We start from the raw sequence: 1,153,433 nt of genomic DNA, 5'->3' as shown, positions 1-1,153,433 counted from the left end.
CTTTCGTCTTTCTTGGATATAGTCTCAGTCCCTATTCTGTGCTCATCAGCCCATTCTGTTCATCATAGTTTGTAATTCTTCTTCACTTTCACTGAGAATAGTAATTCTTGTTAGTTTGGTTTTTTCTTCGATTTACTCGGTCCACATTGTGAACTTATTAGACCGTTCAACGCATTCATCACAACCTATAAATCTTTACTTTCACTGGGGATAGCAATGTCGTCAGCGAACTTTCTTTTCCTTTCACATTCAACTTTAATTCCACTCTTCAAACTGCAGTACACCCTTTTTAATCCAAGTTCTTCGTTCTTGGTCTTCCACTCTTATTTTTACCTCTTCGTCCTTCTATGTGTTGTACATTACCCGTCTTTCCCTATAGCTTACCGCTATTTTCCTGAGAATTTCGAACATCGTGCTGTATTTTACATTGTGGAACGCTTTTCCTGATAGACGGATCCTCTTAACGTGTTTCTATTTTCCTTCAGTCTTACTTCCATTATCAACGGCAACGTCAGAATTGCTCCTCTGGTGCCTTTACCATTCCTAAAACCAACGTGATCGTCATCTAACAGGTCCTCAATTCTCTTTTCCGTTCTTATTTCATTATTCTTGTTAGTAACTTCGATTCGTGAGCTGCTAATCTGATTGTGCGATAGTTCTCGGAATTGTCGGCTCTTTAAGTACTAATATACTGGGTAAGTAGCGTGCAGAATTGTTTTTACTCAGTGGGACTTCATTTGGCACGGAACGCGCACAAAGTGTTTATCGATGTCTGGGTACGAGAAACGGAAGTGTTCACTTATACTTCATTCGCGCAGGAAAATGAGTAGATTCATCAAAACTCGGTCCCGCTACGCATCGCAACAAGATAAAAAGAGGTTGTTACGTCTGAATTAAACATTTATATAGGTTCATTTCATTTGATTTAGCCTATTCCCAACACAATATAGCAGCCTACGAGTTACATATGTTGTTGGGTGAGTGTTAATCAATAACGTATAAATAAAAGCTACATTTTTTTTTTGGGGGGGGGGGGGGGGTTGTGGCATTGGAGAGGGAGACAAACGCGAAGTCGAATAATGTCTTGGGCTCCCGGTACCCTAGTTACGTTCCTATAATCGATATAATCGTGATTGAACAACCATATGTGGTCGAAGATTGTAGATGATGTTGCCTTCTTTTGCGTGATAGGATATGGAGACACTTCATCTTATCATCAGTGTTATTACTCGAATTGACATGGATTTCTCTGTAGCCAGCGTAAGTAAGTAGGTCATAAATTTTGTTGTTGTTGTCTATGAGCTGCAATGCAACTACTGCGTGGCATTTGTCGATGGGTAGAATTAGAAAGTCCTGTCACAGATTCCTTAGTGCTGGTTTTTTCTTTGAAGTGATGATTTTCAAACCCTGTTCTTTGACGAGCAGCCTCCACGTCTCACACCGTTCTACTGCTACTTCCCAAGGCAGAAAAGGCGCAGTTTTCTGTATATGTAATGTTACTGATGGCGCTTTCGGAGTGGATTCAGATATTAGACCTTTGGCCAGCTTATACATCGTGTGTCATTTAGATGATTCTCTAAATAATTGGTATCTCCTGATTCTCTAAATACCTAGTATCACTCGTACCTAAATAACTTTTTTTCAATCCCTATACAGAGATTTTATACCCTAATTTTTATTTTTTCCCTTTGCGTATATTCCATATCTACTCAATACTGCAATTTATTAACACTATGAAGTGAATGTGTCCTAATGAACAACAGATGCAGCACCTAGTGTACAATTCGTAACTTATATACTGCAGCATTACGAGAGGTAAGTTTGTTTGAAGTAATTCAATTTGATGACGGTAGTAACAGATTCTCAAATAACATTTTCATGTAGAGAAACGAAATATTTGTAGATAATCATAATGCAGTATCAAAGTTAACATGAGCAGTTACAGAACTGAATCATTAGGAACGAAGGCCATAGCCCGCATACGTGACACAGTCCACTGAAAGAAAGCCTTTATGACGAGCAGATGTGCTGTGTCAACGGAGCTATGTAACTTTGCACGCCATGGGTGTAATGCCAGCGCTCATTAGTCTGATGAAGAAGACGTGACTAACCTGTTTCAAAAATACCACTTATAAAATGAGCAGGTTTTTTCATAACTCTATTGTCCGCAGCTCGTGATCGTGCGGTAGCGTTCTCGCTTCCCACGCCCGGGTTCCCGGGTTCGATTCCCGTCGGGGTCAGGGATTTTCTCTGCCTCGTGATGACTGGGTGTTGTGTGATGTCCTTAGGTTAGTTAGGTTTAAGTAGTTCTAAGTTCTAGGGGACTGATGACCATAGATGTTAAGTCCCATAGTGGTCAGAGCCATTTGAACGATTTTTTCATAACTCTGTAGAAAATTCATGTGCGTTTCCTTATTTTATTTTATTTACAATTTCATTCAAAATTATGTTGTAAGCTACTCAGACTTCCTTCCTCATTCTTCCCGATGACCTCGCAGTTTTCAGTCTTAGCATAGCAAAGTTGCTACGTGTTACACATGATAACTAAAAGTGAGACTACTTTGTAAATTACGAATTACAGCAAATTCAATTTAAAATCATGCGTTTAAGTAATAACGTAATTTCAGATCACTCTGTAAATGTAGCTTAGACCGAAAGACTGAATGAAGAAAACATTTGTCTGTAATAAAAAAATTACTTTACCTCTAGGAGATTTATCTTAAATAAAATTTGGAGTTTAACATACACACACTTTGTTTTAGCATGAACTAAAATAAATATATCATTTTGGGTGCTTGTATGCTTCCGACGTCACCACTATCACTATCAATGAGCATTTCCATGAATGTGAGCGCATTGTCATATTGTTTACTTGATTAACATTTTGGCGACTGTCTATTGTGGTCGTCATGTTGGTGGTAAATTTATGTAAGGAAGTAGGTGTAAACACAAACAACGATCGAAGTGGCACAACCTGGAGGACTGGAGGACGACGGTTCTTCCCGGTGATCTCGACACCCCCCCCCCCCTCCCACCATCTCAACCATCCAATCACTAAACGCAAACAGGATATCAGAATATATCGTAGTTGGCTCTTTTACTCTTTTACTAGAATAATATGTGCTCTTTTACTAGAATAATATGTTCAGACTACATGTAGCTGACTTCCTCACTGTGTAACAGAGATTCACTCCACCATAAACTGCCACATCGTATTAGCTTCAACGATAACCAATAGGCAATGATGACTTTATATAATTTGTAGACCATTATGCTTTTATTTAATTGTAAGCAAATCACTGCATCCTCTAAATATGATCTGCATCTACATCATACTCCGCAAACAACCTAACGGTGTGTGGTTGAGGTCACTTTTAGTAACATTAACTGATCCCACTTTTCCTGTTCCAGTCGTGAATGGCGCATGGGAAGAATCACTGTAGGGAAGCTTCTTTAATAGCTCTAAATTCTCGAATTATCTCGTCTTGGTCGTTTCGAGAGATGTACGTGGGAGGAAATAATATGTTTACCAACTATTCCCGAAATGTGCTTACTGGAAATGTCAATAGAAAACTTCCCCGTGATGCTCAACGTCTCTCTTGTAACGTCTACCAACGGAGTTTGTTCAGCATCTCTGTTACGCTCTCCCACCAGTTAAAGAAACCTGTGACTAAACGCGCTACTCTTTATGGGACCTCCTCTACCTCTCCTAGCAGTTCTACCAGGTGAAGATACCATACTGATGAACACTGCTCAAGAGTCGATCGATCAAGCACCTTGCAAGCCACTTATTTCGTGGATGAGTTACGTTTCGTTATGACTCTTTCGATGAATCTCAGTCTGGTATCTGCTTTTCCTACAATTTGTTTTCGTGGTTATTCCACGTAATGTCGTTCTGAATGGTTTCTATTTACGTTATACGTAGATACGGTTTCCAGCACTTTCTCGTCAATAATCTAGTTGTACAGTACTGGATTTCTTTTCCTATGTATGCTCAACATGTTACATTTATTTGCGTTCAATGTCCATTGCCAAAACCTGCACCATTCATCAATCGTCCGCAGGTCATTCTGAAAATGGATACTGCCGTCTGGCGTTGCTACGTTCTTGTAGCCAACCGCATCATCTTTGAAGAGAGCTTATGATGCTTTTACAAAAATTATATTTGGTGGTACATGAACAAAGTTAGAAAGAGAATAGGAGCAGCCCCAGAAGCCTTACGATATGTAACATATCCGTCGTTGTGTTGTAAGGCGAACCATACTGGTACTATGTGGAAACAGTTAATGAAGCTGTACTCAAGCAGCAAGGTGTTATGAGTCTTTCCTCCCTGGAAATCACCGGAACGTTTAATGTACGTGCCAATATGCGTAGCACAGGACAAATACGCGCAAAGGGGAAGAGTGTACACTAAGGTGACAAAAATCATGAGATACATCTTAATATTGTGTCGGACCTTCTTTTTCCCGGCATAATCCAGCAGCTCGACATGGCATGCCCTTAACAAGTCTTTGGAAGTGTCCTGCATTAATACGAAGCCATGCTGCCTCTATAGCCTTCCATAATTGCGAAACTACTGCCGGTGCAGGATCCTGCGCGTCAACTGAACTCTCCACTATGCCCCATAAATGTTTGAAGGGATTCACACCGGGCTATCTGGGTGGCCAAATCATTCGTTCAATTTGTCTAGAATGTTTTTTCAAACCAATAGCGAATGATTGTGCCAAGTGACATGGTACATTCTCATTCATAAAAATTCAATCGTTGTTTGGCAACACGAAGTTCATGAATGGCTAAAATGGCCTCCTAGTAGCAGTTGGACCAGAAACACAGCAAACAACATCATGAAACCACGACCACTTTGCACAGTGCTTCATTGGCAACGAGTTCACGGCTTGAGGGTCCATACCATGTTACACCACTACAATTAGCTCATACCAGCGGAAATCGGGAGTCATATAACCAGGATCCAACCGATATTGTCACGAGCCCAACAGATGCACTTCAATCAATGTCGTGCTGTTAGAAAAGGAACTCTCGTCGATTGGCTGCAGCCATAGACCATTAATGCCACATTTCGCCACACTGTCCTAAGGAAAACGTTTGTCGCACGTCTCAGACTGATTTCTGCAGTTACTTCACGCAGTACTGCTTGTCTGTTGGCACTGAGAACTCTATGAGGACGTCGTTGTTCTCGGTCGTTAAGTGAAGGCCGTCTGCCACTGCGTTGTCCCTAGCGACAGGTAATGCCTGAAATTTGGTATTCTCGGCACACTTGACTCTGTGGTTCTTGGAATACTGACTTTCTCGCCCATGGTGCCTCCATCACGATACATAACTAAAAGACTATTGAGTATTTTCAGAGTGTATCCCTGTTGCTGCATGCCGTCCATGCGATATACCCAGCTTCTAACAAAAAAAGAAAGATAGAAAAGGGTTCAAATGGCTCTGCGCACAATGGGGCTTAAAATGTGAGGTCAAAAATCCCCTAGAACGTAGAACTGCTTAAACCTAACTAACCTAAGGACACCACACACATTCATGCCTTAGGCAAGATTCGAACCTGCGCTGCTAACGTAGCGGTCGCGCGGTTCCAGAGCAGAGAGCCTAGAACCGCTCGGCTACAGCGGCCGGCCCCAGCTTCTCACACTATTACTCATTCTACTAAATCTTTTGTACAGAGTGTTATAAAGAAAAGAAAAAAGAAAGACTGTCGAATACTTTGAGAGATGGTAGTACTCATCGAAACAACAAAATTAGGTTCAATAAAGATGGATCCGGAAATGCATACCATCTGCAGTAGACACGTATTTGCAGGAGGTGTTCAAAGTGACGTCTGTTCACGATAATGCACCGCTCTGCACCATAATGGTGCAAGAAGTGACGCACCCTTTGAAGTATACCCAGTTGTTATTGTACCTGCCGGCATACTTTGAAGACGTGGCCCTGTATTGTCCATGCGTCGCTGATTGGCGTGAAGTAGAAGAATTTCCTCAAGTGTCCTCGAAACGAACAGTCTAGGGGACAGAGGCCTGGCGAGCGAGCAGGCCAAGTTGTGTGGCCAACCTGACGAATCCAGCAGTCCTGAAATATCTGCGTCAGATGTTGGTGCACATTGAGAAGGAAGTGTGATGGGCACCATCATGCATGAACCACATTTGTATTCAAACCCTGCTGCATGGTAAGCAATATATAAATGAGTAAGTTTGTAATAGCACGTATGGTCCTGTTGAAGCAAAGCAAGCGCTGTATCATGTATAAGATACAGAGGCGAGCGAGTGCACGGGACTTACCCTAGTTCACTGCTAGTAGCGTCACGTCATCGTAACGCGCCTGCATATAGTATTGCACCACATTTAACATAAAAGTAAAAATTAAGATTTGTGTGTAAAACTTTGTTTAAGTATAGTTCTATGTAATAATGTTTCAGGTAACAAATCTTAATGTTATAAAATTAGTAGTTTACGTAAAATTCACGTTTTGAAAGAAAAATAGGAGGCGCTAAATAATGACGCTAGGAAGCCAAAATTTGGTGAGAAGGTGCAGTAAGAAGTCATTAATGAGTGGTGCTGGTTTCCAAAACCATAAAACTAAAATTGACTCCAGAATCCGCGTTTTTCGGAAAAATCAGAGGCGCGAAATAATAAAGCTACAATATTGAAAATTGGTAGGATGCTTCAGTTCACCCTAATAATAATAATGGAAATACCACAATCAGCTACCTCTTCCAGTTTTTTTTTAGTAATTTAGTAAAAACTACTTTTGTGAGTAAAATGTACATAAGCATTATAGATTAAGTACTTTAAATTTTAATGATAAAACAAATTCTTTAAGACCAATGATCAGATAGGACAATTAACAAAGGTACACCAAGTTTTAGTCTTGTAGCATAATTAACAGCTGATACAAGTCTTGATAAAGCTATGGTTCAGAGGTAACAATCTACCGTTAGTTCCATTGTAAAAATTCTAGAGAGTAAAGTTTTAATTTTAGCGGGCTGAGATTTTCTACGTGCTTCTGTACTGCTCAGATGTATGTATACAAAAATTGAGAAGTTTGTAAAGCTATTATTAAATGTGATATTTAAGATTATGTGCCTGAGATAGCGATCATTTGAAGGCTGCAGGCATCTGCATAGGAACGAAAAGAACAGATGCTCTCTTGGCGGTACGCGCCGGAGCTATATAAAAAGAGCGGCAGAGGCAGTAGTAAGCTCACTCCGCATTAGACCAACGCCTAGTCCACGCGAGCTTAACGTCCGATCGCGCCTCGCCTCGGGTGACGTCATAGCGGGCTGTGACATGCGCGTACTTAGCAATGTAAACGGACATTGAAAATCGCGAGGACTGTACACCGTCCTGGATCGTTTAGACTTCGGTAACAAACTGTTATTGTGCCGTCCGTGTGAAGTATAATTCCGCGTGGCAAGTGGTGACTAACTCCACTTTTAAGGCGAGCATTAATCCTTTTTTTTTAACATTATTGCGAACTATTAATAGAGCACCGTTAGTTAGAGTAATGAACTATTCGGGAGGAACTTGCTGTAGAAGTCGCCTCTGAACTATTAAACGATTGGCTGAATTAACAATATTTAATGTCTTTAGCATTTTCAGAAGTTTCGAGTAATTTGTGTGAGCCTTTAAGATAATAAAATCTTGTTTGGAACTTTAAATTTTATTGAAGCAGCCCTAATCCCGTGAAGAACTATGTATATTTTTCGTTTAGCTGGGCTGTACAGGAATGCGGCCGTGCAGACTGGGAACTAAGGTCAGTAAGTTTCCCTTCGCTTTCTGACTGGCCACCAAATTAGTTGCCAGGCTCGCGTGATTTAAGGTGGCAATGTTCAACTTTCATTCAACATTAAACAACGACTTCTTCGCCGTCCCACATATGTTGCATCGGCAATAGTCTGTTACGTGAAATGAACATTCAAACAACTCATTCGACAACATCTTCGCCGCCCCACATATGGTGCTTATCGGCCGGGAAAACTGAATTAAAAGCAAATAAAAGTGCTCGATGTGTGAAAGCGATTGGTATAAATTAACGAACTCGGTAGGCAATAACAGGACACTGAATTGAACTAGTGTGGGAACAGTGTTACCAGTAAAGGCGGGTGTAGTGTATAACAATAAGTGTCTACCGCTGTACGTTGGTTAGTGACGATGGTGAGGAAGGCGACGATGCTGGATCGCGGCTGCCGACGGCGCTGAGACTAAAGGAAGACGGTGCGTCATCGCGGAGCTGCGCTGATCTGCGAGACAGCTGCCGGCTGCGCCGAGCGGTCAACGGTGCCTTGCTGCCCCCCCCCCCCCCCCCCCCCCTGGAGCTATTGCAGTAGGCGATTCCTGTGGCGGTACTCGACGCTACAGCTGCTGCTGCTGCCTTCAATACGTCGCGACGCGTCGCATCACGATTGCTGGTACACCGCGACGACATCATTCGTCGAAATCAAGCATTTAAGTTAAGTCAAAGACTTTTAAAATATTTATTAACTGCTGCTAACAAACTAAAAGATATGGAAAGTAGTGTACATTTCAGAAGGGAACCGGTCTCTGACCAAGAATCCTCAGGATCAGGAATTGAGTTTCATGAGGATGGTTCCATTAATCCCTCAAATATTGAACTAGAACGTAATTTGTCACCAGTAAATTATGACTTTAATTTAAATGAGAGTGCAGGGATGCAATCAATAAGTGAAATAGAAGTCAAAAGGGAGCCAGTAGAGTTGCTAACTTTGTCAGGTAGTGAAACTGAGCTCAATATATCTCCAGCTCAGTCAAGTCAAGAGATACAAAGTATCAAGGTAGAAGCTCCGGATTGGATGCAAATACTGTTTGCCAAACTCGAATCAAACCAAAATAAAATTGAGGCTAAAATTGAAAATAGTAATAAAAAGTTGGAGAATAAAATTGAGGTTAGTAATAAAGAACTAAAAGAAGAACTGCAATCAAAATGGAATAGTTTGAATTATAAGATAGATGCTATTCATCATGACATTCAAGTAAAAGTAGGGCAACAGTTAACTAAAATGCATAGTACTTTCAAATGTGAAATAGATCAAATTCAAAAAAAATTATCAAGAGGCAGATGAACTTTTGGAAGTGAGGTTGTCCGAAAGATTGAGCAACGAGTCCAAACTTTGCTCTGACAAAGTTAAAGAGGTACAAATTAAAGTAGATACTTGTCAGAAAAACATTGAGAAAGTAAAAGAAACCTGTACCGAAATTCGTGGTGCAGTGGAACAAAGATGTTCTGCCAGGATAGAAGCAGTAGAGTCACAAGTAGAGGAATTAAATACTAACATTGCTAACCTAGAAAATAGAGTAACCTCTGTTAATTCTAGTCATTCTACTGTACAGCATGTGACTTCAGTTGACGCCGCTTTTATAGGGTGTCGACAGTTTTTGCGCTTTGATCCTGATAAGTACATTCACCCTCTTGAATTTTGGAATGACTTTGAGGATGTTCTCCCCAACACTTGGTCAGAAAGAGAAAAAATTTCATTTATAAGAAGTCATTTGTCAGGTGATGGTCAGCGGATGTAATGATCAAATGTAAAACTTTATCTGAATTTAAGTCTGCATTTCTCAACGAATACTGGTCACATAACAAACAAAATGATGTGTTAAGGGAATTCTGGAGTGGTAAGAAGTTTTTCCCAGGGCGTGAATCAGTAAAGCATTTCGCTAGGAAGTGGGTTTCAAGACTGTCACATTTGACAGAAAAGATGAAGCCAGATATGATCATTATGGGTTTAGAAGGTAAGCTGCCGTGGTACTGGCAGAAGAGGATCATTTCCGCCCCTAGAGATAATATAGACAAATTTATTGAATATCTGGAAAGAGTGGAAAGAGTAGCTGCTGCTGAGGAGCAGGTGCAGCAGAATAACAAATCTTCTAACAATCACGTACAAAATAATGGAAACGTGAACGTTAGAAATATGGAAGTTAGGCACACCAAAACAAACTATCGAAACCAAAGCCGTGGCAGAGGAAGAGGGGGTAGATACTCACCACGCTTTCGTAACAACTACTATGACGAAAGTGGAGAAGTAAATACTATGCCATTAAGACAAGAAGGGAGTCATGATGCTACTATATCTAGTGGTGTCACAGATGAACACAACAGGCCGCGTGTGGGAAACTAAATCCCGTCTATGAGGAAACTGGCGCTCACCAGGCGGTAACAGTAACACAGCCAGTAACGGAAACACAGACAATTAGCCAACATACACAGACAGACAACATGGATGACGAAATAAATACAGATAATACCAGTGATGTGTTAAGCCACTCTCACAAAATAGTGGATAGTATTTTGGATACACTAGAAAAATGGGTCAAGGAAGAACAGGAACTCAAGGTAGATAATGGGGAAGAAATAGATAATGGGTTTGAGTCTGATGGGAATAATGATGAAGTAAAAGCTTACATCTTCGATGAAAATGGCAATCTAAAAGCTGAAGTAGAAGTAGCAGAAGTAGAATCAGTACTGCAAAACTTTAGAGAGGAGGAAATGATGAATGAAGGGGGTAGAAATAGTAACGAGGTGAAAGAATCTAGTAGCTGTGTAAACGTGCCACAAATGGTTGAAGGTGACGACATTCTTATGTACAGCAATATTGCGCAGGGACGCAGTTGCTCAGAGGTAGAGGATAGTTTGGCTGATGTGCAGCAAACAAAAGTAGAAAAAGTCGTCAGATGCTTCGATTTAAAGTTAGTGGACAGATTAGAGAAAGCAGCTAAGATTATAGAGCATGATGAGCCCCAGGATGTAAATGTAAATGTAATTGCAACTGATCAGAATTACTTTAGCTGGAAGAACATAGAACGAGATTTATTAGACGAGGTGTGTGAGCAACCTGTTCAATGTAAAATAACTCACCCTGTTATCAAAGTAAACATATCAGGAGTCACTGTGCGTTGTCTGCTTGACAGTGGCAGTGAAGCAAGTGCTTTATCACAAACATTTTTTGACACCATACCCAATAAAGAGAAGTTAACAGTTATGAAAGTAAGTGGCTTAAAGATTATAGGTGCTACTGGAAAAGTCTCTAGACCAGTTCAACACGAAGCTTTGATACCCATTGGTATAAATGACGTAGTAATAGATCATCCTTGTTTGATTGTGCTAGGCTTAAGTGTTGATATGTTGATTGGTACTGATTTCTTATCAAAGTACCAGGGAAAGATCAATTTTGATCAGAACAACTTAATTTTAACTTTACCTGACTCTAAAGTGATAAGAGAGTCTTTTATAGGAAGTCATATAGGCGGTAGTAATGAAACTTGGGAACTGCCTATTAGAGTAATAAAGAATAAAGGATACTTGCAGGAAAATTTGGTTTTCAGTGAGAATGAGGAAAGTGCTAAGGTTGAAGAGATAATTAATAATCTGAAACACGATGCCACAGGTTTTGCTCCATGTGAGCTGATGTTCAATCAGGAACCACATAATATCATTCCGAGTATGATTGACTTTCCAGTTCTAAGTCAGAGTACGTTGGATGAGAAGAAAGCACAGGCCAGGGCAAATATACGCAAAAGAGCTTTAGATAGGAAAAAGAGGCATGATGCAAGGGCTTCCCCCACTAGTTTTAAAATTGGTGAGCTAGTGCTGGTCAAAACAAAAGAAAAATCAAAGAAAATTTCTGCAGAAACTAAAAAGTTTATGCATGTATATCATGGACCATTTAGAATAGTAAGTAAACCTCATGCAAATGCCTATCGTTTGGAATATCCAAAGAGTAAGAGAGAACTAGGTCTAAGAAATATTGTGGATCTAAAGGAATTTAAAATTAACAGTAATTAATTACTGTAGGGAGTCTGCCACTCTTTGGCGGATACACGGTTTGGCGTACCGTGCAGTCCCAGCTGGGTGAAACTTTATTTCCTTTTCAAGTTTCATTCCCTTCTTCTGGTCTATCATAACAGGTAAGAATCACATATGTCTTCATGTTGTATATATGCTATTAGGTTTTAAGTATTCTTAGTAAGGATCTACCTAGTGAATGGCAAAACAAAAGTCTGAGTACCAATAAGAGGCAAACATGGCTAAAATAAATAAATTAAAATATTTCATGTAATTGTAAAGGGTTAGAAACTACAACTAAGAGAGACACTTTGCAGTATACGAAGTACGGTATGAATATGAATAATCCATGAGATTATGCAGAAGGTAGTATGTTGCTAGAAATAAGGTTGTCTGAAGGAAAACAGCGTAAGAAGGTAATGCTCATAGAGGCAAGCAATGGCGTTTTAGAATTAAATAAATGGAGATGTGTGGAAGTGGTGTGAGGATCGCACCAAATATATAGAAACAGGACGTCAATAGGCTGACAAAAGGAAAAGGGAGAAAGAAGTGGAGAAATGAAGTATTTTGAATCTGGAAGAAAAGGGAGAAAATGAATAAGGTGAAGAAGTGAAGTAAGTAAATTGAAGTAAATGATGTAGGATTAAAGAATAATTCCCTCACGTCTCGTGAAACGGTGAAAAACGCTAAATCTTGCTTGAGGCAAATAAATAGTTTAAACAGACAACAGAAACATACAAATATTGGAAAATGCAGAAATTTGGAATCGGTATACTGAAAATAACTAATTTCTTTAGTAATTCATACAATAAAGCAAAGTGCTGGTCAGCAAATGACTTCTTTGATGAACTAATCCATACGATAATTAAGCCAGAGTACATTAAAACTAAAAGGTTACTCAATTTTCTAAGTTGAAGCAAGATCTTAATATATTAATTTGCTAAAAGAATTTTCACTATTTAGGAACCTAAAAGATTATTTATGAAAGAAGAAAGTAGGAGCTATTGTATCAGATACGACTTAGTGCTAAATGTCTTTCTGACAACTTCACAATTAGTAAAATAGTGCCAGAATATAAACTATAAAATGTACTTTGTCCTACCTTAGATATAAGTTGAAAACAGAAACTTAGACTGTATTGTCTGTTTCTCAGGGACATGCAGGCTGCATGAATGACTGACAACAAGCGGTAGGGAGATTGGAAGTAGAGACGCAAACCACAGTGAATACAATTTCCTCCCACAATTTTGTCAATCAGTGAAATTAAATGAGTGTTACAATAGGACACCCACCACAGTGCCGAGTATTATAGTAAAAGAAAAATGTGAGTGCGTTGCAGTGATAAAAGTCGTGTGTATTTTCTTTTTCAGGAAGAGACTGATTTTAAAGAAAAAAAATAACTATTTTGTAACCATTGAAAAATTTATATTTCCATGTAAATGTATGTAAATAATTTGTGAATGTCTTCTGTACTAGGTTTTCTATGTGTATATGAGTATGGTTATTTTGTGTATGTAGTAATAAGGAATTTCCTAAGAAGAAGCAACTTAAGTTGAAAGAGGTATACTAAAGTAATCCATCGCTTGTTTGTTCTTTTAGAAATTTAATTATGTTCAAAAATAGATTTTCACGAAAATTAAAAAGGGGGTGATGAAGCAAAGCACGCGCTGTATCATGTATAAGATACAGAGGCGAGCGAGTGCACGGGACTTACCCTAGTTCACTGCTAGTAGCGTCACGTCATCGTAACGCGCCTGCATATAGTATTGCACCACATTTAACATAAAAGTAAAAATTAAGATTTGTGTGTAAAACTTTGTTTAAGTATAGTTCTATGTAATAATGTTTCAGGTAACAAATCTTAATGTTATAAAATTAGTAGTTTACGTAAAATTCACGTTTTGAAAGAAAAATAGGAGGCGCTAAATAATGACGCTAGGAAGCCAAAATTTGGTGAGAAGGTGCAGTAAGAAGTCATTAATGAGTGGTGCTGGTTTCCAAAACCATAAAACTAAAATTGACTCCAGAATCCGCGTTTTTCGGAAAAATCAGAGGCGCGAAATAATAAAGCTACAATATTGAAAATTGGTAGGATGCTTCAGTTCACCCTAATAATAATAATGGAAATACCACAATCAGTTACCTCTTCTAGTTTTTTTTTAGTAATTTAGTAAAAACTACTTTTGTGAGTAAAATGTACATAAGCATTATAGATTAAGTACTTTAAATTTTAATGATAAAACAAATTCTTTAAGACCAATGATCAGATAGGACAATTAACAAAGGTACACCAAGTTTTAGTCTTGTAGCATAATTAACAGCTGATACAAGTCTTGATAAAGCTATGGTTCAGAGGTAACAATCTACCGTTAGTTCCATTGTAAAAATTCTAGAGAGTAAAGTTTTAATTTTAGCGGGCTGAGATTTTCTACGTGCTTCTGTACTGCTCAGATGTATGTATACAAAAATTGAGAAGTTTGTAAAGCTATTATTAAATGTGATATTTAAGATTATGTGCCTGAGATAGCGATCATTTGAAGGCTGCAGGCATCTGCATAGGAACGAAAAGAACAGATGCTCTCTTGGCGGTACGCGCCGGAGCTATATAAAAAGAGCGGCAGAGGCAGTAGTAAGCTCACTCCGCATTAGACCAACGCCTAGTCCACGCGAGCTTAACGTCCGATCGCGCCTCGCCTCGGGTGACGTCATAGCGGGCTGTGACATGCGCGTACTTAGCAATGTAAACGGACATTGAAAATCGCGAGGACTGTACACCGTCCTGGATCGTTTAGACTTCGGTAACAAACTGTTATTGTGCCGTCCGTGTGAAGTATAATTCCGCGTGGCAAGTGGTGACTAACTCCACTTTTAAGGCGAGCATTAATCCTTTTTTTTAACATTATTGCGAACTATTAATAGAGCACCGTTAGTTAGAGTAATGAACTATTCGGGAGGAACTTGCTGTAGAAGTCGCCTCTGAACTATTAAACGATTGGCTGAATTAACAATATTTAATGTCTTTAGCATTTTCAGAAGTTTCGAGTAATTTGTGTGAGCCTTTAAGATAATAAAATCTTGTTTGGAACTTTAAATTTTATTGAAGCAGCCCTAATCCCGTGAAGAACTATGTATATTTTTCGTTTAGCTGGGCTGTACAGGAATGTGGCCGTGCAGACTGGGAACTAAGGTCAGTAAGTTTCCCTTCGCTTTCTGACTGGCCACGAAATTAGTTGCCAGGCTCGCGTGATTTAAGGTGGCAATGTTCAACTTTCATTCAACATTAAACAACGACTTCTTCGCCGTCCCACATATGTTGCATCGGCAATAGTCTGTTACGTGAAATGAACATTCAAACAACTCATTCGACAACTTCTTCGCCGCCCCACACTGTTAACCTACTGATAAGTACGTCTGCCCATACTTTGATAGAGAATTGATGCCCTCTTTCCTGAATTGCTTGGGGACTTACATCCGCCCATACATACTGGTTATGGAAATTCGCAACAACAGCTATTGTGAAATCGTGGATGTGAAGAGTGGATCTACAACATACACTTCTGCAACAGCCATTGACAGAGCCGTATGTGCACAGCAATTGTTCGTGGAGTCCCCCCCCACCCCAGACAGAAGAGTGAGACACGCCTTATGCTGCAGCTAATCGTCGCACAATGGTCCTAGTGTTTTCTATCACCGAATGATATACCACACGCTCCTCCATGTCAGGCATATGGTCTGTGTGGGGCCTTCCATTGTCACTCTTCAACGGTGTGTCACTGAGACACTGGAAAAGCCTGCTGAACAGCTTATCAGAGGGAACTCTGATGTTCTCCAGTATAGAGCGCGTGGGCTCAAAAGCCCATTTGCAAAACAATAGCAGAATTTGAGTAGTAATAAGCGGTGGAATAGAGGACATGCAGATGTACTATACCATTTGTAGGTACAGAACAGCGCAAACTCGCTACACACGTAAGTGAATCCCCGTTTCCAAGAAGCTAAAACACCATGATACGTACCCAGAACTGACAGAACTGTACAATAAGGCACACAAACACGACGAAAACAAACGTAGCCTACAACACGACTCGAACCACATTACTGACAGCAAACTGCTTAATGGTAGCTAGAGTATTGAAGACATCATAATACACTGCTGACACATTTAAGGGAGCGCCAGTACAACGACTGTGCTAATATCTGCAATCAATTATCACGCAGCCTTCCTATAAACACGTGTTTGTCTTAGAAAGTACGTGTTTCCAGCCCCACGGTTATGAGACTTACATTACTTGTTTCGATCATTAGTGCCACCTCTCACATTATTACACACTTTTTTCCTTGAACACCATGTATACATTGAAAAACAGTAGAGGTTTTAAAACACTTCCTTGGGGTACTCCAGAAATTGCCTTCACATCTGCCGATTTGATTCTGTTAACATAAGGGTGGCCAATATTTCGGCTCGCGGGCCGAGCCCGGGCCCGATGTCGAAGCACTTCACATTTCCCTCACCGCCACGCCGCGCTGTCTGAGCAGGAGAAGGTGGAAGAGGGAAAAACAGCAAGCGTTCCACATTTAAATGGCAGTACTGTCGTACTTGTAACCCACATTTCACAACAATGTAGATCACAAACAAAACAAGTTTTCAGTGTGAATTAATTATTTCTGGCGCCCTGAAGACATAAGACAGTTTTTATCTGCTACAAACTATCGGTATATGGAGACACACAGAGGATTTCACGGAGCGTTGCACTCAAGTTGCCTCGTAATTGTGGCTATATAGTTTCATGATCTAAAGAAGGTATTTCACAGAAAAATTTCGATGGAAATATTATCTCATTTTTGTAACCTCATTATAAAAACTTGGAAAGTCTACCTGAGAAAAGCAAAGTAAACGTACTGGATAGTACTAGCCCTAAAAGATTTGTAATTAAAACTGGAATTACTTTACAGTTATAACTGCACATGCACAGGAGCGCATTCACTGAAACGGCACACGGTCTCAAAAACAGCTCGAAAACTGTGTCCTCAAAACCTTTATAGAACTACCGTAGTAATTATTGCAAGGCCACAATAAATTCTTCAAACCTGCCGCTTCCTTTAACGACGACCTCAGGGAACTGGACAGTTTTTATCGGAATGTGTCTCTTCTACAGCGTTATTTTCATTTTAAATGTATACGCACCAAATCAGACAGAATTTACCTTGCACTGTCTTACTGTGGGCAGTGTGCAGTCAAGGCCACTTAAAATGCGAAGTCTCCAATCCATTACGAATGTTCTAATTTTAGTTCCTGCACTCCATCTTCCTTCATTAATTCTGACAATCGAGTGATTTAAATCGAAAAATCGTTCCAGGCATGCCCCTTGACTTCACCAACGTACATAACAAGTAATATATGATGTCCCCATACTCTTCGTTCATTTAAACTGAAAACTGTGGCAAATTAAAATGGAATTATGAATGCGACTTCAGGATTTTCATTATTTGCAACACTAATATCTTCAAGGGCTACATACCTGTAAATTTAGCAGAAATTGCTTCTTACTGGAAAGAACAATGAATCACGCCTGTCGGTCGTTGCAAGTTTTTTACCTTCTTTCGTCATTTACATGATTAAATTCTTTCTGCGTGGAAGTATAACAGTTGTTCCTAACTTGGGGTTAATGGAATTTTCTGAGGGGTAAAAACTAAATGATTCGATTCTGTTTCAGCGATCGGAATAAGTGACTCTGAAAAGATCATTACTTTTACCACAATTTTGAAAAATTTTGATACTGATTATGTATGTCATCAATAATTACTTTTCTCAGTTAGCATCATTATCGAAGTGGAGGTTACAGGTTCCTTACGTTGCCTACCCACTACACGCATACACTGTGCGTTGTCCCGTACATCACTAATCATAGAAGTGAGAAATATACGTAACAAATGCTAAATATCACAACTAAATATCTCCTCCAAGTTGTAGACAATCCCTGTAGTAGTCCAGAAATTGCTTCATCACTCGCTTCGAAACAGATAAATGAATCAACTGACAACACGACACAGCAGTAACTACACAAGGGCTACTAAAGTGCTCTACACAGTATTATTTTTTACTGTTACTAACTATGGTCAGACACAAAGCGTTAACAGCCTGAAGTCTTCCAAATTCTACCAGTTCACTAGTAAGGCGTGCATCAATCAAGTGATTTACGAACAGTAACTACAGTGAACATATTTCAACTTGGTTGATTTTAAGTGGGGTCGCAGTGTGCAGGTCAAGCAAGTGAAACAGTGGAGAGGAGTAATGCAGGGGAAGTTTGTTTTGTAACAAGTGTATCATCACTGTGGATAGTTAGTTTTCCTATCTGAGAAGATGTGGATAGCACTGGACATACACCACAAATTCCTCCGTCTTTCATTCTAACTCCCCCCCTCCCCATCCCCCCCCCACACACACATGAAACTAAATATCATTCACAATCAATCATTTTAAAAATAAAAGTGTTCTATGAAAAATCTTTCATTCTGCAGTTTAGTTAGGTGCTAAAATTAGTGTTAATGTTGGGGAGGGGAAGGAGCAACAGACGGCAGGAAGGAGGTCAGGGAGGAGGTACTAGGCAATGTCTGATTGCACTCAGGGTTAATGGTCAAAGAAAGGTTGGGAAACACAGTGTTGTAACGTCGTTTCGTAGCGTATAAAAAGTATCCACTACTTATGGGAATTAAGAATTCTCATCCCTTTCTTCTGTCGTTCCCATTCATTTTGAAGTATTGTGATGATAAGTTGCTAGACAGCCTCTTTTATGATAACTGCCACTGGACCTTATAGTGATTTCTCATATATATATATGGGCGTGTGGGTTTGTTTTGGCGTCATTGTGGTGTCTTTTACATGTGTGTGTGTGTGTGTGTGTGTGTGTGTGTGTGTGTGTGTGTGTGTGTGTGTGTGTAGCCTGTGTGGGTACTAGTCACTGAGCAATATGTGTGACTATACTTACGTTGTTAATAATACATCGTAAGATTACATGAGACTATGTGCGACATATTCAGTACAATATAATCCCACAGGCATGAAATTTTATCTTTGATATTGTGAAGGCTTTCTGCATTCAAGTGCCCGACAAAAAAAAATCACTTTGGAGTATTTGTATAGACATAAAATTATTTCGAAACAGATTAGCGTGAAGCATCTCAATCGTTTACTTTTAAAAACGGCTGACGATTGTAATGGGATGTATTTTTTGATGAATGATAAATTATACTTTTATAGGTTCACGCGAAGAAACACCTTTTGTGTGGTACAATTACTATTAATCCAAAGCTGAGCATTTTAACTCTAAAATATCTCGCACCTGAACCAAAGATATCGGCGAAGGGACACCCATAACAAACTGTCTTGATATCGATATCAATCTTTGCAAAATGAATGAAATTAATTTGACTTTAGTCTGTTTATTCAAGAAATCAATTGTAACCCATCTCCCTTTGGCTTTACGCCCCGTAATATTACAATAATTTCGAAAGGAGACCGTTGTCTTGCAAATGGCCGTTAACAATACTAATTACATGCGATTTCCGTCTTTTTCAGGATATTCCACTGACGAATTCTTCTCGGGTTATCAGCAGAGTGGTGGCGCCGTCTTGTCGCAACGTTTCAATGAGTTTCGTATCCATCATCTTCTGGCTGTACCGTTTGTTATGAATCTCTGAAAAATATACAATTACTTTTTCATACATGTAAGATTGCTAATGATACTGAAAAAAATTGTTTGGTTATCAATAATAACACATATTTACCAGAAATACATCACAGGATACGTATGTCTCCAGCCATGTTTTTCTCGTAGGAATATTAGAACCAGAGTAAAAAATATAATGAAAATCTATTTCTATTGTTTTCATCGTTCTCAGTATCTTTGCTAGAAAACATAGTTTGTCAAGAAATATCGATACTGCTTTTCAAGTATATCGCTGTGAGGTAATATTTTATGTACTCTTTCGTACACTGAATATCAGTTCCTTTTATTGTGTAAAAATTTCATGTCAACCATAAATAAATTTTCCTGTTCCCGGAGGACTACAGGGTATTGTAGATAAGTAATAAGACTGACCGCCGCGCGGCGCCCCAGTCGCTCGCAGGGCGGTCTCCACCTGTACGTCACGTGGTGGGGGATCTGAGCTAACAACAGAACCAGTTCGCAGTCGCGTCGGAGCTCTGGTGCAGTGAGCGTGGAGCTTGGCGTATTACGTTATTTGTGTGCCCGTGACACTTGTGAAAACGCTGAAGATGGATCGCTCGATAGAACAGCGGCATGCAATCAAATTTTGCTTTCGCTTGGGCAAAACTGCTTCGGAAACTTTTGCTATGATTACGGAGGCCTACAAAGAAGACTCCCTATCAAGAGCTCAAGTGTTCCGGTGTTTTAATGATTTTAAAAACGGGAGGGAATCCGTTGAAGACATGGAACGATCTGGACGCCCTTCAACGAGTCGTATGGATGAAACGGTGGCCAAAGTGAAAGAACTCCTGGACTCCGACCGTCGTTTAAGTCTCAAAATGATCGCCGATGAGGTCTCCGTGAATAAATTTACGGTTCACCAAATTCTTACGCAAGATTTGATGATGAGGAAAGTTTGCGCAAAATTGGTTTCCCGAGTGCTCACCGCCGAACAAAAGCAACAACGAGTGGACGTTTGCCATGAGATGCTGAATGATTTGGAAAATAATCCAGACTTTTTAGACAACGTAGTAACAGGCGACGAATCGTGGACATTCCAGTACGACCCGGAGACGAAAGCCCAGAGCTCTGAGTGGCACACACCGGCAGAAGAAAGCAAGAATGTCAAAGTCCCCCACTTGTCGAAAAACACAATCAGCATTGTCTTAATGCTGATTGTGTTTTTCGACAAGTGGGGGTTAATTCACAAAGAGTTTGTCCCTCAGGGGAAGACTGTCAATGCCGAATTCTACAAAGAAGTCCTTCAGCGATTGCACAGAGCCATCAAACGGAAGCGACAGGACCTTGCTCAACGCTGGCGTCTCCACCACGACAACGCTCCGGCGCACACAGCGTTCCTCGTGACCTTCTACTTGACCCAAATTGGAGTTGAAGTTCTGCCACAGCCACCATACAGCCCTGACTTGAGTCGTCCTGATTTCTTCCTATTTCTGAAGGTGAAAAGATGCCTGAAGGGTCATCGTTTCGACGATATTCCGAACATCCAACGTGCTGTCACGAAGGCACTAACTGGAATAACTCAAACGGACTACAGTGGGGCCTATGAAGCTTGGAAAACGCACTGGCAACGTTGTGTCGACGCCCAAGGCGAGTACTTTGAAGAATATTAACGTTTTGTACAAATTGGATCAATAAATTTGTTTTTCCAGACTAAGTCTCATTACTTATCTACCACACCCTGTAATATAGACTTCATACCACGAAGAATAGTGAAGGTGACGAGCCCTGACACCGCGATTCTGAGGAGCTCAGAGAGTTGTGGCAAAGCAAACTGTGGCACCGCACTGTCGCATTAAATGTCCGGGCAATTCTGAGAAGGACCGAGCAAAGCCGACCGAATGGCTCGGCGCTGGCTCGCCCGCAGCCAGCTTACGCTGCATGTGTGTAGTATGGCACGCCGTGGCCGACCCTGCGTTATCAGCACGATGCTGAGGTCTATGAGCATGGAATTCCTAAATCCAGTCGCAAATCTGACCCGATGCTCTTGAAGCCAATTTTTTTTTTTTCGCTAAACGGCCTTTTGGGACGGCGTCAAACGACGTCCTGAAGTTTATCTAATTTAACCGTACGGCTAGGGCCCCCGTCAGGCACACCGTTCGCCGGGTGCCGATTTTTCAATTTGACGCCACTTCGGTGACCTGCAGTCGATGAGGATGATAGGATGATGATGAGGACAGCACAACACCCAGTCCTCGGTTGGAGAAAATTCCCCGACCCACCCGGGAATCGATCCCGGGCCCAAAGGATTGACAATCCGTCACGCTGGCCATTCAGCTACCGGGGGCGGATGACCGTCATGAAGTGAAGGACCGAGACATAAACCCGAGGGCCGTTGCCTAAGGAGATAAGAATCTTGTAGAGGAACAGCGCGAGCTGAGCTTGCCAAGATCACTGTTTTTGGGACCCGCTTTGACTTTTATAGAGGAGATTTTGCTGTAATTCTTGAGCATGAAACCGGTTTCATAGTTCTACAAGAAACTAACTTCAACAATATTGGCCTATAATGCTGTGCATTCTAACCAGCGACTCTTCTTGAAAATGGCCTGGGATTTTTCTCCAATTGCTAGGTTGGCACTGGTCACAGAGAAAATGCATAGGGGATTTCGAACTGCTTACGTATTTTACATAGGACCAAAACTTCTTAGAAGTTTCACTCAGATCGGTTGACAAAGTTTTAATTTCACAGCCACTGAAATGTTACCTCATTGTTCCCCACACAATCATATTCACTTCGTTCATTATTTGTTTGTTATTAGATTTTGACTTCTCTTGAATCTTTGATGAAATTGTGTTTCTTTACATAGCAGTTTGCTAACAAGGCTATTATACCACGGCGGGAGTTTCCCATCCCTAAAGTTCTTGCTCGGACCATACTTTTTCTAAGGCATACTGAACAATGATTTTAAATTTATTCCACTTATGCTCCACATATTCGTCCTCAGCACTGAACATTTGTTGTTGAAAACTCAGATACTCTACACTTTGTACCTTGTCACTCTTACTAAGTGAACATATCTTCCTGCCTTTCTTAACATTCCTTCTAAAGCCACTAGTTATAGCTGCTAGCACAACCTTATGGTCATTGAGACCTTCCTCTACGTTAACTGATTTGATAATTTTTGGTCTGATTATTGCTAGGAAATCAAAGATGTAGCGTTCAGAAGTTGGTTCTCCACTTATCTGCTCTTAGTAATTTTCGAAAAAGACATTCAGAATAATGTCACATGAATCCCTATCCATGGCAGTAGATATGATAGCCTGACCCTCCCAGTCAGTGCCTGACAAGTTGAAGTCAATTGCTACAATGGCTTCACCAGAAATATTCCTAGCCATATTCTGCAAGTTCTTGAAGCATTCCACCCTTGCAGCTCCTGACTCAGGCTGTCTACAAAAGCGCCTGATTAACGTTTTTGAGCTATCTTTGATGCTTCACTTCACCCAGGTTAATTCACATTTGGAATCCATAATAATTTCACTAGACATTATCGAATTCCTTTACGACAATAAATTCGCCACTACTCCTGGCGAGTAGGCTAACCTTACGATAAATATTCCAATCTGAAATTACGGTTTCGTTGGTATTCACTTCCGGTTTCGACCCAGTAACTATTCCTGATACTATCTTGACATTGTAATCTTCAATAAGTGATGCTAATTCTGAGACCTTTCCCTGGACGCTCCTACAGTTTACTAACACAATATTAATTCGATCTGCAAGGACGAGCATTATTTGAGAACGTTGTAGCTGATTTAGCTTCGATTCTGGTAGTGAAACGCTCTCCAGTCCCAAAGGGGTGGGGTGGCGGGGGGGGGGGGGTGTAGCAGTTCTACAGCCTATGTAGCATCCCATGTTGTGCACAAAGTGTGTGAAAATGCTTTTGAGAAAGATAATGCTTGGTGTAACAGGAGAAATTGAACTTCTGCAAATTTTGTTACGACAGAAGTGAAAATGCAAGCGAGTTTGTTGAAGGTGTGACGTGGTTGTGCAACGACTGATGGAATGGACGTGTCGTTTTATTAGTGGAACGGAATGGTATTTTTGTGGAAAGGAAAAACTTTTCTTTATAATAATACATTGGAAGTGCTACTTGGAGAAGAAAGTGACAGCGCTAGAGCAGTGAAAGCAGTTCTAGAGTGCCAAATTGGAAGCAATGGAGAAACAGCCATCCAGTCATTATAACAGATATAAAATACTAGATTTTAAAAGGAGACTACGAGTTTTGGAATCATCAATGGAGAAGGTAGAAGAGAAAGAAGACACCAGAGAAAAGATTTCAAGAAGTTAAAATTCAGCTGAAGGTGGACGCAGAAGGACAGACTATTACCAAGACATCAAGAGTACAAGAAGAAACCAAACTCCAAATCACCTTGCATCGACAGAGAGTGAATACAGAACAGTAAAAGGAATTATTTCGCCTGATAACCAGACCGAAACTTTAAACTATATTGGTCTTACAGACTGTGTTATAAAAAGTGATTGCTGTAAATCTTGAGTCGGAGATGGTGGACAATGAACTGGCAGATTAGCGCTGAAAGGCATATAATCTGAAGTCCAACGCATACTCTAAACTAGAAAGTGATAGTTAAAATCACATGGATGTAGCTACTATACAACTGTTGTTATGTGAGTGTCCATTATTAAATAGTACTGTATATCATCCTAGATCATCACGTTACAATTTTAATTTTGAAGCATTGAAAATGGTTTATCAGCGAAGGCTAAAAAGCAGGATGAGGGACCACCATTTCATCATCTCTCTGTGGACTTGTAGTCTATGCTCTCTTGGTTCTTTGATTCCCACCTTCTGCCAAAGACACATCTCAATTGAACAATAAAAGGCATATCGCTGGTGGCAGCCATTATTGCGATACTTCATCTTGGAACACAACACTGTGTAGTAACACTCATATAAAGATAAAAAATAGTTAAGAAGTCAAATCCTAATAAGTTATTTGAGAACAAGGAGACAGAACTGAATATACTGCAGCATTCAGATCCAGAATTCTCAGTCAAATGTATTGTCTCAATATTCAAACTTCACAGTGAAATTATACTTACTTGACGGCAATGTTTTAAATGAAATTGCAATATTGGCCATGGCAGCAGTAGGTAAATTGGCAGTTTGAATTAATTTTGTAGAGATGTGTTTCTTGGTACCATTTCATGTCAGTGTATGTTCGGGAAGCTGAACTTTTTGGCACGATTCAGTACGCCGCATAAATAATCTTTTGATAGACACTCCATATTATCGTTTCCATCCGATCATCCCTTTTACTTGCAGACTGTCACATAGATGTAATAATTCGTGGTACAACCGTAACTTTGTACAAGGAAACCGACTATAGTTACAGTGATGCAAAGTCATTCACTTAAAACTGAAAAGTAACTTACCAATCCAACTAGTTGCATAAATATTATTGAGATTTTATAGTTGTACCTGTTTTATGTAACTGTGAACGTACGTATGTGTGCATGAAACCAAGCCACCCGCCATATTCAATATTAGAAATCAGGCTAACTGCGATTAGGTCAATGGTAAGCACTTGTCTACTGCTGACTAACTGTGGCGGGACAGTATTAGGTTTGGATGGTAGCGTTCCGTGTGTTTGTTAATAACAGTGAAAGGAAGTATTCAGTGAACCAAATTCCAACAGCTTTTTAACATACGAAAACTGTATACCAGAGGTATTTAAGCAATCACACGAACAAACAGACAGTACGTAAGCGAAGAGGAACGAGGAAAGGAAAATTTTAAAGGATTGCTCTTTTGACAGGCGCAATGCACCTTTTGAAAGTTTCATCACGTTTCAAGCGACCACGAGCAGACATGTTAGGTATTGTCAATTTAGGAGACCTATTTCTGCTGCGTAATTGGCCTCCCGACAAACAACAGGCGATTACGTATTAATCGGAGCGAGGACGCGGCGACGACCATCAATCTGCGCCCCACTCGAGCTTGCTGGGTGCCCGCTGCTTGCGGCCACGTGCTGATGAATGATGGCACGCTCGCTTCTTTGAACTCTGGAGGACAAAGAAGCAGGCAGTCTTTGTTCGCCAGACAGGTTAATTCGCTTTTACAGGCTCCATAAAAGGCTCATTACAACGCGGGAGCCGATCGATTGAGAAGGCGGAACTGCTGCAGCTCGCGTGCGACTGACGCGGAAGATGGGGCTTTGAAGAAAGCTACAACAGCAAGGGACCGGCTGAGGTCGTACAAAACCGTAGCCTGGTCGCTCTTTCCACCCCACTATACAATGATGTAGATCGATAAATTGTAAAACTCTTTTGTTCAGAGGAGAGTTGTACTTTTCACACACAATGATTTGACTTCTACATCCAGGTTTCTCATTTTAAGTTACTGGTTACGTTTACTTGAAATACATGTGTTGACAAAATGTAGTGTACTTTTCTTACTTTCTGGCAGGGGCAGGGAAGCATTGTTTACCTGCTCATGCACCACTGGTGCTTCTTTAATTTTCGTGGAATGTGGTCTTTCCACTATAAAATAGTATGCATAATTGCTTTGTGGAGACGGTAAAACAGTAAGTAATCTGTATTTTAGGAAGGTGGTGATATGAAATTCGTAAATATGTGAAGAACATCATGACTCACTGCCGAGATTTGCTAACAAAATTTCTTTATTGAAGAGCCAGTTTCGACCCACGGACCATCATCAGGTGCATAACATTTACATCATACATGGGGATATGAAATCAATGGCGCCAAATAACAAACTCTAAGACAATGTTGAGGAATTTGTAGATATTATTTGACAATTCCTGTTATATCGCCTACTATGATGTTGAAAATGTTGTATGAACCCGTTGATGGTCCGTGTACCAAAACTGGTTGTTCATATAGAAATTTAAGCACCTGCTCTTGCGGTTCTTAAAGTAAGGTGTGAATCTTTTCGTATATTTTATATTTAACAATGCATTTAAGGCATCACATTTAAGATTTATATACCAACGAGTAATGAGGGAGCAATATAAGCGATAACGAGGAAAGGGTATCATTTACTCGGTTGAACTGAGTTTTGACTACATTAAGTGTTGTGATAATTTTGCACCAGTGTTCTGAACATGGCATCTCATTTGCAAGATGATAGGAAAACAAAAGGAACGGATAGATTTTTCTTCACATTTCTTAAAAATTAGTCAAGTGATGTGACAGAGGTGAAATAAGTAAGCAAGTTCTTCTAGTAGTCTTATTCCGAGCTTCATGCCTTTCTCTACTGTACTGATCTCATAACAGCGAAAATGCATTCGGTTCTTTTTTAATTATTCAAGGCATTGTCTGTTCCTAAAGTTTTTCTCTTTGTACCACTGCATCCGACGCCATGTTCACAGTTCCTGGATTTATACATTTGTTGAAGCTTTATCGGCCACTTCGTGACGTGTTGCCTGTTTGCGCTAGTGTCTAGATAATTTGGCGATGGTCATTTAGTGGTTTTTCTGAAGTTTCGTTAGTACGAGTGTCTAGGATTTTCAGAGATTGTCCGCCACTTCTCGGATGATAATTGACTATGAAACAGACTAGTTGTTAATAGAGTTTATCGTAACCACGTATAACGTTTCCCTTATATCAAAATCTACGTCGCTGTATCGAACACATAATTCCGCAATGAAAATGGATTTGGGAGTAGAAACTAGTGGAACGCAAGATACAATATGAACCGAAGTTTCTTAGTCTTGGGCCATGCCGATCAGATATATTCGTCAACTGCCAAAGAAAAGGCGATTCACAGTATCAGTGAAATATCGATTTTGTATCTCATTGGCCAGTGAAGTCGTCTGTCCGATTCCGAAAAACGTCCACGTGCGGTAACAAAACAATATCGAGCTTTTCTGTTGTTTATGTATCTATTCTGATTTTATTCCTACCTCATAACTGGCTGTATGATTGTATATTTACACACGTTAATGCGAAAAGTTGTTCGGAGCTAGACATGAGTACATTTTATTAACGTCACTCATCAGTTTCGGTCTGACAAAGCAGATAAATAGTCATGAGAGGAACAACAGTCCCCCACATAATCACTGCTCGACAGACGTCTTAGTGACAACGCACAACTGATATTCCGGAACGATGACCTTCCTTGTCGCACGACTACAGAAATAGTATACGATATATGAGTAAGTGGTAACATTCAAAAAGCATTACCGATGCACGTCAATTGATCCGACAGTTCTTCCATATCTGGACCTTAGGAACGGCACAGCCTAATGGTAAAATGATTTTACTTCACCTGGCACTGATTACCGAAGTTTACACAGTTACAAGGTGTATTCTCGTTGTTTCAGTTTCTTTCAGCCAAGTAGCACCCAGACAGTCTGTAATAGCGAATATGCCTCCGTGCATGTTTTCTACATCTACGTAACGTCATTTCGAATTACAGTTGTGACTTTCGGCTTTACCAAGATTACCACGTGCGTCATACGAAAGATTCAATCTTCAGCTATAAAGTGCAAATGAAAGTTTTCTCATGTGTTCGGATGAGTCTTGTTCCACGACTTCTCAATAAATTTCAATTTCAAAATAATAATAAATCATAATATTACGACTAGTTCTCTAATTACGATTTAAGGTTATGAAACTAGAGGCTCTTTTTAGATTTCAGTAAATACACCGTTTATTCACGAGAACTTAAGGGCCTCCTTCTGTCTAGTTCATTTAGATTATCTTCAGTGATAGATATCAACGTATCACAAACACTGAAACGCCGTCTAGAGTTGAGAGATCAATGTACGAGCCTAAGACAGAGGGATAAAGAGGAACTGGAGGTTTAAAGAACAGGAAGTAAATGAATAAGTTTAGAAAAACAGCACGTTATGTCAGTAAAAGTCACGTCAAAGATTGAAAGTAGGCTTCTTAGGTTGTTATGTTGGTAACGTCACGTAGCGCTCTATATAAAAATCACTGACTGTGCTGTGTGCAGTCTGTGGCTGGTTTCCATTGTTGTTTTCTATTATAGTGTTGGGCAGCTGGATGTTAACAGCGCGTAGCGTTTCGCAGTTGGATGTGAGCCGCCACCAGTGGTGAATTTGGGGAAAGAGATGGCGGAGTTTGGAGAGCGGATGATCTGGACGTGTGTCCATCAGAGACAGTAAATTTGTAAGATTGGATGTCGTGAACTGATATATATATTATGACTTTTAAACACTGTTAAGGTAAATACATTGTTTGTTCTTTATCAAAATCTTTCATTTGCTAACTATGCCTGTCAGTAGTTAGTGACTTCAGTAGTTAGAATCTTTTATTTAGCTTGCAGTACTGGAGCTCGCTGTATTGCAGTAGTTTGAGTAACGAAGATTTTTGTGAGGTGAGTGATTTATGAAAGGTATAGGTTATTGTTAGTCAGGACCATTCTTTTGTAGGGATTATTAAAAGATTCCGCTGCGCTAAAAATATTGTGTGTGAGTTTAGTGTTGATCAGAGTAAGTAAAGAGAGTAATGTCTGAGTACGTACAGATTTTCTCAACTGTTTGAAAAGCAAATATTGTAAGAGTTTTATCAGCACAGTCACTGATAAATTTTTCTAAGAGGATGTTTCAAGATCTACTGATCGACATGAACAGGCTATGGACTGCTCAACTTGAATCAAGGACAAAGAACTAGCAAAACACGTAATATAAAGAAAACTAAAAGGTAAATATTGGCCTAAAGAACATAAGAGAGTTTTCACATTTCCCTTCTTTGGATAGGACTGTTTTTTCATGTGAGCTCTTATTATGCACCTGCCTCTCATTTCTGAAAAAGGCCTCTTTAATTTTCCTGTAGGTGGTATCCATCTATACCCTAGTCAAGTATGCTTCTAAATCCTTCCATTTGTCCTCCAAACATTCTTGCTTAGCCAATTTGCCGCAATGTCAATCTCAATTTTTAGACGTCTGCATTCCCATCCGCCACCTTCATTCACTGCATTTTTTTTTACTTTCTCTTTCCATTAGTTAAATTCAATGTCACCTTTGCTATCCCAGGGTTTCTATGAGACATAGCCTTTTTGTCAGTTTGATCATCAGCAGCCTTCACCATATATGCTCTCAAAACTACCCATCCCTCTTCGTCTGTATCCCTTTCCTATGGTCAATGAATTGTTGCCTAATGCCCCCTTTAAAATTCTCTTCTACCTCTGCTTATTTCAACTTAACCATGTCCCATTTCTTGATTTCCTAACTTTTGCAATTTATTTAATTTTGATCTACAGTCCTTAAAGAATAAATTGAGGTCAGTGTCCACATCTGTCACTGGAGATGTCTTACAATATAAAATATTGTTCCGAAACTTCTCTCTTACCGTTATATAATCAGTGTGAAACATTTACATGTCTCCAGGACTCTTGCACGTATACAACCTTATTTTATGACTCTTAAACTACTTTTTTATGGATCCCACGGGAAGCGTGTCAGAGAAAAGTCCCTGCAGTTGCGCTATCGTCTGTTTCCTTGGTGGCTCAGATGGTTTGACCGTCTGGCATGTAAGCCCGAGTTCCTGGATTCGAGTCCCCATCGTGGCACACATTTTTAACTGTCCCCGTTGACTTATATCAACCCCTGTATGCTGCTAAGGCTATTCATTTCAATGTAATTTCATTCCTCCCTTACCTCAATAAGTTCTTTAATCATACAGTTTTTTAACCTTTTCGTCATCTTTGGAGCTAACTGGCAAATAAACTTGTAGTACTGTAATGAGTGTTGGTTTTGTGTCTAACTTGGTTAGGATAATGCTTTCGCTACGCTGCTGTGTGTAGCTTACCTGCATTCGTATTTTGTCACTCCCTCGAAATTAACCAAATTCTGGTATGAATAGACCACATGTAGATTGAATTCCGAGGAATAGTATCTACAGCAGTTGTGAGATCTATACCAAGTAAATTGACAAACTATGGAGCTAACCTCCGTCGGTACACAATACTAGTCAGAATATTGTTGCAGAAACAACGGAAAAAGCAGGACAAATTTAAACGAAGTGAACCGTGAATTTACTTTCAAAATCGTTTCTTAAAGAATTTCCTTTATTTACTAGCGATTCATCAAGAAAATTAACACATTTAAGCGTGGAAGTAGTTGCCAGGGAGTAACTAATGAAAATGAAATTACCTTTAACAAATGGGAATTTTATTCATAAAAGCCTTTTCAAAACCAGGTTTAACATTTATAAGCAGAAAAGTACCCTCGAAATATCAAGTTACAATTTTATTTAGAGGCAGAAAGACCAATACTGACAGTATGAGCCTTCGGGCTGAGAAGCTTGCCGCTCCCTTTCAACACGGCCGTAGTAACGACCGCTCACAACAACCTCTGAGAGACTACACTGGTGCAAATCTGCAACACACCAGATTACTTTAAACTAAAACAAACTTAACAATTCACACAAAAATGGTTCAAATGGCTCTGAGCACTATGGGACTCAACTGCTGTGGTCATCAGTCCCCTAGAACTTAGAACTACTTAAACCTAACTAACCTAAGGACATCACACACATCCATGCCCGAGGCAGGATTCGAACCTGCGACCGTAGCGCCTAGAACCGCGAGACCACCGCGGCCGGCCAACTCACTCAAACACATTAACTATGCACTCTGTAAGAGGGGTGGAAATGGTACAAACACTCACATTAAAAAATTATTAGCCACCGAAAGAGCAATTTGTTTTTAAAAGAACTCTTACGGTGGAAGGTTGGTAACTTTATAAAAATGACTATTTCATTAAAACCTATGAAGTTCAGACCTACATAAAATGTACAACATATCTACATTACACATATACTGCGACGCAAGATAAAAACATATTTCAGGAATTCGGCCTTCACACCATAATTCTATAAATTCGTTAACACCGAATCCGACAAATATGACACAGGTAGCTATTAACGTATGGCAGATCGATAGACAGACACTAACTGCCTAACAGATTCGGACGGGAGGCAGACGAACAAGCTGGGGATGAGAGACTGACCAAGGAAATAAGTAGAGTTTAACAAGTAAGTGAAACAAAATATCACAAATCACTTAACTTCTCAAAACTGCGATGGCTGGCGAAGACCTGTCGCGGTACCCCCAAAACGCTCTCCCGAACCGTCCACTGCCAGCCTCTTCAACGGACGCAGGAAGGTGCGCCGACCTCCCGTCTCACGGCGTCGCAGCTCGCGCCGGCCAGACCGATGTTGTGGGTTGACTCCTGTGGCTCTCGTGTCGGCCGCGAAGGCACTACTCTTCGCTATACGGCGCGGCCCACTGGCTGCCACGTAGCGACCTCGCATGCACCGACGCTCAAGACGGACAAGGCATCTTGTGTCTCAGTGCACGACCGACCAACCGATCGATCCAACCGGCCTTAAGGTCGATCCGAACGCCAGACATCCTGGCACTCCAGACGGCAGACCGACATTGACTAAGCGATCACTCGGTCTGACCCACCCCTGCAGAGGAAACATGCCCTCAGGCTACCCGACATCCCTTCCCCGGGAAGAGACTGACTTCAATCCAACCGTCAATTTCCATTGCCTGATCAAACTCGAGCAGAATGGCGGCCTAACACATACTAGCACTCCGGACGACAGACAAACACTGACTGCCCCACACTGACAGGGCTGACCAACTTACCAACTAGCCGATCTTATAGTAAAGCTCGAAATGTAGCGCGCATATCAATGCAAGATGCTTTCAATAGTTTCCACAATGAAATATTGTCTCGAATCTGGCAGAAAATTCAATGAGACCCCGTCGTATGTAAAGTTTGCTAGCGGAAGAGCACAACCAATTCCTTCTCTGCCTGATAGCAGTGGAAAAACTATCGATGGCAATGCTCCTACAGCAGATTTACTGAACACTGGCTTCCGAAATTACTTTACCAAAGAAGATGAAGTAAATATTCTAGAACTCGAATCAAGAACAGCTACCAACATGGGTAGCTTATAAATAGATATCCTCAGAGTAGTGAAGAAGCAGGCTGCGCTGGTCTAGCGGTTCTAGGCGCTCAGTCCGGAACCGCGCGACCGCTACGTCGCAGGTTCGAATCCTGTCTCGGGCATGGATGTGTGTGCTGTCCTTAGGTTAGTTAGGTTTAAGTACTTCTAAGTTCTAGGGGACTGATGACCACAGATGTTAAGTCCCATAGTGCTCAGAGCCATTTGAACCATTTTTTTAGGAGTGAAGAAACTTAAGGATACGTGGTAATTTTTTTGGCTCAGTATTATGTAAAAATCAACACCTATTTCATTCACGCACTGTTTATAATGTATATGTTTTACATATCTTTAGTTGATGTCAGATAACACAGCACACTTTGTAAACAAATTTAGATGTACTCGAATAGTCCACGGGTGTACTGCCGGTCCATAGTGTCCAACGGGCACAATATTTCGGCGATCAGACATGTCGCCATCGACAGGTGCGCTGACGAACTGAGCTCCTGAGGGCGGGCAGCAGTCCTAAACCCCTTTCCCCGCGAGGCGTTCTCTCCGCGGTCCGCGCCCGCGGCCGCGCGGCCGGTCGAGGCAGTTACACCGACGCCACCACAGACGCCGACGCCAGCCTCTCAGCGACCGCCGAGGCGCGGCCGCGGGCGCGGACCGCGGAGAAAACGCCTCGCGGGGAAAGGGGTTTAGGACTGCTGCCCACCCTCAGGAGCTCAGTTCGTTCAGCGCACCTGACGATGGCGACATGTCTGATCGCCGAAACATTGTGCCCGTTGGACACTATGGACCGACAGTACACCCGTAGACTGTTCGAGCAAGAAATACGCCGGCAAAAGATGAACAATCACAAAGTAGAAGAACCTGCTTAGGGTTATTAAAAGAGTTACAAAGAAATTGATGCAATTTTTTTCCAAAATGCTTCCTCAAATTGAAGTACCATTTAATCCATCATTATAAACTTGCAGGAGACTACGTTTTTACCAGATATGCGTGACATGATGACTGAGGTACTGGACCTAGTTAATTCCACCTATTATGTATATTATCGGATAAAAATGTATCCCAGCTTACATTTTAATGATTAAAATTTTTTCCTAATAAATACGTTATTTTTTCAATAATATAGTTGATTATGCAATGAATCTTACGGTTACGACATAAGTGAGAACGATTACAAGTTACAGAAAAAAATCAGAGCAATGTTTTATAAACTTTAGGAAAACAAAACTTGTGGGAAATTGCGAATGAAGATATGAGTCAAATTAAACTGTGACTCAAAACATTCCCGAAGCATAGTCTTCAGCTTGCAGCATTTCTTCATCTTCAAGCTTCCTCTTGGCATTTCTTTCAGCATTTCTTGCTTCTTTGGTAAACTGAATAGCAAATCTTTCAGCTTCATGCACCCATTGTCTGTCACACGCAAGCAATTGCTCTTCCATATCAGAGCCACATTTTATGCCTGCATTTCTCAGGGCTTCCAACCTTCATATCAATGTGTAATTGGATCATATCACTGCATCTAGTATACCAACTTCTAATGTAATTAGGCTTACAAAAACATTCTTGCGTAATCTTCCTCACATGGAATGGTCGATATTTACATTTGTATTTTGAGTGCCCCCATGAAGAGATTTACTGAGCAAAACGGGGTCACTCAGGTCTCTAAAAACTGGCTTTATTTAATCCATAACAGGCCTAGGAAGAAAATGCTTATGATGGTATATTTGACCACTATGTATTGATTTTTTGGTAACCACGTCAAGAATCTGCACCTTTAGAGCAATTCCCTGAACAGGGTGGTCATCTGTGGACACCTTACGGAAGTAGGTGGCCCAAACAGCTTTCTTATTGCTGTAACATCATTCAGAGATGCATTACGACTAATGACGAATCCGTAATAGCTCTGAAGAAGGTCTATTTCAGTTTCTGTCAATCTGCCTCAGTCAGGCACAAATTTTTCCATCCGATAACAACTTTCCTTTCATTTCTCTTCGTAGCTACCTCAATCTAGCACCCGTCCTCTTTTTCACATGCCCACAACACTCCAGTTTTGCTACCACGGTATCACCATAAACATTGAACTTATTAATTTTATTGTAATCTTTAGAGTCCCCATCGCCTACGTACTTCGTATATGTAACGTTATAAACGGGCACCGACCTCTGAAATATTTTTAGAGCTCTATGACACTCCATACCTCCGCTGTAGCCGTCATAATTCTTAGAACGCTGATGTTCAATATGTCCTTCAGTGTTACCATGGCAGGTGTGGCAGTACTTAGATAAGCACTCAACATCAACAACTTTTCAATTCTCCAGAGAAGTAGCATTAACAACACCATTCAAGGAACGATGTCCTCGATGTTGCATTGTCCCATCAAGTGCAGCAGCAATGGCCTTATGTCCCTATTTCTACTAAAAGTTACAGTGTCTCCTACGGCAAGTTTCATAGATGCTTTAGACACAACTGTCAAGGCATCCAAAAATATTTTTAGTGTGCTTGCTGAACCTACTGGGAGAAGGAGCAAGGTCCATCAAACCACAGCCTTTTTACCTTTTTCTATTGCACATATTGCATACACTAACATCAAATTCACACCATATGAATTACGCAGAATGTACAAGTCAATTTCGAGGTAGATTTATTGCAGGATCTACACAGAACAACAATTTTGATGCTAAATCCTTCCTACCACTTTGTCATTCAGTTATTTCCAGACCGTGTACCCCATAACATTTTTTACATGTCTCTACTTCTTTTATCAAAGAAGATAAGGTGCCCATAACAACAACAACAAATCCACTACAAACAGCGTCACTTTTAACACAAAAATTTGAATCACGAGGAGGCGTGCCATCTGGGAGTTTCTTCCCTAAAGAACTGATACATAGGTTACTTTCAACAGTATGGCTTGCTTTGTTATGGAACTGGTTATGGCGGAATTTTCTTTTATTGAATTTCTTGATGTGTGGCATAGTTCGTATTTATTGCACACTAAAGAATATGTACATCCGCTAATATATGTAGCACTTGGCCAACTAACTTTCAGTAAGATGTGAACAATCTGTTTCAGCGAAACAAAAACTTAACAATTATTTTCGAAATAATACTGATTTCTGTAACAGAAATAAAGCGAGCATGGCGGCATACAGGACTGTAACTTTAAAATTTGGTATATGTTGGTCATGTTTAATTTGAAACCCTATGATGCGTATATCAATGAAATCAGGAAAGACTGTTAAATTCAATAAAGTCATAAAAAATTTCGATTTTTCCTCCATTCATAAGTACCCTGTCTCCTTTAATCACTAAATAGAAGCATGTCTTTCAGTCCAAACTGTAGACCAATTACATTCCTTTCAGAATATGCTGATACAATTCCTCCACATATACAACCACTCACTGGAAGAAAGATATCTACCCAAAAAAGTGGGTAACAGAAAGGTAATAATCCACTAAATTGGAGCCCTATATCATTACCGTCGGTATGCAGCAAGAATTAGGAAAATATACTGTGTCAGAACATTAGGTATTACCTCGATTACACCGATCTCCTGTCAGGGTCTGTACGGATTTACGCTGGTGTCCAAAATTAAAGCAACAAACTGAAATTTTGCAAGGTTGAATTTATTTTGCCTCAAAACAGGATAAGCAGGTGACAGTAATGTAGAAACAATGTACAGGATACAGAATGCACATAACTGCAACATGCGTAACAGTAGACAAGAATGTTCTTTTTTTGTTTTTCTTTTTGCAACTTGACCGATTTACCGACACATTAAGACAACCGGTTAAAGTGCTCAGTATGGCGTGTGACCACCTGTGTCCACAATACTGGCCTGCAAACTGACGGGGAACGTTGTGAATGATGTCATCAATCTCATGTTGAGGCCATAACGCTCATTCTTCCTACAGCGCTGCTCGCAAGTATTGGACGTGGCTGGTGGATATTGACGTGATGCAACCAGTCTCCTAAGTTTATCCCAAATGTGCTCTATGGGACTGAACTCAGGAGAGCGAGCAACCACGCCATGAGTGCACTGTCTTCTGTTTCCAAGAAAACATCAACCAAGCGTGCTCTATTAGGTCGAGCATTATCGTCCACCAATACCTCGTCCAGGCCCACAGCATCTTGCAACAACCCCAAATGAGGTCCCAGGACCTCCTCACGACTCTTCGCCGATTTAGGCGTACAGTTTCATGAAGAGGTGTTCCAGTTGTGAGCATAATACCTGACCACATCGTTAGGAATCATCCTCGATATCAGTGTATTTCAACAATGGTTTAGTAGCGAAATCGTGTTCCACGTTCAATCCAGATGCGAATCCGTCAGGAATCACCGTCCAGACCAAATCGGAACTCATCTGTGAAATGAACGTAAGTCCACTGTTCGATCATCCAGGTGGCACGTTCACGGCTCCCCTTCAGACGTTTCGTTCTGTGAAGACGCGTCAGAGGTACACATACGGTAGGTGTCCAACAATAAAGACAACTCTGTCGAAGTCTTCTGTACACCGTTTGTCAGTGGATGCTTTGAGGTCACATGCCAGTTGCCGTTCAGTACTAAGGCGGTGCCGTCGCGAAATAACGGTTCTCTTCCTGTTGTTACGCGTTTTCGGCCCCTCCATAATCTTCGAAATACCGTTTAGATCTCTATAAACTGACGACACCTCCGAGAAACAACAGAGCGATTCACATTCAGCCATAGAGCTACATCAGTTTGCGACTATCCTGCTTCCATTCTTCCCTAGGTCCTCTTCACACAGAGAGCCTGGTAGGCGTTTTCTCTGTGCCATACTGCACCGTCTGTTACTGTGTACACAACGATTGTGGATGTAAGACTACCGAGAAAACGCTGTCCTGTTTGATAGGTGCTATGACGTCATCTTTGGCGTGGTTGTCCGTTGATCAGAATGCCGAGGACGGAGAAATTGTGTTTGTTGCTTTAATTTTGGACACCAGCGTAGAAAATATCGTTATTGTAAGACACAACTGACTCTATTCACACGAAATGCTCAGTGCTATCGACAAGGGTTTTCAAATGGACTGCACACTTAGAGGTTTCCAGAAGGCTTTTGACACCATACCTCACAGACGACTTGTAGTGAAATTGCTTGCTTACGAATGTCTCTCCTATACGACTGGACTCATGGTATCCTGCCAGAGAGATAGCAGTTCGTAGTAACTCACGGAGTCTCTTCGAGTACAATAGAAGTGATTTCTGGTGTTCCATAACGTAATGTATAGACCCTCCACCGTTCCTTTACTATATAAACGGTTTAGGAGAGTATCTGAGTAGCCGTCTTAGGTTGTTTGCAGATGATGCTGTCGTTTATTGTCTAGTAAAATCATCAGAAGATCAAAACTAATTTCAAAACTATTTACAGAAGATATCTATATGGTGTGAAAGTGGAAATTGAGTGTAAAAACTGAAATGTTTGAGTCGTCCACTCGAGTGCTAAACCGAACCCGTCGAACTTCAGTTACACGATAAATCAGTCAAATCGAAAGACAGTAAATGCAACTAAATATCTAGGAATTTCAGTTACGGATGACTTGAACTGGAAAGGTCACATAGAAAATTTAGTGAGGAAGCTGAACCAATGACTGCCTTTATTGGTATAATACTTACAAGATGCAACAGACCAGCTAAAGAGACTGCCTACACTACACATGTCCGTCGTTTCATGGAGTACTGCTGCGCAAAGTTAGATCCGTATCAGATAGAATTAATTAAGTATATCGAGTAAGTTCAAGGAAGAGCTGCACGTTTTTTACTATCCAGAAATAGGGGAGAGAGTGTTACGGACGTGATAGAGGATTTGGAGGGGACATCATTAAAACAAAGCCGGGACCTTGTCACGAAATTGCAGTCACCAACTTTTTCTTGAGAATATGGAAATATTTTGTTGGCGCCAACTTATACAGGGAGAAATGATCGTCATATTAAAATAAGGGAAATCCGATCTCGCATGGGAAACTCTGGGTTTTCGTTTCTTCCGCGCGCTGTTCAGGTTTGGAGTAATAGAGAATTATTGTGAAGGTCGTTCGATGAACGCTCTACAAGGTTGTTAAGAGTGATTTGCAGAGTATCCGTGTAGTTGCCTTACCTCGATTTGTTTTTGTACCTATAACCCAGTTCGCACCTGTCCAGAAGGCCTCTTCCTCGTCCCACAGAATTTCACTCATTAAAACCATACCTTATTTCAGGTTATCCATTTCCCGTTTTGAATTGTCTGACCTACCTGTCGGATAAACGGATCTAAAATTCCACTCATCTTGTTTTTCCTGACAACGGTATCCGCTTACATATCCTCCAGCTGGAGATCCAATTGGAGGACTATTTTAACTCTGGAATATTTTACTCAAGAGGATGCCTTCATCACTTAACCATACAATACAGTTTCATGTCCTCGGGAAAAATTACGGCTGTATATTGACCTTGCTCTCAGTCGTCCACAGTTCCAGCACAGCAAGGCCGTTTTCGTTGATGTTACAATGCCAGTTCAGTCAAATTTCCAGACTATTGGCCCTCCAGGTATTGAAAAGCTGCTGGCCCTCGTCAGAAACCACACGTTTTTCTGGACTCACAACAGATATACTTCTGCTGTGGATGCACTTGCGAATTATCTGTATTGCTGAGGAACGCAAGCCACCCCACCAAACGTAAGGTTCATGGTACATGGAGAGCGGAAAAGTGCACGTATAAGAGAAAATTAGATGTACAATAAAAGGAAATAAAAATAACCTATTAACAGGAAAAAAATGCAACGAAATATTCAAAAATTATAAAACATAGAAAGAATGGGGATCCAAGCAAGACATCAGACAAAGGCAACTCCGTTATCGAAACGTAGCAGGAGGAGTACAAACACAGAATCCATAAATATCTGGAAAATTACAACATAGTAAAGAAAACAAGCCTTCCAGTAGACAGACAACATTTAAGTTCTCAAAACTTCTAAAAACCATCTTCTCACACACCTTCACAAAACAGAAACTGAAATGGTAAAGCGAAAGTACCTCAAGACATCGACACTAAACAGTCCACAAAAACTCCACAAACGTGATAGACACGTTTTCAGAAGTGTTCCCCTACGTATCAAGAGGCCACAGAACCACACTCATGCTCCCAGAAAAAAATGTTTTTTTTTTCATCAGTCTACTGACTGGTTTGATGCGGCTCGCCACGAATTCCTTTCCTGTGCTAACCTCTTCATCTCACAGTAGCACGGGCAACCTACGTCCTCAATTATTTGCTTGACGTATTCCAGTCTCTGTCTTCCTCTACAGTTTTTGCCCTCTACAGCTCCCTTTAGTACCATGGAAGTCATTCCCTCATGTCTTAGCAGATGTCCTATCATCCTGTCCAGTGTTTTTCACATATTCCTTTCCTCTCCGATTCTGCGTAGAACTTCCTCATACCTTACCTTATCAGTCAACTTCATTTTCAACTTTCGTCTATAGCACCACATCTCAAATGCTTCGATTCTCTTCTGTTCCGGTTTTCCCACAGTCCATGTTTCACTACCATACAATGCTGTACTCCAGACGTACATCCCCAGAAATTTCTTCCTCAAATTAAGGCCGGTATTTGATATTAGAAGACTTCTCTTGGCCAGAAATGCCATAGCGAGTCTGCTTTTGATGTCTTCCATGCTCCGTCCGTAAATGGTTATTTTATTGCCTAGGTAGCAGAATTCCTTAACTTCATTGACTTCGTGACCATCAACCCTGATGTTAAGTTTCTCGCTGTTCTCATTTCTACTACTTCTCATTATCTTCGTCTTTTTCCGATTCACTCTTAAACCATACTGTGTACTCATTAGATTGTTCATTCCGTTCAGCAGATCATTTAATTCGTCTTCACTTTCACTCAGGATAGCAATCTCATCAGCCAATCGTATAATTGATATCCTTTCACCTTGTATTTTAATTCCACTCCTGAACCTTTCTTTTATTTCCATCATTGATTCCTCGATGTACAGATTGAAGAGTAGGGGCGAAAGGCTACAGCCTTGTCTTACACCCTTCTTAATACGAGCACTTCGTTCTTGATCGTCCACTCTTACTATTCCCTCTTGGTTGTTGTACATATTGTATATGACCCGTCTCTCCCTATAGCTTATCCCTACTTTTTTCAGAATCTCGAACAGCTTGCACCATTTTATATTGTCGAACGCTTTTTTCAGGTCGACAAATCCTATGATCGTGTCTTGATTTTTCTTCAGCCTTGCCTCCATTATTAGCCGTACCGTCAGAATTGCCTCTCTCGTGCCTTTACTTTTCCTAAAGCCAAACTGATCGTCACCTAGCGCATTCTCAATTTTCTTTTCCATTCTTCTGTATATTATTCTTGTAAGCGGCTTCAATGCATGAGGTGTTAAGCTGATTGGGCGATAATTCTCGCACTTGTCAGCTCTTGCCATCTTCGGAATTGTGTGGATGATGCTTTTCCGAAAGTCAGATGGTATGTCGCCAGACTCATATATCCTACACACCAACGTGAATAGTCGTTTTGTTGCCACTTCCCCTAATGATTTTAGAAATTCTGATGGAATGTTATCTATCCCTTGTGCCTTATTTGACCGTAAGTCCTCCAAACCTCTTTTAAATTGCGATTCTAATACTGGATCCCCTATCTCTTCTAAATCGACTCCTGTGTCTTCTTCTATCACATCAGACAAATCTTCACCCTCATAGAGGCTTTCAATGTATTCTTCCGAGCTATCTGCTCTCTCCTCTACATTTAACAGTGGAACTCCCGTTGCACTCTTAATGTTACCACCGTTGCTTTTAATGTCACCAAAGGTTGTTTTGACTTTCCAGTATGCTGAGTCTGTCCTTCCGACAATCATATCTTTTTCGATGTCTTCACGTTTTTGCTGCAGCCATTTCGTCTTAGCTTCCCTGCACTTCCTATTTATTTCATTCCTCAGCGTCTTGTATTTGTGTATTCCTGATTTTCCAGGAACATGTTTTTACTTCCTCCTTTCATCAATTAACTGAAGTATTTCTCCTGATACCCATGGTATCTTCGCAACTACCTTTGTTGTACCTACGTTTCCCTTCCCAACTTCTGTGATGACCCTTTTTAGAGATGTCCATTCCTCTTCAACTGTAATGCCTACTGCGCTATTCCTTAGTGCTGTATCTATAGTGGTAGAGAACTTCAAACGTATCTCGTCATTCCTTAGTACTTCCGTATCCCACTTCTTTGCGTATTGATTCTTCCTGACTAATGTCTTGATGTTATGTTATGTATACCAATTAACAATACCATACACAACAATGAAGAACTGATGCAAGACATCGAACACATCAACATACAACTGCCACAGTCAATAGACATCATACCACCCATCAGCATTATCAATTAACAAACAAAAGAACAGAAAGTCATTTCCAATTCCAATATAAATGAAATAATAAACATTCTAAAGTTAATCACAGATATTTGTACTTTATTTATGTGATCAAAAGTATTCGGACACCCTCAGAAACATACGTTCTTCATATTAGGTGCATTGTGCTGCCACCTACTGCCAGGTAATGCATATCAGCGACCTCAGTAGTCATCAGACATCGTGAGAGAACATAATGGGGAGCACCGCGGAAGTTACGGAATTCGAACTTAGTCACATGAACGGGTGTCACGTGTGTCATACGCCTGCACGCGAGATTTACAAAATCGAAACATCCATAGGTCCAATTTTCCCATTGTGATAGTGAAGTGGAAACGTAAGGTACACTTACAGCACAAAATCGTACAGGCCGGTCTCGTCTGTTGACTGTAATGTGTAATAGGCAGACATCTATCCAGACCATCACACAAGAATTCCAAACGGCATCAGCATTCTCTGCAAGTGCTAGGACAGTAAGGTGGGAGGTGAAAAATTTGATTTCATGGTCGAGAGGCTGCTCGTAAGCCACACATCAAGCCGGCAAATGCCAAACGACGCCTCACATGGTGTAAGGAGCGTAAACACTGAACGATTGGACAGTGGGAAAACGTTGTGTGGAGTGCCGAATCACAGTACACAGTGTGGCGATCTGAAGGCAGGATGAGGGTATGATTAATGCCTGGTGAACGCCATCTGCCAGCGTGTGCCAGAAACTGACTTAAGCAATCTTCAATGCTGCATCGCTCTCAACAGAAACCTATAATACAATCGCCACACACAAAAAGCTCTGTAATGGAGCTCAATTCTCAGCTCTCTGGGAAGTATCAGAAGTACAACACACGTAAAAGACACTCACAAGCACACACAAAACAAAGACACCCCATCTCCAAAGCTAAATATCATTGCAAAACTTGGAATACCTACTGTGGATACAAAGAATAAAATGGTTCTCATGATGTCTAATGATTACTGAGGTCGCTGATAAGGAGTACCTGGCAGTAGGTGGTAGCTCAATGCACCTAATATGAATATCAGGCCAACAGGTAAAAATGTGTGCGATGAAGCGCAGCTCAACCACCCGGTAGCAGTACGAGAAAGAGAAATTTACATCGATCCAACAAATTTACGAAGCCCATTCGTAATTAATATATTTCCACGGCATTTTCGAAAACTAGTACCTTAAACCTAACAAGGGAAGATTAAAGAATACGATAACTAAAGTAGTAACAGTAGTACTATAGTACAATATAAGAAAAGGTGATTGTTTATTTTTATCTCTAACATTTTGCCAAATAACGTAATGTAAGACCCTGATTAACTGCAGATGACTAACTGGAGTGAAGCTGAATTGCACTGCTAATGCCATTCAGCTACGTTAACATCAATATGTAATACTATGGTATATTTCTGCTCTGTTAATAGTTTCTGCCACTTCTTTTATTCACATAATAGCGTGAGAACACTGTATATGTTACTTGACAGAAGTAAACTGAACCCACTAAATATGGAGGTACAATACCGAAATATGTTTGGGTATTACAAGAAGAAATAGTGTTTATTCAATGTTAAACCTAATCGGTATTATGTATAATATCAGTTTTAGAGTATTGTTGTCCCATTTCGTTAAGTGTTGACTTCACGCTTATGTTGCCGTAAGAAATGATAACTATTGAACAAATGTGTAGCTGCAGTGGAATCCAACAGACAGAGGTATGAGGAAGACCGCTAGACTTACGGGATACGTGTGGAAGATCGACAGAGTCAATTGGCTGAATGGACTAATGACGATGATTTACGTTCCATAGAGTTGTGATAACAGTTGACAGTAAACTATTATTTCAGACTCTTTTATCTTTACACTGTCCTTCCTTATCATCCCTCTGAATAATATAAGAATAAGGTTGTAAGTGTCTGTACTTTCATTCCAATCATCTTCATGTTAGCAGTACGGCTTATCCTGTTCGCCAGCAGCTAGATGGTACATTTCGTTTGTGGGAGGTCTGAGAGTTTACACGCCAGCTCGCTTTGCGCTCTTGCAAAGTAAACATCACTGCGCTACTCTCCGTTTGCGGGGAAATATTTACCAGTGGCCTGAATAATTCAAAAGCCGACAAACAAGTGTGAAGGACGAGCAAAGTGCTGGACGTACAGTCACATGCTTGACGGATGCCATGTCCGACGCCTAATCTCGAATGACCGACGTGTGTCTCCTGATAAAGCGGCAAACCAAATTCAGATTCATGACGGTTCTGGTACTGGCACCATCCATAACAGGCTCTGTTTTAGCATCGTCTTTGGAAAATGGGTTCCTAATCAGCTTAATGAAGAGCACAAGTGCAATCTTACGACAATCTGCCAGCAGTTGCTAGACCGTCATGCAAATGAAAGTGAAATCAGTTATTACCGCATGTGAAATTTGGGTCATTACTTTGAATCAGAGAGCAAATGCCATAGAATGAAGTGGCATCATAATGGATCACCAGCAAAAATAAAGTTCATGTCATACCTCTTTTGATATGCAAAAGAGCCAATTATGGAACGTTTTATCTTGTAGAAGAGTTAACATTAAACATTTAACATTACAGAGATACTCTGTGCACCATGCAGAAGCTTGTAATTCGAGACAAAAACCTAAATCAATTGTCAAACGGTGTTCTTGATTTGGATCGAAACGGCAGTCCATATATCGCCATCCAAATCGTTCACACACTTCAGAATATGTATTTAGATGTGTTAGAGCATCTTAGATACTTTCCATACAACGTCTCATTGGGTTTACATTAGTTTGTCATCATAAACACTGATTAAGAGTTAGTCGATTCACCTCCACCGAGCGAGGTGGCACAGTGACTTGCACACTGGACTCGCTTTCGGGAGGACGACGTTGCAATCCCGCGTCCAGCCATCCTGATTTAGGTTTTCCGTGATTTTCCTAAATTGCTACAGCAAATTCCGGGATGGTTCCTTTGAAAGGGCACGACCGACTTCGTTCCCCGTCCTTCCCTAATCCGATTAGACCGGTGACCTCGCTTCTGGTCTCCTCCCCCAAACAACCGAACCCAACCCTCGATTCACCTCCGGTGAAGAAGTGAAAGAAGCAGTCTGTACATGGCTCAATGCTGAATAGAGAATTTATTCTGGTGGATTTGGAAAGATAGTGGAACGATATTGTGGTTGTAGTTAACTAGATTTGGTGCAGTAAGGTGTTGGTACCGAAATAACCACAGTCTAATATCAGCAACTAATTCATTCATTATTTCAGAAAAAAACCAAATTCTTTCCAATGGTCCACACATTTCATCTCAGGAACTACAATGAAAATTTATCTCAGTTTATCTTGCCCGTGTGCTCGCACTTCACCAAATTATTTCGTATGTTGTTTGAAACAGAAAAATTTTAATGGTGGAACTGCACTACAATTATTAACAACAGCCCAAATTTAGACAAATGATCAAATAACACAACCAAAACAACAATAAAGTGTAAAACAGAAAAAACGGCCTCTTTGCTGGGCTCAAGGGTGACGAACGCAATTCCGAAAGACTCCTCATCTGAGACACTAAACAACAAATCTCAACATAGACAACACACAGTACAATAGCAATTACGTCAAGTTGGTGACAGCTTAAGTAACAGTCAATAAGAGTATATTACCAACTTCCTATATATCACACTGCCGCCGGATCACGTAACAGTAATTTTATTAATACTATAATACACCTTTAAAGGAATTATCTGACGAGCACAGGCCTTGAGGTAAACATTCATGGTCACCTGTGTCAGCCCTGTAATAGGGAACCCTCACAGCGCGAAGGCTCAGTGTGGTGGAAACATGTGAAGCAAGTAGACGATCACTCTTGCTTTTTCCAGCCAACTGTAACAGTCTGAAAGGGGTTACACTGTGGCCTTCCAACGCCAGGATGGCCATCTCGGAGAAATGCCACATAGGTAGGAAATGCTGCGTTATTTGTGCAACAATGCTTCTGTGAGTAGTCATGTGAACATTCTCATACCCGTAGATGAGGTTCTGTATGTCCACGCAGCAGAAACGCCCGCAGGATCCTCGTATTGTAAAAGTAGGAATGGTAGATCGTACAGCTACTACAGCAGAGGTAAGAGGGATTGCAAACCCAGAAATGTCAACACGAGCCGCTGCGAACCGCCTGGTTATTACCAACACCTTTAGCCTGTTTTTCACGCAAGCCACATCATCGACGTGAACGGTTCGCTTGGTGCCATCAGAGGATCACTTGTAAGGTGGAATGGGGCGCCGATGTCTTCAGATTAGATTAGATTAGATTAATACTTGTTCCATAGACCATGAATACGACACTTCGTAATGATGTGGAACGTGTCAGGTTAATGAAAGATGTCTGTACAAGATATTACATTACACAAAATATTGCATGACACTAATGCTTAAGTTAGTTTTTTTCCACCTCCCTTAATTTTTATCTAAAAATTCAGCCAATGAGTAGAAGGAGTTGTCATCTAGAAATTCTTTTAATTTATTTTTAAATGTTGGTTGACTATCTGTCAGGATTTTGATGCTGTTTGGTAGGTGACCAAAGACTTTTGTGGCAGCATAATTTACCCCCTTCTGTGCCAAACTCAGATTTAACCCTGCATAGTGAAGATCATCCTTTCTCCTGGTGTTATAGCTATGCACACTGCTATTACTTTTGAACTGGGCTGGATTATTAACAACAAATTTCATAAGTGAATATATGTACTGTGAGGTTACTGTGAGGATCCCTAGATCCTTAAATAGATGTCTGCAAGATGACCATGGGTGGGCTCCAGCAATTATTCTGATTACACGTTTTTGAGCAATGAATACTTTTCTACTTAACCATGAATTACCCCAGAATATGATACCATACGAAAGCAGTGAATGAATGTAGGCATAGTAAGCTAATTTACTGAGATTCTTATCACCAAAATTTGCAATAACCCTAATAGCATACGTAGCCGAACTCAGACGTTTCAGCAGACCATCAATGTGTTGCTTCCAGTTTAACCTCTCATCAATGGACACACCTAAAAATTTTCAAAATTCTACCTTAGCTACAGACTTCTGTTCAAAGTCTATATTTATTACTGGAGTTGTGCCATTTACTGTACGGAACTGTATATACTGTGTTTTATCAAAAATTTAAGAGAGTCCGTTTACTGAGAACCATTTAATAATTTTGTGAAAAACATCATTTACAGTTACATCACTTAGTTCTTGGTTTTTGGATGTTATTACTATACTTGTATCATCAGCAAAAAGAACTAACTTTGCATACTCATCAATATGGAATGGTAAGTCATTAACGTATATATCAAGAACAGTAAAGGACCTAAGACCAAACCCTGTGGGACCCCGTGCTTGATAGCCCCCCCAGTTTGAGGAATCAGCTGTTGTTTTAACATTACATGAACCACTTATTTCAACTTTCTGCATTCTTCCAGTTAAGTATGAATTAAACCATTTGTGCACTGCCCCCCTCAAACCATAATGATTTAGCTTATCTAAAAGAATTCCATGATTTACACAGTCAAAGGCCTTTGAGAGATCACAAAAAATACCAATAGGTGATGTCTGGTTATTCTGAGCATTTAATATCTGATCAGTGAAAGTGTATATAGCATTTTCTGTTTAACAGCCTTTCTGAAAACCAAACTGACATTTTGTTAGTACTTTAGTTTTACATATAAGGGAGGCTACTCTTGAATACATTACTTCCTGAAAAATTTTTGATAGAGCTGTCAGAAGAGAGATTGGGCGATAGTTGTTGACATCTGACGTATCCCCCTTATTATGCAATGGTTTTACAATGGCATATTTCAGTCTATCGGGGAAAACACCCTGCTCCAAAGAGGTATTACATACGTGGCTGAGAATCCTACTTATCTGTGGGGAACAAGCTTTAAGTATCTTGCTGGAAATGCCATCAATTCCGTAAGAGCTTTTACTTTTCAGTGAGTTTATTATTTTACTGATTTCAGAGGGAGTGGTTCGTGGAAATACAGTTGTTTCAAACTGCACAGGTATGGCCTCTTCTATTAGAAGCCTTGCCTCTTCTAGTGAAGATCTAGATCCTATTTTCTCCACAACATTTAAAAAATGATTATTGAAAATATTTCCAATTTCAGATTGTTTGTTAGTACACTTGTCATTCAGTTTTATGGCACTAAAGTCTTCCTGTGCTCTTGGTTGCCCTGTTTACCTTTCAATAATATTCCAAATTGTTTTAATTTTATTATCAGAGTTACTGATCTCAGACATGATACACATGCTTCTGGACTTTTTAATAACTTTTCTTAGTACCGCACAATATTTTTTATAATATTGAACAATTTCGGGGGCAGCGCTCCCTCTTGCTGTTAGATACAGTTCTCTTTTACAGTTGCAAGATATTCTTATTCCTTTAGTTAGCCAAGGTTTTTTATATGTTTTCTTGGAATTATGTCTCACTGTTTTCTTGGGAAAACAATTTTCTAATACCCTTAAAAATGTATCGTGAAATAAGTTATATTTCAAGTTTGCATCGGGTTCCATATACACTTCATCCCAGTCTAGCTCCTTTAGTCTTTCCCTAAAGTTTGCAGTATTTATATTGTTAATTGAACGCACTGCTTTGAAATTCTGATTTGACTTACTGCATGGAGATATGCCATGTACTGTAACAAGCTGTGCACCATGATCTGAAAGACCATTCTCAACAGGATAAGCATTTATGTCCTTAAACTTATCTTGGTCTATAAAAAAGTTATCTATTAATGTCCTGCTGTTCTTTGTTATCCGAGTAGGAAAATCAATGACGGAGCTCAAATTGAAAGAACTGAGTAATACTACAAGGTCATTCTTCCTATCACACTCTTTCAGGGAATCAACATTGAAATCCCCACAAATGATAATTTGCTTTCTCCTGTCTGACAGATAGCACAACAAATCATCCAAGTTTTCTAGAAATAGCTGGAAATTCCCTGAGGGGGACCTATACACTGTTACAATTATGAAAGTGCCATCTTTTAGTTTTAGTTCAGTGGCACATGCTTCCATATGTTGCTCTACACAAAATTTTTTAGTTTCTAAATGTTTTGCGCTGTGGAAGCTTTTGACATATATGGCAACTCCTCCTCTCATCATATTATCTCTACTTACATGTGCAGCTAATTTGTACCCATTGATGCTAACCTTTTGCATATCAGTGACAATGTGATGCTCAGACAGGCATAGTACATCTATTACATTCTCAGTTTCTATATCTTCTAAACAAAGCAGAAGCTCATCAATTTTATTCTTCAATCCCCCAATATTTTGATGAAATATACTAACATTTTTCATTTTACTTTTGTGAGTATTTTGAACTTTTTTAAACATCTTTAGTACTTGCCTGGCTGATTTTCCCGCTGGACACTGATCTTACACTAAAAAAGAGTTACCACCATGAGTTGTAGTTCCTCCCCCCTTTAAATTTCCTGCTATCAGCCCAGCCAGTTTACCCTTCCCCTTCTTGTTGAGGTGTAGGCCATGTCTAGTATAGTCCCACCTACAGAGTGAATCAACAGGAACCACACCAATGTGTGACCCCGCATCAGATCCAAGTAGCCGTTCCAACTCCAAATTAACTCTCCTGACAGAAGAGCTCATATGAGGCCGGTCGTGGCGCTCCAGAACCGACACAAACCCAACACTGGTATGACTCGATGCCGATGCAATATTTGCCAGGTCACACTCTATGCTGTACCCCAGATCTCTTTCAATACTGTTGCCCGGCCAACCCACAATAACCACGGTATCTTCCTTAGTAAAGCCTCTCCATAGTGAACCTAAATCCTCTGTAACCTGCCCCAGTCCAGCACTAGGTTTGAAAAAACTTGTGACCTGGTATTCTGACCCTAATTCATCCTGCAGAAGTTGGCCCACGCCCCTAGCGTGCGAACTACCTAGCAACAAGACTTTCTTTCTCTTCGCACACTTCCCTACCTTCTTATTCAATTTGCTGCTGAAAGCTTGTTGAGCCCTGTCTACATCTACTTCTGTGAGAGGCTCATCAGTTTCCGACTGAGGCAACAGCTCAAACCTATTTTGTACATTAATAACAAAGCTGTCAGAAGAATTTCTTGGCCTGTTCCTTATGCCTGTTGCCACTTCCCACCCCTGTTTACCCTTCTCCCCCCTTAACCTGCACAGTTCTCGTCTAGCCTCATCTAACTCAGGCTGAAGGGCAGCAGTTTTCCCTACTGTTCCACAATCTTTCTATCTCTACTGCATAGCCTACAGAACCACTGATGAATTTCGCTCATTTTCCCAATTCCCACGCCACTACAATCTCCCCAGTGAAAAAAGCTACTACATCCATCACCCCAGACCCCGGATCTAAAGATTCTACGGCACGTCAGGCACTTTACACTCATGGTACAAATCGATTTTAGTGACAGAAAGACAATTAACTTACCGGAAAACTATGAAAATACGTGTACAAAAAATTAGGCCTACTCGCGACAATGTAAACAATCGTTCAGAACTTTCTTACTGGAAATTACTTAAGAGGTGACGATACTCTACAGATATAAAGGGGCAGCAAACGTATTTGGCACACTAAACTATCAGTAAATGCACTTGAAATTGCGGTATGAAGTTTAATCTGAAAGCTCAAAAGTTCGGCCTGGCCGCGATATGTAAACAAAACGAACTTTGCTTGATTACTGTGAAAATACGCGAGTAAGACAAAAACGTTTGATGGTACGCTTGAAGAGCACTATAATTAACGTAATAAATTAGTTTAAAGTGTTAGAAACAGTTTATTACTACTAAAATTACTTATCTTGTACGGGAGCTGTGACTCAAACGTCCATGTAGCAGGCGCAGGGCTACCAACATGAGTGATGAAACACATTATGCATGCACGCAAGTGATGGTCGTTTGTGCGCACAACGTAGATCTGGTGTCAGCTGTCTCGTAGACAGCATTATTCAAAGGCATGCTGGCCCCATCCCAGACCTTATGGTCTGGGATGCCATAAACTAGAACTCTCGTTCACATTTGGTGTTTCTGAAGGGGACGCTGGCCAAAACTCGGTTTGCGCAGATTGTTATTGGACGTGTTCTTTTGCCGTTCTTACACAACAAGGTAATGAATAGTTCCAACAGGATAATGATCATCCACACACTGCCCGCGAAACACAACCTACTCCGCAAGACGTGTAGGAAACTGCCCTACCAGCACAATCTCTAGACTTTTCTCAGTTTGAGCACGTGTGGGATATGATGGGACGAGAAGTGAATGGTACGACTCGGCAACCAACGATTCGTACAGAACTATGTGAACAGGTCAGTCAGATGTGGCATACCGTATCCCTGGACAGTATTTACCATGTGTACAATCGACTGGATGCCAGAGTCAGTTCCAGCATGCCGCCTGTGGAACCCATCGTACTAACATACGTGTTTAGGCACGGGTCGTGTTGATATTAAATGTAATCCTTATGTACTCCATATGGACTGTTGCAATAATAAATATTGAGTGAATTGGAGACCTCAGAAGTCGTATACTACTTTTTTTTCTTTCGGCAGTGTAATTTTAAACAGAAAGTGCCTCGTCCACTGAGACCATTCTTACACAACACAGTTTCTTAAAATTATGTACTGATTGATGTTCGTCGATCGCGGCGTTTAAACACAGGATACCTACCTCGCAGAGACATGCTTCCTGCCAATCATACGGTAAAACAACTGAAACACATATGGATAAAGTCAGATAATAAGCAAGAAAATCACAGATAAAGAGATGGTCGATGTTCTGCTCGAACATTCAGCAGAATAAAGAACTAACAGCTGCCGTACGACTTACAAACCATTTACTCGAGACATACGATTGTAAACAATTTTAAATAAGATGCTGACACAAGATACAGTAGAATCACTTGCAAAATCAGTAAAGTAAGCGAAAACAAATACACAGCCACTCGCGGTTTAACTCTAAAACTCAGAGATGCAAAGGACGCACCACAAACGGTCTTATGACTTTCCGCACAATTTACTCAAGGCACGCGACTGCTAACAAGTATAGGAAGTTGGTGCAACAGAATTACCAATTAAACAGAAGTATAACATTGGCAGACGAGTTCTAGCAGTGCGTTCAGAGTGCTCAGAGTCGGTAGAAATTCAAGAAATGACCAAGGTTTATCACTTCCAAATCATAGGCCAAATTGGAAAGTTCTCCTCAAAACTGGAGCAAAATAACAAATCCAGTTCTTCCTGGTATTTCTGGTACTTGTAGCCACACAGCGTCACTGCCTCTCTGTCCAACACTTCCTGCTTCCAACGGTTCCCGCCAATGGAAATATTCATCCTGCCGCAACACAGCGGCCCCTTGCCCATCGATACCGTGTACGTACAGGCGTCCTCTTAGCGTTAACGCTTCGCTCACACGGGATCAACAACTGCTCTACCCTAGCGCACTCACGTCCTAAATATACTTTCCCAACGGCATTCATGACCTCAGAAGGTGCAGTGGCTCTGTCAAAGAGTAGTTAACGGACAAAGCGCTTCGATGACAAGCCGTGAGCCAGTTGCACTGGCGTGCACGACACACATTGACCAAGTACTTTGAATTGTGGGTTAATGTCTTATAAAATGAAGTAATTGGAAAGTGTGTGTCTGTTACTGTAGTGAAATGAGTTGCATATACATCTATATACACTCTTGGACAAGAAAGTATAATATCACGCACCACGTAGAAATTCCACGAATGGAACAGAAGCCAGTAGATGTGATGTAATTGTACAGACAAAAAGATGATTAAAATGTAAGAAAAATGTAATGATTTATCAAGAGAAAGAGCCTCACAATCTGAACTACACAATAACATGTTGGTTCACCTCTCGCCCTTACGCAATCAGTTATTCGGCTTGGCATTAATTCATAGAGTTATTGGATGTCCCCTTGGGGGGGTATAGTGCCAAATTATGTCCCAATGCTGCTTTAGACTGTCAGAATCTCGAGCTTGTTGAAGGGGCTCTGCACGTAATACTCCAAACGTTCTCAAGTTGGGAAAGATGCGGCGAGCTAGCAGGCAAAGGTATAGTTTCGCAAACGCGAAGGCAAGTCGTAGAGACCCTCGGAATGTGCTTGCGGCTATTTTATATTGAAATGTAAGTCTAGGATGGCTTTCCATGAATGGCAACACAATGTGGCTTAAATATCGTCGAGGTAAAGCTGTACTGCAAGGGTGCCATGGATGACAACCCAAAGAAGTTCTCATAAGAAAAGGAGTAGCACTCGATGAAATCACTACTGGTAATCGGGGTGTATGGTTGATAAGAATATATGAGGTTACTGAACGGGTAATTCAGTAAGTAAAGGGAGATAAAAATGTAATAGTTATGAAGGACTAGAATGCGTTTGTAGGGGATGGAGTAGAAGAATGGGTCACTGGAGAATAAGAGCTGGTTAATATAAAAGGAGGAGGAGAAAGACTAATTGAGTTCTACAATAAATATCAGTTAGTAATAGCGAATACTCTGTTCAAGAATCACAAGAGGAGAAATTATACTTCGAAACGGTCGGGAGATACGGGAAGATTTCACTTAGATTGCACCATGGCCAGGCAGAGATTCCCAAATCAGACATTGGTTTGTAAAGGTTACTCAGAAGCAGATCTAGGCTCAGATCACAATTTAGTAACGATCAGAAGTAGGCTGAAGGTTAAGAGACTAGTCAGGAAGAATATGTGCGCAAAGACGTGGAATATGTAAGTAATATGGAATGGACATACGTTTGAAGTTCGCTGAAGCTATAGACAATGCAATAATGAATATTTCAGTGAGAACTGCAGTTGAGGAGGAATGAACTTCGCTAAAGAGTGCAATGACGGAGGTATAAGGAGGGCACCTGGGAAGAAAACATGGATAACAGATGAGTTGCTTCAGATGATCGACGAAAGAAGGAAGTACAAAGATGTTCAGCGAAAATCAACAACACAGAAATCCATGTCACCTAGGAACGAAATAAATAGGAAGTGCTGGGAAGCTAAGGTAAAGAAATGTGAAGAAACTGAAGTAGAAATAGTTGTTGGAAGGACTCATTCAGCATACAGAAAATACAAAAAAACTATGGGTGAAATTAAAAGCAATTGCGGTAACATTAAGTGTGCAATGGGAATTCCACTGCTGAATGCAGAGCAGAGAGGGTGCAGGTGGTTAAGAGTACATTAAACGCCTGTACGAGGGGGTAGACTTGTATGATGACGTGATAGAAGAAGAAACTGGGAAGAGATATGGGATCTAAAATCAGAATGGAATTTAAAAGAGCTTTGTGAGTCTGAAATTCGACTACAGCAGAGTGAATACACACCATTCCAACAGAATTTCTGAAATAATTGGGGGACGTGGCAACAAAACGACAATACACATTTATTTGTAGAATGTATGAAACTGGCAATATTCCATCTGACTTGCCGGAAAACATCATCCGCACAATTCCGAAGGTAACAAGAACAAATAAATCCAAGAATTTATTACCGCACAATCAGCCTAAATGCTCATGTACCCAAGTTGCTGACATAAATAATATACAGAAGAATGGAAAAGAAAGTTGAGGTTCTGTTAGATTACGATCAGTTTGGCCTTAGGAAAGGTAAAGATGTTAGACGGGCTGTTCTGACGTTGCGTTTGATAATGGAAGCAAGACTGAAGAAAGATTGAGATACGTTCACAGGATTTGTGGACCTGGGAAAAGCGTTCGACAACGTAAAGTGGTTCAAGTTGTTCGAAGTTCGGAGAAAAAAGAGGGGTAATCTTCAGGGATAGTTGAGAAAAATATAATGTATACAGAAACCAGAAAGGAACAACGAGTCTGGAAGACCAAGAACGAAGTTCTCGGCTTAAAAAGAATGCAAGCAGGACGGGAATGTTATCTTTCGTCCTTACTGCTCAATCTGTATATAGAAGGGCCAATGACAGAAATAAAAGAAATCTTTCAAGAGTAGGATTAAAATTCCGGGTGAAAGGATATCAATGATAAGGTTTGCTGCGACTTTGCTGTCAGTTTGAAAACGAAGAAGAATTACAAGATGTTGAATGGAATGAACAGTCGAGTGAGAACAGAATATGGAATGAGAATAAATCGAAGAAAGACCAAAGTAATGAAAACTAGAAAAATTAGAATAAGGAGAAACGTAACATTACGATTAGGGATCACGAAGTAGCAGAAGTTAAGGAAGTTAATGAAAATAACCTATGACGGACGGAGTAAGGACGACATAAAAAGGAAACTAGAAATCACGAAAAAGGCATTCCTCGGCAACAGGGGAGTCTACTAGTATGAAACATAGGTCTTAACTTGAGGAAGAAATTTCTGAGAATTTACGTTTGGAGCACATAAGTCTCTGGCAGTGAGACATGGACTGTGGAAAAACCGGAACAGAAGAGAATCGAAGACTTTGCGAGGTAGTGCCACAAAAGAATGTAAAAAATTGCGTGGGATGAGGTAAGGAATGAGAAGATTCTCCGCAGAATCGGTGAGGAAAGAAAAGTATGGGAAACACTGCCAGGCCGAAGGTATTGGATGATAGGACATCTGTTACGGCATCAGGGTAAAAACGATAGAGTAAGACACAGATTAGAATAAATCTAGTAAATAATTGAGGACATAGGTGCAACTGCTACTCTGAGGTAAAATGGTTGGAAAGGGGGGGGGGTATGTGGTGGGCAGCATTAAGTCAGTTAGACGACACCGGTGGGATACCAAACTGACTGTCACCCACCATATGGCCCTAAAATCAGAGTTTGTGTTTAACTACCGATTGGAGACCCATCTGGATAATTCCTCCGAGGTGCGTCTTTTTTTTGTCTTAGAGTGTAGTTACGTGGGTCTCCCTAAGATAGGACCTTACAATAATTAGGATATTTTAAACTCTGTATTGTAGACGTGAGACGTGCGTGGCTCGTGTTCGCGCCATACCTCATTTGACATCCAGTTTTTAGAGCACTACCACCTCTTTATGTTAATTTCTACTACTGATGTCTCTGAGTGCCCCCTTGCCTGCCGGTGAGCGGCAGCAGCGGCGCTTGTCTATGTAACCTCCTGGATATTATCTTCGCTGACTTCTATTACTAGATGGCTGTCGTGCGTTCGGGGTTAGTTCGGATCTGCCAGTGAGTTGGGAGGCGCTAGCAGTGCAGTTCTGACTTGACAGTGTTTGACTTAGGACTCGGCAGAAGTTCAGTCGGGGCACGGCTCCAGTGAGGTCCGGACAGCCATGGTTCGCCCGACAGTTGCCGATACTTATCACTTGAGTGCGGACCACCTTGGTTAGTCGTCAGTCGGTCGTCTTGTCGGACGACGTGTATGTTGGCCCGAGATCGCCTATGCGTTGCCTGAGTGTGCCCACACGTGATTCCTCCTTGTTATTACACAGTCACTGCCGTTAGTATTGTCTAGACCTTCGTGAAAGTGTTCGTGAAACTGTGTGTAGCTTGTGATGTCGACTGCTCAGTAATTTTAGTGCTGTCTCCGTGCTGATGTGTAGCACTCCGCCGGCTGGCGGGGAACAGCGAGGAAATCTCCGCAGGGCGTAGTGTGGCTAGGCCTGCTGGCGGTCTCTTGGCAGTATCGAAGTGTGTGGGGCTGTTCCCATTGCTACGAGGCCCGTGGCTCACCGACCCTGGATACGAAAGTTTCGTTTGGGTTTAATTTACCAGCAAGTCACGACTGTTCACATTGTGCAGTTTGGTTCTCGTTCTTGGCTCTTGGGACATTCCCACGAGCAACAACGTGTGTGTTCGCGTTGGCGAGGGTTTAGCCACCGTCCTATGGGGTCTGACTGTATTTGGTTATTTGCAATTGAAGCGCACCAGCGGAATTTTCTGCCTTGTGGCTGTTAACGTTCGGGTTACCTGCCCTGGCCACTGAGGTAGAGTTAGGCAGTGTCCTTTCCTCAACGTGTTGTCGTTGTCCAACATGATGTGTAGTTCGACAGCTTAATGTATGCCTGGTTGGGGACGTCCATGCCTTTTACATCTCCATTGAACTCCCGGATGTGCCTCGCATTCGGGAGGACGACGGTTAAATCCCGCGTCCGGTCATCCTGATTTAGGTTTTCCGTGATTTCCCTAAATCGCTCCAGGCAAATGCCGGGTTAGTTCCTTTCAAAGGGCACCGCCGACTTCCTTCCCCGTCCATCCCTAATCCGATGAGACCGATGACCTCGCTGTCTGGTCTCCTTCCCAAACAACCCAACCCGGATGTGCGCTGGTCGAGTGGAGCGCAAGTTACCTTGTCGGTGAGTCCGTTGACTGTCTGTTAGTTAGGTTGTCGACGTATAGAGAATGGTTGGGCCGACTGCCTGTCTCACCTAAGTGAACGTTAGTATTTCAAGTGCTGGCCGACCCCCGAAACTTCTGAGCGCCGTTAGCTGCACTGCCTTCCCTTATTTTCTGTTGTGTGTTTTTGTATGGCTCATAGCCGATGGTTATGGATTAAAGTTGAATTGTTTTTAGTGGTGTTTTAAGTCATGGGCCTTCAGCCTCTTTAAAACTAAAGTTCCTTCCTTTTCAAGTGTTAAACTGTTTGGGTCTTTAGCCTGAATAAAATATTGTTTAAAGATAAGGCCTTGGGCCTTCTGCCTACCAAAAACTATTTTAGTTCTGTTTTAAGTCATGGGCCTTCAGCCGTTTTAAAATTAAAGTTCCTAACTTGTCAAGTGTTAGAATGCTTCGGGCTTCAGCATAAGTTAAGATAAGACTTTGTTGTTTAAATTTATTTTACCTTGAGTTTTAAGTCATGGGGCCTTCAGACGTTTTTATAAATTTAAAGTGGTGGTGCGCTTAAGGTATAAGATAGTGTGGCGTATTCAGCCGATAACTAATTTCAAGAATTGGTACTGTAATGTTTGGTCAAATAAATAAAGTTATATGTGTTCCAGTGTAACTGACAGCCGACCATTTGGGCCCCTTCCACAATTCCAGATACCTGTCCTGTCCTGCGGGTTTAGCAGGGCGTTTCAGACGCACTTAGAATGTATGTGATACGTATTACTAAAATGAACCCTTTCTCTAGTGATCACTAATTACAGTTCACCCCCATCAGGTGCGTGGTCAAGGCGTCTGACTCAAGTGAGCAGTAAATGCTATTAGTAGTAAATGAATTGTTAGCTTTCTACCCTTAACTATGAAATTATATTACCAAGAAAAGACATTCCACTAATGCCAATAAAGTAAATTCTGACCAGAAATAAGTCTATGATTTTGTGGGGACCCTCATAGAGCACTTTTAAGAGACGCAAAGTAAGCCAAATTGTTCCCAAATTGGTTGGATTAACGAAACCATTACGTAATATCCTGTCTACTTTTCTTTGACAAAATTCTCAACAATCTCTTTAACACGTCACCACCTGCTCGGATAAATGGAGTTAGCGAGGGTCCATCCCTTCGCCGCCGAGCTTCGCTCTCCAAGTTGAGGATTTTCTCCCGTGTGCCACTCGCTGCCGATGCATAATGCATTAGGACGGCCTACTGTAAACACAAGGATCTGAGGAGCTGTCTGTTATATTCGAGATGAAAGAACGGCTACAAGGTGTGCTCCCAACGCAAAAGCCTTCTGAAGCAGACGATAGCAAACTGCCTGCAGAATTTCTTCGCAGAACCATCTGTTTGTGTTTGGCATTAAATGCACGACAGAATCCGCAAAAACGTAATTTATCTTTTATGGTCTCTTATATACCAGAGTCTCTTCTCGAAAGCTGTCATTCACACAAAAATGTGAGAATCTCCTGTAGTGACTGAAGTAGTGCAAGGGCCATCTCCAAGAAACTTAACAGGAAATGATGCGACCTCTGGGTCAAACCTGATATCACAGCTTTCGAAGAATATAAATAAAAGTTAAAGAGGTGTTTTCTTTAGCCCACACCAAGCATGGTGGCTAAATTCCATTCGTGTTTATCCATCACCACATAACTAACCAAATTTCCCAAATACTCTACAAGTGAATAAGTTGGTATGTCTTCGATTTCCAGGAGGAATATATTCGTAAAGCGAGCAGTCCAATATCCGTCACAGAGAACAAATTCATTCACCTGGAGACTGGCAACTTTCGTCAAGTGTTTTACAATTCATATTCTACATTTTCCTCCACGTATAATCCGCAAGGTGTGTGGCGCAAAATATTTCGTGTAGCTGTGTCACTTCCCACTTTTCTTCTTCCAGTCACGAATACGCTCTGAAAAAACAAATAAACAAAATAAAAAAACGCACCACGAAGAAATTATCCCAATGGGACGGAAATCGGTAAATGTGATGTACATGTCCAGACAAACGGACTAAAAGAATTTGAGAAAAATTGGATGATATATTGAAGAGAACGTCTCAAATTGAATAATTCGATAACGCGTTGCTCTATCTCTGGCCCTTACGCCAACAGCTACTCGTATTGGCATTCATTGCTAGAGTTGTTGGATGTCCTGCTGACGAATATCGGATCCCATAACAACAGAGAACGTTAGAAGCAGTATTGCGAAGGTTCCTGAACCAGCTGGCGATACTGACGATATAATGCGCCATATGGACAAAATGTGGCACGTTATCCCTCAGGATGACATCCAGCAACTCAATGGAAAGAGAATAACTACTTGGATTAGGGACGGATGTGAACCAACGTGTTATTGAGTTGATCAATGTGTGAAAGCACCTCGTCTTGAATAACTCATCCAATTTCTCTGAAATTGGTATCCTCAGTTTTTTTTCTGAACGTGTACATCACATCTACGATTTCCGCCACATTCAGCTAATTTCGTCTCGGTGCGTTTTTTATGCTTTAAAGTGCATTTTTCAGCAGCTCTGTGACACTTCCCTAAAATAAAATGTCTTTGATATTCAATAACACTTCGCTATAATCATATATTGATTCATTTTATCCTGATGCAGAAATAACAAACATCAGAACTACACCAGTATAAGACGTAGAACTATTACGTAAACAGTTCGTTTTACCTAAAGAAACTTTGTCATGGAGCCCCCTTAAGTTTGTAATTATTAAAGCAGGTGACTCGCTCGATATGTGCAACTCATCCAATTCACCAACGATTACGAGCGATTAAGTCGAAGGTGCAACTCACTGACAACACTTTTAAAGAATTAGGAAATGCTATACGAGAGGGAATGTTGTCAGCTCATTGCAAGAGCTACTGGACAGAAACAAACGTGAAATAATGTCTTTTTTATTTAGGAAAAATAAAGTATATGGTGGCCGAGCGCAAGTATTTCAATTTGACACCCTTCAGTGGCTATTGTGAACCTAATATACTGCAGTTATCCAACCAGGGAACGGGGATCTACAGTTTAACGTGGAATCCCAACCTTGTAATTCTTGGCGAATCCTCATATCGTTAACGTCCACAGCTCGTGGTATAGTGGCTAGGGTTGCTACCTCTGGATCACGGGGTCCCGGGTTCGATTCCCGGCCGGGTTGGGGATTTTCTCTGTCCAGGGGCTGGGTGTTTGGGTTGTCTTCATCATTTCATCATCATCATCCTCATCATTCGTCACAGTGGCTAGATTCGAACGTGAAAAAAACTGGACTGTGAACGAATTTGGACTTTGTACGGGCGCTGATAAACGCGTAGTTGAAAGCCACACAAAGCAAACTTCATCATCACATCGTTAAGAGACCTAAATTAAATGCTTTTCTATGGCGCTGGCAGAATTCGATTCCATGACCTCCCAGTTTCTAAGCAAGCGCTTTACCACTAGAGCACCAGGCCTGACATGAATGTATTCAACGTATAGCATTTTCATTGAGCATGGAAAGAAGAAAGGATTGTTAATTTCACTTCTAAAACAGGGTTGCCAGAAGTCTGACCAATGGAAGACGTTTTCGGCTGCAGACAGTGTGCTTGTTGCTGTTGTTGCTGCTGCATCTCTATGTTTCCGTGAAGGTGTGGCCGTCAGCTATGACTACGGGGACGACAGGCTGTGTCCTGCTCCAGGACTTGGAACTTAATGGTCTCCTATTGGTGCCCCAGCTAGGACATAGATGGATCCTCTAGTCATATTCTGGGAACCGCGGCTTGTGTGCATCTACCCGTAGTTCCTTGATGCTCATTCAGCCGGCGCTTGTTTGTGTCCAGGCTGAGACAGAAGCGTCTGTGTCGTCGGCACGGTGCAGAGCAACACAGGCTCGATGTCACACCGCTTCCGAGCTGTTGGACGATGATGAGCTGATTCTCGAGTCCTTACGTACTGCTCCTTCACGTTAACGTGGTAACGTCTTCATTAGTAGGTCGCGCAGAGAGTTCTGCGCTGGGGCCATGTTTTAGCTGTAATCTGGCTGCAATACCTCCGTGATGGCTCGCAGCGTGTATAGTCTGCCAGCACAGGGACAGTAGAGAAGCTCCTGAGTATGGAGGCCACTGGCCTGGGTATGCCCTGGTTGAAATGCTGGCTCTACATTTTGTTTATAGCTATTCTCCTTCACATTCCTTGCTTGCACGATTTTCCCTCGAACTTTACTGCCTTCTTGACAATTGTTTATTTACACTTACTCACGTTCCTCCTTTGCGCCTACATTCATGGTATCACTTTGTCCTTTACAGTATTTACGTTATCCGTACGATGTCACTAACACGTAGCTCTCCACAGAGGTCTTTGTTCATAGAGAACTATCGCTCTTCAAAAGGCTTGTGGTTGGTGCTGTCGTGACTAGTTCGAACCCATAGGTTGAGGATTGGCAGGGATGGGGTTTGGACTCATTTCCACTTGAACTGATAGCATATGACTACTGTTACTGCCTATATTACACATAAAGGTGAGGCTAAGTATCCTTTAACTATAGGTCGTTGCTGATGTTCACTGCAATACTTTTTAAGTGCCCTAAAAGGTGTTCCAATGACATGCAGCCTTGCTGTGCGGCTAAGATTCGATCTATGGAGGATCTAACGTATTAGCTAGGAAGACTAGGTTGTCTGTGGGTACAATTTCAAGCGGTACCTATGGTTATGTAAATTGATGTGTTTGTTTTATACAGTTTGGTGATGCGCGCCACAGTGGCGGGTAATCAGAAGGTCGGCCCTAACACGCCTCATTGGATACCATAGACTAAAACACCTGACCATGTAGTTCTATTCGCTTTGTGCCACTTCGTCGTCCTTGCTCGTACAGGTAACGACTGTTGGTTTATTAAGGAACAGAAATAATGTAGACGCGCTCTTTGAGAAAAAAAGACTCTGCTTTGTTGAGCTGACTTCTTTCGGACATTCTGTGGTGGATTCCTGTGTATTTCAACTGTCTGATACTTTCCTTCATCTTCCATAAATACACTGAGATCGCAAGTATCTTTCCCCATAACGATAAACGCCTACGACAAATACGTAGACAGAGTATACAAATACACAGCCGTCCACAGTAACTGTCTGCTGGCTGTTCAACCCGACTGAGAATAAACAAGTACTTCCTCGTCGACTAAGTATGCACTTTTCACAAAACAATTGGCTTCTTGTGCAACGTATATTTGTGTTTTCCCTAAGCACTATGATGAAAATGTCGTTAGTAATATTACAAGCACAGTTTCAGCAAATTTTTTTTCATCGTAGAACTTACACCAAACTTTTCCTTTATGTCCACTTGTCAGCCTCTTTCACAAAAACAACATCCAACATCCTCTACAATTCAGTCATTCCTAAAACATCTATATAAACATAAAATATTCACGCAAGTAACCGAAATAACTAGTAAGAGAACACATGAAACTTGAAAACGCATTACGTCCACAGTTATATTGCCATTCTCTAGTTAACTTATTATTAACAACTGTCGACAGCATGGACATACTTGAAGAAATGCATTATATATATTGTGCTGTCTCAGTTTGTTTATTCACTACCGGTTCCGATCATGGACCGTCTTACAAGTGTAAAAAGGTCTATTGTAACAACTTCACCTGTCATACATGCTATTTAATCAGGAAAGTATACCCCATTGCTGATTTTCGAGTCATCCGTGGCTTATAGTTTCCTGTTTAAAAAGTGTACATGCCATCTGAAGTTTTTACAATGGGTGTTTTTCAACTGTGGATATGTTCAACGATCGAAACCAGCAGTCAATAAGTGTACATAAAGGCAGCACAGTGTGTACCACGCAATTCTCCAAGTACCTTGTTACTGCTGCTCGTAGCCTCATTGCGTTCTGATTTGCCAGATTTTTCCCATTGTTGCATTTTTTTCCAGAATTCTCTTCTATGGAAGAGGTTGCCGACAGCGGAGGCAGCACTTCTACAGTTCCTTTAGAAGATCGAATTCGACTGACGTGGATCGCCGTAAGACGAGTTCGGAGTGTTAGCTTAATGTCAACAAGTGACATAATTTCTATCATCTGGGGCCCCGAAAACGTGCTACCAGCTTCGTAGTTTTCCTTTTGGCACATATGGTATAGCCATCATAAACCATCGACCTAAGTGATAGGTTACACCACTTTCGTATTATGTCTAGTCTCCTGTCCAGCCTTGGGATTTAATTTTTTCACCTGTCACCTAATAGTTTTTAAACTTTTAGAGAAAAAATTACTGCCGAAATATAACTTCCAGAGGGAGCATAATAAAAAAAAGATGACATTTTCTGACCAATAACAATTTCTTATAGATGTATCCCTGTACTATCGTGGATTTTTTAACTGTATGCTCCCTCGGCGAAAGCAAGAAAAGTGTCCCATTTATCATATTGCGAGTTAGCGCAGCAGCTCAACATCTTTGGAATCATCTGATGAACCTTTCCTGTTCACCCGTTTGCCTGTCAATGTAAAGCACTAAACCGAAATATCTTGATGTGCTACAAATTGGTTATAAAGTTTCTTCCTTTGTTATTTATTATCTTAGCCTGTCCATATTTTGAGTATCTATTGGTTCACTTTTACATGTATTAAAATTTTGGCTTGCTGGTTTGGTATGGCTATTATAAGAGCGAAACGTGAAAAATGATCGATTATCGTCAAAACATAACGGTTTCCTGCTGGTGTTTGCACGAATGGTCTGAGAATATCCACCCCAATCATTGGAAACGATTTTGGTAGATTTTGTAACGTAATTTTTCGGTGACAAAGCTCCACCCGGTACGCGCATGGTACACAAATCCGAATACAAAAGTCAACGTCCTATTTGTGTTTTTATTTTATGTTATTTTATGTATTTGAGCCACCAGTCTTGGTAATAGTTGGACGTGGCCCACCATGAATCCCTCTCTTGCGCCAACATTTTCATCTCAGAGCATAAGTTACAATGTGCGTCCTCAATTACTTGCGGGATGTGTTTCAGTCACTGTCTTCCTTTGTAGTTTTTCCCGCTATAGCTTCCTCTAGTACCAGATGTATTATTCCCTGGTGTCTCAACAGATGTTCTATAATCCTGTCCTGCCTTCTTCTCGAAGTTTTCTGTGTATTCGTTGCCTGGCCGATTTTTTGGAGAACCTCATCATTTCTTACCTTGTCATTCTACCAAATTTTCCACGTATTCGACATTCTCAAACCTCAGATGCTTCGATTCTCTTCTGTTCAGAGTTTTCCACAGTCAGTGTTTCACTGCCATGCAGCTGTGCCTTCTCAAAAATTTCTCCATCAAATTAAGGCCTGTATTTAGACTTCTCTTACCCAGGAATGCGTGTTTTGCCAATGCTAGTCTGCTTTTGATGTCCTCCTTGTCCTATCCATGGTGGGTTACCCACCAAAAATTTTGCAGTGCTCTGCGCCCATTTGCTTTGCAACCAGTGCATCCTGCCTCAATATTGTGTTTCATAATATCTCTGGCACTATGACCGGTAGCCCATCTCTTGTCTTTCTGTATTGCACCCCTTCCTCTGTGCTGAACGTCAGCTGCCTGGCAAACCGCTAACAATCTGGGTCACTGCTTTGGCCTTAATTACATTCATCGCAGTCTATGCCAGAATATGTATGTACTTCGTTGATCACACTGCCTGCATTTGCGAGTAACTTTCCTGGTTGATGTATCACTTCGAAATCAATGGCCATGTAGTTAAAGTACTAGTGGGAGACTTAAGTGCTGCCTGATCGCCTATTACTTTAACACGACGCCTGTGTGAATAACATATAAAATATACTATTATGAATAGTAATGCCAACGTAGCTTTCTCAGTTGTTGAATAATTAGTTGCCAGCCTATTGTCCGGATGAGTACCCTACGGAGTGTTCCACCTATTTTTTGACTCAAAACACTACCCAAAGCAAAGCTGCTGTAGTGGTGGGACAGTATGGATAGCTTCTAGAAATCTGGAACATCATGTTTTAGAAATGCCACTTCACAATTTTGTGACCAATGAAACTTCATTCCTTCCCTCAACCATTGTGTGACTGGTATTACAATTTCAGCGAATTTTGAAACGTATATTAAATAAAAATGCGCGAGATTAGGTATCATGGCAATTATTTTATTATATGGTAGCATCGACAAATCACAGACTGGTGCCAACCACTTTTTAGATGATAATTTCGCCGAAGTAACAGACTTTTTGTAAAACAAAATGAAATTTCTCCCATCTAACAACCATGCTGCATACAGAAGATCGAAAACTTTGCGTAAACGCACCATATGCTCATGGATACCTTTGAATCACACAGTTATAACAAGTAAATAGGCAGTGCGCTACTTCTCTTTGATTCCTTGCAATACATTATATAATAATTGCGGGAAAGTGCGTTTTTCAATTCGAAAGGCTTCTGACGATATTGATAATACCCAAGAATGGCATTCTTAGGTCTGTAGTTTCAAAACACCGACTCTGGCACATGGGGTAGACATATGACACTGGTTTTTGATTTAAGTAGCGGTAGTCAGATCAGGTACGATAACCGCCAGGTTAGACGAGAACGCTAATTTCTCTGATTTCTGGACTCGGGTAGGCGCGCCAGCCCCAGATCGATACGACAGAGGCCAGTGCACCGACCAGCCTGGATGTCGTTTTTAGGCTGTTTTCCACATCCCACAAGGTGAATACTGGTCTGGTTCCCACGTCCCGTCTCATTTCCACGACTGACAGACATCTGAACACGTGTGCACTATTTCATGGATTACACTGGATGCAGCCAACTGGGGTACACTAATTCCATCCCAGGGAGTACGGGGTGGCGACATTAAGATTATCAGCCCCCCCCCCCCCCTTAACATTATCCTTGCCAAATCCGACCCTAAGCATGCCGAGCCTGCGAAACTGCAGGTTAAAGGCACAAGCGAAAGAAGAAGTCGGAAGACATACGATCTGCTTTCTGTCATCTGGTGATCTTTTCAGTAGGATGACTACAGGTGCTGACTCCTTCTGACCTGTTACTTGTTTCTATACGCTCGTCTTGAAGGTGTTGATGGGCTGTGTGGTTTGAGATTTATTTTTCCCAAACAAATTAATAGGCTTGTAGGTAGTCAAGTTATTTAAGATAATCTTAGTTAGTTATCTGAGGAAAAATTGCTGCCTTTGTAAATGAAGGTAGCTCATGCAGCTCATGTCTTCAAGATTGAACCATTTGGCGCACAAAAGTGGCATGGGTGTGATGTTTAACTGTCACTATGGCTTCTTTCTGACCACATACTAAATTCAGGACATTTTGAGAACCAGATGGTGCTTAGAAAGCGAATGATAGGTGTAAAATTTTAATTCTTTAAGGCATTAACGTTACATGATTAGCTGTACATGATTTTGAACATACACTCCTGGAAATGGAAGAAAGAACACATTGACACCGGTGTGTCAGACCCACCATACTTGCTCCGGACACTGCGAGAGGACTGTACAAGCAATGATCACACGCGCGGCACAGAGGACACACCAGGAACCGCGTTGTTGGCCGTCGAATGGCGCTAGCTGCGCAGCATTTGTGCACCGCCGCCGTCAGTGTCAGCCAGTTTGCCGTGGCATACGGAGCTCTATCGCAGTCTTTAACACTGGTAGCATGCCGCGACAGCGTGGACGTGAACCGTATGTGCAGCTACCGGACTTTGAGCGAGGGCGTATAGTGGGCATGCGGGAGGCCGGGTGGACGTACCGCCGAATTGCTCAACACGTGGGGCGTGAGGTCTCCACAGTACATCGATGTTGTCGACAGTGGTCGGTGGAAGGTGCAAGTGCCCGTCGACCTGGGACCGGACCGCAGCGACGCACGGATGCAAGCCAAGACCGTAGGATCCTACGCAGTGCCGTAGGGGACCGCACCGCCACTTCCCAGCAAATTAGGGACACTGTTGCTCCTAGGGTATCGGCGAGGACGATTCGCAACCGTCTCCATGAAGCTGGGCTACGGTCCCGCACACCGTTAGGCCGTCCTCCGCTCACGCCCCAACATCGTGCAGCCCGCCTCCAGTGGTGTCGCGACAGGCGTGAATGGAGGGACGAATGGAGACGTATCGTCTTCAGCCATGAGAGTCGCTTCTGCCTTGGTGCCAATGATGGTCGTATGCGTGTTTGGCGCCGTGCAGGTGAGCGCCACAATCAGGACTGCATACGACCGAGGCACACAGGGCCAACACCCGGCATCATGGTGTGGGGAGCGATCTCCTACACTGGCCGTACACCTCTGGTGATCGTCGAAGGGACACTGAATAGTGCATGGTACATCCAAACCGTCATCAAACCCATCGTTCTACCATTCCTAGACCGGCAATGGAACTTGCTGTTCCAACAGGACAATGCACGTCGGCAAGTATCCCGTGACACGCAACGTGCTCTAGAATGTGTAAGTCAACTACCCTGGCCAGCAAGATCTCCGGATCTGTCCCCCATTGAGCATGTTTGGGACTGGATGAAGCGTCGTCTCACGCGGTCTGCACGTCCAGCACGAACGCTGGTCCAACTGAGGCGCCAGGTGGAAATGGCATGGCAAGCCGTTCCACAGGACTACATCCAGCATCTCTACGATCGTCTCCTGGGACCGGACAGCAGCATTGCTACGAAAGGTGGATATACACTGTACTAGTGCCGACATTGTGCATGCTCTGTTGCCTATGTCTATGTGCCTGTGGTTCTGTCAGTGTGATCATGTGATGTATCTGACCCCAGGAATGTGTCAATAAAGTTTTCCCTTCCTGGGACAATGAATTCACGGTGTTCTTATTTCAATTTCCAGGAGTGTAATTGAAAGGTATGTCAAATGTTTCTGTAACACATTCTATTATTATTTTTAGACAGATCATTTTATACATCGTTTCACCGTTTATTTTCTTCGTTTTTTTCTTTTATTTAATGAGAAACTAAAGATCGGTAAGTGATAATATTAACAAAAATGGTTCAAATGGCTCTGAGCACTATGGGACTTAACCTCTGTGGTATTCAGTCCCCTAGAACGTAGAACTACTTAAATCTAACTAACCTAAGGACATCACACACATCCATGCCCGAGGCAGGATTCGAACCTGCGACCGCAGCAGTCACACGGTTGCGGACTGAGCGCCTTAACCGCGAGACCACCGAGGCCGGCTAATATTAACACCTTACCCTCTTTTTGTGTTCAGCGTGGCACACAAAATGCAGAATAGATATCGTCAACATCCTGATGAAGAGAGACGGTGTGAGTGTTATGTGCAGTAATTGCTGTTGATAAATAATAGGACAGTACTAGCTTTTAGACTATGAAATATCTTTTCTCCAGGATGAAATAAACAAAACAGCACTGTGCACTAAGCATAAAAATAATGATAGTGTACTGTTGTGAATCGTGTGCACTTTTATCCGAGGAAACGAAATCTATCATTTTTACCTGGCCACCTTCATTTAGGCTGCCTATACTTTGCGTACTTTACTTGAAGCAAACGTCGAGACGGTTTCTTCTGAAAGGTGAAGACTTCTCACATCGGTGTCAAAATAGACGTTTATGTAAATGCTTGTGTACATTAATTTTGTTTACCATGCTCTAAATCAGTAATAACATGAACCTCCAGTACTGTTTTAAAACTGATTCATGTATGAATTAAAATACCTCTACTACTACAGCTACAGTAAGTGAAAACAGAATCAAACTGCCAACAGTGGCTGCTGTCAACAGTCACTAATGCTGATCATGAGCAATGGCGACATTCGGGTGGTCTTCATAAGTAATGAAAACATAAATTATAGGAAAAAAATTCCGCGATTTAATTTCTTTTGACTCCTTCATTCTATGTTGATCATGTCAGGTGGTAGTGAAAGTAACCAAAAGAAAATACGCAACTGTAATGACTCTAATGATAAATTATGTTTCAGTCTTCATATTGTTCCAATAATGCTAGTAATTCAATTTTATTTATTCTGGCTGTTTCTCAGCTGATTACAACAAGAGAAGGTCACCTCACCTAGGAACATGAACCCGGGGTGAAACGAAGCAATATTTAAATCTAAAAAGAATCCCAAAATGTAGCTTAATACGGACCAACAGCAACAAAAAATCACAGGAAAGTTTATCTGCTTAGGTTTACACAGTGGACATATTTTAGAAGTAACGCTCTCAGAAAATCGAGAGTGCTGCTATACATCTTGCTGTCCCAGCAAGTTACATTTAGAATTGTTGTTCCGGGCTCAGTGTCTACTAGGGTTCCCTAGCACGGCAGAGCTTCATAACCGGAACGGAATATCTTACTTCAAATACGATTACGTAATACCCACTTCAAAGTTGCCGATTCTTTCGATACATTTTATCTCCTGCCTTAAGTAGAGTTATAAGGGAAATATATAATACTTCCCATGTGAGTTTATAAATCTTCACCAGATGTTAAAATCGGTAGCTTTTTATATAGAAGGCTGTGGATTTACGTCCAGAAGAGGATGGGCAGGTTGAGGAAGTTGAAACAAAGTCTGAGAGACAAGAAACTTTCTGATGGTAAAACCGTAAGAGGCAGGCTGACAGACAAAATGGTTGAAGAACTACAGCAATATTATGGGATGGCCATTAGAAATAATAGTGAGGATTTGTTGAAAATGAAGCAGGCAGTATGGCAGTATGGGCTGCCCTCATCCACAGACTGTTAACTGATGAAGAACCAGTACATCTCCTTTGCCCTCTTAGACATGATTCATGGTCCAACTACCGCAATGCTCAGTACTCAAACAGTTCATTCAGCCATTAACACTCCATCCCAGCAACAGTCATGGATATGGTAAAACCCATTTATAGAGACATGGCAAATCGTGAATTACCGAAAAAGTGTCTGGATGGTCATACTCAAAATCCGAATGAGTCGTTCAATAGACTTACATGGACTCACTTACAAAAAAATGTTTGTGTTGGAATCAAGACACTAAAGTGGAGGGTCAGTGATGCTGTTATTGCTTTTAATGAAGGCAAAATTGTTTGTTTGAAAGTGCTCCTACATATGGGAATTAATGGAGAAAACTGCGTCAGAGGACTGGAACGGATGGACAAGGTTGGCACTGACAAAGTAGAGTTTGCAGCACAGTTGGCACCTAAGGAGTCCAGAAAGAAGAAAAGAAGAAAATACTTGGATAAAGAACTAGAGGATAATATACAACATGGTGCAGGGTGCTTCTCAGTGACTAAAAAAAAATTAAGCATATATTGAGTGAGTTAAAGCCTTTTGAAACTTTAAAAGCCGTTCCTGAAAATTTACATTTTCAGTTGCATTTTTCCCTAAATCTCAGAAAGTAGAGCATTCAAATTTTCAGGGAGTAATAACATACATATCCTGAGTCTACTGAACTGAAAAGAGAATATAACGTTACGTTCACAAAATTTTAATAGTGTAGTTAGAAAATTGTACTTCCGAAAGCAATGGCTGAAAGGCAATTATTGTAGTTCACTAGACTCAGAACATACAGTTTAAAGTCATGTAAAAGGTTAATGTCAATGGCTACAGTGATTCCTGAAATACAGCAAAGCCAAGTAACTAAATTTAACATCGTCGCGATAGGGCGATCCATTCATTCATTAATTCGTCATTCATGCATTCACGCGATCAGAGCCAGTGGACCGCACGCCACCTCAATTAGAGCTCTCCATATGTCTCCGGTTTTCCATGACTGCCAGCTGCGACAAATCCTCTATCAATTCATCGATCCACCTCTTTCTACGTCTTCCCACTGGTCTGCTGCCCGACGGGATTCAATCCATTGACTTTTTGGGCCACCGTGTTGCTCCATTCCAACAACATGTCCAGCCCTTTGCAGTCTTTTGCTTCTCATCACTCCCTGGATGTTAGGTTCCTTGTACAGCTCTTCTAATTCTGTGTTATGGCGTTTTCTCCATTCTCCAGCAGTCTGATCTCGGACTGGTCCAAATATCCTCTATCAATTCATCGATCCACCTCTTTCTACGTCTTCCCACTGGTCTGCAGTCCATTGACATTTTGGGCCACCGTGTTGCTCCATGCTAGCTACATGTCAAGCCCTTTGCAGTCTTTTGCTTCTCATCACTCCCAAGATGTTAGGTTCCTTGTACAGCTCTTCTAATTCTGTGTTATGGCGTTTTCTCCATTCTCCAGTAGTCTGATCTCGGACTGGTCCAAATATTTTGCTGAGTACCTTCCTTTCAAATGTAAGCATTCGGTTAAGGTCTTTTTTCCGAGTTCTCCAGGTCTGAGAACAATAAAGTACTACTGGCATTACTGATTTCATATACAACTGTAGCTTTAGTTGTTGAGAAACACTTCTACACTTCCTCACAGGGCGTGCCAACTCCCCTTAATACAACTGACTCAAATTTTTTCATTCTCGTTTAGAGGCTCTTTATTGCATTGACGCTTGTGTGAAATCTTTTGTGTTATCCACATCTCTTCATCTAAACATATTTGTATCAATTTCTTCAAACATTAACGGCATAAAACCGTTAGTGTGTCGTTGCAGCTATCGCAAGTTTAGGACTAGCTAACCAATACACAGTGTCACACACTGACGTACTGCCGATAGCGCCCGCGTTACGGTCTACTGAAATTAAATACCAGTTTAGTTAAGACGACTAAATACTCTCTAACAAAAAAATAAAAAATTTAATGATGAGACTCCAAGAAGGAATTACCCTAATGAGGCTGCAATGGGTACATCTCGTGCACAAGTACAGAATGTACAGACAAATTATAACACTTTCAGAAAAACTGAATGACTTATTCAAGAGGAAGAGATAGAGAAACTGAGCAAGTAAATGACACGGTGGCCCAACTCTGACACTTATGCAATCCGTAATTCGGCCTGCCATTGGTTGATAGAGTTGTTGGATGTCCTCCTGAGAGATATCGTTCCAGATTCTGTTTATCTAGCGTGGTATATTGTCAAAATCGTGAGACGTTTGGCAGGCCCAGCTCGTAATGCTGCAAATTTTCTCAACTGGGAAGAGATTCGGAGACCTTTCTGACCAAGTAAGTCTTTGGGAAGCACAAAACCAAGAGTAGAAATTGTCGTCGGTGCCAAGCCAGCATTGTGTTGCTGAAATGTATGTCCAGAATGGCTAGTCATGAAGGACAACAACTGAGGTGGGGGGGGGGGGGGGGAAGATAGTATATCGTCGACGAATCACTGTGCCGTAAGTGTGCTGCGGATGACAAATAAAGGGTTCCTGCTATGACAAGAATTGTCACGGCAGACCATTTCTACGAAACGAAATTGTACCCCAGACTACCATTCCAGATTGGCGGTCTGTAATGAGGATGACAGTCAGGTTGATATCACACCGCTGTCCGGGGATTCCCAAGACAGGTATTTGGCCTGGAATCACATTCACTAAAGTACAGTTGTCTTCAGTGATGAATGTCGCTTCGAACTGAGTCTTGGTGACCAGAAAACCCCTGGGACGGCAGTCAACAGTGGCACCATTGCAGAACAGCCGTATGCCGACGACATTCTACCACACGTTTTTTTTTTTTACCCTTTATGGCAAGCAATCCTATGCTTACATTTCAACAAGACATGCCCCCCCCCCCCCCCCACACACACACACAAACAGCAAAAGTTTCTTCCGCTAGTCTTCGTACTACTGGCGAGTAAGATCTCAGGACCTCTCCCAACTCAGGATTTTCACATCTACCACGCAAATTGCACAGAAATTGGAACGATATCTCTCAGGAAGACGCCCTACAACTGTATCAATCAGTGGCACTCCGAATAACTGCTTGTATAAGGGCAAGAAGGGGACTAACGCGTTATCGGCTTTCCCAATTTGTGAAGCTCTCTCTCTCTTAAGTAAATCATCCAATTTTTCTGAAATTATAAGGTTTAGTTTTTTCTGCTTGTGTACGTCACATGTACCGATTTCTGTCCTGTTTGAATAATTTCTTGACTTTTTTTTCTTTGTCTTAGATTTTATGTTACATAGTACTCTGACTCCACGACAAAGAAAAGTGAATAGAGATATAGGCGGAGCATGTTGACAACCATGTCATCTTATATGCTGTTCCAACGCAGAGTTATTCCTTTTGCAAACAGGTCCGAATGCATTATTTTGACCCTCACATTATGCAAAGTGTACACGCGTACTTTTCAAGGCAAGACGACACGGTTTCGTTTGGTTTTGCTCAAAAGTATTGTATGTACATAAATTAGGATCTTTTCAGAGTATGCTGTGAAACGTACCCTTAGAAAAATTCTACAAGACTGTGCTTAAACTGACACACAATATCTTTTAGCGCAACGCAATCTAACTTTTAAAAATCCCTACGAGAGAATGGCCCTGACTAACATTAACCTATACCTTTCCCAAATCACTTACCTCACCAAAAATCTTCGTTACTCGAACTACTGCAATACAGCGAGCGCCACTACTGCCAGCTAACTAAAAGATAAAAACTACGGAAGTCACTAACTACTGATAGGCACAGTTAGCAAATGAAAGACTTTAATAGAGAACAAACAATGTATTTACCTTTATAGTGTTCATGACATCCATTCTTACAAATTTCAAAATTCCGCCATCTCTCTCTCCACATCCACCACTGCTGGCGGCTCACCTCCAACTGCACAACGCTACGCGCCGCTAACAGCCAACTGCGCAATGCTACAAAGGCGAGTAGTACAACAATGCCAACCAGCCACAGACTGCACACAGCACAGCCAGTGATTTTCATACAGAGGTGGTGTTACAAATAAAGAAAAACCTAAACAGCCTACTTACATCTGATACGGTAACTCCGTACAGCAATCACATTCAATCGCGCTCATGAAGAAATATACGTAACTAAAGGCTGCAAAGTCGTACAAGTCACTCTACCACTCAATAAACCATATACGAGTAATCCTCTGAATTACAGGCCCCTGTAACTATCGTCGAATTGCTGGAGACTGTGGGTTATATATTGCGTCCGAACATTAAATGTTATCCCGAAGGAAACTATTTACTTCTAGTCATCACGATTTCAGAAAATATAGTTATTTTGAAACACAGTTACCTCCTCAGCTGTACGAAGTAATGAATGCTTTCGACAGAGGATCTCAAAATGATCCTGTCTTTCAAGACTTCCAGAATGCTTACGACGCCGTTCTTCACAAGCGACGTTCTGTAATTGGACTCTTGATTTCCTGTCAGATAGTTCACCTAGTAAAACAAGTGCCATCTGGCGTTCGTCAGAGAAGTGTTATAGGCCCTCTGCTGCTCCTAATCTATGTAAACGATAGAAGCAACTGTATGAGACGCATTCTTAGACAGTTTGAAGATGATGCTGTCACTCACCGTCCCTTAAAGTAGTTAGGCGATCAAAACCAATTGCAAAATGGTTTAGGCAAGATGTCTGTGTGAGGCGAAAACTGGAAATTCACTGTCAACAATAAACGATATGAAGTCATCCACTGAAGTACTGAAAGAAATCCACCAAATCATAAAAATCTAAAGGCTGTGAATTCATATAAATAGTTCGGGATTACACTTACAAATAACCTAAACTGGAACGGTCACATACTCGTAGTTAACGTAGGCAAGATGTCTGTGTGAGGCGAAAACTGGAAATTCACTGTCAACAATAAACGATATGAAGTCATCCACTGAAGTACTGAAAGAAATTCACCAAATCATAAAAATCTAAAGGCTGTGAATTCATATAAATAGTTCGGGATTACACTTACAAATAACCTAAACTGGAACGGTCACATAGTTAACGTTGTGGGAAAACTAACCAAAGACTGCGATTTGTTGACAGAACGCTTAGAGAAGGCAACAGTTGTTCTACAGAGATCGCCTACACTTGTCTGTCCACTCATGGAGTAAAGTTTTGCCGTTAGATACGATTGACGGACGGCATCGGCAAAGTTAAAAGGAGGTAACCACGATTTGTAGCATCGATAAACAGGAGTGGCAATCATTAAGACAAAGGAGTTTTTCGTGGCTGAAGGATCTTTTCACGAAACTTCAATTACCAGCACAATCTCTTAAATGTGAAAATATCTGGTTGGTGCCTATCTTCATGGGGAGAAATAATCACGGCAATAATATAAATGAAATCAGAGTTCGCAAGGAATGATTCCAGTCTTTATTTTTCCATGCGATCTCTTAGGGTGTGAAATATCAGATAAATAGCTTGAAAGTTGCTCGATGACCCTGTGTCAGGTATATGAATGTGAATTGCAGAGCAATCATGTAAATTTAAAAGTTGATGCTGTTCCATTATTTTAGGACTATACCTACGTGTGAATTTCTAATTAGTGTCACAATTAGAATATGCACTAAAACGCCAACGTACTCGTTTCGCTGAAACGAGTTTCCAATGTAGACCCGTCCACTCTACTTGAGATTTTCCATAGTAAGGACTGAATGTTTTACTCGATCGTAGACATAGTCAATTACAAGTGTTACTGCGGGTATTCTGATATGTTGCAGTCCAAATCAGTCCCTCATCGCCATTGGGGTCTAAGTCGACGGACCTATTATTCTGTTTCGTCGTCAAGTTTGTTGGTGAAATGTTGAAACAGATGATGGATAAAAGATAGGAGACATGGAAGGGCGAACCCAGTTTCATACATCACTTTTCCTTAAGAAATTACAAATTTATTTCAAAATATTCCAGCAATCACAATGATAATTAAAAACCACAGTCTTCTCCCGTACTTGACGTATAACAGTGAACAGCTACATTTTCCTACATGTTGATTTAAACAAGCTACACTTACAAAAGTAAATTTAAAACAGTGAAACAATAATTGAAATTAATACTTTTTATCACAATAAGTTGGCTGGTGCCACCCTTACCCCTGAATGGCCAGTCTTAAAAACTAGTACACTACAAGTTGAAGAAACCCAAAGTTTTAAATGAATGTAAGGCCCTTAAATAAGACCAACACAAGTATAATAGTGTTATTAAATAATGGTGCCTAAGCCAAATTACGCAACAAGAATAAGAATCAATCCTTCCAGGAACAGGGAAAATTTACAACTTTAAGTCTGATAACCATCCACTGAGTTACAACAAGTGTGCAACCAAGTAAGGCCAAACAATCAGGAGCAGTGAATCATAGACAGAATTTAAACTTAAGTACAGTGACTGTTCGTAAACCCACGTACAGAAAATAGATTCTTGGCTCATTTACGTTAGGTTACACGACGGGTCAAACTCAAAAAGACGGTTACTTAAAACCATACATTAAATATAATATCATAGAAACTTAAGTTGCTTAGCAGCTGCAGCTGCAATCAAAACACTAGCGAGAGCAAACTTGCTACCGGAGACGCCGTCCCGGTAAAAGCGGAAACGCAAATACAGGAGTATGTTCACGCGGGCAAGCGCTACGTCAATTACAGTGTCAAAGTTGAAATGGCTCTAAGCACTATGGGACTTAACATCTGAGGTCATCAGTCCCCTGGAACTTAGAAATACTTAAGCCTAACTAACCTAAGGACATCACACACATCTATGCCCGAGGCAGGATTAGAAACTGCGTCTGTAGCAGTCGCGCGGTTCCGGACTGAAGCGCCTAGAACCGCTCTTGCACCGCTGCCGGCTACAGCGTCAAGCTCGGAAGCTAAGGATATCAACAAATAGGACACAAATTATTACATTTAAGGCAAAAGCTCCAGAAATAAAGTTTTCAGGTCTTTTAAGACTTTAAATCATTACACGTAACGTAACGTTCGCTAATCGATTAGTTAACACTAAGTTAAGTTAATAAGGCTTAAAACTTTTAATTATAAGCAGAAAATTCAATTACTGTACTAAAAATAAAAGAATACGACACTTGTGATAACCGATGGCAGATTTATCAACAGACATCGTATGTTCTTTGAAACTAAAGAGTAATAGATAAGCTTAACTGCTTGACACGGGCTTCAGGCTTTCCATTTACAGACAAGGTTGTGGTTGCCGAACCTTAAAGTTTACACCCATTTAAAATAAATTGAAGGAACATCAGTTTAAAACATCAAAACCTCACTCAATTCTTCTCGAAACTTACAACATGCATAGTTATACGTACATAAATGGAAATCACTAAGCGAATCAACAGAACTACACACGCAGTTTCAAATAGTTATGGTAATTACAACCAAAAAAAAACTCATCTTTCAAACTCCACAGACGACTTCCAATAAGAGAATATATACAATACGCACCATTCTTTAGTACTCCATATGCCATCATTCAGAGCACTATTCCGGCCGCCAACATCCAAACTGCACGGTAAGAACATTCGTGAAGGCTAATTGTGGGAGTGCTCTTTCTCTCGAAAACCCAGAAATCTACTACAGTGGATGCTGTCGTGGATACTGCTCCGAATACCAAAAGAGGCCCCCAACGGCCACCATGTCAACCGACTGACCACTCAGTCCGAACCTGGCTACCAACACCAAGTCACCAACTGCAGCTCGGGTCCCGCCATTCCCTCACTCGCAAACAGCGATAAACCGAGCGAATCAGCGTGGCACTCGCCCTTCCAGCCGATACGCCAGTCAATCAGAGGATTCAAAGTGAGGACAACGCCGCCATGGTTCAGTGGGCGTTGCTAAAAGTAGATGAGGTTGTGGCTTCTTCAAATCACGCGTATGAATGCTTTAACGCATTGGAATGCACCTTAGGTTTGCTTTCAATTACATGCCATTTAACAATAAGTTTATTACAGTCGAATACCACGGTGAAATATGTTTATAGCAACATAATTCATTATCAGTAGCCTATTGAACGAGTCTTTTTCAAAAGTTGCACAAAACTACTTCAAAATCGTCGGGTGTTTTACTACTTTTGGGGCTCCAGCTAATAGGCAGTCTACTGATACAGAACAACTTACTTGATGATTTTATAAGTTTCGGAAGCAGTCCTCATAGGCCTTGATTGCCAAGATGTATTGTAAGTGACTGGTAAGTGAAATCGAAACAGACAAATACATACTTTCCTTTATTACTTGTTTGTAAAAGTCTCTATTGCACCAAAAAATGTGCTCGCTGCTACTCTTTCAAAACCTAACTTCTCGCAAAATTGGTTTCCATTGCGCAGACTTGATCTCTATCTACAGAATCTTTTCTAAAACATATTTCATGAAATTTTGATACTGAGGTATCTTTGTACATATGGACACCGAAAGATTTTGTTAGGTTTTTCTTACTTTTTTACGTTCGTAAACTGTAAATGCTGTATATATCAACTGTTATAGGCTACGTTGGGATTTTCAGAAATTTTACTTAATGACTTTGCTTGTGGTATCACAACTTGTTTGTTAATGAATTATTTCAATATGTCTTTAAACAATGTTTTCTAAAGAAAGACCGACACTGGTTGTTAATCGATGGAGTGCAAGAGGAGAGGCAATAACTACTATGTACGTTCGAAATTCCTCAGATCCGGCATTGTGAATTTAACAACGAAATACATACTAATTTTGCTGGCAGTATAATTGCGTCAACGTTGGTTTGGAGGAAGCAATTCCCTATATTCACCAACGTAGCTCGAGTGCTTCATTCACTGATGTTAACGTGGCGCACTTAAGATACAAAGACAAGATAGAACTTTGCGCGGCTGCTACGGGTATGGCCGCCACGTTCTCTGTGGCAATAAAACAGCGCTCTGCTTGTTTACGATGCCCATCTCGTCGGACAATGGCGGGACTCCAGTACACTACAGCTGAAGGAAAAGAAAGGATCGTGCACTACTGTTTTCTAGTTGGGTGGCAAGAGTGTATATGAGCCGTCACTAACAATGTTTAATAGGCCCTTAAAATATAAAAAGACGGCCATGATTTTATGAGGTGATTTGAGACAGACGTTACTCGTGTAACAGGGTTATATCTTACTCTATTATATGCTTTGCCGAGCGAGCTCTTGCATGGCATAACACTTTTATCGAAGACGCAAGCAGTTATGTGTCTGCACATTGTCGGATGCCCATTGAGTGATAAGAGAATTTTTTAACAATACGCACAATATTCGCACGAAGTAATGGCCGCTATCGGCAGGGGATCTCAAGTTGATTCCGTATTTCTAGATTTCCAGAAAGCTTTTGACACCGTTCCTCACAAGCGACTTCTCATCAAGCTGCGGAGCTATGGGGTGTCGTCTCAGTTGTGCGACTGGATTCGTGATTTCCTGTCAGGAAGGTCGCAGTTCGTAGTAATAGACGGCAAATCATCGAGTAAAACTGAAGTGATATCAGGTGTTCCCCAGGGAAGCGTCCTGGGACCTCTGCTGTTCCTGATCTATATAAATGACCTGGGTGACAATCTGAGCAGTTCTCTTAGATTGTTCGCAGATGATGCTGTAATTTACCGTCTAGTAGGGTCTTCCGAATACCAGTATCAGTTGCAAAGCGATTTAGAAAAGATTGCTGTATGGTGTGTCAGGTGGCAGTTGACGCTAAATAACGAAAAGTATGAGATGATCCACATGAGTTTGCAAAAGAAATCCGTTGGAATTCGATTACTCGATAAATAGTACAATTCTCAAGGCTGTCAATTCAACTAAGTACCTGGGTGATAAAATTACGAACAACTTCAGTTAGAAGGACCACATAGATAATATTGTCGGGAAGGCTAGCCAAAGGTTGCGTTTCATTGGCGGGACACTTAGAAGATGCAACAAGTCCACTAAACAGACAGCTTACACTACACTCGTTCGTCCTCTGTTAGAATATTGCTGCGCGGTGTGGGATCCTTACCAGGTGGGATTGACGGAGGACACCGAAAGGGTGCAAAAAAGGGCAGCTCGTTTTGTATTATCATGTTATAGGCGAGAGAGTGTGGCAGATATGATACACGAGTTGGGATGGAAGTCATTACAGGAAAGACGTTTTTCGTCGCGGCGAGACCTTTTTACGAAATTTCAGTCACTAACTTTCTCTTCCGAATGCGAAAATATTTTGTTGAGCCCAACCTACATAGGTAGGAATGATCATCAAAATAAAATAAGAGAAATCAGAGCTCGAACAGAAAGGTTTAGGTGTTCGTTTTTCCCGCTCGCTGTTCGGGAGTGGAATAGTAGAGAGATAGTATGATTGTGGTTCGATGAACCCTCTGCCAAGAACTTAAATGTGAATTGCAGAGTAGTCATGTAGATGTGTAGATGTAGATGAGTATCTGACCAGGGTAGCAGCACTGTCGGGTTTACTCTCGACATATGTGCAATGGAGAGGAAAGCAGTAATAGCGTACACTGTTGTATTCTTACAAAAGGAGCGATGTAACGTGATTCAAATCTATACGTCAACCTCCTGCAAAGCACAACAGTTAAAGATTGTGCACTATTTTTGTGAGACAGTTCACTGCATATTTTGATAACATTTTAAAAATGTCTAATACAACATGTTTCGCCTGGGGAAATCACTGTGCACTTTATTCCTTCATTTTTAGCTTGAAATGAAGTTTAGTAATTATATTATTTCTTTCGCACATGGCTCGTATATTCTGACACCCTTTAAATTCAAATCCCATTTTTACCGTGTTATGATTTATAACCATTGAAGTCAAGTCCTGTGCGGCAAATGCAGCCTAATAACATATTTAACACTATCGTTAACCGGCTATTGATTCTCCTTCTTTGAGGTACACTCATTTAGCTGAATTCCATTACTGTCAATCATTATTTCCCTCACGTAATATCTACACACGTTATTGAAACATTCAAATCTCCCTTGCAGATGCAGTCACCATCATCGTCAGCACTATCACCGCTTTCTCCTTCTCATTGTTAACAAATTTAAGACGTTAACAGAAATCCGTCGTGAATCCAATGATGGAAATTTTCGTTTCTGCTGTCCATGCATGTGTTGATACTGAACGGAGCACGCTACTTTTCAATTGCAACACAGTAACCTAGTAACGTGAAAAGTTTAAAGTGTGATGAATGTCGCTACTGTGAATACGGAGCACAGAAATTTAAGATGACAACGGCTCGAATGCCAGGTGGATGTACGGAGGGGCCCAAAAAATGTATCCATAACTTGCAAACTAATTGACGGAGTAGTCTAATTTTTGGTGAAAGTGTAGCTTAAAGATATCACTGTAGGTGTTCGCAATGGTCCCCATTAACATTCACACACAAACTATACCGCCAAACTGCTGCACGAACTTCTGACTGCAACGTGTTCGGTTGGATACTTGCCCATGAATGTACGATGGATTCTCGAAGTTCATCGAATGTATGTGGCTTTTGTCGATAAACGATGTCCTTCAGTGTTCCCCACAGGTAAAAGTCCAGAGGAGATAGGTCTGGGGAACGTGGTGGATACTCCACAGTGCCTCTACGGCCTACCAATCTTCCTGGTAGATTTTCGTCGAGACACGCCCTAACACGATTTTGGTAGTGGGCTGCGGCACCATCTTGTAGAAAGTAAACTCTTCCGTCTCCGTACAGGTCTCGGATGGCAGGTAAAATGGATGTCTGAAACTTCTGAAGGTACACGTCACCGGTAACTGCCGTTAAAGAACAGCCCAGTCAAGCACCTAACCCACCCCACACATTTATTCCTGGCAAATTAACGGCTTTCTCTACATGGACGTTCGGCGGCCCAGTAGATGCAATTGCGGCGATTTACTGTACCATTGAGTTTGAACTGTGCCTTATCAGACCACACAGTCATCTCTGCAAACTCTTCATCGTTGCGCACCATGTTAGTAAAACACTCGCAGTATTCCATTCTACAATCTGGGTCATCCTCATTCATTGCGTGTAGCAATCGTGAGATCTAACACTTCCACTTTGCTGTCTTTAAAATCCGCCGAACACTTGAGCGACTCACTCCAGTTTCACGGGCACACTGTAACACAGACTTCAGTGCTGAGCGAGTGAATTATTGTAAGACATGACGGGAGTTAGATGAACTTGTTGCTATTACAGATAGTCCAGATCGTTGTTTGTGTACATCTTTAACACAGCCTTCGGCTTCAAATTTGTCTCGAATTGCGACGAATTGTTAAACGTGTCGGTGGCTCTGTTTGATACTCATTTTGCCAATTCCGTTGAACCTCACAGATGTTTTCTTATTAAAATACCACTTCAAAACTGACTTCCTTTCATCGAAAGTAAGCCTTGTGCGAGCCATGTTTACTCGAGTAACTAGGTGCAACTACGAACAAAACACTGACTATCTGACGACTGTCATTTGACAAAACAAAACAACGCAATACAGCGCTTGTGTGGTAATTGCCGGAACTACAAACTATTACACTTGCAAAGATAAGACCACTGCGTCAATTACTTTGCCAGTCATGGACTTTTAAACAGTGGATACGTCTTTTTGGACCCCTCTGTATTTACCTGCCAGACCAAATCCATCTACATTAAAGTTCGTCAGTTGAGGGGCAGGTTTATATAGATACAATGCTACATTTCGCTATAAATTAGCATGGAATTATGGATTTCAGTATGATTTAAACATGTCTCAGGGCGGACGCACATTAACTCACTGTAACGGCAAGTATAAAAACCTTGTCGAGTGGGGAATTTTTCAGCCGTTATCACATACCACAGCGCTATGACCGTGGTGGTAATGAAAGGGGAGTATATGGTACTCCACACCCGCCTCCAGCCAACCGCGGGATGTCGCTGTTCAACCACATTAGCAGGCACGGTCCTTTGAAAGTAGCTGTAGAAGTCCTTGGTGCCAGGATCCCGTGTGGTCGGCAAGACACCCAACAGATAACTCATGTCGGCCAGATAGATGCGAATGTGTCACAGTGCTGGCGTGATATGTCCCACAGTAATCGTCGGACAGAGGGATTGAGACACCACCTTCTGAATCAGTGTACCAGGAAGGATGGCCTTGTCCGAAGTATGTAGGCATTGCATCGTCCGAAGAAAGAGAGCGAACGCCCTGTTGTGCACGTTTGTCATTCCAATGCCGCCTGCGTGTGTGGGTAACGTTAGCGTCTCGTAACAGTTCTTCAACACCTTACCCTCGCTGACGAAATGACAGAAGGCCGCCTGGAACTTGACAGCTACCGTAGCGTCCATCGGGAGAACTTGTGTGCAATGATTAAGTTTCGGAGCGAGGTACACATTAAAAAAAAAAGTACCCGCATCATCAAGTCAAGTGTTCGAAGGTTATGGAGCCGAACTTGCGTCCGGATCGCATTAAGTAGTCTGCGATACGTGTATGCTGCTGTATGCTGCACGTTCCCATGGAAGGTCACTTCACAAACACTTCATCGCAGGGACTTTGGTAATGGGCACTGGAGTACTCACTTGCAATCCTCTGCCCACATCCACGTAGTGCAACTTTCGCAGGATGATACGGCTTCCGGCCACCTCTCCGTTTTGCTGAAGCCACGCGATCGCCGTACATACACTCCTGGAAATTGAAATAAGAACACCGTGGATTCATTGTCCCAGGAAGGGGAAACTTTATTGACACATTCCTGGGGTCACATACATCACATGATCACACTGACAGAACCACAGGCACATAGACACAGGCAACAGAGCATGCACAATGTCGGCACTAGTACAGTGTATATCCACCTTTCGCAGCAATGCAGGCTGCTATTCTCCCATGGACACGATCGTAGAGATGCTGGATGTAGTCCTGTGGAACGGCTTGCCATGCCATTTCCACCTGGCGCCTCAGTTGGACCAGCGTTCGTGCTGGACGTGCAGAGCGCGTGAGACAACGCTTCATCCAGTCCCAAACATGCTCAATGGGTGACAGATCCGGAGATCTTGCTGGCCAGGGTAGTTGACTTACACCTTCTAGAGCACGTTGGGTGGCACGGGATACATGCGGACGTGCATTGTCCTGTTGGAACAGCAAGTTCCCTTGCCGGTCTAGGAATGGTAGAACGATGGGTTCGATGACGGTTTGGATGTACCGTGCACTATTCAGTGTGCCCTCGACGATCACCAGAGGTGTACGGCCAGTGTAGGAGATAGCTCCCCACACCATGATGCCGGGTGTTGGCCTTGTGTGCCTCGGTCGTATGCAGTCCTGATTGTGGCGCTCACCTGCACGGTGCCAAACACGCATACGACCATCATTGGCACCAAGGCAGAAGCGACTCTCATCGCTGAAGACGACACGTCTCCATTCGTCCCTCCATTCACGCCTGTCGCGACACCACTGGAGGTGGGCTGCACGATGTTGGGGCGTGAATGCAAGACGGCCTAACGGTGTGCGGGACCGTAACCCAGCTTCATGGAGACGGTTGCGAATGGTCCTCGCCGATACCACAGGAGCAACAGTGTCCCTAATTTGCTGGGAAGTGGCGGTGCGGTCCGCTACGGCACTGCGTAGGATCCTACGGTCTTGGCTTGCATCCGTGCGTCGCTGCGGTCCGGTCCCAGGTCGACGGGCACGTGCACCTTCCGCCGACCACTGGCGACAACATCGATGTACTGTGGAGACCTCACGCTCCACGTGTTGAGGAATTCGGTGGTACGTCCACCCGGCCTCCCGCATGCCCACTATACGCCCTCGCTCAAAGTCCGTCAACTGCACATACGGTTCACGTCCACGCTGTCGCGGCATGCTACCAGTGTTAAAGACTGCGATGGAGCTCCGTATGCCACGGCAAACTGGCTGACAGTGACGGCGGCGGTGCACAAATGCTGCGCAGCTAGCGCCATTCGACGGCCAACACCGCGGTTCCTGGTGTGTCCGCTGTGCCGTGCGTGTGATCATTGCTTGTACAGCCCTCTCGCAGTTTCCGGAGCAAGTATGGTGGGTCTGACACACCGGTGTCAATGTGTTCTTTTTTCCATTTCCAGGAGTGTATATCTTCTGCCGACATCGCCAAGAATACTACATCGTAAAGGAGGCGAGCACGAAGAATGCGGGTGAACAGCTTGTAATCCTAATCCAATAACGTCAGTGGTAGAAGTCTTGGAGTCAGCACCCCGCGTTTGGTATTGGCACAGGAATGATCATACCCTCCAGAAATTCCATGGTGTGTGTGTGGGGGGGCGGGGGGGGGGGGGGGGGAGGGACGCGGAAGTCCGGATGCAGTAGTTCGCAGCACATCTGCTGCAAGACATCCCCCATCAGATCAGAAAATGTGCTATAAAATTCAAGCGGAAGACTGTGCGCATTTCTTCCCACGTGACGGCCTCCAAGAATGTGGCGTCGCCTTGCGCCCTACCCAAAGGTGGCAGCTCGTGCAGGACGTCCTCAATGTCATTGTCACGCCATCGATCTGCTAGATAGAGAGTGCAGTAATAATTAGTGAAGGCACGGTATATGGTGGTGTGTGTCTCTGCGCTTTACCCGTCCGCAGGAATAACTGTAGCGATGTATCGTCTTTTACGGCGTCTTCGTTCTCTTACGATGTGATAAAGAGAGGCACGTTCCTCTGGGATGGAATCTTGCAGTCTCGCTCGAAACGGCGTGCCGGCCAATCTGTCAGCTGTGATCTGCAGAAGTAGAAGCCGTCCGGTGGACGGCCATATGGCGTTCTGGCGAAGGTGGCTGAGACGCTAGATCCCGCAAAACCGTGTAGTAAAACTCGGAGGTGGAGCGGAGCCAAGCAGTCTCGCTCGAAACGGCGTGCCGGCCAATCTGTCAGCTGTGATCTGCAGAAGCAGAAGCCGTCCGGTGGACGGCCATATGGCGTTCTGGCGAAGGTGGCTGAGACGCTAGATCCCGCAAAACCGTGTAGTAAAACTCGGAGGTGGAGCGGAGCCAAAGCGCCCAGTGTCGTCCATATGCCATGAACGTGCGACGAAGAGCTGGTTTGGCACAGTATGTCCACCATCGTGTCGTGGAATCATAGGTCCCTCATATTTGTCCCAGGTATTAGTGACGGCTACACGGCAAGTCTCTTCCCGGAGAATGCTAACGTTAAGAGTCCAAGGTCATCTGCTACGGCTCGTCTGTTGTCGTGGCACAGTCACGGTGCAGATGAAGGCCTGATGGTCGGTGAATGCAGTGGTCCACAGATCAGCACCGACAGTTGCTGCCCGGAGACCTCTGGAGACATAAATCCTGTCCAACCTGCTGGCCGCGTGGCTGGTGAAGTGTGTATATCCGCCTCGGTTACCGTTGATTAGCGTCCATGTATAATGCAAAGCGAGATCTGTGACCATAGCATGTAGCGCTGGACATGAGACATGGTGAGGCATCTGATCTTCAGGGCGTAAGTCCCCGCCCTCCTCCAGGTGTTCTGTAGCGCCTTGAAACAATGGAGCTACCTCAGTGGAGTAATAGTGTGTCCGCTCTCGACGCTTAGCAGTACCAGACGGGGCATGCAGATTCACAATTCGGACTGAGGCGATGGTGAGCGCATGCGTCTCGCTGATGGTAATAACTGAATATCTGTTGGTTAGATGCCATCGCGTAGTAGTATGACCGTACCATCACCACCGTCGGAAGCTGGATTGACGTAAGCCGCGTAACCATAAACATCCAGGCTCATAGCAGGTCGTACCTCTTAAAGAAACACGATATCAATGTCCGCTGCTCGAATCATATCCTTTAACAACTGGGCTTTGATCGTGGCGGTAGACATTGACTGCACCTGTCCGATACACCTGCGTCATTTATAGTATGATGACGTATCCTGCAGTCGTTTAAGCCAGTATGCGCCACATCGTCCGTCCGACCTTCCCTGTCACCTGCACCGTATACAGGGTGTAAACGGTAAAAGGCACCAAAATTTTACAGATGGCACATCTCGCAATGCTTGACCAAAAGTCTAGTAACATGTTTGCGTATTTCCTACGGTTGTCCCAGAAAGAAAACAGTTCGTCTCGGGACAATGGTTTTGGAAAAGTAGATACTTGGCCGTGCACGTACGTAAGCAATCGGTTCCTGTAATTACCCGCTGCGCGTATTGACATCGCGAGCGTAAACCGTAAACACATAGGCAACTGCGGTCTGAGTGGCTGCGTCATTGTAATACACCGAGCGACGACCGTAGGCGAGTAACCTGTGCAGATTATATTGCAACTCTGTTAACTGTTTGGATGGAAAAGAGATTTACTATAGCTGAACTATGCGATATGCATTTCATTTATGGCGAGGCAAAACGTGTTGCGAGGGCAGCTGTACGAATTTATCGAGAACGCTTCCCGCAACGACGACTTCCTGAACGAAAGACATTTGCTGCTGTGCAGCAAAGGTTTGTGTCATTGTAATTCTCTACTGGTATGCGATTATTATGAATTTACATCTTAATAAAGTACAGTAGTTATCTGCACCTTTGTAAATTTTGGTCCGTACGAGAAACGTATCTTATGTTCTGATATGCTTTCCGTTTTTGTTACATCATGATAGAATAAAGTTGACGAGTACGTATTTAATTTCCTTAGATTGAGAGATACTGGCTCTTTACTGCCCCACGCACAAGGCAGAGGCCCACAACGCGCCGATCGTACATTGGAAGCTGAGGAAAGAATTCTGGACCGCATCCAGGAGGATCCTTCTCAGAGTACTAGAAGCATCTGCCGCCACGTGGGTATATCGCACACTGTCGTTCATCGCACATTGTAAGAGGAGCGTCTGCGGCCTTGCCACATTCAACGCGTACAAGCTTTGGAAGAACAAGATTTCCCTCCACGACGTGAATTCTCAGAGTGGTTTCTGTTACAAAGTGCGCAGCATGAATTTGTCAACAAAATACTCGTCACAGGTGAAGCGTGTTTCACTCTCGACGGAATAACTAATTTCCATAACGTGCACACGTGGAGTGTACACAATCCTCACCACGTAGTGGCAACACATTTTCAGCGCCGATTTTCCGTAAATGTGTGGCGGGTATGCTCGATAATTACATTATTGGGCTCTATGTTTTACCTGAACGTTTGACTGGTAACTATTACCGAAGTTTTCTAGAGGAAACATTGTTACCAACATTGGTAGAAGACATTCCGTTAGGCATACGTCATAACATGGTGCTCAACCCCACATTGGTCACAGAGTAGGCAGAGTTTTGGATAGTCGATTTCCAGGACAATGGATTGGGCGTTCGGGTCCACGTAGATGGCCAGCACGCAGCCCTGATTTAAATCCACTGGATTTTTAATTTTGGGGCCATATGAAGGAACTTGTTTATGCTGAGCCAGTAAATAATGTGGACGAATTGAGGCAGAAGATTTTAGATGCTGCCAATACCATAAAGGCAAATTTGCATCTGTGTGAATGAGTGCGGCGAAACTGGGTTCGCCGTAATGAAGCATGTGTATAAGCGAATGGTGGTCATTTCGAACATTTATTGTGGTATTTGTGTAAGAGGAAACGAAGTAATGTTTTATTTTCGTTACTATTTTATTGTATAGAAGGAAAATAATGTGAATTTAGTATTCGTTATGGCATTGCCGTAAAAAGGTGAAACACTTGATTGTAATTCACAACTATCTACTTGGTGATTGATTGAATTTGTACTAATGGAAATACATTGTGTTTGATATTAGCTTGTCATTACTACTACGACCTTCGTTATCGACTTGTTCAGAAACAGACTGGTTGTATACAATTCACGTAAAGCGAATTACACATTCTTGACAACCCAAAAACCGTTTACAATCCTATTTTGGGTACCACCCGATTATCACACCACGTCGTCGGACACGTGTAATGATTTCAATCCTCTGGTCGGCTCGTTGCCTTTCTCTGGCCGCCCCGTCATTGTAGGCAATATGCTCGGTACGTTGTGTACTGTCGCTTGACTACGTAAACAGAAATGTGTATACTATCTATCCTACGAACATTAGGTTTTAATAAAACAAAAATGAAGTACATGATACAAGAAAATGTCATTAGACTTGTTTGTCAACCACACCGAGATGTACCATCTGTATAATTTTGGCGCCTTATACCGTTTACACCCTGTATATTATTGATCGCTGAGACATGATGTCCGTCCGACGATCCGCCGGCCGCGGGCTTTTGGTGGTCGCTAGAGTCTGATATTACTCTTTCCATCTCCATCTCGGACGCCCAGTCAACAAGCTGGAGATGTGGTACGGTAGGCGACGCATGACGTTCTTCCGTTGTCAGCAACAAAATCGCCAGGGAGCTCGTTCGGGAGCTGAGCATCGTCAACTTGGCTTTCTCCTTGGGCGGGAGTTGCCAACAGCGAACCAGGAACCGTTGGTGTAAAGTCCAGAGCCTTGCCCGCAAATGTATTTTCCTCATCCTCCTACACCATGTCAACACAGCGAGAATCATTTCCTGCAGACAGCCTCCTTCTGCTTTCGGGAACTCTTGTCCGCGTACTGTGGTTCACGACAAACAGTAGGCATCTTCCTCATATCCGTGTCCGAGCTCGAATCGATTTGCTGATCCTCTCCTTCCTCACACGGCTGGGGCGCAGACGTGGTCGCTGCTGTCGAGCACGGCGACGCTTCCGATGGCGGCTTCGCCGTCGTGGTCGCTGAAACCGGGCCCGCGGGGGTCGGCAACTGGATCAGAAGAACGATCGCGTCCGACATGTTCCTCGCTGCCTCATCGTATGTAATCGGCAGCGTTGTCGGTTGCGATGCAGGCGTTGTGTCTGAACGTGGTATCTGGACTATGCGGCGCTGCATGCATTCAGAGCGTACATGCCCTTCCTGCCCGCAACCTGAACAAGTCCGCGGTTACCGTCATGACTGAAGATCACTCGACAGCCACCAACGTCACGTACGATGGGATTTGTTTACGCAGTTCTATTCTCACCTGACGCACTCCATTAAGTACAGTATACGTCTCGAACGTATGCCACTTTTCTTCTACGCGACTTAGCACTTCCTCGTTAAGGCCGCAGCCCGTTCATGACAAGCGTGGCCGGAACTTCAAATGGCAGTTTCAAGATACGTGTATATCGAACGTCGAGTCCTGCACGGTCGACATTCACTACACCCACGTTGTCGTTGCATCGGTGGAACGTCGACGAAGTCGTCAGCACGCTGCTTAATCTATAAGTTTCAGGTAAACCGTACTGGAGATGATCGAAAGAAGTATACCGATAAGTTTCTGTGGATCGACGTGATTTACTTCACATAGGAAACGCTCTACCCCGTATGCCTTAGGTCGTGCGTACTGGGCATCAAACGTTACTTTCATCGCGGCCTTTCAATAAGAAAGCGCCATCGTCGTTCTAGGTGATCTGTTTACACTGCAATACCACTACCCGGCGAGTAAACACGGCTCGCTTGCGGAGCGCCTCAAAGAGACCAACGCGCGTCCGATACACAAGACGGCTGAGAGCCGACTGTGCCACTAGACTACGAGCTGCGGACATGAGTGAATGTGGCGAGAGATACCCCATATAACTTCTACCTGCGCCATATCATCATATCGCGCCTGTGCGTAGCATACAGAGGATTACACCATGATGTAGGAGTGAAATTAAAAACTAAAATATCTCTTCCAAACTGCTTCAGTGTATTAATGTAAACATTGTGAAGTCACGTAATGATCTAATTAATATGTTTCGCTACATATATTACATTAAGGAAAACTTAAGTCGCATTGAACAATGAAGCTAGATAGCTAAAAATGTTCAGAATGTCCAAATGTTTGTCACAATTAAAAATTACAAGTCTGAACTTGATCATGACAATATTTTAATCCAGTATTTTTACGAAAATTTTGAAAGCGCTAAACGTTATATACAAGATGAAAATTCGAATGTAGCCCCAGTTCGATATAAAAACATTAACTATGACACTCCGTTAAGCTACCTCTATTGGCCTCCAAGTTATTTACTAAAAGCGAGGTATGGAATGGAAGTGTCCTTTGTTTCAACAAATTCCATGTCATGCGTATTTGTTATAGAAAGTTCTATTCACAGCACTTGATTATACTCATTAAGTAAAACAGCTGTATCAAGTTTTAAGACTTTACTATAAACAACAATCATTAGGAGGAATTTTAGAGGCAGATCAGAGGTCATGATCTACTGTCGGTTCCATTCTAAAAATCGTAGCCGGCAAAGTTTAAGTGCAGTCGAGCTAAAAAAAATTCAGTAAATTTTTTATATAAAAATTAAGAAGACTGTAAGCTATCAAACAACATAGATATTAATTAATATGCATCTGAGAAAGAGGCCATTTAGGTGCTGCTACCTGTGCCTAAAGCGGTTAATAGCAGATGTTCCTTTCAGCAGTTCACTGCACCCGAATGTAAATATGGCCGGAGAGGTAGTGAGGTGAGCCACTTTACACGGAGATATCAATCTGTCCACATCAATCAAACGCGTACGTACGCTGTGCCTCGGATGTCGTCACATCCAAGAAGCTACCAAACGCGTTTTCAGTACAAGTAGACGGTGAACTTGTAAGGTTCGCTTACATGTCACGAAAGTGCCTGTTTGTGTGCCGCCCGTAATGTTGATAACACCGCGTGGCATGAAGCGAGATTATTTTACACTTTTAAGTCAAGTAATTAAGTTTGGCGATTGCAAGTCAGAGCGATAGACCATTTTATCTGAAACTTCAATTAAAGGTCACCTCTGATCTGTTAATAGTGATATTTCCGATAAGGACATTATTATTATTAATAGGAATGTTATTATATTTTGTGCATGTGAACTTTTACTCAATAATTGAAATAGTTACAACTCAAAACTTTTGTTTATAGTCATCATTCCTGATTGCACTAGGTAATTAGAAAGTTGGAGCATTTTCTTTCAGTGAGTATGAAGAGTAATTACAGACTGGATATTACGGTCTGTATGTTCTCCGTCTCTTCTTGACTGACAGGGAAAATAGTTTTCAGGCTATTTTAAAAGGCGTAGAATAGTATTTTATTATTTACTCTCCGTCCCACATACTATGCTGTCGGTCAGCAAACTGAATAGTGAAAGTGATCGGTACAAAACAGGGAACTGTCGAAACCGGTGCGAGAACCATCTTAAGATTTACTCGTCAGTGTGGAGAGTAAATTCGGAATATGAGCCACAGTAACCTTGAACGTGACGGAAGGAGGTAAGAAGACGACACTACATCGCGCCTACCACCGGTGCTGAGGTTAGACGAAGACGGTGCATCATCACGGAGCTCCTTGGACCTGCAAGCTACCTGCAAGCTACTGTGCCTGCTCACCTGTGCCTAACTCCCCCCCCCCCCCCCCACCCCCCCACCCTCTGCTTTGAAGCTGCTGCAACAGGCGATACCCGCCGCCATCCTCACCGCCACAGCTGTTGTGTGCATTACATCGCAATTCGTCCCATCACTTTTGCTGGTACACCGCGTCTGCATCGCTCGTATAGGTCAAACAATTAAAGAGGTCACGAATATTTAAAATATTTGTTAACTTGTTCTAACAGGCTATTAAAAAAGGGATCTGATAATAACGATAATATGAAGATGAAGGTAGAACCATTCTATGACGACGAATCCTCAGAATTTGAAATAAAAATTGAGAAGGATGGTTCCGTGAAAGTAACAATCCAAAATCTGAAGGTGATTTGTTCAACGTAGAATCGGGGGTACATTTTGTTGTTACTGCGAGGTTAGAACAGTTCCCGATGATGAGATAGTTGTAGTTTAAGTCAAAATAGGAAAGAAAGAACTAATAGAGTTATTAGATATTCAAACTGAGGTAAGTATTTCTAAAATTCACCAAGATCGAGGACTGCTAGAACTATTAATGGTTAAGTTCTTGCTTTGATAGAATCTGTGTACATTTCTTGTTGTTTTGGTGAATGTTGTTAAAATAATGGTTTAAATGGCTCTGAGCACTGTGGGACTTAACTTCTGAGGTCATCAGTCACCTAGAACTTAGAACTACTTAAACATATCTAAACTAAGGACATCACACACACACACCCATGCCCGATGAAGCATTCGTACCTGCTACCGGCGCGGTCGCGCGGTTCCAGACTGTAGCGCCTAGAACCACTCAGGCACCCTGGCTGGCTGAATTTTGTTGAGTTGGTGATAGTGGAAATCTAAGCACGAAACTCCTCTTGGCATGTGATTTTGTTAGTAAAATGGCATGAATCTTGGACTATGCCAATGGGATATTTTATTTTCGCTTCGGGCCTGTAGTGTAGTTTTGCCAGTACCACTATTCTGCAAGGGCAGGCCTCTGTATTACTAACGTTATTGGAGCGGAGTTTGATGTTGCACAAATACCTCCTAATCATGCTGTGGCTGTGCCTCCCTCTAACTTTGCACTTGTAGGGAAGCAGCATACTCACGCCTTATAAAATTCACATCAGTCTTTCCATTGTGTGCCAGCCTAGACCGCTGTAACTAGCTCTGACGTTATAAATTTTGCGCAATACTTTAAAAATCAAGTAAATAACCTGAAACGTTTCTAGCGTATTAAGAGTAATACTAAATCAATGTGTGTTAAATATCTGTTCAATAACTTTAACCATTTTCGAAATTTGGACGTTTTGCTGTAAAAATTATTGGCACTACAGAAAAGAGCTAGAAACTTAAAAATTTGTATTTAGATTCCTTTTGAATAATAATTTAGTAGAAACAGTATTCTGGATCTCACAAATTAAAATTTTAGTTGAAATTCATGATTTTCTGGTTTTTGTCTTAGAAATTAAGGAAGCAAGATAGATTAAGTAGGCGAATAAATAAGGCTAGGATTTTTAAATTTAAGTAGAAGGGAGATCCGCTATAATCATAACAACTTGAGAAGTTTCAACTGAATAACTATAAAACTATAGCCATAGCGTATCTCCAAAGGGCAGGTTCAGAGCTCGTCTACAGCGTGTAATGTAATTAAATTAATTCTCTCGCCCAAAATATTTCACTGAGCCACGTTAGACTTTTATTATGATTACTTACCTGTGTGCTGATTGCACATATAAATTGAGAGCTTCATAAGCCATCAGCAAAGGAAGCAATGATTTATTCAATAACTTAAAGTGGTGCATTACTAGCCCAGCAGCTAGTCGGGAGAGCGGATTTGATCAGGCGTTCCCTTAGCCGTCCGCACCAGGGCGTAACCATGGAATCGTTTTCGAGTGAAGTGTTAATTCTGGGATGAATTTAATGATCTATCTTCAGTTTGTGTATGTCTTATTTTCACATGCTGTCACGGGACATGCATTCTATCATTATTGAGCGTGGTGTTTGATGAACATTATCATCAAATTATGGCGAGCATTCATTTAAACATTTAATTTGAACAGTTATAGTTGCATCAACGCATTAGACTCTAAACTGCACTGGTAGTTTGATTGTGTGGATTCTGTTTTGTTCTGTGACTTTCAGAATATAGTGAACATTTTAGAGAGAATCGTTTTTGATTGTGAATCCCAGACAATTTCCTAATACCTTAGAGCTATAAGCTGTAGCTATAAATGTATTTCTCAGATGAAGTGAGCACTAGGAATTCTAATTACAGGCTTCACATTTTGCTAATCACTTTCTGGTTGCCAATATTGTAGTGAGAGAGCCAGTGTTGAGAACGGCAAACAAGAGCAAAAATACAAAACATTTATAACAATTAAATCCACCCGGCGCCCCACATATGGTGCATCGCCTGGGAAATGCATCTTTTCTACATTGCGTTCTAAATTTGAATAACAATATTCCACCTGCCATCCCACACACTGACTTGAACTTATACAAATTCAACTGGGTGACTTTAGGCCTTTCTGCTGGGGGAAGCAGTTCTTTCTAGGTTAACCAATTCCATGCCTGAAGATCAGAAATTAAGAGTGTGTGTAATTGCTTGGATTATGAAGCCACCGTCTCCTAATATTTTGAACACTTGCAACAGGTTTTGGAACATCTAAGGCAAGAGGGAATGTCAGACAGCCTAAAGTTATCTTAGGTTGTCGTGAGACGTCTTTTCTCAGACATCTAGTCTTGACTGAGATGATTAGGATTCATCAGTCTCGGGCCCAAGCTGTTTACAGTTCCTGCTCTCTTAAGACTAAAAAAGCGGTGGTCTGTTTTGTTGGAATGGTTAAGTACTTCCGTTAAACATGCTACGAAGGAACGGTGAGTCACATGTCTGGACCATCAGCTACCACACTGCGTTTGACGTCCTCGCTTAGAGTAATACCCCTGTTTTGGCCATTCCTGACACAAATCAAGCTTTTGTGTCCAAACCGCTGCAACTAACTCAGGGGTTGCCATTATGTTGCTACATAAGCTAGATGATGAGTGGAGGCCCTTAACCTACGCCTATAGGTGATTGTCTCCAAACGAGAAGAAATAGTCCACTTATGAGTACCGCCTGTCCTCATCACGCAAGAGAAATTTAAATACTATCTCGAACACTGGGAATTCACACTGGATACAGACAACCCGGCTCTTAGTTGCGTTCTGGCTCACCTACGTAAAACTGGGTGTATTGCTAGATTAGCTTTACAAATAACCACCTTCCGCTTCAACTTGCATCATATTAGGGATTGCAATACCGTTATAGCAAATACAATGAGCAGAATGTTCTAAGAAGGGGGTTTTTCTCTCCTCGAGGCCAAGGTGGTAGAAGCTCTTGTTACTTCAGTACTTATCGAGATTCCAGCATTGTTTGTTGGCCTAGTGCAACACAAATAGCAGTACCCAATGTTGGGCTCTATTAGGGAGTGGTTGAGAGCCGGTCATCAAGTTCGCAGGGACGAATTGTGGAAGCAATCCTCTGCTGCTAGTGGTGCTAGGATAAAGAGCTAAAATTCGGTCTGCATACCACATTTGTTCCGGCTATTTTATCACAAATATGTTTTGGGTGGCCATCTGTGGGTATGTAAAATCATTAGTAAGATCCACGAGTCTGTAACATGGCTAACCTTTTATCGTGATGTTAGAAAACTGGTTAGTCAGTGTCGGAAATACAAGACGGCTAAGCCGAATTCTGATGGGCGTCGGGGGTTACTTCAGTCAACTTGGATAGAGGTTTCTATGCAGCGTCTTTTTATTGATTACTTAGGTGCTCTTCCGTGGACTGAAAGTTGGCGGTATTATATACTTGTGGTGGTTGATGGTTTTACTCGGTTCAGCTGATTGCTCCCCTGTAGCAGCATTACTGCTCGACAAAGTATTTGGCATCTGTGTTTGGTTTTCTCATGGTTCAGTCATCCAGATGTCATTGTCATCGATAATGCATCTTATTTCTCTCTAAGGGAGTTTTGTAATTTCTGTTTCCGATTTGTGGTTAAACATATCAACACAACACCTTATTACCCAAGCCTTTGTTCACGGAGTGGGTTAATAGAAATCTAAAGTCCTCTCAGATTGTTTTCCATACTGCGGCTCAAATTAAATTGGATCTTCCTTTAAGATAGATGAAATTAGTCTTTAATGCTGCAAGGCATGAGGTGCACAGAGCTACCATTGCTTCTCTCATGTTTTCCTGTCCTCTTGACTATCTCGTCACGATATGATTTGTTCCAAATGATGTTAGTGCTTAGTTAATCAAGGATAACCGGCGTAGAGCCACGGCAACCTTTTGCAGAGCCTATCAGAGGAAAGTACGTCGGTGTAACCAGGGACGACGTCCAGGCAACATTTAGATCGGTGACATAGCCTTGGTGAGAAATTTGGGTGACAGCGACTTTGCGAGTAAGGCATCCAGAAACAGTCATCCCAGTTTTTGGACCCGTGTGCCGGTACTCACTTTGGTAGGGCTTAGGTTCCGTAACGAAGAGATTGGAAATAATTTTCAGGTGCACCTTAGCCAAATTAAGCAAGGTAGTATTAATTAAGTCTCTCTTGTGAGCTCTGAGCCTCCCCCCCTCCCCCCACCCACTGGGATCCCATTCCGGGAGAGAAGGTTGAACAGTTGCGCGATCGATAGCTCACGCCACATCTCCTGAAACACGATGTTTGATGTGAAAGAGGCGTTGCACGTTTGCTGCAAGTACCTTTGGCGCTGTATTCTGCGAGAGACAGCGAGTGGCCAGCACAGATCTGCCAGGCATGAGCTGGCTGTTCTGCAACCCAAGTAACTTCCACGTTTGTCTTGCTAAGCATCTTCAGGACACGAGGGACGTGCACCGGAAATGAGAACGGACACCTTTGACCAACCAGACTTGGAGACTGCCGGAATATCATAGTGATACACGCATCTCCTCCTGGCTCCTAGTTTTTCCACTGTTCGTCACCACGCAGCAGCTTCGGATGCTCGGTTAGCTACACCACTGGCCATTAAAATTGCTACACCATGAAGATGACGTTCTACAGCCGCGAAATTTTACCGATAGGAAAAAGATGCTATTATATGCTAATGTTTAGCTTTTCAGAGCACTCACACAAGTCTGGCGCCGGTGGCGACAACTACAACGTGCTAACATGAGGAAGGTTTCCAACCGATTTCTCATACAAAAAACAGTAGTCGACCGCCGTTGTCTGGTGACACGTTTTGTGATGCCTCGTTTAAGGAGGAGAAATGCGTACCATCACATTTCCGACTTTGATAGAGATCGGTTATAGCTTAACGCGATTGCAGTTTATTGTGTCCCGACATTGCTGCTCGAGTTGGTCGAGATCCAATGACTGTTAGCAGAATATGGAATCGGTGGGTTCAGGATTGTAATAAGGAACGCCGTGCTGCATCCCAACGGCCTCGTATCACTAGCAGTCGAGATGACAGGTGTCTTATCCACATGACTGTAACGGATTGTGCAGCCACGTCTCGATCCGTGAGTCCACATATTGGGACGTTTGCAAGGCAAGAACCATCTGCACGAACAGTTCGACGACGTTTGCAGCAGCATGGACTATCAGCTCGGAGACCATGGCTGCGGTTATCCTTGACGCTGCATGACAGACAGGAGCGCCTGCGATGGTGTACTCACGAATGGCGAAACGTCATTTTTTCGGATGAATGCCGGTTCTGTTTACAGCACCATGATGCTCGCATCCGTGTTGGCGACATCGCGGTAAATGCACAGTGGAAGCGTGTATTCGTCATCGCCATACTGGCGTATCACCCGGCGTGATTGCATCGGGTGCCATTGGTTACACGTCTCGGTATTGACGCCAAGTGAACAGTGAACGTTACATTTCAGATGTGTTACGTTCAGTGGCTCCAACCTTCATTCGATCCCAGCGAAACCCTGCATTTCAGCAGGATAATGCACGACCGCATGTTTCTGGATACAGCAAATATTCGACTGGGGCCCTGGCCAGCACATTCTCCAGATCTCTCACCAAATGAAATCGTCTGGTCAGTGGTGGCCGAGCAACTGGCTTGTCACCATACGCCAGTCACCACTCTTGATGAGCTGTGGTATCATGTTGAAGCTGCATGGGCAGCTGTACTTGTACACGCCATCCAAGCTCTGTTTGACGCAATGCCCATGCGTATGAAGGCCGTTATTACGGCCAGAGGTGGTTGTTGAGGGTACTGATTTCTCAGGATCTACGCACCCAAATTGTGTGAAAAGGTAATTACATGTCTGTTCTGGTATAATAATATATAATAAAATATATAATAATGTATGGAATGGAAGTGTCCTTTGTTTCAACAAATTCCATGTCATGCGTATTTGTTATAGAAAGTTCTATTCACAGCACTTGATTATACTCATTAAGTAAAACAGCTGTATCAAGTTTTAAGACTTTACTATAAACAACAATCATTAGGAGGAATTTTAGAGGCAGATCAGAGGTCATGATCTACTGTCGGTTCCATTCTAAAAATCGTAGCCGGCAAAGTTTAAGTGCAGTCGAGCTAAAAAAAATTCAGTAAATTTTTTATATAAAAATTAAGAAGACTGTAAGCTATCAAACAACATAGATATTAATTAATATGCATCTGAGAAAGAGGCCATTTAGGTGCTGCTACCTGTGCCTAAAGCGGTTAATAGCAGATGTTCCTTTCAGCAGTTCACTGCACCCGAATGTAAATATGGCCGGAGAGGTAGTGAGGTGAGCCACTTTACACGGAGATATCAATCTGTCCACATCAATCAAACGCGTACGTACGCTGTGCCTCGGATGTCGTCACATCCAAGAAGCTACCAAACGCGTTTTCAGTACAAGTAGACGGTGAACTTGTAAGGTTCGCTTACATGTCACGAAAGTGCCTGTTTGTGTGCCGCCCGTAATGTTGATAACACCGCGTGGCATGAAGCGAGATTATTTTACACTTTTAAGTCAAGTAATTAAGTTTGGCGATTGCAAGTCAGAGCGATAGACCATTTTATCTGAAACTTCAATTAAAGGTCACCTCTGATCTGTTAATAGTGATATTTCCGATAAGGACATTATTATTATTAATAGGAATGTTATTATATTTTGTGCATGTGAACTTTTACTCAATAATTGAAATAGTTACAACTCAAAACTTTTGTTTATAGTCATCATTCCTGATTGCACTAGGTAATTAGATAGTTGGAGCATTTTCTTTCAGTGAGTATGAAGAGTAATTACAGACTGGATATTACGGTCTGTATGTTCTCCGTCTCTTCTTGACTGACAGGGAAAATAGTTTTCAGGCTATTTTAAAAGGCGTAGAATAGTATTTTATTATTTACTCTCCGTCCCACATACTATGCTGTCGGTCAGCAAACTGAATAGTGAAAGTGATCGGTACAAAACAGGGAACTGTCGAAACCGGTGCGAGAACCATCTTAAGATTTACTCGTCAGTGTGGAGAGTAAATTCGGAATATGAGCCACAGTAACCTTGAACGTGACGGAAGGAGGTAAGAAGACGACACTACATCGCGCCTACCACCGGTGCTGAGGTTAGACGAAGACGGTGCATCATCACGGAGCTCCTTGGACCTGCAAGCTACCTGCAAGCTACTGTGCCTGCTCACCTGTGCCTAACTCCCCCCCCCCCCCCCCACCCCCCCACCCTCTGCTTTGAAGCTGCTGCAACAGGCGATACCCGCCGCCATCCTCACCGCCACAGCTGTTGTGTGCATTACATCGCAATTCGTCCCATCACTTTTGCTGGTACACCGCGTCTGCATCGCTCGTATAGGTCAAACAATTAAAGAGGTCACGAATATTTAAAATATTTGTTAACTTGTTCTAACAGGCTATTAAAAAAGGGATCTGATAATAACGATAATATGAAGATGAAGGTAGAACCATTCTATGACGACGAATCCTCAGAATTTGAAATAAAAATTGAGAAGGATGGTTCCGTGAAAGTAACAATCCAAAATCTGAAGGTGATTTGTTCAACGTAGAATCGGGGGTACATTTTGTTGTTACTGCGAGGTTAGAACAGTTCCCGATGATGAGATAGTTGTAGTTTAAGTCAAAATAGGAAAGAAAGAACTAATAGAGTTATTAGATATTCAAACTGAGGTAAGTATTTCTAAAATTCACCAAGATCGAGGACTGCTAGAACTATTAATGGTTAAGTTCTTGCTTTGATAGAATCTGTGTACATTTCTTGTTGTTTTGGTGAATGTTGTTAAAATAATGGTTTAAATGGCTCTGAGCACTGTGGGACTTAACTTCTGAGGTCATCAGTCACCTAGAACTTAGAACTACTTAAACATATCTAAACTAAGGACATCACACACACACACCCATGCCCGATGAAGCATTCGTACCTGCTACCGGCGCGGTCGCGCGGTTCCAGACTGTAGCGCCTAGAACCACTCAGGCACCCTGGCTGGCTGAATTTTGTTGAGTTGGTGATAGTGGAAATCTAAGCACGAAACTCCTCTTGGCATGTGATTTTGTTAGTAAAATGGCATGAATCTTGGACTATGCCAATGGGATATTTTATTTTCGCTTCGGGCCTGTAGTGTAGTTTTGCCAGTACCACTATTCTGCAAGGGCAGGCCTCTGTATTACTAACGTTATTGGAGCGGAGTTTGATGTTGCACAAATACCTCCTAATCATGCTGTGGCTGTGCCTCCCTCTAACTTTGCACTTGTAGGGAAGCAGCATACTCACGCCTTATAAAATTCACATCAGTCTTTCCATTGTGTGCCAGCCTAGACCGCTGTAACTAGCTCTGACGTTATAAATTTTGCGCAATACTTTAAAAATCAAGTAAATAACCTGAAACGTTTCTAGCGTATTAAGAGTAATACTAAATCAATGTGTGTTAAATATCTGTTCAATAACTTTAACCATTTTCGAAATTTGGACGTTTTGCTGTAAAAATTATTGGCACTACAGAAAAGAGCTAGAAACTTAAAAATTTGTATTTAGATTCCTTTTGAATAATAATTTAGTAGAAACAGTATTCTGGATCTCACAAATTAAAATTTTAGTTGAAATTCATGATTTTCTGGTTTTTGTCTTAGAAATTAAGGAAGCAAGATAGATTAAGTAGGCGAATAAATAAGGCTAGGATTTTTAAATTTAAGTAGAAGGGAGATCCGCTATAATCATAACAACTTGAGAAGTTTCAACTGAATAACTATAAAACTATAGCCATAGCGTATCTCCAAAGGGCAGGTTCAGAGCTCGTCTACAGCGTGTAATGTAATTAAATTAATTCTCTCGCCCAAAATATTTCACTGAGCCACGTTAGACTTTTATTATGATTACTTACCTGTGTGCTGATTGCACATATAAATTGAGAGCTTCATAAGCCATCAGCAAAGGAAGCAATGATTTATTCAATAACTTAAAGTGGTGCATTACTAGCCCAGCAGCTAGTCGGGAGAGCGGATTTGATCAGGCGTTCCCTTAGCCGTCCGCACCAGGGCGTAACCATGGAATCGTTTTCGAGTGAAGTGTTAATTCTGGGATGAATTTAATGATCTATCTTCAGTTTGTGTATGTCTTATTTTCACATGCTGTCACGGGACATGCATTCTATCATTATTGAGCGTGGTGTTTGATGAACATTATCATCAAATTATGGCGAGCATTCATTTAAACATTTAATTTGAACAGTTATAGTTGCATCAACGCATTAGACTCTAAACTGCACTGGTAGTTTGATTGTGTGGATTCTGTTTTGTTCTGTGACTTTCAGAATATAGTGAACATTTTAGAGAGAATCGTTTTTGATTGTGAATCCCAGACAATTTCCTAATACCTTAGAGCTATAAGCTGTAGCTATAAATGTATTTCTCAGATGAAGTGAGCACTAGGAATTCTAATTACAGGCTTCACATTTTGCTAATCACTTTCTGGTTGCCAATATTGTAGTGAGAGAGCCAGTGTTGAGAACGGCAAACAAGAGCAAAAATACAAAACATTTATAACAATTAAATCCACCCGGCGCCCCACATATGGTGCATCGCCTGGGAAATGCATCTTTTCTACATTGCGTTCTAAATTTGAATAACAATATTCCACCTGCCATCCCACACACTGACTTGAACTTATACAAATTCAACTGGGTGACTTTAGGCCTTTCTGCTGGGGGAAGCAGTTCTTTCTAGGTTAACCAATTCCATGCCTGAAGATCAGAAATTAAGAGTGTGTGTAATTGCTTGGATTATGAAGCCACCGTCTCCTAATATTTTGAACACTTGCAACAGGTTTTGGAACATCTAAGGCAAGAGGGAATGTCAGACAGCCTAAAGTTATCTTAGGTTGTCGTGAGACGTCTTTTCTCAGACATCTAGTCTTGACTGAGATGATTAGGATTCATCAGTCTCGGGCCCAAGCTGTTTACAGTTCCTGCTCTCTTAAGACTAAAAAAGCGGTGGTCTGTTTTGTTGGAATGGTTAAGTACTTCCGTTAAACATGCTACGAAGGAACGGTGAGTCACATGTCTGGACCATCAGCTACCACACTGCGTTTGACGTCCTCGCTTAGAGTAATACCCCTGTTTTGGCCATTCCTGACACAAATCAAGCTTTTGTGTCCAAACCGCTGCAACTAACTCAGGGGTTGCCATTATGTTGCTACATAAGCTAGATGATGAGTGGAGGCCCTTAACCTACGCCTATAGGTGATTGTCTCCAAACGAGAAGAAATAGTCCACTTATGAGTACCGCCTGTCCTCATCACGCAAGAGAAATTTAAATACTATCTCGAACACTGGGAATTCACACTGGATACAGACAACCCGGCTCTTAGTTGCGTTCTGGCTCACCTACGTAAAACTGGGTGTATTGCTAGATTAGCTTTACAAATAACCACCTTCCGCTTCAACTTGCATCATATTAGGGATTGCAATACCGTTATAGCAAATACAATGAGCAGAATGTTCTAAGAAGGGGGTTTTTCTCTCCTCGAGGCCAAGGTGGTAGAAGCTCTTGTTACTTCAGTACTTATCGAGATTCCAGCATTGTTTGTTGGCCTAGTGCAACACAAATAGCAGTACCCAATGTTGGGCTCTATTAGGGAGTGGTTGAGAGCCGGTCATCAAGTTCGCAGGGACGAATTGTGGAAGCAATCCTCTGCTGCTAGTGGTGCTAGGATAAAGAGCTAAAATTCGGTCTGCATACCACATTTGTTCCGGCTATTTTATCACAAATATGTTTTGGGTGGCCATCTGTGGGTATGTAAAATCATTAGTAAGATCCACGAGTCTGTAACATGGCTAACCTTTTATCGTGATGTTAGAAAACTGGTTAGTCAGTGTCGGAAATACAAGACGGCTAAGCCGAATTCTGATGGGCGTCGGGGGTTACTTCAGTCAACTTGGATAGAGGTTTCTATGCAGCGTCTTTTTATTGATTACTTAGGTGCTCTTCCGTGGACTGAAAGTTGGCGGTATTATATACTTGTGGTGGTTGATGGTTTTACTCGGTTCAGCTGATTGCTCCCCTGTAGCAGCATTACTGCTCGACAAAGTATTTGGCATCTGTGTTTGGTTTTCTCATGGTTCAGTCATCCAGATGTCATTGTCATCGATAATGCATCTTATTTCTCTCTAAGGGAGTTTTGTAATTTCTGTTTCCGATTTGTGGTTAAACATATCAACACAACACCTTATTACCCAAGCCTTTGTTCACGGAGTGGGTTAATAGAAATCTAAAGTCCTCTCAGATTGTTTTCCATACTGCGGCTCAAATTAAATTGGATCTTCCTTTAAGATAGATGAAATTAGTCTTTAATGCTGCAAGGCATGAGGTGCACAGAGCTACCATTGCTTCTCTCATGTTTTCCTGTCCTCTTGACTATCTCGTCACGATATGATTTGTTCCAAATGATGTTAGTGCTTAGTTAATCAAGGATAACCGGCGTAGAGCCACGGCAACCTTTTGCAGAGCCTATCAGAGGAAAGTACGTCGGTGTAACCAGGGACGACGTCCAGGCAACATTTAGATCGGTGACATAGCCTTGGTGAGAAATTTGGGTGACAGCGACTTTGCGAGTAAGGCATCCAGAAACAGTCATCCCAGTTTTTGGACCCGTGTGCCGGTACTCACTTTGGTAGGGCTTAGGTTCCGTAACGAAGAGATTGGAAATAATTTTCAGGTGCACCTTAGCCAAATTAAGCAAGGTAGTATTAATTAAGTCTCTCTTGTGAGCTCTGAGCCTCCCCCCCTCCCCCCACCCACTGGGATCCCATTCCGGGAGAGAAGGTTGAACAGTTGCGCGATCGATAGCTCACGCCACATCTCCTGAAACACGATGTTTGATGTGAAAGAGGCGTTGCACGTTTGCTGCAAGTACCTTTGGCGCTGTATTCTGCGAGAGACAGCGAGTGGCCAGCACAGATCTGCCAGGCATGAGCTGGCTGTTCTGCAACCCAAGTAACTTCCACGTTTGTCTTGCTAAGCATCTTCAGGACACGAGGGACGTGCACCGGAAATGAGAACGGACACCTTTGACCAACCAGACTTGGAGACTGCCGGAATATCATAGTGATACACGCATCTCCTCCTGGCTCCTAGTTTTTCCACTGTTCGTCACCACGCAGCAGCTTCGGATGCTCGGTTAGCTACACCACTGGCCATTAAAATTGCTACACCATGAAGATGACGTTCTACAGCCGCGAAATTTTACCGATAGGAAAAAGATGCTATTATATGCTAATGTTTAGCTTTTCAGAGCACTCACACAAGTCTGGCGCCGGTGGCGACAACTACAACGTGCTAACATGAGGAAGGTTTCCAACCGATTTCTCATACAAAAAACAGTAGTCGACCGCCGTTGTCTGGTGACACGTTTTGTGATGCCTCGTTTAAGGAGGAGAAATGCGTACCATCACATTTCCGACTTTGATAGAGATCGGTTATAGCTTAACGCGATTGCAGTTTATTGTGTCCCGACATTGCTGCTCGAGTTGGTCGAGATCCAATGACTGTTAGCAGAATATGGAATCGGTGGGTTCAGGATTGTAATAAGGAACGCCGTGCTGCATCCCAACGGCCTCGTATCACTAGCAGTCGAGATGACAGGTGTCTTATCCACATGACTGTAACGGATTGTGCAGCCACGTCTCGATCCGTGAGTCCACATATTGGGACGTTTGCAAGGCAAGAACCATCTGCACGAACAGTTCGACGACGTTTGCAGCAGCATGGACTATCAGCTCGGAGACCATGGCTGCGGTTATCCTTGACGCTGCATGACAGACAGGAGCGCCTGCGATGGTGTACTCACGAATGGCGAAACGTCATTTTTTCGGATGAATGCCGGTTCTGTTTACAGCACCATGATGCTCGCATCCGTGTTGGCGACATCGCGGTAAATGCACAGTGGAAGCGTGTATTCGTCATCGCCATACTGGCGTATCACCCGGCGTGATTGCATCGGGTGCCATTGGTTACACGTCTCGGTATTGACGCCAAGTGAACAGTGAACGTTACATTTCAGATGTGTTACGTTCAGTGGCTCCAACCTTCATTCGATCCCAGCGAAACCCTGCATTTCAGCAGGATAATGCACGACCGCATGTTTCTGGATACAGCAAATATTCGACTGGGGCCCTGGCCAGCACATTCTCCAGATCTCTCACCAAATGAAATCGTCTGGTCAGTGGTGGCCGAGCAACTGGCTTGTCACCATACGCCAGTCACCACTCTTGATGAGCTGTGGTATCATGTTGAAGCTGCATGGGCAGCTGTACTTGTACACGCCATCCAAGCTCTGTTTGACGCAATGCCCATGCGTATGAAGGCCGTTATTACGGCCAGAGGTGGTTGTTGAGGGTACTGATTTCTCAGGATCTACGCACCCAAATTGTGTGAAAAGGTAATTACATGTCTGTTCTGGTATAATAATATATTTATCCAATGAATACCAGTTTATCATCTCCATTTCATCTTGGTGTAGAAATTTGAATGGCCAGTAATGTACTTTAACTTCATTGCTTTCGAGACCACACGCCAATCCTAAAGTCTGACCTCGCTGCCTGCTGTGAGCTTGATGATTTTGACTAGTGCAGTTGCTGCAGGTGACTGTCTCTTGCTTCTCTTATTGTTGTTCTTCTCCGTGAGAGTGCCTAGGCAGGAGCTTTGTAGAGCGCATCACTCGTATGGAAATATAAAAGCCTCGATTTGGTAGTTGTCATAGTGGTGTGATTTACCTGTCTGTTTTAAGCTATTGTTGCTTGGGATCGCTTGGAGTTACGTAATTTTTTGTCGTTTTTGCTTTCAAGTGTAATTATTCGTGAAGTGCAAAGTAATATTTTTCCTGGTTCGTAGTGTACCAGTTCGCTAAGTTGCTGTCATTACATGTACGCTGACCACAAGCTTATGTTTCTTACAAGAGTAAATCTTGCAACGTGTATTTTGGTGGATTACGCTACAAAGCCAAGATTTTGGTCAAAATAGGTGATGTTCACCAGCCAGCCTTCCACGTCTCCCTTTCACCTATGTCTTCCGTCCCGTGCGACGGTCAAGTATTTACCAACCCCACGTTTTGGAGTGATCTGAAGCTGAATCTCTGTTGGACCCTGAGCTTCTTTACAATTAGGTGTAAGTGGGGTTGGTTGCCTTGACAAGTTACCCTATTTTCTCTTACTGACTTGGTGGAACTGTTTTGTCTATGCTGCCAGCATGTAGTCTGATGACTTTTAATTGTTAAAAGTTTATTCTCTGTTCATCAGCCTATCATTGCATGTTGTGCCTTGGGATGTGTACAAAATGATAGCTTAGGAAAGGAACAGTGTGGTGAGCTGTGTAGCGGACCTTCGGCGCCTTTCGTCCATACCACGTTGCCAAGTGCGTGGTTGTTTAATATTAAGCAGCTTTAATTGTTTTTGTTTCCTTTTAAGAAACTTCTTTTTGATAAACCTGAATCATCTGTGGTAATTTACCCAAAAACATTCTAAGGAAGTTTACTGCCTGGCTGTTTTTAAGACTGTTTGCTATCATGTTGTACTTGTTATGAAACTCTATCATTTGAGGCGTTTTTAAGTTTTGTGCTTAATCTTTTAGCCTTTTAACAAAGGAAAAATGCTTTGGACAGATTGTTTTATCGATTATCAGTGTTTGTTCTTAAATTTTTTTATCTAATTGGATGCTTTTGTCTTAATATGTTAACATCCTCCAAACTAAATGATATTGATCCGAACGACGTTAAATGCTTATTTTGTCCTATCCTTCCACTCGCATTCAATCTTGCGCCAAAGCTTACCTGTAATGTTTTGGGACACTTTTCTTTTTATTCAGCATTTAATTTCCTTTTAACATTCAGTGGATAGGTACCTCTTGACTGGAAGCAAGTCAGTTGGAGACTGTCATCGAGAAGAATTTGGTCTGATTAAGTAAAGACACTGGTATGGTCTCCAGTCACTGCTCACTACAGACAAAAGTGGTATGTGTGTGTCCCACACTTCGTCTGTGAAATATGCGTCCTCATAGAGAATGACATTATCTGAAACTAATGACACCACGATGTGAGAAGAAGTTTAAATACCTGACCAAATCAGATCTGACAATTTTCCTCAGGTCCTGTTATGGACCAAACATGGTTAGGTTGAGTAAGACACGTACTGTTGGTTTATGCACAACTTTGTTTGCTGCTTTATGTGACAGACGATGTTTACGATAATGATGATGGTTCGTTGGTGTGTGCGCACGACAGTAAGGACTTGAGACCCGTGGTATAGTAAACTTTAACTACGATTAAAAACGTAAAAATCCTTCACACAGACACACACACACACACACACACACACACACACACACACACACACACACGTACGTGAATACAGAGATCACGTAGTTTGTTAGATCTGAAAGTTTCAAAATTGTGGAGCAAGTAGCTGTGGCTAGCTTATGGCTGGAATACAGTGGATGAACCAGTCACACCGTAACACATTGAAACCTGTCGCCTAAAATCTGAGTCTGCTATCCAGAGAGTTTACAAAACTTCAAAACCACATGTAGTCGTTAGATAAAACTGATCACTCATAAAGACATAAATTTCACTCATTTAAGAGGTGGTGTATAAAAACTTGCACACCACAGGCGTCACGGACGTGCGTGGGTGGGTGAGGTATTTCCTCTCTCCAACGTTAGAAGTCGTATATTAGGGGGCACTTACCTATTCGGAGGCGTTTCACTTGCGTATTCCGCTGGAGTTACTGGTATAATGAACGCAATGGCCGGACAGCTGGCTTCACTAACTACAGCTTCATGTGCCACACTGCCAGTCAGTTGCCTTTTATAACCGTTGCCTGGCTCTCTGAGTCAATAGTGAGATGACAGACTGTAGGGGAATGGCTCATTGATGACAACGCCCTCCCTTAGTTCTCCTTGGCTGTCTGGTCTGCGAAGCACATGTCCTCCTACCCATCTTCATCATACGTGTTTCACACGTTGCTGAAGAAAGGTTAGTCTTCGACTAACTGAATGATTTTCTCTGCTGGTTAAATTTTCAGCGACGATTGTAGGCCACTATTTGCTGTGATGACACATTTCCTCCAGTGTCTTCAGCATCACGTGGAACCTTGCAGGAAATTCTATATGTTTACAGGAAAGACGAATCGTGACGACACGTTCAGGGAGTGCGACTGATCTCCCGTTGTTTTCAACAGTCAGTGCATACTACTGTAGAACCATGAAGCGTCTCTAAAGGTTATCAGGCTAAAATAATTCTTAAAGTTTGTAGGAGGCAAGGTGGATACCTGTTGTAGCCTTGATGTAAGACTTGAAAACCAACAACATTCATATTTAAAAGCCAATCATTCCCGAAAATCACGCATACTCTCTTAGCACGTTGGTGGTTGTTACAAAGACTTTCCGTTGGTGGTTGCGTAGCTGTGGCCTGAATAATTTCTTGTAGGTCCATCACATCATGAGGACTCTACGCCTTTTCTTGAGAAGGAGCTTCAGCGCAGAGGGTCGGTATGGGGCCGCTTATAAAGGCCCCAGTGGTCAGCTTGATTCCTTCCTTCATATACCATTCACCCACAATCAACCCAAGACCACACTAATGTTCTGTAAGACTATAGTGCACTGGGTCTGTCTGCTCGGTCAGAACAGGCCTCGGAAGACCTAAAGCTCCGTCCCGACCGCCGTGTTGTCCTCTGCCGATAGGCGTCACTGGATGCGGATATGGACGGGCATCTGAGAAGAAACGGGCCGTGGCCAGTTTTCGTGACCGGAGCCACTACTTCTCAGGCAAATAGCACCTCAACTTGCCTCACAAGGTAACAGTGCACACCACTTGTCAAGAGCGCGCACCCATTCACGTGTTAGGCAACCTCGACAGCATTACCTTCGTTGATCTGACGGGAACCAATGTTACCACAGTGCCAAGGCTGCTGGCAATTATTCATGGCTAATAAATCTTAAAATATTTAGAGCCTTTAGAAATAGAGTTTTCAGATGCCTAAGACATGAAAACAATCAAATATGAGGCTCAGAAACGTCCATAGATTGTTAAAATTACGAAGAGAGGCCCTCATCTTCAACAGAACTCAGAGGTCGCGGTGGAGAAACTGAATCTTCGCTATTTTCCTCCATTTGTCTGACCTTCCAATAGTAAGTGCAGCTGATAAGCGGTTATTGCAAGGCTGGAGAAGGAAGAAGAAGAGAAGTCATCCAAAGACAAAGAACTCTTGACGATATACTGTAATACCTTTACCAAACACTGCCTTCATGGACATTGTGCTCTTGTTCAAAGCCTGCAGACAGGACGGCTGTGACTCAGTATCTAAAATAGTGAAGCGAAGGAGAGAGCCATATAAAGATGTCAAGAATCCCTCGCAAGCTCCAGTCATGAGGCTATGCAAGGATATTGGCCTTCCAAGTAGGACACCTTCTCTAAATCCAAGAAGATACCTCAGGAGGGAAGCCTGCTTTGTGGACACTTCCAGGAAGACCAAATTATCAATGATTCAGTGATACCTGACACTCAAACCAGCTAAGGAGCTGTCTGAATTCTAAGGAGGCGGCGACTGACTATCCACTCCATGGTCTTCGCAAAGCACATAGTGAGGGCAACACCGTGATAACTACTTGGATATTTAGAAAACGGTAACCTATCGTACTGTAGTGGAGGTAGTGAAGAGAGACGAAAATTTAATAGTCATGGGTGACTGGAATTCGAGTGTAGGAAAAGGGAGAGAAGGGAACGTAGTAGGTGAATATGGATTGGTGCTAAAAAATGAAACCGGAAGTCGCCTCGTAGAATTTTGCACAGAGCACAACTTAGTCATAGCTAACACTTGGTTAGTTAGAAGGTTGTATACATGGAAGAACCCTGGAGATATCAGATAGATTATATAATGGTAAGACAGAGATTTAGGAACCAGGTTTTAAATTGTAAGACATTTCCAGGGGCAGATGTGGACTCTGACCACAATCTTTTGGTTATGACCTGTAGATTAAAACTGAAGAAACTGCAAAAAGGTGGGAAGTTAAGGAGATGGGACCTGGACAAACTGAAAGAACTAGTGGTTGTACAGAGTTTCAGGGAGAGCAGAAGGGAACAATTAACAGGAATGGGGGAAAGAAATACAGTAGAAGAAGAATGGGTAGCTCTGAGGGATGAAGTAGTGAAGGCAGCAGAGGATCAAGTAGGTAAAAAGACGAGGGCTAGTAGAAATCTTTGTGTAACAGAAGAAATATTGAATATAATTGATGAAAGGAGAAAATATAAAAATGCAGTAAATGAAGCAGGCAAAAAGGAATACAAACGTCTCAAAAATGAGATCGACAGGAAATGCAAAATGGCTAAGCAGGGATGGCTAGAGGACAAATGTAAGGATGTAGAGGCTTATCTCACTAGGGGTAAGATAGATACTGCCTACAGGAAATTTAAAGAGACCTTTGGAGATAAGAGAACCACTTGTATGAACATCAAGAGCTCAGATGGAAACCCAGTTCTAAACAAAGAAGGGAAAGGAGAAAGGTGGAAGGAGTATATAGAGGGTGTATACAAGGGTGATGTACTTGAGGACAATATGAGGGAAATGGAAGAGGACGTAGATGAAGATGAAATGGGAGATACGATATTGCTCGAAGAGTTTGACAGAGCACTGAAAGACCTCAGTCGAAACAAGGTCCCAGGAGTATACAACATTCCATTAGAACTACTGACAGCCTTGGGAGAGCCAGTCCTGACAAAACTCTACCATCTAGTGAGCAAGATGTATGAGACAGGCGAAATACCCTCAGACTTCAAGAAGAACATAATAATTCCAATCCAAAAGAAAGCAGGTGTTGACAGATGTGAAAATTACCGAACTATCAGTTTAATAAGTCACAGCTGCAAAATACTAACACGAATTCTTTACAGACGAATGGAAAAACTAGTAGAAGCCGACCTCGGGGAAGATCAGTTTGGATTCCGTAGAAATACTGGAACACGTGAGGCAATACTGACCTTACGACTTACCTTAGAGGAAAGATTACGGAAAGGCAAACCTACGTTCCTAGCATTTGTAGACTTAGAGAAAGCTTTTGACAATGTTGACTGGAATAATCTCTTTCAAATTCTAAAGGTGGCAGGGGTAAAATACAGGGAGCGAAAGGCTATTTACAATTTGTACAGAAACCAGATGGCAGTTATAAGAGTGGAGGGGCACGAAAGGGAAGCAGTGGTTGGGAAGGGAGTGAGATAGGGTTGTAGCCTAAACCCGATGTTATTCAATCTGTATATTGAGCAAGTGGTAAAGGAAACAAAAGAAAATTTCGGAGTAGGTATTAAAATCCATGGAGAAGGAATAAAAACTTTGAGGTTCGCCGATGACATTGTAATTCTGTCAGAGACAGCAAAGGACTTGGAAGAGCACTTCAATGTAATGGATAGTGTTTTGAAAGGAGGGTAGAAGATGAACATCAACAAAAGCAAAACGAGGATAATGGAATGTAGTCGAATTAAGTCGGGTGATGCTGAGGGAATTACATTAGGAAGTGAGACACTTAAAGTAGTAAAGAAGTTTTGCTATTTGGGGAGCAAAATAACTGATGATGGTCGAAGTAGAGAGGATATAGAATGTAGACTGGCAATGGCAAGGAAAGCGTTTCTGAAGAAGAGAAATTTGTTAACATCGAGTTTAGATTTAAGTGTCAGGAAGTCATTTCTGAAAGTATTTGTATGGAGTGTAGCCATGTATGCAAGTGAAACGTGGACCATAAATAGTTTGGACAAGAAGAGACTAGAAGCTTTTGAAGTGTGGTGCTACAGAAGCATGCTGAAGATTAGATGGGTAGATCACATAACATATGAGGAAGTGTTGAACAGGGTTGGGGAGAAGAGAAGTTTGTGGCACAACTTGACCAGAAGAAGGAATCGGTTGGTGGGACATGTTCTGAGGCATCAAGGGATCATCAATTTAGTATTGGAGGGCAGTGTGGAGGGCAAAAATCGTAGAGGGAGACCAAGAGATGAATACACTAAGCAGATTCAGAAGGATGTAGGTTGCAGTAGGTACTGGGAGATGAAGAAGCTTGCACAGGATAGAGTAACATGGAGAGCTGCATCAAACCAGTCTCAGGACTGAAGACCACAACAACAACAACAACAACATCGTACTGTAGAGACCACTGTTGTGAACAGATAACGAAGATGAGCCACAGTTTAACCATAATCCAACTACATCTTGCAAAAGGAACAATTGCATGTTTATTGGTGAAAGTGAAGTCCGAAATGCCCCTCTCAGCGGTCGCTATAGTACTGGAAACTTGGTTTGTGACTGATAGTGGTGGGTACTCTGTCGAAGTATTCCTTCCTTGTTGGGGCAATGTCTCGTGGGTTGGTCTGGAGACTTCCGTTCCTCGTTACAGCAACAATGAGGCTGGAATCGTTTTTTGATATTCCGGAACTGTTGTCATGAGATCATATAGGTCCCTCTAATACTTACGCGACATTTCGCCTGAAATAACCGAAAGGTGGCACGGTTCTTTGCAGTTGGGCTACGCAGAGCTACAAGCATTGCCCTGATTACGAAGCGGCATTCGTCGTTCCAGCAATTGAGGGTTCCAATTTTTGCTACCTCGAAGAGTTTGGATTGGATACTTCAGTGACGGAGTGCATCATTTTGGTATTATTATCCACCAATTCTCGGACACTGTCACGGTTCTCTAATATCGGAAAATGGCTGAAATGGGTCCAGTCTACCCACTGGGCACGCATCATAGTTGTTTCCATTACGGTAACTCTCTGTCTGCCAGATGAAGCAGGATTTGGAACAGATCTCTTTACTACAGTCATCGACCACTTCCAATCAGGCAGTGTGTGCGATGCCTAGATAGCTTATCTTGCTGTAGTGCTGTTGAAGAGACACGTAGATGATGACATGAGAAGGCTCTTAGGTGCTTTGCCCTTGGGGTAGGTAGTTACAGAATCCGAAATCATAATGTGTGCATTAAAATCCGTAAGGGTCAGGAAAGATTGGGTGGGTAGAGCAAGTAAACTCTTTGAGGGCTGCTAGAGGAAACATATTGTCAGTCTACGACGCACAGTCACAAATTGTACTGTTAGCTGCCCCAAGCAGTGGAGGTGCTTTATTGGTGCCCGACAACAAACGCAATTTTGACTGTAGTGTACCAACGACGCAGGGTTGATTTTTAGAGCGCCAGTGTAGAACGTGACATATCTGCAACTAGATACAGAAGATTCAGACCTTCATTTACACACTTAAGGCCGACTTACGAAATTTCCATTGTGTGAGATGAAGTGCGCCACAAAGGCCCGATTGGAAATTATGTATCCTAAAATTTTACTGTTCGTCTCATTTTTTTCGTAATTTTTCACTAATTTTGTCAATGCCTCAGAAAGTAGTAATATTTTGGCCATTGTAAACTCAATCTATGCTTTTCAAAATCTTTTGGTAAGTTTATCCTCGCTCATAAACTTTCGTTCCTTCATTCCACTTTATATGTTAAAGCATATCTACGTAAACATACCGATTTTTTCAGAAATTTCGCGAGCTATAAGTGTTATGGAAAACATATTTGGCAGTAAACCGGCGTTTGTCATTTACAGTTATTGTAAATAACCAAGTTACGGTCCCACATTAGATTTTTCTGCAAACAGTAGCGTATATTTTCAGCATTTGTCGCAAATGAACGCTATTGTCGAATTTGGTACCTCAGAAACATTTCAGAGAAACAATCAATATTGTACCTATTTTTTATGTTGCACAAGAGGTCGCTTGCTTTGTCATAAATATGTGTGCAAGTGATGCTAGATGGTATTGTCTTTACATGCAGAAATGTATTATCTTGTCAACACTCTTTAAATTGTAAGCTACACTTTTAACTTTTATCCATGAAATTCATGAATTAACTCAGCGCTCTTTTTTGCCTTAGTCTACCGTTACTTTCAGAACTCAAATTAACCATCAAATTAGTAAGACTACATTCCAAATTGTGGCAACCACGTATCACTAAAGTACATTAAAAACAGTGAATGGCTGCGGAATATAAATGAGGACAGTGTGTAACCTCCTCCTCAATTATCGACTTTAATGACAGTGAAAAATTAAACCGCGTGTACCTAATGGAAATTTGGGAAAAGCAATCGTCACCGAAGTTAATCTGTCTGTAAAGAGGGAGGGAAGGGTTACATCTAAATGAAAGGAAAAATGCAAATAATACTGGTGGAAATTAATTTTGAAAAGGGGTAAAGTTAATAAAGAAAGTAAATGGGCGGCTGTTACGTTAACAATTAACTAGCGGTAATTAGATATTTGGGATTTGAGGGAAATTACGGTCGCCAGTCCAATGGACAATTACTATAGTAACTGAAAATGAAAAGTTATTACACATATAATTAGCACTAGAAGCGTGGCAACTTGAGGTTGACACGTGTTTTGTGAAAACTGAAAGTTTGTCAGAAGTAATAAATTTCGCTACACTCTGACTTAATTTAGCAAAAGGATTAATAAAACCGAAAAATTGAAAGTTAATTTAGTGACTGAAATTAATAGTGAGCTTTGTTTCTGAAGCACATCGAAATTCAGTAAAATACGGTTAGTCTTGGGCTACGTCAACAATCATTTCAAAAGCTACTTGAATCTACGCAATTTAGAAATAAGAGACTTAACTTTGAACTTGAATTAAATGATTCTGAACAATTAACAATAGTAAAATGTAGTACGTACCAAGCTGAGCTGCAGTCACAGGTAAGCTAAAATACGGTAACAAAACTCGCACTCTTCATTCGTGCTTGTGTAATCTAAATATTGTAGCCAGCTATGAATACCTTAACTGAACTTTGAAATTAAAGCAGTGAAATCGAATGATATTACTTTAATGCTGGCGTTTGAATTTCAACGACACTCGGGTTTATTCCGGAAAAGGAAGGGACCCTGCTTGGTAATGCAATTGGGACAATGAGCAACAAAGGTTCATGCAACGTTGCTGTAATTTAGTGGGAAAAATTAATAGTTTAAAAAGCTGAGGTCTGCCATACAGTTCTAAAACTTTATGTGCTACCAGTCTTCCTTGTTGGTTGATTGAAGGTTTGAAGTCGTCGATCGAGGAGGTGGCGACAGTCACTCATTGTCGGCCGTCGCTGTTGCAGAAGCTGGATGTTGGCATGCCTTCTTCTCGACACGGCCTCCAGCCGAAAAGGGCTCTTGATGTGTGCCAGCTAACGCTTCCCGTCCGCGACACCATGTCAGAAACTAACATAGCAAGCCGAGCGCAATTACATGCTGCCAAACCCCGAAAGCGCGGCAAGTTGCGGGGGCGTCACACGCATGCTCCTTCTTCCCTCCTTCAGCAAGACTCCCTCTGTCCGCGCTCCACGCGGCCTAGTTCACACTACCAAAGATCCTAAACACTTTGGTTCTCCACACGATCTATAGATGTATTCGTTCGATAGCATAGTTTTCCCTAGGCAAGACCCAGCGTAACAATACAAATAGTATTTACAAAACAAACCAATTATACATCGACATAAATGCATGTATATACAAATAGTAATACAATTACAATATAAAAAGACACAGAAACGTCTTATCTTCAGGTAACAAAATAAGGAAAAAAATTTATAGTACAATAGACGGAAAAAGGAGGATATACATTTCCGGCGTTACAAGTGGCGTATTTAAGATTACAAAAACAATGGGTAAGTTTTTATTCATCCTTTTCTATGTACAATGGAACTTATAATCTTACAAAGAAACTGGCAAGCATAAATCAGGAAAGAAATGCTTGATTAGAAAGCATTCATTGGTGTGTAAACTATACGAGTTCTTTCATGAATTAATCCCTTTTACAATGCAGTCTGACTTCGTTTACATGAATCAGCTCTGAATCGAAATTATATTCAAATGTAATCCACTACGACGAGGTACACCGCAAACTATGGTTCACGGAGCACAGGGAGCGGTGAATATCATTTAAAAACCCTATACCGGTGCACTAATACGTTACCCTTTCACCTTCGTTCAATAGGCAACAGAAACTGACACGCTGTGGGCGAGGGGCTGAGCGTAGCCGCACCTGTAATGTTCTGACGCATGCGCGAAAACTTGCAAACTACACGGACTGGCGTCCTGAGTATTACAACGCGTGAAACTTTACTATCAGTGCCCTGAAATCGTAGCCGATTTCAGTGTGAGGTGCACCCGTTTGCTTGTGTGGCAAACCAGTTTGAGTCATAGGCACGACGACGTATGCTGGAATTGTCAAACGTCAGGCGGCCGACGCAGGACGAACAAGTTCACCCTCGTGACACACGATATGTCCTAGATGACATGTAGTTCCACTGTCTGTACAGCTGGAAACTGCCATTGGCTCTTAGTTCACCACAAGTTGCATACCCACTGGGGAAAGTCTTGAAGTTCCCCAGCAGGGGAGGACCCAAAGACGAAGAAACCAAAGAATGACAAACACCTTCCACCAAGCCTAACATAAACAGAAAAATCCCGCCTCCACGTTGTACAAACCAATCCAACTGTTGTCAACATATTGAATCCCCCCTGTTGACGGTATTGCTGGCCTGGTAACCAGTCCAGACAGGGGGGGGGGGGGGGGGGGGGAGGGGGGGAAGGCTCTACTCTACGTATCCTGAGGGGAGTCAACCAGTGATGTAAAAAGAATATTTTAGACTCGGAGGGCGTCATCCTTACGTCTTCCTAAACGGGACCACAGTCCCTCATTTAAGAAGAGATCCAATCTTTCCAGGCCGACCTTTCCCAATTTTTGAAAGAAGTCTGTTAAGAATAAAATGTTTTTTTTTTTATTTTTTTTATTCTGCTCGGTAAAAGAACCTGGAGATTTCCTTCCATCAGTGGAGTTACAATTTCGCCACTAAACCCGTTCACCACTCGCTCTAATTGCATCCTCTCAACATCTAACAAGGGAAAGTTTATAGCGTTATGACCTTCCCGCTTTTTTGCACAAAATCTCAGATTACAGCAGTCTCTCTTAACGGACATCCTAAACCCACATTCCTCCATCTCGCCGCCTTCGCCACGGACTGTCGCCTGGTCCAATTAAAACATTCTGAGAGCCGGCGCCCTCCTGCTCCGACCCTAAGTGGGAAGAGTGGTGTGCCACGGCTCGAGGTCTCTCTGCAGGTACAATTCGCAGAGCGCTGGTTCCGCGAATCACTCGCACAGCAATGTCGCTGAATATAACATTTATGGACCACAATCTGTTTTTCTCCCTGTTCTCCATAATGTCCACTATGGCCGCACAGGCACAAGTTCTCTACAGGCTACAAGTCCAGTTATAACTGCATTCTGCTAACAGTTTCCTCATGTAAAAAAGTTATAAGCCACATATACCAAATGTAGTATTGGAGAACGTAGATATCATGACCTAAAATGTGGATATCAATCTGACCAATAGACCAATAAAGTAGTTAAATGGAGAGAGTGTCTTGCCACCTTTCAGTTGTAATAGATTTCTGGTTCGAGCTGTTCATTGCTTTAGTTCTTAAAGAAAAATTGTAAGACTTGTAGCATATCCGACTCATTAATAAAAAGGGAGATTTTACGTTTCCACCTAGCTGACTGTGTGGGGTGCACACATTGTCTTTCAGGGAACTCGACTCTCCGTCCAGTCCAGAAACTATAGCTATAATAGTCCTGCATGTGTCACAGAAAGGTCCAAAGAAATGTGCGGCAAAGGCGCGAGAATTAAAATTTTTATGGTTAACAGACGAAAGATGTGCAACGGTTTGACAGAGATAGATTTGAGGCTAAAACGCAGTGAAGCTCACATATTACTAGCTACAGAAATCTGACTCAAATCTAATTTGAGAGCAGTGAGATTTTTCGGGAAACTTAAGTGCAAGTCGAAAGGACAGGGTAACATGAAATGGAGGTAGTTTACTTGTCATAGCAGACAAGAAACTCAAATCCACCAAGATAGAAATTAAAACTGCATGTGAGACTTTTTGCACATTTCTCAGTATCATGGATAGGCATATAATTGTAATTGGATCCTTCTAGAAACCATTAGACTTACCCCGGATTTAACTGAAAACTTTGGCGAAAACCTCAATTCCCATATAGCTGGGGTATTCATTTAGAAGATTGGTTTGATGGAGCTCTCCATGGTACTCTATCCTGTGCGAACCACTTCAACTTCGAATAACTACTACAACCTACATTCTACTAAATCTGATTACTGTATTCATTCTTGATCTCACTCTATGATTTTTGCTCTCCACACTTCCCTCCATCACTAAATTTGTGATCCCTTGATGTTTGAGAATATATCCTATGAACCACTGCATTCTTTCAGTCAACTTGTGACATAAAATTCTTGTCTCCCGAATTCTATTAAGCACCTCCTCATTAATTATGTGATCTGCTCATCTAATCTCCAGGGTTCTTCTGTACCACCACTTTTGGGAAGCTTCTATTCTCTTGTCTAAAATGTTTATCATCCATGTTTCACTTCCATAAATGGCTACACTCCAAGAAAATACTTCATAAAAGACTTCCCAAAACTTAAGTTTATATTTGATGATAACAAATGTATCTTCTTTAGAAACGCTTGCCTTACAATTGCTAGTCTACCTTCGATATCCTCCCTACGGCTATCATCACCAGTTATTTTGTTGCCCAGTAGCAAAACTCTTCTCTTACTCTAAGTGTCTCATTTCCTAATCTAATTCCAATAGCATCACCTCATTTAATTCGACTAAATTTAATTATGCTTGTTTTTCTTTTGTTGGTATTGACCTTATATTCTCTTTTCAAGACGCTATCCATTCCGTTCAACTGCTCTTCTACACCTTTTTCTGTCTCTGACAGAATTAAAATTTCTTCTCCCTGAACTTTAATTCCTCCTTCAAATTTTTCTTTGGTTTCCTCTACTGCTTGCTCAATGCACAGATAAAATAACATTGATGATAGACCTTCTTAACCACTACTTCCCTTTCATGCCCCTCGACTCTTATAACTGCCGTCTGGTTCCTGTAGAAGTTGTGAATACCCTTCCGCTCTCTATATTTTACCACGGCTAGCTTCGGAATTTCAAAGAGAGTGATTGTTAAAAGCTTACTCTAGGTCTTCAAATGCTGTCAACGTAGGTTTGCCTTTCCTTAATCATGGTTCTAAGATACGTCTTAAGGTTAGTATTGCCTCATGTTTTCCTACATTTTTCCAAACTTGTCTTCCTATAACATATTATAAGCATTGGAGGACACTTCAATCATCAACAAGCATTTCAAATAATTACAGTTCTGTTTGTGGTGAGAATGACAAGAAATCCTGCGAAATACTATGTTTCTAGAACAAAGACTTCGGATGAGAGAAACATATTGCGACTGATTTCATTGACCATGAGCCATTTATTGCAACAGTGACTAACGAAGTATAGTGGGTGACCAAAACAAGGAAAAGTTTTTATATGTTTAGTAAACTATATAGACAGTAATTTCATTACACAATAAAATACTTGAAACTCTTAGCTCGGGGCAGAGGAATTCACTGAAAATGTGGCTTAAGTAAAAAAGATAGAAGACTATGCCCTAGATAGGTGTAACTAGTAGAAAAGTTCGTAACGGAATATACCATCACTAAATAAATTTCTGAAGAAACAAGGAATACTGCGCAATAGATGTAAGACAAACCGTAGGAGTGCAGATAGGAAGATGCTCAATGAAACGAGCTTTTCTGTCAAGAGGGCATTATGTGAAGCCCTCAGCCACTACCATAACAGAATGTGTCTGTCTCAAAAGACGAAGAGGTTATGACGCATGTAAAATCTGTGGCACCGAAGTTAGTGTGCAGCCATTAATGACACGTGAACTGAAATTTAGGATAGCAAAGAAAATGAAGAAGCTCTTGACACTGTTCTCAAGTGTTCCATTACATGGGTAAATCAGGAGTATGGACAAAATGTAATTCTCATACAACTTCTGATAAGAGAGATAAATATTTGTGTGATTGACGTTGAGAAACAGGCAACATTGAACAAAACTGAAGGGACTTGTGGAATCTCTGCCTAAGTTGGCTCATCTAGTGCGATGGAGGCTCTACTTGACGCACAAACACACGTGCCCTAGACGTGTACCTTCTAGTCAGTTAGTCAGTGTTTCCAATATTTTACTTTTTTCTCCGATTCTTCGGGTATCCTCATCAACACTTATCTTACCGATCAGTATTCTTCTGTAGCCACTACGGCCGCAGGTATGAATCCTGCCTCGGGCATGGATGTGTGTGATTTCCTTAGGTTAGTTAGGTTTAAGTAGTTCTACGTTCTAGGGGACTGATGACCTCAGAAGTTATGTCCCACAGTGCTCAGAGCCATTTCCACCATTTCTTCTGTATCACAACTTTTGAACGCTTGGACCCCCTTCCGTTCCCTTTTACCAGTTTCCATGAGTCAGTAGCACACAATGCTTTACTCCAAAAGTACGTTTGAAAAAATCTCTTTCTCAAATTAGGCCAGTCTTTGGTACCAGTCGACTTCTCTTTGCCTCTACTAGTTTGCTTCTTATGACCTCCCTGCTTCGTTCTTAGTAAGTTGCTTTGTCTCTAGGGTAGGAGAATTCATTAACTTTATTTACTTCATGTATACCAATTTTTATTTTTAGTTTCTCGCTATTCACATTTCTGCTACTTCTGATTACTTTACTCTTTTTCTTGTTCAGTGGCAATTCATTTCCGTACTCTAAGGACTGTTCATTCAAAACTGGTTCAAATGGCACTGAGCACTATGGGAGTTAACATCTCAGGTCATCAGTCCCCTAGAACTTAGAAATACTCAAACCTAACTAACCTAAGGTCATCACATACATCCATGCCCGAGGAAGGATTCGAACCTGTCACCGCAGCAGTCCTGCGGTTCCGGACTGAAGTGCCTAGAACCGCACGGCCACCTCGGTCGGCTGACTGTTCATTCCACTCAAAACATCCTGCAATTATTCTTCGCTTTCACTAAAGATACCAATGTCATGAGCGATTATTTTCACTGATACTATCTTACTTGAATTTTCATCCCACTCTTGCAGCTTCCTTGTGTTTCTGTTCATTGCTTCCTTGAAGTATAGATTCAGTAGAGGGTGCGGAATACCACATCTCTGTGTTGCATTCTTTTTAGTACGAGTACTCCGTTCTTGGTCTTTTAGTCTTGCTGTTCCCACTAGTTCTAGGAAATATTGTATATTACTCGTCTTTCCCTACAGCTTACTCCTGTTTCTCTCAGAATTTTGAGCATCCTCCACCATTACACATTAAAGAACACATATTTCTGGATGAACTAGTCCTTTGAGCATGTACTGATTTTCCTTCAGTCTTGTTTCCATTATCAAGCGCTAAGTCAGAACTGCCTCTCTGGTACAAGTATCTTTCTTAAATCCATACTGATCTTTCTCAAACAGGTCATCAATTTTTTTTCAGTCTTACTTATATTATTTTTGGCAGCAGCTTGGATGTATAAGACGTTAAGCTTATTTTGTAATGGTTTTCACATCTTTCTGTCCTTGTTAATATCGGAATTATGTGGGTGATATGTTTCCAAAAGTCTGATGCTATGTCGCCAGTGTCAGATACTGCACATCTCCTTGAACAGTCGTTTGACTGTCATTTCTGCAATGATTTTACAAATTCCGAAGGAATTTTACCTAGCCCTTCTGTTGTGTTTGATCTCAAGTCTTCCAGAGCTCTTTTAAATTCTGACTCTAATACCGGATCCTATATGTCATCCTTCAACTGTACTTACGTGTTGAAGAGATGTCGGGAATGCGGCCATTCACCGTAAACTTCACTCCAAGATATTTCAACTGGACGCCTACCAGTTACCTTTAGGTGAGCCATCGAAGACTGATGAAGACTTTTCTGCTTTCTGTATTGCATTTCAATTCCCCATCTGGGGTAGGCTGGCAGCAGCGTAGGCGCTGCTCTTCCGTCGAAAGACATGAAGTATATGACAGAATACATTTAAAACAACATACAGGAGAAAAATATGGTGGTAAATAGATATGATAAGGGGTAACATAATGGAAGAGAGCACACAAAAAAAGGGGGGTAACAGTAAAAATGGAAACAGAATTGTATAAAAGTAATTAAAAAAAAGCAACACACTTTATGGATTAAAAGAACGCAAGACGAAGTACGGCCTCAGCGTAAATGTTGCGTTGGGCGACGTAGCACAGAACAATCACGGACAGCTCCACTATGTACAAGTCAGGTACACGATGAAAACAATAGCACTGACGTCTCTGGAGAACATCACCGAACACAATAGTGACGTAGCTCACTGGAGACGAATCACAGGCAGCTCCACTATGTACAAGTCAGGTACACGATGAAAACAACAGCACTGACGTCTCTGGAGAACATCACAGAACACAATACTGACGTAGCTCACTGGAGACGAAGAAAAAACTGGGAGGGGCTGCCTAGGGTACGGATACGAGGGAGAAGGAAATAAAAGGGGAGCGGTGCTAGAAAGAAGAGGGGAGCGAGGTAAGTACACACCGTTCGGTGGCAGCGCCCTCGATGGTGGAACTGCAAGGATCAGCTGTCTTTAGCGGGACTCCACTCGTTATCCAGCTGGTAGCCGCTGTCTCGGTTTAATAAATTTTCCTCGATGCGTATTTCAACGAATTCTTCTATAATGAAGTCCCAAAAAGATATTGCTGTTGCCAAAATTTATGTTCTTGGCAATGTTCTTACACTCTTGTTTGTCCTTTATAGGCCGTACTAGACTGGCAAGAGATTGTGTAAATTCCCGCCGTCTGCAGTAACAAAGAACCCTACACTATTCTCAGTAGGTCCGAAATCTTAGATGGTGGCCAGAAAATCACTTTCCTCTGAAAATTACTAATACTTCTAGACATTTCCAAAGAAAAACTTCCATCGAAGAGAAGGGAAGTTAAAGACTTTACGTTCTCCTCTTTATCCATTTCCCGTTTGATCTTAGGTGAGAATCCCATGTTAATTTGCCAAAAAACAGTTTCCCTATTAATTTGTCTCTGACACTGTCTTTAAATGTGGAAGCTCTTCAGGTAAACTACCTGTATCCGACACTGTATGACCTCTGTGTACAAAGGTTTTAAGCGCACTTATGGTTTGGGATGGGTGATGACAATTTAAAGAATGCAAGTATAAATGTGTGTGAGTGGGCTTACGGTAAACAGAATGTCCCAGAGATCCGTCACTCATCCGTCTGCCCAAAACATCCACCAATGGAAGACAATCATCTTTCTGTAACTCGATAGTAAGTCGAATATTATCATGAATGGAGTTAAGAGGCCGGCCGCGGTGGTCTCGCGGTTCTAGGCGCGCAGTCCGGAACCGTGCGAGTGCTACGGTCGCAGGTTCGAATCCTGCCTTGGGCATGGATGTGTGTGATGTCCTTAGGTTAGTTAGGTTTAAGTAGTTCTAAGTTCTAGGGGACTAATGACCATAGCAGTTGAGTCCCATAGTGCTCAGAGCAATTTCATTTCAATGGAGTTAAGATGATGTAAACAATCCATTAACTTATCTTCTCCGTTGAACCATACTACGAAAGTATCATCCGAGTACCTCCTAAAAAAAGTTTTTATAAGAACTCCTGATTCAAGTGCTCTTTCCTCCATAAAAAAGTTAGCCACCAGAGGAGACAAGGGGCTGCCTTTGCCGACGCCGTCAGTGTTCAAAACATTCTTTGTTAAACATAAAACAGATTGAAGAAACAGCTTGCCGAAAAAAATGAGTGATGTCCGGTTGAAACTGTTTACCAATTAGTGCCAAAGATTCAGCAAGAGATACCCTACTAAAAAGAGATACTACATCAAAACTCACTAAAGATCCCAACTAGTTAGGTGGAGAGCCCCCGGTCAATTGATATAATCAGCAGTGCTCCGTATATGATGTGCACATTTGTCAACCAATGGTCTCGTCCAGAGAGCGATGTTTAGCAAAACCATATGTGGGGATGACAATATTACGCACTATATTCTATAAAGGAAGACGTTCTTTGTGCAATTTAGGAAAATTATGCAGTCTTGGTTGTAAGTTGTCTTGTGGTCTTAACAGCTTTATGGTCTCTGGAGGTAAACAGGGAGAATTCAGGAATACTCGTCTTCCGTTGCACACGTGCTGTAGGGTCGTGATCAGTCCTCCTGTACATAATATCACTGAGAAGACCATGTATATTCTCCAGATACAAACTACGAGGTAAAAGAACAGTAGAGCTACCTTTATTAGCCTTCAGAACCACTATGTCCAGAACGTCTCGGAGTTCCCATTGCAGCCCTGTCTTCAGAGGTTATATCACTGCGTTGAGGAGGAGCTTTCAAGAGAGCACGGCAAGTTTGCCTTCTTATTTCTTCGGCAGCGTGAATAGGAAGACGTTGTAAAGCTTCTTCAACACGACTCAAGAAGCTTATCAGAGTTAGTGCTCTTCGTGTAAGTGCAAAATTCAGACCTTTGCCCAGATAAGAAAGATAGCGTAGCATCATCCACATTGTTCTCCGCGACGTTAAAAACGGGACATAGTGCAGGTACTCCCTGTGGTGGCGTCTGTTGTGGCACCAAACGATAAAATTTTGACGTTTCCCGATAACTTTCATCCTTAAATACCGAATCGAACTTGGCTGAAATCAGTCCATCAACCAAATCCCATGTTATACGAGAATGAAGGGCCATAGTCTTCAGATAAAGGTGGATCACTTCATCTGAACAGTCGGGATCGCAATAATATTTGTTTATTAACCGGTTTCGGCTTACGTTAAAGCCATCTTCAGAATTGTTGGCTCTGAAAGGGTAAGACACCAAAGTTACTAAATGTACTTCTACAAATGGCCTTAAAAATATGACACAGAAAATCTGTAGAAAAATTAAGAACAGTACTATTACATATGGCGTTAAAAAAAGAGAAAGGTTCCAGGGTTTACTCCTACAGCTGGTGCTGGCGTGTGCCCAGTTTTCTCGTGATACTATGATCGTATATAGTGATTGTTGGATGTGGAACCTCTCAGGTAAAAGAGTGTACAATTCGCGCACCGACTGTGGATTAGATCGTCACCAACCAATGGCAAACGTTCCACGAGAGCTGTATGAAATTTACACACTAACTTCTCGTAGATCACGTACGAGTACACCATGAGGCAAGTAGTCGTCTATGTTGAAATAAAATAAACATACTTACAAAACAACAGAAGAAGGAGTTTGATCTATTAACAGTGGCGTAAAAGACAAATACATCCTTCTTATGCATCATTGGGATTTGCAGCTCCTTGTGTTTACCATGTTTGCAGTTAAAATCGTAGGATGTAAGGTCCTCTAGTTATGTAAAAGACCGTTTTTTCCAAGTTCACAAATTTTTTCAGCACCAAAAAAAAGTAGATGATAAACGGATATTAATTAGACAAATATATTATACTAAAACGGGCATGTGATTACATTTTCACGCAATTTGGGTGCATAGATCCTGAGAAATCAGTAACCAGAACAACCACCTCTATAATAACGACCTTGATACGCCTGGGCATTGAGTCAGACAGAGCTTGGAGGCGTATACAGGTACAGCTGCCCATGCAGCTTCAACACGATACCACAGTTCATCAAGAATTGTGACTGGCGTATTGTGACGTGCCAGTTGCTCGGCCACCATTGACAAGAAGTTTTTAATTGGGGAGGGATCTGGAGAATGTGCTGTCCAGGGCAGCAGTCGAACATTTTCTGTATCCAGAAAGCCCCGTACAGGACCTGTAACATGCGGTCATGCGTTATCCTGCTGAAATGTAGGGTTTCGCAGGGATCGCATGTAAGGTAGAGCCACGGGTCGTAACACATCTGAAATGAAGCGCCCACTGTTCAAAGTGCCGTCAATGAGAATAAGATGTTACCAAGACGTGTAACCAATGGCACCCCATACAAACACGCCGGGTGATACGCCAGTATGGCGATGACAAATACACGCTTCCAATGTGCGTTCACCGAGATGTCGCCAAACACGGATGCGACCATCATGATGCTGGTAACAGAAGCTGGATTCACACCGAAAAAATGACATTTTGCCATTCGTGCGCCCACATTCGTCGTTGAGTGCACCATCGCAGGCGCTCCTGTCTGTGATGCAGCGTCAATGGTAACCGCAGCCATGGTCTCCGAGCTGATAGTCCATGCTGCTGCAAACGTCGTCGAACTGTTCGTGCACATGGTTGCTGTCTTGCAAACGTCCCCATCTGTTGACTCAGGGATCGAGACGTGGCTGCACGATCCGTTACAGCCATGCGTGTAAATTGCCCGTCATCTCGACTGCTAGTGATAAGCGGTCGTTGGGATCCAGCACGGCATTCCGTATTACCCTCCTGAACCCACCGTTTCCATATTCTGCTAACAGTCATTGGAGCTCGACCAACGCGAGCCACAATGCCACGATACGGTAAACCACAATCGCGATAGGCTACAATCCCACCTTTATCAAAGTCGTAAACGTAATGGAACGCATTTCTCTGCCTTACACGAGGCATCACAACAACATTTCACCAGGCAACGCCGGTCAACTGCTCTTTGTGTATGAGAAATCGGTTGGAAACCTTCCTCATGTGAGCACTATGTAGGTGTCGCCACCGGCGCCAACCTAGTGTGAATGCTCTTAAAAGCTAATCATTTGCATATAACAGCATCTTTTTCCTGTTGTTTAAATTTCGCGTCTGTAGCACGTCATCTTCGTGGTGTAGCAATTTTAATGGCCAGTAGTGTATTACACGTAGCTTGTCACCTGCAACCAAACGATGTCGATGAGAAATTTTGTTGGGAGTTAACTTACCATCTAAACGTAATTTAGTGTGTCTCGATATTTCGCACCCATATTTTCTTTTATTTACGTTTTCGTGTGGCAAGTCCTTTTATTCTCAGCATCATGGTGAGGTGACGTGATGTACACGTAAAAATAACACGCATTTTCTCAAATAATGTCGTAAAAGCACTTTGTACTTCACCAAAACACAGTGTAATGGTGGTTGATGTGTGTCCCAGGCCTCGAATTTTGTTTGCATTTTCTGTTTGTGGTTGTGGGTGTATGTGTCTTCTGTACACTTCTCAGCTATTTGAATTGTCTTTTACACGTTGTTCCATTTGTGTGTAAAATGGTCCGCCTTTGCAGAGTGTAGTGTATCCATTTTTCGTGTGTGTGTTTGTGTTTGTGTGTGTGTGTGTGTGTGTGTGTGTGTGTGTGTGTGTGTGTGTGTGTGTTTGTGTGTGTGTATGTGTGTATGTCTTGGTGTGTGGTTAGACTTTATCCGTTTTTGTTGTTTTTTCTGTAAAGTGCCTTTAATTTATCTTCCTGACAGATTAAAACTCTGTGCCGGACCCATACTCGAACTCGAGACCTTTGCCTACTGCGGGCAAGTTCTCTAGCATTTGAGCTACCCAAGCACGACTCACTCCCCCTCCTGACAGCTTTACTTTCACTAGTAGCTCGTCTCCTACCTTCCAAACTTTCACAGAAGCTCTCTTGCGAACCTTGCAGAACTATCACTCCAGGAAGAAAGGACATTGCGGAGACATGGCTTTGCCACAGACTAGGCGATGTTTCCACTGCAGAGTGAACATTTCGTCCTGGAAACTTCCTTTAATGTGTTCAACATTTTGCCCTTGCAAAGTGTAGTGAATTCCCTTAAGACCTGTTTTCCTTCTGCTATTGCTTTCAGTATGTGGAAGTTCTCCTCAATGGTCATTTTGTTGTATAGTCTGTTTCTATTGTAGCTGGGTGGTGATTAAGGGCTCTAAGGTGGTCAGCAAATGTGCTGTGGGGGCTGTTGCTTTTTAAAGCTCTGAGACGTTGTGAATATCTGGTTTAGAAGTTTCTGCATGTTTGACCAACGTACACTGACTGGCAAGTGTTGCATGTGAGGTCATATATTCCTGATCTGTTAAATTTATCCGTGGGTGTTTCTTGTGTTCTGATCTTTTTTGTCCTGTATTCTACTTGGAGTCCCTGTTTCGTTAATATATTGCCTATTCCGTGAAGAACCTTTGTATTGTAGGTGAGTATATACTATCACACATCCTCCGCACTGATGGTTTGTCGATAAATGAGTAAAATAATTAGTGGTAATAATGCGCACGTACAGATATTACGTTAAGAGATAATGGAAGATAAATTTACATTCAAAGATGCAACCACTAAACTACACTCCTGGAAATTGAAATAAGAACACCGTGAATTCATTGTCCCAGGAAGAGGAAACTTTATTGACACATTCCTGGGGTCAGATACATCACATGATCACACTGACAGAACCACAGGCACATAGACACAGGCTACAGAGCATGCACAATGTCGGCACTAGTACAGTGTATATCCACGTTTCGCAGCAATGCAGGCTGCTATTCTCCCATGGAGACGATCGTAGAGATGCTGGATGTAGTCCTGTGGAACGGCTTGCCATGCCATTTCCGCCTGGCGCCTCAGTTGGACCAGCGTTCGTGCTGGACGTGCAGACCGCGTGAGATGACGCTTCATCCAGTCCCAAACATGCTCAATGGGGGACAGATCAGGATATCTTGCTGGCCAGGGTAGTTGACTTACACCTACTGGAGCACGTTGGGTGGCACGGGATACATGCGGACGTGCATTGTCTTGGAACAGCAAGTTCCCTTGCTGGTCTAGGAATGGTAGAACGATGGGTTCGATGACGGTTTGGATGTACCGTGCACTATTCAGTGTCCCCTCAACGATCACCAGAGGTGTGCGGCCAGTGTAGGAGATCGCTCCCCACACAATGATGCCGGGTGTTGGCCCTGTGTGCCTCAGTCGTATGCAGTTCTGACTGTGGCGCTCACCTGCACGGCGCCAAACACGCATACGACCATCATTGGCACCAAGGCAGAAGCGACTCTCATCGCTGAAGACGACACGTCTCCAGTCGTCCCTCCATTCACGCCTGTCGCGTCATCACTGGAGGCGGGCTGCACGATGTTGGGGCGTGAGCGGAAGACGGCCTAACGGTGTGCGGGACCGTAGCCCAGCTTCATGGAGACGGTTGCGAATGGTCCTCGCCGATACCCCAGGAGCAACAGTGTCCCTAATTTGCTGGGAAGTGGCGGTGCGGTCCCCTACGGCACTGCGTAGGATCCTACGGTCTTGGCGTGCATCCGTGCGTCGCTGCGGTCCGGTCCCAGGTCAACGGGCACGTGCACCTTCCGCCGACCACTGGCGACAACATCGATGTACTGTGGAGACCTCACGCCCCACGTGTTGAGCAATTCGGCGGTACGTCCACCCGGCCTCCCGCATGCCCACTATACGCCCTCGCTCAAAGTCCGTCAACTGCACATACGGTTCACGTCCACGCTGTCGCGGCATGCTACCAGTGTTAAAGACTGCGATGGAGCTCCGTATGCCACGGCAAACTGGCTGACACTGACGGCGGCAGTGCAGAAATTCTGCGCAGCTAGCGCCATTCGACGGCCAACACCGCGGTTCCTGGTGTGTCCGCTGTGCCGTGCGTGTGATCATTGCTTGTACAGCCCTCTCGCAGTGTCCGGAGCAAGTATGGTGGGTCTGACACACCGGTGTCAATGTGTTCTTTTTTCCATTTCCAGGAGTGTATATACATGCCGTTGCATATTTACTAGTCAGTGCCCTCTGATAAGAATTCTAAACGACGCCGTTACCTAGACAACGTGAAGGTTCAGATGGCCGCCATGAAATCATAGAAGTGTGTCCTGAAAAGGACGGCTTTGTCATGGTATCGTAATGGCCGAAGTGGCAGTCGAGAAATAACATAAGTACACCTGGGGACGCCGACTACGATCAAGGTACCGACCCAGGTCCATATCATCAAAGTTGTTTGTGCCTACGACTCATAAATAAACGCTGCAGGAAAGCTGGTTAGTATTCTCCAACATCGTCATTGAGACCAAATGCGGCAACACATCAACCACGAGAACAGTTCCTGTTGTGAGTTTCCATAGTGACACAGTGGCAGCTCTGTAGGGTCATTTTCATGGCATGGGCTTCCAGAAACTTGAATACATATACAACATCGTGTAGTGAGTAATATGATGATACAAGGCTATATAGTTCTTAATAACATTAGGATACATTAATGCTAGTCTATTAATTTACAGGAAAGGAAACATAATACGTTAAAAAGATCGATATTCGACAGTACATTTTAACTTAGACGGTCGCAAAGTACTCTATAAAATGAACATTATGTGAGATAAACAGCTTGTTCACAACTAAGTGGCGCTAACATACATGTAAAACGTGAATAAAAAGAGGCACGATAGTTAATTTTCATAACATCAAGGTAAGACAAGAGGTAATGCATGAGTCGTAAATTAAAAGAGAGAAAGTGGCATCCTTGGGTTCAAATGATAATCTGAAAAAGTTCAAAATATGCTTTATTCTGAAATTCTATTTTTTCGTTACGGAGAAGGAATGGGTCGTTTCTTTGGTGAACAAAAATATCAAAGTCTTCCAAGCTACCTAACAGGAAGCCTTTTTGTACAGTACGTAGGATTTGCATGTCGTGTTCTATATCACATTCTGATTGGTTAGTATACGGCAGATGTTGTCCATATGAAGATTTTCTGAAGGATGAACCCTACGTATAATCTTCAAACCTTGTTTGAAAACTGCTACCAGTCTGCTCAATAAATATCTTACGGCAGTCCTCACTTGTTTATTTATATAACCTAGATCCTGAGAATCGATATTTTGAATTCCCTTCATTGTGTTTTATCTTATCTGCATGTACATTTGTGGTAGAGGAAGCTAGCTCACCAGTTCAAAAACAAAGAGTAATTTCTGTGCTCCAACAAATTGCAGCTGACATTATTTTTCAGAAGATACACTTACAACCAACCCAGGCAACTACAAAAATGTATTTCTCGCAAATGGTCTATTTGGGAACTGCGTCTGACAGGGTGAACAGGTTGTTTAAAAATACTGACATAACGCTAGCTTTCTCTATCACAAAGATACTTGTTTTCTTAGAATTGAGACAGTTGCCGGATTCTAGCCCGGGATCCATGAGTTCTTGGTTAGTATACAAAGACCCTTCCGTTACACCTCGGTATCCAGCCACAATATGCCGAAGAGCCTCCCGAACAAAAAATTGTGCTCAGAGGTTCGGAGAAGTCACAGGTCGCCACCTTGTACAAGAAGTGCAGGAGAAGTGATGCAGAAAACGACTGTCCAAGATCCTTCACATATGTTTGTTGCATAATTTACGACAGATTCTGGGCTCTAATATAACAAGGAATACATAACAGAATGATATCCGTGCCAACTAGGATGAATTCAAAAACGTCTATCACGTTAAACGCATCTTAGATGACTTCCTGATAGCCACGGATCTAGGCCCTCAGGTAGATACAGTGTTCTTTTCCGAAAGTAACACGCTAGTGCTTGTCGAAAATACAGTTATACGAGTTATCAAGAGAGATTTGCAAACAGATTACGGCTTCATTAGTGAGGAGGGTAAAGCACGTTCTAATGGATGGATAGTTATCGACAGATGTAGAATTCTTTTTGGGTGAGCCCCAGTGAGATGTGTTGGCATCCTTGCTGTTCATGTTATAGTTTAACAGTAACCTCAAACTTTATCCATAATGTGATACAGTCTCAAAAAAGATGCGTAAATGTTGACCCAAATCTTGGTAAGATTTCAAAGTGGTAAACAAGTTGATAAATTTATTTATGTCTTCAGAGTTGTAAGATTTTGTGCTTCACAAAATGGAAAAAGGCAGTTTCCTATGGCTGCAATATAGATTAATCACAGCTGCAATTAGTCAACTCATACAAATACCTAAGTACGAAAATTTCTTGGTTTGTAGAAAGGAAAGATAGGTACTTAAGGAAATGGGATCTAGAGAATATGAAAGAATCAACAGTTATTGAGAGTTTCAGAGAGAGCATTAGGCAAAGTTGCACAGAAACAAGGGAAAGGAATACAATAGAAAGCGATGGGTAACTCTGGGGGTATAAAATAGTCAAGGTAGCAGAGGATCATATAGATAAAAAGACAAGTCTTAGTACAATTCCTTCCATAACACAGCAGACATTAATCTTAACAAATACGAAGAGAAAATATAGAAAGGCAGCAAGTCAAGTGGGTGGAAGAATATAGAGATAAACAGGAAATGTGAAACGGGTAAGCAGTGAAAGCTAGACGAAAACATAAGTCTGTAGAAACATACCATGGTATGGGAAAGGTGTACTCTGCATATGGGAAAATGAAAGAAGCCTTTATACACATGATACTCAGCTGTATGAATATCGAGGTCTCCGATATGTAACCTGACCTAAGAAACGAATCGAAGGCTGAAGTGTGGAAGGAATACTCAGTTGCACTATATTGCGTAAATAATATAAAGACTGTATTGTATACAGTAAAGAGGAGGGAAAATGAATCACGAAATACAGCTCTGCGAGAAGAATTTGACAGAGGACTGAAAGACCTATGTAAAAACGAGGTCGCTGGAGTAGACGACATTCCTCTCAATTGCCGATATCCTTGCGAGAGGTAGCTATGATAAAACTTTGCACCTGATGTGCAAGATATATGTGAGACAACTTTAGCAGCCTACGACTGTTTCCTGGTAACACTGATGTATATGGGAAAGTATCGTCGATGAGTGACTGCAGATGGATAGAATTTGTATTTAGTGTGTTGAATTTTAGCTTCCTCTAATGTGTAGAAATGGAAGTTAAGGCCGATGTTTGGGAAAAACAACTCAGTAAACTTAGAATACAGAATCAGTGGTGTGCCGCCATAGACACGCAAGACCGTTAAATATCCAGCCGTAGCGTTGCAAAGCGATGCGAAGTAGAACCGGCACGACTGTAGTAGGGAAGGTGAATGGTCGACTTTGGTTTATTGGGAGAATTTTAAGAAAGTGTAAACTCATCTGTGAAGGAAAGGCGTATAGAACACTTGTAGGACACATACGTCAATACTGACCGAGTGACTGGGATCCACGTTAGGCTAGATTAAAACAAGACATCGAAGCAATTCAGAGGCGTGTTGCTGGATTTGTTATTGGTAAATTCGATCCAGACGCAAGTGTTTTTGGAAACTTCGTAAACTCAAATGAGAGCCCTCAGAGGAAAGGTAACGTTCTTTTCGCCTAATACTACTAAAAAAACTACAAAAACCTGCATTGATAGCTGATCGTACAACCATTCAAATGCTGCCAAAGTACATTTCGTTTAAGGACGGCAAAGACAAGACAAGACAAATGAAGGATCTTTCGGAAGCATATAGACAGTCGCTTATTCTGCGCTCTATTTGAGAACAGGGATAGACCTGCAAATGGAATTAAAGTTCAGGTAGAAGGAGTAGAGACTCTGAGATTTGCCAATATGATTGTAATTATACGAGGGTTGGCAAAGGATTTGAGAGAGCAGATGAACTGCATGGATAGTGTCTTGAAAACATCAAAAATGGGAAATACTAATAATGGAATGTAGTCGAATTATACCAAACAATGATAAGGGTATTAATACAAGAAATAAGATACTATTTGGACGGTAAATATACGAAGCGATCGATTGACACGGCACATCCTGAAAAATTGTTGGTTTGGAAATTTGGGAAAGTATTGGCAGTAAAAATTGTACAGGGAGGCCTAGGCACGAATATACTGTAGAAAGGAAGTTCATGTGGCTGTACGTTACAGCAGTTATATAGAGATAAAGAGGCCTCCACAGGGTAAACAAAGGCTTTCACAGAATAGACTAAAGTGGAGAGGTGCACCAAGCCATCTGCAACCTGTAGTCAACGACAAGGACAACAATAAAATGGAACGATCACAAAGCCTTAGCAGTGGATGAAGCACGTGGCAGACTGTAGTTTCTTGGTAAAATGCTAGAGAAACGCAATCAGTTTACAAAAGAGACTGCATTCTGAACACACGTTTGACTCATCCTGTCGTATTGCACAAATGTATATACTCCTTACCAAACATGAGTGATAAGGGATATTGAGCTTATACAAGGAATTTTATTTGTTTGTTTGACATACTGAAGAGTTTCATAGACAGGAATAAAGAAATAAACTGTCCCGTGACATAATTCTTAGAAAATTTCTTAAGTGGTGTATGTAGAGACGTACTTCAGTCCACTATATGTTGAATGGTCACATTTATTTACAAAATGTAAATGTAGATGTAGGGCAGTGGTGTGCGGCATTACTAGTACGGCGGGCCAAAGACACCTCACTACGACTATGTTAAGGGCAGCCAGTCAAGAAATAATGTCCTTTGAGAAGAGTTATTATGTCGAATTGGAATCCTCCAATTCACATTCCTACTAGACTGGACTCAAAAGAACTAAGTCTTACGTGGAAATGCCCTCTCCTTTCTGGAAGGGAATGAAAAAAGAGTAAAAACAAAAAAACATTACGGACATTGGGGGTGGGCCACCCTCAGAGCAATGGTGGGCCACTACGAACTGTGCCCTCTACGACAAAAAATCATCAATCCACTCATATAACTGAGACGACTTTCTATATGAATGCAATTTGATTACAAGCCGCTTGTAAGCTAGTGAAAACAGAAATCTAGAAATACGGAATCAATTTAAATCCCCTGTGAACAGCCCTGAGCCCTTCGTGGGAGTAAAGAGACAGTTGTGTTTTACAAGAACGAAGTTTTCAAAATCCGTGTTGGCTGTTTGTTAATAATGTCTTTGAGGTAAGTCCTAATGTTAGAACACAATATATGTTCCAAAATCCTGCTGCCTATCGACGTTATCTGATGTGTGCCTGTAATGTAGTGGGGTAGTCCTACTGCCTCTCCTGAATACAGGAGTGACCTGTGCAACATTCAGACTCAGAGTACCGATCTTACGTCGAGCGAGCGGTTGTATGTAATTGTTAGGTATGGAGCTACTGCATCACCGTACTCTGAAGGGTACGTAATTCTTATACGATCAGGACCAAAATACTTACTTCCATTAAATGATTCAAGTTGCTTCACTACTCCGAGGATACCTACTTTTATGTTGCTCTTGCTAATCGCTGTTTTTGCTTTGTAATCTGGAATATATACTTCGTCTTGTTTTGTGAATTAATTTCGGAAGGCTGAGCTTAGTACATTTGCTTTAGTAGAACTGCCATCGATAGAATATCCATTGACATTGCGCAGAGAAGGCATTGCTTGTGTGTTGCGCCTAGCATACTTTACATACGACCAGAACCTCTTTCGAATTTCTGCCAATTTTCGAGACAAAGTTTTGTTTTGAAAACTGTGATAAGCATGTTGCATTTAAGTGCGGGCTAAATTTCGAGCTTCCGTAATAGATCGCCAACCTAGTAGATTCTGCTTTCGTTTAGATTTGGCATGCTGTTTTCATTGTTTCTGCAACAGTGCCCTGACCAGTTTTGTGTACCAAGAGGCATCAGCTGTGTCGTTTCTTAATTTAATAACCTTTGATACGAGCGCCATATTCGGTTTTGTAGACTCCAGACCTAGAAAACTGTTTAGTTCCACGAGTTTTGTTTAGTATTATCTTTCGTTGAGTGTTGCCTACATGGAAACTGAAACATAAGTTAGCTTTCTTGATCGCACCTAAATATGGTAAACTGGCAAACATAGTCTTTTTCCTCCTTTTTTTAATTGTAGTGTAATCTCGTCTGTGACAATTTCACACCTTGTTCCATCTTTCCGTTCAGATAGCTCTGTGACTACATTAAGGTCTTAATACATAGGTTCTAAGATCTATTTGTAGGCTTAAACTATTTCGGAGAAACTGTAATGACGATCACATTATGTAGCAATAAGTCAGTGGTAATAGATAGTTTTCCTATTCGATTTATGCTTACCGACATGCATAGTATATTTCTTGTGACATTATCATTCTATTGTTTTGTTTTAAGTAAAAATTTTGGGAATCATGTGCACACCCACACGTTTTTTACACTTAGAATACCTGTTATTAACATAACTCACCATAAATACTGTAAAACCCAGTATTACAAACACAGCTAAAAAGCTCTTTTTCTGCTAAATATTCTAATGGCCATGGAACAGCATGGCTACGTACAAGCCTTACATTTTATAATGTATTTTACAGTATTGTTATAGAAATTCGTGAAACATTAGAACTCTGTGCCACACCGAGACTCGAACTTGAGATCGTTGCCTTTTGAGGTCAAGTACTCTATAGCCATGTATGGAGGACGGAACTGCATGACTAAATCCAGCGACTTATTTTCCCTCACACATGTACCACCCCCAGTTATTGCATGTCTCATCCCCAGAACAAATTTATTCCTTAATACAGTTCTACTGAACTTCGATGAAATGCACACATTTAATACTTGTTCTTAACCCAGTTCACTAAACGATTCATTTAATAACAAAACGGTATTTTTAATAATCTGCTACTACTCCATCCCTGAAACGTGAGAATACTGGTCCTGGAGAAAAAATTGAGTAATTTTTTTTGGAGGAAACCAAATGCCGTTTACTTTTTTACAGGGTATTAGTTTCTCTAGAACCAGAGGTTTTCAAGTTTTTCAAGAAAAAACACTAAAAAGTTACCTTTCAACACGCTCTCCACTCCTCATTGCCACACTCAGACCCTATCGCCAGGAACAGATATCAACATGCTAACTTTATAATTCACAGATAAATGCCTCACAGGGGGTTCATCGAAACAACTTCATCCTGTTTCTCTACCATTCCATTCTCCGACACTTAGCAGGAAAAATAAACGCTTAAATCTTTCTGCGTGAGCTCTCATTCCTGTTATTTTATTATGATAATGAGTTCTCTCCATGTAGGTGGCCAAACCCAGAAGGCTGGGGATCAAAATTCCATGAGTAGAACGTGTAACAATGAAAATCATCTTTGTTTCAATGTCTGCTCCTCGTATCGCATCCGTGAAGCTCCCTCACTTATTTCGCCACAGTGACGAACGAGGAGCCCTTATTTGAACGTTTTAGATGACCTGCGTTTAACCTCTCTGATGCGGATCCCACACCGCTCATCAATCCTCAGAAGAAGGCCGATAAACATAGTAAGAGTCCTGTTGCATTTTCTCTTTTACCACATAAATCACAGTCTATGGTTCGCTTTCCCCATAATATTGTCGCTGTTATCTTTCCGATATAAGTTGTTTATGATACTAGTCACTTTGTATTTACCTGAATTCTCAGCCATTAGACTGACGTGACTTCTCGTACTATTTAGAAAACTCCTTTTAGCACACATGTAAACGACTTCACACTTTTCATTATTTAGAGTTGGCTCTGAGCACTATGCGACTCAACTTCTGAGATCATCAGTCGCCTAGAACTTAGAACTAATTAAACCTAGCTAACCTAAGGACATCCCACACATCGATGCCCGAGGCAGGATTCGAACCTGCAACCGTAGCGGTCTCGCGGCTCCAGACTGTAGCGCCTAGAAACGCAAGGCCACTCCGGCCGGCATTTAGAGTTAAATGCCAGTTTTGGCACCTTACATATATATTATGTAAATCATTTCGCAATTGTTCTGATCACTCAAACACTTTAAAAGATGGTAAATGACAATGTCAACTGGAAACAGTGTAAGAGGGGTGCTCTGGCTGTCTCCTAAATCGTTTATGTAGACCAGAAACAGCAGAGGACCTATAACACTTCCATTAAGAACTCTTAGGTATTACTTCTGTTTTATTCTATTACTTTACGTAAATAACTGTGACCGTCGTGAACGGACAAAATGAATCCAGTCACACAACTGAGACGCTACTCTGTCGACGCACAAATTGATTAGAAGAATTTTCCTCCAATGAAATGATAATTGAATTGACACCCTATCTGAAGACAGGCGTTGACGTACATCATTGGGGACATGTTGAAAATGTGTGCCCCGACCGGGACTCGAACGCCGGATCTCCTGCTTCCATGGCAGACACTCTATCCATCCGAGCCACCGAGAGCACAGAGCATAGAGCGCCTGCAGGGACTTATCCCTTGCACGCTTCCCGTGAGACCTACATTCCCAACATGACTACACAATTACATTCGTAGTGTGCCTTATAGATGTTTGCCAATCATACTCATAACTCGTGGCAGATTAATCTAACAAGTCCTGTACGGGTTGGGGCATAGTGTGTCCGTTCACACTGCAGGGGCGGTACCCTCTGTGTCCTCGGTGGCTCAGATAGATAGAGCGTCTGCCATGTAAACAGGGGATCCTGGGTTCGAGACCCGTCAGGGCACACATTTTCAACCTGTCCCCAATGATGTATATCAACGCCTTCATTCGAGAGAAGCGGCACGGTCATCAACGGTATCTGTTCTTTCGGGAACAGATACTACCTTCATATATACACTCCTGGAAATTGAAATAAGAACACCGTGAATTCATTGTCCCAGGAAGGGGAAACTTTATTGACACATTTCTGGGGTCAGATACATCACATGATCACACTGACAGAACCACAGGCACATAGACACAGGCAACAGAGCATGCACAATGTCGGCACTAGTACAGTGTATATCCACCTTTCGCAGCAATGTAGGCTGGTATTCTCCCATGGAGACGATCGTAGAGATGCTGGATGTAGTCCTGTGGAACGGCTTGCCATGCAATTTCCACCTGGCGCCTCAGTTGGACCAGCGTTCGTGCTGGACGTGCAGACCGCGTGAGATGACGCTTCATCCAGTCCCAAACATGCTCAATGGGGGGCAGATCCGGAGATCTTGCTGGCCAGGGTAGTTGACTTACACCTTCTAGAGCACGGTGGGTGGCACGGGATACATGCAGACGTGCATTGTCCTGTTGGAACAGCAAGTTCCCTTGCCGGTATAGGAATGGTAGAACGATGGGTTCGATGATGGTTTGGATGTACCGTGCACTATTCAGTGTCCCCTCGACGATCACCAGAGGTGTACGGCCAGTGTAGGAGATCGCTCCCCACACCATGATGCCGGCTGTTGGCCCTGTGTGCCTCGGTCGTATACAGTCCTGATTCTGGCGCTCACCTGCAAGGCGCCAAACACGCATACGACCATCATTGGCACCAAGGCAGAAGCGACTCTCATCGCTGAAGACGACACGTCTCCATTCGTCCCTCCATTCACGCCTGTCGCGACACCACTGGAGGCGGGCAGCACGATGTTGGGGCGTGAGCGGAAGACGGCCTAACGGTGTGCGGGACCGTAGCCCAGCTTCATGGAGACGGTTGCGAATGGTCCTCGCCGATACCCCAGGAGCAACAGTGTCCCTGATGTGCTGGGAAGCGGTGGTGCGGTCCCCTACGGCACTGCGTAGGATCCTACGGTCTTGGCGTGCATCCGTGCGTCGCTGCGGTCTGGTCCCAGGTCGACGGGCACGTGCACCTTCCACCGACCACTGGCGACAACATCGATGTACTGTGGAGATCTCACGCCCCACGTGTTGAGCAATTCGGCGGTACGTCCACCCGGCCTTCCGCATGCCCACTATACGCCCTCGCTCAAAGTCCGTCAACTGCACATACGGTTCACGTCCACGCTGTCGCGGCATGCTACCAGTGTTAAAGACTGCGATGGAGCTCCGTATGCCACGGCATACTGGCTAACACTGACGGCGGCGGTGCACAAATGCTGCGCAGCTAACGCCATTCGACGGCCAACACCGCGGTTCCTGGTGTGTACGCTGTGCCGTGCGTGTCATCATTGCTTGTACAGCCCTCTCGCAGTGTCCGGAGCAAGTATGGTGGGTCTGATACACCGGTGTCAATGTGTTCTTTTTTCCATTTCCAGGAGTGTAGTTAAAATATGGCTACCTGGCCATGTGCAAACGCACACGCTATGCCCCAACCCGTAGGGGACTTGGTACATTAATCTGCCACGAGTAATGAGTGTGATGGGCAAACATCATTTAGGCGCACTGTGAATGTAGTGCAGTGGACATGGTGGGAATGTGTGTCTCAAGGGGAGCGTGCAAGGGATAAGTCCCTGCAGGCGCTCAATCTTCCGTGCCCTCGGTGGCACGGATGTGTAGAGCGTCTACGTAATAAGCATGAGATCCTGGGTTCGAGTCCTGGTTGGGCCACACATTTTCAACATGTCCCCAATGATGTATATCAACGCCTGTTTGCAGAAAGGGTGTCAATTTAATTATCATTTCATCCTAGAGAAACTGCACGGTCATAAATTGTATCTGTTCTTTCGGAAACATATACTACCTTCATACATACTTTCCTCCAATCTTCCTTCGTTGCCTGGACTATATGTAAAACTCCTAATCACAGCATACATCTAAATTTTTTTCTTTTTTGGTCATCAGTCTACTGACTTGTTTGATGCGGCCCGCCACGAATTACTTTCCTGTGCTAACCTCTTCATCTCAGAGTAGCACTTGCAACATACGTCCTCAATTATTTGCTTGACGTATTCCAATCTCTGTCTTCCTCTACAGTTTTTGCCCTCTACAGCTCCCTCTAGTACCATGGAGGTCATTCCCTTATGTCTTAGCAGATGTCCTATCATCCTGTCCCTTCTCCTTATCAGTGATTTCCACATATTCCTTTCCTCTCCTATTCTGCGTACCACCTCCTCATTCCTTACCTTATCAGTCAACTTAATTTTCAACTTTCGTCTATAGCACCACATCTCAAATGCCTCGATTCTCTTCTGTTCCGGTTTTCCCACAGTCCATGTTTCACTACCATACAATGCTGTACTCCAGACGTACATCCTCAGGAATTTCTTCCTCAAATTAAGGCCGGTATTTGATATTAGTAGACTTCTCTTGGCCAGAAATGCCTTTTTTGCCATAGCGATGTCATCAGCGAATCGTATCATTGATGTCCTTTCACCTTGTATTTTAATTCCACTCCTGAACCTTTGTTTTATTTCCATCATTGCTTCCTCGATGTACAGATTGAAGAGTAGGGGCGAAAGGCCACAGCCTTGTCTTACACCCTTCTTAATACGAGCACTTCGTTCTTGATCGTCCACCCTTATAATTCCCTCTTGGTTGTTGTACATATTGTATATGACCCGTCTCTCCCTTTAGCTTACCCCAACTTGTTTCAGTATCTCGAACAGCTTGCACCATTTTATATTGTCGAATGCTTTTTCCAGATTGACAAATCCTATGAACGTGTCTTGATTTTTCTTTAGCCTTGGTTCCGTTATTAGCCGTAACGTCAGAATTGCTTCTCTCGTGCCTTTACTTTTCCTAAAGCCCAACTGATCATCACCCAGCGCATTCTCAAGTTTCTTTTCCATTCTCCTGTATATTATTCTTGTAAGCAACTTCGATGCATGAGGTGTTAAGCTGATCGTGCGATAATTCTCGCACTTGTCAGCTCTTGCCGCCTTCGGAATTGTGTGGATGATGCTTTTCCGAAAGTCAGATGGTATGTCGCCAGACTCATATATTCTACACACCAACGTGAATAGTGGTTTTGTAGCCACTTCCCCTAATGATTTTAGAAATTCTGATGGAATGTTATCTATCCCTTCTGCCTTATTTGACCGTAAGTCCTCCAAAGCTCTTTTAAATTCCGATTATAATACTGGATCCCCAATCTCTTCTAAATCGACTTCTTTTTCTTCTTCTATCACGTCAGACAAATCTTCAACCTCATAGAGGCTTTCCATGTTTTCTTTCCACCTAAACTAAGAACTGCTTAAAACTACCAAGCTGAGTCTTTAACTAACACTTGGTAGCAAGCAATCCGCTGTAAGAGTAAGTACATTTCAAATCTATGATCGCGGCCTACTGACAACAATTCTTCTTCCCTTGTGCACCATTCTGTTCACTTTTTTCGTTTGTGTCCTCTATTAGTTTCTGGTTATCATGCATATCAGAAACAGAAAAATTACATATACTTTTGGTTACAAAATGTCCTATCTATGGGCGACAGTTATAATGTGAACATATTCTATAGGAAAATAAATGGTATTAAATTTTCTCGTCCTATCTGGAGTTCAAACCGTAAAGCTGGTTAATTTCAATGTAAACAAAAATTAATTTAATTTTGGAAATATAAAAGGAAAATTCCATTTAGAATATTCGCTGTAACAAACGTGGGTGTATACAGTCTAAGTTACAGGTTTGCCAGATAGACAATTAAACGCATCACACACTTTAGTATTTTATTAGTGCTAAATTAGTTGTCCTAAAGTAGAAGAAAATTTGAATAGCCATTAGGAATTTGAGTGATTAAGACAATACTGTGAGTGACGAACAAAGAGCTACGAATTTCAGATCAGCATCTAATTCATTTCTGCAGACACAACAGAAGAACTTTTCAAGCAACGGTCATGAGCCAAGGAGATGAACAGAGAAAAAATGGGACTTGAAACTGACCATAATGATCTTTTATTAGTTCCAGTAGTCAGCGAGTAGACCAAAAAGTCGCAGAGAGTTTTATTGTTTGTTGTTGTAGAATCTCTGGAATCTTACGCGATCTGTAGCGGAGGTAAATATCATCACAATTCACACCAACTCAATGAACAATATCTAGATACTTCGCTAAATAGCCGTATCGTGATGTCAAAGCTAAGAAGCGATCGTAATGTAAAGCAGTCAACGCAAACAGAATTGTGTGGCTCGTAAAATGGGCGATTTTTCATTTGGCGCTTGAGTTATTTAAGAGAGAAAACGTACATAGTTGTTTATATGGCAATGAGGCAAAAACGATAAGAACGCTTAATTATGATTAATTTAGTCCATAACATAGACGGGATGACTACCACATTTGTAAACAGGGCTTCTGATGTAGAAAAAATTACTTGTTTCCGTGCTTATGGAGCATCTTTAAATGCACAGTAGTTGTTTAGTAAAACATTTACGCGTTTACAAATAATAGTTTTACACAAAACTGAGATATGACATCACGGACAGTTGTATTGAAACAATTTTATCGTACCAGTAAGACTTTAAAAACTAATTAAGTGACTTGAATTTTATTTAATGAAACTTATTTGGAACAGACCACCACGTCCAAATGATTATCAATCACAATATAAGCTAATTAATGAGACTGCATATGCAGATCGGTACACATAAAAATAGTAAACTCCTCATTCATTATTTTCGCCCCATTCTTTTGAAAGGATGATATATCAAATTTATTTTTCAGGTCCTGAAGGCTGTTACAAGAACTTCATTTTAAATACCCACTATGGTTGGCTCCATTAATATTAATGCTTTCCTGCAGTACTGATGCCGTGAACGTACTCCTTTTTTCTGTTCCGTCTCAGGATGGACTTGCAGCTGAAGATTGATAAGCTAGGCCAGAGTCTGGCAAGGCATTTGAACCAAGCCACAGTTCTCAAAGTGGAGCTGTTACGGCTTTTTCATCTGTGGCATTTACTTCAGGTGACAGTGCTCCTAAAGTACAGATACTAAAAACAGCCTTCGAGAATTCCTTCTCAAGAAAAGTATAAGTCAATATTCCAGAATTCAAATCAAAAGCATCTGCCAATATGCGAAACTTACAAGTAGATATCTTCGGAGTAGTGTAGCAACTTAAATCACTTAATAAAAGCAGGTCTTCTGGTCCAGATTGTATACCAATTATGTTCCTTTCCGATTATGCTGGTGCGATAGTTCCATACTTAACAATGATATACAATTGCTCGCTCGACGAAAAATCCGTACCCAAAGCCTAAAAGCTGCAAAGGTCACACCAATATTCGAGAAAGGCAAGTAGGAGTAATACACTAAATTTCATGCCCATATCATTAACGTCGATATGCAGCCGGTATTTTTAATTATATTGTGTTCAAACATTACGAATTACCTGGAAGAGAAAGGTCTACTGACACACACGGATATAGAAAATGTCGTTCTTGTGATACACTTCTAGTCCTTTTTTCACACGAAGTGCTACCGACAAGGGATTTCCAATTGATTCTGTATTTCTATATTTCCAGAAGGCTTGTGACACTGCATCTCACAGGCGGGCTGTAATCAAATTGCGTGGTTATGGAATATCGTCTCAGTGGTGTGACTGGTTTCGTGATTTCCTGTCAAAGAGGTCACAGTTAGTAGTAAATGACGGACACAAAATCAAAGACAAAGTGGACGCAAAGTGGAGCAAGTACAGTGCCAACCAAGAGCAATAAATTGCCGATGATCTGTGAAAAAATATGACAAATTAGCAAATGAGTTGCTCCAAATTCAAACTACACTTAACACTGGGTAAGTAACAGCAGATATATAGCTGATTATTTCTGAAAAAATTCTGAACATTACGATCCTGGATGGATATAGCCAAGTGTATCATTCCCGTGTAAAAATAATAAAAATGATAATTTTTTGTTACTTCATGAAAACTGATAAATTTTGACGTAAGCAGCGCTACGCCATGATCCTGTGAAACGAATCTGAATAAACTAAAAAATTCTTACCTAATGATGGTGTGGTGGATAACGCTGACTATATATCTGCTCGTGAATGGCACAGTTTAGTGCAAAGCTGGCCTATCTACTCAAACTGGAGAACATTTGTCTGAGATGTGAATCATTAGAAAAACTGACTTTGCTTATTGACACAGCTCCACATCTGATAACTAAAAAACATATGACTATGATCTTCGAAAATGTCTGAAATATTTAAATGTAAATAAATGACAGGATCGGGACTGGTGATGACTTGAGGCAAAATTATTCCTTCCCTTTTTTAGTTGACTGGTAAAAATTATATTCTGAAAATCTTTTACATTATTGATAAAGATCAACAATCCATTATATGAAAAATTGAATATTACAAATCTGGGTCAGTTGGTGCTGACGAATCACAAAAATTATTGAAACAAATTCATATTAACATCTCCGACAATTGACTTAGCTACGCGCATTCCAATAAAGATAGTAAAATTTACCTTACAATACATGGCTATGAACTGCGCTGAACCAGCAACAGACTTAAACTGCCCTGTAACAGCGAGCGACTGAAACTACTGCCGAGACTGCTCTGACTTGCGACTCTGTTGGAGCCAAGATATATTCTATCGCAGGCAGCGCGTGAACAATACATCGAAATGACATTTGGCCCAGCAGGGTGGTGAACACTTACAATTTCTTTTACACCGACCTACATAGGGAGAAAATATCTTCATTATAAAATGAGGGAAATTTGAGCTTTCACAGAAAGCCATAGGTGATTGTTTTTTGGCGCCCTCCGAGGTTGGAAGAATAGATAATTATTGTGAAGATTGTTCGGTCAACCTTCTACCTGGCACTTGAGTATGTTTGCAGAGTATCACTGTACATGTAGGTTTCCCAGGTAATGCCGTTAGCTTGGAAATGACTATTATACACTTGAAAAATTAGCGGTGAAGTACAGCAATCGTAATGTTTTCAAGCCAAGTGATAGGGCAAACAATAATCTGCCATAATGTAAGACATGTATTACTAAATGATATTCGAAAAAACTTACCACTGAATAATTACCAACCTCACAATCCTGCCTTGTCATTGAATGTAACCATATCAATCTCTGTTCATCATCTTTAGCAAACTTGAACACATGAACCTTGTTTGTGCTGTGTAATGTTCATTATCCTTTGGCACGCAACTCTTCTTAACCTCAATGAAGAAGAAACTGCATTCACATACATATTATGCCGTATTAAACTCACACAGACACAACTTAACACTTTGATTTCCGCCAGTTGTTCGGCTTTTCCAACTAAGTTGGTGTTGACTCAATACAATGCATTATAGATGTTTCTTAAGAGGGAACAGTTAGGGCTGTTCCAGCCATATAGCACACAACCGTTTCCACCAACATCAAACTGCGTTGTAGGCCTCTGTTACAAACTACTGTACAAACCCGGCTCGAAGAATGCGGAGCTTCATCGACAAGGCTAATTTTTGATGACTGGTGATTGTTGAGGTGGGCGGGGAGGAGGCGGATTGTATGGTATCGAGGGTAATGTGAGAGCTGTGTGGTATCCGAAAACATCCACAAACCTATGGTCCAGCATCTAGAGGGTATTTTTGTTCTGTCGTTTGAACTACAAAAACGCGTGATTTGTTTTAAAAAAATTGTTCAAATGGCTCTGAGCACTATGGGACTTAACAGCTATGGTCATCAGTCCCCTAGAACTTAGAACTACTTAAACCTAACTAACCTAAGGACAACATACAACACCCAGCCATCACGAGGCAGAGAAAATCCCTGACCCCGCCGGGAATCGAACCCGGGAACCCGGGTTCGGGAAGCGAGAACGCTACCGCATGACCACGAGATGCGGGTTTGTGATTTGTTTCACCGACGCGTTTCGCTTTATTGAGGTAAAGCATCAGCAGTGGTGGTGATTTGTTGTTGTAGTTGCAACTACAGAACAAAAATGCCCTCAAGAATTATAAAGCAACTATGGACAGTATGGCCATACAAACAAAGAATCTTTTTGTCCATCACTACCGACTACATTTTGGACTTACTCTATCAAAAAATTAATTTACTAGCGCGCTGTGCATACTGAGCAAACACCTACCTATAGGAGAACACGATCAGTCGAATGGAATGGCTTTTGGTATCTACTGAAGTGAATGTTCCTGGTGTTTACAGGATGAAATTGAATGTTACCCAGCAGCAGGTTTTTCATTTTACGGATGTGATTTTTCCCCTCTGTAACTTTACTAAAGAAAACTCAAGATTCACTCGTAAGATTTGTCGCTCCAGAAACAGCATTCGACGATGTGAAATTAGTAAGATGATCGAAATACTGGATTATTTGGAATAAGCTACAGGGAAAGACGGGTGATGACAAGAACTGAGATGGAACAATTAGAGTGGAAGAACAAGAATGGAGAGATCAGATTAAAAAGCGTCCAAGAAAAGGATGTAGCCTTTCGCCTCTTCTGCTCACGTAGCGGCGAAGAAGCAATGACGGAAATAAAAGAAAGTTTCGAGAGTGGGATTAAAATTCAGGACTGTAAGGGTGTCAAGTGAAGACTAATTATGGATCTACTAAATTCAATGAACAGTTTAACAAGTGCATAATATGAATTGACAGTGAACCTGAACAAGAAAAGAATAATCAGAAGTGGAAGAAATGAGAACAGTGACAAACTTAACGTCAAAATTGGTGGTCACGAAGTACACGAATTTAAGGAATTCTGCTCTCTTGGAAGGAAAACAGCCCTTGACAGACGAAACAAGGAGGACATAAGAATCAAACTAACACAGGCAAAGAGGGCGTTCCTGGCCTAGAGAAGTATCAAATATAATTTCCTCTTAATTTGAGGAAGAAACTTCGGAGAATGTACGATGGGATTGCAGCTTTGTACGGTAGTGAGTCATGGGCTGTGGAGAAATAGCAACAGAAGAGAATCGAAGTGTTTGAAATGTAGCGTTACTGAATTATTTTGAAAATTAGCGGGAATGATAAGATGAGGAATGGGGAGGTTCTCTGCAGAATTGGCGTAGCAATGAACTATCGAAAACACAGACAAGAAGAAGGGAGATATTGGTGGAATATTTGTTAAGGTATCAAAGAGTAACCTCGATGGTACTATAGGGAACTGTAGAGGGTAAAAACTGTATTGAAATACAGAGATTGGAATACATCCAGCAAATAATTCAGGACGAAGGGTGCAATTACTGCTCTGATATGAAGAGTTTGGTGCAGGAGAGGAAGTGGTGGTGGGCCACATCAAACAATTCAAGAGGCTGATGACTAAAGAGAAACAAATTATTGTGTTGGCTTCATTTTTTGTTTCATGCCCTCTGCCATGAAACATTAACATTTTCGATGATTTACAGTTGACACAAAACTATTTGAAAATAATCTAAGTTTATTATTTACTTAGTACAGTGTTGTATCTCTGTTAATATGAGAGTCAAACGGTAGTCCTGAAGTGTAAAACATTGAAACAAGTTTATGGGACAAATATTTCTTCGTTATTTAATGTGTACCACATTAGCAGCCTACTACTTAGCCTGTAAAACTCCCATAAGAAAATGAAATTTGGATGTTTCTCTGTTTTTATTTGGGGACTGATTATGTCGAATGTTTCTCTGGCAAAGTTGATGTGCCACTTGTACTGTATTGTACTGTTTGTGTGTAGCCCAGGTGTGATCATAACATTTGTGCCATCACTAATCTGTTCATTAGAACGGTTCTGGTAAGTAACGAAAAGCTATTGATTCTGCTCCGTGAAGTAATCTCTTTCTTTTTACCTTCTCTACTTATTTCAAATTAACCCTTTTAACGTTCTCTCTCCAGCTTGCCAAAAATGAGACATTTTCCATTTTCTTGTCTGGATAGTTTAATATCCCTTACTGCCATATTAAACGTTTTTAAATACAGTTTACGGATAGATGGTAACAGTTCTCCTGGTACCTGTGACAACTGTAAATCAGCTATGTCTGTGTAAGTAAATTAATGAAAATCCAACAAAAAACATCTGCGTTACTTATGCAATACACAAAACGATCTTGTTTTTACAGTGCAGGAATGGCTCCTTTTCTATGCTGAGAAAGTTGTTGCAGTAACATGGCAGAAGGAGTAGTTTCTTGTTGTTTCTTTTTTTTTCCTTATCCCCTATTTTGCATCTAAAAACTGGAGACGGCTACATAGATAAAGCTCAGTTGATCTCCTAATCTATTGAAACCACAAGAAAGGAAGTTCAAGATCGTTAATGAGGTGAAAGTAGTCTAATGGCCTTACATCCACCACTGGAGTGGTGTTATAGCGGTCTATCCTGGCAGCCAATAAAACCCTTTCCTCTTGGCAGAAATCGCGGACAGGACACCCACTCTGTTCCTTCCCTTCCGCTACGGTTTCTTGTGGAACTGCCGTGATCCCTGAGATACACCTCACTGCACAACGCCGAACCGCTCTGGGAATCTGTGCGACAGCGAAGTCGAGCTACTAACGTAATCCTCACACACGGGGACTGCGGGCGAAGAGCACCGCAGCAGATAAGAAGCCGTGAAAAACTTTTCGGCCGCAATAAAGTTCGGTAACTGCTTCTCGGACAACCTGTCTCCCGACGGCGGGCCTCAGCTGGTGTGGCTACAAACTACTTACAACTTTAATTAAAGTTACAGCAGACGGTCTACGTACGAATTTTATGCGACAAGTCAGGGGCAGCAATTCGAACCAGTATTGCAGAGGTTCGCTTCCCATCTCATTTTATGACTACTGTAGCAAGAAAAAACTCGTTGCAGGGATGTGTAAGAGAGGAACAGCTGTAAGCGTTGGAAAATACAGGAGTCCACATTTTTTTATTCTTTCCTTTTCATTCGAGACTCTCTGTCAGGTAAAACTAAAAAAAAAAAAATTTGGGTACTGAAATACTGATGGCTGAGAATTCCACAGTCGGAGCAGTTTCAAGAAAAGTCGAAACAGTAATCGCTTCTGAGAAACGAGTAGGGCTCCGAGAAACTAACTAGGTATTCCTCCGTACAATTGACTGAAGACCTAAATTCGTCTTACACAGCTAAGGCAAATTTTATCCACGCAGCAGTTGGCAATGACAACTACTTGAATTAAAGCTGCTCATCGAAGTCCATGTACACTGTCCTAAATTAAAGGGATTAAGGGGATGTACATTTTTCAAATCTCAATCGTATAGTGAAATTTGTTCGCCTTTTACTGATGGGAATTATTAAAAATTATCCAACAGCAGAATTAGTTCTTACAGAAACCCAAATACCATTAAGTGATAGCGAAAGCCATTACAGTTTCCACACCTGATTTTTGTCTTATATTTGTTTCTAAACCAAAGTATAACTTAATGAAATTTTTACTATTATCTTAGACTCGTGACAGATATACGATGTACGATATTTCGAGAAGAATTGGACTAAGCAGCGAGTGAACTAAGCCGATGCAAAGCCCCTCGTGTGGACGTTATTCTCTCTGAATTATTGAGATCCTTGGGAGGTGTAATACCTAAAGTGTAATTTATTATGCTTCTTGAGAACTAATGTATTTTATTGGGGCAGCTAATGTGTGCAGAACAGAACTGGTACAGTTTTTTTTAATATCACATCGCTAATCGAGTTTCATATATGATTTGTTTAGCAAGACGCTCGAGACTTTAAAATTACATCCGCGTTTTTTCCTGCGTAGGCAGTGGAACGAGCAGATTGCACTTCTGACTGCTTTTATATAACTAACATATGTACACCAGAGAGTTGCACGAGACTCAGGGACGTAGTGGTCTATGCAATGATATGAGAACTGATTTTTATTGAAAGCCAGAATAAATTTACGTATACACATTTCTCATTCGTATCAAAGTGACCTAAACTGCAGTCACGTTTCACTAACGTTTTCTCTGGTCAAAAATTTCTCAGTATTATGGAACATCGTGAGTAAATGGTTTAAGGAACTGCGAGAACCTTCAGATAAACCACTCCCATACGACATTTTGCCCTTGCAGACTGCATTGATTGTTACAGTACCAAAAGCCACATAAAGAAATAACACTCCTAGAATTTTACTTACGTTTAAAGTTAAAAATTAGCCAAGTCTTTATTAATTATTCACATATAACAGGACTGATTTAGATAACAGAAACCACTATAACTGAACATATACTTTATTACACGGACGCAACAGGGAGACAGCTGTGACAAATCAATCCACCTGATTGCGCGACTTCCAAGCAGTCTTATTCCAGAAGAATGTCTGGAAGGTGTGAATGTTATCGAACTGTCGGTCGCAGGTTCGAGTCCTGCCTCGGGCATGGATGTGTATGATGTCCTTAGGTTAGGTTTAAGTAGTTCTATGTTCTAGGGGACTGATGACCTCAGATATTAAGGTCCCATAGCGCTTAGAGCCATTTGTATTGAACTTCCATCTTAACAAGTCACGGCTGCAAAATAGTAACATGAATCATTTACAGGACAGTGGAAAAACTGGTAGAAGCCGACTTCGGGTAAGATCAGTTTGGGTTTCGAAGAAATGTATTAACACGCGATGAAATACTAAACTTGCGACTTATCTAGGAAGCAAGTTTAAAGATTAGAAAACCCACAATTGTAGAATGTGTATATTTGGAGAAACATTCTGACAATCCAGAATGAGATTTTCACTCTGCAGCTGATATGACACTTCCTGGCAGATTAAAACTGTGTGCCCGACCGCGACTTGAAATCGAGACCTTTGCCTTTCGCGGGCAAGTGCTCTACCAACTGAGCTACCGAAGCATGACTCACGCCCCCTACTCACAGCTTTACTTCTGCCAGTACCTCGTCTCCTATCTTCCAAACTTTACAGAAGCTCTCCTGCTAACCTTGCAGAACTAGCACTCCTGAATGAAAGGATACTGCGGATACATAGCCCGAGTTCGAGTCTCGGTCGGGCACACAGTTTTAATCTGCCAGGAAGTTTCATTCTGACAATGTTGATTGGAATATTCTTTCTGAAAATGAGGTAGCAGGGATAAACTACAGGGAAAAGAAGATTATCCACAACTCCCAGTCTACAGATATAAGAGTCGAATAAGGTGAAACGGAAGTAGTGGTTGGAAAGGGGGCGAGAGAAGTTTGTACCATACCAGCGATATTGTTCGATCGGCGCATTGAGAAAGCAGTAAAGGAAAGCAAGGATAAACTTAGAAAGGTAATTAAATTTCAGTGAGAAGTAATAGAAACTTTGTGGTTTGCCGATGACACTGTAATTCTGTCACAGTCGGCGACGGACTTGCAGAAAAATTTAGACGAAATAGTTAGTGTCTTAAATGTACACAAAAATAAATAACTAAACAGACAAATAAAAAATGCGGAATGTAGTAGATTTAAATAAGTTTACGCTAAGGCGATTCGATTAAGAAGTAAGACTGTACAAGTAGTAGATGAGTTTCTCTGTTTGGAAAGCAAAATAACGGATCATCGACGACTAAAGACGGGATCCGTTGATATGACACATTCTGAGGGATCAAGAAATAGCCAAATGGTTAATAGAAGGAAGTGTGGGTCTTAAAAAATTGTATAGGTAGAACTAGGCAGTAATACCATAATCAGATAAGAACTCATGTAATTTGCAGCAGTTATTCGTAGATAAAGAAGCTAGCACCGGGTACACTCGCGTGGAAAGCTGTAACAAACGAGACTTCGGACTGGAAACAACCACCACAACAACAGTATTTTGTATAATTGGTAAGGATATGCCTGCAATTCCAGAAAGTATTATTACATAATGAAGAAATTGTGTTCCTTTCTCATGTTTTAGACAATGTAGTTAACTAGTCGTATAGTGTTACATCATACCCGAAAACATATGTCTTTCGTTCCTTTGAAATAAGTGATGTTTTCCGTAATAAGTGTACGATACTTCTCGAAACATTTATTCATGGCAATAAAAATTTTGCCACAACTATTTTTCTGAGTAGTTACTGTGCTCAAGTTTTTGTCTAAAACACTTATATTTCGTATATTGCTATGCTGGAAGATAATCGGTAATTATTGCATGTAAAGCACCCTTCACTGTGATACCATTCTGTGTTCATCTTAGCAAAATGAAGTCTGCCTGGCTTATCCGAAAATAGGTTGATAATGAGTTTCCAAATCAATTTACTCGTTGGTTGTAAAAGCAGAAACCAGACACTGGAAAACTATGTATAGACATAGTGGACGTATGCATATAAAGCTAATTTCGTGTCGGAGATGCATTGGGGAATTATTATGACGCTAAAGGTGCCAGACCTGCGCAATGTATAAACTCCAGATTAATTCATTTTTGCCCTGAAACTGCCTTCGGAAGTCTTGGCAGTCAGCGAACTCAAATTACTTAATGCCATACATCTGTCGGCGCTAGTATGTATGATGGCTGATACGCGAAACGTTATTCATGTTGAAAACAAAGAATTGTGAAGATCACATGCGCCACCATTGGTGCCGAATACACTCTGTTAAGGTAATTATCAAAATAAATACCGACAGAGAAGATCGAATAAGATTATGATGCCTCAGTCAGGCTCATGGTTCAGCAAGTTAATATACTCTAATTTGCAATATATAAACTATGTAATTCCAAGATAAGAAAAAAAATAGATGCTAACAAAACATTCCGATATCTTATTTCTGACTGGTACAATGGACACCATAAACTTAAAAATATAAAAAATTTTGCTCCAATCACCACTTTTGACCAATCATTTTACAACATGTCCTTCGCTTCGAAGGAGAATTCCAAACCTGATAATCCTGTATCATTTAATTATTACTTCCTGAGTGGTAACTCCTCTGGCGACTAGTAACTCACCTACTGATTGGAAGGAAGATTATGTCAGATCTCAACCAGTATAATTTGTTTCTTTGAGTGTGAATGAAAAGTACACAAAAAAGATGGGCCTATGCCCGAAGTTAATTAAGGATAAATAGTTATTCATTTATAAGCGATGTTGCTGGTTACAGTACCCTTCGATAAAAGAATAAGGTTTGGTTACAACATGTCATGGCTGAAACTTGCCTACTGCGTAGGTGCGCAGAAATTTTCCTACGTGGCGATGAATACCCAGAAAAACTGTGTATGAATTTAACTTATAGTTTCACATAGCACGCTGCAAGCCATTGTACAAGATCTGATGACTTCACAGTCCATTGGGCCCGACTGCAGCCTCTTCATTGGAGTAATAGGAATCTTCAGTTACTATTTTTCGTAATATGTTGGTTTATGAGGTACTTGGAAGATTAAGAACCTAGTGAAAAACATTTACGTTCTAACAATTCTTACTACTGGCCAAAGTTTTCACATTTCTACGTCGTCTTTGACGGCAGAACCAACACCGTGAACGGTGTATTGAAGTAACTCACCAGCGATCATTAATCACTCCTTGGAGGAGCAACGTAGTTATTCTTAGAAGACGTGTATGTACACAAAATACGGTGACTATAATTACTTATAAATTGTTTTCAACAAAGCCAGGTTCAACTACGAATGCTGTTCACTATATTCATAAGCAACACTTATCAGTGGGTATTTATAGACTGAAGAAGCTTATGTAATTTTGTTACTCAAAAAAGTTTCATTCCAATTGAGACTTTCGTCAGATAACAATCTTCTGCAAGGATATGATTTTGATTTTTAAGCCAACGAACATTAATCCTGAACATGTTGACAGTGCTCACTAAGTGCAAATACCACATATTGTACTGTACAAAAGTTATTATGCACTGAGCTCCACAAACAGGATGCAGTCGACACATACTTGTGTATCGGTATGGCATTAGTAAATTCATGCAAATTTAATATTCGATCGCCTCAAGACATAAACACTTTTTATGTGGCTCTAGAAGAAGGAGGATTATATGCATGACTCGTTTACGATGACTGTTCGTTGTAGAAGCGCTACATAGTGAAAGTAAATTGCACTGTACGAAAAAGTCCACGCGTGTACAGAAATTTAAGAAACTAATGGAATTGACGTCAGGGATATGTGTTGAAATTACTGACGAATAAATAGTTATTTATAAATGGTGTTTAATGTCCCCGAACATTTCACAGAGCATAGCCTTAGGATCGTAAGGAGGAAGAGATAATGGGTGTCTGGTAGAACGTGCACCCATTTATTAATCCCATCTGGGAAAGTAATTTTTGCATCCAAATTCTTATTTGCATTGCAATACAACACAGATCCACAGTCATCGTCCATCTTCCCTTGAATACTGTACGCACACTGCATTTGTTCCTTGCCGTCTTAAGCGCAAGAAAAGCCTTTTTCCTTATTGCACGGTCTCTCAAGATAAATTTGAGGAAACAGCATTTTCAGCGGACAGGAAGACGGAATCAGAGAAGTCAAGTAAAAACTAGATGTGCATTGAACACACGTGATCTCAGCTTTCTGATCCACGAAATCATACATGGCTCTTGTTAGAGTTCTTTCGACAGATGCCTTAATGAAATGTCTACACTTTAATTCTAAATTAACTTAAATCTACTCAGAGTAGAATGGGAGGTTTCAAACACACTTAACTTTTGCTTGTTATATATAAATAAAATAAAAGTGGCGACAGTTACAAAAGTTGGATGTGTTGTAAATGTATTGCAACTGTGTTCTAATTTTATTGTGAAACATTACTGCAGGTGTTGGACATTGTTTTATAAGACATTGTGTGATGAGCTGTGCTGAGTAGCTGATCGTTGTGGGTTTCTCATAAGTCAGATGAACTTGTCAATAAGCTCAAATATTAACGGTTCTGCACAATGAAGCAACTTCATGCACGCCATTGTTGAGCGAGGGATTGGTGATGGAATGTATTTTGGGTATAGTAGTTCTCCATGTGAGGGAATTCAAAATAGATTTCTCCATGGGTGAAATGACTCTCTTGGTCGACGGAACCGAACTACAATTAGGAAGGAAAGTGAACACTGGAGATACAACAGAGAGCATCAGCTCTTTCTTGCCGTGAAATAACGCTGAACATCTCGTAAGTTTCCCACCCATATGATTTACGTACTTGCACAGCAGGATCGAGTACATAGAAAGATACAAGTACCAGAAAGCCGGACAAATGAACAGAAACATCAGTCAGCGGACATATTTCAGCAACAGCCCATCGTGACCGAAACATACAGATATTATCCGTGCTAATATACGTCGTCCACAAATAGATGTCTTTCCCCATCAAGCTTATTGCCGTTATACTTACCGCATGCCCTAAGTCCAAAGAAACTCAGTAGATGGAGAAATCATCTAGATGATTTAATGGGATCTAAGAGAGCCATTCAATAGTCCCTGCTGCAAATGGAGAAAAAGGAATGCATGAATACGTTTCCAAATACTCAAGATGATAAGTTAGAATGGTAACTGAAAATATGGAAGCAGTAATCAACTTGACTGACTTAGCTAGCCGATAAAGAGCAGTTGCGCTACATGGGCCATGGTGGTTGTCTGCGAATTCCTGAAGGACCAAACTACTGAGGTCATTGGTCCCCAGACTTACACACTACTCAAACTAATTTACGTTAAGAATAACACACACACACACACACACACACACACACACACAGACACACATGCCTGAGGGAGGGCTCGAACCTCCGGCGGGAGGGGCCGCGCAATCCGTCACCTGGCACCTAAGACAGCGCGGCCACTACGTGAGGCTGCGCAAGGAAGCTTATTTGACTACAATAGACCCATGTTGGAGAGAAAGTTTATGGAAGACCTATCTCCACATGTTGCTATTAAGAATACAAGGGACCATATGAATTAGAATACTTCACCCCAGAGTCTATATACTATAACCCATACCCCCCCACCCTTCAAGTATTCATAAAATAAACAGGTTATACCCTCATCAGCATTTCAAAAAATATTATATAAGAATAACAGATGAACTTGATCCAGCGATGATCATTAAGGTGAGCCAGAACGATGAAAATGACAAAATTAACTTTTTTTTGTTCTTTTCTCATTATAAAATTATTTGGAGTCATCTGAATAAAACAAATCAGTTTTGCCCTTCTAAGTGAATTCTAAGTGTGTTTTTTTTTATTGCTGCAAATTTGACATTTGTAGCGACTTAGTGTGTCACGTCTGACGGCGCCGCTCGCTGGCTGCAAGCAGGGTATCTTTGCGGAATTGGACAATGTTTTGTTTTCCAACGTTATATGACTTTATCTCTGTGACAAGTGACTGTTCATATCGGTAAACATAAACGCTCTACTGTGGATCTTGACTTGTGGAGTTTGCTTTTTGTTGTGTAGCTTTTCAATTTTGCGTATTTGATGAATTTTGCTCGTACCTGTTTTACATATTTGGTTTGTGGATATCAATATGCCCCGATTCAGCAATCGAGTGTTTAAGAAAAGGTACAATGAGTGGAGGAAAATATCTGTTGTTGTTTCGAAGCGAGATGTTGCTCAGACTCACATTCATTTGGAGTTGTCGGTGAGACAACTCCAAATGAATGTGATAGAACTTCTTCCAGCAAGAAACTTTCTGTCAGCGAATAAAAATTTGAAAACTATGAGAGTGACAGTAATGATGTGAATGAAACAATGAACATTTCCTTGTTTTCTAATATTTTGAAACATAACATGTTATGCAAAGTTTGTAAAGAAAGAGCATTGGAATTGAAAATAACTCACATACATTGGTTTGGCATGTAAAATGTTCTGGATGTGTAGCAAATGTGCTGCAGAAGTTTCGTTTTCTAATTCTAGTAGTATTCCTCGTAGTGACAATAATGGAAAGAAGGTTGTCATATAAATGTTAGGCTAGTGTGTGGCTTGCGTTTCATTGACAAGGACAGTGCTGCAGGGACAAAGTTATGTGGAATTATGAACTTGCCAAAACCACCAATCAAGTTTGGATTTTATAATGAATAGGTGCGATCTTCTGCTGAAGATATTGCTCAAGCAACAATGAAAAAAAGCAGTTGGAGAAGCTGTGACAGATAATGGAGATCGTAGAGATTTAACTGTTGCTTTAGATGAATCATGGCAATGTAGAGGTCATCAATCTCTAAATGTAGTTGTGACAGCTACCAGTGGAGACAGTTGCAAAGTAATTGATTTTGATATTCTCTCAAAACATTGTAGATGTAAGAGAAATACCAAGGACAAACATAGCGAAAGTTGTGAAACAAAATTCCCCGGCACGAGTGGAGCGATGGAAGTAGAGGGAGTGAAAGCAATTTTTTCCAGGTTACATGAGTAGTATATCTGTCCAGGAGATGGTGATTCTAAGGGATATAAAGCTGTAGAGGAATTCAAACCTTATGGCAATGAAATTCACATTACAAAACAGGAGTGCATTGGACATGTGCAGAAGCACATGGGGGCTCGCTTGCGCAAACTAAAACAGACATTAGAATCCCAGAAGCTTAGTGATGATAAGACCCTTGGAGGAAGAGGAAGATTGACAGATGAAGCCATTGATAGTTTGCATAGGTATTACGGTTGTGAAATTAGGCAAAATGCAGGAAGTATTGAGCATATGAGGAGAGCAGTATGGTCATTATTTTTTCGTTCTGCATCAACAAATTAGCTCACACGACATGCACTGTGTCCTACAGGTGATGACTCATGGTGTAAGTACCAATCGGGAAAGGAATATTCCCATAAAAACAGTTTGCCAAATGCTGTAATTGATGTAATGAAGCCCATATTCAGAGATTTGTCACAGCCAAGTTTATTGGAAAAGTGTTTATATAGGAAAACACAAAATCTAAATGAAAGTGCAAAGATTTTAATTTTGATTAGGATTCCTAAAAGAGTGTTTGTACAGATAAAAGCTTTGCATTTTGGAGTGTATGATGCAGTGGCAACATACAATGAAGGAAACATTGTCAAACGTGAAACGTTTGGTTTTCCAACTAGGACACAACACCATTTCCACAGTGCACCAAATTGCTGAAGAAAGACTAAGAGGTGCAGGAAGAAGAGACAAAAGCCTACAACACGCAGCAAAAAGGAAGAAAAGACCAGTGAAAAGGAAACTACCACTGGAAAAAGAAGAGGATGCTCATAGTCCATGATATGGGGGAGGGACATATTTAAAAACTCTGGAAGCCATTTCTCATAACTTTGAAATTTTCATCTTTGTGGAACATTTCCTCAAAAACTGATAACAGGATATCAATGAAATTTATACACATTATTGTTTACTTCTTTCCCTTCATTTTTATAACAGGTTGTAAAAAAATATTATATAATTCAAGAGTTATAGAAGAAAAAGTGTAAAATTTCAGAGAAAAAGATAAGCATCTGCTTCAATAAATTTTAAAACAAAAACCTATAAATATTTCGTAACCTGGCATTATAATTTTATAGAGAAATATTCACCGAAAATCTAGCCCACGTTTCAGAGCAATGTGTTTAATGGTTTTAGAAGAAAATGTTTTTTTCTGTTTACTAAAATTAGCATGGAGGAGATGGATCGTTCCGGCTCCACTTAAGCATATCGATTGTATGAGCTCTACTGAGTATACTATGTGTGCAAAGAAGAAAGGTGGACTTGATCTAATGATCATTCAGTTAATAATGTTTTAAATCTCGGTCGCAGTGGTCATAACTTTGTGCTTCAGCCTGGATGTGTAAAATAAAGGACCTCTGATGTTATGGTAAGGTTTTATATCCAAGAAGTTTCTAAAGGGAGTTCGTAATTACTTCAATGGTGCCATTCCCATTTCTGGTTTTTGTATGTTTACATCCTGTTCGTGGGATAACATTAATTTCTTACGGACTTCTGTTAGTGAGTAAAAACCGTATTGCTGATTTGTGTGTGAACATTTGCTTTTTTTTCAGAATCATATATAATGAATCTAAAATGTTTTCAATGATTTTGTGACTATTAAGAAATTGTCATTCGGTAAATCTAATTTTATCAGTTTATGCTCATATATTTCATAACTTTTAAGTATCGTAGCTCAGCTTATTATATACTGAGTGTGTTCCCCTGATATATTACGTGTTGAAGTTTGATTTATTTCACTCCAGTGGGAGTGGTTCAATTTGGGATAAGTAATTAGGAGTGTGAAGCTAGCTAGCACTGGTGAAAGGGACTGTTCAATTTCTTGTATGATACGTTGTGCTCCGACTACCCACCTGTCCCTGCGTCTACTGAAAATATCAGTTTCTTGGTGGAGTTGTGGTGCAGTGAATTCAGTGATTTGGTTGTGATAATCATTTCACATCTGTAACATATTCGTATCAAAATTTGCATGAAATAAAATCAAGCAAGAGAGATAAACAGAGTGCATGCAAGTGATGGTAAGCGCAAAAGACCACGGACTTCATTTGGAGGTGGTGTTGATTTCTGAAGAAGCAACGAGTGCCTGCGTAGGTGCCTGGAATCTGTTGTGAGAAGACTCCCGATTTGGAGAGGAATGAGAAGCCGATCGCCAGCGTATTGTGCACGCTTGACAATGAACTGAATGGGCGGTACTGCTACCGCACTAATGAACATTTATGCATCTAATATGTTGCTCAAATGGACGAATGCGTGTGTGTGCTTACGGGCACAGTACGTGAGACTGAAGTCTACACGATGTAGTTCGGAGTCTGAAACGACTTGATATTTCAATACCATAAAATTTCCTCAAAGGAATACAAGCTTTCGAATTCGGCTTAACCTTATATAAATTACCTCGTCTGAACCAGTGGAACTCAGTATAGTTGTGCAATGATTTATTCAGATGAAAGTTGTTTGTACTATCCCATTTTATTTTAGCATAAAGTCTTTGAACCCGTGATTTTATTGGAAAATGTTACATGTTCATGCTATCGCCACGGGCGTGGCACTTTACGAGTTCCTTTTACGTTTCATCTCAACAATCATCACTGCTCCCGCCATCACAATCCTTGACCGAGATCCTTGGAACTACCGTTGTCAACAACGCGTGGGCCTTTAAAGGACGTAGTGTTGACGCCAGCAGCATTGACACTGACAAGTTTTACTCTGACGTTATTGTAAATTTATTTTTAAAAAAGCCATTCTCAACCAAGAACGATATTCACTACACTCATCAGCAACTCTTATCAGTCAGTATAATCAAATGTACAGAAAGGAAAAACTTACGTAACTTTCTTATTCAAAAAGAGTTTTGCTCCTACTTTGTCAGTTGTCATTCTTGCGCAGTGGCTGATTTTTAACCCAAAGAACGTTAATCTCTGAACATTTGAACATTGTTTCGTAAGATCAATTACCATACGATGCGCTATACAAATGTTATTTTGTACTGAGTTCCACAAACTGAAAGAAATAGATGCAACTTCTGTTTTGTTGTGGCATGAGTAATTTCATGAAAATTTAATATTCCATCACCCGATATCTCAGTGGCTCAGTGAGTAAGCCTCTAGGCCGTCAGACACTTACCTGATACGATGAGGCCCGTGAAGGTTTCCTTTCTTGTGCCAATCAGAGCAACATCCACTTATTTATTTATCAATTTCCGTGCGACCACAGGAGGCAAAGTAGCTCGGGCCTGGAACGAGTTGGCATACGGTTTACAGAATGCTGATGACATACTTAAACAGAATAGTGATATAATTAATGAAATACGAAAATTGACAAAATACGATTAAACAACACATTACAGAGTATACATATGCTCTGCATGGAACTCCTATGCACGATTGTAGAAGCGTGCCGAAAGGGTAACTTTCAACTAGGAGTTGAATACTTCGGGACTATCATCAGCTGCTTCAGGTCTGTTCAAAAACATTACGTGCTAGACAGTACACACCTTCCCGTACAATACTTAAGGAAGTGTTGTCCAAGTGAATGCAATTTTCCCTTGTAGTGTTTACTGGATTCACGGTGGCGCTGCTTCTAAATGAATCATTGTTGTCAACAAGAAGACACATGATGAAATGTATGTATATGTAAGGCAGAGTTAAAATATGGAGAATGAACAAAGGCCTACATGAAATTCACGAAGCGACACCGTTCGTCAGTCTGTGCGCATTAAATTAAGAATGTTACTTTGTGAGTGCACAGATTTACCTCAGAATGTAGATCAAGTGTTGTAACACAGGAAAGTAAGCAAAATGAAGAAGCCTTCGCAGTTCAGTGTCGGACATAGCATAGATTTTTGCTGTTGTGAAGGTAAAAACTTTTTTAACTGTCTAATGGATAAATTCCAGTGTTCCCCAAACGGGGCTCTCTTCAGTAGCCATTTACTGATGACTTAAACATGTCCTAGTTTCCTGTTTATTCTAATGGTTAATATTTCAAAGGTATTGCCTTCCTCAAAGATCATAAGGTAACTTTGCGGCCAGGCCCGAAGGACAGTGCTGTGCCGACCGGCCGCCATATCGTCCTCTGCCATTTGGCATTCTTTTGATGTAACGTTAGGTATTACACTTTTTTCCTTATTTGCTATAACGTTATTTACTTGCATTTTATCCGGCCAGTGAAGTATTGAAGGATTTACTGGATAACGGAGCACACTATCCATTCGTGTGTATCACTCATCTATACTTCGTTTTTGACTTAATATGCACACTTTTTAGTATCTTCTGATTTGTACAGGATCGTGTATTTGCATTGTTTAATTAATGGGCGTGGCAGGTTATGCACGCTGAACTGCTTATACACCCTTTCAAACCACAGTTCGGCACACGTGTGAAGAGTAAAAATTTTTTTTCCAAAGTTCAATGGTTTCTCGTAGGAAGAGAGCGTAACAAAGCTGGAGCATAATAAGTGTGCTATATTACCATAATTCATACAGTTTCTGTGCCATAAACTCAAGAATGTTCCTGAGAGGTAGCACAGTGAGTGACAAACTCATTGGGCTTGAATGGGACACAGTGGCTTTACAAACAAAATCGAACGTTAAGTGCTTGTTGGTGGGCTGTGGATATTTCTACAAATTCCAGCGATGGACAATGCAAAACATGCTGAGAAGTATATTACTTCACGCTGGACAGGCCTAATGTGAAAGCCTTACGATTTTCAGAGGGGTATCGGCGCTAGGAAAACACATTCGCCGGCCGGGTGGCCGAGCGGTTCTAGGCGCTACAGTCTGGAGCCAAGCGACCGCTACGGTAGCAGGTTTGAATCCTGCCTCGGGCATGGATGTGTGTGATGTCCTTAGGTTTAAGTAGTTCTAAGTTCTAGGGGACTGATGACCTCAGAAGTTAAGTCCCATAGTGCTCAGAGCCATTTGAACCACATTCTTTCGCTAAATATGCTTCTCCGCGAGGAACGTAATAACGGAGCTAATCTTTCACAGGCGTGCGATCACCACGCAGTCAGCTGAAGATCTCTCGAAGGGCTTGTTTGCCACATGTAGTGAGCTTACATGCTGCTAGGCAGGGCCATGTGAACGCTTACTTGACCGTGAAAGTCAAGCCGTAACAACTGGCTGCAGCTGAAATGTATTAGGGGCTTCTAGAAGAGTTCAGCAGAAAGTTGAAACACTGGAAAGAAGAATTAAGAGGAAGATAATTGTCCAGGAGGTATTGCCTGTACACTGACACTGAAATGTAGTCAGCTAATGATAATATGTGATAACAAATACGTCTGGGAATATATGCATGAAAACAAGCGAGCTAGACAACGGAAGGACTTTCGGCAAAGTGGTCAGATTTAGTGGCCACGTATTGAATTTTTTCGGTTGAGATATCGTTCAGAGAGACATTACGACGATTCCTCCGAGAGACTTCCAGCTTCAAGAATTGATAGTGAGAACGAGACCGGCACTTTACCTCTATGCCAGCTCTATAAATCAGCTTATTGTTCACCCTTCGTTGGATGAATACCTGAGCAGTGAACGTGCAAGCCATGTAGCTCTCTCCAGTGTATTTCGGCACTGATCCTCTGGACCTGCACCTACGGAACAGGCCATTCAACCGCTGAGAGCTTTCAGTTAGCTGCCATGGACTGGCCACCAGCAGAGGTGAAGGACAACACAATAGCACAAGACAGGTGTTGCCGCAGATCGACGTCCGCCGACAGGCAATACTGCACTGCAGGTGGCCGATTCTGAACTCCGGTGGATGTAACCGACAACCAATCTCCTCAGAGAACACGTTTGTGCCGTGGTTAAGCAGTACAAGCGCTCTGGAGACTCTATATTTAATAATGTTGCATTCCTCGTTGTTTAATAAGCTGTTTTGATATTAATATATGTGTACATCGATTCGAAGTTTTGCATATACTTACTGAAAAAGTGGTTTTTGATTTAATTAATGTTGATCAAGCCCGGCTTCCAGCAAGTAAGGAATCACATATTTTCCCCTTTTCACTTCTCATTCGCCACGTTACAGCTGGTAAAAGCTCAATAATTGATGTTAGCAGATTTCTGTTACCAAGACATATCCACTGTGCTTGGGCTGTTCTCCTTCATCTACATTTAGCTCAAAAGTCCCCTAGCAATCTGACGGTGATTGGTGGAACGTACTTCCGGTGATACTAACGGATCCCCCTTCCTGATCATCTCATGAATGACGTCTGGGAAGAATGATTGTCGCTAAGCCTCTGATCTATCTCTAATTTTTCGAATTTTCTCATAGTGGTCCTAACACGAGTTTTATGTGGAAGTATGTTATCTACTGTCCGACTCTTTATGGGAAGTCCTCTCTCGAAATTTCACTTATTAACTACTCAGTGATGCACAGCCCCTCTCTTTTAGGGTCTGCCACTGGTGTCTATTGAGCATGTCTGTAACGCTCTTGTGGCAACGAAACAATCCTGTGACGAAACACATCATTCGTCGTTGGATCTTCTCTATCTCGTCTATCTGTCCTACCTGGTAACGCTCGTAGATTCATGAACAATCCTCAAGAATCGGCCGAACAAGCGTCTTGTAGACCACTTCTTTCTTTGATGTGTTAAATTTGCTTACTATTGTTCCTATGAATCTCAGTCTGGCATATGCTTTTCTTAGTATGTTTTTAAATACTAATTTCTCTTACGGTCGCTCTGGTTAGTTACTCCTAGATATTTTACAACATATATTGTTTCCAGCAGTTTGTTATCAATAGTGCAGTTGTACAGTAGTGGATTTCTTTTCCTGTGTATGTGCAATATATTACATTGATTTACGTCAACAGCCAGAGCCATCACCATTCATCAATCCTCTCTAGGTCATTTTGTAAATCGATACTATCTTCTGACATTGCCACATTCTTATGGATAACAGCATCACGTGCGAACAGAGAGACACCTGTTCACCTGGACAAGTGTTGTATAACACATGACCATCAACAACACAGAAAAATGGTTCAAATGGCTCTGAGCACTATGGGACTTAACATCTGTGGTCATCAGTCCCAGTCCAATAGAACTTAGATCTAGTTAAACCTAACTAACCTAAGGACATCACAAACATCCATGCCCGAGGCAGGATCCGAACCTGCGACCGTAGCAGTCGCGCGGTTCCGGACACAGAAAACATGTTCCATCGCTGTACTAAGAAATTTTGGTCTCAATACTGATTTAAACGCCCCGTGATTTGCGAACTCGATAACAGCCTCTTTGAAGATATTAGATTGTATCTTCATGAGATAAGAGGCTTGTAATGTACTTTCGTTGGAAATACCGTACACAGTAACTATGTGACTATGAAACATGTTTTAGAGTAGTCACTCAGACTGGATGATCTGCATAATTTTTTCTTTGAAATGGTGTGATAAAGGAGTTTGGGATTCGTTTTGCTGAACTGGATCTACAGAGGGTTCGTGTCTTCATCTTGAATTCCTAATGCCACTTACCGTTTACGGCGTGGATTTGATATTACCCAGGAAAAAATGGACGAGTATATCAACACTGTAACATCGACATCGGCTTGAAAATTTTTCCCACGAAACACATCCCGTCGTTCATCGTAATACAATGAGTCCAGCTCTTAACCCCAGAAATATCAATGCATTTTCAATGACGTACAAAACCAACGGGATGGGGATGGGCGGTGGATTACTTTCTGACCACAAGATAGAAAGGAAGAAAATACCAGTATCGTTAATTGTTGCAGACTGTCATAAAATCATACATTGTAAAGAAATAATGATGAGTAGGTAGCGTTCAAATCCTGAAAATTTTCTTTAATGCTGTTATTTATTGGATTTGACATTCTTTGTGACTCTAAATTAGACATGAATATTTGTGCAACCTTTCTCTGACAAATTTAAATAACGACGGAATGTGGTAGAATGGTGCATTAAATCCGATTAAATTTTTAAAAAACCTAAAAAGAGAATTACATGAATACGCTATATTATTTAGAGAAAGTTAGGAATAAAATACATCATCCTCCTCCTCATAATTTCAATAGTATTGTAAGGGTTAATATTTATGATGTGATGCCGCGCAATTCCCTAATTGTGGCTAAACGGAACGTATGAAAACAACATACCCACACAAATAATTTCAGCTCAAAAATGCTGTATGGTGTGTCAGGTGGCAGTTGACGCTAAATAACGAAAAGTGTGAGATGATCCACATGAGTTTTAAAAGAACTCCATTGGAATTCGATTACTCGATAAATAGTACAATTCTCAAGGCTGTCAATTCAACTAATTACCTGGGTGTTAAAATTACGAACAACTTCAGTTGGAAGGACCACATAGATGATATTGTCGGGAAGGCGAGCCAAAGGTTGCGTTTCATTGGTAGGACACTTAGCAGATGCAACAAGTCCACTAAAGAGACAGCTTACACTACACTCGTTCGTCCTCAGTTAGAATATTGCTGCGCGGTGTGGGATCCTTACCAGGTGGGATTGACGGAGGACATCGAAAGGGTGCAAAAAAGGGCAGCTCGTTTTGTATTATCGCGTTATAGGGGAGAGAGTGTGGCAGATATGATACACGAGTTGGGATGGAAGTCATTACAGCATAGACGTTTTTTGTCGCGGCGAGACCTTTTTACGAAATTTCAGTCACCAACTTTCTCTTCCGAATGCGAAAATATTTTGTTGAGCCCAACCTACATAGGTAGGAATGATCATCAAAATAAAATAAGAGAAATCAGAGCTCGAACAGAAAGGTTTAGGTGTTCGTTTTTCCCGCTCGCTGTTCGGGAGTGGAATAGTAGAGAGATAGTATGATTGTGGTTCGATGAACCCTCTGCCAAGCACTTAAATGTGAATTGCAGCGTAGTCATGTAGATGTAGAATACTCCACATACACAGGTAAAGGACAAACAGACCCATGTATTTAAGCAAACTTTTGAACTTGCCTGGAAAAACTGTCGACATTTTGTACCAACGCACACATTCTCAGTTAAAAGTACCTCCAAATGCGAATGGCGATTTAGTAAGAATCACAATGACGACAGAAGTACTGCCACTGAGACACTAAACGTATGTGCTCATTCACTCTATGGGGAAAGTGACGCAGCACATCCGTTTGTTCCGACAGCTGTAGACAGAGCAACGCGGAACGATGACAGCAGGAAATTTGCCTGATACTCGTATAATCACTGACAGACCAGAGCAAAGAGACCAACTGTTAACCGATACACTGACAACTCGCCAAGCCGAAAACCAACGAGCCTTCCGCAAACACACAAGACAAACCCGGAAGACCGAAGCGTGTAGTGTCAAGCAAAGAGCAGAGGAGACAGGATTAGAAGGTTAACTTAAGAGAACCCACAAAACGCAAGAAAAAGAGAGAAAGAGCTGGGAAAAGTGCTCATAACGCCGAAGTATATCCCGATGACGTAGTCATAGAGACTGATGTACAGGGAGCTTAGAAAACACGCTTAGAAAAAAACGCAAAACTATAGTCTAAATACTACGGTGGCCATGCGAGGCTTTTAGTATTTACGGTCATTATGAACAAAACTGTTATCGAAACTAAAATACAAATATCTCTGACTTACCGACATAGACATAGTATTACTACAAGAGGAGTTTAACAGCTGCGAACAGGGTGTGGATGGGTGATTCTCTGGCGCAGTAGGGGTGTTGGCGCAGAAGACAAATGCAGCCAGTGGTGACAACCGACCTCCATGTTGGAGAGGCGTAGACGTTGCATCCACTAGAGACTGGCAACCGGTGGCAGTCGATGAATTCATGGTTAGATCTGCACGTGATTGTGGACCGGAGTCAGTGCTTTCGTCAATATAGCTCGGCGGTAATGTTGCTAACAGCGCATCGTTCTGCCCCCATGGTTGCGAGAGGAGGCGGAGTGGCTGCTCTGATATCTATGGCTGGAACAACCCGACTTTGAAGCCCTGTGATAGACTGTAGAGACGCAGAACGAGGACCCCGAACTGGTGACTGGAGGATGGTGGCTGCCGCTGGGAGATTCTGGATGCTCGAGCTTAGAGGACATTCCTGAACCCCATCTTACACCCACTAGCTGTCCCATTTATATGGTGGAAGAACGTTCGTGGCTTTGTGGAGGAAACCAACACATAGCAGATGGTGACTTGGGAGGCCAGCTGGGCTCGATAGCGCAATTTTGCTCACGGCAGGCATGTTTTTTTGCTGCTCAGGTAAGGTACACAGCCTGCCAACCGCCGCTGAATAGTATTCAATGGACGGTTATTACCCCCGCTCCAGAACAGTGGCATGCCGGAAGTACTAAGCAAGACGGTATATGCAAGTGCCTGGATTTCGGTATCAGGACATAGCTTTTGCCCACACTGGTACTGGATATGAACTACAAATCAACACAATCAACGGAAGCAGTACAACGACAGCGTGGAGAATGAGTAAACCTTACCATGCGCCGCGGCGGAATGGCTGGCGTCACCTTTACAATTCCTGGTGCCACTAGATCAATCTGTCGTGCAATGTCCTTCTGCATTTAGCCACTAACATCTTTTTCGAGGTTGTTGATGGGGGAGGCGTGTCGTGGCGTGGGTGAGTTGAGGAATGTCAATGGAGGGAGGAGGAAGGTTTGAGAAGTCCGCCCGACGACTAAGGCGAGCACTTGCGCAAGCGACTAGGGCACGGAGTCCAGCGAGCTGTTGCTGGGCTTCTTTGTGGGCCAGTTTGAATCCGTGGCTAACTTTGAGTGCCATCTTCCTCCGTAAGAGGATGCTCTGGGACATGACACAATCATGAGAGTTTCGAAGCCTATATTGCTGTACCGAATTCCTAGCCTTCTTTAGTACTGGAAGGCTTCAGCTTTGATTCGTGAAATTTAGATCACATTTTGATTTTCAGATCTTAGCTGTTATTTTCTTATTGATACCTAGAGGTCTGTTTTGACCATTGGGAATTCTTAACTGATCTATTTCACCACGAGTTGGTTCCTTGAATTGTGGCTGTTGATAACTTTTCCTGAGTGGATAATGGCATTGGTTGTTTGTTAACAGGCTATCTTAAACTGTGTGAGCCAATAGTGTTTCCACGCAGGGCCTAGGTGGTTGGGTTTTAGCCGACCTCTGTGCTAGACGTTTCGAATACCAGATAGTACCATACTCTTGCATTACATTCGCGTGGCCGTTTCGACATATCTTCGGGCATTGCACATGCCATCGCTCTATTAACTAAATTGGCTTATCGGGTACCTGCATTTCAAAATTTGAAATTCCGGAAATACTGTAACTGGGTTTGGCAGCCTAGTTTTCATTCGGGCGTTTCGTCGTCGTTGCAGTGATGCTGGTATTCCGTTTGGCTAGTTATTACTGATTTCCTGTAATTAACCTTGCTTTGTTAATACACCTTTGGCCAGGCTGTACCCAACGAAAGGGGTCTTGAAACGCCGGTCACCTTGTTATAACCTTATTGGCCTTCCTATTTGGTGTAGTCTTGGGCTCCTTGCATATAAGCTTTCTGATGCACTGCATGTGAGGAGGCAATTCAAACTGTTGGTTACTTAACTGAAGCAGGTATTAATGAAGGGCTGCTGTTTTCTGTTTGGTAGTCTTGCTAAACTGAAGTTGTTATTAAAGAAGGCCTGCCTGTTGGTATTTGGCAGTTTTACTTAAGTGAAGCCGTTATTACTTAAGGCCTCGCTCTTTTCAATTTTGTCGTTTCACTTAACTGAAGCTGTTATTATTGAAAGCCTGCCTGTTTTGAATTTGGTTAATTTGCTTAGCTGAAGCTGCTATCATTGTTGGCCTGCCTGTTTCCTATCTGGTAATTTTAAATTGTACTTACTTGATGCTGTTATTGAAGGAGGCGTGCCTGTTTTCTGTTTGGTAATTGTGCTTAACTGAAGCTGTTTTATTGAAGGCCTGTCTATAGTCTATTTCGTGATTTCATTTAACAGATGGTATTATTAAATAAGGCCTGCCTGTTTTCTTTTAGTAATTTGACTTAACTGAAGCTGTTATCATTGAAGGCCTACCTGTTTTCTATATTGTTATTTCACTTAACTGAAACTGTTACTAACTAATTAATGAAGGCTTACATGTTGCTATTTGGTAATTTTAATCAACTGAAACTGTTATTACTGAAGGCTTGCCTGTTGGTATTTGGCAATTCTTCTTAAGCGAAGTTGGATCATTGAACGTCTGCATGTTCTGTACTTCGTAGTCTTACGTATCTGAAGCTGTTATTATTGCAGGACTGCCTGTTCCTGATAAATTACATTGAAAACTATTTCATAATTTGGTTTAGCAGAAACCCTTAATACTCAAGACCTACTTGTCTCTGTTGCAGTATTATTGAAGTCTATTATCTTACTCAGTCCGTGTTGTAATGAACTGTAAGCTTCCTGGCAGATTAAAACTGTGTGCCCAACCGAGACTCTAACTCGGGACGTAGCTTGGGTAGCTCAGATGGTAAAGCACTTGCCCACGACAGGGAAAGGTCTCGAGTTCGAGTCTAGGTCCGGCACTCAGTTTTAACCTACCAGGAAGTTTCATATCAGCGCACACACCGCTGTGGAGTGAAAATCTCATTCTGGAACTGAAATTGTTGTAGCTAAATGATTACCGGTTTCAGATGTATGTATGCCGGCAAGGTAGTAACCGGAAATGACACATGATGGTACATGGGCCCTAACCTTTCACCTTACACCCATTTACCGATAATTATAGGATACAATTGGAACTGACAGATCGTGGATGCATTCTGTTGATTAGAAGGGGGGTTTAGAACTGTCTATCCTTTCCCTGGACATTTGTCATTTCCTGTGATCAGTTCCATACGGCATAAGGGTCCCTTACTGTCTGTCGATAATTGTATTAATTTATTCCGTGGTTCACAGGGAGCTATGAATCCAAGGGGCTGCCCTTGACTCGGGCATCTAAAGAAGTAGAACTTGCAATATGAAGCTAGAGCTTAGCACCGAGAGAAGTGCTCTAGAGCTGGAGACCAGGTTACGCGCGGCGCTGGACGCCCTGCTTTGTGTTTCGGCGATCACCACTGCGGAGGAAGGTGTTTCTCTCGATAATACTTCCACGGCGTTGGATGAGGTGCAGTGGAACCTGTCTTTTCCGCAGGACAGTCAACTTACTGTTAGGCAAATTGGTAGAATTCTGGCCCATCTGGCACATCTCGGAATCGTTTGAGGAACATTACCTCCTTGCAACTAAGCCAACCTGAAGCTACCTGGGTGCTACAGTTGAGTGATCGAGCGAGGGATTTGTAGGTCCAAACAGTGTCCTTACGCTTGGAAAGTCAGGAAGCGGCAGAAAGTTCAGCAGCTATCCCCACGAATCAGTTCTTTGATCAGGGGTCTTGGCCCCAAGATTTAGGTACTCCCCTGGCTAATCATTTTGCCAGAGTACCCAACCCAATTGTGTGCCTACTCAACAGCATTACAGTGCTTTCACTCAATATCTTTGGCGTATCCAGCAGTTTTTGTGGGTGGCTGTGCGATTTAAATTTCATGGGTTGCCTTCGGAACACCTCGCCCTGTGATACCAGCATTAAAAGAAAGGTCTCTCTTGGCCTTTGCTGCCCATCATAGTAGCTTCTGGGTATTGCTGACATTGAATGATTCCACTGAATCCTTGTCATCTGTCGATGACGAACGGGGTGTGACGAGCACTTGAATACTCCTCCGTCCACCTAGAGAACTAACAGGGTTCATCAAGCATCCGACACATTTTCTGGGAAAGATTGTTTTCGCTGCTGCGTCTGCGGGCGAATGTCCCTTAGCACGAGCTCCTAGACCCGGCAGATGGTGACAGGTGAGGAAGGGAGACGATTATTTTCATTGGATGCGTGCGTCACTGTGCCTACGTATTCTAGCCCCCTCCGGATTGGCCTGCCTCTCTATCTGGGCTTGTCTAGGAGAAGAACCCTTCTATGCAATGTTGGATTCTTGTAGCTCCCTGTCTTTGTTGAATTACAATTGGTATTTGTAGTTAGGGCATTTAAGTAAATTATCTTCCGGGTCCCTGCCTTTAGAAGTGTCGTGTGGCCAATGGGCAACAGTTGCCTCTGATCGGCGAGGTGGGCCTTAGTTTTCGTGCTTGTGTGTGTATGTGTGTGTATGTGTCTGTGTGTGTGTGTGTCTGTGTGTGTGTGTGAATTCCTAAGAGACCAAACTGCTGGGCTCATCGGTCTCTAGACTTACACACTTTACGCTTTTGCTTCTTAAGGATCTGGCGTGATTTTATTCAGAAAGCGGAATTATTTCTCGACTTTGCCAGCCGCACCATCTCTTTTAGGTTTTCGCCTGGTGACAAGATAGCCTTTTGCTCTTGTCGTTGCGCAAGTGTAAGCATCCGCACCAAACGTCGCAGAACGCTTCACGGAATGTCTTGAGTACACAGGAAATAAATATCCAGATTATCCATTAGCTATAGGTGGAGACTTCAATCTGGCATCCACTGACTGGGAAAATTACACGTTATCACAGGGGGCTGAAGCAAAGTATCGTGTGAAATTATTCTAGGAGCTCTCTCAGCATACAATCTTGGTGAGAAAATCAACTCGACATGGGAACGTATTAGATACCTTGGCGACAAACAGATCCGATCTTTTTAAGGAAGTTTATCTAGAAGAAAGTATTAGCGACCATAGTGACGTTGTGGCTTCTATGCCTGTGGAAGCTGCAAAAAAAAAAAAAAAAAAAAAAAAAAAAAAAAAAAAAAAAAAAAAAACGCGTAGAGTTTTCTTGTTTGGGAAGGCAAATTAAAATGTCATTAACGAATATCTTCATAATCAGCTCCAAGAATTCACCGCACGACTCAAAGTTATTGAGCATCCTTGGTCGGAATTTAAAGGTATTCTCCACCACATGCTAGAGAAATATGTGCCTAGATGAAATATAGAGGAGGGAAAGGATCCATCTTGGTTCAACAAACGTATTAGGATGTTGCTGAGAAAGGAGAGAATTTTGCACAGTCATTTTAAACGTAGTCACTAGCCCGCTGACAAACAGAAATCATGTGAAATTAAAGCAGCTGTCAGAAGGTCAATGAGACATTCTTCAACGAATTTGAAAGCAATATTTCTCTGCGGATTCTAAAAAAAACCCAAAAACTTTTGGTCTCACCTAAAATCTATGAACGCTACAAATAATTCAATATCTCCTCTTGCTGGCAGTACGGGTAATGTAACTGATGGTGATAAACAGAAGGCCGAAATTCTAAACCTAGCCTTCAAAAACTCGTTTATGGTAGAGGACTGCAGCACCATTCCCCCTTTAGATTATCGAACAATCGCAAGGATGGCTGCCATAGTGTTTAGTATATGTGGGATTGTAAAACAGTTAAGATCCGTAGACGACAGGAAGGCATCTGGCCCAGACCGTATCCCCTACAATTTGATGTTGACTATGCTACAATTATAGCACCATTCTTATCCATCGTCTATCAGAGATCGTTGGGACGGTTGAAAGTTACACGGGACTGGAAGATGGCCCAGGTTATAGCAATCTATAAAAAGGGTAGAAAATCGGATGCACGTAATTACTGGCCAATTTCATTGACATCGATTTGTTGTAGAATCATGGAACGTATTTTGTCTTCAGACATAATGACGTCCCTAGGCTCTGTGAAGCTCATCTGCAGAAACCAGCACGGTTTTAGGAAACAGCGGTCATGCGAAACACAGTTTGGTCCTCCTTGTGCATGATATACAAGTCTCTAGATACCAGCTTCCAGCTTGATGCCATATTCCAATACTTTCGAAAGGCGATCTACTCAGTTCGGCGCTGTCGCTTGTTCCAAAAAGTGCGCGATGACATATGCGGTTGGATAGAAAAATTTGTAATAGACAGAGAGCAGTAAGTCGTCCTGAATGGGGAGACTTCAATAGGAACAGGCATACCATCGGGTGTGTAATAAGTACGCTGCTTTTTACGATTTGTACGATTTTACGAGCTGGTTGGTAGCATGACATGAAAGTTGTGAACAAATCAATGAGGATTTGCAAAATATAAGTGCTTGGTGTAATGAGTAGCAGTTATCTTTCAAAATTAGTAAGTGTGGCCTACTATGTATAATAAATCAAAAATCCCCATTAATGTACGAATACAAAATAAATGCCCAGTATTTAGAAGCGTTAATGTCCGTCAAGTATCCGGGTGTAACTATTCGAAATGAAGGCGAACTCTAGATATGGATTTGTTGGTAGAGTCCTAAAGCGAAATAGTCCATCAAGGAAGGAAATTGATTACAGTCCTAGTGTGTTTTTCGTCTCTATGGGACCCTTACTAGTTGAGTCTGATTGAAGAGATTGAGGAAGACTAAAGAAGAGCGGCAAGATCCGTGACTGGTACATTTAGCCATCGTGAGAGAGTTACAAATCTCATAGAAGGTTTGAAGGAGGACACACTTGGAGATAGACGACGCACTAAGCGGCTGCTCAATAAATTCCAAAAACCGATATTCGCCAAGGATGTGTATTATTACCACCAACTTTCAAATCGCGCAATTAGCACCATTAAGCGGTAAGGGAAACCAGAGCTCGTATTGCAGCGTTCAGACAGTCGTTTCTCCCTCGCGCGACCCGCGAGTGTAACAGAGGGGGGGAAATAAGACTTTGGCTCTAGTGAACTCCTCCATACACCGCTTGGTGGTTAGCGGAGTACATATGAAGATGTAGATGGTGAATTTGATGTGGTCCATCTTGAGTCCGGTCAGGCAGGGCAGTTGTTGAATTTATTATGGGAGTTTCCTGAAGTTTTCTCTAATAAGCTGGGGTCCACTAACGTCGTAAGTACCACACACGCTAGGTTGACGATATGCTGGTGCTACAGTCTCGTTATCGCCTCTCGCCATTGAAAATGAAAATCTTCGGATAGAAATTGGAGAGTAGATTGAAGGTGTGCTCATTAAGTCGCTACGTCTCCCAACGCGATGTTTCTCGTTCCTAAAGCTCAAGTCGGGACTACAGCTTGTCATTTCGTCAGAGACTCCTTAATAAATATTTTCTTAGTAGCTATGCCCTTGCCGGATCTTCACAACTGCTTATCCTGGTTTTCGGTGGCTATGTGAGTGACGGTGCTTGATTTCCTGTCACCGACGAGTCTAAACATGTCATCGTGTTCTGCACTGACTGGTTCATTTATGATTTCAGCTGGTTGCCGTTCGGTTTGTCCAATGAGACGGCGTTTTTGTCTAGTTTGTCATATCATATCCTGGTTGACATCAAGTTTTCTTGTGACTCTTATTACCTTGATGGTGTTGTCATTTATAGTCAATCGTTTGAGGATCGTATTTCCCATCTTAGGGAGGTCCTTTCCAAGTTACAGGATGCAAGGTTGAGCGTTAAGCGTCCTATATTACACATGCTAGGGAACAGGTGTCTTTTCTGGGCCATGTTATCTCCGGAGACGGCATTACGACTGACCAGGAACGAACTAAGGTGTAGAATAAACTTCCTCAGCCTTGGAATAGGAAGGGGATAGCCAGATTTATTGGGATGGCAAATTATTTTCGCCGTTTTGTCCCTGACTTGACCAAAATGGCCCCTCTCCTGAATAAACTACGTAGTAAGGGGGAGACATTTGTGTGGTGTGAGAGCCAACAGGCGTCTTTTGAGGCTATGAAGACCACCATCACAAACCAATCGGTCCTAGCCATCCCCGATTTCGGCTAGAGAGTTATCGTTCAAATTGATGCCTCCAATGCCGGTGCTGCTGCAGTGTCTTTTGAGGAAGATCAAGAAATAATGGGCCCATTAGCTTTCGAGTCTACAAGGCTGTTTTGTTCCAAGATGAATTACTCCACTGTTGAGTGCAAAGTGCTGGCTGTGCTTTTCGCCTTAGAGAAGTTATAGCTCTATCTTGCGCAAAGGGAGTTTGATCTCGATACAGACAATTAGGAAAACTGGTGGGATTGCCAGGTGTGCAGTCCGCATCTCTGCATTTCATTTCAAGGTGGGACACATAAAAAGATCTGACAACCAAGTTGCCAACGCCCTCACTCGCATGTTTGAGGTTTATCAGAAGAGGACTGTCGAGAATAACGGCTTTAATGAGTCTCACCCGGTTGTGTGTATCATATTAGCTGACGTTCCCCAATTGTTTGTGGACCTTAAAATCAAACAGGATCGAGATCCGTTGCGGGGTCAATTAAGAAAGCAACTCTTATTCGATGGTGAAGTTAGCGACTACTCAATCAAGAACGGCATACTATGTAAACGCATTGACGAAGATTGGGGAATGAAAATTTGTTTCCCTCAGGAGCTGATGTCTCGCTTTCTCCTTTTTTTTTCATAATTCTCTAGTGGGAGGACATCTGGGCTAGAAAAGGTTAAGGCTCACCTCACTTGTCTCTTAGGGAAAATTGGGCACGAGTCAGGAAAGGCAGTAAGTTAGCGCACCGTCGCAAGGCAAGGCTATATAACAGGAATAGACACCCATTTCAGGGCTTAGGAGGAGATGAGGCTTTCGTGAAGAACTGTACGGGACAGGTTAGGAGTGTTGCCAAGATCAGGAAGTTGACTCGTCATTTCACAGGCCCACGCCATACCATCAAAATTGAATCCAGTTAACATACTTGTCAGGCGTCTGGTCACTTGTAAGACAGTCAGTGTGAACTATAATCAGCTTATGTCCATCTTTTTCTGTAGGCAAGACTGGGATCTATTGGTTTAAAGGAAGGAGGTTGAGCTGTGGCGGGGTTGCTGGCGACGCCTTGGAATTCCTGAAACAGTAGCTCGATCTGTTGTGAGATGGCTGCCTGGTTTGAGGCGACTCAGGGTTTTGCTTGATTTTGTTTATGGGGGTTGGGGTGTGTTGTGGCGTGGCGAATTGGGGAGTGGCAACGGAGCGAGGAGGACGGTGTGAGAGGTCCACCCAACGACTGAGGCGAGCACTTGCGCAAGCGTTATCATACTTATCACACTGTTACCACATTTATCTGCCTTTGCTATATTCGGCATTGTGTGAACTATATTTTTCTAAGAGTCTAATGGTAAACAACCAAACTCATAGATTCAACAGACCAAACTTAACAGTTGCTCGATTGCCAATTCCCCAAATGATTTTCGAAATAACAATGTAATGCTATATATCTCTCCTACCTTTTTTTGGTCACAAATTTTCCATAGCTCTATTACCTAAACCTGCATCCATTAAGGCTTCCATACTGACCACCATCTCTTCCTCACTGACATCATTAAGCAAGTCTCATTGAGGCCTTCAGCATAGTGTTGCGGCCACATGTAGTAAGCGTTGCTTCATGCAGTCGAGAGTGGCAAAACAGAGGCATGCCAGCGACTGAGGCGTTGCGAAGTGTGCACGCACAGATAGCCTTGCTGACAGCAGCAGTCTACCAAAAGGCTGACGCAAGTACGCACACAGACCGAGCACCCAGCGAAGCCTGGAGAGTGCTGAGTAGGTGGAAGTGGGGCCAGCACGCTAAGTTACGCAGCAATATACTGTGGGAATAATAACAAAGAGCAACCACCGAGGGTAAAAAACGTCCTCCTGCCGTATATAAATATTGGAGCGCAGGCAGCAGCAGACAGAAGCCATTAGGAAGCAGTTAAGATCTGAGGACAGACGTGGTCTGTGTCCAAATGTTGAATCTTCGTAGATGACGATTTCGGAAGTCTGTTCCAGCTCGCAGGAGTCATACGTTCGCCGCCAGATGTCAGCTGCATCTCTGCAGGTCGGCCCAAGTTCGGTCGGCACCATGGCTGACTACAGCAAGAACTTGCAGCAAGACCGGCTGCAGCACGGTCTTGGTCACAGGCGCCACCGGGGACTGACGCCCGGACTTCACAGCAACCCGGCCCCACGGCGCGTGGTCCGTCCATGACGGGACCTCGCAGACATCGCGACTGATGGCTTCCCAGCCGCTGGTGGAGCAGGCGTCGGCAGCTGACCTCACGGCGACGCGGTTCCGTGGGCGTGCCTGTACTGGGGCGCTGAGTGGCGGCGAGTTCTTCTCAACCACAGAGCCTCCTGGCTTCAGCGGAGCACTGGTGGCCTGAGGCTCCCGAGTGCAATCAGCGGCAGTGTTGCGCTCATTGTCGGAGAATCTACACAGCAGCAGCCAGAAGGGATCCGCAAAGCTCTGCAGCAAGGACAATGGAAAAATTGTACAGAAAGTTCAACAAATAAATGTAAAACTCCATGCCGTATCAGCCTTTGGCACAGCCACTGATTCTGCTGCTAACAAGTGGTACAGAATTCGTAACAAGTGGCGTCAGGCACACCCTCGCTACGACTTTGACTAGCACCGTGCGGAGCAACCGAGAAACATCCAATACGGTGAGTCCAGGAACTGCCTTCTCTCTATGTTTTCTGTGTAGCTAGACATGTCTAGGGTAACGTTAAGGGATGTGAGAGTGTCATTTGAAAGGCCTAGTAGCCCTGTAGACTTATCGCAGCTTCGTGGAAATGATAGTGACGTTAAGTTAATACCTTCTAAATGTGTAGTGTGTGGATTAACAGGTCACGTCGCTCCTTGCGTGTGGCTTCTATGGTCACGTAACAGGGGAATGTGGTAAGTCTAGATGGCTTGCCATTAGACGTGCTAGGAATTAACTTGCTACTAGGTAATACAATTTTATTTTTGTGAGTTGAGGTATACCACATGGAAAATGCCAGAGACACGTGCAACCAGGATAAGAGACGCCGTAGTCACATTGACAGAGCAAGTTAAGAAACTGATTGAGGAAAATGAGTTGCAAAAGCAGCATATGCAGAGGATGGAGCAACAATTGCTGCAAATTACTCAATCAGGCTCGGGAGGCGATAGTGTAGAATGCAAGGGTACTGTCTTTTCCGGTGTGGCAGATTGTTCAGCGGCTAATTTGATACCTTCCTTCTCGGGTAAACATCAGAGGTTGTGAATGTTTCCATTGGTGACGTACATAGTACGGCTAGTCTGTGTGGCTGGTCGGATGAAATGTGTTTGCAAATGGCGAGGTCACGGTTAGTAGGTGACGCAAAGACTTACGTGGCATACCACGAAGGGTTAAAGGATGCTACTACGTTCACAGAGTTGGCTGAGGGATTATTGCAAAGGTTGGGGAGGATGATGCAAAAAACTGGTGAAACGTAGAAGAATTTTCAGACAGAATTAGGAGAACGAATGTGCACACGTATGAGTTAACGCAAGACTGAGTGACTTAGCAGCAGCATTGTGCATAGCTACACATTTGCAGGAAGTGGATAGCGCCACTAGAAGTCGCAATGAAAAGAAGATTTTTTCGTCTTTGAAAGAGTGTTACCGTTGTGGGAAGCAAGGTCATTTTAAGGGACTATGTCGGCAACCGCAGTGTTTCAATTGTCAGAAAATAGGGCAAAAGACATGGCAGTGTAAAGCCAAAAAACGGGTTAATGATACAGCAGGTAAAAAACTGTTAAACGAAAAAGGGAGTGTCCCCGTCGTCGGGAGGCATTCCCAGTAAAGAGAGGTACTCAGAGAGTGCACGAAGAGGCGGATTGTAGTTTGATGGTTTGGATAAAAGATAAGTGACGAAGAGTTTTAGTGGATACAGGAGCCCATGTATCAGTTGTCAGTGTGGACCTCGTGGGCTAGTATGGATTGGAAGCTCCGAGATACAGATTGCGCCCAGTAGGTGATAAAAGTTAGATGCGCTATGGACAGCACAGCTCAAGTTTAAGATAGGAAACGTGTGGTTCCGGGAGCAAATGGAGGTATTGTCAACTGTGGGACAGGTATTTTCAGTGATACTTGAGTTGGGCTTTCTGATTAAACATCACGCCAAAATGGACCTTCGCAACATATACTGGAACTCAATGGGAAGTAGTTCTCAATAGGTACCGCCGTTGCAAATGTTTTGGAGTAGCAAGGTGCTCAGATAGCTAAGGTGACACCAAATAAAATGCGTACAAGTGCATTCAAGGTGATTTCACGTGACAAATTACGAACGGGTACAGGGAAGTTGATCTGGGTACCGGTGGATGTCGATGTGCCACAGCAGGGGTTATTCGTGGTAGATCCACTACAGAGAGAGCAATGATGTTTTAGACGAAAAGCATTGCTTTATTCGTAGGAGAGTATCACGGGTAACGGACATAAACGGGCAGTTAATGGTTCCGGTGAGTTTAGTTAACTTCGGGCAGCATGATATCGTAGAGGTAATTTAACAGCTGAATTTACTGTGAGGTGCCATTCCGGCGGCCTTAGAATTTCTAAACATCCACTGCCATTTGAGCCTTGTGTAACAGTATTTTAATTTCCGTGGTGAAACCGTTAGGCATTATTACCTGACTGTAGCAGTTCTTAAATGGGAAATAATTTGAAGCTCATTAAGCTAATTTTTATTCAATTGTAGTGACATGAGGATGTTACCGCACCTACGTATTCAACTGCATGTAGCGCTGTGTAAATGCACGATCAAGAGTAATCATAAAAACTATTGAAAGGAAAGAATGACGACGAGGTCTATTAAACATTTCACTTGAACTAAACAACAGAATCATAGCAAGTCTACTTCACGTCGTCTTCCCGGTGGAGCATTAACTGTGTGGAGGTACCTAAGAGTTCACTATCCTGATGTACACGAAATGAATTAAATGTAATGAAATAAAACGAATGAATTTCTGGGGATGAAATCACTAAAGACACAGTGATGAAGCACTACAAACAGTTAAGATGTGCGGAATCTTCGCTGTACTGAACGATATACATTTAACTGAAAGCTGTGTGTAAACTGGAACCCACCAAATGAAAACTGTGATTGTTTTACGACGGGGACATGATACCGGCTATAATTTTCGCTGGATATACGAGTAATTCAACGAGCGGCCATTTGTATATGAAAATACACGGAGTGTAGTAGGAGATAGGAAAAACAAAAAAAAAAAATTGGTGACAAACAATGTAATCGTTAGTAAGTAAACGGAGATTAGCAAATCGATGCAGAAAACAGCAAGGCTCTAATAAATTTCGAAATATGCTGTAGGTTTACTATAGATACTTAGTAACTATTAGTGATGTTGTGGTCAGAAAAGAATACATAACCCTTACAGACCCGAAAGATTAAAAATTATATCCTTTGAACGTTCTTATTTTAATTGGACATAAACTGAGACAAAACAATGTGAAAACAAGTGTTATACACATTAACTGAAGTCATTCATGGGTTACATTTCATGGTGGAGCATATAAGGCCGCGGTTGGCATCTTGTCGTCAGTCTTGTGACTCACTCTGAGGATGGCCGGACGATACGCGGCCGAAATAGCAGTGGAGGAAATTTTATTTGCGCGGCTGCATGCAAGAAATTTAATTGATGATTCATTCATAGCGGTTTCAAATGGAGCCAATGTGCATGAAATGACGTTACGTTTGGTGATAACGTGAAAAGCAGTTCCTTTCAGCAGTTACTCACAGTGTAACTTGACAAAAACCACATTTCAATCTGCTTCTTTGATGTTCCTCCTTTCTGATACAGTGGACACAATGCTTTCAGATGCCATGTATTGGTAGACGCTTTGCTTCTGTTGCATGTTTTCAAATGGAAAGATAGTTTTAATTTTTTTTCTTTTTTTTTCTAACGGTTCTTTGATACTAATCTCAGAAATATTGCGAGAAACCATTGATTTTTTCGTTGTAAAATCGAGATCACGGTCTTCAGTTAACACATCATCTGCACTTTCACTATTACTATCAATCTGCGTCAGTATGAGAAGAAACCCCATCCAAAATGCACTCTTGGATTACCTCATCCTTTATTCTGAGAGAGAACATCATGGGAAACTGGAAACACAATAACCTGTAAACAGCTACTCATTTTGCCTTTATAGCCGCATTGTTTCACAAGGAGCTGTCAGAATAATTATGCAAATAAATACATTTAATTATTATCGAAATAGACTGTGTATAAATTTGAACAGGATGGTTTTCTGTACCTAATCCATGCCCAAAGAGGGCCACACAGAGACAAATTCACATACAATTTAAAAACAAAGACAGTTGTGCACTGCATACAAAACCGACTCCTACACTTGCTCGCCTAACTGGTTAGATTCGAAACGTCTGAAGCCGTTGAATCTGCAGTCGCTACAGCGCAGCACGTACTGGACACGTAAAGTGTGGCTACAGATGTAGCTAGTGTACATATTACACGAAACGAGACAATCATAGGTGGCTTCAAACGGAACTACATCGTCTGAAAGTTTTAAAGACGAGGAACATGCCAGTACCTTGAATGCGTTCGCGTTTAGAGACTAGTGAGACAGCAACACCAATGTTTCCACATAGAAAGCTACACACTGGCGTTCGCGAAGTGCCGACAAGACTGGTGTAGTAACAGCTAGGCCTGAACACTGCCGGTAACGCCGCGATGGTCGCCATATTCCAAGATATGAGCCGGGTTGCTGGCTCCCACAGTCGCCGGCGCCGCACAAGACGCCGTTACAGACTGCCGCCGCCCGTCGAGCGAAATGACTGTATTATGCTAAGCGGATGCCGTCAGGTGCCGGTGCCAGACAGAAAGCATGTCGAGGCACTAGGCTGAAAACCAAATGTGCTTCGAGAGAAACTCTCCTCGCTCTTCATCTTCTTATCGTTATCACTGGCTTACAGTAGCTTCCAGCAGCACTCAAAATATGTATTCTAAAGAGAAGCTACCTTGCGTAACGGAATTTTGGTGGAATTTTCTACCCAATCAACTGAAACAGAGAGGGTGTCGAGATCGGTATTGGCCATGGATATTTCACTTGAGAAGATGCTAACAGGGTTATATCACGAAATTCTCAGGAGCAGATACAGACTTAGATAATAACTTTCGTAATGGTGAAGACCACACTGAAGTTTAAGAGTGTCGTCGTGAAGAGTCAACGTGTAGAAAAAGAGGGGTGGCGGGGTGCAGGGTGCGGGGGTGACTCCATAGTGAATTGATTTGAGGATTACTGAGGCAGTAAATAATGCTGCTATGAATAATACAGTAGACTGTTTAATTGAAGGGAAACGGACATCTCCAAAATGGACAATCACTAAAGTTGGACTACATCTGCATACATGTCAAGTCATTTCATTACCTGTTCAATTCATAAATAGATCAAGGGAATAATGACCGTCTATATGCCTCCTTACGAGCGCTAACGTATCTTGTTTTGTGCTCGAAGTTTCGAAACTTACATTGACTGTAGTAGAATCGCCCTAAGGCTGCTTCAGATGCCGGGTCTTTACATTTTCTCTGTAGTTTTCACGAAAGAGTGTCATCTTTCCATCAGGAATTCCCAGTTGAGTTCACGAAGAAAGCACGGAATTGTGGTGTCACCGCCAGACACCACACTTGCTAGGTGGTAGCCTTTAAATCTGCCGCGGTCCTTTAGTATACGTCGGACCCGCGTGTCGCCACTATCAGTGATTGCAGACCGAGCGCCGCCACACGGCAGGTCTAGAGAGACTTCCTAGCACTCGCCCCAGTTGTACGGCCGACTTTGCTAGCGATGGCTCACTGACTTCTACGCTCTCATTTGCCGAGACGATAGTTAGCATAGACTTCAGCTACGTCATTTGCTACGACCTAGCAAGGCGCCATAGTCAGTCATTATTGATATTGAATCATGTATCGTCAAGAGCGACGTTCGTCATTAATGGATTAAAGTTAAGTATTCCACAAGCTACGTTCGTTTTTCTCAATTCTAATTCCCTTGTTATGTTCCAGACCTCACGCCAGCCTGCGTGAGCTAAAACGCGTGCATTTCATCCTTCTTTAAAAACACGGTGTTGGCTCTCCTGCCAACCACAACATTGGCGACGAGAGTAAAAGTGTTCTCATCTAAATTGCCCTGATTTACATGTGTAATGGCTTCGTCACAATCTCCACATGTACTGTCCGAATTTTATCGCTTACAGAATCAGCAGACGCAGGCCTTACTGGAGGCCCTTGGACAGCTCGTCCAGGGTCAACGTGCGATGCAAAACGATGCGGCAGCAGCCGCTCCACCGTACCGCAGCCACAACACACTGTTGCACCCACTTTTCGACATTTTGATGCTGCACTGGAAAGCTGGACGGAGTGGTCACGCCAATTTGGATTCCATCTCGCCGCCTACAGAATTAAAGGTAACGAGCGGCAGCCTTTTTTGTTATCGTCGGTCGGCGTGACCACGTACCGTGTGATAGTCAAATTATTTCCCCGACGCCACGTAGCAACTCTGTCCTACGAATAAATTTTGTCTGCATTACAGGCATATTTCAAAGAATCAGTCAATGTAGTTCTGAAACGTTATACCTTCTTTCGTACAAAACGTTCGGCAGGCCAGACTAATCGGGAGTGAGTTGCAACCTTGCAAGGTCTTGCTAGGGATTGTACTCTAGTGTCAATGTGGACTCCCTTATTCAGATACTGTGATACGTGATGCAATTGCACAGAACGTTTCTGATGTTCGTGTAAGGGAACAGATTTTGAAACTAGTCAATCCCTCCCTGCAACAAGTGATGGACATATTGGATCGGCAGGACACACCTGACTTTGCTCAGGAATCATTTGAAACTTCGCCAGCAGTGTGTCAGGTTAACTGGCCCACCGGGCGAGCTGCACGGAGCAGTAAACAGTCCTCGCGCCCGGCCGCGCCGGTGCCGCCAGGCTCTCAGCCACGTGTGCCGCGCAGGCAAGCTAATGCAGTGATCAAATCATACCCGCTGTGTGCTACTAAACATTCGCGTGAGAATTGCCCGTCACGCCAAGCTATTTGCTTTTATTGTAATAAAAAAGTACATGTTCAGAGAGTTTGCCAGAAAAAGCTCAGATCGGAATCTCAAAACCGTTCCAGGCCCTTTGCTTCGCGCCGGAATCGGAATCAAACCGAGGATACTCTGCCTCGCGATACTTCGCCCATGGAAATTCATGTAGTAACTTCCACTCCGCGCAGTGCCACTCTCTCTAACAGTGACTGTGTTCGTCCCAAAAATAGTGTGCGTCGACATCGCCGGAACTCCCGTCAAGTCGCAAGTGATTATGTGCCAGTGTCAGTTCACGTTGCACGCGACAGTCGCTCTTGTCAGCAGGACAATAAACTTTTTGTAGACTTGGACATTAACAGCAAAGTGATACCATTCCAGCTCGATACAGGAGCTGCAGTTTCAGTGATCAATCAGGACGCTTACAAACTGCTGGGCACACCTCCGTTGCGTGTCGCAAATGTTAAGTTAGTTATTCAGGTCAACCTATCCCTATGTTAGGACAGTGCAGCCTTCTTGCAACGTACAAAGGACAAGCAAAAGTTGTGTCATTTTACGTCCTTCGTTCTTCTTCTGCAGTGAACTTGTTTGGTTTCGATTTATTTCAGTTGTTTAACTTGTCTATAGTAAATCAGGTCCTATCAGTGAAGCAGACTGTGCCTTCAGACAGTGTTTCTTGTCTATGTGAAGAATTTGCAGACATTTGTGCTCCTGGCCTCGGTTTCGCTAAGAACTATAAAGCACATTTGGAACTGAAAGTAAACGCGCAACCGTAAATTTTTCAGAGCGCGCAATGTTCCCCACGCATTGCGTGATGAGGTCGCAAACACTTTACATGATTTGGAATCACAATGTGTAATTGAACGTGTGCAGGGTTCTCTCTGGGCGTCACCCTTAGTAATTTTACCAAAACCTTCCGGAAAGTTGAGACTTTGTGTGAACTTTAAGGCAACAGTGAATTCGCAACTAGTGATTGCAACTTTTCCTTTACCCCGCCCGGAAGATCTTTTTGACAAACTGTGCCCGGGTAAATATTTTTCAAAATTGGACCTCGCAGATGCGTACTTGCAAATACCGGTGGACAAAGAATCCCAGCGCGTTTTGGTGGTTAACACGCATCTTGTGTTGTATCAATTCAAACGACTGCCATTAGGGTGTGCATCCGTCCGTGGATTGTTTCAGCAATATCTACAAACTGTTTGTGCGTCGGTCCCTACTGCAGCAAATTATCTGGACGCTATTGAGATCTCCGGAAAGACGGAAGAAGAACATTTGGCCAATCTCAGAACATTATTTCAGGTCTTGCGACAAAATAGTCTTCGCTTGCGGAAGGACAAATATGTGTTTTTTGCTTGGGACTTGCCATACTTGGGACATGTACTCAATGCCCAAGGCATACATCCAAGTCCCACGCACCTTCGTGCCATACATTACTTGCCATCGCCGCAGAATCTGTAGCAGCTACAGTGTGTGCTGGGAAAAATTAATTATCACTGTTTTATACCACACGCATCTTCCATTTCATCTCCGCTTCATCGCTTACGCCGTAAGGGTGTTCCGTTCGTATGTACGACGGCATGCGAACGCGCCTTTCGCCAGTTGAAATCGGCGTTGCTTGCCAATACTTGCCTTACGCCATTCGATACCCAGAAGCCCCTCTTGTTGATGGTGTGTGCATCGGATTTCGGGATCGGTGCTGTGCTTGCGCACAAAGATGGATCGCACAGTCGTCCTATTGCCTTTGCGTCCAAATTGTTCTCATCTGCTCAAAGAAATTATTCGCAGATCGAGAAAGAAGCATTGGCTCTCGTATTTTGGTGTTACAATGTTTCATGATTTCTTGTATGGTCGTCACTTTACCATAATCACAGACCACAAACCTTTGACACCGCTTTTTCATCCGACCAAGCCTGTACCTCCACGTACAGCGCAGAAATTCATTCGCTGGTCTATTTTCCTCTCGCGCTACCGCTACCATATCTTGTATCGGTCCACTGCTAAGCACGGAAACGCCGATGTGTTGTCCAGCTTGCCTGTTGCTGAGAATAGGGCACTCTATTCCCCCGAACTTGCTTGCATGTTCATTGATGCGGAAACCGATGACGTGGTCGAGTCGTTTCCGATTGATTTTCTTCGTGTAGCTACAGCCTCAGCTGCCGACCCTGTCATTGCTCCCGTTCTGCGTTTTGTTGCTACGCAATGGCCCTTGTCAAAGTCACGGATCGGGGACCCGTTGGTTCAACGATTTTTTCTCACAAGTCGAGACTTTTTGTGCGACGTGGTGTTTTGCTGTAGCGTTCTGATAATGATCAGTCCAGGGTCGTGGTCCCACGTTCGTTACAGTCCTCTGTCTTACAGCTTCCCCACCGAGGACATTGGGGTATAGTGAGAACGAAACAACTTGCTCGTCAGCACTGTACTTGGTTCGGAATCGATGCCGCGATTACGAATATGTGCTCTTCTTGCATGGTGTGTGTCGAACAACAATCAGCACCACCGCGGAAATTCTTTGCATGGCCAAATGATACTTCCCCTTGGCAACGCTTACACATCGATTTTGCTGGTCCATTCTGGAATGCTCGATGGTTGGTTGTGGTAGATTCATTCAGTAATTTTCCTTTTGTTGTCCGGATGTCTTCCACGACATCGTCTGCCACCATCCAAGCGTTGTCTGCAATCTTTTGCATTGAAGGTCTCCCACCGACTATTTTCGACAATGGCTCACAATTCATGTCCGCTGAAGTTCAGTCATTCTGCAAGGCCAATGGTATTCAACATTTGACGTCCGCGCCGTTTTCGCCACAGTCGAACGGTGCCGCTGAACGATTGGTCAGGACTTTAGTCACAGATGTCGAAGTTGAAAGAGTCGCATTCTCGGGAGGACGCGTTATTGCTCTTTTTGTCCTCGTATCGCTCTCAGCCCCGAGTTGCTCCACGGTCGCCCTCATCGAACCTTGATGTCTTTACTACATCCGCCGCATCAGGTTCCTGTGCAGCGGCAGACACCTGCTTTTGCTCCAGGCGACGTTGTCTACTATCGAAACTATCGAGGTTCACGGCGTTGGCTCGAAGGGCGCATTCTTCGCTGCCTCGGACGCGCTATGTATCTGGTTTTTGGGGGCCTCTGTCGTCGCACGGCATCTGCCCATCGCCGTCTTTCAGCGACGGTGCCGTCCGGTCAGCGCCCTGGGGACCCATCTACTGGCTCGCCTCAGCTGCCTTCCATTTTGCCCCATGGCGACGCGCCGCCGCCACAGCCGCCGCCGCCGCCGACGCCGCCTATTCTCCCGACGGCGCCGCCCGCAGTGGACGCGTCGCTGCAACCGCCGGGCGCCTCCCTGGGTCACGCGCCGCCGATCGCTTTCTGTGACCAGTGGTCCTCCGACATGGAACTCTTGCCCGCTCCCGACCATATGTCGTCTTCGCCCCTCGGGTGCCCCGGCCCGATGGAGGTCGACCCTTCGGCCCCTTCTGTCTCTCTACGGGCGCATACACCGCATGTTGGCGTGCACCCTGGAACAGGTTTTCAGGCGTTTCCTAGCTCCCCGCGGTCCGAATGGCAGTATGCGGGTGGCACAGAATTCCCAGTTGAGTTCATGAAGAAACCACGGAATTGTGGTGTCACCGCCAGACACCACACTTGCTAGGTGGTAGCCTCTAAGTCGCCTGCGGTCCTTTAGTATACGTCGGACCCGCGTGTCGCCACTATCAGTGATTGCAGACCGACCGCCGCCACACGGCAAGTCTAGAGAGACTTCCTAGCACTCGCCCCAGTTGTACGGCCGACTTTGCTAGCGATGGCTCACTGAATTCTACGCTCTCATTTGCCGAGACGATAGTTAGCATAGCCTTCAGCTACGTCATTTGCTACTACCTAGCAAGGCGCCATAGTCAGTCATTATTGATATTGAATCGTGTATCGTCAAGTGCGACGTTCATCTTTAATGGATGAAAGTCAAGTATTCCACCAGCTACGTCCGTTTTTCTCAATTCTAATTCCCTTATGTTCCAGACCTCACGCCAGCCTGCGTGAGCTGAAACGCGTGCATTTCGGCCTCCTTTAATAAGACGGTGTTGGTTCCCCTGGCAACCACAAGAAGTTCTACCGTACAGGTAACAAATCTAGCACACAGTCTCTAAATTGAAACTTCCTGGCAAATCAAAACTGTGTGCCCGACCGAGACTCGAACTCGGGACCTTTGCCTTTTGCGGGCAAGTGCTCTGCCATCTGAGCTACCGAAGCACGACTCACGCCCGGTCTCGCAGCTTTACTTTTGCCTGTATCTCGTTACCTACCTTCCAAACATTACAGAAGTTCTCCTGCGAACCTTGCAGAACCAGCACTCCTGAAAGAAAGGATATGGCGGAGACATGGCTTAGCCACCGCCTGGGGGATTCTGGAAACATCCCCTAGGCTGTGGCTAAGACAGCCAGACAGCGTTTAATTTCAGTGATCTGTAGTGCTCTATGAAAAATGATTCTCGAGAAAAGTCCTCCGAGCAATTGCGTCCCGTGCGTAAACGAGGACCGGTCTTCCCTACGCTCTGTAAAACCGTTCTGTGATTGCATTCGGACCTGGCGACTTATTTAGTGTTAGCCGTTCGCGTTGTTGCTCTACGCCAGCGGTGCCTGTTCCTGTGTCCTCCATTGAGGCTGTGCGATGGTCAAACGAGTATATGTTTGTACAGACTTGCTGCTTAAATGATATTTTAAACGAGAAATGTAAAACTTCAGCATTCTTTTGGCTTTGTTCTTTTGCCATAAGAGATTCGTGACCAAGCGACTGGATAGAAGCCTTCAGCCTGCATATCAATCTTACGTAAGACCAGAATTTTCTCGGGTTCTTGCCAAGATCTTTTGCTAAGGTATGACAGTGGAAGCTGTTGTATGCTTCGCGCATCGATCTTTTCATAGACGCACGAATTGTCTCTTATGTTCAAATGACTCTGAGCACTATAGGACTTAACTTCTGAGGCCATTAGTCCCCTAGAACGTCGAATTACTTAAACCTAACTAACCTAAGGACATCACACACATCTATGTCCGAGGCAGGATTCGAACCTGCGACCGTAGCGATTGCGCGGTTCCAGACTGTAGCACTTAGAACCGCTCGGCCACCCTGGCCGGCCCGCACGAATAGTCTGTCGTCATTTCTGCGTTCTTTATTGAAACGAAACGTTAAGTCTATGCTTCTTCCACATTTTCTAAATTTCGTAACTAAACAACGGTGGTCTTTTCTGTCCTCAATCCACTTACTCTGGACATTTTTCTGTGGAGCGCGATTTACAATCGGTTTTAATTTGTTCATACATCTACATTTCGACCACCTTCAGACAATTTCTCTATCGTTCCAGAGCGTGGGGAAAACGAACACATGAAGCTTTCCGCGGGAAGTATGATTTCTCTTTTTTCATTATGGTGATAAATTTTGCCTGTGGAGGTTAGTGACAATAAAATTTTCTCACATTCAGAGGAGAAAGTTTGTGATTTAAATATCGATAAAAGATCTCGTCGCAATTAAAAATGCTTGTCTTTTAATGATTGGCATCCCAACTTTCATATCAAACCTGTGACACTCTCTCCTATATTTCGCGATAATACAAAACAAGCAGTCCTTCTTTGAACTTTTTCAGTGTTCACCATCATTCTTATATGCTAAGGATTCGGTAAACTGCAGTAATTAATAGAGGACGCACAGGTGTAGTGTACGTAGTCTCTTCAGTACCTGTTGCATCTTCTTTGTGTTGTACCAATAAAACGTGGTCTTTGGTAATTTAACAGATTTATTTTTGTGCTCATGTGGATTACCACACGCTGTTCCTTACGGAGAGACAATTGCCTCCTTTCACACCATCCTGATATCGTGTCTAAGTTATTTTACGATTCCTTTAGATTTTCTGATGACTTTATCAGATGGAAAATGACAGCATCATCTGTTCACAATCTAACAAGGCTGCTTATAAAATCTCCATAATCGTTTACGTAGATTAGTAACAGAAGAAGGCCTATAGCACTTCCTCCTGGTACGACAGATATCAATTCGGTTTTGCTCGATGGCTTTCCGTCGGCTGGTACGTATTGTAACATTTCAGAGAGGAAATCACGGATCCAGTCGCACGACTGAAGCGATACTCCATAGGCATTCAGTTTGGTTGGAAGTTTCTTGTGAGGAACTGTGTCAAAAGCCTTCGGGAAATCTATAAATATGGAACTATTTCGGTCACCTGCCGACAGCACGCATGTTTCACAAAACCGATATTTTCCGAATCCGTGCTGACTGTGTGTCAATAGAATGTTAACTTCGAATTTATTCATAACGTTCGAACACAGGATATGTTCCAAAGTAATGTTGTAAATTGACATTAATGATATGGGTCTGTAATTTCATGATTTATTCCTTTTTCCTTTCTTCAGTATTGGTGTGACCTTAGCAAAATTCCAGTCTTTGGCTACTGATCATTCGACGAACAAGCAGTTGTATATGGTTGCTAAGTAATGAGCATGAGATTGTTCTGAAAGGAACCTAATTGTTATACCGTCTGTATCGGAAGACGTGCCTTTATTAAGTGCATTAAGCTGTTTCATCCCGACTGCTCAATCATTACGTCGACGAAGGAATGACAGAAATAAAAGGCAAGTTCAAGACTGGAATTAAAATTCAAGTTGAAAGGATATCCACCTTAAGATTCTCTGACATTGCTATCTGCAGTGAAAGTGAAGAAAACTACAGGGTCTGCTGAATGAAAAAGCACTCTTACACTGACAAAAAGGGCATTCCTGGGCAACAGAACTCTACTAGTATCAAACTTAGGCCTTAATTTGGGGAATAAATATGTGATAATGCACGTTTGGAGAAAATCATTTTACTGTAAAGAAACATGGCCAGAGAGAAAACTGGAAAAGGTCTGCATAGAATTATTTGAAATGCTGTGGGACAGAAGAAGGTGGAAAATAGGTGGACTGATTACGTAAGGAATGAGGAGGTTCTTTGCAGAATCGGCGAGGAGAGGAACATTTGGAAATCACTGCCAGGGGAAAAATGACCGGATGGTAGGACACCTTTTAAGCAACATGGAATAACTCCCATAGTACTAGAAGGAACTCTATAGGGTGAAAACTGTAGAGGAAGGCACAGATTGGAATACATATGGCAAATAACTAAGGACATAGGTTGCATGTGCTACTCTGAGATGAATCTCGAGCCAATCAGAAGAAAAGAGCTTTTTTTACTATACCTGGGGAATCCACTTCTTAGTTATTCATGTTGGAAGCTTTTCTAGGTTCAAATTGTGCAATAATTACTTTGTCTACTTTAGTGGACGAATTTTTGAAAGGTGTGTTGAATAACTCGGCTTTAGTGGCGCTGTCATCGATAAGATCGTCGCTGGCATTGCGCAATGAAAGTATTGATTGTGACTTACCGATGGTGTGATTTAGATAGAACCAGAATCTCTTTGGCTTTTTTGTTACATTTTGTGACTGAGTTTCATTTTGGAAATTATTAAGAACATCTGGCATTGACGTCCGCACTACATTTCGAGAGAGAGCAAAGTGGTTAATCAAGGGAGATTTTTTTCTCAAATTTGGCATTCTTTCTCCAGTGCCTCTGCAGTAGTGTTGTTGGCTGTTTTGTGTACCATAGGGAATCAGAACCATGTTTCATTTATTTATTTGCATTAAATTTCTCAATTGCGTCAGATAGTATTTCTCTGAATTTAAGTCATATGTCGTGTAGACTTACATAGCTGAAAAGGAGTGGAGCCTTTCTCTCAGGAAGGAGTATAGCTTTATTTTGCGTTAGTTTTCGCGGATTTCGATGTTGCAGTGGTTAGTCTCGCCAGACGATCTTGTGGGTACTAATCCCTGCATCCGTCATTATATTCCGTATATGCTCAGGATTATTTGTTGTTTAGAGATCAGGTACATTTACCCAAAAATTTACGCTTTACACTTCGAGTGCGCTCATGAACTAAATTCTCAAAATACTTTTCCTAAAAATCAGTTAGCACAATTTCTAACGATGTTTTATACCTACCACCGGCGTTGAATACGTACTTTCCTCTAGAATCGAGGGCAGATTGAAGTCACCATCAATTGTAATTGTGCGAATAGCGTATCTATTTGTGATGGGACTCAATATTTCTTTGAACTGTTCAGAACTATATCGTCTGAGAGAGGGTTCGGTAAAAGGAACCAATTATTAATTTATTACATTTGTCAATTGTAGCCTCTACCCATACTAATTCACAGGTACTACATGCTTCAATTTCGCCACAAACTAAGCTACTTCTAACAACAAAGACGCCACAACCAACTATATTTAATCGGTCATTTCCAAATACAGTTAAGTATTTCGCAGAAATTTCAGCTGCACTTATCTCTCTTTAGCCTTCTTTCGGTTTCTGTAACGATTTGAGTTTCAGGCTTTCTAAAACTCTTACGACTCTGGTTCTTTCACAACACAGCTGTCGAAGTTCACATCATTTATTGTTGCTGTTTCTATTCGCTTCCTGTGTTCGTCCTACACCCTTTGAAACTGAAGCCTTTTCTCCACTTTCCTGAGACTTTCTAACATAACTAACCGCCCATTTCTGTTTACACAGTCCCCACTCTCCGTGTAGGCACCTCGTGTACGTAGTGGGCGGCTGACTTATCAAACTGGACCTGAAACGCCACCAACATATGGCGAAGTCCAAAAATCTACAACCTACCTTGTCGAAGAACCGACAAAGTTTCTTATTAAGATTCTTCACTCGGCTGTGTACCAAACGTCCGCAGTCATATCTGGCGACGATACTACACATGGTGAGCTCTGTCTTTCTCATGCAAGCAAATCTGGCATTCTAAACTAGACAGAATCTGTTCTTCATATCCAAAGCGACAAACGTCATTGGTACCGGAAGAGGCACCAGCTGCAGTTGGCTGCACTCTGCACTCTTCATAGCATCCAGAAGTACTCCGTCTACATTTGGAATGCAAAAAGGGCATGCACTTAGTGCACATTAGAATTCTTTCCCACTTTTGCAGCCTTACCTCTAAGAGGCTCCATTAAGCACCTGACATTGACGCTCTCAACCTCCAGTAGACCCACCATCTGTGAATGCTCAGATCACGAAGGCTGAGAGGTTTCCTCTGGGACAACGAGAACAACTGCGTCTGGATCAGTGTCTTATTGAGCCACAGGAAATGCCCGAATTGCTCGTCAGACGATTTGGGGAGGCCTGAGATCCCCTCCCCCTATCCCCTCCCTCTTATCCCACTGGAAAACCTTTTGATTACCGACCACACTTACAAATAACCACCCACGCGAGTACAATAATGGACTGATCGGGCGACACAAGTGACGTCCTGTACGTACCTTGAATTCTGATATCCACACCCCCGCAGCGATTCTAATCGGCAACAACACCATGCTGCGTGAGTGAAGTCAGTACCGCCTGGAACTGCGAGTGAAGAGTCACCAGTCCTGCTCGCATGTTAACACAGCAATTACAGTCCCTATCCATGTTATCAAAAATATGTTAGCGACTCAGTTTCGACCTCCCTATAAACAATATTTCTCTCTACTGAAGTGAATGGTTCCCCTGCTATGGCCTTTAATATGTCTTTTAGATAAACGTATTATGCCTGGCCAAACGTTTCAGAGCTCTCCATTTCGGGTTTCAGCCAGCTCTGTTCCGAGAACAACTTTCATGTATTATAGGAAATTCAGGACCTCTGTTAGAAATACTTCGACAATTTACTTGAAACCTTTGACTCCAAAAGGTCTTTACGTTTTACTTGGTCTCATTACGCTCTCTGCGTATCGACTGGCGAACGTTCTTTAAAGGACCTCAAACTACCGTCTAGCCTAAATCCCCCACGTTCACTCTGCATGTATTCTGTCACCCTAGAGCTGCTTGTATATAAGAGGGTGATAACCGCGAAGAACCCTTGGTTAACAGTGGAAATAATTGAACAGGTTGACTAAACGAATAACTACAAAACTGTTTAGCAGCAGAAAGGAACACAGCGTGATACGTCAGGAATGAAAGTAATAAGACCGGCAAGGCTGCTAAAATGAAATGGCTGCAGTGAAAATTGAAGAAATCATAAATGAAATCGTATTCGGAAGTACAAATTGAGCATATAGAAAAGCCAAAACAACGTTTGATGAAATTAAAGGCAAGAGCGTATAGCGTATCTTTTATCGAATTCCCACTCCAGAAGTTGATAACTTACGAAAGAGCACTATTAAACATTATTATTTATGAGCTACCGTGTAGCGATTAGTACTCAAAGTATTCGTAATGTGATGTTATTTTATTGAAGGTAGTGTAAAGTCACTTCTTTTAATTAAGTAGTAAGAAAGGGAAGTGAATACAGTAAACAGATGTTACTTCTTTTAATCAGTAGCATAAAGGCAAAGTCCATATAATACAGAGATATTATGTCAACTGTCTTTGAAAGTAATCATTATATGCGTAAGGACAAACGTTGGTAGATGGCTTTAATTGCTCCTTCCTGCTTTTGTGGACCCTGAATGAGGCAGATGTAAGTTCAAAACTGTGTTATTTTAGAAAACTACTAAACCTATTATTCCAATTGTTTTAACTGAGTTACGAGGATAATTTTTGGCCGTTTTAACTACGTTTGAGGTGGTTTGTTTGGTGATGCAACGATCGAGCGCCACAGCCTTCTGTTTTTAGCTGTTTTATTGCTGAAAGTTGAGCCTGCATTTTTAGTACGAAGACCGATAATCTTTTTCAAAACATTGTTCTGTGTGGGAATATGAATGTACTTATGCGGTCACACGTCACCGAACATGCTCACAACCTGCATCGACTTTTGGCCTGCAATATCATTCTTTTAAAGGATAGGAAATGTACAAATAATATTTCAAAAGGAAATCAGAAATTTAATTACTAATCGGATGTGGAAAGTTCAGAATTTTTGTTTCAAAAGGAAGTCCGAATACAAATTATTAATCAGAGGTGGAGAGTAAAGCATTACTGTTTCACTGTTGCTGGAGAGGATCCTTCAGAGATATGATTTTAAAGATACCATTGTTTTAGAAATTAAATGAGTGGCATGAAATGTATGAAGAGAGCAAGATGAATTCTACTGTTAAGCTCCGCTGCCCTGGGCGTTGGTTTTAACAACGAAAAATATTGTTCGTCAGTCGGTAACGCTCACTAAAATTTTAAAACACTTGAAAGTGAATATTACGAATGTTCGAAAGTAAATGGAGTTGTGACGTAATAAAAAAATGGAATATTTCAAAGCCAAAAATTACGGAAACTTTTCCACTTGAATGTGAAAGTAAAGGTCTTTGCCAAGTGTAGTCCCAGACCTGCATCGACAAAAATGTACCGTTGTACTGTTACCATGAAATACTTACCTATTCATTAGCGTATGGTATATTAGCATGTTACATCATAAAACATATTCCAGTCCAAAATTACTAAAATCAGAAATCGCTGTTGTAACCCAACGTTCTCCCAAAGTATCGTCACGTAGCCTTGGCCTCCTCGATTACCAAATCTGTCTCCAATCCGGCACGTTTGGGATATCGTCGGACGACAACAGAGTCATCCACAAACGAGGTTAACGGTCTCTGTATTGACCAGCCAAGTACAACAGGCACCAAACTCCAACCCACAAAGTGACATCGCTCACCTATACAAGAAAATGTATGTACGATTTCACGCTTGCATTCAGCATTCGGGCGGCTACAGCAGTTATTAAAGTACCAGGTTTTGACATTTGGAATGGCTCCTCTTGCGCTTTAATTAACGTGTGACCTTACAGCATTTATCGCTTACATGAGTTACCCAGAAAAATGTATTCCAAAAATTTCGTTGCTCCATGTTAATTATTTAGTTGGTTGCAATTTTATTTCCATCAGTGCATATATAGCTGACAGAATGTAGTATCCTCGTCTGGACTGGCGAACGTGAGGTACAGTGGTGGAGTGTCTTAGACAGCCAGAAAGAGGCAGCAACAACAGGAGGAGGAGTTGCAATTCAATTCCATAGCCCAGCATAGTCTATTTGAGTCACGTAGCGCTGGGCGCTGCTGAGGGCTCTGTGGAACTACAGGTCGCAGTGTCGTATCCGAGCGAGCTGCTGTGTACCGAAGCAGGGATTACAATGGCTGTAGTGTGTCGTGGCGGGGTGAATGTGGGAGCAGGGAATGGGGAGGATGTGGACGGATGCAGCGGGAGCACGAGTTCCGCACGGAAACTCGAGAAGCGCTGCTCCGTGTTGCCGCCCCGGTCGTCCGCCCACACCATCCCATCCGCGTGGACTGCGATGGAACGCGATATGTACGTAACAGGTTGCGCGCGAGGGGCTTTTAGGAAAACCCTGTCGACTTGCTGATGGCGGCGTAAAGGGCGGAGGGGTGTCACATGGCGATTCGCGATAGTGGTCGATGGGGCATTCTCCTTTCCGTTTTTTGTCCGATTCAAATAAAATTCCTGGATATGCACTCGAAACTACAATGTCGCTGCACAGCATGATGTACCTGGACGCTGAAATATGTAACAAGGACTAAGACACGTAACTATACGCTTTAGTCCAAAATTATACACTCTGTTATCATTCTTTTTCATATTGTTAATATGAGGTCGACAGATGTGAAAGTAATTTGGAGAGTTCGCTTGGAACTGCAACAGGGTAATTACTTTTACAACACATGTAAGTGCGCACTGGACTACGTTGGAGGCTCTATGAGGCTTTTCGCTAAAAGATACTGTTTACGAAAATGCTTCAAAAAGGTAGCGATACAGATAAACATCTGGTGGATCAGTGATTAATTCAGGGTAATATACAGCGCAAAAACGAAGGAAAGGATTCATTACTGTTAGATCAGCCAATTGATGGTAAATTACTGCATACATTAAAACCCAAAAAACATGTAGGAATAACTGTCCGAAGAGTTCTAAAATAAAAATACCCCATAAACCTTATTGTAGAAGATTCAGATCTCAAAGCTGACATTCACTGGAAGAATATTAAAATATTATAATCTATCTACGGAAGAAGTGCTTACAGAACACTTGTAAATGCAATTCTTGACTAATTACCCATCAACCTTGTACGTTTACAGCCGGTTAGATGAACAGAACTGGTAGAGAAGATCGCTATAGCGTCACGAATGTGCTCAACAGAACGTGAGTGGCAGGTGCTGCTGGAGGAGATTTACTACTGAAATTCCGAGGGGTCTGCGTAGTACTTTCTCCCACAGATGCCTCGTGAAATAACTCTGACCAGGAATATAGAGATATTGTCGTTGATAGAAAGGTTTATCGGGAGTTGTTCTTCTCTCGCAGCATTCGCGAATGGAAGAGCAAGTGATGGAAATGACAACGGCCCCTGAATGAGTCTCCGACACACCCTTTGTGTTTTGCGGGGTATAGATGCGGAAGCACATATTTCAGACGTACATCACCATGATCTAGACTACATTACGATCGTTTCATTTGTGTTGCTCTCTGATATGCCAGATCTAAGAGAATCCTGAAATAGTTACTAACCTAAAAGAAAATTTGAGGAAGAAAGTTTACAAAAATTTGGCAGCTATAATGAACGTCAGGTCTTTACTTACCATCGCACTCACTCGTGGATAGGACGGAGAAATTCACGCATAAAAATTCCTGTCCAATTGCAAATGGTATCTCGTGCACGGAAACCTTAGATAAGTCCACTACTCCCTAGAAAGATTCGATATCAAGGCACTAAGTTCTTTTCGTGATTGTGTTAATTATTAATTCAAAAACAGCTCTTCCACTTACACCAATATATTTCCATATATCTTAGGCATTCAAGATAAGTTATAGTTTCCTACGAAATCTTTTTAATCAGTTAAAGAATAATTAGCATATTTAAAACCTTAAGTAGAACTAGAAGTAATAAAAACTGAAAAATATTTCTAGTGCCACTTATGGTTTGTGATATTGCTGTTATTCTCTTATAATGCTCAAAAAAGTAGATAACTGCAACTTCTTCTGATGAAGATACCGTTAATCGGTACCAAAACCAGATCAATGAAACAACATTTGTGCAGCAGGTTGGCTGCTTTTTTCCGTCATTGAAACATCGATAAGGTCGTTAAAATTCAACTATGTTCCAAATTGACAAGAAGGTAAGTGATCCCATAAAACATCTTTGTGGACAGCTACTACGGCTTTCTGGTAACCTCACTAAATTACTTGCCATTATTGGCAGAAAACAGAGGTAGTGCTGATGAAGAGAGCACCGTTACTTTTTTTAAAGAATTTTCTAGCTCAGAGTATGTGATGTGCACATTACTGAAATAGGAATACGATTTTGGCGTTAATGCAATTCATGTATCTTCTCCTAAGAAGAAGTAGTAACCTGTTTTCAGTAAGTTCTTAATTTACTACAGAGTGTTAGTTCCTCTTTACAACGGCACAAAAGTTTTGGGCACGCTTTCATATACCCCGGAACTCTTGTTCTAATATTAGGTAAGCTGTTTCAACACTGTCAGTTCGGCTTTAGTGTATACATGTACTGTAACGTCACCCAAAAGAGTTCATGTAAGCAATTATGAAGAAATGTACAGTTAGCATTAAGATGTAGATGTAGCACACCCACAAACTTTACTATTTTCTTCAAGGTAGCACCATCAATGACTTCAGGAAACAAACACAATTTTACAAAATTGTGCCTGACACCACTTGCTCATTTTCCAGAATTATTAATTTTCTACGATTGGTTACTCTCACCACATAATTTAGGATCCTGTATTGTAAAACTTTGACCCTTAACATTGTCGATTTTGTATAAACACGACTGAACCACTCGACATTAATGATCTATGTTGGAGGTGCTGTGCTTATAAGACGAATTCAACTCAGAGAAAATTGGTTAAGTTATTTATATCCTAAATAGGACTTACTGTCTCTATTTGAACAATAACTCGTTTTTTAAATATTTTCTTTAGATTTTATACGTTGTATTTGATTACAAAGTTATGCCTCAGCAAAGTAATAATAATGTTAATAAATATAATGAATTGGTGACATACTCAGACAGAAAACGACTCACCATGAAGTAGTTTTCCGAATGGAAACTGGTAGATGTGATGCACATTACTGACAAACAAGGAATAGTTTCACAAAAATTTGATGATTTATTGAGGAGAAATATTCACAAATTGAGTGTTAGTAAGGCAGTGGTCCACCTCTGTCCATTCTGCAAGAACTTATTTGGATTGGAATCGATTAACGGAGTGGATGTCCTTTCGACCAATACCATGCCAAATTCAGTGCAATTGGCGTTTCAGGTCGTCGAAATTATGGGCTGGTTGGAGAGCTCCTCCCGCAACGCTCCAAACGTTCTCAGTTAGGGAGAGATCCGGTGACTTTGCTGAAATTTAAGCTCCGGGTGGCTTATCATTAAGATCAATGAGACAAGGCGTACCGATATGGTGTAAGAGTGCCGCCGATGGCAGAGAAAGGAGTCGTCCTATGATATGAAAAACCACCGCAGACCGTTACTCCTGGATGAGTCAGGGATGTATCCCACTGCTGCCCGAGGCGTTTCCAGCTATGTCTTCACTGGTCACCGGGACTCTTTCTGAAGACAACTGTACTTCAGTAAATGAGACATCAGGACGAAAGTGGCCAATGCCAATGCGAAAGGGCTTGTTGGTGTACAGAGGTTAACGGCAGTCAGCACCTGAGGGCCTTAAACACAATCACCTTTCAGTGAGGCGCCTATTAATGGTCCTTGTGGTCACTAACGCACCAGTTGCATGTCGAATCAGTGATAACGGTGATTCCGGGTCTCTGTGTGCCTCTCTGACGGTTACTCGCTCTTCACGTTCTATCGTCTTTCTAGGTGAACCGCTTCACTTTTGACGCAATGTTTGCTATGGTTCACTCATTCCTGTCAACAATCTCAATTAGCGACATCGTTCTTATTCAAATGTCGAGCAATTTGCCGACCACCCGAATCAGCTCCTCGGAGCCCAACTACACATCTTCTCTAAAGTGGTGACATCTGCGTATATTGTTCACCGCCTGTCTGAGAGCCATAGTTACCATGCAACCGGACTGAAATTTGTCTGATATTGACATGTCCCAGTTTACTGTACTTGCCAGCTCCGATGTGAAATTTTGCTGCAACATCAAACATTCATCCATCGGCTACAAAAATTTACAATTTTACATGTTCCATTGATAGTTGTAGCAGTATAAGCTTTTAGCCAGTTTGCATAACTCCATCGTGGTGTGTCGTTTGTTTTGTCTTAGAGTATCAGAAACAATATTCGTTGAGGGAATATACATATATGTGTTCGCTAAAAAGAGACAATGTCATTTTCTAGAAGGAGTACTAAACAGGCAGGAAACGTCTGACGCTTGGTTCTTAATTTCAGGGCTCGGGTGGAGAGTAAGAGGGCGATTACCTACACTTCCATAAGCCTACGGCGCTCTCTGTCTGCTCGAGCCCTCTAATTTTCAGCTAAGTGTAAAATGCCTCTTTCCTTTACAAAAAGAAATTAGTAATAAATAATACAGTTGGGCTTAATTAAACACCTGAAAACAGGGGTTATCTAACACCAATAAGATCACATCGTAACAGACCGTAGAACGTTTAACAATTTTAGCCTTTTTATCATTTTAAACGTGAGAAACTTATGCATACTATTGCCATGTTGTTCACTAGATGCTCGAGATATTGTTGCTCAAGCCAGACCCCTATTCGATAACGGCTCTCCCAAGGTATTCCACTGTGAGATGCCAAAATGCACTGCAATTTTCAACTGGTCACCAGCATTTTCAATCTCTGTTCAACTGAGCAAATACCTAACATTCTATGTGGTTCATCTGTATCTCCAGTACGAGTGGGCTCAGAAGTTCAGGAGCTGGAAGCTCATTACCGAGATGGAAAACCAACCCAATGCAATGGTGACTGTAGGACTGGAGAGACACAAAGGTCAGCATCTGAGCAAATACCTACAAAGTCAGAGTCGACAAATCCCTCCATGAAGTGTGCAGTTCTACCTAATTCATCTTGGGGTACCTGCGAGCATTGATTTGTCGATAGCTGATTTTGTCGTCTACAGATTACATACGATGCAAATATTCAGTTTTCATATGTATCTGTATTCGCAAACCACTGTGAACCGCATGACATAGGGTAATTCCTACTGTCCCAGTAACTACGATTTTTCCCCGTTGCGTCCACGGTCGAGCAGTGGAAGAAAGATGGGTTGAACGCATTTGCATGCACTGCTGTTAATCTGATCTTGTCTTTGCTTGCCGTACGGGGGCAACACATAATGGGTTGTAGTATCTTCCGAGAGTTACCACTTAAATCTGGTTATCCAGACTTTTCAAATAGGCGTCCACGGGACAGTTTACGACTATCTTCAAGTGTTTAACCGTTCAGTTTCTTTATCTCCGTGACACTCTCCGAAGGTTCAAACCAATCAGTGATCACTTGTGCCGTCCTTGTTTGTATTCGTTCAGTATCCCCGGTTACTCGCATTTGGGACGGATCCAAAACACTTGAGTAATATTCTAGGATGGGTCGCACGCGTGGTGTGGGTCCTTTGAAGATTGATTTCATCTCTCAAGTATTCTGCCCTCGGTCTCACACGATACCGGCTGAAAGTTCAGATGCAACTGCTGCCACGAAACCTTCTCTGCCAACGACCGCTCTCCTCATAAAGAAACATAGGGTGCACTGTCAGTTACAATAACAAGAAAGTTAGTAAAAGACGTCTGAAAGTTGTACAAACTGTATTAACTTGATATAACTAAATATGTCGAAGACGTGTCGTGAAAAAAATTTGTTGTAGCTCAAAAGCTGGTGTAAGTAACAGGGACGTTAGTGTCTAATGCAACTGAACATCTCCTACCCATACCTCCTGCACGGGTGGGGTTACCTTTGTATTTTCACACAATTTTTATTTCATATATTAGGCGAAAAAAGACGTATGGTTTTCTGAAACCGATGTTTTCGATTCATGGCATATGGAGCTGTAATCGACTAATATTAAGTCTCTCTGTTTTTACAATGAAGTACTGATGCACATGATGCTACATTTCATTCACAACGTACATGTAAATGTCTGTACTACCGGTTGACATTTTTGTTCAAAAGTTACTTTAGTCTTTCAGATTTATTTGTTGTTAACCGTTTCAATGCTTGGTTAGAAACTATAATTGGTGTTATCCAGGAACAAGGACATACATGTAACAGTTGTATCTTTTCATCGAGATGATTGATATCGGTGAGTCCCTATGCTTCTAACCACTGGGGTTGATTGAGTTCAGTGTCTACACGATAAGTGTGTATTCAAGGCAGGTGCGCCTGTCGCTACACTTCATGAACACTTCATGAACACTGGCACTTACCAGTTTCAAATTATTGGGGTTTGTGTTCTTCCGGTAGACGCGTAGCGGCCAGCTAAAGAGTTATGGCAGTTGGATGGAAACATCCACTGAAATCAAGGTGTCGAGGGCGGTCATCGAAATCTAGCATGCGGATGTTCACGAACTCATCCCAGTCAACCACGTATGTTACCATACAAGTAGCTTATTGTCCAGGAAGATCAGCGTTTGGCCTTATTATTTGTACTGTACAAGCACGTTTACAACACTAAAGTAACGTTCGAAAATCAACATGAACCATAAGAACGCAAGCGTAGAACGACGGTTAGGAGGTGGCCAGTTGTAACAGAGACGGATGTCCCCTTCGATAGTATCAGTTTTAACCTAGAACTATTTTTGTACGATAAGCAGTTTTCGAGATATTTGTCACTTTAAAGCAAACGCCCTATATGTGTGCTGTAAAACAGTTGCTTTTGAGAGTTTGTATAAACAGAATATGAAGAGACAGTTTCACGTCACACTTGTAAAATGTTAAAATCCGAAGGAGGACTGCCCTACCTGGTGTTTCAGAAAACTGAGCTGTTAGTATCAGAAGGGTAGCGCGATTGACTGAACATAGGTCGTACATTTCACAAAACCATTTATTGAAAGTTTTATTAAATTTGGAATTAACCCATTTCACCACGCCTAAGCCACAGCTCAAAGAAACATAAATTTAAGAACAAGCCAAAATTACTGAAAGACAGCTTTAACCAATATTCTTTCAATTATTTAAACAGGTGTTTACGGTAAAAATAATTCAGAAAACAAAATTACAAAAGGAAACGCTGGCACGGTACGCAGCAGTAAAAACTTCTTATCTCAAGATGAAATTAATACTTTAGTTCTTAACAAACTGACAAGTAATATCTACTTGCGGCATATAAACCATAATGTCCTTGAGGAAAATATACTTTAGTTAAGACAGGCCTGCGAGTGTAACTTCGTTGTAAAAGATTAAATTGAAGCCCAGTCAGTACACACATACTACAACAACAACGGAGGGAAAGTCTTAATCACATGGTTTTGTTTTGGTATATTACTACACAGACACAGGGAACGAAACTGCTTAGAGACTGTTACAGTAATTATGAGGAAAACTATGAACACCTCCAACTAACATAAAATGCTACTCTAATAGACACAGTACATTCATGATAGTGAAATGCATAAACAATGTTAGCTTCCCAATGGTAAATGCATGCTGCACCAGCGTCAGTCTCGTTCAGCACATCGACTCTTCCAAGTAATAATTGTGAATGGAGTCGGAGATGCAACAGAGTAATCACTGTTCTTAAGGTCAAGAGTTCAACACCTCTTCCTATGACTAGAACTGCTGGTCAGCGTAAATATCAGTAGCTAATAATTAATCACGTGAATGCAACTCGGATTCAGAAAACAGCAAGCAGAAATTTCAGCGCCCCTACAAAAACTATGCCTTTTAATGCAATACAGCCCACTACCATCCAAGATGTAAGTAATCAAATATGACAATACATTTCGCACTAAGAACAAGGGAAACACACGCTCGCTACACATACAGCAAATGCACACTCTGAAATTGTGCAAAAAAAATGAAATGATCGTATGGCACTGTTGGCCGGGAGGCCTCAACCAGGGAATTACGGCCACCAAGTGCGAATCTTATTTCAGTCGATGCCACATTGTGTGAATCGCATACCGGTGACGAAGACCAAATGATGATGAGGACCACACAACACCCTCTCCACAAGCGGATAAAATCTCCAACCCGGCCAGAAATCGGACCCGGGCCAGCGGCATGGGAAGCAAGCACGTTACCATTCAGCTAAGCAGGCGGATTTATATTGTACAATCCCAGCAGGATAACGACATACGATATACAAACTTCCAGAGCATAAACTACCTCTGCCCACAAGCTGTGATAGTGTCACCATCCACTTCCTTCTGCCTGGTCCGTAGATAAACCTGTTTCTGGTATCGATCTCGTAAATCGTAGATGGTGCAAGTAGTACTCATACTGCCAAATTAGGTCACACGTTGTAATAGTCCCAATCACGGCACACTGTACATGAAGTTCTACATTGGCATGTTATTTAGATGAGATATGGATTGCTGAATCATTACTTTGTGAATAATTCTCTGGCAACGTAAGGCTGCATGTGAAATGTTAATGTAGAGGAGATATTGATCGTAGACTCATTACTTTTTGAATAATTCTCTGGTAAGACTATGTGCGAAATGTTAAAAACAAAATCGTAAACTTTTGCTTGGCTCGTATCTGTGACAATACTCCACTTTTAAGAAAACCAGAGCTCACACTGATGTTAATTCTGTATTGCGTCACTTTATCTCTCTCTCTCTCTCTCTCTCTCTCTCTCTCTCTCTCTCTCTCTCTCTCTCTCTCTCTCTCTCTCTCTCGCCGTTGAGTGGAAACGCGGTCTAGATGCTACCCTATCCAGGGTTTCTGTTTGCCTTTTAATGCTGTGAGTGCAGTTTCTAGCATGGTGAAGTGTACGTACTCCATTGGTAAACGTAAGCCTGAACACGTGCGACGATGACGGGATAGGGGATGAGAGGAGATGAGAGGCTTGCAGCAGCTATCTGCGCACCTGAGCCGCCAAAGTCCACGGGTGACCGCGCAGTGTGTACCGCAGCGTCGCTAACGACCCTGCTCGCAGTCGATCGCGCAGCGCCGACAGCAGGTGAGTGGACGCCGCGCCCCCAGCCATAAGCAAAGTGCCGCTCTGTGTTGCTCGCTTCGGGCCGGGGTAGGTCGCGGAATCGTGTTAGCGCGCCGTGTTGCGGGCTGCCGGCCTCCCAGGGCAATTACCGAGGGCGCCGCAGCCAGCACCAGCGTCAGTGTGATTTCCGGGCCTCAGGGATCCCGTCCAGCGTCCAGCGGGTGCGACACGCCATGGAGAACCCGGGATGAATAACTAGCAGCTTGTGATGCCGGCCTACCACTCCAGAATCGACCACGAGGATGAACATCAACACGGAGATAGCAGTCCTCCGATCATTATCTTCTTAAATATATACTATTTATTTCGGGCTTAAGGGAGTACGTAAACGTCACATAGCCAGAAGTGGTAGAAATGGGTTCAGCAGCGGGTGATATCAATTTTAACAGCATAGCAGAAATTATATATTACAATCAGTGTTTAACAAAAGCAAGCATGAATGGTTGAAGAAACAACAAACTAGGTAACAAGTCTCAAAATACTAACCATAATACTGAAAACAAATCCACGTATAGAGGGTGAGTTGAAAAGGACTTAACAGTTTCGAATGATATAGAAATTTGAGATAACTTACAGAATCGGTAGGTGAGTCATTTCGTAACAGGCAAATGCTCCACCAGGAGCACCAGCATAGAGTACAGCTAAAATGGCTGCTGCCACTTTTACGGAGGGTGTTCGTTGCGTATTTTGGTTTCGTGAAACGAATTCTGCAACAACTGTTCGGAGTAAATTTCGAACCGAATACCTAAAGTACCTCCAAATACGCTTAAGCTTTACTCCTAGCATAAGAACTTTCTTTAGACGGGTTGTTGACTTGATTATGTCGAACAGGTTAGGAAGATCTTTGCGGACAAAAAGTAAAGCGAGGTGCGTCCCGCGAGATAGGAATTCCACAAAACACTGTTTGGTGAGTGCTGCGTTGACATTTACACATTGACACAGCATATTACTGCTGATGAAGGTAAGGTTGCTATTCGGGAATTCCGTGCGGGAAAGATGTTTAATATAGAGGACGACGAGGCACTCCAAACAATAAACTTAAGCAAAGGGTCAACATTTCATAAATGGTTTAAATGGCTCTGAGCACTATGGGACTTAACTTCTAAGGTCATTAGTCGCCTAGAAATTAAAACTACTTAAACATAACTAACCTAAGGACATCACACATATCCATGCCCGAGGCAGGATGCGAACCTGCTACCGTAGTGGTCACGCGGTTCCAGATTGTAGCGCCTAGAACCGCACGGCCACAAAGGCCGGCTCAGATTTAATATCCGTGGCATGTTGAACAACTAGAACTACAGAATGCGGGGCAGCGAAATCCACACGCAACGCTGGAACACGTTCGTGACTACGCCCAAAGTTAATGTGTTCTGAGGCCCTAACAAACGGAAAGCGCACGGCCCTCCCTTCTTCATGGAAAACCAGTCACTTGTTTTTTGTATCTGGATATGATTGACAATTTATGCGCAACAGATCCATGAAGATGACCGAAATGGGATGATCTACTACCAGTAAGACGCTGTACAACCTGATTTCGTCACAGATGTTCGAAGTTTTCTCGATAATCTTTTCCCAGATCGGTGTATTGGCCGTGAAAGAAGACCGTGTGTATCTTCCTCCCCTACCAAACAGTTTAGTCGACCTGTAAAACTGAATCCACGCTGCCGTTGCAGATTTACTGCAACGAATTTGGGAAGAATTTGATTACCTGTGGGATGTTTGCAGCTTCACAATTCATAGTCCTCCCACTAAAATTACGCTTGACACCTTTATGTGAAATTTGACGTTTTTTTCCTGAAAAATTAAACATCTATCGATTCTCTAAGTTATCACAATAAATTTCTATTTTACTACATAGTTGTTAAGTCCTTTTGGCACACCCTGCATTATAACAACCCTGCATTTCCTGACGCAGGTGCAAAAAAAAAACGAAAAAAATTACGAAAAATGTAACCACGAAAGGATGCTGTAAGCGTCTTAACGTAAATTAATTCGGCTGTAAATAACGGCTACGATTACACATCACTATTTTTCATTTTTCATGATTCCACAAGTTCGGCATTGAACAAAAAAATGCTTCAAATGGCTCTGAGCACTATGGGACTTAACATCTATGGCCATCAGTCCCCTAGAACTTAGAACTACTTAAATCTAACTATTCTAAGGACATCATACACATCCATGCCCAAGGTAGGATTCGAACCTGTCACCGTAGTGGCCGCGCGGTTCCAGAACGAAGTGCCTAGAACAGCTCGGCAACTCCGGCCGTCTGAAGGACTGGAATGACGTCGATGCCCAGAAGACATTCATAGCGTTTACCAGTAATTGTACATGTAATAGGATCCTCAGGACTTATCTCCTCGAAAAAATACGACAAACTATGCCGTCAACCTCCACCACACAGTCAACGTTGCGGAACGCAATGGTAAATGTTGATGTTCATGTGGATTTTCCGTTGTCCATTTCTACATTATTAATTACTGACATATACTTAAAGATGGAAATGCGCTTCGTCTGTTCACAGAATGTTCCACAGTCATTCATTGTCCACGTCCACGGGAGCAAGAAATTCAAAGGCAAACGTCTTGCTGGCAGGTCAGCAGGAAAGAGCTCTTGAACATGAGTGATTTTGTATAGATGGCAATGCACTATATTTCATACAATTTTATGCATCTTGCTGGCAGCTATGTCCAGCATTCGAACAATTCCTCTACCCTACATATTTACATACCACTGACCGACTCGTCCTGCAATAGTGTGGTCACATCTTCGATATACGTCGTATCAAATGCTTTCTCCCTCTGCCACACAGGACGTATTTCTTCGAATTTTGTAACCATTTTCTCCATACCCTCAGCACACATCTGGCCAATGCTATTTTTCGTTCCCTTGGGTATCCGGAACTTCTGGTAGGCTAGTGGCCCACAATCACTGCTCTTATAAATGACTTTAGCAGTGGCAGGCGGTTGTTCATTCAGCAGTGATGCTGGACCTCCCAGAGGCAAAGTGAGTAACAACCGTGTTCCGTGCGTCTGTGGCCGTGCATAAGTTTACTGCGCAACCTGTTAATCAAATTTTTCTTAGACTCCCCTGGTTCTGTGACGTTAACTTCTGCGTCAATAATATACTGTTCAAATTCGACGCCATACTGAGCAGTAGTTTTGTTTACACAGCGATTTGAAATTGGAACTTCATTGATGGACCCACTCTACATCATATATATTTATTTTACACATATTTGTAAACGTGTTTCAGCTCTATATCCAGTGAATTTCGCCCTGTATATCACCCGTGGTCAAGGGGTAGTGTATCTGATTATTAATCCAAACGTATTCGATCCCGCCACACATCACACTTTGATTAATAGCCAACACTTACGGCCGAAGACTACCGGTATAAGAAGTCCCTCTTATTCTTTCAACAGCCTTGTCAAAGACGGCTGACGAGCGGAGAGAAGTGCAGGGCACTCTATTATCATTGTGGTAGGAAAATGACCCCAAAGGCTGGATAATAAGCAATGTTTAACGGCATGGGGATGCAGAAGGCAATGGAAACCACTGCATGAAGTACACATAACATGTACCCACAGAACATGTGGCCAATAACTGAAAAAATTGTCATGATTATCTCTCCAGTGGCAAAAGATTCCGTGATAATTTCCCTTTCGGATCTCCGGAAGGGGCTGCCAAGAGGGAGCGATATGTAAAATAAGACTGAATATCGATTGAAAGGACAGCGTTCTGCGGGTTTGGTCGTGGAATCGAAGTTTGAACGTGGTAGGTAAGCTAGAAAATGTGAAAAGGGAAATGCCACCTTCAGACAGACCATCAGCTGAAGTTGACGATGCGTAGAACAGTCAGTTGTTCTCTGTTTTAAAAATCCTCAGTTTTGTTTTCAAACACCCTGATTTATGTGTCGTACAGTGGTATAATTTTGCAGGTATATCCAGCGTCTCCGAAATATGTTGAGAATATACACTCCTGGAAATGGAAAAAAGAACACATTGACACCGGTTTGTCAGACCCACCATACTTGCTCCGGACACTGCGAGAGGGCTGTACAAGCAATGATCACATGCACGGCACAGCGGACACACCTGGAACCGCGGTGTTGGCCGCGAATGGCGCTAGCTGCGCAGCATTTGTGCACCGCCGCCGTCAGTGTCAGCCAGATTGCCGTGGCATACGGAGCTCCTTCTCAGTCCTCAACACTGGTAGCATGCCGCGACAGCGTGGACGTGAACCGTATGTGCAGTTGACGGACTTTGAGCGAGGGCGTATAGTGGGCATGCGGGAGGCCGGGTGGACGTACCGCCGAATTGCTCAACACGTGGGGCGTGAGGTCTCCACTGTACATCGATGTTGTCGCCAGTGGTCGGCGGAAGGTGCACGTGCCCGTCGACCTGGGACCGGACCGCAGCGACGCACGGATGCACGCCAAGACCGTAGGATCCTACGCAGTGCCGTAGGGCACCGCACCGCCACTTCCCACCTCGGGATAGTTAAAAATCGACTTTCCTATTTTATGTGGTACGACCATACCTTGGTGGATAGGCTTACCAAACTAACAGTGCCACAAGGATTGACTACCGTGCTTGTGCGATCATACACATTGATGGTGTAATGTCCACATCAAATCATAGCCGCGTACTGCAACTCGTCTGTCATTTGTAGACGACCCAACTTACTTTAAGGCGTCATCTGTTGCCCTAAATTTCCTTTTCTTCGTTCATGTTGTTCCTTCCTTCAATAATAAGTTGCTCAAAATTGACGTCATACTTAGAATTTCCAAAATGCAACTTTAATTATGGACATCTTGGATATGTGACATGTGCGTTCACTGGTGCAGTTGTGGGGGAGGGGGGGCGTTAAATCTCCTCCTAAACCCCAAGATCGATCTAAACAAAACTATATACACATTTTACTTCATGAAGGAAGGAAGAAATGTTCCCAGATAGTAGGAGGGATTCGGCAGAGTGGTAGCGAGGACAGGGCAGGGACAGGGTGAGGATGGGGTTGACTGGAATGGGGAGATGGAGGAATTCGACAGATGAGAGGAGGACATGAAGAGAGGGAAAGTTGCTGGAAATGTACAGAGAGATGGGCAGGTTGATGTATAGGTTTCGGGGTAGAGATGGACAGTGAGGAGGGGGATACATGACATGTTGAGTTTGACAGTAAAAAGTGAAGGAAGAGATCAAGGCAGGAGGAGGAGACGGACACAGTGAGAGGCAGAATGACGTGGATGAAGAGAGTGATAGGAGAAGATTGACAGAGAGTGGGAGTGGAGGAGGTGGACAGTGAGGGGAGGATAGGGTGTACAGAGAGAGAAAGGAGAAGGAAGTTGGCAAAGATAAGAGGAGGAGGAGGAGATCGACAGATGAGAGGTGAGATGTATAGAAGGGTTGAAGAGGGGATGGGAAGGGAAAATGGCAGATGGAGATGGATGGAGAGGTTGGACAAGGCGGACAGCCAGAGGGGGCAGGAAGAGATGGATAGAGAGCGTATGCGTGTAGAGGTGGGGCGTACAGACAGGGGAAAGAGAACATGGACTCATCTAGTAACATAATAAAATTGCGCTGGGGCAACACATGGAAAGAGAAAAATTAAAAATTGAAAACATGAACTGCACTCAAAAATGAATTGCTCGCACGTGGTCAATAAAGCTAAAAATGTTGCTATAACAGTCAGAACATGTATATGAAAGTTTCCTCTGAATAGTCGTGCTCACATTCTTTGCTAAATAACGCAGTGACCAGAAACCAGAAATATAAAAGGACGTAAGGAAATTTGTTACATTTCAAAGTTGCAACAAGAAGAAAATAATTTTTCAAATAACTTTCAAAACAGCTTTTGACCTAGTACCCAGAGCAGAAGTTAGGGGGAACAAACATTTTCAAAGATAGTAACTAACACATTGGAAGAAGATCCAAAACGGTAATTACAATAGCAAAAGCTCGAACGTGGCAAAATATTCCAAGGGTATGCCTCGATTAGATGTGCTTTCAAGAACTAGAATAAAGTACAATAGCATAACTCTTTCGTTTACTACCTGCTTGTACTGCTGCACATGTAACAGAAATGGTTACTGTGCAAACATGAGTAATCTATAGCAAAAATGCCTAACAATTGCGTGATAGTATATAGTCACACAGTGTAAGAACTTATCTATGCAACAGTAACCCTGCCTGATGTGTAAGCACGATAACAACTGGATCAGAGATGAGGAAACCGCTGTGTATCAACACACACACACAACGGAAGATGGTGCCGCAATTCGTTTCTTATAGGTATCAGCAGGAATGGACTGCCCTATAAAAAGCAGCACCGGGCGTGCCATACTTCCTCTCTTCGGACAGCACATTCATCTTATCGGTTGACTAGACCGCGGCTGCACTGGCGTCCGGACAAATCCGCACCGCCCGCCTGTTTGGTGTTACTCAACGCGCCCCTCCCATGTTACTCCCTCAGTCTTAGTTCTAGTTCTGTCCTGTACGTCCAGCTGGTTTCACACGCCGACTTGCGCCATCGCTGGTGTGCCGCTCTTCATGAGGTAGTCGAACTGCCGCTTCGCAACTCCGTTCGAACTGTTTTTCAAACTTTCATGCCTGAGTAATGTGACAGCGCTATACATACTGTAAAATAAGATAATTACATTTTTTTAGAAAACAAACAGGATTTTTTACAATAATTTCTTTTGAGTTGATACTACTCTGATCAACAAGACTACAGGATCTCATTTTTGAAATCACCCAATTCTCTTACAGTCCGACACACAAGTTTGAAAACACATAACTTTGAAATATTATTCAAAGATTACAACAACCTTCCTCTGTGACGTTGCAAAAGTGTGCGCCTGCGACGCAACCCTCAGGCTCGGCGACGATTCAAACAGCTAGGTATCGACTAATGGAATAGCAATCTACAGCTCATAAGTTCATATGAACTGTAATGTGGATTAATGATGTCATATTGGCACCAAATTTCACAATTCTGCTCAATGCTACCATGCACGTGTCACGCGATGCGTAGGCCGTCACAGCACCCTCTTGCCCACATGTCACCCTTTCATCCGATGCCTCTGCGATGGAGGTTGGAACCGCGACACCTAGCGTTGAAATCATAAAGTTTTTCTTATGGGTGACCGCGGAAAACATTTCAAACACGCCGTCGCTCATAATAGACTCGAAAAGGCCTCATGGGTTGGCACAAGTGGCTTCAGTACGGTCGCACTCCACTTTGCCGTTAGAGCACGTTTGAAACGTCTTGGAGACGGCAGTAGTGTTTCCAATAAAGTTGTCCTGTAGCTCATCGCACTAAGAACAGTTGTCTTAGACGGCGGAACGTGTAAAAATCAACGATCCAAGAGAAGGATGATTGAATTGTCGACGTTTATGCCACCCTTTGATGCCTTTTTGTGTCAACTCTGAGGGACAAGTATTTTCCTCGGCTTCGATAGGAAAACCGCATTTCAACGCAGGCTGTCGTAATTCCTACCTTCATCGCCGAGGCGTCATGACAAGTGCTTCGTGGCACTGGGTAGAATTGTCGTAAATCTGGTGCCGATGTGACATTGTTGATTCAGAGTCACAGCTCAAATGAACTTCAGCGCTTTGACGTTGTTTTTGTTATTACGTGTGTCGCCGACACCTAGCATGATGTTCTTTTGCACCGTTACAGAGTTACAGAGGAAGGTTGCAAGCACCGGTCACCCTAATTTCAAAATTTTGTGTCGAAATGGAAACAAGTACGGTGTTTGGAAAAAGTAATCCTTCAATTGTGTAGCAAAGTGTACTTTATTGAGCGATGATAATTAATATTTTTTTTTGTAATTTGTGATAAGTTCCTGTGAGATAAATCTGCTGAGGTAATCAGTCCCTAGGATTACACAGTACGTAATTTATCTTGAACTAACACACGCTAAGGACAACACACATACCATGACCGAGGGACGGCTCGGACTCCGACCTCCGACGAGGGAAGCCGCGCGAACCGTGGAAAGACGCCTTGAGGCCGTGCGGCTACCGAGCACGGCGAATTATTCATTCTGTGAAAATTCCTGGCAAAGTAAAACTGTATGTTGTGTCTAAATAGTCTGCATCGATAGCTGAGTGGTCAGCGCAGCGGATTGGGCGCAATGGGCCTGTTGACACAGAATTTTATGCATGACCTCCACGTTCACACATGATCTGACGCGATCGTGTGTATGTGCCTCAGATGCCAGGTGATCTATCCGAGTTTAGAAACACTGTTATTGTAACAGCTGCTCCTGCCACATTGATCAAGGTTTCGGAACAACTCGCCTATCGACTCGATGAGTGATCGGTATTCAGAATGAATAATTGTAAGAAAAACTGTTTGTGTTTCTCTTTCATTTGGCGTATTATTTATATTTGTATGGTGAATGTAATATATGCTACAAAGCCTTAAAACGCGTATATTCATTTTGAAACACCCTGTATAAGTCCAAGAATACATTTCAATAACGTCAAGCAGTGCTCTGTAGATTTGTGCATAACAACGGGCTCATCTATGTTGTACCAACGCTTATCTCTGGTTATTGTACAAACTCAACAGTTTAGACCACAAGATAGCACTAGTCACCACTACTCACCACCTTACATTTGCGGTAGGGAAAGTCTCATTTCAGCTAATACTGCCTCACTCCAAACTGCACCGTGTCATCTGGACGTAAGAAGGCAAACATTTTTTGCTGCAGCTGGACGATGTCTTATTTTGATAGCAATCCACACCCAGCATTGACAGCCCGCCAGCCGAATTGCCTTTCCACTCTGCCACGCTTACACCTCAGTCTCGAGGAGGCCGCTATCGGCCATCAACTTTCAAGCTGTTTACAGTTTTGCTGGCTAATCTATTTCAACTTCTGCTCCACCATGGGTGGCTGTTACAATTAGAGACAACGGTGACCCTTCATCTGCATACAAGGAAATGCGCTCACGCTGACTGTTCCAAGCCAGTGAATCATATACCCAAAGAAGATTAGCTGTACCCTCATGCGTGTGTCTGGCAACACACAGACGACTTGTCAGCCGAAGCCCACAGTGGGTCGGAAATGCCCTGTGGCTAGGGCCTCCCGTCGGGTCGACCGTTCGCATGGCGCAAGTCTTTCGAGAAGACGAAACTTTGGCGACTTGCGTGTCGATGGGGATAAAATAATGATCAGGACAACACAACACCCAGTCCCTGAGCGGAGAAAATCTCCGACCCAGCCGGAAATCAAATCCGGGCCGTTAGGTATGACACTCAGTCGCGCTGACCACTCAGCTACCAGGGGCAATGGGTCGGAAATTGCACCAGGTGAGGTAGCCGCATTGGTTTCAAATCTCAGGCTCCAATATGCGAACAACTGCTACTTTATCCGTTGAGTATAGCGGCCATCGTGTCCTGTGAATCCACTGGGCCCATATCACCGGCCTACCCGTGGGTCAGCCACGCTGGGAACAGCAACAAAATTTGTCAGCACGCCATGCCAAAACAAAAGATTTGCCCACCACTTCCAATAGCTGCCTGACGCTGGCCATAAGTCCATGTGGCCGATCCCATTCCCCTTGTGAGGCTGCTCGTTGCTCTGACAGCACGCCGCTTCTCCCTACGCCACGACATCGCCCTCATCAGCTTACAGAAGCGTGTGACATCTGCAATGGCCATAAAGCATGAGAATGCGGGGTGGGATTCCGAATGTGCTCTAAAATTTCTAACTCACTCACAATCGAATTTCCACAAATTATGCAGAAGAACTAGCGTCAGTAAGGCTATAACTGCGAGTCGCTAGTAATACCAGAATAGCTCAGACTGTAAGATCATTGACCTTGGATTGCCAGATTTGTCTGGGACATAGTTTCAATGTGCCAGGGAATGTTATGTTTACTTATGGTATTTTTGTTTCATCTTTATTGTTATGACTGATTTGAAATGAGCAACCACGACATTTTTGTCTGTGCCAGCCTCTTCGTCTCAGGGTAGCGCTTATTATTTGTTGGATAACACGTGTGTAATGAGTACAATGAATGCTAAATGAGGGCAGATATTTCTACGAGTCTCATGCGTCGCCTGAGCATCAGCGTTTTGCTTTCCTGTCAGCCTATTTAAAATCATCAGCTGACTTAAATAACGGGGAGTAATGTTATTTATTTTTCTGAACAAACTAAAATATACACAATGTCTTGGAAAGAGAAGAATCAGAAAATATGATCTAATTTATTGTAAGTGTTAACGTCGTTAGGAATGCATGAAAAATTCAGCTTGCTCTATTTTCTTGTGGAAGAATCAATGCTAAAGTAACGCGCACACAAAGACGGCAGATCATGGTAGCATCAGCTGTGGCTTAGTGACATCAGCTACGGCTTTATATAATGGCCGGTGTTCGACTTTTGCGACGATAATAAAAAGGAAAGTAAAAAGTAAAATTATAATTGATAATTTTTCTTATTCCTTGTAATAATGTCTACATACACAATCTGATCAATACCATCCAAACACCGTAATGCGAAATTGACAAGTACATTTCAGAATCGGACGCGCCAGTATTAAAGGATGCAGGGAGTATTGTGTTTCCAGCAGAGAGGCTGTATCCACGGAAAGGATCAGTCACATCTCAGGGGCATCGAACGCCGACTGGTCACTCGATGTCACCTAAGAAGTCCATCAGAGACGTTTCAGCCCTTCTAAAGCTGTCCAAGTTCAGTGTTGGTGACGCGATTATGAAGGAATCACAGTCAAAACAAGACCAGCCACACCTCATGTACTGACAGACAAAGACAGTAAGAATTGCGAGCGTTGTGACAAACACTGCATGAAATTTTAAGATAGCTACTTTATTAGAAATTGAAACTACTAACACTAGCAGAAACGTTAAGTCCTGATTTAACGAGACTAAGCATTGTTATAAATAAATTCATGAGTCAATAATCGATGTAACGCTATCTCACTTCGATGAGGCCCATGGAATCTTAAAGTGCAGCTCACACTCCAACTAAACTCCGCCTTTTATAACAAAATAATGCTCTTCGCTTTATAGCAACGTTTTTCGATAACTGAGCGCTACCTGTACACAAATACCTCACTTAAAACTATTTATTCAGCCCTGAATGCCAGATCGCTGATTTTACTTGAATTTTATTTGATTATGAGTAATACTTTCTATCCGCATGAGAAACAGCGCTACAGAATTTTAATTAGTGAACGGCCGATGAGGCATTCGCTATCCTAAACTTATTATGCAATTTTCTTTCACAGGGTACAGGACTTTAAAGATTATGGGACGAGGAAAAATGTGCTGGCAAGGACATTAGGGGGGTGGGGGGGGACTTAAAAAACTAAGTAGCTGCATTATTAACATTTATTATTACATTTACTTCACAGACGGAGCGTACTTTTGAGAATGCATTTGCGGGAAGCACACATAAAAATACTAACCTCATGGTTTCACACGAGCAAACAATACTAACGTACCGGTCATCTGACAGCAACGTTCTGCATAAGATGGACGAAGCATGTTGAACGTTGAGGACATCACTAGTTAACGATGTCATGGCGCGTTGGCATACTTCGTGAGGCACCTCAAACGATTTCAGTTCGTTGCAGTATGCAAATGGACCCATATATATCACAATCATAGAGCATTTAGACAAATCAGGGTCATTCTGTTCGGTCACATTATGGTGTTCAGTGTAACTCCAACGCCAATATGTGACAACTCTAACTTTCCAGCAGTCAGCTCACCATGTAACCCATGTCACAGGCATTTGTTTGTCAAACTCTGTCTCCGTATCTCGTAAGTCGCTTGAAATATAATGAAACAAAAATTCTAATTTTAATACACACTTTAATGAAACAGAATCCTACAAGTATAATCTTTGCTTTGATTCCAGCGCCGGCCGGTGTAGCCGAGCGGTTCTAGGCGCTAGTCTGGAATCGCGCGACCACTACGGTCGCAGGTTAGAATCCTGCCTCGGCCATGGATGTGTGTGATGTCCTTAGGTTAGTTAGCTTTACGTAGTTCTAAGCTCTAGGGGACTAAAGACCTCTAAAGTACCACAGAGCTCAGAGCCATTTGAACAATATGATTCCAGATAAGGTAATGTTAATCACATCATAGACAGTTTGACAGTTTTACCGTTATTAGAAATAAGAAATGCATGATCAGTGACCATAGTCACTGTGTATAAGTGCGAAAATAACACGCTGAGCTGGTTACATTGTAATTATTTGGTACCGACAGCTATGCTAACGGCCATTAAAATTGCTACATCAAGAGGGAATGCAGATGATAAACGGGTACCATTGGACAAATATATTATACTAGAACTGACATGCGATTACATTTTCACGGGGACCGATGGCCCTAGCAGTCTGGTCTCGTTAATCCCACAAACAACCGACTAATATTTTAACGCAATTTGGGTGCATACATCCTGAGAAATCAGTACACAGGACAACCACCTCTCGCCGTAATAACGGCCATGATACGCCTGGGCATTGAGCCAAACAGAGCTTGGACAGGAAGAGCTACCCACGCAGCTTCACTACGATACCACAGTTCATCAAGAGTAATGACTGGCGTATTGTGACGAACCAGTTGCTCGGCCACCATTGACCAGACGTTTTCAATTGGTGAGAGATCTGGAGAATTTGATGGCCAGGGCAGCAGTCGAACATTTTCTGTATCCAGAAACTCCCGTACAGTACCTGCAATATGGGGTCGTGTATTATCCTGCTTATGGTTTCGCAGGGATCGAATGAAGGATAGAGCCACGGGTCGTAACACATCTGAAATGTTCGAAGTGCCATCAATGCGAACTGGAGGTGACCGAGACGTGTAACCAATGGCGCCCCATACCATCACGCCGGGTGATATGCCAGTGTGGCGATGATGAATACACACTTCCAATAAGCGTTCAACGCGATGTCGTCAAACACGGATGCGACCATCATGATGCTGTAAACAGAAATTGGATTCATCCGAAAAAATGACGTTTTGCCTTCCGTGCAACCAGGTTCTTCGTTGAGTACACCATTACAGGCGCTCCTGTCTGTGATGGAGCGTCAAGGGAAACGGCAGCCATGGTCTCCGAGATGATAGTCCATGCTGCTGCAAACGTAATCGAACTGTTCGTACAGATAGTAGTTGTCTTGCAAACGTCTCGATCTGTTGACTCAGGGATAGAGACATTGCTGCACGATCCATTACAGCCAAGCGGATAAGATGCCTCTCATCTCGACTGCTAGTGATACGAGGCCATTGGGATCTAGCAAGGCGTTCCGTATTACCCTCCTGAACCCGCCGATTCCATATTCTGCTAACAGTCATTGGATCTCGACCAACGTGAGCAGCAGTGTCACGATAGGATAAACCGTAATCGCGATAGGCTACAATCCGACCTTTATGAAAGTCGGAAACGTGATGGTACGCATTTCTCCTCCTTACACGAGGCATCACAACAACGTTTCACCAGGCAACGCCGGTCAACTGCTGTTTCTGAATGAGAAATCGGTTGGAAACTTTCCTGATGTCAGAACGTTGTAGGTGTCGCCACGCGCGCCAACCTTGTGTGACTGCTCTGAAAAGCTAATCATTTGCATAACAAATCATTTTCTTCCTGTAGGTTAAATTTCGTATCTGTAGCATGTCACCTGTGTGGTGTAGCAATTTTAATGGCCAATAGGGTATTATGATAATCTAGGCATGTAAAGTAGCACAGGCCACGCAAAAGCATAGAATTCATAGATTCAACAATTAGCCAAAAGACAAAATAATCACTCAGTAAATGATCATATGCTTAACGCGAAATACCGCAATGGCAATGCACAAGACAATGATGCTCAGACATCCTTCTCAGTACTCCACAGGCGACAGAGGTAGTCTGTTACGAAAATGTTCAAGGATCTCTACGGAAGTACTGGTAATAAGTTAAATAATCAATCTACAAATGTTTGACTCATCACAAAAGGGAGCTCAATAATTTTAGCACCACGCAATGGCTCAACTCAAATCCTACAAGCATCAGTAATACCTCAAATCAGCTTCCGACACAAAAATTTTCGCTATCTGAAACTCCCATTAATTAATATTAAATAAACTGTGACAACAAATCAAAACTGGTAATTCCAAGGCATTCACCACCTTCTAGACATCTCCACAACAAACTCCACAAGTGAACCCTTAACATCTGAGGTACTAACTTGTGCTACGTATTTGGTGAAGACGCATCTGTACTCCACACAGCAAACTCATCTCCAGTGAACAATTGATGACTTTAAAATGTATGTCAGAGACAATGAAATGCACATAAGAATATCACATTCTAAAGTAATTCTTAGGTTCAAAATTTAGACATGGTAACCTCAATATTCCTTAATAAAAGAAAACCTCTTCTCATAAACATTGAATGAAATTAAAAGCAAATAATGTTACTTCACCGTGTGATAACTGACCTTCCTCTGCGGTCATCAGAAACCAAGCCACAAGGATGTGTGATTATAAAAAGAAATACTTTTCTGTGTAGCATTAAATTTGAACAGAATCATAACTGTCTTTAAATTCTTTCCGTAGCTCACTGCTCTTTGTAGCTTCTAAACTTTATATCCTATCAGAATATCCTATCACTATTCTTGCAGATAACATGTAACATATAAATTTTTCACACATTTCCAGACAAAAGAATTTCCTTCAATATCAGTTTCAGCACAAGAAAATTAGAGAATCTTCTCAGCAGTACAGTAATACCATAAATATATATTCACTCTAAATATTAGAAACTAGGATATGGTTTCAAAGAAGGGATTGACACTGCAATAAATCACTACTATCTTAACTATAGTAAGCATTACATGTACTACCAATAAGTTTTCTTTAATCGTATCTTGAAGTATAGGCACAGCTTAAGAAATATGTTGTATTGTATGATAGATGTCGAGTTGATCTCAAAAGCAGGATTGTAGAGTAAACGTGTAAGTGAAGCAATATAAATGCACATTAGTGTAACAATCAGTGCAAAATTACTCTTCAGTGGTTTAAAGCATCACAAAAGATAATATTTCGTAATCAAGATAGCAACAAGTAATGTTACTGCATTGTTGTCGCAAAGATTACTTAACTAACAACATATATACAAAAATTCTCCGCGTTTGTTATTTTAACTCTCACGAGAAGAGAGTCTTTAGTTACTAACTCCAAAAATTTCAATAATTTTAACAATACTACTAAGTCTTCCGTTACGTTAAATATTTCCCAATTATTCACAAGTGAAAGCAGTGGAATATGTATCTCCTCTGCTTATTTTGCGAACATCTGATATTTTCAAAATCATACGCCACCAGTGACGAAGTAATGTTGCCTTCTATATCCATCACAAAAATGGAAAGTAAAATTACGGAGTATGACCTAATTATGACCTAACTATCTTTCATGTATTAAAAATGATTAAGGTACACTAACGCTAACCAATCAGCAATAGTATATTACAGGTAAATTAACACACAGTAGTTCGCTTCTTCTTTTTTTATTAAGAAAGAAAAAAAGCAACGGTGAGGAAAGGACAGTAAAACCTTTTCCGCAATGTACCAACACTGTTAACAGTGACTCACAGAACTTAAAAACAATATGTAAATTTGATGAACACAGAGAAAACGTTATCTGGGAGACCTTGCAGCTAATTTGTGAAGTAATCGGAATAACACAGGAATCAAAAATCATCAGACGGTAAACCAATTTGGTCATTGGTTTAAACTAGAAGGATAATATTTTAAATAAGACTTGCAATAGCAGCAGGTGAGAAGATAACCGGAAGGAAATCTGGGCAAAACGGTCGTCAGTTTTATAGGATATGTCCTTTATTATAAACTGACACTACTAATAAAAGCCGAATCGTTAAGCCCTTATTTCAAGAAACTAAACATTGTTATAAATACAATTTCGACTAAATAATCAATGTAAACCTATTTCACATCGTAAAGGAAAATAAATTTGGTCGTGTAGCTCATAGTTACATTATATCGCGCAACTAATGAATGGCAGACATAGTACATACAGTTAAACATAAATGAGTGTGAAAGTCACTCGGAAGGTACTATCAGAAAATAATACGTGTCATAATAATCGAATTGTAGTCGAACAATGTGCAGTGAGGATTGGGAGAGCCTTCTGTGACCAAAGATTTCATACACGTGAAAGACTAACTGTTAGTAACATATCACCAAGTTATATGAATAAAAAAGCGCTCCAAAAGAAGTTAATATGCATGAACTTTTATGTATTTGAGGATACATCACTCTATGAAAGTCATTTTCATCGAACATGAAAACTTACGCTGCGTATAATTTATTCCACAGCAATTTTTCACTTAGCCGCTGACATTAAGAGTTACCCCCATAACAGAAACAATGTATACAGTGAATGGGATATTTGTTACTAGGAACACTGGAAAACCACCTGAAAAATGACTTCGCAAATTTATCATGTTCCAGTTACATAGACATATGTACTGTTTGGGAATGTGTGAGTATGTAATAGCGACAGACACACCAAAATATATATAAATGTTCAATGAATGACTTACGGAAGTGGAAGTGAAGAAAATGAAATGTAATGAAAGGACACACTGACTTCAGATCAAGTAACAGATAACACAAGCCGTTTGGCACACAAGGTTCACAGTGCAAAATAAATCGGAAGTTCCCGCAATCACGAAGACACGTATATGTAAGCACTGTTCTAAGATGACTTAGAATGAACTAACTGAAATGGAGAGTAACGCAACTGAATACTTAATGCTTCAGACGGAATGACCAGAATACTGTACTGTGACCAGCTTGAACATTACTGAATGCACGAAGGTTCATAGGCTCTGTAATGCTACGCGTCCGAATATCGGTTCTCACGCCGCACCGCATCTGCCCTCCGACCGCACACAGCAAGCATCCTAGAACTTGTTTCAAATATGTCCGTGAACGTGCACTTTCAATCGCTAGGGTGGTGGTTCATACGTTCTCCGCAACTTCGTAGAGACAAAAAAGTTTGTCGTAAGAGTCGATGCTAGTTACAGATCAAACTATTAGTAACACTTTGAACATAGCTGCTAAGGTTCAGTGACCATGTCAGAATTAAACTGGAAAAAATAAGCCCTCGGTCATAAATATTAAGTCAAAATTGGCCTACTATGAGCGTCGTCTTCAGAATTTGACTATCTGGTCTAAATCGTATTAGGTATATAGTACATTAATAAAATTAAAGTTTGTACTTACGAGAAAAGATTCAGTACTTACAAGTCACATATTAAAAAAGATCTAAGCCGGAAAGGCGACGACATGAACAGTTGAGATATGGCGAGCCGCTAAGAGCTGCTCGTACTGTCAACAAGGGTTGCAACGAGACTGAAGACGACGCTCATAGTAGCGTCAAAACCAGGTCAATTTTGACTTAATATTTATGACCAAGGGCTTATTTGTTCCAATACGAAGTATCAGTAATACTGTATCGCGAGTAACTGAAAACTAACTTCTAAAATACTGAAAACGTCGTTTAAAACGCAATTTTCTAAATTAGCAGAAGAAATCACTCATGAATTCCTGAGTGCTACCAGAAATCTAGCTATCACAATGACTTCATAGTGAGGTAAAGGGAATGATTACAGCGGAAAGAAGCTCCTCGTAAGCCAAATTTTTGTAGTCAGTGTCAAGTGACACTTGAGGCGATGTAAAGAGCGACGTCACTGGATACTGGACGAGTGGAAACGAGTGATTTTGAATGAGAAATCAGGCTGTACGCTGTGTGCAAACTATCAGGACGGTTTGGCTTTGGCCAATGTTTGGGTAACCTTGCCTGCCGTCATGTTTCATACCAACAGCGAAGTACGGAACAGGTGGTGTTACGGTGTGAGTTAGTGTTTCTGTGTAGTCCCTTTATTACGCCTAAGAAAACGCTAAATTCGGCAGGAAGTGAATACAGATTACGGCATTGTGTACTGCATAAAATAGAGGAGCAGTTGGGAGACTAAGAGTATCACCATAAAAATGCACCCTTCCAGATAGCATCAAATGTGTGGCAATGGTTTGTGGGCAATAAAGTTACTGAAATGGGGTGGTCTAACTTTAGTCCCGACATGAGCCCAATGGAACACCTTTTGTTGGTTAGAGTCGACTTCACCCCGGAACCCAGCGTCCAATATCACTGTCTTCACCGGTTCAGCTCTTGAGGAAGCCGCGTGGGATTAGCCGAGCGGTCTAGGGCGCTGAAGTCATGAACTGTGTGGCTGGTCCTAGCGGAAGTTCCAGTCCTGCCTTGGGCATGGGTGTGTGTGTTTGTTCTTAGGGTAATTTGGGTTAAGTAGTGTGTAAGCTTCGGGAGTGATGACCTTAACAGTTAAGTCCCATGAGATTTCACACACATTTGAACATTTTTTCATTCCTCCACGGACAGTCAAACACCTTCTCAAAACTGTCCCTAGCAGAGATCAAGCAGTTATCAGTGTGGTGACACATTAATAAGTGTCCGGATATTTCTGATGAGAAAGCGTACATCTGTTTTCAGCTGTATGAGAACCACAACAGTTCTCTGGCACTGGAATGAAACTTTCAAGTTGCAACCGACTTTGCACTAAAGCAAATAATTGAGAAGGAACTAAGTATATCCTTTACATAGATTTCGACCTGTCGTTTCGAGGCGACAACATTGCAAAATAACTAAAAATCTTTGAGGAGTAGACAGTAATTGCAGTATAAACTATATGTTTTAACTTATCGTCGTTAATGCACAGTAATTAAATATGAATCCTAAATCACTAAATATTAATGTACTCAAACTGAAAAGCTTTCTTGTGACCAGCACTTTCCGTTTAAATAACTAGACTCTCTTGTGTTCATTAATAGTCAATGAGCGACCAGAAAATGCCGTCTGTTGGCGAAATTTGTACACTGTTTGACAACGGTAACAACTTTAGGACGGAATAATTTACTCTACGTAGGTATTACGTATTTATACCGTCACTAGGTGTGTTCAGTGCCGCCTCAGTTGTATAGCAAATGCTTGGTACGGTCAGCAAAGGAAACTAATTTTCCACGATGCTTGATACAGGCTTTGACACGAACTGCCATAGACCATGTAACTTCACGTAACGCTTTACCTAGTCATTGCTGGTTGGAGGGTTTAATTAAATTTAGTGGCTGTAACGCTTGAACACCAAGCAGAGCACCTGGATGCCTTGCCTCCGATGAAATCGTTATTCGTTGAAGCGCGCGCGCTGAAATGCCTTTGAAGTGATGTGATGAATACTTCTGCACAAATTTGTATGCCGCATAATTAGATTCTGAGAAAATATGCAGTTTATTGATTCAGCCTCACTTAACAGAGAACTACGCTGTATTCCTATATTCGGCAACATCGTCACTTCGTATGTGATTAAATTATATGGTTGACAACTTGATACGATGAACACATTACTTAAACCGCCCTTTCGAATTCATGCTATGGCGGCAAAGTTGGGACAGAATGCAGCAAGAATGCCGGGTTTGTATCTGGTTTTCATTTTCGTTCTGGAAATTTTATTGAGTTTACTCTAAGGTAGCGACAATGCAACTCAATGACGAAATTTTCATGTCCCGGCTTCGTTAACACCGATGAGGTGTTGTAGTGTTGAAAGCCAGTGGAAGAGGTAAATTTCCATTAAATTTCAGGTTGCTGTTTGTTGACTGGTAACTTACTGTTCTGATGAGTGACAAATTTGTGACCGACAAATTTCTACTCGATACAACTTGAATGAGATACGAATTCAGTTTTACAATGCTTATTTTGTAGTATTTATAATGAAACCAAAGCTTTATGCAACAGAAAATTCAAATACATTTTAGTGGTAGTTCAAGAGTCTTGAAGAAGACTGCGATTCAAATTATGCAGGTAACATGGAAAGGAAGAGAACATAATAGCGATCGCGCGGTTCCAGACTGAAGCGCCTAGAACTGCTCGGCCTCCACAGCCGGCCAAAAAAGGTACAATGAAACAAATCTGAATGACAGAGAAGGAGAAATGTAGATCAACAAGAGTAAAGAGAAACTGAGAAAAGGAATCCGTGAAAGGCCCTTTTACCTGATCGGCATTACTCGAGGCATTCAGGAATGAAAAGTGTTGAACTGGAAGAAGTAGCGAAGGGTGAAGGTTATAGGAGTGAGGAAATGTTGGAATGGGAAAAACGGATTATCGACTAGGTTGGGCTACGATGTCTGCTAAAGTGAGAAGAAAGATTTCGATGGCGGCATCAAACAAGAACACAGATTTCAGCCTTACATAAGAGACTGGTAACAGTGAAGTGGAGATTGGAACAGAATACTATAAGTTAGGGTATTTAGAAACATAATGTACATAGCCTCTTCACCGTCTACAGTGACCTGTTACTACAACTGCTGAGGGTACACTTGCTAAACTATGCTAAACGGCAAATGCGTCGATACTACTGATGTGATGAAAAGGGTAAATAGTTATTCATAGACGTTTTTATACTGGATCGCCATGAGCTATGTGTATTAATCGACCAGCGATAAGAGCGCTTAAAATTCTAGTTAGAATAACCTCGCTAGTACTGAATTCTGATGTAAAAACTTTGATTAATAAATTACTATTCACATCGGTATTGTGGGAACCAAAAAGCGAAAAACATCAAATTAGGCACACTTAATTCATATTTAGGAATGAAGTGAGTATTAATCTGGAAAGAGAACTTAACTGAAAAAATACAGTTTATTTTCAGTGTATGAAAGAGATACCAATAAGACACGTAACAAATGTAGGAGTTTGGGATTAAAGATCTCTACAGTGGGTGGTCGAGCAGGGAAGTCTTTCTGCTTTCAATTCTCGGCGTGGTTGCAGCGCTGTGGTGAGTAGACACAGTGGATGTCCCATTTCCAATAATCTAAATAAGTATTTTACGTGTTAATTTATTCCACGGTAGAATACATCTGTCAAAGTGGTGCTAGGCAGCAGTAAGGGTCCCAGAGGCGAAGGTTGGTCTGGGTCACTGGAGTAAGCTTAACTCAGCAAGTAACCTCAAGTGAATAACGTGCGGGGTTCCTTCCATCCATCAGAAGTTACATGTGGCGAGTCTGCGTGCTCTGCACTACAACGGTTGCGTAACCGTGTGGGTCATGCCTCGCTACATGGCAATTTGCAAAGGTCGGTGAAGGCAACCACGCCTACTGATGCTGTTACATAGGTTGTGGAAGGATGACATGCAGCGTGTAGAGCATACTGTGGACCACTGTGTGGGCAGCAGAGGTTTAGAGCCGTGAAGTGTACCTGCAAGGGTGGCATCGAGGAGCAGAGTTAAACAGTAGAGGCGATGGCGGCTGGTCTGCTGGGCGGCTACATGGACCAGGAAAGGGCCGTAGATCCACACAATTAACGGCTAGAATTGAATGCAAGTTATCTAGCATATGTGCGCTGGCTGGAAGGCACCAAGTCGCAACATTCGGACTTAGGGGTGAAGAGCAGATCATCAGCTACTGAGGGAATTGTGTAGTGGTGGGAGCTTGATGACCGTTTCTTAACAGTTCCTTGCGTACTCTTCCCCTCGTTGCTGGTTCTTGGTTGTTACCGATTTTCCCAACGTAAAATAGGAAGTATATTTGTCAACTTTGGTCACAACAGAACCGAGGTACAACGCATGGTTGTTGAGCAAGCATGCATGTGGTAGTCCAGAGGGTATCAGTTCTCACCCTTGCTATGAGGTCACCTGTTAAGTTGGTCACAGGATTCTTCCCTCTCACCTCGTGGAGATGTGGCGCAATACACTAGTAATTGTGGCATAATTTGTATTAAGTTACGGTCTAAGACGGTGGTAACTGTTTGGATGCTTCTATGTAGGATTGTCGGTAGCAGGTAGGTTGGGTTTAACTCTTATTTTTGAGTCATCAGTCTTTTGGCTGGTTTGATGCAGCCTGACACGATTTTCTCTCCTGAGCCAACTTCTTCACCTCAGAGTATCACTTGCACCTACATCCTCAATTATTTGCTGGATGTATTCCAATCTCTGTCTTCCTCCACAGTTTATGCCCTGTATCTCTCTCTCTAGTACCATGGAAGTCATCCCCTGATGTCTTAACAGATGACCTATCATCCTGTCCCTTCTTCTTGTCAGTGTTTTCCAAATATTCCTTTCCTCTCCAGTTCAGCGCAGAATCTCCACATTTCTCATCAGTCCACCTAATTTTAACATTCGTCTGTGACACCACATTTCAAATGCTTCGATTCCTTTCTGTTCAGGTTTTCCCATAGTCAATGTTCCGCTACCACACAGTGCTGTGCTCTAACGTACATTCTCAGAAATTTCTTCCTCATATTGAGACCTATATTTGAGTGTTTAATACTAGTAGACTTCTCTTGGCCAGGGACGCCCTTTTTGCTAGTGCCAGTTTGCTTTTGATGTCCTCTTTGCTCCTTCCATCACTGGCTATTTTGCTGTCTTGGCAGCAGAATTCCTTTACTTCATCTACTTCTAAGTCATCAACACAGACGTTAAGTGTCTCCTTGTTCTCTTTCTGCTACTTACGATTACTTTCGTCTTTTAGATTTACTCTCAATGCATATTCTGCATTCATTAGACTGTTCATTCCATGCATCAGATCATGTAATTCCTCTTCACTTTCACTCTGAATACAATGTCGGCATCAATGATATCCTTTCACCTTTAATTTTAATTCTGCTGCGGAAACTTTCTTATATTTCCATCATTGCTTCTTCGATGTAGAGATTGAACAGCAGGGGCGAAAGAGTGCATCCATGTCTTATGCTCATTTTAGCACTTCATTCTTGGTCGTTGTGCATTACCCTTCTCTCTCTATAGCTTATCCTATTTTTACCATAATTTCTAACATCTTGCACAAATTTACACTGTCGGCACTTTCTCCAGGTCGACAAATCCTATGAACGTATCTTGATTTTTATTGAGTCTTACTTCCATTATCAACCGCAACGTCTGAGTTGCCTCTCTGCTCCTTTACCTTTCCTAGGGCCAAACTGGTCTTCATCTAACACATTGTCAATTTTCTTTTCTATTCTTCTGTACATTACTCTTGCCAGCAACTTGCATGTATGAGCTGTTCAGCTGATATATAATTCTCGCACTTGTCAGCTCTTGCAGTCTCTGGAATTGTATTGATGATACCTTTCCTAAAGTCTGATGGTATATAGCCTAACTCATGCATTCTACACGCCTAGGTGAGTAGTCGTTTTGTAGTCACTTACCCCATAGTTTTTAGAAATTATTATGCTATGTTATCGATCCAATTTGCCTTATTTGATCTTAAGTTTTGCAAAGGTCTCTTAAATTCTGATTCTAATACTGGATCCTCTATATCTTCTAAATCAACTACAGTTTTTTCTTCTCACACATCAGACAAATCTTCCCTCTCATAGAGGTCTTTAGGGTACTCTTTCTACCTATCCATCTTCTTCGTTGCATTGAACAGTGGGATTCCCATTGCACTCATAATGTTACCACCCTTGCATTTAATTTCACCTGAGATTGTTTTGACTTTCCTACATGCTCAGTCAGTCCTTCCCACGATCACTTCTTTTTCGATTTCTTCACATTTTTCAAGCAATCATTTCCTCTTAGTTTCGCTGCACTTTCTATTTACTTTATTCCTCATCGAAGTGTATTTATGTATTCCTGAATTTCCCTGACCTTTTTGTACTTCATTATTTCGTCGATCAACTAAAGTGTTTCTTCTGTTATCAATGTTTTCTTCGCAGGTACCTTTTTTACCTATGTTTTTCTTTGCAGCTTCTGTGATTTCCCTTTTCAGAGATGTCCATGCGTTTTCAACTACACTACCTTCACAGCTATTCCTTACTGTTGTATCTATAGCCTTAGAGAACTTCAAGGGTATCTCATTATTCCGTAGTACACCCTTATCCCACTGGCGTCTTGATTGTTCCTTACTAGTCTCTTAAACATCAGCTTACTTTCCATCACTACTACATTGTGATCTGTATATATTTGCTCCGAGGTCGCCTTACAATCCAGTTCCCAATTTCGGAATCTCTTTCTGACCATGATGTAATATAACTGAAATCTTCCTCCATCAGTCGGGTATTTTTGCAAGTATACCTCCTTTCCTGTGAATACTGAACAGAGTGTTCGCTATTATTGGCTGAAATTTGTTACGAAACTCTATTAACCTCTTTCCTCTCTCATTCCTTGTCCCAAGCCCGTATCCTCCAGTATTTTTGCCTCTACTGCTCCTACATCTGTGTTCCTGTCCCCCATGACTATTACATTTTCATCTCCCTTTACGTACTGTATTGCCCTTTCAGTAACCTCATATATTATATCCATCTCTTCATCTTCAACTTTGGACGTCGGCATGTATATCTGAGCTATCGTTGTCAGTGTTGGTTTCCTCTAGATTCAGAAAAGAACAACCCTATCATGAACAGTAACACACTCTCTGCCCTACCTTCCTATTAATAGCGAATCGTACTTCCGTTACACCATTTTCTGTTGCTGTTGATATTACTCTATACTCATCTGCTCAGACATCCTTGTCTATTTTCCATTTCACATCACTCACCCCTACCATATCTAGACTGAGGCTCTGCATTTCCCTTTTTAGATTTTCTACCTTCCCTATCACCTTCAAGCTTCTGACATTCCACGCCCCGACTCGTAGAACGTTATCCATTAATTGGTTATTCAGTCTTCTTCTCAGGGTCGCCTTCGTCTAAGTTTTCCCCTCTCGGAGATACGAATGGGGGACTCTTCCGGAATATTTTGCCAATGGAGAGATCATCATGACGCTCTTTCAGTTAGGGGCCGCATGTCCTGTATATACACGTAATGTGTCTTTAGTGCAGTGGTTTCCATTGCCTTTTGCTTCCTCATGCCGGTGATCACTGTATGTTCTTTCCTCTTCATGGTCAGTTTCCTACTCCAAGGACAAGAGAGTGCCGTTAACCTCTGTCCGCTCCTCCGCCGTCTTCGACAAGGCCGTTGTCAGAGGGAGAGCGACTTCTTATGCCGGAAGTCTTCGGTTGCCAACGCTGATTGTTAATCAAAATTTAAACCGTGGCGGGTATCGAACACGGGATTGGTGACGTTTTGATTACTGCCCCCACCTATTATTATTGTTCGTTTCATTTGTTCGCGGCGGACGTCCCATGACACCCGTCCGAGTTCATGGGTGATCCGTTCACTCAGTTGTTTAATTACAGACTCCTCGGGCACGGGTGCTTCAAATCTATTACCCCTTAAATTCGTTTCCTTGTTAGAGTGTGTCCATGGCACTTCGGTGTACTACAAAATGATGCAGTAATTATAAGCATTTAACATGTCATGGCCTATTCACAGAGTATTTTATTTCTGTGGCTAATATTTCCGTTTACAATACATTTAGCAAAGGCACAGTCAGCAGCTGTTCTTAGCACTGAAAACAACGCTGAAGTATTATTTGTGAGTATGTAATTGATGTTACTCGTAAGATTTTTCGAAACGGGTTACACTTGGTAGCACAAAAAGTGGAACTCGTTATAGTTCGGTAAAGCTATTTCGATTTTTCTGGTTGACAGTTTGGCATGGCTAGGGAATATTTTAGTTGAATGTAAAAAAATAAGTGGAAAACATAGGCAGCACCAGGATGAAGCAAACTACGTATTTGTAAACGATAACGCCTTCGGAAACAGCTGACTTCCAGTCATCACTTACCTAGGCTATGGAACGTGGGTAACACTTGTCAAACTACCAAATAAGTAGAGTGTCGAGTTCAAACTCGTGACAGCAAAAAGCCTGTTTAGGATTTTCGCTAATATAAGGGAAATAATATGCTCAAGTGTAGATAGAATGTTCCAGAAAAATAATGAGGACAGCTGTGTGCAATAACATCCTCATGGAAATAATCAGTTAGATAGCGTATAAAGTATCAGCCATTGCCACTAGTGAAGAGTCAGAGAATCAGTAATGAGTCAGTAGTAATGCAGTAAGCAGAGTCAACGAAGCCACCGGTAGTATTTCATCCACGAGAAGACAATAGTACTCCAGGAGACGCTACAAAAACTAATAGGTGAGAAGCAGTGTTACACTCGTCTTACATATGTTGAATGGTGTTGAACAGAAGCACTCTGTCTTTGTCTCAACGAACAGTGGTAGCATATTTCATTTAGTAGTGGGAACAAGTAGTTGAGTAGTACATGTCTCCTGTGATTTAGGCCAATTGGCCACGGATATAACAATTAACCCAAGTGGCCATTGAGTTAGTATTTAGGTTAAGTGGCCGTTGGCTCAGTACACGGCATAACATGTCGCAACAATTGCTCTTGTGTCTGATATATGCACCCCAGGTAATGAATTTCATACCGATTACAACTTGAAGCAGATTGGTTTTTGAGAAGTAAACTTATTTAACAAGTGCACATCATCTTGCTACTTTGGCAGATAATCATCCCCGTCAAAAATCATTTTCTGTTCCCCAGCAACAACCACTGAGGTTCTCTTCCCCCTCCACTCCTTTATCAAGGTAATTAGGGAAAAACACAAATTACAATAACGTCGTGAACGTCCTACTTGAGGCAAGCAGGCCACACCAAGTCTCTGTTGATAGCTTATTCCTGTTTAGGAACGCCACAAACTTCAGAAATTAATTTGCAGGTCTATACATTGAGCTATATCGATATCTTCTCGTTTATTGTTATCAGTGGTTCGACTTGCTTGAGGTTGTCTCTCATCTTTTATTATTTTGAGCTGATTTCCCTTATCCACACGTACCCATGAGATCCAAAACCATCTATAATCTCCTTTGAATATTCTATTCTTAGTCTTTAGCCACTAATTTTCACATTTACTGCTCCCACCATCTCTATGGTAACCATTCCTTGATATCGTAGTCCGGATCTCAGAAAGCTTGCTCGTCTTTTACTAAGGAGCTTCCTTATTCATTAGTCGCCTACTTCTATTAGTTCTTCTATTGACTTCCATACTCAACGTAACTCCTGACACCCGATTTCAACTTCTTCATAAACGTTGTCTCAGTAGAGTTGTTTCATTGCCGAAAATTCTCGTCATCAGATCTGGTCTGCTTCTCATAGCTTCCACGCTTCGGTCATCCTAGACTGAATAATACTGTCACCTTTCCATACAGTCTCGTTCTCAGTGCCGATGTTTTAGAAATAACTAGGATCATCATAGGCCGGAAGAGCGTTACATGACTAACGTTAGTACTTATAGATTGTATAGAACATTGTGAAAGGCGAACAATTTTAATGTGAGATACTTTGTGTAAGCGGTGTGGAAGTTCTTTCATGAACGTAAGGAAATGCTGTAAAAACCTGCTGATGCTTTTATTTGGACTTTCGATGTCTGTCACTATCTGACCAACCTTGAAGTATCTGTACCAAGGAAGTATTTATGTAACAGCGGCACATAATGTTTCATAAAACATTTCTCGTCGAGGAGACATCTATTATACACAGAGTATACGAAGCATATCTTAGCAAAATAAGTTTCACTCTGTGTTACACCACTGCAATAACTTATCGTTTTGAACATTTATATTGTGATATAACCAACATGTACTACTGTGTAGGAGTAGACAAGGTGCAAGGGTTGTGTCAGGGGCATTCGTGTATACATTGGATGATGGTACATGTTTGTGATGTTACATGTTACAGTAAAGTGGAATATTTCAGGAATGACTTCCTGGGAAATGTGGAATGCACAGTTAATACCGTCTGTTTTTGGTGTATTCATTGTTTACTTCTTGTATGATTCACGTATAATCGATGAAAAACATCCCGTGACGCTCTATGTACAGTTATTACATGAACCTTATACATACTTGTTCTACTTTCGTAGAGATGACCCGAGACTAGTCAGAATGTAATCTAAATACAATGACAGCAAAAAAGACAGTAACAACAACAACAACAAATTATCTAGAATATTGAAACTTCGAGAATACATTTGTCTAAGTAACGTATTTATGTGTCTAACGTTGCAGGATCACAGGTTAATATAAGCACGAGATAAGCCAAGGAAGACGTGGAATGCACGTGCATTAATAACCTATGTAAATGCCAGAATGTTGACTGCAAGCAGTGTTATGTTGTATAGGTCCCTGGTCCCAGTTTGTAGGATGGAGCTCCATGCCTACTGCAGATGGCTGGTCAAAACAGGAACGGTTATCGACGGTCGAATTGTCTTCCAATGATGTTCCACATGAGGTCAATTAGCGACAGTTCTGGTGATCGAGCAGGCCAAGGAAATATGACGAAACTCTGTAGCTAGGCTACAACGGTATATGGGCGAGCGTTATCCTGTTGGAAAGCAACCCATGGTTTGCTGTTCATGAACAGCAGCCACAACATGTCGAATCACAAGAGTAAAGTACAAATTTGTAGCCATGAAATCGCGCCCCAGACCATAAATTCAGATGTAGGTCTAGTGTGTCCAACACGCAGACAGGCAGGCCCTCAGCTAACCAACACGCATCCATCATTCGTACCGAGGCAGAACCAGCTGTCATCAGAAAATGCAACAACCATCCTGCCCTCCGATGAGCTCTAGAGTGATGTCACTGAAGTCGTAAACGGCTGTGATTTGTGGTTAGTGGAATTCACGCTACTGGGCGTCTGGCTCTGAGCTGTCCTTGATCTATCCAGCTTGTAACAGTTCGTTGTGTCACTGTGGTGCGAACGGCTGCTGAAAGTACTGCTGTAGGTGCAGCACGATTCGCCAGAACCATACACCGAAAACTGTGGTCTTAGCTGTCGGTAGTGCTGCGTGATCGTCCAGAGACCTGTCTTCTTCCCGCAGGACGTTCGCATGACCACTCGTGTCAGCAAATATGTATAGGGACTACATTCGTGCCAAGTCTTTCCGTAATATCGCAGAAGGAACCTGCACCTTCTCGTAGCCCTATTACACGACCAAGTCAGTAAGGTGTTGATAACAGCCGCTTTGTCGCCTCAAATTCATTCTTGACTGAAATCAACTCACTAGATGTAATCTGAAAGACAACTAAGGGAGCTAAGGCCTACGGTCGTTAGAACGTGTACTCAAAGCAAACCTGATTCGAATCCTCTTAGTGACACATCTAGAGCCACTGTTATGGGACTAGCGCGAAATATGAATAGAATTCATCTTATGTTATATACACATACCTACCGACTTTTATTTACGTCGCACAACTCTTTCGTGGTATTGGGATTATTTTGTCCGCCAGCTTGCATGAAGGAAGTGCCAAGCAGTAAGACAGTTTATTGAGTGATGCGGCTCCTTACTAATTCAAATGTTTTTTTTTTTTTTTTCATTTTCATACTGGATGCCATTTTGAAGCTGCGCGGGGTAGCTGAGAGACCTAGGGCGCCCCGTCACGGTCTGCGCGGCTCCCCCCGTCGGGGGTTGGAGTCCTCCCTCACCCATGGGTGTGTGCTTCGTCCTTAGCGTAAGCTAGTTTAGCTTACATTAAGTAGCGTGTAAGCTTAGGGACCGTCGACCTCTGCAGTTTGGTCCCATAAGACCTTACCACAAATTTCCAGTTTTTGCTATTATGAAACTTTCAAATAATTATATTCGTCTGCTACTTTGTGAAATAAACGACATCCGTAATTTAGATGTCAAGTGAATAAAATTCTTTACTCATAACTTTTGTTATATGTATTAAGAATTCTGAAACAGTCAGAAATTCAGCGTTAATATGAAACTCCATTTATGTAACTGGCCTGAAAACATTTTTCTGAAAAGAAATTGCTATTCATTATACTCCACATAATTTTATCTTTATATGAATTTATAACCGTATAGTGTGTTTTTGTAGAATAAAATCCTGTTACCAGGACCCAATCAGAAAAATATCCCTTAACAGTTGCTACAATTAGTGCATGGATACAGACTGCTGCCGATAATCTGAGTCTCAAACTGATGAAAGCATTCCAGAACGAACATTCCACTCTGCAGCGGAGCTTCCACTGATATGAAACCTCCTGGCGTACTAGATCCGTGTGCCGTCCCGGAACTCGTGCTCGAGACCTTTGCCTTTTGTGGACAAGAGCCCTCTAGATTAGCGTTTCATTATTTATTCGTTAACCTTTGGAGAACATTTATAGATCTTTTTTAATGTAAATGTAAGGCACTGAAGTCACATAATGTCTAGAGACCCAAAATGGAGCTAAATGATCAATCTGAGAAGAATCTGTTCGAAGTACTCGATGACATTGCCGTAAATCTGTAAAAGCTCGACAGTGAACTTCTAGTAACGTATATACCGAACTTTTGCTTCTGTAGAATAGTAGACACGGTAGACAAAGGGAATGTCGTTTCGGTTCATATGAGGGAGACCGATAACAATCCCATGAGCCAGAAGAGCTTAGGCAAAACGGATACCTACCGTCAAAGGAGCGATTGAACCCTTCCTGTGGCAGGGGGCTGATCTTGTCACTGGAACTCCGGCCTTCGAGTCAACATCATCTGCTCCTGTCTTTAGAAAGAAGCTCAGCACGAAAAAGCTAGAAGCGAAGCGGTAGACGTGAAAAGTCGCTCCTTTACGTTTCCATTTTTAGGACTCGCTGTTTCTGTATGCAGTTTGTGCCAGAGTGTGGCATGTAAGCAGTAATGCATAAAAGTAGTTCCATCATTTTCAGTTCAGTGGAATTCCAGAACGTAATACGGATAGATATTTAAAACTCACAAGTGAAAGGATTTTTGGTGGCTACAAATTATGTATAAGATTCATAACAACAAGAGTGTATATGCGTAGCATTTGCATCATCTCAGTAAATAAGTCTCCAGTTTTCGACATGCGCCTGGTTCGTATTTCAATTAAGTATGAGTTTTGGAAAGTCATTGCCAAACTACAGTATGCCCATTTTCTTTGTGAAAAGACGGTATTCGTGTCTCAGCAGAATGTGAAACTGAGTCGATCGGGAAATAGATTTAGCCCTTCATCCATTACCTATATACATTGTTAATTAGCTATACCCGCTGCACAAAACACTCTTTTCAGAATGTTCCCCAACTTTCATTTTGTTTATCATTGTTTACGGTCCTGACAGACTATTAAAGTTTTCAGGGGTGATGCAAATATTTCAAAAATGTCACATCACCGCCTTCAGTTGCAGGTAAAAAATCTTATTCACCAACCACTTCCAGTCGTCCGACCGTCAGTTTTGTAAAGAAGTAAATTTTTATGATCGTAAAGACAGTCAGACGACTGAAACTGACCATATAAACAAGTATTTTACTAGCAGCTCAAGGCGGTAATAGGCCATTTTTCAAAGTGCTAAGTCGCACCACTCTCTGAAAATATGTTTGTAAAAAGATTCTTTATTGTTTCCGTTTTTTGAAGAGATTTTTACCTTTAGTTTTCTTTCCATATTGTGAGTATAGTAATTTCACTAATTTGATTTACTGTTGTAGTTAAGTTCACACTCCGAGTTTATGGGCGGGTAATATCTAACACAAGGTTAATTTTCAAATCAGTACTTAGTCTATAAGTACCCGACTAAGATCAACAAACCAAAAGCATAAAAAACCTTTTAGTATTTTGTGACTACTAAGTTGCATTATTGTTACAGTTATAGGGGAAAATTATCAGCAGTGTGGTCATACGATTGATAACACACTTTCCACTTAATCGAGAAGAGCAGTTTTACAGTTCATATCCAGAAATTCATGGCGAGCGGAATCAAAACATTCAGAAGATTGATGACCCCAAAAAATTAGGCAGTCAAGATGTTAGTACTCTGAACGTCCCTGAAGTGCTTTATGGTAAATGCCAATGTAGTTCATTTGATGGGGGCTTCCACATTTACCCCGCAACAAAGAACCTCGTCACCGTTTCTACAATAATCACTATTTTTCCTCTCTTCCACTTCGTTTCAGGGGGCATCTCCTTTTACTTAAATTACGGTTAGACATTACAGCAATTTTTTTAATCTCCAATACAATCGTTATTTGAACTCCTCGATCGCCATAGGCCTTTAGTTCCACGACTGATCCTTGACAATATGTCCATGAAAAAAGAATACTCTCTCCTGTAAACTAATTGCTCCATCACTTGTATAGGTTGTACTAAACTGTGGAAATACCATGAGAAAAGTGTGCTTCAACATAAATGCATGTGCTACGCAATCCTGCAGGTTGCGCTGTTGTATCCGACCACGAACGGCATCCGTGTAATGTCCTCATTACGTTGCAAGTGGCACTTGTGGTCAGAACAGCAACCAGTTAGTTGTGAGTGTTTTATGTCTGACTAAGTGAAATCAAACGTGGGCGGATTGTTGGTGCCCGTATGGTGGTAACTGAAGTGTCTGGTGTTTCGGGAGACACTCCATCGATGATTTACACTGCACGCAAGGAGAACATAAAAAAATCCTCTAAGTCACAACGCGGACGAAACCGTATGTGGAGTGAGCGTGTCGACGGTCATTGAAGAGAAGTCTAAAGAAATATAACTGAAAAACTAAACGTCTGACTAGTGAACTCTGACGAAAGCAACACGAAAGGGAGCTCCATAAACGTGGAATTGCTAGCCGAAATGGAATTCCAAAACCTCAAAAAAGTGATGGAGATGCCCGTTAATAAGAAAACGTGATGCCGAAACAAAAAAACTTGGTCTATGAAGCAATGGAAGGCTCATTTGGTCGAATGAGTCTAGCTGTATACTGTTTCCAACTTCGGTCTACTTTGGAGAGAGGGCTGTTTGATGACTTTCCACCTCCACCATCGTTAGTTCAACTAGCCCCAATTTTGCAGGAGGAATTGTATAACATTTCCTTAATAATCGATTCCGAGATGACTGGAAGCTGTTTTGTATGCCGACGGTTTTCGTACAGCGTGTTAGGCATTACCATGTGTTGTCTGTTTGGTGTTTCCATAATTCTGTCCACGCCGTTGCATCTGCAAATAATCTGCAGTGGGACTCTTTACTTACATTTGACTGGTAAGTACTTGATGTAGACCTTAGATTACCGTGGCATCTAAGATCCACTAGAGCGATGACTAAGTTCATTACTGTCCTGTGATATTCATTCTAGGCTAATATTCTTGAAGTTCATATGAACACTTAAATTAGGTGAAATCTCTTTACTGAATGCCGAAATTTAGCATGGCAAATAATTACACAAGGAGACTGTCGTTATCCCAAGATTTATTATGAATGCGTAGCGATTGACTGGGCATACTTCTATGTGAGATGGTATGTAGTTGAGTTTCTATCTACAATGGATTCAGTAAGCCAACCAGTGCTGCGGTACCTACTGTTTAACCTGAGCTTCGAATCAAGGATGAAATTGGCATCTTTTACATTAAAATAATCATATTCGGGGTAAGACGAAAACAGGTATATACAGTGGAAAACATATGCCAGATTTTAGATGAAGTCCTGGAACTTTCAGTTGGTACTTGGTTCATATTGGTATCTGCCTACACCTTCTATTTCATTTTATCCAAAATTATCTTCGTTGATGTTATCTCCTGCCTAAAGAAATTGTCTTCTCTTCGGTTATTTCGGAAGAAAATGAGAAAAGGCGTATGATCGTAGCATCAAATTGTGCTTGCTGAGATCACTACAGAAAATACAGCTGCAACAACATATGTTCTCGTTTACAGATTGAGAGGTACGTTAGATGGGGTTTCGAAAATTCAAGAATAATGTACAGCACCATGACATCGGATGCACGACATTTTGAGAGCATTCACAGATCTTATACATTTGATTTGGGAATGGCTTTACGAGGTCGCGCTAGCATTTATATATTTGATTTATGCTTATAGTAAAATTATATTCTCCACCGCTATGCTGCCGGATAGAATAATGTCCAATACACGATATTTCAGCACTTCATCTGGCCGCCATCTTCAGATGCGATCGCTGAATTACGATCATGTTTGAACTGAATGAACAACAGAAACGGCGGCTCATTTACACCCCGGGTCCAGGCCACTGCGCCTGCGCGAGAAGCAGAAGAGCTGCCCCCTGCGAAGCGAAAAACTGCAGCACCCCGGCGGTATAAACTGGCGAAAGTGATAAATCACAAATGTGACGGTTCGAAAACCAGACCGTTGTTGTTTTCTATCGGATAAAATTGGGTTCCATGTCTTGCTTGAAGGACAACCTCTATCCCTGTTGATAATGTTATCGGATAATCGTATTTCGATGGATAACTTGAGTACACAATACCAATAACGAGAAGCCGGAGCAACAACTTGCGTCTCTTTAAACGACATGTTATACCCTTCGTTGCGACAATGTTCGGTGACGGTAGATTTTTCAGCCTGGTGCAAACGTAAGTGATGCTGATGTTCGACACTTTGTTCATGAACGGTGCGAATAGTCTGTCCAACATAGGCCTTTCCACAATGACAGGGTATTTTATAAACTCCATGCTTTCTCAATTTCATATCATCTTTAACAGATCAAAACAGGGCTCTAAGGAAATTCTAGAAATTTTTGAAGAAACACTTCCACAAACGGTAGGAAGGCAACTGAGTTACTAGTACCCGGCCATGGTCCACGTGATGGTCCAAACTGAAAAGCACGATTAATTTGATGATCGGTACATCCGTTGAGATTGAAGACGGCTTTAAGATGATCTACTTCCTGTGACAAATTTTCTGAATTAGAAATGGCAAAAGCTCTTTTGAACAACGTACGTAGAACTCCCACGCAATGATGTGGTGGATGACAGCTCGTAGAATGAAGATCGCGGTCCGTAATTGTGCATTTATAATATACACATCCCAAGGTACCATTTTCTTTTTTGTGTACTAAAACACCCAAGAAAGGTAACTTGCCATCTTTTTCAATTTGCATCGAAACTTTCATGTGGGATGAAGACAGGTAAAATGATTTAAAAACCAATTAAGAGCTTACATTCCGTGTGGGCAAACACTGAAACTGTCATCCACGTATTTCCAAAAAATTTAGGTGGAAGAGCAGAAGTCCTGAGTGCGATATCTTCGAAATCTTCCATAAAATGTTTGGCGACAATGGGAGGAATGAGGACTCCCCTTAGCCACGCCGTCAGTTTGTTCAAAAGACACGTCATTAAATAAAACTAGGTCGTTTCAACCCATGGTGACACAGCACAGTAGTTTTATCATCCAAAAGTTGACCAATGAACGACAAAGACTCTTCCAAAGGTGCCTGGGTGAAAAGAGAAACCACATCAAAACTAACTAAAAGGTCAGATGTTCCAATGCGTAAACACTTCAACCGTTGAATAAAATCAGTCGAGTTGGATAAACGATGTTCACATTTCCCAACGTGAGGGCTGAGGACGGAAGCAAGATATTTAGCTAAATCCTAAGTGGGAGCACACAAATCACTAACAATAGGACGAAGAGGAATTCCGGGTTTATGCACCTTCCGTAAACCACACAACCTAGGTGGTACTGTCGCCCCAGGATGAAGTTTTTGATGGTGTCTATAGGCAGGAAGCTCTTCTTAATAAGTGAAATGGTCTTCCGCTTTATCCAGTCAGTAGGATCGCGTCGAAGTTTACGGTGACCAGAATCATCCAATAAAAAGGACATTTTAGCCAAATAAACTTCACGAGACAAAAGAACAGTAGCACTACCTTTATCGGCAGGAAGAACTAAAAGATCATTATCTTCCCTCAATGACCGAATGGCCTTCCTTTCACTGGAAGAAATGTTACTCTACGGTGGCGGGGCATGACGAAGATGATGAGAAACTTCCTGAAAGCGTTAATAATATCAATCGTAGGCTAGTTCCTTGGTGTAACAACAAAGTTCACGTCTTTCTCAAAAACCGACAAACTACCATCAACCTATTACTTGTCGGTTAAATTAACGACCGTCCGACGACGAGTAATGTCTTCGGAGGTGGATGGTTGTTGGCAAAGTCGAAAAAAGCCCTTCTGCGTAGAATACGAATAGATCCACGAAGCTTCATCAACCCACTTCCTGGATGAGGTAGACAGTCGAGAAGAAAGTTCTGAACGCAAGAAATACAATTCTTTGGATATCAGATCCTAATCTTGAAGTGTAAAAGGAATTCTCTCCCGTACTAGTGCCAAACGAGCACGTTTCTTGATCTTCGCCGCCATTCTAGTATTAATAAAGTGAAAAAATGTAGCAAATTTTGGAACAATACCTTCATCACGGCATGTCATTCGTCAAGAGAGCTTATACCAGCCGACCGCTGTGGCCGAGTGGGTTTAGGCGCTTCAGTCTGGAGACGCGCGACCGCTACGGTCGCAGGTTCGAATCCTGCCTCGGGCATAGATGTGTGTGATGTCCTTAGGTTAGTTAGGTTTAAGTAGTTCTAAGTTCTAGGGGACTGATGACCTCAGATGGTAAGTCTTATAGTGCTCAGCGCCATTTGAATCATTTTTTGAGCTTATGCAATTTCTGATTCAGAAAATTTGACATTGGAACTTGGTCATCTTAAGACCATCTTCAAGCTCAACGGATATAGCGATCGTCAAATTAATTGTGCTTTTCATTTTGGATCAGCACGTGCACCAGGGCCGGATCCTAGTAAATAAGTAGCTTTTCTACCCTTTGTGGAAGTGTTTCTTCAAAAATTTCTAGAATTCCCAGGGACTATGATATTAAAAGTGTTTTTTTTTTTCCTTTTGCCTTTGGCCAAGACTAGAGCCCTGTTACATCTGTTAAAGATGCTTTGGGATTGAGAAAGCCCGGGGTTTATAAAATTCCCTGTCATTGTGGAAAGGCCTTTGTTGGGTAAACTATTCGCACTGTTTACGATCGATGTGTGGAATGTCAGCGTTACATACGTTTGCTCCAGCCTGAAAGATCTGCCGTCGCTGAACATTGTCTCAACGAAGCGCATAACATGTCATTTAAAGAGACGCAAATTGTTGCTCCGGCCTCTCGTTAATGGGACTGTGTACTCAAGTTATCCATCGAAATATGATTATCCGATGACATTATTAACAGAGACATGGAACTCTATTTTATCTGATATAAAGCCACAACGGTCTGCTTTTCGACCCACCACATTTGCACTTTATCACCTTCGCCTGTTTCTACCGCCGGCGACGCAACAATTTTTCGCTTCGCTGGGAGCAGCTTTTTCCACTTTTCCCGCACGCGCAGTGGCCTGGACCCGTGGTATAAAGGAGCCGCCGTTTCTGAAATTCGTTCAGTTCTAACGTAATTGTGTCGCAACGACCGCACCTGAGGATGGCGGCCAGATGGATCGCCAAAATATCGTATACTGAAGACGATTTTATCCGGAAGCATCCGTGTGAAGAGCATAATCAATGAACATAATCATTTAACAAGCCTGTAAAATCTACGGTATAACATGCTTATGGTAAGATTGCCCACATCCTTGCCGCAGTGGTAATACCGGTTCCTGTGAGTTCACCGATGTTAGCACTGTCGAGCTTGGCCAGCGCCTGGATGAGTAACCATCAGGGTCTGCGGAACGCACTGGTTAATTGAAGAGCTACTTAGTTAAGAAGTAGTAGCGGCTAGGGTCAAGAAAGCTGACAAAAGGCAGGTGAGCGGTGTGCAGACTACACGCCCCGCCATACGGGAATCCAGTAAAACCTGTCGGTTGAGAGTGGCGCAACGGTTTCTCGGCACCACTGGGGATTACCGTATTGCTTGCTTTTCAGCCTCACTGAAAGGATGCGGCTTCTTCATTGTGGTAGTGACCAATATCTGATACTGTTCCAGAAAATACTCATGAGAACTAAAATTAATTTTGCATCAAAAGCACAATTCACTCACAAAGAGTAATGAGAGTTCGGTTTCCTTGACTGCCACTTTATGTACTCAATATCCGGTATTCACGCACAGAGGTGACAAACCCAGCAGATGGCATAATCATTGTCATTAAGACCCCAAAAGAAATGGGGCTAAGCGCAATGTGCTGAAATATATTAGACAAATTATGAGGCCAAAAAGGAAGGAATAATGCTTAATAGAGTTTAAGGTCCACTCAACGCTAATGTCTTTCGAGACCGATCACATGCTCTGAGAGGAGAACTTAATTGAGAGAGCTGTTTGGAAGGAATCATCTCTGAATTTGAATTCAGAGATATAAGAAAACAGGCAACATACATCGGAACGGCCATGCGGTGATTTGATCTTCCGCGCTTCCGAATGCGACTATAGGGTCCAACCAGTGCGCAATGAGTCAAGGCTACATCCATTAGTCGTTATTATGGAAAATGAATGAAAGAAAGTTGCCGGTAATAATGACTGTGCAATATTGACTAACGATGAAAACAAAACAAAACAGAATAATTCTCAGGCAGCAGCTGGTGCGGTTAGTGGACTTGTTACAAGCTGCAATTTAGGACAACTGGTACGTATGACCAACCTACTAGTCAAAATCTGTCAGATATAGCAATAGGATAGAATGGTGTGATGTACACTCCTGGAAATGGAAAAAAGAACACATTGACACCGGTGTGTCAGACGCACCATAATTGCTCCGGACACTGCGAGAGGGCTGTACAAGCAATGATCACACGCACGGCACAGCGGACACACCAGGAACCGCGGTGTTGGCCGTCGAATGGCGCTAGCTGCGCAGCATTTGTGCACCGCCTCCGTCAGTGTCAGCCAGTTTGCCGTGGCATACGGAGCTCCATCGCAGTCTTTAACACTGGTAGCATGCCGCGACAGCGTGGACGTGGACCGTATGTGCAGTTGACGGACTTTGAGCGAGGGCGTATAGTGGGCATGCGGGAGGCCGGGTGGACGTACCGCCGAATTGCTCAACACGTGGGGCGTGAGGTCTCCACAGTACATCGATGTTGTCGCCAGTGGTCGGCGGAAGGTGCACGTGCCCGTCGACCTGGCACCGGACCGCAGCGACGCACGGATGCACGCCAAGACCGTAGGATCCTACGCAGTGCCGTAGGGGACCGCACCGCCACTTCCCAGCAAATTAGGGACACTGTTGCTCCTGGGGTATCGGCGAGGACCATTCGAAACCGTCTCCATAAAGCTGGGCTACGGTCCCGCACACCGTTAGGCCGTCTTCGGCTCACGTCCCAACATAGTGCAGCCCGCCTCCAGTGGTGTCGCGACAGGGGTGAATGGAGGGACGAATGGAGACGTGTGGTCTTCAGCGATGAGAGTCGCTTCTGCCTTGGTGCCAATGATGGTCGTATGCGTGTTTGGCGCCGTGCAGGTGAGCGCCACAATCAAGACTGCAAACGACCGAGGCACACAGGGCTAACACCCGGCATCATGGTGTGGGGAGCGATCTCCTACACTGGCCGTACACCTCTGGTGATCGTCGAGGGGACACTGAATAGTGCACGGCACATCCAAACCGTCATCGAACCCATCGTTCTACCATTCCTAGACCGGCAAGGGAACTTGCTGTTCCAACAGGACAATGCACGTCCGCATGTATCCCGTGCCACCCAACGTGCTCTAGAAGGTGTAAGTCAACTACCCTGGCCAGCAAGATCTCCGGATCTGTCCCCCATTGAGCATGTTTGGGACTGGATGAAGCGTCGTCTCACGCGGCCTGCACGTCCAGCACGAACGCTGGACCAACTGAGGCGCCAGGTGGAAATGGCATGGCAAGCCGTTCCACAGGACTACATCCAGCATCTCTACGATCGTCTCGATGGGAGAATAGCAGCCTGCATTGCTGCTAAAGGTGGATATACACTGTACTAGTGCCGACATTGTGCATGCTCTGTTGCCTGTGTCTATGTGCCTGTGGTTCTGTCAGTGTGATCATGTGATGTATCTGACCCCAGGAATGTGTCAATAAAGTTTGCCTTTCCTGGGACAATGAATTCACGGTGTTCTTATATCAATTTCCAGGAGTGTATGATATTAAACGTCCAGTCGATAACGAAAACATTACAGACGGGACACAAGTTCGAATTAAGGATGGATGGAGACAGAATTTGGACGTGTCCTTATAACAGATCGTTCTCAGCATTTGTCTTGTGTGATTTAGGGAAGCAACGTAAAGCTAACCACTGAGCTGCTTCGTCCAGTGTACAGAAATAGGTATGTATTATAGCAAAACTACGTGACGTTTCAGTAATCCTTCCTCCACAGAAGTGTATCATGAAGAGTATTATCCCATCCGCGGATTCTCGTATCACGAACCTGTTGTCGACGTATGCACCGAACGAATATTTCTAACATGTGATAAGCGACGCCGGCGAAATGAAAATGTGTGACTTGCGGTTGTTTAAGTGAAAATTAATTACAATAGTCGTGGCATTACCGAAAGGCAATACCAACGATTGCTGATCATACGTTCTGATCATAGTTCGTTTACTTGTATCATTTTAAATGCACTTTTATTCATTCTCCTAATTTTTAATTGCTTCGTTTATCATTTACTTTACTTCAATCCCTTTTTACTATCGGCATAGGCACTCATCGCTTTCATTAAGTTTCATTCTCACATCGGTCTTCTGTGTAGCCCACCCGCTCCAGCAAACACGCTGCTGACATCAGTAATTGTTCACCACTGCGATACACTAAATGATCAAAAGAATCCGGACAGCCCCCAAAACATACGTTTTTCATATTAGGTGCATTGCGCTGCCAACTAATGCCAGCTACTCTATGTCAGCTACCTCATTAGTCAACAGACATCGTGAGAGAACGGAATGGAGCGCTCATCGGAACTCACGGACTTCGAACGTGGTCAGGTGATTGTGTGTCACTTGTGTCATACGTCTGTACGCGAGACTTCCATACTCCTGAACATCCCTACGTCAACTGTTTCCGATGTGATAGTGAAGTGGAAACATGAAGGGACGCGTACAGAACAAAAGCATACAGGCCGACCTCGGCTGTTGAGTGACAGAGACCGCTGACGGTTGAAGAGGGACGTAATGTGTAACAGGCAGACATATATCCACATCACACAGGAATTCCAAACGCTTCCGGATACACTGCAAATACTATGATAGTTAGACGGGAGATGAGGAAACTTGGATTTCATGGTCGAGCGGCTGCTCATAAGCCACACATTACGCCGGTATGCGAAACGACTCCTTGCTTGATGTAAGGAGCGTAAACATAGGACGATTTAACTGTGGAAAATTGTTGTGTAGCGTGACGAATCACGGTACTCAATGAGGCGATACGCTGGCAGGGTGTGGGTATGGTGAATGTACGGTGTACGTCATCTTCCAGCGTGTGCAGTGCCAACAGTATAATTCGGAGGCGGTGGTGTTATGGTTTGGTCGTGTAAGGGGCTTCCACCCCTTGTTGTTTTGCGTGGCACTGTCACATCACAGGCCTACATAATGTCTTAAGCACCTTCTTGCTTCCCACTATTGAAGAGCAGATCGGGGACAGCGATTGCATCATTCGACACTGCAGGGCACCTGTGCATAATGCACAGCATGTGGCGCAGTGGTTACACCACAATAACATCACTGTAGTGGACTGGCCTGCACAAAGTCTTGACCTGAATCATACAGGAAATCTTTGGGATGCTTTGGAACGCTGACATCGAGCCAGGTCTCATCGACCGACATCGATACCTCTCCTCAGTGCATCATTCCCTAACGAATTCGCTGCCAGTGCCCAAAAAAACCTTCAGCACCTGATTTACCTTTTGCCTGCGAGAATGGAAGCTATCATCCAGGCCAAGGGTCGGCAAACACCTTATTGAATTTCAGCATTACCGATGGGGGGCGCCACGAAGTCATTTTCAGCCAGGTGTCCGTGTGCCTTTGATCACACAGTGTACATGACTGGAATCACTACTCTCTCTTCGCACCGCATATTGCTACGGTTTGGCAAATTTCTTTATTCATGCTTAACTGCGCGCTTACTTGTATTTAATTTCTTTTTGAAATTGTAAGTTCATGCCTTTTTACTTACGTATTATTGACTTGCCACTTCAGGCTTTCTCAGTCCATGTTTGACAACTGCGATTTTGGTTTTAACGCCAACATAGCAATGGCTATAAATGTTACCAATGACGTCTCCGCTGTTAAAGACAAGTGAATAACTTTACTTATCAATTTTAGCTTAGCTGCCCTATTCACAGTGCTAGATAGGCTAGCAAATGACCTATTACGTAGCAATATTTTCGTTACTAATTACATATAACCTGAAGATACTCTATTCACGTGATTTATATCACTAAGAATGAAAGTGATCATTTGTAAAAAATGTGTGTTTCCAAAAATTCTTGACCGATTTATAAAATAAATAAATAAAATAAGTAAAATAAAATATTAATTGTTACTTACGTATTATAGTGATTGGTTGTAATTAATATTTGCTTATCTGGAACGTGGACGTTTAATTATTTGGCATCAGACGTTCGACAAAGCCTCTTTCGTAAATGCAATGTTATTCGTAGTTGACCGTGAAATAAGACTCAAATAATCGGACTTCGTATTTAAATCGTTTCCAAAGACTGCTGCGGTAGGTGCGGACTCAAAATCTAAATCTCAATATTAGAATAATTTGCCAGCGATGTCAATACGTCGTACAGAGGTGACTGTCTACTAAACATAAAAAAGTTTACACAGTTAGTTAAATCAGATATATTCAGTGAATAAGCCTATAGTTACATAATTCAACATATTTTCATAAGTATAAATTCTTTATAGAATCGCGTGCCTAGTAAGATTGCAACTCACAGTGTTCTTATATAACATTAAATACGGCGGTGTGCCAGTTAATAAAATATACGTGCTTCCCGCACCAGCTCTCCTGCTCGACCCCTTCTTCTTAAAGAAACATAAGAGTGTCATAATTGTATTTTGTTTTATCAGCGGCATAGCGCTGCAGTTCTGTACCATAGGGTTTATTTATTTGTCAGAGATTAATTATTTCACTAAGATTTCACGTTTCCGAGGAAACTCACCGACTGTATGCAAATGTGCCTTTATATAGCCCCCTAAATTGCGAGGCAAAAGGACACACCTGCAGGCGAGCAATTCACCTCAAGGCACAAAAAATCTAAGTTATCTACAACTATTTACAAGACATACATTACACAGTGTTTTATAGAATGCGCGCATGCGCAGAAGCGTCTATGTGACTCCGGCACTGCCGTTGAATCGTAAATTTAGATCACGCGGCACAGTATTGCAGTTCATATTGTTCGTGTGCGCGCGCGTTTCTTAGTCGTTGCATAAAGAAAATATTCCACCAAGATTACATATGAAGAGTACATTCTATGACAGATAACTTAATTTTAAAATTACAATATTTGTTATAACACAATATAACATTAGATTGTTGAATGTTCTTAGTTACATAGTATTGCATTGAAATGCTTCAAAGAAAAATGTCTTTTTGTTTCAGGTGCGTTGACCTATACACATCGTGTCGTTATGACAGTTTATATTCATCTGCTGCACAGTAACGTTTCACAGGTTAGTGTCGTCGTGGTAAAGTTTTTTGATTACAGTAACATCGCCGTATAACAACGCATTGGATACATAAGCACGTCCGTTTCCTATTTCCAATATAGTCGTTTGATGCAGTTCGTTGTGACAACAAGCATCGTTTATTACAAATCGGACGTGACCCGTCGAGTGATGGGTCCATATGTAGTTCGTTTTCAGTATTCCGTGGAAGCCTGGTTGCAGAACCTCGGACAGCACATAGCTGGCGTCGATCCTTGGACGGTTCAGGTAAGTTTGTGCGTCACATTTCGAGAACATTCCGTTCCCAGAAGTTCCAACCAAAATTCGTCCACTCGTCGTGTTGTTTTCTGGACAGGCACGTTGTGTCCATGTAATCCAGTTAACATCTCGAATTTAGGTACTGTAGTAATGTCACTAGACGATGCACCAATTATGCACTTCACATTTTCAGGTTTTTGCTAAATATAGGTCACCTAAATGTTTGTAGTTACTTATCAAAGAAATCGTTCATCGGGTTTACAAAAGTACGATGCATGATGAATGTCATTAACAGTTTCTTTCACATAGGTTTCCTCGTAGTTGCAGACTTAGTAATGTACGTTAATGTCCTTGACCAGTGGTTCACTATGCAAATTTTTTTTCAAAGTTTTTCACATTTTGGCACTCGTTATCCTTCAAATTTTCACATACTAACAGTTACATTATACATCATTTTTTTAAAAAAAACATAAGTAATCATACATATACACGTCACATATTTTCTTAGCTTGAACATAATAGAGTTACACATAAACATGTTTACACCATCATAACATAACTATAAATTATTACCTGATGTCTCATTTGCTTACATGAATTGTAGATATTATCGTTCCCTTTAACGGTTTTGCTGGGATTTTATCGATGTTTTTTGTGATGTCATCTGAAATTAAGATAGGTTAGACACAACATTCATTCGATCAGTAGGCAAGAACGGGCGTTTTCACTACTCAATAAATATTCAAAATAATAACAGACGGAAAACTGTCAGATTCCTCGCGTTTTTCGCGTGTGTTTATAGTGTCTGTGTCGCCTTGGCAACTGGTAGATGCTTTTCTTCCTGAGAGATGTGCGTCTAATCTATTTCTCGAAGTAAAAGATCCTTTCACAGATGACGTCTGTCGGTTCGTCAGGTGTCATACCAAGTCAGTGGTACCTACAGGCACAAATGTTCCGTGAAAAATTAATATATCATTCACTGCTACGTAACCATAAATTTGACCTTAATGTTCAATATTCTTCGTAATGCCGCGGAGTTGAAAGAAAAGTTCTTCTGTCTTCATCTGCGTCACTTCTACAGCTAAAATGAAAATTTCTATGCTACTTATTATCTATGTTGTAGCAAACAGAGTTTTGCGAGTTGCTTAGCAATGTTTTCATGGACATGACCTTGACGTTATTTAGCATGAAATGCTCTAAGATCTCGGTGTGCGTATAGCCCAATAATTTTGTTCGTTCTAGGATGTTGTAACAGGTACGCACCATGATGCGGTATGTTAACAATAAGATAAGGTCCTTCATATAGCAGACGCCACTTAGCATTGAGTCGTTTGAGTGCTACAGATTTATGATGAGTACGAAGTAGTACAAGCATTCCTGCCTTGAATTTTTGTTTTCTTTTTATTATGTTTGTGTGATGTTTGTTTCGTATGTGTGCGTGATGTGTCAGTGTAGTCAATACTTCTTTTATTTTCTGTTCAGGTGTTATTTCCTTGTCTGAAAACTTAGGTAATGGTTCTATCCATTGATCGTTCTGTTTGCATTTGAACATGGTCTCGTTATGTGTGTAATTTGTATTGTAAATATTCAAGTTATTGTGTACGTTTTCGAAAACACTTACGTAGGACACCCAATTAGTATGTTTCCATGAAATATAGGTCCTCATGAATCGGTTTGGTTCTCGGGAAAGTCTCTCAGTCGCGTTACGTTGTGGACTAAACCTTGAAATAAATATACTTTTAATGTTATTGTCCTTCAAGAAATTTCTCCATCTGTACCCAGAGTAGTATGCTGCATTATCTGACAGAATTGCTTTAGGTTTTCCCACGTACGTCAGGTAATCACTTGAGAAGCTTCGTATTATAGCATTTGCAGTGGCGGATTTTAAAGCATAAAGTTTTACATGTTTAGAAAATGTATCGTAAAAAGCTAAGATATATTTGACACCCCCAGAGCTTGCTGGATACGGTCCACTGATGTCAGTACACTGAATTTCCAGGGGTTTACTCGGAAAAATAAATGTAAATCTGTTTTTGCGGATAATTTCTGAGGTTTTGATATTTGACATATGACACATGTTTTCAGCTCCCTGTAAATTTTTCTTCTCATATTGCTAAAAACACGGTATGTGCTGAGCTTTGCCAAACTCTTTTTCGTCCCATAATGACCCCAAACTAAGTGTGTGTGCCAAATCAAATTACGTTCAGACTCTTTGGGAATGCGTACACACCACTTAGTAGCATTTGGATGTCGTCGATAAAATAATACATAATTGTGCAACCTGCAATACTTAGTCAAAGGATGATTGTGTTTTTCTACCAGTAATTTTATTATGTTATACCAGTGAGGATCAGATTTTTGTAATTTAGCCATGTTTCTGCACATATCAATATAATATTGGTGTTACTGCTTGTCTTGCATTAAGAGAATCCTGTAGTCATTTATATTTTCTAAGTCACTGTTGGTTTCATTCATACCTTGTGGAAGTCTAGACAAAGTGTTGTCCTTACCTTTTATGTACTTAACTTCAAAAGAGTAGTTCTGAAGAGTAACTGCCCATCGTGATAGTCTAAAATGTACAAGTTTACTGGTTAACAAAACTGTCAGGGCCTGGTGATCGGTATAAATTACTGTATGTTTGCCAAATAAATAATAATTGAGTTTCTTGAATGTCCAGACTATGGGAAGTGTTTCTAACTCAGTAGTGGAGTATGTACGCTCACATTCACTTAGAGTACGACTTGCAAAACCAATGATTCTTATCTGTTCCTTTTCTTTATTCTTTAAAACTTGAAATAAGCAACAGCCCAAGCCAGAACATGAAGCGTCACAAGTCATGCAACAATCTAAATTGAAATCTGGATGGCTCAGTATGTTTGCATTCACTAAAGCATGTTTAATTGTATTAAAGTCATTCTGGCACTGTTCCGACCAGATCCAAACTTGATTCTTTCTGAGTAGATTTAACAGATGTTTACTGTTCAAAAGTGGTTGTGGTAAAAAACGTCTGAAAAATGCACATAGCCCAAGGAATGATTTTAACTGCTTTTTTGTTCGAGGGCTAGGAAAGTTTCTGATAGCATCTAATTTACTGGGATTAGGACGTATGCCCTGTGACTTAATGATATGTCCTAAATATTTTATCTCACTGCAACCAAATTTTGATTTTCTAAGATTGGCTGTGACTCCAGCTTGTGCAAATTTTTCTAAAATTCTTTGAAGTGTGTCAGTGTGTTCATTCCAAGACTGTGTAGCTATCAGTATATCATCTATATAGTGTGTGACGGTCTCAACTAAATCATCGCCAAGCATGGTATCCAGGGCTGTAATGAATACTCCAGAACTGACATTCAATCCGAAGGGTAGAACACAAAACTGATAGGTTCGCCCCCCGAACATAAATGCAGTACATTTCCGAGAATCAGGTGTGATACCTACTAGCCAAAATGAATTAGCTAGATCTATTGTGGAAAAATATTTTGCATCTAGAAATTTCTGTAATTGCTCTTCTAAATTCTCGGGTTTTGTGTGAACCGGTAAAATTATTTCATTTATTGCTTGTGTGTCTAACACTAGCCTAATGTTACCGTTTGGTTTTTTGACAACTAGTAGAGGACTACAGTAAGGTGAGGTGGATGGTTCGATGACTTTCCAGTGTAACATTTGTTTTAGTTCTTGCCACACAGCAGGTCGTTGAGATAACGGTACGTTATATGTCTTGTGGTAGAAGATCTTGTGAGGCTTAACTTCAATTTTGTAGACATACGTGTTGATAACACCTAATCGTTTGGTAAAAACTTATAAATATTTGGATAGCACTTCCTATAGTTTCATACGTTCATGCACACTTAGAGCTGTAGCTTCAGTTATCTTATGATCAATCAATATTTGAAGTCCATTAGCTCTGTGTCAGATGAGTGTGTGTGCGTGTCTTGAATGTCATTGTCAATTACTAACTCAACCTTGTAGCCTGTACAGTGTTGCTCATGCATTAGAGTTCTCCTGTCCAAATCAATAATAATTACACTGCCTTTATCATTTAAAATACATTTACCTTTGGAGAAGTCTATAAAGCAGTCCTTCTCGCTCATAATATCTAATCCTAATATGCAATTTGTCACAAGCTTTAGTACAACCAGGAATGGCCATTGTACGATTCCATTACCTATTTTAATGTTTACAAAAACTTGCTTCTTAACCCTACATGACTTATTACCTAGAGCAGTAGTTATTTTACAGTTTTAGGTAGGAAACTCAGGCACAGGCTCCAATTCACACATCTTTTTATAGAAATTAAAATACTAAACGCTCACAGCTGCACCTGTATCTAACATAATAGTAGTTGGAATCCCACCTACTACACCAGTAGTAGACGCTAAAACAAATTCATTTGTGTTTGAACGACATTGTGTACTGTCTTGCAATAGTTCATCTGATATATTCTCATTGTGGTTGTATGTTATAAATAAAACAGGTAGTTTTTGTTTACAATTATTAGGCATATCAATATTTTGTTGTTCAATGGCGGTGTCAAATAACTGATTAACATTGAAGGAGCCCCCCAAGAATTCTTCAGCCACGACCCGGGGCATAGAAGTGACTGTTTCTAGTTTGTTGGATTAACATTTGTATTAGGTATTGACACAGATTGAGGTTGTGTATCCGGTGTCACTTCTATTATATTCACATTCGGATATTGCCTGTTGTGATCTCCAAACATTTGCGGTTGTTGTTGCAGTTGCGCCTGATGACTTACCTGTCAGTCGTAAGGTATGCTCCAATTTTGTCCTGGTGGCTGCTGTGGTATAGCAGTGTTTGAATGAAAGAAGTGATCGCTACGAGTCCAGCCTTGATGCTGTCTTGGCTCGTAGTTATTGTTTCAGTTTCTGTTTGTGTTTTTGTTGTTATATTTATATCCGTTGTTACCGTTGTTGTTGTTATTACTGCGGGTTATTACTGTTGTATTTGTTGTTTGTATTGGAATATGCGTGTTGATTTTGATTTTCGTATTGAGACGGCATGTGAGTTTGCAGTTTTTGCTCTACCGCGTATCCAACTGTCGGCGTGCCAGAATTGAGTTGGCAAGCCTGCATGTTTTGCTTACCACTAGTATAAACATTGTGGCTGCTGTTTTGCCGCGCGAAGCGCTGACCTTCTAGTAACATGTCAAACGAATCTAAAGCTGTTAAAAAATAATCTGGATCGTTATCCGGATTATGAAAGAGTTTTTCTTTAATGTTAAAAGGCAATTTGGCTTTCACTTCACGGAGTATATCACGTGTTGCGACTGGTTCGCCCAAAAAAATGTCCCATGTTCAAGTATTTTTCAAAATATCTGCGTAAGTTATCATTTTTACTGTTAAAAGTTTCAGGTTCTAAAATTTGTCTTCTGAGTCGCTACTGGATGGATTGCGACCAGAGTTTGTTCAGAAGGGTTCGCTCAAACTCACTGTACGTGGTACATACGTCAGCTTGACTGTATGCCCAGACAGCTGCATCGTCTTGGATGTGACCGACAATATATGAAATCTTTTCCGGTCACTCCAAGTGCGTGGAAATGCATTACTAAAAGATTTAAGAAAAATCACCGGATGAATCGTTCGTTTTTCTCGGATAAAAGTCTGAAATTGCCTGTGTTTTATTAAGCTTTCTTCTTCCTTTGCATTATAATATGGATTTGTTCCACTGTAATTACTGTAATGTTCAGATGGCGAGTAATTACGATAATTTTGCTGTGGTTTAGCATGATAATAGCTTGTGTCTGTGTTTGCACGACGTGGTATGTGTTGTTGTCGTGGTGTGTCTTGTTCTTGTGTGTTTGTTGTGTGCGGTATGTGTGCGTCATATTGGTTTCTGAACTGTACATTTTGACTGATATTTTCGTTATATTCAGACTGTGGTTGATCGGTGAATTGAGTCATTGGTCCAGTGACAGACTGTACTGCGTCACTAATCAGCTGTTTGTTATTAGTGAAGTATTCCGCAACGGAGTCGTGCATAATTGTTGGTAAATTTTCACGTATGCATCTATCAAATTGTTTGTCTTTGTTCTCTACCCATTCATGAAATTCTTTATTAATATTTTGGAAGTGAGCTGTGGCATCAGATTGTAATCTGTCAGTCAGGTGTTGTTCAACATCGTCAAATTTATTCTGCTCGACAGTAATTTGTTTTTCAAGGTAGTCATGTACTGTAGGATATGTTTGAATTTTTCCAGTAAGAGCTTCACACGTGACATTAAGGTTTTTTACTTGTGTCTGTAAAAGTGCTACGTCATTTGTAGTCTTTTCTTGTATCATATTAAGCTTGGAAAATTTCGCACTGAATTCAGTCATCTGTTTGGTCAGTGTGGCGTCTATAAGTTCCACACGTTTACATAAAGTGTCATTACATTTCTTGATTGCTATGAGATCAGATTTAATTTCGTCATTTTGTGTCTTTAAGGTTGCCATATTTTCTGCGTTTTGTTTCATTAGCATTTGTAACATATTGGCAATGTTTCCTGTTTGCAAGGTCTCTGTCTCCGCCGCATCATCAGACGTGACGTTATGTATTAACATGGGCTCTGACTGAGACTTTGAAATTTTTGTGGTGGGCGGCCTATTGTCAAAATTTCCGTTAACACTTGCGTCAATATTTGATGAATCGTCACTATCGGTTGCTGTCGTAAAGTCATTTTCTACTATTTGTCTCTCGTCCGAGTCGGATTGCGTCTGAATAGTAGGTCTTTGCTGTTCCATCTTTGCGTATTGTTTTCTAGTTATGATCATGCATCAAGAAAATAAAGTTTGACACTGGTTTTAAAATAAAATGCAGTTGAAAATGAATGGCTCGTAGCAACAATGGCTGTTTGTTAATTTAAAAATGTAAACTGAATATGGGATTATTGTTAATGACTGCTGGCCATGTTACAAAGTATCCTACAGAAGTCGGCCATATTGTACACTCATGTAATGTTATTGTTGCAGAGGTTATTGTATAAGGAAAGCACTGAGAATGAAATTTATCACTGAAAACTGCTACGCGCGAAAGAAATACTACAGAATCTACTGAAAAACTAACCCACTGAATTATGCGTCTGGTCAATCCTGCCAATGCAAAGATGCTGCGTCTTACCTTATTTTGCTGGAACTTCGTTGCGTCTTCCCCCAAAATTTTAGAATTGGAAAATATCTTCAGATTTTTGTTATTTCTCATATATTCAAGTCCAGGTCCTGAAAGTTGATTTTTCACATGAATCAAAGAGAACAATGTAAGAATTGACAAAATAACAAGTCCGACACGCAGTCGCCAATATAAAAGAAATAAAATAAAATATTAATTGTTAATTATGTATTATAGTGATTGGTTGTAATTAATATTTGCTTATCGTGAACGTGGACGTTTAATTATTTGGCATCAGATGCTTGACAAAGGCTTTTTCGTAAATGCAATTTCATTCGTAGTTGACCGTGAAATAAGACTCAAATAATCGGACTTTGTATTTAAATCGTTTCCAAAGACTGCTGCGGTAGGTGCGGACTCAAAATCTAAATCTCAATATTAGAATAATTTGCCAGCGACGTCAATACGTCGTACAGAGGTAACTGTCTACTAAATATAAAAAAGTTTACACAGTTAGTTAAATCAGATATATTCAGTGAATAAGCCTATAGTTACATAATTCAACATATTTTCATAAATATAAGTTCTTTACAGAATCGCGTGCGTAGTAAGATTGCAACTCGCAGTGTTCTTATATAACATTAAATATGGCGGTGTGCCAGTTAATAAAATATATGTGCTTCCCGCACCCGTTCTCCAGCTCGATCCCTTCTCCTTAAAGAAACATAAGAGTGTCGCAATTGTATTTTGTTTCATCAGCGGCATAGCGCTGCAGTTCTGTCCCATAGGCTTTATTTATTTGTCGGAGATTAATTATTTAACTAAGATTTCGGCGTTTCCGAGGAAACTCACGGACGGCATCCAAATGTGCCTTTATAGCTTCTTTTGAATGAATATATATATATATATATATATATATATGTATATATATATATATATATATATATATATATATATATATATATATATATACGATTACGAACATTTACAGTTTCTCGGTAAGTACAAACGTAAAAGTTCGTCTCTACAAAATATTAAGTCTCCGAAATTTCTTAACGAGCTCTTTCAAGTTTTTCAGTCACAATATATCAAACTACTTTTGTGGATTTATACACCTACTGGAACGAAATCTGGTATATACATAAAATATATTTAACATGTAATACATCTGTAATAAAGACGTAAAGTTATAAAAATGTAAATGTTAGTTTGTTCAAAATTGCTCTTGGCCGATTGCTTTGAAATTTCGGCACTAGGTTTAATTCTAGTAGGGGCATGATTTTAGGTACTTGCTTCTTTAACATAGAGAGAAAATACTGCTACCAAAAATCTCAAAATGTACCTTTCCGATTTATTTCAAAGTTTTAGATGCTACTATAACAAACTTTCAGACACATGTAGACTATATACTTATTAATATATAAATGTATATAGACATAAAATACACAGTAACGGAACGATGTTAGCAAACGAGAAAGTTGTAGTTATGGCGTATTGGTTTCTGATTAGAATACTACTACAGAATCCAAAATTGCAATAACAGTAAACCAAACTTAAGGTAATAGAGGGGGGGGGGGGGGGGGCGGGAGAGGCGATCGAAAGAGGCATGAGGAAAATGAGAGGGAGGAGTTGGACTGGGGGTAGGGGTTATAGGAGATGGAGAGAGAAGAGGGGAGGAGACGTTCGACAGAGAAAGGGGGACGAGGTGATGGTCTGAGAGGGAGTGAGAAGGAGTGGAGTGGGAGAATATCGACAGAGAGAGGGACAGGAGGTGATCGGTAGGGAGAGGGGGAAAGAGGAGGAGATGGACATGGGTAGGGCAGGGTGAAATGGCCAGAGACATGGAAGAGAAGGAGACTGTGACATATATACAGTTCCCATACGTATTAGAATTATGTACTTCTTCTTTTATTTCTTTTCAATTTAGGCAGATTGGGCCACAGCAAAGAGCAGCCGTGTACAACTAGTTATTACTGAAATGCTTGCAACAGAGACCTTTTCTGTTTTAGGAACGTTGAACAAGTGTTGTTGCATGAGGCTAAAATGGAGTGCATGCATGTGTATTAGGTTCAAGCTCGTCATCTTCATGGATCTAAGAAGCTCTTCACCCTGTATTTCAGCAACAGATGACCTAACACATTGCTCACTAGGTCCAATGAAGTCCCTTTATAAGGAGAACCATGACACTGTTCCCTCAAACTTATAATTTTCTGGGTACCAGCAGGAGAGAGGAAACAGCGCCCTTACAGAAGTTACCTGGAAATAAAATCTGTGCAGCAGTATCGCCAAACGAGTCAAGAAAGGGAGATGCCTCTCACGTTCGTTCAGTTTCAGCTCTCGACGACAGCAGGTGTGGAAATCACGGCTGCTGATGACACCCTCCCACTTACCCATTCCGCGCCCTTCCTGGCACTAACCTGGGCAAACGCCGCTGGTAATCTGAACCCAGCAGTTGTAAAAGCGCGAAGTAGACGTGCTTGATACGGGGGCCAAAATCGAAGCGCAGAGAAAGGGCAGAGCGATGCCATCTCCACCCGCTGTTCCTCTCCGTAGTGGCTGACACGTGTCAGTCTGAGAGCGCACGTGTGCTCGCTGAGAACGAACAGCGCTATCTGTGCGCACGTGCTACTGAGACGTGAGCTCTTTTTAGGGTGTCACGGAGCTACCTACCAGTGGCTCTCTCTTCCAGATTAGTACCGTCATTTAATGTTTCTCTGCATAGTACTCAATTAATACTCGGGTGGTATGCGTTGGGCACATTTACATCCGCTGCTGTAATAAATTACAACTTTGCCAGTTCTGTAAACGGATCTATCCTTATCGAAATGATCTGATGATCCTACATGTGTTGATCATTCACGGGAACACATCGTAATGCATATCTTATGATATCTTCATCTACTGTGATATACACATCATACAGTTGCTATCAAAAATTGCAAATCAATTAGTTATGATGAAAATATACATTTACATCAACAAATGGTTTGCATGTCATTAACTGCAACTGAGGTGAGCTTGATGAGAATGAAACGGTAAATCTGGGGAATTATTAGTAGATAAGCAACACAAAGAGGATTAGGGAATAGAGTTATGTGGAAAGGTGACTCGGTTCAGCTTCCCGTCGCAAATGAAATGCAGGTGGATGGGAGACATAAACACTCGTATTAATCTTCGAGAGACCATCGAACTTTTAGGGACTTCAAGGAAAAAGAACAGATGACATCACATTGGAAAATGGAGAATAATTAAAAAAGCATTTATCACCTATATGATTAGCTTAGCTGGCGCGATAATGGACTGAAAAGCATGGAGAAATATTTTATGCGTCAATAGATATCATGTGCCCAGTGATGAACCGAAGTTAAAACATCGAACATACAATGTGCAGTTCAGAGACCATAAGAGGTTTCCATCCAGTTTACGCCGGAAATTTTAAATTACCGATAAAAGATGTCGACAGAGACCAAAGTTTCTACCTATAGCTTAGAAAAAAAAAAAAAAATTATTCGATAGCAGTATACATAGCCATTAGCTACTAAACAGCCACACAGGTATTTACTCGAACCATGAATTACGTCAGACTTGGGAAACACAAAATTAGAAACAAGATATTATTTACGTACTTCTATTCTATAACGTCAGACGGCGTCTTTAAGCGTACCCACTGAATTCAAGCTGAAGTTTCCCATTATAGCTACATGTAATATGAATCACTGTGTGGATTCAGGAAAGTAAATGCTCAGAACTACCCGAATTATTGCGCTGGTTTGAAAGTCCACTCACTATGTTCACACTTGCATCAAACTCGTTGTAGATATATTATACTTTGCGCCAACTAACGAAGTTCACAAAACGGTTACTAGGTGTAACAACAATTCACACGATGAATTAAGGTCACTTACTAGTCTAGCCTACATATTTAAAAATTCTTCATATACTGCGTGTATTTTCCGTGTACAGTCTGACATTTGACTTTATTTTGATAACGCTTGACGACGCTATAATTTTCCTGCCCGTGACTTATTTTCCAAATCTCTTCGACAATTCGATAGGTGATAGAATCATCTTGAGACTGGAGCTCTAGTGCTCGTGATTGTTTACAGATAGATTTGTTTCTGGATGGGTCCGCCTTGACCAAAGCACGTTTTTGTCTTCTCCTCTATTTTACATACATGTTTCGCTGAAGACTCAGCATCATCAGTGGGCTATTATTTTCTTTTTTATTATCACCTGGTGTGATTTTTTGTGTTTTTTATTTGTTTATTGCTCTTTTCTTTCATGGCTTGTCATTTTTTCAAATTTCTCCACATTCATAAGTAATTTGTAATCAGTGACAGTGAATGTTAAATGAGTAGGTTCCCACAGTAACGTCTATGGGGAAACCTGAAAAATGGCATACTGTGACAGAAAAAAAGTGCAAAAAAAACTTAAAAATCCAGGAAAACCTCAGCATGTGCTAACAAGTAAGAAATCATCCACTGATGATGCTGAAACATCAGGGAAATATGTTTGGAAAAGAGTGCAAAACATGAATTTGTGTTTCACTCAAAGCAGACCCTTCAAATAACAAATCTATGACGATGTATACGTTTATTTTGCTTATTTTGTAAGCTGTATGTAAAATTGCTGTTTTCTCCAATGTTTTTTGATGATTGTCAAAAATTTTGCTAAGATAATCAAGTCAAAGCTTCCATTCATTAACTCGTATAGGAATTTGGTCTTAGCCTTCTGCCGCCGAGCAGTGTGTCAGCAGTGCGTAAGTAGCAGCAAGTGGATTATTTAGCGTTCATATAAGTGTAGTAGTCAAGTTGAAAATTTGTTTCAGTGTTCTTAGCGCACTTGTTTAGTTAAATCCGTTAAATCATTCTGTAGTTTCGCAATTAGCAGGGGCAGATTTTCATTTTAATTGACGTGTAAAGTCGCGTACTCGTCTGTCTTTTTTTATTTCTTTCAAATAGTCTTTGTACGTTACTGATAGTACACTTATCCTACTGCCGCCGATCAGTGTGTTAGCAGTGCGCAAGTAGCAGCATTACTGCATTTACTAGACATTTCGGTATTTTAACAACCGTTTAAATTTTGTGTCGAATTGTTTCTGCTCTCTGTAGGCTAGTTCAGACGTTCTTTGCTCATCAGTATTTAGCATGAATAGAGACTGCGATTGCTGTGTTCGGATGTTGGCTGAGTTGGCATCCCTTCCCTCACAGCTTCAAGCAGTGTTAACTTTGATCACACAGCTTGAGGCTGTTGCCAATGAGCTTCACTGTGGGGGTCCGGACTGGGGTTTGTCGGGGACGGCCACCTCGTCCCTCGCATCCCCTGATCGGACTACAGATGTGGCTGCCTGGGATACTGCCAACATTGAGACTGACCCCTCACCCGTGGTACAGTGGGACGTCGTCTCGAGGTGTGGCAGGGAGCGAAAGACATTCCGGAGGGCTGACTGGGAGGCCTCTCCAGTTTGTCTGACGAACCAGTTTCAGGCTCTGTCTCCAGCTGATACTGATCTTCGGTTGGACATGGCTCCTTGTCCTGTTCCAGGGGTTGCCCCTTCAGTCTGCAAGATCCGGACGGTCGCTGAGGGTGGGCTTACTGGTAGTTGGGAGCTCCAACGTTAGGCGCGTAATGGGGCCCCTTAGGGATATGGCAGCAAGAGGGGAAGAAAACCAATGTCCACTCCATGTGCATATCGGCGGGAGTCGTTCCAGATGTGGAAAAGGTCTTTCCGGATGCCATGAAGGGTACAGGGTGCACCCATCTGCAGGTGGTCGCTCATGTCGATTTGGATCGGAGGAAATCCTCTCTGCCTTCCGGTGGCTATCTGATTTGGAGAAGACTGCCAGTCTCGCTTGCGGAATGAAATCAGAACTCACCATCTGCAGCATCGTCGACAAGACTGACTGCTGTCTTTTGGTACAGAGCCAAGTGGAGGGTCTGAATCAGAGACTGAGACAGTTCTGCGAATTGCACCATAGGATGGTGGGGTTTCGGGTTCCGCTGGATAGGTCAGGAGTCCACTACACACAGCAGGTGGCTACACGGGTAGCAGGGGTTGTGTGGCGTGGACTGGTCGGTTTTTGGTTACTTGGTCCCTGGCATGTACAGAAAGGGCAGCAGCACAAAGGACGCAGGGCAAAGTCAGGACATGCAGGGACCAAGCAGCAATCGGTAGTGTAATTATAAACTGTCGAAGCTGCGTTGGTAAAGTACCGAGACTTCAAGCGCTGATAGAAAGCACTAAAGCTTAAATCCTTATAGGTACGAAAAGCTGGCTGAATCCAGAGATAAATTCTGCCGAAATTTTTACAAAGGCACAGCTGCTGTTTAGAAAGGATAGGCTGCATGCAAACGGTGGTAGCGTATTTGTCACTGTTAGTAGTAGTTTATCCTGTAGTGAAATAGAGTGGCTAGTTCCTGTGAATTATTATAGGTGGAGGCTATACTCAACAACCGAGCTAGGTTAATAATTGGCTCGTTTCACCGACCTCCCAACTCAGCAGCATTAGTGGCAGAACAACTGAGCATGTTGTAGTCTTATGTGGAGATTTCAGTTTACCAGATATAGACTGGGACACACAGATGTTCAGGATGGGTGGTAGGGACAGAGCATCGAGTGACATTATACTGAGTGCACTATCCGAAAATTTCCACGAGCACTTAAACCAACTGGTGGAGATAAGGTCTTGTACCTACCGATAACAAACAGACCGGAACTATTCGATTCTGTAAGCGCAGAACAGGGAATCAGTGATCATAAGGCCGTTGCAGCATCCCTGAACACGGAAGTAGATAGGAATATTAAAAAAAGGGACGAAGGTTTATCTGTTTAGCAAGAGTAATACGAGGCAGATTTCAGACTACCTATACAGACCAAAACCAAAATATCCGTTCCGACACTGACAATGTTGAGTGTTTATGGAAAAAAGTTCAAGGCAATCGTAAAATGCGTTTTAGACAGGTACGTGCCGAGTAAAACTGTGAGGTACAAGAAAAACCAGCCGTGGTTCCACACCAAAGTTAGGAAACTACTGCGAAAGCAAGGAGAGCTTCACTAGAAATTTAAACGCAGCCAAAACCTCTCAGAGAAACAGTAAATACACGATGTCATAGTTAGCGTAAGGAGGGTTATGTGTGAAGGGTTCAGTGAACTCGAAAGTAAAATTCTATTTACCGACTTGACGGAAAATCCTAGGAAGTTCTGGTTTTACTTTAAATCAGTAAGAGGTTCGAAACAGCATATCCACACACTCTGGGATTGTAATGGCATTGAAACAGAGGATGACACGCGTAAAGCTGAAATACAAAACACCTTTTTCCAAAGCTGTTTCACAGAGGGAGACCGCACTGCAGTTCCTTCTCTAAATGCTTTCAGGAACGAAAAAATGGCTGACATCGAAATAAGTGCCCAAGAAATAGAGAAGCAACTGAAATCACTCGACAGAGGAAAGGCCACTGGACCTGACGGGATACCAATTCGATTCGATTCTACACAGAGTACGCGAAAGAAATTGCCCCCTCTTCTAACAGCCGTGTACTGCAAGTCTTTAGAGGAACGGAAAATTCCAAATGATTGGAAAAGAGCACAGGTAGTTCCGGTTTTCAAGAACGGTCGTCGAGCAGATGCGCAAAACTATAGGCTATATCTCTGAAATCGATCTGTTGTAGAATTTTTGAACAGGTTTTTTGCTAGCGTATCATGTCATTTCAGGAAACCCAGAATCTGTTTCGTAGGAATCAATATGGATTCCGGAAACAGCGATCGTGTGAGACCCAACTCGCTTTATATGTTCATGAGACCCAGAAAAAATTAGATAGAGGCTCCCAGGTAGATGCCATTTTCCTTGACTTCCGGAAGGCGTTCGATACAGTTCCGCACTGTCGCCTGATAAAGTAAGAGCCTACGGAATATCATACCAGCCGTGTGGCTGGATTGAAGAGTTTTTAGCAAATAGAACACAGCATGTTGTTCTCAATGGAGAGACGTCTACAGGCGTTAAAGTAACCTCTGGTGTGCAACAGGGGAGTGTTACGGGACCATTGGTTTTCACAATATATTTAAATGACCTTGTAGATGGTGTCGGAACATCCATACGGTTTTTCGCGTATGATGCTGTAGTATACAGAGAAGTTGAGAAGTTGCAGCATTAGAAAACTGCAGAGAAATGCAGGAAGATCTGCAGCGGATGGGCACTTGGCTCAGGGAGTGGCAACTGATCCTTAACATAGACAAATGTAATGTATTGCGAATACATAGAAAGAAGGATCCTTTATTGTATGATTATATGATAGCGGAACGAACACTGGTAGCAGATACTTCTGTAAAATATCTGGCAGTATGCGTACGGAACGATGTGAAGTGAAATGATAATGTAAAATTAATTGTTGGTAAGGCGCGTGCTAGGTTGAGATTCATTGGGAGAGTACTTAGAAATTGTAGTCCATCAGCAAAGGAGGTGGTTTACAAATCACTCGTTCGTCCTATACATGAGTATTGCTCATCAGTGAGGGATCCGTACAAGGTTGGGTTGACAGAGGAGATAGAGAAGATCCAAAGAAGACCGGTGCGTTTCCTCATAGAGTTATTTGGTAAGAGTGATAGCGTCACGGAAATGTTTAGCAAACTTAAGTGGCAGACTCTGCAAGAGAGGCTCTCAGCATCGCGGTGTAGTTTGCTGTCCAGGTTTCGAGAAGGTGCGTTTCTGGATGAGGAATCGAATATATTACTTCCCTTCCTTACACCTCCCGAGGAAATCACGAATGAAAAATTAGAGAGTTCCGAGCGCGCACGAAGGATTTCTGGCAATCGTTTTTCCCGCGAACCATACGCGAGTGGATCAGGAAAGGGACATAATGACTGTGGCACGTAAAGTGCTTTCCTCCACACACCTTTGGGTGACTTGCGGAGAATAAATGTAGATGTAGATTTGTGGAAACGCAATACCTTACCATTCTTAATGTGGTCTAGGGAAACCATCATTATTCAAAACACCTTCCAGTTGTCATGTAATGGTGAAACAGGATTCTGCATGGTTTTTAAGTGAATAGTATACCATTCTTTCTGCAAAGTAGTGTCAAGTTGAGATAACGATTATGGGGATGTATCCCTATGACGGTCCCTTCCCTCCCAAGGAGACGACAAAGGCTAAAATATGAAAATCTGACCGGCCGTTCTGATCGAGCAGTTCTAGGCGCTTCAGTCCGGAAACTTGCGGCTGCTACGGTCGCAGTTTCGACTCCTGCCTCGGTCATGGATGTGTTTAATGTCCTTAGGTTAGTTAGGTTTAAGTAGTTATAAGTCTAGGTGACTGATGACGTCAGATGTAAAGTCCCATAGTGCTTAGAGCCATTTTAACCATTTTTTAGCCGGACGGTGTGACAGAGCGGTTCTAGGCCCTGCAGCCTGGAACCGCGCGACCGCTACGGTCGCAGGTTAGAATCCTGCCTCGGGCATGGATGTGTGATGTCCTAAGGTTAGTTAGGTTTAAGTAGTTCTAAGTTTTAGGCGACTGATGACCTCAGCAGTCAAGTCCCATAGTGCTCAGAGCCATTTGAACCATTTTTATGGAAATCTGGTGACTATACGATAGCTAGGACAGACGCGACAACTCATCCTTGTACTCAATATGACCAGTTCCGGATGCTTCGAACACTGAGAATATAGCTTATTTCATCTTGGAGCACGACACCAACTTTGGGGAGCAAACATTCTATAATATGTATCTTATCAGATAAAATCGTCACATAATGCTTGGCAGTAATGCGACCATGGGGCCCTTGGAATATCACTCTGTGGCTGCCCAAATCATCGCGGAATCACGGCCGTGCTTTACCCATGATACATAAACTCGGCCAGAAGTTATGGAAAGTGTAAAACGAGACTCATCAGTCAAAATGGCTTTCTTCCATAGCTTCATAGTCTGTGTTATGGTTTCAGCACCACGCTTTCCTGTTCAGGGCATCTGCGTCAACTGATATTCCATTTCACACGGAAATTCCCAGCATACCAGCTCCATCAGTTTGTTTTGGTACTGACAGGACTTGCCAAGTACAACTTTTAGTTCTGCAGTGGCCCTTGCAGTTGTAGTTCTCTTATTTTTCGTCGCAATCGTCTTCCATGACCGTCTGTCCTTTTCAGGCAACACACACTTTCATGCACGTTGCGACGTAATTGACGATGGATTTACGCTTTCCCTGTAGGTGGTACAAATGTAAAATATGTTGTCTCTTCCAATACCAAATACGTCGGCAAACTTGGCTACATAAGCACCGATCACACGAGCACCAAAAATTTACCACGTTTGAAGTCACTTAGCTCCGACATATCCGACTCATGACTACGCAGAAGACTGTTCTGTCCACGACTGACTCTCGCAATATATTTAAGATTTTACAGAGATGCCGTTCGATGTCAAAGACATCAGTGCAACCGGTAGGCTCGGTTAGCATCTGTTTTTATGTTCTAGCACGCATTTCTTGAAGTGTTTCCACGTTTTTGTCCAATACCTGTACCATCGTCTGGCGGCTGCAAAAACTGCCGTGTAGAAGATATAGAAGTAGGTGCCTCTGGCGTTGATAAGCAGCTGAATGAAATGGAGGAAAAATTAAGCCGGTAGGTCCAGATGGATGCATAATTCGGTTTTATAGACAGTACTCTATAGTAACAGCTTCTTTCCTAACTTGCACTTAAAGCGAATCTCCGTGCTAACGCAAAGAGCCAAGACTCTGGGGAAAAGCACCAGTGACTGCGGTGTGTAAGAAGGGTAAAAACGCGGAATCACAAAATTACAGAGCAATATCTTTCACATCGGTTAGTTGAAGAATTTTTGAGCATATTCTAAGACACAATATAGTAAATTTCCTTGAGAGAGAAAAGATTTAACGCGGATTTAGGAAACGTCGCTCTTGCAAAACTCAGCCGCTCTTATCTCACAAGATACGGAACAACAGATGAAAGGCAACAAGCGGATTCTATATTCTTAGATTCCCGAAGAGCGTTTGGCTTTGTGATCCACCGCAGATTGATTACGAAGGACCGAGCATACAGATTAGGTTGCCAGATATGTAAAGGGCCACACTAATTTTTACGTAATAATATCAATTACGCGGTCCTGGACGGCGCTTGTTCATCAGAGACAAAGCTATCGTCAGCAGCGCCCCACGAAAGTGTGTTAGGACCGATCTTGTTCTCTGTACGCATAAAAGATCTGACTGAAATGGTGACCAGGAGTCTACGACTGTTTAACGATGACACAGTAGTGTAAACAAAATTGTCATCAGTGAGTGACTCCAGGGGGATACATGTTGAATTGACTTGGACATAATTTCTGTTTATTCTGCTTAATGACAGATTGTGTAAAGATGTAATTTAACGCACATGAGAAGAAAAACATAATAAAGCATTAGATAAATACGATATTAGTGGTGAGCTGTTTAACCCAGCCACATCGATTTAATACCTACTTGAACCGTCGCGGGCCCGTAAGGTCATTTGTAAGAAAGTCGAACGGTCGTTATTTATTGTGAGAAATCTAATAGAATGTAGCCATTCATGAAGGAGACTGCAACGATAAACTTGTGAGGCTTATTTTTGTGTACTGTTAGAGTGTAAGATATCGAAGCAATTTAGAGGTCCGTAGCCCACAAGGTTTCATCAACACACGATTATAACGGAAATGTATTGTTAAGTCAAATGGGACTCCCTTAAACTAAGATTGTTGTTTTCGTGAAACACTGTTGACAAGGTTTAGAGAACCGACATTTTCGGCTGACTGTGGAACACTCCTGCTGCCACCAACAAACATCTCGAGTAACGACTGCGAAGTAGATTGAAGAGAAATTAGGGATCGTGCAAAAGCATGCAACCAGCCGTTTCTCCATTGATTCATTTATGAGTGTAAGGAATGGAAAACAACATTTAATAGAATGAGGTACCCTACGCTGTGCACCATAATATATATTGACTTAAAACCTAAATTGCACCACTAAGACAGATCTGTGTTTGACACAATGGCTCGTCTTTTACCCTTACGTTTATTTCTTTGGTGTATTTTAGTTTTCCGCAAGTCTACTTACTGTAATTGACAAATGAGATACCATATCTATTAATTTGATGATTCCGTTGTCCAGAGAACTATCATTTTAATACGCCATAGTTGTAAATCCCGTGATACAAATTACTAACAGGTGAATGGAAGATCTGTTTGGGTGCTGGAAAAATCTATAAACACATGAGGCAATACTAAATCTGTGACTTCTCTCAAGCTAAGTAAAGGCAAACCTAAGTTTATAACATTTGTAGACTTCGAGACGGTTTTTGAAATTATGATAACAGCAGTCGTAAAATCGGAGAGCAAACGTTTATATGCGCAACTTGTATGGAAACCAACGGCGTTTATGAAATGAATGATATGAAAGGAAATCTGTACCTGAGACATGAATGATTATGTGACGTGATGTTATTGGGCCTGTACTCTGAACCTCTCATTGACTCGGTCAATGTAATTAATGAACTAACCATCTAGAAACAAATCATGGTCGCTTACTTATATCACATAACTAGTTAATACAGTTTATAAGCAATTGAAGAAATGACAATGACAGGTATGATACTATCCAAACATAAAACAAAAATACTGCTGTAATGAATTACGAAATATGAGATACAGAGGGAACATTATAAGAAAACTGAGCATAGGTTTCGAAAGCCTAATGTGACATTAGCTTTAAGTGCATCTAATACTTCGAAATTAAAATTGCGCCATCACATAGAAGAAGAGGGGAGTTTGAACTGCTCTGGGTATATACAAAATTGAATGTGGTGACTGTCACGAATTTTACATACGACTGATTGTAAGACCTTTTTCCTATTAGATACCGAGAGCACACTAATACACAAAATAAAACTGTGTTAGGAATAAATATAAAAATACTAAGCATAAGCTAATAGACATTACACAAAACATGAAAGTACTACACAAAGCACGCAAAGGAAGGAAACTGGACCTCTTGCAATATTTACAGATATACACTCGGAATGCAAGGTCACCTCACAAAATATTAAATGACTAACCAAAAATTCATCAAAACAATATTTCTAATATTTTTGAATAAATTTTGTAATTTAATTTCACTACTCCTGTTATCGCTCTTCAGACGATAATTCCTTGCTTGTATTTCTTTACAACGTCTGTGACACCCACTTGCAGGAGCTATATTATGTATTGTCTTACCTGCACTCTAACTTATCCAGACTACGTGCACAAAGTGGTGTCATTTTTATGTGAACAATTTGAATTCAGTCTGATGATAGTTGTTAAGCGTAAATGATTCTTGTCACTTACTTTGTCGTCCTTGGGTTTCCTACCTGCTCATTTAACCTGTGCTCCTGTCTACATGGAATTTTATATAGAGTACAGATTAAATAAGCGTCAGTCTCCCATGTCTTAACTGATCTAGACTTCCAGCACCAAATTGTTGTACATGTTTGCAATTAATAATCCGAATTAAGTGTCACTTTCTTGTTAATCTGATGCTCTGTAGCTCTTTGTACAGCAATATGGGTATCCATACAGTCATATATTGTTATCAAGGATTGTTTCAACATAGTTCTACACCAGAACTGACCCAGATTTCGATCACCAAACAGTCCGTTTAACTTAATAATCAGAGTTCTATCTTAACTCAATTATATCTCGAGCACCAATCTTTCGGAATGTTTAACGAATTATCAGAATCATGTCTTATCTTATTTGTAAACTGTAAGTAATATTTCTCTTTAAGGTTTCTCTACTTGGTCCGCTACCAACTTAATTCAGTTGTGGAGTGTGTGATCCAATACATGTTATACTAAATTTAAACCTCAAATTAGCACTCTGATATAGCCCAGTTACGACTTTCAAGAGATATATCATGCTTTACCACAACTAACGTTATAATTACGTTAACAGCTTTAACGAATTTGTTAAGATTCTTTTCACATTTTATCACGTTAGTTTGCTGTTGCTGTTATTATCTTGCTCATCTGGTATAAAATTTTGATCACTGATAATCATAGCTCTGGCCTCTGTGCATACTGTCAATATTATAATATACACGGGCACACGCCTCATACTCTTCTGCTAACATCTCGAAGATTTTGTACTTGTAATACTTCTTGAATTTTAACACGCTTTATTTTACTTTTGTAACACACACACACACACACACACACACACACACACACACACACACATATATATATATATATATATATATATATATATATATATATATATATATATATATATATTAAAATGTTTGAGACTGTGTGTGTGTGTGTGTGTGTGTGTGTGTGTGTGTGTTTGTAGCTGAAAGTTACTCCAACATTATACTTTACAATGTTTGAGACTACATCCAACTGGCGGTGCTCTGTAGTATTAAGTACTTCATTTGACAACATTCCGGCGGCAGGGAGCGGTTTATCATCATACACACACCTGACAGCAGTGGGGTTTGCTCTATCTGTTGTTTTCGATAACTTTGTGCGTTGCTTACAAAGTTATCGTTTTGATTTTAGTGTATTTATTCTTGTAAGGGAGTGTCTGTTCTGTGAGGTAATTTTATTTTTAATCTATGACTGTGGAGTCACTTTAAGTTTTTGTAGGGATGTATTTGATACAATATTTTTAATTTTACAATTTACTCTCATGGTTTCAGTGGCGACATAGCAATGTGCCACACGCAGAGACTTTGAAATGTACTTATCCGATGTTATGTTAAACGGAGTCACTGTTTTTCGAATATGCGTATGATAATAATAAAGCTTTGTAACATATTTGTGACACTTGCATATCTCATGATGGAAATATAGCTTTGCTGGAACTACTGAGCAGGATATGTATCAGCTGCAGTCTTGGAAATGAAACCTCTATATTGGAAGTATTCTCACACTGATATAGAGATGGCTCTCCTTCTCATCATGTCAGGAAATTACAATAAACTTAATTTTTAGAAAGTCTTTACTGCAAATATTCGCTCTGACGTAGTCTTGTATGGGTATGAATGTCAACGATTAGCAGGTCGGACGAGAAGAGAATAGAAAACTTTGAAACGTGGTACTACATAAGAAAGCTGAAGATATGATGGATAGATCACACATTAAATCAGTTGATACTGAACAGTATCGGCGAGAAAAGAAATGTATGGGACAACTGGACTTAAAAAGCAATCCGTTGGTGGCAAACATTCCGAGACGTCAAGAAATCAACGGATCAGTATTGAAGAGACATATAGGGGGAAAAATTGTAGGAGAAGACCAAGAAACGAATACCGTAATCAGATTCAAATGGACGTAGGTTGCAATAATTATTAGGAGATGAAGAGGCTTGCATAGGACGCAGCAGTCCTCGGACTGAGCACCACAACTACAACAGCAAAATCTTCAAATCTCTCCTTTTTTTGTATCCTCTTTGCCAGGTGCGTTTGAGTTGCATTTGTTTAACTTCTGTTCCTTTCTTCTCTGCTTTTGATTATCAACAGTCTCAACGATAAAAGGCTTTCACTGCCAGACACAGGCCCGTCAATCCTAAGTCTAAAGCTTTCATAAGTAAATGCAGCCTTTTCTGCTCTTAACACCTTCTCCTAAGCTGTGCTCTTCCATTTCGATCAAACTGCCCTGCATATCTGTCTAGTAGTTCCAACGTTCTAGTACTGGTGCGATTCAAAAGTTGTTTTCCTCTTTACGCATTTTCTGTTTAAGTTAATATATGTTTGGTTGCCTTATATGAAAACTGATTGGGTCTACGGTATTTACACTAGCATATATCTCCCTTTTCCTCACTGTTCGTATAGTGTAACCAATAAAACTGTCCATACATGGAGGCGAGCCAAAGACTGATTGAATCGGTGTTTGATTAATTCATTTTGTTCTCCTCTATCGACCAAAATAAGTATGATGTTGGACACTATATCACAGTAATTTAGGTTAATATCGAGTTTTGTTAGCCATTTATGTGGCATGGAGAATATACCTGAAATTATCAGACGATACCACACAATGTTTAGGCGATTCACATGTATTAGGTGAGTTTTTTGAAATTCGATGCTTGGGGACACAAAAGAAAGGGAAGGTAAATAACTTTCTCGCAAAATCCGCTTGTAACAACATACACTTAACAAAAGTTGAAAAAGTACTGGGAACGGTACAGGTTATTTGTAATCCAGCATAAAATGATCATTCAGCTTTGAATGACAGGTATCTGCTAAATATTGTGCTCTCAATATTTTAATATTTGAGGGAGCAAATTGAAATCAGGAGGCACAAGAGCCAAGATGTCACGTCAGAGTTTAACGTGCATAACCACGGATCGGAGTAGGCTTCTTTATGTAGCCCATTAACTGTTATCCAATAGCCCAGATATTTTAAACTATTACGTTGTTCTATATCTGATGATAAGCTGAATCACTTTCTGTTTCATATTTGCCATTATTACTAGTTTTCAGAAGATAAATAATGTAAACCTATAATGTCCTTAGATGGCCGCCGACCGAAGAAAATAAAATAAATAATTTACATGAACTATCCAATTTTAAGTTTAAAGAATATTGAGTTTTTTTGTTTAAGTAACATGTCACTGTTTTCGACGAAGTTATTGCAAGTAGCTGATGATTGAGCACAGCTAATAAATGAGGCAACATAAGTTTATTCCACTACGAAGGTGCGAGAGCGTAAGGCTGAATTTTAATGCACGAGCCAAGTTCGTGACTCCTTGTTAGACCCGGACTGTAAACAGCGTGGACGTGGAAACGACACGAACACCCCCCATTTATGCAGAACTTCAACATCTAAGCCGTCGGCTTGCGTGCATAGCTAAAAAGGTCCCGCCGGGCCTAACGAGAAAGTTGTGCTGCCTTATTCATGCATGCATTACGCACAGGTGGGGCGTTTGAAGTTCTGTGCAAGTGTCAAACACAGAGCGCCGGTCGGGCCTCCTTTCTGCAGTCACGTCGCACCTTGTTGGTTTTTCAGGGAGATAAATTTTTGTTTTTCTTAATAGTTCACCGCTTTAGATCTGAGGGATGTCACCTTTTCTTTGTCGTCTGTCATGGCGGACCAGTAACATTGATCACCCGAAAGTAGAGTCAGAAATGTTCGTGAATGAGCTGACATGAAGACTGTCAAATGAAAGACAGTCACGCGCTCGTGACGAGATGAATCGAACATCGCTTGACTGACTGTTTAATACACGCAACTGAAGTAGGTTAGTCTGATGATGCCTGTGGAAGAAATGTGCGTGAACACTCGTATGAAAAAGCGATGGAGCAAAACAGAAACAATAGGTCTTGATATAAATGTAGAAAAATGGCAACAAAGAAAATACTTAGTGTTGGTACATCTGTACACAACGTATTGCGCCTAATATGTGTTAAAGAAATATTTTTATTCTGCTGCAGAGCAGTAATGCATCTCTTGATTACGTTGTAGATTAGAGGCGACCATAATCAAGGAAAGGGAAATATCGAACATGAGCGAGGGCTACGAAGAAAAATGACGGTACCTATGTCTGATGTTGGCATCCTAGAAATTAGGGAATAAGAGCATCAGTAATACCGCCATATTTCAAACTGATTTAAGTAAGGACAAAGTCGGTGCATAACGACATGTATATTATAAATTTACTTATGTACAAAGCGCAGTATGGATGGAAAATACTGCAGGCGTTATTATTGCCTGTGAACGATCATCGCAATGGATTGCACGCATAGCTCAGTGTACAGTAGATTAGAAACCCCGATCTGGTACAAATAATTATCACCAACGTTTTTATTATTTTCTGATGAACTTCGTCTTACATATTGCAGCTACTTTTCTGAAGTTTTCAATCACGAATAGTGATCCTATCAGATTTCTTTGAGGTAAAATAAAAATTTCAATCATATCTCCTGCTTTTTAGTGTTTATGATGAAATGGCTCGATGGCGAAGGACTAGTGGATCTTACAATATAACACGATTTCAGTGCCTATCAAGAATTTTAACTATAGAAAGCTTACGAAAAGAATTTAGGATTTTATTTTCGAAGAAATAGTTTGGTTTTTGTGATTTTTCCACACACTACAACTTTGAACGCGTTACAGTAGCAATTACTCTCGCTGTCAGAAGGAAACGCTGCACGTAAGGAGAATTAGTGCTAACACCAATGAAGGCAGTTTACATCAAATGATGGGAAATAAAAGTAGAGCCAGGCTCCAATTTCCCAATTACACGCTTATTTCTATAGTAGGTTCAAAGATTATCACCTACATTCTTTTACCTGCAGCTAAGATTTGTATACAGCAGGAACGCTAAATTCTTCGGCAAAGTTCCTGATATTGTTTAGGGACATTTTCCGACGATTTTGTTACAAGGAACGCGAGATCCCTTGTGATGCGTTACTGAATAATAATATAATGATGATTTACACGGATTTTTACCTAAGCTACGGTGGTGACTCTCATACAGTCTGGATGGTCAAATGTGGTGAATGGAAGTTTTTAGTGGGATATACTGAAAAATTTATTGGTTGCTTGTCTTTTGCGGGTCAAGCTTGATCGTCATCAATCTGACCAAAATTCGTCTCTTCATTGGGTGTGTGCAAATCAGGGCGTGACGACTTCCTTAATGAGAGTTCAATTGGAATATTTCAGTAACCCTAATACCAGTTACCCTTTTGTTGAAATGGGGATGTAGCAACTCTGCTGCTTTGGTCGTATAGAGAATATCTCCTTGGGTAACGATCTCTGGGTAACGCGTGGGACCTTTGTGTATTGTGCAATGTTTACCTACACACACATATCTGTGTGTATAGGTGTTTAGGTAAACCGGTCGTCCCGCTTCTATATATATATATATATATATATATATATATATATATATATATATATATATATATATATATATATATATATATATATGGACCTTGCCGTTGGTGGGGAGGCTTGTGTGCCTCGACGACACAGATAGCCGCACCATAGGTGCAACCACAACAGGGGGGTATCTGTTGAGAGGCCACAAAAACGTGAGGTTCCTGAAGAGGGGCCCGCATCTCGTGGTCGTGCGGTAGCCTTCTAGCTTCCCGCGCCCGGGTTCGCGGGTTCGTTTCCCGGCAAGGTCAGGGATTTTCTCTGCCTCGTAATGGCTGGGTGTTGTGTGTTGTTCTTAGGTTAGTTAAGTTTAAGTAGTTCTAAGTTCTAAGGGACTGATGACCATAGATGTTAAGTCCCATAGTGCTCAGAGCCATTTGAACCATTTTTGTACCTGAAGAGGGGCAGCAGCCTTTTCCAGTAGTTGCAGGGGCAACATTTTGGATGATTGACTGACCTCGCCTTGTGACACTAATCAAAACGGCCTTTCTGTGCTGGTACTGCGAACGACTGAAAGCAAGGGAAAATTACAGCCGTAATTTTTCCCTAGGGAATGCAGCTTTAATGTATGGTTAAATGATGGTGGCGTCCTCGTGGGTAAAATATTCCTGGGCTAAAATAGTCCTCCATTCTGATCTCCAGGCGGGGCTACTCTGGAGGACGTCGTTATCAGGAGAAAGAAAACTGGCGTTCTACGGATCGGAGAGTGGAACGTCAGATCTATTAATCGGCAGGTAGGTTAGAAAATTTAAAAAAGGGAAACGTACAGTTAATGTTAGATATAGTGGGAATTAGTGAAGTTCGCTGGCAGGTGGAACAAGACTTTTGGTCAGGTGAATACACGGTTATAAATACAAAATCAAATAGGGGTAATGCAGGAGTAGTTTTAATAATGGATAAAAAACTACGAATGTGGGTAAGCCACTACTAACATCATAGTGAACGCATTGTTGTGGCCAAGATAGATACAAAGCCCACGGGCACCACAGTAGTATAAGTTTATGTGCCGACTAGCTCAGTAGATGACGGAGAGATTGATGAAATGTATGATGAGATAAAAGAAGTTGTTCAGATAGTGAAGGGAGACGAAAATTTTATAGTCGTGGTTGACTGTAATTCGATAGTAGTTAAAGGAAGAGACGGAAACGTAGTAGGTAAATATGGAGTGGGGGTAAGGAAAGAAAGAGGAAGCCGCCTTGTGGAATTTTGCACAGAGCATAACTTAATCATAGCTAATGCTTGGTTCAAGAATCATATAAGACTGTTGTATACATGGAAGAAGCATGGAGATTCTGAAAGGTTTCGGATAGATTATATATTGAATATAATTGTAAGACAGAGATTTAGGAACCAGGTTTTAAATTGTAAGACATTTCCAGGGGCAGATGTGGACTCTGACCACGATCTATTGGTTATGGACTGTAGATTAAAACTGAAGAAATTGCAAAAAAGGTGGCAATTTAAGGAGATGGGACCTGGATAAACTGACAGAACCACAGGTTGTAGAGGGATTCAGGGAGAGCATTAGGGAACGATTGAGAAGAATGGGGGGAAAGAAATACTGTAGAAGAAGAATGAGTAGCTTTGAGAGATGAAATAGTGGAGGCAGAAGAAGATCAAGTACGTAAAAAGACGAGGGCTAATAGAAATCCTTGGGCAAGAGAAGAGATACAAAATTTAAATGATGACAGTAGAAAATACAAAAATGCAGTAAATGAAGCGGGCCAAAAGGAATACAAACGTCTCAAAAATGAGATCGACAGGAAGTGCAAAGTGACTAATCAGGGATGGCTACAGGACAAATGTAAGGATTTAGAGGTGTATATCACTAGGGGTAAGATAGATACTGCCTGCAGGAAAATTCAAGAGAGCTTTGGAGAAAAGAGAAAAACTTGCATGAGTATCAAGAGCTCAGATGGAAACCCAGTTCTAACCAAAGAAGGGAAATCACAAAGGTGGAAGGAGTATATGGAGGATCTATACAAGGGCGATGTTCTTGAGGAAAATATTATGGAAATGCTAGAGGATGTAGATGAAGATGAAATGTGAGATATGATACTGCTTGAAGAGGTTGACAGAGCACTTAAAGACCTAAGTCGAAACAAGGCCCACGAGCAGACAACATGCCATTAGAAGTACTGATGGCCTTGGGAGTGCCAGCCCTGACAAAACTCTACCATCTGGTGAGCAAGATGTATGAGACAGGCGAAATACCCTCAGACTTCAAAAAGAATATAATAATTAGAATCCCAGAAAAAGAAGGTGTTGACAGATGTGAACATTATCGAACATTCAGTTTAATAAGCCACGGCTGCAAGATACTGAAACGAATTCTTTACAAACGAACGGAAGAACTGGTACAAGCCGACCTGGGGGAAGATCAGTTTGTATTCCGTAGAAATGCTGGAACACTGGAGGCGATATTGACCCTACCTCTTATCTTAGATAACAGATTAAGGAAAGGCAAACCTACGTTTCTAGCATTTGTAGGCCTACAGAAAGCTTTTTACTGCGATGACTGGAGTACTCTCTTTCAAATTCTGAAGTTGGAGGGTCAAACACTATTTAAAATTTGAACAGAAACCAAGTGGCAGTTACACCAGTCGAGGGGCATGAAAGGGACTCAGTGGTTGGGAAGGGAGTGAGTCAGGGTTGCAGCCTATCCCCAGTGTTATTCAATCTGTATATTGAGTAGGCAGTAAAGGAAACAAAAGAAAAATACGGAGTAGGAATTAAAATATATGAAGAAGGAATAAAAACATCGAGGTTCGTCGATGACACTGTAATTCTGTCAGAGATAGCAAAGGACCTGGAAGAGCAGCTGAACGATATGGACATGGTCTTGAAAGGAGGATATAAGATGAATATCAACAAAACCAAAACGAGGGTAATGGAATGTACTCGAATTAAACTGAGTGATGCTGAGGGCATTAGATTAGTAAATGAGACGCTTAAAGAAGTAAATGAGTTTTGCTATTTGTGTAGCAAAATAACAGATGATGGTCGAAGTAGAGAGGATATCAAATGTAGACTGGCAGTGGCAAGGAAGCGTTTCTGAAGAAGAGAAATTTGTTAACATCGAGCATAGATTAAATTATCAGGAAGTTTTTTCCGAAAGTATTTGCATGGAGTGTAGTGATGTATGGAAGTGAAACGTCGAAGGTTAATAGTTTAAACCAAAAGAGAATAGAAGCATTCGAAATGTGGTGCTATAGATGAATGCTGAAGTTTAGATGGGTTATATCACACAACTAATGAGGAGGTATTGAACAGAATTGGGGAGAAGAGAAATTTGTGGCACAACTAGACTAGAAGAAGGAATCTGTTGTTAGGACATTTGCTGAGGCATCAAGGTATCACCAATTTGATTAGCAGTGCTGCACAGAGGGTAAAAATCGTAGAGGGAGACCAAGATATGAAAACATTAAACAGATTGAGAAGGATGTAAGTTGCTGGGATGAAGAAGCTTGCATAGGATAGTGTAGCATGGGGAGCTGCATCAAACCAGTCTGTGGACTGAAGACCACAACAACTACATTATATCTGTTTCAAAAATTTGTTTGACTCTGTAAGTTACGAAGTAATAGGTGACGGAAATGTTTATTCTGGTAGGTCACCGTAAGAAACGTTACACTGTCTGCAGATCTATGAACAAAGTTTATTGTGTTATTATCCAACGAATTACAGGAAAAATGTACAATTTTTAAATGGAACAATATTAGTTTCTATCATGCACTGGAATCAGTAACACCAGCTATGTATACATCAATTTAAATTACATTTCTATTACTGTTTTTGGGTGCTACAACCCTTCAAAAACTTCAGGGGCAGATACGACACGCTGTACATGATGCATGGCTGTGTGGTGGGTGATGGATATTCTCGTGGTGAGAGGTTGATTTAATTGACATGTTGAAATGTGTATCCATCTTCCTGAATGAACAATGGAATGCACCTTCTAAAGGATCTGCGGACAAGATGTAACATCCCGGGGTCAGGGAGCAACATGCGTCGTCGATGCGCCGTTTGTCTTGAGAATAGGGCTCAGGACATGAACACGATCCTTTAGATATCCCCACAGAAAGGAATATCATGGTGTTAAACTGGGCGACCTTTCCGGCCATGAATGAGGACCATGCGCCCCAACCACCTTCCTGCAAATTCATTGTTTAGTTCTTCCACACAGCACGTGCAGAATGGGCTGGGTGACCATTGTGCTTTATCCACATATGGACACTTGTGTGTAGACACACATGTTCAAGGGGACCACCTAAACTGTCGACTATAAACGCGCGATATACCTCATCTGTCAGTGTACCTGGGAAGTAGAGTGGACCGATGATTTCATCCCCAGGGATTTCACAACATACATACTTTCCAAACTTCACAGAAGCTCTCCTGCAAGGTTCGCAGGAGAGCTTCTGTGGAGTTTGGAAAGTAATAGACGAGATACTGGTGGAAGTAAAGCTGTGAGGACGGGGCGCGAGTCGTGCTTGAGTAGCTCAGATTGTATAGTGCTTGTCTGTGAAATCCAAAGGTCCCGAGTTCGAGTCTCGGTCCGGCAGACAGTTTTAATGTGCCAGGAAGTTTCAAGTTTCAAGTTTGAATATGTGTGAGTACCTCCTGTGGTGAGGACCTGGTTTTACAATGGTATGTAAGTATTCCAGTCTTCTAATAGTCTTATACTCCTCCCCCACCCCCTCTCTCTGTCCATCTCATGTTTCACCATTTCTCTGTCCTTCTCCTCCATCCCTCTCACTGTTGATCTCCTTATCAGGCTTTACTGTTGATCTCATTTTTGCTTTATTTGTCTGCCTCCTCCTGAGCAGTTCACGTTCACCTTATGTTAATCTACAAGCCCCCCCCCCCCCTGTGTGCCTATCTTTTCCTCTCCCTGTCCCTGACCATATATTCCTCTGTCCTTTATCAGTCGCGATCTTCTCCTCTCTCCCCTATCTATATGCAACTCCCCCGTGCCTGCCCATCCCTTCTTCCCCCTATATGTGTCCATCTACTCCTCCCCCCCCCCCCCCCCCCCGTACAGCATATGTCTATCTCCGCGTTCCTCCGCACTGTCTGACCATCTCCTCTTCCCATTTTCTCTCTCCACGTTCTACGTTATGTAGTTGTGAGTTAACGAGCATTTCGCTCTCATTTAAGTATATGGCCGAATGAGTCTGCCTTCACAAATTGTGGAACGAACCCTGTAGTTCTGGACCGAGCAGAAAGGTCGCAGATTCACCACGAGATGGGGTAACGCACAGGCATCTACTGTCAATTGGGGCCTAAGCACTGTAGTGTGTGAATGAGACAGATGAGGACCGACTTCACAGGGAAACCCAGTAGAAGGCTTTTGTAGCCAGAGATACGTAGCAGTGTTAAATGTGGCGGACCTAAGATCGACTGTAAAGGGAAACTCTTAACGAAACTATTTAATTCTGTAGTAATGCTGAGAATCAAGCTACACTAATTTTAGTCTGCCATCTCCCACAAAATTTCATGGTGATCCCAATAAAACTTGAATATTGATCTATTATAGTTTAGGATTTACGGTTAAAGTGAAACTAACAAGTTTTGTTGCAAAGGCCTAAATTCTAAAATCTGCTACTCACGTAGAAGCATCATTAAAATGACGAACTTTGTAAATATCAACTCTGTAACTTTCTTTGTTTGAAAGATACAGTAAATTTAAATTATCAGTATTTTCAGTTAAGAATCAGATCATCATTTCCTCCACACAAAACACATTGAACGATAACCGCATGTTACCTTATTGAAGCATTAGGTAATAGAATATTTGTTTTAAAGTTTAGTGCATAATAGTTACTTCTGTCCTTTATTTATTTATCAGAAGTAACATTGGTGCAAGGATACTGGTCGTGGTATTCAAAACAAAGAAGGAAAATTGTGTTGGTTTTATGCAAAATAATTTAACGTTGATTATGTGATGGATATTACAGTTACTTTATTTAGAACGTGGAAGTGGTCAAGCTTTGATTATTTAAATATGTTAAACAGTAAAGTGATGTACAATAATCTGTAGCCAATCAGATGGACGGCTTCAGGAAAGGGAACTGCACTACTCAGTTGAGCGAAGATGTTCGGCGCGTGGGAAACGTGGTCAGAGACGGGTATAGGACAGTGCTGTTCGGCTGGAGACACCAAAGGGACAGTTCAGATGGGGACGGAAAACGGAAATTTCTGGTCTACACACCACAGGGAGCAGTGCTCGTGGGGACGCGAAAGAGGCTTTGAAAATTTCCCAATGTGGTATCGCGGGACTAAGTCTCTAAGCGGTGAACAGCCGTGCACCTGGTGTGAACTTTTCTCATAGTTAACGAGGTGGAGTATCGAACTTGTATTTCGCGATGAGATTGTGAATGATCGAACTGTGTCAAATGGATATTTGCTCGAGTGTAACAGTAACTCTAAATACGATCACTTTCGCTATTAGTTTGCTTTCTGAATAAACATTATTCTCACAAAATTGCAACTATGTGACCTACATCATTCATGGGTCGTTAACGTATTTCCAGATATTGTTATTTCTGTTATTGTATGTTATATTAACTTTGTATTTCGCAAACTTACCATCAGCCAGACAATTTGTATAACGTTGAGGTCTCCCAACCTTCATTGCTTACATATTCCGCCCTCACAATCACATTCCACGTGCCGCCAGTGTCGCCAGCTGGTTCTAGGCGCTTCTGTCTGGAACCGCGCGACCGCTAAGGTCGCAGGTTCGAATCCTGCCTCGGGCATGGATGTGTGTGTTGTCCTTAGGTTAGTTAGGTAGTTCTAAGTTCTAGGGGACTGATGACCTCAGATGTTAAGTCCCATAGTGCTCAGAGACATTTGAACCATATTCCACACATCAAGACGCTTCATTAGAACCAAACTCGATAAGATAAAGTCAATGTTGTATGAATTCATGTAAACGATATGCAATTAACAAGTAAGCACACTGTGGTTGAAATACTCGAGGCTGGCATACACACATACAATCCAGACACGACGGTCACAGAAGTTCGGGAGAGAAACCGCATAACGGGACTCCGGTCCCTTCAGAGGACGACGCAGCCAATGTCGGCCGGTGACTGCCCGAGTAGTGGACAGCGTGGACCCGAGTGAAAGGGGGGAACAACCCCGCGTTCGGCTTAAAAGCAAATTCCACTACATTGTGTGGGAGCGGCCAGCCGACCCACTCTTTACACATAGCACGCAGTTTCAGAGATTTTCACAGGGAGACAGCAAACGCCAAACGCCAATGCTACAGATTTCCACATTGATCGCCTTAAACGAAATGTCATTCTCCCATTTTAGAAGAGCAATGCTAATTGGCAGGCGATAATGGAAGAGACCAAAAGATATACCCCTTCACGTGTGGCGTGGAGAGGCGTCGTTCTGTTGTCGCTTTTGGAGCGAGGAACAAGTCTCTCCTCAGTACTTCACAGAGAGAGCACCTCTGTCGAGAGCGAATCGAAGTGCTACTCTATATTGAGTCCTAGCGATTAAGCATTGTTCACTGTGCTGGCCGACACACTTAATGTGCGGTGTGAACGGACAGAGTTATAGTTAAACACCTGCGAGCGATTGAGTGCCATCGCGGTGGACTGGTTATCTGACCTGTGTATCACACCAATAGTTAGAGTAGGGGCGAATAGGAGTCCTTGACTTCATCAAGGCATAGGGAGAATTTGATTGGAGAAGGTCAATCCAGATAGAACGAGAGTTATCTTATTTGTCAGCAGCGAGCGGCGCAGACAGCAGTCATCGCAGCTTACGGTATTGTGCGCTACAGCTATTGCGAGCACCATATTTCACTGCATTTCACACGTGACAGCCTACACGTGACAGCCTCGACCGTACCTAGCAACATTGTAAAGGATAATTATTCAAGTTGAGTAGGCGCGCCTCTCAGCCATTCTACCAAGTCAACAACCATCTTAAACTTTCCATAGAAATTTCATTAGCGAATCCTATCCTTGAGAGGTAACTTGACATTCCGAAAAGAACCAGGATATAACTTGTTCAGTTCATAACTAAAAGAGCCATTGTGATTTCTCAGAATTTTTGCAAAATAAATAATAACTTTCGGTGGTTTCATGTTTTCCCTGCACTAACTAGCACTACTCAAGTACCCAAGTACCCCACTAGTTACGTAAGAAATTTTGTGAATTTTTGTGTCATTTCCCTACAGTGGACGACTACAGAAAAGTTCATCAGGCATTTCTCTTTAGAACGTTAGGAGCGTCAGTCTGACTTCTGTAGTAGAGTGGGGGTGGACATTGCCTCTCGCAGGAGCCACAGGGTAAAGGGTACAACTCAGATTAATCCGTTACGCAGAATAACAGAATAACAGACCAACCCCACATCTCAGAGTGTCTAATTTAGGACGTGTAATACGACACGTGCGGCTTAACTCCTAGACGAGTTGGAGCCAAGACATTTCGATGAAGAGGAACCGCATGTGAGCCCGAACATCTTTGGGGATGTTAGCTCGCAATGTTCACCCCAATAGGTGGTTCTTATTTCCAAAGTGTACCATTCCAAATTATATCTTTCCATATCGTAATCAATATGTGTTCGAAATTTTGTTGAAATTTTTCTAGAGGTTTAGGACGAGCTTCCTACCCGTACCTTAGCCCGCATACGCACATGTCAAATATTTCAGTTATATTCAACATATTTCACACGTATGTGTACATACATTTCACCTTTAGAGAGATTCAACCTGCAGTTTCATTTGCGCGCAGATTAACGTTTATGAGGTCTTCTTTCCTGAAGTGTTTGCTGTACAGTGATATGATTTTGCATATACATCCAATGGTATATGTGGCTACTGTAGTAAGATTTGTCGTGAATAGGGTTAGCAATAAAGGAGTAATAAACTAAATCGTTATGCATGATGCAGATGTTTCTCACGCACGTCGGTTTTGATGACACACCTCCTGACCTATGCCTCATAGAATGATATTTATTTCTAGGTGCATTCAGCGGCATCTGTGGATATTGTCTGCGAAATTCGTTGCGAATAGTTTGTAAGAAAGAAGTAACAAATGTAAACGTCTTGTATGATGCGGCAGTGTTTTACGAATTTCAGTGTTGAAGATATCACATATATGAGACGTACAATGATATAATTTGGCTGATACATTCAGTGCTACACGTGAATACTATCTGAAAATGTTTCGTGAATACAATTTTTAGTAAAGAAGCAATAAATTGAAACAGCATGATTCACGAGGCATTTTTACTGCATGAATAGCGAAAATGTAATAAGCGATAAACGTTTTTCTTCAATATTTACTTTTGGTAGGTTCTCAAGAGAAAAACTTTCGTAAGGCTTAAATTATATGTAAAGTTTGTTACACCTCACTAAATGCTCTCATTCTCGAACACTGGATGCCTAAAATATGGCTGTTGTGAAATCATGGCCTACACTTCCTAAGATCCCCTCCCACCTCTTTGGTGGAAAATGTCAGCTGTACCAACCATCACCAAGCAGCTGCGACCCGAGGACAATGCCTCCGACTCAGAGACAGAAAAACAAGATATTTGTCGCAAGACACCGACGGAACACAAGCCGAATAAACACAGAAAAGGAAAACGACCCAGACCTGAAACCGCTACGGAAGACATACCAACAACAACGTCAGCAGGCACCTGGGAGGACGACACTGAAGACAGATACGATTGTCGACCACGAGACTATGGAGGAAACGAGAGCAACAGGAGAGACGGCACTCGCATCTCGACAAGCTGCATTGTCCAAGGTAGGCCGTACTTCGACATGTCAAACATCTAGAGCGAAAATCTAACTCTGACACGAACTGTCAATGGTTCGGTCTGCAGATGACTTATCGAAACACTTCCTTTCATTCGAGGCAATCTTATATATCCACTTTGGATATTAACCGAATAGTCTCCCAAGATAAAATCTATAGCCATAGACGGTATTTAACGACAGCTAACACTGACACTGTCTTCTTGCAGGAAGCTACACCACCACCACCAATCACCGACATAATCTATTACGAAGCCACAGTGAACACATGACCCGAGCATGTCCCTATGATCCTGTACATAGATGTATCACTTGTTTTCCCCTGTTCATCTTGCCCACCACACGATGCATTGCAGCCAAATTCCATGATATGCACATCCCAAATGTCTATCCACTTTCTGGTTCCAACTGCCGAGCAGTGAGGAGAGAGATTTACACCGCTCAGATAGCGAGTTTAAATGCCGGCTTGCGCCTGCATACTTTTATGGCAGACGACCTCAACTTTCTTTTGCTTCACACCGACAAAACGTCGCAGTTTAACTTCATTAACTTCAGTCATGAGTGGCAAACGTTAACAACAGAACTGCAAGTTCGTAGGTTTTCATTGCTGGTGTCATTTTGGACAAAATAATCTTGGGTACTGGGCCGCGTCATTGTAATGGTAAAACTGTCGTGAAGGGGACCGCAGCATCGTCAGTTCAGCTATTCTAGTAGATAAAATGACGCGGACTAATACCGAAAACTGCTTTATCCAAAACAGATTTATATTTAGCAGGCACGTGATTCCATTCACACATTTTACATCGACGTCAGCAAGTAAGATTGATCGAATATGTATAGGCTGCTGCAAGATCTGTCAACCAATGTGGGAGAGACGAATATTCGCCCGTTAGCTTTACTGATCGGTCGCTTACCACAACCATATCAGTCTCACTTCTCAGCAAGCTCAGAGATGCTCATTTCGATGGCAACTCAACTGGAGCCCCTTTCAGGACGAAACTTCAGAGCGTTAGATTATCTCTTTACGGCGAAATGTTGCTACACACAGGTCCAAGTACCACAGCGGGTTGAATGGTAGACGCATTATGTGGAGGAGAAACTCATGAACTGCGTCAAACATTATGCTAGACTCCGAGCACGTGGAGAGAAAGGAACCAAATAAATCAACGTCCTTACTTTACAAGAGGTATACAAAGACCAAAATCAGATGCTGGATAACATGATGCAGATACAGTGTACGCTACCTAAAGTAAAAACCTTTATGGGACAATCTGTTACCGACCACAATATGTGTGATGCAAGAGACATCACCAGTCAGCCTTTACAAAAGATGTCTATTTTTCACATCGTGAGACAATTGCATATGACGCCCAGGAAACTTATAGACAATTTACAAGATGACGACGGCCCCACTTATAGTCAACATCATATAAAACCTATGCTACCAACTGCTTTACTGCACTTTACAACATAGGAGGTGAATCGCACAAGAAAGTGGGGGAAGGGTATCAAACTGGAACCCTTCCATAGAAAATCATGATGGATCAAAATCAGGACCTGTTCGCTCCTTTCGTCAATTAAAAATTTAGCGAAGCATTCAAGGCTTCACCGCTCAATAAATCTCCGGTTATGGAAGGTTTACCTGTAAGGTTTTACATCAGTTATTGGCACACAGTAAGGGTGGGCTTTCGGAGATATAGTATGAAATACCTCGTGCTATATGTCTACATCCTACCTTCACAGATAAGACCGCTGTATTAATATCTAAAACACCGAGGCTCATAACTATAAAAGACTACTGGCCCATAACTTTTCTAAATACAGATTCTAAACTTGTGACACGCGCTCTCGGCTCACGACTACGGCCACTGTCAATCGAAATCTTAAAACTACATCAAATGAGTGCGATCTCAGGGGCACAGTGTCAAATGTTTTGGCGCTGTACAGGAATCTCGTCACACTCACATTGGCGACAAACAGTCCGAGGTCCATAACTTTCCTCAACTCTGATAAGGATTGCGGTATAGCTTTTTACGCCTATCATAGCAAAGTAACGGAAAAGATGGTCTTCACTTAAGACTTAGTGAATTCGGTTAACAGCTGCGTACGGGACACGCGCAAACCGTTCGTGAAAAACGGAACCGTTACGGAACGTGTGCCATTCACCAGAGGAATAAAGCAAGGTTACCCACTATCAATGAGGTACTTTTTGAAACCAATAAATTTGCCTTCCTGAGAACTCGACAAGATGAATCTATTACAAGAGACGCTTGGCTGCCCAGGAGTACTTGAAACAAAACTACTTGATATGGACGACACCAAAGCAAAATCAGTCTTCGCTGCGGCAGTCTGGTGCGGTTGGAAGCGGAATATTTTTATGTACCGTTCAAAACGACAGGGCTGCCATACCACATGGGAGGCTTCGGCCTGAAAAACCCAAGGATATATTCTTTGGCTATATATCTTTAGCAAACATAGAAAATGCTCGAAGTCTACGACAACATTAGTGGGGCAAGGCTGTTTCTACACCAAAGTACCGTTATCCAAGTGGGTGGAAGGGTCGCGTCACCCCAAGGGTGGTGTCATCCTAAGGTACCATTATCCAAGATGGGCGCCGTGACGCAAGTACGTGACATCACGTGATGTCAGCTGATGACGCGATTGACGTGATTCAAGATGGCGGGAAAATGCCACGCCCCCTTGGCAGGCTGTTTTAATGTAGGAGAGAAGATAGATTAATTGGGCTACCTCTACTAAGAAAATTACAGGAATGAAGGGGCACTTGGGCTACCTCCACTAACCTAGGTCACCGAGCCACCACCTCTTCCTAGGAACTGGGGGAAAAAACCCATGATGCTGTGAAGCAGCGCTAGAGGGTCCTGCATAATACTGGCTTCCTTCATACGCACCTTCCATTAAGAAACGCACAAGAGACATTCCAGCATAAGTGCAAGAACAGATGGATAACCACGCTAGTGTACATGTTGCGGGTGAGAAGATGCCAACCTGTAGTGGATCGTCACCTTTACTATAAACCTCATGCTAAATGTTAATGGCTAGTGGTTGAAAGCGACTTCATGTAGGAACTGAACTTTCACAAGTCAGTGGCTCGCCAGTGGTGTTAGCGCTCGAAAGTGTGCCAAAAAATATTAAAGTTCGGTTTTCCGACTATGAATGAGGTGAACATACATCAAGAAAAATATGCCTACAGCATATGTTCCGTCCCATTCATAACAGGACATCTACCCTAGCAGTCTAACAGTGAGTATATTATCAATGTATGATCATGCTACACTAAGAGTTAAAAGTGCCGAGAATCTGAGTATTTGCATGCTGTCCTCGACTGTTGATAAATTTTTTTATCTAGACTCGACGATAACACTATGACTGAGAGACTAAATAGATGGCTCCCATACACATTGATATCATTATGTAACGTCCACCTCACTTATCGACCTTAATGACAGTGAAAAATTAAACCGCGTGTACCTAATGGAAATTTGCGAAAAGCAACCGTCACCGAAGTTAATCTGTCGATAAGGACGGAGGAAAGGGTTACATCTAATTGAAAGGAAAAATGCAAATAAAATTGGTGGAAATTAATTTTGAAAAACGGTAAAATTAATAAAGGAAGTAAACGTGCGGTCGTTACTTTAACAATTAATTGGCGATAATTAGATATTTGAGATTTGGGGAAAATTACGGTAGCCTGTCCCATGGACTACTACTATAATAACTGCAAATGAAAGATTAATGCACATATATTTAGCACTAAAAGTGTGGCAACTGAAGGCTGACATGTATTGTGTAAAAACTGAATGTTTGTCAGAAGTAATAAATTTCGTTACACTCTGACTCAATTTAGCAACAGAATGAATCAAACTGGAAAACTGAAAGTTAATTTAGTGACTGAAATTAATAGTGAACTTTGTTTCTGAAGCACTACGAAATTCAATACAATAAGGTTAGTCTTGGGCTACCTCAATAATCATTTCAAAAACTACTTGAATCTACGCAATTTACAAATTAGAGATTTAACTTTGAACTTGAATTAAATGATTCTGAACAATTAACCATAGTAAAATGTAGTACGTACAAAGCTGAGCTGCAGTCACAGGTAAGCTAAAATATAGTAACAAATCTCACACTCTTAATTTTTTCTTGCGTAATCTAAATATTGTAGCCAGCTATGAATACTTTAACTGAACTTTGAAATGAAAGTAGTGAAATGAAATGATATTACTTTAATGCTAGTGTTTTAATTTCAACGACACTTGGGTTCATTCAGGAAAAGGAAGGGACCCTGCTTGGTAATGCTATTGGGACAGTGAGCAACAAAGCTTCATGCTAAGGTGCTGTAATTTTGTCAGGAAAATGGGACAATTTTAAAAGCTGATGTCTGCCATAGTGTTCAAAAACATTACGTGCTTCCGGTCTTCCTTGTTCGTAGATTGAAGGTTTGAAGTCGTCGGTCGAGGAAGTGTCGACATTCACTCATTGTCGGCCTTCGCTGTTGCGGAAGCTGGATGTTGGCGCGGTTTCTTCTCGACACTGTCACCAGGCGAAACGGGATCTTGATGTTCACCAGCTAATGCTTCCAGTCCACGACACCGTGTCAGAAACCATCATAGCAAGTCGAGCGCAATTACATTCTGCCAAACCCCGAAAGCGCGGCAACTCACGGGAGAATCACTCAACACACCTGCTCCACCGCCCTACTCCATCCAGACTCTCTGCCCGCACTACATGTGGTAGATTTCACTCCTAAAGATCCTAATCACTTTGGTTCTCCAAACGACCTATCGATGTAATCGTTCCCAAGGCCAGACTCAGCGTAAAAATGCAAATAATATTTACAAAACAATCCAATCATAGATCCAGCCATAAATGCAAATATATATACACTCCTGGAAATGGAAAACAGAACACATTGACACCAGTGTGTCCGACCCACCATACTTGCTCCGGACACTGCGAGAGGGCTGTACAAGCAATGATCACACGCACGGCACAGCGGACACACCAGGAACCGCGGTGTTGGCCGTCGAATGGCGCTAGCTGCGCAGAATTTGTGCACCGCCGCCGTCAGTGTCAACCAGTTTGCCGTGGCATAGGAAGCTCCATCGCAGTCTTTAACACTGGTAGCATGCCGCGACAGCGTGGACGTGAAACGTATGTGCAGTTGACGGACTTTGAGCGAGGGCGTATAGTGGGCATGCGGGAGGCCGGGTGGACGTACCGCCGAATTGCTCAACACGTGGGGCGTGAGGTCTCCACAGTACATCGATGTTGTCGCCAGTGGTCGGCGGAAGGTGCACGTGCCCGTCGACCTGGGACCGGACCGCAGCGACGCACAGATGCACGCCAAGACCGTAGGATCCTACGCAGTGCCGTAGGGGACCGCACCGCCACTTCCCAGCAAATTAGGGACACTGTTGCTCCTGGGGTATCGGCGAGGACCATTCGCAACCGTCTCCATAAAGCTGGGCTATGGTCCCGCATACCGTAAGGCCGTCTTCCGCTCACGCCCCAACATCGTGCAGCCCGGCTCCAGTGGTGTCGCGACAGGCGTGAATGGAGGGACGAATGGAGACGTGTCGTCTTCAGCGATGAGAGTCACTTCTGCCTTGGTACCAATGATGGTCGTAAGCGTGTTTAGCGCCGTGCAGGTGAGCGCCACAATCAGGACTGTATACGACCGAGGCACACAGGGCCAACACCCGGCATCATGGTGTGGGGAGCGATCTCTTACACTGGCCGTACACCTCTGGTATCATCGAGGGGACACTGAACAGTGCACGGTACATCCAAACCGTCATCGAACCCATCGTTCTACCATTCCTAGACCGGCAAGGGCACTTGCTGTTCCAAGAGGACAATGCACGTCCGCATGTATCCTGTGCCACCCAACGTGCTCTAGAAGGTGTAAGTCAACTACCCTGACCAGCAAGATCTCCGGATCTGTCCCCCATTGAGCATGTTTGGGACTGGATGAAGCGTCGTCTCACGCGGTCTGCACGTCCAACACGAACGCTGGACCAACTGAGGCGCCAGGTGGAAATGGCATGGCAATCCGTTCCACAGGACTACATCCAGCATATGTACGATCGTCTCCATGGGAGAATAGCAGCCTGCATTGCTGCGAAAGGTGGATACACACTGTACGAGTGCCGACATTGTGCATGCTCTGTTGCCTGTGTCTATGTGCCTGTGGTTCTGTCAGTGTGATTATGTGATGTATCTGACCCCAGGAATGTGTCAATAAAGTTTCCCCTTCCTGGGACATTGAATTCACGGTGTTCTTATTACTATTTCCAGGAGTGTATTTGCTCCTCTATCATGAGCAAGCTTCTTCATCTCCCAGTACTTACTACAACCTACATCCTTCTGAATCTGCCTAGTGCATTCATCTCTTCGTCTTCCTTTCGTCTCCCTCTACGATTTTTATCCTCCAAACTGCCCTCTAGTGCTAAATTTGTGATCTGTTGATGCCTCAGGATATGTCCTACCTACTGGTCTCTTCCTCTTGTTAAGTTGAGCCACAAACTCCTCTTCTCCCCAATTCTATTCAATACCTACTCATTAGTTATATGATCTACCAATCTAATCTTCAGCATTCTTCTGTAGCACCACATTTTGAAATCTTGTATTGTCTTATTGTCCAAAATATTTATCGTCCATGTTTCATGTCCATACATGGCTACACTCCATACAAGTACGTTCAGAAACAACTTCCTGACACTTACTCGACGTTAACAAATTTCTATTCTTCAGAAACGCTTTCCTTGCCGTTGCCAGTCTACATTTTGTATCCTCTCTACTTCGACCATCATCAGTTATTTTGCTTCCCAAATAGCGAAACTCCTTTACTACTTGATGTGACCCATTTCCTAATCTAAATCCCTCAGTATCACCCAACTTAATTCGACTACTTACCATTATCCTCGTCTTGCTTTTGTTGATGTTTATCCTATATCCTCCTTTCACGACACTGTCCATTCCGTTCAGCTGCTCTCCCAAGTCCTTTGCTGTCTCTGACAGAATTACAATGCCATTGCGAACCTCAACGTTTTTATTTTTTCTCCATGGACCTTAATTCCTACTCCAATTTTTTCTTTTGTTTCCTTTACTGCTTGTTCAATATACAGATTGAACAACATCGAGGAGAGGCTACGACCCTGTCTCATCCCCTTCCCAACCGCTGCTTCTTTTTCATGCCCCTCGACTCTTACAACTGCCATCTGGTTTCTGTACAAATTGTAAATAGCCTTTCGCTCCCTGTACTTTACCCCTGCCACCCTCAGAATTTGAAAGAGTGTGTTCCAGTCAACATTGTCAAAAACTTTCTCTAAGTCTGCAAATGCTAGAAATGTTGGTTTGCCTTTCCTTACGCTATTTTCTAATATACGTCGTAGGGTCAGTATTGCCTGACGTGTTCCAATATTTCTGCAGAATCTAAACTAATCCTCGCCGAGTTTGGTTTCTACCAGTTTTTCCATTCGTTTGTAAAGAATTCGCATTAGTGTTTTGCAGCTGTGACTTATTAAACTGATAGTTCGGTAATTTTCACATCTGTCAACACCTGCTTTCTTCGGGGTGGAATTACTATATTCTTCTTGAAGTCTGAGCGTATTTCGTCTGTCTCATACATCTTGCTCACCAGATGGTACAGTTTTTTTCAGGACTGGCTCTCCCAAGGCCGTCAGTAGTTCCAATGAAATGTTGTCTACTCCTGGGGCCTTGTTTCGACTCAGGTCTTTCAGTGCTCTGTCAAACTCTTCACGCAGTCTCATATCTCCCATTCCATCTTCATCTACATCCTCATACAATTCTAAAAGTACGTCGACCTTGTATAGACCCTTTATATACTCCTTTCACCTTTCTGCTTTCCCTTCTTTGCTTAGAATTTGGATTCCATCAACGCTCTTGATATTCATACAAGTGGCTCTCTTTCTCCAAAGCTCTCTTTAATTTTCCTGTAGGCAGTATCTATCTTATCCCTAGTGAGATAAGCCTCTACATCCTCACATTTGTCCTCTAGCCATCCCGCCTTAGCCATTTTGCAGTTCCTGTCAATCTTATTTTTGAGACGTTTGTATTCCTTTTTTCCTGCTTCATTTATTGCGTTTTTACATTTTCTCCTTTCATCAATTAAATTAAATGTTTCTTCTGTTACCCAGGGATTTCTACTAGCCCTCGTCTTTTTATTTACTGGATCCTCTGCTGCCTTAACTACCTTACCCCTCAGAGGTATCCATTCCTCTTCTACTGTATTTCTTTCCCCCATTCCTGTCAATTGTTGCCTTATTCTCTCCCTAAACTCTGTACAGCCTCTGATTCTTTCAGTTTATCCAGGTCCCATCTCCTTAAATTCCCACCTTTTTGCAGTTTCTTCAGTTTTAATCTAGTGTTCAAAACCAATAGATTCTGGTCAGAGTCCACATGTGTCCCTAGAAATGTCTTACAATTTAAAATCTGGTTCCTATATTTGTCTTACCGTTATATAATCTATCAGATACCTTCTAGTATCTCCAGAATTCTTCCATGCATACAACCTTCTTTTATGATTCTTGAACCAAGTTTTTGCTATGAGTAAGTTATGCTCTGTGCAAAATTCTACCAGACGGCTTCCTCTTCCATTTCTCTCCCCCAGCCCATATACACCCACTATGTTTCCTTCTCTCCCTTTTCCTACTCCCGAATTCTAGTCACCCATGACTATTAAATTTTCGTCTCCCTTCACTACCAGAATTATTTCTTTTATCTCATCATACATTTCATCAATTTCTTCATCATCTGCGGAGCTTGTTGTCATATAAACTTGTACTACTGTAGTAGGCATGGGCTTCGTGCCTATCTTGGCCACAATAAAGCTTACCGGCACTCCTATTTTTTATTCATTATTAAACCGACTCCTGCATTACCCTTATTTGATTTTGTATTTATAACCCTGTATTCACCTGGCCAAAAGTCTTGTTCCTTCTGACCCCAAACTTCACTAATTCAAACTATATCTAACTTCAACCTATCTATTTCCCTTTTTAAATTTTCTAACCTACCTGCCCGATTAAGAGATCTGACATTTCACGCTCTTGAGTAGTCCCAGCCCGGAGATCCGAATGGGGGACTATTTTACCCCCGGAATACTTTACCCAAGAGGACGCCATCATCATTTAACCATACAGTACAGCTTCATGCTCTGAGGAAGAATTACGGCTGTAGTTTTCTCTTGCTTTCAGCCGTTCACAGTACCGGCACAGCAAGGCCGTTCTGGTTAATGTTGCAAGGCCAGATCATTCAACTATCCAGACTGTTACCCCTGCAACTACTGAAAAGGCTGCTGCCCCTCTTCAGGAACCACACGTTTGTCTGGCCTCTCAACAGGTAAGCCACCATTGTGGTTGTACCTACGGTACGGCCATCTGTATCGCTGAGGCACGCAAGCCTCCCCACCAATGGCAAGGTCCATGGTTCATTGGGCAGGAACAGTGCGAAGTACGTGTAAAATTTGAGGGATATAAGAATCAGCTATTTTACAAATACTGTACTTCTGTTGCATCGATTAAAAATAGAAGCACGTGATTTTTTCCAAGTTGATGTTAATGGGATATATAACTGCATATCGCAAACAAATAAATATAATTGTAATCTCAAATTTATTTTATTTTTCTGGACAAAATGCTCCTGCACATAAATGTAATGGACATAAAACGCACGTTTACAAACTTTTACGCCCGCATTTTGCGACAAAATTATCCTACATAAAGGCGTATGGCACGCCAGTACCTAACACAGAAGGTATAATAGCATGATGGGTGAAACACTCTTGTCACAATAACTTTGTTCTAGGTAACTGTTCTTCCGATGCTGAGTAAGTTCCCGCTTAAAAAAATTTCGCATTACGTCTAGAAACTTACGCTAGACGCAATTATCGATCCTAATTACGTAATTCATCACAAACATCCGGCGTAATTACTCAAATATATGCCTTGCTCTTCACAAGGACGGCAGTACTCCGCAAAAACTCTAAACTCATGTTATCCTGCTGGGAAAAAAAAAAAACATTATACCACTCGAAACCAGCAACAGAAACAGTCAAACTCTACCATACACTTACAAGCTAGGGGAGAAAAGGGGGGGGGGGGGGAATTCAACGCACTAGATCCTGGTGTCGGACAGAGACGAGTTAAAAAAAAAAGGTCTATTACCTGCAAGCGTATAGCATCTATCCATGTTTGATGTCAGAGTTCACTACACACGCCTACTAAAATCTACCCTAACCAAAGCCAATACGCGCTATCACAGCTGATGGAAATGAAAATGCATCATAGAACAGGGGGATATAGTTGTCCTAAAATACTGCGTTCTCATCCATATACAATCACAAATTATGGGATGGAGCTACTGTGCTGACAGTGTTGCGGCCCGTGGGGCCCTGTGCTGGCTGGCGCCCCAGCCAATAGTCCCACCGAAACGGCCGCCGCCTGCATCGATACGATTGCGCTTCGCCATTACAATAGCAGTTACAGATATAAAAGGACGGCTTTCCAGCTTTCCACCCAATTCCACCATGTCTGTATATATACATGTGTCACAGACGAGGTGATTGATGGTGATGGAACTGTCTGTAATGGTGTACGATTTAATGGTAGTCTGATTATGCATTCTAGAGAGGAAAAAGTTGCTGCAGGTCAATTTTTTCACTGTTCCGTCATGGTGCTTCAGTCTCGTGACATAGCCTGCGTTCGAATCGAATACAGCCTCGTGTTCTTTATGTGATTTAAAGCACTGTCTACTCGCGATCGTTAACGATAAACCTGTCAGTCATCAGAGGACTTCCATCTTATGTGTGATGAAACGTGACACATTGCTCTGAATGAACTATGATTTATGCGATGTGCTCCATTCCCCTGTCGCATCTTGGGTGTAAAATCGAGACTTCAGCATCATAACTAAGTTTTCGATAGGTGCTTGTGAGGCAGTGAAACTCCCCATGTATACATTAGCCTGAAAGATGTTCTTTTTATAGAGTTAGTGACAGAGTGACTTGTAATTTCCTCATGTCAGGCGCTGCTCCTATGCGTTTATGTGTTTCCTTGTAATAGGCTTTCCTCGTTACTAACGGTAATTCCCATAAGCCGCCCCCCCCCCCCAACTAATGTCAGTTTTATTTATAAGGTTAATGCACGCATAGTATAATTTATGGACCGTGATCGGAAGTGAACAATGGTCGCTATACATTTCTGGAAAGCTATATTGTGCTCGTATCACACAGAGACAATGTTTTAAAGAAGGAGACTTTTCGTTTTACGGTTCTATGGCATAGTTTATCGTAGAGAAACCAGGAAGAATGATGGATGCCATGAGCATGAAATATATTTGTTACATTGGTATAATAGCAGCACTACATTCCATATGACTGATAGGTCTGAAACTCTAGCGATCTAACAGTATAGCACGTTTTAAGTGCGGAACGTTGTAGCCTTAGGTGTGTGTGTGTTTATATTCTCTCTTACCAATACCTTCCAGTTACTGACTCTGGAATAGTACTTTAAAACATGTATCTTGATTGAATTACGTAAAAATGCTTCGTACTCCATCCGTCTGCAGCTCCATCGCATATAAAATCGTCTGTTTCTTGTTCTTCTTAATCGTCTGATATTATATCACAACACTTTCAAACTTGTTACTATACATCGAAAAGTAGTGCTAATCTTCTCTACATGGGCGAATGTCGAGAAATTTAGTGCACTTGGATCGATGAAGACTCGGCAAGCTCCATTTATTCACGTGACGTGGAATGCAATAGTCTATTACTCGTCGGTAGCAGATTAAATTGATAAGGGTGCTGCAGGGCTGGTTGGCCAATGATTGTGTGAGGGGGTCTTTAAATCTCTAATTTTACCCCTAGACTGTGACTCCTGCTCTGTGACTCCCATCAGCATAGACATACGCCGTAAATTAAGCACTATGCTCGAAATATGCAGAGCTTTGTGTGACATGCTTTGATGATGTATGTGTTCGAGAATGAACAATGAATGGATGTACTGCACAGTCATCTATCCACATTTGCAATAATACTCACAAAGTGGAGAAGGGGTGGTTTAGCTATGATACTGAAACTGGGAAACATGCTTCCACTTCATTGTTCGGTGTTGAAATTACTGTCAAGTTGCTAAAATTGTTCACGCTATCAAGTGTGATGCTTATTGTTTCAGTAGATCATCCATGTCTTTTCCATCCCATCCATCCACAGGCACGCTGTTGGTTATCATATAATGATTGACTGACGACACTTGTTTTAGTTGGAGAAAGAGTTTTGTGGAGGGACGACACCTTCTGGGGATGCCTAGCACCGAAACAGTGATTGCGTACATGACTGCAACATGAGTAATCAGTCGAAACAGAATGCAGAGCCATCAGCTATTCCGTCACTGTGACAGATGAGTTTAAAGGTGGAGCTTGTGAATCATCTTGGGACTGTGTTTTGGAAACTCTTCACAATGATACAAAGCTCTTCCAGTTTCCTTATGTAGTAACTGACTGTTATTAAAAATTCAAAAATGGCTCTGAGCACTATGGGACTTAACTTCTGTGGTCATCAGCCCCCTAGAACTTAGAACTACTTAAACCTAACTAACCTAAGGACTTCACACACATCCATTCCCGAGGCAGGATTCGAACCTGCGACCGTAGCATGCTATTAAAAATTATCCATTATGTGTGGTGTGTTATGGCAGCAGCAGTAGCTACGTGATTTACACTGTGAAACGTCTAGTTTCATGCTAGAGGCTGTGGATCAGAGTGTGCTGATGCATTTTAGAACCAGACACAGCCCTCGAAGTCGTGGCAAAAAAAAAAAAATGTTTAGCAGTGTACAAAGGGTGTTAGAGTAGAAAAAAAACATTGTTTCAAACAACGAAAGACAGGGCCACAAGGAGCACCTCTTGCAACTTACAATATAGCTTGTGGAATACAATCATCCTGTTACAGTACAGGTGATGAAACTTTAACTCATCTGTGCACTTCATCAATACCCGTATATTTAATAGCATTATCACATGTGCTCAATGCCTGCACACATGCGCTATTTGTTTTCGATATATGGGAGGAGAGAGTTGCTGTAAAAATCTAAGACAGACTGCAATAGCCAATGGTTTTTCTTTTTCCGTAAATGATATTGTGCGCCCGTACAATCGGCTAAAGAAACAAAAAACAAATAGTTAGTAAATGCACACTGAATGAGGAAACAATGATCATAAAGAAAGAATTAAAACCATCCCTATGAATTTTCACGGCAATATGTCCCAGCAAATAGAGAAGTTTCTCAGAAAGTCTAAAGCCAGGTGCGGTGATCAAGTTACAACATATTACAACTTCGCGTAAAACGTAACTTGAGAAGCCCACATGACAAATTTCACGCCTTTGATGTATACATGATCGAGTGTAATAACTGTGATAAGCATTCTACAGCAATACCAGCTGTAAGTCGACGACAATCCAGACATCATGGAGAAAAGTGAGTAGGTGCTTGGGTTCACTTTTTTATGAATAAACTTCTTACGACCTCTGTATCGGTCCGTAAGATACTCGCAGTTGATATTACGATGTATGGTACATCGAGTTACGAGAAGTGTTTTCTTTGTTGTGCAGGGTCGTGGTCCGTTTGCGATCTGTATGGAGGGCGGCGTGCAAATCAACGACGCGAGTGTAGTGGCTGGCACGAAGTAGACGGCCAATTTGTGTTGGGTTAGCAAGACCCCAGACCGAGCTGCCATACTGTATCTTAGAGTAAACAGTCGACCCTGGAAAGTGACCATTGCCTCCCCCCAGGGGGTATCCCGCCCATGTAGTCCCAAACTGGTAGGCATCAAGGGGCATCTCTTGCTGAAACAGATGGCTATCGTCTTGGTGGGATGTGGTTGCACTTTACTAGTCTTACACTACTCGGCCATGGCATCGATTTGACATTGAAGGCGTCGAGTGTTGGCGTCAGTATGACTTCCGCTGGTGGAATAAGCCAGATCATCGGCCAGCTGTGCAGGTTCTGCCCCTGTGGCAGTTGGCGTGCCATTTACATAGAGATTAAACAGTATTGGGAACGAAACGGATCCTTAAGCCAGTTCCACCAGCGTCACTTGGGTATCAGACAATTCTCCCTCTACTGAAACAGTCATCTTTCTGTCTGTCAAACACCTAGAGATAACTTTCACATAACAATTAGGTATCGACGTCTGTTTATCACGTTTCTGAATTAGTTATTCCCTCCATACCATATCCTAGGAACTTTCAATATCCAAACAGTCAGCTGTTGTAGCACTAGACGCATTGAAATTTGTAGTGATATGTTCCTCCATACGAACAAGTTTCAGCTCTGCGGATAGTTTACATTGGAAGCCATACTTTTCCTGCCCTGATCATACCATCTTCTACCAGTGGTTCCAAAAGGAAGTCCTTGATGACTCTCCCAAAAGTTTTGCACAAACCACTAAGAATACTAATGGATCAGTAATCGGTGGCCGCGGTAACGTCCTTCTGTGATCGGGAAATGGGAAATACATAGGCGACCTTTCACTCAGTGGAGAAATACTTCGTCAAGAGACAGCCTCTATAAATTCTTGTCAGGGGTACCAAAGGTTTACATGGTAAACTCTTCAGGAGTAAGTTGCTGATCTTGTCAATACCAGGTGAACTGTTCCCATTGAATTTCCTGAGTATGATTCTAATTTCCCTACGTGTAGTTAGAAGAGGACGGAACCGGTCGGGAGCGGTGATGATCCGATCGAGTAGTTGTATGGTGGCATATTCGTGTCCATTCTGGTCTATTTTCAGAGTGCGGTTGGAGAATATTGGCCGGTGTGGTAGATGGATGGTGTGTAAGCAGACACTCTCTCAGTTCGCATCTTGCCGGTTCCTCAGGAAAGGTATCCAAAATGTGTGTGAATTCCAAAGGGACAAAACTGCTGAGGTCATCGGTCCCCAGACTTACATACTACTGAAACTAACTCATGCTCAGAACAACACAGACACCCATGCCCGGGGAGTACTCGAACCTCCGGAGTGAGAGGCTGCGCAATCCGTGACATGGCGCCTCAAAATGCTCGGCCACTCAGAGAGGCCTTCAGGGAAGAGGAGATGATTGTGACCTGTGACCGCCGATGGGCGCTGTAAAAGAACAGTGATTTTAACACTTTATTTCTGCAAATACATATCTTCTCTAGCAATACTACGCCGGTCCTTTGCCGTTGCTACCCCGGGTGCGCCGCGAGCGCACGGCAGCTGCTCAGAGAGTGGATGCTGCGTCTCCACCCACCGCACGCGAAGAAGGGGGCGAGTGTGTATGTCGCTTACACAAGCCGGCCCAAGAGGTCCTAGATCCCCTCCCGCAACTGTGGCTACGTACTCTCTGAACCGCGATGGCGGTTGTCGTGTGGTCTAGAAGTGCGCCGACTCTGGCCTGGCGCACAGGTGAGCCCCGTGGCTCTGCTGAGGAGTCACGAAAGCTGGAGTCCCGGCCCAAGTCGACACGGAGGACCCCCAGTCTTTCCCATCTGCGTTGGAAGCTGTCAGCAGCGCCGAACTCGTGACAGGTGCGTACGGAGAGGAAGACATCTCTCTGGCGGTTGCTGGCGGTGTTGAGTAGGAGCAGGAAATCTACAACAGACTTATATCCAGTGTTAATACCGTGTCAGGGAATCGAGTACGCCCGTCAAGTTTGTCATCGATGTCTCTGACCAACTGCCTTCTGAACTTAAATGCTGGAGAATTTATAGCGTGAAATATCAGCTGATGTTGAACAAACGTCACTTGTAATGACCGCATACGCTTTCCTAATACGAATGTAATAGACATTCATATCGCGCTCTATTTGCTTAACATATTTCTAATACAGGTACCATCAGACTGGTCAATAACAATATTCAGTACGTTTTCTAGCATCAGCGACGTGGTCCCATACTTCATGTAACTAGGTGACGTGCCACTTCTCATTCGTATTGCTTTACTAAGCTCCTGCTGATGCTAGCTACCCAGTTGGCGCAAAGTGTTGATGTCCTGCTTTCCTCCTGACCTGATAAAGTGATGAAGTGCTGCCGTTTCGTTTCTCGCTTGTTTACACATCCGCCAGGAACACAAAGTGAACGAGGTCTCGCAATTATGAAATTCTGCGGCCAGCTGCGAGATATAGGGTTGGTGCATAACACCCTCTCCCCCTCTTTTGTGAAATCTGGATACACCATAACTGGAGCCGAAGTTAATACGTCCTATAAATTTTGAAATGCTGTCGGACACTCGGGACTCCAGTTAAACGTAACCCCTTTTTTTTAACAATTTCGTCAATGGTTGTTCTATTTCAGCCAACAGCTTCATGAATCGACAAAAACAATTTAATAATCCCGTAAATGATTGTAACTGCTTTATAGTCTGAGAGACTGGAATGTCACGTACTGCCGACGTACGGCGCGGATCTGGCCTCACCCCATCCTGAATAATAATACACTCCTGGAAATGGAAAAAAGAACACATTGACATCGGTGTGTCAGACCAACCATACTTGCTCCAGACACTGCGAGAGGGCTGTACAAGCAATGATCACACGCACGGCACAGCGGACACACCAGGAACCGCGGTGTTGGCCGCGAATGGCGCTAGATGCGCAGCATTTGTGCACCGCCGCCGTCAGTGTGAAGTAGTTTGCCGTGGCATACGGAGCTCCATCACAGTCTTTAACACTGGTAGCATGCCGCGACAGCGTGGACGTGAACCGTATGTGCAGTTGACGGACTTTGAGCGAGGGCGTATAGTGGGCATGCGGGAGGCCGGGTGGACGTACCGCCGAATTGCTCAACACGTGGGGCGTGAGGTCACCACAGTACATCGATGTTGTCGCCAGTGGTCGGCGGAAGGTACACGTGCCCGTCGACCAGGGACCGGACCGCAGCGACGCACGGATGCATGCCAAGACCGTAGTATCCTACGAAGTGCCGTAGGGGACCGCACCGCCACTTCCCAGCAAATTAGGGACACTGTTGCACCTGGGGTATCGGCGAGGACCATTCGCAAACGTCTCCATGAAGCTGGGCTACGGTCCCGCACACCGTTAGGCAGTCTTCCGCTCACGCCCCAACATCGTGCAGCCCGCCTCCAGTGGTGTCGCGACAGGCGTGAATGGAGGGACGAATGGAGACGTGTCGTCTTCAGCGATGAGAGTCGCTTCTGCCTTGGTGCCAATGATGGTCGTATGGGTGTTTGGCGCCGTGCAGGTGAGCGCCACAATCAGGACTGCATACGACCTAGGCACACAGGGCCAACACCCGGCATCATGGCGTGGGGAGCGATCTCCTACACTGGCCGTACACCTCTGGTGATTGTTGGGGGGACACTGAATAGTGCACGGTAAATCCAAACCGTCACCGAACCCATCGATCTACCATTCCTAGACCGGCAAGGGCACTTGCTGTTCCAACAGGACAATGCACGTCCGCATGTATCCCGTGCCACCCAACGTGCTCTAGAAGGTGTAAGTCAACTACCCTGGCCAGCAAGATCTCCGGATCTGTCCCCCATTAGGCATGTTTGGGACTGGATGAAGCGTCGTCTCACGCGGTCTGCACGTCCAGCACGAACGCTGGTCCAACTGAGGCGCCAGGTGGAAATGGCCTGGCAAGCCGTTCCACAGGACTACTTCCAGCATCTCTACGATCGTCTCCATGGGAGAATAGCAGCCTGCATTGCTGCGAAACGTGGATATACACTGTACTAGTGCTGACATTGTGCATGCTCTGTTGCCTGTGTCTATGTGCCTCATCGCTGAAGACGACACGTATCCATTCGTCCCTCCATTAACGCCTGTCGCGACACCACTGCAGGTGGGCTGCACGATGTTGGGGCGTGAGTGGAAGACGGCCTAACGGTGTGCGGGACCGTAGCCCAGCTTCATGGAGACGGTTGCGAATGGTCCTCGCCGATACCCTAGGAGCAACAGTGTCCCTAATTTGCTGGGAAGTGGCGGTGCGGTCCCCTACGGCACTGTGTAGGATCCTACGGTCTTGGCGTGCATCCGTGCGTCGCTGCGGTCCGGTCCCAGGTCGACGGGCACGTGCACCATCCGCCGACCACTGGCGACAACATCGATGTACTGTGGAGACCTCACGCCCCACGTGTTGAGCAATTCGGCGGTACGTCCACCCGGCCTTCCGCATGCCCACTATACGCCTTCGCTCAATGTCCGTCAACTGCACATACAGTTCACGTCCACGCTGTCGCGGCATGCTACCAGTGTTAAAGACTGCGATGGAGCTCCGTATGCCACGGCAAACTGGCTGACACTGACGGCGGCGGTGCACAAAAGCTGCGCAGCTAGCGCCATTCGACGGCCAACACCGCGGTTCCTGGTGTGTCCGCTGTGCCGTGCGTGTGATCATTGCTTGTACAGCCCTCTCGCAGTGTCCGGAGCAAGTATGGTGGGTCTGACACACCGGTGTCAATGTGTTCTTTTTTCCATTTCCAGGAGTGTAGTTGCCTTCCAGTTCCACTTATTCCTCCTCTGCATCTCCTTAGTATCTTAGTGAAAACATTCACCCTGCTCTTCACTTTAATGCCCAAATTTTCCGAAGAGTTGTCGATATGTGAGTGCAGAGAGTGGACTTTCATACTCATGTTACAACCTGTCTTCTTGAAATTTTGCAACATTTTTCAATATGGCACTGGAATTAGGATCTATGTTGTTACAGAGAAAGTTCTAGGTAACAGATTGGAGGGTGTTGCTCGCGTCTTTTTCTCTCTACATCATTATCTTATCTAAATCTTCACCCTTCATCGATGTTTTTGTTTTTGTGCCAACCAAAATTTCAGCTTTTTACTTATCTTTAGCAATGAAGGGAAACTTGAAACGCACCTGACGCAGGGTCCGTCCTGTAGTAGAGACTTAAGAAATTGCTTCATAAAACAGAATTTTACGTGTAGTGGTGGAAGGAAGATATTATCCTTTTTTTTTAAATAAGTTTATGCCAAATGTTTGTAGCTCCAGGATGAGAATTTTTCCGCTCCGACCAAACTCTCATACACCATAGTCTTTTACTTGCACGACTGTCCCATTTGTATACAAAATAAGCCATTTTTGTAAAGCCAGGTTGTTGTCCTAATAGTGTTACAATAACTCTGAAGTCAGGACAGACAAGGCATTTGTGTTCCTCATATTAGGTACTTGTTAAGAATATCTTCATTTTCTCATATCTTCATTTGATCTGAATGGTCCACAGCAATGGATATATATTCATTCTCATTGTGCAGTAACACACGTTTCAGGATCCTGGTTGATGAGTGTATAAAAAGTCTCCAATGGGTAGGAACAAGGTCAGTGCCACAGAAGTGCATTAACCCATTTATGTTACTGCACTAAACCAAGGAATTGTTCTGTGAGAATAAAGGAACTCGTTCTTTCTCTCTATGTCTGTACCATGGGTAGAGTGTTTCTGGCTCCAAAAGATTCTCACTTTTTAATTGAAGTTCACATAACTATGCAGATTCCTTCGGCAAATTAAAATCTAATATGAGAGCATTAAGCTCACTATGAGAGAATAGTTGTGGAATAAAGTCGCATTCAGCCTTTTAGACATTACTATAGTCTTCAATAACTGCATCAACTTCATTTGCATCATCTTCTGCTATGTTCTCTAATACAGATTGAGCAATCAGATCTTCTGCATGTGCAACTGGCCTAATGGCTGAATCAACGACTGGATTCACAATATATTTCTTATTGTTCTTGTTGAGCTCCTGAACATTAAATAAACAGAAGTAATAGTCACTAAGGTGACTTTTAGGCTCCTTCCACGCCAGTGGAATCGCAAATTGCATGTAGGTTATCTTTCCTTTTGTCTACAATCGTAACCTTCCAGTATAGTAGTGGTAAACTGTCTTTCACGCAATCACCTGTCCTGAACAGGAAGCTTCATTTTAAAATAAGCTTCGGATAAGCATGGTAAGCTTTTTTCACAAACTCTGCTATAGCCATACTCTTCTTAGGCCCTGTATAATTTCCACATTTGGATAATTCACGAAGTTGTGTGCTGACACTGTAGTAACTACAAACAAAAGGTAAACTGTTTTATTAATAATGTCTTGTATATACAAATAATATATAATACTGGTAATACAAATCTGTGGTATAACCAACACTTTCGAAGTTATACAATAACAGCTAGGATCATCAAGTATAACAACATAAAGACATTGAGGGCTGTATTGAGAAATTTCCCTTCAACAAAACACATAACATAATGGGACAAGAATATATTTTTGCAGTCAAATTTCAGAGAAACTATATCTTAGGGGAAAAAACTGAAAACAGATTTGAAACAGCATAGAAAGTTGAGGCAGCACGGAACATTAGTTTTCAGTCATATCATATCACGGTGAATTGTTTTATCGTTGGTACGAGTGTGTACATATGATTCCAAGTTGTTTTTACTCAGCAAAAGTCCACTGGTATCACTCACTTATATACAAGGTGTTACAAAAAGGTATGGCTAAACTTTCATTAAACATTCCTCACACACATACAAAGAGAAGATGTCATGTGGACATGTGTCCGGAAACGCTTAATTTCTATGATACAGCTCATTTTAGTTTCGTCAGTATGTACTCTACTTCCTCGATTCACCGACAGTTGGCCCAATTAAAGGAAGGTAATGTTGAGACCGGTGCTTGTGTTGACATGCGACTCATTGCTCTACAGTACAAGCATCAAGCACATCAGTACGTAACAACAACAGGTTAGAGTTCATCACGAACGTGGTTTTGTAGTCAGTGTAATGTTTACAATTGCGATGTTGGCATATGCCCATTTGATGTATGGATTAGCACGGGGCAATAGCCGTGGCGCGGTACGTTGGTATCGAGACAGATTTCCAGATCGAAAGTGTTCCGACAGGAAGACGTTCGAAGCAATTGATCGGCGTCTTAGGCAGCACGGAACATTCCAGCCTATGACTCGCGACTGGGGAAGACCTAGAACGACGAGGGCGCCTGTAATGGACGAGGTAATTCTTCGTGCAGTTGACGATAACCCTAATATCAGCGTCAGAGAAGTTCCTGCTGTACAAGGTAACGTTGACCACGTCACTTTATGGAGTGTGCTACGGGAGAACCAGTTGTTTCCGTACCATGTACAGCGTGTGCAGGCACTATCAGCAGCTGATTGGCCTCCACGGGTACACTTCTGCGAATGGTCCATCCAACAATGTGTCAATCCTCATTTCAGTGTAAATGTTCTCTTTACGGATGAGGCTTCATTCCAACGTGATAAAATTGTAAATTTTCACAATCAACATGTGTGAGCTGACGAGAATCCGCACGCAGTTGTGCAATCACGTCATCAACACAGATTTTCTGTGAACGTTTGGGCAGGCGTTGTTGGTGATGTCTTGATTGGGCCCCATGTACTTCCAACTACGCTCAGTGGAGCACGTTATCATGATTTCATACGGGGTACTCTGCCTGTGCTGCCAGAACATGTGCCTTTACAAGTACGACACAACATGTGGTTCATGCACGATGGAGCTCCTGTACATTTCATTCATAGTGTTTGTACGCTTCTCAACAACAGAATCGGTGACCGATGGATTGGTAGAGGCGGACCAATTCCGTTGCCTCCACGCTTTCCTGACCTCAACCCTCTTGACTTTCATTTATGGGGGCATTTGAAAGCTCTTGTCTACGCAACTCCGGTACTAAGTGTAGAGACTCTTTGTGCTCGTATTGTGAACGGCTGTGATACAATACGCCATTCTCCAGGGCTGCATCACCGCATCAGGGATTCCATGCGACGGAGGGTGGATGCAGGTATACTCGCTAAGGGGGGACATTTTTAACATTTCCTATAACAAAGTGTCTGAAGTCACGCTGGTACGTTCTGTTGCTGTTTGTTTCCATTCCATGATTAATGTGATTTGAAGTAATAAAATGAGCTCTAACATGGAAAGTAAGCGTTTCCGGACACATGTCCACATACCATATTTTCTTTCTTTGTGAGTGAGGAATGTATCCTGAAAGTTCGGCAGTACCTTTTTGTAACACCATTATTATTATTTTTAGTATTGGTGTTTCGCTCTTAAAGAGCGTATTTGGACTAACCTACATGTCCAGTTCCTTTTGCTGCCTTCCTTGCTGCCCAAACGTCCACTCGCTGTGTTTCTGTTTCCGGTCCTCTTTCCATGCTTCTGGTCGGCTTTGTGTCTTTGGCTTCATCTTGATTGCCTTTTTGGTGGCCGATATTTCATTCATCTTCCGGCTGTGATCTTGCAAGCGTTCTTCGATCCAATTTCGCCTGTTCGTTTGTCACATTGTATCTCATGTAGTTTAGTTTTTAATGATTACTCTGAATTTTATTCTGTCGTTTATTGTGGCTGCTGTTATGTTGAGTTGTTTCAGGTCGATTTTTACCTCTGACACACATGTATTGTTTCTGGTTGTTACCCAGTCAAAGATCTGTTTGGTCAGCCTGTGTGCTGGTATTCTGTATAGGTGTCCATAGAATTGTAGTCTGCGTTTTCTAATCTTTTCTGTGATTGTCACCGTATGTTTGTATAGTTCCTCTGTAGGTTTCTTGATCCATTTTCCATTGTTGTTAGTTGCATCAATTTTTTTCGTAAGTATTTTCCGTTCTACTTTTTCTAGTTGTCTGATACGTGTATGCCCTAGGATTAGTGTGGTTTCTGCTGCATATAGTGCCTCGGGCAGCACCACCGTGTCGTAGTGGCGTAATTTGGCTTTTTGTGAGATACACTTCTTGTTGTAATGATTCCACACAACTTTGTATGCCTTGTCCAGTTTAGTCTTTCTTTCTTCGTTTGAGTCGCTGTTATGTCCAGTCATTTGAAGTGTTTCACCGAGGTATTTGAAGTTTGACGTTTTGTAAATCGTGGCATACTTTGTGTTCAGAGATGAGCGTTTATTTGTGCTCGTAAACTGTGTCTTTTCGTAGGAGATCTGTAGTCCAGTTTTGGAAGCGATTTCGGGTAGTTTTTCAATAGAGTCTTCTGTTTCCTTTATACCTTTCGTGACAATCGCCAAATCGTCTGCAAAAGTCAGGCTTGATAGCCCGTGTTTTGTTGTCTACTTTGTATTCTGCTAGAATTTTGAAGAGATTTTCCCGGTCGATGGAGTCTTACGCCTTTTTAAAGTCGACAAAGGTAATGGTCAAGTTCTGCTTGTGTTGTAAAATCATTTTCAGGTTCAAATTTGTTCCGCACAAGACAGCCCTTTATGGAAGCCTGCTTGGTATTCCCCAATCAAGTGGTCGGGCAGGCATTCTAGTCTTTTCAGTAAAGCTTTAGAGAGGATCTTGTATGTGACAGGTAGTAGGGATATTCCTCTGTAGTGGTTCTGGTCAGTCTTGTCACCTTTTTTGTGTAGTGGGTGTATCAGGGCAGTTTTCCAGTCGTTAGGAATTTTCATGGTGTTCCAGATATTTTCCAAGTTCCTGTGGATGTCTTTGGTGAGTGCTGGGTCTTGAAACTTCCATATTACCGCGATGATGACGTCTTCCCCTGATGCTCTACGATTCTTGAGTGACTTGATTACTTCTCTATCTTCTTCTAGAGTTGGAGGTTCACTATCTGGATTGTACGTGCTCGTTTCTGTCATCATTTCTTCGATAGGGGGGTTCGTGTTGAGCTATTTTTCAAAGTACTTTGCCAGAATATGACAATTGTTCTTGGTATTGGCTTCTAGGGTTCCATCTGGTCTTCTGAAGCACACGTAATTGGGTGGTTGATATCCAGTCATATTTTCTCTGAACGTTCTGTAGAAGTTTCTAGTATAGTCCTTCATGAAGTCCGATTCGATCTCCGCCAGTCGCCGTTTCTCATACTGTCGTTTTTCACTGGGAATGATTTTGCTTGATTGCTTCTGTTTCTCAGCACAGATATGTATTGATGCTCGTGGTACAGTACAGTGAACAAATTCTTAGTCCTAATATACATTGAATTTACGAAATGGATTGACCACCTGGCAAGCTTTCTGTTGTTCTGAACATTGGCCTGAACTTATAGAAAGTTTGCTGTTTGCGATGGTCGCACATACACTCCTGGAAATTGAAATAAGAACACCGTGAATTCATTGTCGCAGGAAGGGGAAACTTTATTGACACATTCCTGGGGTCAGATACATCACATGATCACACTGACAGAACCACAGGCACATAGACACAGGCAACAGAGCATGCACAATGTCGGCACTAGTACATTGTATATCCACCTTTCGCAGCAATGCAGGCTGCTATTCTCCCATGGAGACGAGCGCAGAGATGCTGGATGTAGTCCTGTGGAACGGCTTACCATGCCATTTCCACCTGGCACCTCAGTTGGACCAGCGTTCGTGCTGGACGTGCAGACCGCGTGAGACGACGCTTCATCCAGTCCCAAACATGCTCAATGGGGGACACATCCGGAGATCTTGCTGGCCAGGGTAGTTGACTAACACCTTCTAGAGCACGTTGGGTGGCACGGGATACATGCGGACGTGCATTGTCCTGTTGGAACAGCAAGTTCCCTTGCCGGTCTAGGAATGGTAGATCGATGGGTTCGGTGACGGTTTGGATTTACCGTGCACTATTCAGTGTCCCCCCGACAATCACCAGAGGTGTACGGCCAGTGTAGGAGATCGCTCCCCACACCATGATGCCGGGTGTTGGCCCTGTGTGCCTAGGTCGTATGCAGTCCTGATTGTGGCGCTCACCTGCACGGCGCCAAACACGCATACGACCATCATTGGCACCAAGGCAGAAGCGACTCTCATCGCTGAAGACGACACGTCTCCATTCGTCCCTCCATTCACGCCTGTCGCGACACCACTGGAGGCGGGCTGCACGATGTTGGGGCGTGAGCGGAAGACGGCCTAACGGTGTGCGGGACCGTAGCCCAGCTTCATGGAGACGGTTGCGAATGGTCCTCGCCGATACCCCAGGAGCAACAGTGTCCCTAATTTGCTGGGAAGTGGCGGTGCAGTCCCCTATGGCACTGCGTAGGATCCTACGGTCTTGGCGTGCATCCGTGCGTCGCTGCGGTCCGGTGCCAGGTCGACGGGCACGTGCACCTTCCGCCGATCACTGGCGACAACATCGATGTACTGTGGAGACCTCACGCCCCACGTGTTGAGCAATTCGGCGGTACGTCCACCCGGCCTTCCGCATGCCCACTATACGCCCTCGCTCAAAGTCTGTCAACTGCACATACGGTTCACGTCCACGCTGTCGCGGCATGCTACCAGTGTTAAAGACTGCGATGGAGCTCCGTATGCCACGGCAAACTGGCTGACACTGACGGTGGCGGTGCACAAATGCTGCGCATCTAGCGGCATTCGACGGCCAACACCGTGGTTCCTGGTGTGTCCGGTGTGCCGTGCGTGTGATCATTGCTTGTACAGCCCTCTCGCAGTGTCCGGAGCAAGTATTGTGGGTCTGACACACTGGTGTCAATGTGTTATTTTTTCCATTTCCAGGAGTGTATGTTGTCACCTAATTAATTATTCATGGCGTGAACATCTGGATCCCTAATGCGGCAGATTCCTACTTTGCTGCGAATGGAGACCTAGTGAAACTAGCAGAAATGATATACCAATGAGAAAATACCCGAAATGGAACAAAATACGAGCGTAACAACGTCTTATTTTGTCACCTATTAACTTCAAGACTGTCTCCATATATCACTAGTACATTTTAGTCTACTGAATGCATTGTCATGTTAGAAGTTAATACATCGTGGATACTTACATCTGATGCACGGTGTCACTGCGGATACTAGGTAAAATGTTTGCAATCACTAAAGATTTTTTATCTACAAACAAAATAAAGGTAAAAATCTTGAAATGGATTAATAAAAAGAAGAAATACTGAAATGATCCAGAAAAGTTGAAAAATACTGATGTCTGCACTACCTTGTACTCAGAAATTACGTATTCTCTACTTGCTGCTCAGGGGTTCATTTGTAGAAGGCAACGTTTTCACTATACATAAAAAGAACTGATTTCTTTTAAAATTACTGCTACTATTCGGCAAGAATAACACAAAGCCCTATTTTTTCCCTTAAACTACTATGTATGAAAGTAATTTTAAGTGCTTTCAATAATTCTGAAAAAATTCTTGCTTTGTAAACAATTACTTTTCACTGTTACTGAATGTACATACCAGTGACCACTACACAGTCTGATCTGTGTCATTAAGTCATCTCTCATTCAAGTACGTTAGTTCAAGTATAGGTTCTACACATAAGTCACGTTCATGGTTGTATGTGTAAATAGTGTCTAAGTTTCTTAGTGTCTCTACTTTCTGTTCTATCATAATTCTATCATAATTCTTAGCGTCCGTATGACTGCATAGTCCCTCAATATCGTTACTTACAGGATACATTAGAAAATAGCTATTTCTATGGTATTTTGTCAGTCATGTATGGACCTGTATGTAGATGATGCTATTTTACACCTTTTTGTGTGGGCTGTTTTGCATGTACATAGTACTATATTAGTAGACACACTTTCTCAGATATCATCAAAACTATCGTCAATAATCCGATAGAGCCAAGCCCTGAGACCACTGCAAGAAGGATCTGAAGCTATACCAAAATGTAGTATAATATTGGGTTGGTGAAAAATCTCAGGATGTACCATTGCATTTTTTTGTTGAATTCCTATGCATATACTTGTTTCCAAATCCCCGGTGTATTCGTGCAGAGAAAGTTTAGCAATGGTTTACTGTTTAGCACTTGTTCAGGCAAGAAGCGTGTAAAGAAAGATACAAAGCCTAAGAACGCCCCCAGTTGTTTCTTCTGGTTAGACAATGGACATTCCTTCTTGCATCAGTTTGCTTGGTTTCTGGTACGATGATAATTGAAGGTATAATTTGTCTAAAAAGTTAATGTGTTTCGTTCTAAACTCTGATTTCCTAAGTTTGATGTGACACCAGAAATAACAAATTTATGCAATATTTTATGGACTAAAGTCAAGTGTTCTTCCCGAGACATAGTTGCTACGAAACTGTAGTCTACATATAATGTCACTTGATCCAGTAACTAATGTCGTTATAAGAACGTTGAGTATAAATCAAAACACACAAAATTGATGTCTTTGTCCCAGGAAGATGAAAGCTCTATATTTGCATGACGACTCTGGTCAAGGACGTATAAATATGTCGACCGCAATCGATGCTAGAGGGATATTTTACTCCATAAAACTTTTAAATGTGTTATTTTAGTTTTTCTGATAAGATGGCTAATGGAATTATGGTCTTAGTAATTTATCAAAGTTTTCTCTTTTAATGGCCACTACAATTATTACCTTATTGATTTATTGTACATTTATGACCAATCTGATGCCACCACCGGCTTTCATAACTAGCAAAACTCCTGTATTCAGACAATGAGGTCTCAGTTGTCCCTCATTGTAACATCCACCTGATGTTTTGGGGACTGCCTCCTCCTCCATCCATGGAATGGCGTAAGTCACGTAGCGGAATCTTTCACCGGGAACCACCTTCATGCCATATGTGTAACTGTCAATAATACCATGCTTCCCAGAAAGTATTTGCAGGTACTGAGCTAAAATGTCTGCCAATTATTGCTGCTCTACGTTAGATGCATTCTGATTCTTTAATTCGTTCATAGATGTCAGATACTTGTGTATCGACTTCCTTGCTATACAGTAGATACTGTTCTGACAATCACTTAGTTGGTTTGCTACTTGTAAGATGGACACTACGTTGTTTTCTACTTTACGTACAAGGCAGTACTTACCGTGTAATGATTTTGCTTTAATAAGATCCTACATGACCTTTTTTCCTATCCTTTGCTATACGTTTCCATAATTTGAGTTCAAGCTTTGCTTCTTGATTCTGTGAAATATCCAGGCCAAGGAGACAGTTTAGTTTAAATTCTACATTATTAGAAATGTACATTTCTATGCTACATTCCCTAAACGTATACTAATTTGTATCTGCTCCGTCAGCAATTAAGTCTTACAACCGATAGCAACTATGAACCGGAAGCACTAATCTTATTTTCCCTCCTGCATATCTTGCAGTATGCTTCACTGATGACATTCGTTGATTCAGCTGTATCCAGTATTGTCACTGTCGGATGGATGCATATTAATCCTGATACTGCTGCTTGCACAAACTCTTCAGGTTGTCTATCATATTGTGTATTTTCAGTATACAATTCTTTTTTCATTTCCGTTTCATCATTTCATCGTAACGTAATATCGTGTGTATTGGTATCCTTAATTTTATTTTACATTAACTGTTCAGTAGGCCCGCCCGGTTGGCCGAGTGGTCTAATGCACGGCTTTCCTGGTGGGAAGGTTGTTCCTAACTTTTCTCGTTGGGTTAACCATTTTGGCAAAAATATTTTTACTGAATCTGATTAAATGTAGATACTGATCAATGCACACAGTAATCCACCACATCTAAAGTTACTGTTTTAAAGTATGACAAAGGGACTTGTTTCCACTCGTTTAAAATTCAGTTAACCGATAAACATTCCATTCCTAATTTGTATACGACACTAATAATTAGACTTGATCATGCATGTCGTTGGAGATTGTGTATTAAAAGTACTGATGTTATTTCAGTATTTAAATTTTATGATTTTTCAATTATGGATAAGTCTTCCACTCTTTAACACACGCGATATCCGTCATCATGAAGAGTACTGGTGATGTCCTTACCTTAGACTAGGAGAACCAGCATTCACAGTTGTGTATACAGATTAGCTTGTACCAAATTTTCGTCTTCCCACAGTGCCTTAAATATTCTCCATTCTTTTAGTAATACTTAATTGGCTTTCCCTCTCAGTGAGGTTTACAACCATAAAAATAACAATTTGTAGACACATACTTATAAAATTCCAAACACTGTATCAACTTGGTAATTACAATAAACTGAAGTAGTACTCTAATTACAAAATCCTGTCGCAACAATGGAGCCAATTTATTTTTACCCCTTTCCTATCTTTAATGTTCTTGGTCTAAGTATTTGTAAACACCTTTCAAGCTAAGATCTATTTGATAGGAGGGAAGATGACACCATAAATACCTCACCTTTCGTTCGTATGTACATGAAGCTCAGTGAAACAGGCTTTAGTGCATAGTCTGGCTGTCAGCGATAATATGCCTATGGCCGCTGGCTTCGGCGAAATTACAAAGTTTTGAGGAACTATCTTACTATTTTTCACTTTAAAAGTTAGAGCCAGGACAAGAATGTGATCTGTAGAGAGTTTGCTCTTATTTAAGACCTGTGAGGAATGAAAAAAATTAGCTTAAGTGTTTTATTGGAAATCGGACTGTTTTTGGAGTTAAGTAAATTTGAATAATATTGCAGGTTCTATTTTTCATAAATTCCCACACTAAAGCGCGCAATACATTAGTATTACTAGGAATTTTTAAATATACAGTCCAAATACTGTCACCAAATACATGGCCTAAAAGAATAAATTTTTGCACAGCGGAAAACGCTTAAAAAGTGGAAATATGGAGCCGGGTTTTCCAGTAACTACCAGAAGAGAAATGTTGTGTTTTAAATAAGAAATGAATATTTCTCTTATCATCCAACTCACACTGTATAAGAAAGTGCACAAATGTTTAATTTAGGTCTTATAAACTTTTTAGATACATTGCGTGGTCGTTATTCCACGCATTAGATTACAGGCCTTCTATAACATTATTTTACGTACAACAAACCATAAAATTTTGATGAACATTCCTAAAATTAATAAAATAATTTTCTGAATGTAGTAGTGGTGTTGTACTGTTATGCTGGCTGTTCTGCACGTTAGGAAGGCTCGCTCGCACAGGTCGGTGGTGTGGTCGTCTTATTGTCGTTGGTGGCAGTTTACTGTGGAGGTATGCCGAAGCTATTTCAAGAAACTTTGCTTCCTTCTGCCTTCACGGGCCAGGTCGCGTCTTCTGAGTAGGTCAGTTCCAATTTCTCGTGCTTTGGTTGCTAGATATCTTCCCGTCAGCACTCCACTTGACTCGGGCTTGTGGCATAGAACTCTTTGTGGAGCAAATCATTTATGGGGGCCTGAGTGTAGTATGCGATTTGCAGAAGTCCCTGTTTTTGCCGAGTCCTGGTAACTGTAAATAGTGCTGGGTTCCCTTCTATAGCATGTGTAGCTCTCTCTAAAGGCTGTTATTTGGTCTGGGATTAAAGGTGGATCAGCGTCCTAGGATCGGAGTATGTTCAGTTTATTTTTAAGAAAAGATGTAAAAGAGATCACATTTTGGACGAGTCCCGTTGAATTACTACCTCTTTAAGTACAGATATATTTTCTTCATACCTGTAAGCTCGGGGGTTCAAACCACGTATAATTTGTTGAATTTAATAGACCTGTTCGTTGATTCTTTACAGTTGTCTGTGCATTTCATTATGAATGATCAGGAGCTAGAATTGTTTTAAAATATTTGTATGTTCAACGGCCTGCATGCTTCTGTGGATTAAGTGGGTGCAGATTCCTCCTTTTTGTGAACAAATCCTCTCATGTTCTTTATGCTTTGTATCTGTTACATAATTCTAATGTGTAACCTGTGAATGTTTTAGAGTCTGATCTGAACCAAGCACCCTTTTGATACGTGCCCTGATCTCAAATTGGTAACCCTTTCTTGTGATTTTATCATTTTAAAATTTATGACATCTTGATAGCCTTTGTTGTTTAAAAGATTACTGGGTTAAACAATTGTGGAATCTGGAAAACATTTCTTTAAACTTTAATGATGCTTCTTTTAACGCCTGTATTTAAAGCTCCTTGTAATCCTGATTAGAAATTCTGAGCAAATGGGTCTGATTTTGGTTCTCAAGTTTATTTTCTTATAAATTGATATATTCCTAAATGTTTCTGGTTTTAAGCATCACCTAAAGGTATTAAGTTTTCAAATCATTTTGTATAGGGTTGAGAGCCTATAGGGCAGGTTCTTCAGTGTCTGCTACATTTTACAAACCCCATTTAAAAAAAAAAAAATTTAAAATTAAGAAAACCCTCATGGAAATATGAAATGTTACCGTCTTCTGTGCGCAGTTACCTATTTAGTTACCTCTTATTTTTGGCTGACGATATATTATTGTCAACAAATAGACAATTCTCCATCGGCAGCTGTCCGTCTCTTTCTCTCTCATAGCGTCGGTTGCACAGTTCTTCCATTTAATTCAGTGAACCCATACACCTGGTTTGGCCAGATCATCACTGTTAACGTAGGAATAACACCGGGGAAAAACAGACTCGAACAGTAGTGAATAGAGGCTTACGGACGAAGAATTATGTTGACATTATTGTTGTCAACAGCGAGTACTCTGAGCAAATGTAATGGAATATATTCAAACAAAACACACAGTGCGTACCATTTATATTTTGACATCTGTGCAGACATCATCAGAGCTATACAGAAACTGAGCTAAAGGGGTTTGAGATACTAGACTAACTGAATTTACTCTGTAAAGAAACACCATAATACCAGGAACCCCTCACACGGAAATACTCAGAAAATATCCTTAAACAATAGTCAGTTTATTTCTTGTGGAAAAATGTGAAACTGCACTGTGATTCGAAGTCTGTTATATAGGTTCCACTGTAAGAATCTGGGCAAATTAGTTAAAAGCTGGAGCATAGGACAAATAATAGCCAAGCTTTTGCAGAGTTCCAACTAACCATCGTTTCGAGGTCAGAGTTGGTTTTATCTTATTTCTGTGGCAATAACCTACATATTGTACGATATTTTATAAGACTAGGCTATGTAACTACTCAAGTTATTCAGTCACATGGAAACGAAAACATAGACTGTATATTTTTCTGTACAAACTGTTCCAGTGGACAAGAAAAGGAATTAAAGAAGATGCAGCATCAAAGGGCATATCCTAGCATTCGCCTAATGTGTTTCTAGAATTAAGATAGATCTTAAATCAGCCACACCACGCCTGGCTCATATTCCTCTCCTTGTTCCAAACAGGTCTAATGGTCTTCGTAATTACAACGAATAACGTTCACATATCTGTAGACGGCAATTGGCACCTAGCGATTTCAGTAGTGGAGGCGTGTAGGTACATATAGCTTACTCTGTTTTGACGATATTATTTAGCATCGTCAATAGCCCAAAACATGCACATAGCAAGTTATAAAACACTGCAGAAATTAAAATAGGTTATCCTAATATCTTTGGATACAGAAATTTTTAAGATTATCGCTGTATTCGTAAGAAAAACAAACATCAGCTCACGCAGTCGTCACTTCATGATACGACTTTAGGCAGACAGTATTCTGAACACTGCAAATCGACTGTAGATCTTGGATTTTAATAAGTGACGAAAAATATGATTTTTAATTTTTAACTATTCCATTTGAACATTCATAGTAAAAGTTAAATATTTGGCACGAAAGAACCTTCGAAGTTAATGCAATGTTAACCCGAATGTATCTGTTACATACAAAGATTCATTGTAACTGTTTTGCCATGTACAGTGTCTCATACATCTGTATGTATTAGCAAGTCACTCGAAGAGTGTTGCCTGACCGAAGCTGGGTCTCTGTGAGTAAATACACACTTCATTCGTTTGCGGCGGTTCCAAAGCGCAATTCCTTAAATGTACTTAAATTATCTAGCTCTGTTTACAGAGAAAATTTGAATTTCTTCAATTTCATGGGACTTTTGATTACTATAATTCCATTGGACCTCTGTAGCTGATTTGATGTTAGTGAAAAGTAAATAGACCTTTATGTAAGAAGCGTATTGAAAATGTGGATTACAGAATTGCGAAACGAAAATTACTTTTAACAGAAAATAGAGAAATTTGTAAGTATTCAAGCTAAGACTATATCGACGAAGAGACGTGAAGATTCAAATGTGGATTCCTGGGCCCATATTCACAAGAGATTATAGATTTCCTCTTCTTTATAATTAATATTAATAAGTTAAATTTATCCTAAGACAACTAGGTAGCCTTTAAGTAATTCATTGGCAATTATTTCATTCTTTCAGATACATTCAGTTAATGGTACAACACAGTAGGTTTAAAATTGTCCTCCGTGAAACAGTTTTGCACGAGAAGAAACCTCGTCTTCCAAATACGAATGTTTACGAGTACAACCTTCCATTCATTTAGCGTTCAAAATGCTTGTTGGTTAGGCCAATACACATTTGGACAAGATTTAATAAGGTATCAGTAATCTAATGGTCATTCTGCGGTCAGTGAACTGTCGGTTGTAGTCACTTGAAAAATTTTTACGTTCTCAACCGCAATTCACATAAGAGGCAATGTCGGCAATGCCTTCGTAAGATTTCGCACAAGGCATAAGCTGGTATGTCACTGATTGTTCGCTATTACGCATGAGATACTCATTATGTTTGAAAACACACGCTGCTATGAAAATGTTCACATAAATCAGTGCCTCTGTGCTGTTGACATGATATAGATTGAATTCAGCGAAATATCTTCTACCATGAAAAATACCACATTTCATTTAGATAAACTCAAAACATAGCCTAAGAGAACGAGGCAAACGTTATTAGATGATTACATTTCTTGCTGATTAGAGAACTGTTACATGAAAAGATATCTGTTTCATTGTATACATCCCTGTTGCACCGGCAGGACGGACGTCTCCTAACATAAGTGTCCATACATTTCTTTTGTCCGCACGCTTCTTTCAGTGTAGCCTCGAGCCTTCGATCTCCATTCTTGTAGCCTCCCACTTTTGTTGCTCTGTTCTATTCTTCTTTGTTCCTCTTTTCCTTTTTCATCTACAGTGTCCTGCCCTCGGCCACTGCAGACACCTCGAGCCAGAGACGGCTTCCAGGCTGCCAGCCAGCACACATTACTGCGGCCTATTGGTTTCCTCCCGGGGAGGCTGTATTGTGTTTCGCCTGGACGGCCCGTTGGCTGATGAGCCCCGCCTGCCGCAGGACATTCTTGCTGTGACTGCCTCACTGCCTGTCATCCTGTCCCCCATTATTCTCCCTTCCCGTCCGCGGGCACTGCTTTCGGATGAATCGGCCATTTGTTGCTGTCCAGGGATCAACCCGAGAATTGATTCTTGTGGAGACGAACTCTGCTTTCAGTTTATAAAGGGGACAGCCAAAAATCATACCACATCACGACGTTGAGGCAGTTCTGCGCACGTCTCTCAGCATATAAACATAAGGCAATGGTATAACACTCCTGTCCGCTACTGCTATACCATAACCTCAAACCTGGAGGCAGTTTGTAAAATGGAACTATTTTGTTAGCGTAACTATGGTATAAATCAACAAAGCAGTGTTACTCCCTGAGAGGAATTTTGTTAAATATTTAAACAGTAATAAATGATACTTAACCTACCCACACTGTTTATAGGACAAAGAAAACGGTCGCCAGCCCAAATAGGCAAGAGAATGACTAACATTCTTGTTCAGGATAATAGGTATTAGTAACTTTAACGGACAGACACAACCTATACTTTACCACATGCCAGTGCAATGAATTCTGACACCTACATATGTCAACGTTAAGGTTGGAACTAGCAGCTAGAGCAGCACAAACTATTTGCAAAATATAACAGATAACGGAACACACTATTACTTTCAGGGCTTATTCAAATCGAATATGTTTTATAACATTAGTATTAATATTCACTGCAGAATCATAAATTGGACATAAGTTAAGTATCATTTTTCCTCAAACACTTTCCTAGTTGACATAAAATTACAAATGAAGTTCACTACGAAATTATGAACGGGTCACAGGTTAAGTCTATCTCAACTAAATATTTTTCTATTTAGAATGAAAGTTAAATGTATTTCACTAACTAATTACTTCTGACTCTTTTAAATAAAGAAGTTATTGTTTTCATAAATAGTGGTCTTTCTATTAATTGTTGTGGAGTATGAGCACAATAGGCAAACTGTGGATTCTGTTGCAACATTAATATGTCCTTTTATTACACAAAAAAAACAAGTACTTAGCAAGCATGAGTATATAACTTTCCATTATAGCAGTGTTCCACTTTTACTACAGTGAGACATAATGTTAACAATTTTGCAAGAAACTGGCTTACCTTTCAAAAATTTACTACAGGCAGCACTATGGTCATTAACTAAGCAAAACTTTATAAGCCTCAGTTTTAAGAACTTTTAATCTTTAAAAGAAACTGCAAATTTTCTTTATTACCACAATCTTCTACTTTCGAGTAAATAATTAAATAGATGACTTTGAAACTCCACAAAACTTTAAATTGGACTGTTTCCATCACTGGGAGGCTTTCACAAAACTACATTTATTAACTCCCACAATTTCACTAAATCCACAGTAAATCTGAATACTCCCTTCTTACCAAAGATCAAACAACATTATTTAATTAACTATTTAGCATTGAGGCTTTACTTTTTTCCACAAACTAGGACACTCGGTAATCATAGTTCAAATGGAGAGGAACCTGAGAGGTGTTGTGATAGGGAAAGATCAAGGTATATACATGAATTCAGTTAGACGTTACCTTATATTTGTGCACACTAAAACATCCAATGAGCTGATCCTTCACTGTGCATTACTATAATGCTCCATTACAGTGATTGCGCAATGTGGTGGCGATTGCATGTTGGTAGGTGGAATTGTAGGTAGAATAGCTGGACTCTGTCATTTCTTGGTGGCGATGATAGATACCAATTTCAGAATAGTTCCAGCTCTTTATCCATCCATCCGAGGCAATGAAAAGCTGCAGGACAAGCATCTCTCAGAACCAGCACAATACACAAATTTTACTTGGGCAGTGCACAGTTTGGTAGCTCGTCCCCAACTGACTCTTGGTTCCACCTAGGCAACCACAATTTGCGCGTTGTACACAGTTCCACTCCTGAGGGGAACCACACTACCTTTTCTATACAGAATAACTAATTATCCTAAGTGAAGGTCAGCAATTTACATAACCGCAACCAAACACATTAAATAAAACAGAACCTCTGCACATATTGACATATCTAAAAAAAATTGTTTAAACAATATACATTAAGTTTTGTCTCCCTCCAATTGGGACAAAGAATTTAAACGACAGATATACCACATTGAATAGAATCAAATCACGACATCCAAGTTTTTTTTACAAAGAAAGGAGTTACAATTTTGTGTTATCGATTCAATCAAACAAATTTACAAAAGCTCAACGATGTAACATTAAATAAAACAAAAGCCTAAATAAATCAGTAGGGCATTAGAGCTATGGTGTTACAATGGTAACAATGTAGAATAGACGCGACAATGGAGATTTGTGCGAGACGCAAAAGTGCGGCAAATTACTGGTCTCGTGATAAAATTATTTACCTATGAGTATTTATTATTTTCCTGTGTAGCCCAAATTCGGAATTTAAGGCTCTATGTTACATCTGACCAGGAACAACACATGGAAGATAAATTACAACGCATTCACAATAATATAATCATAATAATAATTAACGGCATGAAGAATGGTAGAGATTAGTTAGCACAATTGAAGCTGTGGAGAAGAGTAATATGACACTGACAGCGGCTGTTTGGAAACAACAGATGTTAAATAGAGAACTCTACATACAAGGAGAAGGGAAGAATTGTAGGGAGAGGGAGGTGCTGAGAGTGATCTTTAATGACAATATGGGAGAAATAGTTATTTTGATAAAAGCTACCATCACATGCCTTTTGAGGACAGAAATACATTTAATTTCCCTCATATTTTCGTGAAGATTGTTCCAGAGTATCTTTCCTCATACAGAAAAGAATTAAGATAACATTACAACAATACACAGCTGTATAACGGGGATTCTGCTTTGTAGCATACGAATATTTTTGTTCTGCTGTTCGCATAGTGGTGTAAGAGTAGACCATAAATAAGAGGTAGTGCATTGACTGAGAAGACGATAGAGCAAACACAGACTCATAGGTCAACTGTCGGCAATACTCGCTTCCGACTGGTTTGATGCAGCCTGTTTCAAAGTCCTCTTCTGTGGCATACTTTTCATTCCAGAATAGCACTGGAACCTACGTTCTCAATTATTTGCTGGTTTTCTTCAAATTTCTAGCTTCCTCTATTAACAGATGTCATACCATCCTGCCGATTCTTCTTGTTGTTTTCCAATAATTCCTTTCCTCGCCAGTTCTGCTGAGAATCTCACTTCTTACATTATCAGTCCAACCGAGTTCCAACATTCCTCTATAGCACCACACCTCAAATGCTTCGATTCTCTTCTGTTCCGGTTTTCCCACAATCCATGTTTCACTACCATACAATACTGCGTACCAAATGTACATTCTCAGAAATTTATTCCTCAAATTACGGCCTATGTTTCATCATAATACACATGTCTTGATCAGGAATTCACTTCTTGCTTGTACTGGACTGCTTTTGTGTCTTCCTTGCTCAGCCTGTCATGTGTTATTTTTCTGTCTAGGCAGCAGAATTCCTTAATTTCATTTAGTTCGTATTCACCATTTACAATGTTTAATTTCTTGCTCTTTTCATTTCTCCCACTTCTCATTACTTCACTGTTTCTTCGCGTTACTCTCCATCGATATTCTGTCCTCATGAGACTGTTCATTCCATTCGATAGATCTAGTAACCATCCCTCACTTTCACTGAGAATAGTGAAGCCATCAGTGAATTTTTCCATTGATACCCTTTCACCTTAAGTTTTAATCCCACTCTTCAACATTTCTTTTTTTTGTCATTGCTTCTTCGATGTATAGATTGAGCAATTTGAGCGGAAGGCTGCATCCCTCTCTTACATCCTGTTTAATCCAAGCACTTCGTTCTTGGTCTCGAACTCTAACTGCTGCCCCTTGTTTCTTGTACATATTGTACAATATGCTTATTTTCCCTATGGTTTAACCATATTTTTCTAAGAATTTTGGACATTTATTCCTCAAATTACGGCCTATGTTTCATCATAATACACATGTCTTGATCAGGAATTCACTTCTTGCTTGTACTGGACTGCTTTTGTGTCTTCCTTGCTCAGCCTGTCATGTGTTATTTTTCTGTCTAGGCAGCAGAATTCCTTAATTTCATTTAGTTCGTATTCACCATTTACGATGTTTAATTTCTTGCTCTTTTCATTTCTCCCACTTCTCATTACTTCACTGTTTCTTCGAGTTACTCTCCATCGATATTCTGTCCTCATGAGACTGTTCATTCCATTCGATAGATCTAGTAACCATCCCTCACTTTCACTGAGAATAGTGAAGCCATCAGTGAATTTTTCCATTGATACCCTTTCACCTTAAGTTTTAATCCCACTCTTCAACATTTCTTTTTTTTGTCATTGCTTCTTCGATGTATAGATTGAGCAATTTGAGCGGAAGGCTGCATCCCTCTCTTACATCCTGTTTAATCCAAGCACTTCGTTCTTGGTCTCGAACTCTAACTGCTGCCCCTTGTTTCTTGTACATATTGTACAATATGCTTATTTTCCCTATGGTTTAACCATATTTTTCTAAGAATTTTGGACATTTTGCACCATTTTACGTTGTCGACTTCCTTCCCCGTAGCCAACAAATATAACGAACGTGTCTTTATTTTACTTTAGTCCGGCTTCCATTATCAACCGTAACATTAGAACTGCCTCTCTGACCTCTCCCAAAGCCAAACCGACGGTCATTTAACAGAACTTCAATTTTCTTCACCCTTCTTCTGTGTATTATTTCTGTTACCATCTTGGATGCATGTTCTGTTAAGCTGATTGTGCAAATTCCTGTCAGCAACTTGGATGCAAGTGCTGCTAAGCTGATTGTGCGTAACTCTCGCATGTGCACTCTTGCGGTCTTCTAAACTGTGTGGAGGATGTTTTTCTGAAAGCGTGATGGTACATCGCCAGTCACATATATTCTGCAGACCAGCGTAAAGTGTCGTTTTGTTGCCATTTCCCCCGATGATTTAAAAATTACGATGGATCAGAAGAAGTATTTCTTCTATTATCCATGGTGTTATTGAAGTTAACATCCTTGCAAGTAAGTTTTTCTTTCCAACAATTGTGTTTGCAATTTTTAAAGGTGTCCATTCCTTTTCAAGAGAACTGGCTACTGAGATATTCAGTATCGCTATATTTATAGACTGAGGGAGCTTCAAATATATATCTTCATTCCTTTACATTTTCGTACCCCACTTCTTTGCCCGTGGATTCTTCCTGACTAGTCTCTTAAGCTTCACCCCAATCTTCATCATTACTGAATTGTGATCGGACTCACACCTGCTCCTGGCTACGCCTTACAATCCAATAAATCGTTTCGGAGTCCCTGCCTGTTCGTGATGCAATCTTCCTGTATCTTCCAGCCTTTTCCAAGTAAACCTCCTCCTGTGGTGACTCTTGAATATAGTATTCGCTATTACTATGCGAAATTTATTGCAGAACTTATTTTTTCTCGTCTGTTATTTATACAACCAAGCCTTTATTCTCCCATAATCCTTTCTCCTACTCCTTCTCCAGCAACCACATTCCAATCCCCCATGACTATTAGATTTTCATCACCTTTTCCGTGCTGGGTCCGCAGCTCGTGGTCGTGCGGTAGCGTTGTCGCTTCCCCCGCCAGGGTTCCAGGGTTCGATACCCGGCGGGGTCAGGAATTTTCGATGCCTCGTGATGACTGGGTGTTGTTTGCTGTCCTTAGGTTAGTTAGGTTTAAGTAGTTCTAAGTTCTAGGGCACTGATGACCATAGCTGTTAAGTCCCATAGTTCTCAGAGCCATTTGAACCATTTTCGTGCTGAACCATCCGTACAGTATCCTCACATCGGCACGTAGCCACGGTAATTGTTCGTAGACAGAAGTGCACGTGACGAACGTATCCTAGACAAGCACTCAATGCCATTTCCAGGTGGCGCAGCTCTCATACGAAACATTCAAACAGAAGTGCTTGGGGAAGGGAATCGTCATAAACAAAAATGGGAAGTATTATTGATTCCACTGTTTTGAAGTTCAAAAAGAAGTGCTTCTTTATGTTTTCATACTGAATACAGGGACACTGACACCTTCTTACAAACGGCAGTTGAGAGTTTAGTCTAGGGTAAGTGATCGTCTCTAATTATTCCCAAGTCATTCACAGCAGGAGCAGAACATTATTTATATGTTCCTTGGTATAATAGTGGAAGAGAATTTCTAATTTGAGGGTTACGAAGCGAGTTATAAGCGACTAAGGGTGCTTGCGTTTCAGCTGGGAGAAGTTTCAAACCTAAGTCGTGCGCCCACCATGATAATGCATTTAAACTAGGTTTTACATACTGGGTGGCTATCCACGATATTTTGCTATTGAGCTTGCTTGGTACCGATATAATACAGGGTAGGTGATACGTGGCACATCGTTATCATATAACATATACCGATCCTTGAGGGCCATTGCAGCCTTTCTGTTCCGAAAATTACGCACGGTTGATAGGATGTAAGCTGTGAGTGGAAGCTTTGTACAGGAACTGAAGATAAATTCTGAATTGCGAGTTTATCAGGCAGAATGTCAAATTTGGCTGTGTCGAAAACTTTGCTGAAATACGAGCCAGACGTCTCGTTTTTGTTCGCAGCTTGTTTTAGTTTTCCTGTAATTTTTACAAGAGTAGTCTCGCTGAGATTTTAACAGAAAGCAGGCTGGTATTCGTCTTACTGATGGTTTTATGCTTAGTTAATTAGTAAGCACTTTGTGATGTACTCCTAAATCTTAGAAAGTGCTGGTAAAATGAAAATGGCAGTGTGGTCGGAAAGTTGTTTGGCAGTCCTACTTGCGTAATTGTTTTCTGAGGCCCTACTTCCAAGCTGATAGAAAGATGCTGGTGGACACACAATGATTAAAAATTTTCTTAAGGCAGGGCATCGTTTGGTCGACGTAATGTTATCGAGTCCTGCAGCTGCCGAGCGAATTTGTGCAGTTGCCTTCCAAACCTGTTAAGGCTTACCGGCTGCACGAAAAAGTCTCCGTTTGTGTCAACAATTGAATCTTTACAGGAATGGCTGGTTTGTACTCCGGTTTGCTGCCCGCGGTGGCCGAGCGGTTCTAGGCGCTTCAGACCGGAACCGCGTGACTGCTACGGTCGCAGGTTCGAACCCTGCCTCGGGCATGGATGTGTGTGATGTCCTTACGTTAGTTAGGTTTAGGTAGTTCTAAGTTCTAGGGGACTGATGACCTCAGATGTTAAGTCCCATAGTGCTCAGACCCATTTGAACCACTTTTTTGTACTCCGTTTTGTTGTTCAAGTAAACGTGTCGGCGAGTCGAAATATTGATTTAGATCCTCAACTAGAACTAAACTACAGGTTTAGCTGTTGATTTTAGTTTGAGTGCTCCGTGATACTGGGTGAGGACATTTCTCATTTTTACATGTCACCGAAAATGAAATAGGTAAGTGAAAACAGAGGCAAGCAGCAATTATGGCGTGGTCTACATTACGGTATGTATCAGTCATCACCTGACTTTAATCTAAGACAACTGTGATGAACACATGATGTCCACCTCTGATGTTTCTGTGGCAGAACGGACAGAACAACCTTGGGAAGCAAAATTAGGTCCTGCACTGAGTGAAATTTAGATGTAATCCTACGTCCTTGGGTTACGTGTTGCGTCAAAAAGGAACGATCGCCCTTCCAAACGAGAGTTCAGTGTGTTAACCCATTAAGTCCCAAATTAATTTTGTTTTAAATTGAATTTTTTGTTCCTTAATTATAATGTACATACTGTATGATCCACAATAAGTACAAAAATAGCCAATTAATATTTATACATGCTGATATAATGGCCGTCCTCAAAATATGACACTGGGATCTAAGAGTATCGTAAACTGTATTCAAGTCTTAACTATTTATTTCTTGTGAAATGGTACAAAACACCTCACACACAGTGTTACACGGCATTTAACACAATATACTTTTGGTTTCCCATTGCATTTAGCTCTTACACATCTTCTTTGCGTGCTTCTTTTGTCAATCATATGACCAATTCCATCAAACCTGAAGTCTGGTATCACTCTCAACTGACTTGATGGGTGTTCCATTGGACGTCCAATATTCGGTCTTCCAGTGTCGAATTTCAGGTATGCACGTAACAGCACGTCAAAATCCCGTAAAGCCAGTGAATGTTTCCCATGTTCTAGTCTGTGGAAGAGCCAGGCAGTTTTAAATAGGACCCAGTACCATTTTCTCCCTCTAATTACCGTCCCATAATTTCCAACTAACCAGTCATGGTAGTCAATACCTCCCACATACGCGTTATACGACTTCAAAACGGCAGGTTGTTGCACTTGTGTCTTCTTACTTGCTTGTCTACTGTACCACATAGCCGCTCCCAAAGGTTCAACTTCGTCAAAATTTGTACTAATTGTGCCGCATCTGTTGTCATCCCATTGAACACATAAGACTTCCCTATTCCTGTCGAACTGGTAGTTATAGTTTTCTCGAACTGTCTGTTTCAGTTCGTTGCTGCTCAGTAGTGGACAGTCATCAACTCGATTTTCTCTGACAGTCCCAGTTGCTCGAAAATCCAAATTTCTCACATGAATCAGAAGATCTCTACTAGTGAAGAAAATGTCAATGTGTGCACAATGATTCTCGGGTTTTTCAATACAGTCCAGGATGTTTAGGACTACTCAGTTCCAGTAACGTCGTGTGGACCTTCTTCTTCGTTGGTCACACAGTCTACTTCAGGAGGACATATGGTGATATCAAAATGGTCCTGATCATCTGAGAACGCCTTATAGAATGCATCACTGTATATTATTTCTTCTATTTCTTCGTTAGTGAGGTATCTATCTCGTCTGAAGGCCATTATAATCTGTTGTTGTGGTCTTCAGTCCTGAGACTGGTTTGATGCAGCTCTCCATGCTACTCTATCTTGTACAAGCTTCTTCATCTCCCAGTCTCTACTTCAACCTACATCCTTCTTAATCTGCTTAGTGTAGTCATCTCTTGGTCTCCCTCTACGATTTTTACCCTCCACGCAGCCCTCCAATACCAAATTGGTGATCCCTTGACGCCTCAGAACATGTCCCACCAACCGATCCCTTCTTCGGGTCAAGTTGTGCCACAAACTTCTTTTCTCCCCAATCCTTCCTCATTAGTTACGTGATCTATCCACCTTATCATCAGCATTCTTCTGTAGCACCACATTTCGAAAGCTTCTATACTCTTCTTGTCCAAACTAGTTATCGTCCATGTTGCACTTCCATACATGGCTACTCTCCATACAAGTACTTTCAGAAATGACTTCCTGACACTTAAATCTATACTCGATGTTAACAAATTTCTCTTCTTCAGAAACGCTTTCCTCGCCATTGCCAGTCTATATTTTATATCCTCTCTACGTCGACCGTCATCAGTTATTTTGCTCCCGAAATAGCAAAACTCCTTTACTACTTGAAGTGTCTCATTTCCTAATCTAATTCCCTCAGCATCACTCGATTTAATTTGACTACATTCCATTATCCTCGTTTTGCTTTTGTTGATGTTCATCTTATATCTTCCTTTCAAGACACTATCCATTCTGTTCAACTGCTCTTCTAAGTCCTTTGCTGTCTCTGACAGAATTACGATGTCATCGGCGAACCTCAACATTTTTATTTCTTCTCCATGGATTTTAATACCTACACCGAATTTTTCTTTTGTTTCCTTCACTGCTTGGTCAATATACAGATTGGATAACATCGGGGAGAGACTACAACCCTGTCTCCGACTTATAACTGCCGTCTGGTTTCTGTACAAATTGTAAATAGCCTTTCGCCCACTGTATTTTATCCCTGCTACATTCAGAATTTGAAAGAGAGAATTCCAATCAACATTTTCAAAAGCTGTCTCTAAGTCTACAAGTCTAGTTTCTAAGGTAAGTCGTAGGGACAGTATTGCCTCACGTGTTCCAACATTTCTACGGAATCCAAACTGATCTTCCCCGAGGTCGGCTTCTATTAGTTCTTCCATTCGTCTGTAAAGAATTCGCGTTATTATTTTGCAGCTATGACTTATTAAACTGATAGTTCGGTAATTTTCACATCTGTAAACATCTGCTTTCTTTGGGATTGGAATTATTATATTCTTCTTGAAGTCTGAGGGAATTTCGCCTGTCTCATACATCTTGCTCACCAGATGGTAGAGTTTTGTCAGGACTGGTTCTCCCAAGGCCGTCAGTAGTTCCAATGGAACGTTGTCTACCCTGTGGAACTTGTTTCGACTCATGTCCTTCAGTGCTCTGTCCAACTCTTCACGCAGTATCGTATCTCCCACTTCATCTTCATCTACATTCTCTTCCATTTCCATAATATTGTCCTCAACTACATCGCCCTTGTATAGACCCTCTATATACTCCTTCCACCTTTCTGCTTTCCCTTCTTTGCTTAGATCTGGGTTTCCATCTGAGCTCTTGACGTTCATACAAGTGGTTCTCTTATCTCAAAAAGTCTCTTTAATTTTCCTGTAGGCAGTATGTACCTTACCCCTAGTGAGATAAGCCTCTACATCCTTACATTTGTCCTCTAGCCATCCCTGCTTAGCCATTTAGCACTTCCTGTCGATGTCATTTTAGACACCTCTGTATTCCCTTTTGCCTGCTTCATAAACTGCATTTTTATATTTTCTCCTTTCATCAATTAAATTCAATATTTCTTCTGTTACCCAATGATTTCTAGCAGCCCTCGTCTTTTTACCTACTTTATCCTCTGTTGCCTTCACTACTTCATCCCTCAGAGCTACCCATTCTTCTTCTACTGTATTTCTTTCCCCTATTCCTGTCAATTGTTCCCTTATGCTCTCCCTGAAACTCTGTACAACCTCTGGTTCTTTTATTTTATCCAGGTCCCATCTCCTTATATTCCCACCTTTTTGCAGTTTCTTTAGTTTTAATCTACAGGTCATAACCAATAGATTGTGGTCAGAGACCACATCTGCCCATGGAAATGTCTTACAATTTAAAACCTGGTTCCTAAATCTCTGTCTTACCATTATATAATCTATCTGAAACTTGTCAGTATCTCCAGGTTTCTTCCATGTATACAGCCTTCCTTTATGATTCTTGAACCAAGTGTTAGCTATGATTAAGTTGTGCTCTGTGCAAAATTCTACCAGGCGGCTTCCTCTTTCATTTCTTTGCCCCAGTCCATATTCACCTACTACGTTTCCTTCTCTCCCTTTTGCAACTACCGAATTCCAGTCACCCATGACTATTAAATTTTCGTCACCCTTCACTATCTGAATAATTTCTTTTATTTGATCATACATTTCTTCAATTTCTTCATCATCTGCAGAGCTAGTTGGCATATAAACTTGTACTACTGTAGTAGGCATGGGCTTCGTGTCTATTGTGGCCACAATAATGCGTTCACTATGCAGTTTGTAGTAGCTTACCCGCATTCCTATTTCCTATTCATTATTAAACCTACTTCCGCATTACCCCTATTTGATTTTGTGTTTATAACCCTGTAGTCGCCTGACCAAAAGTCTTGTTCCTCCTGACACCGAACTTCACTAATTCCCACTACATCTAACCTTAACCTATCCATTTCCCTTTTTAAATTTTCTGACCTACCTGCCCGATTAAGGGATCTGACATTCCACGCTTCGATTCGTAGAACGCCAGTTTTCTTTCTCCTGATAACGACATCCTCTTGAGTAGTCCCCGCCCGGAGATCGGAATGGGAGACTATTTTACCTCGGGAATATTTTACCCAAGAGAACGCCATCCTCATTTAACCATACAGTAAAGCTGCATTCCCTCGGGAAAAATTACGGCCGTAGTTTCCCCTTGCTTTCAGCCATTCGCAGTACCAGCACAGAAAGTCCGTTTTGGTTATTGTTACAAGGCCAGATCTGTCAATCATCCAGACTATTGCCCGTGCAACTACTGAAAAGGCTGCTGCCCCTCTTCAGGAACCATACGTTTGTCTGGCCTCTCAACAGATAACCCTCCGTTGTGGTGGCACCTACGGTACGGCTATCTGTATCTCTGAGGCACACAATCCTCCCCACCAACGGCAAGGTCCATGGTTCATGTAAAATATAATGAAATAAAATAAAGTGAAATGAAAGAATAATGCATTAACACAAACTACAGAAAAGGGAATATGTAAATACCTCTGTCCATCGGGAACTGTATTGTTTACTTATGGGTAACATAAAAGAGGGGTCGTTAATTACCTCAGCAACAAAATTTGGAAAATTACCATGTTCTAAAAAGAAAATGCATCAGTAATAGCAGAGTTTCATATTTGAACGTGCAGCAATACAAATAACTAAAATGATAACACCAAGGCCCAGTGTCCTATTATGAGTACACCAAATTTTATAACAATGGAAAACAATGAAAATAACTCCAATTGAGCTAACAATGCAAGCAGTATAAAAGATACATTTTTGACTATAAAGAATCACAAAAAGATCTTTGCCACATATTTCAAATATTACAAAATTGTCGACAAAGAAATACCTGTAACAACGAAAAATGTGCCTTAGTATTCAATAATCAATTAATGGTAGGATTTATTGCTTTAAATTTCCTGTAAGCATACATTTGTTATAAAAAGCATCAAAAAATGACGTAGAACAGTAATAGTTGCTAATTAATAACTTATTGTGTATTTCTACATAAATATGTGCTCTGTCGTCAAAATAGGACACTGGTACTTAAAGGGCTGCACGCTGTGACCACCTTACTCGAATCAGGGCAAACAGCGTAAGTTCAAGAAGGGTTCAAATGGCTCTGAGCACTATGGGACTTAACATCGGAGGTCATCAGTCCCCTATACATGGAACTACTTAAACCTAACTAACTTCAGGACATCACACACATCCATGCCCGAGGCAGGATTCGAACCAGCGACCGCAGCAGCAGCGTGGTTCCGGACTGAAGCGCCCAGAACAGCTCGACCACAACGGCCGGCATACTGCTTAAGTCTCACGGTTTAAACACTCAGACGTCTATTGTAACAGGATGATAAGTTAGATCTCCTATATTCGCAAGTTCATAGAAATCAATACTTCGTTAAATTTAAATTCTGTGCACGCCTTGCTCAATGTATGAGTTCTTTAGTTTTATCTCTCTGTGAATGTATTTGTTTTTCTTCTTTAAAAAAGCACAGCCATGATTATCTGATTTTGCCCTTAGTATTGTAGCTGGATATGTCTCATATCCCTAGTATACATTTATCATACACCTTTAAATAGTAACACCCAGTTGGGAATGTTTACAGTTAAATTGGTACAACTGGGATGTATCGTGGCTACAGCATAGTTCTGAGACAGATAAAACTGTCATTGAATCTCTTACAGGAAGTCGCTTATGATGATTTCTAAATCATATCAGTACTAGAGCATGTGGAAAACTATTTAACTAACAGCAGTCATTAAAATCACTTTCCATTTTACATCAATCGTTCTAACTATACTTCGATACAGCAATATTCCTTTCTCTGCTGAAAAGAAAAATAGACGTCCACAACTGAATCTTAAGATTTCTTCTGTTTTGAAGATAAGTTTTCCAGTTCATTCGCCATCTCTCTGGAATTCGGGGCTGGATTGTTTATGGCTTAAACTTGTTTTCTTCTTCTTTCTAGTTAGTTTGCCATAATAAGGGCATTCACTCCTCTAACCACTAACTATACTGCATAAGAGCAGCGTTTGTCCCATAAACGGCTCACAGCAGCAATATCCAGATAGACGTGGCGTGCGTCTGGCGAGCGATTTGCCGAAATGGAGCCGTCACCGCCGGTCTCTCCGCAGTCGCGTGCACCTCCCCGACATGGCTGCCGTTCACGAAGCTTTCGGTCTCAGGTCCTGATCGAGTCTCCTTTACTCCAGCGGAAAATATCCATAGCATTTTCTATCCTCATACCGAGTAATATGTTTCTGTTAAGGATTTAAGGACAATTTCCCGTCTGCAATAATGTCATTATGTCTACTGCCTTGAGTAATATTATAGTCTTTGAACATGATTCGAGCGAAATAAGCAGTAGCACATATGCACTAATACCACCTGAATTCCATGAATGGTTAGAGATATGAAAGTAAGTTTTTCAACTACAGATTCCTCGAAAATACACCAACGAAATGGAGGATACCCCTCGAAGGAATCACCCGATAGGAAATGAAATCTATAGATGTGTTCTACATATATGTTGGACAAATTAATCATTACAGTTTCAAGAATTCTGGATGATTTATGCAATAGGAGGAGCTTCATAAAAAAAGAGCTTCATAAATACACCAGTCAACAACTATTTTGTCCACTCTGACCCTTACACAAGCAGTTATACGACTTTACATTGATTGATACTTTTGTTGGATGTCCTCCTGTTGGATAAAGTGCCGTATTGTGTCCTATAGGCACATTAGATCGTCAAAATCACTAACTGGTCGGTGGGTCCTGCACATAATGCTCCAAACGTTCTCAATTGGTTCATTGTGGAGAGAGACGGTGACCTTGCTGGCCAAAATAGGGTTTGGAAAGCACGAACACAAGCAACAGAAAGTCTCAACGTGCGCGGGTGTGCATTATCTCACTGACATGTAAGCCCTGGATGGCCTGCCATTAAGGAGAACAAAACGTGATACAGAATATCACCGACGTATCGCTGTAATGTAAGAGTGCCGTGGATGGCAAACCAAATGGCTCCTGCTGTGAAACGAAATGGGACCTCAGACCATCATTCCTGCTAATCGTACCGTCTGGCTTCTCCAGACACGCATTCGCTGGCCGTCGATGATCAGTTCGAAGCGTGACTCGTCACTCAACACCTAGTCCAATGAGAATTCGTGCCGAAGACGTGTTTTGAGATGCCCCGGACAATTCTGTGGTGTCAGTCTGATTGCCGCCCCGCATCCGGCCCGACGACCAGGGCTGATGGTCTGGGGCGCTATTTCTTTTCACAGCAGGACCCTTTTGACTGCCATCCACTGCATCCTTACAGCACAGCGGTACATCGTCAAGATTCGACACCCCGTTAGCAATCCTTCATGACAGCCTATCCTGGGCTTACATTTCGGCAACGTAATGTTCGACACTGACATGCAGAGGATTTTTACTCCTTGTCTTGGTGCTTGCCAAACTATAGCTTGGCCAATGAAGTAGTCGGACCTCTTACCCATCTGAGATGATCTGGAACTTCAGGTGCAGGGATTCCGACGATTTACCGCGCCAATAGGACTGAATTTTGGACGATATCCCTAGGAGTACATCTAACGCCTCAACGACTTTATCAATCGAAGACCAGAAGAATAATAGCTTGCATAAGTACCAGACGTGGACCAAAGTTTTATTGCCTTGCTTAGTTTGTGAAGATCTTCCTCTCGAATAAACCATCCATTTTTCTTTTCTCATGCTATAACCGTTTGCTTGTCTGTATAGTACATCACATGTATCCATTTCCGTCCCAACCAGATAATTACTACATGATGCATCGGATTTTTATTTTTTGTCATAGTTTGTATACTTTCGGCAATTAAGAATGCAAGACTGTAAACAATATAAAATAATGCAATTCCACTGAGTGTGTGTTGTAATGTTGCAGAAGGTATGGACGACCTCATTTGTAGATTATCCGGAGGTATACATCACACAGAACAGCTGATACTGGCAGTAATAGTTGATCTATTGTGACTGAGCATCGAGTCGACCTGCGCACAGGTAACGGTGTGCCATTCTATGGTGCTTCAACTCCATGTCAGAGTTCGTAGACTTCACGTGTCGGGCGCATGGCGAATAGTGGCGCGCCAGTCTCTCGACAACGCATTACTAGATATTTCCAATAGGAAAGAGAGGTGTCCTAGTCGACAATGCAATACTCTCTGTATCTATGTAGGCTACGAAAACACCGCCAGCATGTTGACTAGTGTTGACTTGTTGGAAGATAATGTCACAGAGACCTTAAAAAATGGGACAACTTCTGTTTTAAACATGTCAGAAATATAATCTCTTCTTTCCAGATTATTAGCTATAAAAATAAAAGGTGCAGTGCTTTGTGCAGTACTCGTACACAACACCATCACGCTAGGTGCTGAGCCTTTATGGCCATGACAAATCTAATCTGTCATCGCTACTTTTTCTTGGAACTTAGACACACAGGTACGATTATCATGATACTGCAGGTAGGGAGCGGATTCGTCTCAAAAGACGGTATGGTGTCACTCAGGTCTCTGTTATTGTCGTTGGGTGCATCACTATCGGCACCTCTTCCTTCGCTGCAGCATTAAGGGAAATCGCCATGTTGATTGTGCTTGGTGCTCCAGCCACCGTTGCACTGTTTCTCTCGCTGCAAACAAGTTCAATTCCTGAGGTGCGTGACGTGGCTGCACGATGCTACACGGGCGAATGAACTATACAGAGTGACCCTGTGACGATTTTAAAAACTCCCAGGGATGATAGAGAAGGTTAAATGTATCAATTTGAGGTAAGGAACGTTGGTCCGTAAACCATCAAGTCGAAATTTATAAGCGAAAATGGTGGTCATATCGCTGACAGTGGAGTACAGGTACCGGTACTTTTGTTGCTAAGGTTGTGGGACAGGCAACTTTCAGAGATGGACTGAAACATGGACTCAAAAATACACACCTTAAGAGCAACGAGCACTTGTTCGATGTCGTGGGATCCACACCAATGAAGTGCAGCAATTTGGCCAGTCAATAGTCTATCAGTTTTCATAGTTAATACATAAGCTTACCTTTTGGGAAACAGCAAGTCGTCAGTTCTAATATTTCTTTGTAAGACAGCCTTAGTTCTGTGTAATATTTCTCCGAAAAAATACACTCCTGGAAATTGAAATAAGAACACCGTTCATTCATTGTCCCAGGAAGGGGAAACTTTATTGACACATTCCTGGGGTCAGATACATCACATGATCACACTGACAGAACCACAGGCACATAGGCACAGGCAACAGAGCATGTACAATGTCGGCACTAGCACAGTGTATATCCACCTTTCGCAGCAATGCAGGCTGCTATTCTCCCATGGAGACGATCGTAGAGATGCTGGATGTAGTCCTATGGAACGGCTTGCCATGCCATTTCCACCTGGCGCCTCAGTTGGACCAGCGTTCGTGCTGGACGTGCAGACCGCGTGAGACGACGCTTCATCCAGTTCCAAACATGCTCAATGGGGGACAGATCCGGAGATCTTGCTGGCCAGGGTAGTTGACTTACACCTTCTAGAGCACGTTGGGTGGCACGGGATACATGCGGACGTGCAGTGTCCTGTTGGAACAGCAAGTTCCCTTGCCGGTCTAGGAATGGTAGAACGATGGGTTCGATGACGGTTTGGATGTACCGTGCACTATTCAGTGTCCTATCGACGATCACCAGAGGTGTACGGCCAGTGTAGGAGATCTCTCCCCACACCATGATGCCGGGTGTTGGCCCTGTGTGCCTCGGTCGTATGCAGTCCTGATTTTGGCGCTCACCTGCACGGCGCCAAACACGCATACGATCATCATTGGCACCAAGGCAGAAGCGACTCTCATCGCTGAAGACGACACGTCTCCATTTGTCCCTCCATTCTCGCCTGTCGCGACACCACTGGAGGCGGGCTGCACGATGTTGGGGCGTGAGCGGAAGACGGCCTAACGGTGTGCGGGACCGTAGCCCAGCTTCATGGAGACGGTTGCGAATGGTCCTCGCCAATACCCCAGGAGCAACAGTGTCCCTAATTTGCTGGGAAGTGGCGGTGCGGTCCCCTACGGCACTGCGTAGGATCCTACGGTCTTGGCGTGCATCCGTGCGTCGCTGCGGTCCGGTCCCAGGTCGACGGGCACGTGCACCTTCCAACGATCACTGGCGACAACATCGATGTACTGTGGAGACCTCACGGCCTACGTGTTGAGCAATTCGGCGGTACGTCCACCCGGCCTCCTGCATGCCCACTATACGCCCTCGCTCAAAGTCTGTCAACTGCACATATGGTTCACGTCCATGCTGTCGCGGCATGCTACCAGTGTTAAAGACTGCGATGGAGCTCCGTATGCCACGGCAAACTGGCTGACACTGACGGCGGCGGTGCACAAATGCTGCGCATCTAGCGCCATTCCACGGCCAACACCGCGGTTCCTGGTGTGTCCGCTGTGCCGTGCGTGTGATCATTGCTTGTACAGCCCTCTAGCAGTGTCCGGAGCAAGTATGGTGGGTCTGACACACCGGTTTCAATGTGTTCTTTTTTCCATTTCCAGGAGTGTATATGGGATTTTGCAGTCCAATAAGCGATGTCAGTTGTTTTACGAATACGGATGTTAACATTAATTTATGCACGTAAACGGTGATAGAGCCTCGTGACTGTTGATAGAAATACTCGGAGATTTACAGCAACCAACCAGTTTTCATATAACATTACTTATGCAACTGGCATTTCGTGTTTCTAAGCATCTTCAGTTGGCGTAACATTTGCAACATTTATGTCGTCTCTATTTCGGATGATGCTCCTGCTTTCTTTTCGGTAATTTATGGGTCCTTTTTCTGTCTTCAGATGCTTAGCACAAGAGGTTTTAGGTTCACTGGTGCCCAGATGCAACGCAGTACTCGTCATGTACCCATATTGGCCAATGCTAAGATGCATCAGAGAAACTGAAAGTGTTTGTACTTTGCCTATAAAAGAGGTTGTTACATTTCTTCAAGTAATATCGATGTTGGTGGTCGCTGTTCCAAAATTTATAGCCACCACCATGCTTCTGTGGGTGACCGTAATTAATGGCTGACCTTCTTATCTGCACTTACTAGAGATTAACGTAAACAGTATTTGTTACCGATTTTCCCTGCAGATGCGCACAATCCACACTTTTTAACAGAAATGAAGATGCAGTGAACCAAGGAAAACGAGATGAGATCGACATTATTATTCATAAATTTAGATGATTTAACTTTTCTATTAGATGATTTGTAGTTTTCTAACCTTCTCTAGAAATAAAATATAGAGTCCTCTTGATTCGCCCACTTGTTTCTCAAATCATTGCCGGGTGCCGGTATTTCTTTGCGTGATTGGTAGCTATTGCCACGTATTTGTCACAGATGACTCCTTAAGGTAATCTGGGATATTTTTGTAAAACGGCACTTCCTTAAAACCACCACCCTTCTTCTTAATGATAATATGCGCTTAATGGCTTTTAAAGTATAAATGTTCCTTACAATGACAGAAGGAACTTCAATTATTACAGTTTTATAATGTTTTATGTGGATAAAATAGTTCCCGTAATTGATACATAGCATGAGAGGACTAACGCTGTCGGACAAAAGTCACTAAAAGTTACATACTGCTGGAAGTGCGCTTCTAACAGGAATAGGCAGTATTGTTTCCAATGTATTCTGACGCCATTATACGAGTCAATCTTCCTATAAAACATATTTTTCAATGTAACTTTACCAATTTTTCCTTAGATTTATTTATTCAATCAACAGCGGCACATTATTTTTCTGCGTCACCATTTCGGGTAGAAACATCTTTGGACGATAGTATTATAAAAATAATTGTGTGTTGAAACACATGCGGCAATAAAACTTCCAAGAATAATTCGTATTTATATTTGATCATAGACTATAACGAAACTTCGTGGCAGATTAAAACTGTGTGCCGGACCGAGACTCGAACTCGGGACCTTTGCCGGTCCCCGTCAAGTCTCTACCATTTGAGCTATCCAAGCACGACTCACGGCCCTTCCTCACAGCTTTACTTCCTCCAGTACCTCGTCTCCTACTTTCCAAACTTCATAGAAGCTTGCAGAACTAGCACTCCTGGAAGAAAGGATATTGCCGAGACATAGCTCAGCCATAGCCTGGGGGACGTTTCCAGAATGAGAATTTCACTCTGTAGCGGAGTGAGCGCAGATATGAAAGTTGCTGGCAGGTTAAAACTGTGTACCGAACTCGGGATCTTTGCCTTTCGCGGGCAAGTGTTCTACCACATACTTTTAATCTGCCAGGAAGTTTCATATGAGCGACCGAGATAGATTCCATAGAATTTACATAAGGCAAATTTGGTCGCCAAGGCATCAGGAAATTTGGTCGCAGAGACGTCAACAAGAGTTCACATCAGTGTTCATCACACAAGTGCAGCACGGGTCAGTCTCCGAAACACTGACAGTTACACTGCGGAAAGATGACATAGTCATTCGTGGTGCGCTGCACGTTTCGAGTCGCTGTTCACCTAGATGACGGCATTTGTGGAGACGACCACCGGCGAAGTACAGCAGAAATGTGAATTACCCGAAGAGCCGACAGGCTTCCATTGATCGGCAGTGAAATCCCGATGATCCCGTGCCTACTGCAGTCGTAACTGACGATGTCGTTGTGCCAACATGTGAACACGTAGTGGTGGTCCGCTGCAGACCTCCATGATCAACAAAGTAAGACGAACGCTGTGCTCTGAAACACTTCTGCGTGTGTCATCTTTGCGCTCTTTCGGAAAAGATGCCACCGATCACCATCTATCCTACTTTACAGACCAGATAAGCCGCCGTACCCTGTGAAGGGTCGTGGACGTCGAACCATTTTGCGCCTAGTGGTAGTTTCACTATCTTTCAACATCTTTCCGTAGATGCTCACGACAGTAGTCGCTTATCTCAATTGATTTCGCCATTTGCAGTCCCTATATTTACTAGGGTCATCCGACGTCCGTGTCTGCTCCGGTTACATTTGTTTTGTCACCCATCACGTTCCCAACTCACCATGGGGCGTCATCCAACGTCAAGGTGGACGGTGCTCATAATGTTTTGCCTTACCAGTGTATTTTGATTAATACTGCGCGCAACAGATTAAATTAATTAAATATATTTTGATTAGAACTGTGCGCAACAGGTCAAATTAATTAGAAAGTGGCGATCCTGAGGAAACACGATTCGCTAGTCAGCCACCAGCAATATATACTGAGTGATCAAAAAGTCAGTATAAATTTGAAAACTTAATAAACCACGGGAAAATGTAGATAGAGAGGTAAAAATTTACACACATGCTTAGAATGACATGGAGTTTTGTTAGAACAAAAAAAACTAAGTTCACAAAATGTCCGACATATCTCTTGCGCGCGTCGTTTGGTGATGATCGTGTGCTCAACCGCCACTTGCGTGATGCTTGGCCTCCCAAGTCCCCAGACCTCAATCCGTGCGATTATTGGGGTTACCTGAAGTCGCAAGTGTATCGTGATCGACCGACATATCTAGGGATGCTGAAAGACAACATCCGACGCCAATGGCTCACCATAACTCCGGACATGCTTTACAGTGCTGTTAACAACATTATTCCTCGACTACACCTATTGTTGAGGAATGATGGTGGACATAGTGAGCATTTCCTGTAAAGAACATCATTTTTGCTTTGTCTTACTTTTTTATGCTAATTATTGCTAGTCTGATCAAATGAAGTGCCATCTGTCGGACATTGTCTGAACTTTTGTATTTTTTTGGCTCTAATAAAACTCCATGTCATTCCAAGCATATGTGTCAAATTTTACCTCTCTACCTACATTATTCCGTGATTTATTCAGTTTTCAAATTTATACTGTCTTTTTGATGACCCAGTACATAACAAACGATGTAGACCGTCACACTTCCAAATAAAATAGGATTCCAACTGCAATTAATTTATTGGAATAGTTCTGCCGCTGGAACATATGAATAAGCACCTCCACCACGGAGGAATTATGTGAATGGGACTGAAAATGGTAAATATGATGTACATGCAGGAATAAGCAAATCAAAGTTCCAGAAACATTTGGTGATTCATTCAAGAGAAAGATCATCACAAACTCAACAAGTCATCTAGGCGCTACAGTCTCGAACCGAGGGACCACTACTGTTGCAGGTTCGAAACCTGCCTCGGGCATGGATGTATGGGACGTCCTTAGGTTAGCTAGTTTTAAGTAGTTATAAGTTGTAGGAGACTGATCACCTCAGACGTTAAGTCCCATAGTGCTTAGAGCCATTTGAACCATTTGAACAAGTCAATAACGCGTTGGTCCATCTCAGATCTTCACATAAGCAGTTAATCGGCTTGGCACTGATTGGCAGAGCTGCTTAACGCACTCCTGAGGAATATTGTGGGAAATTCTGTACAACTGGTGCGTTAGATCGCCAAAATCCCGAACTATTTGTAGGAACTTCTCCCTAATGCTCCAATTGCTCTCAATTGGGAAGGGATCCGTGCTCTTTGTGGCCAAATTGGGTTTGGAAAGCTCCAAGACAAGAAGTAGAAAGTCTCACCGTGTGAGGGCAGCTTTACTTTGCTGAAATATAACCCCAAGATGGCTTGCTCTTAGGGCAATAAAACGGGATTTATGATACTGTCGAGAAATTAGAATACTGTCGACGTACTACTCTTATGTAAGGGTTCGTGGATGATAACTAAAGTGGTGCTGCAATGAAAAGAAATGGGAACCCAGCTGGTTGTCAGACCATATTGTGCGGTAGTTAATTTTTTATCCCACCAGACACGTCTTCGCTGATCGTCGGGGCCTAGAATCTCATTGACGTGAGTAAAATTGTCTCTAGTGATGAGTCCCGCTTCGAACTAACCAACGATGACCAGTGAAGGCATGTCCGTAGACGTTCCGAGCACAGGTGAGATACGGCCCGACAACCAGGAATGATGGTCTGGAGTGCCATTTCTTTTCACAGCTTCACCAATTTGGATGTCATCCATGGCTTCCTAATAAGACATCGGTACGTCAACGATATTCTAAGCAGCGTTATGTTGCTCTCGAAGGCAAAATAGCCTCGCTTACATTTCAGAAGATAGCACTCGTCCGCAAGAGGTGAGAGCATCTACTGCCTGTATTCGTGCTTGTTAAACCCTAGCTTGAACAGCAAGGTCGCCAGATCTCTGTCCAATTGAGAACATTTGGGCCATTATGGCCACGGCCCTCCGACTAGCTCGAGATTTTGGCGAGCTAAGCCGCCAGTGGGACATAATGTTGCACGATATCCCTCAGGAGGACATTCACCATCTCCACCAATCAATGAAAAAGCCGAATAACTGCTTGTCTATACGTCAAAGGTCGACCACCGCGTTATTCGCTTGCTCAATTTGTGAAGCTCCACCTCTCAAATAAATCAACCAATTCTTCTGAAAGGTGATCATTTGCTTGTCTGAGCATGAGCGTAAACATCTATTGATTTTCATCCAAAATGGGTAATTTCACCGAGGTGCGTCATTTCCTTGTCTTAAAATTACGAATCTCACTTAAGAACCGGCAACGCTAAGCACAAGAGAAAAAGTTCCATGTCACTGACCGGAAGGTAACGGTTACCGTTGAGGTCGTCATCTAATAAGTCAGCTGTGAAGATACGAACTGGCTGTGCTTGCTCAATGATTACGCGATTGAACGAGCGAAATGATTAGCTAAAGCATGCAGACTAGGTTAAAGGGTGAAGCGTGAACCAGACTTCGAATTTTTCCCTGAATTTATAAGGTTCTCTAGAATTACTCTCTTTTGTCACCACACCTACAGCTGGCCGCGGTGATCTAGCGGTTCTCGGCGCGCAGTCCGGAACCGCTCGACTGCTACGGTCGCAGGTTCGAATCCTGCCTCGGGCATGGATGTGTGTGATGTCCTTAGGTTTGTTAGGTTTAAGTAGTTCTAAGTTCCATGGGACTGATGACCACAGATGTTAAGAGCCATTTTTGAACCACGCCTACAAATAATTACTGTGACTTGTCATCCATTTGCCTAAGCTATCGTAATCTCACCAAACTGTGCCAGTTATTGAGCACAAGACTCTGCGTGCCAAAATCTGCTACTGATTGCTCCTGGTGGGGAAGTAAGTCTTCTATAATGCCTACCGAAAAGAAGTGTTAACTCGCCGCCGCCGAGGAACAAGTGATTCTTAATCGCTCTCCAGACTAAGTCTCAATCCTGAATCTGCTCTAATTTCTATACGCCAGTGATACGGCTTTAAAATACTGTGCCCAATGGTGTGGTAGTAAATAAACCGAAAATATTTCGAGTTAGCAAAAGGCTGGCAGTATTAACTTATAGGACGTAGCTCTTAAGTTTAGCTGAACTTGTCACACCAGCCAATGCTCTAGGCATCACGTTTGGATTTTCTGGAAACTAGTGTATGGCTCCTTCCTTCTATTACAGGATAACTTTTAACCAATAAGAAATACCGTTGCAAATTTTCAACCCCCGGAGAATGGGCAGGGCTACCTCGTTTCCCACGGTACCGCAAGGTTACTAGCGACACACTGGGGATATTTAAGTCCTAGGGGGGCACTAGGATATCTACTTCATTTAAACTGGAGCCTGTCGGAAGCTTTGGTGTGAGGCCACCAGGACATCGTTCTTCTTGACAAGCTATTTCTAGCATTGAAGCCGGAACTTCCGGCCTAAGAAACCACATCCAATCGGCCAAAGGCCTTGTCAAAGAGGGCGGAGGAGCGGAGAGATATTCAGGGCACTCTCTTGCTCTTGGGGTGGGAAACTACCCCTAAAAGCGGAAGAATCAACAACGGCATGAGCAGAAGGCAATGGGAACCATTGCTTTAAACACACATGACGTACATTCACTGGACATGTGGTCTGAAATCGTAAAAATGTGATGATGATCTCTCCATTGGCAAAAGACTCTGGAATAGATCCCCATTCGCATCTCAGCAAGGGGTCTGCTAAGGGCGAGGTGACAATTAGAAAACGATTGAAAAAAAAAAAAGGATAACATTCTATGAGTCGGGGCGTGGAATGTCAGAAGCTCAAACCTGGTGGGGGAGCTAGATAATCTGAAAATGGAAATTCAAAAGCTCACTATATATATAATAGGTGTCAGTGAAGTAAAATGTGAAAGAAAACAATGATTTCTGGTGAAACGAATATGGGGTAATATTAACAGCAGAAGAAAATTTTATAACGGGAGTGGGTTTGGTTATGAATAGGATGATAGGGTAGAGAGTGTGTAATTGAGAACAGTACGAGAATTGACAGTATATCAGCACCTACTACAATAGCTCAGGCTACGTCGCATGCTGAAAATGTGGAGGTAGAGGAAGTACATGAGGATATTGAAAGAATTATAAATTACGTAAAAGGAAATGAAAATCTAATAGTCATGGATGACTGAAATGTAGGGGAAGGAGTACAAGAAAAGGTTACGGGAGATGTGGGATAGGGACAAAGAATGAGTGAGATGAAAGACAGGTGGAGTTCCGTAATAAATCTTAACTAATAATAACGAATACTCTGTTCACGAATCACTTGGAAAAGGTGTTGTCATAGGAAAACACGTCAGTTAGATTCCATCATGGTAGGACAGAGATTCCGAAATAAGATGCTCGACTGTAAAGCAGACCATGGAGCAGATGTGTACTCAGATCACCATGTGCTGACGACGAAGAGTAGGTGGAAGATTATGATATCAGTCAAGAAGAAACAATATTCAAAGAAGTGCGTTACGGATGTGCTAAGGAATGACGAGATAAGCTAAGGCTATAGTTATAGCTATAAGTAATACATCAGTAGGTAGTCCAGTTGAAGAGGAATGAATGTCTCTAAAAAGTGCAGTCACAAAGGTTGGAAAGGATATCGTAAGTACAGAGTCGGTAACTAAAAAGAAACCATGGTTAAAAGAATAAATACTTCAGCTGATAGATGAAAGAAGCAAGTACTAAAATGAATAATGTGAAGAAATCGAAAACGAAGTGATTGTCGGAAGGACAGACTATGAATATATGGAAGTCAAAACAACATTCATTGAAATTAAAAGCAAACGTGGTAATGTTAAAAGCCTAGAGGGAATTACACTGCTAAATGCAGCGGAGAGAGCGAACATGGGGAAAGCGCACATGAAGGACTCTGTCAGGGGGAAATTGATTTGTCTGATGCGATAGAAGAAGTAACAAGAGTCGATTTAGAAGAGATAGGGGATCCAGTATTATATTCAGAAATTGCAAGAGTTTTGGAGGACTTAAGATCAAATAAGGCAACAGTAATAAATACCATTCCATCAGAATTTCTAAAATCATTGCCGAAAATGGTAACTAAACGACTATTTGAATTGGTGTGTTCAATGTATGAGTCTGGCAACATACCATCTGACTTTCGGAAAAATGTCATTTACAAAATTCCTGAAGACTGCAAGAAATGTGAAGTGCTAAAATTATCGCACAATCAGCTTAACAGCGCATGCATTAAAATTGCTAACAAGAATAATATATAGAAGAATTGAAAAGAAAATTGAGGATGTGTTAAGTATTGATCAGTTTGGCTTTCGGAAAGTTACAGGGAGCATAGGGGCAATTCTGACGCGGTCGATAATGGAAGCAAGACTAAAGAAGAAGCAAGACAGGTTCATAGGATTTCTCGGAAACTGCGTTCGACAATGTAAAATGGTACAAGGTGTCCGAAATTCTGAGAAAAATAGGCGTAAGCTATAGGGATAAAACCGATAATATATAATACATACAAGAGGCAAAAGGGAATAATAACAGGGATGTAATATCTTGCCCTAGTGTTCAATCTGTACATCGCAGAAGCAATGATGAAAAGAATGGTTCCACAGTGGAATTAAAATTTAAGGTGAAAAGATATGACTGATACCATTCGCTGATGACACTGCTATCCTGAGTGAAAGTGAAGAGGAAGTACATAATCAGCTGAACAAAAGTGACATTCTTGTGAGTACAGAGTATGGATTGAACGTAAATCAAAGAAAGACGGAAGTATTGAGAAGTAGCAGAATGAGAACAGCGAAATCTTAACATCAACATTGATGGTCACGAAGCAGGTGCAGTTAAGGAATTGTGCAACCGAGGCAACAAAATAACCAATGACGGACGGAACAAGGAAGACAACATAAGCAGAGTAGCACTGGCAAAAAGGAGATTTCTGACCAAGTGAAATCGACTAGTATCAAACATTGGCCTTAATTTGATGAAGAAATTTACGTTTGGAGCACAGCATTGTATGCTAGTGAAACATGGACTGTTGGAAAACCGGAACAGAAGAGAATCGAATTTTTTGAGTTGTGTTGCTACAGAGGGGGGGGGGGGAGGGGGGGGAGGGGGGAGGGGGTGCGAGGCGTTGCTCCTGAAGTAGATATTAGGGGAGCAATGAGAGAAGTGTCCCCAACCATCAAGCGAGTGGGCATAGTTTGGCGGCCCTGAGGGCTCACTTTAAGAGATATTGGCTAATGGGGTTGCTGTTTTCATACAAGGAGATGGTGTCGTATCTGTAGATGTGATCACGTCAAGCTACCTCTTTTTTTGCCTCTCTATAGGTCAGGCTGCCCCAGGTCTTATATTCCATTATTTTCCTCTCCCTGATAAAGGATGCATTTCAGCGAACAGGGAGAAATGGTGCTGTCTGCAACTGACCAATTGGGCAGAGGGGCACAAGGAACAGTCGTATGTGATGGGTGTCTCCATTGCCTACATGTGGGGCTGGCGTTTAGTTGGGAGGACATGTGCCGAAATTTCCAGCATTCAAAGAATCACACCTTGACTCTTTCAGGCAATATATCAACAACAAAATCCGAGATGAAGGCACCATTGCCATCAGGTCAGGTATACACATGCCCGAAAAAGTGCACACCTTGTCGCTGGAGGTTGCGCAACTGCAGGAGGAATCTGTATCGTATATAATTCCTTGAACCATATTCGAGCTCTGATGTGGGGTGATGGAAACTGGTATATCACCCAGCTTGCCACAGCAAGAAATGCCCACGAGTGGATATGTCAGGCTGTTTTCATCAGGACTAACCCATTCCTCATTTTGGACATGCCCACCGCTTTCCTGAACGTGTCCTATTGATGTTCTACGAGAAACAGAGGCTTTGTCGTTGAAAATGTTTCTCCATCAGACCTGGCACAAACCAAGAATTGGAGAGCATGTCTCACCTTGATCCATAGTCCTGCATTCCTCCCATGGGGTACGCAGGGAAGGGAACGATTTAAGGTTATATCTGCCAGCATTGAAGTGGACTTTTCCACCCTCAGAGGCTGCTAGGGCCATTCAACCATCAGCATCAGCATCAGACAACTTTATCATGGGTGCAGAAGAGGTCAGCAGACATTAGATGTACATGATGTACATCGTATGGTGTCCTTGTCCAAATAACTGGATTATGGGAGGATTTGCAGAGCTATAAAAATAATAGTTGCAGAAGGTATCAGTGCACGATGTATATGTTGTTGTTGTTGTCTTCAGTCCTGAGACTGGTTTGATGCAGCTCTCCATGCTACTCTATCCTGTGCAAGCTGCTTCATCTCCCAGTACCTACCGCAACCTACATCCTTCTGAATCTGCTTAGTGTACTCATCTCTCGGTCTCCCTCTACGATTTTTACCCTCCACGCTGCCCTCCAATGCTAAATTTGTGATCCCTTGATGCCTCAAAACATGTCGTACCAACCGATCCCTTCTTCTAGTCAAGTTGTGCCACAAACTTCTCTTCTCCCCAATCCTATTCAATACCTCCTCATTAGTTACGTGATCTACCCATCTAATCTTCAGCATTCTTCTGTAGCACCACATTTCGAAAGCTTCTATTCTCTTCTTGTCCAAACTAGTTATCGTCCATGTTTCACTTCCATACATGGCTACACTCCAAACAAATACTTTCAGAAATGACTTCCTGATACATAAATCTATATTCGATGTTAACAAATTTCTCTTCTTCAGAAACGCTTTCCTTCCCATTGCCAGTCTACATTTTATATCCTCTCTACTTCGACCGTCATCAGTTATTTTACTTCCTAAATAGCAAAACTCCTTTACTACTTTAAGTGTCTCATTTCCTAATCTAATTCCCTCAGCATCACCCGATTTAATTTGACTACATTCCATTATCTTCGTTTTGCTTTTGTTGATGTTCATCTTATATCCTCCTTTCAAGACACTGTCCATTCCGTTCAACTGCTCTTCCAAGTCCTTTGCCGTCTCTGACAGAATAACAATGTCATCGGCGAACCTCAAAGTTTTTACTTCGTCTCCATGAATTTTAATACCTACTCCAAATTTTTCTTTTGTTTCCTTTACTGCTTGCTCAATATACAGATTGAATAACATCGGAGAGATGCTACAACCCTGTCTCACTCCTTTCCCAACCACTGCTTCCCTTTCATGCCCCTCGACTCTTATGACTGCCATCTGGTTTCTGTACTAATTGTAAATAGCCTTTTGCTCCCTGTATTTTACCCCTGACACCTTTAGAATTTGAAAAAGAGTATTCCAGTCAACATTGTCAAAAGCTTTCTCTAAGTCTACAAATGCTAGAAACGTAGGTTTTCCTTTTCTTAATCTTTCTTCTAAGATAAGTCGTAAGGTCAGTATTGCCTCACGTGTTCCAACATTTCGACGGAATCCAAACTGATCCTCCCCGAGGTCCGCATCTACCAGTTTTTCCATTCGTCTGTAAAGAATTCGTGTTAGTATTTTGCAGCAGTGGCTTATTAAACTGATAGTTCGGTAATTTTCACATCTGTCAGCACCTGCTTTCTTTGGGATTGGAATTATTATATTCTTCTTGAAGTCTGAGGGTATTTCGCCTGTCTCATACATCTTGCTCACCAGCTGGTAGAGTTTTGTCATGACTGGCTCTCCCAAGGCCATATATGATGCACCAAATAAGGCTTTTTGCCCCAAATGGCCTGCACTTCTGTAGTTTTTGTAAAGGTGGAGGTCAAACGCCGAAAGGTGACCATAAGACAGGGCAGAAAAGTAGGAGGTTCCTTTTAGTCACCGCTTATGACAGACAGGAATACCTTGGCCCCAGTCTAATCCACAAACCCACAATGAAGAGGAAGGACTGAGGTATTAGGTGTAAGTGAGAGCCAGAGGGAGGTAATAGTGAAAGTTGCACTAGACAGTAGAAGTCGTATGACAGAACGAAGGGGACTGTGGCTGTGACACAAGAGACAATGACAGAGAGCGACAAAGAGATAATGGCAATGAGTTACATTGAATGAGTGAGAAAGGGTAACTGGTGTGGATGGGTGTAACTAACTTATATCGATGGACTAGGGTGGGGGGGGGGGGGGGTGTGAATGAATTACACTTATGGGAGATTGTGAGAGTTTGAGGTGAACTCAATGTTCAAAACTTATGAATAAGTTCCCACGACAAAAATTTTAGGAATTTTTTTAAAGGTGCTGAGGAAAGTAGAACGAGGTAACTGATATCCTACAATTTTTCTTTTAAATAAGCAGGAACATATTCTCATTTTTTGTGCTGCAATAGCAGCATTTTTCAGCTGGTTTCTATTCGTGGCCTGTGGAATATCACAGATGATGACGCACGTTGGAATTTGAATAATCGTTGTTTCCAGAGACCAGACTCTTCGTCAGTACCAGGGAATTCATTTGCGAGCAGTCAATGTTAAACCTGAAAAATTCATGTGCCACACGCGTCCATGCAACTCTACGTCTCCCACACCATAGCACATGGACCAGCAAACGATCAGATTCGATAATGCTTCATGTGTTCTCATATGGCGAGAGGTGGGAACATGTGATGCATCCAGGAACATTGGAAAACGATACTTTTTGTCGTCCAGGTGTTATGGTGTGGAGAGCCACTATGTGAAATTGACTTCTGCACCACGACTTTAATTGTAGCAGTAATAAAGAAGAAGTTAAACTTATTGTAATTGAGAGATATGTAATCATTAAAATGCTCTAAGTATGTTTTCAGTAAACACTTCAGATAGATAGACTTTGAAGATAGTACTCTCAGGAATCATCATAGCTGAACATCTTCCCCATTTGCGTGTTTTTGAGGGTGCAATCGGCCCTGGCTTTATATTTGTGTAAGACAATCCATCACCGCATCGGACAGCGCGAGTGGGGGAGGTCTTGGAACTGGAGGATATTCGGCGAATGGGTTGGTCTGCCCGTCGCCACAGAACATAAATCCCACTTAGCACGTGTGGGATGCATGGAGGAGACGTATTGCAGCACGTTCGTATGCACCAACGACCATACAGTGGCTCTCAACTGCGCTGATGGGGAAATGGAACGTTCTACTACAAGATCTCCCGGTCAATCTTAACCGCAGGTTCGAATCCTGCCTCAGGCGTGCATGTGTATGATGCCCTTAAATTAGGTAGGTTTAAGTAGTTCTAAGTTCTAGGGAAATGATGACCTCTGATGTTAAGTTCCATACTGCTCAGAGCCATTTGAGCCAATCTTGAGGCCAGGATGGAAGCCCTCTGCAGACCATACATTAGAACCATGTTCCGCCTATTGCAATTTACATGCAAACATAATAAATCATCGTGTTTTCAGTATAATTATTGTATACGAATGATAGTGTAATTTTTCAGTCTCATTGCATACTTATTTCGTTTACCTCCCGTTCAGTACTGTAGCAGTTCTCTCTACATGGTCTACGTTTCGACGAGCTACTTTTCTTTCCTGTGACACACCATGCGAAAGCTATTTTCGTCATTAAGTTTAGCACTCAACTTAAAATATTCCTCCAGCATAGCATGACCAATTTCTAGCTAATCTACTGACCTACTGTCTGATTTCAAAACTTCATAGGTGAAATAATACAGAGTATCAAATCTGTGTGATAGGATTGAAGAGTTTCTAACAAACGGAAGTCTTGATTACGTAAAAGTAACTTCGGGCGTACGCCAAAGAGGTGTTAATAAATACATTACTTTTCAGAGTATACTTAAATCACCTAGTAAAAAACATCGGATGTTCAATAAGGATTTTCGCAGATGATTCTGTCTAATAGAGAGTCGAAACGCTAGGAAAGAACTGTAGAGAATTCACCCTTGGGTTAGGGAGTAGAAGCTGATTCTCATCTCAAACTATTGTAACGTATTTCTTTTACATTACTGTAATATTACACAGAGGCAAAAAAAATAAAAAAAAAATGCTGGAACTAGTTACGTCTTTGACTTATGTACGAGCGTGCGTGCAGGCACTTTTCAAATGGGAAGACAACATAGAACTAATTGCAGGAAGGGTAGACGCCAGCCTGAGATTCACTGCTGGAATACTTGGTGTATGTAGCTTTCAGCAAAGGAGGTGGCATACAAAATCCTTGTACAATCAATACTTGAATATTGCTCATTAGTATGGGATCCACAGCAGAAACGATTGATGGACTAAATAGAAAAGAGCCAAAGAAGGGTAGTGAGATTCGTTACAGGTTCATTTAGTAAGCACCAAACCGTCACGGAACTTACCAGACAAGTCCAGTGGTAGTCGCTGGAAGAGAGCCCTCTGCATCACAGTGTGGTTTCCTCTTAAGGTTACGAGAGCGTACGTTTCTAGAAGAATCAAACAATATATTGCTTCCTTCTATGTACAGCTCCTGACAGGACCAGGAAGATGAAATTGGAGATATTCGAGCCCACAGGTACGGTTACCGATAGTTGTTCTTTCTGTGAATCATTCGCAGCTAGAACAGGAAAGGGAGGAAGTGACTGTGGCACATGAAGAGCCCTACCTCACAGATATAGTTGTAACTATATGAACCAGCTGATCTTAGATTAGCACAGAAAGTTACAAACCTGCGAAGTACAATGACAATTTATTTCCCAATGAACGAGGAACAACTTTGACTAGAAATATTTAGCGGATCAAATCAGCTGGGTCGTCTTTTCATAGCCATCCGACACAACAATTGAGTGCATTTTGTACTGCACTAATACAACCAGAGAAGGAGAAAATAATAGTGAGATTATAGGTGGCAGTCTTACACTGCTGAAGTTTGAAATAATTTTCCGAGACGTACGTTAAGGTTAAAGGGAAGACCGGCGATTTAAATAAAGCTCTTGCTAGAATTCCTGGAATTGATCCGTACTTAATGTGAACAAGTTCACTGGAAATTCATAGACAGTGGCATAGTACGAAAATTTTTCTTAACAATTAGCGGTTAAGAGTGAGTATATTGGCTAGACAACAGCCAATAACGAATAAACGCTTGTTACAAAAGTGCTGTGCAGACATGAATCGCAGCAAATATATTTAACAATTCGTAATGAATTCCAGACCACCCAATTCTTATAAGAAGGTGATAAAATAATAACTGAACGCCAAACCACCCCAATCTGTAATAGACATCTGTAATGTGTTTATCTGCAGTATCTCGGCAAACAAGACGAATTCCGAAGCATTGTGACGTCGTACTGGGAAACAGTCTCTGCTCGATGCGGTATCAGCCGCATCACATAAAGACCAGCACAAAGTTGCCTTAAATTGTTAGATCCCGAACGATGTATCCCCTAAAACACTGCTTAAAAAATAACAACACTTCGATTTGAAATCGTACCGTCTGAATGTGCCAATTGCTATTCTCCTAGCATTCTATGCAACTGTGGTAGACACCCTTCTGTGATCAGGAGTCTTGACCACTGACAGACAACTCCCTTACCTTTTCATTTACGTGTGCCTATTTCGATATTGTTCGACTATGGAGGAGTTTCTTGAAGAAGTTTTAGAAGAAGAAATTTGAGAAGATTTTTCTGCTTGTTCCCTTTCGTCCCTATAAGGCGAAGCCTCCCATTACTAACAAATAGGGTTTAGGATAAAGGAAATCCATATTCGTATCGATAATTACACTATGTGATCAAAAGTAACTGGACTTTTGGCTGAAAATGACTTACAAGTTCTTGGCACCCTCCACAGGTAATGCATGAATTCCATGTGGTGTTGGTGTACCCTTAGCTTTGATGGCAGCTTCCATTTTCACGGGCATACGTTCAGTCAGGTGCTGGAAGGTTTGATGGGGAATGGCAGCCCATTCTTCACGGAGTGCTGCACTGAGGGGAGGTATCGATGTCGGTCGGAGAAGCCTGGCACGAAGTTGGCGTTCCAAAACATCCCAAAGGTGTTCTGCAGGATTCAGGTCAGGACTCTGTGCAGGCCAGTCCATTACAGGGTTGCTATTGTTCTGTAACCGCTCCGCCACAGACAGCACATTATGTGCATGTGCACGATCGTGTCGAAAGATACAATCACTATCCACGAATTGCTCTTCAACAGCGGGAAGCAAGCAGGCGCATAAAACATCAGTGTACGCCTGTGCTGCGACGGTGCCACGCAAAATAACAAGGGGTGCAAGCCTCATCGATGAAAAACAAGACCACACCATAACACCACCGCCTCCGAATTTTACCGTTGGCACTATACACGCTGGCAGATGATGTTCACCTGGCATTCGCCATACCCACACCTTACCATCGGATCGCCACAATGTGTACTGTATTTGGTCGCTCCACACAACGTTTTTCCACTGTTCAGTCGTCCAATGTTTACGCTCCTTACACCAAGCGAGGCGTCGTTCGGCATTTACCGGCGTGATGTATGGCTTATAAGCAGCCGATCGACCATGTAATTCAAGTTTTATCATCTCCTGCCTAACTGTCATAGTAGTTGCAGTGGATCCTGATGCAGTTAGAAATTCCTGTGTGATAGTCTGGGTAGATGCCTGCATATTACGCATTACGACCCTTTTCAACTGTCGGCGGTCTCTGTCAGTCAACAGAAGAGTTCGACCTGCACGATTTTGTGCTGTAAGTGTCCCTACACGTTTCCACTTCACTATCACATCGAAAACAGTGGACCTACGGATGAGGAGGAGTGTGGAAATCTCGCATACGGACGTATGACACAAGTGACACCCAATCACCTGACAGCGTTAGAAGTCCGTGAATTCCACGGAGCGCCCCATTCTGCTGTTCACAATGTCTAATGGCTACTGAGGTCGCTAGCAGTAGGAGGTAGCACAATGCACCTAATATGACAAACGGATGTTTCTGAGGGTATCCGGATATTTTTGATCACATAGTGTACGTTAACGGTATTTCTAGTTTCGTCTCGTGCTTATTTAGAAGAATTCTGAATCTCGTTCATTTGATCCAGATTTAGTGTTACACAACATAACGAATTAGTGAAACAGGTTCATTTCCTATACTTAGGCTGCAATCGATATACAGTGAGCGAGGTTTATACCGTCTCCCGCCGATATCTCCATACATCAATTACAAATATTAACACTGCGTTGGAAAAAGTGTTGTGAACACAGCTTACTAGGCAGGGGGTGGGTAGACTCACACACTTGTTCAGGTCGCAGTGAGCAGTGGACCGTTGCAGAGCATCCGATACTAAATGCCACAGTGGTCAGTAGCAAAGTGGTGCAGATAGACCTACATTCATCAGCATGCAGAAGAAAGTCCTGTCGAGTGTGAAGCAGTCACTGACAAGGCGGAACACTTGTCTCTCGCCTTTGCCGGTTTGGATCGATTTCCTACCACTGCACTTTACACGGCTGCGAGTGGTACTTCATCAGCAGTAGATTTATTCTCCGTTACTCGCTGATCACCAACAAGTAGGGTAACTCCATACAGTTTGTGATCATTGGTGGGTCCAATCATGACATCTTCTTTCTGTCATTCCTTGACATCAGCGCATCGACCCATTTTAGTCAGATGCTTCCACAGAAGCGGCTGGCAGATTCATAACACTTCACAACCATGACATTATTAATGGAGGAGTGTCAGGAGACGCCAGTAACTATCTCAAAGTCATAAACCACGTTTCAAAGCGGCCAGTGTTTTTTTTTTTTTTTTTTTAAAGACAGGGGACGGGGCATATATTTTGTCCAGTGACGTTATTGTGAGCAGAACGTCGAGTATTTTCCTACAATTGTGTTACTAACCGCAATAACATTTAAGTAAATAAAGCCGACATATGTGAAAAATATTAGATCGAAGTTGATGTACAGCAATTCTTGGACTATTATGCAATATTTATTTGGACGCGAGACAGCAGCTTTCTGAAAGATGTTGGCTTTCCTCCTACAACTTTTCTTACTGTACTCATGACATAAAATGCTGTCAAGAAAGTGCTTCCTTACATTCTAAAAGTTATTATCGTGTGCAATAGACTGAGGTAATGAAAGTCATGGGGCAGAGATATGCACTTATACAGACGGCGGTAGTATCGCCCACACAAAGAATAAAAGTTCAGTACATTGGCGGAACTGTCCTTTCTTACTTAGATGATTCTTGTGAAAAGAGATAATCGCCGCACGGCGGGAATTAAGAGACTTCTAACGAGGAATTTTAGTTGGAGATAGATGCCTGGGACATTTGAGAAATATTTAGGAAATTAAATAGTGTCTACAGTGTACCGAGAGTACCAAATTTCAAACATTACCTCTCACTACGGACAAGACAGCGGCATTCACTTAACGATTGAGATCAATAGGTTCAAATGGCTCTGAGTACTCTGGGACTTAATATCTGAGGTCATCAGTCCCCTAGAATATACAACTACTTAAACCTAACTAACCTAAGGACATTACACACAAACATGCCCGAGGTAGGGTTCGAACCTGCGACAGTATAACGTCTGAGAGAAGTCGTGTTTGCATAGAGTTTGCGTACAGTTTTCACTGGTAACAGACAAGTAAGAGTACCTGAAATAACCACAGAAATAAATGTGGGACGAATGGTCCGTTTGGACAGTGCAACGAAATTTCTCATTAGTGGGGTAAAGCAGCAGACGACGGTCGCCTGTGCTTTTTCTAACGGTACTAAATCCTTTGCAGCTCCTCTCATGGGATTCGTGACCATATTGGTTGGATCCTACACTACTGGAATATTGTGGTCAGGTCAGATGAGCCCCTCTTTCAGCTGATAACTGCTGATGGTAAGTTTCGAATGTGGCGTGCAAGGGACGAAGCCACGATCCCAGGCTGTAAACAAGGCACTGTGCAAGCTGGTGGTGACTGCATATTCGTGTGGGCTGTGTTTGATTGGACTGGACTTGGTCTTCTGGTCACACTCAACCGATCACTGACGAAATGGTTATGTTCGTCTACTTGGGGACCACTTGCAGCCATTTACGGACTTGATGTTTCCAAACAAAGATTGAAAATTTATGGGTAACGAACGAATGATTTTCCCACCTAAATCGAACATATTTGGGGCATAATCGAGAGGTCACGCCGTGCACAAAATAGTGCGCCGGCACCACTGTCACATTTATGATCGACTTTAGACACATATTGACTCCATATTTCTGTAGGGTAACGACGTGTTGAGTCCCTGCGACGTCGAGTTGCTGCACTATGACAAGCAAAAGGATGTCCCACAGTATATTAGGAGGTATGCTATAACTCTTGTCACCTCAGTGTATGACTGTAGAAAAACAAGATTGTTAACAAATTATTCGAATCTTTTAATGTTTATATTAACCGAAGGCTTAAGTGTATATTACAAATCATTTGTAAGGGAGCAGCTTCTTCGTTACATGAAGCTCCTCTTCTTTCTTCCTGCTTTCCAGGATGAAGTTCCTAGGAGTCCAATTCGTCGACCTACGCTGAACATGTTTCCGGAATTCCTTTTTCTCCTGCACAGCGTACTCTTTTATGGATTTCACTTTTAATTCTGCTATCATGTAGTTATTCCTTGTCTTATCCTCTCACAACTTTTCTCTTATTTTCCAGGTAAAGATATTTTTGATGTTCCAATTGCTTACGATCTCTCTTCCTCGCAACACAATATACTGTTTCGTGCAACAAAAATAAATAAATGTCGTGTGACTAGGGCCTACCGTCGGGTAGACCGTTCGCATGGTGCAAGTTTTTGGATTTGACGCCACTTCGGCTACTTGCACCTCGACGGGGATGAAATGATGATGATTAGGACAATACAACACCCAGTCCCTAAGCGGAGAAAATCTCATACCCAGCCGGGAATCGAACGCGGGCCCTTACGATTGACATTCTGTCGCGCTGACCACTTTCTTTTTAAATTTCATATTGTCCGCTTCCGTTCGTTGCATCTGCTCGGGACGGACGTCGTAAGACAAGGGCCTACTAACTATCTGATCGAACACGCTGAGCTCCCGTGCCGACGTGCACTCAGCTACAGCGGGCGGACTTCGTGCTACAAGATAAGAATTGCCATCACTATATATGTAGCGTACACAGGTCTTTCCCCTGCAACTTGCTTCCAGCACAATTACGTGTATATCCCGCGGGTCAGGTACAGCCCCTGCATCACACAAGAATTTGTTTGAAAATACACGAGTGATGGTACAGGGTCAAGCTGTCAGAAGGCGCCGCAGCGTCCGCGGGTGCCAGCTTCACCACCGTGTGGCGTGCAAGTCGCAGCACACAGCGATGCATTCTGTGCCGTGCACTAACTTATAATCACACGGTCACTTGTATACGTGACACCGCACTTCTGATCCTACGCAACCATCTACTTAGTTCGGGGCTCCCTCTAATGTGCGCCACTCAGACCTGAGTTCCGGCGATGAGCAGATAGTTCGAGCGTCCGTTACGAGTCTCCACAAGGGACCAAGCCCGCCGCTGCCTCCACGGTTAGGTAACACCCTAGGCTTGAGTTACCTGCACTCCCACCGGACGCTCACGAGCTCATCCCCTCGCGGGACCGTGTCGTTACGGCACCTCGCTGCGCTCCGATTGATTACCTATGATCTCCTAGTTTCATAGGGCCGTGTCGTTCAGCACATGCTGCTCGTCAGGAGGATGCTTGCAAGCTCCCAGCCATCGCAATTCTTGTCCAACTTCTTCAAGACATTTTCTAGGATCGGCAATTCTGCTATAAACTTGTGCAAACATTCGTTCCCTGAAGTTTTACTTAATTTGGTTCTCGCACAGTAATAAAATTTGTTGCTGCATGATGTACATCTCACATCTCCTTTCTACACCATTCGGCTAGAGGATACAGTAGTACACAGTTTCATTTGCGCTTCTGTCCCCTCTTTCCTTTGAAAATCGTTGAAACTCTTCTACGTTTTTCCTGAACAGCTTATGTTTTACTTTTTGTATCGTTATTTTACTTGTTCTATCGCAGCCTTGATGGTGTAAATGAGACAATCCTCCAATGTTTAACCGTCAGCGCAGACGTTTCATCTCGGTAGTTCCTTTCCTAAGAAAGTGATTGTCCTAGCTGTAGTTGCTGAAGTACTTAAATTTTATGAAAGGCTCCTGAGACATAACTTAAATCTCCAGCTGTGCAATTTGCCTTTACTCTCTTGATTAGTTTCCTGATCTGTATCGTTTATTTATATCTCTGACGACAACGTTTCCAGTCTTTCGTCATAGTCTGATATTGAAATGAAGCCTCTGTATCATTTAAATACGGGAATATCCCAGTTACATCATGGTGATGCAGAAAGTCCGAAATGGTATATTGGTTTGTATGGAGTAACCATAAGCAGATGTAGACTTACATTACACTTTAGTGATGGTGAATAGCAGGTTGATGACTAGTCAGGAAGAATCAATGCACAAAGAAGTGGGATAAGTAGGCATTAAGGAATGAGGAAATACGTTTGGAGGTCTGAGATAATGAATAGGTCAACAGGCCGTTCAGGATTCGAACTACTGAAGGCACTAACTACTGATAGGCATAGTTAGCAAATGAAAGATTTTGATACAGAACAAACAATGTATTTACCTTACTAGTGTTAAAAAGTCATGATGTATATAGCAGTTCATGACATCCAGTCTTACAAATTTCAAAACTCTGCTATCTCTCTCCCCACATCCACCACTGCTTCTCTCGCGGTTAAGGCGCTCAGTCCGGAACCGCGTAACTGCTACGGTCGCAGGTTCGAATCCTGCCTCGGGCATGGATGTGTGTGATGTCTTTAGGTTAGTTAGGTTTTAGTAGTTCTAAGTTCTAGGGGACTGATGACCACTGATGTTAAGTCTCATAGTGCTCAAGGCCATTTGAACCATTTGAACCACTGCTTCCGGCTCACCTCCAACTGCACAACGCTACACGCTGTTAACATCCATCTGCCCAACACTGCAATGGCAGACAACAATGCAAACTAGCCACAGACTGCACACAGCACAGCCAGTGATTTTCATACAGAGCGCTGCGTGGCATTACCAATAAGAAAACCTAAACAGCCTACTTACATAGCCCCCATGCTCCCCACAGAAAATTTTACAAATTGTTTTGGGCACTGGCCAATACAGATTTGAAAAAAATTTTCATTATTATAATTACAATAACAAAGAAATCTAATGCACACACTTATTGGTACAATGTTGGTGAAAAGCTAAAATTTACTGACAGTCCATAAAGACAGTCCTGATCGTTCATCACAGTAAAATAGCAGTGTTTTTCTCAATGTCTGAGCAGTAAAAGAAAATGCACGCGGAAGTAGTGGATTTCCATGCAGTCTTGAAGATGTAGTGTTGTCCTTCCAACAGAAAGACAGTGCTGACGGGTAATGGGCCACAACAGAGCACACCCACAGCAGATTCAGTCAAAGTTGATGGATATTGGTAGGTAGGTCATCACAGACACACCAACTGTAGTCCTGGTAGAGATTATGGTACTGGTGGGCCACCAGAGGTGCAGACCCACTACAGTCCTTGTAGAAATAATGGTATTGGTGGGTCATCAAAGATGTAGACCCACTGTAGTCCTTGTAGAAACTGCCAGCAGCGATCTGTTGCACATCCACCATCAAAGAGTCTTGTGGAGAATGTAGCAAGTCCATAAACCACCACTTGTGCACTCACAAAGTTTTTGAGTTGTCCTTAGAACCAGCAATGCTGTTAACCAGTCCCTTGATGAATTATCAACACACGTCGAATCATTAACAGTCCTCCTTTTTCACATATTGTGCATATACTATGACCAACAGAAATGTGTGCAATGAAATGAATGCTTACAAGTTACTTAATATGATGAACTGGTGTCAATTACAATATTATGACATGGGAATAAAATAACAAAGGTACAAAATACATCATTAAAGAGCATAACAATGCAGATAACATTTGTAGTAATACAGGCTTTACAAAAGAATAGAAATATACATACACATCAGTGTTACAGGAGTTATGACATAAGTACATAAATAAAAGATCAGAATAACTTTTGAAACATCAACTTCACACGTGAGCATTAAAACAAAACAGAAAAATAATGTGTAAACATCTTTACAAAGTAAATAAGATAGTATGAGAAATATTCTACAACATAGCTCGTATCAGCTAAACACATAAAGACAGCAAAAATACAAATACACAACGGTACACAAACACATAGAGGGATAACACATAAGGAAAGGAGAGGGTTTGTTATACTGCAGTATTTTGCATAGAGATCTCCCTTCGTTCATCATTATTCCCAAAAAGTCCTATCTAAGCCTGCTTTCCGTATTCTGTTCACATCCTCTTTCAAAAATAGTTTTTCTCCACTGTACACTACTTTTTATGGCCAAACCATTTTCTTATAGCTTTTCAATACATTTCTTCCAATTCGTCAGAACTTGTTCACTTATATGGCCGACCGCATCTTAAGTTAACTTAAATCTACTGACCTCAGATGCTATACTAAGGGACGAGGCAATGAAGCACCACAAAACAATTAATACAAACAGCAATGAAAAAAAACTGAAATTGTCAAAGCAAGCAGCAACAAATGCAGTAACTTATATCTAAACATGACAAAGCTCAAGCAGAAAAAATATTACAGTAAAAATGGCCATGTTTAATACCTATGTCACATCTTACCACTAGGGTGATGCATCACGAGAACTTACGCTAGCAGATAAGTTACCAAATCGTAAAAAAATTATTCATACAATTCATGTGAAGAGAAATGTCTATTTATATGCCCTCGTTTTCTTGGAAGTAGAGCATAAATTTATTATTGACTGGATCTGTAGGGATAAAATAACTATATTAGTACATCTATTACATTTCATTTTAACCAATGATGCAGTGCAGCTAGAAACTAGATATTAAACAAAATAGGCAAAGCAAGGCATGAAACATCATTCGTTAGCCATAAGGCATATCGTAATGCAGTAAACAATCTTCCAACTAGCAAGACAATAGACATGAAATGTTTCTCATCATTTCATTTCAGTAAATATCATAAATTAAGAACTCTACAGTGTAATCATGTTTTCAAGTTTGAGGATGTTGTATTTACAATGTTTTTTACAAAGGAATGTCAATAGCGAGGATAATGGCCTCTTTTTTTCCTTTTTTCTTCTCCAGCTGTGCCTCTGAAAGGAACACACTAATGGCTTCTTTCCAGGCGTCTGTCCCGCAGCTGGGTGCCCACAATGCATTATATGAAGGTGGTCAGTTAACTTTCTTACCGAAATATTACGACAGCAATTTCCACTTCAGTGACAGTCCCATATAAAAATATTTCACAGGTCAAGAATTTGCGTTACAAATCTGTAGAAACAAAATCCTATTGATATAAAAGTGTCCAAAAATTTTCATCTGCATTGTAATACATTCACGCATTTACATACATTTCATAACTTTTAAAGTACGATTCTTGGTTTCCAACAACCTTTTTCACAAACCAGAGTCCCTAACCATTACTCATCATTCCTTACCTTATTCGTCGAAACTTCTTCAATAATTCGTCATAACAGATACATAGCATAATCAAATAACTCATATAGCATCAACTTATTGATCACAAACATACGGAAATAGCATAATACACATAGTCATCGTAATAATAACATCATAACACCTCAGTCAAGTCTCAATATCGTCGTAGCTTCCTCAAGTAATTTCAAAACCTAAAAAAAATTCTTTGGTCATGTCAAAAGTGCCATCTGCCTCAAACGTACTTCAAAAATTATGATCCCATAACAAATACATCATTCAAAGCTCTCATAGTATCAAAACCGTTCCGAAAAAATATGAACATTTCTCAAAGTACAGACAATATGCAATTTCATAAGTGTGAAGTTATTCAACAGTGTAATGACGTAAACATCTGTCACTGATATAGTTAAATAAATATTTGTCTCTCTCAGTTAAATGATCAGATAGCTGTGTAATTCTGTGTTAGAGAAATATGGTACCGATGTGTAAAGTTGTATAAGCAAATACCATATTAGCTAGTTCTCCTTGTGCTTGCCACATACATGGTACACAAAGTAAGCGTGTACCACCTGAGGATTAATGTAATTATATCCTCAGGTGTTACAGATTACAGCAATGGAATGAAATGTATCACGGAAAGCCTTTGTATCATTGTACTTCAAATATCTTTAAAAATGTATGTTTTAAGTAGAAAATTAATCACTCAAATATGTGTACTGTAGCCCTAACTGTGCGTCTTGTTGTAAGATAAGCTCCGTGGAAGTGTCGTAGTTATCGTCCTCCGATAGCTAAGTTCTGTAGAAGTCGTACTATAATGTAACGTATTGTTGTGCTACGGAAAAGGCTGTCTCATTGTAGCTATACCACAAAAAAGTTACTAGGAAAACATATTTTACTTTCCAGAATAATTCAGAAAAACTGTGCAGATATAAAACAGATACACCGCAAAAGCAGCATTGTAAACTGTCACTCATTAGTAGCGCCGTGATATAATCGCGTAGCTGTCACATATACTAACCACTGCGTCATCTGGTATCTCACAGAAAGTACTTTAAATCCAGAATGTAGATTCAAGTAAACCAAAATGTTGCATTAAAATCTCATTAGCAGTACCGGTACATGTTCTGAGTATGTCAGCCTGATAGTCATTACGTAATCGTACAAATAACAAGCAAAAATGTACACACACAATAACACTGTGTCGTCTGTTCGCTAGAACAATGCACTCGTAAATACTGTCCAAATATGTTCCCTAGGTTCTAGACTGGATAGTTAACTTCAAAACATTGTTATATGTTAACAGTTTCTCAGTGTGACAAATTGTTCTAGTAGCGTGAAGTGAAAAATTTTATGGCACAGACAAAGTTAAAGAGCAGATTATCTTTCAATAAACGGTTTTACATGTGAAATATGGTGTACGCCTTTACTCTTCCTAGTACACAGAGTTTCAACTTCAACGCAATTATCATACGGTATACGTCGATAAAGAATACTGGAATTTATCTCAGTGTTAGCGTCTATGTTATTTTTCTCTGAGCCAGCCGGCGCACGTGGCTGCCTGCGGTGCGAGTCATTGTCTGCTATCTCTTTGTTGGCGTGGGTCGTTATTGGGATTAGGAGACCTAACTTCTACAAATTCACCTTGTCAAGAGGGCCGTGCTGTGTTTGAATCCCGCCAGTTCTGATGTAATTCAGGTCTGTCGTTACGATCATATCGTCTGTCGTGATGTCGGTAGATTCCATAGTTTCTTTCCTGTCGGTCACGTCGTGGAGAATTTCTCCCTGAATCATAACTGCGCGCTGGACCGTTGCGTTTGAAGCTATTCTGTCTCCCTTGATAATAATTGTTTTGTTTTCCATATTGTCTGCTTCTCTGATTGTCTCTGTGATAGTCATTACCGCGGAGAGGCGACCTTTCCCTGTAATTATTACTACTCTGCCAACGGTTGTCATACGGGTGGTGTCTGTTTTGGTCCCGATTTACGTTGTAAGAATAACCTTGTCGTCTATTATTTCTGTCATCGCGGAATTGTGACAGATGTGACCTGTAATTGTTATGCTCCTGTTTTCGCGTTCCGCGATTGTCAGTGTCAATTTCCAGTTCTTGTAACAATCCTTGAAAAGCTTCAATCTCGTCTTTGCAACGTCCTGCGAAAATAATATGTCGTAAATGTTCAGGTAATTTGATTAAGCAAATGCGGATGAGTTCTGAGGGGCTGTATGGGTTTGACAGGTACTGATGCTTGTACAGCATGTCTTCAAAATATTTCACAAGACTGGAAAATTCAGATTGTTCGAAATGTTTCATCATTATGATGCTATGTTTTACTCGGTCTTGTGTAGCTTGAGACCAATACGCTGAGAGGAAGGCATGATAAAATTCTCCTTCACTGTGACAATCGTGAATGACCGATCGCATTCTTACATCTGGTTCATTCTCCAAGTAGCCACACATAAATTCTAACCTTTGCTCCAATGACCAGTTGGGAGGAAAACAATGAGAGAATTGATGAAGCCATGCTTGTGGATGAATGTCGTTGTCAGAATTCTTAAATGTTTTGAATTTACATGTAGTAATGAACAGCTTATAGTCAAAATCATCGTGTCGGCGAGTCGCATGTCGGTCATTGGAACGTCGTGTCGGCGGTTCCATCTCAAAATGCGGTGCACCTTGCCAATTTCTTTCATAATTTCCGAAATGCCCTGTGTTACTATTTTGTGGCTTTTCCCTATTTCTAAGTCCCTCTTCCCGTGTTGGATCTCGAGTGTCCTCTGAAATATGTAATTTTTGTATTACCTGCGTCAACTGATCTTGTACTTGCCGGATTTCTCTTTTGTACTGTGTATTGATTTGATTTTGATTTTGTTTGAATTTTCTAATTTGTTCATACTCTTCTGCGTCAGTGAAGGCTACGGGTCTTGTGTCATTCAGATCATCATCTACGTCTGTAGATAAGTTAGTGAACTGATCTGAAAGTTGGGCTACTTTCTCCGATAGTGAACACATTTCCTCAGTGTGTTTTTCTGAACAAAGTTTCAGTGTGTATTTGTGTTGAAATCGAATCTACTGTGTCCTTTAAATTTTCCCGAGTTTTGCAAGTTGTGTAACCCATTTTGTGGATGCAACTGAGTCCATTTTAGCTTGCAAGGTGTCGTGATTTTCACAAATAATAGTTTGCAGTTCTTTTGTGGCTGCTTCGTGATTCTGTAATGCATTTTGATGCCGCGAAAAAATAGGTTGAAAATGCTCACAAATTTGTGGTTTACGTCATTACAGACTTTTTGACATTTCGATTCAATGTTATGTAACTCAGTAGTTAAATCTTCACGTGTTTGTTCAAGTGTGGTGTCTAACGTCCAAAGATTTTGTTCCATTGTGTCTAACTGTTGCTATGTTTGTCTCTGATTTTGTTTCATTTGTTGCGTTAATTGCAATAATAATGTATTAGTGTCTGGAATCTGCTCCTCTATGCTTTTCGGCAGTATATTTGCAGCGGCAACATTCACATTTTGACAAGCAGGAAATGTGTCTTGACTTCTTATTTGAGAAAACGGTGAGGACGCAAAACCTGAATGTAAAGTATTTGCAAGATTGTGTCCTGTCATTTCGGATTCCTGAGGCGAGCTGTTGCCGACCGATCGAACGATAATGCTTCCCTGTTCACTAATTGTTTCACTGCCTACACCATTATTTGCAGCCCGCTCCATTTCCCTATGCACAATTACCAAATTACTACTTTGAACATTAATTATTTCATTACATGGTGGCCCTAACACACTACTTTCGTCTTCACTGTCATTTCTCTGTTTACTTTGGAGCCTAGTATTACGTTTTTCACACGCCATTATTGTCACAATATTTCACACGATTACACAGAAAAGCTCAATTTGAAGAGCAAAAATAAGAGAACACATTAACATAGCACTCAAAATAATATCTAGTTAATTGCAAGCGCAGCTACGAAATACTTGGTGCAAATCTACATGCATGCCACAACTGTTTTACTGTACAACAATGAAAGACTGCAACTGCAAAGGAGATTCTCTCTAGAATTACGCCCTAGCAATAAAAAAATCTACACTAATTACACAAACTACGAGAAAAAAATCAGAAGATTCCAGTGAGGTACCCTCGGGTAAGGGTCGACATATGAAACGTCCCCTTAGAAATATTATACAGGACTGTGCTTAAACTGACACACAATATTTTTTAGCGCAACGCAATCTGACTTTCAATAATCCCTACAAAAGAATGGCCCTGACTATCATTAACCTATACCTTTCACAAATCACTTAACTCACAAAAATCTTCGTTACTCAAGCTACTGAAATACAGCGAGCGACGCTACTGCCAGCCAAATAAAAGATTCGAACTATTGAAGGCACTAACTACTGATAGGCACAGTTAGCAAATGAAAGATTTTGATACAGAACAAACAATGTATTTACCTTACTACTGTTCAAAAGTCATAATGTATATAGCAGTTCATGATATCCAGTCTTACAAATTTCAAAACTCCGCCATCTCTCTCCCCACTTCACCACTGATGGCGGCTCACCTCCAACTGCACAACGCTACACGCTGTTAACATCCATCTGCCCAACGCTACAATGGCAGACAACAATGCAAACCAGCCACAGACTGCACACAGCACAGCCAGTGATTTTCATAGAGAGCGCTACGTGTCGTTACCAATAAGAAAACCTAAACCGCCTACTTACAAGCTCAAGGGGAATGGACATATCTATAAAGGGCAGTCATAGAAGGTGGAAAGAGAGTAGGTAGTCGCAATCAGCTTATCGCGTGATTAAGTAAAAATCACGTTTCAGCCTACTACGGACCATGTTCGAGTTAATTATGTACCTGGAACCTGTGGATCCCCACAAATATGGATCTCAAGAAATACAAAGTTGTGCGGAAAGAAAAATGTAGGTACGAAGACTGTAACTGCAAAAATCTATCGTTCACGGAAGTAATACAAGTCACTTAGGAATGAAATAAATAGGAGTTCTCGGGTAACTAGTTGATGCATGAAAAATGTGAAGAAATCTGAAAAGAAATTGTGGTCGGAAGGACTGACACAGCAAACACAAAAGTCAGAACAACCTTTGATTAAATTAAAAGCAAGGGTGATAACTTTACGAACGCAATGAGAAATCCATTTTTCCTGCAGAATGTGGAACGGATAAGTGGAAAGAGCTCATTGAAGCTCACTATGGCGGGGAGAACATTGCTGTCCTCAGTAAAATTGAAATTACAGGATTTGCTGAATGGAATGAGCAGTATACTGAGCACAGAATATGGAATGAGAGTAAATCGAAGAAAGACGAAAGTAATGAGAAGTAGCAGAAATGAGAACAGCAAAGACTTTACATCAAAACTGTTAGTCACGAAGTAGATGAAGTTAAGGAATTCAGCAAAATAGGCAGCAAAATGATCAGTATCCGACGGATCAAGGATATAACAAGCCAACTAGTACTGGCAAAAAAGGCATTACTGGCCAAGATACACCTACTAGCATCCAAGAAGGCGTTAAATTGAGGAGCAAATTTCTGAGAATCTACGTCTGGAGCACAACATTCATACTAGTGGAACGTGAAGTGTGGGATAACCGGAACATAAGACAATCGAAGCATGTTAAATGTGGTGCTACATAAGAATGTTGAAACGTAGGTGATCTGATGACGTAAGGAATGAAGAGGTTCTCCACACAATGGACGACGAACGGAATTTGTGAAAAACACTGACAAGAAGAACGGACAGGATTGTGGGACATGTTGAGTAATCAGGGAATAACTTTCAGGGTACTGGAGGAAGCTGTACAGAGTAGAAACTGTTGAGGGAGACACATATTGTAATACGTACAGTAAATAATTGAGGGCGTAGGTCACAATTGCTACTCCGAGATGAAATGATTTCCGGAGAAGTGGAATTCGTGGCTGACCGCATGATGAAATGTACTCATGTCGGATGATTTTTAAGTCTAACATGTACTGAAGCAAAATCTTTTGTGCAATAAATAATATTCAACGGTGAATATCATGCCCTGGAATACCATCGTGGATCTGCCGTTTTGAACAGGATAGCGAAACATTTCTTTCATTTGGCAAATGGTGTATTTTCTTGTCTACTCGTTGTGGAATTATGGAATGGAACGCAGAGATATCGCAAGCCAAATGCTTAGTTTTATAAAATGTAAAGTTTTCGTTTAAATCATTTTTCTTCTCATAACGGGAAATTGTCTTCAAATCTTGAAGAGAAAATGTCGAAATTGGAATGTGAACGCCTCAGTTACTCGTAACTTTCGCGAAGTCACTTCATGCCTACCTTAACACGTATTGAATACACTCAAAATTGGTAATGTTGGTATCGTGGGGTACCCGGCATGTGATATTTTAGCTGACTCGGTTAGTGAATGGTTTACATACATAGCCGAAGGAATAAGTGAATATTAAATTTTGTTTTATGAATACTAAACAAAAATCCGATATTCATGAAAATTTTGCTTACAACAATCCATCACAGCTTGACAGTTTCTTGCCGTGAACCGTTGGTGCGCATGACATCACGGTGTAATACCTTCATGTAAACGAATCGAAAAGTGTAATGCTATAGAACTGTATTAGTCCGTTCACTACGTGAGTCAGTATATAGTCTTCATAGAGTTTTAAATCCAGTGTGAAACAGAGTTCTGCTGAATGGTTCAATTTATTAGTGGACAGAAACCGGTGATTTTCTGAGTATCATTGCCAATTAGTGTCTGACATGTGGTCAGTAATTAATTTTAAGTTAATCACAACAAGATATACGAGCAAAACTGAAGTACTCTATGCCTGTCAGCACTATTTCTAAATGAAGGTGCCACCAATCGTTTATTTATTCGTTTTGTTCAAATGAGGTCAGAGGATTTCTATGAAATATAATAGTACGCAGCTTTCACAGTTTCTCTTACATGTGCCGTTCACATGAAAGATATTCCGTTATACACGTTATGTACCGACGACACTGGAACAGGCAATTAAATGGAATAATACAAGAGGAAGCTGTTTATAATAAGATTCTTGCTTCCATGTGTTCACTATAAGTGTTAACTTGTTTGCCGATTATAATAGGTGTTTTTTTGCCTCTGTCTTACTTAGAGTACGTTTTCTGATTTTTATCGTATATCCTTCTTAATCCCGGGCAACTTTTTTCTGTTGGCATCAGGCTTCATTGTCGCTAGAAACTCAAACTGTTCGAAGTAAGATAGACAAATGAAACCAAACCTTTCTTTTACGCTACTGCAATTCAGATAATCGATTGGCCATTTCCTCTCGCGGGAACTTCGCTATTTGTTTCCTTCTTCGACTTTTCGCGTTTCTATTTGGGCCAGCATTGTTACAGGAGGTGTGGTAATGTTAGTAGCAGATGGTAGGTGGTGACGGAGTGCCACCAAACCCCCCACCCCCAACCTCCCCATTCCCTACGTTTGCCCTCCCAATTCACCTCTCTTCTCAGAGCCCTGGTCGATTACGTATACTCCACCCTACCGTGTGCCTGCGTCTAGAGTAAATCTCATGTTCAAATGTGAGTATGTTTGCAGAGCACGTATCTGAGGCGGGCGTGGGTACCTTTTCGGCATTACCTAGTTGTGAGAGGGAAACGGCCTTAAAAACAAACGTCCAAGGCTGCCGGAACACCGTCCCTCGTCGTTAATCCGCCGGGTGGGCTCGATATAAGACAGGGCGCCTCTCCATCTACCAGAGGCGAGGGCATAACGCAATGGGCTATTTGTTCCATTTTAAACATATATTATTTTATTAGTAAATGGTAATTTTAGACGAGAAAAATCACAATAAAGGTGCGTGTCTTTATTAATGTAATAGATAATAGTAACAAATAATATAGTAAAACAATAAGAAATAAAGTAAATAAATAAAACCAAATAAATAATAAAATAATAAATAAAATACTAAAAAATATTCTTCTTGAGTGTTAAAATTTACTTGATTTCACACCTAAATTTCTTGTTATAAAGTATATTGTTCTCTTTCCTGTATTGCTGCAGTCCTCAAATAGCTTATCCTATTTCAAGTTTGTAAAATGTTGTTTCCATGATACCAAATAATTTTGCTGTGTTAAGGGCTCTTTTGGTTTTCCACTAGACAATTTCCATATCGGTAATAAAATTGCTAAATTTATGCTGCCTTCTGGTAGGATAAGCTTACCACAGTTTCCAAGTAGCCACATTACAGAGCTAATTTTTGTGGCAGTATACAGTTTGGTGTCAGGCCCAAGTATTATATCTGTCTTACAGTCGGTTTCGTAGCACATTGTAGAACGGCAAGTGTATTTCTGATCCACCTCTTGCTTCATAAATGTGAAACCCTGAAGAAGAAACACAGCAAATCCACATAAGGGACATTCATACATTTAACTAAGCACTATCCTCAAAAAGCTTTTCGTTTGTTGGTATGGTATCGTTACAAACCTTGTACCACGCTGATCTAACGTTCTAACGTCAGAGGTATATGTACTAAGGGTTATTTTTTGTCAACAAGTCTCTCAGTTGCTGGCCGATTGCTTGCATTCTATATTGCTAATCTTTTTTCCGTCTCCGTCTAATTACGCTGGAAGCTCTTGCTGTCAGATGACTCCTCTTTAGGAGACTACTTTCTACGTAGATGCTTTGGAGGTAAAGTTCTCTGATATTTCTTAACTGCTAGATAATTTTGCACGTGTACCTACTGGGTGCACATTTTCGAAAAGCTTTGTTGTATAATTGCTTCGCTTAGCTGTGTTATTATTCTGTTAAGGAACACGTCGTCGGTTTTCCATTGATTTGACAAGTTTGCGTTCGCCAGGTTGCCTTCTCTCGCCCACTATAGCCTTCCGTATGTATCTGCTACTTAGTCGCAAATGTTTCAAATGGCTCTGAGCACTATGGGACATAACATCTGTGGTCATCAGTCCCCTAGAGCTTAGAACTACTTAAACCTAACTAACCTAAGGACATCAAACACATCCATGCCCGAGGCAGGTTTCTAACCTGTGACCGTAGCGGTCACGCGGTTCCAGACTGAAGCGCCTATAACCGCACGGCTACACTGGACGGCACTTAGTAGCATTATCCCCGTTGCCTTCCATTATTGGAACTGAAAAGAACAGCGCGGCATAGTACGCTTTGGTGAATACAAACGTGCTTGCCGTTCTAATGCTTTCTGTTAGGTTCACGGCTTGCCAATTTTTTTTTCTACATATGCACAACTTTTGGTTGTCATATTTAGAGGGCATTTCTTTGCGGGGATTCTTAGGGTTTTGCAGTCGGTACATCTAAATTGACGAATCCCCTGATGTTTAGGGTTTTTCATTTCCGGTAAGTGAGTCGCGACCCCGACGCGACGCTATATTTGTCAATGTTTCATGAGCGCTATGTCGTCTTAACGTAACATTAGGACAGCAAAATCACCATCATACGATCATAAATAACTGTTAAAGTTCTTTTTAAAAACCGTAGCAACAGCGCCAGCGTCATAACGGGAGAGGACATCAAAAATGCCCAGAGTTTGAAATGAGTTTTTTTGCCTGACCACGAACTAGTAGCTCTGCGGGTATGCTAGTAATCGTATTCCGCATAACTTTATTGCGCTCTTTTCTAATTATTTTCAATATGTTTTGATGGCTGATATGATCACAGTCTCTACGGAAATTGACGAACAGTAGGGCACATTTAAACTTCCTGGCAGATTAAAGCTGTGTACCACACCGAGACTCGAACTCCGGACCTTAGCCTTTCGCGAGCAATTGTCCGTATCCTTTCTTCCAGGAGTGCTGTTCTGAAAGGTTCTGTGTAGTTTCGAAGGTAGGAGACCAAGTACTGGCAGAATTGAAGCTCTGAGAAGTGGTCGTAGGACGTAAGCTTAGTCGGTAGAGAGCTTGCCCGCGAAAGGCAGAGGTCCCGAGTTCGAGTCTCGGACCGATACAAAGTTCTAATCTGCTAGGAACTTTCATATCAGCACACTATCCGCTGCAGAGTGGAAATCTCATTGTGGAAGAGGGCACATTTTATGTAGGTCACAGCAGCTGCTGCAATTGCCTCTCTAATTTCAGAGGTATGTGACATAATAGTCCTTCTTGCGATGCAAACCAGATGTTTCGGCCACTTTTTTAAACCTTTAATTGCCCTGGTCATATCTGTGGTCTAACGTCAGCGGTGTAATATACCACAGAGTTTCATTATGTTACTTCCCACCCTTATGCCGTACGAGAACTTAATATTGCTCTCTTTTATGTTGTCAGGTACAATACCGCCTCTAATAATGACATTTAAGATTTTAGTGTAAGTGGTCCCAATGATGTCCCAAAATTTAAGATAAAACTCTTTGGGTATTCTGTCCAGCCGTGGAATTTTTTTAGCCTGTGATTTAAAAGTTAATTCAAATACTTCGTCCACACTACAATCAGTCATAAATTCTTTATTGTCGTATTCAGAGATTTCTCTGTTTTCAGTCTGTGTGGTTTCAGCTATCAAATCTTAGTCGGTAGGACTTGCGGAGAAGAGGTTGTGTGGTAAAGCCGTTATATTTGATTCACCACCTCGTTTTTGTATATATAGGTATCCTATAGATGTTGTTCGTTCAGGATTAATGGTGTGCGGTTGATTTGATGTTTGTTGTGGTGATACTCAGACTCTTTACAGGCTTCTGCAGTCCGTATTGTATCGGATATGATATTCTGTCCAACTGTTTCCTTTTGATGATTCTGTTCTGCCTTAATTCTCCGTATCTGTCACATTGTCTCGTTTATAAGTGAAATTTCATTGTTTTTTTTTTTTAGCTTCGATTAGTTATTAGGCGCATTCTTAAACATCTTTTAGCAATTCCGGTACACCAGTCGGTTTTTTGAGGTGAAATTGCCGAGGCAGTCAAGCTGTTGCTCCTTCTTGTTCCTGCGGCACGCTAGTCGTCATCATCTAGATGGGAAACGTTTAATATCCCCTGGTATCGATCTCATTCTAAGGCTGTTCGACTAAGATTAGCGTTACATATAAAACAGAGTGATCTGGAACTGAGGTTGCTGCGGCACCTGTAGTGAGCATACTTTGGCGAACCTTCTGTCTTATGTACGTTCCGTCAGTTCAGCTCGCCGAAACGGACGACAGGAAGGTATATTTCACAAATGTGGGGTATTTTAATTCCCATGAATCCTTGAACGCCGTTCCATCACAACGTCATGTAAATTAGTCACTTGTCTGTTACCTGAAGTACACATTTAAAGCCACCTCCTGTATGTACATAAAGTGGTAATTTGCGAGAAAATCAATTATCTTTCAACGAGCCCGCTCGTTCTACCTTTTTAGTACTGACTGACTTGATGTAAACTTTCAGAAGTGAGATTTAAATTTTAAAACCCATCCCTCTCCCGGATTCTAATTCCTCAGTGCCAATGGTTTTTTTTTTCAGTCCGAAGTTCACGACCTTTGGAAACTTACGTACATTTAAGATTATTGTTGGCACTTATTGTAAAAGGATAATGTCGGATTCAGACTCATTATAAGAATTGCTCTAGTGCACCAATTTTTAAATTGGACGTAAGTCTATTAATTTTCAGTGTAAAATCTGCGTACGCCTGCGACATTACTTAGTTAGTTTTACAGTCTCATTATGTTAAGCTCTCGGATCACACCATTTGAGTGTCTTTTGTGGTCTCAGTCTGGCGACTTTCACTACATCTTGCGTTCTTGCTTTTTATGTTGTATTGTAGTGCGGACAAAGGGTTTTAGTTTGGTACGACTGCGCACGGTAATGCTGCCTCACTCGACTATCGAAGGTGCCGAGTGGATCACAGCGATGGAATGTTTCTGCTGCTTGTCTGTTACGTCCCATGCATTCATCGATTGTGATATTTCTTTCAGCTGGTCTGTATTTCCATCAAGCCAGCACTTTCCTCTTGTCTGTGTAGACCGGCTGCCGTGTTGGAAATATTGACGATAGTAGGCTGGCACGTGGATGTTTGTCTGCTGTCACTACGTTCAGTGACTTGTTTATTTTCCTTACTCGCGTGACCTGGTTCTGTTCGCTGGGGTACCGGGTTGCGGCCAATATTCGTATATGCGGAAGATGAGGCCACGATTAAATGTTGTAATTCCGATGATTGACCGAAATACTGTGTCACTGAGCTACTGGATAATAGATTTTTTGTGGTATCGGGATTGCAGCGGCATCGTGTTGACTTCTTCTCACAGTATTTCTGCTGGTAACCGTCCAGCCATCTTCAGTAGAGTGTCCGCCACCAGTGAGGGACGCTCACCTGAAGATAGCTGGACGCTTTCGACCAGAAATATTGTGGCAAGAAGTCAACATGATCCGGATGCAGTCCCGAAACCTCATGGAATGTTCAGTACACCGGGGAAACTTCAAGAATCACACTAGTAATGTATTATCTACTACTGCGTCAGACGCAGGTTCATGAGTGTCCTTTTTAGGCGATAGTTCCCGTTTCGGTAAAGTCGTCAGCGGAACTGTTCTCTTCGTACGTTCCTAGCTTCTTATTATCAGTAATTGAAGTAAGGTTTTTAGAAGTAGAACGTTCCACATCGAGTTTACTTTCCAGCGAAGGAAAATCTCAGACATGTTATATGTCAGGTGTTTCTTTGATTCCAGATGGACTTCGTTCAATTTCTTCATGTGCGTTAACTTCAATTAAGAAGTCTGCTGAGGTTATATCCTTCAGTAGCTGCTAGGATTTTTTTTAAAACGAGAAATCGTTTCCTCCAGTTATCAAGAAGATGAGTCCTTTCATTACATATAAAGGACGTGAAAACTTGGCCTTAGTATATAACTTGCGCTTAGTATTGTGCAACCATGATACATGATGGCATAATATTTTTTATTTGCACTTTACAGACTGACACACCACTAACAACTTGCATATTTTGTTGACTGGACCTTCTTTCATTTCTAATTTTTTCAACTTCACCATTCATAGTTACTGCTTCTTTCGGATAGCAATTTTCTGCTTCATGTCTATCCGAACAAATACAAAATTAACATCTTCTGGAAATAGAAACAGAGCGTACAATTCCGTCTGGATGATGACATTCAGTTTCCCCTCCGTGCTTGAAATGTAGTCGATCAGATAACTCAGGATTCACCAGTTTTATAAATTATCTACACAGTTATTTTTCATATTACATACATTTTAGAATGGTGTACTTCCTGTGAATGTGGTTGCACATCACGTGCAGACTCGTCCAGTTAAAATTTAAGGATATATTTCACTGGAAATATGTCAGGCGTTTTGTTCATATCTCGATGTGTTATACTTCGTTCATCACAAGAATAAACGTGATGTAAACAAACACAAACGTGATGACTGGTTAACAGCCGTGGCTCTCATACATCGGTGTTCCCGCCATTGGAAGTAGGTCCAACTTATGTATTAGATATCTTATTACTGTGTCACTGTAAATGAAGTTTTAACTCATTCTGATGTATTAACAGCCATCAATATTGTCTTAATCACACTTTAGCTATGTAAATTTGATTTCAAAAATCGTGTAAAGACACAGTTTATGTAAACGCTATTTGTGCTCTGATTATTTTGCTGTTCATGTGTACCGTGAGAATGGATAACTCTGTTTCCTGGTTCGTAGGGAAACGGGCGTGAAACACAACACTATAAACGGCGAGATACACTATATACAAAAAATAAGAAAAGAAAACTGTAAAGCACGTGTGGCGCTATCGGTATTGTAATAGGCTGTAAATCGTGTACGGTGGCGGGCCGCGTTTCAAACCTTCGTATGACTTAAAATTTTCTGTTTTGTTCGGTTCGAATACACAATGAAATTCATCGTATGTATGGTAACTAACTCCTACTTAATTATCCTTTTCAAGAAAAATACACTTCTTATAGATTATAATTACATATTTCTGGCAAAATTCTGGTTTTCTTTGCAAAGACACATTCTTCAATGTCAATATTTATAAAAGATTGTTGAAGTTAAGGAAACATTAAAAAATCAAATTTTTTGGAGAAATGTGGAAAATCAAATAGACTTTGTTTGAAGAAGCCCCTTTTTTGTAGGGCAGATGTGGTCTCACATGAGCCAGAGTGATAAGCGTCTTAGAATAATTCTCAGGCCATGGAGTACGTTATACAAATGCTGCATTTTAACAGTTGTCACCTCAACATGGCAACCTGAACCCAGCAGAATTGATCTGGACCCAGATTAAGGGATCTGTCGTGAGAAATAACAAGACATTTAAGCTGCCAAATGCACTGGAACTAATGCACGAAGCTTTGTGAGACGTCACTGCCGAACGATGGTGGAATGTAGAACACGATGTCATAAAAGAGGAGGAGGAAATGCTGTTTTTCTTTGGTGATTTGGGATTATGTTGCTGATCGCCTAGTTACCAAAGTAGCAGTACTGACCTGTATACGTCGAAGGCCGATATGGAGAGAGTTCAGAGATTGCCAGACAAGTGACTGTAATATCTTCAGTGGCTTCAATACAGTATTTAACGACAGGTTGAAATCCCAGCAGAGCGCTCTTACTCCGCGACTTGCTCATGCTGTTAGTTAATCAGGAATTATCATTGCTCTTGTTTTTACTTACAGTACCGTGTTAGCTAAGATGGAGAATGTATTGTGTTCCCCGACTAGTCACCAAACAAAAGTATCACCTCAGTTTTGCCATATACTATTTCCTTCTGTTTAAAAACTAATAACCTTCAAAGCTGTACTTTTGCTCTTCTATGTTTGCGTCTTTACTACAACTGTTCATATCACAGCAGGCTGGTTGGATCACTCTCCTGGCCATTGCTGTCAAAGTGCGCCAGTAAAGCTGTTGCCCTGTATTATGGCCGAGTCGATGTACACTAAACGCACATTATAAAACATATCCTCGTTATCGTACTTCTTTGTACTCGAGACACCTGGCCTTCCACTCCACGTGAAACGAGAGTCAATGAGTTTCCAGCAATCACGGAAGAATACATAGCTGAATGTTTACATAAGGTTTATTCTTTTGATAAACGGAGTATAGTTGCTAATGAACACTTAGCACTGCTGTAGACACAGCAAAACAATCAGACCCAGACGAAATGCAAAATCAGATGAGACACAACTTTTCAACAACGACAGATGCCTGAGTACACAACACTTCCGCACACCAGCACGTTTCAAGTTGAACTTTGTCCGGGTAAGTCTGTGTAGTATCTTACTAGGAACGAATACCGTCGACGATGTTTCATGTTTTCCACCAACGACTATCTCGTACTTTACTACTGCATCATGACACAATTTCAGGTGCTGGAGCGCTTGTTTGAAATTACTTTTTTTTAAATTGATTTGGCCAGTCCTGGCGTCCTCTTCTCCACCAACTCCTTCGAGCAGCATTCGCACCCTGTGTTCTCAGTTATTTGTTAGATGTATTCCAGTCTCTCTCTCTACAGTTTTTACTCTACTGCTGCCTATAGTAGCCGGCCGGGGTGGCCGAGCGATTCTAGGCACTACAGTCTGGAACCGCTCAACCACTACGGTCGCAGGTTCGAATCCTGCCTCGGGCATGGATGTGTGTGATGTCCTTATGTTAGTTAGGTTTAAGTATTCCTATGTTCTAGGGGGCTGATGACCTCAGAAGTTAAGTCCCATAGTGCTCAGAGCCATTTGAACCATTTGAACCCTATAGTACCTGGAAGTCATTCCGTAATGTATTTATGCATTTCATTTCATCCGATTCATCCTTGTCAATATTTTCCAGATATTCGTTTCCTTACCAGTTCTGCACTGGCCTCTTCACTTCTTGTCTTATTAGTCCACATAATTTTCAGCATTCTTCTTTATCGCTACATCGCAAACGCTTCGATTATGTTTTCGCTTTTCCCACTGTTGTGCGAGTCAAAAAACTAATGTAGTGCATTGTGGTGTACGTCGATATAATTATATATTCTTTTAATTATCTTGTCAGTTTAAATTATTTTCGTGCTATTATTCAGTATGTTAACCGATTGGTTTTAATACCAATGTTATTTAATTCCGTAATTAAGATACAGGAAGGCAAATGTTTAGCAACATATAGAGCAAACAAAACCAAGTACTCATAAATAGGTTTCTGGAAGAGCGGTACAAAAAGTATAACTTAACGTGGAGGCGGTAAGAGTGGGACAGCACATCACTTCATGCCTCCTACATGAAATGACGTTATGTGGTGAAGATAGATGACTCTTTGTCGATAATCACTCTTTTTTCGGAAGTATGTATAAAAAATCGTAGCAGCAGCCACATTTCAATCAGTTTTTAATTAAATTACAACTTCGGCCCCCCACAGTTGCTCTTATACATACTGTGAACGGATGTACAACTAAGCTTGGATCAGTACATCAAGAGCAATCAAATAAATCTGAACTCCAGGAACATTTTTCTGAAATTGAGTGCCCCAACGGTTAGAATACTACTGTCAGACACATTCGATGTATTCACAGGACGTGTGACCTGGAAATGAAAGAGTGTCATAATGATTACTCCTCTGACAACATATTCCGGGTTAGTTCCCCAGTCATAATTTCTGGAGTGGTCTGACAAGGGGGAGGCGACCATGGAAAAAGCAGGAATAACCAACGAAAGGGTAATACACTTCTAGCAAGAGCGTTGAACGTCGGAAGTTATACGTGGTAGGGAATGAAGCAAATTTGAAAATGCAGATGAAAAAGTTCAATCTATATACAGCGATTATCAGTGAAGTGAAATGAAAAGATGATAGCGATTGCTGATAACGGGACGAAAGGTAACATCAGCATAGGCAGAAAATGCTGTAACAGATGCAGGATTCGTTATGTAAAGGAACGTGAGGTAGAGAGTGAGCTATTGTGAAGATATCAGTGAGAGGGATGTTGTCATCAGATTTGGCAGCATACAAATTCCGACAGCCGTAGTTCATAAACGTTTGCAGTAGGTCGAGTTTTGCACGTCTAAGATATTCAAGGAAAATATTTATAAATGTTTAACATAAAGGCTACTGTTTATTTACAGGCTGACTAATTTCGGACTTTGCCAATTTTCACAAGTCACTGCCGGCCGCGGTGATCTAGCGGTTCTAAGCGCTCAGTCCGGAGCCGCACGACTGCTACGGTTGCAGGTTCGAATCCTGCTTCGGGCATGGATGTGTGTGATGTCCTTACGTTAGTTAGGTTTAAGTAGTTCTAAGTTCTAGGGGACTTATGACCTCAGCAGTTGAGTCCCATAGTGCTCAGAGCCATTTGAACCATTTTTTCACAAGTCACTTATGAGAGCAAAATTTATTGTTAATAAATGTGCCTCATAAAGATCCCAGTGATAGTATGAGTCATACGGTCACTACATACGTATTTGTTTTGAAGATACGTCTGCTGCGGAAACCTGAGGTAGATACGCCAGCGTAAAACACAATGTAATCCGAATTCGTTGTCCCATGGATCACATCATCTGCATAATGACGGTACACAGTTAAGAAAGTAAGATGTAACTACAACTAGTAAGCCAGTAAAAATATCTGCTTTAGTGTTAAGTGTAAAACGTTCAAAAAAGTCTTCTTCTTAGGAGTAGTTCAAATATACCTGCCGACGTCTCAAGCAGAAGATGAAGAAATACAAACAGAGTATGACAATAACGAAAGGGTAATTCAGTACATAAATGGAGATGACAATCTGATAAATCGTGGGGGACTGGTATGCTGCTGTAGGAGAGAGAATAGAAGACGGACTTACGGGAGAATGTGGGCTTGGTCTAGTTACGGTGAGAGAAAAGAAATACAAATTGAAGCCTGTAATAAATTTCAGTTCATAACTGAGTCTTTGAATAGCAATCTAAATTTCCTCGGCCCTGGATTCAAAACCGGCCGCTGCTTGAATTTTGATTCATAATCAGCATTGGCAGCTGATGACTGCCGGCAAAAGAAGTCAATCTCATTCGGCCAACGACCTTGTCAAAGAAAGCGGAAGATCACACAGAGGTTCAAGACACTGTCTTCTCTTAGGGGTGGGAAACAGCCCCTAAAGACGGAAGAAGCAGCAATGATCAATGGCATAAGGATGCAGAAGACAATGGAAACCACTACTTTAAAAACACATAAGGTCCATCCACAGGACATGTGGCCTGTAATTCAAAAAGTGTAATGATGATCTCTCCATTGGCGAATCTGTACATCGAGGGCCATGACGGAAATGAAAGGAAGGTTCAGGAGTGAAACTAAAATTCAAGTTGAAAGGATATCAATGATACGATTCGCTGATGACATTGTTACCCTAAGTGAATGCGAAGAAGAATTACATGATCTCCTGAACGGAATGAACGGCCTAATGAGACGGAATGTGGACTGAGAGTAAACCGAAGAAAATCGAAATTAATCAGAAATAGCAGAAATGAGAACAGCGAGAAACTAAAGGTCAGGATTGATGGTCACAAAGTAGGTGAAGTTAAGGAACTGTACTAGCGAGGCAGCAAACTAACAATTGATAAGCGGAGCAAGGAGGACATCAAAAGAAGACTATAACTGACAAAAAGACATTCATGGTCAAGATAAGTCTATTAAGTCTCCTAGTATCAAGCAAAGACCTTAATACGAGGAAGAAATTTCTGAGAATATACGTTTTGAGCACAGCGTTGTTTGGTAGTGACACAAGGACTGTGGGTAAAGCGGAGCAGAAGAGAGTCGAAGCATTAGATACGTAGTGCTACAGACGATTGTTGAAAATTTGGTAGACTGGTAAGGTACAGAATGAGGTGGTTCTTCACTGTATAAGAGAGGAAAACAATACGTGGAAAAAAACTGACAAGGTGCGGGGACGGGATGACAGGACACCTATTAAGATATCAGGGAATGGCTCCAATGGTTCTGGAGGGAGCTGAAGAGGGCAAAAACTGTAGAGAAAGGCAGAGATTAGAATACATCTAGCAAATAATTGAGGAGGTACGTTGGTAGTTTGCTACTCTGAGGTGAAGAGGTTGGCACAAGGGAGGAATTCGTGGCGAGCCGCATCGAACCACTCAGAAGACTGATGACTCAGACGACAACAACTTCAAATACGCTGTAAAAAATCTCAAGAGGAGGAGATTTACTTGGAAACGGTCTGGAGATACCTGAAAATTCCAGTTGAATTACGTCATCATCAAACAGAAAATCTGAAATCAGGTATTGGATTGTAAGACATCCCGAGGATCAGATAGTGACTCAGATCATAATTTAGTATTCATGAAGAGTAGACTGAAGTTTAAGACAATCATAAGGATGAATCAGAGAGGAAGGAAGTCGGATACTGAGGAATGATGAGGCGCATTTGAGATTCGGTAAAGATGTGGAAAATGAGATACGGAATGCCACAATAAGCAGATCCGTTGAAGAGGAGTGGTCATCTCCAAAACGAGCAATCACAGTTGTAGGAAATACAGACATCGGTACTAGGTAGGTAACTACAAGGAGACATGCCGTTACAAAAGAAATACTTCAACTGATCCACGAAAGACGTAAGTACAAAAATGTTAAGCAAAAAATATGAAACACTCAGGAATAATATAAACAGGAAATTCAGAGAAGTTCAGGGCGAATGGCGGCAGAAAAAATGTGGAGAAATAGAAATATAAATGACTCAACATACAGAAGAGTCACAACAAACTTCTGTAAAATCAAAAGCAAGGACGGTAAAATTAGGAGTTCAATGGGAATTCCACTATTAAACGCAGAGGAGAGAGCGGCTAGGTGGAAACAGTACATTGAAGACCTTTATTAACGGCAGGAATTGTTTGATAACATGGAAAAATAAGAAACGGGAGTCTATATGATATAGGAGAGTTAGAGGGCCCAGAGTTGGAGTCATAATATAAGAGGTTTGTAATACTGCAGATAACGCAGAAGGGATAGATAATTTTAGATCGCAGTTTCTAAAATCATTGAGGAAATTGAGAGCTAAATGACTGCCCACGTTAGTGTGTATAATTGGCGACATATCATCAGACTAAGAGAACGTCATCTATACAATTCGGAAGGTAGCAAGAGCGGATATGTGTCAGAACTATCGTACTGTAAGCTTAACCGTACAAGCTGATGGAAATGATGGTCAGATAAATCGCTCCATTCCTCATTACGACAGAGACTGCACTGTTCTTCGCGTCCCTCCAAATACGCTTTTTTATACCCTCCACTGTTAGTGCTACCATGTGCCTTCAGCGGGTGATTATTGTATGTTGATGCGACGGAAGAGTGGAAAGAAAATTTTGGCACTGTTGGGTGACGGTCAGCTTGACTTTAGGTAAGATAAGGGTACCACAGAGACAATTCCGCCAGGAACAGGACTGAATACGAATCAACACACCTTCGTATGATTTGTCGACACGGAAAAATCGTTCCACAATTTAAAATGGAGCACGATGTTCAAAATTCTGTGAAAAACAGAAGTAAGCTGTAGGGAAAGACGGATAATATACAATATGTGCTAGACGCTAGAGAGAAAGTTAAATTGGAAGGCCAAGAATGAACTGCTGTGATTAAAAAAGCGGGTAAGACAGGAATGCAGTCTTTTGCCGCTACTGATCAATCGATACATCGAAGAAGCAGCGACATATATGTCGGAGATGTTCCAGTGTGGTATTACAATTCAAGGTCAATCGACATCAACGATACGATGCCCTGATAACATTGTTATCCTCAATGAAAGTGAAGAGGAATTACAGGATCTGTTGCATAGAGTGAACTGTCTGTTGGTTACATAATATGGATTCGGGGATACCTAAGAAAGACGAAAGTGATGAGAAGTAAGAATAATCAGAGTAGCGAGAAACTCGACAGCAAAATTGATGATCGCGAATGGGACGAAGTTAATAAATTCTGCTACCTTGAAATCAAAATAACGCATGACGTTTGAAGCAAGCTGGGCATAAAAAGCTGACAAGCACAGGCAAAGTGGACACCATTAGCCAGGAAAAGTCTAGTAGTACCAAACGAAGGCCTTAGTTTTGAATATACGATAAGAACATGGCAGTACATCATGGACTCTGGAAAACTGCAACAGAACAGAATCGAAGAATTTGAGACGTCGTGGTACTGAAGAATGTTGAAAATTGGGTGAACTGGTAAGATAAGGGATGAAGAGGTTCTGCGCAGCGTCGGCCAAGACGGAAGTATATAGAAAACGCTGAGAAGAAAGGGGTTGAAAGACGGGAGTTGTGTTAAGACATCAGGTAATAACCTCCGTGTTACTAGAAAGATCCGTAGAGGTTAGAAACTGTTGAGGAAGACAGAGTTTTATTATAAAAAGAGGCGACTAGTGATGGTATATCTCCCCATATCATGTCAGACTTCCTTTCACCCGGCGTAGTGCTGTTACTCGAAGTGAGATGGTCTCAACAAGTAGTCGGATGTCTCCTGCAGGAATATTGAGCCATGCTACCTCTATAACAACACATAATTGCTGAAGTGTTGCCGGTGCCAGATGTTTTGCACGAACTGACCTCTTGATAATGTCTCCTAAATTTTCGATGGGAGTCATGCCAGCCGATCAGAGTTACCAAACATTTGTCCACAATGCTCTTCAGGCCAATCGCGAACAACTTTTGCCCGGTGACTTAGCGCTCTGTCATTTACAAAAATTACATCGTTGTAGATGTTCCCCAAGTAGCCGAACATACAGAGTTCCCATTCATCTCACGTAAATACAGCTCACTGCATTATGGAACACGAAAAGCTTGCACAGTGCTTTCTTGACAACCTGGTTCCTCGGCCGCATTGGACCTCCGCCACACTGGAACCGTACCATAAACTTTTTCATCTTTTACCAGCTGAAATCTGGACTCATCTGACCAGGCTATGTCTACAGTCGCCTACGGTACAACCGACGTTTTGAGTAGCCCTGGAAAGGTGCTGCAGGCGATGTCCTGCTTTTAGTAAAGACAACTCTCGTCGATCATCTGCTGACGGAGCCCAGTAACGTCCTATTTCGCGCCACTGTCGTAACGGATACGGTCATCGTACGTCCAATTGATTATTGTGGTTATCCACGAAGTGTTGTTTGTCTGAGAGCACACAAAACTCTACGAAAACGCCGCTGCTCTTGGTCGTTAGCTGAAGTTCTTGGACCAATGAACATACATACACACACACACACAAATATATATATATATATATATATATATATATATATATATATATATATATATATATATATATATGGTGTTACAATAAGGTACGGCCAAACTTTCATGAAACATTCCTTACACACAAATAAAGAAAAGATGTTATGTGGACATGTGTCCGGAAACGATTAATTTCCATGTTAGAGCTCATTTTACTTTCGTCAGTATGTACTGTGCTTCCTCGATTCACCGCCAGTTGGCCCAATTGAAGGAAGGTCATGTTGACTTCGGTGCTTGTGTTGACATGCGACTCATTGCTCTACAGTACTAGCATCAAGCACATCAGTACTTAGCATCAACAACGTGGTTTTGCAGTCAGTGCAATGTTTACAAATGCGGATTTGATAGATTCTCGTTTGATGTATGGATTAGCACGGGGCAATAGCTGTGGCGCGGTACGTTTGTATCGAGACAGATTTCCAGATCGAAAGTGTCCCGACAGGAAGACGTTCGAAGCAATTGATCGGCGTCTTAGGCAGCACGGAACATTCCAGCCTATGACTCGCGATTGGGGAAGACCTAGAACGACGAGGGCGCCTGTAATGGACGAGGCAATTCTTCGTGCAGTTGACGATAACCCTAATGTCAGCGTCAGAGCAGTTCCTGCTGTACAAGATAACGTTGACCATGTCACTTTATGGAGTGTGCTACGGGAGAACCAGTTGTTTCCGTACCATGTACAGCGTGTGCAGGCACTATCAGCAGCTGATTGGCCTCCACGGGTACACTTCTGCGAATGGTTTATGCAACAATGTGTCAATCCTCATTTCAATGCAAATGTTCTCTTTATGGATGAGGCTTCATTCCAACGTGATCAAGTTGTAAATTTTCACAATCAACATGTGTGGGCGGACGAGAATCCGCCCGCAATTGTGCAGTCTCGTCATCAACACAGATTTTCTGTGAACGTTTGGGCAGGCATTGTTGGTGATGTCTTGATTGGGCCCCATTTTCTTCCACATACGCCTAATGGAACACGTTATCATGATTTCATAGTGGATACTCTACCTGTGCTGCTAGAACATGTGCCTTTACAAGTACGACACAACATGTGGTTCATGCACGATGGAGCTCCTGCACATTTCTGCCGAAGTGTTCGTACGCTTCTCAACAACAAATTCGGTGACCGATGGATTGGTAAAGGCGGACCAATTCTATGGCCTCCACGCTCTCCTGACCTCAACCCTCTTGACTTTCATTTATGGGGGCATTTGAAAGCTCTAGTTTGCGCAACCCCGGTACCAAATGTAGAGACTCTTCGTGCTCGTATTGTGGACGGCCGTGATACAATACGCCATTCTTCAGGGCTGCATCAGCGCGTCAGGGATTCCATACGACGAAAGGTGGATGCATGTATCCCTGCAAACGGAGGACGTTTTGAACATTACCTGTAACAAAGTATTTGAAGTCACGCTGGTACGTTTTGCTGCTGTGAGTTTCCATTCCATGATTAATGTGATTTGAAGAGAAGTAATAAAGTGACCTCTAACATGGAAAGTAAGCGTTTCCGGACACATGTCCACATAACATATTTTTTTTCTTTGTGTGTGAACAACGTTTCCTGAAAGTTTGGCCGTACGTATTTGTAACACCCTGTATATATATATATATATATATATATATATATATATATATATATATATATATATATATATATATATATATCAAAAATTGTTTTGCATCACCCTGGTTCCCAGAATTCCTGACGATATATGTTGACTGTGATTTGTATCCCTCACACAGTCACTTTGACTGTTCAGAGATGTCACTAAACCTGCCCATAGATGTTGACAACCACGCATGAGCAGCGCCTAGTAGATGAAGGGGGTCCGAAAGACGATCAGTTCCATTCTTTCCACCAGGAAGGTGGTACCGGCTCGTGTTGTCTGTAGTTCAACCATTCCTCGACGGTCAATAATACCGCCGATTGATCGCATCCTCATTGTTACTTTGTGCCAGGAAGAGTTCTCAACAAGGGAAGTGTCCTGGTGTCTCGGAGTGAACCAAAGCGACGTTGTTCGGACATGGAGGAGATACAGAGAGACAGGAACTGTCGATGACATGCCTCGCTAAGCATGTCCAAGGGCTACTACTGCAATGAATGGCCGCTGCATACGGATTATGGCTCGGATTAAACCTGGCAATAACGCCACCATGTTGGATAATGCTTTTCGTGCAGCCACAGGACGTCGTGTTACGACTCAAACTGTGTGCAATAGGCTGCATGATGTGCACTTCACTCCCGACGTTCACGGCGAGGTCCATCTTTCAAACCATGACGCCATGGGCCCAACAACATGCCGAATGCACCGCTCAGAATTGGGATAACGTTCTGTTCACCGATGAGGTCGCATATGCCTTCAACCTGACAATCGTTGGAGACGTGTTTGCAGGCCACTCGGGCAGGCTGAACGCCATAGACACACTGCACAGCGAGTGCAGCAAGGTGCAGGTTACTTGCTGTTTTGGGGTAGCACTATGTGGGGCAGACGCTCTCTGTTGATGGTCATGGAAGGTGCCGTAATGTCTATATGATACGTGAATGCAATTCTCCGACCGATAGTGCAACCATATCGGCACCATATTCGCGAGGCATTTGTCTTCATGGAAGACAATTTTCTCCCCCATCGTGTACATCTAGTGAATGACTCCCTTCAGCATAACGTCTTCGTTCGGCTAGAGTGGTGAGCATGTTCTAAGGCATGAACCCTATCGAACATGCCTGGGATAGACTGAAAAGGGCTGTTTATGGAGAACCTGGCCCATCAACCACTCTGACGGATCTACTCCGAATCGCCATTGAAGAGTGGGTCAATCTGGAGCAACAGTCCTTTGATGAACTTTTGGATAGTATGCCAAGACGAATACAGGCATGCATCGATGCAAGAGGACGTGCTACTGGATGCTAGAGGTACTGGTGTGTACAGCAATCTGGACCACTATCTCTGAAGATCTCTCTGTATGATGGTACAGCATGCAATGTGTGGTTTTCATGCGCAATAAAAAGGGCGGAAATGCGGAAATGGTGTTTATGTTGATCTCTGTTCCAATTTTCTGTACAGGTTCCGGAACTCTCGGACCTGAGGTGATGCAAAACATTTTTGATTATATAAGAGAGACAGAGAGAATGTCCCAGTCAGGTGCAGTTAATGCTATTAATTACGAGTGGTATATTTGGCGCCTCACCTGAGGATAACATGTTCAACACAGAGTGATAAAATGGATACTCCACATGCATGGCACTGGGGACCACAGGCAACCTCAGCCTATTATTCATAAGTATAGTGAGAGGTCACAAAGTATCTATATACCTTCGACCACGTTGGTAGGATGCAGTACACATTTGTACCGTAGGACCCACACAGAGAACATATGATACACTGTTCCGCTGTTTCCCAACTGGTCTCTCAAAGTTTAAATTCCTCCAGAAACTTCCATTAAAAAGACAGAATGTATTCCCATATGGAACGAATTGTATGAATATCAAGAGCTCAGATGGAAACCCAGTTCTAAGCAAAGAATGGAAGGCGGAAAGGTGGAAGGAGTATATAGAGGGTTAATACATGGTCGATGTACTTGAGGACAATGTTATGGAAATGGAAGAGGATGTAGATGAAGACGAAATGGGAGATAAGATACTGCGTGAAGAGTTTGACCGGGCACTGAAAGACCTGAGTCGCCGGGAGTAGACAACATTCCATTACAACTACTGACGGCCTTGGGAGAGCCAGTCATGACATAACTCTACCATCTGGTGAGTAAGATGTATGAGACAGGCGAAATACCCTCAGAGTTCAGGAAGAATATAATAATTCCAATCCCAAAGAAAGCAGTTGTTGACAGATGTGAAAATTACCAAACTATCAGTTGAATAAGTCACAGCTGCAAAATACTAACGCGAATTCTTTACAGACGAATGGAAAAACTGGTAGAAGCGGACCTCGGGGAAGATCAGTTTGGATTCCGTAGAAATGTTGGAACACGTGAAGCAATACTAACCTTACGACTTATCTTAGAAGAAAGATTAAGAAAAGGCAAACCTACGTTTCTAGCATTTGTAGACATAGCGAAAGCTTTTGACAACGTTAACTGGAATACTCTCTTTCAAATTCTGAAGGTGGCAGGGGTAAAATATAGGGAGCGTAAGGCTATTTACAATTTGTACACAAACCATATGGCAGTTATAAGAGGCGAGGGACATGAAAGGGAAGCAGTGGTTAGGAAGGGAGTGAGACAGAGTTGTAGCCTCTCCCCGATGTTATTCAATCTGTATGTTGAACAAGCAGTGAAGGAAACAAATGAAAAATTCGGAGTAGGTATTAAAATTCATGGAGAAGTAATAAAAACTTTGAGGTTCGCCATTGACATTGTAATTCTGTCAGAGACAGCAAAGGACTTGGGAGAGCAGTTGAACAGAATGGACAGTGTCTTGAAAGGAGGATATAAAATGAACGTCAACAAAAGCAAAACGAGGATAATGGAATGCAGTCAAATTAAATCGGGTGATGCTGAGGGAATTAGATTATGAAATGAGACACTTAAAGTAGCAAAGGAGTTTTGCTATGTAACGAGTAAAATAGCTGATGATGGTCGAAGTAGAGAGGATAAAAATGTAGACTGGCAATGGCAAGGAAAGCGTTTCTGAAGAAGACAAATTTGTTAACATCGAGTATAGATTTAAGTGTCAGCAAGTCGTTTCTGAAAGTATTTGTATGGAGTGTAGCCTTGTATGGAAGTGAAACATGGACGATAACTAGTTTGGACTAGAAGAGAATAGAAGCTTTCGAAATGTGGTGCTACAGAAGAATGCTGAAGATTAGATGGGTAGATCACATAACTAATGAGGAGGTATTGAATAGAATTGGGGAGAAGAGGAGTTTGTGGCACAACTTGACAAAAAGAAGGGACCGGTTGGTAGGACGTGTTTTGAGGCATCAAGGGATCACAAATTTAGCATTGGAGGGCAGTGTGGAGGGTAAAAATGGTAGAGGGAGACCAAGAGATGAATACACTCAGCAGATTCAGAAGGATGTAGGTTGCAGTAAGTACTGGGAGATGAAGAAGCTTGCACAGGATAGAGTAGCATCGAGAGCTGCATCAAACCAGTCTCAGGACTAAGGAACACAACAACAACAACAACATGGAAGGAAATACAGAATGCTTATGCTCTGACGAAATGATGTGGATAATATCAGTTGAAAGTAGGATAATGGAATCTCTTGCACAGCAAAAGAGACTAAAACGTACAAAGATACATAAAAGGTTGTTGGATATTTGGTTTCAGATGATATAGCTGTCCCCACGAAATACAACACGTGTGGATAAAGTCACATACACTAATGTAATTACAACAGTTGATAATTTGGGAAAAGTGGCTGCTATATTCGGCAGGAACGAATGTAGATTCATTCCAGCGACGATACGAGTAAGCAAATGGTCAAGCCCTTTGGCATCGGTTTTTGGCAAAGGGCTAATTGTTATGGCCATACACCTGAAAAAAAGCACTTCTTAAATGGAAAAAGCTACCCGACTCTTCACGTGCTTCCCTTATGAGGATATGTGTAAGGGAAATGTGGTTGAAGGACGTTCAAACGAAAAGGAGGTGACAAGATCCCACCTCTCCTGAAAGGTATATGAGTTAGAGGTGAAACGTAGCCATCTGATTGGTTACCTTGGGGATGGAGGGATGGGACAAACAGGTATTGAACACCATTAGTGACACAAATAAAATGTAATAAGTTGTATTACAATTACCAAGTTCCTTGACTTTGTGAAATTAACAGTGTAATTGAATGGTGCCAGCTGAAATGGAAGCGAAAACGTTTTAGCTCTACCACCTGCAGGTAACAAACATACTTCAAAATTTACGCTAGCCAAAGGATTTGGACCCACTCTCACTCCAAAACATACACATAAAGAAATCTTGTAACGCATACTGTAGCAACAGACCAAGTTTACAGGCTACACCTTGTATTTGGTGTCTATAGGTTTTTCAAAACAAATTTGAATATATCCCTGACTGCAATCAACGCCAAAAATGTGTAACACACATGAATTCAGAATATCGAGCTAGAAACACATCGTAAATAAATTACCTTCAGAATCAGAAGACGAATTAGATATGCCCCAAGATTAATAACGACAAAGCTCAAAATCGTAATGGACGCAGTCGGGCTCAGACAAGAATTAGAGAGCTTGCTTCAAACGCTTTACAAGTTTGACAGGCAGATTAAATACATACTTAAAACTGGTTTAAAACCAAAGCCATATTAATGAACACAGATGCACTCCAACTACAAATAGAGGACACAGCTTGAATTTTTTTTTAAACTGTTGAGGACGGAAATTAATCAGTGACCCACAGACAAATAACAACAAATAAATTAAATAGACTAAGAATCAACTAAATCTAAACACAACTTCCTTGACAGACCTGTAAATGATGTATGAAAACACACATCGATTTCTTCATATTTACTACACTTGAGGAGAACGGTACTGTGAGCTGAAGTGCTAAGTAGAGACGGCAGTTCCCGTTAACACACGTAAAGGGAGAAAAATTTACTTGCCCGAATTTTACAAGTGACCGTGATTAAACAGTCAGTTCAGATGAAGCAAGCCAGCCGGAGTGACAGAGCGGTTCTAGGCGCATAAGTCTGGAACCACGCGACCGCTACAGTCGCAGGCTCGAATCCTGCCTCGGGCATGGATGTGTGTGTTGTCCTTAAGTTACTTATGTTTAAGTAGTTCTAAGTTCTAGGGGACTGATGACCTCAGATGTTAAGTCCCATCGTGCTCAGAGCCATTTGAACCATTTGAACATGAAGCAAACTTTCGGACTGCATCACAGATTTATTTCAGGAACCACAAGATTTAAACGTGAACGGATGAATTACGGAAACCAAGACCACTTTAATAGAGACTAAGTTGCAATGCACACATATTTCACAACTTAAAAACCGCTTATTCGGCCTCAGGAAACAAAATTTATAACAGTCAGTGCCACGAGGAGCAGAATACGTAGCGTCGTCGGTTAAAGACACTGAAAAGATTGAAAGAATTGTTCGCACAACTACCTGTCTTGCCCCAAGATCACAACGTGCGGCACAACGAAGTTCACCACAGGGAAGTTTCGAAACGTGGTCACCAGCAAAAAGTGTACGCCAAGCTGCTGGAGAACACAGGTTGGCGACAGTATAAGACCCGCTTTCGCCCGTCGCTGGTACCTGCTGCTCACAAGAACGCTGTTACGGAGATAAACAACAGGTGGCTTGCTTCTCACAGCCCGCCCCACTCTCATTCGTCCAAGTCGCTGTCACCACCACGCCCCGCGTGCACCATGAGGGACTTGGCCGACGAACCACGGACGCAGGATACGAGGCCAGTCGAGTCAACAAGAAGTAAAATTCTGACGCTCTCCCGGCTCTACTCCTCAGCGAACATATCTGTGCGATGGCCGAACTTCGAGAGAGCGAACCTACTTCCGGGTCAGCATATCAGGCCGTCAGCCGCGCCCTCTGGCTAAAGACGAATACACTTGAGAATCGGTTCACATCACGGCTCAGGAGGTTTTCCCGCTCTGTCACGCACGATAGGCCTATCTGACGACAGAATGCAACGCTCGCGGACAGACACAACTGTTCGAAACACGCTATGCAGAGCACAATGGTTGATTTGGGTCCCCACAAGACTAGAACTCTAGACTCAACAATGTAGTCAATTACAATTGCAGTGGACATGAGACAATTGAAATTGAACCGCAGATCAATGGAAACGTGTTACCTAGTCAAATGATCAGATTTCTTTACCACTAGGTTGATTATCGGGTCCACATACGCTTTTATGTAGAGTTTAGCCTAGAAGGTATTGGGAAGCTAAGAAATGGGGTTGAGTCCTAAAGGCTACAGGGCGAACACAGGATGTTATTGTAAATTGTCGTAGCTCTGTTGGGAAAGAACTAGAATACCTATGTCTAATAGAAGCCATTGATGTTCAGTCGTTATACGCACTGAGGGCTAGCTAAAGCAGGAGATAAGTTTAGTCGAAATTATTGCATAAGGCGTAAAAGTGTTCAATAAGAATAGATTAAGAATGGTAGGTTGTTGCTGGTGTGTTTGTTGCTTTTAGAAGTAGTTTGCATTCCAATGAAACTAAAGTAGACGCTTCCTGTGGGTTAGTAGGGATACAAGTTACACCTGACAACCGGAATAAATTTATTGGTTCCTTTCACCGATGGTCCTTCCCTACCACACGGATACTACAGTTCTAAAAATATCAAAGAAAATGTGAATATTATCTCCAATGCGTAACCCAATCATACAGTTACGGTTGGCGGTGACTACAATCTGTTCTCGACATGACGAAAAAACATATTGGAAGTCGGCAGTAGACGTAACATATCATCCTAAATTATAATAAATGTATCCTCCGAATATTTTTTTGAAAATTTAGTCCAGGAGTGCACTAGAAATGTAAATGGTTGCAAAAACGTACTTGGCCAATTTGCAGAAAATAATTCTGTGAAAATAGATACCCAATAACAATTTGTGAATTAACTAACAAATAGGGAGCATCATGACTGTTGGAAGGTTTTAGCGAGACTGAATACTGTAACACCTAAACCCATCAAAAATAAACGTAAAACATATCTATTTAGTATAGCAGACACAGACTCACTTGACGTCTTCCTATGAGACAATCTCCACTCCTTTCAAATTATGTAATCGTAGAGCAGATAGCCTTCAATTCGAAGAAATAGCATCGTGAGCAACAAAGAGCTTTCGATCAAATATGTTAATAAGAGACGGAACTGATCCTTCCATTTACACGAAACAAGTCAGAATCAACGAAAAAAGTACGGCAGATTTAGAAGAAGGCAGAATCTCCAAGATTGGTGATATTTTACAAAAACTTAAAATTTAGCGTGGACTTCAGTGCATCATGCTGTTGACAGTTTTATCAACGAAGGTCTCTCGAAATCTGGTAGAAAATCAAAGACTTTCTGGTGGTATGTAACGTACACCGGCAACAAGACGCGGTCAATACGTTCACTGTGCGATATCAATGCTAGCGTTCCCGCTGATACTGCAACTAAAGCAAAGTTACTGAACACAGTTTTCGGATATACTTTCCCCAATGAATATGATCTAAGTTTTACAGATATCTAAACCAGGACGGATAAGAAGACGTCTAACCTAGAAATAAATAACCTTGGTAATATGAAGCAGCTTAAATTACTTAATGATTGCAATATTCCGCTTCATATTGTATACCAATTACGTATGTTTGAGATTATGCTCATATAATAGTAACTATTTCTTTATTTACACTAAGTAGTGAGAGCTATCGACAGGAGATATCAAATTGTTTCAATGTTCCTAGGTTTCCGGAAGGCTTTTAACAACGTTATTCATAATCCACTTGCAACAAAGTGGCTTGCTTATGGAGTATCGACTCAGTTGTACTGTTGCATTTGCGATTTCTTCTGAGAAAGGTCACAATTCCTAGTAACTCAAGATAAGCCGTAGAGTAAAACAGAACTGATATCAGGTATTCCCATTTTAACAACTTAAGAGACAAATGGTTCAAATGGCTCTGAGCACTATGGGACTTAACTTCTAAGGTCGTCATTCCCCTAGAACTTGAGAACTACTTAAACCTAACTAACTGAAGGACATCACACACATCCATGTCAGAGGCAGGATTCGAACCAGCGACCATAGCGGTCGCGCGATTCCAGACTGTAGCGCCTAGAACCTCTCGGCCACCCCGGCCAACACTTAAGAGACAATCTGAGCAGCACTCTTAAATTGTTTGTAGATGATAACTGTCCTTTAACGTTTATTAAACTCATCAGAAGATCATAAACTGCTGAAAAATGGTCTCGACAAGATAACAGCATGGTACGAAATGTGGCAATTAACTCATAATAATTAAAAGTGTTATGTGGTTCACATAGCTGCTAAAGAAAATCCTTTAGATTTCGTTTGATAATACACACATATCTAAAATCTGTTCAGGTGAATTGCGGAGTAGTCACGTAGAAGTAAATTTAGATGGACGGCTGTTCGAAACATGTACTGCACCATGAACGCATATGGATGGACCATAATTCACTCGGGCTTTCAAGGGACTTGAGTTACTATCCGAAGGCACTAACAGCTGTGGACTACGTAGACACCGTGCATCCTTCCTTCCTTGATGCGCTCACCAAAGGGAACGGCATCTTTCATCAGGAAAGCTGTCCGCACTAAAAGACCACAACCGTGCTACAGTCGATTGCGGATCATGGAAGTGAACTCAGGTTGATCTGTTGGCCATCAAACCTGAATTCGATGGAAAACTTCGGGAAGCTATCTGACTCCAGCCCACACACCAACGGCATCTGATTGACAGGAATTACTTCAGTGTGTGTGTGTGTGTGTGTGTGTGTGTGTGTGTGTGTGTGTGTGTGCGTGCGCGTGCGTGTGTCTTAGTGTGCGTGAGTGTGTCTTTGTGTGTGGTACAGATAATTCTTTTCAACCGGAACACTAGCCCAATCATGCAACAGTTCTTAGAACTTTGTATATCTCTGAAATTCATTCGATGGTTGCCAAAAATAATTGATCTCAGTCTCTGTATTAATAGCATAAACAATGTGGTTTCCTAAATTTTATAGTGATCATTGCCATCGGTCTTTGGTAGGAGCACTCAAATCTGATTAATTATTTGACTTTTGAGATAAAGCCATAATGAATGAAGCTTTTTCTCATCTCGTCCGCTCTTACGAAACTTGTGTGAGCTGTATCTGTTGCCTTACGAATATCATAATATGACATGACTAAACGTAAGACGTTGCAAGAGGATATTTTGAATATACGCGACATGAATTTTTATCAATAATTTGACATGGAATCCTTTTCCAGATCTCTTTTAGTCTGCTTGCACGTATACAACTGATAACGAAACTAGGTTTTTCCTATTTGGCGAATACATTAAGTAGTCAGGGAACAGTAGAGAAATGTTGCATAACATATCTTGTATTTATAATCCTATACCATTCTAATATAAGTAACGTGCTCGAACAGTCCACCACTGCCGGTCCATAGTGTCCACCGGACACAATATATCGGCGATCAGACATCTCGCTATCGTCGGGTGCGCTGACGAATAGTTTGTCAGTTTGTCAGCAGTGTGTTTATATTTTGTGTCGTGCAGTTGCAGCTGCAACGGTTATCAAGCTAAGTACTGACAAAGTTATTTGTGCACTGTAATACAGTTATTAAATTTAATAGTTTTCAGCGGTGTTTATGCTTTTTGTGGCGAAATAACGATTTCATAAACTTGTGGAAGCGTTTGCTCGATGTGTTTTTTTAGTTTTCTGAGCACTGAAGTGGTTTACAAAATTTCATGCTTCAGTTTTCAGCTAACGTTTCTTGTTGCTTCTAGTGAAATGTTTCAGTAAAATTTTAATTTAATGTTTTAATTTTGTTGAGTGTTCCTGTGGCCGCTTACATTTTTGTATTTATCTAACAATTTCGTTAAGTTTTGTTGATATTGGTATTAATTGTGGTTTATTGGTATTAATACAAGTAGTTGCTTTCTTAGTAGAAAGGGAATTTCGAGACCGCTATTGTGTTCTACACTCCTGGAAATGGAAAAAAGAACACATTGACACCGGTGTGTCAGACCCACCATACTGGCTCCGGACACTGCGAGAGGGCTGTACAAGCAATGATCACACGCACGGCACAGCGAACACACCAGGAACCGCGGTGTTGGCAGTCGAATGGCGCTAGCTGCACAGCATTTGTGCACCGCCGCCGTCAGTGTCAGCCAGTTTGCCGTGGCATACGGAGCTCCATCGCAGTCTTTAACACTGGTAGCATGCCGCGACAGCGTGGACGTGAACTGTATGTGCAGTTGACGGACTTTGAGCGAGGGCGTATAGTGGGCATGCGGGAGGCCGGGTGGACGTACCGCCGAATTGCTCAACACGTGGAGCGTGAGGTCTCCACAGTACATCGATGTCATCGCCAGTGGTCGGCGGAAGGTGCACGTGCCCGTCGGCCTGGGACCGGACCGCAGCGACGCACGGATGCACGCCAAGACCGTAGGATCCTACGCAGTGCCGTAGCGGACCGCACCGCCACTTCCCAGCAAATTAGGGACACTGTTGCTCCTGGGGTATCGGCGAGGACCATTCGCAACCGTCTCCATGAAGCTGGGCTACGGTCCCGCACACGGTTAGGCCGTCTTCCGCTCACGGCCCAACATCGAGCAGCCCGCCTCCAGTGGTGTCGCGACAGGCGTGAATGGAGGGACGAATGGAGACGTGTCGTCTTCAGCGATGAGAGTCGCTTCTGCCTTGGTGCCAATGATGGTCGTATGCGTGTTTGGCGCCGTGCAGGTGAGAACCACAATCAGGACTGTATACGACCGAGGCACACAGGGCCAACACCCGGAATCATGGTGTGGGGAGCGATCTCCTACACTGGCCGTACACCTCTGGTGATCGTCGAGGGGACACTGAATAGTGCACGGTACATCGAAACCGTCATCGAACCCATCGTTCTACCATTCCTAGCCCGGCAAGGGAACTTGCTGTTCCAACAGGACAATGCACGTCCGCATGCATCCCGTGCTCTAGAAGGTGTAAGTCAACTACCCTGGCCAGCAAGATCTCCGGATCTGTCCCCCATTGAGCATGTTTGGGACTGGATGAAGCGTCGTCTCACGCCATCTGCACGTCCAGCACGAACGCTGGTCCAACTGAGGCGCCAGGTGGAAATGGCATGGCAAGCCGTTCCACAGGACTACATCCAGCATCTCTACGATCGTCTCCATGGGAGAATACCAGCCTACATTGCTGCGAAAGGTGGATATACACTGTACTAGTGCCGACATTGTGCATGCTCTGTTGCCTGTGTCTATGTGCCTGTGGTTCTGTCAGTGTGATCATGTGATGTATCAGACCCCAGGAATGTGTCAATAAGGTTTTCCCTTCCTGGGTCAATGAATTCACGGTGTTGTTTTTTCATTTTCCAGGAGATTACATCGTAGAAACAATAGTGGACATCAAAGAAAAATTCAAGAGCGGAAATTATAGGGCAAAAGGATACCAATGATAAGATTCACTGATAACATTGCTATCCTAAGTAAAAGTGAAGAAGAAGTACAGGCTCTGATGTATGGAATGTACATTCTAAAGAGCGCAAAACATGGACTCAGAGTAAATCGAAGAAAGATGAAAGTAATGAGAAGTAGCAGAAATGAGAACAGTGAGAAACTTAACATGAGGGTTGTTGGCCACGAAGTAGGTGATGTTGAGGAATTGTACTACCTACACAGGAAAACAATCTTTGAAGGCTGGAGCAAGGAGGACATCAAAAGCAGACTATCAATGCCAAAAACGGCATTCTTGGCCATATGCAGCATATTAGTATCAAAAAATGGCCTCAATTTGATGAACAGATTTCTGATAAATCTACGTTTGACTACAGCTTTGATTAAGAGTGGAACATGCTCTGTGCGATAATCGGAATAGAAGAGAATCGGATAATTTGAGATGTGATGCTACAGATAAATGTTGAAAACAAGACAGACTGATAAGGTAAGTAGTGAAATGGTTGTGAGATTAATTGGAGAGGAAAGGAATATGTAGAAAACACTGACAAGAAGAAGAGGCAGGACGAAAGGTGCTTTGTTAACACATCACGGAATAATTGCCATGGTACTACAGGGAGCTATAATGGGTAAAAACTGTATACGAATTCAGAGATTGGAATACGTCCAGTAAATAATTGAGGATGTATCTAGAGCGAAATTTTCGCTCTACAGCGTAGTCTGCGGTGATATGAAACTTCCTGGCAGATTAAAACTGCGTGATGGACCGAGACTCGAACTCGGAACCCTTGCCTTTCGCTGGCAAGTGCTCTAGAGCATGTGCCCGCGAAAGTCAAAGGTCCCGAGTTCGAGCCTCGGTCCGGCACACAGTTTTAATCTGCCAGGAAGTTTCAACAGAGGATGTAGGTTGCAACTGGTACTGGGAGAATGATGTGATTGGCACACGGGGGCAATTCGTGGAGGAGGCATCAAATAATTAAGAAGACTGATAATTCATAAAAAATCGTATGTTACGTATACGTAAGGATAGTTCAAAGAGCAGAAGATAGAAGTTGGGCAGAAATAATTAGAGCGAGGAAACCATTCTCTCCTCGATATGCGCCAGGAAGAAATTATTTGAAAATGTCATTGTAGGAGGATTGCAGGTAAGAGAAGGAGAGGCACATGAAGACCGACAGAGAAAGGAAGAGACACGGGAAGGGGAATGTGGAGAGTATTCACTCAGCACCTGTGGTATGGCAGATATACCAAAAAAATAAATTCCGCCAGGTCATTTATCTTACAGTCCAGTATAATTACCAAGAAGTGACACGTGCGGTACTGGTCGATGCACATTTGGTAGAAAGAGAATGGCACAAAATAGCAGAAATGTAGCACAGATTTATGCTAAAGATGATATTATTGCTTTTATCGTTGTCTGCATTATTCATCATCCTTCTTTGAGTGTGGGTTACATTATTCCGTTACATCAGCAGTATGACTACCATCTTAAGCGACAACTCGCAAATGGTTCTCTCTCTCTCTCTCTCTCCCTCTCTCTCTCTGTCTCTCTCTCTCTCTCTCTCTCTCTCTCTCTCTCTCTCTCTCTCTCTCTCTCTCCCTCTCTCTTGTCATGCAACATAATGCGACAACTGCGCCGACCGGTCGCGTGATGAAACCTCATTACTTGCCCCTTCACATTTCTCGTTCCACGCTGCTATTAGCGTAATAAATATCGCAACATAACAGCGGTGCGCTCGGAATAAGACGATAAAGTCCGCACAAAGAAAAAAAGTCATAACATCATGTCCTGGAAAATTCACGGCAAAGATCGTAATGTCTTGTAATCTGTTTGCCACAGAAAAGAAACGTCTTCCGCAATGCGAAAAAGTTGGAGTAGTTGGTCCGTCGGCGAGTTTTGCTGGCGAGGCCAGACCGTCAGCCGACGATGGCGGTGAAGGCTGACTGGAAGAGGAGGGCGCCTTTAGGCGGCTGTTCCGGCGAGGGTAGGCGGCTCGCATTCAAACCGACTACTTGCCGACCCGAGCCAGGAAAACAGGCTGCGGAGCACGCTAATTCTCTGAGGTACGAGCCCATTCCAGTGTTATCGCTATTGTTATCTCCTCTAGTCTGTACAGGCCGTGCATACTTGAGATCGTTCGTGAGCTGTTTTTGTGGAACGGAAATCGCGATTGAAATAAAGCTCTCTGAACAACAAGGGTGGTGGGAGGCAAGATGCGGGGAAAGAGAAAGAAGCAGAAAATTTAGCAGAGACAGACAGAGGCAGAACACCGACACATAGAACGCACGTCACTGTATCCTGGCACTGTGAGACTAGCGAATACTGTCTTACGGACACTTTAGTTGGGTTGTTGAGGTCTTCAGTGCGGAGACTGGTTTGATGCAGATGGGCATGCTACTGTATCCTGTTCAAACCTTTTCGTCTCCTTATAACTGCTGCAACCTACATCCTTCTGAATATGGTTCAGAGGCGTTCGATACAGTTTCCCATAGTCTTTAATGAACAACGTAAGGGCATATGGACTATCAGACCAATTGTGTGATTGGGTTGAAGAGTTCCTTGATAACAGAACGCGGCATGTCATTCTCAATGGAGAGAAGTCTTCCGAAGCAAGTGTTATTTCAGGTGTGCCTCAGGGGAGTTTCGTAGGACCGTTACTATTCACAATACACAAAAATGACCTTATGGATAACAATGGAAATTCACTGAGGCTTTTTGCGGATGATGCCGTGGTATATCGAGAGGTTGTACCAATGGAATATTGTACTGATTTGCAGGAGGATCTTCAGTGAATTGATTCATGGTGCAGGCAGTGGCAATTGAATCTCAATGCAGACAAGTGTAATGTGCTGTGAATACAGAGAAAGAAATATCCCTTATTATTTAGCTACAATATAGCAGGTCAGCAACTGGAAGCAGTTAATTCTATTAATTATCTGGGAGTACGCATTAGGAGTTATTTAAAATGGAATGATCATATAAAGTTGATCGTCGGTAAAGCAGATGCCAGACTGAGATTCATTGGAAGAATCCTAAAGAAATGCAATCCGAAAACAAAGGAAGTAGGTTACAGTACGCTTGTTCGCCCACTGCTTGAATAGTGCTCAGCAGTGTGGGATCCGTACCAGATAGGGTTGATAGAAGAGATAGAGAAGATCCAACATAGAGCAGCACGCTTCGTTACAGGGTGATTTAGTAATTGCAAAAGCGTTACGGAGACGATAGATAAACTCCAGTGGAAGATTCTGCAGGAGAGACGCTCAGTAGCTCGGTACAGGGTTTTGTTGAAGCTTCCAGAAAATACCTTCACCGAGGAATCAAGCAGTATATTGCTCCTTCCGACGTATATCTCGCGAAGAGACCATGAGGATAAAATCAGAGAGATTAGACCACACACAGAGGCATACCGACAATCCTGCTTTCCACGAACAATACGAGACTGGAATAGAAGGGAGAACCGATAGAGGTACTCAGGGTACCCTCCGCCACACACCGTCATGTGGCTTGTTGAGTATGGATGTAGATGTAGATGGTTACTGTATTTATCTCTTGGTCACCCCCAAGAATTTTTAATCTACAATCTTCCCTATGGTACTAAGCTGGTGACCCCTAGATGTCTCAGAATGTGGCCCATCAACCAACCGATCCTTCTTGTCAGGTTGTGCCATAAATTTCTTTTCTCCCCTGTTATGTTCAGTACCTCATCATCAGTCACTGATCTACCCACTTAATCATCAGCATTCCCCTGTAGCACCACGTTCCAAAAGCTTATATTGTCTCCTTGTCTGAACTACACTCCTGGAAATTGAAATAAGGATACCGTGAATTCATTGTCCCAGGAAGGGGAAACTTTATTGACACATTCCTGGGGTCAGATACATCACATGATCACACTGACAGAACCACAGGCACATAGACACAGGCAACAGAGCATGCACAATGTCGGCACTAGTACAGTGTATATCCACCTTTCGCAGCAATGCAGGCTGCTATTCTCCCATGGAGACGATCGTAGAGATGCCGGATGTACTCCTGTGGAACGGCTTGTCATGCCATTTCCACCTGGCGCCTCAGTTGGACCAGCGTTCGTGCTGGACGTGCAGACTGCGTGAGACGACGCTTCATCCAGTCCCAAACATGCTCAATGGGGGACAGATCCGGAGATCTTGCTTACCAGGGTAGTTGACTTACACCTTCAGAGCACGTTGGGTGGCACGGGATACATGCGGACGTGCATTGTCCTGTTGGAACAGCAAGTTCCCTCTCCGGTCTAGGAATGGTAGAACGATGGGTTCGATGACGGTTTGGATGTACCGTGCACTATTCAGTGTCCCCTCGACGATCACCAGAGGTGTACGGCCAGTGTAGGAGATCGCTCCCCACATCATGATGCCGGGTGTTGGCCCTGTGTGCCTCGGTCGTATGCAGTCCTGATTGTGGCGCTCACCTGCACGGCGCCAAACACGCATACGACCATCATTGGCACCATGGCAGAAGCGACTCTCATCGCTGAAGACGACACGTCTCCATTCGTCCCTCCATTCACGCCTGTCGCGACACCACTGGAAGCTGGCTGCACGATGTTGGGGCGTGAGCGGAAGACGGCCTAACCGTGTGCGGGACCGTAGCCCAGCTTCATGGAGACGGTTGCGAATGGTCCTCGCCGATACCCCAGGAGCAACAGTGTCCCTAATTTGCTGGGAAGTGGCGGTGCGGTCCGCTACGGCACTGCGTAGGATCCTACGGTCTTGGCGTGCATCCGTGCGTCGCTGCGGTCCGGTCCCAGGCCGACGGGCACGTGCACCTTCCGCCGACCACTGGCGACAACATCGATTTACTGTGGAGACCTCACGCCCCACGTGTTGAGCAATTCGGCGGTACGTCCACCCGGCCTCCTCTTGCCCACTATACGCCCTCGCTCAAAGTCCATCAACTGCACATACGGTTCACGTCCTCGCTGTCGCAGCATGCTACCAGTATTAAAGACTGCGATGGAGCTCCGTATGCCACGGCAAACTGGCTGACACTGACGGCGGCGGTGCACAAATGCTGCGCAGCTAGCGCCATTCGACGGCCAACACCGCGGTTCCTGGTGTGTCCGCGGTGCCGTGCGTGTGATCATTGCTTGTACAGCCCTCTCGCAGTGTCCGGAGCAATTATGGTGGGTCTGACACGGTGACAATGTGTTCTTTTTTCTATTTCCAGGAGTGTATTCATAATCCATTTTTCACTTCCGTACGTGGCTACACTCCATACAAATACTTTCAGCAATATTTCGTAACACTTACCTAAATATTCGGTGTTAAGAAATTTCTTTTCTTCAGAAACGCTTTTCTTGAAATTGTCAGTCTACAAGTTATATCCTTTCTACTTTGACTATCATCTGTTATTTTCTTGCCCAGAAAACGAAACTCATCTGCTAATTTAACTGTTTCGTTTCTTAATCTCATTACCTAAGCATCACCTGCTTTAATTAGACTGTTTTATTTTCGTTAATTTTTATCATACATCCTTTATACTTTTATAATGTCTTAAATAACTACTGGCGGAATACGTTAGACCATTCCGGAGACTAATGGGAATGTTGAAATGCCTTTAGAAAATTGTTTGCTTTCCAGCAAAATGGTTATTTTACAGCTAAATCACTTCCAATAGAAGCAAGAAATTACCGATTTCAGTAGACTCCAGCCATCTTCAAACATCGAAAACTTCCTGGTATCTCTGAACGCCTAACGTGGAAAAAGTTTTGGAGTGAACCACATTTCCTTCGCTCTGAAGATCATGTTGATCATTGATCAGGTTTTTAAAACGGTTTATTTTCCATCAAAACCGCAATAGATTACAAAAAATTATTACTGTTTTTAGGTGACTGAGGTATGGCCGCCGACAGCTGAAACCGGTTACTTCTTGCTGAAATTATGTGTGATTTTGTCGGAGAATAAACAGTTTTTAATAAATTATCCGTCTATGAACACAAGTTACTGATAAACGCGTATTACTGATATTGGCAGTACGTTGTCTAAACTGATTGTAATTCATGCGTAACACGCAGCGCTGAAATGATGCTACCTGCTTATGAAACTGGTCCCAATGAGCCGCAGAGTTTCTCTTTTTTTATCAGGAAGTGTCAGGTTTTAAATGACGTGTACTCCTTATCATAGACATTTCCACATACCTATTACACTAAAGAATTTTCTCGTGCACTCGTGCAGGTTTTCCAAGATTCATAGCGATTGATCGACAACCGACTACTCCACCCATGTTACGAAATTTCAGTAGAACGTATGTGTTCACTCAGCGTTGTAGCCAATACTAATTTCTAAGAGGTCCTTTCTAATGCTAAAGTTATCACCTATGTAATCGAAAAGTTAATTTCATTGGTGGGAAAAAATCGGAAGACCGAAAAGTACTAAGTGAAGAGTAACGAAATTTCGGTGGTACGTTTGAATAGGCAGAATGATTAAGTGATTACGATTTCTAGATCGCAGATTAATGTCAATGCGAGATAAGACATGGCAAATGCTGTTAGATTAATTACTGATTTAACCGCCAGAACATTGAATGCAAGCACTGCAACCTCCATATATTGTGTTCTACAGGTGCCGCATGTCAGTTTATGGGATGGACTTGCATGGGTGTTGCACTTCGTCGGTTAGTACACGGATGTGTTTGTAGTTTTGTGGTTGGTGCAGAAGTTGTCGTCTGATAATGTCCCACAAATGGTCGATTGGAGACGGCCATCACTGGCACCGAGGCAGAACCAGCTTTCATCAGAAAACACAACAGCCATCCTGGCCTGCAATGATCTCTCGTTTGACACCATAGAACTCACCAATGGCAGTAGTTTGGGATTAGTGGAATGTACGCTACAGTGTGTCCTCTTGAAATAATCGATATGCAACATAAGTAACAGCTCTTTGTGCCATTGGGGGGCCAACTGCTGCTCAGTTTGGTGCTACAGATACAGTAAAATGCACCAAAGCCATGTGTCAAACACGATGATCGTCCCTCTCGTTAGTGCCCCGTGGCCGCCTGGAGCCCGGTCCTCTTGCAACCATACATTCTCGTGACCACCGCTGCCAACAATATATATTGGTGCCAGGTCTTTCTGTAATACGGCAAAAGAAACATCCAACTTTTCGTAGCCATGTTACAGGACCCCGTTTGAGGTAGCAAGGCGTTGTTAAACGTTCTTTGACGCCTTGAGGGCATTCTTGACTAAAATCAATTCGCGACTTCCAATAACAAAAGGTAACTAACGCTCACTACCGTTGCAGCGTGTGTTTAAAGCAAGCCTATTTTGAGTCCTCATAGTGGCGTTCATAGCGCCACTCTTATGCGACTGGCGTGATACTTCAATGGACACAATCTTTCAGATGTGGAAGCACGCCTACCAACTTCACTTTCATTCAGACAATTCATTATTGGTCTTGCCACTTTTTCCCATCAGTGTACAACTAACCAGGAAACCATACTGCATTTATAAATGTGAATGGACGTGGAAGGGAGGCAGGAACTACGAAGATAGGGAGACAGGCTAGTCACTGTTCCCAGAGCAAGCAGTAAAGAAAGCGAAAGGGGTTGAGAGAAGGAGTTCTGGTTAAGAGAGAGGCTACAATTTGAATTCCGTCGTAGACAATAAACGACTCCGATTACCATTTTCTTGGTATGGAAGGTGATTTGCGAAGGAAAAAAAGCAAGAAAATTTATTCAAGGTTAATTTAGTCCAATTAAATCAGGTGATGTTGAGAGAATTTCATTAGAAAATTAATCATGAAATGTATTATAAGAGTTTTGCTGTTCTGGTAGCAACATAAAAGAATCTTGTCAGTGATCTTAGTTGATCCATTTGGTCTGCTTATTTCTGAAGCTATTTGTGTTTCTCCATACTCATATCCACGCTCTGTTTAAATATTTCTGTTGTGAACTGTATAGCCTTCTTAACCACTGAGCATTATTCTATTTGACTTGCATCCTTCATTCGTTGAGGTCTCGGTACAGTAATTCGCAACATACACGGTGACAGTTAATGAAGTACATAAAAACGTATATTAGTAACAAAATACGACATGCTCAACATGTAAACGTAACTACTGACAATAGAGTTTAGGTTATGACATGCTAGATATGCCTGCAATCATTTGTGATCATGTGGCGGATATGAATAGCAAAATTTTACACGATCAGCTGAAGTTTATTTTTTTATTTTTCTTACAGGTCGATTTTGATCACACAAACCTTTTACATTTCACAATTACCGGTTTCTGCTATTGCCATCTTCATATCATATCACCCTCATTAGCACATAATATGTAACATGTTTAGTTTGGCGTTGATATTACATTAGAATATTTTATGATCTGAAGATGGCATTAGCCCAAACCGGTAATAGTAAAGCGGAAAGGCTTTACCTGATCAAGACAGCCCTGTGAAATAAAATATGATCACGGATTCATTTTCAGACTTTATATATTCAATTGATATACCCGCTGATGTGCATGCATGTCGATGCTGTCCATGACCTCCTGAATGGTTGTTTTCAGCTCAGCAATCGTTTTGGGACTATTTCTGTACACCTTGTCTTTAATATAGCCCCTCAGTGTTCAAATCGGGAGAATATGGCGGCCAATTGAGGCCCATGCCAGTGGCGTCTGGGTAACCCAGAACCAGAATGCGGTCCCCAAAGTGCTCCTCCACGACGTCAAAGACTCCCCTGCTTCTATGGGACCGAGCTCTTTCTTGCATGAACTATATCTTGTGGTTTACGTACCGTTCGGTAGTCACCATGCCATTAAGGAACATCGCACAGATTATTTCGTTACTGGACACAGCGCACCATGCTGATACCCGTTGAGGGTGAAGAGACTTCTCGACGCGAAATACGTATTCTCAGTTCTCGAAGTGCTCCAGTTTTGCTTATTTACGAACCTATCAAAATGTAAATGGGCTTCGTCGCTAAAACAAACTTAACTAATTCTCATCATACCCCGCGGTCTACTGTGCAGTTTGAACGTCCTAACGCGAACCGTTCAGGAGTTACGACGATTTTATTTCATATAGTTCAATAATTGTCAGCCTGTTCATATTACACGTTCACTTGAAGTGCTTATCGTTGTATACTTGTATAGAGGAAGAGGCAGACAATAGATTCATCTTCAACTCCAACGTCTTACTGTAGTGCCCTGATAATAATCTGCAAAACTATATTCAGTTTAAAATGAAGACTGTGCGCCAGTCACATGAAACTGCTTGTAATACTTCACACTTCCCTGGCAAATCGTTGGCTTCTTGAGATGGCAGGTATTTTGCCAGTTATCAGCCTCATACATGCGCGATATTTCGGCATCGTGACCCGTTATCTTCATCATGTTCTACTTGATGATGCTCGTCGAGTGCCACGGACCCAGTATTTATACTTAAGGTCTTCCCCCTCCGTCCAAGCGCTTGCGCTCCGTTTTCGGTTAGTATGGTTGCAGGTTTACTCTTTGCGACCCGCCACCGCGTGAAACGTTCTTAGACATTTCCTCTTCAATTCGGTGTGTCAGGCCAAGCGTTAATAGTTTGTATTCGGTCCAGTGCACCAGTAAATGCACCGGATTTTCGTTTCCGTTCCAGTCAGTTCTAGGTGTTCCCTCTGCAGTCCGCTTCCTCTAGGCGCGTCCTGAGACGTTCCACTTTCGGTCCAGTGCCTCATCGCCACACTGACAATTTTTTGTTTTTGTGTATTTCCGTTGCTGCCCCCGTTGCCTTTTAAACTGGAAACAGCTGGGACCCAAGATCCCGTGAGCTCATACCCAGTGTCAAAATTCACAAGGTTTTCCATCGCCTTTATCTCTACAGTTTCTTATAACACAGACGCAGTAACTGGGTGACTGTACCAGAACCCTCATTTCATCTTAGTTCATAGAATGATTGAGTTCCAGCAATGGTTAATAGCTGCCTATCTTAGTCAGGTGCGCTTTTGATTTTCTTTGCTTCTGATATTCACAGTTCTAGTTGTCTGACCAGTGTACGACTTGCCACATTGGCTAGGTATATTATAAATTTCTGGTTATACCAGGTCATCTTTCACATTTCCCAGCAGACATTTCAGTAAGTGGACAGAACATATTTTTCATGTTATGTTTCTTAAGAAACTTCCCTGGTTTAGTAGAAATACATCCCACATAGGGGAGATACACCACATTCTTTGCCTCAAATACAATTTTAAGACTTTGAAAAGCACAGAATAATTATACAAGTAGAAAACGGATCGTGACAAGATTAGTAGTTTGTTACAAATAGTTTTAGGTCAAGGGATAAAGATAATAATAAAAATAAGAATAATAATAACGATAGTAGTAATCGTGATCAGCTGTTGTGGAATGATTCACTATAAAACAAGAGAACCCGTAAAAACATGTCTACAATGTTAATTCAGATGCACCTTTGCTTGTGGACATGATATATATTTACATAACATGCAACAATGACATTGTGGACGATGTGGCCTACCCTACACCTTAGTTTAGATCTATGTGCCGATGCTGTGCTGATTATATTTATATGTCTTGACGACGCCATTATGGCCTTATCACTTTAGGACTGGTGTAAAAGAGATCTGAGGATGTTCATTACGGACAGAAACCGGTCATCGTCTAAAGAATTGATATTGTGATCATAGACTGGAATAAAAAACATTAAATGTTCTCCCCATTGATGGTACACGCGATCTCAGAAACTTCAATCACTTCCCGGACTGTAATTCTGTAAATCTTAGTTTCTTTATCCAGCACACGTATTATATTGAAATCTATCTCAAGGCGACAGATCTTTTGATCACACGTCATGGAAGTGAGTATATGGAAGTGGTGTGTGAGCAATACAAACCACGCCCCAGAAACCAACCCTGCAGACAATAATATTTTGGATAAACATTCTCCCCTAGCTCTACCCCTTTCGCTTCTAGCCAGTGATGGTGGATCATCAACAGCAATAGGAGCAGTTTTAATCAACAACTTTTCTCCAGCATAATTGCAGGAAAACCTCTTTGTAACCAATGACGTTGGCCCACCAATGGCAGCTACAAGAGATTTAAGCAGTCACCCCCTTCGTATGTATTAGCGCAGGAATATTACTTTTACCATCCAATAATAATTGGCAACCAATGGTAGATACAAGAACTTTATCTAATAATTACACTTCCCTTGCACGAGCTCGGGAAAGCTCCCCTTCATAAGACAAGGAACATAGGTCTGTGGCCGTGCTTAATCTACCGTGGTCCTCATAAGATCCCAGCATAGGGGCCGAAATGTCGATCGTTTAAAGAAGCAAAACACGGGCAGACAACCCAGAAAATTTTAAATTCAGTGGTAACTGCCACGAACGACAGCCAACTAACATATTTCCTCCTTGTTTCACAATACGTCTCGCACAGAAAAAACAGCGTTTAACAGCAAAACGAGGCGTTCATAACCATGACGCTGTTGATGTCCTACGTCCAAGTATGTTCTTCTCAGTCTACATTATTAGGACGCAACTTACTCATTGGTGGGTTTATCTGAAGTATGTAATTTTTCTTAGTTAATTGCATTAATTTTTTCCATCCCATTATTCCTTGTATTACCGCTAAAATTATTTGTGAGCTGGTGTGAAAAGACTGCCGAAGTATGATTGAATGTGAGATGATCATTAATGGAATAACTCTTTAGATGTAACAATTGTATAATGTTGTGTTGGGGATGGTGCCTGTAGTTTTGCACATGCTTGTCTGAAAGAACAGACACATTCGATCCGATCAACGATCATATTCAATACATGTCGAAAGAAATATTGACATTTTGATGCAATGGAACATTGAGCAACAGAGGAAAATTTGTGCCGGACCCCCGTCTATGTCAAATTTCCCACTTTACGCGAGTAGTTGTCTTAACAACCTTGGCTTTCTGAGCATATCGCACATCCGACTCAAATCTCCATACATCTGACATTGTGAATATGATCCACCTCCAACTGTATAATGAAATGACGGCAATGAAAGCATATGCTGCATCAGGACTCGAACGCAGATTTCCCATATTACGAGAGTCGCCATAAGGGGAGCTGGAACGCCCTATCCCGACAATGTTAAATTTAGTGAGTTGGCTTCCCTTTATTTCAGGAAACGCTGGGGCCATTGACAAGAATCTTTCCAAGGAGAGTTAACTGTATGTTCTGAGTCTACTGAACCACAATAATTGTATTTCAGCAGCTGAATTCGGAAATACGATTTTTTAATTTGACGAACTAAATTTTGTGTACCTTTTTAAGTTACCCTAAATAATTTTAATTGTACATGACGTTATGTTCTTCTTTTAGTTCAGTAGACCCAGGATATGTATGTTATTACTCCCTGAAAATGTGAATACTCTACTCGAAGTGGTTTCTGAGATTTATGGAAAAATGCAATAGAAAATGTAAATTTTCAGGAATAACTTCTTAAGTTTCAAAAGACTGTAGCTCACTTAATTTTTTATTTTTAGTCACTCAGAAGCATGCTGCGCCATACTATACATCATCCTCTTGATATGTTTCGAAGTTTCTTCTTCTTTTCTTCTTTCTGGACACCTTAGTGGCCAATTGTGCAGCATACTCTGCTTTATCAATGCGATTCTTTTCCATCCGTTCAAGTTCTCTGACGCAGTTTACTTCAGAATTAATTCCCATATGCTGTAGCAGTTCCACACTACCAATATTGCCATCATTAAAGGCAATAACACCACCACCGAGTCCTCCACTTCAGTGTGTCCACTCCAACAAAAATGTTTTTTGGTAAGGACTCATTGGAATTTTGAGTCTGATCATGCAGACACTTCTTCAGTAATTCAGTATTTGACAGGTCTCTGTAAATAGGTTTCATGATATTCATGATTGCTGCAGGGATGGAATGTTAATGGCTGTATTGACTGTTTGAGTACTGGGCAACGCGGTAATTGCACCATGAATCATGTCCAGGAGGGCAAAGGTGGTGTACCGATTTTTCATCAGTTAACAGTCTGTGGAGGATAATGCCTGCTTCATTGACAAGTAATCTTCATTATTATATGTAATGGCCATCCCATAATACTGCTGTAGTTAATCAGTCATTATATCTGTCAACCTACATCTTATGGTTTTAGCATTAGAACGTTTCTCGTCTCTTAAACTGTTTCAGCTTCCTCAACATTGTGTTCATCCTCTTCTGGACATGACCAACACATTCCACTTTTGTGATAATCTTCTCACGATAAGGATGAACGTCCACTACACTTTTATATGCTTTTGAGTCTCTATCAGCTAAGAACTTAGTGTAACACGCGCTCCATTCGTTCACAGATCGATTAAAAATTTCAATAGTTGCAGTGGCCTCCATAACATAACTTGTTCCTTCATAATACGTATCTGTCACAGATATGCCCTTCTTCATTCGCTGGTTTACGCTTATAACAATGTTTGGTTAAAATATGGAAACCTATTCTCTTTCCAATATCCACACCAGTCACCGTAGCAACAGAATTCTTAGAGCTGTAGCCGCGCTACTGCCAAGTGCCATCAAAAGCTAGTCATACCATTATTTATTTCAACGGCTTCGTTTGCATTTTTTGGACATTTGGGCTAAGACCTTATGGGACCAAACTGTTGAGCACACCAATCCCTAAGCTTGCACACTACTCAATCTAACTCGAACTAACTTACGCTAAGGATAACACACATCCATGCCCGAGGGAGGACTCGAATCTCCGACTGAGGAAACCGCGCGAACCGTAACACGACGCCCCGGACCACTCGAATACACGGCGCGGGTAGCCCTCATTGACTAAAATGCAAGAGATTCCACAGCAGCTGCTAGAAATCTTGCGTATTTGTCTATTATACAATGTGGACGTGGCATATTAACCGCGGCACACATTGTTTCTGATGCAGTATGTCTTTTGCCAATAGCTCTCAATCCATAAAACCACATAACATTTACCTGAAAGTAATAATGTTTACACTTATCACAATTCCTAAATAAATGAGTATATTATATTTACAACTGGTACAATTAATCATAAGTTTCCTGGCTAGTCCATTTGATACCTCACTACCTTCATGTAACTTATCTGGCCCTTACATATTTTGCAACACACGTGTTAACGTAACACCCCTTTTAGGATATCTAAATCTATCAGAATGTAACCTAACATAACATTTATATTACTTTCGTTTTGAGAAAACCTGGTAACAAAATGATTTAGTTTAATCATCGGAGCAGTAATGGGTGTTTCTCCAGATGTTGACGAGTTTCCTTGTATTTCATTGTCTGTAACTTCACACAACAGATGTTGAACACAGTGTTTCCATTTATTCGAAAATCTAGTTCCATGAAACCCAGGTTTCTTAAAAACACTTCGTTTTGGCGTCATACTTTACGTTTTGAGAAATTTACCAGTTTATTCGTCAGTATTCTTCGAGAAAACGTTAGCACTTCGACATACAAAGCGTGTATATACTATGAAACTATACGATATTGGTTTTGACAGTGCTACCAATATAAACACATAATTTAATCTTTATAACGCAGCAATCCACAGTCTTCCATATAAAAAATTACCGATTTTATTAGATCTTTAAGTAATGGAGGTAAGATTTTTAACATTTTCAACCGGTGTAGATTATATTTTTAAAAAATTAAACAAAATATTTCCTGTGTGAGTTTCTAAGTGATATATATATAAAACTTCAAATTTTATAAAAACTTAAATATCTGAAAATGTGAAAAAAATTAAGTTCTAACACTCCTTAATTACTTCGGCTATCTGAGAATGATTCACAGCCAGGCCCTAAATTTCATGCCATCGTCGTTGTGTTGTACCTGCACTCGTACGTCACATTGATGTTCTTGCTAAGGGGAGACATTTTGTTGGTCAGTTGAAGCCCCTCTAAATGTCGGATATTTCTTTTCCGAGTTTTGTAATGGATTAGCTAGTGATGTTCGTGATGTAACTCTAAACGATGATGTAAGGCATATAACCCCAAAACCTGTCACTTAAGTCATGTCGTATTTAAATGCCGATTTTGTGGTTTTATGTAAGTTGACAGGCATGTTTTCGTCGTTACTGACGGTAAAATTCCATGAGGAGATAAGCTATGCCAGTTTTGTCTTCAGATTCCGTCAGCCCTCAGTTGGTCGTCTTCAGCATTCCTCTGGCGTACCTATATAACGACTGATGAATATACATAACTAGCAGGAGACAGCCGAGATAGCACAACGAGAATGACACTGTGCTTCAACGATGTTTAGTCAATCAGGAGAACCAATAGAATCCTGAAAAAGTTCGCAGCAGAAAGATTCAAATGTCTAGCATTCAACATTCTTCATGAGGAATATTATACGACCAATCAACGCAAACAGTTTACTATCTGTTCTGATCTCGTCAACAGAATGCAAATGGTTTCTTCATTTTGACTGCAACCCATTAAACACAGTTACTGAAACGCAGTAGGATAACTGATTAAAGAACTCAGAAGTAAGTAATTAAAATTGATGGTCTTTGTGAATGCAGGCGGTCACTGATGCCCACAAAGCCTTGTTTCAAACTATTTTCTTCTCCTCCATTTTATAATTGTTTTCAGCCTTTCTTTATTCATCTATTAACTCTAAATGAAGAATGTTTCAATTTAACACAAGATAATTTAGAAAATATCTTAAAAGCACATTGTTTCAACACTGAATAGAAATGCTGACTGCTAATTATTCCTCGGACTAAGGAAGATGAGATGTTCAGCCGTGAAGAAAGTCGATGTGTATCTGAATTTATTTATACGACTCAAAGGACTAAGGGAGAAGCTCTTCAGAGACGACTTACGAATGTTTTCTCACACAATAAATTTTAGTTGCAGTGTTAGTATGCGGGAACAGGGGCTCAGAAAAGATTCCGACACAACTCCGCACCGGTAGCAGCACCCCTGTTCCGTAGGCCTCCGGGTGGTGCACGGCTGATGCGCTGCAGGCGGCATACCAGTCAGGAGTGCGGGAGTTCCCTGCGCCTAATTATTTCTTAATTATGTCCTGGCGCCACGGCGCCGCGCTCCACCGCTGCTGTCACCATCAAACAAAAATATGACTTTTAATTTGTTTTTAAATGAGCGCTTTTGTAATTTTACTCCTTACCGTGTTCCCTGTCTTTTTATCGCCCCTTTCCCCACAACCCAGTCTTCTGAAATGCCTTCACCTGTAAATTGCAGAAGTTAAGCACCAAGTAAAAAAAAACTTCCTTAGAACGCAATAAAAAGTTTAATTTGGGAAGCTTTGCTATTTTAGATGGAATGACAGTACCTGCACAGATTTCTGGGATCATTGCAGCTCAGATTAGTGATACAGCCTTAGAAATAGGTAACAACATTTTGTATGTTTACCTGTACTACCTGCCACAATACTTATTCAACGACTATAAATGAAAACCTCTCTGTGCAGTCCGTTTCAATAACGACATAGGGAATAAATGTTATACACCGACTTCAGAGTTCTGCAAAAAGGTGATTAATTACTAACTAGGCAACGAAAAGCTAGTGATAGGTGGTTACATTGCTTTTATATGTTTATTTTGTTTTATTTATTATAATTTTCGTTAACAGAAAACGTTATGAATATGTAGGAGAACACTTTAGTCTTGTGATCAAGATTTTGTATGCCTCATTTTAAAATCATTTCCTGTTTATGTACTACTTGTAGATACATGCAGTGAATTACAACGAAACTTATAATTTGCACCTTACAGTACTTTTGTAGAATTTTGAATTTTACTTCATCTACATTTAGACACTTGTGATATCAATGTCTTTCAGATTATTTTTAACTATAATGCATATATTAATTATTAGGAACCTATTAATACATGTGCAAACTCTTTCTCTGGAAGTACTCTCAAAACCTGTATTTGGAAAAAAATTATTCTTTTCGCCGACGGAATTAATCATAAGCATTATATAAATAAAATTAAATGCTCATCAGTATTTTTGCTCCAGAAGCTCATTGTTCACATTTCTCTACTGCTATTTTTCACTAAAGAAGATAACGATTAGTCTTACTGCTTACGAATGAGCCCCTTAACGTTGTACATTGCAAAGCTGTGCTTTCAGTTGAATGTACAGTTCTCTGATTTCTAATTATCTTTAGGGTTCTAGGTTTATCCTATACTACAGAGAGTTTTCACATAATTTCCAACAGCTTATTTGTGATAGCTTCTAGTCACAAACAGAATGTTTAACATATGAACAAATATTCAGAGCGAGGTAACCAGTTTGCCTTTAATCTGCTAGTAGGAAAATAGAGTTATGCTTAGCTTACTTACCACAGAATAAGTGTTAAATATATTTAAATCCAAAACGGAAATAGTAAACTTACGAATAAGTGAAAAGTTAAATCGGATAAACGTAAAATTCGGGTAACACACACTGAAGAAATGTTCAGTTTTTCAGCTAGTATGCAGGATTAGACAAAATAATACAAAACAATAAGACCGAACCATCTCGATGCTGGTGAAGGACTGCTGACACCAGATACACAGGTAGTATAGAGAAGAACTTGTGACGCCACATCGCTGACCGGGAGCACGCGTTAACGGACTGTGGTGCATTCAGTAGCGAGCAAGGTTTTGAACCGGACACTCAATGAAGCTATGATTCACACTGAAAATATTCTGTGTTCAGGCGGCGGGAAACGCAGGTTTCAATCGGAAATCCAGTCGATTACTTAATGATAATCCAGAATACGTTATTAACTGTGAGAGCCCCTTTTACACTATCGACATTCTTGTCTCAGCTGACTACTCGAGATAAATGAGTGTATTACGACGACCCTGGCGTTTAATCTTGTACTGTCTCGTCTCGAGTGGACATTTTCACTTACGGGTCAGCGTAAAAATTGTGTATTAGACATCTGTCTGCTACGAAGTTTGTCATCAGAGTGATGAAAGTGATTGTATAAGGGACTACCCTTTTTGAGAAAAATTCAAAATGCAATAACAAAATTTATGAACAAGCAATCATAATAAAGTTTATTAAAGACCAGCATTGCTTTGCTAGCGAGCACGTATATTTGCAAACACACTTGATACCTACAACACAGTAAATAACGCTCCTTTGCTTTATCCTTCGTATCTTGTTTTTTTACGAACTAGGAGAACACGGCAAGCGGTATAATCTGATTTCCCAGAAACTTCACTCAGTGGAAGAGGAGTCAATCTGAGCGAACAAACGTCTCGGCGCATCCGTTGATACTTGACTGTTCCTGAGAAAATAATCATCCAAGTTTTCAGTGTACTTTTGATGCGTTTTAGTGCGCAACAAGCTCTGCCGAACAGGTGGAATACTGTCTGGCGTCAGGGCCATTCACTTCTGTGTCCCGTGTTCGAAACCTGACCAAAGTTTTATTTTTTTATGTACCTATGTCCATAAAAGGATAGTACAAGAATGTATACTGAATACAAGGGCGTTATATTAACTGTAAAATTACAACTGGGATTCACCAAAAGATTCATACGTTTGTTAAATAATGTATGAGGGTATGGTATTTTCAGGCGTTACAATCTTTTCAAATGCTCGTATGCTTATATTTCATCCTTATATTAATTCTTAATTCTTGTATTTGACGCTTCTGTTTATTCTTCGAGAAGATTTGGTACATTCCACTGAATGATACCGATCGTGGAAAAATTTGTAACATAAAAATTCCAAACACCACGAGCATCACCTGAAGATAAGTTTGCCACAGCATCATTTCTTCGCGTGAATCTCACTCGGGAAAGAAACTTCGTTAACACAGCTGAAGATTGTACGCTTTGGAAATAAATGCGCGGCAATCCGCACGTAACCGATGACTTTTCTGAAAAGTGGTGCATGCAGTATATTACGAATCAAGATATACTACAGTAATTCATATATTAGTGTTTCACTTCTTTTTAAATTTATTCGGCAGAGATACGAGGAAGAGTCGAATGAAAATTTTAAATAATTTTTTAAATATTGTTTATTGTGCAGAAGTGGTACAAAGCTGTATCACTTATCAACATAATCTCCCCCACGCTCAACGAGAGTCCTCCTGTGATTACAAAGTACATAAATTGCTTTAGAAAAAAATTCTTTAGGTAGTCTGTGCAACCACTCATGCACCGCGTGGCATACCACTTCTTCAGAACGGAACTTCGTTCCTACCATTGTGTCTTTGAGTGGTCCAGACACATGGAAATCACTTAGGGCAATTTCTGGGTTGCTCGCTCTCTTCGTTTCCGGTTGGTGGAAGTGAACCCAGGTTTCGCCCCCTGTAATGATTCTTGCAAGGAAGCCATCACCTTTTCGTTCAAAGCACCGAAGTTCTACACAAGCATTAGCACGTCGTTCTCTCATTTCAGGAGCCAGAGGCCGTGACATCTATTTTGCAGGCACGTTGTGAAACTGGAGCACATCATACACATTGTGGTATGCTGACCCATGACTAATCTGTAAACATGCTGCAATGTCATTCTGTGTCACACGGTGGTTTTCCTTCACTATGGCTTCAACTGCTGAACTGTTCTGTGGAGTCACATCTCGTTGTGTCTGACCTGGACGAGGAGCATCTTCCACTGATGTCACACCATTTCCGTACTTCCTACTCCATTCGTAGACTTGCTGCTGTGACAAACATGCATCACCGTACTGAACCTTCATTCGGCGCGTATTTGCATTAGGATTCACACCTTTACTACGCATAAACCGAAGAACAGAACGCTGTTCTTCCCTTGTGCTAGTCGCAAGTTCGGCGGCCATTTTATACCGATACTGCGACGGCATGTGTGCATCTGCACTGTGCTGCCCCATGCAGGCCGTTCTGCACGCTGTTTGTAGCACACTTATCAACTTACAGGATAACGGCGCGAAATTTAGATTTGTTATTACGAATTTAAAGTTTTCATTGGACTAACCCTCGTACAATCGGTAACGAGTAAGTGCAATTTTATTTTAATACACATTGGAAAACTTTCCCGTAGTTAACTTCCAGGCACAAGGATAGATAAATGCAAACTAAAATAAAATAAAAATAACAACCTGGTTTGAATACCTGGCGAAAAGTGTAAAGAAACTAAGAAACGATGCTGGCCACTGTGCTACCCCTTCATTTGCACTATTTAAACTCTAAAAGGCAAATAAAATACCTGGAAAACTTTGAACGCCGTTTCCTCAGAAACGGTCGAATATCTACGGTTAAGCCGAGAGACGCGTTCGGCAGTTTCGACCTCTGATTCAGTTAATGAAGCTTCTGGGAAATCGGATTATGGCACTTGCAGTGTTCCCCTAGAAAGTGCCAGGAAAACACTGTAAATTATTTTCTTGTCAAATAATTCTAACATTTCCGCTGTTGAAATGACTTTCATAAAATACATTTATTTATTTACATTCGTATATATGCACAGTGCAGACTTTTCCTAAGTAAAACGTAAATAGCTCTTTGCTTTCATATACCTCGTCTCTCTTATAAGACAACATTAGTAGAAAAACACCGAGGTATTGTGTAACTTTTTAATGTGTCACTAAAACAAAGAAAACAAGGAAAACAACAGAATAATAATTAAGAAGACACTAAAGTAGAAAATACATTTATATAATACGATTGAGTCGGGTCAGAACAAGTTAATTTCCGATGTTATCAGACGTCATCATAGTCCCCTGTTTCTGCGATTGCGCAGTATGCGGCGTACTACAAAAATTTATAACTCCACTCTCGGCACAACCTTTATATGATTGACGTCACTGAGATACACAGGTTGGTTGCTACTTTACAAGCAGGTGCGAAAGCCGCATAAACTTCAAGTGTTATTATTATTATTATTATTATTATTATTATTATTATGTTACCGAAAAGTAGCTTACATAGAACAGGCTATATTAACGGTGTGTTTCTTTATTAGTATCATCATTTGAATTAATGGCAATGGCAAAGAAAATTTCCTTATTGGCATTTAGAACGAGTCCTGGAACTCAGAACGTTCTTAATAAGTTACATATTTCCCAATTCGTCGAAATAATTTTTTCTTGAATAGGTGGCAGCTTGATTCCGTGGTATTAGAATACATTATTAATTTTTATTATACAACTTTATGTACAAACAGTGACACATTGTTTTTTGATGTGATGACAAATGTGAGACTTGCCACTTATAGCATTTGCATTTCCACTCTACTATTAACAGTACAATTGACACACATATGAAGTTGAGTGCCTGTCCACGGTGTCAACATTGGCTCTGAAGCAAAAGCCATTAACGACCACTGGTAAAGTGTCGACACTGAGTGACTGTAGCAGGAAATCAGATGTTAGACAAAATTTCCACATGATATCATGAAAGGCAGATAACTCCAAATGTAGAAAAATTTTGGTTAATGCGGATGTCTAAGAGAAACAAACCGGTAATATTAGGATACAGAAATAGTAGTTTCTTGCTTGACACAGTCATATCATTTAAATATCAGGGCGTGATGTTGCAAAGCGATATGACACTGAAGAAGAATGTGAGGATTGTGATAGGGAAGGCAAATAGTCGATTTCGGTTTGTTAGGAGAATTGTTGGAAAGTGTGATTCATCTGTAAAGGAGACCACATATACGACACTAGTGAGACGAGTTCTTGAGTACTGGTCGGGTGATTAGAATCCCGAAATGTTGGCTTAAAGGAAGACATCGAAGGAATTAAAATGCGGGCTGCTAGATTTATTACTGGTGCTTCGAACAACACGTAAATATTACAGAGGCACTTCGGGGAATGAAATTGGAACCCCTGGAGAGAAAGCGACGTTCTTTCCGAGGAACACTGTTGAGAAAATTTAGAGAAATGGCATTTGAAGCTGACTTCAGAACTATCCTATTGCCACCGACATACATTTCGCATAAGGACCACGTAGATAAGATGTGAGAAATTAGACGTCATCCGGAGTGGAGCAGGAAATGACTGGTTGTGGTACAGAATCCATTCCGCTACGTACCATAAGATGGCTTGCCAAATTTATATATGAAGATGTACATTTTTCAGCTTGAAACGTGTTTGATGCATTTCGGTAAAGCATCCTCCAGATCTCTGATACATTAGAAGTAGGCAGATTCAGCTGGTCTTCATGATGAATTATCTTCCGGATCTTCAATATTTTCGCTTTGTTGCATTTCTGTGTCTCCACAAACATCAAATATCAATTACAAGAACGAGAAGCAGATTCTCTGCGCCCTGCAGCAGCTGCAGCATGCACGTTGTTTTTAAATACGGTGGCAGGACGCGTTCGAAGATCACACGATTCAGCAGTGAAATTTACTGTGCACAGTAATCCGATTAATAACGGATCAGGAAACGTTCAGTGTACGCTAATAGGCCTAAAAGATTACGTCTGCGGACGGCGCGCCGCAGCGCACCGCACTGCAACGCGGCCTTAAGCCGACCGCAACGGCCGCAGATACGGCGCCGCGTGGCAGCCGGGAAATAAAATTAAATGGAGTGAGAATGATCACCTATCAATTCGCAAAGCTAAATTGCCCATTGTGTTTATGTGGTTTCAATGAAATCAGTCCAACTGCCCGTTCATATTGCTGGAAGTTGGCGTTCCGGTAAAAGTTCCTCATTTCTTTTCTCACGTAATAGTAAGTGAAGTTTGTGCATGCAAGATTTTCATATAATGAATATTATTCTGATAATTCGGTTAACCTTTCATCTCAACATCGTGAAATACAGCTGTAATGACGACATGCAGCCCAGATATCCAAACGGACAATGCTCATCAGACACATCACACTGAATGCAACACGGAACTTGATGATTCAAGAACCTGAATTCCAAACAGATTACTTGACTCGTATACCAAATCAACCATTGATGACGAAATAAGAAAGCAGAAGAGTACTTGACTCGCGTGTAGGACAAACTTAACACTTATAGAAGTCGTTTCCTTAGGTCAAGCTGACCCGTGATATCCAAGTCAATGATGGAGACCACCTTTTACCTTTGTGGAGAACACCTGCGCTGAAAGACGGAAGGTATTCATCAATGGCCTGTGGACGCAGGAGCTAGGGGAAAGCACCACATTCAATACATATAATGTGTAAAAGTGGCTTTTAATTGAAAAAAGAATCATGATGAAGTCACCAGTGGAAAAACATTCCTTAGGTTTTTGATGTTAGCTGTTTGTGATTTTCGATGTGTATGGGTGGTTAATTGACTAGTATGTTTTTATTCATAACGACAATTGCTTTCGTTTTACTGTAACATTTTGGTTGTTTTCTCTAGTATGTATTTCACCGCCTACGTCACGCGAGATTCTCGCGAACTACCCTCGTGCCCTCTCTCGTTAGATGTGTTCCATAGCGCAAGCTTCATCTGATTGACACTAGGACACAGGTAAATTGGTTCCATATTTTCTATTTTCCATTAATGTTTTTAAATCGTCTGATATGTTTTATTTATTAAGACATAAGGTCTGAATTAGCACAACTTTTAATAATTTGGATGTTCTTACGTAGGTATCCATGGATTTTAATAAGCGCGAGTGTCTGTCACATACCATAAGTGCCCCCTCTCGCCGAAACCATCTGCCCTAGTGATTTCACAGCCTTGTCTCGATAGTTCATAGGCGAAGTACTGGTGCTTGTTCGCATTGACACTGTGCCCATAGTCATGTTGTACAAATGGCGATTATGTCCTAATTATTGACGACGCCTTTGGCACAATTGTTTTATTAATCTCCATTGCATGATGAAATTTTAGTAACTAACTAAAAGATTTTGTGCCTGTATTACTCTGGTAATTTCACTGTTACTCAAGCTTTAATGTTTCTTATTTCCAATGCCAAGGTATTTCGAATTAAAGTGTCTTCCTGTTCAGGATTTTTTACTTCTGATGAAGGTATATTTATATATACCGGAACCTTGGTAATTAATTTTAATAAATTTTTGTCCTGCAACTGTTTTGGCTGTCATTCTTTATCGCGAAGAGGAAAACCCTAGATATCCCACTGCCGTTGTTTGGTTATAATTTCGAATGTCTCTACAGCCTGGAGCAAGTTATTCAATCTGACGCCACTTCAGCGACATACATGTCTCCATACTTCAGTAGTAGGAGCCGCGCGGAGTGGCCGCGTGGCTTGAGGCACCATGTCACGGATTGCGCGGTCCCTCCCGCCGGAGGTTCGAATCCTCCCTCGGGCATAGATGTGTGTGTTATTTTTACCATACGTTAGCCTCAGTTAGTTTAAGTTGTGCATATGTCCCCTGTCGCCGGCCGCGGTGGCCATGCAGTTCTAGGCGCTCCAGTCCGGAACCGCGGGACTGCTACGGTCGCAGGTTCGAATCCTGCCTCTGGCATGGATGTGTGTGATGTCATTAGGTTAGTTAGGTTTAAGTAAATCTAAGTTCTAGGGGACTGATGACCTAAGATATTAAGTCCCATAGTGCTCAGAGCCATTTGAACCATTCTTTTGTCCCCTGTCCCCTGGTACTGACCGTAATTCATCGATAGAATTCTGAAAGTTTCGTGCTGCAACTAATTGCTGCCAATGAGAGGTATCTAAAACAGCGTGACGTAGTAGCAATTAAGGTACTTCCATATGATGAATTTTTTCCCTTCAACAATGCACATGCACGAACATTGCCGGAAGCGTACCTACGCCTGCACATTTGTGCATGCTTCATTTTCTCGAAATGAAGGCGGTGCTTAAGAGCCCAAAGCTTTACGAGTTCGTTGGGAAAGTCTTGTGCTGCTCAGCAGATTACAGGTACCTAAGGCCGACGTGTGTTTCGGAATCTAGTGTGTTGAGGTTATGCTTTAATGCGACGTATGTGTAATAATGTCTATTGAGTCCAAAGAACGCACGCTGAAATGTGTATGTAATTACAGATAAACCGAAGTCATATGAAATGAAACTTTAAAGATTATATAAATAAAAACTTGAGGTGCGGTGTAATGATAGTTAAGTGTGAGACTTAGTCAGCGATCATATTATCGTAAAGAATAGTATAAGTCTCGGAGTAGTATATCAGAGAAGAGAAAACCTATAAAAGTGTGAAATATGTATATGAATACCTGGATAAATGTTAGTGCTGTCGCGACTTAACAGCACAACATACTAAGAGTCTTACGTCTGAAAGGAAGTAAATATGAGACAGATTGAGCTCCCCAACAAGCTACAGTACTGGTACTAGAGACAGAAATGAAGGGGAACTGATGACGTAAAAAATACAAAATTGGGAAACAACATCTGTCGTAGTCGATTCTGGTGTCCACGGTATTAACGAACTTGTCGAGTACCAAGATGTTAACCAACACATAATCTCTTTGGAATGAAGTTTTGTAAACAACTTTTTATAAAATCAAAATGACACATTAACCGTTAAGTAACCTTAACAGAACGACTAAGAATTCCCTTAAGTAGGTATGGTATTGTATTTCTCAATTTTAGCAATAAACACTGAAATGCGTTATTCTGAAGTGCGAAACTGATCTTTCAAGCTGGTATATAGTTCGCCGGTTGCCAGATAACTTTTTTTGTCTGTATAATGCTGAACATATATTCCTCGCCGCACTTCTACCCGGATTACTGCGATTCCCAACCCGATTGCAGAGAGCCTTAGATAAAGGGAACATAGAATAAAATTTTAAAATATATACACAAAAAATTAAAAATTAAAACTAAAACTCAGTCCTCTCCAAAGGAGAGTAGCTGGAAATAGTACGTCATTCCCAAAAGAAAGACTCCACTGCGCTACATGTGTTAGTGCCTTAAGTAGGAAGCACAACATGATGTACTGCACGTGGCCTATATACTAACAGCATCGAGCATCCGAAATAACGTTTTGAATATTTTATTTGAAAACAATGACCGTTCAGTGTACAATAATGTTGATGAATGTATCTAACCCAATATTCGATTAGCTTTGTTTGTTGTTAGTCTAAAATATTTTGCGTTCGTAGTTGAAGTGGCAACAATACAATTAGTCCTGCAGGTCTATAGAATGAATGAGTTTGGCGATACATCGTTTGACTTTCGCAAAGACATTATACACAAATTTTCGAAGATTGCAAGAGCCGAGAGGTGTGAGAACTATCGCACAAGCAGCTTAACAGATCATGCATCCAAGTTGCTGACTCGAATGACACACAGAAGAATGGAGGAGAAAATTGAGATTATGTTAGCTAACGATCTCTTGGCCTTCAGGGAAGATGAAGCCACCAGAGGGGAAATTCCGACGAAGCAGCTGGTAATTGAAGGAAGGCTAACGGAACATCACGACACAATCTAAGGATTTGCCGACCCCGAAAAGGCGTTCGACTTTGTCAAAAGGGAGCACATATTCGAAGTGCTGACAAAAATAGGGGTAAACTACTGGAAAAGACGGGTAATATACAACCGGTACAAGTGCCAAGATGGACCAATCGAAGTGCAAGACCAAGAACGAAGTGCACGGATGAAAAGAGTGTATGGGAGGGATATAGTGTTCCGTCCAACTGTTCAATCTGTACCTCGAAGAAGCAATGACAGAAATAAAGGAACAGTTCAAGAGTGGAATTAAAATTCATAGTGAAAGGATATCAGTGATAAGTTTCTCTGATGAGATTTCTATCCTCAGCGAAAGTGAAGAAGAATGAGAGCTTCTGATGTGTGGAATGAATAGTCTGATGAGTACAGAATGTGGTCTGAGGCTAAACAAAAGAAAGACTAATGATGTGACAAGTAGCAGAAATGAGAAAGGGAGAAACTTAACATCGGGACTGGTGATCACGAAGTTGAAAAAGTTAAGGGGTTCTCCTACTTAGGCAGTAAAATAACGAATGGCGGACGGAGCACGGAGGACACATAAAACAGTCTAGCACTGGTAGAAAGGGGATTGCTGGCCACGAGAAGTCTACTGGTATCAAATATAGTCCGTAATCTGAGGAAGAAATATCTGAAAATGCAAATTTGGAGCTCAGCATTGTGTGACAGAGAAACATGGACTTGGGAATACCAGAACAGAAAAGTATCGGAGCATCCGACGTGTGGTGTTACAGAAGACTTTTGTAAATTAAGTTGACTGATAAGTTAAGGAACTAGGAGTTCCTGTGCAGAATCGGTGGGGAGAGGAGTATGTGTAAAACACTGACAAGATGAAGGGACACGATGATAAGGCATCTGATGGAGCCATTGTCGTCTCCTTTGTTATTGTGTCGCACTTCACTGTTCTGGGTATTTTTTTATTGTGCAGTGCGTCATCAAAATGAGTGACGAAGTAATTCGAGACACTTCTCGGAAGGAGTCAATTACGCCTCCTGGTGAGCCTACAGTTAGAAAGAAATCAGTATTACGTAGCGATGCTCTCAAAATTATATTGTGCGCTAGAGAATAGTGCAAAACGGAAAGGTTGAGGGAAAGATTATTCTACCGATACACACGTCTTCCGTGAGAGCTGGCGCGTACACAGCACAAAGCGTGCGTAGCAATCGAGATTGAAAGAATTTCCAAGATTCATCGTGCCGCATCACCGTAAATGTCTGGGAAGAAAAGGTTAGTTTCCGTTTCCGATATTTTGTTCGAGAGCGCTTTGAAGGAGCTCACCACTTCTACCGAATTACCTATCGCAATACCATGTCATTACTGCCGTTTTCCACAGCACGGATACCCCGCTCGTTTCTGTATTATTGCGAAACACATTGATATTACACTAAAGTCCCACTGTCGACGAAATTTTAATTAATACAACCATATCAGATGTAAATGAGGAAGAATCAGACACATAAAAGGAAGACCATGGTTCGAAATTTCTGTACAAAAGTATGACGGCTTTCATAAACGCTGAAAACGATTTGTCATTCCTTTAGTTACATATTTTACCTGTATTTCATACCGCTTCCTTTCCTGATGACAAGCTTACTTAATTAATGCTTTTCTTTTTCAGCTGCAAATTAATACTTAATATAAGTTGTTAAGGGTGAAGCCATAAATATATATCCTTGACGAAAACGTGATGTATCGCCTACACCATCTGACACCGAGATCGTCTAAGAAACTTCTTGGCCTCTAGATTTCTGACCAGATGGTGGTTGATCCTTAATCCAAAGTGGGTCTGTAACTATTTCAGAACTATCAATCGCATTTAGTAACGGGAATCCATTTTGGCCAGGGCTTGAGAAATCGTTTTCTCTCCCACATTTTATTAAAATATACTATGATTTTCTTTCGCCTATTATCCTGCTTACGCTGCAACCTATAGTGTAGTATAATGGTAGCCTACTGTTTATAGAACCACTTACCTTGCTTTGCCGCACACACAGCAAACAGGTTATTTATCACAAGTCCAACCTGACAGACACAGTGAGCTGCTTGCAGTTCGCGGATCTTGATCCACCATTACGACTCAGGCATAACATGTGTCAGTGTTGTCAGTTTTACTAGGGTTCATTCCTATCACTCTACGTCAGTGCCAACACTTGATCCTTTTAGTACATTGTGGGCCATGTATGTAAACGGACATAATTTTTTTATGGCTGGCATGAGCTGTCCTGACGGTGCAGTTCAGCTACTTCCGTGTGGTTGGAGGGTGCCGACCTAGATCATAAACGGTAAGTATCAAAGTGTCAGCCACAACATAAAATTATACGGTTTGAAATCCAAGTCACTGCTGACTACGATCAGATACAGACAACTGATGTGAGCAATTGTAGCCGGCTGCCGTGGACGAGAGGTTCTAGGCGCTTCAGTCCGGAACCGCGCAGCTGCTACAGTCTCAGGTTCGAATCGTACCTCGGGCATGAGTGTGTGTGTTGTCCTTAGGTTAGTTAGGTTTAAGTAGTTTTAAGTCTAGGGGACTGATGACCTCAGATGTTAAGACCCATAGTGATCAGAGCCATTTGAACCTTTTTTTTTTTTTAACATTACATCTTTCTTCTTAAGAAAACAGGTACTGTAAATCGTATTTATCCGCAGATACCATGCAGTGACTTTCAATTAAAATGTCCTCCCCAGAATTGGAATTGCATAGAGTATGTACGAATATAGTTTGTGACGTACCGCCGAAAAGATATGGAAGTTTCGGTCTGTCCGCAGGTCGTACACGGATGGCCTGAGCGATTAAGACGACTGATCGTGTAAAGCGTGAAATTCAGGTTCGAGCTCCGGTCTGGCACAGATTTTTGTTGTTCTCTTTCCCTTATACAGATGGTGGTTGTTCGTATTCGCAACTGGGAATACATTTCATGTACACATGTGTTTCATCGAGATTTTCTCTTATTTAAATTGAGACGTATTTGAGTGAGGTTGGTATTTTCTATATAAACTGCTTAGTGACTTTCATCTCATACGCTCAGTCTGTAACAGTGCTCATCTGTCATACTCCAGAGGTACACATTTAGAAACAAATTTTACATTACATATCATAAACTTCATAGAGAGTTGTCATTATCGAATTGATGCTGATTCTTTGCTAAGCTTGTGGATCGAAGTGTTTCACATCGATTCGCATCTGCCTGCGTCGTCGACCAAAGCAGGCTGTCTTGCAGCCTTCATTTCAACTGACAGCTTCTGGCAACTCTGCATACTATTTTACAAAAGAATGATTAGCAGCTTGTTATGCAACTTCCATTTACATCCAACATAGACAGAATGATGGAGTATACACTTGGACATAAATGTGATAGGCAAGTCCTCCAGTAACTACTGTTGATATTTTGTAGAAATGCATGCAAACCAGACAATAAATATTCCCAGCAAAGATTATTATTAAGTACCTTCGGACAGCTATGAACTCAGAAGATAATAGATAACTTCCTGTTCCGTAATCAACGCCCCAAGACATAAAAGAGAAAGAAAAAGAAAGCACCACGTAGGAATAATCAGAAGTTGAAGGAAATCGGGAGATGTGCGGTATGTAAATAGGCAAACTAATGATTGCAATGTTAGAAAAGTACGATCTTTTATTCAAGAGAAACAGCTTCATAAATAGAGCAGGCGGATTACCTATTCAGCTTGGTATTAAATGACAGTGGGGTTTGAGGACTTCCTCGGGGATATGATGACAAATTCTGCCCAGCTGGCGCATTAGATCGTCAACATTCCGAAATGGTTGTAGGGCCGTGCTCCTAATGCTGAAACGATCCCAATCGGGCAGAGATCCGGCAATCTTGCTGTCCAAGTTAGGAATTGGCAAACACGAAGACAAGCAGTTGAAACTCTCTCCGTGTGAACGAAAATTGTCTTCTGAAATGTAAAAGAGGATGGCTTTCCATGAAAGGCAACAAAATGGGACGTAGAGTATCGTAGACGTCTCACTGTGCTGTAAGTGTGCCGCGGCTGACAACCAAAGGGGTCCTGCTATGAAAAGAAATGGCCCACTGGATGTAGGGCCGTATGGCGGGCGTCAGTCAGGTTGGTCTCCCACCGATGCCTGAGGCATCTCTACACACGTCTTCACTTGTCATCGGGGATCGAGGTGGAGCGGAACACATCGCCGAAGAGAATTGTACTCCAATCAATGAGTTCCAGGCCGGAGACGTGTCTGCAAACTTTCTGGAAAGGCAACCTAAATGTTGCCCAACAGTGTGGAGAGTTTGTGTGCGGTGCCATTTTATATCATAGCAGATGCCCTTTAGTTGTCCTATGCGGCACTCTTAGACCAGAGGGCTATGTTCACGACATTCTACCCCCCTCCCCCCTCCCTTATTGTTGCCCTTCACGACAGGCCATCCTGGCCTCACATTTCAACAAGTCAATGCTCGTCTGTACAACGCAATACGTTCTACTGCTTGTCTTCGTGCTTTCCAAACCAGTGCTTGGCCAGCGAGGTTGCCGGATCTCTCCCCAATTTGGAACTTTCTAGCATTATGAACAGGCTCCTACAACTACCCCGGAATTTTGACGATCTAACGAGCCAGTTGAATAGAATTTCCGCCAAAAATTCTGTCATTCAATGCAAACCGAATATATGCTTGCATAAGAGCCAGGTGTGGACCAAAGCGTTATCGCTCAACTTTTGAAGCTGTTTCTCTTGCCTAAATCATCAGATTTTTTGCAAATGTAATTTTTTTTCTGCGCGTTTAATTCCATTCGGCTATTCATTTACGATACGTTGTTTTCCCTTTTTCTACTTGTCTTTAAGTGTATTTTGTATTCGTGTGTTTTTTGTGTGCCTGCATGAGTGTGTAACAGAACGGAGTGAAGTATTGATGTATGGATTTAAGGACTCCTTATAAACGAAGGTCGGAAAGAGGAGCTGCTCCCAGGGAACACAGTTGTCAGCTGGAGAAGTCTCGGTGAGGATAGGGGCGGCAAGGTGTCGGGCTGGAGAGCACGGTGATCAGAGATCCCTGGCGAGGGCAGCAGTTTGTCGCACTTGGCTCACCCGGTAGCCGGCGCTGCCATTTCGTCTGAGTCTTTATTCATTCCGTCGCTTTCAGTTTTATCGCCTCCTTTCCTTTTCTGTTCAATTCAAGGGTTAAGTGATCGGTTGCTTATTTCGCTGTATAATGTAGCAAGTGAGCTTGCAGCAACGATTGTCGACTTGGAAGGAATAATTTAGTACTCCAAAAATTTCTTTCAGTGATATTGTCTCACATCTCCAGTCTCTAAGTTATAATTGTGCATAATCTCAGTATCCTTTTATAAGGTGATCTATTACAAAACATTTATTCACAATGAGTCGATGTGACATATTTCATACATGTCAATCCTGTATCTTAACATATTAAATGATTTGTTAACTTTTCATTATCGTACGATATGTGTCGAGATAACTTGGTGATAAAATACCGTTGATATTCCGTGAAACTTTAGTCAAAAGGAAAAGCAAATATAATTACTCCGTCTACGAAATGCGACTAATGATACATGTAAACATCAATTCAGGTCCAGACGCTTTGAAAATATGCTAGTTTCACCCTAGAAAATGAATTACTACTTTTATAAAAATTTCGGATTTGCTGGTTGATTCAGTTAATTCATTACTATCGGAGTACCTTATATTGTGACAGCTCTCCCTGTTAATAATACTCTCTCTCTAATCCATTGTGATGACCTATCCTATATCGGGTAACTGAAGAAAACTTCAATAGCCAAGTTCGAAAAAAAAAAAGGGAAAACCGATAAGGGTTTCCTGAAATACATTATAACTTCAGTCGGTTAAAGTATCGAGAGCTGCGTTTTATCAGGACACTTCCACCTGCAGATACAGGTATAAAGGACCAGAGACAGACTTGGAAAGAGCAAGTGACTATCGAAAACCAGAGGAGTAAATGACTTTATTCATTAATATAATGAGTATCCGTATATCAGAATATGACGATAATGCGCGATTCATCATCGGATGTGCTATTGATGTTCCAAGTTGCAAGATTATAAGTTTCCTACAGACATGGAAATCATGAAACGGTATCTACTACGTTGAATGTATTCAGTTTTCCCACATGCTGAAGGAATCTTCGGAGTTTCAAAGAAAAACAAAGCTCGGCTACATTTTGAAAAATTTGTTTCCCTTGGATGGAAATCATGCGTACCGCCACATTTTCGTAACTACCGGTGGCGAAAATTTGCCGTGGAAGGTTAAAATGTACCTCAATAGCACCATCACGAGAAGCAATGTCTCGTTCGTGTTCAATCAAATATGAACAAGTTTGAAGGCGCATGATAAAGTTTTGACTATGCCTATAAAAGTAAAAGCCGCATAATACATTTGTAATAACAAAAATTAGTAAACAGACAAATAACAATGGCAATTTAATAGAAGCCCATCCGAACACTCTTGTCGTTACGCTGTATTACCTTTCAAAAGTCATACGTTCAAAATAATACGAGTATTTTGAATAAAAGAAAAACAAGGGAACGGGACGATCCAGCGATTCATCGCCTACGGACCTTGAAGTCTGACCACAAGGCCACCGCCAACGCGTACTCAGGGTACATCATCGACGACAAAATATTATCTTCTGGTTTTCTTGAAATAGCCTGCATGGTGCGCTTTACTACCTGCACATTACGATGTCCTAAAGGGCTACTAAAGGTGTACAACATTTGAAGTAAATCCGTTATCAGAACATCGCGGCTTCCCCTTGTCTGATGGCAAATTTTCTCGACTTCCTCGAGGAGGCCTAAATCTCCCTTTCTATGCTTCAGGAAGCAATTTTACATGTACACTCTCAGTTAGGTTGGCACTGAACTCAGATTTTTCTACTATGTCACGCCTGTCCAAGGGTACACGTTAATCAAACATAGCTCCTGAGCGTCTCCCTGTCTACTCCACATAACAGACATGACAATCTACGTTTAATTTTGTACATTCCCAATTGGTGATAAATACCTCTACCTTTAAAATACAACCAAGATTATTTTTGGTTGAGGACGAAACAACTACCTATATTATTTTAATATTGGTGCCACTCTTGCACTAATTTCAGATGTATTAATTGTTGCTATCTTGGAAGTTATTGCTATTACCAGGTCTTAAATCTTGATGCTATATAGTTGCAGTCTTACTATGAATTTTATTTACATAATGTGGAGAATAGCTGGCCGTAGTGGCCGTGCGGTTCTAGGCTCTACAGTCTGGAACCGAGCGAGCGCTACGGTCGCAGGTTCGAATCCTACCTCGGGCATGGATGTGTGTGATGTCCTTAGGTTAGTTAGGTTCAATTAGTTCTAAGTTCTAGGCGACAGATGACCTCAGAATATAAGTCGCATAGTGCTCAGAGACATTTGAACCATTTTTTTGTGGAGTATATTGTTTCCCTTTGGCAGTATTCTATGATTTATAGCTCTATTTCTCGCTCAACTTGTGAGACTGAGAGCTTGAAGAGACGGTTAATAGCAGATTTGGAAAACAGTACTTTTATGTTGGTTTGTACAGCTTGAATGCTAAATTACAACAGTGTCAGTGTAAGTATTAATCCTCAACATCACGAAACTATATTTTCTATTTTCATTCCTGGTATTCAGGTCAAAGATATTAATAGAACTACAGATTTTCAGTTCTCCTATTGCACGCACCAGACAACCTGATGTCTTGGTACATGTGTTGAGAGTTTATCCGAGCACATCCCTTGGATGTCTATGTGATGCTCTGGTGAAAACACAGTCTCCATCCTGGGCATCGAGGCCTGCTGAATGTACTGCGTCATTCGCCAACGCAGCCTGCCCTCCGACCGACGCCGTGGTTATGTGAGTCGGCTGTCCCATGGCTACATCCGGCAGAGATTGCTACGGCAGCGTCAGCACTTCTGCTGCACTGCACCGGCCTGGGGGCCGACTGAGAGAAGAATGCACGACTGTATACTTCGATGTAATAAATCCTTGTTCCCCTAATGTAGTACATTAGTATCCAGTTCACCGACCGACCTTTTCTACAGTACTCCACGCTCCATCATACTAACAGTAGTTGAAGTCACAAGCTAGGCCACTGAGACTTTGCCTACTGCCTTACGTGCTTAAATCTCACTTTCTTCGGGCTATAATAGGTTGTACCTTACAAGAGAAAACCAGACTTTAAGTCAACCATCCTATCTCAACGTCCATAATCGCTCTTCGAGGGCTGAGACAGCGATGCAAGGTATCGTCGACAGTCTGTGCTCGTGTAATTCAACTTTTCCTTAGATGTAACAGTTTCGAGTTCGATGGCTTTACTTTACACGGACTTAAGTATAGTGTAGACCATATGAATATGACGTAAGCGTCATTCTTGCTGCCGTGGCAAGCCTTCATTTGGATAGTGCTGCCACCGACATCAGGCACAAATTGGCTTACTACATGTAGTGCATGAACAACTCTTGAAACATCCACATCGGTTCAGAAGAGTCATATATGCTAGATATGCTCTGCTAGTAATGGGTGAACAATGTGATATCTGTTTGGCTAATTTTACGACATTATTGACTATAACATTTTGAAATATAGTAAATGTGTTATTTCATAAGCACTTAAACTATACCCAACCTCCACTATACATCATATATTTAACCTATCTCACTCTACAGCAGCTATTTGAGCAGTTTGGTTGTCTAACATCTTCAAACAATTTTTTGTAACTACAGCCACGCTCATATCCGGATGCAGTTCGTGTTTGAGCATTGCATTAGTGCATTTCAACGTAATTTACGCCTAAACTATTCACAGGTTCGTATCACCTTTCAAAGTCTCAAACAATAACAATTTTTTTTCAACCTCTATACGCCGGCGGACATGCCTCCGGTAATACACACGCCTGAAATGGGACTTCAGGTGCGATATGTACAGTCGTATTTGATTATGGGAAGTTGCACGAGGGAACCATCCGTTCACAATTCCACTGCCACAACAAACGTATCAGCACCAACCCACAAACTGGGTTTACAGGAGTTACCCACTAGATAACAGCGCAGGGTTTGACGAACGTTCACGAAAAATTAGTGCCGTCAAATATCAAATCCACATTGATGAATGTAATGAATGGGGAGGCTGTTACACATGAGAAGTTAAATCACACCGTTCTAACGGTGTATCTCCCCTGTAGAAGGTGTTAGCGTTATATTTGCTCTGATCAAAATTTTGTTGGGCCATGGATGAGGAACAATTTCTCATTCCCGGACGCCAAACACTGGTCGTATACCAGGGAAATGTATCATTTCTCGCACTACGTGATAATAGCAGCCGGTCTTTAGATATGGGACTTCCAGACTTATCTCCAAAATTCGATGAAGACCGATCATGCTATTGGATTGCAAATGTTCTTCATTGGGACAAGGAAAATACTTCTACTACAGGTAGGAATTTCTTAAGGACTGAGAATTTCATTTTAAAGATTTAATATGTGTAACTTTGGAGAATGACTGAACTCTTAATTAACAAAAAAGAAGAATTTATTATGTTTGCATCTAGTTTTCAGGAAGTTCTCGAGACTGAAGAACTCTTACTTTTCTTGCTGAAAACCGTAGTAGATAATAAATTCAGTGCTAAGAGACTACGCCTCCAGGAAACCTTTTGGTGAGCGTAAGGGGAGCCTGAATGGATGGAAAGAGACCTAATTACAAAGGAACACTGTTGTTGGGGATTAAGCGGTTCAGTTAGTCTTTTGATGATCCACATGTTAGTTTTGACGGTTTTTCCTAAATGTCTTAAAGAAAGTATCGTAATGCTTGCTTTGAAAACAACCGTGGCCCATTTTCATCAATGAACTTCCTGAGATTATGATCTGTCTCCAATGATTTTATCGTCGAAAGTACATTAAACCATGTTCTATATCTTCTTACTTCCATATTCTCAAGTACAGCTCTAATGGGAACCCTCCGTCCATAGGTATTTTGGCGTGTACTGTCCTTCGGTGAGTAACAGATACACTCCTGGAAATGGAAAAAAGAACACATTGACACCGGTGTGTCAGACCCACCATACTTGCTCCGGACACTGCGAGAGGGCTGTACAAGCAATGATCACACGCACGGCACAGCGGACACACCAGGAACCGCGGTGTTGGCCGTCGAATGGCGCTAGCTGCGCAGCATTTGTGCACCGCCGCCGTCAGTGCCAGCCAGTTTTCCGTGGCATACGGAGCTCCATCGCAGTCTTTAACACTGGTAGCATGCCGCGACAGCGTGGACGTGAACCGTATGTGCAGTTGACAGACTTTGAGCGAGGGTGTATAGTGGGCATGCGGGAGGCCGGGTGGACGTACCGCCGAGTTGCTCAACACGTGGGGCGTGAGGTCTCCACAGTATTTCGATGTTGTCGCCAGTGGTCGGCGGAAGGTGCACGTGCCCGTCGACCTGGGACCGGACCGCAGCGACGCACGGATGCACGCCAAGTCCGTAGGATCCTACGCAGTGCCGTAGGGGACCGCACCGCCACTTCCCAGCAAATTAGGGACACTGTTGCTCCTGGGGTATCAGCGAGGACCATTTGCAACCGTCTTCATGAAGCTGGGCTACGGTCCCGCACAACGTTAGGCCGTCTTCCGCTCACGCCCCAACATTGTGCAGCCCGCCTCAGTGGTGTCGCGACAGGCGTGAATGGAGTGACGAATGGATACGTGTCGTCTTCAGCGATGAGCGTCGCTTCTGTCTTGGTGCCAATGATGGTCGTATGCGTGTTTGGCGCGGTGAAGGTGAGCGCCACAATCAGGACTGCATACGACCGAGGCACACAGGGCCAACACCCGGCATCATGGTGTGGGGAGCGATCTCCTACACTGGCCGTACACCTCTGGTGATCGTCGAGGGGACACTGAATAGTGCACGGTACATCCAAACCGTCATCGAACCCATCGTTCTACCATTCCTAGCCCGGCAAGGGAACTTGCTGTTCCAACAGGACAATGCACGTCCGCATGTATCCCGTGCCACCCAACGTGCTCTAGAAGGTGTAAGTCAACTACCCTTGTCAGCAAGATCTCCGGATCTGTCCCCCATTGAGCATGTTTCGGACTGGATGAAGCGTCGTCTCACGCGGTCTGCACGTCCAGCACGAACGATGGTCCAACTGAGGCGCCAGGTGGAAATGGCATGGCAAGCCGTTCCACAGGACTACATCCAGCATCTCTACGATCGTCTCCATGGGAGAATAGCAGCCTGCATTGCTGCGAAAGGTGGATATACACTGTACTAGTGCCGACATTGTGCATGCTCTGTTGCCTGTGTCTCTGTGCCTGTGGTTCTGTCAGTGTGATCATGTGATGTATCTGAACCCAGGAATGTGTCAATAAGGTTTTCCCTTCCTGGGCCAATGGATTCAAGGTGTTCTTATTTCAATTTCCAGGAGTCTATAATACGCAAATAAAATGTCGTTAGTACGAAGCAACCACTTCTCAAAGCCTTCGCATTCCATTTTCCGCTTCCATACTTCTCATTACAAGATCATTGCTCGTAGAAGCATACATTTAGTTGTGTTAATGATGTTTTACTCCAAGCTTTAGCCTAACCGTTAATTATCTCAAAGTACGGGGTGTACGTTGCAGGTAGAAATAACAAATCAAAACGCCTTGCGGCATCCTCGCTTCCGTTGCCGTTATCAGTGCGGAAACGAAGCAGTCATAAATGGGCAAGTTTTCGTCTTTCACAAATCAATGCGTAGTTCCGAAATAGCTTCAAAATGGAAGCAAATGCAATCATCCTCTCAGTTTGTAGGCCTGAATGAATCGTACAGTCGTTACGTTGTCAGTGCTTGACTAAAATAAGATTTCCATTGAGGCATTTCCGGAGGAATTCAATTAAAACCCCGACCGTGAAAGCTGAAAAGCGACTGTTCTCGCTCGTGTTTAACAGAGTACACGGCCCAAACTCGCTTTAATTGCACTCTGCTGTTTGCAGGTGAAAGCCATTTAGAAGTGGAGTATTCTAATTACATTGTCCGTTATTAAATCACATTAAGTAAAAATTTAATTTTTCGCCTAATAGAATGGTAATTCGGGGCGTTTGAAGTATCCACTTGTGTAAACAAAAGCAATGATTACGTGTTTTTCTGAACAGTCGAACCACCGTAAAATTATTTGTACTGAGAAATGGGGAGATTAGGTCTTATTTTCCCTAACTCGTTCTTTTGTCTAATAAGTGACCCAGGTTCTCCGCAACTATAGAAAACGATCTTATACATTAAAGTACATTATACGAACGCGCACATACCTTATCCTACTACACAGACATTCTCTTCAGCGAGTTACCTTCAAAACATGTGAGCAAAGTTGATAAGTCCTCTAGAACATCCGATTTTTAAACCAAAATGAATGGAAATGAAATGATAGTGTGACATTCTTGGCCACGAGACCTCGTGTGCATATGTTCGGTAGACTACAAATCGTTGTATCGTATTTGACGCGACTTCGGCGACTTGCATGTCACTGAAAATTCCACGTAACATTCATCTTGTTTATTCCCTTTTTCTGAGAAGTTAACTCAAATTCAGGTAGCTCTTTAATATTTGATACGACATATTTTACGATACAGGGTAAATCATCTAAGGATGTCAGCCAAAATTATTTTCAATCCGTTCCAAACTCTTGTAATCTGTTATCATCAAGACAAACAAAGGTAAAGACCTCATGGAACAAACCGAAATTAACTGTTCTCGATTAGACTATATCAATGCTGTATCACTTTTGTAAATCTCACAAGATTTCACGAAGTAAAATTCTTTGTACCTATAAATTTTTGTACTGACATTGTGGTTGTTCAGTGGTCACACAGAAATTTCTTCACTCATCAAGCAAACTTGCAGCGCCACCTTCAACGACAATATTACCCTCGTGCATTACATTTGCAAAGGTTATAACATGTTTCGTCCGAAAGAAAAGCTTACTTCTCTAGGAAAACCATTAAGTCGGCATCAAGTTAAAACAATATTTTTCCTATCTCTCATGATGTTCAACTAGCTGTCAGTAGCTTATGAGAAAATGTGATGCTTACCAGAGAATGTTCGGTAAAGGCTAAATTATTAAAATTTGTTTGATGAAACATATTATTTACACTAATTCATAAAAGAGGAAGTGTTATTTCCAAAAATTTTGAAAAGATATAGACCAATTTACGTTATATTTTTACACAATACTCTAATAAACGTTAGGACCGACATTGGTTGTATGTATTTTGTAAACATCAATGTGCAGGTTTCTGTACACACCTACTGCAAGAAGTAAAATACTGAGCCGTTGGGTAGTTTCGTTTTCTTTCTCATAGTCGATTTTAACTAAGGCAGCACAGCATTTAAAGAATCAGACATTTTCCTCCAATGAACATTGTTTCTTTAAACAAAAATGTTACACAAAAATATGTACTGTTTTGTTTCGTTCCTCGCAGTTAGTTTCAAGACAAAATCTGGACAATGAGAAAGTTGTATTTGTGGCTTAATGGGTTAGGATTGGAATTCTACTACGCAACCTGAGCCCTCCAAAATCTTGTAAGGTATCTGAAATAAACAATATTAATTTAGAGAATATAATAGGACAATATAAGGAATATCAACCAACGGACACTGCATTCAGCACTGAAGATGCAATTCACTATGCACAATAATTTCTTAATTCACTGAATCCATACAGTTTGCTGTGTCAATACAAAACAATCTCAATCTTCAGACCCTTTTTAATGATACCAGTTTTCTGATTAAAACCATGAAAAGAATGTCACACAAATCCTCACAGGTTCAGCACTGGGAGAGGTCGCTTCTATATTCCGTATATCAATGAAACCGAAATACCGATTCATTTTAAGTGACTCCAATTACCAAGCAGTAATACGCATCCACATGTGGGCCACAGTCACTGGAACTTCCTTGCGCTTTGCGTGACCCCGGAGGAAGAAATGTGACAATATCAGATACGGTGATTGGGCCTGAAACCCTTCAATAGTACCCGTCTCTTGCCAGCCACTTGTTTGAAAATAAGCAGTTTAATACAGCACTTCCCACTGTTTTCTTTGCCGTGACCAATTTCTGGTGGATATTCTCTCATAATCTACCTCAAACCTTTCTTCCTATAATGTTTATTGATAAACGTAAAAAGTCTGCTTGCACATCCGGATCTTGTAGAGAAGAAGCTTTGCTTAAATTTGGCTTATTTGACGCTTCATTCTTTGCGATATTAGATGCTTACTTTCCATCTTCCTGTAACACCTTGTCCAATGCTGGATTATGTAGTGATTTATCCTTGTACCTTCAGTAAAGCCTCGAAAAGTAAAGCTTGTAGTAGATTTTTTGCAGTCCATTGCAGAGAAACTTCCTGTTTAGCTGGTTTCTAAAAATAATCTGAATTCCAGTATTTCCATATGTTTCTGTAGGAATTCGTACATTTACTAAGTCAGAACAACATCAGAATTGTGAAAAGCGTCAAACATTTTATCTTTAAGCTCAGTAAGTAACTGTCGCCGTTCTCATGTCTTTCACGTAGACTGTAATCCTCTTTTGTGTTGTTACTCAAACTGAACCCGAAGAACATCAGTTTCGACTGGTAACCCGAAGAAGAGCAGTTTCAATTGGTAACAAAATAGTTCAAATGGCTCTGAGCACTATGGGACTCAACTGCTGTGGTCATTAGTCCCCTAGAACTTAGAACTACTTAAACCTAACTAACCTAAGGACATCACACACATCCATGCCCGAGGCAGGATTCGAACCTGCGACCGTAGCAGTCGCACGGCTCCGGACTGCGCGCCTAGAACCGCGAGACCAATTGGTAACAATTTCTGCGGTACAGAAACGACTTATTATTCGAAGTACATTCTGTGGCCGAAGTTACTGGTAAGGCACGAACTGATCAAATAAGTTACGCCTTTTAATTTTATGGGTGATATCTCTGTAACAGTATTATTTAGTTGAATTATTTTAATCGATTATTGCATGAATATGCTCCTTCTTTCCGCTCACAGGACTGTATTATCGTAAGCACTATCTGATTGATCGGGTACGCCGTTTTACAGCACATTTTCTATGTCGTGGTCTAAGCCAGTCCTCTCTGCAAAGATATGAAGTAGGCAATTATGAAGAATGGTTGCTTCTGTGGAATATTCTACAACTAGTAAAGAGTCCACGGGAATACAGAAAATCAAACTAATGATTCAGAGAATAGACCTCCAGCTGAAATCTGGATATGCGAGAACAATTTAAAGTCAGTGGGTTTGTTACGGACTGCTGTATTCGTATCCTCTCTTATAATAAAATCTAGTTGGCGCGCACAAAGATTGCGTACGGAATAAAAGTTGGTATAGACTAGAATGCAAGATGTAACTACGACTGCATTGAAAATTAAATGAAAATTAGAAAGACTCGTAGACAGGTGAATGGACAGACGGTAGACCAAGGAAGTTCGTTTTTTGATTTATAGAGACAAGAAAATATCGGAACAACAGTCTAAGGGAAGAAGGGTGGATAACATTGAAAAAATACAGGAGTAACTCGAATATATAAAGCTGAAAACTGTAATACATTGAAAAGTGCAGGTGAGGCAACAGTGGCTGGCTAATGCTGTTGTGAGCAACGACATACGTTTCTTTTCTAATGGAACCTAGGGATATCCGTGCTAGCGTGCCAATATATCGCTGGTGTCATAGGCGCTATTTCTGACATTTGACACTATCAAGATTAACACAGTCAGTATATAACACCCAAAGTTGATAAGTAAATATTCCCGTGAAGTATTAGATATGAAAATATCTTTGCATATACATGGAGGATCATTTAGTTTGAACGATACTGTATGTCACAGAACGAAGGATGTTCCTGTCTTTCCAGTCACCAATTGATGTTTTGAAAAATACTTCACTGTTAAGTGAAGCAAAATGTATCTGAATGTTCGTGATGTTTGCCAGTATTACAGTGGTCTATATTAACATGGGACAGACATAGTCAATATTCCGGAGGGCTTGAATTAACCATAGATACTTGCGAAATAAAAGCGTGCATTATTCGGTAATTTCTTTCTTTCTGCCTCTCTTACAATAATGTAGGCTATGGTGATGCAGTTTACACAACTACTTTGCTCAGCAGTCCATTTTTAGCCACTGAACTCTCCACTATCTCTCCTCCTATATCTTCAATCACTATACTAAGATATACGATTCATGCTCCCCCTTGGCTAAAAGTGTGTGTAGCTCTAGACATAAATCATTTCATTCCATATTCAAGCGGCTCATCTGTGGTAAAAACAATTCAGTAACCAGCATCTGATACAACACCAAATGCATTCAAGTCTATAATACGAGGGCTGTCGTATATCTCAGACGCTGTTTCTCTGTCGATAAGTCGTATATATCTTGCTTTGCTCCATTAGCAACGGGTATTTCTGTTCTACTGTAAGGTGGCAGATTTTAACGCCTTACATAATATTTATTCAGAAAATAATAAATGACAAGTACCACGTGGACAGAGATAGCCATTTGACAGAACGACACTAGTATCAATATACCAAGGTTAATACTGGTACGTAAGATTTTAGAACCGTGCTTATTATCATTGAGAAGGTTGCTTGGCCGAACACAGTGGTGTCGAACAAGCGAGGTGGCCGGCAGCTGGCCGGTGCTTCACACGACGGCTCCTTTGTCGATTGAGTAGCGCTTGTGACCACAGGAGGTATTGGGGCAGCCTGAGACCTCACAGGTGGAGAAAGCGTACGTGCGAGAGATGGCGTGAGTGCAAGACAGAGAGAGACTGTCTCCCGCCGTTGCGACTAACGGGACACAAATACGGCACGCCCATGAAAAGGTGGGAGACCCGCTCGAAATTTTGTATTCCTTATTGGCCGAAAAGCGTAGGGATACACGTGAGAGGAACGGCAAAGCTTGGCGGCAACAAGGTCGGGACTCTGGAGTCGGCAGTGGAGCGAATTGGACGCTGAGCGTCTGCTCCGCAAGAGGTCTGACAGGGGTGCCTGTGACGAGTGTCGTAACCTAGGTGCGGAATTATGGTGATGTAAAAGCAAACAGCTGGCAAAGTAGGGCACTGTAATTGAAAGTGCATATGCGTTCCACTAGCTCTTTGCTTGAGCTCTCAGATTATGTGTCCGTCTAGGTGGAACTTCAGTAAAACCACTTGGGCGGCCGAGGTCAGATACCAGTAATGAAACAAGAAGTTTCGCATTCAACCGAAGTGATTGGGACGATTAGGGATAGAGTCTCCACTGTGCCAATGGTAGCATAGTTAATTTAGGGAATTAATTTGACTGTAATGTTTTAGATTAGGAATATTGCTCATCCTGTCTTTCAATGGTTAAATGTAAGCTTTAATAACAGACCACAGTCAAAGCATTATCACTTCAGTAGGTAGCAAAATACCGATAGAATAAAAGTTGTATTAATAAAATAAATTATCGTATTGATCAGATGCAAACGATACTGGGGGTATATTTTCTCGAATTTAAACAGAGCCGAGGGCGGATAGCATTAATGAAACAAGAAGTTTCGCATTCATTATACCCCCGATCTAAAGGCACTAATATTTCCTAGCTTAATAGATGGATACAAATAGGGGAATAAAATTGACAAGTATCTTTCAGCCACAGTCCAAAAATACATTTTTACACCACAAGGGAGTTATTTAAATAAATTGCTAATTTCCTTACAGTAACTGCGAAAAGATCTACATATATAACATATACATTAACATGTTTGCTTATATGTCTACTTGCATTCTATGGATGTAAATCTCGAGTTGATCATAAATGTCCATTTCGTATCCTCCACTTAAAGTGCAGTTTCCTTAGGTCATAATTTATATTTCAGATCTGTGACCTGTAGCTCCTACATGTGTGGCTAATTCTGATTTTTGTGGTTTGTCATTTTATAATTTCTTTGTATGTTCCTTGGAACTAGTGTGGAAGCTCAGGCCAGTCTGTCTTATGTACTGTGCAGGGCGTCCACTGAAAGTAAATTTAAAAACACCGAATTTGTATAATTTATTATTATTAGTTTTAAGATTATGGGACAGTTTTTGACATAGATTGTCGTCGACTGTATAACTTGTTCCATTTTTCTGCCATTTAAGGGTATTGGCAATTTTTTGTTATGTTGCGTAAATGTGTGTAAAAGTAGTTGGTATGTTTCCTAGCTTCCTACTATTTTCATCATTTGCTGTCGTTTTTATTTTTTCACCCAAAGTTTCTATTAACATGGGTGCATACTCATTACCTTCAGCCATCTATTTAATAGTAATACACATCATTCAGAGAGATTTTAAACATCCTATGGATCAGGGAGTTTTATGCTGCTATTTTTTATGTGTTTGGCTAGTAGGAGGTAGAACGAGCATTTATGACAGCGGTGGTGGGCTCCCTGTAAATTTAAAGACACGTTTATTAATTTGTCTGCTTACATTAAGATCAAGGAAATTAATTGTCTTAAGTAGACAGTGGGAGTAGTTTGTATCGTGTGTATATTGTTGAAAAGTAGGAGAATACATTGGGAATCAATACTCAGGAACATGTCATTCACATATATCGCGTACAAAATTGATTTTTTAGCACATGGAGGATTTTGTTTAAATACTTTCTGTTCAACATAGTGAGGAAACAAATCATCAGCATTTGTTCCCGAAGTACTGGCTCCATTGGCGAGGCCATTCATTTTCACGTAAATTGTGCGACTGAATGAGAAGTAATTATATTTTAGCACTAGTTCAAGAAAACCTATTGCTACACAGGAACCTGAGGAGTCAGATTGTTAGATTTCACTGTCAGGTTCTCCTACATTAGTGCTAACGCGTCATTTATATGTATGCTTGTGCACAGATTCATAACATTCAGGGACATCGTTTGTCATTTGTTAGTGATATTAGTATTTTTCACTTACTCTTAAATCAGTTCCTGCGTTTCATTGATTACACTGATAGAAGTTCTCATGCAGGATTCTATTTATCATACACATTACCTTATAACCTTCGAACTTAAGTGCGTTTGTAGTATTCTTAATGGGACATTCTTGTCTGTGAATGTTTAGCTGACATCTAGCCAGATTCCCTTATGATTTATAAACAAATATTTACCCTTTTGTGAGCTGGTAGTTTGTTATGGTGAGAAGGGTATCCTGAAGAAAAAATTTTTCCTCCAAGGAATGTCAAGGCTTTCTGAATCTGTGTAGTCTAGTGCACAGTTACTGTTGTGTTGCATTTCTTTATCTCAGTCGCGACTACTTTATGATCTTTTAACTTTGACCTTATTGGCTGAAGAATTCTGTTTGCATTGAAGATGTCTTTATATTTCTCTATGTCACTACTGGTTTCCTGCTGAAGCAGGTTCTTTACTTTTTCTGCAGTCTGTCTTTGCGTTAAGAAAGAGTTTGGCTTTCAGTGTTGAATTTTGAGTATCCGTTATTGGCCTTCTAAAATTTTTAGTATTCAGATGATGTTTTAGTATTGTAGTTGAAAGCTTTGTTCAGTACATTTAGTTCAGTTTCATTATATTATCACGCAGAAATAGAATCATAAAAAAAATTCCAACTTATAGTTGTAGCCATTACTGAAGATTTTCCTTCAAAAAGTAAGCAGTGGCTGGGGTTGCGATCTAGACTCATGACACATTGATTGTGAGTCAAACACACTGTCCCTGTTACGGCAGGTAGACTAGAAAATTTTACAGTTACAACACTTTATGATGCAGATTATGAAGCTGTAGCTTTCAGTTCATAGTTGTTTTGAGGGCTCATTTCACCCTGTAGTATAAGAATAAGTCTATAGAAGGAGCTTTTCGATTATATTTATATTTGGATATATTACTAAACTTTGGTGACCCTGTCTTATACTGTGCAGTTAGAACCAACCACCATCCAGCACACTTTGCAGCGAAATGCAAGTATAATGCGTGTACCTATATGCAGGGACAATGACGTCACAATCCAAGTTCTCGGTGAAACTCCTCCCCCCCCCCCTTTTCGTATAGGTATGCGAGCTATGGCAGCTTCCTTCTTTCAAATCTCCCGTAGTGCGCAGCAGCGAAATATCGTATTCTCACCACGGAGAGTGCTTTCCAACCAGAGGCGGTGGCCGTTCCTCTACGAGTCTAGAGACAGCTGCTGTCAGCAGCAGTGTTTTGCAGCATGAAGCTGGATTCGGGTCGACTGGGAATGATACTGTGTGGGGCCCACTTCTGGTCACACTGGCCGTTAGTGTTTGGTGTGAAGCACGGTGACACAGAGGGTCTCCTATATCATTATATTGTATGTAGGAATGTGTTAAGTAACATGTGTAATTTAAGTGATATAATAGTTATTAAAATTAGGTAAAATAATATCTGTAATAAAAATGAGGCAGTTGGTTATTAAATTTTGATGAGGTTTTACCTTACAAACTGAACAAACACCATATACACAACATGTATAAATAAGGAAGTCAAAGATGCACAAGTAATATACGAATTATGCCCTTGTTTAAACCACATACGACATGTAACGGAGGTAGTATATGAGGAATACAGGAAAGGTCTAACAAATAAATTTACCCAATGAATATTAACGATATCTTGTACGCCACATCGAATGTGACAGGCTCGAAGTTTTGCCAAGTACTCGCAGCCGAGATAGCTAGATGTTGGGATCTTTACTAGAAATGTATGTTTTTTTTCCTGTTATATTTTATTTCTCCTTCTTAAACGCAAGATTCTTGTTATTTTATAAAACTTATACGAATTTATATTCTTTCGTAAAATGATAATATGTCATAATAGCTTTCTGTATTCCTAAATTTCTGTCTTCTTTTCCTAAACCAATAACATAGAGATTTTCGTTTCTTAATTACATTTAAGTCTATACTGCGCTGTCGTACGCCGTCGCCAGCAAACAGGTCGGCACTAGGGAACACTGTTTAGCGGTAGCTGAACTAGACGCACATATGAATAGAGAAGACCAAATACGCCCCCAGGTTACGGTGCCGATTACGCCCACGTGGGCAGCGCGCATATAGGCCCACGCTGCTTACCGAGCTTTCTCAAACTCTCAATCTGAGTACTTCAGTACGTTGCATCATGACTCAGTTCGCATTGCATCTCAATACGTCGCATTGTGCTCCAGTCGTCCACAGTGTTACTCGTCGCCTCTCACCTTTACTAGCTGAGGGAACATTAGTCATTATATATTATTGCCATATGGACACGGACAAGATACAAGAGTTAGTGTGCGTTATTTGATTGCTTTTAACTACAGAACTCCCGATTTGAAATCATTGAAGTTAAGTACTCAATTGGTTGCTGTAAAAAGTGTATTTTAACCACGTGTGCATTTTGCGTTGTAGTGAGAGTATACCGGCCACCCACCTATCACACCATCCTCTCCTCACCCAGCCAGGAACTGCAAAACATTACAAGAGGACACAGCCACGACAAATGGCGAGTAGTCTGACCAACAAGCTATTTTTCTTTTTTTTGTGCCTTTCATGTGTTCTAACTTGCTACAAGAGAGCTGTTGTTACAGTGATTCTATTTGCTAATTCGTTCTTGTTGTTGCATGTATTAAAGGAAGGAGGCGGCATAACTAAGCTGTTTCTATTTTCAGAGGCTTTCCTCATTGCTTTTCTATTTTTCTGTACATTTTTGGTGTTAGAGTGGCTACCCAACCCCCTACCTGTGCGCCTCAACCGCAGACTGCTCCTGTCTGCAACTAAATCAAATTGTTCTGTTTCGGAACCAGCAAATTGCCGCATTGCTGTCTACTACAGCAATTGCTTGCTGCACAAGCTGCGTCGGCTCCCCAAACGACGAACCAACCTATCCTACCTAGTGACACCAAACAACATTCCACCGTTTCGGCACCTCCATGAAAAATATGAGAAGTAGCTCGAATATCTCACCCAGTTCTATGCAAACCGTCCAGTCCATCGAATTCGAGGTACAGTGAAATCTCTTTATTTCCTGTCAGTCGCGGGAGTCCCTGTGTTTCGCTTAGTTCAAAAACTGTTCAAAAACAGCCACATTGCAGTTCTTTCGCCTTAACAGAAAGCCGGAGCAGAGGTACTGTCAGTGGTATAACGACATGTAGGATCTCAGCAGGAAGGGTAGATTCAAGTTCAGTTGTAGCAGCTTTTATTACGACATGATGATTTGTGATGTGATCACATGCAATGTTCCTGATAGCAGAATTAGAGAACAGATTCTCTATTACTCAGGTCCTTCGCTCCGTCAGGTGTTGCAGAACAGTTCGATTCCGTCACCATGGCCGGCAATAAATTTGATCTATTCCCGATTTTTCGGGTCGAGTCACGTCTTTCCAGTGACTTCCCCACTCATCCACCACAACGGGCGGGCACACAGACTCACAGACAGCCTAGCAAACAAGTAGCCAGGTCTGTAAATGTAGTGGAGTCTTTCCCTTTCTGTTTTGTTCGCTGTGAGTGGTAAGGCTGCCCGTCGCGCAATGCCACATGTAATTCATATGGAAAGAAAGACCATGTTCCAGCAGATTGCTTGCAACGGCAAAAGAACGCGATTTCTGCCCATACTCGACACAACTGGTCTCATGCACGCCCTGTGAATCCAGTGTTTTCAAAACCGACTACAGTTTCTAGCGGTAATTCAAGTAAGGTTGTATCCTCATTTCACCCCAGAGTAGTGGGACGCCACTCCAACCAAGTATTTGTAACACTAAAAGTTGCTTGCCGCCGTGTTCATTTTCAATTGGACACAGGTGCTTCTGTAACTTTGCTTAATTGTGCCATGAACGTACAGTTACGTTCACCACGCCTGTCAATATCTGGCATGAACCACACTGCATGCAACGGAAAGTAAATCACAGTACGTGGACAGTGTAGTTAGCACTGCACTTACAAACATCTAGCATTGGACTTACAAATCTCTCACTAGTAAAGGGAAATGTACTGTGTAGCAATCAAGAGACAGTGCAGCTATTTTTCGCTTAGATTCGTTTGACTTCATTGGTCTTCGCGTCCAAGGCAGTGTACTTTAGTGACTGCTTTTAATCCAAAAGACAGTGTGCCTACTTTGCTTAACCCTAGGATGCATGGTGCCAAAAACACACATGAATGCATGTGTAGGGCCTCCAAGGCCCTGCCCTAATTAAAAATTTTCCTCTTTTCATGTAATCATTCTTTGGAGTTAAATTTATTTCTGTCAAATTTATTGTCATATTGAAAGATTCATAAGATACAGTAAAAGGATCTGTTAGGTCTGATTAACATTTTATTAACTTTTTATAAAAACACTAAGAGTGAATTTTTATTACTTCCATCCATTTACATACAACATATACAAATAAGTTTATTAATTCACTTATAAGTTGCAGTTTACATTTTATAACATTTATTACAACCAATTTCTTCAAATAAAATATACTCATTATTCACAATATTATGTATATAGGCAATACTGTAACAAAAAGTTATTATTCATTATTCATATAAAATTGCATTTCTCTTAGTTTTCAACATGTGACAAACAAGAAGCACAAAGGACGCCACTATGTTCCTTACAAATGTTGGTTTTACACTTAATTCATGTCAGAGCACTTTTCCTGTGTTTATTATATGGACGATAATTGCATCTTCTTCTATTTCCTGAAACAGGTAGTTGGTTCGGCAATATGACATCTCTTTGAACACCACATCTTTGCATGGCATCAACGATTTTCTTTGGAAGATTAGAGATCTGAATACGAAGTTCCACTAGTGGTCTTACCATTTCCTCTGCTAAATCTCTTAGGAACAAACACCTTGTATCACTTCTTCCACTATGGTATGTCAGATGTTGGGCACAAAATAAAATTCCAATGTTCATTGCTGCGACGTCCAACATATTCATCCATAATGCAAATTGCCATCTTCTTGTTTGTCTCTTGCAAGTGTAATAACGAATTTTCTGGGCCATTTGATCTACTCCACCCTTCTAGAGTTATAGAACTTTATTACATCTGGTTTCTTTTTTGCATGAGTTTCATCAATGTTTGTGTCGCGATGCATTGTGTTAATGAGAACTACAGACTTTTTCTTTTTGGGAACATAACTCACCATTGTGATGTCACCTTTGAATGCAAAAAAAGACGAATGAATCGCACTTTAGGCAGATGGTTTCATCCATTTAGGAATTTCTGGTTTATTTCCTTTGATTGCTTCCACCACTGTAATTTGGTTCTGAAGCCCCTTCTGCCAGCTGCACACTAGTAAATAAGTTGTCAACAGTAATATTTGTTGATGATCCTTCAATGCTTTTAGCAAGATCTTTCAGCACATTCAAACCAAGAATTTTCTGAATAGGTTCGAATCCTGCCTTGGGCGTGGATGTGTGTGATGTCCCTAGGTTAGTTAGGTTTAAGTAGTTCTAAGTTCTAGGAGACTGACGACCTCAGATGTTAAGTCCCATAGTACTCAGAGCCATGTTTTGTAGACAGTGAATTAAAATACTTGTAAGACAATGGTTTGATTGCTCCAAATAAGCTAGTCGGTGGGAAAGTCCACTGATTTTGTTGCCCAAGCCTTCACGTCGCGTTCATATTTGTGTTGACTTCACTACCGTCAATCCACAGACAATAATTGACACTATTCCATTGCCTCGCCCTGAGGAACGTATGGACAGACTTGCCACAGATCGTTACTTTACTAAGATGGATTTGCGTGATGCGCATTTGCAAATAGCACTAGATGAAAAATCACAGAAAGTGTTTGTTATTGATACACACTTAGGCCTGTTCGAGTATTTGCGTTTGCGCTTCGGCAGTTATTCAGCACCCGCAATTTTTCAACGTTACTTCTTACAGCTGAGTGTTCAAGTGTCATTATGTTCGAACTACCTTGACGATACTGTCGTCTCAGGTCGCCCGCCAGAGGGACACATAGGCAATTTGTGTACTCTTTTTCGAGTGTTCTCAGATGCAGGATTCAAGTGTCATCTCGAAAAGGGTGACTTTTTTTCAGACAGAACTACAGTACTTACGTCATATGATAAACATTCAGCGTGTGCGCCCCCTCCAATCTCATATATCAGCTGCAGTCACTGTTAGGCAAGTTGACATACTGCAATCGTTTCTTTCCGAAAGCTTCACCGATCGCAGCTCCATTGCATGGCTTGAGTTGGAAAAATGTGCCCTTCGTGCGGATCAAAGCCTGTAACGACGCATTTGAGAAGCTCAAAAACACCTTGCTCATTGAAATGTGTTTAGTATATTTGGATGCTGCAAAATCAGTGATTTTGGAAGTACACGCTTCCTCTTACGGAATCGGCGGTGTGCTTTCACACAGAATTGGTGCACAAGAAAGACTTATTGCTTTTGGCTCAAAGTAGCAACGATGTGATAAAATTCCATCACTATCTGTCTGCTCGCAAGTTCTGTTTAATGACAGATCACAAACCTTTCCAGTCCCTGTTTCATCACTCAACGTCGGTTCCTACCCGTACTGCTAAAAAATTCCAACGTTGGGCTTTGCTTCTGTCCCAGTACGAAATTATGTACAGGCCAGTTTTGACACCCTTTGTCACCTGCCTGTCGGCCCCTACTCTGATATTGAATTCTCTGACGCATCTTGTTGCCAAATCGAGGAGCAGAACTTTGAATTGCTACAATGTTTCCCACTGAATTACTGAAAAATATCACAGGCAACGGATCAGACACTCACCTGAAGATTTCTTTGCATTACATTCGCACGTATTAACCTCGCTCATTGAAGAGTATTCAGAATTCAGTAGTGCGCCGATACTTTGCTAGTCGCCATAACCTTTCTGTACAATAAGGTAGGATGTTAGTACAATCCGACAGTGGAAATGCCGTGAGGACTTTCCCACAGTGTTGCAAAAGGATGTGTCAGCGCCTGCTTTGCGAAGGACATTGGGAAATTGTTCGCACTAAACAGTTAGCGAGCCGGCCTTGTACTTGGCAGGCATGGACCCCCACATTCACCTTAGCGTAAATTCTCAATCGCCATGGTAACGGATGCACATAGACCTTGCCAGAAGATTCTGGAACACTCGTTGGCTTATTGTGATTGACCATTTTAGCAAGTTCCCATTTGCGGTGCCTAAATGGTTCAAATGGCTCTGACCACTATGGGACTTAACATTTTAGGTCATCAGTCCCCTAGAACTTAGCACCACTTAAACCGAACTAACCTACGGACATCACACACATCCATGCCCGAGGCAGGATTCGAACCTGCGACCGTAGCAGTCCCGCGGTTCCAGACTGAAGTACCTAGAACTGTTCGGCCACAGCAGCCGGCTGCGGTGCCAATGAACTCCACCACCTCACATAGCAGCATTCAAGTGTTGTCCTCAATTTTTTGCATTGAAGGATTACCTGAAGTCGTTGTTACGGACAACGGACCTCAGTTCACGTCACGACTTTGAACAGTTTTGTGAACTAAATGACATTCGTTATCTAAGAAGCGCTCTGTTTCACCGCCAGTGGTACGTATTTTTAAACAACAGAAGGCCAAGCTACGCACCTCTCACACGCGGGGCTGGGCGCTGCTACTCTTCCTCGCACCCTATCGCTCCCACCCACGCGACGGTTCACCGCCGGCGGAACTTCTGCATTCCCGCCGCTATCGGACTCTGCTTTACTTTCTCCACCCACCGCAGCATCCGGAGCTTCCCATGATCCAGAAGCACCGCGTGGTCTTATTCTTTAAAGGGTTTTTGGCCGATGTCACCGCTGCGAGCGAGATCCACGAACGCATTGACACATTACAGGTGCCCATTGATTGCAGCACAGTCATCAGAATCAATTTCACATTTATCGTTTACCCGGTGATTCTGGTGCCTTTCTTGCCCCAGATACATGAGATCAGGAGACCACGCGGCCTTCGCAGCCGCCCGCTGGTACCACTACGGCACCCCAGAACAAGCCAATGGACGTCGATTTGGCCGCTGTGGCCGAGCAGTTCTAGGCGCTTCAATCCGGAACCGCGTTATTGCTACGGTCGCAGGTTCGAAATCCGCTTCGGGCATGGATGTCTGTGGTGTCCTTAGGTTAGTTCGGTTTAAGTAGTGCTAAGTCAAGGGGGCTGATGACCTCCCATAGTGCTTAGATCCATTTGAACTTTTTTTCTCTCCAGTACACGGTAACAGAGAGGCGTTTCGGGGAGCAAGAATTTGCTTGCATACGCTTTCGCCTGCACACCTGTCGGCACTAGGAAACACTGTATAGCAGGCGCTGACCTACGCACATTTATGACATGAGAAGATCAAGACACGACCCCAAGCTAAGCGTCGATAACGAGCCCTGGGCAGCGCGAATATAGACATTCGCCGCCGACCGAACTGTCTCGAACCCTCAACCTTACTACCTCAGTAAGTCGAACCAGACCTCAGTTTACATTTTACCTCAATACCTAGCACTGTGCTCTAGTCTTCCACAGTGATAATCGTTGCCTCTCACCTTAGATACCTGAGACGGAACGTTACTTATTGTATGCAGTTCTGATACGGACACGGACAAGACTCAAGAATTGGTACGTATTATTTGATTGCTGTTAAGCACAGAACTTCTGTTTGGACATCATTGAATTTAAGTATTCTATGGCCTCCTGTAATAAATTGTATTTCTACCAAGTGTGGATTTCGTGTTGCAGTTAGAGGAAACCAATCAATGACCTATCATACCACCCTCTTCTCATCCGGGCAGGAACCATAAAACGTTACAAGAGGGCTCAGGCCACAACGTATATGTATTTAAAGCTTTAGTATTATTAATTCATATTACAAGTAAGAAATATCAATTAAGTTTCACATTCTTTACAAGTAGTGAAAATACGACCTGTCTTAGGCAGGTCGTTTGTAAATGGCTGCATCAAATAAATAAATCTCCTGACCTTTTTTCTGAGTGCACATTATTGTGAGTGATCTTGGCCAAGCGTCCTCCTTGAGCGGTAAAATTTATGTTATTTGTACGTTCAAATATTTGTCCTCCCACTTGGGCATTCAGTTTGTATGAACTAATGTACGCAGAGTCCGATGTTTTGGAGACTCTGATTCATTAGATACTTGGCGTTTGGATTATGGGACTACCGTGCCGTACGTCAGTTCAGTGAGCTTGGAGCTAGTTAAGCACGTCAGACAGATAGGGAATTAGATTGTGGCATGTGACACTAATGGCGGTAAAATGTTTTGTTGTTGAGGCAGAAAAATAACTGACGATAGCCGAAGTAGAGAAGATATAAAATGCAGACTGGCAATAGCGAGAGGAGTATTTCAGAAAAAGAAGAATTTGTTAACATCAAGATAAATTTAAATATTAAGAAGTTTTTTCTCAAAGTGTTTAACTTCAACGTATCCTTCACCTAAGTGAAACGTGGACGCTGAACACTTTAGACAAGAAGAGAATGGAATATTTTCAAATGTTGGACCACCAAAGAACTCTAAATATAGGATGGAGAGATCAAACAATTAATGAGAAAGACTGAATTGAACTGGTGGATAAGGAAATTTAAGACACAACATTACTAAATCAGAGGAATGTCCAATAGTACACATCCAGAAGCAGGAATAAATCGTCAGTTGGTGATGGAATTAAAACTGTAGAGGGAGACATTAGATCGAATACAATAAGCATTTTCAGACGGATGTAAGTTGCAGTAAACGAGCGGCATTGAAGAGGCTAGCACAGGACAGACTAGTGGGGGGCCTGCACCAAACCAGTCTTCGGACTGAAGACCACCGCATGATTGCTTTATTTAATTTCCGCAGCAAGTATTCAGGTTCTGGCAGTGCTCCTTTCGATGGTTATTCGTAGGAGCACCACGTTACAGAAAGAGAATATAGAGACAGAACCAGATTTATTTCTGTTTGTCTTGATTTTTTAATCTGTAATTGAATTTTCATACAGTTTTGTCATGTCAGCTACCAAAGATTGAACACCTACCCAAACGGAACTTAATTGAACTGTCTATTGTGCAATGTAAAACTTTAACGTGAAAAAGGTGCTAGTCAAGGAGAAACAAGCTACGTGTGTACTGTGCAATTGTCCTGTATCCTTGCTAATCTCTTCACTTTGGGTTGTGCTAATCTGACTGTGGCCTCTCTAAACGGTCTTGCTTGTAACTAAAGTTCTCATTTATCACTGAGCTAGTGAAACTAAGCCCCTCGATCCGTTGTTACACTTACGATAATCGACGTCAGACCGGCCGGGACGGCCGAGCGGTTCTAGGCTCTATACAGTCTGGAACCGCGCGGTCGCTACGGTCGCATGTTCGAATCCTGCCTCGGGCATGGATGTGTGTGATGTCCTTAGGTTGGTTAGGTTTAAGTAGTTCTAAGTTCTAGGGGACTGATGACCTTAGAAGTTAAGTCCCATAGTGCTCAGAGCCATCTGAACCATTTGATAATCGACGTCAAACTTTCGATAGTCACAACACTGGACGCTGGCGTTAGCGACCTTTCCCCAAATTTATATACAGGTGGTAGTACGTAAGAGACCCAAAGCTATTACTTTCTCCCTCAGGCAAGGTGCCACGCGTCTGATACCATCCATCTAGCTTCGACAAAATATCCACCCTGTACTAGAACTGTAACCTAACGGTAAAATAAAAGTCTTACCTCATTTCAATTGAAAACGAGATTAACCTTACGTACAAGAGTGATAACGTAAAAGATTGGATGAAGCGCAACAGGCTGATCCCATATTTTTAGATTCCTCAAAGCATTCGATACGGCGCCAGACAACCGACTGTTAACTAAAGTACGTGCATACGGAATAGGCTCCCAGATATGTGACTGGTTCGAAGACTTCTTAACCAATAGAGCCCAGGAGTGACCCAGGAAAGTGTGATATATCTTTGCTATTTCCTATACACATAAATGACCTAGCATTTTAGGGAGGGCAGCAATCTGCGATCGCTCGCTGATGATGCTGTCTAAGATAAATGACTGTAGGTTGATTCAAGATGACCTAGACAAAATGTCTAGTTGGTGTGAGGAATGTCAGCAGGCTCTTAACGAAGAGAAATGTAAGTTAATGAGTAGGAAAAACAAACCGGTAATGTTAGGATACATCATTAGTAGTGTCCTGCTTCACACCATCACGTCGTCTAAATATTTGGGCTTAACGTTGTGAAGCGATATGAAATGGAACGAGAATGTGAGGTTTGTGGTAGGGAAGGCGAATGATAGACTTCGGTTTATTGGGAGACTTTTAGGAAAGTGTGGTGTGCCCATAAAGGACCTTGTGCAACCTATTCTTTAGTGCTGCTCGAGCTTTTGGGATCCCACCAGATTTGTTACTGATAGGTTCGATCAGAGGGCAAGTGTTACAGCTATGCTTCTGGGGCTCAAGTGGGAATCCCTGTAGGGAATAAGGCATTCATTTCGAAGAAAGGTAATGAGAAAGTTTAGAGAACCGGCATCTGAAGCTAACTGCAGAACGATCCTACTGCCGCCGACAGACATTTCGCACCGGGACCACGAAGATACGGGAAATTGGGGCTCATGCTCAGACATATAGATAGTTGTTTTTCCCTCCACCAACACCGTACGGAGGGTTGCGAAGTATGTATGCATACATAAATGTAGAAAGGCCTACCGAATAGCCCCATACAGCGCCAGCGTTTGTAATGAAACGACTTTCCCTTGAATCTTCTGGTCTGTTGTGGAACCAATCTTGAAGACAGCTTTCAGTATCACTGGACAAGCACTTACAATGCTCATGGTTAGCTGGAGAGCCAAGTGTCGAGTTCTCGTGCACTGGACTACACGAATGTGACAGGACATCCCGAACGTGGCCAATCATGGAGCTCAATTTCGGTGCTTCCCGACGCTTCAACTCTCTTTACTCATCATCCAATAGTACTCCTTTCTTGTGGGCCTATGCTATATACTTCACGTAAATCTTTGTGAATGTTCGCCTGAATCAGTTGCTGTTTCCGTAACCAAGGATTCAATTACAACATGTTTGTAGAGAGTCTTGCGTAGACACCATTTCGAAGGCCCTCTAGGGACCTACCATCGGCAGAGCATTGTCTGAAACTTAGCACACACGCTTTTAAACATCGAATTTGAAGAGCCTAGTAGACGTTCTCCTATATAAATTAGCACCGGCAAAAAGTTGGGCATTTTTTATTGAACTACCCTCGTTTAAACAAGGACGAAAACCAAACGTTTCGTCGCCATGTGGTCATCATTCACAAGGGACGAATTAAAATTCGGAATAAAGCAGCAGCTGGCCGCGGTGGTCTCGCGGTTCTAGGCGCGCAGTCCGGAACCGTGCGACTGCTACGGTCGCTGGTTCGAATCCTGCCTCGGTCATGGATATGTGTGATGTCCTTAGGTTAGTTAGGTTTAAGTAGTTCTAAGTTCTAGGGACTGATGACCACAGCAGTTGAGTCCCATAGTGCTCAGAGCCATTTGAACCATTTGAATAAAACAGCACCATTTGGCCTAAAACTCGTCCATCTGAAGTGGAATAAAAAGTAACAATCCCGTTGTGGGCGATAGGTCTCATCAACCGAGGAAAGTAAAGGCAGCGCGGGTATGTCGGCGGTGACACAGAAGAAATCTCACATGCCTCACAGGCGCTTATAGAAACACACTGAGATGCTTCTGGTGATACTAGACTTGCTACCACCGGGCTTATGGGGACAGTATTGATTCAATAAGGGGAAGTCAGAGACATCGGATAATATGGCGCAATCGGCACCTCACACCACCCTGAGAGAGTGCCAGTAGACTATGTGTTACAGACGAGGAAAGGAACTCGAAAAGTAATGCAACAGTCTGCAGCATAATAAGGAATGAGGAGCTATGGCCAAGCTGAACATAGTGAACCTACAAACATACGAGCAGCATGCCTAACTGACTGAGAGAGAGTAAAAGCTATACGTCATGACAACAAGACGCGCAAACTCAACACACGCATACACAACGTCGTTCCGGAAGTAACCAGTAGATGAGTCTCGGAGAGGACCAAGATGGACTTTGTTAGGTCTTTGCAGCCATCTTCTTGTTTCCCCCATGTTCCTGCCAACTTGAATGGCATCGCCGCGCAGTTCCATGTGAATACTGTCTTATGCCTCAGCACTTCTACGGCAAACAACTGAGTCAAAATGAGAAACGCTAATTTTCCTTTTAACTAATTTCAATAATGTACTGTGGTGTAGCACTGAATAGTGCGCTACAACGTAGGATTATAAGTTTTAATACTGTTGTATATCAGTAGGGTACAGTTCTGCACTGCAGGAACATGTGCCTTCTGGATTTCGGACGAGTGTATATGTGCGTGTCCATAAGGCAAAAGCATAGTAAATAGACTATTTTTTTGTCTTTTCCCTCCCTTCCTCTGTCTCTCTCTCCCTGTCCCCACCCTCTCTCTCTCACTCACTCTCTCTCTCTCTCTCTCTCTCTCTCCCCTCCGATTTTTGTTTTATCCTTCTTATTTTTACCTTCCTGCAATACAATGTTGACACGCGCTACTACATCTGAAATTTTGAAATTTTTGTTTCGATTTTGTTATAAAACAGAATAAGAGCCAACAACATTTTCATAAATTACTGGAAGTAACGTAACACACCGAAGTATAAGAAATTACTGGAAGTCACGTAAGACACCTAACTAGTCTGTTCGTCGTTTAACAGGAATTTTTAGTTTCTAACAGAGCGGCTGTATGTCATTCAGTAGCTGGTGAGTGTATATCCTAGTGATATTATCGGATCCGGGAATATGAGATTAAAATTTCTGACGACTATACCTCCCATTTCGTGTAGAGTTAGAGAATTTACTCATCTGGATGCACGTCATAAACTAAGTACTTTGCTAATAAACGAAGCACAATGAGCAATACTTTGTGTGTGAAACAAAATCTCAATTAAAACATGGCATGTAGAGCGGTTTTATGCTGAACAATAAATAGCGATTTGTTAACCGCTGTCCACATTTTTAATTAACAAAATATTTTTTCTCTGCTACTAATAAGTAAAATGGGATATCACTGTCAGGGTCCATTTCTTTATTCACCCCACTCGTCACTAAGTACGTTTTATGAAAATTAGAATTGATGTTAAATAGAGCCAAAACACACTGCAAATGGCTTGTTTAATTGCTCAGTGCTTCACTCCCAGCAGTAAATGCCATCGAACAGGCCGAACAATTTATGGCTCATGTTGCCAGCCCACGAGTGCGGAAACTCATTAAGGGACTTCGATACAATCGAGAGATAAGCTGTCACAGTGTAATGGCTTTTAGTTATACGATGAACGGCACGGAAGATCGCAACCACAGTATTTATAGTCCATAAAATTAATTGAAAAAGACGGTGTAGTACATGGGGCAAAACTTGCGCATCAACACTCTGAAGGCTACCATTAACTTCTTATGTTTTTCAATCAATACCAGAGTGAGATATTTAATGCGAATAAGTGTCCTGCAAGTTCTGATTACATATCGTTTTACTTTTATCTGCCGGCTGGAGTGGCCGTGTGGTTCTAGGCACTACAGTCTGGAGCCGAGCGGCCGCTACGGTCGCAGGTTCGAATCCATGGATGTGTGTGATGTCCTTAGGTTAGTTAGGTTTAATTAGTTCTAAGTTCTAGGCGACTGATGACCTCAGAAGTTGAGTCCCACAGTGCTCAGAGCCATTCTAACCATTTGAACCATACTTTTATTTGTGTCCTGTGTAGCTCCTGCTCATTTTACGGAAGTACAAGCCATCGGTAAAAAGCGTTAGTTAATATGCCACGTTACTAAAAGTGTTTCATGTATTTATATACACAAACCTACTTCGCGCCTGTAATTTCAGATAACCCAGGTTTTATCCGCAAATGAACACAGAGATTGTGCCAGGTGTCCACATCATGGACAGTTCCTCATTGCACACAACAAAATTATAGACATAAAATGGATTACCAGCATTTCACACAGATGCAACTGGAAATTTGTCTACTCCTCCACAGGTACCTAATAATCTAACTTATGATCTGCCACACTGAAAGTCGGAGAACATTATTTTTGTTCTTGGAGAATTTCTTATGTTTTCTGCCAACAGATATTTCTTGCATGACTTCAGTGATCCCATTGTTGACCCTTTTTCCAAGTCGGATGTTGCTAAGCAAGCGAGAATCAAAACACACTAACCATTACATCTGCTTGCAAATCTACATCTACACACATCCAGGCGAGCCTCATGTTGCACATCAAGTGAGTACATAATGGCATCCACGCAGCAGATTCACACGTGTTTCCGTTTTGTAATTTTATCGACAGCGAATCACATAGATTTGTGTGTAAAACATAACTGAAATTCTTCGAAGTGTTAGGCAGAAAGCGAATATATAAATAAAGGCTCCTCAAAAATACCACCAGCAGATTTTCTCAACCCAAATGATGTTCCATAGCCAACCGCAAAAGGAATTTGTGAACTGGATTAAAGGACAGGTAACAGTTTATATGCCAAAGAGAGAAAATTAAAGCAACGAAGAATTTTAGTTTTGTATTAACACACAGCTTCGTAGTATAACAGAAGGGGAAAAAAGAAGTATGTTCCCATACTACTTATGATTTACGATTATTAAACAAAAAAGTGACTAACTGGAAAGAAGTAGAAACAAGAAACAATTGGTTAAAAAGTTATTGCCGGCCGGGGTGGCCGTGCGGCTCTAGGCGCTACAGTCTGGAACCGCGTGACCGCTACTGTCGCAGGTGCGAATCCTGGCTCGGACATGGATGTGTGTGATGTCCTTAGGTTAGTTAGGTTCTAAGATCTTGGGGACTGAAGACCTAAGAAGTTAAATCCCATAGTGTTCAGAGCCTAAAAATCATTAGTAACATTATAACAGTTATCCAAAACAACAAGAAAAAACATTTACTATCATTTTGTTTTAAGAAAACTGAGAGATAAATTGGAATACCGCGACGCTATGAATTTCTTCGTTTGGGACGGCTTATCGTCAATGAGTAATCACCGAAGGTTGGTGACGATTTTCAAGAACTAAGAGGTCAACGTGAAAGACCTCCAAAGTAGAGCCAGAAATTCAACCACCCAGTGGACATTAAGAAATTGGACGATTGGAAGTCGTAGGTGCATGAGGTGTATCAGCAGCTCAGTATCACGACACAGTTTTACATATGTTTTAAAGCAACCGCGTTAGTAGTCATTTAGCTGCAAATCAAGTCAATCAGCAGCAGCCAACCGAGACACAAGCAGCAACAAGGAAGTAAAACATTATGTAACTTTTCTAAGTTCCTAACCAACAGCGAATCACATAGTTTGATGATGTGATTCGAGTTGGTGACACTTCACTCTCAACTCCAGGTTGTGATGGCAACAGTTACACAGCTTGAGGCTGCAATGGATTGCCATCACTGTAATGGGTCGGATGTGGGGACGCTTCGGATATCCAGCATGTCTCACGACTCGGTGGCCAGCTCAGTTATTGCCCACACTGAGGTTGCCCCTCACCTGTGGTCGAGTGTGAGGTCGCCACGCGGCAGCTGGCGAAAACTTCCCAGGGACCGAACGTAAGGCCTCTCCGGTTAGTCTGACAAAGAGGTTTCAGGCGCTGTATATGGCTGACACTGTTTGTCCTTTTTCAGAGAAAACTCTTCAGCCCCTAAGACCCGGGCAATTAGGTTAGGAGCCTTATGGAGTCTCTTAGGAACTGCCATAGAACTGAACATACGTCAATGTGTACTCCGTGTGCATAACGGGTGGAGTCATTCCAGATGTGGAACACGTCCTTCCGAATGCCACGAAGACCGCAGTATGCAGCCAACAGCACGTTTTGGCTCACGTCGAACCAATTAAGTGTGACACTTTCGATATTTTCGAGCGGCTATCAGAATTAATAAAGGTTGCAGCCTTGCGTGAGATGAAAGCAGAGCTCACCATTTGCAGCATAGTCGACAGGACTGATTGCGGACTTCTGGTACAGAGCAGAGTGGAGGGTCTAAATCAGAGGTTCAGGCGGTTCCGCGATGGTGTAGGCTGCAGATTCCTCGACTAGCAACGTAGGGAGTCGGTGTTTCGGGTTCCGCTAGATTGTAGAGAAGTCCATTACATCAGGAGGCGGCTACCCGGGAAGCAGGGGTTGTGTGGCGTGGACTGGGCGGGATTTTAGTTTAGAGGATCTCGGGTAAACACAAAAAGGGCTTCAGTCTCAAAGGGTGCAGGTCATAAATCGGAATGCACAACACGTATAACAGTAGTAAATAGTCATAACTGTGTTGGGAAAGTACCAGAGCTCCAAGCGCTAATAAAAGCAGTAATGCTCAAATCGTTATAGGCACCGAATGCTGGCTAAAGATGGACATATGTCCAGCCGAAATCATTGAATAGGACGTAAATGTGTTCAGAAAGAATGGGCTAAAAGTAGTTGGCAGTGGCGTGCATGTTGCTTTTAGAAGTAGATCATCTTGTTGCAAAACTGCAGTAGATAGTTTCTGTGAAATAGTGTAGTTCGAAGTCATACTTGGCAGCCGGAATTCCATACGAATTAGACCCTTTTAACGATCTCCCAACTCAAATGAAACAATTTCTGAAAGATTCAAAGAAACCTTGAGTTAAATTTCACACACATACGCGACTCATACAATTATAATTGGTGTAGTTCAACTTGCCCTCAACCCATTGGCGAAAATACATATTGAAATCAGGAGATAAGCACAAAAATTATCCAAAATTGTGCTATACCCATTCTGCAAAAAATATTTTGAGCAGTTAGTTCATGAGCCCACCCGAATAGGAAACGATTGTGAAACACACTCCATCTCTTAGCATTAAATAATCCTGTAATAGTAACTAACATCAAAATGGAAATACCCATTAGTGAACAAAGGGTTGTCGCAGCGTGACTGAATGCCGTAGCTCCCAAATCCTCCGAAAATAAACGAAAAATTTATTTATTCAAAAAGCACATAAAATTCGCTTCCCTTTCTGAGAGACAATCTTCGCTCCTTCGAAATTAACAATCTAAGTGTAGACTATGCGTGGCTTCGATTCAAAGAAATAATATTAACAGCAGTTGGGAGATTTGTAGCAGATAAATTCACAAACGGTGGAGATGATCCACCATGGCACACAAAACGGGTCAGAACACTGTTGCAGAAACAATGAGAAAAGAATACCAAATTTAAACTACTACAAAATCCACGAAGTGGGAGATCTTTTAAAAACACTAGAAATTTAGTGCAGACTTCAATACGAGATGCTTAAAACGGCTTCCAAAACGTAACTTTGTGTTCGGAACCCCACAGAAAATAGAAAGATAGCGCAGTTGTGCGTAAAGTGTGCTAGCTGCAAGATAAAATCAGTGCCTTCTGTACGAGAGAGCAACGGAAATACTGTCGATGACAGTCCTCCTACGCCGGCCGGGGTAGCCGAGCGGTTCTAGGCGCTACAGTTTGGAACCACAAGACCACTACGGTCGTAGGTTCGAATCCTGCCTCGGGAATGGATGTGTGTGATGTTCTTAGGTTAGCTAGGTTTAAGTAATTTTAAGTTCTAGGGGACTAATGACCTCAGACGTTAAGTCCCATAGTGCTCAGAGCCATTTGAACCATTTGAACAGTCCTCCTTAAGCAGAGTTACTAAACACAACCTTCCGACATCCCTCCCCAAAAAAAGACGCAAATATTCCAAAATTCGAATGAAGAAGAGCCGCCACCATGTGTAACTTAGGAGTAGACCTTTTCGGAGTAGTGAAACCGCTTAATTCATTTAATAAAAGCAAAAATTCCGGTCCAGACTGTATACCAGTTAGGTTCCTTTCAGAGTATGCTAATGTAATAGTTCCATACTCGCTCGACGAGATATTCTATCCAAAGACGGGAAAAGTGCATAGGTCACATCGTTATTCAAGAAAGGCAATAGGGCATACCTCTAAATTACAGACCCACATCACTAACGTCGATATGCAGCAGGATTTTACATTGTATATTGTGTTGGAACATTATTAATTACCTCGAAGAGAACGGACTTTTGACTCACAGTCAACACGGATTCAGAAAACGTCGTTCATGTGAAAGGCAAGTAGCTCTTCACTCACACGAAGTGTTGATTCCTGTTGACAAGAGTTTTCAGATTGATTGCGTATTTCCAGATTTCCAGAAGAGTTCCTGCACTGTTACTCACAATCAGATTTTCATCAAATGACGTGCTTACGGGATATCGTCTCAGCAATAAGACTGAATTCGCTTTTTCCCAACAGAGCGGTCACAGTTCATAGTAAGTGACAGAAAATCATCGAGTAAAACGGAAGTGATTTCTGGCATTCCGCATTCTGTTGTTCCTTATCTATGTAAACGACTTAGGAGACAATTGGAGCAGCCATCATATTTGGTTTTCGGATGATGCTGTTGTTTATCGTCTAGTAAAGTTATCAGAAGATCAGAACAAATTGCAAAACGATTGAGAAAAGAAATCGGTATGTTGCGAAAATTTACAGTTGACCGTAAATAATGGAATGTGCGAGTTCATCCACATGAGTGCTAAAAGGAATCCGTCAAACTTCGTTTGTGCAATAATTCACTTAAATCTAAAGGCAGAAAATTCAACTAAGTACCTAGGATTACGATTACGTACAATTTAAATTCGAAGTAACACATAGAAAGAGTTAGAGTGTTATTGGGAGGAGGGGGCGAGGGGGTGGGGAAGGGGAGAGGGGTAGGGGTAATGAAGACTAGCTTTTTGGTAGAACACTTATAAGATGCAACAGATCTAATAAAGAGACTACCTAAACTGCGCTTGTTCGTTCTCTTTAGGAGTACTACTGCTCGGCGTGGATTCCTTACCAGATAGGATTAACAAAGTACGTCGATAAAGTTTAAAAAAACAGCAGGTTTCGTATTACCGGGACATAAGTGAGAGAGTGTCATAGACATGATACAGGATTTGGGATTGGACATCATGAAAACCAAGACGTTTCTCCTTGGGGCAGGATCTTCTCACGAAATTTCAGTCACGAACTTTCTCCTCCGAATGTGCAAATATTTTATTGATTCCTACCTACATTGGGAGAAACGTTCATCATAATAAAATAAGGGAATAGTTCGAACGCAAATATATAGGTGTTCGTTTTCTCCGTGCGGTGTTCGAGACTGAAATAATGGAGAATTAATTCGATGAACCTTCTTCCAGGCACGTAAGTGTGATATGCACAGTATCCATGTAGATGTAGATGAAGAGTACTCTTCGATTTCCCATAATAGAGACTGATATGTGAATGAGTTGCAGAGTGTCCAACAACTCATAAACTTTTTTTATTTTCCGTTTTGTGACGCGTTTGTGTGGTGTTAAATTTATTAAATGAAATTATGAAAAATAAAAATTGCAGAGCCCGCGCCCAGGAACTCAAAATTGGGATATCGAATACAGATCAAAGCGATGGCTCTTCGGTCTTCTTTATAACGTAGCAATCGCCTCTCGATGACGGCAAGATTCGCCATAACGACACGTAGTTGTCATTGCACTTTAAGCAGTAGAATTACTTTTCGCAGTAGGATAACTGCGTTAGGGATACACAAGTCACAGCAGTGGCACCCTATTGTAGGACCGTCACGTGGTGATGCAGTAATGGAACAGCATATGTGGTGGCGCACGCTGTTCATCCTAACTACGGGGAATACTTCTTAATGAATCTGATTTTTTAGCTATCACAGCTGGAGTTAAAGTTGATCTATGGTAACGTTTCGTTTCCGAAGTGCAGGTCCCACGTATCTTACGAAAAATGAACATTAAAATTCTTAAAAAGATTATCCACATAGGATAGAAACTTAATCCATCACGTGTTATGTACTTGATTGATAGAACATTCTCAGTTTTCCTCAAGGAAAAGAAGCATTAAGGGCTCTGACAGAAACATCTCAGTGATAGCTTCCTAAATCACAAACGCATACGTCAGGGCAAATATTTTACTCTCATTTTTAAAAGCACATAATAAATGCAATACCTGAATTGGACGAGCAGTCAACTCAGATTTACAACCAAGAAATTGTAATTAGAATCGTAATCATATTACTAATCAGAATTGCAAAGAGCAGTGAGCATCTTCAGTTACAGCCGTCCATATTATTATTCCATGAAAACAGTGAGTGGCTAAGAATTACAGCAAAGCATCCTAAGCTTCTCTGGTTACAGTGGCTTTGAAGCATAGGACTACAAAGGAGAGATAATAAGTATAGTGTAATTTGCAAAATCGTAAATGACACGTTGTGGCTTGCATAATGGCACTGAGCCACACAAAATAATAACAAAAAGAAGGAGAAGAAGAAGAAAAATTATTTAAAAGACTCGGTGCGCTCTGTAATTACTCAAATTCATCTTCGTGACCTAGTAAACACAATTTATCAACGAATATACAGACTGTCATTTAAGTTATTACTATCATAAGGTCTCCATAACTTTGCATCCCAAAAGAAAAAGAGGATAAAGCAAATTCCAGTACCTAACAGGAGACCGCAAGATAAAACAATGTACTTACTCCTGGGTGACAACGTTGACAGTGAAACTGAGAGGTTCTCTAATGTTTTAAAATGGAAATTACAGTAACGCTTATTGTTGTGCAGAAAAATTCTTTACAACTTTGTACTCAGATTATTATCGTTATTTTTGTATTAAGGCACTAGTATACGGCCTGTTCATCCATACTGCCTGTACATCCATCCTCCCCCCCCCCCCCCCACCTTTCACTATAAACCATGGACCTTGCTGTTGGTTGTTGGTGGGGAGGCTGGCGTGTCTCAGCGATACAGAACAGCCGTACCGTAGGTGAGATCACAATGGATGGGTATCTCTTAAGAGGCCACACAAAAATTAGTCCCTGAAGAGCGACAGCAGCCTTTTCACTAGCTGCAGGGGCAACACTCTGGATGATTGATTGAGCATTGCTGTGCTGGTACTGTAAACAGCTGAAAGCATGAGGAAACTACAGCTGTAATTTTTTTCCGAGAGCCTACGTCTTTACTGTACGGTTAAACGATGATGGCGTTCCCTTGGGTAAGAAAAGTCTCCCATTCGAAAACTCCGTGCGGGGAATACTCAGGAGGACGTCGATATCAGGAGAAACAAAACTCACATTCTACGGACAGGAGGGAGATATTTCAGATCCCTTAATCGGGCAGGTATGTTAGAAAATTGAAAAAGAAAATTGGATAAATTAAAGTTAGATATTTCAGGAATTAGTGAACTTCTGCGGCAGGAGGAACAAGGCTTCTGGTCAGGTGAATACAGGGCTAGAGATACAAAATCAAATAGGGTAATGCAGGAGTAGGTTCAATAATGAAGAAAAAAGCTGAAATGCGTATACGCTGCTATGAACAGCATTGTGAACATATTATTGCAGCCCCGATAGACGCAAAGTCCATGCATGCCACAGTCGTAAAGGTCAACTAGCTTCACAGATGAAGAAGAGATTCGAGAAATATATGATGCGACAAACGAGCCAATAATTTGTTAATCATTGGGGGGGGGGGGGGGGGTGGAATTCGACAGTAAGAAAAGAAAGAGAAGGGAAAGTAGTACGTGAATGTGGAATAGGGGGTAAGGAGTGAAAGAGGAATCCGCCTTCTAGGATTTTGCATAATTTAATCATAACTAACCCTTGCTCTTAGAATCATAAAGGAAGGCTGCATACGTTTGCTTTTAGAATCATAAAAGAAGGCTGCATACGTGGAAGAGGCTTGGAGAGACCGGAAGGTTTCATATAGATTATACATTGGTAAGTCAGATATTTAGGATTCCGACCACAATTTGTTGGCTATGAATTGTAGATTAAAACTGAAGGAACTGTAAAAAGATAGGAACATAAGGAGATGGTACCTGGATAACCTTAAAGAGCCACAGGCTGCACCGAGCGAGATGGGTCAGTGGCTAGCACACTGAACTCGCGTTCAGGAGGACAACGGTTCAATTCCGCATCCGGCCATCCTGATTTAGGTTTTCCGTGGTTTCCCTAAATCGCTCTAGTCAAATTAGGGGACGGTTTCTTTAAAAGGGCACGACAGACTTCCTTCCCCATCCTTCACTAATCCGATGAGACTGATGACCTCGCTCTCTGGTTTTCTCTCTGAAACAACCCAACCCAACCCCACAGGCTGTATAGACTATCAGAATGATGATTAGGGAACGATTGACAAGAACAGAGAGGGGAATACAGCAGAAGAAGAATAGGTAGCTTTGAGCGAAGAAACAGTGAAGAGAGAAGAGGATCAAGTAGGTAAAAAGACGAGGCTATTAGAAAGCCTTGGGTAACACAAGATGTATTGAATTTAATTGATCAGAGGAGAAAATATAAAAATACACTAAATGAAGCCAGTGAAAAGGGACAGTTTCAAAATGAGGCCGACAAGAAGTGTAAAACGGCTAGAGGACAAATATAACGATTTAGAAGCATATGTCACTAGGGCTAAGATAGATTCCACCTACAGGTAAATTAAAGAGACCTTTGGAGAACCACCTGTATGAATATCAAGGGCTCAGACGAAAAATAAATCCTAAGAAAAGAACGAAAATCAGAAAGGTGGAAGGAGTATATAGAGCATGATGCCACTGGCGACAGTGTAATGGATATGGAAGACGACTTGGATGAAGATGAGATGGGAGACGTAATACTGCATTAAGAATTTCACAGAGCACTGACAGAGACCTCGCGAATAGAGAGCATTGCGTTAGAAGCTAGAGTAAGGAAGGGCAAACCTACTTTTATAGCACTTGTAGACTTAGAGGAAGCTTTTGCGAATGTTGATGTGAATACTATCTTTCAAGATTGTGAAGTTGGCAGGGGTAAAATACAGGGAGTGAAAGGCTATTTAGATTGTGTACAGAAACCAGATGGCAGTTATGAAGTCGAAGGGCACGAAAGGGAAGCAGTGGTTGAAAAAGGAGTGCGACAGGTTTCTAGCCTATCCCGGATGTTATTCAGTCTGTATATTGAGCAAGCAGTAATGGAAACAAAATAAAAAAATCTGGAGTAGAAATTCAAATCCACGGAGAAGAAATGTAAGACTTCAGATTTGCCGATGACATTGTAATTCTGTCATAGACAGCAAAGGACTTGGAAGAGAAGTTTAACGGAGGAAGTAGGACGCACATCAACAAAACTAAAACGAGAATAGTGGAATGTAGTCAAATAAAATCAGGTGATGCTGACGGAATTGGATTAGGTAACGAGATACTTAAAGTAGTAGATGAGTTTCGCTATTTGGGGAACAAAATAACTGATGATAGAAATAATAGAGGATATAAAATGTAGACTGGCAGTGCCAAGAAAAGCCTTTTAGAAGAAGAGATATTTGTTAACATCGAGTTTAGTTTTAAGTGTCAGGAAGTCTTCTGAAAGTATGGAGTGTAGCCATGTATGGAAGTGAAACATGGACGATTACCAGTTTAGCAAAGAAGAGAATAAAAGCTTTCGATATGTGGTGCTACAGACGAATTCTGAAGATTATATGGGTAGATCACATAACTAATGAGGGAATACTGAATAGAGTTGGGGAGACAAGACATTTGTGGCACAGTCTGACTAAAAAAATGGATCGGTTGATAGGACACACTCTGAGATATTGAGCGATTATCAATGTAGTTTTGGAGCGAAGCGTGGAGGGTAAAAATCGTAGAGGAGGACCTAGAGATGAATACACTAAGCAGATTCACAAGGAACATGGTTGTTGTAGTTACTCAGAGATGAAGAGGCTTGCACAAGGTAGAGTAGCATGGAGAGTTGCATCAAACAAGTCGTGGGACTGAAGACCGCCACAACACACATTCGTTTCACAAGTGGTATGGTAGCCTGAGCACTATTGCCCGTTAATCCTACTGAGTTTGTATTCATTAAGTTTTCTACGAAGGTATAATGTTGTAAAACGTATGTGGATAAAAATCCTACGTCATATCAGAGGTTTTCTTTTCGATCACCGGCTTCGGCTCATACCGAACCTTCTTCGTTTCAATCTAATAACCGCTCAGTATGTGACATTTCTTGAACATCGTCGTTTCTTTTTTCAAATACGCCAACTCAGTTAAATAAAAAATACAAAATTCTTAAAGGGTAATTTTGTTGTAACAACGTTGTTGTAGGCAGATTTTCATTCCAGGCATTTTTATAGTAAATCGTATAAGTTATCAGTGTTTGTCTATATCTGCAGCTTGTATTGTAGAACACTTTAATTCAACAGACTCTGATTCGTCCTTTCTGCTGTTGTCTTAATAGCTAGTTACTTCTGCCAGATTTTGAGAGTTTATGTAATTACTGAATTGTATTATTTATTTGCAGCGGGATCTAAACGTCATGATTTCATGTGTTAGTCACCAAATTGAGTATTTTTATAATTTACCCCTATGTGATAAGCTTTCGTTGAGACGAAAAAACGACGGAATTTAATATCTAAACTAAAATGAGTTAAATTTTTCTGCTGTTTATTAGATATATATTTCAGCGAGAATTCGCTTGCTTTCTTCCCTTTACACAATGAGGATGAGCTTGATATCAATAGCGGAATACAACTGAATAAGGGAAGACGTCATTACTATATGACAACTATACATAAATGAACTGTCACAGCAAAAGGAAACCAACAAATATCTGCGTAACCAAAGACGAGTAGGTAAACGATATTTGTAGGCCTAACTTTCCTGACAACCTCTCTAAAGCCTCTAACATAAAAAAGCCTTACCTGCAACAATAAAATACAAATAAAACCTTGCAGTACAATAACTGCTATGGAACAATATCAAAAAAGTCTTGCACATGAACAGACTTATAGCTGATCTCCAGATAATCTACGGACCCGAAATTATTGTCGCAAAACACAGTTTGTCGGAAAGGGCGAAAGTGCAGCAGTACAACCTAAAATATAATGAATGATTTTGTGCTGTGGATGCAACAGTCCATGGTTCATCAGTGGTGATCATGAATCATGATTACAACTCTCCTTCAACCAAGAAGGAGACTCATCAGTTGATAATGCACCTATCTGGAACGTTGCCTGTGACTAGCCATGCATCGTAAATCCTCACGCTCTCTACGAATGGGCTATTTCTCTTCTAATTGTGAACATTCTTGAGTATCAGGTCTCAAGGCGCCACAGTGATGACAGAAGTCTGAAACGAGCTGCTAGATAATTTCAGAGCTTCAATGTACGGAAAGCGTGTTTGGAGAAAGTAGCAGCTGGAGAGACGAAGCTTTAGTCATCCATTACCTGAACGGCTGACTGGAAATTGTTTCAGAGGACCTCTGTAGACACTTGTGTTAAACGAATGATTCAGGGTGTTCTATGAAACTTCCTCAGCGCGTTGCTAGCATGTGCTTTGAAGAGTAAATGACGGTATATCCACACTGGGGAGGAAAGAAGAAAGACTTTTTTTTCCTTCGACGGGATCTTCTCATGAAATTACAATCACCAGTTTTCTCCTTCGATTGTGAAAACATTCCGTTGGAACCCACCTACACAGGGAGAAATGATCAGCAGAATAAAACAAGAGAAATCACGGCTCGCACAAAAAAAAATTAAATTCTCGTTTTTCCCGCACGCCATTCGAGAGTTGAACGGTAGAGAGACAGCTTTAATGTGGTTCATACGCCAGGCACTTTATTGTGAATAGCAGAGTAATCACGTCGAAATAGATTTCTTTCAGAAATTGGAATTGACTGGCCAGGTCACTCCATAAACCAGGGAATCTAGTCCCACCTAAATATATGTTTTTTGTCAAAACAAGTCCATGCATAACGCAAGAACGATGCCTCCCTAGTCTAAAGTCTTATTTTTTAATACAAAAGAGATTTGGAGTCGCTTACGGGCACCTCTCAATATATGTAAAGTAGAGGCTTCCTCCCGTGGCTTGGGAATCACGGTGCTGTGCCTGTATTGGCTACCAGACAAACAGAACAGTCAAGACGAGAGATTCAATGGGTAGAATGCGGTTAGATTGGTTTGCGCAATTTCGCGGTGGTTTCCGTTTTGCTAATTCGCCATACCCCATACCGAGGCTAGGTGGAAAGTGGTGGTGCTTCTTCGAGGTCTTTGTCTTCTGGTCCTCATATGTTGGAGAACTTCAGGTCTTTCTACAGCGGGCGAGATTTGTGGTCTGCATCTTGTGATGGTCGATGAACTAGTTACAGTTTCCAACTGTACCGACAGTGGGACTGCATTTTATTCCGGAAATATCGTGTGTCACTCGAGTCGTCTTATTCGTCCTGAGCCCACTATCTTACATTTGGTGATTACAATACTAACCGTTGTTCATGTGAATCAGATTGGTTTGAATAGACCAGCGAAAGTGGGCATCTCACAATGAAATCTTCTGGAATTTCAGGGTTCTGATAAGAAAGTTTCCCGCGTCCTGATAATCAGAACGCCAGACCTCGTAATTCACATATTTTCGTGGATAGGCCAGCGATCGCTCCTCCCCCAGTGTGCCATTTTCTGCTGCTACCTGAATCCAGGTGAAAGGATAAACTACTGCTGCACTATCGTAAGGTTGTTAATGTTCACAGCTCCCTGTTCTCATAGTAATCACAGGTCGTGGAACTGTTGATTGTCGTTGAGTCCATTTAAATTGAATTGGGGCTCACAGTTGATTCGTGTAAACAAAGTCAGATTTCATTGTAAAAGGAATTAATTAAGAGCAGAATTTGTATAGCTTCGATCCCAATATATGCTTTACTTATCAAAGATCATTTGTGTAAGATTTGTCAGCTAGTTGTAACTAATAGAGGTTTTATAAAACTTGTCATAATTTTTTAAACTTAAATATGGCTCTATTATCATTCATACACCCCCTACTATTCACTGTTTTCATTCTAGCATGGTGGTACATGAGTAGCTTCACTCAGACACATGTTTATGATAAAACAAAACGACATCTTGCGCATTCAATGACAAAAGATTTTCTGAATAAATTGTGAAGCCAACGTTTTGGAAGATCAGAAGTTAAATGTTGGTTTTATGTTACACGAAGCTGTATAATCTATCTTATATCTTGTTTTGATTGATACCTCAGTCCTGATGTAGTTTATATGCTACATGCAATTTCAGTTTTGTATGGTCGCGCAATTAACAAAATTTGCTGTGATTCATTACATCGTTTACTTTGCAGTACGTGCTTTCCTTGCACTACTTGTTTATGGAAGCTGTATGTAAGTATCTACATCTGTCTGAAGAACGATGTCCCCTGCAGTGTCAGCATAACATCGAGAAATAAAGGTTTCTGGTTGCTTTTAATAATTTTGAGTTATAATGTGTTTACAGTATGCTCCAATATCCTAATATAACCCATGCTACCGAACACATGATTACTTCCTCACAATAATACAGCGGTACATTTCTTTCGAAGTAGCACTTGGTCTATATTCGGCAACGAATCATACTGTCGCTAGCACAAAAGAGAATACAAACGAAAGAAGAGACTAAAGAACAATAGGAAGAATGTGTTGACAAATACGACGCACTTCTAATGAGAAAACTCTCCAAACACGAAGCCTGTGCCATCAATAACCGAAGGAATGTACCATGCCAACCCTTTACATGAGACCATAAATAAAATACGTCATTTCAGATACTGATCGCCTGGATGCAAGGGTTTCATATTTATACAATACAAAAAATTAGAAATATACATCTCTTTCACAGTAAAAAGGAAATGCCAACACTTTGACCAAGGCCGCACATATGTGGACGAGCACATCATCAGCAATAAAATTCTGCTACTTTTTTTTCATGGTGGTTGCTAACTCAGATCTTGTCTTTGTCCTAGTTTACCTTTGCTTTTCACACGATGCAAAACAAAGATAGTGGCAAAGTAAAAGAAGCTGAAGTATTCTTATGTCTCACCTTGTGTCGTCTCTTAGTGAAGGGAATTATTTGCTGCCATCGTGCTGCTGCTGTTTTTAAATATCGCTGGACCACAGAAACATGACGTTTCCTCTCTTGTCATTTGAAAATTTAATTACCAAACATCTATAAATTTCCATGACTTCTTTAGCGCATTGTATCGTCGCAGAACACACTGTAAAACATTTTGGATACAATTTCCGAGTAGGATGTGAGACTGAATTAAACAGGGTTGGGAAACGTAGACTCGGTATTTTAAATTTAACAGTAGTACCTGTTTTAACTTGCGGGTCGTCTATTAACTTCATAATACAACAGAAAACGTTTGCTCTTCCTTTTTGTCGGCCTCCACTCGTATCACATTCCACAGAGCGAGTACATTTCACAATCGTTCTTTGTCTAATGTAACAAGGAAACGTATTTACGTTCGCTTAATGTGGTTGCTTCTCTTCTAGGATGTTCTATGTATTGTCTGCTTATTCTTCTCGACATCATCTGCGCTGGACTCTGAAATTAATGTTCTCTCTTGTAGTTATTCTTTTCATCGAGGCCCTTCAACTCTTGTGAAATCCTCTTCTGAGTTGAGCTATGGAATGAATCTGCCACAGGAAATATTGGTAACTTATTGTAACAATGGTGAAGCAACCATGTGCTAGAAAGTATTGAATTCTTGTCGTCTCTTCACATTATTGTTTTGCTTTCTGTCTCCATTCGCTGTCCCTGTGGTACTGTTACCCCCTCTACAAAAACTGTTTTCTCTTCCACGAAATAATTAATTTTCTACTAATTTCGCCCTCAGTTCCGTCCGTTCACAAACATTTGAATCACATCCTGGATCTGACGCTGCTTAATACTTAGAATTATCTTTTCCTAATTTCACGTTCCACTCGGTAATGTCAGGAAAAAATCTCCTTCTTGCAACTGAGTTTCTACTAATGACCAGACGAGTGTCACATCCGTCCATCTTATACACCGAAGTCTTGTCGTTGAGTAACTATGCATTATTTATTACTTCTGTTGTAACGATTCTACTACATAGAAGAAACATTTACCACCCAGGCAAAGTTTCGTACGCTTGATATTACGATTTCACACATTTTTTAAAAATAAATTCACAAAACAAATAAAAACTAATGGAAAATAATTACAAACATCTTCATAGTACATTCCTGTTAGATATTAACTTGGTGAGAGATTCTTTTGAAATTTACAGAATGGGTCGAAGTTATACCCGTTACGTTCGAAAATAACTAAACGGTAATGAAGATAAGAATGAAATTTGTGTTTCATTAATTAATAAACTGATACTAACTACCTAATTTCCATTTGAACTGATTTTATAGTGATTCAGTTTACTGCAATTAAGAATTTTTAAAAAATTATGCAACAGCTATTAAATTTACTCTTTCCAGTAAATGACTAATCAGAGTGACATCGGCCAGAGGGAGTCCAAGCTGCAGCTCAAACGTGTAAAAAATTATGTGATGTACCTTTCCAAGCAGACAGATTGGTGTATAATCATTATACTAAATCAAAGATTGGGCAAAGGAGATGTGAGATTTACATGATGTCATGTTGTTTTAAATAAAGATATGTGTACATATTAAGAGTGATCATCTACAGGTGAACAGCAGAAATATTTGGAACAGTATGGAGATCGTTTTACTGCAATGAGAACGTGAAGCCTGACCTGCAGAGGGGTTAATTTAGTGCTGAAATCCGTGTTAGAGCGCTGCTTCATCACAGTGTACACCGCCATTTGCATGTATAGCGCATAAATTCTCTCTAAGAGAAAGAAAAGAGCACCACGCGTACGTCGAATGAAAAAGTACAGTTTAAAAGTTGGCTTCCTATGGAGTTTCCTAACACTGCTATCTCATATCACACTTTATCTCCAGATATTCGTTATTACTTTTCGCTAAAATTTTGAATACTTCCAAAACCTGGAGGCGTACATCACGAAATATTGCGTTCAAATACTTCAACCTTCGTAAAAGTTCGTCTACAGTATTTAGCTGTAGTTTGGAACCAGAATTGCTTTACTATAGATGGTTTGTGACTGAAACCATACATGACTGATAAATATATAACATATAAATGAAACTGATTGTCTCGCATCTGCTATATTCATTCAGTGTTTAAATATCTCTATTACACCTTTGACAACATGTTTGTTACTTAGGTAAGTTCTATGTTTATATGTCACTCATTATAGCGCTGAAATACTGATCTTCCACAATTCTTTCCCGTGAGCGAGTAGTTTGATGAAATATTTTCCTATACTTACTGAGAGATTCACGGGAACGCACTACCATCGCATATTATACTCGTTTGCAGTGGTCATAGTTTTGTTCCCTTACACAATATCAGGTTAAATTTATTTACATAATGATCTGTACGGGGGATTTCGGAAACGAAGCTACTTAAGGACTAGGTTCAACGCTGAAAAAAAAGAAAAGAAACACCTGCTTATGCCACTACTGTAGAGGTGTATCATGTTTTTTTATTCTTCTTCTGAAGTGTTCTTACAACTCATTATGCTACGATGATGTTTGGTTATTGGGGCACACAACTGCGCGGTTATCAGCGCCCGTAAAAAGTCCCAATTTTTACACAGTCTAATCTAGCCACTGTCACGAATGATGACGATGTAATGATGAGGACAACACAAACACCCAGTCCTTGGGCCGAGAAAGTCTCCAACCAGGCTGGGAATCGAACCCGGCACCCCGTGATCTAGAGGCAGGAACTCTAGTCACTAAACCACGAGCTGTGGACATATAATTATGCTACAGGAGAAGAAAGGGTCATCTGAGTTTCAATTCATGTTGTCTGCTGGGGGGGGGGGGGGGGGGATCGGTTTCTAGGTACACTTCAATAATTCTGTTTCCAGCTCTACTCCGATAATATGCCACAGCTATGAACTGATCGATAATTTCCTTAAGGTGAGGATACAACATGTTATTCAGGATGTGAAGTAAGGAGAATTTAACGGAATGTAAAAGGACCGTATCTACACAGTTTACAAAATAATGGACCTGCAGAAAATATGAGTTTCAGTGCCACACTTTTCGTATGAAATATTGTCATTCATGAGGATATTAGATTTAGTTAAATTTGTAACATCTAATATGACAAGAAAATATCAATCTACAAACAGTGAGAATTGGCTCGATTAATGTGGGGAAGAAAGCAGGAGCAGACCACATTCAATAGAACCATGCCTAGTGGTGTTCAAAGCAACTTCAGGCTGAAGACAAATAAATATTTTAAGTATATGAAGTGAAATGGAAGAAAGCCGATGCACATTTCACAAGCATTTTTGAGTTGCGAAAGAAATACTGAAAACGCTTATACTACCGATATCCGAAGAAACTCGTCGTACATAAACGTCGTCAAGAACTTTCTCTCAGGCAGAAATTATGAATATTTCCTTATGTGTACGTTTACACCTCGCAGAAATCACGAATGTAGAATTAGGCAAATATCAGTTTGAACAGAGGAGTACAAGCATAATTCTGAATGGAGCGGGAACAACTTTTACAATATATTGCAATGAAAGTACGCTTTTCCATAAATTTTACATAAGTTTGATGTCTACAGATGTTAATGATTTGATGAAAAACAATAGGACAATTTGCTTTCCTGATCCTCCCTAGCAAAATATTGTCAAATAACGACGTCGTAAACGAAAAGTTGACTCCTGATTTCGTTTCTTCCTTTTGTATGAAGCTCACTTACCATCTAGGCTTTTTGTAGTCCTGTGCGCAACACATAAACGATCGACTAAACAGTATTTCAGTATGCTTAACTGCATCTGGTACAGCTGATTCAAATATATAAAGAAGAAATCGAGACCCTGCAACAGTTTTTCACTTTTCGAAGATCGTCACTGTCTTCTTCGTTAGGAGGTCTAGGTGAAGTAAGGTCTGATTCCTTTAAATCGGCATTGAAGGTCGTCTTTCGCCTGGTTCTAACTTCTATTGGCGGAGAGAAGACACGTGGAGGGTAGGGTGTGGATGCTCAGATGCAGGAAATCAGCCCGCCGGGCTACTATTGCTGGACGGAAGTGCAGACGATTTCAGACAATGATCATTTGGGATCTGAACTGAAACACCTCAAGAATATGTTCAGCAAATATGAATGCAAAGTACTCCCGAAATGAGAGCGGCATTCCATGGTAAACTTAGAAACAAATGCATCCCGTCAACTGGATTCCATTCCGCCGAAAGATCTCAAGCAAAGATTGGTCACATATTACGTAAACTGAGTACTTAGACTGCCGTTGAAAACAAGATATTTCCTGCGTAAAGACAGACTGGGTTAGAGTGTAGTTGTAGTAGCAAGAACAGTAGTAATGTTCATCCGTAGGTCACTTTTACATGGATATTGGACATGTCGTTGGGTTAGAGTGTAGTTGTAGTAGCAAGAACAGTAGTAATGTTCATCCGTAGGTCACTTTTACATGGATATTGGACATGTCGTTGTATTACACTTCGTAACAACCAAAATGACGTAGTTCATATGAACAGGCACTTATTTACTTACAGACCTTTGACTAGAATGACACAGGTTGTCGGCTGCGGCTTTATCGTAGGAATCCACCCCTAAATTTTCATGAAGTAATTTAGGGAAACCACGGACAACCTAAACCATGATACCAGGTGAAGAATGGAGGCACCACCATTCCGAACACAAGATCAATTTGTTTAAAAGAGTTCTACGTTACTCACACATTCCTCTCATTCCTAATATACGACACAGTTTTTCAGAGAAGTTATTTAATAACGTAAAGGGCTTATGCTACACGGTGTACTTGCTGTCTACAATATGCCACGTGAATGATAATTATGTATGGCAGACAATCTGCACCGTAGCCAGGAGCTGCACTCAACATATAACGGTAATCAAATACAGAAATGTTGAGAAATTAGCGATAGCCGGAATACAGCCTTACGAAAGGGCACAAGATCAAGATTGAGGAACGATCTCTCTCGACTTATTGGGATTCGGTAACGAAAGAAGAGGTAGTATTGGGCTTCAGCAGTAACTTTAACGGAGACGGAGGATGTAACCCGAGTGGCGCATGGAGACGGTCGCATAAAGCACATCGTTTCCAAGAAATACAAACAACAATCGTAACTCTTAAGGATACATATGGTGCAAGGGATGGTCCGTCTTCCTTTCCGCCCCTCAGTCGCAGTTCTGAGAGGGAGACGATGCACACTGTCGCAGCACTGAGTTCTGAAGTGAATCCCGTTCTCTAAGCTCACACCTGGAATAGAATATATAATTCCAAGCGACAACACCCGACCAGCGACAAGCTGGAAAGCCACTATAAGGAAGAACACTTCACTCCCCCACAGAAAGTCATCCACTGACAAAGAAGATGGGGTTAATCTTCCGAAGTTTGAATTTGAACTCCTACTTGATGCGCTCTTAACTCCAAGTAGAATTTACGCAAGAGAAATAACTGACCACTGTGAAGTATTAAGGAAATAAAATATAATTTTCTGTTGTTTAGCCCTCAGACACCGTCAGAATGTCGGAACACACGTTAGTTACAGAACAGAAAATTACAGAGGTAGTCCCAGATTTTGAAAATATATATTTATCAGAATGTTCTTGACAAGTTGCATAATGTTGAATTCTAATATGTGCCGGTTTTTAGATGCGTAATTCCTTAATATACGTATATTTTTAATACATACATTCACATAAACACACACACTTATATCGAAAATGTAGTTACCGAAAATCTTAAGATGTACCTTTTCAGTTTACTTCAAATTCTTACACACTATTATAACAAACTTTGACGAAGTCCGATTAAATATTCGTTACCACTTTTTACATGGAATGTCAAAGTTTTTTATGTTCATCTAGCCTTCAGATATTGATAATGCTCAATGATCACATCGAAGGAACATAAAAGGTGATGTTAGAAACGTGTAAAACAACAGTGATTCTGGCGGCGGAGGTGGCCAAGCGGTTCTAGGCGCTACAGTCTGGAACCGCACGACCGCTACCGTCGCAGGTTTGAATCCTGCCTCGGGCATGGATGTGTGTGATGTCCTTAGGTTAGTTAGGTTTAAGTAGTTCTATGTTCTTGGTGACTGTTGACCTCAGAAGTTAAGTCCCATAGTGCTCAGAGCCAATACTGATTCTGTATCTAAAAGAGTTACATACTTGTTGATGTATGTCCAGTTACTAACCACATGGTGCCATCGCATTTGTCATCTGTCTCCCCCAATGCAAATTCACAGAGATGCACAGCAAATTTGCTTTATTAAATTCAATATTTCTCTCACTTGTTTCTGCCAGTAAGGAAAAATACATTACATTACCACACAAAGAATGTCTAACTTTGGTAAAAATGATAAACACAGTTAGTTAATAGCAAAACTGACGACAGACGGATAAGTACACTACACACAGTATACGAAGCTATTAGAAGCATAAAGAAAGTAAAGTTAATTTGAGTTTTTTAATTAAAATGCTTTCCAACGAAAACTGTTAAACCAAATGCAAAATGATACAACAGAAACCTCAAAAATTGATTTATTTATTATTGTTCTATTCAAATGAATGCGAAGAACTGTAAACATATCAGCTACTTTTTCGTACAACGCAGGCTATTCAGTGGAATTGTTATGAAGAACTTGGCAAGAAAACATTGTACTTTAATAGAAAATACTGCACTACGGCTTTAGAAGAGTATGTAGTTCGATGGAATATATATCTGACGTAAGCGAATTTATTAAACCTCAGGAATGAGAATGATTTATCTTTCACTATACTTCATAAGTCTCAGAAAACTTTACTTTGGTATCTTTACTGATAATCCTTGTAGAACTGGCAATGATTCACTTTATGTTAATTTGTTATACCGAAATATACATCCGTACATCCCACAATTTATGTTATAGTTCCTTAGGGTGGCACAAAATTCAAAATTTCAAGAGATTTAAGAAGGTTTAATTTCGGTAAAATTATTTACTCTTGCCTAGACACGGTTTCCCAGTTTTCAAACTCGAAAAAAAACAACAACGAAGAAGCATTATGAGTTAATGGAATATAGCTACACCATTATCGTTTTTCTATAGGTGTTGTAATGGTTTCCTATTGTGCAACTGAACTTCAACAGCGAACGTATGTTTTTATGCAGGCCTGAAAATATGATCCAACTAGAACAAAGTAATGTGTAGCAACACACAGAAAAGAATATACTCTACATTAATAATATAGCCGCAGAGCGACGTAAGCAGAAGCGTAAAAATTTCCCTCGATTTCTATCCCAAATATAACGAAATCTGAGAACAATTTATAACTGAAAAATTACAATCAATACGTGCGAAAAATTTTGACAAGTTAGTAACAATATTAATGCAAAATAAGTGAAGTAGAGAAGTTAGTTCAACAAGCAATAGAGAAATGCATGTTTATACCTGCTAGGAGAAAACCAACACTTTCTTGAAGGGGGGAGGAGAGGGAAAGATCTAATTAAGCACAACTGGGGAACTGAGAGAATGAGTCGGGAGCAACAAGAGTTTCTCTTTCTGTCCATGATTTAATTGATTTATTTTCCTCACGTGCTTCTGCAAATAAGCAAATGGCATCTGCGTATTTTACGGTTCTCACTGGTGTTTTCTAACTTATTATAAGTTTTTCCGTAAGCTATAGTGCATTTAGTTCGTGTTTAACTGACATCTAATGTAGCTTCACGTCGTGATCGTTGAATATAGTGCTCGTACAGTTATTGCAGTCACCACCGAGCAACCGAGCGGCAGCGCCATGAGTAGCGGGAGTTTCTATTTAGACAGAGGATTCAATTTACTTTTTGTTGTCATATGCTTCTGCGAAGAAGAAATCGCAGCAGTACTGGTTCGATTGCATCCGTCGGCTGGTTGGGCTACTGGTATACTCCTTATGGTGTAGACAAACATCGATTGAAAATGGACAGGAAAGAATGCAAAGGGAACTGACCACTGTCCATAAACAGCTGAATGATGTGTTGGTCACGATCGACAGGCTTGACTATTGCCCTGGGCGGCAGTGGCATTGGGGTGTCAGAGACGAAATCTGTGGTCCCTTTTCTCATCGGGTTATTGTTGTCACAGCGTCTTCCGATTGGCTCGTTGTGACAGGTCGACAGTCACTTGACAGTGAAGTGCGGACAGAAAGGGGGCGAGGGCACAAATCTCTGGGGGTAATGGGAAAGTGTCTAAAGGTCCCGTGGCTGTAACTTTGAGCCTTAAAAGCAGTTTAGAGATGTTGCCCGCCGCTGGAAGTACATCTGTGCCAGCGTGGGAAGCCTCTTTTGTTGGGATCAGGGACGAACATCCTGAAAGCTCCGAACAAGTGCAGAGTGTGGGGTTGCTTCTCATTAGAAGCTCAACCTTTACGCGAGTGATTGAGTCCCTTATGGGAAAAGCGAACACGTGTGGAAGGAAAACTAGTATCCCCTCTGTTTTTTTGCGTGCCGAGGTACTTCTCAGAGTTGCTGGAGGCTCTGCAACAACTATTGAACGCACTGACCGCATCCGGTTGCAGATCGAGTCTTGTGGGCACAAACGACGCCTGCCGCCCGGGTTCACACTTCCCAGTTCCCGCAGGTGGCCGGCTATTTGGTAGACAACCTGCGTGGTGCTTGGGTTAGGGCCACATGTGTTTTGCAGCATCGTTCTCATGACTGATCGCGGTCCTTTGGTCTGAAGCAGATTCTGTGATGATCTTTGATACTTTATGCTTTTAAAGCCCTAACCCCCCTGCCTCAACACAAGTAGTGGAGGGATAATTAAGGAGAGAGATGAAAAAGTGGAGGAGATTTCCTCTTAAATTTCCTAGTCAGATTTCAATATCCTCTATGGCATGGGATACTCAATAGGCTAAGGTGTGTGGTAGGAACAGGGTTGTTGTTTTGTTCTTCAGTCCAGAGACTGGTTTCATGCATCTCTCCATGCTACTCTATCGTGTGCAAGTATCTTCATCTCCTAGTACCTACTGGAATCTACATCCTTCCGAATCTGTTCAGTGTATTCATCTCTTGGTCTCCCTCTAAGATTTTTACACACCACGCTGCCCTCCAATACTAAATTGACGATCCCTTGATGCCTCAGAATATGTCCTGCCAACCGATCCCTTCTTCGAGTCAAGTTGTACCACATTTATTATTTAGCGTATGGCTAATACAGACATATCATGAAATTACATATACATATGTACATGTTGACAGACAAGAAACTTAAGTTTGTCTTTACAACTGAATATCCAGTCTTTCAATCCAGCGTACTGCATCTGGAGTTGCTAGCAGGAAGTCCTCTTTGGCGCCGTGATAGGCTCGAATCCTGCATTCACTTATAATGTGGTGAATAGTCTGGTATGGAGCCCCGCAGTCATAAGCTAGATCAGGCAGCTTCTTCCACTTAAAGAGAGCATCCCTGCATCGCCCATGGCTGGTACGGATTGTGTTGAGAGTAGACCGGGTCTTGCGCGATAAGTCGAATCCACTTGGAAGTTTAGCACCTGAGAAGATGTTATGCAGGTGCACATCTGACACTGCTTTCCACCGACCTTTCCATTCTTCAAGAGGTTTGAAACTCTTAGCAACCATGTCAGAAGCATCGCACAGAGTTGGATGGCGTGATTTCAGCCTCTGGCGATTTAAAAGTGTCAGGTCGCTATGCACGAGTAGGTTAGAATTCCTGGAGATCTTGTGGAATTCTCTCATAAGGGCAGTACATCTGCGTAGATCAGGAGGCATTATACGGGTTAACAGTGGAAGCCAATAAACTGGAGTAGATCTGATTGCGCCAGATATTGTGCGCATTGTCGTATTCAGCTGGGTATCAACAAACCTTGTATGATGACTATTCATCCAAACACGTGCACAATACTCAGCACTTGAGTACACCACGCCCAGAGCTGAAGTTCGCAGGGTGGTTGCTGAAGATCCCCAGGTGGTTCCGCATAGCTTATGGAGGATGTTGTTTCCAGTCCTTAGCTTTGAGCTAAGTTGAGAAGGTGTTGTTTGAAGCATATTGTACGTTCCAGGATGACACCAAGATATTTTGGGTTCCCATTGTGACGAAGAATTCTGCCTCTGAAACTTACTTCCAGTTTTACGTTCGCCAACTGGTTATTTATATGGAAGCAATAAACTTCTGTTTTACTCACACTGGGTTGGAGTCTCCAGATTTTGATGTAACTGGCTAATGCAGACAGGTCATTGGCTAAAATCTCTTCTCTGTTCTTCATTTCCTGGTGTTTGACGGCTAGAGCCAGGTCATCTGCATAGCAGTATTTTCTTGACGAAGTGTCAGGCAGATCAGATAGATATAGGTTGAACAGTAAGGGTGAGAGAACCGATCCTTGAGGCAATCCGTTGTTCAGCTTACTAGCCTTACTTATGTTGCTTCCAGTGATTACCTGCAACTTCCGATCACTTAGCATGCTGTTAATCAGTCGAGCCATTGTTCTGCAGGGTATGATGCGGAGAAATTTGTAGATAAGGCTTTCTCTCCAATACAGTGTCGAAGGCGGCAGTTAGATCAACAAATGCCACAGATGTTTTCTGCTTCATTTGGTATCCTGACTCTATGAAGGATGTGAGAGACAATACTAGGTCGTAGCAGCTACGCCCTGGTCTGAAGCCTGCCTGATCATCTGGAATGTTCTCTAAGATAACGTTACTTGTTCTGTTATATATTAGCCTTTCAAAATGCTTGTAGTTGCAGCTGAGTAGGGAAATGGGCGATAGTTTTCTACCTTGTTGCTGGGTTTGCCAGGTTTCAGAACAGATATTATCTTCGCCTTTTTAAACTCAGATGGAAGTTGACCAGTCAGCAGGAGGTCAGTGAAGAATTCTGCCAGCCATTTCATAGTTTTTCCTCCCATTTCGATCAGGAATTCTGGATGGATACCATCGAATCCAGGTGCCTTAAGAGGTTTGGGGTCCTTCAGCCCAGAGTCAATGTCTGAAACTGTGAAGGGATGGGTAGACTCAGATGAGGGAGATGCTTTCTTTTTCAGGTCACGAAGCTGTCGTCTGATATGTCTTGTATGTTTCTTGTCTTCTTGTCAGGAGGTACTCTTGAGGTAGTAATGATGTGGGGAGCAATTTGGTCTGGCGTTACTTCGGAATTTTTTCTGCATGCTGGAGCACTTCCTCCCAGTTTCCTCAGAAGACTCCATGCTTTCCTGGTCGAGTGGGTGAAGTCCATAGCTTTGACTGTTTCTGCCCATTTCTGCCTTCGAGACATGTCCAAGCTGGACAATAGTTCCGTAGCTATCTGTGGGTCACCACTTTGCTGGAAGTATTGGTACAGTGTTTCACTTTCCTCATTCCATCCCGGAACATATTCTTTTCGGTATCCTCTTGGCATACACTTTTTAGCTGTTTCTGGTACTGCACCAATGAAGCGTTGATAGTTATTATGTGATGGAGGTATCCATCGAATGGTCTTATCCAGTTCCGCTGAAAACTTTATCCAGTCGGCTTTCTGGAAATTACATCAAGCATTCGGAGTTGATCGTATAACAGGAACAGTGCAGCCAATTTGTAATATTACAGGTCTGTACTGGCTGTGAGGAAAGACATCTATCACTTTCCTTGCGGTGTTGATGGGAAAGCCAGTTTCGTTGCAGCTAACAAAGCATAAGTCACGATTTGAATCCTTGTCCCAAGAAGCTGACCTGAAAGTGACTTGATCTTTGGCATCAAACACTAGATGAAGATTATTCTCTTCGATCCATTCTGCAAGCATGCTCCCATTTTCATCATTTTGAGAGTACTTCCAAAGTTCATTGTGACTATTGAAGTCTTCTATGTAAATTGCAGTATGTTCTGCTGTGTGTAGTACAAAATGGGGCCATGTTGTTTTGGGTGGCTTATAAACATTTGTAATACTAATGCAATTCCATACACCTCGTGGTAAGTTACACCAAGTGCAGAATATCCAGAAATTCGACCTCGGCTTCTGAATATTTCTTCGCTGGAAACACGAGTTTCTTGAATGGCGACGACATCGATATTGTTGTCCAGCAAAAATTTTGACAGGTAGTCACACTTTGCCCTGCTAATGCTTTCGATATTCAGTTGAAGGAGCCTGATAGTTGGTCCAATGTTTCTTGTTAATGAGCTCTGAAAAGAACTGTTTCAGCTATTTAGTTGATATGTCATTGCCAGGAGATCCTATTGAACGTCTGTCTGCCTGTAATCACTGTTGCTCAATTAGCACCACCCAGGAGGAACGTGTAGGGTATTTTAAGGTTAAACCTACGGACGTGAGCAACGCTACCTCCCGTTGTGCCACAAATTTCTCTTCTCTAGAATTCTGTTCAGTACCTCCTCATTAGTTATGTGATCTGCCCATCTAATCTTCAGCATTCTTTTGTAGCACCACATTTCGAAAGCTTCTATTCTCTTCTTGTCTAAACTATTTATCGTCTACTTTTCACTTGCATACATGGTAACACTCCATACAAATACTTTCAGAAACGACTTCCTGACACTTATACTCCATGTTAACAAATTTCTCTTCCTCAGAAACGCTTTCCTTGCCATTGCCAGTCTACCTTTTATATCCTCTCTACTTCGACCATCACCAGTTATTTTGCTCATCAAATAGCAAAACTCGTTTACTACTTTAAGCGTCTCGTTTTCTAATCTAATTCCCGCAGCACCACCCGACTTAATTCGACTACATTCCATTATCCTCGTTTTGCTTTTTTTATGTTCATCTTGAATCTTACTGTGAAAACACTGTCCATTCCGTTCAGCTGCTCTTCCAAGTCCTTTGCTGTTTCTGAAAGAATTACAATATCATCGGCGAACCTCAAAGTTTTTATGTCTTCTCAAGGCATCTTAATTCCAACTCAATTTTTTTTCTTTCCTTTACTGGATGTTCAATATACTGATTGAATAAAATCGGGGATAGGCTACAATCCTGTCTCACTCCCTTCCCTACCACTGCTTCCCTGACATTCCCCTGGACTCTTATAACTGCGGTTTGGTTTCTATGCAATTTCTAAACAGCCTTTCGGTCCCTGTTTTTTACCCCTGCGATCTCCAGAATTTTAAAGAGAGTATTCCATTCAACATTGTCAAAAGCTTTATAAAAGTCTACAAATACTGGAAACGTAGGTATGCCTTCCCGTAATCTATTTTCTAAGATAAGTCGCAGGGTCAGTATTGCCTCACGTGTTCCAATATTTCTACGGAATCCAAGCTGATCATCCCCGAGGTCGGCTTCTACCAGTTTTTCCATTCGTCTGTAAGGAATTCGTGTTAGTATTTTGCAGCCGTGGCTTATTAAACTAATAGTTTGATAATTTTCACATCTATCAATACCTGCATTCTTTGGGATTGGAATTATTATATTCTTCTTGAACTCTGAGGGTATTTCGCCTGTCTCATAAATCTTGCTAACCAGATGGTACAGTTTTGTTAGGCCTGGCTCTCCCAAGGCTGTCAGTAGTTCTAATGGAATTGTTCTAAATATGTTATCTGAAAATTCATCTCGCCTGACAACCGACTCTTGAGGGCAACATATTTGTTATGGTGGTCACCAACATCCACGAATGTAGTGAATTAGAGTAGATCGTAAGAACGTTACAGCATTACTTGTTTCTGCTTAGCAAGACCAACAAAAAGTAGATTTTTGCACTACTTCAGTGGTTCAAATGAAATATCTATATCTGGGGCTTGAAATGTTGAGCATCAGTGGATAACACTAAACGGTGTTGAACAATACGTTTTAGGCACGTATACACAGAGAAAAGATTTGTAGGATGGGAAAGACCCGCCGTAGTTTGACAGCCGTATTAGAAAGCTGCTACGAATGAGGAGTTTCATCGCAGATTCAAATGCAGCGAAAACTTAGACAAACAAACAACTTACTGAAGCCAAAATCTGCGTAAGAAGAGCCTGCGTGAAGCGTTCAACGAAGTCAGAACTAAAATCCTATCAACTGAGTTGACAGAAAATCATAAGGATTCTTTGTCTTATGTCGCACCAGTAAACGTATCGAAATTACTGGTCAGATACTCTCTGTCCATAATGACATCGAAATGGATGATCACAAAAAAGGTCGAAATACTTAAACGACTTTTTCCAAAACTGTTTCACTGAGAAAGTTTGTACTCTATGCATGGACCATATTCCTATCCCATCAGGTATAGTGGCCTTTTCTCTGCTGAGCGATTTTCGCTGCTTTTATATAATGTGGCCTCATTCCATTGTAACATGAACGCTAAAATGACACATATCGAAATATGTGACTACGGGGTACAAAAGCAGCGAAAATCGCTCAGCAGAGAAAACGCAACTGTATCTGATGGGATATGAATAGGGTCCATACATAGAGTATGCGAAAGAACTTGCTCTTCTGTAGCAGCGGTTTACCATGAGTCGCTCGAGGAGCGATGCTATCGTAGCGATTGGAAAAACACCCAGATCAATGCCCATTTCATTGTCGATTAACGAACAGACACACAAGACTAATGTACTATATCTCTGACGCCAGCCTTTTACAGAATTTTGCAACACATGCAATGGCCCCGCATTGTGCCATTTCTGGAGACTGAAAAATCACCTTTGTAGGAATCAACATGTATTGCTTAACCAAGGATCCTGTGAACTCCACCTATTCTATTCGCCCAGGAGACCCGGAAAGCAGGAGGTACCTCGGTCCTTAATGACATCTTGTTAATTTACTTCCATAAGGCATTCATAGAATTCCACATTGCAATCTAAGTGAACAAAATACGCGTGTGCGAGATGGGAAACCTGGTATGTGACTGAAATTAAGAATTTCTAGCAAACAGAATACAGCATCTGCGTCTTTTTCAACGAAAATAAACCTTATAACGTAAAAGTACCATCATGCGTACACCAAAGAAATGTTATATGAGTATTACTTTTCGTAACATACGCAGGGTGTAAATGGTACATCCTGCAAAAATTATACAGACAGTACATGCCGGTGTGCTTTACAGGAAAAGTCTAATGAAATGTCCTTGTATCACGTTATTTATTTTTGAATTACTAAAAGACAGGTATCTGTACGTTTTATAGTAGATGCATTTCTGTTTACATTGTCAGCTGACGGTTCCTGATCTTGCTTGTGTATTACCGATATCGACGCTGCGGTCACAGAAAGGTAACAGACGAATCAGAGCAATGTGAATATTGGACGTGTGCAATGACGTGACGTGGCAGCTAAGTACCACCGGAACAAGCAATGTAAATAGTCACTGGGTTGTCAAAATGTGTAATTCGTTTTACGTCAACAGTGAATGAAGAAAAACCAGACGTTTTGTCCTTTCCAATACCCTAACGATGGTCGTGATAGTAAAGGAAAAATAACGTCAAGTGAAATGTGTTTCCCTTAGTACAAAATCAACCAAATACCACGTAATTCGTTATGCGTTAATTCCCATCAACTGTTTCCTCTTTTTGCAACAATATCACAACGAAAATAAAATTCGGATTTTTCAGAAAGAGATTTTCACTCTGCAGCGTAGTGTGCGCTGATATGAAACATCCTGGCAGATTAAAACTGTGTGCCCGACGGTGACTCGAACTCGGGACCTTTACCTTCCGCGGGCAAGTGCTCTACCAACTGAGCAACCGAAGCACGACTCAGGCCCAGTACTCAGAGCTTTACTTTTGCCAGTATCCGTCTCCTACCTTCCAAACTTTACAGAAGCTCTTCTGCGAAGGTCCCGAGTTCGAGTCTCGGTCGGGCACACAGTTTTAATCTGCCAGGAAGTTTCAAAATTCGGATTATTTTGATTTTCGACTACAGTAATGTAACGAAAATGAAACCCACGCCACTTTGTTGCTTGTTACACCAGTACTACAATAAGTGTTCAAAATGCCCACCGTTTGATTCAACAAATACTTCATTGCGGCGAACCCAGTTTTGACGCACTCGTTCACACACATACACATTTGCCTTTAAGGTAATAATAGCAACGAATATCTCTGCTTAAGTTCGTGCACATTATTTATTTTATGAGCATAAATAAGTTTCTTCTGTGGCCCAAAACGTAAAAATCCAGTAGATTTAAATCAGGACTTCGTGATGGCCATCGACATGGGCCAAAACGTCCTTTCCATAGCCATGGCTCCACATCTTACGGCGTACGACTAAGGAACATTCTCTAATACACTTTGCGGCAATGTTTCCTACAAAAGAGTTCGGTAATTGTTACCAGTCAATCGTGCAGATGAAACGTAAGGCCTAAGTACGATAATCATCGATTACACATACTCATACGTTTACGGAAAAGCGGTGCTGAAAATGTGTTGCGACTACTTGGCGCGGATTGTGTGAGTCTACACAATTTGCCCATATTACGGAAATAGTTATTCCGGCGCGAATCAAACACACTTCATTTGTAACAAGCATTTTGTTAACAAAATAATGCTGCGCACTTTGTAAGAAAAACCAGTGAGAATTGTCATCGCGAAGGTTCAAATGGCTCTGAGCACTATGGGACTTAACTTCTGAGGTCATCAATACTCTAGAAGTTAGAACAACTTAAACCTAACTAACCTAAGGGCATCACACACATCCATGGCCGAGGCAGGATTCGAACCTGCGACCGGAGCTGTCGCGCGGTTCCAGACTGTAGCGCCTAGAACCGCTCGGTCACCCCGGCCGGCCATCGCGAAGGGAAATCTTGCTCTTCCAGTGCTTGGATGCGATGATTGTGGTAAGGCCGCAGACGCTCCTCTTTCATAGTGCAATGAACCGTAGTGTGCTATACACCCACTTGGCGGAAGATGCTGCTAGTACTCTGAGCATCCCGTTGCAGATGAAGCCCAGAATCTGTTCCGCAGCTTTCAACATACGTTCTCCTCGTTGTCGGCCTCTGACTTCAGCACTGTGTTGCTAAGACCCAGTATCTCTCAAACTGTGTAAAATAAATACATACCCGTAAGCAGTATTATGTCGTGATTTATTTAATAATACGCTAGTGGCCATTAAAATTGCTACACCAAGAAGAAATGCAGATGATAAGCGGGTATTCATGGTCAAATATATTATACTAGAACTGACGTGTGATAACATTTTCAAGCAATTTGGGCGCATCGATCCTGATAAAACAGTACCTAGAACAACCATCTCTGGCAGTAATAACGGGCTTGATACGTAAAATCTTCAAATGTGTGTGAAATGTTATGGGAGTTAACTGCTAAGGTCATCAGTCCCTAAACGTACACACTACTTAACCTAAATTATCCTAAGGACACACACACACGCCCATGCTCGAGGGAAGACTCGAAACTCCGCCGGGACCAGCCGCAAAGCCCATGACTGCAGCGCCCTAGACCGGTCGGTTAATCCCGCGCGGCCCTTGATACGCCTGGGCATTGAGCTTGGATGGCGTGTACAGGTACAGTTGCCCAAGCAGCTTCAACACGATACCACAGTTCATCAAGAGTAGTGACTGGCGTATTGTGACAAGCCAGTTCCTCGGCCACTATTGACCAGATGATTTCAATTGGTGAGAGATCTGGAGAAACCGGCCGGTGTGGGCGAGCGGTTCAAGGCGTTGCAGGTTCGAATCCTGCCTCAGGCATGGATGTGTGTGATATCCTTAGTTTAGTTAGGTTTAAGTAGTTCTAAGTTCTAGGGGACTGATGACATCAGAAGTTCAGACCTGTAGCGCTCAGACGCATTTAAACCAAGATCTGGAGAATGTGCTGTCCAGGGCAGCAGTCAACTATTTTACGCATTCACATAGGCCCTTACAGGACAGGCAATATGTGGTCGTGCATTATCGTGCTGAAATGTAGGGTTTCGCTGGGATCGAATGAAGGATAGAGCCACAGGTCGAAATACATCTGAAATGTTACGTCCACTGTTCAAAGTGCCGTCAATGCGAACAAGAGGTGACCGAGACGTGTAACCAATGGCACCCCATACCCTCATACCGGGTGATACGCTAGTATGGTGATGACGAATACACGCTTCCAATGTGCTTTTACCGTGATGTCGGCAAACACGGATGCGACCATCATGATGCTGTAAACAGAACCTGGATTCATCCGAAAAAATGACGTTTGGTCATTCGTGCACCCAGGTTTGTTGTTCAGTACACCACCGCAGGCGCTCCAGTCTGTGATGCTGCGTCATTAGTAACCGCAGCCATGGTCTCCGATCTGATAGTCCATGTTGCTGCAAACGTCGTCAAACTGTTCGTGCAGATGGTTGTTGTCTTGCAAACGTCCCCATCTGTTGACTCAGGGATCGAGACGTGGCTGCACGATCCGTTACAGCTATGCGAATAAGATGCCTGTCATCTGTACTGCTAGTGATACGAGGCCGTTGGGATCCAGCACGGCGTTCCGCATTACCCTCCTGAACCTACCGATTCCATATTCTGCTGACAGTCATTGGATCTCGACCAATGCGAGCATCAATGTCACGATACGATAAACTGCAATCGCGATAGGCTACAATCCGACCTTTATGAAAGTCGGAAACGTGATGGTACGAACTTCTCCTCCTTACACGAAGCATCACAACAACGTTTCCCCAAGCATCGCCGATCAACTGCTGTTTGTGTATGACAAGTCGGTTGGAAGCTTTCCTCATGCCAGCACGTTTTAGGTGTCGCCACCGGCGCCAACTTTGTGTGAATGCTCTGTAAAGTTAATCTTTTGAATATCACAGCATCGTCTTCCTGTCGGCTAAATTTCGCGTCTGTAGCACGTTATCTTCGGGGTGTAGCAATTTTAATGGTCATTGTTGTAAACGGACGCACGCGTGCTTCCCTAGAAAAATCAGTTAATTTATTACTTCCTAGTACAAGTATCTCAAGAAAATCCCATGAAGGTAAAACCACAGAGACCAGATCTCACCCTTAATACTACGTACAATTGTTCTACATGCCACTCATTCTCGTCTGATACAGGGAAACGGGAAATGACTGTGGTGCACCAGGTACCCTCCGTCACTTCCCATAACGTGGCTTGCAGAGTATAGATGTAGATGCAGATGAATGGTGTAGATGTTGTTGTTGTTGTTGTGGTCTTCAGTCCTGAGACGGGTTTGATGCAGTTCTCCATGCTACTCTATCCTGTGCAAGTTTCTTCATCTCCCAGTAGATACTGCAACCTACATCCTTCTGAGTCTGCTTAGTGTATTCATCTCTTGGTCTCCCTTTACGATTTGTACCCTCCACGCTGCCCTCCAATACTAAATTGGTGATCCCTTGATGCCTCAGAACATGTCCTACCAACCGATCCCTTCTTCTAGTCAAGTTGTGCCACAAACACCTCTTCTCCCCAATTCTATTCAATACGTCCTCATTAGTTATGTGATCTACCCATCTAATCTTCAGCATTCTTCTGTAGCACCACGTTTCGAAAGCTTCTATTCTTTTCTTGTCGAAACTATTAATAGTCCATGTTTCACTTCCATACACGGCTACACTGCATACAAATACTTTCTGAAACGAGTTCCTTACGCTTAAATCTATACTCAACAAATTTCTCTTCTTCAGAAACGCTTTCCTTGCCATTGCCAGTCTACATTTTATATCCTCACTACTTCGACCATCGTCAGTTATTTTGAAATGTAATTGAAATGTAAGTAGGTTGGACAGTACATGCACGTAGTACATTTCAAGAAATGAAATAATAAGACCTAGTTGGTGACCTAATGCAGGGACGACAGCTAAAAACCTGTGGTATCATGGAATGTGAGAAACTGCTAATGATGGGGAATTCCTGTCGCTGATGCGAGGACCACGAGAAAGACAGGCTGTGAAGCGTACGTCACAGCCTATGACAGGGCAGGTCTTGCGAGTACCAGCAGCCGACTCCGGCAGGCAACGAGTACCTATTTTAGACGAGTTCAACAATTCTTGATTGCGCGTTTAAATGCATGCAAGCTCTCGGTGGCACACGACAAAGTTGAGATCTATAGTAAGTACTGTTTCATTTACATATTCTTCTGCACATTGAAGAAGGAGGGGGGAAAATGAAAGAAACGGAAAGGGACTAATCGTATCAACATAATCTGGAATCAGCGGTAGCGAATAAACACGGATGCGAATTCATATAACTGATTCGCCTCGATGAGCAATGAATCCACCACATTCAGTGTGATGCACTATCACGTCCGACCTCCTGCGGAAATCTCAAAACAGCGAGAATGGAGAGGATGGACTGGGACTGTAGGTTGGTGGTACTATGTGAGAATGGGAGAGATGCGTGCCGATGTAGTCCACCCAGTTGCGATAAACGCTGTGTTTCCTTTCCTTTCCTTTCCTTTCTCCCCTTCCTTCTTCAGTTTTCGTAACTTGTATCAGAACTGCAGGCTCCATATGGTGTCTGTTACTTCTGTCCGAAAGAACAGGTCACCCATTCGTTGCAGGTCCCGTATTTCTCATGAACGTCGTCGCTGATGACGGTGACATCTTAGAATGGAAAACAATCTCAGAATGGGGAGAACGAAAATTATTCTTAAATGTTAAATACCTACTATTGCGTCGCAAATGGTTGCATAGAAATAAATGGAGGTTGGAAGAATCTTAAAAAAAGCCATCATTAAGTTGTGTGCATCACAACTGCAGGCTCCACATGGTGTCTGTTGCTTCAGTCCGAAAGAACAGGTCACCCATTCGTTGCAGGTCCCGTATTTCTCATGAACGTCGTCGCTGATGACGGTGACATCTTAGAATGGAAAACAATCTCAGAATGGGGAGAACGAATATCATTCTTAAATGTTAAATACCTACTATTGCGTCGCAAATGGTTGCATAGAAGTAAATGGAAGTTGGAAGAATCTTAAAAAAAGCCAGCATTAAGTTGTGTGCTACTTTCTGAGGATGGAAACTACATTTTATTTCATTGAAAGGTTCCATATGTGAATGTTCTTCGCGATTATGATGTCAGTAATACGTAAATGCCTGCACTGAAGTAAAACGATTCCTGGGTAGCGAACTTTTACAGTCGCCATTCAACTAGTATTCCCCTCGGTTTTTTAAGGGCCCTACACAGAGCCGTATCAGAATCTTATAAGCAAGATATAGGGTACATGAGAATTTCGTGTACCCTTTGGTGTGAGCATATATCTACCATTTTCCCCACTAATTTATTATGTCCCTTAATTGTTTTCATGAACTACCTTTGTGCCAGTATATTTCATTTAGGTGCAACTAATTCACGTAAACTAAAATTTAATGTTTTTCATGGAAAACGCTGATTTTCCATTTGTTTATTTGCTTATGACGGGTGCTGGACTTTCATTAATTTGAATAAAGGGAATTCGGCAGATGAAAAATACGAGAAACAATATAGTACGGTCCATCATTTACGCCGCTACCACAGAGAAATTCGATTCTGAAGAAACATCCTGGTATCCGTCTGATATGGTTTAAACGAAGGAAAAACTGAAAATTTGAGTCAAGGTGTGTGAATGTTAGAATAGGGCTGCTTCTCTGTACGAGTCATGCGTTTTAAACTTTATACCCTAGCATTCAGTGAGTAGCCCGTGGTGTGGACAACTAGCAGCCAAGGATACCTCCTGTACGTCCAATTACTTATGATTCCGAAATAAAAATACGACAAAAATTATACACGTAAAGGAGACATAGTTAGTAATTGTATGTGCAGGAAGTCATACAGAACGTCAGTATTATTTGTAATACGTTGATACGTTGATCGTATAGCAGTGTTGACATGGTGTTAACACGTAATATCTACATTCGAAGCTATATAATTTAATAAAATGGAAATCTCTTCAAAAAAAAATAGTAAATAATCTAGTTAAATGGGGACATGGTTACCACCCTCCCCCCTTGGTCCGATACCTGCTTGGCAACTGTTTGTCATGCTACGAAATGAATCAAGAGCTCTATCCTCAATCGATGCCACTTCTTGTGCGGAGCACCCGCGTCACAGGGAGATCTTGGTGCTTGCTGACATTTCGAAATTTTAGTTTCCCATCACACTCACATGCTCCATTGGATTGTGGCACAAAGTCGCCACTGATCAGGGAATGCCGTCTGTATCTTCACTTTCAAGCAGTTCATACTTCGACGGAGCTTGATGTGAGAATCGCGGAGAGGAAGTGAGGTCGGAGTTACCTTTTAAATGTTTCCATGTGGTCAACGAACCTTATCCCCGTAAAACCAGACGTTAAATGTATTTCTCCGACCATCAACGATGTTGAGATCTCGATAGGCCACCCAAGGGCGGCGTCTGTGTTGAACTAATCTCACGTCCTAATTCTGCTGTGATTGTATCGACTGACACTATCATTCCAGACCAATGAACAACGAGAATCGTTTTACAAACTGAAGCAGTCTCCATTGGTAATGACACATTGTCTGTTAATTTATTGCGCGAACTCAATCAGTGCAGTAGTAATCTCTTCAGATGCTGCGCAGTTCATTCCCGGCACCGGTTTCCTGTAGAACTTTCAATGTAAGTCGATTTTTCGCTGATACAAGACTAACATTTTCCTTGTCTCAGCGCCGTTGCTAAGGACTTGACATGATAGTTCGTGGTACTTTTAACAACAGGTGTAACTGCAGTCTTAGGTCAAGCTACTTTCAAAGTTCCACCAGCAGGGGAGGATACGTTTAAAATCTCTCTGGTGACATGATGTCTTGCTTTCCTGTACCTGTGGCTGCTGGAAAAAGGAAACTGTCTTCCTCTACGGCTATCACAATTCTGGATAATGTGGAGAAATTTTAGGTGTTTTAAAGACGGTGCTCTAATCTGCCAATTCAGTTGTTTGCGTTGATCACGGTTTCATTTTCAGGCTTTATGTCTACATGTTTGCCATGTATTGGCACAGGAAGGAAGTAAGGTAGTGCTTTAAGTCTCGTTAATATCGATGGCATTTGAGACGGAGCAGACGCCCGGAATACCTCAAGGATGGAGAAGAAAATCGGCATACCGTTTCAAAGGTGAAATTTCGGCATTTTCCCGGTGGGGTTAGGGAAACCATGGGAAACCTAAATCTGGATTGTGTACTCGAGAATGCGAGTCTCGGTGCTAACCACAGGCCACCTCGCTTTGTATTTATACTGGAAATAAATTCATCAAATGTTGAAACTTTTAGCTTTAGACACATTTCATTGTTCGAAAACGTTATCTGCTCAGAAGGAATATAAAAACCGGTAAGTTGACTTTAAGGAGATTTTGCAGACCGAATGCATGAATTCGGAAATTATTTTCCAGCAGAACGTAGTTGTTTAGCCCCCCCCCCCCCCATTCTTAATATAATCCTGCAGCCTTGTACGTTGGTGTAAATCGACTGATCAGAAAGCGTTTTACCAACAGGCTTGCAAAACCGAGAAAGAAAATTTAGAGGGAAAACTGTTGGTTCGCGGCGAGGCGCAACGAACATCGGCAGACTGTGCCACTGACAGATTGAGCTGGCGAGTTTCCAACTACTGAATCACGACCTGGTACGATAAGCATTAACGACTCCAGGGAAAACAAGGAGCTGAAATTGTTGCAATGGACAGAAATTACGTGCCGCTCATTGCAAACAGAAAAGGAGATTTATCATTAAAGTTCTTGTGCGTTTGTTAAAATAGCTTGCTGTTTGAATAGATACATATATACCGATATGTTTATTCATACAAAACATACACCCTTGAACTTACTGTTCAGCAAAATGCGTTCAAATGTTCACGTTAAAAAAGAAGTCACAAATATTCTACTGCATTCTCCGCATTCGAGCAATACAACTCACCTTGTAACCTTGTACATGCAACAAGGTTAACTCTATATTAAGAATCTTTCACAAAATACATGAGTAATTTGAAGCTAACCAATAAATCTGTCTGTTTCCCTCTCTGTCGTGCTTACAGACGCACGCACACACACACACACACACACACACACACACACACACACACACACACACACGCACACACTGTAGGTCAATGCCACCGATTAACTTAAACATCTATTATTCTGACTGTTTACATAAATCTTTCTAGAAGCTTAAAATCTATACAAATTATTAATCTTAAATATCCCTCACTGCGAGCTCGTCATTGTTTACTTGAAGACTGAGTGCAAATAGTATCAGCTACCATTGACTGTCCACTGTTTACTTTCTCGCGAGTTAAAGAAATATTATTGTTAAATCTCTCAAAAGTACAAACTTAAAAGGTCCGAAGTGTTTCCTTTTATGCTACTAAGATCCGAATACTATTTTTTTAAAATTAATAAGTATATCAACCTCAAAAATTAATATGTGTATCGCCACAATACAACATTAATTACACCGTGACCTTCCTCTGGAGCATAATCAATGGTAAGTATGACCCTTAATATAACTGCCCTAACGCTGTCAAGTAAATTGTTGTAAACAACAATATGCGGCACATTGGTTACTTGCTGAAGGTTTCCTCACATTTTTCTTGGTGGTGTAAAGTTCATTGGTCATAGGCTTACACACTACTTAATCTAATTTAAACTAACTTACGTTATGGACAACATAAACAACATGCCCGAGGGAGGACTCGAACCTCCGACGGGGGAAGTCGCACGAACCGTGGCAATGTGCCCCCAGACCACGCAGCTACCCGCGCGGCACATATTTCCCTGCTTAGCAACATACTTAGAAGCGCATTTGTTTTCAGGAACATGTTCAGAATGTTTACCTTAGCAGTATTTATCCAGATAACCCTCGTGTTTGTACAAGTCATTCCTGAAAAGCATATTCCGACACGAACACCGGAAAAGTTGCTATCACTGGCATCCACTTTTTTGAAACTTACCAGCACATTCTTACAAGCACACATTCTGAAGAAGTTGTAATTAGTAACAATCAGAAACTAGAGACAGAGACACCATTTCGTGGTTTGTTGAAACTCTCTACTAATAGGAATAAAAGAAGACACTTGGTTCAAGTCGAGTGTCACCAGTATTTACTACCGAGGCCGTCATTTAACGGCTAGAGATACTCAACAACTGGTGCGTGACTGCTGCAATCGTCTTTCTTCATTTTAATATTGTTTCAATTACGAAGAAATCATTGGTGTAAACTGAGACCGACTTTGGTAACTGGAAAACAATTTCTTTGCTCTCTGGAGTCGCCGAGCGATTCTAGGCGCTACAGTCTGGAACCGCGCGACCGCTGCGGTCGCAGGTTCGAACCCTGCCTCGGGCATGGATGTGTGTGCTGTTCTTAGATTGGTTAGGTTTAAGTAGTTCTAAGTTCTAGGGGAATGATGACCTCAGAAGTTAAGTCCCATAGTGCTCAGAACCATTTGAACCATCTGACTTTGAACAATTTCTTTTCCTGATAATTAAGTACGTGCAGACTGAATCATAGTGATATAGATAGTCTCAAATTACATATTGCAATGTGAGACGTTTGCAGGCGCATTTGTGGAATGAAATAACTATGTAGTAGTTATGAATAGAAGACTACGGTTGGGAAGTAATTTTGGGAAGACGGAAATGAGGTACTAAACCACTGACGTGTGACGTGCTTCGGAACTTCTCAGAGGCTATAGATACTGTAAGAATGAAAAATGCAGTCTAGGGTGCAACTCGCCACATACCATGCGCGGCGATTCCTTTCGGTCCGACATTCCCTGGCTACTAATTTCACGAACAGATGCGTGCAGCGGGCGGGAGGAAGTGTCTTCTTTCGCGGAACTTAATTCATTGCTGAACAAGCCGGTAATCTTAGCCACCTTATGTGGTCGCGATCAACTTTTTCTTGTCGTGCTGCCGAAGCAGTAGTGGTGCATTGAGGTGTTCATGTGAAAGGCATGGTACGGCGACGTTTCGGGCAATGAAGTGGACTAGTGTACCGTTTAGATGGTAATAACGATGATTTTCACTTGTAGAGCTCCCAACAGCTCCGTTATCAGCGCCCACACAAATTCCCGATCTTGTTCACTGTCCAGTCCCGCCATTTTCCCGAATCATGGTCATTCATTTCCGTGTCTGGTCAGCACCTCGACCAGGTCCTCTGTGCAGGGTTCTTCAAGTTGAGGACAAATTAGCAGGTATTGTGTCGTTTCGCATTCGCAGGACGTATCCTATCAGCTGGAAGAATGATGAAGACAACACACTCACCCAATTACTGGTGGAGAAAATCCCTGACCCAACCTGGAATTGAACCTGGGACACCGGGATCCAGAGGCAGCAATGCTAACCACTAGGTCACGAACTGTGGACAGTTGTACCGTTTAGAATTCTGCTAATTAACTAAGGTTAGGTAAGTGTCCGTTCAAAAAATGGTTCAAACAGCTCTGAGCACTATGGGACTTAACTTCTGAGATCATCAGTCCCCTAGAACTTAGAACTACGTAAACCTAACTAACCTAACGACATCACACACATCCATGCCCGAGGCAGGATTCGAACCTGCGACCGCAGTGGCCGTGCGTAAGTGTCTGTTCAGTTCTGCAGTCTTGTTTCTCATACTTCTGTGTGTGAAGTGCTCGGTTGTCCTTTTATTGTCCGTTTATGCCCACTTTTAAGTCGAGAAAGCTATACATTAGCAGTACAGTACGCGGCAGAACGTGGAAGTGATTTTGAATTGTGAAACGTCCCCTTAGCAAAATAAGTGAATTACTGTGCTGATAAATCTCTTACGTTACTTGGTTTTCAAACAGCTTAGCACAATTGAACGTACTCAGACATATTCGCTCTTTACCTATTCTGATCAACACTAAACTGACACACAATATTTTTAGCGCAACGCAATTTGACTTTCAAAAATCCCTACAAAAGAATGGCCCTGACTAACATTATCCTATACCTTTCACAAATCACTTACCTCATAAAAATCTTCGTTTCTCGAACTACTGCAATACAGCGCGCGCCACTACTGCCAGCTAAATAAAAGATTAAAACTACTGAATGTACTAACTACTGATAGGCATAGTTAGCAAATGAAAGATTTTGATAGAGAACAAACAATGTATAGACATAATATATATAGCAGTTCATGACATCCATTCTTACAAATGTACTGTTTCTGGTGGACACACGTCCAGATCATCCGCTCTCGAATATCCGCCATCTCACTTCCCCACATCCACCACTGCTGGCGGCTCACCTCCAATTGCGCAACGCTATGCGCTGTTAACATCCAACTGCCCAACACTACAATAGCGACTACTGCAACAATACCGACCAGCTACAGACTGCACACAACACAGCCGGTGATTTTGATATACAGCGCTACGTGGCGTTGCCAATAAAAAAACCTAAACAACCTACTTACAATTGTTGTGTTCGCTGACACACAAATTTTAATATGCGAATACTGCCTAGCCTCGGTGGAGTTCTACCAACCCCAGATAAGAGATTTTGTCAGTGGCTGGCAACTCATGTGTAACTGAAGGTGTGATTTTGACGGGAGAGGCAAAACATTATATCCACCAGCTTTATATCTTTTTGTCCCTCTTTAAAACGGGATATATCACTCAGGGATCCGACAGTTTGCTGGTAGGTCTGTGGAGCTATGTGGCATAAGATACCACGCAAAAGTCATGTAATTTGCGTGAATAACGCACCTGTGATATGCGTACGCTGTGATGGTGCCCGATAGCGACTCAGATGGTTCCCATACAATTTGCGCCAGGTGAATTTGGTCGCCGAGAAATCAGAGCGAATTCACTATGATGCTCCTCAAACCACTGTAACGCAGTTCTGGCTCCAAGATACGGACAATCATAATGCTGAAAAATAACACCACAGTTGGGGAAGACATCAAGCATGAAGAGAGGCGCCAGCTGCTGTGGGCAAGCGGTTCTAGGGGCTTCAGTCTGGAACCGCGCGACCGCTACGGTCGCAGGTTCGAATCATGCCACGGGCATGGATGTGTGTGACGTCCTTAGGTTAGTTAGGTTTAAGTAGTACTAAGTTCTAAGGAACTGATGACCTCAGATGTTAAGTCCCATAGTGCTCAGAGCCATTTTTTTTTTAAGAAATGCTGCTGGTTCGCAGCTGTCAGCATGTCTTCGGTTATTACCACAGGTCCCATTGTAGAGTAGGAGGATGTCTCCCATAGCGTAATACTGCTCTCACCAAACACGTTTCCATTGATCGACGGTCGAATCCCGATGGTCTCACGCGACTGCAGTCTTAATTCATGATATTGGGTCAACATGTGGATACGTTGGTGTGGTCTGCTGCCGACCTCCATGTTCAACAATGTAAGATGAACAGAGTGCTCCGAAACACTCAAGATATTGCTTATGTAACGTAATTCACTTTCGGTTGTTCTGGGTACGCGATTGTAGTCCAACGCCTAGAATTCTTCTTACGGTCGGCACCTGCATGCTGTTGTCAGAGCAGGTGTTTAGAAAGTGGCAATGGCATAATCGGTTGTGTTCCTCATTTACCGGGGATCACATGTTACGGAATCGGAGTCAACCACGTGAATTTTATAACATGTAATTTAGCCGTCTTTTATCTTCTGTTAACTTGTGTTAAGACCTATTGTCGGAAATCCGATTGAGTTTGTGCAGAGTACTGGTTACTGAGAAGAAAATAGTTTTTATTTTTCGGAGAGGGAGACCGTGATGTAATGCATGTTTGTACTGTGTACGACATCAGTCACTAAATTCAGACTAGAGGTACCGCTTTTCGTTAGGTCTCCACTTATTGGCGTGATCTGTGGACATGTTTTCTGCGATACCTGTTTCTGACTTGCAATTATATTTGTCTGGTTTTGTTCTAGTTTGCCTTGATCTGGTTGTTCCCTTTTGCAAGTACGTTGCCGTGTTCAATGGTGCCCCCATCGTGTTTCCTTGTATCGGTTTCGTGTGTCCCTATTGTGATTTAGAAATGACTTATCAACAACTGACATGTGGTCTCAGAATTGTTTTTTGTATGTTCAGTGTCTTCAGAGACGAGAGGGCCTTTTGGCTCATTCCGTGAAAGGGTTTCACACTTCTACATGTTGTTATGGTCGTCTCCATACTTTTTTAGTTGACCTTATGCAGTGTTAAGGAACAATGGATGTGTGTTTGTTGCTACTCTTATAACGTTACGTAGTGAGTGATCTGGCCACCTCGATTCGGTATGAGTGAAGGAAGATGAATTTTCTGGACAGCTAAGAACTAGCTGCGCGGCCCAGGGTTGAGGGCACATCGTTACTACTCCAGAAATGTAAGCCAGGATGTTGGAAAAGAAAAGTATAGGGAATTTAGATAGCTGTTGCTCACTTGGCCTTTGTGCAAGATATGCACAAAACTGTTGGAGTGTCAGACAAGCTGAAAGACGGCTAACTTAAAACTCTTACAGAATCTGCAGTAATTCAAGTATTAAAGGAAATCTGAATATGTCAGCAATTTCAGACAAATGAGATGGATCCAATGCCACAAAAAATTTCAGTATCATTAAACCTACAGCAGTTAATATTTCACGGTGAATAAGGTGTACAAGGAATTAGCAACTTTTAATCACTACACACCATTACAACAAATGGTGCCTCAGATGATGGCATTGCAATACAACTAACGTCCCTGAAAGCTAAGAGTCTGTATCAATTTTTATTTCTAGACTTATACGTTTTTTATACCTTATTATCACGCAAATGTTTGATGGAACACTGTATTTTGCCAAATAATAAAGCAACTGAAAGCTAAATGAATAATTCATATTTTGTATACTTGTGTACTTATTTAATGATAAGTTTACTGTTGTACCAGTAACTTTATGCAAATGTTGATTGCAAATGCCATTAAAAGAACATGGTAATTTAAAGGTGGTCAAATGCATGTGTTACCTGAAACCACTATAAAAAAGTGTGCCAAAAGATGGTTCTGTCAAGCAGGCATAAATTATCGTTTGAATATTATTTGACTGTAAGTTGCATAAAGGTCCAGGAAATGATGTTTTATTCAGCTAATAGTCAATAATACAAATCTCTCAAGGATGCCTTCCATCACAGGACTTGGAGAAAATGACTAGGATAAGGATGAGACCTAAATGTCTCAGGGAAAATTTAACTATAAGATCTATAAGATCAGCTATGGTGTATGACTTCCCCATTATCTTCAACGCTGGGGTGCTACTCCAATGCCAGAGAGCCCTGGCAATAGTGACAATGTAGGTGAAAATAAGCTGAAGATACGAATTGAGGTTTATGTTGGGGAGGGCGATTGAGTTGGCTAGTTCGTGCAGGAAAGTTGACCACAGTGTTGTGACCCGATATTTTTGATTAATTTCGCAATTAGGATCCATCTTTGTGTCAGTTTCCCGACCAAAACAAGAACGTACACTACCGTAACCTTCCTCTCCCGAATCTGGACAGTTTCCATGCGTTAGGAGGTGCACTTGGTCATTCCATCCAGTAGAATCAGGGTTCGAGTCACGGAAAGCGCAGAGTTATTTTTAATGCCCGTCAATTCCAAGCGCCTCTGTTGTTTTAATTGTGTGTGTGGGAGGGTGGGGGGGGGGGGGGTGTACATTTGAGGTTTCAGCCCAGGAGGACCAAGGTTCGAGTCGCAGAAAGTGTACTGCCAATATTAATATCCTGTAAACACCCAGGTGGGGGTGGGGTGCGATGTCAGCACAGACCTGGGACAAAGAAATTCCCGCAAAAATTCGAAATTCCCGCCAAAATTCGAAATTCCTACCAAAAATTCAAAAATACCGCCAAAATTCTAAATTCCCACAAACCAGGTAGGTTGGGAGACGGGTAGAGAGGGAGGAAGGGCTGGGTCACACGTGCAGCTGAGAAAACACGTGTATCATCTGCGGGTGGGCGTGTTCCAGGGCGGCAATTGGTGGGGTGTGTGGTTCAAATGTTCAAATGGCTCTGAGCACCATGGGACTTAACATCTGAGGTCATCAGTCATCTAGAACTTAGAACTACTTAAACCTAACTAACCTAAAGACATTGCACACATCCATGCCCGAGGCAGGATTCGAACCTGCGACCGTAGTGGTCGCGCGATCGCGCGGTTCCAGACTGAAGCGCCTAGAACCGCTCGGCCACACCGGCCGGCTGTGTGTGGTGATGTGGGTGATTAATTGTTCAACTTAATTAATTTATATATCAATTTGATATCAAAATTGTGCTACAAATCCCAAACCCCTACTGCTGTCATAGACCCGATATCCACCCACTTGGGTGCTGCGATCGCAGGTTTGAATCCTGTCTCGGGAATGGATGTCTGTGATGTCCTTAGGTTAGTTAAGTTTAAGTAGTTCTAAGTTCTAGGGGACTGATGACCACAGATGTTAAGTCCCATAGTGCTCAGAGCCATTTGAACCAACCAGCCACTTGGTAAATTTTTACTACTTAAACCAATTCCTTACAACGACAAATGCCACTGCAGAATATGAAGATACCTGATAAACCGTTTATTGTACTCATTGTTACTATAATTTTCACAATTATGCTGCTGCTACAGGTGTGCTTGCAACAAATATTTACTACATTTTGGTCATCATTAGAAGCAGTTGCCCACAGGTAAATGTTTAAGTCATTCCATATCTAGGGAAAGCTTTTGAAATTAATATCGGACATCGTCCATTTTTTATGATTTTATGATTATGTTACAACTAAACTGATTGATAAAAACTTTCATTGAAATCGAGTAGCACAATTTATTTATGATTTGCAACTTACAAGTGATTACTCTTTTAAATCGTTAAAACTGAAGTTATATCGCAGTTCTGAAAGCATATCACGTTGAATGTCATGGTCATTATTTCCATATGTCTTTTCCGAAGTTACCTACTGCGCAAGTAGATACAAGAAGAACATTTAGAAAAATACGTAATGATTTTATTGCCACAGTCGTAAATGATAGCATGAATTAGTTGAATCTAGTATCCACTTCGCAGAGGTAGAAAAATATTGCCTATCTGAGAAATCTCACATCGTACACTGCGACCATACGCTTAGAAGCCAAAGAGAAAACCTAATTGCGTTCAGACAGGTTTCAGTAATCTGATTTAGCGAAGACTGACTGCAATGCTGTTTCCCGCTGAAAAACACGTAATTTACTTACTGGGCTCCATAACTAAACTGTAAAATTAATTCTGTGTGCAATCAACGCTTACGGATTTCAAAAGTTAATTTGCAGTCGTTTCCAGCTCTGTATATGCCAGAACCCATGAAGGCCCCATGTAAAGCAATATCGTAGTGACAGCAGTATTCTACTCTTACTGCCAATTCATTATTAGTTTACTTGACTTTGCAGTCACTGAGATAAAATCACATTTCCTCCCAACCTTTCAATTTTGTTATTTTTTTCCTTCTCGAAGATTTTTTTCCAGCCACATTTTTCCTACCTACAAGTGAAGTGCAGCAAAATGCGGCAGTAATTTAGTCGCAGTCTTCTCTTTAGTACTGTTAAGATTGCTATTAACGATCCGTTTGGGTGAAGGTATTTATTCTCTTCTAACGTCTTAAGAAACAACGATTGCAAATTTCTCGAATAAGAGATGTTCATTGTCCAGATAGGAAGAAGTTAATAACAAGGTGCACTTCCCTGACCCTGGTCGATCTTTCTGTCTGATAACATTGCGGAAGTATTTTGTCTAACGTTGCAAAACTGCTAAAATTACAAAACAGTTATCAATCGAATGCTGAGTCCCCCTTCAGTCAAAAGCGTGCTTATGTCATGTGAACTAGTTCCTCCTTTCTTTCCTCCAGCGAGCACGGGAAGCTTCGTTCACAAATGTGCACAATACTGTGTATATTTAGAATACTAGAATTGAATTTGTCGTCCAAACTAATCACTCTTACAACGAATCAAGGTAATTTGTGCAACCAGCAGGATTCGGACGCAGTTGCTTCAGATTACAAATTTATGGCTTACTCCACAACGCCATTCTAACAACTTATTTTACTGAATTCAGTGATGTTTACTGTATGGACACAAATGTTCTTAAATATGTAAATTAGGTGAAGAAATATAACATTAATCACTATGAAAATCGAAATTTCACTTCTCAGTTATGTCACATCGGTAGCATGCGAAACAACACATTATGCCACCGGGCAACGTCCACTGCGACTACGATGTAAGCAGTCCGTTAGGATGCAAAAGTTTCTAGAGTCATTCAGTGCCGTGTCTGCCAATTGTCTTATGCTAAACTGCGCTGAAAAGCCAGTTGAAGTGGTCTCTCTAACTAGATTTTGCCTGTGTACTAAAATTATTCACTGCGTTGACAAAAGTCTTAACGATGTGCACATACACTCCTAGAAGTGGAAAAAAGAACACATTGAAACCGGTGTGTCAGACCCACCATACTTGCTCCGGACACTGCGAGAGGGCTGTACAAGCAATGATCATACGCACGGCACAGCGGACACACCAGGAACCGCGGTGTTGGCCGTCGAATGGCGCTAGCTGCGCAGCATTTGTGCACCGCCGCCGTCAGTGTCAGCCAGTTTGCCGTGACATACGGAGCTCCATCGCAGTCTTTAACACTGGTAGCATGCCGCGACAGCGTGGACGTGAACGGTATGTGCAGTTGATGGACTTTGAGCGAGGGCGTATAGTGGGCATGCGGGAGGCCGGGTGGACGTACCGCCGAATTGCTCAACACGTGGGGCGTGAGGTTTCCACAGTACATCGAGGTTGTCGCCAGTGGTCGGCGGAAGGTGCACGTGCCCGTCGACCTGGGACCGGACTGCAGCGACGCACGGATGCGCGCCAAGACCGTAGGATCCTACGCAGTGCCGTAGGGGACCGCACCGCCACTTCCTAGCCAATTAGGGACACTGTTGCTCCTGGGGTATCACGAGGACCATTCGCAACGGTCTCCATGAAGCTGGGCTACGGTCCCGCACACCGTTAGGCCGTCTTCTGCTCACGCGCCAACATCGTGCAGCCCACCTCCAGTGGGGTCGCGACAGGCGTGAATGGAGGGACGAATGGAGACGTGTCGTCTTCAGCGATGAGAGTCGCTTCTGCCTTGGTGCCAATGATGGTCGTATGCGTGTTTGGCGCCGTGCAGGTGAGCGCCACAATCAGGACTGCATACGACCGAGGCACACAGGGCCAACACCCGGCATCATGGTGTGGGGAGCGATCTCCTACACTGGCCGTACACCTCTGGTGATCGTCGAGGAGACACTGAATAGTGAACGGTACGTCCAAACCGTCATCGAACCCATCGTTCTACCATTCCTAGACCGGCAAGTGAACTTGCTGTTCCAACAGGACAATGCACGTCCGCATGTATCCCGTGCCACCCAACGTGCTCTAGAAGGTGTAAGTCAACTACCCTGGCCAGCAAGATCTTCGGATCTGTCCCGCATTGAGCATGTTTGGGACTGGATGAAGCGTCGTCTCACGCGGTCTGCACGTCCAGCACGAACGCTGGTCCAACTGAGGCGCCAGGTGGAAATGGCATGGCAAGCCGTTCCACAGGAGTACATCCAGCATCTGTAAGATCGTCTCCATGGGAGAATAGCAGCCTGCGTTGCTGCGAAAGGTGGATATACACTGTACTAGTGCCGACATTGTGCATGCTCTGTTGCCTGTGTCTATGTGCCTGTGGTTCTGTCAGTGTGATCATGTGATGTATCAGACCCCAGGAATGTGTCAATAAAGTTTCCCCTTCCTGGGACAATGAATTCACGGTCTTCTTATTTCAATTTCCAGGAGTGTATATCCCTTACACAAGGTATAAAGGGACACTACATTGCAGAGCTGTCTTTTGAACTCAGGTTATTCGTATGAAAAACTTTGCCATGTGATTGCAGCCTCAGGACTAGAATTTATAGATTTTGAATGTGGAATGATAGTTGTAGATAGTCGCATGGTATACTCCATTTCGAAACTCGTTAGGAAATTCAGTATCCGAAGATCCACAGTGTCAAGAGTGTGCAGAGAATACGAATTTCAGGCACTACCCCTCACCACGGACAACGTAGTGCCCGACGGCCTCCATTTAACTATCGAGAGCAGCGGCATTTGCGTAGTGTTGTCAGTGCTAACTAACAAGCAGCTCTGCTTCAAATAATCGCAGAAATTAATGTGGAACGTATGACGAACATTTCCGTTAGGACAGCGCGGCGAAATTTGATGTTAATGGGGAATGGCAGCAGACGACCAACGCGTGTGCGCCTGTTAACAGCACAATTTCCCCTGGTCTCGTGACCTTATTGGTTTGACTCTAGATTACTGGAAATACCGTGGCCTATTGACATGAGTCCCGATTTCAGTTGGTAACAGCTGATGATAAGGTTCGAGCGTGGCGCAGAACCCACGAAGCCATGTGCCATAGTTGTCAAGAAGGCTCTGTGCAAGCTGGTGGTGGACCGTGTTTACACGGAATGTTACTCTGGTCCAAACGAACCGATCAATTACTGGAAAGGTTTACGTCCGGCTATTTGCAGATCATTTATAACGGTTTATGGACTTCAGTAATGGATAACTATACGTCATGTCACGGAGCCATAACTGACCGCGATTGGTACGGAGAACATCCTGGTCAATTTGAGTGAGAGATTTGGCCACCAAGGTTGTTCGATATGAGTCCTCTTGGGCATATATAGGACATAATCGAGTAGTCTGTTCGTGCACAATATACAGCATCGAAACATTTCCGCAGTTATGGACGGCTATAGAGACAGCATGACTCAATGTTAACCCAGGGGACTTCCAACGACTAGCTGAGTCCATTCCAACGTTGAGAAAAAAAATCCCACGCAAGTATTAGGAGTACGCCAAGACATTCCTCGTCTCAGTGTATGCCTGGCGTAACCAAAACCGTAATGTCACATTGTGACACAGATGGCAGACTAGTGCAAAAGTACTTTCACAGCAGTGGTCTTGGCTGGGTGTCCACTTCTGAATGCTTTCGTGCTCCTTCAGTCTGCCCCAACGCATCGAGCCACGTGCATTGGCTGTAGCCACTGGTCGTGTAGCTACGCAGGGGTAATGAAGAACAAAAGTTGCCGGCCGCGGTGGTCCCGCGGTTCTAGGCGCGCAGTCCGGAACCGTGGAACTGCTACGGTCGCAGGTTCGAATCCTGCCTCGGGCATGGATGTGTGTGATGTCCTTAGGTTAGTTAGGTTTAAGTAGTTCTAAGTTCTAGGGGACTAATGACCACAGCAGTTGAGTCCCATAGTGCTCAGAGCCATTTGAACCATTTTTGAACAAAAGTTGACTGAAAATGGGGCAATGGGAATTCTGCCGTATATATCACAGCTTGATTTGGAGATGCTGAGTGGGGAGATGGTGGGAATAGCTGCTAAGCCAAGTGTCATAAAACTTCGACACAGGGATTGGCAAAACTGCCAACAAATGTGGTTTTTGATTAGGTATAAAATCTACAGCATACTTCTCCAATCCTTGACTAACGCCACCTGTACAATGACCTGAAATCAAAAACAAAAGTTTTATATATTGTCAAAAAATTTCTGCCTACCAGATTGGAACACCGACATTCTAGCACTACCATGCTCTGCTACCATTGAAATGGAAGAGAGCAGGATAATCTTATAAGATTTAAAATTCCTTTCTCCATGAAGACAAAATATTTGATGTGCATTCCGAGGTAATATTTAAAAGCTTAAGGAACTTTGGGTGTTTCAGGCAGCCACTTACTGTTTACAGCTCTGTGAGGAATTTAAAATCTGTGAGGAATTTAAAATCTTAAAAAGATAAGTGGAACGCCTTTTTCCTAAAATTTTCTGTTCAGGAGCCACTTTCTAAGTTTTGGTAACACATTTGAAAAGAAGGCGGCCAACTGAGACAAGCAGTCAAATTCTGACGTTGTTTGTGTTGGTAATTTAATCTGACTGGTCTCACAAGTAGTTGCCAGGAACTATTTTTTAAAATTTTGTTTATGCTGGTAGCCGATTAAGGCAAGCTTACTAACTGTAGGTGTTTTAAAATTGCATTTAACAAATTGGTAGCTGTGAAGTCGTTTAGTTAATTATCATCTTTCTTTATTCTATTGACATTTAAAACGAATAACAGCATAGTTTTTCGTATTTCATTGGTTGCGCCCTCATTATTCTGAGGGTTTATCAAAGTGGCGACGTTAAAAGGGTGCATATTCCTTTCCTGAAGTGTCCACCTTCAACATTCTGAGAGGTTAAACGTCTTGTTTTTGATGTTTGAACTTATTATAAATTGAAGTGTATCAATTTATTTGATCCAGCACCTTATCAGTAACCGATTTAGATCAGCATCTTTTGAGGTCAAATACACATTAATATTAATTTCAGTTCTTATTCTATTTCAATTAATAACTATGAATTTTTTGCGGCAGTGCACAGATTGCATCACATTTAACCGCGGAAACTGCATAGGCGAAGATATTCGATAACTGCAGAAACAAAATCCTATGCAATATAGGTCTGCAAACGAGCTGCCTGCAAAATGGTTACCAGTGTGTAGCCACATTATCAGACCCTCTGATATCATTGTAACATATTATCCCAGTTAGTGGGGATGTATTTCAAATAAAATATTGTACTCAGTCTCCATCTAACTGGGCTCTAATATCAACGAAGGCCTAGTTTAGTTAGACATACATCCCTATTTTTGCGAGTAGCATGTTACAATAATTTGCTGTGCACTAGTACCTACTGAATGCCATGCTCCACGTGTCATCATCGCATTTTGATGCAGTTTCTACTGTGAGTTATGACTTTTTTGAAACATCTCGTCAATTTTGAAATGACTGTACGAAATACTGCCTCTAACATATTATCGGGGGTTTGTATACGGCACGTTTGACATGACCGTTGAGCATTGAGGTCACTCGATCTTTGAGTCTAGGTACAGCTCTGGTTCGACCTGTCGATCTTGAATCATATTTGAGCGTTAGAGGTCGTCTTGTATTAATAGCATAATTTTCCAATGCCTCAACACGCATGTGTCACATTCCCCAGTCATAGAGCTTGGCATAAATTTGAGCCTAATTTCATGGGGACTTACTGGGGAGGTTGACAAGTGAGGCACATTTTAGTCACATAAAGTCATAAGAATCTAAAGTATGCAGGCATCCGTTTGTAAAATATGGAATGTATGCTTACTGCAGACGTCTGTAGATCTTAATCTCAACCAGTTTTATTCGTATCTGAAGGTCTACATTGTTTGTATGGACATTCAAGAAAAGCAGTCTCTCCGATTTCTCGGAAATTCAACACCATATGGCCCAAAAGTGCAATGCATAGTTTCGGTGCTATACGATGCTAAATTGTTAACTACACTCCTGGAAATGGAAAAAAGAACACATTGAAACTGGTGTGTCAGACCCACCATACTTGCTCCGGACACTGCGAGAGGGCTGTACAAGCAATGATCACACGCACGGCACAGCGGACACACCAGGAACCGCGGAGTTGGCCGTCGAATGGCGCTAGCTGCGCAGCATTTGTGCACCGCCGCCGTCAGTGTCAGCCAGTTTGCCGTGGCATACGGAGCGCCATCGCAGTCTTTAACACTGGTAGCATGCCGCGACAGCGTGGACGTGAACCGTATGTGCAGTTGACGGACTTAGAGCGAGGGCGTATAGTGGGCATGCGGGAGGCCGGGTGGACGTACCGCCGAATTGCTCAACACGTGGGGCGTGAGGTCTCCACTGTAAATCGATGTTGTCGCCAGTGGTCGGCGGAAGGTGCACGTGCCCGTCGACCTGGGACCGGACCGTAGCGACGCACGGATGCACGCCAATACCGTAGGATCCTACGCAGTGCCGTAGGGGACCGCACCGCCACTTCCTAGCCAATTAGGGACACTGTTGCTCCTGGGGTATCAGCGAGGACCATTCGCAACCGTCTCCATGAAGCTGGGCTACGGTCCCGCACAACATCGTGCAGCCCACCTCCAGTGGGGTCGCGACAGGCGTGAATGGAGGGACGAATGGAGACGTGTCGTCTTCAGCGATGAGAGTCGCTTCTGCCTAGGTGCCAATGATTGTCGTATGCGTGTTTGGCGCCGTGCAGGTGAGCGCCACAATCAGGACTGCATATGACCGAGGCACACAGGGCCAAGACCCGGCATCATGGTGTGGGGAGCGATCTCCTACACTGGCCGTACGCCTCTGGTGATCGTCGAGGGGAAACTGAATAGTGCACGGTACGTCCAAACCGTCATCGAACCCATCGTTCTACCATTCCTAGACCGGCAAGGGAACTTGCTGTTCCAACAGGACAATGCACGTCCGCATGTATCCCGCGCCACCCAACGTGCTCTAGAAGGTGTAAGTCAACTACCCTGGCCAGCAAGATCTCCGGATCTGTCCCCCATTGAGCATGTTTGGGACTGGATGAAGCGTCGTCTCACGCGGTCTGCACGTCCAGCACGAACGCTGGTCCAACTGAGGTTCCAGGTGGAAATGGCATGGCAAGCCGTTCCACAGGACTACATCCAGCATCTCTACGATCGTCTCCATGGGAGAATAGCAGCCTGCATTGCTGGGAAAGGTGGATATACACTGTTCTAGTGCCGACATTGTGCATGCTCTGTTGCCTGTGTCTATGTGCCTGTGGTTCTGTCAGTGTGATCATGTGATGTATCTGACCCCAGGAATGTGTCAATAAAGTTTCCCCTTCCTGGGACAATGAATTCACGGTGTTCTTATTTCAAATTCCAGGGGTGTATATTTCCCAGCATTGTTTAGCGTCTACATCGTGTACATGGCGGTACTCCTTGGTAATTACACGTACATCGGCAAATTTGTCTGACCCTGGAGACACAAAATATCCTTAATGGAAATGACAATGCGGAGGACCGTGAAGTAAAAGAATCAGCTATAACTGTGTGTGTGATGTACATCGTATCCGCTTTTTATGTTCTTATTCTACTCTCATATTAATTACGAACTTTACAGCTGTCGAAACACACTTTTGCCTCTCACCGATGTATATTAATTAACATCCATACATTCTATAAAAAAATTTACTGTGTACGTGCTTCTGCGACACGCACATGTGCGAGGACGTATGTCTGTGTGTGGCTGTGTGAGTGTATGTGTGTGTGTGTTAGTGTGTGTTCTATTTCTCATCCAAAACTACGGGACCCATTTCTACCAAACGTGGCACACATACACCTTACTGGCAGGCCACAATCGCTGTTGCGGTAAGAACCACCTTCCTATAAAAGGGGTGAGGCTGGGAGTGAAAACTGACCATAGACCACAACGCGTGAATTCCCAGTTTTATTAGTGAATTATTTGGGAATGAGAGCATTCAGCGATTCCCAACAAACTTTGCATATAATTTCAAACCTTTAGGAAATATTTTGTCGCTGACAACTCCAAAATAATGATGAGGGGAAAATGGTTATCGTTTACTACTTTTCTGCTGTTCATACAGTAGGAGTATCGTACGAGGCATACGTTATAAGTTATTACTACTTTATTACTAATTATATTCGCGACTTACGTTATAGAAAACACGAAAATATAATGATAAATATAAGTGCAAAATTGCATCGCTTGCAAGACAAATAATTTAGGAGATTTGATCTCACTAACATGAGATATATAAAAAACTAGCATCTTGCATAACGTTTATATTTATTACTTATTTACTACCAACTCTATTCGCAATAAATTTGGGAGACAGTTTTCGCATATATCACTGATTTTGTGTACAGTATTAAACGATGTAGTAAATGAAGCAGGCAAAAAGGAATACAAACGTCTCAAAAATTAGATACACAGGAAGTGCAAAATGGCTAAGCGGGGATGGCTAGAGGACAAATGTAAGGCTGTAGAGGCTTATCTCACTAGGGGTAAGATAGATACTGCCTACAGGAAAATTAAAGAGACCTTTGGAGAAAAGACAACCACTAGTATGAATATCAAGAGCTCGGATGGAAACCCAGTTCTAAGCAAAGAAGGGAAAGCAGAAAAGTGGAAGGAGTGTATAGAGGGTCTATACAAGGGCGATGTACTTGAGGACAATATTATGGAAATGGAAGAGGATGTAGATGAAGAGGAAATGGGAGATATGATACTGCGTGAAGAGTTTGACAGAGCACTGAAAGACCTGAGTCGAAACAAAGCTCCAGGAGTAGAAAACATTCGATTAGAACTACTGACAGCCCTGGGACTGCCAGTCCTGACAAAACTCTACCATCTGGTGAGCAAGATGTATGAGATAGGTGAAATACCCTCAGACTTCAAGAAGAATATAATAATTCCAATCCCAAAGAAAGCAGGTGTTGACAGATGTGAAAATGACCGAACTATCAGTTTCATAAGTCACGGCTACAAAATACTAACGCGAATTCTTTACAGACGAATGGAAAAACTAGTAGAAGCCGACCTCGGGGAAGATCAGTTTGGATTCCGTAGAAATATCGGAACACGTGAGGCAATACTGACCCCTCGACTTATCTTAGAAGCTAGATTAAGGAAAGGCAAAACCTACGCTCCTAGCATTTGAAGACTTAGAGAAAGCTTTTGACAATGTTGACTTGAATACTCTCTTTCAAATTCTGAAGGTGGCAGGGGTAAAATACAGGGAGCGAAAGGATATTTACAATTTGTACAGAAACCAGATGGCAGTTATAAGAGTCGAGTGACATGAAAGGGTAACAGTGGTTGGGAAGGGAGTGAGAAAGGGTTGTAGCCTCTCTCCGATGTTATTCAATCTCTATATTGAGCAAGCAGTGAAGGAAAAAAAGAAAAATTTGGAGTAGGTATTAAAATTCATGGAGAAGGAATGAAAACTTTGACTTTCGCCGATGACATTGTACTTATGTCAGAGAGAGCAAAAGACTTCGAAGAGCAGTTGAACGGTATGGATAGTGTCTCGGAAGGAGGATATAAGATGAACATCAACAAAAGCAAAACAAGGATAATGGAATGTAGTCGAATTAAACCAGGTGATGCTGAGGGAATTAGATTAGGAAATGAGACACTTAAAGTAGTAAAGGAGTTTTGCTCTTTGGGAAGCAAAATAACTGATGATGGTCGAAGTATAGAGGATATAAAATGTAGAATGGCAATTGCAAGGAAAGTATTTCTGAAGAAGAGAAATTTGTTAACAGCGGGTATAGGTTTAAGTGTCAGGAAGTCGTTACTGAAAGTATTTGTATGGAGTGTAGTCATGTAAGCCATGAAGTGAAACACAGACGATAAATAGTTTGGACAAGGAGAGAACAGAAGCTTTCGAAATGTGGTGCTACAGAAGAATGCTGAAGATTAGGTGGGTATATCACATAACAAATGAGGAAGTATTGAATAGGATTGGGGACAAGTTTGTGGGACAACGTGATTAGAAGAAGGGATCGGTTGGTAGGACATGCTCTGAGGCATCAAGGGATGACCAGTTTAGTATTGGAGGGCAGCGTGGACGGTAAAAATCGTAGAGGTGGTCAAGAGATGAATACAGTAAGCAGATTCAGAAGGATGTAGGTTGCAGTAGGTACTGGGAGATGACGAAGCTTGTACAGGATAGAGTAGCATGGAGAGCTGCATCAAACCAGTCTCAGGACTGAAGACAACAACGACAACATTAAACGATTCTGAGGCTCATAGTTCAGGGGATTTGACGTCATGAAGCTTAAGAACAAGGTCGTACGTTGCCTGGTACAGGTCTTTACTTATAGCTATCCGGGCAACGCCAAGTTTCTGCGCTAGTAAATAATAAATATAATCCTAAATGTTAATTAATATTTCATGACGAAAAGTAGGTACACTATTTTTAATAGGGAATGTAAGCTTTGGTACCTTATCGAAAACAGTTCAGACCTATGTGGCTGGTGGCGTGTCTACAATTGCAAACATCCTCTTTTTCCGAAAATTTTCTGTCTCTTTTTCCAACCTTATGGTTCTCAGTGCCTCATTTGTACTCACTACATTCTTAATTTGTACTGAAATTAGTGTTGACTCAAAATTACACTATCTAAATTACTGTATGGGGCGCAGAGTTGGGAATGAATGATCTATATGTTGGGTAGTGCTATTGGCATGCTAGTGGTCAACCTGCGCGGCTGGAGTGGTGTGGTGGCTGCATACCATGTAGCTGTGAAACGCTATGTCATAAAAGAGCTCTTTTTGGTCCATATCGAAAGACGACAGTCGTGGTGAAATTATACGGCACAACACCATCAAGTCACGAACTGGACCAAGCTGGTGAAGCGTGCTTAACTCAACAACGTCCTGTTGTCATGGCTACCCTGTGGTGTCCCCGTAGGCAGTGAAACAGCTTCTTCCCGCAATCAACGATGATCAGCAGCACTGTTTTCCTGCATAACGCTTGACGGTTAGGCAAATAGATGGCTCGGCAAGGATCATGGACCATCAGGGAAAGGTGTGGCCATAAGGCAAACAGCAGGTGGTCCACCTGTTCGAGGGCATTAAGTCAACAGCATATGAATTTAACAAGAACGGCAGGCACCCATAGTTTGGTAGCGACAGATTTGTAACCTTTTTATAAAGTAAGTTGGAGTAAGGCGGAAGAATCAGCAATGATCAACGGCGTGAGGATGCCGAGAGCAAGGTAAACCATTATATTAAAGATACTTAACGTGTATCCACATGTCATGTAGTCTGTAGTTCAAAAAGTGTCCTGCTGATCTCTCCATTGGCAAAAGATTCCGGAATAGTATACTATTTGAATTTCCGAGAGTGGACTGTCAAGGGGGAGCTGACCATGAGAAAATGATTGAATAACCAAAGAAAGGATAACGTTTTACGAGTCGGGGCGTCATATGTCACGAACTTGACCGTGGTAACGAGGCTAGAGAATCTGTAAAGAGAAATGCAAAGGCTCAATCTAGATATAGTAGGGGTCATTGAAGTGAAATGGAAGGAAGACAAGGATTTCTGGTCAGACGAGTACAGAGTGATTGCAACAGCAAAAGAAAGTGGTATTACGGAAGTAGGATTCGTAAAGAATAGGAAGGTAGGCCGGAGAGTGTTTCTGTGAACAGCTCAGTGACAGGAAACCAACACGGGCAACGATAGTTCAGGTGTACATACCAACGTCCCGAGCTAAAGACGAAAAGAGAGAGAAAAAATACGAGGATACTGAAAGGGTAATGCAGTACTTAAAGGGGATGAAAAACTAGCAGTCATGTGGGACTGGAATGAAGCTGTAAGGAAAGGAGTGGAAGAGAAGGTTACAGGAGAATATTCGTTTGGGACAAGGAATGATAAAGTCATATTGTGTTCAGTTTAAACTTCAGCTAGTAATAGCGAATACTCTGTTCAAGAACCACAAGAGGCGGAGGTATACATGGAAAAGGCCGCGCGATACGGCAAAAATTCAAATACGGTTACGTCATGGTCAGACAGACATTCCGAAATCCGATAATGGACTGTAAGGCGTACCCAGGAGCAGAAATAAACTCAGATCACAATGAAGTAGTGACGAATAGTAGTTTGAAGTCTAAGACATTAGAAATGAAGTATCAATACGCAAGGAAGTTAGATACGGAAGTACTAAGGAACGACCACATACGCTTGAAGTTCTCTAAGGCTGAAGGTACAGTAATAAGTAAACGCCCGGTAGACAGTCCAGTAAAGAGGATTGGACGGCTCTAAAAAGAAAATTATAGGTACAAAGAAGGTAACTATGAAGAAACCATGGATAACACAAGTACTTCAGTTGATCAATGAAAGAATGAAGTACAAAAATGTTCAGGAAAATTCAGGAGTACAGAAATACAAGTCACTGAGGAATGAGATAAGTAGGAGGTGCAGGGAAAGTAAAGCGAAATGGCTGCCTGAAAAATGTGAAGAAACTGAAAAAGAAATGATTATTACAAGGACTGACGGTAATGTAAAAATAGCCTTCGGTAAAATTAAAATCAATGGTGTTCACATTAAGAGGGCAACAGGAATTATACTGTTAAATACAGAGGTCAGAGCAGATAGGTGGAAAGAGAACACTGAGGGCCTCTATGAGGGGAAAGGTTTGTCTGATGCGATAGAAAAAAAAAGGAGTCGATTTAGAAGAGATAGGTGATCCAGTATTAGGGTCAGAACGGAAGAGAGCTTTGAACGACTTAAGATCAAATTAGGCAGAAGAGATGGAGAACATTCCATCAGAATTTCTAAAATCCTTAAGAGGAAGTGGCAACAAAACGACTATTCAAATTGTCGACACATCATCTGACTTTCGCAAAAATATCATCCACACAAATCCGAGGACTACAATAGCTGAAGTGCTAGAATTATCTCTGAGTCAGTTTAACAGCTCATGAATCCCAGTTGCTGACAAGAAAAATATACAGGAGAATGGTAAAAAAAAATTGAAGATGTGTTAGATAATGATCAGTTACTTTTTAGGAATGCTAAAGGCACCAGAGAGGCAATTCTGACGTAGCGTTTCATAATGATAGTAAGACTAAAGAAATGGTAGGTCACGTTCATAGGACAATGTAAAATGGTACAAGATAATCGTATTTCTGAGAAAAATATAGGTGGGCTATAGGGAGAGACGGGTAATATATAACGTGTACAAGAGCCAAGAGGGAATAATAAGAGCAGACAACCAAGAGCGAATTCCTCGGATTAAAAAGGTAGTAAGAGAATGACGGAGTCTTTCGCCCTTACTGATCAATATATCAATATTCCCATCGAAGAAGCAATGATGGAAATAAAAGAAACCCTCAGAAGTGAAAAAAAATTCAAGGTGAAAGTATATCAATGATACGATTCGATGATGACGTTGCTATTGTGAGTGAAACTGAAGAAGAATTACACGATCTGCTGAACGGAATGAAGAGTCTAATGATTACAGAATATGGACTGAGAATAAATCGAAGAAAGGTGAAAGTAATGAGAAATAGCAGAAATGAGAACAGCGAGAAACTTAGCATAAGAACCGATGTTGACGAAGTAGATAAAGTTAAGGAATTCTACCACATAGACAGCAATATAACCAATGACGGACGGAGCAAGGACGACATCAAAATCAGACTAGCACTGGCAAAAAGGGCATTCCTGGGCAAGAGGAATCTACTAGTATCAAACACAACCCGTAATCGGAGGAAGACACTTCAGAGAATGTACTTTTGGAGCACAGTATCGTGCGGTAGTGAAACGTGGACTGGGGGAAAAGAGGAAGAGAACAGAATCGATTTTCTCGAGATATGCTGCTACAGATGAATGTTGAAAATTAGGTGTTCTAATAAGGTAAAGGAATAAAGAGATTCTGGGCAAAATCGGTGAGGAAAAGAGTATGTGGGAAACACTGACAAAGAGAAGGGACAGGATGATAGGACATCGCGGAAGCCTTCCATGGTATTACAAGAATTTGTAGAGAGCAACAACCGTAGAGGAAGGCGGGATTTGAGTAAATCCAGGAAATAATCGAGTTCGTAGGTTGCAAGTGCTGCTCTGAGATGAAGAGTTAGGCACAGAAGAGGAATTCTTGGCGGGCCGTTTCCAGCCAGTCAGAAGAGAACTAAAAGAAGAAAGCTGGAATAGAGCTCCTCTCTTAGTTACCTGCTGGCGGTGCATGATGATCACTGTCTACAAATCGCTCTATGTGCGTCCCTGCACTTGTGGTTAAGGACTAGCGTCTGTAATAAGTAATCAGAAAAAGTAATTTATCACGGGTTCGAATCTCGCCACTGCTAAAATTTTGAATAAGAAGCAGCAATACTGGCCCCCTTACACTTCCGGCATGATAAGTCATCCTCATTCGGCCAACGACCCTGTCAAAGAGGGCAGTCGAGCTGCGGAGGCTTAGGATACTCTTGTCCTTGGGGTGGGATACTACCCCTCAAACTCGGAAGAATCAGCAAAGACCAACGGCATGAGGTAGCAGATGGCAATGGAAACCACTGCATTAAAACCACAAATGTGCATCCTCAGGACACGTCATGACGATCACTCCAACGGCATAAGCTTCCGGTCAAGTCCTTCATTTCGGATTTCCTGGAGGGGATTACGAAGAGAGAGGTGACAACGAGAACAAGATTGAATAATCAAGGAAAGGCTTATCATTGGAGTTTGCCTAGAGACAGAAACAGCTGCATCTGAGTTACTTCTTCCAAAGGTGCATTTACAAGAGCATTTCTTGGGGCCAGCATTCGTAGGTGACGTCAGGTTGGAAACACTTGCAGGTTTCTTCATGAGTGATGCGGTAAGCGAAGTTGAGAAGATTGAAGGTGAAAGAGATCCGTCCACTTCCTGTGCGTCAGCGTAGGATATGAATTTAGTTACCTTCAGTTTCTGGAGTTTCTGTTTTTCCCTGAACATCTTTCGCCTTACTTTTCGGCACTTCCTGTTTGTTTCATTCCGAAAGAGTTATATCTCTGTGTTCTTGATTTTCCCTGATCATTACTGTACTTCCTTCTTTCACCGGTCGACTGAGATATTTCTTCTCTCACCCATGGTTTCTTTCAGTAACCTTCTTTGTACCTGTGTTCGTCTGTCCAAATTCTGTGTTCGCTGTTTCCTCTTCAACTGAACTGCCTGCTGAGGTATTCGTTATACGGTATCGCATAGAGAAGGGCGATACCACCTCAATCTTACCATTTTCTCTTCTTATCACAAGAAAGTTATTTGACATGCTGGACGTCCTTGCTACTGTACTAACTCCTAAATTTAGATGAAGATTGCTCATGGGACTACACTCCAGTGGCCTCTTTGTCAGGAACATAATTTTTCTGCCCAACGGATCACCAGAACCGTCGAGAGTTTTATAAGTCGTGATGGAGGTTCTGTAATGGCGTGGGGCGTGTGCATTCGGTGTGATATGGGACCCCTGATACGTCTTTGTACGAATCTAATAGGTGACAAGCACGTAAACATCCTGTCTTATCACCTGCATCCATTAATGCCCATTGTGCATTCCGAAGGACTTGCACAGTTCCAGCAGGACAACGTAACACGCCACACATTAGAATTGATACAGAGTGGCTCCACCAGACTCCCCTGACATGAACAAGCCTGGGATGCCTTGCAACGTGCTCTTCAGATGAGAACTCCAACCCCTCGTACTATTAAGGATTTATGGACAGCCCAGAAGGATTCTTGGTGTAAATTCCCTCCATCACAACTTCAGATATTAGTCCAGCCCATGCCACGTCATGTTGCGGCACTTATGCGCGCTCGCGAGAGGAATGCACGTCATTAGGCATGTGTACCAGCTTCTTTCCGTCTTCATTGTATATGGTGTGCTGAATATCAAATGTAACAAAAATGAAATTAAAACAAACTCAGCTTCCATAACCAGTGCGTCCTTCCTTCATGGCACAGATGAATATGAGAAAAACAGAGATTGGGAAAAGATCATCTGCAGACTTTGACGAAACCATCAAATTACATGGGAAGTGGATCGACTTCCGTCATTTTACCATGGACTGTAATATTTATTTTGTGCAGATCATATTTTATTTCGGTACAGTCATGGGCAGTCAAATGAAAATGAGACATACTGAAAAAAGTGAGTAACCTGTTTATTATTCAAATATAATTGCTATGATCTTAATGTGAGACAAGACGGTCAATGACTTTATGGAAAAATACTTCCTGTTGCCTATAGCCTCATGACTGTAGCCTGGCGTGCACCTCATTGTCCAAAGCAAATCGCTAACAACGAATATCTTGTCTCAGGGTTCCAAAAATTTGGTAATGCATAGGGACTGCTCCTAAGTGTATGCTGGATGTGTAAGGGCTTCCCTACGAAACGTCTGCACCATGGTCGAGAAAACGTGAAATTTCCCGTATAGAAATATCATGTTGCTTCCCGGCTATATTAGGCATCGTTTAAGACTGGTTATGCTACTCAGACGAGACAGGGCGTCGGCACTCTGCTGCATTCGTATGCAGTGTGTGTTGCATATCATAAAGTCATCTAAGGCACATGAACGGAGGAGGACGGAGCAAAACTGAAGGTCCTTATTAGCATCTACCTAGGCTGCTCCACACAAAGACACTAATGGTTATGACTTTGGTGCTGAAAATCGCTGTATCGATTTAACGGGGTAGGTAGCATGGTCACAGCTGGTTAGTGGACTCCGACAGTTCCGTGAAATCCTGTCATCCCCAAGCCGTAAAAGAGTAAAGGAAAGCCTACCGTTGCTGGAAAGCGTCACCGAACATCTTGTCTCCAATAAACGCTTTTGCCCACGATGAAGTTTATCGCCCCTAGACGTTTGTCACAGATTTTGAAACACAATATCACTCTCTTCTGTTGCTGCAGAACTTCTTTTGCATCTGTCAGTACCTTCCCATTAACAATGACATGTTGAGTATTAAAATCTTCGTTTCTATCAGTGTCCTTGATATTTCAAAGCCAAATGATATTGATATATTCTTCATTAAATTGTCTTGTTCAAGCGAAGATCGTGAATTATGTTTCATGTATTTAAGACAGGCACATATGTCTAGACGCAAATATAAACTCTTTAAACTCTTTAGAATGCAGACACACACACACACACACACACACACACACACACACACACACACACACACACACACACACAAAGAGAGAGAGAGAGCATGGTGGGAGAGGAAGGGAAGGGAGGGAGGGAGAGAGGGAGGAAGACAGAGAAATAGAAACACGTCTGCGTCAGTGTCTGCACTCGAAAAAAAATTGGAAAACTTGCACCCATACGAAACTTCGTTATGCATATGTGGCTCATCACTATGTACTGAATGAATGAGCCGCTTGCTTTCAAAGAGGCCTTTGAGCGTTGAATGTAACTGCGACTTCAAGAGCAGCTCTCTGCGCGAACTGAAAGCAGAACAAATTTGAGTTTATATTTATGACACACGATTAACCAAAACGTAAAGAGTGGGAAACACAGAGGAATGGCCTTTACTGCTTTTCTCACATTCCAGCCATGAAGTCAGATGACAGGAAAAAATATACTCCATGAAAGTTTGATGTGTTTCCAAATGTGACTGTAATTGGCATGGGTTAATTGCACTCGCAATCTCTCTTTCGAGTGTTACTATTCCTTAGACACAAGCGACTTGTGTTACCGTAAGGACTACTTTATATTGTGTAACTAGGTAACTCACGATTTGTCGCTGCTGATCAAATTCACTCGTTTCTATTCGTTTTCGGAAGCTGACTTGCAAGCAGTATTACTTTAAGTACTCCTAAAGTTGCTACTTCCAGGGCAACCACGGCGAAATGGGTGCGGGAAAAATGCGAAGAAATCTAAAAGGAATGTGGGTACGGAGGACTGACGTAAAATATAGAGAAATCAAAATAACCTTCGGTGAAATTTAAAGCAAGGGTTGTGACATTAAGATAACAGTCGAAATTCCAGTGTTAAACGTAAAGTGGAGACTGGATGTGTGCATAAAGTAAATTGTAGGACTCCGAGAGTGGAAATTGGAGTCGATAAGGGAGCCCTAGTAATAGAGCCAGAATTTAAAAGAGATGTGGAAGACTTGACTTAAAACAAGACGAAAGGAATAGATTCGAATTTCTATTATTGTTTTTGGAAGTGGTAACCAAAAGACTGTTCAAGTTGGTGTGTAGAAACTATGAGACTGGCGACTTACAACCAGACTTAAGGAAAATATTAGCCACACATTTCGAGACATATCAAGGGCAGATAGTGTGAATACTAGCACAATCTGCTTCATATCTCATCTACCCACACTGTTGATAAGAATAATATACAGAAGAGTGGAAGAGAAAATTGAGTCGGTTAGATGACGATCAGTTTCACTTTATCAACGGTAAAGTCACCAGAGCGGCAATTCTGACGTTGTTGTTGACAATGGAAGCAAGACTGGGGAAAAATCAAGACACGCTCATACAATGTGCTGGCCTAGAACAACCATTCCACATGTAAAAGTCTCCAAAATATTCGAAATTCTGAGAAATATAGGAGCACGTTATAGAGAAATATGGGTAATATACAAAATGACGCGACCTGAGAGGAATCAATAAGACTGGAATAGATAGTATTCTTCTCGGGTATGCAGCCGGATCATAACGTCTTCATGACACAATATTTCCGCGGTCCATCTGGGCGCTATCTTCAGGTGCCAGTGCAGGTGCACGATCTCTCCGGCGAGGTCGTGCACCAGCACTTTCACCTGAAGATAGCGGCCAGTAGGACCGCGGAAATTTTGTGTCATGAAGACGTTATGATACGGCTGCATACCCGAGAAGAATATTATCTATTCCAGTCTTATTGATTCCTCTCAATGGTTAGCACACTGGACTCGCATTCTGGAGGACAACGGATGAAACCCGCGTCCGGCCATCGAGATTTAGGTTTTATATGATTTCCCTAATTCGCTCCAGGCAGGTGTATGGATGATTCCTTTGAAAGAGCACGGCTTCTTTCCTACACCAACCTCAACACAATCCGAGCTTGTGCTCCGTCTGTAATGACATCGACGTCGACAGGATGTTAAACGCAATCTTCCTTCCTTCCTCTGCAATCCGCAAGACAGCTACGCAGTTCAACAAGGACACGGCTGCATGGGACCAACAAACCATGAATTTTTACTAGGCGGCTCTCAAGGCCCTCGATGGTCGGACAGGCAGCGAGAACGACATGGTATCAGGGCTCACATATTATTGTTGAAGAAGCACCGCTAAGAAGGCGCAGTAGTCCGCTCGCGAAAATACGACCGACCAACTACAGGGGTCCCCACCATACGAGTACACCACACTGTGGTGAACTTGCACCGACATCACCGATAGTAAATCATACGCCTTACGATGCCGGACGGTCGCTCCTCTACGACCCCAAGCAACCATACTAAAATCCATGGAGCTTCACTGTCGTCACCTTTGGCAGGAAAGAACTGTAGACGAAGAAGCCATCGCGAAAGTGTTGCAACAGGTGACACGCACTATCGACAGGGAAACGACTACGGCATTAATGAAGGAAAACTCGTCCGAAGAGGTGAGTCATTAAGTCTCCAGGCTCCGAGTGCTTACCGTTCACGTTCTACAGGACTGCACAGTATCGCCTACATTCGCCGAAGGACCTCTCATACCAGGACACGAGCTAGCAGCAGGGCAATAGCTGAATGGCTGTCGCCACTTACCATGTTAAACACCGACTACGGGATCTTCGCGAGGCTTTTTGCAGATGGCAGTAACAATTCTCGTCCCAAGAACAGGCGTTGCAGAGGCGAGACGCCCACATACAAATTGCCAACGGCAACTGCAGCAACTTTACAGCGATCGTCTCGGAATGCCACCTGCGAATGCCGATCGTTCGTATTGATTTCAGATAGACCTTCGATAGACAGCTCCATAATTTCCTTCTACAGGTAATGGAAACGGGTACAGGTCCATCGACACCCAACGGCACCTCTCGGTAGCTGCCAGCTGTTAGGTCCAGGTCACTGGGCGGACTGTGGATTCAGTACCCACCAAGTGGTCTATACGATGAGGTTGTCGCCTTTCTACCTACTTTTATGCAGTCGAGCTCGAGCGCAGCAATAAATCGGGCGTGGTCTCGGTCCGGGCGATGTCGCCCCCCCCCCCCCCCCTCTCTCCAGTTACTGAACTGTTTATGGGCCACGTTTACAAGATGTGAACTGAAAAATCGCTGCAAACTATCAACGATTAGTATACATAATATTCTTCTCGGGTACGCAGCCGGATCATAACGTCTTCAAGACACAATATTTCCGCGGTCCAACTGGCCGCCATCTTCAGGTGAGAGTGCTGGTGCACGATCTCGCCGGAACTGACTTCCCAGCGCAAGCAGCGGCCCCTATATAGGCCGCAGAAGACCCACAACGCGTGCGCGAGAAGGTGCCGTAACCGCCCTCTAGCGCAGTAGACATACCCCGCCGCCAGTGATGGAAAGAGGCGAAATCGAGATATCGCTGTCAAAAGTTAAAAATAAATAAAAAAATTTTATTCCGACGATAGAACCACAGACCGTTGTTTTTTAATGTCAGATAACACTGGGTCCCAAGTCTTACTTAAAAGAAAACCCTTGTCTCTATTAATAAGATTGTCAGATAACTGAATCTCTATGGATTCTTTTAAAATACAGTCCCAATAGCGAGATGCAGGGGCAACAATTTGGGTCTCGTCATATAGTATTTTGTGTCCCTCGGTGAGACAGTGTTCCGCCACTGCAGACTTCTCAGCTTGAAGCAGTCTTGTGTGCCGCTGATGCTCAACACATCGCTCCTGAATGGTCCGGATTGTCTGACCAATATAAGTCTTTCCACAGTGGCAAGGGATCTTGTAAACACTTGTAAGACTTGGGACCCAGTGTTGTCTGACATTAAAAAACAGCGGTCTGTGGTTCTATCGTCGGAATAACTAATTTATTTTTTTTTTTTATTTCTGACAGCGATATCTCGATTTCGCCTCTTTCCATCACTGGCGGCGGGGTATATCTACTGCGCTAGAGGGCGGTTACGGCACCTTCTCGCACACGCGTTGTGGGTCTTCTGCGGCCTATATAGAGGCCGCCGCTTGCGCTGGGAAGTCAGTTCTGGCGAGATCGTGCACCAGCACTCTCACCTGAAGATGGCGGCCAGTTGGACCGCGGAAATATTGTGTCTTGAAGACGTTACGATCCGGCTGCACACCCGAGAAGAATATTATCAATTATTACGCCGGGAAAGCCTTCGTAGTCTCAACGATTAGTATAGACTGTACACTTGAACCTGCTCCGGAACTTGAACCACCTGCAACGTATGGAATACCTGAACCTCTGCGTGGCATCGAAACTGCATCACGTGACATAGGTCCTCCCCCGTCCGGCGGTGACAAGTCGGACTTCAGACAGGTTTCGGTTATTTACTACCCACCCTACACGTACTCCAGTCAACAAGCGTCCCTCACCTGCCTTCTATTGGAGGTCCTGAGGCCGGTCTCTCACGCCCCGTGGCGCACGTCACGACGCAAATTACAGTTCTCCATGCATTGACATCCACTCTGGAATAAACGTATATGGTCACGGATGTCCCCACAAAGCACCCGCCCTTCTGAGCGCAGTTCCGCGTATCTACTACTGCATCTGCACCTACATGGATTCTGTGCAATTCAGACATAAGTGCCTGACAGAGGCTTCATCAAACGGCCACAATAATAGGCTATTATTCAAGTCTCGAACAGCCCGCAGAACAGACAAACACCTGTATCTTTCCGGATGGGCCCTGGTTTTCCTCTTTTTTATTATGATGATCGTTTCCTCCTTTGTATGTTGGCGTCAAAAAGTTATTTTTGCGTTCGGAGAATAAAGTCGGTGATTAAAATTTGTTGAGAAAATAACGCGGCAGCGAGAAACGCCTTTTTTCAAATTGTGTCTACCCCAAATCCTTTGTCGTGTCCGTGGCGCTCTCTCCCCTATTATTCGATAATACAAAACGTGCTGTTATTTTTTGAACTTTTACGATGTACACCGTTAATCCTATCCGGTGAGGATCCCACGCCGCACAGCAGTATTCCAAAAGAGGACGGACGAGCTTAGTGTAGGCAGTCTCTTTAGTAGATCTTCCGCATCTTGTAACTGCTCCGCGAATAAAACTCAGTCTTTGGTTCGTCTTCCCCACAACATTTTCTGTCTCGTCCATTCAATTCACTGGTTCGTAATTCCTAGGCATTTATTTTAATTTACGACTTTTAGATTTGATTGATTTATCGTGTAACCGAGGTTTAAGGGATTTCATTTAGTACATACGTGAGTAACCTAACACACTTGATTATTTGGGTTCAATTGCCAATTTTTGAGCCATACGGATATCATTTTTTAATTCGTTTTGCAACTTGTTGTTGTCTACTAGACGACAAACAACATTGACTGCAAACGAGCTATTATGGTTGTTCAGATTGTCTGCTATATCGTTTATGCAGGTAAGGAACAGCAGAGGGGCCACAAAACTACCTTGAGGAGCGTCAGAAATCGGTTCTGTTGACATTCTGTCGGTTACTACGAAGTGTGACCTGTCTAATAGGAGATGACGAACCCAGTCGCATACCTGCGAGATATTATATAAGCACGCAAGTTGGTTACAAGACGCTTGTTATGGACAGTGTCAAAAGAGTGGTAGAAACCAAATAACCTGCTATCAATTGGCAGCGAGAGTGCAAAATTATACACCACCGCTTCCTGCCAACCACAGTGGGCGCGACATGATATCGTAGCGAATCGATCGTAGCCGGTGAAAAAATATGCCGGAACGAAAGTGAGTTTGCAACAAAGTCAGCCTCAAGCAGGCAAGAGTGTTACGCGTTGCGAAGCAAAACACGGCCGACAGGCGCTGGAAGCAGAGCCACCTGGGTCCGGTAAAGCAACAGCCACCCTAGCAATACGCTACCGAAAGGACAGAAGCCTTTCCTCACAGGCTATCACAGCAGTGTCTGAGTACGTAACATAAGCACTGAACAAATATAGTCTGGAGCGTATAAGTACTCAGGCATTAGTGTATTAAAATATTATCGCCTCAGTGTCACAGTTTAATCCACAAGCCTATGACAACGGGAGCGACTTATACTGACAGCAATGCCGGACGACTATTGCTTCACTTGAGAGGCTATTGGACAACTCCACCAAGCTGTTTCTGATGTACTACGGACGAGAGCAGCACTAAAGAGGTTATTGAAACAAATCCAATGGTTGTCGTGGCGTTTCATATTAATCTCCACAGGAGACAATCAAAGGGTAACCTATCATTGGTGTCAGAACATGGATGTCGCCTTCTTAAAGCAATGTGAGAACTTAAAGCCTAAGGTACGGTGGGCCTAAAATATTTGATTTTATTTTGACCATGGAGAAACGCTTCTACCATCGTGCATTGTAAAGTGAATTCTCTTGTGAGTATAGAACCAGTCGATTTGTCTAGATTTAGAGGCTATGGAAGTCGCAATTTGTCAGTGCTTGTGAGCTGAAAGCTAAAAATAAAGTGATGCAAGGCGAAAGATTTAGGGCCGTGTACCATCATGTGCCATTTCCTGTCATTACGTTATGCATATAAATCCCTCCGAAACACGTGGTGATCTGGCAATCATAATTACAGTTTATTACAACACAAATACAGAAAAATTTAAGTGCTCGTTTCTCCCACGTGCCGTTCGAGTGTGGAACGGTAGAGAGACAGCATGAAGATGGCTCATTGAACCCTCTGCCCGTCACTTTATTGTGAATAGCAGAGTAATCACGCAGATGTAGATGTAGATGTAGAAGATATCAGATCGCAATAATACAGCAGTAAAAACAGTTAGGCCTTGTTTAATAAGAGATTAAACTAATGTAAATTGTAAAATAGTTCTTAATTTAATTAAAAGGCAACCGGCCGGCCGCCAAATAATAACAGCTTCAGTTAAGTAAAATTACCAATTAGAAATCAGTCAAGTTACCAAATAGGAAACAGGTAGGCCTTCATGAATAATTTTTACAGTTAAGTAACGGAGAGTTTTAATTGCCTCCTAGCAAGAGGTGCATCAGAAGGCTTATACACAAGGAGCACAGGACAACATCAAACAGAAAGGCCAAGAAGGGTTACAACGAGAAGACTGAGCTTCCAAGGCCCTTTTCGTTAGATAAAGGCCGGAAAAAGAAATATAAACACAAGATTAATTTCGTGAAAGAGGCAATAAGTACCCAAACGTTATGCCCGGCTCGCTGCAAGCTACTTTCTCTGCAACGACAGCGAAACGCCCGAAAAGAAACTGAGCCGCCAAACCCAATTATGTAGTATGAGGAATTGCAAATTTCGAGACCGAAGCTCCCCCTAATTAACGGACCGATGACGTCTGCAATGCCCGATGGTGCCTCGAAACTATCACTCGGCCGAATCACAAGACAAAGGAACTTATCTTGTGTTCGAATTCATTTGGCAGGAATGTCGGCCAAACTCCAAACTGACAAGGGGGGGGGGGGCGACATTCCGGCCATAGCATAGAAGAAACACATTATCGCTCCTGTTCAGGAAACACCGTCGTCTCACATAGTTTAAGATATCCTGTTAGCAAACAACCAAGGCCAGTATCGACTAAGGGAAAGCAAATATCAGCCACAGTTCAAGGAACCAACTGGTGGTGAAACAGATCGGCTGAGATATCTCAGTGACCACAACAGAGCTGTAGGCACTAATAGGAAAACGGCAGTTTAGCCCTCAAAATCCAAAACTTAATATCGAAGCTGAAGCTGCCGGTTCCAAAGGGAGTCGACAATTCAGTAGTCGGAAACTGGCTTCAACTCTCTCATCGGTGTCCCAGAGCTGGCTGGCCAGGCAAGTCACGAAGATGGCACTCTAAATTAGCCACGGAGGGGCGAATTTTTCGAGCTTAGTAACAAACCTCACCCGACCAGAACAAATCTTCACGAAAACCTTATCTCCTACCGTGCTTCGAAAGGTGTGTGTATACCTATCACATCGCCTTGCATGACGGCGGTGGTCTAACATAATGTTATTCATGGCGCGTACCCAATTTTACCTATGTTCCTCAGGAGTAACGGACGAAGGCAAGACGTTGCTGATATCCTACAAGATGGATAGAGACAAATTAATGTGATACGCAATCAAGATAGTGGCAGGAACTGCCATGGATGCTTCGTGCTGCGCAGTGTTAAACGCAAAATTGAGCGAAGGAGAGGTCGTATCCCACTTACTTGGAGACTTCTGATGGTAAATGATCAATGTGTTGCACTTTGAAATGAAATGCGGAGATGCGGACCGCTTACCTGGGAATCTACCAGTTTTGCAGTGTCGAGCCAACCAAATTATGGCCTGATTTTTCGTATCGGGGTCAAACTCCCTACGTTGAAGATAGAATTGAAATTTATATAAGGTGAAAAGCACAGCTACCCCCTCGCACTCGTAAACGGAGTTATTCACCTCGGGACCAGGCAACGTACTAGACACATGGGCGTCTTACACCTAGATCCTCCTGCAACTACACGCAGAACTATCAGCACTGGACACATCAGTTTGAACGACAAATCTTTTTGCCGAAATCCAGGACGGCTAAGGCCGGCGCGTTGATGATAGCGGTCTTGGTATCTCCAAGAGCCGACTATTGGCTGTAGTCCCAGATAAATTTCTACCCCTTACACTGTAGTTAGAATTCAGGGGGTCGGCCATATGGGCAAAATCAGGGACAAAACAGCGAAAATTATTCGTCATTCCTATAAACCTGGCTATCTCCTTCCTATTTCGAGGCAGCGGTAATTTTTTCAACATCTTAGTTCGTTTCTGGTCAATCCTAATGCCGTCCCCCGGAATTCAACGCCCCAGATACGACACCTGGTTCCTAGATAGTGTAATATTGTACAGCTTAACGGTCAGCTCCGCATCTGGAGATTTGCAGAGGACCTCCCGAAAATGGGAAGTATGATCTCAAACGACTGACTATAAATGTCAACGTCATCAAGGTAATTAGTTACGAGATAAAACCGCCGTCCCAGTGGACAAGCCGAACGCCACCTGGTTGATCACATAAAGGTTCCAGCCAGTGCAGCACGCGAGGACATATTTAGACTCCTCGGAAAGAGGAGTCTGGTAATAGGCTTGGTTGAGGCCGACCGCCCTGAACAACTTAGCCCCTGAAAACCAGGTGAAGCAGTTGTGAGGATCCAGCAAGGGGACACATTCTGAGATAGCATTTTTATTAAGAACTCTATTATCAAACATCAGTATGTACTCGTAACCCTGACCTTTAGGAACGAGAAAAATCGGTAACGCATAGTGAGGTGCAAACAGCCTAATAATCCCTTCCTTCAACATACTCCCCTATGTCTGTCTCAAGATTTTCATTTTCGGTGGCGAGAATCCACGAGGAGTCTGTCGCACCGGAATATCGTCAGACAAGCTTATATGGTACTGTATGACGTTAATAACCCCAAACGTATTAGAGGTCACCTCGGGAAACTCTCCTAATAAATTCCAAGACCGACCTGACTGACCCAGCTCAACATGTGCCACATCAAATTCGCCGTAGTTACAATTTTCCAAACTGTCCATACTTGCGCTACAGCAGGAGCAAATGGCTATCTTGTCACTATGCGAAAACCTAAAAGGGAAGGTGTGGCACGTAAAGTAGAGAACTGATCCAGTTTTCTGAATAAAATCACACCCATGCAACAAATCAAGCTCTGAATCTTTTACAAGCATGAGCGTAACGGGCCATGAGAAATTACAAATGGAAAAACTACGTCATCAGACGCAACTCTTGCCCATTGGCCATAAACATCTCAGAGGAGGAGAGTATGAAAGATAACTTATACACATTCCCAAACTCCAAATACCAATAATAATTCAACAACGACACGTAGCTACTAGAATCCAGCTGCGCGCACGAGGGTCCTGGCCCTACAAAGGCATAGATAAAAGGGAGGCACACCCGGATGGAGCTTCAGTACGCGTGCACAATGCGCACGCCTCCAAAGGAAACAAGGCCCCCCCCCCTCCCCGCCCACACACACACAACCGCCTCTATTCACCTGGCGTCATTTGCCGGGTCTAGGATCTCGTAGTACAGGACAATCGCATGCACCGCATCAAAAACAGCCTTTCCTAGAAAATGTGTAGGACGCATGGGGAGTCCTAATAATTCTCAAGGCACTCAGAGGAGTTTCAAAAACCTCCTAGCGCCTCCGTTCCTCATCGGTAAATGACAAGGATTAAATGGAATCAACCAATGTCTGCAATTCCCGGAAGCTAGTGGGGCTAGAGGAAAAGGCCAAGCGCGCTCTATCCTCGAAACGCTTGCGCCCCAAAATGTTTGATACAGAATTCCGAAACCGACATACCAACAGCAAATGTAGCTAGGCGCACCCGCTCGACATACTGGCTCGGCGGTCCAAATGATGTCTGCACCTGTCTGTAATACTTCCATGGAAGCTCGCTTCGCATCAGCGGCGAGAACTTCCTGTCGACACTCAGAAATCTTAGTGGTCCTATTGAGCCCTCCCGCTCAGGGCTTTAGACATAAAATCACTAAGAGTACCTTTCACCAAGGGGTAAAGTAATGCTAATATTACACGGTGAGGCGTCTCCAAGACATCCACAAGAAAATCAAATCGCACCAACAGCCACAAAAACAGTTGGACGCTTCCCAAGGTATCGAGTGAAAGCTCTGACATACCACTGAGTAAGCACTTAAATGTGTTGGTAGTATAGTGAAATGATTAGCTGAATGGCTATCTACATCGTGGCCTCCGGACTCCTCATAAAAGAACTGATTTGGGGAAGTAGCTCCTGGACTTGCTTCCACCTCCTGACTTTTGAAGCTTAAGAACACCGCTGCGACCTACAAATCCCTCGCTCGATCACTCAACTGCCCCATCCTTATAACTTCAGGCTGTCTAAGTTGCAAGGAGGTAATGTCCCTCAAACGATTCCCCATATGTACTAGGTGGACCTGAATTCATCCAATTTGCGTTACTTTAGGTTGACTATCCTGCAGAAAGGAAACGTTCCGCTGGAAATCATCAAAAGCAGAAGAAATATTATCGAGAGGAACAGATACATCCGCAGTGGTGCACGCTGAAACAAGAAAGGGGGTGCCCAAAGCCGCGAGCAGCCTGGCTGCCAGCTCTGGAACACTACCCTCAGTTCTAAGCTCCCGAATTCTAAGTTAGTACTGTAAGTGCTCATTCTTTAGAAGCTCGATTGCGGGGCAGCCTCATGGATCCATTGCAAGCCAGCTCCCTCGCAACAACGGAATAAATTAATACAAAGCTTAACAGACAGTGACTCTTACGCATTAAGAAAATGATTACAGGAAATGAAAAATGACCAGAATACTCTTCCCCCCCCCCCCCCTTCGCCAACAGAACGTAACCACGCTCTGTGCGGATACGAGTCTAAAACAACAATTACGAATAACGGGATGTAAGAGGAAAGGTACACGTACTGTCATGGGCCATTATTACTACCTTATTGACGTAAATACCTCTGAAACAGATAAGCCTTTGTCAATCACAATTCCAGTTGATTAGAACACAGATTGAGTAAGATATCATATCTCAATAACAGGACATTGAAACAGGTTGGCTCTGATTAATAAGATATTCAGCTGATGTAAATTATGAAATAATTCTTAATTTCAGGAAAAGTGAGCTAGCAGACCAGCTAAGAAAGACCCACCAAAGAGAAAACATATAGTCCTTCATGTTTAACTACTTCAGTTAAGTAACCAAGTATTTGAACTGCCTGCTCGTAAGAGTACACCAGAGAACATACGCAAGGAGCACAAGACTACACCATTTAGGAAGGCTAAGAAAGGCCTTCCAACGCCGTTTTTGTTGGGTACAGATCGACAAAATAAATATTAACACAAGAAGGCTCCTTACGTGAAAGCAACAATAGCTAGCCAAACGGTATGCCCGCGTTACTACAAGATACGGCCTCTACAGCGAAAGGTACGAAAGAAACTAGGCTGCCAAAACCAATTAACAGCCTAAGAAATTGCACGTTTTGAGACCCAGATGCCTTCTAAGCCAATATAATTAACAGCGCCATGACGTCTGCTGTGTCCGAAGGTGCCTCGAAACCGGCAACCGGCCCTATTACAAGAGAAAGGTACATGTCTGGTGTCTGAAGACGTTTGGCAGAGAGATCGGCTAAAACAGCCTAGGCACTACGTGAGACAGGGAGGGGGGGGGGGGGGGGAGGGGAAGATAAGTCCGACCATAGGATAGGAAATTGGTTCAAATGCCTCTAAGCACTTTGGGACTTACCATCTGAGGTCATCAGTCCCCCAGAATTAGAAGTACTTAAACCTAACTGATCTATGGACATCACAATCGATGGCCGAGGCATGATTCGAACCTGTGATCGTAGCAGCAGTGTGGTTCGGACTGAGGCGCCTAGAACCGCTCGGCCACAGCGACCGGCATAGCATAGGAGAAACAGGTTATCGCTCCGGGTCAGAAAACAGCATCGGTTCACGCAGCTTAAAATATCGTGTTAACAAACAACCAAGGCCAGTATCGACTCAGGGAAACAAATTATTTAAGCAGTGCTTTCATAAAAATCATGATAGTTCCGAGTGCCTTGCTCAGTGTGACACATCAAGGACAGAATGGTCTGAACTGCAAGCAGTGAGATGGAAAAGCGAATGGCTGATTCAAGGAATGCTGCATTCATTGAGGCTTTAGCAATGAAGCATGAGTCAATTGAAGACACGTTAGACAGCATTGATGGAAATGCAAAACGCTAGTGGCAGAGGACAGGAAAACTCCCATTACACCATTCCTTGAAAAAAGATTCCTTTAGCTGAAGTAGCGCAAACAGTATACAAGATATTTTATTTTATGCTTTGAATCATATTTTTATTGTAGAAGTCGGATTTATAGCATTTTCATTTGTACACATTTACTAATTATAATATTTTAATTACAAAGAAAAATGAAAAAGAATTATAGTCTTGTGGAGTCTATCACCTTGGCAGACTTTTGGGGAATAGTTAGGGCTAAGACTTTAAGAGGGATAGTTCGTTTCTTTTTTATATTAGGCATCAAACCTACTTTTCTAGCATTTGTAGACTTAGAGAAAGCTTTTGACAATGCTGACTGGAATACTCTCTTTCAAATTCTGAAGGTTGCAGGGGTAAAATACAGGGAGCGAGAAGCTGCTTACAATTTGTGCAGAAACCAGATGGCAGTTATAAGAATCGAGGGGCATGAAAGGGAAGCAGTGGTTGGGAAGGGAGTGAGACAGGGCTGTAGCCTATCCCCGATGTTATTCAATCTGTATATTGAGCAAGCAGTGGAGGAAACAAAAGAAAAATTCGCAGTGGGTATTAAAATCCATGGAGAAGAAATGAAAACTTTGAGGTTAGCGGATAGACATTGTAATTCTGTCAGAGACAGCAAAGGACTTAGAAGAGCTGTTGAACGGAATGGATAGTACCTTGACAGAAGGATATAAGATGAACATCAACAAAAGCAAAACGAGGATAATGGAATGTAGTCAAAATAAGTCGGGTGATGCTGAGGGAATTAGATTAGGAAATGAGACACTTAAAGTAGTAAAGGAGTTTTGCTATTTGGGGGGCAAAATAACTGATTATGGTCGAAGTAGAGACGATATAAGAAGTAGACTTGCAATGGCAAGGAAAGCGTTTTTGAAGAAGAGAAATTGGTTAACATCGAGTATAGATTTAAGTTTCAGGAAGTCGTTTCTGAAAGTATTTGTATGGAGTGTAGCCATGTATGGATGTGAAACATGGACGATAAATAGTTTGTACAAGAAGAGAATAGAAGCTTTCGAAATGTGGTGCTACAGAAGAATCCTGAAGATTGGATGGGTAGATCGCATAACTAATGAGGAGGTATTGAATAGGATTGAGGAGAAGTTTGTGGCACAACTTGACTAGAAGAAGGGATCGGTTGATAGGACATGTTCTGAGGCATCAAGGGATGACCAGTTTAGTATTGGAGGGCAGCGTGGAGGGTAAAAATCGTAGAGGGAGACCAAGAGATGAATACACTAAGCAGATTCAGAAGGATGTAGGTTGCGGTAGGTACTGGGAGATAAAGAGGCTTGTACAGGATAGAGTAGCATCGAGAGCTGTTTCAAACCAGTCTCAGAACTGAAGACCACAACAAAAACAACGTGATGGTGACAATTAGGAGTAGTGTTTTCATATCTTGATCCCCCTTCTTTTGGAAGATTCAATAGCTATATAAAGTTATAGGTCCACCTCCCCTGCCTCTAAAATTGGTGTAGTGTATTTGATTAGTAATGAAAGTATACTCAGTCCCTGGTAGAAACACCACAATCATGAACAATGGCAGTCACAGATCCTGGCATATGAACCCACCCTGAGTCCTCCATCGGCCTTGGTTAAGTATCGCCGCGTCTTAAATTATAAATAAAAACCATCATAAACGGCGTCCGAAGACTTCTGGCGTAAGAGGTTACTCTTATTCTGCCGACGGCATTATCAAAGAGGGCTGTGAAGCAGACAAAGGGGTTCAACGTAGGGAAGCAAGGAAATATGAAATGCACAGGCTCAGTCTATGATGAGGGTCAGATGAGCATAGGTGAGCCGTTATACGATTGACAGCTCGCACCAAGTCTCCTGGAGCACAATCTTTGGCGTGAGGGGGGCAAGGACGTTTGTGCGAGTGCCCTCGAGGTCGTGGTTCCGGGAGAGGAAGTGTATGAAGCAACAAGGACAGTACAGGTCTGCGGGGCAACACCCCACGGCTGTTGTTGTTCTCTGTTCCTGTGTCTGGCCAGTACATTTGAGGAGCGTGTCAATCGCACCAAAACATAATTGCTCTCATTTTTTAATTGTCATCTTCATTCATGGTGTATTTAAAATTATTCTGGTTCTGCAGTTTGTTTTAATGTTTAATAAGCCATTATTTAGACGTTTTGGTATGGAATGTTGTACACGAAATCGCCAAGTCGCCTTCTTTAGATACTTATGCGCTTTACTTGGGCAGTTCTTGTTGTATGAGCCGGCCGTTGTGACCGGGCGGTTCTAGGCGTTTCAGTTTGGGACCGCGCGACCGCTGCGGTTACAGGATCGAATCCTGCCTCGGGAATGGATGTATGTGGTGTCCTTAGGTTAGTTAAGTTTAAGTAGTACTAAGTTCTACGGGACTGATGACCTCAGAAGTTGAGTCCCATAGTGATCAGAGCCATTTGAACCATCTTGTTGTATGTGTTTTGGTGGGTTACACTTCGAAGCCAAAGTTGTGTTTTGTAGGTGAGGTTTCTCAGCCAACCGTTTGTGTCTTTCTTTCAGCTATGTTTCCCGGCCGCGCTACGGTTAAGCATATGACGTTTCCATCTCGTGGTTTGATTTGAAGCTGAACGCCAGTTGACCACTGAGAATATTCAATATCACGTGTAAGATGGATGTGGTTTCGTTGGCCAGTTGACTTATTATCTCTTAGAGACTTTTCATAAAAGTTTTGTCTATGCAGCCACCGGTGGTCGTCCGGACCGGATTGCCCGACGTATAGTCGTTTCATATCAAGAAGCTATAATTGTTTTTGTTCCCTTTGACTTAAGTCCTTTTTCCGTAAACCTGAATAATTTTGTTGTATTTTAGTTGAAACACTTTTTATAGGTAATTGTGACCTACCTATTTCGAAGACCGCTTTTTGTTGTGTGACTTCAGTTGTCGAAATATTATCTTGCTTCTCTTACTGAAATTGGCTTTTATCATTTCCACTAAAGCAAATAGCTGCACCCAAAAACTTTATACTTTGAAAAGAGAATAAATTCGGTGATAAATTTAAATATTTAAATTTTCGCTCTTCACGTTCTTGTGAATGACATTTTGGAGATTTGAGAGCAAGAACTTGAATGAACACTATAACATTGCTGATGGATTATCAGTAATTGTTCTTAAGTGGTTTTGTCCAGTTACATACTTCTGTTTTAATATGTCAAGGTCCTACTGCCATAATCTGTAAAGTTATATAAGCCTTAGAGTGTTAATTAAGACCTGGATGCGAATGACATTCACCCCTTACTTTGCGCAGTCTTTGCACTCCTGGGCATACTTAGGCCAGTAGTGCGTACCAGTCTGGTACCTAGAGCGAGGTTCTTTCTACAAGTTGAAGAATTGAATTATATTTAACATCATCCTTGTAATAATCTTTAATTCGTTTATCGCAAGTGCTTAGGCACAATCTCTTGTTTTGTTTTGGGTTTCAAGTGCATTCATCTGTTACGGAACTTGGAGCAGTGCTGGGAATGAGCTGCCTTCGCAATGACCTATTGAGATACAAGAATAAAATCTGAGGATTGGCAGAGCATTGGGATGTTGAACTGCTATCGGCACGACTTCACAAGGTATGGGGACTTCAGTAAAAGTGACGGCAGAAAGTAATGTGCAGGTGAGAGGTGGTCATCGAACATTGCGTCTCTTCCCTGTCAGTGATAGAGCAGACCTTAAGGCTTTTTCGGATTAGTGCCTCATCACGGGCTCAGCTGCGCCGCACAAAGGCTCAAATTAAGCACTGGTTACATAGAGATGAAGACCTGGCTTCTGTACTCACGGATTCCGAGTTAAAATTTGAGGTCAGCTACATAACAGAGCGATATTACTGTACACTATTACACTCCTGGAAATGGAAAAAAGAACACATTGACACCGGTGTGTCAGACCCACCATACTTGCTCCGGACACTGCGAGAGGGCTGTACAAGCAATGATCACACGCACGGCACAGCCGACACACCAGAAACCGCGGTGTTGGCCGTCGAATGGCGCTAGCTCCGCAGCATTTGTGCACCGCCGCCGTCAGTGTCAGCCAGTTTGCCGTGGCATACGGAGCTCCATCGCAGTCTTTAACACTGGTAGCATGCCGCGACAGCGTGGACGTGAACCGTATGTGCAGTTGACGGACTTTCAGCGAGGGCGTATAGTGGGCATGCGGGAGGTCGGGTGGACATACTGCCGAATTGCTCAACACGTGGGGCGTGAGGTCTCCACAGTAGATCGATGTTGTCACCAGTGGTCGGCGGAAGGTGCACGTGCCCGTCGACCTGGGACCGGACCGCAGCGACGCAAGCCCGTAGGGGACCGCACCGCCACTTCCCAGCAAATTAGGGACACTGTTGCTCCTGGGGTATCGGCGAGGACCATTTGCAACCGTCTCCATGAAGCTGGCCTACGGTCCCGCACACTGTTAGGCCGTCTTCCGCTCACGCCCCAACATCGTGCAGCCCGCATCCAGTGGTGTCGCGACAGGCGTGAATGGAGGGACGAATGGAGACATGTCGTCTTCAGCGATGAGAGTCGCTTCTGCCTTGGTGCCAATGATGGTTGTATGCGTGTTTGGCGCCATGCAGGCGAGCGCCACAATCAGGACTGCATACGACCGAGGCACACAGGGCCAACACCCGGCATCATCGTGTGGGGAGCGATCTTCTACACTGGCCGTACACCTCTGGTGATCGTCGAGGGGACAATGAATAGTGCACGGTACATCCAAACCGTCATCGAACCCATCGTTCTACCATTCCTAGACCGGCAAGGGAACTTGCTGCTCCAACAGGACAATGCACGTCCGCATGTATCCCATGCCACCCAACGTGCTCTAGAATGTGTAAGTCAACTACCCTGGCCAGCAAGATCTCCGGATCTGTCCCCCATTGAGCATGTTTGGGACTGGATGAGCGTCGTCTCACGCGGTCTGCACGTCCAGCACGAACGCTGGTCCAACTGAGGCGCCAGGTGGAAATGGCATGGCAAGCCGTTCCACAGGACTACATCCAGCACCTCTACGATCGTCTCCATGGGAGAATAGCAGCCTGCATTGCTGCGAAAGGTGGATATACACTGTACTAGTGCCGACATTGTGCATGCTCTGTTTCCTGTGTCTATGTGCCTGTGGTTCTGTCAATGTGATCATGTGATGTATCTGACCCCAGGAATGTGTCAATAAAGTTTCCCCTTCCTGGGACAATGAATTCACGGTGTTCTTATTTGAATTTCCAGTAGTGTATATGCTGTACTTTCTTTCTGACAGCTCCTATTTAAATTGCCACACTGGTAGCGTTAGAATCTCTTACTTCTTCAGCGACACGGTGCTGTATTCCTTCGACGCGTTCCCTTAACAAATAATGATTCGTATCATCTTGTATAGTAATTTTAATGGTGTACGTAACTTCCACTCGATATCGATGGCAGCTAAGTCGTCTATTATGACTAGAGATACCTCTCGGCGCAACACGTATCTATCAGTTAACTGTACACGTGTGCTGCTGGTACTTTCTGAACGTGAATTGTTTTGAAATTAAAATTAAATCCAGACCTTTAGCTGCTTTCAGGCATTGTCAAATATCAACGGGAACACTTGGAAACGTGCGCGCCAACCGGGACTGGAATCCGGGATCTCTTGTTTACGTGGTAGAAGCTCTATCCGACTGAGCCACCGAGTACACAGATGGTAGTGCGAAAGCAGGAACTTATCTCTGTCACTTCCTCCGTGAGGCCCACACTTCCAGGTTTCTGTCCACGCATTCCATTTGTAGTGCCTCTGCCGAGTATTGTTATCACTCGCGGCAGTGAACCTACTGATTCATGTAAGAGAGTTCGGGCAATGTGAGTGCATTTGCACTGACGAAGATCCTTGGCCGGTAACTCTAATCTGTATCAAGTGGTCTCTGTTCTTTCGGACATGTCCGGGGAGTGTGCCAGAGATAATTCTCTGCAGACGCGCTATCCTTCGTGTCCTTCTCAGTGAGATAGAGCATCTGTCATTAAATGCAGGAGATCCTTCACTCGAGTCTCGGTCAGGGCACAGATTTTCAACTATCCCAGTTGATATTTATCAACGCCTGTAAGCAGCTAAAGGCCTGGATTTCATTGTAATTTCATTCTTCGAGAGCTGAAAGATCACCAATCTGTTTATTCGTGCGTGACGGAATGGTATCTACCGATATAACAGACATCATCATTATATAGATTCAACAGTTTCCTCTGAATTCGTTGAACGAACGGATTCCGGACGCGACTATTGATGTATATGCGTGGATGTAACAAACTCCTAGGATAGTAATTTTCTCGCATTTTTCTGTGACATCAAGAATGTTATGTTTTCCGTGACAAATCATAATTTCCTCAGTATTCGAATTATAGAACAAAAATTAAGCAGTCATAGCAAAACCGTTCCATAAATCTAACTAAAATAAATCCAAGACCATTCGTTACTGTTAAGCCCCTGTTACATTTGTCTTGAGTGGCAGCATTGCTTTACTTAATGTACGAGTATAATGCGTAGCTGTTGCTCTGTGTTGTAGATGCATTGCACGGTTCCTGTCCATCTGAATATTATGTGGACTGTAAATCAGTTGGTTTTTCCATTTTCTCTGACATAAGAGATAAACGACACGAAGCGTAGTTCTGCAGAATTTGTGTTCGCGGAGCACGCAAACATAAAAGAACTACATAGCGCGCTGTCTTCCTATAACACTGTGTGTGCGTGGAAATATGTTTTTTATCATAAAGGAATGATTCACGAAGCTTGCCCTCTACTGATAACAGTCGCATTGAGATGACCGTACTTTTCTTATGATTTGTCATCATCAATCTTGTCCGGAACCTAGATAGTTTTCTAGAATCATGAAAGCATTTCATCATAATGACTATGAATTGAACTTAGTGTAGACGACCTTGAAGCTAGGCAATCACAGCTGTGAATGGTCATCTTTGGTATTAATAAACAGCTTCAGCTGTATTTGGTGCTTTATTAAGGATCACAAATTAAATTACACAAGGTCGAAATTTTGGTTTTCAATGGTGAGTAACTAAAGGCTTCAGTGTTAGCGGAAGCAATACCCTGGATATAGTATTTAATGGTGAGCTCTTGTCACGTAATGTGGTTGCCGTAGTTCCTGCGCAAGCCTTGGCTGTCACCTTTAGGCCGAGTGTCACTGTCCTCCCTGTCGATACCTGAATTTTGCAGTGAATCGAATCACCATCTTGATATCAAACCCTTCCCTCCTTCAGTTCTCATGTACAGTCGAAGATGCTCTCGCCTGTGCCACCTTCGGCAAGAAATAGGAGTGTGAGATGTATGAATTCTCACCGAAAGCTCCCACTGTAGATCCCCATCGTAATTGGCTGATTTGGGGGGTGGCGCCATCTGTGGGAGTTTCGGCCGACAGACAGAGTCCGAGATGTAGTTTGTGCCAGCCTGCTCGAGAGCGGGCTGTGGGTGTGATCTAGATGGCCGGCCGTGGTGGCCGAGCGTTTCTAGGCGCTTCAGTCCGGAACCACGCTGCTGATACGGTCGGAGGTTCGAATCCTGCATCGGGCATGGATGTGTGTGACTTCCTTAGGTTAGTTAGGTTTATGTAGTTCTACGTCTAGGGGTCTGATAACCTCAGATGTTAAGTCCCATAGTACTTGAGCCATTTGAACCATTTTTGATAGAGATGGGACCAATGGATCGGCCTCCATGTGCACCATAGGTCAGTAATTCTCACCATCAATGGAGACATGAGTTTCCACCTGTTGCGGGGGTGGGAGCAGGGGGTGGTACAGAACGGAGAAATGCTTCCACATGATAGGCTTCCATCGATGTCCATTGTCGACTTCCTGTCGACCACTAAGACGCGATGATGATGATAAGCTTTCGTGGGGCTGTGACATCAAGGACTTCATCACCCATACTGGGTGAGGGTACAGGCTACAGTGGTAAGAGACGGGCTGGTTGGCTCCTTTATTCCTGTGGTGGTTGTGGAGGTCATGCCCTGTCATCTTTGAAGGGGAAGGGGAGGGGATGCGTTACGTCATGTTGCAGCCAGAGCTGATTCTGTTCATAGATCAGCTGCCCATGACTGGCTGAAGCCTTAAACATCTGTTGTTTCCTGTTGCCAACGACAATGCCCTAGATCAACCAAGGGCCCCAGACTTGAAACATTTTATGGTAACACAGCTGTGCACAGAGATGGTGGGGCTGCTAAGTTGAGCGTAGCAAATTTAACAGTGTACTGGGTCTGTGCCTGTGGAAAATGTTTGCCAGGATCTGCCCATTTATGGTGGTCAACTGGTAGGTGGCGAGGAATCTAGTGAGTGCTTCACTGGGCTTGGCTGTCATAATTATTTTGCACATATGGGACTTGAATGCTCTGACCATCCACTTGCCTTTCGAATTGGATGCAAAACAGAAAGAGGTATGCTCAGTGCTACCTCGCTGGGGAAAACCTGAAACAAACATGCCATGAAGTGAGGGCCATTGCCTGGAAACGCAGATGGAAGGCGCACATTCAGTTGCAAATATAATAGACTGGGCGCAGTTAGTAACTGCAAAGTTGTTGTAGCCATTTGTGTGACATACGGAAAATTAGGAAGGATAGCGGCAATCACACTGCTTCCCGAAAGGGACCAGCGAAATCAACATGTACTCTTAGCTAAGGATGATGACGGGGTGACAGAGAGTTGAAGTGCTGTGCAGGAGCAGACTGTGGGTGCATGTACTTATATCATTTGTATACGGTACATTCAGTGTTGGTGTCAACCACAGGCCAATATACATGACGCCACACTATTACCTTCATTCTGTATATTCCCCAATGAGCAGGCTGAAGGGCCTTCAACATGCGGTTCTGGAATAAGGGAAGAACCACCACCCAGAATCATCCAGAGGTAACAAAACAGCCTCCTCAGTTATTTCAAGCTTGTGCCTGTGCCTATGTTGTTAGGTAAGTGCTCTGGACAAACCTGCTGAGGAGTGGAACACAAGAAATTCTGCTGCTGTTTCCCAAGGCGTAATCGGAAACTTGTCAAGACTGTGTCGCTGATTTGCGTCTAAGGCAATACGCAGCACCTCATTCCCAACAGATTTAGCACCCAGGCACCGAAGTGGAAAGGTGGTTAAGCATTGGAGTGCTGTGGTGAAAACGGATGATGGACCCCGTAGAGCTGCAAGGAACAACGTCCTTGGTTGTAGCTGCTGTGTCGTTTTATCGAGAAGTTTCGAATGGAGCCCGAACAGCGAAATGAGATGCTTGTCAAACTTAGTAGTTTAAAGATACACGTGAAACTTCCTGACACCATGTATGGTAGCCAGTGCTGTTTCTGAATCTGTGAATAATTCCACTGTGCTGCAGTAAATTGTTTTTAATTATTTCTGTTGTTTCTTTGACCGGTATGTTTGTGTAGAGGTTTGTGATGTCAAGTGATGCAAACCTATCAGTATCAGGAATCTGAATTTCCTTTAGACAGTTAATAAGTTCATAACTGTTCTTTACTGAGTATGTCTCTTCAAATTTGAATGTGTTGCTAAGGATCTCATTCAGCTTCTTGCTGATTTTAAAAGTTGGGCTGCTCCGAGAATTAACAATTGGACGTACGGGACAGTTAACTTTTTGGGTCTTAGGTTGTGCTCGTACACGTGGTGCATAAGGGTTCAAAACAGTGCATTCATGTATATCTTTTGCATTTAAGACGAAATCACTTTTTTTTCATCATATTTTTAAGTTTATTCTGTAACTTAAGAGTGGAATCAGACTGAATTTCTACTATATTATTGTTACTGAAAAATTCAATGGTTTTTCTTACATATTCACTTTCATACATTACAACAATAGCATTGCTTTTATCTGCTTTTACTACTAAAGCTTTATTGTCACTTAGTTTCTTATTAACACTTTTAAGTATTGTACTGTCATGAACAACTGATAGTGCGTAACTTTAAACCCGCGAAATTGAAGTAAATGATTGGAATCGTTGCTTTTGCACTGGCCTGCTGCAGCATCCAAACTGCTGTCGAGATTGTACTACTGTAGTAACGGAAGATCCATGTAATTTGTCAGCTGAAGATGGGTGCAAACCCGAAATGTAAACTCGCATAAATAAAACGCATCAAAAAGTGGCTGGTCGCTGTATTTTTGCAGTGAATTATCATTATCCACGGCCACAGAGTTCAACAGTCCAAATAAAATGGACAAATTGTTATCAAGTTTTGTGTTAAGTTTTGTGTGGGCGAGAATTAGTCGAATTTCGATCCTACTACCGAGAGGGAGATTGCTGATCGATCCTCCAAGATAGTGCCCCAGACCGCAAAGCGAAGATCGTATGTGTGTCTTGGGTCAGCAAACCGATCACAGTCCTGCATCACTTGCCGTATTCGTCTGATTTGGCAACAGTCGGTTTGTAGTTATTCCCCAAACTGCTGTCAGGGAAAGGACACCGTTAGGACACAATTATCGGCACCCAAGAAAATTTAACTGCAGCCCCAAATGCATTTCCAAGAAAGGACTACAGTGACTATTTCAAAACACTTATAAAGCTATTTCAGCTGTGTACTGACTCAAGGGGGAGGCTGTTCTCGACAAATACAGGGATTTTGTGAACTTATTTTGAATAAATATAATGATTCTGTGAATATAATACATGACTTTAATGTTCCACAGTCACGGTCATGGGGGAACTGGTACACACTCTGTATGTCCCATCTGCTTGACACTCGGCTGAAAGAAGTTACATCTGTCAAGGGGACAAGGGGAACGACGGGCCAGGAGCGACTCAAACAATATGTAGATCGCGCAGAAGCTGCTCATGCGTGGTCACGATAACTATCAAGTTACCTAGTTTACACATTTAGGGATACCGTGAATCAGTAGCTTAAGAAATCTCTGGAACATCGCACGAGCGCCTACAACCCGAAATGGCTACTTATCATTGATACATGTCGAGTGGTGTATTAATCAGTTTTTGAGTATTAACGGTAGACTTAAAATCACCACAAATGTGAAGTGATTCATTCGGTTTCTTAGCTGCGGCTACGGTCGCAACCTACTGGTTAGACGATACCTGGCTTATATCATGCACAGTTTTCAACGTGCCTACTTCTGCTGTAACTTGCTCGCACGTGGCGAAAGACAATGAAAGACCTCTACAAAGCTTAAACACTGCCGACTGCTATGAAGATACTTAGGCGTAGAACCATACTGCAGAAGCTAATGTACGTTCAAAAACTTGTTTATATTGAGCACGAAACGTTGAAGTTAGGTTAATGGGATCGAAGTTGAAGTCAAATTTACCTGATTATGAACATTCAAACCAGACAGCACTAGATTTTTCTGATCCTGAGCACAATGTCCAAACAACGCAAAAGCACCTAAGCCAAAAATATTAGCTGTTACCCAAGAGGTGACTCCTAGAAAGGTTAGTTGCACAATTAGATTCTTATACTTAATGTGGCCTCCGATCTTTCCCTTCACCAGGGTTGACTCACACTCAGAGCTGACGAGGTCACAACTAAAGGGAGCAATGCGCAAGGACGTGTCCTCCATAATCAGACGAGGTAAGGCCTCTGTGCTAGTGGAACTCCACCATCGTCTCATTAATGTCTACTTGCAACATGAGATTCTGCACCACGCCTTCTGCCGCCATGAGTACCGGCAAGAAAACGTATAGCGTGCTAACGGGCCAAGTTGTTGACATGCGCCAGCCAGGACAGACACTCTCGAGGTTACCCAGGTTGCAGTATGTAAAACATAGAGCTCCTATACTGAAGAGCCAAAGAAACTGTTACGCCTGCCTATATCGTGTAGGGCCCCCGCGAGAACGCTGAAGTCCCACAACACCAAGTGGCGCGAAGTCGACTATTGTCTCAAGTAGTGATTCAGGGAATTGATACCATGAATCCTGCAGCGCTGTCCATACATCCGCAAGAGTGCTAGAGGGTGGAGGTCTCTTCTGAAGACCACTTTGCAAGACATACTAGGTATGCTGAATAATGTCAAATGTCTGGGGAGTTTGGTGGCCAGCGGGAGTGTTTCAACTCAGAACAGTGTTCCTGGAGCCACTCTGTAGCAATTCTGGACGTATGGGGTGTCGTATTGTCCTGCTGGAATTGATCAAGTCCGTCGGAATCCACAATGTACAGGAATGGATGCAGATGATCAGGTTGTTTACGTACATTTCACATAGCAGAGTCGTATCTAGTCGTATCAGGGGTACCATATCGCTCCAATTGCACACGCCTACATACTTACAGAGCCTGTACCATCTTCGACATTCCCTTGCTGACATGCAGAGTCCATGAATTGATGAGGTTGTCTAGATACCCGTACACGTCCATCTGCTCAATACAATTTGAAACGAGATTCGTCCGACCAGGCAACATGTTTCCAGTCATCAACAGTCCAATGTCGGTGTTCACGGGACGAGGCCAGCAGTAAAGCTTTGTTTCGTGAGGTAATCAAGGATACACGAGTGGGCCTTCGACTCCGAAAGCCTATTTCGATGATGTTCGTTTGAATGGTTTGCACGCTGACACTTGTTGTTGGCCCAGCACTGAAATCTGCAGCTGTTTGCGGAAGGGTTGCATTTTGGTCATGGTGAACGATTCTGTTCAGTAGGCGTTGGTCCCGTCCTTGCAGGATCTTTTTGCGCCCGCAGCGATGTAGGGGATGTGATATTTTACCGAATGCCTGATATTTACGCGCGGGAAATTCCCTACTTCATCGCTACCACGGAGATGTTGTGTCCCATCGCTCGTGCGCCGTCTATAACACCACGCTCAAACTCACTTGAATCTTGATAACCTGCCATTGTACGAGTAGTAGCAGTAACCGGTCTAACAATTGCGTCAGACACTTGTTTTATATAGGCGATGCCGACCGCAGCGCTGTATTCTGCCTGTGTGCAAATCTCTATATTTGAATACGCACCCCTATATCAGTTTCTTTGGCGCTTCAGTGTATATAACAGGCTGAACCACGCACCACATTTCCCCACCTCAGACGGATTCGGCGATGTTTACCTTGTGGGTGGTTAATCTATTCACACAACTTCTTACAATATTTATTTCTAATAAAATATTTGATGTTATATGTATGATGTGCACAGAACAGTAATTAATGTGTGTGGAGATATTTAGAATGCCCTGTTCATATAAAAGAAGAACTGAAATTTAGTATTACTTGAGTAATACTCCATGGCCCCCCCCCCCATTCTCTCCTTCTCCATCTCGTTGATTTTTGTGGTCCAAACTTTATTCTTCGAAACTTACGTTAGGTGAGCTGGTTCCTTCACAACGACCAGTGCATAGTAAAAATATGTTAATTGGCACACCTCTTACTGTGCCTACATAAGAAATTGGGTCAAGTATAATTCAGTTCGTGTATATATTTTTGTGATAACTACGTACAAATACAAATAGATATTCCTCTCCTGCTTTCCAATTGCGAAAACGTCTCAGGAATCTAAAAATTTAGACTGGAGAAAGAAACGCATTTGTATGGAGTTGGTGCCATGTTTTACACTTGTCTCCATAGCTTGTTATGGCCCAAGTTTTTCTTCGTTTGAGGCCATTTGGAAATGTAAGCAAACGAGAACTATTTCTGCAATCGTTAGTGCGTTTCACATCTTGGCAGCCACCGATAATCAATACGAAATCTCCAATACACTTTAGTAGAAATTTCTATTTGCATTGCGACTTGGATGTAAATAAGTATGAATATCCTACATCCTGCGGTAAAAATGTCGGATAGTTTAACACATGGTACAATAGTTTCAGGAAGGCGGATGACGTCACGGAAAAGCGAGACGCCGTTGATGAAGGGGGGCGCAATGTGGACGCAATTGGACATTGCGAATTTTTTTGTGTTCTTTCAGCAACGACGGGGAGAAAAAAATGGCGCATATGTAAAGGTTTCAGTGACTATCGGCGCCGTTTCACGTGCTTGCTGCACCTCGCATTGGCGCATGCAGCGGCGGTCGTCAGGAGCCCGAGTATCTCTGACGTGTTCTCCAATTTCAGATACCCGGGCGAGGAGGAAAATACGAATCGCCACCGGATACTAAAATATCCATTTAGGTCAAATGATCATCCAAGTCCTTGGCCGTCCCTCGTACAGTTAAAATGTCATTGGAGAACCAGAAGTTTTATTTCATCTGCCTGTGTTTTAATTCTCTGCTGAAATTTCTAGGTAGTTTTCTTTACTTCATAATTTAAAAGTAAGTAAAACTATACCAAAGAATTTCCTTCAGGGAAAACATTCATTGCTAGTATGTGTGTGTGTGTGTGTGTGTGTGTGTGTGTGTGTGTGTGTGTGTATCTTCCAACGGTCGGAGAAGGTAGCATTATTGCAGAGGTGTGAATGATGATGAACGCTTAGGGAGAAGAAGAAACTGAGCAATCAGTGTATGAACGTAATCGTGGAAACCCTGACAGAACACTAGTTCCTAGGTTTTGCTAGAGTAAGAATTTCTTACTGGAAGACATCAATGTTGACCTTAATGACAGTCCCTTTTCTTCTAGACCCAAAGTAATTAACTTTAATGTTCGTTAAAGTTTTAGGAAAGACTTTCATTGCGATCATAATGATGACCAGAGACAATCACAGCAAGCAGGCACCCGCCAACAGCCATCTGTTGTCGAAGCCAGTGCAGGAGACACTGCTTCACAGCTTGAATAACGTCTACATATATAAGGATACTCTGCAAATTACATTTAAGTAACTGGCAGAGGATTTACCAAACCACTTTCCCATTAATTCTCTGTTATTACAATCTCTCACAGCGCGCGGAAATAAAGAACTCCTATATATTTCCGTGTGATCTCTGATTTGTCTTATTTTATTATAATAATCGCGTCTCCCTATGTAGGTCGGCGTCAACAATATATTTTCACATTCAGAGGAGAATTTTGGTGATCGAAATGTCGTGAGAAGATCCCGGTGCAACGAGAAACGCTCTTGTTTTAACTATGTCCACTCCAAATCTTGTTTCATGTAAGTGGTACTCTCTCCCCTACTTCACGATAAGACAAAACGATCTGCCTTTCTTTGAACTTTCTCGGTGTACTCCGTCAGCCGTATCTGGTAAGGATCCCATACCGAGCATTAGTATTCTAAAAGAGGCAGGACAAGTGTAAAATATTCAGTCTCTTTAGCAGGTCTGTTACATTTCATGAGAGACCTGCTAATAAAACACAGTCTTTGGTTTGCCTTCATACAATACGTTCTATGAGCTCCTTCCAATTTAAGTTGTTTGTAATTTTAAATCCTAGGTATTTAGTTGAATTTACGGGCTTTATATTTGTTTGATTTATCGTGTTATCCAAGTTTAACATTCCTTTCAGCACTCGTGTGGATGACCTCACACGTTTCGTTATTTACGGTCAGTCACGAATTTTTGCACCATACAGATATCTTTTCTAAATCATTTGGATTTTTTCTTGATCTTCTGATGACTTTACTAGTCAATCGTTTCCCTAATCTTCAGTTCCTCTGTCGTCCGTGAGTGAACACTAACTTTGGTTCCAGTGATTGCAGTTATATACGATCAGGGATAGCATTTTTGTGAGTAGTCTTCCAATAAAATTCTGGTGCAGTAACCATTAAAGACTTCACACAAACCCCCTCTGACAGCCAAACGCTTTTTGGTAAGCATTTCACAAGCTACAATTCTTTACAGTGTTTTACACATACTGTGCAGTGACTGCTTCTTCTTTAAAAATTTCTTTAGAGGGACATGGAGTCTTCCTCTCATCTCTAACTGTTCTGTTAAGTACATATACTGAGTGACAAAAATTATGGGATGCCTCCTACACTACGAGAGCAAAAGTATCCGGACACCCCCGAAAACATACAATTTTTTTTATATTGGCTGCTGTGTGTTTCCACCTCTGGCAGATGCTCCATATTAGTGACCTCAGTTATCATTATATATCTTTAGAGAGCAGAGTGGGGTATTCCGCAGAATTCACGGACTTCGAACGTGTACAGATGATTAGGTGTCACTTGTGTTATACGACTGTACGCGAGATTTCCACGCTCCTTAACATCCCTAGGTCCACTGTCTCCGATGTGATAGTGAAGTAGAAAGGTGAAGGGACACGTACAGCACAAAAGCGACCTCGTCGGTTGATTGCCATAAACCGTCGACAGTTGAAAAGGGTCGTAATGTGTAATAGGCAGACACCTGTCCAGTCCATCACACAGGAATTCCTGGCTGCATCAGGATCCATTGCAAGTACTATGACAGTTAGACTGGAGGTGAGAAAACTTGGATTTCATGGCCAAGCAGTAGCTCATAAGCCACACATCACGCCGGTAAATGCCAAATGACGCCTCGCTTAGTGTAAGGAGAGTAAACGTTGGACGATCTAGCAGTGGACAAACGTTGCGGGAAGTGCCGAACCACGGTACACAATAAGGCGATCCGATGGGAGGATGTGGGTGTGCAAATGCCCTGTAAACGTCATCTGCCAGGGTGTGTAGTGCCAACAGTAACATTCGGAAGCGATGGTGTTATGCGGGGATCGTGCTTTCCATTGAGGGAGTTTGCACCCCTTGTTGTTTTGCGTGGCACTATCACAGTACAGACCTACATTGATGTTTTAAGCACCTTCTTGCTTCCCACCGTTGAGGAGCAATCCGGGATGGCGACTGCATTTCTCAACACGATCGAGCAGCTGTTGATAATGCACGGCATGTGATGGATTGGTTACACGACCATAATATCCCTGTAATGGACTGGCCAGCACAGAGTCCTGGCCTCAATCCTATAGATCGTTTGTGGGATGTTTTAGAACTCCGACTTCATGCCAGGTCTCACCAACCGATATCGATACCTCTCCTCAGTGCAGCACTCCGTGAATAATAGACTGCCATTCCCCAAGAAACCTTCCAGCACCTGACTGAATGTACGCCTGCGAGAGTGCAAGCTGTCATCAAGGCTAACGGGGAGGGGGGCTAACACCACATTTAATACCAGAATTACTGATGGAGGGCGCCACGAACTTGCGAGTCATTTCCGGGCACGTGTCCTGATACATTTGATCACATAGTGTATGCTGTGTCAGACCTCATCTGCCCGGCGTACTGCAGCAACTCGACGCGGCATGGACTCAACAAGTTGTTCGAAGTCCCCTGCAGAAATACTGAGCTGTGCCTATAGCCAACAGGAATTGCGAAAGTGTTGCCAGTGAAGGATTTTGTGCAGTATGGATCTCTCGACTATGTCCCATAAGTGTTCGACGTGAATCATAAAGAGCGAGCTTAGTGGCCAAACCATTCGCTCAAACTGTCCACAATGTTTTCAAACCAGTGGGGCCACAGCAGTGGCCCAGTGACATGGCACATGGCCATCTATAAACTACCATCGGTGTCTGGGAACATGAAGTCCATGAATGGCTGAAAATGGTCTACAAGTAGCCAAGCATTAGCATTTACAGTCAACGATCGGTTCAGTTGGACCAGAGGATCCCGTCCATTCCATGTCCACAAATCTCACACCATTATAAAGTCACTACCAGCTTGCCTTGTCGACAAGTTAGCCCCATGCCTTGGTTGGCTCTAGGCTACCCTCGAACCCACCATCAGCTTTTACCAACTGAAGTCGGTCCTCACTTGACTAGGGCACGGTTTTACATTCGCTTAGGGTCAAACCATACAGTCACGAATCCAGGAGAGGCGCTGCAAGTGATGTGCTGTTAGCAAAGGCACTCGAGTCGGTCGTTAACTACCATAGTCCATTAACACCAAATTTCGTCTCACTCTCCTGACGGATACGTTCGATGTACTCCCAAATTGATTTCTGTGCTTATTTCACGCTGTTTGTATGTCTGTTATCACTGATAGCTCTACGCCAGAGTTGCTGCTCTCGGTCTGTAAGTGGAGTTCGTCGGTCACTGCCTTATCGGTAGTGAGAAGTAATGGCTGACATTTGGTATTGTCGGCACACTCTTGATACTGTGGTTATCGGAATATTGAACCCACTAAAGGTTTTCGAAATAGGTCTCTTGCGTATAGCTTCAAGTGCTTTTCCGTGTTCCAAGTTCTGACGTGGGCCAGAATCACTTCAAAGACCTGAGTGAAAATGACTGCTCCGCCAACGCACAGCTTGTATACATGATACTACCGTCATCTCTGTATGCATATATCTCTGTCCTGTGACTTTTTAAGCCAAGTATATGCATTCAGTCCTGCGACCGCCTCATGGTTACTCTGTGTCTGCCATTAACTACACAAACATCAAAATCTTGACTAATATATGGGGGGGGGGGGGGGGGGGGGGTGATGTTCCGCTCCCCGCCAAGGCACGCTGAATTACATATCTGCAGCCAGTTCCATAAGGATAAGATAAGAGGAACGTTACAGTGTTTTTCTTTCAAAAGACCGCTACACATTTCCCACATCATCCTCTTCCCTTCAGTGCTTCTGTAGCGGGACTCTCTAATTACGCTCGTCATGTCGTAAAACGGATTAGGGTTGAAAATGTTCAATTAATAAATTTCTTCATCAACGATATACATATATCCACCTGGGGGAGAAGTATTTGTTTTTTCGGAAGACGCTTTACTAAAGTGAGCGTGTCAAACATTATTTTTAGAGTTTTTGTATTCATATATATTCTTAAAATCGCCCATTTTAGTACTTCCATCAATTGGATGGGTGAAGGTTTTGTAATTATGAGAAATAAATCCACTGTGACTTCAATAAAAGCTTTATGATTGTATTTTAGGGAGCGACTCTAGTTTCGGTTAAGAGTACGTGCTACAGCGTAATTCCAAAATTGAGTCCTGTTACAGATCCTACAACAGTAAAGTATTCATGCAAACACATTTCATCTACTTTAAAGCGCTTTCCAAGCTGTTCAACTCTTCGGATAGTGCCGTCATTAGATCTGCAGGACACCGAGTAAGTGTCGATCAAGGTATGACTGCAAATGATACAGTCTGTTTTAGTGGCATCATTCTCTGAGTAAACGGTCCGTTTACATAAACCGTCCAAGCGTTTTAATGTAAAAGTGAAATTATGGCACAGATTTACACAAAGATCTTTTATGTGTTTTATTGGGTCATTTTCTTGACTTGGTACAAATTTCGCAATTGACTTTAAACATCCTGTTGAGACAGAGATGTTTCATTTTAAGCAAAACTCAGATCTGGATGACAATAGAATATTAACTTGTTTTACTTTCTGTATGATCCATCTAGCTCCCTTAGGGATCGTGGTGTGGGAGGAAAGTGATGGTATCATCTGATGTGTTGGCTGCCCTGTAGGACCAGAGTGCTGTGCATGTAATGTCGGAATGCTCTCCAGAGGGCGTGCATGGAAGTCGATAACGACCGCTAGATGTCCCTTCTGTTTCTGTGTGGACTAAGGTTACCTCTGCAGCACTAGTTTTGCTCCACTGTAGAACCAACCCATCTTGCAGCTATATACACGGTATATCAAAAAGGCTGGCGCAAACTTACGCAGCTGAATGTACGCGATAATAGAAGCAGAAACGTCAAGTAAACATGGGCTCTAAAACGCATGCCTTAAGAGCTATGAGATATTCCTGATTTTCAATACTGTGAAACAAACCTCTTGTACTGCAAGCTCTTTGCTTTCCATATTTTGGGAAGTGGTAGTATGGACCGAAACCAGAATAAAGTCGTTAAACATGTGCTCTGAAATGCATACCTTAACAACCATGAGCACCTGTTCGTCTTCGGTACTTTGGAACACAACTCTTCTAACGAGCAAGTGCTCATAACATTTAATGTATGCGTTTTACAGTACATGTTTACTGGACATTTTTGTCTTCGTTTGGTTCATATTACCACTTACTAAAATATGGGAAGGAAAGAGCTTTCAGTAGAAGAGATTTGTTTCACATTATTGCAAATCAAGAATATCTCATAGCTCTTAGGGTATGCTTCTTAGAGACCATGTTTACTTGACATTTGTGCTTCTATTATCGTGCACTTTCAGCCGTGTACGTTTGGGCCACCATTTTTATACACCTTGCATAGCCAGCTACACCACAGCTATGCCTTCAGTTGTGTATTCGCTTTGCTCTCATATTCTCGTTACACACCACTGGTATCGTCTCATATTTCGATACGCCTCAAGTTTTAGATTTTGGATTACTCGTTTGAGCCTCTTTATTCTCCCATGCCATCCGTATCCGATGTCAGCTTTCGTCACGTTATTGTACTTCAATTCACAATCAACTAACCTCAGCTTATGGCCCCTCGTCTGTCAGCCAGTGTTTGCTGGGTAATTGGGTTGTTCCTTATCCTTGTCAAAATTCGCTCACAATAGTTTTCCACAATCAAATTTAATATTGAGATACTAAGCTTATAAAAATCATACAAAATTAATTTTGCGTATTTTTTAAGAAAAATAATCATTAAACACATTGATATTAGTAGCCAGATAAAAACTGTTTCATTATGAATGTGATCATGTGAAAAGACAACCACATAAACCACAAATTCGTCATATGTCTGTGTTATGAGCTCATCGAAATGTTTCAAATCCGTTGAGAAACGCCACACATAGAAGTAAGCAGAAAATATTTATTTAATAATTTAACCCTATACATATAGTTCTTGAATATATGACTGTGAATTTTCAGTAACTATGAAAATATTCGCAGGATTTATAAAAGAAACCTTGGGTACATGCAAAAGATTATAGTTACCTGGTGTATTCATGCATGGATGAGTATAACTGATAATAGGGGGTGAAATGTTCATGCATCATCTATTAATTGCGTATTTCCCTGTTTTTCATTATAAAACTAGGTGTGTTTATTTAGAAATTTTTCCTTTCTTTCTCTTTTTCTTAATTAATGTAAACTATGTTCCCTGAAATATGCAAGAAGAACAATTTTAGGTAGGAGAAACTGGCACATTTTTTTAAGTTTTGAAAGTGCCCGGTGTTGTATATGTGCTTAAGTTTTATATGTACATCACAAATGCAGTTTTGCCACCGAAGTGATTCTGCGGTGAACTCTCTCATTACTTACATTATCAGACCACCTAATTTTCAACATTCGTCTGCAGCACCACATTTCAGATGAATCGACTTTCGTTTGCCCCGATTTTTCTGATTCATGTTTCACTACAACTGCAATGCTGTGCTGCAAATGTACTTTTCTAGAAATTTCTTCCTTAAATTAAAGCCTATGTTTGATATTAGTAGCTTTCACATGACCAGAATTAACCGTTATGACAGTGCTAGTCTGTTTTATGTGCTCTTTGACCTATCTCTCGTGGGTGATTTTCTTACCCAAATAGCAGAATTCTTTAATTTCATCTACTTCGTGATCACGAATTCTGAGGTTAAGATTCTCCCTGTTCTCATTTCTGCTACTTCTTATTACTTTCGTATTTCATCCATTTACTCTCAATCTATACTTCGTATTCATTAGACTGTTGTCTCCATTCAACACAACCTGTAATTCTTCTTCACTGAGGATAACGATGTCATCAGACAATCTGACTATATATTTCCTTTCAGATTAGATTTTAATCGCACTCTTGAAGCTTCATTTCCGTCATTACTTCTTTGATCTACTGGTGAAACAATAGGGTGACAGACAGCATTCGTGTCATACGCCCTGTTAATACATTCTTGCTCTTCCACTCCCGTTGGTCGGTGTACATATTGTACAACACCCGTGTTTCCCTATAGCTTACTCCTAATTTTTCTCAGAATTTCGATCGTGCACCACCTTTCTACGCTGTAGGAACTATTTCCAGGTCGACAAATCACGTGAAGAAGTCTTGATTCTTCTTTATTCTGGACTCTATTATCTACCGCAACGCTAGAACTACATTTCTGGTGCCTTTACCTTCCCTAAAGTCAAACTGATCATCATCCAACGGTTCCCTAGAGTTCTTCTCCACTCTTATGTACATTGTTCTTGTCAGCAGCTTGTTCGCATGAGCTGTTAAGCCGATTGTGGTGTAATTCTCACCATAGTGGGCTCTTCCTATCTTAGAAATTTTCGAATGCTGATGGTATGTCGCCAGATTCATACAATCTACACAACAACGTGAACAAACGTTTTGTTGCCACTTCCTTCAATGATTTTACAAATTATGTAGGGATGTTGTCTACCTCTTCTGCCTTAAGTTTCCCAAAGCTCTTTTAAATTCTGATTCTATTACTGGATCTTCTATCTGCTCCCTGTTGACTCCATTATGTCATCAGAGAAGTCCTTTCCTCGCAGAGATATTCAGTTAAATGCACCAAGGTATTTGAGTTACTTTTCAGATATTCCCACTTAACCGAACGAACCTTTCGTTTAATTCCCATAAAGGTAATACAGATTATAAAAATTTCTCGTAGCTCGTTGAGCTCCCAATTTTTAATTAGCGTCTTGTGTTTTCTGTAAGTTTTTAGTAATAAATACTCAATAGGAGTACGTTACGGCTGCACCTATCCCGCACCAATAGTTAATGTTTGCTATCTAGAAGTAATGTTTAAATTTCGACTGCACATAACTCAGTCCTTTTTGTCGCGACGCTCTCATGTGAAATGTAGAGAGCTCTGTGTGTTTCATGAATGCTCATGAATAAGAATTCAGATATTGAATTTAGCTTGCAGTACGACGCACGGTATATATATATATATATATATTTATAGTTTGAGGTATACAATGTGCACACACTGTCAATATATTCCAAAGTAATGAACTGAACACGCCGTATGGGTTATGAAAATTTATTACCTCGCCACCCATAAATTACGAAGCACGGTGGATGAATACTGTACGTCCAATTAGACCTCACGCTGCTTTAAAGGTACACGCAACATTAAATAATCCACCATTGTTTCACAAATAATTTTATATTTTAGTGAACAGCTGCTTCAATGGAGACATGTAAACTTGTCACAGTTTTGAAGTGAATGCCGAAGTAATACTTTCTGGATGTTTCCGATTAATACCAGCCTATAGCTGTCGATAAAAATATTTTCTCTATGGTTAATAAATTTAATTACAGTGAAAAAGACGCCGATTTTTATTTTTACCAAGGTTTGGGGTGGTGATCATTAGTGATTTGCCTGGTTAGACTCGGTACTACACGAATTTCACTCTTGTCTCCACCTCTTTTTCTCAGCTGTAGAAATATATATTATCAGCCGTCATATTTTAATAATTTATACAGGAGTCTGACCAGCTGCCGTCTCTTATTGTATTTTTTTATCTTGGATTTACCATTTCTTCGTCCCAGAGATGCACTTTCTCCTTATGTTATCAATTAGTTATTGAACGTATTCCACTCTATTTCTGCTTTTAGCTTTTAACCTTTCCAGGTTCCTTTAGTACCATGGAAGTTATTCCATGATGTCTCACCATATGAACTATCGTCGTGTCTCTTCTTCTTGTTAATGTTTTACATATGTTATCTGCTGCTTCTACTGACAAACGCCTCAGTCCTTATCAGTCCCTCTGCAGCACCACATGTCAATTGCTTGGATCGTTTTCTTTACCGATTGCGACGAAGTCCATGATTCACTACCGTACAATACCGTGCTCCAAATATACATTCTCAGAAAATTCTTCCTCAGATGAATGTCCATGTTGGATACTAACGGACTTCTCTTGACCAGGAATGCCGTTTCTCCTGGGCTACCCTGCTTTCTATGACCTTATTGCTTCGTCCTTCACGTGTTATTTTGCTTCCAGGGTATCAGAACTCATTGACTTCGAAAACATCTTGGTCTCTAATTTTGACCTTACGTCTGTCGCAAATCACGTTTCTGCAATTCTTCATTACTTCGGTTTACTGTCAGTCCATTTTCTGTACTCATCAGACTGTTCATTCCGACACAGTGGCAAAATTTTATTTGCCTTTTAGTTTACTTAAGAAACATTAATAAATTAAGAATTGTAAATACAGTAACCTCTGGCTTCAAGGATGGTATTATAATGCCTTTGATATGTGAACTATTTTGGGAAAACCAGTCCCATCCTCTGATACATCTGAAGTAGCTGGCTGTCCTAACAGTCGTGCACCCCATGTACATCTCCTTACAGCATTACACCTGACTGGTGGGAAACAGATTGCTAAACTGTTTGATGGGCTTTGGAATTCCTGACTATTTGAAAGTATGTTACCTACCAGAATAGCTGACTGGGCCCTGACTACTTGACCATTAGGTCGGAAACAGTGTGCTTGACTGCTTGATTACATTGGTAGTATGTTGCCCACAAGTGAGATACCGTCTTACGTGGTGTTGTAGATGCGGTATATGTTTTCGAGTCGGTGAGATCAGCTTGCTGTAGTCGGAATATCAATTAGCTGTATACTTAAGGTGCATTTGAAGGTGATAGAGACTATAAAACCATCCTTGCAGCCAGAGGTAATTTTAATTATGGTTGTTAACCATACACGTCTGCATCCCCTCAATGCACTACGATGGACAGTCGAGAAACAAATAAATTATTTTTACAATCTAAAAGCTGTGGTATACACCACTTCTAACAAACACCGAACAACGCCCTCCAGTACGCGGCCGCCAAATACATCGCTGGCCGCACTTCTCCGGGCGGCTCACGGCTACCATCGCTGGCCGGCTTCGCGCGCGCGCGTTTGTCAGCACACAGCAATTCGCTACGGAAGGAAACATTGCGATTGGTTTTCCCTGGAAAATAGCGACCTCAACCGACGCCTCCATCAACCAAGCCTTATTTAAACTCGGCCGCCCCCGCAAACGACAGTTCTCATCGGGGAGTGCAGCACGCCGTGTTCCAGCTGCTTGTGGATGGCTCGCCGCACCACTCCAGGTTACCTGGCTGCTCGGCGGAAATCTCGCGACTTCACTTGGAGAGACTGAACTTGGGAATAATAATGGGACGTGCACCCCACCATGCACATTTGGTCATTGGTATAATCAAATCTTAATTATGCATTACTTCCGAGTGTGAGCCTGGGTAGAGGCTTGGTTAACATAATTGTTAAAAAGTGATTTGTGATTTAATAAGCCAGACTGAAGAGGTTATTGTATATTCCTGGTTATGACAAAACTAAATTAAATTATTTGATGTATTGCTCATATTTCGATGTCCGGGACACAGGACTGTATGAAAGACGAACATGGACCGGGAAAATACTGACACAGAACAAACTGCCGACATTTTAAAGGTGAAGTTGCGAAGTTAAAAATTAAAAGACAGGTACCGAACACAATAATAATATTTAAAGGTGAACAAAAGGCAGAACAAATGTACTGAAGATCATTATCGGTACCTTTTCTACAATCTATCATAAAAGGGAAAGACGGAGACGAATGCAAGGAACCAGATGAGACATACTCAACAAATAAGGATAAGGAATGTTAAAGTAAATACGTTTTATAAAAATTTCGTAATTGGAACAGTAAGCATAAATCAGACGGTAGCGATAAACAGTTTTGAATTTGTATAAAAATTCGAGCAATAGGTATCTTTTGAAATATAATACAACACAGACAACTGGTTTCTTCTTGAACGTGGAAGAAAATTTACTTGTTCAGGTCACGTTCAGCACATGGTGTACAGTATAACAAAAATATTAAACTGCTTAGAGCGGAAGCTTTCAAGCAAAGAATTATTTTACGATAACAGTATTAATGTGTAAGTTTTACATCAGGACTGGTAGTAAACTTCCAGTGTGTTGTAGGAGTCGCCGGTGTTCTTTGGACTGACTTCAGTCGTTGGGATCATATACCGTCTGACAAATAAAATTTTTAAATTTTCCATTGTTTTATTTGGTTAGTAACCGCTGATTCACACAAGGCACTGATAACTACAGCAGTCATTGACCATATTAGACGTTCGTTTGAGCAGCACATTGCCTTATGAAGAACGAGACTATATGTGATGTGGCCTCCACAAGCTCAGAATCGTATGCTGTATGAAATGAATTACGACCAGCAAAACGGTCACTGAGCTGTTTCTCCTTAGATCCTTTATCAGAATAAAATGTAATGTGACATCAGTGCTTTAACTGCAAATACAAATACAAATGGTTGCTAAATCCACGCGAATTTGTAGAACTCGTTCTCTTGATATGCCATTTCCTCTCCTGTACCCCATTCTCTCCCCACTATCCTCCAGTTCCAGATTAAACGCCTTCCATTCCTGTAGTTAGGGAGGCAATGTTACTTTCCTAAGACAACTGAAGTCCCCGACAGATTGACATTTACGATGCTTTGATGTTTGGAAAAAAAAAGGAACACAGGGAGACAGCAAACACTCCCTTCTTTCTGCAAATGGGGAACGTCTCATGCGCCAAACATCTACTAGCGATTATACGTAGATTTCTTGTTCTGCACGATTTTAGTCTTCGCTCAGTATTCGCAATGTACAGCTCGCGATTAAATGTCATTTAATTAAGCCACTGGCAGTTTGAATTTCAATGATTTTCGTTTCCGTACAAATCTTCGCAGCTGCATAATTATGACCACCTGATTAGTAACGCTCTATTCTGCATTTGAAACTACAGCAGCGAATGTAGGTGACATGGATTCGACAATACCTTGGAGGTTTTCACCAGATGTGCGCACAAACGTCTCAATTCGTAAGTGGTTCGAGGGCTCGGATCTCAAACATTATGCCGTTTCAAATGTGTTCCACAGGGTTCGGAACCGGCGAATTATGTATGGCAAGGTGTCAACATGCAAAAGACCTTGCCGCAATGGTAACACCGGTTCCCGTCGTTATTTAGCTCGCTCAAGTTTAGCTACCACTTGAATGAGTGACCGACATGGTCTACCGAGCGCTCTTGGAAAGCAGGACGCACTCAGTCCTTGTGTGGCCAATTGAAGAGCTACTTGATTGAGAAATTGTGGTTCCAGTCGCGAAAACTGACAACGGCTGCCGTCCATTGCGGCCAAACGGTTCTAGGTGCTTCAGTCCGGAATCACGCGGCTGCTACGGTCGCAGGTTCGATCCTGCCTCGGGCATGGATGTGTGTGATGATCTTAGGTTAGTTTGGTTTAAGTAGTTTTAAGTCAAGGGGACTTATGACCTCAGATGTTGAGTCCCATAGTGCTTAGAGCCATCGGACCCATTTTCGACAACTATTGGCATAGCGATATGCTGATCACATGCTCCTCCGTTCCGCCGTATCCGCATCCAGGGACACCTGACGGATGAGGAACAGACGGCGGTCGACCGTTACCGTTGGGCCTTCTGAGGTCTGTTTGGAGCCTAGTTTTTAAGATCTGAACATGTGTTTCCTGTTAAACTCTAGAATTTTACGAAGGAAATCACACGCACAGGAGAGGGGGGGGGGGGGGTGCGTGATAGTTTTATGGCGATATTTTCAGACAGTTCAGAAGAAAGCAGAAGCACGGGGTCATACAAGCAAAAAATCTCATATTTTTATTACAGTAAGCGAGTGCATATTTTGGAGTTTTGTCAACGTCAGCTTTACTTCATGCATCAACTTCATTGCTGACTGAACACATTTATCAATCGGCACTTTGCATTCTTAACTTAGTATTGCCCCTATCATGCTCTGTAGAGGCAAGTAGTATTTTTATTGGTTTTGTAGGTTGAATGAAAATTTCTGCTAGAAAACGATCTTGTAATGAAGAATATACACTAAGGAATATTGAAAGTAATACACCAAGAGGAAATAATCGAATTTAATAGACATAATGATACAGATTTGAGATACAGTAGATACCGGAATCAAGATAAATAGAGAAAAACAATGGCTACAAGTTGACAAATACAGTGCAACAACAGTAATGCATTGGCCCACCTTTTATTGGAGTACATGACGCAACGTTGTGCAGGCATCGAGCTGATTAGACGTTTTATGTTGTTCGGAGGCAGATGCTGGCCCACAAATCAAACTAGCCCCTAGAAATCATCTACAGAGTGACATGGCGGCTTATGGCGTTTCAGTCGGTTCAACATTTCTCTCTATGGGACACGTTCGAGGAGCAGGCCGGTCATGGAATAGTCGAAGAGATGTGGGAAGTACTGAGCAGCTCGAGCTGTATGCAGACGAGCATTATCTTGCTGAAAATGTGCGTCTGGTAATTCATTTACGATGATTCCCACATGGGGGCTGAAGAAATCAAGGTTCTAGGTACTACACTTAGATGGAACCGGTTATGGTAGGCTATGTCCCATCCCATTCCCGACCACAACAATGCGTGGACGGTGTGGCACGCGTTAGACTGGGTAGATATTTGCAGAGTTATGTAGTTTTAATCCATGCCCAAAATGGCTCTGAGCACAGTAGGACTTAACTTCTGAAATTATGCGAAATTGGGAACGCAGAAGATGAGGTACTGCTGGAAGTACAGCTATGAGGACGGATCGTAAATTCTCACTTTCATTTTTTTAAAAAAAAAGAACACCGGAAGTCCGGATATACACTCCTGGAAATGGAAAAAAGAACACATTGACACCGGTGTGTCAGACCCATCATACTTGCTCCGGACACTGCGAGAGGGCTGTACAAGCAATGATCACACGCATGGCACAGCGGACACACCAGGAACCGCGGTGTTGGCCGTCGAATGGCGCTAGCTGCGCAGCATTTGTGCACCGCCGCCGTCAGTGTCAGCCAGTTTGCCTTCGCATACGGAGCTCCATCACAGTCTTTAACACTGATAGCATGCCGCGACAACGTGGAAGTGAACCGTATGTGCAGTTGACGGACATTGAGCGAGGGCGTATAGTGGGCATGCGGGAGGCCGGGTGGACGTACCGCCGAATTGCTCAACACGTGGGGCGTGAGGTCTCCACAGTACATCGATGTTGTCGCCAGTGGTCGGCGGAAGGTGCACGTGCCCGTCGACCTGGGACCGGACCGCAGCGACGCACGGATGCACGCCAAGACCGTAGGATCCTACGCAGTGCCCTAGGGGACCGCACCGCTACTTCCCAGCAAATTAGGGACACTGTTGCTCCTGGGGTATCGGCGAGGACCATTCGCAACCGTCTCCATGAAGCTGGGCTACGGTCCCGCACACCGTTAGGCCGTCTTCCGCTCACGCCCCAACATCGTGCAGCCCGCCTCCAGTGGTGTCGCGACAGGCGTGAATGGAGGGACGAATGGAGACGTGTCGTCTTCAGCGATAAGAGTCGCTTCTGCCTTGGTGCCAATGATGGTCGTATGCGTGTTTGCCGCCGTGCAGGTGAGCGCCACAATCAGGACTGCATACGACCGAGGCAAACAGGGCCAACATCCGGCATCATCGTGTGGGGAGCGATCTCCTACACTGGCCGTACACCGCTGGTGATCGTCGTGGGGACACTGAATAGTGCACGGTACATCCAAACCGTCATCGAACCCATCGTTCTACCATTCCTAGACCGGCAGGGGAACTTGCTGTTCCAACAGGACAATGCACGTCCGCATGTATCCCGTGCCACCCAACGTGCTCTAGAAGGTGTAAGTCAACTACCCTGGCCAGCAAGATCTCCGGATCTGTCCCCCATTGAGCATGTTTGGGACTGGATGAAGCGTCGTCTCACGCGGTCTGCACGTCCAGCACGAACGCTGGTCCAGCTGAAGCGCCAGGTGGAAGTGCCATGGCAAGCTGCTCCACAGGACTACATCCAGCATCTCTACGATCGTCTCCATGGGAGAATAGCAGCCTGCATTGCTGCGAAAGGTGGATATACACTGTACTAGTGCCGACACTGTGCATGCTCTGTTGCCTGTGTCTATGTGCCTGTGATTCTGTCAGTGTGATCATGTGATGTATCTGACCCCAGGAATGTGTCAATAAAGTTTCCCCTTCCTGGGACAATGAATTCACGGTGTTCTTATTTCAATTTCTAGGAGTTTATGTAAGTATGTATCATAGTCTTACTGGCACATATCTGGCTGTGTGTAAACCAATGTTCGTGTCACTAGAGAGCGATAACCTCAAAATTTCGTGTATTAAGTTTTATCCCTCATATAATTACTCTATGTACTAGCTCGAAATGTGTGATTTAGACTCCGTTGTGTCATGACGGCGCGAAGGCTCTCACCCTCAATTTGTGTCATAAAACAAGCACCACCGCAAAACGAGTTGAAAGAAATATGTAATAGCAACTGTTAGCCAAATAAAATTTTATTGAAACCGTCACAACCTCACTGAAACGTAGCTATCAGTTTGCATGTTTTAAACCTCGATCGAAAATTATTGTTATTGCACCCATGGCTGGTTTCAGTGCGCTGTGTACCACCATCAAATATAAAATCGTGGCACTGTAATAGCCCATCAGAGTGAACTAGGAAATAGTAAGTATCGGCTTTTGATATTGCAGTTCACGATGACTTTCTGTTCATAGCCAAGCACTTTATATAAATAGTCGAGGCCGCTCATATATTAATAATTTGCAAGCAAAGCTAAAAAAATTATGTTATTAAAGTTTTGTTACCACTTGCAATCATGTGAACTTTTTATAGGTTGACGTTCCAATACAATTATGTTATACACTGGTACGGAAACCATTAAGGACTTGAAATTAATAATATACCTCTTAAAGACAAAAACTCACTTACGTATGATGAGACTTTAAATAGACAGTGTCGTACAGGACCCGCTATTCAACGTCTCTTACAGGAGCGTACATTTTCCAGCAGGAGGGCTAGTTCATGTTAAGATACGTTTGACATAAGCTTTGAAGTTTTGTTTTCCCAAAACCTATATTTTGTACACAGCCACAGGCTCAGAGTGTGAGTTTTCGACTTAATACAAGGACGTAGAAACGTTTCTAAAGAGTGCCACATTCTGGATCCGTGGTGGCCAATAATTACTGCTGCCTCCAGAATTACAGTACAGTCTGTGGAACCATGTTTGGTACCCTTTTTTCTCTGATTTGTGTTCAGTACTATCAGTGTGAAGAGTAACTCCCGCAGTCTTAAAGAATCTCGTGCAGAGTGTAGTTTAGAGCAGCCTTCCGTATAATCCCTGTATTTATACAGATATTGATGGAAATTATTATTCCTGGTATGCATGTAATGTAAAAATATTGCTTCATTATTTGATAATGAGAAGCAGTAGTTGTTCGCTGTAAAGCAACACTTCCTTATTCAATGCCCCCAAAGTTTTCTCCTGTTATGCTGTTTTGATATGAAGAGGTTTGTTAAAAATCAATATGGGAGCAATTTCAATCAATCCTGAAAATCCCTCAACTTGATTTAATAGATGCTCAGAGGTACTAGCAGAATTTTTAAAATTCTTTAACTCCAGAATTTCTGGCCACTTCAGGAGGATCCTGAGTGCTGAGCGCTTCAGATATTATCATACTCTACTCAACTTCTTAATGTACTTTCACATTGCGAAGATTTTTCCTGAAATACTTGGGTCAGCTGTCTCTTAGTACGTTATGCAAATAACAACAATTTCTTTCGTAACTTATGTAAATATCATGTACAAACCCAACTGCTGTTGATTAATATACACTCCTGGAAATTGAAATAAGAACACCGTGAATTCATTGTCCCAGGAAGGGGAAACTTTATTGACACATTCCTGGGGTCAGATACATCACATGATCACACTGACAGAACCACAGGCACATAGACACAGGCAACAGAGCATGCACAATGTCGGCACTAGTACAGTGTATATCCACCTTTCGCAGCAATGCAGGCTGCTATTCTCCCATGGATACGATCGTAGAGATGCTGGATGTAGTCCTATGGAACGGCTTGCCATGCCATTTCCACCTGGCGCCTCAGTTGGACAAGCGTTCGTGCTGCATGTGCAGACCGCGCGAGACGACGCTTCATCCAGTCCAAACATGCTCAATGCGGGACAGATCCGGAGATCTTGCTGGCCAGGGTAGTTGACTTACACCTTCTAGAGCACGTTGGGTGGCACGGGATACATGCGGACGTGCATTGTCCTGTTGGAACAGCAAGTTCCCTTGCCGGTCTAGGAATGGTAGAACGATGGGTTCGCTGACGGTTTGGATGTACCGTGCACTATTCAGTGTCCCCTCGACGATCACCAGAGGTGTACGGCCAGTGTAGGAGATCGCTCCCCACACGATGATGCCGGGTGTTGGCCCTGTGTGCCTAGGTCGTATGCAGTCCTGATTGTGGCGCTCACCTGCACGGCGCCAAACACACATACGACCATCATTGGCACCAAGTCAGAAGCGACTCTCATCGCTGAAGACGACACGTCTCCATTCGTCCCTCCATTCACGCCTGTCGCGACATCACTGGAGGCGGGCTGCACGATGTTGGGGCGTGAGCGGATGACGGCCTAACGGTGTGCGGGACCGTAGCCCAGCTTCATGGAGACGGTTGCGAATGGTCCTCGCCGATACCCCAGGAGCAACAGTGTCCCTAATTTGCTGTGAAGTGGCGGTGCGGTCCCCTACGGTACTGCGTAGGATGCTACAGTCTTGGCGTGCAGACCGAGCGAGGTGGCGCAGTGGTTAGCACACTGGACTCGCATTTGGGAGGACGACGGTTCAATCCCGTCTCCGGCCATCCTGATTTAGGTTTTCCGTGATTTCCCTAAATCGTTTAAGGCAAATGCCGGGATGGTTCCTTTGAAAGGGCACGGCCGATTTCCTTCCCAATCCTTCCCTCACCCGAGCTTGCGCTCCGTCTCTAATGACCTCGTTGTCGACGGGACGTTAAACACTAACCACCACCACCACCACCATCTTGGCGTGCATCCGTGCGTCGCTGCGGTCCGGTCCCAGGTCGACGGGCACGTGCATCTTCCGCCGACCACTGGCGACAACATCGATGTACTGTGGAGACCTCATGCCCCACGTGTTGAGCAATTCGGCGGTACGTCCACCCGGCCTCCCGCATGCCCACTATACGCCCTAGCTCAAAGTCCGTCAACTGCACATACGGTTCACGTCCACACTGTCGCGGCATGCTACCAGTGTTAATGGCTGCGATGGAGCTCCGTATGCCACGGCAAACGTGCTGACACTGACGGTGGCGGTGCACAAATGCTGCGCAGCTAGCGCCATTCGACGGCCAACACCGCGGTTCCTGGTGTGTCCTCTGTGCCGTGCGTGTGATCATTGCTTGTACAGCCCTCTCGCAGTGTGCGGAGCAAGTATTGTGGGTCTGACACACCGGTGTCAATGTGTTCTTTTTTCCATTTCCAGGAGTGTATATTATGTCTATAGTGGTAAAATATATGAAATACCGGCAGTCATGCTTAGTCTGCCAACAGCAGTGAGAAAAGGGGGCGAAAGTGATGATAATGGCTTAGCGTAATCTCTTGCCGTAAAGATGGAAGGATCATCCACTACCAACAGCATGAGGACGCTAGATAAGAGGGAAACCATTGTCTATGTGCCTGTGGTTCTGTCAGTGTGATCATGTGATGTATCTGACCCCAGGAATGTGTCAATAAAGTTTCCCCTTACTGGGACAATGAATTCACGGTGTTCTTATTTCAATTTCCAGGAGTGTATATTCTACTAAATACAAAAAGTCTAAATGTCAACACTTCAGAAATGCCAGTATACCTTCTTAAGACTGAATGTAGTAACTATAGGTGGAAACGTGGGATGTGCACGCTTAGATAATTCAAAGAGAGATGGCTCATCATTGCTAAAAAACTGATGGCTGAGAGAACAAATACATTCACACGTGCCACTAACCAGATGGTGTCACACCTGTCGATAAGCGCACCAGAGGTACAATGAGCTGTGGTGGAATGATGTTTGCGTGGTTACTATGCAACGTACTTGATGGGCACCAATACACCGTTATATTAATGTACATTACTTGAGAAACAATGTCATTCGCACGCTCAGAGTTCCTTATCACTCAGTACTACACTAAATTCGCTGTCTAGTGATAAGCAGCCTATGTACCTCACCGACTACATATCTTCGTATTACAAGAAAAAAAGAGAAAAATACCGAAGGACACAAAATATGAATCCGGATAATCCGGAAATCCGGATTAGTGGAGACCAAATAAACGAGGTTCTTGTTTTCAAATTTCGAACTCCTTTTTAACGTTAATGCTGTATCCCTTCGACATAATAACATCTCTATAAGTCATGTATTGAATTAAGATTCAAACATACTACTTAGTTCAGTTGTAAAATATATTCATTTAAATATACGTACATTTCTATGCATTGTTAAGACTTTTGACTCTCGCTATAGTGTAACTCATCAAACTTCCACACTTCCTTTCTAACTAGAACAAATGTTTGCAACAATATTAACTACAACATTTTCTAATTTATTCGTTACACACAGCACATATTTTTGTGTATCCTAGCGTCTGGTGATGTTGCCACGTAACTTTCATCCATGAGGGTCCTGTGCATATTTTTAGCTTTTAGTGGGTCCTTGATTACTGTTTTACGTAATTAAATTCGTCTGGATCTTCCTGATTCTAAAAATATACACTTCGTCATTCTTGTGCTTAAATGTCATTTTGTTTAATTTGGGCGCACCGCGCGTGATTAGCCAAGCGGTCTAGGGCGCTGCAGTCATGGACTGTGCGGCTGGTAACGGCGGAGGTTCGAGTCCTCCTTCAGGCATGGGTGTATGTGTTTGTCCTTAGGATAATTTAGGTTAAGTAGTGTATAAGCTTAGAGACTGATGACTTTAGCAGTTAAGTCTCATAAGATTTCACACACATTTGAACATTTTAACATATTATTTGAGCGCCGCAGTTTTCGTAGATGCTCGTTTATCTAATATCTTTGAAGAACCTGTCGAATGTCGTATGTGCAGGAAAAATGTTTACATGGCATAAAACAAAATCAGAATGCGTTTCAACAGTTGCAATATGTTTTAATGGTGGAGGAAAAATGGTTCAAATGGATCTGAGCACTATGGGACTTAACTTCTGCGGTCATCAGTCCCCTAGAACTTAGATCTACTTAAACCTAACTAACCTAAGGACATCACACCCACCCATGCCCGAGGCAGGATTTGAACCTGCGACAGATCGGTCGCGCTGTTCCAGACTGTAGCACCTAGAACCGTTCGGCCATACAGGCCGGCCTGATGGAGTAAAGATTGAAAACAATGAGCAAAAAAGGCATCAAAGCTATAAACCAGATGAAAATTGTGCTGGCATGGGCAGACAGGCAACATGTCACACAAACTGAAAAGCTGCTGAAACCATGAAAAAGAAGACCAGAATAACAAAGAAAAGAAGTTAAACTAAGGAAAATGAACACGAAAGGTATCAGCAAGATTATGGAGAAGGAATGGTTTGCAATGTCGTCATTGAGAAGAAAACGACATACAAATCTTTAGTTTCAATTTTCTGTAATCAACGTGTTTGCATACAGAGATACTGTTACCGGTATCTCATCCACTATTAAAGCTACATAAACAAAGCTATGGATGAATAATAATATAGTGCTTGCCTACACACTGAACCACATTATTCTACAATGGATTAAATATTTTAAGCTGCAGTATGTCATACTATATTCTTAAATTATTAGGGGAAAAATTTGACTTTTAAAATACATTGTTTTTAAAATAATCAAAACATGATACTGGTAAATATTACTGGTTTACTGTTTTACAAAGTAATAATTCAAAGAATAAAATTTGTTTTTTATCTGTTATTTGGAACAGCATATAAGTACATTGAATCTAAAATAACAGTAACGTGTAATTCAGTATTTAAAAAAAGCATCAATATTCACTGCACAATGTATTCCCCAGATTTACAATGTATTTCACCTAAAGCTCACAATATACCAATTCTTTGATAAAAGTTTCATTCCTGAATCTATTGACAGTCTTGAATTATTAAATTTCAAAGTACCAGTAAAAACTACAGGCCCTGATGTACAGCTCCCCTTAACAGCTCTTCCTCAGGATACACTAAAACCCAGAAGGAAACATATGTAGGGAATAAGCATCGAATTTATGAGGTCTGAAACAACTAACAAAAATAAGTACAAAAAATATATACGTGAAATTTAGGTCATAAAATGCTCTTATTCTAGTAACTAAAACAGGAGGGCTGTGGTTCCAGAAACAAAGATACTAAGAATTAACATAAGAGCTGTATTTGGAATATTTAGATATCAACTTTTAACAGTTGCTTACCTTATAAAGCAAAGTTCCTATGTAGGAACTACTTGTTTCGTCTCGTCGGTCTTGTGGCTGCCATTTGAAAACTTTCCTGTCTTGACGTACATGAACAGGTGTGGAGAAATTATCTTTTCTTTTGAAACTCTCTGTACATCTTTATACAGGTCACCGTACTTTTTCCAGTAGGTTACATCGAAGACATATGCCGTTTAGTGTTTGATGGATTTATTATAATGAATGGCACCAACGAGAGTGTACTCTTGATTGTTGACTACGACTTTGTTCGTGATCGTTTGCAACACACACTTCTTCCTTTGATTCGGAGCAAACTGATCTTCAGTTAATGGTCAAGTTATTATACTAGTCTCCATCAGCAAGTAGCACCCGAATTTCTCTTTTTCAACTGCTTCTCCTCTACATTTCTTGCATTTTATGATAGTCTTTAGACATCCATTTCTTGCATCTACAGCCTCTTGCATGAAATTATAACCAAGTCTGAAAAGCACACACGTATCAACAGAAATATAATGTAGTTTCACATAGCGTGAATTTAGGCACGTCAGACATGACACCTTTTTGTTGCAAATAGGAATATCTTTTAGTATTGTCTCGTATAATTCCACAACATTCGACTCTGCATTCAGAGACAATGTTTTTCGAGAGATAGCTCCTTTTTTCAGGAATGGCATCATATATAAAATATCAAATCTCTACTTATATGCTGGGAGTTTATAATTTTTTTATCCAAAACATCCAAAGCCAGATCCAAAAATGGATGGCTCACCATTTGAATGATACTTTTGAAATCATCACTGAGTAATATTGCTTGTATGAATAAGGTCATCAGAGAATCGAAACCGCACGTTCCCTTCAAGTTGTAAGTAGCAGATTTGAATTTGCTTGAGGTCCCATTTGGGAAAAGTGGCAAATTAATCTCTATGAATTTCTTAGTCGAACTCCAGTTTGGGAAATCATCTAAGCAGTTTCTCTTGCTCTTAGTTTGCATGTTCGATGTGACAATGATTTCATTTTGAAGCTTTTTCAGCGTTGTACTCTCCTCCATTTTATTGTTACGGATTTCTCGGTTTTCTTCTGTTTTCGAACCACAGGCTGAAATTTCAGTGACATCCCTGGTGAAGTATGATTCTCGATAGTCTTTTGTGGAATGAAGTATCTCTTTAGAGTCCAAATCGGCAGTTAATTATTATATGAAGAGCGCTGAAAACACACTATCGCTCTTGACTAAGAGACTGTTGATCTCCGCATTCATAACATGCGAGCTCGAAGTAGGAGAAAATCTGTATTGAAAACTATTAAAAATTTTGTTTAAGTCTGTCTCATAGCCATCATCATGTTGGGTCTCACTTCGTAAGGTATTGTTCAGTGTGCTCTCAGAATTATCAAGGATATGATTGCTTTTGGGGTATGTTATCTTCAGCTTCTTATTTTTGCTCTCCATTTTTCTTCTTCATCGTAAGGCAATGAGGTTTCAGTTGGTTTGTGCTTCACAACTTGCTTTGAATCTTGTTTTTCTATCATAAGTAGCGCTAACAGCTTTGTTTCCGCATGGAGCCACCTCATATGTTGAAAAATGAATTTGTCTACTCGTAAAGGAGGCTTGTCAAAGCCCATTGTCTCTAATTTTCAAAATTGTCCTTCAGTTGCTGCTGACGAACGAATAGATAAAGGAATATGGAAAGAAGGATATATCAAAGCTGTTCACAGTGGTATATAGTACATCAACTCTTTCAGCATCTCATGTTGTACGGATTCACATAAAAGAGATTGTCATCCTTAGTCTGATTCTCGATGACTTCAGCTTCATTGTAGATACGATTTGCCCTATCAATCCACGGGTTTGCAGTAGATTCCTTAGAGTTCAAAATTGATTCCAGAAGACAGTCATCATTGTTTTCAACATCATCAGTTTTCTTGTCATCATCTTTCTTTTTGTCAATATGTGAATGACGTGGACCACCTCCGATAATGTTATCAAGGTGGCACTGAAGTTCCATTGATGAATATTCTGGACTGCACTCATGAATGCCAAGATGTTCACTCAACGCAACAACCAAAAGTGAGCGGCGCAAAGCACTTTCAATATCACGAAAATCTGTCATCATGTAAATATGGGCCAAAGCTCGAATATAAAGTGGTTTGACTTGTGATTTACGTTTTGAGAAGCATTTACACCTCGTAATCATGACCATCAAGTGGTTCAAATCTATTCTCAAACAACACGAAGATAGAATTACTCTTTCATGCGAAACAATGTGACTATAACACCTATTCAAATAATCTGTTGTGTCCGAGCTATTGGCTATTGCTCTAGAAATGGCAACCAACAAAGCCTTACCAAAATCAGTTACCATGAGTTGTCGTCTGCGAGCTCCAGATCTGACGATTTCCATAAAGAAAAATGACAAGAATGATCCGTCATGCCTAGAGGATATCATCTGATATGTTGGGCAACTGATGATCGATTGACGATATATGGATTTTACTAGCGACGTTTACTTCGCGGATGCACATGTACTGATACAGGTATATGTACTTCGACTTAATTTCCAGTCAGCCCTGTTTGACAGATCCCCAAATCATGAAATAACTCGAAATGCAACGCCACCTGTAGCATCTACTGAATCGTATACACTGCTATTGATTTGATGAAAATATTTGTGCAATTGACTTTGATCTTTCAGCTACTATCTACAGAAGAATGGGTCCAATCCGATTGCGTGACTTTCGTCCCGATGGGTTGTATGTTTTACGATTTGCAGGTTTTCAACAGGCTTACTAGTTGTTATACCAAATAGTTTGTCCCTTTCCTCTTCTTTGGCCTTTCTCCAGACATCAGCGTTTGGTAAATTTGGAGGAATCATGTGTCCGAAAGACATATTTTTCGCTTCATAATTTCGCCAAAGAGATGCAGGCATCCTGTTATCAAGCAATTTAGCAGCTACCTGTTGTCTCCTCGTGCCACGAAGTTGTCCTATTTTCAGGTGATTTGTATCGTCTGAAAAGTTAGTAAGTCTACAGTTCAGAATAGTATCGTTGTCCTTTTTTGGCTGCTTTGAAAGTGGCTCCACATTCTGCACATCTTCCTTTGATTTCAAGAAGCACTTTGAACTTGAACTTTCACACACTTTCCCGTATTTGAAAGCAAAGACACACAGAATTTTGTGATGTTCATAAATTGTCCAGCCATGAAATCGGTACATTTCCCTATTTCCAGTCTTGAAGGCTTTCCCAGTTTCCTCTTTGATGGTTTTATGGTAGACTATTTTTCTGCTGACAGTAGTGAGTCGAATTGCTTTGTCATGTCCTTGCTGCACAAGGAGCCAAAAACATTCTAATACTCACCTTTGCTGTCGTCGTCTTTTTCTTCAACGAAACATTCCAGCCTGAAGCTGTTTGTAACAAAAGTATGAATATCATGATGATCTTCCTTAATTGTTGTGTAAATATGTTTTGAAGGCATTTTCGAGCTGATGTCGGCCATGGCATCGGACAGTTTTTGGAAGGCAGGATGAGACAGAGAGAATTGAATGCCTCTATCATCGAGTACTTTAAATTCCTCCATGTTGAGAAGACGTTTCAATTCTGGTAAATTGTACGTTTTTTGGGTATTACGGTTCATAAATATCACTTACACGACAGCACCGACTGCACAACAGGCACCGACTGCACAAGAGCTCTGACTGAACGAGCATAATGCTTATTCGCATGAGAGTGAGTAGTATTGTTAGGTTTAGTCATTACGGGCAGATCAAGGAGCGAAATGCAGCTCTGGCGGGCGGCTTCACACGCCGTGGCGCGCGCCACCCAAAAAGTGCAGCTGCTGTTGTCATTAGCTTTGATGCTACCGCGAGAAGCTTTGATGCTACCTCTATTGTGACTGCTACACTGACATTATTTGCCAGTTGTTTAAAAGACGCAATTCACATGTTCATTGTTTCCATATGTAGTGCCACGACTTTTGCATTGCTGCTGTGCTTCGTTTATTATTGTTTGACCTTGAGAGGTCTCAAGGACGTATCATAGATTCCATTATCCTTCCATCGGGCGCAGCTGTTCAGATTGATGCATGTCGAAATTTTCTGTAAATTACTTTTCAACAATTTGCAGTACTGGACCCTTCTCGTTAACAGCTTCTCTTCTCTGTATGTTTTACATTGTTGCGTGATTCTATAAATTACTTGTCAACAATTGGCAACACTGGCGCCTTCTCGTCCTAGCTTCCTTCCTCTGTATGCCTTTCATTGTTGTATGGTTCAGTATCGACGCTAATGATCTCTTCATGAGATATGAGTCGATTGCTCGTTTTTATCCACTGTGCCTTTTCGTATTTCATTTCATTAATTAATTTATTTGTCCATCAACATAGTATGTATTACAAAGCTAATCCAGAATATATAATGCACTTAAATTGTGTTTGAACTGTTTAATCGTCAGTGTCTGCTGTCTGAACGTAAAATATCAAATTAATACACTGCGCCTGGTTGCGTTATTTCCTAGGAATTTTATTAGTTTAAGTGGGATGCACTAGATCATGTTGAAGAAATCCAAGCATATTGTACGAAGAGGATAATATTATTCGAAATTTACCAGGACCGATAGGCGCAGCCAAAGCAGCGTTTGTAATGCGGTAATTGCCTCTTAGATGACGATATTTGTCTATTGTAGTTCTGTATTCAAATCAGCATTTTGAGAGCATCAAAGCTTCATTTCAGCATGAAAGAGGTGTAAAATCAATAGATTATATTGAATTGAAAGCCTTCATCAGTCTCTTGTCTTTAATTGTTGTTAACAAAAGTAATAGATAAAGCCTGGAAGATTTGTGTGGAACTGATGGGGATAGCATTGAAAAATTTCGCCTCGCAAATGAACATAAAACGTTTCAAATTTATTGTGGAGTGCCTTAGATTTTATAGTCGCGCTATTCGTGATGACAGGAGACAATTAGACAAGGTAACAGCAGTTCTGGAAATATTTACTGTGTTTGTACACAACTACACTCCTGGAAATGGAAAAAAGAACACATTGACACCGGTGTGTCAGACCCACCATAGTTGCTCCGGACGCTGCGAGAGGGCTGTACAAGCAATGATCACACGCACGGCACAGCGGACACACCAGGAACCGCGGTGTTGGCCGTCGAATGGCGCTAGCTGCGCAGCATTTGTGCACCGCCGCCGTCAGTGTCAGCCAGTTTGCCGTGGCATACGGAGCTCCATCGCAGTCTTTAACAATGCTAGCATGCCGTGACAGCGTGGACGTGAACCGTATGTGCAGTTGATGGACTTTGAGCAAGGGCGTATAGTGGGCATGCGGGAGGCCGGGTGGGCGTACCGCCGAATTGCTCCACACGTGGGGCGTGAGGTCTCCACAGTACGTCGATGTTGTCGCCTGTGGTCGGCGGAAGGTGCACGTGCCCGTCGACCTGGAACCGGACCACAGCGACGCACGGATTCACGCCAAGACCGTAGGATCCTAAGTAGTGCCGTAGGGGACCGCACCGCCACTTCCCAGCAAATTAGGGACACTGTTGCTCCTGGGGTATCGGCGAGGACCATTCGCAACCGTCTCCATGAAGCTGGGCTACGGTCCCCCACACCGTTAGGCCGTCTTCCGCTCACGCCCCAACATCATGCAGCCCGCCTCCAGTGGTGTCGCGACAGGCGTGAATGGAGGGACGAATGGAGACGTGTCGTCTTCAGCGATGAGAGTCGCTTCTGCCTTGGTGCCAATGATGGTCATATGCGTGTTTGGCGTCGTGCAGGTGGGCGCCACAATCAGGACTGCACACGACCGAGGCACACAGGGCCAACTCCCGGCATCATGGTGTAGGGAGCGATCTCCTACACTGGCCGTACACCTCTGGTGATCGTCGAGGGGACACTGAATAGTGCACGGTACATCCAAACCGTCATCAAACCCATCGTTCTACCATTCCTAGACCGGCAAGGGAACTTGCTGTTCCAACAGGACAATGCACGTCCGCATGTATCCCGTGCCACCCAACGTGCTCTAGAAGGTGTAAGTCAACTACCCTGGCCAGCAAGATCTCCGGATCTGTCCCCCATTGAGCATGTTTGGGACTGGATGAAGCGTCGTCTCACGCGGTCTGCACGTCCAGCACGAACGCTCGTCCAACTGAGGCGCCAGGTGGAAATGGCATGGCAAGCCGCTCCACAGTACTACATTCAGCATCTCTACGATCGTCTCCATGGGAGAATAGCAGCCTGCATTGCTGCGAAAGGTGGATATACACTGTACTAGTGCCGACATTGTGCATGCTCTGTTGCCTGTGTCTATGTGCCTGTGGTTCTGTCAGTGTGATCATGTGATGTATCTGACCCCAGGAATGTGTCAATAAAGTTTCCCCTTCCTGGGACAATGAATTCACGGTGTTCTTATTTCAATTTCCAGGAGTGTATCAGATATCTTATACCCTTGGAGAAAATGTTATAGTAAACAAGAAGCTGGCAGGATTCTGTGGAAGGTACAGTTTTCGCCAATATGTACCTATCAAAACAAACAAGTACCGTTTTAAAATCTATGCTTTTGTGGATTATTAAGTATTTTACCTGTACGATTTGGAAGTATACGCTGTGTTGCAACCAGAAGGGTTTAACAACTGACCAATGAGCAATAAACATTTTGATGTTGTTCTGTTAGTATTGCCGTTTTCCTCGCTAAATTCTTCAGAACAATTGAAATCTTGAACAAAGAACTCTAGAACTATGGCATATCTATCGAGAACTCTGAAAAATATATACATTTCTGAAAAAGGGGTGACAGCTTCACATTAGGAGCTCTTATGGGGTTCTTAATTAAGTTGCAATTACCTCTTAAACTATTACCTGCTCAAACAAATGCTACTAGAATTTTCGATAGAACTCTTCACGTGGTCTCCAGAACTGTCATCAGCCCTGTCGTACGAATATATTTATATTTTATGTAAACAAGTTGTGTCCCACAGTAAATCAATTTATCTCAAACTATTATCGCCATAGAAAAATGTTATTTGGGTTTTCGATAGAGCTCTTGGGGTTCTGTTCAGAACTGTCCTCAGAACCGTTGTACGATTTTACAATTTGCGGAAATTGACAAAGAATGTTTTTAATAGGAATTTTTTTCGAATATTGTTGTTTTCTTCGCTTAATTCTGCAGAACTATTGAAATTTGGTGCAAAGAACTCTAGAACTTTGGCACATCTAAGACGAACTGTGAAAAAAATGTATATTTCTCGAAAAAGGAGTGCTAACTTCACACGACTCTCCCATTATGTAACACTCCGAACGATCGACCTGATGAGCCAAACGGCGTGTCGGTCATCATGAGAGTTTCATGTCGATGATTAGGTTCCTCTCAAACTAGCTTCACTGTAAGAAATGTCATCTAATACACCCTCCTGGCATTCCATGCTTATTAACGTCCTCCACCAGCCGGGATGTGATCGCCAAGTGTAAGACACGTCCACTACGCCCCGTCTCCTGCTCGATTGCCGCGCCACTTGGCAGGCACTTTGGCACCAAACTTGGATCATCTGCATGTCGGATCTCACTGTAATATATCGTAATGTTTCACGATGGTACCTTTGTTCCCTCCTAGCAAGCTGTTTTCAATGTTCCCGAGTTCATTAAGTATGGATTCAAGACAATGTCCACCTGCCACAGTGTGTTGTGTTTCATAACATCAACAGTAAAGACCCACCGCCGTTTTGTGTCTGGAACGTCGACTTACAAACGCTCGCCCAGCGTTGAAAAAAAAAAAAACTCTTTTGTAGGACTCTGCTGGGATCTTTCAGCAGGAAAAAGGAAAATGAGAAAGTTACTGGAGCAATATATGAAATTCCTCTCTTAGTAATAGGAAAACTGCAATCACTTGCAATTAGCGAGAAGTAAATGAAACCCTCCATTCTTAAAGCAACCAGAATTGCATGTGGAGAACACAGAGAAACACGTACAAGGTTTATCTTCCAAACAACAGTGTGCAATCTAGCATACAGGAAAAGGTTCTTAATGCGAAAGAACAGCTAGTTGAAAATCTATAGTTTTTTATTACTCTTCATTTCATAACGTCCCTTTACTAGAGTTGGAGTGGATGTTATAGTCAATAAATAAATAACTTAGGTGCATCAGATGTTCTTGGGATGCATAGACAGGGCGCCGTCTAGAAAAAGTGGGGACAATTAGTCTATACTTATCAGGAAGGAGTTGGTTTTTCTGATGCTTGTGAACGGTAATAATGAATTCTCTGATTAGGGCCTGTATGCTTTCTTTGTAAAGTCACGAACACGCGACACCACCACCTCGCCACAATCTCGCGGTGGGCAGTATTCCTACAGTTCTGATTTATTTCTTGTTTCATCTAGCACTTTTTAAAACGGATTCGCTTACGAGTTCATAACGTTTAGTGTCTCCTTATTTCCACGTAATATAGTGTTATTAGAACATTTAAAGATACCGGTCGTCGCAAAAGGCGAATCGTTGTGAGAATTTCTGGGGTCCCTTTTAATTTTTTTCTCCATTTTCGGCTTGGGTACGGCTCTTCGTGGTAACACGTGCCTGTTGTTGCACATTTCAGGCCACGGAATTACTCAATCTAAACATTTAGCAACGATGTCCCATGCACTTCTTGACCAGAATTCTTTCGCCCCTATTTTCGTGAATTAATGTAACGATTTCGATAGAAACCACCTTTATGAATTAAACTATGTGACGCGATAATTTTTCGTACCTCCACCGCAAGGTTTACCAAAGAGCTTTGTGTCATAGCTGTACATGGTCACCTAGACACAGGTCAAAGTTAGTTTTCATAATTGGAAACTGTATCCTTTATCAGGTATTAGTTGCGACAAACAAGAAACAACAGAAGTCATAGTCACGCCGTTATTTATAGTTTATATAAGAGTCGATGGAAAAAGTTTCCATTCGAAGACCATACAGTCTATACTCTGCGTGCTAATAAGGCAAAATCGCCATTATCAATAATCCAACACCACGAGGTTCAAGAAACACGGTTCATAAAACATCGTGTTCTGCTGTGTGAAGGATTGCCAGGTTTCCGGTCTTTGAAACTAAATATACGGTAGATTTTGGAAATGATGGCCAAAATAATCCCATCGTGGCACTATAGGCATGTTTTACCTCTAAGAATCCGTTATACAGAGTGTTACAAAAAGGTGCGGCAAAACGTTCAGGAAACATTCCTAACACACAAATAATGAAAAGATGTTACGTGCACATTGTCAGGAAAAGCTTAATTTCCATGTTAGAGCTCATTTTGGTTTCGTCAGTATGTACTTTACTTCCTCGATTCACTGACAGTTGGCCCAATCGAAGGAAGGTAATGTTGACTTCGGTGCTTGTGTTGACATGTGACTCATTGCTCTACAGTACTAGCATCAAGCACATCAGTACGTAGCATGAACAGGTTAGTGTTCATCACGAACGTGGTTTTGCAGTCAGTGCAATGTTTACAAATGCGGAGTTGGCAGATGATCATTTGATGTATGGATTAGCACGGGGCAATAGCCGTTGCGCGGTACGTTTGTATCGAGATAGATTTCCGGAGCGAAGGTGTCCCGACAGGAAGACGTTCGAATCAATTGATCGGCGTCTTATGGAGTACGGAGCATTCCAGCCTATGACTTGCGACTGGGGAAGACCTAGAACGACGAGGACACCTGCAATGGACGAGGCCATTCTTCGTGCAGTTGACGATAACCCTAATGTCAGCGTCAGAGAAATTGCTGCTGTACAAGGTAACGTTGATCACTTCACTGTATGGAGAGTGCTACGGGAGAACCAGTTGTTCCCGTACCATGTACAGCATGTGCAGGCACTATCAGCAGCTGATTGGCCTCCATGATTACACTTCAGCGAATGGTTCATCCAACAATGTGTCAATCCTCATTTCAGTGCAGATATTCTCTTTACTTATGAGGCTTCATTCCAACGTGATCAAGTTGTAAATTTTAACAATCAACACATGTGGGCTGACGAGAATCCGCACGCAATTGTGCAATAACGTCATCAACACAGATTTTCTGTGAACGTTCGGGCAGGCATTGTTGGTGATGTCTTGATTGGGCCCCACGTTCTTCCACTTACGCTCAATGGAGCGCGTTATCATGATTTCGTACGGGATACTCTGCCTGTGCTGCTAGAACATGTGGCTTTAATAGTACAACAAAACACGTGGTTCATGCACGATGGAGCTCCTGCACATTTCAGTCGATGTGTTCGTACGCTTCTCAACAACAGATTCGGTGATCGATGGATTGGTAGAGGCCGACCAATTCCATGGCCTCTACGCTCTCCTGACCTCAACCCTCTTGACTTTCATTTATGGGGGCATTTGAAAGCTCTTGTCTACGCAACCCCGGTACCAAATGTAGAGACTCTTCGTGCTCGTGTTGTAGGCTGCTGTGACGCAATACGTTATTCTCCAGGGCTGCATTAGCGCATCAGGGATTCCATGCGACGGAGGGTGGATGCATGTATTCTTGCTAACGGTTGACATTTTGAACATTTCCTGTAACAAAGTGTTTGAAGACATGCTGGTACGTTCTGTTGCTGTGTGTTTCCATTCGATGATTAATGTGATTTGAAGAGAAGTAATAAAATGAGCTCTAACATGGAAAGTAAGCGTTTCCGCACACATGTCCACATCATATTTTCTTTCTTTGTGTGTGAGGAATGTTTCCTGAAAGCTTGGCCGTACCTTTTTGTCACACTCTGTATACAACCGTACGCGAACGTGCACACAGGTAATCACAAAAAATGAATAATTCCGGATACCTTTACATATTTTGAAACTCGTGTGGTACAGCTAAAGGAATTAATATAATTGTGGTGTTCTGACTATCGATCAGTACACTAAATTATTATTTTACATGAAGTTAATGGATGATGCAAACAACCTCTTGCCCTTCCACGGGCTATGTTGAATTCCATTCAGCATAAGGAACAAAATGATTTATGCCTGTTACTTTTTACTGATTTAATCTTAAAGTAAGTTTTCCCCAGTGGGGCAGAAACACTCACGTATAGTGAGTCTTCTTCTTTGGTATTGTCTTCAAGTATCCCTCGTCGTCGGTTTCCCTAACCTTAATTGAACAGATTAAGTAAATACAATGCAAACTGCTCACTGAACTGAGATCGAGCTTCATGTCTACACGCTACAGCAGCACAAGACGGAAGTCTTGTCACGGTGACCTCAAGCTTGCCGAAAAAAAAGAGAGTACTATTAGGTGATAAAATGAAGAAATATCGATTGTTGATTTGGGAACGATGATCTCTGAAAGACACGGAAATCTTAGTGAATAAATAAATAGAAAAATACTCTTATTATCAAATACGTCGAATCCGTGGTATGGGTAAAATAGGGAAAACCTATAAATGTGGTGGACCTAACGGAAATATGAGAGACAGGAGAAAATGTGAGCAAAATGCGGGAGACCTCGTAATATATGGGAGACCTCGCTACCCTATTCATCGCCTGCTGCACCTCCTTGTCCCACAGGGATTGTGGATCCATCAAGATCTTTGTTAAGGGGCCCAAGGCGTCACAACTGCTTAGGGAAAAATCATAACTATAAATTGGCGGGTGCTCGAGTGTCTGCCACTTGGCGTAACTTTTATCATTATGACAATTGCAATAACGGGCTGTCCGTTATCGTGAAACAGCAGTGCACCTCATCTTTGGTTTTCGACTGTCATGCTGCCTCATAAACATTCTTTGTTCTCCAATGGATGTCTACCATGTTTGTCGTTCAGCAGCCAAGAAAAGAAAACAGATGGTTGATCAAGTTAGGACGCGTGTGGCAATAATACTGCCATACTTCACGTTTCGGCATTTACCCCACGATCGTCAGAAAGACACAAATGACGGTTAACACCTTGCATTCATGTCGGTGCTGATGTACCCACATCGGAATCGCGCTACGTTGCGTATACACTGCAGCAACGCCCTCAGATGAAAATCTCCCCTTGTACCCCAATCAAAGCAATAATCAAAATTAATGAAGTCCTAAACACAAGTAAAGACAGGTTGAGATTGGCACCTCGGAAATTAAACAGATTACCATTTAGTTCCCCATAAGTTCATAATCTGGTTCGTTATTAGCTGCGATTTACATTTTAAGCCCCCGCTGAGATGAGATGTAGGTTCAATGAACCTGTAACCCTGTAATGACCAATTAGTGGTGCGGTGGGCGCTGCAGATGAAATATTCTCGCCCGACGGCAACATTTTGATGAAATGTCAAGAGTCAAGCACGATGAGACTTCCGACATCTGCCGCACCGCTGGGTTTGGCCCCTATCGTGTTTCGAACGACTGAAATTCATGTTCGTAATGTGCGTGTGTGTGTTAATGGGAAGTGACACTTTAAATAGGAAAAAGACAACATCATACGAATGTAGCGAGGCAGTGGTGGCGGCTGGATGTGACAGAATTTTGTTCCCGACCTAGTCGTCAGGCAGATAAAAATTTCGGTCTAAATACTTTATAATACCGAAATTTTCCCTAAAGGAGAACTAAATGACAATTACTTGTTTTGTAAATAGTATGTGAATTCACTGATACCTGTTTTGGATGTTTCAAATATTACGGTAATCTGCAGTGAATAACAAAAGGATATATTTAACATACTAAATTGTTAAAGTACGAAAGCCCCTGTCTGTAGCTGTAAGAGAAAATACGCTAAATTACGAAAAGAAATAAATTTCCTTACTTCACCTCTATGGTCACACATTTTTGTCATCCGACTACCGGTTTCCATCTGTAATGACACTCTTCAGATCTTTTTTATGAAAACATGTCCTAATATGTAGATCTATCCTAATACACAGGTCTGAAAATGGTAATTATAGACCGAAACCGGTAGTCAGATGACAAAAAATTTGTGACTATAGACGTGAAGCAAAGGAAATTAGTACTGTATTAGGGTCACTGTTCAATTCGCTCCATGTCGCAGCTTCTAGAAAGAAACTATGTCCGAACAGACTTTGGAAGCCCAACAGAAGTGTCCAATGGCAGTGTCGTCCACATACCATAGGCATCACTGGTTGCGGATCCTCATGAAATGTATTCACAGTTTCGAATATGGACGTTCATCAGCTTTATAATGGAATAAGTACAACGAAAATTTGTGCCAGACCGGGAGATGACCGGGATTGCTCGTTTTTCGCTAGTTCTATCCTTTCAAGTGTTTCATAACGGCTGTAATCGCCGCATTGTCTGTCGCTTCGGGCGTGCATGTGTGTCTGAAGGAAGTTTGCGTCGTGATTCTGAACAACATAGGCACTACAGTCTCGGATGCGGATTGGAGGTGCGTTTAGTCAACACACCGCTTTCCCGGCTGTCGTTAGGTTTCGTGACGGTAGGCGCTATTCCTCAGTGAAGTAAATCGTGAGTTGTCTTCACAATGGCTCGGTGGACCCCGCTTGCTACCAGCGCTCGGCAGAACCGGACAGTGACCCATCCAAGAGCTAGCAATGTCCGTCGGTGGTTAATTTCGGTGCTATGAGGGGAAACATTGTGATCTCTGTGGCAAGGCCTCTGGCTAGAATATAAAAATGGGATTCGACAGGGTGACAGACAAGCAATGCCTGTGGAACAAACGGAACACGCTGCACTGGTAAAGTACCGGAACTTCAAGCGCTGATAGAAAGCACCGAAGCTGAAATCGTTATTGGTACAGAAAGATGGCTGAAGCCAGAGATAAATACTGCCGAAATTTTGACAAAGGCACAGACGGTGTTTAGAAAGGATAGATTGCATGCAACCGGTGGTGGCGAGTTTGTCGCTGATAGTAGTAGTTTATCCTGTAGTGAAGTAGATAGTTCCTGTGAATTATTATGGGTGGAGGTTACACTCAACAACCGAGATAGGTTAATAGTTGGCTCCTTTTACCGACCTCCCGACTCAGCAGCATTAGTGGCACAACAACTGAGAGAAAATGTGGAATACATTTCACATAAACTTTCTCAGTATGTTATAGTTTTACGTGGAGATTTCAATTTACCAGATACAGACTGGGACACTCAGATGTTTAGTACGGGTGGTAGCGACAGAGCATCGAGTGACATACTGAGTGCACTATCCGAAAATTACCTCGAGCAATTAAACAGAGAACCGACTCGTGGTGATAACATCATGGACCGACTGATAACAAACAGATTCGAACTATTCGATTCAGAACAGATAACAGAGAATCAGTGATCATAAGGCTGTTTCAGCATCACTGAATATGGAAGTTAATAGGAATATAAAGAAAGGGAGGAAGGCTTATCTGTTTAGCAAGAGTAATAGAAGGCAGATTTCAGACTACCTAACAGATCAACACGAAAATTTCTGTTCCGACACTGACAACGTTGAGTGTTTATGGAAAAAGTTCAAGGCAATCGTAAAATGCGTTTTAGACAGGTACGTGCCGAGTAAAACTGTGAGGAATGGGAAAAACCCGCCGTGGTAAAACAACCAAGTTAGGAAACTACTGCGAAAGCAAAGAGAGCTTCACTCCAAGTGTAAATGCAGCAAATACCTCTCAGACAAACAGAAGCTAAACGATGTCAAAGTTAGCGTAAGGAGGGCTATGCGTGAAGCGGTAAATGAATTCGAAAGGAAAATTCTATGTACCGACTTGACAGAAAATCCTAGGAAGTTCTGGTCTTACGTTAAATCAGTAAGTGGCTCGAAAGAGCATATCTAGACACTCCGGGATGCTTATGGCATTGAAACAGAGGATGACACGCGTAAAGCTGAAATACTAAACACCCTTTTTCCAAAGCTGTTTCAAAGAGCAAGACCGTACGGCAGTTCCTTCTCTAAATCCTCGCACAAACGAAAAAAAGGCTGACGTCGAAATAACTGTACAAGGAATAGAAAAGCAACTGGAATCATTCAACGGAGGAAAGTCCACTGGACCTGACGGGATACCAATTCGATCCTACACAGAGTACGCTAAAGAACTTGCCCCCCTTCTAACAGCCGTTTACCGCAAGTCTCTAGAGGAACGGAAGGTTCCAAATGATTGGAAAAGAGCACAGGTAGTCCCAGTCTTCAAGAAGGGTCGTCAAGCAGATGCGCAAAACTATAGACCTATATCTCTGACGTCGATCTGTTGTAGAATTTTAGAACATGTTTTTTGCTCGCGTGTCATGTCGTTTTTGGAAACCCAGAATCTACTCTGTAGGAATCAACATGGTTTCTGGAAACAGCGATCGTGTGAAATCCAACGCGCTTTATTTGTTCATGAGAGCCAGAAAATATTAGATACAGGATCCCAGGAAGATGCTATTTTCATTGACTTCCGGAAGGCGTTCGATACAATTCCGCACTGTCGCCTGACAAACAAAGTAAGAGCCTGCGGAATATCAGACCAGCTGTGTGGCTGGACTGAAGAGTTTTTAGCAAACAGACCACAGCATGTTGTTATCAATGGAGAGACTTCTACAGACGTTAAGGTAACCTCTGGCGTGCCAAAGGGGAGTGTTGTGGGACCATTCCTTTTCACAATATATATAAATGACGTAGTAGATAGTGTCGGAAGTTCCATGCGGCTTTTAGCGGATGATGCTGTAGTATACAGAGGAATTGCAGCATTAGAAAATTGTAGCGAAATGCAGGAAGATCTGCAGCGGATAGGCACTTGGTGCAGGGGGTGGCAACTGACCCTTGACATAGACAAATGTAATGTATTGCGAATACATAGAAAGAAGGATCCCTTATAGTATGATTATATGATAGCGGAACAAACACTGGTAGCAGTTACTTCTGTAAAATATCTGGGAGTATGCGTGCGGAACGATTTGAAGTGGAATGATAATATAAAATTAATTGTTGGGAAAAGGGTACTAGTTTGAGATTCATTGGGAGAGATCTTAGGAAATGTAGTCCATCAACAAAGGAGGTGGCGTACAAAACACTCGTTCGACCTATACTTGAGTATTGCTCATCAGTGTGGGATCCGTACCAGATCGGGTTGACGGAGGAGATAGAGAAGATCCAAAGAAGTGCGGCGTGTTTCGTCACAGGGTTATATGGTAACCATGATAGCGGTGATGTTTAGCAAACTCAAGTGGCAGCCTCTGCAAGAGAGGCGCTCTGCATCGCGGTGTAGCTTGCTCGCCAGGTTTCGAGAGGGTGCGTTTCTGGATGAGGTATCGAATATATTGCTTCCCCCTACTTATAACTCCCGAGGAGATCACGAATGTAAAATTAGAGAGATTCGAGCGCGCACGAAGGCTTTCAGACAGTCGTTCTTCCCGCGAACCATACGCGAGTGGAACAGAAAAGGGAGGTAGTGACAGTGGCACGTAAAGTGCCCTCCGCCACACACCGTTGGGTGGCTTGCGGAGTACAAATGTAGATGTAGATGTAGATTACTGAAACGACAATTAAAGGGCGATTATAGTTGGCGACGAGATCATTTGAGACGGAGCACAAGCTCGTATTGGGGAATTATACCGGCCGTATCTTTTCAAAACATTCTGGCATTCCTCATAAATGATACACGGAAACCATAGAAAATGTAGACAGAGATTGTTCGATGTATTCCCCCATAGCAGACCAGTGTCTTCCTCTTTTACCAACGAACTGAGATTCTGTAAAAGGGGTTCCCAATATATCAAAAACTGAGCTGCAGTGTATAGTTGTGCGAAATATATAGATACTAAAAGAAAAAAACTGGAATTTCCTGGGTAATTGTTTATATCTGTGCGCCCACGCCATGCAACATCTGGCCTTGTCCTGAATGCTTATGACGACATATCTCCTGAAGTACTTGTCGTACAATGATATAAATTGTGGGTAGGTTCAGCTTCATACATGAAGTCTGTCCTTTAAATGTGTGGCGGGTGGAATGTGTAGCAACAAAATAATAAATTTAATCGTCATACACGCTGCGGCAAATTTTTCCGCAATTCACTGTTCATTACATCGTATGTCCTGAACTTGTGTTTCGTCCAATCTGCAATATTGTAGGTATATTCAGTGACATGTGAGAAACTGTGTACGAATTTTATTGCGTGTAGAGTAGATAGCAAATCAGCATTAAATTTAAACGTCATGCTAGAGGTGGTAGTTTTTCAAGAATCTCATTCCTTATGACGTCATATCTCTGAACTACATGTAAATTAGCAGTTACGTTTACTACTGTGTATTCCTACTTTTTTATATGTGTCGCGAATACAGTTAGTAGTGAAGAAGCAATAAATTATAACGTTATGCATCACGTGGCACTTTTTACTGCAGGACCAGACGAAAAGTAGTAACCGATTAACTTATTTACATTCATCACTTTGTAGGGGTTGTCAGCGTGAAAAAAACTTCGTAAGCGATTGAAATTATGTGTAAAGTTCCTTGCAAATCACGAAGTGCTCCCATTCTCACGTACTGTGTCAATAAAGTCTGGGAAGTCACTCTTACTTTTCAATCCCCTCCGACCCCATCCAAGTTTGGTTCAAGTAGGTTCAGTGGTTTATCAGGCGATCTGGATGTAGGTACACACACACACACACACACACACACACACACACACACACACACACACACACACATAAATGGATACATATATCCATTTTATATTAAATGGACACATTGAGAGCAACCATAGGCCTTTTGTTAGATTACATTCTGTGAGAATGGGAAACCACAAATCCAAATAATCTGCTACACAAAAGATCGGAAATGAGCAAAGTATGATCAGTTTTCAGTATAGTTTATTCATTTTTATTTATTTTACTTATTTCTTCATTTATTATATTTATTTAATTTGTTTTACTTATCTCTTTATTTATTTTTACTCATATTATTTAATTTTTATTTATTTTGTATTATTTATTTTACCTTTTATTAATTTTTATTCATTTTTATTTCTTATATTTCTGAATGATTTTCATGTGCTTACCTCACATGTTCTGAAATGCTTTAATGAATAAAGCATATAATATATTTAGTATTGAATATATTTTTTCTTCTAAAACAGTAAATAAAGTAATGAAAAAATTTGATTGAAATTTAGAACTTTCTGCATTCATACTGAAAACTAACTCACGATATTCATTATCGTTAGTTTTTTTAAGTTTCTTTGTTTCCTTGTATTTCAGCTTCATACTTCCATCTTAAATAAGTTCAAGATTGCAACCAGTAATTAATTTATAATATCTGTTTGGCAAATGAATTTTATAATCGTTTTTGCGCTTCACACAAATAATGTCACCAAGTATAATTTTGAAATGTTACATAGAACATTTATTTATAGCCTCAATCATTTTTAAACAAATTAGAATTGCTAGTATTTTTCATATTTTTGGGAAGAGTATAGAATTATATAGTGAAAATTTTAATTATGATTGAAAGAATTGTTTGTTATAAATGGACAACAGTGAAAGAGCTGGAAAAGCTGATTAATTTAAGTATTTTTTAGGAAAGAAAAGTTATTAAAATGATGCAGTAAAAATATTTGCTATTTTAAACTGTTAAAAAAAAATTTTTCTCCAAAACTCTGGCGAAGGGAACAGAAACAGAAGAAACTCCCAGTCTCATAAAGAACAGAAAAATCTTTTGAAATAATTCATAAAATACCTTTGAATAAGCAAAATAATCCAATTTCCAAATATGAATATTTATAACTGCATACAAAAATTATTAGATAAAGATGAAAGCGGACAATACTTATATTTAATAAAGCCTGATTTTTCAAAAATATCAGATTTTTTATTTCTTGATATTGATTTTATTATTTTTTGTGATTAACTAAATTATGAATTAGGAAAGGAACCTAGAGAGGAAATTTATTTAGAAAACAAAGAATAGAATGAAAAAGAAGTTATTCCTTTTCTATAATGGTTTTGACGAACTTCTAAAAACATGAAACTTCCTGGCAGATTAAAACTGTGTGCCCGACCGAGACTCGAAATCGGGACCTTTGCCTTTCGCGGCAAGTGCTCTACCAACAGAGCTACCGAAGCACGACTCACGCCCGGTACTCACAGCTTTACTTCTGCCAGTACCTCGTCTCCTACCTTCCAAACTTTACAGAAGCTCTCCTGCGAGAAATGCAGAACTAGCACTCCTGAAAGAAAGGATATGGCGGAGACATGGCTTAGCCACAGCCTGGGGGATGTTTTAATCTGCCAGGAAGTTTCATATCAGCGCGCACTCCGCTGCAGAGTGAAAATGTCATTCTAAAAACATTTCTACACTGGAAGATTTGGGAAACTCATTTGAATTTTATTCATTAAATAATTTTAATAACAGTATGGAACTGTATCACAATCTTCTACAACTACTTTTTGATCTTAAAGAAAAGGGAATTCTTTCTTTTCTGGTTATCCTCTAATTGTATATTTTTACTTGATATCATTCTCAATTAATCTTAGTATAGATTTGCTGTTCATATATAGTTCTTATAGTTTAAAGTAAACACCTTTGTCTACATCAAAGAATTGTTATCATTCCTCTCAAAATAGTAACTTTAATGTCCAGTCCATGCCCATTTATTAATCCATTTATTACCTACACATCAATCCATTCACCTATGATCAAACTGTTTCCACAACATTCATACCATCATTAATACATACTGTAATCTCTGTGTGAAAATAGGATTCTCCTACCTTATCACCAACTCCTATAACCTAAGCACTGAATCTGTAGTATTGAATACTGCTATAAATATATATTTCACAGTGTTATTTACTATTTAATAATATTTTAAATTGTACTTCATCTGAACAATATTCTCATTAGTTAAACTGATATCTATATTGTCTAATCAACCATCCAATAGCACCTGAAAAAAATTATTGCAATTTTATAACAAGCTCTGTTCACTGGTATTTGGTTGTTGTCAAAATTTTCCTCATAATGAATTCAGATGTATCTTAGTAATAGCTCATCTGGTGGGTTTTCCATTATCTTATAATAATCTACATCAGTACTCATTTTATTCGCTCACTATTATGCAACATAGCTCTATTGATTCAAAATCATGAGGACTGGTTTCTAATTCTATTTTCATAGAATCGCTTGTATAATTTTTAAACAAGAAATTCCTTTATTTCTAAAATCTCGAACTTAAGAGATATCTGAAATTTTATGTCTTTTTTCACTGATTTCTTAGCTTTATCAGTTGTTTGACTGTTCTTATGCTGAGTCGATCCATCCTTCCGACCGTAATTTGTTTTTCAATGTTTCCCATTTTTCATGTAGTCATTTTCTCATAGCTTCCTTAACTTCCTATATATTTTCTCGAAGAAGGAATGGTAGTTTTGAGGAATGAAATAGTGAAGGCAACAGAGGATCAGGTAGGTAAAAAGATGAGGGCTAGTAAAAATCCTTGGGTAACAGGAGAGATACTGATTTCAATTGATGAAAGGTGAAAATACAAAAATGCAATAAGTGAAGCAGGCAGAAAGGAATAAATGTCTCAAAAATGAGATCGACAGGAAGTGCAAAATGGCTAAGTAGGGATGGCTAGAGGACAAATGTAAGGATGTAGAGGCTTATCTCACCGGGGGTAAGACAGAAACTGCATAAAGGAAAATTAAAGAGCCCTTTGGTGAAAAGAGAACCACTTTCATGAATATCGAGAGGTCAGATGGAAACCCAGTTCTAAGCAAAGAAGGGAAAGCAGAATGGTGGAAGGAGTATATAGAGGATCTACACAGGGGCGATGTTCTTGAGGACAATATTATGGAAATGGAAGAGGATGTAGATGAATATGAAATGAGAGGTATGATATTGTGTGAAGGGTTTGACAGAGCACTCAAAGACCTAAGTCGAAAAAAAGGCCCCAGGAGTAGACAACATTCCATTAGAACTACTGACAGCCTTGGGAGAGCCAGGCCTAGCAAAACTCTACCATCTGGTGAGCAAGATGTATGAGACAGGCGAAAGTCACCCAGACTTCAAGAGGAATATAGTAATTCCAATCCCAAAGAAAGCAGGTGTTGACAGATGAGAAAATTACCGAACTATTAGTTTAATAAGTCACATCTGCAAAATACTAACGCGAATTCTTTACAGACGAATGGAAAAACTGATAGAAGTCGACCTCGGGGAAGATCAGTTTGGATTCCGCAAAAATGTTGGAACATGTGAGGCAGTACTGACCCTAAGACTTATCTCAGAAAGATTAAGGAAAGGCAAACCTACGTTCCTAGCATTCGTAGACATAGAGAAAGCATTTGACAATGTTGTCTGGAAAACTCTCTTTCAAATTCTGAAGGTGGCAGGAGTAAAGTACAGGGAGCGAGAGGCTAAATATTTTTTTTCAAAAACAAGATGGGAGTTATAAGGGTCGAGGGACATGAAACGGAAGCAGTGGTTGGGAAGGGAGTGAGACAGGGTTGTAGCCTCTCCCAGATGCTACTCAATTTGTATATTGAGGAAGCAGTAAAGTAAACAAAAGAAATATTCGGAGTAGGTATTAAAATCCATGGAGAAGAAATAAAAACTTTGAAGTTTACCGATGACACTATAATTCTGTCAGAGACAGCAAAGGACTTGGAAGAGCAGTTGAACAGAATGGACAGTGACTTGAAACGAGGGTATAAGATGAACATCAACAAAAGCAAAACGAGGATAATGGAATGTAGTCGAATTAAATAGGGTGATGCTGAGGGAATTAGATTAGGAAATGAGACACTTAAAGTAGTAAAGGAGTTTAGCTATTAAGGAAGTATAATAACTGACGATGGTCGAAGTAGAGAGGATATAAACTGTATACTGGCAATGGCAAGGAAAGCGTTTCTGAAGTAGAGAAATTTGTTAACATCGAGTATAGATTTAAGTGTCAGATAGTCGTGTCTGAAGGTATTTGTATGGAGTGTGGCCGTGTATGGGAGTGAAACATGGACGATAAATAGTTTAGACAAGAAGAAAATAGAAGCTTTCGATATGTGGTGCTACAGAAGAATGCTGAAAGTTAAATGGGTAGATCACATAACTAATGAGGAAGTAGCGAATAGAATTGGGGAGAAGAGGAGATTGTGGCACAACTTGACTAGAAGAAGGCATCGGTTGGTAGGACATGTTCTGAGGCAGGAAGGGATCACAAATGAGGCTTGCACAGGATAGTGTAGCATGGAGAGCAGCATCAAACCAGTCCCAGGACTGAAGACCACACCAACCAACCACCATGGTTCCCTTCGTTGTACCTACGTTTTTCTTTCTAGGTTATGTGATTGCCATTTTCAGTAAAGTCGATTCTTCCTCAACTGAACAGTCTTCAGGGCTATTCCCTATAGCAGTGTCAATGGTTTCAGAGAACTTCAAGCATGCCTCTTAATTTCTCAGTACTTCTGCAACCCACTTCCTTATTAGTGTTTTTTCCTGGCTACTCTACTAAACTGCCGCCTACTCGTTATCACCACTATATTGTGATCCGAGTCTATATCTGCTCCTGGGTTTGCATTACAATATAATACCTGATTTCGGTACCTCTGCTTGACCGTATTGTATCTCCCCTCCTTTCCCAAGTGCACCTCCTCCTCTTGTGATTCTTGAACAGAGTATTCACTATTACTAGCTGTAACTTAGAGAGAATTCTATTATTCATTCTTCATTCTCATTTCTACCATCAAGCCCATATTCTCTGATAACACTTTCTTCTGTTCCTTCCACTACGTCCACATTCCAGCCCAACATGGTTATTATGTTGTCTTCACCATTTACGTACTGTATTACCCTTTCAATACCCTCATATACTTTCTCTATCTCTTCGTCTTCTGCTTGCGAGGTCGGCACATGTACCTGGACTATTGTTGTCAGTGTTGCTTTGCTGTCGATTATGATGTGAACAAATGTATCACTGAACTGTTACCAATATCTCACTCTCTTGCTTACCTTCCTGTTTATAACGAATCCTACTCCTGTTATAACATTTTCTGCTACTGTTGATATTGCTCTGTGCTCATCTGACAACAATTCTTAGACTTCTTTCCATTTCAATTCGCTCACTCCAGTTGTAACTAGATTGAACCTTAGTATCCACAACTCGCAGAATGTTATCCTTTCATTGGATATTCCATTTATCTACTGGTCACCTTCCACATGACAGCTCCTTCCTCAATATCCGAGTGGGGGTCTAGTTCAAAACGTTTTGCCACTGGAGAGATTGTCATGGGACTTTGTCCGCAGCTCGTGGTCTTGTGACTAGCGTGGCTGCCTGTGGATCACGGGATCCCAGGTTGGGGATTTTCTCTGCCCGGTGATTGGATGTTTGTGTTGTCCTCATCATTTCATACTCATCATCGTCATTCATGACAGTGGCTGAGAAAAAATTGGGGCTTTGTACAGGAGCTGATGACCGTGTAGTTGAGCGCTCCATTAACCAGACATCATAATCACGGCGTTATTTCAGCCAGAGGCCACATGTCATGTGGATAGTCATTATCTGTCTGTAATGGTGATTTACATCCTTATGCCGGCGATCATTGCTCATTCTTCCGCCTTCCGCGGCCGTTTCTCATCCCAAGGGCAACAGAGTCCTCTGAACCTCTGGGCGCTCCTCAGCCCTGTCTGACAAGGATGTTGGCTGAGTGAGGGTGATTTCTTATGCCGGTTGTTTCCGGACGCCATTCCTGATGATTTTTATTCAGAATTCAAACAGTGGTGTGGTTCGAACTAATGACCGACCACGTTTTTATTTCTCAACAACGACGCTACTGCTCGACCACAGTTGCTCTGTTTATGTGTAGGGTAAAAATCTTATATGCGCTTCGTCTTGCAACACCAAACGCTTTAGCTACCTTGGGTACTGAATAATCCAACATACGGGCACCGACAATTTTCTCACGTTCTGATTCACTTAGCTCCAACATAATGCAGTCACATTCACTCATGACACTGTTCTGACCACAACTGAGAGATGCTGTTCGTGGTCAAATATAACAGTAGCATCTGCAGGCTTGGATAAATCTTCATTTACTTATGTTCAAGCATGAATTTCTCGCAGTGTTTCGTCGTAGTTGCCGCAGCTGGTAGTAAATTTGTAGTAAATATCGGACCATGTGTAGTCCCAAATTAATTACCAATTTAACCTCTGTACAGTAAATGCACGATAAGTAAGTATAATTTAATGATTTGCTATCCTTCTGGAGCTGTCTAGCAGCGTAGAAAACTATCGCCCCTTGCCCGTAGCTCTAGTGCTGTTGATACTCCTCGAGGCCCAGGTGGCCTCAGCTTCTGCGTTTGGCACGCAGGAAGCGCCTCCTACGGCGCCGGCTGCAGTGATAAATCGAGGCGCCCCTTCTTGACAGGCCGGCCGCCGCAGCTGACAGCGAGCCGCCACTGGAAGCCGAGGGCAACAAAGAACTCCGCGGTGGGCCCACTTGCCGGCCACCTGCCCCAGTCAAATGTCTGACTTGCTTCCAGAGTCCGACATTCAACTACCACCTTGTACTCTGATACAGAACGTTTGTCGACGCCTCGTGGAAGGATACACGGTTGCAATTAGAGTCATCAAAGCACAAGATTTTTCAACTGGTCTCCTCTTTTCTGACATGAGACGATGTAAAGCACATCACATTAAAAAAAAAGTTCAAAGATATTAGGGGTGAACAGAATAGATGTGGAACCTGATGCAATTAAAAATTTTTGAGAATATCGTCATAATAATCCCCGCTCTCTGATAATCGGCTGGTAGGACTTCCGTACAACTGAGTCCAGTTTTCTGCACGAACTGATCTCATCAGTAAAATGTAGGCTGAGTGAGGATATAGAAAAACCTTCATTGTGTATTTTCCACCTCTTATTTTCGTTTAAGAAAATGAAGTACACGCTGAGTACCTGAAGTTCACAAGTGAGAGGAAGCTCGAAAGTGTGATGGGAATGTCGGAAGGCGTGTAAAACAGTTTAATAAACCACATGATGTTCATTACAACATTTAAAGTCAATAAAAACAATATAATACCTAAACAGCCGTTACACAACTAAAATGAAGAAATTTCGCAAATTGAGAAGTTGCATGGATAATGTGAATATCCGAGAGAGAGAGAGACAAAAGTCCTTGCAGAGGCGTAGGTCATTATGCAGAACATCAAGTGCTAGATATTCATCGAATTCTGAACGTGACTTTCCAGTACTCAAGAAGTGAAGGCAGCCGGCAACATCACATAGCAATTCAACTTTTGGTGTTAATGAAAATTTCTCTTCTTGAAATAACTCCTGCTTATAAATCACAAAATTTTGCATGCGTCTGATCTCAACGTGTCAGTGATTGCTAGCTGTGTACCGACGTACCTTTGCTGCAATTCTGGTGATGGCTTAAGCTGAAACACACCATGATGTATTGTTTTATAAATTAAAAAAAGATAATGTTGGAAATAAATTAAGTAGAGAAATAACTCTTGCACAGGTAGATTTTGAATCTGTTCATGCATACTCACAATTAATTTATAGTATATTAATACCTTCAGCTGCTAACGGGTGTTGATATGTATCTACGGAAACAGGTGAAAATGTTTGCCCCGCCCGGGGCTCAAAGACGGGATCTCCTACTCACATGGCAGACGCCCTATCCATCTTTTTTTTTTTTTTCTTGTTTCAATCTCATTTTGTTCGATTTCGTTCGTTGTATCTGCTCGGGGCGGACGTCGGAAGACACCCGTTTCAGTTCGTCGCTGCTCCATTTCCGGAGCCGCGCTGCTGCTACGGTCGCAGGTTCGAATCCTACCTCGGGCATGGGTGTGTGTGATGTCCTTAGGTTAGTTAGGTTTAAGTAGTTCTGAGTTCTAGGGGACTAATGACCACAGCAGTTGAGTCCCATAGTGTTCAGAGCCATTTGAACCATTTTTTGAGCTGCTCCATTAACTCAGTTTTCTTATTACAGAGGGCATTACCGAACACGCTGAGTTACCGTACCGGCTTAAAATGGGTCAAGCGCTGATAACTCAGCGGTGCCTCAACCTTATGTGTTCCATTCCTGTCTAGGGGAGTACTAACCGTCTCTCCTTTCATACAAGACATCCATCTGACCCACCGAGGGCACAGGCGGCAGCGCGACTGCAGGGACTACCTTGCGCACGCCTCCCGCGAGACCCACATTCTCACCTTGTATGTCCACACACTATATTCGTAGCGTTCCGCTCCAACACACTCATTACTCGTAGAAGACATTCTTACTAAGTCCCGTAAGAGTTCGGGGAATATGTGTGCACCCGCTCAGAAGAAGAAGGTCATAGCTGGTGTTGCCAGAACTATATACTTATAAGGATATGGTGTCTGTTCTGTCAGACATGTCCGAAAGAACAGACACCATACACATATAAGTATAGATTAATTTATAGTTCGGAGCACCGTTATCAAAAGCTCATGCACTTATCCATGTCTTCCTTAACATTAATATGTGCTTTTCCGTCAGTACATATCTAGTGCTGGTTAATATAGTTATTTTTTGTTGTTATACACGTTTTATGCATGTGAATGCCACTGTCAATATCAGCTGAACTAGGGGTATGGGCCACTTGAATACTGAGAGTCGAGAGCGTACAACCTGCGATCATATAAGATCTTTCAGGCTAGTTAAAATATTTCGTTATAAAATATATAATGATGAATAAATATCGACTGCAGTAGTTTCTAAGCTGCCAAAATATTTGAGATAAATGAATGTCTGTTGAATTAGTTACTGTATTGTACGGACTACAAGACGCTGCAGAATATAATAAGTGCCTTAATTTTTATGCATTTTTTAAAAAAATATCGTTTTTACCGTTTTTATTATTAGACTCCAACGCCAGACCAAAATTCTTAGTTCGTAGAACCCATCTGACGTTTAATATCCCTGAAAATCGTCAACTGAACTTTCTTCCTCTTCTTTTCCTTCTTCTTCACCATCATCGTTGTGTTCTACATATATAAGATGGTCTTCACTGCCCTCGGGAGCGTTACTTATGCCACACTTCTTGAAAGGTCTAACAATGAAGTCGTTACTCACTCCAGACCCCGACTGTCTTATCCACTGACAAACTTGTTTGATTGTAGGTCGTTTTAAAGCTCAATTCGGTGTGAATGCATGTTTGGTTTCATCCGTCATCCATTTGCTCCATTCCACTCTTATATACACTTTTAAACGGTTTATTCATCGAGGCATTAAGAGGCCGCTCTTGTGAAGTACGTACTCCCGCAGCAAAAGCGAGCTCTGTATTTCCTTATCGCAATTTCTGTTTCAATGAATTTTGCGAATGACTGCTAAACTAATCTAGCACAAGAAGACAACCCTTCTTCAATAAATCGCCTTTTCTTCTCTCCCACACTCTTTTAATGCACAATTTCACACCTGCCTCGTCCATCCAACCCTTGCCACGTACTTCAACAACGACACATGGAGGTATTTCAGAAGGTTTTGGAATTATTTAGCGCTTTAAACGATCGTTGTACTAAGTTTAGAACTGTCAGCACAACATGAAACCATAACAGTATACTGAATTTTTTCATGTCCATGTTTTTATAGTTACAGTTTTAGCGCCTTTCATGGAAGCTGTTCTATTACTCGGTACACAAAACGTCAGAGGTGTTCCGGCCATGTTCGCTATTTGGCTTAGTTCCAAACTGGTTTTCTTTCGATGCTGAATCATAAAGTGAGGGAAACACAACGTTTTTTCTTCATGCTCTTGTGACATTTCCTTAGATATTCTGGTTTTGGTTCGCATGTAAGTCCATGACGCTTCATAAATCTCTAGCACAACCCCCACCCTTAATGTCTGTTACGTTCCGCTGTAGTGCTACTTTACGAGGGAGTCTTCTAATCATTTTTGTATCAGTTCCAGTGCCTTTTTGATTGGGCCCTTGAATCCACTTCAATATAACGTCTTCCAGTTTTGACCATTTTTTCATTTCGTCATCTATTTGCTCATTTAGTCTTCTTCATTTCTTTCAGTTCTTCTTTACTAGCCCGCCAATCGTGCATGTGATTTTTTTTCTGTTAATCGAGGCCGATATGCCGTTCAGCCGCTCTGTTTCCCTGGTCTTCTGTATATGCTAGTAGTTTCAATTTATTGCCCACATTATATGAATACTTTTTCTGTTTTTCCATTACGAAACTAACTACTAACAAAAGTATTTTACTGTTACTGATAGATTATTTCCAGTTCAAGTTCACTGGAACCGTAGACTGAAACGACGCATCGTAGGTTAGACAATGTTATTGGGTTTGTCAGGGAAGGGCGGGAGGGAGACAGTGTTAGCAAGCTTGTGAATCCCCGCAACTCACGTTCACTGCATCAATGCACTGCTGCTGCCAGTTGAATACAATGTTGCCAGGTAGAGATATGTTTCCCACGCATCGAATATATTGCCATTTTTAAGACTGGCGGAAATGAAAGAAATGTCTGTTAAGTTGCGCTGTAGCGCTAGCTTGCGAGAGTGCATTTGAATCATTTTTGTATCAATTCTAACGCCTTTTGACGGTATTATTGAACCGATTTCAGTACATCATCTTCTAAATTTTGCCATTTTGCCTTCAGTCCTCTACTCAAGATCTACTGAAATTAAAAAAATCACTGTACCTTTTTATATTAATTTCGAGTATAAGCTGCACCTGAATTTTAGAAGCAATTTTTCGAAACAAAATGCGTGTTATATACTGTAATAAATGGTACCACAAATTAAGATAGAGATGTTCATTGAGTAGTAAAGTATTATCAGAACGAATTATTTTTGTTTCACATTGCAGCCGTGATATGCGCAGCGAAGATGCAAGTGTAATTAGAGTAGAAAATAAGTGCAGAACGTTCGATGTGCAGTGGTGGACGTCAATATTCGATTTATATTGCTTACAAGAATATTACAAAATTTCAGTACGTTTGATACTAAATTGTTTTGATAACTGGCAATACACAATGAGGTGACAAAAATCATAGGATAGCGACATGCACTTAAGGAGATGGCCATTCTATCGCGTACACAAAACATAAAAGAGCAGTGCGTTGGCGGAGCTGTCAGGTGTACTCAGATCATTCATGCGAAAGTATTTCCGACGTGATTATGACAGCACAACGGGATGTAACAGCCTTTGAAAGCAGAATGGTAGTTGGAGCTCGACGCATAGGACGTTCCTTTTGGAAATAGTTAGGAAATTTACTATTCTGAGATCCACAGTGTCAATAGTGTGCCGAGAATACCAAATTTCAGGCATTACCTCTCACCAAGGACAACGCAGCGGCGGTTGGCCTTCACATGACGACCGAGAGCAGCAGAATTTGCATACAATTATCAGTGCCAGTACACAAAAAACACCACGTACAACAACCGCAGAAGTGAATGTGGGACGCACGACGAGCGTGTCCGTTACGACGGTGCGATGAAATTTTTTTGGCGTTAAATGGCTACGGCAACATACGACCGACACGTTTTCGCATTACCTCTCCTGGGCTCGTGACAATATGGGTATGGCCTTAAATGACTTGGTCAGATGGAGTCCCGATTCCATTTGGTAAGAGCTGGTGGTAGAGCTAGACTATGACGCAGACGCCATGAAACCGTGGACCCAAGTTGTCAAAAAAAAGCACCGATGAAGCTGATGGTGGCTCCATAATTGCGTGGGATATGTTAATATGGGACACACTGGGACCTCTGTTTCAACTGAACCTATCACTGACAGCAAATGAAGATTTTCGGGTACTTGAAGACCATTTGCATCGTTCATGAACTTCATATTACCAAACAACGATGTAGTAGGAGGAGAGAGGAGTTTAGTGTTTACCGTCCCTTCGACAAAGAGGCCATCAGATACGGAGCAATAATGCGGATTAGGGAAGGATGGAGAAGGAAATTGGTCGATTCCTTGTAAGGGAACCATACTGCCCTTTGTCTGAAACGATTTAGGGGAATCACGGGAAACCTAATTCAGCATCGTGGGACGCTAGTTTGAACCGTCATCCTCCCGTATGCGATTCCAATATGCTAACTACAGCGCCACCTCACTCGGTGACAAAGATGGAATTTTTATGGATGACAATGGGCTGTGTCACTGGGCTACAGTATGCTAACTACAGCGCCACCTCACTCGGTGAAAAAGATGGAATTTTTATGGATGACAATGGGCTGTGTCACTGGGCTACAGTCATTCGTGACTGATTTGAAGAATATTATTTTGGAAATTTCGTGCGAATGATTTGGGCAGCCTGCTCGCCTGACACGAATCTCATCGAAAGTGTACGAGACATAATCAAGAGATGAGTTCGTCCACATAATACGGCACCGGCAGCATCCTAGCAGTTATGGATGTCTGTAGAGGCAGCAAGACTAAATACACTCCTGGAAATGGAAAAAAGAACACATTCACACCGGTGTATCAGACCCACCATACTTGCTCCGGACACTGCGAGAGGGCTGTACAAGCAATGATCACACGCACGGCACAGCGGACACACCAGGAACCGCGGTGTTGGCCGTCGAATGGCGCTAGCTGCGCAGCATTTGTGCACCGCCGCCGTCAGTGTCAGCCAGTTTGCCGTGACATACGGAGCTCCATCGCAGTCTTTAACACTGGTAGCATGCCGCGACAGCGTGGACGTGAACCGTATGTGCAGTTGACGGACTTTGAGCGAGGGCGTATAGTGGGCATGCGGGAGGCCGGGTGGACGTACCGCCGAATTGCTCAACACGTGGGGCGTAAGGTCTCCACAGTACATCGATGTTGTCGCCAGTGGTCGGCGGAAGGTGCACGTGCCCGTCGACCTGGGACCGGACCGCAGCAACGCACGGATGCACGCCAAGACCGTAGGATCCTACGCAGTGCCGTAGGGGACCGCACCGCCACTTCCCAGCAAATTAGGGACACTGTTGCTCCTGGGGTATCGGCGAGGACCATTCGCAACCGTCTCCATGAAGCTGGGCTAAGGTCCCGCACACCGTTAGGCCGTCTTCCGCTCACGCCCCAACATCGTGCAGCCCGCCTCCAGTGGTGTCGCGACAGGCGTGAATGGAGGGACGAATGGAGACGTGTCGTCTTCAGCGATGAGAGTCGCTTCTGCCTTGGTGCCAATGATGGTCGTATGCGTGTTTGGCGCAGTGCAGGTGAGCGCCACAATCAGGACTGCATACGACCGAGGCACACAGGGCCAACACCCGGCATCATGGTGTGGGGAGCGATCTCCTACACTGGCCGTACACCTCTGGTGATCGTCGAGGGGACACTGAATAGTGCACGGTACATCCAAACCGTCATCGAACCCATCGTTCTACCATTCCGAGACCGGTAAGGGAACTGTCTGTTCCAACAGGACAATGCACGTCCGCATGTATCCCGTGCAACCTAACGTGCTCTGGAAGGTGTAAGTCAACTACCCTGGCCAGCAAGATCTCCGGATCTGTCCCCCATTGAGCATGTTTGGGACTGGATGAAGCGTCGTCTCACGCAGTCTGCACGTGCAGCACGAACGCTGGTCCAACTGAGGCGCCAGGTGGAAATGGCATGGCAAGCCGTTCCACAGGACTACATCCAGCATCTCTACGATCGTCTCCATGGGAGAATAGCAGCCTGCATTGCTGCGAAAGGTGGATATACACTGTACTAGTGCCGACATTGTGCATGCTCTGTTTCCTGTGTCTATGTGCGTGTGGTTCTGTCAGTGTGATCATGTGATGTATCTGACCCCAGGAATGTGTCAATAAAGTTTCCCCTTCCTGGGACAATGAATTCACGGTGTTCTTATTTCAATTTCCAGGAGTGTACTTCTTCTGTGAACTTATAACGAATTGCTGATCCCGTAGCACGTTGAGTTGCTGCACAACGCAGTGCAAAATGAGGTTCGACACGACATTAGGAAGTATCCCATGACTTTTGTCACCTCAGTGTGTAATGTATAATTAGTGGTTTGAATAGAAACACATATCTGGAAACATTAGTGCCACCTTGTAGCAGGTAACTATATGTTCCACTATCACACATCTCCACGGTGAAAGATCGTTAGCGATAAAACCAAGGCTCCGTGAGCACTAAATAAACTAGGTTAATAAATATTCTTTCCCGTTGTGTTAATGGGACAATTTTGTGGAACAGCAGTGAGAGTTTTTAATTTGCACGTGAATACTGGATGTTTTAAGTGTTCGTTACCCAAGACAATTGTTATCATGTTATAAAACCACTAGCACACCCAGAAATTACCAGACTGTCAGCAAATTACTGTTGCTCGTTCACACATAATTCAATGTAGAGCACAACGTTTTGAATGTTTATCTGTGTAGCAGTAGAACAGTTTGACTTTCTCTTGAAATTAGACACCAAGGGAACAATAGACACGCACGCACGCATACACACATACACACACACACACACACACACACACACAGAGAGAGAGAGAGAGAGAGAGAGAGAGAGAGAGAGAGAGGAAGGAAACGGGAAAACAAGTAATAATGAAAACTTCATATTAATTTTGGAAATTCCAAATTACGTTATGACAACCTATTTAATAGCGTAATATTGCGTAAAATAATATTGCATCGATTAAGTGTGGTATGGATTCGACAAGTCAATGGTCCAGAGGTATGTGATATCAGATTTCACGTACAGGACACGTAACTTCCGTGAATTAAGGGCTGGCGATTTGCGAGTTCGGAACTGGCGTCCGGGAGCGTCCGAGATGTGCTTCATCGGTCTGAGACCAGACCAATATGGGACGAAGACACCAAGCTCAACAAACGGCATTAGCACGTTTGTGACATTGTGACATGGATAGTTACGCTGACGGAAGATGTCATCGCCATCGGCGAAGGAATAATACATGAACGTCGCAGGTTATCTGCAATAATGTTCAAGTAATCCACAGCTATCATTGGATTATTACCGCAGGTCACATAGAGGTACTGGTGAATTTGTCTTTCATCATAGTAGTGGTCCCCGCCAGTTTGCGTTCATACTAATGCGCATGCTTCGGACAGCCAGTTTCCTGGATGACTACATTTCCGGAAGCTACCATCGACCAGGTTTAATAAGGAACATGATCTCGACGTCCTTATTCTCTCTGGAAGCGTATTTCATAATGTGAACATGAAGGTAAGTAACTGTCGTCTGCTTGCAGCCCCACGTTGAACACAGTGCAGTGAATGGTGTACTCCACAACACATCTGCGAGTTACAGCTTCAGATCACTATGTTCTGTGGTGAGATATGGATGTCCCACACCTTGCCTTCTAATCGCCGTTTCACCAACTCCAAACGACTTTTCATAGATCCTCACGACAGCAGCGCCCAAAGAGCCGACCAGCTTCACCGTTTCAAAGATGCTCATTTCATAGCGCCGGTAAATAGTAATCTGTAGTTTGTTAAAATATGCAGTATCAGTGGATTTTCCAATTTGCAGCCCATATCGTCGCTACAATGGTTCCGCTCTTATCTTTGGTCCACTTATTGTTTTCCTTAGCAGATCGAGTTCCCACAATGCCACCAAGCGGTGGCCAGTGGTATAAAAATCTCCACTGCTGGCCATTGCGACTGTAGTACAAGGAAGGACAGCAAATAATGAAAAATAACAACAGTGCGAATGCAGTATAGTAGAAAGGATGCACGATTAAATTTGTAGGATATGAAGGAAACGGCCAACTCTGGCAGCAACAGTAACTCAACGCAACAAACTGAAAGGTCACAAAAACGTTTTTTAGAAAATGTAAATGTCCTTTACGTATTTCGACCTGCTGAATGCGAAAACAATACTGAAAATAATGTATCAATGACATTTTTTGCACAAATATCATAAATTTTCAGTACCGATGATGTACGAATACACATACATGAAAATATCACATGAAGCTCAGAAGTGGCGCACCGCTTTCAAATATTCATCTCTTACGCCATTAGCGGGACATAGCGAAATATCACATTGCAAATGGCGCTGCCTGTCAGTCACTGTGCAGTGTATGTGGAAGGAAGTACGTGTTAGTGTTAGTTTACACCGTGTACCCGAGACTGAGTAAATTGTCCTAACAGTTTTTGTGACATGTGATGTGTGTTGAATTTGTGGTGGAAAAACGACCTAAGAAACATTATTGCTTTCGTGAGAAAGGTCTACCATGCAAGTTTCGGAGTGCAACTAGGTGACATCAATGAAGATTAGGTTCCAGAGAACGTGTGTGTTTGGAAGATTTACGTTTTACGACGATGGACGGTAGGAGAGAAGAAATTACGATTTGACATTCTTATGTTATTGCGGTAGCAACAGAATCATAATAACGTCAGCTACTTTTACTTTTGTGAGATTGGTTAATCAGTTAGTTACTGTCATGTTTCATCGATCATTTTGCACGATACATGGTCGTGATGAGGAACGAGTCGTCTTATATTCATATTTCCAATTAATTTGTACATCTATTTGTCCTCTAAAAATCACCATATAATTTTTTCCCCCGAAAACATGAAAAACGAGACGGCTGTTAAGTATCACAACAGCATTTTGTCAGCTGTTCATCCTGTTCCATATGGCCCAGATGTAGCTAGATCATAGCCGACACAGACATCACATACGAACAACAGTGGTATCTGAGATACTGTGCAGAGAATGGATAATGCTGACCTTGATATGGTCTTAGATTAAGGTCCTTTCTGTTCACTTAGCTGGATGTAGGAACAGAATCTAGTCCGTAATCTGTGACTGACAAAAGATAAAGCAGACCTGCTAGAGTTAAAACAGCATCAAAAACATTTGTTAACACCTGGTACGCCCATTACACTTTCAGAAAAAAAGACAATTGGTATCCACACAACATTTTGCTCAAAACCACTTGTCGGTGTTCTGCACTGATGTACGAGGCCTGATGGGTAGGAACCAGGTGACTGGAGACTGTTTACCGACTCATCCAAAAGATGACATTCCTGTTGTTCAGTGGTAGCTTGTATGCCTGAATAACTGTGGGCCGTTCTGTGCACCTGAAGGAAACACCAAGAAGGTGCATGTTATTACCATTCATTATGAGGACCACAACTACATGGTGTGTAGTGATTTGAAACTGTTGGGCATGCTTCAGGACATTGTGACATGCCCCTTTTTCATGTATGATTTCGACATTCTGGGTCATGGCTAATATTAGAGGCAAAAACGATGGCCCAGAATACTGTAATTGGATCCAGGGGACAAGAATATCAAGAGGGACTCTCTAGTGGAAAGAGACATAGTACTCTTGCCACTTCTTCTCATCAAACTGGGCATACTGAAGCAATTTGTCAAAACATTGCCCAATTGTGGCAACTGTTTCAGATATCTCTGTTACAAATTCCCTAACCTGCTGATGCTAAGTTGGAGGAGAGAGTCCTGACATTTGGAAACGAATATTAGATTTCGTCATTTAGTAAATTCCACGGGGTGAGAAGCCTAGACTGCCTTTAAGTAAGTGGTTAAAAATTTCATGAGAAACAATCGTAGCCCAACCGACATAGTGGAGAACATGTTGACCAAATTCAAAATGCTGGAACGCCCAATGATTTTGAAGTTACGTTTTTTTCAAATTCGAAACTCGACTTTTTCCTCCATACCTGGGTGCTGAATGCTCCAGCGTGATCACACAGAATTGTCTCATAAGTCGCAAAGCCCAGACCAAGCCATGACAGCTAAGGAAGCGTGGAATGAATGAGGTTACAGCGTTATTTGTACCACATTCTCTGTATGAACCTGTCCATTGTGTATATATTTCGATATATAGTTGTTTTCAGCATGTGCTCTACTTCAGCATGATGTTTCTAGCATCATTTTCTAATACAGGTAGAAATGTCGCATAAGAGTGAAACCAGAGGCCATGCCGTGACAACTAAGAAAACAAGGAATGAGTGAGATTAGAGTGTGATTCGTACGAAGGTCTCTGTGTGCATCTGTGTGTATATTTCCATGTGTTGTTGTTTTCTGTTTCATTATGATGTTTTGAGTATCTATTTCGAATTCATGTGCAAAAATACATAAAGAAAACCTACATTTTCGATAAACGTTTTTTCACTGTTGCATGGGGAAATTATTTTGCATTGTGAAATTATTCTAACCCTGCTTGGCATCGAGTCGAGCAGATATGGGCACATCCCTCCATGTTTTGCCAAAACTGTGCCAAATCTCATTAGTTGCGTTGGATGTTGAATGATGGTGTGCCTGCCTTTTGGCATCCTGTAATATTTATCGGTCCTGTGGTACGTAATTCTTTGACTTCAAATGCCTTTACGTAGTTTTTGTCATTTTGTAATTTGATGAAATCTGGAAAAACTTAGTAAATGTCTTTTCTGAAGTTATGTCATTTTATCTACTGAATAGTAGTATATAACTAGTTCCGTGACTAGGGAAAGTTGGATTGAATACGTTAGGAAAGTTGGAAGGAACTATTCATCCAGCGAAAAGGATTAGGTGGCAATGTAAAAGGTGGAGTGGCACGATTTGACGCCAGAAGACTTTGTGGAACAGGGATAGTCAGTGGTTAGTTTCGGTAAGCCCAGATCCCGAGTTATCATTGAGGAAAGATACTTGGAAAAGCGCAGCAGTTGTGCCCTGCAGGTGGATTGTTAGAAGCAAATGTATTTATTGGATTGCTTTGATATATGAATTTACGGCACCAAGAAGGTATTTTATAGAGTATATTGCCGCAAGAACAATGATTACATCATACGGTTTTTCTTTTCTATCGAGCCATAAGATCGCCCACTACATTCACCCTCAGGCAAAACCTCTAACTTTGTAAAACCATGCTTGGACAAGTGCTGAAGATGTCAAAGAATAAAACGCTTTAGACACTGTTCCTGTTACAAGAATGGTCCGAATTTCCTTATATGAGAAGGTGAGGCCACCTCGTGTCCAAAATATGAGTACCTTTCTTCTGTTCAGTGTAACACTGACGTAGTATTATCCTTCACACTCTAAGACAGACACTGTAAGTTTGTTTGAAGTAGTTCTTAGCCACTGTACATATACAGTTAGCAGCTGTGTTCAATTATATACATTTACGTTAGTTCAAAGTAGTTTTTATCCACCGTACATAAACAGTTAGAAGCTGTGTTCAGGTATAGACATTTTACTAATACATGCTAGGGTCTGCTGTCCTTTTTATGTCCGATTTGCCAAATTGATTTCTAATTGAAGTAAAGTTTAGTACAGAAGTTAGTTTACCTTGTTACCGTTACATCTTCTTTAAACTACTTTTGTCTAATTACGTTGAGGATCGTTCTTAATCCCACGACTACTTTTACTTCAAACAATATACCGTAGGTTGGATTACCGTACAAATAATTGTTGCATTATTTCAACACGCAGTCGGATTACATTTCGGTAACGCTCGATTACGGTCGACCTTAAATCCTGTCAAAGGGGTAACATTGTGGGGTGAATTTGGTATTGTAGCAACCTCACTGAAATGTTACAATGCCATGAGGTGATGATTCCATCAACACAACCGGAAAACGTGTTAGCCAGGACCACAGTCTAACAATCTCTATACTGCTGTTGTTCAGGGCAGGAAGTGCAATATGAAGTTTGACGTTATTTTGTAGAAAAATTGCTTTATAGAGACGTCAGATATAGAAAAGGGCAAATGGCCTCGACACGTAAGGAAACGAAAGAGTCCTGACGAATTTATCGGTTTCGGTATTGTATTGCCAACATATGCACCAATTACAGGAGGGCAGGTGCTGGTCGTGGTGCCGAAGGCAACGTGTCAACGTTTACCCTTTCGGAGCGTCCACACAAGTGTCATAAATCGAAGTGATGTCGATCTTGAATTGATTATTGTAGCTGGACGCCCCACTCGTGGAATGTCTCTTTCTCTGCTGCCTGTAAGGTACGCCGTAACAATTCTCGCCAATGCGATATGCTCAGATGCTCCAAACCTTAACATAATGACATGATGGATACGTATGTTGTTGCAAACAAGCCCCATTCGTTGCTGAAGCAACATGACGTGAGTGTACGATCCAGCACAGCCGAGTAAACAGTACATCTGTCCTCTCAGGCGCTAGTCGTTTGAGGCCGTTGGGAGCCTTCGTAGCGTTGCTATGGCTCTCTTGGACCCATAGAGTTCAAATTGTTGGGAATCCTATCATCACGGGCAGCAATATGGTGGAATGATAAACCACGGTCTCGTTAAGCATTGGGACTGCCACATTGGACTTCCACACGTACAGTTGTACATTTGTCCCTCGTATTTATAGAGTAACATGATCTTCTTGTACAAAACCTAGCTTAAAAAGAGATTTGTGAATGGGAAACGTGTTGCGTGATGTACGAAGGGCGTTTGAAAAGTCCATGCAAAATTAAAAACTACTTGTGTGTTTGGGGTAAATCTTTTTTTCGGAATAGTCTCCTTTTAGACTTATACACTTCGTCCAACTCTTTTCTAGTTCGTTGATCACTTCTGAATAATAGGAATTGCCCAGGTCTGCAAAATAGCTATTAGTTGCTACAATCACCCTCTCGTTTGAATAAAATCTTTGACCCGCGAGCCATTTCTTCTAATTGGGGGACAATATTAGTCCGAGGGAGCCACGTCTGGAGAATAGGGGGATGTGAAACGAGTTGGAATCCTATTTCCATACATTTTGCCACCACAACTGCTGACAAGTGTACTGGTGCATTGCCGTGATGGAAAAGGACTTTTTTGCAGTCCACTCGCCGACGTCTTTCTTGCAGCTCGGTCTTGAAACGGTCCAATAACAATGATTAATATGCACTTGTAATAGTTTTACACTTTTCCAGATAGTCGATGAGGATTATCCCTCGCGAATCCCAAAAGACACTCCCCATAATCTGAAGGAATGGTCCTCGCCTTTTATGGTGCAGATTCTCCCTTGATAACCAATGGTTTAGATTGTTGTTTGGTCTCAGGAATACAGTAATGTATCCATGTTTCATCCAGAGTGTCGAAACGACGCTTAAAGTCCTGAGGATTGTTCCTGAACAACTGAAATTCATCCTTGCTACACTTCACACGATTCCGTTTTTGGTCAAGCGTGAGCAATCGCGGAATCCATCTTGCGGATAGCTTTCTCAGATCCAAATGTTTATGTAAACTATTATGTACCCATTCATTCGAGATGCCCACAGCACTAGGAATCTCACCCACCTTAACTCTTCTGTCATGCATCACCATGTCACGGATTTTATCAACGATTTATGGGGTCATAACCTCCACAGGGCGTCCAGAACGTTCAGCCTATCTGGTGCCCATATGGTCACACCAAAAATATTGAAACCACTTATATACTGTTACATAATCGAAAGTGCTAAGTCACTGTAATGTTTATCAAGCTTCTCCTTAGTCTCCTGAGGCGTTTTGCCTTTCATAAAGTAGTGTTTAATCACCACACGAAATTCTATCTCGTCCATTTCTTGACAATCACTCAACTTCCTTGAGTCACGCGAATGCCAAACCCAAATAAATACACCAATATGGCTGAAATGTGGTGCGCGTTCTTTCCAAAGATGCTACCAACTAAACACAGAAAAACTGAAGAATATTTGACTTTAGATGTTTATGTATGCAAACATATGTTACAATGATGTTTTGTGGGTCGTAGGGATCTCTCTGATCGCACATTTAGTAAGTGTCAGTGTATTTAGTAACCTGACTTAAAACTTTGTATCAATTTCTTTTAGTAAATGAATTAATCAGTGGAGATAGCTTACGTTTTAAGCTGCTTACAAGCATTTATAAGTAGAATCATAAGAAAGTTATGGTGAAATATTCTTTCTGCCATCGCATTTCGCATACTTAATCTTCTTGTGTTTATTTCCTTGTAGAAGGGGAAATTCATGGCCAAATCGATGGTGCATTTTGTAGAGAATGTGGTGTGAGGGTTTTGGCCACATTCATCATTCTGTTGGGACGCTGGTTGGAAAATTAATAGTTTACTCGGAAACCTCCAGCGCACCTACGCACACGCTGTGTGACACGCAATTTCCGTTGCGGTCGCTGGACACTATACGAGCATCGCATTAACGTGTATGTGTCTGTGGCTGACCACTTCGCTAATGGATGGCCTTTGGGAGTAAGTGTCGGCGACGTAAGAGGTAGAAGTCACAGCGGATGGTAAGGCATAGAGGGTGAATGAGAGAGAGAGAGAAAGAGAGAAAGAGAGAAGGAGAGAGGGAGGGAGAAAGAAAGGGAATTGGGCAAAGAGGAAGAACAGGAGAGGTGTGAGAATAGTGGAATCAAGGCAGAAACGGGGCAGCAAGTGCAGAGGGAGATGCAAAAGATGACTAGCAGGGACGAGTGGAATTGCTGCGCCGCGGTAATGACCGGTGGTCAGAGTAACAGAGCGTGCTCCGCGAACCGCAGGTGTCCCGCGGCTCTGCGCTGTCAGACAGCTCGGCGGCGGTGCCTGTGCCAGAGAGCGCACGGTGCACGCCGGCCGCGCGGGATGATCAATGCGGTCTGCGTGCGGGCGACGCGCCACGAGCAAACCACACGCTCCGCTGCTAATGGCAACGGCGACGTGTCCCACAACTCAATAACACTATCAGGGGTACAAAGAGAAGTGACATTAACCAACAAATGATCCGCATCACACTCCTTAGTACCATGAAACCAATCGAGGTTCATTAAATCATGACGGCGTACACGCTGCATTGGAGACAAAGGAAAACCATTGTACCACGCCAACCCTCTAATAAAGTTTCCTGTCGACTTAAATTGCCTCAATGAAGTAACATATTCAATGGTAATCACTGGTTTCAGCCGTAAGCGGCTTTCTTCACAGTAATTAACTCGTCATAGGCAGGAACCAAGGAGTAGAAATATTAGTGTCAGGCAAAGAATTTGAATCAGATGTGTTGTGTGTAAACCACTGTACACGGGAAAAGACTGCTAGAATAATGAAAATTTCGGAATGTTCTATAACGTTCATTTGACTACGAGATCATTAGTGGCGGAGCACAGGCTGGAAGTGAACTACGTTATCAAAAGAAATCATGCACTGTCATTGCAAACGGAGCACCAGTAACTGGCTGACTGAAACCTTGGAAACTTCAGTGTGAATGGCCTGAGGCACACATGAGTCATTTTTCCCGAAATATATTTGAATTTATTTGTGACTATGCTGCATTTTAATCTATCAGAGATGTCTGAAACACGACTGCATTGTCAAACGGTGCGAAACAATATTTTTTACTACCTGACATTCAAAGCGTCCAAAAGGTAATCCATGTAGGTCGATGTCTTTTTAATTTCTGTCAGTTCACCTAATAAAGAGTCTTTTGTGTTAGCAGAGGAGCCAACACCGTGTTATGCGTGGAGGTCGAAATGCACACGTTTTAGCTCACGCAGGCTGGCGTGAAGAGGGAAGAACTATACTAACGTCAGGTCTCGAACATGACAAGGAATGAGAATTCAGAAAGTGGACATAATTAGTTTAATACTTAACTATAGTCCATTAATGATGAACATCGCTCTTGAAGGTACATGATTCCCAATATTATCTGTTCAGAATACATTCTTCAAGTCATTATAGTAACTGAAGATGGCACCTTACTAGGTCGTAGCAAATGACGTAGCTGAAGGCTATGCTAAACTGTCGTCTCTGCAAATAAGAGCCTATGTAGACAGTGAACCATCGCTAGCAATGTCGGCTGTACAACTGGGGCGAGTGCTAGCGAGTCTCTCTAGGCTAGACCTGCCGTGTGGGGGTGCTCGGTCTGCAATCACTGATAGTGGCGATTCACGGGTCCGACGTATACTAACGCACCGCGGCCGATTTAAAGGCCACCACCTGGCAAGTGTGGTGTCTGGCGGTGACACCACAGAGTCTTCCTGGAATGTGCGTATAGTAAGTTAATCTGAATGCTGATGGAAATTATGATAATAATTTTATGATGGTGTCTGTGACAAGCTTTCCAATAATGACGTCAAAAGTAGCATGTGACATTTTGCAGTTATTAAGGCATTTCACGTACCACTACTATGAGCTCCTGGGCTTTAGAGACCTTACCTATATACTCAGTTTTCTTGTTTTAATCTCAATCAACTTGGACCAGCTCTGATACTGAATAGGGACAAAATTACGTGAACAGTGGATAGTCAGAGGCCAGGGAACACACATTAAGTGGTTCCAAATCAGAGAAACAAATACCCTAGAAGTGTATCTATTGTATTAATTACAAGTTAAATACAAAGAACTTATGGTCATTCAAAGAAGGGCTGAAGAAAACTTCATATGGCTCAGATTTTAGTTACTGTACTGAAAATGCATCATTACTAATTGGATGTCTTACAAAGAAGAAGCTCGCCGAAGATTAGCCCGAAGCTCAGGTCTAGACTATGTCTTCTGTCGACAAGAAGAATAGAGTACGGAGAAAAAGATCAACGATAAATATGTGTGATGAAGTGCCTATATAATTTCAAAATAATACATGTCATTTGTATGGGACGGTCCTTCAACCTTGGAACCGTCGACGAATGTTCTTTCTCAGTCCCTTACATTAAGTAGCACTCTTCATTTCCCAGTGAACATACACTATGTAATCAAAAGCATCTGGACCCCCCTCCCCCCCAAAATAACAACGTTTTTCATATTAGGTGCATTGTGCTGCCACCCGATGTCAGGTACTTCATATCAGCGACATCAGTTGTCATTAGACATCGTAAGAATGCAGAATGGGGCGCCCCGAGCAACTCACAGACTTCTAACGTGGCCAGGTGATTGGGTGTCACTTGTGTCCTGCGTCTCTACGCGAGATTTCCACACCCCTAAACATCCCTAGGTCCACTGTTTCCGATACGATAGTGACGTGAAAACGTGAAAGGACACGTACAGCACAAAAGCGTGCAGGCCGATCTCATCTCTTGACTGACAGACAGCTCCGATAGTTGAAGACGGCGTAATGTGTAATAGGCAGACATCTATCCACACCATCAAACAGGAATTCCAAACTGCATCAGTATCCACTGCAAGTACTATGACAGTTACGCAAGAAGTGAGAAAGCCTAGATTTCATGGTCGAGCGGGTGCTCAAAAGCCACACACCACGCTGGTAAATGCCAAACGACGCTTTGCTTGGTGTAAGGAGCGTAAACATTGGACGATTGAACAGTGAAAAGCTTGGTGTGATGTAACAAATCACGGTACACAATGTGGCGATCCGATGGTAGGGTGTGGGTATGGCGAATGGCCGGCCATCTGCCAGCGTGTGTATTGCCAACAGTAAAATTCGGAGTCGGTGGTGTTATGGTGTGGTCGTGTTTTTCATGGAGGGGGCTTGTACCCCTTGTTGTTTGGCATCGAACTGTCGCAGCACAGGCATAAATTGATGTTTTAAGCACCTTCTTGCTTCCCACCAGCAATTCGGGGATGACGATTGCATCTTCCACGCACAATACACTGCTTGTGGCAAAGTGGTTAGACGACAATAAAATCCCTGTGATGGAGTGGCCTGCACAGAGTCCTGACCTGAATCCCATAGGAAACCTTTGGAATGTTTTGGATTGCCGACTTCGTGCCAGGCCTCACCGACCGACAGAGATACATCTCCCAAGTGCAGCACTCCGTGAAGAATGGGCTGCCATTCCCCAAGAATCCTCCCAGCACCTGATTGAACGTATGCCTGTGAGAGTGGAACCTTTCATAAAGACTAAGGGAGACCAACAACAAACTAAAGTCCAGCATTACCAATAGAGAGCGCCACGAACTTGTCAGTCATTTTCAGCCAGGTGTCTGGATATTTTAGATCACATAGTGTACATATACTAACGTCTAGTTGTTAAGATTTATAGATTTGCTACTAAATGTTATCTGGCCTTATGGGCGATTCAGAATAAAGTGTACGACGTATTACCAGGAAATTGCACGTCTTTTCGCTGGAGGTGTGTTTCGAATTACATTGCAGGTAGCGGTCAGCAGATGACGGTGTTGATCTCTGAAAGTCATGCTCAATTCTCTGTGTAGCAGGATAAAGGTTCTATCCATTCTGTAGGGAAGCAGAATACTCACGCCTTATTAAATTCACATCATTCTTTCCATTGTGGACCAGTCAGTCTGCTGTAACTAGCTCTGACGTCATAAATATTGCGCAGTACTTTAAAATGAAGTAAATAACCTGAACGTTTCTAGCATGTCAGGAGTAATACAAAATTAATATGTTTTGGACATCAGTTTAATAACTTAAACCGTTTTCGAAATTTGGATGTTTTTCTGTAAAAATCATTGGCGCAACACAAGAGAGCTAGAAACTTAAAAATTTTTATTTAGATTCCTTTTGCATAATAATTTAGTAGAAGCAGTATTCTGGATCTCACAAATTAAAATGTTAGTCGAAAATCATGATATCCTGGTTTTTGTCTTAGAAATTAAGGAAGCAAGATGGATTAAGTAGGCGAATCAATAAAGCTAGGATGTTTAAATTTAAGTCGAAGAGAGATCCGCTATAATCATAAAAATGTGAGAAGTTTCAATTGAATAACTATAAAACTATAGCTATAGCGTATCTGCAAAGAGCAAGTTAAGAGCTCGTCTACTGAGTGTAGTGTAATTACATTAATTCTCTCACGCAAAATATTTGACTTAGCTATGTCAGACTTTTATTATGATTACTTACCTGTGTGCTGATTGCACAATTAAATTGAAAGCTTCATCAGCAAAAAAGCAATGATTTATTCGATATCTTAAAGTGGTGCATTACTAGCCCAGCGGCTAGTCGGGAGAGCAGATTTGATCAGGCGTTCCCTTAGCCTTCCACACCGCGGCTTTATATGTAAGAACGCTGCGCGAGAAAAAGGAAAGCCCCAGTTCTCTCCAGACGCTGATTAGTGCACCACCTGTGCCAGGAGTCACGTCGTGTAGCGTCGTTATCATTGCTATAAACAGCTTCAGATGCTGTAATAAGTTGCTCGGGATGCGCGTAACCATGAAATCGTTTTCGAGTGAAGTGTTAATTCTGGGATGCCTTTAATGATCTATCTTCAGTTTGCGTAAGTCGTATTTTCACGTACCGCCGCAGGAAAGACCTTCTACCATTATTTAGTGTGGCGTTTGATGAACATTATCATCAAATTATGGCGATCATTCACTTGAACATTTAATTTGAACAGTTATAGTGGCATCAGCGCATTAGACTGAGAACTGCTCTGGCCGTGGGATCGTGTGGATTCTTTTTGGTCTGTGATTTACAGAATATAGTGAACATTTTAGAGAGAATGTCTTTGGATTATGAATTCCAGACAATCTCCTAATTCCTCATAGCTATAAGCTGTAGTTATAAATTTATTTCTCAGATGAAGTGGGCACAAGAAATTCTAATTACAGGCTCCACGTTTTGCTAATCACTTTCTGGTTGCCAATATTGTAGTTAGAGAGCCAGTGTTCAGAACGGTAAGCAGCATAGATGCAAAACATTTATTCTATTATTCCACCTGCCGCCCCACATCCCAGTTCAGTCAAAGCTTGAAATGACCCTTCGTGCCTTACTGCCATGACGCACAGTTTACTCTACTCGTGTTGTCACGTTCACATTGGCAGGCGCAGTCCACCCCTGTGAACTAAGGTTGCTCTTCTGTATCAACCTCTACTGCACATGTGACAGTGCCGCTATATCCAGTCGTCAAAAGAGGTTCAAGAAACAGACCTATATTCAAAAATGAGAAACTAAGCTAGTGAAGCAGGGGCCGTTCTGACCGATTTATCACTTTCCAACACCGTCAAATTTTCATTGCTCGTGCCACAATTTCCTCAGTTTAATCACATATTCTTTCAGCGAGGACATCTAAACTTGTGAAATCAAAGTTAGTACTACATCAGATAACTCCTTCAACAAATAATTTCTCAAACTAATACATATCTTCCAAATTATAGCCAAGGAAAAATTTGTTGCTTCAGTCGGTAATTCCAAAGTAATTACCGTATAGCCATCTGCCCGAATGTCCTCCCATATTATTATTGGACATCAACAGATTCTAAGAACTTTGATTAGCTCCCATACAAATTTAGACTCCGCAGGTTTCATGCAACATCTCCCAATTTCTAGCATTCTCTGTTAGAATCAATGAGCATTAGCCCAATTAATCGTCCATCTAAGAATCCTCCCCTTGGCCTTTCTTATCAAGACATCCAGTCGTTTCACTAGTTCACATCCAGAAATTTTGTGGTACTATAAGTAGACCAAAAATCATTCTGAAAGGCTGAAAATCTTGCACATGAGCTTCTTGCGTTTTTCGTTCAATGGTTTCCCTCTTATCTAGCGTCGTCATGCTGTTGGTAGTGGATGATCCTTCCATCTTTACGGCAAGAGAATACGCTAAGCCATTATCATCTCTTTCGCCCCCTTTTGTCACTGCTGTTGGCAGACTAAGCATGACTGCCGGTATTTGATATATTTTACCACTATAGACATAATATATATTAATCAACAGCAGTTGGGTTTGAACATGATATTTACATAAGTTACGAAAGAAATTGTTGTTATTTGCATAACGTACTAAGAGACAGCTGACCCAAGTATTTCAGGAAAAATCTTCGCAATGTGAAAGTACATAAAGAAGTTGAGTAGAGTATGATAATATCTGAAGTGCTCAGCACTCAGGATCCTCCTGAAGTGGCCAGAATTTCTGGAGTTAAAGAATTTGAAAAATTCTGCTAGTACCTCTGAGCATCTATTATATCGGGTCGAGGGATTTTCAGGATTGATTGAAATTGCTCCCATATTGATTTTTAACAAACCTCTTCATATCAAAACAGCATAACAGGAGAAAACTTTGGGGGCATTGAATAAGGAAGTGTTGCTTTACAGCAAACAACTTCTGTTTCTCATTATCAAATAATGAAGCAATATTTTTACATTACATGCATACCAGGAATAACAATTTCCATCAATATCTGTATAAATACAGGGATTATACGGAAGGCTGCTCTAAACTACACTCTGCACGAGATTCTTTAAGACTGCGGGAGTTACTCTTCGCACTGATAGCACTGAAGACAAATCAGAGAAAAAAGGGTACCAAACATGGTTCCACAGACTGTACTGTAATTCTGGAGGCAGCAGTAATTATAGGCCACCACGGATCCAGAATGCGGCACTCTTTAGAAACGTTTCTACGTCCTTGTATTTAGTCGAAAACTCACACTCTGAGCCTGTGGCTGTGTACAAAATATAGGTTTTGGGAAAACAAATCTTCAAAGCTTATGTAAAACGTATCTTAACATGAACTAGCCCTCTGAAGACAGACCTATCGGTTTGAAACCAGTAACAGCACTATTTCAATAAATAAATAGCAATGAAAAAAGTGGCTGGTTGCTGTTGTCTTCTCTGTAAAGGTCAACCTAAAGTTTCTACATCAGTCCAAACACTAAAACACAAATTTCATCTTTTGTTGGTTTATTACTGAAGTGAAAACACATGTCTCACAATGAAGTATAATTACTCATATATTTTATTGATATTTTATAAATGAGCTTTTGAATTACGTGAAGGACTAGAGAAGTATTCCAACCCTGCTGGAAAATGTACGCTCCTGTAAGAGACGTTGAATAGCGGGTCCTGTACGGCACTGTCTATTTCAAGTCTCATCATACGTAAGTGAGTTTTTGTCTTTAAGAGGTATATTATTAATTTCAAGTCCTTAATGGTTTCCGTACCAGTGTATAACATAATTGTCTTGGAACGTCAACCTATAAAAAGTTCACATGATTGCAAGTGGTAACAAAACTTTAATAACATAAATTTTTTAGCTTTGTTTGCAAATTATTAATATATGAGCGGCCTCGACTATTTATATAAAGTGCTTGACTATGAACAGAAAGTCATCGTGAACTGCAATATCAAAAGCCGATACTTACTATTTTCTAGTTCACTCTGATGGGCTATTACAGTGCCACCATTTTATATTTGATGGTGGTACACAGCGTACTGAAACCAGCCATGTGTCAATAACAATAATTTTCGATCGAGGTTTAAAACATTCAAACTGATAGCTACGTCTCAGCGAGGCTGTGACGGTTTCAATAAAATTTTATTTGGCTAGCAGTTGCTATTACATATTTCTTTCAACTCGTTTTGCGGTGGTGCTTGTTTTATGTCACAAATTGAGGCTGAGAGCCTTCGCGCCGTCACTTACACAACGGAGTCCAAATCACACATTTTGAGCTAGTACCTAGAGTATATATGAGGGATAAAACTTAATACACAAAATTTTGTGGTTATCGCTCTGTAGTGACAGGAACATTGGTTTCCACACTGTCAGTCATGTGTCAGTAAGACTATGATACCTACTTATATACACTCCTGGAAATTGAAATAAGAACACCGTGAATTCATTGTCCCAGGAAGGGGAAACTTTATTGACACATTCCTGGGGTCAGATACATCACATGATGACACTGACAGAACCACAGGCACATAGACACAGGCAACAGAGCATGCACAATGTCGGCAATAGTACAGTACCTTTCGCAGCAATGCAGGCTTCTATTCTCCCATGGAGACGATGGTAGAGATGCTGGATGTAGTCCTGTGGAACGGCTTGCCATGCCATTTCCACCTGGCGCCTCAGTTGGACCAGCGTTCGTGGTGGACGTGCAGACCACATGTGACGACGCTTCATCCAGTCCCAAACATGCTCAATGGGGGACAGATCCGGAGATCTTGCTGGCCAGGGTAGTTGACTTACACCTTCTAGAGCACGTTGGGTGGCACGGGATACATGCGGACGTGCATTGTCCTGTTGGAACAGCAAGTTCCCTTGCCGGTCTAGGAATGGTAGAACGGTGGGTTCGATGACGGTTTGGATGTACCGTGCACTATTCAGTGTCCCCTCGACGATCACCAGAGGTGTACGGCCAGTGTAGGAGATCGCTCCCCACACCATGATGCCGGGTGTTGGCCCTGTGTGCCTCGGTCGTATGCAGCCCTGATTGTGGCGCTCACCTGCACGGCGCCAAACACGCATACGACTATCATTGGCACCAAGGCAGAAGCGACTCTCATTGCTGAAGACGACACGTCCCCATTCGTCCCTCCATTCACGCCTGTCGCGACACCACTGGAGGCGGGCTGCACGATGTTGGGGCGTGAGCGGAAGACGGCCTAACGGTGTGCGGGACCGTAGCCCAGCTTCATGGAGACGGTTGCGAATGGTCCTCGCTGATACCCCAGGAGCAACAATGTCCCTAATTTGCTGGGAAGTGGCGGTGCGGTCCCCTACTGCACTGCGTAGGATCCTACGGTCTTGGCGTGCATCCGTGCGTTGCTGCGGTCCGGTCCCAGGTCGACGGGCACGTGCACCTTCCGCCGACCACTGGCGACAACATCGATGTACTGTGGAGACCTCACGCCCCACGTGTTGAGCAATTCGGCGGTACGTCCACCCGGCCTCCCGCATGCCAACTATACGCCCTCGCTCAAAGTCCGTCAACTGCACATACGGTTCACGTCCACGCTGTCGTGGCATGCTACCAGTGTTAAAGACTGCGATGGATCTCCGTATGCCACGGTAAACTGGCTGACACTGACGGCGGCGGTGCACAAATGCTGCGCAGCTAGCTCCATTCGACGGCCAACACCGCGGTTCCTGGTGTGTCCGCTGTGCCGTGCGTTTGATCAATGCTTGTACAGCCTTCTCGCAGTGTCCGGAGCAAGTATGGTGGGTCTGACACACCGGTGTCAATGTGTTCTTTTTTCCATTTCCAGGAGTGTATGTCGTTTCTTTATAAATTTAACACAGAAATTCACCTATTCATAAATTATTTTTGGTCGCCATCCGAAAAAATCGATTATGTGCTGCCGTTCCCACCCGTCTTGTAGTTCCGGAATCATTTCATAGTCGCAGTATTGTTGCCAAATGTTTGCTAGTAGGATCTATGCGATGCTGTTTGGTCTAGGTCATTTCAGTGGACGCTATTCCGATGAATTTGAACAGTTACTCTTTAGTAGTTCTCTTTCAAGTGCTCTCGTCCTCAAATGCTGGATGAATATACATACTGGACACGCTTGGCACTGATTTAAACAAAAGATTGAGTTTATGTTTGATTACTAATACAATACTTACCACAACTTTTTTCTGTTTTCTGTCTTCGTTAATACACCTTTGAAGTCTTTTTGGAACACATACTCTATGTCGTAGTGTGTTATTACTGTCGGAATCATGAAATGTGCCGTGTATTTAGTCATTGAGTTCAGCAATGGTCTGCGTCTTTTGTGAATAAACAGTGATCTTTACGACACCCGATAGGGAAAAATCCATTGGCTTGATACATTGAACGCCAATGAAACTGGTGTAGGTATGCTTATTCAATTACAGATATATGTAAACAGGCAGAATACGGTAATGCTGTCGGCAACGCCTATATAAGAAAACAAGTGTCTGGTGCAGAAGCTGGATCGGTTACTGGCAGATTATAGAACATGAGTTTGAAAGTGGTGTTATAGTCGGCGCATGAGGGATGGGACACAGCATTTCCGAGGTAGCGAAGAAATAGTGACTTTACCAAGAAATGGTTCTGAGCACTATGGGACTCAACTTCTGAGGTCATTAGTCCCCTAGAAGTTAGAACTAGTTAAACCTAACTAACCTAAGGACATCACACACATCCAAGCCCGAGGCAGGATTCGAACCTGCGATTGTAGCGGTCTCGCGGTTCCAGACTGCAGCACCTAGAACCGCACGGCCACTTTGGCCGGCTAGGGACTTTACCGTACGATCATTTAACGAGTGTTCCATGAATGTCAGGAATCGGGTAAAACATCAAATCTCCGACGTCACTGCGGCCTGAAAATGATCATGCAGAACGAGATCAACGACGACTGAAGAAAACCGATCAATGTGACAGAAGTGCAACCCTTCCGCATGTTACTGCAGATTTCAATGCTGGGTCATCAACAAGTGTCCGCGTGCGATCCATTCAATGAAACATCATCGTTATGGATTTTCGAAGCCGAAGGCCCAATTGTGTATCACTGATGACTGCACGACACATAGCTTTATGCCTCGCCTACATTAGATTGTTGATGACTGGAAACATATTGCCCAGTTGGAAGAGTCTCGTTTCAAATTGTATCGAGACGATGGACGTGCACGGGTATGGATGCAACGCCATGACTCCATGGACCCTGCATGTCAGCAGCGCAGTGTTGAAGCTGGTGGAGGCCCTGTAGTAGTGTGGGGCACGTGCAGTTGGAATGACATGGGACCCCTGATAAGTTTACATACGGCTCTGGTCGGTGACACATACGTAAGCAATCAGTCTGATCACCTGCATTCATTCATGTCCATTGTGCGTTCAGGTGGACTTAGTAGAGTCCAAAGCACGACGTGTTACGGCTCATCTGCACGTTCGCAGGGGCCCTACACGATATTAAGCAGATGTACCATTTTCTTTGGCCCTTCTGTGTATCTGGTGATAGCAGAGGCCTGTTAACATCTACTCTTCGACAAATTTGAAAAGTTTAGTTTAAATAATTATGGAAGAAAGTTGCATACTGTGATGGAGTACAATCGTGTTGTAAGTAAATTTCTTGGATGTTTTCAGCACACATCATAAGTCTTGATACCATTTAGTTTTGAAGCATATCTTGTTTCAATGTTCCTTCAAAAAATGTGGTCCATGTACCCAACTGATGATATTACTCCCAAACCACTGACACTCAGTCGATTTGGTGGTTATTCTAAGATAATATTTTGAATTTCAGTATAACAGTATGTGTAGGTGTGTCTATTAACTTGTCCATTGAAAAGTGGCCTCGACAGACCACATAGTTTTATTCACTAGGTTAGGATCATTTTTCTGTGATCAAGCATCAAATTATGTAACTGAAGACTTCGATCTGGATCATCTCCTAGTAACCCATGTCCTAAACGCGGAATGTAAACTTTAATCTTATGTTTGTATAGTACTATTTACACTGATCTTCCTTATAAATCCAGCTCAGTTGCTAAACATCTGGTTGATTTTCACTGACTTTGGGTCACAACCTAAACATACCCGCAATTCATTTTCCATTATTGTGACCGTTGTTGGGTGGCCAGATCTTGTTGGTGCATCCATAATAAACCCATGTTCTTCATATCTATCTCCCATGTCGTACACTGTTTGTATAGACGCTGGTTTTCATCTAATGTGTCTTCCCCATTCGTTAACAACTGCAGCAGCACCAATTCTATAAAAAGTTAACATTGTGAAAATTCGCTACACTACAGATGTGAACATGTCTCACAGAATACGCTTTCAACAATGGACTCGTTTGATTATTGTGCTTGCTTTGTTTGTCATTGCACTGTATACCAACATGACAAGACGTAATTATCAATATTTGGTAAAAAAAGGCTTAACTAATTTAAGCTTCCTACTGTTTAAGTTTTGCTGTTCCTTTTGTCTTAACCATCAGTCCAGTGACATTGGCGCCACCCTGTAGCCTGTATAATTTGTGCACCTTGAGTTACGATACCACAAGGCTTGTACACAGTTGCTAAATCTAATTGTTATCACACTTTGTTATTCCTATAAGTATACACTTGTTGATGAGGAGGTTACGATACCACAGAATTTTTTACAGCCTTCATAAAAGTAACCTGCAACTAGGGCGTATACCGAATTATCCGCTTTGTAACGCAGATGGTCGAGTAACACTAGGCGAATTTCTATTACTCGTTTATTTTAGCTAGCCACAGCCGAGCGGTGGGCTGAATTAATGTTACCTATGCTCTGTTAATTGGAGACCTCGGCTGAAAGAAATGGCAAGGAAGGAGTTGGTTGGCTTGAGAAAGTAAGATCATATAAATTATATACTTCAAGTCCAGGCAATACGATTTTTTTCCTATTCGGAGAAATAAATATATTTGCGGTAAAGATGTAGTTTTAAATTGGTAAATTCAATGCAGAATTTTAGCCTTAAAAATTCATTCACATATACTTAACATTGTTTATACGTAAACTGAATGCACTTGACACGGGTTGGCATTGATTTACCACTATTTATGTGATGGGCGAATTCCGAATGTTTACTGTGATCATCTCAAAAATTCAAATTAAAAAGGTCTAACGAGTTTCAGCGTTTGATACTGAGATTATTATTACTACTTTTTGAAAAAACAAAGGACAACAATATGAAAGAGTAATCTATGATACACCATGATTGATACTGAGATAAGCATTACCAATATTTGCAATGACGATGTACAACAAACTGAAACAGTAATCTATGATCCAGCACGATATAAAATTTATTTTAACGAACATCTTACTACAGTACGTATATAATGTCCAGGATGTTCCTTAACACCTCTACCATCAGCATTTTAAGTAAATTCATACTAACTATGGTAATGGACACAACATTGTTTATTTGCTTAACTAAATTCAGTTATGTTATCAGTAAAAACTTTTCAAGCACATACTTGTTCAAGGATATATTTAGGATAATTATCCGCATCACATTTAGATTCATAAAATTCCCATCGGAATTCTACCGGCAACCCTGTTTTTGGCATTTAGCAGTATTGGCATAGACTTGGGGGGGGGGGGGAGAAGGAACTTTGTGCCCCCCCCACCCCAAAAATTAAAAGTAGGGGCCTCGTTCCCCCCGCCCATCCAATATTCAAACATGCAATTCTCACCGCTTTCTCCCCCTTCCTCATCCTTTACAGGAAAATTTGTTGAAACTTGCATGTACATTCTTGCATAATAGTGTTGTTGTTGTTGTGGTCTTCAGTCCTGAGACTGGTTTGATGCAGCTCTCTATGCTACTCTATCCTGCGCAGGCCTCTTCATCTTCCAGTACCTACTGCAACCTACATCCTTCTGAATCTGCTTTCTGCTTGGTGTATTCATCTCTTGGTCACCATCTACGATTTTTATCCTACACACTGCACTTCAGTACTAAATTGGTGATCGCTTGATGCCTCAGAATATGTCCTACCAACCGATCCCTTCTTCCAGTCAAGTTGTGCCACAAACTCCTCTTCTCCCCAATTCTATTCAATACCTCCTCATTAGTTATGTGATATACCCATCTAATCTTCAGCATTCTTCTGTAGCACCACATTTCGAAAGCTTCTATTCTCTTCTTGTCTAAACTATTTATCGTCCATGTTTCACTTCCATACATGGCTACACTCCATACAAATACTTTCAGAGACGACTGCCAGACACTTAAATCTATACTCGATGTTAACAAATTTCTTTTCTTCAGAAACGCTTTCCTTCCCATTGCCAGTCTACATTTTATATCCTCTCTACGTCGAACAATATCAGTTATATTGCTCCCCAAATAGCATAACTCCTTTACTACTTTAAGTGTCTCATTTCCTAATCTAATTCCCTCAGCATCACCCGACTTAATTCGACTACATTCCATTATCTTCGTTTTGCTTTTGTTGATGTTCATCTTATATCCTCCCTTCAAGACACTATCAATTCCGTTCAACTGCTCTTCCAAGTCCTTTGCTGTCTCTGACAGAATTACAATGTCATCAGCGAACCTCTAAGATTTTATTTCTTCTCCATGGATTTTAATACCTACTCCAAATTATTCTTTTGTTTCCTTTACTGCTTGCTCAATATACAGATTGAATATCATCGGGGACAGGCTACAACCCTGTCTCACTCCCTTCCCAACCACTGCTTCCCTTTCATGTCCCTCGACTCTTAAAACTGCCATCTGGTTTCTGTACAAATTGTAAATAACCATTCGCTCCCGGTATTGTACCCCTACCACCTTTAGAGTTTGAAAGTGAGTTTTCCAGCCAACATTGTCAAAAGCTTTCTCTAAGTCTACAAATGCTAGAAACGTAGGTTTGCCTTTCCTGAATCTAGCTTCTAAGATAAGTCGTAAGGTCAGTATTGTCTCACGTGTTCCAACATTTCTACGGAATCCAAACTGATCATACCCGAGATCGGCTTCTACCAATTTTTCGATTCGTCTGTAAAGAATTCGCGTTAGTATTTTGCACCTATGACTTATTAAACTGATAGATTGGTAATTTTCACATCTGTCAACACCTGCTTTCTTTGGGATTGGAATTATCATGTTCTTCTTGAGGTCTGAAGGTATGTCGCCTGTTTCATACATCTTGCTCATGAGATGGTAGAGTTTTGTCAGGACGCTCTCCCGAGGCTGTCAGTAGTTCTAATGGAATGCTGCCTACTCCCGGGGCCTTGTTTCGACTCAGATATTTCAGTGCTCTGTCAAACTCTTCACGCAGTATCATATCTCCCATTTCATCTTCATCTACATCCTCTTCCATTCCCATAATATTGTCCTCAATTACATTGCCCCTGTATAGACCCTCTATATACTCCTTCCACCTTTCTGCTTTCCCTTCTTTGCTTAGAACTGTGTTTCCATCTGAGCTCTTGATATTCATACAAGTGGTTCCCTTTTCTACAAAGGCCTCTTTAATTTTCCTGTAGGCAGTATCTATCTTACCCCTACTGAGATTAGCCTCTACATCCTTACATTTATCTTTTAGCCATCGCTGCTTAGCCATTTTGCACTTCTGGTCGATCTCATTTTTGAGACGTTTGTATTCCTTTTTGCCTGCTTCATTTACTGCATTTTTATATTTCCTCCTTTCATTAATTAAATTCAATATGTCAACTATTACCCAAGGATTTCTACTAGCCCTCGTCTTTTTACCTACTTGATCCTCTGCTGCCTTCACTACTTCATCTCTCAAAGCTACCCATTATTCTTCTACTGTATTTCTTTCCCCCATTCCTATCTATCGTTCCCTTATGCTCTCCCTGAAACTCTGTACAACCTCTGGTTCTTTCAGTTTATCCAGGTCCCATGTCCTTAAATTCCCACCTTTTTGCAGTTTCTTCAGTTTTAATCTACAGTTCATAACCAATAGCTTGTGGTCAGATTCCACATCTGCCCGTGGAAATGTCTTACAATTTAAAACCTAGTTCCTAAATCTGTGTCTTACCATTATGTAATCTATTTGAAACCTTTTAGTATCTCCAGGGTTCTTCCATGTATACAAACTTTTTTCATAATTCTTGAACCAAGTATTAGTTATGATGAAGTTGTGCTCTGTGCAAATTTCAACCAGGCGGCTTCCTCTTTCATGTCTTAGCCCCAATCCATATTCATCCACTACATTTCCTTCTCTCCCTTTTTCCTACTACCAGATTCCAGTCACCCATGACTATTACATTTTCATCTCCCTTCACTATCTAAATAATTTATTTTATTTCATCATACATTTCTTCCATTTCTTGTCATCTACAGAGCTAGTTGACATATAAATTTGTACTACTGTAGTAGGCGTGAGATTCGTGTCTATCTTGACCACAATAATGCATTCACTATGCTGTTTGTAGTAGCTTACCTGCATTCCTATTTTTTTATTCATTATTAAACCTATTCCTGCATTACCCCTATTTGACTTTGTGTTTATAATCCTGTATTGGCCTGACCTAAAGTCTTGTGCCTCCTGCCACCGAACTTCACTAATTCCCACTATATCTAACTTTAACCTATCCATTTCCCTCTTTAAGTTTTCTAACCTACCTGCCCGATTAAGTGATCTGACATTCCACGCTCCGATCCGTAGAACACCAGTTTTCTTTCTCCTGATGATGACGTCCTCTTGAGTAGTCCCTTGGAGATCCGAATGGGGGACTATTTTAACTCCGGAATATTTTACCCAAGAGGACGCCATCATCATTTAATCATACCGTAAAGCTGCATATCCTCGGGAAGATGCATAATAGTATGTAATGATTATGTAGGGAAAAATACCGATTTTACGAGCTATTGCATATTCCTTTCTGCTACTGCTCCCACCTCTGTATATGACGAACTGACGTGACGGGGTGTGTCCCCTGTATCTGTACTATTCGGACATTTTTACTGTACGGAGGTATGCGGAGAACTAATGCTCACCATGAGCTCGCAGCGCTTTGGCTGCTAGGATGAGCTCCACTTCCTCCCACAGCAGCCTGCTGGCAGCTTGTAAAAGAAACTAATGAGCAATATAGTGACTCCGAATTTGATGGCGATCGGTAGAAGGACTAGGTAACGTTAAAGACTCTTGATTCATTTTTGTAGATTCTATTGACAATCACTAGGTACAACACCACACGAATCATCACCGGCTCCAGTGATTTTGCCTCCCCGTGCGAACATGTCAAGCGCTCCCCCCTCCCACTGATCCACCACCCCTACCCACTTTTTCGACATAGTTCACTTTTCCCACAATATATTTCACACATGACGCCTTATTTTCACGTAGCACACTCAGTCTTCTCATTAAGATCAAAACAGCGGTCAGTGATACGTTTACAGTGCAATACATTTTAAGTCATTTTTGTTAGAGGAAACGTTTCTTTCGTAAATCTGAGCACACTGTTCCTGTACCATAGATAATTTTCAATAAGAAATTAGATTTTATGAATAATTTGTATTTCCAATTTATTCTCAGATTCCTTCATTTACGCAAGTTGGATTTGCCGCTCCGAAAATCTGCCGCCTTGGGCGATGTCGCGGTCCGCCCCTCCCCCCTGCCTAGAGCCGGCCCTGAAAATTATCAACACTACTGTTACATGGCTACTTTGGCTACTTCTTGTTAGGCGCACAGTACTGTTACGCGGGCCGCAGCTAATGTTGGCAGCAAACGTAAATATTCCGGACCTGAGCACCACCAGTGGTCATTTAGTCTTACTGTGACTGGGTTCAGCTGTTAATCGTTCGTCCCTTACTGTGCAGTTTAAGATGAACAAGTTTATAATTAGGAAGAAATGTGGCAATGTGGCAAGTGTTTGCGATGGTGAAGCTATCCCCAGTGTTAGTGGTGCTGTGTGTGCCAACAAAGACACAGATAGTGACGGAACTGTGTCGGTGACAAAAAACACTGTTCCCAGAAAAATCAACGCTGTTATCAGTCCACTTGGAATCAGCAATTAGCATGGATCGCTTACAATAAGGTAAAGGACGCTATTTCTTGCAAATTTGCGGAAAAATGTTTGAAGAAAATCGTTTTCAGTTTTCTCACAAAATGGAAAATACTTTCATGGGAACTGGTTTTTCGAACTGGAAGAAAGGGGTAGAAAAGACGAAATCGCATGAAGCATTGGGCTGCCACAGGGAAGCTGTACTGAAATTGAAATCCTTAAAATCGAATGTGAATGTATTTAGCCAGATTTCCAAAGAAAAACTGACACAAATGAAAGAAAACCGAAGTTCTTTACTAAAATTATATCTTTCCTCCGCCATTTAACAGTGCAGGGGCTTACAATACGTGGGAATACTGGTGAAACAAGTAACTTTGACAATTTATTACGCCTCCGATGTGAAGATAACCAGCAACTTTTAATATGGCTACAGTGCGAAATTTACAAATGGACATCCCATGATGTGCAAAACGAAATTATGGCCAGTTTAAGTCATACACTTCTTAGAAGATTATCGGAGGATATCAAGAGTGCAGAATATTTTGCGATAATAGCAGACGAAACAACAGACATAGCCACCAAAGAGCAATTTGGTATCTGTATAAGATTTGTTGATGCTTCACCAGAGATAGAAGAATATTTTATAGAGCTATACTCAATACAAAGAACCACAGCTGAGGCTCTGTTTGATATTATTATCGCCGGCCAGGGTGGCCGGACGGTTCTAGGCCTTACAGGCTGGAACCGCGCGACCGGCCCATAGTGCTCAGAGCCATTTGAACCGTTTTTGATATTATTATCGACATTTAAGAACGATTTGATTTGTCTACATCTAATTGTAGGGGCCAATGCTTAAAATGGCTCTGAGCACTATGGGTCTTAACATCTATAGGGGCCAATGCTTTGACGGTTCAGGTAACATGGTCGGATTATATAATGGTGTCCAGGCAAAGTTTATGGAAATGGAGAAGAGAGCTATGTTTCTGCACTGCCTTGCACAGTGTTTAAATCTAACACTACAAGACACTGTGAAATCAGTTCCTGAATGTAGAAATGCATTGAATGTTATGAAGGACTTAATACATTTTGTGAGAGATTCGCCTCATAGACTAGATGTTTTTGCTCACCTGAAGGCACATGCCTCTACAAATTTGAAACCACGCTGTCCTACAAGGTGGGTCGTAAGATACTTGGCAATGTCTACAGTTTTGTCCAAGTATACAGAACTTCAGGAATTTTTTCCTAAATATTTCAAGATATGACAATTCAGACACTGGGGCCAAAACAGACGGCTTTTTTATTAATATGCAGATATATGATTTCTTTCTCATGTTTTCACTTTTGGTAAAACTGTTTGGTCACACTGATGCCGTAAACAGAGCACTACAGAGGAAATCCCTACACTTAGAGGAGGCCAATAAGATGATTTCCACTCTTGTAACTTCTGTTAAATTTATGAAGAATAATTTTGAATCATTCTGGGGTGAAGCAACTTCAAAATGTCAAGATATGTATGTTGATTCCCAACATTACCCCGTAGAAGAAAAGTCCCTAAGAAATACGACGACTCCATCAATTCATCTGTAGAAACATTCACTGACGTATGTGATAAATATATAAGATTGTATTATGAAACAATGGATACATCCATTAGCTTCTTGGAATCACGGTTCAAAACTCAATCATTCATGTTTGTAAATCAAATTGAACAATTTTTCTTGGTGATAACCAACATTAATTCGATATTTTATCTTTCTACGAATCAGATATAGACAACCAACGCTTGCGTCTCCACCGAAGCATGTTTCATGAGATTATCGAAAGCAGTTGTTCTGCGAATATTAGTTCGTTGGATGACATAGTGAAGTACCTAAAACAGAAAACCACCATTTTGACCTACTTCCTGAACTAGTGAAATTTATACGTGTAGCGTTGACGATTCCGGTAACTTCCTGCACCGCTGAGCGATCGTTTTCTTGGCTGCGGAGGGTGAAAACGTATCTTCGGTCTATAATGAGGCAGGGTCGTCGCAATGCCATCGCCCTTCTCAACGCCCATAGAGATGAATCCATGAAACTCGACTTTGATGCCATATGTGACGAGTTCATATGCAGGAATGATCTGAGGAGGAGTATATTTCCCACCAAAAATTAAGGTATGTTTCTTCCACTTTATTTATGTATTTAGTTCGTGCCACTACTGACCTATACTCCGACTGAAATGACATCATTGTGATTGACGTTTCAGCGAGTCGAGAGGTAGAAGCTAGTCGCCAGCCAATCGTAGTTGGCATGATTTTCAGTTGTTTGCATTTTTCGTTATCCTCACAATCTTTTTTGTTTCTTGGAAGTTGTTATGCTGTGACGGGAATTTCCGAATAATATGATGTCACAACTCAAAAGGGAAAGTATGCGTGCATAATACACGTCTCTACTTCAGCACGTGTGTTGTTCCATATAATTCTCAGCCCATAGGTCATTTTAGATAGCTTAGAATTTAAGAATGTGATATGAGAATTCCATTTCAGATTGTCTTTTAAGTAAACAAAGAAATCTTGGTTCAAGGATTTTTAGTTTTCCAAATAAATATTTGGTTTTAATGGATTTTTTATGTTGTTGTGTGAGGAATTGTGTAGTGGCGGTTTTTTTAAGGGTTAATCAGTAGCTTATTCCTCACAAACCACTCGGAAATCTTTTCATGTGGGAGTTCAGCATACAGCCTAAGAGCCTTTCTATTTCCACCTTCAATCAATACACTGATGTCATCTGCAAATAGGTTTGGAGTGTCAAACATGTAGATGGAAACGCAAAGTTATCTGTCAAATGTAGTACCTAATAAAATGATTCTTGCCCCTCCCCCCCCCCAAAAAAATATTTTCAAGTCGGCGCCTCTGTTTAGCACTGTTTACGTGCACACATTCCTACAAATTATCATATTCGAGAATCTAATATTTGAGACGAAGCTCCCATGCCTCGCTTTATAGTAAAATAGCCAAGTAATATAAAAAGCACGTAATTTTCCATGTTTTACATACAATAATACTGTTTCTCATCTACTGTCCTTTACGATCGTCTGCATCCGAAGTATTCGGTCTAGGCAGAAACAGGTGGAGGGAGGAAGGGGAGCAGTATTGCCAACACTCTTTATACGACTGTTCTACAGCTATCGTTATGGGAGTATTTGTCGTAGTGTTACATGAGAAAATCCATTCGTCACGAACGCAAAAAAAAAAAATCTCCGCCCCAGCCGTTGTCACACCAATTCCCCCTTACTTTTCTTCGCAACTGAAAACTCGTCCGCTTGAAAAAGGGTTCTTCATTTCTCCTGACAGATGGTAGCTCTAAAATGCAAAGTACAGCGCCTGCGGTGAGAATAGAATACTGTGGGGGCGGACCTTCAATTATGCCAGAGTGACGCTGACTTTATAACATCGCAGGCCAGTTAGTGAGCCAACTTGCTACGCGGGGCTTGATTTTCACTTTTCTTTAATCTTGGTGGGAAAGTGACGTAAATTATGCTTTATATCCTGTGTGAGATGTTGCCATAGGGTTCTAGCGTTCCTGTCCTGGGTGACAGCTTGCTTGAATGAACAAAAGTCGTTATTCATGAGTGCATATAGTGAGTTTCACTGCGGATGGTAAGAATGCCCTTTGAACATCGCCCGATGCAAGAAATCTTAAAGATGCTTTTATAATGTGCTAGTTATGGTGAAAAACAGAACATAGCCCATACTGAAACCTATCATAACGAGATTATTTCAGAAAAATTCCAAATTTTGTGCTTCAGTGACTTTGACTCATCATGTTGCAGCTGAAATTAATGCAGATTGTTTAAACCAGTAACAAATATATTCTAGATAATTTACTTCATATATGCGGAACAATACTCATTGGTGAACCGATCGTATCTTCGTTGTAATGTGAAAGGAGACGTTTCAAGTGTAAGAGAAAGTCGTAATTCGTGAGAAATGCGTTCAGTTATTGTAAAGGCGTTTGAATTGATGCCACTAAGGGAAAATAGGTTACTAACCAGCAAGTGGATGACTGATGTTGGGTTACATGTATCCCGTAGGAGGTATTAGGTGATTGAAATTAAAATGCAGATACTCACAGAGGTCCACTATGGGGTATAAGTATCGTGATATAGCGAAACTTGGTAGATATTGTAATGCGTTATTGCGGAACCTATTGGCGCAGTAAAAAAATTAGTTCCTATTTTGGCCACCATGTGCAAATATGGCGCTTCGAATGCACGAAAGACGAGTAGAAACTTTTCCATATGTAATGGATTATGAACGGAGCGTGGACTGAAAAGATCAGTCATGAGAGAAAGGCTGAATAGAGATTTCATTATTAAATGTCGCTTAAACAGTGTTCAATTTGACCACCGGAGGCATTTACGAGATGATGCATCGGTAAAACGACGTGATTAATGATCGCTGGCAGCAGTTCTGGTGGAATCCGAGCAGAGTGTTCCTGTACACTGGTTTTCAGAGGAGATAGAGACCGAATCGGTCCCTGACAAACGCGTGACTTTAGATATGCCAAGAGGCAAAAGTCACAGTGATTTCAGATCAGGCGATCTTGTAGGGTCCTGTATCTGGAAAACCTCTGCAGGTACCAACTTCGTGGAAAGTTGCATTAAGGAAATTTTTACTGGGCGAGCGACATAAGGTGGTGTCCCATCTAGCATCAAAACATTGGTTTCCACACAACGCTCTTCCTAAGCAGGTTCAAAAAATGGCTCTGAGCACTAACTTCTGAGGTCATCAGTCCCCTAGAACTGAGAACTACTTAAACGTAACTAACCTAAGGACATCACACACATCCATGACCGAGGCAGGATTCGAACCTGAGACCGTAGCGGTCGCGCTGTTCCAGACTGTAGCGCCTAGGAAAGCTCGTCCACCCTGGCCGACTCCTAAGCAGGAATTAAATGCTGTACAAGGAAGTCTCGATAATGTGCAGACGTGACGATACATTTAACAGTTCCTCTAGGCGACTTTTTTCGTAGAAGTACGAGTCACGTTGGCCGAGTGCAGTGTCCCTTCGTGCAGAACACGCGGCTTAAGCGCACCTCAACTTCGGAAGTTCTGTGTATTCACTGCACCCTATAGTGTAAACGAACCTCGTTACTCCATAGAGTATTGCCCGGCCACATGTTATCAACTTCGATCCATGTCAGGAACTAAAGAGCAAATTCAGAACGTTGCTTTGAATCATGAGGCTTCAGTTGCTGCGCTGATTGGATCTAATATGGGTACCAGTGTTACGTAGACTGCAACAATATCCGTACCCTTGACCATGGGATGGACAATTCTCTTAACATTGCACGAGCACTAGCAATACCTGGAGCGTGTGCTACATAGTCACTTACTGCAACAGCAAGCTCGTCAATAACTTCCACCAGAATAGGATGCCTTATCTTCCAGGTGCCACACCAAACTCACTCGTGTTTCGTAATTTCATTATCGTCTTCTTTAAAACATTTGATGACATCAGACTTGTGACTGCCGCCGTCAACATAAAACAGTTCCACTAACAGCGCACGATCTCTCTTCTCGACAGCCATATTATTCACTCACGTTATGGCTTCTCAAATGCCATATCGTTATACAGTGTACAGCGGCAGATCTGCACCAGGTGGCCAATGTTGGAACAACTTTTTTCCCAGCGTAAATTGGTCTGCATTAACACATTATGATATGTACCGAGTTCCGCTGCCATGCGATTATTACTGTCGACAATGGAGTTCCGCGAGTAGCTTCAGTTATAAACACAGGATACCTAGCGAAATTAATCAGAAACAAAAAGTGGATGAAAACAGTATTACAGGACAGAATAATGAATCTATAAACCAAGTACAATTCGGACACGATATCAGAGAAAAAATTTTGGTCCGATAACTCAAATGTGCAAGTGTGGTTACACCATTCGGATGATCTTCCTTCGTGAATTGCGACGCTCATTTCTAAGACAATTAAACTGGCCGTTCGTTATAACCAACCTAAAGGACGAATAGGAAACACATACACCGAAAACAAGAACAGCGGTACATATTTGTGAAACGTACACAGCAGGCAACACATTTGCTGTAAAAGTTGATGAGAGATATTACAATCCATGTGCGATAACACTGGCTTAGCATTTAATTTTTTTTCTTAACCATTTCCTTTCACAGTTTTCGGTTATCCACAACGCTCAAATGATCTACAGACGCTAACAACAGTTTCAAAAGGCTGCATGACAAATAGGAAATCTTCCATTGCCTCCTTAAAAACTTACCTGGTCTCAGAGGCACAATAGTTAGACACTAGCTTTGTACTAGGGTGAAAAGTAGTTCTAATCCTCGTATCCCCATTTATGTTTTCGTGGTTTCCCTGTCTCAGTGAGAATATTCGTGTCAAAGCGCTTCACCGATATCCTTCCCAATTCTTTTCCTGTCCAGACCTTGTGATCTGTATTAAATGACCTCTTAAATCGCTATGATGGTTCCTTTTAAAGGGTATAGTCCTTTCACAATCAAAGTTTGCGCAACGTCTCTAAATAAGCATCGTGGGGTGGGGAGGGGGAGGGGGGAATTTGAAAGCACTACACGGTACTTCAGTTGCTTGCAACATGCTTCTTCGACTGGAATGACACCTCCTGTTTACGAAGTTGGTGCAGATGGCCTTAACTCCCATTTCAAACTGTTTAGTCACATCTACACGGTCACAGCCACAGCACATACTCATCGATTCGTCAACGTACTATTTACAGTCGAAGAGCTTTTAGAAATAAAAATAGGGTTTCTATGGATGTAGTTAAGAGTCAGGATAAAACAATACCAGTTTTAGACAAATCTTTGGTCTTAAACCTAATCTGAAAGACAGGGAGAGTACTGAAGGTATTTTGAAGAACCAAAGGAACTGGCACATCTGCGTAATATCGTGTAGGGCAGGTACGAGCACGCAGAAGTGCTACAACACGACGTGGAATGGACTCGACTAATGTCTGAAGTAGTGCTTCAGGGAATTAATACCATGAATCCTACAAAGCTGTCCTTAAATCTGTAGGAGTACGAGAGGATGGAGATCTGTTCTGAACAGCACTTTGCAAGGCATCCCAGATATGCTGGGGAGATTGGTGGCCAGCGGAAGCATGTTCCTGGAGCCACTCTTTGGCAACTCTGTAGGTATATGGCGTCACATTGTCCTTAGGAATGCACAAAGGGCATGAATGGATGCAGGTGATCAGACAGGATGCTTACGCACGCGTCACGTGTCGGGATCATATCTAGACCTATCAGGGGTCCCATATCAGTCCTACTGCACACGCCCCACACCATTACGTAGCCTCGAACATCCTGAACAGTCCCCTGCTGATGTGCAGGTTCCTTGGATTCATGAGACTGTTTCCAAACCCATTCCAGTTCATACGCTCGGTACAATTTCAAGCGATACTTATCCCATCACGCAACATGTTTCCAATCATCAACAGACCAATGTCGGTGTTGACGGATCCAGGCGAGGCATCAAGCTTTGTGTCGTACAGTCATGAAAAGTACACTAGTGGGCATTCGGTCTCGAAGGCCCATGTCGATGATGTTTCGTTGAATGGTTCGCACGCTGGTATTTGTTGGCGGCCCAACATTGAAATCTGCAGCAATTTGCGTCAGGGTTACACTACTGTTACGTTCAACGATTATGTTCAGTCGACGTTGGTTCCGTTCTTTCAGGATCTTTTTCCGGCCGCAACGATGTCGGAGATTTGATGTTTTACCGTATTCCTGATATTCATGGTGCACTCCTGAAATGGTCGTACGGGAAATTCCTCAATTCATCGCTACCTCTGGGATGCTATGTTCCATCGCCCGTGTGCCGATATTACACCACGTTCAAATTCACTTATATCTTGATAATCTGCCGTTGTAGCAGAAGTAACCGACCAAACAACTTCACCAGACACTTGTCTTATATAGGCATTTCCGATTATACACTCCTGGAAATGGAAAAAAGAACACATTGACACCGGTGTATCAGACCCACCATACTTGCTCCGGACAGTGCGAGAGGGCTGTACAAGCAATGATCACACGAACGGCACAGCGGACACACCAGGAACCGCGGTGTTGGCCGTCGAATGGCGCTAGCTGCGCAGCATTTGTGCACCGCCGTCGTCAGTGTCAGCCAGTTTGCCGTGGCATACGGAGCTCCAGCGCAGTCTTTAACAGTGGTAGAATGCCGCGACAGCGTGGACGTGAACCGTATGTGCAGTTTACGGACTTTGAGCGAGGGCGTATAGTGGGCATGCGGGAGGCCGGGTGGACGTACCGCCGAATTGCTCAACCCGTGGGGCGTGAGGTCTCCACAGTATATCGATGTTGTCGCCAGTGGTCGGCGGAAGGTGCACGGGCCCGTCGACCTGGGACCGGACCGCAGCGACGCAAGGCCGTAGGGGACCGCACCGCCACTTCCCAGCAAATTAGGGACATTGTTGCTCCTGGGGTATCGGCGAGGACCATTCGCAACCGTCTCCATGAAGCTTGGCTACGGTCCCGCACACCGTTAGGCCGTCTTCCGCTCACGCCCCAACATCGTGCAGCCCACCTCCAGTAGTGTCGCGACAGGCGTGAATGGAGGGACGAATGGAGACATGTCTTCAGCGATGAGAGTCGCTTCTGCCTTGGTGCCACTGAGGGTCGTATGCGTGTTTGGCGCCGTGCAGGTGAGCGCCACAATCAGGGCTGCATACGACCGAGGCACACAGGGCCAACATCCGGCATCATGGTGTGGGGAGCGATCTCCTACACTGGCCGTACACCTCTGGTGATCGTCGAGGGGACACTGAATAGTGCATGGTACATCCAAACCATCATCTAACCCATCGTTCTACCATTCCTAGACCGGCAAGGGAACTTGCTGTTCCAACAGAACAATGCACGTCCGCATGTATCCCGTGCCACCCAACGTGCTCTAGAAGGTGTAAGTCAACTACCCTGGCCAGCAAGATCTCCGGATCTGTCCCCCATTGAGCATGTTTGGGACTGGATGAAGCGTCGTCTCATGTGGTCTGCACGTCCAGCACGAATGCTGGTCCAACTGAGGCGCCAGGTGGAAATGGCATGGCAAGCCGTTCCACAGGACTACATCCAGCATCTCTACGATCGTCTCCATGGGAGAATAGCAGCCTGCATTGCTGCGAAAGGTGGATATACACTGTACTAGTGCCGACATTGCGCATGCTCTGTTGTCTGTGTCTATGTGCCTGTGGTTCTGTCAGTGTGATCATGTGATGTATCTGACCCCAGGAATGTGTCAATAAAGTTTCCCCTTCCTGGGACTATGAATTCACGGTGTTCTTATTTCAATTTCCAGGAGTGTATAAATCACATCAGTTCTTACAAATTTCAAAACTCCGCCATCTCTCTCCCCACATCCACCACTGCTGCCGGCTCACCTCCAACTGTGCAACGCTGTGCGCTGTTAGCATCCAGCTGCCCAACACTACAATGGCGAGTATTACAACAATGCCAACCAGCAACTGACTGCACACAGCCAGTGATTTTTGATACAGAGCGCTTACCAATAAAAAAACCTAAACAGCCTACTTACATAGCCCCCTTGCTCCCCACAAAAAAATTTACAAATTGTTTTGGGCAGTGGCCAATACAGATTTGAAAAATCTTTCATAATTACAATAACAAAGAAATGAAATGCACACACTTATCGATACAATGTTGGTCAAAAGCTAAAATTTTCTCGCAGTCCATAAAGACAGTCCTGATCATTCATCACAGTAAAATAGCAGTGTTTTTGCTAAATGTCTGAGCAGTAAAAGAAAAATCACATGAAAGAAGTGGATTTCCATGCAATCTTGAAGAGGTAGTGTTGTCCTTCCAACGGAAAGACAGTGCTGACTCTTGACATGCTGACAGGTAATGCGCCACAACAGAGCAAACCCACAGCAGAGTCAGTCGAAGTTTTGAAGAATATTGGTAGGTTGGTCATCACAGAGCAGACCCACTGTAGTCCTAGTAGAGATTATGGTATTGGTGGGCCACAAGAGGTGCAGACCCACAGCAGTCCTTGTTGAAATAACGGTATTGGTGAGTTATCAAAGGTGTAGACCTACCGTAGTCCTTGTAGAGATGGCTAGCAGCCAACTGTTGCGACTGTGCAGGTGCACAATCACCATCAAAGACTCTTGAGGACAATATAGCAAGTCCATAAACCACCACTTGTCCACTCACAAAGAATTTATTTGAAATGTCCATAGAACCAGCAATTCTGTTATCCAGTCCCTTGCTGAATTATTAACATATGTGCAAACACTATCAGTCCCTACTTCTCACATATTGTCCATTTACTACGACCAACAGAAAAGTGTGCAGTGAAATGTAACTTACAAATTACTTAATTTGATCAACTGGTGTCAATTACAATTTTATAACATAAGAATACAATAACAAAGGTACAAAATACATCATTAAAGAACATAACAATACAGATAACATTTGTAGTAATACAGGCTTTACAAAGAACCTAAATAACAAATACATCAGTGTTATAAAAATTATGACATAAGTACATACATAAAAGATCAGAATAACTTTTGAAACATCAACTTCACGCATTAGCATTAGAACAAAACAGAATAAATAATGTGCAAACATCTTTACAAGGTAAATAACATGTTATTAATGCAAGTTATATTTCAGGATAACAGTATTCCTCATCATAGTGAATGTAGCTTAGTATTAGAAGAGAAAAAATTCTATGAAACAGTACCCAGAGACAGGAAGAAAATAAATACACAAGGGTACACAAACACATAGTGGGATAACACAAAAGGTAAAGACAGGGTTTGTTTTCAGTGTAACATTTGGTACTGCAGTCCAACACAAAACTTCATTCCATAGATTGTCCCTATTAACTCAACATTTGCTCCAGCCACAAAAAAAAAAAAAAAAAAAAATCCTATCCAAGCTGGCTTTCTGTATTCTGTACACATCTTCTTTCAAAAATAGCCTTCCTCCACTGTACACTACTTTTTTGGCCAAATGATTTTATTATAGCTTCTCAATGCATTTCTTGCAATTCATCGCAACTCATTCTCTTTTATAGCCTACCCCATCTTAAGCTAACTTAAATCTACTGAGCTCAGATGCTAAACCAAGGGACCAGGCAATGCAGCAGCACAAAACAACTAATACAAACAGCAATGAAAAAAATGGAAGTTGTCAAAGCAAGCAGCAATATTAAAACTAATATAAAGCAATAAAAAATGGAAGTTGTCAAAGGAAGCAGCAATATTACAACAAATATATCGCAATGCACAGAAAACAAGAAAAATAAATCCGTAGTAAAACTGGCTTAACAGAGTAATACAAAGTCAAATTCATTAACACTATGCCTGGGAAACAGCAGCAGCAAATGCAATAACTTAAATCTAAACATGACAAAGCTCAAGCAGAAAAAATATTACAGTAAAGACAACAATGCATATAAGGGAAATGTCTATTCACATCTTAACGTCTATATAATTAAAGTGGTGCACCACAACTTATTCTACGAAATAAATTACCAAGTACTTGAAAAGAAAATTATGTATGCAGTTCCTGTGAAGGGAAATGTCATTTTGTGCTCCCTCATTTTTTTGGAAGTATATCACATTATTATTATATATTGGATCTTAATAGTCGTAATATATATATCACTTCATGGCATTCATTCTTACAAATTTCAAAACTCTGCCATCTCTCTCCCCACATCCACCACTGCTGGCGGCCCACCTCCAACTGCGCAACGCTACGCGCGGTTAACAGCCAACTGCCCAACACTACAATGGCAGACAACAATGTAAACGAGCCATGGACTGCACACAGCACAACCAGTGATTTTTCATACAGAGCGCTATGTGGCGTTACCAATAAAAAAACGTAAACAGCCTAGTTGCACACATCATACATACACGGACTTAACACTTAATAGAAAAATCTTTATTTTATTTATTTATTTATTTATTTATTTATTTTTTTGGTCATCAGTCTACTGACTGGTTTGATGCGGCCCGCCACGAATGCCTTTCCTGTGCTAACCTCTTTATCTCAGACTAGCACTTGCAATCTACGTCCTCAATTATTTACTTGACGTATTTCAATCTCTGTCTTCCTCTACAGTTTTTGCCTTCTACAGCTCCCTCTAGTAGTATGGAAGTCATTCCCTCATGTCTTAGCAGATGTCCTATCATCCTGTCGCTTCTCCTTATCAGTGTTTTCCACATATTCCTTTCCTCTCCAATTCTGCGTAGAACCTCCTCATTCCTGACCTTATCAGTCCACCTAATTTTCAACATTCGTGTATAGCACCACCTCTCAAATGCTTCGATTCTCTTCTGTCCCGGTTTTCCCACAGTCCATGTTTCACTATCATACAATGCTGTACTCCAGACGTACATCCTCAGAAATTTCTTCCTCAAATTAAGGCCGGTATTTGTTATTAGTAGAATTCTCTTGGCCAGAAGTGCCTTTTTTGCCATAGCGAGTCTGCTTTTGATGTCTTCCTTGCTCCGTCCGTCATTGGTTATTTTACTGCCTAGGTAGCAGAATTTCTTAACTTCACTGACTTATTCGCTATTCGCTATTACTAGCTGAAACTTGTTACAGAACTCAATTAGTCTTTATCTTTTTTCATTCCTTGTCCCAAGCCCATATTCTTCTGTAACCTTTTCTTCTACTCCTTCCCCTACAACTGCATTCCAGTCGCCCATGACTACTAGATTTTCGTCCCCCTTTACATATTGCATTACAATTTCAATATCCTCATACACTCTCTCTATCTGTTCATCTTCAGCTTGTGACGTCGGCATGTATACCTGAACTATCGTTGTCAATGTTGGTCTGCTGACGATTCTGATTAGAACAACCCGGTCACTGAAGTGTTCACAGTAACACACCCTCTGCCTTACCTTCCTATTCGTAACGAATGCTACAACTGTTATACCATTTTATGCTGCTGTTGATATTACCCGATACTCATCTGACCAGAAATCCTTGTCTTCCTTCCACTTCACTTCGCTGACCCCTACTATATCTAGATTGAGCCTTTGCATTTCACTTTTCAGATTTTCTAGTTTCCCTACCACGTTCAAGCTTCTGACATTCCACGCCCCGACTCGTAGAACATTATCCTTTCGTTGATTATTCAATCTTTTTATCATGGTAACCTCCCCCTTGGCAGTCCCCTCCCGGAGATCCGAATGGGGGACTATTCCGGAATCTTTTGCCAATGGAGAGATCAGCATGACACTTCAACTACAGGCCACATGTCCTGTAGATACACATTACGTGTCTTTAATGCAGTGGTTTCCATTGCCTTCTGCAGCCTCATGTCGTTGATCATTGCTGATTCTTCCACCTTTAGGGGCAATTTCCCACCCCTAGGACAAAAGAGTGCCCTGAACCTCTATCCGCTCCTCCGCCCTCTTTGACAAGGCCTTTGGCAGAATGAGGCTGACTTCTTGTGCCGGAAGCCAATGCTGATTATTTATCAAAACTTTGGCAGTGGTGGGGATCGAACCGGGTCCGAAAACGTTTTGATTATGAATCAAAGACGCTACCCCTAGACCACGGGTTGGATCGTCAGTATTAACCGACAGAATTTTCTCATGCTGAGAAATTAGAAGGAGCGATCTGCGTTACCTGTTAAAAACTTCCTAAAGCCAAGACCGCATTAGATATTAATTTACTCACAAACAACCGGGTTCGAAAAACCTTGCTGCTCTGTAGCAGTCTGGCAACGATTCTGGAAATGTGTATACAGAGGCCTCAACTTCTGAAAAATGTGGTATGTATCAAGGTAAGGATGGAAAACAAATTATTGACATATAAAGTCCCACCAGCAAAAGGTGCTCGTAAGAATATTGTGACGTAGCTTTCCAAGTATGAAAGGGGATAAAAAATTTCGAAAACTGTTATGGATATCTGGAGACTTCTTTATCCAGTCGCTGTAATTGACCGAACAGTAGACATTCACATACCAAATACCCCACAGTGTGGCAGCAGCACTGCGCTCACAGGGATATTTTGAAGAACTATTATGGTACTAAAGCAATTCTATTATTAAATTGAACAAACAGGAGTTCCATACTCTTGTTCATGCTGTGCGCGTTAATGTCAAGTATACGAACCCGAGGAATCGAGCATCAATTAGAGAAATACTGATGAGTTAGTCTCTGCATGAGGAGTTGAAGCACTGACAATAATAGTAAGTGCGTTGTTGGAATCATTCTGTGGTGTACGTTGCAAATTCAGGCAGTGCATTCCAAAAAAGCTGGCAAAATATGATGTAAAAGGTTATCTACTCTACGATTCCTGAACCGTTTACACGCCAAATACTGATGTATACACAGTAAAGCAACTCGCTAGTGCATGTTAGTACCCAGTGATGCAGGACGTACGCTGGGTTACGACTAATTTTACCCACTACCAACGCAGGCGGGAACTTGACGGTGGACAACTGTTTTACATTTATTCCATTTGCTTTCAAACCGTATAATAATCTACGACTAATACTGGTAGGTATTCTGCGGAGGAATACAGACACATTTCACCAGAACTGCTGAAAATATTTGGAAGGCCATTAAATAAATCGTTTTCGCATTGGGAGAGAAACCAGGTCACAATTGCACCCTTAGTTCACATATTAAAAACAAATAAAGGATATAATAATGGTATATACTATGCATAGAGACGCTGACAATGGCGTAGCGAATACACCTAAAGTGATTATAGTTTACGATCTCACAAAACGACGAGTATTTGTTGTCAGTCGTCTGCAGTTCGAACGTTCCGTTTCAAAGATAAGCAACTGATAGATTCTTACGCTGTTGTTTAGCTTGCTTAACATTGGAGTAATACATACTCAGTACATAAGATGAAAATAAATTATTTCACACCGGGAATACAATTCGTTACACAACTCTGTGTTGTGCTTACAGAAGAACATATGATCGAACTTATATCAATTCCTATAATATCACACAACTTTAAGCAGAAAGTAAAAGAGTCGACAACCTACCACAGCAGAGCAACAAGTGAACCATGAGAAAAATTAAGATGTCACTACCTGCCTAAAAGGAAAAAGCGGATGCACCTTGTCACTGCCACCTTTCTCCCAGTACTATGTGCAGAGAACTTACAGCAACGATGTCTCTTAGCTCATATTCGTATGTATCAACGTCGCAATATACTGGATCTGAGTACGATTAGTAAAATGGATGCGAAGCTGATCATTGTTGTCCACTAACTTTGTTTATTTGTTTTATAGAAGTCATGAATGTAAAGATAAACTGTTTAACCGTAGCATTTTGAATTATTCCTAAAAGTTAAGAAAGATATATGTTTCATTTCATGTTTAAACGTATTTATAATGTGTATATAACAATAAGAAAGCAATATATTTTTAAATGGAACCTACAGTTGATAACACGTAAATCTTATCTTTATTATAAACAGTCTAACATGTTTATTATTACGTGACAAGAATAGATCGCTGGTTGAGTAATAAATGAGGCTAATAACTGCATGACGACATATTGGAAGATAGGAAATGTTCTGTGTGTAATATGCTGTATTCAATAGAAGTGTATACGTGGAGGACCCACCGTTCTGACACTGGAATAATAGACTTTAATTAAAATTTTCTGTAATGCAGGTAATGAATTAGTTACCTGACTACCTAACTAACGTGTGACGATAATTGTAACTTTCGCTCAATTTTTACTGGTTGTCATTACGCGGATGAATATGGATTTCTAGTTGGACTTTTCTGTGATTTATTACTCAATTTGGTATTCACCTACCGTAACCATTTATCCCGTTTGTTTCAAAATCCGTCATTGTTGCCACAAAACCCTCCTCAACGCTCCGCTGACCTACTTAAACCAGTCAGACGTCTGAAACAAACCTGCTCTGCCCGCTAGCCGCAGTAGGTGTGACAGCTCTGCCCTCTGAAAGAACTTCTGTTCTCTTTACGAAACACGCCTTGGTACCTCTGCAAAGGGCGTCATTTTACTATGTCGTTTGTCATATAATATCTAATAGATACACCAGCTGCGACATAGTCGCGTGTATTAACAGTGATCCAATATTGTCAAATGTTTTTTATTCCAGTTTTTGATCACAATATCAGTTCTTTTGACGACAACCAGTTTGAGTCAGTAATGACCATCCTCAGATCTACAACATAAAATTATATACACCTAGTGAGCAGTGTGTCTTTCAACCCATTACAGAATTACGTATCACAATATACTATCATACACTATCATAATGACGATACCATTACTGCCTTATCACTTTAGGACATGGTGTATAAAAGGTACGTTTTACCGTATTTAATCTGTACATTTCCCTGGTTGTATGCTAGTATATTGTGATATGTAATGCTGCATTGTTTTGAAAGACACACTGCTCACTAGATGTATACAGGGTGATTCAAAAATGCATGTAAATATTTTAAGGGTGTATTTGTGAGGTAAATATAAGACAAAAATGTTCTATACAATTTTTGCTATACTTGGATTATTACAGAGTTATGAAGAAAACATGATAATACATTCAATACAACGTAAAGTATTTACTTCCCAGAGTTCACAGTTTAATTACAGTGCATTTGGACTAGAAACGCAAACTGGTAAATAAACGTGACGTAACAAACTGAAACAATTCCTCGCGAATACTGTTGATTGAACTAAATCAATGCAAAATAACTAAGGAAAATACGTGAAGAATTTACAGACTGTACTGTACTGTATTTGCACAAATCTTAATGAAATGCATGTTCAAAATGCTGTCCCTGAACTTGCAGACAGACCCGTGCTCGTCGCTGCAATGATCTCTGCACATTACACAGTCTGTTCAACTCTCCACGAATAATTTCACAACCACCTTCAATTCTTTGTTGTAGCACTTCTCTGTTCGGTACTGCAGAAGAATACACCAATGTCTTTAGTCGGCCCCATAAATAAAAGTCTAAAGGGTTCAGGTCAGGTAATCTGGCTGGCCAAGCAATTGGTCCTCCGCGACCTATCCATTGATGTGGATACGCATCATTGAGGTACGCCCTTACGTTGCGGCTGTAATGGGCAGGAGCACCGTCGTGCATAAACCACAAGGTGGCTCGTGTTGCAAGAGGGACATCCTGTAACAATCCAGGCAATTCCCCCTCCAAAAATTCGCGGTAAGTGTGCCCAGTCAGCCTTGGAGGTAGAACATGAGGTCCGAGTAAGTCATTCCCCACAATACCACATCAAATGTTTATGGAGAATTGATGTTGATATCCACGCACAATTCTCGCGCCAGGATTCTCGACTGCCCACTGGTGCATATTATGCGAATTGATTACACCCGCACGAGTAAACGTGGCCTCATCTGTGAATAATATCCGCCGAATGAACATTGGATCATTCAAATGACGCTCTTGTAACCACTGGCAGAATTGCTGACGGCGAGGATAGTCTGCAGGTGTCAATTCGTGCACTTTGTGCAGGTGAAATGGATGCAACTGTTGTCTCCGAAGCAGCCGCCATACAGTAGATTGTGGAAGTCGTACAGCTGCACTAATTTGTCTCGTACTGATGGCTGGATCTTGGTCTACCAGGTCCAAAACATGTTCCTCGACGTTCACTGCATGCTCAAGTGGTCGACCTGAATGTGGCCCAGGACGAATGCCATACTCCCGCATACGTCTGTCCACAGATACAAACGTCTGATGACTTGGTAACCGTCGTCTTGGAAACAGCTCACTGTACCTTCGTCTTGCTGCAAGTGCGTTTCCATCGGCTGCACCATACACAAGGTGCATATCAGCATACTCACTGTTTGAGTACATCATGTGCACGAAACCTGTAGCCTTCCGACGATGAATGAACGACAGGAAGTACGTTTCCGTTACCAACAACATCAGCGCCATCTTCTGTACAGTAGGAGTAAACAGCAATTGCAAACACAAACAAACACTATTCATGCAGCTTCGAATCAACTGTTGGGAGATACGTATGTGCATTACGTACCAGAATATGGCATCCTGCTGCTTGCACTGACGTCGTTTTGATATGGACATGACTTTCGTATTTTAACGATAACTCTGGAATTAAACGTTTATGGAAAAACATTTATAGAACATTTTTGTCTTATATTTACCTCACAAATACACCCTTAAAATATTTACATGCATTTCTGAATCACCCTGTATAATTTTATATTGTAGATCTGAGGATGGTTACTACTGCCTGAAACTGGTCATCGTCAAAAGATTTGATACTGTGATCAAAGACTGGAATAAAAAGCGTCTAATAGATACCTCTTAATTCAGCCACCCAGTAACTTTAAGAAATCCTTGCAATTTCAGCATATTAGTTCTTCTGTGGCTAAACCTAAATATTCTGTTCATAAGGAGATGAAACACGTACCTACTAAAAACGAAACTTATTTTGTTATAACTCTGAAATTGCAAAAACGGAAATTTAATCCACTAGTAAAGAAGTGCTACAAACTCCATTTCGGGTGTAAGTTTGACGATCAAGATAGGAACTGAGCCTCCCTGCGTATGTTCGTCATTATGTACGAAGTTAGCGTAAAGCATCACATTGCATGTCATTGCTGTTCCAATGATTTGGAGGGATCCAATGGACTACTAAATAAACCTGTGTTTGACGGACATAGATGAATCACCTTTAAAACAATAAAAACTTACAATGTTCTTCTTGATCATCTGATATAAGGCATCCTGAGAATGTGACAATGTTTGAACATGAAACTAGTAACGATTATGCACAAGACAGCGAAAGAGATGCTCATACAATTCGTCAGTGCCACTGCATATCAAGTGGGCCACAGTTTCGTTCTAAAACGGATCTTTTGTTCGTGATTTGTCGGAGCAACAGGCTGCGACTTAATTTCGAAATTAAAGTTTTGGAAACTTCTTCATAGTAGGAGAATGACTGTTAATAGTGATCCCGACGCTGTTATTTCCGAAAACTTCTCCAAGGAATGTTACAGATTTTAGTAATTATTTCGATGCCGTGACGGAGACACTTGGCCAGTATTTCAGTGTATGATCTTGATAAAAGATACCACCCAGGTCGGTGTTAAATCAGTGCTTCTCTACATTGTGAACAAATATTTTGTTAGAATTCCTGATGCAGTTATTCTCCAAAAGACAGGTGAAAACATGAAACGGCTACTCACACTTATTCAATATCAAATATACAAATGGCTTAAATGTGGAAATCTCAAGGTAACTGCGGGTCTTCTCAGCATGCAGTTCGAATATACGAAGTACAACTTTTGAATGAGACAACCTCTGTTATGTGAAAAAATGGCATTCTAGGAATGAACTACTGCCTAGAGAGAAGAACGTGTCAACAAGTCTCTTTACAACCTCGGTCAAGGTATCTGTCTCCTCTGCTTATCAAACTTAGTCTGGTAAAAAATTTTGTCAGTCATTAACAAGACTTTCCATGAACACGTGCACTTGCGCACCGTTTTCTAAATTTCTGTGAAGCAAAAATAAAGAAAGGAATATTTGTAAGAACACAGACAGATTAGTATTGTCTGATGAACATTCCGTTTATATATTGAGTGATGTTGAAAGAATGGTATGACTGTCTTGTGCAAGTGGCAGCAGGAAATGTACCACAGGGCACATAATCGTCGCGATATTGTGATAGATGCACTCTGATTAAAAATAACATGTCGCATAAATAACATTTCTAGAATGACCATTGTCGTCTTCATGAGTAAATTTGGCGCCGTTAACAACGAACACGAAGAACGGTGCCTCTCAGTTTAGGACAGTGGGACACAGCAAAGCTGTGCGGCTATCGCAGTTCGATACGAAGAGCATTTCTTGATGCCAAGTATTGCAGGAAACGGGCAATGACAGCTGTAAGGTGATTCCTTACTTTTGATTACTTCTACGTTACTCAGTTGCCTGGTAATTGCGTATAATGACAGATATTTTTAGCTGGATCCATTCGGAATTAATGTGGTGAGATCGTGACAATTTGCTAGATACTTGTACCGAGTGATACTGAAAGCATTTATGAAAAATGAGGCTGGTACAAATATTCCGAAGGTAATATGGATTCACAAGCAGATTATCTTACAGCAGAGTGTATATTCCAGAAAAAGATTTTCCCTCTGCAGCGGAGTGTGCGCTGATATAAAACTTCCTGGCAGATTAAAACTGTGTGCCCGACCGAGACTCGAACTCGGGACCTTTGCCTTTCGTGGGCAAGTGCTCAGATGGTACAGCACTTGCCCGCGTAAGGAAAATGTCCCGCGTTCGAGTCTCGATCGGGCACACAGTTTTAATCTGCCAGGAAGTTTCAGGGTGTATATTGTTCTTTTACCTGTGTAATCGGAAGGCGACCACATCAGTATTTGCATTAATTTATTTGTGTCGTTTTTACATACAGTGTAGTTGTTGTTGTTGTTGTCTTCAGTCCTGAGACTGGTTTGATGCAGCTCTCCATGCTACTCTATCCTGTGCAAGCTGCTTCATCTCCCAGTACCTACTGCAACCCACATCCTTCTGAATCTGCTTAGTGTACTCATCTCTCGGTCTCCGTCTACGATTTTTACCCTCCACGCTGCCCTCCAATGCTAAATTTGTGACCCCTTGATGCCTCAAAACATGTCCTACCAACCGATCCCTTCTTCTAGTCAAGTTGTGCCACAAACTTCTCTCCAATCCTATTCAATACCTCCTCATTAGTTATGTGATCTACCCATTTAATCTTCAGCATTCTTCTGTAGCACCACATTTCGAAAGGTTCTATTCTCTTCTTGTCCAAACTAGTTATCGTCCATGTTTCACTTCCATACATGGCTACACTCCAAACAAATACTTTCAGAAACGACTTCCTGATACATAGATCTATATTCGATGTTAACAAATTTCTCTTCTTCAGAAACGCTTTCCTTGCCATTGCCAGTCTACATTTTATATCCTCCCTACTTCGACCATTATCAGTTATTTTACTTCCTAAATAGCAAAACTCCTTCACTACTTTAAGTGTCTCATTTCCTAATCTAATTCCCTCAGCAACACCCGATTTAATTTGACTACATTCCATTATCCTAGTTTTGCTTTTGTTGATGTTCATCTTATATCCTCTTTTCAAGACACCGTCCATTCCGTTCAACTGCTCTTCCAAATCCTTCGCCGTCTCTGACAGAATTACAATGTCATCGGCGAACCTCAAAGTTTTTACTTCTTCTCCATGAATTTTAATACCTCCTCCAAATTTTTCTTTTGTTTCCTTTACTGCTTGCTCAATATACAGATTGAATAACATCGGGGAGAGGCTACAACCCTGTCTCACTCCTTTCCCAACCACTGCTTCCCTTTCATGCCCCTCGACTTTAATAACTGCCATCTGGTTTCTGTACAAATTGTAAATAGCCTTTCGCTCCCTGTATTTTACCCCTGCCACCTTTAGAATTTGAAAGAGAGTATTCCAGTCAACATTGTCAAAAGCTTTCTCTAAGTCTACAAATGCTTGAAACGTAGCTTTGCCTTTTGTTAATCGTTCTTCTAAGATAAGTCGTAAGGTCAGTATTGCCTCCCGTGTTCCAACATTTCGACGGAATCCAAACTGATCCTCCCCGAGGTCTGCATCTACCAGTTTTTCCATTCGTCTGTAAAGAATTCGCGTTAGTATTTTGCAGCCGTGGCTTATTAAACTGATAGTTCGGTAATTTTCACATCTGTCAGCACCTGCTATTTTTGGGATTGGAATTATTATATTCTTCTTCAAGTCTGAGGGTATTTCGCCTGTCTCATACATCTTGCTCACTAGCTGGTAGAGTCTTGTCAGGACTGGATCTCCCAAGGCCGTCAGTAGTTCTAATGGAATGTTGTCTACTCCGGGGGCCTTGTTTCGACTCAGGTTATTCAGTGCTCTGTCAAACTCTTCACGCAGTATCGTACCTCCCATTTCGTCTTCATCTACATCTTCTTCCATTTCCATAATATTGTCCTCAAGTACATCGCCCTTGTATAAACCTTCTATATACTCCTTCCACCTTTGTGCCTTCCCTTCTTTGCTTAGAACTGGGCTGCCATCTGAGCTCTTGATATTCATACACATGGTTCTCTACTCTCCAAAGGTCTCTTTAATTTCTGTAGGCAGTATCTATCTTACCCCTAGTGAGATAAGCTTCTACATCCTTACATTTGTCCTCTAGCCATCCCTGTTTAGCCATTTTGCACTTCCTGTCGATCTAATTTTTGAGACGTTTGTATTCCTTTTTGCCTGCTTCATTTACTGCATTTTTATATTTTCTCCTTTCATCAATTAAATTCAATATTTCTTCTGTTACCCAAGGATTTCTAGCAGCCCTCGTCTTTGTACCTACTTTATCCTCTGCTGCCTTCACTACTTCATCCCTCAGAGCTACCCATTCTTCTTCTACTGTATTTCTTTCCCCTATTCCTGTCAATTGTTCCCTTATGCTCTCCCTGAAACTCTGTACAACCTCTGGTTCTTTCAGTTTATCCAGGTCCCATCTCCTTAATTTCCCACATTTTTGCAGTTTCTTCAGTTTTAATCTAGAGGTCATAACCAATAGATTGTGGTCAGAGTCCACATCTGCCCCTGGAAATGTCTTACAACTTAAAACCTGGTTCCTAAATCTCTGTCTTACCATTATATAATCTATCTGATACCTTTTAGTATCTCCAGGGTTCTTCCACGTATACAACCTTCTTTCATGATTCTTAAACCAAGTGTTAGCTATGATTAAGTTGTGCTCTGTGCAAAATTCTACTAGGCGGCTTCCTCTTTCATTTCTTAGCCCCAATCCATACTCACCTACTATGTTTCCTTCTCTCTCTTTTCCTACACTCGAATTCCAGTCACCCATTACTATTAAATTTTCGTCTCCCTTCACTATCTGAATAATTTCTTTTATTTCATCGTACATTTCTTCAATTTCTTCATCATCTGCAGAGCTAGTTGGCATGTAAACTTGTACTACTGTAGTAGGTGTGGGCTTCGTATCTATCTTGGCCACAATAATGCGTTCACTATGCTGTTTGCAGTAGCTTACCCGCATTCCTATTTTCCTATTCATTATTAAACCTACTCCTGCATTACCCCTATTTGATCTTGTGTTTATAACCCTGCAGTCACCTGACCAGAAGTCCTGTTCCTCCTGGCACCGAACTTCACTAATTCCCACTATATCTAACTTCAACCTATCCATTCCCCTTTTTAAATTTTCTAACTTACCTGCCCGATTAAGGGATCTGACATTCCACGCTCCGATCCGTAGAACGCCAGTTTTCTTTCTCCTGATAACGACATCCTCCTGAGTAGTCCCCGCCCGGAGATCCGAATGGGGGACTATTTTACCTCCGGAATATTTTACCCAAGAGGATGCCATCATCATTTAATCATACAGTAAAGCTGCATGTCCTCGGGAAAAATTACGGCTGTAGTTTCCCCTTGCTTTCAGCCGTTCGCAGTACCAGCACAGCAAGGCCGTTTTGGTTAATGTTGCAAGGCCAGATCAGTCAATCATCCAGACTGTTGCCCCTGCAACTACTGAAAAGGCCGCTGCCCCTCTTCAGGAACCACACGTTTGTCTGGCCTCTCAACAGATACCCCTCCGTTGTGGTTGCACCTACGGTACGGCCATCTGTATCGCTGAGGCACGCAAGCCTCCCCACCAACGGCAAGGTCCATGGTTCATGGGGGGACATGTAGTATTGTTTGTAAAATGTTGTTACTCGCATCGGCGCTGGCGACGAACATTTACTGCATGGTTTCGGCTGTCTGCCAGGCCACCACATGTCCCTCCCCTCACCTTCCCTCCGCTTTGTTCCCCGAGAATAATATAATATCACTTATAACTATACAGGTAAATTCAACAACGTTTTGAAGAGACTTGAGTAAACAGTTAAATAAAAGGACAAGTGGTTCACATCAATAGGTGCCAGGACCACAAACCAGCGGCCATAAACTTAACAGATTACCTACTTATTACAAAGTTATAATAAATTAATAATCAGCCCACATTCACATGTATGTAAGAGATTTCAGATTCATTTATTTCTCTTCTTGCATACGGACGCAATTAAATAAATGTTTCATGTTATAATGGCGCAACACAAACCAAATTTACGCAGTACCTGGAACTGCATATTAGATTTAGGTAACAGTAATTCATTGAGAATTTCAAAGGTCCACCAAGTTTAAACACTCTGTGGTTAATATTTTAAAAACACTTAAATGGCTTAAAATTAACACCACTAGCGTTTACTTATTACGACTGCTCCAAGAACCTTAAACTTCCATTCTACCAGTAGGTAAGGGCCGATACTGACCATGATCAAATGTGCTGTGAAGTACAACTGCAATACCTCCAACAATCTCGTTATTCACGCATGCTGAAGCTAAGGTGAAATCAATACGGTGCCGTAAGCCCCGCAGAATAGTATCTTTTTTGCAACGTTGTCCCAGATAAGCAGACTCCGATGTTTACCACCGTATAACGGCGCAGACTCCACACATGACCGAACCAACAGCCGTGGCCACTACAACAGGTTCACGTTAACTTTAATGGCACTGTTGATCACATATCCCATCGCACACAGCGTTGCCTACTGTGGGTACCGCCAGACACGAGTACTCCGCCAGAAAAATCACTTTCTCGATTACGCCCTCACATTAATACTGTCTTTATTATCAGGATTTATTTAGATAATATGGTTCCGTATACGTTTCTTGGTTTTAATATGCTGCAGCCACGAAATGACAGAGGAAATCTTTTCTACTGCCTTATACAGACCCACAAAACGAGGGAGAATCTTCTGCGTAATCCCATCACTGCCCTTGCTTTGAGCCCTGTGGTAACTACCTGGCCAGTCTCTGATGCTCTTGAGCAATGTTACGACGGGCCCAGCTCCACTTGACCTTAATATCGGAATGGTCTATCCTCTGTGGGACGAGGTCACAGATCACCAGTCAAAAGCTTTGAAATGGGGAGTTAACGAGATAGCTCCACAGCAACTGGGCAGGTGTAAGCCTGCTTGCTCCATGAAGAGCACTAAAGGCTAACTCCAACCACCTTACCAACATAGCCCAGCACGATTGACCATTGCCGTCATAGATAATTAAAGCCGCCTTTAAATTTCGGTTAACGCGCTCGGTGTAGAACATTTGAGGTTCGTACGGTATGGTCCTAACGTGCTTGATAACATAGTCAAAACAAAACTTTTTCAAGGAGGCTGACAGAAACGCGGACGCATTATCAGAAACTAGGATCTTAGGTGGACCTAAACTGGAGAAGTCGTTAATGGTGGCGCAAGCCGTGATTGATCTACAGGGGATAAACCATTCAAAGTGACTAAATGCATCAACTGCCACTAAGATATTTTGATAACCGCTTTTAGTATATGTTAAAGGTCCAACATAATCAGTAAATAGCTGATCCCTGGGGATATTCTCCCTTGAAGCACAAAACTGTCCCTGCTGGGTTTTTGAGTTTGGCTTAGCTGTCTTACACAGCTCGCATCGCACTATCAACTTCTAAACGTCCTTTATCAAACCATTCCAGTTAACAAGCTGTTTAATCCTATGAAGTGCTTTAGCGGGAACCCAAATAAATATGCCCCACCCTATGTAACTGTTCCTCTTAAGATATATTGGAAATGTTCGTTGATGATTCTCGTGGTCCATCTAACTAGCGGTAATATTGTCTGATGAGGAACATCACATTAAAAAAATCTGTCCTGTCGCACTGTATTCACGCCGAGTGCGTATCAATGATACCGACCAGTTCAAATAATTATATGCTCCCCGACGTGTACGAGCACAGCTACCCGTAGTTGCACACCAATGGCTATCCTTGTACTAATTACGGCTACAGTCCATGCACAGCAATAGATTCTCCCCTAAAGTTTTCAGTTTACTTAAGCTTAATAGTTAAAGTCGGTACAATAACTGTCTAACGCGGCAAGGTCTATTTATGCATGCTGCGCTCTGTTATTAATCTATATCGTCGCACAATTAAGTATTTCGTAAACACACAATATTAAATGGGTTGAAAGAAATGTCACACAGTAAATCCCCTTTATGCTGGTTTATTCTATACTATATGCTGGCTTATTCTATAGTATTCACGTCCTGTTATTGTATTAAGGAAGTAACTTCTCCCTAATCTGGGGGGAATTAGTTACGTTTCCGTCAAAGAGTTTGTAACAAGGTCCAGATTTCATTTGCTACTTCAACGCAACATCAGTACTTTCTCACAATTCAATACGCATATTCAATTTCTATGTCGGTAAATTGCTAACATTCTATTAATTTGGGGTAAAGTTCAGTCTTCCCTGTATGATAATCAATTTAAGACAAGTTCGGATCTTTTCCTTCCTTGGCTTTACGTAATGATATATTCAGTGTTGCTGATCAACTTATTTCAAGTTTAATGATTCCTAGCAGATCGTAAAATTTCCAAAAAATGCACAAATACCAACAGAAAGCTCAGTCTTCCGGAGATGATTAAATGGGGCAGCTATTAGGGTAAGGTTAGGAAGTACAGCTTCCAAAACAGCTCTCTCCGTAAAGGATCTAGATGACTCCAATCAAAGGGCCCCTCTCCTCCAAATACTGCATGAGCACCATACTGCACTTTATGGTGGCAAAATGGAATCTTAACATTTGCCTTAAATTGGAAGAAAAACCATTGGCCATCAACATAATAAATGACATAAAGGACTGCAAGAAAAAATCATACCCTTTAATCACCGTTGTAATTAGTCCTATAACAACGAAGTAATCTCCCTATTTTAAGTTTCAGATGTTGTCGGACTAGGAGAAGCAAGGCACTACCAGAGCGACTGTATATTAATTATTGGCACTGGGCATCGCACCAAACCCTAAAATACTACTATAGTGATGATGCTATCTACCAGTGATACTGAATAGCCAGAATCCACTAACTCACAGGACGGTTCAGAGTTCAGACTCGCTCAAATGAAGGGCAAAAGATTAGCCCGACTGCCACGTATGTTATAAAACTAATCCAGTGACGCGCGGTTATGCTTCCTGCCAGTCCCCACATCCTGGCGACATCTGTCTCCCCCTGAGTGCACACAATCCCTAACCAAATGCCCCATTTGATAATAATGAAAACATTCCCTTGCCTGACGGCCCTTACAATCTGTTTACGGTGCTGGCCGCACTCCGCTCGTGTCTAGTCGCTCAGGTACCACAAAATTCTCACGAGTGTTATCTGCAAATTTTACATTCTCTGTTGTTGAAACCACGGAAACAAAATAACAAATGACTTTGTGTTACACAGAGCACTAGACAGCTACGATGCTGCTGTTGCATTCCTTCTAAAATCACGCGAACTACATCATCTACTGTAAAATCCAGTTCAAGGATGGCAAAAGAAATGTGCGCAATTGCAAAATAACAACTCTAATCTTCACGCAGTCACTGAACCCTGACACATTGCTCACTAATCAGTTTGTATCTCATACAAATCTCTATACTCTCTTTGATTACTAATTTACGAATCTCAGAAAATGAATTCTGTTTTTGAATAGTCTCTGCTAGTATTTTGTGCAACAGACCCCTGCCAGAAGGAAAAAAATTGATCATAAATGCTTGTGGCAGGTGCATGAAAACGGCCTGCTCTTCTAATCTCACAGTTAACTGTAAAAAAGTCATCAAAGACGCACCTCTCTCTATTGAAAAAGACATTCACATAAAGCAGCTAATAAAAAGGTTCGGTAACTTAGCAAACCCAGCCTTATAAGACTGATACGCTGGTGCAAGGCACATAAGTTTGCTTGAATTTGTAAAATCTGTGAACGATTGGTAGCCTCTGTAAATTGTGGGAAGAGACACATAATATGGAAATATGCCTGCATGGTCCCAATTGTTGTAGAACCTTGACACACTGTCGCGCATCAGCAAACAGTTCAGCACAAGAGGAGCAAGCAGCACGTACCATATTCAACGTCTCCGGTGACTTTGCCGGCCGACCTAATAGGCCACTCAAACATTGAGGGACGTGTACAATTCCTTCAACTGGGGATCAATAAGTGGCTGGTTCCCGTAGCTGGTGTTAGTTCAGTCTTCATCTCTGTAACAAGCAGCCATTTTACACTGTACCAACTCGTACAAATCTAAATATTTTCTCGCCCGTGTGTTGTTATGGTCTTCAGTCCACAGACTGGTTTGGCGCAGCTCTCCATGTTATTCTACCCTATGCAATCTTCTTTATGTCCGAGTAACTACTGCACCCTACAGCCTTCTGAATCTGCATAGTGTATTCATCTCTTGATCTGCCTCTATGATTTTTACCCTCCACGCTGCCCTCCAGTACTAAATTGGTGATCCTTTGATGCCTTAGAACGTGTCTTATCAACCGATCCGTTCTTTTAGTCCTCTCCTCCCCGTTTCTAATCAGTACCTCCTCGTTAGTTACGCTATATACCCATCTAATCTTCAGCATTCCTCTGTAGCACCACATTTCGAAAGCTTCTATTCTCTTCTAGTCTACAACGCTTTCCTTGCCATAGCCGGTATACATTTTATACCCAACCTACTTTGACCCTCATCATCAATTTTGCTCTCCAAATAGCAGAACTCATCCACTACTTTACGAGTCTCATTTCGTAATCTAATTCCCTCAGTATCATCCGACTTAATTCGCCTACATTCAATCATCCTCAATTTGCTTTTGTTGATGTTCATCTTATACCCTCCTTTCAAGACATTGTCCATTTCGGTCAATTACCTTTCCAGGTTATTTGCTGTCTCTGACGGAATTACAATATCATCGGCAAATCTCAAAGCTTTTATTTCTTTTTCATGGATGTTAATTCCTATCCCAAATTTTTCTTTTGTTTCCTTCACTGCTTGCTCAATAAACAGACTGAATAACATCGGGGATAGGCTACAACAAAGTCTCACTCCTTCTCAATCACTGCTTCCCTTTCATGCTCCTCGACTCTTACAACAGTCATGTGGTTTCCGTACAAATAGCATTCCGATCTCCGCACTACAAGATGGCGCTGTCTTAGAGACTGACCAAATTCTGCTTCCGCCGATTCGCGTATTAATATGTCTCCTCGCGGATCACACTCGCGCAGTGATACCTGAACGCGCGAAGTATTATAACGAGTGTACAGACCTCCGATTGGTCAGTCTGCAGCACTCTGCATTAGTCTGCATTAGTCTGCATTTTTCTGTACCAGTCTATAGTCAAGTTTCAGTCTGCGCCTAGTTAGATTATCATATTCCTGTACATAGCCATGAAGAGAAATGAATAGACACTTTGTAAAGTATCAGAGATATGTGAGAATACGATTAACGTACGAAGACCAAAGGAACTTTACAGATTGTCAATTGTAAACAACATCCAGAATCAAGTTACGTATATCTATGCTTTTTATTATTTTAATAAATGTTTGTGAAAATTAATTAGGTTCTGTTTAAAGTTGGTCACCGTCAATCTGTTATTCTAAGTGTGCAAGTGGCATTTCTATCATCTGACCTAATGGCAGAAGATAAACACGCCACGATAAGACCACGAGACATATTTCTGACACTCGCCTACTTCGTTAGAGCGACAAATCAAGTAATCTGATGGTGTGTGTACCGAAAGTCTCACAGTACGCACACCAGAAACACTAAGAAGCCTTAAAAGATGTAAGTTAACACTATTAACGATCGCTTAATATGACTTCTCAGACACGAGCCACCAAAACATTCCTTGTGCCAAAAAGCTTATTACTTGCATTTTGTCAGTATGTAAGGACAGACTGAAATGACTCCACCGCTCTCGCTTTCCAACCATCTTGAAGCTAAGCTCTAACCAATACAGTGCCGTTAAACCCGCAGAACTGCACCTTTTCTGTAGCACAGCGGCAACGCCGTCCAAAATAAGCAGACTGCAATGTTTTCTTCCGTACAAATGCGCGGACTCGACATAGGGCCGAACCAACAGCCGTGGCCGCTTGTCATTAGAAAAGGTACACGGTCCGCGTAACTTCATTAGCACTGCTGATCACATATCCACTTCCACATAAGGTTGTCCACAGCATGTATCGCCATTCAACAATTAGTCTGCCAGGAAAACCACGTTCAGGCTCGCTTGACGATCCCTATCACCGCGTCTAACGGTTTGTAAGTCCTCTTCAAACGTCTACCGCCCCAAGCCGCCCCCTATCGGCGAGGCAAAAGACGTTCGTAAGGAAATTATCGCTGCCAACGACCACAGACCGTCTCACTTAACGGCCCTGAGCAGTTCTCAGTGATGAATCCAGGTGGTTTCTAACTGTGATGCAAGTGCGTTTCCGACAGAGAGGTAACGATTAAATTAGTCATAAGAAGGTATCAAATACAGTATGAGGTGATGAGGTGAACAAAATGAGCCACTTTCACTTGCATCTTTATTCCTTCCATATGCTTGTCTAGTTAATTAGCCGTAAGACCAAATTAAAAGATGATTGCCTGAGATTTCGTAGTCTATAGCGATATTCCAACTACGTAGATTAAGCAAGAAGATTTCATTATCAGCTCAAGCGTTCATAGTGCTGATAGACCCATATCCGCAGTCAACGTGAGACGACTGAGTTGGAGGGGACCTTGGTGGTAGACGTCTGTACTTTGGTTGCTCAGGAACATTCCGCTTCGAAAATTAAAAATTCATTCATCTAGGAATGCCAGCAATGCAATGATTTCTTCATCCGGGAACAGAGGAAGCAGTGAATGTGAGGTACGCCAGGAGAATAAGCAGAGTAAGACAGACATTCATAGAACAATGAAGCAACATATCTTTGTCCTTCACAGAGTGCTTTGTTACCTCCCTCGTTGACGAGAGGCTCGTTGTTTGCTTTTTGCTTTTTTTCCCTCCTGCAGTGTCGAATCCAGAGCGAAGATAGCTACTGCCGCCCTTAGGCTGATAAAAATACCTCCGTAGCTCATTTCAACATAAATGGACCACCGAGCAACTTAAATCTATACTTAAAAATACTACCAATTCTGCTAATAATAATAATAAAGTGAAAATTAACTAATAATAAAGAACATGCATTTGTACTTACCACACTGAAATCTGGAAAAACTATTCACGACGTGCTTTCTTTATAGCGAATTCATCGATTACATTTGCATAGTCTACCTGTAGTTGCCGTGCTACGTCAGAATTCCTGGATAAGACTGCAAGAATGTTGACTTGGTCCTACAGCATGGTTGACCGCAAATATTCATTCAGAAAATGATTCAAATGGCTCTGGGCACTATGGGACGTAACTTCTGTGGTCACCAGTCCACTAGAATTTATAACAACTTAAACCTAACTAACCTAAGGACATCAAACACACCCATTCCCGAGACAGGGTTCAAACATGCGACCGTAGCGGTCACGCGGTTCCAGACTGAAGCGCCTAAAACCGCACGGCTAAACAGGCCGGCATCTCTTCAGGCATTTGAAGAATGAGAAAGGACACTAGGTCGAAAAATTTGTTACTGCGGTTGACAACAATCTTCGTAGTGCACTCTCTAATCAGGAAACCGTTCTTCAATGTGGTGGATTTTTCTCGGGTTATCAGCCGAGTGGTGGCTTCGTCTTGTCGCATCCTTTCGATAAGTTTCGTATCCATTATCTTCTCGCGAAGTGTCGGGATGCTCTCGCTCTCTCTCTCTCTCTCTCTCTCTCTCTCTCTCTCTCTCTCTCTCTCTCTCTCTCTCCCTCTCTCTCTATCTCTCTCTCTCTCTCTCTCCCACCTTTTAACTTTCCCCTCCTTAGGGAAGTGTATAGAGGGGTTAGTACCCTGTTTTCTTTTACTCCACAATGTGTATTGTGAATGTGTGATTGTCTTTGACTGTTTAGTCTGTCTGTGTGTTGTGTTGGTGTTCTGGTCGAGTCTAGTACTTGCCGGAGGTTGGCGAGATGTTGGGTATTTTAAGGATTAAGGGTTGGTGTTAGGATTTGGAGACGCTGTGTTCTGCATATCTAGATAGCTGCTTGGCTGTCGTCCGCTTCTGCAGGCCGGCCAAACACGTTCCTCCGAAATGGGCTACCGTGTCGGTGGTGGTGGGGGGCCGCGGCAAATTCTCCTTATTTGTTACCTGAGTTTGGGCAAAACAGATAATTTTTTCAACAGAATATTTGTCTTTTGGTAAATACTTTGTAAAAAAAGACAGCTGATCCACATTTGTAATATCGGGTGTAGAGTCTAGTATGGTGGATAAAAATTTAGTTCTCTTCACTTCAACTACAAGGTACTTCACCACACTCTCTGCAAGAACTGACGTAAACTCCCAGACGCTTTAAAAGAAAGGTGAGATGAGCTCTCTTTTCCTTTTTTACAATAAAGTACACTACAGGACATTAAAATTACTACACCAAGAAGAAATGCAGATGCTAAACGGGTATTCACATATTATACTAGAACTAACATTTTCTCGCAATTTGGGTGCATAGGTCCTGAGATATCAGTACCCTGCACAACTACCTCCGGCCGTAGTAACGGCCTTGATACGCCTCGGCATTGAGTCAAACAAATCTTGCATAAAGTGTACAGGTACAGCTGCCCATGCAGCTTCAACGCGATACCATACTTCATCATGAATAGTGACTGGCGTATTGTGACGAGCCAGTTGTTCGGCTACCATTTACCATGATGCTGTACGCAGAACCTGGATTCATCTAAAGAAAATGACGTTTTGCCATTCGTGCACCCAGGTTCGTCGTGGAGTACACCTTCGCAAGCGCTCCTGTCTGTAATGCAGCGTCAAGAGTAACCGCAGCCATGGTCTCCGAGCTGATAGTCCATGCTGCTGCAAACGTCGTCGAACTGTTCGTGCAGATGTTTGTTGTCTCGCAAATGTCCCAAACTGTTGATTCAGGGATCGAGACGTGGCTGCACGATCCGTTACAGCCACGCGGATAAGATGCCTGTCATCTCGACTGCTAGTGATACGAGGAAGTTGGGATCCAGCAAGGCGTTCCGTATTACCCTCCCGAACCCAGCGATTCCCCATTCTGCCACCAGTCATTGGATATTGACCAACGCGAGCAGCAATGTAGCGATACGAAAAACCGCAATCGCGATAGGCCACAATCCGACCTTTATCAAAGTCGGAAACGTGATGGTACGCATTTCTCCCCCTTACACGAGGCATCACAACAACGTTTCAGTGGGCAATGTCAGTCAACTACCGTTTGTGTATGAGAAATCGGTTGGAAACTTTCCTCGTGTCAGCACGTTGTAGGTGTCGCCACCAGCCCCAACCTTGTGTGAACGCTCTGAAAAGCTAATCATTTGCATATCAGAGCATCTTCTTCCTGTCGGTTAAATTTCGCGTCTGTAGCACGTCATCTTCGTGGTGTAGCAATTTTAATGTCCAGTAGCGTACTTTATGTTCAGCTAGAAGAACGAAGAATTCTGCTGTAACCTGTAGTGCCATCTCAGAATATTCTCAATGTATTGACTCAGATCCTTAGTTGTGACCGCTGAAAGACACAGCTTGTATGGAAAAGATTTTCACCACAGCAACAACTGCTTTTTAACACGTCCCTTCAATATTTCACTTCTGCATAACCATTATTTGTCCTCTAGTTTTTAAAGTTAGCAAACATTTCCTATTTTCATCGGGGCCGAACGTTATTTCAGTCATGAAACCTCCCATTAGGTTCGAATATGGTTCAAATGGCTCTGAGCACTATGGGACTTAATATCTGAGGTCTTCATTCCCCTAGAAGTCAAACTACGTAAACCTAACTAACCTAAGTACATCACACACATCCGTACTTGACGCAGGATTCGAACCTCCGACCGTAGCGCCTAGAACCGCTCGGCCACAACGGCCGGCCCCCCATTGGGTTTTACAAACAATAAACGTAGGACATAAATTTCACTATATTTCCTTCGACAAAATACTAAAATATCTATGTTATATTTCTCGACATGCGTGATGATTCTGAAAAACAAACCTTTATTTCCACCGGTCAGCCAGAACATTGTTACCACCAATCTACTGTCGATATAAACAAGTCCAGGTGATAACAGCGACACCTGGCGAGGAATGACTGCTAGTTACACATTTGCATGGTGCACGTAGTACCAGGGACCGTGCTGTCCGCCTCTAGACCGGGGAAGGCACGCGGTCTATCTGAGTCTGACCGAGAGCAGACTGCGGTTGCCTTGGATCTAGGCACGAGCATTTATGACTGCAGTACTTTTCATGTGTTTGAGTAGTTCTGTGGTAAGTCTCTTCAACACGTGACGACACAAAGGCAAACCAAAGTCCAGACGGCTTGGGATTGTGCGGCCACCCCTCATTACAGAGGCCGGACGTCGTTGGCCGCACAGACGTAAAAAACGGGGGGGGGGGGGGGGGGGGGTGCAGCGAAGCGTGGCGGAACTAACATCAGACTTTAATACTGGGCTTCGTGCAAAAGGATCTGAACACTCAGTGCACAGAACACATTTGACATTGGCCTTCGTAGCCGACGACCCATGCAAATGCCAATTATGACACCATGAAATCGGCAACTACGACTGAAACGGACATATAGTAATCGGCACTGCACATAGGCGCAGTGGTAGAGCTTTGCATCCCAACATCTTCCTCATCATGCCGACGATAGAGCGCGAATACGTCGTCTTCCAGGGGAACGGTTTCTTCACAGCTGCACCGCTGGGTGGAGACAGTCAGGCGGCGGCTACATTACGACCTGGGTAACATTCACAGGGACATCCATGGGTCCAGTGAAGCTGGTGAAAGACGCCATGATGACCAAGGAGTATCGTACACAATTTGCAGACAACGTGCACCCATTCATGACGATTATGTTTTCCGACAGCATCGGAATTTTTCAACACGATAATGGTCCTTGTCGTAAGGGCACGAGCTTGATGAAGTTGTTCGAGGAACACAGTCGCGAGTTCCAGTTGACGTGCTGTCCCCACAACTCGCCAGATCTGAACCCTATGAAAACATCTGGGATGTGACTGATCTTGGCGTCAGGGTTCATCGCCCCTCTCCGCGGAATTTAAGACAGTTAGCTGACTTGCGTGTGCAGATGTGGTGCAAGCTCTCTCCAGCAAAATACTAAGGCCTCATTGATCAGTGCCACGACGTGTCTCGTCCGTTATCCATATCGAAGGTGGGACATACTGGCTATTAGGTAGGTGGTCATAATGTTCTGGGCAATCAGTGTAAATACCTGGAATCTTAGTACATTGCCTGTAAGGATTACTGCAATAACAGTCCATATTCTCTGCCACATGATCTTGTTTAGCAATATGATCGCGAATGAATAAATTTATTATCAACTTCTCTAAATTACTATCACAATTCGCCTCATGTTCGCATTTTGGTCATTTAAAATAATCCGTCGACCTAGGCAGCTCACTAGTCTGCCTAGGCCTAAATACGTGTCCCGTGAATCTATATTGTTCCGGTGCCTGATTTGCTCCTTCGCCTCAGGGTGAAAGTGATACCCCTAGAAATCGTCCATGATGACTAGATGGCTAAGGAATTCATATGCATTGTTTGCCTCACAATGGCAGGCTTTTTGAAAGGGTGTGAATAGTCGCAGAATCCAGCGGGCACCGTTCGTCGTTACGTTCAAAACTTCATACAGTAAATTGAAAACTAATCCATGACTTTTCAGGTTGGTCCAAATGGCTCTGAACACTATGGGACTTAACATCTGTGGACATCAGTCCCCTAGAACTTAGAACGACTGAAACCTAACTAATCTAAGGACATCACACACATCCATGCCCGAGGCGGGATTCGAACCTGCGACCGTAGCGGTCACGCGATTCCAGACTGAAGCGCCTAGAACCGCTCGGCCACCCCGGGCGTCCCTGACTGTCCCCTCAATTATGATTTGTGTGTCATCGTCTGCCAGAACCTTCTTTTGCCATTCCCGGTTGTTCACAGACATAAGGCCTGCCATTTCGTTCTGCTAAATTGGGACTATTCCACCACAATGGAAACGTCTGTGCCACCTAATGACAACGCCATGCCATGATGAGCTGTAGGTGTAATTTCCACGCACACAGAATTGATTGTTGTAAAGTTGTTGCCCTAAAAAAATCAGAAACGGAATTCAACATGATATTGCACTTTCACAATTTTCAGCGCAATTTTATTTTGATTGCTGTAGCTGCGTCCTGCGGTGATGTGGCGCTCGTATTACAACTGTGCCAGTGAACACACAACACATTTACTAGGCATCTTTAATTTGTAGCGTCCCGTGCCTCATGCTGGGACAACCCTACATTTATAGAATCACTTTGATGTTTTGTGTCTGTTCGACTGTTAAGAAATCTTTTCCTCAGGAACGGGTAGACGTATCAAGTCTACATTTCTCACATAATTAAGGTCCATGGTGCCTTGGGGGCTTAAAAATTTTAAGCTTCTAAGTCATTTCAGTCAAAAAATACGGTCATTTACGTCAAATATATTGATAGTAGGGAACTCACTTATGAAAACCTCTAACTTGCTGCCCGTTGACCTATAGTCATGAAATTTGGCAAGAAGCAAAGTTTCACAGTAAAAGTAAAGGGAAAAATCCCGAAATTGTAAATCTGTAATTTTATAACACGAAAGAAATATTTATTGTTTCATATTTCGTTTCACAGTAAAGGTAAATAAAAAAACTAAAACTTGTCAAATTCTAATTATGTCGCATATTAAATATCTTTTTGCCTTTTGGCTGAATATACGTAGCATTCATTATACATCAAAAGCAATCTAGACGAACATTTCTGCATTCAAACATAAAATTTAAGTTGTAGTCATGTTTTAGTAAATACAGATAAATGTTTTATTAAATCTCTTCTCTCTACGAATGCAAAGCGAAGCCCCACGCTCTCTTCATTTTGTATGCCCCGCCGAGTCTGGGGTACTACTGTAGAAGAGTATAGATATCGATAGTAGGCAAAAGTCGTTAAGATTCTCGATTCTGAGGATGGATATATAATTAGGTTTGTATGGAACTCGCAGCGCGCATGTCCTACCTGCACTTAGCCTACTGTTGACGGTAAAAATACCAAATTAGCCACTATGCCTCGTAAATAATATCTCAGATATACACACAAACATCTACGTAAATATTTGTTTGGCTTGATTTGGACTAATTCTTGTTGGTCATTAAGCCATTAGTACGGCGTTAGGAACACGACTTGGCCCTTTCTGGCGACAGCGCATGCAGCGCCGCTCAACAGCGGCGGCAGGACGATAAATCATGACAAGTGGCGGGAGCAGCGACGCGTGTCCGAGTGGTCGTCGCCGGTGGGAACCGCCACGTGGCAGCTACGCTACGGCCCGAGTGCTTCTGGCGGGGACGGTGCGGCGCGGCGCGGCGCGGCGCTCGTTGTGAGAACGACGAAAAACGAAATCGGGGGAAGAACGAACAACTGTTTCGCTCAGCTCCACAGATTTTTTCTGGCTTCGCACTACTGGCTCTCCCCTGGCGAGGTGAATTCACGGAAGAAAGAAATCAAATATGTGTCTGTGTGCGTGTTTTGTGCGAGGTGAATCCCGAGAAGAATGAATCAAAGTTTTTTTGTATGTGTGTGAGAGAGAGAGAGAGGGGGGAGAGAGAGGGAGAGGGAGAGGAGAGAGAGAGAGAGAGAGAGAGAGAGAGAGAGAGAGAGAGAGGGGGGGGGGGGGAGAGGGAGAGACAGGAAGGGGACTGCTCTTTTTACAGTAAAAATTACTGGATTCTCTATCACCCGAATGTTTGTATTTGCAGGGATAAGTTTTGCAAGAGTAAAAGTAATTTTCGTTAGTAAGAAAGATAAAGGAGATTTTGTAAATGTGAATCTGCTACCCTTATTGTTGAATCATATTTTTCTGAATGTGTAGCCTCTTTATGAATGTAAGCTACTTCATACCGAAAAATTCCGTAGAGAACAAGTATGTGCTTAAGCTAATCTCACATTTACAGTGGAGAACAAAATCTGTGTGCGGAAATGAGAAACTAATGTGACTGGGAGAAAGTATATGGGACATGCTCTGTCTGAACCAATACTGTCGACTTTTAACTTTAATGAGAATAATTTAAGTCAACTAGTGAAAGTGAAAACTCATATCAGTTATTTGGCTTACCCGTGTCACAATCTCTAGAAGGAAAAGAAAGAAAAGCCGGCCGTTGTGGCCGAGCGGCTCCAGGCGCTTCCTTCCAGAACCTCGCTGCTGCTACGGTCGTAAGTTCGAATCCTGCCTCGGGCATGGATGTGATGTCCTTAGTGGTCCTTAGGTTAGGTAGACATGAGTTGTTCTACGTCCAGGGGACTGATGACCTCGGATGTTAAGTCCCATAGTACTTAGAGCCATTTGAATTTGAAAAGAAAGAAAGGGCCGTCTCAGTTTCTAAGCAGCTACTAACTACCGAGAGTAGCAGTAGTGCAATGCGATCTCTTAAATACATGCTGCGCAAACTTACCTGTCATAAAATTTCTCTCTGGCCGGCCGCGGTGGTCTTGTGGTTAAGGCGCTCAGTCCGGAACCGCGCGACTGCTACGGTCGCAGGTTCGAATCCCGCCTCGGGCATGGATATGTGTGATGTCCTTAGGTTAGTTAGGTTTCAGTAGTTCTAAGTTCTAGGGGACTGATGGCCACAGATGTTTAGTCCCATAGTGCTCAGAGCCATTTGAACCATTTTGAAAATTTCTCTCTCTTAAAAAAAGGATGTTCATCATGTAATGGGAGGTGTATAAAGGTTTCAGATAATCTGAATTCCTCTGTAAAAGACTTCTTCTCAGGAGACTTAATTAAAGAAAATTCATCTCAAAAAAGTTTCTTGGCACTATACTATTTACCAGCTTCACCACTGAAGGCATAATATGCAATAAGAAAATATTTATTATAGATATCAATTACGTAAGGTCAGCATTGGAGAAATACAAAAATGCAAGTCAACATGTAAATTTACTCTAACACAGAAGTTCTTGTGGTAACGATTAAATTCCTTTCGTCTTTTCAAATCTGTTAGTATTAAATGTGAGAAAACTTTATAAGAATAGCAAGCAATTCCCTGTTTGGTTGTCCGTGTTGAACCAAGAATGCCTAAATGAATGTCGCCACAATGAAGTAAGAAACGTTTATTCATTACCTTAAATCCGAATCTTCTCAAAATAATATGTATCGTAGTAAATCCATCTGATTTAATGCATAATCATAATATTTCTTTTGTAATAATAAGACCTTCCAGCAAATCGGTAAATTCGCAAGAGCATCATGTTCTGCGTCCTTCTTGTACAGGCGCACTGTCACGACATCCAGAAACACCTCCCTCTCTCCTGCCATCGCGATCAACACTTAGCACACGCGCATCTTTGCGGAGCAAATATGACCTAACTAGTCTCTGGGCAGCGTGGCGTATCTGACGGGGCTGCGCGCGCGTAACTAAACGATACGAATAGTACATGCGCCTTCTAGACATCCAAAAACAAGAAACCTCCCTATGTTTTTATTTATTCACACCTTTCAAGACTTTGTTAAGAACTTACACGTAGGCTAAAGTGTTTTATAATGAACTGGAATGGTGCAGAATTTCTGAACATAAAGGACGTTGCAGACAGATCTGTGCGATTCAACGCATGCAATTTGACCGTGAAAGTAGGATTACTTCATCACTTTCGCCTTTAATCATCTCGGAAATCTTCAGTTCTATTAAGCAGTAGTACAAAATTAGCTGGCTGACGGCACTCTCGTGACAACTTGACAATCTATTCCATGATGTCGGGCTTAGAAATAACCAATTGAATAGTTCCAAACACAGACTACTTCGAGGCGTGATTTGTTGACAATGATACTCTCTTTGCAGTAATGTGACAGTCCATCCCAAATTCAATCTCTTTGACTGCTAAAGAATGAGAAATGTATTAGCGGGACCGGAAAGTAATTTCCTTTCTGCGCATATCGACGCTCGTTTGTCATTTATCAGCTAGACATTTTTATAGTAACCTCTTTCTTGGTAAATAATGAAATACTTTTTCCTTTTTTGAGTTTCACAACAATTGCTACTAAAAACATTTGCGATGTTTATCCAAGTACATTAAACGTTCGTAAACTCTAAAGGTGGTTCTCGAAGCTGAAATCCTGTAATTTTCATCTATCCGATTTGTCTCGATCAGAAAGACCAAAAGTTTTACACAATGAGATGTTATGGGCGGAAGTGGATGGAAGCAATCAAGGAAATGGTAAATACTCTCAACGTACCTTGGTCGATCATCCAAGCACATCTGCAGCAGATTGGTGAAGACAAACAAAGCTAACAAATCCTACACAAGCAACTTATTGAGTCAGCAATTTTTATCGGTCGACCACTGGATATAAAAGATGGCTCCCATGAGATAATTCAGAAGCAAAATGCAATGGCTAACGAATTTCACACTCCAAAATGGCTCTTTTGTTTGTTTGTTGATGTATTCTCGGTTCGTTATTTTGAAGATCTGAAAATTGAACTAAACATGAATGAAAATCTTTACTGTGAACAACTGGACCGAGAAAATCAGTCTGTAATTCAAAAGTGGTCAGCGACTGTCAACAGAAGAGGCATTATTCGCCCTAACCGCCGTCTGCTTCACGTCTCCTGTGCAGCGAGCTACCTTAATTTAAGTATTAACTGTATTTTTCTTACTTGTCACTTCTTCTTCCGTGTGTTTTTGCTTTTAGGAAACTTTAATTGTCGAGTGCTATTAATAGTGTTCCATAGATTTCGTGTTGTTTTGATTACACTCTGAGAGAGTCCCTTTAGTCAGCCATAGTGCCAGTAGTGTCAGTGTCGCCCTAACCGCCGTCTGCTTCCCGTCTGCTGTGCAGCGAGCTACGTTAATTTAAGTACTAACTGTATTTTTCTTACTTGTCACTTGTCACTCTCAATGGAGAGAAGTCTTCCGAAGTAAGAGTGATTTCAGGTGTGCCGCAGGGGAGTCTCATAGGACCGTTGCTATTCACAGTATAGATGAATGACCTGATGGATGACATCTGAAGTTCACTGAGGCTTTTTGCAGATGATGCTCTGGTGTATCGAGAGGTTGCAACAATGAAATATTGTACTGAAATGCAGGAGGATCTGTAGCGAATTGACGCATGGTGCAAAAAATGGTTCAAATGGCTCTGAGCACTATGGGACTCAACTGCTGTGGTCATTAGTCCCCTAGAACTTAGAACTACTTAAACTTAACTAACCTAAGGACATCACACACATCCATGCCCGAAGCAGGATTCGAACCTGCGACTGACACATTGTGCAGGGAATGGCAATTGAATCTCAATGTAGACAAGTGTAATGTGCTGCGAATACATAGAAAGATAGATCATTTAGCTACAAAATAGTAGGTCAGCAACTGGAAGCAGTTAATTCCATAAATTATCTGGGAGTACGCATTAGGAGTGATTTAAAATGGAACGATCATACAAAGTTGATCGTCGGTAAAGCAGATGCCAAACTGAGATTCATTGGAAGAATCCTAAGGAAATGCAATCCGAAAACAAAGGAAGTAGGTTACAGTACGCTTGTTCGCCCACTGCTTGAATACTGCTCAACAGTGTGGGAGCCATACCAGATAGGGTTAATAGAAGAGATAGAGAAGATCCAACGGAGAGCAGAGCGCTTCTTTACAGGATCATTTAGTAATCACGAAAGCGTTACGGAGATGATAGATAAACTCCAGTGGAAGACTCTGCGGAGAGACGCTCAGTAGCTCGGTACGGGCTTTTGTTATAGTTTAGAGAACATACTTTCACCGAAGAGTCAAGCACTATATTGCTCCCTCCTACGTATATCTCGCGAAGAGACCATTAGGATAAAATCAGAGAGATTAGAGCCCACACTGAAGCATACCGACAATCCTTCTTTCCACGAACAATACGAGACTTGAGTAGAGGGGAGAACCGATAGAGGTACTCAACGTACCCCCGCCACACCAGGTGGCTTGCGGAGTATGAATGTAGATGTAGATGTAGAACACGGTAATGCAAGACAGCACTGCCCAAGACGAACTCTGGAAACACTTAAGGAATTCGAATGTCATGTGTAAGGTGTCAGGCAAATCCAACACCTTCCATGAAAACCTTGACATGATAAGCAAATCCAGCAGTATGTGACATAGCTCCGAATAAATCGTGACATTAAATTAACCAAAGTAATACGAGTAACGATTGAGCAAATGGAATACCACAGACTAACACAAGAATGCCTAAATGCATGTCATACCTTCCCACCGTGAGACAGACGCAGTTCCGTGGGGAGAAACGAGAACAGAAGACGGAGCAGAACCGTGTTAAGCTAGAAGGCCCTACGATAAGGGACGGACACCCGCGTCTCCAGCTAACCACCAGAACCAACCCCCCACCCATGTTGAAAGCTAGAGCTCTCCAGAAGAACATTATAGATCTTACGATAATACTAAAAGGGCCACACCAGCTGCAAGTTTTAGCGTGAGACTTTTTCGCGTCTCTGCTATGTTGCAAACTTTAAAAACATTGCCCCACCACGAAAAGAATTTTTGTAGGCAGAGCTTAAGATTAACATTGAGACCCTGATTGGTCAGATGGAAACACAGCCAGATAGTTTTTTTTTTAAACCAACTTCGGTAAATTGTAGTAAGGAGAAGTTAGGTGAGAGTTGCTTCCGAGACGGCGAGCTGTATGGAGCTGCGCCGGCAGCCGCCCCCTGACGAACACCGACAAGGTAATGAACGCACGCGATGCTGCATTTTTAGTGCATAAGGCTTCACTCAGAACAGCAGAAGTCTCATCTGTTACATCCCCGATATGCGTAATACTAGTGTTGATCGTCAGTTAAAGCTCATGGTATTCACATTTGCTATGGGAAGTAAAAATCTTAAATGCGATGATTTTTCTGTTGTATAATTATTGGGAAGCCACATCAGCCATTGTACTTTACGACAAGTTAAATAAGTAATTAAAGATAACTGAGAGTCACTGTAGACCATTTTGACAGTTTTCTCTTTTATGAAACTTAACTTAAATCTAGTTATATATGTGATATGGCATAGGTCATCCTTCGATCCATTGTAGAACTTGGAAACCCATTCTGGGAATATTCGTCACATTTTTGTTGAATGCAGTTGGTTTGTATCATCCTGTATTAAAGTATTTCCTTTTATCAATAGCGCAATTTATAAACAATGTTTTGTGAGTAGAATAAAAATTCCAATGGTAAACTTAATTGCTTTTTCGACGTTATTTTACCAGATAACTAAAAATAGGAAAGCCTTGAACGCCTTACGCTAAATTTAGTTAGTATTAAGTTTCTTTTACAGGGAGTGCAGTGGAGCCGATGCTGAAATCATTAAGGATTTGATTATATCATCGCTAGTCTCACTGAACTGTTCTGAACTCTTCATGTCATGTGTGGTATGGCGTCTCCTTACCAGCAATGGGTCCCAGGTTCAAACTAGTAAATTCCCTAAAAAAACACGCTCAGAGCGTCGTTTCACGAAAGTGGTAGCGAAATACGACTTAGAACAACACAAACCAAGCAGAATGTTAGACATGTAATATCTCACCAACCATACCAACCCGAATTGCACCAACGGATTACCATTTATTCCTCACGACTGCAAGGTTTTCTAAGTGGAAAAATATTTGAAAATGTGGATGGTGTACAAAATTCCATCTCCGATAGCCTGTTAAAAAGCCAGTTGATATTATCGGTCTGAAATTGAAAATTTGCACGCTAGATGACACGGGCTTGTTGATAATGAGGATCATTACTTCACTCATTAAAAACCTATACTGTTTAACAATTTATCTGTTTGAATTTGGTGTGCTTTCCGGCTCCCCTAACAAACAGCGTAGAGTTACAAAAGTAATTCTTTCGTGTGCTCATGAGATTCGCCAAAAACTTTCCTGTGAACACCCTACATTTTTACAGAATGCGTTACTGAAGTTAACACTCGAGCTGTTGCAATGTAAAAACCTCACATTTCGACACTATATTTTTTTATGATACTAAGAGAGCGACAGACTGTGAGATTCGTCATGGACGTGTTATAGATATTGTGATTTATGATTCGAATTAAGCAAGTTCTGCTTGTTACCGTTTTCATTACCATGCGATTAAAAGTATCTCATCTGACAGTCTTCTGCTCCCTTGACCGCAGGGACATCATGCGACTTTGCTTATATCAGAGAATTCCTTCCTCGTGATAATTAGCTTTATTAATAAAGGAAAGAGTTGGGGGAGGGGGAGGGAGAAAAAAAAGACGGAGTACCGCAGTTAAATCAGTTATATCATTGATAAAACACACTAATGCAGGGCAGTGCTGTCACCAAAAAATGAGGATTTGTTAGTCCATAGTTTTATACTATACAATAACGCGCAAGTCCGCTGTGAGACAAGCTAAATGTACAGTCTTAGACATAAAAACTGACCGCCGGCAGGCTGCCACAGAGACAAAATCCGAGTCGTCCACTTAAGGTGTAGCATCTGCAACAAAATATTTACTTTTGATACAACAGAGGGGTGAATGGAGAGGAGGGAGCTTGAAAGATTTGAGCTGTGTGTGGTGCGAGTGCTTTTGGGAAAATACGCCAGAAAAAGATATTCTTGTTTCACAAAGTTCGTTCTGGCATGAGTGATTTTCCATATTAAGGAAGTCTCGATTTCTGATATATGTCACGGATGACCATTTAACATTTGCATTCAACAGGTAAAATTCAGAAGTCTGGTGTAGGAGTATTGCATGCTCTAATTCGAAATAACACAAACGGAGTGATTATTATTGAACGTCATCAGATAGCTTATTGAGCATTTCTATGCAGTACTGTTACTGGTGACGAGTTATGATGCCTTTATAGTTAAGTTCCTAAGAAGAAATGAAAGGCTGAGCACCACCAACAGACGTAAACTCGAGCAAAGGGTTGTGTGAACACAATATTTTACATCTGATACCTCCAAAAATGTGTTTTGGGCTACGAATTCTGCCCAAAGGGGTGTATGCTTCACAGCTGGAATTTGTTGCCAACAAACACCTTTCTGTCGCAATGTAAGAAAATCGACCGACAAAACTACATTACATGTAATACTGCATGATAACGCACTCTGTTGATTTGAGGAAAAAACTATCCAGGAGATCGACAGGAAAGTCATCTCTCATGCACCTGTATTGATAGGGAAGTCCTCTCTCAAGCACTTGTCCCTCTCATCATAAACTCGTAAACCTTCCTCGCACTTGATCGATCAACCGTCAAGGCAACTCATTTCTAGGCAAAAATGCACTTCAAACTAAACTAGTTTAATGACATCGTTAGAATCAGTAAGTTTTTACGGGCGTAGAATTTGTAAACCACTTTAGCACGGTCAGATTGTTTTAGATATCGTGAAAAAAGATCCTACTGCTAATTAAATTCCCTTTGATGGCTTTTGTGGCGTTCAGTAATCTAATGGAAAACGCAATTAAAATAATAACTGTACTAATACAAATTAAATTCAGCTTACTATAGAAACAACACGACGGCAGTCTATCTTAATAAAGCATTAAGTATCTGAAAGACGATTGAACCTATTTCAACACGAATTAGTAGGATATTACCGACTTTGACTTCGAAAAGGTCTGTATTTACTTCATGTCCTGTATCATTCGCAAGTACACTCCTGGAAATTGAAATAAGAACAACGTGAATTCATTGTCCCAGGAAGGGAAAACTTTATTGACACATTCCTGGGGTCAGATACATCAAATGATCACACTGACAGAACCACAGGCACATAGACACAGGCAACAGAGCATACACAATGTCGACACTAGTACAGTGTATATCCATCTTTCGCAGCAATGCACGCTGCTATTCTCCCATGGAGACGATCGTAGAGATGCTGGATGTAGTCCTGTGGAACGGCTTGCCATGCCATTTCCACCTGGCGCCTCAGTTGGACCAGCGTTCGTGCTGGACGTGCAGACCGCGTGAGACGACGCTTCATCCAGTCCCAAACATGCTCAATGGGAGACAGATCCGGAGATCTTGCTAACCAGGGTAGTTGACTTACACCTTCTAGAGCACGTTGGGTGGCATGGGATACATGCGGACGTGCATTGTCCTGTTCTAACAGCAAGTTCCCTTGCCGGTCTCGGAATGGTAGAACGATGGCTTCGATGACAGTTTGGATGTACCGTGCACTATTCAGTGTCCCCTCGACGATCACCAGAGGTGTACGGCCAGTGTAGGAGATCGCTCCCCACACCATGATGCCGGGTGTTGGCCCTGTGTGCCTCGGTCGTATGCAGTCCTGATTGTGGCGCTCACCTGCACGGCGCCAAACACTCATACGACCATCATTGGCACCAAGGCAGAAGCGACTCTCATCGCTGAAGACGACACGTCTCCATTCGTCCCTCCATTCACGCCTGTCGCGACGCCATTGGAGGCGGGCTGCACGATGTTGGGGCGTGGGCGGAAGACGGCCTAACGGTGTGCGGGACCGTAGCCCAGCTTCATGGAGACGGTTGCGAATGGTCCTCGCCGATACCCCAGGAGCAACAGTGTCCCTAATTTGCTGGCAAGTAGCGGTGTGGTCCCCTACGGCACTGCGTAGGATCCTACGGTCTTGGCGTGCATCCGTGCGTCGCTGCGGTCCGGTCCCAGGTCGACGGGCACGTGCACCCTCCGCCGACCACTGGCGACAACCTCGATGTACTGTGGAGACCTCACGCCCCACGTGTTGAGCAATTCGGCGGTACGTCCACCCGGCCTCCCGCATGCCCACTATACGCCCTCGTTCAAAGTCCGTCAGCTGCACATACGGTTCACGTCCACGCTGTCGCGGCATGCTACCAGTGTTAAAGACTGCGATGGAGCTCCGTATGCCACGACAAACTGGCTGACACTGACGGCGGCGGTGCACAAATGCTGCGCAGCTAGTGCCATTCGACGGCCAACTCCGCGGTTCCTGGTGTGTCCGCTGTGCCGTGCGTGTGATCATTGCTTGTACAGCCCTCTCGCAGTGTCCGGAGCAAGTATGGTGGGTCTGACACACCGGTGTCAATGTGTTCTTTTTTCCATTTCCAGGAGTGTATTTCCAGCTGAACTCATTGAGCTAACAGACGGTGAACTGAGTACCGGTGATTTTCACTCAGACGTTTCTGGATTTTGGGTTCAACTGGTTGAGTACCCGTTCAGGATTGTGTTAGTATTTGGTTCACCTCAAGTATTTGATTCCCTCGGTACCACCCATATGTGGGAGGCTTCCCTATCCGCCACACGAGATAATAATAATAATAGTAATAGTAATAATAATAATAGTAATAATGTAATCAATAAATACGATATGGCATATCTTCCCACAACTCAAATAGATGAGTATTGTTCGATTCAGTATTTCCATCACATAAATATGGGTTACAATTACGTTACATTTCTGCTAGTAGAGGTTTTCCTCACTTTTTCTTAAACATTTGCTACCTGTTACTCCATCAAAGGAATTTTGTGCGCAGCATTGTTGAAATACAGACGTTCAAATTATCCGATTTCTGTAATTTCATTTCGATACCAGATCGTTCTATCAGATTCAGCCAGTCAGTCTTAATGTGGATATCCTTCTGCGGCTCTCATCATATGATAGACTGGGTAAACCACATTCCGCGCTGCTGCTACGCCACAGGTTCGAATCCTGCCTCTTGTATGGATATGTGTGATGTCCTTAGGTTAGCTAGCCTTAAGTAGTTCTAAGTGAAAGGGACTGATGACCTCAGATGTTAAGTCCCATATTGCTTAGGCCATCTGAACCATTTGAAACACATTCTTAATCGGACTGTAGAATCTACATCACCTACCTATGACAGGGCCTGAATTCTTGAACACTATCGAAAATACTAGTAGTATACTTATTACAAATACATTATTTAAATATAAATATATGAAGTAACGAGATAACAGTTTATTTACGGAGCAGAGCCCCATCCATCAGAGCAGAGCAGTGCAAGATTGGTTTCAGGTCCAAGAGGTGTAAAGCTGTTGCCTTTTGTTCCACGAACACCGAACACAACCAAGAAGAGAATATGTGGGCAGAGGTAAAAAGGTCATTGATATGTGGATTTGCAAATGCAAGCGATCTTTAGACGAATATAGGAAACGTATGATGGGAAGTAAACCATCAGGCTACAATATCGTCGACTTAATAAAATCAAAGCCTCCACGCCTTCGAGAAATGTTACATAATGCTGGTGGGTGCGTTGGTTACTAAAATTATATTCGTCCACAAAACCCATATCGACAGGTATCTCATAATCGGTCAAGCTTCGCTTTGTCGCAGCTCTTTAGCATACAAATCCATTCACCCTCAGTCTCCTCATTGCACTACTTGCAATGCAAGGTAATGGAAAAAAATCTCATCCACTCGACGCCTACTGAGGAATTGACTGGTGCATGTGTTGTTCAAAACGCAGCAGTCGTCACCCTCACTGGAATCAATGACTGTGTGTGTGTGTGTGTGTGTGTGTGTGTGTGTGTGTGTGTGTGTGTGTGTGTGTGTGTGTGTTTTCGTGTTCACGCAGATTCTGAATCAATACTACTAATATTAGAGAGACAACCATCAATAAATATTGCATCAAATATGACTGTAAAGTATTTTAATGCGATGGGAAATATCAAACTAGAATTTTTCCCCATCCACGTCCTCCATATTACGTTAAGTAAGTAAGATGTATTAACTCCATAATATCGTTAGGAGAGACAGTACACTCTTATTGCCGCGGCTCGCGACAAGTGCAGCGATTAGCCGTGCCCAATGCCGCCGCGGTTTGTTTATGTTGGCTGAGCGTGGACACTGCAGCAGACGCTTCGCCATAAACAGAATGAAATCACCTTGACTCTGACTGCAGTGAGCGGATATCACTGCCTGCGTGTTCTTATAGTAACAAACGTGAGACTCTACTCACAGGTGACATGGAGCAACTGCAACGGGTATCATGGCATTAGTCATCAGAATATTAACCAGTGATGAAATGTCCACTTTATTTGATCTGAAGAAAATAGGAACTTTCCCACAAAGGAATATCAAACGATATCAGAATTTATCCAACATACAAAAATTAACTGCAGAGTTTTCATGTACGCAGTAGTAGCACACAAGGAAATATTATGTCTTGGAAGTGTGTGTTTCATTTCCGCTTCTCATATCAACGCCCTTGTTTTAGTATGAAGTAAGAAAATAAATAGGAACAATTGAAGTTCTTGAGAAGTATGTAAGTCGTTTCCTCTTCTCCTTTTGTTTTAGTATGAAGTAAAAAAATTCACAGTTTAGGGTTGTGAAGCGTAATATGACACCAGATACTTCTCGTAGGCGCTATCGGAAACGCAACAAGCAGAGAGCTGCCCATTCTTTTGTCCAACAGTTTGTTTGCTTTCATGCATTACTACCGCTCGAAGATTCTTATTTAAGGACTTGCGGGCATCAAGTTCTTCAGCATAATAAGCCTTATGTTATTGTGCTAATTACAGTATGGAAAAATGCAACAAAGGTGAGTTCCACTTGAGCAGTGAGGATATTTGCACATGTCTGTATTCAGCAATGACTGCCAGCTGCCACAACAAAGAATCCATGCGGCAGGCAACATAACTGTGAGTGCACCTACGACTTCATTCAGTAAGACGTCATGAGATGGACGGAAACGTAAAATTAACGTCTCTTTCCGATTCATATTCAATCCAGAATGAGGTGTTATTAAAGTAGTTGAGCATTCTAGCATTTAGACTTTGATAATTCTCATATGAGTATTCCCATAGCCAAAAGAACTCGTAAGTGTGAAACCATCGGGAAGTGCATTAATATCAGACTACAATAATTTGATACAATAAGTGTACTCTTCTCCTCGCTGGGTAACCTACTACTGTTATTTAGGATTCTCTCCGTCCTAGGCGTAATGCAAATGGAACTTCATATTCATGAGACCCTTTCTGCTATTCTAGACAAACATCATCAACTTGCAATTACTGCGAGTTAGAACTGTGTCATGATAATGGTACATGTTGTCAGTAGTTGTGGTGGTGTTGTTGTCAAAGTGCTTACAGTAATGTTAATAGGGACGCACATAATTTAGCGCGACTACCTACTTAAGTAAAGATAGTGTGGTGGCAACGTCACTTCTCTTTATTTGGCATCAGGTGGAGTAATCCGATTTAACGAACATAGTACTCCATTCGCGGGCTGCTAATGACACAGTATGACTACAGAGATCATCGTGCGGGTATTACATTAACTCTGCAGTCAATTGATTAACAAATATTACGCTCAGCTATGCAGCTGGAATGACTAATTACACAGGTACTCTATGTTGCACTTGGTTAAGAAATCAGTTCGCTGCAACCCTGCTTCTACTGTTCGTAAATATTTGTATACTGACCATTTGTTGTTTGACTAAATATGCGCTACAGTCTGATTCGCATGTATATGACATGGGTTAGAGCCGCCACAAAACAATGACTAAGGATTGGATGCCATTGAAGTCCCATTACACAGGTACTCTATGTTGCACTTGGTTAAGTAATCAGTTCGCTGCAACCCTGCTTCTACTGTTCCTAAATATTTGTATACTGACCATTCGTTGTTTGACTAAATATGCGCTACAGTCTGATTCGCATGTATATGACATGGGTTAACGCCGCCACAAAACGATGACTAAGGATTGGATGCCATTGAAGTCCCGTTACATTGACGACAAGAGAAATATTTCCAAATCACCTCTGTTGCCTCAAAAATCAATTGCATCTTAAATATCGAAGGTCCCACGTACACACTGTCACGGCACGTTGAAATACAGTAACAACGGGAGATGAAAGATTGTGACCGACCGGGGTTCGAACATGTACGTCCTGCTTCCTAGGGAGTCGTGCTAACCACTGCACTATTTTTTTATTGTGAGGTTTGAGGAGACATTCAGTACCAGGTAGGCGGAGGCCAAGAGGGCAGTGGCTGAAGATCTGAGGCCAGGCCGCAATGCCTCTCCCATACCTGTCACTGAGTAGCTGCATTATTCCCATGTATTCAATGTTTTTTCCCATATATGGCTTAAATTGTAGAACAAAATTGATGTAGTAATTAAGGTAAAATACGTTACAGATTGCCGCTTCCAGTGGCATGTGTTCCATGTGAACATAACTCATAACTGGCAAAAGGGTGACGGAAAAATATATGACAAACTGTCATTTAGAAGCATATTCACAATTTAAGATATTATGCACTGGATGCATATGAAGTCTGTAAGAAAGTCATATATTTTTCCTAGATAGGGTACTGGTCAGATAAACAAAGAAAAATCATGGGAATTAAAATTCAGGACACCAAGTAATTATTCAAGAGTAATCACACAATCTGAGCATAAGGGCAGCGTAACAAAGTCTACCACTCTAACGTTGATGGAACCAGAATGCTGATTGTTTGTGGGGCCATTTGTGTACTTATATTTTAGTCATCGACAAAATTTCCAGTTTTTTTCGACTGTAAATGGCTTTACTATAATTAAATCCGACTGTACTAGACTGCTGCCCAGACGATGGAAGACAAAACAGTGTAGCAGTGCGGCTATTACTGCACTAACAACAGTAATGAAATGAATCCTACGCCGGCTGGTGTGGCCGAGCGGTTGTAGGCGCTTTAGTCTGGAACCGCGCGACCGCTACGGTTGCAGTTTCGAATCCTGCCTCGGGCATGGATGTGTGTGATGTCCTTAGGTAAGTTAGGTTTATGTAATTCTAACTTCACTGTTAAATGCAGAGGAGAGAGCAGATAGGTGGAAAGAATACATTGAAAGCCTCTATGAGGGTGAAGATTTGTCTGATGTGATAGAAGAAGAAATAGGAGTCGATTTAGAAGAGATAGGGGATTCAGTATTAGAATCGGAATTTAAAAGAGCTTTGGAGGACTTACGGTCAAATAAGGCAGAAGGGATAGATAACATTCCAACAGAATTTCTCAAATCATTAGGGGAAGTGGCAACAAAACGACTATTCACGTTGGTGTGTAGAATATATGAGTCTGCCGACTTACCATCTGACTTTTGGAAAAGCATCATCCACACAATTCCGAAGGCGGCAAGAGGTGACAAGTGCGAGAATCATCGCACAATCAGGTTAACAGCTCATGCAACGAAGCTGATTACAAGAATAATATACAGAAGAATGGAAAAGAAAATTGAGACTGCGCTAGGCGACGATCAGTTTGGCTTTAGGAAAAGTAAAGGCACGAGAGAGACAATTCTGACGTTACGGCTAATAATGGAAGCAAGGCTAAAGAAAAATCAAGACACGTTCATAGGATTTGTCGACCTGGAAAAAGCGTTCGACAATATAAAATGGTGCAAGCTGTTCAAGATTCTGAAAAAAAGTAAGGGTAAGCTATAGGGAGAGACGGGTCATATACAATATGTACAACAACCAAGAGGGAATAATAAGAGTGGACGATCAAGAACGAAGTGCCCGTATTAAGAAGGGAGTAAGACAAGGCTGTAGCCTTTCGCCTCTACTCTTCAATCTGTACATCGAGGAATCAATGATGGAAATAAAAGAAAGGTTCAGGAGTGGAATTAAAATACAAGGTGAAAGGATATCAATGATACGATTCGCTGATGACATTGCTATCCTGAGTGAAAGTGAAGAAGAATTAAATGATCTGCTGATCGGAATGAAGAGTCTAATGAGTAAACAGTATGGGTTGAGAGTAAATCGGAGAAACACCACGGTAATGAGAAGTAGTAGAAATGAGAACAGCGAGAAACTTAACATCAGGATTGATGGTCACGATGTCAATGAGGTTAAGGAATTCTGCTACCTAGGCAGTAAAATAACCAATGACGGACGGAGAAAGGAGGACATCAATAGCTGACTTGCTATGGCAAAAAAGGCATTTCTGTCCGAGAGAAGTCAACTAATATCAAATACCCGCCTTAATTTGAAGAAGAAATTTCTGAGGCTGTACGTCTGGAGTTCAGCATTGTATAGTAGTGAAACATGGACTGTGGGAAAACCGGAACAGAATAGAATCGAAGCATTTGAGATGTGGTGCTATAGACGAATCTTGAAAATTAGGTGGACTGATAAGGTAAGGAATGAGGAGGTTCTACGCAGAATCGGAGAGGAAAGGAATATGTGGAAATCACTGATTATGAGATGGCAAAAACTGTAGAGGAAGACAGAGATTGGAATACGTCAAGCAAATAATTGAGGACGTAGGTTGCAAGTGCTACTCTGAGATGAGAGGGTAGTACAGGAAAGGAATTTTGGGCGGGTCGCATCAAACCAGTCAGTAGACTGATGACAAAAAAAAAAAAAAAAAAAAAAAAAAAAAAAAAAAAAAAAAAAAAAAGGGATCCACCAGCGAGAGGTCTGCGTGAGGTTTATGGCATCCAACCATGACACTCGCACAGAAAATATTGCCAAGGCACTGCATGCTGCAGCAGACCCAGGAGAATTCACAGGGTCCCAGCTGCAGCGCCCGGACTGACCCATCTACAACGAGCATCCGCAGATGCACCATACCTCGCACTAACATAACCTCACCTTGCATGTACTGTTCCAGTTAGCAAGCCGCTACTGCCCTTGCTAACCGTCCTACTGTCGCAGAGCTTTTCCTCCCTTGCCTTAGCACTTTTTTCCTTTGCCCTTACAAACCGCTACCCTTCCATCGCTTTCGTCCGCTTTCTTCAGATGACCAAATAACAACCCGCATCATGTGTCTCCTGATTTGAAAATTAACAGTTATATGGAGGTTTGGCAACCTCGTCGGTGTGGGCGTGGAGGGGCACCATCTTATACACCCCCGCCTTAGCTGTATCAGACAGCGTATGGGAACACGACTGGCATGTATCCTTGGTTGACGGCTCAGCAGTAAACAGATAACACAACAAAACAGAATCTCTGACATAACTTTCCACAGCTATTATTCATTCAGACTCGATATTTAGTTGATATCCATAATAATTAGCGTTTGCATATATCGCTAACTGTTAACAGAGAATATAAAAGTGAAATAACTTTCTATCTAATTTCTTCGCGCTTGCTTACTATAGCAAACGTTGGGTAGGGTTGTTTAGGGGAGGAGACCAAACAGAGAGTTCATTGACTTATCGGATTAGGAAAGGACGGAGAAGGAAATCGAACGTGGTCTTTCAATGGAACCATCCCAACCATCCCGGCATTTGCGTGGAGCGATTTAGGAAATCAAGGGAAACGTAAATCAAAATCACCGGTCGCCGATTCAACCGTCGTCCTCCCAAAAGCGAGTCCAGTGTGCTAACCATTGCGCCACCTCACTCGGTAATAGCACATTTCTTTGTGCAGGTGTCATAGAGTCAGAGTAATGCAGAATTAAATTAACGTTTTCAGTCTCGCAAAGATGGAATATGAAGATCGTAGAAAGCAATATGGAAATGGAAATGCCTTGTGGCTAGGGCAGTCCAGCGGGTAGGCCGTTCACTTGGTGTAAGTCTTCCGTGTTGATGCCACTTCGGCGACTTGCATGTTGATGGGGATGAAATGATGATGATGAGGTCAACGCAACACCCAATCCCTGGCCGGAGAAAATCTCCGTCCCAGCCGGGAATCGAACCCGGACCGTATGGTAAGACATTCCGACGCGCTGACACCTTTATCTTATCTCTCTTGTTCTACATTGATCGTTGAATTTGTTCGTGGCAGACGGCCGATGGCACCCGTTCAGGTCGTTCGTTGAGCCGTTCACTCAGTATATTATTACAGAGGGTAGCTAAACCCTCTGACCGAATCCGCCTAGCTAGCGTGCCGGCTAAACTCAGCTACCACGGGTTGACGTGGAAAGCGATCAAAATTACCTACTTCTTCTGAAGACCTACATATTATGCGTTATTAGTTAATTCCATGGACATTCATACCAATGATGCCTATATTTCATTAGAAATTATGGAAATGTTAAAAGAAACAGCAAGTATTTTGGATGATTCCGTTAAATGTCGTTCAAACGATGACTGTTGTGATCATTAAAGTCCGGAACCAAAACAAAGTTCTTTCTAAGCCTCAAGAAATGTGTGTGTGAAACCTGATTTTATTTCTTAATGTCGTAACGTGGGTTGTATAAATGGAAAAAAAGATTTACACGAAGTATGAAAAACCCGCCAAAATCACCCTCGCAATAAAGTGAAAGTAAATCTATTCGAAAGATGCAGAACTCCTGTGAGAGTCAGTGCACCGTTACCGAGGAATGCCGAGAGGACTGAGTGTGCTCAGTTGTCATTAAAATGAGCATCTCTGATTTCCAAATTTCTTCGATCTAGTTAAACTGATTCAGAAGCAACAAAGATGCGATGTTTACCTCAAATAACTTGTAGAGGAAATTTAATTTTTTAAAATTTCATTTATAGGTAATATTATGAAAACATCCGTAGCTGACGTGAAGACGAAGCTAGCTCAGCTTGCAATTATCGTACATCTCTCGTCCAGCGGAAAGTCCCTGAGCCATGGTGGCTCGTTTCGAGTAAGTTCATCACAGTTTGCCTGTCTCCTTTTCGCTGCCTCACCGCGTGGCCGGGAGGTAAACTACACGATGCTGAGTTGCAGCATTTTGCAGTAATAATCATCCTGATGGTCGTGTCGTATTTTGGCCGCTATGTGTATATACTCGTTGCCTCACTGCTGAAACTGTCGTAAACTGTAAGCTATTGAAGCTTGATTTGCTTGTTTTAAGTCCTGTAATTTTACGTGTAGCATATTGTATAGCACTGAAAATCGTGGCAATGTAAATTTGTGTCCTAGCTAATATTTTATTCCAAATTATATATTTAATATTTCTGTACATTTCTTGTGCTTCCAAGTCCCCAGATTGATTGAATTTCGTCATGTTTGTAAGCCCGTTCTCGTCGTTGAGGTTTCAAGGTTGTAAGGCGCAGATATTCTGTGTGATTGTGTAAATTTGTGTCAGCCCCATGTATAATACACTGGTGCAAGGTTTAGCTAAAGAAGTTTTAATATTCACACTGTAGTTCAGATTTTTCGTATCACTCTGTGCAGTTAACACGAGTTTCGCCTCTTGTCTATTGACTAATAAATTTTTCTAGCCTATGTCTGCTTCCCATCACAATTGTTAACGTGTTTTCTTGCATGGGCTTACTTGCTTGCGTTAATCGTCCACGCTCGGGTCGCTGAGAGGGTTGTGTTGGCTAATGTGCACATCAGCAATCCCGAAGGGACACCCAAGACATCGGGTGAGGCACATTGTTATGTGTACCCCTTGCAGACTGAGTCCGTCTGTATACGGTGCCCGTTACAGATAGTCCAAGCAACTAATCGGCAAAGTTAGGTTCTTATTCATTGTATGAGCCTTCAGTGTTTCATGTGATAACTGAAACTTATTTATTTTTCGTGTTCCAAGAAGTTGCTTACTCCACTGTATGATGTCCTAGCATCTGGTCTGTTACTATGTTGATTAAACGTTTTACGGACCTAATGTTCATTTAATTACAATTTATTCTGACTCTTACTTTTATAAGGTAATATTATTGATAAAATTTTAATTATGCTTCTTATTCTGATCCTGATAATTTTCTTCAAGGCTGCAATTTTTTCATTCAGTTAGTTGTGCTTAAGAAGCGTGTACGCCATGGTACATGAATTTGATGTGTTTCTTGCAAAAAAACAAAAAAAAATTATAGTGTTTTGTTTCGAGCATTAGCCAACCTGTGAACATTGGTTAGTAGATTCACATTACGTTGTCTTTAGATTCGTAAACTCTGGATTAACTAGTGGTTTAAAGTAGCCTTCTTCCAACTCATTAATTATTAGTTAAACAGATTTTCCTCTGAATGTGAAATTAAATGGTGAATGATGTTGCACAAATTGTAGTCAAGTCCTTTCATGTCAGTGTTTTCCCAGAAATTCCTCGGGGCGTAATTGGCTCAGTTTAGTCCCAAGCGGCTGAAAAAAAGTGCAAGTGACTCTTGTGTGTAAGACGTGTACGAGAACGGACCAGAGAAATTACATACCAGTATCCCAGAATCGGTTTCCTGTATCCTTAAACCTTGAACATATTCTCAGTTAGAATAAAATAAATGTTCTTGAGACTGGAAAGACTATATGAACGAACTAGCACAGTTTTCGAAAAGCGTCGCTCGTGCAAAACTCAGCTTGCGTTTTCCTGCGAACTACAGATGAATGGCAATAGGCAAATTCTATGTTTAGATTTCCGGAAAGGATATGTCACGGTGGACCACTACATTATGTTTGCAGAAATACGAATATAAGGAATCGGGTCATCAAAAACAAGGGTATCGTCAGGATTGCTCCAGGGAAGTGTGATAGGACAATTACTGTATAGATAATACAGGATATCGCGGAGAGGGTGAGCAGCAAACTGAGGTTTTTGGGTGATGCTGCTGTGGTGTACAGAAAGGTGTCTGTAGGAGTGTATAAGACCACTTCGACCAAATTCCTGGTTGGTGAGATAACTGGAAGTTACATCTAAATGTAGAAAAATGTAAAGTGGGAAATGGAACTAACATGTGAGGATTGTAGTAGAGAAGGTGATTAGTCGACTTCGGATCATTGGGAGAATTTTAAGAAAGTTTGGTTCATCTGTAGAGGATACACTGAATAGGACGCTATTGCGACCTGTTCTTCACTACTGCTCGAGTACTTGGGATGCGTAGCATGGCGGACTGAAAGAAGACAACGAAGCAATTCAGAGGTGGGTTACTAGATCTGTTATTGGTAGGTTCGAAAAACACGCAGGTTGCAGACTAGTATCGTCGAATCAATGTGAATGACGTATTCCTTCGAAGAACATGCCGATATCCTTCTCATTTACGGACAATTCCAAAGAAATTGAGTGACATTTAGAGACTTACACCCTGAAAGTCCACTGCAATAACTGTTACTTGGAGGCAAACAGCGTTAATAGGGGTCTCAGAGATCTTATACGTTGTTCCCACGTACTGTACTGTATACACCATATTCCATTTCAACAATTTCATTTCCACCTTTACTTTCTATATGAATTTTATTGACGGTCTCTGTAATATTTTTGTCTCTAGTCCAGTCAGCGCAGTACTTCACTCCACGCTGCTTAAATCACTCGGTGGGAAGTAATTCGCGCGTAATACTGGCGATCATTCTTTTAAAGTCAAATTATACGACACCTCATCTAAACTCAACTGATGGATGGATGCTTAATGCACTTCCTTACATATGCTTCTTTGGAAACATTAGGAAGCACAAGATACACAGATGCCCGCATAAGTGGGTGTTAAAGACTTGGTGACGATGAAAATTGCAGAACGCACATCTTCTGTCGATGAATTACCGTAACCCTTCTGGCGCTGCACGTCTCCAATTGAATCGAAATAGTACCACGTAATTTATATTTCTCTTGACATACGCCACGCATTTGGTGCCTGGTCCCCAGCAACATCTAAATTCGCTATTCCACAGCATCTGTATTCCCTCATAATCTTCGATAACGAATCCTGCATAAAGATACCACAGAGACTGAGACTGCAGAATTATTTTCCTATCAAACTTGAGCAGATCCGCACTTACAAGCAGTCTATCAGTAGGATATGTAACGAGCATTTTTTTTTTATGTTTGTGAACTGATCCTTCCTTTTCTTGTATGGTTTCACGTACAGTTCTTTTGTGAAGGTTGTTGCTTACATTATGAAGCTATGTCTTCTTGCTTCTTTGGCTGCTCCTGGGAGTTCTGTGGATTGTTGACTGATCCGGCAATAACTACAGCACCATCAGCCAGTGAACCTACCGCTGAGAGACCTGCGAGGGCTGGAATGAGGAAGGGGATAGTTTTTTCTGAAGTCTTGGGCATCGGCAGAGCCCGGTTGCTTTAATCAGTCCTTTATGTTTCAGGGCACTTTTAGCTTCTTACATCACTGTCAGGGCACGGTTTTTGAGACACCGCTTCTTCTTCATCATCGTTGTCTTCTTCTTCCGCAGTACATTACGTGCAGCTATCGTAACTTGTTTGATACTCACACTCAACCCCAACTTAATTTTACCACAGACGGTCTGATCTACTACAGAAGTTACAATGCGCTGCCCTATACCAGTATCCTTTCTCACACGTATTGTCTTTGCTTGATTGGCTAAAATTCAATCTGTAGGATGACTTCCTGAGAAAGCATTCTGTTTCTCGTATCTGATTTTGTGTTCCAAACAAGCCTCGCCAAGCTGGTTAATCTTCTTATCACCAAATATTTTTCAAGCTTTGTACCAGGTCCACTGTAATCACAACATGGAAAATGCAATTCGACTGAAAGTTTGTCGAGACCACCACCACCTTCTATTATGTGTCTCCTACTCGCCCATTATGCTACTCTGAGTGCTGTGCTCTGTGCACCCCTAAGTACAGCAGATCGTCACCACTAATCTACCTCTTCTGTGTTGCAGGAAAACCAACATCAATGCATCAGAATCAATGCCTTCATCATTGCTATACCGGCATTCTAAGACTGCATTAGTTTCCTGCTTTCTTGTGCACCCGCCAATTGTATTATTTCACCACGCATCTCCTGATTTTTGGGTGAAAATTTTAGTGTTTTTGAGGGATTTAGTAAAATGAGGTTAAGTAGACCTGGTGTTCATTGAATTTCTATATCGCCTGTCTGTCTTGCTCTTTCGTTTAAACTCATAGGCTGCGTGCCCAGTGTGTTATGTTTTCTCACCACTGACGCCAAATGTTTTGTCTATCCTAGAATAGATATGAGAGTTAATGAAACCATCACTAGCGTCAGCGTGATCGTCATAGTTATGCAGGAGTCACTGAGAGATTCAGTAACTGGTTGAAAGATTTCTCTCAGTGACTGCTCTTGATCCAACTGTCTTAACCTTAGCAGCTGTAACTTCTCTTGAACAGTGTTCCATGCAGCAATGACCTTTTGCTCAGTCGACAAGTAGTACATGAAGTACATTTCGCTCAACATTTACGTTGCGTACTTTCTTTTCAACTCCATCATCATTTACAGCTAAGTCGTCGGCTCTCTCTCTCAAAACAATCCGGGTGTATGATTCTACTTCCTTAACACTTGCATCTAATTCATTGATCACTCCCAGAAGGGTCTGCACATACGTCACTAGCTCCTTAACTATATGTCTGAGAGAATGAAATTCTCCTTCTATATACAGAAACATTATCTGTCTATGCACATCCATCCTCTCGCACTGAGTACCTGGCATGTGTGTGAACTTGTCCGCCACGCAATACATACTAACACACTAACAATTTTTTTTTATAGCTATATATAAAGACACTCCTGTAAGTTCCATCTATAACTACTGCCATTCTGTTTTCTTGATTTTTCAATAACAGGAAACCTCTACTGTGTGATTCCAGCAGTTTGCACATATCTTCTTACATATCATTGAATGACTCGGTTCCTACATGCGCCTGGTAAATGTATTTTAAATTCACATTTTCTTCTCTGAAAGCTGCTGTGAGATTTGCATTATCTCTCACCAACTGTTTTGGGATTCTGGAATGTGTCTGACTCAATTAAAATACAATAACACCCATATGACAACCAAAACAGAAATATCATAGAATGTTTCCTGGTTTTCCACATAAACATCGTCATCTGTGAACAATGTGTTTGGCCTTTTTTCTGCGGCGGCGGCGGGATGTGACTTCCTTGACTGAATGTCATGTACGTTACACCATCTAAAACTCGTGGTACATTTTGCAGGATCTGGTGCTTCAGCTGAACTTGTGTTTTTGTATATATACATATGTAATAAAAGAGGACTCCATCTGGATGTGTTATTAGTGACAAGAGAACATTTTTCTAGCTGCAGGTGTATGGAACAACAGTTATCACTCGTTTATTATCAGGTAGAAATATTCCGTTCTTCTTCTTTCGGTTTTCAAAAAAGGACCAATATCCACCACTAGAATGTGAGGTGATGTGGTAAGAGTGGAGGTACCACAATTTCCCACGAGAGATGATCCTTGTCTCCCACAAACTTATTAAGTAAAGAATCTGCGCCAATATGTTACTGACATTTATTTGAATTTCATTTTGTGAGATCCCTCATCTCCAGCACAGACTGAGTCCAATTTCCAGCTCAGGGAGGGCAGGGGGGAAATGTGAGAGGGGAGGAGAGGGCTGGGGGATTTCCAGGAGGAGGAAATGTGCTTTAAAGTGAACAATTGCCCCTTTTCTCACACGGGTGTGGGGCAGGAATGGGAAGATTGAAGGGTGGAAAGCTTCTCAGAAGGACTGAATATTCACAGAAGGTCATATGTTAAAGCGAGATGGAGAATTGTTTTAATTGATAAATTTATTTAATTAACATATCAATTTGATATCTTGTCTCAGTATCCGATTGACCCGATTACCTGGGATGGCAATGAAGGCGATTGCTGCGACATTCGTTGAGGGAGCAGTTTAACATTCTGAAGAGCTGGTGTCTGAATCTGAGCCAGTGCCACTTCTCTGGCTGTGGACGAGGTCAATGACCCTACACATTTCAATTTCCATGTCTTGATGTTGAAATCAAAAGCCTCTGGAAGTTCTGCTGATTTTCACTATCTGATGTATTTTATGATTTAATGTATTAATTGATTGGAAATTAATAAAACTGAACTGTTGTTACCATTCGATAACCCTGTATTTAGGGAAGCTATCGGTGTTTTAGTTGACAGGTGAAAATTGATTTTACTGCTCAATTAAGCAGATTACATTCATTTACAGTTTTATTAACTGATAAGGCCTGCGCCTTCTGCCACTGAACGCATAATTGTGTAAGCAGTACGAAACACCTCTGCCTTATAGTTTTTAACAAATTGCACAAGCGTCGGATAATCGTTGTAAACAATACTTGAGAAAGCAACGTGTTAGCTACGCTAAACAATGAACCACTCTTTCCCCTTGTCGGGGTGTCATCGAGTATAATGGATCAGCGTACGACAACAATTGTGTTCTCCATGCTTTACCTAAATCACCTGAGGCAATAGAAGAAATCTTTCAAGTATTAAAGCCACAGTTGTTTCTTTTCTGCATTCCGCTCCAACTAAGTTTCAATCGCCTTGATACTGATATCGTGATAATGTGACGTCTAATTGTAGCTACCTTATTTCTTATATTCATCCCTTAGACCTGTAAACCTGTAGCGAAATAACTCTTTGGTTTAAAGATATTGAAAACCGTGAAAACTAAAGTATCGGACAACAGAAAATCAGCATGTTAAATGAGACAGTTGGATATGCTATTAACGATTGTATATTTATGCTTGGACTAGCATCACTCATTTATCATGTTGAGCTAGTGGGTGTAGATTACGCCATCTGCGGAATCCAGTGGACCGATGTTTCACCACAGGGTCTCAACACAGACTACATAAATCAAAGTAAAGATATGATAGGATTTTAATACGTTATTCACTCCCCATTTACGAAACTGCGTAGAATTGCTTTGGGGAACACAAGTGGTTATGAAACAAACTGATCCTATAAAGCGAGACGCAAAGCCAATCGCTCGATTTAATTGGTACAAAACATCTCATTAATGTTGTACAGCACCATATTCAATTCTATTCATGACAAAGTCTAATGAAGTTGCTGCTTATGATGGCGTAGAAACAAGTGTCATTTTTCGATCTCTCAAGTGTACAGACAGTCTCGGACAACCAGACAGGTTCGGATAATTTGTGTTTGTGTCAGTCAGGTGCCGAGATCTCCCATCACATTTCTATAGCTTTCAGCATTATTTTTAATTTAACCGAATCTTTGAGAAAGTAATACAGCTTCTAAGACTATTTAATGGAACATAAACCCTCTTTATCTGTACGTATTTAGTGTAACACTTATTTTTACTAGTACGCACGAAGCTCACAATTCAAAAGCACGTCTGTCTCCTTGTTATATAGTAGCAAAGCTATAAGTAGCAAGCTAACATACAATAGCTTAATTGACTTTATTTTACATGTAAATTACTTGTATATTTTAACTAATTGTTCAAAGTCAGGCCGTTTATGTATTTTCATATTTGCAACTAGTGATTTATGTGTATGTTGCAGCAAGTGGTTGTTAGATTGAGATTTTATGTTGACTTACCTCTTCTACATTTTGGGAAGTTTAGCTGGTTAATTACAGTCAAGAAATTTTTGAAGCCAATCGCAGTGTTATGAGCAATGACCAAACAATTTATATCTACAATATTTAGTTTTGGTCTTAATCATATGTCTTGAGAGACCTAATTTTCTTGCCTGTAACTTTGTAACATAATGTTTGTGTACCAAACAGTTATAGAGAAACGAGACTTCACATAATTCTAGGGCCTTTGTAGTAACGAATTTCTCTGCGATTTCGCTTGCATCTACATTTTCAGCTACTTGATTACATTGTCTATCATGTTGAAGTTGGTAGAGGATAAAAGATACCACTTTCAAGCTCTGCGGGGTCGACCCAATCTCCACCGATAGAATTTCAGTTGTTGATACAGGATATATTCTGAGTATTTTGGCCTCCGATTTCTCGTCACAGAGTTATTAGATTTTGTTTGAACTCTTCCCCCAACTTGTAATAGCAACTGCATCGTAGTAAAAATAACAGCACAGTAGCAGACTGTACACGCTGAGTGTTTAATTTTGTAAACACAGTTGTTCTATTCGCTCTTGGAGCTTGCAGCTGAGGAGGGATCTCTTCACCCACCAGCTTACATTCAGTACTACTCGTTTCGCTCTCGGGCTATTTTTCAAGCAGTATGAGTTCCACGTTAACAGTGACACTCATCGGTGTAGATAGTGGCGCTCATGCACAACTGGCATGAGTTCACCGAAAGCTGTGGAAGGGGGTCTTTCTGACTACGGCAACCACTTCACAACACTTTCAACTTGTTTATGGTCTTGTTACAATATTAAGTCTTCCTATAACGCTTTTGTGATCACTGATACCTATAACTGTCAACATTCACTCTGGTTGATCAGACTGTTTATCGCTAGGAAGTTTTGTATTTTCTCGCATACGTTTAAATCCCTAATGGGCTGTAGTACTAATTACTCAAAAAAAATTCACAGAAAGCAGTTTGTACAGACTTCGACATCGTTTTGTGGCTTCTCGTCAATATATCGATGACAAATAGAAATTTCTACCGATATAATTGCACTATTCAGATTCCTATGAGAAATCAAACAACAATTTCTCTCGAGCGTTGCGTCACCAGGACGACTGGAGATGGAGGCTCCAACTGCAATGTACTTTTCACAAGGTGTGTTTGAGAGTTGTATTGGATTACCTACATATTTTTAAACTAAACCTCTGTAGGATGTTCAATAAAACCATTACTTCTAAAGGCTCATACAAACTATGAGTTTTCAGTTTACGTTTTGGTTGCTGACTTTGAGAGTTATTTTGCTTTACGTAAATATTTATAAAGTAAACATTTCTAGGACGCAAAATGAAACCATGGTGTCTAAAGATACATAAGAATTATGGAGCTATCTGAATATTTCCATGCATTTATTACATCATTCCATGCGAAGATCGTGTATGACCATTTTCAGCTCTATCGTGTGAGGAGAGTTATTTCATTATTATGTACCATCACATTCCTAGTGTAATAGGTACGTAAGTAAATTACCGAGTGAGGTGTCGCAGTGTTTAGTACACTGGACTCCCTTTCGGGATGACGACGATTCAGACCAGCGTCCGGCCATCCTGACTGAGGTGTTCCGTGATTTCCCTAAATCCCTTCAAGCAATTGCCAAGATGGTTGATTTGAAAGGGCACGGCCGATTTCCTTCTCCATCCTTCCTCAATCCGATGGGACCGATGATCTCGCTGTTTGGCCCCTCCCCCAAATTACCCAACCAACCAACGTAGAAGTATCGCCTCTTTCCGCTGTATGTCGGATTTGTTACATATGCTGGAACACAAAAGGCTTATGGATGGTAATTTTTAGATTGAAAATAAAATACTAGATCCTAGTATGTTACAAAAGGTAAGCAGCAATACATGAAGCTACTTTACGGCGAAACAACCAACGGCGGAAAGTTGTATGCACATTTGCGAGTGTATTTGCGCCCAACCCATTTCTCACTGTCGCACAATTCGTATGACTGAAAACCAAACACTTAAGTAGAAAACGATGTAAGCAGAAAACGATGTAAGCAGCTGCATGAATGTAGATAAAACCTACTGAAGGAACATGAGCAATTAGAGAAACAGTTGATTGAGGCTACGAGGGGTAGTCGCGTGGTCTGAGGCGCCTTGTCACGTGCATCCCCCCCCCCCCCCCCCCCCCGTCGGAGGTTGGAGTCCTATCTCGGGCGGGGGTGTGTGTGTCGTCCTCTTAGCGTAAGGTAGTTTAAGTTAGATTAACTAGTGTGTAAGCCTAGGGACCGATGACCTCAGCAGTTTGGTCCCATAGTCCTTAACACAAATTTCCAAAATTTTTGGTTAATTATTTAGGTTAAAAGTTGTAACTTTGAGTAAGAATGAATAATACGTACGTTAATGACACCGGTAAAAAAATTTATATCTAAGCACTTTATATCGCATAATGTGTCGCTGGTGTATGCAGTTAAGTACGTTCCGTGCAAAACAGAATCTACGATCTATAACGGGCATCACACTACACTATTTGAAAACATCAACGCTAAATTTTCATTCTTTGTTTCATTGTTTTAGCCATGGTCTGCCCAACAGTTAATCTGAGTTTCAGACCGGGAGTATGAGCGTCAGTTTTCTTGTTGCAATGGTTCCGGAGCTAATGAACCTGGAACTCGACGACGCGTCGACAACCGAACCGTTACTAACGGAGCAAATTGTTCGAGCTCAGCAAGAAGAGCAAATTAATCGGCTGTGATTATTAATGAACTACGATGTCGCGCTCGCAGCAAATAATTTATGGAATCAAGGGCTGCTGCACTGCTAACCTGGAACCGAATCTCAACAGCCAGCAATAATTACGGCGGTACTGCTCTGCCAATTTACTGACAGAGGTAATTCACCTGCCTGCTCAGGCATTCCACTGAATATCCCTCTGACGTCCTTAATTTCGGAAATATGCGTTGCTGTTTAACACATTTAGCGCTAATCAGATGTCTCGAGTAATAGAACGGGAGATCTTTATCATCTTTTTGACACATTAATCTCAGCGATTAAAACTTTTCTTTGATCCTCCTGACGTGCCCATACACGTAGCGTTTCATTCATAATGGGATGCATAAGAAACGAGGGATAAGTTAATAAAGAAGATTGTGATTTAATTAATGAGTGGCTGAACATTATTTCTGTCGTGAATAAAAAAAAATGTAAGTAGGTCTCAACGTCTTCACGCTCTGGAACATCTACTTTAAATCCATGTAAATGTTAAGACATAGAAACGCTACGTATACTAAGGATGTCCACTGTGTTACAGCCGAGATACGGTATTTATGTATGCCTTGACTTTGAAACGACATACGACAAAAGAGAGTACTGATTTTATGACGGAAATGCATCACGTTCTCACGAAAATCCCACCAGACAGGAAAAGATTTACTGCTGTAAGCAAATACCCCAGAATCCAGTTAGACAAAATTCGTAAAAATAAACCTGCAGGTGGTGCACAGACTGTTGAGGGGTCGATGAAATGTGTCAAGACGCACTAGACAAATGTTGCCGAATGAGACTGACATTAAATAACAGATTTAGTATGGATAATCTTGCATTGAACAAATAACTTTGGCTTTTGTTTGGTGCACTCAAGGAAACTTCTTAAAAGAGATTTCAGAAAAATAAATCCTTGCGTTACCGTAATACTGAATATAAACGCCGGTTAGACCAATAAAGCAGTACCTTATGCACGCTGAATATGACATCATAGTCATGAAGGCTGGAATATTGTGAGTAATGCAGAGAGCTTTCGAATAGTGTAATTCCTGTAAAGGTATGGGAACTGAGTTATTCCTACAAAGTATGATTTCTGCTGATTAGTCTGTTTTTTCTTCATCAATAATAGATCCAACAATCAGTAATTTCTCAGACCAAGTAAAAGAAGCTGTGGATGGCTTTCGAATTCTTCTGCTGCAGCTATATATCTCTATTTCACTTGTACATACATGAAGTTATCAGGCAAACACTTTTCAGAGACTTCGTTTATCATAAGGATTTATAAACTGGGACGATACAAAAACTTCCTGCTTAGATGTATACTAGTCGAAATGAAAGTTGCAGTCAGGAGATTTTCTTCATGCTTGTCATGTTACTTAGTAGAGTCATAGGGTTTTGCGTACCATCGTCCTAGTGTGTACAGCAAGTATCTCGCTACCAGAAACCACCTGTCGACAGAGTCATCTGCCATAGAAATTGACAAGGACCGTTGTCGAGGACAGCTGGTTCTAAACGCGAGAGCTCCAAATAATTCAGCTATCATTTGTTGGACTGCAGAACAGTAACTAGTGAACAACCGTGACATCCTGAAACAGGAGCTCACTGCACGTTGTCGGACGCAAACGTTGAAGAGGGTTTTCAGGATCGCCACTGAGCCATATTAGTGCCCCTTGGACTCAGCACCGGCCAATTTACGTAAGTTTGGAAGATGATTAATGGTGGGTTGTGCAAAATTATACTACTGCGCTACAAGATGGTGGCCTACAGCCTGTTGACTTCGAAGTATAGTAATCGTAACTTAATTGAAAGTATTAATTTTACGTATATAAAATGAACTATTTAAGCCTATAAATAATCGTTTAACACTGGAGAAAGTTGGTGAGTTGTATCGGGCTACATAGTACCTAACGGAAACAGAAACGACTTACGTATTTACTCCTTTCTTGCGGAGACCGAAAGGCTGCTCTAATAGCAGCAGTTGTGAATGTTACATCTACGGCGATGAATGGTAGCTTTAGAGATGTTTATGGAGATGCCATAGGCAGCGAAACTCCCTTATCATGACGTTCGCTGATCATATGTTTGTTGTAGATTGCGGAAATATTTCATTGATGGGTAATGTTCGGTCATATAAAACACTCATCAATTCTAATCTCATCTACTGATAAAATAAAGCTACCATATGTTTAGTTGTGAGCTGTCCAAACACATCCGTTTGAACAGGAAGTCACAATGACCTTGGCTTTAGGAAAGTTTTTTACCAGTGCCTGGTATTAGTGAGAATACCTAAAACTCTTCAGTAAATTGAACACGTATTTCTCACATACGGGTACAAAATACATGAAGGATCATCTTGGTGTAGCGATCCAGGCACTTACGCATCAATCCAATCTGTCCTTGGTAGATGTTAAAGTCGTTAACCAATAGAATAGTGAACTATCATACTGATATACTTTTTATCACTAAATACGTATGTGGAAACGTATAATAGGGGACTTAATCTTTCTAAGGTTACGATCAGCATTATACCAAAACAGTTCCTTTTGGTTTATGTGTCATAAATAACAGTTGTATACTTCAATCTTGAAAAAAATGACAGGGGCTGTGAGACACTTAACTTTCAATAATTCCTACAATCTATGTACAGTGCTTCATAATTTGAAAACATCAGCCTGAATGGTCCGTTCAAACAGGCTATCAACAAAATTTGACTGTGTGTTCGAATACCTGAAATAAGATATGCATTACTCATGTTCCACTTATAATTTTAATACCGTGAAGTTTAATGCAAAAAATCGAACTTCTCAATTTCTCACCTTAATGGGGTTATAAACAACTCATCTTTAAAGAGTCAGTCTGTGAGTTTAAATTGTGTTTAATAACACTAGTGGATTGGTTTACGTATTTCAGATTTGCTGTCTAACTACAGAAGTCAGTCGAATCAACAGTTCATGTAACGAGTGTGTAGAACGTGGAGGGCGAACAGCTGCATATTTACTTGAAAAATGAAGTTAACCATGAAACGTTGCACACTGTGCGTATGTCTGGGGTTCCCAAATGAACCAGATTTGGTTTAAGACGACGTACAGTTTATTTATATGCAACAGATGCTGACTCGTTTATAATGTTCCATAGGAAAGTTGTCGAGCAACTGCGGAAGTATTTATTCACGTTTTCGGTGAACTTAGAACGTACACAAGCAACATTAAAATACCTTTCGTTACGTCACTGATACAAATGGTAAGATTTCAGGACTCTCTCTCTCTCTCTCTCTCTCTCTCTCTCTCTCTCTCTCTCTATATATATATATATATATATATATATATATATATATATATATATATATATATATATATATATCCAATCAGTAATCAGCATGTGTTGTCAAGTAGAGAACGTGCGGCCGCTGCGTGTCACCGTGGTTATATCACAAATATAAATGGAGCAACATCTCATGAAGAGAAAAAATCTGTGCAACGACGAAGACCCTTTGGAAGCTCACTACAACTCGATTAAAATGCCAAATTCTGAGAATTGTTTTCTGAAAAAGAAAAACCTATCGCATGATGGGACTTCCTGTTATCAGTGCGAACCTGCCGCAAAATGTCATAGTGCAGAGATTTACATGAAGTGTCACCGATTTCACGACATATTCTACACTCCTGGAAATTGAAATAAGAACACCGTGAATTCATTGTCCCAGGCAGGGGAAACTTTATTGACACATTCCTGGGGTCAGATACATCACATGATCACACTGACAGAACCACAGGCACATAGACACAGGCAACAGAGCATGCACAATGTCGGCACTAGTACAGTGTATATCCACCTTTCGCAGCAATGTAGGCTGCTATTCTCCCATGGAGACGATCGTAGAGGTGCTGGATGTAGTCCTGTGGAACGGCTTGCCATGCCATTTCCACCTGGCGCCTCAGTTGGACCAGCGTTCGTGGTGGACGTGCAGACCGCGTGAGACGACGCTTCATCCAGTCACAAACATGCTCAATGGGGGACAGATCCGGAGATCTTGCTGGCCAGGGTAGTTGACTTACACCTTGTAGAGCACGTTGGGTGGCACGGAATACATGCGGACGTGCATTGTCCTGTTGGAACAGCAAGTTCCCTTGCCGGTCTAGGAATGGTAGAACGATGAGTTCGATGACGGTTTGGATGTACCGTGCACTGTTCAGTGTCCCCTCGACGATCACCAGAGGTGTACGGCCAGTGTAGGAGATCGCTCCCCACACCATGATGCCGAGTGTTGGCCCTGTGTGCCTCGGTCGTATACAGTCCTGATTGTGGCGCTCACCTGCACGGCGCCAAACACGCATACGACCATCATTGGCACCAAGGCAGAAGCGACTCTCATCGCTGAAGACGACACGTCTCCATTCGTCCCTCCATTCACGCCTGTCGCGACACCACTGGAGGCGGGCTGCACGATGTTGGGGCGTGAGCGGAAGACGGCCTAACGGTGTGCGGGACCGTAGCCCAGCTTCTTGGAGACGGTTACGAATGGTCCTCGACGATACCCCAGGAGCAACAGTGTCTCTAATTTGCTGGGAAGTGGCGGTGCGGTCCCCTACGGCACTGCGTAGGATTCTACGGTCTTGGAGTGCATCCGTGCGTCGCTGCGGTCCGGTCCCAGGTCGACGGGCACGTGCACCTTCCGCCGACCACTGGCGACAACATCGATGTACTGTGGAGACCTCACGCCCCACGTGTTGAGCAATTCGGCGGTACGTCCACCCGGCCTCCCGCATGCCCACTATACGCCCTCGCTCAAAGTCCGTCCACTGCACATACGGTTCACGTCCACGCTGTCGCGGCATGCTACCAGTGTTAAAGACTGCGATGGAGCTCCGTATGCCACGGCAAACTGCCTGACACTGACGGCGGCGGTGCACAAATGCTGCGCAGCTAGCGCCATTCGACGGACAACACCGCGGTTCCTGGTGTGTCCGCTGTGCCGTGCGTGTGATCATTGCTTGTACAGCCCTCTCGCAGTGTCCGGAGCAAGTATGGTGGGTCTGACACACCGGTGTCAATGTGTTCTTTTTTCCATTTCCAGGAGTGTATATTGGAACCAATGCGTTACACGAGTTGAGCCAAGTCCCAAGGAAAGACTTTACTTTCAGTTTCACATGACTGAATGAATGTTCTTTGCGTTCTACTCAAGTGGCGGGCAGTTAATTTACAAGCATTAAAGCAACTATATAATATTCATTACATGGTGGTGTGAACAACATTTCTGAACATTACTAGCGTCTCTGATTAATATTCAACTTGACCGTCATATAAAATTAGTTATGACGCCAGCCGTTATCGCTACGCATGTGTATGTCTTAAGTTCACCCGTCAGCCGCATAGCTTTACTTTTTCACCTTTACCGGTATTTTACCTCACATCCATGAAACCGACCAAGGGTGAAGAGAATAGTAAAAAATACAACGAAAGCAGAACACAATTAAAACCAATCGTTTCCCAAAAAACCATTCATATACTCATCGTGACACTGTTACATAAAACTGGCAAACGCAACGTAAGTTGTGAAATACGATGTCAGGAGGACATTGTACCGGATTGCATTTTCACTCTGCAACGGAATGGGCGCTGTTTTGAAACTTCTTGGCAGTGTCTCAGTTCGGAACTTCATCCTGGGCCCATAATCTTTAAAGGCAAGTTCGCTATCGAATGAGGCACGTCAACACTGACGCTGCTCGTTATAATTAAGTAACTTAAACGTAATTTTTAATTAATTGTTTCAGTACATACGAAAAGAACATGACTCACTCGCTAAAGGTTCTTACACATTTCAAACGTATAACATAAGCACAAATAAGGTAACAGGAAGGAAAACGTGGGTAACGGAAGAAATACTTGAGTTGATCGAAGAAAGAAGAAAGTACAAAAATCTTCAGCGAAATTCAGCAATACAATCCACTTATGAATAAAATAAACAGGAAGTGAAAAGAAGCTAAGGCGAAATGGCTGTATGAAAGATTTGAAGATTTCGAAAAGGAACTGATTGTCGGAAGGACTGACTCAATTTTTTTTTTTTTTTGTCATCAGTCTACTGACTGGTTTGATGCGACCCGCCACGAATTCCTTTCCTGTTCTAACCTCTTCATCTCAGACTAGCACTTGCAACCTACGTCCTCAATTATTTGCTTGACATATTCCAATCTCTGTCTTCCTCTACAGTTTTTGCCCTCTACAGCTCCCTCTAGTACCATGGAAGTCATTCCCTCATGTCTTAGCAGATGTCCTATCATCCTGTGTCCCTTCTCCTTATCAGTGTTTTCCACATATTCCTCTCCTCTCCGATTCTGCGTAGAACTTCCTCATTCCTTATCGTATCAGTCCACCTAATTTTCAACATTCGTCTATACCACCACATCTCAAATGCTTCGATTCTCTTCTATTTCCGGTTTTCACACAGTCCATGTTTCACTACCATATAATGCTGTACTCCAGACGTACATCCTCAGATATTTCTTCCTCAAATTAAGGCCGGTATTTGATAATAGTAGACTTCTCTTGGCCAGAAATGCCCTTTTTGCCATAGCGAGTCTGCTTTTGATGTCCTCCTAGCTCCGTCCGTCATTGGTTATTTTACTACCTAACTTCTGCTTTAACTTCATTGACTTTGTGACGATCAATCCTGATGTTAAGTTTCGCACTGTTCTCATTTCTACTACTTCTCATTACCTTCGTCTTTCTCCGATTTACTCTCAAACCATACTGTGTACTCATTAGACTGTTCATTCCGTTCAGCAGATCATTTAACTCTTCTTCACTTTCACTCACAATAGCAATGTCGTATGCGAATCATTGATATCCTTTCACCTTGAATTTTAATTCCACTCCTGAACCTTTCTTTTATTTCCATAGTTGCTTCCTTGATGAAAAGATTGAAGAGTAGGGGCGAAAGGCTACAGCCTTTTCTTACTCCCTTCTTAATACGAGCCCTTCGTTCTTGATCGTCAACTCTTATTATTCCCTCTTGGTTGTTGTACATATTGTATATGACCCGTCTCACCGTATAGCTTACCCCTACTTCTTTCAGAGTCTTGAACAGTTGCACCATTTTAAATTGTCCAACGCTTATTCCAGCTCGACAAATCCTATGAACGTGTCTTGATTTTTCTTTAGCCTTGGTTTCATTATTAGCCGTAACGTCAGAATTGTCTCTCTCGTGCCTTTACTTTTCCTAAAGCCAAAGTGATCGTCGCCTAGCGCAGTCTCAATTTTCTTTTCCATTCTTCTGTATATTATTCTTGTAAGCAGCTTCGTTGCATGAGCTGTTAACCTGATTGTGCGATGATTCTCGCACTTGTCACCTCTTGCCGCCTTCGGAATTGTGTGGATGATGCTTTTCCAAAAGTCAGATGGTATATCGCCAGACTCATATATTCTACACACCAACGTGAATAGTCGTTTTTTTGCCACTTCCCCTAGTGGTTTTAGAAATTATGATATAATGTTATCTATTCCTTCTGCCTTATTTGACCGTAAGTCCTCCAAAGCTCTTTTAAATTCCGATTCTAATACTGGATCTCCTATCACTTCTAAATCGACTCCTGTTTCTTCTTCTATCACATCAGACAAATCTTCACCCTCATAGAGGCTTTCAATGTATTCTTTCCACCTATCTGCCCTCTCCTCTTCATTTAACAGAGGAATTCCCGTTGCACTCTTAATGTTACCACCGTTGCTTTTAATGTCACCAAAGGTTGTTTTGACTTTCCTGTATGCTGAGCCTGTCCTTTCGACAATCATATCTTTTGCGATGTCTTCACATTTCTCCTGCAGCCATTTCGTCTTACCTTCCCTGCACTTCCTATTTATTTCATTCCTCAGCGACTTGTATTTCTGTATTCCTGATTTTCATGGAACATGTTTGTACTTCCTCCTTTCATCAATCAACTGAAGTATTTCTTGTGTTTCCCATGTTTTCTTCGCAGCTACCTTCTTTGTACCTATGTTTTCCTTCCCAACTTCTGTGACGTCCATTCCTCTTCAACTGTGTTGCCTACTGCGCTACTCCTTATTGCTGTATCTATAGCGTTAGAGAACTTCAAACGTATCTCGTCATTCCTTAGAACTTCCGTATCCCACTTCTTAGCGTATTGATTCTTCCTGACTAATGTCTTCAACTTCAACATACTCTTCATCACTATTATATTGTGATCTGAGTCTATATCTGCTCCTGGGTACGCCTTACAATCCAGTATCTGATTTCGGAATCTCTGTCTGACCAAGATGTAATCTAATTGAAATCTTCCCGTATCTCCCGGCCTTTTCCAACTATACCTCCTACTCTTGTGATTCTTCAACAGGGTATTCGCTATTACTAGCTCAAACTTGTTACAGAACTCAATTAGACTTTCTCCTCTTTCATTCCTTGTCGCAAGCCCATATTCTCCTGTAACCTTTTCTTCTAGTCCTTCCCCTACAACTGCATTCCAGTCGCCCATGACTAATGATTTTCGTCCCCCTTTACATACTGCATTACCCTTTCAGTATCCTCATACACTTTCTCTATCTGTTCATCCTCAGCTTGCGACGTCATCATGTATACCTGAACTATCCTTGTCGGTGTTGGTCTGCTGTCGATTCTGATTAGAACAACCCGGTCACTGAACTGTTCACAGTAACACACCCTCTGCCCTACCTTCCTATTCATAACGAATCCTACACCTATTATACCATTTTCAGCTCATGTTGATATTACCCGATATTCATCTAATCCTTGTCTTCCTTCCACTTCACTTCACTGACCCCTACTGTATCTAGATTGAGCCTTTGCATTTCCCTTTTCAGATTTTCTAGTTTTCCTACCACATTCAAGTTTCTAACATTCCACGCCCCGACACGTAGAGCATTACCCTTTCGTTGATTATTCAATCTTTTTCTCATGATAACCTCCGCCTTGGCAGTCCTCTCACGGAGATCCGAATGGGGGACTATTCCGGAATCTTTTGCCAATGGAGAGATCATCATGACACTTCATCAACTATCCTGTGGATATCCGTTATGTGTCATTAATGCAGTGGTTTCCATTGCCTTCTGCATCCTCATGTCGTTGATAATTGCTGATTCTTCCGCCTTTAGGGGCAATTTCCCACCCCTAGGACAAGAGAGTGCCTCTTTGACAAGGCCGTTGGCAGAATGAGGCTGACTTCTTATGCCGGAACTCTTCGGCCGCTAATGCTGATTATTTATCAGAATTTAGGCAGCAGCGGGGATCGAACCCGGGACCGAAGACGTTTTGATTATGAATCAAAGACGCTACCACTAGACCACGGTTTCCCCTTACTCAGCATATAGAAAAGTCAAAACAAGGGTGGTAACATCCAGAGTGCAATTGGAATTTCACTGCTAGGTGCTGATGAGAGAGCAGATAAGTGGAAAAAGTACTCTGAAGAGGGACGTCTTCTCTGATGACCTGATCGAAGAAGAAACAAGAGCCGACATAGAAGACACAGGGGTACAGTATTAGAATCACAATTAGAGAAGGTTTGGAAGACAAAGTATCGATTAAAGCAGAAGGGACAGATTATATTCCCATCAGAATATCTAAAAACACTGTGGAAAAGTAGTAACAAAACGCCTTTTCACTTTGGTGTGTACAGTTTATGAGTCTTGAGGTGTACCACCAGACCTTCGTAAAAAAATTATCCACACCACTCCAAAGCTTGAAAGGGCCGACATGTGTGAGTATTATCGCGTTATCAGTTTAAAAAAAAAATAGGAGTGAAGGGAGACAAAAATTTAATACTCATGGGTGACTGGAATTCGGTAGTAGGAAAAGGGAGAGAAGGAAACGTAGGAGTTGAATACGGATTGGGGCAACGAAATGAAAGAGGAAGACGCCTGATAGAATTTTGCACAGAGCACAACTTAATCATAGCTAACACTTGGTTCAATAGTCATAAAGAAGGTTGTATACATGGAAGAAGCCTGGAGATACTGACAGATTTCAGATAGATTACATAATGGTAAGACAGAGATTTAGGAACCAGGTTTTAAATTGTAAGATATTTCCACGGGCAGATGTGGACTCTGACCACAATCTATTGGTTATGAACTGTAGATTAAAACTGAAGACACTGCCAAAAGGTGGGAATATAAGGAGATGGGACCTAGATAAACTGAAAGAACCAGAGGTTGTACAGAGTTTCAGGGAGAGCATAAGGGGAAAATTGACAGGAATGGAGGAAAGGAATACAGTAGAAGAAGAATGGGTAGCTTTGAGAGATAAAGTAGTGAAGGCAGCAGAGGACCTATAACGTAAAAAGATTAGTGAAAGTAGAAATCCTTGGGTAACAGAGGAAATACTGAATTTAATAGATGAAAGGAGAAAATATAAAAATACAGTAAATGAAGCAGGCAAAAAGGAATACAAACGTCTCAAAAACGAGATCGACAGGAAGTGCAAAATGGCTAAGCAGGGATGGCTAGAGGACAAATGTAAGGATGTAGAGGGTTATCTCACTAGGGGTAAGATAGATACTAACTACAGGAAAATTAAAGAGACCTTTGGAGGAAAGAGAACCACTTGTATGAATATCAAGAGCTCAGATGGAAACCCAGTTCTAAGCAAAGAAGGGAAAGCAGAAAGGTGGAGGGAGTATATAGAGGGCCTATATAAGGGCAATGTATTTGAGGACAATATTATGGAAATGGGAGAGGCTGTAAATGAAGATGAAATGGGAGATACTATACTGGGTGAAGAGTTTGACAGAGCACTGAAAGATCTGAGTCCAAACAAGGCCCCAGGAGTAGACAACATTCCAATAGAACTACTGACAGCCTTGGGAGAGCCAATCCTGACAAAAATCTACCATCTGGTGAGCCAGATGTATGAGACAGGCTAAATACCCTCATACTTCAAGAAGAATATAATAATTTCGATCCCTAAGTAAGTGGTTGCTGACAGATGTGAAAGTTACCGAACAATCAGTTTAATAAATCACGGATGCTGACCTCGGGGAAAGTCAGTTTGGATTCTGTAGAAATATTGGAACACGTGAGGCAATACTGATCCTACGACTTATCTTAGAAGCTACATTCAGGAAAGGCAAACCTATGTTTTAGCATTTGTAGAGTTAGAGAAAGCTTTTGACAATGTTGACCTGAACACTCTTTCGAATTCTGAAGGTGGCAGGGGTAAACTACAGGGAGCTAACGGCTATTTACGATTTGTACAGAAACCAGATGGCAGCTATAAGAATCGAGGGGCATGGAAGGGGCAGCAGTGGTTGGGAAGAGAGTGAGACAGGGCTGTAACCTATCCCCGATGTTATTCAATCTGTGTATTGAGCAAGCAGTAAAGGAAACAAAAGAAAAATTCGGAGTAGGCATTAAAATCCATGGAGAAGAAATAAGGTTCGCCGATGACATTGTAATTCTGTCAGAGATAGCAAAGGACTTGGAAGAGCAGTTGAACGGAATGGACAGTGCCATGAAAGGGGGGTATAAGATGAACATCAACAAAAGCAAAGCGATGATAGTGGAATGTGGTCGAATTAAGTCGGGCGATGCTGAGGGAATTAGATTAGTAAATGAGACTCTTAAAGTAATAAAGGAGTTTTGCTATTTGGGGAGCAAAATAACTGATGATGGTCGAAGTAGAGAGGATATAAAATGTACACTGGCAATGGCAAGGAAATAGTTTCTGAAGAACAGAAATTTGTTAACATCGAGTATTGATTTCAGTGTCAGGAAGTCGTTTATGAAAGTATTTGTATGGAGCGTAGCCATGTATGGAAATGAAACATGGACGATGACTAGTTTGGACAAGAAGAGAACAGAAGCTTTCAGAATGTGGTGCTACACAAGAATGCTGAAGATTAGATGGGTAGATCATATAACTAATGATGAGGTATTGAATAGGATTGGGGAGAGGAGAAGTTTGTGGCACAACTTGACTAGAAGAAAGGATCGGTTGGTGGGACATGTCCTGAGTCATCAATGGATCACAAAGTTAGCATTGGAGGGCAGCGTGGAGTGTAAAAATCGTAGAGAGAGACCAAGAGATTAATACACTAAGCAGATTCAGAAGGATGTAGGCTGCAGTAGGTACTGGGAGATGAAGAAACTTGCACAGGATAGAGTAGCATAGACAGCTGCATCAAACCAGTCTCAGGACTGTAGACCACAACGACAACAGCTTAACAGTTTATGCATTTAAATTGCTAACGAGAATAATATACAGAAGAACGTAAAAAACTGAGAATGTGGTAGGTGACGAACAGTTTGGTCTTAGGAAAGGTACGGGAACCAGAGAGGCGATTCCGACATATCGGTTGACAATGGCAGCACGACTGAAGCTAAAACGAGAGACGTTCACTGGATATGTGGCCTGGAAAATGAATTCGACACTACTACACAGTGCAATATGTTCGATATTCTGAGAAAACTAGGTGTAACAATAGGTAATACTGATAATATGCAATATATACAACAAACAAGAGGGAACAATAAGAGTAGAAGACCAAGAACGAAGCGCTTAGACTAAAAAGGAAGTATGGCATGGAATTTGTCTTTCGTCCCTGCTAGTCAGCCGAAGACGCAATGACGGAAATAAAAGAAAAGATTAAGGGAGAAATTACAATCCAAGATGATACTATAACAGTGATAAGATTTACTGATTACAATTTCTACCCTCAGAAGAGGAATTGTAGGATCCACTGAATGGAATGAACTGTCTAGTGAGTAAAGAATTTGGACTGACTTTAGATCGAAAGAAAACGAAAGTAATGAGTAGTAGCAGAAATGAGAACAATGAGAATCTCAGAATCGATGATCAGAAGTAGATGATGTTCAGGAATTCTCCTACCTATGCAGCAAAATAACCAATGGCAGACGGAGCAAGGAGGACATCAAAAGCAGACTAGCACGAGCAAAAATGCATTCCTGGCCAAGAGAAGTCTACTACTATCAAACAAAGGGCTTCATTTGAGGAAGAACTTCCTGAGAATTACATTTGGAGCCCATCATTGCATTGTAGTGAAATTTGGACTGTGGGAAAACCGGAACAGAAGACAATCCAAACTTTTGAGATATGGTGCTATAGACGAATGTTGCAAATTGGGTGGGCTGATAAGGAAAGGAATGAGGAGGTTTTCCCGAGATTCGTCCAGGAAAAGAACGTATCCGAAACGCTGACAAGAAGGGACAGGATTTTAGGTCATCTGCCGAGATATAACGGAATAGCTTCAGGGGTTCTAAAGGGTACTGTAGAGTGTGGAAGCTGCAGAGGAAGACAGAAATTAGAATACATCCAGCAATTAACTGAGGATGTAGGTTGCAAGTGCTCCTCTGAGGTGAAGAGATCGGCACGGGATAGAAATTAGTGGCAGGCCGCATCAAACCAGTCAGTAGACTGATGAATGAAAAAAAAAGGTAGTTCCCCCTCTTTGAGTGCTGGTATAAGGCTGCAGTTTTATCAAATAGAGGTGATGAACCTACAGTCACTTTAATCATTTACAGAACATTCTGGTAATTCCTTGCAAAGTCACCACTTAAAGGTGCACCTCTACGCACCGTGGTAGGGTTTCTTCTTCAAAGTGAAGTCAGTTGGTGGTCTTCGTATATTAATATTTTCTTCAGAATAGCTTGTGTCAATTTTAGAGAACAATTTACTTTTATTACAGATTCAGTTACAGAGATGTGCTAGGAAGTTCACTCCAAGTTTCAGGTGATGAGGCACTCGTAGGCAGACCGTGTTATGTTAGTAGTTAAACGCCGCACTTGCTCGGACGTAATAACGACCGCCGACTAACTCCAACCGCCGTACGCCACCCAGCAGGAACCTCAAACCAGTACTACAGCAAAAAACAATTATTTGAACCAACACAGAATATCATATAAGCAGAAATGGCGCATTTCTGTGGATTTAAACATCACTGCCATTGTAAAAATATAATTACATACACACCTCTTCATTTATACACGACGGTTTCACAAAAAATTCGCAGGCCTTACGCTTCTGATAAAAAACCGGAATTTAATTCAGTTAAGTTCACAACCCTCACACATACCGCCCCAAATGGATGAGAAATTTTGTTTCTGTTTTCTAAGTAATCAAATTCAAATATGAAGCATTATAATATGAATGAGAATAATTTTTTCATGGACTACAACAGTTCCTTGAAAATGAACCATATTTATTTTTCTTTCGCGATAATTACTTACTAGTCTATTCAAAACCGTCAGACCATTTTGTCATTGCTTTTGATATCTATTAGTTTATGCGTTACATCAGTTAAGCACATACGTAATATTTCTTATATTATTAACGAGCTAGTTGTAGATGATACTCGGATTACAAAAAATGGAGAAGAAGATCGGCCACGTCCTTTTCGAAGAAACCAAACCATGCCGTCATTTGCCTTAGGCGGGTTAGGGGAATCAAGGAAAAGTAAATCCGAATTTATACGCTCGAAACTTATACACCGTTCTTCACTAAGCGAGACCAGTCCGCCAACTGCTACACCACTCCGCTTGGTAGCTAACCCACGTCCAATAATTTCTATATATTCGTTTCTCTTTATCTTTTCTTGACTAAAGAAACTTCAGTGTACATCATGAGTAACGAAGTATTCTTTTAAGGTCATTTTATAACGGACCTATTACGATCTTCCATTTATTATAGCAAAAAGTTCTACTGACCTTTCAGTGATGTACTAAAGTTGGTTTATGTAATCCAACGCTCTTATACGATGGGAAAACTACTTAATTCGTGTAATCCCACATACTGAAAAGAACTGTAGTGACCCTAAACCAGATGTTGTAGTGTAACAAAAAATCTATAGACTCCGATTACAAAAATTAAAGAAGCTTCTGGCTGGACCGACCTAATCAATAATTCAGAATAACAGCCGTAATCCGTAGACTTGTCATTGAAGTGATACACTAATTAACTCTTAATAGTAATCATAATTTAGAAATTTGTCAACTGATTGATACAATCGTTAACTGGAGCTTTTCTCTCATAGTTGAAGAGTCGTAGAGTACTTTCTCCTTCATTCAGCATTTATAATAGTGTCATTGTGGTGGACTCTCGTATATGAACAGAATTCTAAACGGAAAAATTGTACTTTCGTGGATCAAGATTACTGTTTCCCTGCAAAGAGCAAAAAGGATGCAAAGACGGCAGTAATTATTACCAATGAACTGGTTCGTCATTGTAGAAAGGAAAGAGTCACCTATCCTTTACATTTCAGCTATACACCACTGTCAGTGACCCACACTGACCACGCCCCCCTCCCTCCCCACTCCCGACTAAGTGCTCAAGGAACAAATTCCCTATTCTTCACACTATAATTACAGATTAAATTCTTTTATCTCTAGTAGCACATATTACATACATCAGAAGTAACTACTTTCCTATTCGGACTCATGCTGTGTGTACTGAGTAACTGCTTTAGAATATGAAGCAAAGAGGTAAAGTCATATTTCTACCTGTTAAATACACACTTATCGTGACAAAAATATAAATCATTTAATTGCATGCTTAACTCATGTCAGACACAGCCAAAGTTCAAATAAATATTAATATGTGAATACTGTTTAAAAGTACTCTTTCCCCAATGTTAATCAATGAAGTTTAATCCTCAAATTGTACCACAGTAAAAAATATATTATTTTATCATTAGTAACAGCAGCTAGTAACCTGTCAGTAGTAGGAGAAGTAACAACTTCGCAGTATTAACAAAAACATACTACCATACCGGTAGTAACGGAAGAGAGTATTGTATTGTTCATAGAAACTGTATTACAGTTGAATTTTCCAACGCCAGAGAATGCAATAGTATCTTGTAGTCACCAATAGTCGTTCAAATTAATTTGTAAATACTGTAAGCATTTCTACATTATTCATTGTAAATTGTTCTGAAGAACCTTCTGTTTCTATTATATCTGTGTGCAATATTTGTCCTCCATTTAATGGAATATCTTGTACTAAACTAGTAGTGGGTAGTGCGTTAGCCCAGTCATCTATATCATGTACCTGCCTGTATCCAAATTCCATGGTTTCTTCTGGATTGTCTATTCTTTCATTTAATTGAGAATCAAAATTTATAATTTAAGCTGGAAAATCTGTTATTTATTTTAGAAAATATTTGGGTTACATCTGCTGAAAATGACTTCATTTGTTTTGATAATTGTGTAATCTCCTGCCTAACTTCTATTGATGGGGGCATTGGGTGAGCATAATTGTTTGTATGGTCAGGTTTCCCTCAATAAGTGCCATGGTCATCATTTTTCTTACAACTATTAATTTTAAAAAGTGATAGTGATGTAGCAATTAAAAATGTCTTAATAGCAAATGAAAACATTTCTTTGTCTGAATTGTTACATACCTCAAAAATTACTTTAACAAGTTAAAACTGAAGATTGTCTGAGAAGTTAACTTAAAAAATTGGTGTTCACTTAACAAGTTTACTCTGTCAATTGACAAGATCACTGTATTAATTGGAATTAAGAGCGCATGACACAATAAGTTGTACACTAAATAAACATAACCCATTGCGTTTTGGTAAAGTGTATCCCACATACAGTTCGAATGTGTTGCATCCGTAACTCATGCCTAGTTACTGCACCTGCTCATAGTGTCTAGCCGTGGCATGCTGGTTTCTGATTGCGCCACCAGTGTACATAATTTAGAACTGTTAAAAGTGCACTGCACGTTGCCAATCGCCGCTGAACTTCATGAGTGCATGCAATGCACTCTCTGTCAATGTTCCCACGAACTATTGTTGTGATATAGTGAACATTCACTCATTAAACATGTAACGCATATGTAGTTTCTGTAATTATTGTTGACATACATCTTCACTGGTGATTGCTCAAGATTATTTAAAATTGAATTCAATTTCCAGAAAATATTATTTCTAAGTTTTACTGATTGCTACATTTTGCTGAATGATGTGTAATTGTGCATGCTTTTAATGATGAATTTCAGGACAATAGTTTGCGTATTAATGTTGCCAAGATAAATTCACCGTTGTTTCTTGTTTGGAAGTATTGTTACAACTGTTTCCATCGTAATACATGTAATTAGCAGCAGTTAATCACAGTACTCTAGTGTCATTTTAAAATAATCTGTTAATTCAGTTTAAATGTAACATAAAATATAATCTTTATTTTTATTTTAGTTTTGCTACAATAACGAAGTTTTAGTTCTTTTATGTCGTACAGTTATTGGGCCTTACACACTGTACTGCAGCGCCCACGTACGTAGTGACTTTGCCTGCTTTTCTTAATTCTCTCCACACTGTCACACTGTTCAGATAAAAAGAGCAAAATTTTCTTGAAGCTTTAAATACCAAGCCATCAGTGAAGTATTCATTAATGTGTTTTTTCTCTGTTAGATAGGCCTTCTTTCCGGCAGATCCCTTTCTCAGCACACAGTCGTAACATGAAAAGGTTCTGGATGCAAAATCGTAACAATTCTTTACAAGGATATATTCATAAAACTGAAATTAATTGGTAATTTACCTGCATTAATATTTCCTTCAGAATAACGTTTGGCAGTTATAGATGACGATCACCTTCTACGGATTCATTTATAGAGCAAATACTAAGTTCTCACTAACTCCAATTTTACGAAATTTTTAAGATCAACGTTACATATTATTGACTATACATTTAATTAGTGACTGCTGTTGACTGATAATCTAAGACCTTGCTAGGCAGTTCGTGTGGTTCTGATAGCACCACGCAGCACCTGCTCTGATGTCTGCTAACGAACTCTTGCTGATCAACGCCACCAATGGGGAATCTCAAACAAATATTAACATACAAAATAATATTTGAACTATTAGAGGATATCACGTACGTAGAAATAACGTACTTCTTTGGCATTTAAACATCATAATCCTTATACTGAAACTGGAGACACGCTTTCTATTTATAGACGACAAAGATATAGAAAACTACGCACCACTAACAGTTATAGAAATGTCCCCAATTTAATTCAAATAAATTCTATACCCTCGCAACAGGCACCTCGTTAAGCCTTTGACAATAAAATATAAATTAAAAATTCATCACCCTCTGAAATCAATCGACTCTCTGGCAACTTGCCAAGAAGTCCCTGGGACACTGCTTTGTTAATGTTATTTGCTGGAGATTGCTGACTGTAATGGTTGGCCATAGGATGCCGGAATATTTCCTGAATTCAGTTACCTGCTACTGCCTAAGTTCAGATTGTAAGACTGTATAATGTTTGCCGAAAAGTGGTTAACTGATTTTCAGTGCAAGTGTACCCAGTCAGCACAAATAAGAGTGAATACACAGTTGACTGGAAATTCAATCGGATTAATTACTCATCAGTTACAAGGCAACGTTCTACTCCATCAAATTCTCAGCTGAACTCGGCAGTAGTGGCGCAGAAATGTTTCGCCGAAGCAGGTTCACTCCAATTTTTAATTTCAGAGAACCATGCGATATTTGCAACTCTTACTTCGAACACCCAAAAGTAATTCGAGGCTATACACGAGAGCTAACTCTGTAGCTCCTGAGTATCACAGACTATTCCAGTCTCGTATTGTTCGTGGAAAGAAGGATTGTCGGTGTGCCTCTGTTTGTGCTCTAATCTCTCTGATTTTATCCTCATGGTCGCTTCGCGAGATATGCATAGGAGGGAGAAATATACTGCTCCACTCCTCGGTGAAGGTATGTTCTCGAAACTTCAACAAAAGCCCGTACCGAGCTACTGAGCGTCACTCAAGCAGAGTCTTCCACTGGAGTTTATCTATCATCTCCGTAACGCTTTCGCGATTACTGAATGACCCTGTAACGAAGGGCGCTGCTCTCAGTTGGATCCTCTCTATCTCTTCTATCAACCTGTCTGGCACGGATCCCACACTGCTGAGCAGTATTAAAGCAGTGGGCAAACAAGCGTACTGTAATCTACTTCCTTTGTTTCCGGATTGCATTTCTTTAGGATTCTTCCAATGAATCTCAGTCTGGCATCTGCTTTACCAACGATCAACTTTATATGATCATTCCATTTTAAATCACTCCTAAAGCGTACTCCCATATAATTTATGGAATTAACTGCTTACAGTTGCTGACCTGCTATATTGTAGCTAAATTATAAGCGATCTTTCTTTCTTTCTTTGTATTCGCAGCACTTTAAACTTGTCTTCATTGAGATTCAATTGGCATTCCCTGCTCCATGTGTCAATTCGCTGCAGATCCTTCTGAATATCAGTACAATTTTCCAATGTTGCAACCTCTCGATATACCACAGCATCACCCGCAAAAAGAATCAGTGAACTTCTGATGTCATCCACAAGGTCATTTATGTACATTGTGAATAGCAACGGTCCTACGACACCCCCCCCTGCGGCACGCCTGAAATCACTCTTTCTTCGAAAGTCTTCTCTCCATTGAGAATGACATGCTGCGATCTGTTATCTAGGAACTCTTCAATCCAGTGACACAATTGGTCTGATAGTCAATATGCTCTTACTTTGTTCATTAAACGACTGTGGGGAACTGTATCGAACGTCTTGCGGAAGCTAAGAAACACGGCATCTACCTGGGAACCCGTGTCTATGGCCCTCTGAGTCTCGTGGACGAATAGCGCGAGCTGGGTTTCACACGACCTTCTTTTTCGAAACCCATGCTGATTCCTACAGAGTAGTTTTCTAGTCTCCAGAAAAGTCATACTCGAACTTAATACGTGTTCCAAAATTCTACAACTGATCGACGTTAGAGATATAGGTCTATAGTTCTGCACATCTGTTCGACGTCCCTTCTTGAAAACGAGGATGACCTGCGCCCATTTCCAATCCTTTGGAACGCTACGCTCTTCTAGAGACCTACGGTACACCGCCGCAAGAAAGGGTGGGGGGGGGGGGGGAGAGGGGGCGGGGGCAAGTTCCTTCGTGTACTGTGTGTAAAATCGAACTGGTATCCCATCCGGTCCAGCGTCCTTTCCTCTTTTGAGATATTTTAATTGTTTCTCTATCCCTCTGTCGTCTATTGCGATATATACCATTTTGTCATCTGTGCGACAATCTAGAGAAGGAAGTACAGTGTAGTCTTCCTCTGTGAAACAGAGGCTTTCGACTTTCACCTTTTCTATTTGTAGAAATCAACTCTGTAAAAATAGTTGATGGCTTTACAATCAGAATTCACACTAACAAGAGTTAACTTATGAGGCTTTATTGGTGAACATTATGTAACAAGTTGTTCCTCGTTACAGTCACAACTCTGGTCTACATAGTTCTCTACCACGAATCCCTTATATGGGCGTTAGCCATACAATGAACCTAAGCAATCAGTCATATCAGTAAATCAATATGCAATTTTTTGTAAAATTCAAACTACACGTGCCAGATTAAATTTAAATATACCAAAAATGGTACGTTGACTCTCCTATCTAAAGAGTAATTTATGCAGTATCCTTCGCAGCAGTCAATCATAAATGCCTGACTGTAATATCATTGGAATCATTACCATGTTTTTGTTATACCTAAGCTGGTACACATGCAGATAAATTATACACGTTCTAAATATTCCCTATTTTCCGCTATTATGTGAGACATATGACTATGCTCCCCGACTGCAATATGCCGGGAAAATCTATGCTCGCCTTATCCTTAGCTCATTACCTGTAGGAATCGGTTGTTCTCGGAGAGACCAAGACATTTTGTGACATTAGAGGCTCTGTGTCGCTGACATTTCGGTCGTATGTGTCATATCATGTTGGGACAGGTACTGAAGGTTGGTGGTCGATCAACATAAGTCCTCAGTGACAAGGTTTAGTTGACTGAGCGATGGCGTACTATTAGTTTGGTTATGGGTTTAATGCTTTGGCCATTGGTAGAGCCTGTTCCAAGTTTTGTGCCGTCGGCAGAGTTGGTGGAGGTGGGTGCAAGTGTTTGAACTTCATTTACCATGGATTACGCTGATGTTCTATCTTCCGTGTTGCTCCTGGTGCATTGGTCTGGAGGTGTCTGCTCGACAGCATTGCCTGTGCACGTGGTTGTTTTTCGTCGCTTGCGTACAGCCTGACCAGCAAACGTCTCCTTCCAGCATGGAGTGGGATGACGGCATTAACCATTACGACAGCGCCTCGTCACAGTAAGCCAGCACACTGACCACATCATGATGACGTCGATAATTCTTAATTTCTCCAGATTAATTTTCAATTTTACTATTTACTACGCTTCTAATTTTTTCAGCTATGCCCTTTATTTTAAGCACTACTTGTGTAAATTATGTAAGTTACTTAATGGATATACCGGTTTCAACAGCATGTCAACATTTCCACGAGGCTAAGACTTGAGTCCTCGAGAAGAGGTCTCACCTAAATATTGACTGCTAGCATGTTTATAGGTCCTTGATAATGGCTAGCCATTTTAGAAAAAAATTGTGTGTGCATTGACTGACATAAAGTTTATATTTAAAATTAATATTTTCTTTCAAGCTCTTTGCCAATACCATGACGAATAGGAACATCTTCGTTTTATTGCAAATAAAGCGGTCTGGTCATTAAAGCTTTTATATTTACTTAGAATGAATAACTACTGGCACAACACTAAATTGATTCGTGAACTGTTTTCAACTGCAATTTCGGAGGTTAGTTCTGATAGGACCCCGCTTAGTGGAAAACAAACGCTTCCGCCATTTACACTTCGTACGCATTGTATGGTAGTGAAAAGTGGACTGTCGGAAAACCAGAACAGAAGAGAATCGTGGCATTTGAGATGTGGTGCTACAGACGAATTTTGAAAATTAGGTGGACTGATAAAGTAAGGAATGAGAAGGTTCTCCACAGAATCGGAGAGGAAAGGAATATATGAAAAACCCTGAGAAGAAGAAGAGACGGGATGATAGGTCATCTGTTAAGACATGAGGGAATGACTTTCGTAGTACTAGAGGGAGCTGTAGAGGGCAAAAGCTGTAGAGGATGGCAGAGACTGGAATACATCCACCAAATAATTTCAAACCAGTCAGAAGACTGATGACCCAAAAACAAAAAAAACAAAAAACAAAAGAACAGCAGTGTGGTCAGATGGTATCTGATACGCATTGGGATGTTATCGAGAAACTTCGTTTTAGAATAGAACATCAAGTGAAATTTTTGCGCGCCAGTATAGTTCCAACCTTGTACTCAGAGGTATCACTCGAACTAGTATCATTTGTTTTCTAGGAACGAAATTTCCTGACATGGCAACGAACGAAATTGGTTCTTTGGTGATCTAAATGCTTTGACGCTTACTGCTGTTCGCCGGAAGCGAGCATTACTTTCTCGAAACATGCTTGATGAGCAACCTGTTTGTGTCACTCGAGGAACGAATATTTTGTTGTGAATAACTTGTAATTATTTAATACTTTATGACTTTAAGAAGACGTCAGCTACAGTCAAATATTGTTACATCGTATTTCCACGAGACTATAACGTACGTATCGCCTAACTTTACTAAGAAAAATTCGAAGTATGCCTCGTTAATTTTAGTAATAACCGTTAAGCGTGGGGAAAGTTCGTGGATCTACACTTTGTCCTATTATATTATTAAGATAATACGCGCAAGATGAAACTGATTAAAAGTTTGATAGATTGCTTTTGGGCTCCCTAAATCGAAGTACGGCGTTCATAATTGTATGGGTTTATCGTTCTTTTAATTGCATTTATCCTTTGCGGAACTTTATACAGTACTCCAATGATGAGGCTGGATTGAATGTGGAATTCACCCATTGCGAATTGAATGTGGAATTTCTAGTGTGAAAATTCTATACTAGTTAAAAGTTTCCCGTTGGGTTTCGAATTGCAACCCGTATCGTTGTCCTTGGCTGGGTGTGGCGGGTTGTCCCCGTATTTTCAATGTACTGGGCTCTTTGATTGTCGATTTTGTTGACAGTGAAAGAGGGCTTAAGTTTTCAATGTCCGCTTATCTAAAATAATATGTGCGCTGCGCAGCCTGTCACCAACCTATAAACTTCCACAGATTTTACTGTAGGACGAAAGAGATATCGTCGAAATACGTAATGACTGAATCCTCAATTGTAAAGTTTAATAGATCGAGGACACCATGTCCCGAGTTTTCTCGGACGTACAATGTTTTCAACGATAAATGTGTTGAAGTCTGATCACTGCCGACAGACCACAGCGTTGGTGATGTACTGAAAATGGATCTGAGCACTATGGGACTTAACATTCGACGTCATCAGTCCCCTAGAACTTAGAACTACTTAAACATAACTAACCTAAGTACACCACACACATCCATGCCCGTTGCAGGATTCGAACCTGCGAAAGTATTGGCCGCGCTGTTCCAGACTGAAGCGCCTAGAACCGATCGGCCACAACGACAGGCGGTGATGTAGTGACAGTGATATACTTGTTTGTCTTAACGACGCAATTTGTTAGAAATGCAAACGGCACGTTAAGACGGATCTCTCTATTTATGAGTAATGCTGTTGCGGCAGTGTCGATTTGTGATTGTACTGGAGTTTGTCATATCTGTGACGTAATGTACATTTTTAGTGGGTAGATTCTTTTCTTAATTTTTATTTTTTCCGGCTGTGATTGTACTGTATGACCAGAGCTGCTCGTCTACGTTACTTACCACCCTTACGATGATAGTTTGGTCTAAGGGTCGGCGTTACTGCCGTGTCTACGAGAAAGTGCTGAACTCAGCTGTCTCAGATAACGGCTGAGCATACATGTTTGTCACACTTTTCTGTATGTGCAGTAAGGTACTTCATATATATTTTCATCCTTTCTTGTCAAAATCGCGATTGGTGCACGGGAATAGCGACTGTTGGTAGATCTGTAGGTCTCTAATTTTACATTCACGGGCTTTTCATGAGTTGTTTGTTAGATTAAACAATATATCGGTTGATTCTTTAGGGCCATATCCTCTCAGAATTTCAACATCACTCCAGGCAGTGCTATACACGACTCTCTTGGAGCGTCTGTCACTGTTGTCTGACGAGTATTTCCGTCACGATTTCGCATGTAATAAACGAATCCATGACGAAGCATTCCTCTTTTTTGGACCTCTCTAATCTAGTAACGGTCCCAGACTGGGAAGTAAAATTTAAATATTGAGATTTTTAAACTACCTCCTCAGAATTTTTCCAAAATCTCTGTCTGACAATTGCCTTTCCTAAGATAAGTGTTATGTGGTGGTTCCACTTTCAATCAATCAGTGCGCTTACTGCAAGATAATTAATAGATATAATCTTTTCAAGTCGTTTTTTGGAAGTCATGTAATCTGTCTTTCCACCTGCGCAAGATGTTACGTTTATTTATGTTCAGGCCAACTGCTAATCTCTGCAATGAGCGCCGATCTGTTGTAGGCGTTTCTGCATTTCACACAGTTATTTAGTGTTTCAGCTTCTATACGTATAAAAACCATCAGCCGCTAATAGTCTCATAGAGGTTCCGAAGTAGGCACTGAACAGTATTAGTTGTAATTCACTCTTTTACGATGCGTACGAAGTTATTTTTGAGATTCAAGGTTTATATTCATCAAAAATATTGTGTTCCATTTGATAGCACTGCAATTACATCACAGTACTTGATTTAATTTATATGTGCTCATACTTCGTTCATTATGCTACAGTGTGGAATTTCATATTATGCTTACTGAAAGTCAAGGAAGCTCCTTCAAGGAACACGGCATCAATATAGGTGCCGTTATTTATCTCCTCTTACGTCCTCTTGGCAGTGGCAATGCATATGACAGCTGGCCGGCCGGTGTGGCCGTGCGGCTCTAGGAGCTTCAGTCTGGAACCGCGTGACCGCTACGGCCGCAGGTTCGAATCCTGTCTCGGGCATGGATGTGTGTGATGTCCTTAGGTGAGGTTAGGTTTACTTAGTTCTAAGTTCTAGGCGACTGGTGATCTCAGAAGTTGAGTCCCATAGTGCTCAGAGCCATTTGAACCATTTTGAACCATATGACAGCAGGAGAGCGCGGGAGGTCTGCATTGACCAATGAACTCAGTAGTGGTACATGATACACTCCAGGCACGAACATCGGGTTTGCTGACAGAGAACAAGTGGAAACGTGTTGCATCTTGCGATAGAGTACAAGACTGGAAATGATGAGGTACACCATGGTACATATAAAATAGCATCATCAACATTCCATATGCTGTACAATAAAAATCTAGAAAATATGCACACGCTGAAGTTACTCGCCAGTGGTTGTGAATGACAAAGTAAAAATCAAGATTGGCATGCTATGTACTTGGTTCGCTCAAAATTGTTCACAAAACGTAAAACATGTCAACCTTATTTGTCCAGTTGTAGGCCGTTCATATATTCTTCCTGATAGCATATTTGGCCAGACTGGAAATGAGGTAAGTTCAAAAAGCACTGTTTAGAACCCCAGAGATATTATGACATTATTGGAATACTTGGGTCAGATGTGAATGTTGATCACTGGAAAACATTTCTTAAAGATTCCATGGAACCTCAATCTGTATGGTACTTTCAGTTCAAAGCTTCAAAAAGAACGTTAATTAAAAAAAAAAATGAGAGCAGTATTACTATTCACTGAAACGCATCTGTAATATTGAGGCAGGATGTGGTAAAAGTATTTCCAGGATGGGTAAATTCTGTATGGGAGTAAAACCATTAGAGATACGTAAATGTTTACGATAAAACCATAAAACATCATGAATGTAATAGTCATTTTACAGAATCATTACGGACCAGGTTGGATGAAATATTTTTATTTCACAAGAATGTCTTCAAACAGCAGTCACGAGCAACACTGGATGAAGAATCTGATGTCAGAAAGCTGCCTGATGAATCTGAAGAACAGATCTGTATTTGATCTCATAAAGATGTGCTATTTTAATACAGAGCGGACGGCAATTGTTCAAAAAATTAATTAGCAGGCGTGTACTATGTTACTATTTCTAGTTGTACTAAAAAATTTTGTAACAGGAATAAATACTATGAAATTTTATCCGTCATTTTAAAAGCAGATTATTTCCAGAAATCGTTATGTCCAGATTACAGTTCCAAAAATCGTTATGTTCAAAGAACAAAATTTATTTCAAATAAAAGTATTGTGTTATTTTTGAGCAGTATTAAGCTAAATCCTAAACCAAAAAGAACAACTAAGAACAAGTAACAACACAGTGACAGTTTTCCTCATTGCGGGAAAAAATTTATATGGAGATAATGGATTGCGGAAACAATGACTCAACTCAGACATCGTATTTCCTAAGGTAAATGTATTTGTCACCTCCATCCTTTTTTTACTGTAACATAAAAAAGTGGTTAAATACGCAACAAGTAACTCGTCTGTCTTTTTTTTCATTTCGATAAAACGTCCTCGGTCTATCTTTAATTTGTTTATTTTTTCTTTCGAGCTTCCAGGCTCTGGTCATCATTTACTTAATGTTCCAGAACTTTTCACATTTTTCAGAGCTTCAGATTTATGCTTACAGTTCATACTATGTCTCTCCTTTGCACTTCGCGGTACAAGGTCCACATAGAGGAGATAGCTTACTCCTTGACTTAGTTACGAAAGGTGTGTGTATCAGGATCATATTATAGAAGAGAGCTTGTTCTGAAATGTATTTTTCTAGGCAATCCAGTTTCATAATGTTGAGTGAACGATACTGGTCAGTGCAGTGGTGGGCTGGACAGAAGCTGGATGCATAAATGATATGACAATTAATTACTATTCGAGTGTAAGTTCAAAATTAAAGGTACAAAGAAAACTGAATGTGCTAGGTATTGAAACAAACGCACGAACATTATAATTACTTTTATTTCCAATGAGTCAGGGAATATAGGCCGCATTTTTAATTTTAATGTAGTTATCAATTTGAAACAACACGAGCTTAGGTTACTAGCTTTATAATTTTTCGTAACTGAAGTTTTCTTAGTATTTAATGAGTAAATAATTGTTGTTCTATTTGTTCTGTGTTTATAAGCTTGAAGAAAACATGTAACATTTACAAGCACTCTTCTGCTTGTGTGTGCGAATGTGTGTGTGTGTGTGTGTGTGTGTGTGTGTGTGTGTGTGTGTGTGTGTGTGTGTGTGTGTGTGTGAGAGAGAGAGAGAGAGAGAGACAGAGAGAGAGAGAGAGAGAGAGAGAGAGAGAGCGTTTTATTACGAAGTAGCGATGACAATTACGATGTTGGATGATATCAATCTTCCACAAAACAACTGCTTCTCGTAGACATTAGATATGGCTGGATCTCTTCGGCTTAGGACGACAAGGATGAATCTAGTGGCATCTCATACGGCCTTTACCAAACAAATTTACTTATACTCATCAGCACACATGACTAGTCTTGACCAAAATCTAAGTACAAAGCCTAACGCAGAAACATTTCCCTTGTCATCACTCTTATGGATAGCCTACTTTGCACATGGCGTATATTGATCAGACCAAAATTTACATCTCACCAATCTAATTCTTTATTAAAATGATGCCAAATCCGATATCGGTCTTCTTCAATAGCTTATAAAAGATTCTTCCGTAGTTATGTTGTACACCAATGATCCATTTCAGCAGACATGTTTCCCAAGATGAACAGACATCGATCTGGCGCTGTTGACGGAGTGATCATACTATACGATTAAAGCGCTTTACTCCTGGCGAAACAGTGCAGTGATTAAAACGCTTAAAAGCCTGTAGGCAAATGGTTCGATGGTTCCTTTCAAAAAGATACGTTCAAATCCGACGCTAATCAAAACTTGTCCTCTGTCTCTAGTGACATCGTCTTGAACTGGACATTTAAAATTAATTTTCGGTCCGGAGGGTTTTGTAAGGCTCGCTGTCAGGCTATTGTGTAGCGAAATGCGCCTCTTACTGAAAGTCCTCTGCAAAGACGCATTACGGCTTTTGTGATATCCCGTAAACAGGATGCTCATAAGCAGTCTGAAAATCTTGTAAGTGTGTTGCAGGGTAGGATGCGCTGAGCAATAAATGATTAAAAAACTTTGATAGATTGCGCCGTTCCCGAGTTAATTAGCATCGAAGTTAGCCAATCAGTCCGTTGCGCGTGCAAATTCAAGAGGCCACCGGATAGAATGAGTGGCAATTGTTCTCACAATGTAGAAGATAGCGCACGAGATTGCGCAGATTTTCACTCGGGTTCGATCCTTCCTACCGTCTGGAATTTTTGTATGGCTCTCCTGTTCGGGTTCAGGAAATCAAACGAAGACCACGTTTGGTAACACCGTCACCGGCGGGCCACTTTAATTTATGTGCGCAAAGGCCTGACTGGATAACATCAATAATAATTAACTCAGAAGCGGACGAACGTCTTGAAATTGTTTCTTAACTATCATTTGTCAGTACATGCTACCCTGCAACTCCCTTACCAGCTATTCTTCCTATTTCTGACCACTCTGTGTAATCGTTCCCTTTACCTTACACGCCAGCAGGCCACTGCTCTCTGATATATTATCCACAGTTTTCGTACAATTAATACCTACTATCTGTTCTAGGTCCTTGATTACGCTCTTGGCAGAAATAGGATCTCTTCTATTACGCCAAACCTTCAGACGGATGGGAGCTGCCATCGCAGTTAGAGGGTAGATGAGAATCTAGGTCTTCTAGGAAATTGCTGTAAGTTCCCCGATGGTTAACTTGATCTTCATTATGTTTGTTTCTCTCAGTCACGTATTCCTCTTCACTTCGAGGTTTATCGATGATACCTCTAATACTTCTTGACGGCATAAAGTAAATTCTACAACTTCACACATCAGAAGTGTTACACATTTTTCCCAGTTAGATCTTACGAACCAAACCATTGTGACCACGGCGCAACACGAGATTGCAGTCCGCCTTGTTCCACTGTGGGAATGTGACAGGGGAAGGAGCAGAGACAAATAGGAAATCACTCTTGGGACGATGCGGGCCAAAGAGTGGGAAGTCCACTGAAGTATGCGAATTTGACAAAGGAGAGATTGTTATACCCCGACGCCTGGAAACGATCGCCTCTGGAACTATCTGTTGCAGATGTAATAACACAACACAGTGATGGTGGAGGCTCAAGCATTGCGAAGGTGTCCGTTTAGGGCATGTATTTGAACATGGTGTTCCTACATGTTCTCGTGTTGGTCCAATGATATGGTTTTTACGTAGTCCATGGCAAAATGAGCCTTGGCAAAATGGAAACCCGTGGCCTGGTCGAAAGAATTACGTTCCTCTTTACGTCTGGTCTATGGTTCTATCTCAACACGCCATCATCCAGACGAACAACTGTGACAAATGTAAACCACGCCACGGACGCAGCGATGACCGGGGAATATTATTCTATGGGGCCTCCATTGGACCTCTGATAATAATCGAATCACCAAAGCCGATGTTGCGTAAATGAATATTACTGCGGGCCACCCGCATCCCTTCGTGCGTGATGTCTTCCCTGGCAACGTTGGCATCTGCCAATACTGTAACTGCTCTTGTAACCAGACCAGGCCTCTGCTACAATGGTTTGAATAACGTTACAATATGTTAGGTGTATGTCTTGGTCTACACATTGGGCTAAACGGAACCCGATGGAGCTAATCTGGTACGGTATCGGACGACATCACGAAGCCCACGTGATACCGATCACTAATTTACAAGAACTGCGTGATCTGAGCATAGAAATCTGATGTCACATATCTTGGGAAATCCACCAAGGCTTTCCCAAATCAGGACTCAAAAGGTGTAACACAACTGTTAAGCAGGTGGTCGTAGTGTCTATCAAGACAAACACTCAGCAAAGTGAATTAACGCTGCTCTGATCACCAGTAATGCACCTTGTTGGGGCAACCAGGCACGGGGGCGGTCGTGGAGCAGTTCTTAACGCCTAGACACGAGATTAATACCTATAAGAGGATGGTATAGACACAGATCTTTATTGCCTGGGTATGTCATTAAATCATTTGAAAAACCTTAACGTTCTGTACCTCAGAACCAGCACAGAAAAACATATCTCTTCACCGACGATACGCTTATAAGGCAGCAAACGTCGATATCGGTACCAAGTGGTGCAAACTGAAATTTCCTACAGCAAAATGGATGTCATAAAGGTGAGGTTGCTAGACAGAGCGAGAGGGGAGCGGTTCCGTGTTGCGAACCAAGGACAGACATTCCGGATCTCCCAAAGAAGATTTTGAGTGCGACGTGGCAAAAGGCCAACGACGTTTACGGCATTCGACGCCCCACATAATGTCTACCATGCAACCACAATATTGGCTGCTAATGGCAACAGAGGAAGCGACGAGAAACTCACAACTGTGGTACAGTGCTAGTGGTGTCCATACAGCGCAGAGCGATGGCGACGATAAGCAAAGCGAGCGTGGCAAACACCGCAGTACATCTACAAAAACAGTTGCTGATGTTCACATTTCGTCAAAAAGGAATCAAGGAATTGCGCAGAGTGAGAAATCGCAGATGAACCATTAGCGTCTGTAGAAAATTACTCAATGAAATGTACATGAGGAGTACAGTGATGACGATACGTGCTTAACAAGTGAAAGTAATACTGAAAGAGGTATCAAGCACCGTAGTTCATCATTCGTGTCCCGTCGCCAGTGAAGCGTAGTAAACGATAACGGCTGTCTAAGGAGGTGGTATGAAACATAATTAGGTACATGGATGATCATCCACCGTATAGTAACAAAGAAAATAATTATAAAGAGATTTCGAATAAGTCCGCGGCAATATGATCGTGTAGTGCATAACAAAAGGTACGGATTGTCGAGGGAGGACAAGGCACACTTGTTACAGAAACTGGTATTTTAAGAGTTTCAAAGATGCGCGATACAATTTACAGGTTGTGCTTGATGTTGACCCACTCCACTATGCACATCAAACTGCATGCAGCTTACACTACAGTAATTTCAAGGTAAGCAGCGGATACCTACATAACTTCAAGCAGTGCTACAGAATTGGATGAAGTAAGATGACACAGTCAAGCTGACGATGAAAAAGAAATTCGGAATTTGTTCCAAATTGCTTTGAAGTCTGACCAATCGGGATTTGAAGAGGAAATGTATGTGATACGAACCCTGGAAATTAGAGCTATTTAGAGAGTTATATGAATATCAACAAACGTCAATGCCTTAATGAGTTCATATATAATTTTGCCGACTGTTAATCTAAATAGTGAACTGGCTGGAAAGTTATTCAGTGTGCAGAGAAATGTTGGTGGTGTTCTGCGTCCTACGGTTCTTTCACGTGTATTTCACAATAAGCAATATTTACATCCAGCAAGCAAGAGTGGGAAATGTGTGTACGAGAAGTGAACTATGACTAGAGCTCTGATTTTGGCTAGTATCTGAACAAAATAAGTTTGTTTGATTCCCAATCTCTGTATAAAAATTGTACTCGTTTAGGGCAAACCATCTCTCCTGAAATGTGCGTTACAATGCAGTTCATACCAATTTAAGTCCCGGAAAAATTCAGCCTCTGTATGTTTACTTTTTCCGTACCTACAAAACACATTATCCCTCCATCTACAGCCACGTTTTCAATGATAGCTAGTTTCACGATAAGCTGCAAGGCAGACTGTTTCGCATTCGGTTGCATTCTATTACCTTCCGACAGATGTCATCACCCAAATGGTTCAAATGGCTCTGAGCACTATGGGACTTAACTTCTGAGATCATCAGTTCCCTAGAACTTAGAACTACTTAAACCTAACTAACCTAAGGACATCACACACATCCATGCCCGAGGCAGGATTCGAACCTGCGTAGCGCCTAGAACCGCTCGGCCCCTCTGGCAGGCTGTCATCACCCAGTTGCGCCAATGTGATTCTGTATGTATTATTTAAGAATGGATATCTAGCTGAACGTCCTGCACGGTTTTTGCAACTACCAAGAAGATTCCCTCAAAGCTTGATAATGCGAATCTTGGTGATCACTGTGGTGCGCCGTCTTTCATTCCGTGTTCATGGTGCTAGTTAATGCTTTGTTTTGAACATTTCTTCAGTGCCGACTATGTACATGTTGTGAAATGTAATGCATAAACCCCACAGAAAGTTGATCTCTGCACCTCTTGGACACTCATTTTCTGTTGCTCTCCTGATGCACACGGTGAATCATTAGCAGCTAATATTTTTCCAGTATTGGTGTTAAGACTTTCAAACGAGTGTAGAAACATGTAAGTTAATGAGATGAACAGGAAAAGGAAATGTTCGAATAATGCATTTGTACTGTGCTACGTTACAGAGTATTTCTTTCTATTCTTTTGCTTGTGCCATTTTCCTGCAATGACGCAGGGTCGGCATGGTTAAACAGATTTGGCAACGTTAATTGAAGGGGTGTCCAGATGACCTTCCTGACGCCAACCCGTACCCCCCCCCCCCCCCCCCCCCCCCCGCCCCCCGGCACAGAATGAGCGTATCCCAACTGTCTGTCTTGTGTAATCCATGGAATAGTGCGAAAGTGTTCAGATTTCTGTGAGCCTTGTGACGGAGGCAGGACGTGGCGGCCAGCCCGGTGTTCACCTAGTGGATGTGGAAAACCGCCTAAAAACCACATCCAGGCTGGCCAGCACTCCGGCCTCCGTCGTTAAGCCGCCTGGCGGATTCGAACAGAGGCCGGCGCGCCTACCGAAGTCCAGGAAGCAGCGCATTAGCGCGCTCAGCTAACCTGTCCGGTCTGCTACATTATGGAGTCACGTCGATTAAACACGTGGGCATAGCGTAGCAGAAGGATATGAAGTGGGGAATTTTAGTTAAGTGCTGTTCGTCTGTAAAACATAGCGCCTTACTCATAGGAGGGCTGATAGATTTGCTACCAGTAATTCTGAATAATATGATCTGAATTATATGCTCCAGGAACCCAAATGGGAATACATGGAGGGAAGCCGGCATTCTTTACGAGAAACGCTAATGCGAAAATTGAGAGGACCTGCAATTGAAGCTGACTACAGAATGATTCTACTGCCGCCGTCGTACATTTCATATATTTCACGTAATGGTCACGACGGTAAGAAAAATTAAGGCTCGTACGGAGGCATATATTATCCCTCGCTCTGTTTGTTAGTGGAACAGAAAAAGAAGCCACCAGAAGTGGTACAGGATACCCTCCACAACGCAACGTACGTTGATTTTAGCAGTGTGTAGGTAGATGTAGGTAACAGCTACTTATTTCTTAACTGTTGGGAACGATGAGCAGACTTCTCATTCACATACTCTGGATTATCTTCCATGTGCAGTAAGTCTTCAAAAATAAATAATTTCATATTGTGCTACTTTTTTCCTTTGAACACAATACACATTACACATTGCTAATAAGAATAAAGAATATAATATAAACACCATTACGCTGGAGGTGAAACTCACTGAACATGTACTAATATAAAATTCAGTGTTATCAGCGTCAACCCCCTTCCTGAAAGAGGACAGCGCGGTGCATTGTAGAGGGGAGATGTAAAGCAGAACATGTTAGTCAGGAACTTCATGCGAACTGTCAGTGAAACATTCTGAACACTTGTACTTCGCAAAGAAGATATAAGAATGAATAACCAACAGTGGGATCTTGAGATTACTAAAAAGAATTGAAGAAATAATTCATAGTCAAAAAGTATCTGTGTATTCAGCTCGTCCTACCACAATAATGATAATAATTCTGTATGGCCCAACGACCTTGTGCAAATGTTTCTGTAGGCTGCCACTTCGACGACTCTCTAATCTAACTCTAAAAACATACAGGGGAAAAGAGAAACTTAGTGATGGATGTAGAATCCGCACCACATTTCGTTACTGCCGAATCTCTACATTAACGAGAGGCAAAGACTATGTTAAAGATGAACTAAAATATTGTGTAGTCCTAACAGTTTCGATTCCGCAGTCCATCGGTTTACATGCTGGTGAATTATCACTAGACCAACCGTAACACAAGGCTGTTGGTGTTATGGCAAAACACAGTTCATCTACGCAGTGACAGCGTTGCATCCATGTTCTATGAGACCTAATGGAAATTCTTAACAGAGCAAGTCTGCAAGCAGGCCCGATTCAGGGAAAAAGTAATACGTACACCGCACATCGAAAAAATGTAATACAAGTATACGATCGAATCATGAAATCGGATGATGTTTCTTTTTATTTAAATAGTATTTTGCACAGTCGAAAACAATGGATGAACTGCCCAAGAAGTTAGCAATGTACGGGCAATACTTGTTAAAGGAGAATGGTGGCGAGGAAGTGATTTTCAATGAGAAAGAGAGCAGTATAGAAATGCATGTTGTGAATTACTAATAAAGGCAGAAAAAGAAATCAGTCAACTAAAGGGCTGTAATGACACTGAAATGAAAGCGGGAATGGTGGAGGCATCGATTAAATACGTTAGTTGGTCGTAACTGAAGGTCGACAAGTGAGATAAAATATGTAATGAGAATAGACATACGAGAATGTAGCTGAAGGCCATAAGTTGTGAAGAAGTTTCAGGGTCGCCTTTATCCAGATATCAAAGTAAAATTACTGGAGATGGTGATAGTGGTAGGTTAACATTAATGTAGGTCTTATCTATAGATGCTTTTAATCATTCGTTCGAAATGACACATGATTAAGCCATATTACATCAAAATATATAAACAAATGATCGAAAATCAATTAAACTACGGAAGTGTATATAAAGAATGAACTATCTTCTAAAGATTGCAAAGTATAAATGGGCTGTGCATTTCATTCTGAAGCACGCGATGTATCACTAAGAAAAGCGTGAAGCTAGGAAAAAAGTTTTGTGAAGATAGTCCTATTTTTCAAAGAATAAAATTAATATTTTAGCTACCAAGGACACAGAATGTTACCAGATTTGTATTTCTGGCATCGTTCTAGACGAAAGATCTTGCACAAATTTTTGTCATACTTTACAGATTTCACTGAACGTTATTCATTACAAAAACGTAATTATCTATGGCAATATACTGAGGACTTCACATTCATCCTCGTTCAACTCATTACTGACTGATGAGGCGACAAATGTTGAGAGCACGATGTGTATGCAAATGAATTAAAGCAGTTTAAGCACGATGTAAGTTACTTACAAGTACACTATGTGCTCAAAAGTATCCGTACACCCTCAAACCATACCTTTTTCATACTAGGTGCATTGTGCTGCCACCTACTGCCAGTGCTTGATATGAGCGACCTCAGTTGTCATTAGACATCGTGTTAGAGCAGAATGGAGTACTCCACGGATCTCACGGATTCCTAACGTGGTAAGGTGATAGGGTGTCACTTCACTCATACGTTTGTATGAAAGATTACCACACTCCTAAACATCCCTAGGTCCATTGTTTCCGATGTTATAGTGAAGTGGAAACGTGAAGGGCCCCGTGCAGCCCAAAAGGATACAGGCCAACCTCGTCAGTTGACTGACAGAGACCGCCGACAGTTGAATTGGGTCGTAATGTGTAATAGGTAGACATCTATCCAGACCATCACACAGGAATTCCAAACGGCATCAGGATCCACTGCAAGTACTATGACAGTTAGGCAGGAGGTGAGAAAACTTGGATTTCACGTTCGATTGGCTGCCCGTAAATACCAAACGACGCCTCGTTTGGTGTAAGGAGCGTAAACATTGGACGATTGAACAGTGGAAAAACGTTGTGTGGTGTGAAGAAACACGATCAAATGGCAGGGAGAGCGTATGGTTAATGCCCGGTGAGCGTCATCTGCCAACGTGGGTAGCGCCAACAGTAAAATTCAGAGGCGGTGGTGATGTGGTCTGGTCGTGTTTTGCGTGACACTACTACAGTACAGGCCTACACTGATGTTTTACTTCCCACTATTGAAGACAAATTCGGTGATGGCGATTGCGTCTTTCAACACTATCGAACATCTGTTCATAATACACGGCCTGTGGCGGAGTGATTACACGACAATAACACCCCTGTAATGGACTGGCGTGCACAGGGTCCTGACCTAAATTCTATAGACTATCTTTGGTATGTTGTGGAACGCCGACTTCATGCCAGTCTCACCGACCGACATCGATACCTCTCCGCAGTGCAGCACTCTGTGAAGATGGGGCTGCCATTCCTCAAGAAACGTTCCAGCACCTGATTGAACATATACATGCGAGAGTGGAAGCCGTCATCAACGCAAGGGTGGGCCAACACCACATTGAATTCCAGCATTACTGATGGAGGGCACCACGAACTTGTAAGTCATTTCCAGCCAGGTGTTCGGATTCTTTTGATCACATAGTGTACATCAACCAACGCTTGTCAGTGTGACAGATAATTAAACTGCGACGAGCTTGTTTTCGTGACCATAACACCATTTCTTAGTGAGATGATGGAGCAATTATACAGCATTATTTAATCAATCAATGCGTGTCAATGTGACAAATAATCAAATCCTCAGTGAATTAACATCGATCTTATCAACGGTAGTCTCATGCAGATCATTAAACATTGTTCCCACGGTTTCTATTCACTTTATTTCACAAATGCTTCACAAGCATAAAATAATTTTTCAGTGTATTGCAGGTGACACCTCTTTTAGGCTAATCGTTATTGATGTTCAATACCACAAGGAAACATCGTCTTGGGTTTGAGGAGTCCTTCAATAGTGCCAAAACTGTAAACTGTGAAATTTGTGTTTAAAACATGTACATCTCAAGACCTCAGTTTCAATAGTATAAACTTGAAACTACAATAATAGCTCAGATAATAGAAGAAAAGACTATCGGCTGAAGTGTGTGTAGTTCACGTATTTAAAATAATTCATGTGTTCAATTTTCTGCTACGTTTGAGAATAGTGGGTTCAGTCGCTTAAATTTCCACGATTACGTCGCTCTGGTGCGCTCTGTTGTGCAAATTTACGAGATTACCCTTTGATTTACTCACAGAGATAGGTACTTCAGTATTCTGCAATATGATTATTTACATTTTGCTTGTTCCATTCGTTTTGCAAAAATATTTACCTTTGAAGCAATTCAGGCTGGTTATCGCTTGATGCGATTACTGAATTAACGCGAAAATAAATTCCTCTTCCCCTGATACTAACATATATTTTCTTCTGTTACAGTTTTTCAAGTTCCTCAGCGCTATCTATTCCTGTAACTTCCTCTTGAGACAAGGATAGACAGTTCTCCATTAGGTCATAGGCTTAAGAACTTGGGAAGTTTTTGGAAAACAAAGCGGGGGGGGGGGGGGGGGGACTCTGGAAGCGTAATTACTTTCAAGGGTTAAAAACATTTATTAACAACATAATAAAGCAATTCAGAGTAAATGAGCATAAAAGCAAGATACGAAATATCCAAAAACATGCATTTAAAGAGGTCTGCTCGCATCTCGTGGTCGTGCGGTAGCGTTCTCGCTTCCCGCGCCCTGGTTCCCGGGTTCGGTTTCTGGCATGGTCAGGGATTTTCTCTGCCCTCGTGATGGCTGGGTGTTGTGTGATGTCATTAGGTTTGTTAGGTTTAAGTAGTTCTACGTTCTAGGGGACTGATGACCATAGATGTTAAGTCCCATAGTGCTCAGAGACATTTGAACCATTTTAAAGATGTCTGCCTAATCGCACTTTCATTTTGTTTCTTGTATGACATTGCTTGGTTCCACGTTTATACTTTGCACGTATGTCTGTCTGTGACCTACGGCTCCTTGGCAAGAGAATTCGTACGGAGCGACAGTATTTATTTTGTATAACAACGAGCATCCTCTCCTCATCCACTCCATACCCAAGAATAATCTCTGCAAGCGTGAACGTGTGAGTGCGTGTATACAAATCTGCCTGTGATTGAAACAAAGGCTTTCTTTTGCTCTCTGGTAGTGTAATGCCAACCTTGATAATCTCCTCCAGAAGGGGCTGGCGAAGTTGCTGCTCTGTGATTCTGAACGTTTAATTTCTTCTCTCAGCTATTGCTATGAGGTCCTGCACATTTGCCTACAAGGTAAAACATTACAACGTACGAATTTTTGCTCATTAAACAAAACCACACACCACGTAACAGAGCAACCTGCCCAGCAGCCGATTTGCAATTAGTGCCACAGAAAAATAACCTCCAAAATACGTAATTAAATAGAGAACAATAAAAAATTGTGATTAAGGCTCAGAGCAGAACAGCCTCGTGAGGTGCTGGACGCCGATGAGGGTGAGGGAGTGGTTGGTGAGAGGGAAGCCGACGTATGAGATAGAACGACAATAACCTTTAATCCTCCACCAGACCGCACAACGACATGCGAATCACAATGAATTCTATCTGACAGTACACCGCCACCAACAACCAGAAATTTTGTCCATTTGAAATACGCTCACCCGGTATAATCTTTTCGGGCGTTTGGTGGTGGCAGTTAGTGCCCCATGGCAAGCGGCCTCTTCCTGCACGAGCTGCCGTCCACATTACCTCCGGTAGAAGTCTGTCCGGACAGAGGCAACTGAATTGATGCCATCCTTATTCCAGCGAGCTGGCCACGCTATAGAGCGGGCACAGGCTGCGTGTTCGCTGACCAGACAACTACGTCACTCATCGGCTACTGGGGAAGGCAGTCGAATATCTTTGGTCGGCCTCGTGTTGCCCGACTCGTTGACGTCTTCCTGTCGTACGCGACCAGCCCTGTCGACGACGAACCGCAGTCCTCAGAACAGACACTCGCAGGCACTCTCTCTTCCCTCTCGGTGCCATCAGCAGCTGACGTACTGCACAGTGTGGCCAGCTACCCAGCTCCTGGCATCCATGCGCCACCAGCCGATTGAAGCTAATAAACATAAAGCCTATGGTGGCAAAGAGCGTACCATGAGCTATCGTTTCTCGTGGGACGGCTCAAATCTGATGTATGTTTGTCAATGAGTAAAAGAACTATGTTTCATTATTTCACTGTTGTAAAGAAACGTAATTCATTGAGCTTTATTTCATTGTGCTATTAGACTTTAACAACTGATTTGTTACAGTTTTTTCATCCTTTTCACTCTGTTTACGCTTAGTTACGTGATCGCAATTACACCAGAAGTTGTTGAGAAGGTTTTTTCGTGTTTTACTTCGATGTAGTAATCGGCTCGTAAAGTTAATTGCGTGGACTGTTAGTCTGCGAGGAGTTAAGGAAATACAGGTGAAGTCCATTTCTACATCTACATACATACTCCGCAATCAACCATACGGTGCGTGGCGGAGGGTAGCTCCTAACACAACTAGCATCTTTCCTCCCTGTTCTACTGCCAAACACAACGAGGAAAAAATGACTGCCTATATGCCTGTGTACAAGCCCTAATCTATCTTATCTTTCTCGTCTGTCCAGGAAACGTAAGTTTGCGGCAGTAAAATTGTACTGCAGTCAGCATCAAATGCTGGTTCACTAAATTTACTCAGTAGCGATTCACGAAAAGAACGCCTCCTTTCCTACAGAGACACCCGCCCGAGTTCCTGAAGCATTTCCGTAACTCTCGGTGATGATCAAACCTACCAGTTACAAATCTACCAGTCCGCCTCTGAATTGCTTCTATGCCCTCCCTCAACCCGACCTAATAGGGATCCCAAACGCTCGAGCAGTACTCAAGAATAGATCGTATTAGTGTTTTATAAGCGGTCTCCTTTACAGATGAGCCACATCTACCCAAAATTCTACCAATGAACTGAATACGATTATCCGCCTTCCCCTCAACTGCCATTACATGCTTGTCTCACTTCATATCGCTCTGCTGTGTTACGCCCAATTAATCGACGTGACTGTGTCAAGCGCTACACTACTAATGGAGTATTCAAACATTACAGGATCCTTTTTCCTATTGATCGGCATTATTTTTCATTTATCTATATTTAGAGTTACCTGCCATTCTTTACACCAATCACAAATCCTGTCCAAGTCATCTTGTATCCTCCTACAGTCACTCAACGACAACACCTTGCCATACACCACAGCACCATCAGCAAACAGCCGAACATTGCTATCTACCCTCTCCAAAAGATCATTTATGTAGACCGAAAACAACAGAGGACCTACCACACTTGCTTGGGGCACTCCCGATGATAGCCTCGCCATGAACACTCACCATAGAGGACAACGTACTGGGTTCTTTATTCCATTAGCAATGTTTTCAGTGCCACAACAAAGACCGAGACTTTGGGAGATATTCCTCACCACTAAGCAAACGAATTAAATTTATTACGATTCAAAACAGGAAATTATCTCTTCATTTGTTCCAGAAGCGCACATGACAGGATAATTAACAGAATACGTTAATTTGATGCAATATTAATTATACTATTATAAAAAATTTCACACTTCCTGTAACTGTTTAATTATAAATTAGTTTCAACTGAATTCGCTGAAAAGTCGGAAATGAACACAATCAAGGATTAAGCAGCACAGCAGCTTGAGTCCGGAACCGCGCTGCTGGTACGGTCGCAGGTTCGAATCCGGCCTCGGGCATCGACATGTGTGATGTAGTTAGGTTGCATAGGTTTAAGTAGTTTTAAGTCCAGGGGACTGATGACCTCAGATGGTAAGTCCCATAGTGCTTAGAGGCAATTGAACCATTTTGAGCAGCACAGCGTTAACCTAACGAAAAGCAAAATGCATAGTAAAACAGCAAATACCTACTTTGAATAAAAAAATCTAATAGTCTTAGCTACTGAGTAACTGCACAGTAACTGCAGTAGCACAAGCAGCTGGCGGGGGCTGCCATAGCATCGGGGTGACGGTTGCAGCAACAGGTCTGTTTAGACAATGTCAGGCGAGCAACATCGACCATCGTGATTCTCTTAACAAGGCAGATATACAGGGCTCTTGCACCATAGGGTAAGCTGTTTCTACACCACTGGGCCACGACTTTATTATTCCGTACCTGGCTGTAACTAAGGCGTCGCCTCAACAATTGAGATTATAACCCGCTTAAATGATAGTCAATTCTAGGAGACGTATTCGCATTCCGGCAGCACCCACAACAAGCAACAACGAGAGGTCTACGCCAGGTGCTGGGGCCATGGTTTCGTGCTTTCCTCGAGTGCGAAAGTGCGTTTCTGATTAGCGTCCTGGCATCTGTATGTTTTATAGGAGACTGCGGGCTGGGTTCCACTCCACCCATTTTCAGTGTGACGAATTCGTGCACCGAGGCTTCAAGGGAAGGGCGGGTATTTTTTAGAGAGAGATTCTTGGAGACTTAGCTCCGCGACGTTGATAAGGAGATATGTACTTCGACCTTAGGCCAAGTTGCCGTAGTTTGATTGAGAAGTTTTTTGAACAGATAAATTTTTGACGGTCCGGTCTGCGAAAATGACTGTCCCGCAGCCACTGCCACAATAGCCTGAGACCGCCCAGCCAACACTCGCAGCAGCACAAGCTACGACATCACGAATGTTTATTGCAGGCACGGTAAGGCCTCACAGCACTGCTATGGATGGACGACAGTAATTTCAGATTTTAGAGGAGAGATGGTTTTATACACACACCTTAGATTCTATTAATCTCTGACGCAATTATTTTCGTACTTCTTTCATTTCTTCTTCAAATGGCTCTGAGCACTATGGGACTTAACATCTGAGGTCATCAGTCCCCTAGAAATTAGAACTACTTAAACCTAACTAACCTAAGGACATCACACAACACCCAGCCATCACGAGGCAGAGAAAATCCCTGACCCCGCCGGGAATCGAACCCGGGAACCCGGGCGTGGGAAGCGAGAACGCTACCGCACGACCTTTCTTTTCTTCTCATGTTAAATTCGGTAGAAGTTTTAATTATGTGCTACTCCTGCACGGCCAGTAGAATGATGAATAAATTCTTTGACATCATGCTAATATGGTTACTTCTTCTGATTATCATAGTGTGTTGTGTACTCTGTTCACGCTCTCGCCCTTAGACTTTGGCTAAACCACGTCTCCGCAATATCCTTGCTTCCAGAAGTGCTAGTTCTGCAAGGTTAGCAGAAGAGCTTCTGTGAAGTTTGGAAGGTAAAAGACGAGATACTGGCAGAAGTAAAGCTGTGATGACGGGCGTGAGTCGTGCTTGGGTAGTTCAGATGGCAGAGCACTTGTCCGCGAAAGGCAAAGGTCCTGAGTTCGAGTCTCAGTCAAGCACACAGTTTTAATCTGCCAGGAAGTTTCAACTGAACTTTAATTCAGCCAGTATTGCCCTGCAATACACTAGTGACGAGCCTAGTTTGTGTCTCAGAATAATTTTCTCTTTGTTTTGTGTTAAAATTCACTGTCTAAGTAACATGTAATCTGTGTGTTACTCATAAACAAATAAACGTGTGCTATTAACAGTTCTAAATCTGTGATTAAAGTACTTATTTCACCGTTATAATCAAACTGCCACGCGCTCCAACCGAGGCCCTCCGATAAAATGAGTATTTCAATTAATGTTCCCTATGAGCACCACATTTGTACTGATAATCATTCTTCATATTACAAGATGATATGCCACCGCTTTCTGATCTGCGATGGTAGTAGTACTGACAACTGATTTTGTTTCCATGGAGGTTCGTAACAAGTTGGTGCTTCTATTTACAAATACCCCTTTTGTGTCCCGCCTTGTAGGTGGCGCGTGGGTTTGCTCCGGTAAACGGAATGGGTAGGCCGAATGTGGGAAGTGAGTAGGAGCAGGTGAGGTAAGATTCTCGGTACAGATTTTTACGTGAAAGTATATTTAATTATTAGTCAATGACAAACGTAACTTTACAACTGAAGAGCCCGTTGGTGCAAAACCGTGTTCCCGTCGTAAATAGTACATAGCCGCAATAGCAAGTTGAAGTGGAAGCGATGTTTCCAAACCGTCAGCCTTTCATGAAATGGACAGAACCTGCAGCGGAGCTCGTAGATCTGCATAGCACCGGCTAGAGGGCGCTGTCGTCGGTGTCTGTCGTAGTGCCAACCTAAGAACTTTAATACTCCGTGGCATCGTTGCTATCGATACCACAGCCCCCGTCTCATAAAAATTATCGTGCCTGCCATTGCTTTTCCGTCAAGATTTCCTTGTGGTTCAGAGTCATATACAATTATTTTTCAAGGTTATTTGGCATACCTGCCCGTTTTCCGTCAGGTTAGTTCTTGACAACTTGCTTCCTTTTATTTCAGTCGGATAAATTTCTTTTCCGCGAATAGTGAACAGAGGTACACAACTGATTAGCTTTACTGAAGCGTCGTACTAATTTTCAGTTTCTCTGCTACTCGTAAATCGTGACCGCAAGTAAATTAATTTTTGGTTGCACAATTTTAGGAGCTGTTAGTAAATATGACGTGAGTGTATCAGTATACGGTGCTTCATAGGGTTAGGCAGGTGACGTTTGGTAATAATAAATGTTGATACAAACTAGACATATGAGAAAAATGGAAACAGTAGCGAAAATGTACGAGGAGAAAAACGGAATGCATTTTGAAAATGAACGATTTTAAGGGCAATATTGGCTCTGAGCACTATGGGACTTAACATCTGAGGTCATGAGTCCCCTAGAACGTAGAACTACTTAAACTTAACTAACCTAAAGACATCACACACATCCATGCCCGAGGGAGGATTCGAACCTGCGACCATAGCGGTCGCGCTCAAGGGCAAGAGAATGAGCCCATGCAAGGTACCCTACTGGGTACAGCAGAGCAGTTAGCCGCCGTAGACCTCAGACAGGAGGAAATGGTTGAAGAGCCGGAACAGGCCGAGCAGTGTGCGGAAGAGCGAGTACATCAACCAACAAGTGTGCTCACGGCGGCAGCACGTGCCACGTCAAGCTTAGCACGTTATGCGTACGCTCCAGTCACTCACAGAAGCAGCAGGAGATAGAGAAAGAAAGGAAGAGACGGATAAATCGTTTACGAAATACCAGGAAGCATTGTCAAAGAAAATGGAGGAGAGATACGAGGCCATAAAAGAGGTACACATAAAATGAGTTAAGAAGCATACGAAAGCGATGCAGGAAATCAAACAAAGCGTCGAGACGTTCCAAGGTAACCAGTCGGAATCTAATAAACAAGGTTCGGCGGCATTGCTTATCCACGAGTCAAGCGTAGAGAGAATTTAGTGCTGGAATTTCGACAGAAATAAAAGCGAGTCGTTGAAGAAGTGCCTAATGTGGACATTAGCTCGAACAGGACCTCCAGATTCAACTCATCTGATGCAAAGAGACTCATAAAACCTTAAATAAAATATGAAAGCAGAGAGAAGACACTTTATTTCACGAGTTGAGTAACTTACGCGTAAAAATGTCCCAGGCGTTACTGGCGCAAGTAGGCGCAAGCGCGACAGATAGCAGTCTGCCATTCACACTGAAAGATATAAGTGGCGGTAGATCACATCAGTTGCTGGATAGTACTGGGACATTTGTTGCTGTGGATGCTGCTGGGGTCAGAATTCCCGGTTACAGCCGACAGGGGCGGTTTTCCTGAGCTCTAACTAACCACAGCAGAGCCCCTCAAGCTATCCACCATATGCCTAAAAGGGACTGTGCCTTCCGTGCCACAGCGCTAAATGTGTAGTAACATATGGTTCCATAAAAAGACAAGTTGGACAAGAGTACATAAACTGAGGAATTATTTACCGCATCCATAAAATCTAAGTGCTACTGATAAGGTGGTCACGTTCATGTCAAAAGGGTTCTCCGGCGGAGCTGCCGCTTGTCACTGCTGTTTCCCGATTTGTACGTAGAGGAAGCATTGAAGGAAGTGAGAGAATATTTCGTAACAGGGAAAGAAGTGCCAAAGAAAGAGAATAAATGCTAACCTCCAAAGACAAAACAGTTCTTCTGGTCTATTGTACGCAAGACCTGCAGTAGAAAGAATGAGCAGATCAGTTGTCACATACTATAAATTATGTACAAAAAGGCAAAGGCCAGACAGTGAAGAGTAGTAGAAATGGTAGCTTATGTAACATCAAAATGGGAAATGACAGTGTAATGGCAGTGGTGAGGTAATATTAAACACGAAAGCCGAAGTATGCAAGACAGATGTAAAATCGGACGGGCGAAGAAAGCATTCTTCAGTAGAAGTGTCCCCTGGCATCAGATTTTGATGTGGAAATGATAAAGAAGTCCCCGAATGAATACGCCTGAAGACCAGAGTTGCGTGGAAATGAAACTTTTTGAATTGCAAATCTGAAAGAGGAGAAACTGGAATGGTTTGAAATGGTGGGCTACCAAAGAACACTAAAAATTAAGGGTGCAAGTAAAGTTATCTAGGCAATACTGAAAATAATATGTGGAGAGAGAAGTATATGGACCACCGTAACTAGATGAAGAGCTAGGTTAGTTGGATACCTAGCGCAACATCCAAAAATGATTGACTTTGCGCGGCAAGCTGCAGTATGGAGAGAATGTATTAGAAGAACATGAAGATTAGTATGTGAAGAATGGATTATGAATGCCTGTGGTTGTTAGGCAGATATGAGAAGATTGTATCAGATAGGAAAATATGGATCAACACATAAAACGAGTCGGAAGAGTGATGTCTCAAAAAAAGAAAATATTTAACCTATAGGTCTGAACCAGAACATTTTTTTGCATGTTCCCAGGTTGCTGGAGTTAGTTGGATGTAATCTTAAGTTGGAACATTTGTTTGGGGAAGCTCTTAATGCTAGTTTATCCCGTGGAAGATCCTTGATTTCTGGATAACTATTTAACCTACATCTAACTCAACATTCTTCCAGTAGTTAAGACTTGATGTACAATTTATACCACGTCCCCTCACGTTCGCCTCGTTTATCTCATTACCTATTCCACCAGACGTTAGGATCTGCCTATCAAGGAATCCTTTCTCTTATTGAAAGTTGTTTCCTAACTCTTTTTTTTACATAAAAGTTCATTTCAGTAGGTCTTTACTCGCTGTCCGATCTATCGATGTAATCAACAGCAGACTTCTGCAGCGACAAAACTGAAAAATTGCTCCCAAATACTGCTTATCGCCCATGAATCGTATCCATATCAGGTTAAACTCCTACTACTTACAGTGTATTCTTCCTAGCATATAAATTTGTATAAAATATCTTATTTGTGTTAGACACCAACTGAAAACAGCGGAAAACTGCATAGATGAATCCTATATCACCAAAGATTTTACTTGCATGATCATAACATCAGAACGCAGTGAAAGTTTTCGTTTTGTTCGCTATTCGAAGAAGACCACAGATTATAAGACTGAATCTCACAGGACATTATGTATAGTTTTTTTTGAACATGCAGGCATACAGACGGATCGGTAAGCATATACAAGACGATACATGATATGTCTACAAAGAAGGCAAATTCTGCTACACGGAAAGGCACCTAAAATGGCTATCGATCGTTTCTAATTCTCACCGTTCTTGATGAGGGTATGAATTCGTTCAGGTAAACGAGATGGTCGAGAACGCCCTTCTATATGACACTATCTCGCTTCGCGTTCAGCAGACTAAAAAAAGAGAGAGACATGAAATCGGAATCGATAATTGTGAAACGTAACAGCACCAGGTGGAAAAATGTGGCGACGGTCCTATATCTTTCTCGGAAGACATATAACGCCATTTATAAAGAAATAAACGAATTTTTTTATTATCAGACCTGTAGATTATTCATTCGCAAGATACGTCTGAAGAAATGAACAAATTTGTTATTAATTTGCTTGCAGATTATTCATTTAAAAATAACGATACCAGTACCTAAATTGAAAGAGTAAGAAAGGGTTAAAGATGTATTGACGTAAGTGTAGCGTTATCTTACAGTTAGATAGTTGCCGGACTACAACCTAAGCACATAAATAACTCTCGCTATGTCAAGCTTAAGTTTAGAAATCAGATCTTTAACACAAATTACATCCATAGCACTTTGAGCCATGGAAAATGAAGTGACTTGCTACATCCAGCACACATAAACGCTGAAGTCGGTGCGCAAATTTAATACAGTAACAGCATTAACAACAAAATGTATTAAGAGCGTTGGTGTCTAACACATTATCAGTGCGTACTAAATAATTTATAGCGACGTAAAATTATTGTTCCCTCTTAGGGAAAGTAGGATGATGCTGATCTTTGATGTGCATCTTAACATACATTAACATACATCACACTGTTGACAGGCAGCTGCTATCATACTGAACTTACTCCTTAAACATTTTCGAATGAGAATTGAACTGTTTTAAAACAGAGTGTAATATTTTTCAAGAAATACACAATGCACAATTGTATCTTAAATTTTAATGGTTACTCTCTGTAGCTGTTCCATTTAAAAATGATAAGCATATATCTATAGATATTCCGTGAAGATATTCACATACTGCTTATTAAATTGTGCACTAATGACGAAGGAAACACGCTAATGAAATAGGCTATGTCGATTGTAGAAAAGCCTGAGTTTTATCGGAAATTGGTTGTTTACAATGCTCTAATGGAATCTTGAAGAATTTCATTTTTATTGCCCACTCTGTTTGTGTACAGAACAAATTGAAAATCACCTGAAAGTACTGAATACTTGATTATAAAAATATTCATAAGTATACAATGATCAACCAGAACATTACGACCACTTACATAATAGACGCTAATAACAGCGTCGTGGCATGGAACCAATGAGGCCGTGGCGGATCGCTGGAGGCAGCTGGCAGCACATCTGCACACGCCTGATCGCCTAATTCCGGAAAATTCCATGGAGGTGGCGATGAGCCCTGATGCCATGTTCAATCACATCCAAGATGTTTTCCAGCTGAGTCACATCCGGCGAGTTGGCCTTTTGATATAGAGCATTATCTTATTGAAAAATACCATCGTCTTCGGGAAACATGGTTGTCACGAGGGCTGGTAAGTGGTCTGGAGCTAGCGTACGATACTCCTTGGCAGCCACGGTGCTTTGCGCGAACTCCACAGGAGCAATGGCCGTCCACGCGAATGTTTGCCAAACCATAATGGAACCGCCGCCAGCTTGTCTCCATCCCGCAGTACAAGTGTCAAGAAGCTGTCCCCTGGATGACGATGGATCCGCGCCCTCCCATCGGCACGATGAAAAAGGCATCATGATTCATCAGGCAAGCAACGCACTGCCATTGCGTCAGTTTCCACTGCCGATGGTCGTGAGTCCATGTAAGTCGTAGTTGCCGACGCAGTGGTGTTAACTTTGGTACATGCATGGGTCATCGGCTACGGAGACCCATCGTCAGCAGTGTTTGTGCACTTTGTGTTCAGAGAAACTAGTAATCTGTCTGATGTTAGTTCCGTCACAGTTCGCTGCCTGTCCTGTTTCACCTGTCTGCCCAGACCACCACGTCCAGCATTTGTAATGAATGGTGGCCGCCTAACCTCACAACGCCTGGTCGTGCTTGCACCTGGGTTTCGTCACCTGTTGAAGGTACTAACAACAATATTCCTCGAACACCCGACAAGTTGCGCAGTTTCCGAAATGCTCGTTCCGAGCTTCCGGACCATCAAAATCTGCCCTCGCTTAAACTGAGATAGATCGCGGACCTTCCCCATTCTACACGCGGACAACACGCTCACTGATACAACATGCAGAGTGTTAGTGTCTGACTAGTGGTCATCACTCGCGATGTGGCGATAGTGAGACAGAGGTCATAATGTCCTGATCAATCAATGCATTTCGTTATATTGTAATTGTGTATTAATCTGGAGGTTTTGCCTTGACTACCCATTACTTAGACAGCGCTCAGAAATGTTACATAACAATTGTTGCTGTTTGTTTTTTAACAGTTACCCTCTGCGTACGCACGTGAAAAAGTGTGTCAGCTCTACCTCTATGAAAACTTTTACTCACTGAAATTCAAACAGATTCGGCCTGCCGTTGGCTTTCATCCAGCTACGTAGCGATATTGCCAAATATTTGTTCACTCTTAATGTCAGCTCTCGTGGCGTAGTTGCTAAGCGCATAGCAAACAAAAGGATTAGAGCGCAGTGTACAGCATATCTATCTCACGTAATTGAGCAAAAATGCGAGCCATGAAATGAAAGAGCAATACTCTGACATTATCTGTGCATACGAAACGAATCAGCTTTGACACCGTAAACAACACACGAGTAACGACACGTGATTGAGTGACCCACGTTGGAACTGATGCCCAGAATACTTTCTGTGTGTTTTTCACAAAGATCGTATCTCTAGGCACTGCTCTGTCGTTTGAAGATACCACCTGCTGCTACTCACAAGACACCGGGCTAAAGTGACCACCGTGGTGAGAGCGAAACTTTTCGCTGCTCTTCCGTGCCTCTCTGCATCGATCAGGTACTCAGAGGGTTGCTCGGGGGGGGGGGGGGGGGATGGAGACTCAAGAGGATTCTTCACTCCTGGGAACGTGGCGGCCACTCCGCAGAAAATAAAACACAAATATTTGGAGTGTCGACGGAGAAAGAATTATGATGCAATTTTCTGATAGGGGACAAATGTTTTGATATAAGAGTTGACGTCACCGAATGAGAGCTCGCTGGGCCTGGCTGGAAATATTTTCTTTCTCATCGCGGGTAAATATTGGCTGAAGTAAACCGAATGAAACAGTGGGCCTCGCTGTCTCTCCGCCGTCGTATTGACACGCTCGTCTTACTTCAACGAAGAGATGCTACTGCTTTCTTTATTATCTCATTTCTCTCTTTCACTCCCTCCTTTCTGATGATGAGAAACGAAGTACATGGGTACAGTACATGTTGATTCATATTGTTTCTGCGTTATGATCTGAAGTTCCTACACGAGTACGTAACTATATATAAACGCTACTGTAAGCGTGGTGATAATAACCCGGTAAGAAACCACTACGCATACAAAATTTAGCATCTGGCAGAGAAGCCGCAATCGGAATTTGTGAGATCAGACACCATTTTTTTATTCTTCTGAGGTACATGGTTTTCGTCTGCATTTTTTACTAAAGCGGCTCTAAACAATACGGAAAATATTCATAATATAACTGCACCATATTCTGTTGTATAGTAGACATTAGTAAATATCTCACCTATATGAGGAGTGTGTGTGTGTGTGTGTGTGTGTGTGTGTGTGTGTGTTTGAGGTTTACGGGCGCGAAACAGCGTGGTCATCAGCGCCGAAACGCATAGAAACAGGAACACAAGCGGTGAAGGGACGAAGACGGACGCCGAACAAGGAGAACGGCTAAAAGACACAGGCCTGACGCAGTTACAAATGCGCACATACAGAGGCAAAACAAGAGGAGAAGAAACACACTAAAAAAGGAAAGGAAACACAAGGAAAAGAGAACAGATACCGAAGGGAAACAAGGAGGTAATCGTGACTGGCGGACCTCTTACCTAAAACCTGGGTGAGCCAGTCACCCAGCAGCACATTAAAACCTTCTCCCTAAAATCCGAGGCAACAGATTGGACAGGACACAAAACCGTAAGACCTTAACCACAGCCGCTGCGTCGTCTTGCAAAATAGAGGGCAAATCCGGTGGCAAGGAAACCACCGCCCTCTGGTCAGAGAATAAAAGACAGTCAAGTAAAATGTGGTGGACAGTAATCTGGACGCCACAAGCACTGCAGATTGGGGGGTCCTCCCGCCGGAGTAAAAAACCATGCGTGAAGGGACTGTGTCCAATGCGGAGGCGAGTGAGGAGAACCTCATCCCGCCTGTATGACTGGTAGGACGTACGCCATGGTCGCGTAGTGGCCTTTACCAGACGCAGCTTATTGTCAGAAACTGCCAACCACTCCTCTTCCCATTGATGCATAACACGAAAACGCAAAAGGGAGGTTACAGCATGGAGGGGGACGGCACATTCAACAACGTGAGGGAGGGAACATGCATCTTTGGCAGCCACATCCGCCAGTTCGTTTCCCCTAATACCCACGTGCTCCGGCACCTAGCAGAAAGAAACCTCCTTCCCCTGCCGTTGCAGGTGGAGTAGGGCATCATGGATGTTCTGGACGACCGTATCCGCTGGGTACAAGTGTTGCATGGTCTGAAGGGCACTCAGGGAGTCAGAAAAGATGAGGAACTTAAGACTGGTAACACATCTCATCTGCTCCACTGCCCGCAAGATTGCAAACAATTCGGCATCGAGGATGGTAAACGCTGCAGGAAGCCGTAAATTGACGACTCGATCAGGGAAAACAACAGCACAACCAACAGAGTCCCCCTGTTTAGAGCCATCTGTGAATACAGGTACATGGTCCGTATGCTGGTTTAAAATATCGTAAAATAAGGAGGTAAAACAAACGCCGGAGTGCAGTTCCTCCGGTACTCCGACAAGTCTAGAAGGATGCTGGGCCTCTGGAGCAACCAGGGAGGCAGGCGAGTAAAACTTTGTCGTTGGGGGGCCATACGCTCCACACCAAGGGACTCAAGCAAATGCTTGGCACGAATCCCAAATGGTTTTGTTGCCCTGGGACGACTGGAAAAGAGACGTTCCATAGGCGGTCGGGCAACGGTAGGGTACGCAGGGGAGGTAGGGCAGGCAAGGAAATGACACACCCGTCGCACCATGAGGAGTTTCCGCCGGATGGCGAGCGGCGGTTCCCCTGCCTCAGCACACAGGCTGGGGATGGGACTGGTACGGAAGGCACCAGTGGCCAGCCTGATACCCTCATGGTGTACTGCGTCAAGGTTCTTCAGATACGAAGGCCTTGCTGACCCATACACGGTGCAAGCATAGTCAAGACGCGATCGGACGAAAGCCCTATAAAACTGCAGCAGACGCGCCCGATCTGCTCCCCAGGACCGATGGCTCAGACACTTCAAAATATTCAGTGCCTTCAGGGCCCGCACCTTGAGGTCTTTAAGGTGAGGCAACCACGACAACTTGGAATCAAAAGTGAGGCCCAGGAACCTCACAGTGTCTCTAAAAGGAAGAACGGTGTCCCTCAGACGCAATTCAGGGGAGGTAAAAAGACGCCGAGAACGATTAAAATGAACACACACAGATTTGTCTGCAGAAAAGGTAAAACCCGTCTTTGCAGTCCATGCCTCTAAGCGCTTTATCGTAAGCTGTAACTGCCGACTAGCACTGACAAGACTGGAGGAAGAACAGAAAACAGCAAAATCGTCCAAAAACAAGGAGCATTGGGCAGGACTCCGGATAGTGGACGTGATACTGTTAATAGCAACGGCAAAGAGGGTGACACTTAAAACGCTGCCCTGAGGAACACCATTCTCCTGCACGTACAAATCCGATAGCACATTACCAACCCGATACCGAAAGAGGCGGTGAGAAAGAAAGGACCGAATGAAGATGGGGAGACGGCCACGAAAGCCCCACTCATGGAGTTGATTGAGGATAAATTGAGGATAAGGTGGCGCCAAGTAGTGTCATACGCCTTATTAATGTCAAAGAAGACCCCTAGACAATGCTGGTTAGGTAGAAAGGCCTGCTGGATGGCGGCCTCAAGCAGGGTCAAGTTGTCTATAGTGGAACGACATCTCCTAAAGCCACACTGAGAGGGGCTAAGGAGCTACCTGGTCTCGAGCAGCCAAACCAGGCGGCGGTTGACCATGCGTTCCAACGTCTTCCCAACACAGCTCGTCAAGGCAATACTCCGATAACTACTGGGATGCGTTCGGTCCTTCCCTGGTTTGAGGAGGGGAATCAAAATTGCCTCCCTCCACGAGTCAGGGTACGTGCCAGATAACCATATCATATTGAAACAGTTCAGGAGAACTTCCTTGGATGGCAGCAACAGGTGCCGCAGAATGCTGTACCGGATTTGATCATGACCAGGCGCAGTATCATGAGCCACAGACAGCGCAGAATCCAGTTCCCACATTGTGAAGGGGCAGTTATAGGGTTCAGAATTTAGAGACCGGAAGTCCAAGTGACCCCTTTCGATGGCAGTGCGGTAGCGGCAGAAATCTGGATCACAGTTAATAGTGGCGGTAGATTCCGCATAATGCATGGCCAGTGTCTGGGCAATGTCTCTCGGCGCCGTGAGGAGACATCCCTGATGCAGCAATGCCGTGACAGGTAGCTGGCTGAGTTTCCCGGAAATCCTCCTGATGGCTTCCCATACTTTCGTAGAACTAGTGGAGCGAGAGATGGAATTCAAGAACGATTGCCATGACCGTCGTTTGCTCTCTTTAATCACTCGCCGCGCTCTGGCCCTTGCCACCCGAAAGGCCGCAAGATTGTCAGCTGAGGGACGGCACTTGAAGCGGCGCAGTGCTGCACGGCGGGCGCGGATGGCTGAGTGGCACTCAGTGGTCCACCAAGGGACAGGACGCCTCTTGGGATGACCGGATGACCGTGGGATTGACAATGCAGCAGCATGTGAGATCACGGCTGCAGCATGGTCTACCCATTCGTGGACGCTGGCACGGTGTTCCAAAACAGCCAGTTGGCTGAAAAGTGTCCAGTCAGCTCTGCAAAGGTGCCACCGGGGCGGCACTGGTAATGCCACAGCCTCATCCAGGAGGCGAATCCAGAGGGGGAAATGGTCACTAGAATGGAGGTCAGCTGCAGCCTCCCACAGAGCAGAATCCGCGAGTGCTGGAGAGCAAAAGGAAAGGTCAATAGCCGATGACGATCCGGAAGCAGTACAGAAATGAGTGGGAGCACCAGAGTTGAGGAGGCACAGTTCTTCACACATCATGACGCTTTCCAGAATGCGACCCCATGGGCAAGTAGTCCGAGAGCCCCATAAGACATTATGAGCGTTGAAGTCCCCCAGAAGAAGAACTGGGCGGGGGAGTTGGCTAATAAGGTCCGTGAGAGCCTCAGAGTCTATCGCATCCGGAGGTGGTAAATAAACAGAACAGACTGTGAGCCTCCGACCCACAAGAATGTCAACTGCAACTGCTTGCAAGTCGGTGACGAGAGGGAGCTCAGATGATGGGTGCATGTCACAGACAAAACCCGCAACACCACCCTTTGCCCTTTGCCCCGTCAGATCATCTTTTCGATATACGGTATAGCCGCGTAAAGAAGGAGAATCAGTGGCCCGAAAATGTGTCTCTTGGAGACATAAGCACAAGGGGCACTCTCGTATAAGGAGTTGTAATTCGGCCACATGCGTCCTGAACCCATACAGGTTCCACTGTAATATGGGAGCCAGTGATCAGGGTGGCTGAACTTTCACCCTGCCTCTGTGCTTTGGAGGAGAGACCGTACTGGCCGGAGATTTATTCCTGGGGCGAGAAGATCGCCCCCGGTCGACATCAATGTCCATAAGCTCCGATGACGACCCACGGGAGATGTCAGACAGTACGATGGCCTCGTCATCGGACCGACGCTGACTAGTCTCCTCAGGTGGCAGAACCTTCATCTTCTGAGGCTTTGTCTTGGGGGGCTTGGAAGGCAGAGCATTGTCAACAGTTGGAGGTTGACTCGCCTGGGCAGAAGGCGCCATATGGGGGGAGGCTGGAAGTACCTCAGTGTCAGCAACCACGGCCTTGTCCGATGTAGCGGGGAGAGCCGCAGATTGCAAAACAACCGCAGCAGCACAAGTGCACTGGCAAGCGCAGGTTTTAGTGCTAACACTAGCAACCTCTGTTTGTGTAGCAACAGTGGCCAGTTGTACCGGTTTTTTGAGAGCGGAAGCGAAAGATGTTGAAAACACAGGAGGTTGCATGGCCTTAAAGAGCTTCTTGGCCTCACCATAGGGGATGCGCTTAGATGTTTTAATCTCCTGTACCTTCCGTTCTTCGAGATAGATGGGGCAGATCCGGCTCCAGACAGGGTGACTCCCAGAGCAATTCACGCACTTCACAGGCGATGAACAATCGGCTCCGTCATGGGCAGGCTGACCACATTTACCACAAGTGGCTATCCCATTGCACCCCAACGTAGTATGCCCAAAGCGCTGACATTTAAAACAGCGCATTGGGTTGGGGAAATATGGCCGTATGGGCAAACGTAAGAACCCCGCTTTAACATGCTCTGGGAGTCTCGGGCAACTGAATGTGAGAATAAACGAGTCAGATTTGACGAGGTCCCCATTGACTCGTTTCATAATGTGCTGCACGTCAACAATTTCTTCGTCATCCCACTCAGATTTTAGCACGTCTATGGGGATATCCACCAAGTCCCTACACGTCACAACACCCTTACTATAATTCAAAGTGGAGTGGAGCTCGGTCTCAACAGCGTACTTTCCTAGACAATTTGCTTTCCGAAGGGCAGCGACTTGACGGGAACTAGAAGTTTCAACTAACAGAGTCCCATTGCGCAGTCGCTTTACAGATTTCAGTGTTCCTGCAATTCCCTCAAGACCCTTGTGGATGTAAAAGGGAGAAACCATCTCAAAGCTACCCTCCTTCCTTTTAATAATCAAAAACACATTCTGATTATCAGCATGTGCTCCGTTACTACATTCTGTTAAATCACTAGCAACACCAGGCGCTGGAGGACTCGCAGCGCGTAGCCGCTTTTCGATGGGGTGTGTTTTCCTACCAGCGGCCCACCCAAGCCACTGGTAGGGGGAAATGTAGAGGTCGAAGGGTCCATTGCGGTCCCACGAGCAGCTAGGGAACTAAAAGTCCGCTCAGACAGAGCCCCGCGTGCCTGAGTAAGCCTTATACAACTGGGGTGCGGCAGGTGCCCCAGAGATTGCCCGCTTGCGACTGTTCCACCCCAACAGCCATGCATCTTCTAGGCGCGGAGCACACCGAAAGATTGAGGGGTTTTTATAGAGGTTGGCCTTCCTCGCAATCCAGGCGGTCAAGCCAAGATTACCATTCCCCGCAGCACACAACATTTCACCGCCGCGCCGTACGGTGGTCGCTGAAGCATGTCCGGGGGTTACGGTGACAGGACACTGGCGGCGCAGACCAGTCCCCAGCTCAGGACCCCGGGGTCGCCAAGCCCGTACTCAGCAAGTGAACTATATGAGGAAGTCTTTCTCTAGTCCCAGCTGTGGATTAGACTACTACTGAACGTTAACCATCGCTTAATAACAATAGCCACTAATACAATAGCACCACCAAAATAATATTATACCACTTTAAAATGCTGAAAATCACAGTAACAGTTTTGTAGAAAACATACAACTTGAAATACAAATCAAAAACACTATCCACTATCTTACCAAAGAATTCCGGACACTTCTACGTAAAGTTGAATTGACCAATAGATGTAACGTGGGGTAGGCTCACCAATATAAAAGGTGTCAGGAGGTATAGTGAAATAATACAGTAACAGCAGTATGGTTCGGTCAGAAGGGCTCAAGACTTTGAACGAGGACTAATCATTGGATGTCACTTGAGTAACAGTTCCGTCATGGATATTTCAGCCACTCTATAACTGCAAAGGTCGATTGTTGATCATGTGATTTTGAAGTGAACACACGAAGAAACAACCAGAGCAAAACCAACATTAAAGAGACTCACGTACAGGCAGACAGCTGTAGGGTTTCTACTTCATTTCTGGGATTCAAGAAAAGTGATGTAAACTTTATATTTAGATTGAATGTATAGTATTTCATATCTGTACGCTAAGATTTTTTCCAAATGTAGTTTTCAATAGTTGATACGTTACGCCCCAGATATTTCCAATAGGTGATACGTTACGCCACAGAGGTTTTGAGTAAACGGAGTGTGATATTTGGTTTCTAGGAGCGTTATCGTTGAATTAAGTATAGTAAACTATGGCTGTAAGAGCAGGGTTTTGGCAGTGTTACTGAGTTGATGGAAATAGCTTGAAGGGAACAGAAATAGATATACAGAGAAGGATGAAGTATAAATTACGATTTGGTAAAAGTTAATAGGACAATAGAAATTCATGAGGTAGAGTTGCCCTGTATTGCTTGCGTGCACGTAATTGTGATGCTTTGAAAAACGGTATATTTTAGTGGTACTTGTTCTTTATTTATTTGGTTAGTTCATGTGAATTGCGGTTAGAGGCTATAGAGTTCAGTACTGCTTTACCATTTTCAGAAATAAACTGCTTTCCGGAGTTAAATTTGTTATAAGAGATCAATTTCTGTAATGGAATTGTAATAGACAATGAGTTTCGCTTTTTGCAGTACAGTTTTTTAAAGGTAACTTACTTTCCAGCATTTAGCAACTTCTAATTTTCAACCATCTTCTCACGAAGGAGTTTCATATTTTATAATTACGCGTGTCGCCGCATTGAACTCTGCAGAGTACAGTGGCTAAAGCTTAGGCATGATTCTTTCACAATAATGGTACGCCTGTCATTCCACTGTGCAAAGCTTTCTTTTCCTATGTAACTTGCTTGCTTCCTGCCTGAGTCACCTAGTGTAACTTTTCTACTTAATTTATTTTTGTAAGCGGATACTAGAGTAAACTGAACTCTATTATTTATAACGTATGATTCTGTGTTGTTGTCCTGAACAGTACAACACAGGGATGTAGGTGCAGAAACGTTATCTGATAAATGAGCTGCCAAAACCGAAACTATATAACTGTATTTTTACTAACGTAAAAAATTAATTAGAAAGCCAACTCTGTAAATGAAATAAGCTGTCCTATGAAACTGTATAGTGTGGTAGAGTGAGCAGTGCACCATTGCCTAAAGTCACAATGCGTCAATTGAAATGCCAATACACAATGCTAATAGAATAAAAAGTGCTACATAAGTTTACCTAACAAATTTTGAAAAAGTAAATAACGAAGATGTTTCTCTAAAAATGCCCTCTAATTCTGTATAAGCAGAAATGACTAAATAAATTTCCTACATGCTGAATAGTACATTCACAAATGTAGCTCTGCACTGTAAAAATGAGACTGCGTGCTTGTGAAATGAAATCTGATCTGATCTTCCCGAAATTGACCTGATAATGAATGTTGAGAATTAAAACTAACTGAATAATGTAGTGATATCGTGACTGTCATGTAGAAGTGTGGCCGTAACAATTTTTGTTGTCTTATTTGTGTCGATGGAAACTCATTACTGCTCAAAGTACCTAAATAAATAAAGCGCAGTTAAACACAGTGCTATGCGATGGGCATGCAACTATTCCGAACATATGTCTCAGTTTTAGCCACCGCGTTCCGCAGAGCACAGTGAGGGGAGACACATAATCAGAAAATACGAAATTCCTTCGTGAGGAAACAGTAGTGAAATTTGAACTTGCTAGATGAATGAAAGTAACTGATCTTTAAAAGCTGTACCGAAAACACTGAAACTCATTTTCTGACTACTACAAAAATCGTTAGAAAAATTTATCTTTTGTTGTTGTTGTGGTCTTCAGTCCTGAGACTGGTTTGATGCAGCTCTCCATGCTACTCTATCCTGTGCAAGCTTCTTCATCTCCCAGTACCTACTGCAACCTACATCCTTCTGAATCTGCTTACTGTATTCATCTCTTGGTCTCCCTCTACGATTTTTACCCTCCACGCTGCCCTCCAATACTAAATTGGTGATCCGTTTGTCTTTTGTAACAAATTTTAAATTGCAAAGTAATTAATTTTTGTGGAGATGAAAAAAAGAGTGGGAAAATATATAGCCCCTTGGCTGCAAGCCATATGAACTAATAACTATCCCCGCTCTCGTCTGACCAATGAACTATCAAAATAAACGAGAAAACAAAAAATTACGCTTAAACTTCCTGTTTTTCAAACACACCACAGTTACGCTCTAGTAAGTAGTGCAGCAAAAACTTTAGCTACTGATCTTTAGTTGTCCAATTAATCTTTACCAAATCATAATCACAATTTATCCATCTCTGTATCTATAGTACTGTTCTGTGCACGCCCATCGGATCAGCTGCATTGCCAACGTCCTACTCTCTCACTAGCGTATATCAGAATACTTATTTCAACGGCAGTGCCTCAAGCAACCAAAGGTCACAGTCCTTGTACTCAGAACTTCTGTAGCGTAACATATCGAAAATTGAAAACTACTATTTGAAAAATATTTAGCTTACAAATATGAAATATAACAAATTCAATGAAATTACAAAGCTAACACTTTCCTTGAATACCAAAAGTAAACTAGAAACCGTACAGCTTGCGAAGAGAAAGAACAGCATGTGTCCACTGCGGAGAAAACAGTGTTTTATAATACAAGCAAGCAGCTGTAATGTACAGGAATTCTCATTAATATACAGTTTAACTTACACCCACTAAACGTAGTTGCGAAAAATTAGCAGCTGCCTCTTCAATTGAATACTTTGAATACCGTGGTACTAATGACAACTTCATACCAGTATTATTCATGAAATTCTTGAGAGCAGTGAAGAAATAATGTCCATTGAACCACAAACTTAATGTTGAACAAAATCATTGATATCTAGAATTAAATAGTATTTGAAGGTCATGGTATATTCCCACTAGGCTGTAATGGAGGCTGCAGTACTCCACCGACTTGTTGCGGTCTTTTACATAGGGTCTTTCCTATTAAATCTTGTATTAAACTTATACACTCTCTATACGGGTCAGTGTATTATATACTCAGTAGAAACATTACTAATGTGCATTGAACCTGAGAGATAAGAAAAAAAATTCTGTTTCAGTCATACCAGATTTCTCTTTACAGACTCTTACTGTATTTGTAACTGCGGTGTTTCTGCACCTGACGGTCTCTCGGACGACATCGGCACGTTCTGTTTTTCAACTAGATAACATTTTTAGAAGATGAAGGAGGTGTAAAGGTGTCACTTTTAAAGAAATGTTTGGTTGATGGCATATAAGTAGCAGAATCTTCAGTTGAATTTCAATCTCGACTGCATTGTCGATTGAGACAGTAGCGTCACTTAAGGACATTGATTGTGTTTTTATTTGATAACGCATGTAATGTTAAACATTGTTGTGCAGTATTAATCCGTACATCGATCTCACAAAAACAGTATTTGCACCAAACCACAAGACGCACATTTGAAATATCTGATTCCGTCTGAAATGTTACTGAGCCGTGGAGCCGCCAATATCTGTCAGACAGTGTTGGTATCTGTGAGTTGTGTCCTCAGAAGCTCTTTGCTTGCCGATATACACTCCTGGAAATGGAAAACAGAACACATTGACACCAGTGTGTCAGACCCACCATACTTGCTCCGGACACTGCGAGAGGGCTGTACAAGCAATGATCACACGCACGGCACAGCGGACACACTAGGAACCGCGGTGTTGGCCGTCGAATGGCGCTAGCTGCGCAGCATTTGTGCACCGCCGCCGTCAATGTCAGCCAGTTTGCCGTGGCATACGGAGCTCCATCGCAGTCTTTAACACTGGTAGCAAGCCGCGACAGTGTGGACGTGAACCGTATGTGCAGTTGACGGACTTTGAGCGAGGGCGTATAGTGGGCATGCGGGAGGCCGGGTGGACGTACCGCAGAATTGCTCAACACGTGGGGCGTGAGGTCTCCACAGTACATCGATGTTGTCGTCAGTGGTCGGCGGAAGGTGCACGTGCCCGTCGACCTGGGACCGGACCGCAGCGACGCACGGATGCACGCCAAGACCGTAGGATCCTACGCAGTGCCGTAAGGGACCGCACCGCCACTTCCCAGCAAATTAGGGACACTGTTGCTCCTGGGGTATCGGCGAGGACCATTCGCAACCGTTTCCATGAAGCTGGGCTACGGTTCCGCACACCGTTAGGCCGTCTTCCGCTCACGACCCAACGTCGTGCAGCCCGCCTCCAGTGGTGTCGCGACAGGCGTGAATGGAGGGACGAATGGAGACATGTCGTCTTCAGCGATGAGAGTCGCTTCTGCCTTGGTGCCAATGATGGTGGTATGCGTGTTTGGCACCGTGCAGGTGAGCGCCACAATCAGGACTGCATACGACCAAGGCACACAGGGCCAACACCCGGCATCATGGTGTGGGGAGCGATCTCCTACACTGGCCGTACACCTCTGGTGATCGTCGAGGGGACACTGAATAGTGCACGGTACATCCACACCGTCATCGAACCCATCGTTCTACCATTCCTAGACCGGCAAGGGAACTTGCTGTTCCAACAGGACAATGCACGTCCGCATGTATCCCGTGCCACCCAACGTGCTCTAGAAGGTGTAAGTCAACTACCCTGGCCAGCAAGATCTCCGGATCTGTCCCCCATTGAGCATGTTTGGGAATGGATGAAGCGTCGTCTCACGTGGTCTGCACGTCCAGCACGAACGCTGGTCCAACTAGGCGCCAGGTGGAAATGGCATGGCAAGCCGTTCCACAGGACTACATCCAGAATCTCTACGATCGTCTCCATGGGAGAACAGCAGCCTGCATTGCTGCGAAAGGTGGATATACACTGTACTAGTGCCGACATTGTGCATGCTCTGTTGCCTGTGTCTATGTGCCTGTGGTTCTGTCAGTGTGATCATGTGATGTATCTGACCCCAGGAATGTGTCAATAAAGTTTCCCCTTCCTGGGACAATGAATTCACGGTGTTCTTATTTCAATTTCCAGGAGTGTATATACGGGTTCTCTGGCAGAAGGCGGCACAAAGTTTGGGGATAGGCGGCAGCGTCGCAGCATGAAGGGGTCACGAGGTCCGAGCGGCCGAAGATACGAGTTGCGGAAGGAGGGCCTGCGCGGAGTAAATATACGAGAGTACTTTACCAGGGTCGGCGTCGACTACAAGCAGCTGGCCGACATCCGATCGATTGGTTGTGGCAACATTTGTGTCAGGCGACCGCTCGTGGCCTCGCTGCCCCCTTCTACCCTGCTGTCACCGGAACCACTCAGTAGCAGCCGCTACGCACTGTGGATCCATGGAGTTGCTTGCTGATAAAGGGGAGTAACATCCTGTAATCCTATTGCTGATTGGTGTCATTGTATACCCAACCTCCTAATTATTTTCTGTTTTGTACCAGATCCTCAGAGTTTCGCTCGGTCGGCTATTTGTTCGTAAATATAGGCCGTAGTATTATACTAAGACACTGGTTGTCCCTTAAAAATTTGCCCTGTTACTATGTTGCCTTTATTTATTATTTTCTGGCTTGTACTCGATCTTTAGAGTTTTCCTTGTCGGCTCTTTGGTAGTAAATATAGACGGCAGTATTGTTCTAGGCACTAGTTGCCGTTAGAAAATTTGTCCTGATAATATATTGCCCTTCCTTTCTAGTTTATTCCCGATCATTAATGTTCTAATGAATTAACCCGTCTTCGGAAATATGGTCGGAACAATTGTACCAAGGCACAGGTTGCCGTTAAACAAACAGGAGTCTTGAAGTTAGATATATATGTTAACCGGTTCAATTCGTTGATTGTAATTGTATCTGAGATAATCTGAACTAGCTGTTCTACTAAGCTGTGCCTTGCTATCTTTGAAAGATCGGGTCATTATTGCCATATTTTTAACTGGATCTTGTGGTTCCGCCGAGTAAGGTCTCTTGTCATAAGGATCGTCACCCATCACCTATTGCACAAACTCCATGGATGAAGGAACAATTAATATGATAAGGATCTTTCAAAATTGTATTTAAAATACTATGAAACCCTATAGTTTGCGGTGCCAGTATGAATAACATACATACGTCAAATACGACCATCATGCTACAAATTATAATACTTATAAATGAGCTTCCCAGCTCAGGAGACACCGCCTTATCATATCACTATCAACAAGAGCGAGAGGGTCTGCGTTACAGAGAAGAGGAGGACTATACTGGTGGCGGATTAGCTGATGGCGGTGTCTCCCAGGCAGGCCAGGCCTATACGGAGAAACCAGATAGCGTCGTTTCTACATCCAGTCCTGATGTTTTCTTTCCTTGATTTGTTTGGCGGGCAAAGTTCGAAGTCCTCCTAGTACGACCCCGTCCTCCATGGTGGGGGCCGAACTGTTGGGCTAACTCCCCAACATTTGTAAAATATAATTTCTTGGCTCAACATTTCTGTCCAAATCATTGGAAAAATAATGGTTTTGTATCATCACGGAGACGAAAATGGCTATAGAAAAGGACTCTGTTTAAAACAACACGGTATGTGCAGGGTTTCGATACAAATAAAAGAGAAGGATTATAAGGTTGAAGGTAGATGTGCGTGTCCTCAGTGGAACAAAGGTGAAGGGGAACGGAAACGAATAAGTATGAGATTACATTCATTCTTACAGTGCCGTTAAAAAGATGAAAGGGCCAAGAGAGGGATCTTAATAGCCACGCATAAGAAGCAATTACGAGATATCTGTTGCTGGGAGGAGATTGACGACAGGATAATGACATTAGAAATCTCAAACAACGGCCACAAACTGATCATTTTCGTGGCTTTTACAACTGGATATGACTCTGACACCAGAGTCAAAGATGATTTTTATGAACAATTAACAAGTCTCTTAGAGAGAATAAATGTCAGCAAACCAATAATTATAATTGGATATTTTAATGGAAAATTAGGGATGGAGTAATGCGTAGATACGTAGATGACACAGTAACTGGCAGTGGGGAAAGGTTAGTGGGCCGGCCGCTGTGGCCGAGGGGTTCTAGGCGCTCCAGTCCGGAACAGCGCAGCTGCTGCGTTCGCAGGTTCGAACCCTGCCTCGGGCATGGATGTGTGTGATTTCGTTAGTTTAATTACGTTTAAGTAGTTCTAAACTTAGGGGACGGATGACGTCAGATGTTAAGTCCCAAAGTGCTTAGAGCTATTTGAACAATTAGAAAGGTTAGTGGATATTTTGGAGACATTGTCCTTGAAGACTATAAATTGTTTTTTTTTTCCTTACAAGCAGATCCAAAAGCATACATGGCGCAGCCCTTCCAGAAATATCAAGCCAATAATAGACTATATTATTCAAAATAAAAATTCCAACATAAGAACAAATGATGTTACAGTCCGCAGGGGTGCATAATGTAGCTGAGACCATCTCCTACTAGGGTAATTTGACAACAGCAGTCAAGACAAAATTAAAGAGGGTAATATTCCCCACGAAGTTTGTGGATACCATGAAAAAAAAGATTGAAACAAGTATCTATTCAATTTCCTTATACGTTACGGTCTTGAAACGAACCGAGACGCTTGAAGAAGTAGCGGTGGAGGATGTATACAAAGAAATTAATATATATATATATATATAAGCTTTTGAAGCACAGGGGCAGCGAGAGGAAGAAAGAAAGCAAGACCCACAACAATCGACTCAAAGTATTGAAGAAGAAATGAACATAAAAAAAGGTTCGGTAATGATTAGTTGAACGCACCGGACGAACATGGTAGAGACTTTCATGTTATAATGAATGAATACGCGAAGAGGAAAAATGAATCCTGGGAGCGTAACTGCGAAGAAGTTGGTCAATGAATGGGAGGGCGCAAAGTGGTAGCACCATGTAAAATAGTTGAAAGACCGAGGAAGAATAAAAGAAAGAGCAAACCAGCGGATTATCAGTGTGATAGAGTGGGAAAGCGTTTTTAAGACCTGTTCCGAGAAGAAAGGACAGAGTAGGAGGAAATAAAGTGGGAGATACGGGAGAAGCAGGAGAGTGAACAGGCAGACAAAATAGCTACGGAAAAGGTACAGGAAGCTGCTACACACATGGAAATTTGAAATTAAAATGGTCTTTAAATGTACCAACAGAATTAGTGAGCTACGGCCCAATCATTTTGTGTCAATTTATTTAATAAATGTGTTTGCGATGGGGAGGAAGTTTCAGAACTGTGGAACGTACCGTATCCGAGTCCCATACTCAGTAAATGAAGTAATAAAGTACGTAGCAGTTATCGTGGAGTAAATGTCACAAGTAAAATTAACAGGCTGTACGGAAGGTTTTAAAATGATGAATGGAAAGGATTGTAAATGAGGTGGAAGATCAAAGTGGCTATAGAAAAGGCAGGTCATAAGTTAATATAATTCTTATCCTGAGTCAGATCATGGAGAAGAGACTGGAAAGGAATCTTGGCAGTCATTTGGTTTTCATAGATCGTAAGAAATCGTATGGCGCACTGCCACTAAATCTATTGTTCGAAGCTCTGTGGTCAGGGGAACTGTCCGAACATTTTGTAAGAAGTATCGTAAACTTCTACAAGTCAACAGACTGTGTCATCAAAGAGGGAAAGAAATGTCTAGAGAAATCTTCGGAGTAACTAAAAGACTGAAACTAGGATGCTGTCTGTCTCCCACACTGAAGTGCGGAAGACATTCTATCGTGCATTGCTTGTAACTGTTACTGTAAATTCCATCTGTAGTGTTCTTGGACCCAAGAAATTTGTACAATTGTTTGTGAAGAATGGTATTTGACCGAAATCAGTCACAAATCAAAATTATTATAAACTGGAGCCTAAGTGGTACATAACGTCGTTTCTCAGACTCTCTAACTTTGTCGTGGTGGTCATTACGAGTGAGATATGTTGTAGGCGTCTCAAACTGATACATGGGTTCTTGGACTTTCATAAATAAGAATCAAAAAACAACGACTCTTCATGAATTTATCGTATCTTTCGTGAATTCAAGTTGGAAAGATTTCCATATCGATGTTATTCACTAAAAAACTGGTGGAACAAGGCTTGTGTAAACGACCTATTTCGTGTCTGACTTACACTTTATTATGACTCGTCTAATAAGCCTGAGTCTTAAATCAAAGAGTAATTGATAATTTGAATTAGTTTCCAGTCGACGACGGGGAGAATGGAGACGCTGTCAAAACTCGGACTGGTGAAGGACATCTGTCGCACCTGTTTCATAGTAACATTGCAGGCACTGGCTTTAAATAATTTAGAGAACTCATATGTATGACCGTCGTCGCCTTGAATGCGAGTCCAGTGTCCTACCATTGTAACACTTCAGTCACTCAATATGAACATCTCTGGTCAGTATCTCTTTGATATGGTTATACTATGACTGACTGCAGTTACAACCGACCGCGAAGTAAAACGATACCTCATAGTTCGGCTATTTATCTACTGTTGTGTTCACTCACTGTAGTGTTCGTCCATTGTTGTGTTTAGCACCCAGTATAAAGCACTCAGGAAGCTAACGCCGTGCTACAAAAAATCTAGTTAACGCACTGGAGTTGACGTGCTTGCTCAGTTGCAACTATACTAGGCACAGAGCGATTACTTCTGTAACAGCAATAATGTGAGAAAAAACACTATGAAACACGTAACGACTATTTAATAAAAATATACACAGTAGATACTCGTCTTAGTCTGATGAAGCAGTGGGCAAAGTTCTTAGCTCTGTGTATTTGTATGTTGGTTAACTAATCTAATAGAAGTTCATTCACGGATTGCTATAAGTTGACAGCCATCAGTTCACTTAGTTAAACAATCGATATTTAATCAGTATTTTGCAACCGATGGGCTGTAACTGCGGCGACTTCAGGTAAGCATTCGACAACTGGAAAGAACTCGGTCAGTGAACTGCGCGTCCACATTTGTCAGCGAACGGCAGAAGGGGATCCAACTGAGATCTGTTTTGTGGATTAGTCGATCGTATCATCACCATTTTGCCAGGCGACATAACTACTGTCGGAAGTTGCGGACTATTTTCGAGTCGTGTGGTGGAAGCACAGACAGATTCCTGTTATATTCGCCCCTCGCATGCCCCTTGTGGCGACTGACAGGAACCAAGTGGCGGCAGACTTCTCTATGTTTATGGCCGTGTATCGCGTGTGGCCGTGATCACAGTACCCACATTAAATTACTTACATTTCCACTGAGAGCAAGCTCCCAACCTTCACACGATGCAATGCACCTCAGCAACTGAATTTGCATTTCGTGCCAGTCTTGTAATCCTGTCACCTCTCTGTAGAGAATAGGGGCGTGTCCGTGCTCCCTCATAGGACTACAAGCCTCCTGCGCTCTCTTCTTGATAAATACTACACTGACATTCTGACAGTAAAGTACATTATAATACAGTATCCGAAGCTCTACGGTTCTGCACCCGGGGCTCAATGGTTAAGTGGTATATTCCGAGGTCGGGGGTTTTATCCCCAGTAGGACGTAGGATTTTAATTACTTCCGTGGCTACTGGTAAAGATGTTAGAGTTATCAGCTGCACCTCGATTTTTGAGTTCACGTTAAACTGTAGCACTCAACATAAATCACTATTACAGTCAGATCAACGGTTGTAGGAAGGCTAAGCTGCAGCATTTCGAACAGAACCACACGTGCGGTGATCGAAGTGACCTTGCGGTTGATGGAACGTAACATACATCTTTATCTTAAATCTGGCAACAACAATCTACCGGTCCTCCAACTAGCGACTCTATAACCACTAACTTCTTAAACACTGGCCAGAATTGAATATTAATGCATTAATTTAATTCACTACATTATTTTCACTTCAGATAGCTCATATCCTCTCAAGAAATTACCCAAGACCAGTAGAGTCACTATTTCCGCGTTGGAGCTGATTGTTGCGACATGTGATTTCGTAATAAAGTCGCCTTTCACTAACATGTCAATGAACATTTACCCGTAGCACTTATGAAACGTACCCTTTTAAAAATTATACAAGACTGTGCTTAAACTGACACACAATATTTTTAGCGCAACGCAATCTGACTTTCAAAAATCCCTACGATAGAATGGCCATGACTAACATTAACCTATACCTTTCACAAATCACTTACCTCACAAAAATCTTGGTTACTCGAACTACTGCAATACAGCGAGTGCCACTACTGCCAGCTAAATAAAAGATTCAAACTACGGATGGCACTAATTACTGATAGGCATAGTTGGCAAATGAAAGATTTTAATAGAGAACAAACAATATATTTACCTTAATAGTCATAATATATATAGCAGTTCATAACATCCATTCTTACAAATTTCAAAACTCCGCCATCTCTCTCCCCACTTCCACCACTGGTGGCGGCTCACCTCAAACTGCACAACGCTACGCACTGCTAACATCCAGCCGCCCAACACTACAATGGCGAGTATTACAACAATGCCAACCAGCCACTGACTGCACACAGCACAGCCAGTGATTTTTCATACAGGGCGCTATGTGGCGTTACCAATAAAAAAACCTAAACAGGGAACTTACATAGCCCCCATGCTCCCCACAAATAATTTTACATATTGTTTTGGGCAGAGGGCAATACAGATTAGAAAATTTTTTTCAGAATTATAATTACAATAACAAATAAATCAAATGCACACACTTATTGATACAACGTTGATCAAAAGCTAAAATTTTCTCACAGTCCATAGAGATAGTCCTGATCGTTCATCACAGTAAAATAGAAGTGTTTTTCTCAATGTCTGAGCAGTAAAAGAAAATGGAAGTAGTGGATTTCCATGCAGTCTTGAAGTAGTGTTGTCCATCCAGCGGAAAGACAGTGCTGACTCTTGACATGCAGACAGGTATTGGGCCACAACAGAGCAAACCCACAGCAGAGCCAGTCGAAGTTTTGACGAATATTGGTAGGTTGGTCATCACAGAGCAGACCCACTGTAGTCCTGGTAGAGATTATGTTATTGGTGGGCCACCAGAGGTGCAGACCCACTGCAGTCCTTGTAGAAATAATGGTATTGGTGGGTCATCAAAGGTGCAGACCCACTGTAGTCCTTGTAGAGACGGCCAGCAGCCATCTGTTGCCACTCTGCAGGTGCTCAATCACCATTGAATAGTCTTGCAGAGAATATAGCAAGTCCATGAACCACCACTTGTCCACTCACAAAGAATTTGTTTGAAATGTCCTTAGAACCAGCAGTGCTATTATCCAGTCCCTTGCTGAATTATTAACACAAGTGCAAACACTATCAGTCCCTACTTCTCACATACAGTCCATATACTATGACCAACAGTAATGTGTGCAGTGAAATGAAACTTAATTTGGACTGGTGTCTATACAGTTATAAATTTACAACATAAGAATACAATTACAAAGGTACAAAATATACCATTAAAGAACATAATAGTACAGACAACATTTGCTGTAATACAGGCTTTACAAAGGAATCGAAATAACAAATACATCAGTGTTACAGAAATTATGACATAAGTACATACATAAAAGATCAGAATACCTTTTGAAACATCAACTTCACACATGAGCATTAGAACAAAACAGAATAAATAATGTGTAAACATCTGTATGAAGTAAATAACATGTTATTAATGCAAATTATATTTGAGGACAACAGTATTCCTCATCATAGTGAATGTAGCTCAGTATTAGAAGAGAAAAAATTCTATGAAACAGTACACAGAGACAGGAAGAAAACAAATACACAAGGGTACACAATCACATAGTGGGATAACACAAAACGAAAGGACAGGATTTGTTTTCAGGGTAACATTTGGTACTGCAGTCCAACCCAAAACATCATGCCATAGATTGTCCCTCTTATGTCAACATTTGCTCCAGCCAAAAAAAATCCTATCCAAGCATGCTTTCTGTATTCTGTTCTCATCCTCTCTCAAAAATAGTTTTTCTCCACAGTACACTACTTTTTTTGGCCAAATCATTTCCTTATAGCATCTCAATGCTTTCCTTCCAAGTCATCATATTTAGTATCTTATATAGTCTACCCCCTCTTAAGCTAACTTAAACCTACTGAGCTCAGATGCTAAACTAAGGGACGACGCAATGCAGTAGCACAAAACATGTAATACAAACAGCAATGAAAAAAAAAATGGAAATTGTCAAAAAAGCAGCAATATTACAACTAATATAAGGCAATGAGCAGCAAACAAGAAAAATAAATCAGTAGTAAAACTAGCTTAACAGAGTAATACAAAGTGAAATTTAGTAGCACTATGCCTGGCAAACAGCAACAGCAAATGCAATAGCTTATATCTAAACATGACAAAGCTCAAGCACAAAAAATATTACAGTAAAGACAACAATGCAGATAAGGGAAATGTATATTCACATCTTAATATCTATGTCATTAAACTGGTGTACCACAAAAGCTAACTCTACAAAAAAATTACCAAGTAGTATGCAGTGACTGTTATTAATCCCTTGTTATTGTTCTTTCCTTTTGATGTGCTCCTTTTTCGAAAAACGTGGATCATAAAATGATTATTTAATAGATCTGTTGACAGAAAGTGTTCACAGTAGCAAATGCATTTTATTTTATTTTACAAAACCAATGTTTCAACACAGCTGGAAACCAGATATCAAATGAAATAAGCAACTGTGAAAGGCAAAGCATAAAAATATCATTCAATAGTCATGTGACATTTCATAAGTTAGTACAAATTCCCTCAACTCTCGTAGAAAGACGCTTGTCATTATCAGGTGTGCAGATGTAAATAAGTATCTTTTCCAAGTAATGAGCGTGTCGTTTTTGCGATGCTTTCTACACAGGAATGTTAATAGCGAGGATAATGGCCTCTTTTTTTTTTCTTGTGCCTCTGAAACGCACACACTAATGGCTTGTTTCCAGGTGGCTGTCGCGCAGCTGGGTGCCCACGGCGCATTTCGTGCACGTGGTCACTTAACTTTCTTACCGGAATATTTACGACACCATTTTCCGCTACATCTCCATCTACTTGACTCCTGTGCAATTCACATTTAAGTGCTTGGCAGAGGGTTCATCGAACCACAATCATACTCTCTCTCTACTATTACACTCCCGAAAAGCGCGCGGGAAAAACGAACACCTAAACCTTTCTGTTCGAGCTCTGATTTCTCTTATTTTATTTTGATGATCATTCCTACCTATGTAGGTTGGGCTCAACAAAATATTTACGCATTCGGAAGTGAAAGTTGGTGACTGAAATTTCGTAAAAAGGTCTCGCCGCGACGAAAAACGTCTTTGCTGTAATGACTTCCATCCCATCTCGTGTATCATATCTGCCACTCTCTCTCCACTATTACGTGATAATACAAAACGAGCTGCCCTTTTTTTCCACCCTTTCGATGTCCTCCATCAAACCAACCTGGTAAGGATCCCACACCTCGCAGCAATATTCTAACAGAGGACGAACGAGTGTAGTGTAAGCTATCTCTTTAGTGGACTTGTTGCATCTTCTAAGTGTCCTGCCAATGAAACGCAATCTTTTGCTCGCCTTCCCCACAATATTATCTATGTGGTCCTTCCAACTGAAGTTGTTCGTAATTTTAACACCCAGGTACTTAATTGAATTGACAGCCTTGAGAATTGTACTATTTATCGAGTAATCGAATTCCAACGGATTTCTTTTGGAACTCATGTGGATCACCTAACACTTTTCATTATTTAGCGTCAACTGCCACCTGCCACACCATACAGCAATCTTTTCTAAATCGCTTTGCAACTGATACTGGTCTTCGGATGATGTTACTAGACGGTAAATTACAGCATCATCTGCGAACAACCTAAGAGACCTGCTCTGATTGTCACCCAGGTCATCTGTATAGATCAGGAACAGCAGAGGTCCCAGGACGCTTCCCTGGGGAACACCTGATATCACTTCAGTTTTACTCGATGATTTGCCGTCTATTACTACGAACTGCGACCTTCCTGACAGCAAATCACGAATACAGTCGCACTACAATGGCAGTCTCATATAAAAATTTCACAGGTCGAGAATTTGCTTTGCAAATCGGTAGAAACAAAATCCTGTAAATATAACAGTGTCCAAAAAATTTTCGCCGGCATTGTGATACATTCACTCATTTAGATACATTTCATAGCTCTTAAAGTACGATTATTGGTTTCCAACAACCTTTTCCACAAATCAGAGTCCCTAACCACTACTCACTATTCCTTACATTATTATACATATACATATTCGTATACACTTCTTCATAATCAAATTTCTCACATAGCATCAGCCTATTGATCATAAACATACCGCAACAGCGTAATACACAGTCATCGTAAGAACAACATCATAACACCTCAGTCAAATTCTCAAAATCGTCGTAGCTTCCTCCAATAATTTCAAAACCTAAAAAAATTCTCTGCTCATGTCAAAAGTGTCATCTGCCTCAAACGTACTAAAAAAATCATGATTCCGTACCAAATACATCATTCAAAGGTCTCATAGTATCAAAATTGTTCTGAAAATATATGAACATTTCACTAAGTACAGACAAAATACAATTTCATAAATGTGAAATTATCGAAACGTGTAATTAAGTAAACATCTGTCACTGATGTAGTAAAATAAATATTTGTCTCTCTCAGTTAAATGATCAGATAGCTGTGTAATACTGTGTTAGAGAAATATGGTACCGATGTGTAAAGTTGTATAAGCAAATACCATATTAGCTACGGCTCCTTGTGCTTGCCCTACACATGGTACACAGAGTAAGCGTGTACCCCCATGAGGATTAATGTAATTATACCCTCAGGTGTTACAGATTACAGCAATGGAATGAAATGAATCACGGAAAACCTTTGTATCATTGTACTTCAAATATCTTTATAAATACATGTTTTAAGTACAAAAATAATCACTCAAATACGTGTACTGTAGCGCTAAACTGTGCGTCTTGTTGTAAGATAGTCTCTATGGAAGTGTCGTAGTTATCGTCCTCCGAAAGCTAAGTTCTGCAGAAGTCAATGTACGTACCTCATGATAAACAAAAGTGAAATGCTTTGGGTATAGATATCTTAGTTATTACGCTTATTGCCGTGATGAAGAAAGTAATGTGCTGTAATGTATTGTTGTGCTACGGAAAAGGCTGTCTCATTGTAGCTATACCAAAAAAGTTACTACTAAAACATGTTTTACTTTCCAGAATAATTCAGAAAAACTGTGCAGATATAAAACAGATACACCGCAAAAGCAACATTGTAAATTGTCTCTCATTAGTAGCGTCGTGATATAATCGTGTAGCTGTCACATATACTAACCACTGCGTCATCTCGTATCTCACAGAAAGTACTTTAAATCCAGAATGTATTTTCAAGTAAGCCAAAATGTTGCATTAAAATCTCATTAGCAGTACTGGTAAATGTTCTAAGTATGTGAGCCTTATGGTCGTTACATAATCGTGCAACTAACAAGTAAGAATGTACAAATACAACCCTTTCTAGTGCACAGAGTTTCAACTTCGAAGCAATTGTCATGTTGTATACGTCAGTAAGGAATGCTAAAATTTGTTCAAGGTTAGCGTCTATGTTATTTTTCGCTAAGCCAGCCGGCGCAAGTGGCTGAATGCGGTGCGAGTCATTGTCTGTTTCTTTGTTGTCGCGCGTCGTTATACTTTGGAGCCTAGTATTACATTTTTCACATGCCATTATTGTCACAGTATTTCAAACAACAACACAGAAAAACACAATTTGAAGAGCTAAAATAAGAGAACACACTAACATAGCACTGAAAATAATATATAGTTAATTGCAAGCGCAGCTGTGAAGTACTTGGTTCAAATATACATGCGTGCCACACCTGTTTTACTGTACAACAATGAAAGACTATAACTACAAAGGAGATTCTCTCTACAATTACGCGCTAGCAACAAACATAATCTACACTAATTACACAAACTACACAAAAAATTAGAAGATTCCAGTGAGGTATCCTCGGCTACGGGTCGACATATGAAACGTCCCCTTAGAAAATTTATACACGAATGTGCTTAAACGGACCCACAATATTTTTAGCGCAACGCAATCTGACTTTCAAAAATCCCTACGAAAGAATGGCCGTGACTAACATTAACCTATACCTTTCACAAATCACTTACCTCACCAAAATCTTCGTTACTCCAACTACTGCAATACTGCGAGTGCCACTACTGCCAGCTAAATAAAAGATAGGCATAGTTAGCAAATGAAAGATTTTAATAGAGAACAAATAATGTATTTACCTTAATAGTCATAATATATACAGCAGTTCATGACATCCAGTCTTACAAATTTCAAAACTCCACCATCTCTCTCCCCACATCCACCACTGGTGCCGGCTCACCTCCAACTGTGCAACGCTGCGCGCTGTTAACATCCAGCTGCCCAACACTACAATGGCGAGTATTACAACAATGGCAACCAGCCACTGACTGCACACAGCACAGCCAGTGATTTTTCATACAGTGGCGCTATGTGGCGTTACCAATAAAAAAACCAATAAAAAACAGCCTACTTACACACTGGCAGAAACTACGTTACAGCGGCATGTTCTCTAAAGTTAATCAAATACTTCTCGACCTTGTGTTGATATAAATTCGTTCCACAAACATAACTGAAACGCCTGCTAAACCCGCTGGGCAGAACATGTCATTAGGATTGTGCAAAGGGCCAAATAAGGTGTCTGTCAGGTTAACTCAAAATTGTAAAATATTGTAATTAAATAACACCTTTAAAACCAAAACGTAACATAGCTGAACCTTTAGGACTACGAGTTTCAAAAAGGCCATTATTTCACTGCTAAAGGCCTCCAAACAAGAAATCTTAAAGAATAAGATAAATCTCAAGTGTTAAATATATGCAATTAAAGTTGCAAATAAAAATAACTAACACACAGACTATGTGAGAGCCTCAAAACAAGGATGAACAGACAATTATAAACAAGATGCAATACAAACGGCTGAAGGCCCACAATAAAAGTTTCAACATTTTAAAATAAATAGCCATTACCTTTCATATGCAAAAGGCTACAAAGTCTTTTTTGTTTTTTTAATAAGTATTTAAGTGGCTGAGGGCCCACAAATTTTCCAAAATTCAAAAATGCAGTAAATCGTTGGCTATGATAGATTATAAACAGACAATTAAACGCCGGTGAGAAGGACAATAAAGAAAACGGCACTCAGAAGACTCCAGGGAGGTCGGTCTGCCGTCGTTTACTTAGGTGAGACAGGTGGTGAGCCCAACTACACTTGATCCGCCGGAACCCAACCAGGGGACAGCCACGGACTGACCGACAAGCCGACTTGCTTGCCACCAATCGGTACATAAGAACTTAAACACAAAAGGTTACGAACGTGATTATCAACAATATAAATATGTGTTAGCCGTCAAAACTACACATTACGTTGGACAGCGACAACAGGCGAGGAAAGGATGCTGGCTGAAATTACGTTAGTGACCACGGCAGGTAATGGGAAGAGTAACGGCCACAAGGCAGAAAATGTGGCTGGTACACTTGCATTTGAAATACGGTAATATAGTTAACTTCACCCAAAAGTAACACTTCCAGAATTTTCCTCAGTGGTCTGGGCCAGTATAATAGCGGCAAGCAGAAATACATATCCGGCCGCTTGTTGGTATGGCACAAAGGGAGAGATCAGCTCGAGGTAGAGTTGTCGCTATTATCGAAGAAGATGGATATTACATCAGAGAAACTGGCAGAAGGTATGGCGTGCCACATACCACTGCAAATGAATGGTGGAGGAACTACACTGAAAGAGGCTATACCGAAAGAACTTCTGCCTCGTCAGGAAGCAAATGAGCTTACAGCAGGAGCACAGGGAGCTAGTGTATAAGAGCAAACAAAATTTCGTTCTGAATGCGAAGCAGTGGCAACAGAAGAGCAACTTCCCCAGGCTCGAGTGACACGACGGCTAACAGTCGTTCAAAAGCCGCCATCGGCGCGAATATGTAACCACTACGAGACCAATTGAGCGGCTGTTTCCTGCTGGTGATAGATTTCGGTGAGAGGAGCAGGAATTATCCACAGGATAGAAGAAATTCTCGACATCGAGCAATACGCCCACTTATTGCAAAATGTGATGCTTCTGTCAGAGCGAATGCTGTACACAGGAGGGGACTTCACACTGCAACTGGACCATTCTCCCATTCACAAATTAGCATTCCTTCAGCAGCAGCTCTCCGCGATTGGTTTCAACGTCATGGAGTGGCCGCCATGGGCTGCTTACATGAACCATATGGAAAGCCTGTGGTCTCAGTTTGTCAGAACGATAACAGAGAACTGGTCACGAACCAAACCAAATACAGATGACGCTCTTTGGTACTGCGTTCTTAAAGCCTGGGACGATGCTGCATGTTCATATTGTTATGTCCGACGGCTTACAGATTCTGTGCCAAGACACATTTCCCGAGCGAGGTGGCGCATTGGTTAGCACACTGGACTCGCATTCGGGAGGATGACGGTTCAATCCCGTGTTCGGCCATCCTGATCTAGGTTTTCCGTGATTTCCCTAAATCGCTCCAGGCCAATGCCGGGGTGGTTCCTTTTAAAGGGAACGGCCGACTTCCTTCCCCATCCTTCCCTAATCCGATGCGACCGATCACCTTGCTGTTTGGTCTCTTCCCCCAAACTACCCAATCCAACCCCCCAAGACGCATTTGAGTTAGTTTTCCTCTGAGTTGCCTTTTTAACTGACGTGAGTTTCTTTTGAATATATAGTTTGTTAAATATTTTATTTTTATTTCATTTATACACTGTGGAGAAAGAAAATAATCTGTTTAGATGGACACTATAAAAGTATTTTGTCTTATTTGAAACACATCTCTCTCTTCCCCTCCATCCAATAATACAACCTCCTTCCTCCAGAAATTACGAAAACGTTTTCACGTAAGATTTGTTCATTGTTAATTCCTCCTACACTCCCTCTCTCACTCTCTCTTTCTCGATCTCTTACATTATCACTTCAGTTGCCCTTCTAGTGTGTTCACCAAACAATTCACTAGTGGTTTCTACTGACTCTACACGTTCTCATTTAATTTCTGCTTCCTTTTTGTCCTCTCAAACCTATGAAAATGTATTCCCCTAAAGCCCCTTTCCCATAATCCAGTCTTTCTTCTGAGAACCTTCCTTCCTTTTCTCTCTGTGATAAGACAAATCGAACTGTCGCATACATCTAGATAAGGAATACTTTGCAAGCTTCTACACTTGTATCCATTCTAAATCCCCCCTCCTTCCTGCTAACACTCCCTTGATACTCCACATCTACACGAATACTCTGCAATTCAGAAATAAATGCCTCGCATCGGGTTCTTTAAGCCACAGTCGCATTTTTCTGTACCATTCCCCTTTCAAAATTGGCATGATAATAATGAGCAACTACAATCACTGATATCTCTTAAGAGATCTATGTTGGGGTAAACAAAATATCGTGGTGTTCAGCATAGTAGGTTGGCTATCGAAATTTAGTGAAAACACAATGTCACATATTTCCTGATGATAAAAACTAGCTACCTTCGTTCGAAATTTTTGGATGTCTTCTGTGAATGCTCCATCGTAGGGATTGCAAGTAGTGGGACAAGGCGGGTGTGGCCTCACTCTCAATTGTAGTCATATGTATTCAAGATGGTGGTGATAGATACGGCAATATTTCAATGACGTTGTGGGGGACACTTCAAATTTTGGTGGGAAAATAGGTCAGTAGAGCTACCTCCACTAACCAAATTCCCTCCCCTCCCCCCTCCACCAGAAAATACCGGGACAATCATATTCCAGCAGGACAATGCAACAGACCACTGCTATCTCCACTAACCTGAGAAACTGGTGGAATAAAAGCTCACTTGAGCCACCTCCGCTAACCTAATTCGTCCAACCGCTACCTCTTCCAAGAAATTGGCAGGTAAAGACCAAGCCTCATATCACCGAAATAATGCATATATAATGCTCTAACAACATGCTCACAACGCTTAAACAGCCTAAAATAAGGTAGAGGACAAATACTCAGTCCACATAAAAATACCTTCGAACTATCGTCAACCACAACGTATCAGAAGCTCCAATGTATGCACATGCCAATGCTGTTGCAAGCCTCCGCTGGAAAGACGAACGCAAGGGTGCGAACCTTTGCTCTCAGGCCGATATTTTCTATTTTCAGGTATACAGTTAGTGTTCTTTGAGTGTCATACTAACATTAGGTGTCTTTGTCAATAAGTGTCAAGTAACCCTCTAGGCCGTGCACATGTGTTCACTGTTGGTGGTTCGATACCTCTCTACATATGGATACTGACATCACAGGTCCCACTACAGAAATTTGTTCCAATGGTTCCCCGAATAGCACAGGGAGAAATGTTCCCAGTGGTCCTAACAGGACATATGAGATGCCTCCGGCCTTGCATGTGTGACTGTGACTCATGTCTCCCAGAAAGTTCAGCAACAAGCAAGAGATGTCATCATAGCAGCTCATGCGTGCAGGCACACCTAAAAGGTTCTCAATGTCATACTGACGTCACATGTCTGTGTAAATAAGAGCCAAGTCGACCTCTCGGAAATTGTTAAATGAAATAGTTAATGGTCGCTTTTTAGGACCTTTCATGATGTCTCAGATTGTCTGCATGGAAATTCTTGTCCTAATAGAACCTGTTTACAAAAATAGCCCAGAAAAACGTCAAATGCATTCCTCCAGTTGGTCCTAGCGCAGCAAGTCCATAATGTATTACCCTTCCTGGAAATCGCTAAGTCCTGCTTTCAGCACACAGCTCTGAAACTGCAAGCGTTGTCATTGCTATAAAGAGGCTCCTATGTCCCTGCACAAAGGATGTCTTGTGAAAGAATGGAGCATTCTGATTGGCTTCTACGTAATTGGTCCACTAAAGTTCCTGATGCTGCTTGTGTAGAAGCACTGTCCACCTTTTTCTTTCTGCAGACGAAACGTTCACCAGCATAACTATTTTGTATAGATCACCATATTGCACTGACAGTTAAACAATGCAAAGTGGCTTACAGATCGTCAAATATGGAAAGACTCGTACTCAGTTACATTGCTCTGCCACTGAGGACGGAAGCTTGAATATCAGAATGTGAAACAAATGTGTGTTCAAATGTTCAAATGTGTGTGAAATCGTATGGTACTTAACTGCTAAGGTCATCAGTCCCTAAGCTTACACACTACCTAACTTAAATTATCCTAAGGACAAACACACACACCCATGCCCGAGGGAGAACTCTAAACTCCGCTGGGACCAGCCACACAGTCCATGACTGCAGTGCCTAAGACCGCTCAGCTAATCCTGTGCAGCGTGAAACAGATCTCCAACCCAACAATATATCGGCGAGTACTGTGTCGATGTATTAAAGATAAAATGCGTATCCTCCATCATACAAAATCGCTCCATTTGCATCGTTAGTACAGCTATCGACCCCCAGGCACATGTACATATGCTCAGAAGACAGACGGGATAAGCACCTGCACTAAGGGACTGAATTACATTGCTCTCTCACTGACAATGGAGACTTGAACATGAGAGTGTGAAACTGGTCTCCAACCCAGCAATATATCACCATATACTGTGTCGATGTAGTAATCAAACAATTCGTATCCTGCGCCTTAAAAATCGCCCCTTTTGTGTCATTTATATAGCTATTGATCATGAGACACTCATACATATGATGTGAAGATACACTGCACCGTTTATACTCTTCGCAGCATGAGATATAACCAGCGAAATCGGGCGCTCGCAAGTCATCTGCTCCCAATGTGTGACCTGAGCACTCTCAGTGGACCAAAGTCACCCATCGAATTGTTGTGCAAAGATGGACTCATTTCCTCTCAGCAAAAGACGTTACTGCTTCTGGCCCTGACCTGTATGCTTGCTTGTTTTCTACACCATCTCCAGACTCTGGGATTACAAGAATATAGATTTCACATGGTTTGCAGGAATTTTCGCTATACTTCTCGATATCAAGCACACAGCAATCTCACTTGCATAGTGTTAGTATCGCTCACACAGTATAATTCCCAAGATATAGACTGGAAATTATTTCTCTAGAAACCCCGAAACTTTTGAGAGATATAGCATGCTGTTAATCACCGAGTAACCAGAAACTTATCCCATCTATGAAGATCTTTATGTGAGAACTCTAAAAAAAGTACAGGAAACCTAAATCTCCATTTGTGAATACTGATGTCAATTATGTAACAGATTCCAAATCATTGCTATAATTTACAAAGTCAACTAAGGTTTTTCTCATAGCTATACAACCAGTGAACGTGTCTTCCACCTGTCTTTCACATGCTAGATGCACACACCACAATCGACGTTCTCTTAACTAAATAAAGGTGCAAAATGTGCAGGAGCAGTCAGTTGGACAATTTAAATGGGAGGTAATTATAGTCCATTGCAGACACTCATCTATACTGAACCTTCTGAAATTTCCACGCAATGACGAAAGCTGTCCAACACGTACTAAGTATTATTTCGCAATCCAGCCGTCTAGAGGACGACACAGTTAAGTTAGCTAGATTCCTGTATTCCAACAGGCCTCTCCATTCAGACAGCTCCTACTGTTTGTCAGAATTGTAAATAATTCCAGCCACAGGTCACAGCGCTGCATGCCAAGCACGTATAGACAGAATCATCCTAGGAAACCAGCCACATATATATTTCATTACTGTACTTACAATATAATATTATGATTATGATCTCACTCAGACGACATTCGACAATGAGCAAAATATAGGAAATACAATCTGCTGACAGCTGTGGCTCTAGAAACAGAAATAACTGTATCATTCTTATGACTTAACATACTCTTTCCCTTTGCTGTCACAGTATTCCACGATATGTAGGCCACATTGCATGGTGTAGCTGTCAGTGCAATAGTGCAATATGGCGATCTGTACAAAATAGTTTTGCCACTGTCTGCAGAAAGAAAAAGGTGGACAGTGCTTCCACAACAGCAGCATCAGTAATTTTTGTGGACAAATTATGTAAGAGCCAACCAGAATGCTCCATTCATTCACAAGACATCCATTGCGCTGGGACATAGGAGAGTCTATATTGCGGTGAGAACATTTGCAGTTTTGGAGATGTATGTTGAAAGCAGGACTTAACTATTTCCTGGAAGGGTAACACGTGATGGACGGGTTCCCACGTTAGGACCATCAGGGGGAATGCTATCGGCGTTATTCTGGGCTATTTTTGTAAATAGGTTCTGTTAGGACAATAATTTCCATACGAACAAGCTGAGACATCACGAGAGCTTCTACAAAAGCGTCTGTTAACTATTTATTCGACACTTTACAATATCTGAGAGGTCAACTTGGCTGTTATGTACATAGCCATGTGACATTAGTATAACATTGAGAAACCTTTAGAGGCGCCTGCACAGGTGAGCACCTGTGCAGACAACTCTCACCTGACACTGGACTTGCGGGTAGACATGAGTCACAGTAAACAGGTGTGCGGCTGGAGGCATCTCACATGTCCCGTTAGGACTGCAAGGAATAATTCACCCTGTACTATTCTGGGAAGCACTGGAACAGGTTTCAATCGTGCAACGAATGACGTCAGTATCCACAGGTGGAGAGGTATCACGCCAGCAACGGTAAACACACAAGCGTGGCCTAGAGTATGTCTTGGCACTTATTTACATAGACATCTGACGTCAGTATAACTCTAACAGTATACCCAAAAACAGAAGCGACTTTCACCTGCTGGATGTAGGTGTTAGTTGACTGATAGCAATGGCTCTTACCCTGCACTCGTCTCTCCAGCGGAGGCTTGCGTCAGAATTGGCATGTGCACGTGTTGGAGTCTGTGATATGTTGTGGTTGATGATAGCGTTTTTTATGTGCACTGAGTGTTTGTGCACTACATTATTTTTGGCTGTTTAAGTGTTGCGAGCGTTTTGGCAGAGCACCGTATATGCATTATTTCTGTAATTTAAGAGTAGTTTGCTGGTCTGTAGGCTAAGCACTGCATTATTTCGACAATTTAGTGTTACTGAGCATGTCTGTAGAGCATTTTACATGCGTTATTTTGATAATTTACGTGTTGTTTGCGTGTCTGTACATCAGTGTACTGGATTATTTCGATAATTTACGTATAGTTTGCAGGTCTGTGAGCTATGTAGCGTGACCCCAAGCACAACAGGATGAGTTTTTTTTGTATCAGTGTAATAAATGAACTACATGAAATCTTTACCTGAAAAATTTGATCAAAAATAAATTACACTCCTTCCTCTCTACAGCAGACCAACATAGGCTGAGCCCTTTCCGCACCATTTCTCTCCATCTCACCGCCATCTTGGATTACATCATAGAAGGGATGACAGCGCCCTCTGGGGCAGTACTGTGTACTAGGTCAACTGAGCCCCATTCCTCATGGTGGACACATGACGTCTGGGGTAATTTCGGTAATTTATGAATTTATTGCATGTTTGCACATCCATGTACTGGGTTATTTCGATAATTTACGTGGGGTAATTTCGGTAATTTATGGACTTTTTTGCATGTTTGCACATCCATGTACTGGGTTATTTCGATAATTTACGTGTAGTTTGCACGTCTGTAAGCAATGTAGCGTGACTCCAAGCATGTCAGGTGAGTTTCTTTGTAGCAGTGTAATAAATAAACCACATGAAATCCATCCCTAAATAAACTGTTCCAAAATAAATAAAGTACACTCCTTCCTCACTGCATCACCCCAGCGTAGGCTGAGTCCTTCTTCCCCCACTTTTCACCACCTCACCGCCATCTTGGATTACGTCATGGAAGGGATGACAGCGCCCTCTTTTGGCAGTACTGTGCACTAGGCACTAGGTTAGTTGGGCCACAGACCTCATGGTGGACGCAATGGATGGAGCTACTGCCTCAAATTGTTTAAATAAACAATGCATTCAGAATAAAATCTTACATCCATCCTATCCAGCCTCCCAGCACAAGCTGAGTCCTTTGCCCTTCCATTCCTAGGAAGAGGTGGCTGTCTGACGACTTAGGTTAGTGGAGGTGGCCCAAGTGAGTTATTTTCCCGCCATTTTCTAAGGTTTGTTGATTTTGCCATGATGTGTCGCATTGTCCTACAGAAATTTAAACATTCCATCATTTTCTGGGGGAGGGAGGGAGGAGGGGGTTAGGTTAGTGGAGGTACCCAAGCTGACCTACTTTTCCCCCAACATTTGAACTTTCCGCTATGCGACGTTGCCATATCTATCGCCGCCCTCTTGGATCCGCTATCTTGAATACGTTTCACAAGAATGGAGAGTATGGCCGCACCGGCCTTGTCCCACTATTATCGCATGCCACACAGATATACTCACGAAGAGGATGTACAAGATATTGTAGGTGTTTTAAGTGAACTTTAACGGAATTTTTTTGGTATTCACATGGAGAACCTCACACATTTTATTGTTTACAATCACTATTTGCACCTTGAAGACATATTTTGCCATCATTTTGCAGTTCTCCTTGCTCTTCTGACGAAGTTACTAAACGGGGTTATTACCTGCCACAAATCTAAGAGAAGTGTTACGATTGTCAGCAGAAAGTCAATATCCTTTTACTTGCGGAATCACAATCATCACTGAAGTTTCACTAGGTGACATCTCGTCACTTACTGTCAACTGCGCTCTTAGAGGCAAGAAATCACGAATCCAGTGGCACAGCTCAGACGATAGTCCATAACAAGACAATGTGGTTCGAAGCCGCTTATGAGGAATAATATCTAAAGCCTTTTTGAAACTATTAGTATGGAATCAATTGAGAGTTCCTGTACGCAGCATATTGTGCGAATAAAGTGTCAACTATGTCTCACAAGAGTGATGCTTCACAAATCCATGCTGGTTTCGTGTCAATAGATAATACATTTCGAGGTATTTCACAACGATGGAGCATAACTTACGTTCACACCTCCTGGTACACATCAATGTTAAAAAAAGGATCAGTAACTCCGTGGAGTACTTTCATTTTCTTTATGTATTGCGGTGGTCTGAGCAAATATCATACTTCTCCCTTACCGTATGTACTAGAATACTAATCATGACGTCTTAGCTAAAGTAATCAAGCCGCTGGATGGTTCAAGCACGAAATGCAACCCTATATTGTTAGCCCGCTCAAGAAAGATAATGCCTGTAGAAACATAATCCACACGCTGTGACTATGGTAGTGTCATGAAAACACAGTGGAACATATCTGGTGACGTTGCGACTAGTTTGTTTACTTCCTGGAGTGACTAAGAATTATCTTGCGAGACGCACTAGATATGCTCCTTGTATACCAATCAAAGGTTCTGAATGAATTACAGTTTGCTGTTTCGTCTGCTTATCAAATATATGTTTACAACAGGGGAGAATACTTTCATGCAATAGCTGCAACTCATCTCGTTGCCTACATTCCGAATTATCATGAGAAGTGCAAAGAAGAGGCGATAAACGCTGCAGTTGTTAGATTGCTCATTGAAAATGTCGAAGCACTAGAAAGAGGCAGTATCTCTCTGTACCAAATTCGCTCGAGAGTAGCATTTTACGTACTCTGTGATATCTACAGATATCGAACTAAGTAAGACATCTTAAGAGAGGTTTTCATCATAAGAAGTCTCGCTACGTTCAGTAACCAGTAGATCTAAGGGCACGAAACATGAAACACTACGGAACTGCTGCTGAAAATACACAAATTTGTTAATCTTCATCTACATCTACATGGTTACTCTGCAGTTCACACTTAAGTGCTTGGCAGGGGGTTCATCGAACCAATTTCATACTACTTCTCTACCATTCCACTCTCGAATGGCGCGTGGGTATAAGGAACACCTAAATCTTTCTGTTCGAGCTCTCATTTCTCTTATTTTATTATAATGATCATTTCTCCCTACGTAGGTGTGTGTCAACAAATTTTCGCAATCGGAAGAGAAAGTTGGTTACTGAAATTTCATAAAGAGGTCTCACCGCAAAGAAAACCGCCTTTGTTTCGATGACTGCTACCCCAGCTCGCGTATCATATCAGTGACACTCTCACCCCTATTGCGCGATAACACGAAACGAGCTGCTCTTCTTTGCACTTTTTCGATGTCCTCCGTCAATCCTACATGGTAAGGGTCCCACACTGTGCAGCAATATACCAGCAGATAACGGACAAGTGTAATGTAGACTGTCTCTTTAGTGGGTTTGTCGCATATTCTATGTGTTCCGCCAACAATGCGCAGTCTTTGTTTCGCCTTCCCCACAATATTATCTATGTGGTATTTCCAATTTAAGGGGCTCGTAATTGTAATTTCTAGGTATTTAGTCGAATTCATGGCCCTTAGATTTGTGCGAATTATCGTATACCCAAAATTTATCGGATTTCTTTTTGTACCCATGTGGATGACCTAGCACTTTTCTTTGTTTAGTGCCAATCGCCTCTTATAGTACCATACAGAAAGTATCTCTAGATCATTTTGTAATTGGAATTGATCGTCTGATGATTTTACTAGACGGTAAATTACAGCGTCATCAGAAAACAGTCCAGGGGGCTGCTCAGATCATCACCTAGATAATTTATGTAAATCAGGAACAGCAGAGGGCCTTGACTAACGCCCGATATCACTCCTGTTTTACTCAATGATTTACCGTCTGTCACTACGGACTGTGACCTCTCTGAGAGGAAATCACGAATCCAGTCACACAACTAAGACGATACTCCACATGCACGCAATTTGATTAATAGTCGCTCTTGAGGAACGGTATCAAACGCCTTCTGGAAATCTAGGAATGTGGAATCGATCTGAGATCTCTTGTCGACAACACTCATTACTTCATGGGAATAAAGAGCTAGCTGTGTTGTTAGTGAAATTGTGTAGCTGGATACACTGTCAGCTGTGTTTCATTCAGCAACTACCCTCACAGCCAAATTTTCTTATTTGTGTTGTAGTCCAGTAAAACTACTTGAGAGTGACAAAAGAATTTACGTTTAATTAAGATAGTGATTCGTTTTATGGCATTACGATGAGGCAAAAGTTGTATCAGGGCAGTGTATATTAATAGCGTTACCCATTGGGTAACTGAAAGAAATGCTCTTAACTGACGAACGGTATAGAGCTTGAAAAAGAAAAGAAAATGGTGAGATTGATATTAAGGCTTTGCTTTCACACTGCATGATGGTGACTACTAGACTACGAACAGTTTATTTACAACCACAGCTCAGCAGCTCAAGTGGAATTCAACACTTCTCCTATCGTATGCTGATCACCACATTATCACGAAAACATGATGCTATCACATGTAGTGGTTGGTGGTTGGTTGGACAGTGGCTAGCCTTTAATGATTGTGGTGTGGGTTCGATCCCCGCTCTGCATGCCGGTTTTTAACGGGCGTGAACAGACTCTCTGCACCTAAAGTAACGTCAATAAAGAACACAAGACTGTGTCATGGTTCCACATCATCAATGAACATATCAATTCACTACTGACTGGAAAAAATTGGATTTGTTTTGGCTGTCAGAGGCGGAAGTCGCTGCTTGCTGAAACTCTGTCTTTGATAAGCTTTGTTACCCTGCCAATGTTATTTTAGTTCAGACACCAATCGTCATGTAAGATAATAGGTTCCTCATTTCTTATTTTAAGTGACCTAGAGATTTTGAAAATTTTCGCAGCGGACTGGTATTCGAGCTAGGATTCCAATTTTTCTTTGGATCTGAAGCCTTCGACACTATACTGTCCAATCATGTCGCTGCTTCTTTACAATGCCAGACTCCTCCAGCTACCCGAAAACGACGTTATTTTAACTACTAGTGGACGAGAATTGGATACCTGATACGTCTCTGTGTAGGGTCAACAACTTCGATATGTTCGGAGTAGGGGTCCCAGACACCACAGAACAACCGGCAGCGTCACCTCTATCCCAAAATGTGCGCATCTTGCTATTGGTGAAGAAAAAATAAATATTTCATGTCTATTCGTAGCTATAAGACTGTAGCGAAAGGTTACATGTTCGATTGCCTGCCAGGAAAAATCCATTTCTATCGTCGTTTGATATCTGATTCTGTTTGGTTAAAAATTCATATAGGTACTGGTTTATACTCCCCATCCTTCACCACAGCTTCACTTCATGACGTTTCACACTTGTACACTGCACTTTATTGCATATCTTTCATGGTTACTTATTAGGGGCAATATAAGCTCCATGAGGTTCCCAGAACAGCACTAAACGTATCGTCATTTGTTTCCAGGTCGGAACATTCGGCTTTGTAAAGTAATACTGGTAAACACTTCGGTATTTTACATTTCTTTATTTCTAGTCGAGTCTCGATCAGACATGCAAGCTTTATTTGGCTAACAGTGGGTTCAGATTTGGATAAAGGACAACAACTCGTCGTGTTACGTAATGAGTAAGACTTATGTCATTTATTGTAACGCACTTAAATTTACAAGTGTTTAAGACTATCTCATCTGTGCCATGTTCCCTAATATTTGTAGTATGACGGAATTTGTTTACGTCTGGACTGACTGCCATAAAGAGCAATGTTCTCTAGTGGTCTCATGTGGTCCCCTTCGTGTATAGTGGAATGACTGTACCGGATAGGGTTCAGAGGATCTACAACAGATCTATGCTATATTGGTTGCAATTATTCAGGTGGAGTTCAGGTGCGTCCTCTCCTTGGGCTGTCGAGTGCACATTGTGTAACAGGTGTTGTAAGAAAGACGAGAAGCGTCAGCTGCATGAAATGATCATTATTTTCAACAAAGCTAGTGTAAAGAGGCATTCAGTTGCAGCAGATATAACATCATACAGGTAGTATGTCCATCGTATCGTACTACGCTGTGAATTTCAACAATTGCTTCTATTGGAAACGTAATTACACTGTGAATGAAAGCATTAAACTTCGGTTTGTAGAAGAATAAAGAAAAAAGGAAAAGCCTGCACTGTTTTCCCATTTATAGTGGATAAGGTTCAAATGGCTCTGAACACTATGGGACTTAACATCTATGGTCATCAGTCCCCTAGAACTTAGAACTACTTAAACCTATCTAACCTAAGGACGTCACACAACACTCAGCCATCACGAGGCAGAGTAAATCCCTGACCCCGCCGGGAGTCAAACCCGGGAACCCGGGCGTGGGAAGCCAGACCGCTACCGCACGACCACGAGATGCGGGCATCACAGAAACAATGACTGAAATAATTTAGAGTGGAAGTATATCAGTATAAGATTCGCTGAAGATATTGCTCTTCTCAGTTAATGTAACGATGAATTACAGGACGTGTTGAATGGAATGAAGAGTCTGATGAGTACAGCATACAGCATACAGATTGACAATAACGTAAAAAAGACCAAAGTAGTGATCAGTAGCATCAATAACATAAGTAATAAACTTACAGACGCTGAAGACAAGATGTTAGGGCATTCTGCTACCCTGTAAGCAAAATACATCACTAACCATAGAAGGAGGGCATGAATAACAGATTAGTCAACAAAGATGTCATTCATGGCCAATACAAATGGTATTTATTATTTTGACACAGTCACTTTATATGATACAATCATAACCGCTTTCAGCTTTCAAAGACTAACTGCCGATGACAACGCACGAACACTTGTTCATCAAACGAAGCCCATAGCATCTTTAGATGGCCTTTGGAGTGCGAAACCTGTTTCCATCGTATCGTAAAGTGTTATACAACAAAAATTAAAAAAAGCCTGACAATAAGTAAATCGCCGTCCTTGCAAACGTAATGCCGTTTCCGTCAAAGACAAATCTGCTACTATCAAATGTTGGCTCTATTCTGAGATACAAATTTCTGAGAATGTACGTTTTGAGGAAAACGTGGAAACAGTGAAGCCTAAGCAATTAGGATTCGGTGCTACAAGAGGAAGTTGTAAATTATATATACTAATCTACATCTACATCCATACTCCGCAAGCCACCTGATGGTGTGTGGCGGAGGGTACCCTGAGTACCTCTATCGGTTCTCCCTTCTATTCCAGTCTCGTGGGCTCTAATCTCTCTGATTTTATCCTCATGGTCATATACGTAGGAGGGGGCAATATACTGCTTGACTCTTCGGTGAAGGTATGTTCTCGAAACTTTAAGAAAAGCCCGTACCGAGCTACTGAGCGTCTCTCCTGCAGAGTCTTCCACTGGAGTTTATCTATCATCTCCGTAACGCTTTCGCGATTACTAAATGATCCTGTAACGATGCGCGCTGCTCTCCATTGGATCTTCTCTATCTATTCTATCAACGCTGTCTGGTGCGGATCCCACACCGCTGAGCAGTATTCAAGCAGTGGGCGAACAAGCGTACTGTAACCTACTTCCTTTTGTTGTCGGATTGCATTTCCTTAGGATTCTTCCAATGAATCTCAGTCTGGCATCTGCTTTACCGACGATCAACTTTATATGATCATTCCATTTTAAATCACTCCTAATGCGTACTGGCAGATAATTTATGGAATTAACTGCTTCCAGTTGCTGACCTGCTATTTTGTAGCTAAATGATAAGGGACCTATCTTTCTACGTATTCGCATCACATTACACTTGTCTACATTGAGATTCAATTGCCATTCCGTGCACCATGCGTCAATTCGCTGCAGATCCTCATGCATTTCAGTACAATTTTCCATTGTTGCAACCTCCTGATACACTACAGCATCATCTGCAAAAAGCCTCAGTGATCTTCCGATGTCAACCACCAGGTCATTTATGTATATTGTGAATAGCAACGGTCCTATGACACTCCCCTGCGGCACACCTGAAATCACTCTTACTTCGGAAGACTTCTCTCCATTGAGAATGACATGCTGCGTTCTGTTATCTAGGAACTCCTCAATCCAATCACACAATTGATCTGATAGTCCGTATGCTCTTACTTTGTTCATTAAAAGACTGTGGGGAACTGTGTCAAACGCCTTGCGGAAGTCAAGAAACACGGCATCTACCTGTGAACCCGTGTCTAAGGCCCTCTGAGTCTCGTGGACGAATAGCGCGAGCTGGGTTTCACACGACCGTCTTTTTTGAAACCCATGCTGATTCCTACAGAGTAGATTTCTAGTCTCCAGAAAAGACATACTCGATCATAATACGTGTTCCAAAATTCTACAACTGATCGACGTTAGAGATATAGGTCTATAGTTCTGCACATCTGTTCGACGTCCCTTCTTGAAAACGGGGATGACCTGCACCCTTTTTCAATCCTTTGGAACGCTTCGCTCTTCTAGCGACCTACGGTACACCGCCGCAAGAAGGGGGGCAAGTTCCTTCGCGCACTCTGTGTAAAATCGAACTGGTATCCCATCAGGACCAGCGGCCTTTCCTGTTTTGAGCGATTTTAATTGTTTCTCTATCCCTCTGTCGTCTATTTTGATATCTACCATTTTGTCAACTGTGCGACAATCTACAGAAGGAAGCACAGTGCAGTCTTCCTCTGTGAAACAGCTTTGTAAGAAGACATTTAGTATTTCGGCCTTTAGTCTGTCATCCTCTGTTTCAGTACCGTTTTGGTCACAGAGTGTCTGGACATTTTGTTTTGATACACCTACCGCTTTGACATAGGACCAAAATTTCTTAGGATTTTTTGCCAAGTCAGTACATAGAACTTTACTTTCGAATTCATTGAAAGCCTCTCGCATAGCCCTCCTCACACTACATTTCGCTTCACGTAATTTTTGTTTGTCTGCAAGGCTTTGGCTATGTTTATGTTTGCTGTGAAGTTCCCTTTGCTTCCGCAGCAGTTTTCTAACTCGGTTGTTGTACCACTGTGGCTCTTTCCCATCTCTTACGATCTTGCCTGGCACATACTCATCTAACGCATATTGTACGATGGTTTTGAACTTTGTCGACTGATCCTCAACACTATCTGTACTTGAGACAAAACTTTTGTGTTGAGCCGTCAGGTACTCTGTAATCTGCTTTTTGTGACTTTTGCTAAAAAGAAAAATCTTCCTACCTTTTTTAATATTTCTATTTACTGCTGAAATCATCGATGCAGTAACCGCTTTATGATCGCTGATTCCCTGTTCTGCATTAACTGATTCAAATAGCTCGGGTCTGTTTGTCACTAGAAGGCCTAATATGTTATCGCCAGGAGTCGGTTCTCTGTTTAACTGCTCAAGTTAGTTTTCAGATAAAGCACTTAAAAATATTTCACTGGATTCTTTGTCTCTGCCACCCGTTATGAACGTCTGAGTCTCCCAGTCTGTATCCGGCAAATTAAAATCTCCACCCAGAACTATAACATGGTGGGGAAATCTACTCGAAATATTTTCCAAATTATTCTTCAGGTGCTGAGCCACAACAGCTGCTGAGCCCGGGGGCCTATAGAGACATCCAATTACCATGACTGAGCCTGCTTTAACCGTGACCTTCACCCAAATCATTTCACAATTCGAATCTCTGTCAATTGCACTTCTTATCGCTATAAACACGCCTCCCCCTTCACTGTCCAGCCTGTCTCTGCGGTGCACATTCCAGTCTGAGTTTAGGATTTCATTACTGTTTACATGTGGTTTCAGCCAACTTTCAGTCCCTAGTGCTATATGGGCGTTGTGACCGTTTATTAATGAGAGCAGTTCTGGGACCTTTCTATAGACGCTCCTGCAGTTTACTATAAGCACATTAATATTGTTATTCCCTGTTGCATTTTGCCTACTCCTGCCTTGCTGCGTCTCAGGAGTCGTCTTGTCGGGCCTAGGGAGGGAATTCTCTAACCTAAAGAAACCCCATGTGCACTCCACACGTACTCCGCTACCCTCGTAGCCGCTTCAGGGGTGTAGTGCACGCCTGATCTATTCAGGGGGACCCTACATTTCTCCACCCGATAGCGGAGGTTGACAAATTTGCACCCTAGCTCTCCGCAGATTCGTCTCTGGTTTAAGCTTTCCACTCGGCTCCAAACCAGAGGACCGCGATCGGTTCTGGGAACGATACTACAAATAGTTAGCTCTGATTCCACCCCGCGTGCGAGGCTTTTCGCCTTCACCAACTCCGCCAACCGCCTGTACGAACTGAGGATGACCTCTGAACCCAGACGGCAGGAGTCATTGGTGCCGACATGAGCAACAATTTGCAGTCGGGTGCACCCAGTGCTCTCCATCGCCGCCGGTAGGGCCTCCTCCACATCTCGGATGAGACCCCCCAGCAAGCAGACAGAGTGAACACTGGCCTTCTTCCCCGACCATTCCGCTATTTCCCTAAGGGGCTCCATCACCCGCCTAACGTTGGAGCTCCCAATAACCAATAAACCCCTCCCCCCGTGTGCCTGCTCGGACCTTGCTGAAGGAGCAGCCACATGTCCACTCACAGGCAGAGCGGGCGATGCCACACGGCCAGCCTCCACATTTACGCTCCGCCTCGTGCGCCGCGAACGCCGCTGAACCCGCCACTCCCCTTGGGGAGAGGGTGGCCCAACCGTGCCCGGTACCCGCGAAGATGTCTCGACAGCAGGGACAGTGGGTGAAGCATGTAACACCTGGGGTGTACCTTGCGACGCACCAGACTCTCCACTGCCGCTACACTCCGAGGCAGCAGCCTGAAGACGGCTGACCGTGGCCATCAACACGCTCAGCTGTTCGCGAAGAGTGGCCAGCTCCTCCTGCGTACACAGCAGTCACACATCCTATCCATCCTAAGGAATCAATTTACTGAAGAGACTTAATCAACTTTTAACTAGACTGCTAATTCACTAAAGGCGGCTGATTATTGACTAAACTGTGATTGCTAACCACTTCTTGTAGAAAACAATGAAAATAGCACTACCTGTCTCTGGACTGTATTCAAAACAAATGAAAACAAAGGAATGACACGTCTCTCCGCAGAACAGACTAAGAAAGGGACATGTGTATAAGAGTGACTAGAAGGAGGAACAGGTTGAGAAGGCATGTGCTAAACCATCCATCTTCATTAAACCGATGACCACGTGGTAGAGGTAAGAATTCTGGTATCGCTGGAAGCCAAATAGCGCACGACGGATAAAGCAGTGAACGTATAAAAAGCAGAATCAAAGAACAGTCAAAGTGAATATTTATCGCTAAAGGAAATTTGCTAGTATATAGTATCAAAAAAAAAGAGGCCGAAGAAGAAATTTCTGAGAATGAAGCACATCTCGGGTGCCTTTCATCGTTGTCAACCAACAACCGCTCACACACCCAATCCAATGAGTACATGACTGTAGGCGTAGGGTGTGATCTCATGTTCCCACTGCGCTGTACCTGGGGCACTATATAGGCTTCGAGAGGGAACGGTGCCGTCGGGAATCGAGCCAGGAACCACAGGACTGCGGCCGGCGCAGCACGCAGGTGCGTCACGCTGCGGTCGGGACCGCCTCGTTTGGAGGGCGTTCCGCAGTGCGCTTGCGGTTGTCGCCATTCTCCTGGGGTCACACGCTACCTCCACGTTTTGTTTTATGAGTATCTCTTAGATGCAGTAACAAGGAACAGTCCAGTAGGTAGTACACTTGCAGAAGGATGGAAATCTCTAAAAAGGGCTGTCTCAGAAGTTGGAAAGAAAACATGGGTTCAAGGAAGGGAACTGCTAAAAAATCATGACTGCCAGAAAAAATACTTCACTTGATCGTAAAGGTAGGAAGTACAAAAATGTTCCCGAAAACTCATGAATACAGGAATACAAGTCACTAACGAATGAAATAAATAGTAAGTACAAAGGTGCCAAGACGAAATGATTGTCGGAAGAACAGACTGAGCATACAGGAAAGTCAAAGAACATTCTGTGACACTAAAATAACGGTGGTAACATTAAGAGTACAACCGGAATTACACTGTTATACGCAGAGGAGAGATCGGATAGGTGTAAAAGAATCCACTGATGGCCTCTACGAGGGGGAAGATATCTTTGATGTGATAGAAGAAGAAACAGGAGTTGATTTAGAAGAGATATGGAATCGAGTATTAGAATCAGAATTTAGAAAATCTTTGGAGGACTTAAGATCAAATAAGGCAGAAGGGATAGATAACATTCCATTACAATTTCTAAAATCGTTGGGAGGAGTGGCAACCAAACGACTTTTAATGTTGGTGTGTAGAACGTATGAGTCTGGCGACATACCATCAGACTTTCGGAAAACTATCATCCACACACTTCGAAGACTACAGGAGCTGATAAGTGCGAGAATTATAATGGTTCAAACGACTCTGAGCACTATGGGACTTAACATCTATGGTCATTAGTCCCCTAGAACTTAGAACTACTTAAACCTAACTAACCTAAGGACAACACACAACACCCAGCCATCACGAGGCAGAGAAAATCCGTGACCCCGACGGGAATCGAACCCGGGAACCAGGGCGCGGGAAGCGAGAACACTACCGCACGACCACGAGATGCGGGCGAGAATTATAGCACAATCAGCTCAACAGTTCATACATCCAGCCGGCCGCGGTGGCCGTGCGGTTCTGGCGCTGCAGTCCGGAACCGCGAGGCTGCTAAGGTCGCAGGTTCGAATCCTGCCTCGGGCATTGGTGTGTGTGATGTCCTTAGGTTAGTTAGGTTTAAGTTGTTCTAAGTTCTAGGGGACTTATGACCTAAGATGTTGAGACCCATAGTGCTCAGAGCCATTTGAACCATTTTTTCATACATCTAAGTTGCTGACTAGAATAATACACAGAAGAAAGCAAAATAAAATTGAGGATATGCTAAATGACGATCAGTTTGTCTTTGGAAAAGGTAAAGGCACGGGAGAGGCAATTCCGACCTAGCGGTTGATAATGGAAGCCAGACTAAAGAAAAACCAAGACACGTTCATAGGATTGTCGACCTGGAAAAAGCGTTCGACAGTGTAAAATGATGCAAGACGTTCGAAATTCTCAGAAAAGTAGAGGTAAGCTATAAGAAAAACGTGTAACATAAAATATGTACTGCAACCTAGCGGGAACAATAAGAGTGGGAGACGAAGAAGGAATTGCTCGGATGAAGAACGATGCCCCTACTGTTCAATCTGTACATCGAGAAAGCAATGATGGAAATAAAGGAAAGGTTTAGGAGCGGAACTAAAATTCAAGGTGAAAGTATATCAGTGATACGATTCGCTAATGACATTGTTATCCTGAGTGAAAGCGAAGAAGATTTACATGATCTGTTAAAATGAATGAACAATCTGACGAGTATAGGATACTGATTGAAAGTAAACCGAAGAAAGAGGAAAGTAATGAGGAATAGAAGAAATGAGAGAGAAACTTAACATCAGGTCTGATGATCGCGAAGTTGATGGAGTAAAGGTATTCTGCTTCCTAGGCATTAAGATAAACAATGACGGATGGAGCAAGAAGGATATCAAAGTCTGACTAGCAATGGCAAATAGAGCATTTCTGGCCAAGAGAAGTCTACTAGTATCAAACGTACTTCTTAATTCGAGGTAGACATTTTTGAGTAAGTACGTCTGGAGTGCCGCATTGTTTGGAAGTGAAGCATGGACTGTGGGAAAACCGAAACAGAAGAGAATCGAAGCATTTGAGATGTTGTGCTACAGACCAATGCTGAAAATTAGGTGAACTGCTAAGGAATGAGAAAACTCTGCGCAGTATCGGAAAATAAATGAATATGGGGAAAACACTGACAAGGAGAAGGACAGGATGGTAGGACATCTATTAAGACATGAGGGAAAGACTTCCGTGGTACTACTGGGAGCTGTAGAGAGAAAAAACAGAACATAGGTTGCAAGTGCTACTCTGGCAAGAGGAGGTTTGTACAGGAGCGGAATTCTTAGCGGTCCACTTGAAACCAGTCAGAAGACTGATGACACATAAAGAAAAAAAAATCTCACCGTACATCAAGTCTCTCACACGCAGACGTCTACGTGTGATGCCAGGTTCAGTAATAACGATGCGCTAGAACCCTTACATACAGAACGTACATGGTTTAAAGTGCCTAATACGGTATAAGAAACTGGCAGGTATTCAAAACAGCTTCAAGCCTTCTCAAATGTGTAACAATGGTCCTGCATAGTTGTCAAGCAGACCATATACCATTGTTCCCGCAAATTATGAAAAGTCCAGGTGCACCCTTTTTTCCAAAGTGGAGCACAAAGTCTCAATAATATTGAGATCATATGACTGTAATGGCCAGAGGAGATGCGAAAATTTGTCTTCGTGCACCCAAATTCAGTCCTTCACGATGCGAGCTGTTTGAAAACGGGTCTTGTCGTCTTGGAACACAGCGTCACCACTGGAGACAAACATTCTAACACGCCTTGGGCTATTTCTTTGTTTTTTTTCATTTTCATTTTTTTTTTAGTCATCAATCTTGTGAAACATTTGCTGAAGTCTGCGATGTATTCCTCTTCCGCACCATTCCTCTTATCTCACTCACACTGGCAGCCTGCGTCCTCATTTGTTTGCTGAATGTTTTCCATTCTCTGTCTTCATATTATACAGCTACTTCAGGGCCGTGAAAGTTATTCGCAGATGTCTTAACCGATGACCTATCAGCGTGTTCCATGTATTCCTTTCCTCGCCCATTCTCTGGAGGTCGTCGACAGAGCTTACCTTGCCAGTCTACTTATATTTTAGCATTATTCTTTTGCACCACTTCTCACATGCTTCGATTCTCTTCTGAACCGGTTTTCCCAAAGTCCATTTTTCACTACCGTACAGTCCTGTGCCTCAGATATACATTCCCAGAAATTTATCCTTCAATTCAAGGCCGACGATTAACAACAGTACACTTATATTTGCCAGTAATGTCCATTTTGCCAGTGCTAGTTTTCTGTTTATGTCCCTCTTGCACCTTCCATCATGGTTTATTTTGCTACCTAGGTAGCAGTATTCCTTAACCTAATTTCTTTGTGCCCCCCAGTTCTAATGTAAAGCTCTTGCTGTTCTCATTCCCGCCTCATCTCATTACTTTCGTGCTTCTTTGGACAACTCTCAATCCATATTCTTTACTCGTTAGACTGTTCATTCCATTCAGCAAATCCTGTAATACTTCTTAACTCCAGAATGAGATATGCTCTCTGCAGTGGAGTGTGCGCTGATATGAAACTTCCTGACAGATTAAAATTGTTTGCCGGACCGAGACTCGAACTCGGGACCTTAGCCTTTCGGGGGCAAGTGCTACCCAAGCACGACTCACGCCCCGTCCTCACAGCTTTACTTCTGCTAGTATCTCGTCTCCTACCTTCCAAACTTTACAGAAGCTCTCCTGCGAACCTTGCAGAACTAGCACTCCTGAAAGAAAGGATATTGCGGAGACATGGTTTAGCCACAGCCTGGGGGATGTTTCCAGAATGAGATTTTCACTCTGCAGCGGAGTGTGCGCTGATATGAAACTTCCTGGCCGATTCTTAACTTTCACCGAGGATATCACTTTCATCAGTTAATATTAGCATTGAAATCCTTTCTCACTGAATTTTAATCCAACTCTAGAACCTTCGTTTCATTTTTGTCATTACTGCAACACTGTACAGAGTGAACAGTAGGGGCAAACACTACATCCATGTACTAACTTTCTTTAATCGGAGCACCTGAGTATTCGTCTTCCAGCCTTATGGTTCCTGTACATATTGTAGACTGCCCGTCTTTTCCTACAGATTCCTCCCATTTTTCTCGTAATTTCGAACTTCTTGCCCCATTTTACATTGTCGAACACTATTTTCAGGTCGATAAATTATTTGAACGTGGCGTGACCAGCCAAAACGGTCATACTATTCTTGGCAGTAACGCGGTTGCGCGGCCTTGTATATTACCCATGGGGACTAAGAAATACCGTGATATTGCTGCCCAAAATATCACCGAACCCGCACCATGTTTCACTCTTGTGGCACAGTTGGCCATAAGTTGGAAACAGCGAGCAACGTGACTCTTCCAAAGCAATTGCTCCATATTTTAGGTTTTATCGCTCCAGCACTACGTTTTCCCATTGCCAGCAACAGCATCACTGACGTCATGTTTTTGTAGTTCCAGCTCTGCCGGCAGTTCCCGTTTTATGAAACACCCTTCAGCTGTTTTGGTGCTGACAGGTTTCAAGAGTGTAACATTCAGTTCAGCAGTGACTTTTGCAACTATTGTCCTCTTATTTTTCGTCACAGTCCTCTTCAATGACCGTCTGTCACTACCACTGGACACAAAACTTCGCCCGTGTTGTTACGTTACGACTGATTTTCCGACTTTCTCTGTATGCTGTACAGACTTTCAATAGGTTGCCTGTTGAAATAACACACCTTTCGCCTACGTTGGTTACTGAAGCTCCCATCCTACAAGCACCAACAATTTGACGGTGTTCCAGTTCGCCTCGCTTCGACATAATGCATTTCTGAGTACACTGAACACGGACTTCAACTGGCACTTGCAAAATTCTGAGGATACTGAAGAAGTGCCGTTCGCAGTCAAATGCATCACAACCTGCAGGCTTGCCAAAATCTGCATTTAAATTCAAGTACAGGCTTATCGCGTCTTTTATATATTTTTATATGTTCCATTTACAAGAAAATGTAACTGCAGTAAGTACTTAAGGTTGCGGAGAAATTGGGTGGACGCAAATCCAGCGTTCTCTCTCACCTCACGGCAAACGTCAGTGCTGTGCCAACTTCACTTAGTGCACAGCTGCGGAACTAAGTGTAATTACAAAGCAAGCTGCAGCATGTCTCGTCACGTCGACATCTCCGTCCTACGCATTTTAACAGTTAAAGGTGGTGGTTAGGAGACAATTGCGTAGAGTTTAGCTAATTTCGGCGTGCCTTCGCTGTAATGTTCCTGATCATGTGCTCCATGCTGAAATTACAGCAGAAAATTTATTCTGCAACTAAAACATATGTAACTATAGCAACAGTAGTTCCCAGAGTTAAATGCATATTTGAAAATGACCATCAAAATTATGATCCCACAATCTAAATGCATTATTACGGATGTCTGCTAAGTTTTCGTGCAGTGCTCAGAAAATCAATTCTTCAGGGAGAACAGAGGGTAGCAAATAGCATCAGTTGTTACAGCAGATTCGTCGAAGACTTCATTATGCCTTGGAAAGGCGATACAACACATTTTGAAGAGATATCAAATAGGTTAAATAGAATGTATACTACAATTCAATTTAAAACAGGACTAGAAGCAGGAAGATAAATCGCTTGGATTTAATTATTTAAAAATTTATAGGTAATATTTCGAAATTATTAAAAACCAAGATGCATAAAACGTTATCGTAAATGCACATTCCAATCATCCAATCGGATAAAAGCATTCTTTTTGAATACGACAATGCAAAAAAAAAATTACAACGTCCTCTGAGTTATGCCACTATCAAGACAGAATCGACGAATCAGTAAACCACAGCGAAACAAGATCAATCGAAATTGAGGCAAAACAGTTGCAATGACGTATGATGGATCCTCGTCAGATAAAATCGGTAATGTCTCGACGAAATTACTTTAGAGTTGCTATTAAGACGACCAATAATCTTAAACTAAAACTAAGACATATTACCCCTACGACTGGTAAGTTCACAGCAACTGGAGCGTACAGAATTACGTAACACGACAGCAAGAAAGAATTCATAAGCCAAACTGACAAACTGTTCTGCAATCGCTTTAAGGACAATACGTACAAAAACAAAACGTCTTGGTTGTGACTTCCCCTTAGCAAAGGAAAACATAGCATTACTAAAAAGAATTAAAATTTAAAAACTTGTAGACTTGGTAAGGAGAGACGCTGGTGTATCCTCGATGAAATTTAAACTTAAGTAATTAAGCGAGAAGACGCGGATTAAATGTTAAATGAGCAAAATGAATTCACAAAGGATTCACATTCTCCTATTTGGACGATATTTTATAAACATGAATCATCCACCGTCGTCTGGAGCAGGATGTTAACAGCACGAGCCCACGACTGGTCAAATTTGCTTCCTGCTGCCAGACCGTGCTATGTTAAGCGACAGCACAGCTTCAAACTGTCAAAAGAGAAATGAACACATGTCCGGTGAGCTGTACGCCAGATTTCAGTGCCCTCTGCTGCACAAAATAGAAATCAGTTCAATCGTAGAATTCCCTGAATGTATTCAGTGATTCCTTTCAGAAATGATGTTTATACAAACACAGAAAAAAAAAAGTTTTGCATTACCCCGGTTCCCAGAACTCTTGAAGATACACGTTGACTGTGGATATTGTACCACATAAACTGTATCTTTGACTGTTCAGAGATGTCACTAAACCCGCCCAAAGATGTAAACCACCATATATGAGTAGCTCCTATTAGAGGGAGTCTGTCGAACAGCCGATCAGTTCCATTCGTTCCACGAGGAATGAGGTGCACGGCTCCTGTTATCTGTAGTTCAACCATGCCTAGACGGTCAATACTGCGGTTAGAACGAGTTCGCACTGTTATTTTGTGCCAGGAAGTGTCCAGGCGTCTCGGAGTGAACCAAAGCGATGTTGTTTGGAAATGGACGAGAGACAGAGAGACAGACACTGTCGATGACACGCCTCGTTCAGGCCACCCAAGGCCTACTACTTAAGTGGACGACCGCTGCCTACGGATTATGGCTCGGAGGAACGCTGATAGCAATGCCACCATGTTGAACAATGCTTTTAGTGCAGCCACAGGACATCGTGTTACGACTCAAACTGTGCGCCATAGGCTGCTTGAAGCGCAACTTCACTCCCGACTTCCATGGGGAGGTCCATCTTTGCAACCACAATACCACGCGGTGCGGTACAGATGGCTTAACAACATGCCGAATGGACCGCTCAGGATTGGCATCACGTTCTCTTCACCGATGAGTGTTGCTTATACCTTCAATCAAAAATCAGGTTGTCCGAAGGGGCATAACGCTGTACCCCTTCGCTTGTAGTTTTGGTTTAACGATGGAGTCGTACAACGAATGTAGACATGAACGAATCAAACATTAACACTCTTTTGAGTAACTGGACCAGGGGCAAACAAGGCAACTGAAGTTCGCCACGTGTTGAAGACACTCGCCGCGTCGAGTTTTGACTCTGCTGTTTCTCTCGCCTAAGCGATCAGATGAGTACAGGTAATAATACATAATGTATGTTAAAGTACTTTAATATTCACGTAATTAATTTGAATTTGTATTTAAGCTTTGATTTATAGTACTTTATGACGTACATAATTTGGTTTCCTCTAGAACCCACGACCAACGCGACATACCAAAGTGCTTTCTGCGCAGCAGCAGTCGTATAAACTGAACGGACCTGCTGTCGAGATAAACGCGTCAAGGCGATAGCAGAAATATTTGGCAAGGTTTGACTGCAAGTCAGACACACAGATATATCTCAGTTTGGTCGAAGGCAGATTGTGATGGCCCGGAGTCATTTCGGAAACTGCAGGACTTGACAGATATTCGAGGAATGCGGTGGTGAGTGTCTTCAATACATCTGAAACCACATCCAGACGTCGGGGGTCTTGCGGCAACCCCTCTTTACAGATGTCAACCGTTGTAGGCTGGGCAGAATGGCAAAACAGGACAGACGGTGAATTGTGGCGGAACCGACATCAGATATTAATGCTTGGCAGAGTACAAGTTCCTCTGAACATACAGTGCACTGAACACTCCTAACGATTCGCCTCCGCAGACGGTGACCCTATGTTAACACCACGACATCGGCAACTACCACTGAGGTGGACACGTGACCATCGGCACTGGACGTTGACTCAGTGCCAGGGCGTTGCATGGTCTGACGAGTCTTTATCATGCAGATGTGAGGGCGCAAATCGGTCGCCTTCCAGGAAACAGCTCCTTGACATCTGTACTGCGAGTCGGAGACTAGCGGATCCATTATGCTCTGGGGAGCATTACATGCGCGTCCATGGGTCTACTGGAGCTCGTGTGAGGTACCATGGTGAACAAGACGTATCGTACTTTTCTTACAGACGACGTACACCACTTCGTGGTGATCATATTTCCAGACGGCAGTGGCAGGTATCTCGAACATCACTCTCCTGGCCTTGTGACAAGTTGTGTTATCTTGGAGGACTCGAACCTCTGCCGGTATCAGCCGCAGAGTCTATGACTGCAGCGCCCAAGACCGCTCGGCTAATCCCGCGCGGCATCTGCTTTACTGACGATTACTTTTATATGGTCACTCCATTTTAAATCACTCCTAATGCCTACTCCCAGATAATGTATGGAATTAACGGCTCCCAGTTGCTGACCTGCTATATTGTAGCTAAATGATAAAGGATCTTTCTTTCTATGCATTCGCAACGCAGTACACTTGTCTACATTGAGATTCAATTGTCATTCCCTGCACAATGCGTCAATTCGTTGCAGATCCTCCTGCGTTTCAGTACAATTTTTCATTGTTACAAAACCTCTCGATATACTACAGCATCATCGTAGAGGATAACCCTCACTTCATCGCTGACTCGGAGATGCTGTATCCCATCGCTCGTGCACCGGCTATAACACCACAGTCAAACCACTTAAATCTCGATAACTTGCGATTGCAGGAACAGCAACCGATCTAACAACTGCGCCGGACACTTGTCTTATATCGGCGTTTCCGACCACAGCGCCGTGTTGTGCTTGTTTACCTCTGTATTTGAATACTCATTCCTATACCAGACTTTTTCGGGCTTCATTACATTACGTACTCTGTTATTGTTTTTTGCCTAGAATGTGTTCTCCAACAAAAACACATTGAGCTGATGCGTCCATCTCTCCCATCCATCAACAGGAAGTCACGGTTGTAACTTCGCTGCACGACACTTGCCGCCCGGGTAAAAGGTGGCTGCAAACGGGCGGAGTGAGTGGCGAACATCCGGTGTGTGTGAAAGTTTAAAAGCTATAGTTACAGATAGTCATAACAGTGTATTATCAGAATTACGGTCCAAATGTTCGAGCTGAATCAATTTCTGGGGATGATGTCTTATAATTTTGGTTTTATCTCAAAATATGAGGCCAAGTTGTCGATGTTTCAATACCCTGTAGTGGCTTTACGTGACGTAGTTGACTTAGGGTAGAGTGTGCATTCGTCTGCTCGCTTTTTAGTTTACAGGCCAACATAGGAGGGAAGTGCATGATCACAATTCGGCGACCTGTCTTTCCTCAGTTCTTTAATATGTTTCTACGGCACTCAGGTGTGGTTGAAACATGTAATACATGTTCTTAAACCACTTCATTAACAATAAACATTAATTTTATATCCATAAATACTTTTTAATAATCCGGGATTATTCTCATCCTACAATACTAAAACCATGAAGGGTTGAAAAAATGGCTTTAACGTAATGAATTTAACGTAATTTAATTTTCTACGAAGAAACATTTTAGCTAGACGCTACGGTTTGCCAGTTATTCATAAAAAAGCATAAAAAGTTACCTATAAACGTTCTCCTCCCTCAGTCTGAAACTACACTATTAGACCCCACCGGTCAAGACTTTGAGTAACGTGTTCAAGACACTCCCTCCCACCATTGTAAAAAAACTTTCCGAGTACATGAATTTTTCCACTTATTTTCCTTTCCCGCCTAGAACACTATTCAAAGAGGAAACAAGAGTGGAGAGATTTTCGGGACACTATTTTTTCCGTTTGGCGGGAAACTACATTAGAAGGCCTTGTGTTGAATTGTGTCACAATGGCGCCACGGTCATAGCTGTTTACCGATACTACAGTATTTCCACGATGAAAGATACATAACGTGCATCTGATTTGCTTCAACTAGTGCCACGTTCAAAGCTATTTGCCAGTACCACCGTACTTTCCATACTAGGAAAACTATTATCTTCACAGGAATTGACGCCATGTTCATAAATTTTGTAATCAGCTTCACCTGAAATGAGAAAATTGGTAGCTCTGTATTTCATACCTCACTCAAAAACAAGTTTATGTCATATAATGTGCTCCTTACATATGTAATTTTTCTTTCTCTTCATTTCTTTCCGTCTCTGTCTCCCTTACAAAATTATCCAGGAACTTTGTGTGGTTCACATGAATTGTGCAAATATTGGCACCGTTCAGCAACACACACACACACACACACACACACACACACACACACACACACAGACACACATACGTGTGAAAACATGTAATGGACTTCCGTGCAGCTACTGGCCATACATGAGGGAGGGAAAGAGAGAGACTTTACAGTACTGTGAAAGACTACAAGTCATCAGGCAAGTATCTGTTAACTCTGACTGGCTGCAGATGTGATACTTGTTACAATTCGTCTCTCTCTCTCACTAGCGACTGCTGCCGTCGCTGATTCTGCACTGCGGTGAGTGAAAGAAGGCACTAGGCTAGTAGTGTTGCAGAATAGTGTTATATGATGATTCACCATATTCATTACGGATCCGTGTGTTCGACGTAAAAATAACCGCATTGCGAAAAGTTTATGTTCTTGCAAGCAACAGTTGTCGAGCTATTTCCGTGTAAGGGATGTTTAAACTGAAATACGGTATTCTATACACGGTTAAGCCATGAACAACAAATTTGAAATGAGGGTATAATTATGTATTATATTCATGGCCTTAGTGGCGTAGTGCGCAATTTTCAACTTTTTTCATGATAATTAACTGTGGTTTTGAATGAATAAAACGTAAACGTTTGTTTAAATGTCGATATTTTGTGCTCCCTCTCTCTCTTTATCACTTTCCCTTTGTCTCTGTCTCTGTCTCTGTCTCTGTCTCTGTCTCTGTCTCCGTCTCTCTCTCTCTCTCTCTCTGTGTCTCCGATCTGTATCACCTATAACAAATATGTAAGCACTTAAAGTTCTTCTCATTATCTTCTGGTATAACTTGCAGCATCATCTGCAAACGAACTAAGAGGGCAGCAGAGATCATACCATACGTCCTTGGCAAACGCCTGGTATCTCTTCTTTTTTACTCAATGATTTTCCGTTGATTTACGTACTGTGGCCCCTATCCGAGAAAACCAACAATCCAGTAGCACAACTGAAGAGATATCCCGTAGACACGGAATTTTATAGATAAGTAATTTCATTTCAAGTCTCTAGTAATGAATGGTAACAAAAGCTTCCTGGAAGTCAAAAATATAGAATCAATTTGACATCCCCTGAAGGGAGCACTAATAACTTCATGGGAATAAAGAGCTAGTTATTTATCACAGGAAAGATATTTTCTGAATCCGTGCTGACTGTAAAAAGACTGATACTTTCTATGTAATTCTTCATGTTTTAACACAGTACACGTTCCAAACTCCAAAGCGGTAATAGTAATAAGGACCTGTAATACAGCGGATTATTCCTATTTCGGTTGGTACGGGTCTTTCCCCCAACGAGTGATTGTGTATGGCTGTTATGTATGGACGTATTGTATTAGCATGCCATCTAGATTGGCAGATTTGTATTTGTTAAGGGCTTTAAACTGCTTCGCTACACTTAGCATATATGCTTTTATTTTCCTCATCTTGGCAGTTGTATCCGATTCGAATTCTGGAATATGTACTTCTTTCTTTCGAGGAGTAATTTCTGAAAACTGTGTTTAATAAACTCTGTTTATAAGCGATGACATCGGTACTGTTACCATAGTTATCATGCCAAGATCGACTGCCTTGTGAATGATTTACTTTATGTACGACCAGAATCCGCTTGGGTTTCCTGTCAAATTTCGAGGTGCAGCTTCAGTGTGTATGCTATTAAAAGAATCTTGCATTGAAACCCACACTCAGTTTCAAGCTTCAGAGAGAGATCGCCAATCTTCGAGATTTTGTGTTATTTTAAAATTGGCATCCTATTTTCGTTGCTTCTGCAAGTGTGTTCTGGCCTGTATTATGCGCTATGGGGGATCTGCACCATATTGTATGTTTAGTATATATCTCTCAGCTATCTGAGACTATTTCTTTGAATCAAAGCCACATCTATCCGACACTTACATAGTCGGTTGTGGTTGGTTTCTCTTAGGAAGACATCAGACCAATTTTTATCTGGTTCCTTAACTAGTTATATTTGGCATATCATTTCGTGGATTTGCATTTGGTCGTAGTCAGTCTCTTATCAACGATCTAGTGCTCACTAATGTTTGTATCTGTCGTGATGCTTCCTATTTCCTCAGAATTATTTGTTGCTAAGGGGTCAAGTATGTTTTCGCAATCATTTACACTTCGAGTGAGCTCCTGGACTAATTGATCAAAACGGATTTCGGAAAAAGCATTTAGTACAGTTGCTAACGATGTTTGATATCTATCAAAAGCTTAAAATACATATTGTCACCAAAACATCGGGGTAGATTGAAGTGACCACCAATTATAATTGTATTAGTGGAGTATCTATTTATGACGAGGCTCAAGTTTTCTTTCAACTGTTCAGCGACTGTATCATCTTAGTTGGGGATAGGCAAACGCAAACAATTATTTATTTATTCCGCTTGTCAAGCATAGCTTTACCCATAATAATTCCCAGGAATTATGTACTTCAATATCGCTAGAACGTAAAATGCTTCTAACAGCGACTAAGGCGCCGCCACCAACTGTATTTACTGTATCCTTTCTAAACACTGTCAGGCCCATTGTAAAAATTTCAGGCTGGACTCATTTCCAATCTTAACCATTTTTCGGTACCTATAGCAATTTCAGCTTCAGAGTTGTTTATTATCCCTTGGAGTTCTGGTTGTTTCTCAACATAGCTAAGACAGTTAACAACAACAATACTGATTGTTGCCATGTCAACACGCTTCCCGTGTTCTTCCAGCATGCTTTGGAACTGAAGACATTTCTGCAGTATAATTTAAAAAACCGCCAGTTCCACTCCACACAGACCCTGCTACTGCGTGTAGTTGACACATGACCTATCAAATGAAATATAAAATCGTACCACCCTATCGCGCAAGTCGCGAATTCTGCGGCCCACACGGTCACAGATACGTCTGAGTCTCTGTTTCAGACTTTCCACTTGGCTCTGTACCGAACGTCTGCAATCGGCTCCCAAGAAAAACTAGAAGTCTTTACCATCTCAGGTACCAACCCCAAAAGAGAGAGAATCTGATCTAAGGCGACACATTTCGTTAATACCTACATCCCCCATGGCCTGCAGGTGGTTACAGCCTGTGCTCTTCATGGAATTCGGAATTACTCGTTCCACATCTGGAATGACTTCTCTCAGTACCCACACAGTGTGCATTGGAATTTTCGGCTCCTTCACACTCCACCATCTGTGGATGTCTCGTTCTTCCAGACCTCTTGCATCAGACGAGTGACTGAATCTGTCTCAGAATCTTTGTTAGCCCCAATAGTGCCCGAAAGCTCTTGATAAGACGAATTGGGGAGACCGTTGGATCGCCACTCCAACAAGTTTTTCACTGCCTGCCACACCTTAAAAGCAACCATCCACTCGACGACATGTGAGGTGGTGGCCACAGTAGTGGACTGACAATGCATGAACGAGAGACGTGCTGGATGTACCTTGCATACAGCCCAAAATGGCGATGATTACTGCCTACAGCCGAGCACCATGATCGAAGCCAGTACCCCCTGAAGTTGTAAGCGAAAGGTCATTAACTCAGGTCGCATCGGAATATACCTGTCCATATTAAATTCTGAAGAACTGTAGAGTAAACTGTACTTAAACTGCGGAACGGACAAACGATACACTGTGCTCTTAAAGTATAGCTTCATAGACGGTAGGAGCTGACAGTTAACGAATTCTGCATTTATGATAGACTATTCACACGGAAAAACCAAAACACCTGGTGCAACACAAACGCTGGAAATATAAACTACGCAGTAAGTAAAATGCGAAACTGCAGCTACTAGAAATACAAATACGCAAGATATTTCAGGTTTTAAACTGAAATGCAAACAGTAATATTTATTCTTGCAAACACTAACATTTATCTTTGTTGTTAGAAGCTAGTTGCAACCGATACATGAAACGCTCTGATGGCATTACAAACAGAATTCTGAAAAGTTGTTTTAACTGAATAGGTAATATCCAAGTCGTAGTTGTAATACATCACTGGAACAGGTACTTTTTCCATAGAAACAAAAGTACACAATCATTAAATGCCATTATGACAACGTTGACAAGAAAGTGTTGCATAAATATAGTCTAGTTTCCTTATTGACACATTTTCTCAAGATATTAGAGAACGCAGTTTTCTTAGGAGTAGTGTCATACTGTAGAAGAAACAGTTTACTCAGCGTGTCAGAAGTGTGGTGTTGCTCGACTAAGTATACGATTTGTACATTCACCCACCAAATATTACAAGCATTAAGTAATCACATATCACCAGCTGATATTTTTGTGATCTTTCCTAATTGTTTGATTTGAAAAAATAATAGTACAGTCTTAGAAAAAACATATGGTTTATAGTGTTAGTGATACTACTGTCATATTACTAAGATATGTTTTTCTTCTTTCTGCCAGTATTTTGACGTATTTGCCGGCGGCTGTGGCCGAGTGGTTCTAGGCGCTTCAGTCCGGAACCGCGCTGCTGCTACGGTCGCAGTTTCGAATCCTGCCTCGGGCATGGATGTGTGTGATGTCCTTACGTTAGTTAGGTTTAAGTAGTTCTAAGTATAGAGGACTGATGACCTCAGGTGTTAAGTACCATAGTGCGTAGAGCCATTTGAACCATCTGGACGTTTTTTTTCTAAAGAAGAAAGCATTACATTTGTCTCACTGGAAAAGAGCACTCCGGATGTAGTCGCAGGCTCTTTGTTTTCGCTAGAAGGCAGTCAGTGAATGTCTTAGGGAAAGACGAATCAGCCCGGGTAAATGAGTAGTTTTCCTGAAGTGAGGCTGCAGCGTGCTCCGTGCTTTTATCGGCAGAGCCGGAACTTGTCCTCGGTAGAGGTAATAGAACATGACGTTTAAGTCTTTTCTCTACGAACACCAAACGAAAGCGGGATAAAGTTGGTTGCCTTTGCTCCAAAAATTTTGGTGTGCCATATCGAACGAGTCACCCCCCTCCCCCCCCCCCCACTATAGTTCATGCGAACAATCTAGACTGGTTATAAATCTTGTATTCGTTAAAGTGCGTTTTTTATGCCAGAGGGGAAAGTTTAGCCTGCATTCACTTGCCTTTTTCGTGAAATAATCAACATTCAGATCCATTACATTGGCAACAGCATTGAGTCGTTCCTTCTTTTGAAGAATTGTGAAGTAGGATTCGTGATTTTTCGTCTTCCGGCTTCCATCTGGTGCTGTAGCGTGCTCACTTTGTGATTTTGGAAAACGTGATTGCCGCACTCCACAGTAGCGCCATCCATATATAGAGCATTGCGTATGCAGTCTTCCATACAATTTAGTATGTTACTACCATCTTATACAAATTCAGTCGGGACGTTAGAGAAATTTCTCTGGGGAAAATTGTTGCGACAATGCCCATCAATTATGAGGGAAAAAAATTGTCACAGGGAAACTTGACTTAAATTTCTAGATCCCATATTCGTCTTTCAACTTCAGCAACCCACTATTAAAACGTACAGTACTTTGTATGCTGTTGTTTTTCTGACTGACAGTTTTATCGCTATGGACAGAGGCCAAACTCATCAATCCGTTACGTATTATTCAGTTAAGGTAAACAACATTGCACTCACTCCTCTTGTTTACATATTTCTTTACTGACTAGGGGGCGTTGTGTGGATTTCCTCTGTGTGTGATTTCATGATCATCCGACTAACGAACTTGCAGTATCGAGATGTAATGAGCAATAGCGGTTTTACAGCTACGTGATATCGTCGTGTATGTCAAGGGAAAACTGCATTTCTGTTCAGAGGGACAAACACAAAGTTTCCTATCGATGCTCCTCTTTAGTTTATTATGATATCCTGTCGTTAGGATAGAAAAGATATAAACATCATGAGCTGCAAACAGCTGTAGTGACTATTTCTTGTCCCGTTTCGTATTTGCTTGCACATTGATCTGCAGCTGCAATATATGATAGTACGGCGTATGCACACATTGTGATACTCAAATTTTGTTTGTTTTTATATGTCCCACTAATCGGGGTGGGGGACAGAGTATTGTTTAGATTTATACTTCATGAGAAGGTCTTTTTGTATTAAGTGTGAAGATATTTTTATGTTTAGGTTCATTCATCCTTGTCAAATATATGATGGCAGTTATTCACTGTGCCGTAGATTTTGATTATAGTTGTATTATACATGGATAGGACAAGCAGAACACAATCTAGTAAGGCAAGGAACGGTTTTTGTCAGGAGGATTCCATGGAACCGCAGGATGTTGGGCTAGATTTCTCTGAGGAGAAGGCGTCAACAAAAATGAGAAAACTGAACTGAGACCACAGAACTAATTAAATTCTCAGAAACGAATATTAGAGAAGTTAATGAGGGAAACTGAGTGACAATAAGTCGCGGAGCATTTAATGTTCCTAGCAGAGATTAATATGAGAGTCAGTCATGAGGGGTGCACTCATATTTGCGTCGGTTGGGAGCCTATTAGTGTGCTGTACGGAAGACACGATAGGACCATTGTGAAGGAATTGTTTGTGGCACTAGAGTCAGTGTCTTCCAAACGGCATTCTTTGATGCCAAGAATTTCTTTTTCCTAAGGAAATCCTCAACTTCACTGCAGGTAGAGAGCTGGAATTGGGCAGTTGAACTCCTGGCAATTCGAAGAAAGATGGAGTTTGTAATTAACCTTATGAGAGCGGATGTAATCACGAGAGTCTTAACAGTTACAAGACACTGTACAACCTTCACAGGACTGAGGTCCACAGTTCTGAAGCTGGTCTGCTGCAGAAGAAAATATGGTGTGCTTAAGCATAAGCTTTTGTGATAAAAGCCCCGCCACTGGTAGCATCGTGCTTTCAATCTTACACAAAGTATTTCACTGTGATCCTATAACGCGATCAGCATCTCTAACACCCAAACAGTAATATGGGCTGATTCAATTTTTCATTAACACAATGCTAACAATATATATGAGACGCCTATTCCTTGATGAAAAGAAAGCTCTAGACGCATTTCATTTCATTCCAATGGTCTCTATGAGTTCGTGTGCGAAGATAGAAAAGTAACTTCTGCAAGAGATATATATTATTGGTTGGTTGGTTGTTTGGGGAAGGAGACCAGACAGCGTGGTCATCGGTCTCATCGGTGTACCGAAGGATGGGGAAGGAAGTTGGCCGTGCCATTTCAGAGGAACCATTCCGGCATTTGGCTGCAGTGATTTAGGGAAATCACGGAAAACCTAAATCAGGATGGGCGGACACGGGATTGAACCGTCGTCCTCCCGAATGCGAGTCCAGTGTCTTACCACTGTGCCACCTCGCTCGGTATATATTAGTGTGGAAACTCACAAGAGAATGAGGGTACACACTGAATATAGGTGAAAGTAGCAATGGCAGCCAGTCTCACAGCAAAGAAATAATTGGAGAAATCAGAGGCACAAATACATTGAGATTTCATGTCTAGGAAATGGTATGGATGGTTGGGCAAGAGAATAGGAAAACAGAGCGCTGAAATAGTTACAATGCGGAACGCAGCTCCATTCATTATCATCAAGCTTGACTAAGCAATGAACAGAAAACAAGTTCAAGTCGGGAAATTATCTGCACTCTGAAGATAATGAAGTATGATGATGAAACTTTCTGGAACATTAAAACTGTGTGCCGGACTGAGACTCGAACTCGGGACCTTTGCCTTTCGCGGGCAAGTGCTCTACCAACTGAGCTACCCAAGCACGACTCACGCCCCGTCCTCACAGCTTTACTTCTGCTAGTATCTCGTCTCCTACCTTCCAAACTTTACAGAAGCTCTTCTGGTGGTAGAGCACTTGCCCGCGAAAGGCAAAGGTCCCGAGATCGAGCCTCGGTCCGGCACACAGTTTTAATCTGCCAGGAAGTTTCATATCAGCGCACACTCCGCTGTAGAGTGAAAATTTCATTCAAGTATAATGATGTCAGAGACTGATAACAGTTCGTGTATATCTGCATTTTGAGAGGCCTGTTGGGATGCAGGAATGTATCTAAATTACCCATGTTGTCCTCTGGACGTCCGAACAGCGAACTAGTACTTAGTATGCGTTGGACAGCTTTCGTGATAGCGTGGAAATTTGAGAAGAAACAATATGGGCATGTCTTTATGCTGGACCATTATTCCCTCAAATGTAAATTGTCCGACTGACTGCTTCTACACATTTCCCGTCTTTATTTGGTAGAGACAACATCGATCGTGGGGTGTGTTGAGTACATCTAGCAGGTGAAAGTTGGATGGAGGGCACGTTGCTGGTTCTCTAGACATGAGAAAGACCTTAGTCGAGTTTGTAAATTATAAGGATGATATGGATTCTGTTGTGTCACCGATATCGGTATTTGCGAGTTGAAATGTAAGTTTCCTCCATTTTTTTTTCGAGTTTTCACTTACAGATCTCCCCATGTGGGATACGTTTCTAGTTACTCAATGGTTTACAGCACGCTCCACCTCGCCAAAGTTTCAGGTTTCCTGAGAAATAATTTCCAGTCTACATCCTCTGAATTACGTTGCACGAACGATCGGTAGAATACTGCTATGTGCTTGATATCGAGAAGTATCTCGTAAATTGTATAATATTCTGGCAAACCATGTGAAAATACGTGTGTTCTCGTAATCCCAGAGTCTGGAGATGTGTATAGACAGCAAACAAGCAAGCAAGTAGGTCGGGGCTAGAATCAGAGATACCTTTGTGTCGAGGGGAACCGACCCAGACTATACAACAGTCTTCGCGATATATGTACAAGTATCTCGCAGTCGCTACTGCGTGTCCTATCGTGAGGGAGATATACACTCCTGGAAACTGAAAAAAGAACACATTGACACCGGTGTGTCAGACCCACCATACTTGCTCCGGACACTACGAGAGGGCTGTACAAGCAATGATAACACGCACGGCACAGCGGACACACCAGGAACCGCGGTGTTGGCCGTCGAATGGCTCTAGCTGTGCAGCATTTGTGCACCGCCGCCGTCAGTGTCAGCCAGTTTGCCGTGGCATACGGAGCTCCATCGCAGTCTTTAACACTGGTAGCATGCCGCGACAGCGTGGACGTGAACCGTATGTGCAGTTGACGGACTTTGAGCGAGGGCGTATAGTGAGCATGCGGGAGGACGGGTGGACGTACCGCCGAATTGCTCAACACGTGGGGCGTGAGGTCTCCACAGTACATCGATGTTGTCGCCAGTGGTCGGCGAAAGGTGCACGTGCCCGTCGACCTGGGACCGGACCGCAGCGACGCACGGATGCACGTGAAGACCGTAGGATCCTACGCAGTGCCGTAGGTGACCGCACCGCCACTTCCCAGCAAATTAGGGACACTGTTGCTCCTGGGGTATCGGCGAGGACCATTAGCAACCGTCTCCATGAAGCTGGGCTACGATCCCGCACACCGTTAGGCCGTCTTCCGCTCACGCTCCAACATCGTGCAGCCCGCCTCCAGTGGTGTCGCGACAGGCGTGAATGGAGGGACGAATGGAGACGTGTCGTCTTCAGTGATGAGAATCGCTTCTGCCTTGGTGCCAATGATGGTCGTATGCGTGTTTGGCGCCGTGCAGGTGAGCGCCACAATCAGGACTGCATGCGACCGAGGCACACAGGGCCAACACCCGGCATCATGGTGTGGGGAGCGATCTCCTACACTGGCCGTACACCTCTGGTGATCGTTGAGGGGACACTGAATAGTGCACGGTATATCCAAACCGTCATCGAACCCATCGTTCTACCATTCCTAGACCGGCAAGGGAACTTGCTGTTCCAACAGGACAATGCACGTCCGCATGTATCCCGTGCCACCCAACGTGCTCTAGAAGGTGTAAGTCAACTACCCTGGCCAGCAAGTTCTCCTGATCTGTCCCTCATTGAGCATGTTTGGGACTGGATGAAGCGTCGTCTCACGCGGTCTGAACGTCCAGCACGAACGCTGGTCCAACTGAGGCGCCAGGTGGAAATGGCATGGCAAGCCGTTCCACAGGACTACATCCAGCATCTCTACGATCGTCTCCATGGGAGAATAGCAGCCTGCATTGCTGCGAAAGGTGGATGTACACTGTACTAGTGCCGACACTGTGCATGCTCTGTTGCCTGTGTCTATGTGCCTGTGGTTCTGTCAGTCTGATCATGTGATGTATCTGACCCCAGGAATGTGTCAATAAAGTTACCCCTTCCTGGGACAATGAATTAACGGTGTTCTTATTTCAATTTCCAGGAGTGTAGATTCAGCACATCCATAATCGTAAAGGGAATGAAAGATTTTTTTACGTAGATTATATTTGAGAATTTAGGATTTGTTTTATAGTCTGCACGTGAGTGTACTGAATTATTTCTGTGTTTTACGAATTGTTGGCAGGTCTGTATGCTGTGTATGCTGTGTACTGCATTTTTCGGTAATTAACGATTTGTTTTACTGTCTGTACATCAATGTACTGCATTATTTCGACAGTTTAAAAGTAGTTTTCAGGTCTGTAAACTGTGTATTGTGACCCCAAGCACGACAGAGTGTTTAGTGTAATAAATGAACTACATGCAATCTGTCCATACGTAAATTGCCCCAAAATAAATTCCCTCTGGGGTGGCCAAGCCGTTCTAGGCGCTACAGTCTGGAACCGCGCGACCACTACGGTCGCAGGTTCGAATCCTGCCTCGGGCATGGATGTGTGTGATACCCTTAGTTAGGTTTAATTAGTTCTACGTTCTAGGGGACAGATGACCTCAGACGTTACGTCCCATATTGCTCAGACCCATTTTGAACCAAAATAAATAAAGTACACTTCTTCCTCTCTCCAGCAGCCCAGCTCACGCTGAGTCCTTTTCCTACCATTCTTCCCCTCCCCAGACCACATTTTGGGTTATGTCACGGGAGGGCGACGGCGCCCTTTTATCGCAGCACTTTGTACTATGTCAGTTTAACTTCAGACCTCATGGTGGAAACACTAGACTAAGCTACTGCCTCAAATTGTTTAAAGGAAGGGTTTTTAAAAATGAACTTACGTCCATCCTAACCAGCACTGGCTGAGTCCTTTCCCCGCCAGTTCGTAGGAAAAGGTAGCAGTCAGATGACTTAGGTTAGTGAAGGTAGCCCAAGTGCCATTTTTCCTGCCAGTTTCTGAGGTTAGTGGTGGTAGCTGTGGTGTGTTGCATTGTCCTGCTGGAATTTGAGCTTCTTGCCATTTTCCGATGGACAGGGGAGAGGGGAGAGGAGTGGTTAAGTTGGTGGAGGTAGCCCGATTTACCTATTTTCCAGCCAAATTTGAAGTTCCCATCATGAAGTCGTCGCTACATTACCATCTATCGCCGTCATCTTGGATCCGCCATCTTCAATAAATTTGCCAACAATGGAGAATGGGTTGTCCAACTAGTTGATCAAAATTTCGCACTTACGTATTGATGAAATCCTGAACTGCAATCAGCTTATTACATTTTTTCCCAAAACGTTCAGTTCGGCTACTTCTGCTGTTTCTATAATTCATTGTCTTGGAAACAAGCGAATCAGTCTCAGACATACTCACATGTTTCCACTCAGTACTGACTTATGGAAGTATTGTAGGTGGTAAATGATCACGCAGAAAGGAAGTTCTGATTGCGCGAAAGCGAACAGTGAGAATAACATGCGTTCATCGCCTGTTACATGTGTAAGGCATTTTAACTGTACCTAAGTAGATATTCCTTAATGGAATGGGTCGCATATAATCCATCGCTAATGGAGGATAATAGTGATACGTATCTCTAAAACACTGAAGGAAAATATGACCATCATTACCCATTGTTAAGGCTGTCAGTGCCTTAGAAAGGAACTTAATATGTAACATCAAAAGTATTCGATAAGTTGCCAAATACGATAAAATATCTAACATTTAAGAAAGCAGGAATCACCCAGAAGCCAGTTGCTTTAGCCATTGTTGATCAAAAACAGTGCTCATACGCCATTTTCCCACTGTTGCTTGCTGTGACGGAAATATTACCTACTTCCGTTGCAATGTCACACACTTGCAGCAAGTTTACCATCCAGGTCACAGCGGGCATAATTTTATACGAATACGTTAATGCATTGACGCTAGTTGATCTTGCTACAGCCTCTAATTTCCAGGGTTCGTTTCATACTCATTTCCACTTCAAATCCAGATTTCTCGGAGTTGAAAACAGATTCCTCACTGAAGGCTGCGATAAATTTATCTCGTTCATGAATTCTTTGATAGATTCCGCAGTTCGCTGTGCATCGGCCAGTTGATGCTTTGTCTGAAATTTTGTTATCTTTCGTCTTCGAATTCTGTAGCAAAGTTTCAAATTATGCGGTCACCCATTGCTTCCTTTGGAATCACTGTAATCTACGTCACGCTGTTTGATGTGCACAACGTAGTAGGACACTACCAAGCCCCTCCTGTAAGTTCTATCGTGGATCCCTGAAACTCGCTAACATTAGTTTTTCTACAAAAATGTACCTTGTCCTTCCATGAATATGCATAGTTTTTCTTACGCACTACATAGTCACCCTGCTGCGGGCCTGTTCGTAATTGATTTTTTACTATTCTGAGGTTGGTCTTCCATGTAGGTATAATTATGCTTCGTACTAGTTCATAGAACAACGTTTATCCTTCACTGCATTTCACTGGAGACGAAATTTGTAGCTCCCTGCCCGACAAGGGTGATGTAGTCGATGGCCCCACACGTGTTTCAACATAACTTTCCCTTTGTAACCATGTGTCATCATCATTGTACTCCCCATGTACATTGTCCGCATAGTCGAGGTATACTACACCACACATTACATTGGTTCAACTTGCAGAATCGCTAGTATTTCATCTGCCACTTTTTATCATTGGACGAATTTCTTAGGGTTCCTATGTAACGAAATGTCAAACTTGGTTATAGATATAATGCAATGTTTGCTTTCTTTATGGTTGCCACTGCTCTGTTTGGTATCAACACCACTATCACTGTAAAACTGATGTGACTTAGTCGTTGAGTAATCAGTTTAACTGCTCTCTGCAGCCTTATGCGATGCTCACCACTGGACACCTCCAGTCCGGCCCCCTGGTGCCACTAGCAGCAAATATGGTGGTTTCATGGTTTATAATATGTGCGGTGTCAAATACGGTAAATATTATTGGCCTTTTACGACCTTGCACTCATCGTGTCGTGAGACTGAATTCTACAGATTCACCTTGAAGGAGAGGAGAACTCAGCTTGGTTACATGTAATTTTGTTTCACGGAAAAAATGGCACAGTTTTATTCCTTTGTAACTGCTCACCGAATTCCAGTACTCGCCACTGACGTAATCCTTTCTAACTTGCATTGCGACGTAGCTGCTGTAGCGTTGGCCCCAGTGGCAAAGCGTGTCTCGTGTTTACACAGGTAGGCGGCTTAGAGAACCTCTGTGTGCTCTGCATCCGTCTGTCGGCCGTTGACTGTGTGTGTTGCACTTCTAGGCAGTTGGTAGGATTCAGATTTGATATAAAGTGAGGTTCAGCGTATCGTCATCTCCCATCTTATTAGCTCATTTGCCTTCAGAGTGTCACAATAGAAAGTCTCTTCTTCCCTGTCTTCAGACCGAATGACTCCTCTTACTCGTTGGCGTGCAGAATATTCTTCCTCCTGTGCTTCCCACCGTCACATATACGTCGCGTCTATCCGCACACCGTGAAAGACATCAAATACAGGAAATGTACCAGTATAGGTACAGCTCTGAAATAAACACTTACACAATCGCTGCCTACCGTCACATACACGTATTATTTATCTGCACGACATGGAAGACATCAAACACAGGTTGTGCGGTTCTAGGCGCTACAGTCTGGAGCCGAGAGGACGCTACGGTCGCAGGTTCGAATCCTGCCTTTGGCATGGATGTGTGTGATGTCGTTAGGTTAGTTAGGTTTAATTAGTTCTAAGCACTAGGGGGTTAGGTTTAATTAGTTCTAAGTACTAGTGGACTGATGACCTCAGAAGTTAAGTCGCATAGTGCTCAGAGCCATTGGAACATCAAATACAGGAAATGTATGAGTATAGATACAGTTCTGAGATAGACAGTTAAGCAGAATTCTATAGAAATGGTCCTGGAGATTGACGAAATTATTAAAACGCATCCGGTCACTTAAGAATCGTAAAATAAAGAAATGTACCAAGGTCTCGTGTTGTGTGTGTGTGTGTGTGTGTGTGTGTGTGTGTGTGTGTGTGTGTGTGGGTGGGTGTGTGTGTGGGTGGGTGTGTGTGTGGGTGGGTGTGTGTGTGTATGTGTGCATTACACCGTTGTTAAATCACGTAAGATGGAAGAGACCTGCCTGAGCACAAGGATCCCTTTTTTATGCTGAATACCAGAAGTCGTAAAACGCATTTCAGCGCGTCACAGATAGCCATAGATGTTTCCTGAGAAGCGCTGTTTGAATCAATACAACATTAAAGAAGCCGATACTCACATAGAAAATTCGTCACATGGAGTACGCCGCGTTACCTTACATACATGCTGAACATTAGTTTTCAACCAATTTCTTTAAATTGGCGTATGACGTTTCATTACTTCAATTACAGTAACTGATTGTTTTATTACCTCAGCTTACGACGTTTCAGGTAATGTATTGTTTGTGATCGATGAAATGTACTACTAAAATGCTCGGAAGTTTTCTGTCTGCTGTTTGCACCTTATATTTTTGTTTCTTCTGAAATTTACTTATAAATCACTCAACAACCGAATGTATGGAATATGTATCTACATATTTATGAAATGTTCAATGTTTAATCGAAGAATAGTATGTGCACATATAACGTAGCCGTAGATATTTGATAAGTAGTAATAATATTCTGCAAGAGCTCCAAGACTTGCCGATGTATGTTTCCTGTTGATTTCAATTTCACCCGAGGCAGGATGATTACTTTAACTATTCCACAACAGATTTCATTCACCAGTTCACTTGCTGTAAGTCCCCTTACCCACCAACCACTTATGTCGCATTTCGTTTTATTACCAGTTACTCTTACAAGCACGTTTAAGATCTTCTGTACTTATTAAACAATGGAACTATAATCTAACAGTTCACTTCTTTCCAATAAAGGTTTTGTTTATTTTAGCATTTGACTGATGCTGTGTTTACATCCACATTATCAATATCATCTCCAGCTCTTTCAGTAGCAATCGACGTTCGCTTCCTAGTCCTTCAAAACAGAAAAGTCATTTACATTCCATGAATGGATTTCGTATTCTTCACACTCTTTAGTTTTCTGGTGCTAAAATCTTGACCACATGATATGTAGGGGTGGTGACATATTCCTAGAGTCGTTATTTCTTGAAATTTGATAAGTAATCTTTCTCGGTATAGTTTACGTCTGTCTTGAGGAGCCTGCAACTTAAATTTTTCAATACACCTATGGTACTTTCCTGATGACCGTCCGTGCTGCCCAACTTTATATGCATACAATGCCCCCTGTTAATCATACACTGAAGAACCAAAGAAACTGGTACACCGGTCTAATATCGGGCAGGGTCCCCGCGAGCACGCAGAAGCGCCGCAACACGACATGGCACAGTCTCTACTAATGTCTGAAGTAGTGCTGGAGGGAACTGACACCATGAATCCTACAGGGTCGTTCATCAATCCGTAAGAGTACGATGCGGAGTATATCTCTTGAGAATTCCATGTTGCAAGACATCCCAGATAAGCTCAAGAATATTCATATTTGGTGGGTCTGTGGCCTGCTGAAGTGCTTAAACTCAGAAAATGTTCCTGCAGCCACTCTGTACCGTGTTCTGCCTTTTTATATATCTCTGTATTTGAATAAGCACGCCTATACCAGTTTCTTTGGTGCTTCAGTGTGTATCGTACGGGACCCTCACACTATAACAGTGTTCTAAGAATGGTGACGCGAGTGGCAGGTAATAAAACTCATTAGAAGACTGATTACATTTTACTAGTATTCTTTCAAAAATCACAAGTCTGCTGTTTGCTATACCACGGCTGATCCTGGTAATAAGAAATTTCATGTAATAAGAAAATGTTTCAGTCAGGTATCTGCAGGAGTTTACCGATTCCAGCTTTGACCCACTGATATTATAGTCAAATGTTCAAAGGTGTGTGAATCCCTAAGGGACCGAACTACTGAGATCTTCGGTGCCTAGACTTACATGCTACATAAACGAACTTAAACTAACTTATGCTAAGAACAACACATACACTCCCATGCCCAAGGGAGGACTCGAACCACCGGCAGGAGTGGCCACCCAACTATTATAGTCAAATGATGCCTTGCTTTTTCTCGTTTTTTTAAGTGCTCAATTTCAAATTTCTGAACCTTTGAAGCAAGTCGCTAGTCTTTACACCACTTTAAAAGCTTATGAAGACCTGACTGAATATTTGTGCAGCTTCACTACTACAGTTGTCCGCAAGATCATTAATATACAACTTGGACAACAAAGGCCCAACACAGTATGAATGAGAGCGGACAAAGAGTAATTTAGTTTTGCTATCGATTTCAGATTGTAATCGCGAGTAATCTATTCAAGAATCACAAGAGAAGGAGGTACACATGGAAAGTCACGGGGAGATAGTAGAATAGGCGTCCCGCGTTTCGTGATGAATAAGGAATGTCGAGGTTCTGAAGATTGTTCTGCAAAATCGAATGAAGTCAGTGGAAGAAATCACTCGGGAATTCCAAAGTGCTACCTGCAGTCTAGTTACCACAATGCCTGTGCGTTAGAATGGGGCACATAGGTCGAGCAGCTCTTCAGCAGCCGAACATACCTGTAGTCATTACTAAGCGACACCCGTTGGCGCGACACCACTAGACAGTGTGTGACTGGATACCATTTATGTGGAGTGATTTATAAGGCTATACACTGTGGCAACCCCATGAATGTTTACGTTTGATGGATTCCTGGAAAACGTGCCAACAGTAAATTAAATAAAATGTGGAGTCACGATATGGCCGTACGTTATATGCGAAACGATATGATCACATGATAAGGCATTTTATACGGCTTAGTGTGGAGAAACAAATCGGAGACGACGATTGCATGTATCAGGATGACAGTGCACCCTGTAAAAAAAGTACCTTCTGTGCTACAATGGTTTATGGACAAATGGTTCAAATGGCTCTAAGCACTATGGGACTTAACATCTGAGGTCATCGGTCACCTAGACTTAAAACTACTTAAACCTAACTAACCTAAGGACATCAAACACATCCATGCCCAAGGCACTTTCGAACCTGCGACCATAGCAGCAGTGGTTTATGGCCAACAACATCACTGAACTCAATTTAACACCTTTGGGATGAATTAGAGTACGCTTCAGATCCAGCTCAAATTGGTTCAAATGCCTCTAAGCATTATGGGACTTAACATCTGAGGTCATCAGTCCCCTAGGTTTAGAACTACTTAAACCTAACTAACATAACAGCTTTCCGGGTGGGAAGGAGCGAGGGTCCCCGGCACGAATCCGCCCGGCAGATTTGTGTCGAGGTCTGGTGAGCTGGCCAGTCTGTGGATGGTTTTTAAGCGGTTTTCCAACTGCCTCGGCAAATGCGGGCTGGTTCCCCTTATTCCGCCTCAGCTACACTATGTCGACGATTGCTGCTCCTACAAGTTCTCCACGCACGCGTACACCATCATTAGTCTACGACTCAAACATAGGGGCTACACTCGTCTGGTGTGAGACATTCTCTGGGGGGGGGGGGGGGGGGGAGGTCGACCGGGAGCCGCACCGCACAATAACCCGGGGTTCGTTGACGGGCGGCGGAGGGGTGAAGTGGATTGCGATAGTCGTCGTGGGTTTGCGGATCACTGCGGCTGCGTCGGCGACGGAGTCACTCTGTCGTTTCTAGGTCCCCCGTTAACATAACGTAACTAACATAAGGGCATCACACACATCCATGCCTGAGGCAGGATTCGAGCCTGCGACCGTAGCAGCAGCACGGTTACAGACTGGAGCGCCTAGAACCGCTCGGCCACAGCGTGCGGCCCAGATCATGCGTCCAACGCCATTATCTTATCTGGTTTCGAGACACAATGGACTGGCATTCCTCCATAGGTATTAAAACACACCAAAGTGTCATTAGTAAAGACGTAAAAAGGGCAAGAGTTAAGACACATCCCATGTTAACGTCCAATGATAGCTCGTGATACATTTGATCAGACTATACATAAAGATAGCAGGTTTCCACTGTGATTTGCAAACAGAAAAAAACCATCGGTTGTACTAATTCGGAGACTGTCCCTTTGCATCAGGCACCTACGGTATAACCCCGTTCAAATGCGTTTCCTGCCAGCACTTCCCTAAACCGTCATTCCGAGGCCATGTACAAGGTCCCAATACATCTGGTCACTGCACATATAACTACTGTGCAGGTGTTGGTTATGTGGCTATCCTGTTCTACGGATGGAAATAAAGTTTGCTACCTGTTTGTTTTCCACTTACCTTCATGCTGGGACACCCAGTACAACAGATCTTAATGATGATTTCACTTAACAGATTATAATTACACCGAACATTGTTATACTTGATAATGGCTTAAGGCCAAAGCCATGTTATTAATATAAAATAAAAAAGCTGTACATTCAAATACCGGAGAAATTATTTAAACGTACGGTGCTTATGAGTGAACCTCGGTGAGAGGTAAGAGAAGGGTACGAAATCGAAATTTAATCAGAGTTGTCAGGAATTCTGTGTTAACGAATAGGTTCTTAGGTGTTTGCTGGTCATTTCAAATAAATGGCCTTAAGCACTAGGGGGCTTAACATCTGTAGTCATCGGTCACCTAGACTTATAACTACTTAAACCTAACTGACCTAAGGACATCACACACATCCATGCCCGAGGGAGGATTCGAACCTGCGGCAGGAGCAGTCGCGCGGTTCCGGACGGAAGCGCCTAGAACCGCTCGGCCACAGCTGCCGGCTGCTAGTCATTTGGGTGACGTTTAAGTTACAGTATACTCACCTATTTCCAAAGTATGTGGTATAAACTGTTCAGATGTCTCGTTTCAGAGAACCGATTAGCTGCTTGGTCTTGGTTTTAACAAGTGTACCAGGATTCTACTGTTGTCATTTGTCACACAATAAGAAATTTTACGCAAAACGTCTATTGAGAAAGTGCCCCAGTATAAAAAATCCTCAATTGGCGCCTGCTGAGGCACCTGCTTGTTCGCTATAAGAAGTGGTCATTATGTGTAAAGCCACAGGCCGCAACCTCGGCCTCAAGACTCTCTCCTCGGTAATAGCACGCGAACAGTGCCAAAGGACAGCGCGGTCCTGGCCCGAGGCTGACGCGAGAGCTATTGTGCGGGTCGCCCGTTATGACGGCTGCCCGCGATATACTGCGGGAACGACGAAACCGAGCAAAGTGTATGGCGCTGCGGTGACGCGTGCCGAGGCGCCCGCTGCGGCGCTAACGAGCAATCCCGCGGAACGAGCAGCGCGCGGCAGACGGGCCTCGCAACGAAAAAAACGCCCTCCTGGGCCACCAGGGTGTGATTGTTGGCCGCGGATGCTCGCATTCTCGGACCAGACGGCGCGCGCGCACTCAAACGTCCGCACACAAAGAGAATGGCCGCCCCGGGAGAGGCGCGGGGAGCGACACAGGGAAGGCTTTGCTATTGACATGGCGCCCTGCTGTTCACTCGCGTAGGACTGACCACAGCACGGGCGTTCACCGTCGCTCAAACAATTCCTCTGAGGCTTCGGCAGCGGTTGTTCGCCGGCTGCCGCATAGCTTCGTGCAGAACTGCGTTTGCCATTTGTAACGATGTACCAATCACAGAGAGCAATGTTGTCCTGGGAAAGGCCGGTTTCAGCGTTGTTAAATGCTTTCTTTGACGTCGTTTGTTTGTAGTGTGTATCTTTAACGGTATTTCCCTTACTCAATAATGTAGCAGGATTCAGTAATGGCACACAAAGCGAACCGAAAGTGTCGGACCACTGGATACTTCTCATATTCAGGTGTACAGACATAAATAAAGTTTGTACTGTATAATATTAACTCACACGAATTTTAAAAACTGCATCGTACAGGTCGCAGTTCTTCTTCTTTATGTTTATTAAAGGAATCTGACCATTTTTCGGTCACAAAAGGATACTCTGCTATGAATTGCACAACTGCAGTACCCAATTTGAGAATGGCCATATTCATGGCCGAAACTGATCGTCTTTAATAAAAATAATGGTCCTATGTTTGTTAATAACATGGGAGAGAACGAATGGATAAGTCATTATAAAGAATCGTGGTATGATGATACTTCAATTGAGAAGGTACCAACTGACTGGCTGAGAGCCACAGTAATATCTATCTTTAAAAAGAGGGATAAAAATAAATGTAGTAGACTGACTATCAACAAATATTTCTCCTGCACTCATCCTATAAATTATATGCCAGAATCCTGTAAGCTAGACTTGAAAAGGTTGGGAAAGCTGAAGAACAATCAGCTCTCAGAAAGGAAGACTAACTATTGACAAAGTTTTCACAGTGTGAGAAATTACGGAAAAGAGACGAGACTTCAACTGGGAAACCCGTCTTGCTGTTGTAGATTTTTAAAAAGCCTTTGATAAAGTGAATGGAGAAATGCTATGGAATATCATAGCTGTACGAGGTTCTCCATCTCACCTCATAAATGCTCATACAAGTCTGAACACAAACACCAAAATTGTTATACATATGAGAAGTGTAACAACGAAGTCAATGAACTCATGCCATCGAGTAGGACAAGGATGCTGTATTTCTCCAAAGCTCTTCAGTATGTGTATGGATGAAGGCATCAGGAATGGAAAATGTTGAGCATATTTGGAATTCTTTAAGATCGTGACACTAGAATAAATGTAATTTTATATGCAGATGACCTAATTCTGACTATTATAATTTGTACAGAAACCAGATGGCAGTAATAAGAGTCGAGGGGCATGAAAGGGAAGCAGTGGTTGGGAAAGGAGTGAGACAGGATTGTAGCCTCTCCCCGATGTTATTCAATCTGTATATTGAGCAAGCAGTAAAGGAAACAAAAGAAAAATTTGGAGTAGGTATTAAAATTCATGGAGACGAAGTAAAAACTTTGAGGTTCGCCGATGACATTGTAATTCTGTCAGAGACGGCAAAGGACTTGGAAGAGCAGTTGAACGGAATGGACAGTGTCTTCAAAGGAGGATATAAGATGAACATTAACAAAAGCAAAACGAGGATAATGGAATGTAGTCAAATTAAATCGGGTGATGCTGAGGGAATTAGATTAGGAAATGAGACACTTAAAGTAGTAAAGGAGTTTTGCTATTTAGGAAGTAAAATAACTGATGATGGTCGAAGTAGAGAGGATATAAAATGTAGACTGGCAATGGCAAGGAAAGCGTTTCTGAAGAAGAGAAATTTGTTAACATCGAATATAGATTTATGTATCAGGAAGTCGTTTCTGAAAGTATTTGTTTGGAGTGTAGCCATGTATGGAAGTGAAACATGGACGATAACTAGTTTGGACAAGAAGAGAATAGAAGCTTTCGAAATGTGGTGCTACAGAAGAATACTGAAGATAAGGTGGATAGATCACGTAACTAATGAGGAGGTATTGAATAGGATTGGGGAGAAGAGAAGTTTGTGGCACAACTTGACTAGAAGAAGGGATCGGTTGGTAGGACATGTTTTGAGGCATCAAGGGATCACAAATTTAGCATTGGAGGGCAGCGTGGAGGGCAAAAATCGTAGAGGGAGACCGAGAGATGAGTACACTAAGCAGATTCAGAAGGATGTAGGTTGCAGTAGGTACTGGGAGATGAAGCAGCTTGCACAGGATAGAGTAGCATGGAGAGCTGCATCAAACCAGTCTCAGGACTGAAGACAACAACAACAACAATTCTGACTACAGGGAATGAAGACGACCTTCAAATGGGAGGTTGTAACTCGTAGTGGACAGTCTCAAATTACAATCTAACATTGTCGGTAGATAAAGGGAAAGTGATGACCTATCTAAAATAGTCTTGAACAATAATCCTTGGAGCAAATTTAAAAAAAAAAAATCAGTATTTACGCTGCAACATTACTTACGACTACAATCATGACGAGGTGCGCAAATTAAATAAATTTACTTCCATATGTGGAACAGTCGTAATAATTTTGCAGAATAATGTCAGGAAAGAAAGAAACGTTCAAATGTGTGTGACTTCCTAAGGGACCAAACTGCTGAGGTCTTCTGTCACTAGACTTAGACACTACTTAAACTAACTTATGCTAATGACAACACACACACCCATACCAGAGGGATGACTCGAACCTCCGGCGGGAGGGGCCGCCATATCCGTGCCATAGCGCCTCAAACCGCGCGGCCACTTCATGCGGCCCAGGAAAGAAACCCAGATGAAGTTTTATAAAACGATAGCAGTAACAACCCTTACATTAGGAAGTGAAGCGCGGGGAACCAGAAGAAAGGAGAATACAGGCTCATGAAATGAGATTTATAAGACGAGTAGAAGGATACACGGGATAAGATCGAAAAGGAAATGAAGACACAAGGAATGATTTAGGAACATACAACCTAAACGAAAAATACACGAAAATAGGAAAACATGGAAGGAACATGTACACTGTATGGGTGGAGAAAGATTCCCAGTAATGTCTCTAAATTATAAGTTCACTGGAAGATGAAATGTAGGAAGGAGTGCCGTAATAGTCAATTTTGCCTACCAAGTGAAGTAAAGAATGCAATTTGTAACCCTTAACGAATCTTTTCAGCAGCTCGTACACAAGACATATGGATTTGGTCAACGTAGGCAACATCATGTGGTTTCCAGTAGCTATCACTAACGGTGGATAAGAAGTGTGTAAAATGCAGCGGACACTGTGACAAGAGAACAGTGAGGCAGCCACCGGCCAAAGGTCACAGAGAATTGTTTACAAAAAGTACAAGTAATTTTCTACGTTAATAACATTAAATTGTTCATATCACATTTGAAGGGGGAGGTCCTACATATTCCGCGGGGTCGAAATGGGCCTACACGAATTGAAAGATAGTATTAAGGGTGTATTATGTACGCTCACTGGGATTGCTGCTCGCTGGTAGTTTAATCGCGGAGAGTCAGGCTGTGTTAGAGCTGAGAGAAGATTATACGAGTAGGTTGTGGTCTTATGAAAATTATGGAGCATGTAAAAACATCAGTTAATTCTGTACGCATCCACGATAATTAAGGGACATTGTCGTCCACAGATGGTCTCAGTATAGGCGACAAGATGTAAAGGAATGCTCTTTAGGTATGACTATTGACTCAGCTTCTATGCTGTGTGGCGTCGGCTTCTAAGCTGTACACAGTAAATCTTTTTTTACATCATATAGTAGCTGGAACAACCTGTAACTCCATGCACCTATCTCTGATGAATAGAATAGGTGGTAAAATGATTAAACGTCTCTAGCTCATTGTGATTTTCTGTTCAGTAATGTAATGGGTAATAAGACTCCTTACTGACGTCAGAAATCCGAGAAAGCGCTCTTCATTCTACGTTCAGACTTTCTGCTAACATCACTACTATGACATAATCCTATCCCTTCCTCTTACCTTCACATGGTGTCCTTCAGACCTCAGGCTTCCCATTCCCTAAAAGTAAAGCGCATCAGCGTTCAACTAGACGGAGTGCAAGGCAGTCACAACTTCCTACTTAGCAAGCAAAAAACCTGCGGGGTACGACACAGCACACTACTGATAATTTCAGAACTCAGTATAAAATACTTCGATATGTCTGCATCTCCATGTCTTCTCCGAAAGTAACTGTATAATGAATGGCAATAGCAATTTTTGTTTGTTTTATTTTATTTTTGGTCATTAGTCTGTGGAGTGGTTCAATGCGAACCACCACGACTCTTATTCTCAGAGTAGCAGTTACACACAATACATTCTATTATTTGTTGGATGTATTCCACTCATTCTTCGCCTATCGTTTTTAGGTCTTAGAAATTTTTCGTTGATGTCGTATCATCCTGATACTTTTCTATCCAATGTTCTCCATATGTTGGTGATTCAATGAAGACGTCCTTATTTCTTAACACCCCTATTATTTTTGAGCACCCTGTAAAACCACGTTTAAGAGTTTTGGGTTTGCTGTCTTCCAGTTTCCCGCAGGCCACGATTAACATCCTCGCAATGCTGTGTTCCATAGAACATTCTCAAGGCTTTATCCTGATGATTGATACAGTATACCATATTCCTACATGCGAGGAATCTTCCTTGTCTATTTCGTTTGCTTCTTACATAATGCTTACATCGTCGCTAGTGCTATATTTCGAGCACAAGGTAGCTGAATTTCTTTACTTCGCCTACGATGTTGTCCTCACTTTCGATGCTAGTTCTGAACATCATTACTTTCGCATTCTTTTATTTGCTGGCTATCAGTATCTAACAGGTGGTCATAATTAAAGAGTAGCAAATCACAAAGGTGTATTATGGGCTATAACTATCGTACCACAGCGAAACTTCAGAGATATGTTAATGCCTTAATGAAGAACCATTTTACGCTGGAAACTAAATATTCCCAGTCCCGACCACCAGATACAAATCTGGCGCTCTGAATCCAAGAGCGGACCAGTGTGGCCGAGTGGTTCGAGGCACTTCAATCTGGAACCGCTCGACAGCTACGGTCGCAGGTTCAAATCCTGCTTCGGGCATGGGTGTGTGTGATGTCCTTAGGTTAGTTAGGTTTAAGTAATTCTCCGTTCTAGGGGACTGATGACCTCATACGTTAAGACCCACGGCACTCAGAGCCATTTGACCCATTTGAATCCAAGAAAGTCGATAGAAATGTTTCCGTACACAAGGGATTAGGAACATGAAGCGGAAAGAAGAGGTCAAACAAATGAAAATGGCATAAAGTTTATTTTATTAACGACGGCCTTGTACACAGTTTGTTCAGCATGATCAGCGGGGACGACGGCGAGATGCTGCACCAACAAAACGACGCAATCGACAACGTCATATTTGTACCTGTTGGCCTAAATTGGAACTATCTTTCTCCAGCGTAAACAACTTCCACACTAACTCATTAGCATACCTAATAACTTTCGCTGCCCTACGATAATTACAGCCCATACTGGACCTCTGTAAGAAGGCCTACTTTAACTGTAACCACCTGATATTTTATTAAAGTACTATCGCAGAACCCTCAGCACGGTGCCCTAACCCATTCACAGGCTGCCTATCTAAGGGCTTCCAGTGACCAAAAAAAATAATTTTCTTCGAGTATTTTACGTGATTTTTGGCGTAATTTAGAAATTTATAATGCAGTCATAATCTACGTATCTACGCATTAAAAGGTATAAGCCTGTGCTAAAAGCTTAGAACAGTAGGCTACCTGTTTTTCACTCTGCTGGCAAACTTCTGCTATTTTACGTTAGCGTTCCTAGCTGAGAAGGCACTCTCGAGAGGCTTGCAGTCTCTCTCTGTTGCATGGTGTGACACGGTCTGCCGCTCCTGCGGGACAGCGAGAGTTTTGTGGAATGAGTGCCACAGCAGGCTTCGTTGAACAAGAAGGTGTTTTCAATTTGGATGTCGCGTCCAGTATTGGATTCCTGCTGTTGTAGAACAAGGTGGACAATGGACTCTTACAGGGACTTCATTGATGAATAGAGCGAGCAGAGAATTTGAATCCTGGGTGTTGTGACTGCTTTTCTTTCACCTTGGCTGTTACTAATAAAAGTTGCTATTGTCCTGATCACATCGTTGGAATCAGTGTGAGTGGTTACTCCGGTTGTGGTTTGTACTCGCTCAGATGCAGGCACAGGCTAAAAAATTGTGAATATCGTGCTGTGGAGGCTTCTGCAATAGACTGCTGCCCATTTTACTATCAATTAAGTTGCTTGCTACGTGGTGGTGGTTAGTGTTTAACGTCCCGTCGACAACGAGGTCATTAGAGACGGGCTTGCTACGTGTGATTTCTATCAGTTTATATAACTGAAGGATGAGTGCCTTAAAGCGTTCTGATCACTGTTGAAGAGCGAAATTAAGAGTGCTTGACTGTGGCTGGAACTGTAAAGGAAGCTCATCTCATCCGTGTCTGTCAGAAAAACGAAGCTCTCCACGCCTTAATTATATATAGTTTCACAGCTAGAACCTGTGTGTGTCGAGGCTGCCTACTCCGCAGCTCTTGGTCTAGTGGCTAGGGTAGCTGCCTATGGACAATGGGTCCTGGATTCGTTTCCCGGACTGGTCGGCGATTTTCTCCGCCCGGACACTGCGTGTTGTCCTTATCACATAACTTTCATTTGGGAAAGTGAGGGAACTGGACAGTGAAAAGATTGGGAATTTGTACGGGCCCTGATAACCCAGTAGTTGAGAGCCACACAAACGAAATATCTTTATAGAGGCAACGTAACTGTCGACGCGCAAATGACTGGACTTTATTCATCCAGTTCTTGAGGATTAGCGAGAACTTAAGCACTTCTATCAAACTCTAAGCCTAATTTCAAACCTATTGTGAACTTTTTGTCGGTAACGTGCTTAAAAGTCTGGCGCTTTAGCTGATTTGTAACCATACGTCTGAAGTCTGCTGACTGGTTTGATGCGGCCCGCCACGAATTCCTTTCCTTGCTACCCTTTCATCTCAGAGTAGCACTTGCAACCTACGTCCTCAATTATTTGCTTGACGTATTCCAATCTATGTCTTCCTCTACAGTTTTTGTCCTCTAAAGCTCCCTCTAGTACCATGGAAGTCATTCCCTCATGTCTCAGCAGATGTCCTATCATCCTATCCCTTCTCCTTATCAGTGTTTTCCACACATTCCTTTCCTCTCCGATTCTGCGTAGAACCTCCTCATTTCTTACCTTATCAGTCCACCTAATTTTCAACATTCGTCTATTGCACCACATCTCAAATGCTTCGATTCTCTTCTGTTCCGGTTTTCCCACAGTCCATGTTTCACTACAATACAATGCTGTACTCCAGACGTACATCCTCAGAAATTTATTCCTCAAATTAAGGCCGATATTTGATATTAGTAGCCTTCACTTGTCCAGAAATTTCTTTTTTGCCATAGCGAGTCTGCTTTTGATGTCTTCCTTGCTCCGTCCGTAAATGGTTATTTTACTGCCTAGGTAGCAGAATTCCTTAACTTCATTGACTTCGTGATCATCAATCATGATGTTAAGTTTCTCGCTGTTCTCATTTCTACTACTTCTCATTACCTTCGTCTTTCTCCGATTTACTCTCAAATCGTACTGTGTACTCATTAGACTGTTCATTTCGTTCAGCAGATCATTTAATTCTTCTTCACTTTCACTCAGGATAGCAATGTCATCAGCGAATAGTATCATTGATATCCTTTCACCTTGTATTTCAATTCCACTCCTGAACCTTTCTTTTATTTCCATCATTGGTTCCTCGATGTACAGATTGAAGAGTAGGGGCGAAAGGCAACAGCCTTGTCTTACACCCTTCTTAATACGAGCACTTCATTCTTGATCGTCCACTCTTATTATTCCCTCTTGGTTCTTGTACATATTGTATATGACCTGTCTCTCCCTATAGCTTACCCCTACTTTTTTCAGAATCTAGAATAGCTTTCACCATTTTATATTGTCGAAAGCTTTCTCCAGGTCGACAAATCCTATGAACGTGTCTTGATTTTTCGTTAGCCTTGCTTCCATTATTAGCCGTAACGTCAGAATTGCCTCTCTCGTGCCTTTACTATCCTAAAGCCAAACTGATCGTTACCTAGCGCATTCTCAATTTTCTTTTCCATTCTTCTGTATATTATTCTTGCAAGCAGCTTCGATGCATCAGATGTTAAGCTGATTGTGCGATAATTCTCGCACTTGTCAGCTCTTGTCGTCTTCGGAATTGTGTGGATGATGCTTTTCCGAAAGTCAGATGGCATTTTGCCAGACTCATATATATTCTAAACACCAACGTGAATAGTCGTTTGGTTTCCACTTCCCCTAATGATATTAGAAATTCAGTTGGAATGTTATCTATCCCTTCTGCCTTATTTGACCATAAGTCCTCCAAAGCTCTTTTAAATTCCGATTCTAATACGGGATCCCCAATCTCTTCTAAATCGACTCCTGTTTCTTCCTGCAGCAATTTCCTCTTAGCTTCCCTGCACTACCTATTTATTTCATTCCTCAGCGACTAGTATTTCTGTATTCCTGATTTTCCCGGAACATGTTTGTACTTCCTCCTTTCATCAATCAACTGAAGTATTTCTTCTGTTAACCAAGGTTTCTTGGCAGCTACCTTTTTTGTACCTATGTTTTCCTTCCCAACTTCTGTGATGGCCCTTGTTAGAGGTGTCCATTCCTCTTCAGCTGTGCTGCCTACTGCGCTATTCCTTATTGCTGTATCTATAGCGTTAGAGAACTTCAAACGTATCTCGTCATTCCTTAGAACTCCCGTATCCCACTTCTTTGCGTATTGATTCTTCCTGACTAATGTCTTGAACTTCAGCCTACTCTTCATCATTACTATATTGTGATCGAAGTCTATATCTGCTCCTGTGTATGCCTTACAATCCAGTTTCTGATTTCGGAATCTCTGTCTGACCATGATGTAATCTAATTGAAATCTTCCCGTATCTCCCGGCTTTTTCAAAGTATACCTCCTCCTCTTGTGATTCTTGAACAGGGTATTCGCTTTTACTAGCTGAAACGTGTTACAGAACTCAATTAGTCTTCCTTCTACTCCTTCCCCTACAACTGCATTCCAGTCATCCATGACTATTAGATTTTCGTCCCCCTTTACATACTGCATTACCCTTTCAGTATCCTCATACACTTTCTCTATCTGTTCATCTTCAGATTGCGACGTCGGCATGTGTACCTGAACTATCGTTGTAGGTGTTGGTCTGCTGTCGATTCTGATTAGAACAACCCGGTCACTGAACTGTTCACAGCAACAAACCCTCTGCCCTACCTTCCTATTCATAACGAATCCTACACCTGTTATACCATTTTCTGCTGCTGTTGATATTACCCGAGACTCATCTGACCAGAAATCATTGTCTTCCTTCCACTTTACTTCACTGACCCCTACTATATCTAGATTGAGCCTTTGCATCTCCCTTTTCAGGGAATAGCAGAATAGCGACTATAAAAAATAAAACGTGGGATCAGCCACGAGTCGCATACATCTTGCCCATACTTTACACGTTTAATTCTTCAGACGCTGGTAACTTCATAAATGTAGCAGCCACCCAGATATGTATGTGTGGCTATGGGGTCGAGTAAGACATTTTATATTACTCACATAGGTGTTTCATCCCGATTATCCCGCTTACAGATCATAACGATGACAGGCTGGGACTTCCTCAATATGAAATTAACGTAATAAAACGAAGGACAAACGATATGTGGAGAACAATGCGAAGCACGAAGGATCAATTAATTGCATTATGAGTTTGTGGTATGTGGGAATAAATATGTATAATTTAAAATGATTTCGTCATATGACTGGTCAATTGAATTGTATCTGAATATACATAGCGAGCTTAGGCTGATAAATACATATGATTAAAGATGCAAAGAATTAATGACGGTAGCTCACAGTGGGCATTGATATATATCAATGGGGCAAGTTGTAAATTTGTGGCGGACCGCAAATCAATGCAATTCACCTAATGCTTTTAATTCCTTTGTGTCTTGATTCATACTTGCTCCAGGATCAAATTGTGTCTATTCTTTAAGACAGACGCCACGTTTACACATATGACTGAAGTGCTGCGTAAGGTCTACAATTTCTTTTTAGTTCTGTTGAAAATATGTATGATTTCGGTACTTACTTGTTAAGTACCTGGGCTTACGAAACTGCATCGAAATTAAAAACTGCCACAAGTTTTTTTTTTTTTTTTTTTTTTTTTTGTTTTCCTTGTCAGTGCTGTCCTAATATTCAGCATCATCTTTTGTTGATACTCCCTCAGACTGACACTTGCATAATAAAGTTTGCAACATATTACTAGTTAGCAATCTTCTCCAAGTTCGATGTGATTTTATTTTAAAAGGCAGGTTTTCACATTAATTCTATAATAAATAGCGTTGAAAATTTTTCAGGTAACAGGAATAGTATTATTTGTTTGCTTCTTTCATAGTAAAAAAGTTTTGGAAAACATTTAGCTAATTGTGGACTGAATTCTGTTTCTGAGATGCTTGCTAAGAGACTAGTGTCATTTCCTCATTCACACATCGCATGCCACTGATTCCAACACCAGCGTTCTTAGTTGTGATACGAAGTGAGTTACACATTAACAGGAAGTAAAAGCGTAGAAAAGAAAGGAGTTGGATAAAGAACAACAATCAAAGTGGAGGAGCTGTACAGTGGAAATCTGAGTTGTGTGAAAGTGGGAAATGAAAGGAAGTGTTTGCGTCATCAAATAATATAGTCTATAAGAGGGTAGTGCATTGTCACCTGTTTTCTTCAGTGTGGCCTCGTATCATAGAATGACGAAGGCTGCAGGAAAAAGAGGAGAAGACAAGATAAAAGTAATGGTGTTCACATATAACTTCATGATGTCGGGACACAGAGTGGAAAAGTTTCAGGAACAGCTGGATGCTCAGGAAGAAGACAGTATGAAATGAAATTTAATGTAAACAAATCTGTGATTATGATTACTGCTAGAAAGAAAGACAGACGAAATACCTGAATAAGGATTGGAGGTAGGCAAATGAAGAAAGTGGGATGTGTCAGTCATGTAGGAAGTGTGATAGTGGAAAATGGAGGAAATGAGAAGGAGCTCAGTGAACTTGGCAGACAGGCAAAGAAGTGATTCATAGAAGTTACTACATCCCTATATTGACCTATGCATCTGAAATATTGTTAAAGAAGAAAAGCGATGTAAGCAAATTACAAGCATGTAAAATGAAGTCCCTGGGAAGTAGGATAGGAACAATAAGATGAAATAGGAAGAAGAATGAAAGGGTAGGGGAAATAGTGAGAGAGAGTGAGACAGAAACATCATCGCTAAGATGGTATGGATACTTCGAGAGAACGGAAAATAAGAGGAATCCCAAGAAGATACACGAAACAGAGATGCATTGCAAACGATCAAGAGGAAGACCAAGAGACATATGGCTGAAAACGATGGAGGAGTGTGTTTAAAAAACGATACGAGAGCTGAAACAGAGTGAACAAGGAAAGATAGTTGGAGAACAAGACTAGATGGTGAGGCGAGTTCCAAACTGACAAAGCCCTAGGCAAGAATCTGCTCAGGATGATGACGACGACGACGACGACGACGATGATGATGATGATGATAGTGGTGGTGGTAGCGGTGATGATGATTCTTTAAACTGAATTACTGAGACCTGAAGATGGTCCAATGGAACCGAAACCAGGGACTCTTTGAAAATGTATGCAATCTAGATAGACAATAAAATCTGTTGTATAGTAGGCTACTATTAAGTTACGTGACTAGTTACTTCTCATCCAGCATTCCGCGAATAAGGTTAATATCTTAGTCAACAAGGAACCTTCCGTGATGTCGATATTTACACTGCCATTTATTGAATACGGATAATGCTTAGTTAATAATTGTCAAATTTCGTTAGATTTCTCGAAATCTACGTAGGTTACTGAAGTGTCATTTTGCAAATGTGAAATTTTTAAAATGAAATCTGATGCCTTCAAACAGGCCATAATAAACATATATAATTACTCATTTTACTGTAGTCTATCGTCGGATCTGTCCCTATAGTAATTACTGGTTTCATTCAAATCATGAACATCTTCAGATCCTTTGTAGTTACAGAGCAATCTGTTAGTGTGTTCAGCCATCGAAAGTCACTATTAGGCCATACGAAACACATCAAACTGGCACACTGCTCTCCAATTACAATGGATCTCAAGATGTGAGTATTTAATCGTAGATCTTTACTAAACAAGGAATGCGTAATCTAAGGAGTAACACACTAATAATGTCTTTGTTAACAAAGTATTTGAATAAGATCACAATGCATTATCGCTTACCTTCCTGTACATATGATTTCTGGCTTCTGCTTACAGCCTTGTGTTGCAGTAATGTTGGCTGTAGCTCAAGGCACCATAATGTATGGCACACATATTTTGGATGTGGTGCAGCATACAGTTCAGTGAGACAACGAGTTTGCGATTTTCCTTTTGGGATTCAAGATGGAACCAACAAAATATATTTTTATAGGTTTTGGTGAAGGTGATTCTTATTGAATTACTTAGGTACTTAAAAGCACTTTTTCAAAGTACTTTGAAGCCTTCTCTGCCGATATCACGTTATCTTCATCAGGAAGACTTGCAGCCTACTCTGGTAGTGGCGAGTCATTAGTATAGATGTTACAGGCAGCACGGGCCAGTACGGAGTGATCCATTTTGCTGAAATCACCACCCAGCGCATTGTTCGAGAAAGTTAACATAGGAAATTGTGTTTCCAAGTACTTTTTCAGTGAGTCTGGCGAAACGTCTGTCCTTGGTAGGGTTATCGATCTATTTCAGCAGAATAAGACGACTAGCAGTCTTAAGCACCCGTCAGGTCGATGAAAGCAACATCTGTAATGTTACATGTTTCAAAGCCACCACATATCCGGGTTAGATTTCTTCAAAGTTAAATTATATATTTTTATTTACGCGGCTTGATTGTATTTATCTCAGTTTGGCCACTCTTATATCAAGGATGGGCGGTCTGAGCTGTATACTTTCAAACAGCGGAATTACAACTTAGTTTCACTTTAAAAGGAAAGAAAAGTCTGAGATAGTTAGCGCACGCCAGTGTAGCGCCACTCGATTTAGGTGTAGGGTATTCGATTCCCGGTAGCAGACAAATTTTATCATCAGTATTTAACCGACAACGGAACTAGAGTAGATAGCATAAAACTCCTGATCACTATACCTTAAGCTAGACTTTAGGATTTGAAAAGAGTGTCTAATATTGTGAAAAATTACATTTATTAGGCATCGAATTGTCTTTTGGCGTCTTAGGCCATCGTTCTGTAGCAATTGCTTTCGATGTAAATCAGAGACTAATGGAATGTGGTCACGTGGTATCGTTGTTGGTGATCCGTCCCTTGGCTTCTGACATAAAGTTTCGAGATCAGTGGATGTCACCGTCACCCTACATTCTCCACCATAAACACGAGAATCGCTCATCATTGCACTTACAGTGACACTTTGCTGTTAACTGAAAGGAATTCCACCAGATTGTGCGCCACCTGAAAGATCTTTGTGGTATGCATTGTAGGTGTTTCTTGAGTTCACCTTCTAAAATGATTTGTGTCACTTTATTACTATGAGCTGGATAACGCTGACTTCACATAATCTGCTATTATATTGAGTGTGATTATGTACACAGTTCTCGACTTAGGAACGAGGTAAATACACATTAACTACTCGGTGGTAATGAATGGAAGTGAGGTAGCATGTTGTTTGAAGACTGCCGGTCCTGCTTCGAAAACTGATCTCAGTTGCATGAAGTCAGCGCCAAAATAGGTTTGGCTCCGTAACACGACGCAACTGAAGAACGGGAAATAACAATATCGGTCTATCAACGAAAAGTTGCGGTGCTGTGCACTGTGGTGGTGCTCTTGATTACAGTATGCTCAGGAGACAATATCTGGATTACTTCACACAAGAAAGAGTTGTCACGAGACAGGAGGACAGAGTGTGACAGGTGAATCGCGAGAGTTTCGTACTGTTTACAGCAGTGTGTCACGCGCATGGAGAACATTTTGAACTACATCGGCTGCTGCCTGATGTTTTATTTATTTATTTCTCTTAGACTTTGCAACTGCCCTAGCCACCGTAACTGCTGAGGTCTGCTGCATACTTCCTACATCTACAGCTACTAGAGATTCCACTCCACTAGGCTCTGACAGTTGGTCATATCTATATCAAACACTAGTAGTAAAACTATCTGAAAATCTCCTTCTCCTAGCACATCTCTTGCCAACAGTCAGCTCCCATTCCCCAACCCCCTACTCCCTCCTCATCCTATCTTGCTCCTCCTGTGCGTTTTTCAACTGTACGCACCTGCTCCTCTATCAACTTGCTCTTGCTACATAACCTGCAGTTCCTGGAGAGGATCTCACCAGAATGTCGACTGGCTTCCCCACTGCATTCCCTCCAGTGAAAATACTTCGAACATGTGTCACACCGCAATCCACTACTCACGCACCTACGGCAAGGCCCACACTTCTCACCCATGGTAAAATTTACTGTTATTGAACCAAGAAGACTACTTTATCTAAGTTCCGCTACTACAATAAGAACATGTTAAAAATCTGACTACAATAATCACAATCTTATTCTACAAGGGAAGTAACTGCTACTATTAACAATATTAATTAACAGAAAATGAGAATATAACAAAAGACAAACACAGAAAGAAAATCAAACGTCTAATGGCACACTAACGAAACTGAAAACAGTTTCCAAAAATGTCTTCGGAAAGTATTTCACCAGAAAACTCCAAGAACACCGGTTGAAGACTACTAAAGTTTCTAAATAATCCACCATACACAAATAATTAATTAGTACTTAGCTTTCGATGCGCCGATACAGCTGCAACTGGTCAGCGCGGAATGTAAACACAGGTAAGAGGTTACGTTTCTCGATACGAAACAACACAAGAAAGGCGGAGGTGAATGAAGAAGCCACTAGTAAGTCACTTATATAGTAAATATTACCACAAAAACCTTTAAAATATGTATCTGAAACCTAGAAATATATGAAAACTTAGAGAGCGATCTCACACGCAGTCACGCGCTTATGACGTCACACCAAAAAAGAGGAGGTAGTCGTTCAAGGTGAATTGCAGTAGCAAACAACCGTAAGATTGTGCAGTTGGCAAGAAGGCACCCACATCAAACATTGGATACAATTGCAACCACACTTAAGAGGACAGAGAGACACCCAGTCCCCTGAACGACAGTGGCACAGAAACTACCTCGACGACAAGTTCGTTGTGTTCCCTTGACATTCGTACAACGCTAGCAGTGTCTGCGATAGTTCCAAGAGCATAGGGACTGATCTGACGAGGTTACACGTAATCTTTGAGCAGATTCAGTCTCAGTGGAGATCCAGGAATTACTCTGATATGGCGAAAGATGGGAACACATAAAGCACCCAGGAACACCATCTAACATGTTCCCTTTGTTGGTTCAGGAGTTATGGTGGGGGGAATCATAGTGTAGCTATGTCGCACTAATCTCCAAATGTCAGAAAATGTACACTCACCTGTCAACAGAATTGTGACAGTGTACTCCCCCCCCCTCCTCCCCCCCCCCCCCCCATGTGTGTATTTTCAAAGGTGCATTCGGCATCGGCTTAATTTTTCTGGATGTCAATGCACTACCCCATCCAACAGCTCAGCTAGAGAATCTCCTTCAACGACATAATGTTCAGCAAATTGACTGGCATGCCCATTCCTCCAGCTTTCATCGAGCAGGCGTGGGATCGTTGGGGAGAGATAAGGCAGCACTTCCACTGGCACCAACGACTACCAGTAGTTGTCAACAGGGTTCGTGAAGGAATGAAACGGTCTGTCGCATGACGTCCCGACCATGATTGTGGCCAGCATGGAACAGCGGTACAGAGTATGCATTGCCGTCCGCGGTAATCACACACCCTATAACAGTCATGTCCTGTCTTTTGTAATATTCAGAAGTCCATCATAAATTGAGGTGACTTCAGTACATTTATTGTATTTGAATAAAATTGTAATTTCTGTCCGTTTCACTTCGTTTTTTTTTTCAATTACCTTCTGTGCTATACTGTATCAGTTCTTCTCATTTATGCTCCCAGTTTCATCGAGCCATCTTACTTGAGACTGATACTTTCGTCCTGAGGTTTTGACGGCCCGCTGATACTATCGATTAGCGCAGATGGTGTCGACCTGGCGACGGCCCACAACGTCCGCAGGATTCGGTGCTGAGACAAGTAACGTGAAACCTTGGACCACAAGGAGTTTAAATTAACCAGTAACCTGTTTGTTCCTGACCACAACGTGTCAGGATTGGTGAGAGATAGGGTGACGAAGAGGTCAGATTTACCCTGTGGCGTGCGGTCAAACAGTGTTGACTGGTGATTATTAAAGAAGTCTTATACAGTCCTCCTGCTGTCCTCACGGCCGCGCTGCGTGCTTGCATGTCCGTTGTTCTGGTCCGCGCGCAGCAGCTGCCGCGACGCTGAGCAGCCCATCAGCAGGCGCGTGCAGCCAGTGGTGAAGAACGAGCGTGCCCCACCAGGTTTCTGGTGTCTTATGGGCTACACAAGTCAACACTTATCCGCGGTCGTCGCGTCGTGCACTTGGGTGTAGTAGCCGACACGAGATATCCGTTGCTGAGGAGTAATTCTCTGGTCAGCCTCCGAGGGACCGATCAGGATGATGGCCAATGATGTCTAGGTGACCAGAAGGCGCTCACGCCAGTCATATTGTAGAAAGCTTGCAGTCTTTCGGCCAAAGTCCCATACAGGGTGAATGCTAGCAACACACCAGGTCCCCAAATCAGTAAAATTTCCGCGCCGCTACACCAGAGGTATAAACGTCTCGCCCTATCTCGATGAGTGACTCAAAGGGTGACCTTCATCACCGAGGTTGTGGTTTAATTGCAACTCAAAAGCCTGTTGTTCTTTCCAGCTTAAGATGAAGACAAACGACTACATGACTTGAGTCTCTACTCGGAACCGCCGTCGTTTTTAGTTCTAATGAAAGACGCTACCCCTAGACGTTTCCTGTAAATGGTCTTTGATGTTCTGCATACTGGCTGTGAGAGGAGTTGTCGTCCATTCTGATCCCACACTTATTCTATTTGGCACATATCTGGGGATCTTGATGGTGACAAAAGAACTTTAATATTACGAAGAATGTTTATAGAGGCATGTGCCATGTGTGGATGGAAGGTGCAGTTGAAAAATGCCACCACACAACTGTCACATTTGAGGACGCAGGATGTCCGAGACATACCATTGTGCCATCAGAGTTCTCTGAATCAGTACCAGCCGTGATCTGATGTCGTATCCAGAGATTACCCACACAATGATACCATGTGTGGCACTGCTGTGTCTCTCCAAACATCGGAAGAATGAAACTCTCCACAGCTCACACTGACCAATGACGATCATCCATGAAACTGTAAGACTATGATTCACTGTCGAACAGGAAGGTGCTTGTCGGACGGAGGCAGTTGAATTGATGCCTTCCCGATACCAACATGCTGGCCTCGCCTTAGAGAGCGATCAGGCAGTGTATTCGCAGACCAGGCGACAGCTTCACACATCGGCTGCTAGGGAAGGTGGTTGAATCACTTTGTTAGGCCCCATATTGCCCTCCTCGGTAACGCCCTATCGTCGTATCTGACCGGCCCCCTTGCCATCGTCGGCGGTGAACCCTACAGCTGCAAGCAGCAGGACGACGTGGGACTCTGGCTGCCGAACGCTTCCCTTTCTCAGTGCCATTAGAAACTGACAAGAGACCTTGCCTGGCGGTGGAAGCTCGCCAATGTCACGTATGTGGACGTGGAGGCGAACTCGAGCTAGCAGTTTTTGCGGATCGGCTCACATTCTGGTGGTCGTTGTACCTAACATAGAAATGAATATTTATGGCCGATTTGGCTAGGATTATCCTTCTGGGGGCCGCTACCGCTGAGTGAAAGTCTTTTTATTTGATTCCATTTCGGCGATGTGCTCAGCGTTTATGATGGAACAGCGACGAGAACAACTCAAACATCCATCCAGTCAAAAGCTGAAAGTATACCGATACGGCCTGTAACTGAATTAGGGATCCATGATCAAGACCTGCTCACTCTTGCCACAAGGATTGGGGAACAGGTATACGCCGATGGTGTTTACATGCAAAAAGTTATACAGACTGTAACCTCTATGTGTTTCACCTTCTTTGTCTGGCAGTGTATTTTATGTGCATTCTAGACCCAGTCCATCCTACTGATATTCCTGTTAGTGCCTCTTACAGTGCCGAGTTAGCTATCATGGATGCCTGAACCTACCACTAAGCTATCCATTCTCCTGGTAAGAATTTTTGCGGGCCTCTATCTTCACCTAATCCAGCCAGAACTTCTTGAAATCGTAAATTACGTGCCCCTTTGACTTTGTTATTCTTCAATGTCATCACAGTTCACGCGGTAGCAAGTACCTCTTAGCAGTATATGATATGAACAGGGCCTGTTCGTCAGTTTATACCTGATGTAAACTTTCAGGACCGTCTATATTTCCGTATCACAACTGACACCGTTAGGGAGCTTATGTCGAAATCTCTCTGTCAAACCTTACTTCTTAGATAGGAGAATTCTTTAACTTATTCCACTACGTATTATTTCCTATTTTGAAGTAAAGCTAATAGTTTATCGGTTTTCTAATATTCTCCACAAACTTAATCTCAGCTTTCCATACGTTCCTACCACAGTCTGTGCTATGTAAGCAGTCCATCCTTTTCAAAGTATTAGGTCTTCATGAATCCAGCCAGGAAGTGCATCTAGTCTCCAAACTTCACTTTGTATTTGTACTCTTTGATATTTTCTTTGATTTCTTTCAATTTAGTTTTCGACGCACAACTTGAACAACAGCAGCTAGTCGTCTAGACTCTTTCTTAAGGTTGAAATTATATGACTTCCTTTCGGTATTTATGGAAATTGCACTGTATTCTGAGAATGAACTTATTCACCAGAAATTGTTTCATACAACTTTCTTTGTTTTCCTCAACTTCCATTTCTTTCGCCTACGACACTCTTCCTCAAACCAAAATTGAATCTTGAGGGCGAGCCACACTTCCAACTCAGTTTCTGCATATGTAACCTTGTCCTGAGATAGGGTAAAATATAAAACTAACATTGCATAACAACATTATTCGCTTCTACCTGTCGACTGCCCTGGTTTTAAATTCGGTGTGCAACTCAAGTCTCTCTCTTCTTTTTTATTTATTTTTTATTTTCACCCGCATAAAAGGGTTTAAAAAAAAGCAACTTCCCCAAGAATATTTAGTTCGTGCACTTACCATTTATTTGACACTTCAATTTGTGGTTAAAAGCTGCAACAATATCTTGCTGCCTCAGTCAGTGGCTGAAGCAGACTCTAGTAACAAGAACATTCAGGAATTTAGATCTAACAATACCAGCAATTCAGTGTCATTGGCATCCTCAAACATTTTAGATTAGAGTAAATGTAAAAACTTCAAGGCGAGCATAACGTACATGTCGCACCGATCATTTCCATTAATATTATAACAGGAACAGAAAACAAATACAACACCATCGCTGTGAAAAGCATCAAAAACAACAAAACCACTGCACTTGGGATTGGATTCCATTACGAAAGTTGTGCACCATGATCACACAACTAATATTTCAAACAATGGAAACTGCCGCATTGGTCGTGTAAATTTGAAACCGTTTCCTAATTATTGCACACGGATTTCAATCATGGAGTGATAATCTTCGTTGTAACACTAAGTCCAGGGAACTCACACAGTCATGCAGAAAATACATCTCCAAACATCGGTGTTCATAGTGAGGAGCCAAAGAAACGGGTACACCTGGCTAATATGGTAATATCGTGCAGGGCTCCCGTGACCACGCAGAAGTGCCGCAACACGACGTAGCATGGACTCGACTAATGTCTGAAGTAGTGCTGGAGTGAACTGTCCGTAAATCAGGAAGAGTACAAGGTGGAAGGGGGGGGGGGGGGGAGGAGGAGATCTCTTCTAAGCAGCATGTTGCAAGGCATCCCAGATATGCTCAACAATGTTCATGCCTGAGTCGTTTGGTGTCCAGCGGAAGTGTTTAAACTCAGAAGAGTGTTCCTGGACGTGTGGGGCATCGCATTGTCCTTACGGAACTGGCCAATCCGTCGGAATGCACAGTGGAGATAAATCGATGCAGGTGGTCAGGTAGGATGCTCAGGTACGTGTAAACTGTCAGAGTCGTATCTATACGTATGAAAGGCACCATATCACTCCAACTGCACACGCCCCTCCGCCTCCCCTCCCCTCCCCCCTTCCGTTACAGAGCCACCACCACCTTTAACAGTCCCCTGCTGGCATGCGGCGTCAATGGATTCATACTGTTGTCTCCATACAGTTCGAAACGAGACTCGTCCGCAAAATGTTTCCAGTCATCAACAGTCCAATGACAGTGTTGACGGGCCCAGGCGAGGCGCAAAACTGTCTTGCTGTGGTTCTCGCGCTAACACTTGTTGATGGCCCAGCGTTGGAATTTGCAGAAATTTGCGGGAAGCTTGCACTTTTGTCACGTTGAACGTTTCTCCTCAGTCGTCGCCCTTGCAGATCTTTCTCTGGCCGCAGCAATGTCGGAGATTCGATGTTTTACCGGATTCCTAATATTCACGGAGCACTCGTTAAATGGTTGTACGGTAAAATCCTCACTTCATCGAAACCTCGGAGTAGCTGTGCCCTATCTCTCGTGTTACGACCGTAAACACCACTTTCAAACTCATGAAACCTTGACAACCTTCTACTGTAGCCGCAGTAACCGATCTAACAATTGAACCAGATACATGCTGTCCTATATACGCGGTTTCGAAAGCAGCACTGTATTCTGCCTGTTTACGAATCTTTGTATTTCAATACACATGATGTACCAGTTTCTTTGGTGCTTCAGTACGTGTTTGCAGCTCTATTTTGTGCATGATTTTATGAGTCCACTGCCCTTGTTTGGGAAAACTCCCGTTATTAATAAAATCTTTCTTAACACTAGTATCGCATTGTATTGAACTGGGGATCTACAAACGACGGAAAGGCTTCGCCTCCGCCGTAGCCCACAGTGGTTCACAACCCCACTACAACAGGCTACAGCAGTAGACGCACCGCTCCGCCGCCTCACACCGAACTCATGGTTATTGTGCGGTTCAGCCCGCAGTGGACCTCCCCGTGAACGTCTCACACCAGTCGAGTGTAACCCCAAATGTTTGAATGGTAGAGTAATTACCGTTTACGCATACGTGGAGACTGTTTGTCCATCAATCGGATACACCATGTTACTGAGGCGGAATAAGGAGAACCAGCTCGCGTTCGCCGAGGTAGATGGAAAACAGATTTAAAAACCATCCACAGACTGGCCAGCACACCGGACCTTGACACTAATCCGCCTGGCGGTTTTGTGCCGGGGACCGGCATGCCTTCCAGGTCGGAAAGCAGTGCGTTAGACCGCACGGGTTACCGGGCGTGCTCACTCTAGTAACTTAATGGCCAAAAACTTAATTGCACTGTACCATCATTTTTAGAAATGGTTTTAGGTGGAATTGCAGACGCAGTAACAAAGCTTGATCATTCGCTTTGTTGGTGACCGCAAGGTGATAGGAAATGAACACCTCGCTTTGTGCAGATGCCACGATGCTCCTGCAGCAGCACTCAGGTCTCTCTCCTACTGTACTGGCGAGAAGCGGTTTCTCATGTCTGAAATCCTGCATACCCCGAGTTTCGGAATGTCTATAGACGGCTCTCGCAGCGCCCGACCTGAAATTCCTTCGCAGAACTACCGCTTGCTCCATACACTCGTCCAACACACAGCGAGCACCACCTCGTCCAACAGACAGCGGACACCACATTCAGATCTCTAGCTATATGGTGCATTCTAGGGTATAATACGAGTAAACTACTGTATTTATAGCGAGGGACGGTTTCTCCACGCTGGAAGAAAGCCTTTATTTTGATTAAAAGTAAACGAAGCACATTACTTCCAATAATCTTGTATGCTACGAAAATCATGGTTATGAGATTTTACTTTGGCAGCATATCGCCTTTTTCTCGAGCAGCTCTGTAGGAACTTTCCTTTAGTTGTCAGCCGTTGTTGCTCGAAGAAAGTTCCTGACAGATTAAACCTGTTTATAATATAAATCAGCTTAAATGTAGCATGACAATCACATACATTGTTTTTTGCTCTACGTGTTTCACAGGGTTGTACTTCCATCATAATAAACCTTTATCTCAACTAATAAGGTAAGGACAATTTGCAAGTACCGTATAATGCTTGGGCAGAATGTTGTATTGTCTGTCATCTGAAGTAATGTAGACACAAATACCCAAAAGTGTAACTTATGTTGATGATTTTTGCATAGGTGAACGGTAACAAATATGTAAATACCCTTTAGTTGTTACAGGCTGCTTCTCCCGTCGTATTCAGACAACAATGAAGCATCCAGAAAAAGAGAAGAAAGCGAGTTTTATTAGTTTAAGTGAGTATGTGATGTTATTTCAGTCATTAAAATATCACCGAGTGAGATGGTGCAGTGGTTATAATGATGGACTCGCATATGGCAGGACGAACCTTCGAACCCGCATCCGGGCATCCATATCTCGATTTTCCATGATTTCTCTAAATCTTTTCAGGCAGATTCCGGGATGGTTACTTTGAAAGCGCCAGGCCGATTTCCTTCTGCATCCTCGACGCAACCCGGGCCTTTCCTCCGTCTCTAACGACCTCGATGTCGACGGGAAGTTAAACCCAGTCTTCCTTCGTTTGGACTAAAATATCGAATCACATTCAGAAAGAGCTCGAAATGTGTGCCCTGTGGTCTGAATGCATGCACTGATACAATTACGTTAGAATCCCGCCTCGGGCATGGATGTGTGTGATGTCCTTAGGTTAGTTAGGTTTAAGTAGTTCTAAGTTCTAGGGGACTGATGACGTCATAAGTTAAGTCCCATAGTGCTCAGAGCCCTTTTTTGATACAATTAGGTAACTTGTCATAAAGACTTTGTAGCCAGTTGTGAGACAACATGGCCCAAGGCTGGGTGGTTTTTTACGTTAGCTTCCTTCCCACGGGAAACAAAACGTTGGCCTGAATAATTACCAGCTCTTGACGCTGATGTTGGTGTGCCAACTGTAAAAATGATTAGTTCGCCTAAACAGGTCTTTCCAAAGGATTTGAATATGCTACATATCATGTTAGTGTATTGTCAAAGTGTCTGTAGCAAGATCCCCGAGTTACTCCCCGAAATAAACAGTAGCAATGTCAATATTGTATTACGTACTGAAAGGTGGTTGAAACCATACATAAACAGCAGTGAAATTTTGAACTCCGATTGGACAATGTTTAACAGGTATAGGACTGATGCTATGGAAACGCAGTTGAGACCGATAATCGATAGGACTATGAAATAGTTTGGATAAGGATGCCCATCAGACAAGGATTGGCCATTGGATTAGGACGTTTTTGTTGACCACCAGCATCTGCAACGAACGTTTCAGGGAAAGTATTGAATACATAGAAAATAAATATCAAAATTATCTATTAGTTACCGATGGAGACTTTAATCTGGGTCCATTGACTGGGAAAATTACAGGTTTATACAGGAGGCAGAAGCAAAGACTCGTGTGAAGTTATTCCAGGAGCACTCTCAACATACAACCTTGAGCAATTGGTTAGAAAACCAACTCGAGATGCGAACATATTCGATATCTTGGCGACAAACAGATCTGGTCCTTTTAGAAAGTTCATCTAGAAGAAGGTATTAGCGACCACTATATCGTTGTGGCATCTGCGTCAGTGGAAGTGGCAAAAGAAACCAAATAAACAGCGTAGAGTTTTCTTGTTTAGGAAAACAAATAAAAGTGTCATTACGAAATATCTTCATTGTCAGCTCCAGGCATTCACCGCGGGATTTGGTCGGAATTTCAGGGTATTGTTAACCATGTGCTAGAGAAATATGTGCCTAGCAAAAGTACAGGGGAGGGAAAGGATCCACCTTGGTACCTCTAACGTATTAGGAAGTTGCTGAGAAATCACAGAATTTTGCACAGTCGTATTAAACGTAGTCACTGCCCCGCTAACAAACAGAAATTATGCGAAATGAAGGTAGCTCTCAAAAGGTCAATTAGAGATTCTTTTAATGGATTTGAAAGCAATATTTTATCTGCACATTCTAAAAATAATCCAAAAACATTTTGGTAGTACTTAAAATATATGAACGCTACAAATAATTCAATACCTTTTCTTGCTGACAGTACGGGTAATGTAACGGATGGTGATAAACAGAAGGCCAAAATTCTAAACCTAGATTTGAAAAACTCGGTTTACGGTAGAGCACTGCAGCTCCATTCCCACTTTCATTTATCGAACAAACGCATGGATGGCTGGCATAGTGTTTAGTGTTTCTGGGATTATAAAACAATTAAGATACATAGACGCCAGGAAGGCATCTGACCCAGACGGTATCCCCGCCAGATTATGTGTTGACTGTACTAGAAATATAGAACCATTCTTACCTATCATCTATAAGAGATCATTGGAACAGCGGAAAGTTCCACGGGACGGGAAGAAGGCCAGGTCATAGCAATCTATACAAAGCGTAGAAAATAGGATGCACATAATTACCGGCCAATTTCACTGGCATCGATTTGTTGTAGATTCATGGAACATATTTTGTGTTCAGTGACCTTTCTAGACTCTGATAAGCTCATCTGCAGAAACCAGAACTGTTTTAGGAAACAGCGGTCATGTGAAACACAGCTGGCCAGCAGACCTGTGTGGCCGTGCGGATCTAGGCGCTTCAGTCTGGAACTGCGTGACCGCTACAGGTTCGAATCCTGCCTCGGGCATGGAAGTGTGTGGTGTCCTTAGGTTAGTTAGGTTTAAACAGTTCTAAGTTCTAGGGGTCTGATGACCACAGATGTTAAGTCCCATAGTGCTCAGAGCCATTTGAACCATTTGACCCACAGCTGGCCCTCTTTGTACATGATATACAACAGGCTCTAGATACCGGATCCCAGTTTGATGCCATATTTCTCGACTTTCGAAAGGCGTTCGACTCAGTTCCGCAATGCCGCTTGTTCCTAAAACTGCGCGTTTACGGTCTATCGGATGACATATGCGGCTGGATGGAAATATTCTAACGGCCAAAGAGCAGTATGTCGTCGTTAATGGATTACATAAACGATCTGGTTGATGGTACTGACAGCGGCATTAATCTGTTTGCCGATGATTCTGTAGTCTACAGGAAAGTAGTACGCACGAAAGTTGTGAACAAATCAATGTGGATTGGCAGCAAATAAATGCGAGGTGTAATGACTGGCAGTTATATCTCAATATTTGTAAGTGGAAGCTACTGCGTATAAGAAAGCGAAAATCCCCATTAATGTACGAGTACAAAATAAATGCCCAGTCTGTGGAAGCGGCAACATCAGTCAAGTATCTGGGTGTGACTATGGGAAATGATCTCATATGGAATGATCAGATTACACAAGTAACGTTTAACGCGAACTCTAGATTGCGGTTTATTAGTAGAATCCATAAGCGATGCAGTTCTTCAACGAAGGAAATAGCTTACAATACGTTAGTTCGTCCAGTCTTAGAGTACTGTTCGTCAGTATGACACACTTACCAGTTGGGTCTAATTCAAGAGACTGAGAAGTTCCAAAAAAGAGCGGCAAGATTCGTGACTGGTACATTTAGGCATCGTGAAAGCGTTACAAATCTCGTAGAAAGTTTGAAGTGGGACACACTTGCAAATAGACGACGCGCTAAACGGAAGGAGCTGCTCACTAAATCCCGAAATCTGATCTTCGTCGAGGATGTAGAGCATATATTGTTACCATCAAGTTTCAAATCGCGCAATGATCACCATTCAAAGATAGGGGAAATTAGAGCTCGTACTGTGGCATTCAGACAGACGTTTCTCCCCCGCGCGATCCGCGAGTGGAACAGTGGGGGGGGGGGGGGGGGGGGGGGGATATGACTTTGGTATGAATTGTGCCCTACGTCACACACCGCTTTGCGGCCAGCGGAGTATACATGTAGATTTAGATGTAGGAGCCAAATCCGGTGATTCCCCACACCATGACACCATGCACTTCTCCAAAACATTAGGATGGGATCGCTCCCAAAGCCGCCGGCGAAAGTCATTCTGCGTAATGTAGAACCGCGATTCATTGCTGAACAGAATGTCACTCTGTTCCTCAGTAGTGCTTGCTTCCCTGTTACGGTAGTAATACAAACGACTGCTTTTATGTTGTGGCATTAACAGTGGCTATGCATGGGACTGTAATTTCCCGGTAGTACTGCTACTAGATTACGACCAATGGATCGGGATGACACAGATGATCGCAGTGGATCAAGTACTTGTCTCGGATGGCAAGCACTAATACGAAGAGTTTACGATGTGCTTGGCGCTTAATAAACTGACACCCTGGCCAGGCAACATCGAACGGAGCCTTGAAGACGAATATGCCTTCCGTCACGTTCCTAATTAGTTCGGCATCAGGACACAGTCACATCCAAATACCTGGATTGCAGGATTAGACCAATCAGTCAGTCAGTCAGACAATGAGACCCCTTTAATCTCTGCCAGCTGCTGACAGCGTTGTCTCACACGCTCACTCGGCGTCTCTTGGGCCTTTACGGTGAACTGTCAACTAAGGACGCCTACAGACCGTACCAGGGCAGGTGTCAACCCTATACTATATGCTCTAGTGGTCGTTCTACCTGTGTCACACAATTGCAGTTGTAATCATTTATGTGCCCACCGATTATGTGAGCATGTACGAAATTACAATGACATCCGACATGTCTTCTCGTTTTCTCTTTTCTTTCGGGCGGTGTTCATAATAAAGGAAGTTCCTAAAATTTTTTTGTAAGTCACAAGGGGGACTGATCCATCGAGCCAGCGATTACGGGGCGTGAACGCTAACCACTTTTTCTTTTTTTGTTAATCTAATTTTTTTCGTTTTCGTTTGTGGTATCTGCTCTGGGTGGACGTCTAAAGACACCCGTTTCAGTTCGTTGTTGATCCATTAACCCAGTTTTTTTTAATTATTACAGAGGGCAGCTACCGTGCAGGCACAAACGGGACAAAATAAAGTGCCATAACAGCACTTAATAAGTAGCAAAAGCATGCAAAATATAAAATAAATAAGTAAAAAACCAAAAGCAGAGCTACCAACCAGTGTGAAAGAATAAAATATGTAACTTAAAGAAAAAGCAGACATCTTTGAAACATTTGAAATAAACAAACAATAATTATTTAAATAAAAACTTTTTAATTTAATACGTTTTTAAAGCAGATTACGAAGTATAAAATAATTCCTCCTTGCCGCACTTTCCTCAGTCCATACAGACAGTCTTGGAAATTTATAGTTATGATTTTTTTCACAACTATGACAACACAAGTAAACTTTAAAGCGAAAAACACGTATCGTGTGCAATAGATATTAGATATTTCGATACTTCACCTATGTTACTACGACTTTTTACACTACGAATGACAAGAACTGTGACCTGATTTTTCTCAACTATTACTATTATCTACTGCATATGCCCCACGTTCTTCGTTTTATATTTTACAAATATTTGCATAGATATTAACAATTTACAGGCAGGAAGGTTTCAAGAGGGTTAAGAATCTACACGAAGATGGGAGAAATTACTTTATAAATTTTAGACCGTTTTAAAAACGTGTTTACCTTTTAGTCTTGCGCGGGTGCGAAGTTTTTCAACCGATTTCCAACATTTTTCTGAAATTGCAACCGAGACAGGTCGTAAATTTCAGGATTATGTAAGTTTCTTTTGACCTGAGTCAATCAATATACGTCTTCTTCCCACGTATATATCGCTAAAAAATTGTGAAGGTAACAATTTGGGAGATTCGAGTTCAACTGGAGGCTCACCAGCAACTGTGAACACCACGAAACATCCGTGACTGGAATTCCAAAAGAGAATATAGCTGTGATACACGAAGAACCCATCGCCACACAGGAGACTCGCGAGTTAATATGTCATTCTTTTCCAATCCAGAGATAACTCATCGGGAAGCCAGGAAAAAAGAGTGCCATCCGAAACACACCAGCCAGGAAACCGAGTTAATATTGTGTTGTCATCCATTTCTGTGTTACAGGAAACCGAGTTAATATTGTGTTGTCATCCATTTCTGTGTTATGTTGCAAGTTTCACGCCTCTAGTTAACCGAAGAGTTAATTTAAATCAGTTTCATAATTTGTAACGAATAGACAAGCAGACAAGAAGTTGACGTTACAAAAACGTGTTAAAATGACATCATCCCGTTCTGAGAACTGAAAATAATATTTAGAGCGATTTTATCCCTGTTTCTAACGAGAATCTAAACTATCCAATGTCCTTTCTCTCTCACACACACAGTATCAATGTGATTGAATAATACTGACAAATAACTTACGGGTGGTACACAAAATTGGGTGATGTTGGCAGCATCACTAACGTATATCTTCTTTACAAAATAATGTTAAATGTGATTTGCTACAATAATTAGTTTTCTCGTGTAATATTCATATTGATCACCGCCAAACCCTACTTAAAACTTAAAAATACAGATTTAAAGCTAAGTGTACTCTGGTTGTCTCTCGTGGAGAATACTGTGCTACACAGAGACCACTCGAGATGATATTTTGCAGCTTCATTTCTGGCAGAGCTTCTCTCTCCATTCCCAAATTTCTCAGGTCTCTATGCCACTTAACTGGACTGCCCATCATGGCTGGAAGGGTATTAAGGCTGAATGACCCGATCACAGCAAAGGGTTTGTTCCAAAGCTGAAATTCTATTGCCGGTCATTGTGGCCGAGTGGTTCTAGGCGCTTCAGTCTGTAACCGTCGACAGCTACGGTCGCAGGTTCGAGTCCGGCCTCGGACATGGGTATGTGTGATGTCCTTAGGTTAGTTAGGTTGAAGTAGTTCTAAGCTCTAGGAGACTGATGACCTCAGATTTTAAGTCCCATAATACTCAGAGCCATTTGAAACAATTTTTTCGAAATTCTATTTCTGTAGCGGAATGTGCACTGTTGTGAAACCTTTGTCGTAAATTCCATGTAACCCGCTAAATTTAACCGCTCGAAGCGAATGTTCTATTGTTCTGTGGTGGCTCAGTTGGTTGGAGATTTTTACGTGAAAGAAAAGGCTCCCTGTTTGCATCGAACTGTCGTACACGGTTTCAGTTCTAAATAGTTTGGAAACAATGAGCGCTTAACTACATATTCACAAATTCATTTGCTAGGGTTTCTTCAATGTTAACATTTTTCAGGTTTTTCCCTGCGTGAAATGTTGCCATATATAATTTCACCCAATCAATAGAATTTATTTGTATTCTTTTTCTTTTGGTCATAACAAAACAACAAAAAACGTTTTCCTGTTAACTTGAATGATTAAGCTTGTATTTTCTGTATCGTCCCCACTGGAGAACTCTCTCTCTCTCTCTCTCTCTCTCTCTCTCTCTCTCTCTCTCTCTCTCCCTCTCCCTCTCCCTCTCTCTCCCTCTCTCTCTCTCTCTCTCTCTCTCTCTCTCTCTCTCTCTCTCGCGTAGAGGACTATTTATTAATCACTGGTTGACTCTGTGGTTGAAGAAACGAAATATAGCACCTTCACAACCAACGTATAAAGCACTGAAGACTAATATACTTCCTAATTTTTAAGTTTAAGTCAATATTTCGTTTAATAAGTAGCAAATAGCTAGTGGGTAGCTATTCTCACAATTATGTCAAGCACATTTAACCAATAAAGACTCTCTGATGTCAGAGCACTACACTTAATCATTCGTAATCGGTATTTCATTCGTCTTTTCTTGGCAACAAATATTTTTCAGTGGCTACTGAAAATCAACCAAGTACAGCGCTTAATTGATGGTGGAGGTGTTCCTCATTTCAGCATGTCTCCCTAGGTGGTCGGGAAGCATACATGCAGCGATCGACATAAGCTGTTTAGTCCTACAGCACTGGGAGATAGTAGAATAGTAAGTGACTATTCATCTTCTTCTCCATGTCCCAGACTTCGTTTAAACTGATGTGCCAAAACGACTTTTAAATAATAGGGTTATATTATTGTATTTGTGATATCAAATTAGTCTTTACTGCGACTTCAAGACTGACGCTACCTCATGATATTAAGATGTAGGGGTGAGTGCCGTACATAGTACCCAGGAACCTGTGATATTTTAGGTGGCGATTTTCGTCTAGTGATATTTTAGAATGACATGGACGAAGAAGTGCCGACATAAACAAATCCCGCATTTTCGACAGTTATTGTTGTTGTAAGACATGAGGCAGCATTTTGTGCAGCTTTTGCAAATGTTTCGAGTTCTACACATTCAAGTGATGTTTAATATATTAAAGCCATTCGGGACTAAATGTTAATTCTTCAGGTACAGATTTGGTGGTGAGTGAAATGCCAAATGAGTTTTAGGACTAGTTATATGACATGTCATTTAAGTAATAATGCAACAGGTAGACGATGAAATACAGTACTGACAAGATTTTTTTGGCTGCCTCGAAATTTCAGTAGAATATTTCATTCTAGTTACGTAACAATTTTTTACCTTGAAACATGTGTTCAGATGTGGAGAAACCTTAATTTTCTGGAGTAACTTTTATCATTTCATAAAAAGATCGCGGACATAAAAAGAATGTCATCATTTAAAAACGGAAAGATAAAGTCTGTTATACTTCTGTTATAGGTTTGGCTAGAGACGAAAACCTTAAAAGTGTAGGAACGCACAATGTTCCCCTCTAGTACGGAAATCGTAATGATATTGCTATACGTTTAGTAATCACAGTTGTTGTGGAAGGAAGTTGGGCCATAAATGTTACAGTGGCAGATTATTGGAGCTTCGATTTTGTATACTATTTGAGTCCGTCAGCAGATTCTTAGGGACTGTAGTACAGTCTTCGTTTTAATGATAGTGTATAACACTGACAGACACCTTTTAACAAAATGGTTTCCATTAATTTAGTATTGATTTTGTACTGAATGAGACGAGACACCTAACCGACACCACACACGTGCATTGGCACCATCAGATGTTAACTGGAACAGATGAAGCGTCTGCTATCTGATACAGAGGGGATCCTAACCACTTGTAACTTTTATAGAGAGCCATTCCATGAATGCCGCTTAGATGAGACACGGAGACGCGTCCAAAGTGTTTTGACTGTCCATAGCGTGACGATTACGGATCAGAGGGTGTTACAAAACTAACTGTATCATCCGAAATAGCACCTCCCCGAACGTCGACTAGGCTACAACCGACCGTGTTTAGCTATTGGGACTGGCAATACTCCGAACCGTCTCCCCTAAATTTACAGCATCCGGAGATTTTAAGTTAACTGGATCCAAGAATAGCCTACTTTTCTTCAAATGGACTACACATTACCTCTACATATAAGGGTAATTACCCAATCACCTATTAGTCCAGATCAAACAGATTATCACTGATACAAAATTTTCCTACACATACTGAACAACCCGCGTCGTGTTGTTACCTACTAATGCAATGGCGGTTAACGCAAAGCCCGTAAAATTCATCGTAAGAGCACGATAATTAGTACGAGATGAAATGCACAACCACGAACATACAAATGTGGGTAAACACAGACTACGTAAATACGGAAACAATGACAATTAAAAGCAAATGAAAACAACCAAAACTGTTTAAGTCTAATCTCATTACCATTTTAACTATTGTGTGCAAAATTACTGTCGGGAAATAATGGGTTTGCAAGGTGATTATGTTTATGAAAACAAATAATCAAACAAATGAAACCAAGTTTTAACTACTGTTCTGAATGTTTTTCAAAATAAAGCTGTATAGAATTACATTCTGACAGTTTACAATTACGTAAATTGAAGCACCAACAAGAGCTATTGTTGTTTGTATGTGAAGAATTTTTACATCGCTGAATAGGAGGAAGTAGTTCGCCAGTGTTGCTTTCTGTTTGGCTGACGCTGGCGGCGAATCGTTGATATCCGCGTCGTTACTCAATGATCTTTGAGAGTGCAATCCCATAAGAAGGTGTCACCTATGCTGATCTCCTTGGTCATGAGCGCCAGTTTTGAATGTAAGAGGTACTCTTGGCGTCTGCAGAATTAATTCCACTACGCGCATTGAAATACAAAGAAATAAAGAGACACGCTTCTTCTCATTAACACATGATATACTCTGACGTCACAATGATTGTTACAAACCATAGCTACAGTTTTCAAATTTTTGGTTTACTATCGCGGCGCTGCACTTTTCAAAGTATATCATCCAGCACTACGAAAGTAAATCGTTTGGCCGAACAAAAACACCAGCTACAAAGATTGAGGTTGATGAGACCTTCTACATCTAAATCTACATCAACGTCTATGCTTCGCAGGCCTCCTAGCGCTGTGTGACGGAGGGTAGTTTGCGTATCACGGTCAGTTTCCCTATCCTCTTCCAGCCGCAGACAGATTACCGAGAGAACGATTGTCGGTAAGCGTTCACGTGGACTCAAATATACCTAATGTTATCTTCATGATCATTTCGAGATAGATAGATAGATAGATAGATAGATAGATAGATAGATAGAGAGAGAGAGAGAGAGAGAGAGAGAGAAAGATACCGAAGAGGAAGCAATATATAGTGATGGAAAGAAAACTGCAACACCAAAAAAAATAATTAATGGAGAGTAAAGAAATTTCTGGAATTCATATGTCTAGGTAACATAGTTAAATGATTAATATCGCAGAATCCCAGGATAATGTAAGGACGAGATAAATCAGTGTAAGTATGAAATGCTGGTACAGTAATAATCAGTGTAGTTACCAGGATGTGGAATGAAAGAATGCAAACGTGCATGTATTGTGTTGTACAGGTGTTGGAGGTCAGTTTGTGGGATGGTATTCCATGCCTGTAGCATCTGGTCGGTCAATAAAGGGACAGTTTAAGCTGCTTGTGGATGACACTGGAGTTGTCGCCCTATAATGTCGCATATCTGTTCGATTGGTGACAGACCTGGTCATCGAGCACGGCAAGGCAACATGTACGACATACTGTAGAGCATGTTGGGTTAAAAAAAGCGGTACGTGGGCGAGCGTTACCAGGTTGGTAAACACCCCCTGGACTGCTGTTCGTGGATGGCAGCACAACAGGCCGAATCACCAGACTGACGTACAAATCTGCAGTCAGGATGCGTGGCATGACCACGAGATTGCTCCTACTGTCATACCAAATCTCACCCCAGACCATAACTCCAGGTGTAGTTCCAGAGTGTCTAGCACTCAGACAGGTTGGTTGCAGGCCGTTCACTGGCATCCTTCTAACCAACAGTCGGCCATCACTGGCACCGACATGGAAATAGCTTTCATCAGAAAACACAACAGACCTCCACCTGCCTCCAATGAGCTCTCGCTTGACAAGACTGAACTCGAGAGTTGGGGTTGTCATACGTCAGTGAAATGCACATTACAGGGCGTCTGGCTCGGAGACGTTCTTGAAGTAACAAATTTGTAACAGTTCGTTGTGTCAATATGTTGCTAACTGCTGCTCTTATTGCTGATTCAGATGGCGATGCAGTTGCACTACGATGCGCCCAAGACACACGCCGAACACTTTGGTCTTCCCTGCCGGTAGTACCAAGTGGCTGTACGAAGCGTAATCGTCTTGCGACCTTTGACTCCCGTTATCACCGCTGCCAGCAATCAGGCACAGTGGCTACATTCGTGCCAAGTCTTCCTGTAAAACCTCAGAAGGAGCACCCAACTTCTCGTAGCCCTGCCATATGACCTCGTTCGAAATCAGTGAGGTGCTGACAAGGCGTCTTTTGCCTTAAAGGCATTTTTGACTAGCATCAGCTCACGAAGTCCCGTCTCATAGGTAACTGGCGTTCACGATCGTTACAGTGTTATTTAAATCAAGCCTGATATCCTCACATACTTTTATACGACTGGCGCGAAATTTGAATAGATCTCATATTTCAGATATAGAAACGAGTCTATTGACTTCCATCTGTCGCAAAACTCCTTCCTGGGCTTCCGATTTTTGTTTCGTTAGTATATTTCTTTGACTCTTCTGGAAAGTACGCTCTCGGGACTTTAACAACCAACCACACCGTGATGCAGAATGCCTCTTTTTGCAGCGTCTGCTATTGCAGTTGGCTCATCGTCTCCGTGCCGCTTTCGTGATTACTAAATGAACCTGTGACGAAACTGGCCGCTCTTCTTCGGACCTTTGTGTTTCCTCTGTCAGTACTATAAGATGTTTGCCTCATTCTGACGAACAATATTCAGTTACCGGTCGAATGAGTGTTGAGAATCCTGCTTCCTTTCTTGATGGATTACATTTTCAGAGGGCTCTTCCCTTAAATCTCACTCTGGCATCTCCCTTATTCACCTTTAATTTTATGTGACGTTCCATTCGCTCCGGCGCATACTACCACATATTTTAGATGTAACCGCTTCCAGTGACTGTTCTGCCTTTGTGTAATCGTACAGTGAAATCCCTTTCTTTCTATGTATTCGCTTATGTTTGTTTATGATGAGTGTCAATTGTCATTCCCTGCATGAATCATACAACACCATCGTCCGCGAAAACCCGCATGGAACTTGCAGCATTATCTACTAGATCATTTACGTATACGCACTCTGAAAAGTAATGGTCCTGTGACACTCATCTATGGATGCCCAAAGTTTTTTTTCACGCCTGCACACTCCTCTCCGTTCAGAATGATATGCTGCGTTCTGTTTGCTAGAAACTCTTCAGTCCAATCACATGGTTGATCTGATGTTCCGCACGCTGGTATTAGGTGGCAGTGGGAAACTGTATCGAATGCCTTCCGGAAATCGAGGAACGCGGCATCTACCCGGGCGCCTGTATTTAGTTCTGGGCCTCGTTGGTGAACAGAGGGTGCTGGGTTTCAGAAGATCGTGACTTTCACACGATCGTGACTTTTGGAATCCATGTTGGTTCCTGATAGGAGATTTTAGATCTCCAGAAATTTCATATTGACCAAAAGCTCTACATCTGACCAACGACAAAGCCGCACGGAGTGGGCGTGCGATTCGAGGCGCCATATCATTGATGTCCGGCATGTATCGCCGGAGGTTCTAGTTCTTCCTCGGTCATGTGTGTGTGTGTGTGTGTGTGTGTGTGTGTGTGTGTGTGTGTGTGTGTGTGTTCCCAGCATAAGTTAAAGTTAGCTTAAGTTTGTGTAAGTCTAGCGAACTATGACCTCAGCAGTTTGGTAAATTAGGAGTTCACTCAGACAGACACACACACACACACACACACACACACACACACACACACACACACACACACACACACACACACACCTACGTCACAAAAAGAGACCTATATTTCGGATGTCTGTTCGACGACCCTTCTTGAGAACGGGAATGACCTGCGTTTTTCTCAAAAATAAGGAACACTTCAGTACTCCAAAGGCCTACGGCACACTACACCCAGAGGAAGGCCGAGTTCTTTCGCGTAGACCATGCAGAATGGTACTCATATCCAGTCAGGTCCAGTGGTCTTCCCTCTGTTGAGCGATTTCTGTAGCTTTTCTAAATGGACACTTACTTCAACACGAGTCAATCTGCTGTTTGTGCGACGATTTAAAGGAGGCAGTACAGTGTGACCTTCCTCTGTGAAACAGTTTTTGGACGTTTATTATTTGGGCTTCTTCTGTGTCATCTCTCTTTTCACTGCTATTATTGTTAGCTAGCGTCATTACAGATGGCTTGAATTCGTTAACCGATTTAACACCACACCTAAACTTTTGACGATATTCTGTCAAGACGGTAGACAGAATTTTACTTTCGATTTCGTTGAACGCTTTACGCATGGATCTTCTTACACAAATTTTAGCTTTTTCTAGCTTTTGTTTGTATGTGAGGCTTTGACTACGTTTAATTTGACAGTGAAGCACTCTTTGCTTAGATAGCAATTTTCTAACATGGCTGTTTAACCACGTTGTGTCTTCTCCATCCCGTACAATTTTGCCTACCATATACCTATGTAATGCACACTTTACAATGCTACTGGACGTACACCACTGATACGTAGCTGTTTTAGTGCTACATATGAAAGTTTCGTGATAATTGCACAGGGAATTTGTTTCGTGTTGCTTTTCCTAAGCAAACAGATGTTCCTGTTTCCCTTAGTATTCCTATTTACAGCCATATTCAGTGTTTCTGGAACGACCTAGTGATGACTCACTCACTGTTATACGCTGACTGAGTTGAGAAATTCGGGTCTGTTTGTCACTAGCTAGTCTAAGATGTTATCTTCATAAGCCGGTAGTTTTAGGATAAAGCACAGAACCGTTTCAACACAGTACTCTGTCCCTATCACCCACCCAAATTACTTGAGTCTCTGAATCCGTTGCTGGTAAGTTAATATCTCCGCTTAAAACTATAACAAGACCAAAAATTTACGTAAAACATGTTTCAGGTTTCCTTTCCACTGTTTCACCATTACTGGGGTCTATAAAATCTTTCGATGACGGTGTCTGATGCACCTTTAACACTTGTCTTAACCAAATTATTTCGCATTTAGAATCTCTACTGATCTCACTAGACGCTATTATATTTTTGAATGGCACTCAACCTATCCTTGCAATATACATTCCACTCGGAATTTAGAATTTCGTTGCCACCTACTGCTGGTTTCAGCCAGCTTTCTGTCTCTCGTACTGTTCTTACCGTTTATAAGACTCATTAATTGCGGGATCTTTCCGTAGATGCTCTTGACATTAACTAACAGTGTATTAACTTTTTCTTTTGTGACGAATGGTACTCTTTCTGGACTCAGAAGGAACCTTCTAGGGTCTTTGGAGACATTTGTTTGTCTTATAAAACCTACATGTGCCAAGCATATATACTTCGCAAACATAGTAGGCTATTCCTGTGTATAGTGCACTCCTGATCTATTAAGGGGAACCCTGCATCTCTCCACCCGATAAGAGAAGTAGTGAACTTGCCTGGAACAGGCGGGCAAACCAAACTTAAACAAAAAGTCGCCTTCAGGCGGTGTTGGTTAGATTTAATGAAGTGAGATTTAAAAGGAATCAGCTGTAGTAAATCATAAGGGAAGCAATTAATATAAAGTGACCCTGTCTGGTATCATATTAAACTTAAATATAGAACGCAAAAGTATGATGAGCACATAATCTCAGGAAGATACAGGCAAATAAATAACGACAATAGCAGATGAAACATACAGAAAGAATTAGCCATCCTCTGTGGACAGAAACGACAGACAAAGAAACCACACTGTAAATATTATGCAGGTGACTATTTCGGCAGCCAAGTAATAATAAATAATGCGGATTCACTATAATGAGACAGCAAAATGCCCTCAGACTTCAAAATAAATGCAATAATTCCAATTCTATAGAAAACAAATGGTGGCAAGCTTGAATATTACTGATAAATCACTTCAGGAAGTATCGAACTCTTCGCTTAGAGGGCCTGGTTTTGATTCAGCAACACTTGAAGAGTAGACAAAAATAGCAAACCATGAGAGACTATTGCAACAATGATCAATTTTTTATTCTGTTAGGGCAGCACTATGGCTTACAAATAACTCACCAGAAAACAGAATCGTAATTAAAGCAGAAAGAGAGCAGCACAGAACCCGAAAGCTAGAGAATAGCTCCGCACATACTGAGTGTGTGGTCGTGAAATCACATAACTGCTCGTGTAGAACTCTTAAATGTATTACAATAAATTATGCTTCGGCTTTAACCGCCTGAACTTTCTCAGCACCCACAGTCTACCATGTCTTAGCTACACACTCTCGTTACACTGCCTGACATAATGCCTTTTTTTCCTGGTCTGTCCTGCAAATCGTGTCATGTGATTCATTACATAGAGCCACACGACATGGTAGGTTAAACTGTGTGCATACAAATGGCTTCATTACTCCGCTTCTTCGGCCCTTCCCATGTACCAAAACCGCATCGGTCCTGACAGAATCAAAACATACGAAGCAGAAAAATAGGGAGATGACAAACCCAGGAGCAATGGACATGAGGAATCCACTAACGTTTCAGAATGCAAATACTGCTTTTCACTCTCGACTACACTGCGAGGACAGTAGCACCCCTACTGATCCCATTTCTGCCATAAGTTAAGGAGGGTGGCGGTTCACAGTGTGTGAAAAACTGCTCGATGACAGCACTGTGTCGTTCCACAATAGCTTCTGTGGGTAGCTGATATCCACATCCCTCAGGAGCTAGTTGAGGTCACCGAACTCACGGATATCGGCAGGGAGCGTTACCGTGCATTAACGTGAAGGCGCAGTAATTAAATCACTTAGCGCGGTAAGATGGCAAATGGAGCACTCACGGCCAGGCGGTTGCACAGGAGCTGATGTGGCAGAATGACGCAGCCAGCCAAATAATGGAGACGCTAGCATTTCGTCCCAGCTGTGTGTAATGACGAGAGCGTAGGTGTTCGGTAAGCGAGACCTGGTCCGGTTCCTGGGCCCAATATCTGGCGCCGACTTGACATGGAACGACCTAAGAAATGGGAAGAAACCACTAGCAACACAGATTTTAAATGATCGAGGAGGAAAGCTTGGAGCCTCTTGAGGAATCTAGGTAGCACTAATAGCCCCACTTGGGAAATAGTACAGTTAACAGCCGACGAAATCGCCGCACGAATTGTAACGCTCTCCAGGGCACCCAGAATGAAATAGCACACGAAAAGTATCACAAAACAGCTAAAAACTCTTCGTCGGTCAACAGGAGCTCATCCAGAATATTCGAGACCTTTCACCATAACAAAAATAAACAGAGCATTAAACGACACCAAATCTGGTAAGGCCCATGGCTTTGATAGGATACACTCAAAATTTCTCAAAAACTGTGACAAACATACAAAGATGACAAAAGGAGGGCCTACTGGGAGTCCACTATGCAAGTCCATGCCCCCCCCCCCCTACACCCCACTGAGATGATGCCAGGAATAATTGAACATATGGAAGACAATAGAATAAGAACTTCACATGGTGTCTGTCAGGATGCACTTCACAAACGGGGATTACCAAAATCATCGTTCAGCTACTGTGGTGAACCTCTCCAGACTCTCCAACGCATTACATCCACCTGCCCACTACAATCATATCCTGGAGACCCAGCTGATATCATCCAATCTGCTGACACGGCGCTGCACTGGATCAATGGCCTCAATGTTACAGTATAGTTCTAATTGTCAGACATCATAATAATTTCTAAATACGTATATAGTTGCTTGCATTTAAACTGTAAAATTATAAATATATATATATGTATGTAGCAGTTTGTTTTGTAACTGTACATCATCATATTATCAATGATTTAGATGTCTGTACTTGATTTTATGTTATTGTTTGACCCGTATAAGCCTTACGATAAATAAAAGAAAAATCTGTGGCCTGTGGACAACCAGTGGGCTTGTGGAGAGGAGGGCCTCATGTTGACCCTTGGAGCTTTCATGCTGAAGCTAGATCCCCTGGCAGGCATTCCTGTTTGAAAGACAGTGGAAAAGTACTGGATAAATGGCGGAAGATAACGATACAGGTAACTTCGACTCGGTGACAGATTGACCAGTATGGCCAACATCTTTATGCGGCTAAAGTATTAGTTGTGTTACTCTGGTGCGGATGTCGTAAATGTCACCCACGCCGCGTGGCAGAGTGTCTCTTGTTTTGGTAACAGGTTGGTCACCGTCCGACAGGTGGGCGGCGGCAGCTGAAGTGGATCGCGTGTCGCGATGCTGCGCAAAAATATTGATCAAAGTTACCTTTTTATGGTACCGATTATTCTGACATTTGAATACGAGGAATTTGTAAATATTGAATTTATATTTTAACGTGAGGAGACCTTTTCACAAGTTAATTTTATGGAGTCTAACTGAAGAGAGACGTGAACGAAAGCAGTTCGAACAAGAAGGCAATATATGGATATATGATGTAGTGCATTTGATGAGTAATGAATATTAGTCGGCTGGATTCAGTAAGTAATAAGGAAGTATTGATTCGAATTGGGGACAAAAGAAAATTATTGTAAGATTCGATTGGTAGATGTGTTCCGTTACTAGTAAACATTCTGAAGCACCAAGAAACTGTTCGTCTTCTACTACAGGGAAGTGTGGGTAGTAAAAATTGTAGAAAGAATGAAAAGGATGATTACAGTAAGTAGTGTTTAATGAATATGGCTTGCAGTTCTAGAGATTTCGAGTTTAAAAGTCTTGCAGAGGATAAAATATAGTGAAGAGCAGTGCGAAACCAGTCTTTGGACAGACGACTACTACATATGCGTAGATCATAGGCGTTTGTTACGTAGATGGATTAGTATATCAGCAGGACAGGTTTCACTAGAAATGGCCTGCACTTCAACGGGTATGGGAAGGGGAGGTTGGCAAAGCTTATAGGTGACAGCATAGGTGGGGTTGGTGGGATCACTCATGGGAAAATTCCTGCAGTAGTGGGTGTCCTGAAGTCAGCTGATAGGTATTCCTGCTTAAGGGAAGTCTCTCTAACAAAGGAACCACTTTTCACAAAGTTTAGGTATCCGACTAATGAGGGAATCAGTATATTTCATCAAAATATACAAGGTATTAGAGATAAAGTTAGTGAACTGCTTACAGATGTTGACTCTGAAATTATATCTCAACACTTTTTAAATAAGGAGATAATTCAGAGGCTTCCTTTACCAGGATACAGGTTGGCTGGCAGCTTTTCTAGGAGCGCTTTGCGGTGTGGGGGAGTAGCCATGTATGTGAGAAATGGCATCCCATTTGAGTCAATTGATGTTTCAAAGTACTGCATTGAAAAGGTGTTTGAATGTTGTGCAGGTGTGGTTAAATTTAACGGAGCTAAACTTCCAACTGTTGTTATTTATAGATCACCAGACTACGATTTCATAACATTTTTGCTAAAGCTAGAGCAGGTTCTTGGTTCACTTTATAGGAAATACAAGAAGTTAGTTATATGTGGTGACTTCAATATTAACTTTATGAGTGACTTTTGCAAGGAAGAGGATGCTGGTAGACCACCTTCATATAATCTTATGCTAACCGAATTCTTTCCAACGAGAGTGCAAGGGAACAGTAGAATAACCATAGACAACATTTTTGTTCATTCCTCATTACTAGAAGGGCATTCGTTAGCAAAAAGGTGAATGGCTTTTCAGATCATGATGCACAAATTTTGACTCTAAAAGATTTTAGTGCTGCAACACGTGTTAAATATAGTCATCAGCTGTTTAGGAAATCTGATCCAGTTGCTGTAGAGACCTTTGTAAACCTTATCAAGGAACAAGAGTGGCAAGATCTGTATAGCGCTGATACAGTAAACGATGAATATAATTCATTTCTCAAGACATTTCTCGTGCTCTTTGAAAGTTGCTTTCCGTTAGAACGTTCAAAACAGGGTACTGGCACAAATGGGCAGCCTGGGTGGCTGACTAGCGGGATAAGAATATCTTGTACAACAAAGTGGAAATTATATCAAAACGTTAGAAACAGTCAGAATCTAAATGCAGTAGCCCATTACAAACAGTGTTGTAAAGTGCTTAAAAATGTTATTAGGAAGGCGAAAAGTACGTGGTATGCAGATAGAATAACTAAGTCTCAGGATAAAATTAAAACCATATGGTCAGTCGTAAAGGAAGTGGCTGGTCTGCTGAAACAGGTCGAGGATATAGAATCAGTGCGTAGTGGGAATGTCCGTCTTACTAATAAGTCGCATATATGTACAGTATTTAATAATCACTTTCTGAATATATCAGGTGAACTAAATAGAAACCTAGTCCCAACAGGAATCATACAGCGCTCTTAGAAAAAAGTATTCCTAGACTGTTACCTGAAATGCTACTCCATGATACTGACAAGAGGGAGATAATTAAATCACTAAAGACCAAGAACTCTCATGGATATGACGGGGTATCTAGTAGAATACTGAAGTATTGTTCTACGTATGTTAGCCCAGTACATAGCCATATCTGTAGCTTTTCCTTTAGGGTTGGTCGGTTTCCTGACTGATTAAAGCACTCGGTAGGGAAGCTACTTTATAAAAAGGGAGACATTGATAATGTTGACAATTTCAGACCTATTTCTATGCCATCGGTGTTTGTTAAAGTTACCAAGAAGGTTGTATATAAAAGGTGACTGGAGAATTTAAATTCACATAATTTGCTGTCAAATATTCAGTTTGGTTTTAGTAATGGTTTAACAACTGAAAATGCTATTTTCTCTTTTCTCTGTGAGGTTTTGGACGGATTAAATAAAAGGTTGCGAACGCTAGGTGTTTCCTTTGATTTAACGAAGGCTTTTGACTGTGTTGACCATAAAATATTACTGCGAAAGTTGGACCATTATGGAGTAAGGGGAGTAGCTTACAATTGGTTCGCCTCTTACTTTAAGAACAGAAAGCAGAAGGTAATTCTCCGCAATATTGAGGGTGGTAGTGATCTTCAGTCCCAATGGTGCACTGTTAAGTGGGGTGTTCCCCAAGGGTCGGTGCTGGGGCCACAGCTGTTTCTTATTAATATAAATGATATGCTTCTAGTAATATTGAAACAGTACCAAATTCATGAAATACGTTCGTGGCTTGTGGAAAATAATTTGATGCTAAATCACAGTAAGACTCTGTTTTTACAGTTTCTGACTCACAATTCAACAAGAACCGATATTTTGATCAGACAGAATGGGCATATTATAGGCGAGACGGAATAGTTCAAGTTCCTAGGCGTTCGGATAGATAGTAAGCTGCCGTGGAAAGCCCATGTCCAGGATCTTGTTCAGAAACCATATACTGCTTTATTTACCATTAGAACAGTATTATTTTTTGAGGTAATTCTCCTGATTGAAAATGGGTATTTTTGCTCAAAGACGGGCTGTTCGAGCTGTATGTAGTGTAAGTTCGTGAACCTCTTGTCGAACCCTACTCAATAGTCTGGGAATTCTGACATTGCCCTCACAGTATATATTTTCTTTAATGTCGTTTGTTGTTAGCAATATTAGCCTATTCCGAAGAGTTAGCTGCTTTCACTCGGTTAATACTAGGCAGAAATCAAATCTGCATGTGGAATTAACTTCCTTGACTCTTGTGCAGAAAGGAGTGCAGTATTCTGCTGCAACCATTTTCAATAAGCTACCAGAAGAACTCAAAAACCTTAGCAGTAGCCCAAACTCTTTGAAGTCTAAACTGAAGAGTTTCCTCATGCCTCACTCCTCCTATTCTGTCGAGGAGCTCCTGGAAGAGTTAAAAAATTAAGCAAATTCTAGTGTTACATTGTTGATTTTCTTTATTTAAACTTACGACTTGTCACCTGAATATTTTTTTTATATGTCATTTTATCTGTTCCTAATATTGTGTTATAATTTCATGTACTGATTCGTTCCATGACCATGGAGACGTTTCCTTAATTTGGTCCCACGGAAGAATAAATAAATAAATAAATAAAATAACTATTGAGATGGATTTCCATTCTCGTGTTGAACATGAAAGTATAGAAATGATGCAAAGTGGTAAGTGAGAGAAAGGTAAGGTAAAAAATTGTTCCTCCTGCCCACAGCGCGCTAAATTCCCTCAGACTTCAAGGGAATTCAGTAATTCCAATTCAAATGAAGGCAATTATCGGAGCAATGCACATAATGGGACATGCCAGTTTAATAAGTCATGGCTGCAAGTTAATGAAGGAAATCGATTACGGAAAGCCTAGTAGAAGTCAACATTGTGGAGGATCGGTAAGCAATTAGGAGAAAAATAGAAACAGGTTTGGCAATACCGAGCGTACAATGTATCTCAAGATATTGATTGAAGATAGGTGAATATAGAGTTATAAGATTAATAAATTTTGTATGTCAATTGACAATGCTGCCTGCAGTATACTCGTATAAATTCCCAATCTTGTCAATGTCCAGTCTGGATACTTTCCCGTATGATAATTAAATGATGAGAACAACACAAACATCCACTCCGCGGGATGAGAAATTCCCCGACCTGGTCGGGAATCGAACTCAGGGGCCCGTCATCCAAAGGCAGCAACGCTAGACACTATACCACGAACTGAGGACTGGAAATCTAAGTGTTGCAGAGATAAAATACACGGATCGAAAGATTATCTACACCTTCATAGAAGCCACACTGCGATAATAAGAATCGACAGCTATAAAGGGGAAGCAGAAATGGATAAAGGATTTAATCTGTGCACTGAGCAAGCAGAACAGAAATTCGGCAAGAGATTTAGCATTCAGGGAGAAATAAAAACTTCGATATTTGCCGATTATCCTGTAATTCTATCAGAGTTGGCAATGTACAACGAAGGGCAACAGAGTGAAATCCATAATGTCTTGGTAAGAGGATAAAATATCAACGTCATCGAAAGAACTAGGTTATTCTGAGGACATCAGATTCGGAAATAAGGAACTAAAAGTAGAGAAATTTCGTTAGTTGATTATCAAAATAATTTATGATGGGTGAAGTATGGTGAGTAAAAAATGTAGACTAGCATTGGCAATAACAGAATTTCTAAAAACAGAATTTTTTAACGCAAACATAAGTTTAAGTGCTTGGAAGGCTTTACTGAAGGAAGTTATATGGAGTGTAGCCACATACGTAAGTGAAACGTGGACAAATAGTTCAAATGGCTCTAAGCACTATGGGCTTAACATCTGAGGTCAACAGCCCCTAGACTTAGAACTACTTAAACCTAACCAACCTAAGGACATCACACACATCCATGCCCGAGGCAGGATTCGAACCTGCGACCGTAGCAGCTGCGCAACTCCGGACTGAAGAGCTAGAACCGCTTGGCGACAGCGGCCGGTGAAACATGGACAATAAGCAGTTCAGACAAGAAGAAAAAATGAATGGTGACTGTCCTATTTCCTAATTAGATTTTCTGTAAGGTTTTATTATATGTTTCTGTCCTTCACTGCAGTGATAAATGCCGAAGAGACATTTTGAAAATTAGTTCAAGAGAAGAGTGGAAAGTTGTCTTACTGCTGTGAAATAATGAAGCTCAGTTAAAACTCAATATGTTAATAGATTTAACAGATACAGTCAGATGCCCTGTATTCTATAATCATAATAGTTTTCTAAACTACGAAAGATTGGCAACATTCAGGGCTAACATTTAATACAAAGTCATTTTGTCAAAGAGTCAGATAGTGTACGTAAGTTATATTCATAACAGATTTGTTTATCGCGGTCGTATTGTTTAATCGGCCGGTTACTTTGGATTTCACATCGTGTAGTGTGAGAGTACACATATCTCCATCTCAAATAGGCTTCGGTCAACATTTTTCGGTAACTCATCTTTGCATATTTTACCGTCTGACTTCATAATTACGTGAGTATTGAAATATGTTAAAGGATTCTTTCAAATAGAAGAGCTGGAAATGTTGTTCCATTGAAGATTTATGAAGATTAAGTGGGCAGATTGGACAACGGCGAGGCGGGTACTGAACACAACTGGGGAGAAAGAAAATTTATGACACAACTTCACTAAAAGAAATTAGCTAACATTATGCGAGTGGAGTTCACAGCGATTATTGTCCTCCATAGTACTCTTTTACAAAGTGTACAGTCCCAAAACCTAAACCCACGCACCTTATAGACGGTGTTAACCCTCTCCAATTTGTCTTTATTCACATTTTTGGAGACGGGGAAGCGAGTCACAGGAGCCTTGAGCCAATGATTTTATATATTAGTTCACGTTAATTTTATTTTTTCAGACACGTTAGGTACAAAAATTTGAAGACCAGATATTTATTTCGTGGTCTTTACTACTAGCCATTCAGAAACAAATCGTCTTTTACACTCTTCCTCTGGCTTATCTTACGTAAAAGATTCCTTGGAACCAGGTCACAAACTATTAATTTTAGATTCTAATTAACATCAGATCAAACTTAATCTTACATACAGTCAGCGACGAGGCCTCTAAACACATCGCTAAATTTTTTCTCACTTCTGGAACATTGAAAATTAATGAAGTATGCTCTAGATGTTAGTAAAAATTAATGATTGCGATTTCAGATTATCGTAGAACACTCGTAAGATATACGGTATTATTCAAAACTTGCATTGCGGTTGAGAATACTCACGAAAAATTTTAGTACGTTATTGATCATTAGAAACTCACAGAACATTTTCGAATAGAACAGTTAAGGTGTGTGTGTGTGTGTGTGTGTGTGTGAGAGAGAGAGAGAGAGAGAGAGAGAGAGAGAGAGAGAGAGAGAGAGAGAGAGAGAGAGAGAGCTGCAGTTTCAGTTCTTACCCATATAATGCCCACAACATCACATCCCACTCCAACCAAACCTGCATACAATAAATAGGAAACACGTGCCCACAAACGCACAACCAATGTTGCTTACAGTTCGTAGTTTGTAAATATTAAACTACCCATAGTGAATCATGTGCCTACTTTTGTTTAAATATGGGTTAAGTGTTTGAAGCGAAATAAATTAACTATTAACGTACGGTAATAGATTAAATCACGTTATTTATATATAAAATTGTAGCTTACATTAAGCTCATCCTAATTCCTGATTTTTAACAAAGATTAGAAACTATAAAAATTGATCCTAACTTAGGATATCGACATTGCAGTGTGACATGCAACGTATAACTTAACACATACATTCCTACCGACCGCACGATTAACCTGTTCATCACCTGGAACCATGAAGCTAATTAACTAAATCTACCATGTTTAATGCACCTGTTACCTACAAATGTCCGTCTGATGTCCACGATGATTGATTGATGACCTACTGGAGAATGATGTATGGGACAGTACGTCACGACACAATGTTGTCTAAACAGCTGCCAGGGTTGTCAGATGGACGCTTCAGGCATCAACTATTAACAGTAAGATCTAATACTTTTCTTATGACCTGCCATAAGCGATTCTCAGTAAGCTCTAATTTCCATCTGTCTGCAATAACCTTGTCTAATGGTTTTTCGACCAGCGAAGCAATAGGGCAATGTCCTAAACAGGCGTACCAACATCAGCCAAAAGAAATGTGACAGTAAATACCACGGCAAGTCTGTTCTTTCACGTCTTCTGACTGATTTGATGCTGCTCTCCATGACTCTCTCTGCTCTGCCAAACTCTTTACCTTAGTAGAACCTCCATCCAATGTCCCCAATTATTTGTAGAATATACTCCAATCCTCGTCTTTCCCTGAAGTCTTACTCTGAACAGCTGCCTCAGGTAACGTGAAATTTATTTCTTGATATCTTGACTCACGGCTTGTCCTCATTTTCTTCTTCTTGTCCATGATTTCCATACGTCTCCTCCACGCCGATTATACGGAGAATCTCCTTGTTTATTATATTCCGTCCGCCTAATTTTCAATATCGTTCTACAGCACCACATCTCAAACATTCGATTGTCTTCCGTTCCGATTTTCTCACAATCCATGTCTAACTTCTACAAAACGCTATTCTCCACATATACGCTCCCATAGATTCCATCGTAAAACTAAGGCCAACGTAGACTTTGAGATGAGGTGCTACAGAAAATATGTTGAAAATTAGAAGGACTGATATGGTAAGGAAAGAGGAGATTCTCCGTAAAATTGGCGGGGAAAGGATCATATGGAAAACACTGACAAGAAGATGGGGCAGGATGATAGGACATCCGTTAAACATCAGGGAATAAATTCCATGGTACTAGCTATAGAGGATAAAACTGTAAGGAAAGACAGAGATTAGTACACAACCAGCAAATAATTGAGGACGTTGTGTGTAGCTCTGAGATGAAAAGTTTGGCACAGGAGATGAACTCGTGGAACGCCGCATCAAACCAGTTAGAAGACGATCACTCGAAATGTGTGTGTGTGTATGTGTGAGGGTGGGTGTGTGGGAAGGGGAGGGGAGGGGGAGGTGAAGAAGAGAGAGAGAGAGAGAGAGAGAGAGAGAGAGAGAGAGAGAGAGAGAGAGAGAGAGAGAGAGAGAGACAGACAGACACACAGACACAGACAGACAGACAGACACAGACAGACACAGACAGACACAGACAGACACAGACAGACAGACAGACACAGACAGACAGACAGACACAGACAGACAGACAGACACAGACAGACAGACAGACACAGACAGACAGACAGACACAGACAGACAGACAGACACAGACAGACAGACAGACACAGACAGACAGACAGAGACAGACAGACAGACAGAGACAGACAGACAGACAGAGACAGACAGACAGACAGAGACAGACAGACAGACAGAGACAGACAGACAGACAGGGACAGACAGACAGACAGGGACAGACAGACAGACAGGGACAGACAGACAGACAGGGACAGACAGACAGACAGGGACAGACAGACAGACAGGGACAGACAGACAGACAGGGACAGACAGACAGACAGGGACAGACAGACAGACAGGGACAGACAGACAGGGACAGACAGACAGAGACAGACAGATAGAGACAGACAGATAGAGAGAGACAGATAGAGAGAGACAGATAGAGAGAGACAGATAGAGAGAGACAGATAGAGAGAGACAGATAGAGAGAGACAGATAGAGAGAGACAGAAAGAGAGAGACAGAAAGAGAGAGACAGAAAGAGAGAGACAGAAAGAGAGAGACAGAAAGAGAGAGAGAGAGAGAGAGAGAGAGAGAGAGAGAGAGAGAGAGAGAGAGAGATAGGGGGAGGGAGAGAGAGATAGGGAGAGAGAGAGTGAGATAGGGAGAGAGAGAGTGAGATAGGGAGAGAGAGAGTGAGATAGGGAGAGAGAGAGTGAGATAGGGAGAGAGAGAGTGAGATAGGGAGAGAGAGAGTGAGATAGGGAGAGAGAGAGTGAGATAGTGAGAGAGAGAGTGAGATAGTGAGAGAGAGAGTGAGATAGGGAGAGAGAGAGTGAGATAGGGAGAGAGAGAGTGAGATAGGGAGAGAGAGAGTGAGATAGGGAGAGAGAGAGTGAGACAGGGAGAGAGAGAGTGAGACAGGGAGAGAGAGAGTGAGACAGGGAGAGAGAGAGTGAGACAGGGAGAGAGAGAGTGAGACAGGGAGAGAGAGAGTGAGATAGGGAGAGAGAGAGTGAGATAGGGAGAGAGAGAGTGAGATAGGGAGAGAGAGAGTGAGATAGGGAGAGAGAGAGTGAGATAGGGAGAGAGAGAGTGAGATAGGGAGAGAGAGAGTGAGATAGGGAGAGAGAGAGTGAGATAGGGAGAGAGAGGGCAGGAGAGAGAGAGAGGGAGGAAGAGAGGGTCTTCCTACGCCCTCTTTGCTGTTCTCTGTGCTGGTCGGCTTTCCACATCCTCGCCGGCGGGTGGGGCCGTGCGGTTTAAGGCGCTTCATTCTGGGTCCCCGTGACCGCTACGGCCGCAGGTTCGAATCCTGTCTCAGGCATGGATGTGTGTGATGTCCTTATATTAGTTAGGTTCAATTATTTCTAAGTTCTAGGCGACTGATGACCTCAGAAGTTAAGTCACATAGTGCTCAGAGCCATTTGAACCATTCTTTTTTTATATCATCCTTGGTCCCTCCGTCAAGTGTTCCTTTGTTTCCTGGGTAATAAAATTCTTTCACTTAGTCTACTTTGTGGTTCCCAACTGTTATGTAATGTTTATCGCTAATCTCTTTTCCTTTACTGGTCATTACGTTTGCCTTACTTTGATCAACAACCTATCGATAACGTGTGCTTATTAGACTATTCATTCCACTAAACATACAAATCAATCAAATACAAGTGTCAGATATATACTAACTATTTACATAATTATAACGTTATTTTTCCCTTTATCAGACCTTTAGTGTCGGCTTATTCAGGGGCAATAAAAGGTTTTAAATATCGGTGTCCTTGGATTACCTAGAAGTTAACAACGTTGATGAGGTATTTTTGCAATTAGATGTGGCTCTGTATACAACAACAGTTGTCCCTTTTTGTTAATATTCTTTACGCTAGAGGCTTTTAAATCGATGCTCGCTAAACACTGTACTCCTTGAAATATTTATGTATGCTCATCCACATTTTCAGATCGTTTCGCACTGACTTGGCTATCTCGTTGATCAAGCACGAATCGTATCTACTATTATATTCGTGGACAGCGACTAACGGACTTTTGTAGGAAGATGAGGCAGACTCTATTATTCCCCATTTAAACATATGTTGTATCTCCTTAGACACTGTTTCTTTTCTACTTCATGGCAACGTATATAGGTTGCACGGCAGTGGGTCTCATGAGGTTGGACCTGCATATCATAAACGTATCACTTAACTATCCCCGGTTTCTCGGGGAATACAATTCCATAATGTTCCAATAACTATTTGAATTGTTGCCGTTGCTTATCGTCGAGATAATTCGATTTCTTTGCATCTATATTTCTACTTAAAGAGCCCTCCTGACCAGTGCACGTGGTCTAGAGGCAGTGTCTTTGATTCATAATCAAAACATCTTCGGGCTCGGGTTAGATCCCCGCCACTGCCTAAATTTTTAAAAATAATCAGCGTAGGCGGCCGAAGACTTCTGGCATAGGAAGTCAGCCTCATTCTGCCAACGGCCTTGTCAAAGAGGGCGGAGGAGCGGATAGAGGTTCAGGGCACTCTCTTGTCCTAGGGGTGGGAAATTGCCCCTAAAGGCGGAAGACTCAGCAATGATCAACAAGATGAGGATGCAAAGGGCAATGGAAACCACTGCATTAAAGACACGTAACGTGTATCCACAGGACATGTGGTCTGTAGCTGAAGAAGTGTCATGCTGATCTCTCCATTGGCAAAAGATTCCGGAATAGTCCCCCATTCGGATCTCCCGGAAGGGACTGCAAAGGGGGAGATAACCATGGAAAAAAGATTGAATAATCAACGAAAGAATAACGTTCTACGCGTCGGGGCGTGGAACGTCAGTAGCTTGAATGTGGTAGGAAAACTAGAAAATCTGAAAACGGAAATGCAAAAGCTCAATCTAGATATAGTAGGGGTCAGTGAAGTGAAGTGGAAGGAAGACAAGGATTTCTAGTCAGATGAGTATCGGGTAATATCAACAGCACCAGAAAATCGTATAACAGGTGTAGGATTCGTTATGAATAGGAAGGTAGGGCAGAGGGTGCGTTACTGTGAACAGTTCAGTGACCGGGTTGTTCTAATCAGAATCGACAGCAGACCAACACTGACAACGATAGTTCAGGTATACATGCTTACGTCGCAAGCTGAAGATGAACCGATAGAGAGAGTGTATGAGGATATTGAAAGGGTAATGCAGTATGTAAAGGGGGACGAAAATCTAATAGTCATGGGCGACTGGAATGCAGGTGTAGGGGAAGGAGTAGAAGAAAAGGTTACCGGAAAATATGGGCTTGGGACCAGGAATGAAAGAGGAGAAAGACTAATTGAGTTCTGTAACAAGTTTCAGCTAGTGATAGCGAATACCCTGTTCAAGAATCCAAGAGGAGGAGATATACTTGGAAAAGGCCGGGAGATAAGAGAAGATTTCAATTACATTAAATCATGGCCAGACAGAGATTCCGAAATCCCATATTGGATTGTAAGGCGTACCCAGGAGCAGATATAGACTCAGATCACAATATAGTAAAGAGTAGGCTGAAGTTCAAGACATTAGTCAGGAAGAATCAACACTCTAAGAAGTGGGATACGGAAGTTCTAAGGAATGACGAGATACGTTTGAAATTCTCTAACTCTGTAGATACAGCAATAAGGAATAGTGCAGTAGGCAGTACAGTTGAAGAGGAATGGACATCTCTAAAAAGGTTCATCACAGAAGTTGGGAAGGAAAACATAGGTACAAAGAAGGTAGCTGCGAAAAAACCATAGGTAACAGAAGAGATACTTCAGTTGATTGATGAAAGGAGGAAGTACAAACATGTTCCGGGAAAATCTGGAATAGAGAAATACAAGTCGTTGAGGAATGAAATAAATAGGAAGTGCAGGGAAGCTAAGACGAAATGGCTGCAGGAAAAATGGAAGACATCGAAAAATATATGATTGTCGGAAGGACAGACTCAGCACACAGGAAAGTCAAAAAAACCTTTGGTGACATTAAAAGCAACTGTGGTAACATTAAGAGTGCAACGGGAATTCCAGTGTTAAATGCAGAGGAAAGAGCAGATAGGTGGAAAGAATACACTGAAAGCCTCTAGAGGGTGAAGATTTGTCTGCTGTGTTAGACGAAGAAACAGGAGTCGATTTAGAAGAGATAGGAGATCCAGTATTAGAATCGGAATTTAAAAGAGCTTTGGAGGAATTACGGTCAAATAAGGCAGAAGGGATAGATAACATTCCATCAGCATTTCTAAAATCATTAGGGAAGTGGCAACAAAACGATTACTCACGTTGTTGTGTAGAATATATGAGTCTGGCGACATACCATCTGACTTTCGGAAAATCATCATCCACACAATTCCGAAGACGGCAAGAGCTGACAAGTGCGAGAATTATCGCACAATCTGCTTAACAGCTGATGCATCGAAGCTGCTTACAAGAATAATATACAGAAGAATGGAAAAGAAAACTGAGAATGCGCTAGGTGAGTATCAGTTTGGCTTTAGGAAAAGAAAAGGCACGAGAGAGGCAATTCTGCTGTTACAGTTAATAATGGAAGCAAGGCTATAGAAAAATCTAGACACGTTCATAGGATTTGTCGACATGGAAAAAAATGTTCGACAATATAAAATGGTGCAAGCTGTTCGAGATACTGAAAAAAGTAGGGGTAAGCTATAGGGAGAGACGGGTCATATCCAATATGTACAACAACCAAGAGGGAATAATAAGAGTGGACGATCAAGATTGAAGTGCTCGTATTAAGAAGGGTGTAAGAAAAGGCTGTAGCCTTTCGCCCCTACTCTTTAATCTGTACATCGAGGAAGCAATGATGGAAATAAAAGAAAGGTTCAGGAGTGCAATTAAAATACAAGGTGAAAGGATATCAATGATACGATTTGCTGATGACATTGCTATCCTGAGTGAAAGTGAAGAAGAATTAAATGATCTGCTGAACGAAATGAACAGTCTAATGAGTACACAGTACGATTTGAGAGTAAATCGGAGAAAGACGAAGGTAATGAGTAATAGTAGAAATGAGAACAGCGAAAAACTTAACATCAATATTGATGGTCACGAAGTCCATGAAGTTAAGGAATTCTTGTACCTTGGAGGTAAAATAACCAATGACGGACGGAGCAAGGAAGACATCAAAAGCAGACTCGCTATGGCAAAAAAGGCATTTCTGGCCAAGAGAAGTCTACGAAGATCAAATACCGGCTTTAATTTGAGGAAGAAATTTCTGAGGATGTACGTCTGGAGTACAGCATTGTATGGTAGTGAAACATGGACTGTGGGAAAACCTTAACAGAAGAGAATCGAAGCATTTGAGATGTGGTGCTATAGACGAATGTTGAAAATTTGGTGGACTGATAAGATAAGGAATGAGGAGGTTCTACGCAGAATCGGAGAGAAAAGGAATATGTGGAAAACACTTATAAGGAGGAGGGATATGATGATAGGACATCTGCTAAGACATGAGGGAATTACTTCCATGGTACTAGAGGGAGCTGTAGAGTGCAAAAACTGTAGAGGAAAACAGATATTGGAATACATCAAGCAAATAATTGAGGACGTAGGTTGCAAGTGCTACTCTGAGATGAAGAGGTTAGCACAGGAAAGGAATTCGTGGATGGGCCGCATCAAACCAGTCAGAAGACTGATGACCAAAAAAAGAGCCGGCCTAACTTTCACCGTTTTCAATTATATGTGAGTCGTTTTCCTGAGTATAGTCACTAGCTATGTGCAGTAGTTTCCTTTTGGTAGAGCTTCCTGCAACCTTTTGCAGTACCGTCCATGTAATGGAGTTGTTTTCATCATTGCCAGTTCGACTAAGCTTCTTTCGTTCATAAGTGATCGAGAAAGATCGATCTTTGCATCCCTTTCTCTTAAAAATTCCAAGTCTAGGATGCAGGGAACCGCAAAATTTTTCTAAACGAGGAATGAGGAACTTATCGCTTCGTTTCCCACTTGAATGACGGCCTGTGCCTGACTCTGAACTCGTTGCATACATCCACGTATGGCTGATTCTATTCTACAGTTTTGAATAGGCAATATTGGCGTCTGCTGTGTGTTTCCTTTGACTATGGCACAGAGTCCTTCTATCAGTTCCAACCGTTCTTTGTATCTGAGTATGGATACATTTACGTTTCGATTTCCACTAATTCCTGTCTCCACGACTTCTTGCGGAAGTGGAGTTTAAACGCTTGTGTTTTACTTTGTTCTTGGTCATCTGCCATTTCTACTATTCTGATACTAAGAGATTGGTGCATCTGATGCAGCACCTCATTATGTGGCGGCAGCTACTGTGGCTATTGGTATGGAGCTTCCATCGGTATGACATGAATGTTATTTACAGGACGGCTCCTACCCGGTAATAGTGCTTAGAATGCCAGTTTGCTACCCATGCCTTTTGGCCTTGTTCAGTCACTTCCCACATATTCTTGGAGCTGGCAGTTGGCAGCCCTGCAGCCAGGCGACTAGCGCGAGTTTTGGTGTTCTCGTAAAGATAAGTCATTTAAGATTATAAAACATATAGATTCGTACTGATTACGTGGTAAATAGGTGTATTAGTATCCCTTTTAAGTGTGCCATTAAAGGTTTCATTTTTCTTTACGTAATGAAGCTGAAAACGCGAAAATACCGTACAGTCGTATTTTCTGTTTACGTTCTGCTGCAGCAAATCTGTAGAATTTCGTTTAGTTGTTCCTTGCTCTCTCCAACAATTTAAATTAGCGTATGATATGTGAACTCAAGAACATCCTGCAGAAGCCTGTTTAGGGAACTAGGGATACTAACTACTGCTTCTCAATACATTAATTCCTTAATGAAATTTGTCATTAAAAATATATCACTTTCTCAAACCAACAGCTCAATTCATGGAATCAATACTAGAAATAAGAATAATCTTCACAAGGATTTAAAGTCACTTAGTCTTGTATAAAAGGTGTGCATTATTCAGGAACACACATTTTCAATAACTTTCCAGCAGCCATAAAAAGCTTAACAACCAATGAAATTCACCCAACTCCTTCTGCTCCATTGGTGGATTTCTCAGTAAAACCAACTGATTATATATATATATATACACTCCTGGAAATTGAAATAAGAACACCGTGAATTCATTGTCCCAGGAAGGGGAAACTTTATTGACACATTCCTGGGGTCAGATACATCACATGATCACACTGACAGCACCACAGGCACATAGACACAGGCAACAGAGCATGCACAATGTCGGCACTAGTACAGTGTATATCCACCTTTCGCAGCAATGCAGGCTGCTATTCTCCCATGGAGACGATCGTAGAGATGCTGCATGTAGTCCTGTGGAACGGCTTGGCATGCCATTTCCACCTGGCGCCTCAGTTGGACCAGCGTTCGTGCTGGACGTGCAGACAGCGTGAGACGACGCTTCAACCAGTCCCAAACATGCTCAATGGGGGACAGATCCGGAGATCTTGCTAGCCAGGGTAGTTGTCTTACACCTTCTAGAGCACGTTGGGTGGCACGGAATACATGCGGACGTACATTGTCCTGTTGGAACAGCAAGTTCCCTTGCCAGTCTAGGAATGGTAGAACGATGGGTTCGATGACGGTTTGGATGTACCGTGCACTATTCAGTGTCCCCTCGACGATCACCAAAGGTGTACGGCCAGTGTAGGAGATCGCTCCCCACACCATGATGCCGGGTGTTGGCCCTGTGTGCCTCGGTCGTATGCAGTCCTGATTGTGGCGCTCACCTGCACGGCGCCAAACACGCATACGACCATCATTGGCACCAAGGCAGAAGCGACTCTCATCGCTGAAGACGACACGTCTCCATTCGTCCCTCCATTCACGCCTGTCGCGACACCACTGGAGGCGGGCTGCACGATGTTGGGGCGTGAGCGGAAGACGGCCTAACGGTGTGCGGGACCGTAGCCCAGCTTCATGGAGACGGTTGCGAATGGTCCTCGCCGATACCTCAGGAGCAACAGTGTCCCTAATTTGCTGGGAAGTGGCGGTGAGGTCCCCTACGGCACTGCGTAGGATCCTACGGTCTTGGCGTGCATCCGTGCGTCGTTGCGGTCCGGTCCCAGGTCGACGGGCACGTGCACCTTCCGCCGACCACTGGCGACAACATCGATGTACTGTGGAGACCTCACGCTCCACGTGTTGAGCAGTTCGGCGGTACGTCCACCCGGCCTCCCGCAGGCCCACTATATGCCCTCGCTGAAAGTCCGTCAACTGCACATACGGTTCACGTCCACGCTGTCGCGGTATGCTACCAGTGTTAAGGACTGCGATGGAGCTCCGTATGCCACGGCAAACTGGCTGACACTGACGGCGGCGGTGCACAAATGCTGCGCAGTTAGTGCCATTCGACGGCCAACACCGCGGTACCTGGTGTGTCCGCTGTGCCGTGCGTGTGATCATTGCTTGTACAGCCCCCTCGCAGTGTCCGGAGCAAGTATGGTGGGTCTGACACACCGGTGTCAATGTGTTTTTTTTTTCCATTTCCAGGAGTATATATATATAAAAAACCTTCTGCACCATTTCAGTGCAGTAATGTGTTCATTGTAAATAAGTATTATAGTACTTGTATTACGTGTTTATTACCTTATAAACAAATAAAAAACTTTTTTATTTAAAATTCAGTGCATTCGTATTTGTAAAATGACTTTTATATAGGGTTCATTAAAAAAATGACGATAATTCCACTTGGGACCTGTGGTACATTAGCTTATTTGTTTTAGTTGTAAATATTTTTCCATGTATAGTTGTTTTTCTGACATGTTCCACATCCTGGAGGACCTCCTCACTATGGATCAATTGGAATGAAAGTAAAGCTAATGTAATGTAATCTAATCTAGTGAAATGAGGTGTTCTAGCTCCTTTCGTTTCTCCTCTTTCTATTAAAATTGTTGCTCCCTCTCAAACTGATTCCCATTGGAATTGTCGTTACTATTAGTTCGATAATTACCTTGACTTCCGTGCCCTCTTTGGTGGTTGCCATTGGTCCAGTCACTGGAACCATTTTCACATCGGTCTCCGTGTCTCCTTAGACTGTTTCAATTTTGATTTCGATTTTCATTAAAATTATGGTGACCCATGACATTGTTCCCTCTCTCTCTCTCTCTCTCTCTCTCTCTCTTTCCTTTGCATCCTCCTTATACGGTCAAGTGATACAACAGTGGCCATAAAGTGTTCTAGGTTTGTGTCAGGTATATGGAAATTATTTTCCCTAATCACAATTGACAGTCTGCCTTTCAGTATTCGGAGTACATCTCTTGGAGACACTGATTGATTCTAGCACAGAGTGTTATTTAAGTATTTTTCAAACTATTTACCCACGTTTCCTTGCCTAAGATTATATGGTTCGGGATTGTAAACCCGCTTCTTCAAGCCTTCTAGAACACACTTCGACCGGAAGAGCGATAGAAATAACTTTTCGAATTCTACGAAGTTCTGACAGACGTCGGTGAGTTCCTTCGCGTACAATGCTGCGTCGCTGGTTATGGAAGAAATCCCAGATTGAACCTTTGGCCTCTCTCACCAAGAAGCAGGCAGCAATTCCCTAAAATTATTAATGAAAATTACTGGATCTGCCGTCTTTTCCTCTTCCGAGAAAATCTCGAGTTGTCTGTCTTTTATAAGGGACTCGCGCTTCATATGCGCCAAGACTGGCACTGTTACGTGAGCGAATGTCCCGCCAACAATGCGCTCTTCTCTGCCCGGACTGTGTCTGTCAGCTTGATTGCAATTTAAAATCTCGAGACTAGCAGTGTTCGTGGGGCTTTTACCACACTGACAACCAATTTTTGGCGTTTCTTTAGGTTCTCTAAATCCATTGTCTGTAGTCTCGCGCCTTGCCGTAACCATACTCTCCTGTGTTTCCCACACATCCTGTTTCAGCCGTGCATCATCTTTCTCGGATTTACTGCAATGTTCAAACGCTACTTTGGTTTCTAACTTTTCTCTAGATTATTGGACAAATTATCCACAGTGCCAGTCATTTCTTTACTTGGCCTTCAAGTGTTTGGTGAACTTGTTTTAATCTGTTTACTTGTGAGTCCAGTTCACTCATCGTACCAGGAAAATTTGCGTTCGTATGCTACCCATTCCTGCATTATGCGACCCAGGATACACTTATCATGAGCATCAAGAATCTTGTTTAGTTGTTTTGTCAGCCTATTACCTCTTTAGAGTAAGCTAATTCTTTCCCTTTCCTCTCGTTTGATCTCCTTAATCCTTTCTCTCTCTTCCCTTTACAGTTCCTTTACTGTTTCCCTTTCTTCGCGTTCCTTTTCTTTAATCCTTTCCCTCAAGTATACCTCTTGTAGCAACAGAGAAGGGAAATCTTTTCCTGTCACCGTACTCTCAAGTAATATCACATCGCTACGACTCTTGCAGTATTAGTAGTAGCTTTAGCTGATCTGGCACTTGTCTATTGTTCCAGTGTTCCCATTCTAGAACTAGACATGTGATTGCTTATCTCCGCTTCCAAATTGGGGAATTCCGAGCCATTATCCTCTGTTTCGGTATAAGCCAACACACGAATATTATTAGTCTCATCTTTCCCTGTGGCGTTATCTCCCCGTAACCTTTCTTTCCTCTTAGGCCTATCCACATTGAATACCTAAGTACCTGATACAGAGTATAGAAACAAAAATGCAAGACCCAAGAAATCCTGACACAAAGAAAACAGCACAATAACCTCAATAAAAGTCACCCCCACTTCTAATTTCTACATTTTGATGAAAATTTCTCTCACAGCACTACAAATGAGAAGCAATTTTAAAAATGCACAAATTAAGTTTCACTTATTCTATGCCACCAAAGACTATTACTATCTGTTTCTCAAGCTTGGGGTTTAATGTCACCGTATCCACCTTAGATGATAAGCAGTTTTATAGTGTTGCTCAGGATCGTGTTAGCAACAATTTCTTTCAGCTTATTCAAATGTCTCTGAGCACTATGAGACCAAACTTCTGAGGTCATCAGTCCCCTAGAACTTAACCTAAGACAGCACATACATCCATGCCCGAGGCAGGATTCGAAGCTGCGACTTTAGTGGTCGCGCGGTTCAAGACTGTAGCGCCTAGAACCACTCGGCCACCTCGGCCGGATTTCAGCTTATTGTCTTGCCGATCAATATATGCCCTTGATGCTGTAGTCAACGGTGTACACGAAAGAAACTACAACTGAGCCGTGTCGACTGGCGCTGGTGTGTTCCACTTGAATCGCTGATGTCGATATTCTGCTGTCTTGCTATCTTTGACTGCTTCCCCGACAGTTTTCCGGGTGAACGAGTGACGACTGCGTCTCCGGTCGGCGTTCAACGAGCCAGCTTGTGTTGAAAACAAGCACGCGTTTCTAACCGTGGTGCATGGGCCTCGCCGTGCTCGCCGCCCTTGTCTTTCGGCGCGCGACGGATGTATGGTGTCGATTATTGGGTGCCTTGACGTACAAAATTGTGGTGGGTTAGTCGTCTCACGCTGAACAGTTTCGCAGCTCGTAATTTGCAAGCTCCAAGTTACGTGTGAATTCTCTTCTGTGTTCAACTAAGAAGATTGTTGAAACTTATGTTGGCATGGGTAGCTGTCGGAGATGGTTCTGAACTTGGTTCTACAGTGGCTATTTTTAAGGAGACTCATGTTCCACATTCCGTTTCTATTTATCCATGGAGTGTGGGTTTTAAATGGTTTTCATTCAAATTGTAACTTATTGTAACACATATTGACATCTTTGTGACAGGTTGCGGTTGTGTACGTGACCGGCAGCCGTAGAATTGATGGTTAAATCACCTGTCACGGCAGCATTTGGTATCTTTATTTAATGTTGAAAATGCCTTAAGGCAACTGGAAGTGATCTCTTAAGTTTCCCGCTAATTTACTGCGACACGGGTAATGTTAGATTATCGCTCCGTAAGATTTTGGTGGTGTGCTTATTATTTATTCCAGTAAGGCTGTGATTTGTCCTTGTTTTCATTGCAATCTGTTTGTGCCGCAGGCCATTTGTTAAGACTGCTTGTTCCCTGGCGTCGGCGCGGTTATGGATTGTCAGGACCGCTCATTGTGGTGCCGGTCGCATTATATATAAAATATATACCGTCTGCTATGTGACCGTGTGCACAAGCCGCGGGCAGTGAACGCTTGTATTGTCTGAAAGCCGTAGCGTTATTGCTTCCAAACACTACTATGGGCCTTAATGCTGTTCTCTAATGTTAAGTGCAATGTGCGAATAATTCTGAGTCATTATGCCCGTTAGATAAGTGAGGCCACCCTGTTATAATATTTGCATTTCTGTAAGTTATTTTACTCGTTGAGTTATTAGTAGCCATTCTTATTTAACACCTATTTTTATCATTTGTGTATCTTTAATGGACATGCAACATGTTGCACGTTTTGCGACCAGGGTTGGCCCACCTTGCATTTTTAGTATAAGCATGTTTCACTGTGGACCTGTTTGTAGGCAGTTCAGTTTCATTATTCTTTAACATCTCTTGTTGTTTAAGAAGTTGTGGTATAGTGTGGCTGCGTACCTACTATCAATGATTTAGGTTCTGGACGCAAAATTATATCATTCTTACTCGTGTTTATGTAATTCAGTTAAAGTGAACATTTTTATATTGCATCATTAAGAGGGCAAATATCCGAATTGAAGATTATAATAAAATTTGTTTTTAGTCAAATTAAAATTGTACAATAATCACAAGCTTGTCCATCACCAGTAATCCCGGGCTTCCTATCTCCTTTAAATAACAGTGATGAGATTTTAGTTTTGATTTTGTAAAGAACTGAGTAGTACCAGGGCTCACAACACAATTTACAAGGCAATTGTAAATGTTGTAACTTATATCAGACATGCCTTTCTGGCCATACCATGTCGGTGATCATGTAGTGATTTTATCTTGTGTTTGTGTGTGTATGTGTGTACACTTACGCTGTTAACAAATACATAGCACATGAGCCCACACAAAACGTACTCACTACAAGTTCCTATCATGGACGAGTATCATTTTTTATATTGTTAAGGCTTTCTACATTCAAATACCTGACATATAAACCACTGTATTGACATAAAATAAATTTGGGAGCAGCTCGGTGTAAAACACCTTAATCCTTTACTTTTAGAAATATCTCAGGCTTTTAACTGAATGTCTTTTCATATGAATAATAGTTTATACTTTCGTAGGTCTGCGTGGAGAAACACCTTTCGCAAGGTACACTTATTATCAATTCACAACTGAGATTTTTCTTAAATTTGAAAATCTAGTCACTAGTTCAAAATAATCTGTCTTGATACCAATAGAACTCTTTACAAAATGAACAAAGTTAATATGACTTCAGTTTGCTAAAGAAATTAATTCTAAAGCATCTCCATTTTTCTTTACGCTATCCGAGTAATTTGAACAGGAATCTGCCTTGTTGCAAATGGTGGCCAACAATTAAAATTTCCACTCCCGATATACCGCACATTATTAATCTGTCACCATGCACGTGTTTCATACAGGAAAATTCGTACAAGAGTAAAATAATCATGAAAATTTATTTATATTGATTTCCTTGTTCCCAGTCTCTTTACTAGGAAACATGGAGTATCATGAACTATCTATACTGCTTTTTATATGTATCAGAGTGAGAATATTTTAACATACTCTTTGGCACACAGAGTAACAACTCGTCTAAACGTATCATGATAACCATAAATAAAAGTTTCTCGTTCCCAGAGAACCAGCACACAGACTTTCAGTAGTTTTGGTAGGTCTTGACGCTGACAGGTTGCAGAGAAGCTGTGCCATGTTGTACAGAGGTGTATGTGGTCAGTGCATTATACACTGAAGTGCAAAGAAACTGGTATAAGCATGCGTATTCAAATACAGAGACGTGTAAATAGGAAGAATACGGAGCTGCGGTCGGCAACACCTATGGAAGACAACAAGTGCCTGGCGCAGTTGTTAGATCGGTTTCATCTGCTACACTGGCAAGTTATCAAGGTTTAAGTGAATTTGAACGTGGTGTTATATCAGCGCACAAGCGATGGGGTGCAGCATCTCCGAGGTAGCGATGAAGTGGGAATTTTCCCGTACAACCATTTCACGAGTGTACCGTGAATATCTGGAATCCGGTAAGATACCAAATCTCTGGAATCGTTGCCGAAGGGAAAATGTCCTGAAAGAATTGTACCAACTACGACTGATGAGAATCGTTCAACGTGACAGAAGTGCCACCCTTCCGCAAATTTCTGCAGATTTCAACGTTGGGTCATCATCAAGAGTTAGCGTGCGAACCATTCAATGAAATATCACCAAAAATGGTACAAATGGCTCTGAGCACTATGGGACTCAACTGCAGAGGTCATTAGTCCCCTAGAACGTAGAACTAGTTAAACCTAACTAACCTAAGGACATCACACACATCCACGCCCGAGGTTGGATTCGAACCTGCGACCGTAGCGGTCTCGCGGTTCCAGACTGCAGCGCCTAGAACCGCACGGCCACTTCGGCGGGCCGAAACATCATCGATATGGGCTTTCGGAGCCGAAGGACCAGTCATGCACCAGTGATGACTGCAATACACAAAGCTGTGCGCCTCGCCTTGGTCCATCAGCACCGACACTGGACTATTGACGACTGGAATCGTGTTTCCTGGTCGGACGAGTCTCGTTTAAAATTGAATCGAGCGAATGGAGTTGTACGAGTGTGGAGAGAACCTCATGAATCCATCGACCTTGCATGTTAGCAAGGGACTGCTAAATCTTTTGGACGCTCTGTAATGGTGTTGAGCGTGCGCAGTTAGAGTGATATGGGACCCTTTATACCTCTATATAAGACTGACAGATGACACGTCCGTAAATATTCTGTCTGACCACCTGCATCCATTCATGTCCATTGTGCATCCCGATGGACTTTGACAATTCCACCAGGAAAATGCGACCCCACACACGTTCAGAATTGCAGCAGAGTGGCTCCAGAAACACTCTTCTGAGTTTAAACACTTATTCTGGCAACCAGACACGAACATTATTGAACATACCTGGGACGCCTTACAACGTGCTATTCAGAAGAGATATCCACCCTCTTGTAAGCTCACGGATTTACGAGTTAATTCTGTCCGGCACTACTTCAGACGTTAGTAGAGTCCTTGGCATATCGTGTTACGGCACTTCTCCGTGCTCGTGGTAGCTCTACACGATTTTAGGCAGGTATACCAGTTTCTTTGGATGTTCAGTGTCTGCTGCGGTTGTAACGTGCTACCAATAAAAGGGGAAGCAGTCTACCAGAGTGAGACAGCATGCTGTTTCGCTGATGTAGACTCTGGACTATGCTGTTGTGGACGAGTGATCTTCTCCTAGTTACTAGTGCTGACGCTCTGTGTGAAGTGGAGCTGCTCTCGTGACAGTAGCGCGTCCCAGCTGTACTTGACGCAATGCAGTGGAGCACCGCTTTGAGTTCCTCCGTTTGCAGTCTGAGAAGCCGATGACAAGCATCGTTGTCACCAGATAACTCACATCTATAGGCTCCACAGCGGAGTAAGCGAGCTGAGTTTCCACTTTCGAGGACTGGAGCGCCCTTAGTCCCCTGCGAAACACCCCTATGAAACTTGGCATGTTCGCTCTCCAGACGTCCGCTAGTTATTCGACAGCTGCCTAGCATCTGCTTCACTATGGATCTCATTAAAGGAGACACGAAATATCGAACTATGCGTAACTCCCTAATTACAGAACCTTACGTTAGTTGTTGCTCCTGTCTTACGATACGGTTAAGTCTGTAGTTTTGTGCACAGTTTACACACTCTAGAAAAGTAGTTAATTGAGATTATGGTCCCTACCATGTCTTAAGATAATTTGACCGTTTCAAAGACACTAAAGAAGTGCTCTTGTTAAGGGGTCACTTACTGTCTCCTTGGGATTACTGTTACGTGACAGATTTTTACCAAAATGTCCCATGACTGATGTAAAACTAGAAAGAAAAAGTCAAACCTAATCGGAATAAATTATACTCTGCCACCAAATGAAACATGAATCAGTGCCAGTGATTGTCAGTTTTTACTAACGTAGATCATAACTTCCTTTATTGACATGAATGTACTCTTAAATAAGAAGCCTGTGCAAAAGAAAGTGGCACTTTCTGTAGGGGAGAGAACGCGCCGTGGGTCACAAAACCAGCAAAGGAAATAGCGCCCGGCAGATTTAGCGGAAGGCTTACCCGAATACATGCAAGGCACCAAGCCAGGAATTCGAATAAATTGAATAGTGCTTTAAGAGAAGTTGCCTAAGCGCCAGATGTTCAAAGTCAGTATTAAGATTGTATCTACAAGCCAGCTGGTACATTGGAGACTGCTTTTTCCAAGCCGTGTGTGGTCTGGGAATCTTTGCCATTTTTCGTAAAGTCTCGGAAGAGCGAATGTTTTGGACAGAACTGCAGGCAGACATAATTTGCCCAAACGATATAAGTGTAGACCAGATGTGGCTTGAATTCAGAGAAATAGTATCGGCAGAAATCGAGAGATTTATAACAAATACATTAACAAATGACGGAGGTGATCCTCCTTGGCACAGAAAACGGGTCAGAACACTGTTGCAGAAATAACGAGACAAACATGCAAAATTTAAATAGACGAAAGATACCCAAGATTGGCGATAACTGTCTCGAAACCTGGCAGAAATCCAAAGAGATTCTGGTCGTATGTGAAGTATGTTAGCGGCAAGAAACAGTCTATGCACGATTGAAACGGAGATACTATCGAAGTCAGTGTTGCCAAAACAGAGTTGCTAAACACAGCCTTCCGATTGCCTTCGCAAAAGAAGACGAAGTAAATATTTCACAATTCGAATCACGAATAGCTGTCAACATGAGAAATGTAGGCGTGAGTATCTTCGGAGTAATGAAGCAATTTAAATCACTCAATAAAATAAAGTCTTCTGGTCCAGACTGTGTACTAATTAGGATCCTTTCGGAGTATGTTGCTGCACTAGCTCCAGACCTTAAAATCACATACAACCGTAAGCTCGACGAAAGATCCGCACCCAAACTCTGGAAAGTTGCGCAGGTCACACCAATATTCAAGAATGGTATTAGGAGTAACCCACTTAATTACAGGCCCATATCTTTAAAGTTGGTATGCAGCAGGATTCTGGAACATATATAGTGTTCGAACTCTACGAATTACCTAGAAGAAAACGATATGTTGACTCACAGTCAACATGGGTGTAGAAAATATTCTTGTGAAACAGAACTAGCTCTTTATTCGCCTGAAGTGTTGAGTGCTATTGACAAGTGATTTCAGATCGATTCGGTATTTCTGGATTTCCGGAGGGCTTTTCACAGTGTACCACACAAGCGGCTTGTAGTGAAATTGCGTGCTTATGTAATATCATCTCGGTTCTGTGACTGGATTTGTGATATCCTGTCAGAGAGGTTACAGTTCATAGTTATTGACGGAAAGCGATCGAGTAAAACAGAAGAGATTTCTGGCGTTTCCCATGGTAGTGTTACGGGCCCTTATTTGTTCCTTGCCTATATAAAGGATTTGGCAGACAATCTGCACAGCCGTCTTAGGTTGTTTGCAGATGACGCTATCGTTTATCGACTAATAAAACCATCAGAAGATTAAAACAAACTGCCAAAGTGTCAGTTGACCCTAAATAACGAAAAGTGTGAGGTCATTCACATGAGTGCTAAAAGGAATGTGTTAAACTTCGGTTGCACAATAAATCAGTCAAATATAAAGGCCGTAAATTCAACTTAATACCTATGAATTAATGCTACGAACAACTTTAATTGGAAGGAACACATGGAAAATGTTGTAGGAAAGGTTAACCAAAGACTGCGCTTTATTGGCAGGACACTTAGAAAATGTAACAGATTTTCTAAGGAGACTGCCTACACTACTGTTGTCCGTCCGCTTTTAGAATACTGCTGCGCTGTGTGAGATTATTACGTGAAAGGACTGACGGAGTACATTGACAAAGTTCAAACAAGGGCAGCATGTTTTGTATTATCGCGAAATACGGGAGAGACTGTCACTGAAATGATACAGGGTTTGGACTGGACATCATGAAAAGAAAGACGTTTTTCGTTGCGACGGAATATTCTCGCGAAATTCCAATCACCAACTTTCTCCTCCGAATATTCTGTTGACACCGACCTGCGTAGAGAAAGGACCACAACGACAAAAAATGGAAATCAGAGCTCGTACGGAAAGATATAGGTGTTCGTTCTTTGCGAGCGCTATGCGAGTTTGAAATAATAGATATCTGTGAATTTGGTTCGATGAACCCCTTGCCAGGCACTCAAATGTGATGTACAGAGTATCCAGGTAGATGTAAATGTAGAATACATGGGACGTTAGGACACCTTATCAGAGAGTGGAATGGGAACAGAAAAGTTTTGGGCACCTTTCGAACTCTGAGAAGCTGAAATCGTGCTGAACTCCCTCTAGACATACTGTGTAACGAAATGTAAAAACAGCTAAATGATGTAGAGATGGGAGTAGGAAACAAGGCTGTGCTGACATAAGTTCACCCTTATTGGTCAGCAGACAAATGTAGAGACAGAGAGGGATGGAGCAGGACACAGTAATATAGCGCCATGTATAATAAATTGTATAACTGGTTAACCAACTGAAACAAGAGTAAGGGAACGAAACATGCGCCTTTTAATACAATTTGTTACTGGTCACCAATCACAATAAATGTTTTTCACGAATATTATGGGGAGAAAGGAATGGAAAGAAAACGGGATGGTAAAGAGATAGAAGGGAAATAATGACATCCAGCTACACACTGCACTACTCACAATGCAACGGTAAGAGGTAAAAATTTGTGCGAGACCGGTACTCGAAAGTGGATGCTCCGCTTCTCTAGAACGGTAATCTTAACCGCCTCGTCCATATCGACGCGCCCTTCATTCTACCTAAGTTCATTACTTCCTTCTCGCTGCACCCCAACGACCCCCCTTCCGTTAACCCACTATTAGCAGCTTTCTGATTCCCGAAGGCGGTGGTACGTTGGTTGTGCATACGCACTGATACTTGTTCATCAGATAGCCATCACCCCCACAGAATTATAGACAGAATGGTGTCTTTTCTATAGGACATGTTCTACAGAAGCGACACCACTCATGTCTGTGATTTATTACTCAGCCAGTGAAATTTACGTGCCGGCCGCGGTGGTCTCGCGGTTCTAGGCGCGCAGTCCGGAACCGCGCGACTGCTACGGTCGCAGGTTCGAATCCTGCCTCGGGCATGGATGTGTGTGATGTCCTTAGGTTAGTTAGGTTTACGTAGTTCTAAGTTCTAGGGGACTAATGACCATAGCAGTTGAGTCCCATAGTGCTCAGAGCCATCTGAACCATTTTTTTGAAATTTACGTGATAACAGAAGAACATAGGGAAGTCAGTCTTCCTCGTCAGAAACGCACTGATTTAAGTTGTTTTGGATTCCAGTGTGTCGACAGACAGATTTCTCAAGCTTACAATTTTGATGTGCGGACTCTGATTTTGAGGCGAATGGCTCTCATCCGGAAGAGATGAACTTCGACGCTTACGCAAGTTGTTGGTACAAAGCAAGTGACTGGTTTTTCAGCCATCTCTGCTGTCACTTGTTAATTTTGAGTGTGGTATCAAGCCGCAACAGTGTGGATAAGTGTAGCGAAAGTCGAATCATATTTAATAGTATGTCGCAGTAATATCCATCATCATCCTGAAGACTAGCTTGTAATTACTGGTCCAGCATGCTTTCAGCTATGGCCATAGATGCAAACGCGTACACCTCTGTAGTGGGCCCTGCCTTTAAACACCAAGCATCGGCACTAACAGTATGGCTTATAAGAATTGTTTTGCCCTGATTCACAATTCAGCTCCCTTTTCTAAGTTTACCAAGGCAATAGCTTATTATTTTCAATGGTCGTAAAAACATTTCTTCTGAATTTACGTGTAATGAACTAAATAAATGTAAATGTCGTGTGACTACGGCCTCCCGTCGGGTAGACCGTTCGCCGGGTGCAAGTCTTTCGATTTGACGCCACTTCGGCGAATTGCGCGTCAATGGGGATGAAATGATAGGTGATTAGGACAACACAACATCCAGTCCCTGACCGGAGAAAATCTCCGACCCAGCCGGGAATCGAACTCGGGCTCTTAGGATTGACATTCTGTCGCGCTGATCACTCAGCCCTCCTCAATTACACAGCAGAGGGAACTCTTATCATTGTTTTGTTGGGTAGGGATTTTATTATGTCAAATATGCAGGACAACACTGATATATGCAGTTAATCATCCAATTTAAAGCACCTCTCAGACACCAACGCCAACTACACTAATGGCCATTAAAATTGCTACACCTTGAAGATGACGTGCTACAGATGCGAAATTTAACCGACAGGAAAAAGATGCTGTAATATGCAAATGATTAGCTTTTCAGAGCATGCACACAAGGTGGGCGCCGGTGGAGATACCTACAACATGCTGACATGAGGAACGTTCCCACCGATTTCTCATACACAAACGACAGTTGACCGGCGTTGCCTGGTGAAACGTTGTTGTGATGCAGTCGAGATGACAGGCATCTTATCCGCATGGCTGTAACGGATTGTGCAGCCACGTCTCGATCCCTGAGTCAACAGATGGGGACGTTTGCAAGATCACAACCATCTGCACGAACAGTTTGACGACGTGTGGAGCAGCGTGGACTATCAGCTCGGAGACCATGGCTGCGGTTATCCTTGACGGTGCATCATAGACAGGAGTGCCTGCGATGGTGAACTCAACGACGAACCTGGGTGCACGAATGGCAAGACATCATTTTTTCGGATGAATCCAGGTTCTGTTTACAGCACCATGATGGTCGCATCCGTGTTTGTAGATATCACGGTGAACGCTTATTGGAAGCGTGTATTCGTCATCGCCATACTGGCATATCACCTGGCTTGATGGTATGGGGTGCCATTGGTTGCACGTCTCGGTCACCTCTTGTTCGCATTGACGGCACTTTGAACAGTGGACGTTACATTTCAGATGTGTTACGACCAGTGGTTCTACCCTTCATGCGATCCCTGCGAAACCCAACATTTCAGAAGGATAATGCACGACCGCATGTTGCAGGTCCTGTACGGGCCTTTCTGGATAGACAAAATGTTCGACTGCTAACCTGGCCAGCACATTCTCCAGATCTCTCACCAAATGAAAACAGCTGGTCAATGGTGGCAGAGCAACTGGCTCGTCACAATACGCCAGTCACTACCCTTGATGAACTGTGGTACCGTGTTGAAGCAGTATGGGCAGCTGTACCTGTACACGCCATCCAAGCTCTGTTTGACTCAATGCACAGGCGTATCAAGACCGCTATTACGGCGAGATGTGGTGGTTCTGTGTAATGATTTCTCAGGATCTATGCATTCAAATTGCGTGAAAATGTAATCACATGTCAGTTCTAGTATAATATATTTGTCCAATGAGTACCCGTTTATCATGTGCATTTCTTCTTGGTGTAGCAATTTTTAATTTACAGTAGTGTAGTATTATACCCTTGTCCTCGACTGATGCTCATATGCCAACGCGCACTGTATGCCACTGTAGTGAAACAACGGTCCATAGATTTTGTGTATTTCGTGAGCTTTTTATGGTCCAGATCAGACAGTCCCAGCACATATTATTCGTGGCGACGTCTAGTAAATTGTCTGGTCTAGCAAATTTTCTTTTGCTGATACAGGGCAATGAGGCCTGTTTCCTTTGATCTTCTTTTAACTTACGCCTATCGAACACCTTAATGGGGGTAACGAACTTCGGTAGAGGCTTGGTACACTTTGTGGTAAACTAATATGTTCGAAAACCTTATAAGGGACGATGTTAATTACATTACCTACGGAAACCATCTAGCAATTATTCGTGCGGATAGTATACAGTTAACAAGCTGAGATTCATAATTAAGGCATTTTAGCAGCTGGAAGTGCGGAAACAATGTATCATCTCCGAAATAAATCCTACAGGAAGGGAAGTTCTCCCCCGAAACGAAAGTTGTGTTCTGCACGCTGGGTCATTCGTAATTGGTATGATGGATAAGCTTGTAGCAATCACAACAACTTCGGACACATTCGAAATGGACACGATAACTTTCAAACAGTTTCTCAGTTTTCCTCATGAGGAATCTTCACATCAAAGAATTTTGAATACTGGAACCATGTATCCATCTAGCTATTCTGTTCGGCCGTGAGACGTATTTATCCATCTACAGAGGTGGACACAGAAAAACTGACGGAAGAGAATTGCGGAACCATAGGTTTCGTAGGTGGGTTTCAGTTCAGGGCACTGGGTGTTAATGTTACTAGTCTTAAGAAAATCTCTTCTTCATTGTTGATAGATCTATATGGTGGTAAGACTTTCAGTACGCTAAAATAACCGTGAAAAGTATATGAATTTAGTAAAAAGCAAGTAAACAGCCAATAATTAAATATAAATAGTTTAAAAATTTCACGTCAGATTAAGAAGGTTGGCTGACAACTGATACAAAAATGGGGAATAACCAACTACTCAGAGACATCCTCTAACCTTGTCATCCTTACGTGTACGCATACGCCTACACACGCACACACACACACACACACGCACATTACATGTTGTAGGACATGGGACTAAATGTCTTAATTAAAATCGAACAGAAAAATGTTTGTGCCTGACGTTTTTCAGACATGTGTGCCTAGGTGAAGTGCAAACGTGAAACAGCGAACCACTCCCACACACATATCAACGCTTGGGGCGCGTTAAATTTTCGAACCCTTTATTTCTTTGTCTAATCATCACATAAAAAATGGGGCAAGTCTGCAAAGCTGATTGTAGAAATTACATTGTCTTGGCGAATATAATGCAGTGAACTAAAACGTACCGTACCATGAGTGATTCAAAAAATGGTTCAAATGGCTCTGAGCACTATGGGACTCAACTGCTGTGGTCATCAGTCCCCTAGAATTTAGAACTACTTAAACCTAACTAACCTAAGAACATCACGCACATCCATGCCCGAGGCAGGATTTGAACCTGCGACTGTAGCAGTCGCAGGATTCCGACTGCGCGCCTAGAACCGCGAGACCACCGCGGCCGGCCATGGGTGGTAGTGGACAAGTTCGTTACACGCCGAAAATAATTATGAAACAGGAAAATACTTACAGTAAAACTGACGCCGAACTATGTCTAACTAGTCAACATAATGTTTTCGTTCTTCGTAGAAGCTATTAAGAGCCATTCTGCCACAATGTTTTGCACTGCAAAAATTTATGCAGATTTTGCCTACACACCTCCAGTCTTAAACACATCCGCCAAGAGTGCTGCATATGTTTCTCACGAACTGTGCTTCGAGTAACACTCGACAAAAACACGCTGTGTTTAATCATGAGCACAATTTTCTGTTACATTCAGTTAATGACTAAACAGGTCTACTCCTCCCACACACTCAAACTTGACGACACCTCAAAGTACTCGATACAGAGCAAGCGAGAGATGGGTACACAATGACATGTGACAGATATCGGCTGGTGCACTAATGTCACAGTTTCCAGTATTATCTGTGATGGACGGTACACTAGTTCATAAATAACGGTCACGGGATAACTCCTAATATGGTATCGGACAAGCTTTTACGCAGCTTAGTGCAGCCATTCGACGTGGCATGCACTCAACAAGTTATTGGAAGTACCCTGCAGAAATGCTGAGACATACTTCTTTGTGACCAGCCATAACTACGATAGTGCTGCCTGAGCAGGATTTGGTGCGTTAACTGACCCCTCCATTATGTCCCATATATGTTTGATGGGATTCATGTCGGGCGATCTGGCTGGGCATATCATTCGCTAGAATTGTCCACATTGTTCATCAAATCAATTGCGAACAACTGTCGCCCAGTGACATGGCGCATTGTCATCCATAAAAATTCTATCGTTGTTTGGGATCATGAAGTCCATGAATTGCTGCATATGGTAGTAAGTAGGCAAACGTAACCTTTCCCAGTCAGTGATCACTCCAGGTGGACCAGATGACACAGTCCATTCCACGCAAATACAGCTCACACAATTATGGAGCCACCACCAGTTGGAACATCGTCTTGTTGACAACTTTGTGGGGTCTGCGCCTCATTGGATCCCCACCATCAGTTCTTCCCAACCGAAACCGAGACTCACCTGAGTATTTCACGATTTTCCATTCGCGTAGGGTCACGAGCCCAAGGGAGGCGATGCATGTGGTGTCGTGCTGTTAGCAATGCACTTGCTTCGGACGGCGGTTGCCATAGCCTATTAACGCCAAGTTTCCGCAGTGTTGCTTGTCTGTTCGCACTGACAACTCTAGGCAAACAACGCTGCTGCCAGTCGTTAAATGAAGGACGTCGGCCACTACGTGAACCGTGTTCACAGGTAACACCTGAAATCTGCTACTCTCGGCACACTCTTGACACTGTAGATCCGTCAATGCGCTGCCCTTTTATACCTTCTGTACGCAGTACTATGTTCGCGATATTACTGCCGTCTGTACATCCTATGACTTTTGTCACCTCAGTGTTCATACAGTGTCCGCTGAAATGTATCCTGGCGCCTGTCAGTGGACATTAATATGTACTGCATCTACCCGCCGCTTGTATGGCGGCTTTGATTCTGACAGACACACATTGAATGATGTATCTAAATATCTGTGGAGAATCTAATAATTTCCGGGTATGCAGCCGGATCCCGTCGACATTCTGCCACGATATTTCGGCCCAGAGACGTCCGGCCATCATCAGGTGAGCACACAACTACTGAAGAGCCCAGGTGCAGTCGCGGTATTTATGCCGATTCTCGCGCACGTGCGCCAGAATCGGCATAAATCGGCCGAAATATCGTGGCAGAATGTCGACGGGATCCGGCTGCATACCAGGAAATTAATAGAAGAACAAATACGCCGGGAAAATTTCAGAAGTCACATCTGTGGAGAAGGTTGAGGTAGAGACTGTGGGCTGATGCTGCTTTACGACGGGAGTACTGTCGTCGTGATACAAACGGAACTAGTCACACAATGTATGCTGCACAGATGCTGTAAAATGTATTCCATTCCTTCCTCATTTAGCGTTTCCTTCAGAGCTATAACGGGACCTCACCTTAACCACTAAAAACAGCCTTGTACAGTAAAAACACGTAGTGGGAAACTGAAGTTTTGAAGCTGCTGCTAACGCATGTTCGATTGGCTCTGTTGCTCAGAGCGATTCGGGAGAACAGCTACGGATCATGGGAAAACCAGAACATTCATACCATGTACAGAAAGGTCAGTAAACTGCCGCAACATTCACTCTCCTAAGAATTTGTTAATTCTTCAGCGACGTAATATGTTTATGCCACTCACAAGTTAGTTAAATTGTATTTGAACATTTATAGTTATTTGTGCTGTACAAAAAGCTTGTACTACCATTTTTCAAACATTTTATGAAATGAACAGCTCGCTGAAAATTAAGTTGAAGCAAAGAACAGCTCTTGACAGTGGAAGGGAGTAAGTGAATCATCAGGGGTGTTTCTGGTCCTCAGTCTACAAAATATAACCTATACTTATTTATTTCTGTTCGGTGGAGACAAAGCTCGAACGCTACACAGTCTCTCAAAATTGTTTAGAGCTGCACTAATAGTATTGCGAGAACTTAGTCATGGCGTAGTAACTGCAATGACGTCATGCTAAATGGGTGAAATAAAGATAAGTTGAGGAATTCGATTTTCTGCTGACTTGTCCTAGCTGAGTTGTACCAGGAGGTGCACCACAGTAATTCTGATTTTAATCAATTGCGATACAGCCAGACATAACAGCGTTTAAAACTGAGGACCTTTGCAAATTGCACGAACTAGCACCGGACTTATTTTGTTGTCATTAATATCGTTAAATGAATTTTTTCACAGTGAAAAATTGTGATATGTGATTTTCTTACCTCTGTTAAAATTATATCTTTGCTGAAAACTGCCTATGAAATGCTGTTGATCCTACGTAATGTAGAAGGAGCTTGTCTATTTATAGTTCATTTGACCACAATAGCATACGTTTATTATTGTTACATGAATTCGTTCATTTGTTTAAAAGCTATTTTCATTTTTTAAGTATGATCCTGTATGTATACTGTTTCATGTAATATATTTATGCATCTATTTTAAGTTTTCCATAATTCCATCAGTTAAATATTTCATGTGATAAGTGGAACACTTTTTCTACCAGTCTTTTGAAAAGTATTTTCAAATACTTCATGTCTCTTCGATTTAATGCAAGTACTGCCACTGTTTCCGATTTTGAAAACTGTTCAGGAGACGAGATGTAGAGCTTAATTCAGTTAATTTTCAATTTCATTTTCCATATACCAATAACAGGAGAGTATGCTCGTTACGTAACATTTTGAGTGACAAGATTCACATTAGTTTACATTTCACACCTTCACTGCTTACGAAATAGGCTGTCCTGTAAATACTGTTCGTGTGCGTCTCTTCGTAATCAAAAATACATCGTTACTGACAGCTCTTTGAAGTTAAGTGTGGGCAGTGTAGAGTACACTAAATTGCTACCGTCCCGTCTTTGGCTACCAAATATTTATTGATTCAGAACTTGTTATACGCTTGATGGCGTTCTCAGGTGAAGCAGAGCAAATTTGATTGCAATTTGGAACTGTCAGTTTTAAAAATTATAATTTTGTAACGTTTGACATGATCAAGAATGTGGAAACTCGTCTTAATTTTCATAAAAACCCTTATTTACCTACGTAATGAGTTTATAAAATGACATGATCAGTTTCGATTGTACTAGCAATCGTCTTCAGACCACAAACTATCGCTAGAGAGGATAAATTGTCACATATCATACAGTCGGGTATTAAGTCATTAAAACTAATCTTAGATTGTAAGGTTGCTGCCTGGTTTTAAATTTAATGTTATACGCTTGAAGCACATGCAGTGGTAAAAAAATGTTAGCTATTGTGTGAATACTTGCGGGAAATAATTTTTTGTCATGCAAATGTTTGCAAACTGCAAATACGATGCTGGATTGTCCACTACCATTATACTTCTTACGAAATGTTTAAAATATGATGCCCGCTTAGATGAAGGCGTAGGATTGCCTCACAGCATCGTGACGGAGCGTAACTGTCTTTCGTTCGCCGGCCCCTCCTCTTAGGTATAAATGGGGAACATCCGACAAGTTCTTGAAACGGCCGAACTTGGCCTGTAAACTCTCGCGAACTTATCCCGGGAACTAGGTATTGGCTCCTGGGGACAATGGCGGCCACAGATATCGTATTTTCCAATTAATACTGGCGCTGACGTTATTTCGAAGCCGACAACCTTTTATACAGGTAATATCATGTTGCCATATGTTCAAGTGGTACATTGGTATTGAATCCTATAAGGATACAGGTATAAAACGTGTCTATACTGACACAAAGTGTGGACGTATTTATATACTCCAACAACACTTTATTTCTCCCATGGCCCACGGACTGAGACAGATGAACTTTTTCAGTCGTATATGAATCCGTATAGCTCCAACCATGGAATGTGCTGTGTGTGTGTGTGTGTGTGTTTTATTTTTTTTTTTGTTCTTCAAAACAATATCTCTTTACTTTAACATTCTTTGAATTAAATCCTGGCTTAGGTGTTCTTTCTTCTAAGAATACATCAAAACATTCTTCTATAATTTCACATCGTTGAAGTATTATACAAAATATTTATAAACTTTTCGCCTTTAGACTCATCGAAATTAAATAACTTATTCACATACATTCCAACCATCACTTAAAATGAAATAATAAACTCGACTGAAACCAACTTCTTTTCTGTTGACTATGGTAGTAAGTATCACTCAGCGAATATTCATTATTTTCAGTAAATCATGAACACGTTAACAATGTATAAAAATTGGCCACATAATAAGTTATTTTAATTCGTCCCATAAAAGAGAACTCTGAGGAATAACAAGTTCGTACTGCGAGAAATCAGACGTCAGAACTCTGTGATACACATATAACAAGTACATGCGGACTACATACTTCGTGTAATTTACATTAGTAATATGATAATTAGATTACATTAATTACATGCAGTATTGTAAATCGTGTAGGTGACAAAGATATCTGTTTCCCAGCATTTTCTGTTTGATTTTAGTGTATACTAAAGGAGAGTTGGAAAAAGCAAGGGAAGAGGGAAGGACTGAACTGGTGCCGTAATATAGCCTACATCTCTCCAGAAACACCGAAAGGATCGTCGAACTTAACGTCCGAACTTAATGGGTGGATGATGAATTACCACACTCTTCTGAACTTTCGACATAAAAACAAACAAGGCGCGGTATGAAGGTCAGTCCATTGCAGTGATCATGAGTGATACACTTTTTCCCTCACTGAGCTCAAAAATTGGTGATAAAAATGTCTTCAGCAGCTACCTTTTAAGATATCTCCTGTAATGGTTGAACTGGCATGGAGCACGGTGGCGGTTTTCGCAGCACTTTGATCTAACTTTAGCGGAGAAGCGATGCATACGGAAAGATGATATAACCTAAGATATCGATGACAAATACTGGTAGTGAGACATATCATTACAGAAATAGTTATTTCTGTAAATTTTATATGTGTTAATGGGGAACATAGTAACATTTTTGTGATTTGTAACTACAATTTCAATTGCAACAAGAATATCCCGACACAACGCTGTGGAATGACACTATACTGAGCTTCCGAGAAATCGTCTCCATCAGTGTATTATTGTTCAGGTTATGAGAGTTCAAGAGAACATAATACTGTGGTGTATCGACCATATTTGGTCAAAAAGTGTGACAGAGCGAGAGTGAGTTGCAACAGAGACAGGTGCAAGTAGGCAAGCAGGTTATGCATTGCGTAGCAAAACATGGCGACAGGCATTGTGAAGCAGAGCCATATGGTCACGATACAGCAACAGCTGACGCTACAGTGCACCACTTGAACGAAAGAGCCTTTCCTCACGTTCCACTATGAAAGTATTTAGATTCGATGGCTTCAGCCACAAACAAACATAGTCTGGAGCACATAATTCGTGAATTAAAATATCCTCCCCTCAGCGTCACATTTGGCACAATGAGTCTTTGTCATCTGGAGTGACATCCTGGAATGCGGTGCGGGATCTGCCGTTTGATCATGGGACAGGGCAGCCTACAATGTGTCACAAAAGCAGCTGCGGCCATAGCTGACTGTCGCCCGTTCACTGGAGGGAGGTCACAACTGCCTCCACGGAATTGTCAGCTGCGCTGCCACACTGTCATCAAGGTTGCAGCCACAGCTGTTGTTGACAACAGCATTCGGATGACACCACGCATCGCCCCGCCCTCCTGTGCTACCAGCAATGCTGGATGTCTATTGGACTGTCATCTGCGCTGCCACACAGTCATCATTGTCACAGCTGGAGACGTTGCTGACAGCAGCATTCGAGTGATGTCACACTCGGCCCCATTCTCTGCGTTGTCAGAAGTGCCACAGATCTATCTTTTACATGAAAGGCAGGTGGACTCCTCCACCAAGCGTTTCATAATTTACTACGGCCGAGAGCCAGAATAAAGTAGTTAATTAAACAGATCTACTGCCGTCCTGACGTCTCATTCAACTCCCCATGGGTGATAAAACGTCACTAAACAATAAGATAACCCTATTCAGTCTCCACAGAACAACAGTGATTTCAACCATTCTACTGAAACTTTATGATGATGCTTATACGAGTATGCTGAACCACTTTCTTTGACTGCTTTCAGTGGCTAACATAATGCCATTTTTAATATTCTTTTATTTGTGCATGAATTTCCTTTTCGTCCGTCCTTTGTTCTTCTGTTACACGTTAAATTACGTATTCCTGGAGGTTAACAAACTTTTTCGCAATCTCGCTCCACATGATCCCTGGTAGTTTTGCATTTTATCATGCGCTTGTTTCTGTTTCCCACTAGCCAGGGCAGACGCGTATGAGGCTGATTAAACCAAATCCATATTTCCACAGAGCAATAGCAGATATAATTTCGCCAAACGAGAAACTTCACAGCCAGCGCATCTTCCGTAATTTATGAGCTGCAGTTATTGCCGAAACATCCGCACGGCAAATCGCAAAAAAGTTTATTCAGCTCCAGTACACACAGTTATTGCGATTACTAATCAATCAAGTCGCACAGTGAAATTACAGCCGTCTATTTAATGGCGGATGATCATTTTTACTGCATTTTTAAACCAATTAACAAACAAAGCAGAAGAAAGGAAAGAAGAGATTCTTTTTTAAGTTGATGACCCGAAAAGGACTGATTGTAAATGCTTTTAGTAATCTGTTCACAGATTTTCATTATTCAAGGCGAAATAATTTTCTGTTCTTCCCACAGCACTTTGAATAGCTGATACCGAGCAATGTGGCGCACATATAAAACAAAGGACTGACATTCGGCAGTTCGGTAGAACATATCCCAGTCTTAGTTCTCTGTGATTTCCCTAAATCGTTTCAGGAAAATAGCCGTAAGGTTGCTTTGGAAGTGAGGTGGCCAAAACCCTTCACCAAGTCTGGGCTCAAATAACATCGTCTTCATTACACATTACATGGTATTCTTCGTTCTTGAATCACTAGAAGGGCTGACAGCTACTGTTTTAGTTCAATGCATACAAAATAGGAAAAGTCTTACCAATATTATCTTCCGCCACTGCCATTGCATTCGCTCATGGAGTGAAGGAAATTGTGTTAGATACCCCTCCAAATTTGATCAAATCTGCCATGTCGTGTTGTCATTGCTTGTTTCTAGCCTAAAAGATTAGCAGTTCTATACGTAGTCGTTCTTGAAAAATCAAAGACATTTGATAAATTGCTGCATAATTTACACAGGCCTGTTACGATCCGAGTATCGCATCTTTCAGTTTCATCGATGTCTACCGTTTGGCTTAAGCGAAATTCCACAGTACGTAAAAATATTGTAGTGTATACTGTTCCGGCAAGACATGCAGGGAGTAAAGAGTATATGTTCATATATTTCTCTTGGTGACTGAGAACAGCGTACTGAACACCATTACACCAGTATTTATTTAATATGCGTTATGGCTATAACTGTTAGGAGCAGTATGTTTTTAGGGTGGTTAGAACGTCCAAGTACATGTGACAAAAGCAAGCCACCAGTGGGTATTTTTCTCTGGGCGGCAGGCAGGTGCTGAACTGTGAATGCATGGACCCAAAACGGTAAGTCTACACCGACAGGTGTAATCCTGTTAGTGGTGTAGTTGTGACTGTTCACAAAACATCAAACTGGTAAGGTTTGTGATTTGTTTATGGGAAGACTGATCCAAGAAGACAGACAAAAAAAAAAACACATTGATGTGTGCAGATGTTAAGTCACGACATAAAATATATCTCCACTTGTAAGTTACAACCTGTGCAATGTCTATTACCAGAGTCTATGTAACTAGTCCCTCTTTTCCTGCTACTGAATTCAGGTTTATTTTTCCATTTCACGTCTGCTAGTTACGTTACTTACAGAAAATTTAAAAAGCTTCCTACCTCGAAACAGACGTTCGATTTGTCACTGTAAATTGTCTAGTAGTTACATCGGTATAAGTTACACAGTAAGTATGTCCCTGCATGGCCTCCAAAATATCCGCCTAAGTGTGCTATACGCTCTTCATTTCCTAGCCAGTTATTTTTTTAGCAGTACAGGCTACTCTTGTGTAATTGTTCAGCTGTTTCATATAGAAGAAGTGAATGGTTTCGATAGTAATTTTTTACCTTGTATCACGTAATCTATCAGTATGGCGAATTATATCAAAGCTGTCTTCATCAAATCTGTTTTCTGAATTAAAATCACAACAACCTAAGATAGACAATAAAACATTTCACCAAACCTAGGTGGATGACATAGTTTCCGTCTTTTTCGCTGCATACCACCAGATTTCGTATATTTCTTGCAGTTTAGATTCTGTAGTGAAGCAATGTACTCACGTCTCGTCCGGAGTAATACAGTGACACTTGAAGTCAATAGCATTGTTTATAAAACGTTCCAAATATGGGGAAATCCATTTAGCAAATGCGCAATACAATTTCATAGTTATTTGTGAAAAATACGGTACACACTTTCTTCATAAATGACAACGACAGCCGCGCGCTGTAGTCTGTTCTTTCTTCGTGTTTTCAACAAAGTGCGAAGTATTCTGATTTCCCTCACATGGATCATATGTAAGAGAAAACCAGCCACTTTTGAATTCATGTATGAGTTCATTGTTGGAGCAGATTACAGTGCGTACTTCCGTTAATGAAAAACAGACCTAGACATAGGCCATAATGATGGAAAGATTTTCGACGTAGTTAATTTGAACTAAAAACACGTAATGTGGTCAGAGAGAAAACTACAACGCACTTCAAATTGACACTTGGCTTACGTTACTGCGACACAAGTATTAGTAAACCATATATAAAATTTCGCTATTATCAAAACGAATCTAAGATCTTTTCCAGAAGTTTCATTCGTCAATGATACAAGGTTGATAACGAAAAAGGTTAATTTGACACTATTGTCGACGTGAGAATAGATACACTGTGTACGATGTTTCCTTTTCAGAATGTATGTACGCAGGTCTGGAACTTCTTGTCAGAGTAGAACTGCATGGCGGACTGAGACTCGAGCCTGGGACTGGACAAAACTGGCCGTGGAAGGCAAAGGTCCCAGGTTTGAATCCCGATCCAGCATACATCTTCAAAACAATTGGAAATTTCCGATCAACGCACTCTCTGCTACAGTGTAAGAATAATCCATATAACAACACCCTAGGTGGGTGTATGTTTCCATTCAGGGTCAGGATCAATGAACCAAGCCTAAAACAAGAGTCCATCACACCATCGCAACCAAACTTTCTTGGTAAGAAAACATCTTGTTGCAGATGCATTTCGTGTGGTATCCAGCAGCCCTACACCCACTTATCAGAGAATTATACAATGAACCGTGAGTCGATGTATCATACAACGTTCAATTATTTTTATAGCAACAAGTAACAAGGCTCTCAGCAACTGTGTAAGTAAGGTTGTGCTTGCATTCTTGGGATTATTGGATTCTGAATAGATGCATTTCTATTAAACCAAAGTTCAGTCACTTCAAAGCCTGTAGCCCTCCCTCGGTAATTGAACTGACGAGGATCTCTGGCTTTGACGTTCTGTGGCCTACGTCGGTCTACTCGTTAGGTCTCCCGGAGCGATTATTTGTTTCCCAGTCGACTACACAATAAAATCGCTGAAACACGTTTGCGCAGTGGGTAGCTATTGAAATTTGATTTTCAGTGAATACTGGAACGTAGGCGTGCTTACTATTAGGTAACTTTGGAAATCATGCTTTTTCTTTTCTTTGTCTCTTTGTGGCTCAAAATACGTCTGTGATGGTGATTCATTGAACGTTCACTTTTGTAAATGGACGGCCTACACAGGGCTCTTTCCGGGAACTTCAGACTGCGTCGGTCTGTTTATTCTCAGTTGCTTCTCGATTATTACAGACCATATGAAAAACCTACGTTTAGTGCATTTGTGGACCTAGAGAAAGCGTTGGACAACGTAGAACGGAATGATCGCTTTGAATTTACCAAAGTTATAGGGATGAAAAACAGGGAATATAAGTTTACCAGCAACTGATACAGAAACAGTACCGTCTTTGTTATAGTCTAAGAATATGAAAACGAATCTGCACTTGAATATGGAATGATAGAGAGTTGTAAATTATTTTCTACGTTAATACACTATATGAGCTACGAGGGGGTGATAAAATTAGGCAAGTATTATAGGGCTTACGAGGGGTAAAAGAACAGAATAGGATATTTATTAACATATGAATTGGAAGTAATGTTAAAAGGAAAAAGAATACTGTATAGAAAGGGATAAACATAGTGAAACTGCAAAGTTCAAATCTGTTGACAAGCGCAAAGACAGAAGAGAAAATACTTATGTCCAGACCTTAGAAGCAGACCACAAAATAAATTAATACACTTTATTTTAGTTGATGTTTGATTTAATTTTTGACAATGCGTTCTTTCTACCTATAGTAAATATTACTAAGCAGCCAACCTAGAAGGGAGGCACATCGCCTTCCATCTTCGAGTTCCACAACTGATTCTTCACTTTTTTTTCTTGAGTTATTCGTCTTATGACAAGGTTGAGGCGCCCCGTCACGAATTCATCTCCCAAGCCACCCTCTTTCTCTCAGAGTAGCTCTTGCACTCAAAGTCTGCATTTATTTATTGAATGAACTCCAATCTCTGTCTTCCTCAACAGATTTTACCCTCTGCATCACGCTCTGGTATTATGGAAGTTATTTCACGATGTCTTAACACATGTCCTATCGTCTTTTCCCTTTTACTTCTCAGTGTTTTTTGTATTTTCCTTTCTGCGCCGGCTCTGGGGAGACCCTCAAAAATCCTTGCCTTGTCAGTTCAGCTGATTTTCAACGTTCTTCTGTAACATCACATATCAAACGCTTCGATTCCCTTCTGCTCCAGTTTTCCCAGAGCACATGACATTAACACACTATGCTGTGCCCCACGTGTACATTCTAGGAAATTTCTACTTCAAATTAAGGCCTATGTCATTAGTAGAATTCATTTGGCCAGAAATGTCCCTGTGTTAGTCTGGTTTTTATGTCCTCTCTGCTTCGTTCGTGAAGGTTTATTTTGCCTCCAAGGAATCATAATTCGTTAACTTTGTCTACATCGTTGTAACCAATTTTGGGGTTAAGCTGATTATGTCATAGTTTTCGCTGTTACCTGCCGTTACTGTCTTCCTAATTGTGTGGATGATATTTTTTCGAAAGTCTGATGGTATGTCGCATACCTCCGAGATCTGTACACCAACACGCATAGTCATTTGAATGCTACTTTGTTCAGTGATTTTAGAAATTTTGACGGAATGTTATCTATCCCCCCTACCTTCTTTGATCTCAAGTCTGCCATAGCTATTTTAAAATGTGACTCGGGGTCTGAATCCTCCCTCTCTTGAACATAGACTACAGTTTCTTCAACTGTATCTTCATCAGACAATTCGTCCCCTTCGTATAGGTTTTAAATTTACTGCTTCCACCTATTCTCTCTCTCTCTCCTCTGCGTTTAACAGTAGCGTCCCCATGCGCTCTTGATGCTGCCGCTTTTGCTTTCCATTTCACTGAAAGTTGTTCTGATTTTTCTATATGCTGAATGAGTCCTCCCGACAGTCATATCATTTTTTATTTCTTCACATTTTTCATGTAGCTATTTAGTGTCAGCTTCCCTGAACTTCCTATTCATTTCATTCTGAGGGACTTATAATTCTGTATTGCTGAATTTCCGTTAACAGTTTTATACTTGGTTTTTTGGTCGATCAGCTGAAGTATTTCTTCTATTAACCGTAGTTTCTTCATAGCTGGCTTCTTTATACCTAATTTTTTCCCTTCAACATCTGCGATTGCCCTTTTTAATGATGCCCATTCATCTTCCACTGAACTGCCTACTGATCTATTCAATATAGCAGTATCTGTAGCGTCGGAGAATTTCAAATGCATCTCCTAATTTCTTAGAACTTCCGTATCCCACTTCTTTGACATTTTCCAATTATTACTCTTAATAACATTTGATCCCACCTTCATAATTTATTGCGTCATTTTTGATTAATTCCGTTTGGATGTGTAGTTTTTATTATTTCAAAGTTAATAGTGCAAATGTAAAAAAAATCCAGTCCTTCTGTACTCTGTACTGACCTCCTCAAATATCTCTATCTCCGGAACTATTCGCTTTAGAAGGCTGTGCTTTTCAACTATTTATTCCTTGAATTCATGTTAATGTGTATGTTAAGAGGTTGGTTGCAGTGTATAAACAGAAATTGCGATATAGCACATGCGTTTTGTGAAGTTACTTTGTGATTGTAGTGTTTTCTAGGTTTTGACTGTAAACGTAGCGGTTTGTTGCATTATTACACCAAACGGAAGGGTTGTTTTAGGAAGTGACGTTTCCATGGAAATCAGCATACATCAGAACCGCAGGCACATGATAAGAACACACCCACTAGCTCTTCGAAGAGGAAACTTGGAAACCACAAGGACTTTTTTATTCACAAAGAAGATCATGTAGATAGTTTCGGTTATGTTTTATTAGACTAATGTAAGTTAGCACAAGTTTTACGAGATGCTGTCGCATGTAAGGTTTGTGGTGGCCAAATTGGCGTCTGTAAGGATTGAACTTCCTAACAAACCCTTTATGAAGTGCAGGTTCTCTAAGTCATTTAGGACCTCTCAAAAGTGCATGGTTGACTTGTTGCAGAGCAATGCTAAATTCCTGTTATGAATGAGGTGCGTGGGTAAAGGACTGACTGCAACCCAAGTATTATATGCGACACTAAACTTGGCAAACCCACCAACCAGATCAATTAAGTACACAGAAGTAATTGGTGAATTTGTCAAATCTGTTGCTATTGTTAGTATGAAAGCTGCTACTAAACAAGCAGTAGAATTAAGTAACTCAACACACTTATCTATGGCAGTTGATGGTACATGACAGAAGAGAGGTACACATCTAAAAATGCAGTTGCAACTGTCAGTAGTGTAGGCACAGGTAAAATTTTAGACATCGAAGTGCTACCTAAATATTGCCATCAGTGAAAACAAGTAGACAATGGAACAAGCGAAAGTCATCAATCAAATTGTGCTAAGAATTATGAGGGAACTAGTTGGGGGTATGGATGCTGCTGCAGTTGTTTCTATGTTAAGACACCCAGAGCACGAGAGAGGTGTGTGATACACTGAGTATTTGGGGGATGGCTTTCTAATCAATAGTGGGATATCAACCTTATGATGAAAAGCAGATTTTAAAGATTGGATATGTGGGCTGCGTTCAAAAATGGATGTGAACAAGACATCGAAAATTGTTGAAGCAGACAAAAGGAAAAGAGATGTTATGAGATAGGAAGACTTTTTTAATTGGTAATGGAAGACTTAGAGACAAAACATTGAAGAACGCCAGCAATGTTTTGGAATGACAGTAGAAAAGAATAGAAATGACCTATGAGTGATGAAAAGAGCAGTTTGAGCTACATTCCTCCACAAATTATCCACTGACGATACACCCATGTATGGTCTTTGCCCATCTGATGCTGGATCATGGTGCAAACAGTGCAAAGTTCAGGCACCTAGTACGGAGGAACAATTAAGATACAATAATTGCATTCCATCTGCAGTGATGGACGCTATTAAGCAAATATATAGTGAGCTACCTCATTCTCACCTTCTCCTCAAATGTCTCCAATGTCGAAGACAAAATCCAAAAGAGTCTTTCAGTAATGTCATTTGGACCCGCATACCACAACGTGTTTTTGCAGGAATTATAACTCCAGGAATTGTATTTTTGACGCTTTGATAACGTTTAATGATGATAATAAGGAAAGAATTAGGTTGCTAGAGGAAGATGCTATCACTCCAGAAGCGAAAACACTGCAAGTCTTCCAATGAATTGATCGACTTGGGATGATCGACTTGGGATGACGAAACCACAGCATGCAACAAGCGAAATGACTTAAGAAAAAAGAGGCAGGCAAAGAAAGAGGCTTTTAGGTTTGGACTGCCGGCCGCAGTGGTCTAGCGGTTCTAGGCGCTCAGTCTGGAACTGCGCGACTGCTACGGTCGCAGGTTCGAATCCTGCCTCGGGCATGGATGTGTGTGACGTCTTAGGTTAGTTAGGTTTAAGTAGTTCTAAGTTCTAGGGGACTGATGACCAATGATGTTAAGTCCCATAGTGCTCAGAGCCATTTGAACCATTTTGAGCCATTTTAGGTTTCGAGGATGATCAAGAACAAGATCCAGATAATGCTCATTGTGGTCCTTGCTGTTTCTATGAGCTAGCATGCCGCCTCATTTAATTTAATATCAAGTGAAATGTTTGAACTAGACTTCCTGAAAATGACTTTTCTTTTAATACTTGAACCATTTTCTTAAGAACTATTACAGGTAACTAAATATCTTATTTCACACTATGTTACCGCTTAGTATATTGCTGTTGCTGTACCATCAAAAGATTCCTACCTATAATGATATTTTACTTGCTGAAGCAAAAGTTGAATTTGAAAAAAAATTAACATAAATTTCCAAAAAATTTTAACTAATTATTTGTCTGTATGTTATGACTCTGGTTCAGTCATCAGAAATAGAGTGAAACTGTGGGTCTACTTCCCACTAATTTCAAACCTCTGTCATAGGTTCTGTGATAGTGGCTTACCAATACTGCAAATTTAACTCTCTACATATAAGATGTACGTACTCTCCTTAAACTTCAGTCTGCTCTTCATCATCACCACATTATGATCTGAGTCTATATTTACCTCTTGGTATGCCCTACATCCCTGTATCTGATCTCGGAATCTCTGCCTCACCATGATTTAATCTGATTGAAATCTTGCAGTATCTTCTCAGTTTTTCCGAGTATATCTTTCTTGTCTTGTGATTCTTGGACAGAGCATTAGCTAGTACCATCTAAAATTTATTGATATACTCAATTAGTCTTTCTCCTCTCTAACTCCCAGTACCAAGCCCGTATTATGCAGGATCACTTCATTGTACTTTTTTTTTACGCCCGCATTTCTCTCCCACATTATTATTAGATGTTCATCTGCCTGTACGTTCTCAATTACATGTTGAATACCCTTATATACTATCTCTACTTCACCTTCTGAACTACTGTTGTCGGTGCTGAGTTGCTGTAGTTTCTGAGGAATACATGCGATACATTGAACTAGTCACATTAGCTCACCTTCTGTCCTAGCTTCCCATTCAGAACTAATTGTACTCACGTAGTACGACTTTCTGGAGTTGTTGATACTACTCTATACTCGTGTGACTAGAAACCCTAGTCCTTTATTCCATGTGAATTTAGGTTAGGTTAGGTTACGCCGCCTATATCTAGACAGAGCGTTAGCTTTTGCCGTTTATAGCTTCCCTAACACGTTCATAATTCTAACGTTCCACGCTTCGATTCTTACAATGTTATCCTTTTGTTGATTATTCCATCGTTTTCTCATGGTCTCCTCCATTTTTGCAGTCACATATCGGAATGGGGGACTAGTGCGGAATCTTTTGCAAATGGAGACATCATTATGTGACGTTTTTAATTACATGCGACATGCCCCGTGGTTAAACGATCTGCGTCTTTCATGCAGTGACTTCTGTTGCCTTCTGCATCCCCATGCCATTGATCATTGCTGATTCTTCCGCTGCTTTAGAGGCAGTTTCTCCACCCCAGGGGCTAGAGAGTGCCCTCAATCTCTGTCCACTCCCTCGCCCTCTTTGACAAGTCTGTTAGCGGAATAATCCTGTTTTGTTATGCCGAAAGCCTTCGGTCACCATTGCTGACGATTTTTATTCACAATTTGAGGAGTTGCGAGGTTCGAACCTGGGACGAAGAACCTTTTAATTACTGATAAAAGAAGGTACCCCTAGACCAAATGCTGAGGTTATTAACGAAGTGCCTAAGCAAAAATGTAAAAAAAACTATTGGATCTAGCAGTGGTATGGAGGTCCAGGGTGTACAAGAAAATTTTAAAATATCGGCACATGAACGTGGTATGCTTTATTTGCTATTCCTACCCTCTTTCTTGAACATCGACCCCAATTTATTCTACTGTAACGTCCCATTCCTATGAGTCTTCAATTTACTCTTTCCACCCATCTTCTCTCTCCTCTGCGTATAACAGGTGGTTCTCGACGCATTCTTAAAGGTTCCAACCTTGCTTTCCATTACACTAATGGTTGTTTTGATTCTTCTATGTGCTGAATGTCCTTCCTACGATCGTTTCGCTTCCGATTTCTGCATGATTTGCTGCAGCCGTTTCGCTTCCCTGCAGTTCCTACTTATATCATTCCCAAATGACATTTTTGTATTAATATGTTTACTTGAACATTTCTGTACCTCCTTCCTTCGTCTATCAACTGAAGTATTTCTCGTGTTATTCCAGGTTTTTTCGCAGTTACCATCCTTGTACATTTGTCTGTCACAAATGTATGACTGCTCTATTTAGAGCTGTCCACCTCTCTTCAGCTAAGCTTGAACCTATGGTGATCCTAATCACAGCATCCACATCTTTAGTAGACTTCAGACGCGTCTTATCATTCCCCACTGCTCCAGTACCCCACTTCCTTACACACAGGTTCGTCCTAACGGTTGCCTTAACCTAGGCCCGGCCAGAACTTCTGCACAAGTGCGGTGCTCTTGCACATGTGCAACTTCCGGGTCACAGTGTGCACTCCGCAGCCGTCAGCGTTCATGTAGTGCATGTTTCTACGCATAGGTGTCGCTTTATCCACTTCATGGGATACTCTGTACCGGCGCATTCTAGTGCTCTTCCCACAGCTTGCAAGCCTGCTATGGGAAGGTATTTCGCGCATCAAACATTTAAAATACTGCCACAGTCCACTCATTCAGATTTCTACTTTTATGTTAACAGTTTAACCCAGACAAATAATACAGTTAACAAGCGTGGGTTTTTATTAAGGAAGCTTGACTGACGGCACGTAAATTCGCGGAATGTCTGATCTAGTATTTAAGAAAGAGAGCACTTAGCGACTATGGATTCAAATAACATTAAACTAATGTAAGGTCTCCTACAACTAAATCTCGGTGCCCTCAGTTACACCCACATAATTTCTGTCTCACTGACCTCTGAACAGAATGATAACCGCAGACCTCTCGATGATCACCTGTTATTTCGCAAGCTGAAGATGAACAGATAGAGAAAGTGTATGTGGATATTGAAAGGGTAATGCAGTATGTAAAGGGGGACGAAAATCTAATAGTCATGGGCGACTGGAATGCTGTTGTAGTGGAAGATGTAGAAGAAAAGGTTACAGGAGAATATGGGCTTGGGACAAGGAATGAAAGAGGAGAAAGACTAATTGAGTTCAGTAGCAAATTTCAGCTAGTAGTAGCGAATACCCTGTTCAAGAATCACAAGAGGAGGAGGTATACTTGGAAAAGGCCGGGAGATACGGGAAGGTTTCAATTACATTACATCATGGTCAGATAGAGATTCCGAAATCAGATACTGATTGTAAGGCGTACACAGGAGCAGATATAGACTCAGATCACAATATAGTAGTAATGAAGAGTAGGCTAAAGTTGAAGACATTAGTCAGGAAGTATCAATACGCAAAGAAGTGGGATACGGAAGTACTAAGGAATGACGAGAGACGTTTGAAATTCTCTAACACTATATATACAGCAATAAAGAATAGCGCAGTAGGCATTACATTTGAAGAGGAATTGACCTCTCTAAAAAGGGTCATCACAGAAGCTGGGAAGGAAAACATAGGTACTAAGAAGGTAGCTGCGAAGAAACCATGGGTAACAGAAGAAATACTTCAGTTGATTGATGAAAGGAGGAAGTACAAACATGTTCCGGGAAAATCTGGAATAGAGAAATACAAGTCGTTGAGGAATGAAATAAATAGGAAGTGCATGGAAGCTAAGACGAAATATACACTATGAGTCTTGAGACATACCATCTGACTTTCGGAAAAGCATCATCCACACAATTCCGAAGACGGCAAGAGCTGACAAGTGCGAGAATTATCGCACAATCAGCTTAACAGCTCACGCATCGAAGCTGCTTACAAGAATAATATACAGAAGAATGGAAAAGAAAATTGAGAATGCGCTGGGTGACGATCAGTTTGGCTTTAGGAAAAGTAATGGGACGAGAGAGGCATTTCTGACGTTACGGCTAATAATGGAAGCAAGGCTAAAGGAAAATCAAGACACGTTCATAGTGTTTGTCGACCTGGAAAAATCGTTCGACAATATAAACTGGTGCAAGCTGTTCGAGATTCTGAAAAAAAGTAGGGGTAAGCTATAGGGAGAGAAGGGTCATACACAATATGTACAACAACCAAGAGGGAATAATAAGAGTGGACGATCAAGAACGAATGCTCGTATTAAGAAGGGTGTCAGACAAGGCTGTAGCGTTTCGCCCCTACTCTTCAATCTGCACATCGAGGAAGCAATGAGGGAAATGAAAGAAAGGTTCAGTAGTGGAATTAAAATACAAGGTGAAAGGATATCAATGATACGATTCGCTGATGACATTGCTATCCTGAGTGAAAGTGAAGAAGAATTAAATGATCTGCTGAACGGAATGAACAGTCTAATGAGTACACAGTATGGTTTGAGAGTAAATCGGAGACAGACGAAGGTAATGAGAAGTAGAAATGAGAACAGGGAGAAACTTATCAGTATTGATGGTCACGAACTCAATGAAGTTCTGCTACCTAGGCAGTAAAATCACCAATGACGGACGGAGCAAGGAGGACATCAAAAGCAGACTCGCTATGGCAAAAACGGCATTTCTGGCCAAGTCTACTAATATCAAATACCGGCTCTAATTTGAGGAAGAAATTTCTGAGGATGTCCGTCTGGAGTACAGCATTGTATGGTAGTGAAATATGGACTGTGGGAAAACCGGAACAGAAGAGAATAGAAGCATTTGATATGTGGTGCTATAGACGAATGTTGAAAATTAGGTGGACTGATAAGATAAGGAATGAGGAGGTTCTACGCAGAATCGGAGAGGAAAGGAATATGTGGAAAACACTGATAAGGAGAAGGGACAGGATGATTGGACATCTGCTACGACATGAGGGAATGACTTCCATGGTAGTAGAGGGAGCTGTAGAGGGCAACAACTGTAGAGGAAGACAGAGATTGGAATACGTCAAGCAAATAATTGAGGACGTAGGTTGCAAGTGCTACTCTGAGATGAAGAGGTTAGCACAGGAAAGGAATTCGTGGCGGGCCGCATCAAACCAGTCAGTAGACTGATTACAAAAAAAAAGTAAACAATAATATTTAATTATGAAAGGAATAAATCTAAACACGTTTGTCACTGGTAATGAGAAATGGTAATCGAGTTGATGTGTCTCATCCATTTTCTTAAGTACATTTAATTTTGCTTGCCGTTCTTCACTGTTGAGCACACTATACTCGTCTTCGTGATATGTATTGTAGTGTCTTTCAATTGAAAACTTACGCTGGCCGCCTATTATTCGGCGGCACAGCAAACATTGTGACTTTTCACCAAAGGCTACAAAAAAGAATTGCAGTTCCCAGTCATTTTTAAACGACTGAGAACATACATCTCCCGTCCTTTGCATTTTCACAGTACCTGCCATTTCTCAGTACTTCTCTGTTAAGGTTACGGTTACCAGGGGGAAACGACACTGGGTATGTAGCGCTCTTGCTTGTACCACACAGACGGCCGTAGTGGTCGAGTGGTTCTAGGCGCTACAGTCTGGAACCGCGTGACCGCCACGGCTGCAGGTTCTAATCCTGCTTCGGGCACGGATGTCTGTGATGTCCTTAGGTTAGTTATGATTATGTAGTTCTAAGTTCAAGGGGACTGATGACCTCAGCAGTAAGTCCCATAGTGATCAGAGCCAGCCATTTGTACCACATAAACAGAGAAGTGGAGCCGCCGCCGTTCGTTTACATGAATAAAGCTTTGTGTGCCACAAAATGTGAATGAAGTTCTCCCCCTCTCGCTCGCCTCCCCCCTCCCGCCCCCCCCCCCTCCCACCGCACCAAGGTGCAATCGTTTCTCTTAGTCCTTTATGGACGGTTTAAGCTTCAGTCTATTCTTCAACGTCAATAAATCGTCATCTGAGTCCAAATCTGGTATGGATACGCCTTATTCTCCTATATCTAATTTCGGATTGATGTAGTTCAAGTGGAATCTTCCAGATTCTCCGGGGCCAATCGTAATATACCTCCTCGTCTTGTCATTTTTGGACAGCGAGTGGCGTCCATAGTTACGGTGCCACACTGTAGGTGGACGCTGTCGAAAATAGGCACTACGAGAGGAGACTGACTACGCCGACCACAGCGCCCTCTGTCCGACGCTGTGGAGGTCAAGGAGTGCCGTCTTGATTTCGGCCCATTTCGACAAGAGCACACGGGCTTGAAATATCGCTTCTACTACCGAGTGGGAAAGCTTGCTATTGAGACTTTGTATCAGTTACGTTCAGTTAGTGTTTGGACAGCAACGAGTGTTTGTTAGTTTTGAGATTAAACAGAACAATCGTCCTAACGTCACAGGATTACACATGGACTACGGCTTCACACCTAAGTGCTCATACTAGCCAATGTTATGTATGTATTTGATATTCACTTGTGTTTTTGACTATTAAAAGTGTTAAAGTTATATGCAGTACCGAAGTGCTTCACCTCTCCTGCTCCTTCTCGCTTCCTTCACTCTCGGCCTACATTACAGGAGCAGTTCACAGGAGCAGATCCACGCACCACCTACGCAGGCGGGATACAAAACAGTGTATTCGCAATTACCAGCTGAAATTTACTAGAAAAATCAGTTAATATTTCTCCTCTCTTAATCCTACTACGAAGCCCACACTCTCCCGCAATTATTCTTCTGTATTCTGCATTACCAAAAAATGTGGATATCCCCAATATTTGGTTACAACGCACAGGGTAAAAGCAGAAATACAGCGAAAAAAATTTGGAGTTGGCACATGGAAAGTTTTTTAGTATTTTAAATACTATACCTCTTGTCTCTAGAGAGTAGTTCCATATAGTTTCAGTTTTTAAACCCATTTATCTTTTTACCTGCAATACACTTGAAATATCTGCTCGAAAGTGCAAACGTCGGCGCTGTGCACTGTGAATCTTATTTGGTTACACTCTTATTCCAATTAGTCACGGTACCTGTTGCCTACTTCACGCTCGCATACTTGTGAAAAGTGTATGGGATCACTGAACCCGTGAAAGCCTGTCACCGTAGCGAAAACAACCCCATCACAATATTTTTCAATCTGTACATTAGCCGTTTCACTGTTGTTGAGGTATCTCCAAGATTCAACTGTAATTAGGGTAACAAGGCGAATAAATGTAGTAACTTTACAGCTGTACCTACAAAGATCACGCATCCTTCTTACCAAATATTCCGAAATTTTAGACATCAACAGTGACATTTTCTAAAAACTTCTAAAATTTGGTCTATATTAGTATTCAATCGTCATTCGATGTTCCCTTATTTTGTCCGTGACAGGATCCCTGTTTAAAGTGCAAAATCTATATTTTCAAGTGTTCTGTCAATTTCTTAAAGCAAAAATTGAATATCTTTAAGATAAGAGAATTTAGCGGATATTAAAAATGCATTTCCTTACGAAGGAATGAAATAATACAACGCAAAAACGTACAATACACAGAAGTATTAAAATTATGTTTACGTTTTGGAAAGTGATGAAGGTAATGCACAAAAGAACTATATTTACCTGACGGCCACGTTCGTTTGAAAATGATACACATTATCTATTTATGCCAGTTTGCCTTTCGCTAAAATGTTCCACTACAAACTTTAAATAACTAATCACCCTTTATTAACTGTAAGGAAGAGAAAGAATTTATTCGATCACCCTGTGAAATTTACTGTAACCCTCTCTGACAGTTGTGGAAACTGCCTGGAGTCACGCAGCGGTCAAACAGGCTGGACTGTAATCTACTGTCATTATGTGCTGCGACGTTGCGAGGAACCGCGATACGTCTCAAGCAGGTTGCTGTGTTTGAAGAGCACTTTACGTATGACACTCCTAAAATTGTACGCAGCTTGTTGTGGGGGACACTAATACCGACTGCGCGGATTTCTGTCATAACGGCGGGAGGCACGATTTTCCTGTCAAACGAAACGCAACTGAATACATCTGCTGTTATTCACTGCAGCTCTCATTCCATGCCCTACTTTTTGACCACGCAATGTAGGTTTCCTGGCTCAAAGCAGCCTCTGAAGAAACGTTCTTTTGTAGATTTATAAGACTGTGAGTAAGTAATCCGTCGTATACTTATTTACCCTAGATAGCAGCATTATTCATTAAAAGTCGTTAACCTACCTTCTAGAAGCGGTAGAATTCAGCGAGCAGACGATGTATGTCTGTATGTGAATTCACACAGAAAATGTTTGCATTGTTGCAGTGAGTTCACATGTTCAACTTCCAATTTTAACGAGACTTTCTTTTTCCCTTTTCAGTTACGGAATTTCCCGTACAATTTTTCTGGTGTATGTATTCTACAGTGCAACAGCCTTACGAGTTGATGGCAACTTTTCTACTGAAAACAAGGTAAATGAAGTAGACATTTACCATTGTTTCATAACCTTCTCCTTGGCGGTATTTTTAACTTTGATTTGAAGGTCTCTATGTTTCTGTAAATACAGAGCTGATATTTAATTACGGCTACAGAAGGAAACCATATTACACGGAAGTAACATTTTAGATTTATGGCCTTTATGTCCTTTCGACATCGGAGTAATAAGCGAAATAGCACAACTTCCGTTGTACGGCGTAAGGGAGGATATCCATGGTTACTCTATTAGTGAAATCATTGCAGTTTTTCCCATAATTCATATAGGAAAAAATTAGACAATCGACATATGAGTAATAGGGCTAGGAGGTTACTAAATTCCACTGTGTCTAATGGTTATCACATTAGTTGGGCATGTCAGATTCGGAAGCAGAATTTGCTGACATCAGCATCAGTGCTTTATTGTGTGTAGCGTCATATTACTGCCCATGTCTTATTTCACTGAAAGCAGCAGCAGCACTTTCTTATCTCCAAAGTCATTTCAGAAATTAGGGCATCCTACATTGAGTTGAGTCAATGTTCGGGAGGGGAGGAGGGCGCTTAGGGGGGGGGGGGGGCTCCTGAACTTCTACAAATTTTGTGTAAGACCCATCTCCTGACTTCCCCCGGCAACCATACCACCCCCTGCACTCCACCAACTTGCATGAAGTATCCTCCAGCACAAGCCCTGCATGCCCACAATCCCGTGTACTGCAACTGTGTTTGCATTAATTACCTCAAAAAACCTCGCTGAAGCACTAAGTTGCCAGTACTTACATTGGTAACTCTGATTGGAAGCTTTATGTCATTCGTCATGGGATACTGGAATGAGTAATTGCAAATTTCTCTATAAATAATCGTAAACGAACATTTTCTTATAAAATATAAATAAAGAAATAAGAAATGTTTGTGGGAAATGTGTTTTTCCACCTTAAAATCTATCCAACCTTAAAAACTATCCCAACAATGAGTAAAGCCAAATCAACTTTCACATATGTCTTGCTCCTGTCGCCAGCAGACTGTTACACTGAAAAATTGGTATTTCTCCATTTATGATATAAAAACCAGCATTTGCCCATAAAGTATAAATAACAAATTAAGAATTTGTATTTTGTGAGCATGACTTTCACCTTAAATACCATCCCACAATCCTAGAATTAATAGAAAATCCAGTCTTATATTCCAGTTGCTCTTGTCATCAGCAGATGGTTGTATTGATAAATCGGCATTAGGTCGATATTTGTAGCCCACAGACCTGTGGATCCACCGTTAAAATCGTTCCTAAGTCGGTAGTTGTACTATGAGTAGGTGGTTTTCATTGCTTCCAGCTGATGACTCTACAGAAAAAAAAACACAACTGAGTCGTAAATTATTTTCGCATACAAGGTGATGTAATATTCTAAAATTGTCTACAAAATACGTCAGCAGTGCTAAAACGGCAATGTCTACAACGAGTATCCAGGGCTTAGTTTAGGTTATTACACAAAAAAGGCTGTAAGATGTAAATCAGTGAATGAGATACCACAATATTGCAATTAAAAAACGCAACAGACTCGTAAATTTAGTATTTTCCACATCTATGACGCTGAAAAAAATCTAAAACATCTATGACGTGCGTCAGAACCCGAAAAGAATGCGATAGTCACATAACAACTTGAAGGTAAGCCGAATCTTTGCACCACGATTTCATACTGCCATCGTAGAATTCAGCACAAGTAAGAAACGCTACACAGTCCTATATTATTGATTTACAACTTCTAGAATGTTGAACAAATCTAAAAATCTTCAAAACACGTCAGAAGCGCAAAACAGTGCGATGTTTGTAAAGCAAGTTGACGTTAATACGTGAGAAACGCTGTGTGACGTCACAATATTGGCTACGAAAGTCTGAAATGTAAAAGAAAGCCCGAGTTGTAATTTCAGAAAAATTGTTATTAGTTAAGCATGCAGTTAGACTAATTAGGCCTACGTACAATGCTGCTTCAAAGCGTATATTCCTGTACGTAAAGAAGGTTTCAAGCTACATTTTAGGAGGCACGAAGGTAAAATATCGTGTTGTTCGCAAGAAAAATACGAACGAAGCTACTCATTGCCAGTTAACTCTATTATTACAAATGATACAGGCCTACTATGTAAATAACATCAGTTCGATGTGTGAAGTTTCCCTGAAAGCTTTATACGCTGTATTTGTCCGATATTATTGCACGTAACATTCTAAAAAATACATCAGCACAGCGAAAACAACGATGTTCAACATATAAGTAAGTAAAGTGAGTATTTAATTCTAGCAATTGTATTTCCAGAAATTATGGCTTGCGTAAATAGAAACTTGAAGTCAAGTAAACCATCGCAAACACAGTTGCCTTATTAGGGAAGGAAGGAAAAAATTAAGTGATTGTACTGCCAAAAATATTTGAACGTGTAAACACGCGATCAGAGACGGTAAGAGTGAGAGATGTGACAAATCCAAAGACAATGTCTGAGTCAGTATCTCATAGAAAACTACTTACCACAATATAGATGAATTATCTCATACTTTGCATGCTCAAATAAAATTTTTCCACGTCGAAACAGTCTGTTTAAGTCACTGAAATAAATCTTTATCGTAATATAAAAGAAATCACCACGAAAAATCGATTTCGTATGCCCTGCAGATACAAAGAGCAATCGTAATACACCTAAAGTCTAATGTAAGACGTTGTATGACTACCTTCCATTGCTATAAAGTTAAACAAGTGTCAAAACACGTATAATAAAGTGACGCTATTCTTTATAATGCAGTAGACGTAGGTGTAGTGTCATTGTGTTCTCAAAATTAGTGGATGGTCTCCAAAAATGGCGTATGAGTTTCTGTCAACCCATGATGTGGCCTCACCTGAAATATACGATTATTGTCAAGCTCTCAGACACATTGTTCATGTTTGGTCCACCAATTAACAAAGCAAGTATTTGAAAATAAACATAAAAGTCACTGTGTACATACTCAAACAAAATGACTCTGAACACTATGATGTAGGGTACCTCAGCATTACACTGTAACAATATGACAGTGCCAGGTAGCAGAGACGAAGATACACGGAAAACAGAGTCGAAATAAACTTATTACATTACCAATAATTACCGAAGTGATGTAATCATATTCCATAATAAGAGTAGTTGTTTAGAAACAAGCAATCCGTCATGTACTTACTCAGAGAGTCCTGTATATGGAAGAAAACAATCGGTTCTGTAATGGTCTACAGCCAGGTAATACCATGTTGAGTCATGTTAATGGTCACTTTATGAAACCTGTAAGATGGTTACCAATAACGTTGCCCACGCCTGGGCTAGTGATATGACTCAAAATAAATTACAAAGCTTTACTCTGCCATTGGAGGACACCTACATTAAACATCACCCCTAACTCTCTTATTGTGTGGTACAACTCTAGGTATCGTCGTATATGGTAGATGCCACATCCAAAGGAAAACACTATGTAGCTGCCGATGGCGACTAATTCCACTAATGTAGATTTATAGTGTAGTTTCGTGAAGTGCAATAGTATTTGAATCCGACGAGTACTTTGTGTAAATGAACGGCATCGTATTAAAAAAAGGCTGCCAATAATAATCTGATGAGATAATTTAATGGTAAATTCCGCGATTTGTGTGACAATGTACCAAATAGTGATGGGCAGACTGTACCAAACAGTATTATGGAGAAGAAACTTAGCCGGCCGCGGTGGTCTCGCGGTTATAGACGCGCAGTCCGGAACCGCGCGACTGCTACGGTCGCTGGTTCAAATCTTGCCTCGGGCATGGATGTGTGTGATGTCCTTAGGTTAGTTAGGTTTAAGTAGTTCTAAGTTCTAGGGGACTGATGACCATAGTGCTCAGAGCCATTTGAACCATTTTTTAGAAGAAACTTATTTTAATACAACACTTCTATCATTGTCAGAATACCTTACCATAGCGATATGCAGGTAGAAAATAGCTAATGGTCTACCTTTGCACCAGTAGACAAACAGCAGAAAGTCATCCAAACCAACGCTTGTATCATTGACAGTTACAGCATACCCAGATTATCGGAATGGGTGCTCGAATCGAATGAGTGGACCCTGCAGTAACTAGTACCCTATTGTAAATAGTCAACTGTCATCTAGTTCCCATGTGCTGTGAAACAATCTAACTGCTGCTGGTAGGCGGGGCTGCAGCAGCGTTAGTGATCAAGCCTAACCTGATACTGCTGACATATTGTTCTTGTATAATGCATCATAAGGTTCATCTGGGTCGCTGTATACGTAGCACATTAGCACGTCTACCGGCTTACATCCCAATAGCGGCACAAACCTGTGGCAGTGTAAATACTGTATGTTAATGCAAATTTCCAAGTAATGTCTCTAACTCATAGTCTGAACGTTACCGTATACTCGTATGATTCAAACTCTCCGTATAGCACTTTGTAATAGATGTATAAAACACACCATGAAGTTCGTTAGTAGGATCATGAATTGCATATAAATACATACTGAAATTGCACCCAAAGAAAGATATTTATTGTGCTTTACAACAGATAAATATTAATCTGTGAAATATGGAGTTTAATATGTTGCAAAGGCAAAAAATACAGTATCCGCTGAGACCGTATTCATTACACTCAATGAAAAAATGACACTGTTTGGTTGTGTCAATTAGTAGCAACTGACTCGTAGGCTAAGGTCAATGAAGGTACTTGTTGCACACTGCTATAAGATTTCAACATGCAGCACACGAGGAAATGATGAATGTACACTTTCCACAGAATGTGATGTGTTCACACATATGCAATATTGCACCCACCTCGTACTGTAACCAAATATTACAAGACAAGTGTCATCAGCAACAAGCTGCTCAGCTGAAAATGCTTTGTTCAGCATATCTGCCTAAAGTTCAACACTGAACACAATTTCCTGTAATTATCGCATTTTTCATTCCACATATAGCATCCACAACGTCAGTGCCCTTTACGCAGATAAGAAACATTCATTTGGACAACTACAGTGTGTGCGCTGTCCATGGATCATCCTCTTAATGCTTCAAACCACTACCACAAGGAAAACACGCAATTTCATGATCATTAGCATCATAAAAGTACCACTATTCACTTAGCTCTTCCTGTAGCAGCTTAATAGCAAGAGGTCACTCGTCGAATGACACTAATCTAGCATACTGCGGGCTGTATTTAACGCTCGTGCAAGCCCGCAGTTTTCGATAACAAGTGGTAGCGTGGTCCACTTCATATTCATGTAAGGAATGGCTGTCTTTATATTACCAAGGTAAACCTGTATGAGTGAAGTCACAGATTAATAGTTCAATTAAATAACGACGAAATAAAATTACATAATGTGGGCTCAAGCACTGTTTAGTTAAATAAAATTCCTTATGTCAATACGTTGTCATTTACAGGTGTTATCCCACAGTAACTACTCACTAGCAGCATTGAACAGTATAGTTGCATCAGATTCCAGCCAGCCGCTTCTTCTGTTACTCATTATCTCATAGACAACTGCTTCATTGTGGGATTGTGCTGCTACCTCGTAAACTCAGCCATTTTATTGCACGAAACTTAAAAGTATTTCTCAGCTAGCTCTCTGTTTATATTGTATTACAACAACTCAATTAGACATGCAACAACACAGGTTTTCATTGTGTTAATTGAAGCAATAATGAAAGAATAGGTATGAGTTCGCAGACCTCCAGGGTAGCCGAGAGCGCTAACGTGCTGTTTGTTGGACTCGGGTAAGTGCGCCAATCCCCGATCAAATCTGTCCAGCGGACTGACGACGAGAGCCGGTATGCTGGCCAGCGTGGATGTGGTTTTTAGGCGGTTTTCCACATTCCACAAGGGGAATACAGGGCTGATCCCCACTTTCTGCCTCAGTTATATGACTAGCAGACATTTTAAACACGTTTGAACTATTCGATAGGTTACACTAGACAGAGATACTTGGGGAACACACTTCCTGTTTCGTGGAGGGTGGGGTGACACGAAGGGCAAATCTGTTAAATCATAACAGCAGACCCCGCAATTCGGGATAAATGCCTGGAAACAATAATGGAATGGTGCAAAACAGTTTTATCTGTGGCTGGCGCACTTTGTACACAGGCACGCCCACTCTTGTGTTCAGCCACACTGCCCCCAGCACAATTTCGGCAGAACTGTATTCAGACATTGGATTTGGAAAAGAATTTGGACGTATTTACATTGTGCACAGGCCTACCTCCTACACTACCTACCTCCTATATACACCAAGGACGGTTACATGACCATTATCAATCTGCAGCTGCCATCAATCACAGTGCGCACTGCTGAAATCACAGTGCACAGTTCTGGACCACTTGCAGATGCAGTGGACTCGGATAACTGACGACTGAGGACAGCAGTACCATGGCTGCTGGGACCTGCTGGTGCAACCTGAGAGGCAGGTCAGTTTTGCAAGGCTCTTATTGGTATTAGCCAAGGTTGAGAACCGACTACTTGGCACCGTGCTTGTTGACGCCTGCTGGTGCAACTAGAGAACAGGTGGGACTGAAACTTAGCAACAACTGCTGTGATAAGTCTTCTGCACACATGAACACCATAAAGGGAGCACACTTTCCAGACCCTGCATGCACATCAGTTTACATATTGCACGATTGTGATTTTACCATAATGAAGAGATGCTTGGTAGGAACCCTGGACGCAAGTAGAAACTGCTCGCTGGTGCTTTGATCACTGTACTGATGATATCTCCTAAATTATTTCTCCTATTCTTCAGGGGAGGCCCATAGCCCTGTATAATGAGTACTTATATGAAGTGTGTACTAACGCCTATCGACCAATGCCTGACGCCAGATTTCTGACATGTGACACCTGACACCTACTGTCAAGTGCAATACTTTAATACGTGATTGTGTCAAAAAGTAAGTTACTTCCACGTTATGGCCATTTAATGAACCACCTACAATTAGGCAACACATGATTTGTAGAGGAGGGGACCAAACAGCGAGGTCATTGGTCCTATCAGATTAGGGAAGGATGGGGATGGAAGTCGGCCGTGCCTTTCGAAAGGAACCATCTCCGAATTTGCCTGAAGTGATTTGGGGAACTGACGAAAAACCAAAGTCTGGATCGCCGGACGCGGATTTGAACCATCGATCTCCCTAATGCGAGTCCAGTGTCCTAATCACTGCTCCAAATCGCTCGGTAACATGGCTATGGCAAAATACAATGTAAGTTCACTTTTCCACATAGTCCCCAAGAGACCTAAGCATTTCTCAAAACGGGTAACCAGGTTTTCGATTCTGGACGGGTAGAAGTCACCTCCTGCGCTATGTGACCACATGGATAAAGGTGCTTTCACCTCCTCATCATTTCGGAATGGCGCCAGGTCTGGACTGTGTGGAGGATGTAGCCACAACTCCCACTTGAATCGCTGCAGCATTTCTGACGTATGGTAGACAGAGTGCGGAGTGGAGTTATGATAAGGGGATTCATCAGCTCCACAGCGTCGGACAGAAGGCGCTGTGGTCGGCGTAGTCAGTCTCCTCTCGTAGTGCCTATTTTCGACAGCGTGCACCTACAGTGTGGCACCGTAACTATCGACGCCACTCACTGTCCAAAAATGACAAGACGAGGAGGTATATTACGATTGGCCCGGAGAATCTGGAAGATTCCACTTGAACTACATCGTGGTCAGACAATCCGAAATTAGATATAGGTGAATAAGGCGTATCCATACCAGATTTGGACTCAGATCACGATTTATTGACGTTGAAGAATAGACTGAAGCTTAAAACGTCCATAAAGGACTAAGAGAAACGATTGCACCTTGGTGCGGTGGGGGGGGGGGGGGGGGGTGGGGGGGGGAGGGGGGAGGCGAGCGAGAGGGGGAGAACTTCATTCACATTTTGTGGCACACAAAGCTTTATTCATGTAAACAGTTCGTTCCAATAACAATTATAATTAAAAATTTTAGTGGAATGAGTGGCTACCAGATATCTGAAAAAGCACAAGTTTGTCCTTGAAACAATAATTATCATACAGATACAATCAGTAAAAGCAACAAACTACGATTAAATAACAATTCCCTGAACATCTTGTCATTATAGTGATCACTAGTTACATATCAGACGGCAGCAACCGTTTTACGCTAATGAAACATTTGTGTGATGATTGTACCACATTTCACAGCAGAATGATAGGGATCAATCGTTACAGATCAAACGGCAGAAGCCAATTTACGTTAATGCAAATTTCTCTGGATTGTAGTAATGCGATTTCAGGAAAACGCTTTAAATGATAAGTATCTCGAGGACTACATTGAAGACAAAAAGAATAATGACCAAAATGATTTACAGACAGTAAAACACACACTTGAAAAATGCATTCGTAACTGAATAAATAGAATAAGCAAATTTAAACATGCAATTCTTTCATCTGAAATGCAACTTAGCCAATTCCTGGAAAGAATGGGCAATAATTACCTGTACATAAAGTTCTTTAAGTTTGTGAATCTTGGACCAGTATATGACACTTGTCTTTAAAATATATCTGAGCTCCAGGTGCCTCTAGGTGCGGAAGAACGCCGCACACAACATGCAGCATGGACAATGGCCAGTTGACCTGTTCGACCACCAATAAGGACTTAAAAGCACTTATTTTAGTTCAAAAAGGGGTCCACTACTCAGGAACATTCATCTTCAATAATTTGCCAGCAAACATAAAAAATTTAGTTACAAATAAAGATCAGTTTATAAGGAGCCTGAAAGACTTACTAGTGGCCAACTCCTTTTACTCCATTGACGAATTTTTTAATACAAACAAATGATGTGTTGTATATATTTATACTATTAGTATTCCATTTCAGCTTTTTAAAAAAACTTACATGTTCCATATCCACGACGATCTCTTCAACAGGGATCTGTGGAACGAAAAACTAATCCAATCTAATCTGCAGTTCAATCTCGCCACTACAAATGCAGGATGGCGCTCAGCTCAGAGTGGGGGAGGGGGGGTGGAGGGGTGAGACACGCAAAATTTTCAGAAGTGCAGGGCTGTGCCCTACCTTCCTCAGCGGTATCTCACAACGTGGCATAATGTCTTGATTCCTGGAAATGACCTTTGAGAAGAGGAAGAGCTGACACTGCTGTCTCAGATGTACCATGACGCTACAGATAAGGAAGCGCTGATGCTTATGTCAACATATTCTCCGCCGAAACCAGCAGTGCCCTACTACTTTTGAAAGATCACATTTTTGCATTCTGTCCACGTCGATGTCATTAGAGATAGGGATCCGGTTAGCGGGAAAAGGATCAGAGAGGAACCGATTAAGGCCACGTTGAAGGTAACGTTCCGCCATTCACCTAATATATCTTCACGTGTCGATGGCAAAAATTATCAACATATAAAATTGCTCCTTCTGGAAAAAAGCTGTTAACTTTGCCAAGTTGAACACAAAAACGGAAGTTGGAATATGCACTACAACATTATTTATTTCCTAAGTCAAAATGTTTCAAAACTAAATATAAAAAAGCTCTAATCCCCCTTAATCCATCAGCTCTGCTCAAAGTTTTCGGGAGGCTATCCATTACTGTAGGGTGTACGATGAGACTCGACACTCGTTATACCTTCCCAAAATATTGCCTGTTGCGGTCCCCATAGCCCCCTGCCGAACTGTCAAATCGCGTGGTACTTGGCTGAAGCGCAATTCATTCTACAGTGGTCTCAATCATCTAAAGCATGTAGGATAATTCTCCCTTATCTGAGCATTCTCTCATTTTTTTCTTCATTGAGTCTTTAGGTACTCAGTCCATTTTGTCCCTAGTTCCTCTGAGACTTCATTCTGTGACCTAGCATTCCACTTGTGTATCTTCTCTCGGGATTTGTTTCTGTATTCAGTTTCTATTTGATAGATTTGTGCTTTTCTTAGGACAAGAGTAACACGTGTGATCCATGTTATCGTTGAACTGATCCCTTGTGCGTATTTTAGAATTTTGTTGCTGAGTCTTGTTGGTGGTAGCCGGCTGATGTGCCCACAGACCTTTCCTTTCTCGACATCTGCTGCTGGGCTTGACATCTCTGTGGATTTCCAGAGTGATGTCTGTTTTGTCAGTTCTGGGCCGAGAATTTCTCTCGCGATTTAGCGTTCTTCCTTCAGTGTGTTTTACATGTCGCTTTTTCTATGGAGTGTTAGCGTCTCATTTCCATACAGTATATCCGGATTGATTATTGTGTTGTAGTGTCTGATCTTTGTTTGAATGGTCAGAAATTTCTTAGATAATAAGTTTTATGTTTTGACACATACTCATATAATTTTGTATGGTCGAGTCTTCCGTTAGAGTTTTTCTCCTCCCTTAATTTCGAGTATTTGAACTAGATATTTGAAATGTGTAACTTTATTCATGTTGATGTTTTTCTTGACTAATTTCTGTATTTTTAATTTTGAGCAGAAAAGTTCAGTCTCACTGAAAGAGATTTGCAGGCCAACTCTTTCTGCAAATTCTTTCTGATTGTTGTTGCTTCGTTGTCACAGAATTTGGTTCGGTCGTCTTCGAAAACTAGATTTAAGTTTTCTGACTTTCTGTTTGTCTCATTACTTTGTCCACGACTAGGTTGACCTATAACGGGAATAATCAGTAGCCTTCGCGTATTCCATTGTTGATCAGGAAGGAGATATCTCCAATTAATTTAACTTTTGACGTTGTGTCAGCCAGTGTCTGCTTCATTAATCTTAGGGTTTTTGGGTTGAGTCACTGCCCTTCTAAGATGTTTAACTAGGATTATCTATCAACAGAATCGACTGTTCTCTCGAAATTAGTGAAAGAGCAAATGCGTGGAGTTTTCTTAACAGACTTATTTTAAATTTTTTTTCAGATTGAAGATTTTTTTTCAGATTGAAGATTTGTTCCGTGCAAGAAACACCACGGCGGAAACCTGCCTGGTAATCACCAGTATTGTGTTGTAACTGATCTTATGTTCATTGGAACAAGCACGCTGGAAAAATTTTGTATGTAACTTACAGCACAGAGTTTCCTCTGTAGCTGTTCACATTGGCCCTGTCTCCTTTCTTGTGCAACGGATGGATAAGAGCACATTTCCAGTCATGAATGATGTTTCTCTGTTTTGCCAGATGATTGTGATTATTTCTATAAGTTTCTGTAAGGACTTCGGTCCAAGATTCTGTAGTAGTTCGGCATTGATACCGACTACACTGGACGTTTTGTTATTTTTATGTTTTACTACATGTTTGTAAACCTTCTCAGATGTTGGTGGAGGTGCAGTCCTGAGTTGGGAGTCTTGTCTCAGGTTCAGGACTGTTAAGGAGACCTGAGAAATAACGTGGCTGTTTCTGACAATTCTATTCGTTAGTTAAGGCGAGTTTTCCATGTCGTTTCCCAAAACAGAAATTTGGACGGCTGTATCCGCAGAACTAACTTGCGAAAGTTCTGTAGAAGTGTCTCGAGTAGTGCTTGAGTAAATTGTCCTCTATAGCTTCCATTTTCTGCTTCATGTACTTTCTCTACATCTGTGTAGTGAGCTCTGCTGCATGTTTCCTGCACTCGTTAAAACAACTAAATTTTTCTGTGAATTTTTTACTTTCGTATTCCTTGGTCTTTCTAATGAGTTTTCACACTCAGAGTGCAACCATTGGTGTTTAGTGCCCTTTTTGCGTGGTATCACTTCTTTTCGAACTTTGTGTGATCTTACTATGCAATTCTTCCCATGCATTTGTTTGTTGTATTTCCCATTGCTGCTTTATGTCGGACTCTATAATCTTTTTCGTGTCAAATTCGTATGTGTGTGTTCTCTACTAGTGGATTTACTCCGTTGTAAATTTGGTATAGATTCCAGTTAGGTAGTGGCTTAAATCAACATTCGCAATTCTGTGGACATGAATATCATGGATCTCTTTCTGGAATGTGTAGGATATTGCTATATAGTTAACTTCTCCCATCTGTTTTATAACTGATCTCCAAGTTTTCTGTTTCCGCGGGGACTCCCTGAGACGATGTTGATATTATCTTTAGCTTGCTTTGAAGGCACAGTTCAGTGAGTCTAATATCTTTTTTTGTGTATTTGTGTACAGGAAACTTTCTCGCAGTTTATTGGTGACATTTTCTTCGCCAGTTTTAGCGTTCAAATCACCTGGCACAATTTTTGTGTCGTTTTTGGGGCTATTGGCCATCAGCTTCCCTAATATAGCCCAGAACTTTTGTTTTCATTTGGAATCTGTTTTGTTATCCCCATTTGTGGGGGCGCGAACGTTGATCACGGTATATTTCCCGTTCGCGCTCTGAGGCTCATTTTCAATAGTCTGTTGTTGACTTCATTGATTGCTCATGTTCTTGTATACCATGAAGGCCATTCGTTCTCCATTCTTGCTTTTGAAAATACGGTAGTTTCCATAATCCATTGGGTCTTCGTCTGTTATGCCTGTTTCCTGCAGAACAAGAATCATTATCTTTTGTTAATGGAGCACTAATGTTAGGTGGAACAGTTTTCCTGGTGGGACCTGTGTGTTTGGGTGGAAGTTCGCCAGAGAACTCCGACATTTTCTGTGATCGTGCAATTCCTGGTCCCCAGACTGCGAGTCCCTTGTTGCCGTCTATTGACTGGTGGATTTGTTGGTACTTCGGGTATAGTTATTCCTCGAACGAGTCATGGTTGCTTGTAATCTTGTTGCTCCAGTGTTTCCACTGGCAAGTAAGAACGAAGGATCCTTAATTTCTGGACCATTTATTTGTAGTGGCAACACTGGGTGGACCGCCACTGACCAAGAAGCCGCCCGCTCTGGACGCCGTCGCGCCTGGATTCGCTGCGCTACATTTTGGTCCGTACCGTTACAACATGCCGTTCCGGAACTCACGTCTTGTGCTATCCAAACATGACTCACACACGCGCTCACAGCTTTATTTACACTAATACCTATATTCTACCACCAACAATTCACAAAAACCCTCCTTCTGCACTTGTTACGAAAAATGGTTGAAATGGCTCTGATCACTGTGGGACTTAAGTTCTGAGGTCATCAGTTCCCTAGAACTTAGAACTTTTTAAACCTAACTAACCTGGTGGTGGTGGTAGTTAGTGTTTAACGTCCCGTCGACAACGAGGTCATTACAGACGGAGCGCAAGCTCGGCTTAGGGAAGGATTTGGAAGGAAATCGGCCGTGCCCTTTCAAAGGAACCATCCCGGCATTTACCTGAAACGATTTAGGGAAATCACGGAAAACCTAAATCACGATGGCCGGAGACGGGATTGAACCGTCGTCCTCCCGAATGCGAGTCCTAACTAACCTAAGGACATCACACACATCCATGCCCGAGGCAGGATTCGAACCTCCAACCGTAGCGGTCGAGCGGCTATAGGCTGTAGTGCGTAGAACCGCTTGGCCATTCCGACCGGCGCACTTGTTACGCCTAGCACTCCATGATGAAAACACATTGTTGGGAATGTCTTAGCCACAGCCTATGAGATTGTTTCCAGAAAGAATCTCTTAACCAGTGTGAGCTGTTTTGTAAGCCCATAGCGGATTAAATCAGTGTAACATACCCATCTATTTCGTGATTCAAAATGACGCTGAAATCAGGCTTAAGACAAACTACAGATGTTAGTGCAATTTCTATTACTGTTTACTCTAACTTATTCCTTATTTAGATATCGTAGATCACTCGTCTCTCTCTGTAAGTCACGTGAATTCTCCGCAGAATTTACAGTGTCTTGGGTCACATCACATCGAATTATACGTCTCGCATAATCCGAAGGGAAGGTCGGTTTCCAGTGGCTCCACCCACAGGTTCCGCAGGTGGCTCCGGTGTTGCACGTGCCGCGACAGTACGACGGACGCCCTTGGCAAATAATTCCGGACGAAGAGGAGCATGTCTTATACGGCGGAGCCTTTGTGCAGGCACCGTCTTGCTGTTGCTCGTGGAATATTCAAGTAGCAGCCGTCACAGGGCATAGGCGATGGCCGGCGTTGCGTGTCGTCGATACGGACAAGCTCAGCGGGAGCGCCTTGCAGGCCGCTAGCCTTGGCCCTCTAAATAACCCGCGCCCGTGGGAAAAGGAATTCCTAATGAGGCCACGCGCCGCGTATTCTGAATTCTGTAGCGCCGTAATACGTCGCCTGCCACGGCAGCTGACGGCCGGCCGCCGTCTGATCCCCATGCCCTGTGCCCTGTGCCCTGCACCTCCCCCGCTCAAGACACTTGTCAGGAAATGACAGGCAATTGATACCGATGGCAGGCAACTGAGTCGACTGTTGAATACTGTTCTAGAGACTACGCCGGGGCTACATAAAGGTTATTTCTCAGACGCTTGGCAACATCTGTTAATATTTTCACTACAAATTATTAATCAGTGACAAGACAGAGGTCTTTTGGACGACAAGCCAAAGACGTTCCACGAAATTCGAATGATTCAGAGGCCTTCACTGTCGCTGTGAATCTGTAATTATTTCTTCGAACAGAGTGGCCAACGATTTTATATTCGGGACGAAAATTCACTGAATTTCATTTGCTGATAAACGAATGCAAACTGAGTACTTGTACTCTTTGACAGTATTATTTACAAAACGTATCATAGCATTACGGAGGTTGTATCTCCAGTTGAAAGATATCGGGCAAAACGAGATCCGCAGGCCAGGGTGGCCGAGCGGTTCTAGGCCCTACAGTCTGGAGCCACGCGACCGCTACGGTCGCAGGTTCGAATCCTGCCTTGGGTGTGGATGTATGTGATGTCCTCAGGTTAGTTAGGTTTAAGTACTTCTAAGTTCTAGGGGACTGATAGTGCTCAGAGCCATTTGAGTCAAAACGATGTCCGACACGTTATTAGGAGATATCCCAATCCTTTTATCACTTCAGTGTGCTACAGTACACATGGATTTACAGATAAAGAGAGGTCAATGAGCAGCTAGTGTATGGGTTCACTGAATACAATGGAAGAATGACATGACGGGGTTTTATAAGACACCTCTACTTGAGTCGCCATATTTGGGACTGTTGTCTTTTCGTTCAAAATGAAAGAAATCCGGCAGGGTAAAAGTCCCAATTTGATGTTATCATAAGAGTATTACGTATCTTGACAGGAGTCGACACGTGCAAGTTTATAACTACTTTTTAATAAATACTACCCATCTGAAATGTGATTAAAGACTTCTTTCCCTCTCTAAGGATTACTCAATTCCTGAGAACTGCCGATTATTGTTTTTGAGTTTAGAAATGTTAGTTGTCATATAGTTATGGACTTGCCATGGCGTAATTTCTATTTAGTTATTTGTTTATCTTGTCTGATTGGAAAACTCAGGCCCTGTCTTACATCGGATCATAGTTTCGAAGTTGCAGGATGTATTACACCATAGTTACCTATTATGAAAATGAGTGTGAAAATGATCTGAATGCCTGAGGTGGTGCTGTGACTAAATTGTTCTGACTGAACTACTAAACATAATACTGACAGTACTTGGACTACTGCATGTACTGTTACTAATAATGATAATGGCAATAACATGAATGATAATAATAATAATAATAATAATAATACTAACAATAATGACAATTATAACATTAACAACAACAATTATAGTAAGTAAGTGTAGATCCGTAACTGAACTGGCTAGGTCGCATGAAAAGTCATACAGGAGGTGAAGAATGATTCTATTGTTTACAAAGTATGTATGAGCGATTTCGGAATTATTTCCATCTTCAGAAATCAATTGTACACGTAACATGATAGTGACAGATATAAGAAGATTTTGAACGTATAAACGATAGATGTTCTCAGATATAGTGAGTTCTGGGAAAGAGAAATTTAAAGAGGCTGCATCGGCTAATGCTGAGAAATGATGAACAGGGATTTACATAGGTAACGAGTGCGTCAGGAGCAATGGTAGTTCTTATTGTTGCTTTAGGAGATCTGTCATTATCTGACTTAGTTAGTTCTCCAGTAATGAACGAGGGAACCAAGTAGTTTGCGTAGATACGCATTACGACTACGAGTTGATCACCGAAGGCTATAACTTTGACCAGTGAGTTGCAAACTACTTTTCTTTCACACTACGCTCATCACAAGAAATCACCAATCTGCTTATGTTTGCAAGAAATTAATTTAAATAAATTTGCCTGGCTTCTGTTAAGCTTAAAAATTAGATGAAACACTATTTTTAAACAAATGTGGAAAGATAAATAAACAAAACTGCGGGTGGACAGGGGGTAGTGTTGATATGAACAAACAAACAAGTAAACTCAAATATTACTCGTGAAAATGATAAAAAGTGCTAACCAGTGTGAATAAAAAACGCTACTCAGCAGTTAATAAAATTCATGAAGAAAATAGTCTAACGAAAGAAAAGTATCCATCGTAAGCAACGATAATAGTAATCGCTCCAAAGCATGTTTCAAGGAACATTCGTGCTTACCAACTTGGTGGTGGAACATAGCGTGTCGTTCAAAAATGAGGGCCAGTCGCTGCTACCTTGAGGACCAATCTTTTAAGGGAGAGGGGGAGGATCTCATAGGCAGAAATTTGGAGACAGGAAGCGGAAAAGCTCTGACTTGGGAAGATGTCAGCCTGCCAGACCTCTGTCGTGACACTCATTACAAGAAATCTCCAATCTTAGTTATGCTTACAAACTGAAGGGAACACTACTTTTAAATAATTGTGAGGAGATGAATAAATAAAGGTGCTGGTGGAATGTGAACAATAGTCTCTATTTCTCTCAGCAGCAAATAGGAAAACTAAACCCATTTTTTCACACTTCCAGAGATTATTCTCAGATAAGGAGTGGATGTGGAGAGAATTGCTTATTCTGAAGAATAAATAAAGTAATAAACAAATAAGTAAATACCATCACGCAGTGCGTGTTCTGTTTCCAAAGGACTACAGCACACATAAAATCCATCTGTGCCACACATAAACGGGTTGACAAGCAGTGTCATACGAGAAAAATTAAAGTGGGCTTAGGCAGTCCTTTTCGTTATGATAGTATGTACTTAGACATGTAACGATTTCTCACAATTTGGTGACACGCCTCCTTGGATATGCTTATCCAACAAGATGTTATTGACCTAGGCCGTAACCAATAATACAAAGATATCGTTATTTGTCTTAAAAACAGGCAATGGAACTGATTAATACGTCAAATTCTTTTCCAGACAACCAGCTACAGAAGTGAACAATCAATGCACAATTTTCTGTAAGTTTATTAAGCCGTCGAACTGTTTTTGTACTCTACTTTCTTTTAGTGATATCGGTGTCTTGAGCTCTACTTCAAGTAACAGATGCTGACGGCAGTCGTCAGAAGTTTGATGTATCCACACTGTCGGTAGTGACATTATTAGAGACACAGTGTGCACAGCAACCTATTATTCAGCGATTATTGGTTTCGTCGCCAGCACATATCTTAAGCTACAGGATTGATCTGAGCTTAGCTGTTACTTTACATGTCCTGGTTAGGCGGTTATTACGCCGTCCTTAGTTTACCAATCACATTTGGCCTTGACCACGTTGTGAGCTGTATGTGCAGCTGTGTGGTATTAACGGCTTGTAGTCTCACGCCGTACTCAACAAAATGTTTTCTTCGTTATTTTTTTTTAAAAAAGCTTCGTAGTAGAAAGTTTTATATTGTACTCTATAAACTATTATCTTAAGTCGGGCTTCCTGGAATGGCTCCTGCTACTCGCCAGGTTCCTTAGATTTCCGTGGAGTAAGCACTCTGGTGGTAAAAAGAACAGTGGTCGAAATCGGTCACCACGAAGTAAATAAACATCGTTATGCGATTGAGGCTCTTTTATACAACAACAACAAAAATTACAACCGCTCTCTTTCCAATAGAAACAAGGTAAAACGTTTTAAAAGCTTTAAATCTTAATGGATACCTAGAGTAGAGAAACTGAATGCTGTTCAACGTTATCGGCAGTGCACTGTAAATTGCAGTGGTCACAATTTCTACATATTTGTGGAAACCACACTGTAGGTATCGGAACGTGCCTGGCACTTTTGGAATTATAAGGTTTCCTACAAGAATTTAAGCTTTCAGATATTTTAATAACTTCATTTAACGACCTATTTCACCAGCATGGTTGAATAATTAATTAAATGTCCAAATTAGTCAGGGTTAACTGAAGTTATGTTTAAAAGCATTTGTGTTTTGGTAGCTGTTTCTTGAATGGCAGCTGAGATTCCTAGCGCACACGTTAAGACTTCTGAGTGTTGTTTACCAGTTGAATGGTGTTATGTTAACACAGCAACATTTTATTAATCAAGGCTCTCTTCAGGTTACTGCAGTTTGTGTGTTTGAAAATAAATGTGTGATGAAAAGTGCTGCTTGTATGTAAATTAGCAGAGTTCACTATCCCACTTATCCCTAGAAAGTCTTTGATATCTTGACATTTAAATTTGTTGACAACCATAGACGGGGCTCAATTGGTAACAGTGCGTAGGTCTCTGTATCATTCTCATGTAGGTCGACAACGCTGGAATTCTACGTTGTTTGGCATTTTCTGTTTCAGCATGGAAGCAAGAAAAGTACGTGACACGAGTTTTCTAAGAAAGACTAACTAGTCCGTGAATGACAGTGTAGATGCTAGGAAAGATGATAAGGAATCAGCGGTGAATTAGTAGAACAATTCATGGATACTCTGACGAAACTGATCGCATACGCACTATTGGATATGAGAAACATAATTTTTTATGTTGCTGGCATATGTTGCGTGAGACAGTTAGTACAAACAGCTCCCTCCTGTAGTTATTTAGAGTGTCTAAGCGCGTTTGCAACATTATCAAAATCGCTTGAGAGTTTTAGGCAGGTGACAGAGTTAATATTAAATCTAAAACGCCAGTCTTGGGCACCAAATTACGTGTGCAAGGCCCATGACTGGTGAGCGGAATAAGCATATCTGGTGGTTGGGTAAGTTGCGCAAGTGCTACACTTGGTTCAAATGGCTCTGAGCACTATGGGACTTCACATCTGAGGTCTTCAGTCCCCTAGAACTTACAACTACTTAAACCTAACTAACCTAAGGACATCACACACATCCATGCCCGTGGCAGGATTCGAACCTGCGACTTAGCAGTCGCGCGGTTCTGGACTGAAGCGCCTAGAACCACTCGGCCACCGCGGCCGGCGTTTCACTTGGTCGTGGCATTGCGGGTAAAGTTGAAGTACTGGGTACTGCAGATCAAGATATGTGACGCATAATGGTGGCTAAGGTAAAAGACAGTTTATTGCAGTTACTTCAAAAACAGTTTACTGTGGTTCCAAATTTTACCGATTTTCTTCAGAAATAATGTGGGTAAGCTAATTCCACCTAGAGCATAGCGTGAATTAATTCACAAGACGGAACAAGGTATCGATGAACTCGTAGTTGCTTATAATAGGTTAAAATGGAGTGAAGCACGAGAGGTACAAAAAATTCTATGTATAGAGCAAGTTCATATCAGTAGGACTTGTTGACAAAGAACTCAGCTGCAGGAGCTGTTGTGACTACTTGAAGAAGGGTGTATTGATAAAAGGAATGGAACTATGGTAATAGGAGCCCGCCCGGTTGGCCGTGCGGTCTAACGCACGGCTTTCCGGGTGGGAAGGAGCGCCTGGTCCCCGGCACGAATCCACCCGGCGGATTTGAGTCGAGGTCCGGCGAACCGGCCAGTCTGTGGATGGTTTTTAGGCGGTTTTCCATCTGCCTCGGCGTATGTGGCTGGTTCCTCTTATTCAGCCTCAGTTAAACTATGTCGGCGATTGCTGCGCAAACAAGTTCTCCACGTACGCCTACACCACCATTACTCTACCACGCAAACATAGGGGTTACACTCGTTTGGTGTGAGTCGTTCCCTGAGAGGTCCACTGGGGGCCGAACCGCACAATAACCCTGGGTTCGGTGTGGGGCGGCGGAGGGGTGAAGTGGACTGCGGTAGTCGTCGTGGGGTTGCGGACCACTGCGGCTGCGGCGGGGACGGAGCCTCTCCGTCGTTTCTAGGTCCCCGGTTAACATACAATACAGACAATGGTAATAGGATTTGTGGATTAGCTAACGAAGTTTAAAAAGGTTAGCTTTTTGTTGGTTGCCATGCGAATAACGAGCTAGTTTGTGCCCTTATGTATTCTGACAGTATCGTCAGTGCATTAGATGAAGGAGCGTTTGATGAGAATAAGGGTATCTGTAGATAGGGTCCATTAAAGTTAGAGGGAACGAGCCTTAGAGCTGCTAATAATTCACTTCAGTCACATGAAGCATTTTAAGACTATTGTCGGAAAACTGTTTGTCCATCTAATTCGCACTAATCTGCTCCTTTTCTCTTAGTTCCAGAACCAGAGTTAGCTATTCTGTTGTCGATTTCAGGGTATGGGAAATGTTTGTCATACGTTCGATCACACTGCTAGACCTGCAGTCCTGTTTAGTATGCTTCAGAGGACGCATATTTTTACGACATTGTACTTACATTAAGCCTATAATCTGACCCCATTAGCAGAGAATTGTGGGAGGATGAGAACTTTTACGATCAACTGGAATTTATTTTAGTTCACCTTAATACACTTTTCCCCGGCCACCCAGCAACAGTGCTAAACGTAGCACCGCTTAAGGTAACTCTAGTGAGTTATTATCTAGTTTTCTGGGGCATTTAGATATCATCAAAAGCCGCGCGGTGTATCCGTGATGTCCAGGACGCCTTGCCGTTGTTCGCTCGGCTGCCCCCGTCGGAGTTTCGAATGCTCCCTCAGGCATGGGTGTGTTTGTTGTCCTTAGAGTAAGTGTAGTGTGTAAGCCTAGGGACAGATGACCTTTGCAATTTAGTCCCATAGTAACTTACCACAAATAATGTCAAGTTTTCAACTCTTGTCATATTTTTGGCACAAGACACAATTTCTTGGCATTAATAGAGGATCCACCTGTCCCAAACTGAGTTGGAGCACAATCCAATGAAGTAAGTTAGAGTAGCCTTAAGGCTGTAGGAATGAAATATGATTGTGCTTAGTGTTATTAGATTTTGAAACTGAGTTAATTGTAATGTTTATACCTGATGGACGATACAGTATGTTATGTTTGTGAGAGTATTTTTATAAACATTTTTAGTTAACGAAACAAATATTAAGTAAGTTCGTTACATTTGAGGGTAGAATTTCAGAGTGAAGTACGGTTTTTCTTGATCATCATTTGTTAGTAAAATGTCAGTTAAACTGAAAGGCATGTATTGTAATTAGTTCAAAAGCATGTGCTTTGAATTTTACCGAATTTTGTAAGAATCTGGTAGAGCAGGTAATTTCATTTACAGATTGCGTGAATTAATTCATAAGAGGAGCGATAGGGAACAAGGTAGTAACCAACGGCTAGTTGATTATGTTAATAGGGTAAAAGTGAGTATGTTGGCTTTCTGTTGAGGATACTCTGAAGCGCAAATAGCACTGTAATGTGGCAATATTTTGCACCTTGAAAGGAGTACTTCCCTCCAATATCACTTGATTAAGCGGCTAAAAGGAGATATGAAGTAGGTTCTAATTCGTCATTGGATCATCTGTGTGACAGACTTCGACAAGAACCCTTAATTTAATTCATGTGGCTTGTGTCTGTTGGATGACTCGGTGGAAGCACTGAAGTACCAGCTTAGTAAGTGGGAATGGGAGCGTATGCGTATTGCAAACCGTTTTCCTCTTGAGAAGCTCTTGACAGACGTAGCCGTGGGAAGGACTAGCAGTCAGCGGCAGCGTATTTTTGGAGTTTGGCATTGAATAGGGGCAGTGGCTGAAGAGTCGCACACCCTTAGATGCGATGTCGTCCGGCGCCCAGCCGTGGCGACCATAGACAATACTGCGGATTCTGCACGGCTTCAGATCCGCCACCACGGCGCCGCTAGGCTTTGACTTGTTGAGCGCGCAGGCACTGTGTTTCTCGCGGGAAGTGTAACTGATGTGACATGAACTGGTAGGTTCTCATTTTGTCGACGAAATAGATAGACGCTTCAGAAACTTCGACGCCAAAACCAAAATGCATGAAGGAGATTGGTCGGCGCACGGAAGGGAGCGATTTCCGGAAATGTGATTCGTCACCCACGTTTAAAGAGGAGGGCAACAGAGTCTTGCTGTAGGTAATGCAGTAGAGAATGGTGATGAGTCTGCCGTCTCATATCTTAGAGGTCGTTCAGATCGGATGTGCTCTGTGCAGAAGTACTTGCTGCATTGTGCTCTTTTGTTAGGACACTGTACTTGCAGCTGTACTACGACTTTGTCCGAACTGCGCCTCACGGCTGGGAGTTCGCGTCTGGTTCAGCAAACAGTGATAGGCAGCACTTCATCTGTTGTAAAGCGAAGTTATAAGTAGCTTTCGTTTGGCAGTATTCGGACCGTGGTTAGGCGACCAATGGTTTCGAGTCATGCTCCAGCAGTGCCTTTGGAGCCGACCTCTTTGAAAAGCAGCGCTCTGTACTGACGCATTTCGACTACTACGGTGATATAATATAAGCTCTGGCAATGGAGGGACGCAATGTAAATTACTGAGATTTCACATTGCTTGTTGGTGTAGTAATTTCTTCTGATATTTCGTACATAGTTGGCGTTAGTCATTCCGTCTGAATTAGCAAGTCAGGTGCATTAAACAGGGCAGTGAGTAGATACCCAGGAAATGGCGTTTATAGCACTGAAGAAGTCATTCACTAAAGCATCTGTGTTCGGATTACCTGACTTCAACGCGCTTAGTGAATTACCATTAACAATACAGGGGAAATCTGTGCTGTATATTATTTCAGAGAAATTTAAATTTGGTCGATGATATCTTTATCAATGGGTTCAATCCTAAATAAATGTGTTGAAGATAATTGCAACTGTTCTTTAGTAGCTATTAATTTATACTGATCATTTAATTTACTTGTGTTTGATTTATCTGATGTAGTATAAAGTTTGAGTCAGTTTGAAGGAGACAGGCAATTGGTCTATCTTGAATAACTAACTATCTGCAGGAAAGTTATAGGAAACGGATAGGCACACCATAGGCTGTTTGTTAGCTTAATATAAATAAGACTAAATAGCTCTTGCTGGGGGTACACGTAAATGTTAGGGCAACCATCACATTGCATTATAAAATCCGTTGCGATAAAGAAACCACCTGTATGTACCTAAGGCTAGCCACCACCACCAATAGCCGGAAGGGTGAACGTTAGAGAACAACACATGCTACATGAGTTAAGATTAGAGAATCGACAGTACGCCATTTTGGAGACGTTCTTCACGATTTTTACATGCTGGATCAACTGATGAGATATACTCAGTCATTGGCTTACATTAGTAGCAGAAGGAATAAAGATATCCAATGTGCGCTCATAGTAAATCCGTTTAATGCTTCTAATGAGATGAAGGTCAGGGTGATTCATTGCTTTAACTGTGGCAAACTGAGTCGTATTAGTAGAAATTGTCAGCAAAGGACTCAGTGCCGGGAGCAGTTATGAACAGCTGAAAAAGAAAGAATCCACAAAAAGAATGTAGTTTATGTAACAGGATTTGTTGGATACATGTCATGGATTAAAAAAGATAAGTCTTCTTTAGCCAAGTAAATAACGTAGCTTGTCTGTGATCTTTTACAATGGACAAAAGGAAAGGAGTATGTGCCGGTTGCCCGCACATTTCGAATCTAAAGCTGGTTCTACTGTCAGAGGAATCGCGTCATCTACCCACAACTGATGGCTCACGTAGGAGTAACGTGCGCACATGAGTTTTGGGTTGAGTGAGTCTAGGCGGGCGTACCGGTGTTCCGTGTACTGTGGATTCGCAACATTGGCCATGGGTATCTGAAAACAGGCAGTTTTATTGCAGATCCTTGTGCAACATCGTTTTGATGGCGGCAATTGAAACGTGATATGGCAGTAACCAATATTCATACTAGAGATAATAAGCGAGGCAATACTGTATTGACAGCTTTCATAGCTGGAGCAAGACACTGGTGGCCTATATTAATTGTGCCTGCTGTCTAAAGCAATGTGGGACATGTGTATGTTCCGCGGCTACGAGTGACATGGTAATGGAATGTTCTTCTCTGCATACATTAAGTAAGATCGATGTTTTAAAGATATTTCAAATACTGGAAGCTAACTGCATTCGTTAAAAATCTGATGTATCTGCATCTACATCATAGTCCGCAATCCACCTAATGTTGTGTAGAGGAGGGTACTTTGTGTACCACTAACTTACCCTTACAACCACCTTCCATTCGCGAATGGAACGTGGGAAGAATGATTGTCTGTATGCTTCTGTGTTGGCTCCAACCCGCGCGACCAGCAAGGACCTGCATTACAGACTTGGTATCCTCTGCAACCTGGTATTCAGAGCTATTCGTTCTGGAGGTACTCGTTCGCTTTCTGGGATCTTAAGACATAGGAGTGATTTGTGTAAAGTTTTCCTTTGCATAGCGTTATCTGACTGGAAGGTTATTATGGTCTCCCCAGTTTACTGAATGGTTTTGTTTTTGACCACGTTGGCACACTGGACTCGCATTCGGGAGGATGACGGTTCAATCCCGTCTCCAGCCATCGTGATTTAGGTTTTCCGTGATTTCCCTAAATAGCTCCGTCTCTAATGTCCTCGTTGTCGACGGGACGTTAAACACTAATCTCTTCCTCCTCCTTTTGACCACGTTGTGAGCTGCATGTGTCGTTTTATGGCATTAGAGGCCTGTGGTCTCAGGGCCTATTCAAAAGTCTATTTCTTTTTCTTCCTCATTTTAAAATTAAATAGTTTGAAGACTACTGTGTCACATTTCTTAGCCGTTTAAATGTTAATGCATACAGGAAACGTCAACAATGAAGATTAGAAGTCTCCTCCTGTGAGACTGAATCAAGACTCTCCTCAGATTAACATTCGTGTATTGAAAAACAAAAAATGAAATGAGAAGTGTGTAAATTATCCCACCCCACCACGCCATTACTCCCTAATTATTTTGATGTGTTTTGTTGCCCAAACCAAAGGTGAGAATGTAGGTGAGGGTTAGTATGTTGGAGCTGAGACCTAATGTGGTATCCATGATCTACAATCAGCTTCACTTAGTGTTCGACCGCTATGCCAGACAACAACGCTGGTTGGTAGATTGTGGTCAACAAAGTAGTATGTAACATGTAGCCAGTTCTTACCGTAGAACCCATGGTTTGCAGACTCCAGTTTTTTACACTAACACTCAAGACACCACAGCCGTGAGTGAACTACCCATTTGTGTCTGAACTATTCGTGAGTTCTCAATGTCAGTTTTCACTGTAGTACCAGTGCACGCACTCCAGTACTTTTCATTCGGTGTCGAACTGCAGACGTGTGGATATACGTAAAGGTTGCAGGGTTCCTCTACCAAATCGACACTTTGTTAGGACAAGATTGCGTTCGTTTCGTGATGGCGTCTAATCTCTCTAGTTCCCAGGAAATGAATTTCATCCCCATTGTATGTTCTTTAAAAAGCTGATATTGCGCTGTGTGATGGTGAGCGCCGGCCGGGGTGGCAGAGCGGATCTAGGCGCTTCAGTCTGGAACCACGCGACCGGTACGGTCACATCTTCAAATCCTGCCTCAGGCATGGAAGTGTGTGATGTCCTTAAGTTAGTTAGGTTTAAGCAGTTCTAATTTCTAGGGGACTGATGACCTCAGATGTTAAGTCCCATAGTGCTCAGAACCATTTGAACCATTTTCGGTGAGGATGGAAAACACTGGCACTTGATGTGGAATTTGGACCTCATTCAGTGGTTCTTCGTTGGTTGTATATATCGTAAGGCTGACTATTCCGGACATGAAAGAAACAGCATTGTTACGCTTATGCCTACGCATCAATCCGAAATCGTAACGTCTTATTTCAGGTACACAGCTACATTTTAAGATAGATCAGAACAATGAGTGGATGAAATCATACAGGAAATAAAGAACCCTTATTTACCTTTTCTAGATGGTATCTGAGTTTGGATTCATTACCGTTATCATTTATGGCTGCATCATTTCAGAATTCTTAACGAATTTACTACGGCCGAGTCTATATTGGAAACAGCTGAGTGAGCGGACGTCCGCTTCTGGGCGTAGTTTGTTGACTGCCATGAGGTTGCTTGGTCACATAAATTATATATTTTATATCCTACATTGTAGTGTGCCTGCCATTTGGGTAACGTGGTTGTGTGCCATGGTACCTCATTTGTTGTTGCCTGTACTCTGGAAATACTTCGGTAATACCAACCACTGAAGTAACGAAAGACTACATTTCCTCCTTAAATTTTACTAAATTGTTCTTCAGGTTCATCATAGTATCTGAGTAAATAATTTTTAACTTATTTCACTAAATGTGTAATAGGCCATAAGTGCGGTTGTTCATGAATGTTTAAGTTCGAAGTAACTTGCTCTCACCTGAATGGTAATGTTAAAGTGTGTTGATGGTTTAATTTGTTATTTGTCTTGTTTAAATGTGGCAAATAAATGTTCAGTGCAACTGTCGATGGTGATTGATGTGTCACTTGGTCCAGTCCCACCACCCCACATCCTGTCGTGCTGAGCTCGTGTCGTTGCGTGAAAGTTGTATTCCACGCTGTGCTGACACACCATGTTGTATCATAATTTTTACCAAGAAACTCTTCTGAAGATGTACCTGCATGGTCCAAAACCGGTTATACCAGTCTCACAGCGACTACAAACAGTCAACATGACGACAATCTCCGCTCTCTGGGCTCCAGGTATGTTCACGCACATTAAAAACTCGGACCAACCGGCAAGAGAGCGGAAATGTTTTCTATACGTCAGGCCATACTTCAGCTGCATAGTCACCACGGCCCGATACAAAGAAAGAAATGAAGCTATGGAACAGTGTTGCTTCAGCTCTGCCGAATCATGGGAAAAGATGATGCTGACTAAGGCATTGAGACTACCATTGTGTGAGACTACACTCTTAAGTGATAAACTGTCACAGAAGAATGTTACCAACATCTTCTGGCGACGTTAAGGGTGGTTTTCTAGAAGAGACACAAAGGTATACAAAAGTGTGTTTTTGCTTCACTGCAATGCCGGAGCTCATTTCACAGCGTATACAGGTGGTGCACAGAAAAATGGAAGCACCACCAACACAACATATTACCATACCGAACACGGTGTGGGAAACCAATGGTATTCAAAACATCTTCCCGTCTTCTTGGAATGGATAAATACAAAGCGTATACGGATCTCAAGGGAATGTTATAAATTCTTCCTTAAAACTAGCGGCAAGTACAGTTAATAGTGATGGACGTTGACAGTGATCGCTCAACGTATCCCCAAAGTAGACCACAATGGCCTAGTATTACTGGGATGTGGTGGTCAGGAGGGATACAAGAAGCCTCGTGCTCACAAAACCAGTTTTGGACGACTAGGGTTTCGTGAACTGGGGTCCTGACGTCTCGAAACAGTATTACCACTGAGAAAAAAATTGTCATATAACGTTGCAGGGCAATCATGGAGCCATGCAGTGCCAAGATGCCGAAGCCCGGCCATGTCTCACTCTAGCGGGTGAACTCACCTCGCAGTTCGAAATATTGTGCAACAAGACACATCCGACCAAATTATTTTCTTCCATTGCTCCAATGTCAATTTTTCATGACTTCAGCATGACGTCTTCATGCTATGGTCATTTGCATCACTGCTAAGTGGTTATGGAATTACAGTTTGGTTTAAAATTCCGTGCTTATGGAGTTCCTCTCATGTCGTTTTACTGCCAACAGGACTCGTGAGCGTGACATTCAGATCTATATGAATTTTTGAGCTGTTGTCCTATTACCTTGCATCGCAATAGTCTTCAACGACCGTCCGCCACGGTCATTCAGCACACAGTTTCGTCCACATTCTGAGTTAGCGGATGTAATTTGTCCGCTTTCCCCTTATGCGTTGTAAATATTCGAGACGGCACCTCTTGAAACACAGAATGCTTAGACTACTTTAGTTACGGAAGAATCTCTCGTACGGGTATCAACAATTTGCCATGTTAGATTTCGCCTGTTTCCGACATACTGCTCTCAACATTGTACCAAATACAGTTGTGAAAGCGACTGACATCTGCATCATATTTGGGACATTGCACAGGTGGCATATTTGGTCAAATACAACAGAGAAACCGGCGGGCTGGGCTATTATCTGCTTTTGTGTTCAAGCATATATTTCTCTAGGTGTTTCCATATTTTTGACTAACATCTGTACGTGCTGTTGTTGTTTGGCTATCACGTTTTCCTACCCCCCATCTGCCTCAGCCCATTCCCTGTTCTCCTGTGACTGATTTTCTCTTTCTCCGAATTAAGAATATACTGGGTACCAGAAATTTGAAGAACGTAGACGAAGTAACTTTCGATGAACAGGTTTCCCTGAACGTACTGGAAGATACAATCAAACAAATTTAAGTAACGTGAGGTGGTGAAATCTTGGTAAAATTGGTTGAGAGTCCTACTTGCCTCGTTATCTGTTTTATTGTAGTTGCTGTGAGACTGGTATAACCGATTTCGTGCCATGCAGGTACATCAGATGAGTTTCTGGGTAAAAATTATGATACAACATGAAGTGTCAGCACAACGTGGAATTCAGCTTTTACGCAACGACACGGGCTCAGCACAATAGGCTGTGGGGTGGTAGGACTGGACCAAGTGGCACATCAGCCAATCGCCATCGACAGTTGCACTGAACATTTATTTGGCACATTTAAACAAGACAAATAATAAATAAAACCATTAACACATTTTTAACATTACCATTTAGGTGAGAGCAAGTCACTTCAAATTTAAACATTCATAAACCATGGCACTTATGGCCTATTACATATTTAGTGAAATAAGGTAAAAAATATGTAATGAAGAACTATGATGAACCTGAAGAACAAGTTACAAAAATTTTACGAGGAAATGTGGTCTTTCGTTACTGCAGTGACTGGTATTACCAAAGTAATACAGAGTACAGGCAACAACAAATCATATACCATGCCACACAACCACGTTACCCAAATGGCAGGCACACTACAATGTAGGATATAAAATATATAATTTCATGTGACCAAGCAACCTCGTGGGATTCAACAAAGTACGCCCATAAGCGGACGTCCGCTCACTCAGATGTTTCCAATATAGACTCAGCATGGACCGCCAAACGGGAACAGCAACGGTGACGCATTGGCACGAAAATTCCCAGAACTACTGGGTATCTACAACAGACTGACATCTCCCTTAAGTAACTAGAAACACAATAATTCATTACAGCACATCATCTGTAGAATTAATCAACTTATTAATGAAAATCAGATAAACAGTACAAATCTATTATCTGATGTGAGTAAGGCCAATTATACATTAACCCGCTATCGAACTAGATACACGGCCAGCCAGCAGGCGCGGGCAAAGGGGGCGGAAAATACACAAGCAGGACCCAACCCAGGACCCCGCACCCACTACAAAGACAAACAGCAGAAGTCCCGATAAAACGAAATCAAAATGCAAGTAACTAGCGTGCAGGCTAACTGTATATTGAGTTCCCTCACCCCACAGTTAAATTTGTGATTAAATCAGATTTAATTACATTATTCACATATTGTCATTGAAGGAATTCATGTACTCTCATTAATAGAACCAGTTTAAAACTATTTAAACACATAATGACAACTGGCCTCTCAGTAACTCGTAAGAATTTATGAAACTATTCATTTAGAATTAGACACTTCTCCCTCAGATACACTATTAGTCCAGACAGAAACGTAACAGTAATGTTATTGCAATTCACGGCAAAATATATCCAGAGAAAATTTTGTCCATGTACATCTATAGCAATTGGCCAGCTTAACTCCGTCGTGTGATATAAATACAATAACCAGGCGGCGCTTAGACAAGGACCAGCCAATCTGTTTCCAATGACGGTTAAAAACTGACAGTAGCAACCCACAAACAGAATGTATCAGCGCTCCAGGCCCTATTAAATGTTGATCATCTCATCACACACAGTTCTCACTAGAACCTTGCGTACTAAGTAAGTTGAAATTAAACACATTCGAGGACAGACTCAGTAGGAGTACCAACGGCCGGCCAACAAAATGAAGTCAACAGCGCAGAACCCAGTTGTCGATTCCGGCCACAATTTACAACACAAGCAAGGCCCTTACCCTCATGTTTGTTCGACGAAGCCAGCCGCCGCATATCTCGGAGCCAGGAGATATACAGCAAGCGAAATACACCAACGGCTTCCCAGTAACGTGACTGCTTCCTCGCCGGCGATATTTGCTCCGACACCATCACCCAGGTAAACAGCCGCTTTTAGATGCGCTCTTCCTGCTGCCTCGCACGCCACCTGTACTGTTAGCCAGACTTGGCAAATGACGTTACTGCTAGGCGTCCCAAAGCTAAATTCCACGCTACTTGTTAGACCTTACCGCTCACTCCCCGATCGGCCAGGTATGTGGCGCCACCGCGCGCTTTGCGCACACCACCGGAAAGATGACCCATACCGGCGGCGGGAATATCGCTGAGCGAGCCACACGGCTCACAAAATTTTATACAATCCTTGATACTGAGTTACTATTTTCAGAATTCTTAATATTACGAATTGAAGTCAAGGTACTCGAGCTAATAACAAAAGGCATGAGCCGCTACAATAAAATCACTTACGAAGCCTAATGTCCCATGTTATCTAAATGCGTTAATACGTGTTTAAATAACGTAAATAGTCAGCGACAACTGGCTTATCAAGTTTAAATTCCATTTTGTTTGCGGCAGTAGTGCACCTCATTGCACATTTTAACTCATTCAGGTATCGTGGAACATCAGTAATCGTAAGTAAAGCAACTCATGCTTTTCGTTATTAGTTCGCTTGTCATGATCTCAGGTTTTAGCATCAAGAATTTTGAACATAGAAAGTCAGTAATACTGCTCTTATAAATTTTTGTGTAAAAATTTTTTACGCAGAAATTCTCCTGAGAATGTACCTGTATGGTGTGAAACTGCTTGTACCAGACTCTGAGTGACAACAATAAACGAGCTAACGTCGAAAATGAGGTTTCAATTAATTTTACGAGGATTTCAACAACTCAGTATGTTTTAATTTATTTGAGTGTTCCTTGCAGTACGTATAATTGTTTTAACAGTGGATGCACTACTTAAGGGGGGTAGGACGTCAAACGGGCCGACGTGGAGCAGGAAAGGCACCACAGGACATTTTAATTTCCACTGTCTATACTTTTACAAATACATTCATAACACTTTAACAGCAGACCAGGCAGCATTCGGAATTCATACTCATAGCAGTGGAAGCTCAAAAACGTAACGAAACACATTTTTTGGATGTGAAATTTCGTCATTTTCTTCACTTACTGCTGGTTGCATTTGTTGCTATAGGTACACTTTTCTTCCTTAGTAAGAGAGATTCTTTGATGACTTTTGCGCAGCATACAAACCATAGTTACAGGTGTATGAAACTATAGAAGTTATTTAATTTAAGGAAAAATGAATGAACTGTTACATTTTAAACTTCATGTTTAAAAAAATCTGAAGTTTATAGTTAATTTACTAAATTTTCCACAATTTTTAAATAGATTTGGAAAATTCTAGAGTTTCATACACCTGTAACTACTGTTTGTATGCTATGAAAAATTCATCGAAGAATCTGTCTTACTTAGGAAGAAAAGTGTACCTATAGCAATAAATGCAGCCAGTAATAAGTGAAAAAATGATGAAATTTCACACGTAATAAAGGTATTTTGCAACGTTTTTTAACTTCCACTGCTATGAGTGTGAGTCCTCAATCGTTCTTTGTGATGGTCACAAAGTTTTATGAATTTATTTGGAAAAGTATCGGCAGTAGAAGTTAAAAAGTCATGGGGTGACTTTCCTGCTTCAAGTCGGCCCGTTTGACGTTCTACCCCCCTTAAAAGATTTTTCCTTGAACAGCCAAAGTGTACACTTCTAAAATCAAGGTTCTCATCACGTCCTCCAACGCTGGGAAAATATGTCACATTGAAGGACATGTAGAGGAGGATTGGCACCACCTATCGGAAGGGTAGCATAATTTTTTCAAGGTGACATTTGCAAATTTATGAAAGCAGCTCGTGTGTGCAGGTGACTCGATCAGAGTCTTGGGAAGTGCTAAGACCGCTACGCGGCTGTCCGCGGCAACGTCAAGGCGGTCGACAGAGCCACCCTCCGCCGGAATCCAATCTCGGCTGGCTGCTTGGACACGTGCGCAGCGGGAACGAGGCCCGCGCCGCACGTGCAGCGAAGCCCCGTGTCGGCGCCGGCGCCGGCGCGGGCGAGGATAGGCCCTCGCCGGCCTTACTAATGTAGCGGAACGCGCCGAGCCGGTAAGTTATCGGGAGGCGGCGCGAGTCGCAGCGGGGGCGGCCGTGCGAGAGCGCGGCCCCAACTTGGCCCATAACGCCGGTGTCCGCCGGCTTCCTGCCGGTCTCCCGTCTCCGCTGCTTATCCGTCTCCTCCTCCTGTACTGCGCCGGTTGCTCGTAGTTTGCTCCCCGCCAGCCGTAGAGGGGAAACTCTTGTCGATATGTCGCCAGGCACAGTTCCCCGCAGTCCATAGTGCAAATGTTTGCCTTGAAGTGCTCACGACACAACTCGAGCGCAGTTCATAAAATGAAAGGATCAACAGTTGATCAAATGGGCTCTATGTCTCACTACGCACGAAGTATTTTATGTGGACTGCCTCCGTTTGTAACGTTGATACTGAAGGTTAATGTGAAATAAATGTTATTTATCGATTCTTCCCTTACTTCTTGGTACAATAATTTCATTTTTAAGGTGGAACAACTGTTTTTTGTCCGCAGCTCGTGGTCGTGCGGTAGCGTTCTCGCTTCCCGCGCCCGGGTTCTCGGGTTCGATTCCCAGCGGGGTCAGGGATTTTCTCTGCCTCGTGATGACTGGGTGTTGTGTGATGTCCTTAGGATAGTTATGTTTACGTAGTTCTAAGTTCTAGGGGACTGATGACCGTAGATGTTAAGTCCCATGGTGCTGAGAGCCATTTGAACCATATTTTGAACTGTTTTTGTTCTACTGACTTTTGTTTATTTCGAACTAGCTTTCGGCTTATTAGGCATCTTCATGTTATGCAACAAAGAAGATTCTTATTACTGTAAACTAAATTGTAGGCAATGGTCATTATTGTTCACACTAATTAAAGTACATACTATTACTGTATTACAGGTTATATGGTTATGATGCAATGGTTTATGAAGTACTGACGTGTAAGATTACGTATTATAATTAATGAGAAAAATACTCTCCATTACCTTTAGTTAATAATGTTGAAAAACATGTTTTTTGCACAACATAAATTAAATGTCCTCAGTATAACAATTTCGTAGAGAATCTAAGAAAAAAGAAAACATTGCTTAACATTTTCCACTGTGTAAAGTGTAATTTCAATGTTGAAAAACAACACTCTATGCAACTACGCACTTGTTTGTATCTTTACCTATAATTCTTGGTTACCCAAAAACCAGTGACCCATCTAGACACTAGTCATTTGGTTCCTGAAGAGGGCTTCTAAGCCGAAAACTAGCGGGGAAAAAACAAAAATCAGTCCAACACATATAGTGTATTTATAATATGCCTCAAATAACTACTAGCCATTACAATTGCTACACCAAGAAGATATGCAGATGATAAATGGGAATTCATTGGACAAATGTATTATACTAGAACTGACATGTGATTACATTGTCGCTGTGGAATCAGTACCCAGAACAACCATCTCTGGTCGTACTAACGGCCTTGATACGCCTGGGCATTGAGTCAAACAGAGCTTGGATGGCGTGTATAGGTACAGCAGCCTGTGCAGCTTCAACACAATACCACAGTTCATCAAGACTAGTGACTTGCGTATTGTGACGAGCCAGTTGCTCAGCCACCATTGACCAGACATTTTCAGTTGGTAATAGATCTTGAGAATGTGCTGTCCACGGCAGCAGTCGAACATTTTCTGTATCCAGAAAGGCCCGTACAGGACCTGCAACATGGGGTCTCTCAAAATGGCTCTGAGCACTATGGAACTTCTGATGTCATCAGTGCCCTAGACTTAGAACTACTTAAACCTAACTAACCTAAGGACAACACACACATCTATGCCCGAGGCAGGATTCGAACCTGCCACCGTAGCAGTCGCTCGCTTCCGGACTGAGCGCCTAGAACCGCTCGGCCACCGCGGCAGGCCAAGCGGTCGTGTATTATCCTGCTGAAATGTAGGTTTTCGCAGGGATCGAATAAAGGGTAGAGCCACGGGGCGTAACACATCTGAAATCTAACGTCCACTATTCAAAGTGCCGTTAATGCGTACAAGAGGTGACCGACACGTGTAACAGATGGCACCCCATACCGTCACGCCGGGTGATACGCCAGTATGGCGATGATGAATACACGCTTCCAATGTGCGTTCACCGCGATGTCGCCAAACACGGATGCCAACATCATGATTCTGTAAACTAAACCTGGATTCGTCCGAAAACATGAGGATTTGCCATTCGTAAACCTAGGTTCGTCGTTTCTTACACCATCGCAGGCGCTCCTGTCTTTGATGCAGGGTCAAGGGTAACCGCAGGGATGGTCTCCGAGCTGATAGTACATGCTGCTGCAAACGTTGTCGAACTGTTTGTGCAGATGGTTGTTGTCCCCATCTGTTGACTCATGGATCGAGACGTGGCTGCACGATCCGTTACAGCCATGCTTATAAGATGCCTGTCATCTCGACTGCTAGTGATACGAGGCCGTTGGGATCCAGCACGGCGCTCCGTATTACGCTCTTGAACCCACCGATTCCATATTCTGCTAATAGTCATTGGGTCTTGACCAACGCGAGCAGCAATGTCGCGATACGATATCTCACAATCGCGACAGGCTACAATCCGACCTTTATCTAAGTCGAAAACGTGATGGTACGCATTTCTCCTCCTCACACGAGGCATCACAAGAACGTTTCACCAGGCAACGCCGGTCAACTGCTGTTTGTTTATGAGAAATCGGTTGGAAACTTTCCTCATGTCAACACGTTGTAGGTGTCGCCACCGGCGCCAACATTGTGCGATTGTTCTTAAAAGCTATTTATTTGCAAAGCGCATCATTTACTTCCTGTCGGTTAAATTTTGCGTCTGTAGCACGTCATCTTCGTGGTGTAGGAATTTTAATGGCGAGTAGTGTAGCTTGAATGTGTATGTGTGTGTGTGTGTGTGTGTGTGTGTGTGTGTGTGTGTGTGTGTGTCTGTGTACCGCTAGGCAGATATCTATGTTGACAATACAATTTGTATCATTATCAAGGACAGCCAAATGAAAACCAAGCTTTTGAAAGAAAAATTAACTGTGAGGTGCTTTCAATACGGGATGCAACACGTCTTCATTTCTGGAAGCAGGTTGGTTTTATTTAGGATTCTAGTATACCACACGGTTCCCCACTCTTTTGGTTCAGAACCTTATTTTTCAACGTAATCTCCATTCAATTATGGGCCTTACGCCACCTTACTGGGTGGGCCCGCATGTCCTCATGCTACCAGTGTACCGGTCAATGCCGGAGCCAACGTCTTGCTGCATCCACGCACTGGTTACCGGGCGACGCATCTTTTCTTTGGCCCAAACAGATGGAATTCGGAAGGTGCGAAAATCTTACTGTATGATTATAGAGGAGGAACAATTCGATGAAGCTTTCTGAGGTCTTCTCATGGGTGAGGACTTGTGTGAGGCCTCGCGTCGTCGTTTGCAGTTTTGTGGCCACGAAATACTAAAGTCTTTTCATCAATTTCTCATGGGGTAGGAAAACGTTTTCGTTTTTGTTGTGAGAAATACGCTGCAGGCGTTTCTTCAATTTCTTGAGAGCAGCACAATACACATCAGACTTGATCGTTGCACCCTGAGAGAGGACATCAAACGAATTACCTCTTCAGAGTCCCAGGAGACCGTCGCCAAGACTACCGGCTGTGGGTAGGGCTACATACTTTTCGTTCAGAGGAGAGGTGGTGCGGCGCCATCCAACGGTTTGCCGGTTTGTTTACGATTCGCAGTGATGGACTCATGTTTCATCACCTGCAATGATGTTAGACGAAAAATTGTCACTGCCAGTTTCGTAAAGAGAAAGCCATTCCACACAGATGGTTGTTCATTGCTCTTTAGGGTCCTCCATTGGTGGCGATGAACCTATTGGTCACAAATCTTAGAGTGACTCATCTGGTGGAGGAGTGTGTCAACACTACCAACAGAGACGTCCTGCTGGGCAGAGAGGTGTCTGATTGCAATCCGTCAATCATCTCGAGTGAAAATGTGTGGGCGTTCCAGTTTTGCAGGAGTAACACGTGTGAGAAGCCGGCCGGCATTAGGGAGATCGGACGAGTTTGCGCGACCATGCTGACAGACAGCTCGTCCAACGAAGCACTGTGCTTTTGTTTACTGCCAGGTCTCCGTAGACAATCTGCAAGCGGCTATAAATGCTCCGAGACTCCTGTTTCCCTCCAAAACAAACTCAACGAGTGCTCTCTGCTTGGAACGCACATCCGTTACAGATGCCATTTTGAAGGCTACGTATAGCACCGCCATATACCATAGCCTTATGAAACGGTAGGGCTGAAGCGGGAATATTCCACGATGTCCCACACCGAATTCTGTATCTATTAAAACGAAATTTGCCGAAAAAACTACAATTCATTATTTACTGAACATTCCTCGGACTTCAGAATTGATAACCTTACTATTAATATAATTATCTCACTGGAAACATGGAAACATCTTTGTGGTTACCTACACAGGCATGATTTTACTCAGGCGTGCACCTCTTCCTCCGAAGGAAATCAACGGGCACGAACGACAGGGAAATCGCAGTGAGAGAGATCGGGACTGTAAGGAGAATGTGTGAAGGCTTCCCAGTGAAAGTTTTGCAGCAGACTCGACACATACTTGGCACCATGTAGGCGGGCGTTACGTAGGCGGTCGTATTCCTGCGAAAGGATGATGCCATTCGTCAATATTCCTGTGCGTTTGCACTCGACGAAATGCTTCAATTTGTGCAAAGAGTCCACATAATGCCTGCTCACATGTTGCCAAGGCTGTTTCGAGCCACACATGATTCGCTGGGAAGTCCATACACGTCCTTCACATAGTCATGTCTCCCAATGAGAATTCCGTATATTTGGAGGCCTAAAGGAAGATAATTGTAAATGTCGATTTGCTTAGGACGAAGCGATGCGCGCCTTTGTACGATCATCGTCCGTAGTTAATCTCAAACACTTTCACATAAAGGCACTGGCCGTCTTCTCTCACTGTGCTGTAATTCTATTAACTTTCATTGCGATAACTTCTGAAATAATTTGATGGTTTCCATACTTCTTTTCCAATTCGTTTTCATTTGACTGCTCGTTATGACTGGCGGCAGTAACGGGCTGGTGGTGATATTATTTGATGGTAATGGCGTTATAACGCCTAAAAATGTCATAAACCTATAATGGATGTGTTAAAGGTCTGTCAACGGAAGCTGGATGTTTAATGCGGAAATTTTATGACGAGCTGTTGGCGGCAGATCATGACGTTCTTCAGAAGTATTTACCTTCAAGTGCTTTCTGATGCCTTCATATACGACGATACGCTGATTTTTCGGTTAGGGCTATTGTCTGAGATGTTGCTGCGTCGTCGCTGGTCTCTGTCTCGTGATTAACGCCACTTCTACAAATGGTAAAATGACCCACAGATGTCTTATTAATTTAATAGAGTACACTTAAAGTATATTAGCCATCACTTTTAAAATACATATTGTTCGATTAGTGGTCCTCTAGACGAAAAGAGGTACTTAGCGTACATGTGACCCACTGCTGAAATAAGTGACGGCAGTGAATATTGCGATGACTACTAAACTGAATCAGGTCAAAGTCGACTGATGACATGACCGAATGTCAGAAAGGAGCTATCGTTCTCAGAATTGTCCGTGGCCACATCATCAGGCATGGAGCTGTCCGATTTGTTCCTGCATCAAAGTGGGCTATTCAATATGTCAACAATGAACCGTGTGCCAGTCGCCTGTAGGTTGTTTGCTGCAAATATAATGAAATAAATAAAGCTGAAAATTTGTAAACAAGAAACAGGTAAATAGAATCAGTATCACAATACCTTACAGATAAAATACAGTGGTTGGTCGGTGAAGAATCCATGTAATTTGTCAAATTATTTTAATCAACGTATTTTGGATATAATAGAGAAACTACAACATATATTTTCGTAATCACATTTTATTCTAGGAGAAAATGCGACAGGTGCAATAATGTTGTTATTCACCATAGAGTATTAAACAGGTATAAGGTTTCACATGGTTCAAATGACTGTGAGCACTATGGGACTTAACATCTGTTGTCATCAGTCCCCTAGAACTTAGAACTACTTGAACCTAACTAACCTAAGGCCATCACACACATCCATGCCCGAGGCAGGATTCGAACCTGCGACGGTAGCGGTCACGCGGTTCCAGACTGAAGCGCCACATGGCCACACCGACCGGCAAACTCCATGAAACAAGCTTAAGTTAAGAGCTCCTACAGGAAAGTGATTCAGGAGAAAGAAAATGTATAGGCCCATTTATCAACTCTCACCTTTGTTAGAAGTAACGGAATCTAGGCTACTAGCCATTAAAATTGCTACACCACGAAGATGGTGAGCTACATTCGAGAAATTTAACCGACAGGAAGAAGATGCTGTGATATGCAAATGATTAGCTTTTCAGAGCATTCACACAAGGTTGGCGCCGGTGGCGACACTTACAACGTGCTGACATGAGGAAAGTTTCCAACCGATCTCTCATAGAAAAACAGCAGTTGTTCGGCGTTGTCTGGTGAAACGTTGTTGTGGTGCTTCGGGTAAGGAGGAGAATTACTTACCATCACATTTCTGACTTTGATAAGTCAGCTTTTGATAAGCTGGACCCCAACGGCCTCGTATCACTAGCAGTCGAGATAACAGGCATCTTATCCGCATGGCTATAATGGATCGTGCAGCCACGTCTCGATCCCTAAGTCAACCGACAACAATCACCTTCACGAACATTTCGACGACGATTGCAGCAGCATGGACTATCAGCTCGGAGACCATGGTTGCGGTAACCATTGACGCTGCATCACCGACAGGAGCGCCGGCGATGGTGTACCCAACGACGAACCTGGTCGCACGAAAGGCAAAACGTTATTTTTTCGGATTAATCCAGGTTCAGTTTACAGAATCATGATGGTCGCATCCGTGTTTGGCGACATCGAGGTGAATGCAGAGTAGAAGCGGGTATTCGTCATCGCCATACTGGCGTATCACCCGGCGTGATGGTATGGGGTGCCGTTGGTTACACGTTTCGGTCACCTGCTGTTCGCATTGACGGCACTTTGAACTGTGGACGTTAGATATCAGATGTGTTGCGACCCGTGACTCTACCCTTCATTCGACCCCTGCTTAACCCTCCATTTCAGCAGGATAATGCATGACCGCATGTTGCAGGTCCTGTACTGGTCTTTCAGGATACAGAAAATGTTCTACTGCTGCCCTGGCCATCACATTCTCCAGATCTCTCACCAACTGAGAAGTCCTGTTGTAGGGAAGGAGCCTACTCACGCCGTAAAAAATTTACATCAGTCTTTCCATTGTGTGCCAGCCAGTCCACTGTAACTAGCTCTGACGTCATAAATGTTGCGCAATACTTTAAAAATCAAGTAAATAACCTGAAACGTTGCTAGTATGTCAGGAGTAATACTATACCATTATGTGTTGAATATCAGTTCAATAACTTTAACCACTTTCGAAATTTAGACGTTTTTCTGTAAAAATCATTGGCGCAACAGAAAAGAGCTAGAAACTTAAAAATTAGTATTTAGATTCAGTTTGCATAATAATTTAGTAGAAACAGTGTTCTGGATCCCACAAATTAAAATTTTAGTTGAAATTCATAATTTTGTGGTTTTTGTCTTAAATATAAAGGAAGCAACATAGATTAAGTAGGTGAATAAATTAAGCTAGGATGTTTAAATTTAAGTAGAAGGGAGATACGCTACAGTCATAAAGATGTGAAACGTTTCAACTGAATAACTATACAACTATAGCGATAGCGTATTTCCAAAGGGCAAGTTCAGAGCTCGTCTACTGCGTGTAGTGTAATTTAATTCTCTCGCCCAAAATATTGGACTTAGCCACGTCAGACTTTTATTACGATTACTTACCTGTGTGCCGATGGCACATTTAAATTGAGAGCTTCATCGGCCATAAGCAAAGGAAGCAATGATTTATTCAATAACTTAAAGTGGTGCATTACCAGCCCAGCGGATAGTCGGGACAGCGGAATTAATCAGGCGTTCCCTTAGCCGTCCGCACCGCGGCTTTATATATAAGAACGCTGCGCGAGGAATAAGGCCCCAGTTTTCTCCAGACGCTGATCAGCGCACCACCTGTGCCGGGAGTTGCGTCGCGTCGGTATCATTGCTATAAACAGCCTCGCATGCCGTAATAAGTTACTCGGGATACGCGTAACCCTGAAACCGTTTTTGAGTGAAGTGTTAATTCTGAGATGACTTTGATGATCTATCTTCAGTTTGCGTGTGTCGTATTTTCACGTGCCGCCGTGGCACAGACATTCTACCATTATTTAGCGTAGCGTTTGATGAACATTATCATCAAATTGTGGCAAGCATTCACTTAAACATTTAATTTGTACAGTTATAGTTGCATCAGCGCATTAGACTCTGAACTGCTCTGGTAGTTGGATTGTGTGGGTTCTTTTTGGTCTGTGACTTTCAGAATATAGTGACCATTTTAGAAAGAATCGTTTTTAATTATGAATCCCAGACAATCTCCTAATTCCTCAGAGCTATAAACTGTGGCTGTAAGTGTATTTCTCAGTTGAAGTGGGCACTAAGAATTCTTATTACAGGCTTCACGTTTTGTTAATCACTTTCTGGTTGCCAATATTGTAGTTACAGAGCCAGTGTTGAGAACGGCAAACAACAGGATTAAATAAATCATAGGAACATTTTAATAACAACAAAATTCCACCCGCCGCCCCACATATGGTGCATCCTTGGGAAAGACATATATCATCATTAATTTCATTAACAAATATTTCCATACGCCACCCCACACGGTCAATGGTGGCCGAGCAACTGGCTCGCCACAATACGCCAGTCACTAGTCTTGATGAACTGTGGTATCGTGTTGAAGCTGCATGGGCAACTATACCAATACACGCCATTCAAGCTCTATTTGACTCAATGCCCAAGCGTATCATAGCCGTTATTACGGCCAGAGGTGGTTGTTCTGGGTCCTGATTTCTCAGCATCTATGCACCCTAATTGCGTGAAAATTTAATCACATGTCATTTCTAGTATAATATATTTGTCCTGTGAGTACCTGTTTATCATCTGCATTTCTTCTTGGTGTAGCAATTTTAATGGCCAGTAGTGTAGCTTGGAAGCCCGACAAATGAATTAATCGAATAACTATAATATCCTGAGAGAAGCACAGTCTGGGAACCGGAGTAGAAATACAGAATCAGCTGTGCTAGAGTTTGTAAAAGTAATACTTGACGCACTAGATAAGGACGAATGTAAAATTTTTAGAACGGTGAAAAGCCTTTGATAGTGTACTAAAGAAGACACACTAGAAATATGAGAAATTGCCAGTGACTAGTTCGGATCATTTCTACAAAAAGGAGCACAAAGTGTAGAGATACCAGAAGCTCCAAATGGAGTAAAATTCTCCGTGTAACTTTACATATATGAAGTATATTAATATATGAGAAGGCCTTATGGAAATATCTTAAAACCTATGGTGATTTTGAGACACATCAATGACTTTAGAAAAACGTTTGACACGAGATAGAAATTCCTTTCGCTGATGACAGCAACATTTTAATTACAGACAAAATATCAGAACAAGTAGAAAAAAAGCAAGAGAAACCCTAAACGATGTTTACAATTGCCCATCGAGGAATACAGTTGGAGTGAATTTACAGAAAACGACATTAATTGTTGCTTGCAGTGGATAATTAATTCTGTATAATAATATGGATAAAAACTCCATGGATCGCATAAGAAACACCAGACTTTTATGAATTTATATTGACCTTTACCTGAAGTGGCATAAACACACAGATACACTAGGACAGAAAACACAACATCATCTTATGCCCTGAAAGACCTGTCATTTGTGTAACAGACAAAGCCCTACACTCATCTACCATTCCTGTATTCACGACGTTTTAGCTGCAGAATCGTTTCTAGAGATCCCACAGAGAAAAAATGGACTACAGAAAAATGCTATTAGAATAATACACTGAAAAGCCAAAGAAACTCGTAAACCTGTACACCTGCTTAACATCGTGTATTGACCCGCGAGCACGCAGGAGTGCTGCAACACGACGTGGCATGGATTCGATTAATGTCTGAAGTAGTGATGGAGGGAACTGATGCCATGAATCCAGCAGTGCTGTTCATGAATCTGGAGGAACACGAGGGGGTGAAGATCTCTTCTGAACAGCACGTTGTAAGGCATCCTAGATATGCTCAATAATGTTCATGTCTGGGGCGTTTGGTGGCCAGCGGAAGTGCTCAGAGGAGTGTTCCTTGAGCCCTCTGTAGCAATTCTGGACGTGGGGTGTCGCACTGTCCTGCTAAAATTGCTGAAGTCCGTAGGGAAGCACAATGGACATGAATGGATGCAGGTGATCAGACGGGATGCTTACGTACGTGTTACCTGTTAGAGTCGTATCTAGACGTATCAGGGGCCCATATCACTGCAACTGTACACACCCACACCATTACGGAGGCTCCAGCAGCTTGAACGGTCCCTTGCTGACATGCATGATCTGTGGATTCACGAAGTTGCCTCCAGGCCCCTGCATGTCCATCCGCTCGATAGAATTTGAATCAAGACTCGTCCGACTAGGCAATATAATTTCAGTCCTCAAAAGTCCAATGTCGGGGTTGACGGGCCCGGATGAGGCGTAAAGCTTTGCCTCGTGCAGTTATCAAGGGTACAGGAGTGAGAATTTGGCTCCGAAAGCCGATATCTATAACTTTTCGCTGAATGGTTTGCACGCTGATATCTGAAGCAATTCGCGGAACGGTGGCACTTCTGTCTCTTCAATGGACATTGGACATCTGATGTTTCACCGGATTCCTGATATTCACGGTACACTCGTGATACCACGAATTAGTCGTATGGGAAAATTCCCACTTCATCGCTACCTCGGAGATGCTGTGCCCATCGCTTGTGCGCTGACTATAACACCACGTGCAAACTAACTTAAATCTTTGTAACCTGCCATTGTAGCAGCAGTAACCGATCTAACAACCGCGCCAGACACTCGGTGTCATATGTAGGTGTTGCCGAACGCAGCGCCGTATTCTGTTGTTTACATGCCTCTGTATTTGAATACGCATGCCTATACCAGTTTCTTTGGTGATTCAGTTTAAAAAGAATGAACCATACTCACTGTAAAATTCTGTGAAATAACCTAGAGATTCGAACTGAATCATATGAGTACCTCTACCTATATGTTATACACATCAGGTAGAACATCAGCAGTTATCTCACTATAGAAGAAGAGCGGGACTGAACTTACGTTTAAAGGAACAGAAAACATAAAACAGTACTTTCTGCAACGGAATAAAACTGTTCCATTAATTTCACAAGGAGATTAAAGAGAAATAAAATCCAATATCAAAAACGTAACTTATGGCATAAACCTTAAGTAATTCATGCTACAGATCAGTGCTGGCGCCGAGACTTGACCCCTATTACGACAGATAAATCGACTGATGGCAAATCGAGCTGAATTGTCGTCTCTCCATCTGGCCGTGGGCTTCGGAATGAAATAAATAGTAAGTGCAAGTAAGTGCGTGATTTTCGGAAGGACTGACTTACTATCTCGTAAAGTCAAAACAACCTTCGGTGAAATTAAATGCAAGGCCGGTAACATTAAGTGTGAAATAGAAATTTCGCCCTTACATGCAGAGGACAAAGCGGTTATGGGGAAAGAATTCACTGAAGGCCGCTTTAAGTGGGACGACTTGTTTGATGACATGTTAGAATGAGAATAAGAAGTCGACAGGGAACAGATAGGGGATCAAATACCAGAGACAGAATTTAAAAGAGCTTTGGTTGAATTAAGATCGAATATGACGGAAGCGATAGGTAACATTCCACCAGAATTTCTATAATCATTGGGTGATGTGGCAACAAGACGATTATTCACGGTGGTGTGTAGAATTTATGAAACTGCCGACATATCATCATCCACACAATTCCTTATATAGGAAGAGTTGACAAGTGCGGAATTACCGCACAGCTAGATTGACAGTACATGAATACAATTTGCTTGCAAGAATAATACACAGAAGAAAGGAAAAGAGAAATGACGATTAGTTTTGCTTTAGATAAGGTAAAGGCAACAGAGAGGCGGTCCTGACGTTGCAGTTTGTAGTGGAAGTAAGACTGAAAGAAAATCAAGTTTCCATTTGCCCATCCTTGTGATCGACGGTCTGCTAATCTTTGGAGGTTCACTTACGTAATGAAATGAAACTCTTGTAGCCGTCGTTTTGATATGACTTTATTTTATTGTAACAAGTTTAGAAAAACTCTGTACACCACCTTTAGACCTTATATTACGCTGAGGAAGTGAACTCCGGTCATATGCAAGACCCCATCAATATCTAACACCTATGAACTGTGTTCCATATTGTGACAGTTGGTAGTTGACGGCTGCAGGCACAACATCGCTGTTGTAGTATTCTGCGGAAGCTAAATCATAGATGTGGCCCACAAAAGGATGATGTACACGATCGGAGCTTATCCCCTCATGGCCTGAAGATGCTGTGCTGAATTACCGAAACTGGTTGAAATACAATTAAATAACATAAAAAAGACGGCTGTAGGTGTTTCATTTTATTATGGAAGAATAATCATGACACATTAATATGGTATGTCGATCTGAAGAAAGCGTTAGACAATGTAAAATATGACAAGATGTTCGAAATTCTGAGAAATATAGAAGTTAACTGTACGGAACGGCTCGTAATACGCAATATGTTCAAGAACTAAAAGGGAACTAGAAGCCTCGAAGACCAAGAACGAAGTTCTAGGATCAAAACGAGAGTAAGACAGTGATGTAGTCTTTCGCACCTACTATTCGAACTACACACCAAACAAACAATGAGTACAGAATATGGATTGAGAGTAAATCGAAGAATGACTGAAGTAATGAGAAGTAGCAGAAATGATAACAGGATTAAACTTAACATCAAAACTGGGGTGAGAAAACTGGTGTTCACCAACCTAACGACAGAAGGGATTCTGCTACCTCGGCATCAAAATAACCCATGATGGGCGGAGCAAGAGAGACATAAAGAGCAGACTAGTGCTGGCAAAGAGGGCATTCCAGGCCAAGAGGAGTCCACTAGTGTCAGACATAGGCATTAATTTAAGGAAGAAATTTATCAGAAAGACCAATTGGAGCGCAACATTGTATGGCAGTGGGAAATGGACTGAGGGGAAACTGTAACAGAACCTGGTGGGAGGAAGCATTTGAAGCATTTGAGATGTGATGCTACAGATGATTGTCGAAAATTATGTGCACTGATAAAGTAATTAATGGAATGTATGGAAGACACTGACTTGAAGAAGCGGCAGGATGGAAGGATACCTGTTAAGACATTAGGGAAAAATCTGTAGTTTTCTAGAGGGAGCTACAGGGGGTAAAAACTGTAGAGGAAGGTAGATATTGGAATACATCCAGAAAATACTATATGTGATCAAAAGAATCCAGACAAACCCAAAAAACAAACGTTTACTCATATTTGGTGCATTGTGCTGCCACCGACTACCAGTTGCTCCATATCAGTGACCTCAGTAGTCGTTATACATCGTGAGAGAGCAGAATGGGGCGCTCCGCGGAACTCAACGACCTCGAACGTGAGTCATACGTCTGTACGCGAGTTTTCCACATTTATAGACATCCCTCGGTCCACTGTTTCCTCTGTGATAGTGAACTGGATACGTGAAGGGACACGTACAGCACAAAAGCGTACAGCCGACCTCGTCAGTTGACTGACAGAGACCGCCGCCAGTTGAAGAGAGTCGTAAAGTGTAATAGGCATACATCTATCCAGATCATCACAGGGGAATTCCTACCTGCATCAGGATCCCTTTAAGTACTAACCCAGATAGGCGGGAGGTGAGAAAACTCGGATTTCATGATCGAGGGGCTGCTCGTAAGTCACACGTCACGCCGGTAAATGCCAAACAACTCCTCGCTTGGTGTAAGGGGCGTAAACATTGGACGATTGAACGGTGGAAAAGCGTGGTGTGGAGTGACGAATCATGGTACACAATGTGGTGATCCGATGGCAGTGTGTGGGTACAGCGAATTCCCGGTGAACGTCATCTGCCCAGCGTGTTTAGTGGCAACAATAAAATTTGGAGGTGGTGGAGTTTTGGTGTGGTAGTGTTTTTCATGGAGGGGACTTGCGTGGTACTATCACAGCACAGGACTAAATTGCTGTTTTAAACACCTTCTTGCTTCCCACTGTTGAAGAGCAATTCGAGGATGGCGATTGCATCTTTCAACATGATCGAGTACCTGTTCATAAGGCACCGCCTGTGGCGGAGTGGTTACACGACAATAACATCCCTGTAATGGACTGGACTGCTCAGAGTCCTGAGCTGAATCCTAAAGAACCTCTTTGGGATGTTTTGGAACACTGACTTCGTGCCAGGACTGACCGACCGACATCGACACCTCTCCTCAGGGCGGCACTCTTTCAGAAATGGTCCATTCCCCAAGAAAACTTCCATCACCTAATCGAACGTATGCCTGCGAGAGTGGAAGCTGTCATCAAGGCTAAGGGTGGGCCAACGCCTTACTGTATTACAGAAGGAAAGAGAAAAACATTTTATGTATCTATTCCAAGCAAGATAAATAACATTACGATCTTTTAATTTCCAACCCTGTAAGAGACGTTCACAAAGGTTAGGACAGAATCTGTTTCAGGAAAGGAAATGCAGAAAAGAGGAAACTTAAACCTCACAGTCATAAACATGAAGAATGAAGTCCTAACCGTAACTAAAAAAAAAGAGAAAAAAATTACACTCTCAGGGAATACTTAATTTAGAGAAATATTATTTAACGCCAAGCTAACTGCGGCCATAGTTTGATAAAATTTGGTAATACTACCAAATTCACCACTACTGTTCTATTTATAATCGAAAATGTTTCGTTACTACGGTTGAGGTCTCTCCAGGAAGAACGGAGGATGAGTATCCACTTAAATACGAGTTGGTAATCGGTTATTTGAGCTAATGTCGAATTACTCGTGTATTCATTGTATTAGTAGTGTTTAACCTGTTATGTGTTCAGTAGATGGACAATTCCTACCCATAATTTATTAATTCAAACGTCATATCGTATCGATAATATGCCCCGTAACACAGCAGATGCGGGTAACCAACGAACGCCATTGTTCCTTCTGTGGTAGCTCCAGTACCAGTTGTCCTCCATCAACTGCAGTTTTTCGCTCACGGATTTGAATGCGAAAGTTACACGAAGTTGCGCCAAAATGCACAGCGCACGTGCAAGGCCCTTTGAGGACGCACCCTCCCAGATGGTATTTAGCAGCTTATTGCTAGACGTACGTGACGTAATCTTTGGTGCCGCTATTGACGATGCTGAAGTCTTACAAGCTTAAATTCGTAAATTAGATTCTCACCGGGGAAATTAATTTACTAACCAAGCAAGTCATTATGTACAGCTTCCAGCTCTCTCCTGAGATTTTGTGGGATATTTTCACCAAATGACTGAAACCCTGCCGGAAGCAATTGATTTTTCCATAAAATGTGATTATTCTTTCTTGAACATGACGAATAATGTTATGAAACTTAAGCCGCAAAGCTTGACCCAAAGAACACATCATTAAAAAAAATATTTTTCCAGACCTCTAAACGTCTTCGACCTGAATGTTTTTAGGCAACAGATGCGCCAAGGAAAAATAGCATAAAATCTTTTTCCTGACATCTAAATGTCTTCGATCTGAATGTTATTAGTCATCAGGTGGCCCAGATAAAATTGCATAAAATGTTTTTCCTGACATCTAAATGTCTTCGACCTGAATGTTCTTAGTCATCAGGTGGCCTAGATAAGATTGCAATTCCTTGTGGAAGTTTATGATACAATTCTGCTAAGTGCTCTGCGCTTTTCGTAACTCAGAGATCAATTGCAAGAACCACTCTGCCTATTCCTAATTAAATGTTGCAGAGGACTCGCTCTTAAAGGTTGGTTTTGATGTACCATAACCCACGCTTTTGGCTGCAGCATAATTTTGTTTGAAATTATCTGTGTCTTTCCATATCGACCTTTTTACTTCCACACAATTTGTCCGTTATCTTCGTGTGATTCAATTTTTTTAATTTGTTTCTATTTTAGAAATTATTTCAAGCATTACTATCCCGGATTGGAAATCAGAACCACCTGTTATTCGCAGTGTCGTGAAAGGTTTCATGGAGCGCAACGTCTATGAACTCTGATTCGAGAGCAATGCAAATCTTTCATTTCGCTAGTGTCTTTGAAATCATTCTAAATATGTAGATGTACAAGGTCGAACTACATGGAAACAGTAATTTCTTTCATCCGAATTACTATGTTCTCAATAATATTAACTTTCTGGTTGTTGCAGTGACGACTGATAAACGTTGTCGGTACGCTTCTTGACGAAATGCCTATAGATAAAAACTAATTGCTTTTCATAACCTGTAGGTTATTAGGCATCTGAAACATATACAGAATACGAAAATAAGTTACTACTCAGTTAAATAAGAAACTCTGCGGATACTTCACTATATCTACGTGTGTGTATAAGCTTGCTACACTTACATTGGGAGAGATGTTTAGCTGCATATTAACGTTTCTAGCATTTTAATGGTTTAACACAAATTATTTAAATTATTTTGTGATTTCGGCTCTTGATAACCTGATATTGGAGGTCTGTCTCTGGCACTGCTGATTTTACTAATTCCATCACGCTGCTTTGAAACCATTACAGTTCTAAACGAGGTAAGTAGTCACCAGTCCAGGAAGCTGAAGGAACCAGACACCATTAAAACAAACACGGTTGGAACAAGTTCTGCATGTCGAGAAACTCCGATACCGCAAACGTGCCGCGGCTATGAAACCCTCCAAAGTAGGTCTCTAGTTGAGCAGTCAGCTTGCTGGCCACCAACGATCCACAGAGTGTCTCTAGAGCGCCGGCTTCAACTACTGCTCAAGAGTTACCCACATTCTAGAGTGAACACATCCTTGCAAACAAAGAAATCTAGTGGTACGTCACCAAAGATATCATATTTACCTGCCACAAATTTTTTTTTTGTTTTTTTTTTTTTTTTTTTTGTAAATAAAAACCGCTTTCTCCAGTGAACTGTGTCGGCATCTCACATACCGTGGCGTCTGTACAAGTTTTTCAGCATTAAAATATTAACCAGAAAGAGGTCTATTATTATACAGCAATCAGTCAAAATGGTAATTAATAAGAGCAGTTTAGAAAGTCTTCTTGGACAACGGGCAAGTGATGCAGTGGTGCGATAGCTGAGCCCATGTAGATACTAAAATAAAATGGACTTATCCGGCCCCTGAAAAAGGTAACTATCTCACAGTGTGATACGGTATATCGACCCAAGCTGATCGTAATGTAATAATAACAGATACGCACCCATATTGTGTACAGAAACATCAGTGTGTAAGGACAAATGCATCTTTTTTTTTTTAAATATAAAATAGCTGCTGCTGTATCAGAACTACGAAGAATTGGTACAAAATCATATGCTGGATTCAGGTTTGTGGCAATCAACCGAAATATAAGAAGGCAGAGAATGTAATACTGAATAGATTCATGAAAACTGGAATGCAGTCAGAGACGCGGCAAGAGCATCTAAATAATGGTGACTTTTACCGACAGATCTACCTGCATTCACGGTAAACAAAACATTGCACTGTTCCAATGGCTGAGGAAGCAAGAAGCAGTACGTAGTGAACATTGCGAGACCAGAAGGCAGCCGCAGCTGCTGCCGACACCACCTCCATACAATTGACGTCATACCTTCACTGCACTGTGGAGACATCCAGGTCGGCAGTCACAAACATTTTGGATGCCCCAGGTACAGAAAGTAATTGCATTGGCTACTTATAGAGCTATTAAAACTGAAACAAGAAATTCGCTGGCAGCAGGTCAGCTACTTTCCATTTTTGTTGTATACTGTGAATGAATTGTTGTTAGATTTTATTTTATTACTGTTACCATAGTTTCCTTCCTCTTTCATTATTGCATAAAAATGTCAGACAAGTATTTACTTTCTTAAAGCAAATTAAGCATTGTACTTCGGTTCTACGTCACTTCGTTAAAACATTTCCAGAGTAGGATTGGTGTCATTCTGCAATACAGTGGATGTCTGGCAACAAGAGGGAGAGACTATTGTGTATATCAGGTGGGGCCACGTCCTACACACAGTACGTACACACATACCTTAAGCCACGACACACAGCTATAGGGACATTATTGTCCCAGTAATGCTACACCAGTTCTTACACCATGTGTTTGTTTCTCACTACTGTCGGCATTGACATTAAAATAGCACTGATCAATTTTTCCATTTTCTCTAAAAACGCTATATTTCAAAACAATACAAATGTTAAGAATAAAAATTACACCTGATTTAAAATAGGTTTATTTAAGAAAAGAAAAACTTTAGTATTTCTGCTATGCCTAATTGGTATTTCGGTTACTTACTAGTGTTGTGTACATAGTTCCGCGTAGTCAGCGCATACACAACTTTCCCACTGGAGCGCGCCCCCGAAGCACAACAGCACAGGCGAAGCGCTCGTCCGTCTGCGCACTACGAGATGGCGCTGTCTTAGAGACGGACAAAATTCTGCTTCCGCCGATCCGCGTATTAATATGTAATGCAGCCAATGAGATTGCTGCTAACATAGAACCTTTTTTCCTCGAAGATCACATTCGCGCAGTGATACCTGAACGCTCGAGGTATTATAACAAGTGTACAGACTTCCGATTAGTCAGTCCGCGTTAGTCTGTACCAGTCAATTGTCAAGTTTCAGTCTGCGCCTAGTAAGATAATCATATTCCCCTACACAGCCATAAAAAAAAATGTATAGACCCTTTGTCAAGTATCAGAGAGATGTGAGAATAAGATTAACGTACCAAGACCAAAGGAACTTCAGATTGTCAGTTGTAAAGAGCATCCACAATCAAGTTAAGTAATTTCTATGCTTTTTATTATTTTAATAAATATGCGTGAAAATTAATCAAGTTCAGTTTAAAGTTGGTCACCGTCAATCTGCTACTCTAAGCGTGCAAGTGGCATTTCTATCGTCTGACCTAACGGCAGAAGACAAACACGCCACGATAAGACCACGAGACATACTGCTGACACTCGCCTACTTCATTAGAGCGACAAGTGCACCTGTTGCAACAGAGACCACACAAATACCGAAAAATACCTGTTATTCAGAATTAAAATGCCGGTATCGATTTTAACCGGTCGGTGTCTGCCATCCCTTGCGCGGAAGGTAGCAGATCCACTCCCGGCAACATCGACCCAAGGTGCAGTCTGCAGTTCCACGTGAAGTCACTGAGTGATCCTCGGACATGACTACAGGTGGTGACAGACGTTGCATATCAGAAATGGGCAGTATTTATGGTCGCTCGTTCCATTCTGAAATGGCGAATCAGCCAGAAGCTAGGTCGTGGGCTGGTGACGGTCTGGATTAGTTAATAAACGAATAATGCCTTACAACACATTTGCAATATATAAAATTTTCTAAGCGATAAACAGAATCTTAATTACACCTTTAACAGGTCAAGTCCACAATGGATTTAAATAAGCAACATTACAGAACAAAACTCAATCGCAATTCCTCTTTTAAGCTTTGGGACGCTCAATTAACATTTAACTTCAGAAAAGTACTGTGGCTACAAGCTAAAGAATTCTCACACCGACAAAATTTCCTAGTGACCAATTGCAAGACATTAACGAGGTTAAATACCAGTTAAAACTTTACACAGCACTGCTTAGGATGAATTAGTTGCTGAGCCATAGAAAGAATTACATTTTAGACGACACTAGGGCTGCACATTGCCTCAATAATAACAGTAACTACAGACTCAGGTATCACGCCCAGGACCAGCGGACTTAACTACTGGCATCAGGTGACGGAATGATTACACGTAGCGGTAACAAAAAACCAATAAGCTGTGACATACACAACGTTCGTCACACATTAAGCGATCTGGAACACGTGAAAGAAATATGAGCAGAGGTTCATAATATATGACGCCACGGGAGGTTCCAATGTGCCTGAATATAACGCACAGCGTCTGTGATCCTTCTAGATTCATGAATATCACCAGGAATACAATTCTCTGAATCAGTGAGAATGCTGCCCGTACCTTTCCCGATAGATTGGAGCGAAGGTGATGCTCTGTTCGAAGAGCGCTATTGAGAAAATATAGAGAATCATCATTTGAGACTGACTCCAGAACGATTCTACAGCCACCAAATTATATTTTGCTTAAGAACCACGAAGATAAGATTAAAGAAATTGGTTTTCGTACACAGGCATATAGACAGTCTTTCTGCCCTAGCTCTCATTACAAGTAGAGCAAGAAAGAATGTAACGGTATTGGTACAGGGCACCCTCCGCCACACACTATACTGTGGCTTGTGGGGTATGTACGTAGATGCAGATGTAGTCATTGTGCCAATTGGACTGCTAGTAGCCCTTTGTACTATCCGTCAGTACACCAGATACCTGTTTAGCCGTGGTTGTTTCTGGCGTTTCGACTTCACAGTCACATCACCAACAGTCGGCTTGGTCAGCTTTAGAAGGATTGACATGACCCTGATGGATTTGCTACTTGGGTTCATATCCAGTGACTAGTACACGTTCGAAATCACTTAACTCTCCCAACAGTCCCTGTCTGCTCTTACAGTTTCTCTCCTGACAATGCAGTAACACGCCACCTACTTTTATATTCACAAATACGCTTTTCGTCACATCATGTGGACAATCACTCATTAACTACAGCCGCCTGGAAACGTGTGATAGGATAGTGTACATGTTCTGTTGTGTATGCGCTGAACTTCAGCAATGAGTTTTTGGTCTTTAACTGAACGCTGTAGGAAACAAACACGCATTCAGGCAAATTTGTAAATATACAATGTGGTGATCTCATAAGAGTTAATGACGTCATAATGCCCCAGCCGAGGGCCATGAGAAAGACAGGCTGTGGTGTGTACGTCGCAACACGTGAAACAAGTCTTACGACTCCCAACAGCCAACCAAAATGGGGAGAGAGTAATGTTTCAGACGAGTTTAATAATTCTTAACTGCGAGTTTAAATGCATGCGAGCTTTCGGTACTACACGACAAATTTATGACCTTTCTTGGGTAATATTTCAATTACACACTGATTTTCCTTGGGCCCTGCACGGAGCTGACCATTCACAGCTTGTGGCGGACAACCCGACTTAGTGTGACGTCACAATTTCGTTGCAAGGTCCGTATTCCTCGTGAGCCCCGACGTCAATATACAGCATAAAACCAGCTATTAGTAGAAGAAATACTCATTTAAGAGTCAGCAAGAGCTTCTGATGGACTAAATATTTGTTCACCCTCATTTTCGTCTAACTGGTCGTTATCAGATAACATAGAATTATGTACATCAGCGCGTATAGTGTTCTTGTTATTGTAACGTCAACTGATTTCTTATTTTGTATTTTGACACCATAGTAAGAACGATTCCATATACAGGGCGTCTGGAAACTCCAGTTATAAATTTCTAAAATTCGTAGAGGGGAATGAGTACATAATACTTTGAATAGGAATCCATGTCCGAAAACGGACCGTCTCCTTTCTACGACTGTTTAATTTCAATTATGTAACGTGTCCACGCCTGTTGAGAAAAAGAGAGAAAACAGAGTTGCTTGTCCTGGTATGCTTAGGGTAGACAGGATGACGTGTACTATTTCTTGTGCGGTCGGTGCAAAGTTTAATTTACGACACACCTGTAGAGACAAAGGAAGATCTGCTGGCTCGAGTTCTGGCCGCTGCCCTAGACATTTAAATGATACCGAGTGGGATGTAGATTATGCACAGTAATATGCTTCGCAGATACAATGTCTGTAACAACGTTGGTGGTCGTCACACTGAGCCCCTGTTGTAATTTATCAGTAACGTTCTGTACGTGCAGTATGCAGGGTTCTTTTTTCTTTTGATGTAATATAAACATATGATGTTAAAATTTAAATACAAAAATGTGCTTTAAGTAGTAAATGGGTGTTTCGTTATGTTTCCTTTAGAATTGTTACCTACTGCGTCACACCTAATTAAATTCTGCAACAAGAAGGGCGTTAAACGTCTGAACTGAAACCGTCGTCGAATGGAAACTGTACGTATCCGGAAATGGATCCCTGTTCAATATATTACGTACTTCCCATCTATAAGTCCTAGAAGTTTGTAAAGGGAATTTAAGAACACTCTTTATATTGATGTGAATAACTGGCGATGGCAAAGGGTTTATTTCGTAAGCGACTCTTGGTGGTTCTCATACATGGCATTTTCAAAATAAAACACGCTTACAATAGAAGACAATAACATAACTTTCGATATTTTTCGAAAAGAAACGTATACTGATTAAATCATGCCTGCTTCCTCTTTTCATCCACAGTCTCAAAAAATGGCCCTTTTTCACCCTGCCGTCCACCGAGCCACCTCCATACCACTAATTTACTTAACACCATAGCAGTCAATAATGAATATACGCCTAACATAGTGAACGATATCCTAAAAACGAAAAATGCAAGAAGCCTCATGCACTGAAATTAACCCAAAAAAACATTTTCCTATTCCTTTCATAGGACCCATTTCCTATCAGATTCAACGCATGCTTCACAACAAATACAACTGCAATGTTGCCTTCTCTACTAATAATAATCTAAAGACAAACTTCATTCATAATTTGAAAACCATTCGTTCCCCTACACAAAGTTCTGGCGTTTATAAGATCATCTGCTCCTTCTATTATATAGGGCAAACTGGACGTGCTTTCACCATCAGATATAAAGAACATCTCTTGATTACTGGACACGTGCCTAAAGTCATAGGCGATAACAATATTCTGTATACGAAAAAGAAGGGGCGTAGGTTAGATGTCTTAGAGGAAATGGAGATTTTAAAACATCTCTCTCGTCATGATGACCTCATTCTCAACCAACAGCTGCAGCTCCGAAATAAAAACTTTTTCGAGTGTATAAAGCCGTTGCTTCATCTTTGATTCAGATTTCCTCATGCAGTTTACCGAAATGTTGTTTTCCTGTGACATCTTTGCTGTTTTCTTGTATGTCATAACCAATGTTTTTTACGTTACAAAATATACCTCTATTTAAAGCTTATAAAAATGTAAATTCATCCTAATATTATTAGTGCTTACGTTATGCCTGAAGCAGGTGCATCACAATTTCATGTGTCTAATTTGGAATGTACAGTAGCCTAGTTGTTTCTGCGGCTACTAGATGACGCTCGTAGCAACACCATGTTTACTTGCCCACACTTTCTAAAGTGGGCACCTCAGTCTTGTTGCAACCCCTGTTCACAGTACGAGCAGCACTTAGCGGCTCGCCATCTCTCAGGTATTCGTGACGTCGCCTTTCCGGTTTAAATATTTTTTAATATGGGACTTGTAAGTACTGCATCTTTTCCAGTCAGTACAACAATTAATTTTATTAACGTATTATATACCTAATATGTTTTAGAACAGTCAGTCAAATTCTGAAGACGACGCTCATAGTAGCGTCGAAACCTGGTAAATTTTGACTTAATATTTGTGACGGAGGGCTTATTTGTTCTAATACAATTTTCCAAATATGTATCTGCCCAAATGTGTTCTGTCGACTACAGAATTACGATTGTGACCAAGAACTGCTCACAGCTTTGAGAATGTTCCTTGTTTTATATGGTTACCTTCGTTTCAGCACGAAAGCAAAATCAGTAAGTCTACTTTATCCGATAACTAACGAAGCCATGTAGGGATTCAGACTTCTCAGGGTCTTTATCTGACCGTGACGATCGACCACGGCCACAGCTCTACGTGCTCACAGCTACCAATTTTCGCAGAGAATAGGATCCGCACTATAGTGGAGTACAAAGCAGAGTGCGTGCCTTTAATTAGTATGACAAATTCATCGGCCTATGCAGGGACAGCGAACGAAGTTTGAGTAGCGTGCTACGAGTTCGTGTTGGGCATCCAGCAAGTCGCGTACGGCGAGGGGTGCCAGAGGCCGGGGTAGGAGGTTGTTGGATATTGCGTGGGTGGGTGGCGGACGGAGCCGGCGGAGCACTGCCGGTGTTCATTACACCATTTGGCGGGCAGCGCTGACGAGAGCCGGCGGAGTGGAGGGCAGAGGCGCCCTCTCCTCCCTCCCTCCGAACCCTCTCACTCTCCCGCCCTCCTTCCCTCCGGCGCACGTCTCTCCCAGTTAGCTAATGCTCGCAGCAAGCAGGCCGGCTCGGCTTTCCCCTAAAGTGGACGAGACGGCGTGCAAACCTGCTCCCAGTCTGCTCTCCTAGTTCCTTTTTTATGATCGTGAAGTGCCATACCTACAACTAGTCAGTTCTCTGCCTGAAGTGCATGTACGTCTATACGCCACAGTCCATCTTCCTAAGTGGGATGAACAGTCCTTCATTATTAGCTACATATATTCCAGACGGTCTGTTGCTGCAGTTTTTATCTTCCGCGAGCAATCTCCTCGTGTCTCATTGGATCAGTCTACAAAATTTTCAACTTTCTTTCACTGCACTAAATCTTGCTAGCTTATCTGTTGATCTGTCATAGTCCTTGATTCACTACCTCAGAATTCTATGCCGTTGTTGTACCTTATCAGGAATTTATTCCTAAAATCCAGGTAGACATTTGGCCAATATTCGGACTAGTATGAGCTTGGCTGTAATTATACATCTGTGATGTGTTCACTTTTTATGTAACAGTAGTAACATGTTCGGATCTATTCTGGCAACGAACGCGCCCAGCTGTGAATAATAAATCAAACTGTGCTGCATGCTACCTCTGTTGCGGTTATTATGAATGTAGCTGGATGAGATCCTATTAAAGAAAACCCCCAGGGAAAAGCGAGGGCTCTCTACCGATCTTCTTCATCTCCAGTCTGGGATGACCTGGGTGGTCGAGCGGTTCTAGGCGATACAGTCTGGAACCTCGCGACCGCTACGGTTGCAGGTTCGAATCCTGCCTCGGGCATGGATGTGTGTGGTGTCTTTAAGTTTGTTAGTTTTAAGTAGTTCTGAGTTCTAGGGGACTGATGACCTCAGAAGTCCCATAATGCTCAGAGCCATTTGAACCATCTCCAGTCTAAATCCCGCCTGGTAGAGTTCCCGAATTGAAGAATAATATTTAAGTATCGATCGGACGAGGTTTTTCGAAGCCACTTCCTCTACTGGTTGAGTACACTTACTGAGGATATTTCCAATTAATATCTCTGGCACCTGACTTTCCCACGGCTATTTTTCTAGAGTAATTCCACATTAAATCTGTTCGTACTCATCGTACTCATAGTATCGAATATGTAATGGACTTTACTCTTTGCAGTAGTTGTTCAGCGGTCGTGTGGTGAAACAATAATGGGTCTTTCAAGCTGTTTGTGTGCAGTTCATTACATTTGATTGATATGTAGCTCCTTGCACTAAGGCGCGAGCCTCTGCAGTTCTTCCTGTTTGTCGATAAAATTTTCTAGCAATGAGAATTATTCATATGCAACTGCAACATCCTTGAATAGCCTAATGGAAGATACAACGTTATTCACTAGGAAATTTATAATTTATTGTGAACAATATGATCGCACAGTACTCCTACGGAGTTCATTCAAACTTACTTTTACGACTGAAAATATGTAAAGCGCCAATGGTTTGTTATGTTGACTATGTCGGTGATTTTTCAAGTCAGTCACATATCTGGTCCAATAATGAGGATTGTCGCAGTTTTTGTCAGTAGGCAATAGTGTGTAACTACATAGATCGCTTTCCGGAAGTCACGTAACATGGCGTCAGTTCAGAAACCGTTGTGTACTGCCTTCTGTTACTACATTGGTTTACGACTGAACGAGCATACTATAGGTTCAAATAACTTACAGATTTGCTGCCGGGTGACGTCGTCGAACACCGCCGAAGGAAGCATTTGTGCCTTGAGAATGGCAGGGTGTGCTTCTGCCGAAATATCGGCGGTGTTCGACGACGTCACCCGACAGCAAACCCGTAAGTTATTTCAACATTCCGTTCGCCGGGAAAAGTTAAGGCCTCATACTACAGGTTGTTTGGAGTGGTCAACATGGCTGAACTAAAGACGCCTGTATCTACAGCTCTCAGGGCATTGTGGGCGAAGGGAGCAAGCAGGATGTCACTAGACCACTGTTAATGGAATCCATGTTGGTTGCTACACATGAGATCTCTGGTCTCCAGAAATGTCACGATTCGCAATAAACCACGACAGACTGACGTCAGTAATATAGGATTATAAGGTTATGGACCTGTTTTACGATCGCTCTTGAAAATAAGAATGAATTGTTCATTTTTCTAATCACTTGGAACGCTTCGTTCCTCCACTGATATACTATGTATTGCTGCTGGAATCGAAGTACATTGGTGTTCATAAGTTAAATATAGTCGACATTACGATAGTAGTTACGGCGAGCAATCTGTCTCTGTCAATGATTCCATGATATATGCTGCCTGCAAGGTATTCAGGTACTCTCTCGCCTCAAATAATTATGATTTACAATCTTAACCAAAAGCAGTGTACTAGCGTTCAGTGTATTAGCTGCGAATCACACGCCAAAAACGACAACGTTCCCAACTCCAGTATCGCAACCACGAGAGGTCATCACGAGACTGGGCGGGATTCATTGTTGACACCCACTGGCCAGCCACTTAGGCCGTTCGTTTCCCTCTTACCTTACTGTCTCCTCTGACTATCCTTTCATCTTTCCTAAAATCAAAAAAACACAAAAAAAGCATATGCACACCGTCATGCCATTCCATACCGCCACGACCCAACTCGCCACACTGCCACGAGGAAGGCGAAGCGCACCAGCGTTAGAACTTCCTAATCACGTCGAGGGTCCAGCCTCGCCTGTGCAGCGTCAGGGTCAGCGTCAGCTGCGAACCAAATTCTGCAAAGTTACCCTTGGATCTAGTTTACGCTGGTAGAATCTTCATACTGACAGAACCAGACGAGACCAAAGCCGTAGTTTTTCCAGTCATGGTTGTCCGTCGAGGATGCTTAATCAAGTGTAATCTATTCATAGATCGACGTTGATTAAGTTCAAAAACAATTCCATAGGAAAAGTGCTACAGGTAATTGAACTTAGCTGCATTACCCGTGTGAAGCAATCCTTCTAAATTCAGAAACACTTAACAGCCTAGATAGCATAAAATATGTCTTTATTTAACATAACCGCTTTCGACACATTTTGCTGTCATCTTAAAGACATTTTTTTTGGTACAATGTGTACTTTTTACGTTAAACCTTACCCCAAGTTGTCAAGTTGCTAGAAATAAGAACATTACAAAGGGTTTGTAACAAGCTCTGATATAAGAAGCACCTCTGAGGGATATATGTTTTAAAATATTTCAGTTGTGACAAACATTTTTCGGTGTGCTGATTTTTAGCCACTTGACAACTTGAGGCGAGGGTTAACGTAAAATGAACGCGTCATTCAACAAAACGTTTTCTAAGACATGAAGATGAAAGCAAAATCTGTCGAAACCAATTATTTTAAATAAAGAAATATTTTACGTGATCTAGTCGGTTGAATGTCTTTCATCAAGTAAATCAGATCGCACATTCACTACACTCGAAACGCAGCATATACGTACTCCCATTTTTATTTCTAATGAAGGCTAATAATCCAGAACGAGATTTTCACTCTACAGTGGAGTGTGCGCTGATATGAAACTTCATGGCAGATTAAAACTCTGCCCTACCGAGACTCGAACTCGGGACCTTTGCCTTTCGCGGGCAAGTGCTCTACCATCTGGTTCGCAGGAGAGCTTCTGTAAAGTTTGGAAGGTAGGAGACGAGGTACTGGCAGAAGTAAAGCTGTGAGGACCGGGCGTGAATCGTGCCTCGGTAGCTCAGATGGTAGAGCACTTGCCCGCGAAAGGCAAAGGTCCCGAGTTCGAGTCTCGGTCGGGCACACAGTTTTTATCTCCCAGGAAGTTTCAAGGCTAGTAATAATAGAATTTATGTTTGATATCCTAACCTTTAAGGTAACATCAGTCATCATTTGCAACAATGGACATGAAACCTTGACGAAATGTCAGTAAGTAAGTATTATGAATTTGAGAAGCTATTCATGTGGGCTTTATTATATTGCAGAAATGAAGTGTTGGCAGATATCCTGATGGTGATAGACTCACGAGAATGCTCGCTGTTGTAGAGTTTAGACAGCACTTGAGAAACTGGGCTTGAAACGGCTACTATATATCAAAGGAAATATGGAGGCTATTTTTTGCACGTTCCAAGCACCCCTTTTATAACACTGTACACCGTACTACAGTTACCTGTATACTAGACTCATGATTATACCTATTGAAATCTACGACTACTCTTTCGAATGACTGACGGCTTTTATTTTCATTTACAGCTACAATAGCCTGAAGAAACGTCATTCTGAATCAGGGAATTGATTGCTTGTGATTTATGGAGCTACCGTTGCAAGTGACACATCTCAATCCATACTCTCATTCATAGTGTTTACGTGTCCGTAGTGATGTGAATAGTATCAGAGAAGATAGCTACCCAAATTTTTTTTCTTTAGTGAACAAATTTTCCTATATGGAACATCAGAGCTGGACTTCCGTCTGAAAGGAGTAGTTCTGACGAGGTTGTTTTAGAGATATTGTGGTGGCACGTCTATATCCCCGCGTTACATTCATATCTCTCTTTTTAGTCCATGTATTTCTGACAGAAAATACATTAAGCTGACATATGGTACAGTAGGAGATACAAATACGTAAACTGCAGTGAAACAAACAGTTTTTGTTTTGTGCAAGCAGATCACTAACTATCCAAGAGTTCAGGCCCTGTATGCAGAATTATTCCAGCCTGGCACCCACTGACAGGCACAACCAATCTTACTTCAGTAAATGTCCTTTATGTATTAACAAATGACGCTCTTCATACAACCATTTCAACAAAATTTCAAAAAACATTATTTTCTTCAAATAGCAGGAGATAATCAGAGCTGTTTATATTCAGAACTATACTAGAAACCTTCAGTACCAATGTGACTCTGTGTGAATACCGAGTGTAGTGACTCCAGATGCGGAACGGGCCCTTATGCATGCCATGACTAGCGCAGGGTGCAGTCAACAACTGGTGGAGGCTCACATCGGTATCATTGATGTGTGTCGCGTTGGATCGGAAGAGATAGTCACTGGTTCCGAGCGGATGTCATAAGCGGTAAAGGCTGCCAGTCTTGCTTGCGAGATGAAAGCAGAGCTCACCATTTTTCGGCATAGTTGACAGGACCGATTGCGGATCTCTGGTATGGAGGCAAGAGGAGGGTCTGAATCACAGGCTCAGAAGATTCTAACGACTGTGTAGGCGGCAGATTCCTTGAGCTGGCGGGGCGGGGTTTCGGGTTCCGCTAACTGAATCAGGAGTCCACTACATGCAAAAGCGACCCCAGAGGTAGCGGGGGATGTGTGGCGTGGACTAGGCGGTTAGAATAGAGGATGTTGGAGAAAGGCAAAAACCGCTTCAGTCTCAAAGGGTGCAGGTCAAACACAGGAAGAACTTAGATCTAGAAACCATCGATATAACAGTTGTAAATTGCCTAGCTGTGTTTGGCAAATACCAGAGCTCCAAGCGCTAATAGGAAGCAGTGATGCCCTGATCGTTATAGGTACTGAATTCTGTCTAAAGCCGGCGATAGCTTCAGCCAAAATTTTTGGGAAGGACCTAACGGTGTTCAGAAAGGAGAGACTAGATACAGTTGGCGGTAGCGTGTTTGTTGCTGTTAGAAGTTGTTTATCTTTCAGAAAAAATAAGTAGATAGTTCCTGTGAGTTAGCATTCGTAGAGGTCACCCTTGGTAACTGAAATAAAATAATAGTAGGATTCTTCTACCGACTTCGTAACTCACATGATACTAATCCCAAAGGTTTCAAAGGAAAATTGCCCCTAATTTCAAACATTTACCCGACTCATACAATTATAGTTGGTGGTGACCAGTTTACCATCAATATGTTGGCAAAAATAGAAAATTAAATCCTGAGGTGAGCATAAAACATCATCCGAAAATAAGCTAAATGCATTCTCTCAAAATTATTTCAAGCAATTAGTGCAGGAGCACACTCTAATAGTAAACGGTTCTAAGAACGTTCCTCATCTCTTAACAACAGATACTCCCGAGCTAAAAACAGGCATCAAAATGAATACATGGATTAGGGAAGATAGGGTTGTCGTGGCGAGACTGAATACCGTAACTCCCAAATTCTCCAAAAGAAGACGAAAAATAAATCTATTCAAACAATCAGATTAAAATTCAGTTGACGCCTTCCTGTGAGACAATCTACCGGTTATTGTACGGTTGAATTCAGAGACATAGCATTGACAGCTATGTACCAAATTAATTGACCGTTAATGGAGGTGATCCCCCTTGGTACATAAAACAGGCCTGAACACTGTTGCAGAAACAGCATGGTAAATTTTAGCGAATGCCAAATTGGCGGTCTTTTACAGAAGCTTGAAATTTAGTGCCGACTTCAATGCGAGATGTTTATAATAGTTACCAGAACCAAACTTTGTCTCGAAATCCGCGCGTAAAGTATACTTGCTGTAAGACACAATCAGTGACTTCTCAGCACGATAACAATGGAAATACTATCGATGACAGTGCTGCTGAGGCAGAGTTACTAAACACAGCCATCCGAAATTCCTTCACCAAAGCAGACGAAGTCAACGTTCCAGACTTCGAACCAAGAACAACAGTCAACGTGATTAACTTAGAAGCAGATATCCTTGGAGTAGTGATGAAACCTAAATCACTTAATAAAAACAAATCTCACGGTCCAAACTGAATATCAGTTAGGTTCCTTCCAGAGTAATCTGATGCATGCTCGATACTTAACAATCATATACAATCGCTTACTCGACGAAATATCCGTATCCAAAGACTGGGAAGTGTCACAGGTCACACCAATATTCCAGATAGGCAATAAGAGTAATCCACTGCATTACAGGCCTATGTTGTTAACGTCGACATGCAGCAAGATATTGGAATATACACTGCGTTCGAACATTATTGATTACTTTGAAGGAAACTGTCTATTGACACACAATGAACACAGACTTAGAAAATATCGTTCTTGGGAAACACAACTAGGTATTTACTCACACATGGTATTCCAGATTGATTCTACATTTCCAGATTTACCTATGGGTTATGGCACTGTGCCCCAGGAACGCCTTGTAGTGAAATTGCGTGCTTATGGAATATCGTCTCTCTTATGCGACCTGATTCGAATTTCTGGTCACAGTAAATATTGAAAATGTTGTGGGGAAGGTGAACGAAAGACTGAGTTTTATTTGAAAAACATTTAGACGATGCAACAGATCTACTAAGGAGGCTACCTACACTACGTTTGTTCGTCCTCTTTTGGAGTACCGCTGCCCGGTTTCGGATCCTTACGATAGGATTGAAAAAGTACATCGAGAAAGTTCAGAGGCAAGCAGCACGATATGTACTATCGAGAAATAGGGGAGAGAGATTCCTGGACGTGATACAGGATGAGGGATAGACATCATTAAAACAGAAGCGTTTCTCGTTGCTGCAGGGCCTTGGCATGCAATTTGAATCACCACATTTCTCCTCCGAACGCGAAAATATTCTGTTCTCGCTGATCTGCCAGGAAGAAATGATTTTCGTAACAAAATAAGGAAAATCAGAGCCCTTACGGAAGGTTATAGGTGTCAGTTATTTCCACGCGCTGCTCATGAGTCAGTAACATGGAATTATTATGAAGAGGGTTTGATGAACACTCTGGTGGGCACATCAGTGTGATTTACACTACTAGTGCTGAACTCTTGAACAACCATGTAAAGTAAACTTAACTGATTCTGATTATTAACATTACATTGGCTGGAAAGAGCTCACCAAAAGTCTGTCAGTAGGTACATTCGGCGAAGCCTAGCCATACAGTTCCATTGTGGCTCACAAGCATAATCATGTTTCGCACACCACGTGATCCGTACTTTTCGCATCTTGGATGTTTCCATAGTACAAGCCTGCAGTACCGGAGCACAAGGATGCAAGGAGCCGCCGCTCGTATCAAACACTATCGGCTCTTCCGTATTATAACTCTGACACGGCCATCGATCAAATGAAAATTCGTGTGGCGAGGGCCTCCCAGTGGGTAGACCTGATTGTCTGGTGCAATTCTTTAGAGGTGACGCAACTTCGGCGAAATGTGCGTCGATGAGGAAGAAAGGATAATGATGAAGACAAGACAAACACCCAGTCCCTGGGAGGAGAGAATCTCCAACCCAGCCGGGTATCGAACCGAGGCTCCCCGGCATGACAAGCAGGCGTGCTGTCTACTCAGCTACGATGGCGGACACGGTCATCAATTTCCTCACACTACACAGGTCAGAGACCTCACCCGACCACGCTGCCATGCGGAAACTCTCTGAGGCAGCGGTGGTAACTGAAACAGAATCGATATTGAAGTGTCAGAAACTAAATTCAACTAAAATCGCAGCGATGTACAAAATGTACTACTTTGATACCAAGGTGCTAACACAGTTTCCTGCATGCACAGTAAATGGAAAGAATAACTGTAACATGGTGGCTTCTCTATTGCTTCATTTTTCAGACAGATTACCTGAACTATCATCTACCTTTTTTTACAGTGCAAGTTTATGGTTGAATGACGCTGATGTACGTTAAGATATGATTTTCTTTTCATCTTGTTGTGTAGTTTCATGACTGCTGAATTTCGACGTAATTTCTCATCCCACTTCCACTTTCTAGGAAATTGTATAATGTTTATTTATGTAACTGTTACTCTCCGTGCCACAATATGACTGCCTGTTGACCGTTTCAGTTTTCAGCAGATTTATTTCAAACATTTCAAACTGAGTAACATTTCTCGCAGCCTGCCGATGTCCAGCTGCCTGTTGCACAACAGTGTGATATTTAACTGACACTTCATTATCGGAACGCAAATCACTTGTATTGAGATCCTTGGTGTGTCGGAATTCTAAATTGGAATTTGTCTGTGAGGAGGGAAGTCAACTGATAATGTTTCAGGAATGAATACATCGCTAAAGACTTCGTGGCAGGTCTTTATTCTTCGTTAGTACAGTAAAATAGTATCAATAACTTATAAGGCAACACAATAACGGGGTTTGTTGGTGATATGAAGGACGTACTTCCACGATCTACAAGCCTTTCCTAATAGATTCATATGTTAAATGGGGAGATCAACAGCATAACTTTTAACCATTTAGATTTAGATCAATTTGCCCCTATTATATTGTCCAGCTGTTTGATGAACTACGTGGATACCGTCCCCGATGTCTATTAAGTTTACAGAAACACCAAGGTTCCTTACCGACGTCCACAGCTCGTGATTCAGGTAATATGCAGTTTCTTCTAATTGAATGCTATAATAATGCTTTCTAAAGGTCATCGCCGATTTCTTACCCCATTAGCACCTAATTCGAGTGTGTGTTTTCTTTCTAATTTAAAATAATTACTCTCTTCGCTTGTTGATTTTAGATTTTGCTTTGTGTGTTACAACTGATTCAACAGCGGGGTATGTCACTAAACTACAGGCACTACACTCCTGATATTTCTTTCAAGTAGGTTAAAATTGAAATAGGAAGCGTATACACTGATTACAAATGGAATAGACGCCTAACATCACTGCAATACCCTCGTAAAATTTAAATTTTTATTCGGAATGACCCTGTCATCATTCAAAAGAAAAAGCTAAACATATTTTTCATTACTTGATATAGCGTGCCTTGCCTTGATGTCCTTCAGTGACGTGTACCTACTCTTAATTGGGATTACGCAAATGGAAGAAAATAAAACACCTACAGCCGGTCTTAACATGTCATTTATTGTGTAGCTACCACTTTCGACGCTTCAATGCACGACCTTCAGTTCTTAGTTGATGTGTCAGTGGCCAACATAACCGATTTACGCAGATTACCTGCAAATGTGATGTCGTCTCTCCAACCATCAACGGTCAACTCAAATCGCCATGTATCTTAATAACCCCTTCGGCATCAACTAGGGTCTGAAGATAGTACATTGAAGCGACGAAACTGGTAGGTACACAATAAATGGCATCTTAAGGACGGCTGTAGGTGTTTCATTTTCTTACAATACCGAACGGTTGTTGTCACCCCAGACCTCCACCACGAGGATAGACATGCAAAACGTACGCCAATGGATGTTCACTGACGAACGCAGAGTGAACTTTATCTAATCCGTATTGTTTTCTAACATACGAAGTTAGTTTATTGAGCAAATAAGAGTTAATATATGTGACAGCAGGCTTTCTCGGCGTATGTCTGCGACAAAATCTTCTCATGCGATCAACCGAGTTTCAATGAGTTTGTACTCATCATCATAGGCCGTCTTCGCCATGGAGCTGTCGAAACCACCGTTGTCGAATGCTGCTCTAAGTTACGCGTTGGTCGCTTTTCGACACAAGATACCGGTCAATCTGAGAGGACAGATTCATTCATTACTTGAAAGTGGTAAATAGTAGAGGACTTGCCTTATATTCCCGATCTCACATCCGATTATTTAGCCAACGACCCCTTAAGAAGGTACTTGAAGGCTCTACGATTCCTGTCGGACGAGGGTGTGGAGCACGCAGTTACGGACTTCTTCATCCAGTGGGTCACGTGTTCTAAGAAACGGGTCTAATCAACCTGTTGCGTTGGTGGGTTGATTGCTCAATGCTCACGGCGATTTACCCTGATTGGCAGGCTGATTCTGGACTGTACAATCTTCAAACGGAAACTTTTTGATTGTTTCCATCTTGTGAGCACAAGCACCAATAATTACACACAGATTATTGTGATGTGCAAAGTAATCAGTTAAACATGAAAATGTCATTGTTCTATAACTTGGCGGTAGTTACAAAGAGGATTATAGCTGCATGCAGAAATCTTTATGGCTTTAATTCTGAAGCTTTTACGTTATGTCCGCGCTTTCTGATCAGCTATATCCGCAGTTTAATAACGGAATAATTGTACAACAAATTGACAGCTACTGCGCTTAAAAATGCTCTGTAAATCTGCCAGGCAGGAGGTCTGCCCTGTACAATAGCAGCGCCGTGTGCAGGTTTGCAGGCGCTAGGCTGTAGCTTGCTGTTCAGCAGACGGCGGCGAGCGCTCGACAGCCGTACAGTTGCACCTGCTCGACAGGCTCGCGGGCCCACAGTCACCGAACCCAGGACCACAAGGAAGCGCCCAGAATGAAGGTTGTACTCCCGCTACTGGAGGGCTGCACGTAGTGTCTTACCGATGATCGAGTTTTGACCGAAGCCGAAGCCTATTAATCGGCTATCGCCCTAAACTTCTGCTGAAGGCGAAGCCGTTGGTTTAATAGCCTCAAGAAATTCCGTTGTAGACTGGCAAAAAGAGAAAAAGTTTACGCCTTTTCAAAAAATGTAATATAAACAATTTAACGAGATGATTAAAATTATTTTGTAACCTTTCAGAAATAACAACACTTTGAAATAACGTAAATTAAAATATTTATTTAATTAAAAAAGTACTTGAACAATACCAATTGGAAAAACACATTTTAATAGCCAAATAAATCTCAAATTTCCATTAGCGTTTCGATACGTATACGTAAGAATGAATCAATAATAAGCAATCTTATGTTGTAAGCTAAAAATAGTAATTTGTCTACATTTTCACTAATCAATTTAGATCGCCTGTCCGCCAAAATTTGGCCCACAGCACTGAAGAATTGTTCACGAGGAACACTAGTAGGAGGAGCAGATAAATATTTAAGGGCAGTTGAGGGTAGATAAGTATATGTATTAGAAGCACAATCTTTGTAAATACTCATATTGATAACTATATTCATAAACAACCTGCCAGAAATAACAACACTTTGAAATAAATTAAATTGTAATATTTATTTACTTATAAGGAGGTTCTTCAATAATTACAATTGGAAAAACAAATATTAATAGCCAAGTAATTCTTAAATTTCCGTTAGCTTTTTTATATCTATCAATAAAATCAATAATCAGAGTTAAACAGTCTTATGCTGTAAGCTGTAAATTATAAATTGTCCACATTTTCACAGATCAAGGTATATCGCTGATCCACATATATCTTTCACGCTGCGCTGAACAATTGTTTACTAGGTACATTAGTAGTAGGAGCAGACACATATTTAAGTGCAATTGTGTGTAGCTTAGTATATGGATTAGAAGCCCAATATTCATAAGTGTCAGCATTCCTCAGAAGCAAAGGTTCCTTATATGTTCATCAAAAGGAGGATATTGATGCTCCAAATCCAAGTTGTTACCACTTGTGACAGGTAATGGAAGTTTACCATCTGAATCCCATATACCATAATCATTTTATAAGGATGCATTTTGGATGGCTGCATATGACATTGAACAGGAAGCTTTAGCTCATCAACGTCTACGATCATACGAGCTATTTGCCTTGATAGAGTCATTCTGTCGTAGAAATGATAATATTTCAGACTTTGTGTTTCCCTTTTCATCGCTAGTCAAAAACTTCGTTTTAAAAGGGCGATCTGTTAGAATTGCAATCAATAACTGTGCAGTGTTTCTTGTGTGAGAAACTCTCCTTTTGAATGACTCACACATCTACATCTTTAGCAGTTTTACGCTTTCAGGATCTTCATCTTTTGTGGTCAGTTTTTAATTAAGGTTGACGATCAATGGTTTTATTAACGATACTGATGAAGAGTCGCTTGGAATACCAAGTGTTGCCATATCAGAGCTCTTAAGTACTGTTATACAGTAGGTCTTTGTACCCATTCTTCTGCTGTTGGAACTATTATCCCACTGCGTTCTGCCATGTACGAACTGTCAGCAGTTTTTTGTTCAAAAAGTCTATCCAGTATTAAATAAGTGATGTTCCAGCGTTTTTCGACATCAAGAATCAGAACGTATTTGGTTAAGTCGCATGTTTCTTGAAACTTGTTTAAATATGGGGAAGCTTTTTCAGTTACTTTAAAATGCCGTACAATTTTGCGAGATTTTTTATTATATCTATTACAGCAGCGTCTTTGAATATAACATTATGATTATCTAGCTGCAGCGTATGAGCTACGGATCCAATATAAGCAAAGCTTCCACAACGCATAGTTACTTGCATATTAAAAGCATTATCACTGATATCCATTTGGATTTTATTTGTTAAATTAAATTCGGAATTAATTTGGTTAAGTTTCTCTTAAACATGCTGTCTCATGTGATCTTGTTCCTAGATACTGACTGCCAGTATAACTTTTTCCCTTTCGACGCGTTGAATGAAGTGGGCTACGCCACTAAGCAATCATGAAGTATTTGCTGAATTACTCCATATGTCAGTGGCAAAACCGATCCAGTCAGCCTTTTATAAAAGAAGTACAATGTTTCATTTTACTTTTTCGTACATCGCTGGCGTTAAAGTAGTTCTAAGGTATTCCTCAGACTTTTTCCGGTACCTGGATGGAATGTCCTTCAACAACGTTGTATGGCAGAATGTCGACGACAATGAGGTCCGTAATACTTATATCAATTCGCAACGGATCTACATCTACATTTACATGACTACTCTGCAATTCACATATAAGTGCTTGGCAGAGGGTTCATCGAACCACAATCATACTATCGTTCTACCATTCCACTCCCTAACAGCGTGCGGGAAGAAACGAACACCTAAACCTTTCTGTTCGAGCTCTGATATCTCGTATTTTATTTTGATGATCATTCCTACCTATGTAGGTTGGGCTCAACAAAATATTTTCGCATTCGGAAGAGAAACTTGGTGACTGAAATTTCGTAAAAAGATCTCGCCGCGACGAAAAACGTCTATGCTGTAATGACTTCCATCCCAACTCGCGTATCATATCTGCCACACTCTCTCCCCTATTACGTGATAATACAAAACAAGCTGCCATTTTTTTGCACCCTTTCGATGTCCTCCGTCAATCCCACATGGTAAGGATCCCACACCGCGCAGCAATATTCTAACAGAGGACGAACGAGTGTAGTGTAAGCTGTCTCTTTAGTGGACTTGTTGCATCTTCTAAGTGTCCTGCCAATGAAACGCAACCTTTGTCACACCTTCCCCACAATATTAACTATGTGGTCTTTCCAACTGAAGTTGTTCGTAATTTTAACACCCAGGTACTTAGTTGAATTGACAGCCTTGAGAATCGTACTAATCGAATTCCAACGGATTTCTTTTGGAACTCATGTGGATCACCTCACACTTTTCGTTATTTAGCGTGAACTGCCACCTGCCACACCATACAGCAATCTTTTGTAAATCGTTTTGCAACTGATTTTGGTCTTCGGATGACCTTACTAGACGGTAAATTACATCATCCGCGAGCAACCTAAGAGAACTGCTCAGTTTGTCATCCAGGTCATTTATACAGATCAGGAACAGCAGAGGACCCAGGACGCTTCCCTGGGGAGCACCTGATATCACTTCAGTTTTACTCGATGATTTTCCGTCTATTACTACGAACTGCGACCTTCCCTACAGGAAATCACGAATCCAGTCGCACAACTGAGGCGATACCCCTCAGGCCCGCAGCTTGATTACAAGTCGCTTGTGAGGAACGGTGTCAAAAGCTTTCCGGAAATCTAGAGATACGGAATCGACTTGAGATCCCCAGTCGATAGCGGCCATTACTTCATGCGAATAAAGAGCTATCTGCATTGCACTAGAGCGATGTTTTCTGAAACCATGCTGATTACGTATCAATAGATCGTTTCCTTCGAGGTGATTCATAATGTTTGAATACAGTATATGCTCCAAAACCCTACTGCAAACCGACGTCAATGAAATAGGTCTGTAGTTAGATGGATTACTCCTACTACCCTTCTTAAACACTGGTGCGACCTGCGCAATTTTCCAGTCTGTAGGTACAGATCTATCGGTGAGCGAGCGGTTGTATATGAGTGCTAAGTTGGGAGCTATAGTATCAGCGTAATCTGAAAGGAACCTAATCGGTATACAATCTGGACCTGAAGACTTGCCCGTATCAAGCGATTTGAGTTGCTTCGCAACCCCTAAGGTATCTACTTCTAAGGAACTCATGCTAGCAGATGTTCGTGTTTCAATTTCTGGAATATTCCATTCGTCTTTCCTGGTGAAGGAATTTCGGAAAACTGCGTTCAATAACTCCGCTTTAGCGGCACAGTCGTCGGTAACAGTACCATCGGCACTGCGCAGCGAAGGTATTGACTGCGTCTTGCCGCTTGTGTACTTTACATACGACCAGAATTTCTTCGGATTTTCTACCAAATTTCGAGACAATGTTTCGTTGTGGAACCTATTGAAGGCATCTCGCATCGAAGACTGTGCCGAATTTCGCGCGTCTGTAAATTTTAGCCCATCTTCGGGATTTCGCGTTCTTCTGAACTTCGCATGCTTTTTCCGTTGCTTTTGCAACGGCGTTCGGACCTTTTTTGTGTACCACGGGGGATCCGTTTCATCTCTTACCAATTTATGAGGTATGAATCTCTCAATTGCTGTTGCTACTATATCTTTGAATTTGAGCCACATCTCGTCTACATTTGCATAGCCAGTTCGGAAGGAATGGAAATTGTCTTTTAGGAAGGCTTCTAGTGACACTTTATCCGCTTTTTTAAATAAAATTATTTTGCGTTTGTTTCTGATGGATTTGGAAGAAACGGTATTGAGCCTAGCTACAACGACCTTGTGATCACCAATCCCTGTATCAGTCATGATGCTCTCTATCAGCTCTGGATTGTTTGTGGCTAAGAGGTCAAGTGCGTTTTCGCAACCATTTACAATTCACGTGGGTTCGTGGACTAACTGCTCGAAATAATTTTCGGAGAAAGCATTTAGGACAATCTCGGAAGACGTTTTCTGCGTACCACCGGTTTTGAACAAGTATTTTTGCCAACATACCGAGGGTAGGTTGAAGTCCCCACCAACTATAACCGTATGAGTGGGGAATTTATTTGTTAGGAGACTCAAACTTTCTCTGAACTGTTCCGCAACTGTATCATCGGAGTCTGGGGGTCGGTAGAAGGAGCCAATTATTAACTTAATTCGGCTGTTAAGTATAACCTCCACCCATACCAATTCGCACAGAGTATCTACTTCGACTTCACTACAAGATAAACCACTACTGACAGACACAAACACTCCACCACCAATTCTTCCTAATCTATCTTTCCTGAACACCGTCTGATACTTCGTAAAAATTTCTGCAGAACTTATTTCAGACTTTAGCCAGCTTTCTGTACCTATAACGATATCAACTTCTGTGCTTTCTATTAGCGCTTGAAGCTCAGGGACTTTTCCAGCGCAACTACAACAATTTACAACTATAATTCCGACTGTTCCTTGATCCAAGCACGTCCTGTATTTGCCATGCACCGTTTGACATTGCAGCCCACCCCGTACTTTCCCGAGGCCTTCTAACCTAAAAAACCGCCCAGTCCACGCCACACAGCCTCCGCTACCCGTGTAGCCGCCAGCTGAGTGTAGTGAACTCCTGACCTATTCAGCGGAACCCGAAACCCCACCACCCTATGGCGCAAGTCAAGGAATCTGCAACCAACACGGTCGCAAAACCGTCTGAGCCTCTGATTCGGACCCTCCACCTGGCTCTGCACCAAAGGTTCGCAGTCGGTTCTGTCGACGATGCTGCAGATGGTGAGCTCTGCCTTCATCTCGTATGCAAGACCGGCAGCCTTCACCAAATCAGATAGCCGCTGGAATTCAGAGAGAATTTCCTCAGATCCAAAGCGACACACGTCATTAGTGCCGACATGTGCCACCACCTGCAGCTGCCTGCACCCTGTGCTCTTCATGGCATCCGGAAGGACCCTTTCCACATCAGGAATGACTCCTCCCGGAATGCACACGGAGTGCACATTGGATTTCTTCCCCTCCTTAGGCGCCGTATCCCTAAGGGGCCCCATTACGCGCCTAACACTGGAGCTCCCAACTACCAGTAAGCCCACCATCCGCGATTGCCCAGACCTTGAAGGCTGAGAATGATCCTCTGAAACAGGGCAGGCAGCTGCATCTGGCTCAGCCAGAGACAGTGCCTGAAACCGGTTTGTCAGACGCACCGGGGAGGCTTTCTGATCAGCCTCCGGGGACGCCTTTCGCTGCCTGCCACGCCTTGGAACAACCTCCCAATCAACCACAGGCGAGGGCTCAGCCCCACTGCGGGCAGCAACCGGGGCAACCACAGCGGCAGACCGATCTGGGGACAGACGGGACGAGGTTGACAACCCCGTGATACCCAAGTCCGGCTCCCCACAGTGGTGCCCATTGGCAACAGCCTCAAGCTGCGCGACGGAAGTGAGCGCCGATTGCAGCTGTGAGCGAAGGGGTGCCAAGTCAGCCCTCATGCGAACACAGCAATCGCAGTCCCTGTCCATTCTAATCAATGTTGAACAACAGTTACTGAAACACGAATCCGTGCCTAGATAACGCAAGCGAAACACGCAAAGAATGTATCAACTAACCTGTACAAATGCCTAACGACTGTGCTACAATCTGCTGAATTTACGATTACAGTAACTAAAACTCGAAATTGCACCTCCTATACGAAACTCACACCCAACTTAAGTAAGAATCTACCAAGTAAACACTAAAGCGCGATGCTACAGCTGTCAGATACTATAATACGCCCGAAATATGAATGAAACAATGCAAGTACCCAAAAACACGCAAAGAAATTAATTAAACTATCTAACAAATAAGTAAGCTAGGATTATACGACTTGCTGCTGCAGCTGCTTATCCAACGGCGGCAGGGAGCACACTATCTGTTACCAACCGACACTGGCTGTTCAAAACAAAAACAGAAGACAGACGACTACGTGAATTTACACTATTCAGGTACTAACGCGCGATGCTACAACCCTCAAATACTATAATACGCCCGAAATATATGAATTAAACAATGCAGGTACCCAAAAACACGCAAAGAAATTAATTAAACTATCTAACAAATAAGTAAACTAGGATTATACGACTTGCTGCTGCAGCTGCTTATCCAACAGCGGCAAATAAATGTTCTTTGGTTTAAAACACATAAAAATGCATTTATTTTCAGAAATTAAATAGAATATAGTGCCTACTGACAGTTGCAGAACAGTAATGAACATATGTCGCAATAAATCGAAAATTATGATTTAAAAATAAGAAGCTCAGTTGATTGTTTCTTTACTGTCTTGGCAACAGCAAGACGTAATTATCTTTAACATTAAAAAAAAGAGTAATTGTGGAGTTCTTGTGCTTCAGAGCAAGCCCTCAGCGTGGGACATATATCAAAAGTCTGTGAATACCATCTGCGAACAACGAATGCCGGCCACGCGTAAAGTCGTAGCATTTAGAACACTGATCTGTATACTTTCAGGCAGAGGTTAGGAAGAGTCCTTCTCGATATCAGTTTCAATGAAAATAAAAAATAAAGAAACTCACCCAAAATACTTGTATAACCTGACCTTTATCCCAACCAGAGGAACGAGTGCAGGCCGTACGAAAAATCGGAACAGTATAAATACCAACTTTAATTTTGTTCTGGTGAATATCAAACAGGCTACTTTCTGAGATCTGTTTTTAAAAAATTCCAAAAAGAAGACGCACACAGTCTTTCTAACGTTCTTCCTCCATTGCCATTGTTGTCAGTGACAAGCGAATATGATGCGAGTTGAAATAATCAAAATGCACATGTCCAGTATCGAGATATATCGCAGGCATGTAAACCCAACGAATATGATCCATCAGTAAAATTATTATCTGTTTGTGATCGCATTGTCAATATGTAAAACTACCGACGTTTCGGTCACTGTTCGAAGTGACCCTCATTAATTTGTCTGTAAATAAAAACACCTTCAAGAAGGTCACTGGCAACACCGACTGAAACGTCGGTAGTTTTAAATATTGACAATGGAGTCACAAAGCCAGAAGAATTTTTTTGGTTATGGCAATGGCCGCGGAGGCCTACGTTTATATTTAACCAACGAATATACCTTGTATAGTTTTTCTGGTCCCCTGAGCTGAGGAGGATACGCGGTCAGGGTTAGCGAAAACAAAGGCCGCTGCGTAATAAGAGAACGGCCTCCACGCAGCATTGCCAACACGAGCGCGGTTTTCCGCTTAGAAGTCCTCGTTTGGTGTGATGTAAACAGCACGAAAGTACAAAATTATTTTAATACTCAGATCGGATATAATCATAACAAGTCAATCACAAAGACTACATATCCACGGCGCACTGAACATTTGTTCATTGTAGTGTCGCACGCTGCAAATTGCTTTCGTTGTTTAGAGCTACAGAAGATTTTGGATTCTGCAGATGAGGTCTGAGAAGAACTGAAGGAGCTCAGGGAAACATAAAAAGTGCACAAGATACAACGACACTTGTCTTTAAAATCATAACTTTCAGAACAGACATTAAAATACGTAACCCTTCAAGTACTATTGAGGAATAACCTAAAAGATATTGTAAAGCAATACATGCATTTTTTGTTTTTTATGTGCGTTTCACAAGATCAGTCTTCTCCTCTTCTCGTTCAGTTCAAATTTTTCTCAATTGTATGATAAAACATCAAAGTAGATAATCAACTTGGCTTACCAACTTGTATTTACTGGCGATGGCGGCCGACCGACGCAAGACAGTGCCCTACAGTCCGCGCCAAGTGTGTAAAAGCTACGCGACTGCCACCATTTAACTGTCGGGTGTCCGCTGCCCATGGGCATTTTTAACAGATCAGTTTCGGCACTTCCTAAAAAGCTTTGGCTTCGGCCAAACTTTGGGCATTTGTAGCCCAAGCCGAGTGTTTGGCCGAAGGTGGCTAAAGCCGAAGGCGAAGCCGAAGCAGAATGTTAGGCCGGGCACTGCCTGCACGTTATGTGAAAGCCTCTGGATCGGGTATATACACTGAACGGCTATATCCACTGTTGAATAGCAGAGCTGTGAGGTCTAATAATGGCTCGTATACCTGCCTCTGATTGACGACTCTGCTAAGCGGAGTTGAAGCTGCTTGGAGCACCTGGGACCGACTGCAAGCATGGAGAATGACACGGAGTCGGCTGTAGTCAAAGACAAGGTTATACTAGAGGCCGAATGGAGAACATTTATGACTTTGCCCACATATGTTGTGAAGGGTTCACGACTCCAGTCACGTAGGCGTGCGGCATTTGACCGTGGAATATGGAAATTCAGGCGTCCACTGGGGTCTTGCACCATTCTGCAGCAGCAAGAGTGATTTCATGTCTGTGACGTTTCTATTGTCTCATTTATTTCCGCCATGACGTCGTCGTTTGACCTTGTCCAACTGCCTGACTTCGTTGCCGGTAATATTAGCTTCTTTCTGTACGAATCCGTTCGGTGAAACTACCTCCATTTCCGTTCTATAAATCAGCTAAGCCGGTTTTGTCGGTACTGTACGCTGACACCGTAATCCACAACTCAGTAAAAGTGATACGAGGGTGCTAGTTCTGAATATTTGTCCTTATTATGAACTGTACGTTCCTAAATGAAACACCTAATGGCTATTAAACGAGACAAAAGTAGATATTAATGTGTTATATAACGTCTGTGAATACATATTAACATTATTTCTTCACGCAGTCGCCACCGAAATTGAAACATCTGTCTTACCGTGACACCAGCTTCTCTATCCCTCCACAATATACAGTGTCACGTGGTGATTGAGCCACTTGTTGAGACATCACAGAGCTCAATGGCGGACGTGGAGTGCTTTGTAAAACACATGAAGTTGGCTTGGTGCTAAGTGTGGATAACAGGGAAAATGATTTCAAACCTGCCAACGCGTTACTCTTACGAAATCTGTCGTCAGAATTTCTTTGATACTCCAGAAAAAGGTTGGCCATTATTGTGCCACTTGACTGCATCTGCTTGATGTTTTTGAGTTATTGGCAGAATGAGTGTGTATACACCGCTCGTGGAGCGGTTGGTAAAAATTTTTATGCTTGTTTATTTAGCTTTCAAATCGATTTTGAACGTTGACGTGTTCGGTAGTCCTGTGCGATTTTTGAATATCACAGTCTAGTACAGAAAACTATTCTTCTGAACGGCAAAAAAGCGATGGAGAAGGTGATGCAGCCGGCCGCGGTGGTCACGCGGTTCTAGGCGCGCAGTCCGGAACCGTGCTACTGCTACGGTCGCAGGTTCGAATCCTGCCTCGGGCATGGATGTGTGTGATGTCCTTAGGTTTGTTAGGTTTAAGTAGTTCTAAGTTCTAGGGGTCTAATGACCACAGCAGTTGATTCCAATAGTGCTCAGAGCCATTTGAACCATTTTTTTGAAGGTGATGGTCAATAATCTTCAGTCGGCAGTTAAACAATGCAGCTCAATGAAATTGAAATAAAGTGTTCCAAGTCTCTAATAATTATGCAGAGGATCAGGAGCTATGACGATAAATAAAACTCAGCTGTCGCCTAACTGGTGATGACATTATAAAAAAAGTACACACCTGAATGTAATAAGTATGAGAATGAATAAAGCTTGTCTTATTTTTCTCAGCACTCTAAACACCTCAGAGACTATTTCTGCTCTTTGTTAATAATCATTCTTCGCCCTGTAAGTACAGAATAATTTCGAACACTTGCCGCACAGTTTTTTTTATAATACAGCATGGGGTGCGGCGGCGCCGTTCCTTCCGTCCCTTTACGATGCACCCACACCTACCTCTGAACACTGTCTCAGAATATAACCAGTAGGGAAGCCGGGCGAAACCTACTGCACTTCGACGTGAACCAGGCAGCAATTAAAGTCACTAATCTACGTTTCGAGAAAAAGTTTTTACACAAAATGAAAGGTTGGAAATTTTGTCCTTAATTAATATACTCTGAAACTTAGGTGAACAAGTATCACTGTCAAGCCCGTGCTAGTCTTTACATAGTCACTCATAATCCCTTTCACTCACGTTAGCAAGTTTATGGTGTCGCATTTCCCGAAAACGTAATAGCTACAAAAATACGGATTGTTTTCGATTGAGAATGCTCGCCAAATATTAAGTCTGTCGGTACGTAATGCAGTCACATATTTTAGCCACCGACCTGCCCAATACGCCACGCGGAATTTACGTCTTTTCTCGTCACAAAATTCACTAAAAAATTCCTAAATTTCTATACACCCATCGGAATAATTATACCGTCACTTTACAACACTTTTGATGTACGAAACACTGCTATATAGGGCAACTTATCATTTCCATCGGAACTACTACTACGCAAGTCCGAACTGTTTCATGACACCTCTGGAGAAATCTCTAAGTCTTCTCAACCAGCAGAGAAAGGCGCGCGAAGAATATTGCTTTACCATTGGTCAGTTTACTCAACAGCCAATAGCCAAATAACATTCTCCAACGTCAGTTCGCGCTTTTCATCAATAACCAATCGCTAAATAGGAAACCTAACGAGTGCACTTTTTACCGACGTAATTATCTAAGATGCTGAAGTTTTATTTTTGCATAAAGTTAGTTACTATTGTTATTTGTACCTGAATTAACTTTCCCTTTACCATAAACTTACTTTACAAATCTATTCTATAAAAATCCCCTTTGTCCACATCCGTACTTCTTCGAAATGTTCCCACACTTAATCCCACTACATAACTCGTTAAACAATTCTCTTCATATTAACCTTAAACCACACTCAGGCATCATTCATACCGCTGAAACACATTTATAACATTTTACATACACAAAAAGACATAATTGACATTTTATGAAAATACTAGAACAGTTTATGGTAAACATTCTATTACTTTAGTGCGCTCTACTGGGCACAATCGAAACTAAATCGAAGTCCCCTAACCAATACTGTTCTCTATCGGCTGATACATATACTACGTGCGCGTCCAGTCTCGTGTCATCATCTGTCACTATCCAGCTCTGAGACACATCTCCCACTTAACCGCCTCCAAGGCAGGATCAGTATACGGCGCTACGCCTCAGGGGCCCTCAGCGCCTTACAGATAAATTATTAATCCAAATATATTCACTTTTACAAAATTTCACAGGAAATGACGGTATAAGATTATTATTATTATTATTATTATTATTATATAAGCGCCATTCGACCGAAATACAATGATATGTCAGTTTCAAAGCCTTCTCAGGCTTGTGCGGCAACTGTCACGGACGAAATCACTAGACATTTTATAGTAGAGTGCAGCACCTTTCCGTATGACTGGCAAAGAACGAATTACTTTTTATTGCAGACGCCGTGTCTTTTATGCCTACTCAGTGTGGACAACGAAGGAAACAATCCCTCCAAAAGTTCTTTCACTGTCGGCAGCAGCCTTTTAGAATTTCATAGAGAGTAGATTTTCGACGAAAGTAATTAGCAAACCACTTTGAGATTCACAATACTTAAAGTTGTCACAGTCATACATAATCTGACTATGTTTTGAAACAATACTCAAACATTTTATTTTAAGTACGAATTGTGCAGTCTCATTGTTAGTGGCTCACAGTATGCTACGCTTTGTTGGACCTTGGCCAGGCGACAAGGAAAAATCAATACTTTCCACGCTAAACTAGCGCCTTCTTGGTTCCCGTCAAGGTGGATTATCCGTTATTTCCGGAGTCACATCCCGAATTATTAGGACGGTATACATGTCCTGAAACTGGCTTGTTATTTCCTTTTTGGAAATAAATAATTTTTACAATTGTAGTGGACATTATCATTGCCGACGAAAAACGAACATGTCAGGAGAAACATCGATCACGATTCCGTTCATGAATTCCCCTCATTTAGGTAGTAGAAGTGTTGGGCTCTCGAGGCTGAACTCATGATTTGGATCGGCGAGCGTCGTTTAACCATTTCGGTACCTGCCATGCAGAGAACTTACGCTTACTTAATCTCTTTGTCGCAATGTTCTCTTTGAAAACTGTAGGACATCTGCATGAAGTTCGACGGTTGTGATCCAGTGTGCCGGCCGGGGTGGCCGTGCGGTTCTAGGCGCTACAGCCTGGAACCGAGCGACCGCTACTGCCTCAGGCATGGATGTGTGTGATGACCTTAGGTTAGTTAAGTTTAAGTAGTTCTAAGGTCTAGGAGACTGATGACCTCAGAAGTTAGGTCCCATAGTGCTCAGAGCCATTTGAACCATTTTGTCTTCTTGAAGCGCTCTCATTACGCATATCTGCACCATTCCTTCACAATACATGTGACACAGTCGCTGAAGAATATCAGCGGTACCGACTTCCTCCTGCAGAAAATAGGTGAAGACCTTATCACACCGTCCATTTCAATCACTTGCTGCTCAACACTGATGAACGATGCACGGAGCTCAATGAGGGAATGTGACCCTCAGTCTCATTATTCAGTCACGCAGGTGATGGACGCTACAAGTATTGTTTATTAGTAATAGTCAATATATTAAGCAAGTACTGCCTAAACTTCACTGAGTTGGCGGTTGTAGCCTTTTCTCAAGCACTGACGCATAAATTTCAATGTCTGGCAGGTTCCCGATTACTTCTTCTAGTTCAAAGACAGCATAGAATTCTATGAAGTAGCCGCCTACAGTTAAATGGTATTTGTGAAAAAAGGTGTTGCACGTCGAATAACTGACCCTGTGAAAGTTAGTCCACCATATTGCACAAGAGAGATAATGGTTACCATCTTATTGTTTGTAGTCTGTATTTTGAGCAACACTGTATTTTCCAACTATTTTTTTCACATAAACGGATGACGTATACTTAACAAGTATCTATTTATTATGAAACAAGAAGAAGGCACGCTACTAATTGTCACATATCTAATACCACCTACCCAGCTCAGCGACTATGAATGTAATGTTATGCTTTGTTAAAATGCTGTACAAAGAGAACTAGAAATGATTGTTCTTTCACATAAAAGTAAGCCAATTTCCAATGACAATTTGGTCAACGACTTTTTTAGATAGTATCCGTAGCGGCACAATCATATTGTACGCACCTAAAGGGCAGGGAAAGAAGGAGCGTCTGAGTGCCTCATTAGGGGCCTGTGCTAACGTTAGGTTAGCCACTGAGAGATATACTCCTTACGCCCAGCTCTCAAGCAAGGAGCAAGACGAAACTGTGCTGCAGTGTAGGAAAGGGAGTTTCAGAACTGTTCACACACCAGTGGGTACTACCAGAAACATTGGTTACTCACTTGGGGTACGTGGAGTTCCAGAGTTAAAGCTAATTTGTGCCGCACGTCCTTTACTCTCGTGAACTCTGACCTTCCTTCAGCGACCACTGCCGGTCTCGGTGTAGAGCGTGGGTAGTCAATCTTTTTTGCTTACCGCTCACTTTTGTATCTTTCCACAGTAATGGCTATATCTAAGGAAGGAGAGTAATTTTACTTTATAAAATTTACAAAGCGACCTGTTCGACTACCAGTACTGCAGATCATTATATGGTTTATGTAAGTGTAAGTGCAGCTACTCACAGAGGTCTAGTGTGGGCTTTAGCTATTGTAAGGTTACGAAATTTGGTAGAAATTCCAATGCAGCAGGGAGGAACCGATTTACACTGGGAAACGTTAGTTCCAATTTTGACTACTATGTACAAATATGGTGCCGTGAAAGCAAATATTAATATTTCGATACGTAATGGACTGGGAGCGCGACATGGGCAGAAATGTCAAATAGTGAGGAAAGCATAATGTTGATGTTATTATCAGCCGCCGTGTACACTGTTTATTCGACATAAATAGCACAGATGTCGATGCGGTGCTGTATCCGGAAGCGATGCGATCACCAGTTGCTCGCAGCAGTTCCAGTGGAATCTGTGCAACGTGTTCCTTTATAATGGCCTTCGCGTCAGATAGAGACCGAACGTGTTCTGCTATTTTAGATATCAGAAGAGCCAAAAGTCACATGGATTCAGATCAGGCGATGTTGCAGACCATGCGTTTGGGAAACTTCTGGAAATGTCAGTTACATGTAAGATTGCATTAAGCAGATCTTTCACTGAACGAGTAACCTGAGGTGTTGCCCCATTTTTCATGAGAACAGCGTTTCTCCTGCAGGAGAGCTTCTGTAGAGTTTGGAAGGTAGAAGATGAGGTACAGGCGGTAGTACAGCTGTGAGGACGGGGCCTGAGTTGAGCTTGGATAGCTTAGTTGTTAAAGCATTTGCCCACGAGAGGCAGAGGTCCCGAGTTCGAGTCTCGGTCCAGCACACAGCTCTAATCTGCCAGGAAGTTCCGTAGACATATTACATCATTTTACCACACGTTCGTCAGGAAGTAATTCAGATATTTAGATAGTGAAAACCTAGCTTCTGCTTTAAAGTGTACACAGTAAATATTCAGCTTCAGGTATGACACTGTAATTTATTGTTTCGTTACTACTAACTCTATTCGCAATACACTTAGCAGACATTATCTACCTATATATCTGAATGTACCTGCAAAATTATTTCATTTTGCAACTCATAGTTCAGAAGATATGACGCCACAAACTCTACGGTGCGTGTAAAACTTACTTTTTCGTAAAATCGAGAGCAAATTATGTAACCTACATTCATCCAGCGTTTTATAACGAGAGCACTTAGTAAGTTCCAACAAGTTTTAAGGGTAATTTCATAACTTTTCTACACTTTTTCTTGCTTACATGCTTGACTTCAAATGCTCAATACATCAGTGCAAAGCTCTTTTGTACAAGGGAATTCCATTGTGTAAAAAATCGAAGTTTACTGGCATCACACTAAAATTTAATTCAGTAGCCAAAATTGCATGAACAGCTGTATGTTTACGTAACCAATTCCTTGAAGTAGAAGTTTTCCCTTTTTGCTATAGGCAAAGAGTGTATGATAATGTATTTGAGATAGAGTTACTAAAGTATTGTATCGTTGATAGCTGCATAATATAGCTGCACACAAAGGCAGTTTTAAATTAGAAGGTTAATTTCATTGATAAAAAACGGAAGAATACTTTATCCACAAAATTGTGGAACGCTACCTTGTTCGTCAGTTTTATTGCTTGCTGTGTGTGATCAGAGTGTAATCACACTAAACGTTATAAATTGAGAACCCTTTTCAAAATTGGTATGTGGATTAGTGTTTGAGATATTCAGCATTTAGTCCCCATTTCTTTAAACTTTTATCATCATTTTTGATTATACCAATTAGACTACTACAATTACATAAATTGAAACCTAAATCTTACTTAATCATGTCATTGCACGGTGTCACTTCGGTCAGCGGTGGCGAACAATAAGAAAACCGCTACTTTCTTACTAAAAAGGCGTCTCACTTACCCATAGTTTAGGTTTATGTAGCTACAAAACAACGTTACAGCAAAGTAACAGTCATTCAGGTGAATAATAACTTCTGATAGATTAATTCTCTGTTGTTTACTTTTCACGTCGCTGCTAACACTAAGTGGATCGCGGCATGGAAACCGGGAACTGTGACACCTAAGACAAAGAATAAGACCATGAATGAAACTACTTTGGTGAAGTCTAAGGTTACGCTGGCACAAATTAGGGAGAGGAGGAGGATAGAGTTAGATACTAAATATGGTTGCCTTTCAATTGAAATAAAATCTCAAAATATCAAGTAGTGCACCGTACAGTTCTTCCAACTTCAGGAGGACATACAGAAGAACAAAAACTCAACCAGTACAAGTCAGTCTTGTGAATGGAAGACGGAAGGGCTACAGAAAAGGGTTTTCTCTCTTTGTCCTCTAAGAAGATGAGTATGATAATAACGAAGTAATGGAATTAGCATTGCAGAAAAAAACTGTCGCCTTCTCACAGAGTAATTCAATATAACAACATGAGTTGTTATTTCTAGTGAGATAACTTATTTGGTTGTCACTTCAGCAGAAACCAAGCAAGTTTAATGTTATATGAATATACATATAAAATTTACACAAGGGTAAGAACTAGTGAGTTATGAAATAGAGACCTTTAGTTAATCACACAATTCAGCGAACACTGATTCCTTGTCATGCCAGAGCTGACACCTTTACGGGTACTGTCTGATAATTAACCAGCCATGTTCCCCGTCTTCACACCAATAACATCAAGTATCTACGGCCGGACGACTTGTCCAGCTCAGACGTAATAAGTCATATACATACACATCCCCGGTAATCAGTCTATAAATTAGTTACAGCCGTATCAGATCTCCTAAAATTCCAGAGATGAGTCTTCACATATCAGAACCCGGTTGACTGTAATTCAGTTATATGTACAGAAGCAACAACCAAAGTCTAGAAGCAAATTTAAGACATAATTACACGGCAAATATTTATTTTTTTAATTGTTAACATTCCATATGTGATGGGCAGAGCGGCTTATATACATTCTTAGGGAAATTTGATTTTACGCTTCGTAAAAGCAAAGAGATAAACGGAACATTTAAGTGTGAAGGAAAGTCCCAATCTATTTTGAAAGAGCTCGTGCGTAGCAACGTTTGTAATGTTAACAGTTCCTTTCGAGACAGAAGGCGATTCTACGTTACCAAGTTCCATTAACGGTCAAAGGAGATAGTGTTTGCACATAAGTGCCGGAAAGGAAGCAGAGCGGAGCTGAGACACATTGCCAAGCCCACGACTGTGTTACCGTGAGCTGGCTGGCTATGTGGCGTTACAGCAGAAATGCGGCGCGGCAAATACGTAGTCTGACACTGTTAGAGTGTACAGAATATTTAATGTACGAGTACGGTCTGCTCCACTACATGTGTAACTGAAGCAGAATTTTTAAAAGACGAAATACAGTAGTCGGTTCTTTCAACGAAAACGTATAAATGAAATAGGTAGATTCATAAATAATTCCGATGGCATGTGACAACATCTAAATGAAAATACGAAAATTTACAGCAGGCATTAAAGCGAACGGTAATCGTGCAATCAGAATGCACAGGTCCACTAATGGGAACGATATGTGTTGCAAGGAACAACACAACAGTAACACCATAAAATTAAAAAATATTTAGAGCCATGTAAAAAGAAAGAACAATACTGACGGACACGTTATCTCATTTAGAGGTGTGCTACTGTAAGACTTTAACAGAAATGTGAAGAAGATCACCAGAATCAAATCTATAATGCCTGACTTTCAAGAATCTATTTCTTTGAAATCTGTGAGAGTAATGAACAAGTAATAATCAGGTATTATTGTGAGAAAAGTAATGCCTTACAATCAGGGTAAAAGCTCTGTTTAAGGTTTCATCTAATCTCTGAAACAAAATGCCATGTGGAAGAGCTGAGCCACGTTGTCGACTCCATTATCGAGTCGCAAGGCGAATTCTGAAAAATGGACTATTTGTAAATCATTCACAGCGCGAAGAAACAGTCGGCAAAAAATTCCAGTGACGGCCTAAAAGACATAAAGGAAACCATGAACGCTCCCGCACTTGAGGTCTGATCAGCCTATTACAATTTCCACATAAAAGTGGAGAGCAGAGCAGAGCAGCGAAAGGATGAAGCTGCGAAAGAGACCCACAGGAAACACCATGGCCATGAAAAAGATGGAGGAGAATCTCTCTTTTGATCTGGAAGGACTGATGCGTGGTCCAAGCACAGCTAACTAGGGGTATGTTATTCTAAATTACAAAGAATATACCCCAAAACTTCAAACGCGTTTTTGTCGACGCTGTGTTCTTCAAATTGGTGGGAAACACAACTCTAGAACAACACATACGGTTGTAATAGAAATTTGATGTCGGTATTCTAACCTGAATTCTCACACAGCGTTCTTGAGTATCATTAAAAGTCTAGTTTCAGTGCACGCTTTCGTCTCGATTCTGTAGGCGAAGAAAATGACAGTTGGAGAGCTCACGAAAAAGCGGTGTAAGTCATCTTACATTTTTCGGGAGAATAAATTTAAACTTTCGAGATTACAAAAAGAAATACTTAAATCACTCCATTATAATTGCGATGTCACGTTTAATAATTGTAGAGAAGGTGCATTAGAATACAATAATAGAAACTGATTATGTTCTTCATGGATATGCTGCAGGATATAATCGTCTTCAGTGCATCATATTTCGGCTGTCCATCTGGCCGCCATCTGCAGGTGCGATCGCTGAGACACAATCACGCCGGAACTAAATGAACAACGGACATGTCCGAAATAAGACACCATATCCATATAAGTATATAGTTCTGGCAATACCGGACATGACCTTCTTCTTTTGTGCGGATACACACATATTATTCGAACTCTTACGGGACTTGGTAAGAATGTCTTCCAGGAGTAGTGAATGTGTTGGGTACGGACACCACGAATGTAGTGTGTGGACATATAAGGTGAAAATCTGGGTCTCACGGGAGTCGTGCGCGAGATAGTCCTTGCAGTCTCACATCCTCTGTGCTCTCGGTGGCTCAGATGGTCATAGAGTGTGCCATGTAAGCCGGAGATCCCGGTTTCGAGACTCGGTCGGAGCGCACATTTTGACCTGTCCGCGTTGATATATATCAACGCCTGTCAACAGCTGAAGGTATTAATATATAACTGTAAATTCGTTCTAGACAGCTGCAAGTCATCAATCGTGTCTGTTGTTTCGGACATGTCCGAAAGAAAAGACACCATATTTATGTAAGTATATTCTTTTAAAAAGATCGTCCGATCTCATATAATTTCTTGTTGAGCAGGGATGGTTTTGTAAGACCTTGGATTCACTGTCACGGTTTCAGATACCCATTCTATTGGTAGCCCTACAATACTTTTCTTTTTCTTTGTTGTTAAATATTTTCCAATATATCCCTTGTGCAACCGGAAGTTCAGGGTATTTTTATTTATGGAACGTAATGCATTTTGTTATTTACACTTCTTCTAGAAGGTTAATTCTGTCAGTCTTTACATTGCCATAGTGTATCTTTCTATCTATATACGAATCCCGCTCCAGCTACTGCCGGATCTGGCTGCTGAGGAGTCCTCTCCGTTTGGCTCGGTCCTCCCACCACTTTTCTTCCTCCACTTGTTGCCAGGTCACACCTCTCCTTTCAACAGATATTCTCACTCCCCTTTTCCACCGTGTTCTTGGGCGCCCTCTAGGTCTTTTCCCATCCATCTTTAGTTCTTCCATAATTTTGAGGAGTCTCTGCCTATGCATCGTCTTAACATGCCCATACCATCTTAATCTCTTTCATTCAGTTTCTTCTCTCATACATTCTTGTTTGAGGTTCTTTCTAATCTCTACATTCATTACTCTGTCCATTCTTGTTTTTCCCTTAACTGCTCTGAGAAATTTCATTTCCCCTGCTTGCCGTCCGCTCCAGTCCCTTTCTGTCATTGTCCATGTTTCTCCACCATAGGTGAAAATAGGGATGTAATAATTCTTATACATAAGGAGTTTTGCTCTTTCTGAAACCTCATTATTCCAAATCAGATGTTTTATTGTTTGGTAGAAATTGCCTCCATTCTGTAACCTCCTATTAATTTCGTAAGTTATTCTTCCATCCCTAGATATTTCACTCCCTAAATAAGTGAAACTTTCTACCACTTTGAGGGGTTCTCCATTCAAGGTAATATTTCCATTGATTCCTTTCTCTCTTCCAAATACCATTACTTCACTCTTTTCTTTATTTATTTTTAATCCACACCTTTTCATTATTTCCTTCCACAGATCAAGCTGTAACTGTACATCTACCTCTTTATCACCCCATATTACCATATCATCTGCAAATATCATCTTTTTGTGTTTTTCTTTTGCTATATCTTTAACTGCCCTATTCATTCCCTCCATCACAACATTAAAAAGCGCAGGAGATAGAATACTTCCTTGCTTGAGTCCTTGTCTTATTTCGAAGTATTCAGAGTTAACCAATGGTGTTCTAATTCTACAATTGTGGCCTGTGTACATTGTATTTATAACATTAATGTATCCATCTTCTATATCTATCTTCTTCAGTTCTTCCCAGAGTCTTTCCCTGTCAACTGAGTCATATGCCTTTTCTATGTCTATAAAAACCATTATCACCCTTTTGCTATACTCCCAACTTTTTTCCATCAGTTGACAGATAGAAAATATCAGGTCGATCGTACTCCTTCCTTTCCTAAACCCATGCTGTTCTTCACTCAGCTCCTTTTCTATCCTTTCACTTATTCGATTTGGTAAAAGTCTTTCAAAAATCTTGACTGTATGACTCATGAGGGTTATTCCTCTATAGTTTTTTTTTGTCATCAGTCTACTGACTAGTTTTTTGATGCGGCCCGCCACGAATTCCTTTCCTGTGCTAACCTCTTCATCTCAGAGTAGCTTTTGTAACCTACGTCCTCAATTATTTGCTTGACTTATTCCAATCTATGTCTTCCTCTACAGTTTTTGCCCTCTACAGCTCCCTCTAGTACCATGGAAGTCATACCCTCATGTCTTAGCAGATGTCCTATCATCCTGTCCCTTCTCCTTATCAGTGTTTTCCACATATTCCTTTCTTCTCCGATTCTGCGTAGAACCTCCTCATTCCTTACCTTATCAGTCCACCTAATTTTCAACATTCGTCTATAGCACCACATCTCAAATGCTTCGATTCTCTTCTGTTCCGGTTTTCCCACAGTCCATGTTTCACTACATACAATGCTGTACTCCAGACGTACATCCTCAGAAATTTCTTCCTGAAATTAAGGCCGATATTTGATATTAGTAGACTTCTCTTGGCCAGAAATGCCATTTTTGCCATAGCGAGTCTGCTTTTGATGACCTCCTTGCTCCGTCCGTCATTGGTTATTTTACTGCCTAGGTAGCAAAATTCCTTAACATCATGGACCATCAATCCTGATGTTAAGTTTCTCACTGTTCTCATTTCTACTACTTCTCATTACCTTCGTCTTTCTCCGATTTACTCTCAAACCATACTGTGTACTCATTAGACTGTTCATTCCGTTCAGCAGATCATTTAATTCTTCTTCATTTTCACTCAGGATAGCAATGTCATCAGCGAATCGTATCATTGATATCCTACCTGTGCATTATCATACCTATGCATTAAAATCTCCCATCAGTATATTAGCACTATCTATATGGTTTTCTAACACATTTTCAAAGTCCATCTTCTCTTCTTCGCTACATCCCACTTGAGGTGCATTAATCTGGATTACTTTTGGTTTTTCTTTTTGGTATCTCAGGTTTAAGGTTTGATCCTGTCTGATATATATCTCACATTTTCAATACAGCTTTGTACATTCTTATTCACCATCACTGCCACACCATTTCTTCCAGACCTGTTATTCCCATCGCCGTACTGTTTTGCTCCTCCTCTCAAATTCTTTTCATCTTTTACCTTCCACTTTGTTTCGCTTAATCCCAATATATCTAACTTCCTCTCTGTTAGTACATCTGTCATTTCTTCCATTTTTCCATTGAGGGTTAATATATTAAGGGTGTCAATATTTAGTTTATTTTTTAGTCCAGTTGGTTTCATCTTCTTGTACTGATGAATATCATCTGGTCTCCCATCATTTGCACCAGTACTTGAAGAAGCAGTGGGGTCAAATCCTGAGTGGTTCGTTCCGAGACTCGTCTGTGTTTTGAAAGCAATATAAGAAGTCTTTCCTACTGGCTTGCTAGGCCTAACGCAAGGAACTATTTTCTGTTGGGGTTGTCTCCCTTAGCCTTTGGAGTTTATCCTCCACCACAAGGCAGTGGTTCCCTTCTCATTTAATCCCCAAAAAGGAGGGTTGTCTCATCTGCCAGCTACGCCGTTCCGAAGTCTTCCTTCTCCGCCGTCGCTGCCATTAAGGTCTTCACCCGTAGCCCTGGGCATGTGTTCCGTGTTATACCTCACGGGATTGGGTCCCTGCTTGAATTCAGCCATCCTAGCACTCCGGCCTACTGAAGTGTAGGATGCCCACCCCCGCGACGTGGACGCGCCAGACAGGAATTACTCCAGTGTAGGAATAGGGAAGGGAACCCTACCTCCCTGGAGCCAGGTTAATGATTGTGTATGGTGCCACAATCAAAGGATCTTTCTTCCCGTAAATTCACCTGTGCGGTTTATAGCAGCTGCCTCCGTTTCTCTGGATGGTTCCCACTGCCGGTTATCATGAATTCCACTTCCGCCTTTGAGAAAAATTCCATTATCCTTCAGAAGACATTTTGACGAACAGGGATTTTACTCATGGTATCATTTCGTTTGGTTGTTGCAATGTATAGGAGAGAGCAGTAACTGCCATTGGTATCGTCGTGCCTAGGTCTTCAACGAGCAATTAACGTCACAGAAACTTAGCTGGCTATATAGGAAGACTGAACATTACAGTTACCATGAAAGTTCTTTATAAGTTGTTATCTTTGGTGGGGTCTGATTTGTTTGAAACCCTCAAACAGTGACCATTTGCAGGCACTGCATAGCTCATGAGATATTACCCACGCTCGTTACCAACATTACTCACTCTGCCATAACCTTTTTTCTTTTTAGGTGATTCGTTAACAGCTGGTACCTCACCATCATCTTGTGATGATTTATACACTTTAAAGACGCTAAGATGACTACACTACAATCACACTTCTATGTCAACACAGTTATTATACGGAAACAACAAACTCAGCCAATCAATTTTGCAGTCGCACGTCTTTTGACTTAACCGGTGTAATGCAAACAATGGTAGCCAACCTTTGTATTGCCCCATTCTTTCCGTGAAAAATACCGACTTCCAACATTTCTGTTAAAGTAAACGTGAAACCCTTTGTGAGGGGGTCTCGATGACTTGCCACACATTTCAAAGTAATTTCAATGGACTTGTAGAACCGACGGTTGGCCATCAGAACGTGTCATTAACTCACTTCCTAATGAAATGGACTTACCCCGTTTTTCCGATTGTTTCAAAGCAATACTACATCGTTAGAACTTGACATTTTTTCAATTATCCCATTTATGCTGATAGAAAAAATATTGAAAATGACATATATTAAAAATTTTGTAACAGGCCCAGCAGAAGGCTTCGGGGATAATCGCCAATGTCCAGTTATCTGGCTGCAAGCGGTGGTAACTGGAGCAACGGTTGCAGGCAGCATACGATGTGGACACAGCCAAAACTATAAGGAATAAAACTATGTAATGAGATTTAGCACAAATTTTTATTTTACTTGAAAATTCATGAAAGTTACCTATTTTTCAGGCCGCTAAAGAGCGATACCACTTTAAAACATTTTAAAGAGAGTAATTCTTTTGTTAACCTATTTATAACAGAACATTTATTACTATTTTTAAATTACTGTAATGATAGTTCCATTTTATCATAAGCGTTGGCCCTACCTGTTCTTTTGATTTAACTATAGTGGATATCAGGGAAGCCCTAATGGAAAAAGAGAGGGAATGAAGATGAAAGGAAAATTTAGTATTTATGTAGGGTGTATTACGTATAAAATATGGTTGCACTAAATATCTTTTCAATAGAGCAGTTAGACTCACGCAGATTAAAACAGTGTTTAATAACTTCGGGAATTTGTCTCGTAGGTTGAAGTGTCGTTTCACTGGCACTTTATGCTCACATATAGCTCCTGTGTACTCTTATACTTGTTTTTCAGCTGTACCAACACTTAGTTATTCTTAGATCGCTACAGAAATTTGGATGTGGTGAAATAGGTTGAGATAGATTAATCTTCTCAATTTTACCCACCCAACCGCTCGTATTATTTAATAACTGTGTAGCCTAAGGTGGGATCCGTACCAGATAGGGTTGACAGAAGAGATAGAGAAGATTCAACGGAGAGCAGCGTGCTTCTTTACAGAATCATTTAGTAGTCGCGATAGCATTACGGAGATGATAGATAAATTCCATTGGAAGACTCTGCTGGAGAGACATTCAGTATCTCGGTACGGGCTTTTGTTAAAGTTTCGGGAACATTCCTTCACCGAAGAGTCAAGCAGTATATTGCTCCCTCCTACGTATATCTCGCGAAGAGACCATGAGGATAAAATCAGAGAGATTAGAGCCCACACAGAAGCATACCGACAATCCTTCTTTCCACGAACAATACGAGACTGGAATAGAAGGGAGAACCGATAGAGGTACTCAGGGTACCCTCCGCCACACACCGTCAGGTGGCTTGCGGAGTATGAATGTAAATGTAAATGTAGATGTAAAGATTTTGGAAGAGTCGTATCGAAGGGCCTAATTCTTTAATTCTTCACATATGCTGTGGAATCAGTAGACAGGCAAAACGCATGCGAAGATTCAAAGTCATGTATATATAGCACACCCAAAGTTTTCACCATCAGAGAAAAATAGATTAGCTTAATAACATGCAGATAAAAACTGAGTAGCCAAAACTTTTAAAGGCAAATGAAACCCTACCAACGTAGCCGACATCTGTGGCACTATGAACATATAAGCGGGAGCAGAAGATGGGAACGTACTTCAGATAAATCGAAGCTGTAGAAAATAAATCTAACGATGAAAAAGTACAGAGTTTCGACATATCGATAAACTCGCCCACGCTAGACAACAGAAAGGAGAAGAACGTTAAGCCAAAGACGTCTGTTACCTTATACTAATCTTGGCTTAGGTATCATGCAAAAGCATTTGCCTCTGCCGCTTTATAAACCTCTCTGCCCCTCTCGCTAACCATCCAACAACGTCCTTCAAACTGCTGTCGCATACTACAAGAATTTCTTCTCCCACGAGCATGGAGTAGATGTATCTGTTGAGTGAGCATTCGGATGGGCAGAATTGATTATCTGTTCTGGTCACGTGATCTCGGGACGAGATAGGTTTGTCCGTAATGCTGAAATCTGGGATATCACCATACCGCTGGGTGCTATGGATTTGGTGGTTGTTGTTTTTTTGGGGAAGGAGACCTGACAGCTAGGTCATCGGTCTCATCGGATTAGGGAAGGACGGGAAAGGAAGTCGGCCGTGCCCTTTGAAATGAACCATCCCGGCATTTGGCTGGAGTGATTTAGGGAAATCACGGAAAACCTAAATCTGGATGGCCGGACGCGGGATTGAACCGTCGTTCTCCCGGATGCGAGTCCAGTGTCTAACCACTGCGCCACCTCGCTCGGTATGGATTTGGTATCGGCGGCCTGTAGACGCCTTAACGGTTTGAATTTGATACCTGGAATAAGCTGGGCTCGTAGACTTGATGAGCAACGTAAGCGGGTATCATATTACTGGACTCTCACGACAGCGTGTATTTACACTGTCATTCACGAAATGTGACGTCATTTTGCTTATCCCAGTACCGAAAGGCGAAACTGAGATTATGACCTAACAGCTGTGATACAAAATCCAGATTATAGTATCAGAATTGAGGAACTCATAACTACAAAAGTTATTAATAGCCAAACAAACTTCATACCCTATATTGTTAATCAGTTTTGTTTGGTAAAGTACTGATATGTGAAATAACATGTCAAAACTTTCGCATTTATTTGCTAGGAGAAATACGTACATACAAACTTGTCGAAAAGTAGCTATAAAGAATTAAATTGAGCCTGTTTAGCCTATCCATTCTTTTCTTACGTAACTACACTGTAGCGCCAAGGAATCTGGTAAAGTCATGCGTTTTCAAGTACGCAGATGTGTAAACAGGCAAAATACGGCACTGCCATCAACAACGTCTATATAAAACAAGTGTCGGTCCCAGTTGTTAGACCGGTTACTGCTGCTACAACGGCAGGTTGTCGAGGTTTAAGTGAGTTTGAACGTGGAGTTGTAGTGGGCATACGAGCGATGGAACACAGCATCTCCGAGGTATGAAGTGGGGATTTTCCAATACGACCATTTCACGAGTGTACCGTGAATATCAGAAATCCGGTAAAACATCAAACATCCGACATCGCTGCGGCCGAAAAAACATCGTGCAAGAACGGGACCAACGACGACTCAAGAGAATCGTTCAGCGTGACAGATGTGCAACCCTTCCGCATATTGCTGCAGATTTCAGTGTTGGGCCATCAGAAAGTGTTATCGTGCGAAATATTCAACGAAACATCATCGATATGTGCTTTTCGAGGCGATGGCCCGCACGTATTCCCTTGATGACTGCACGACACAGAGCTTTACGCCTTGCCTGGGCCCGTCAACATCGACATAGGACTGTTAATGACTGGAAAATTGTTGCCTGGTCGGACGAATCTCGTTTCAGATCGTATCTAGCCGATGGACGTGTACGGGAATGGAGACAACCTCATGAGTCGATGGGCCCTGAGTGTCAGCAGGGGACTGTTCAAGTTGGTAGAGGCGCGTCCAGTTGAAGTGATATGGGACCCCCGATATATCCAGATACGATTCTGGCAGGTGACACGTACGTAAGCATCCTGCGTGATCACCTGCATCCACTCATGTCCATTTTGCATTCTGACGGACTTGGGCAACTCCAGTAGGCACTGCGACACCCCACACGTCCAGCATTGCTACAGAGTGGCTCCAGCTTTGTTTAAACTCTCCCGCTGGTCAACAAACTCCCCAGAAATGAACATTAATTAGCACATTTACGATACCTTGCAACGTGAAGAAGTAGTCTCCACCCCCACGCGTTCTTACTGAATTATGGAACAGCCCTGCAGGATTCATGGTGTCAATTCCGTCCAGCACTATTTCAGACAGTAGTGGAGTCCAAGCCACGTCGTGTTGCTTCACTTCTGTGTGTTCTCAGGGGCCCTACACGAATTAGGCAGGTGTACTAATTTCTTTGGCTCTTCAGTGTAATAAAGTCATAAGCAATTAACTGCTTTTTTATACTACATTAAAGCTGTACTTTTCATTTAAAAAGTTATGTAATGGAAATTGCTTCGTCAACTGTATAAGATGTGTAATGGAAGGTGGCGAGCATAACATTGGTGGGATTGTCAAGATGCAGAACGAAAGCTTATTAACACCTGAACATTAAAAAGTGAATTTTGCGAGTGCTATATTAACATATACAAGGTTACCTTCGTTTTAACCCCTATTATTGTTGTACGTTGCTACTCAGTAAGCTGTTTCTGAGCGGGCGTATCAACTCTGAGAGTTATCTACTTTGGTATTTGGAGTGGTATTTGGAGATGTAATTATTTTATATATGAATGTTACTGTAAGTTAGTCAACGTTTGTACGTATTGACAGCTACCTTGCCCAGTAAACTTATAGAGCCTTTGACGATATCATTAATTAAGTGCTTTCATTCTTACATAATTCTGTTATTTAGTGTCAAAAATGTTATGTATGTATTCTGCTAGGATGCCTAACTGTATACGTGAATTAATCAGTTTTTAATCAGAGATAATATACTACGGATGGAACAAGTTTTCTTTATCAAACTACCTTCCTTATTGATCACTGCTCAGCTGTGTGATTCGCTTCAGTTGTGCTGTACTGAGTTTCATCGATACTGTACCGTTTACCTGTTAATCTGAGAGGTGTCCCATGTTCTCATCTTTGTTCCCACTCTGAGAATTTCCTGTGTCAGCCCCATTCGCGTTTCAACGAGCATACAACTAAGACGAGCGAATCAGCTGTGACCACTGTCATCGCTTCTGGAATACTGTAAGTATTCTGTCATTTTCAGTGACATTGCTCGTGATCAAAATAACTCAGGATATATATGATTCTTCCGTTCTTGTGTAAGTAGTTCGGTGCAAAATGCTGACACGAATTATTCACAGATAAGCGGAGAATTTGATAACTGCCAATCTAGTGGATGATCACTTTGCTTTCCGGACAGTGTGTAACAACAACGACATTGTGCTATTGTACATATAAATAATATTCTTTCCATCTGATTTTTCGATAAATTAGTGTAATTGATATTCTGATTTCATTTCTTTTTTGTTTCATGTCATTGTGTTAAGAAAACTGTAAACAAGTTTCAATGTGGATATTAATGTACATGTCTAATGTCAAGCAATATTGTAATAGAATTGAAATGTAACAAATGTTGAAACTATTGTAAGATGTTTAAAATTGCAACTGCGTGTCTCGTCCATACGTTGGCAACGTGTTAAGATATGTAGAATGCAAAACCTCGGGTGGATACCCTGTCTGTAAGGGAGCGGTAAAAGGTGGATGGCAGGCGAGCGTAGGAAAATGCGCACGAGTACTGCACGGCACAACGGGCTCAGCAGTAGTAGTTGGAGTCTGGCACTTGTCTGAGCAACACCTTCTGGAGAGAGGAGGCTCTCCTGGAAGACGTAGCTTCACTGAGCCTCGGGTATGCCGTTCCAACGCCCACACAGCATGGCAAATGTCCATAGGCACTAAATAGAAAAGTATTGCGACGCTAAGAAGAATTAAAGTGCCGAAACGTCAATAGCCATAGCTGAGGTTGTATGTGTGCTCTCTGCCTCGCCATCTCGCCGCCCGCCAACCGCCGCATCGATACAAGCAGGTTGAAACTGTTAGTACTGTATTCGTATGGACCAGAGAGTGAACGGTTCAATAATAACCTAAATTTTACCAGAACTTTCCCCTCAATTAATTATCCTCACAACTAACCTACACAGGGTCCTTTCCAAATGTAGTGCAATCCGAGTGTCCCGAAATGAAAAATTAAATTTTGTGTTAATAATAATTACTTGCAGACCTAACTGTGTCAGAATAGTGTTTAAAGAACTGTTTTGTTAATGAACTAGTAAATGAATAACGAAGGTCTAACGAAGTTGAAAGATAACTTTAATATTGATACAGCAATGAAGTTTAATTATTTCGAGACAGGTATATAAAGGTATTTGAATGAGAAGTAAATAAGATAAGAAGATTAGTAACCCATATACTGGAAACCTTGAATGCATGATAATTTCAGTAATTAATTTTTTTATATAGTAATCATAACAGTTTCAGGGTACCCCCCCCCCCTTTTCTCATTTGAATTCTGAAGTGTTCCACATTGGTTTGACCAGAAAAAGTTAAATTCAATATATAAATCGAAATTTATCAGTGTTTTATCTTTATCAAAATTGACATTTCGTGTGTGGCTCTAAAGTACTATTTCTAGGGTAACCTACGCCCGATTTTAATCAGATCAATAGACAGTACGAAGTTTTATGGTATAAATTATAGTTTAATGTTATGTATTCATGGTTTTTCCATATAACTACAGAACGTGAAACTATCAGTTCAATAGATTTCCTGGTTCTAAAATTCTATTATATTATACAGTGTTTCTACTTGTTGCTTTGCACGAATATCTGCCAACTTGTACAGGGAAGAAACTGAGTTAATGCCTAATTAGGTTGACGACCGTATTATAAACAAATTGGTAGCATCTTCTGTGTTGCTTTTTGTCCATCCTGACGTGTAGTTGCATTTCGAACTTACATGACTTATCATTGTTATTACAGAGTGGGTGTTAGTCTGATTTGCCACCATTCAGGTACACCCGGTCGATATCTATACGAAAATCCTTTCTCATAGGTGAAGCCCTTTCACTTACCATAGTACAGGCTTTAAGGAGTATTGTGTGCCCCACGCGTTCATTACAAGTGTAAAAGACATGGCATAGCATTTACTCTATTACTTATGTCACAAGACAGGCTGAAGAAATGCACAAACACATTTATCCATTTTTGAATTTTGAGAAAGATTTTATGGATGTAGACTGCAATACACTCTTTTAAATTCTGAAAGCAGCGGGATTAATGTTCTTATTTAAAATAAATATGGTTGTAACATACAAAGGACACGAAAGGGTAGCAGTAAATGGAGAATGTAACATAAAAAGGACACGAAAGGGTAGCAGTAGATGAAGAAGAAGTGAGTCAAATTTGTAGCCTGTCTCCAGTGTGATTCAATCTGTAAACTGAGCAAGCAGTAAAGCCACAAAAAGCGAAAATAGTAGAGAAAGATTAGGGAGAATGGCGAGAATTTTAACGTTTTCTATGTTGTTGTTCCCCCCCCCCCCCCCCCCCCCCCAATAACCATGTACCTTGCCGTTGGTGGGGAGGCTTGCGTGCCTCAGCGATACAGATGGCCGTACCGTAGGTGCAACCACAACGGAGGGGTATCTGTTGAGAGGCCAGACAAACATGTGGTTCCTGAAGAGGGGCAGCAGCCTTTTCAGTAGTTGCAGGGGCAACAGTCTGGATGATTGACTGATCTGGCCTTGCAACATTAACCAAAACGGCCTAGCTGTGCTGTTACTGCGAACGGCTGAAAGCAAGGGGAAACTACAGCCGTAATTTATCTCGAGGACATGCAGCTTTACTGTATGATTAAATGATGATGACGTCCTCTTGGGTAAAATATTCCGGAGGTAAAATAGTCCCCCATTCGGATCTCCGGGCGGGGACTACTCAGGAGGACGTCGTTATCAGGAGAAAGAAAACTGGCATTAAACGGATCGGAGCGTGGAATGTCAGATCCCTTAATCGGGCAGGTAGGTTAGAAAATTTAAAAAGGGAAATGGATAGGTTAAAGTTAGATATAGTGGAAATTAGTGAAGTTCGGTGGCAGGAGGAACAAGACTTTTGGTCAGGTGAATACAGGGTTATAAATACAAAATCAAATAGGGGTAATGCAGGAGTAGGTTAAATAATGAATAGGAAAATAGGAATGCGGGTAAGCTACTACAAACAGCATAGTGAACGCATTATTGTGGCCAAGATAGACACAAAGCCCATGCGTACGACAGTAGTACAAGTTTATATGCCAACTAGCTCTGCAGATGATGAAGAAATTGATGAAATGTATGATGAGATAAATAAATTATTCAGGTAGTGAAGGGAGACGAAAATTTAATAGTCATGGGTGACTGGAATTCGTCAGTAGGACAAGGGAGAGAAGGAAACATAGTAGGTGATTATGGATTGGGGCTAAGAAATGAAAGAGGAAGCCGTCTGGTAGAATTTAGCACAGAGCATAACTTAATCATAGCTAACACTTGGTTCAAGAATCATAAAAGAAGGTTGTATACATGGAAGAATCCTGGAGATACAAAAAGGTATCAGACAGATTATATAATGGTAAGACAGAGATTTAGGAATCAGGTTTTAAATTGTAGGACATTTCCAGGGGCAGATGTGGACTCGGACCATAATCTATTGGTTATGACCTGTAGGTTAAAACTGAAGAAACTGCAAAAAGGTGGGAATTTAAGGACATGGGATCTGGATAAGCTGAAAGAACTTGAGGTTGTACAGAGTTTCAAGGAGAGCATAAGGGAACAATTGGCAGCAATGGGGGGAAAGAAATACAGTAGAAGAAGAATGGGTAGCTCTGAGGGATGAAGTAGTGAAGGCACCAGAGGATAAAGTAGGTAAAAAGACGAGGGGTGCTAGAAATCCTTGGGTAACAGAAGAAATATTGAATTTAATTGATGAAAGGAGAAAATATAAAAATGCAGTGAATGAAGCAGGCAAAAAGCAATAAAAACGTCTCAAAAATGAGATCGACAGGAAGTGCAAAATGGCTAAACAGGGATGGCTAGAGGACAAATGTAAGGGTGTAGAAGCTTATCTCACAAGGGGTAAGATAGATACTGCCTACAGGAAAATTAAAGAGACCTTTGGAGAGAAGAGAACCACGTGTATGAATATCAAGAGCTCAGATGGCAATCCAGTTCTAAGCAAAGAAGGGAAGGCAGAAAGGTGGAAGGAGTATATAGAAGGTTTATACAAAGGCGATGTACTTGAGGACAATATTATGAAAATGGAAGAGGATGTAGATGAAGACGAAATGGGAGGTAAGATAGTGCGTGAAGAGTTTGACAGAGCACTGAAAGACCTGAGTCGAAACCAGGTCCCCAGAGTAGACAACATTCCATTAGAATTTCTGACGGCCTTGGGAGAGCCAGTCATGACAAAACTCTACCAGCTGGTGAGCAAGATGTATGAGACAGGTGAAATACCCTCAGACTTCAAGAAGAATATAATAATTCCAATCCCAAAGAAAGCAGGTGCTGACAGATGTGAAAATTACCGAACTATCAGTTTAATAAGTCACAGCTGCAAAATACTAACGCGAATTCTTTACAGATGAATGGAAAAACTGGTAGATGTGGACCTCGGGGAGGATCAGGTTGGATTCCGTCGAAATGTTGGAACACGTGCGGCAATATTGATCTTACGACTTATCTTAGAAGAAAGATTAAGAAAAGGCAAACCTACTTTTCTAGCATTTGTAGACTTAGAGAAAGCTTTTGACAATGTTGACTGGAATACTCTCTTTCAAATTCTGAAAGTGGCAGGGGTAAAATACAGGGAGCGAAAGGCTATTTACAATTTGTACAGAAACCAGATGGCAGTCATAAGGGTCGAGGGGCATGAAAGGGAAGCAGTGGTTGGGAAAGGCGTGAGACAGGGTTGTAGCCTCTCCCCGATGTTATTCAATCTGTATATTGAGCAAGCAGTAAATGAAACAAAAGAAAAATTTGGAGTAGGTATTAAAATTCATGCAGAAGAAATAAAAACCTTGAGGTAAAATAACTGATGATGGTCGAAGTAGAGAGGATATAAAATGTAGACTGACAATGGCAAGGAAAGCGTTTCTCAAGAAGAGAAATTTGTTAACATCGAATATAGATTTATGTATCAGGAAGTCGTTTATGAAAGTATTTGTTTGGAGTGTAGCCATGTATGGAAGTGAAACATGGACGGCAACTAGTTTGGACAAGAAGAGAATAGAAGCTTTCGAAATGTGGTGCTACAGAAGAATGCTGAAGATAAGATGGGTAGAACACGTAACGAATGAGGAGGTATTGAATAGGATTGGGGAGAAGAGGAGTTTGTGGCACAACTTGACTAGAAGAAGGGATCGGTTGGTAGGACATGTTTTGAGGCATCAAGGGATGACAAATTTAGCATTGGAGGGCACCGTGGAGGGTAAAAATCGTAGAGGGAGACCAAGAGATGAATACACTAAGCAGATTCAGAAGGATGTAGGTTGCAGTAGGTACTGGGAGATGAAGCAGATTGCACAGGATAGAGTAGCATGAAGAGCTGCATCAAACCAGTCTCAGGACTGAAGACAACAACAACAACAACATGTTGTTGTTGTTGTGGTCTTCAGTCCTGAGAATGGTTTGATGCAGTTCTCCATGCTACTACTACATGGAGAGCTGCATCAAACCAGTCTCAGGACTGAAGACAACAACAACAACAACATGTTGTTGTTGTTGTGGTCTTCAGTCCTGAGAATTGTTTGATGCAGTTCTCCATGCTACTCTATCCTGAGCAAGCTTCTTCATCTCCCAGTACCTACTGCAACCTACATCCTTCTGAATTTGCTTAGTGTATTCATCTCTTCATCTCCCTCTACGATTTTTACCCCCCACGCTTCCCTCCCATCGATTCCTCAGAACATGTCCTACCAACCGATCTCTTCTTCTAGTCAAGTTGTGCGATAAACTTCTCCCCAGTCCTATTTAATACTACCTCATTAGTTATGTGATCTACCCATCTAATCTTCAGCATTCTTCGGCAGCACCACATTTCGAAAGCTTCTATTCTCTTCTTGTCCAAACTATTTATCGTCCATGTTTCACTTCCATACATGGCTACACTTCATACAAATACTTTCAGAAATGACTTCCTGAAACTTAAATCTATACTAGATGTTAACAAATTGCTCTTCTTCAGAAACGCTTTCCTTGCCATTGTCAGTATACATTTTGTATCCTCTCTACTTCGACCATCATCAGTTATTTTGCTCCCCAAATAGCAAAACTCCTTTACTACTTTAAGTGTCTCATTTCCTAATCTAATTCCCTCAGCATCACCCGACATAATTCGACTACATTCCATTATCCCCGTTTTGCTTTAGTTGATGTTCATCTTATATACTCCTTTCAAGACACTGTCCATTCCATTCAACTGCTCTTCCTATCTTTTTGCTGTCTCTGACAGAATTACAATGTCATCAGCGAACCTCAAAGTTTTTGTTTCTTCTCCATGGATTTTAATACCTACTCCGAATTTTTCTTTTGTTTCCTTTACTGCTTGCTCAATATACAGATTGAATAACATCGGGGAGAGGCTACAACCCATTCTCACTCCCTTCCCAACCAATGCTTCCCTTTCATACCCCTCGACTCTTATAAGTACTGCTTTCTGTACAAATGGTAAATAGCCTTTCGCTCCCTGTATTTTACTCCTGCCACCTTCAAAGGAGAGTATTCCAGTCAATATTGACAAAAGCTTTCTCTAAGTCTACAAATGGTAGAACCGTAGGTATGCCTTTCCTTAATCTTTCCTCTAAGGTAAGTCGTAAGGACAGTATTGCCTCACGTGTTCCAGTGTTTCTACGTAATCCAAACTGATCTTCCCCGAGGTCGGCTTCTACTAGTTTTTCCATACGTCTGTAAAGAAGTCGTGTTAGTATTTTGCAGCTGTGGTTTATTAGACTGATTGTTCGGTAATTTTCACATCTGTCAACACCTGCTTTCTTTGGGATTGGAATTATTATATTCTTCTTGACGTCTGAGGGTATTTCGCCTGTTTCATACATCTTGCTCACCAGATGGTAGAGTTTTGTCAGGACTGGCTCTCCCAAGGCCTTCAGTAGTTCCAATGGAATGTTTTCTACTCCTGGGGCCTTGTTTCGATTCAGGTCATTCAGTGCTCTGTCAAACTCTTCACGCAATATCATAACTCCCAGTTCATCTTCATCTACATCCTCTTCCATTTCCATAATATTGTCCTCAAGTACATTGCCCTTGTACAGACCTTCTATATACTCCTTCCACCTTTGTGCTTTCCCTTCTTTGCTTAGAACTGCGTTTTTATCTGAGCTCTTGATATTCATACAAGTGATTTCCTTTTCTCTAAAGGACTCTTTAATTTTCCTGTAGGCAGTATCTATCTTACCCCTAGTGAGATAAGCCTTTACATCCTTACATTTGTCCTCTAGCCATCCCTACTTAGCCACTTCCTGTCGATCTCATTTTTGAGACGTTTGTATTCCTTTTTGCCTGCTTCATTTAGTGCATTTTTACATTTTCTCCTTTCATCAATTAAATTCAAGGTTTCTTTTGTTACCGAGAATTTCTACTAGCCCTCGTCTTTTTACCTACTTGATCCTCTGCTACCTTCACTACTTCATCCCTGAAAGCTTCCCATTCTTCTTCTGCTGTATATCTTTCCCCCATTCCTGTCACTTGTTCCCTTATGCTCTCCCTGAAACTCTGTACAACCTCTGGTTCTTTCAGTTTATCCAGGTCCCATCTCCTTAATTTCCCACCTTTTTGCAGTTTTAATCTACAGGTCATAACCAATAGATTATGGTCAGAGTCCACATCTGCCATTATTGCTGCTTCGATGTATAATTGGAAAAGCAGCACACACTGTTTTAAATCCAAGTAAATCTTTCTTGGTGTTCCATTCTTATTTTGTGCATATTGTATATTATGAGCTTTTCTCTACAGTTTACGCCTATTTTTCTTAGAGTTTTGAGCATTTAGCGCCATTTTACATTATCTAACGCTTTTTCCTAGTTGTCGTGTTTCCATAATCAATTGAAACTGCGTCTCTTGTCTCCTTACCTTTCCAAAAACGAAACTGATTGTCATGTAACTGATTCTCACTTCTCTTTTTCTTTTGTATTTTGTTCTTGTCGGCAACTTGGATATCAGCTGTTAAACCGATTATGCGCAATTTCTCGCAATTATCTGCCATTGGTATCTTCTGGATTCTGCGAATTATATTGTTCAAAATGTCTGACAGTATGTCTCCAATTCACTGTTCTGCTTTCGTATTTCAATACTCGGTTCACTGCTCCTTTCCTAAATTATTTAAAAAATTCCGAAAGGATATTTTCTACCCTCCCGCTTTATTTGATCGCCGGTCTTCTAAATTTCTATTAAACTCGCCCTAACAGAGGCCTTCAATGCATTCTTTCCGCCTATCCGCTCTCTCCTCTGCGCTTAACAGTTTAATTTCCATTGCGTTCTTAATGTGACTCCCGGGCTTTCAGATTCACCAAAGATTGTGTAACGGGCATATTGTAGCCTCTTCAGTGATCGTGCATTAGTCTCCACAGCATTTTAATATTTCATATGAATATATTGTCGTACTGTATATTTTACTCTTTACTTTATTTATTCCACGACTTTATGAATGGGGACACGCAAATAAAATATTATTTGACTTCTAACATTATTTTTCAGTTCAATTATATGTAACTTCTGTTTTTGGAAGCTTTGACCCAGTGGGAAATATGATACATATAGAAAAAATTAGGTATGGAAGTGACACTTGAGAGAGTAGTTCACTGCGGGGACTCGAAAGTTCTTCGATGATTGGCTGTTTGAATATTAATTAATTAATTTGTGGGAGAAGTACACTTTTAGTAGCTGCGGAAGGAAGGGAAAACTGTAAGATATAAGGGACAGTGAAGTGAAACGGGAAAATCTGTAATTTACAAGGAGAGACGGGTTGTACTAAGAAACTTTCGGCAAATGATTGTCGCTCTACCGTTTTATTCGTAATAATTTACAGAGATTATGAGAAGAGTGCTTTATTCTGAAGTTCGACACAGAATAGCAATTCGCAAGTGATAAAACTAAAGAAGAGTAACCTGAGAGAAGATATGTTTCAAAATCGTCACAGGTAAAGCCGAGAAAAAGTTGCTGAAGATACAGCGAATAATCTAGAACGAGAAGTTATCACTTTAAGAGACCTCAATTCCGTGATATGAGTATGAATTTTACTGCTCTGTGGACTGATTACAATGGAAACTAGCCAATACTGTTCTATGCATTGAACTGAAAAGAGTTTACGCTAAGCTATGTGAGGGCCAAACCTTTTGATAATTTAGTTTGTGTGAAGTTAATAAAGAGGCGATCTGCCGTTTAAAGCACAGTCATACAAACGTTATTGTTGAAACAGCAGCATCCCCACCGTCTAAATTTACTAACCCAATATATTGCGTCCTCTGTATCACTTGAAAATAGTTAAAAAACTTTTAAAGTGTTCATTGTACGAAAGAGCTATGCGCTACAATAGGCGCAGGTATTATTATTTGAAATTTGATACTTAATTTCCTAATTGACGAGTCATCCACTACAATTACGGTGCGGGCCAGGATTTTCAAGAAACAGCAGCATCGCGCTGGCAGAAAAAGACTTCGTCTTTTGCAGCGCTTCTCCAGGTGTGCCACATCTAGGACGCATCGCTTATCACTCATCCATCGTATTTTCTGTTATATCGTGTGAGAAACAGAATTTTGAGGATGTATTAAATGAAAGTGAACGAAGACAGTGTAGCACTGTTAGCATATCAATTATAACAGTAGTAGTAGTTGTACATTAACAGTAATAACGCTCACACAGATAAAAATATGCCATCGTTTAATACAGTAACAATATAATAACTGCGTAAACATTTAAAAATTCTGTGGGCAGTAACATACTGTCCAATTACATTAGATCACAAGTAATTTTGGAATTTACTGAAACTGTTTTCTTTAATACTTTAGAAACAGTGTAAAAATGAGTTTAAGGGCAATAGTGTTTCGCTCTTAACCAAACGGGATTAAAGGTAGTTTTTTGTGTGCAACGTAACAAGAGATTACATTCAAGTGACAACCTCGACCCTATATGACTTACAGTCGGGGTATTGTTATTCACGGCAGTGTCACTCTGCACTATCTCTGGTTATTGTTCATACAGACATATCTCATAGTTGCTTACAGTAGTCAACATTTGATATTACAATCGAGTTCAATATCCCGTGCAGCACAGAACAAATTATACAAGTCAGCAGAACATTTCAGTTCACTTCTGATTTGTATTACAAAAGACCTTTTGGGATACGTACATAAAATCTGTGTGTATATACACTGTCTAGTCACATTAATGTGACCACCGTTTATATTCGACTTCAAAGTGCAATAACTAATAAAGGACGGTAGGTGGTAGCACTGACAGCGATTATCATTCATCCATCACCTGTGCTGTTATATCCTGTGAGAAACAAAATTCTGACAAGTTACTAAATTAAAATGTCGGTGTGACGCTGCAATATAGTGCTGTCGTTGTCGTAATGTGGAAGCCGAGCGATTTATCTGACGTCGAAAAAGTATGATCATTGACTTTCGGGCCAAATTTCCAAGCATTTCCGCAACTGGATGGGTGGCAGTAGGTGACCTTTTCATATGTACCACGTTTTATGCTCTATCATCGTGAAACGCTTGAAAACAAATATGCTGCCAGAGGAGGGAGCGATATGGTCTGGAAAATGTCTTTGTGGCATTCCCTGGGTGGCCTCGCTATTCTGGAAGCAACAATGGGTCAACACAAGCTTTCATCTATCATACGTGACCTTAACTACTAACTGTATGCGTCTTGTTTTACGTCTACCAACAAGACATTGCAACGCGTCACACAGGTCGCATATACATGCGTGGCTCGAAGAACACCAGGATGAGTACCACACAGCCCTTACCCACGAACTCCCTGGATTTAAGCCGAATCTTGAATCTGTGGGACCACCTCGTTCGGACTCTTCGCGCCATGGTTGTTCAAGAGAGTAACGTGGCGCTGCTGGCAAGACACAGTCATGGACTTGGCTCCACACCCCCGTATGTACTTTCCAGAATCTCGGTGACTGTCTTCCTACAGTTAATGCAGCGGTCCACGCGGCAAAAGGTGGTTATCAAGACTTTTGAAAGGTAGTACCATTAATGTGACTCGACAGGGTAGTGGTCTCTTTGGCTCTGTGAGAGTGAGAAGGAGTGCATAAGTGTGTTAACTAGCTTATCTCAGTCTGATATAAGAGAAAAGGTTGCGGAAAGACGATTTCATGGAATTGTTTAGTCATGTTGATAGAGTACTGCGTTAAGTAGTGTCTGAAAAATGAGAGTGGTGCTTTGAGCTAGATTTGGTTTGGAGTGTTTTGTGACAACCACAATGTGTACTAAGGCATTAAGATCCTATAAGCACACTAATTATTGCAATTGAAGCATTACGTACAGATGGGTTGACAGTGCTGGATTCGCTGTTATTTACCAGGTTCAATAAGAGGCACTGTGGTCTACGTCAGTGAATTCGAAGTTACCAAACTATGCATCAAATTGCAGAACATTAATGGATGACTAGTTTGGGACCTAAACTTATTTTCAAATCATTCTCTAAGGTATGGAATAATAATAATTCATTGAAATTGTCACATGACTGTTCATTCCATTTAAACACGTCTTGTAAGTTAGTGTAGGGCTGTATTTGAAACACGTAACGAGTTACTACTTCAATATCCCACTTCGAAGTACATTGCTTCTACCAGCGATTGTCTTAAACTTCAGCCAAGTCTCCATCATTACTAAGTTGTGTGCATCGTCTGTATGTATTATTGTTTACGCCTTGCAACCCAATAGGTTATACGATTTCGTAATCTCTACCTTGGCATCAAGCAAATCTTCCCGTATCTCGAAGCAATTTCCTAGTATACATGCTTCTCTCGTAATTTTTCTACAGTATATTCTCTGCCACTGTCTGAAATTTATTGCTGAAATCAAAGACTTTCCTCTCTCGTTTTTCCTAACAAGCCCATATTTTCTGGTATACTGTTTTTCTTCTGTTCCTGTCCCTACTTCCGGGTTGCAATCCACCATCAATATCAGATTATAATCTCTTTTAATGTAGTGAATAATCGTTTCAGTACCTTCATATACCTTCTCTTTCTCTCTTCGTGTCATGATTCTTACACCGGCAGGTATACCTGAACTCTTGTCATGGGCGTTGGATTGTTGCCGATTGTTATGAGAACGACGCTATCGCTGAACTGTTGGCAATTCTCTCTGCCCTACTTTCCCATTCATAGCGAATCCTACTACTGTTGTACCATTTTGTGCTGCCGTTGATATTATACTACTTTATTCTGACCAAACATATTTATATTTATTTCATTTCACTTCACTGACTTTCTGTGTATTTAGAGCAGACGGCCGGGGTTGCCGATCGGTTCTAGGCGCTACTGTCGGGAACCGTGCGACCGCTACGGTCGAAGGTTCGAATCCTGCCTTGGGCATGGGTGTGGGTGATGTCCTTAAGTTAGTTAGGGTTAAGTAGTTCTAAGTTCTCGGGGGCTGATGACGTCAGTAATTAAGTCCCATAGTGCTCAGAGCCATTTTATCTATAGCAAGTTTTTCCATTTGCCGTCTCCGATTTGCCGCCTTCCCTACCATGTTCAAACTCTTGATATAACACGTTGCGACTGTACTGTATTGTCGCTGCATGTAAACTCAGTGGCCAGCTTTCAAGGGAAGGAATCTCCAGTATGGCAGAGACAAAGTTTCTACAAGCGTAGATCGCTGCTCATGATGGCCACAGTTTAACTAACAGGCCTCACGGCGCCTCCGCAGAGCCGTACTTGGGAACCAATGGTCGAGTGTGAGCCACATGTCTTGTGTACCAGATATCGGGTGTCCGACTCGAGTAACAGAGCCTTACAATGGCGTTTCGGCACTTAGTATAGTTTCTGACACTGAATTCGTGTGGATTTAATGTGTTTTTGTCACAAGGTCATGAAAGAAGCGGTGAATTTTGAATTAAATCAGAATGAAAATGAATAGAAAGGTGTGTCATAAGTAACACATTCCGGCCATTGGACACCTATTAAATATTTACTTATATGGTTACGAATTGCCTCCACCATTCTTAACACCTAACCTCAGATTCTTCTACGTTTCGTGTATTTTCATTTTATAATATACTATGGTATTTTCCCAACTATTACAGGGCAGCTATAATGAAATTTTCGCTACTTGAATCAGTGTAGAAGGTAAATTATAAGATGTGACAGAAAAGCTTCCATTCGAAGACAGTATGGTCCAGAATCGGCTTACCAACCCAGAATAATCGCTACGAGCATATAAGCAATCATTCCACAGACGCACTAGTTGAATGTACCCGTTTCGTAAAACGCCGTGTCCTGCTGCGTGGTGAAGTGTAACTGGCTGCTGCACACTCACGTCGGCCCTTCAAGGCTTCTTTTAAGGACCGAAAGCGGGATAATCGCATAGGGAGAGATCATATCTATAGGGCAGATGCTCAAGTCTCTCACACTTGAGTTGGCTTGCTTCTACGTTATAAAATTTGCAGTACGAAACACTGAGTTATCTAGAAGCACAAACATCCCAGCACGGAACTTGGCATACCATTCCACAGCAGTGGTTTAAGACATACATACTGGCCCACACACATTTTTCATTTGGATACGATGGATGTCTACCAGAGTTTCTCCTTCGGCTTGTTTGGTTGTTTTAGTAGTAACGTCGTCATAGTTCACGTTTCCGCTTTTTACCGCCCGCAGGCTGGAAATACATGAACACCACAATAATCCCTCGTATCTATGTCGTTGCTTACATATCTGCGTCGGAGTTGCGCTACGTTGTGTACATGCTGCAGTAACGCTCTCAGGCAGAAAGTTTTTGGTCGCCGCTTATATGTGCCGTATATGTACCCACCTTTGTTGAAATGTTGTTCAGACTGTTCGCTGAAGAACGTGAGTTGTTAGTATCGTTAGGGTTGCGACTTGCCGTTAGGCGCCTGTAATTAAACGGAGACGTGGGGTAGAAGCACAAGTTTTAGTCAACATGGCTCTGACCAGGGCTTTATTCATATAGCTGTTATACCATATCCACAGCAGTGGTGCTGCTGTTCTTGGCGAGTGTCGACGCATTAAAGGAGTATGGAGAGGTCCTTTTTCCGCTCATGATACGGTAGTTCGAATAAACTGGCGAGTTTTGAACGGCTCCTGGGAAAGGCCAACGGACAACTGCGTCCAGAAATTGTTGAATAAAGTGCTGTTACTATGACTTAAATGGCAGGCTCCATGTGCTGTCTTCAAGCATTGCGTGAGCTACGTCACTAAAGCTACACAGTGCTCCGAACAGTTGTGAAATGGTGTCTTTAGCACGGTACCAGGCAGTCATGGATGAAACTGGTCGTCACATTGAGCAACGCTTGAAACGTGAAACATGGCAATAGTACGCCAATAACAAATGCTGCCCTGTACAAAACTTTTTTCTTTATTTATTGACGCAATCACTAGATTATGACACAGTTATAACCGGTTTCGGCCATACAAGACCATCTTCAGATTCTAAAGGCGTTGTCAACGCATGAACCTGTGTTCAGTGTATGCCACCTGTGGAATCTGAAGAAGGTCGTTGTATGGCCGAAACCGGTTATGACTGTGTCATAAACATGTGATTGCGTCTATAAATAAATAAAAACTATTTTTTACAAAATAATCAATCACACACTCCATAGACAAAATGTCGTTTTTTCCAAAATGTTTCCCTCTCACGTGGAAATTGGAATATGTTTCATTGAATAGTTAGTTCGTTATTACTCTTCAGCATATCCTTAAAAATGATTCCACAAAGTTTCATCGTCCTGCAATCATTCATTTTTTATGGGAGTCCCTTCAAGTAGTGAACACATAATTACTATCGTCTTGTATATGTTGGACATCATATTTCGGGGCTGTTCTGTGATTTCGCGAAGAGTTTCGCAACCCAGGAAACGTCAGTCAGAATGATCTGCGCTGTCAGTTCTCGCATTTACTTACAGCTTAGTGTTCTGTCTCGGCCATCTGAGTACATACATTCCGTACTGTACTGTGTGATTTATAATAAGGACAGTCATAAAGACTCAGTGAATAACTCACGAACTGCGCTCCAATCGAAATTCTCGAACCATAGTATGGAAGAAAATACGCAGTTAGGAATGTCTTGCCGTGCTGGATTAGCAGAGCGGTCTAAGGTGCCGCAGTCATAGACTGTGTGGCTGGTCCCTTCGTCGGGCATAGGTGGGTGTGTATGTTCTTCGGATAATTTAGGTAAAGTAGTGTGTAAGCTTAGGGATTGATGACCTTAGAGCCGTCCGCGGTGGTCTAGCGGTTCAGGGGTTCAGTCCGGAACCGCGCGATTACTACGGTCGCAGGTTCGAATCCTGCCTCGGGCATGGATGTGTGTGATGTCCTTAGGATATTTAGATTTAAGTAGTTCTAAGTTCTAGGGGACTGATGACCACAGATGTTAAGTCCATTAGTGCTCAGAACCATTTGAACCATTTCTGTGATGACCTTAGCAGTTAAGTCCCATAAGATTTCACACACATTGGAACATATTAACATGAATGTCTCAATCTGTACAGGTGTCTAGCTCTTTCTGTTCTATAGAGTAGCGGAGCTCAACCTTCAACACTGTGATTTATTGTATTTGTTATTGCGATTTCTTACGGCTAAATACTTTTCTGTATCACATTTAAATATTTTGGCTCGATATGACTGAAGTCATAAAAGAAGGTTGTATACATGGAAGGAGCCTGGAGATACTGACAGGTTTCAGATAGATTATATAATGGTAAGACAGTGATTTAGGAACCAGATTTTAAATTGTAAGACATTTCCAGGGGCAGATGTGGACACTGACCACAATCTGTTGGTTATGAATTGTAGATTAAAACTGAAGAAACTGCAAAAATGTGGGGAGTTAAGGAGATGTGACATAGATAAACTGAAAGAACCAGACGTTGTACAATGTCTGCAGGAGACCATAAGGGAACAACTGACAGGAATGTGGGAAAGAAATACAGTAGAAGAAGAATGGGTAGCTTTGAGGGATGAAGTAGTGAAGGCACCAGCGGATAAAGTAGGTAAAAAGACGAGGGCTAATAGAAATCTTTGGTTAACAGAAGAAATATTGAACTTAATTGATGAAAGGAGAAGATATAAAAATGCAGTAAATTAGGCAAGCAAAAAGGAATACAAACGTATCAAAATTAGATCGACAGGAAATGCAAAATGGCTAAGCAGGGATTCCTAGAGGACAAATGTAAGGTTTTAGAGGTTTGTCTCACCAGGGGTAAGACGGATACTGCCTACAGGAAAATTAAAGAGACCTTTGGAGTATGAATATCAAGAGTTCAGATAAAAACCCAGATCTAAGCAAAGAAGGGAAAGCAGAAACGTGGAAGGAGTATATAGAGACTCTATACAAGGGCGATGTACTTGAGGACAATATCATGGAAATGGAAGAGGATGTAGATGAAGATGAAATGGGAGATACGATACTGCGTGAAGAGTTTGACACGGCACTGAAAGACCTGACTCGAAACAAGGACCCGGGAGTAGACAACATTCCATTAGAACTACTGACGGCCTTGGGAGAACCAGTCCTGACAAAACTCTACCATCTGGTGAGCAAGATATATGGGACAGGCGAAATGCACTCAGACTCCAAGAATAGAATAATTCCATTCCCAAAGAAAGCAGGTGTTGACAGATGTGAAAATTACCGAACTATCAGTTTAATAAGTCACAGATGCAAAACACTAACGCGAATTCTTTACAGACGAAAACTATTAGAGGCCGACCTCGGGGAAGATCACTTTGGATTCCGTAGAAATATTGGAACACGTGGGGCAATACTGACCCTACGACTTATCTTAGAAGCTAGATTAAGGAAAGGCACACCTACGTTTCTAGCATTAGAGAAAGATTTTGACAATGTTGACTGGAGTACTCTCTTTCAAATTCTGGAGGTGGCATGGGTAAAATACGGGGAGCGAAAGGCTATTTACAATTTGTACAGAAACCAGATGCCAGTTATAAGAGTCGAGGGACACTTAAGAGAAGCATTGGTTGGGATGGGAGTGAGACAGGGTTGTAGCCTCTCCCCGACGTTATTCAATCTTCATATTGACCAAGCAGTGAAGGAAGTAAAAGAAAAATTCGGAGTATGTATTAAAATCTGTGGAGAAGAAATAAAAACTTTGAGGTTTGCCGATGACATTGTATTTCAGTCAGCGACAGCAAAGGACTTGGAAGAGCAGTTGAACGGAATGGACAGTGTCTTGAAAGGAGGGTATAAGATGAACATCAACAAAAGCAAAACGAAGATAATTGAATGTAGTATATAATTGAGTCAGTTGATGCTGAGGGGATTAGGTAATAAGACACTTAAAGTAGTAAAGGAGTTTTGCTATTTGGGGAGCAAAATAACTAATGATGGTCGAAGTAGAGAGGATATAAAATGTAGACTGACGATGGCAACTAAAGTGTTCCTGAAGAAGAGAAATTTGTTAACATCGAGGATAGATTTAAGTGTCAGGAAGCCGTTTCTGAAAGTATTTGTATCGAGTGTAGCCATGTATGGAAGTGAAACATGAACGATAAATAGTTTGGACAAGAAGAGAATAGAAGCTTTGGAAATGTGGTGCTACAGAAGAATGCTGAAGATTATATGGGTATATCACATAACTAATGAGGAGGTATTGAGTAGGATTGGGGAGAAGAGAAGTTTGTGGCACAACTTGAGATCGGTTGGTAGGACATGTTCTGAGGCATCGATGGATCACCAATTTAGTATTGGAGGGCCACGTGGAGGGTAAATATTGTAGAGGGAGACCAAGAGATGAATACACTAAGCAGATTCAGAAGGATGTAGGTTGCAGTAGTTACTGGGAGATGAAGAAGCTTGCACAGGATAGAGTAGCGTGGAGAGCTGCATCAAACCAGTCTCAGGACTGAAGACCACAACAACAACAACTACTACTACTGAAGTTAATTACCTGGTGAATAATATTGTGATCTAATAGTCAAATAAATATGAAATCCTTTCTTAGCTCATTGTCAATTTTGCAGTGACTTTGTGACAACTCGTCATTGTTGCATATCCCTCTTTTATACTTGCTTTTTCTTAACTGTTAGGTCTCCGTGTCACGTTTCTTTCTGTGACTATATACGTTTGGCTTGTGTGGTGCAAAGGAACAAAGTGAATTAAATTATGGAAACCAGGTTATCAAGGAAGCAGAGCAATTAGCATATCTCAAATGTAAAGAGGCGTTCAATAGGTAATGTAACATATTTGTATTCGATAGCAGGTTGGTTTTACTGAAGATTGCAATAAATTTTATTATTTCCCGATTTTTTTGTGTACAAAACCCAATTTTTCCTCCTTTCAGTGAGCCATGCTTACGCCGCTTACTAGGAGGGTCTCTATGCCGACATGGTAGACGTACTGGTCGGCGTTAGAGCCAACGTCTTGCTGCATCAGTAATCTCCTGCCACCCTCCATCATCCTCGTACAGCTGAACTCGGAGTGCATCCTTCACTGGGCCAAAGAGATGGAGATCGGAAGGTGCCAGATCCGGGCTGTAGGGTGAATGAAGAAGAACAATCCAACGAAGTTTTGTGACCAGTGTATCAGCACTACCAACAGAGACATCTGGACCTCGTATAAGAGCGTCGATACAAGCGTGCACGAGTCACGATTGTGTGAGGCAAGCCGGCACGTGGTATGATAGGACAGGTTTACGCGATCTTGTTGCAATGATGACAGATACCTCGCCCAGCAACTCACCGTCCGTCTGTTCCCCCCTGATCTACATAGACATTCTGCAGGAGTCAAAAGAAAATCTGCAGTTCTCTGGTTTTCCACCACAGAAACTCAATGACCGCTTTCTACTGGGAACGCACCTTCGTTACAGTCGGCAGATTGAAGGCTACGGATAGCGTTGCCACCTATTGGAACTATATGAAACTGTTGGAGCTGAAGTTGGAAGATCCTATTACTTCCGCATTTTTTTTAACTGAAATTGATTAACAAAAATGTGTTGCATTATGTTTTGAAAGCAACACTTGGTAAATAGCGACAATCATTATCTGAAATAAAAATGCTTTATTATGTTAACAGCCGCGCCGAGTGGCCGAGCGGTTTGAGGCGTCATGCACGGACTGCGTGCCCCCCTCCCGCCGGATATTCTAGTTCTGCCTTGGGCTGTGTGTGTGTATTGTACTTAGCATAGGTTAGTTTAAGTTAGTTTAAGTAGTGTGTAAGTCTAAGGACCGATGACCTAAGAGCCGGCCGCGGTGGCCGAGCGGTTCTAAGCGCTTCAGTCCGGATCCCGTTGCTGCTACGGTCGCAGGTTCGAATCATGCTTCGGGCATGGATGTGTGTGATGTCCTTAGGTTAGTTAGGTTTAAGCAGTTCTAGGTCTAGGAGATTAATGACCTCAGAAGTTAAGTACCATAGGGGTCAGAGCCATTTGAACCTGTTGTGGCCTCACATGTTGCAGAGATCAACTACTAAGCTAATCACTTAACATACCTAAAGCGTTGAACGGTCTATTCGAGGATATATTTTATACTATTCTGACGCCTTCCTTTAGAATTAACTATGCCTCAGTTGAGGGGAAGAAAAAACGCTGAACGAGCTACATGTTCGATTTGCGACATCTCACCAGTGAAACACATCACTCAAACCTGACGTCGTCTCTCTGCTCGTCAACTTACTGGTTCCCAGTAACGAGTCATTTCGAACCTTTATCTCCCGACAGGATCATCCAAACAGCAGCTGCGTTAGCCAATTGGGAGCACGCTCTTCCCTGCCTAAATCATGTCCCATAGTGCTTAGAGCCATTTGAGCCATTTTGATGACCTAAGCAGTTTGGTCCCTTAGAAAATAACAGGCATTATGCAAATATTCTGATCGTCATAGGCGTGGACGTTTTGCTAGTACATCATGGAGAACGGAGATGATGAATGTCGAGCAATAGCGAAAAGGAAAGACAATAGTCGGGTAGCATCGAAATGTCGGTTTTAATACCCAGCAGCGAACCGAAACAGCGCACGACTGAGAATCAGTCGTGATCTTTGCACGCGTTGCTAGTGAACTGAAAGCTGGCATTCGCAGACTCCCCACCCCAACCCTCTCAGGGGTGTGGAGCAGACGGTCTTATTAGCGAGCGCGGCGCGCGCCCTCTGGCACGGCTTTAATTGGCCAGCCCTAAAATTACCCTCCGGCCAGGAGGCGGCGGCGGAGCGTCGCTGCGCGGGCAGAAACAAAGTTGGCCCCCGGCGCGGTAACTCGATTGCACCGGGCCGAAGAATAACGCGGGCGCCACGAGTGGCGGCTTATTACGGCCGCAAAGTAACGCGCGCTGCGCTGCTCTGCTCTGCGCGGCGGCCTGCACGGGCCCACGAAAAATAAACACGTCGGCAGCCGGCAGCGGGGCGCCTAATTAAACGATTTATTACGGCGGCGCTGTAGCAGCCGTTCAACACACGGGCACTCTCACACACAAAACCGAAACAATAGTGTAAAAAGAGTGCACGATGAACTGATAAATAATGAGGTGCCATCATCTTCTGCTCGTTCACGTGCGGAGCGCAGCTTTCCGCAATAGGGTAGGTGCTTCCTGAGAGGGATACAGGAACTTCGCAAAAGATAAACACGGAGCAGGTGATTTCACTAGGTCTTTAGCAATTTTCTCGTATCGTTTATTTTTCTAACAACCACGGCGCGATGCGGTAACCAGGAGGGTGGGCAGCAATATGCAGTTGTTTGTTGATAATGCTGTCGTCGAAGTTGAGTGACTGTAGGGGGATACAAGATGACTTGGCCAAAATTTCTAGTTGGTGTGATCAATGGCAGGTACCTGTAAATGTAGAAATACGGGGAAACATTCGAACACCCAGAGGGGTCAAAATTACCCTTTTCATTTTTTAAGAGGGGTAGGACGTCAAACGGGCCGACTAGGAGCAGGAGAGGCATCACAGGACATTTCAATTTCCAGTGTCTATACTTCTACAAATAAATTCATAAATCTTTATCAGCATGTCCGGGAAGGTTTCAGAATTCACACACATAGCAGTGGAAGTTCTAAAACATAGCGAAGTAATTTTTTTAAGTGTGAAATTTCGTCATTTTTTTCACTTACTAATGGCAGCATTTGTTGCTATAGGTACACTTTTCTTCATAATTAAGACATATTCTTCGATGAATTTTGCACGGCATACAAACCATACTTATAGGTGTATGAAACTCTAGAATTCTCCAAATCTATTAAAACTGTGGTAAAAATTGAGGTAATTAACTATAAAATTTGTGTTAAATATGAAGTTTAAAATATAACAGTTCATTCGTTTTTTCATCCATTAAATAAATTCCAGAGTTTCATACACCTGTGAGTATGGTATGTATGCAGTGCAAATTCATCGAAGAATCTCTCTTACTTATGAAGAAAAGTGTACCTATAGCAACAAGTGCAGCCATCAGTAAGTGAAAAAATGATAAAATTTCGCACGTAAATAAAAATTATTTCCACTGAAATGAGTGTGAATCGTGAATCCTTCCTAGTGGTGCTGACAAAGTTTTATGAATTTATTTCTAAAAGTAGAGACACTGGAAATTAAAATGTCGTGAGATGCCTCTCCTGCTCCAAGTCGGCCCGTTTGACGTTCTACCCCCCTTAAGTGCTAGATATGTTTTGAAGAATGATTCAAGGGACATTTACTTTCGTGACATTTATTTATTTGGCATCTACTTTCATTATATTAAAAAACAGTGTATTTCACCTAATGGATTATCACTTTTTTCCCATTTCACCTTTAATGCCCACAAGGGTCACATTGAACGCTTCAGAAAAAAACTATAATTTGGTTTATTGTTATGCTATACATTTATGTCATGCATTCTCAAGCCTTGGCTACTTTACTCTGTAGTGCAATAATTTCCTTTCGTTCATATTACTGTTGTACGAAATGACAACAACGGACTCTGTTAACAGTTGTTTGTCATTCTCTTTTAAGAATCAGTCTTTAAAACGTGATTGTGAGCTGAAGATAGAAATTAATCGGAAAGAGTGCTTACAAGAAGAGATTCTTGCAGAGTTACAAAGTGCTATTTGCCAATGCATTTGAACCGGCAATAATTCACAGTTTGAAAAGCAGAAAATGTGTCTTGACTTATTTGAGAAAACGGTGAGGACGCAAAACCTGAATCTACAGTATTTGCAAGATTGTGTCCTGTCATTTCGGATTCCTGAGGCAAGCAGTTGCCGACCGATCGATCGATAATGCTTCCCTGTTCACTAATTGTTTTACTGTCTACACCATTGTTTGCAGCCCGCTCCATTTCCCTATGTACAATTACGAAATTAGTACTTTGAATACTAGTTAATTCATTACTCGGTGGCGCTAACACACTGCTTCACTGTCATTTCTCAGTTTACTTTGGAGCCTAGTATTACGTTTTTCACACACCATTATTGTCACAATATTTCACACAATAACACAGAAAAGCACACTTTTAAGGGCAAAAATAAGAGAACACAGTAACGTAGCACTGAAAATAATATCTCGTTAACTGCAAGCGCAGCTGTGAAATACTTGCTGCAAATCTATATGCATGTCACAACTGTTTTACTGTACAGCAATGAAAAACTACAACTATAAAGGAAATTCTCTCTATAATTACGCGCTAGCAATAAACAAAAGCTACACTAACTACACAAACTACAAGAAAAAAATGAGAGCACAGCCAGTGATTTTCATACAGAGCGCTACGTGGCGGCGGCGTTACCAATATAAGAACCTAAACAGCCTACTTACAAATTGTATAAAACAATGAAGTAGCTGAAATTTCTGTGCATATAAAAAGTTCATTTTTTTATGAATTTAGAACAAAGAAAAGCCTGTCACTTGTTTATACATTTTTGGGTGTAACCAGGTTCAGTGAAATTGGTTTATATGTCAGTAAATAATATAATTTGTGTCTATTCTTTTATTCACAACCCTGTACCTGAAATGGCTATAAATCGTGTAGACATTAAAATATAATAAATGCTTAAAATCTCGAAATAATAGTTCAGAAAACTGTTTTTAAATGGTAGGGGTCAAAATGACCCCTCCGGGCGTTTGATGGGGCAGGCAAAGTCAGGACGTCCGAGTGTTAATCCGGGATCAGTAGGAAAAATAAAGCGTTAATAGTGTCCTGCTTCACACAGTCTCGTCGTTTACATATCTGGGCGTACCGTTGCTAAGCGATATGAAACGGATCGAGTATTTGAGGACTGTGACAGGGAACGGGTATGCTTGACTTTGGTTTGTTTGGAGAATTCTTGGGAAGTATGGTTCATCGGTTAAGGATACCGCGTATAGGACGCTAGTGCGACCTACTCTTGAGTACTGTTCGAGTGTTTGGGATCTTTACCGGGTCGGCTTAAAGGAAGATATGAAAACAATTCAGAGGTGGGCTGCTAGATTTCTTAGTGGTAGATTCGAACAGCACGCGCTTCGGACATGTCTCTGGAACTCCAAAAGGAATCCCTGTAGGAAAGGCGACATTATTTTCGAGGAACACAGTTGAGAAAATTTAGAGAACGGGCATTTGAAGCTGCCTGCAGAATGAGTCTACTGCCGCCAACATACCACGAAGATGAGATACTATCAATTAGGGCTCATACGAAAGCATAAGGTAAAGGCGGGAAAAGACGCCGCACATTTCTTTTGAAATTAATGTTAATCATTCAAACTCAATAAATTTAGGGAAGATTGGTAGTTTCAACACTGTATATTCTTAAAGAAATTATCGTACAATATTACAAAAATGTTATAACAAAGGAACATTCTTATGACATACAATGCCTTGAAAATTTCAAGAAAGTATTATATGGCGGACAAGATCCGCAGAAGGCAGCGACAGATGGCCAATTGCACAAGATACTGAAAACAAGATTTAATTTATATTTAATTTGAATTTTGCTTTTGAAGTTTATATTTTAATCGTCCACACGAACGACACGTGTTCTTATAGAGCGTGTATGACTCATGAAGCAATCTAGAACATTTTGCACATTGAATTCAATCAGAGGCAAACGATGTTTCCTGACAATGTTCAAGGCTCCCTACACATTCGTTTTGCTTCATAATTTAATTCATCGGAGGAACTGTTGTTTAGTAAAATATCATCATCTTCTAAAATTGTGTCTTCATACAGACTCTTCTTTGGCGGTTTCTTTTGTCTGGTTTTCGAGATCTGATTTCTTTTAGCTGCTGCATCTTTTGTGCAGGGACTTTCCCTTCTTCTTTCCTTCTTTCTTTCACTGCTTTTCGCTTAGATTTATTGCCGACTTCTTTTTGATTTACATTTCCGAGGTAGTGCAGGAATAAGTTAATTCTGTTCCAAGAATTTTGATGCAGTTTCTACTTGAAGTGCCACTGAGTTGCCACAAAATGGTTCAAATGGCTCTGAGCACTATGAGACTTAACATCTGTGGTAATCAATCCCCTAGAACTTAGAACTGCTTAAACCTAACTAACGTAAGGACATCACACATCCATGCCAGAGGCAGGATTCGAACCTGCGACCGTAGCGGTCACGCGATTCCAGACTGAAGCGCCTAGAACCGCACGGCCCCACCGGCCGCCTCACTGAGGTGTCATTTACACTGCAACTTCCGTGTGCTTTTGTTTTAATAGTGGCCCAATTGGTGCAATGTTTGCAAGTAGAAGAGTCTCCTGTTGACAAATTAGTTTCAGACGTTGATGTTGGTGGCTGATTTGGAGTCAAATCCTTAGAGACATCTCAAGTAGTTGTGAGTTTAGTCTCTGTATTATTAATGTTTGAAACAAAGCCATGGTTTTGGAATTACTGCTCTATCAAGCAACATAATTGCAGAAGCTCTAAATCCGGATACACAGTTGCAACACGAGTCCATGCTTCGAAGAACAACTCTCTAAACTGCTGCCTTGCAATCTATCTCTCTTTATTTGCATTAGCTACTATCCATGACTGACAAAGCTCTTTAAGATTTAAGCGGCTTGAAAAATGATCGATCTAGTGTCTGTAAGTAGTGTGTTATATAACTAAGCAAACAAATTACTGAAAGCCTACAGTCATATAAATTACTGACCCTCGTTTTCAGCAGCTGATTCCAAAAGGGTAACAGAATTCATATGAGAGGCATGAGTGTCTAACAGAAGCAGAGCATTGACAGGTGTTTTTCTAGGAAGGACATGGTTTTTAACAAATCCATGAAAATACCACTTTTGACATAAACATACTCTCTTCTCAAAACAACTAATCTTAGAGGCAAGCTGTCTTCTGCATCTTACGTTCTACTTACTCCTTCGTAAATGTTGGAAGGTGGTAAGAAATTTCCCTCACCATTACAGCTGGCAATAACGGTTATTTCTCTCCTTTTTCAGCGGAAGTAACAACACCGATATCTCTACTCCCCGTTACCGCCACAACCACCCCATGCTTATTATTCAATTGTAGACTACTTTCGTCTTCGTTGCAGATGCTACCTAGTTTATCGAAAAGCTCGTTTCCTGCCAACATTTTTGTCAATAAATCAAAGTAAGAACTGACTCGGCTCTATTCATTCCTGTGGTTGTGGCAAAAGAAAACCGCTGCGCTTTTATGATGCTTAAGTCTGAATTGCATTCTACAAGTGAAAGAAGCCAGTATTTTCCTGCAACTTTATTTTCTTGATTAATTTAATTTTTCAATCCCATCTGAACAGCTCAGTTTAGAGTTATTTGCCTAATGTCTGACGGTTTTGGATCAAAGTCACACGGTTGCAGTTTCCTTACATGGGCAACTAATTTCCTTCCTGCATCTTCATTCAAGTGTGATGATGGGTCACATCCTATTTTCTTGAAACTGCGCGTAGCAAGTCTTCTCCTTAATGTTAATTCTGGTATTTTTTCATTCGAGTTGCGGTATATTTACGTGTTATATATACCTACCATTAAAAAGGAGTGATGAAAAATTTCCTTGACTTACCTTCGTCTAGAAATTCTAATTTCTGATATTTCTCCTCTATCGTCCACTTCCGAAGTACAAAAAGTTGCGAGTAAACTGATCTCACCAGCGGTTACAACAATAATGAGCGTCGTTGCGCACAACAGCGTCTACTAAGTAATTTCGTGCAAGTACGGCGTCAACCGTCGCGCATCTTCTGTCGTTCGTCCGGCTTTTACCTTATAGACAGTATTTTCCCTCTTTCTATTCATATTTACTAGTGGAACACGAAAACACATAATTAGTGATGGTGCGGAATACCCCCCGCCTCGCACCGTAAGGTCGATTGCGGAGAACTATGTAGATTTAGATGTAGATGTAGAAGGCACTTGAGGGATCTATATCCTGATGAGTGTAACATTTAGCCTACTATTATGTATACAATATTATTGACGTATACTGGGGAAACGTAATGGAACAAAAAGTTTAACAAAATCTTTCCAATAGATGGCGCACAAGCGCCTTAACGTAAATGTTGTTGGCAAAAAAACCACAGACGAATCACAATAAGACGGCTGTGGTTTGACTTGCAGAAAACACCATCCGTGCAATTCAATGTACACGACTGAACAACTTCAGCAGTCAACATTATTAATCAAGTAAACCCATTCATCATGGCAAGGTCGTAAAACTAGGACGGGAAATATCGGTTTTTAATTGTCCTGAAACCAAAAAGAGCCTAAGAAGCAATATGGCATCGCATTTTAGTTGTTGTGTGATAAGAAACCGCATGAAAAGCAAATTCACAACGGTTTTTATTTGCCCCGGGGCCGAAAATCGAATAAAAAGTAAAACTATATGGTCTCTAACTGTCGTAAGTTTGGAGCAAGACATGTCCAATAAGCTGCACAATGTTCTATACAGAAGTTGAAATCGAGAAAGAGCATGTTCCAAAAGAGAATAGAACACGTTATGTATCATCGAGAAACAGGGAGAGAGTGTCAGGGACATGATACAGGCTTTCAGATCAAAACAATTAAAACAAAGGCTTTTTCCGCTGCGGAGGAAACTTCTCACAAAATTTCAATCACGAACTTAAAAACACAGAATGCAAAAGTATTTTGTTGACGCCGACGAACTTAGGGAGAAACGCTCATCACAACAAAACACGGGCAATCTCTACTATCAAGGAAAAATTATATGCTCGTTTTATCCGGGCCATGTTCGCGAGTGGTGATTCGATGAACACTGTGTCGGGCACTTAACTGTCATTTGCAGCGTATCCACGTCGATGAAGATGTGCGAGTATCTGACGGGTCACGTTCAGAATTCGTTGCGCATTTGCGTCCATTCAATTCAGCTACGTTCGTAATTGGAGCACTCAGCAAAACATTATTCAGATTATCCCACTGCCAGAAGTGACACAGGAAAGACCTGGTGATCTGCACGGACAGGTTGTATGAAATTCCAGAACAACCATTTGCTTTGCTGGTGGGTCAGCGGGAAGCAACTCCTTAACATGAGTGATTTTGTTTGGGTAGCAATGCAGACAGTTTCGTAGGATTTTAAGCGCCGTTCTCGCAGACATGCCCGACGTACGGGCAACTGCCCGTGCACTGCACATTTGGTCATTACTACTCGATACTCCAACCCCACCCCCGTTGCAATGCTGTGGCCAAATCTTCGACAGGCGTCAGATCAACTGCTCTCCTCCCTCTAACTTCAAAGGAAACTGTCCTTCCAAAATTTTTAAATCATTTTTTCAGGACATCGGGCAAATGCCTGTTTTTATAGACTTGAGCGTCCAGAAATTCTGCATGGCGCACAGACACCACTCTTCTAAAAGACATTTGTCAGCAGCGCGCAATTCGTCAGCGCCAGATCCTTCATGGAGAGTCAGGTTGGGCGCTTCGGACGCAAGCTAAGGAACAGCTGTGTGCCGCGCTCCTGTTGGGATGCAGCTTCTGACCCCTGCAGCTCCATCTGTCGGTAGTTTTAACATGTTTCATTTTGTAAATTATCAGCTTTATTGTTGATTCATTATTATTTCTGTTCCTTTAGCTTTATCTAGTTTTGCTTCTTGTTTAGCTTAAACTGTTTCGTTAATATGATTGATCCATGTCATTTCCCACTGCGTGAAAAATTTGCTGTTTAAATTTGGCGCCGTTACTAGGCCATCCTGTGCAAGGGTTATCATATGTGTATTACTACTGCCAGTAAAATAAACTTGAACCTACCTACTTTCTGTAGTAGCGTTGGTCTCCATTTTTTTTTCTTTTTTTTCTGGGCCTTCGGTCATCTGACTGGTTTGATGCTACCCGCCACGAATTCCTCTTCTGTGCCAACCTCTTCATGTCATTCATGTCATAGTACCACTTGCAAGCTACTTCCTCAATTATTTACTGGATGTATTCCAGTCTCTGCCTTCCTCTACAGTTCTAGTCCTCTACACCTCTCTTAGTACCATAGAAGTCATTCTCTGAAGTTGTAACACATGTCCTTTCGTCGTGTCCCTTCTTTTTGTCAGTGTTTTCCACATATCCCTGTCCTCTCTGAGTCTGCGCAGAACCTCCTCATTCCTTACCTTATCATTCCACCTACGTTTCAACATTCATCACTTGCAGCACACCTCAAATGCTTCGATCCTCTTGTGTGTCGGTTTTCCCACAGTCCATGTTTCACTACGATACAATGCTGTGCTTTAGATGTACATTCTCAGAAATTTCTTCCTCAAATTAAGGCCTTTGTTTGATGCTAGTAGACTTCTCTTGGCCAGGAGTACTCTCTTTCCCAAACCTAGTCTGCTTTTGATGTCCTCCTTGGTCCATCCGTCATTGGTTATTTTGCTGCCCGGGTAGCAGAATTCTTTAACTACATCCACTTCATGACCATCAAACTTGATTTCAATTTTCACGCTTTCATTTTTGTGCTACCTCTCATTACCTTCGTTTTTCTTAGATTTAGTCTCAGTCCGCATTCTGCACTCATTAGACAGTTAATACCATTCAGCAGATCATGTAATTCTTCTTTATTTTCACTCAGGATACCAATGTCATCAGCTAATCGTATCATTGATATCCTTTGACCTTATATTTTTATTCCATTCCCGAACCTTTCATTTCTTTTGATCAATGCTTCTCCGATGTACAGCCTCAACACTAGGGGGGAATGACTACATCCCTGCGTTATACACTTCCTCATCCGAGCGCTTCTTATAACTGCCTCTTGGCCATTGTACATACTGTGTATTATCGCCGCTCCCTCTACCTTACCCCTATTTTTCTAAGAATTGCCAACATTTTGCATCATTTTGTATTGTCTAACGTTTTTTTTCCAAAATGCACACATCCTTAATTACCAAATTCACGATGTTTTAATGCATCAAGGTGCGTCCTATCAACCGATCCTTCCTTTTAGTTAAGTCGTGTCAGAAAATTATCTCATTAGTTGTCCAATCTACGCATCTAACCTTCACCATCCTCCTACAGCTCCGCATGGAAATGGTGCTGACTTGTTTATCGTCCACGTTAGAGCTAATGTTCAAATTAACATCTGCAGAAATCATCTAGCACATAAAATTATGTTAGGTATTAACAAACTACTCTTATGCTGAACTCTTTTTCGTGAATTTGTCAGTTTGCATTTTATTTTTTCTCTGATTCTAGCATCGTCATATATTTTGTTGCCAAATCAAAAAAGAACCTTACAACTTTACTATTTCATTTCGTATTCTTACCTCCTCCGAATTGCATGTCTCATTTGATTACTTTCTCAAACTCACTGCTTATCATTTAGATTCTTTTCGTTACGCAGAGATACGATTCATTCCGTTCAAATAGACCTTTTCCAGTAAGAAAGGGAACAAGACAGTACAAATGTAAATACAAAATACCAATCAAAATACCATATTCTTAAAGCATCTATCAATGTACCGTAACTTTCACACTGTGAAGACATTCTTAACTACATACGAAATAGCCGCTGGTCTTCAAAAGAAGGGAGTAGAAAAATGATCAGGGTAATTCAGCAACACAGAAGTACAGATGACTAAGGTATGAAATAAACAGGCAAGTCCTGGGAAGGCGAAATGGCTATATGCCAAACGTGAATAAATCGATAAGGAAATGATTGTCGAAAGGACTGCATCAGCATACAGAAACATCAAAAGAGCATTTTGTAAAATTATAAGCAAGCGCCGTAGCATTAAGAGTGTAATGAGACTCCACCGTTAAATACATTGAAGGGAACGAATAGGCGGAAAAAGCACACTGAAGGCCTCTATGATGGGGGGACTTGATTGTTGAAGTAATATGACAAGAAGCAGTAGTCAACAGGTTAGAGGCAGTGGGTCCGCATTAGAATCAGAATTTAAAAGATCTCCGGAAGGCTATGTATCAAATAAGGAGAAAGGTATAGATAACACTGCATCGGAATTTTTAAAACCATTGGGCGAAGCGGCAAAAAAACGGCTATTCACGTTGGTGTGTGGATAGTATAATACTGGCGATATGCAATTAGACTTTCGGAAGAAATGCTCCATAAAATTCTGAAGATGGAAATGAACGTATGACGTCAGTGGCTGGATGTTCCCAGACAGGAAAAATGGCTCTGAGCACTATGGGACTTAGCTTCTGAGGTCTTCAGTCCCCTAGAACTTACTACTTAAACCTAACTAACCTAAGGACATCACATACATCCATGCACGAGGAAAGATTCGACCCTGCGACCGTAGCGGTCGCGCGGTTCCAGACTGTAGCGCCTAGAACCGCTCGACCACCCCGGCCGGCCCCAGACGGGAAGTTCGGCCACCAAGTACAAGACTTATTGAGTGCGAGGCCACATTGGGCGACCTGTGCGTCCAGAATTGGGATGAAATGATGATGAGGACAGCACAACACCCAGTCCCTGATGGGAGAAAATCTCCCGCACAAGCTGGGAATCGAACCCAGGCCCCCGTGCGTGGCAACCCAACACGCTGACCATTCAGCTAATGGGATGGACATTCTGAAGATAGCAAGAGCTGACAAGTGCGACAATTATAGGAGATGGAGCTTAACCGCTCATGCATTCAAGTTGGTGACAAGAATAACATACACAAGAATGGAAAAGAGAACTGAGGGTCTGTTAGAGGAACATGGGTTGGCTTTAGGGAAGGGAAATGCACAAGAAAGAAAGATCTGGCATTGTAGGTGATAAAGGAGGCAAGATTGAAGGACAATCGAGAAAATCAGAGCACGTTCTCGTCCATCTGGAGAAAGTATTCATCGATGTAAAATATCGCACTGTAAAATGGAGGAAGGCGTCTGCAACTCTCAGAAAAAGTTTTATTGAATGACGGTGAATATACAATATGTACAGGAACCAAGAGGGAAGAATCAGACTGTAAGACCTGGAACGAAGTGCTTGGATTGAAAATTGTCTAAGACAATCGCTCATTCTGTTCGGTGTACACATCGAAGAAGCAATGACGGAAATAAACGAAAGACTCTGAAGTGGAATTAAAATTCAAGGTGAAAGGATGTCAATGATATGATTTCTGTTCACATTGTTGTTGTCAGCGAAAGTGAAGAATTTTTATAGTGCCTGTTGAATGGAATGCACAGTCTAATAATTACGGAATATGGATTGACGGTAAATCGAAGAAAGACGAAAGTAAAGAGAATTTTCGGAAATTATAGTAGGGAGAACTACAACAAGACAACTGGGACTCGCAGAGTAGATGAAGTTAAGGAATTTCGTTACGTAGGCAGCGCAGTAACCTATGACAGACGAAGCAAGCAGAGCAGCAGTGGCAAAGCGTGCATTCCTGCCCAAGAAACTTTTACTGGTATCAAAACAGGCCTTAATTTGAAGAAGAAATTTGTGGGAATATGCGTTTGGAGCACAGCATTGTATAGTAGTGAAACAAGGACTGTGTGGAAAGCGGAACAGAAGAGAATCAATACGTTTAAGATGTGGTGCTACATAAGAATGTTAAAGAATAGGTGGACTGAAAAGGTAAGGAATGAGGTTTTCTACATAACCGGCGAGGAAAGAAATATACGGGAGAGAGGAAGCGATAGGATGATAGGACATCTGTCAAGGTATGAGGTACTAACCTCGATAGTACTAGAGCGAGTTTTGAGGATAAAAGCTATAGATGAAAACAGAGATTCGAATACATCGAGCAAATAATTGAAGACATAAGTTGCAGTTTGCTATTCTTTAACGAAATGGCAAAGGAGAGGAATTCGTGGCGGGCCGCATCAAACCAGGGTATATAATGAAGAATAAAAAAAAAAAATCCCTTACACCAGTTTCATTTTCTGAATTATTATGTTTTCTCCTTTCATCAATTAAATTCCATGTATCCTGCGATATGCAAGGAACTAGGTATTGTCTTCTTACCAATATGATCTTCTACTGCGTTTGCTATTTCATCTCTCAAAGTCGTTTACTGTAGTCCTTTCCCCAGTTTTAGTCAATCGTAGCCTAATGCTCCGTCTGAAACACTCAACAAACTCTGGTTCTTTCATATTATCGAGGATTCATCTCCTACACTTCATAACCAAGAAATTGTGGTCAGAGTCCGTATCTGCACCTGATCAGTCGACCGGCAGCCGTATCCGGCTCATGATTGATATCAATCCAGCACACGTAAGGTATTCGTGGGAGAGCGTTTGTATTAAGGTACCCTCAACCGTTCAATATTAATGTCAATACGTCAATATAATTACCTTCTGAGGGCGAGTATTGTCAGTACCATAGTTATTGACGAACAGTATTGATGCTGATCTAAATATTCTCTGTATTACCAGTACGTATTGAGCCTGTGAGGAGGCATAGTATCTGTTTCACAATTCATCATTCTTCGCACTTTTCCAATTGGGGTTGTATTTAATACAGGCGATATATGCTTAGTTCAAGCGATTTAGACTTTTAATCTTCTTAAACTAATTAATGAAATGATGTCTTCATTTTTATATTGAAACAGAAACAAACCACGCCAATGCGATCCGTCATAAAGAAATATTTATCGACAAACATTTAAAACATGCTTCCTGACAGTGTTTGACAATAGCAACACACTATAGCTACCTGTCTGTGGCCCAAAAGCGCAAGGGTTTCCGAATTGCTGGTCGACTGGGATTGTCTACCTCAATGCCGTATTTTTTTCTGTTCTTTCTCGGTTTAACATTAACAGATAATTTTACTGCGATGTGGATGTATTAGATCTTCACAAATGTTGAAACTGAAGGTTTGGATCAGCTGCAATCAGTTTATTTTATATCGTTCTATTTTTCCGTGGCGACATTTTCAGATGTCTGGTATTCCTTTTCAGTTGTTTACATTCATTTACATGTCGTGAATATTGTTTTGTTTTTACTAATGGCAAAGTAGAATTTTCCAAGGAGGATAGTAGTTTCGTCAACAAATCTTATCACTTATATCTTTTCACCTTGAATTTTAATTCCACCCTTGAACCTTTGTTTTATTTCTGCCATTACCTCTTCAATGTATAGATTAAACACTAGGGACGAAAGCCTACATCCATGTCTTAGACAATCTTTAATAAGAGCATTTCGTTCTTGGTATTGTACTTTTATTGTTCCCTCTCGGTTCTGCTACGTGTTGTATATTACCCTCCTTTCCCTATATCTTACCACTTTTTTTCAGAATTTCGAATATTTTGCGCAATTTGAGGCTGTCTAACGCTTTTTCCTGATGGACAAACGCTGTTAACGTATCTTGATTTTTCTTCAGCCTTGCTTCCATTATCAGTCACTATGTCAGAAGTGCCTCGCTGCTGCCTTTATATTTCCTAATGCCAAACTGATCTTCATCCAACACATCCTTCATTTTCTTTCTCATTCTTCTATACATTAGTCTTGTCATCAGCTGTGATGCAAGAGCTTTGAAGTTGACTGTGCGATAATTCTCACACTTGTCGATTCTTGCAATCTTCGGAATTGTATTCGATGTTTATTCGAAAGTATGATAGTATCTCGCTAGACTCATACATTATATAAATCAACGTGAACATTAAGGCATGGCAGAGACTAAAGTATTGTGAATGAACTGTTCATACAGGGATGTTCTCATGAGAATCGATAGCAAATCAACACCGGCAATTATACTTCAGGCAATGAGTTCAGAATTTAGGATGGAATGATATCTATAATGATTTTAAGTCCCCCAAAAGCTCTATCAAATTCTGATTGTAATACTGGATCTCCTATCGGTTGTCCGTCGACTCCTGTTTCTTCTTCTATCACGTCAGCAGACAAGTCTTCTGTCCCATAGAGGGCTTCAATGTACTCTTCCCACCTACCCCTTTCTCCTTCTCATTTAACAGTGGAATTCCCATTGGACTCTTACGGTTACCGTCCTTGCTTTTAGTTTCACCGACATTTATTTTGAGTTTTCTATATACTGAGACAGTCCTTCCGACAGTCATGCCTTTTTAGATTTCTTCATATTATTCATGCAGACATTTCATCTTAACTTCCCTGCACTTATTGTTTATCTCATATCAAAGTGACTTGTATTTTTGGATTCCTGAATTTCCCTGAACATTTTTTTCCCTGAACATCTTTTCCCTGAACATCTTTTCCCTGAACATTTTTTGCCTGAACATTTTTTTCCTTCCTTCTTTCATTGCTCAATCTCATTATTTTTTCAGTTACCCATGTTCTTCTGTTACCCATTTACCAATGTTCTACACAGTAAAGTACTATGTACCTAAGGTTTTCTTCAAACTTCTGTGGTTGCCCTCTTTCGAGATGTTCATTACTCTTCAACAGAATAGCCTACTGAGCTATTCCCTATAGCAGTATCTACAGCCTCAGAGTATTCAAGCGTGCGTCGTAGAAGTTTCGTATCCCACTTCTTTGCTCGTTGATTCTTCCTGACTAGTCTCTTGGACATCAGCCTACTCTTCTTCACTACCAAATTCTGATCTGAGCCTACGCCTGCTCCTTGGAACGCGTTACAATCGCGTAACTGATTTCGGAATCTCTGCCTTAGCATCACACCGCTAAAATCTTCGATTGTCTCCAGGACTTTTCGAAGTATGCCTCCTCCTATTGTGAAATTTATTGCAAAACTCAATCAGTCTTTCTGCTCTCTCATTCCTAGTACCAAGCGCATATTATCTGGTAACTATTCCCTCTGCTGTCCCCACACCTACAACCTCATTCTAGTACACCAGGCTATTACATTTTCATCTCCCTCAACACACTGAATTTCACGTTCAATATCTTCCTAAAATTGCTCTCTCTTCATCTCCGGCTAGTGAGGTCGGTATATATGCCTGAAGTATGGTTTTCGGTGATGATTTGTTATGGATTCTGATGAGAACATCCCTGTGTTCACAGTAACTTACAATCTGCCATGCCTTCTTATTTGTAACGGAACCAACACCCGTAAGTGTAGGACTAGCCCGGAATCTTTTGCCACTGCAAAGACCCTCATGACACTTTTTCGTTAACAAGTTACATGTCCTGTGGACACACATTAAATGACTTCAATGTAGTGGTTTCTATTGCCTCCTGCGTCCGCAGGCCTTGGTCATTGCTGATTCTTCCGACTTTAGGAGCAGTTTCCCTTATCAAGGGCAAGGGTGTGCCCTGAACATCTATCCAATCCTCCGGCCTTTTTGACAAGGATGTTTGCAAAATGGCGGTGACTGTTCCCATCAACGAGTGGTGCAGCGATATGGGCGTCATGAATTTGACAACCAATTCATAACCACTTGCATCACTAAACAACAGCTTCATAGGCTGTGTGTAAAACCACTTTTAGAACATGAACTAAACTCATCGGAATAGGCCTCAGTACGTCCAGTGGTACCGTCTGCCGTCCCATCCTTAACCAATAGGCATCACTCGATGCAGATATGGAGGTGCATGTGGTCGGCACACTGCACTCCCAGCCGTTGTCAGTTTTGGTGATCGGAACGGCTACTTCTCAGTCAAGTAGCTCCTCACTTGGCCTCACAAGGACTTAGTGTACCCTTCTAGACAACAACGCTTTGCACACCGGATGGTCACCCATACAAGTGCTAGTCGAGCCAGACAGCGCTTCACTTCGGTGACTTGACGGGAACCGGTGTTGCAACAGCGGCAAGACCATTAGCTTCTCCTCAAAACAAGATTGCTCACAAATCATTCACAATCCACGTCAAATTTCCGATGACTTTATTTACTCATACATTGAAAATATAACAGTGCAATAAATTACTTTTAGATCCCAAATCCACGTTGTAGACTATTTTTACTGATGAGGCACAACACTGGGACCACTGTTCATTTCAAAATTTAATTTGCCTGGCTGCACTGAGATCACGTGACGCGGTATGGAAAGAACATGAACGGAGGAGAGACGAATGGAGAATCGTTCTGGCCATCACACGGGCCGCAAACTGGGAAACCCTTTGCCACAAGTTACGGATTGCACTTCCCCGGCTCCTGGGATACAGAATCTCGAAAACGTCGATACTAGTCAGCTGTTAACGTGCTGCTGTCGTGGGCTTCTATGGAATGTGGTTAACGTATGGTGAAACAACGATAAGGCTACAAGGTGTTGAACGGCCACGTCTCATCTCAGAAAGTGTTCATCGGAAACTTAACGGAACAGTAAAGCAGGGTAAGCAGATGGTTCAAATGGCTGTGACCACTATGGGACTTAATATCTGAGGTCATCAATTCCATAGAACTTCGAACTACTTAAACCTAACTAACCTAAGGACATCACATACATCCACGACCGAGGCAGGATTCGAACCTGCGACCGTAGCGGTCGCGCGGTTCCAGACTGAAGCGCCTAGAACCACTCGGCCACAACGTCTGGCTACGGTAGGCAGAGTGTAGATATGACCACAGATTACACAGCTCTTGGAGGAACAAGTACATTGGGGCACACGTTTCAGCGCACATTATGGAAAATGAGCCCCACAGCAGACAAACTTTACAAGTTGAGCCAACTTCATCGTCAGCTACGAATGAAATGCGCACGGGATCACACAGTTAGGGCCGCGATAAGTGAAAACCTTGCGCCTGGTCACATGAATCACGTTTCTTGTTGCACCGGGTGAATGATTGAGTACCAATACTACGTCATCCTCATGAATGGTTCCCTGAAACTTGCACAATTCACCGACCCATGTCGGATTGATCAGTCTCACATTATAAAGGCAGAGGGAGAATTGAGCTAGTCTTGCACGGTGCCTGTAATAATTATAGAAGGCCCAATGACACCTGAAGACTACGTAAACATTATTGTGGGCCACCTGAACGTCTTCATGCCTTATTATCTCGCTGATACCGGTGGCACCTTCAAGCTGGATAACTGTCCGCATCACAACGTTAGAGTCGTGATACAATACTACTGTTGAGACACATCATAGTGAAATCACAGTGATATCTTCGGCACCAAACTCACCTTGTCTCAACCAAATGATTTTTTTTTTGTGATACGGTACACTAAAGCATCACCAGCCTTCCGCGGTCTAACTGTATTGGTGAGCCAATAAATATAAATCATAGGGCAGTGACACTGTGTCACTGCAATACACCTTTGTGGTGTGTCACTGGCACTTGGAGTCAAATACCATCCAGCAACCGTGACAGTACTCTTCTGTCGAACATAAAATCTTAGTCCCACATGGGCAGGTAGGATTGGAAAGTAGTGGATGTGAAATGGAAGGCTAGTCCCGTCAAAGGAGGCAGCCACGGTAGGTGTGCCAAGCCCAGCGCTAGTCCTGTTCAGAAGCCGATTCCTCCAGGAAGCTCAGCGGAACCGGATGGCGATTCCAGCCGCTTGGATGTATAGCCCCAACGTGGCGTAGCCCATGGACAGTGTCTCGTAGGGCAGCGACTTTCTCATAGACCCACCGCGCGTTGTTGCGTATCGTCTTCTTGAGGGGGACGATATCTGCTTCCCCATGGAGAGACACAATCCTCGTGAGTGGCAGGGCGTGCAGGCTCCACCTGAGAACCTTGTTCTACAGGCGCTGCAACGTCCACATCCTGGTGACACTAATCGTGACCCATGAAGTGGAACCATACGTGAGGGCAGGGAGGATAACTTCCTGGTAGGCACGTGAAGTTCCCTACTGCGTAAGAGGGGACACAAGGCCTTGGTAAGCTTTTGCAGCTTGTTGGCGACATACTCTGCATGACAGTGGAACAACAGCTTGTGGTCCATCCGGATCCCGAGATAGGTGGTCGTCGGGGACCAGGGTACCTGCATGACTGGAATCGAAATATTGCGGCGGAGGACTGGGCGCCGTTTAGTGAAATAGACTTCTGTAGTTTTGACTGCATTAAGAACAATTTTCTTTGTCTGGCACCAAGTGATGGTCGAGGCGGGCGGTGATGGCTTTAGTGATATGTCCAGTGGTATAGAGTGCTGTGCCATTAGCACACTTTGCCAGGTGGCACTCGGAGATGACCGGCATATCATTCACGTAGATTTTGTAAAGAATGGGAGATACCACGGATCTCTGTGGAGTGCCTGCTGTCAATGGGCGAATGCCAGAACGCATTCCCCAGAGAGCCACGAGGAAAGTTCTACCATGGAGGAAGCCATGCAGAATCTTTACATAGATATCCAGTATAGGGGCCTGTGTCAGCATCTTGTGTACGAGGTTGTAGGTCCAGATATTATCGTAGGCGTTCTGCAAGTCCAGAAAAACGGTAGCTGTCGACTTGGTGGCGTTGAAGCCTTTGCTGACGTGTTCAGTGATTCAGAGGATCTGATGTTCGTCACACAGGTGTAAAGTAAGGCAGAACTGTTCAGGTCGGATAGTCCCATCCCCCGCCAGAGGTTGGAAAGTCGGTGGAGGATCACCGATTCAAGGACCTTTGCCATGGTGTTTAAGAGGCTGATGGGTCTGTTACTGGTGGAGACTGTAGGGTCCTTGAACCGCTTGGGGATCGCAGTGAGCTTGGCTAGCTTCCACTAATGGGCAATAGGTCAGATATGAGACAACCACTTCAGATCTTGGTGAACAAGAGTAGAGGCGTGCGCGGTAGATGGCAAAGACGTTCATTTAAAATTGCGTCCAAACTAGAGGCTGACCGGTTACGTTTCCGTCGTAGGAGCCGCTGTACTTCTCCCACGGACGTCAAGTGGGGGACAGACTGAGGTGGACAGGCGCGAAAAGCGTCAACAGCTGTCAAGACATTGTGTTCGTCCTGTGGTTCGTCTGGCGAAAGTTCCTGAACGGGGAGATGGTTTTGGGCCTCGAACGCATCCGCCAGCGTTTCCACAATTTGGAGGGTATCATACGACAAGCCCACAGCCGTTCGAATAGGATGGGCAATCACTGGCATAGAACATTGCAGGCCGCAAATGACAGCCCAGTCGGGCTTTTGGTATAGGAGGAAAGGTGAAATGCGGTCCTCCCATTTTTCGGATCTCCAGTCGGCGAGCTGGTGACAGAATGTGCGCTGGAGGCACCTCATTTGGCGTTTGTCCAAAGGATCGCGGCACTGCTTCCACCGCCAGCTGTAGCGGTTTCTTTACTCTTTCAGTTCCAGTTCCCTTAGCAGTGGTGGCAAATCGTCCGGGGGATGGGGGGAGGGAGGGGCGGGAGTTCCGAGGGACAGTGTAGTTGGACAACTTCACTGCTTTCTGGATTTTTGTGGCAGGGTGATATTGGCCTGTGTTGTGAAGTTGACGTCGTGCCTAGTGGTGTTATTAAGTACTCGGGCGATATAGTCCCAATCGTTGTGGGTCACAGTAGAACGATCATCCAATGAAAGAGCAGCATTCGTGAGGTGCAGGAGGACTGGGTTGTGGTCAGAGGCAAGTTCATGGAGAACTTCCAGAGAAAACTGAATGGCGATGCTTTTGAATATGACTACACCCAGAACGTCTGGCTGGCACTTGGAACAGACTGGGATATGGGTAGGTTCATAGGGCTAAAGTGTCCTCCAGGTCAAGGAGGAGATGGCCTTTGGGGTTAGGGACACGATAATGCCAATCCGAAGTGCTTGGCATTGAGATCCACCCCAATGTTGAGCCTGTTGAGGAACATTAACGTGCAAAGGTCCACTTCGAGCAGTGGCTTGTTTGGGCTCAAAAATGCTGCTGCAAAGGTTATGGCGTGTGGAGATGGTAACCGCTGTGGCCTCTATGTGTTCCATTGGCTGGAGAGTCTCCTGGGTATGTGCTTTGTTGAGGAAAGCTGTGCCCCCGCCACGGCATTCGAGGTGGTCAGAGTTGTAACATACCATGTTGTGAAGGCAGAAATCATCTGCCAGTTTAAGGTGTGTTTCTTTGACCAGTAAAATATCCACATGATGGTCAAAGATGAATGCATTCAGCTCTTTCCTCATCCGTATAATGCCATTGGTACTAAAAATGCAGGTGGCAAGATCCCGAGGGTGCCGGTGGGGTTGTGGTGGGCGAGTGGGCGAGACACCCTTATAGTAAAATTTGACTTACCCCTTCCACGAGGGCGATGACTGTGGAGAGTCCGTCCTCCAAACGATGGATTTTGTCGGCATTGCTACGAATAACAGCCCAGATCTGGGGTCTCATGAAGAAGGAGATGACCTGGAGGAAAGGAGGTTTCATCCACTGCCACCGAGGAAGGGTCCCAGGTGGGTTGCTGGCCCCTGCGGCTGGCAGGGGTGGGTGTAGTAGTAAGGAGAGTGGGGATAGGGGCAGAAGGCTGGGATAAAGCCACAGGTCGATAGAAAGGGGCTGCAGCTGGCTCCTGTAGCAGGTGTCCAGAGGAAGCCATCATGGAAGACAGACAATGAGAGAAGACTGGGCTGTAGCAGCATAGGAAGACTTAAGAGTCTGGGCTGAGGGGGCAACAAGTGCATCAGAGGTGTTCAGTGTCTGAGTGTCTGGTCCCACAGCAGCTGCTGAAGGAGGCACACCAGCCTGGCCCCACTAAACGGGAAAGTTGGTGGTGTCCTGTTACAGTGGGGGAAGGTGATTTGTTCTTTGTTTCTTTTTGGGAGGACGTGAAGAATTCAATGCTTTCTGGTAAACGGGGTACCCCCTCCAGGATGCGATGTGATGGGGACCATGTCTCAAGCCCAAACACCTGGAACATGTAGGTTTCTCTGAGGCGGGAATGTGCAGATCTCCACTAAATGTGGACCGGCACACTTAACACACCGCAATGGTAGGGAGCAGTAATTCTCAGAATGTCTTAGATGCTGCCATTTGTGACAGATGACAGGCGAATTTTGGCCCTCGTATAAGTCAATCCAGACCTTTGTGTACAGAAGGTACCAGATTTGGTAAATCCGCTCTACATCTTCCCTCCGGGAAAGTGAGACGACGTGGATGGGCGAGGTACCAATTCCTAGGTCTCAGGATCTCTCTTGCTAAACTGGTGGACCAAAGGATCCTCGAAACGGAGCTGAAGCACTTCCTCCTAGACCTCCCTGCTGTAACTTCTGGGGTCAAGTCCTTGATGATGATTTTGTTCCGGCGAATGCCAGTCGTCTGGTGGGTAAAGTAAGGCATTGCCCTTGTTTTGACAAAGTCGAGGACGGTGAGATAGTCGTCCCTACTGTCGAGCAGGTATTTCATATGATCCTTTTGGTATACTGCCTGCAATTTGCCGAAGATGAACCTCTGGAGATCAGAGTTCACTTCTGTATAATTAGCGACGACATTGTACACCACAACAGGGGGTACCTTCTCTTTATGCAGTATGCTGGATGGTGTCTCTTTTGTAGGAGGGTTGGGAACAGGAGCCATGTTCACATCCACAGGACCATCCGGTGCTTTGTCCCCTGGGAGGGAGGCTTCGGAGCTTGATCCGTTGTCATCACGGCCCATGTGGGCGGACAAGCGCCTGGAGCGGCTGGAGCGACGGCCAGAGGACTTTCCAACTGGGTCAGGGCGCCCAGAAGAAACGCCACTGTGGCGGGACAAAGGAGGAAGAGGTGCACTCATAGGTACAGCCGCCTCATCACGAGAAAGATCAATTACTAAGCGATCAGAGGAGTCATCGGACGACGACGACACTGAAATACGGTCCCTGGCACTGGACGGTGGACAGTCGTCACGGGGGTCAGTTTCAGTGCCAGTGGTATCCACTGGCGATTTGTGGCGGTTGGCGCTATTAAAACGATCCTTCGCCCTCTGTGAAGTGGGCAGAACATCAGGTGAGATCAGAAGACGGGGTGAGCGACATTTCCGACGCGATTCACGACAAGGGGCGGCGGTGGACGTTTCGGAGGGCCGCGGAGGTTGCTCTGCGGACTTCTCCACGGTGGATCTGGGTCCACCTGACGTATCCAGGGACCCAGCCCGAAAGGACTAAGCGCACCAAAAACTTCCCAGCTAATCTGGGGCAAAAACTACGAAATATCTACGCCGAAAAGGCAACGATCATGTATAGTAAGGCGTAGAATGATACGAAACGGAAATTCACACGTATTCTTCTTTTGTGATCCAACCTGTAGCACGACCAAATTGAACGCATCTCGGTTCCATTAGGATTCGTGCCCACAAACCGGAGACTAATTCACGAATAAAGCGTGACTTGTACTTAGACATCCGGAGACATCTAGTATATCTAAGAGTGTTGCCCAGAAAGTGGTGCACCGCATTTTCTTTTTTTTTTCAGTCTAAACCAACGCTACGAATGCGACACGTTACGTACAGGTATGTATTACCTGAAGTCTCCGGAGTGAGCGCGCCAAGTTTCCGTCACTTCCGTTAGATAGCATAGCTGCAGGATAATTTCAAAATGGCGTCTGTAATCTATAAATATTACAAGTAATGAGCCGTCATTGAATTACTCACTGCCAAGGAAGAAACTGAGGGGAATATTCAGAAACCCTTCTGCAAAGTCTATGGAGGATTTGCTGTCGACAGAAGTACAGTTAGTCGCAGGCACGGAGGGTGAGGTCATCAGAAAGCGGTTTGGCGGATCTCCACGAGTTGCAGCCGTCGGGAAGACCATTCATGGCTGTCACACCTGACATGTTGCAGCGAGATAATGGTGTCATTCCCGAGGATACCATTCGTTGAAGCCATTTTGAGGACGATGAGGAGGTGATTCACACACTGAAGCACTGGCTTCGTCACCAGGACAAGGATTGGTATAGACAGGGCATACACGCCGTTGTTTCAAGGTGGAGGAAGGCCATAATAGGATAGAGATTATCTCGGAAAATAGGGTTTGTAGATGAAACACCATTCTTTCATGTGTGTAATACTCGTTATGTTCAGTTAACATTTGTTAAAGAAAAAAAATGCTGTGCATTACTTTCTGAGCAACCCTTGTATCATGGACGTGTTGAATCGATGCCTCGTAGAACAGTGGCTATACTACATTCAAATGGCGAACTAACTCTGCATTAAGCTGTTGGTCATTATATTTTACTCGTCAGTTTAAAAAAAATTGTTTGTTTTTGAGAATTATGGATTTCTTCAGAAATAATTATATAGAGAACAAGTCGGTGCTTCACTTCGTGGACATGGACTATCAAGTTAAGTGTGAATGAATTACTTCTGTGTCGAGGTGGTAATTAAATATGCAAATTGTCTGAACTTGTGCAGCTGCTACAACGGGAGATTGGGCAAAAATAGAAGGAGCAACAATTTTTTTTTTGCCCATAATTCCATGTTCAACCCGTTTAGTTTATGACTTTGCGACAGTTGGCGGCGCTACACGTAACCTTCAAAATGGCGTCTGTAGAGGAGGTGTGTTCCAAGTAGAGAGCTTCTGGGTTTCATTTGGTGGAAAACTAGAGCATCGTTGACGCTTGCAGAATATCAACGAAGACCTGGGAGTGAACAAAAGTACGCTGAGTCTGTGGGCGAGGTATCTCTCATCAAAACAACAAGGTAGTGTAAACCTGTACGATCTCGCACGTGCCGTCCGGCAGCACACCGCTTTGACTCCTGCAATGTTACAACGTGCAGAAGCTCTCATTCGAGGTGATGGACGGTCTCACAGTCAGGCACCTTGCTTCTCAGCTGGAACTCTGTGACGGTAGTGCTGACACAACCGTACACTTGTTGAGTTACTGAATGGTTCGTCTCCGTTTTGTTCCTCGCCGGGTAACCGAAGACCATAAAGAGCAATGAAGGACCATCTGCGCGGAACTGGTCGTCCGTTACGAGCCTGATTGTGATTTTTTTTTTTGTCGAAAATCGTCATAGGTGATGAAATATGGGCTAATAACTACGTACCGGAAACAAGACAACAGTCCACGAGGTGGCGCTACCATGTTCCCTCCGAAGAGAAACTACAAGGCCGCACCCTCAGACGGTAAATTCATAACGATGGTATCGCAAATTTATACTCCAATCTGTTAGCCCCAATGAAAGATGCACTCCGCAAGAGTCATTAGTGGATGTTTGGAGGTTGCTGCCACAGAAACACGTTGTCCCGACGTCGATATGTAGGGTGGTACCACGGGAGCATTACAGGTCCTTCCAGTAAGAGGGCGTAAGGCCGTCGCATTGGACATGCTGAAAAAGATGGTTTCGTATCCAAAAGAGTGAGGAATAATATGACGTATTGGAATCCTGAATAAAACCAACCTACTTACAGAAAAAAATCATTGCATTACCTATTGGACACCACTCGCATGAAAACGCCGTTAGAAATTCATAGTAGGACGTAAACGCAGAATATGTTCAAGCTTGCAGGTTCCGCTGTTGTTTTTGACAACTAACAAAACGTACGCAGTGTCCTCGAATTGCTGCAGGTGTAGCAGTCAAAACACCGTTCTATGTAATTCAGAATGCTCAGTGGATTCTAACGTGGGCAAATTGTTGGTACTTGTTTGGTGAGTCCTTCGTAACAAAGATAGTCAATGTGTTCGTTAGTTCAAGACACACAGTATCCAAGATCTATACGGCATGCAGAACGTCACTCGCTAAGTCACAACGAAGTCGAAAGTGTATATCGAGTGATCGTGACAGACGGCTATTGAAGAGCGCCATTGAAGAGGGCCGCAGAACCAAATGTCCCAATCGCGAACCATGTCAGCACAAGAAAAAAGAGCTCCAGTAATAGCGAATTATAGGTTGACCTAGATTTCCGAAACCAATCATCACTAATGCAAACTCGCGAAAAAGAAAACATGGTGCTGAGGGCATAAACCCTGGTCTATGCAGCACTAGAACTACATCATTTGGTTGGATGAATCTCATTTCACACTGTTTGCAACCTCTTGTCGAGGGTAAAATACGGCGGGGTCAGGTGATGATTCGGGCAGCCGTATCATGGGCTAAACTTTTACACTGCAAAATTGCTCTATTGCCAAGGATAACGTGACTATTATTGTCTGATCAGATACATCCCATGGTTCAATGTTTGTTCCCCATTCGTGACAGTGTTTTCCAAGACAACACAGCACCAGTTCACGCAACGTGTATCATTCGGGAGTGATTCGTGTGGATGAGGATGAATTGTCGCATCTCCTCCAGCCTCCATTGTCATCAGATCTAAATATTCTCAACATTATCCAGCCTTTATGGGCTACTTCGGAAATAAGATTATCAATGTACACCTCCATCAACATTACTTCAACTTTCCACTATAACACAGGGAGAATGGTACATTATTCCCTCGATAACCATGAAAGACCTGGAATTATTCATTCAGAGATGACTAGAAGCTGTTTTGAAAATCGAATATTTTCCTACGTCGTATTAATCATTATAATATGTTCTGTTTCTTGTATTTCTCTAAAGTTCGGTCCTCCCCTGTGTACTACAAATTACTTTTATTTTGTATAACTCATTGAATCATCCCATGCTTAAACAGAAATTTATAATAAATTAAATACTTTTTGCCATAAAATTAATGCACTACTGGCCATTAAAATTGCTACACCACGTCTATAACGTGCTACAGACGCGAAATTTAACCGAAAGGAACAAGATCCTGTGATATGCAAATGATTTGCTTTTCAGACCATTCACACAAGGTTGGAGCCGGAGGCGACACCTACAACGTGCTGACACGAGTAAAGTTTCCATCCGATTTATCATACACAAACAGCAGTTGACCGGCGTTGCCTGGTGAAACGTTGTTGTGATCCATCGTGAAAGGAGGGGAAATGCGTACCATCAAGTTTCCGACTTTGATAAAGGTCGGATTGAAGCTTACCGCTATTTCGGTTTGTCGTATCGCGACATTGTTGCTCGACTTGATCGAGATCCAATGACTGTTAACAGAATATGGAATCGGTGGGTTGAGGAGGGTATTACGGAACGGCGTGTTGGATCCCAACGGCCTCGTATCACTAGCAGTCGAGATGACAGGCGTCTTATCCGCATGGCTGCAAGGGATCGTCCAGCCACGTCTCGAACCCTGAGTCAACAGATGGGGATGTCTGCAAGACAACAACCATCTGCACGAACAGTTCGACGACCTTTGCAGTAGCATGGACTATCATCTCGGAGACCACGACTGCGGTTACCGTTGACGATGCATCACAGACAGGAGCGCCTGCGATTGTGTACTCAACGACGAACCTGGGTGCACGAATGGCAAAAAGTCATTTTTTCGGATGAATCCCGGATGTGTTTACAGAATCATGATGATCTCATGCGAGTTTGGCGACATCGCGTTGAATGCACATTGGAAGCGTGTATTTGTCATCGCCATACTGGTGTATCACTCGGCGTAATGGTATGGAGTGCCATTGGTTACACGTCTCGGTCACATTTTGTCGCATTGACGGCACTTTGAACAGTGGACGTTACATTTCAGGTGTGTTACGACCCGTGCCTCTACCCTTAGAACTACTTAAACCTAATTAACCTAAGGACATCACACACATCCATTCCCGAGGCAGGATTCGAGCCTGCGACCGTGCCAGTCGCGCGGTTCCGGATTGAGCGCCTAGTACCCCTCGGCCACCGTGGCCGGCCTTTCTTAACCCTATCATGGTGGAAACACGTACTGAAGTGTTTGAAACTTGACTTAGTTTAGCCATGATAAACTGACTTGGTTTCTGTCACAACGTCATTCACTAGAATACCAAATATTACTGGAAAAACATTTTTTTTATGTGATGGGCCATAGCAAGAGTTACAAAGCATGTAGTCTTTAGGAAGCTTCTCAAATGACAGATACGTTTCCAAAGAACAACACTCATTGTATTTCATGAGAGGCTAGAACTTCTACACTAGTGTGGAAAGAAGCACTACCATAGGAGAACTTTTACGAACATGGGTGTATTTCACGTACTGTAGTCATCACCCTTCCCCGCGCTCTATTAATGAAACCTTCGCTTCATCGGTAAACATACGCACATTTGTGGTGGCGTAGACTTCACCGCTGACCTCTGAACGTAGGTATTAGTTTCACCCAATTTCTACGACACCATTTACTACAATCGACTGCGTGGCTGAAAGTTTGTTAGCGGGCCACCAGTCAACAGTATCAGTTTCCCTCCAGTTTTGTTACTAAAGTAAAGGTTTCGATTCAATAATTTCCTGGTCTAACCAATCGCTATTTTTCTTTTCAATACGTAAACAAAAACTACCTCGTTGAAATTAAATATTACCTTTATCTCTTATAGACCACAAATTTTGCCCTCTGAAATCACTAATGTCACATCACTGACTGGCATTTGGTAGATACGAAGCAATTATTCCAAGTTGCAAGTTCTGAAGCCAAAAATAAAACTACGTTCGTAGTTAACGCACTACAGTCACCTCCGCAAATTCATGTTAGTTACCGGCTTACATTCCATTTTTACAAGTAATTGAGCTTCATGTTGGAAGATATTTTGTATTTAATTCCCCAACAGCATGCAATAACAGATATTCTTCTAACTGCAACTGCATTGTTGTATCATGGATCAGTCCACTGTGGAATTTCTTAACGCCAAGTTTTGTATGGGAACGGGAACACCGGGTTTCGTGGAGATAACACCCAAAGATTATTTGAGCATTCAACGTATATTTCTTTATCTTAAGTTTTGAAACATTTACAGACCAAATGATGAAACCTTAAAAGTTACCTCTAAAATGAACACACACACATACATTAACACCTAAGGGTTCTACTAGAGACATGTACCTCAGTTTTTGAAGTTTCCGGTCATAATACAGATAAATGTGATAGAGAAGTGACTAATATACTACATTAGATACTTACTGCTGGGTCGTAAGTGATTTTATACAACTTGAAATGAACACAATACCACAAATACAGGACACACTACAAATACAGGATATCGCAGTTAAAAGTAGCTCGCCTCCGCGTTGAATGTGAATGCAATGGACATATTTGTGCAATAATCTATGGTTAGCATTCTTTTGTCAGAATTTGAGTTTATTTCACGAGTGAAGACAGCCATTTCTCGTTGCGGTCTACAAACTGCCTGTCTCTGTACAAGAAACGACTGTAATCGAGGAGGCTTATGCGAAAACATGTTCGATTAAGGAAAATCGCGAAATTTTCGGAGTCACATATCCTCTTCCCTGAAAAAGGGAGAAGTTAATTTTGTGTCGTGGAGTCGTGTTCCAGCCTTTTGGCGGTAAGCATATGTGTTCCTAGTGGGTACGAAATTTGATTAAGTCTTGAAAGCATCAGTGCTTTTTCGTTCCGCTGTAAATAATTTTTGTATATTCCTGCTTATTGCCTGTAAAATTCACTTAGTTTTGCACCACTTTAAACTTTGTGTTCTTGTTTCTCACGTTATTCAGTTTCCACACACATGGACCTGCTGTGCGCCCACTCCACGTTACGTCTTTTGCTCTTCTTTTGATCAGCTTTGCCTCTAGTGTTCTTCCCCATGTTCTTTAATTCATATGTTAAATGCATATTTCGGAGTGAGTAGTCTTTTCTGTGAGATGGAGTGTATTTGATTTGTGCGCCATCTTGAGACCACATGGCGAGTGGACAATTTATTAGTATGGTTGAGTGTTCGCGACTGTAGTAATAATTTTTCTCGCTAATGATCCGAGAATCGTGTGGAGAATTTTCATAAAAATGAGTATGGGAGGCCACTTTGTTCTTTCAACCGTCCTGTAGCGAGTTTCTCTGTCGATGAAGTTTGCGTGCTTATTATCCACTGTTCATTGCAAGCACTAACACAATTTCCTTTCAGCAACTGTCACATATTTTCCTTTTTTGTCCAGTCATTTTACCTTATTTCTTATTGAGAGACATACCGCTGCTGAGATGATATTCAGACAGATCAGACTGAAATGTGGGACGATATAACGATTACAATAACTAACTTTTTTGTCATTTGTACCAAAAACGAGGACAATTTGTGTAACACATTTGATGTTTACTTATGTTGTTGTTGTTGTTGTTGTCTTCAGTCCTGAGACTGGTTTGATGCACCTCTCCATACTACTATATCCTGTGCAAGCACCTTCATCTCCCAGTACCTACTGTAACCTACATCCTTCTGAATCTGCTTAGTGTATTCATCTCTTGGTCTCCCTCTACGATTTTTACCCTCCACGCTGCCCTCCAATACTAAATTGGCGATCCCTTGGTGCCTCAGAACTTGTCCTACCAACCGATCCCTTCTTCTGGTCAAGCTGTGCCACAAACTTCTCTTCTCCCCAATCCTATTCAGTACTTCCTCATTAGTTACGTGATCTACCCATCTAATCTCCAGCATTCTTCTGTAGCACCACATTTCGAAAGCTTCTATTCTCTTCTTGACCAAACTATTTATCGTCCATGTTTCACTTCCATACGTGGCTACACTCCAAACAAATACTTTCAGAAACGACTTCCTGATACATGAATCTATATTCGATGTTAACAAATTTCTCTTCTTCAGAAACGCTTTCCTTGCCATTGCCAGTCTACATTTTATATCCTCTCTACTTCGACCATCATCAGTTATTTTACTTCCTAAACAGCAAAACTCCTTTACTACTTTAAGTGTCTCATTTCCTAATCTATTTCCCTCAGCATCACCCGATTTAATTTGACTACATTCCATTATCCTCGTTTTGCTTTTGTTTATGTTTATCTTATATCCTCCTTTCAAGACACTGTCCATTCCGTTCAACTGCTCTTCCAAGTCCTTCGCCGTCTCTGACAGAATTACAATTTCATCGGTGAACTTCAAAGTTTTTACTTCTTCTCCATGAATTTTAATACCTACTCCGAATTTTTCTTTTGTTTTCTTTGCTGCTTGCTCAATATACAGATTGAATAACATCGGAGAGAGGCTACAACCCTGTCTCACTCCTTTCCCACCCACTGCTTCCCTTTCATGCCCCTCGACTCTTATGACTGCCATCTGGTTTCTGTAAAAATTGTAAATAGCCTTTCGCTCCTTGTACTTTATCCCTGCCACCTTCAGAATTTCAAAGAGAGGATTCCAGTCAACATTGTCAAAAGCTTTCTCGAAGTCTACAAATGCTAGAAACGTAGGTTTGCCGTTTCTTGGTCTTTCTTCTAAAATAAGTCGTAAGGTCAGTATTCCCTCACGTGTTCCAACATTTCTACGGAATCCAAACTATCCTCCCCGAGGTCCGCATCTACCAGTTTTTCCATTCGTCTGGAAAGAATTCGCGTTAATATTTTGCAGCTATGACTTATTAAACTTATAGTTCGGTAATTTTCACATCCGTCAGCACCGTCTTTCTTTGGGATTGGAATTATTATATTCTTCTGGAAGTCTGAGGGTATTTCGCCTGTCTCGTACATCTTGATCACTAGCTGTAGAGTTTTGTTGTGACTGGCTCTCTCAAGGCCGTCAGTAGTTCTAATGGAATGTTGTCTACTCCGGGGGCCCTGTTTCGACTCAGGTCCTTCAGTGCTCTGTCAAACTCTTCACGCAGTACCTTATCTCCTATTTCGTCTTCATCTACATCCTCTTCCATTTCCATAATATTGTCCTCAAGTACATCGCCGTTGTATAAAGGTTCTATATACTCCTTTCACCTTTTTGCCTTTCCTTCTTTGCTTAGAACTGGGTTGCCATCTGAGCTCTTGATATTGATACACGTGGTTCTCTTCTCTCCAAAGGTCTCTTTTATTTTCCTGTAGGCAGCAGTACCTATCTTACCCCTAGTGAGATAAGCTTCTACATCCTTACATTTGTCCTCTAGCCATCCCTGCTTAGCCATTTTGCACTTCCTGTCGATCTCATTTTTGAGACGTTCGTATTCCTTTTTTCCTGCTTCATTTACTGCATTTTTATATTTTTTCCTTTCATCAATTAAATTCAATATTTCTTCTGTTACCCAAGGATTTCTAGCAGCCCTCGTCTTTTTACCTACTTTATCCTCTGCTGCCTTCACTACTTCATCCCTCAGAGCTACCCATTCTTCTTCTACTGTGTTTCTTTCCCCCATTCCTGTCAATTGTTCCCTTATGCTCTCCTTGAAACTCTGGTTCTTTCAGCTTATCCAGATCCCATGTCGTTAAATTCCCACGTTTTTGCAGTTTCTTCAGTTTTAATCTACAGGTCATAACCAAGAGATTGTGGTCAGACTCCACATCTGCCCCTGGAAATGTCCTACAATTTAAAACCTGGTTCCTAAATCTCTGTCTTACCATTATATAATCTATTGTTCGCTTATAAAATCTTCTTATTCATTAATATAATGCCTCCCCCCTCCCCCTCAGTGACATAGTTGACGTATGAGTATCTGTAGCGCACTTGATAAGAATAGCATATCACTTATAAAGGAAACAATGAAAGCCGGATTTTGCGTTACCATTGCGTATCGCTTGATGAATTAAATTCATTATAGGGCCAAATTTTTTTTCCGATCCGGCACGACTTTAGAACATGCTAGAGACTTATATAGATGAATTGCGTGTCATTCGTACTCACAAAATAAACGTTTTCATTAACTGGCACTAAAACAAAATCCACTTGATGTCTTCCGCCCGGTTAGCCGTGCGGTCTAACCCACGGCTTTCCGGGCGGGAAGGCGTGCCGGTCCTCGGCACGAATCCGCCCGGTGGAATAGTGTCGAGGTCTGGCGTGCTGGCCAGTCTGTGGATGGTGTTTAAGGCGGTTTTCCATCTGCCTCGTCGAATGCGTGCTGGTTCTCTTTCTTCCGCCTCAGTTAAACTATGTCGGCGATTGCTGCGCAATCACTTTCTCCACGTGCGCGTACACCATAATTACTCTACCACGCAAACATTCTGGTTACACTCGTCTGGTGCGAGACATTCCCGGGAAGGTGGGGGGGTCCACTGGGGTCAGAACCGCACAATAACCCAAGGTCCAGTGTGGGGCGGCGGTGCGGTGAGTGGATTCCTGTAGTCTGTTGTGGGGTTGAGAACCACTGAGGCCTAGGGCGGGGACTAAGCCCCTTCTTCGTTTCTAGGTCTCCAGTTTCATACAATACAATACAGTACAATCGTCCTAGGCATGTATTCTATCCTTTTTGTAAAGTTCTTCATCCCTTTTCGATTGAGGAATTCCATAACTTTACTTCTCACTAGCAGGCACATATTTCAGCGGATTCCCATTTTTATGGTATGATGGAAAACCAATCGCTCCAGGATTGACATAAAATGAATTCAGTATTTCTCACTTGCAACTATGAAACACAGCAGTTCAAACGATTCAATTCTGAGACAAGTAGAAGCTGTCCTGAATGACAACTGTTTTCACACACCGTATTGGGCACTGTAATATGTGGTGTTTATGGGATTTCCCTATTTTTGTCTAGCCCCTGTACGTTTTGAGAATACTTGGTTTTCTACACGCCTAGAAAATACTACGTTTTTAACAGAAACAGCTTGCTGGATGGTGAAGAAAGAGCTTTGCTTTGACAAATATTTCCACTCCAAAACATTGGAATTAATAGCTTTAGATCCACGCAGAGAGTCTGCAAAGTTACAAGCCCTTTCAGTGAAGAGAAACAGCCAACTCATATCGTGGGAAGAAAGAGTAGTCATCGCCGCTTGCGTGTCATGTGGCCATGGGAAACCGGCCTCACAGGGCACCCTGGAGGCGGAAATGCCTCCGCCATCAAACGCCTAAACCTCGCGGTGTTAAACGCTAAGGCCGACGATGGAGTCTATCTAAAATTTGCTGACAGACACTTGAAAAAAAAAAAAACTAATCATGGGCCTGCAGGTCAATTGCATCTGTTCTCTTTACTATAAAATTGGCTGTTAACTTCATTGCAAATAGGTAATGACAAATAGGTAATCAGAGACTTTGTAGCTTGTCATCTGGGGAGGTTTTTTTCCATTTCGTTGATATAAAAATTAATAATGAGGACTTGAATTAGGTAGGGAAGTGCGGTTTCCCAACTGGCTAACGCAGCTGAAGTTAGGGTGATCCTGTCGGGAGGCGAAGATTCGGAATGGCTAGTTACTGGAACCTCTAGGAAGTTGACGTGCAGAGAGGCAACGTCAGGATTGAGTGATGTGTTTCACTGGTGAGAGGTGGCAAATCCAACATGTAGCTCGTTCAGCGTTGTTTCTCCCCTCAACCATCAAATTGTGGCATAGTTAATTTTAAACGAAGGCGTCAGAATTGCAGGAAATTTATCTTCGAATACCCGTTCAAAGAGCCGTGCGGGATTAGCCGAGCGGTCTAGGGTGTTGCAGTCATGGACTGAGGTTCGAGTCCTCCCTCGGGTACGGGTGTGTGTGTTTGTCCTTAGGATAATTTAGGTTAAGTAGTGTGTAAGCTTAGAGAGTGATGACCTTAGCAGGTTCGTCCCATAAGATGTAAAACACATTTGCACATTTGAAGCCGTTTAAAGTTTTAGGTATGTTAAGAGCTTAGCTTAGTAGTTAATCTTTGCAACATGTAAGACCAGAACAGGATGTTACGTATGATTAAAGCAGCTGTGAGTGTGTCACGACCCAAAAATAAAAATTAAGTTGTAGACACAACGACTGTACTGGTTACTCACCTGACTTTTCTTGCATGAATCATTTCGTGTCTTACGGTACCATTTTGTGTATCAAGCTACGGGTAGCGACAGGGTGTGTGAGAACCGGTAACCCATGCAAGCAACCCTGTTTATTCGTAGAACTGAAATAGACAAAATAAAACTTTCCTCAATAGAAATCATCTTAATAAGACTTTCATGTATTTATTTTGAGGTGGGTTACCCGATGGTGACCTTGGATTTTTAGCAATTCCTTCTGAAGTTGCACACCAGCTACACGCAGAGTGTTGGGTGTGTCCAGTATACTGGTCGGCCCATAGAAAAATAATTATTTTTCTTTGAATTGGGAATAGCGGAGCTATATATAATAATAGCGAACGAGACTATGCTTCGCAATCTATAAATACGTGTGTCAACTGTATATACGTCATAATATCCGTCCATCTCCTCCTCCCCACTTACATTGTCCATTTCATCCAAGCCCCTCAGTCTCTCTTTATAATCTCCAGTTCTCTATCTCTCTCGATATTCTTCTCCCTTTGTCTCTGTCCATCTTCCCCCTCTCTATGCAAATTCCCTCCCCCCAACCCCCGCCCCTCCCCTCTGTCCATCTCCACTTCCACCTTTTCTCTGACCTTTAGCCTTGTTTCTTGTTATTGGAAACGAAACCTTGATTGAGAGCTGAAGCCGCTTATAATTAGTGGGAAAATAGTTGGTGACATTGGTATACGGCAAATGAGAGAGAGACCTCTCCAGCTGCTGAATCTGTGAGGGTAGTAACTTCAACAACAGTATTTTGTACCGGTAGGATTTTGTACGTGTAGGATTTTGTGAGGGTAAGATTACAACGTTTCAGGCGATAAGGATTCAGTAGCAGAATTCTAATCACAACACAATAAGCCATAATAACAGCTCTCATGTTTTCTGTTAAAGCCAACTGTCAGGAAGAAAACAAGACACCACATCGTTGTGTATACAATTTTTGTTTACAATTATGTATAGAGAGGAATAATATATTTGAGATCGTGTGTCTCAAGGTTTAAGTGCCCATCTATCGTTGTAGAAGCTGACTGTGGAACTGTTAACAAATCAGCACATTTTCACGGCAGCTCAACACAGCATGACATATTCCTCCTCGCAGTGGGTTTTAACAAAAAACTTACATATAGTTTTTTTTTAATGTGTATCCTTTGTCTTTATGAATTTTTAGTGGCGCATCGTGTAAAAACTTGACGTAAATCGTTCAAGAACTGGATTGATTTCTTATTGTAAATAGAGGAATAAAGGTCCTATGAACATGTGTTCAGAAACACGTCGTTGCAGTGGTAGACGGCGCTGACGAATGACAATTCCTCTGACCATGTACCATGTGTTCTTTGTCTGTTACAGGCTGTGTGACTGACGCAGCGTACAGTAAGCAGGCGAGTGGTCCGGTATTCGCGTTGGGAACTAACCTAGCTTCAGTTTGTGTACGTGCAAGCAGATGGAAACTGTCGAGATGCAGCACGGCTATACCAAAACAATTCGCTTCACAGACAGCAAACACAGCACACAATATTCCAAGCCCTTTTTGAGCGTTTGTGTGAGCATGGATGCTTTCAGATGAAAGTCTAGAGTGGCGTTCACTACATCGGGATGACCACGTTCTACAGGATATTGAGATTGAACCCCAGTATTAGCTACAGGCAAGTGGCCCCGCAACATAGTTGTAAGCCAAAGTATGACTACGTGTACCCTGTATGACAACCGCTACCATCCCCCTACCACCTCCAATGAGTGCAGAGATTATTAGCAGCGGATTTCACTCCGCGGGAACTAGTTTTTTTAATGGGACCATCAATATTCTGGGATTTCTGTCATAAGTCCTCTTTACCGACGAAGCAACCTTTACAAAAGTATCATCATCAGTCCGCATAATCAGCATCGGTGGGTTACGGACAGTCCTTATGGAATGGTTGAGGCGACTCTTCAGCATCGGTTCAGTATTAGTGTGTGGGCAGAAATCCTTGGTGACGACATACTAAGATCGGTTATTATCCCACAACGCCTCAACAGAGGAACATACCTGGACTTTCTGCGGAATATTTTGCCTAGGCTGCTTCAGAATGCACCTTTGGCATTAGGGCAGGTTATGTAGTCGCTGCTTGACGGTCAAGAACGTCTCGCGATCTTAGATAACAACTTGTCCCTGTTTATGGTACGTGTATATCTACGTACTGCAGGCATATATAATAAAAAATATTTACCGTATGTCCGTTTCGTCCGGAAATGCTTAGTTACCATGTTAGAGCTCATTTTAGTTTCGTCAGTATGTACTGTACTTCCTCGATTCACCGCCAGTTGGCACAATTGAAGGAAGGTAATGTTGAACATGTGCCTTTACAAGTACGACACAACATGTGGTTCATGCACGATGAAGCTTCTGCACATTTCATTCGAAGTGTTCGTACGCTTCTCAACAACAGATTCGGTGACCGGTGGATTGGTAAAGGCGGACCAATTCCATTTCCTCCACGCTCTCCTGACCTCAACCCTCTTGACTTTCATTTATGGGGGCATTTGAAAGCTCTTGTTTGCACAACCCCGGTACCAAATGTAGACGGCTGTGATACAATACGCCATTCTCCAGCGCATCAGGGATTCCATGCGTTGAAGGGTGGATTCATGTATCCCCGCTAACGGAGGACATTTTGAACATTTCCTGTAACAATGTGTATGAAGTCACGCTGGTAGGCTGTTTAGGTTTTCTTATTGGTAACGCCACATAGCGCTCTGTATGAAAATTCACTGGCTGTGCTGTACGCAGTCTGTGGCTGGTTTGCATTGTTGTCTGCCATTGTAGTGTCGGGCAGCGGCAGCTGGATGCTAACAGAGCGTAGCGTTGCGCAGTTGGAGGTGAGCCGCCAGCAGTGGTGGACGTGAGGAGAGAGATGGCGGAGTTTTGCAATTTGTAAAACTCAATGTCATGAACTATCATATATATTATGACTATTAAGGTAAATACATTGTCTGTTCTGTATTAAAATCTTTCATTTGCTAACTATACCTATCAGTAGTTAGTGCCTTCAGTAGTTTGAATCTTTTATTTAGCTGGCAGTAGTGGCGCTCGCTGTATTGCAGTAGCTTGAGTAACGAAGATTTTTGTGAGGTAAGTGATTTGTGAAACGCATAGGTTAATGCTAGTCAGGGCCATTCTTTCGTAGGGATTTTTGGAAGTCAGATTGCGTTGCGCTAAAAATATTGTGTGTCAGTTTAAGCACAGTGTGTATAATTTTTCAAAGGGGACGTTTCACGTTCTGTTGCTGTGTGTTTCCATTCCTTGATTAATGTGATTTGAAGAGAAGTAATAAAATGCTCTCTAACATGGAAAGTAAGCGTTTCCGGAGACATGTCTACATAAAATATTTTCTTTCTTTGTGTGTGAGGAATGTGTCCTGAAACTTTGGCCGTACCTTTTCGTAACACCATATATATATATATATATATATATATATATATATATATATATATATATATATATGTTGTTGTCTTCAGTCCTGAGACTGGTTTGATGCAGCTCTCACATATTTATTTATATATATATATATATATATATATATATATATATATATATACTTTTAATTATTTATTTCACAAGAACCAAAGAATGCACAGATATAAGTCATGTTGAAGACAGAAGATAAACCATGAAAGTTTTTTTTCTTTACATATACCGCCACAGCGTTGTTAGGTAATTTGAAGATAGTGAGCGGATGTCCCAGTGAGAGTGAAGTGAAGGTGGAGCGCGTACAAGAGACATTCATAAGGAGTCCAAATAAATAGGTGCGTCGTGCATCCTGTGAACTCTAAATCGCTCCATGACAGTGTGGGAAGTCCTGCAACAGAAGCTGTCTACGAAACCATTCAAACTGGAGCTAGTACAGAAGCTCAGTGACGACGAGAAAGACAACCGTTTTTGAGTTTTGTTCGCAGTTGCAACAATTGAATGAGGATGGTTTGCATATCGAATGTTTGTAAAAGAAACTTTCAGAGTTTCTACTAAAAATGCTATATGTATGATATCAGTATAATGTTTAGTCCTTCTGCAATAAATAATTGAAAGTGTTCCCGGCCTTTATGTGCACCCTGTATATATAATCCATAAGGTTAATTAGAATATTGTGTAAGATAAATATTCGAAGTAAATTGGCCCACAACGTTTCGAGATTTTTGGTGACAAAGCTGAACAACAATTTTTTTTGTTTATTTTCTTATAGTAGCACAGGCAATATGAAACACATGTCACTCAGCTGGATTTCGAAGACGATGGGATTGTGCGTGCATTAGACTGATAGGTCGTATCATTGGACCTTCTTACTTTATACGTGACTCTACAAGTCGAAGATAGTGCTTCTCAGGAGCCTGGTGTTTCAATGTGGTAACGGGAACCAACCTTCGATTCGTAATGTCGAGTGAGTATACTTGACAAAAATTTTCGACTCGCGTGTCAATTATGTACAACGTAAACACAATCAGAGTGTAAGAGCTGTGTTCGATGCATATTTGTACGGACGGAAGACTAGCAACTCTTTTTGAAATTATCATAAGTTGCAGATGGAGCGGCACGACTTAACACAGCTGTGTGTTCTTTCCTTGTGGACAAACAGTGAACATAATAGACGTCTCTTCACTCATCCATTTGGTAAGTAAGATGATTAACAAAATACGCTGAAAAGAACTGAGTCCTAGAACGACCGAGTATGAACAATACGCCTCAATGATATACTCTTGTTCTGTGGAGAGTAGCATAAAATGTATAATATTCACGTCCGAAGTTGTCGGGAGCAGAAAATAAGAGTGGCGAGATTTATAGTCAAGTTATTTCTTATTTAACAGTTCCTGCCTGGCACTTACTGTTCGCCGCTGAATACGGTAACCGCGGGTGGCCCCGGCCAGCTATAAATCTTTCAGCAGGCCTGCCGTCTGAAGCGGCGTGTGCGGCCTCGCAACGCCACCTCCCCCACAAGCCGCCCACCCTCCCCCCTTTACCATGGTCAACTCATCCCGCACCGTGCCCACCACTATCAGCTGCAGCGACAGCGGCCTATTCTCGGAGTTCGCGTGAGGTAAATTTTACATCGCACAGTGATTTATTTGACTCCCGATACGCCATTCTTCAGTACGCCTCCCCACCTGCGACCCCTTCCGATCTTATCTGAGGGCATTGCAGATGGGGAACGCGATCGAAAGTACCACTTTTCACGGTAGGCAACAACCCATTAAAACTATGATTTTCCACGGTACATTCAGATGTTTCCAGACAATGGTCTGTAATAACGTCTCGTTAGGAAGAAAATTGTTAATTACCGTTCACGCGACGTATAATTTTAATAACAGTTACGTTCAACGAATGGCTTCGGGACACGACGTCGATGCTGATTCTTATAGCTCAGTTCGAAACTACGCTTCTTTCCGGACGCTACTCTCGTTGCTTGTTAAAATCCTTCCAACGTTGGTACTATTAGTAGTAAAAACTCAGAATCACGCTGTCTGTCTCTATAACCACATGGGAAAGAGGAATCTACTCAACGTGCGATTCTCGACGTACGTCGAACAGAAGAAGAAGTAAAATTATAATGACTATGTAAATTATAAGTAGGAATGAAGTACAAGTTGTGAAGTAAATTATAAATATATATTTTCCTCCTTACAACGAATAGAAGAGAAAATAATCTAATGGAACGAACTGTGATACAATCTACAAATAAAAACATAATGGAGGTAAACAGAAATGAGTAAGAAAAATAAAGAATCACTAGTGGCGGATATTATTCATTATAATGAATTAGAAGAAGATCAACACGAATTATGACAATATTGCATTTAAATAAAATTGTTTATACATTCGTTATTTTCAACTGTACAAGTAACAGTTCCAAAGGTTGCCTATGCAACATTTGTTTCTCCTCTTCAGCAGAGTGTGACGTATCCCTGGGATCTAGATATTGTTCGGAAACAAAATTGTGAACTCCACAACGTGCGAAAATGTGTGAACATAAATCTGTCATATCTGTTAGAGAAGTAAATCATTTAATATTCTTCAGCACAACATATCACACCTAAAGAATGTGTCGAACTAATAAGTAGTGCAGGCATTGTGGTTAAGTAATATTTACCATTACTGACGAAAGCTCAAAGACAAGTGGAGAGGTGCAGAGGAACTTAACCTCCAAATTTTCTGTGAGTTCTACGACTCAATAGTCCCCTAAAACACAAATCAACCGGTATGATAATCATAACATTCCTAAAACTGTACTGGATATTTAAAGATACAAGTTAAAAATTAGTGAGCAATTGCGTTCACCTACGGGGTAAAAACGGAAAATTTGTGGCTGTATATTATTTGCAGATGTTTACAGCTCATCAAATTGAAGTAGTAATGAAATTACGGGAAACAGCTACAGAGCACGTAATTACCATGAGACTGGAACAACACGGGAGTAGCTTACGTCAAAGAAGTATGTCGGTCTTCCCCCTTCACATCTTTCCCTCGTTTTACTCAGAGCTGAGCTACGAGCTCAGAGCACGGAGGTAGAGTGAACGCTACAATTCAGCTGGTAATATTTCTTTATTGTTAATATGTTTTTGGTTTATCAACAGAGCGACATCATCTTCTTGGACCAATGTTACAGCAGTTTTGACAGTCATTTAATGCAGTTTATTTTCCGTCATGCGAATTCACGTAACACTTGATAAAGCTATAGAAACGTCTCGTGTTTCATTGTAAGCTGAGTGTAAAAGTGTCGCTTTGTTGGTATTTCCAAACGTTTCTGTTTCTCAGAAACATTTTCCTTGCTATCGACTATTCCTCTCGGTATCGAGAAATTTGTCGCAAGCAGTTAGTGACATTTCAGTATAGGCTGTACAAAAATTCTGGAAACGGTTTCTTTTCGAAATTTCTTTCTTGCACAAAAATGCGGTTTCTTAAAGAGTGCCTTTTGCTTCACGCACAACGGAGTCATATGGTCTTCCCTTCTCGTATCATTACACACTGCTACTCCCAAGTATAATCAAGATTCGAAAGATATGTTTACTTTCTGTGAAGCCCAAAATTTGGCTCATTTAGGTATTAAAGGCTAGTGCTCATTCTTTGCACGTGTCCCTGATATTTAACTGGATATTCATCAATTATACTGAATATTCTCCGAAATAACGGCGTCATCTGCGTGAGAAGAAAATGTAATGATCTATAGGATAGTAATGCCGAAGGCAACAGTAACCACTGCTTGAAGACCACATTATGGGTATCTTTGGGAAATTCAACAGGTAAACTAAAAAGTGGCAGGATTAACTCTCCTCTGGTGAAACATTCCATGTTAGTCCTCGATTCAGATCCCCAGGATGGCCCTTCCAGTATGGCGTTGATCGAGAGCAAACGTTACAATAACCAAGAAAAAGACTAACATTCTACGAGACGTAGAGTATTGTATCAGAAGAACTAATGCGATAGGGAAACCAGAAAATCTGGAGAGGGAAATTCAAGGAATATAAATGTAGTAGGGACAAGTGAAGGGATTTCGAAAAGCAACAAGGTTTCTGATGAGACAGGCGCAGGACAATAAGAGTAAATTCAGAAAAATAGTGTCTCGAATATTTTATGTGAAAAACCTGTAATGATTTGAAATAAAACTAACGTCACTAACCTTCTACGTGTTTCTTCTTCATGTCTACATACTTATTTCTCAACGTAGCCTGACCGAAACATTTCTCCCAGGGAGATAGCAGTTGTTGATACCATCACTGTGGAGTGTTTGACTTTGTTGATGGAGCTACAAACTCACGTTTGCTTGCACAGCTTCATTGTTATAAAAGTGAAGTTCTCAACGCTTTTCTTTACGCTAGATGAAAATCGGATGGGGCCAAGTCGAAATTTCTACAGATGTCACAGCACCCGTGTAAGGTCTGGTATTTTCATGCTGAATTCGAATTCGAAACTTCATAACAGCACGCTGTTTCTCACACACCGTCATGCTACACTCTAGACTTCGGTGCCCTCTAGCGCAGAAGGCTGCAAATATGTAGACATAAATTATAAAATTGTGGAATTTTAATAACGTTTGTTTTATTTAAGATGTTTTAAGAGATTTGACATAAAAATTCGGAAGCATTACTTTTCGGCACGCCCTCGTATTAACGGCAGCAGAAAATGATACAACGGAATTATGAACTGTAATTAACGTAAACATTGGGCAAAGGGTGAGTTTCTTTCAAAAGTTCAGTGATAGCATTGTTGTCAGAATCAACAGAAAACTAATGCTGCCACTATATTTAGTTCATAGTTGATGCGGAGGAACTACGAGACAGGGAATATACAATCAGACCACTTCTCGGTGCATCTGTCACAGAACTCGTACTTCGAAATTCGTTAATCAAGTCTCGCACGGCGTCACGATGTGGGAGTGTTGTGTCCGGGGAAACTGAATTAAATGTTTGACGAACTGAAACTGTGTACTTACTGCCAGCTTTGAACACTTGTTCGACTATAAACACAGGTTTTTCAATGGTTAGCATGTTAACAGTGACAAAAACGAAACAAACTAACAAAGGAAGAAACTTAAATGTTCTCGTCAACACGTAACGACACACACCAACGATACTACTGACGCTAGCTGAGATAAATGAAACAGTGGAATGTTGGGAGAGTCCACTTGAAGGGAAGTAACCCAGACAAGCGAACAATCATACGGCACGCTCGACTGACAATCATACGGCACTGCGGAGAGACCTTTTGAACACGCTGTATTAAAATGCAAAAAAACACTGAGCATACGTTCGGCTTTAAAAGGTTAAAGGCTCTGCGAAGGCAGTCCTGACGTTACTCTTGACACTCGAAGTGAGCGTTAAGGAACATCAGTACGCCCAGAAAAAGATTCGGGAAAAAGTAAACCACTGTCAGACATTCAAAATTCTCACAAAAATTAACGTAATCTATAGGGAAATTCAGGTCATATTCACTGCCTGACAAAATATTAACTACCGAGAAGACATTATCGGATGACAGTATAACGTCGTTCAATTACACATCGTTGGCGGCTATGTAAATGGTTGTATTTGAGTTTCTCTTGCATAGGTGAAAGAGCCATGAGAGTGTGTTAGTGTTGTTCGTGTTTAGCGTTTTCAGCAGGCCTGGCAGAGTAAATAAGGGCCATGAGTAGTGACAGATGTTGGATGACAACTATGGATGACATATGAATGTTGCATACTCTTGTGGTAAAGCATTATCAGCACCTGACAGAGTTTGAAAGGGGCGTCATCAACGGTCTCCATGTGCCAAGCTGCTCGAATCTGTCACATCCAGGTTTGTGTGGCATTTGGATGTGACAACGTAAAACGGCCCTCTAACGTCAGCTCTTCTCTATTTTATCTTGAATTATACCGAAGGCTGTTCTGATATTTGCAACTATTTTATCAAAATAAATAGAAACTCAGCTGCCAGCTTTTTACAAACTCTTCGCAATACATTACTTCATGAATTACTACAACTCTTCCCTAGTGATCAGATGCACACACATAAAACGCTGCTATTAATTTCTTAATGCCTTTTCAGTAGTTAGCTACCTATACTGCTATACTGACATTCAACTTTACTGTTACTGCACTGTCTCACGTCTTCCGGTGCTAATATAATCAATTTGTACATACACACGCACACTATATTTAAGCGGGATATGAGCATACGAGGAGAAGCTGTACTGTAGGCTGATCTCTCTGTCAACGCCACCTACTTCCCTCTTCTCCCTTTCCCCTTTTAGGTCACACGTCCTATCGATAGAAAATGGCAGGACATTAAAAGCAGGCTAATGTTGCGTTGGTTGGGAACAAGAAGTATGCATGTAGTTCCCCTAAGATGGTGGTCAATATTACCACCACTGTATTACAAGAGGGGAATCCAAGATGACAGAGGACCAAGAGGACAGAATGAACACATGGGAGCACAGGAGAATGGGTATAATTTATGCCTGGTCATTAACACACTGGCTGAATTAATTAAAGAGATACAATAGTGCCAACGATAGTTTATTACACTAGCCATCAAGGAAAAGGAAACAGGATGCTCATATCCTTCCACCAAGCCATGATGTGGAAGAATTGTCATATGTCTGCCAAGCCAAGGTCTACATCTACAGCTACAGCTACATCTACATGGATAATCTGCATATAACACTAAAGTGCCTGACAGAGGGTTCATTGAAACACCTTCACAATAGTTTCTCTGTTATTCCACTCTTGAAAATCGCATAGAAAAAAGGAAGATCTATATCTTTCCGAGTGATCTATGATTTCCCTTGTTTTATTATGGTGGTCGTTTCTCCCCATGTAAACCGGCGCTACAATATATTTTTCCATTCGCAGGAGGAAGATGGAGATTGAAATTTTGTGAGAAGAGCCTGCCGTTGCGAGAAACACATCTGTTTTAATAATGTGCACCACAAATCCTGTATCATGTCCGCGTGATTATCCTCCCCTTGTCTCGATAACAAATTAGTGCTGCCTTTCTTTGAACTTTCTCAATATACTCCACTCCGTTAATCCTATGTGGTAAGGATCCCACAACGCGTAGCAGTACTCCAAAAGACGAAGGACAAGCGTAGTGTAGACCGTTTCCTTAGTAGATCTGTTGCATCTTATAACCGTTCTGCCAACAAAACGCGTCTTTGGTTCGCCTTCCCTACAACATTTTCTGTGTGTTCATTGCAGTTTAAGTTGTTCGCAATTGTAATACCTGGGTATTTAGTTGACTTTACTACTTTATCGTGAACCGAAGTGTAACAGCTTACATTTACCACTTATGTGAAAGACCTCACACATTCAGCTATTTTATGTCAAATTCTAAATTTTGCAATATCCTGGTATCTTCTCTAAATCGATTTGTAATTTGTTTTTATCTTCTGATGACTTTACCAGGCGATAAATGACAGCACCATCTGCAAATATCCTAAGACGGGTGCTCAGATTGTCTCCTAAATCGTTTACAGATGAGGAACCGCAGAGGGCTAACGCTACCACGGGGAATGCCAGATATCACCTCTGTTTTACTCGATTACTTTCCCTCAGTTACTACTAGCTGTGATCTCTCTGACAGGAAATCCCGATTCCAGTTGCATAACTGAGACGATATTCCACAAGCACGGAAATTGATTACAAGCCGCGTGTGAGATACGGTGTGAAAGGCCTTCTGGAAATTTAGAAATATGGAATCAATCTGAAATACCACGTCAATAGCACACAACACATAATGTGAGTAAAGAACTAGTTGTGTTTCCCAAGAACGATATTTTGCCAATCCATGTTGACTGTGTGTCACTAGACCGTTCTCTTCGAGGTACTTCATAATGGTCGAAAATAATATATTTTCCAAAATATTGATGTATATAGACTTGAATGATAAGGGCCAGTAATTTAGTGGATTTATACCAATTGGCTTTCTAGGGTATTGTTGTGATAGTGTTGAGACTTGTGCAACTTTCCAGTCTTTAAGTATGGATCTCTCATCGAATGATAATTTGTGGTTGTTAAGTATGGAAATACTGTATTAGCATACATTGAAAGGAGCCTTATTGGTGTACAGTCTAGATTACAAGAATTGCTTTTATTAAGCACTATTACGAGGTTATCTGATTCCAAGTTATTCATGTTGTTCATCACTCGAATTCTCGAATATTTATTTCGTCTTCTTTACAGAAGAAATTTCGGAAGGCTCTCTATAGTAACTCTGCTTTAGCAGCACTGTAGTGAATAGTATTTTCATTGCTATCGCAAAGAGGAGGCATTGATTGTGTCTTGCTGCTACCATACTTTACATACGACCAAAATCTCTTATGACTTTCTGACAGTTATCAAGAGCAAGTTTCGTTGCTGAAACCATTATAAGCATGTCGCACAAGAGTCCGTGCTAAATTTCGAGCTTCACTAAATTATCATCAATCTTGAGGACTTTGCGGTCGTTTAAATTTGTCATGTTTTTCTGTTGTTTCTGAAACGGTCTTCTGACCTGTTTAGTGTACCATGGATGATCTGGATGATCAGCTCCATCGTTTATTAATTTATTTTGTATAAATCTTTCAATTGGTCTAGATACTACAACTTTGAATTCAAACTGCATCGGGTCTTCACTTACATTGCCAGTGAAGTGAATTCAACAACTGTAATGTACTTAATGCCAAAATTTATTTAATTCATAGTTCTAAACATATGGCAAATTACAGTTGGATTGTGACACTAATGTTTACAGCTTACTGTACGACATGTTTGCTTGATTTCACCCTTGTTACTGTGAGGATGTTAAAGGATATGAATGTGGATGTATGTTCATCCCACAGGACTTTAAGAAATTACTGACCATTGCCATGATAGATTGCTCAAAACAGAATGAAACTCCAGACTGAGGACCGATAGACGACACTCATAGTTTCAGTGTCCAAAACATTCCTCCAAAGTGGCTGCTGTGTATCCATTGATGCTACATGACTAATATTTCAACGCTAATGGGAATTTTCCAAAGAACTATATAAATGACACCTAACATTTTTTACGATGACATCTCAAAGTACAAAAATGAGAATAAAGAGTCAAGTCTTCTAGATTAAAGCAGAGAATTTGTATTTTGCTGTATTCTATAATGTTGAATGTGTTGTCAAAACATACTCCACAAATCTAGCATAACCTTTGAGGCATGTGAATTGCTAAAAGATGTTAAAAACTGACTGCACTACCGTTAATGTAGAACAGACTAGAACGATGCCAGGATAGAACAGAAAAGTATTCTGACATCGCTTTGAATATATGATCTTACCGACGTAATCATGTACACAAAAAGCAGAAAAAGGCTTCAGGGGTATGTGACATTTACAATCATGCTGCATTTTGGAACCCTGAATTGTATGATCCACGTCTCTAGAGCAGTTCACGCAGTAGTATGTAGTAGAAAACGGTATCGTAGAAAACTATGTACTGAGTGCTTAAGGCAATGAATATTAATATCATTGTTGGTGAAATGTAAATTGTTTTATAAAACAATGTATTATTATTGCAACTTTCTCAGTCCGTAATTTACTTGTGTGTGTAATTTCACACTTCAGCGAGTGGTCTAAACAAGCTTCACTACATATTCTGCTTAGAATTTGTTTTTGTAAATAATAACAGGGCAAAATTGTAACCAATAATATTGTTTCTTCAATGTAAAAACACTTTTTTTTTAATTTCATTCACATATGATGCCTGTGATAGTCTTTTACTGCAGGAGGTACATCCATGGAACATGCAATGACAATGTATCCCTGCTGCCTCAGACCATTACCTGTCGCACAGTATGCAAAATAACATGAAATTAGTTTCTGAACTGAATTAAAGTTAGTATATACAAACTGCACTTTCTTAGAAGTGAGTATATATATATATATATATATATATATATATATATATATATATATATATATATATGTGTGTGTGTGTGTGTGTGTGTGTGCTTTTGTTCTTTTTCTTCGTGTTTTTACTCATTCGTTCCTGGATTGAGACCATACAGTGAATTCAAGAGAATTATAGTAATGAATAAAAAATATTATACAAACTCTCTGCGCTTGAGCCTTGCACTTTGTTTAAGATCCATTCATGTATTTTTAACTGTGTTTCTTATTTCATTGGTAAATCTTACCCGAAGACGACGGTGGATCGCGCTGAACGACTACTGCTTAAAAGTACGGATCTGTTTGCCATGCCAAGTCTACCAACAATCTTACAATGACTGAAGGTACAAAATAAAACGTACATAGGTTAGTAATAACAATATATTCTGATATAAAAACACAATTTAAAGAAGGACAGGTACATCATGCAATTACAAGTGTCGTTTGTTTGTAACACTTAAATACGTTAATAAAATAATGTAGTATTGATCGCGGCGCGCCTAAATAGGTCCGATCTGTACAAGACCTAGAAAAAAAGGTGGCTCTGTGTCTAATTAGACGACGATAAAAATCTTAAAATGTTTCCAGCGGATGCATACAATATTTATACAGCCGTGGACTATATCTGAGGCACAATTATTTCTTTGTTTCATTTCTTATAATTACGTTTTCAGCTACTAAAAGCTCAGCAAACAAATGAGCCTTTAAAGTTATAACTCCATGCTATGTATGTATCTGAGTTGATATATATGGTACGGTGTGGTAAATCCGACCTAGTAAATTCTTGTGGCGATAAAACGCTTATCCGAGGTCGGATCTTAACGTTATATACATTAAATTATAGGTGATATTCAGGAGCACCATTTTGCAAAATACACTACTGGCCCTTAAAATTGCTACACCACGATGATGACGTGCTACAGACGCGAAATTTAACCGACAAGAAGACGATGCTGTGATATACAAATGATTACATTTTCAGAGCATTCATACAAGGTTGGCGCCGGTGGCGACACCTACAACGTGCTGACATGAGGAAAGTTTCCAACCGATTTCTCAAAAAAATGGTTCAAATGGCTCAACAATATGGGACTTAACATCTATGGTCATCAGTCCCCTAGAACTTAGAACTACTTAAACCTAACTAACCTAAGGACAACACACAACACCCAGGCATCACGAGGCAGAGAAAATCCCTGAACCCGCCGGGAATCGAACCCGGGAACACGGGCGCGGGAAGCGAGAACGACCGATTTCTTCTACACAAACAGCAGTTTACCGGCGTTGCCGGGAGACACGTTGTTGTGATGCCTCGTGTAAGGAGGAGAATTGCGTACCATCACGTTTCCGACTTTGATAAAGGTCGAATTGTAGCCTATCGCGATTGCGGTTTATCGTATCGCGACACTGCTGAGCGCGTTGGTATAAATCCAATTACTGTTAGCAGAATATGGAATTGGTGGTTTCGGGAGGGTAATACGAAACGCCGTGCTGGATTCCAGCGTCCTCGTATCACTAGCAGTCGAGATGACAGGCAACCGCATGGCTTTAACGGATCGTGCCGCCATGTCTCGGTCCCTGAGTCAACTGATTGAGACGTTTGCAAGACAACAACCATCTGCACGAACAGTTCGACGACGTTTGCAGGAGCATGGACTATCAGCTCGGAGACCATGGCTGCGGTTACCCTTGACGCTGCATCACAGACAGGAGTGCCTGCGATGGTGTACTCAACGACGAACCTGGGTGCACGAATGGCAAGACGTCATTTTCTCGGATGAATCCAGGTTCTGTTTAGAGCATCATGATGGGTATCACCCGGTGTGATGATATGGGGTGCCTTTGGTTCCACGTCTCGGTCACCTCTCGTTCACAATGACAGTACTTTGAGCAGTGTTACGACCCGTGGCTCTAACCTTCTTTCGATCCCCGCGAAACCCCACATTTCAGCAGGATAATGCACGGCTGCATGTTGCAGGTCCTGTACGGGCCTTTCTGGATACAGTTCGACTACTGCCCTGGCCAGCACATTCTCTAGATCTCTCACCAACTGAAAACGTCTGGTCAATGGTGGCCGAGGAACTGGCTCGTCACTACTCTTGATGAACTGTGGTATCGTGTTGAAGCTGCATGGGCAGTTGTACCTGTACACACCATCAAAGCTTTCTTCGACTCAATGCCCAGGTGTATCAAGGCCGTTATTACGGCCAGATATGGCGGTTCTGGGTACTGATTTCTCAGGATCCATGCACCCAAATTGCTTGAAAATATAATCACATTTCAGGTCTAGTATAATATATTTTTACAACGAATACCCGTTTATCATCTGCATTCCTTCTTGGAGTAGCAATTTTAATGGCCAGTGGTGTATTTTTGTTATACCATCAGTAGTTTTTGAGATATCTGTATTTTAAGAAACGTACATTCTTGCAATTTGCAAAAATGGTGGGGTAAATCCAACCCCTTATTTATCTGGCTGATTTTGCACAGAAATTGTTCTAAATGAACGGTTTTTTGGAAGATAATTATAAGCAACTAAGTTGTTTACATAAATGAACAAAATTTATTCAAAAATAACAATGTTTAGAGTACAAAATATACTGAAACGTAAATGAATGTAAATTTTAATTGAAAAAAAATGATTTCATAGAAAGAGAAGAATTAATTAATTAATCCGAGTCTGATTGGCTATCGAAATAGCTTATATGCGAACATTTGGTTCGATTTGAACGTCTGGTTGGCTGCAACGTTGATGGTTGTACGGCATTTATTCAATTATGGGATTTTCTTCGGTCACTTTCACGGAATCCAGCTTTAATGTTGGTTTCCGTGACACCGTCTTCCCGTGCTCGGTTCACCATTGCGGGTATATCGATAATTTGGATCGGACGGCCGGTATGCATCCGAGGAAAGTGGAGGCATTGCTGGTTGATCGCTGTTTTGAATGGACCAGATACTGTTACATCGTGTGGTTGCAATCGTTGCCAGTAATGGGGCGTAGACGATATCTCATAAATCCCATTTGTTCGGCAGTATTGCAACGCTGCTAATGACCGGTGGCTTTTATGGTTTTCCATGAATAGCAACACTGGCTGGTCTGGCGAGCAACGCGTGAAACCGTGGAAATGCCTTAAAAAGTCCAGAAATATTTCATTCGTGATCCATCCTGATGGATGAGCCCCTCCAACACAACCTGTTGGGCCGCCATTGAAAATAACCGTTTGGAAACGGACTTAGAGAAACACGAAATACGGTGGCATCCTCATTCCCATAGCTGAGACAGGAAAAAGCACTGTCGATAGTTTCCCCTTCTCGGCTCAAGTGATTTACCCAACATGTCGGTTGCCACGACGAGAGATCACTCGGACAGACCGATGCGCCATTGTGACACCCGTTTCATCGACACACCAAATATTGTGTGGACCAAATGAATGTGTGTTCATCACACGTCTATAGTTTTCAAATAATTTGGCAACATTATGTCGATTGAACGCACAAGCTCTTGCCAAACTGATTGCTTCTGGCTTTCGCAGCGGAAGTGTCGGATGCCGCTGCATAAATCCGCGGAACCAATATTGCCCCGCTTTCGATTCCCTTTTCCATGAATCGCAGACATTGGCATTTACTTGTGTGGAGAATTCGAGTGCTAATGATCTTGACTGGCTGCTCGTCAAACCAAGGAAAACATCAGAAGCATGCTTCAAGTAGTCTTCTAAAGCATTTCCTTGTTCTGCGGTGAACAGCTACGAAAAACGAAGTCGGAAAAGTAAAGAAAAATGCAATAAAAAAGAAGAAACCTTTGCCTCGTGTAATAAAACCAATAAGACGAAAGTGAAAACTTTAGCAATATTACTGTGTTACGGGCTACAGAAGCAACAAGAATATCATTCAAATTGACTTCAGTACACTCCTGGAAATTGAAATAAGAACACAGTGAATTCATTGTCCCAGGAAGGGGAAACTTTATTGACACATTCCTAGGGTCAGATACATCACATGACCACACTGACACAGGCAACAGAGCATGCACAATGTCGGCACTAGTACAGTGTATATCCACCTTTCGCAGAATGCAGGCTGCTACTCTCCCATGGAGACGATCGTAGAGATGCTGGATGTAGTCCTGTGGAACGGCTTGCATGCCATTTCCACCTGGCGCCTCAGTTGGACCAGCGTTCGTGCTGGACGTGCAAACCGCGTGAGACGACGCTTCATCCCGTCCCAAACATGCTCAATGGGGGACAGATCCGGAGATCTTACGGGCCAGGGTAGTTGACTTACACCTTCTAGAGCACGTTGGGTGGCACGGGATACATGCGGACGTGCATTGTCCTGTTGGAACAGCAAGTTCCCTTGTCGGTCTAGGAATGGTAGAACGATGGGTTCGATGACGGTTTGGATGTACCGTGCACTATTCAGTGTCCCCTCGACGATCACCAGAGGTGTACGGCCAGTGTAGGAGATCGCTCCCCACACCATGATGCCGGGTGTAGGCCCTGTGTGCCTCGGTCGTATGCAGTCCTGATTGTGGCGCTCACCTGCACGGCGCCAAACACGCATACGACCATCATTGGCACCAAGGCAGAAGCGACTCTCAACGCTGAAGACGACACGTCTCCATTCGTCCCTCCATTCACGCCTGTCGCGACACCACTGGAGGCGGGCTGCACGATGTTGGGGCGTGAGCGGAAGACGGCCTAACGGTGTGCGCGACCGTAGCCCAGCTTCATGGAGATGGATGCGAATTGTCCTCGCCGATACCCCAGGAGCAACAGTGTCCCTAATTTGCAGGGAAATGGCGGTGCGGTCCCCTACGGCACTTCGTAGGATCCTACGGTCTTGGCGTGCATCCGTGCGTCGCTGCGGTCCGGTCCCAGGTCGACGGGCACGTGCACCTTCCGCCGACCACTGGCGACAACATCGATGTACTGTGGAGACCTCACGCCCCACGTGTTGAGCAATTTGGCGGTACGTCCACCCGGCCTCCCGCATGCCCACTATACGCCCTCGCTCAAAGTCCGTCAACTGCACATACGGTTCACGTCCACGCTTTTGCGGCATGCCACCAGTGTTAAAGACTGCGATGGAGCTCCGTATGCCACGGCAAACTGGCTGACACTGACGGTGGCGGTACACAAATGCTGCGCAGCTAGCGCCATTCGACGGCCAACATCGCGGTTCCTGGTGTGTCCGCTGTGCCGTGCGTGTGATCATTGCTTGTACAGCCCTCTCGCAGTGTCCGGAGCAAGTATGGTGGGTCTGACACACCGGTGTCAATGTGTTCTTTTTTCCATTTCCAGGAGTGTACATTGCACCTTCACTTCATTAGCGCGGCGGTGCAGCAGCAGTTCAAAAATGGTTCAAATGGCTCTGAGCACTTTGCGACTTAACATCTGTGGTCATCAGTCCCCTAGAACTTAGAACTACTTAAACCTAATTAACCTAAGGACATCACACACATCCATGCCCGAGGCAGGATTCGAACCTGCCACCGTAGCAGTCAAGCGGTTCCGGACTGTGCGCGTTAACCGCGAGACCATCGTGGCCGTCGCAGCAGCAGTGTCGGTTTCGGAATGTTAAAATCACGAGCAACAGTTCGTAAAGACATTCCCATTTGCATTGCAGCAACCGGTCGCCGAATATCGTTTTGATTGCGTTTTGTCGTTTTTCGTTTGTAATTTCGTACGATTTTCCTAAAAATAAATAAAAATTCACTTTATTTACATGAATAAATAATTCCACACACATAAGCGATAAAATATATGCGATCGGATATACCCCACCATTTAGTGGTCGGATTTACCACACCATGCCATTTTTCATTCGACACACATAGAAAGAATTCACACTAAATTTCCAACAAAAACTATGCATATACTGAATAGGTCACCAAATGCACTAGAAAACTCACATACCGTTTGTTTTGCGATCGTTTTATGTAATAAGCTGAGTCTAGTGATGCAGTTTCAACAAAACTTAAATTGAAACAATCGAAAACAGACTTGTTGTCTTTTGGGTGTCTAAATGTCAAATGCGGAAAATTTGTCAAAGTGACATTTTCGGTATTTGGAATGCTCTATAAGGTAACACTAATGCGAAATTGCTCCGCTTTGCCGTTTCTTACAAATAGGGGGCGATCGGTTTTAAAGACTTTATTTTAAAAATTTAGCTTTGCACGCAATTTTCCTCCGTTACAATGATCTGGCTAAATAAATATTTCTGACAAACTGTCATTACTATTTATAGGTTTGTAACAGTGTTTCTAAAAATCATTCGTAGAAGAAGTGCATCTAGCTGTGTTTATAGCTATGACTGTCTTCAACCACAGTAATTTGTAAAATTTAGTAGTGTGGTTGACTCTAGTTCCCCTATCTCGAAACTGAGACATTTCTGCAGGTCTCTAGAATGCAGTATACATAATGTTTTCGCCCCAGCACCTCATCAGTTCAAGGAGGAAACTATTCCGGTGAATATAGTACTCTCAACAAATCGCTGTGCATAGCATGTAGAATAATAGGATATGTCAGTACCATTACAGGACGGATCCCAGACAATACTCTGTCACGACATCTAAGAAATTACCTGATCTGACGATTCCAGCATTACACAGTTACCAAAACCCTGCAACAGTCAGAGATGATTGCATGGCGTGGTATAAATTGTATACATCGAAGTACACGGTGTAATTTAAATAGCCAAATGTTCATAGACATTTTCACCAATTTGTGAATTATGCAGATTAACATGTCTAGACTCACGCTGGTTGAGTCCCTGTGAAGTCAACACTAAAAACAACAGCAGCATTTCGACAGTTAAAAACCTAGTATCGACTTAGATACTTTTGAGGAAAGGGCCCCATGAAAGCACTGGTGTGTTCTAGTAGAATGCAGGACACAGCACGCATGTTTACATGCATACACAATGGAATTTATCTAAAATGTCTGTAAGGAAGCATTCACCCATGTCCATATAAAGCCTTGCATACTCCTGTAAATTAGAAATGTTAAACACCTGACAAACACTCATCATATGCCCTTATTCTGCACACTTTATGATAGTGCCTTTAACAGTATGGAAAATCTAGTTACGCTGGATAATGTGGTTTATGGGAGAGATGTCTTTCTTTGCCATGAGTTGAAGCAGTATCATTGGGACGTGTGGGTAGAGTGAGACTTCATGTCATCCTGAAAACTGTTTCAGGAAATTTCTGAGGTGAGGCATGCATAAATTTGTGTGAATCCTATAAACAAATCAGAATATTCTTAGTGATTCACTTGGAGAATGAGATGTATTTTAGAGTGCTCTTTGCTAGACCCCTAAGCTGATCATTGCACAAACAAAAATCAGCCATTCGCTTAACGATGAAATTAGCACCATGCCTGCTCAAATTGTGAAAGGAAATGAGTAGGTGCCATAGTAGTTTAAAATTCAGGTTCCCAGTGCTGTGTTCTGCACCGCAGAACATGCCAGTTAGATGAAAATGATCCGTAAGTGGTGTTTCGTCTTTATTGACTAACAGCCACTCGTAAATGCAGCAGTTAACTGTATTACCATAGAATGTTTTATTTTCCTGTGAGGTGGGCACAGGTTCATTGTTGTGACAAATCACATCAATTTTCCTTGCAAGTTGTTTGAGTTCAGCATTTAGTACATGTTGTTCTGCGAGGGTAGTATGTGAGGCAGTTAGCGTGCCTACTCAATGTGCCACAGGAGCGAGTAGGTGCTCAGAGTCAGCATGTACAATTAAGCACACACAGTCTTGGAAATTCGTTACGTTTTCACCTATACACATACTAGGTCCTATTAAAAGCAATCCAGCTGGTGCTCTATTAATCTGTTGCACATGTAAAGTTGATTAGGCACCTAGGGGACAGATGAGGTGCGCCACGAAATTTGGACAACTGCGGGAGAGGGGGGGGGGGGGGAGGCAATAGGAAGGACATAATTGAGTTTCAGGTGCTGCGTGGCAAAATGGGAGAAATGAAGGGTCAACAGCTTTATGCTTCCCATGCTTGCTTCCAACTAGGCCTTATATGTTAGTGGGTATATGGGCATTACAACTCAATTTTAGTGACATAGATGGAGTATCACGGGAAATTTAGTCCAGTATGGTTGCAATACCCACGGATATCAAACATGTGGTACCGATTTCTATGTTCAAAATGTATCTTATAATCTCTTGCACAAGCCAGAAGTTACAATGGTAAGCAAAAACTGTCATTATTTTGCACATTATTAATGTCATTTTTTCCCGGTATATATTCTGAAAAAGGGATATAAGAGGATCCTTATTTAATTGGTCGAACATATGTGAAGAACGACCAAGTGTATGACTCTACTATGAGCCTTCTGCAATCCTCTTTCTTGTTTTTCAGGGAATCATGAATGCATGACAGTGACAGTGAGTTTCTCAAACCATTCAGCAAATGAGGTATCCTTCGATATTCCTTCGTTTTTACCCTATATACGTATGAGTTTTTAATTAACATTGCCATAATGATGTGAAGGAAACATGAGTTAGCTGCAATTCGCTACACTGAATTAATGCTGGAAAATCAAGAATCACTCACAAATTTAGGAAACTCCTTCTCAATACAGATAGGCATGCATTTAGGAAAAGGATCAGACCTTCGTACCCAGCTGTAGGATTATCAATGCAGGGCAAACGACATCTTATACCTAACTGCACATTGAATTAGAGAACAGAAAAGCTATGGCATACCATACCTGGTGCTCATCGACATTAACAGGGCAAAGAATCTGCTGCTAGCCAAAGAGCTATCGGAAACTTACAATCTGGTGGGTGATGACGTTGATGGACTCTCCTAGGTATCTAGGTACGAAATATGGACTGGGAGAAAACCGAAGGGCGCAGCTGAGCGGGACAAGAAAGTGGGAGGGGAAAAGGGAAAGTTGTCAGTGGTCCCAGGTAAGGCGATTTTGATGATTGTGGAGTTGACATAAGATCCCTACCTGATGATTACAACATTATGAGAAAAAAGCAACAGATACTTCCTGACTGATAGAAACCAAATGCAAGTGTTTTTAGTATTTTGAATTAGTTGTTTCTTACATAAGCAATCACCTGCATCTGTTGGACTATATGGATGCTATTTCATCATCAAGTATTTCCAATTTGAGTAGACTAAGGTCATTAAATGCTGCCTCAAACAAATTCTGTCATCAGTTAACATTTCTAACATGGACTGCCTTTATGATTTGGTTGCTGACAAATCCCTCCCCTCCTCCTTCTCTTCTTCCTTCCTCTCCTCCTCCTCCTCATGAGCACCATCATTGACCTGGCTGTCCGTAATATACAGCCTCATTACATATTGCCAGCCTTGAGTGATGGACACTATAGTAGATACTCCTAAAATTACAATGACATAAGTATTAAGTGTAATAAACCACTCACACACACACACACACACACACACACACACACACACATACACACACACTTATTTATATATACAGAGTGGTATATGTATAACATAATCACAAGCAACCTGTGTATTTTCAACTTGCTAGTCAATAGTTAGTGCATTAAACGAACTGACATGATTCTAAATTTCTGGAAACCTGGAAAAGAAAGCATCAGATAAACCACTGCATGCGAGCATAAATTACTTTTCAGTGCAAACACACACACACACACACACACACACACACACACACACACACACACACACACACACACACACACACACAAAGAACTGCCCTCATTACCATTAATCCCAGAAGGTTGCATGGCACCAGGAAATATCCTGAGGTCTGTTCTCACTTGCTCCACCTTTGCTACGTGCATGTCTCGGGCTAAGCCTTCATCTAAAGCCAGGGTATCTCTAAGTTTAGATCCTGAACTAGGCCTTCATGTGCGGGATTGGGTATCGTTGCAGGAAGATCCAATGCTTATGCACTTGGGCGGAAAGCTGGGTACATATGTCAGGTCCAGTGTGTAACGCAAGCCATGGAAAATGTGAGGTGTGTCAAAGAAGCAGGTGTGGCAGATGGCACTCTACCTAGCTTGAAGCAGCTCAAGGCTGTCTCTGTCACCTCGCCCTCGGTCACATCAGTTTCTCCAGGTGGATGACACATCATATGACACTGTAAGGTCCTTAATTCTACACGCTTGTGCCCTGTGACAGCATATGTTTACGTACCACTGTTCCTTACTGTTGCACATTGTGGTACAGCACGACAGCGTAAAATTGACGTAAAAACGAACCAGTGCGACTGCTGTTATAATCGTAGGAACTTCTAAATTGCTTCCTCTTGTCCATGCGCGACCCACAACGCGTTTGTAATAACCTCCCTGGGCTATAATTAAATACTGATATTCATGTTTAAATAAACAGACCTTACAATATGCAACTGTGTAGAAAAGCCCAGGCAATCAGCAATGGATTAGAAAATTACCGTCCTACGTATTGGCTGGCGTTAACATCACAGAGTCAAATTGCGTGGACTGATGATTAAAGTCATCGCATTGCTTTCAGAGACAAAAAGCATTTATGCACTTGCTCAGTCAACTATCGTCAGCGAGTACGGCGGTGATCAATTGACACCACCCATTTAATGAATGTTTAGGAGAGGCGCAGCGGTGTTAAGTCTTGCGTCATGACGTGGGGAGCCATTAGGAATGAATTCAGGTTACGACTGGTATTGAAAAAGGGTACTCTGAAAGCACAATGGCACATCACGGGCATTCTGCATCCCTGCGTTCTTATGTGATACTTCTCACACAACACTATCGTGGAGTATTCAACTGTTCAGTGGTTGTCAACATATTCGACGTGTCTCTATGATCTGCCGGCGTGACGTTCAGATATTCCTGTGGCCTCTGAGATGGTATGATCTGCCCCGGATAGAATATGTCTGGGACCCTCTCAGATATATCCCAGTACCATTATCAAGAATATCAAAGACCAGTTACAACAGTTGTGGAACAGTTTGCCGCAGGATATAAGAACAATGGCTAGATGACGCCCTTTCTAACCCAGTCACTGCTGGCATACTGGTCAGAGAAGGTATAACGTTATAGTGGTGAGCAGGCTCGTGCCATCAAGTTCTTTATACGTTTATCTCGGTATTGTAATCTTTGACACAACATCACATCCCTCTCTGCGAGCTTCACTTTTTTTGGCAGACTACTTATAATATGAACGAGTATCATGATGAAAAGACGAAGTAATACTGTTTGAAAAGTGGTAATGACTCATATTAAAATATTCGTTACACAGGAATGCTGTTGTTTCCCCTTACGTTCAATCGAAGAAGTAATGCTGAAAAGAAAATAAAGTTTCCAGATTGGTGTAAGAATCGTGGTTAGAGGAAAAAATAGATTGATTGATAACCATTCACTTCAGTTAATCTGGAGAAGAATTACATGATCTGGCTAGTCTACGTACGAAATAGCGACTGGGAGAAAACTGAAGGGCGCTATTTTGTGATGGCCGAGAAAAATGGTGGAGCGGGTTGAAGAAAGGGGGAGAGGAAAAGGGAAAGAAAGAAAAGGGGGAAGGGAAGGAGGAACGTCATGGAGGAAGTGGGATGGTAAGGCATTGTAGGGGCCTGTATTGTGAATGATATTAATATGTAACGAATGAAATCACGGGAACATAGGACTGCACAGAATTGAGGAACGGTTCCACAACACTTACCTCTTCCTGATAGAGACACATTCACATATACCAGACGAACAAGGTCGAATGGGGGGAGGGGTATGGTGAGCATTGATCAAAAGCATAAACCCGTTAAAAATGGTTCAAATGGCTCTGAGCACTACGGGACTTACCTTCTGATGTCATCACTCCCCTAGAACTTAGAACTACTTAAACCTAACTAACCTAAGGACATCACACACATCCATGCCCGAGGCAGGATTGCCGGCCGGTGTGGCCATGAGGTTCTAGGCGCTTCAGTTTGCAACCGCGTGACCGCTACGGTCGCTGGATCAAATTCTGCCTCGGGCATGGATGTGTGTGATTCGCTTAGGTTAGTTAGGTTTAATTACTTCTAAGTTCTAGGCAATTGATGACGTCAGAAATTAAGTCGCATAGTGCTCAAAGCCATTTGAACCATTTTTGAGGAAGGATTCGATCCTGTGACCGTAGTGGTCGCGCGATTCCAGACTCTAGGGCCTAGAATCGCTCGGCCCATGGGGTCGTACTACCAGGAGATGGAAAGCTGCAAAATCGAAGTTCCTTCCGCTGGATATTTAACGTAATGTTACCAGTGCTCGTGTTATTTGGGCGGTAGCCGCATTTTTAACATCACGGTACTTTCGAGGCAATTTATCCCAGTTAACGTACTCTTTGTATAGCTCTGTTGCAGTGTTTTCGCATATTTCACTTTGCCGCATCTGTTTTGACACTAGGTTTTGCTAGGAAAATGCAGTATCCTTTAGTCTGTATTTCTCTTAATTTAACACACAAGCGACTGTGGATGGCGTGTCCCCAGCGCTAGTGCATGTTGCACAATATGAAATGGATTTCACATCCCCCACGACACATGGGAACGGACCCAATATGCAGGTCGGCTCTGACACTCGTGGTCAGTGTGTGTACCAGCAGTAATAAACGCTTTGTCACACTATAGAGGCTGGCTACTGTTCACTGTTGCTGTGGTGCAGCGTACAGATGTGACCAAAGCGAACAACAAACGACGCCACTGTTCTGTCACTGTCTCTGCGCCTCGAACACGGTGTGTAGCTTTGTTACCCGAAGCAACTGAAGAAACCTGTTCTCTTCTAGGAAACATTTTTTTCATTACGTGCGTAGAACTTTTCCTATGATAGCGCCGTTAAAAATAAAATCTCATCCGATTTAATAAAACGATACATATTTTTGCCGCTTTAGTGACGAATACCCAACTTCTGGACCACTTATCGAAAATTAAGATATACGGAATTTAGGCTTGTTCTTAAAGTTTCTGAATAGGTAGAGCGCTACTATACTTTATACTGAAATACACTCCTGGAAATTGAAATAAGAACACCGTGAATTCATTGTCCCAGGAAGGGGAAACTTTATTGACAACAATGGAAAATTGTACTGAAAAGCAGGAGGATGTTCAGCGAATTGACGCATGGTGCACGGAATGGCAATTGAATCTCAATGTAGCGAAGTGTAATGTGATGCGAATAAATAGAAAGATAGGTCCCTTATCATTTAGCTACAAAATAGCAGGTCAGCAACTGGAAGCAGTTAATTCCATAAATTATCTGGGAGTACGCATTAGGAGTGATTTAAAACGGAATGATCATATAAAGTTGATCGTCGGTAAAGCAGATGCCAGACTGAGATTCATTGGAAGAATCCTAAGGAAATGCAATCCGACAACAAAGGAAGTAGGTTACAGTACACTTGTTCGCCCAATGCTTGAATACTGCTAAGCAGTGTGGGATCCGCACTAGGTAGGGTTGATAGAAGAGATAGAGAAGATCCAACGGAGAGCAGCGCGCTTCGTTACAGGATCATTTAGTAATTGCGAAAGCGTTACGGAGATGATAGATAAACTCCAGTGGAAGACTCTGCAGGAGAGACGCTCAGTAGCTCGGTACGGGCTTTTGTTGAAGTTTCGAGAACATACCTTCACCGAAGAGTCAAGCAGTATATTGCTCACTCGTACGTATATCTCGCGAAGAGACCATGAGGATAAAATCAGAGAGATTAGAGCCCACACAGAAGCATACCGACAATCCTTCTTCCCACGTACAATACGAGACTGGAATAGAAGGGAGAACCGATAGATGTACTCAGGGTACCCTCCGCCACACACCGTCAGGTGGCTTGTGGAGTACGGATGTAGATGTAGATGTAGATTCCTGGGGTCAGATACATCACATGATCACACTGACAGGACCACAGGCACATAGACACAGGCGACAGAGCATGCACAATGTCTGCACTAGTACAGTGTATATCCACCTTTCGCAGCAATGCAGGCTGCTATTCTCCCATGGAGACGATCGTAGAGATGCTGGATGTAGTCCTGTGGAACGGCTTGCCATGCCATTTCCACCTGGCACCTCGGTTGGACCAGCGTTCGTGCTGGACGTGCAAACCGCGTAAGACGACGCTTCATCCAGTCCTAAACATGCTCAATGGGGGACAGATCCGGAGATCTTGCTGGCCAGGGTAGTTGACTTGCTCCTTCTAGAGCACGTTGGGTGGCACGGGATACATGCGGACGTGCATTGTCCTGTTGGAACAGCAAGTTCCCTTGCCGGTCTAGGAATGGTAGAACGATGGGTTCAATGACGGTTTGGATGTACCGTGCACTATTCAGTGTCCCCTCGACGATCACCAGAGATGTACGGCCAGTGTAGGAGATCGCTCCCCACACCATGATGCCGGGTGTTGGCCCTGTGTGCCTCGGTCGTATGCAGTCCTGATTGTGGCGCTCACTTGCACGGCGCCAAACACGCATACGACCATCATTGGCACCAAGGCAGAAGCGACTCTCATCGCTGAAGACGACACGTCTTTATTCGTCCCTCCATTCACGCCTGTCGCGACACCACTGGAGGCGGGCTGCGCGATGTTGGGGCGTGAGCGGAAGACGGCCTAACGGTGTGCGGGACCGTAGCCCAGCTTCATGGAGACAGTTGCGAATGGTCCTCGCCGATACCCCAGGAGCATCCGTGCGTCGCTGCGGTCCGGTCCCAGTTCGACGGGCACGTGCACCTTCCGCCAAGACTGTAGGATCCTACGCAGTGCCGTAGGGGACCGCACCGCCACTTCCCAGCAAATTAGGGACACTGTTGCTCCTGGGGTATCGGCGAGGACCATTCGCAACTGTCTCCATGAAGCTGGGCTACGGTCCCGCACACCGTTAGGCCGTCTTCCGCTCACGCCCCAACATCGCGCAGCCCGCCTCCAGTGGTGTCGCGACAGGCGTGAATGGAGGGACGAATAAAGACGTGTCGTCTTCAGCGATGAGAGTCGCTTCTGCCTTGGTGCCAATGATGGTCGTATGCGTGTTTGGCGCCGTGCAAGTGAGCGCCACAATCAGGACTGCATACGACCGAGGCACACAGGGCCAACACCCGGCATCATGGTGTGGGGAGCGATCTCCTACACTGGCCGTACATCTCTGGTGATCGTCGAGGGGACACTGAATAGTGGACGGTACATCCAAACCGTCATTGAACCCATCGTTCTACCATTCCTAGACCGGCAAGGGAACTTGCTGTTCCAACAGGACAATGCACGTCCGCATGTATCCCGTGCCACCCAACGTGCTCTAGAAGGTGCAAGTCAACTACCCTGGCCAGCAAGATCTCCGGATCTGTCCCCCATTGAGCATGTTTAGGACTGGATGAAGCGTCGTCTCACGCGGTTTGCACGTCCAGCACGAACGCTGGTCCAACCGAGGTGCCAGGTGGAAATGGCATGGCAAGCCGTTCCACAGGACTACATCCAGAATCTCTACGATCGTCTCCATGGGAGAATAGCAGCCTGCATTGCTGCGAACGGTGGATATACACTGTACTAGTGCCGACATTGTGCATGCTCTGATGCCTGTGTCTATGTGCCTGTGGTTCTGTCAGTGTGATCATGTGATGTATCTGACCCCAGGAATGTGTGAATAAAGTTTCCCCTTCCTGGGACAATGAATTCATGGTGTTCTTATTTCAATTTCCAGGAGTGTATTAGTGTACTGAGGTGCACATGATGACGCAATGCTGCCCCAGCTGGTTACTTTATCAGTGCAGTTATGTGCAGCTGTGGCTTGTTCCTTCCCTCATTGAGGAACTCATCCTCAAATCCCACACTCCACCGCTACACTATGGACTGTACTGATCTCCTTCGCTACATTAAACTGGCTAAAATCCATAGATTTTAAAGGCAGCTAGTTACGTATCTGCTGAAACTAGAGGTAGCGTTTAATGAACAGCTCACATCAGATGGTGGATCTTACGTATTACACTGTGATGGAGTACATCAAGTAGAACACTGGTGAGCACTCGCACTCAACACCTCAGGGAGCTGAAGTTCGACTTCGCTTACGGAAATAAATACTATTTAGAACATTATTTAGAATTTTGTATCCAGTATGCTGTATTCATTGTTTTACAACTCAACTGATGTCGACTTCGAAGTTATAAGGCTTATTTGGGCCCAAGAATGCGGAAGTCTACTAAATGCGCAAGTATGAGACGTAAAAACAAACGAACTCCTCATTCATCCACGTGGAAACAGATATGTAACTTCTGAAAATGATTGAAACATTTTCTTCGTCCACTCCAGCACAAACTGTAGGAGAAATAAACAAATCTCTTGCAAACAAAAAGAAGTTAAAAACACTTAGGTACATAATGAGCAATAGTGAAATCGCTGGGCAAGACAAATATTGTGTTAGTCAACAACATCAATCCTGGTATTATTTTCAATGCAATCTAAACACATGTAGTAATAATTTACGCAGAAAAATCTGTAAAAAGCTTTTCAATAGTCCTTTTATAAAGTTTGCGCGTTTTAGTTTCTCTGTCCAAGAGGGATTTTCAGTGCTTCAGTACAATGTATTCGTATTAGTTAAAAAGTGTCTTCCTTGTTCATTAAAGGAAATTTACCATGCCTTTGGTTACATTTCCTCTGCTCTTAATCTCATTTAAACTGTTATAACAAACTCTGACTTTAATTATAATGGTACAAATGAGTAAGTTACTGAAGAGTCATAACTCACCAATCTCAATCATATGTCAAACATGAAAACAAAACTGGCAGTATCACTCCGCATAATAACGTCTTTCTTTCATAAACCAACAACACATTGTTTGTCTATAGTCGGCGTGATAATGCGAACTAGTTAAGGTAGGATGACGTAGGTGAGCGATGAGAAGCTATAATTTTAGCTTATAACTATTATTAATTAAATCTTCACTCAAAGTCTCAGGAGATGACTCGCAGTATTTCTAATTTGAGCGAATGTAAACAGGCTTACAGTTCGTAGGAGATGTCAAGACGACGACGTCGGGTACTACGACAATGCACCTTATACTTCTTTTATTAAGGGCATACTTTGATTAGCACCGACCAATTATGGGGCAGGATCCTGATGTTACTGGAGCCAAATTCACGTGACCATACGTGTCGCACCAGTTATGCTCCGTAGTTAGTAACTTGGCCTCACATGGATGTAACTTTCCACACTGCACGCAATATGCTCGTCCACGTAATCAAATGTCTAATATTGGAGTGACGAACACTGTCTCTGACGTCTCACAGCGGCAGCCAGAGACGGGGCTAGCCTTTCAATTAGCTCTTTGACAACTGATGCAAAATATACCTAACATAACCTATCAGTTCCTCGGCGACATTGTTCCAGTGTACTCATAATACAGATTACAATACGAAGGTAATTTTTATTGGTTTAATGACATTTGCACTAATTACAGAAACATATTCAATTTTCGGCCACTGGAGATATTTCTAAATTTACAGGAAATGTTATCTAACAATAATATTAGAGGATACATTGGAGAAAATAGGAGCCTTGTGAGTATTATAATGTTACATCCACACTTTGAAGACCTTTGTTACTACATCACCTCGGTATGTGAAGCTAATTAATGTATTTTTGGTGAGTATTTTAAGTGAAATTTTTTGTCACAAGTAGGCATATGGGTAATTCCATGAATGCTGGAGACATGCAAGTGATTTATGGCAGTGTAGTGCTTGACATAATGAACATATAAGCTCCTACTAAGTGTATCTGCCAAATAGTTGAGGGGTTTGGCTATCTACTTTTGTCTAATTTTTCGCTCAGATTTCGTCAAGTTAACAATGTAAAATGCATTTCGCTGAACTAATTCTGTGCCTTCACATGAACTGAACTCGGTCTTAGATTTTCTTGTTTTTGTCGTTGTCTAATAGCATTTCGGATGTGTGCCATCAATTTCTTAGTAATTTAGTGTTGAAACGTCTTAACTGGATGACATTTCAAGAATGATACCATACGAAACTTAAGGAAGCAGCTCTCAGAGCAGAAACTACGAAACATGTGAAACCGTTTATTCTCTTCTCGTGTACATGGACAGATTAAGAGTGATACTGATTTTTCTGGAATATGCACTATTCAATTCGGTGTACGAAATACAAAATAATTTCATGTAAGGTATATGTTCACTTCGCAATTTCTTTTCCGCTTCACGAAGTTGGTAAGTAGTTGACTACCTTATTATTCCATGTGAAAGCAGATGAGTGACATCCTCAAGTACATGATAATTACCGTCAAAGAGTTATGTCGGCATTCAAAGTACGCTGCGTCTTCCTAGCGTTGTTATGAAATGCATTTCATAAAACGCATCTGGGTATAGTGAGCCGCAAGAGGCTTAATGATATCATATTTTTATTGTAATTTAAGTTCGTAATTTAAAACAATTTCTAGCCAGATGTAAGTCGCTAACGTGGCGCAGCTTATTTCCTGCGGTTCCCATCTGTGGATGAGATACATTAGTGTTCGTTGTTTCCGTAAGTTCAACCTTACATTAACGAACACTGTAGGAAGGAAAATGGCAAGTGTTAGCAATGTGCATTTTATATGTTTTGCGGCAGTTAGTACCTACAAATTGTTTGACGCCGTCACGCTGCTGTATAACTCTTGATGTTAGACTCTTCATGTTAAACTCTTGATGTTAACCAAGAGTTCGGAAGTTTTCGGACTTGTGTAACTATAGTCCATAGTGTTCCATTCACTTACACATTCTCAGAGCAGCTTCTAACATCATGTGTGGATGAAAGCTAATCCTGGCTCAATATGACGTAAATCTTTCATTTCTGTAACAATTACTCATGAGTTCCACAGGCAATCTGGTGACTTCGGCTTCATGTTCCCAGAATTGCAAAACTGATAAAATGATCAAGCACTTAAATTGTTCCCGTTAACAATTTTGAATAGTGTGCGTGCACGTAGCGTATGAAGTAGTGTTTCTAAGTAATTCCCACCACGATTTCCTCCTCTGTGCCAAGCTCTTCAGTTTAAGTAACAATTCATAGCATATGAAGGAATTTCTGTCTTCTCCTACAAGTTTTCCCATTTCTGGATTGTGCGTAGAGGAACGTTTCTGTGTAGATATGTCAGGTGATGTAGGCTTGTTCCTACGAAAGGTATTGAACTACTGTTTTTGAATTGAGTGTGGCTGATCCTACATTTTAGTTCAAAAACCATTTTTATCGTCTACAGCTCTCTGTAATTACATGGAGGTGACTCCTCAGCGTCGTAACTAATGTCACCATATTTCTGCATCATTGTTTCCCCCTTATTCTTTTTTTTCAATGATTCTGCGGAGAACCCCCACTGTTGCATTTCGGGCCGTTAAGGTTTCAGTATTCTTTATTAGGAACATGTCTCAAACTATTTGCATCTCTTTTACTCTGATTTTCCCACAGTTCATTTCCTTTCAATGGAATGCTGAAAATTTACATTGTTTGAAGTTTCGTCCCCAATTAAGGCCAACGTTTGAAACCAGAGCGGCGTTGCGGTTGCTTTCGTCCATTACCTGCACCTACCTGTGAATTCGTTGCAGCAGATGGCCGGTATGAACGTCCTGCAGAACCCTACCATACGGCGCCTCGCACCTGGCTGCATACAATGTAACTATTGCTATAATCGGGAGAAGGTCTTAATTTTGAATGAAAGATGGAAATACTGGCAAGATTTCGATATATTCTCAAACTTGATAATGTACACGTTCAGTGCCAAGTCCGTGAAAGGTCATGCACAAACCCTTTCATTCACATTAGCAAGTTTAAGGTAATGTATTTCCCGGAATCTGAACGGATTGTTCTTAAATGAAAATGCTCGCCATAGTATTAAATTTACCAGTGTCTAATGCACTCATGTTTTTAGTCACCGATCTGCTCAATATGCCACGTGAAATTATTGTCTTTTCTGATACAAAAAATAACTTAACAAACCCGTACTTTCCAAAAAAAAAAAAAAAAAAAAAAACACCGGAATAAATATACCATACTGTTGAAGAATGTAGCACAACTACCACCAGTAAATTATAACTTCCTTCGGAGCTCATACTACACACGACCATACCATTCAAAGGCTGGGCTCCGACTACTTTAAACTGCTGTGAGCTTTCTACATCTCCAAGAGAAGAGACTTGAGAGGATAATATGTTCTGATTGATCAGGTTTCCTTAAGGCCAATAGGAAAACATTATTCCCCCGCGTTAGTCCACGCTTTTCATGACTAATCAATCAAGAAATAACACACTTTCGAACTGTACTTTTTCCCCAAGTAAATATTTGACATTCTGAGATTTTGTTTATACTTTACATTATTAACTATTTTCATTTCCACTAGAATTAACTTTTCTTTCACCATAAACTTACTTAACATATTATGATACAAAATTCCCTGTCGTCTGCGTTCACAATGTCTTAAAACTTTGTCGCACTAGTTCCTACAGCGTTAATCAGTGGAACAATGATCTATATATTTACTTTAGACAACATTCACGCATAACTCACACTACTAAAACATATAAAAAACTGCACAAACATAAATAAGCAAAAAAGCCGTCAAGAAAGAAACAAAACAATTCACAAAACATTCTCTTGACCGGTTTCTTGAATGTCTCTGTGTACTATGAGACTCTGATGGATGAAAATTAGTACAACATGCTCCACTGAACATGCTTCAGGCCATCTGTTACTGTGCACACATGAGTCATTCTCCCTATACACAGGCTCTAGATAGGAGTGACATAAGGAGCCACTCCTTACCCCCTCATTAATATAATTTTTTTTCCGTAAAATTTAAAATAATACAAATTATCCATTCTAGCGTCACATTTTAAATCTTTAAGAAATTTAAAAATTACAAATTTCTTACTCCAGACTTGGCAGTCTACAACTAACCTAATCTAATCTTCAAATTTGTTTAAGGAAAATCATTTTCTTACTTAACAAAATTGATGCAAATTTTCAAAAGAAATTTTCACAATTTTATTAACTTTTTAAACATTTTTGAACTCATGTTTTATGTAAGTCTTTTGAAGTTAACTGCTGGTTCACTTCTTCGTTCGAAGGCACTGTGACGTGTGTCCTTCCAGTTGATACTGGTATTTAGTCCTACCTTAGCAACAGCAGATCACTAAAGTCTTTTTGTCACATACATTTCTCTGATTTTGACTATGCTCCCTTTACAGTGTAGTGTCCATAACATTTCTCCATTCTCCACATATCTGTTCTCCCAGTGTTTACATAAAACGTTGTACCTGAAACCATACTTCCTTCTAAGACTAGTTTCTTTACATACATCATGGTACACAATCACTTATGACTACAAGAAATTATTGTACAGATTTTATGTTTTATTTAACTTGTCTTAAAATGAAAGTAAATTAACAGAGTGTTGCTACTATTTTTTACTTTAATCAGCAAGATCAATTCTACTAGAATACTTTTTTCAAATATTTATTTCCTTTGGAAGACTTAATGTGTTCCTAAGAAAACTAGTTGCTATTCAAAGGAAAACTTGAACTTTTATTTTTTTTTTTTTTACTTTAACTCACTGGAGAAAATTTAATTGCGAAAAACGCATTTCACACAAAGCAATTATTTACAAACATTTTATAATACATAGCTACTGCTTTTATACAGTGTTTCTTCACATCACTTGTCCTTCATATTCTTTTTACCAATATTGAAAAGAAATAAAATTTTTCTATTTAAAACACACACACACACACACACACACATGTCTTTGTTAACTGTCCTTTAACTATGTGGTCACTGTATATCCCTTTTCACCATTACAACAAGCCTCTTCCTGACCACTACACTTAAGTGTTCATCATCAAAGTCTACTTTATTAACTGCGCTTTTCACAGCCAGTTGCTTTTATTTCCCTACATTTCAGTCAGCCTCCAATATATTTTTACATATTCCAGCAGGACCTTCCTTCCAGTCTCCCATTATCTTAACTGATATATTAATGCTTCATTCACTTCCTCATACCATGGAATGTTGTTGTTGTTGTTGTTGTTGTTGTCTTCAGTCCTGAGACTGGTTTGATGCAGCTCTCCATGCTACTCTATCCTGTGCAAGCTGCTTCATCTCCCAGTACCTACTACAACCTACATCCTTCTGAATCTGCTTAGTGTACTCATCTCTCGGTCTCCCTCTACGATTTCTACCCTCCACACTGCCCTCCAATGCTAAATTTGTGATCCCATGATGCCTCAAAACATGTCCTACCAACCGATCCCTTCTTCTAGTCAAGTTGTGCCACAAACTTCTCTTCTCCCCAATCCTATTCAATACCTCCTCATTAGTTACGTGATCTATCCACCTTATCTTCAATATTCTTCTGTAGCACCACATTTCGAAAGCTTCTATTCTCTTCTTGTCCAAAGTAGTTATCGTCCATGTTTCACTTCCATACATGGGGCTACACTCCAAACAAATATTTTCAGAAATGACTTCCTGACACTTAAATCTATATTCGATGTTAACAAATTTCTCTTCTTCAGAAACGCTTTCCTGGCCATTGCCAGTCTACATTTTATATCCTCTCCATCATCAGTTATTTTACTTCCTAAATAGCAAAACTCCTTTACTACTTTAAGTGTCTCATTTCCTAATCTAATTCCCTCAGCATCACCCGATTTAATTTGACTACATTCCATTATCCTCGTTTTGCTTTTGTTGATGTTCATCTTATATCCTCCTTTCAAGACACTGTCCATTCCGTTCAACTGCTCTTCCAAGTCCTTTGCGTCTCTGACAGAATTACAATGTCATTGGCGAACCTCAAAGTTTTTACTTCGTCTCCATGAATTTTAATACCTACTCCAAATTTTTCTTTTGTTTCCTTTACTGCTTGCTCAATATACAGATTGAATAACATCGGGGAGAGGCTACAACCCTGTCTCACTCCTTTCCCAACCACTGCTTCCCTTTCATGCCCCTCGACTCTTATGACTGCCATCTGGTTTCTGTACAAATTGTAGATAGCCTTTCGCTCCATGTATTTTACCCCTGACACCTTTAGAATTTGAAAAAGAGTATTCCAGTCAACATTGTCAAAAGCTTTCTCTAAGTTTACAAATGCTAGAAACGTAGGTTTGCCTTTTCTTAATCTTTCTTCTAAGATAAGTCGTAAGGTCAGTATTGCCTCACGTGTTCCAACATTTCGACGGAATCCAAACTGATCCTCCCCGAGGTCCGCATCTACCAGTTTTTCCATTCGTCTGTAAAGAATTCGCGTTAGTATTTCGCAGCTGTGACTTATTAAACTGATAGTTCGGTAATTTTCACATCTGTCAGCACCTGCTTTCTTTGGGATTGGAATTATTATATTCTTCTTGAGGTCTGAGGGTATTTCGCCTGTCTCATACATCTTGATCACCAGCTGGTAGAGTTTTGTCGTGACTGGCTCTCCCAAGGCCGTCAGTAGTTCTAATGGAATGTTGTCTACTCCGGGGGCCTTGTTTTGACTCAGGTCTTTCAGTGCCCTGTCAAACTCTTCACGCAGTATCGTATCTCCCATTTCGTCTTCATCTACATCCTCTTCCATTTCCATAATATTGTCCTCAAGTACATCACCCTTGTATAAACCTTCTATATACTCCTTCCACCTTTCTGCCTTCCCTTCTTTGCTTAGAACTGGGTTGCCCTCTGAGCTCTTGATATTCATACACGTGGTTCTCTTCTCTCCAAAGGTCTCTTTAATTTTCCTGTAGGCAGTATCTATCTTACCCCTAGTGAGATAAGCTTCTACATCCTTACATTTGTCCTCTAGCCATCCCTGTTTAGCCATTTTGCACTTCCTGTTGATCTCATTTTTGAGACGTTTGTATTCCTTTTTGCCTGCTTCATTTACTGCATTTTTTATATTTTCTCCTTTCATCAATTAAATTCAATATTTCTTCTGTTACCCAAGTATTTCTAGCAGCCCTCGTCTTTGTACCTACTTTATCCTCTGCTGCCTTCACTACTACATCCCTCAGAGCTACCCATTCTTCTTCTACTGTATTTTTTCCCCTATTCCTGTCAATTGTTCCCTTATGCTCTCCCTGAAACTCTTTACAACCTCTGGTTCTTTCAGTTTATCCAGGTCCCATCTCCTTAATTTCTCACATTTTTGCAGTTTTTTCAGTTTTAATCTACAGGTCATAACCAATAGATTGTGGTCAGAGTCCACATCTGCCCCTGGAAATGTCTTACAACTTAAAACCTGGTTCCTAAATCTCTGTCTTACCATTATATAATCTATCTGATACCTTTTAGTATCTCCAGGGTTCTTCCACGTATACAACCTTCTTTCATGATTCTTAAACCAAGTGTTACCTATGATTAAGTTGTGCTCTGTACAAAATTCTACTAGGCGGCTTGCTCTTTCATTTCTTAGCCCCAATCCATATTCACCTACTATGTTTCCTTCTTTCCCTTTTCCTACACTCGAATTCCAGTCACCCATTACTATTAAATTTTCGTCTCCCTTCACTATCTGAATAATTTCTTTTACTTCATCGTACATATCTTCAATTTCTTCGTCATCTGCAGAGCTAGTTGGCATATAAACTTGTACTACTGTAGTAGGTGTGGGCTTCGTATCTATCTTGGCCACAATAATGCGTTCACTATGCTGTTTGTAGTAGCTTACCCGCATTCCTATTTTCCTATTCATTATTAAACATACTCCTGCATTACCCCTATTTGATTTTGTGTTTATAACCCTGTAGTCACCTGACCAGAAGTCTTGTTCCTCCTGCCACCGAACTTCACTAATTCCCACTATATCTAACTTTAACCTATCCATTTCCCTTTTTAAATTTTCTAACCTACCTGCCCGATTAAGGGATCTGACATTCCACGCTCCGATCCGTAGAACGCCAGTTTTCTTTCTCCTGATAACGACATCCTCCTGAGTAGTCCCCGCCCGGAGATCCGAATGGGGGACTATTTTACCTCCGGAATATTTTACCCAAGAGGATGCCATCATCATTTAATCATACAGTAAAGCAGCATGTCCTCGGGAAAAATTACGACTGTAGTTTCCCCTTGCTTTCAGCCGTTCGCAGTACCAGCACATCAAGGCCATTTTGGTTAATGTTGCAAGGCCAGATCATTCAATCATCCAGACTGTTGCCCCTGCAACTACTGAAAAGGCTGCTGCCCCTCTTCAGGAACCACACGTTTGTCTGGCCTCTCAACAGATATCCCTCCGTTGTGGTTGCACCTACGGTATGGCCATCTATATCGCTGAGGCACGCAAGCCTCCCCACCAACGGCAAGGTCCATGATTCATTGGGGGGGGGGGGGCATGGAATAACTTCTCATATTATTTAAGTCAATCCTTAGTGTCTGCTTTCAGCAGGATAATTCACTCTTTCTCTACTTTCCCTTTACATTATCAACTTTGTACCTTAATTATTTTCCGGTATCAACATACTTATGTTGGCACTTCACTCCATTATAATTTGAACCTCATTTCTCTCACCATAAAACTTATTTCGTCATAAAACACCATAACGCCCTGTGAAGCTCTCAAACACTATACCTTCACTGACAGAGAAGAAAATTACAGATGATAAATTCATCTCAAAATGACAGAAGAGGAAGACTGACAATATGAAAGGAAACTGAATTAGCATTCTCAATAACTTGAGCACCTGGTGTTAGTCAAACATCTACTATTGCATAGGTTGAAGCGCCATCTGAGGCCTCTTTTAATTTTCCTTTTGATTCTCCTCTAAGTCTGGGATCTGTTTTACTTTAAGTTCCAGTTTTCCTTGTAATACCTTCATTTCCTCAGGGTCCACTCCATATAATCTCCATACTCATTATAGATCTCTAAATCTTCCATCTGTCTACAATACCTAATTGGTACACTGGATAGTTCTTCTTTGGTCAAATTATTTCTTCGAAAAAATTGTATAACCATATCTTTCCCCTTCATTTAAAAAATTACAACATTTTCATTGGAATTTAACCTTCCTTTGTAATAGTTAAAAAATTTACTCCAATTAGTATTTCTAAGCACAGATCAAGGATTATAAGGAAATTATGTAGTACTTGCACACCACTTATTTTTACTGGCAACAGTACTTCGTGTGTAACAGGCTTTTTAACTGTTCCTGTAGTTACAATTTCAGCACTTCTATTACGGTCATTATTACAAGTTCATTTCTATTTGTCAACGGTTCTATCGAACTTTTGCTCACAGCACATAAATCACTGCCACTCTCTGCTACACACTGTACATTTTTGTTACACACTTGCAGACTAATTACTGACTGAATAACACTTTCCCTTCATTGCTAGTGTCAGAAGCCTCTTCCAACAAATCGTTTACAACCTCCCTTCTATCGAAACCTTCCTTGTTTCCAGAAACTACATAGATTTTTTAAAATTAGCCTCATCACTTTTCTTCCCCATACTAACTATTCTGTCCACCTATGGAAGCGCAAAATTTTTTTCCAGCGTTTCACCATTCTCCCTTTTCTCTACCTCTCTCTCTTCCTTTTCTATAAAGGTAATGGCTGACCCCTCATTTTGGTTATTGTTTTCCTGTCTCTCCAGTATAGCCTCACAAATATTGTCGTTTGTAGATGCTAGTATTTAACGGATTCTGGTATTATGTACCATATCATACGTTTACCCTCTTTTGCTGTCGCCTTGGCGCAACATCATCCTCTCCCACCAGAGAATACGATCGATAATTGTGCACCTCTTCTCCATTATTTCGCGTATCATTTCCAGTACAGCTCCACCTCCCTGAACCCCTACTCCTGCTGTTTCCACGGTACACGGCAATTCAGATAAATTTTACGTTCTGCCATGGCTCTGCATTGTTTGGTGGTCTGACATCGATCTGCATGCTCCTCCTCATGCAACCACTTCTCAACTTCCTCCATACAACTAATGAATTTATGAACGTCATCCCACAACGCTGCAATCGTTTTGTATCGCCAAATTACATTAAAGGCCATTAACAATTTGTTGTGGCTCGACTTTATTGTTTAAATATGGCCAAAGTATTCACCCACTTTAACATGTACTTTCTTACACTTTCCTATCTCGGATTAAACTTTTTTCCAGACCAGAAGCTTTTTAGCTACTTTATTTGTTATTGATTGCCCAAATACTCTTAAAAATGCCTCTTTAAATTTATGTTGGGTACCGTACTGTACAGTAATAACGTAATAAACCCAATTTCTTGTCTGTCTGACCACAAACTATCAAGGGCACCTTCAAAAGCATTACAGAATCCTTTTGGATGAACACTTCGTGTAGGGTATAAACGTACGAACTGCCTGTTAGTGACTATATTTCAGACGATTCTGCTACAAAACTACACCCACTACTATTAGTTCCATGTCTGAGGTTAGTTTCAATTTGGTATAATCTACTGCTGTTCTCATCCAACTTGTTTTCATCCTCTTCTGTGTGGTTATTTATCTGACGAACATTTTCTTCAGACGCATGAACTCGGTCAGACAGCTTCTTACTTCATTCATTCATATGGCATATTCAGAACTGATTTTAGTATGTAACAATTTGTGATCATTTAAACAAATAAATTCGACCGCCGCTATGTTGACCTCTATTTTCTGCACACTTTCTTTTATAAACTCTACCCTTTACTTATTTCCAGTAGCAATTTTTTTCAACCCATCCATTAATTCACTTTTTACAGTTTTAATGAATTGTTCTCAAGTTGAGAAATTCTGGCACCCACTTTACTTTCTAACCACTTTGTATCATTTTCACACATTTCTTTTAAAATAGCAGTCTGATTTTCGAATTTTTCATCGAGTTTACAAAGTTTTGACCAAGTTAGTATGTTGTTTGTTTCCATCTGTTATAGAACCCACTAATGGTACTGACATTTCTTGCATAATTACAGGGTCTGTTTTCTGTTTACCATGTTCCACCGGTACTACAGCAAATTTGGTATCCACATTTGACATATTTGATTCAGTAACACTACCAACTCTGTAACCACACGGTTGGTTGTTACAAATTTCATGGTTAATGTCACTTTGAGGATTTACATTATCCTCACTAGTTACATTAACTGACGTCCTTAAAGCAGATTTCACTCCACTCTCCGTAAATAACACAGAAATATCGTCAAAAGCCTCCTGTTTTACTTTAATATTAATTCCTTCTCACCGATCTGGTTTGATAGTTGGTGAAGCACTTACACTGAATGACAGTTCTTCCTCTTTTTATGGTATTTACAAAATCTTTATCACTTTCCATGTTACTCATCCTTTCAGCACACACACACACACACACACACACACACACACACACAGGAAACGTAACAAACTTAACTTACCTGTCGCTGAATGCTGCAGCCTCGGCGTACTGATACTGCGAGTACGACCTCCTTTGTCTGCTGTGCCATTATCAGGGACCCCGCTCTTCGTGCAAGTTGGCAGCGCTGCCCAGCCATACTGCTGCTAATTGATACCACTGTGCTGCCGTCTGCTGCTTTGATGCGCCCTCGTTCTTATTGTGACAGTTCAGCATCTTCTTCTTTCTTGTTAGTCACTCCAGCGACTCGAAACGATTTTCATTCAAAATTCTGCGTACACCAATTTACTAAATTAGTCATTATCGTTCACTATACGGTCTATCACAAAATTTCTTTCAACCACGGAATGTGTGTACTATGGTTTTTAACTGTTTTCCCGGCACAGATGCACCACATGCCACGGTAAGTTTGTGGTAACGTATATCCCGAAATCTCTACAAGGACGTAGCACAGATTGCTCTTAAATGAAAATGCTTGCCATACTATTAAGTCTATCAGTGACTAATGTACTCAAATTTTTATTCACCAATCTGCTAAATATGCAAAGTGGAAGTACTGTCTTTTCTCATACAAAAAATTACTTAATAAATCAGTACTTCATAAAATACACACCGGAATAAATGGGCCTTCACTTCAAACAATTTTGAAACACGTAGCATAATTACAACCGGTAAAATATAACTTCCTTCGTAGCTCATACTACACACGACCGTAGCACTGAAAGTCTGGTTTCCGACAACTTTAAACTGGTGTGAGCTTTCTACATCTACAAGGGAAGAGACCTGAGAAGAATACTCTATTCTGACTGGTCAGTTTTCTGAAAGGCCAATAGAAAGAGGAGAGCTTCTGTAAAGTTTGGAAAGTACGAGACGGATACTGGCAGAAGTAAAGCTGTGAGTATCGGGCCTGAGTCGTGCTTCGGTAGCTCAGTTGGTAGAGCACTTGCCCGCGAAAGGCAAAGGTCCCGAGTTCGAGTCTCGGTCGGGCACACAGTTTTAATCTGCCAGGAAGTTTCATATCAGCGCATACTCCGCTGCAGAGTGAAAATCTCATTCTGGAGAAAGACATTATTCTCTCGTGTTAGTCCGCGGGTTTCATGGCTAACTAATCAACAAGTAATACACTTTCGAATTGTTATTTTTCCCCAAATAAATATTTAACATTCTGACAATTTGTTTATACTTTGCATTACTAACAATTTTCATTTCCACTGGAATTAACTTTCCATTTACAACCAACGTACTTAACATATTGTGATACAAGATTCTCTGTCATCTGCATTCACACTCTTAAAACTTTCTCATAGTAGTTCGTACAGTGTCCATCAGTAGAACAACGATCTATGTAATTACTTTACACTACTCACACTACTAAATCATATAAAAGCTGCACAAACATAAATAAACAAAAATGCCTTCAAGTTATAAACAGGCCAGTTCACAAATTATTCTTTTGACTGGTTTGTTGAATGTCTCTATGTACTACTAGACCCTGATGGATGAAAATTAGTACAACGTACTCCACTAAACCCGCTTCAGGCCGTCTGTTACCGTGCACGCGTGAGTAATTCTCTGCTGGCTCTAGACAAGAGCGGCGCAAGGCGACAAGCCTCAACTTCTGCTGGCACTAATGCCCTCTTAGCCGGAAGTAATTTGCGTTTCCCGTCCCCCTTGCTTCTTTCATCACGTGTTAATTTGCATCCAATGTTGTGATAGCAATTCTTTCTCTTTTGCCCTATAGAGTCTACTGCAAGCCGCTCCATCTCTTCTCAGGAAATTAAATTTTAGGTTGTTTCTGTACCACTATACCCGTAACCATCATTGTGTTCCTATTCTCTCACAGTCCATAATGCAGTTCCATACAATGCTATCCCTGGAATTTCTTCTTAAATTATTGCATATGCGAATAATATTCTATCAGCAGGCAACACACTTTGTATCTGTGCTAGTCTTCTTCTTATATCTTCTATGCTCCGTCCCCTGTCCAAGTTTGCCATATACTTCACTTTCCTACGTGGTAGTCAGTTTTAATGTTAAGTGTTATTTCTTGACCATGTCTTTAGCCTGGTCTTTCTTTGGTTTACCATCAGAATGTATTTTGTGAACATTATGTCGAATATTCCGTTCGGCAGACCTTGTAAGTCTTTCACACTACGCAATTTTTTCAGCACATGGTATTACTGATATTTTGTCACTCTACGTTTAAATCCTAATCTTGAAACATTCTTTTATTCACAACACTCTTTCTCTGTTGCGTAGGTTTATAGACCTTGGATGTGTTGAATATTACTGTCTTTCACTGTAGTTGATATCTTTTTTTCTCAGCTTTTTACTACATCTTGTACCATTTTACGTCTTTAAAAGATTTTTGTTGTTTTACATGTAAGAAGTGTATATTTCTAATGTTTATTGTCAAATCACAATTTATGAAAGATGTTTATATATTATTAATAGGACTATGTAGGAATAATTAATATTTGTCGTGTTGCAAATAATTGTGGGAGCAGGGAATGTCTGCAACAAAGTATTGTTGACAAGAGAGACCACAAATTGATATAATTTTAAAAAGGGCGGGAGAGACCGTGTATGGATACATTTTAAGAAAAGAGCGGAAAAGACCGCGCACTGATACATTTTGTAATGGTAGCAGGGATTGTCTGCACCAGAAACCACTGTTGGCGTTCGTAGGAAGTAAGTAGTAAGTGAGAAGTGAAGCGAGTCGGTAGCAGGTCTGAAGCGAGAGGTTGAGAGGAGCGGTGTGCCTGCCAGCCAATAGCTATGATTTACAAGAGATTATAAACGGATGTACAGAGACATCAACTAACTATTATAATAAGAGGAACTAATATTATTCAATTAATTTTTCTGGAGAAACTCAAGACTACCGAGGGTATGTTTGCGCAGTGTTAGTTGTAACATTATTGTAAAAAGTAAGTCTCATTTGAACGTTTGTATAATAATTTCATTGTCAGCAATATTGCACTTCTTTGCAAAATTATTGTTGTTGTCAAGAAAAAGTTTAACTATGAATTACGTAACTTCAGTCAAATGAAATAAAGAATAACGTCAGCTTTGCTATTAATGAATAACGTCAGCTTTGGTAATAAATACAGCCGCCTATTATGAAAACCCACCGTCAGCTAATAGAGTATAGTAAAACAGAGTAAGTATATTAATGTCGCAGTTCGATGTAGCAGTCACATGGTGATCCAGAAACAATAAAAAAAAGGTAAGGAACAGTTTTAGGTTATTGCAGGTAACGACTGAGGGCCACGAATACGACACATTCTATGTTTCGTCTAAATAATCAGAAAATCATTTTTAATAAGCAGCAATTAAATTTGTATGTGAAGATAGAGAAAGAGAATAAATTTCAAAGGGATGATTTCATTTGTTAGTATTAAGCAAGAGAAAGAAATCCTAAGAAAAGGTTACATAGTTTGTTGTAAAAGGGAAGTTTATCAATAACACAAGAGGTATAGAGGAGACGGGAAGGTTTCATACAGTTCCCTCAAAGCCTTAATTTCACTGCAGTCTTCCCTCCATTATCAAACGCCAAGTCAGAATTGCCTCTCCCCTGCCTTTATATTTTCTGCGTACAATCTGATAGTCATCTAACAGCTCTCTGATTTTCTTTTTCATTCTTTCGTTCATTTATGTTGTCAGCAAGGATATCAACCTCATCGTGCGACAGTGCTCCCCTGTTTTGTCTTAGTGACAGTGTGTTCCAAGGAGTTCCTTGTGGGATTGGGGAGTGGACATGCACATAAAAAAGTAGTATCCCATTTGAGTTCATAGACATATCACGGTACTGCACTGAACTGATATTTGAATGTTGTGCAGGGACAGCTGAATTTAGTGAAACTAAACTCCTGATAGTTGTTTATAGGACCCCTAACTCTGACTTCAGAGCATTTCTGTTCAAGATAGGGAGGTTTGTTGATTCAGGTTGCGGTGTTAAAATAAAAAGAAAATGTGGCCCTCAACTACGTACACTCTGACTCAGAGTTGAAATATTAAACGTTTTGGCTGGTTTCGTTGTCTAGGGGGTGAGCTACGTAGTTGCCGCATTGCGTGCCAAATACTGCTAAATCTACAGTATAAAATATGAATACAAACATGAATCTAATGGTCGAAGGTTCCTATCACTCGGAAAGTGTGAATTTTGAATGTGACATAAAAATTTATCAATGAAACATTGCAATTAAATAAAATCTGCAAGTCCTATTTTAACGACTTTAAATGATGAGTAAGATACCACAATGTAATTTTTTCTGCAAAACACTTATTGCTGTCGCTGGTCGAGCAATTAAATAAAATATAAGTTGAGTAACAGGAAACAATAGATTCCTACTTCACGAAATTAGTTATGAGCAACAACACATCTCACGAGATATTCACTTTAAAACGCATACTACATCTTCACTACAGAAGCGACGGAAATCTTACAAGTGCACAAGCTGGCACTAGGAAATCTCCTGTAACCATGTACAAACTGTTCAACACACTGAAAGTATTTCTCATGACCGTTCCCATCCAGCACTCCCCAGCCTGTGTGACCGGATGCTCCTCCCCCACTTCCATACAGTTCCCCCACTGATGTTGATGGTTGGCTATCGTAGTAACGAGTGTTGTAATTTGCTAGAAAGCTCCAGCCATGTCTTCAAGCCAATGCACACTCACAAACATATTGAAACGCATACCAAATACTGGATTTACATTTAAATAACTTGAAATTAAATAAATATTCCAATGGCTGGAACATAAACACGCTTTAAAACACATTATTGAATACATAAACAAATTAAATGAACATTTGTCGAAGGAATATAAGCAAAAGTAGGCCAGTAGCCTGATGTCTATGTGCTTTCTAAAACACAGTAAATATATGACCAACTTCTTCATGAATAGTATATATCTGATATAAACAACGACATAGACGAAGCATGCTGCTGCTGTTTTTTCACGTAACAGTGGAATACGTATGGCCTGATGGGATCAAGAGTAATCCATCATTATGACCTCCAATAATTCTTATAGTATTCAAGTTACATACCCATAATTCATACCAATTTAGGTTTAATCTAATGGCTTTCGAAAGACATGTAGATCAACAAAATCGGATGAACCATTTAGATTTGGGAAATTCGTTGCTGGGTGTTGCTTGTATAATTTACAGTCAGATATGAAACTTTAAGCTAATAAAAGGTATTAAAAATCTGATTACACCATCAGAATCGTCTTTCAAATAAGGGTAATGTTTCTTTGTGAGCTATCATGATTCCTCTGGCTGCTATTAATTTCTACACCAACTGTGGAATGTCTGCCATTATAGTTTCACAAAGTCCACTATCTTTGGCAATGCTGGCATACAAATATCCTTCATTGACACAAAGAACCTTCCTCGACACTACTATTCGGCACCACATGGTTGCTGATGAGCTCTGGCTTTCTGAGCAGCCTGTGGGGCCATGCCAGCTCCGAATGTTTTCAGGGCCCCACAACTCGCCCATTACCTCACAACTTTATTGGAAATACAAGGAATTTGTTATATGTGATGACTTCAATATAAATTTTGTATATTATGGCGCATGGGGACGGGTGTTGGTGGATCTCCTAAATTCATATGATCTGGTACAGACTCTGTTTTTTTTCAACTGGGGTGCACTGACAATATTTTTATTCATTCTTCATTAGATGGGAGTTCTGTTAGCGAAAGGGTGAATGGCCTTTCTGACCATAATACACAAATTTTAACACTAAAAAGCTCTTTAAATTAAACAAGTGTGGCATATAATTACAAAATGTATAGGAAATTTAATGCAACAGCAATTGAGAGTTTATTAAACCTCGTCAAGTTTATAGTGCTGATAACATAAATTACAAATTTAATGCTTTCCTTAACACATTTCACCTACTCTTTGAGAGTTGTTTTCCATTAGAACACTCTAAATGGGATACTAGCAGTAAAAGGCATACTGGCTAACTGACTGGTGGAGTAAGGATATTATGTAGAAGAAAGCAGATATTATACCAAAACGTTGGAAGTAGTCACAATCAAGATACATTAGCGCATTACAGAGATTATTTTATAGTTCTTAAAGATATTCTTAGGAAGGCAAAGAGTATTTTCCACATGATAAAATTAAAATAGTACGGTCAGTTGTGAAGGAAGTGCCTGGTCAGCAGCACAAGGTTGATGATATAAAGTCTGTTCGTAGTAAAGATAATTCTGTTGCTGATATATCAGATGTATGTGTACTGTGTTTAACAATTCTTTTCTGAGCATTGCTGATGAATTAAATAAAAATTTAGTTTCTACAGGGAATCATATAACTCTCTTGGGAAATGCCTTTATGAGGATATCTGAAATACTTCTTTGTGATACAGACAAGTGGGAGATTGAGTCAATAATCAAATCACTGAAGACTAAGGACTCTCGTTGATATGATGAACTGCCTAGCAGAATATTGAAGTACTGTGCTGCACATGCTAGCCCTGTATTTAGCCACATTTGTAATTTTTCCTTCAGGAATGATCGGTTTCCCGAACAACTGAAGTACGCTATAGTAAGACCACTTCATAAAAAGGGAGAAAGAAAGAATGTAGATAATTTTAAACCTATTTCTATGCCATCAATGTTTGCTAAAGTCATTGAAAAGGCCGTGCATGTAATGATAATTGATGATCTTACATCACACGATTTGCTATCAAATGTGGAGTTCGGCTTTACAAGTCGTTTAACAACTGGAAATGCTATATTTTCTTTTCTCTGTGAGGTACTGGACGGCTTAAACAAAAGGTTTCGAATGTTAGGTATATCGTTTGACATAACTAAGGCGTATTATTGCGTTGATCACAAAATATTGCTCCAGAAGTTGGGCCATTACGAAATATGGGGAGTACCTCAAGATAGGTTCGCCCTCTTACTTTAGCAACACAGGGCAGAAGGTCATTATTCACAGTCTTGAGAATGGCTGTGATGTGGTGTCACAGTGGGCTAAGGTCAATTGGGGGTGTCCCAGGGGTCGGTGTTGGGGCTACTCCTGTTCCTTATTACTATAGTTGATATACCCCCTAGTATTACAGGTAATTCTAAAATATTTCCGTTTTGCTGATGGCACTAGCTTGGTAGTAAAGCATGTTGTGTGCAACATTGGGTCTGTTTCAAATAGTACAGTTCATAACATAAGTTCATAGCTTGTAGAAAATAAACAATAAATCATAGTAAGAGTCGGTTTTTACTGTTTCTAACACAGTTCAACAAAACCAGACGTTTTAATTTCAGATAATGGGCAAATAATTAGTAAAACTGAACAGTTAAAATTTCTAAGTGTCGAGGTAGATACTAAATTGTAGTGGTAAGCCCAGGTCCAGGATCTTCTTCAAAGACCTAATTATGCCATGTTTACTATTCGAGCGTTATCTGAAGTGACTGATAGTTCGACACGAAAATTAGTCTACTATGCTTATTTTCATTCCCTATGTCTGACGGTATCATAGTTTGGGGTAACTGTACACATTGTAAAAGGAAAGTTTTGGCTCACAAATGGGCTACAACTGGTGAAAATTCACCTCTTGTCAACTTCTGTTCACAAGTCCGGGCATTTTGACATTGGCCTCTAAATTTATCTATTCCTCACTGTCATTTCTTGTCCCCCAGAATAAGTCGCTTTACATCAGTTAATACTAGGCAGAAATAAAACCTGCATTTGGATAGGACTTCCTTAACTCTTGTGCAGGAAGGAGTGCAGTATACTTCTATATCCATTTGCAATAAGCTACCACTAGAATTCAAAAATCTTTGCAGAAATCCACGCTCTTTCAAACCGAAACTGAAGATTTTCCTCTTGGGCCACTCCTTCTATTCTGTTGAAGAGTTCCTTGAAAATGAAGCTGATTCTTTTTGTATTGTTTATTGCGTTTACTTAAACGTATGGTTTGAGTTATATCAGGTTAATAAACACTATTTTTATCTGTTATTAATTTTATGCCATAATTTCGTGTATTGACACTTCCCATGACCTTGGAGATTTGGTCCTCAATTTGGTCCTACGGTATTTGACGTGTAAATAAATAAATAAAAAATTACATTATTCCAAAACTTCCATAGTATCATTCCAGTTTTACATATCGTACACACCAGCTTGACTCGTCTTCACTATTTTATACATGATGAATTTTCTGAACTCTGCAGTCCTTGATGTTTGCCTCAAATACCTCTAAAATGCTCTTATTTCATAGCCATAACTGGTTTTGGGCATTCAAGCCCGTCTTCTGGTGGCTAACGTTTCCAAAGACGTTAATGTTTTCGACAGAAGCATGTCGTCAGCACCTCACTAGAATATTTGATTATTTAGCAATAGTTTCATGTTGTTCTGATGGCAAAAACAAGCTTATATGACTTCATTTTCTTAGATGTAAGGGGAAACCACTGAATACATTTACATATGTTCCAGTGGATGGCACTTCGTCTTGTCATGGCCCCTAACTCTTCCATGACAAAATACAAGCTGTTTTATTAAACAAACCACATATTCTGAAATAATGACTGTTGCCTGTAAAACAGGCTTCAAAATTATCTTCATGTCACTCTGGACATCATACACCTCCTTTAAACTTGCTTGGTATTAGTTTAGGAGGCGACAGTTTCTTTTCCATAGAAGCACAATGCCACAATATGTACAAAAACACCGAATGACAGACTGATAATTTACGGTAAATGAATCACATCTATATACATGGCATGCTGTTGTGCCAGCAGCAAGGGACATATACAAAAGCTACCTTAATACAAGTTTATTATTCAACATATTAGTCCATTCCTTTTTACAGCTAAACTATGTGTTATGTATTCTCAAATGTATTATTTATAACTTCTTTATATACCTCAATTATAATTTTTATAGGGGTTTTTGCTTCTGGCACAACAATTTGAAATGTACACAGATGTGAATCACTTTCTGTAAATCATCAGCCTATTAATCTGTGTGACATAAAACATGTACATTTTTGGACATATCATTTGGTTATGCTTCTATAAGAAGTATCTTGATATCTGATAAACCAAAATCAAGTAAATTCTGTAATAAACTTCTTATAATTAACATAAATATATGATTAAGATTTTAAAAATTGCAGTGTCCCTAATTTTTGAGGGTTTCTGAAGAGACCGAATTAATTTTTGGAAACCAGTAAAGCAAAATTAAAGTATATTTGCAGTTTATTATTGAAATTAAATCTGAGAAAGGAATATTATCGCATTATTTTTGGATATACTTCATGGTAACACAAAAGATACTGATTAGTAAACGGTGATTGTTGGAGAATAAATAATGTGCGATATATATATAGTCTTATTTTAGAATCCATGTCATTTGTTTTTTTGTTCAAATAGTAATCCATTCAAGTTATGTAATACTCATTTCCTACAGAAAATGTGACTGAATTTTAACTAAAAGTCAAATAATACAACTTCTGGTGTGGTGTGACCTCCAAGGAGTCAAAATATTAAATTTAATACCTATATTTGAGGTAATATGTGAGAATTACTGACACATTTTCATTGTTATTACAAGGCAATAGAATGACATCAGGACCCGGCGAGTTAGTTTTGCAAGCACATTATTCGTTCTACAATGGCAAACGACAGGACATGAGGAAGGTCAGATAGCTACAGTACCAGATGGCTTTCAATTGAGTCACATTATAATGGGCCATGCCTCATCGTCAAATGGCTATCGTGGGCGCCTATTGTTCCAATAGCGGAAGAGAATTTGATGGCGTCGGAGACTGGGACACAATATAGTGTTCCTGAGTGCGCCGCATGAAGATTAATAAAACGTCATCGAGATACTGGACAATAACGTAGGCTCGTGCGAACTAGGATTCGGAATGTCCTGAAATTCGGTCTTTCCTGTGATCTGAAGGTAGCGTCTGTGATTGCTAAACAAAGCGTCCTAGTACCTGTCTTCGAACACCGCTATTGCTTAAATTTTGTACAAAAATCCGCAATGTATAACAATATAGAGCCCCTAATGAGATCTCTTTTGATAGAAAAAGATATAAAAATTAGTTATACTGACCTTGACGGTAGCTACTGGCAACTAAATATTAACACTATTGAAAGTTTGACCAACAGAAATACTAGGGAAGTAACAACATCTATCCCACGGACAGAACTAACTGAAAGACTATCATGATCAATTAATCTACGAAGCATGAAACTCTAAATAAAGAATTCAGAATATATGCTTTACGAATGTTAAAATCCAAAAGAGATAAATAACATTTATCCAAGAAAAGAGTTGTAGCCGCATCGAGCTGTAAGTTCGCTGTGACTACAACGAAAAACTTCAATGAAGATGTTAATTCGCTCTCTTGTAGACGTCGCGATAGAAGCATTCTTATTGACCGATAGTCAGTGTCAGAAATGTTGACATAAATCGTAGCTTCAATTCATTGAATGACAGATCGATGTGCTTTCCGGTGCACTGGTTAGATAATTCAGAAGTTCAGTAAACTCAGTTATAACTTCAATATTTCGTGTCGTCTACATATTGCACTGAACATTGATATGTAACTGTGAATAATTATTTTCTTGGTAGAACGCCGAAGCTAAAGGTGATTGACTGACATTATTAACAGGTAACAGTAATTGAGCATTGTATTATGATGCTTTCTGTAAGTTATTTAAAGACTACATTATCTCTGCATTTACGACGTAGGAATTATTAAATTGAAACCGTAGCGACGCTTTAACGTCTTTATAATACTTTACAAATCAACATCCTAGCAAGAATGTAATGTGGTATGGGCTTGAATTGTGGAACATAACTCGAGATATCATATTACCTGCGTTTGAACATTCATTTGGAAACTGGGTTTAAAAACTAGTGTTATCAAGTTTAGCGTGAACTTATAGGCCCGTCGCGAACACGAGAAGGATATTTGGTTTATTGTTTCAGATAAAGAGAACTGTTGCGTTACCGAGTGGTACAGATGCTTTGTGTAGCAGTAAAAAAGACAGACATCCTTCGAACGCCATTGCATCAATTATAAGCGACGGCCGCTTATACATTTTGTCGTGCTGCTCCATCGATACTCGGATATCTGTTAAACAGATATAGTATCTGAAACTAAGCAAACGAAAAAGGAGTTTATTTTAACAGCTACAGATTGGAGTTGTGGCGATCGACTGAAGCCGACCTGTGTCTACCAGACATGAATATCCATTTCCATGGAACCGACACACGCATACTCACCACAAATGACAGCCAAAGACTTATGGTATACGAAGTCACCCTTATTCTGCCAACGGATTGTCAAATAGGGCGGAAGAGCAGACAGGGGTACAGTGCTCTTCCTTGTCCATGGAGTGGAAAACTGCTCCTAAAGACGCAAGAATCTGCAGTGATCAACGGCGAGAGAATGCAGAAAGCAACGGAACCTCTGCTTTAAAGACACATAACGTGTAGCCACAGGACATGTGTTCTGTTACTGAAAATAGGGTCATGGTCATCCCTCCATTGGCAAAACATCCCGGAGTAGTTCACCATTCGCATCTCAAGGAGGAGTCTATCAACGGGGAAGTGAGCATAGCAAAAGATTGAATAACGATCGAGAGGATAGTGGTCTACGAGTCGGAGCGTGGAATGTCAGAAGCTTGAACGTGGTAGGAAACTAGAAAATCTGAAAAGGGAAATGCAAAGGATCGGTGTAGATATTGTGTGGGTCAGTGAAGTGAAATGAAAAGTAGGAAAGGTTTCTCATTAGATGAGTATAGGGTAATATCAACAACAGCAGCCCGCATCTGTTGGTCGTGCGGTAGCGTACTCGCATCACGCGACCGGGTTCCCGGGTTCGATTCCCGGCGGGGTTAGGGATTTTCTCTGCCTCGTGATGGCTGGGTGTTGTGTGTTGTCCTTAGGTTAGTTAGGTTTAAATAGTTCTAAGTTCTAGGGGACTGATGACCATAGATGTTAAGTCCCATAGTGCTCAGAGCCAACAACAGCAGAAAATGTTATAACAGTAGTAGGATTCGTTATGAGTAGGAATGTAGAGCAAGTTGTTCTCATCTGAATCGACAGCAAACCAACAGCAACATCAACAACTATAGTTGATGTATATGTGCCGAGCTCGCTGGCTGAAGATGAAGAGATATAGAAAGTAATAAGGATGTTGAGCGAGTGAGTACGAAAACGGAGATTAAAAACTAACAGTGGAATGTGGTTGTAGGGGAAGGAATAGAGGTAATCGCATGAGTCAAATGATATTGGTACCAGGAATGACGAATAGACTAACTGAGTTTTGTAATAAATGTCAGCTGTTAACAGCCAATACTATTTTTCAGGACACGCAAGAGGGGGGACAAATACTTGGAAAAGGCCGGGAGATACATGAAGATTTCAGTTACTTTACATCATAGTCAGATGGAGAGATAACGAAATCAGGTACTGTATTTCATGGCGTACCCAGGAGCAGATATGGACTGAGATCACAATGTGGTAGTGATCGAGAGTCGGCTGGAGTTTAGTTTAGTCAGGAACAGTCAATGTGCAAAGAAGAGAGGAACAGAAGTATTAAGGAATGGAGAGATCCTATTGAACTTCTTTAAGCCTTTGGGTGCTACAATAAGGAATTAGCTCGGTAGGCAGGTTAGTGAACAGTAATGGACAATCTGTAACAAGATCAAATACTAAACTTGGAAAGAAAAACTGAGGTACAAAGAAGCTAACTGCGAAGAAACAAAGGGTAACAGAAGAGATACTTCACATGATTGACGAAGGAATTAAGTACAGAAACGTTCAGGGAAATTCGAGAATACAGAAATACAAGTCGCTGAGAAATAAATAAATAGGAAGTACAGTGTGAATAAGAGAAATAGCTGCACGAAAAAATTGAAGAAATCGAAAGAGGAATGAGTGTTCGAAGGACTGATTCAACATTTACAAGAACCAAAGCAACTGTAGGGGAGCAGCCTACTCACGCCGTATAAAATTCACAGCAGTCTTTCCATTGTGTGCCAGCCAGTCCGCTGTAACGAGCTCTGACGTCATACGTGTTGCACAATACTTTAAAAATCAAGTAATTAACCAGAAACGTTTCTAGCATGTCAGGAGCAATACTAAACCAATATGTATTGAGAATCAGTTCAATTACTTTAACTATTCACGAAATTTGGACATTTTTCTTTAAAAATCATTGGCGCAACAGAAAAGAGCTAGAAACTTAAAAATTTATATTTAGATTCCTTTGGCATAATTATTTAGTAGAAACAATATTCTGGATCTCACAAATTAAAATTTTAGTTGAAATTCAAGATTTTCTGGTTTTTGTCTTAAAAATTAAGGAACCAAGATACATTAAGTAGGTGAATAAATAAAGCTAGGATGTTTAAATGTAAGTAGAAGGGAGATCCTCTATAATCATAAAGATGTGAGAAGTTTCAAGTAAATAACTATAAAACTATAGCGATAGCGTATCACCAGAGGGCAAGTTCAGAGCTCGTGTACTGCGTATAGTTTAATTAAATTAATTCTCTCGCCCAAAATATTGGACTTAGCCATGTCCAACTTTTATTATGATTACTTACCTGTGTGCTGATTGCACATTTAAATTGAAAGCTTCATCGACCATCAGCAAAGGAAGCCATGATTTATTTGATAAGTTGAAGTGGTGCATTACTAGCCCAACGGCTAGTCGAGACAGCGAATTTAATCAGGCGTTCCCTTAGCCGTCCGCATGTAAATCTCAGTAAAAGTAAGCTAAACACAGAAAAAGGAGAAGCAATTATTTTGGACAAAATATAAGCTAAATTGCAGGAAATCGATAAAATTTTAGCTAATCAGAAGGAAGAACTGAGACAGGTTTTAAAAAGGCATCATAAGGTATTTTCGAATCGACCTGGCGTGGCCAAAGGTTGTGAATGTCAATTAAAGGTGAAACCTCGCCAAGTGTTTTTCAGGGAGCCATACCAAATACATGCAACTAGGAAGGAGGCGGTTGGAAAGGAGATACAGAGAATGCGAGAGTGAGGTGTGATTGAAAAAGCGGTCAGTGAGTACAATAAACCTCTTGTTGTTGTACCAAAAAGAGACGGGAGTGTCAAATTGGTCTTGGACGCTCGTTGGTTGAATGAAATAGTGGTTAGGGAAAGTGAGAGACCGCAGAACATGGAAGAGTTGTTGCAAAAGTTCCGGGGAGTAAAATTCTTAAACTCTATGGACATCACGTATGGATATTGGAATTTGCCACTGGTGGAAAATTCAAGGAAGTACACAGTTTTCTTGTACGAAGGAATTTGTTACCAATACCGTGTGGTACATTTCGGACTTAATATCTCTGTTTGTGACTTCGAACGTGTGATGTGCCATGTTTTAGGACCAGTCTTAAGTAATAAAATCACAGACTACGTAGATGATCTGTTAATAGCAACTCCTACCTGGGAAGAACACATAGTTTTATTTGAGGAAGTGTTAGAGGTTGTTGAGAGAGGTGGCAGGAAACTAAAGATTGAAAAGACAGAGTGCGTTAAAGAAGAAATAGGTTTCTTGGGATATATGATAAGTGGAAAAGGAATTCTGCCTGACCCAGGCAAGCTAGCAGTCATTGAAAAATTTGAGGCTCCCAGAAACAAGAAGCAGTTGAGATCGATCTTCTGTCTTTTCGGCTTCTATAGGCGTTTTGTTAGTGATCAGGCTTTAAATGCGCCCTGTCTTCACCTCCTGCTGAAAAAGAATACCTCTTGGATTTGGACAGCAGAATGCCCACAGGCGTTCAAGGTGCTTAAACAATCTGTAATTAATAGTCCCATTATACATCATCCTCATTTTGAAAAACCATTCTGTATGTCTGTTGATGCTAGTGGCTATGGTATAGCTGTGGAGGTATTCCAAGTAGAAACAACGAACGAACAAGAAGTGCACAAGACTATAGCTTTCGAAAGTCGATCTTTACAGGCAGCAGAGAGAAATTATGGCGTCTCAGAACTGGAAGCGTTGGCAATTGTTTTTGGGGTACAGAAATTTGAGAAGTATCTATCAGGTCACAAGATGATTGTTTACAGTGACCATAAGGCGTTGACCTTTTTAAAGACCTGTAAGTTGAGGAATGCTCCTTTAGTAAGACGGTCATTGTATCTCCAGCAGTTTGACCTTGAGGTTAGATATATTCAAGGGAAAGCTAATTTGGTAGCTGATGGATTACCTAGAAGTGCGGAGCTCTGTGATGGCGCGGGAATTACAGCTACAGACCTAAGTGAAGTACGAATGTTTGTGTGGCACGAAGTAACGGAAGAAAGTGCATTAAAGAGGGTGATTAAGAACTTGTGACGTGAGCAGAATGCAGATGACCAGCTGAAATTAGTAAAGAGCTATTTGGGAGATGCGAACTATCATAAGTCTTCGCAATACTACTGTCTGCATAAAGGCATTCTGTTTAGGAGGAAAAAGGTAGGTGTTTCTGAGTGGAAGCTAGCCTTTCCCTCACAACATGTAGACTTACTAATCGACTATGTACATCTGAGGTATGGGCACTATGGTGCAAAGAAGTGCATTGCAAAATGAAAAGAGAAGGCTGCGTTTGACAACATGTACCGCCGTGTTGCCAAGCGTCTAGCATCTTGTGTAGTTGGCCAGAAAGTCCGTGCTGCTAACACCGGAATACAAGAGGATATGCATTCAGTAGAGCCAACTGAAACGCTAGAATTACTGGCTTGTGATTTGTTTGGCCCTCTTCCTGCTTCGAGAGGTGGGTGCACCCATGTTTTTGTTGTTGTGGATGGATTTAGTAAATATGTTAAGCTATACCCAATTAAAAGAGCAAATCCAAAAACGTTGGTAGAAAAGTTAGAAAAAGGTTTCTTCGTGAACGTTGGCGTTCCGAAGAATTTGGTGTCAGACAATGGGCCTCAATTTATTTCTGATAGATTTAACGAATGTCTGGATAAGGGCGGAGTGAAACATCTGAAAATATCTGCGTATATCCCCCAAGGAAATATGAGTGAACGTATTATGAGAGAATTGAATAGGCTTTGCAGGACTTATTGTGCTCGGAAACACTCAAGTTCGGCAGAGCACATGAAGTATTTTGAGAATGTAATTAACAGCTTAAGGCATGATGCAACTGGTTTTGCGCCTTGCGAATTGATGTTTGGCCAAGAACCACACAATCTGATTGCAGATATGGTAGAATTCCCTATTCTAACGCAAATATCCACAGACGAAAAGAAGTTAAAGCCTTGGGCAAATATAAGAAAAAGAGCATTGGAAAGGAAGAAACGTCATGACGCAAAAGCTGTACCCACTAGTTTTGAAATAGGTCAGTTAGTCCTTGTCAAAACCAAGGAAAAATCGAAGAAAATAAATGCAGAAACAAAAAATTCATGTATGTATACCAAGGACCTTTCAGGATCATAGGAAAACCACATGCCAATGCATATAGGTTAGAGTACGCTAAAAGTAAAAATATATTAGGTCTCACGAACGTGATCGACGTAAAGAAGTTCATAGGTAATGAATGAAGTCTGTAGGGAGGAGATTGTTCTGTAACCTCTACACAGTGTGGCAGCTGTGCAGTACCAACTGTGTAAGATCTTCTTTCCACTTCAGGTCTCACTCACTCTTCATCTTTTCTATCCATCTACAATTTCGAGTTCTTCTTTCCAACACATTAAAATCTTCTGGTATGACTATCAAGCCATGAGTTCTGTAACCACCTAATGTGACAAACCTAACAGTGACATAAACAATAGAGAAGTATGATGTAATTAAGATACAAATATATTTGAGTAACAAGTAAGTATAAACCCTGGTAATATTGTAAGTACAAAGTGTTGATTTATTGGAAATGGTCCACCAAAAGCAAGTTAATAAGACATACAAATTTATGTACCAGCAGGAGCTGAAGTGGCAGTGAAACCTATTGTATGCTGTAGAGCTAACTAATTAGTAGTACAAGAGATTGCTTAGTGTTATGAAAAATATGCAGATAAGTTGCAAGAATGAACTCACCTTGTGTAGCAAGGAATTGCAGTGTAATAGAATTGAGTTTGTGGTTGAGACGTGAAAGACACGTCCCTGAAGTATTTATAAGTTTGGAGCTGGCCATTATTATTGGTGTTGGGTGTGTGGTGACACACCTACACCTATTGAGGTTATGAGTTGGAGGTGTGAATGCGACCATAGGTACCCTTACGTTAGATGAGACAGAGCAGCTCATGGTGTCCTATAGGTTTAAGGAATTTATCACTACGCTCGTCCATAATTACTTAATGCACTTTAGTGGTAGGTCGAGAGAGACTACCTGTGGTTCCAGCGTCCGATCGAGTGGAAAATGGATTGCCACGTGAGCAAATTGATCAGCTGCAATACACAATATATATGAAATACATGTGCTATCCTATGCTTTAAATGTTAATAGAGTGAGTGTTATGTAAGTACATACACTAGCAACATAATTGTGTAACATAATTTCAGACGTAAAACATAATTAATAGCTCAGCATAATTACACTTCGATGAAGTAAGTACATAATTGCAGATGTGGAACTGAGATAGCAGGAGAAGACCAATAAGTGTATTTAGTAGTCAACTAAGCGTAGTGTGCTTTGAACATTCAGAACTGTACTATTACCACAAGTTACTCACATATACAGAGGAGCTGAAAAGACAACTACTAATCAGATATACTCATACTATCTCTAAGAATAAGGTAATCAAAGATGAGTCAGTTAAGTAAATAAAATACAGAATATACCGAGCATTGGTTCAGGGTTCCGGCCCAGAAATAATAAATTCAAATTAAATAGGAATTATGTCTTGAGCATAAATTTTCTCTAGTATGTGACTAACGGCGTGTTGCGCCATTTTTTTATCGATTTTATGACAGTTAAGCAACCGAGAGAGTAAAATTTGAAAAAGTTTTGTTAACTTGGTCCCAGCAACATACTGAAAGATGAAATGTATATATCCCCATTTCATTGTGACCCACCCTTAGATATTAAGTTAACAGAGTCTGAGGCACTCTTTTTGTTTGTTCTACAGGACAAACCAGATAATGGCAGCCTAGTAGCTGCGTGAAAGCGTGGACATAACTCACAGTGACCCCTCCCCTTTCTCCATGTAATTTAGAGTGAACGTGAAGGACGCACACCATAGCAACTTCCCCTCCTCTACCCTTGCGAATGGAAGCGTAGAAAGCCAGCCAAAGCGGCTACAACCACGTGTGTAAAAATGAAATTGTTATGATTTGTGAAATTCTCTATCGGGTTTAGAAAAGACTGCTAAGATATGATTATCTGTTTATGCATCATGAATAACTGTGTTATTTTCTTTGAATTTGTGTATGTAAAAATGTATTTAATGGATTTCAGATTTTCATAATTTTACATATTCCTATGTGTTTTTTTGTCTAAGGCAATATGTATGCCAAAGTGTTTCATTGATTTTGCTTGAATTTTTAGTGATAATGTCGCTTAAGAGGCAGTGAACATGCAAGCAATTAAAATAATGGAAGTAGGTAATAAGTTTTCTTTTAATATTTCTACATGTTTACATTTCAGTTTTAATTTTCATAGGGAGTTAAGCTGTACTCTTGCTTCCCTTTTTGTAATTAATTTTTTTCATTTAAATTCAAAAAAATAAGTAGAGGGTGATGTAGGGAAGCAGCCTACTCATGCCATATGAAATTCACAGCAGTCTTTCCATTGTGTGCCAGCCAGTCCGCTGTAATTAGCTCTGACGTCATACATGTTGCGCAATACTTTAAAAATCAAGTACTTAACCTGAAACGTTTCTAGCATGTCAGGGGCAATACTAAACTGATAAGTGTTGAATGTCAGTTCAGTAGCTTTAGACATTTTCGAAATTTGGACGTTTTTCTGTAAAAATCATTGGCGCAAGAGAAAAGAGCTATGAACTTAAAAATTTATATTTACATTAATTTGCATAATTATTTAGTAGAAACAGTATTCTGCATCTCCCAAATTAAAATTTAGTTGAAATTCAAGATTTTCTGGTTTTTGTCTTAAAAATTAAGGAAGCAAGATACATTAAGTAGGTGAATAAATAAAGCTAGGATGTTTAAATGTAAGTAGAAGGGAGATCCTCTATAATCGTAAAGATGTGAGAAGTTTCAACTAAATAACTATAAAACTATAGCGATAGCGTATCCCCAGAGGGCAAGTTCAGAGCTCGTGTACTGCGTATAGTGTAATTAAATTAATTCTCTCACCCAAAATATTGGACTTAGCCACGTCCAACTTTTATTATGATTACTTACCTGTGTGCTGATTGCACATTTAAACTGAGAGCTTCATCGACCATCAGCAAAGGAAGCAATGATTTATTTGATAACTTAAAGTGGTGCATTACTAGCCCAACGGCTAGTCGAGACAGCGACTTTAATCAGGCGTTCCCTTAGCCGTCCGCACCGCGGCTTTATATATAAGAACGCTGCCCGAGAAAAAAAGGCCCCAGTTCTCTCCAGACGCTGATCAGCGCACCACCTGTGGCGGGAGTCGCGTCGTGTCGGTACCTCTGCTGTGAACAGCCTCGGATGCTGTAATAAGTTACTCGGGATACGCGTTAACATGAAATCGTTTTCGAGTGAAGTGTTAATACTGGGATGATTTTGAAGATCTATCTTCAGTTCGCGTATGTCGTATTTTCAGGTGCTGCCGGGGGCAGACATTCTACCATTATTTAGCGTGGTGTTTGATGAACATTGTCATCAAATTATGGCGAGCATTCACTTAAACATTTAATTGGAACAGTTATAGATGCATCAGCGCATTAGACTCTGAACTGCTCTGGTAGTTGGATTGTGTGGATTATTTTGGTCTGTGACTTTCAGAAGATAGTGAACCTTTTAGAGTGAATCGTTTTTGATTATGAATCCCAGACAATCTCCTAATTCCTCAGAACTATAAGCTGTAGCTATAAGTGTATTTCTCAGTTGAAGTGGGCACTAGGAATCCTAATTACAGGCTTCACGTTTTGCTGATCACTTTCTGGTTGCCAATATTGTAGTTAGAGAGCCAGTGTTGAGAACGGCAAACAACAGCATTAAATAAATCATAGGAACATTTTATTAACAACAAATAATTTCCACCCGCCACAACACATATGGAGCATCGTTGGGAAAGACATTCCACATATATCATTTATTATTCATTTCAATAACAACAAAAATTTCCATACGCCGCCCCACATATGGTGCACCACCCGGGAAATGCGTCTTTTCTACATGGCATTCATTTTAATAACAATAATTCCAACAGCTGCCCCACATATGGTGCATCGTTGGGAAAGACATTTCACATTTATTATTACTAACAAATAAATTTCCACACGCCGCCCCACATATGGTGCATAGGCCGGGAAAGACATTCCACATCATTTTTCATTCAACAAAAATATTTCTACCCGCCGCCCCACATATGATGCATCGGCCGGGAAATGAATCTTTTCTACATAACATTCCATTATTCAACCACCAATATTACCACCAGCTGCTCCACACAACCTTCGCTCAAATTAAAAGAGGCCGTGGTAACAATAAGAGTGCAATGAGAATACCATTGTTAAAGGCAGAGGAGAGGTGGGAAGAATGCATTGAAGGCTGCTATTAAGGGGAAGATTTGTCTGATATAAAAGAGCTCCTGTATTTGAATCAGAATTTAAAAGAGCTTTCGAAGACTTAAGATAAAATAAGACAGAAGGGATAGATAAATGTTCATTTGAATTTGTAATATCATTGCGGGAAGTGACAACTAAACGAATATTCACGTTGGTGTGCAGAATGTATAGGTCTGGTGGTATAGCACCTGACTTTCCGAAGACTGCAAGAGCTGAGAAGTGCGACAATTGTTACGTAGTCAGATTAGCAGCTCATACATGCACGCTGATGACAAGAATAATATACAACAGAATGGCAAAGAAAATTGAGCATGGTTCAGATGACTTCCCGGTTGACTTTAGGAAAGGCAAAAGCGACAGAGGGGCAATTCTGACGCCATTATTGATAATTGAAGCAAGACTTGAGAAATATAAAGACTTGTTCATATGATTTGTAGTCCTGGAAAAAGCGTTCGACATTTCAAATGGTGCAAGAATTTCGAAATTTTGGGGAAAATGGGAGTAAGCTATAGGGAGAGACGGGTAATACGCAATATAGAGCACACAACAGCGAACAGAGAATAATAAAACTGGAAGGCATAGAACGATGATATATTTTCCGGGATGTGAGGTCGTGGTCCAAGAACTTTTTCTGCTCCTTACGTTTCGTCCAGGACTGCGCTGGACGAAACGTAAGGAGCAGAAAAAGTTCTTCGACCAGGACCTCACATCCCGGAAAGTATGTCAACAGCCATGTCACCCGGTCGTGAAAGCCTTCATTCTACAAAAAGAACGAAGATTTCGGTTTAAAGAGGGTGTAAGACAGGGATTTAGTGATTCACCTCTACTGTTCAGTCTATATGCTGATGAAACAAAGATGGGAATAAAAGAAACGTTCGGAAGTTGAATTAAAATTCACGGTGAAAGTATATCAGTTATATGTTTCGCTGATGAAATTGCAATCCTGAGCGCATGTGAAGAAGAATTACATGATCCCAAATGGCTCTGAGGACTATGAGACGTAACATCTGAAGTCATCAGTCCCCTAGAACTTAAAACTACTTAAACGTAACTAACCTAAGGACACCACACACATCCATGCCCGAGGTAGGACGCGAACCTGCGACCGTTGCAGTCGCTCAGCCACCGCGGCCAGCAAGGACATGATCTGTTGAATGGATTGAACAGAATACGGATTGAGAGTAAATCGAGGAAAGACGAAGGGAATGAGAATTGGCAGAAATTAGACAACAAGAAACTTAAAATCAGTACTGATCGAAAATCGGAACAGAAGAGAATATAAACATTTATGAAGTGGTGCTACCGACCAATGTTGAAAATTAGGTGGATTGGAAAGTAAGGAATGAGGAGGTTCCGCGCAGAGTCGGAGACGAATGGAATATGTGGAGAACACTGACAAGAAGAAGAGACAGGATGACAGGACATCTGCTAAGTCATCAGGGAATGACTTACATGATGCTAGAGGGAGTCGTAGAGGGTAAAATCTGTAGAGGGAGACAGAGATTGGAGTTGTGGACACAGGCTGCTAGTGCTACTCTCAGAGGCACAGGAGAGGAATTCGTGGTGAGGCGCATCAAACCGGTCAGAAGACATATGACTAAAAGAAAAAGAAATGGAATGAAGAGAGAAGAAAGACAGGAACCAATAGTTCAGTATAATGCATTTGTCTTCTTCTTGCCTCAAAATCCTTAAATAAAAGGATCGGACTACTTAACAAAAGTGCAACCATCAAGTACAGACTTCGTAACGATCATCGATGCTATCGATTTGCTTTTTACGATGGTAGTGTGAGTCATGACTGGCGGCATGTAAGATATTTTACAATGAATCAGTACTCCTCAGTGAGCCATGTTCCAGCAAAGAGGCCCTTGTCGACTCCAAAATAAACGGTAAGTCTTCTCGCAGTGGCAGTCTTTAAAGATGAAGGCCTGGGACTGGACATTAAGTGGTAAAGATGCCACACATTGTCACTTTATGAGGGCCGACAGTATCTTAGTAAGAACTGTGAACTGTTGGTATTATTTATTTTTTGGTTTCCACTTGTTAAATAGGTCAATGGAATAATGATGTGGCCCTCTTCACCAGACATCACGGCACCTAGAGTATCAGCTACCAAACTGACAGCCTGCAGCCGCGGTTTGCCCACTTCACAGGCACACCGAAGCACTACACAACCAACAGGAAATATTGATGAATGGCCACATTAAATAGAACAACAACAATAACAAAGCATAAATATTAAAATTAAAACCATAAAAACCAAAAATTTGAATGATAAGTACTCAAATAAACCACAGCAAAGAAAACAGCGGCCACAAGGGGCCACTACTGGCCCTCATAAACATAAGGAAGAGGTCGCTGCAGGCTTGGAACGATTTTCACACGTCAAACCATGTGATGGAAAATAGTTCCGAGGTACTCATCCGCAGAAGCGCTATAAAGGCCGGCGCTCGGCAGCACATCGGCAGTTCATGGACCGCCAGCAGACGTGGGTAGCTGCCACCCCGGCAGCCCGGCTCGGATCTTCTCGCTGATCTCTGGATTAGGCTTGGTATATTGGAGAAGTCTCTGGAGGAGACCAGGAGGACATTATTTCAGTTGTTTTCTATATTATTCTTGTATGTAGTTGTGATACCAATAAATCCACAAACTGTTTTAGGACTTTGATCGTTAGTTTATACTGCTTACGCTCACATATCAGTGGCGACGAGTTGATTCGTAGTTTTCACGCGTTTGTTGCTTGTTGTCCTTCACGGCAGAGGATATTCCGAGACTAGACTAGCCCTCAGCACGCGTCCTCGCACTTTTACCGAGTATGTAGGAGACGGATGAACTTATTATTCAGCAATTTCAGCCTCTGTCCACTGTCTCCCGTGGGTGTCAGGCACCGATTGCTCCGTCCGCTACCCCGCCCATGTGGCTGCGGACCAAGCCTCCCGCTTTTCTAAGTTGATAAGTCTTTGTAGCCTTGGGGCAATTATGTAGCACTGTTGTAACAACATTTTTTGGCGCATGACGTCGTTGGCGACGTGCAGAAGCGCACGTTTTTTCTTGCCTATGTCGTTCCGGAAATACATCATCTTTTGCAGCAGTTGCAACCCGACACAGAGCCTCACGCTCTCTCGTACTAACGGTTGACTTTGAGTTTGTTGCACTATTTTGATTCTCAGGTCCACGTGGCGGCTGCCCGTCACAAGTTTTTTTGTTGTCAGAAGCTCTCCTCCCAATCTTACAGGTAGTGGATTGCCACACTTCAAGGCCTCTCCCAGGACTGTCGGTTTTTTGTGGTTACCCCTCATGTAAACAATCGTATGTTTCGACGCTCATTCGGGACATGCATCTCGTACATGCTTTGGTTGACCCCTTGCGGTGGTGGTGGTTGTTGGACATTTAACGGGGACTAAACAGCTAAGGTCATCAGTCCCCCATTTGAAAAACAGGCTAGACGAAAATTGGCAGAGCAGGTAAAACCCCAAGGGAAAGGAGACTCCCCCCAGTCACTGAAAGAACACAAATGTGGCAACGAACACTACAGACAAGAAGAGTACAGATGAACACCAGACAGCAAGAAACAGAAGAAAAGAAGAGGGCCAGAGACTGGTTGACTGACCACGAGAACAAAAAAAGGGAAAGAGTCAACCATCCGACTACACACTAAAGTCTCCAACCAATGATGAGAGACTCGAGGACAAGAGACACAGAAAGGGAAAGGTGCAGGACCTTCCTAAATCGAACCATAAAAAGGGCTACCAAGGATAAAATTTAAAACGTCGTCAACCATGGAGACATCGTCGCATAAAACCAAAGGTAAAGTGCCCAGGAGATTAAAAGACTGCCAGAGGGTACGCAGTCGGGGACACTCCAACAAAATGTGGGTGACCGTCAGCCAGGACCCACACCGACGCAGGGGTGATCCTCCTGAGACAAAAGATGGCCGTGCATCTGGTAGGAATGGCCGATGCAGAGCCGACTCAGGACGACAGAGTCCCTGCGAGAAGCCCGCAGGGAGGACCGCCACACAACGGTCGTCTCCTTAACAGCCAGCAGTTTATTCGGCGATGTCAGGCTACGACACTCATCATGCCACATCCCAAGCACCTTACGGCTCAACACCAACTGCTGATTACGAGCCGGGAGGCCGATCTCCAAAGCTGGGGCGTCGATCGCCCATTTGGCCAGCCTGTCGACACGTTCGTTCTCCGGGATGCCAACGTGACCTGGCGTCCAAACAAAGACCAGAGCGGGTAATGGCAAAAACAGATTCCTGAATAAAGGATACCAGAGGAGAAGAGGCAGAGCAGCGGTCGATAGCCTGGAGGCTGCTCAGGGAGTCACTGCAGATGACAATGGACGTACCTGAGCAGGAACGCATATGCTCAAGAGCGCGCAATATGGCCACCAGCTCTGCACGACCGCATGTTGCAGATGCTGTGCGGCCCTTTGTGGATACAAAAAATGTTCGACTGCTGGCCTGGCCAGCACATTCTCCAATGGAAAGCCCACACCTAGGTCGCCATTCGGGCAGAGATAAGCAGGCGATGATTGGGGTGGCCTGGCGAGAAATGCACGTGGACAGCATAATCGGCGAGCATTCGGTGGCGGCGAATCCAGAGCGGGGGAACCCTGGCCTCCTCCAGTAGTCTATCCACAGGGCTCGTACCGAAAGCTCCAGTTGCAAGCCGAACCCCACAGCGGTGTGTGGGGTCCAACAACGTCAAAACTGAGGGTGATGCAGACCCATAGGCCAGGTTCCCATAATCAAGCCTGGACTGCACAAGGGCTCTGTACAATCTCAACAGCGTGCAGCGATTGCATCCCAAGATGCGTGGCTCAGGCAGCGGAGGGCGTTGAGGTGACGCCAGCACTTTTGCTTCAGCTGAGTAATATGAGGAACCCATGTGAGCCTGGCATCAAAGAGAAGTCCTAGGAAGTGGCTAGTGTCCACCACTTCAAGTAGGTGGCCATCGTGGTAAAGTTCAGGATGAGGGTGGACCGTCCGACACCTGCAGAAGTGCATAACTCGAGTCTCTGCTGCAGAGACCTGAAAACCATGAGTCAGAGCCCATGATGCTGCCTTGCGAACGGCTACTTGCAGCCTGCGTTCGGCGACTCCCATAGTCGTTGAGCTAAATGAGATGCAGAAGTCATTGGCATACAAAGAAGGAGACACCGACGACCCCACGGCTGCAGCCAGACCATTAATGGCCACTAGAAATAAGGAGACGCTCAACACTGAGCCCTGCAGGACCCCATTTTCCTGTATATAAGATGAACTAGAGGCGGCACCGACTTGCACCCGGAAAGAGCGGCGCAATAAAAAGGTTTGAAGAAAAGCCGTGAGCTGACCATGGAGACCCCACTCATGCAACGTATCAAGGATGTGATTCCTCCATGGGGTGTCATACGCCTTCCACAGATGAAAAAATACAGCAACGAGATGCTGACGTCGGCAAAGGCCGTACGGATAGCACATTCTAGCCGCACCAAATTGTCCGCAGCAGATCGGCCCCAACAGAAGCCCCCTGGGATGGAGTGAGGAGACCACGTGACTCAAGGACCCAACACAAACGCCGCCCCATAATACGTTCGAGCAATTTGCACAAAACGTTGGTGAGGGTAATGGGATGATAGCTGTCCACCGCCAGTGGGTCCGCATCGGGCTTCAAGATGGGGACAACACCACCTTCTCACTACTGCGACGAGAACATGCCCTGGCTCCAAATGCGGTTAAAGTTGGTGAGGATGTATCTCTGGCAGTCCCCGGAGAGGGGGCAGCGAGGAATTTCCTCTCGCTGAAAGGAGTATTGTATTTTTCAGAACGACGCGTGTGGAATGATACCGACGTCCACTCGGCTCGCTCCTTCAGAGAGGGAAATGCGGGGGGGGGGGGGGTTAAGTTGCAGTCGCAGAGCTCGTAGCAAAGTGCGCAGCAAGGTGCTCAGCAAAGGCGGCAGCGTACGTGCAGACAGGGCCGTCCAGGGAGATTCCAGGGACACCAATAGGGGCCGGGTATCCATACATCCGCCGGATCTGGGACCACACGAGCGAGGGGGAGACACGGGAGCCCAAGGATGAGACATACCTCTCCCAGCACTCCTGCTTGCACCGTGCAATAAGACGACGGGCCAAGGCACGGAACCTCTTAAAGGCGATGAGGGTCTCCAGAGACGGGTACCGCCTATGCAGTTCCTTCTCTAAATCCTCGCACAAACGAAAAAATGGCTGACATTGAAATAAGTATCCAAGGAATGGAAAAGCAACTGAAATCATTCAACAGAGGAAAGTCCACTGGACCTGACGGAATACCAATTCAATTCTACACAGAGTATGCGAATGAACTTGCCCCCCTTCTAACAGCGTGTACCACAAGTCTCTAGAGGAACGGAAGGTTCCAAATGATTGGAAAAGAGCACAGATAGTCCCAGTCTTCAAGAGGGGTCGTCGAGCAGATTTCAAAACTATATAGACCTATGTCTCTGACGTCGATCTGTTGTAGAAGTTTAGAACATGTTTTTTGCTCGAGTATCATGTCGTTTTTGGAAACCCAGTATCTAGTCTGTAGGAATCAACATGTATTCCGGAAACAGCGATCGTGTGAGACCCAACTCGCTTTATTTGTTCATGAAACACAGAAATTATTAGATACAGGCTCCCAGGTAGGTGCTATTTTCCTAGACTTCCGGAAGACATTCAATACAGTTCCGCACTGTCGCCTGATAGACAAAGTAAGAGCCTACGGAATATCAGACCAGCTGTGTGGCTGGATTGAAGAGTTTTTAGCAAACAGAACACAGCATGTTGTTGTCAATGGAGAGACGTCTACAGACGTTAAAGTAACCTCTGGCGTGCCACAGGGGAGTGTCATGGGACCATTGCTTTTCACAATATATACACTCCTGGAAATTGAAATAAGAACACCCTGAATTCATTGTCCCAGGAAGGGGAAACTTTATTGACACATTCCTGGGATCAGATACATCACATGATCACACTGACAAAACCACAGGCACATAGACACAGGCAACAGAGCATGCACAATGTCGGCACTAGTACAGTGTATATCCACCTTTCGCAGCAATGCAGGCTGCTATTCGCCCATGGAGACGATCGTAGAGATGCTGGATGTAGTCCTGTGGAACGGCTTGCCATGCCATTTTCACCTGGCGCCTCAGTTGAACCAGCGTACGTGCTGGACGTGCAGACCACGTGAGACGACGCTTCATCCAGTCCCAAACATGCTGGCCAGGGTAGTTGACTTACATCTTCTAGAGCACGTTGGGTGGCACGGTATACATGCGGATGTGCATTGTCCTCTTGGAAAAGCAACTTCCCTTGCCGGTCTAGGAATGGTAGAACGATGGGTTCGATGACGGTTTGGATGTACCGTGCACTATTCAGTGTCCCTCGACGATCACCAGAGGTGTACGGCCAGTGTAGGAGATCGCTCCCCACACCATGATGCCGGGTGTTGGCCCTGTGTGCCTCGGTCGTATGCAGTCCTGATTGTGGCGCTCACCTGCACGGCGCCAAAAACGCATACGACCATCATTGGCACCAAGGCAGAAGCGACTCTCATCTCTGAAGACTACACGTCTCCATTCGTCCCTCCATTCACGCCTGTCGCGACACCACTGGAGGCGGGCTGCACGACGTTGGGGCGTGAGCGGAAGACGGCCTAACGGTGTGCGGGACCGTAGCCCAGCTTCATGGAGACGGTTGCGAATGGTCATCGCCGATACCCCAGGAGCAACAGCGTCCCTAATTTGCTGGGAAGTGGCGGTGCGGTCCCCTACGGCACTGCGTAGGATCCTACAGTCTTGGCGTGCATCCGTGCATCGCTGCGGTCCGGTCCCACGTCGACGGGCACGTGCACCTTCCGCCGACCACTGGCGACAACGTCGATGTACTGTGGAGACCTCACGCCCCACGTGTTGAGCAATTCGGCGGTACGTCCACCCGGCCTCCCGCATGCCCACTATACGCCCTCGCTCGAAGTCCGTCAACTGCACATACGGTTCACGTCCACGCTGTCGCGGCATGCTACCAGTGTTAAAGACTGCGATGGAGCTCCGTATGCCACGGCAAACTGGCTGACACTGACGGCGGCGGTGCACAAATGCTGCGCAGCTAGCGCCATTCGACGGCCAACACCGCGGTTCCTGGTGTGTCCGCTGTGCCGTGCGTGTGATCATTGCTTGTACAGCCCTCTCGCAGTGTCGGGAGCAAGTATGGTGGGTCTGACACACCGGTGTCAATGTGTTCCTTTTTCCATTTCCAGGAGTGTATAAATGACCTAGTAGATAGTGTTTGAAAATCCATGCGGCTTTTTGCGGATGATGCTGTAGTATACAGAGAAGTTGCAGCATTAGAAAATTGTAGCGAAATGCACGAAGATCTGCAGCGGATAGGCACTTGATGTAGGGAGTGGCAACTGACCCTTAACATAGACAAATGCAATTTCTTGCGAATACATAGAAAGAAGGATACTTTATTGTATGATTATACGATAGCGGATCAAACTCTGGTAGTAGTTACTTGTAAAACATCTGGGAGTATGCATGCGGAACGATTTGAAGTGGAATGATCATATAAAATTAATTCTTGATAAGGCGGGTACAAGGTTGAGATTGATTGGGAAAGTCCTTAGAAAATGTAGTCCGTCAACAGAGGAGGTGGCACACAAAACACTCGTTCGACCTATACTTGAGTATTGCTCATCAGTGTGGGATCCGTACCAGGTTGGTTTGATGGAGGAGGTAGAGAAGATCCAAAGAGGAGCGGCGCGTTTCGTCACAGGGTTATTTGGTAACTGTGATATCGTTACAGATATGATTAGCAAACTCAAGTGGCAGACTCTGCAAGAGAGGCGCTCTGCATCGCTGTGTACGGTGCTGTCCAGGATTAGAGAGTGTGCGTTTCTGGATGAGGTATCGAATATACTGCTTCCCACTACTTATACCTCCCGTGGAGATCACGAATATAAAATTAGAGAGATTCGAGCGCGCACGGAGGCTTTCAGACAGTCGTTCTTCCCGCGAACCATACAGGATTGGAACAGAAAAGGGAGGTAATAACAGTGCCACGGACCACCTCGTCAATGTCACCCTGTGGGGGAGACTCAGTGGTGGCAGTGGAACTAAAAGCCGGCTAGTCAGCCCTGTTGAGAGCCCAGCGGAGCAGGCGCTCAGAAGAATGACACTGGGGCAGTGACAAATAGATGGGAAAATGGTCACTACCATACAGTTCAGGATGCACTCTCCTGTGGAGGGATGGGAAAAGTCCGGGGCTGCAAAGAGAGAGATCGATGGCTGAGAACGAGCCATGGGCCACATTGAAATGCGTGGGAGCACCGGTGTTCAAGAGGCTAAGGTCGAGCTGAGCCAACACATGCTCCACGGCACGACCGCGGTCATCGGAGACAGTCCCACCCCATAGAGGGTTGTGGGCATTGAAATCGCCCAGAAGCAGCAACGGTGGAGGGAGTTGAGCCAGCAGCGCAGCCAAGACATGTCGGGGGAGCTCCCCATCCGGAGGAATGTAAACAGAGCAAACAGTAATAGCCAGCGAAAGCTCAACCCTGATAGCGACTCTAAAGGAGTCAGAAGGGGTATTGGCCAGCTACAGACAGAGTGGTGAACAAAGAGGCAAACTCCACCTAATGCTCGTTGACAGGCAACGCGGTTCTTATAGTATCCCCGATAACCATGAAGCGCAGGGGTCCTCATTGCTGGAAACCAAGTTTCCTGAAGAGCAATGCAGAGAACAGGGGAAACACTCAGAAGCATCCGGAGCTCAGGCAGGTGACGGAAATAACCGCCGCAATTCCACTGGAGAATGGAAGCAGGTAGTTACTGGGAGGGCGTGAAGGCGACTAGAGGCAGATGGCGCCTCAGAGCCAACGGCCGCCACTAGGGGAGAGTGAGCTGTGTCCATAGGAAAGGCCCCCGATGGTTCCGTGAGGGCGAAATCTGTGGCAGAGACGAGGATCTCCACCTCATCCCCGGAGACAGAACTATTTACAGCAGGCGGTACATTCCATTCCTTCTTCTCGCATCTGTCCTTAGGGTTAGAGGGCTGGGAGAGCTACTCTGAAGGTGCGTCGGAGGCTGATGACGACGCAGAAGCCCTACGACCAGCAGGCGACGGAACGTTCATCCACTGGCTGACATCCGGCTGGGTAGGAGAAGAAACGGAGGAAGGGAGAGCCCCGAGAGGCCCCTTCCTCGAGAGAGGAACTGGCAGAGGCAACGCCGTTGGAGAAAGAGGGGGAGTGATCGAGCCCCCCGTTTTTTGAGCAGATGTCACTCCTGAAGTAAGTGTGGGGGGAGTGGCAGAAGAGGGTTTGCCCCAACTGCTAAGGTGGCAACAGAGGAAGGCTTGCCCCCCGAAACTAAGGGGGCAGACAGAGATGGAAGGCCCTGAGGGCCCACTGAAGGCGGCACAGATGAGGCAACAAGTGCCGCTCGCGAGGGCGACGGTAACGTGGCTGCAGCATAAGATGGTCGAAGGGAAAACGGATACAACCTTTCAAACTTTTGCCTCTCGATAAGTAAGCCGGTCCAGGGTCTCAAATTCCATTATCTTCCGCTCCTTATGAAGATCGGGGCAATCCAGCGAGCATGGAGAGTGGTTCTTCCCACAGTTGACACATACAAGTGGAGGCACACATGGAGAATCGGGATGAGAGGGGCGTCCGCAATCTCGACATGTGGCGCTGGATGGGCAATGGAAGGACATATGCCCAAACTTACAGCACTGGAAGCACCGCATCGGGGGAGGGACATATGCCTTGAGGCCACAATGGTAAACCATTACCTTGACCTTCTCGGGCAATACAGCACCCTCGAAGGCCAAGATAAAGGCACTGGTGGCCACCATGTTAGTCTTGGGTCCTCTATGTACACGATGGACATAATATACACCATGTCGTTCCAAGTCGGCTCTCAGCTCATCGTCGGATTGCAACAATAGGTCACGATGGTAAATAATCCTCAGGACCATATTTAAGCTACTGTGGGGAGTGACGGTAACAGGGACGTCACCCAGCTTATCACACAAGAGCAACGCCTGTGACTGGGCTGGGCGGACGTCTTGAGGAGGATGTACCCATTCCTCATTTTAGACAACCCCACCACTTCCCCTAACTTATCCTCCAAGTGTTCCACAAAAAACAGAGGCTTCGTTATAAGAAAGGAATCAGCATTAGTGCTGCTGCAGACTAGGTATTGAAGTATGTAAGGCTCCCGCTTTGCACTAGATCCGCATCCCTCCCACGGCGCAGCCAACGAGGGGAACGACTGAGGGTCATATCGCGCAGCATCAAATTCAACTCTGCCTTGCTTAGAGACACTTGTGGCCGGGCGACGACCAGCTTGGTGTGATTTATTGCTCTTCATTGCGGCACATCCGCCCAGATGCCACCTACTCCGAACTAGGGCTCTCCCCAAGGGCGCCACCTAGCCAAAGCCACAGGTACCTTGTCGATATCACACTGCCCAGAGTCCCTGTGCCCCAGACAAGATGGGCACATACTCCTTGGCATGCATGGGGCGGAAACAGCTCTGGCATCTGTAGTGCAATCCCTGTGTGGTCAGGGGGCTACCACCAAAAGGTTACATGACGACCCCACCACAACGGACTGGCTACCGTGCTGGATTTTAGGTGTTGAAAGGGTCCACAGTTGTCGTGGGCGCTAAGAAGGAGATTGCGCACAAGACGAGAAGGAGGCAATCCAGAAGACGTTGGGTGTAAATCACGCCAAACGACAACAGGTAGCATCCAAGACGGTGGTGTATGATGGACCACTAGAAATAGACCACGTAAGGCGTCCTTCCCCAAATTTCACGCACTAACAACGGAAATTTGGAAAAATGGAGATCAAACCCAAGAGGGGACTATCACATAAGGCCGAAACGTTTGAGATTCCTTTTAGTCGCCTCTTGCGACAGGTAGGAATACCGCGGGGCTATTCTAACCCCCGAACCCGCAGGGGGCTTACCCCTTGCGGACTGACCTTCAGCTGAAGGATCCATCGTTGTATACTTGCTTAAATGTTGTCCACGCTCATGAGCAGTCTACTCGCTCGTCGACCGAGTTGTTTCCCCCTGCGCAGGTCTTTGTCGCACACCTGTTGCAGCGCCAGTGCACCTCACAGAGGTCTTACAGGTTTCCCCGTCCAGAGGGCCCTTCTCCATTCCTGGATCCAGGGGGTGCAGGATCTCCACCACCAGACCAGGCTCCGCGATAGTGGCGTCAGCTGGCCGAGCCACAACAGTGGCAAGGGTTACCATCCTTTCGGCAATGTTTCATTTCCCACTGGCGAGCTGATTGTCGGTATCGACGTGTGACCTGTTCTTCCTGCGGAAAACAGGGCCACAAGGCGGAGGTGTGCCGGTCGTCCTCTCCAATGCTCTTGGACCACATCTTCATCGACACTCCTGACTCTCTGGCGGACGACTCTGTCTCTGCACCGCAGATATCCTTTGTGCAGCCCATCGTTCTGCCTTCAAGTCGGAAATCACTCTGACGGTACAGGTTGATGGCGTCCCCTTCCTGATTCAGGTGGATACAGGGTCTTTCGCAACCATTATGAATGCTGACTGCCACAGTCGTTTGGGTTCCCTACCTCTCCATCCTCTTCATGGGGTCCTGCAGAGCTACAGTAATGATGTCATTAATCTCCAAGGGTGGTTCTCTGCTCAGGTCCAGCACCACTCGCATGATGTTCAGGCTCGGGTATTGCTCCTCTCCTTGCACTTTTGTCGGGATTTTAAGGTCACTGTCAGTGCTCAGTCTGCGATCTATTTTTACCCCATCCTGAAGATTGAGGACTTTTGTCGAAATTGTCTGGTAGCAAGGTGTTTGCCAAAATTGACCTGAGGCATGTCTACCTCTAGTTACCTTTGGATGAACTGCCCAAAGCTGTCTCCACTCCTTTTGGACTTTTCTACTATAACGACCTTGCTTTTGGGCTCGCTAGCGCTCCCACCATTTATCAGCACTATCTGGAGTCCATGACGAAAGATTTTCCAGGTATGGCCAACTACCTGGATGACATCTTAGTCACAGGCACATCTGTTCTGGACCTGGCCCAGAACCTCTGCCAACTCTTCCGTGTAGTCCAGGCTGCTGGCTTACATTGCAACAAGGAGTAGTGTCTTTTTTTGTGCCTCAGGTGACCTACCTCAGCCATGTCCTCAAAGCCTCCAGCATTCACTACACACCACAATATATCGAGGCCATCCAGCAGCTGCCACATCTGCAGGACGTCTCCCTGCTCAAGTCCATCTTGGAGACGGAACCTCTCCACCATCTCCTTCGGAAGAATGTTGTCTGGGATTGGTCTCCGGCTTTTGATAGGGCATTTCGCTCTCTGAAGGCGGCTCTCCTGACCTGGCTTGCCTGGTTCCATATGGTCCCAAATTGCCTCTCACATTGGCTGCTGATGCGTCTGACTTTGACATCGGAGCAGTGCTGTCTCACATCATCGATGGGGTGGAGCGCTTGGTGGCTTTCGTCTCGAAGACGGTCTCTCCAGGTAAGCGGAACTACAGTCAGATCGATAAGGAAGTGTTGGCGATCATAGTTGGCTTCAAGAAGTTCCACGATTTCGTATATGGTTGTTGGTTCACCTTGTATACTGACCACAAACCGATGGTCTCATTGTTCAGCTCTATGGCCGCCGTCCCCACCCAATCTGTTGGCCGGCTCCGGCACTGGGCTCAGTTCCTTACGGGTAACTCATGTGACATTAGGTTTCGGGCAACGGCAGTGCATGCCAATGCTGACATTCTATCCCACCCACCGGTGGGGGCCAACCCAATTTTCGATGCCTACTCCCGAGCATGTTTCCATCTGTATACTGCTGAAGCTGACGCCATCGCTGCCTTGCCATTGGATGCCAAGCTGGTGGCCTGTCGCACGGCCAAGGACGCTACCCTCAAGACTTTGCTGCACTACATTTAATAGGGGTGGCCAATGGACAGCCATCACCTGCAGTCTCCAGAATTCCATGCTTATTGCCACCGCCACCAGGACCTCACTCCCTGCGATTGCGTCCCCCTTATCTCGGGAGATGCTGATCGTTGGAGGGCGATCCTGCCTTCCTTTCTTCACTAATGTGCCTTAGAACTCCTTCACGTGGGACACTGGGGTGTCGTCTTGACCAAGCAGCTGGTGCACTAACATATTTACTGGCACGGTGATGGACGCCGACATCGCGCGCATGGTGGCTTCCTGACTGTCATGCCAGCAGCAGCAAGCGGCGCTACTGCACTGCCTCAACACAAGGTCGGATGCTCCTGCTCCATGGTCCCAGTTACACCTCGATTTCACAGGTACTTTCCTTGCATTTTCCTGGCTTGCCCTGGTCGACACTGGTAGCGCGTTCCCTTATGTCTCCTGCATGACCTACACGACGTCCACCCAGACCATCCAAGCGCGTTCCAGCATTTTTGCAATTGAGGATCTTCCGGAGACGTTGGTCACTGAGCAAAGCCCTCAGTTTACCTCGCCCGAATTCAAGACTTTTTGCACCACATTGGGCATCTGCTTGATTCACACTGCTCCTGTCCACCAGACATCCAACGGATCGGCCGAACAGTTCGTTCACACATTCACGGTTCAGATATCCATGCTGTGCCCTCTCCACTCCCTGGTCGAAGCTCTTAATATCTTTCTGTCTTCCTACCGCTCCACCGTCCGAGAGGGGTCTTCCCCAGCCAAAAGCTTCACGGCCGCCCTCATAGCTTCGCCTTGTCCATCCTGTATTCCCCTTCACCCCGCCCGGCGACCCAGCACTCGCTGCAGCCACTCTTTTGTCCGCAGGACCCAGTCTGGGCGCTGGTCTTCACCCCCTACCCATCCTGGTCGGTGCCCGGCCGGATATCGGCTCTCCTCGGTCGGGCGATGGCGGCTGTCGTCCTCGACGATGGTTCTGTCTACAGGAAGCACATCAATCAGCTCTGCCCTCCGTGTGGAACGCAGCCCGCTCTGTCGCCTCCACAGTTGTAGCCGGATCGCAGGGGCGGTCTCCCTCCTACCTGAGCAGGGCCCCAAACTGCAGCCGCCGCCGCCTCCGACGCCTCCGTCGCCTCCGACTCCGACTTCGCACCAGCCGTCGTCTCCCCCATCTCCTGGATCACCGTGTGCAGACACTCCTGAGGCGGTCCCTACGCCCATGGATGTGGATGCCTAATTCAGGCCAGGGTTCTTCTCTTCCACGAACCCAGGGCCGGACGTCGACATGGGCTCACGGCTCACTCAGGTCGGTCTGGGTGGGGAGGGGAGGGGGGGGGGGGATCTGCTGTGGCCTTCTACACCAGACATCACCGGGCCTAGAGTATCAGCAGCCAAACTAACAGCCTCCAGTCGTGGGTTGCCCGCTTCGCAGGCACACCGAACACTACACAACCGACAGGCAATACAGTTGAATGACCACAACAACAACACAGTAAAGACACCAGCAGCCACGAGGGGCCATTACCGGCCCACATACGAATAAGGAATGGGTCGCTGCAGATCCCTGAGCTATTTTCACACGTCAAACCATGTGATGGAAAATATTTTAGAGGTATTCATCCTCAGAAGCGCTGTAAAGAGCGGCGCTCGGCCGCACATCGGCAGATCATCGACCGCCAGCAGACATGGATAGCTGCAGCCCTGGCAGGCCGGCTTGGATCTTCTCGCTCATCTCTGGACTAGGCTTGGTATATCGGAGGAGTTTCTGACGGTGACTAGTAGGACATTAATGCAGTTGTTTTCTTATTTATTCTTGTGTCTAGTCGTGATTCGAAGACGGATCACTGTTGTGTGTTGGGGTTATACTTGGAGAATTTGTTTTGGTTAATTGAACAGTCCAATAAACTGTTTTCGGACTTTGATCGTTAGTTTCTTCTGCTTACGCAGACATATCAAATAACGCAAAAGAAAATCAGTAACCAGGACTCTGTGCCTACTGCTCATCAGAGACTTCGTCCACATTTATGGTATACGCAGGGTTTGACCAGAAAAAAGAGTGACAGAGGACTCCGGATGGCAAAGTGTTAGGTAAGAGAACAGCATTTTTGCCGCTGTTATGCCGAAGTATAACATACTTACTCACATGACACCGTAGTTGGCATGAGGCGACTGGAGTAGTAGGGAGGCTACAGGACGATTATCAGACGGTTGTGAGGTAGAAACAACGTGCAGTAACTTTCATTTACTTCAGTTTTTTGTTACTTACACTGCAAATAAACCGAAATACAGTTCATCATATTCTGTTAATAAATATCTCCATTTAATGCATAGAAAGGAAAGGCAAAGAAGGTTCGCTAAAAATTTCTCAGACATTATTTTAATTACAACGCCATGAAGGAATATGAAAATAACTGTCAAGGAAGGGTGGTAATTAAAGCATACAGGACTGCGTATTCCATTATTTCGGTTTGGCCTTCGAGCAGGTAATGCAACCCGCGATGTCAATTTCTATCTTCAGATGAAGAATTTGGTCAAAAAGCTTTAAAACTGGTGTTATCGAGAGAGTAAAAAAGAAATCACATGTATCAAAAGACAATCCATTGTATATCACCAGTTACCATCGTCAAAATTTAGCGAAATGGTGCACTACGCGTGCCTTACTGACAAACTGTGCGATCAAAGAGAACCTTTATAGTATGTAAGCCATATCTGTCGTTCTACAGAAACTTTAGAACAACTATATAATGGAGAATTGCGTCGATAACGTGCGCGAGATGCTGAGAAACTTACTGCTTATCGTGTTATACGACTGAAAACAACATAGCATGTATGTATCACGAACAGTAAAATAACAGAAGTACCTCCTTTTACATACAGATTCGCAATCCCAAGTTTTTCTTTGTTTGTCCTTACCGTGTCTTTTATGAAAATTTTATTAAATACAACGTACTGAGCAACATTTCTGTTTAATAGCAGTATCAGTAACGTAAAAATTGAAATAAAAAGAAGGACTCGATCGCCGATTCTCGGATTACCTTTCTGTATTTCTTCCGCTGTGCCAACCAGTGGTTGGAAACTACATTAACATAAATGCTACAAGTCTCGCTCTAGCCCTACCAAAACTGTCATTTTTTTGTCCATTTGGAGCTCTCAGTTCTGTCACTTCATTTTCGGCCGAGCCCTTGGATATTAACACACATTTAGTCGAAGCCGTTGATGACTAGTAGCACGGTCCCCTTGTAAACCAGATACGAAACAATTTTTGTCGCCAGACACGACACCGCCGGCTATGCCACTGAGCTACGAATGAATTTTGCTAAACCTGTCATTTAGATACTTATTTCCTGTCTCCACTCAACATCACGAGGTACAACATCCTCACTATGTATTCAGTGCTACGAAGGCTGCAGTGCCGTTTTCTTGAGTGATTTCAGAGTGTGCGTGATAAGTGTCAGAAATGAGTTAACTATTCTGCTGCTGCACTCACATTTACAAGATTCTTTACTTTATGAGCAGATTTACATACCACGCAATGTAACTGGATCCTTTGTAACTTGGCGGTTAATTGTGGTTTCAGTTACGGCCACTTTTAGTGCTGTCATGTGTACTACTACACATTGGCTCTATGGTCTGTGCTTAATACTCGTCTTACTTTGAACTTCCCAAGCTTATGTCCTTGCATTTAATTTCCATTCATTGACAGGTAATTCTACAGTAGTTTGTGTGGAGCTGGATGCGCAACAATTTCTGACGGTTGGTGCTGTCGAAATTTTATACCTTTTGCTTGCATAACTACAAGTCATGTGTAACATCACTTCAGCGCTAGTTCTGTGACGCCTCCATGGAACTCCAGTTGCCTTTTTCTACAGAGCACCTAATTTCCACCTGTCCTCGAAAGGAATGTTACGTAATGTATCTATTAACTTTGTCACGTCCAGATATAACAGTCGTTTTCCACCTTTTCTTTTTTTACGTCTGCCAACTGTCATGAAAATGTACTATATACACTAGAGTGCCGTTTTGCAACAATCACAATTTGCTTAACAAGTTCAACGAAACTGCAAATCATCAAGAAGGTTACCTGTGGCACAGTTAAGATGTTCTCCCGATAATGAAAATTTCGCGTGTAGTCCTTCTCGCTGCACTGCCTGTTGCTCTCCTCTTGTACCGGTTAGAGGGGTAGCGAAAACGCGAACGTCAAACTAACGACGTGAATCTAAATGGAAAATTCGGAAATTATTATCAAGGCGCCGAATCCTTCCGACTAACAAATGATCGGCTTGTATAATAGAGGGCACACACCGGCAGCTGGCAGACAATAGAGGGGATCAAATTTTAACCTGTAAGACGGCGACACGTCTACCACCCGATGAGAGGCGCCTTCGAGCGAGTGTCGCGGGCGTGATTAATGGTACGGAATCAGTAGCCGTAAAAAGCGGCGCGCCGTCATCGGACGTGACAACGTGCTGCTGCAGCGGCGGTGGGCGCCGGAAGCGACGAAGGCGGCGCCATCCATCACAATTTCCGGGCGACCGCGCCGCGACGCCGCCTGTCACCGGCACCGCCAGCCGCCCCACGGCCCTCGCTTCCGGAGGAACAGCGCTGAGCCGAGCAGTGCCGAACGCCGTCCTGCGGATCGCTCAAGATTCCATGCGGCGTGTCGCAGCCGGCCTGCTGCTGTGGCACTGGAAGCGCAACAGGGCCACATCGATTCGTCTTCTTTTGTAACAGCATTGGTACCCGTATCTAGCGGTGACCTATAAAACATTATGGAATTCTTTTGTATCAGGTCATTTTCTCCGTCACTAGTAGTTACAGACAACTGCATCGTAATAGCGAAGGACCAAATGCAAGTCATGAACAGATGGCTACGCCACAGACCATCTCGCACTATTTAGAATTCTATCCTATTAGGCTATACTCCTCTCTTACTAAATGTCATAAACAATTTTTTTTAAGTTTTCCGTTCTTCATTTGTTGCTTCTGTATACTAGAAGAGGCGTGAAGAAACACATCTCCAAGAATTTTTGAAGTACTTTTGATTAGAACACTTATATATTAAAACGAGACAAAGTTAATGGAAGCACTACGTAATATTCCTTTCGAGGACGGGAGAAAATTAGGTGCTCTGTAGAAAACACATCTCAGCGATCACCTTTCAGTTCATTTCTGTCCAGTATTCTGATACAGAGTGAACCTCTTCTAACGATTTTCTTAATTTCAAACATTTTTCAAACCAATGTCTTAAGTTAATTCAGCAATAGGTTCTTCGTGAAACACCGTGTATCGTCCAATACAGATGAAACATTTTTTTCTACGAGTAATAAAACTTTATTTCGGCAAGCCCTCGGTTTTAAACTGTAAGGCCATTATCCATTACGCATCTGACTGTAACCAGGCGAAGCTGAACATATCAGTCGCTTCACTCCTTAAAATACAAATCTCATTATTTGACGCCGTCAGCTTTGGACATAATCGATCTGCTGTATTAAAGCTGCAGATTCGGAAAAAAACCTTGATGGTCACGGACACAAATTTAACTTTATTGATTACTAGTTTCGGCTTATCTACAAGCCATCTTTAGATCATAACAAAATATATTTATTAGGGCACAACTGCCGAACGACGGGACACATCGACATAATTTGTGTGAGCAGGGTACTTCGTTGCACTCTCCTATGGAACAATGATGTAAATTAACCCAGACGAAGAGGTAGTCGTATGTAAAACACACTGACACACCCAGACAGTTTTAATATTGGGACAATAATATCATGCATGCGACAACACAGGCACTTCCTGGTCTACCTACGTTTACGTCATAAGCGCCACGTGCTATTTATGTTTGTATTTGGAATAATGTAATGTAGAAAGCACGAGCACAGTGTCCGTACATGAACACTGACACTGTCAGAGTGCGTTACACATGTCACGCCACGCGGAGTGACCGCCCGGTTAGAGGCGCCGTGCATCTACATCTACGTGATCCATCTACGTGATTACTCTGCTATTCACAATAAAGTGCCAGGCACCTTTAAGCTGTCTGTCTACCGCTCCAGTCGCGAATGGCGCACGGGAAAAACGAGCTCTTAATTTTTTTCGGTGAGAGCTCTGATGTTTATTATTTTATCGTGATAAGCCTTTCTCCCTATGCAGGTAGGTGCCAACAGAGTGTTTTCGCAATCGGAGGAGAAAACTGTCGATAGAAATTTCATGAGAAGGTTCCATCGCAACGAAAAACACCTTTGTTTTAATGACTGCCACACCAATTCATGTATCATGTGTTTTGTACTATCTCCCCCATTTCACGATAGTGCAAAACGAACTGCCATTCTTTGAAAATTTTCGATGTCATCAGTCAGTCCCACCTGATGAGGATCCCACATCGCACAGCATTACTCGAGAACAGGACGGGCAAGCGTGGTGTAAGCAATCTCTTTAGTAGACTTGTTCCACCTTCTAAGTGTTCTGCCAATGAATCACATTCTTTGGTTTGCTCTACCCACAACATTGTCTGTGTGTAGAATGAAGGCTTTCACGACCGGGTGACATGGCTGTTGATATTCTTTCCGGGATGTGAGATCGTTGTCCAAGAACTTGTTCTGCTCCTTACGTTTCGTCCAGGACTGGGCTGGACTTCCTCAGAGGCGCTGCTCCGCTGAGTCTTGCCGACTGACTGGTCGGGTGTCTGAGAGAGACTTATATATTGTGAGAAAGGGGGGGCGTGGTTCAGGTGACACGTGATGAGCAGTGTCGACTATCGATTACCACCTTGTCAAGATATAAACTGTTAACAATTTTGTAGAGCCACTGTGCATATATCGCTGAGTTTCATAGCCTCCTCTTTCCTATTAAAATTATCGTGATGTTTATAAATTTCAATAGCTTCTCTGTATAGGCGTGGATAGTAATTTAACGTTGTAGATAAAACTTCGGTATCCGAAAACTTCACTTGGTGGTTTCCTGGTTGAAGGAAGTTCTTGGACCACGACCTCACATCCCGGAAAGTATATCAACAGCCATGTCACCCGGTCGTGAAAGCCTTCATTCTTAATCAGAAGACTCTACGGGGATGATTTCTCAAAATCAGTTAGACGCCAGGAATTTTTACGTAAGAAGAGAGTACATTTCATTTGTACTTTAACTTTTTTGTTACGTTGTAGAGATTCGTCTTCTATACCGAACTTTTTAAAGCTGAAGAGGATGTTCCAGACAGCTCGTGTACATCGGATTTATGATCATACAGAAAGAGCATTACTTCGAGAAAGGATACATCACACAAGACGAGAAATGGATTCTGTTGACTGTGAGTTACTGAATCTTCATTTATTCTTAGCTTGTAAGATACAGATAGACCTGTGGAATAAAATTGATTATCTTACGTTTACAACTATGGAAGCTACGATAGAAATGACTACTAGTAGACATAAGAAAAAGTTCGGAAAGTTACAAGCTAATGTACCAACTACAAGTAATACGATGATGATTGATACTGTTATAAACAAGTCAAAGAAAGCGTTATCTCAAGACGAGATTTCTGTCCTTGCAAAAGGAGGAAATTACGCTATAACACCTGTGAAAGTACCACTTGAAGATATTATCGCAAATATAGAAGCAGGTATACGGAATATCCCTAAGGCAACCGCGAATGCAATTCGAATTGAAACTACTAGAGTTTTAAGCCACAGCAGACCTCTAGAAAGTAATTCAACAAAAGGTGAGAGGAAGGCTCTTATGGATTTGAATGCAGATGAAGAAATAGTGGTTCTTCCTGCAGATAAAGGGAACGCTACTGTTGTTATGAATACAGAAGATTACCGAAGAAAAATTTTGAACCTTTTAACGTCAGGACAGTATAAAAAACTCGCCAGAGATCCTACAGCCAGTGTACTCAGGAAAACTAATAATTTGATTAAGTCATCTACCTCTATCCAAAAAGAAGATAAAAGAACTTTGTTGAAAAGTGAATCTATGTGTCCCCGATTGTATGGTGTACCTAAAATTCACAAAATAGATTTTCCTTTAAGACCCATAGTCAGTGCCATCAATTCTCCCACTTATGAAATAGCAAGATATTTAACAACTTGTTTACAACCATTTATTGGAAAAACGGACTCATATATAAAAGACTCGCGTCATTTTATTGAAAAACTAGAGGGACTAACTCTGGCCCCTGAAGATATTCTTGTAAGTTTTGACATTGTGTCCTTATTCACAATTATTCCTGTTAACGAAGTTATGATTTTCATAGCGGATATTTTTCCAGAAGAGTTGACTGTTCTTTTTAGACATTGTCTCACATCAAGTCAGTTCCAGTGGGATAATGAATTTTATGAACAACTTGATGGAGTAGCAATGGCTAATCCATTAGGCCCTACGATAGCCAATCTTTACATGGAGAGATTTGAACAGTCAGCTCTAGACAAAGCTAATAACAAACCATCTCGTTGGTATTGATATGTAGATGACACATTTGTGGTTTGGCCCCATGGCAGAAAGTCCTTGGACGATTTCTTTGATTATTTAAATAAAATTCACCCAAAAATACAGTTTACCATGGAAATAGAAAAGGATAACAGAATATCTTTCTTGGATGTCTTAGTTATGAGACGGTCTGATAGGAGCTTGGAATATAAAGTTTTTCGAAAGGCAACACGTACGGACAGATATTTACATAAAAATTCAAATCATCATCCACAACAAAAAAAGGATATGTACACCTGAACATTTGGATGCTGAAGTGAAACATCTGAAGCAGGCTTTTGAAAAAAACGGCTACTCAAACAAAGAGATAAATAGAATTTTGCGTCCAAGTAACAGAAGACCAAAAGACAAGAATGAACCACAAAGACAGAAAAATACAGTAGTTCTCCCTTTTATTAAAAAAGTAACCGATCGGATCGGTAAGATTTTACGAAAACATGACATAACACCGGTCTTTAAACCAACAAAGAAAATAAGTCAAGTACTACGATCTGTGAAGGATAAACGCCCTCCTCTGTCGACATGTGGTGTGTATAAAATTCCATGTACCTGTGGGAAAGTTTATATTGGTACTACCACAAAAAGGGTAAATACGCGACTGAAAGAGCATAAAAGTCTTTGTCAACTTGGAAAAATAGAAAAATCAGCTGTAGCGGAACATGCTCTTCAACCAGGAAACCACAAAGTGAAGTTTTCAGATACCGAAGTTTTATCTACAACGTTAAATTACTGTCCATGCCTATACAGAGAAGCTATTGAAATTTATAAACATCACGATAATTTTAATAGGAAAGAGGAGGCTATGAAACTCAGCGATATATGCACAGTGGCTCTACAAAATTGCTAACAATTTTTATCTTGACAAGGTGGTAATCGATAGTCAACCTTATCTTTGCTATGGATTATCACTGCTCACACCGTGTCACCTGAACCACGCCCCCCCTTTCTCACAATATATAAGTCGCTCTCAGACACCCGACCAGTCAGTCGGCAAGACTCAGCGGAGCAGCGCCTCTGAGGAAGTCAGCCCAGTCCTGGACGAAACGTAAGGAGCAGAAAAAGTTCTTGGACCACGACCTCACATCCCGGAAAGTATATCAACAGCCATTATCTGTGTGATCGTTGCAATTTAAGTTATTTGTAATTGTAATCCCTAACTATTTAGTTGAATTTCCAGCCTTCATATTTGTGTGACTTATCGCTTAATCAAAATTTAGCCGATTTCGTTTAGTACTCATGTGAATAACATCACACTTTTCTTTATTCAGTGTCAATTGCCACTTTTCGCACAATAAAAATATCTTATTTTCTGAATCAGTGCGGACTTTCTGCCAATAAATCGTTTTCAAACGGTTCAAATCGCTCTGAGAAATATGGGACTTAACACCTGAGGTCATCAGTTCTAGACTTAGAACTACTTAAACCTAACTAACCTAAGGACCCACACACATCTATGCCAGAGGCAGGATTCGAATCTGAGACTATAGCAGCAGTGCGGTTCGGGGCTTCGAAAACATTGAGGTCATCAGTTCTAGACTTAGAACTACTTAAACCTAACTAACCTAAGGACACACACACATCTATGCCAGAGGCAGGATTCGAATCTGAGACTATAGCAGCAGTGCGGTTCGGGGCTTCGAAAACATTCCACAACTTTGCTACACTTACATGATCAGATGGGAAGGAGTGAAGACTGTCTCTTAAAAAGGCGTTAAGAGGGTATTTATCAGATTTTTAAGTAGATACATTTTGCGTTTCTCTTGATGGTTGTAGTTGTTATGGTATTCAGGCTAACGGCAACTGCCGTGTAGTCGCTAATCCCTGTATTCCACACTATACTCCCTATTCGTCCAGGATTATTTCTTGCTAAGAGGTAAAGTATACTTTCGCAAGAATCGAAGCTTCGAGTGGGCTCATGAACTAATTGTTGAAACTAATTTTCGGAGAAAGTATTCAGTACAATTTCGGATGGAGTTTTATTCCTGCCACCGTCTTTAAACGTATAATTTTTCCAGCATATCGAGGATAGTGTGGAGTCTCAACCAACTATAGTAGCATGAGTTACGGACCTATTTGAAGTTTTCTTTGAACTCTTCAGCAACTATATATCTGTGTCGGTGGGTCGATAAAACGATTCAAATAATACTATAGTCCGATCGTCAAGTATAACCTCTACCCATACTATTTCGCAGGAACTCCCTATTTAAATTTCACTGCAAGGTAAACTGCTTCTGACAGCAATAAATATTCCGCCACCAAGTGTATTTAATTTATTCTCTCTGAACAGTGTTGGACTGTTTGAAAACATTTCGGCTTCACTTATTTCCTATAGCTATTTGAGCTTCAGCATTTTATATTAGGGCTTGGAGTTCTTGTTCTTTTGGAAGACAGCTACGACAATTTATAACTACAATACCGATCGTTTCTACAAATACCTTACTGTGTGTTTCCTGCACCCTTTTAGATGGATACTGTGGTTTCGTGAGACCCTCTAACCTACAAAACTACCCATTCCATTTCATACAGCCCCCGCTATCCGTGTAACCGCTTCCTGTGTGTAGTGGACTCCTCACCTATTAAGTGGAACCCAGAAAACTGCCACCCAATGGCGCAAATCAAGTAATATGCAGCCTACACAGTCGCAGAACCACCAGAGGCTCTGTTTCAGACTCTCCACTCGGCTCGGCGCCAAAGGACCATAGTCGGTTCTATGGACGATGCTGCATATGGTGAGCTCCGATTTAACTTCGCAAGCAAGGCTGGGAGTCTTTTCATTTCCTCTAGCTGACCGAAACCAGGGGGAATCTCCTCCCATCCAAAGTGACACAAGTCATTGGTACTGACTGCCTCACCTGAATGCCTCCCACCGGTATGCACATGGACCGCACACTGGATGTCTTCATCTCCTTGGCAGCCGTGTTCGTAAGGGGTCCCACTACGCCTCTGAGGTAGGTGCTTCCAAGTACCAGCAAACCTACCCTCTGTGAATCCCCAGAACTTGCGGGCCGACGGAATCTGGCTCGTTGACTTCGTCAGCCACAAATAAGGCCCCAAACGAACCGGGCAGGCCCTAAACTGCCTGAATGACTTTGGAATGATCTCCCACTAGACGACGGTTTGGGGGCAACCTCAGTGCAGGCAGTACCCGGGGCGGCCACAGCAGTGAACCGACCAGTGCGCACGTGTGATAGACGCGACGACCCTCACATCCCAGCATTCGACCCCCATAGTAATGCCCCTTGACAGCAGCTTCAAGCTGCGTGACGGAAGCCAACACAGCCTGGAGCACTGAGCGAAGGATCACCAACTCAGCTCGCATCTGTACACATCATCACAGTTCCTATCCATTACTGAAGTCGCTCCTGCTTGAAGCTCGTAAAAATATGTAACAAACGAGCGGTGTACGCGACTTATTAGCAGATGGTACTCGAGTTGTTCTTTGACTGACAGTCTAACCGACGCTGAGCTATGCTAACTAAACCAAACAAAAGCCTGTTTTTTTACAAAGGTCGATATAAGGGTCGATAACAATAGCGGTACTGTACGCTACACTGTTATTAAAATGAGAGTTTCTGTCTAGTAAGCACTCAAACATGCAAATAAAGTAGTAACTACACATGCATCTGTAAATGTATGTCGCTCCTGTTGGAAGCTCGTAAAAATATATAACAAATGAACGGTTTACTCGCCTTATGAGCAGCAGGAGCTTGAGTTGTTCTCTCACTGATGGTCTAACGAACACTCAGGAATCACGTGGCTCCTCCTACAGCATGAGTATGGTGTGTTGTCCTTAGCGTAAGTTAGTTTAAGCTAGCGTAAGTAGTATGTCTAGTAACCGATGATCTCAGCAGTTTGGTCCTTTAGGAATTCACACACATTTGAACATACGTCAACCTCTTGTTCTAGGGTAACTTACGTCATTGTCACATTGTGTTGTGTAATACCGATCCTGTTTACACAAGTTATGGCGATTAGTTGCCGTTTGGGAGTTGAACCTTAATCAGTGTATTTCGTTAAGATGTGAAGATGGCTTGTATCTAAACCAAAACTAGTAATCAATAAAATTAAAAATGCGAACTTGATTGTTAAGGGATTTTGTGAACCCACTGGGGTAAACGATAAAAGTTATCTCTGTAGGCACTGTGTTGTTGGGTTACAAGGTGACAGCTGAGCTGTTTAGATTATCGCTAAGATGTTGAAAGTCCGATTCCCAATAAGCTACATGGAAGGGAAACTCCCTATAAGGCCACACAAATTACAAAAAAATCTAAGAAAAACACTGTCGCACAACAGATGTATCTTATTGAAATAAGTCTATTAGTGGTGGACCAATTAAGCATGAAATTATGTGTACCACACCACAATTGATATGTAGTATAACTATCAAAAATCGAAAAACGAAAACTAGTGATCACCATATATTGGTTTATTACCATAAAGCATTTGAATTACCATCTGAAATTAGTATGTACACATTTAACAAGTGGAGAAGTACCAGTAATTGTGTAGTATTATTGGCACAAGTGAGTGGACATATCAAAGCATAAAGTGAACTATAATGCGGATACAATCAATGGCTGCGAAAATTGTTAGTGGTTAAAGAACGAACGTTTAAAGAGAGAACCCTAAAAATTAGTACTAGTGCCAGTACAATCTCCGAAGTGTATGATAGAAGCAACTAGCTGCCGCAAACACTGAAATCGCGCAATTAAATCCAGACGGAAATTAAATGGACTTGCGTTCCCATAGGCTTGATGATTTCATCGATGGCTCATTCTTACCAGTCTTAAATAGTGCAGGTGATGGTGGAAGTAGCAGCTGGATACCTGAGTTCAACTTCCCCTCTTTACTCTGTTCTTTTCATCCTTCTGAGAGACGCTTTGGTCACAAGCAGATTATCTCTCCAATGTCTTTTCAGCAAGTCCACCACTGGCAACCTAGGTCGTCAATTATTTGCTGGATGTCTTCGAAACCCTGTTTTCCTATGCCGTTTTTACCCTCTACAACTCCCGCTAGTACCATGGGAGCTATTCTCTGATGTCTTAACAGATGTCACACCGTCCTGTCTCTTCTTCTTGTCAGTGTTGTCTATATATTCCTTTCCTCGCTGATTCTATGGAGAACCTCTTCATTCCATACCTGATCGGTCAACCTAATTATCAATATTTTTCTGAAGAATCGCATCTCAAGTACTTCTATTTTCTTCTTTTCTGGTTTCCCGCCAGTTCATGTTTTACTACCATACAGTGCTGTGCACCAAACGTAAATTTTTAGAAATATCTTCCTCAAATTAAGACCAATGTTTGATGCTTGGCCAGGAATGCCTTTTTGGCAGTGCAAGTCTGCTTTTTATGTCCCCCCTGCTCAGTGAGTCAAGAATTGGTTTTCTGCCTACGTTTCATAACCCATTAACAAATTTATTCGTAATTACAAACTGCGATGTTAAGTTTCTAGCTGTTCTAATTTTAGTTGTTTTTCTTTACTTTGTCTCTCTTCGATTTACTTTCAATCCGTTTATTGTACTCATTAGACATTTCATTTCATTCAGCAAATTCTGTGTTTCTTCTTCACTTTTACTGAGGATAGCAAAGGAATCTTCGAATATTCTAATTGATACTCTTTCAACTTGTATTTTAATTTCACTCCTGAAACTTCCTTTTATTTCCGTCATTGTTTCTTCGATGTATAGACTGAACAGTAGGGTGACAGACTACGTCCCTGTTTTTTAACACGAGCAATACCTTCTTTGTCTTCCACTCTTATTGTTCTCTCTTGGTTATTGTACATGTACTTGTATACTACCAACTTTTGGTTATAGCTTACCCCTATGTTTCTCAGAATCTCCACGATCTTGCACCATTTGACGTTATCAGACGCTATTTCCCGTTCGATAAATCCTATGAACTTGATTTTTCTTTTGTCTTGCTTCATTTATCAACTGCAAGATCAGAATTGTCGCATCAGCTGCAATGTCAGAATTGTCGCTCCAAAAGCTGAATCCTGTGAATTAACTCGCAGAAGGCAGGATGTTGCTGCTAATGGAGGAACCCGCCAGGCAACTGCAGTAGTCCTTGCGAGTTCTGGCAATTAATAATTTTGTAAATATTTTCAACTAGCTACTACTATAGCAGAATTTGTTGTGGTTGAACAATGATGGGTTGGCATGGTGAGGGCCCCTGAAGACCTCTCCCACATTATGGCAGGTTGCTATCGCCGGAAAAGTGAAGGGCTACATGTGGACACGCAAGGAAAAATGTGTCTTCTACAGAAATAATTGTTATGAGCCAATGAAAGTCAGACTTACTAGGATTTGAAATGAACATTCTTTCATGGAGTGACCACAGAGAAATGGCAGGTCGGCATTGATCTGATCTGATGGCTACTCGTGGCTTATATTTTCAAAACGGGCCGGCCGGTGTGGCCGTGCGGTTCTAGGCGCTTCAGTCTGGAACCGCATGACCGCTACGGTCGCTGGTTCGAATCCTGCCTCGGGCATGTATGTGTGTGATGTCCTTAGGTTAGTTAGGTTTAACTAGTTCTAAGTTCTAGGGAACTGATGACCAGAGATGTTAAGTCCCATAGTGCTCAGGGCCATTTCAACCATTTTTTTTTTCAAAACGATTCCTTCTGACTTCTTGCAAAATAGTAGTTTTTGTTATGTAGACTGCCTCACGTCACCTGATGCACTGAGATGGGGCACAGCGAGGTCCGGATTCGCTACCTGGTCAGGCAGAAAGCTTAAAAGAAGTCCAGCGTTTAGTACCTGCTCAGACAGACAGCTTTTGGCTCCGAACAAGTTTCTGTCCCTCTCTGGCCCTCTTAAATAAATTTCTATGTTGTGTGAGTCAGCCGGCCTAGGTGGAATCGCGGTTCTAGGCGCGCAGTCCGGAGCCGTGCGACTGCTACGGTCGCAGGTTCCAATCCTGCCTCGGGCATTGATGTGTGTGATGTCCTTAGGTTAGTTAGGTTTAAGTAGTTCTAAGTTCTAGGGGACTAATGACCACAGCAGTTGAGTCCCATAGTGCTCAGAGCCATTTGAACTATTTTTTTGTGTGAGTCAGCAAGAAGGACCTAGTCAAGAACGCAGGAAGTAACAGATTCCCACAATGCAGAAAAGAAAAAGAAGAGAATTATTAATTAGATTAGAACTAAATGGCAGAATTGAATACTGTCTGCATTTATGAAGCATTCTTAAATATCAACTACATTAACTTTTTTGAAGTGCATATTACGTTGTAAAATACATAGCAATACAGTTTGTATATAAACTGCCAAGTAACAACACGAATTGTCAAAATGCCATCTCGTGCATGATAATATGCATACGCACCTGAAAATAGTGCGCAAGTTAAATATGTATGAACACATGTGTTCAGACAATGCAGTTACATAAACATTTATATTCCATTCACAATAAGTTTACCTGTCGAAGATGAAGAATAGCTACTGTAATTTGAGAAGATAATTCTAGACTCAGAGTAACCAATCAGTCATACAGATAAATTTTTGAACCTTTACATGTTAACCCTAGGAGAACAAGAGGGAAGGTTACTACCTAAGGACAACAGATACGCTACACACACTATTCTGATTTCCCAAGTCTTAGACTGTCTAATAGTAGATTTGTAATTACCCCTCTAGTAAGATGTAGCTACAAAAATACACTGTGCAGAAGAAATTCAGCAGGCGCAGCCGCAACACCAACTACTGTATAGCAAGAACAATAACTTTTTGGTCATGGAAAATCATGAGTGCAACAGCAAATTATTGAACAACTTTAAAATATTGCTGAAAATAATGTTTCAACTAACAACTACCGATAGCAGTAATGGTTTGCCCAGAGTTACATATGTCCATCTACAAAGTAAGGCCATATACAGATAAAGGCAACAAAGCCTAGACAGAATTATATATCTAAATAAAATACCAAGCAACTTATCATTCTCCAATTCTCTACATAAAAATCTTCAAATTAGTATTGAAAGTAATAATGCGATTACCATTCAAGCAGATAAATGAGAGATTATAGTTCAAGTAAACATAACAGAATATACGAAAGAAATTAAAATGTCGTACCGCATATAGGCAGGGAGAGCACATGTGGAATTGTACGGGCATGTGGCGCAAGTTTTTCTGGTTGACACCACTTCACCAATGTGTGTCATTGTAATGAGAACTGAAAGAATTTTTCCAGTCACTTTGGCACCTGATGCTACAAGAAGATTCAGAAGTTAAATATAATGATCAAGCTAAACAAGTAGCAAAAATATGCTCAAACGTATTTTCAGAATATGAGAGTTCTGTATCCAAGGAAGTTGGGATCTAGTCACAAACCTGGTCAGAGACTCAGTAAGCTTGTACGTTTTTCGCTAAATAACGGTATGAAATGCCTTCTTGAGGTTAAGGAACACGGCCGCAATTTGTGCACCGATGTCTACGACGATCTGCGTTTCACGCATGAACAGACCGTTACGAATATTTCTATTTTCGGCGTTCATTTTGGTTACTGTAGAGGAGGCATTTGTCCTGTAAAAATGACATAGTACGAAAACATGAAACAAATTCTGTAACTGTATAACAGATTGAAGCCAAGGATGTAGACCTACAATTGTGTCCATTTCTCCGAAGGCGGAGATTACCTGGGCTTTCTTTACGGTCAGTATGTACCCTTCGTAGCTCCAGTAACCTTCAATAAACTACTCTCAGAAAGGTACAAAGCTCTTGGCGATAATAGTCGTAGAATCTTACCGGTAACTCATCTGATCCAAATGCCCTTTTATTATTAATCGTCTTAGGCTTACCACAAATCAATGTGCCGATCCTACCAATTTCATATGCAGTACTGATACCAGTGCACAATACTGCTACGATAGTCAGTATCACCATGAAGAAAAAGCTGCACTCTATAGGGAAACATAATATTAAGAAAGGTTTAGTATCAGTCAGAAGTCAAAATTAGAGCACATACCAAACAAGTCTCGTTTGATGTACGCAGCCTGTTCTCATGCATTCACGTGTAAGGTTGTGTAAAAGTATTGTCACCGTCATTCTGTGTATATACAATTAACTCTGAGGAATAACAGAGCATATTCAATACAATAAAATATTCCATAAATTAAATTTGTTTATAATTATAGGGAAACTACTACAATCAACTTCTGTGTCAATGGGCTCACTATTACATCTCTTCTTAGAAGAAATGGACAAGTGAAAACGGATTTTCTTAAGACTGAAGCACTCAAAAAATCATATAGTGTATTGATTCTATATGTTGATGATATTCGCATGTGGAAAGTTTCCACTAGAAAACTCCAGGAGTTCTTCGTAAATATGAATCAGCGACTTAGTAATAGCAATGAAGGATGTACATAAATAAAATTATATTGATAAATTTCTCAATAAAATACCTGAGAAAATAATGCAGTACCCCGTGAACAAAGCCTGTAGACCGAGATATATGGTACAGTTATCCTTTTATTCGTGAGATCTCCAAGAGGATAAGTAACATTCTCAAGGCAAAGCATTTTTCTGTGCTTCTGGTGTGTTTCTATATGTCACAGACCTCACGTACTGTTTTTCAAATGAAACGATAAACATGTGACATCATGAAAGGTGTGGTTAATAACGAAGAAAGAAAGATTGGATGTAACGTCATTGGAGACGGACCACAAGCTCCCATTGTGTCACGTATTTAGAAGAAAATTGGCCGTATCCTTTCAAAGGAACCATCCCGACATTTGCCTGGAGCGATATAGGGAATCACGGAAAAACTGAATCTGGATGGCCGAAAACGGGTCTGTACCGTCGTCCTCCCGGATGCGAGTACGGTTTGCTAATCACTGCGCAACCACGCTCTGTGTGTACTTAACAAAGTGCTAAGACTAGGCGTGCTACCTGTA

The 1,153,433-nt window shown here is 42.0% G+C and overlaps 1 non-coding gene across 1 annotated transcript; it reads right to left on the bottom strand.

Annotated features, from left to right (window-relative positions):
• Nucleotides 1-594,893: 594,893 nt before the first annotated feature.
• Nucleotides 594,894-594,991, bottom strand: LOC126286752 (U6atac minor spliceosomal RNA). The gene has a single exon (XR_007551720.1). It is a non-coding gene; the product is annotated as a U6atac minor spliceosomal RNA (small nuclear RNA).
• Between the last annotated feature and the right edge of the window lie 558,442 nt (nucleotides 594,992-1,153,433).

The sequence above is a fragment of the Schistocerca gregaria genome, chromosome 1 (assembly GCF_023897955.1).
Source record: "Schistocerca gregaria isolate iqSchGreg1 chromosome 1, iqSchGreg1.2, whole genome shotgun sequence".
Lineage (NCBI taxonomy): Eukaryota > Metazoa > Arthropoda > Insecta > Orthoptera > Acrididae > Schistocerca > Schistocerca gregaria.
Note: the sequence above shows the minus strand (reverse complement) of the source record. Positions and strands in the feature narration are given on the sequence as shown.